General features: G+C 43.1%; 4 protein-coding genes and 2 long non-coding RNA genes across 13 annotated transcripts; 3 read left to right on the forward strand and 3 right to left on the reverse strand.

The window, feature by feature from the left end:
• The first annotated feature begins 316 nt into the window (after nt 1-316).
• On the forward strand, nt 317-13,299 carry LOC123330634. The gene is made up of 3 exons (XR_006546672.2): nt 317-351; nt 843-1,002; nt 12,390-13,299. It is a non-coding gene; the product is annotated as an uncharacterized LOC123330634 (long non-coding RNA).
• Nucleotides 13,300-386,145: 372,846 nt separating this feature from the next.
• On the reverse strand, nt 386,146-419,576 carry MTRR (5-methyltetrahydrofolate-homocysteine methyltransferase reductase). 6 transcript variants are annotated; one of them, XR_006640318.1, is made up of 16 exons: nt 419,480-419,575; nt 416,868-417,032; nt 414,763-414,916; nt 411,977-412,094; nt 408,755-409,133; nt 403,324-403,446; nt 401,333-401,486; nt 400,138-400,226; nt 397,555-397,735; nt 395,239-395,281; nt 394,490-394,676; nt 391,882-392,000; nt 390,610-390,702; nt 390,313-390,495; nt 387,193-387,722; nt 386,146-386,537 (listed from the first exon to the last, which is right to left on the reverse strand). XR_006640318.1 is itself a non-coding variant. In XM_025270716.3 (15 exons), exons 2-15 carry the CDS (start codon nt 416,994-416,996, stop codon nt 387,581-387,583), a joined length of 2,094 nt encoding a protein of 697 aa, XP_025126501.3. In that variant the 5' UTR covers nt 416,997-417,032; nt 419,480-419,575; the 3' UTR covers nt 386,146-387,580. The 6 variants fall into 6 exon arrangements, 5 of the variants coding, with proteins under 5 accessions (XP_025126501.3, XP_006043300.3, XP_006043301.3 ...); XM_025270716.3 differs by having other exon boundaries at nt 386,146-387,722; XM_006043238.4 differs by lacking the exon at nt 419,480-419,575 and adding an exon at nt 418,896-419,032 and having other exon boundaries at nt 386,146-387,722.
• A 31-nt stretch (nt 419,577-419,607) lies between these two features.
• FASTKD3 (FAST kinase domains 3) lies at nt 419,608-430,711 on the forward strand. 3 transcript variants are annotated; one of them, XM_006043240.4, is made up of 7 exons: nt 419,608-419,746; nt 422,217-423,700; nt 425,050-425,135; nt 427,360-427,534; nt 428,792-428,861; nt 429,175-429,289; nt 430,393-430,711. In XM_006043240.4, the coding sequence occupies exons 2-7, from the start codon at nt 422,263-422,265 to the stop codon at nt 430,486-430,488; spliced, it is 1,980 nt and encodes a 659-aa protein (XP_006043302.1). In that variant the 5' UTR covers nt 419,608-419,746; nt 422,217-422,262; the 3' UTR covers nt 430,489-430,711. The 3 variants fall into 3 exon arrangements, with proteins under 3 accessions (XP_006043302.1, XP_044788593.1, XP_025126503.1); XM_025270718.3 differs by having other exon boundaries at nt 419,741-419,878; XM_044932658.2 differs by lacking the exons at nt 429,175-429,289; nt 430,393-430,711 and having other exon boundaries at nt 428,678-428,855.
• Nucleotides 430,712-444,700: 13,989 nt separating this feature from the next.
• Nucleotides 444,701-460,721, forward strand: C19H5orf49 (chromosome 19 C5orf49 homolog). The gene is made up of 3 exons (XM_006043242.4): nt 444,701-445,090; nt 457,934-458,050; nt 460,224-460,721. The coding sequence occupies exons 1-3, from the start codon at nt 444,944-444,946 to the stop codon at nt 460,401-460,403; spliced, it is 444 nt and encodes a 147-aa protein (XP_006043304.1). The 5' UTR covers nt 444,701-444,943; the 3' UTR covers nt 460,404-460,721.
• A 4,726-nt stretch (nt 460,722-465,447) lies between these two features.
• ADCY2 (adenylate cyclase 2) lies at nt 465,448-922,398 on the reverse strand. The gene is made up of 25 exons (XM_025270720.3): nt 922,145-922,398; nt 903,312-903,509; nt 804,899-805,060; nt 685,224-685,373; nt 613,712-613,860; nt 608,291-608,402; nt 601,814-601,941; nt 597,569-597,727; nt 596,668-596,800; nt 594,816-594,992; nt 590,781-590,824; nt 586,039-586,119; nt 575,983-576,052; nt 573,175-573,272; nt 553,039-553,123; nt 537,615-537,752; nt 527,662-527,781; nt 520,110-520,279; nt 501,836-501,920; nt 497,917-498,075; nt 487,394-487,540; nt 485,011-485,118; nt 475,523-475,637; nt 470,183-470,307; nt 465,448-466,281 (listed from the first exon to the last, which is right to left on the reverse strand). Exons 1-25 carry the CDS (start codon nt 922,352-922,354, stop codon nt 466,129-466,131), a joined length of 3,276 nt encoding a protein of 1,091 aa, XP_025126505.3. The 5' UTR covers nt 922,355-922,398; the 3' UTR covers nt 465,448-466,128.
• Nucleotides 922,399-929,482: 7,084 nt separating this feature from the next.
• LOC123330583 lies at nt 929,483-933,446 on the reverse strand. Its single transcript, XR_006546602.1, has 3 exons — nt 933,387-933,446; nt 932,469-932,574; nt 929,483-929,959 (listed from the first exon to the last, which is right to left on the reverse strand). It is a non-coding gene; the product is annotated as an uncharacterized LOC123330583 (long non-coding RNA).
• Nucleotides 933,447-1,153,433: the final 219,987 nt, after the last annotated feature.

Consider the following 1,153,433-nt stretch of genomic DNA (forward strand, 5'->3'; position numbering starts at 1 on the left):
TCCTCAGACGTTTCACTTGGAGATAACCGGACACTCTAAGGGCACTTGATGCCGGCACAAAAAGCAGGTAGAGACAGTCCCCTCCGATCCTTAATGCCTGGAGAGAGACGGGGTGGGGGAAGCAGAGGGAAAGACAAACCAATGAGAGATCATGGACGCTCATGCTTGGTCCTTCAAGGCTCAAGATTACCAGTGTGCCTCATCCAGGGAATGCACTTACTCCTCTCAAAAGTAATTTTTCCCTTTGGGGAAATGATTTTAAACTGCTCAGTACCTGAACATCATAAATTCATTCTAACTAATGTTCCTTTTCAGATTAATTACTCAGAATGGATTGCACACTTTTATGAGGTAAACAGATCTAATGATTTGTAAACTTCCCCCAGCCTGCTGTGTGTTGTGCTGTTTCTCCTTGAAACTGTCACCGTTTTATTTACTTGTGCTGGTGAATATACTCCCTCGCAAAGAACGAAGCTATCAATTCAGGGTTCTGGGCAAGAGATGAACTTAATTTCTAATTTAAATATAAATTTGGCATAAAGATGGCAGCTGTTCCCCTAGTGCCGCTGTTGGAGCAGGTTCGCAAGCACCTGAGGTGGGAATTCCCTTGTGGTTCAGTGGCTAAGACTCCGCCCTCTCCCTGCCGAGGGCCCCAGTTCAATCCCTGGTTGGGGAACTAAAATCCCACAATGTGCATGGGGTGGCCAAAAAAAAAAAGAAAAGAAAAAAAACTGAAGTCAAGCACCTGAAGTTGATGAATATTCCCTCCTTGTCTATGGGAAAAGATAGTGAGAAAAAGTTTCTTAAACACCACTTTGTTCCTAATTCTCTTTTGCCTACAGGAGCCTACGAATAAGAACCCAGGCATCTGCGATTCTTAGAACTTGGTGCTGTTGGCTTTTCACCTATTGAGGGGCTTTGCTGATGGTTGGGCAGCAAAAGAGTCTCCGAGAAAGGCCAGGAGAGCGCGTAAGGAGAGGACCCCACAGGCAACCTCCCAGGGTGTGGATTAACACTAATTCTATTCGTCTGTTTCTTACTCTTCTCCTTCTCCTCCTCTTTCACCCGTCCCTCCTCCTCCTCCTTCTTCTTTTTATTTTAAGAGATGGAGAGGAATATTGTATCATATGGTAGATAAGTTGGCTGGAGGCAAAGAACTAGAGATCCCATGGTGGTTTGGAGAGACTTTAGCCCTCCCATAATCACCATAACCTGAGCAATTAAAAAACAGTTTGATACGGATTTGCTTTTATCAGCTAAACCAGGAGGCTCTCCTGTTGAACATAATTTCACAAAACAATTAGCACAAGACAAGGACACTCTGTGATCATGATGGAACAAGAAGAAAACAGGACTCCTGGGTAGTCGTGTCTAAACACACACAGGATACTGCCCAAACCACAAAATATGACCAAAGGTTACCCACCCCCAGCTCACATGACTGATTCCTGCCTTTTCCCACCTCGTAGATAAGACACTGAGACAATCACAGAACCAATTCTACTTTCTAAATTCACTCATCCAAAGTAAAATAAAGGACAGAAATGTATGGACCTAACAGAAGCAGAAGATATTAAGAAGAGATGGCAAGAATACACAGAAGAACTGTACAAAAAAGATATTCATGACCCAGATAATCACGATGGTGTGATCACTGACCTAGAGCCAGACGTCCTGGAATATGAAGTCAAGTGGGCCTTAGAAAGCATCACTACGAACAAAGCTAGTGGAAGTGATAGAATTCCAGTTGAACTATTCCAAATCCTGAAAGATGATGCTGTGAAAGTGCTGCACTCAATATGCCAGCAAATTTGGAAAACTCAGCAGTGGCCACAGGACTGGAAAAGGTCAGTTTTCATTCCAATCCCAAAGAAAGGCAATGCCAAAGAATGCTCAAACTACTGCACAATTGCACTCATCTCACATGCTAGTAAAGTAATGCTCAAAATTCTCCAAGCCAGGCTTCAGCAATATGTGAACCGTGAACTTCCTGATGTTCACGCTGGTTTTATAAAAGGCAGAGGAACCAGAGATCAAATTGCCAACATTTGCTGGATCATGGAAAAAGCAAGAGAGTTCCAGAAAAACATCTATTTCTGCTTTATTGACTATGCCAAAGCCTTTGACTGTGTGGATCACAATAAATTGTGGAAAATTCCTCAAGAGATGGGAATACCAGACCACCTGACCTGCCTCTTGAGAAATCTGTATGCAGGTCAGGAAGCAACAGTTAGAACTGGACATGGAACAACAGACTGGTTCCAAATAGGAAAAGGAGTGTGTCAAGGCTGTATATTGTCACCCTGCTTATTTAAATTCTATGCAGAATACATCATGAGAAACGCTGGACTGGAAGAAACACAAGCTGGAATCAAGATTGCCAGGAGAAATATCAATAACCCAGATATGCAGATGACACCACCCTTATGGCAGAAAGTGAAGAGGACCTAAAATCTTCTTGATGAAAGTGAAAGTGGAGAGTGAAAAAGTTGGCTTAAAGCTCAACATTCAGAAAACAAAGATCATGGCATCTGGTCCCACAACTTCATGGGAAATATATGGGGAAACAGTGGAAACAGTGTCAGATTTTATTTTTCTGGGCTCCAAAATCACTGCAGATGGTGACTGCAGCCATGAAGTTAAAAGACACTTACTTCTTGGAAGGAAAGTTATGACCAACCTAGATAGCATATTCAAAAGCAGAGACATTACTTTGCTAACAAAGGTTCGTCTAGTCAAGGCTGTGGTTTTTCCTGTGGTCATGTATGGATGCGAGAGTTGGACTGTGAAGAAAGGTGAGTGCCGAAGAATTGATGCTTTTGAACTGGGGTGTTGGAGAAGACTCTTGAGAGTCCCTTGGACTGCAAGGAGATCCAACCAGTCCATTCTGAAGGAGATCAACCCTGGGATTTCTTTGGAAGGAATGATGCTAAAGCTGAAACTCCAGTACTTTGGCCACTTCATGCGAAGAGTTGACTCATTGGAAAAGACTCTGATGCTGGAGGGACTGGGGGCAGGAGGAGAAGGGGACGACAGAGGATGAGATGGCTGAATGGCATCACTGACTCGATGGACGTGAGTTTGAGTGAACTCTGGGAGTTGGTGATGGACAGGGAGGCCTGGCGTGCTGTGATTCATGGGGTCGCAAAGAGTCAGACACAACTGAGCGACTGATCTTATCTTATCTGAATTAAATCTCCCAGGTCATACATGTGTGTGTGCTCAGATGTTCAGTCAACTCTTTTTGACCCCATTGACTATAGCCTGCTAGGTTCTTTTGTCCGTGGGATTCTCCAGATAAGAATACTGGAGTGGGTTGCCACTTCCTTCTCCAGGGGATCTTCCCAACCCAGGAATGGAACCCGGGTCTCTTGCATTGGCAGGCAGATTCTTTACCACTGAGCCACGTAGGAAGCCCTGACTGAATGGCAATTCCATGGTTATGAATTGTGAAGGACAGCCTGCCGCCACCTCCTGCCCTTTCCTTCCTGGATATAGCCCAGTGGGTGTAATCATGACCTTAGCTTTGCCAGCAGTGAGTGACCTCTCTTATTGGTTGGGCAACATGGGCTTGGCTCTGTCCTTCTCTGCCTTGGTAGAGGGTTGACCCCGGGAGAACATGATGCATCTCAGCTTCTCCAGGCTGCACATATGAAGCTCTAGAAGCCCCACCTGGTCCAACTCAGCCTAATACTATCTGAGGCAGGGATGGGAAGGTTGGCTTGATCCTGGAATGTAGTGAATCATCTCCTTTGACTCTCAAGCTAACCAATACATCTAATTTTACCTTTATTTGTAATAAAGATTATGCAGCTTGCTTTATTTTTCAATTTGTTGAGGAACTGATTGGGGTTGTGGAGTGCTATTTGGGGTACCCATTGGATGTCCCAACTGAGGTGTTTCAGGATACATACAATTGAATCTCCTTTAACATGGACTGGTTTGATCTCCTTGGACATCACCAATTCAATGGACATGAACTTGGGCAAGCTCCAGGAAATGGTGAGGGACAGGGAAGCCTGATGTCCTGCAGATCAAGGGGTCACAAAGAGTTGGACATAACTTGGTGATTGAGCAACAGCAATGATTGAATCATCTAATCCATCTGCCACTGAACATTATTAAAGTCTCTTTTAGAGCAAGCTTATTTTGACCTCCAAGTGCTTAGCTTGTTTTCAAGATCAAGGGTGTGAGAAATATAATTTACATATCTCAGAAATTTCTCTCTGGGTTGCCTTTAGTATTAATTCACATTTAGAGTGAAGCATAAGGCAGCAATTCTTTCTGGAGGAATCAATTCTAAAAGACATGTACCTCTGTCATGATGTTTCTGAGTCATTTCTGCTTTCAAGGTTTCTCACAGATGTACTCCCAAGGACCAGCTAAATGAATTGGTCATTGCTGGGTTCCCATATGCCATCCCCAACAAGGATCTGTCCCCTCTCTGTGTGATGGTCAATGGTGCATTCTGTTCACCCCAGTATATCAGAATTAATCCCTGCCTCACAGAAACGCAAAACAAGTGATAGCAGGACACGTGGGCAGAAAGGAGAAACGTTAATGACCCTGAGAAGGGGCGCCACAGTATAAACACTTTAAAAAATGTTTATTGGAGTATAATTGATTTATTAAAACGATGCTGTGTTAGTTTCAGGTGTGTGGCAAAGTGCTTCATCTATATATCTATGTATCTTTATCTATATCTCCATTCTTTTTCAGGTTCTCTTTGCATATGAAACATGCAACATGCAGGCATGCTCAGTCATGTCCAATTCTTTGTGACCCCATGGACTGTAGCCCACCAGGTTCCACTGTCCATGGGATTTTCCAGATAAGAATACTGGAGTGGGTTGCCATTTCCTCCTCCAGGGCATCTTCCTGGACCAGGGATTCAACTCACATCTCTTATGTCTCCTGCATTGGCAGGTGGATTCTTTACCACTGAGCCACTTGGGAAGCCCCCTTTTCACATATAAGTTATTACAGAATATTGAGTAGAGTTTTCAGTGCTATCCTTCAGTTCAGTTCAGTTCAGTTCAGTCGCTCAGTCATGTAAGACTCTTTGCAACCCCGCGAACTGTAGCATGTCAGGCCTCCCTGTCCATCACCAACTCCCAGAGTTCACTTAAACTCATGTCCATCGAGTCGGTGATGCCATCCAGCAATCTCATCCTCTGTCGTCCCCATCTCCTACCCCCAATCTCTCCCAGCATCAGGGTCTTTTCCAATGAGTCAACTCTTCTCGTGAGGTGGCCAAAGTACTGGAGTTTCAGCTTTAGCATCATTCCTTCCAAAGAACACCCAGGACTGATCTCCTTTAGATGGACTGGTTGGATATCTTTGCAGTCCAAGGGACTCTCAAGAGTCTTCTCCAACACCACAGTTCAAAAGCATCAATTCTTCGGTGCTCAGCTTTCTTCACAGTCCAACTCTCACATCCATATATGGCTACTGGAAAAACAATAGCCTTGACTAGATGGACCTTTTTTGGCAAAGTAATGTCTCTGCTTTTGAATATGCTGTTTAGGTTGGTCATAACTTTCCTTCCAAGGAGTAAGCGTCTTTTAATTTCATGGCTGCAGTCACCATCTGCAGCGATTTTGGAGCCCCAAAAAATAAAGTCTGACACTCTTTCTACTGTTTCCCCATATATTTCCCATGAAGTGATGGTACCAGATGCCATGATCTTCGTTTTCTGAATGTTGAGCTTTAAACCAACTTTTTCACTCCTCTTTCACTTTCATCAAGAGGCTTTTTAGTTCCTCTTCACTTTCTGCCATAAGGATGGTGTCATCTGCATATCTGAGGTTAGTGATATTTCTCCCGGCAATCTTGATTCCGGCTTGTGCTTCTTCCAGTCCAGCGTTTCCATGATGTACTCTGCATATAAATTAAATAAGCAGGGTGACAATATACAGCCTTGACAGACTCCTTTTCCTATTTGGAACCAGTCTGTTGTTCCATGTCCAGTTCTAACTGTTGCTTCCTGACCTGCATATAGGTTTCTCAAGAGGCAGGTCAGGTGGTCTGGTATTCCCATCTCTTGAAGAATTTTCCACAGTTTATTGTGATCCACACAGTCAAAGGCTTTGGCATAGTCAATAAAGCAGAAATAGATGTTTTTCTGGAACTCTCTTGCTTTTTCCATGATCCAGCAAATGTTGGCAATTTGATCTCTGGTTCCTCTGCCTTTTCTAAAACCAGCTTGAACATCTGGAAGTTCACAGTTCATGTATTGCTGAAGCATGGATTGGAGAATTTTGAGCATTACTTTACTAGCGTGTGAGAGAGAGAGAGAGAGATCAGTCACTCAGTCGTGTCCGACTCTTTGCGACCCCATGAATCACAGCACGCCAGGCCTCCCTGTCCATCACCAACTCCCGGAGTTCACCCAGACCCACGTCCATCGAGTCAGCGATGCCATCCAGCCATCTCATCCTCTGTTGTCCCCTTCTCCTCCTGCCCCCAATCCCTCCCAGCATCAGAGTCTTTTCCAGTGAGTCAACTCGTTGCATGAGGGGGCCAAAGTACTGGACTTTCAGCTTTAGCATCATTCCTTCCAAAGAAATCCCAGGGCTGATCTCCTTCAGAATGGACTGGTTGGATCTCCTTGCAGTCCAAGGGACTCTCAAGAGTCTGCTCCAACACCCCAGTTCAAAAGCATCAATTCTTTGGCGCTCAGCCTTCTTCACAGTCCAACTCTCACATCCATACATGACCACAGGAAAAACCATAGCCTTGACTAGATGGACCTTTGTTGGCAAAGTAATGTCTCTGCTTTTGAATATGCTATCTAGGTTGGTCATAACTTTCCTTCCAAGGAGTAAGCGTCTTTTAATTTCATGGCTGCAGTCACCATCTGCAGTGATTTTGAAGCCCAGAAAAATAAAGTCTGACACTGTTTCCACTGTTTCCCCAACTATTTCCCATGAAGTGAGATGAGTGCAATTGTGCAGGAGTTTGAGCATTCTTTGGCATTGCCTTTCTTTGGGACTGGAATGAAAACTGACCTTTTCCAGTCCTCTGGCCACTGCTGAGTTTTCAAAATATGCTGGCATATTGAGTGCAGCACTTTCACAGCATCATCTTTCAGGATTTGAAATAGCTCAACTGGAATTCCATCAGCTCCACTAGCTTTGTTCGTAGTGATATTTTCTAAGGCCCACTTGACTTCACATTCCAGGATGTCTGTCTCTAGGTGAATGACCCCACCATTGTGATTATCTGGGTCGTGAATATCTTTTTTGTATAGTTCTTCTGTGTATTCTTGCCACCTCTTCTTAATATCTTCTGCTTCTGATAGGTCCATATCATTTCTGTCCTTTATCGATCCCATCTTTGCATGAAATGTTCCCTTGGTGTCTCTAATTTTCTTTCTTTTTTGGGGGGGCGGGGGTCTATTGTCTTTTATTTTTTTTCTAATTTTCTTGAAGAGATCTCTAGTTTTTCCCATTCTGTTGTTTTCCTCTGTTTCTTTGCATTGATTGCTGAGGAAGGCTTTCTTATCTCTTCTTGCTATTCTTTGGAACTGTGCATTCAGATGCTTATATCTTTCCTTTTCTCCTTTGCTTTTCGCTTCTCTTCTTTTCACTAATAGGCCTTAGCTATTTGTAAGGCCTCCCCAGACAGCCATTTTGCTTTTTTTGCACTTCTTTTCCATGGCAATGGTCTTGATCCCTGTCTCCTGTACAATGTCACGAACCTCAGTCCACAGTTCATCGGGCACTCTATCTATCAGATCTAGGCCCTTAAATCTATTTCGAACTTCCACTGTATAATCATAAGGGATTTGATTTAGGTCATACCTCAATGGTCTAGTGGTTTTCCCTACTTTCTTCAATTTAAATCTGAATTTGACAATAAGGAGTTCATGATCTGAGCCACAGTCAGCTCCTGGTCTTGTTTTTGCTGACTGTATGGAGCTTCTCCATCTTTGGCTGCAAAGAATACAATCAATCTGATTTCGGTGTTGACCATCTGGTGATGTCCATGTGTAGAGTCTTCTCTTGTGTTGTTGGAAGAGGGTGTTTGCTATGAGCAGTGCATTCTCTTGGTAAAACTCTATTGGCCTTTGTCCTGCTTCATTCTGTATTCCACGGCCAAATTTGCCTGATACTCCAGGTGTTTCTTGACTTCCTACTTTTGCATTCCAGTCCCCTATAATGAAAAGGACATCTTTTTTGGGTGTTAGTTCTAAAAGGTCTTGTAGGTCTTCATAGAACCGTTCAACTTCAGCTTCTTCAGCATTACTGGTTGCTATCCTTTTTAGTTATCTATTTTATATTTAGTATTGTATATATGTTAACCCCAATCTCCTAATTTATCACTTCCCCCTATGTTTTCCCTTTGGCAATTGTAAGTGTGATTTTGAGATCTGTGAGAAGTCTGTTTTTGTTTTGTAATAAGTTCATTTGTATCATTTTTTATTATATACCACACTTAAGTGATACCATATGATATTTCTCTTTCTCTGAGTTACTTCACTTAGTATGAGAATTTCTAGGCCTATCCATGTGATTGTAAATGGCATTATTTTGTTCTTTTTTATGGTTGAGTAATATTCAATTATACCACATCTTCTTTATCTATTCATCAGTAGATGGACATTTAGGTGGCTTTCAAGTCTTGGCTATTATAAACACAGCTGTAATAAGCATTGGATAGCATGTATCTTTTCAAATTGCGATTTTTTTCTGCATACATGCCCAGGAGTGAGATTGCTGGATCGTGTGGTTGCTCTGTATTTAGTTTACACATGACCCCCATATTGTTCCCCATGGTGGCTGTACCAGTTTACATTCCTACCAACAGTGTATGAGGGTTCCCTTTTCTCCACACCCTCTTCAGCATTTACAGTTTGCAGATTTCTTAATGATAGTCATCTGACCAGTGTAAGGTCATACCTCATTTTAGCTTTGACTTGCGTTTTTCTAGTAATTGGTGATGCTGAGCATCTTTTAATGTGCCTTTTGGCCATATGTATGCCTTCTTTGGAGAAATGTCTATTTAGACCTTATGTAAATTTTTTGATTGGGTTGTTTGTTTGTTTGTTTGTTTGTTTTTAATAGTGAGCTGCATGAGCTGTTCATATATTTTGGAGATAAATGCCTTGTCGGTTGCATCGTTTGATGAAGCAAAAGTCAGTGTTAGCCAGGGTGGTCTGATGATGGTTTATTTGTTGATGCATTGCTAACACCATTTGAACTCCAAAAGTATAGACTCATGAAGAAAGTCACATAGATGGGGCTTTCAAAGGTGCTCCCAGAGTTTGGAGACTTCTAGGTGAGGTAAAGTTTACCCCAGAAGCTAAAATAAGTGGAAATCTACACCCACTAAGGGCTGCGCACCATTAATAGGGAACCTTCCTTGAGAGGTGGTTTCATTTCACTCCCAACAGGGCTACAGTGTTTATAATAAAAAAGACAAGATAGTTTTTAAAAACCAATCTAGAATATTCTTAATGGCATGATATACTGCAATAATTATCTTATTGTCCAAAAATGAGAATGGAAAAGTTTGAAGAGATCCTGGGGTGTAAGAATGACATCATTGAAGGATTTGCCAGTTTACCCAGTCCTCCACCGGGAAAGTGTGCATTAAATCTAGAGCGCTCCTCCTTGTCATCTGGACAGATAATCATCTGCAGTGTTTTTACAGATTGATGGAAATCTTCCTTATGAAACATTCATATCCCTCCATTCTAACCCAGTCTGCTCACTGAGCAACTTCTAGGTCACGTCATGGTTCCTTGTGTAAACTTACATAACTGAAGGGGTGCTCTAAGAAAATTCATGGTACCAGTTATAGAGCTACTTTTAACTCCATGATAAGTAACTCAGTTGTCACTCTAGTTTCTGTCTACACCTTGAAAATGTATTAGATTGAGATACTTTCTAGTGGAACTGCAGTTTTTCAAAGACTCCAAAACCTCCTGTGCATCCAGCAGCTCTGTGACGTGGCCACTGGGCTTCCTTCTTGGGCACTTCTTGACCTGCCTCCTGTCCTCTGTGCATCAACATAGTCTTTCTGGGTTTTCCTATCAGTATCACATGCCTTTGTTATGGTCCAGTTCAGTTCAGTCGCTCAGTCGTGTCCAACTCTTTGTGACCCCATGAACCACAGCACACCAGGCCTCCTTGTCCATCACCAACTCCTGGAGTTTACCCAAACTCATGTCCATTGAGTCGGCGATGCCATCCAGTCATCTCATCCTCTGTCGTCCCCTTCTCCTATTGCCTTCAATTTTTCCCAGCATCTGTGTCTTTTCAAATGAATTAGCTCTTCTCATCAGGTGGTCAAAGTATTGGAGTTTCAGCTTCAGCATCAGTCCTTCCAATGAACACTCAGGACTGATCTCCTTTAAGATGGACTGGTTGGATCTCCTTGTAGTCCAAGGGACTCTCAAGAGTCTTCTCCAACACCACAGTTCAAAAGCATCAATTCTTCGGCACTCAGCTTTCTTTATAGTCCAACTCTCACATCCATACATAGTCTGGTACTGGTTTTCAACAGTTTTGGTGATGCAACCTTGTCCCAGTTGGAGCAATTTGCCTGCAAGTAGCCTCCTGGGAAGAAGGAAGCCTTGGGTCTGCTTTGAGAAGAGAGGGAGAACCATTGCTCACAACCCTGTCATCAGGAGTGCTTCCTTGCCCTGCAAGGAGGCCCTTTATGAACAGTCCACACCCACAAGGGAGTCAGCTGACAAGTCAGCTTTGGTATAGCAGCCAGTTTTCCTCTCCTGCCTTGCTGGCCAGTGTCACAGGCTGCCTGGGTCCATATCTGAGGTTCACCTCCAGCCAGCTTCCAATGCACAGAGCCATGACCTCTGTGACCCTCCAAGGCTGGTCCCCACTCACTGGCCAGGCCTTGGTTCCAGCCTTTCTGATCAGAAGCTTGGGGTTTTACCCCACTCTTCTCTCAAACTCCTTATGGTCTTGGGTTTCCAAGTCACAAAAGAAAATTATTTTGATGCAAATGTACCAAGTGCATTTTACCTTAGCCTGCTTTCATGTAGCCACTTCATTGGCTGTGAAATGTCATATTCCCTCCACCCCCATGAAGCCATTTCGCAGGCACACGCTCAGGGCTGGGGGATCTCCTGGGGGCTGCCTGGATGGGTCCTTCTGTGTAAGTACCGCATGCCAACTGATGGTCCCTGGAGCTACCGGACGGATCCTTCTGACTCCCCCTGTTCTCCGGGCTTCACTGTGACTGTCTGTCACCCAATTCCCTCCCAGGGCTCTCTTTAATTCTCCTGCTAACTGACCTCTATGCCCCCATTTTCTCAAAATGAAATATGGGCTCAGCCTGAAAGAAAAGTATTGAATTACTTTTTCAGAGAACATTATGATATTTAAGCTGTATGGACTGTCATGAATGTGTTCACTGAGTTTTGGACTTTGTGTATGTTTCCTAGATATGAAATTAAAAGCTCAAGTAGTCTTCTACTTAACATCCTTGGGACCTAACCCTTCTCTAAATAGACATGGATACTTACATTTGTGTATATTTGTAACTAAAAAATGAATATTTTTTTCTTATTGCAAGGTGAAGGAAATGATCAAAACCAGAATATCAGGAAATCATTTATATAATGCCTGGATTTTTCTAAGACTATAAAGGCAAAATGAAAAATATCACAAAATATAATAGCACAAAATATCTAACTCCAGTAAAATACTATAGATTTCAGTAAAAATAACTGCTTAGGGGTCACATGGAGAGGGCAGGTTGGACAATATTTTGCAGACTGACAGCCATAAAAGATTGTTTTCTTATTTCATTAAATAATGCACTAAAAGTGTCTCAGTGCTAAACAATCTGCCTGCAGTGAAGGAGACTCAGGTCTGATCTCTGGGTTGCGAAGATCTCTTGATAAAGGAAGCGGTAACCCACTCCAGAATTCTTACCTGGGAAATCCCATGGACAGAGGAGCCTGGTGGGCTGCAGTCCATGGGGTCACAAAGAGTTGGACACAACCGAGCGAGTAAACAACAACAAATCACATTACACCACTCTTCAGCAAAAACCTGGAAAGTTCTCTACCTGTGTTCAGTTGCATTTAAAAGAAAAACTGTATCAAACAAAACTGGAAGACCCAACCTCAATAAGCAGCTACCCTAGAATACTCACCTTTGGACCCACCCTGAAAATGATTGGCACAAGTGCAGAAAACTTTCTGGAAAATTCCATTCTCTATCCTTCCTATGCATGAATTCCCACTCCCACTTCCTCGATGTCTGATGAAACAGGAATCCTGAGTCTGTTGACCCCCAAATTGTCTGCATGAGGGTATAGCTTTAATATAGTCTTAGGTTGCTGTGCATGAGAATGGAAATGCGTGTACTGAGGATTTTTTTCTTTTGTTTTTTATCTTTGGGAACTAATAGCTGAAATGGTCTTTGGAGTGGGAGATGCCGTAATTGGTTTTGGACGGCCCTTGGCAGGAGAGCCACAATCAATCACACTAAAGAGTGTGAACTTGGGACAGACAGCGGAGTCGAGGAGATGGATTAGAGAGTGCAGCTGCTGGCAGAAGCTCCTCTGCTGATCTTTCTTTTCAGCCTTCTTTCCTTGACAATTCATTAATCAACTAACACACATTTGTTAAGCTCCTATTATTGAATGTCTACCTGCGTGGGGGGTTCCATAGAGAACAGAATAAGTACTGATAAGAGAGACAATGCTGATTACAAAATAACAACTGCCCCTTTTTATTAATGACCACCCATGGGCTCTCAAGGAATGCTGTGCTTCACACAGGTTGTTTATGGTTCTCGGGGAGTCACTGCATGGTGGTAATGCCAGCCCCATTCTAAATATGAAGAAGTCAACGCTCAAAGCAGTGAAACTCACTAAAAGCCTTCAAATAAGTAGTGAAAGAGTAAGACAATATCACTATGCCATTCATTATGATGGTGATGTCACAGTCATTCAGTATCCATGGGGGATTGGTTCCAGGACTCCCACGGATATCAAAATGCAAGGATGCTCAAGTCTCTTTTATAAAATGGCATCGAATTTGCCTATAACCTACATATATCCTCCTGTATTCTTTAAATCATCTCTAGATAACTTAGAATACCTAATAAACATAAGTGCTATGTAAACACAGTTGACACTTGATCACCAGAGATTTGAACTGTGCAGATCCACTTCCATGTGAATTTGTTTCACTAAATCCATACTCCTGCTGATGCTGCTAAGTCACTTCAGTCGTGTCCGACTCTGTGCGACCCCATAGATGGCAGCCCACCAGGCTCCCCCCTCCCTGGGATTCTCCATACTACAAGACTATGAAACCTGCAGTGAGCTGAATCTGGGGTGCGGATGTGGAACCCAGATACAGAAGACTGATTTGAAAGTTATACTGGGATTTTTGGGTGTAGGTTGGGGGCCCTAAACCTCTCACTGTTCAAGGGTCAATTTTAGTTGTAAATGCAGAGTAAATGTCATGTAAATAGTTGCCAGTGGATGGAAAATTCAAGTTTTGCCTTTCAGAACTTTCTGGAATTTTCAAAAATTTCCCATCTTCAGTTGGTTGAATCATGTAGAACATGTGGACATGGAAGGCTGACTGTGGTTATCATAAGATAGATAGTAAGCACTTTATTGCATGCATGACAACTCTTATCCTATGAAGAGCTTAGAAAAATTAAAGAAGTGTAAGATTCCATCTTCATCCTGGAGGAAACCAAACTCATCATCATCTGGGATTACAACATATACATTTTCTCAGGCCCCATCCACAATTTAATGATGCCAACAATTTTGTACCAACACAAGAGGTGCATGAGAATAAGGAGATGAGAATGACCCTAAAAGGATAAGTCTGTGGAGAATCACACCACTGTTGTTCAGTCACTAAGCATGTCTGACTCTGTGATCCCGTGGACTGCAGCACACCTGGCTCTGTCCTTCACCATCTCCTAAAGTTTGCTGAGGTTCATGTCCATTGAGTTGGTGATGCTGTCTAACTCACCTTATCCTCTGCCATGCTCTTCTCTTCCTGCCCTCAATTTTCCCTATCATCAGAGTCTTTTCCAATGAGTCAGCTCTTCACATCAGATAGCCAAAGCTTCCACTTCAGCAGCAGTCCTTCCAATGAATATTCAGGGTTGATTTCCTTTGGGATTGACTGGTTTGATGTCCTTGCAGTCCAAGGGACTCTCAGGAATCTTCTCCCGCACCACAATTCGAAAGCATCGATTCTTCGGCCCTCAACCTTCTTTATGGTCCAACTCTCACATTTGTACATGACTACTGGAAAAACCATAGCTGTGACTACATGGACCTTTGTCAGCAAAAAGAATCACATGGAATGGTTAAAAGAGCTCTTCTCAAGAACACAGGCTCCTGTTCCAGACTCTATTCTTGAAAGATTTCAGGTAAGGACTTTCATTTCTATGAGGCTCAGCTTCCCTGCCTGGAAATGGGACAGGTGCAGGCTTACCTGCTTCCCAAATTTGAAAGATGATAATATTGGATATGTTTTAAGACTGTAGACATTGGGCCTGTTGTACATATAGTAAGTCCCCTGTATACAAATGAGTGATGTTCTGAGAGCATGTTCATTAAGCCAGTTTTGTTAGTCAGTAATATAGTACTGTATTATAATAAGTTTATAATACTTTTCACACAAATGATACATAAAAAACAATAAAGAAGACATTTTAATCTTATAGTCCAGTACCTTGATAAGTACAGTAGGAAGTACAACAGCTGGCATACAGGGGTTGGCAAGAAGGGCACAGACAAGGAAAGTTCCAACTGGAGGAGGGAGTGGAGGGAGGAGATGATAGAGTGGATATAGCGAGTCTTTCCAAATGTTTTTCCTCTTGTCAGGCTGCATGAAAATCAATATCGTACTCAAAAGCGACTCACAGACATACAGGGTCAAAATATTCAAAGTTCGTTATACTTTAAGGCTTAATTGAGAATAAGTGTGTCAATTGAGTGGAAATTAAAATAAAGAGACTTAATTTTCTTGAATGTTTCAATTTTCCAGGCCAAATAGACTGGTTTTGCCATTGGAACCTGAAATTTAGAAATTTTTATCATACTGCATGCAGAATGGTCTTGATAGTGACATAGGATCCTCAAAAGTCTAATGGTTGTTTTTCTCCTAAACGAAATTAAAATGTCCAGTTTTTAGCTCTGGAATTCAGCCTTTTATCCTGTGTTATTATCACAGTTCTACTTTTCTGAACTAATTATTTGAAAGAAACAAAACTAAAACCCTCTGGACAGTATATCTACCAGAAGTAAAAATTTAAATATTTGTCCCCTTAAAGCTCAATTTTCCCGCATGTAGAAAGGAGGAAATAATGCCTAATTTATATCATTATTGTGAACATAAATGAGATAATACATGTAAATCATTAAGTATGAATTTTGGAACATAGACAATGCACAATTAATAGATATTAGATTTGGACAGGAAAATTAATTTTTGCTTAATTGCCATCAAATGTGCCTTTTGTTATACAATAAGTTTCTGAATTCTTTCTTATGTAGACAATTGTGTCTATTTTGATTTTCCCATTTTCTACAAGGCCAGCCATATTATGTAGTCATTTTTTTTTTTAATCCCAATCTACTTTTAGTGAGCCTAAACTATTTGGAAAGTTCCTGAGTTATGAACTATTGCTGGTTTTGAAGATTCTTTTTTTTTAGATTACCTTATGGAATGCTATTCACCCTTAGGAGCTCTTGGTAAATCAGTATGAGACATACACAGCTAAAGCATGAAAAGAGCATGAGACTTTTCATGTGGTTTAAGCCTTCAAACAAAATTTAAACCATCTCTAAAGTTGACTTTCAAACAAGTTTTGTTCCTATTGGAAATAGTTATCAATCCCTTCAGGGAAAAAAAATTGAATGAAGTGTTTGAATTCCTTTATCTCTTTCTACATCTACCTTGAGAATGAAAGTGACACAAATCCTAATCAAAACTTTGTATCTTGGCTACAGCTTGGGGATAGAAGTGTGAACACTGACACTGAGACAGCCTCAGTCAAAGCTCTCTCTCATATGTTTAGTCAGGCACAAGGTCTCACTTGAATAGAATTAGATTCAAGACTTTCAGTGCTATGTAGGAATAAATTCCAAGTTGATGCTACAATGGTACAAATATGCATGATTGCACAGATGCAGAACCTTTCACGAATGACTCGTCAGTGACATATATTTTGTCTAAAATTTCTATTACTATATAATCCCGAGTAGTCTGCTTGAGCTATAACAACCAGTTTGTTATGTTGAAAAGATTTTTTAAGATCATCAAAATATTCTGTAAGTATTCCAGTGAAGGCAGGGAGCTCTTCCCCTTTAGTCAGACCCCTTATTTCACCCAGAAATGGAATCCTCTTGCTGTTGTTGGTAATGACAGTACCATTCATGCCAAATGGTGAACGTCAATGAGATGTCTTTTTGCTATTTGTCATGTGTAATAAGGGGCTTCCTTGTTAGCTCAGCTGGTAAAGAATCTGCCTGCAATGCTGGAGACCTGGCTTCGATCCTTGGATTGGGAAGATCCCATGGAGAAGGGAAAGGTTACCCACTCCAGTATTCTTGGGCTTCCGTGGTAGCTCAGCTGGTAAAGAATCTGCCTGAAATGCAGAAGACCTGGGTTCAATCCCTGGGTTGGGAGGATCCCCTGGAGAAAGGAAAGGCTACCCACTTCAGTATTCTGGTCTGGAGAATCCCATGGACTGTATAGTCCATGGGGTCTCTAAGACTCAGACATGACTCAGCAACTTTCACATGTAGTAAAGAATATTAACTAAGGAACATGTTTGAGTCAGTTCTAATGAGGTGGATGAGCCTAGAGCCTATTATACAGAGTGAAGTTAAGTCAGAAAGAGAAAAGCAAATATAGTACATTGGCACATATATATGGAATCCAGAAAAATGGTTTGCATTTTTATTTGTATTGCCTATTTTTTGCAGGGCAGCAGTGGAGACGCAGACAGAGAACAAACTTGTGGACACAGTGGGGGAAGGAGGGACAAATTGAGAGAGTAATTTTGAAACATTTGCACTGCCATATGTAAAATCGATAACCAGCGGGAATTTGCTGTATGACTCAGGGAACCCAAGCCGGGTGCTCTGTGACCACCTAGAGGGGTGGGATGGGCATATGTATACCGATGGCTGGTTCATGATGCTACATGGCAGAAACTAACACAATGCTGTAAAGCAATTATCCTCCAATTAAAAACATAAAAAAATAAAAAAGAATGTTAACCAAATAATTCACTTAATAAATAAATAAAAGTTGCTTTGCCCTCCAGAGTCTCAAACTATCTATATCAGCACCATCTGGAGTTATTAGAAAATCTCCTTATTCTCCGGTTTCACTGTGGTTCTAATAATGGAAGCAAGTACCTGATGGTTTAGGTTGGTTTCTAGCAGAAAGCTGCCCAAGTTGACCTTATCCTTTGTGAGCCCTTAGCTTCTCCAAGTTTTCAAGCAGCTCACACGCTGAGAAACTTACTTGGTCTCATTAAATATGCACAAGAGTAGGTGGGCAGTAATCTGACCATCCTTGCTGCAATGGATTTAGCATTCATTTATTTTTATTCTTTGCTAACATTCTTTTTATCTTGCAATACATTCCTCAGCTACCTATGAGTTTAAGCATTGAAAGTACATTCTCAATAAGAAACTCAATATTGAATGAAATATTAAGTGAAACTTATCTGGAGTAACAGACAAGTTTCATCTTACAGTACAAAATGAAGCAGGGCAAAGTCTAACAGAGTTTTGCCATGAGAACACACTGGTAATAGCAAACACCCTCTTCCAACAATACACGAGACAACTCTACACGTGAACATCACCAGATGGTCAATACCAAAATCAGATTGATTATATTCTTTGCAGCCAAAGATGGAGAAGCTCTATACAGTCAGCAAAAACAAGACCGGGAGCTGACTGTGGCTCAGGTCATGAACTCCTTATTGCAAATTCAGACTTAAATTGAAGAAAGTAGGGAAGACCACTCGGCCATTCAGTTGTGACCTAAATCAAATCCCTTATGATTATACAGTGGAAGTGATGTATAGATTCAACAGATTAGATCTGATAGACACAATGCCTGAAGAACTATGGATGGAGTTTTATAAAATTGTTTAGGAAGCAGCAATCAAAACCATCCCGAAGACAAAGAAATGCAAAAAGGCAAAATGGTTGTCTGAGGAGGCTTTACATATAGCTCAGAAAAGACAAGAAGTGAAAGGCGAAGGAGAAAAGGAAAGATATACCCATCTGCATTGCAGGGTTCCAAAGAATAACCAGGAGAGGTAAGAAAGACTTCCTCAGCGATCAATGCAAAGAAATAGAGGAAAACAATAGAATGGGAAAGACTAGAGATCTCTTCAAGAAAATTAGAGATACCAAGGGAACATTTCATGTAAAGATGGGCACAATAAAGGACAAAAATGGTATGGTATGGACCTAATAGAAGTAGAAGATGTTAAGAAGAGGTGACAAGAATACACAGAAGAACTACACAAAAAAAGATCTTAATGACTCAGATAGCCTCAATGGTGTGATCACTCAACTAGAGCCAGACATCCTGGAATGGGAAGTCAAGTGGGCCTTAGGAAGCATCACTATGAACAAAGCTAGTGGAGGTGATGGATTTTCAGCTGAGCTATTTCAAATACTAAAAGACGATGCTGGAAAAGTGCTGCCAGCACTTTTGGAAAACTCAGCAGTGACCCCAGGACTGGAAAAGGTCACCTTTCATTCCAATCCCAAAGAAAGACGATGCCAAAGAATGATCAAACTACCCCACAATCACACTCATCTCACACGCTAGCAAGGTAATACTCAAAATTCTCCAAGTCAGGCTTCAACAGTACATGAACCATGAACTTCCAGATGTTCAAGCTGGATTTAGAAAAGGCAGAGAAACCAGAGATCAAATTGCCAACATCTGTTAGATCATACAAAAAGAAGGAGAATTCCAGAAAAACATCTACCTCTGCTTCACTGACTATGCTAAAGCCTTCCACTGTGTGGATCACAACAAACTGGAAAATTCTTCAAGAGATGGGAATGCCAGACCACCATACTGGAGAAACAGGTATGCAGGTATGCTCCTGAGACACCTGTTTTCAGGTCAAGAAATAACAGTTAGAATTGGACATGGAAGAATGGGCTGGTTCCAAATTGGGAAAGGAGTACATCAAGGCTGTATATTGTCACCCTGCTTATTTAACTCATATGTGAAGTACATTGTGCCAAATGCTGGGCTGGTTGAAGCACAACCTGGAATCAAGATTCCAGGAGAAATATCAATAACCTCAGACATGCAGATGACACAACCCTTATGGCAGAAAGCAAAGAGGAACTAAAGAGCCTCTTGATGAAGGTGAAAAAGGACAGTAAAAAAGCTGGCTTAAAACTCAACATTCAGAAAATTAAGATCATGGTAACTGGTCCTATCACCTCATGGCAAATAGATGGGGAAACAATGGAAAGAGTGACAGACTTTATTTTGGGGGGCTCCAAAATCATTGCAGATGGTGACTGCAGCCATGAAATTAAAGGATGCTTTCTCCTTGGAAGAAAAGCTATGACCAACCTAGATAGCATATTAAAAAACAGAGACATTACTTCACCAACAAAGGTCCATCTAGTCAAACTATGGTTTTTCTAGTAGTCTTGTATGGATGTGAGAGTTGGGCCATGAATAATGCTGACTACCAAAGAATTGATACTGTTCAACTGTAGTGTTGGAGAAGACTCTTGAGAGTCCCTTGGACTGCAAGGAGATCAAACCAAGTCAACACTAAAGTAAATCAGTCCTGAATATTCATTGGAAGAATTGATGTTGAAGCTGAAGCTCCAATCCTTTGGCCACCTCATGGGAAAAGATAATTCATTAGAAAACACCCTGATGCTGGGAAAGATTAAAGGCAGGAGGAGAATGGGATGACAGAGGATGAGATGGTTGCATGGCATCACTGACTCTATGGACATGAGTTTGAGCAAGTTCCAGGAGTTGGTGATTGACAGGGAAGCCTGGTATGCTGCAGTCCATGAGGTTGCAAAGAGTCAGACATGACTGAGTGGCTAAACAACAACAATCTCAAGAAAACTGATAATAAACATATAATTTGCATAAAACATTTCCCATCCACCATACGATGTTTGAGCATGTGAAACCCAGAAGATGCAATTCTACTGAAGATGCCACAGCATCAGCTCTAACATCCATAAATGTTTTCAGAAAGTTATGTCCATACAACTCAAGTGCAACGTGTACAACTGGATTGGTGGGGTTTACATACAGGTCTTCAGATTGTTTGTTTTGGGTCATATGAGTTATTCTTTAAACTAGCTCTTTTGATTGTGATCTCAAATTTTCTTTTACATGAACAAAATTAAAACAGTGTAGTTAACGCTTACTCCAATAGTAGAAAAACATTCAAAAACATTGATGATATCAGTTTAATATCAGTGTTAGCAGAAATAACAAATACTTTCAAATACAAAGTCAGATACTTCTAATAATGAGCAACTGTTTTCATCTAATACATAGATTCAAAGTAAAATTTGCTAGATTCAATCTAATTGAACACAAAATAATCAATTTCCTCCAACTACTCCTCAAGTTCATCAGTTAGTTCATCAGTTTGGATTTGGTATGGGTTTCTTTAGGAATACTAGTTATAGAAATGTAAGTATCCTTTCAAGCTCCCTGTATTTTCCTAAAGCATCTGAATGTAATAAAAACAGATCTTAGTGGTTTGGTTACACTCGATATTCTCTGACTATTTAGAGATGAAATACTAATAGAATCTCATAAAGATGGATAAATGAAAACTTCATAAGGCATTATTTTTAGTTACTTACCATAGTTCTTCCAGATAATCACTTGGGAAATAATGATGAAGGACCTTGGGCTACAGAACTTGTACGAGTCAGAGAAAACAAGGATTGGTACTCTGCTACAAAGGGAAGATGTAATGCAATCATTCCAATATAACTGAGATTTACCTATTTTCTTTTTTATTTTTAAGTCACGATAATATAAAAAGCATTTAATAAAATGCAGAATTTCTGCTTTCATTGATGCTCATATATTTTCTTATGTTTGATGTGTGCTCTCCAGATTCATATTTATGCAGTTAACATATAGATAAATATGCATACACATTAATAGACATATAGTTGGCTTGTTCATAATGGTGTCATGGTGTACATTTTTCTCTTGCCATGCATCTATTGCTAAAAAGGTCTTGGGATTATTTTTATATCAAAGCATATACATGTACTCTTTTTCTTTCTAATCACTTCAAGTCATGTGTTGATGGGCAGTTAGATTGTTTCCATTATTCTGTTATTTCAAATGAAGCTTCCACATACATCCTCGTGTGCTTGAGTGCTCAGTCACTTCAGTCATGTCCCACTCTTTGCAACCCTATGGACTGTAACTTACCAGCCTTCTCTGTCCATGGGATTCTCCAGGGAAGGATACTGAAGTGGGTTGCCATGCTCTCCTCCAGGGATCTTTCCAACCCAGGGATCAAACCAATTTCTCCTGAGTCTCCTGCATTGGCTGGCAGATTTTTTACCGCTGAGCCACCAAGGAAGCCCATAGCCATTCTTACCATGTCTTTATTGAACACAAGTGACCATTTCTATAGGAGAGAAGTGCATTTTAGATGTAACAGATAGATAGCCTTAAAAAAAAGTCTGTACCAACTTGGAATTGCACAAGTGGAACACAAGTTCACCACACCCTCAACAACACTTTGGATATTAAAGATTTCTGCCAGTCTGAAGCGAACTGTATGCTCTTTGTTTAATTTGCATTTTTCTACTTCTTTATATTAACCATTGAATATGCTCTGCATAGTTTTCTATTGTTATTCTTTCTTAATAATTTATAAGAACTTATTGTATATTAGAGTGCATCACTTGTTTCTTCATTCTTTGGTGGTATATTTTGTCATGTAGGAGATTTTATGGGAGGTAAGATTTGTCAAAATTGCTGCAGATGGTGATTGCAATCATGAAATTAAAAGATTCTTACTCCTTGGAAGGGAAGTTATGACCAAACTAGATAACATATTCAAAAGCAGAGACATTACTTTGCCAACAAAGGTCCGTCTAGTCAAGGCTATGGTTTTTCCTGTGGTCATGTATGGATTTGAGAGTTGGACTGTGAGGAAGGCTGAGCTCCGAAGAACTGATGCTTTTGAACTGTGGTGTTGGGGAAGACTCTTAAGAGTCCCTTGGACTGAAAGGAGATCCAACCAGTCCATTCTAAAGGAGATTGGTCCTGGGTATTCTTTGGAAGGAATGATGCTAAAGCTGAAACTCCAGTACTTTGGCCACCTCATGCGAAGAGATGACTCATTGGAAAAGACTCTGATGCTGGGAGGGATTGGGGGCAGGAGCAGATAGCTGGATGGCATCAGCAACTCGATGGACGTGAGTTTGAGTGAACTCCGGGAGATGGTGATGGACAGGGAGGCCTGGCATGCTGCAATTCATGGGGTCGCAAAGAGTCGGACATGACTGAGTGACTGAACTGAATTGAACTGATGATTTGTCAGTAATTTTTGTTTGGCTTCTAAGTTATGTGTGGCAAGCAGAACCCCCCTAAACTAGACAGTCTGTATTTCCTTCTATTAATTATATGCATGTGTGCTTATTCACTTCAGTTGTGTCCAACTCTTTGCTACCCTATGGACCATAGCTTGCCAGACTCCTCTGTCCATGGAATTCTCCAGGAAAGAATACTAGAATGGGTTGCTGTTAACCTCCTTCAGAGGATCTTCTCCACCCAGGGATTGAACCCACATCTCCAGCACTTCCTCCATTGCAGGCAAATTCTTTACCACTGAGCATGTATTATATACAAATATATATTTACACATATGTGTACATTATAGATTTTACATATTTATGTAAACTTTATATATTTATTATTTATTTGCATATCAATACACTTTGAATTTATTTTTACTTCTAGGATTTGTGTCTCAATGAAATAATGCTAACTCTGACTAGAAAATTAACTTCAATATTATCTTCCAAAACACTTATTATTTCTGTTTATATTTTAATCCACTTTAATAAACTATGCTTCTTTATGTGTGCCAGGATATACCTTTTTGTTTATCAACTTGGTAGTTTCTCGTAATAGCATTCATCATTTAATTACTGATTTAAAATGTTGTCCTTTTATCTCATTTTAAACATTTTATGTGGCTCTGAGGCTGAGTTGTTTTCTACTTCATTTTTTCACTCCTTTTTTCTGAGTTAGTACAATTGCAGTTATTGTAATTTTAGAGTATGTTTTGCATTTGGAAACTATAAACTCTCTTTGTTCTCTTTCAAAAGGAAAAAAAAAATCCTTTACAAGTCTCAAGGATTTTCTCCTGCCCACATTTCATCTAAAAGGTCTGTTTTCTTTAATTATGGAGGTTGGTTAATACCTTTTGTCCCTACAAGTACAGAGACTGAGAGTTGTTGGGGAAGACAGGAAGTATTTGGTCCATGACATCAGAAAGCTAAATGTTCATAAACCATGTGTCTAACTCTTTTTGACCCAACAGACTGTAGCCTGCCAGCCTCCTCTTTGCAGCCAGGCTCCTCTCTCATGGGATTTTCCAGGCAAGAATCCTGGAGTGGGTTGCCATTTTCTCTTTCAGGGGATCTCCCTGACCCAGAGATCGAACTGGAGACTCCTGCATTGTAGGTGGATTCTTTACCATGGAACCACCTGGGAAGACTGTTCCAGGAGTGCTGAGGCTCATAACCAAAAACTAGGTAAGGGTTCTGTACTGCTGGAGGGCCAGGAAGCCTCAGATTCCACATACTCTGAGATAAGCAGGGAAGGAACAGAGACTGGAAAGGAACCACTTGAACCAAGGAGGCAAGGTCAGGTATCTGTCTGTATTGCACAGTCCCATGTGACAATGAAAAGTAGCCTCATTCATTTCACTAGTTCCAGAATCAGAATCCTCAATGATCAATAGAGAGCACATCCCCTGGGTTCTCCTTTAGATGCAGGTAGCAACAGTGTAAAAGGCAGCAACAGCCGGTAATGGTCCTAAAATGTAATGAAATACTTAACTAAATAAATATAAAACTTAATAACTGGAGCAGATAGAGGATAAAGTTAATGTTTATAAGGGGTACTAAGGTACTATTGCTAAGAACTTTCTTCTCTGATGTCCAAAACAAGTGGACAACAAAGATGAGATGAAGCTGGGAAAAGTTGGTAGTGATTATTTGAATAAATCCTGCTCTGTGTTTGCACCACCCTAGACAGCATATTAAAAAGCAGAGACATTACTTTGCCAACAAAGGTCCGTCTAGTCAAGGCTATGGTTTTTCCAGTAGTCATGTATGGATGTGAGAGTTGGACTATAAAGAAAGCTAAGCACTGAAGAATTGACGCATATGAACTGTGGTGTTGGAGAAGACTCATGAGAGTCCCTTGGACTGCGAGGAGATCCAACTAGTCCATCCTAAAGGAAATCAGTCCTGAATATTCATTGGAAGTACTGACATTGAAGCTGAAACTCCAATACTTTGGCCACCTGCTGCAAAGAGTTGACTCATTTGAAAAGACCCTGATGCTGGGAAAGGTTGAAGGCAGGAGGAGAAAGGAACGAGGATGAGATGGGTGGATGGCATCACTGACTCAATGGACATGAGTTTGAGTAAACTCTGGGAACTGGTAATGGACAGGGAGGCCTGGCATGCTTCGGTCCATAGGTTCCCAAGGAGTCGGACACGACTGAGCGACTGAACTGAACTGAAACTGAACAAAGTCTCCACAACCCTATCTTTATAGAGGTATTGGGTTGGCCAAGAAGTTCATTCAGCTAGTGAATATGTTGTTCAATAACATTCTTGGTAAAAATGAAAACTGTGTCTTTTATTTCTACTTAAAACTGAATAAACTTGGTTAGTCAACCCAATAAATGGTATCACTATCCACCTGATGTTTAGTGTGAGAAAATTCAGATTTGCCCTATACAATTCCTTCCTCTCACAAATCTAATATAGCATCTAGTCCTACTGATTTTACTTCCTGTATATGTTTTGGATGTGTTAATTCATCTCAAACCTCCATCACTTTATTCAGATCACTATCAGCTCTCCATCTGGGTTAACGTCATTGTCCCCTAACTGTCTTCCCACCTTCATTCTTAATCCTCTGCCCATATTCTTTGCAAGTTTAACCAAAATAACATCAATAAGGCAAAAATTTTTTAAATCTAATCAATCACTGTATTATTAGCCCCACATTCTCAGGGACAGAAACCATGGGGTTGAACCTGCCCTGCTAACCCGGCATCCAGACTTCAGTTTCATTATTTATGGCTCACATTGTGGCTCATTAATCCCCACTCACATTTCTTATTTTATTTGTTAACATTCCCAGCACTTACTCCCATCACCTAGAAGATCCTTGACAACCGCTCTCTACTGTCCCATTCTTCTGCCATTGTTGTTGGTCAGTCACTAAGTCCTGTCCAACTCTTTGCGACCCCATGGACTGCAGCACACCAGGCTCCTCCGTCCTTCAGTATCTCCAGGAGTTTGCTCAAACTCATGTCCGTTGAGTTGGTGATCTTACCATCCTCAGTTGTCCCCCTTTCCTCCTGCCTTCAATCTTTCTCAGGACCAGGATCTTTTCCAAAGAGTCAGCTCTTCGAATCAGGTGGCCAAAGGATTGGAGCTTCAGCTTCAACACCAGTCCTTCCATACTTTACCTGAATAGCACCTACTCATCCTTCCTGTCTCCATCAAATGGCAATCCCTTGATCTACCCCCAGTTTAATTCTCCCATGAAGTCCCATATCATCCCATATTTTCCCTTTGTAAAGTCTGTATGATTATGTGTTCATCTATCTTTCCCTCTAGAATGTAAGTTCCAGGCCGATGACAGAAGAACCGGCCAGACATGATCACATGCAGCTTCTTTCTTGTCTGCTGTTTTCATCATTCTGGTATCATTGGTTCTCAAATATTAGCATGTATCACCAATGCAGCTTGTTAAGACACAGGCTTTGGGGACCCCACCTCCAGATTTCCTATTCAGTAAGTATAGGGTAGACACCCCAGAATTAACCAGTTCTTTAACCAGTTAACCATCTTTTTAACCAGTTCTTAAGTGACATTGATGCTGCTGCTCCTGGTACTCTATTTAAGAATCATTGAAATAAGGTAACTTTGTGTCCCCACAGCCTGACCTAAGTATATAGAGTCACAGATCATGAATTCTCTGTGGATCCAACACAGAACTACATTCCAGGAAACAGGAACTGTATTCGCAGTTTCATTATTGATTTTCTCTGTGTCCTGTGCAAATCACTAAGTATTGACATACACAACTTCATGTTTGAACAAAATGCTGACCTAACTCTTTGGGGATGTAAAATATTGCAATCCATTTTGGAGCTTCAAAGTTGTATTGAAGGGTTCAGCAATTACTGCCTTATGATGTAATATTGATCACAATCCAGCTATCTCATTGACTCAATGCATATTAATTATTGATGAAAATCATCTGCCTGAGATTCTAATTCAATTAAATGTTGTCATCGTCCTCATGGTAAAGTCGCGTTAATCACCAGGACTGTTCGCTGCTGGAGAGTCTGAGTGTCCCACCCAGTGTTGCTCTGTGAGTAAATCGCTTTGTAACTAAAAACAAGTCAGACAGTGGTGAGTGTGGTGTTTATTAGGAACCGAATCGTGTCTCCAATGCTTCACTAGTTTTGTCCTATTGACCCAACGTTCCAGGTCATAAATTGGGACATAGCTAAATGTTTTATGTATTAAAGTGAATTTTCCAAACACACACACACACACACACACACTTCAGTGAACGTAGGTCTAGTTTGTTTGGTTTATACAGGAACATATTGCTTCTGCCTGAAAGAGCAGATCATTTAACACACTGAACTGTAACCTTAAACCACGTGATCTGGACGACCTGCTTCTATTTACGTCCAACATCGGTAACATAAACAATTGTCAGAGTAGTTGTGTCAACTTACATCCCCATCAACAGGGCAAGAGGGTTCCCTTTACTCCACACGCTTTCCAGGATGTATTGCTTGTAGATTTTTTGATGAAGGATATTCTGATTGGTGTGAGGTAGTTTGGTTTTACATTGTAAATCCTCATTATAGTTTGGATTTACATTTACATTGTAATTCGGATTTACGTTTCTCTAATAATGAAACTGCTGAGCATCTTTTCATGTGCTTGTTAGCCATCTGTATGTCTTCTTTGGTGAAATGTCTGTTTAGGTCTTCTGCCTACTTTTTAATTTGTTTGCTTGTTTTTCTGATATAAAGCTGCATGAGCTGCTTGCATATTTTGGAGATCAGTCCTCTGTTAGTTGTTTCATTTGCTACTATTTTCTCCCATTCTCAAGGTTGTCTTTTCACCTTGTTTATAGTTTCTTCTGCTGTGCAAAAAAGGTTTTTAAGTTTAATTAGCTCCCATTTGCTTATTTTTGTTTTTATTTCCATTACTGGAGATTATTTAAAAAAAAACAAGGAATAAAAATCTACCACATGACCCAACCATCCCACTACTGGGTGTATGCCCTGAGGAAACCATAACTGGAAAAGATACATGTACCCCAATGCCCATTGCAGCACTATTTACAGTAGCTAGGACACAGATGCATCTAGATGTCCATCAGCAGATGAATGGATAAAGAAGCTGTGGTACGTGTATACAATGAAATGTTATTCAGCCTTAAAAAGGAATGCATTTGAGTCAGTTCTAATGAGGTGGAAGAACCTAGAGCCTATTATACAGAGTAGAGTAAGTCAGAAAGAAAAAAACAAATGTCGTATATTAATGCATATATATGGACTCTAAAAAGATGGTACCGATGAACCTGTTTGCAGGGCAGCAGTGGAGACGCAGACACAGGGAACAGACTTGTGGACCCAGTGGGGGAGGGAGGGGGGGCACTTTGAGAGACTAGCATGGAAACATACATCCCCACATGTAAAATCGATAGCCAGTGGGAATTTTCTGTATGATGCATGGAGCTCAAGCCTGGTACTCTGTGACAGCCTAGAGGGGTGGGATGGAGTGAGAGATGGGAGAGAGGGTCAAGAGAGAAGGGACATATGTATCCCTATGACTGATTCATGTTGATGTATGGCAGGAAACAGCACAACATTGTAAATCAATTATCCTCCAATTAAAGGATAAGAAGTGTCAGAAAACCATTTTTATAATATAAGAAAGCCCAGTGATTTCTGAGAACATATTTGTAAAGAATTGTGTCTGTGAGTTTCTCCCATACTCCATCACATACATAATAAAACTATCTGTCTACGAATGCATAAGCCACATCCATCCAGTGAGATATTATACTCTCTTCATAGAAGTTCTGAGGTGACTGGTCAGTGGATTTAGGCTAGTGAAGAAAGATAAATCATTGGAAGAAGTGACCACTAAGGAAAATTCTTACCCTTACTGGACAGATACCATGTCTCTAAATGGATTCCTGATTTGGTGGTGATGGACCAGCATTCCATGTGGACCTCATTCAGAAATGCCTTATAATGAGTTGCCTCTCCTTATAGATTCCACAAGGCTTCCCTGGTGGCTCAGACAGTAAAGAATCTGCCTGCAATGCAGGAGACCCAGGTGCGATCCCTGGGTTGGGAAGGCCCCCTGGAGAAGGAAATAACTACCCACTCGCGTATTCTTGCCTGGAGAATTCCATGGAGAGAGGAGACTGGTGGGCTACAGTCCATAGGGTCAGTTCAGTTCAGCTGCTTAGTCGTGTCCGACTCTTTGAAACCCCATGAATCGCAGCACACCAGGCCTCCCTGTCCATCACCAACTCCTGGAGTTTACTCATACTTATGTGCATCAAGTTGGTGATGCCATCCAGCCATCTTATCCTCTGTCATCCCCTTCTCCTCCTGCCCCCAATCCCTCCCAGTATCAGGGTCTTTTCCAATGAGTCAACTCTCCACATGAGGTGGCCAAAGTATTGGAGTTTCAGCTTTAGCATCAGTCCTTTCAATGAACACCCAGGACTGATCTCCTTTAGGATGGACTGGTTGGATCTCCTTGCAGTCCAGGGGACTCTCAAGAGTCTTCTCCAACATGACAATTCAAAAGCATCAATTCTTCGGCACTCAGCTTTCTTCACAGTCCAACTCTCACATCCATACATGACCACTGGAAAAACCATAGCCTTGACTAGATGGACCTTTGTTGGCAAAGTAATGTCTCTGCTTTTTAATGTCACAAAGAGTCAAATAGAACTGAGTGACTATCACTTTCACTTCACATTTCACTTTCATACACTTAAACCAGTACCTCACCAGAGGACTCATGTTTGCTCCACCAGATCTTGGAGCATGACCTTACCCAGTCCTACTGTGAACTTCCCACTGCTTAGATCTCTTGGGTCAATGGTGTGTTTAATTGGTGCTTTGAACCATAACGAATGTTTCCTCTAGGAGTCCTGGCTTCCACTGGTGAACTGGGGATCCCAGGTAAATTTAAATGAAGAAGCTCAAGTGAGCTTCTCATCATGTCCTTGTGAAATCAAGGGTCACAACAGAAAAGGATGAAGTCTACACAAAGCCCCTGGGGAGAATGCTTTGACCTGATTGCATACAAATCACAGAATGCCTCTATCTGTGAAGCCCATCAGGGTATTCACTTTTTCAGAACCTATATCCTTTTGGACATCAGCAGCAAGACCGTTGCGGAGAAGGCAATGGCAACCCACTCCAGTACTCTTGCCTGGAAAATCCCATGGATGGAGGGGCCTGGTAGGCTGCAGTCCATGGGGTTGCTGGGAGTCGGACACGACTGAGCGACTTCACTTTCACTTTTCACTTTTCACTTTCATGCATTGGAGAAGGAAATAGCAGCCCACTCCAGTGTTCTTGCCTGGAGAATCCCAGGGACAGGGGAGCCTGGTGGGCTGCCGTCTCTGGGGTCACACAGAGTCGGACACGACTGAAGCGACTTAGCAGCAGGACTGTTCATTAGAAGGATCCCCAGGTCTGTATCCAAGCCTCTCCAGAGTCAAAGTGGACATCTTGCTTTGCAGATCCCAAGTTATTTAATAAGTGCATATATGTGTAGATGTATAAATGGCTATACGTACATAGGTATGTGTAGGTGTTTGTGTATGTATGTGTGAGTGATGTGTGATATGAATGGGCAGGTTGCTTCCTTTCAGGTCACATCAGGCAAAAAAAAAGAATAAAAAATTGAAGGAAAGGGCAGTTTGAAGGTATATCCTAAGTAAATATCTTTAAAGCCAGAAGAGAAAAACTGAAATGCCTACATGCATATGTGCAAAAATTTAAATTTTTCTAGATTAGATCCTTGACAAGATCTGAACAATGGGAATTTATCTTCCAGTTGGCTTTACTTCGTTTTCTCCTTAACGTCCAAATTTTCTCCAGTGTCAGTTCATATGGAGGAGGGCACAGCAACCCACTCCAGTATTCTTTCCTGGAAAATCCCATGGACTGAGGAGCCTGATGGGCTACAGTCCATGGGGTCACAAAGAGTAAGACGCAACAGCACTCACACACACCGTGAACGGCGAGCATACATAAACACACCAGTCCCCATAAACATATAAAGACAAACTGTCACAAACGTATAGGACCAGGTGCAGAGGAGGCACCTATCTAGTGTTGAATGAATAACTGAAGAATAAGATTAAAAGATTATGCCTCAAATACTGATTTTTGATTGGGGAGCACCCTAGAGTCTTGCTTCATTTATAATCGCATGTCGACCTTCAAGTGACCCAGCCTGCATTGAGTTTCCTCAGTCCATGTTCTCTTTGTAGACTTTCACCTCTGTTCCACTTCAGTATGGCGCCCCGGTCCCATAACCTCCTGGAGCACCATACCACCTAGGAGCCCTTCCTTGGAGAACCAGCTGCAAAGGGACACAATCTTGGTCATGTATATAAGTCAGATGTCAGAGGAGGTCCCGGTTTATGGGACACAGAGCTTACTGACTTGGGGAGACCTCTTAAAAATACAACACAATGAAGAATTCCAAATTAGAAACAAAAGTAAATATTTGCATGAAATGAAAAAAGAAATATGATATTTGGCTGTATATTCTTTAATGACCTCTTCATCTGATTGATTTTGTTACATCTTCTCTCGAGAGATTGGAAAAATAGCTTAGTCTTTTCTCAAGCATGAATATTCAAAATTTGGTTTCCTGTTATTGCTAGTTTAAAATTTTATTTTATCTTTGCATCTTATTATCGATCATGTTAGGTCAGTTCTTTTGTTTTGTCAAATTTTATTTTTATTTTTTTTAATTTTATTTTATTTTTAAACTTTACAATATTGTATTAGTTTTGCCAAACATCAAAATGAATCTGCCACAGGTACACCTGTGTTCCCCATCCTGAACCCTCCTCCCTCCTCCCTCCCCATACCCTCCCTCTGGGTCGTCCCAGTGCACCAGCCCCAAGCATCCAGTATCGTGCATCGAACCTGGACTGGTGACTCGTTTCATACATGATATTATACATGTTTCAATGCCATTCTCCCAAATCTCCCCACCCTCTCCCTCTCCCACAGAGTCCATAAAACTGATTTATACATCAGTGTCTCTTTTGCTGTCTCATACACAGGGTTATCATTACCATCTTTCTAAATTCCATATATATGCGTTAGTATACTGTATTGGTGTTTTTCTTTCTGGCTTACTTCACTCTGTATAATAGGTTCCAGTTTCATCCATCTCATTAGAACTGATTCAAAATTTTAAAAAGTATTTACCAAGTTTCTTTTTCATGTAAGAGCTGTTAGACATACTAACAGTTTTTATAAAACTATATTCTTTTGTGTGTGCATATTCAGTCATCTCCAACTCTTTGTGACCCCATGGACTGTAGCCCACCAGTCTCCTCTGTCCATGTGGATTCTCCAGGCAAGAATACTGGAGCGGGTTGCCATTTTCAACTCCAGGGGATATTCTCAACCCAGGGATTGAACCTGTGTCTCTTTCACCTCCTGTATTGGCAAGCAGATTCTTTACCACTGTGCCACCTGGGAAGCCCTTGAATAGATATGAACAAGGTCCAAATCCACTGCTTAAAGTATTTTACATCTGGTGGTTGGAATACGGTCAGTGGTCCCCCAGACCGGCTCCTGGCTCTGCATAACCCAGCCTTCTTTCCTCCTCAGTGCTCACACCTTGGAGTCCTCTGGATCTTGGAGCCATCGGGCAGGTTCTTCCCATCATATGGCCTCTAGCCTTGCCATCATGTAATGATTCCAGGTAAACATATTCCTGGGGCTCTTTCTACACATCCATGGGTAGCAATAACTTAACAGTACACGACATGACTGAGAATCACACAAACATACCTCCTCACAGCTGGACTAAATGTAAACTTCCTTGAAGTTCCTCTAAATGCAACTTCCTCAAAGCTTCCTCCATAAACGTCGATGACAAACAGCCAAGTGGAGAAGTGTGACAGAGAGGAAGACAAGTAGAAAGCGTCTGCTGGTTTAACCAGGTGGAGTAATAATATCTTTAGCTATAAATGTTACTTAAACATGTTAGTGTATGAACACACTGCTTGGATGTGGTTGTGAGGATGAGGCCTTAAGCTAAAGCTTCTTGATCAACCCAACTCTATCAGATCTCCTGGAGGCTGGGCTAGGATGGGGAAGTCATTGGCTCTTCATCTATTTCCCTCTGGGGCCACCTGGTCTCTTGCCTCTGCTTATCCATAGCCCTTGCTTCCCATCACTTTCCCCTGTTCATCCCTTGCTGACAGGAGCCCTGAGACAGCCCTCTATTATCATTCAGCTCAAGCATCTATCACTGTCTAGCTGTGATCTGTGAGTCTTAGTCCATCTCGGGAATGGAATGTGATTAAGGTCCAGCTAACAGCCCATGGGCTGGCCTGTGCCTGGGGAGGTTAGGGACAGGTTACCAGCTGCCAATCCTGCAGGAATTGTGGACAGACCTAAATTCTTGCAGCTGTATTTGGAGTCATTAAAAAGTATCCAAGTGGGCTTTTGAACTTTCTGCAGCCTTGGCACACATTGTGCTTCTGCTGGTCACCTTAATCTTCATATTTTCCTTTTCCCAATGCATCTGCTATCACTTCCTAAAGGAAACTTTTTCTAATCCTGCCAATCAAAGGCTGTCTGTGTATTAGAATTGCCATTCATAGTTTACTTGGTCAGATACAGGTGCTGCCACCAGCAGTATATACCCAGTATGCAGCTAAATTCCTGGCACAGATTAGACACTCAAAAGATGTTTAATGATGATTTGAATGTTCACCAGTAATATATAATTAAATTGACATGGGTCCATTGTGTCAATATTCAAATGCATTTGCAAACACGTGCCCATTTCCACTGGTGCCCATTTCTGCAAGAAAATAATGAAAAAAAAAAAAAAAAAAAAAGCTATATGTGCAATAACAATAAAAGGGAAGGTTGGCCAGAGTCCTCAAACAGACATTTGCTGCTAACAGTCAACACTGATTGATTACATGAATTCCAAAAGTTTAGTGTTTGTGTATGTGTGTTAATCTACAAATGGTATACATAACACACTCATAAAATGGGGCTTCCCTAGTGGCTCAGATGGTAAAGAATCCGCCTGCAGTGCAGGAGACCTGGGTTCGACCCCTGGGTCAGGAAGATCCCTGGAGAAGGGAATGGCTACCCACTCTAGTATTCTTGCCTGGAGAATTCTATGGACAGAGGAGCTTAGCAGGATACAGTCCAGAGGGTCACAAAGAGTCAAACACAACTGATCAACTAACACTTTCACTCCCCCATAGAAATGGTCATTTTTATCTGACATTTTATTGATATCCTAAAGCCACATCCTAAAGGAGATCAGTCCTGAGTGTTCATTGGAAGGACTGATGTTGAAGCTGAAACTGCAATCCTTTGGCCACCTGATTCGAAGAACTGACTCATTTGAAAAGAAAGACCCTGATGCTGGGAAAGATTGAGGGCAGGAGGAGAAGGGGACGACAGAGGATGAGATGGTTGGATGGCATCACCGACTCAATGGACACGAATTTGGGTAAACTCTGGGAGTTGGTGATGGAAGGGAGGCCTGGCATGCTGCAGTCCATGGGGTCTCGAAGAGTTGGACACAACTGAAGGACTGAACTGAACTGAACTAAGCCACGGATTCATGCATTATTTGTTTTAAAGGTGTCTGGAGGACAAGCTTAATCAAGATTTCCTTTAACGATATACTTGGAGACCTTTGTGGATTTTTGATATTCCGATTTACTGCACTGAGACCAGAGCAGGTGGGGTGCAGTGTGGTGAGGTGCTGGGGGACATTGGGAGGCCCGTTCCCCTCCCATCTGTCTGTAGCACAAGGCTGGAGTCAGTCGTGCTGATGTTTCAGTTTGCTTTCCATCTTAACCCTGGTAAACGCCCCTGTTTCCTTTCACAAAGGCATTTCTTATGACAAGACTTCTAGTTGACAGCTTCCTTTTATTATTCCCAAGTAATTTATAAGCTTATTTTTCTTCATTCCAGCTTATTTTTACAGCACTAATGCTCAGATTTTAGAACAACTTGTCTTAAATGCTTACTCCTTCTGAGAAAACAAGTATGAAAATATCATAAAATATTATAGAGATAAACTTTTATGTCCCACCTATACATCATCAGAATTGGCTAATGGCAGTTTCATTTTGGGGAGGCATCTCCCAAAGATACATAAGGGCTCATATTTTAATAGTTTTCATGTTTTCCCCCTCTTACTATCTCTTTATAGAAATTGGAGACATTTATTTCTCATCATGTTCTCTCCAGGGTTATTGCAAATTTTGACAGTATCATTAAAGCTACTCTGATCCTTCTATTTTTATGTAATTACTTATTTCACAGACTTTAGCATTCTCAGAACTAAATTTTTTCACTATTTTCTCAACCTTTTATTATCCATATAAAGAATTTAGAGTTACTCACTCATCATATTGCTTTTTCACTCAGTTGTCTTAAGGCTACCTAACAGTCTATCCTAAAGGAGATCAGTCCTGGGTGTTCATTGAAAGGACTGATGTTGAAACGGAAACTCCAATACTTTGGTCACCTGATGCGAAGAACTGACTCATTGAAAAAGACCCTGATGCTGGGAAAGATTGAAGGCAAGAGAAGGGGATGACAGAGCATGAGATGGTTGGATGGCATCACCGACTCAATAGACATGAGTTCGAGTAAACTCCAGGAGTTGGTGATAGTCAGGGAGGCCTGGCGTGCTGCAGTTCATGGGGTCGCAAAGAGTCGGACACGACTGAGCGACTGAATTGAACTGAAGAAACATTTGACAAGGATGTTGCATTTCTTAACAATCAAGGTAGGAAAGAAAGGACAAGTCATTCTTTACAAGTCATGTCTTCAAGTAAGAAGACAAAATGGAAAATAAGTATTGGGGTGACACCACAGGAAGTCCAAGTGTCTTAACCATGCTTATTTTAATTAATCAAATGGAAATATTGTGCAAAGAAGAATTATTCACACTACCTCATATGTCTTTTATATATATATATTTTTTTCATTTATTTATTTATTTTTGGCTGGGCTGGGTCTTCATTGCTCAGGCTTTTCTCTAGTTGTGGCGAGAAGGGGCTTCTCTCTGACTGTGATGCTCTGGCTTCTAATTGAGGTGCCTTCTCTTGCTGTGGAACACGGCTCTATGGCCTGTGGGCTTCAGGAGTTGCAGCGTGTGGGCTCAGTGGTTGCGGCTTCTGGGCTCCAGAGCCTGTGCTCAGTAGCTGTGGCCCGTGGGCTTAATTGCTCTGAGACATGGGGGGTCTTCCTGGATTAGGGATTGAACCCATGTCTGCTACACCAGCAGGCAGATACTTCACCACTGAGCCATCAGGGGAGTCCTGGCTTCATATATCTTTAAATGAAATGCATGAATTTTATTTTAAAATATTATCATTTTGGTGGCTTTTTTTCCCACAGAATTCTGCATTTGTCTCTCCTTGCTCTTCTAGGGCACTGGCTCATTTACTGGTCTATATTAACTGGGGGTGATGCATTCACCTGCATACACATGCTGACGTACACATCGAGTGAAAATGTCCTTTTGATAGTTCATGGTATTCTGTCACATGTTAACTAAGACTCTGCTGATGAACACTTAAGTTCTTTCAAATTTTTTGCCATTCCAATCCATGCTGCAGAGGTAACACTGCACACATATGTTCTTTCTGTGTATGTAAGAATCTCTGCAAAATGTTCTCAGAACTGAAATTATATGATCCAAAGCTTTATACCTTTGTAATGTTTACCTCTATAGAAGTAGAAGATAGGTAGATGATAGATAGATAGAAATATACATTACATACCTTCATCAGTAACATTAAGAATGACAAGACCCTTTTTTTTTTTTTAAGTTTTTGATATTCCATGCCAAGAGTTTCCACCATTCTTCCCTTTCTGGGGCCACCTTCGGACTCTAAGTTCTTCAAAGAAAACAGTGAGAAGAAACAAGAGTGGGATCTCATGTGCAAAACAGAGTTACAAAGTTTGATTTGGTTTTCATTGCATACAGTGCCCCGACTAACTTGATGTGTGGACTTTGGTCTCTACTTTACAAGTTGCATGCACTAAAACAATACTGAGTATTTTCCCATGGGATTTATACTTCAATTAAACTTTTAATTTGATGACAGTTTTAGATTTGCAGAAAAATTTCAACGTCACAAGAATTGCACAAATGGTACAGAGAGCTCCCGTGTATTCTGGATCCAGTTCCCTCACTGGTAACACCTTATATTAGAATGTGCTGTGCTGTGCTTGGTCACTCAGTCGTGTATGGCTCTTTGCAACCCCATGGACTGTAGCCCACCAGATCCCTTTGTCCATGGAATTCTCCAGGCAAGAAAACTGGAGTGGATTGCTGTGCCTTCCTCTAGGGGATCTTCCTGACCCAGGGATTGAATTCAGGTCTCCCACAGGCAGATTCTTTACTGTTTGAGCTTTCTGTTGCTTAGTCATTCAGTCGAGTCTGACTCTTTTCGACCCCGTGGACTGTATCCCACCAGGCTTCTCTGTCCGTGGGATTCTCTGGGCAAGAATACTGAAATGGGTTGTCATGCCCTTGTCCAGGGGATCTTTCCAACCCAGGGATCAAACCCAGGTCTCCTGCATTGCAGGCAGATTCTTTACCATCTAAGCCACTTATGTACATTTGTTAAAATTCTGTGAACCAGTATTTTTATGTTATTGTTAACTTAAGACAATATATTCTAAAGTTTTTCTTAGTTTTTTATCTTTTTTGTGTTCTAGGATTCCCATCCAAGATATCTCATCCCTCTCCACCTTGGTACTTCTTAAAGTAACATGTCAACCTGTGGGTTCTTAACTCTGAAATCTTATTGTTCATGGAGAACATACCTCTCAAATGGAAGATGTCATGGTCTGAATGCTTGTGTCGGCCTCAAATTTATATGTTGAAAATCTAATGCTCAAGGGGATATTATTATGAGGTGGGGCCTTTGGGAGGTGATGAGGTCACGATGTGGAGCCCTCTTAAATGGGATTAGTTCCCTAGTGGCTCAGCAGGAAAGAATCTGCCTGCCAATCTAGGGGACTCAGGAGATATGGGTTTGATCCCTGGGTCAGGCAGATACACTGGAAGAGGGCATGGCAACCCACTCCAGTATTCTTGGCCGGGAAATCTCATAGACAGAGGAGCCTGGAAGGCTACTGTCCATAAAGCTGCAAAGAGTAGGACATGACTGAAGTGGACCGGACATGCATGCAAAAAAGTTCCCAGAGAGCTAACTATCCCATCTTCCATGTGAGATAAAATAAGAAATGGGGCTCTCGCCCAACCATGTTGGTACCCTGATCTTGACCTCCAGAATACAGAACTACAAGAAATACATTTATGTTGTTTATAAACTTCCTGGCTCTGGTATTTTGTTATAGCAACCTAAACAGACTAATACAGAGGATTATTTTTCCCTTCCACCTATTATACCTGAGGGTCAGGATAAGGGATTAGGGCTCTGCTTCCCTCCCCATGCTGCATCCAAACCATCATTTTATCTCCAACTTTCAAAAGCCTTGCTCCTCTGAGGCCAGCACTACCAAAATCTATCCCAACTCCTCCCCTTTCCTGCCAGGGCTGTCCTCCTCTCATTTCTTCCTTTCATTGAAAAGCGTAACCTCTGGGTCACCGGTTTCTTCTACACCTCATCTACGTTGTACCTACATTCCTGCCAGTTACTGATTTCCAATGCCCACACAGATGTACCATCTGTGATCATTGTGGATGTACCAGTTACATCTTGACCTTGAGTCGCTATGTATCCTCACCTTTGGTGACCTTCCCTTCAGTGCACTGTGGCCACCTTCTCGCAGGCTCTTCCCTCAGAAAACATGCCACCTCTCAGATAGTGAATTTTGACATTCCACTCACCAACCATGCATTTCTATCCACCAAGACATTTGGTCAAGTGTATGGGCATGCATGCTCAGTTGCTTCAGTTGTGTCCTACTCTTTGCAACCCCTAACTGCAGCCTTCCAAGATCCTCTGAACGTGGGATTCTTTAAGCAAGAATACTGGAATGGGTTGTCAAGCCCTCCTCCAAGGGATCTTCCCAGCCCAGGAATCAAACCCAAGCCTCCTGCCTCTCCTGCATTGCAGGAGAATTCTTTACCGCTGAGCCACCAAAGAAACCCCTTGGGTCAAATATATCCAACTGCAAAAATTCTATTAACACAACATAATTTTTAACTCATTGATTTTTTTTTCATTTCCTCAAAGTCCCTTTGACCTTCCTTTCCTCTGTTGTACAGTTTAGAGTCATCATTAAAATCCTGCATTGTCAATCAATTTCCTTCACTCTCTTTACCCACTTGGTCCTTGGGTGGCAGCCCTCCAGGCTGGACGCATGTTTCTGTCTGCTGTCTCTAACCTTCACGGAAGGAGCTGGACATTGCTAGTGGAAAATCACACGTGCTGTCACTTAGGCGTTCCTCCGATATCTTTATCTCAGGTTTCACACGGGCATGATTGCCTTGTAAATCTACTTTCATCTATTCTCCATGGTTTTCTCTTCTCCCAGATGGCAGTCTCATAAATTTCCCTCCCTCGTATCCTTAGTGGGTAACCTTGCCTCATAATTCATAGAATGAATAGAAGGCACCAGGTGGGAAGCCTCTTACGGCTCCCTCCCAGTCCATAAATCTGCTCACATCTGGACTCCTCATCTTCTTTCCTCCTGTTATAACTGACTCGATGCTTCTTTCACCAGCACCCAGTTCTAAAGGTGCTGGAGGTCCCATCTCTTCTCAATATTACAGGGCTCGCTTCTGCTGTTCCTGTACCATCAGTCTCCATGTTTTCCTGGATTATGCTCGGCAGCCTATAAGCAATATCACCAACAAGATCATCAAGGTCTCCATGATGCTGGACAGAGATCATTTTTGGTTTTAATCTCACCAAGGCTGATCTGGCAAACAATTTGCTTTTCTCTCGGTCTTTGTGACATCAGCTCCTCTTCAGTCTTTTTTGGCTCCCCTACCCTCCAAGATTTCTCTGGAGGTTGAAGAGCCAAGTTCCAGTTTGTCTACTCTTCTCTTCTCCCCTGAAATCCTGCTTCTAGATTACAGCCTCCACCAATGAAGTTTTAAATCACATCTGTATGATTCTGACAGACGTCTTCCCAATAAATCTTCTCTGTGTTTAATTCTGTGTTGAAGACTGCCTCTTGGAGATGTGAGGGATATTTATATATTTGTCCTCAACAAAGATGAGGCTACTCAAGCCTCAAGAAAATACCACTGGGATCTTAGCAAAAGATGGATTATGAGGAGGGGGAAGTGAGCATCCCATGTGGCAGGGCTGAGGATGGCACAGGCTGCGACTGCTTGACCGAAATGACAGTAGCCATGTGATTCCCATTACATTCACAAGCTCTTTCATGCAAGGACCGCAACAGACACTCATGAGCCACATGGACTTTAGTAAGCAGCTGTAATCAAGGTAAGAGTGATATTGAAAGGAAGAAATAATTATTAGATTTACTGGGTTTTAAGTCATTGGTGGGGGCTTCCCTGGTAGCTCAGTCAGTAAAGAATCTGCCTGCAGGAGACCTTGGTTCAATTTCTGGATCCAGAAGATCCCCTGGAGAAGGGATAGGCTACTCATTCCAGTATTCTTGGGCTTCACTGGTGGCTCAGATTGTAAGAAATCCACCTGCAATGCAGGAGACCTGGGTTTGATCCATGAGTTGGGAAGATTCCCCTGGAGGAGGGCATGGCAACCCCCTCCTGTATTCTTGCCTGGAGAATCCCCATGGACAGAGGAGCCTGGTGGGCTGCAGTCCATGGGGTCATAAAGAGTTGGACACGACTGAGTGACTAAGCACAACACAGCACAGCACAAGGCATTGGTGAAAACAACACTCGTGTGTGCTGTGCTGTATTCAGCCACGTCCCACTCTTTGCAATCGCCTAGACTATAGCCTGCCAGGCCCCATTGAATATGCGATTTCCCAGACAAGAATACTGGAATGGTGTGCTATTTCCTACTACAAAGGATCTTCCTGACCCAGGGATCCAACCTGTGTCTCTTGAGTCTCCTGCTGCTGCTGCTGTTAAGTTGCTTCAGTTGTGTTCGACTCTGTATGACCCCACCAGGCTCCCCCATCCCTGGGATTCTCCAGGCAAGAACACTGGAGTGGGTTGCCATTTCCTTCTCCAATGCATGAAAGTGAAAACTGAAAGTGAAATCGCTCAGTCATGTCCAACTCTTAGCAACCCCATGGACTACAGCCCACCAGGCTCCTCCATCCATGGGATTTTCCAGGTCAGAGTACTGAGGTGGGGTGCCATTGCCTTCTCCGTGAGTCTCCTGCATTGATAGGCAAATGCTTTACCACTGTGCCACCTGGGAAGCCATATGTGTCTTCAGAGAGCATCTGTTCTCCTCTGCTTCCCCTTACCCAAATCTCTCTCATTCCCAGGAGAGGCTTGGGGCTCCCGAGCTCTGTCTATGCAGATCAGAAGTCCTCCCTAAGCCAGACATCCATTCTTAGCAACATATATGCTCCCATCCTGGGGGCCCTTCTCCAGCCCCCTCCCCATGCTTCCCATGGGGACCTGCCTCAGGGAAGTGTGAGTTCCCAATTCTCTTCCTTTGTGGTGTAACAGGGCATACTCCCTGCCTGCTCAGGTGTGAAGGGCTGCAGAATCAGAGGTATAATCCTAGAGCCCTAATAGTTTGCTCAATAGAGATTCACACTGTCTGATTCCTAAGAATGTTGCATTGTCATGGAGGATAATTAAACTGAAAGGAGGCCTGCGTGTATCTGGGCTTTGACAGCTGACGGAATTGCTAGAAAGACTAAGTGAACTATTTTAGAGAGTTTCATGGCTTCATGCAGGAGGGAATTTAAAAGAATGCCGTTATGTAGGAAAACACGTGAGTTCAGACGAACGTGGCCGTGCTTTATTAATACATTTTGTCTAAATACCAGTGACAGCACCTGACAGAAGTGAAAGGGATATTTGGTGCTGGTTCAAAGCAAGACTTCGTGTTTTAATTTGATTTATTTCCTTAACATACAAGAAAGGATCAAATCACATTTGGGAGAATTGCTGTGGAGTTTGGTAATAAAGGGGTCTTGTTTCACTGAATTACTGGAAGCTATTTGAAGATAGCTTTGCTGTAGCCGTATCAGAAGTCAGCTGCCAAATCTAAGCAGATGAAAGCTCTGTAACTCCATTTGAGAGCAGGTCATGGCACCTCCTGGAAGGTGGTCACATCTCTGCACAGCTGTCGTGGTCTAGGGGGCTGTAAGGATACAGATCAGTGTGGCTAAATTTGCCTCAGAATGCAGAGACATGGTCATTTCAATAAACTGTCAACAATTGCCCACTTGTCTGTATTTGGGGGCCCAGTTAGCAATAGCAATATAATATTCTCACTCTCTTGGCTTTAAAAATCAACCGATATGTAGCAACCACTCCACCTGTTGATATTCAGGTGCCATAATTCCAGAGTAGCAAGCATGATACACAACCCATAATGTCACCAATTTGTTTTCTGATCTCCAGAAGAGTTGAAATTTAAATGATCCCAAATAAATCCCGTGTAAAATGTGCCAGCTTCTCTCCTAAACTGACCCTCCCATCCCAGGAGTGATGGGAATCCTTTCTTTAGCAAGCAAGCACAACAAAGGACCACAGAAGGGTGTTTGGAAAAGCCTTGCTTCTCACATTAGTTGAAACCACCCTGGATCTCAGAGGCACCATGCCCTCAAGCACAGAGATTGACCCCACGGGCTGTCCCAGTTGCATGAAGACATCTGCATTCTAGGGTGGCTCAGGAATATTAGGAGTTTAAGGCCAGCGGCATTTCTAGATCGTTAGAGTTTTCTTGGAAAGGAAGACTGCCTCTCCCGCCTTTCTCCAGATGAGGCATTCCTTAACCAATGCCTGGTGTCCTCAGTCACTCAGTCATGCCCAACTCTTCACAACCTCATAGGCTGTAGCCGCCATGGCTACGGCCAGGCTCCTCTGTCCGTGGGATTTTTCAGACAAGAATACTGGAGTGGGTTGCCATTTCCTCCTACAAGGGATCTTCCTGACCCAGGGATTGAACCTGGGTCTCCTGCATCAGCAGGCTGATTCCATACCACTGAACCATCTGGGAAGCCAGTCTTCTCTGTCTGCAAGAACCACACACTTTATATGAATAGGTTAGTTTTGACATCCTGAAGGTTATAACTGTGTGGCTTCTGCTTATGGAAAACATCTTTACATAAAGAAGATGCTAAGCAGAATTGCAGGTTTCTGGTGAACTATGATTGGAGAAAAAACTGCACAGATTTTACTTCCTTTAATTTGGAAACAATGTATAGTTTTAAATAAGAGAATTTCAGAGGGTTTTTATTAGGTTTTGCAAATTAACAAAACGAATACACCATTTTTAATGTACATCCCATTTAGTGATGGCCCCTCATGCCATTTCTTCCTCCCACTCCAGTATTCCTGCCTGGAGAATCTCATGGAGAGAGGAGCCTGGTGGGCTACAGTCCATAGGGTCATAAAGAGTCAGACACAACTGAAGCAACTTAGTACCTCATGCCATGGTTTCCCCCGACCATCAGGTGCTAAACATTGTTCTCACCTTGGAAATTAGGCTAAGCTTGAATCAGGTTGTAAGTTCAGTCTCATTCATGCTCATATAGAAACATGCCTAAAGAAGCTTGTATATGTCTATTAGTTTCCTATCAACTCTGATTTGTGTAAGGACAAACTAGAAATACTACAAAATGTATGAAACGAGTTGCCAGTCCAGGTTTGATGCACGATACTGGATGCTTGGGGCTGGTGCACTGGGACGACCCAGAGGGATGGTGTGGGGAGGGAGGAGGGAGAAGGGTTCAGGATGGGGAACACATGTATACCTGTGGCGGATTCATTTTGATATTTGGCAAAACTAATACAATTATATAAAGGTTAAAAAATAAAATTAAATTAAAAAAAATAAAGTATGATGATGAAACAAAACAAAACAAAAAAAAAGAAATACTACAAAATGCATAAAAAGAAAACTGCAAGAACTTCCCTTAGCAAGTTTCAGTGCATTTTTTGTTATACAGGCAATGTCAGTTAGCTTAAGAGGGCAGAGTCCAAAGTTAAGAAGGCTCTAAAATTTGCATCCCACATGGGTCACTTAATTTCTCAAAGATGCAAATTCTGATGCATATCCAGGAAAGCACCATGGACCCAGGAGTCCTTCCAAGAAACGCCTCTGCAGAGCCACTGAGTTGGAGAAAACTAATCTGTCACTAACTCCTTAATAAGAAGCCAAGAAACAATCTTGTGAATCAATTTGTTAGTAGCATCATGCTTTTATTCTATTAAAATTTACTTGGCCCTTTCACAATGGAAATATGTCTGTGAGATGGGTGAGCAGAGCAACCACCTTTGTCATTCTCTTTAATTTGGGCTTCCACCTGGAATCTCTCAGGGTTTCCTTTTGGGCTAGAGATAGGAATTATAGCATATCTAGATATATCTAGATATCCTAGATATCTCGGAATTCTAGATATAGGAATATTTGGGGAGAGGGTTTTCTTTTTTAAGTGGCCCAAACCTCATATCCTTAATCTGGTACATTGGGAAAAATATGAGTGTGTCAAAGATGCCATCTTCTCTGTGATCTGAATTGCCTCCTGAACATAAGGAATTTCACAGGGAGAAAATGTTCATCTAAGGCCCAGACCTTGGTTCCAAGACCTTGTTACCTCTGAGTATTGCTGAGACTTCACTTCTTTCCCTCATTCGTGTGACTAGATTCTGTCCTACAGGATCTAATGATCAGGTTGGAAGGGAGGCTTCCTCTGCTCCTAAGGGCTGGACATAATCTGAGCACAGAGCCATCTCTTGACAGCTCACTTGATCCATTGTAACCCATGCACTCATGTTTCTCCAGCATTAGGATACTGAGACCTGTGGTCCTTTGCCTTAAAATAGCGACTATTTTATGCTTGCTCTATTTCAAACTCTGTCCTAATACTTTTCCATATTTTACATAATCTATATAAAAGCTATACGTTTATCTTCACTTTACAGATGAGGAGATTTAAGTCCAAGATTGCCCAGCCAGTAAGTGACAAGTCTGAGGCTTGAACCTTTTCAGGTAGGTGGTATAGAGATACAGATAGAAAATGTCTCCATGTTTTCCATAACTTGTCATTATGAGTTAATTAAGAATCCATGTGTTTCACAAATAAATATAGCAAACAACAATAGCTTTGATTTTTTAATGTGATTGTTAGTTTACATCTTTATTTTGCTGTCAAACTTCATATGACACATCCTATGGGCTTTATTACAATTCACAGTTAGATCTTTGAGAATGGAGAAGTCACTCAAAAAACTTCTTTTTTGAAGATAAGAGAAGCCAATTGATATCTAAAGGTAGAAAGCAGATTTCTTGATGTTGTTGTTGTTGAGTCCCTAAGTCATGTCCAACTCTTTGCGACCCTGTGGACTGCAGCATGCCAGGCTTCCCTGTCCTGCACTATCACTGGGAATTTGTTCAAATTCACGTCAATTGAGTTGGTGAAGCCATCCAATCATCTCATCATCTGTCACCCCCTTATCTTCTTGGTCTCAGTCTTTCCCAGCATCAGGATCTTTTCCAATGAGTTGGCTCTTTGCATTAGCTGGCCAAGGTATTGGAGCTTTAGCACCAGTCCTTCCAATGAATATTCAGGGGTGATTTTGTTTAGGATTTACTGATTTGACTCCTTGCAGTCCAAGGAATTCTCAAGAGTCTTCTCCAGCACCACAGTTTGAAAGCATCAATTCTTTAGCATTCAGCCTTCCTTATGGTCCAACTCTCACATCTGTACGACTACTAGAAAAACCATAACTTTGACTACATGGAACTTTGTCAGCAAAGCGATGTCTCTGCTTTTTGATATACTAAGTTTGTCACAGCTCTCCTTTTAAAGAGCAAGTGTCTTTTAATTTCAAGGCCCAGGATGTCCTGCTGTGAACTCTTAGTGTGACTCACTGAAGATGGCGCCCTCTTTAGGGAAACTGGGGCATCACACCCTCTCCTGAAACCAGGAGAGGCTTCACTTTGGATTGCGGGCTAGTGAGTGTAGACACTGACCCTCAGCTGTAAGCATGAGGCTCCAGTTTCTCTATTGGTTTGAAATACACTGCTGCCGCTGCTGCTGCTAAATTGCTTCAGTCGTGTCCGACTCTGTGCGACCCCATAGATGGCAGCGCACCAGGCTCTGCCGTCCCTGGGATTCTCCAGGCAAGAACACTGCAGTGGGTTGCGATTTCCTTCCCCAATGCATGAAAGTGAAAGGTGAAAGTGAAGTCGCTCAGTCGTGTCCAACTCTTCACTACCCCATGGACTGCGGCCTACCAGGCTCCTCTGTCCATGGGATTTTCCAGGCAAGAGTACTGGAGTGGGGTGCCATTGCCTTCTCCATGAAATACACTAGACATTGTCAAAAACCCGCCTGCCAGTGCAGGAGACTTAGAGAATCAGGTTTGATCCCTGGGTTGGGAAGATCCCCTGGAGGAGGGGATGGAAACCCACTCCAGTGTTCTTTCCTGGACAATTCCATGGACAGAGGGTTCATGGAGGGCTCATGTAGCCCCTGGAGGGCTACAGTACATGGGATCGCAGAGTCAGATACAACTAAAGCAACTTAGCACACACTGCACATACATCAGTTCGGTTCAGTTCAGTTGCTCAGTCGTGTCCAACTATTTGCGACCCCATGAATAGCAGCACGCCAGGCCTCCCTGTACATCACCAACTCCGGGAGTTCACCCAGACTCATGTCCATCAAGTCAGTGATGCCATCCAGCCATCTCATCCTCTGTCATCCCCTTCTCCTCCTGCCCCCAATCCCTCCCAGCATCAGGGTCTTTTCCAATGAGTCAACACTTTGCAGGAGGTGGTGAAAGTATTGGAGCTTCAGCCTCAGCATCAGTCTTTCCAATGAACACCCAGGACTGGTCTCCTTTAGGATGGACTGGTTGGATCTCCTTGCAGTCCAAGGGACTCTCAAGAGTCTTCTCCAACACCACAGTTCAAAAGCATCAATTCTTTGGTGCTCAGCTTTCTTCACAGTCCAACTCTAACATCCATACATGACCACTGGAAAAACCATAGCCTTGACTAGATGGACCTTTGTTGGCAAAGTAATGTCTCTGCTTTTGAATATGCTATCTGGGGTGGTCATAACTTTCCTTCCAAGGAGTAAGCATCTTTTAATTTCATGGCTGCAGTCACCATCTGTAGTGATTTTGGAGCCCCCAAAAATAAAGTCTGACACTGTTTCCACTGTTTCCCCATCTATTTCCCATGAAGTGATGGGACCAGATGCCATGATCTTAGTTTCTGAATGTTGAGTTTTGAGCCAACTTTTTCACTCTCCTCTTTCACTTTCATCAAGAGGCTTTTGAGTTCCTCTTCACTTTCTGCCATAAGGGTGGTGTCATCTGCATATCTGAGGTTATTGATATTTCTCCCAGCAATCTTGATTCCAGCTTCTGCTTCTTCCAGCCCAGCGTTTCTCATGACGTACTCTGCATAGAAGTTAAATAAGCAGGGTGACAATATACAGCCTTGACGTACTCCTTTTCCTATTTGGAACCAGTCAGTTGTTCCATGTCCAGTTCTAACTGTTGCTTCCTGACCTGCATATAGGTTTCTCAAGAGGCAGGTCAGGTGGTCTGGTATTCCCATCTCTTTCAGAATTTTCCACAGTTTATTGTGATCTACACAGTCAAAGGCTTTGGCATAGTCAATAAAGCAGAAATAGATGCTTTTCTGGAACTCTCTTGCTTTTTCCATGATCCAGCGGATGTTGGCAATTTGATCTCTGGTTCCTCTGCCTTTTCTAAAACTAAATTGAACATCTGGAAGTTCAAGGTTCACATATTGCTGAAGCCTGGCTTGGAGAATTTTGAGCATTACTTTACTAGCATGTGAGATGAGTGCAGTTGTGCAGTAGTTTGAGCATTCTTTGGCATTGCCACATACCGAACCTTAACTGACCATATAGGACAGCAGGTTAAATTTTCGCAAGAGGCATGATGTGTCCAATGCACATGCCTTTGCAGAGTCCGAAGTAAAGATCTCAGCTGGGCGGCTTCCTCGTTACCTGGGCCAGTTGTGCCCTTTGCGGACAGACTGTCTCTTTCTGACCCAGCTGGGCTGCAGCACCCCCACGTTGCCTCCGTGACCCAGAACCAGTGGATGGAACGTGAATCTGGGAGGTTTTCTGGTGCAGGAACAACTGTCCTGGGCCAGTTTATGCATTTTACGCAGAGAAAGCTGTGCCTGAAGGTCTGTTGGTCTCTCTATCACCGCGTGGCCGACCTTGGCCAGGGCCCTGGTGTCCATGGCTAGGCCCCTCCGGACACGATCAGGGAAGGTCAGGGGCTTGGCCAGACCAGCCCGAGCCTCTGTCCCTCAGGGTTGGGTCTCAGCTGAGTTGTTTCTGTCCAAAAGCATCCACATCGTCCCATTTATTTTCAGCATTTCAACATTGCCCCTGCCACTTTGATAAAGGATTTTAGCTGAATCAACCTTTACAGGTAATAACTTCCACAGATAAAGTCGACTTATTCTTTTTCTGTGAAGTTCAGTTGTCAAATTCCATTGCAACTTCAAGTTTTTAAAGTAGCTTTTTTTTATGGCCTCAAGTTATTTTCCTCCTCCTATCGTTTGGAAAATTCAGTAAAGAGTTTGCTATAAAATTTTGACCAGGGCCAGCTTTAAGCAGCCAGGTGGTTTGACCTGTGTGTATTTGGAGATATGGAGCAAGGCTGTATTCCCTGCAAAAACCAAAGAGTTAGGCAGTAAAACTCAAAACTTAACTAATACCCAAGGCAAGAGTCCTGTGCTCTTTACTGACTGTCCTTTGCCTGTGACCTTTCTACTCTGCCATGTCTATCAGCCCCTTTGAGGAATAATCATAGTTATTCTTTCTTCCCCTTCTTGCTCTCTTTACCTCACTTCTTAATATGCTTTACATTAGAAAAGAATCTAACCTAATGGCCATCCATGGGAAATATCTCTCCAGATTTATACATTTATAGATAGAACAGGTCAACCGGAAATTTAATCAAATATATATTTAAATGGGAATAATAAGAATAGAGGTTTTTATTTCTATATATCATGGGAATTGTATTCCAGCTAAGTTCATTTATTTTGAGATTGCTTCTTAACACACTAAAAGGAAGTGAATATTAGGTAAAATTGGATCACCATAATAACAATAGTTCTCCTCATGTGCTGCTTAATTCTAATCCACTGCATACTCATTGCAATTATGGAATGGAATTATATGATGTGATTTGGATTGCCTGGGTCTCTTTTTATTGCCCCCAAGAGGCTATCTGACAAATGCTGAGTATAAATTGCTGGAAAGCAAATACACTTGCTTTCTCAGCAAAGGAGATTTTAAAATTTAAATTCATTATCAAGGAATGTAAGATCATATTAAATATATATAAAAGTAATCTTGCTGTTTAGGAGCAGCTGAATACTCACTACCAAAATATGTCAAGTCTCTTCCATGTAATAGTTTATTTACTATAAGGACATAGATGAACATTAATATTTCTACCAATATGCACCCTTGTATTTATTCAGCGTTAGTCACTCAATCATTCCCAACTCTTTTCAACCCCATAGACTGTAGCCTGCCAAGTTCCTCTATCCATAGAATTCTACAGGCAAGAATACTGAAGTGGGTAGTCATTCTCTTCTCCAGGGGATCTTCCCAACCCAGGGATCGAACCCAGGTCTCCTGCACTGAAGGCAGATTCTTTACCATATGAGCAACCAAGGAAGCCATTGTATTTATTAGATTATAATATTACTCCTGTTTTCACCTAAATAGCTTTTTAACAATAATTCAATATCTGTGGTTTCATCTTTCCACTTCATGGGACCAACCAGTCAGCCCCACCCCACCTTCTTACCCTCTGTTGTACGGATACCAATATCCCAGAGACAACTTTATACTCTGACTTTAAAATAGTTAATTCTCTAGGCAACCAGAATTTCATTTATGACCTAGGCCTTAGATTCTATAATTCTACATGGAAAGAGACATGTGAAAACCAACCACTCCCACATTTATCTGATAAGAAAGCTGAAACTTAAGCTAGCCAATGAGCTTCTCCCATGCAGAAGTCCAGTAGCCTTGAATGAGTGAATGAGTGAGTGATAGTTGCTCAGTCGTGTCTGACTCTTTGTGACGCCATGAGATGTAGCCTGCCAGGCTCCTCTATTCATGGAATTCTCCAAGCAAGAACACTGGAGTGGGTTGCTGTTTCCTTCTCCAGGTAGCCTTGGATGATTAGTATAAATTCTCTCCCCAAGCTTCTTCCTTGTGGCCATTCTCTCTGCTAAGTGGATAACTAGCTCAGACCTCTTCCCCTGAAGGCTGCCTGTCCTGGCAGAGACCCCTGGGACCTCCAGTGACCCGTGACTCCAGGGTGGGTCTCAGCAGCATCTGGACTTGGGGCCGACCTTCTCCATGACACTGCAGACCCAGATCACTCCATCAACATCCCCACCGGGAACATTCCCCATGCTTCACCCACTGCTGACTCATCACCAACCCCAGTGATGTTTCCAATAGGAAGCTCGTAGGAGTGACCTTGCTGAGCCCTCTACTGACAACTGCAGAATCACAAGCATCTTTTGAAAATCAAGTCTCCTTGAAAGAGCTCTTTCAAAGCTCTCCTCAACTGAATGAACACCTGGGAGATAGACAGAGATAAAGACAGAGGGAGGAAGAGAAAGGGGTACACACTAGGCACACAGCAAGCTCTCATCAAGTTTATTCTTCCTGGAAACATGTACAGAGAAGCATATTAGGGGGGAGGGAGAGACAGAGCAGGTCACAATCAAGTAAACAAATGGCAAACAATTTACTTGCAAATGTGTAAGTTTTATGAAAAAAAGAGAAACAGTGACTGAGAAAGTCCTAATTACAAGGGTCTTGTCTCTTGAGGAGGGGATATTAAAGCTCATCTGAAAGGTGAAGCTAACTACTCGAAAAGTTGAGGGATACATCTTCTAGTTCAAGAACATAAAATGCAAATGCGGAGCATTGTGTCCCATTGCAGCAGATCTTATTCCAAGGGATTAAAGCAAGTGCAGTGTTGGTGGTTGGGGTTTCCCTGTGGCTCAGTGGTAAAGAATCTGCCTGCAATGCAGGAGCCACTGGAGATGCAAGTTCGATCCCTGGGTTGGAAAGATCTCCTGGTGGAGGACACGGCAACCCACTCCAGTATTCTTGCCTGGAGAATCCCATGGACAGAGAAGCCTTTTGGACCAAAGTCCATAGGGTCCCAGAGAGTTGGACACCATTTAGTGACTAAGCGACAATAGCATCCACTGATGATTTTCTAACTCCATCATTCTATTATTACCAATTGTCATCAAATTGTTAGAGACAGCTTTCCCTTCTCTTATTTATGTGTATTTTTTTAATCAACATGGACTTCTGTATTTTTATGTTAAACAGTGGTTTGCATTGTGCACTGATAATCACCCTGGAATTATCACTGAATGTGCCCAGCACTTTGGAGGGCCTTTCCAGACCTTCGAAGATTATGTTTTTTTTTTTTTTTAAGTGAGTTTGACTCTAAGAAATGTGTTATTCATTGTTTTCAACCTTTGAAACAAGATTGGCTGCAATGCAATATGATATTCAATACACACTGCCTATTACAGTAATTATCTATTTTGATGCCCACATTTTCATAGATTGGACCCAAGATAGCTCTTCCAACTAGTTCCTGGCTGCTGTTGATATGTTCCTATGACTCTTTAGGAACTTGTTTGCTTTTTGGCACAATAAGATGTTCCAGACACATCTTGTGATTTTCCTGTTCGACCCAGCTCTGGGAGTCCTCGCTTATTTTGTAGAAGCCAATATTTTGATGCTAGGCTATATTAGATCTTCACGTGTATTAGATTCTTCACTAAGTTCATGGACAAGACAAGGAGCTCACTCTAATCACTTCTGAAAATATATAGATATAGGGTGGTTAAGAGAAGTGAAAATTGAAACTTGGCATTTCAGAACAGCTGGATTGTGGTATTGTATTCATATAATACCTCCCTATGAACATCAGTGTAAAATGAATAGGCTGGTCTTTTGTCTTTGAAATTGCTTGGTTTTAATGCCAAAGACTTATGTTTCTTCATCATTTGTTCCAAGCTTAGGTGTGAGTAGGAGGACTGAATAAATTGGCCAAAATACCATCTGTGAACATATCGTATAATGTCCTCCACAGTCTTTCTTCAAAGTTACAAGTAATCCATTTCACATAATTATGCTTTATTGTCCTATTCCTATGATTACTTGAAAGAGAATTATTTCTGTAGAAACTGTGCTTTTATTCTTTGCTTAACTTTTCTAGAAATTAAAAATGCACTCATATGCTTGCAGAATTTTCTGTCAAAAAAAAGTAAAGGCTAAATTGAATCACAAGTATTTTCAAGTAAGATTTTCAGATCTTACTCTACTTGAAAATGTAGCTAACATATTTCATGTTTTCTCCTCTTCAGATGCAATATCATTATCAGTTCTGAGATTAGTTATTAGTGGTTATAGCATCAGATGGAATTTCTAGTAAAAATCATTATAGTAAGCATCTGTCTGCTTACATCTTTAAAGTGTTGTCTGGTAGAAACTTCAGTCCAACCTCTGCTGATAATTTTCTATCACTCACTGGGGCTTCCCTGGGGGCTCAGTGGTAAAGAATCCTCCTGCCATTGCAGGAGATACGGGTTCAGTCCCTGAGTCAGGAAGATCCCCTGGAGAAGGAAATGACAACCCAGTCCAGTATTCTTGCCTGGAGAATCCCATGGACAGAGAAGCCTGGTGGGCTATAATCCATGGGGTCGCCAAAGAGTTAGACACGACTTAGCAATTAAACAACCACTTGCTAAGTATCATGTTTGTGCCAAGTACTTTACTTGTTCTATCTCCATTACTAGATTGGGTTTTACTCTCTCTGTTTCAGTGTCTGGGAAGGCAACTGGAAATACAGTGTCTCAAGGTCTTGATTTAGAGCTGGACCAGACTCCCGTGCTGGTCCTTCCTGTCCACAGTCCACAGAGCTTTATTCTACAGTTTTGTTCAGTGTTCATGCAGGTAAACCTTGCCTCCTTGCAGTAAACAAGATCATGTGCTTAAAGCACCTACTCTGTGCCTGTATGTGAATTCCAATTTCATGTTGCTTCTCTTCCTTCATGTGACAGATATTTTCAAAATATGCCACTGCAGCTATCAGTCCAATTTTCATTTGCCAATACTTCCAAAATTCTGGGATTCTCCTCTGTGACACTGTCAGATAATAATTTTTCAGCCAAAACATGTACTTTCTTAAGCAGTTCATTTATTTAAAGGTAAATTCTGTAAATTCCTTATTCAGTTCACCACTGAGAAGGAATCTCTTATACACTGAGCTTACTAATGTAGAAGTATTTCTCTAATAATTGGCATGGGGCAGTGTTGATTATTAGTTGAAAAGTGCAAATCCGATTAGAAATCACATTTGAAATAATGTGAATGTGATTACATAGAAAAAATATTAAGTTTGCTTGTCTCTAGAAAAGCAAAAGTTACTCAGTCGCGTTTGACTCTTTGCAACCCCATGGACTATACAGTTCATGCAATTCTCCAGGCCAGAATACTGGAGTGGGTAGCCTTTCCCTTCTCCAGGGAAACCAGGGACTGAACCCAGGTCTCCTGCATTGGGGGCAGATTATTTACAGGCTGACCCACAAGGGAAGCTTATTTAACTTATATGCAGAATACATCATGCAAAATGCCAGGCTGCGTGAAACACAAGCTGGAATCAAGATTGCCAGGATAAATATCAATAACCTCAGATATGCAGATGACACCACCCTTATGGCAGAAAGTGGAGAAGAACTAAAGAGCCTCTTGATGAAAGTGAAAGAAGAGTGAAAAAGCTGGCTTAAAGCTCAACATTCAGAAAACTAAGATCGTGGCATCCGGTCCCAACACTTCATGCCAAATAGATGGGGAACAATGGAAACAGCGAGAGACTTTATTTTGGGGGGCTCCAAAATCACTGCAGATGGTGACTGCAGCCATGAAATTAAAGATATTTGCTCCTTGGAAGAAAAGCTATGAGCAACCTAGACAGCATTAAAAAACAGAGACATTACTTTGCTGACAAAAGGTCCATCTAGTCAAGGCTATGGTTTTTCCAGTAGTCATGTATGGATGTGAGAGTTGGACCATAAAGAAAGCTGAGCACCAAAGAATTGATGCTTTTGAACTGTGATGTTGGAGAAGACTCTTGAGGGTACCTTGAACTGTAAGGAGATCCAACCAGTACATCCTAAAGGAAATCAGTCTTGCATATTCATTGGAAGGACTGATTTTGAAGCTGAAGCTCCACTACTTTGGCCACCAAATGTGAAGAATGGACTCATTAGAAAAGACCTGATGCTGGGAAAGATTGAAGGTGAGAGGAGAAGGGGACAATGGAGGATGAGACAGCTGGATGACATCACCGACTCAATGGACATGAGTTTAAGTAATCTCTGGGAGTTGGTGATGGACAGGGAGGCCTGGCATGCTATAGTCCAGGGAGTTGCAAAGAGTCAGACATGACTGAGTGACTGAACTATACTGTCTCTAGGAAATGGAGTTGGGGTAATTCTTACTTTTCTATTTATGATACCCTAAAATGAAGAAAGTGGGGGCTTCCCTGGTGGTCCAGTGGTTACGACTCTGTACTTCCAATGCAGCAGGTGCAGATTCAATCCATGGTCAGGGAACTAGATCCCACAGGCCCGAGGCATGGCCAAAAAATAAATAAAATAAAATGAAGAAAGTATGCCAAATCTACCATTTGAGGAACTTAACTATCAGAAGATCTAGTTGTAAAGTACATTGAATTGTAGCACTGGAAAAAAAGAATCCAAAAACACTTTCCATCTTAGAGAAGACCAGCTGTAACCACATAAAACTAAACAAATGCTGTTAGGAAAAAAATAAGGATGCAAACCATCTATAAATTGGATATCAAAACATCCCTGTACAGAGTAACTTCTTATAAGGAACCATTGTGGGTAAAAACCATCAACTAGATGAATTACATTAATGAATTTTTCCAGTTGTGAAATATCCCTGCATCATAAACATATTATTTTCACTAATTTTATTATCCTCTCAAATTAAACCTGCCAGGATTTTATTTATGAATAGGGAATCTATATTCACCAGCGATATCGATAACCCTTTAAATTCCTCCCATGGCTATTAAGAAGCCATTCAAATTTTCACAGAATTGAATGAGTTCACATACATGTGGTCTAAGTGTGTTTGTGTATGTAATTTAATTTATATTTATATCCTTATAAAAATGCATTTCTTAGAGATTTTCAAATTCATTACAAGAGGTACTAAATTTTATTCTCTTTATTTTATTGTTATAGTGTTGTTATAACACTATAATGGTATTGTTTTTCTCCCTTTTTAATAGCCATTTAAATTAGGAAAGTCTACACAACCTCTCTATTTCTCAGAATCCTCCTTTGTAGACTGGAACCGTAATACCTGTGCCGCGCGATGCACATCAAGTGTCCATCACTGTGTCCTGAGCAGCTTGGAGGTAACCGCCACGTCAACCTTGTGGGCTCTGGCTGGTTCTCACCCTGAAAGGTCTCGTTGTCTTTCCTCTGCAGCCACAAGGTTGCCTGGGTACTGGCGTGTCCAGAGACTGCACGCAGGACACAGGGCCCTCCCGTCTGTCTCTCTTCTATGTGACAGACTCTGGGATAATCAGGATAAGCCCATCCTGAAATGCCACACCCAGAGCCTGACTTGAGCTGAGTCGTTTTGCTTCCTTCCTCAGGACTACCATCTGGGCATGCCCTGGTTTGCTCCACTGGGCACCAGGCATGCCCAGACAGGTCACCAGAGACCCAGCACCAGCCTCTCTCAAAACACCACACCTAACAGGGATGGAGCGTCATCTTCGGGCCTTTGCAGGGGCATCAGCCCAAGAGAACAATTTCTGTTCTTCTGAGTCTTGAGAAGTTTGACCTTCAGTGTCTCTACAGTTCCTACAGCAGCTTTCTGAAGTTTCACAGTGTGTTCTTACTCTTTCTAAATGTAGATGGTCTTCTTCAAGAAAATTTACCCTACGCACTTCAAAAATATTTACTATAGCTTTGAAAGCTAGTAAAATTCGTGTACATAGATCAAACCTACGGGAGTAAAACGGAGCCGAGCACAGAAGTTTGAATGGGGTTAAAATCACTTCTTAACTACAAATCCTGTTTTATTCCCTCACTAAGCACAGAGCAACTCTCAGTGTGAATCCACACATTTTATTTTATTTTTGAGTCACATCAGTGTTCTTCGTACTCCCCGTAACACTGAGCTGACTCCAATGATTCAGGTCTCTAGGAGGCAGGTCCATGGGAGCTCAGGGCCTCCAGCTCTGCAGACCCGCTCCTCTGCTCTGATTTCTGGTCCCGCATCTGTGGGAAGGAGCAGCCACCTCCTTCCAGTCCCAGGCCCTCCAGCAAACCCTTTAACTTGTTAAAACCTAGGTTTCTGCATTGCATATTAATACAACTGTTGATGATAATACAACTATATTCAAGCAAACGGTCATTGACCTTATCACTTTCATCACCCTGGAAGGAAGAAGAGGGCAAAACCAGAAAGAGTGGCCTGGGTTTTCCTTATTCCAATTCTTGTCCAGGAATTCCTGGATTAATAGTGATTTTAATGTACCACAAATACATAACAAATGTATATATCACAAATGTATATATATGTGTGCATATTAATGCATATAGATATTTGTGTATATATTTATTAGGAATTACAAATGTACTTATTTTTTATGGAAAAAAAATGACTTTTAAGAATGTCAACCAAAGCTTTCTCTTTAATTGGAATGAATACTCCAGACAGAAAGAAAGGATTACCAATAATTTAGAAAATTATAAGGTACTCCTGCTTACTGATAGGCATTGTTGGTATAACAGTGTTTAAATGAGGTAACTTTCAGGAATTTTTTAAAATATAAGAAAGTACAGAAAATAATACTCCCCCTGGGCTTCCCTGGTGGCTCAGACAGTAAAGAATCTGCCTGAAATGCAGGAGAAGTGGGTTCGATCGCTGGGTCAGGAAGAACCTCTGGAGAAGGGAATGGCAACCCACTCCAGTTTTCTTACCTGGAGAATCCCATGGACAGAGGAGCCTGGTAGACTACAGTCCACGGGGTCACAAAGAATCAGACACAACTGAGCAGCTAACACACCCCTTCCCATGCATCAACCACAAATGCTGAACAAATGTTGACATTTTGTCAAAGAGCCTTGGCACCTTCTCACAGGTTCCTCCCTGCCTTCACCAGATTTTCCCCAGAGGGCCAGATGTATCATGGACCTGGGTGTGTACTTGCTGGTATCCCTGGAAAGGGAAGAGATGAAACTGCAGACCAAGGCAACAGTGATGAGTCCTGAGCAATGTCCACATGCTGCTGGGTTGGAAGAGCAGTTGGCCTCCAAGTGGCCTCTTTGTCCACCAGAATCTCCTCCTCTGACTGCTGTTCTCCAAAGACCCTTTGGAGACATGCAGTGGAAGGCTGTCCCTTCTGGAGAAACACTGCTTAGAAACCTGTTGCCCCCAGATTTGAGGCCTCAGAATCAACATAGGGTGTAAGCAACCCCAGTTCTTGTTTGCTACAGAGCCCAGGTGTCTTTGAGAAAACAGTCCTGTGAAGATGGATCAGCTTTCTCATGATTTGCATTTGGTCAACACAGTTAATTGAGCTTCCCTTATAGGTCAGTTAGTAAAAAGAATCTCCTGCAATTCAGGAGACTTGGGTTTGATTCCTGGGTTGGGAAGATGCCCTGGAGAAGGAAATGGTAACCCACTCCAGTATTCTTACCTGGAGAATCCCACAGACAGACGAAGCCTGGTGGACTACAGTCCATGGGGTCATGAAGAGTCGGACACGACTTAGAGACTAAACCACAACCACCAACACAGTTAATTAGGGTCCAATGCTCAAATATTATTTCTGAATCAAGGGCAAGTCTGGGATATTCTGCCTCTTAGAAACAGGCCTGAATATGGCTCCATCTCTGCAAAGTTCAGTTTAACATGCACCTTTCTCTCTGCCTCAAAACAACAATTGAGAAACAGCAGAGAATCTGCACTTTGTGGAATCTTGCCTGGTGTGAAATCTTGCCATATGCAAACCCTGTACTTGTTAGACAGCAACTGGGCCTGGGAGAACCAGGCGTGACCCAAGTCCTCTTCTCATCTTCAGTTTTGCTTCTTGTCCTGGGGCGTCTATTGACACCATTTTTAATTTACCAGTGGGAATTGGGCTTTTCCAGCATTGAATACTGGAAAAGTATTAAATTCTGGAGAAGGAAACGGCAACCCACTCCAGTATTCTTGCCTGGAGAATCCCATGGACAGAGGAGCCTGACGGACTACAGTCCATGGGGTCACAAAGAGTCAGACACGACCAAGCAACTAGACCACAACATATTATCATATGCTGCATTATTAATCTAATTTCTGCACCATGATTAAAATGACCAGGTGACTAATTCCTAATGGTATATAAACTTCACCTTTCATCAAGAATTCTTTCTTACTTTTACTTCCTATTTTGTTAAGAAATGCATGCTTGATTGTCCACCAAAGTAGGCAAAAATGTGGACTTGTGGAAACTCACATTTGCTAAATTCAAATATGATTTCTGTCTAATGAACATTATGCTGATGATGTTATAAGAAAAAAATAAGCCCCCTAAAAGAGTTAATTTATACTTATTCTACTCTGAGGAGGTGGTTTGGGAATAGGCTTAAGAAAAGGTACTTGCGTTTGTCTTAAGTATGGCCTGGCTTTTGTCTGTCTGGTTGTTTGGTTGGTTTGGTTTGTTCTATTTTTGGTGAGTTTGTTTTGGGAAATGTGATGACATTTTACATATGTCACTCCTAAGAAACCAAGACAGGAGCGCCAGGCTTCCCTCTACCTGAACATGCAGATAGTTTGATGAACAGCTGGGATGAGAATGAGATATGCTGCTTTCTTTGCACTTTGATGGACAGAAATCATGATTCAAAAAAACAGTACAATCCAGCAGTTAGCTATTACATTTCCTGTGAGTCACATAGGTGTTTGGTACATTCCAAAATGCAAAGGTGAGACAATAAAAGTATGAAGCACAATTCTTTATCTTCAAGGACCACTGCCATCCAGAGGTTGTGGATCACCCACCCAGCTCTGTAGCAGGCTCTGGGTTACTTCTGGGGATACAAAAGGTAAATAAATGTGGCTGCTTTTCTGGACATACATGTACACTATTTGGATGTTTTGGCAGAACTAGACTCAATAGATAGAGTCTCTGAGTGGCAAAATCTTGTCTGCCTGCCAAAATGGTTTGCTTCAAAAATAATGTTTGTATTGTAAATCTCTTCTGAGGGCTAAAGAGTAGTTAATAAAGATGTAAACTTATAATGATAAAAGCTAGTAGTATACTGTTATGCAAACTAGAATTTTCAGCTCTTGTATTCATGAAAGAAACATATAGGCTAGCAGGTTAAGGGTGAAGTCTTAACTCACTGTTTCTGATACTTTGAAATCTATGAGTCCCCAAGGGGAGAAATCTTCTACGTGCTTTACTGCTGTTGGTGTGGTCTCAATGAAGCCTGTATTTCCTTTTTTTTTTTTTTAAGTACACAGATTAATTATATTTAAATGTTATATTTATACCCTCGTGGAACAGATGTCCAGAGCTACTTCATCCTGCAAAACTGAAACCCCATACCCATCGAACTACTCCCCATTACCCTCTCACCCTGTCCCTCTACAACCACTATTTTTAAAATGTATTTTTTTTAATTGAAGGATAATTGCTTTACAATACTATGTTGATTTCTGCCATACTTTAACATGAATCAGCCATCGGTATACATATGCCCCCTCCCTCCTGAGCCTCCCTCCCACATCCCACCTCATCCCACACCGCTAGATTTTCACAGAGCCCCAGTTGGAGCTCCCTGAGTCATATAGCAAATTCCCTGGCTATCTGTTTTGTAGATATGGTAATATTTACATTACCATGCTACTGTCTGCTTTCGTCAACAACCACCATTCTACCTTTGGCGTCTTTGACCACCTCACATTCTTTGTGTAAGTGGAATCAGAAAGTATTACCCTTTTTGTAACTGGGCTGCTTTAAAATAATGTCTTCACAGATAACCCATGTTATAGCATGTGGCAAGAGTTTTCTTTTTTAAGGCTAACATTTCGTCGTACGTATATGTAACATTTTCTTTCTCCATTCACCTGCCTATGTGGGCATATGGGCTGTTTCGACCCCTTGACTATCGTGAAAAGTGCTCGGTGTGAATAATGCAAGTGCGAGCGTCAGTGACTCCGTGGCGTCTGACCCTGCGATTCCACGGCTGCAGCCTGCCAGGCCCCTCTGCCCATGGCGTTCAGTCTGTATTTCTTAATATCAATTCTTCTCTACCTCCCCCTCCTTCCTCTTCTTTTTGCTTTTTGTGTGTGTGTGTTTTTTTTTTTTTTGGTGAGAATGTTTAAGATCTAGTTTAAAATACATATAAAATATTAATATTGTGTTTTTAACTAGAGTCGTCAAGGCGCCGTGCTGCACACTGAATCCTCAGGATTTATAACTGAAAATGCACAAGCTATGACTTACATCAGTTCATTTTACCCTCCTCCCAGCCCTTGATATTCACCATTCTATTATTCTATTCTGTTTCTGTAATCAGCTTATCAGCTTTTTTAAAGAAAATTTCCATATATAAATGACACCATCTAATATTTGTCTTTCTCTGCCTGGCTTATTTCACTTAATGCCATCCAGGTTCAGCCACGTCATCACAAATGGCAGGATTTCCTCCTTTTTTCCAACTGAATAATTTTCCATTGTGTGCATTTTCTTTATGCCTACATCCACCAAAGGGTGCTTAAGTTGTTTCCATACATTGGCAACTGTGAGCAATGCTACAATGAACATGGGAGTGTAGATATTTTTTCAAGATACTGATTTCAAGTCTTGGTGATTTTTACCCAGAAGTGGAACGGCTGAATCATATGGTAGTTCTATTTTTAATTGTTTGAGGAACCTCCATATTGTTTTACATAACAGCTGTACTGAGTTACTTTCCCGGCAACAGTTTATAAGGATTCCCTGTTCTCCACATCCTCATCAACATATTTTGTCTCTTTTCTCTTTGACAATAGATTGATTGTAATTACTCTAGGGTCTTGTACAAGAGCTTTGTGGAATTACATCTCGTTCTTTCAAATAAATGAGTATTAGATCTTAGGAAATCTTCAGTCACCACTGGTATATCTAAGATGTCTGCATTTTAAATTGTGCAAAGCGAAAGTACCACCTACCCTCCAAGGTTTTTATTTAATTCCAAGTATCAGTATGTTTAATTGGAAAGAGATTTTTAAAGACAAATAGTATAAGTCTTAAGAGATCCTGCCACCTTTAGGGATCGTTTTAAAATTATTGCATGAATTCTTTTCTAGTTTTTTTTTTTTCCCCCACTGGGGGCTACGACTGGTAGGCCACAATTGAATCTGTCATTCTCTCATCTGCTCTCATTATTTGTTATTATCATCTGCCCTGGGGGCTTGTAGATTAATAAAAAAAATTTCCTTAAGGTATGTTACAAGTAAAGGAAAATTAGTCAGCTTTCCCACCTCATTTTATGCTAATATATTAAATTATGAGCTCTGAAGAAATTAGCAAGGACATGAGATCAACTGCTGTCTCTTCCTTTGAGCAAATTAAAATGCAATAAGTACAGATATTCTGTAACCATCAAGTATTAAACTCCTTTCCTTTTTTTTTTTTCCTTTTAACATAATCAAGGCTGTGAAACCTAAATAAAATCTTCCATCTAGTTCAACCCCTTCCATTAGGAAAGAACAGCATCAGATCTGGAGGAGTATAGTCACTGTCTGTTGATGGCAGGGCTAAGGGGTGTGTGCACCACATGCACACACAGGCACACACACGGGCTTCCCACCCGCCAACGCAGGAGATGCCAGAAGATGCAGGAGGGTCCCCTGGAGGAGGAAACGGCAGCCCACTCCAGCATTCTTGCCTGGAAAAAGTTGGACACACCTGAGCGACTAAGCATGAAGGCATTTATATGTGTGCGTATGTACATACCATACATATAACATATATATATATGTATATATATACATACATGTGTGTACATGACTGAGAGTATCATTCCTTCCTAAATAATCCTGTATTCATTTAGTGTGACACATGATAAAAAGTATAATGAGATCTGGAAGATGATACGTAGTTTTCTAAAGACTAGTAGGCGAAAAGATGTATGATTTCTATGGCAAAAAATACTTCATGTCTCTAATTAAAAGCACACTTCAAAAAAGGAATAGTATTCAATCTTAACTCCCCACTCCAGTACTCTTGCCTGGAAAAGCCCATGGACGGAGAAGCCTGGTGGGCTGCAGTCCATGGGGTCGCAAGAGTCAGACACGACTGAGCGACTTCACTTTCACTTTTCACTTTCATGCACTGGAGAAGGAAATGGCAACCCACTCCAGTGTTCTTGCCTGGAGAATCCCAGGGACGGGGGAGCCTGGAAGGCTGCCGTCTATGGGGTCGGCAGTTGCCATCACCCTCTTAATAAGCAATCAAGTTTTACACAAAACCCCAATGAGCTTACAGACAGTTGGTCAACCCAAAGTCCTGACATGGGAGTTAAGGCAGGTATCAGGTTGCACGTGCCAATCAGAGTGACAACTTCACCCCCATGGCTCCACTGCAGAGCACCATCTGCCCCCAGCACACAGGCTGTCACTGGCATTTGGTGACAGTGGCACTCACAGGCAGTGCCTTTGGAGGAAGCACGTAAACACTCACTTCTTCAAACCCCAACTAGGTCATGATGGCAATTTGTCAACAGATGCCTTTGGAATATGCAGAACTCAGCACATTTCATTCATCTGGCCCCAATTCCAAACATTACTTTGGTTTGTATACCAGTGTTTAAAATGTCTCTAAAGAGCACCATGATCATGTTCTCTCTCAGCCCAGTCACTAAAATTTTGTAATTCATGCATTTACACATCACACACACACACACACACACACAAAGGTCATGAAGACTTAGTGGTGTAAGGGATTCATCAAAATTTTGGTTGGGAGAAGAATGGCGTTGATGCCATCTGACACTCACCCGAAGACACATTATTACATTATTGCAACATAGGGTGTTGTGGGGATTTTTTAAACATTGTCTTGATTCAGTTTTGAGACCCTGGCCAAAAGACTAGTTTCTCTTCTTAAGCAATTGATAAAGTCTGTGCCCCAGCTGATGTACAACTGATGCTTTCAAATTGTGGTGCTGGAGAAGACTCTTGAGAGTCCCTTGGACTGCAAGAATATCAAACCAGTCAACCTAAAGGAAATCAACCCTAAATATTCATTGGAAGGACTGATGCTGAAGCTGAAGCTCCAATACTTGGGCCACCTATTACGAACAGCCGACTTATTGGAAAAGATCCTGATGCTGGAAAAGACTGAAGGCAGGAGAAGGGGGTGGCAGAGAGGATGAGATGGTTAGATAGCATCATCGACTCAATGGACATGAATTTGCACAAACTCTGGGAGACAGTGAAGGACACAGGAGTCTGGCGTGCTATAGTTCATGAAGTTGCAAAGAGCTGGACGTGACTTAGCAGTCTGAACAACACAACAAATGCCCCAACTACTTCCCCTGTGGGACTCTGACACTCCAGGCCACGAGGAAGCCACCATAGCTGCCCTGGAACACTTATCAATCAACCAAGGCCAGCTCTGTGCCCAGAGCCCAAGGATTGACTCAAGTTAGCCAATTCACAGAGAGCTCTCAAGCCTCACTAAGCCCACCCAGCTTGCCATACCAAGCTATGGTGTGCTGGTGCCCTGTCCCCAGGTATGGCCCAGGGCTGCCTTCTCTCCTTCAGAGCCAGAAGTAACCAGAGCTCTGCCATTTGTCTATTTGAGCATCTCTGTGTTGTATCCTGCCATCCAAATAATGTATAACCCTACGTGAGCTGTGCTTAGTCACTTAGTCGTGTCTAACCCTTTGTGACCCCATGGACTGTAGCCACCAGACTCCTCTATCCATGGAAATTCTCCAGGCGAGAATACTAGAGTGGGTGGCCATGCCCTTCTCCAGGGGATCTTCCCAACCCAGGGATCGAACCCAGGTCTCTGCATTGCAGACAGATTCTTTACCATCTGAGCCACCAGGGAAGCCCAAGAATACTGGAGTGGGTAGCCTAACCCTTCTACAGAGGATCTTCCCAACCCAGAAATCGAACTGGGATCTCCTGCATTGCAGGCAGACTCTTTACCAGCTGAGCTACTAGTAAAGCCATTATAATCCTACATAACATCTTCTAACTACTAAACAACGTTGATTTGAGTAACTGATACCCCATTTCTCCAAGTTCCTTTGTGAGGCAGAAGTCTTTTTAAAGCACAGAAACTTCCACACAAACCACACAAATGTTACTCAATACACGTTGGGTGTTTGGTTTAAAAATCACTGGTAGAAGGCATGTTCAGAAAGTTATCAAGAAAATGCCAGGTGTTTTCATTGTAATTTTTGTTTATGGTGTTCTCAGACCATGATGCAGAGAACTCAATCTGTTTCCACTGAAAATCACCTCCAGGTACTTGGCATAGGCTAAGTCATTCAGTCACGTCTGATTCTTTGCTAAAGTAGCCGGACAGGCTCCTCTGTCCATGAGATTTTTCAGGCAAGAATACTGGAGTAGGTTACTTGGCATGTACTATATATTAATTCACCACATGGAGGCTTATGTTAAGTGATAGATTTGCTAACTTCCCTCACAAACATTTACTGAACTCTGTTACAGACCAGGTCACATACAAGTCACTGGGAGCAGAGAGATGAAAGACAAAGGTTGTTCAAGGCCAAGGGGATGAGCCTCACTACGCCAGAGTCTATCTCAAACAAGTGGAACCTCCTTAGAATAGCTAAGAGCACATCTAAGTGTAACCACTGGCCCAGCGCTCTGAGTGACCAGCTGCTCGGGGTAACAGCTTCCACCGTGAGCTGAAACACTAGTCTTCCTTTAGTTTCTTTCAGTACAAAAGTCAATATATTGAGTGTGTTTGAAATTTGATTTCATATAAAATTAAAATTCAACAGGCTGAATTGCTTTCCAGTTTGTCTTTTACAACATGAAATGCAAGGTTTGTAGTTAATTACAGCCTGCTAGGAGAAAAATATTTCCTCAATAGGAACTGTGCCCAAAATACTCCCATATATTTGGAACCCAGTATACCACAACCATTTTGTTCAATACAAGTCTTCCTTGACTAAGCACTGATCATAAAGACTGCACTTGAAAGCACCTTTCTCCTCCAAATCGCTGGGATCCCTTTGAGATGAGGGATATAGCAGAGTGGTCCCAGGGCAGAGCTGTGCTCCAGGAATCCTGCCCACTCCTCCCCACTGGGGAGTGAGTCCAAGCTCCATCCTGCTCTTTCAGCTGCTGGGCAGACTGGCCAGCACTGCTCCTGAAAGGGTCATTGACTGTCTTCATCCATCATTGCACACTTGCCTGGCTCCATCTCTGTAGAAATGTGTCTGGTGGGGCTCAGAAAGACACCTGAAAGACACCTGAAACTCAGTCTACTCACCACATTGCGAGAATGACAACGGCAAGTACCTTCCACGAGCAAGGGAAGGATGGAACGGAAGGAACCTCCCTTTGTTCTGCAGAACATCTTGATATGTTGGAATCTGTACAGTTGTGAAGAAGAGATGAAGGGAGATTAACTGTGCAGTGAATCTGGTTGATAAAAGGGGGATGAATGGAAGATTCCTCAGGAAGGTGAAAACGAAGGAGACTTCCCTCTGAGGAGGGCAGACTGGATCCTTATGCAGGGAAGGGATAGAGGACACCTGGGGAAGGAGAGGCCCCACCTTGAATTCGTGGCTTTTTTGCTTCTCTGCTCCATAAGCATCTGCTCTTTCCTCACCATCTCCTCCGTTCTGGCTGCACCTCACTCCATCTTCATCCCCAGTACAGAAAGCTTTGTGTATGTACAAATGTGTGATGGAGGTGGACTCCCTGTCATTTATTTTGTTTGTTTGGTGGGAATGATCACAATAAACTGTGGAAAATTCTGAAAGACATGGGAATACCAGACCACCTGATCTGCCTCTTGAGAAATCTGTATGCAGGTCAGGAAGCAACAGTTAGAACTGGACATGGAACAACAGACTGGTTCCAAATAGGAAAAGGAGTTCGTCAAGGCTGTATATTGTCACCCTGTCTATTTAACTTATATGCAGAGTACATCATGAGAAACACTGGACTGGGAGAAACACAAGCTAGAATCAAGATTGCTGGGAGAAATATCAATAACCTCAGATATGCAGATGACACCACCCTTATGGCAGAAAATGAAGAGGAACTCAAAAGTCTCTTGATGAAAGTGAAAGTGGAGAGTGAAAAAGTTGGCTTAAAGCTCAACATTCAGAAAACGAAGATCATGGCATCCGGTCCCACCACTTCATAAGAAATAGATGGGGAAAGAGTGGAAACAGTGTCAGATGTTATTTTTCTGGGCTCCAAAATCACTACAGATGGTGACTGCAGCCATGAAATTAAAAGACGCTTACTCCTTGGAAGGAAAGTCATGACCAACCTAGATAGCACATTCAAAAGCAGAGACATTACTTTGCCAACAAAGGTCCGTCTAGTCAAGGCTATGGTTTTTCCTGTGGTCACCTATGGATGTGAGAGTTGGACTGTGAAGAAGGCTGAGTATCGAAGAACTGATGCTTTTGAACTGTGGTGTTGGAGAAGACTCTTGAGAGTCCCTTGGACTGCAAGGAGATCCAACCAGTCCATTCTGAAGGAGATCAGCCCTGGGATTTGTTTGGAAGGAATGATGCTAAAGCTGAAACTCCAGTACTTTGGCCACCTCATGTGAAGAGTTGACTCATTGGAAAAGACTCTGATGCTGGGAGGGATTGGGGGCAGGAGGAGAAGGGGACGACAGAGGATGAGATGGCTGGATGGCATCACTGACTCAATGGACGTGAGTCTGAGTGAACTCCAGGAGTTGGTGATGGACAGGGAGGCCTGGCGTGCTGCGATTCATGGGGTTGCAAAGAGTCAGACACGACTGAGTGACTGATCTGATCTGATCTGATCTGAAACCTCTGATGGTTGAGAAACTAAATACAAGTTATTTTCCCAATCTGACCCTCAAGTATTAGAGAATGGCTAGAGAAAATATGGGAATAAATACACAAGGTTTTCCAGGAAGCAGCTGACAGCCCAGTCCCCCACTGACCAGTGGTGTCGCTTTGGGTCACTTTTGGCCATCCATTGTTGAGTTTAACAGTTACTCCTTAAACACTTGAAATGCTAATCAGAAGAAATGCACAGAATGGTAAGAATGCATCCAGGAGCAAAAAACAGGCTGGACTGTCTGAAGCACATGGGGACTCTAGAAAAACTGGCCAGGTGGTGCAGTGATAAAGAATTTGCCTGCCAGTGCAGGAGATGCAAGAGACATGGGTTCAATTCCTGGGTTGGGAAGATCCCCTGCAGGAGGAAATGGCAACACATTCCAGGATCCTTGTGTGGAGTATCCCATGGACAGAGGTACCTGTCCAGCTACAGTCCATGGGGCTGCAAAGAGACGTGACCGAGCACACACACACCCTACAACAGAAGTTTTTGCTTGAACCTTGTTTGAGATGTACTTGGTGTGATCTGGGCGCAGATGAAGACAGTTCAGTTCAACAGATACACTGACATTCTCTAAAACAGGCATATTGCCCTTACTACATCACTCCACATGTGAAATCTCATCTCCGGTGATGAGAGTCCTCCAGGCAGGCTGACCTCGGTGAGTGGCTTCCTGAATGAGAGCATTTTCCTGGTCTGTCATCTACTGGGAAGTGGGGCTGGGCTGGAAGAATGGGCACTCCAAAGTCAGGTGGGGACAAGTAGAAAGAGTTCACGTACTTGGTGCTGTCTGTCACAACAGGTTGTTACAATGAGCTAGGCAGACCCAGTGAAAGGGGCCTCTCCCATAGCTTCTGACTGTTCCGCATACTCACACACTTGTAGCCACAGGGCGAAGGAGGGGACGTGGGCACAGATGGAGGGTGGGGGCTTGATCCTCCTGGGGGGCAGATCTCTATGGGCTCCCAAGGCAGAGAGTCGCCAACACTCAGTTTATGGGCTTTCTCTGATCTGAAGATCCAGCTGAACTCAGACTTATGAGACCAGCAAGTCTCGTAAGAGACCAGGTCTCTTACCTGGTCCAGTTTTGGGCAGTAAGTATCAGTTGCTCCAACTCCTCAAATGGGTCACATTTCTTCTTTGTTTTTGGAGTTGTAAATTGAAGATAACAGGGTCTGTTTCAAATGGTTGTTGGGGATGAAAGATGGTTCATTTGAAGTACTCAGCCCCGGGCTGGTACATTAGAATATCTTTCTGAATGTTTGTTTTCTTCCTTTCTGCCTCTTAACATGTGCAGAGAGGGGTCCAGGAAGCTTCAGGAAGGCGTGGGAAAGAGTCCTTCCTTTTCCTGACCTTCCAACTGCACCTGATAAACCTGAAAGCTGTCCCGTTCTTTGCCTTTCCTGGAAATGGGAACTTCAGAACTCCAGGGAAAATTCCAGGGAATTACTATATGCAGCATGTTTCAGGGTATCTTAAATGTGATTCTTGTTTCTCTTTTCCTCTTGTATCAGTCTTTGTGTTTGCTTTCGTCTCACTAGTAAGCTAGCCCCTCACCTCAGAGCCGTTAGTCTGACTTATTCAGCCAATGAACTCCTGAATTGGGCTCGGGTGAAAAGTCTGAAGAGAAATTACTTTTTATCCCTTCAGTGGACTCATTACCCACAAGAAACACTTCCATTCTTTCTTTGAAAAGTGAAGTGAAAGTGTTAGTCACTCAGTCATGTCCGACTCTTTGTGAACCCATGGGCTGTAGCCAGGCTTCTCTGTCCGTAGGATTCTTCAGGCAAAAATACTGGAGTGGGTTGCCATTCTCTTCTCCAGGGGATCTTCCCCACCCAGGGATTGAATCCTGGTCTCCTGCATTGCAGGCAGATTCTTTACCATCTGAGGGACCAGGGAAGACCATTCTTTTTTTTTTTTTTTTTTTTTTTTTTTTATTGGACTCAATTTCACAGGCATCACTAGGTTTTTTATGATTTTCAGTCTCTCGTGATCCCTCAGTTGTTTTTTTTTCTCCCCATCTGTTTTGGTCTCATCTAATTTAATCAGGGAAAACAATTTATATAGCCTCTAGCCACGGCTTTACAGTGGAAATTATCACAACTTTGTTTTTTTCCTGAGTTACAAAAAAAATCATCTTGCTTATATTAAAATGCTATTACACAAAGTATTACAAATTAATTTTTCATTAAGATGAATATGTTGTAATATTTTTATTGAAGTATAGTTGATTCAGAATATTATTAGTTTTAGATTTACAACAAAGTGATTCAAACGTATATATGTATACTCTTTCTCAGATTCTTTTCCCTTATAGGTTGATACAAAACACTGAGTATAGTTCCCTGTACTATAGTAGGTCCTGATTGGTTGTCTATTTTACATATAGCAATGTGTATTTGTTAATCCAATATTCCTAATTTATCCCTCTCCCCATTTCCCCTTTGGCAACCATTTTATTTTCTGTGCCTGTAGGTCTATTTTTGTTTTGAGTATAAATTCATTTGCATTTTTATTTTTTATTCCACATAGAAGCGATATTGTGTGATATTTGTCTTTCTCCAGCTTACAGTATGATAACCGCTAGGTCATGTTTCTGCTAACGGCACTACTTCCATTCTTCTAATTTTAAGGCTTAATAATATTTCATTGTCCAAATATACCAAACCCTTGCCCATGTCCTGGCTGCTGTAAATAGTGCTGCAGTGAACGTCGGGGTGCAAGCGTCTTTCAAATTATGGTTTTCTCTGGATGTACACCCAGGAGTGGGATTGCAGGGTCATATGGTAGCTCTGTTTTACTTTATTTAAAGGCACCTCCATACTGTTCTCCATAGCGGCTGCACACATTTACATTCCTACCAACGTGTAAGAAGGTTCCTTTTTCTCCACACCCTCTCCAACATTTGTTATCAGTAGACTCTTTGATTTCTATAAGACTGTGAAGAGTTTCTGCAAAAACAAAGCACTATTTGCCTGCCAATGACTAGATCCCTTGGAACAAAATGTCTCTTGGGTGATGGCTGGTGGGCAGCTACCGTATGTGAAATACTTCCTTTGTGTCAGCTTAGATGTGCCCCCTAGAGGATGGGGAACAAAGCCGTGAGTAAGGTCAGTTTCATCTGAAGATGGGCTCAGAGTTCCAGGATCCTTATGAGGCGAGCATCTCCCCATGTTCTGATAATTCCACCTCCATCTACCCATCTGATTTACTGCCCTTACCACACTTGAGTTCATCAGGCACTGAGTGAGCGGCTCTGGGCACCAGTGATGGAAATGCCAGGGTTACGTGGGATCATCCATGCCCTTCGGGACCTTGGCACCCAAAGGCAGAGCGAGAATCTTAACAGGTGCTTTGAGTTAAAACAAGACTGAGATGCAAACTTCATGACGTGGAGACTTGAAAGATGAAAACGAAACCCAGCTAGAGAATTACAGTCACCATTAGCTTTTTGCACCAATCTAGGTTTTTGTCTCATCTTATTTTAATTGCCAAACCAGAATCCCTGGACACCTGCAACATTTGGCACTGTAGCAATGGGCTCTGAAATAGAAATTAGATTAATTTCTGAAGGCATCACCTGAAGGGTGATATGGAAAGAGGATAAAAAGAAATCACTTGCCTTTGGGCACAGTGGGAGTTCTCAGGATGAAGGGACTCTTTGAAGAGTTTTTGCTCTCCGCTCTGAATTTAAACTCAAGTCTGCAATTTTGCGGACCAGTCATTAATTTTCAGTGGTTATTGAAAGGGGCAGGTGTCAGTGGCAATCCATGTGGAAATGAAATAAAGACAGGAGATGTGAGGGTCTCATTTTCCTGCCCCAAATCCACTGCCTAAGTAATCTATCTTGTGAAAAACAACAGAGATTAAAATTTTAAATGTTTTTAGGCAGCAAGAAAAATGAAAAATAAATCACATTCTGCTGGTTTGCAGAGTTCAAAGAGCAAAGACATTTCCATATCCATATAATTATGAATTCATTTTGACATTGTTCCCAAAATTAGTATTGTGCTGTGAAAAAAAATCATCATATTTTGTATGCTTTGCTAGTATTGCATAGCATAAATATTGACATTTGTAACACTTGCACAAAGTATAAAATCCCCACAAAATATTTAATAATTTAAGGAGAAGGATATTTAATTATACTCTACCGGAGAGTTAACCCCTGCCCTTTTCATTTATAAATATTCATTTCCTTTTCATCTTCTTCACATTTGCTGTCTCATGGCTGAAGGATGTAAAATTGGTTTTTTGTAATTAGGGTTCAGATAATGCTGCTAGTGGGAGGATGCGGGGAGGACAGGAAATGGGAGGTGGGAAAGGATATTTCTCTTCAAAGGACGTGTCACTCACCTGAAGGGGGGTTGCCTGGGGAGGACGTGTGTGTTCCAGGGGAAAGGACGCTGATGGAGAGGTGGAATGATTCCCTGGGGTCCCCACGCAGCTGTGCTATACATCCCAGGTTTGCATTTTTCTAGTTATCCTTAGCATCTGTATAATGACTTGCATCTTGTTTTAACTTTTTATTTTGTATTGGACTATAGCCATTTAGCAATGTTGTGATAGTTTCAGATGAAGAGCCAAGGGACTCAGGCATGCATATCCATGTATCCATTCTTCCCCCAACTCCCCTCACACCCAAACTGCCACATAACATTGAGCAGAGTTCCCTGTGCTGTACAGTAGGTCACTGTTGGTTATCCATCTTAAATACAGTGGTGTGTACACATCCAGCCCGAACTCCTTAACTATGCCTTCCCCATCCTCATCCTTCCCCCCGGCAACCATAGTTAAGTCTATGAGTGTCCTTCTGTGTTGTAAGTAAGCTCATTTGTCTCATTTCCTTTTAGATTTCACATATAAGGGATGAATGACTTACATCTTACATTCAGTTGTTAGGGCTGCCGTGACAAAATACCATAGTCTGGGGGCTTAAACAGCGGAACTTTATTTGCTCACGGTTCTCAAGGCTGCAAGTCCAAGATCAAGATGTTGGCAGGTTGGCTCCTGCTCCAGCCTCTCTCCTTGGCCTGTGGATGCTAATTCCTAGCTTCCTTGCTCTGTCTTCACACGGTCTTTCCTCTGTGCCTGCATCCCTGGTGTCTCTTTGTTTAGATTTCCTTTTTTTTATAAGGACGTCAGTCAGGTTGATTTAGGACCTACTCTAACAGACAAGGTGGTTCAAATGAAAAAGAATCTGCCTGCAGTGCAGGAGACCCGGGTTCGATCCCTGGGTCAGGAAGATCCCCTGGAGAAGGGAATGGCAACCCACTCCAGTATTCTTGCCTGGAGAATTCCACTGAAAGAAGAGCCTGGGGGTTGCAAAGAGTCGGACACCAGTATGTGACTAACAGTCCATGGGGTCACAAGGAGTTGGACACGACTGAGTGACTAACACATACTAACAGCCTCTCTTTAACTTAATCCCCTCTGTAAGGTCCTGTCTACAAATACAGTTAAGGCATTAATATGTGAAATTGAGTTTGAGCAAACTCTGGGAGATCATGAGGACAGGGAAGCCTGGTGTGCCGCAGTCTACGGGGTCGCAAAGAGTTAGCAAATGAACAGCAACAATATGAAATTGGGGAGGACACGATTTTGTCCACAACACATCTCGTAATTTTTTTCCCATTTATCTTGTTTCATTTGACACATACATAGAAGATCTTATTATTCTTGCAGCTTTCAGATGAGGAGACAGGTCAGAGAAGTTAGGAGCCTGCCTGAGGAAACTCAGAACCTCTGACTTCCACTCACAACACTCCCCCACCCACCTTGGAAAAGATTCAGTCTCCTGCTGCTGGAACAAGCCCAGGCTATAATAAGCCGCTCTCTGACCTCCTCAGGAGAATCTGGCAAGGCTGTCAGGGGTGGATCCCAATGGGCTTTGTGCAGACAAGGATCCCCCCACCGGCCCTTGTGAGATCTGAGGAAAAGGGTCTAGTTTTCAGTAAAATGCTGCATTCATTTGCAATGAATTCACACCCCAGTTTTTCACTGAGACGTTTTCCGCTTGCCTCGTTTCCTCCAGCTTTATACGTTAGTCTGGAAGAATAAGGTGAAAGGGAGGTAAGAGGAAGATGGCGCCCGAAAGGCCACTAGCGGCTGCCTGTTTCTTCCTCCTCAGTGGAATAAATTGCTCTCAAGGAGACACCGGCTATATTTCATTTTGCCAATAAATATAACAAATGAGCTTGGGTTTTTGCTATTGTCTGGTACTCCTATTTTTCTAGTTAAGGCAAGGGAGGGTTTTTTTTTTATCAAATAAATCTGATTTTTGAAATTCTTTATCTCGAGCATGTTTTTCTGCCTTATCAGTGCCCACTCTGCCATTAGTCATCATCTGCACATATTTTACTTTGCCTACAACACACTACTTGTGCCTTGACGCTGGGAGATTTCTTTCTGTGCTTGAAGGGAGACTGAGTGAAAGAGAGAAGGGAGTGGGGAGGGGGAGAGGGCACACAGGCTAGACAAGACCTCGGTAGCATGAGGCCTATTTTTTCAATTCTCAAGATCTTGCTTATTTCCTTCACTTCCTGTTTTTTGGGTTGGGGGCCAACACCCTCCAGTTCACCAAAGTTCAAATACTTCCCCAATCTCTTTCTTTCCTGACTTTTTGTGGTGCCATGTATATACCTCAAACATATATAAATATTTTATATACTTTTAAAAAATGTATTTATTTTGCCTGTGCTGGGTCTCTGTTGCTGTGCCTGGGCTTTCTCTAGTTGCAATGAGCGAGGGTTACTTTCTACTTTTGGTGTGTGAGCTTCTCCTTGCAGCAGCTCCTCTTGCTGGGGAGTGCAGGCTCTAGGCATGTAGGCTCAGTAGTTGGGGTATTTGGGCTAATTGCCCTGCAGTGTGCAGGACTGTCCCAGACCAGGGATTGAACTGGTGTCCCCTGAATTGGCAGGCAGATTCTTAACAACTGGACCACCAGGAAAGTCTTCTATAAATACTTACGCCAGTCATTGGCCAGTACAACTTTTCATTAGAAAATGAGGAAACTAAAGACCTCTGGAAGACAAGGGTTAGGATTAATCCACTGCCTCTACTAACAGTGAGTAGAGTCCCCTCCTTTGGCTTCTCTCTTCTCTGAAACACAGAAATCAGGCCAATCAATAACCTAACAGCAGCCTCTAAGTGTTCAAGCAAAAGGAAGAGTCACATGTCTCTCACATTAAGCAAGAAGCTAAAAATGGTAAAGCTTAGTGAGGGAGGCATGTTGAAATTTGAGACAGGCTGAAAGCTAGTCCTCTTACCTAAACAGTTAGCCAAGTTGTGAATGAAGCCCAAAAATTCTTGAATAAAACTAAAAGTGCTGCTCAGTAAACACATGAATGAAAAGAAAGAAAAACAGCCCTACTGCCAACATGGAGAAAGTTTGAATGGTCGGGATAGAAGATCAAATCAGACACCACATTCCCTTAAGCCAAAGCCTAGTCCAGAAGAAGACCATCACTCTCTTCAAATCTACTAAGGCTGAGAGAAGTGAGGTGCTGCAGAAGACAAGTTTGAAACTCACAGAGGTTGGTTCATGAGGTTTAAGGAAAGACTCCCGCCTCTACAACATAAAAGTGCAGGATGAAGCAACAGTACCAAGGTAGAAGCTGCAGCACCCAGAAGACATGGCTGAGATAATAACAGGTGGTTACACCAGACAGCATATTTTTAATGTAGACAAAAAAGCCTTTTTTGAAGGAAAAAAAATAATGCTATCCATGACTTCCATAGCTATAGAGAGGAGAAGTCAATGCCTGGCTTCAAAGCTTCAAAGGACAAAGGGGCTAATGCAGTTGGTTACTTTAAGTTGAAGCCTTTGCTCATTTACCATTCTGAAAATCCTAGGGCCCTTAAGAATTTTACTAAATTTGCTCTGCTTGTACCCTGCAAATTGAACAACAAAGCCTAGATGACAGCACATCTGTTTATAATATGGTTACTGAATATTTTAAACCCACTACTGAGACCTACTTCTCAGAAGGAAAATAAAAGATTCCTTTCAAAATATTACTGCTTATTGACAATGTACCTGGTCAAGCAAGAGCTCTGATGGAGATGTACAATGAGATGAATGTTGTTTTCATGCTTGCTAACAGAACATTCATTCTGTAGCCAATGGATCAAGAAGTAATTGTGACTTTCAAGTCTTGTTGCTGTTCAGTCGCTCAGTCCAACTCTGTGACCCCATGGACTGCAGCACGCCAGGCTTCCCTGTCCCTCACTCTCACCCAGAATTTGCTCAGACTCATGTCTGCTGAGTCAGTGATGACATACAACCATCTCATCCTCTGTCATCCCCTTCTCCTCCTGCTTTCAATCTTTCCAAGTATCAGTCTTTTCCAGTGAGTCAGCTCTTCCCATCAGGTGGCCAAAGGATTGGAGCTTCAGCTTCAACATCAGTCCTTCCAATGAATATTCAGGGTTGATTCCCTTTAGGATTGACTTGGTTTGATCTCCTTGCTGTCCAAGGGACACAACATCTTCTCCAGCACCATAGTTCAAAGGCATCAATTCTTTGGCACTCAGCCTTTTTTATTGTCCAGCTATCACATCTGTACATGTCTACTGGAAAAATCAGAGCTTCAACTATGTGGAACTTCGGCAGCAAAGTAATGTCTTTACTTTTTAATACACTATCTATGTTTATCATAGCTTTTCATCCAAGGAGCAAGCATCTTTTAATTTCATAGCTGCAGTCACCGTCCACAGTGATTTGGGAGCCCAAGAAAATGAAGTCTGTCACTGTTCCCATTGTTTCCCCATCTACTTGCCATGAAGTCATGGACCAGATGCCATGATCTTCAGTTTCTGAATCCTGAGTTTTAAGCCAGTTTTTTCACTCTGCTCTTTCACCTTCATCAAGTGGTTCTTTAATTCTTCTTCACTTTCTGCCATTAGGGTGGTGTCATCTGCATATCTGAGGTGATTTCAAGTCTTATTCTTTAAGGAATATGTTGACTATAGCTGCTAGAGATGGTGATTCTTCACTTGGATCTGGGCAAAATAAATTGAAAACCTTCTGGAAAGGATTTACCATTGTCAGTGCCAAGGAGAACATTCATGATTTATGGGAAAAATTGCAAATATAAATATTTACAGAAGTTTGGAAGAAGCCAAATCCTATCCTCATGGATGACTCTGAGGCACCCAAGACAGGGAGGGAAGTAGCTGCAGATAACAAGAAAACTAGCATTTTCTGTTTCCTGAGATGGACGCTACTCCCGGTAAAGATGCTATTATGATTACTGAATTGACAAATGGATTCAGAATATTATATAAAGTTAGTTGATAAAACATAAACAAGGTTTGAGAAGATTAACTCTAATTTTGAAAGACTTTCTACCCAGGGTAAAAGGCTATCAAACAGCACTGTTTGCTACAGACAAACTGTAAAAGGAAGAGTTGGTCGATGAGGCAAACTTTGTTGCTGTCTTATTTTTTTAAAATTGCCACAGCCACCCAAGTTTTCATTGACCACCACTCTGATCAACCAGCAGCCATCGACATAGAGGCAAATCCCTTGGACAATGGTCAGCATATTTTAACAATAAAGTAATTTTTAATTAAGGTAGCTACATATTTAGACAAAATGCTATTGTAGACTTAATAGAGTACAGTTTAGTGTAAACAGTGGAGAAGGAAATGGCAACCCACTCCAGTATTCTTGCCTGGAGAATCCTATGGACATAGGAAGCTGGTGGGCTACAGTCTATGGGGTCACAAAAACTCGGACATGACTGAGCGACTAATACACTTTAGTGTTAGTGTAAGTTTTATAAGCACTGGAAAACAAAAATTTGTGTTACTTTATTGCAATATACACTTCATTGGTGTGATCTGTACCAAACCCCTCAGCATCTCTAAGGTATGCCTGTATCTCTCATTTTCTTTTGTAGGAATAAATTCCAGTAACATCACTGTGCACAAAATTTGCTTTCGATAAGTACAATTAATCAAAATTTTAAAACCTAAATCTTTTTGATGCTTCATTCTGTGAATATCCTGCTTAAAGCTTTTCAACTAATTTTGAGCAAGAGGCAAACAAAATGTGAAGCACTTATTTTATAAATCTTACAAATAAGATTTAACCATATTTAGTTCATTATGCTTAGTAATATGCATTAATTTGCACTTCATAAAACTGTGTAAATAACTTTTTAAAATAAATTATCTAAAATATACTCAATCAGTCTTAAGCTATGCTTTTCCTTGTGTTTTACCAATTGTAAGTGATTGCTTTGGATGAAGGTACAGGATGATGGAGAAAGAAAAATCTTCAAAAACAAGAAAACACAAGGCATGTTTTGGGAGCCAGGAGCAGTCCACCGTGGTCTCAGGGCTGAGCAGCAGTAGGCATCCCTAGAGGAACCCAGACTCTAAAGTGGGCTGCAGACCCACTGTGGGGGGGTTTCCATGTTAGGTCCAGGAGTTTGTTGCCAATTAGGGAAGAAGCCCCTGAACTACTTTGATTGGTAGAGCCTCATTCATTCATTCATCCACTCATACACTCAACAATCTGCTGGGTGTTTCTCCAGCAAAGTACCATGAGGAAAAACAAGAAAAAGTCATGGTTCTTGCCCTCATGAAACTCTGAATCTCCAAAAAGAGACAGGAATATGAGCCAATAACTAAAGTCCCCAGAATTAAAGGTTAATAAGGAGCCATGAGCAGGAGCATAAGGTGGGTGGGGTGATTTCTCTAAGCACCCCATGGGTTCTGTGCTCCAGTCCTCAGGACGCCATGTACGATGGCGTGTGCAGTACCCACGAGACCCTGGACTTGACCCCGATACCCCCGCCAAAGATGCAGAAGCCCAGAGAGGGCGGGAACCTGCCCAGGTACACACAGAGCTTCCACAGGGCAGGTGGCATCCACACTGCACACAGATAGATGCAAGCGATAGACCTCAGACCCCACTGTGTGCATTCTGCCTTCCTTCGAAATGGAACTTCCGGTAAACTGCAGACATTAACCTCGTGTTCGTATGGAGTGTTATGACCCTTCAGTGCTAGAGAGGAGATGGCGGAGCTCTTTGACCGTTCTGTCGGCCACATATCCTAGGGCAGAGTCAACAATTCTTTGAGGAAAACATTAAAGAAGGCAAAAATTATCATCAGAGGAAGTGTAGATTCCACATCCTCCCCAGTCCTCAATGCCTCTTTTGTCTCTACTGTGCCCTTCTGAAAGAGCTGAAATTCAAAGCTATTGGAATGATGAAACTAGTTTTGGTTTTAACCAAATATCTTACTATTGCTGTCTGAAATAGCTACAGTTCCTTAGAGGTACATACACTTATAGTAGAGGAAAAAGGTGTGTGGGTCAGGAAGAGGTCACACTGCTTTCAAAAGATGCAGACTGCTCCACCACTCACCCCTAAAATTGGTGGTATGGCTGGGTATGTGTGGGGGATGGCGGTGGCAGAGGGTGGCAGGTTCTGAATCAGAGGGACAGACTGAGGGTCAAGGAAGAGACTCTGGGGGTTACAAAGATCCTGCTCTGAGTTATCCTGTTTGTTCCTCATGAGAGTCCCAGGGGGCCCAGGATGGCATGATCTTCATATGGCAGGTGTGGAAGCAGGGATGCTGAAGGACCAGGCTTCTTGCCCAGGTGGTGTGGCCCAGTCAGGGGCACTGTGATGGGATATGGGCTGTGTAGAGGAGCCTCTGAAAAGGACCCAGCCTGGGAGACCTGCTGGGCAGCAGGTCTGCCTCTGGTGGGGGTACACCCACACCCTTCCTGCTGCTCAAGGCCTGCTGGTTGGAAATATACTTGCATTTTTAGATGCCAATTAGAGTCTGTAATTACAAGAGTTTGAGGGTTTTTTTATGTGTTGCTTTGTTTTTCAAAGTTACATGTAGCTGGCCCGTACTGAATTATAGCTATAAAGAGTTTCCGAATTCAGCAACTTCATAGAATGTGTTTTCTTGTTGCAAACCAATTGGAACCAAGCACAACGCTGAAAGGCTAACCTCTGTTTGGATAACTCTACAAATATAAATTCCCCATGATAGACTATCCTATAATTGGCTTCGAGGGAAATAGCAGATTGCAGTAACTTTGGGATATGTTCCTTTCGAAATTGCTTTCTGCGGTGAATATTTCTATTAACTCAGCCAAGTTCTCACTCCATTCAGGGTATTTTCTGCCACCTGCATCATTCCTTGTTAAGCATATTCAGGATCAAACTAGACTAAACAAGAATGCAGATATTTACAAGGTAGAACACATTTCGGTACACATTTATCCAGACTTCAGTCATGTCTCAGGTGGGTTTTTGTGATAAAAGTAAGAGTTCTACAGATGGCTATCTTCTGCGTGCATGTGTGCCTGCTAAGTCGCTTCAGTCATGTCTGACTCTTTGCAGTCCTATGGGCTGTAACCCACCAGGCTCCTCTGTCCATGGCATTCTCCAGGCAAGAATACTGGAGTGGCTTGCCATGCCCTCCTCCAGGGGCTCTTCCTCTGTGGCAGGAAGACATGTTTGTATGCATCTCATCAGCTGGGCTTGGTAAACTTATTTCAAGGAATCCTTTGATAGCAGTGTAGCATATAAGCTTTCAGTTGGGGCAATATTTGGAACACATTTTGAATACTGAATATTGTTGAGGTCCTTTAATGGACTGGAACCTGATGGTCCGGAGTAGACAATAAGAAAGTAAAGGAGAGAGAAAGAGGCTGATATTCCTTGGTTTATGCAGAAAACCAAAAAAGTCCCTGACACAGGGCTTGCTCTGTTCACGAAGGCTTCAGGCACCCTCTCGATGGGGTGAAGGTGCAGAGCACCTTCTCGAGAGGGTCTTAGAAGCCCGGGCAGGAAAGTCAACTAAGAGGGCCTCTGCGCTCCAAAAAAATAGCCTGAGAGAGGGAGAGAGAGAAAGAAAGAGAAAGAAAGACACAGGGACAAAGCTCTGATGGAGCAAAGGTGTTTTAATCAACATGGTGTGGGCATATATACTATAGTTATTCTCAGCAAAGATAAAGATTAAAATTCCAGACTTACAAAACATAGGCAATCCGTATTAAAGAGAGAGAGAGTTGTAAACAATCACTTTTACCATATGGTTCACAAAAAGGAGCTTCCCTGGTGGCTCAGATGGTAAAGCGTCTGTCTACAATGCGGGAGATCCAGGTTCAATCCCTGGGTTGGGAAGATCCCCTGGAGAAGGAAATGGTAATCCACTTCAGGACTATTGCCTGGAAAATCCCATGGACAGAGGAGCCTGGTAGTCTACAGCCCATGGGGTCGCAAAGAGTCGGACACGACTGAGCGACTTCACTTTCTTCTTTCTTTCACTTTCCTCACAAAAAGGAAGAGGGTACTTATCACCCTATTGAAAAACTAATGAAGGAAATGCCTGGATCCTTCAGCCCTGGGAGGGGCTTGCCTCTCCTCTTAATTCGTGAATATTCAAGAATTAATAAGGAACAGAGGATTCCTTACAGATCCAAAACAGCACACAGGAAGCCTCCTGTTAAATGCTTCCTGACAGAGTATTAAGAAACTTGTTTGTGTAGATATCTGTATTAAGACAAAGAAGAGGCAAAACTCCTGCTTTATTCAATGGATATCTGTCTTAGATGCACTGTTCATTAAACCTGAGCTTGTGCTTCTGCTGGAACCAGGAACACCCAAAGGTCACCCCTTGTTTTCTCTATTTTGGGGGCATCTTCAGCAAAGACTTACGAATGTTCTGGGTTTTGTAAACATCACTGGGGGCATTTGGTCACTAAGAGGGGACAAGAGATCTTCAATCATCTCCCCTAGAGGAGGGCCAGGGTTTAGGGGATTAGTGCAGCAGGATAGCATATGTTATGGGTTCAATTGTGTCCCCCCTCAAATATTCATATGTTGAATCCCTAGTTACCCAGGAAATGATCTCATTTGGCAACAGCATCATCGCAGATGTGATTAATTAAGATGTGGACATTAGGATGCCTCCTACTTCAAAATTACTAGTGTCCTTATAAAATAGGAGAAATAGAATTACCATTATCCAGCAATCCCACTCCTGGGCATATATCCAGAGAAAAGTGTTAGTTACTTAGTCGTGTCTGACTCTTTGCAATGCCATGGACTATAGCCCACCAGGCTCCTCTACTCATGGAATTCTCCAGGCAAGAATACTAGAGTGAGTAGCCATTTCCTTCCCCAGGGGATCTTTCCAGGGATTGAACCTGGGTCTCCTGCACTGCAGGCAGATTCTTTACCATCTAAGCCAGCAGGGAAGCTGCAGAGAAAATCATAATTCAAAAAGACACACATACCACAGTGTTCACAGCAGTGCTACTCACAATTAGCAAGGACACGGAAGCAATCTAAATGCCCATCAACAGAGGAATGGATAGAGAAAATGTGGCATGTACATACAATGGAATATTACTCAGCCATTAAAAAGAATAAAATAATGCCATTTGCAGCAACATGGGTGGACCTCGAGATTGTCATTCTGAGTGAAGTAAATCAGGCAGAGAAAGACAAATATCATGATATCACTTATATGTGGAATCTAAAAAAAAATTCCACAAATGAACTTATTTACAAAACAGAGTCACAGATGTAGAAAGCAAACTGATGTAGAGAGAAATGGTTACCAAGGGGGTAGGGGGAAGGGAGGGATAGAAGGAGAGATTGGGATTGACTTATTCACACTGCTGCTGCTGCTGCTAAATCACTTCAGTCGTGTCCGACTCTGTGCGACCCCATAGACGGAAGCCCACCAGGCTCCCCCGTCCTTGGGATTCTCCAGGCAAGAACACTGGAGTGGGTTGCCATTTCCTTCTCCAATGCATGAAAGTGAAAAGTGAAAGTGAAGTCGCTCAATCATGTCCGACTCTTAGCGACCCCATGGACTGCAGCCTACCAGGCTCCTCCATCCATGGGATTTTCCAGGCAAGAGCACTGGAGTGGGGTGCCATTGCCTTCTCTGAATATTCACACTACTATGTGTAAAACAGATAACTAATGAGAACCACTGTGTAACACAGAGAATTCTACTCAATATTCTGTAATGACCTACATGGAAAAAGGATCTAAAAAAAGAGTGATTATATGCATATGTATAACTGATTCGCTTTGCTGTACAGCGGAAACTATTACAGCACAACATTGTAAATCAACTATACTCCAACAGAAATTAATTTTAAAAGGTGGGAGGGTGGAATCTGGATACAGAGACAGACACACTCACAGGGAAAACACATGTGCAAAGGAAGGCAGAGGTGGGGCGATGCTTCTACACATCAGAGGATCTCCAAGGATCTCCAGGAAATCCCCAGATGTCAGGAGAGAGGCACGGACCAGATTCTCTCTCCCAGCCCTCAGAAAAAATACCGCTGACACCTTGATCTTGGGCTTCTGGCTTCAAAAACTGTGAAAACAAAACTTTCTGTTGTTGAAGTCACGCTGTTCATGAAACTTTGTTGTAGCAGCCTCAAGAGACTAATACAACACATCTCTGTGGTGTGTTCCTGCCATGGGGAGTTCTCACTGGAAACATAGGGCTGCCTGTTGTTGAACCTGCCCCACTGCATACACAGCAGGAGCCTCTGGCATCTTTTAGGGAACTAAACACTGAGTTGTGCTTGGACTAGTTTGAACCAGGCCTGCGTGATCCCTGAGAAAAATGGGATATTTGCTGGGAGGTGTAGAAGGACCAGTTCAGTCTCCGTCTGCTCCTCTGGGATCATGGAATTTGCACAGTTGGCATTGGACAATCTCAACTGCCCCTGTATCTTCTTTCCTTCTAGAAAGTTCTTTCTTCTATTTTACCCCAGGTTTATAAAGCATCTGTCATAAGTACTGGCAATTTTCCTTGTGTTTAAGTCAGTCTTCCTGAAGGGGTCCTTGAGAGAGCTGAATTCTCGTTATTCCAACAAATGGAAAGTGACATGTATACCAGAACATCTATATTGAGCAACAATATTTCCCACGTCATCCTTAGCTACACTTCCCCACTCAGGAAGTGAAGGGAAGTTGCTCAGTTGTGTCCGACTCTTTGCGACCCCATGGACTGTAGCCCACCAGGCTCCTCCATCCATGAAGATTCTCCAGGCAAGAGTACTGGAGTGGGTTGCCATTTCCTTCTCCAGAGTATCTTCTTGACCCAGGGATAGAACCTGGGTCTCCCAACTTGTAGGCAGACACTTTACCATCTGAGCCACCAAGGATGTTCTCTCCACTCAGGACCTGTTCCCAGAGCTGCCCCCTTTGTCTTAGTAAAGTGTGTGCTTATTAGAGACATAGACTTGTTACCCCCACGAGGCCTGGTCACGGTGGGGCAGGCCACATCAGAGATGGCCAGGAGTTAGCATAAAGACCTGGGTTCTCAGAACCCAAATGGACATCTAAGGAGGTTCTGGGAGCAGACAGCATGGGAAGATGGCTCAGGAACCAGAGGCATGCCAGACCTAGGGGAGGATGTGTCCATCTGACAACAGGGACAGGGAAAAGATGACCACCGCCCAGGGCCCTCAGACAGCGGTCCAGCCAAGAGTCAGAGAAATGCCTACCAAAATGAACTAAACCTCCAGGTCATAACCCTGACCTCTAGGAAGAGGGTCAAGCAGAGCTTCTGCAGAGAGAAGCTGAATTTAAGGTAAAAGGCAAAGTTTAAGGGAGATAGAGAAAAGAAGACATGGGAGCTTTGGAGAGGGCCAGAGAGAGGTATGAGATTCTGTGGCTCAGTTGGAAAAACACATCAGACAGTACCCTAGTGACAAGACGTGTGTCGGGCAAATGAATTTGTGTTCAGAGTGAATGTGTGTGTGTGTGTGTGTGTGTGTGCTCATGCGTGCTCAGTTGTGTCTGACTGTTTGTGACTTCATGGACTGTAATCCACCAGGCTCCTCTGTCCACAGAATTTCCCAGGGAAGAACACTGGAGTGGGTTGCCATTTCCAGGGAATCTTCTCAAACCAGAGATCAGACCATGTCTCTTGGATCTCCTACATGGGCAGGCAAATTCTTTGCCCCTGGCACCACCTGGGTATGTTCAGTAACACCCTTAATTGGGCAGAAGCTTATGTGACAATACACACATTTTCCTTCCATCAGACCCTATGTTGGGCGGCCTCATCAGATTTTCCCATCATCCTGCAATGGAAGCCTTTGTTCTGGAATACGCTCTCCTGCTTTACCAATAACTAACTTCTCTGAGCTCTCACTGTGTGGTCAAAGATGGAATTTGAGAGCAAACTGAGAGCGGGGTGAGCTCTTCTCATTAATCACGCAGAGTAGAAAGTGATTCCAAGTTGAGAAGATGATGGCAAAAATAACACAAAATGCTGCATGAATCAGGCTTTGTTTCTGGCCATGTGAATAACATAGACAGCACACTGGGTTCTGTTCCTCCTGAGGAGTCCAGATGTAGTGGGTTTGGGGCATCTTATACAACAAGCAGGATAGCAACTGGCAACTGATGTGATGTGACTTTACATTCTGAACGTGAGAGGTGCTCCCAGCCCTGTTTCTTGGCTGGAAAACGCACAGCGCCTGCTGTCTGCTGGCAAAATAAAAGCATCGCATTGGGAATGGGTGACCTTCTCTGACCTTCAGGGCTCTCAAGCTGTCCTCAGCGCCCTCAGCCCCAGGTCCGCCTGTGCGGGATGACGAATGAATGGTGTGTCCAGCCTTTCGATCGGCTTTACTGACAACGTGGTGAAAGCACAGACGGAGCCTCTCAAAGGGCAGCTGGAGGCAGACCAGGGCCGGCGGTGTGGACTGTTTGGGGCATTTGCTTCTCTGGATGGGAGCCCCTCCCCTCCTCATCCCGCAGGCCTCTCCACTTTCATCACTCCATCTTTTCTCTCCAAAGCACTCTATAAACGCCCATAGGCAAGCAACAAAAGCAGACAGCAAAACAACTCACTTCTACCACGCCATACGTGGTTGCAAAATCGGCCCCCTTCCTTGAGCTGGAAGGCCACCTGCCTGTACCCAGGAAGTCTCCCAGGGTCCCTCACAGTTCGGGGTGTTCAGGACGAGTAGAGGGAGCCTGCCAGCCCGTCTGCACCCCAGGAGCTTCGTCACATCACAGACTCCTTGCACTCCACTCGGTCCCCTCTGGGGACCCCCAGGCAGGTGTCCCCAGGCCTCCTGGTGAAGGTAGATGGGGTCCCCAGGGCTCCAGGCATGTCTAGTGTCCTTCGTGGGCCACAGACCCTGCAGTCTGGCCTTCAGATTCAGGGCAGGAAGACTCAGGTCCTGTGGATGTCACCTACCCCAGAGGGTAAAGTGCTTACACACGTACGTACTACATACCACAACAGACACACACTTACATGTATACCACATCCCAGCCCCCGCATGTGTACCACACACACTCTTTGGGAAGATGTAGTGAGTGAAAGGAGTTTCAGCCTTAGACCCAAGCGTGAAATTAACTAAATTTTCGAAGTTGACTTTAAACAGCTGAACTATTCCATGGCCCCATAGTAATTTATTTCAGAAAGAATTTTGCTCACCAATGATTATCACAAATTACACAGAAGAAAAAAATAACTATTTTTGATCAAATCCAAGTACTTCATCCTTTCAAAACAAAGCATCTATTTTGTGTTACGAAAACATAATGAAATCCAGTCAGTTTTTTTTTTCCCCTCTGCTGACTTAAAAAGACAAATGGCTTTTGTGACTGTAAATTGCCCCCTGTGAGATTGTAACTGTGTCTCTCTGCACATAAATGCTCCTTCTGCTTTCTCTAAGTTCTGTAGAAACATCACAAGGCCCTCTCCTTTCCCCTAAAACTCAAGACATTTTTATGCTTTCCCCAGGTAGGGATAAAAGAGAGCCGCTTTAGAGAAGCGATTTCAGAGACATTTATCCTGACAGGGAGAACTGAAGATTGTTGTGCTGTGTGTTCCAGTGTTCGACGTTTTTCAAAGGAAACAGCAGTTCTGCAAACACACACCACAGACGTGTCTGCTATTATTCAGAAGGTGACCAGGTAAACGTTAGAAACAGTCATAGAGGAAAGGGGAGTGGTCTGTCTTTATATTTCACCTGGTGTGAGCATGGTCTCAGGCCAAAGGACCACAAGGTAGGCAGCATTAAAACAATGACATGCGTCCCATGATTCAAAACCAGCTGCTGAGTGGATGGCAGGGTAGCCAGCACACACAGGGCCTTCCTGTTTCAGCTCTGGGGAAAAGAAAAGTATTCGACAGCTCATTCAAAGCTCGGGCCTCTTTCTCTTCCTGGGAATCCAGATCAGAAGCAGTTGTGAATCATTAGAAGTTCTCATTCAGAGAAAGGGCAATAGGTGGGTTACGGTACACACAGCAGATGCAATTGAGAAAGGTGGGGGATGTTGAAATGATGTTTCCAGCCACCAACATTTCTTAAAATCCTTCTGAACCAGTCCACCTGTCAATCAGAAATGCTCACAAACGATACTGACAGAGCTCTCAAATGTACACAAAACCCTAGGCTACCCCTGAGAATTCTCACGAGCTGGTATATGTGCTTGGAGAAGTGTGTGTATGTGTGCCCAGGCATGTCCACCTCTTTGCAACCCCATGGGCTATAGCCCACCAGGCTCCTATGTCCATGGATTCTCCAGGCCAGAACACTGGAGTGGATTATCATTCCCTTCTCCAGGGGATCTTCCTACCCAGGGAACCAAACCCACATCTCCTGCACTGCAGGCAGATTCTTTACCAACTGAGCCACCTGGGAAGGCCATGTGCTCAGGGATGGAGACCCCAACTGGTACCAGGGGCTCCAGGAGGATTTGAGAGGGGCATCTCATGCTGCCTCTAGTTTGGGGCAGGAGAATCCTCCAGGACTTTTCTTCCTTGTTATCTTTTTGCACCACGAAGGTCAGGTTTATCCTCGGAGCAGAGGACCTGCTGAGATCCGGCCAGGCATGAAAAGGTGTCCGGGACACGGGGTCCCCGACCCTGTCTTCAGGGCCCTCCTCCCAGTTCCTCCCTTCTGCTCAGATGGGTCTCCAGCACTGATACTTCCCACCATCCATGGCATCTCCATCTCTGAAAGGGAATCTGAAGCATAGATGCACATTCCAATCATCCCAGAGCCACTTCAATTCCTAGACTGATTTTGTGCAGGGAGTGCCTAACAGCTGGCTCTGCCAGCCCTCTTGCTTGGCCACCAGCTCATTTTCTGTTTCAGTTCAGTGTGGAGACAAGGGGATATGTCCAATTTTCTTGTGCAGATGGCAAACAGTGAGATAATTATTTTCAGATATACCCCAGTACCCTTGAAGTTCCCTTGCTGCAGATGAGTACCCTCATTGGAGACCTGGCTTCATGTCCACGATGGAAGCAGAAGCCCAAGACTCACCTGTCCTGTATCATGTTCCCAGACCCTCCTTCTCATGTCCAGGATACCTGCTGCTGGTACCAAAGAAACGTCCTCATCTTATTTCTTAGAAGAGTTACTGGTTCCACCATCTCTGTATCTGGGACTATCTTTCTTTTGTAACTATTACACCTTATCACTCTCTTTATTAGGACTTCCTTCCTCCACTTTCAGGGCTCCCCTGATGGCTCAAGCCATAAAGAATCTGCCTGTAATGCAGGAGACCTGGGTTGGGAAGATCCCCTGAAGAAGAGCCTCTGGAGAAGGGAATGGCTACCCACTTCCAGTATTCTTGGCTGGAGAATTCCATGGACAGAGGAACCTGGTGGGCTACAGTCCATGGGGTCACATAGAGTCAAACACAACTGAACGACTAACACTAATGACTCATGACTTCCACTTCTAGAACAGTCTGTGGGCCTCCATCTTGCCAAAAGTCCTGGCTCCCTTGTGAATTTTGTTTTCATCATTGCTCTACAATGTGCATAGAATTAAAGTTAAGCTTAATAAAATGAGAAATCTTGTCTCAAAAGAGATATCATTTACCTCAGTGGAAGGATACAACAGGGGGCAAATTAAGCTGACACATTTAATTCCTTCCTTGGCTATCTTATAAGACTGTAGAATCTAGCATGCAGAATGGATGTTTTGAATGGAATTAAAGACTGCAGTTTATCAGATGGTGAATACCTAACACAAATGCTCCCTTTCAAAGCGAATCACTGAAAACTACTTAGAATAACTGAAAACCACTTAAACCCACACTGGGGAGCATTTTTCAAGGGCAACTCTGGCAGCTGGCGAACAAAGGGAGGTTTCAGCTCAGATGGTTGCCCTCCAAGTGAAGAGAAGAGCTTTCTTCCACCCTCAGGTCCATCGGTGGAGTGAACCCCTGCACAGAGCTGGAGCTGATGCAGCTGATGCAGGGTGGGGGCGGTAAGGTGGGGGTGGGGGGGCCTGCTGGATACCCCACCCCCAAGCTCCAGCCAGAGGGAGCCTGTGCTCCAGACCTTGCGATCAGCTGTGCTCCCAGGGAGGGCCAGGTCGCAGGATGCTTGAAAGCTTTCTGGACAGCAGCCCAGGGTCTTGGAGGAGAAAACAAGCTGTGGGATTGTCCTGGCTTCTCGGAGGGTCCCTCAGAGGTGTGCTGACTGCATGAAGGGGCTCGGGCTCCTCTGCTCTGAACCAGTTGTCTCTGGGTGTCACGCGCCTGGCAGGATGGCCCCACGTGGCCGCGCTGCTCCCGCGGAGCCTGTGCCTACAGCTCAGGCACCCGCAGCCCCAGCTACATTCACCGACGGCCCTCACATGATGCCGCCTGATGACGCAGGGAGAAGGGTGCATCGGGGACTAGAGTCCTGGGACACCTGTGCTTCGTCTCTGAGCCCCAGGAGAGGAAGGGCTGCATGCAAGGAATTCCTAACACGGACTGTAGACTTGCTGTACTGCACTTGGGCCCTTCTCTTAAGGCGATCGACCCAACCTTGCCACTTTCACCCCCAGCTCTTGTTGCATCACTCCTTGCGCGGATATGACCTCTGACCCCTCCACTCATCTCCCTAAGTGCCTGATCAGGACACGATCTCTGGGCACAGCTGCTCCCCTAAGAGTTTGTTCCCACAGGTGATCTGTCTTTTCAGAGTCACTGAAGCTCTGAGACTCTGGAGCAGGTCTTCCGGTTGCACTGCTAGGGTGAAGGGAGAGCCAAGAAGCAGCTTCCACTGATGGGCCCCATGTCTTGGGCTCTCAAGTACCACATGACTTCCGGGTGGTGATGGCCTGGCACCAACTATAGGGACAGCTTTTCCTAGGTTCTGAGGTTCCTGAGATAGTTTGTTCTCATAAAGCCTATGAAGTTCTTAAAAAGTCAATAATTCTCAGAGAGTTATTCCTCGCTGTAGAGAAAAAGAGAGACAAAGAAGATAGATAGATGGATGGATACATAGATAAAGATACTCAGATTCATACACATCTCTCCTCTCATTTCACTGATCTAAACTCTTCCCCCTCTTAGCTTTCCAGTATAAAAACACAGTCTTTTATTCCTTAGAGAGAGATGGCAGATGACAGTCATAGAATCTGCCTTCTTTGTGATTGCTCACTGCAGCTGAGAACATTTCTTGGTGCTTATTTTTCTTATGAGGAGACACATTCTCTTCTCTAGAACATTAATTAACACAGAGCACTTTCTAACCTTTATTATCTTCAGCTATTAGATACAGAGAAGGCGCAGAGGTTTAGTTACCGAGATATCTGATACCCGTCTTTCTCCAGGCCTCATTACATGGGCTCCAGACTCTCCAGAAAGAGTTAGAACAGTAATTACACCACGGTTATTTAAAATGTGTGCTACCCTTAGACGATATCTATATCTTTGTCATAAATAAGCCATTCGTTGACCCAAATGGGTTTCTAGACTCTATCCTGGTAGAATTAGCCATTTGACCTTATATTATGTTGTTTCTTATATGCTTTTTAACATTAAAACAAAGCATTTTTATGTGTGTGAATGTGAAATAATTTCTTGGATATGCAGAAGTATGTTTGACTGAGCTTTAAGAGAGTCAATTTCCAGATTCTTCAACCCCATGAGCTCTTTCCTAAGCTTGATGTGCCTGAGTGCCTTGTGGTTAACTGTTTCTCTTTTTCTTCTCCCCTTTCACAATTGTGCTTCCCTCACCTTACAGAAGGAAGGCAAACTTCCCACTCTTCCCCTCTTCCTATGATGCCTGGCTTTGAGGTGTGCAAGCCTGCAGGCACCAAATCCAGGTGTGATCTATAATTTCCACTTCCAAGGAAGAGTCCTAGGAAAGCAGAGAAGAGAAACTTCAGTAAGAAACATTAAACTGAAAAACCATATTTAGCCAGGTACACTAAGTCCCTGTCTGTCTATCTAGCTAGCTGCTGCTGCTACTGCTGCTAAGTCACTTCAGTCGTGTCCGACTCTGTGTGACCCCACAGATGGCAGCCCACCAGGATCCCCCGTCCCTGGGATTCTCCAGGCAAGAACACTGGAGTGGGTTGCCATTTCCTTCTCCAGTGCATGAAAGTGAAAAGTGAAAGTGAAGTCACTCAGTTGTGTCCAACTCCTAGTGACCCCATGGACTACAGCCCACCATGCTCCTCCATCCATGGGATTTTCCAGGCAAGAGCACTGGAGTGGGGTGCCATTGCCTTCTCCAGTCTAGCTAGCTAGCCAGTTCCTATTTATCTATGATCTATCCATCATCTATCCTAGATCAAATCAGTCAATCTTTAAGGAAATCAATGCTGAATATTCATTTGGAAGGACTGATGCTGAAGCTGAAACTCTAATACTTTGGCCATCACTCACTGGAAAAGACCCTGATAATGGGAAAGACTGAGGGCAGGAGAAGGGGACGATAGAGGATGAGATGGGTGGATGGCATCACCGACTCAATGGACATGGGTTTGAACAAACTCTGCAAGATACTGAAGGAAGCCTGGCGAGCTGCAGTCCATGAGGTCACAAAGAACCAGACATGACTGAGCAACTGAACAGTAACAACAGTAACAGTAACAACAATCATCTATCTTGAAAATAGAACTCAGAAGTGTAAAGCTATTGTATAGTTATCTATTATCATGCTTATGTGAAATAAAACATGGACTCAGAGTATCTTCTTGAAGGAAGTAAGTCTGACTTGGTAAACATAAGAAGAAAACTTCACATCAATCTGTGTGTGCAGAGGACATTTTCCTTTAAGGAATGAGGTAAATTTGCATCTCCAACTGTTTGGTAAAAGTAGATTTAATCCTCGTGTGTGTGTGTGTGTGTGCATGCACACACACATGCTCAGTCGTGTCTGACTCTTTTCAACCCCGTGGACTGTAACCCACTAGGCTCCTCTGTCCATGGGGTTTTCCTGTCAAGAATACTGGAGTGGGTTGCCATTTCCTTCTCCAGGGGATCTTCCCTACCCAGAGATCAAACCTGCATCTCCTGCATTGCAGGCCTATTCTTTACCAACTGAGCCACCTGGGAATCCCCTTAATCCTCATACACAGTACATAATACAATAAAAACGTGTTCTTCGCAGATATGTGAAAATATATTAACAAATTTTTGATCTTTTTATAAAAATGTTCCTGTGGTCAATAGTTTTTTTTTTTGTTTTTGTTTTTTTTAAATTCGTTTAGAAGCTACGCAAGGCTCTGGAGTAGAAGATAATCCAATTTTTTTTTTTTTTCACAAATGACAGAGGCCAAGCAAAAATAATACATTGAGTTCTTCTCTATGCATTAAAGCCAGACAATTTGAGTAACTAAATTTGTTTATCTAGTTTTTGTCTTTGCTGAACTCCTAATGATGAAACTCTAGTGCCACCTATGAATCAGAGAGACTAATTGTGTTTGTCAGAGCTCTCCAGAGAAGAAACAGAACCAACAGGGTGGGGATGCGGTGGGGGGGGAGTGGGGAGATGCAGAGACTGAGATAGGCAGAGACAGAGAGAGACAAAGAGAGATTGAGACAGCTTTACTCAATCTACCAAGTTAAATGTTTATATCAAGCAAAACCAAATATCTGGGTGCCTCGGGGCCCAGTCAGCATGTACAAGTAACCATCATATTAACTGTATTATACCTTGACATATTTTATCACTGAGTATCAGGGAAAACGCTGAGTAAATATCAGGAGAACTGAGGTTTGGTTCCAGCTTCATCAATTATGAACTGGTGACTTTGTCATTACTGAAGGTGTCTGAGCCTGGGTTTCTTCATCTATAAAAGGTATAAAATAGTTATCTTTTCTACTCTGTAGGGATGTTATATAGAGTTTGTGTGTAAATCCAAAATTGCTTTGTAAATTCCATTATAAAATTAATGATAGATTTATCATTGAGGACCTATACCAATGAGTTCTGAAGGATTGATGCTTTTGAACTGCAATGTTGGAGAAGACTCTTGAGAGTCCCTTGGACTGCAAGGAGATCCAACCAGTCCATCCTAAAGGAGATTAGTCCTGAATATTCATTGGAAGGACTGATGTTGAAGCTGAAACTCCAATACTTTGGCCACCTGATGAGAAGAGCTGACTCATTGGAAAAGACCCTGATGCTGGGAAAGATTAAAGGCAGGAGGAGAAGGGGATGACAGAGGATGAGAAAGTTGGCTAGCATCACCGACTTGATGGACATGAGTTTGAGTAAACTCCGGGAGTTGGTGATGGACAGGGAGGCCTGGTGTGCTGCAGTCCATGGGGTTGCAAAGAGTCAGACACGACTGAGTGACTGCACTTCACTGAACTCGTGAGTGCACAGTCTGCGTGTTAACAGCCTATGTTTTCAGACGGCAAGAAGTTCTTTGTGGATGAGATGCAACTGAACAAAAACACTCACCTGATGGTCATTTGTTACATATTGTTGGTAATTTTTTTTTGCTTTGAATTTTCTTGTTTTCTCTTTCTTTTTCATGATAGGAGCATTTATTTCCTCGGGAATGAATTTTTCTCTCAGTGACTACAGGATGAGACTCTTAAATATGTCAGTGTGCAGGCAGGAGGTGCAATTCAGGTAACAGATGATCCCAGAGTCCCAAATCTTCATGAAATTCCATCAACACAAGTGCCCCACGAATCCAGAACCTATTTTTCACATAATTTCTCTAACACATTAGCTTCGTCTCCCTGGGAGCTGGACAGTGGACATGAAGGCCAAAAGTTGGGCAGACGATTGGTGCTGATTCATGTGAAAAAGCAGCAATGGAGAGATGCCTTGTGACCACCAAGAGGAGCGTCACTCTCTGTGTGGCCCCCACAAGCATTAAAAATGGAGTGGGAACATCTTCTACATGATATTGGTTTTATTGTCTGTGCTTTGTGCTATTTGTCTTTTTAACTCAACAAAATCTTTCTTCTTGTGAGTTCATTCGTTCTGCGTGGTTTAATGAGCTCTGTACTAATGTCATGGTCAAGACATCACTCACTGCTTTGAACAGTGAGGGGTAAAGGTGGAAAATAATTAGTATCTATTTTCAGTCTCGAGGTCTATCAGTGTCAATAGGAAAGAGAGGGGAGCAGAAAGACAGTAATGAGGAGAGGACTTTGCCCAGCAGGACACAGACTTAATTACCCCAAGCTAATCTGAAAAGAGTGGGAAAATGGACTCAAGCATAAAAGAACCTGTTCACACTCATGTGTCTATATTTTTCAATCACTAAGCTCATCTTATCAGAAGTTTTGTCTCAACCCTTTAAAAAACCAACCTAGTTAATTTTAATGGAGATGCTGCTAGTTAATTTTAATGGAGATGCTGTGTACTCAAAGCCCCAAAACAGGTACACAATCATTTACTCATATTTAATGAACTCATTCATTCACTAATACAAAATGTTGATGCTAAACAATGAAAATGCAGTTAAATGGAGGAGAACAACTTGTGAATAACCATCCTTGCAGCAATAACATCAGCTTTCTCCTTGCTTTGCCAAGAAGTCCCAGATGTCACTTTCAAACAAGTGTATTTTTTTAAGTAGCCAATTGTGTGACTCCTTAAAGGAATTACACAAAGTTAGGACCATAGACCAACAGTCAGATTCAAAACCCTGAATATATTCCAGATATCCCTGAACCATCAGGAGAAGTATAAGTGATGCTCTATTGAATCCAAAGAGCAGAAACAGTGATTTTAAACAGTTCATATGAGCATTACCCAGAGATTTGTGATCATATTTGTATTTTTTCTGAGCAACACCCCTGTGAATAGGTCTCAGCTCAACTGACTACCAAAATGAAAAGGTAGTCATTGATCATGGTATCTCAGTGGCCCAGGCCCTGTGAAATCCAAAAACTCCTCAAGGTCTCTTTTCATCTCACTTCTTGGCCCTGAAAACTTCATCACAGCCCCTCCTTGTATATGTAGACATCTTTATTAAGAATATGCTGGTACTGGACCTCCCTGGTGGTACAGTGGAAAGAGTGGCTGACTTTATTTTGCAGGGCTCCTAAATCACTGCAGATGGTGGCTGCAGCCATGAAATTAAAAGATGCTTACTCCTTGGAAGGAAAGTTATGATCAACCTAGACAGCATATTAAAAAGCAGAGACATTACTTTGCCAACAAAGGTCCGTCTAGTCAAGGCTATGGTTTTTCCTGTGGTCATGTATGGATGTGAGAATTGGACTGTAAAGAAATCTGAGCACCAAAGAATTGATGCTTTTGAACTGTGGTGTTGGAGAAGACTTTTGAGAGTCCCTTGGAGTGCAAGGAGATCCTACCAGTCCATCCTAAAGGAGATCTGTCCTGGGTGTTCATTGGAAGGACTGATGTTGAAGCTGAAACTCCAATGTTTTGGCCACCTGATGTGAAGAACTGACTCATTTGAAAAGACCCTGATACTGAGAAAGATTGAGGGCAGGCAGAAAAGGGGATGGCAGAGGATGAGATGGTTGGATGGCATCACTGACGCGATGGACATGAGTTTGAGTAAACTCTGGGAGTTGGTGATGGACAGGGAGACCTGGCATGCTGCAGTCCATGGGATCACAGAGTCAGACACAACTGAGCGACTAAACTGAAAACTGAACTGACAGTGGATAAGAATCCGCCTGCCAATGCAAGGGACACAGGTTTGATCCCTGGTCCTGGAAGATCCCACATGCCTCAGAGCAACTAAGCCCATGCACCGTAACTCCTGAGCCCACATGCTGCAACTACTGAAGCCCGCACACTTAGAGCCATGCTCTGCAGCAAGAGGAGCCACTGCACTGAGAAGCCAGTAGAAAGCGGCCCGTGCTCGCCCCAACCAGAGGAGGCCTGCACACAGCAACAAAGGCTCAGTGCAACCAAAAACAAACAAAGTAAAAATATTTGGCAAAACTAATACAATTATGTAAAGTTTAAAAATAAAATAAAATTTAAAAAAAAGAATATGCTGGGACAACATGCGCATAAATTGTGTGGAAATGTGCGGCAGACATGTCCACAATACACTGTGCGTGTGTGTGATGGGCAGACGTGATGCTGTAAATGCGGTCAAGTCACCTGGTGGGAGCCTCAGAAATTATACTGATTCCTGCACCGGGTCATGCTCGGGGCCATCTTTGCACATGTTTGTGGGCGTGGCTTACCTCGAGCTTGTGTAGGACCAGCACAGAAATGTGATGGCCTTTTAGTGGCTTTTAGCAGAGCATTTACTCAGGAGCATTTATTTGGTGAATCCTTATCTGTTACATTGTTATCGTTTAGTTGCTAAGTTTTGCCTGACTCTTTGTGGCCCCATGGACTGTAGCCCTCCAGGCTCCCCTGTCCATGGGATTTCCCAGGCAAGATTACTGGAGTGGGTCACCATTTCTTCCTCCAGGGTATCTTCCTGACCCAGGGATCAAACCTGCATCTCCTGCATTGCAGGTGGATTCTTTACCACTGAGCCACCAGGGAAGCCCATCTGGTACACTAAGTATCATTAATTCAAACATAAATGTTTGGCTTTATGAGTGTGTTTGGTTGGATATTTTGTACATTTTAGCCCCTGAAAACACATTTTTGTCTCTTCATAAAATTAGATTTCAACTGTAGACCATGTGGAAACACTGTCTTACCCATGGATTCTGGCTTTCAGCATAGAAAGAAAGAAAGTGAAGTTGCTCAGTAGTGTCCGACTCCTTGCAACCGCATGGACTGTAGCCTACTCGGCTCCTCAGTCCACGGAATTTTCTAGGCAAGAATACTGGAGTGGGTTGCCATTTCCTTCTCCAAGGGATCTTCCCGACTCAGGGATTGAACCCGGGTCTTCTGCACTGCAGGCAGATACATTACTCTCTGAGTCACCAGCATACACTTGTTCTTATCAGGTGAACTGACACTTGGAAGCTTCTTCTCCCTGACCCTTGCTTCGTGGTCCTAATTCCAGTTTCCCGGGAATACATCTACCTTAACAAAGAGCACCACTTGCTGGGCCTTGCTTGAAGTGGGTTTTAATGGGCTCTCTTTCTGGTACATTAGTGGATAAGATGATAGGATTTCACATTAAAGAGACCAAGGTTTGAATCTTAACTTTCAAACACTACTTTTTGACCATTGATAAGTCACTTGGGTTTTTCAAGTCTTCATTTATTCAAGTGCAGAATGTTGATACTACTACACACCTATAAGGTTATTTTGTGAGTCAAAAGGAAAAAAATGGAACTGAGAATTTCAGCCTGACAGAACCTTAATTGATGTTCAAGCAGTAACTATCATCAGTACTATGTAATTATCCCCTTATTTATTAATTATTCTGTGAATCATTCATCAATTAAGATTTCCTTCTAATATTAGGAATACAGGGAAGGAAGAACTTAGGACACTTGGAGATTATCTCTCACTTTGATGAGAACATTGCATTTTAATCTTTCTAGGTATTTACCGATAGAAATTTTAAGAGAAACTCTTGGACATTCTGACCCATGATGTAGTGATACTGGACAACCAACACTCAGTAGCTGAGGATGAGGGTCTCAGTTTTGAGGAAGTCTTGCTGGCCGTGATGCCACGATGCTCACCACAACCACTTATGGAAACCCAAGCTTCTTAGCCTCACCTGAGTCAGAAAGCACTGGGGCCTCATTCTCGTTTTCCTATAATCCCCCCTAAAAAGATATTTCAGACACTTCTTTCCTCTAATCATTCACACCCGCTTAGAGATACCCCCATGTCTCTATCTGTTAACATCAGCACAACACACATAAAGAGAATGGGTTTTGTTCCTCACCAATTTTCACCCCCTTGGGGGTAATATCACTGGTTGGCATGGTCAGTCTCTCTGCAAGACAGAGCATCTTTGAATGACCTGTGGCTGGAGGGAGAACTGGACCACAGCGAGTGCAGAGATCACTCCGTAAGGAGCACCCGGAGAGTTTAGGGAGATGTTAGAGACTCCCAGGCTTGGCAGAAGTGGGATGCAAACAGCAAGCACGTCCCGTGGCTCATCTATTGTGTCTGGGAACAACAGTGCTTTGTCACAAGGCAACTTTCCAAAAATATTTAAAGACAAATGGTAAGGTTTTGGAGTAGAATATTGACATTATGAGAATGAATGAAGGTTATCTGTTGAGTTAGGCTGGGTAGACCTGGAGAGTGAAGATTATTTAAGGGGCCCTGGCAATAATGTGTGTGAGAAATACATAATAATCTAACAAGGTTTGTGGCAATGAGATAAAGGAAAAGGAAAAATTATCAAAATTGCATAAAATAGGCTGGAGATGGGCCAAAAGAAGATTCAGAGGTTGGAACCTGGATCTGGATACCTAAGAAAAATGTGTGTCATTCACATAATAAGGAAAATCAGTAAGACTATCCAGTTTAAGAAAGAAAGTGACACATTTTAGCTATTGTCTATTGATAAATTTATTTGTTGGACTCAGCCACTCCATACATTTACATGTAATGGTATATACTTATCTGTGCTTTCCTGGTGACTCAAGGGTTTAAAGCATCTACCTGCCAGTGCAAGAGACATATGTTTGATACCTAGAGCAGGAAGATCCACTGGAGAAGGAAATGGCAATCCACTCCAGTATTCTTTTTTTATTTTTCCTTGTAAACAGTTTATTTTTTTAATTTATTTTAATTGGAGGCTAATTCCTTTACAATATGGTGGTGGTTTTTGCCATACACTGACATGAATCAGCCACGGGTGTACATGTGTTCCCCATCCTGAACCCCCCTCCCACCTCTCTTCCCATCCCATCCCTCAGGGTCATCCCAGTGCACCAGCCCTGAGCACCCTGTCTCATTCATTGAACCTGGACTGGCGATCTGTTTCACATATGATAATATACATGTTTCAATGCTATGCTCTCAAATCATCCCACCCTCGCCTTCTCCCACAGAGTCCAACATTCTGTTCTATACATCTTGTCTCTTTTGCTGTCTTGTATATAGGGTCATCATTACCATCTTTCTAAATTCTATATATATGCATTAATATACTGTATTGATGTTTTTCTTTCTGACTTACTTTGCTCTGTATAATAGGCTCCAGTTTCATCCACCTCATTAGAACTGACCCAAGTGTGTTCTTTTAAATAGTTGAGTAATATTCCATTGTGTATATGTACCACAGCTTTCTTATCCATTTTGCCAATGGACATATAGGTTGCTTCCATGTCCTAGCTATTGTAAACAGTGCTGCGATGAACACTGGGGTACACGTGTCTCTTTCAATTCTGGTTTCCTCAATGTGTATGCCCAGCAGTGGGATTGCTGGATCATATGACAGTTCTATTTCCAGTTTTTTAAGGAATCTCCACACTGTTCTCCATAGTGGCTGTACTAGTTTGCATTCCCACCAACAGTGTAAGAGGGTTCCCTTTTCTCCACACCCTCTCCGGCATTTACTGTTTGTAGACTTTTGGATTGCAGCCATTCTGACTGGCGTGAAATGGTACCTCACTGTGGTTTTGATTTGCATTTCTCTGATAATGAGTGATGTTGAGCATCTTTTCATGTGTTTGTTAGCCATCTGTATGTCTTCTTTGGAGAAATGTCTGTTTAGTTCTTTGGCTCATTTTTTGATTGGGTCGTTTATTTTTCTGGAATTGAGCTGCAGGAGTTGCTTGTATATTTTTGAGATTAATTCTTTGTCAGTTGCTTCATTTGCTATAATTTTCTCCCATTCTGAAGGCTGTCTTTTCACCTTGCTTACAGTTTCCTTCATTGTGCAAAAGCTTTTAAGTTTAATTAGGTCCCATTTGTTTATTTTTGCTTTTATTTCCATTACTCTGGGAGATGGGTCATAGAGGATCCTGCTATAATTTACATCAGAGCCACTCCAATATTCTTGTCTGGAGAATCCCATGGGCAGAGGAGCCTGGTGGGCTACAGTCCATGGAATTGCAAAAGAGTTGGACATAACTTAGTGACTAAACAACAACAACATCTGCTTACTCCTATGTAGACCATATTTTTTACTCAAAATAAATGCATTTAAGTTTTGTTTTAACCAGTGAGACTTAAAAGATTAGCAATTGCATTAGCTGTCTAAAATAATTTGTCCTATAAAAATAGGTATTCTATTGTGATTTGAAATGTGGTGTTTTAGCACACATTTTCATAACAAAAGGTGTTGTCAAGTGTTGGTGGAGTTGTGTTTGAAGCTGTCAGGATTGTTAACTTTTTCCTGAACACAGGATGTTTCCGTCCACATACTGATAATCATCTCAGGTACCCCAGCAGGCTGAAGAAAACTGTATCCCACCACTGCGCCTTCAGTGAAAAGTAGGTTCTGTGAGAATCAGTGATAGAAGTTAAAAAGGAACATTCCAAATCAAAAGATGAGCATCACGGACACAGTGGGCACATGAAAAGTCCAATCCTAGAGACATTTGTGAAGTGAAAATATCCCCTACTGTATTAATAAACAAGAAATGGCATGGCTATTAGCAATTTCCGGCCTCCAGAGGTGAATGAGGGCTCCCAAAACTGTGATCCAGTGCGTGCTGCCACCCACCACGGTGATTGCTGAGTAGCTGGGGGAATGCAAGAAGCAAGGAGAACAAGGAAACAGGATTTGGCCCCAGAAAGGCCATGGCACCCCACTCCAGTACTCTTGCCTGGAAAACCCCATGGACGGAGGAGCCTGGTGGGCTGCAGTCCGTGGGGTCGCTAAGAGTCAGGCACGACTGAGCGACTTCACTTTCACTTTTCACTTTCATGCATAGGAGAAGGAAATGGCAACCCACTCCAATATTCTTGCCTGGAGAATCCCAGGGACAGAGAAGCCTGGTGGGCTGCCATCTATGGGGTCGCACAGAGTCGGACACGACCTAAGTGACTTAGCAGCAGCAGCAGCAGCAGCTGAGCTGCACATGAAAGGAAAGAATTCAGTGAGCCCAGAGGCTTGCACCTTCCCATTCACAGAATGCTAAATTCCTTAACTGAATACCTGATCTGTGATTTTCAGACAGTCTTCTCCCTTTGTTGCAAACTTTTATATAGCCTCACTTCCCCTCCTGCCTCCTTGGAGCAGTTTTCTCTGAGCTTCTGAGATGCTGTTTCCGTGGTTCAGAATCCTAAACATTTCCACCTAAATAAAATAACCCTATACTTTGGCCACTTGATGTGAAGAGCTGACTCATTACAAAAGACCCTGATACTAGGAAAGATTGAACGCAGGAGGAGAAGAGGATGACAGAGGATGTGATGGTTGGATGGCATCACCAATGGTCATGAGTCTGGGCAAGCTCCGGAAGATGGTGAAGGACAGGGAAACCTGGAGTGCTGCAGGTCCATGGGGTCGCAAAGAGTTGGAAACGACCGAGCAACTGAACAACTATTTTCAGGTTGTGGCTCTATTTTTCAGTCGACACATTCCTCATTCTCAGAGCTTTGCAATGTGTCCTCTGGACCTATTCTGTTATCGTGAACAGCCCTGAATAACAGGTAAGTTACAATGCTTATTGATTTCATTACTCTGGGTTTCTTTGCTATAATGAATTTTTTTCACTATGGATCTATCCAGTTGTAGTTATTCAAATAAAAATCGGGATCCAGTTTAAGGAGTGTATTACTACAGGGAGGTAAGCTCCCTAGGGGAAGTTGTAGCAATTCAAAGGCAGCCACTCCCAGAGCCAGAGCTGAAAAAACCTGATGCATGATGCAGAGGCTAAAATAGAAAAATAGAATACACATCTTAGTTCAGCAAACACATCTGCTAGGGATTTGTTCATTAATTATACAGGCTCCGAATTCATCGTGGTGTCACAGATCCACGTGAGTTCTTTGGGTTCCCAATTGTTAAACCCACCACATGTGTAGAGACTGAATTTTCAAGATGGCTGTTTGTGTTACACATTTCAGCAAGACACACACCAGATGTCTTTGGCTTTGCTCGTAGAATGAAATTCCAATCTGCTCATCCTGGCAGAGAGATTCCCCCATCAGGTGCAAAGAACTGAAGCAACTTAAGAAAACAAGAAAACTGTGACTCTTCCTGCTACTCGCCCCCAACTTTCTCTGGGAGCCCAGACTTGCCCAGCTTCTGACCTTTGTGATGGGATTTTTATGTGCTGAACAATTACACATATAAATATGTCTTATAACGAGCTGGAGACAATAAAAATATCTTATGATTGCAAAAGCCTAGGTGAGCTTACACAATCCTGTCGAATACAATTTACATTACTTTTACATTTCTATTGAGAAAGAGGCCTCATGTAAAATTTGCAAATATTTTTTACTCTGTTTCCATGTGTATTAAGTCAAAGTAAAAAAGCAAGCACTATTTTCTCTCACTGAAGCTCCCCTATTTAAATACTAACAAAGGACATTGACATGGACATTCAGTGATGGTGAAGACTATTGTTCTTAGAAAAAGTACTATGATGAAGCTGTATGTTACAAAATGCTTAGGGTATTCTGTCCTAGAATTATGATTGTAATTTTCCAGTATACTTCAAATTAATAGGCTAGATTTTATTTCAGTTCAACTATTTTTTATCCTTGGAGAGGCATATATTTTATACTTAAGTCTAGAGTGCCTAGGCTTCCTTGGTGGCTCAGATGGTAAAGAATCTGCCTGCAATGCGGGAGACTCAGATTCGATTCCTGGGTCAGGAAGATCCCCCTGGAGAAGGGCATGGCAACCCACTCCAGTATTCTTGTCTGGAGAATTCCATGGACAGAAGAGCCTGGCAGGCTACAGTCCATAGGGTTGCAAAGAGTCGGACACGACTGTGTGACTAACACTTTCACTTTCATGCTAGAGTGCCTAACAGAGCTTTGCACATAGCAACAAAAGAGTCAAAATTGAAATAAAATTGAAAGCCTTACATTAGGTGAGATAATGGCTAAGACTGGTTCCAAATAGGAAAAAGAGTACGTCAAGGCTGTATATTGTCACCCTGCTTATTAAACTTATATGCAGAGTACATCATGAGAAACACTGGGCTGGAAGAAGCACAAGCTGGAATCAAGATTGCTGGGAGAAATATCAATAACCTCAGATATGCAGATAACACCACCCTTATGGCAGAAAGTGAAGAGGAACTAAAAAGCCACTTGATGAAAGTGAAAGAGAAGAGTGAAAAAGTTGGCTTAAAGCTCAACATTCAGAAAACTAAGATCATGGCATCTGGTCCCATCACTTCATGGCAGATATTTGGGGAAACAGTGGAAACAGTGTCAGACTTTATATTTTTGGGCTCCAAAATCACTGCAGATGGTGATTGCAACCATAAAATTAAAAGACGTTTACTCCTTGGAAGGAAAGTTATGACCAACCTAGATGGCATATTCAAAAGCAGAGACATTACTTTGCCAACAAAGGTTCGTCTAGTCAAGGCTATGGTTTTTCCTGTGGTCATGTATGGATGTGAGAGTTGGACTGTGAAGAAAGCTGAGTGCCAAAGAATTGATGCTTTTGAACTGTGGTGTTGGAAAAGACTCTTGAGAGTCCCTTGGACTGCAAGGAGATCCTACCAGTCCATCCTAAAGGAGATCAGTCCTGGGTGTTCTTTGGAAGGAATGATGCTAAAGTTGAAACTCCAATACTTTGGCCACCTGATGCGAAGAGTTGACTCATTGGAAAAGACCCTGATGCTGGGAAAGATTGAGGGCAGGAGGAGAAGGTGACAACAGAGGATGAGATGGCTTGATGGCATCACCGACTCAATGGACATGGGTTTGGGTGGACTCCGGGAGTTGGTGATGGACAGGGAGGCCTGGCATGCTGCAGTTCATGGGGTCGCAAAGAGTCAGACACGACTGAGCAACTGAACTGAACTGAATTGGACTGAATGGCTAAGATGAAAGCATAGCATGTGACTCTTGTCTTTGTTGGTTTGCAAACTCAGGAGCTTTCCTGGGTGAAATCTGAAACTGGCCCTGCTACATGGAGGGCAAGAAGAGATCAAAGAAAGAGGCAAATTTAACAAGCGAGGGGCTTACAGAGGAGATTCTTAAGAACTCATGTAGATAAACTTGGGCTCAGGGGTCAGATCCTGCCCAAAGTCTATGATTGTTCAGCTTATGAGCAAAGAATACTTTTTACATTTTTAAAGAGTTGTTAAAACACCAAAGAATATGCAACAGAGATCTATGTGGCCCACAAAGAAAGAAAGAAAGTAAAGTCGCTCAGTCATGTCCAAATTTTTGCGATCCCATGGACTATAGCCCTCCAGGTTCCTCCATCCTTGGGATTTTCCAGGCAAGTGTACTGGAGTGGGTTGCCATTTCCTTCTCCAGGGGATCTTCCCAACTCAGGGATCAAACCCCGGTCTCCCATGTTGCAGACAGACTCTTTACTGTCTCAGCCACAAGGGAAGCTCTATGTGGCCCACGAAGCTGAAAATACTTACTCTCTTTACTCTTTATAGGAGAAAATGTTTCCTGACTTCTGACTTAGAGTATGAGTAGATACTTAGAGCAGTGGTCCCCAACCACTTTGGCACCAGGGACCATTTCCAAGGAAGATAATTTTTCCACAGACCACAGTGGGTCGGGGAGGCGGACGGCTCAAGTGGTGATGCAAGTGATGGGGGCAGCAGATGAAGCTTTGCTCACTTGCCCACCACTCACCTCCTGCTGTGCAGTCTGCTTCCTAATAGATGGGGCTGGGGACCCCTGGCTTAGAGGAAAACTAGACATGGAGATGCTTGACCATACATCCTGACCCTGCACTCTTCCCACAAAGCGAGTGCTGTTAACTTTATCTTCCAAGTAATTCTAAAGCAAAGCCAACAATCCTTGCTGTCAGTGAAATCAAAGTTGGTGGAAATATTTCTTTCAAAAAGGAATGGCTGCTGGTTAGTTAGAGGAACACTAGTGACGTACTTGGAATGACTCAGTTGGGATAAACCCCCACTTTTGGTGGACTAGTATGACAGAGTGTATCTTTCTCCCTTACATAGCCACTCCATGGTTGTGTTTCTGCTCGGCGCTTTGGTGGCTCAGAAGTCAGGCTTATCATCTTTGAAGTTGGCATTCATTGAGTCTTGGTGTCCTTAACTTCTAGATGAACAACAAAGATTGGAAAGAAAGAGTAAAAAAGGCAAAGTTATTTCTTAAACACACCTCCCCTAAAGTAATGCATGTCACTACGTCTGGCATAATATTGACAAGACTTCCCTGGTGGCTCAGATGGTAAAGCATCTGCCTACAATGCAGGAGACCTGGATTCAATCCCTGGGTCGGGAAGATCTCCTGGAGAAGGAAATGGCGACCCACTCCAGTATTCTTGCCTGGAAAATCCCATGGATGGAGTAGCCTGGTGGGCTCCAGTCCATGGGGTCGCAAAGAGTCGGACACGAGTGAGTGACTTCACTCTGTAATGCGACCTCCCTTGCTGGGTTAGTAAATGAAGCCCCTGGTTGGACCACTAGAGGGAGCTCCTCACTATAGACAGGAGAGCAGGAAGACCTGGTTGGCATGCAGTGGTCTCCACCAACTGCGTAGGTGGCAAAGGGCCTGGTTTTTAGTGGAGATATCGGATTGGAAACGCCTGTGATGTCATCTTACCCCAGCACCCACTGCAAATTCCAGCTAAGAAACTAGAAATAATAATGTTGTTGTTGCGGCTTTCAGGAGCTCAGTCGTGTCTGACTCTGCGACCCCATGGACTGCAGCACGCCAGGCTTCCCTGTCCTTCACCAACTCAGTAAGGAAGGCAGACTGGAGGGAAACTAAGGCAATAATTATAATAAGGAGTCACTCATCTGAGCAGGGAGAGTGAGGTACTGGAACTCTGTTCCTCAGATGACATTCTGTGCCTAAACGTGATTACAACATGGTCTTTTCAAAGTCTTCTTGGGACTTCCCTGGTGTACTGGATGACAATCTACCTGCCAAGGCAGGGGACAGGGGTCCCGTACTCGGTCCGGGAAGCTTCCACACGCAGCAGAGCAACTAAGCCCGTGTATCACAACTGCTAAGCCCACGCGCTGCGACTGCTGAAGCCCCAGAGCCTAGAGCCTGTATTCCACAAGTCACCACAACAAGAGAAGGCCAGCATGAGGCAACAAAGACCCAGAACAGTCAAAAATAAATAAATTAAAAAAAAATTTTTTTTCTTAATCTTGATCTATCAGTCTCAGAGTGGCCTTGTCTCATACTGATGTTCTGTGAAATTAAGTCCAACAAGAGAACACGAAAGTCTCACTGCGGGTGCCAGACCAGCTTGTAACAATACCAAGACCCACCAATCACGCCCGGAGACCCCCAGATGCTGGGGCTGCACAGACCTTAGAGACAGTGTATGGACCTCTGGCATGGACTCCTTAGCAGCCCAGCTTCGGCAACGGGATGAGCTTGGCTTCTCTGACTGACAGGAGGGCATCTCTTCCCATATTTCAGCTCCCTGTTGTAGACCTTCAATTCTGCAGCTTATCTCCTAACTGTGTCAAGGCCGATTTCTATAATAACTGCCTTATCCCATAGCTCACGGTGTTTCTGCTCCCCTAATTAAACACTGACAGTGCTGCTGGGATAAATAAGGAGGATTAATTAAAAGCCATTTGAGAAGCACAGAGATCCCCAGAGACCCCTCTGAAAATCCATGCATTGAGAGGCTGCCCGTCTCAGTCAATGCAAAAGAGAGGGGAGTTGTGCTCTTTAAAAAACAAAACTGATGGACTGAGGACTGAGGAGTTCCGGGTATATGTGAAGGCAGGGTAGGTTTCTAAAACCCGGGGAGTAATTTCAAAGTATGTGAGCTGAACGCTGATCTCAACGGTCTCCTTTTTCCGCTCAGCCCTGGAAGTTCAGCAGTCACACAAAATACACCCTGTAGAAGGATCCTGGAAGAATTTGCTCTGTGAAATCTGACTAAATACATACAACAGTGGTGGGGTGGGGGGAGTGCGTTACTATCTGAAGCATTCAGTTCAGTTCAGTTCAGTTGCTCAGTCATGTCTGACTCTTTGCAACCCCATGAATCGCAGCACGCCAGGCCTCTCTGTCCATCACCAACTCCCAGAGTTCACTCAAACTCACATCCATTGAGTCAGTGATGCCATCCAGTCATCTCATCCTCTGACGTCCCCTTCTCCTCCTGCCTTCAATCTTTTCCAGAATCAGGGTATTTTCAAATGAGTCAGTTCTTTGCATCAGATGGCCAAAGTATTGGGAGTTTCAGCTTCAGCATCAGTCCTTCCAATAAATAGTCAGGACTGGTCTCCTTTAGGATGGACTGGTTGGATCTCCTTGCAGTTCAAGGGACTCTCAAGAGTCTTCTCCAACACCACAGTTTAAAAGCATCAATTCTTTCATGCTCAGCTTTCTTCACAGTCCAACTCTCACATCTATACATGACCACTGGAAAAACCATAGCCTTGACTAGATGGACCTTTGTTGGCAAAGTAATAATATCTCTGCTTTTTAATATGAAATCATTTTTTAAAAATACTGATTACCATTATACTTGCCTGATGCATTGACTCCCCTATCATTGAAAATTGACTTCCTTTACCCCAAGAAATATTCTTTTCTCTGAAAACGGCTTTGTCTGTTCAATAGAATCCATACAGCATCCCAACTTTCCTTGGATTCAGGTTAACATGGTATATAATTTTCATTTTCCTTTCCATTTATTTGAGTCACTTTGTTTACATTTGTTACAAGCAACACAATAGTTGGGTCTTACATTTTTAACCAATCTGGCAATCTTTCCCTTTTAATTCGGATGTTTAGACTATTTATATTTAATGTGATTAATGATATATTTATATCCATCATCTTGCTATTTGCTTTCTGTTTGTCCCATCTATTCTTTTTTTCTGCTTTTTACTATCTTCTTTGCTTTGTTATCTTAATGGGTATTTGGTAGATATCACAGGCACCCTTCAGGTTATATTTTTATGGGTAAAACCTCACAATAGCATGCTTTTATCTCTCTCCTCCCACCCTTTATTCCTTCATGTTATTTTCCTTACATACCTAAACTCTATGTTACACTCTGTTACTTTTTTGTTTAAACAAATCATTATCTTTTTTAAAATGTAAGTAGAATTTTAAAACAGTTTTATATATTTCCACCTGTAGGTATCATTTCTAATACTCTTCATTACTTTTGCAGACTCATCTGCCTGATCCCATTTTCTTTTTTCCAGAAGAGCTTCCTGAAAGATTCCTCAGTGAACAAAGCCAGAGTCTAGTTGTTCTATCTTTCCCACTTGGAGAAACGAGTCGGGGTTCTCTGCACCCACTCACCTCCTCAACTTCTCTGTAAGTAATAACTAAGCCAGAGAGTCTGGGACCAGTTGGCACACCAGGATTATTTGTGCCTGCCTTCCTCACCATGAGCAGAAGGTGGAGATTAATTCTCCTTAACGCTTTGTGTATTTTACATGATGATACATTAGAGGAAAACGTTTTCCTAAAATATTTAGACTTTAAAAGGACTGATTTCTATATAAATGTGTGTGGGACTTTGAAATTATTCCTCATGATTTTATATAATGGTTTAAAACAGAGATCAAAGGAACAACGTAGGATGTACGTATATCACAAGCTGTAACAGAACAGGAAATCAGGCTTTTACCCCATTTGATTCCGTATTTTGAGAAGACCCTCTGCCTGAGAGCCCTTTGCAGTTCCATCAGTTTCAGATGGAAACTTCCCAGCACATCTTTCTGTCCTCTTCCTCCGAAACACCGTCCAATCACTGCAGGAAGCAGCGTGCGTGCTGCATCTAGCTGGCATTACACTCAGCGTAGTTTCTATTTATGATCTGTCTGAACGGCTCCTGAATATTCATTGGAAGGACTGATGCTGAAGCTGAAACTCCAATACTTTGGGCACCTGATGCCAAGAACTGACTCATTGAAAAAGACCTTGCTGGGAAAGACTGCAGGCAGGAGGAGAAGGGGACGACAGGGGATGAGATGGTTGGATGGCATCACTGACTCAGTGGACATGAATCTGAGCAAACTCTGGGAGTAGGTGATGGACAGGGCAGCCTGGCATGTTGCAGTCCATGGGGTCGCAAAGGGTCGGACGCAGCTGAACGACTGCACTGAACTGGTGACTCCAAACAGCAGCAGCTGATTCTCTCACAGCTCTGGAGGCAGATGTCTGCAGTCACTGTGCCAGCAGGGCTGGGTCCTCCCCGAGGTTCTGAGGGAGAATCTCTCAGTGGCCACCTGGTGAAGCCTACGGGACGCTGTGGGCCTCCTGGGCAGGAAGCCTTTCAAACAGCTGCTAATCCAGGAAGGGGAGGGGATTGCAGAGACAGGGGAGGAGCAGCCAAGAAGCAGTAGCATCCAGATCCCAGTTTCACCTGAAGGGATATGCATCTTTGAGCTCTTTATAAATCTAAAGTGAAAGTGAAGTTGCTCAGTTGCATCCAACTCTTGGCAACACTAAAACTAAAACCCTCAGAAAAACACAAGGTGTTAGAATCCTTCATTCCAGGGAAGATCAGAGTTTGATAACTTTAAGAAGTTAATCAGGAGAAACCACCTGAGGCCAGATTAAAGGAATGCAGGCCTTCCACACACCCTGATCCTTATCACAGAAGCAGCCCCAGCCTTGAACCATTGCTATTTCAGTTCAGTCGCTCAGTCCTGTCCGACTTTTTGTGACCCCATGAATCGCAGCACGCCAGGCCTCCCTGTCCATCACCAACTCCCAGAGTTCACCCAGACCCACGTCCATCAACTCAGTGATGCCATCCAGCCATCTCATCCTCTGTCGTCCCCTTCTCCTCCTGCCCCCAATCGCTCCCAGCATCAGAGTCTTCTCCAATGAGTCAACTCTTCGCATGAGGTGGCCAAAGTACTGGAGTTTCAGCTTTAGCATCATTCCTTCCAAAGAAATCCCAAGGCTGATCTCCTTCAGAATGGACTGGTTGGATCTCCTTGCAGTCCAAGGGACTCTTAAGAGTCTTCTCCAACACCACAGTTCAAAAGCATTAATTCTTCTGCGCTCAGCCTTCTTCACAGTCCAACTCTCACATCCATACATGACCACAGGAAAAACCATAGCCTTGACTAGACGGACCTTTGTTGGCAAAGTAATGTCTCTGCTTTTGAATATGCTATCTAGGTTGGTCATAACTTTCCTTTCAAGAAGTAAGCATCTTTTAATTTCATGGCTACAGCCACCATCTGCAGTGATTTCGGAGCCCAAAAATATCAAGTCTGACACTGTTTCCACTGTTTCCCCTTATATCTGCCATGAAGTGATGGGACCAGATGCCATGATCTTCGTTTTCTGAATGTTGAGCTTTAAGCCAACTTTTTCACTCTCCTCTTTCACTTTCATCAAGAGGCTTTTTAGCTCCTCTTCACTTTCTGCCACAAGGGTGGTGTCATCTGCATATCTAAGGTTATTGATATTTCTCCCAGCAATCTTGATTCCAGCTTGTGCTTCTTCCAGCCCAGCGTTTCTCATGATGTACTCTGCATAAAAGTTAAATAAGCAGGGTGACAATATACAGCCTTGACGTACCCCTTTTCCTACTTGGAACCAGTCTGTTGTTCCATGTCCAGTTCTAACTGTTGCTTCCTGACCTGCATACAAATTTCTCAAGAGGCAGGTCAGGTGGTTCTGGTATTCCCATCTCTTGAAGAATTTTCCACAGTTTATTGTGATCCACACAGTCAAAGGCTTTGGCATAGTCAATAAAGCAGAAATAGATGTTTTTCTGAAACTCTCTTGCTTTTTCTATGATCCAGCGGATGTTGGCAATTTGATCTCTGGTTCCTCTGCCTTTTCTAAAACCAGCTTGAACAGCAGGAAGTTCACGGTTCACATATTGCTGAAGCCTGGCTTGGAGAATTTTGAGTATTACTTTACTAGCATGTGAGATGAGTGCAACTGTGCAGTAGTTTGAGCATTCTTTGACATTGCCTTTCTTTGGGATTGGAACGAAAACTGACCTTTTCCAGTCCTGTGGCCACTGCTGAGTTTTCCAGATTTGCTGGCATATTGAGTGCAGCACTTTCACAGCATCATCTTTCAGGACTTGAAATAGCTCAACTGGAATTCCATCACCTCCACTAGCTTTGTTCGTAGTGATGCTTTCTAAGGCCCACTTGACTTCACACTCCAGGATGTCTGGCTCTAGGTCAGTGATCACACCATCATGATTATCTGGGTTGTGAAGATCTTTTTTGTACAGTTCTTCTGTGCATTCTTGCCATCTCTTCTTAATACCTTCTGCTTCTGTTAGGTCCATACCATTCCTGTCCTTTATCGAGCCCATCTTTGCATGATATGTTCCCTTGGTATCTCTAATTTTCTTGAAGAGATCTCTAGTCTTTCCCATTCTGTTATTTTCCTCTATGTCTTTGCATTGATCTCTGAGGAAGGGTTTCTTTTCTCTCCTTGCTATTCTTTGGAACTCTGCATTTAGATGGATATATCTTTCCTTTTCTCCTTTGCTTTTTGCTTCTCTTCTTTTCACAGCTATTTGTAAGGCCTTCCCAGACAGCCATTTTGCTTTTTTGCATTTCTTTTCCATGGGGATGGTCTTGATCCCTGTCTACTGTACAATGTCACGAACCTCAGTCTATCTATCAGGCACTCTATCTATCAGATCTAGGCCCTTAAATCTATTTCTCACATCAACTGTATAATCATAAGGGATTTGATTTAGGTCATACCTGAATGGTCTAGAGGTTTTCCCTACTTCCTTCAATTTAAGTCTGAATTTGGCAATAAGGAGTTCATGATCTGAGCCACAGTCATCTCCTGGTCTTGTTTTTGCTGACTGTATAGAGCTTCTCCATCTTTGGCTGCAAAGAATATAATCAATCTGATTTCATCCTCCAAGGTTGGAACTTACAGTTTCTCAGGGCACAAGCCCACTATTTCCCTCTTTATTTGGCAAAACAATACAACAATACTTCACCCAAAACTCTGTCTCTGAGATTCAATTCAGCCCTGATGCACGGAGGCTGAGGTTTCAGCATCGCTGGTGATCCTCACTATTCCTTGGCTCACAGCCCCAAGTCTCTACCTCCATCCTCATGACCTTCTTCTTGGTAAGTCATGTTGTAGCTTCTTTTTGTAAGGACATCTATCATGGGATTTGGGCTTCCCAGGTGGCTCAGTGGTGAAGAATCTACCTGTCAGTGCAGGAGGCATCAGAGAGGCAGGTTCAATCCTTGGGTCAAGAAGATCCCCTGAAGGAGGAAATGGCAACCTACTCCAGTATTCTTGACTGGAAAATTCCATGGACAGAAGAGCCTGGTGGACTACAGTCCATGGCATGGCAAAGAGTCAGACACGACTGAGCACACATCATGGGATTTAAGGACCACCCTAAATCCAGGATGACCTTACCTGAAGCTCCTTAAGATAATTATATCTGAAAACAAACAAACAAAACACCTTCTTCCAAATAAATTAACCTCCATACATTATGGGGATTAGGACTTGAACCTATTTGGGGAGGGGGGCATTCAACTCAATAGAATTACTGTATTCGAGATACTGTTCTAAACATTTTATAAGTATTAACTTATTTACTTCTTAGGTGTGTGTTTGCTCAATCTCTCAGTCATGTCTGACTGCATGCCACCCCATGGAGTGTAGCTCACCAGACTCCTCTGTCCATGGAATTTTCCAGGCAAGAATACTGCAGTGAGTTGCCATTTCCTTCTCTGGGGGATCTTCCTGACCCAAGGATCAAACTTGAGTCTCTTGCATCTCTTTCATTGGCAGGTGGATTCCTTATCCCTGTGCCCCTGGGAAGCCCTTACTTCTTATACCAAGTCTTAAACTTATTTTCCAATATTAGAACTATTTTAGAAACAAAGAATCTGAGGTGCGAAAATGTTAATTTTCCCGAAATCCCACATCTGTAAGTGTTGTTGCTGTTCAGTTGCTCAGTCGTGTCCAACTCTTGGCGACCCCATGGATTGCAGCATGCCAGGCTTCCCAGTCCATAACCAACTCCCAGAGCTTGCTGAAACTCATATCCACTGAGTCAGTGATGCCATCCAAACATTTCATCCTCTGTCATCCCCTTCTCCTGCTTTCAACATTTCCCAGCATCAGGGTCTTTTCAAATGAGTCACTTCTTTGCATCAGGTGGCCAGATTAAATTATTGGAGCTTCAGCTTCAGCATCAGTCCTTCCAATGAATATTCAGAATTGATATCCTTTAGGATGGACTAGTTTGATCTCCTTGCAGTCCAAGGGACTCTCAAGAGTCTTCTCCAACACCACAGATCAAAAGCATCAATTCTTCAGTGTTCAGCCTTTTTTATGGTTCAAGTCTCACATCCACACATGACTAGTGGAAAAACCAAAGCTTTGACTATAGGGACCTTTGCCAGCAAAGTGATGTCTCTGCTGTCTAGGTTTCTCCTAGCTTTCCTTCCAAGGACAAAGTGTTCAGTTATGTTTAAATCCAGGCAGACAAACTCCACCGATTACATGTTTAACCACTGTGCTTTAGATCATGCTAGCTATTCCTGAGCCTCTGTTTCTTCATCTATAAAATGGGGACATTATTAATAACAGAATAATACCTGTAAAGACACCAATGTTTGGAAAGATGCTACAGCTTAAATTCTAATATTAATCATAGAGGGAAAAGCCTCAAATCAAGAGTCAGCTGGGGCAAGTCCTGAAAAATTTTTTAAATATCCGACTTTTACTGGCATCACCCAAGTGTGACACCGGAATGCTGGATGTGCTGAAATAGACACAGGAGTCACTAGGATGGAAGCTTCTGGAAGGAAGGGAGGCTGTTTTTCATTCTCCTGTCACCGGCACCCAGCAGGATGTCACCCACGTGGTGTGGCCAGTAAGTGTGTGGACTGAATGAATGACTGAACCATAATATAGTTTTTTGAAACCAGCATTGTTAATCATCTCTCCTGTATATCATTCTCACTAGCCCTTGCCTTTTCAAGGTCAGATGGACTACTAGTCATACAAAGGAATTAATTTATGCTAATTCTTGAGCTCTATATCACATTTTTCTGGGGACCATATATCTTCAGCACCCATAGATCACACACTTCCCTATTATAGTCTTCTGTTGCCCATCTTTCTCATGAATTCTCCTCGTTCAAGATCAAGGTCAGCAGTGCTCACAAATAGGAGTTTATTTATGCAGATCCTTGTCTCTTCTGGTGTAGGTCCATGGCAGCCCTATTACTTCCCATCCTTAGATAAAAGTTCTCTCATTAGAATGAGAAACATGGGCAGAAAGGTCGGGAGCAATTCCTCCCAGTGAGGCCCGAGGGCATGGTGGAAAGAATATGGGTGTAGGGACTGGTGAAGTGTGGCTGGGTGAGCACGTTTACTGTGGACCCAGGTTGTGCATTGCTCTGGATTGTGGAGACAAGACAGACACCAACAGTGGAGTAATAGCTGAGGACGGAGAGATAGATTTAACTCTCATACTGCCACTTAGTATCTGTGGAATCTTGCACAAGTTAGAGCAACAATCTAAGCCTCAGTTTAAATCAAATCATTTACATGCTTATCTCATAAAGCTTCTGTAAGAACTAACTAAATAAATAATCATATGTATATATGTGTGTGTCTGTGTGTGTGTGTATGTGTACCTTTCCCAGGTGGCTTAACAGTGAAGAATCTGCCTGCAATTCAGGAGATGCAGGAGATTTGGGTTTGATTCCTAGGTAGAGAAGACTCCTTGGAGGAGGGCAACCCACTCCAGTATTCTTGTCTGGAGAATCCCACAGACAGAGGAGCCTGGAGGGTTACATTCCATGGGGTCACAAAGGGTCAGACATGACAGAAGCAACTGATCACACACACATGTACATATATGAACCTAACAGAAGCAGAAGATTATTAAGAAGAGGTGGCAAGAATACACAGAAGAACTGTACAAAAAAGATCTTCATGACCCAGATAAACACAATGGTGTGATCACTCACCTAGAGCCAGACATCCTGGAATGTGAAGTCAACTGGGCCTTAGGAAGCATCACTAGGAACAAAGCTAGTGCAGGTGATGGAATTCCAGTTGAGCTATTTCAAATCCTAAAAGATGATGCTGTGAAAGTACTACACTCAATATACCAGCAAATTTGGAACACTCAGCAGTGGCTACAGGACTGGAAAAGGTCAGTTTTCATTCCAGTCCCAAAGAAAGGCAATGCCAAAGAATGTTCAAACTACTGTACAGTTGCACTCATCTCACATGCTAGTAAAGTAATGCTCAAAATTCTCCAAGCCAGGCTTCAACAGTACATGAACTGTGAACTTCCAGATGGATTTAGAAAAGGCAGAGGAACCAGAGATCAAAGTGCCAACATTCATTGGATCATCAAAAAAGCAAGAGAGTTCCAGAAAAACATCTATTTCTGCTTTATGGACTACACCAAAGCCTTTGACTGTGTGGATCACAATAAACTGTGGAAAATTCTGAAAGAGATGGGAATACCAGACCACTTGACCTGCCTTTTGAGAAATCTGTATGCAGGTCAGGAAGCAACAGTTGGAACTGGACATGGAACAGCAGACTGGTTCCAAATAGGAAAAGGAGTATGTCAAGGTTGTATATTGTCACCCTGCTTATTTAATTTAACTTAAATCCGGAGCACATCATGAGAAATGCCAGGCTGGAAAAAGCACAAGCTGGAATCAAGATTTCTGCAAGAAATATCAATAACCTCAGATATACAGATGACACCACTCTTATGGCAAAAATTGAAGAAGAACTAAAGAGTCTCTTGATGAAAGTGAAAGAGGAGAGTGAAAAAGTTGGCTTAAAACTCAACACTCAGAAAACTAAGATCATGGCATCTGGTCCCATCACTTCATGGCAAATAGATGGGGAAACAATGAAAACAGCAAGAGACTTTATTTTTTTGAACTCCAAAATCACTGCAGATGGTGACTGCCACCATGAAATTAAAAGGCGCTCGCTCCTTGGAAGAAAAGTTACGACCAACCTAGATAGCATATTGAAAGGCAGAGACATTACTTTGTCAACAAAGGGCTGTCTAGGCATCATCAACTCCATGGACATGAGTTTGAGCAAGCTCTGGCTCTTGGTGATGGACAGGGAAGCCTGGAGTTCTGCAGTCCACCAGGTCGCAAAGAGTTGGACACGACTGAGTGACTGAACTGAACTGATATTCAAATATCTATATCTATTTACATATATAATGTGTGAGTATATGTATACACAGATATATGTCTATCTATCCCTAGAGAGAAAGGAATGAGCTTGCTACATGATATGATGCATTTGTCTTCCCTTTCTTCTCAGCCCCTGCACTATAACGCAGAGATAACTCCTGTCTGTGTATTGTGTAATCTGAGTCCCAGCTTTCTTCAAAGATCATCTCAACCTACAGTACCCACTTTGGGCCAGGATATGGCCCTGCACCTTCCTAAAAGGCTCTAAATGACTTCTAGGTTTCTGATGACTTTCACTGCTCCTGATCCATCCCTGATACAAGAAAGCACCTGGTAATGTTGGGCTGACCCAGGGGCAATTTCTGTCCCAGCTCCTCCAGACCTGTATGGACTGTGCTGGGGGCTGTCTTCAGATGGTAATGATTCTTAGCTGGAGCCATGGCCCCATTAAAGACATAACTCTAGAGAGAAAAAGTCCTGGATCCCATTATCAGTCCCTACTCAGACATAAATGTGGGACTCGACAGCTCTTCAGGAGGCTTCCGCAGCTTAATGACACCATCAGTAAACTCCTACCTGAATGAAGGCTGCACTAATTACGGCACTGAGATGCATGGCCCTATTTCAGTTAATTGAGTTCATTTGCTAGTTTGCAAAGAAACACAATTAATAAAAGAAGTTGTGCATGCCATATTTTTTTGCAGGTCAACTTTGAAGCGATAGCGTTTTGACTGATCTGCTCTGAATAAAATAAGGAAAACAGCTCACGCTAAACTATTCACAGGCAGAGGTGATGAGCATATGCTTCTAATTTGAGCCAAGAAAAAAAGCAAAAATAAACAAAATTAGCAAATCTTAGTTCTTGACAATCGCTCACAGGATATTTCAGCTAAGAAATGAACATATGGTCCAAGGAATAAAGAAACTAGCTGATTTGGTGTGGAAATGAAATTTCTAGGCTCACAGTTTCATGACTGTGGTAATCTCATTCCTTTTGAGTCCTCTTAACTTATTCTGCCCTGCCTGCTCTAAGTTTCCACAAGTTCCCTTTTGTGGTCCAGCAGAATTATTGATCACAACTTGCTGAGAAAAGACCCCACAACTCATATTGGCTAAAATGACCTTTTAACCCATCAGCCTAGCCCTTTAGCCCACTCCAATTAAAGGGCCAAGACACGCTTCCTTGAAATTTCTAATGCAATGCTCAAGGTTAACTTTCAGGGCATCTCCATAGGAAAGAAAACCTTTACAGGAAATTGGCATGAAAAGGGAATTAGATGCTCAGTTGTACTTTCCATTCAACCCTCACCTTAGCTGTCTCCTGTGACTTGTTTTCTTTCCCAATAGCAAGGATGGATCTTACAACAGTGAGATACTGAGCAGGGCCTTCTGGGGCTCCTGGGCACAAAGCCTTTCTGTGTCCTGAATTTCTTTGGTTACAGAAAACAGCTTTCATTTACCCTGCCTCATCTTCCCCAGCTTCCAACTTGCAGATTCAAGCTGTTGTTAATTAGGGAAGGGAAAGGATGCAAGACTGGGGAGAGACAGTTAAGAAAAACAATAGTTCAGCCTTGGGGCAAGGTCCTGGTTCCCCATCAACTGACACACACTGAAATGTCTTAGAGCTGTTTTTCAGATACCGAAACCCCATCAAGGTGAGAGAAGTTAACAGTTAAAGATGGTATGGTGCCCACAAGCACATAGACCCCAGCAGACCAGTTGGAACCTGAGGGTTGAGGATGCTGACTCCATTGCTTCACCACCAACCCGTCAGAAGAATGGAAGCCTGTCACTGCCTTGATCCTTATCACCTACCCTTGAACACAGGTGGTAAATCATCTGCCTGCAATGCAGAAGAGCCGGGTTTGATTCCTGGGTCAGGAAGATCCCCTGGAGAAGGAAATGGCAACCTACTCCAGAATTCTTGCCTGGAGAATCCCATGGACACAGGAGCCTGGCAGGCTACAGTCCACAGATCGCAAGAGTCAGACACGACTTAGGGACTAAACCACCACCACCAGGGAGGGAGGCACAGTCCCTGAGGCTCTAGCCTACCGTGTTCCCTCTTTGCCTGGCAAGGGGATAAAGCACTCTCTTTCTCCTCCATAATTCTGTCTCCATATCTCATTTCAGCATCAGTGTACAAAAAGCCAGAAATTTGGCATCACAATGAAGTGTGTTCTGAAGCTTGCTAAAAAAGTGGACCTCTCTCACTCACCTCCTTTAAATGACCTGTTGCTGGAAAGTGTTAAAAAGAAACAAGGCCAAAATAGAGTCACTTCTACTAAACCTCACCCAAACTGAACACCTAACTCATGGAGTGTCAGTTTCTCCACGAGTGAAATTTTATACCAGTCTGGAATTTTCTGGATTGCAGTAGTGAGGTAATCTTGCTTGAAATAATCCTTTCTGTTCTTTTGCTAATAACCTTTTTGTAGCACCCCATTTCTGTAAAAGCCTTCCGCTCTGTATAGCTCCTTGGAAGAGCTCCTTTCTGTTTGCTAGATGTGATGTTATGCAGTTCATGAACTGTTGAATAGAGTCAGTTAGATCTTTAAATTCACTTGGCTGAATTTTGGGTTTTCTTTTGTTTTGTGTTTTACAAGAGAAATTTAGTTTTATGAAAATAAAACTTGGTGGATAACTTTTAGCCCTTTGAGTTTTTCTCATTAACCAATCATTGTGCAATTAAATCAGAAAGATTGCCCTTAGACCATCACAGAAGAATTCCTGTGTGGCCATGGTAAAGCTAGTTAAGCCCCCTTGTGCCAAAAGTTAAGTTTCTATTTGTAAGAACTGCTGGGGTTCTAAATGACTAACTTGTCTTTTCCATTTTGTATTTCAGATGCATTCTCACTTGCTATGTACATTATTTGGAGTACAAACAGAACCACTAATATTTACTTTTGCATGTCTTTGTTTCAAAAATAAGCAAAAATCTAAAAAAATCATCTCTGACTAAAATAAAAATAATGCAGGGGTATAATGTACTGTGTTCAAGGTATTAATAAAAAAAAAATCTGTGTGATCAATCCATATGAGAACAAAAGAAATCAAAATACTTTCCACTTGGGCATATGTCACAGTTTCAATTATTTTGTAAAAAAATTTTAATGCTATATAGTATATTATGAGGTCCATTTAATTATAGGGTTGTTTATTTTTTAAACTGCATTATTAAACTGCATTTATTTCAGAATATTTCACTTGTCTTTCCTTAGTGAGGTGCTTAACAGTCCTTGATAACTGAGAAGCAGAAATGAACTTTTATTTCATATATCTGAGCTACAGTTATATAATTGATTGTCATAGTTCATCCAAGGCAGGCTGTAAGAGAGTGAGAAAAAATTTTTATATGCCAATGGTAGATATTAGTAATTCATATAATCAAAAGCATGTATCTGGCTGCTGTGGGCATTGTACTCAGTGCAGGAGTAAAGTTTTGGAGGGCATAGTTTGCCCCAAGAGAATATCTTGGTCAGGTAACAAAGAAGGGATTTAAAGGAAAGTTAATTTGGGATTTATAAGTGCAATAAATGCTCAACGTGTATTAAATATTACTGGATCAGAGCAACCAACTCCTGCCCCAGAAATGAAAAGAGGCAGGGAAGAAGGAGATATTTACAAAGTATGACTATATTTCATCAGGGAAAAGTAGGCTAAAAATCTTAAACTTTATCTGGTAGTTATTGAGATAGTTCTGATGACTTTTAATCAAAGAAACAAATACAAAATACTAATATTTTTACTATTAAATGATTACCATGGGAAATTGTTCTGACTTCATATTGAGGACTGGCTTCCCTGATGACTCAGAGGTAAAGAATCTGCCTGCTAATGCAGGAGATGTAGAAGTGATTTGATCCCTGGATCAGGATGATCCCCTGGAGGAGGGCATGGCAACCCACTCCAGTATTCTTGCCCAGGAAATCCCACAGCAGAGGAGCTTGGCAGGGTACAGTCCATGGGGTCACAAGGAGTCAGACATGTCTGACTCTGACATGTCTGGGTCTTCCCGACCCAGGGATCGAACCCGGGTCTCCCACATTGTAGACAGACGCTTTACCATCTGCGCCACCAGGGAAGTCAGACTAAATAACAATTGAAGACAAATTTCTGAAAAAAACCAATAGCTGTTTTCTACAGTAGTGACTGGTGTCCGTGATCAGTCGCTAAGTCATTCAGTCCCATGGACTGTAGTTCACCAGGCTCTTCTGCCCATGGGATTTTCCAAGCAAGAATACTGGAGGAGACTGCCATTTCCTTCTCCAGGGGATCTTCCTGACCCACAGATTGAACCCAGGTGTTCTGTGACGCCTGCATTGCCAGGCATATACTTTTACCACTGAGCCACTTGGGAAGCCCACAACAGTGTCCTGCTTCTGCTATTTATGTTCAAATATTTAATCCATCTGGTTGCTGTTGTTATTCAGTAACTCAGTCATGTCCAAGTCTGTAACCCCAAGGATGGCAGCATGCCAGGCTCCCCTGTCCATCACCAACTCCTGGACCTTGCTCAAACTCATGTCCATCTAGTCAGCGATGCCGTCCAACCATCTCATCCTCTGTTGTCCCCTTCTCCTCCTGCCCCCAATCCCTCCCAGCATCAGGGTCTTTTCCAATGAGTCAGTTCTTCACATCAGGTAGCCAAAGTATTGGAGCTTCAGCTTCAACATCAGTCCTTCCTATAAATATTCAGGACTGATTTCCTCTAGGATTGACTGGTTTTATTTCTTTGCTGTCCAAGGGACTCTCAAGAGTCTTCTCCAACATCACAGTTCAAAAGCATCAATTCTTCAGTGTTCAGCCTTCTTTATGGTCCAACTCTCATATCCATACATGACTACTGGAAAAATCAAAGCTTTGACTGTACGGACCTTTGTCGGCAAAGTGATGTCTCTGCTTTTAAACATACTGTCTAGGTTTGTAGTAGTTCTTCTTCCAAAGAGCAAGCGTCTTTTAATTTCATGGTTGCAGTCACCATCCACAGTGATTCTGGAGACCAAGAAAATAAAATCTGTCACTGTTTCCATTTTTCCCCCATCTATTTGTCATGAAGTGATGAAACCAGATGCCATGATCTTAGTTTTTTGAATGTTGAGTTTTAAGCCAGCTTTTTCTACTCTCTTCTTTCACTTTCCTCAAGAGGCTCTTTAGTTCCTCTTCACTTTCTGCCATTAGGGTGGTATCATCTGCATATATGGGTTTATTGATATTTCTCCCAGCAATCTTGATCCCAGCTTGTGCTTCTTCCAGCTCAGCATTTCACATAATGTACGCCACATAGATGTTAAATAAGCACGGTGACAATATACAGCCTTGATGTACTCCTATCCCAATTTTAAACCAGTCTGTTGTTCCATGTCCAGTACTAACTGTTGCTTATTGACCTACATATCGGTTTTTCAGGTAAGGTGGTCTGGTATTCCCACCTCTTGAAGAACTTTCCACTGTTTGTTGTGATCCACACTGTTAAAGGCTTTAGCCTAGTCAACGAAGCAGAAGTGGATGTTTTTCTGGAATTCTTTTGCTTTTTCTATGATCCAACAACAGAAGTTGGCAATTTGATCTCTGGTTCCTCTGCCTTTTCTAAATCCACTTTGTACATTTGGAAGGTCTACTAAAGCCTAGCTTGGAGGATTTTGAACATTACCTTGCTAGCATGTGAAATGAACGCAGTTATGCAGTGGTTTGAACATTCTTTGGGATTGAAATGAAAACTGACCTTTTCCACTTCTGTGGCCACTGCCGAGTTTTTCAAATTCCCTAGCATGTTTAGAAGGCAATGGCACCCCACTCCAGTACTTTTGCCTAGAAAATCCCATGGACGGAGGAGCCTGGTAGGCTACATTGAAAAGGAATGAATTCTTGGAGATGAAAAGCACAAGGACATATACATAAGCACTGCACTCAATCTGATCAGTTATTCCTACAGAGGTACAAAGTAGCAATTCTAAAACCACTCACATGCTTATTGGCATACAAGAATTAAGTAATACATGGAAGATGGTGAGAGCCTGGTTTCTCACAGTTGAAGTGGGAGATTACAGATAAGGAGGTGAAGGAGCATGGAATAGTCCTTATGGAAGTTGATTAGACTTGGACTTCAGTGTGAGCTCACATTTAACTTAATGTAAATATAGAATAAATTAAAAGATGCTTACTCCTTGGAAGGAAAGTTATGACCAACCTAGACAGCATATTAAAAAGCAGAGACATTACTTTGCCAACAAAGGTCCATCTAGTCAAGGTTATGGTTTTCCCAGTAGTCATGTATGGATGTAAGAGTTGGACTATAAAGAAAGCTGAGCACCAAAGAATTGATGCTTTTGAATTGTGGTGTTGGAGAAGACTCTTGAGAGTCCCTTGGATGGCAAAGAGATCCAACCAGTCCATCCAAAAGGAGATCAGTCCTGAATATTCATTGGAAGGACTGATGCTGAAGCTGAAACTCCAAATTCTTTGGCCACCTGATGTGAAGAACTGACTCATCGGAAAAGACCCTGATGCTGGGAAAGATTGAAGGTGGGAGGAGAAGGGTGACGACAGAGGATGAGATGACTGGATGGCATCACCGACTGAATAGACATGAGTTTGAGTAAACTCCAGGAGTTGGTGATGGACAGGGAGGCCTGGTGTGCTACAGTCCATGGGGTCTCAAAGAGTCAGACACGACTGAGCGACTGAACTGAACTGAAATATAAAAGATACACATAGAAATGTTCATAGGTATGTGTATATTCATCTGTCTGGTAATATACATATTTTCTTGTTCTGGAAGCTGAGGGAGTTTGGAAGCAATGACACCCCAAAGCAATGAGTACAGCTAGTACTCAGATTTACTTTCTAACACAATTCTCCAATAAAAGAAACTGGGACTCTTTGGAGAAATGGTTGGTTGTTTGGGACAGGAAATACAGGATGAGTCTGGAGTATCTTGCAGTTCCAAAAAGTGTTTTGTCTGTTGTTGTTCAGTGACTCAGTCATGTCTGACTCTTTGTGACCCCATGGACTACAACACGCCAGGCTTCCCTGTACTTCACTGTCTCCTGGAGCTTGCTCAAACTTGTGTCCATTGAGTGGGTGATACCATCCAACCATCTCATCCTCTGTCGCCCCCTTTTCCTCCTGCTCTCAGTCTTTCCCAGCCTCAGGGTTTTTTCCAATGAGTTGGCTCTTTACATCAGGTGGCCAAAGTATGATAGCATTCAAAGATCCCACAATGATGGGTTATGTCGGAGCCAACTGAAAGAAGTCTCATTGGCCAGAGCTACTGATTTGAGCAAAATAATGTAGTACTGGGCTTAACCAAAAGTATAAAATTAATATTCACAAGCTCATACTGAAATAAAGGTCTGACTGGCTCAATCAGTAGATGGAGAAGAATAGATAATTCGCCCATATAGAATAATTTAAAATAATTTCTATGGAGCCTCCACCCTTAAGAAGGTGAAGCATAACTTTTAACTTCATAAGTGTTCACAATAGTGACTTTCAAAGAGTACGAAATGGAAAGAGGAGGAAATTAAATAGCTACACAGTCAAGAAATCTGACAGAACTACCTCAGCGCAGTCAGCAAAATTAACACCAGCAGTAACAATTCATGTCAATAGCAGGCACCCTGGTGATGTAGTGAGAATAGCACTTAGCCACCGTGTTCCTCCCTCAAAACACCCGTAGCCCCTGTCTCATGAGGAAAACATCAGACAAGCCCCTGCTGAGGGATGTTCTGTCAAACACCTGTCCAGTCCTCCCCAACACAGCCGCGGTCATCAAAAGCAGGAAAAGTCGGAGAAACTCACAGCCAAGCGAAACCTGGAAACACGACAAGTAAGCATAATGTGGTGTCCTGATGGAGTCCAGGAACAGAAGAGGACACGAGGTAAAAACTGAGGAAATCTGAATATAGCAGCAACTTGAGCTAATACTTTATCCATATTGGTCCATAGTTTTTGACAAATAGTCAATATAACATGTTAATAATAGGGACTCTGTGAGGGGAGAGATATATGGGTTATATCTTTGCAACTTTTGTGTCAGTATGAGCTGTTCTAAAATTAAAAGCCTTGTTTTGCTTTCAAAAAACAGACTCTTGGGACTTCCCTAGTGGTCCAATAGTTAAGACTTCATCTTTGAATTCAGCAGGTGTGGGTTCAATCCTTGGTCATGATAGCTTACAAGTGAACGATGTCAGATTCATGATCTCCGAAGAAGATTTAGCTTCGGGACCAGGGACCAGCCTTGATCGCTCAAGAGCTTTTGTGTAGCAGAGTTTTATTAAAGTATGAAAGGGACAGGGAAAGCTTCTGACATAGACATCAGAAGGGGGGAGAAGAGTGCCCCCCTCACTAGTCTTAGCAAGGCAGCTATATACTTTTTCAATTGGTTATTACAGTAAATCAAAAGACTGTCTCGTTTGTAAAGGTCTTACCAGGCCCACTGCCACAATTTACATTTTAAGATAATGGGATTAGAACTAAAAATAGAAAGGTCTTACCAGATCCACTCCCAAAATTACATTTTAAGATGACAGAATTAGTCAAAAGTTTCTCAAGAAGGAAAAACATATCCTCAAGCAGGATACAATGTTGCTATATAATCATTGGTGCAGAGTTTAAGGGAAAACGTATCTTTGAGCAAGAAGGGGCTTCCCTTGTGGCTCAGTTGGTAAAGAATCTGCCTGCAATGTGGGTTGTTTTGCAGCAAGATGAGTTGTTTTTTTGTGCAATCAGCTCTGAGCTTAAAGAAAAAAATGTTTGTCCTTTTCTCCTCTTTGAGAACTCCTCACTATCTCCTCCTCGAGAACTCCAGATTCCTTTCTTCTCTCAAGGGCCCTGGACCCCTTATCAACCTACCTAAGAACTAGCTCTCTCAGGCAGGGAAACTCCTTGGCCAAAAAGCCAAAACATGAAACAGAATCAATATTGTAACAAATGCAATAAAGAGTTTTAAAATGGTCCACATTAAAAAAAGAAAAAAACTTTATAGTGAGTCCAATAGACATAGGGATACCCTGGTGGCTCAGTGGTAAAGAATGCATCTGCAGGTCAGGAGCCTCAGGAGACCTGGGTTTGATCCCTGGGTCAGGAAGAGCCCCTGGAGGAGAGCATGGCAACCTACTCCAGTATTCTTGCCTGGAGAATCCCATGGATAGAGGAACCCAGTGGGCTACAGTTCATACGGTAGCAAAGAGTCAGACACTACTGAACCGACTTAGCACACACACAAATGAAAAACACATTTAGAGAAACTCCTTTAGGCAACCATCTCATGTAGCTTTAATTTCAAGTCCATCTGTCTTCTTTCCGAGGCCCTCCAGTGACTCTGTTTCCTGTATCCATACCTAAGTTGGAATCCCATTTTAAGTCACTGTCTTTGGTCGTGAAACATAGCAAGCAGTCTTTGTTCACCACTAAGAGAAAGAAGAGCTGCCCTGGTGGCTCAGATGGTAGACTCTGCCTGCCGTGCAGGATTTCCGGGTTCAATCCCTGGGTCCGGAAGATCCCCTGGAGAAGGGAACAGCTACCCACTCCAGTGTTCTTGCCTGGAGAATTCCACAGACAGAGCAACCAGGTAGACTGTATAGTCCATGAGGTCACAAAGAGTCAGACATGACTGAGCAACTAACACTTTTGGAGAAGGAAATGGCAACCCACTCCAGTATTCTTGCCTGGAGAATCCCATGGACGGAGGAGCTTGGTGGGCTACAGTCCACGGGTCGCAAAGAGTCAGACATGACAGCGACTTCACTTCACTTCAAGAGGAAAAAAGAGAAGTTGCTCAGTCCTGTCTGACTCTGTGACCACATAGACTGTAGTCCACACAGGCTCCTCCGTCCATGGGATTTTCCAAGCAAGATTACTGGAGTGGGTTTCAATTTCCTTCTCCAGGGGATCTTCCCGACCCAGGGATCAAACCCAGGTCTCCTGCATTGCAGGCAGATGCTTTACCGTCTGAGCCACCAGGGAAGCCACTGGTATTCACCACTATCCTACCCCAAACCTGTTCCCTGGAAATAAACTGTTCATTCTTCCCGCTAGTTGAAATCAATAGTAAAAATAAGATAAGAAGAACTCTCCTCCTTCCAAAAGCCTTTTCTGTTTGCTCCAGCCCAATCATGCCCCATTTTTGGATGCCCAGATCTGTTCTCTCCAATACAGCATCCACTATTCACATGACGCTGTTAAGCATTTCAAGTGTGACTGGTCTAAGTCAAAATGAACTGTAGGTGTAAGAAATATATGCTGGATTTTGAAGACTTAGTAAGAAAACAATGTAAAATGTGTCATTTAAAATTTTTGTATCATTACATGTTAAAATAATAATATTCTGGATATACAGGAATAAATAAGTCATATTATTAAAATTGGGCTTCCCTGATGGTTCAACTGGTAAAGAATCTGCCTGCAATGTGTGAGACCTAGCTTCAATCTCTGGGTTGGGAAGATCCCCTAGAGAAGGGAATGGCTACACACGCCAGTATTCTGGCCTGGAGAATTCCATGGACTGTATAGACCATGGGGTCACAAAGAGTCGAACATGACTGAGTGACTTTCACTCACACTATTATTAAAATTAATTCCGTTTTGTTTTACTCGTTTTAGGAATTTTTCAACTATTTGGTTTGCATCATATCTTTTTTGTACAGTGTTGTTTTAGAGCATATATTCAACCCAATGCAATACAGCTTATGTAATATTTTTCAGGATTCCTTGTGCTTTCCATTTGTAACATCTATATATTTCCTGACAGAATGGATAGAACTTTCTGGAAGAGGGAAGTCAGGCTCAATGATGCCTCTTGGGGATATCTGAACCCTCAACACACAGCTGGAGACTGTCCCTACTTTCCAAGAACTTGTAGTCTTCACTGGAGAATCCACCCACAGGAGGATTTTAATAAAAAAAAAAAAAAAAAAAAGTTCTGTATAACCTGAGAATCTGAAAAACTCTTATCAAAATCTAGAAGATAAAATAATGCCAGTAGCTAAAAAAAGGGGGGATGGTGGTGGAAATATTTTTAGCTATTTAGCTATTTCAGGTAAGAATAGGTTACAGTGTTGGCTCAAATGATTGCATGTCAAAATAAGTATCCAAGAGGTTCTAATAATACATTTTCATTCTAGAGGTATTTCATTACATTTGAAGGTAGAAGCATATTTTTTTCTTTTTAGGGCCTGTATTCAGCAAGGACATCTTTTTATATTTGGTCATTTACAGATCCCAGGCATAACTTATGAAGGGAAGTGAGAAAAAGAAACAATTGGAAAATATGAATTTTCCTTTGGGATGGAAGAAACAGAGCAGAACAAACCAACAATACAGCCATAGGATAATACTCCATATGTCTTCCTTCCCATAATGTTAGGGCTGTGGGCTATTTCTGCTAAATTCACAAAGTTGGGAAATAATGAGTCTTTTCATTTATTAGCTTAGTTCTCCTTTCCCCACATGGAAATTAAATCTTCAGGATTCCAGTGAGAAGCACATTTTGACTAAAAAGAAGAAACCACTTTATCTTCCTCAGGAAAGCTGTCACACCGCTCACTGCATGAGCAAAAGCACTTATTTTTAGTACAGATTTCAATTTGGAGGTCATTAAATTTAACTTATAAAACTCTGAGGCTTTATTTCTATTTACTCTTCAGAAACTTGTTCTTTCCAGATCAAGTTTAAAGAAGACAATTGAAACATGTAACTTGTATCAAAAACCATAGCATTGTAAAATAATTTTATGCTTTTGTGCTTTTTATCATGTATATTTGATATTCTAAGGGAATAATAGAACTGATCCAATTAACAGCATTTTTTTCAAGTACCCACAAGATGCCAGGGATATGCTAATGAAGAAGCCATCCCATCTTCTGGGGAGACAGACAACAAAAACTCATCACCTTGACGCTCAGTCATGGTGTGATAAGGACAGCCCACTCGGCCCAGCCTGAGGTCCCAGGAGTGATTCCCTATAAAGGGATATTTAAGGTGAGACCTGAACCAGGGGCTCGCGGTGAAGGATGAGTGTGGGGAAGAGGGTAGGGGACAGGGAAAAGGCCTGTTGTTTAGAGAACTTGGCCCCTTTGGGACAAATGAATAAGGTTCCCAAAACTGGTACCTGGAGGAAGAGTGGTGAGCACGAGGGGAGGAGGGGCTGACCTCAAAGGACTTGAGAGCCAGATGGCTTGTTTTTTTATCTACAGAGCCAAGGGAAGCTGTTAAAGAGTTTCCTTTCCATAATGTCTTTATAAATATCCCTCTGACGGCAGCCTGGAGGGGTAGCATGGGCACAGGAGACAAACCAGAGAGCTAGAGCAACAGACAGGATCAAGATGACTTACAGACTCTACTGGGAATGGGATAGGGGAAATGGATAGATGCAAGAGCCATTTTAGAAGCAGAGCTAAACGTACTTGGTGATTGAATGTTGGTGATAAGAGAGAAGGAGAATATTAGCAGACCCCATACAGTTGTGCAGGTTGTGCACTAAGCAAGCCAAGGGTGCCACTGCCATCCCATCTACGGGAAAGTCTCTCGATGAAGCTGTGCAGCACGGCAGAACTCAAGAGCCCAATGATGAAAGAGTGTGTCCCAGCCTTGACCCTGAGCAGCCAGAAAATTGTGAGTGTGAGGCAGGAGGAGAATTAGGGTCCATGATGGAGTGGGTGGGAGTTAGAGCTGTAATGAGGGGAAATAATATCAGCTGAGTACCAAACAGTTTTCATTTGAATGGAGATGCACAATAGAAAAGCAAATACATGTCTGGTCCTAAGGATACTGGTCTGCATGACAATGGATATTGATGAACGCTGACAGTCATGCAGTAAACAAGTAGAGACAAAAGAATATTAGCCCGAATCAGAACCTTTGAAAGGACCCCATCTGATGAAGAGCAGATGCAGAGGAGACTAACAAAGATACAGGAAGGTAGGTGTGAGACCAGGAAAGGGCACTGCCACGGGGTCCATGGAGAAGAATGGGCAAACAGCCAGTATCTGGTGTTACAAAGGGCAAAGTATATGCAATTTAATGGCTTGAGGGTCATAGGTGCCCTGATCAGAACACTTCCCTTGGAGGGCAGAGGGCAAAAGCCACACTGAAGTGAATTAAAATGTAATAGAAAGTGCAGAAACGGAAGGGGAACGTGTAAACAGTTCCCTTCGCAGTTTAGTTGTGAATATCAGGAAAGAGAGCAGAGGAGACGTTGAGAAAAGGGAAGCGGTGAAGACGTAAGAGACAATCGTGTGTTGCTGTGGTCGCTGTCACCATCATTTAGTGGGATAGCAGTAGGCTCTAGAACACAGATCAGGCTTCCAGTAGGAGAATACACACCTCTTCTGTTACAATAAGAGGGTATATTCTCCCACACATTCCCAGTATTTTTTTTACTTGAGTTAGCTCGGAATGCCAAAAGGCTGTAAACTAAAAAACTTGACGTTCAGTGAAGAAGGTTTAGGGGAACCATCTTAAAAATCCATATGTTCCCTAACACAATGACTATTTCATCATTTTTCAGAGAAGTTCTCTTTCCCTTTTCAATTTACCTGTTCACTGATTTATAAAATTTTCATTCTAATAGTAGAGGAAATTCAAATAATGACATAGATGTAGAAGAAAAAAATCATCAGTCTTCACCTAAGTAAGTTATGGAAATCTGAGGAAATTGAAATAATGACAAAAAAGTAGAAGAAAAAGACCATCAATCCTCATCTTAAAACTTATGGGAACCTATGAGGCTGAAGTTGGAAGCCGTGTCTGGATTCTTGAAAGAACAACTTTCTGCTAAAGATCTCCATCCTGACTGCCTGTAGTCCAGTTGGGAATGTTTATGGGTACATTGGGCTTCCCTGGTGGCTCAGATGGTAAGGCGTCTGTCTGCAATGCTGGAGACCCGGTTCCATCCCTGGGTTGGGAAGATCCCCTGGAGAAGGAAATGGCAACCCATTCCAGTACTCTTGTCTGGAAAATCCCACTGACAGAGGAGACTGGTAGGCTACAGTCCATGGGGTCACAAAGAGTCAGACATGACTGAGCAACTTCACTTTGACTTTTCAGGGAATCCTGACTCATGCTGATGCTTGACTGGTTCAAACTTTGCTCTGGTCTGACTCTCACTCTGGCACACTGCTTCTCAGGAAGCTTACAGATGGCTTCAGACATTGCCCAGCCTCCAGGGAAAATTTGAACAAAGTCTCAGATTTTACTCCTGATGGTCCATGAACTGGCATCATACTGGCTTTTGTTGAGAAGGAACTCTTCAGATACCATGAAAGGGCAGCTAGTGTACCTTCTGTGCCCAAGAGCTGGCACTTACTCCAGTTAAGTTGGGGGCTAGGGAATAGCCTTCATTAAAAGTATTCCCGTCTGTGTTGTTCTTTCCTAGCTCAGTCTATGGTAGCAGGTCCTCAATGATCATGCTGTTAACCGTATCTTCCCTCTCATTCCTCCCTGACCCCAGTGTGGAAGATAGTTTTCCAAACAAATCTGGTGTTTCCTCCTATTATTTGAGTCTATTTCAAGAGTCTTTTCCATGTTCTTCAGAGGGTAAGATATTGAAAAGCAAAATCCCAGAAAGTATTATTTTTGCCCTCACTTTCTGTTGTTGTGCCCTTCCTACAAACAAGAAGTTTAGAATGAAAGCGAGGAAGAAATGGAATATTGAGGAAGAATGAAGCATAGTAAAGCAAAGTGTTCCATCCCAATGACAAATTATTAGAGTGCTCAGATTAGCAGGAAGGGTGTGAGCTTAGAAACCATACTCCCTCTTTGTCCTAGAGCTCGTACAGTCATGAAGATCCTCTACAGTAAGAATTTCCCTGAACGGGAGTGTGCAACCCCGTGCAGGGTGTGTTGAACATGCATAGTCCGGGATTGGGGGAAATGGCCAGCAGGACAGAGTCCTTAAAGCTCCATTCTTCTCCCCTTGCTGAGGGGTGCTGATGCCTATGACTTTCCAGAGAGCAAAGGATGGTCCTCACAAGGCCATGGATCTGACTCTGACCCTCATTTTAAAAAGGATTTAGCGGGGAACCTACAGGGTCTGTCATTAGTACTGGAGGTGCAGGGACTTACAAGGTAAACACAGAACCTCAAGCCCAAGGTGGGAAAGGTTGATATGAAATTGTACAAGTACATAACCAGTTATCATGTGATGGTACAATGAGGAGACCGCCTGTGATGCAGGAGATCCCCGGTTCAATTCCTGAGTCAGGAAGATCCCCTGGAGAAGAAATAGGCTACCCAGTCCAGTATTCTCGGGCTTCCCTGGTGTCTCGGTCAGAAACGAATCTGCCTGCAATGTGGGAGACCTGGGTTCAATCCCTGGGTTGGGAAGATCCCCTGGAGAAGGGCATGGCTACTCAATTCAGTATTCTTGCCTGGAGAATCCCATGGTGAGAGGAGCCTGACGGGTTACAGTCCGTGGGGTCACAAAGAGTCGAACACGACTGAGCATCTAAGCACAGCTAGTCTGGGAAATGAGAAAGTGTCCTGGAGAAATGAAATTTCAGGTGACAGTTGGGAACTGGAGACGGTCAGCTAGGCAAAGAGAAAGACAAGGAAAAAACCATACAAAGAGGTCTTGGAACAGGAGAAATTTCAGCTGTTTTGGCAAAGTTAAATACCATCAGTGTGACGAGAAGGAAAAGACACAGGGAAAAGCAGGAGACCTGGACGAAGCTGGTTTTTATGAACTTTGGGACTTTATTTTAATATAAGTGGAGGATGATTTTGGAAAGCTCACTCAGGCTGCTGTTTGGAGCAGCATTTCCTGAGGCCGACAGTGGTCTGGAAAATGTCTGTTAAACAAAGTTATCATCTTCACTTTGACAAATACTGGCTTGCACTTTCAGGCGCTGAAAGATCACCTGCTCCCTGCGAAAGCAGACAATTTTAATTAAACTCAAGTGTGACTTTTTACAGCTTCAGTGACTTTTTATTATCTGCTGTATTCATCAGGATGTTCTAAACTGTTTACAATAAGGGATCCAAAATGCAAAGGCTAGAACAATAAGGCTAGAACTGACTCATTGGAAAAGATCCTGCTGCTGGGAAAGATTGAAGGCCGGAGGAGAAGGGGACCACAGAGGATGAGATGGTTGGATGGCATCTCTGACTCGATGGACGTGAGTTTGAGTAAACTCCGGGAGTTGGTGATGGACAGGAAAGCCTGGTGTGCTGCAGTCCATGGGGTTGCAAAGAGTCGGACACGACTGAGCGACTGAACTGAGAACAACAGCGGTTTTATTTCTTGCTTGCAGAACAGGCTAAAGTTGTTCCCGTTGCTCTGCCAAGGGTGTGGGGCTCCTCATGCCAGTCAGTTGGAAGGACAGAGGATGGAGAACCTAGGAGGTGGGGGAGGTTTCCTCCCAGGGGACCCTTATCAAGTCTGTCAGCGTCCCGGTGGGAGAACCAGTCACATGACAACACATAACAGCAGGGAGGCAAAATGTAGTCCACCTGTGTGCTCCAGAGGCCAGAGTGGATTTCAGCGTATTACTGGGTCAGACAGTGGTCGGAATGCTGCTGGTGATGTTTTAGCTTCCGAGAGTACGCCCCAAAGATTAATCTTCCAGCTAGAGTGGGTGGACCCCAACAGCCTTCTTCCTATCTGCGCACCCAACCTGAAGGACCAGTTTCTCTCTGCTCTTGATTCTGAATCATATTTTTGGCTCAACAGAAAACAAAAAGGTGTTAAGGGCTTCTACAGTTAGTATGAATATACCCTGTTTTAGGCAGTATCCTTAATTTTCTACTAACCCCTAGATACCAGAAGGTTTCCTTATTTGGCATAAACAGTACATCACAACCAACAATAAATTGAAGTTCGGTCCACCTTCTCTACTCTCGAGTCTTGCACTGTGATCCCCAGATGCCATGAGCTTCGAATGAAATAGTCTCTTTGTAAAAATTATTCATGAAGAGATTCCTCCCGGCTTCTGTAGGAATCTCTGCAGGAAAAGATTCTGTACCACCTCTATGAACCCAAACAGCCAGTGTAATTTTTAAAGATTATTCTGTGGGGAAAACTCTAAAAAGCATTAAACTACCATTAATAATGACTTCTGACTCTTCCTGCTCAGAGTTACTGTATCTCACATTAAAGCAGTCAATCCTCTGTGTAAAATTCTTATAATATTAATGTTCTGAGACTGATGCAATCTATCCATGATTGCATTCATCATACAGTCTTGTATCTTTACCTGGAAAAATATTGCTCTCGTTTTTATTTGAATGGGGCTTCAACGAAAGTAAGACAACCTCATCTTAGTTTAGGATGAAGTGAATGCGCATGCCTACCTCTCCCGTCTCAGGTCTCCGTACTTAACCTTGTGGAGCCTGGATTTTAAACCAAGTTGAGATGTTAGAAACCCAGAGACAAAGCAACACATCTTGTAGAGCTTCTCCCTTCTTTAATTACTTTTACAAATGACAAATTAGAATCCAACCCTTCTGTCTGAGGATGTGAGAAAATACCTAATGGCAAAGTTAAGCGTATACAGTGTAACAGAGATACATACACGGTATATAAAATAAACAAGGATCTACAGCACAGAGAACTGTATTCAGTATTTTGTAACCTGTAATGGAAAGGAATCTGAAAAAGAATAGAGAAACATATAACTGAATAACTTTGCTGTATACCTGAAACATTGTGTGTAAACCAACTATGCATGTGTGCATGTCTGCTAAGTCTCTTCCATCACGTCCAACTCTTTTTGACTCTGTAGACTGTAGCCCACCAGGCTCCTCTGTCCATGGGATCCTCCAGGAAATAATGCTAGAGTGGGTTGCCATGCCCTCCTCCAGGGATCTTCCTGACCCAGGGATCCAACCAGCATCTCTTACGTCTTTAGCCTTGGCAGGCAGGTTCCTTACCACTAGCTCCACCTGAAAAGAGTATATTTCATGTGGTTTGCTAGACAGCTACAGGTAAGCACTGATGTGCATGCATGTTTGTTACGTTGGGGGCAGGGAGGATTTTTGCAGAAGGTGATAAACACTTGTAATATTCAAAGCTACTTTACCTTGAAAAATAAAAGCGTAGTAAAGCCACTGAGGCTTTACAAGTACCTACTGATGTCAGTGCTATCGTAGCAAAATCTTTTTCCTTATGATTATTATTATGTGAAACTGTAGCTGTGAGTGCATATTACTTAACAGTCAAATTATTCTTTTTCATTGAAAATGAAAAGCTTAGTGTTTAAGGGCTTTGTAAAAACTGGAGATTGTAAACACTGTGTGTTTATTTTCTCAATAAATATTTCAGGAAACAATAGTTTCTGGGGGAAAGTAGTTTAGGAAGCTTTACTAACTGTTTTATGAATACAGTGTTTGCAAAACTTTAAAAAACAGTTATTTTAAATAACCAATGGTTGCTTTGCTAAAACGTTACAAGCAATTTTTAGGTTATAAGACAAGACTCATTATCCATCTCATCAACTGCCAAAGATTCTAAAGCAGGATTCCATGTAACTCAATGCTGCTGTAATACAGGTTTGAGTTTTCAAGACATTTTTTTTTTCCTTTTTGAAGATTTGGTAATAGTTGTCTCTCTCTCACAAATGCTGTTCAGTCACACAGTCCTGTCTGACTCTGCAACCCTATGGGCTGTAGCCCGCCAGGCCCCTCTGTCCAAGGAATTTCTCAGGCAAGAATACTGGGGTGAGTTGCCATTTGCCTTCTCCAAGGGATCTTCCCAACTCAGGGCTTGAACTCATGTCTCCTACATCTCCTGCATTGGCAGCCATATTCTTTTTTTTTTTTTTTTTAATTTTATTTTTAAACTTTACATAACTGTATTAGTTTTGCCAAATATCAAAATGAATCTGCCACAGGTATACATGTGTTCCCCATCCTGAACCCTCCTCCCTCCTCCCTCCCCATTCCATCCCTCTGGGTCGTCCCAGTGCACCAGCCCCAAGCATCCAGTATCGTGCATCGAACCTGGACTGGCAACTCGTTTCATACATGATATTTTACATGTTTCAATGCCATTCTCCCAAATCTTCCCACCCTCTCCCTCTCTCACAGAGTCCATAAGACTGTTCTATACATCACTGTCTCTTTTGCTGTCTCGTACACAGGGTTATTGTTACCATCTTTCTAAATTCCATATATATGCGTTAGTATACTGTATTGGTGTTTTTCTTTCTGGCTTACTTCACTCTGTATAATAGGCTCCAGTTTCATCCACCTCATTAGAACTGATTCAAATGTATTCTTTTTAATGGCTGAATAATACTCCATTGTGTATATGTACCACAGCTTTCTTATCCATTCATCTGCTGATGGACATCTAGGTTGCTTCCATGTCCTGGCTATTATAAACAGTGCGGCGATGAACATTGGGGTACACGTGTCTCTTTCCCTTCTGGTTTCCTCAGTGTGTATGCCAGCAGTGGGATTGCTGGATCATAAGGCAGGTCTATTTCCAGTTTTTTAAGGAATCTCCACACTGTTCTCCATAGTGGCTGTACTAGTTTGCATTCCCACCAACAGTGTAAGAGGGTTCCCTTTTCTCCACACCCTCTCCAGCATTTATTACTTGTAGACTTTTGGATCACAGCCATTCTGACTGGTGTGAAATGGTACCTCATAGTGATTTTGATTTGCATTTCTCTGATAATGAGTGATGTTGAGCATCTTTTCATGTGTTTGTTAGCCATCTGTATGTCTTCTTTGGAGAAATGTCTATTTAGTTCTTTGGCCCATTTTTTGATTGGGTCATTTATTTTTCTGGAGTTGAGCTGTAGGAGTTGCTTGTATATTCTCGAGATTAGTTGTCAGTTGCTTCATTTGCTATTATCTTCTCCCATTCTGAAGGCTGTCTTTTCACCTTGCTAATAGTTTCCTTTGATGTGCAGAAGCTTTTAAGGTTAATTAGGTCCCATTTGTTTATTTTTGCTTTTATTTCCAATATTCTGGGAGGTGGGTCATAGAGGATCCTGCTGTGATGTATGTCGGAGAGTGTTTTGCCTATGTTCTCCTCTAGGAGTTTTATAGTTTCTGGTCTTATGTTGAGATCTTTAATCCATTTTGAGTTTATTTTTGCGTATGGTGTTAGAAAGTGTTCTAGTTTCATTCTTTTACAAGTGGTTGACCAGATTTCCCAGCACCACTTGTTAAAGAGATTGTCTTTAATCCATAGTAAATTCTTGCCTCCTTTGTCAAAGATAAGGTGTCCATATGTGCGTGGATTTATCTCTGGGCTTTCTATTTTGTTCCATTGATCTATATTTCTGTCTTTGTGCCAGTACCATACTGTCTTGATAACTGTGGCTTTGTAGTAGAGCCTGAAGTCAGGTAGGTTGATTCCTCCAGTTCCATTCTTCTTTCTCAAGATCGCTTTGGCTATTCGAGGTTTTTTGTATTTCCATACAAATTGTGAAATTATTTGTTCGAGCTCTGTGAAGAATGCTGTTGGTAGCTTGATAGGGATTGCATTGAATCTATAGATTGCTTTGGGTAGTATACTCATTTTCACTACATTGATTCTTCCAATCCATGAACATGGTATATTTCTCCATCTGTTAGTGTCCTCTTTGATTTCTTTCACCAGTGTTTTATAGTTTTCTATACATAGGTCTTTAGTTTCTTTAGGTAGATATATTCCTAAGTATTTTATTCTTTCCGTTGCAATGGTGAATGGAATTGTTTCCTTAATTTCTCTTTCTGTTTTCTCATTATTAGTGTATAGGAATGCAAGGGATTTCTGGGTGTTGACTTTATATCCTGCAACTTTACTATAGTCATTGATTAGTTCTAGTAATTTTCTGGTGGAGTCTTTAGGGTTTTCTATGTAGAGGATCATGTCATCTGCAAATAGTGAGAGCTTTACTTCTTCTTTTCCAATTTGGATTCCTTTTATTTCTTTTTCTGTTCTGATTGCTGTGGCCAAAACTTCCAAAACTATGTTGAATAGTAATGGTGAAAGTGGGCACCCTTGTCTTGTTCCTGACTTTAGAGGAAATGCTTTCAATTTTTCACCATTGAGGATAATGTTTGCTGTGGGTTTGTCATATATAGCTTTTATTATGTTGAGGTATGTTCCTTCTATTCCTGCTTTCTGGAGAGTTTTGATCATAAATGGATGTTGAATTTTGTCAAAGGCTTTCTCTGCATCTATTGAGATAATCATATGGTTTTTATTTTTCAATTTGTTAATGTGGTGTATTACATTGATTGATTTGCAGATATTGAAGAATCCTTGCATCCCTGGGATAAAGCCCACTTGGTCATGGTGTATGATCTTTTTAATGTGTTGTTGGATTCTGATTGCTAGAATTTTGTTAAGGATTTTTGCATCTATGTTCATCAGTGATATTGGCCTGTAGTTTTCTTTTTTTGTGGGATCTTTGTCAGGTTTTGGTATTAGGGTGATGGTGGCCTCATAGAATGAGTTTGGAAGTTTACCATCCTCTGCAATTTTCTGGAAGAGTTTGAGCAGGATAGGTGTTAGCTCTTCTCTAAATTTTTGGTAGAATTCAGCTGTGAAGCTGTCTGGACCTGGGCTTTTGCTTGCTGGAAGATTTTTGATTACAGTTTCAATTTCCGTGCTTGTGATGGGTCTGTTAAGATTTTCTATTTCTTCCTGGTCGAGTTTTGGAAAGTTGTACTTTTCTAAGAATTTGTCCATTTCTTCCTCGTTGTCCATTTTATTGGCATATAATTGTTGATAGTAGTCTCTTATGATCCTTTGTATTTCTGTGTTGTCTGTTGTGATCTCTCCATTTTCATTTCTAATTTTATTGATTTGATTTTTCTCCCTTTGTTTCTTGATGAGTCTGGCTAATGGTTTGTCAATTTTATTTATCCTTTCAAAGAACCAGCTTTTGGCTTTGTTGATTTTTGTTATGGTCTCTTTTGTTTCTTTTGCATTTATTTCTGCTCTAATTTTTAAGATTTCTTTCCTTCTACTAACCCTGGGATTCTTCATTTCTTCCTTTTCTAGTTGCTTTAGGTGTAGAGTTAGGTTATTTATTTTACTTTTTTCTTGTTTCTTGAGGTATGCCTGTATTGCTATGAATTTTCCCCTTAAGACTGCTTTTACAGTGTCCCACAGGTTTTGGGTTGTTGTGTTTTCATTTTCATTCATTTCTATGCAAATTTTGATTTCTTTTTTGATTTCTTCTGTGATTTGTTGGTTATTCAGCAGCGTGTTGTTCAGCCTCCATATGTTGGAATTTTTAATAGTTTTTCTCCTGTAATTGAGATCTAATCTTACTGCATTGTGGTCAGAAAAGATGCTTGGAATGATTTCTATTTTTTTGAATTTACCAAGGCTAGCTTTATGGCCCAGGATGTGATCTATCCTGGAGAAGGTTCCATGTGCGCTTGAGAAGAAGGTGAAGTTCATTGTTTTGGGATGAAATGTCCTATAGATATCAATTAGGTCTAACTGGTCTATTGTATCGTTTAAAGTTTGTGTTTCCTTGTTAATTTTCTGTTTAGTTGATCTATCCATAGGTGTGAGTGAGGTATTAAAGTCTCCCACTATTATTGTGTTATTGTTAATTTCTTCTTTCATACTTGTTAGCATTTGTCTTACATACTGCGGTGCTCCCGTGTTGGGTGCATATATATTTATAATTGTTATATCTTCTTCTTGGATTGATCCTTTGATCATTATGTAGTGACCATCTTTGTCTCTTTTCACAGTCCTTGTTTTAAAGTCTATTTTATCTGATATGAGTATTGCTACTCCTGCTTTCTTTTGGTCCCTATTTGCATGGAAAATCTTTTTCCAGCCCTTCACTTTCAGTCTGTATGCGTCCCCTGTTTTGAGGTGGGTCTCTTGTAGACAACATATGTAGGGGTCTTGTTTTTGTATCCATTCAGCCAGTCTTTGTCTTTTGGTTGGGGCATTCAACCCATTTACGTTTAAGGTAATTACTGATAAGTATGATCCCGTTGCCATTTACTTTATTGTTTTGGGTTCGAATTTATACACCGTTTTTGTGTTTCCTGTCTAGAGAATATCCTTTAGTATTTGTTGGAGAGCTGGTTTGGTGGTGCAGAATTCTCTCAGCTTTTGCTTGTCTGAAAAGCTTTTGATTTCTCCTTCATACTTGAATGAGATCCTTGCTGGGTACAATAATCTGGGCTGTAGGTTATTTTCTTTCATCATTTTAAGTATGTCTTGCCATTCCCTCCTGGCTTGAAGAGTTTCTATTGAAAGATCAGCTGTTATCCTTATGGGTATTCCCTTGTGTGTTATTTGTTGTTTTTCCCTTGCTGCTTTTAATATTTGTTCTTTGTGTTTGATCTTTGTTAATTTGATTAATATGTGTCTTGGGGTGTTTTGCCTTGGGTTTATCCTGTTTGGGACTCTCTGGGTTTCTTGGACTTGGGTGATTATTTCCTTCCCCATTTTAGGGAAGTTTTCAACTATTATCTCCTCAAGTATTTTCTCATGGTCTTTCTTTTTGTCTTCTTCTTCTGGGACCCCTATGATTCGAATGTTGTAGCGTTTAATATTGTCCTGGAGGTCTCTGAGATTGCCCTCATTTCTTTTAATTCGTTTTTCTTTTGTCCTCTCTGATTCATTTATTTCTACCATTCTATCTTCTAATTCACTAATCCTATCTTCTGCCTCTGTTATTCTACTGTTTGTTGCCTCCAGAGTGTTTTTAATTTCACTTATTGCATTATTCATTATATATTGACTCTTTTTTATTTCTTCTAGGTCCTTGTTAAACCTTTCTTGCATCTTCTCAATCCTTGCCTCCAGGCTATTTATCTGTGATTCCATTTTAATTTCAAGATTTTGGATCAATTTCACTATCAGTATTCGGAATTCTTTATCAGGCAGATTCCCTATCTCTTCGTCTTTTGTTTGGTTTGGTGGGCATTCATCCTGTTCCTTTATCTGCTGGCTATTCCTCTGTCTCTTCATCTTGTTTAAATAGCTGAGTTTGGGGTGTCCTTTCTGTATTCTGGCAGTTTGTGGAGTTCTCTTTATTGTGGCGTTTCCTCGCTGTGTGTGGGTTTGTACAGGTGGCTTGTCAAGGTTTCCTGGTTAGGGAAGCTTGTGTCGATGTTCTGGTGGATGGAGCTGTATTTCTTCTCTCTGGAGTGTAATGAAATGTCCAGTAATGAGTTATGAGATGTCTATGGCTCTGGGGTGACTTTGGGCAGCCTGTATCTTCAAGCTCAGGGCTGTGTTCCTTTGTTGCTGGAGAATTTGCTTGGTATGTCTTGCCCTGGAACTTGTTGGCCCTTGTGTGGTGCTTGGTTTCAGTGTCAGTATGGAGGCGTTTGATGAGCTCCTGTCAATTAATGTTCCTTGGAGTCAGGAGTTCCCTGGAGTCAGGGTTTGGACTTAAGCCTCCTACTTCCAGTTATCGGTCTTATTTTTACAGTAGTTTCAAAACTTCTCCTTCTATACAGCACCATTGATAAAACAGCTACGTTAAAGATGAAAAGTTTCTCTACTGTGAGGGTCACTCAGAGAGGTTCACAGCGTTACATGGAGAAGAGAAGAGGGAGGAGGGAGTTAGAGGTGACCCAAATGAGATGAGGTGGAATCAATAGTGGAGAGAGTGGGCTAGCCAGTAGTCACTTCCTTATGTGCACTCTACAACTGGACTGCTCAGAGATGTTCACGGAGTTATACAGAGAAGAGAAGAAGGAGGCAGGAGACAGAGGTGGCCAGAAGGATAAAAGGGGGAAATGAAAAGGAAGGAGACAGATCCAGCCAGTAATCAGTTCCCTAAGTGTTCTCCACCATCTGGAACACACAGAAATTCACAGAGTTGGTTAGTAGAGAGGGGTTAGGGAGGAGATACAGGTGACCTGGTGGAGAAAATGGAGAGTCCAAAGGGAGAGGGAGCAGTCAAGCCAGTAATCTCGTACCGTAGTGAAAAATGGGTCCTGAAGATTGGGTTCTTAAAGGTACAAAATTGGTAACAAATACATAAAAGCAAAAATTAAAAATCTAGAGTAGAGTTTGGAATTTCAAAAATGCGATGTTAATGAAAAGAAGAAGGAAAAGAAAGAGAGAAAAAACAAAGAAAAACAAACAAGGTTGTGAAAATTATGAAGAAACTACAGGTACAAAATTGATAACTAATACCAAAAAGCAAAAATTAAAAATCTAGAGTAGAGTTTGGAATTTCAAAAATACAACGTTAAAAAAAAGAAGAAGAAGAAGAAAAATAAAGAGAGAAAACAAACAAACCAACAAAAACAATGTCGCAAAAATTATAAAGAAAATACAGGTACAAAATTGATATCAAATACCAAAAAGCATAAATTAAAAATCTTGAGTACAGTTTGGAATTGCAGATATACAATGTTATATAAAAGAAGAAGAGAAAGAAACAGAGGGAAAAAAAAGAAAAAAAAATCACAGAAATTATAAAAAAAAACTATAGGTACAAAATTGATAACATATACCAAAAGGCTAAAATTAAAAATCTAGAGTAGAGTTTGGAATTTCAAAAATACAATGTTAAAAAAAAAGAGGAAGAAGAAAAATAAAGAGAGAAAACAAACAAACCAACAAAAACAATGTCGCAAAAATTATAAAGAAAATACAGGTACAAAATTGATATCAAATACCAAAAAGCATAAATTAAAAATCTTGAGTAAAGTTTGGAATTGCAGATATATGATGTTATATAAAAGAAGAAGAGAAAGAAACAGAGGAAAAAAAAAGTCACAGAAATTATGAAAAAAACTATAGGTACAAAATTGATAACATATACCAAAAGGCTAAAATTAAAAATCTAGAGTAGAGTTTGGAATTTCAAAAATACAATGTTAAAGAAAAGAAGAAAAAGAAAAAAAAAAAAAAAAAAACACGGTCAAAAAATTATAAAATATATATATGAAGTTTGCTGAAGAAGAAAAAAAAAATAGGGTTTTTTTTTTTTTTTTTTGCAAAGTAATAGTTATAAAAGTGAAAATTAAAGGACAATAGAGGACTTAAAATTTAAAAAAAAAAAAGAAAGATTGATCGTAAAAATAGTAAAAATATATCTAGGTCTTTCTCTGGTTTTGTTGTGAGTATTGTGGGTTCAGTTCATTTTTGGCAGTTCCTTAGTCCGAGTTATATTTCTCAAGATCTATAGGCCCCTTCCTATGTAATCCGTAGTAACCACAGGGTTTTAATCTATGGCCTGTAGCTTCCAAGGCGTTTCCCTCTGTTATAGCTTCTTCTGTTTGCTGGTCTCTTCAGTGTCTGGTTCCCGCCCTGACTCAAAGGGGACGGTGGAGGACACTATTTTTTTTTATTTTATTTAGGCTCACTTGTTCAGCCATGCTGTGGGGAGGGAGGGAGGGGTGCTGCAAACAGATAACACTGGCGTGCGCTCGCAGTGCCTCAGCCACACTGGGTCTGCCCCCGCTCACGGCGCGTGTAGCCTCCCTGCCCACACTGCTCGGGCTCTAGGTTGTTCCGCCGGGAACAATCAGAGGCCGGCCCTGGGCTGAGCTCCCAGGTCCAAGCCGCTCAGGTTCAGGCACTTGGGTAGTCCTCAGAGGCGCAGACTCGGTTGGGCCTGCGTTTTGTGTTCTTCCCAGATCCGAGCAGCTCAGGTGATGAGGTGTTCGGCGGGCGCCAATGCTGAGACTTATCGCCTCCCCGCCACTCGGTTATCTGGGTGTAAAACCGGCGCACCTTCTCAGGCAGATGTTGACCATCCAGACCCCCAAGGAATTTTAGTTAGCAAAGAAGCCTGCTTACAGTTTTATAGATAGTGTCTCTCTGGGGCTGTGATTGCCCCCTTCCGGCTCTGGCTGCCTTGGTCACTGGAGGGGGAAGGTCTGCAGCCGACTATCTCTGTTCAGTCCTTTGTTCTATGCGCAGGCCTGGCGGTGTCTTAGGTTAGGGCTGGCTTTTCGCGTGGTAGATATCCCACAGTCTGGTTTGCTAGCCCAAATTATTTCGCTCAGATAGCGCTCAGAACATTCGGCCCGATTCTTACTCTAAGGGACACAGCCCGCGCCGCGCTTCCCTGCCCAGCCCCTGCTTGCTAATGCCGTGTGCAGGCGTCTGCGCTGCTTCTCCGCTGCGGGAGTTACCGTAGGGCTCACAATCTACGATTTTTAATTGTTTATTTTCTTTTTTTTCCTCCCTTTTATGTTGCCCTCTGTGCTTCCAAAGCTCGGCACAGATTCGGCAGTGAGAAGGTTTCCTGGTGTTTGGAAACTTCTCTCTTTTTAAGACTCCCTTCCCGGGATGGAACTCCATCCCTCCCTCTTTTGTCTCTTTTTTTGTCTTTTATATTTTTTCCTACCTCCTTTCGAAGAGTTGGGCTGCTTTTCTGGGTGCCTGATGTCCTCTGCCGGCATTCAGAAGTTGTTTTGTGGAATTTACTCAACGTTTAAATGCTCTTTTGATGAATTTGTGGGGGAGAAAGTGTTCTCCCCACCCTACTCCTCCGCCATCTTGGCTCCTCCTCTATCGGCAGGCATATTCTTTACCACTGCACCACCTGGGAAGCCCTCACAAATAGAGCCTGGGTTATTTACAACAAAACAGAGACATTAAATCAAACCAGGGCATTTGGGGTCTTCTGTGTGGTTCATTTTCCGTCAATGTCTATGTGTGGGCACATCCATCTGATGGCCTGTCAGCTGGAAAGCACCCTCCTGTCTGCCTCGCTGGGCCCCCTTGTTAACACTCTCACCAGCACATCGGCAATTCTCCCAGCCTGTGACCAAGCTGTAAAACCCTGTTCCTCACTAGTGTAGATCTACTCTTTTCTCTTGTGATGCAAAATTGATTGGTCCTATGTTAGATCCTCCCAGGGGTTTTAAGGGGAAAGATAAAGGAAACCCAACAAAGGACTTCTCACAGCCAGAGAAATAAAGTAAGCCATGGGGGAAACTTTGGGGGCTTTTATTTTGGTTTTGGCCAACCCATTGTTTTAAGTTGAAATGTCAAAAAATGACTTCTCTAGGTGGGTATGTAAACTGGTATAGTCACTATGGAGAGCAGTACGGGAATTCCTTATAAAATTAAAAATAGAACTACCATGGTATCCAGAATTCCACCTCCGGGTATCTATCTAAAAGAAAACAAAACAGAAGTTCAAAGAGATATCTGCACACCTGTGCTCATCTCAGCATTATTCAGAATAACCACACCACACCAAAATGTGGAGAAAACCTAAGTGTCCATCAGTGGATGAATAAAGAAAAAATGAAATGTGTGCACTCATGCACACACACACATACACACACAAAGGAATATTATTCAGCCATAAGAAGGAGGGAAATTCTGCCGTTTGAAGCAACGTGAATGGATCTTGAGGGTATTATGCTAAGTGAAGCCAATCTCATAGAAACAGAATAGAAAAATGGTTGCTAAGGGCTGGAAGTTGGGGGATTTATATAAGGAGAGATTGATGAAAAGGCTACACATTTTTAGCTACAAGATGAATGAGATCTGAGACTCTAATGTGTAACCTAGTGACTACAGTTAATAACTCTGTATTGTATCATTGAAAGTTGCAAATAGGGTAGAACTTAAATGCTTTCAACAACAATGCAAAAGATAAACATGTGAGGTGACAGATGTTTTAACCAAATGGGAGGAATCTTTCACAATGGATGAGTATGTCAATTCATCATGATGTACACTTCAAAATTCTTACAGTTTTGTCAGTTATACTTCAGTAAAGCTGAAAAAATGATAACTACCCTGTAAAAAGAATGTGTGGAAACAAATGAGGGGAAAAAAACAGGCAAATAAATTATAGTCTTGGAAACTAGATGGTACAGTAGCTGGATGGTCTGTGGGAAGCTTGTTGATACTTTTTCACATCATTTCCTCTTTCAGGAGATGTTCCCAAGCCTCTTCTTTATGTCTTCAGTATTTGGCTTTATCTTTTTTTCATCATTTCTTGGTTATCTCATGCTCAGAGAAGCTAATAAGGCAGACTCTTAATTTTCCCAGGATGACATTTAAAATGACCTCATGACAAAACCCCCAGGACTTCTCTCCAAATCCCAACCGTGATTAATGGCTCTGAATTTGGCAATTAGGATGAAAATGATAACGTGGGGGAATTTTGTTTGTTCCAGGCTGTTGAAATATGAAGAGCTTAACTTTGGCCTCCTTTCTACAATTCTCTTGGGCTTGTTCTTTACTCAAATTGTGTATTTATAAGTTTTGACTAAAACCATGAGAAAGTTTGTGTAATCTCTGCTTCTCAACTTCAGGAAGGGAAAGCTTGCTGTTGAAAATTCCCAGCATCATTTTTCCTAACAAGGTGATATTTCTCTGCTTACCACAATATTAAATATCATTTTGCTTGTCTAAAATATAGACTTAAAAATAGCCTTGCATTCCATAAAACATAAACAACTGTACTGGCGGCTGATTGAATTGTTAACACTTTCCATTACAGAGTCACAACACCATGGCAGACCTACAAAATGTAAAGCTGTTTCTAAAATAAATCTCAAGTCTGGATGGTAAAATAGATTTAAAATGTACGTAAAAAGAGATATGCACATTTCCTCTGGAGAAGGGAAGAGCAACCCACTCTAGTATTCTTACCTGGAGAATTCTATGGACAGAGGAGCCTGACAGGCTATAGTCCATGGGGTCACATAGGGTCAGACACAACTGAGTGACTAACACACACAAAAAGAAATAGGAAGCAGAATCCTAAAGACTTAGCAGTAGCATTGCAAACATTACTGCATCAGTGCAATCAGAATTGCAGTCTGACTATCTCTAGAGCGCCTGTGTCCAAGTACAACTGGGTAAGCTCAGTCCATTTGTTCTCAAGAGATGAAGAGAGAATTCTAGATTTAGTTGGTCAAAATTAAACAATTGCCTGCTATAGGAAGAAAATAGGAAATTGGTTTTTTGTTTGTTTCTTAGCTTTTAAATACTTAAGGATGATAATTTTCTCAGATGAGATAACTCCCATTTATAATTAAATGCTTTTATTAGAGCCAAGACCAATAAAGTAATTTTTTTTCAAGAAGTAACATGAGGTTGTTATTTCTCTAGGGTTTCATAAGAAGTGGAGATCAAATTAATTCTGACTTTTTAAAAAGAGGCTTATGTTCTTTGATATCTGAATATTAGTATGTATGCTTATTGCTGCCAGCTATTAAATTCCCAGCAGTTGTATTTAAGTCATGTAAATAACTTTGAAGATGCCTGCTTACTGAGGAGAAATTTATTGAATGTTTATGTAACACTACTTTACATAGAGATGCTTTTAAAATGAGAGTGCCCTGAAAATAAGCTTATATTGTATAATACAATTAACTGAATTCTTTAACTGTATTAGCATTCTGAGAACTGTTTACCTCTTTAGGAACAATGTAATTATATATTGCCTATATGCAGACAGTGGTTTTATTGTGCTAATATTATAATGACGATATATGGAATTAATAGTTAAAACAGTTAACTTTCTTTAAAGTTTTAGAGCAAGTCTCATTAATCTGAGTTTAAATTATACTTGCACAGGGTAAACATACTGAGTAATTGATAGACAAATTAAATTATTAAACTTTTCTTCTCCATATGGTATTCTGGGCTTCCCAGGTGACGCTAGGGGTAAATAACCCACCTGCCAATGCAGGAGACATAAGAGACTCGGGTTCAATCCCTGGATCAGCATGATCCCCTGGAGGAGGGCATGGCAACCCACTCCAGTATCCTTGCCTGGAGAATCCCCATGCTCAGAGAGCCTGGCGGGCTACAGTCCATAAGTTGGCAAAGAGTCGGACAGGACTGGAGTGACTTAACACTTACACGTGCCTGATATTTTTCTTTTTAAAAAAGCCTTTACATTTATTATTCTAATAAGGGAATAGATGAAAAATAGCATTGTTAGATGGCTATTTAAATTATTAAATGTTGGATGCAATTTTCTCACACACACATTGATTCTAGCTTTCCCTGCCAGCTTTTCTTTACTTCTTTGAGCAATTATCTGTGACTTAATATAAGCTGTTGCACTCATAATGAATTGCAGCATCTCAATACTCTATTAGATAAAATTAATGTTTTCTCAGACTTAGGCCTTTATCAAAATTCAGCAAACACACCTTTATGATTTAAGCATTTCATTGCATATAAATTTTACATAAAGCTATAAACAAATACTGGGCTTCCCAGGTAGTGCAATGATAAAGAATCTGCCTGCCAATGTAGAAGACACAGGAGACATAGGTTTGAGCCCAGGATTGGGAATATCCCCTGGAGTAGGAAATGGCAACCCACTCCCACTCCAGCATTCTTGCCTGGAGAATCCAATGGACAGAGGAGCCTGGTGGGCTACCATCCAGGGGGCTGCAAAGAGTGGGACACGGCTAAGCACTAAGCACAAATGCATGGCAATGTTTTCTAATTGGTGGATCAGTTCAGTTCAGGTCAGTCACTCAGTCGTGTCCAACTCTTTGCGACCCCATGGACTTCAGCACGCCAGGCCTCCCTGTCCATCACCAACTCCTGGAGTTTACTCAAACTCATGTCCATTGAGGCAGTGATGCCATCCAACCATCTCATCCTCTGTTGTCCCCTTCTCCCCCCACCTTCAGTCTTTCCCAGAATCAGGGTCTTTTCAAATGAGTCAGCTCTTCGCATCAGGTGGCCAAACTATTGGAATTTCAGCTTCAGCATCAGTCCTTCCAATGAATATTCAGGACTGATCTCCTTTAGGATGGACTGGTTGGATCTCCTTGCAGTCCAAGGGACTCTCAAGAGTCTTCTCCAACACCACAGTTCAAAAGCAATATACATTTTATAGTTCTAGTTCTCCATCAATAGGTCAGTATGTGTAAGACATATCTTGATTGAGAAAGGAGTACAACAGGACTGTCTGCTGTTACCCTGTTGGTTTAATCTGTATGCTGAGCACATCATGAGAAATGTTGGGCTGGATGAGTTACAATCTGGAATCAAGACAGGCAGGAGAAACATCAAGAACCTCAGATAGGCAGATGATACCACTCTAATGGCAGAAAGCAAAGAGAATCTAAGGAGCCTCTTGATGTGGGTGAAGTAGGAGAGTAAAAGAGCCAGCTTAAAACTAAATATTAAAAAACTAAGATCATGGCCTCCAGCCCCATTACTTCATGGCAAATAGAGGACAGCAAAGTGGAAGTAGTGACAGATTTCCTCTTCTTGAGCTCTAAAATCACTGCAGATGGTGACTGCAGCCATGAAATCAGAAGATGATTGCTTCTTGGCAGGAAAGTTATGACAAACCTAGACAGTGTATTGAAAGCAGAGACATTACTCTGTGGACAAAGGTCCATACAGTCAAGGCTATGGTCTTCCCAATGGTCACATACAGTTGCGACAGCTGGACCATAAAGAAGGCAGAGCACTGAAGAATTGATGCCTTGAACTGTGGTGCTGGAGAAGACTCCTGAGAGTCCCTTGGACAGCAAAGAGATCAAAGCAGTCAATCATATGGGAAGTCAAGCCTGAATCCTCATAAGAAGGACTGATGCTGAAGCTGAAAGTCCAGTACTTTGGTCATCTGATGAGAACAGCCTGATGTTGGGAAAGATTGAGAGCAGAAGGAGAAAAGGGTGTCAGAAGATGTGATGGCTGGACAGCATCACCAATGCAATGGATATGAACTCTGGCAAACTTCAGGAGTTGGTGAAGCACAGACACGCCTGGCGTGCTGCAGTCCACGGGATTGCAGAGTCGGACATGATTGGGCAACTGAACAACAGCAGCAAACCAATGATGACCCAAGTGCACATTTCCTGGTTGTGAGTTTTTATGTGCTTTTATGACCTTAATATGCAAACTGAAACAAAAGAGCTTTTTATTTCAAACATTATATGTGCATTGCAATATGTTTTCTAGTTGGTGTGTAAGAGATGAATATACATTTTGGGTTCTAGCTCTCTGTCAATATATCAATATGTACAAGACATATCTTCCCTAGACTGAACTTGCTGTTTTGCATTCTTAACAGTGTATTTTAATTCTCTAGGCCAGAATACTGGAGTGGGCAGTCTTTCCTTTCTCCAGGGGATCTTCCCAAACCAGGGATCAAACCCAGCTCTCCCACATTGCAGGCAGATTCTTTCCCAGCTGAGCCACAAGGGAAGGCCATTTTAATAACAGACTTTCTTAATTTGAAAGTTATCCATCTTTAGACTTTATGGTTACAGATTCCTGGGACCTGTTTAGAGAACTTTTGGCTGCAGCCAAACCGTGAGGAGAGTCTATGTTACTGTCATTTAGTTGTTGTTAGTTACTGTAGGGGAGCAAAGCTTGCCACTCCAAAACATCTCTTTAGTATGTGCATTGTTTTGAGCTGAAAACAATGAACAACAAAAAGACCCAAGAAGAAGCTTTGATCTCCCCCATAACCACCTAAAAGAATTTAGAGAATTTGCTTCTGGAATAAAGCTATGGCCAAAGACATCTGCAGGAAATATGGGCCAAATGAGGTCAGTAAAACTCAGCTAGGATGAGAGATCAGAGTCCATTCTGTGTCCCACCATCTCTTCATGGCCCAGCAAACATTTGTTTACCAAACCGCTGCTCTTTCAGCTCCTCGAGAATGGCCTCCCTTCTCTTTGACGTCCCAAACCCAGTACCCCCAACATCCTATTTTGTCTGAAGAAGGTATTTAAGATGATATTTCAGGCATTTTAGTGAGTTACTCTGCTTTCCTGGGTATCACTCATCTAGATGTGTTATTAAGGTTTTTGTTTGATTTTCTCCTGTTAATCTACCTCATGTCAATTTACCTCTTAGGCCAGCTGTAAAAACCTAAAAGAGCACAGTAAAATTTCTTCCTCCCTGACATTATCTTCTGGAAGACACATCTTTTTTACTTTTACCTTTTAGATCTACAACTTACTTGAAATTGATTTTCCCTATGGTATAACGTATGGCTTCCCTGGAAGCTCAGTGGTAAAGAATCTGCCTGCAATGCAGGAACCACAGGAGATGTGGGTTCGATCCCTGAGTTGGGAAGATCCCCTGGAAAAGGGCATGGCAACCCACTCCAGTATTCTTGCCTGGAGAATTCCATGGACAGAGGATCTTGGTGGGCTACAGTCCATGGGATTGCAAAGAGCTGGACACGACTGAAGCAACTTAGCATGCACAAATGCATGGTAAAATGCAGAGGCCATGATGCATTTTTTTTTTAACCCATATGGAGAGAGAATTGCAAGGACCATGTTCTAAAAAAGAATCATCTTTCACCAATTGTTCCCAAAAGCTATCTTTGTCATAAATAGAGTATGAGTGTATGTATTGTGTGTGTGTATATATGTGTGTGTGTACATGTGTTATCTTGGTTTTGAGTAGTGTTCTAATTTTTGACCACTTATAAGAAATTATATAACCTCTTATTTGAATGGCTCTTGTTTAAAAAAGAGCTATTAAGAAATATGTGTTTATAAATTTCAGAATATTATTTTCCAACTCTTTTGTTGTACTCAAGCTTTCTACATATGACCCAGTGACGGCAAACTATGTGTTTTTGGATTTCAGGAAAGATAAGTGCTAATTTTTCAACAATGCATGTATATATCAGCAAACTTTGTTCTTAAGTAGCTAAATATAAAATGATATATGTAATATTTGCTTACCCATGCAAAAGTATTTTACAAATCCTCACATATCCTCATATATTTGCTTAATTTATTCCCTGGATTTCCAAGAGAGATATGTTGTACTTTTGTCAAATTCTCCTTGTATTTCTTTCAAATTTTAAAAAATATTTCAATCCCATGTTATTAACTAAAAGTAATTATTGGTTTAACTTCTTAGAATATTATTATTTTAATTAATATAAAGTATTATACTTTTTCTTTCAGATCTTAAATTAAGGCCTGTCATTTATTATTTATCATTATAACAATGATAAATATATGTTTATCATTTATCATTATAACATATAAAAATGTTATATGTTATACCATATATAACATAAATATCATATATTAAAAATATCATTTTCATTATATTATCATTGTTAGATATGTTTCCTTTTGCTTATCATTTTTTATTGATTATTGTTATCCTTTGTGTAGCAGAGGTAGAATTTTCTGTTTCATTTTCCTCATTAATAAAAAATACACATGTCAGTAATTGCCAACATAAGTTGAAAATTTAAAAAGATAAAGCTATGAAATAAAATAGAAGGGACATAGTCAAGTGTTTCTTTTGATTATTCTTTTATATAGAACTATCCTAGTCAATCCTATAGAGTGAAATACAATAGTATTTGTTTTTATTTTTCAAAAAAAGATATAGCTTCTTTTTAATGACATGGAACAATGGACTGGTTCAAATTTGGGAAAGGAGTATGTTAAGGCTGTATATTGTCACCCTGCTTATTTAATTCATATGCAGAGTACATCTAAGAAATGCTGGGCTGGATGACTCACAAGCTGGAAACAAGATTGCCAGGAGAAATATCAGCCACCTGAGATATGCAGATGATACCACTTTAATGGCAGAAAGTAAAGAGGAACTATAGAGCCTCTTGATGAAGCTGAAAGAGGAGAGTGAAAAAGATAGCTTAAAACTCAACATTTGAAAAACTAAGATCACGACATCTGGTCCCATCACTTCATGGCAAATAGGTGGGGAAAAAGTGGAAACTGTCAGATTTCATTTTCTTGGGCTCCAAAATCACTGTGGATGGTGACTGAAGCCACGAAATTAAAAGAAGCTAATGAGGTGGATGAAACTGGAGTCTATTATACAGAGAGAAGTAAGCCAGAAAGAAAACACCAATACAGTATATTAATGCATATATATGGAATTTAGAAAGATGGTAATGATAACCCTGTATGCGAGACAGCAAAAGAGACACAGATGTATAGAACAGTCTTTTGGACTCTGTGGGAGAGGGAAAGGGTGGGATGATTTGGGAGAATGGCATTGAAACATGTATAATATCATATAAGAAACAAATCACCAGTCCAGGTTCAATGCAGGATACAAGATGCTTGGGGCTGGTGCACTGGGATGACCCAGAGGAATGGTATGGGGAGGGAGGTGGGAGGAGGGTTCAGGATGGGGAGCACGTGTACACCCGTGGCGGATTCATGTTGATGTATGGCAAAAGCAATACAATATTGTAAAGTAATTAACCTCCAATTAAAATAAATAAATTTTTTTAAAAAACAAAAAAAAATAAAATAAAAGAAGCTCACTCTTTGGAAGTAAAGCTATGACAAACATAAACAGCATATTAAAAAGTAGAGACATCACTTTGCTGACAAAGTGATGACTTTGTGAGCCCATGGAATGTAGCCCACCAGGCTCCTCTGTCCATGGGATTCTCCAGGCAACAATACTGGAGTGGGTTGCCATTTCTTGTTCTAGGGGATCTTCCCAACCCAGGGATCAAACCTGGATCTCTTGCATTACAGTCAGATTCTTTACCACTGGGTCACCTGGGAAGTTCCACAATGAGTCAAAGACAGATCATAATTCTACAAAATTTTGATTAGGGCAACTTAAAAATTTTGATCTCAGTATCTGAGAATTCCATGTATCTCAGTGAGTGTGCCTCATGCTCTCACAGAGCCAGAAAGCTGGGTGTAACCAGGTTTAATCTTATTACTCAGTTGAGAAAAAGTGTAACTTACTAGTGTTAATCACTATTTGAAGGGAATTTAAAATAAAACCTTTATATAAAGGGAGAAATTATTGTGTAACATGTATAATTGTTCCTGTGCATCATGCCTAATTAAGATGCAAAATATATATAATTTATAAAGCCCCATCATCTTCTTTTTCCAGTGAAAGATATATGTATGGATTTGAAAGAACTATTCTGTGTCTCAGGAAGACACAGTAACCCAAGCCAGGCTGTTTTATGGTGTATAAAATTTTAATCATTTGACATTTTCCAAAAATTCAGTGCAGAAGTATTTACATATGACTATCCAGTTATCTATTCATTCAGTAAGATTTATGGAGGACTTACTATGTTCTCAAGTGACTGTGTCAAGACCTAGTGGGGCAGAAGTGTATGAGAAGTGGCCAGTGCTAAACTAGACAAGGGATATCTTCACTTGTGTTTAAGTCTCCATAATGTCCTTTAAGAGACTTTGGAGCACAAGGTTTAATTTTATGCTTAGCTCTTTTATCTTTTCATGTATTACATTAATTTGTGATATTATAAGTGAATCTGTTATGTTTACAATCAATAACTCTTGACTACTGATTATATAACCTGATTTTTACTAAATTCTCTTATTGTAGTCCCATTTCACTGATTCTTGTGAATTTTTAAAATATGAGACCATCTTACCTACAGATACATGTAGTTTTACCTATTTTGTTCTACATCTGAGGCCTTTAGTTAGTTTCTTCAGTGTAATTTTTTTCGTTTTTTTGAATGTTTCAATATAAATGTGTATTCAACATTGTAACTCATTAAATCAACTATATTTCAATAAAAATATATATATATGTATGTATTAAAACTCAAAAATCATCAAACATGCATTTTATGCAACAATGGAATGGTCATAGGATTTTCCCCTTTAGCTCTATTAATACAATGGACATTCTTGATATCTTGTTAACCTGTTCTCACATCCCAGCAATGCACCCCAGTTAACCATGATATATTATTTTCTTCAATGCATAATTTAATTAGATGTTGCAAAGTGATTAATCAAGGAGAGGTGCATTCTCCTTTTCTTGTGTTTCTACCCAGGAGACTGGCTTCCACTCAACTCCCTAAGAATGGCAACATTGGAACAGAGGCAGTTAGTCATCCTTTGCACACTTTATTATTTGTTTCCTAAAATAAAGAGACTGCTAACCAGATTGTGTTTGTTTACCAGTGGTGAGGATATCGTGTCTCAAAGCAAGAAAGAAGAAAGTGTCTCTTGCTGTCTCTTCTAGGGATAAGAAAATCTGAGGGGATAAGAAATGTTTTTTGCTTTTTTTTCTTCCCAGGTACAGTTCCTGGGAAGTCAGAACCTGGCCATATGAGAACTCAGTAAGGAGACTCCAGCAGAGAGAAAATCGCTGTTACACTGAGGTCTCCTTCTCTGTTTTTACTCTTCCCTTTCCACTAAGCCTTACAAGTAGACTAACCTCAGCTCTGATCCCAGCTTTCTCAAAGATATCAGGTAGAAAAACACATGAATAGAGTGGTTAAAGACATCATTCTTGAGCAAAATTAAGGATGAATGTGTTCTGATATTTTCCTTTACAATGAAATTTCATTAGGGCCTTCTGCTGCTGCAACTGCTGCTGCTAAGTTGCTTCAGTCATGTCCTACTCAGTGACCCCATGGACTGCAGCCCACCAGGCTCCTCCGTCCATGGGATTTTCCAGGCAAGAGTACTGGAGTGGGGTGCCATTGCCTTCTCCATTAGGGCCTTGAAATATATGTTTAAAAGCCTAGAGAAAAAGCCATCATAACTTGATACTGCAATTCTCTTTTGACATCATGATAAGAAAAACAGAGGAGATGGACTCTAGCTCCTTTTGAGTAACAGTGATTTTAAAACCTGATTGGAAAATCCTCAGAGTAACTCTGGTGGGAGATTCCTATGAAGCATTGTATGGACCCACTTTGAGTGTTACGTCTAGGAATCTGAGCTGTTGCCTACACTAAAACCATGCAACTGAGCCCAACTGGGTATCCTCAGGCACTGATGAAGAAAGCTCTAAATTACATGAGTTGAGAAGTATGAAGTCATTGATAAGCAAATATTTAAGGCCATGTGTTAATTTTGTTGTACTATTTCATGTTTTAGATGGACCTATACTCAGATATGGAGCAATTAGAAAGCAAGATAGATTCCTAACCTTGTTCTGTTGTTCGGTGAAAAAAAACAGTAGCAAGGTTTGTGTGTACATCAGTTTTCTCTCCTATTGTAAAAAACATTCTATGCTATTTCTAGAATTCATGCACTTTATTTTCTGATACCACTGGTGCTCACTTGTTTCTTTCAACAGACAGTTTAAATATTCTAGCTATGTTAGCTTTCCTTTTTTAAGGCGCCTTTTGTTATATATGGATGTCATACCTTGGAAGAAAAAAAATGTGGATTCAACTAATCTCTATGGTGAGCATAATTTTTAGTATTCTCTGGTAGTTAAGGTAGAATCCTAAATTTATTCATACCTTGAGACTCAATAGTGAAGGATTTCTTGAAGTTGCCTCTAAAGAATTTTATGCAAATTATAATATTTCAAATTGAATCATCTTTTAATGTGCTAGAGAAGTTCACTTCAGGAAAAAAAAGCAAAAGTCAAAAAACTTTAAGAAAGTGAAGAATTGGCTGTCTTTTAACTACCTCTGATATTTGTTGTCCTGTGAAGACCAAGTTCAGCCTAATTGAATTTTCTTAGAGTTTAACAATTCTGGATTACTTTAGGAATGCTAAAAAGAAAAAAAAACTCAAGTTCAGGTTCAGATGTTAGATGAAGCTAGTTAATGTGACCTTGGTTATCTTGTGCAAATAAAGATGGGTCCATTTGTGAACTCATCTCCTGGTCTCTTTGTAACACTTTGCAGAAGAAGGAAATAGAAAAATGACCTGATTTCTTGATCAAGGGCTCCTGACCACCTGCCCATTAATAAGCTATTAATTCTGACTTCATGGCATTCATCTCACTCCACACCTCAGCTGTCAAAATCATCATTAGACTAGCTGCTTACCTTGAGAAGGTTTCTTGTATCTACCCCTTCCTCTCCCTCGTCCCTCCCACTGGCCTACTCTGCACTTTCATACCAGAATCTCCACCAGTAAGCAGTTATCGACCACCCTGCCCAAGGCATCTATATTGATTTACCCATAAATTATACACAACTGCTAATATATTACCTACATTATGAAACAAGTACAAAGGATGGCATTAAAAAGAATGATTTGAAAATAAACGTACACATACACTGGAAAATGTACTGCCTCTGGATGAATTGGCATGTACCCTCCAGCTTAGAGACCAGAGCTTAGACAACTGTAATTCCTCCCCGTGACTTCCCTCTGCTCCACTTCTCTCCTGTTGTGACACAGACTATGCACTCTGCCTAGCTTTTCCAGGGTATTCCTTTCGTGATATCCCTTTTCCGCACCATTTAAGAATTTTCCCACAAATCAGCTGGTTAGTTTCAAATTCCTAAACCTAGAATTGAATGATGTCCAAAATGAGCTTTGTCTTCATCCCCACCATATCCCCTCTCCCTGGGCCACCCCATGTACACATCCATGTGTTGCTGTACACCCCAGGCCAGGCACGTGTACACACCAGGCCAGGCAGGGGCACCCTTTTGCCCTTCTTGGCTTCCACATGCCTCTACTGAAATCAGCCTGTCACTCTCTAGCCGGAGCCCACAGAAGAAAATAACCTTTCACAATGTATAAAATATATATATATATATCTTTTATACCCGTTTGCATCTCCCCATTCCTGAAGAGAATTTTGTTTCATGCTAATTTTAGTTTCTTCGACAGGGGTATGAGCAAGCAGGTCAAAGAAAACAAACAACAAGCAAATGAAGTATAGATACAGGCTTTTCTTTCCCTTAAATCATGTTCAAACTTGCACTTTCCATCATATTTCTAACATGAAAAAAAATACATCAAATAAAGAGATTTTTGAAATTGTGAAATTGAGTTTCAAGAGTAATGGGATGTTCATGCATACTGGAATCACACAGAATCTTCCATTTTATTGCATTTGCTAGAAGAGAAAATATATCTAAAAGAACAAGTAGAAACCAACAAATATATATAAGCATTAATATTTAAGGTAAATTATACATATTTTAGTAAAAGAAGCATTTTACATGAATTTTATATTTCCAAAAGGCCTATATTTAGAAAGGTGCTGTTTTATTGAGACAACTATATCTGTGAACTCTTTATTTCTTTATATGTCTTTCTTTAAACTACTCTAGAGCAATATAAACAGCAATAAAGCTACAATTGGACAGTCTGTTTTAGTGACCGATTTTTCAAATGCATGACATTTTGTTTGCTGTATAAAAAGGCTTAAGTGAACTTGGAAGGCATGACAAGGGACTGAATAGAAGACCTCTTGACTCTGTATCAGCGTTAAGGGTTTGTAGGTTCAACAGTGACATCAGCCTTGGATAATGAAACCATAGCAAATAACATTTAAGGCTGAATGAATTTTTCCAAGGTCTATTTTTTCCCCAAATGGAGCTGGCAATATCTCCTGCTTTAATGCATACAGGTTAGGATAATGTTTCAACACACATGCCTCCATAATAGACTTATCCATTCCTGAATTTATTTACCAGTTGTCATGTGAGAAGGACTAGCAACCCCACCAGCTGAGGGTCAGAATGAAAGTAGACAGCACAGAAATATCAGGCGAGCCTGCTGATCATTTCCTCCCCTGCACGATCACTGCAGAGCCATAGCTGAGGTCCACCCAGATGAGGGGGTTCTTGGCTCATTTGGGAAAGTGTAGAGAAGCTCGTGTCTGAGTCACCACGGAGCAGTCTAGAAATCACAAATATGCAAGAGCTGAACCCCAGACCATGGGGCCATGGGAATGGAGGTGCCTAAAAGTATGGAAATTGTGAAGGCTTTAGGCTTCTCCAAGCCATGGAATTTGAGGTTGGAGATGTTCATTTATCTCTTATAAGGATGACAAAATATCAGTATCAAGGCTTGGGCACCGCTTCAGTGTCTCCCTATGTACAGTGAGCACCACTGACCTCCCTTTTCTCAGAAATAAGAAGATGCAAAGAAATCCCAAAATAAAGACCATGGCAATTCCATTGTCTCCTGCTGCAGAAATGATGTGGTTTACTGGGAAGCTTTTAAGAGCCATAAGGTAAAAGTTATGTTTGTTGAAGTCAGTCATGTCTTTATACGCAAGCATGGAATGGCTAGAATGTAAATGGATTGAGCTGAATAAACTCAGGGGTATCTCAAAGATGGCCCATTTGTGTGCTGTTACATCATAACCTATGCTGAGATTTTGATAATCTATTACACACCTAGAAAATCTATTTGCGATCACCCAAATTTCTTAAACTTCCCTGGTGGCTCAGACGGTAAAGCGTCTTTAAATTTCTTAAAGACTTCCCTGGTGATTCAGTGGTAAAGAATCCATCTGCCAAGGCAGGAGGTGCAAGAGACTCAGGTTCAACTCTTGGACTCAGGTTGGGAAGATCCCCTGGAGGAGAAAACGGCAACCCACTCCAGTATTCTTGCCTGGGAAATCCCATGGACAGGTACAGTTCATGGGGCTGCAGAGAGTCGGACAAGACTGAGCAACTGAGGGTGCACACACACAAATTTCCTTAAATATAGAGAACACAAGGACCCTAAAAGGTTGAAGGACGGCTAATGGACCTGAACACAATTGATAAGAAGGGGTATTGGATGCGAATTAAACTATCTGCTTTAAAATGTGATTTCTGAGAAGCTGCTGAAACCTCTAACTGAGAAATATCCAGTGTGGCCCCAGGTCATCTGTGACCTGCAACGTAATAGGAGGCTGTGGGGCTGTGGAAATAGGAATGAGAATTTTGCAAAGAACAGGATGCCCCCTATGGAAAGACAGACAACCTCGGGATAAAAGATTAAAAACAAAAGAGAGCCAGAGGCATGTTGACATGCATGCCTTCTTACTTTGTTACATATATGTCAACCATGAGTTCACTCTATTGTTACATGTATGTTAGCACAGACTTTCCTCTGGTAAGGTCCTAGTTCCATCCCACAGGGGGAAAACAAAATTTCATTGGGTAATAAACTAAGGGTTTTATTGGGCTTCCCTTGTAGCTCCTTTTCAAACTGTTCATGGGGTCATCATGAGATGAGACATGAGTTTGAGTAAGCTCCAGGGGTTGGTGATGGACAGGGAAGCCTGGTGTGCTGCAGTCCATGGGGTCAAAAAGAGTTGGACATGACTGAGCTACAGAATGGAATTGTAGCTCAGTCAGTAAAGAGTCTGACTGCAATGCAGGAGACCTGGGTTTGATTCCTGGGTCAGGAAGACCCTCTGGAGAAGGAAATGGCAACCCACTCCAGTATTCTTGCCTGGAAAATCCCATGGACAGAGGAACCTGGCAGGTTACAGTCTACGGGGTCACAAGAGTCGGACACAACTGAGGGACTAAGCACAGCACGATAAACTAAGACTGATCCACAAATATTCCAGTCCCTCTGGGTTAAACACTCTTGTGGTGACTTCCCTGACGGTCCAGTGGTTAAGACTCAGTATTTCCACTGCAGAGGGCACAGGTTCCATCCCTGGTTAGGGAAGTAAGATCCTGCATGCCCTTAGCCAAAAAAATAAAATGTGTTAGTTTATAAACACTCTCGTGCAGAGATAAAAATTCAGTTACATCTAAAATGTGTTTAACTCAGATCTGGATTGACATTTCCACTCTGAAGTCCCCCAACACCCTAGCCAGCTGGTCCATCTGGAGGGAGCGTCTGCCCTTGGCCCTGGCATGGCTGAGTCCCACCCAGGCTGTGCCAGGGCTGGGCTCCGTGGTGGCTCTCCCCCGTGCCAGCCCGGACCACCCCTCAGATGTTCCATCCTATGTACTCCAGGTATTCCAAGGGTTACAACCTGGCTGCACATTATATACTAATACATTTGTTCTATTACACCTAGGAAATTACAAAACAAGAATGTGTTATAATTCAACAGCATAAATCCATGGTAACTATATTTTTATTAGTACCATGATGTTAACCAATATTTCCTATTTCAGTAGCTAAAATGAATTTAAATTTAAATTCGCATTAAGGAACTTGGTAGCATAAATTCTCATCTATTCATACATATACACATATATAATACATATATGAATATTTTATATTTCCTCCAATATAATCATTTTTAACTTTAACTTCTTCCCAGTTCTAAAAGACACATAAAAACATGAAAAGAAATATCTTGGGTTTATTTTTGATCAGCATTTTTGTGTGTTTATGAGCTGTGTGTGTGTACTACATGTGTATTATATGTATATATGTGCACATATGTATGTATGTGTATGCATGTATTCCTTTGCTTAGGCAAACAGTAGCAGACAATACATACTTTTATCATTCAGCCTGAAAATCACTCCACAGTATTATGTAAATCTTATTCCTTATATACTTTTATGATAGCATAGTACTTTATTTTATGGGTGAACCATATTTTAGTCAACAAATTTTCTATTACTGGAAGTTTAAGTGGGGTCAAATATTTTGTTATTAGTTTTTAATGTTTTTGATAGAAATCACTAGAGTTAAATTTGGGGCAGATTTACTTTGGGGAAAAAAATGCATGTTCTCTTAATCTGATCTAGTGATAAAGGGAGAAGTAAAAACAATATTTTTTTTTCCCCTTTGAGAATAATGAATAAAATAGTTTGGGTCAATCTAGGGCCAAATCTGTGGGTCCACTAACTTTGACTTTCAGATTAGTCATGTCTGAAAGCATCCAGATTAGTCATGTGTGAAAACATTGCCCGTTTGTCGAATGTTAACTCCCAGGATGAAAACCGTGGGCTGCAGAGTTAGAGAATCCTGGGTTTAGCAGCTGACTTGGCAATTTCCCAGCAAGTGATGCATGCCCTCTGGGCTTCAGTGTGGAAATAAAGTTCACTATAAAGAGTTAAAGTAAGGATCCCATGAGATACTGTTTATGAGTCAGGAGTCATAGAGCTTGGAGTAGAATTTGGTGCTCAGTAAACGCCAAACTGTCGTTATGATTATCATCAACAATGACAAAATGCTGCTGTCAGGTCACTCCCATGAAGTCTTTTTGTAATCTGATATTTAAACGTTTGTCTGGAGAGCTTGGAGGCCTGCTTGAAATTGAAGCTTTGGGCCTGATCTCTTTAGCTGACGTAAATTCCTTGGGCAAACTGTGGCCATCAATGTTTGCACACTTTCACTCCATAACCTTCCAGGACGATCTGAAGACCCTTAAAGACTCCTGTGAGGATAATTATCAAGGCAGTGTCAAAAGGGCCAGAGTGAAATCTTCAAATGTGATGATCCTCTCTGTATATAAGCCTCAAAATTATCTGACGAACCAACAACACTCATTTTACTTAATGTGCATTTTGGGTTTTGAAGAATTTCCTCAAATTAGGTATTAAAGGAAACCTACATTATTTTGAAAAAATATTTCTTTTTGTAGAACAAATTCCACCAAATTGATTAGGAAGATTTACTTTCATTGTGACTGATAGACACATGAGAATTTACTTGAAAAACTTAGAATAATCATCACACTCTAATCTTTTGCAAGTTGTGGCTTAAAAAAAATAACTAGTAAGAATAAGTCTTTTGGGGAAGATAGCATAAGAGTTCACACAGTTTTTCCTATTCTATTTGGGTCAGAATTTTCAATAAATTAGAATTCTACATGAATCTCTCTCAGGGATTATAATTTAAATTGAATATTACTACATTGTTATACTAAGAAATATCTCATTTTTCTGAGATTTTCCTTGGCTCAGCTCAATATATTTTAGTAATTTTCACTGAAAAATCACGACCAATGCAATTAAAATAAATCCACTACTGAGCACTGGATTTCAGTATTAATTTTAGGAAGCAGAGCAGACTAAAGAGCAGCACATAGATTCAGAAATGGTTTCCAGTCCAGAGCAGATTTTCATGGATTCTTATTTTCCAAGCTAGGTTCCTAAAATTCAATATTTACAAATTATTGACCAAGACTTTTCCATTTATGGTTATAATTAAAATTGTGCTAAAATGAAGATTTATAATTAGCAAAACATCTAACCTGTCATGATAAACTCATGAATTTAGTAACCTTTATCTTAACACTTCTCTAATGTTCCTAAAATCTGAAAATGACAAACATTTATTTTTTTCCCCTGACAGCAGTATTGGAAAATGGTAGATAAAATTGAAGAAAAAAACAGAATTTACTAGACAAATGGAATCCATGGTTCTTTAAGTTAATAGCGTAAACACAACTGAATCCAAACTTGTATATAAATAAACAAGAAAAGCTGTTGGTCACCAGGATGGTCTACAAATACAATGAAAGAATACTAGTAAAGTGCAAGAGTGAAAAATGAAAACTCTCAAAATATGTTGAAAAAAATCAATTTGCTGCCCACATCTTTTGATTTATGGGTCTTACTTCCCACTTTTATAAATGGCATTAATGCTTACTAAATTAGTCAATATTTCTTTAAAATCACAATTAGTATTTAAATATCTGTTAGAGAGACTTCTACACTTTTCAACTTAAATAATCAGATAGCATTCAGCTCTAACATTAAGAGGTTTGATTGGGAAGAGTGACTGCTATCAACTTTTTATATTTCTTGGTAAAACTCTCAAACATGTTATCTTTACAAATTTAATCATATTACTCCACTTTGCCTGCTGATTGATAACATGATCACAAATATTCTTTTTATTTTTAAATAATTCCTTTGATTTCTTTTGCTTTCATTTTGGTTTGTTTTGAGTATTTAATAGAGAAATTCTACATCAATATTTTATCTCTAGCAAGAGTATGAAATTCTTATATTAACATTTGTTTGACATTAATGATAAGCCTGTCCCCTTATGTAAGCTAATTTTATCTAAAAGATTACTTTATCTTTTCAAGGAAGTTGAAAGAAATTTTAAATTTTTTTAAGTTTTCCACTAATGTTTCTGTCACTGTGTTCAACTTTATATAATAATTTTCATTATATCTTTTGTTATCCATTTTAGTGTGCTTCCTAAAATTTAAATGTGTTGCTGTTAAAACCAGCTATATTAGGGCCATTACTGCACAGGTAAACTGAAGAATAATAAATAATTGACAGACTGAAATAAGAGTCCTCACCCCAATGACAGAGGTCATTATATGCCCAGCAGGGGTTGTAGTCAGATATGGCAAAATGCAGCAGGCAATTTCAAGGTTTAATTGCTACACTTAAAGCCGTTTTTCACACAGCAGCTCAGCAACCCATTCACAGTTTAAAGAAAAAATTTCACACTCACCAGCTATCACAAAAATGAAATCCCCATGCAAAGTAAAAACAACAAAAAAAAATTCATTAGTGTCAGTGACAGAGCCTCAGGAAAATACAGAGTTTCAGAAACATAGGAAGGAAGGGAGAAAAGAAGAGGGGGAATATTTTATGCATCCTCACAGATAACATTATTTGATGACATATCATCATATACTTGAATTCTTCTCTTGACGTATTGTCTATAACTCAAATTATCTAAGTTTGACTCCAAAACTTTTATTGACTCACAATTTCTGATGGGAGTGCCACTGAGCATTAAAGGTATACACCCAGGTCCTACGCACCTCACTCTCTCTGTGGGGTAAGGGAACCCAGAGACCCCTGAGAATCCCAACTAGTCCCCTCCCCCAATTCTACGTGCTGGCCGACCAGAGAGTGGGACATTCCCCAAAGTTAAATGTGGGAGGAGGAGACGATGAACGCCCTCATTCATCCATGAGCTCAAGCACAGTTCCACATTGGAATAGAAATTAAATGATGCTGTCCTTCTCCGTTGTCCCAACGCACATGCTAGTAGACAGCAGAGAGTGGGAAACTCTGGCAGGATCACGCACCATAACAGCATCAAATTCTGGCAACACTTGGCCTTCTTGTGTACTCACCATCACTAAGAGTGGCCGAGGAGAAAGCCTTCCAGTACCAAGTGGCCGTGCTTACACTCAGAATCCCCTTTGCAAAGGAAACCTTTTATATTTAAATACCTTGATTCCTTCAGTCACTTGCAACAAAGCCTGGGTTACTATTATAACCCTGTATGATGACTTTATAAACCCTTGCTTTTAACCATTAGGAATCTGGTGGTGGTTGGTTTTTTGTTTTTTTTTTTTAATTATTTCCTAGCTTAACCTGCAGACAATGTTATTTTTCATCTCGCCAGTTTTGGAAAACAACTCATTGTAGTCCTCAAATGTAGACAATATTGTTCTCAAAGTTTCGTCAAACTTTCCTGACAGTGTTTTAAGTTGTGCCCCAAAATAAAATAGAGCGTTTAGTAAAGCCACAAAATGAAAAAATTAAAACTAAAAATGAATGTAGGTATAGATGTCTACCTGCACCAAATAGACTTATAGAATTATATTTATCTAAATGAGAAAGAAAAATTATTAAGCCTACTATCCAGACAACTGTTAATGTAATTTTTGGTTATTTTAAAAGTGAAGAAAAGATATATGGTTTATACTCTCAATATTCTCAGGTAGAGCAAAAAATGATGATGAGAAGAGACTGGAGAAGGAAAGACTGAGAGGAAGTTTAAGCACATGGTATTATCTTTTGATGGCCTAGTGCATTTCAGGCTTTTATTTGTAAGCACATCAGATGGTAGGTTTATGGCAAAGCTGACGTAATTTAATTTACTGGCAACCATGCATTACTTACTCTATATCAGCCACTAGAGGTTTAAGGCAACATCCACATGAGAAATGTCATAATGGGCACTTTTGTCCAAAACCTAAATTCCTTTGTATTGTCACGTATCAGTGAATAGTATCTTTGTCAGAAATGTACAGCCATAGCGACGGCAATTCAAGTGAAACAAATTTCAGGATCACTTACTAGAATGATGCCTCAGACAGGACCACTCAGAGCTGGGACTGCAGGATAAACCCATGATCGTCTCATGAGATTTTCCTCCAACCAATCAGAATTCTGGATTTTTATTGCATCATTCAGAACTCTTTGAGCTTGGAGATTTGTCCTTCTGTTCAGTGACCAGAGTATATGGCTAAAGAGCCAGAGAATAATTCAGCAGTTAAACACTGTAGAGCAGCTAGAGACAGTTGTTCTCATGTAGCAGTCTGGGATTCATGCAGCCCAGTGTGTTCCCATCGAAACTCTAACTATGAGGATCCAGAGGAGAATGCAGAGTGGACAACAGCAGCTACAGAGAGGAATGTGTTGCCTCCTGCAGGGAGGCCCGCAGCCCACTCACCAAAGACCCAGGTGGAAATAAGGCCCCGTGCAGCTAGGACAGGAAGGCTACGGGCACAACTTTTAAAAGGATGACAGCAGAAGGAGACAACATAAACTGTTTGGAACCAACTAGGCCCAAGACGGCAGATGAGTTAACTTCCACTAGACCTTGACCCTTAGTATATGCTCATTGTAACACAGCATGCTAACCATACCCACGGGTGCCGGGACAGCGCCACGGCCGACCACGAAAGGTCAAAAAGCGGGCATGTAATGATCACTATTACTATATGTATATTAAATATTAAAACATACTCACCTCTTAAAAGTAACAAAATTTGTTTTAACCAGTGAAGTTGCTCAGTCGTGTCTGACTCTGAGATCCCATGGACTGTAACCTACCAGGCTCCTCCATCCATGGAATTTTCCAGGCAAGAGTACTGGAGTGGGTTGCCATTTCCTTCTCCAGGGGTTCTTCCCGATCCAGGGATTGAACCCGGGTCTCCCACATTGCAAGCAGACGCTTTACCATCTGAGCTACCAATTTGTTTAGGTTCTGCCATTTTGTTAAATTTTGTAATCGTACTGGGTTGGTGCTTTATATTTTTATGAATTTTTAAGGTTTTAAAGGTAATTTAAAAATAAATATTCTTTCCACTGCTTCCCAAAGAACACACACAGGGAACTACTCCTTACCTATACATTGTAAAATTGGGTATGCAATTAAAAAAAGAAAAGTATGAGTTAGATAGCAAAGCAGCAGTTCAATTAAAATCTAAGGCCATGGATCTTCCCTGGTGGTCCAGCGGTTAAGAATCCACCTTCCAGTGCCAGGGATGCAGGTTCAGTCTCTGGTCCAGGATCAGTTCAGTCTCAGGTGTAACTAGGATCTCACCTGCCAGGGGACAAGTAAACCTGGACTCCACACCCGAGTGCCACAATCAGAGAAGCCCACGCGCTGCAGTGAAGACCCAGCACAGCCAAAAGCAAAAAATCTAAGACCCCTATGAAAGTGGATACTTTATTTTAGTAATTCAACATGATGAGGAAAATCAAGACAGAGCTGGCCGAGGGGAGTTACCTAGAATTACACAGAAAAGACAGACATTGGAGAAAAAGTAAGTCATTCCGGTTAGGAATGTGAAAAAGTGTTATTTGATGAGTCATCTCTGACTCTTTGTAACTTCATGGACTGAAGTCCAGCAGGCTTGCCCAGGGACTGAACTCACATCTCTTATATCTCCTACATTGGCAGGGGGTTCTTTACCATCTGAGCCACAGGCCTAGTCTTTGGCAACGTGTGGAGCAGAGAGCAGTAACATAGACTGAAGTAGTTCTCTTTCCTGGCCACACAGGGAAGCTGGAGGGGATGAATTTAAGGAGGTGGGGTGCATAGAATAACCTTGGAGTCACTGCATATTTCAATGTAGCCAAGATTGTGAACGAAGACAAGTCCTGGTGGCTCAGACAGTAAAGAACTCACAAATAACACTTTTCACTTTCAAGATTATGAACAGATGCTGTTAGTATGACAAAAAGAGAGAAATCATGGTCAGACTGTCTCCAGTATTGTAAAGTATTCTCAGAAATCTGAGTAAATTGGTGTAATTAGTGCAAGCATTATTGTTCATTTAGACAATCCATTGGAAGGATTGATGCTGAAGCTGAAACTCCAATACTTTGGCCACCTGATGCGAAAAGCCGACTTACTGGAAAAGACTCTGATGCTGGGAAAGATTGAGGGCAGGAGGAGAAGGGGACAACAGAGGATGAGATGGTTGGATGGCATCACCAACATGATGGACATGAGTTTGAGCAAGCTCTGGGAATTGGTGATGAACAGGGAGGCCTGGCATGCTGCAGTCCATGGGGTCACAAAGAGTCAGACACGACTGAGCGACTGAGTTGAACTGAACTGAGACAATCCAAGTTATAAGAACTTTCAGAGCTGATGGCCACATCTGAGTGTGGTGGTTAGTTTTATGTGGGAAATTGAATGGGATAAAGAGTGCCCAGAAAGTTGATAGAACATTATTTGGGTGTGTCTGTGAGGGTGTTTCCAGAAGAAATTAGCATTTGAATTGGTAGATTTAGTAAAGAAAACTACTCTCTCCAGTGAAGATAGGCATCTTCAAATCCCTTGAGGGACTCACAAGAACAAAAAGGAGGAAGATGAATCTGTGCTGCCTGAGCTGAGACATTCTTCCACTCCCAGCCCATGGACATCCAAGCTTCTGTTTCCAGAACTTTCAGCCTCAGACTAGAACTTACACTGTTGAGTCCCCTGGTTCTCAAGGCTGGGGGTTGGACTGAAACTAAACCATCACCTTTTCTGGGCCTCCAGCTGGCAGATGGCAGATTTGGGGTTTCCTTGCTGGCTTGTTCAGTAAAGAATCCACCTGAAATGCAGGAGACTGCCTGCAATGCAGGAGATCTGAGTTTGATCCCTGGGTGGGGAAGATCCCCTGGAGAAGGAAATGGCAACCCACTCCAGTATTCTTGTCTGGAAAATCCCATGGACAGAGGAGCCTGATGGGCTACAGTCCATATTGTCACAAGAGTCGGACCTGACTTAGTGACTAAACCACCACCACACTCCATGAGTACACGAGACAGGCTTCCATAATAAATAGTTTTCTAGACAGATAGATATCCTATTGGTTCTATTTCTCTAGAGAGCCCTTACTAACACGTCGAATCTTCAGATATTTGAAGGCTTCTCCTTAATCTTAAAGAGCTGATTCTGCTCATGGAACACTATTTACAATAGCCAAGACATAGAAGCAACCTCAATGTCCATCAACAGATGAATGGATAAAGAAGATGTGGTACAAAAATACAATGGAATATTATTCAGCCATTAAAAAGAACAAAATAATGGCATTTGCAACAACATTGTTGGGCCTAGAGATGACCATACTAACGGAAGGAAGTCAGACAGAGAAAGATAAATATTTTGTGCTATCACTGTTATTTTTGCTTTTAAATGTATCCTAACAATATTCGGGGATATTACCATATGAGTTATCATATGACTACCTACTTTTATCTTTTCCCTGTATCATTTTGTACAAATGAAAGGATTTACTAGATGTTGTTTTAATCTAATCAGTCCTTTTAAGAAAAGGCATGCTAAAGTGAAAGTCTTGGTCACTCAGTCGTGCCTGACTCTTTGTGACCCCATGGACTGTAGCCCACCAGGATGCTCTGTCTATGGAATTCTTTAGGCAAGAATACTGGAGTGGGTTGCCATTTCCTTCTCCAGGGGACCTTCCCCACCTATGGATGGAACCTGGGTCTCAAGACATGCTAATTACAGGTTTAATTTTATCTTTTTCCACCAAAATTGCTTCAATGGTCAGTTCCATTTTCTAACCTTCCAAATAGTATACCCTTTATGTTCCTTCTTATTTCTACCTGCAAATTAGCCAGTCCTTTCATGAGTTCATTTCTCTCTTGCAGTACTTAATTAAATGATCCAATAACAACCAGTTCACCTAAGTAACATCAGTTTTGAAAGCAAGACATTCAGACCCTAGGATTACCAGAGAAAATGGAGGACAGCCAGTTAAATTTAAATTTCAGGTAAGCACCAACTATTTTTTTTTTTTGTATTAGTGTGTTCCAAATACTGTATGGAACAGATGTATACTAAAAAGTTATTCACTGTTTATCTGAAATTCAAATTTAATCCAATGCCCTGTATTTTTGTTTGCTAAATCTGGCAATCTTACAAGAGCCTCAGGTTCAATAGGTAGATGCCTAGCTTCTCAATCGTCACAGCTGATAATGTCAAAAAAATCAAGATTATAAAATTTTAGCTCTGTTTGATACATGCTGATTTATGGCAGCAAAAGACAAGAACAAATGTCAAGGCCAAACAAATTACACATTCAGACTAGGACATGCCTTACTCCAAAACATGAAATGAGTCACAATCATCCATATTCACACCTCTAACTAGGAAATATATTCCATCAATTTTGTTGTTTAGCATAAATGTCATCAAAGAGCAATCTTTACTTTATTGTACAACTTTTTTACACTACATAATTTTAAAGATCTTTCTATGGCTGTATGAAAATATAGATTATCATAATTTTGTCAATGTGTATTTTTATTTTATCCATTCTTAATACATAGTTTACTTAATTTACCTTTATTTATATTTTATAATATATCTTGCCGCTCTTTCCCACCACCACCCACTCATTTGGGTTCTGTTGATTTTCCTTCTTTGTCTTTTTTTTTTAATTTTTATTGGAATATAGTTGATGTATAATATTGTGTTAGCTTCAGGTATACAACAAAGTGAATCAGTTATACATAGACATATACCTCTCCTTTCTTTAGATTCTTTTTCCATCTAAACCATTAGAGTGTTCAGAAGAGTTCCCCGTGCAGGAGGTTCAGCAGGTTCTTATTATTTATATTATATACAGTAGTGTGTATAAATTAATCCCAATCTCCCAATTTATCCCTCCCCTTCCCCTGTAACCATAAGTTTGTTTCCTACACCTATACTCTACTGCTGTTTTGTAAATGAGTTCATTTGTACTCTTTTTTTTGGTGGGGGGGGGGGGGGTTGGTGCTTCCCACATGGCACAGTGGTAAAGAATCCAAGTGCCAACGCAGGAGATGCAAGAGACGTGGGTTCGATCCCTGGGTTGGGAAGATGCCCTGCAGTAGGAAATGGCAACCCACTCCAGTATTCTTGCCTGGAGAATCCCACGGGCAGAGGAGCCCGGAGGACTGCAGGGGTAGAAAAGAGTCAGACACAACTGAGCCAGGATGCCTCCTTTTTTTAATTTTTTTTTTTTTGAAGGATAACTGTTTTACAGAATTGTGTTGTTTTCTGCCAAACCTCAACATGAATCAGCCATAGGTGTACATATCTCCCCTCCCTTTTGAACCTCCCTCCCATCTCTCTCCCCATCCCACCCCTCTGGGTTGAAACAGGACCCCGTTTGAGTCCCCATAGAAATGATATCATGTTATTTGTCTTTCTGTGTCTGACTTGCTTGGTACGACACTCTTTAGGTCTACCCATGTTGCTGTAAATGGCATTATCCTGTTCTTTTTTATGGTGGAGTAATATTCCAGGTATATATGTACCACCTCCGCTCATCTGTGGATGGACATTTGGGGGCTTCAGTGTCCCGACTATTGTAAACAGTGCTGCAGTGAGCGCTGGAATACATGTATCTTTTCAAATTATGGTTTTATATGTGTATATGCCCAAGAGTGGGAACACTGTTAAGTTTTATGGAAGCAGATTTTTACCCAAATCTCTTATAGTAACCTAATGATATAAAATTGTGTATTTAAATTATTTTTTAGCCAAAATTATCTTGAAAAGAATTAAATTTCTAATGATTTACATTTGGTTAGTGAGATCACGTGTGAACTTATACATTAAAGGGACATATACTACATAATATCCTTACGTGTACAATTTTCTTAAAATTACAAATGCAATAAACAATATTTATTGTATAAACGTTATATATTATATATATATTATACTTATAATTATAAGTAAAATTTAAATTAGTCAGCAGTGTAGTGATCACAAAGGTCTTTTTCTTATTTAGATAAAATTTGCCCAAAGAGTCATTTCCTATGTGCATGGTACTACTTTGAAAAAGCCATATATCAGTTCAGTGATTGAGCTAAAAAGTGTCAAAGTAAGTCAGCCTTTCAAAAATAATAATGTGGACCTAATTTCATTCTGTTTCTCTTCCTGAGATATTTCTACTGACCATAATCTATCAAGAGCAGGAAATTATTTTCACATTTAGATCATTCATATAATTAATTAAATCTGAATTCAGATACATTTTAGAGAAGTACCCTAGAGAGATTAAAAGTGTTAAGATGCAACATCATTCCTCATAGCTTGCTAGATTAGGGCTGTGTAACAAATAAAAAAGTAATACAAGAAGGACAATTTCTGAACTAGTGAATTACAGCTGAGTGAATACAGGCTGCTCTAAGCAAGGCTTGAAGCAAGTCAATTTCAATGAGACCTGTCTATTTCAGCCTAGCTTTCCTGGTATCTCCTATTAAATTTAAACTTTCCATTTTTGGATTTACTCTCTAATACATTAAGACCACAGCTGAAAAGATCAGGAAAAAAAATCTGATCACCACAGTCAACGTAAAAAGGGCTGAGAGAGCAATGTATTTTTGATGTAATGTCAGATTTTACTTTTGCTTCTTTTCTATGAAATGGAATGAATCCAAAATCCATTCAAAGTTAATAGAATATAGTATTCCAGCCTGAAGTCTCTGGAAGAGTCTAAGGAACATGGCTTGTCTTTCTATCTATTCATTTTTCCCTTTTGAATCCTACCCTGATGAAGCTTAAGATAGTACAGAAAGAAGAATAAAACTAGAATAGAACATAAACCTGATTTCTTAAGCCTCCTGAAAATTAACGGGCAAGAACATCTCCTGTGTTCAAAGTGGATGCTGGGCTAAATGAGGACATAATTGCTAAGAATATTTTTAGGGTTTTGTTTTAAAGCTTGTGATTATATGCTAAGATTTTTAGATTCCTAGACCTTAGGTTGGGTGACCGAAGGGGATGGGCACCTCCTGTAATGGGGCTTCCCAGGTGTCTCAGTGGTAAAGAATCTGTCTACGAATGCAGGAGATGTAAGAAACGCAGGTTCCATTTCTGAGTTGAGGGGGTCCCTTGGAAGAGAGCATGGCAATTCATTCCAGTATTTTTGCCTGGAGAATCCCATGGACAGAGAAGCCTGGCAGGCTACAGTCCTTGAGGTCACAAAGAGTCAGATGCAACTGAGCAATAGAGCACAGCAAAACACCTCCTGTGATGAGTGAACGTTCTGTGGGTAGGAAAAAGAAGCTGTGATGTTGATGCTCAGGGAGATTTTCAGTTCCTGAATCCTATCGACTTCTCTTCACAGCAACTTAGAGAAGATCCAGAGAGTTACAACCTCCCTCTCTGGACAGAGGGCAGACCTGGTAAGGGGGCATGTGTTTTAACATAAAGTCAACCACCAAGTCCCACTAGCATCCCCTGGAACCTGGACAGGACCACGGCCCCATAGGGAGGCAGGTGCAGGGCAGGCTAGACTGCTTTCTCCATCTTTTCCCTTGACTGGACTCCATCAGCCCTCTGCTGCCACTTAGGGGAGACCAGTCACCATCCCATGAGACTGGATATCAAGACAGAATCAGACCATGCTCATAAACCCACGACCCAGGGCAAAGTCCTGGCCCTGAAACCTGCCCCAGCCTTGCAGAAAGGAGAGAAGGGCAGAGGGAAAGAGGGGAAGAGCATGACTGCCTTCTACCAGCAACTCATTAATCCACCAGCTCCTTGTGAATTCAGATACCACCACCCTAGGGTCTGGCCAACACACAGAGCACTGAGGCTGAGGCCCAGGATTTCTGAGCTTTGGTTTTCATGAAATTTCCTTTTCTGACTGTATTCACTCAGGACTCTGTGAATGGTGACATTATATTTCATCTCTTGATAGACTCAGGAAGGACATATTCCTATGGGGAACCATCTTAAAATAGACAAAGAATGCAGTAAAAAGCAAGAAGGAAAACAGAACTCTAAATGCTACCTTTTTACATTGTAAAATCAAATTTCACTGTAACAGCAGACAGACAGGTTCAACCCCACTGAGTGGAATTAAATTATTGATTTCCTTTAGCATGATAATCTTGACGTGTTGTTATTGTTTAGTCAATGCTATGTCCAACTCTTTGCAACCCCATGGACTGTAGCCCACCAGGATCATCTGTCCTTGGGATTTCCCAGGCAAGAATACTGGAGTGGGTTGTGATTCCCTACTGCAAAGAATCTTCCTGATCCAGGGAACTCACGTCTCCTGCATCTCTTGCATTGGCAGGTGGATTTTTTACGGCTGTACAACCTGGGAAGTTTCTGAAAGCCAAAAAATTGTAATTGCCCAAAAGCTGTTTGATAATATTTCTGCCATCCAAGAGACATGAAGGCTTTACCTAAGTTATCCTGTTCAGTGTCCACAAAACCTTAGCAATGAGGGATATTTGACCACACCCTGAAGGAAGAGATTAGGCTATGCTTAGGCTGACACTAGAGGCTGACACAGCTGATGGTTGGTGATCTTTCTCAATGGGAGTCACTAAAATATTTTCAGATCTCCAAAAATCATATCACTTCCATCTCTGCTTGCTTTTTGAATATGTATTAAAATCATTTTTCTCTTTTTCTAAAAGTAATAATAAAATCAGTTCAGTACTATTGCTAAGTAGTGTCCAGCACTTTGCGAACCAATGGACCGCAGCACGCCAGGCCTCCCTGTCCATCACCAACTCCCGGAACTTGCTCAAAGTCATGTCCATCAACTCTGTGATACCATCCAAGCAGCTCATCCTCTGTCATCCCTTTCTCCTCCCGCCTTGAATCTTTCCCACCATCAAGGTCTTTTCCAATGAGTCGGTTCTTCCCATCAGGTGGCCAAAATATTGGAGTTTCAGCTTCAGCATCAGTCCTTCCCATGAATATTCAGGGTTGATTTCCTTTAGGGTTGACTGGTTTGAACTCCTTGCAGTCCAAGGGACTCTCAAGAGTCTTCTCCAACACCACAGTTCAAAAGCATCAATTCTTCAGCACTCAGCTTTCTTTATGGTCCAACTCTCATATCCATACAAGACTACTGGAAAACCATAGCTTTGACTAGATGAACCTGGTCAGAAAAGTAATATCTCTGCTTTTTAATATGCTGTCTAGGTTGGTCATAGCTTTCTTTCCAAGGAGCAAGTGTCTTTTAATTTCGTGGCTTCAGTCATCATCTGCAGTGATTTTTGAGCCCAAAAAATAAAGTCTCTCACTGTTTCCATTGTTTCCCCATCTATTCGCCATAAAGTGATGGGACGGGATACCATGATTTTAGTTTTTTGAATGCTGAGTTTCAAGCCAAATTTTTTACTCTCCTCTTTCAGTTTCATTAGGAAGCTCTTGAGTTCTTCTTCACTTTCTGCCATAAGGGTCATGTCATCTGGATATTTGAGGTTATTAATATTTCTCCCAGCAATTTTGATTCCAGCTTATAGAATCTAGCGCATCTAGCTCAGTATTTCACATGATGTACTCTGCACAGAAGTTAAATAAGCAGGGTGACAATATACAGCCTTGACTTACTCCTTTCCCGATTTGGAACCAGTCCATTGTTCCATGTTCAGTTCTAACTGTTGCTTCTTGACCTGCATACAGATTTCTCTGGAGGCAGGTAAGGTGGTCCAGTATTCCCATCTCTTTCAGAATTTTCCACAGTTTGTTGTGATCCACAAAATCAAAGGCTTTAGTCAATGAAGTAGTAGGTGTTTTTCTGGAATTCTCTTGCTTTTTCAATGATCCAGTGGATGTTGGCAATTTGATCTCTGGTTCCTCTGCCTTTTGTAAATCCAGCTTGAACATCTAGAAGTTTGGTTCATGTACTGTTGAAACCTAGCTTGAAGAATTTTGAGCATTACTTTGCTATCATGAGATGAGTGCAATTTTGCAGTAGTTTGAACATTGTTTAACATTGCCTTTCTTTGGGATTGGAATGAAAACTGACCTTTTCCAGTCCTGTGGCCATTGCTGAGTTTTCCAGATTTGCAAGCATATTGAGTGCAGCACTTCCACAGAATCATCTTTTAGGATTTGAAATAGCTCAACTGGAATTCCATCATTTCCTCTAACTTTGTAGTGATGTTTCTAATGGCCCCTTGACTTCGCATTCCAGGAAGTCTGGCTCTAGGTGAGTGATCACAGCATTGTGGTTATCTGGGTCATCAAGATCTTTTTTGTTTTCCTGTGTATCCTTGCCACATCTTCTTAATATCTTATGCTTCTGTTAGGTCCATGCCATTTCTGTCCTTTATTGTGCCCATCTTTGCATGAAATGTTCCCTTAGATCTCTAATTTTCTTGAAGTGATCTCTAGTCTTTCCCATTCTATTGTTTTCCTCTATTTTATTATTTATTTAATAATAAAATAAAGTCCCATAAAAGTCATACCTTATTTTGGAAAATAGGAAAGTCTGATTTTAGTACTATCTTTTATTATGATACCTTAAAATAAATGATTAAAGATTTTTTAAAATGTGCACCTCAAATCCTAAACTCCTTGTACAATAAGTTTTACTTCTGTATATTTTTATTTGTGTGTACAGATGTGCACATATTTTATGCCATTGTAATAAAGTCAGAAGTGTTATCTTTTTCAATAATTATTAACCTGTAGACCTTCTTCTCATTTTTTATATTATCTTCTCAATTATCATGTGTGCACAACCTAATGATCCTTTAGGACTTAACCATTTCCTGTGTGTTGGGTTAAAATTCTGGTGAGAGAGATGTTTTCCCTAATACATGTCTTATCCCTGGTCAGAACTGACACAACATTTGGTTATTTCTGTATATATGTTGGGGCTGTCATCGTTGCCACTCTAATAAGCATACCAATGTATGTCAGCATATGATTTATCTCTAAAATTCAGCTGGTGGTAATCCTTGTATTACTGGAAGCTAGTGGTCTTAACTGTTTCTACTCGTGAATGAAAAAATGTTGCCTGCCATATCAGTAAACAAAGGATGTTACAGCCATCAGGCTATCACTTACAGCCACCCCCACGGTGAGCCCTGAGGGGACTCAGGATGGAGACAAGCAGGATACTGGTCCTAGTTCGCTAAGTGTTAGTCACTCAGTCGTGTCCTACTCTTGGCAACCCCATGGACTGTAGCCCACCAGGCTCTTCTATCCATAGAATTCTCCAGGCAAGAATACTGGAGAGGGTAGCCATTCCCTTCTACAGGGGATCTTCCCAATCCAGGGATCGAACCCGGGTCTCCTGCATTACAGACAGATTCTTTGCTGTCTGTCTGAGCCATCAAGGAAGCCCCAGTTAGTTAAGGAGTACATCAAAGAAATGATTTCAATTAGCCCTGACTCTTCATCTTCCCGTATATAGAAAGGTGCTAAATTCATTAACTTGCTATATCTTGTTTTCTTTAATTAACAGTCATCTTTTGAAGTTCCTACTACCTGGTATTTGTTGTAAAAAAAAAAAAAAAAAACTCCTATGTTCCTGGCTCTTCCCTTACCTCTCCAGAGCAGACTCTCAGAGCTACCTGAGAAGCTGCATCCAGGGCTTAAGTCCTGTTTTCTCCACCAAATAAAACATAATTCTCAACCTTTAGGATGTGCATTTTTTTCAGTTGACATACTCCTTTCCCCTACAATGGCTCTGAGATTTGTAATGGACGGAAAGTGGAGCATAGAGAAAATACAAAAGGAATTGCTATTCATGTGCTGTCCCTGCCTCGTTAGAAAGCTATGTCTTTGTACGGTTCTGGGCAGATGGAGGGCTCTGTTCCACAATGCTTCACTCAGATTAATATTCAGTAATGACTAATCCAGAATGTTGGCACTCAGTATAGTGAGAGCACTTTAGTTATTATAGTCTAATGAATGAATGGCATTCTGCTACTTTTATAGTCGTATTATATATTTTAGAGGTAACGCCCTGGTGGGGCAATATTTTCCATAACTAGTAACAATAATATCAATATTATCACATTATCCCTTGGAACTGAGTGCCAGAAAATGCTAGGCTTCCTAGCACCAAGGGCTTCCCTGGTAGCCCAGCGGTAAAGAACACACTTGCAGTGTAGGAGACTTGGGTTTGATCCCTGCATCAGAAAGAACCTCTGGAGAAGGAAATAGCAACCCACTTCAGGGTTCTTGGCTCTTTCCCAGTTGGCACTAGTGGTAAAGAACCCGTTTGCCAATGTAGGAGACATAAGAGACATGGGTTCAATTCCTTGGTGGGGAAGATCCCCTGGAGTAGGAAATGGCAGCCCACTCTGGTATTCTTGCCTGGAGAATCCCACGGACAGAGGAACCTGGTGGTCTATAGTCCAATGGGATGCAAAGAGTCAGACATGATTGAAGCAACTTAGCAAACCAGTATTCTTGCCTGGAAAATCCCCTGGACAGAGGAACCTGGCAGGCTATAACCCATGGGGTCACAAGAGTCAGACATGATTTAGAAACTAAACCGTTACCACCACTGCAGCGCTGAAAGCCTGACACAGTTGGTTTGTTCACATGGATTGATTAGACTAGACATTCCTGCAGCTGAACTTAGAGAAGTACCTTTATTTGGGGACAATGCAATTAGCTTGTTTCTCTGATGCTGAACAGTTGGTTTTCATTTACAATCATGTTTCAGAAATGTATAGTTAAATTGCATTCAGGAATGCAGCTTAATCTGACTTTCCCAGACTTTATGAAACAACCAAATACAGTATCTTTCCAGGTCTTATCACAGACTGTCAGTATTGCTTCAAAGTCATTGCCAGAGTGAAAGAAACCTCTCGCTTTACTTAATGTGCTCAGTTGCTCAGTCCTTTCCGACTCTTTGCGACCCCAGGGACCATAACTTGCCACATTCCTCTGTTCATGGGATTCTCCAGGCAAGAACACTGGAGTGGGTTGCCATTTCCTTCTCCAGGAGATCTTCCCAACCCAGGGATCAAACCCCTTCTCTTGCATCTTCTGCCTGGGCAGGCATATTCCTTACCAAGCCATTCCTTCAAGTCTTAGAAGCCACCTCAGAATAAAAGTTTACAACCAAACAAAAAGAAGAAACCTAGAAGCTCTGTAGCCCTGGAGTAAAGTGCCGCACAAGCATTCATGCCCAGAACACGCTAGCCGGCAGGCAGAGAGCTGCAGTTATCTGTCCATGGTTTGCAAATGTGTCCTCTGAAATGAACGAGTTCCAATGCTCCTTGATTCTATACTGTGTGGAAAATTCTTCATCTGAAGATTCTTTAACGTTGTTATTAGGAACCCTCAACTTTGTTCTGTTGAAACCCCATTTCCTGGGTACCTGTCATTTCCCTTTGGTCTTGTCTGTATCAACCAAGTCCTCTTCTCACAGTTATAGTCCTGTCGGATCCTGATGCTGCAAATCTGAGATCTGAAAATGCATATCCTTTACCCTGGATCCTTTGCTCTTGCAAGGCTTGTATTCATTTTTATTTATTTACTCCAGTGTATAAATGCAGGCAGCACTCCCTGCTCTTTGTTCAGTATTCATATTATACATACTTCTCTTCTTCATCCTTGCTTTTTAAAAAACTTTTTTTCATTTCTGCATTTTTGTTTGTTCTGTACATTTTGTTTTATTTTTTGTTCTTTTTTTTTTTTTTTTTAATAATGCGGGTTGTTGAGAAGGAGGGAAAACATTTCCTCTTCCCTCTGAGGTTCTTTTGGCTGTCTAGTAATCACATTGTCATAAAATAAATTAACAGGAGAAAAACAAACTTAATTATTTAAATAGAGGAGTCCCATAAGACTGTGAGACCCAGAGGGAGTCAGGCAATTGGCACTTAGCTTCCCAGGCAGCACTTGCAATGCAAAGAATCTGCTTGCAATGCAAGAGAGGCATGTTCGATCCCTGGGTCAGGAAGATCCCCGGGAGAAGGAGATGGCAACCCACTCCAGTATTCTCGACTGGAGAATCTCGTGGGCAGAGGGGCCTGGTGGGCTACAGTCCATAGGGTCACAATGAGCCGGACATGACTGAAGGGACTTAGCACACGCACACATGCACATACCGTCCTGAGCTAAGGAGAAGGGAACGGGGCGCTGGGACAGCAAAGGGGAGGAACATAGCTCACAGGAATGTGAGAAGGGCAACTATTGGGTAAAAAGATGCTTGTCGGGCCACTTGAAGACGATGGGACACAGAGAGGAGTCTGATCTCCAGGCCCTACCATGCTTCCCTCAGAGCCCCACATCCAACCCATACACCTTGTAGTTCTCTTTGGTGATGGTTCTCTTCCTGGACGAGACCCTCGCTCTATAATCTTTTAGGCAGGTGAGGGAGAAGTAAAAGGCTCTTTCTGAGTCTTTTTTGGGTCTTCAATGTCTTCAGCTCAAAATAACCTACATGACAAAGTGGCATATTTAGGGGAGCCTCATTATGAACCCCACTCAGAGTGAATCCACCCATCTTCTCATTTAATGCTTCTGATCAATAATTAGTGAGAAATGGAATCTTTCCTGCCATATCAGTAAATGAAGGATGTCCCAGTCATCAGCATTTGAAGCCACCATGATTGTGAGCTGCTGAGCCCTGATGGAACTCAGGAAGGAAAGAATTCCTGCCGTCAGACTGCAGCCACTCCTCACTATGAGGCCTAAGGAAATTCACAATGTGAAAACACAGGATACCAGCCCTAGATAGTAGATGCATATCAAAGGAATGATTTCATGGAGCCCAGACTCTTGATCTACCTATACATAGAGAGGAGGAGAAGGGAAGGACAGAGGATGAGGTGGTTGGATGGCATCAGTGGACATGAGTTTGAGCTACTCCAAGAGATGGTGAAGGACAGGGAAGCCTGGAGTGCTGCAGTCCATGGGGTTGCAAAGAGTCAGACACGACTTAGTGACTGAACAACAACATACATAGAAAAGCACTAAATTCCTTAAGTTGGCATATCTGGTTTTCTTTAATTAACAGTAATCTTTTAATGTGCTCTATGTTGCAAAAATTCCTATATATTCTAGTTCCTCCCTTTGCCTCTTCAAAGCAGTTATCAGAGCTATCTGAAACACTGCCTCTGTCCCCCAGGCTGCAGTCCTCATTTTGCTCCAGATAAAATTTAACTTGCAACACTTACATTGTGCGAATTTTTTTTTCAAAATTAGAAAAGCTTTCTTCTTTTCAAAATTATTTTAATTATGTCATGTTTGTGGTTTTAATTTTTCAAATAATTTTTTTTTTATTTGTTGCCCTTCAGTCACTCAGTCATGTCCAACTCTCTGCAACCTGACAGACTGCAGCACTCCAGGCTTCCCCATCCTTCACCATCTTCTGGAGTCTGCTCAGACTCATGTCCATTGAGTCAGTGATGCCATCGAACCATCTCATCCTCTGTCATTCCCTTCTCCTCCTGCCTTCAATCTTTCCCAGCATCAGGGTCTTTTCTAAAGAGTCAGCTCTTCCCATCAGGTGGCCAAAGTATTGGAGATTCAGCTTCAGCAGCTGTCCTTCCAATGAATATTCAGGATTGATTTCCTATAGGATTGACTGGTTTGATATCCTTGCAGTCCAGAGGACTCTCAAGAGTCTTCTCCAACACCATAGTTCAAAAGCATCAATTCTTCAGCACACAGCCTTCTTTATGGTCCAACTCTCACATCCATACATGACTGCTGGAAAAATCATAGCTTTAACCATATGGACCTTTGTCAGTAAAGTAATGTCTCTGCTTTTCAATATAGTTTAAGTTTGCAATAGCTTTTCTTCCAAGGAGCAAGTATCTTTTAATTTCATGGCTGCAGTCACCATCTGCAATGACGTGGAGCCCAAGAAAACAAAGTATCTCACTGTTTCCATTGTTTCCCCATCTAATTGTCATCAAGTGATGGGACCAAATGCCATGATCTTAGCTTTATGAATGTTTAGTTTTAAGCCAGCTTTTTCACTCTCCTCTTTCACCTTCATCAAAGATGAAAGTGAAAAGATATTCATCAAGAAGCTCTTTAGCTCCTATTTTCTTTCACCTTAAGTGTGGTGTCATCTACATATATGAAGTTATTGATATTTCTCCTGGCGATCTTGATTCCAGCTTGTGCTTCATCCAGCCCAGCATTTCACGTGATTTCATTGCACAATTACATTGTTGGTCTAGGCACATAATTAAAGGAATCCTACACATACATTCACATCACAATAATTCAGGCAATGCTTTTCCCTTTATATTCCCTGAAAGTCACACCACTAACATTATCCAGACACCTACAAAATGGGTTATCATGTAAACAGTTTGAAAAGCACACAGGGTATTTCCCTGATGGTTGAGTGTTTAGGACTTTCACAGCTGGGGACCTAGTAAAATCCCAGAAGCCATGGGGTGTAGCTAAAAGGGAGAGAGGAAAGAAAGAAAGAAAAGCACATAGGTGTTTATAGCAGAAATAAATTATTTAGATTCACGCACTGTATTTCCCCTAAGTGTCTTTCCTGGTTAAAGGTTAATTAGTTTTCTGATGTATCTCTGCTCTCATTGAGATGTTACCCAAATAGATTCAACCCTGGATATCACCTGAGCTATCTGTACATTAGTTATTATTTTCTGAGTGTGTCTGAGTTCTGAGCTCTTTATCCAGAATTGCAGCACCAGTGTGAAACAGTAGTTATACACATGACAAAGATATTTCATAGATCATATATTTTCACACAATTTTTCATTTTAAAATAAATGAATACGACAGAGACAGTATTCCCATAAAGTTTTAGACAGAGTGTATTGGAAAGTTCATAAAACTGGATGATGGTAAGAGCAGCACATTTTCATATAATTAGAGATTTATGGTGGCGTTATAATTTAATTTCTGCAAAGCAAGCTTTCATACGTGGGTTTTTCAAGCATGTAATTGTGAAATGCAATTGGAAACACCAAATGGAAGTCTGCATGTAGAATTCCTGAAGAGTGGTGTCAGGCACAATCTGCGCTTACAGAAATTTGAGGAGGTCAGAAGAACTATGGCACTTCCTGTTTCAGTAAAGGAAGCCTGGAGTGACAACGGAAGCAGTAGAATGCAAGTGGATTCCTTAAGGTGGGACAGGAGGGGACGCTGAGATTTCCTGTGCGTATACAGACCACGGTAGCAGGGTTGTCGTGTGCTGTGTCCTGCCCTGGCACCTGGACTGACGATGCCGCCTGCTATGTCAGTTTACAAAGGATGTTGCAGCCATCAGGCCACCACATTACAGCCACCAGGATGGTGAGCCCTGAGGGAACACAGGATGGAAACAAAGGATGCCCGCCATCTAGAGTCAGCTGCGGCAGGCACCCTGACAGTGCACCCAGGGAAACTCAGGATGAAAAAGCAGACGATCCTGGCCCCGGGGAGCCGAGGTGCACATCAGAGGAACAATTTCAGTGAGCCCAGACTTTCCATCTTGCCATACATAGAAAAGTGCTTAATTTCATTAACCTGAGATGCCTGCTTTTCTATTTTATTAACTGTAATCTTTGGATGTTCTGACCATCTGGTCTTTTGTTGCAAAAACTCATAGATGTCCTTCCCCCCTCCCCACCCTTCACCTTTTCAGCACACTCTCTCAGAGTGATCTAAGATGCTGTGTCTCAGATTTACATCTTCATATTTGTCCACTGAATGAATAAAACGTAACTCGACATTAACGTTGTGTGTGTGTGTGTGTGTGTGTGTGTTTTCAGGAGTGCACTGCCAGGTGGAATAGATTTCCCAGTTATTGTCAATTGCTAGTGACAGTCACAGAGGCAAGGGCTCAGGATATGTTGTATGATTAATAGCTCTAATGGGCTGAATTACATTCCTCCCCAATCCATGTTGAAGCCCATCTCCCCATTACTTCAGAATGTGTCCTTATCTGGAAGTAGGGTCTTGGCAGATATAACTGGGTGCATGCTCAGTCGTGTCTGACTCTTTGTGACCCCATGGACTGTAGCCCGCTAGGCTCCTCTCTGTGAATTTTCCAGGTAAGAACACTGGAGTGGGTTGCCATTTCCTACTCCAGGGGATCTTCCCAATCCAGGAATTGAACCTACATCTCTGATGTCTGCTGCATTTGCAGGCAGATTTCTTTACCACTAGCACCACTTGGGAAGCAGATGTAATTAGCTGAGTTATGATGAGGTCGTACTGGTAGGTGTTAACCCAATATGACTGACATTCTTCTAAAACGGGAGAATTAGGAGGCAGACGCATGCAGGGAGAACACCACATGAACACAAAGGCAGCGAGGGGGGGGGGCTTGGACAAGCCACAGAACACGAGGCTGAGCAGAAACTCCCGGAAGCCAGGACAAGAGCCTGGAACAACTTTCCTCTCACAAATTTCAAGAGGAACCAGCCCTGTCAACATCTTGGTCTCACAATTCTGGTCCCCAGAACCCTAAGACAATAATTTCTATTAAGGTACTCAGCCTGGGAATCTGTTACAGCAGTCCTACATTTAAGTTAAAAAATGTACTTATAAAGGAGTGTGACTTAGTAAACAAAAATACACCTGACTAAGTTAGACGTTATATGTTTGTAATCTCAAATCCACCTGAAAAAGCACTCTGTCAATGGTCCATGTATTTTAATTAGGCACGAGGCTTTCATGGATACAGAGTGGGTGAAATTCCATAAATATCTGAGGTATCTCTGGTTTTTTCTTGATTATCTATGGACAAATAACTATGGAAATGAGCTGTAACAGTTAAATCTTGCCCTCTTAATTCCTGGATAACAAAGCTCTTGGGAGACTAAATTATGTAACATGAAAGGAAACATAAATATCATTACAAAGTGTATTATTTTAGATCTTTGTACTCATTAATTAACACTAAAAATGCCACTGATGCATGCATTATTCTATTGGAAAATGGAATAAATCTGGAGAAACTGTCAAGAAACACTCTACCCAAAATGAGTGTTTTTCTTGAACACTAGTAATGTTGATAATTTTAAACCAATAAATTTAAATGGATGAAAGACCACATTCAGAAATATAAAGATGGTACAACCCAGTGTTTAAATAATATATAGGAGTCACTACCAATAAAGTGTCCCTTCTACATTAAATTATTAAAAACTAAAAAGTTGTAGAGAGACAAAAATAATTTAGTTGTTGCCTAGGGCTGAGAATTGGAATAGGGACTAACTATAATGGAGTATAAAGTCTCTTTGTAGGGTGATATGGTAGGCTGAAAATGCTACATCCATCCCAACAACAATCTATCCATGTCTTAATCCCCAAATTGTGACCATTACCTTGTATGTATGGATATGAGAGCTAGACCATAAAGAAAACTGAGTGCCGAAGAATTGATGCTTTTGAACTGTGGTGTTGGAGAAGATTCTTGAGGGTCCCTTTGACTGCAAGATCCAACCAGTCAATCCTAAAGGAAATCAGTCCTGAATTTTCATTGGAAGGACTGATGCTGAAGCTAAAACTCCAATACTGTGACCACATGATGCAAAGAACTGACTCATTGGAAAAGGCCCTGATGCTGGGAAAGACTGAAGGCAGGAGGAGAACGGGATGACCAAGGATGAGATGGTTGGATGGTGTCACTGATTAGATGTACATGAGTTTGAGCAAGCTACGGGAGTTGGTGATGGACAGGGAAGTCTGGCATGCTGTAGTCCAAGGGGTTGCAGAGTCAGACATGACTGAGTAACTGAAGTGAACTGAACATTATTACCTTAAATGGCAAAAGATATGATTAAAAATCTTGAAATACAAATCAAGGCTACAATATCACTTCACTTTTGTTAAGATATCTACTATCAACAAAAAAAAGCTAGATAAATGTTGGTGAGGATGTGGAGAAAAGGAAACTGTTCGGCATTATTTGTAGGAATGTAAGTTGGTATAGTCATAGTGGAAAACTGTATGGAGATTCCTCAAAAAATTAAAAGTAGGACTACCGTATGATTCAGCAATCCCACTTCTGGGTATACACACAAAAGAAAGGAAATTAGTACCTCGAAAAGATGTGTGCCCCTAGATTCACTGCAGCACTCTTCACAATAGATAAGAGATGGACACAACCCAAGTGTCCATCAACTGATGAATGGATAAAGAAAATATCATACACACATGCACAAGGCTATGTTATTCATCCTTTAAAGAGAAGGAAATCTTGCCACTTGCAACAACGTGGATGAAACTGGAAGACGTTGTGTTAAGTGAAATAAGCCAGACAGAACAAGAAAAATTCTGCATAATCTCAATTATATGTGGAATTTCAAAAAGTCAGATACGTAGAAGCAGAGAGTATAAGAGTTGTAACCAGGGGCAGGGAGGTGGGGGAGAGGGGGAGATGTTGGTTAAGATAAATAAGTCTTGAGATCTAATGTGCCACATAATGACTACAGTTAATATTCTTATGTGCAATATCTTGTAATAAACTACAAAATGAAAGAATTTGAAAAAGAATATGTATATATACATATACATATATATATAACTGAATCACTTTGCTGTACACCTGAAATGAATCAAACATTGTAAATCAACTATACTTCCTTATAAAAAAACAGTAAATGGATGAGGAAGTGAATATTGTTAATTGTCTTAACAATAGTAATGTTCTTATGGTATATATGTTATCAAAACACAATGTACTCTCTCTCTCAATAGGTAGATGGATAGATAGATGGGTTGATAGATTTTAGAGAGATATACAGGGAGATAGATTATACATGTATGTATATATATATGTATATGTGTGTATATGTGTGTATATATATTTGTATTGTATTTGTCTTCCCTGCTGGCTCAGATGGTAAAGAATCTGCTTGCAATATTCGGGTTCAATCCTTGGATCAGGAAGATCCCCTGGAGAAGGGAATGGCAACCCACTCCATTATTCTTGCCTGGGAAATCCCATGGACAGAGGAACCTGGTAATTTACAGACCATGGGGTCACAAAGAGTCAGACATAACTGAGCAACTAATACTTTCACAAGTATATTAATATACGTGTGTGCCTTCCCTGGTGGCTCAGGCGGTAAAGCATCTGCCTACAATGCGGGAGACCCGGGTTCAATCCCTGTGTCGGGAAGATCATCTGGAGAAGGAAATGGCAACCCCCTCCAGTATTCTTGCTTGGAAAATCCCATGGACGGAGGAGTGTGGTAGGCTGCAGTCCATGGGGTTGCAAAGAGTCGGACACGACTGAGCGACTTCACATATACACTAAAAACTGTTACATGAAAAATTGAAAAGAATATTCCAACTAACAAATAAAACAGAAATAATATTGGAGTGTTACCATTTGACAAGCCCAGTGGATTAACAGATACAGGCATCAATCAACAATGGTACTAGCGTCACAAGAAACAGACAATTAGACATTAATAGCTTCCTCATGAAAGAATGCAATTGTACCAACAGTCTGGCCAAAGAAATGGAAGCAGAATCAGCTGTTTCTGCATCCCGCTGCTGCTGGCATATCTGAAATAAAATAGAAGAGCAGGTTAAACTTCACTAAAGCAGGCAGGCAGCTTCCTTCAGCCCAGAGGAAGCCCGGCAGGTCAAAGGCATTGAATCCACAGCAGGGACCTCCTAAAGAAGAGAGAGGAGATTCACGGGAGTCGGCTGCAGAGTCTCCACCGGCAAACGGTGAAAAGTGACACGTGAGGAAACGGTCCCTACTACAGTGAGGACGATGGTGCTTTCTGGGACATCCGTGCCGAGAAGCTGATTGGTTTCAATGGGAAGACAAATTGAATAAGTTCTCAGATTTTGAGGTAAATAAATGTAAATAGTCACATCCAACTCATATCCTTAGAATAAAAAATTTAAAGGAAATGTCATTCTCATATTACCTGCTAGCTCTTTTTAACACGTACATGATATAAAGTTCAAAGACAGTTTCTAAGATCCATGCTTTCATTTTCAACATTAAGATCCCCTATGTTTTTCCTTTGACCTGGTCATGTCCTCCAAAATTTTGCTTTGTCTGAGTGCTTTCCCGTGTGAGCAATTGTCAAACACTTGAGAAAAATTACTTACTTTCTTCTAAGTTGCAGAATAATGAAAGAAACATTGTTTTTTTAAAAAGAGGGGTAGCAGTTTGAATTAAGATTTCCAAATAATGGATTTAAACTTCTTTGAAAGCAGTGTTATAATAATTGCTTACTGCTAGAGGCTGGGCGCGTGATATCACATTTGACTTTCACTATAAGCAGGTGGCATCACCGATGCAATGGACATGAACTTTGGCAGCCTTCAGGAGATGGTGAGGGGCAGGAAGGCCTCACGTGCTGCAGTCCATGGGGTCTCAGAGAGTCGGACACGCCTGGACAACTGAACAGCAACATAAGCAAGTGAGGATTAAGCAGGGTGATTCCATACATAGGAAAAGAAATGAAACGAGAATCATTTCACACTGATAACTGCATTGGTTGTAACAGCTCAGAGAGAAAATAGTCTAATTTGAAGAGACAGGAGAACCTTCTGGATGTCAAAGAGCCCCCACTTTATTCTAAAAGCTGCCCCAGTGAAACGTCCACCACTTTACCTGGTCAAGACGTCTAAGACTGCCCCCTTCTGCCTCCTGCCTCCTATTCTCTGCTGGGGTCATTCTGTCATATAGCAGGGCAGCTCTTCTATCTTTCGGGGTCCCCTGGTGGCTCAGATGGTAAAGAAACTGTCTGCAATGCAGGAGATCAGGGTTCGATCCCTGGGTCAGGAAGATCCTCTGGAGAAGCAAATGGCTACCCATTCCAGTATTCTTGCCTGGAGAATTCCATTGAAAAAAATTATCTCTAAAATGTTCTTCAATGTTAATATTTCATGTCTAATGGAAGACTTTTACATCCTGTGAATTATTTCCAATTTTGCTGTAGGGGAAGACCATGGGGGCTTGCAATGGCAGAATGCTAAACTCCCTAGAAACTTTCCATATTCACCTTGGGTTGAAAATAGTTTCAAATTCCCATTAGCTAGCTTCCCAGGGCTTCCCAGATGGTGCTAGTGGTAAAGAACCTGAATGTCAACACAGTAGACATAAGAGACACAAGTTCGATCCCTGGGTTGGGAAGATCCCCTGGAAGAGGGTATGGGAACCCACTCCAGTATTCTTGCCTGGATAATCCCATGGACAGAGGAGCCTGGAGGGCTACCGTCCATGAGGTCACAAAGGCTTGCGACACAACACAGCACAGAGTTTGATTTTTGAAGGAATCTAATTTCTTACTAAAGTTAAAATATCTCAGCTGATAATGAGTCTAGAAAGTCTATAGAACTGTAGCAATGTCTATCTAAATCTATAACAAAGCCCACTATGGGCCTTTTGTACCAGTGTGAAAGAGATTAGAAAGTTAATAGTATTTCTGAGCTTCATATTTAGCAGGCATTGTGTGGAATGCTTCATATGTTTTATCACATTTTATTCTCAGAAAACCATGAACTTCAGTCTAATTCAACTTTTTGATAGAGGAGTGAAAGTGAAAATTGCTAGGTCGTGTCTGACTCTTTGCGACCCCGTGGACTATACAGTCCATGGAATACTCCAGACCAGAATATTGGAGTAGGTAGCCTTTCCCTTCTCCAGGGGATCTTCCCAACCCAGGGATCTCACCCAGGTAATTCATGCAACATAATTTAATCAACCACGAGTGGCCTTTAACCCCAAGTTTGGGCATCTCAGAACCCACTTACTTAAGAATGTGGTTTGTGACCTGAATCTCAGCCTTTCTAAGCTCCATTGAAATTGATCTGGGGGACTTCCCTGGTGTTCCAGTGGTTAAGAAACTGTGTTGCAGTGCAAGGGACATGGGTTCTATCCCTGGTCAGGGAACTAAGCTGCACACACCGTGGAGCAACCAAGCCCGAGCGCCACAACTAGAGAATCTGTGCACTGCGACAAAACCATCTTGTATGATACAATGAAGATTCCACCTGCCACAGCTAAGATATGAGGAACCCAAATAAATAAAATTAAATATTTTTAAAACAATAATAAATTGATTCTGAAGCTGATTCAGTGTTGGGTAATTCTCAGAACTTTCCTGGAGGTCATTAAAGCTCTCCCCACCATTTATTGCAGGATCCTACAAGTATGGCTTGGAAATGCCACACTGTAGGGCTTAGCTCTGAAATTCATCACTGTAGCTTCCCATTTGAAGTGAGGCAGCAAAACACTATTGGAAACTTTGAGTGTTCTCAATCCTTGTGTTTATTGTGCCAGGTCCAGTCTCTGTGATTCTCCTAAAAGGAGACGTTTTTGGAGCAGGTCCTGGGGCTAGAAGAGTTTGAGGAGGAAGAAAGCAGTGAAGAGCTTCATTCTCACCCCCAGCCAAGTTCACAGGTTTCTGATGTCATCACCCAGATGGTGGCTGTCCCCTGCTTTTCCAGGAGAGGCAATATGTGAATTTGGGCAGGAGTGGGGAGAGGCAGGAGGTGACACAGTAAGAGGTTCAGCCCGAGTTTTGCTTCTTCACATTAAATTGAACCAGAAGTCACTCTCCTCTGAATCTTTCCTATTAACCTGTCTTGGACAGGTGGGAGTAAATCATTACTGAAGGAGATTGTTGTAAAAGGATTGGGGATTTCATGTTTTTCTGGTCTATAGACAAAAAAAAAAAAAAAAAAGTTTTGTTAGTGATTCCATGGGGAGCATCTCGCTTTTCTATGAATCCTCCAGATGGCAGTTCCATGCAATGATGGGAAATGAAACTACTGACCTTGGGAATTTAGTCTGTGTTGCTATTAAATCATTTTTATGCTTCTGCTTTAGGGAAGTGCCAACATCTTTTTTTCTATGGTTTTGTTTGTTTGTTTGTTTGGATAGATCCCTTGCCCAAATCATACTTTTATTTTTCTTTAAAATTGCTAGGGCTTAGGAAATACCAAATATAAGTAAAATCTTCCCTTTTTCCCATTGCTAACTTTTCTTTCTCTTACCATTGCCTGGTTGGTTAAGCAACACAGAGGACCTATTCAGTTTGTTAACATCAAGGTTTTGGCGGAAGAGAGAGGAAGCATGACAATGTCTATAAGATGTCTCTCTTCTCCCACCAAGCTATGCTGAATGTCTCTGGACCTTGTTCAGAAACTGCCTGGAGAACAGAAAGCATGTTGCACTGTGTGCGTGAGGGAGGTTTTCCTTTTGCTTAATTTGGAAGAGCTGCCTGCTGCAGTGGTCCCAAGCACAACATTAAAATCAGAGGGCTGTGAAGCGCGAGCTCCTCTCGCTAATTTATCATTGATTTGCACCTCGATCATTCTCTGACACTAAGCATCTGCTCAGGAGCTTATTGGGCCCAACACTTCTCCCCAGAGCATCCCTAGCGGGAGCGCAGCAGGCAGCCTCTGAACCAGCCCAAGGGAAGCCCAGTGCATATCCTTCTATTCGCAGGTGCTGCCTGAGCTACCGTTAGCCTGACAACTTAGAGAAAGAGAGAAAAAAATCCAAAGTGATGATGCCACAAACCATAACTGCTGGCTGAGTCTCCTAAGACTCATAACTTCACAACTTCTGTTCAGAACATAAATGGGGAGTTAATTAGCCATTGTTGTGACTGATTCTGAAATGCATAGTTTTCAGGCTGATTTACAGAGGGTTTAACAACCAGAGGTTTCACACCAGCGTGAAAAATAATTCACACATGCCAAAAAGCATTAAAAACATCCAAATAATCAATCTCTAAACTGCCTTTCCTGATCATTAGCATCATAAAAAATAGCAACAAAAAGAAAAATTTCAAGAATTCAACTCAAGTCCCATTTTCTACCATTAAAAAATAAATAAATAAAAGACAACTTTCACATTCTAACTGGAATTTGGAATTTTAGAGACTCGACTAAAGGTACAGATGGCTTGAAGTGCAATTTGGATTTAATCTCATCAGGCTGACAGGGAAGGCATGTCATGAGACCAGCCTTGTCTCTCACATCCAGGGAGTGAGGATGGAGATGCTGCCAGAGCTAGTGTTAAAATTGAGAATCAAGTGTAAATGAGAAGTTTCCAGTAGTCATGTAGAGATGTGCGAGTTGGACCATAAAGAAGGCTGAGCACTGAAAAACTGATGTCTTCAGATTGTGGTGCTGGAGAAGACTCTTTGAGAGTCCCTTGGACAGCAAGGAGATCAAATCCTTCAATTCTAAAGAAAATGAACACTGAAGATTTATCAGAAGGATTGATGCTGAAGCTCCAATACTTTGGCCACCTGATGGGAAGAGCTGGCTCATTGGAAAAGACCCTGATATGGGGAAAGATTGAAGGCAGAGAAGAGGAGGGAAGAGGATGAGATGACTAGATAGCATCACCAACTCAATGGACACGAATCTGAGCAAACTCTGGGAGACTGTGAAGGCCAGGGAAGCTGGGTGTGCTGAAGTCTATGGGATCACAAAGAGTCAGACATGACTTGGCAACTGAACAACAGCAACTACAGAAAGATGAACATATGAGTGAAATTCATAAAAGAGGTCTAGATTGGAGGTGTATATTTATTATCTGACAAGGAAAGCATTGAAAGTTACAAGACTGGCATGGATAACCAAGGTGGTGAGCCACATGTTACAAGATGCTAAAGCCAGAAAACTAGAAGTCACTCCTGTCTCTCTTCTTTTTTTTTAATCTCTAAATATCCACTGTATTTTTTACCTTCTTCATCTCTCCTTACAAGATATCTTCTATACTGCCAGATGTCCACAAATGTTTTCTTCAAAGGTCCAGACAGTAAACATTTTAGATTCTGAAGGTCATGTGTGATCTCTGTTGCAGGGTTTGTTTTCCACAATTTGCAAATGTAAAAATTATTCTTTTTACTCAGAGAGAAACAGAACCAAATTAACTGTGGTCTAAGGACTGTAGTTTACCAACTGCTGGTCTAAATCATTTCTGACTCTCTGGGTTTCAACCATATTCTACCTGGTCTCCTTGTTTACATTCTTCTTCTGCAGTTTCTTCACCACAGAGAACAATAAATTACGGAATTCGTTTTTGCTGTTTTTAAATCAAGTTCAGATGATGGCACTTAAATGGCTTTATATTGAAATGATGATAAATCATTTTATCATCATTTAATGATGGTAAATCATTTAATGATGGTAAATCATCATCGTTTCAGTGATAACATAAAATCTTTTTAGGATGATAACGTGAAAGCTTACCATGATTTACCTGCTCTGGCTGCTGTTGTGGACTGCCGATCCAGCCCACATCCTGGTTTTGTAAACAAAATTTTGCTGGGAAACAGTCACGTGTGTATTGTGTATAGGGGCTTCACTTATGGCAGAGTTGAGTAGTTGTGATGAAAACAATCTGGCCCACAAAGCCTAAAATATTTACTATCTGGAGATTAACAGAAAAGTGTGCTACTCCTGTCTCTAAAACATCAACATTATTTACTACATACAAGGCTTTTCTATATATGAGTCCTCTATAGGCTTTGGCATACCTAAGCCCTCCTGCTTCCACAGTTTTTTCATGGGTTCCAAGTTAAAATTTTAGTTGATTATTCTCTTTATTCATAACAAAATATCATCATTGATTTGTACAAGTTTCCTGTGGTGTATCATTTTATTGCATTGTATTTTATTTCTGCCCTTTAGTTCCCATCCAGTCTCTCATTTCACTCCCAAGTGTAGCCTAATTGACTTAAGATCTGAAAATAGAATCTGTATAATGAACTTCTCTGAAATTTGCTGTAACAAGTCATCCTTTACTTGTTAAGAACTTGTGTACCCCATTTTTATAGTTTTAATAATGAAGACATCCCTCCATGCGTCGTGAGATTATATTCACATCATTTATAAAATTTGGGGTTGTTTGATCATCTTTCTAGACAATACAAGTTCAGTTTAGTTAAGTCACTCAGTCGTGTCCAACTCTGCAACCCCATGGACTGCAGCACACCAGGCTTCCCTGTCCAACACCAACTCCTGGAGCTTGCTCAAATTCATATCCATTGAGTCGGTGATGCATCCAACCATCTCATCCTCAGTTATTCCCTTCTCCTCCTGCCTTCAATCCATCCCAGCATCAGAATCTTTTCAACGAGTCAATTCTTCACATCAGATGGCCAAAGTATTGAAGCTTCAGCTTCAGCCTCAGTCCTCCCAATGAATATTCAGGACTGATTTCCTTTACTGGTTTGTTCTTTTTGCAGTCCAAGGGACTTTCAAGAGTCTTCTCCAACACAACAGTTCAAAGCCATCAATTATTTGGTGCTCAGCTTTCTTTATGGTCTAACTCTAACATCCATACATGACTACTGGAAAAACCATAGCTCTGACAATATGGCCCAGTCAATCCTGGATATCCAAGAAAATAAGTCCTGAATATTCAGTGGAAGGACTGATGATGAAGCTGAAGCTGCAATACTTTGGCCACCTGATGTGAAGAACTGACTCAGAAAAGACCCTGATGCTGGGAAAGATTGAAGGCAGGACAAGAAGGGATCGACAGAGGATAAGATGGTTGGATGGCATCACTGACTCAATGAACATGAGTTTGAGCAAGCTCCAGGAGTTGGTGATAGACAGAGAAGCCTGGCGGGCTGCAGTCCATGGGGCTGCAAAGAGTCAGACACAACTGAGCAACTGAACTGATGACTGATATAGACCGTTGTGGGCTTCCCTTGTAGTTCAGTTGGTAAAGAATCTGCCTGCAGTGCAGGAGACCTGGGTTCAATTCATTGAAGAACTCCTGGAGAAGGAAATGGCAACCCACTCAAATATTCTTGTCTGGAGAATCCCATGGACAGAGGAGCCTGGCAGGCTATAGACCATGGGGCCACAAGAGCTGGACACGACTTAAGTGACTAAACCACAACCACCAACACCACGGACCTTTTCTGGTAAAGTAATATCTCTGTTTTTTAATATGCTGTCTAGATTTGTCAATTTCTTCCAAGGAGCAAGTGTCCTTTAATTTCATGGCTTCAGTAACCATCTGCAGCAATTTTGGAGTCCAAGAAAATAAAGTCTGTCACTGTTTCCATTGTTTCCCCATCTATTTGCCATGAAGTGATGGGACAGGATGCCACGATCTTTGTTTTTTGAATATTGAGTTTTAAGACAGCTTTTTCACTCTCCTCTTTCACTTTCATCAGGATGCTCTTTAGTTTCTCTTCACTTTATGCCATGAGGGTGGTGTCATCTGCGTATCTGAGATTGATATTTCTCCTGGTAGTCTTGATTCCAGCTTGTGCTTCATCCAGCCCAGCATTTCGCATGATGTATTCTGCCTATAAGTTAAATAAGCAGGGTGACAATATACAGCTTTGATGTACTCCTTTCCCAATTTGGAACCAGTCTGCTGTTCCATGTCCATTTCTAACTGTTACTTCATGACCTGCATACAGATTTCTCAGGAGGCAGGTCAGGTGTTCTGGTATTCCCATCTCTTTCAGAATTTTCCACAGTTTGTTGAGATCCACACAGTCAAATGCTTTCATGTAGTCAATTAAGCAGAAGTATACGTTTTTCTGGAATTCTCTTGCTTTTTCTATGACCCAAAGGGTGTTGGCAATTTGATCTCTGGTTTCTCTGCCCTTTCTAAATCCAGCTTGAACATCTGGAAGTTCTCGGTCCACATACTGTTGAAGCCTATCTTGGGGAATTTTGAGCATTACTTTGCTAGCATGTGAGATGAGTGCAACTGCACAGTAGTTTGAACAGTCTTTGACATTGCCTTTCTTTGGGATTGGAATGAAAACCGACATTTTCCAGTCCTGTGGCCACTGCTGAGTTTTCCAAATTTGCTGGCATATTGAGTGCAGCACTTTCACAGCATCATCTTTTAGGATTTGAAATAGCTCGGCTGGAATTCCATCACCTCCACTAGCTTTATTCTTAGTGATGCTTCCTAAGGCCCACTTGACTTCACATTCCAGGATGTTTGGTGTTAGGTGAGTGATCACACCATCGTGATCATCTGGGTCATGAGGATCTTTTTTGTACAGTTCTTCTGTGTATTCTTGCCACCTCTTCTTAATATCTTCTGCTTCTGTCAGGTCCACACCATTTCTATCCTTTATTGAGCCCATCTTGCAATGCAATAGTCCCTTGGTATCTCTAATTTTCTCAAAGAGATCTCTAGTCTTTCCCATTCTATTGTTTTCCTCTATTTCTTTGCACTGATCATTTGGGAAGGCTTTCTTATATCTCCTTGCTATTCTTTGGAACTCTGCAATCAGATGGATATAGCTTTCCTTTTCTCCTTTGCCTTTAGCTTCTCTTCTTTTCTTAGCTATTTGTAAATCCTCCTTAGACAACCATTTGCCTTTTTGCATTTTTTCTTCCTGGGGATGGTTTTGATCACCACTTCCTATACAATGTTATGAACCTCCATCCATAGTTCTTCAGGCAGTCTATCAGATCTAATCCCTTGAATCTATTTGTCACTTCCACTGTATAATTGTAAGGGATTTGATTTAGGTCATACCTCAATGGTCTAGTGGTTATCCCTATTTTCTTCAGTTTAAGTCTGAATCTCGCAATAAGGAGTTTGTGATCTGAGCCACAATCAGCTCCTGATCTTATTTTTGCTGAGTGTATCGAGCTTCTTCTAGACAAGGCAAAAACCTTCAGAATTTTAAATCTATTTAGCATTTTATGACTGAAAAAATATTTTTGTAATATAATATCCAAAACATTATTTCATACAGTGCAAGTTCATTTTTACTTGGTGCTGTGCTCAGTCACTCAGTCATGTCTGACTCTTATAACCACATGTACTGTGGCCCACTGGGCTCCTCTGTCCATGGGATTCTCCAGGCAAGAATGCTGGAGTGGGTTGTCATGCCCTCCTCCAGCGGATATTCCTGATCCAGGGACCGAGCCCAGATCTTTTGCATCTCCTGCATCAGCAGGCAAATTCTTTACCACAGTGCCACCTGGGAAGCCCTTATTTCTATTTACTCACTTATATACCACCTCTTTTGTAAAAACATTTTTATTTAGGCATATTCAAGCTTCTATCTGGAAAAGATTCCTATCTTCCTGTAGTAACTCTTTTTCTGTTTCTTTTACTTAGAACTACTGCTGATGAACTCTCTCAGTATTGGTTTATCTTAAAATATATTTATTTTGCCTTCTTTGTTGAAGGATATTTTCACTGGACACAGAATTCCAGGTTGCCAATTTTTTTTAATCTAGCATTTTTTTTTTTTAATATCAGGTGTGTAATGTTGTGTGCTGGATATTCTCCTGGGCCAAACACACATACATAATTACTTATACAAATGGCATTAATCTGGTAAAATCCAAATAAATCTAAAGTCGGTTTCTTAGTTTCAACTATGCAGTATAGTTATGTAAAATGTTAGTATTAAAGCAACGGGTAAGGAATATACCAAAATTCTCTGTACAACTTTGTGACTTTTCTGAAAATCTAAAGTTATTTTGAATAAAAAGCATTTTTATATAATCAGTTCAACTTTGCACCTGTTTTTATTTAAGCAAACACTGTCAAATAAACATGACTGACATTTGAGTATTAAGGTTCTCTGGGTCCAGCACTTTCCTAGATTTGAGCTTTGCAATTCCATCTGATGCACATGTCATTGTTTCTTGTACAGTCTTCTAAAGATGAATTCATAGGTCAGTTTAATTCCTTGCTTCTACAAGCAGTGCTCCAAAGATTATCCTAATAGCCTTCTTCTTGGACATGAATATACTCTAAGTGTCTGTCTCAATATATACACGTGTGTAATTGCACCAAATACTTCCAAATTAATTTTTATAATACCTGAAATAGTGACATCACAATCCTAGCAACTGTTTTTAATGTTCGAGATCCCACATTCTTACCATCACTTGACAAGTGTTAATAACTTTTGCCAATTTATAGGTACAGAGTGTTTTCTCACAGTTATTTTAATTTGCACTTCTCTGATTGCTGGTGTGGTTAAGAATCTCTACATATATTTATTAGTCATTTCTTCAGGATTTCCCTTTTGTGAATTGCTTAGTCATTTTCATCCTATTTTTTATTATAGAAATAATTATGTCATCCATATTAATGCTTTGTCTATTTAGCTATTACAAATTTTGTAATTTATGTAATACATGTTACCTTTGTTTATACTGTTCTTTCTTTGAAAAGAAATTTTAATTTTAGGGCAAATATCTATCAGTGTTCCCCATACTAATGTTAATATGTTTGTGGTCTCATTTTAAAAAATGTCCTTGGACTTCCTTGGTGTTCTCATGGCTAAGAATCCTCAGGCATCACAAATTTGACCCCTAGTCTGGGAAGATCCCACATGCCACGGGACAACCAAGCCAGTGCCATACAGCTCCTGAGCCTGTGCTCTAGAACTTGTGGTCCACGACAGGAGAAGCCACAGCAATAAGAAGAATGCACAATGAAACTAGCGAGCAGCCGTGCTCACCACAACTAGAGAAAGCCCAGGCAGCAATGTAGATCCAGCACAGGCAAAAATGAGAAACAAATAAAAAGTTTAAAACTGTACTTAGCAAATGAATCCAAATGTGTAAACAGAAATGCAAGAGACGAAGACTAGCCAGCACAACACTGAAGAGCAAGCACAGTACTGAAGAGCAGGGAAAGGGCTGACTACTAACTTTAGGACTTGCCCTGAGGCCATAATATGTTGACAGGCAAAAGAATATTGGCCAAAAAAAAGGTAAATAGATTTATGGAAGAGAACAAAGAGAAATGGACCCAAATAAATATAGTCCACTAATCTTTGAAAAAAAGAGCAAAGCTAATTTTTAATAAATGGAAAAAGGCTAGTATTTTCAATAAATGGAACTGGAACAATTGGGCATCCCCATGTAAATCTAGACATGTAACGTACACCTTTCACAGTTACCTCAAAATAGATCATGATGTAAATATAAAAACCATAAACTTTTACAAGATAACCTAGGAGAAAATCTAAGTGACTTCAGGTTCTGTGATAAATTTTAGATACACTTCCAAAAGTATGATCCATGAAAGAAATAATTGATAATGGGGACTTCATTAAAATTAAAAATTTTGCTCTGTGAAAGACACTGTTAAGATATGGGAAAGACAAACCATGGCCTGGTAGAAAATATCTGCAAAGGATATATCTGGTAAAGGCTAAATTATCCAAAATTTTAAGACAATGAACAATCAATTAAAAACATGGACAAAGATCTAGACAGATACCTCACCAAAGAAGGTATACAGCACACAAAAAGATGCTCATTGGGACTATATAATGATACAGTCACTCTGGAAGACAGTTTGGCAGTTTCTTACAAAGTTAACACACTGTGACCATGTTGTTGTTCAGTTGCTCAGTCGTGTCCGACTCTTTGTGACCCCGTGGACTGCAGCACACCAGGCTTCCCTGTCCTTCACTCTCTCCTGGAGTTTGCTCAGATTTATGTTCACTGAGTCGGTGATGCATCCAACCATCTCACCCTCTGTCGTCCCCTTCTCCTTCTGCCCTCAATCTTTCCCAGCATCAGGGTCTTTTCCAGTTAGTCGGCTCCTAGCATCATGTGCCCAAAGTACCAGAGCACTGTGACCATAGGATCTAGCAATTGCACTTCTTGGTATTTACCCAAACAAAATTCATGCCCCCACCCCCCAAAAAAAACCTGCCCACAGGTGTTTACAGCAAGTTTGTTCATAATTGTTAAAGCTTAAAAGCAACCAAGATATCCTTCAATGGTTTGAGTGGATAAATAAACTGTGATATATTCATACAGTGACATATGATTCAGCAATAAAAAGAAATGAATTAAAAATAAACAGAGGAGGGACTTCCCAGGTGGTCCAGTGGCTAAGACTTAGCACTCCCAGTGCAGGAGACCAGAGTTCAATCCCTGGCCTGGGAACTAGATCCCACATGCTGAAACTAAGACCCAACACAGCCAAATTAATAAATAGCTTTTAAAAATATAGGGGAAACAAATTCATATTATTAAATTAAAGAAACCAGTTTGAAGAAGCTATGGAATATATGATTCTGACTATATGACATTTTGGAAAAGTCAAAACTACGGAAAAGATCAGTGGTATCCAGGGTTTGGAGGGAGAGAAGGAGGAATGAATAACACAGGAAATTGTTAGGCAGTGGAAACATTCAGTATGATACTGTGATGATGGATGTATAACATTTGTCAAAACCCATAGAACTGTACAGCACTAAAAGTTAGCCTTAATATAATGATGGACTTAGATGTTACAGTTAATAATAACATATCAGTAGAGAGAGAGAAAGAAGTCGCTCAGTCGTGTCCGACTCTTTGTGACCCCATGGACTGTAGCTGGCCAGGCTCCTCCATCCATGGGATTTTCCAGACAAGAATACTGGAGTGGGTTGCGATTTTCTTCTCCAGGGGATCTTCCCGATCCAGGGATCGAACCCTGATCTCCCACACTGCAGGCAGACTCTTTACCATCTGAGCCACCAGGGAAGTAATATCTACTAATTAATTGCAACAAATACACAGCACTCATGCAATATATTAATAACAGGGAAATGTGGGAGGAGGAGAGAAAGTGTGAAGAAGTATCTGAGTTCTCTGTACATTTTGCTAAACCTAAACTTTCTGCAAACCTAAAATTTCAATTAAAAAATGTAGTCTATTCATTTTTTAAATGGCCCAACATTTAATAAAGATAAAATATGAAAGAAAGGTGGTGAAATAAGTCCTACTATAACAGTAGTTGTAGGAAACAATTTAATGATAATTTATTGTGAGTGGAACATCTCCCACATTAGATTTGTTTTTAATCCAGGAATATATTTATATCAAGAGAAAGACTTGCCTCAGGCTCTGCATTTACAGCAAAGGATAGCAAACTGTGTCCATGGATCCAATATAGTACCATCTGTTTTTATGTAAACTTCAATTTAAGAATTTTTTTCAGATGTATAGAACAGTCTTTTGGACTCTGTGGGAGAGGGAGAGGGTGGGATGATTTGGGAAAATGGCATTGAAACATGCATAATATCATATATGAAACGAATCGCCAGTCCAAGTTTGATGCATGATACTGGTTGCTTGGGGCTGGTGCACTGGGACAACCCAGAGGGATGGTACAGGGAAGGTGGAGGGAGGGGGGTTCAGGATGGGGAACATGTGTATACCTGTGGCGGATTCATGTTGATGTATGGCAAAACCAATACAATATTGTAAAGTAATTAACCTCCAATTAAAATAAATAAATAAATTTATTTTTTTAAAAAGAAAAAAAGAATTTTTTTCATATTTTAATTGGTTTTTAAAAATCTAAAGAGGAAAAATATTTTATGACACATGAAAATTTTGTGCACCCTAAAGTTCATAAATACAGTTTTACAGGAACACAGTTAAGGACAGGTACTTAATATATGGATTGTATACTTGTGGATTGTATACTTATTTTCTTTTCTTTAAATTCAAGCATGTGGTTGTGGAAGTACTCATCAATTAGCAAGGAATTACAATCGCTTATGTTACCTGAGGTGGCTTCCGAGGTGGCAGTAGTGGTAAAGAACATGCTGCCAACGCAGGAGACAAAAGAGACCTGCGTTAGATCCCTGGGTCGGGAAGATCCCCTGGAGGACGGCATGGCAACCCACTCCAGTACTCTCATCTTTAAAATCCCACGGACAGAGGAGCCTGGCTGGCTACGGTCATAGAGTCTCAAAGAGTCGACTTAGCATGAACCAACTTAGCAGCTTAACCACTGAACCAACCAACTGAACCTACTTAGCATGCACTCATGGTACCTGAGGAGCATTTTGCACTAATAAAAAGTGAAATACTCTTAAATTTGGATAGCCTAAAATATTGTTAAATCTGTATGCTCTACATACTCTTAAATATATTTAATCTAAATAATATACTTGAAGTATGATCTGATTCTTTACAGAGGCAACCACAACCAGTTAAAGATTCATCAAGACAACAATTGGAGATAAATATTAATCCAATATAAAAATGTGCTTACCTTAAAAGAAGTGTTCTCAAAGATGTATATACAATTATTTCATTGCATCACACATTAAAACTTGAAAATATCTTAAATGGCCTTACATAGGAGACTGATTAAGAAAAGTTTTATGCACGTGTACAAAGAACCCTAGTACAGCTGGTAGATCTCTATGTAATAGCATTTAGTGAAAAAGCATGTTATTAAGAATATGTGAGAGGCTAAGTATCTGGGAATATTGCTTACCCATTGCAGTTTTTTCTGGATTATTTAGAATTTTTCACCAGGAATGCATATTTTTTCAACTATATTTCAGTTCTGGGGAGAAAAGGAGGTTTATGTGAGCTTATATATATATATCAGTAAATAAATCTGAAATATTGGGTTAAAATGAGAAAGCCATATTGTACTAAAAATGGCCCATTTTCTCCCCTGGGCTGTTCTCTAGTCTAATTTTCTGTCTGCAGTTTATTTCAGAATTGCATGGAAGATTTATGGAATACCATTAGCTATGGTTGAAGAATTACTTTCATGCTAAAGTCTTGTTCTTAGCCACTTCTAACTTCTTGGGAAAAAACATTAGCCTTAAATTTCTCTTGCTGGTTTCAAGCCAAAGATAAATTTTATTTGAAAAGCTTAGAGGAGGAAAAAAAAAAAAAGATCCCCTTAGCTCTGTTAGTTATTTATGCATAAATCAAGGGTTTTTTTTAATGCATTGAAAGAAAAAGAATATCATTTACATTTTTAAAAATAGATAGCCTGAAAACATTTGCACTAAAAACCCTTTAATTTGTCATGGTTGTAGGTAAGAAAAATAATATAGTGGTAGCTGCCGCATTGCTGCCTTTGTGGGTTCTCTGTAACCACGATGTTCTCTTATGCAAATGCCATTCCCTAGTGTTTGTTTTTAATCATAGCAGCTGGACAGATAGCATTTCTCCTGTTTTTATGTTGTGTTCTCTATCTCTTCTGTTGCCATTTTATTTTATAGCTAGGTAATGCACACACATAAATCTCAATGAAATAAAATTTCAGGGGCACGACATTTTAATGAAATAAAAAGGTAAATAGTGAAAATTAAGTTTCCACCACCCAATTTTCCCAGGATAACCTCCCAAGAGTCACATGATTGGACAAGCTTCTGTGTGTCCTGATTGTACACATTTACAAGCATTTGTGCACATATAGGAGCCTTCCTTTTACTCAGGTGAATTTGTAAATATTCTGTATTGCAATCTGGGGGACTCGGAGGCTTTTGCAAAAACATCAGTTAAAAGAGGGCAGCTCTTAAACAATCTTGCCAGAGGCTGTTTTTGTATTATCTCCTTAGTCAGTCTCAGCCATTCTCTGTAATCTCCCCTCACCTCGAGGAAAGGAAACTTCACTGGCTTCCATTACACTTACCCGTTTACTCTGGAGAGAAAGAGGACCATGGATGGTGAGCCCTGCACGGATCTTACACTAATATTTGTAGAGTTTGTTAAATCTGGATGAGCTGTCCTCTTGATGCCAAAAATCTTGACTCTATCTCCACCGATGCTGAAAAAATAAAACACAGAGACAGAGACTTGGAGGAAAAGAGAGATGACTTTATTCTTTTATTAGGCAAAGGGGAAAATGCAGGCCAGCTCCTCAAGAACTGTGCCCCTTTCTTTGGGGAATAGGGAGATGTTTTATGTCCTCTGAGGGTCTAGCATTTTTTTTTTCTTCTGTAAAGTTTCAAAACGGCCATAGGTGGTATCAGACAACTCAGCAGCTGGGTCTAGTGTCCCTGCAGTTATCAGCCGTGACCTTCTTTCTGGAAATGCAGAATGCTACAGGAGCGTTGTAGGAGGAGAAGCATGCCAAGTGCAGAGTACAACTCATATGAAGTCAGAGAGTAATTAGCTCTGTTTAGCTCTGTGAAGGACAAGTCCAGCTACAAGTGTTTGCTAGTAGTAGCTAAAGAATAACCAAGATTGCTTAACTCTTTCAGGTCTGTTTATGTTATTTTCCCAGCCTAGTCATTGTTTCCTTATTTTCTTTGTTTATCTGAAAAGAAAAGTCTCATTTCATTTTGGCTGCAACACTGTCTGCTTGAGGCCAGCAGGCTTCCTGAGATCTACACGTACCCTCAGCCTGGGCATCTACCTTCTAGAGTCCCAGATAACTCACCTGTGCACTCCACAGGAAGGCCAGAACATGTAGCCCCAGCATGCAGAGGACCTGGGAGGCTAGCTAGGATTATCCAGGGAGGAAGCAGAGACTGAGGTCAGCAGAGACAGGATTGTATCAGTACCATGCCAGTAAACTACAGCCAAGATAAGACATGAAAACAATTTAATGTCCGTCGACAGAGGACTAGATAAAGATGTGGTACATATATACATATATGTACACAACGGAATATTACTCAGCCATTTTTGTTGATTTTGTTGTTCAGTCACTTAGTCATGTCCAACTCTTTGTGATCCCATGGATTGCAGCACACCAGGCTTCCCTGTCCTTCACCATTTCCCAGAGTGTGCTCAAAGTCATGTCCGTTGAATCAGTGATGCCATTTGACTCAGTATGACACTCTCTAGGTCCATCCATGTTGCTGCAAATGGCCTTATTTCATTCTTTTTACACTTAACCACTGAGTGAGATAGATAGACAGTTGATTAGTTATTCTTACCCATTGATTTTCACCATTTCTCAATTTACTCATCAAGATGTTTTGATTACCGAGTGTAGACCCAGATGTATTTCAAGATATAACATTTTAGCCTTTGAAAATCTATTGCTCAGAAATGCAGGGCTTCTCCACACTTTTTCCCTCTTTGCCTGCCACAGAAATAGCACACACTATACAAGAAATGAAGGTGCAACATTTCAATAGGGAACACACATCCATGGATGGATGGGGAAGATAGGGGAGAGCCATGCTCAGGTGTCCCTGGCAGCATGATAAAGAGCCACAAAGGGAAGTAAGTTGGGAGAAAAATACAGAGTTGCCTCTGGAGGATTAATTATGAAAAATAACAATGAGTCTCTGACAGCGCTGGGAAAACCCAGGAACACAGGCAACCAGACTGAAATGAATCAGACGCAGGGAGGCACCACCGCGGACCCAGAGGAGACCACCCTCCACATGGCTGTGTCACAGCAGAACCCCGACATCGAACAGATCCCGGAGGGGCCTACTGGCCCCCGAGCCCACAGTCTGGGGTCCAAAGCAAAGGTGAAGACCTGTGTTAGGTTCTGGGGTGGTGGAGACAATGCCAGCGGCGTGCATCCTTCACCCCTGATTTATTTTCCAGGGCATCTTCCAGGCGGGAAGATTACTGGTTGCATTGGCAGGGTCTGAGCTCAGTTATCCGCAGGGTCGGGGGAATGGGGGTCTCCACCGTGATGTGTAACAGCCTGCCCCAAGTGTGAGACCACCTAGACGGAGATGTTAACCCACCTGTCTGCCTTCTGGCCTGTAACTATTCCCCTACACTGAGACGACGGGAGGGCACAAGACTCACACCCCCTCACCAAGGGGTGTGAATAAGCAAATACACCAGTGAAAGATGCGTACCAAATGCTGCTCACACCATCTGAGTGCGCAGAGCCCCACGTGCTGTTCACAGGTGCCTGGAGCAAGACACTGTGGGGCCTGTGTTTGAAGCTGAGGATGTTAAAACCACACCGGGTGCCCGGGTGGTGACCTCAGAAAACAAACGTGAGAGAGGATCTGGTTTTTAAGAGGTTAGTAAAGGGCCACATGTGGGAAGCAGCATGCTGGAGAATGTCTTATAAGGAAGAATATGCCAAGCATTCTTCACACCCAGCTTGGTGTAAATATGTAAAACAGATCCAGGGTGAATCTTCGGTTGAAGCTCTGCTTTATTTTCCGAGGTTAAGTCAGCTCCTCAGTACACTGACAACAAAACAGGATCAGTTTTATCTTCACCTTTCCCCTGTTGGAGGGTTTATCTTGTTACCATGACAACTCACTCCACAAATTTGTTGCCAGACAGGTGGCAAAAAAAAAAAAAAAAAAAGGGAGACTGCCTTATCTAATAAAATTAAAAATAAGCCCTCAGAAGTACAATTTAAGTAAGAATCCAGTAGCCAAGAGAATTAAAAGGTCATTGGAGAAGTTACTTCAGTGGTAAAACCGATTTTTAAATTTTTAAAAAAAATTTTTTTAAAGTTTTAATTGTTAAAAACCTTCACAAACAAATTTTGAAAATATATCTTCTTGAAACGTGCAAAATCAAATATTAATGTAAAACAAGCTTAACTTGTTCTAGAAATATTTACGGGCTTTGGAGTGTACTCATGTTTATTTTACTTGGAAAGTAATATATGATGTCATACTTTCTGTAAAACAAGAGGACCATCCAGGACAGAACTTCTCTCCCTCACTCTCCCTACTTCACTCAGTTAGTAATTGTAACCTCTTCCCCAAAAGGAATCACTCTTAACAGGGTCCATTTTTCCATACTAATCTACAATATGTACCTGTAAGTAGATAAATTTCTTCTATATCCTTTTCTACAAATTTCCTTCTTTACATGTAACAAAATGATTTTGCCATCTTTTCATAGTACTGCATTCAGTTGTATACGTATCTGGCTCCCTTTAAAATCTGTATAGTGTAATGTGATACTCACTAGAAAAGACCCTGATGTTGGGAAAGATTGAAGGCAGGAGGAGAAGGGGACGACAGAGGATGAGATGGTTGGATGGCATCCTCAACTCAATGGACATGAGTTTGAGCAAGATCTGGGAATTGGTGATGGACAGGGAAGCCTGGTGTGCTGCAGTCCATGGGGTTGCAAAGCGCTGGACATGATTGAGTGAATGAGCTAACTGACTGATAGATGTGTACTTGAACTTGTAGCCAACGTTTTACTAGCAAGCATTCAGGTTGTTTCAGATCCATCATTACCCCAAACCAGGCTGCCGAGGACTCTGTCCTCATGCAGTAGGACACATGGTTTATTCATTGCATGTGAGGGACGTTAAGAGTAGAAGTGCTGGTCACAGGGCACACACCTGTAATATCTGGTAGACATGCCAAGTTGTTCTTTACATGGTCTGTGAAAAGCTGTCTATTAAAAAATGAAAGTGTTCTTTTTTATATTGCTTTATCTTTCCATCATTAATCTGTTTATTGTTACCAATGTGATAGGCAAATATCATTTTGTATATAAACTATATGTACATATACAATTGATTTTATAATTTGCTTCCAATTACTATGAAATAATGTGTTGTCAGATAGGTGTATTAGCATTTCAACTTCTTTTATTAATGTCCTTATTTATATTCTGAATGCTTCTCTATGTGGTCATTTGTGTATTTTTACTGAGACAAGGAGCTCATTGCACATTTTGATATTAAACCTTTCCTGTGGTAAATGGTATGTGTGTGTTCATTAGACCAAAGCTGTTCATTGTATTACACCTTTGGATTTTTTTCAAATTTTTTCTTTGAATTCTGAATATTGAGTATTATAATATTTAAACTGGGTTATAGGTTTCTCCTGGTAAGTTATTATAATGCTTGTTTATACACTTGGAATCTTTACTAGCAGGAATAGATATGTACCCTATGCTTGTCATAGATTATAATTTTTGTCTCCATAGGGGGCTTTCCACATGCTGTATTGGTAAAGTATCTGCCTGCCAATTCAGGAGATGCAAGAGATACAGGTGGGATGATCTCCTGGAGTAGGAAATGGCAACCCACTCCAGTATTTTTTCCTGGGAAATCCCCTGGACAGAGGAACCTGGAGGCCTATGGTCCTTAGGGTCACAAAGAGTTGGACACGAATGAGCACACACAGCACAGTCCTATTTAATGTTTTTCAGCTGAAATTCTGATTTAACATCTCCAGACTTTCTTCTTTTTTAACTGATTCCTAATAGATCTTTTACCATACACTTCCTTTTCACTTTTTATAACTGTTCAAAGTACAGTTTCTAGAATCAAGCGGTTGGGTCAGTAATTGTACTTTGCTCATAATGTCATTTTAAGGATTAGATGATATGATCCATGCAAAACTGGGACTAGTGCTTCTAACAGACTCAGCATATAGAACGGTGTTGCTTTATTTCTGGTGTGTGTCCTTGTAAATGACTTTTAACTGAATTTTTATTTCATCTCAAACTGGGAAGAAATATATCTCATTCAAATCTACTGTGAAAACTAACATATAGCCTTTTATATTCTTCTATTTGACTCAATTAAATATTTAACAAAACAAACTTTTATATCGATATTTAACTCTGTGTGAGATCTCTCTGATTTGAAAAGGATAAATCAGTCACATGTATCCATCAATTTCTTCTCACTTCTCAGGTGTTAAAATCGTCTAGAATTTCAATTTTAAGTTATTAATTTCTTACATGTGCCTTGACATTCTTAGGAATTGTTTCTTATCAATTGGAGTTTATATTTTCCTTGGCTTTCCTATATTTCCTATGGCTATATTTTCCTTAATTGTGGAGTCACAAATCAATCTCTTTTTTTAATTCACCATCAGTTTTGAATACTGTATTTGATCCTAAATTCTGAACTTTCCATCTTTGTAGTATTTTTGTAATTAATTTACTCTTCTTTTCCTAGCTTCTAAGATGGAAACATAAATTGGTGTTCCAAAATCTTTCTTTTATAAGGTAAGCATTTAATATTATGTCTCCCTCTAACTTTGAATGAGTGAGTGAAAGTAGCTCAGTCGTGTCCAACTCTTTTCCACCCCATGGACTCTAGCCCACCAGGTTCCTCTGTCTGTTGAATTCTTCAGGCAAGAATACGGGAGTGGGTTGCCATTTCCTTCTCAAACTTTGAATATTTTAGGTTTAACAGGCCAAGAGCCAAACTAAGGACACTCTGTAAGTTCTCGCTGTGTTGAACCGTGCTTAGTCACTTCAGTCATGTCCAGCTCTTTGCGACCCCATGGACTGTAGCCTTCCAGGCCCTTCTGTCGATGGGGATTCTCCAGGTGAGAATACTGGAGTGGGTTCCCATGCCCTTCTCCAGGGGATCTTCCCAACCCAGGGATCAAACCCAGGTCTCCTGCATTACAGGCAGATTCTTTACCATGTGAGCTACCAAGGAAGCCCCTTTAAGTACTTATATAACAATATTTTTTTAAATTTTCTATCAATACAATTTTAAAGCATAATATAATTGAGAAATTTTTGTAATACAGGGCTACTAATGAAAAAATTGGAATTCTGATTTAGGGGATAACATTTCACTTAACTTGGGTTTCTATATGACATGTAATTAAAATGAGAATAATAGCATGATTGGGATTAAGATTAAAGAGTTATCATCTATTCACCCTTCCAAAACAGTGAATATGGAGAGGTCAGTGTGAAAAGCCCTGTCATTCTTAAACTAAGATCACAAGTATTCTGCCATGAACTGAGATGTACGATGAGATTATGATTCTATTGCTTACTATTCTTTGGGAACTATACCATGAAAATTAATTCTTAATGTTGAACTGAACAAGCAAATGTTTAGCTCACTAAAAGTTACGATTTTTATCTTAGAGCTTTTTCTGCAAATAACCATATTTTTCTTTTGTTGAGGCCAAATTTTTATTTAAGATTTTTTTGTGTGGATGATTTTTAAAGTCTTTATTGAATTTCTTACAATATTGCTTCTGTTTTATGTTTTGATTTTTTGGCCACAAGACATGTAGGATCTTAGCTCCCCAGGATTAAACCTGCAACCCCTTCATTGGAAGGTGAAGTTTTAACCACTGGACTATCAGGGAAGTCCCAAGGCCAAGTTTTTAGTGACAATATTATTTTAATGACTCATATCATAAGGCAGAAAAACATGGTAACAGCAAATGCTCATTAGGAAAGTTTTTGCATAAAATTATATATTAGTACTCAAAATTATCAGTTTAGGCTCATAACACAAATGTCTTCCAAATCATAATTTGAAAAGCATTCTAGAACATTCTGTACAGGCCACGCCATACACCCTCCCCCAAATAAGTCATGTGGGGCTTAATCAAAAGTTAACTTAGAGTTGTAAGCAACATCCTGATCTAATCTATTTGGAAATGTTTTAAAAACTAAAGCTAAGATAATTGCAGTTAAAATTTGTTTTTAAGAAAGTCAACATTTCTGACATTACACTTGGTTTTTACCTGTGTATTTTCATACTTCCTCTGAAACATGAGACGAAATTAAAACGTTCAAAGATAAAAACACATGTCATTTTCAAATCAATTCTTCCCTTTCTCTTTCCCAGGATTGAAAAGGATGATGGAAGCCTAGAGACCTTTCTTAGACCTCTGAGATTTCCCTAGATAATGTCCCTTATTGTGTTTATCATCTTGTTCATGATAACAGATTTCTTTACTGGGTCCCAATGAGGAGCCTGGGCTAGATCCTGAGGAATCAAGATAATGAGACCTGAAGGGTTTAAAGATATTCATGAAACTCAGGGTCCATTAAGGGAAAACTGTACACACATCTCCATTATGCTGTGTGCTCTGAAGGCAGCATGTTACACTGAGGTGGGAAGAGGAAGACAGGGTGTTGAAATGACTACTGCCTCCCTGACAGGGTCTGCTCTGGGCTGGACCTCCAGCAGAGGAGGAAGTCAGAGAGAGGTTGTAATCAAATTAAAAGATCTTTGGTAAATAAACTCTTTAAATATAATAAATGTGTCTCTTTAATGGGCTTCCCTGGTGGCGCAGAAGGTAAAGAATCTGCCTGCAATGTGGGAGACCAGAGTTCCATCTCTGAGTCAGGAAGATTACTATTCAGTTCAGTTCAGTTCAGTTCAGTCGCTCAGTCATGTCCGACTCTTTGCGACCCCATGAATCGCAGCACACCAGGCCTCCCTGTCCATCACCAACTCCCAGAGTTCACTCAGACTCACGTCCATCGAGTCAGTGATGCCATCCAGCCCTCTCATCCTCTGTCGTCCCCTTCTCCTCCCACCTTCAATCTTTCCCAGCAACAGGGTCTTTTCAAATGAGTCAGTTCTTTGCATCAGGTGGCCAAAGTATTGGAGTTTCAGCTTCAACATCAGTCCTTCCAATGAATATTCAGGACTAATTTCCTTTAGGATGGACTGGTTGGATGTCCTTGCAGTCCAAGAGACTCTCAAGAGTCTCCTCCAACACCACAGTTCAAAAGCATCAATTCTTCAGTGCTCAGCCTTCTTTATAGTTCAATTCTCACATGTTGTTCAAATTTTGTTAAGGGACAATGAGCAGAAGAGGTATCAGAAGCTATGGTTTCAACTTCAACAGGAGGAAGATACTTAAATAAGAAGGAAAATGTGGTATTCAAGGAATTATGTATGATAAGTTCTCTCCTTGTGAAAGACTTTGGAGATGGACAAATAAAAGGTTCCCTTATGCCTTCCAATCCATGTGATCCCCACGGCTCCTGGGGACTCCAGTATGTGTCAAACAAGTCAGTTTAGCTGCGAGCAAGGCCTGCAGTTCAAAGCTCCCAGAAAGAAGTGAAATAACTAACGACATTGCCACCCTGGGCTATGTCTGTCCACTTTCGCTCCATGGTTCCCTTCTTCTGAACAGAATGGAGAAGTCAGCACTGTGGGGGGCCCCATGCAGGTTCTGGGGCTGACACTGCAGGTGAAATTTCTGCTCATCACCTGAGTGTGATCTTGAACCGTTTACTGAGCCTCCTCCTACCTCGGCTTTGTTATCTCTAAAATGGGCAGAAAAAGTATTATCCATCTTCTTGTGTCACCATAAGAATTACATGAGTTAATATAAATATTAAGAATAGTATTTAGCATCTAGTTAGGAGTATCTAGTAGGGCTTCCCTGATGGCTCAGATGGTAAAAATTCTGCCTGCAATGCAGGAGACCCAGGGTTCGATCCCTGGATTGGGAAGATCTCCTGGAGAAGGGAATGGCAACCTGCTCCAGTATTCTTGCCTGGAGAATTCCATGGACAGAGGAGCATGGCCGGCTACTGTCCATGGGGTCGCAATGAGTTGGACACGACTGAAGGACTAACACTTTAAGAATAGTAAACTGTTGCAATTGTTTTTGTTCCAATAGATATTACAACCCCTGGTACTTTACTTCAAACAGAATAATTTAAAAGATAAACCAAAAACAGTGTCTCCAAAGACATTGACTTAGATGCTCAGAATGTCAGACCAGAAATGATCCTGATAGCCATCTTGTCATTGTTCACTGTTCAGTCACTAAGTCACATCTGACTCCATCTGCAACTTCACTCTTCTATATGGTGGCCACTAGCCACATGTGGTCACTGAGCATTAGAAATTTGGCTGGTCTGAATGAAATATAAATGCAAATACCCACCAGATTTTGAAGACTTAGTCCAGGGGAAAAAAATATAAAATATTAATAAGTATTTTTATATTGACTACATGCCCAAATGATAATATCTTGGATATATTGATCTAGACAAAATATACTATTAGACCTGATTTTACCTATTTGTTTTTACTTATTTTAATGTGGCAACTAGAATATTTTAAATGTGTTTCACATTGTATTTCTCTGGGACCATGTTAGCCTCGAGTCAACGTCCTCATTTCACAGAATAGAAACATTCTGTTTTGTGACAGAAATCCCACAGTAAGCTTGTAACAGAATTTGGCTGGAATCAATGTCTGGGTGTTGGGTCAACACACTTCCTACTACACTGTGACCTCACTCTACAGAGATCTTCTTCCAGAATCCAAATGGAGAAATGTTTTTGAAAACTGAGAAGGAAAAATCAGCAAAATAGATTAGGTTTACTGTGGTTTTTTTGGACTGGATATCCTTGGTTGCTTTTCTCTCCTATAACTCATTTTTAAAATTTCTAATTCTCTACTCACATTGGGAGACAGGAAGAAAGAGTCATTCCCAATTATGCCACATTTTGAAAAGACACTGAATTTTCTATAAATGTCTTCCAAACTCTAGCTTCAATAAAAAGAGACTCCCTAACCTTTTTATTGTCAAAGCTGTAACCCTCTGCAGCACCAAACAGTGATGAGTCTATAAACAAATCATACAAAAAGGAGGCCCCTTGTTATTGTCTGTTGGGTTCAACACACCCTGAACCCTCCAGATAATAAAGTTAAACATCTCTCAAAGCCCTGGGTTCACACAAAGACAGTAACTCCAAGGAAATATTTTAGGCTGGATGGCCTTGTCCACTGTCTGGCCACTTTCCTAGCATTTTCCTACAGAAGATGCTAGAGTCACCTGGACTTCCAAGAATACACATGTGATGGCAGGAACAGAGGCCAAGGACCTGCAAATATCTGTCTTGACAGACTCTTTCAGGAACAATCAGTGTTCAGGCCTATTCCTTGCCTGGATTCCTTTTCCAAGTAAAGTGAAAGTGTAAGTTGCTCAGTCGTGCCCAATTCTTCGCAACTCCATGGACTGTAGCCCACCAAGCTCCTCCGTCCATGAAATTCTCCAGGCAAGAATACTGGAGTGGGTTGCCATTCCTTTCTCCAGGGGATCTTCCTGACCCAAGGATCGAACCCGAACCTCCTGCATTGCAGGCAGATTCTTTACCATCTAAGCCACCAGGGAAGCTCAATAAATAAATAAAAATAATTAATAAATAAAGTGGCCATTCCATGGTGTCATCCTGAATTATGTGTCCTGAACAGCCTGCCCAGTTTTCTTGTTTCCTCAAAAAGAAAACACACACACACACACACACACGCACACACAGAAAAACACAAGTCCCAGGACTTCCCTGGGGGTCCGGTAGTTAGGACAAGTCCCTATCAGATCCAACTCCGCACCAGCATAGCTGAATATGGTTGGACAGAAACCCTTTAAACGCACGAGTTCCAACATCAAATGCTTGGTAATGCTGTCTTGCATTACCTAATTTCTCCCTTCCATTGACTTACTCTTACTCTCTTCTCTCCTTTTTCTCAAACTTCCTCCCCCAGCCTACCTCTCAGCTGAAGATCTGCATCCCATTTCACTGGGAAACTGGATGCGACTCTGCCTCCGTGTTCTGCCCCACTGCTGGTGCACAGATGAATGGCCCTGAGCTGGAGCCCACCATCATCTTTCCTAACCTAGGAACTGCTCCAGGAATTCTTTCCCTCTCTCCTCCCTTCACCAGTATTTCTCTACTAGGTCATCTCCATCTCTGATTCTGAACATCTTTAGAAAACGTGTAACTGTCTCTTCACCCCATATCCATCTCCAGGTACCATGTATTTCTCTGCTCCTCCTCAAACCAAACTCATCCACTCACTGCCAAAGCCTCATCCCTTAAGGCAAGTTTTTGATGCCACTTTTGCACCGTGTGGTTCAGTTGGCTAAGAATCGGCCTGCAATGCGGGAGACCTAGGTTCAATCCCTGGGTCGGGAAGATCCCCTGGAGAAGGGAATGGCTACCCACTGCAGTACTCTGGCCTGGAGAATCCCATGGACTATACAGTCCGTGGGGTTGCCAAGAGTTGGACAAGACTTTCACTTTGCTTGGCTCCATGGAGCTTATTCTTTCTAAGGTCTCCAGTGAAGTCCCTTATGCTAAACTCAGTAGGCTAATCTCAAGTCACCCTTTAATTATATTTGATACAGTTTATCACTTCGTCTTTCTCAAAAACACACCCTCCTGTGTCTTCCAGGATGCTTGCTCACCTGCATTATTTCTGTTGTATCTTAATAAGAAAACTCTTCTTTGCATGTTGCTTCTTATTTCAGTAAAGAATCTGCCTGCAATGCAGGAGACCAGACTTTGATCCCTGGGCCAGGAAGATCCCCTGGAGAAGGGAATGGCTACCCATTCTAGTATTTTGGCCTGGAGAATCCCACGGACAGAGGAGCCTGGCGGGCTACGGTCGATGGGATCCCAAAGGGTTGGACACAACTGAGAAACTAACATTTTCTCATCTCAGCCCTTTAACTCTTGGAATCTCTAAGGGCTCAGCCATCCAGACTCTTATTTTCTTCCGTCTACACTCACTCTGGCTTCCCAGGTGGTGTTAGCGGTAAAGAACCCACCTGTCAATGCAGGACACATTAGAGACACAGGTTTGAAAACTGGGTCGGGAAGATCCCCTGGAGGAGGGCACAGCAACCCACTCCAGTATTCTTGCCTGGAGAATCCCATGGACAGAGGAGCCTGGCGGGCTACAGTCCATGGGGTCACAAAGAGTCAGATACAACTAAAGTGACTTGGCATGCACGCATGCTCACTCACTTGAGGATCTCATTCACATTTGTGCCTTTTATCTACAAATATAAGCTAATAACTTTATATCAAGCCTGAGTCTCTCCACAGGAGACCAGATCATAAGTCTCTTTATCCTCTAAGCATCTGCACCTGGAGGTCTAATGCGTACCCTAAAACCTTACGTGTTCTAAGCAGAGTCTCCAATTTCCCATACATAAAAAATGGATTCTCTAGAATTCTCCCCTTGATCAATAAAAAGATAACTCCACTCTCACAGTTGTGAAAACCAAAAACCTTGGAATAATCCTTGCTTCTCTTTTGCATCCATGTGCAACCATCGACAAATCCTTCTGGCTTTAAATTATGAACACAACAAAGACCCTCCACCACTACCACTTTCTCCAAGACCCCACTATCTTTCTGCTGGGCCAGTAGACTCAAAACTGATCTTCTACTACATTTACTCCTTAGATGCTATTCTCAACCAGAAGTTGGGGTGATCCTCGTAAGGAACAAATCAGATCATGACACCTTTCTTCCCAGAGTCCTGGAAGGCTCCAGATCTAAGTCAAAGTGAAAATCAAGGTCATCACAGTGAGTTTCGTGGCCCCTCACAATCTGGCTTCCTGTGACCTCTGATCTCATCCACTGTCTTCCTTTCCTGGCTTTGTTTTGCCCTGTGCATCCTGGCCTCCTTGCTCTTGTTGAAACTGACAACCACGCTCTGAACTCAAAGCTTTGGCACCCTCTATGTCCACAACCAGTACATAGTTAGATACTCCTGCTTTTCTCATGCTCTTATGCTCTTTTCTCATGCTCTTGGCACCCTTAAACTATTTGTTTCTTCCCATTACACATTTCACTAATATTAACATTGGTGATGTTATCTATCACTATCACTAATATGGCATGATATCAAATATAATAAAATACAATGTTGCTTTTATAAACTTATTAGTCATTCCCAACTAGAATTTATTTTTTCCACTAGAGTTTAGTCTTCAAGATGGATTCTAGTCCATTTTGTTTACAGCTGACTCCCTGCTGCCAAATACCATGTCTAGCACACAGAAAGCACTTTTAGTAAATGCTACACTTGTTTAATTAATTAGTTAATTCATATCACATGGTCATCCAACTTACCCTTAAACCCTCTATGAACAGATATCCATTACCTCCTTAGATAATCTGTTCCATCCTCAGAAAATTATCTCATAAAATCATTGCATAAAATCCATCATGTTTACTTCTGACAGTTGTGTATAAGTCCTAATACAGTCAAACAGAGTAAATCTAATCCCTCTCATATTTGGTAATAGCTCTGGATAATATCTTCATTAAGATTGCCTACGGAATTCTGAAGAGAAAAGACCTAAAAATAAGTAGTTTGAGCAATGTAACACAGGGGATGCGGCAGAGTTTCTCTTGCTCGGCATCTCATTCTCTTCTTAATCAATAACTTTTGTCCATAATGATTAGCAGGGCACATTCATGCCCTCAGAATATATTTTGAGTTAGCTCATAATCATTCTCTTGGTTCACCGAAAGATCCTCCTGGATATTGTCTGGAAAAATCTTCTTTGTCAATTAATATGCAACTGGGGTAACTCTGAAGCCAGTTCCTAAAAATTAAGCTTTTATAAAATATACCAGCAGCAAGGAAAGAAGGGGAAAAAATAGTAACAAATAAGGTGAGAGTGGGATGATTTGAGAAAATAGCATTGAAACATGTACATTATCATATGTGAAATAGATCACCAGTCCAGGTTCGATGCATGAAGCAGGGTGCTCAGGGCTGGTGCACTGGGATGACCCTGAGAGATGGGATGGGGAGTGAGGTGGGCAGGAGGGTCAGGATGGGGAACACATGTACACCCATGGCTGATTCATGTGAATGTATGGCAAAACCCATCACAATTTAGCTTCCAATTAAAATTTTAAAAAAATAATAAAATAAGTCAAACATTAAAAAAAAAAAAAAAGAATCTTGATGCTTCCTTTATTAAACTATGTTCTTATGGGCAAAAAAAAGAAAAAGAAAAAGGGTTTTCAAGATCCAGGTCTCTACAACCATTTACAAAGCCACGCAAAGTCTTAAGATGTGGCATGAGGAACCAACCAACTAAAACATGGATTCAAGAGCTAATTCTCAATGCTTAAATTCTGACTGTGTCCTTCAATGATCTTGTTAGATTTCAGAATTATTGTGGACCAATGAGTTGTGTTATTTAACTTATATTCAGAATACATCATGTGACAGGTCGAGCTGGATGACTCACAAGCTGGAATCAAGATTGCTGGAAGAAATATCAACAACCTCAGATATGCAGACAACACCACCCTTATGGCAGAAAGTGAAGAGGAACTAAAGAGCCTCTTGATGAGGGTGAAAGAGGAGAGTGAAAAAGCTGGCTTAAAGCTCAACATTTAAAAAACAAAGATCAAAAAAAAAAAAAAAAAAAAACAAAGATCATGGCATCTGGTCCCCTCACTGCACGGCAAATAGATGGGAAAACAATGGAAACAGTGACAGACTTTATTTTCTTGGGCTCCAAAATCACTACAGACAGTGACTGCAGCCACAAAATTAAAAGGCCCTTGCTCCTTGGAAGGAAAGCTGTGACAAACTTAGTGTATTAAAAAGCAGAGACATTACTTTACCGAAAAAGGTCAGTATAGTCAAAGTGATAGTCTTCCCAGTAATCCTGTATAGATGTGAGAGTTGGACCATAAAGGATGCTGAACACTGAAGAATTGGTGTCTTTGAATTATGGTGTTGGAAAAGACTCTTGAGAGTCTCTTGGACAGCAAAGGGATCAAACCAGCCAACCCGAAAAGAAATCAACCTTGAATATTCATTGGAAGGATGATGCTAAAGCTGAAGCTCAGTACTCTGGCCACCTGATGAGAAGAGCTGACTCTCTGGAAAAGATCCTGAGGCTGGGAAAGATTGAGAGCAGTAGGAGTTGGGAGCGACAAAGGCTAAGATGGTTGGATGGCATCAGCAACTCAATGGATATGAGTTTGAGCATCTCCAAGAGATAGTGAAGGACAGGGAAGCCTGGCGTATTGCAGTCCATGAGGTCACAAAGAGTGGGACACAACTCAGCAACTGAACAACAAAGATAAAAAGATAGGGCTTCCCAGGGGGCTCAGTGATTAAGAATCTACCTGCCCAGCAGGAGACTCAGGTTCTATCCTTGGGATGGCAACCGGCTCCAGCATTCTTGCCTAGGAAATCCCATGGACAGAAGAGCCTGGCGGGCTGCAGTCCACTAGGACTCAAAGAATCAGACATGACTTAATGACCAAACAACACAGATAAAAAGATGCTATACTCTAGGACTTTACTCCAGGAACCATACTTAAAGAGCCTTATCCATACCTGCTACTGCTAAGTCACTTCAGTTGTGTCCAACTCTGTGTGACCCCATAGATGGCAGCCCACCAGGCTCCCCCATCCCTGGGATTCTCCAAGCAAGAACACTGGAGTGGGTTGCCATTGCCTTCTCCAATGCATGAAAGTGAAAAGTGAAAGTGAAGTCGCTCAGTCGTGTCGGACTCTTCATGACCCCATGGACTGCAGCCCACCAGGCTCCTCTGCCCGTGGTATTTTCCAGGCAAGAGTACTGGAGTGGGGTGCCATTGCCTTCTCCAATCCATGCCTGAATTGGACTCATATGATTAGATCTAGTGTACAATCATAAGCTCAGGGCAAAGAAGTGAAAGAAAACTGAATTCTATATTATACATTTCTCAGGTACTTATCTCACTGATATTAAACAGCCCTAAATATAGATTGAAATTTTTAGTCAGTTAAAACTTCCTTCTTATTTTTTGACCGTGTTTTTTTTTTTTTTTGATTGAAGTATAGTCGATTTGCAATGCTATATTAGTTTCATGTGCACAACAATATTTTCATCGATTATATTCCATTTAAAGTTATTACAAAGTAATGACTGTATTTTCATGTGATGTACAATATATCCTTGTCGATTATCTATTTTATACAAAATACTTTTTATTTCTTAATCCCATGCCTTTATTTCGCCCCTCTCCCAACTGGTAAACAGTTGTTTGTTCTCTATATCCCTGAATCTATTTTCTGTTTTATTATATACAACCATTTGTTTTATTTTTTAGATTCCATGTATACATGATAAAAAAGAGTACTTGTCTTTCTCTGACATATTTCACTAAGCATCATTCTCCCTAGGTTCATCAAATGGCAGAATTGCATTCCATTTAGTGGCCAAGCAGTATTGCATTGCGTATACACACATACACCCCACATCTTCAACCACTCACCTGCAGATGGACACTTGGGCTGCTTTCATATCTTGGCTGTTGTGAATAATGCTGCTGTGAATGTTGTTGTCACTCAGTCATCCAGTCGTGTTTGACTTTTTGTGACCCCCGTGGACTGCAGCACTCCAGACTTCCCTGTCCTTCACTGTCTTCCGGAGTTTGCTCAAACTCGTGTCGTTTGAGTCAGTGATGCCATCCAGCCATTGCAGCTGCACAGATTTACACTCCCACCAACACTGCACAAAGGTTCCCCTTTCTCTACATTCTCTTGTTATTCCTTGTCTTTTTGATGATAGCCATCCTGACTTGTCTGAGGTGATATTTCATTGTTTTAATTTGCATTTTTCTAATAATTGGTGATGTTGAGCATCTTTCTGTGTGCCTATTGGCCATCTGTGTATCTTCTACCAAAAAAAATCTATTTAGATCTTCTGTCCATATTTTAATTGGGTTATTGGATTTTTATACAGAGTTGTACAAGATGTATATATATATTGTATATTAACCCCTTATTAATCATATCATCTGCGAATATTTCCTTCCATTCAGTAGGTGGTATTTTCATTTTGTCGATGGTTTCCTTAGCTCTTCCCAGCATCAGTTTCCTGCATCCCCCTCTTTCCAGCCAGGACTGTCTTTTCTGGCACTAACTCACACAGCAGTAAAAACAACAACTGCTGGGATTATCTTGAATGAGAGCCAATGAAATGTAAAACACAGTACACATAGTTATTTCTTTCAGTTCAAGGAAGATGCCAAAACCTAAGAGTTTGTAGCAGAAACCAGAGCACTTATTTCTCAACTACTACCAGCAAATAAGTGTCCAAAACAAACAATGGCATGATATGTAACGCTGAATGTCAAGGGCCTCCTTAGTGTTCCAGAGGCAAGCTGCCCAGAGGTCACTGATGAGCACACAGAGACAAGAAATTCTTCTCACAAGCCCTGTTGGTTGCGATCCAACAGATATCTACAAACTAACAAAGAAAAACAAACTAACAAACAAACCGTGGTTGACTTTGAGTCAGGAAACCTGATATTAAGCTTTAACTATAGGAGTAAGTAGGGCTTTCCAGGTGGCTCAGCACTAAAGAATCTGCCTGTCAATGCAGGAGATATAGGAGACGAGGGTTCCACCCTTGGGTTAGGAAGGTCAAGAGGAAATGGCAACACGCTCCAGTATTCTTGCCTAGAAAATCCCATGGACAGAGGAGCCTGGCAGGTTGCAGTTGCAAAGAGTTGGACACAATTGAGTGACTGAGCACACACACATGAGTTCTGCAAAATCAAAGATAATCACCTAAGCTGAAAAACCCAAATTTGTACACCGGAAATTGTATTTGTTTATTTGCAGTGGCCACAATCAGGCATGAAAAAAGTATTCACCACTACATTTCTTGAGTCACATTGTTGTAAGCCCAGCTACCCCTTCATGTCAGAAAAGTTAGTAAAGTGAACTGCAGATGAAACTCACTCTTGGGTTCTCCTTCTCCCCAGGGCAGCACTTACACTCTGGGGTGCACAAGGAGCCTGGCCCGGGATTGGGATGGGACCTGGGTTTCCATCAGCCCCATCAGAAGGCGCATCACTTCCACTGCATTCTGTTGGTTACACAAGCAGCCCCCCTCAGTGTGGGAGAGGGCTACCCCAGGATGTGACTCTCGGGCACACTGGGACCACCTGGGAGAGTGGCCAGTAGTCACATCGTAAAGGGTATGGACCAGGGGCTTCCCTGGTGGTCCAGTGGTTAGGAATCTGTCTGTCAATGCAGGGGACATGGGTTTGATCCCAGGTCCATGAATATCCCATATGTCAGGGGGCAACTAAGCCTGTGAGCCACAACTACCAAGCCCACTCACCCAGGACCAGCGCTTTCCACAACAGGAGAAGCCACTGCAACCAAAAGTCCACACACCACAACCGGAGAGCAGCCTTTGTTCACCACAACTGGGGTGAGCCCAAGCAGCAGCGAAGAGCCCGTGCGCTGCAACAAAGACCCAACACAGCTGTAAATAAATAAAAATTTAAAAATAAATACATTCATTAAAAAAAAAACTGGTGGACCAGAAAAAAAAAAAAAAAAAGACATCATAATCAAGGGTGTACAGAAACTTGGGATCAGAACTCCTGAGAAGGAGGGATGTTTGTTACTTGGCAGGTGCACTGATAACAAGATAAACTCATTGCATGAATACCACAGAGGAAGCCAGTTTAATTTAAAGAGGGGATTTGTCCATTTTGTAATCTTTATTCATATTGGATTGGAAAACAAAAGAGGAAGATCAGCAGGGAGTGTTTCTATTTCTTTTAAGGAAAACTTTATTATAAACGCCTCTCCTGCCTCTTGAGAAACCTGTATGCAGGTCAGGAAGCAACAGTTAGAACTGGACATGGAACAATAGACTGGTTCCAAATAGAAAAAGGAGTACGTCAAGGCTGTATATTGTCACCCTGCTTATTTAACTTATATGCAGAGTACATCATGAGAAATGCTGGGCTGGAATCAAGATTGCTGGGAGAAATATCAATAACCTCAGATATGCAGATGACACCACCCTTATGGCAGAAAGTGAAGAACTAAAGAGCCTCTTGATGAAAGTGCAAGAGGAGAGTGAGAAAGTTGGCTTAAAGCTCAACATTCAGAAAACTAAGATCATGGCATCGGGTCCCATCACTTCATGGCAAATAGATGGGGAATCAGTAGAAACAGTGGCAGACTTTATTTTGGGGAGCTCCAAAATGACTGCAGATGGTGACTGCAGCCATGAAATTAAAAGACGCTTATTCCTTGGAAGGAAAGTTATGACCAACCTAGACAGCATATTAAAAAGCAGAAACATTACTTTGCCAACAAAGGTCTGTCTAGTCAAGGCTATGGTTTTTCCAGTAGTCAGGTATGGATGTGAGAGTTGGACTATAAAGAAAGTTGAGCGCTGAAGAATTGATGCTATTGAACTGTGATGTTGGAAAAGACTCTTGAGAGTCCCTTGGACTGAAAAGAGATCCAACCAGTCCATCTTAAAGGAGATCAGTCCTGGGTGTTCATTGGAAGGACTGATACTGAAGCTGAAACTCCAATACTTTGGCTACTTAATACGAAGAGCTGACTCATTTGAAAAGACCCTGATGCTGGGAAAGATCGAAGGCAGGAGGAGAAGAGGACAACAGAGGATGAGATGGTTGGATGGCATCACCAACTCAATGGACAGGAGTTTGGGTAAACTCTGGGAGTTGCTGAAGGACAGGGAGGCCTGGCATACTACGGTCCATGGGGTCACAAAGAGTCGGACACAACTGAGCGACTGGATTTGAACTGAACTGAACTGAGTGTATGGATGTGAGAGAGGACGTGTGAGAAAGGGGTGTGTGTTGGCGTGTTCTGCAGAATTGGGGAAACGTGGTGAGAAGGGACATGGAGAGCATCTTAGGCACTTTCCCAGGAAAACAGGGACCCTGGCATTTCCCCAAACTCGTGCACACATACGTGTCTTGCTGAACCACAAGACCCGAAATCCCATGAAAATGATGTGACAACCCTGCAAGTTGAAAATTAGGGCTCCGTAAACACAGGCCCCAGTGAGCATTCTTGTCCTGGCACTACGACGCCTTCATCTTGGTGGCAGCTCTCAGTCCAGGCATGAGTCCTTGCTCCTGATCTTTGCCTTCTCCCTCAGAGAGGGCAGCTCCCTCTTCCGGAGAAGTCCTGGATTGAAAGACTCCTGTTCTGGAGGCTGCAAAGAAGAGTTGTTTGCTCGCACCTGGACTTCCTTTTGAAGTCCACTGTAGACCCCCGTGCAGGTCAGGTCTCCTGCTGCCTTCTGTTTTCAGCCTGTCTTTAGTCTCTTCGTGCTCTCAGAACATATGATGCTGATCACTTCCAGGCAATAACTTTCGAAAGGAAATGATCCGGGAAAAGTCTATTTGCTCTTTTTAGATTCTGCTTCCTTACACCTGTTATAGCAACTTATGGAGGAAAATCAGCAGAAACTTCAAAAGTTTATGAATTTGCTGTTTCTGTGTTGCCCTGAAGGAATGCCTATAACTGGGCACTGAGAGCTCATTGGAAAGTCCTAACCAGGGGACCCGGCTGCACTATCTTCCCTTGCAGGCAGAACATCCCTCCCCTGCAGGGGAAGGTCTTCCTCTCATAGGCGTTGAAGGGCTGTGGGAGCAAAGGGAAACTCTCACCACAGCCATCTCTTCTGCCAAATCTCTCTGAGAAAACGAGTGTTGTCAGCGTGCATCCTCCAGAACAGCTTCCTTCAAGGCAGGACTTCTCCAGAAGCGGGAAACCCCCTCACTGAGGGAGAAGGCAAAGATGCAGGAACAAGGAAGGAAGACAGATTGTTGAACTTCCTGTGGATGAGAACCTGGGGCTGAGAGTCAAGACCCAAGGCTTTGGTCTTAGGTTTGCCTCTAGTGTGATCCTGGTTCTGAAACCATGCCCCACAGGCTTAACAGAAGCTGGTGACTAACAGAAATTCTTGAGTTTATATTTCAAGTTGCTAAAAGCCCCACTGCTGACAACCTGCCTTCCCTGAGCAAGGTCACTTTAATTATTTTGTTTCAAATCATGTACCCTCCGAGCTTCACATAACCTAAACAATAAGATGTTTGCTTGATTTGTTTTCCAGGAACTTGGGGTCAACTGTGCCTAATTTCAATTCAAACCAGCTAAGACTGGTTGGGACCACAGACTCTAAAACTGAGCCTGCTCAGGTGTCCAATGAGTGACCTTTTGACGTCTGAAGACCAAAAATATCCCCTTCAGATCATGCTAAGCACTTCCATTTTTTAATGTGCATCCCATGAAGAAGTGTGTGACTCAGATACACCTCCACAGAACACTGACTGCCTCACCTCTTCCTACCTCCAATCACCTGTGTTGTTGTTTAGTTGCTCAATCATGTCCGACTCTTTTGAAACCCCAAGGATGGTAGCCCTCCAGGCTCCTCTGTCCATGGGATTTCCCAGTCAAGACTATTGGAGAGGGTGGTCATTTCCTTTTCCCAACCCAGGGATCAAACCCGCATCTCCTATATTGGCAGGTGGGTCTTTTTACCACTGAGCCACTTGTCCCCATGCCTAATAACACCTTGATTCTGTATCCCATAAATATCTCAAGCCCTTCACCTTCCAGGAGGTGGAGCTGAGACTTGCCCTCGCATCTCCTTGCTTGGCTGCCTTGTGAATAAACATTTCCTCTGCTGTAAACCTTAATATCTCAGCATTTTGGTTTGTTGCATGTTGGACACACAAACCTGGTTCAGTAATAGCTCTAGAATATGGACAGCCCCACATGAAAATACGTATTAATTTTTGAGAAAACTTGGCTTAGCCCCTGAACACAGGGTATAAGCTCACAATAGAAAGTGTTCAACATAGACTTTTCAGACCTAGATTAAGAGTTTTCAGCAGTGGAACCTCCTGGAACAAAGCTACTGAGTTACTTACTGACCCCAGCAAACAAGGATTGAGACCATTTTATCCTTTGCCCCTGGCCTTTGTTTGATATCCACTCTGCCCCACTCCGGTACTCTTGCCTGGCAATTCCCATGGACAGAGGAGCCTGGTAGGCTGCAGTCCATGGGTTGTGAAGAGTCGGACACAACTGAGCGACTTCCCTTCCACTTTTCATTTTCATGCATTGGAGAAGGAAATGGCAACCCGCTCCAGTGTTCTTGCCTGGAGAATCCCAGGGACGGGGGAGCCTGGTGGGCTGCTGTCTATGGGGTCACACAGAGTCGGACATGACTGAAGTGACTTAGCAGCTGTTATTCTGCTGGGAAATGACCTCCTTGCAGAAGGGTCAGTGAGAAGAAAGCTGTGGGATCTTGAACTATGACCTCACTCTGTTGCATAGTAACAATTGCTTTTTATCTTATGACAAATGCAAATGATACCAGTCATTCACTTATCTATACCAATATATCTGTGATAAGACAGTGAAATTGAAAGAATTTTGAAAGATTCTTTCAAATTGAAAGAATTCTTTCAGATTGAAAGAATATTGTTTCTTCATGGATTTTCACTTTTATGATCTTTCCGTTTAGAGATTAAACCAAGAGCCAAAGACAAAATTCCTGCTAACAATGACAAAGGCATTTTACTATAATTTTTAACATTTTAAGAAGACAAGATATTTTTATTTCCCAAAAGAACATCACCTGCGGCAAGGACTATACCCTGGACTTTTCTCACTCATTTAAGGTAGAGACCCAGAAGGATTTTTGAAACTACTTGATTAAAGAATGTAAGGGAAGAGTTCAGTTTCACATATTAATGACATTCTGGAAAATTATCTGGGTCACCTATTCAGGGATTGTCTTAATCTTTCTACATCAGCACCTGTGGATACTCGGTCCAGTCTCAGAAAGGCAACTCAATGTTCTCACCTTTTGGTGTGTGCCATAAAGGACTCGGCTTCCCAGGTGGCACTAGTGGTAAAGAATTTGCCTGCCAAAGCAAGAGACTTAAGAGACATGAGTTCGGTCCCTGGGTCAGGAAGATCCCCTGGAGGAGGGCACAGCAACCCACTCCATTAATCTTGCCTGGAGAATCCCATGGACAGAGGATGCTGGAGGGTTACAGTCCATAGGGTTGCAAAGAGTTGGACACGACTAAAGTGACTGAGCACACATGCATGATGAATTGAGAAGGAAAGAAGGCAGACAAATCAGACTTCATTTGAACATGGTAGTATTTTTAATTATTAGCTGAAGTTTGTTCAGATGATCAAATTTCTATATTGCTCTGTGATTACCATGCTCTGTATCCAGGGAGAAGTGCATCTCCTTCAGTAAAGCTGAGAAGAAGTGTCTCAACTTAAGCTGGTTTTGATTCATTACATTGAAAAGAAGCCAAGTTGGTCTTTAATATATTTAAAACCAATCAATAAATGTTATCTGTAGAAAAAAATAACTGAAACTATCAAAATGGTTCACTCTAGACTTATAGAATATATATGAAGTGGGACTTTCTGGGTGGCACAGTGGTAAAAAATCTGCTTGCCAACAGGAGACATGGGTTCAATTCCTGGGTCAGGAAGATCCCCTGGCAGAAGGCATGGCAACCCACTCTAGTATTCTTGCCTGGAAAATCCCATGGACAGAGGAGCCTTGTGGGGTACAGTTCATGGGGTCACAAAGAGTTGGAAACGACTGAAGGATGGAGCAGGCACACACGCACGCACACACAAAGTGCTTTTAGTGAAGCATTTGACAAGGTCACAAAGATCTTGTTTCTGGAATGTATGAAGATTTTTATCACAAAAGAAAGGAAAGAAAAGAAAGAAAAATCAAATTTAGATACATCAACTTGAACATTAAGCAAGGAGACATAAAGATGAAAAGCAAGCCACCTGATTACCCATCAATAAAAAAATAAATTAGAATTCTATTAAACACAGATGCATTTATTTAACCAGAAATAAAAATATTTCCAAATGTACTACAACCAATTTAGTTTCTTTTCATAGTCACTGCCTCCACAGTATGTTGGATTTCTATATTCTGAAACAAGCAACAGATTTGAAGCTTGTGGAAAGATCTTGCATCCTTGCCTATATTGAGAAAAACCATGGACACAAAGGAAAATTTGCTGCTCCTAAAGAAAATCCTTTCTTGCTGCTGCAGCTTTTACCCAAGACGATTGCTTAGTGGTAGGTGAACTGAATCACATTAAATGGATCTTCCAGCTGCTCTAGAAGTAATACAGAATAAAATAATTGTAGTTAGCAATTTCAAATAATGCAGAATTTCACCATTTTTCCAGTAAAAGTGTATGCCACTAGAGAAAAAAAAAATCAAATTTTGAGTTCAGATTGTTGGGAGTGAGGAAATGCTGAATTATATTTCAAAATGTAGTGGGTAGAATACGTGTTTCATTTTGAGTTCATTTTACTTAGAGTTGCTCTGTTCCTTAACCCATGCATATGCATGTTTTCATATGTGTATGTTTAAAGACAATATTCAGTGAACATTTTGTATGTATTTGTAGATAGTATATGTACATGTGTGTATGTGTGCCTACGTATAAAGGTCTGGAAGGATGGCCACTAAACTTTTTTGAGTATTGAATATTGAAATTTATGGTGATTTGTTTCTTCTTCGTTCTTCTAGTTGCAAATATTTACACCTTTGTACAATGAGCAGGTATTATCTACATCACTAGGGAAAATCTTGAGGCTTTACAGGTGGCTTAGTGGTAAAGAATCTGCCTACCAATGTAGGAGATGCAGGTTTGATCCCTGGGTCAGGAAGATCCCCTGGAGAAGAAAATGGTACTCCATTCCAGTATTCTTGCCTGGGAAATCCCATGGACACAGGAGCTTCATGGGCTTAGTCAATAGGGTCACAAAAGAGTTGGGCATGACTGAGCCACTAAACAACAATAAGGAAAACTCTTAGACATTTTTATGGAGGAAAAAATGTGACTGCTCAATATGTATGAAACAGATCTGGCTGCTTTCTCCTGCATACCCTCTCCTATAATAAAATAAACTATATCAGGGCTTTAGAAAAAAACTGATGCTTTGTTTCATCTCCAGACACCACCTCCATTTTAATTCATAAAGAAAGACCAAAATGATTATAATCCACCTTTTGTTTTCATAGCAAGTCACTCTATCATTTAATAACACAAATCATCTATATTCACATTTCCTAAGAATCAAATATTTATCACGCCCTATGAATCATTCTCGAAAACCAGGTTGATCCCTGAGAAAGATTCTGACATAGTCCCATATAAGATAGATGGTTCAATATCAGGGCAAGACGCTAATCCTTGATGGATCAGAAACCTTCAGTCCAAATCAATGAGAAAAGAGAGAGAAAACACTTGCATAGAAAGGTGTCAGACCACAGAAAAATTTAAAAAATAAAAATACCTAAAAACCTAAGCACTTTTAGCTGGTCAGATTATCTATTGCAGCTAACACAAGAAAGGAGAAAGTTCTCTTTATGTTCCTACTTTCTAGACAAAGCAGTGAAATTCAGGTCACAGCATTTTCTGGTTATAACACTGGTTACATTGCTTTTATCTTTTTTTCTTAGCAAATTATTTTTTCACAACTGTAATTTTTTCAGAATAAAGTGCTGCTGCTGCTGCTGCTGCTAAGTCACTTCAGCCGTGTCCAACCCTGTGCGACCCCACAGACGGCAGCCCACCAGGCTCTGCTGTCCCTGGGATTCTCCAGGCAAGAACGCTGGAGTGGGTTGCCATTTCCTTCTCCAATGTGTGAAAGTGAGAAGTGAAAGTGAAGTCGCTCAGTCGTGTCGGACACTCAGCGACCCCATGGACTGCAGCCTTCCAGGCTCCTCCATCCATGGGATTTTCCAGGCAAGAGTACTGGAGTGGGGTGCCATTTGGGCTTATTTGCTACAGAAAATTTCCAATGTAAAATAAGTTCAGAGTAAAAATAAATCGAATTTTGTTTCTTCTAATGGATTGTGTAGTGTAGTGAAGGCAAACAGTTCTGCAAAAAAGAAAATTACAGAACGTTCATGAAAAAAAAAACCCTGAAAAGAAAATGACTGAGAGGAAATACTGTGAGAAAACCTGCCCTGAGCAAACGATGTCTTGATTTCACATTTCCTACATCATTTGTAAAAATGTTCTACAAATGGCTTTTCGTGTTTTGAAAGACATTCAATAGATTCAGGCAAAGTTGAGTAAAAGTATCCACCAGGGAAAGCTAAAGTGCTTGGCTTTGGCACCAAAGTTGGTCCTCAAGGCCTCTGACCCCAAGTCTCTGCCACGCTGTTGTCCTCTGACGTCACTCACGCTTGACGTCACTCACACTTGAGCAGCAGCCACGAGGGACGTCCCCCTGGGCAGGGTGAGGGTAGGTCTGTTGCTCCAGCCTCACTCACAGGAAAGAGGACTCACAGACCAGACATGGTCCTGGCACAGACTGTTCGGTGTCTGTCCCCACGACGGGGAGTAAGTGATGGAGAGACCAAGGGTCCGGTACAACCCCAACCTCCTCCACCTGTTTCCCCACCCGGGCTCTGCACCAGCTGGGGAGGGGAGCCGGGCAAGGGCAGTTGGTGAGCAGATGCCTCGCGGAGCATCACCGCAATACCTGATAGAGGCTGGTTGGGGAACACCAGCTCCTGGGGAGAAAAGGGGTTCAGCGAGCTCTGGTGCGCCCCTCGCTCCTTTCTCTGCCCAGGCCAAGGGCAGCGCCTGCGGGCAGACTCACTGGGTCGGGCAGGTGTCCCCACAGTGGACGGGACCAGGCAGCCCCAGGGGCTCAGCTTGCACTTCCCGGGGTCTACAGTGGATTCAGCGCCTCTCTGGGGCAGCGGCAAGAAGCCAGGAATCACGCAAAGGAATGTCCCTCCCTGGATGAAGGATCAAGCTTGGGAGTTGCCCACAGCACACGGGCTCTGGGTTGAGAAACCCTGACCTTGACTCCGAACCAGCCATCCAAGGGGGTCCAGCTTCCTGCTTCTCAGGAGAGTTCACTTCCTCGTTTGTAAAGACAGAAACAGTATGTTATGTAGATTCAGGAATAGGAGATCAACGATGTGAAACACTTAGCAGATGTTTTCATACATGTAAGTTACTATAAAAATTGTCATTCTGAGCCAAATGTATATTTAGTCAATCATAATTTTCTTGGTATTTATTCCTACATTAACATCTCGCTGGCTACAGACACACCACAGTGCTGCTCCATCCGTCTGTATTTATTTTGAGAAAAATCAAAGCACCCTGGATAATGGCTTATCCTCAATCAGATGCTTACAGGTGTAACTAGTTTATGTCTAGTATATCCCCAAAGTCCCTCTGTCACTTATGCCTTCTTAGTAGGTTTATCTTGCTTCACTGTCCCAGATACAACCTTGGTGAAGGCACCTCACACCTGTCCTCCTAAAGAGGCTCCTGGTCACAGGTCTGCTTCCTTCAGTCCCCACTTTGGCTAATCCAGAGAGAGAGTCTAAACAAGCAGATCAATTCAAGGACTTCCTTTGGCTCAAGACCAGGTCTGGTCTCTGTGGCCCTCAGAACCTTCATCAGAGATAGTCATTTCCTAGAATTCTGAGTTCAGAGTATCCTTGTCTTCAGGCTAGGTCAGTTTCTCAAAAGCATCCTGTCTCTGAGCCTTGGCATTCTGGAATCTGGAATCTATAGTCTGTTCTCTCCCGTGCTGGAGACTTGGCTATTTTTTTCAACTCAGTCTATCTTTGTAACAGATTAGACATCACCTTCTCAGGAAAGTTTTCCCTGATGTTCTGAGGCTTGACTAAGCACTTATATTCAAGCCATCATCTCACATTTCACATAAGGGTAACTGAATTTTTAACTGCCCCTCCATCCAGACTAGACACTCCTCAAGAGCAGTAGATAGTTTCATGAGTGTTTTCACTGCTGGGCACAAGAAGGCACAGTGTGTTAAATAACCATTTCTCTATACACACTGTACTTCAAAGTCAAATTGCCTGGGGGTCTCAGTCCCTTTGCTGGTTCCCCAGCATATCAAGGCTGTATATTGTCACCCTGCTTATTTAACTTATACACCAAGTACATCATGCAAAATGCAAGGCTGGATGAAGCACAAACTGAAGTCAAGATTGCCAGGAGAAATATCAATAACCTCAGATATGCAGATGACACCACTCCCATGGAAGAAAGAGAAGAGGAACTAATGAGCCTCCTGATGAAAGCGAAAAAGGAGAGGGAAAAAGTTGGCTTAAAACTCAACATTCCAAAAACAAAGATCATGGCATCTGGTCCCATCACTTCCTGGCAAATAGACGGAGAAACAACAGAAACAGTGACAGATTCCAAAATGACTGCAGATGGTGATTGCAGGCATGAAATTTAAAGACGCTTTCTCCTTGGAAGAAAAGCTATGATCAACCTAGACAATATATTAAAAAGCAGAGACATTACTTTGCCAACAAAGGTCCGTCTAGTCAAAGCTATGGTTTTTCCAGTAGTCATGTATGGATGTGAGAGTTGAACCATAAATAAAGCTGAGCTCCAAAGAATTTATGTTTTTGAACTGTGGTGATGGAGAAGACTCTTGAGAGTTCCTCGGACTGCAAGGAGATCAAACCAGTCCATTCTGAAGGAGATCAATCCTGAATATTCATTGGAAGAACTGAAGCTCCAATGCTTTGGCCACGTGATGCAAAAAACTAACTCATTAGAAAAGACCCAGATGCTGGGAAAGATTGAAGGCAGGAGGAGAAGGGGGATGACAGAGGATGAGATGGTTGGATGGCATCACTGACTATCCGATGGACATGTGTTTGAGCAAACTCTGATGGACAGAGTACATCATGAGAAATTCTGGGCTGGAGGAAGCACAGGCTGGAGTCAAGGTTGCTGGGAGAAATATCAATAACTTCAGATTAAAGCTCAACATTCAGAAAACTAAGATCATGACATCCGGTCCCATCACTTCATGGCAAATAGATGAGGAAACAGTGGAAACAGTGGCTGACTTAATTTTTATGGCCTCCAAAATCACTGCAGATGGTGATTGCAGCCATAAAATTAAAAGACGCTTACTCCTTGGAAGGAAAGTTATGACAGAACTAGACAGCATATTCAAAAGCAGAGACATTACTTTGCCAACAAAGGTCCATCTAGTCAAGGCTGTGGTTTTTCCAGTAGTCATGTATGGATGTGAGAGTTGGACTATAAAAAAAGCTGAGTGCTGAAGAATTGATGCTTTTGAACTGTGGTGTTGGAGAAGACTCTTAAGAGTCCCATGGACTGCAAGGAGTCCAACCAGTCCATCCTAAAGGAGATCAGTCCTGGGTGTTCATTGGAGGGACTGATGTTGAAGCTATAATTCCAATACTTTGGCCACCTGATGTGAAGAGCTGACTCATTTGAAAAGACCTTGATGCTGGGAAAGATTGAGGGCAGGAGGAGAAGAGAATGACAGAGGATTAGATGGTTGGATGGCATCACTGACACAATGGACATGGGTTTGGGTGGACTCCAGGAGTTGGTGATGGACAGGGAGGCCTGGCATGCTGTGGTTCATGGGGTCACAGAGTTGGACACAACTGAGCTACTGAACTGAACTGATGGACAGGGAAGCTTGGCAGGCTGCAGTCTGTGGGGTCACAAAGAGTAGACATGACTGAGTGACTAAACTGAACTGAATTATGCACACTATTGATACTGTGTATAAAAGAGATAACTAATGAGAATTTACTGTATAGCATAGGGAACTCTACTCAGTGCTCTGTGGTGACCTAAATGAGAAGGAAATCCAAATAGGAGGGGTTATGTGTATACATATAGCTGATTCACTTTGCTGTATGGTAGAAACTAACACATTATGAAGCAACTACACTCTCATGTAAATTAAAGTAAATAAGTAACCATTTCTCCAATTCCCTTGCATAGATAAATAAATGCATAGATAAATAAATAAATGAGATGCAAATTCAAGACATCACTCCAGTGATTCTCCTCGGTTCCTATCCAATATTCCTATTGTCCCAAGCACTGTCTTTTCATCCCACAGATATCCCATCAGGCGTTTACATTCCATGACCCCAAGGGTAATCAGCGTCACTCTCACTTCTCTGTCTGGAATGACCAGGTTAAGACTCAAAGTCACGGTTGCTATTGTGACAAGATGGTACAGTCAATCAATTCTCAGTATAAAGATTAAAACTTATAGAGTCCACTTGGGAGTACTTTTGAGACTCTTTTAGAATTTCTTGCTCTCCAATTTCTTCTTTTTAAGATCTTGCTATTCCTTCCTCCTCCACATCATACTTATCTCTCTCTTTTTGGCTTCATGAACATCTACTAATCTTTTAGCTTCAATATCTTCAGCTCTCAGCAATTTTGTGGCCACTGGGAATAGAGCCAGTGCGTGGAAAGGGCTTTCCTTTCTGGAATGTTACCAGCACCAGGGCAGAGTCCAGAGAAAGGGAGGAAAGAAAGGCATGACTTAAGAAGGAAGCCTCTGTCCCATGAGGCACTTTTCCTCCAGTGTTTCTCCTCTCTGCATCTCTCCACTGAACCATGGAGGTGCAGCAATCCCACAAGAGGGGTGTCTAGCTACAAGCAGGCTGGACACAGGTGCTTTCCTTCAGGGTGCTTTGGCCTCCCTGGCCCATTCAGAACCTATTTTGTGTGTCTTACACTTGGTCCCGACCGGTCCACCAGGTCCAGCTTTCCCACATTGAATGCAGTAACCTAAGTGTCCGTTAGTGGACTTTCCTGTTTCCATCAAGTCCCTGTCAAGCTGTCCACAGGCAGCTGGTGGAGACAGGAAAGATCCCAGATGTCAGCCACCCACCAACATCTTTCCATCATTGAGAATAAGAGCATCTCTCCTCAGGATGAAGGCTCTTCTCTTACCTAGTGGCCTTTGACATGATTTTATCTTATTTTTTGCCACCAGCCATTACTTCTATTACTTGTATCATCAGCTCCTCCTTCTCCTTTCCCACTTTCTTCCATGTATGAAAGTACATTCAATGCACTTCCCTGGTGGTCCAGTGGTTAAAACTGCACATCCACTGTAAGAGGCGTGGGTTCAATTCCTGGTCCAGGAACTAAGATCCCACAGGACATGCAGAGTGGCCACAGAAAAGAAAAAGTCTCTCACCAGTTCTAAAATCATTATTTCACTCCTAAGCCTGATCTTCCTTTCTCCTTGTATTAATACAGTTGACCTATTTCTCCCTGTCCTTTCTGTCAGATTTCTACAGCATCTATGAGAATAGTTTCTGCTTCCTGCTCTTCCATCCACTGACACCACTGCAGCTTCCACAACCTCACCTGTCTCCTGAAACCTTCAGGTTAAGGTTATCAATGACCTACTAATTACTACCCCCGTACAACTTGTTTTCGTTCATAGGACACTGACTAGTCTAGTTCTTAGATAAATAATGCTGGTAGAGACAAATCTGGCATTTGACAATGATCTGTTATCATTCTCCTCCAAATATTTGATTCAGCTGACATCACTTTTCTCCTGTTTCACCAATCTATTATACTTACCCTTTCTTTTGAGTGCTCTGACATAGGTCAAGGTTATTGATGGATCCAGCATTCATATACTTCCCCAAATCATTCATTCTCGTGTCTTCTGGTGTCAATGACAGATAATCAAACTACTTTTGAATACCTGACTGCCTTTCTGAGGCTTTGATCTAGAATAACTTTATCAGAATATCCTAAAAGAAAGTCAACTTTAAACACTTCAATTAAAAAATAATGTTAAACCTGATCTCACTACCTGGACCTTAACCTTCTTTTTTTTTTAAAAAATTAATTTATTTAATTGGAGGCTAATTACTTTACAATATTGTAGTAGTTTTTGCCATACACTGACATGAATCAGCCATGGGTGTACACCTTCTTTTCTTCGCCTATATTCCTTCTATTACAAATAATAGTTTGGATAAATAATTAGTTCTTGCCTGGAGAATTCCATGGACAGACGAACCTGGCAGGCCATACAGTCCATGAGGTTGCAAAAGTCAGACACGACTTAGCAACTAAACCACCACCACGATGCCTTTGAGAAGCAAACAATCAATTGCAAGGCCAAAGCATAAACAAATAATTGCTGCAACTTCCATGCAGGCTCCCTACCCCAGAGCAATACCAGAAAGGGAGGGGCGAGCAGCTGGTTCAGTCAGTTCAGTCACTCAGTCGTGTCCGACTCTTTGCGACCCCGTGGACTGCAGCATGCCAGATCGCCCTGTCCATCACCAGCTCCTGGAGCTTACTCAAACTCATGTCAAGCTGGTGACACCAGCTTATTGCCATCCCAAACTCTCTTCACTAAGACACAGAGATTTCAAACAATATTTATTATCTTCCTGTGTGTATTTTGACTGCGATTCACTCTTGTGCCTCTTCTGTTTGGCTTTCCAAAGCCAGTCTGATATTCAAGGAGCCAACGACCAAGCCCCATGTTCCCACAGCTGTCAAGGACTATGAATCCATGTGTTTATATTAATTTGCAATTATCATACAAGAGAGAAATGTGTATGGTGCCACAAATATCAGAATATCCCTATAGCAAAATCTATTTTAAAATTCATTGCAGTATGCTTCCCCCCCAACTCACTGAATATATCCCAGAGCAGAAATAAATCTAAATGTGATATTTCTTAGAATTATCTGCACATCACCAAAACAACCTACTTCATTTAATTCAAAACCGACAGCAGTTTAAGCCATAATGCACATCTTGTATGAAACTCATGAACCAAACCTTCAAGAACCACAGATTGCAAGTGACGCTGGACAGTTCACCTCGGCATCTGGAGCGGCCCTGGAGAACCCAGACAAGTGTTCATGATCTCCATGCGCGGCTCTGAACAGAGAAATCAATATTAGCTAAACAAAAACACAAGACTTAACATTTTGAATATCAATTTTTATTTCTCAGCTTTCTCTTTTCACATACATTTAATCTGTTAGATAAAGCATTCATGGGACACAACTTAATTACAGGGATAAAAAAATTGAGGTGGGAGAAGCCCTCAAATTTATAAAACCAGACTAATAATAAGCGTTTTAATCAGCTGTTTCCTACAGAGCTTGTGAAATGGCTTGTCGTAGCATCTTAACTCTAAACTCCATGCTCCTAATAAGGTCTAAATGAAGTACAAAATGAGAAGCCTCCAGAGGTCTGTGCCGGAGAGACAAAAACTGAAACATGGAAATTAGAGAGTGCCCAGAGAACCCTGCCGCACATAGCTGAGAGTCACGGGGGAGGATAACCCGAAAGGAAGAGAACAGTGGGGAGACCAGGAGGGGCCTGGCAGACCCCACAGAAGTCCAGTGTGTAACAGGACACAGTCCAGCACAGGAGACACCAGAGGAAAACCTGACCCACAGCACAGAGTCAAAGGCTCCACCAGAAGCTGCGGCAATCGGGTCTGGCTTACTCCAAGCTACAAAACACACCTCGCTTGGATGGAGTAACAGTTCATTTAGATAAATGCACATTTAAAAAGGTATCAAAGTCATGTGTTTGCATGGGCATTAGAATGATTATTTCTAGGCCCCCTGGGTCTCTAAGATGTTACGATCTGTATAACTATCATTTTGAAAGGAAATAATAAAACTGCCAGATATTTGGGGTGGGGGTGCAGAGTATAAAACCAATATTCTATAACAAGGGGACAGGAAAAGTTTTGTTTTTCTTTTTTTTTTTTCTAAAGAGCCAGTTAGTAAATTGTTTAGGATTTGCAGTCTCTGTTGCAGCTGTTCTTCCCTGCTATTGTAGCATGAAGCATCCACAGACAATACAGAGATAACGAATGTGGGTGAGTTCCAATAAATCTTCATTTACAAAAACAGAAGACAGACTGGACTTGGCCTTCAGGTTGCTGTTTGCCTGCATTGTTCCATAGTGTAACCCTATGTTCTAAATTATCTGTGCGTTACCAGTCAGAGGTAAGGTTTTATTGGGAATTATTGGGCTTCGCTGGTGGCTCAGATGGTAAAGGACCCACCTGCAATGCGGGAAACCTGGGTTCAAACCCTGGGTTGGAAAGATCCCTTGGAGAAGGGAATGGCAACCCACTCCAGCATTCTCGCCTGAAGAACCCCATGGACAGAGGAGCCTGGCGGGCTACAGTCCATGGGGCCGCAAAGAGTTGGACATGACTTAGGGACTAACACACACACAAAATGTGGCCCCCCAGGCTCCTCTGTCCAAGGGCTTCTCCAGGTAAGGATACTGGAGTGGATGGCCATGCCCTGCTCCAGTGGATCTTCTCAAACCAGGGATATCTGAATCACTTTTTTGTACAGCAGAAAAGAACATGACATTGTAAATCCACTCAGCTTCAATTTAAAAAATTAAAATATACTGTGTGTGCCCAGGTGGATCTAGTCAATGTCTCCGCCAATGCAGGAGACATAAGAGACATGGGTTCGACCCCTGTGGCGGGCTACAGTCCATAGGATTGCAAAGAGTCAGACACGACTGAAGTGACAGCATGCATGTATGCACGTGTGTTCCCATCAGCAGAATCGAGAGCCCACAACTGCCTGAGAATGCTGACTGTCCCCCTGCCGTGGGAATGCGGCTTCAGTGCAGGCTCAGGTCCACCTCTGATGGGGGACAATCACCTTCCACTCTACTTAGCACCATGGAGAAGGTGGTCAGAACTACATAACCTGTTTCTGGATTCTCGCTGCAGAAGGACAAGGCCACCCCGGGCAGCGTTCCCAGTAGACTGACTTAGACGGCCACTGAGAGCTTTCCCATGTGAGGAAAGGTGAGAGGGGTCAGCACGTTTAGCCAGAGGAACAGACATGGTGGAGACCTTTCACTGAATCCCAGTTTCTGGCCAATCATGACATAAAATGAGAACCTCTTTATTAAGTGACAAGGTGCAGAGCACAACAGCTATATGAAATTTCAGGGAGACAGTTTTCTCTCAACATAAGAAAGAACAGTATAAAAATTAAAGCTTCCTGATAATGCACTGATTGTCTTTGGAAACTTCTCTAAAACTCTGGGTGTTGAGTAAAGATCAAATTAGCCTTTGTAAATTAAACTAACTGGACGGTGTTGTGCTTTGCTTTCTCCTACTGAGGTCCTGTCTAGACTTTTAAATTGAAACAACTTATTTAGACATTATGAACTTTCTTTCTAAATTAGGTGGATAATTTAAGCTCTCTGGCATTGTCTTAAGTGAGCCATCCTAATCAAACATTAAATTAAAGGCATGTTCTTTAATAAATAACCACCAACAATGTTCAATTATCTTGTGCCACATTTACATACTTTCTCAGAATAAAAACCACGCTTTTCTCCACAGGGCATTATGTTGAACAAATAGTTACCCATCACTCAAGAAGCATAACTAAAGGATAAACGTGAGAAAGAGGAGAGAGAGAAGCTAACAAAAATAGATGCCGTAAACAACTCAAGAGCTCTTTGATTTTCCAAGTGACAGTTTCATTAGGCATTCATCATTTGAGATATTTTGGTGCCAAAAAGTTAATTCACAAAAGATATTTCCATGTATAGACAACCTACCTTTCTGTTTGTGGATATAGAGCCTAACCTAGAGCCTGGCCTACTTTTTAAGAAGCTAAAGTGACAGGCAAGGCAGAGAAAGGGAAGCAATAAAGGACAAGTTCTATTCTGAAAAACAAATAAATCTTACTATCAAGGAAACCAGATGATACCACTCTAATGGCCGAGAGTGAAGAGGAACTGAAGAGCCTCTCGATGAGGATGAAAGAGGAGAATGAAAAAGCTGGCTTAAAACTCAGGATCATAGCATCTGGTTCCATTACTTCATGGTAGATAGAAGGGGAAAGAGTGGAAGCAGTGAGACTTTCTTTTCTTGGGCTCCAGAATCACTGCAGATGGTGACTGCAGTCATGAAATTAAGACACTTGCTCCTTGGAAGGAAAGCTATGACAAACCTAGACAGTGTATTAAAAAGCAGAGACATCACTTTGCCAACAAAGGTTTGAATAGCCAAAGCTATGGTTTTTTCCAGTAGTCATGTACAGATGTGAGAGTTGGATCATAAAGAAGGCTGAGCGCCCAAGAATTGGTGCTTTCAAATTGTGGTGTTGGAGAAGACTCTTGAGAGTCCTTTGGACAGCAAGAAGATCAAACCAATCAATCCTAAAGGATATCAACCCTGAATATCGATTGGAAGGACTGATGCTGAAGTTTCAATCCTTAGGCCACCTGATGGGAAGAGCCAACTCATTGGAATAGACCCTGATGCTGGAAAGATTGAAGGGAGGAGGAAAAGGGGATGACAGAGGATGAGATGGTTAGATAGCATCACTCACTCAATGAACATGAATTAGAGCAAACTCTGGAAGGTAATAGAGGGCAATGAAGCCTGGAGTGCTGCAATCCATGGGGTCACAAACAGTTGGATAGGATTTAGCAACTGAACAGCAACAAATCAGGAAAACCAAAGCTAAAGCCCCACCTGCTGGATTTGAGCTTGTTCCTTTTAGGCCCAAGTTGTCCAAGTTCTGGATAATCTGCTCCCCATGTGCATCAGTCTCCTGGGGCTGCTGGATCAAAGTACCCCAGACCGGGGCGTACACAGGGGACATTTATCCTCTCACTGTTCTGAAGGCTAGATGTCTGAGGTCAAGGTGTCTGCAGAGTTGATGCCTTCTGAGAGCTCTGAGGGAGGATCCATTCCAGGCCTCTCTCCTTTGTTTATAAAAGATCGTCTTCCTCCTGTGTCTCTTCATGTAGCCTTCCCTCCCTCCGTGCCTCTGTCTCTGTGTCCAAATTTCCCCTTTTTGTAAGTGCATCAGTCGTATGGAATTGAGCCCACCCCCAATGAACTCATTTCAACTTCATTCCCTCTGTAAAGTCCCCATTCCCAAATAAGGTCTGAAGTCTGCTGGGGGTGAGGATTCCAACAGATGGTAAGTTCCCTACATGTGAACCTTCAAGTTTCCAACTTTCAAAGATGTGGACGTGCAGTCCATCAATGTGAAGAGTGAGTCACATTGCAGCCGGCCCTGCGTCTCCTGTTGTTGACGGCCCTTAAGCTCTGTCATCTCCCACCTCCACCCCCTCCTCCAGTCAGTCACTCTTCTTGGCTTTTCTCTCGATGCCAGTCCCTGTGTGCCAGCTGCTGTGCTGTACCACTGTACTTTCCAAGGTACTGTACTGTAAGATTAAATTAAAAAAAAAATTTTTAATGTGCTTTTTGTGTGAAAAGTATTATAAACTTATTACAGAATGTATTATATAGCCAGGGCTTCCCAGGTGGCTCAGTGAGAAAGAACTTGCCTGCCAGTGCAGGATATGAAGGAGATGTGCGTATGATCCCCAGATCAGGAAGATTCCCTGGAGTAGGAAATGGCAACCCACTCCAGTATTCTTGCCTGGGAAGTCCTATGGGCAGAGGAGACTGGTGGACCACAATTTGTGGGGTTGCAAAGAGTAGGACACGACTAAGTGATTGAACACACATGCACACACTATATAGTCAATTGGGTTAGTTGGGTGCCTAGGCTAACTTAGTTGGACTTATACGTGGACTTATGAATGTGCTCTGGGAACAGAACTCATTCGTATGTAGGGGCCTTACTGTGTATCTCTTTGGTGGGAACACAATTCAACCCGTAATATCCCTGGAACATGAAAGTCTTCCTTCATGTCACAGGATTCTTATTAGCAAGGTAGGGCCTCGACTTTTGCTCAGGGCAGCTCGTCCTCATGCTTCCTAGGCAAATAATTAGGCTGGACAATGGAAAGCTGCTTCTGGAGACACCAAGAACCTTTTCATTATATCTCTGGCATATGTGATTAATTTATCAGGAAAAAAATAGTTTCAAAGACCTCACTAAATCAAAACTGTCTTTGATCTGGGAAAGACAAGTGTTCTCAACGCACTAAAGTCTCAGAGTGAGAACTCACGGTCCTCAAATCCCAGTGAGCTCCTGTCATACACGCTGACTGCCCTCAGTCACTATACAATTGTAACTAAATGTAGACTGTTCAGCACTGTGGAGAGGAGCTCAAGGTTTCTCAGCTCCAATGGATGGAGAGCTGCCAGCAACCGGTTCTGAACAGAATGTGCAACTAGGAATCAGGGTGGGTCTTCTCAAGTGATGGGACTCGTTAGGAATGGTCTGTGCTCGTTACGGTTCATGTCAAAGTGAGCAGGAATCCAGCCTCACAGAGGCCACAGGGAGGCCTGCGAGGGCATGGGTCCTCAGACCAGGAGGAGGCTGGAATTCCGTTGTTGGCTTTGTTCCCACTCATCAAACGCAAGCTCTTTGCACAGGCACTTCCATTTGTCAGATCCTGAAGAAGGGAAATCTCCCTTTCAGAGCATTCATGAGGGGAATGATGTTACAGGTTTTTTTTTTTGGGGGGGGGTTTTGACTTATATTGTGTTTTGATATCAAGTTTTCATTATCATTATCATATTAGCTCTTCAGAAAAACATTTAAGGAAAAGACAAGTATCTTAAAAACCATACCAGGGACTTCTCTGGTGGTCCAGTGGTTAAGATTCTACCTTCCAATGCAGGAGGTATGGGTTCAATGCCTGGTCAGGGAAATAAAGATCCCACATGCCTCACAGGTGAAAAAAAACAAAGCAGAAATAATATTGTAACACATTCAATAAAGACTTTAAAATGGTTCACATTTTTTAAAAATCCTTAATTATTTAAAAAAAGATTTTTTTAGATCTTACCAGAGCTTCTTTTGGAGCAGGGCATGACAACCCACTCCAGTATTCTTGCCTGGAGAACCCCATGGACACAGGAGCCTGACAGGCTACGGTCCATGGGGGTCACAGAGAGTTGGACACGACTGAAGCAACTTGGCACAGAGCTTCTTTAACAGTATTAAGGGCTTGAAAATGAGGCAGTGTTGTGGGGTGAACTGTGTCCCCAGCCAAAAAAATAAAAAGATATATATTGAACCATCTTAGCCCCTTGTTATGTAGTCTGACGTGGAAATAAGGTCCTTGCAGATGTCATCAAGTTAAGATGAGGCAAACCTGGATTAAGATGGGTCCTAACCCAAGGACTGGCATCATTCTCCGATAAGGAAATGTGGACACAGTCATATAGGGAGAGGAGAGTGCCACGTGAGGATGCACAGAGAAGACACCGTCACAGAACAACAGAGACAGAGGCTGCAGTGACAAGCCTGAAAGACAAAGAACCCCAAGGATTTCCAACAACCAGCAGAAGCTAGGAAGTTACAAGAAAACCCTAGAACCTTCAGAGTTGTTGCTTTGCCAACAACTTGGACTTCTAACTTCCAGAACTCTGAGAGAGTAAATTTCCATCATGTTAAGCTGCTTACTTTTGTAGTTTGCTATGATAGTCCTAGGAAATTAGTCCAGGCACTAAGATTCGTTCCAAACATTTCACATACTCCTCCTCCATGCTGAGTCTGTAGGAGACAGCATGGTGCATCAAGCATGACTCTTTTCTTGAAAAGTTCATAATTTGGGGAAATAATGCATGAATAACTACCATGCAGATAGAAAGTCACCCTGCCTGTTAAAATAAGTTTATCATTGGAGTTGCACCTCTCACCTAAGAGCCTTCACTATTGAGTCAAAAATGAAATAGATTCAAGCCTTCTCCATGACTCCCTCTCCCCATGTGTCTCAGATTAAAGATTTGTGGGGTCTATGTCTTCTACTTGTGGGTCTTCCCAGGTGGCTCAGTGGTAAAGCATCCACCTGCCAAGGCAGGAGATGCAGGACTCATGGGTTTGATCCCTGGATGGAGAAGATTAAATGAATTAGATTTTAGTAGCTTTCAGGGGCCAGGGTAGGGGGTGCGGGGGAGATAAGGACTTACTGCTTAATGGAGATGGAGTTTCAATTTAGGAAAATGAAAATTTTGGGAGCTGGATGATGGTGAGAGCTGCACAAAATGCACTTTGTACCACTGAACTGTACAGTTGTATATGATCAAAGCAGTGTGTTTTATATTATGTGACTTTTACCACAATAAAAAAATTTTTTTAATGAATTAAATAAATTAAATATAGTAATTTGCATATTTTATATAAATTTATATTTGTACATATACTTTATAAATATATAATTTATTTAAAATTTATATAAAAATAAATTAAAATATTAGATCATTGGTCGCTTTATGATTCTATCATTCAAGCTATGGTTAACACATTTTTATAACAAATTTTTTAAAAGAAAAAAATGTTTCAAAATAAGGAATGTTCTAAATAAGGAATTTTTATTCTTGCTGCCAAATCTATCCACGGGCAGATTTTCATGGGCCCCCTTTTACAACCTCTTGTGGCCTAAAGAGGCTCTGTCCCAGCCCCTCCAGATCCACAGGTATCTCTTTCCAGGGGTCCCACTCTCAATGCTGGACAGGTTGCTGTCCATTTATTACAGTTTTGCTCTTTTCTGCGTCCTTCATCATCTCTTTCGAAGCAAGACAATGTGTTTCCTGTTTTTGCTTCTGTGGTGTGAAAGCACCATTTGAATAATAGCATTGTATTCTAAGACACTGTAAGTATTATATTATTCTATTGTAAAAGACAACGCTCATAGTCATCAATCTTCCTTCACATTTCGGCCCTAGGAAATGGAATTCTGCCTCCTTTATTGACCCATTTACCCTCAAAATGTCTTATAGCATCCCTTCCCAGGTTCATTAGCTGTGACTTGGCCCATTTTGTGACAGCCTTCATTAACCCCTGTCTGGAAGATGAGCTGTCCTGTGCCCTGGTGGCAGCAAGGCCGTCTTTTTGAGCCGCTCACTGAGCAATCGCGCAGGCAGTTACCTAAATCCATTCTGAAATCTGCCGCTTTCTTCTTCCCCTTCCCCTTCACTGCTGTCTTTGTTTTTTGTTTTGCTTTGAGCCAAAAACATAGCATGGGCTTATTTTTTTAATTAATTTATTTTCATTGGAGGTTAACTGCTTTACAATGTTGTGTTGGTTTCTGCCATACGTCAACATGAATCTGCCATAGCTACACAGATGTCCCGCGCCTCCTGAACCTCCCTCCCACCTCCCACCCCATCCCAGTCCCTCTAGGTTGTCACAGAGCAGCAGATTTGCGCTCCCTGCATCATACAACCAATTCCCACTGGCTTTCTGTTTTCCAAACGATAATGTATATATTTCAATGTCGCTTTCTCAACTCGCCCCCACTCTTCCCCCACTGTGTCCACAAGTCTGTTCTCTGTGTCTGCATCTCCACTGCTGCCCTGCAAATAAGTTCATCCGTTCCATCTTTCTAGATTCCATGTATATGCATTAATATACAATATTTGCTTCTCTCTTTCTGACTTACTTCACCCTGTAAAATAGGCTCTAGGTTCACCTACCTCATTAGAACTGACTCAAATGCCTCACACCGGTCAGAATGGCCATCATCAAAAAATCTACAAACGATAAATGTTGGAGAGGGTGTGGAGAAAAGGGAACCCTCTTGCACTGTTGGTGGGAATGTAAATTGATACAGCCATTATGGATAATAGTATGGAGGTTCCTTTAAAAACTAGGAATAACACTACCATATGACCCAACAATCCCACTACTGAGCATATACCCTGAGGAAACAATAACTGAAAAAGACACACGGACCCCAGTGTTCATCACAGTGATTTACAATAGCTGGGGAGAAGGCAGTGGCGACCCACTCCAGTACTCTTGCCTGGAAAATCCCATGGACGGAGGAGCCTGGTAGGCTGCCATCCATGGGGTCACAAAGAGTCAGACACGACTGAAGGGACTTAGCAGCAGCAGCAGGTCATGGAAGCAACCTAGATGTCCACTGACAGATGAATGGATAAAGAAGTTGCGGTACATATACACAATGGAATATTATTCAGCCACTTCTGCCTTTTGTGTGTGATAGCTTCTCTCATACCAAGATAGCCTATACCCGCTTATGATACAGGCTTTTCCGGAGGCTCAGATGGTAAAGAATCCACCTGCAATCCAGGATACCCAGATTTGATCTCTGGGTTGGGAAGATCCCCTGAAGGTGAGCATTGCAACCCACTCCAGTATTTTTGCCTGGAAAATTCCATGAATAGAGGACCCTGGTGGGCTACATACAGTCCATGGGGTCACAAAGAGTCAGACACAGCTGAGCGACTGAGCACAGCACAGTTATAACATAACTCCACAGCCCCAGGCTCCCTCCTCCTTGGTGCATTGGTCTTCTCAGAGCAGACATCTCAGGAGGTACAGGGGCTTCCTGGGTTTTCTGAGATCTGTTCATCTCCTTGCAGGTCACAGGCCCCAAACATTTCATCTCCACTTACCCTGCTTTTCTCATCTTTCCTCAACTATAAAAAGGCTGCTCTGGAGACAAAAATAGTCACCAGAACCAGCAATCGAACTTGGCCAAATAAACTTCTTGATTTCCACTTAACCAAGTCATGTTCTTCCTTCAGTTTCCCATGTTTCCCAGCTGTGGTGGGGGTGGGGCTGTAACTGTTAGGTAGTTAGAATAGGAAAAAGGAGTCCAGAATGGTGGTGGCTAAAAGACAAGGAAAGGAAAAGCCTGTGAAAAATAGAACAAAGGAAGGTCCAAGGACTGGAGTGAGGACCTCAGGTAGAACATACAGCACTCCTGGCCAGCCCAACTTACAGAGGGCAGGCCCCGGGGGAGGAGGAAAAACATATAAAAAGAGGAGCCAAAATTGGGCTAAGGCTTCTCTTCTCTTTACATCTTTTGGTTCAGCATTCCCTCATGCCTTAAGGACGTACTTTCCTTTACTTTCTAAATAAAACTGAGCTGTAACACGGAGCTGTAATACTGATCCTTCCGGGGGCTATAACACTGGTCCATCCATTGCTTCAAATTTTGTTACAACAAGACAGAACCGAGGAAATTACAAACTCTTCTGACATAACGAATACCTGACGTGTAGTATGATTATGTCGTGACTCATGAGAGGAGAAGGGAATCTCCCTGAGAGAGGACAGTGATGCACAGCTGGACAGGAGGCCCCCTCCGTGTCAAACAGCCTCTCACATTTCCACTTCTGGCAAGAGCTCACCCTGCATTTGAGTATCTTAATATTAATTTCAAAAGATTTCCACTAAAAAGCACTATTACAGTCCCATTGACCTGCCCCCCATTCCCACCTCCTTCACCATGGGCTGCTACGTGCTCACCACAAAGCAGGCGAACATCTCACATCCCCCTCAATGCGAATCCACCCAGTCCCTCTTCTGGAATTTAATGTCTTTCCAGCAGACCGTCTCTTGTGTCTCCATAACTTCAGCCAACATTATAGCTCATTCATCAACCTGAAATTGATTGCAGCAAGAGTTTCATTTGGAGCCAGATGGCTTTATTTTAAAGGTGTAAAAAATGTAAACACATTGGCTTAAATGCAGAGGCAGGAAGAAAATATATGGAGCGATATTGTCAGAAGCACTTAAATAGAAAGATGTAGTCTCCCCAACTGTAAAAATATTACTGATTATATTAATAGGTGGACTTGACACAAATGAGTTGTTGGATTTATTCAGCATCTTACTCGCTGCACCTGGGGACATTCAAGGCCGCTGTAAAAATCTTCTGGTCAGAGCAGGGACATGAGTCCCAGGCTCCCCACCCCCATTATAAGAAAGCCAACGAGACAGTTCTGAATCCACGGGAAGGGCAGTTAGTTTCTGGACCTGCACATCTGAGCACATCTGGACCTCTCTACCCCCTCCATCTTGTCTACATATCTAGAAGCCAAGTTATTATTGACACTGATACTGAGCAAGGCCTTGTGGGATTCCTGAGCACAAAGCTTTTCTGTGTTCCCCATTTCTTTGATTATAGGAAATATCCTTCATTCAGCTTCCATGACCTTTCCTGAGTTCCAACAGGGCAAATTCAAGCAGTTGTTAATTAGGGAAGGGAGGGGAGACCTAATTAATCAGGAAGACCAGGGAGAAATAGTCAAGAGAAACAATAGTGCAGCCTCTGGGCAGGGTACTTCCTCCCCATCGATACACACATCAATATCTTTGAGCTGCTTTGCAGATACTGAAACCCCTCCAGGAAGGAGAAGTTAACGTTAACAATGATATGCTGCCCACAAGCACGGAGACCCCAGACTGATTAGAACCTGATTGATGATGCTGACTTCTATTTACCTTACCCGCAGCTAATCAGAAAAATGTCCGTGAGCCAATCACGCCCTCTTTAAACCATTGCTATAAAACTCCTTACCACCCCTCCTCAGGGAAACACCATGGTCTTGGCGTCACTAGCCCACTGTGCCCCCTTTGCCTGGCAAAGCAATAAAGCTATTCCTTCCTACTTCACCCAAAGCTTTTGTCTCTGAGACTTAATTCAGTGTTGGAGTACCGAGTCCAGATTCAGCTTCAACACCACAAATCGTAAGATGACAATGAGGCTCCAAACCAAACTGAGACATTTCATGTTTAAGTATTTTTTAAAACATCCCCATTCAGGTACTGTGTAAACACTGCTTAATCCTGTCTTGTTCCTTTCACCATTACATCTCCACTATGATTTACTTTCCCATTTCTGCTGCATATCACTCTGAGAATATCTAAATTCTCTGAGGAATTTATCCTGAGTGAGGTAAGATGCATGATAACAAAAACATAAATATTTATGTGTCTGATTCATGCTGATGTTTGGTAGAAATGAGCATTTTCTGTAAAGCAATTATCCTTCAATTAAAAATAAATAAATTTTTCAATATGTAAAAAAAGTACATTACATAGGTGCAATATTTATTATATCATGTAAATATATGAAACAAAATATGCATATGCACCTCCATTTTCATATTACTGCACGTATTTTGACACAAAATAAACTTATAAGAAAACAGAGCTAAACAAATTAGCTCTGTTAATACTGTCACCTTGGCATTCTATTAGATTAGGAAAAGTCCTTGGAGAACAGAGACAAGGGTGACAAGAAGTTTACCTTCATAATCTGGGAACTGTGGCCACAGGAAGTCTTCCATTTATTATTTAATATTTACTGCACTTGTACTGAAGCTTGCTGTTAATGTAAAGTTTTTAAATAAAAAATAGTAAAATAAGGCAAGAAGAATGGACAAATTTTAGGTAAGAACAAATGCTAATCTGTTCAGATAAAAGGAGACATGTTTAGGAAAAAATATAAAGTTGACAGTGTGTATCTGGTGGACAGTGATGGCAATGCAAAGCGTTGTTAGAAACTGTCTGCAATACAGGAGACCCAGGTTCAATCCCTGGATCAAGAAGATCCCCTGGAGAAGGGAATGGCAACCCACTCCAGTATTCTAGCCTGGAGAATCCCATGGACAGAGGAGTCTGGTGGGTTGCATGGGGTTGCAGAGAGTCGGACATGACTGAAATGATTTAGCACACATGTATATAGATTCTTTCTCATGTTGTTTTCCATTATGATTTATTACAGAATATTGAACATATTTCCCTGCTTTGTTTCTTTCATCCTCTTACTTCCCACAGTTTCAGTGTTTGAGCCAGAAGACGTTACATGACTGGTTCCTCATGCACCCTCTGTCAAGGGGTGATAATGTTTCTTAACAGTTTCTTGCAGAAGTTGTGAGGATTAATGAAACATCATATCTGGCTTTGTGCTCCTCGGGGGAAAAAAATGGCATCAAAATGCAATACTCACCCTCTTGTATCTTGTTGTTGTTCAGTCGCTCATTCATATATGACTCTTTGTGACCCCATGGACTGCAGCACACCAGGTTTTGATGTCCATCATCATCTCCCAGAGCTTGCTCAAACTCATGTCCATTAAGTCGGTGATGCCCTCCAACCATCTCATCCTCTGTCATCCCCTTCTCCTCCTGCCTTCAATCTTTCCCAGCATTAGGGTCTTTTCCAATGAGTTGGCTCTTCCAATTAAGTGGCTAAAATATTGGAGTTTCAGCTTCAGCATCAGTTCTTCCAATGAATATTCAGGACTGACTTCCTTTAGGATGGACTGGCTGGATCTTCTTGCAGTCCAAGGGACTTGCAAGAGCTTTCTCCAACACCACAGTTCAAAAGCAACAATTCCTCAGCGCTCAGCTTTCTTTATGGTCCAACCCTCACATCCATACGTGACTACTGGAAAAACCATAGCTTTGACTAGATGGACCTTTATCAGCAAAGTAATGTCTCTGCTTTTTAATATGCTGTCTAGGTTTGTCATAGCTTTTCTTCCAAGAGCAAGCATCTTTTCATTTCATGGCTGCAGTCACTGTCCTCAGTGATTGTGGAGCCCAAGAAAATAAAGTCTGTCACTGTTTTCATTGTTTCCCCATCTATTTGCCATGAAGTGATGGGACCAGATGCCATGATCTTTGAATGTTGAGTTTTAAGTCATGCTTTTCACTCTCCTCTTTCATCTTCATCAAGAGGTTCTTGTATCCTGCAAGGAAATAAATGCTGAAATAAAGTATTTTTCCTTTAAATGAATAGAAAGTTTTGCTGCTCATTTGGGCAGAAGTTCCAGCATGTGGGATCTTAGTTGCCTGACCTGGGATCAAACCCACGCCCCCTGCATTGGAAACGTCATCTTAATCTCTGTGCCACCAGAGAAGCCCCGCAAGGCCTGAACTTTTACATCCTGGGACCCAACAACTTTCATGGTAGTGAAGAAGCACTTGTTTAGATTTTCATACCGAAGTTCCTAACTGTTCTTCTCTGATACCTTGGAAGTAATTGTTATTTAAGTTCATCACCAATGCTGGGAAATCTAGGAATCCTGCTGAGCACTAAGTAAACATATTTTTATATCTGAAACATGATAGTTCTCATGTAATTCTATTTTAAAGTTAAAAACCCAATGCCAAGGTGAGTGTCAGGTCAAGCATTAAGTCCTGTGCATTATGATGTGGTGTCCATTATATAATTTCCATTACATAATATCCCCTGAATCTTTTTGTACAAATGATCTTTTTCTCTTGCCTCTTTCATATCTGAACTGTTCCAGTTATATAATTGGCCATTTTTTCATATGTTTTTCATCCCAATTATAACATATTTCAGTTATGAATGGATTTTACATAATTTGTTTATTTCATGGCCTTACACTAATACAAAAGAATTTGGCATAAATTAGGGTTGCAGAATCTTGCCAACAGAATCAGATGTTACCCTACTGAACCCCAAATAATGTAACTCTTCATAGTTAAAATGTGCTTTTGCTGTTGGTTCATTTATTTAGTGCAACCCCATTAAATGGATAATTTTACATCAGTCCTGCTGCCTTTACTCAAATCAATACTCCTTTCTCCATCTACTCTGAATTCGTATTAACACAGCAATTGGGCCATTACCAAGTACGCAGTTAACAATAATTTACCCATTGAAATAGCTCCTATTTTCCCCAAAAGGCATAGGCTCTGATAATGAGTTTAGGAATCACTTGAAACATAGTAAAAATAGGGCTCACCACATCCAACATGGATGTTGATCTTGAGCAGTATCTAACTTAGTGAAAATGGCTTGGAAGTTGAGTTTTCACAGTATTTCAGAATTGTGTTGAGGAAAATATAAGATGCTGTTTTACAGAAAAATCAAGAAATGGCTGGTATAGCCAGAGTGAGATGTAGAAGTCTGCTTACTTTGCATGTTACCCAGCAAAGGGTTCACTGCCCCACCCACACAAAAGCCAGTACTATGGCGCTGGCTTCAAGAAAAGAAAATGCTTTATTGCAAGGTTGACCAGCAAGGAGACAAGAGACAGGGATCAGATCTGTCTACGCTATCTAGGGTTTGGTCAAACTTTTAGGAGTTAGGGGAGGACAGGGTGGTGAGCAGAAGCTTTGGCAGGCAGGTTTCCACCAGAGGGCTTTAAATCTGGCCATTTGTGGTAAGGTATTGCAAAGGGGCTTTCAGCACCAGATCTTCCTGGACAAAGGACCCCTCACTTCTGAAAGGGCTCTGGCATTCAAGATCCTGTCCCGCTCCTTTGGTTCTTCCATGGTTTTGCTCTGTTTTCTCTGAAAAACAATCCAGTATCCAGTTAGAAGCAGAATACAGCAAGTTTGGTTCACTTCTGTGGTTACAGACGCAGCATATTCCAAATAGCCACTTTCTTTAGAGGTGTGTGTCAGTCACTCAGTCATGTCCAACTGTTTGCAATCACGTGGACTGCAGCCCGCCAGGCTCCTCTGCCCATGGAATTTTCCAGGAAAGACTACTGGAGTGGGTTGCCATTTCCTACCCTTCCTGACCCAGGGATGGAACCCATGTCTTTTTCATTTTCTGTGATGGCAGGTGGATTCATAACCTCTGAGCCACCTGGGAAGCTTCACTACAGGAGTTCAAATAAATACTCACTTGAAGGCACTGGTATTTTCCAGTGATTTTAAGAGTGGGCAGGAGGAGCAGAAGCAATGCAGTGGGGTCCAAATTCATGGACCCCAGGCTACATGTCAGAACCACCGGGAGAGGTTTTAAAGAAGACAGAGGAGCCTGTGTCCTGGACCCTGGTACAGTGGTTCCAGAGATGGCTGGGGGACCTGAATCTTTTTTTAAAAAATACTCTCTGCAGGTGATTTCAACACGAGGTTTATATTTGGTTCAAGTCACTGACACTGAGAAGTCACCTTTCTAATGCTCCAGAAGCTTTTCTTTTCCTATTAAGTTAGTCCTAACCTAATTATAAAAATAAAACAAGGGAATTTCACTTCTGAGAGGTTGAAGTATATGTACAAATATGCATCCTGCCTTCTTTCCAGCATGTGGCAAGGCTGGACTTCTCTTTTAAAAGTAAGTCTAGTAACTTGGGCTTTTTTTTAAGAGCCTCTTGATGAGGGTAAAAGAAGAGCGTGAAAAAGCTGGCTTAAAACTCAACCCTCAAAAAACTAAGATCATGGCATCAGGTCCCATGACTTCATGGCAAATAGAAGAGGGAAAATGGAAACAGTTAGAGACTTTATTTTCTTGGGCTCCAAAATCACTGCAGACAGTGACTGCAGCCATGAAAATAAAAGATGCTTGCTCCTTGGAAGAAAAGCTATGACAAATCTAGACAGCGTATTAAAAAGCAAAAACATCGCATTGCAGACAAAGGTCCATCTAGTCAAAGCTATGGTTTCCCCAGCAATTATGTGCAAATATGAGAGTCGGATCATAAAGAAGGCTGAGTGCTGAAGAATTGATGCTTTCAAATTGTGGTGCTGGAGAAGACTTGAGAGTCCCTTGGACAGCAAGGAGAACAAACCAGTGAATCCTAAAGGAAATCAACCCTGAACATTCATTGGAAGGACTGACACTGAAGCTGAAGCTCCAGTACTTTGGTCACTTGATGCGAACAGTTGACTCATTGGAAAAGATCCTGATGCTGGGAAAGATTGAAGGCAGGAGGAGAAGGGGATGACAGCGGATGAGATGGTTAGATAACATCACCAACTCAATGGGCATGAGTTTGAGCAAATTCTAGGAGATAGCAGAGGACAGAGGAGCTGGTGTGCTGCAGTCCGTCGGGTGACAAAGAGTCAGACATGACTTAGCAACTAAAGAATAACAAAAGTATCTTGTTTGAGCCATTGACAAATGAATGGAAGTGAAATATATCACTTCAGGTAGAAGGTTTGAGAATCAGTGTGTGACTTGCCACATTCCCTCTCATCCACTGTGGAAACTGCAAAACTTGCACTGAAATGAATCTTTTGTCCATCTGAAGTTTGAATAACTATGAATGGCAGAACATTCCTGTCAATCTACACTGGACAGTGGTGTGAAAGAGAAATATTACTTAGCCATTGTTAGCCACTGAGATTTGGGGATTACCTGTGACTTCAGGAAAGCATAGTTTATTCTGACTGATACCCTATAACCGAACTTCTGAAAACTTAAACCATTTTATATCCTACCTAGATAGCATATTCAAAAGCAGAGACATTACTTTGCCAACAAAGGTTCATCTAGTCAAGGCTATGGTTTTTCCTGTGGTCATGTATGGATGTGAGTTGGACTGTGAAGAAGGCTGAGTGCCGAATAATTGATGCTTTTGAACTGCGGTGTTGGAGAAGACTCTTGAGAGTCCCTTGGACTGCAAGGAGATCCAACCAGTCCACTCTAAAGGAGATCAGCCCTGGGATTTCTTTGGAAGGAATGATGCTAAAGCTGAAACTTCAGTACTTTGGCCACCTCATGCGAAAGTTGACTCATTGGAAAAGACTGTGATGCTGGGAGGGATTGGGGGCAAGAGGAGAAGGGGATGACAGAGGATGAGATGGCTGGATGGCATCACTGACTCGATGGATGTGAGTCTGAGTGAAGTCCAGGAGTTGGTGATGGACAGGGAGGCCTGGCGTGCTGCGATTCATGGGGTCGCAAAGAGTCGGACACCACTGAGCGACTGATCTGATCTGATCTGATCTGACAGTGATTTAGGACAATATGTTATGAAGATAATTATGAAAGCAGCAATGTGTATTACTTATTAACGTGATATTGATATATGTTCTTTTTTTAATATGTGACATTAGAAAAAGACTGATGCTGAGGCTAAAGTTCCAATACTTTGTCCACCTGATATGAAGAACTGACTCATTGGAAAAGACCCTGATGCTGGGAAAGATTGAAGGCAGGAGGAGAAGGGGACGACAGAGGATGAGATGGTTGGATGGCATCACCGATTCAATGGACATGAGTTTGAACAAACTCCAGGAGTTGGTGATGGACAGGGCAGCCTGGCATGCTGCGGTTCATGGGATGGCAAAGAGTTGGACACACCTGAGTGACTGAACTGACTAAATGTGTGACAACTATGAAACACCGTTATGACTTTGCTTGACACTTTCTGGCACCTGGACCATATGACTTGCAGATTTCAATCTGTTCCCAAGTTTTCTAATTCTGAAGCTGAGAACTGATAATATTGGATTCTTTGCAGGAGGCGGGGGGGGGGGGGGGGGGGCGGGCAGGAATTGGTTTAAAGTGACAGCACAGCTGCAGTGAGAGCTAAGGTTACAATTTAGTGATCACCGAGCTAGACTTCAATGAGAGAATTTATAGAAAATGTTCATTGAACTATAGTAGCGTCCATTTTCCTCTCTGAGATTAAATTTTATTAGGTTTAGCATTCTAGACTTGAAAGGTGTTATTATTTACCTTTTATGGCAGTGAACTAGGTGAATGGCATTCAACTGAGTTCAAATGCATAACCTTACATGAAAAATTAAAATAGCAGGGTTGTGTAGCACAGCTGCTTGCTAACAAAGATATATTTCCAATAACAATCATCGTCTTAGCAGGGAGAGCCACTTAAGCCTCTAAAGTCCAGAGGTGTAATACAGCCATCATAGAAATAGCTAAGCAAAGAAAACTGAGGAAGTATTCCCCATCAGTTCCTGAAATAGTAGAAATCAAAATTGTTGGACATCAGGAAATGGGAAGAAACTTCCACTCCTTGTGAATGGGAAAACAAAGTTCTAAGAGTGTCTTCTGGCTGCCATCAACCTGCACTGATTTGAATTGAAAATCACTGTATCCTCTATGGGGCTTCCCTGGTGGCACAGAAAGTAAAGAATCTGCCTGCAATGTAAGAGACCCAGGTTCAATCCTTGGGTCAGGAGGATCCCATAGAGAAGGGAATAGCTACCCACTTCCAGTATTCTTGCCTGGAAAATTCCATGGACAAAGGAGCCTGGTGGGCTACAGTCCATGGGGTCACAAAGAGTCAGAGAGAACTGAGCAACTAACATCCCCACAGACAGAGTCAAGGCAAGATCTCTAACTTGTCTGATGGCTAAAAGGATAGCTTTCTTCTTTATGAATCTTAACAGTGCACTTGTACTGGAGAATTATGTGGTGAAACAGGGGAAAATCTTGTTTGATATTCTTCAGAAAGCACTCAGGAACAACAAAAATAAGTCTCTAAGGACATGGAGTGTGAAGTGAGAGTGGACAACCAGGAAAGTCAGGTGAGCACAATTAGGAGATGTTAGTAGGACCCTGACAGAGAAGGCAATGGCACCCCACTCCAGTACTCTTGCCTGGAAAATCCCATGAGCAGAGGAGCCATGGCCCCCCATGGGGTCGCTAAGAGTTGGACACGACTGAGCTACTTCTCTTTCACTTTTCACTTTCATGCATTGCAAAAGGAAATGGCAACCCACTCCAGTGTTCTTGTCTGGAGAATCCCAGGGACTGGGGAGCCTGGTGGGCTGCTGCCTATGGGGTCACACAGAGGTGGACATGACTGAAGTGGCTTAGCAGTAGCAGCAGCAGTAGCAGTAGGACCCTGAAGGCTGAATCACAAAGACTATTTCTTGCCTTGAGGAGGGCTGGTGGTAGCATCTCAACCCTTTAGTGGTAGACTGGGATATACCTGTTGGGTTGTTGTTCCATCACTGATATCTGTATTCTGTGTGTTAGTCACTGAGTCATGTCTGACTCTTTGTGACCTCATGAATTGTAGCCCACCAGGCTCCTCTGTCCAGGGAATTCTCCAGGCAAGAATACTGGAGTGGGTTGCCATTGCCTTCTCCAGGGAATCTTTCTGACCAGGAACCAAACCTGAGCCTCCTGCATTGCAAGCAGATTCTTTACCATCTGAGTCACCAGGGAAGCCCCCCATATCGGGGAGCAAGCCCCAGAGGGATGTCCATGGACTATTCTGATGAAGGCTGTGTGGCACACAGTAGTTACAGACTTCCAGGAATGCCTTGATTTGAGTACTCAGCTCTTCTGTCCAAACCAGCCATGTGTTAATAATATTTGGGGTCTGATGTTCATCCAGCCATCCATGTGCTAGGACTTAGGATAGAAAAGTCAACAAGACATGCCTCTTTCTTACAGCTTCCTGCTGAGAGAAAAAAACTCAAAAACCCAAAAGCAACACCCTCCACTCTTTTGATGACATAGCAGAGGGGCAGCAGCAGCTCAGAAGAACAGGCTGACACCAGCCACTGCTCAACTTTCCCAACAAGACCACCTGTCAAACCAGGGAGCATCCATTGACCATAGTCATACATGTGTTCCCTGTTGCCTGACCCCATAAATATGCACAGCATCAGAGGAACAGGGACACTGCACACTGGAAGATTTGCTGCAGAAAGTAGAGATTGAGATGCAAAATAATGAGAGTTTAGGGGTTGCTATAGACTGTTTGTGTCCCCATAATTCATATGTGGAAACACTACCCCCTGACTGGATGATGCTTGGAGTTGGTACCTCTGAGAATTGATTAGTTCATGAAGACGGGGTGCTTATGAATAGGATTAGTGCCTGATAAAAGAGAGCCCAGAGAGATCCCTTGCCCTTTTTGCCATATGTGGACACACCAAGTTGTCAGTCATCTACAAACTAGACTCTCATCAGATGCTGAATCTACCAGCACCTTGATCTTGGGCTTCCCAGCCTTCAGAACTATGAAAAATAAATGTCTGTGGTTTATAAGCCACCTAGTCTATGGTTACTCCTTGGAAGGAAAGTTATGACCAACCTAGACACCATATTAAAAAGCAGAGACATTACTTTGCCAACAAAGGTCCATTTAGCCAAGGCTATGGTTTTTCCAGTAGGCATGTATGGATGCGAGAGTTGAACCATAAAGAAAGCCGAACGTTGAAGAATTGATGCTTTTGAACTGTGGTGTTGGAGAAGACTCTTGAGAGTCCCTTGGACTGCAAGAAGATTTAGCCAGTCCATCCTAAAGGATATCAGTCCTGAGTGTTCATTGGAAGGACTGATGTTGAAGCTGAAACTCCAATACTTTGGCCACCTGATGCGAAGAGCTGACTCATTTGAGAAGAGCCTGATGCTGGGAAAGATTGAAAGCAGGAGGAGAAGGGGACGACAGAGAATGAGATGGTTAGATGGCATCACCGACTTAATGGACATGAGTTTGAGTAACTCTGGGAGTTGGTGATGGACAGGGAGGCCTGGCATGCTCCATGAGGTCCATGAGGTCACAAAGTCGGACACAACTGAGTCCGAACTGAACTGAGTCTATGGTATTTTTGCCATATGGGCCCAACAAAGAAAGGCATTCATGTGTTCTGCTATTTTTTGGCCCCTAAGTGCTCCCTAGTAATGCCCATTCCCCTCCCCACCCCACACCATGTGCCAGAGGTGTCTGAAAGCAGTCTCTTCACACAGCTCAGGGGGAGCACAGACAAGTCAGCAACCAACCCAGGTGACACTGACATAAAAGTGACACTGTATGTCACCATAAAGCAAAGAGCACTGATTCTACCTGAGTCTATGAGAAGGTTTTGAAAGGTTGTTGTTGAATCACATGAAGACACCGGGATTCTTGGGCCCCGGAGGAGAAGAATTCAATCCAGGGCCAGAGACGAGGCTTGATCGCTCAGAGCTTTTGTGTAATAAAGTTTTATTAAAGTATAAAGAAGATAGAGAAAGCTTCTGACATAGGCATCAGAAGGGGGCAGAAAGAGTACCCGCTTGCTAGTGTTAACAATGAGGTCATATAATCCAAAGAATGTCTGGAGGTTGTAAAGACCTCATCAGACCTACTTCCATAATTTACATTTTAAGTGTTAAACACTGTCCTCAGGCAGGATACATCCTTGTAAAGACCAGGTCTACTCCCATAATTTACATTTTAAGATAACAGAAGGTTTAATCCAAAGACTGTCCTTAGGCAGGATACATTATTGTTATATAATCCTACGGAATGTGGAGAAAGAAAAAAAAGTTTGTCCTTTCTTCCTCCTTGAGAATTCCAGACCCCTCTCTCCTTGGGGACCCCTAGACTCCCTATCAACCTGCCTAGGAACTGACTCTCTCAGTTTCATGGACAATGAGGTCATGAGGTGGGACCCTGAGAACTGAGTAGGATTTGAATAAAGACAGGGAGAAAGCTTTGGGGTCCAGGCAAATGTTTGGGAAGGAGCAGGGGTTTGGGTGGTGAGAAGTCCTACAGGGCTCGTGTATTTATAAATACTCTTAGCAGATCACAGCTGCACAGACAGCAAAGGGCAAGGGAGTAAAGCCTGCACTGGCTTATGCTGAGCTCTCCTGCAAATACCTATGTCAGGAGGACAGCTATCATCAAGCTGTTAGGTAGTTAGAATAGGGAAAAGGAGTCCAGAATGGTGGTGGCTAAAAGATAAGGAAGAGAAAAGCCCTCGAAAATAGAACAAAGGAAGGTCCGAGGACCGGAGTGAGGACCTCAGATAGAACAAACAACACTCCTGGCTAACCCAGTTTACATAAGGCAGGCTCTGGGTGTGTGTGGGGGGGGGGGGGGTGGGGGTTGGGGGGGGGGGGATCATATAAAAAGAGGAGCCAAGAGGCTGGGCTCTCTCTCTCTCTCCAGCGCATTGGGGCACTTTTTTTTCTTCGCGTCTTTGGGTTGACATGCCCTCATGCCTCGAGGATGGATTTTCCTGTTATTATCTAAATAAAATAGAGCTGCAACACAGAGCTGTAACACGGTCTGTCCAAGACCCGAGAGCTGTGACATGCCGAGGGCTTTAACGTCTGTCACTCCAAATCTTTGTTGCAACAAGACAGAACCGAGGAGTATACACTCGCCTGACAAAGCCATGGAACATAGAGCTGAAATGGGATGAAATTCATTGAAATACCTTTTTCTCTTCATAGTGTTTTTCCATATCTCCTTCCAGGCACTGCTTCCTCTAAAGGAGAGAATCTTGATCAGAGCACACATTCTGGGAAACACACCTCTACATTTAAACGACACATTTTCCAAACATATGTCACAATTTTGTTTAATGTTGAATGGCATTGAAGAGTCCCATGTGTTCTCTGCAATAATTGGATTTGTGTTTTTTCTTTGTGTAAGTTCTTGTCTATGCATTGTTGCTGAAACAGGTGTAAGGTTGTCAGTTTCAGATGTGAAAAGTCTGGTCCCCTTTAAAATTTGTAATAAAACACTTGGTGTTCTAACACCAAGTAAAATACATTATCACTCTATGACATTCTATAAAGAATTGTAACTTTCTAGTAAGGCTTATGGATATCACTGTTAGCAACATAAAGATCAGGGGGAAAATTATAAAAGGTCACCCAATTGCTTCTTTATATCTTTTCTCAAAAATGTACAATACCATTAACACAAGTTAGGATTTAAAATTTAACTAAAAATTCTATTAGTTAGGTGTTGAGGGCCTAGTTTTCCTGAGAACAAAGACTTTAAAGATTTGAGGTCAGGGCAAAAATATAAACTTTATAGGAGAACTGAACTTGAAATATTCGGTTTCTGCAGATGGAACATGAATTGGTAAAAAGGGCAAGTTTATTACCTTAAATTAAAGATGGATGCAATGCTCTTTCTCATTCCTCATGCCAACTGCTTTATTTTCTTAACACATTGCTGACTTTGACCTTCTCAATATCCATCCCCAGAAAGTTGGGGCAACTAGTCTCTCTGAATAAAAATGGCGAGGCATAACCATGTTCACCAACAATTTCTCTAAAAGAACAATTATCAACCTCAAATTCTATATTCAGTTTTCTTTTTTTTAGCACCAAAGCGAAATAAAGATATTCTTAGGCAAACACAAGTAAAGTCCATCTATTGCAGTAACTGTATGAAAAAAATTTAAAGAAATCTCTTTCACTTGAAGGAAAATGACACTTCATAGAAACTTGAGAAAGATTGTGGGCAGGAGGAGAAAGGGGCAACAGAGAATGAGATGGTTGGGTGGCATCACCCACTCAATGGACGTGAGTTTGAGCAAACTCCAGGAGATAGTAAAGGACAGGGAATCCTGGTCTGCTGAAGTCCATGTAGTCGCAAAGAGTCATGTAAGACTTAGCGGCTGAAGAATAACAACAATAAAAACTTATATTTTCATGAAGGAAGGTAAAACAGCAGAAATAATAGTCATGTTATTAAATTAAGTTTTAAAAAATTATTTTAAGGTTTAAAGACTTAATTCTTAAATGGTTTATTCTGAAGACCCTTTAGACTAAAAAAAATGAGGATACTAAAGAGCTTTTGTTTATGTAAACATATTATTTGACATACTTAGAAATATATTTAACATACTAGAAACAAAAACAGAATCATACATCATATTATATTACACAGACAATATATAACATACTTGGAAATAACAATAATCCCATACATGTTAATAAAAATAAGATCTTTTTAAAGATATACTACTGCTAAGTCGCTTCAGTCGTGTCCGACTCTGTGCGACCCCAGAGATGACAGCCCACCAGGCTACCCCGTCCCTGGGATTCTCCAGGCAAGAACACTGGAGTGGGTTGCCATTTCCTTCTCCAGTGCATGAAAGTGAAAAGTGAAAGTGAAGTCACTCAGTCGTGTCCGACTCTTAGCGACCCCATGGACTGCAGCCCACCAGGCTCCTCCGTCCACAGGATTTTCCAGGCAAAAGTACTGGAGTGAGGTGCCATTGCCTTAACTATATATAAAAAAAAAAAAAAATTACAAAGAAAATTGGGACTGTTTCATACTTTTGCAAACGTCTCTAATGTTTGAGTTAAGAGAAGATGCCTAGATTCTCACATCTGTTTTGTATTGAGAGGGGAACAGGTAGGAAGGCTAGGAGTCCCCAACTGTCAGGAGGAAATAAACTGCAGGTGGCAGACTTTGATTTCCCTTCTCTATACAAAACTAAAGGAGGCTTCTTTTATTTTTTTTTTAATTTTATTTTATTTTTTAAACTTTACATAATTGTATTAGTTTTGCCAAATATCAAAATGAATCCGTCACAGGTATACATGTGTTCCCCATCCTGAACCCTCCTCCCTCCTCCCTCCCCATACCATCCCTCTGGGTCATCCCAGTGCACCAGCCCCAAGCATCCAGTATAGTGCATCGAACCTGGACTGGCAACTCATTTCATACATGATATTTTACATGTTTCAATGCCATTCTCCCAAATCTTCCCACCCTCTCCTCTCTCTCAGAGTCCATAAGACTGTTCTATACATCAGTGTCTCTTTTGCTGTCTCGTACACAGGGTTATTGTTACCATCTTTCTAAATTCCATATATATGCGTTAGTAGACTGTATTGGTGTTTTTCTTTATGGCTTACTTCACTCTGGATAATAGGCTCCAGTTTCATCCACCTCATTAGAACTGATTCAAATGTATTCTTTTTAATGGCTGAGTAATACTCCATTGTGTATATGTACCACTGCTTTCTTATCCATTCATCTGCTGATGGACATCTAGGTTGCTTCCATGTCCTGGCTATTATAAACAGTGCTGCGATGAACATTGGGGTACACGTGTCTCTTTCCCTTCTGGTTTCCTCAGTGTGTATGCCCAGCAGTGGGATTGCTGGATCATAAGGCAGTTCTATTTCCAGTTTTTTAAGGAATCTCCACACTGTTCTCCATAGTGGCTGTACTAGTTTGCATTCCCACCAACAGTGCAAGAGGGTTCCCTTTTCTCCACACCCTCTCCAGCATTTATTACTTGTAGACTTTTGGATCACAGCCATTCTGACTGGTGTGAAATGGTACCTTATAGTGGTTTTGATTTGCATTTCTCTGATAATGAGTGATGTTGAGCATCTTTTCATGTGTTTGTGAGCCATCTGTATGTCTTCTTTGGAGAAATGTCTATTTAGTTCTTTGGCCCATTTTTTGATTGGGTCATTTATTTTTCTGGAGTTGAGCTGTAGGAGTTGCTTGTATATTCTCGAGATTAGTTGTTTGTCAGTTGCTTCATTTGCTATTATCTTCTCCCATTCTGAAGGCTGTCTTTTCACCTTGCTAATAGTTTCCTTTGATGTGCAGAAACTTTTAAGGTTAATTAGGTCCCATTTGTTTATTTTTGCTTTTATTTCCAATATTCTCGGAGGTGGGTCCTAGAGGATCCTGCTGTGATGTATGTCAGAGAGTGTTTTGCCTATGTTCTCCTCTAGGAGTTTTATAGTTTCTGGTCTTACGTTGAGATCTTTAATCCATTTTGAGTTTATTTTTGTGTATGGTGTTAGAAAGTGTTCTAATTTCATTCTTTTACAAGTGGTTGACCAGATTTCCCAGCACCACTTGTTAAAGAGATTGTCTTTAATCCATTGTATATTCTTGCCTCCTTTGTCAAAGATAAGGTGTCCATATGTGCTTGGATTAATCTCTGGGCTTTCTATTTTGTTCCATTGATCTATATTTCTGTCTTTGTGCCAGTACCATACTGTCTTGATAACTGTGGCTTTGTAGTAGAGCCTGAAGTCAGGTAGGTTGATTCCTCCAGTTCCATTCTTCTTTCTCAAGATCGCTTTGGCTATTCGAGGTTTTTTGTATTTCCATACATATTGTGAAATTATTTGTTCTAGCTCTGTGAAGAATGCTGTTGGTAGCTTGATAGGGATTGCATTGAATCTATAGATTGCTTTGGGTAGTATACTCGTTTTTACTATATTGATTCTTCCAATCCATGAACATGGTATATTTCTCCATCTGTTAGTGTCCTCTTTGATTTCTTTCACCAGTGTTTTATAGTTTTCTATATATAGGTCTTTAGTTTCTTTAGGTAGATATATTCCTAAGTATTTTATTCTTTCCATTGCAATGGTGAATAGAATTGTTTCCTTAATTTCTGTTTCTGTTTTCTCATTTTTAGTGTATAGGAATGCAAGTGATTTCTGTGTGTTGATTTTATATCCTGCAACTTTACTATAGTCATTGATTAGTTCTAGTAATTTCCTGGTGGAGTCTTTAGGGTTTTCTATGTAGAGGATCATGTCATCTGCAAACAGTGAGAGCTTTACTTCTTCTTTTCCAATTTAGATTCCTTTTATTTCTTTTTCTGCTCTGATTGCTATGGCCAAAACTTCCATAACTATGTTGAATAGTAATGGTGAAAGTGGGCACCCTTGTCTTGTTCCTGACTTTAGAGGAAATGCTTTCAATTTTTCACCATTGAGGATAATGTTTGCTGTGGGTTTGTCATATATAGCTTTGATTATGTTGAGGTATGTTCCTTCTATTCCTGCTTTCTGGACAGTTTTGATCATAAATGGATGTTGAATTTTGTCACAGGCTTTCTCTGCATCTATTGAGATAATCATATGGTTTTTATTTTTCAATTTGTTAATGTGGTGTATTACATTGATTGATTTGTGGATATTGAAGAATCCTTGCATCCCTAGGATAAAGCCCACTTGGTCATGGTGTATGATCTTTTTAATGTGTTGTTGGATTCTGATTGCTAGAATTTTGTTAAGGATTTTTGCATCTATGTTCATCAGTGATATTGGCCTGTAGTTTTCTTTTTTTGTGGGATCTTTGTCAGGTTTTGGTATTAGGGTGATGGTGGCCTCATAGAATGAGTTTGGAAGTTTACCATCCTCTGCAATTTTCTGGAAGAGTTTGAGTAGGATAGGTGTTAGCTCTTCTCTAAATTTTTGGTAGAATTCAGCTGTGAAACCGTCTGGACCTGGGCTTTTGTTTGCTGGAAGATTTTTGATTACAGTTTCAATTTCCGTGCTTGTGATGGGTCTGTTAAGATTTTCTATTTCTTCCTGGTTGAGTTTTGGAAAGTTGTACTTTTCTAAGAATTTGTCCATTTCTTCCTCGTTGTCCATTTTATTGGCATATAATTGTTGATAGTACTCTCTTATGATCCTTTGTATTTCTGTGTTGTCTGTTGTGATCTCTCCATTTTCATTTCTAAATTAGAAATTATTAGATTTTTAGATTATTAGATTATTAGATTAGAAAAATTAGAATATTGATTTGATTTTTCTCCCTTTGTTTCTTGATGAGTCTGGCTAATGGTTTGTCAATTTTATTTACCCTTTCAAAGAACCAGCTTTTGGCTTTGTTGATTTTTGCTATGATCTCTTTTGTTTCTTTTGCATTTATTTCTGCTCTAAGTTTTAAGATTTCTTTCTTTCTACTAACCCTGGGGTTCTTCATTTCTTCCTTTTCCAGTTGCTTTAGGTGTAGAGTTAGGTTATTTATTTGACTTTTTTCTTGTTTCTTGAGGTGTGCCTGTATTGCTATGAACTTTCCCCTTAGGACTGCTTTTACCGTGTCCCACAGGTTTTGGGTTGTTGTGTTTTCATTTTCATTCGTTTCTATGCAAATTTTGATTTCTTTTTTGATTTCTTCTGTGATTTGTTGGTTATTCAGCAGCGTGTTGTTCAGCCTCCATATGTTGGAATTTTTAATAGTTTTTCTCTTGTAATTGAGATCTAATCTTACTGCATTGTGGTCAGAAAAGATGCTTGGAATGATTCCTATTTTTTTGAATTTACCAAGGCTAGCTTTATGGCCCAGGATGTGATCTATGCTGGAGAAGGTTCCATGTGCGCTTGAGAAAAAGGTGAAATTCATTGTTTTGGGATGAAATGTCCTATAGATATCAATTAGGTCTAACTGGTCTATTGTATCGTTTAAAGTTTGTGTTTCCTTGTTAATTTTCTGTTTAGTTGATCTATCCATAGGTGTGAGTGAGGTATTAAAGTCTCCCACTATTATTGTGTTATTGTTAATTTCTCCTTTCATACTTGTTAGCATTTGTCTTACATACTGTGGTGCTCCCGTGTTGGGTGCATATATATTTATAATTGTTATATCTTCTTCTTGGATTGATCCTTTGATCATTATGTAGTGACCATCTTTGTCTCTTTTCACAGCCTTTGTTTTAAAGTCTATTTTATCTGATATGAGTATTGCTACTCCTGCTTTCTTTTGGTCCCTATTTGCATGGAAAATCTTTTTCCAGCCCTTCACTTTCAGTCTGTATGTGTCCCCTGTTTTGAGGTGGGTCTCTTGTAGACAACATATGTAGGGGTCTTGTTTTTGTATCCATTCAGCCAGTCTTTGTCTTTTGGTTGGGGCATTCAACCCATTTACGTTTAAGGTAATTACTGATAAGTATGATCCCGTTGCCATTTACTTTGTTGTTTTGGGTTCGAATTTATACACCATTTTTGTGTCTCCTGTCTAGAGAATATCCTTTAGTATTTGTTGGAGAGCTGGTTTGGTGATGCAGAATTCTCTCAGCTTTTGCTTGTCTGATAAGCTTTTGATTTCTCCTTCATATTTGAATGAGATCCTTGCTGGGTACAATAATCTGGGCTGTAGGTTATTTTCTTTCATCATTTTAAGTATGTCTTGCCATTCCCTCCTGGCTTGAAGAGTTTCTATTGAAAGATCATCTGTTATCCTTATGGGTATTCCCTTGTGTGTTATTTGTTGTTTTTCCCTTGCTGCTTTTAATATTTGTTCTTTGTGTTTGATCTTTGTTAATTTGATTACTATGTGTCTTGGGGTGTTTTGCCTTGGGTTTATCCTGTTTGGGACTCTCTGGGTTTCTTGGACTTGGGTGATTATTTCCTTCCCCATTTTAGGGAAGTTTTCAACTATTATCTCCTCAAGTATTTTCTCATGGTCTTTCTTTTTGTCTTCTTCTTCTGGGACCCCTATGATTCGAATGTTGTAGCGTTTAATATTGTCCTGGAGGTCTCTGAGTTTGTCCTCATTTCTTTTAATTCGTTTTTCTTTTATCCTCTCTGATTCATTTATTTCTACCATTCTATCTTCTAATTCACTAATCCTATCTTCTGCCTCTGTTATTCTACTATTTGTTGCCTCCAGAGTGTTTTTAATTTCACTTATTGCATTATTCATTATATATTGACTCTTTTTTATTTCTTCTAAGTCCTTGTTAAACCTTTCTTGCATCTTCTCAATCCTTGCCTCCAGGCTATTTATCTGTGATTCCATTTTAATTTCAAGATTTTGGATCAATTTCACTATCATTATTCGGAATTCTTTATCAGGCAGATTCCCTATCTCCTCCTCTTTTGTTTGGTTTGGTGGGCATTTATCCTGTTCCTTTATCTGCTGGGTATTCCTCTGTCACTTCATCTTGTTTAAATTGCTGAGTTTGGGGTGTCCTTTCTGTATTCTGGCATTTTGTGGAGTTCTCTTTATTGTGGCGTTTCCTCACTGTGTGTGGGTTTGTACAGGTGGCTTGTCAAGGTTTCCTGGTTAGGGAAGCTTGTGTCGATGTTCTGGTGGATGGAGCTGTATTTCTTCTCTCTGGAGTGTAATGAAATGTCCAGTAATGAGTTATGAGATGTCTATGGCTCTGGGGTGACTTTGGGCAGCCTGTATCTTGAAGCTCAGGGCTGTGTTCCTTTGTTGCTGGAGAATTTGCTTGGTATGTCTTTCCCTGGAACTTGTTGGCCCTTTTGTGGTGCTTGGTTTCAGTGCTGGTATGGAGGTGTTTGATGAGCTCCTGTCAATTAATGTTCCTTGGAGTCAGGAGTTCCCTTGAGTCAGGGTTTGATCTTAAGCCTCCTACTTCCAGTTATCGGTCTTATTTTTACAGTAGTTTCAAAACTTCTCCTTCTATACAGCACTATTGATAAAACATCTACGTTAAAGATGAAAAGTTTCTCTACTGTGAGGGTCACTCAGAGAGGTTCACAGCGTTACATGGAGAAGAGAAGAGGGAGGAGGGAGTTAGAGGTGACCCAAATGAGATGAGGTGGAATCAATAGTGGAGAGAGTGGGCTAGCCAGTAGTCACTTCCTTATGTGCACTCCACAACTGGACCGCTCAGAGATGTTCATGGAGTTATACAGAGAAGAGAAGAAGGAGGCAGGAGACAGAGGTGGCCAAAAGGATAAAAGGGGGAAATGAAAAGGAGGGAGACAGATCCAGCCAGTAATCAGTTCCCTAAGTGTTCTCCACCGTCTGGAACACACAGAAATTCAGAGTTGGGTAGAGTAGAGAGGGGTTAGGGAGGAGGTACAGGCGACCTGGTGGAGAAAATGGAGAGTCCAAAGGGGGAGAGAGCAGTCAAGCCAGTAATCTCATTCTCTAGTGAAAAATGGGTCCTGAAGATTGGTTTCTTAAAGGTACAAAATTGGTAACAAATACATAAAAGCAAAAATTAAAAATCTAGAGTAGAGTTTGGAATTTCAAAAATGCGATGTTAATGAAAAGAAGAAGGAAACGAAAGAAAAAACGAACAAAGAAAAACAAACAAGGTTGCGAAAATTATAAAGAAACTACAGGTACAAAATTGATAACTAATACCAGAAAGCAAAAATTAAAAATCTAGAGTAGAGTTTGGAATTTCAAAAATACAATGTTAAAAAAAAAAGAAGAAGAAAAATAAAGAGAGAAAACAAACAAACCAACAAAAACAATGTCGCAAAAATTATAAAGAAAATACAGGTACAAAATTGATATCAAATACCAAAAAGCATAAATTAAAAATCTTGAGTAGAGTTTGGAATTGCAGATGTACGATGTTATATAAAAGAAGAAGAGAAAGAAACAGAGAAAAAAAAAGAAAGAAAAAAAAGTCACAGAAATTATAAAAAAAAACTATATGTACAAAATTGATAACATATACCAAAAGGCTAAAATTAAAAATCTAGAGTAGAGTTTGGAATTTCAAAAATATGATGTTAAAGAAAAGAAGAAGGAAAAGAAAGAGAGAAAAAACAAACAAAGAAAAACAAACAAGGTCGCGAAAATTATAAAGAAACTACAGGTACAAAATTGATAACTAATACCAAAAAGCACAAGTTAAAAATCTAGAGTAGAGTTTGGAATTTCAAAAATACAATGTTAAAAAAAAGAAGAAGAAAAATAAAGAGAGAAAACAAACAAACCAACAAAAACAATGTCGCAAAAATTATAAAGAAAATACAGGTACAGAATTGATATCAAATACCAAAAATCATAAATTAAAAATCTTGAGTAGAGTTTGGAATTGCAGATATATGATGTTATACAAAAGAAGAAGAGAAAGAAACAGAGAAAAAAAAAGTCACAGAAATTATGAAAAAAACTATAGGTACAAAATTGATAACATATACCAAAAGGCTAAAATTAAAAATCTAGAGTAGAGTTTGGAATTTCAAAAATACAATGTTAAAGAAAAGAAGAAAAAGAAAAGAAAACAAAACAAAACATGGTCAAAAAATTATAAAATATATATATGAAGTTTGCTGAAGAAGAAAAAAAAATAGGGTCTTTTTTTTTTTTTGCAAAGTAATAGTTATAAAAGTGAAAATTAAAGGACAATAGAGGACTTAATTTTTTTTTAATTAAAAAAGAAAGAAAGATTGATCATAAAAATAGTAAAAATATATCTAGGTCTTTCTCTTGTTTTGTTGTGAGTATTGTGGGTTCAGTTCATTTTTGGCTAGTTCCTTGGTCTGACTTATATTTCTTAAGATCCTATGTAGTCCGTAGTAACCACAGGGTTTTAATCTATGGCCTGTAGCTTCCAAGGCATTTCCCTCTGTTATAGCTTCTTCTGTTTGCTGGTCTCTTCAGTGTCTGTTTCCCGCCCTGAAACAAAGGGGATGGTGGAGGAGACTATTTTTATTTTATTTAGGCTCACTTGTTCAGCTGCGCTGTGGGGAGGGAGGGATGCTGCAAACAGATAACACTGGCGTGCGCTCGCAGTGCCTCAGCCACACTGGGTCTGCCCCCGCTCACGGCGCATGTAGCCTCCCTGCCCACACTGCTCGGGCTCTAGGTTGTTCTGCCGGGAACAATCAGAGGCCGGCCCTGGGCTGAGCTCCCAGGTCCAAGCCGCTCAGGTTCAGGCACTCGGGTAGTCCTCAGAGGCGCAGACTCGGTTGGGCCTGCGTTTTGTGCTCTTCCCAGATCCGAGCAGCTCAGGTGATGTGTTTGGTGGGCGCCAATGCTGCGACTTATCGCCTCCCCGCCACTCGGTTATCTGGGTGTAAAACCGGAGCACCTTCTCAGGCAGATGTTGACCGTCCAGACCCCCAAGAAGTTTTAGTTAGCAAAGAAGCCTGCTTACAGTTTTATAGATAGTGTCTCTCTTGGGCTGCGATTGCCCCCTTACGGCTCTGGCTGCCTGTCACCGGAGGGGGAAAGTCTGCAACCGGCTATCTCTGTTCAGTCCTTTGTTCTGTGCGCGGGCCTGGCGGTGTCTTAGGTTAGGGCTGGCTTTTCGCGTGGTAGATATCCCACAGTCTGGTTTGCTAGCCCAAATTATTTCGCTCAGATAGCGCTCAGGACATTCGGGCCGATTCTTACTCTAAGGGACACAGCCCACGCCGCACTTCCCTGCCCAGCCCCCGCTTGCTAATGCCGTGTGCAGGCATCTGCGCTGCTTCTCCGCTGGGGGAGTTCCCGTAGGGCTCACAATCCGCGATTTTTAATTGTTTATTTTTTTTTTCTCCCTTTTATGTTGCCCTCTGTGCTTCCAAAGCTCGGCACAGATTAGGCAGTGAGAAGGTTTCCTGGTGTTTGGAAACCTCTCTCTTTTTAAGACTCCCTTCCCGGGACGGAACTCCATCCCTCCCTCTTTTGTCTCTTTTTTTGTCTTTTATATTTTTTCCTACCTCCTTTTGAAGAGTTGGGTTGCTTTTCTGGGTGCCTGATGTCCTCTGCCGGCATTCAGAAGTTGTTTTGTGGAATTTACTTGACGTTTAAATGCTCTTTTGATGAATTTGTGGGGGAGAAAGTGTTCACCCCGTCCTACTCCTCCGCCATCTTGGCTCCTCCTCCAAGGAGGCTTCTTTTAAACTCTGTGTGGTCATGATGACACCTGGTTCCACCTGAACTTAACTTTTCTCAAACCTTGAGCTAACCAATGCGTTTTTCTTACAGAAATATTTTTCTTAAGCTATGTTAAGGAAACTATGTATTTGCCTCAGAATCTGCTTTTCTTCAAACCAGTTCCACCTAAGACTCAAACCCTGAACCGACAATGGCTCAACAAACCAGTACTTCTTACTCATGGAAATGTTCTGTTAAGCTATGTTAATGAACCTACACATTTGCTTGGAAATTCTCCTGTCTTTAAGATTCATGTCAGTTGTCTCATGGACAGGGACGAGTCACCTCGTGCCAATGCTACCTCAAAGTGCATGTTGTGGGAGAGGGGCCTGGAGCACCTCTCTCCGTTTTGAGGTGATTCTTTGTCTGATTAGCAACTTGCTAACAGATATATAGAAAAGAAAAAAAGAAAGTGAATTTGCTCAGTCGTGTCTGACTCTTTGCGACCCATGGACTGTAGCCTACCAGGCTCCTCTGTTCGTGGGATTTTCCAGACAAGAGTACTGGAGTGGGTTGCCATTTCTTTCTCCAGAGGATCTTCCCAATCCAGGGATTGAACCCAGGTCTCCCACACTGCAGGCAGACTGTTTACCATCTGAGCCACCAGGGAAGCCCATTTTTATACATATATAACAGATATGTAGATGACACCACCCTTATGGCAGAAAGTGAAGAAGACCTAAAAAGCTTCTTGATGAAAGTAAAAGAGGAGAGTGAAAAAGTTGGCTTAAATCTCAACATTCAGAAAACTAAGATAATGGCATCCAGTCCCATCACTTCATGGCAAATAGGTGGGGAAACAGTAGAAACAGTGGCTGACTTTATTTTTCTGGGCTCCAAAATCACTGCAGATGGTGATTGCAACCATGAAATTAAAAGACACTTAATCCTTGGAATGAAAGTTATGACCAACCTAGACAGCATATTAAAAAACAGAGACATTACTTTGCCAACAAAGGTCCATTTAGCCAAGGCTATGGTTTTTCCAGTAGTCATATATGGATGTGAGAGTTGGATTATAAAGAAAGCTAAGCGCCAAAGAATTGATGCTTTTGAACTATGGTGTTGGAGAAGACTCTTGAGAGTCGCTTGGACTGCAAGGAGATCCAACCAGTCCATCCTAAAGGAAATCAGTCCTGGGTGTTCATTGGAAGGACTGATGTTGAAGCTGAAACTCCAATATTTTGGCCACCTGATGCGAAGAGCTGACTCATTTGAAAAGACCCTGATGTTGGAAAAGATTGAAGGCAGGAGGAGAAGGGGGCAACAAAAGATGAGATGGTTAGATGGCATCACCAACTCAATGGACATGAGTTTGGGTAAATTCCTGGAGTTCGTGATGGACAGGGAGGCCTGGCATGCTGTAGTTCATGGGGTCGCAAAGCGTCGGACACAACTGAGTGACTGAACTGAACTGAACTGAATAGTAAATAAATGAGGTAAATAGTAAATCAATAGCAGGAGGGAAGACCAAACCTCTGAATAGCAAAAATTACATTAAATTAAAAGTATCTAAATGTCTAAGTGCTCTTAAAAATATATATATATAAGTATTTTGACAGTCTAACTCAAAACAGATACAGTAAGTCAGGATTTTTTTTTTTTAAGTGGGCCACTTAAACTATATGCTTAGTATGAAATGAAAGCATTTGTCACTCGGTTGTGTCCCTCTCTTTGTGACCTTATGGACTGGGGCCTGCCAGGCTCATCTGTCTGTGGAATTCTCCAGGCAATATGGAGTAGATAGCCATTCTCTTCTTCAGGGAATCTTCCTGACCCAGGGATCGAACCCAGGTCTCCCACATTGCAGGCAGATTCTTTAGCATCTGAGCCATCAGGATAGTATATATTAAATATAAAAACAGAGTGAAAGTACAGAAAAAAAAAGATATACTATGGTGAATACTAATTATAACCATCTTCAAAAGATATATTGAGATTGGACACTGAACAGACTTGTGGGGCACAGTAAAGGAAGAGAGGGTGGGACAAATAGAGAGTGCAGCACAGAAACACATGCATCACCATATAAAACACACAGCTACTGGGGATTTGCTGCATGATGCAGGGAGCTCCAGCTTGGTGCTCTGTGATAACCTAAAGGGGTGGGATGGGGTGGGAGACCGGAGGGAGGTTTAAGAGGAGGGGACATATGTACATGTCTGGCTGAATCATGTTGATGTATGGCAGAAACCAACCCAATATTGTGAAGCAATTATCTTCCAATGAAAAATAAATTATTTCAAAGGAGAATGCATTAGGTTGTTTTCAAGACAACTTAATGGAAAAAAAGGAGAGCATTACATAATAGTGAGTGAATAAACCAAGACTTAAAATTTCTGTATGTGAACATAACTATTATAGAGCTTCCACATACATGAACAAAAACTACACAAATAAAGGGGTAAAAAACAAATCTACAATCACAGTGGTAGATTATACCAGTCATATCTCAACTGCCATGGCACATTAGACCAAAAAAGAAAAAAACCATAAAGATAGAAAACGATTGAATAATAGAATAACACTATCAACCAACTTGGCCTAATTTATACTTATAAAGCATTTTGCCCCAAAAGAGCAGCGTACACATTCTTTTCAGCTGAACAGTTAACATTCATCAAGATAAAAATACATATGTGACCATAACACACTTTTCAAGAAATGTAAAGGATTGAAATTATGTAGTGTATGATCTCTGACCAAAAGTGAAATATATTAGAAATCGATAAAACTGTTTGAAAATTCACCCCAAATACTTGGAAATTAAACAACACAATTTCAAATAATACACGGGTCAAAGAAGAAATCACAAGAAACATTAAAAACAGCTTATTAAAGATAAATTTAAAAGTGCATGTTTGCCTCAGACAATAAAGAATCTGCCTGCAATTCAGGCAATTCAGGTTTGATCCGCAATTCAGGCAATTCAGGTTTGATCCCTGGGTCAGGAAGATGCCCTAGAGAAGGGAATGGAAATCCACTCCAGTATTCTTGCCTGGAGAATTCCTAGGACAGAGGAGTCTGGCAGGCTAAGACCATGGGGTTGCAAAGAGTCAGACATGACTGAGGGAGCAACATTTTCACTTTCACACTTCTTTTAAATATATCAGCTGTGGCTAAAGCAGTTCTTAATATAAGAAATGTGTAGGTTTACATGCTTTTATTAGTACAAATAAAAGGTTCAAGTTAATGACCAAAGCTTCCACCATAAGAATCTAGTGAAAGAAGAACAATTTAAATGCTAAGTAAAAGGAAGGAAATAATAAATTTGAAAGCAGAAACAACAAAACCAGAAAGGAAATAGTAAAGTCGATGAAATCCAGTCTGGCTTGTCAGTAGCTTGGAAGCCATCACTCCATGCTCTCGAGGGAAAAGTCAAACAAACTGAAAAATCAACAACTCTTAGATCTATCAGAGAAGTAAGGTCACAGGACAAACCACTGCACCCAAAGCTGAAGATACACAGAGAGAGAGAGAGAATCACAGACATCCATGAGCAGAAACCTGAAACACACATTGAAGAAACCTGCAGGAGTTTAAGCAGATTCTCATGGTGAAGATTAGAGAAAAGTCCCCTGTGCTTCTGGTACAGAAGGGCAAAAGGAAACACTTTTAAATTAGACCAGAGCATTCTGTTCTATTAACAAGGCCTGCCCACAAGAGAAACAATTTTCCAGAGCCGAATCTATTGGAGCTTTATCAGAACATAATCAACCTGGGTTAAGGAGAATACTCAACTCCAGCCCCTTTGGAGAAAGACCCTGATGCTGGGAAAGACTGAGGGCAGGAGGAGAAGGGGGCGACAGAGGATGAGATGGTTGGATGGCATCACCGACTCAATGAACATGAGTTTGAGCAAGCTCCAGGAGACAGTGAAGGACAGGGAAGCAGGGCATGCTGCAGTCCATGAACTCATAATGTTCAACACGACTTAGCAACTGAACAACAACAGCCCCATCTAGCCATTGTGTACTATCTACAGATGTGAAAAAAAAAAAACAAAAAACAGAACCGAGAAGCACATGTAAAGTTCAGAGTGCTAGGCACAGATGCACTGAAAATCTGAGAACTAATAATATAATAGGACTATAGAATAGTTCTCATTCCCCATACCTTACCACTATCTTAAAGTGAAAGTGAAGTAGCTCAGTCGTGTCCGACTCTTTGCGACCCCATGGCCTGTAGCCTACAAGCTACTCCGTCCAAGGGATTCTCCAGGCAAGAGCACTGGAGTGGGTTGCCATTTCCTTCTCCAGGGGATCTTCCCGACCCAGGGATCAAATCCAAAGAATTGAACCTGTATCTTCTGCATTGGCAGGCAGATTCTTTACCACTAGCGCCACCTGGGAAGCTCATTTTATATACACTAGTGTGTATAAGTCAATCTCAATCTCCCGACTTATCCCTCCCCTCTTTGCCCCGGTAACCATAAACTTGTCTTCTACATCTGTGACTCTATTTCTGTTTTGCAAACAAGTTCATTTGTACCTTTTTTTTTTTTTTTCAGATTCCACATTTAAGTAACATCATGTCTTTCTCTGACTTACTTGACTGTCACAGTGTGACAGTGAGACAGTGTGACAGTCTCTAGGACCATCCATGTTGCTGCAAATGGAATCATTTTGTTGTTTTTATGGCTGAGTAATATTCCATTGTATAGATGTACCATATATTCTTTATCTGTTCCTCTGTTGATAAATATTTTAGTTGCTTCCATGTTCTGGCTATTGCAAATAGTGCTGTAGCAAAAACTCAGATCATGTATCTTTCCAATTTATGGTTTTCTCTGGATATATGCTCAGTAGGATTGCTGAATCAGGCTTCACAGATGGCATTAGTGGTAAAGAACCCTCCTGCCAATGCAGGAGAGGTAAGAGATGCCAAGATGCTGGTTCAATCCCTGGGTTGGGAATATCCCCTGAAGTAGGACATGGCAACCTCTTCCAGTATTCTTGCCTGGAGAATTCCATGGACAGAGGAGCCTGGTGGGCTACAGTCCATAGGGTCGTACAGAGTTGGACACGATTGAGCGAATTAGGATGCATACGTGTATGGCAGCTTTATTTTTAGCTTTTTAAAGAATGTCCATATTGTTCTCCATAGTGCCTGCACCAACTTCCATTCCCACCAACAGTGTAGGAAGGTTCCCTTTTCTCCACACCCTCTCCAGCATTTATTGTTTGTAGAATTTTTGATGATGGCCATTCTGCCACATGTGAGGTGATACCTCATTGTAGTTTTGATCTGTTTCTCAAATAATGAGTGATGTTGAGCATCTTTTCATGTGCTTTTTGGCCATCTGTATGTCATATAGTGTCTTAATTCTAACAGATAAGAGAAGCTAAATTCAGTAATGAAGTGACTTGCATCTTAGTTATTGATTAAATGATATGGATCCTTCTGCCTTGAGCAAAGCAATGTAGCCATAAGGAGTTTGCACACCAAACAGGAGGGGACAGAGAAGACCCTTGATTATAATAAAATATCATTAAATTGGGAGCAGGGATGGATTAGATAGAGCTTCATTCTACGCATATGCTATGCTATGCTAAGTCACTTCAGCCGTGTCCGACTCTGTGTGACCCCGTAGACGGCAGCCCACCAGGCTTCCCCGTCCCTGGGATTCTCCAGGCAAGAACACTGGAGTGGGTTGCCATTTCCTTCTCCAATGCATGAAAGTGAAAAGAGAAAGTGAAGTCGCTCAGTCGTGTCCGACTCTTAGTGACCCCATGGACTGCAGCCTACCAGGCTCCTCCATCCATGGGATTTTCCAGGCAAGAGTGCTGGAGTGGCGTGCCATTGCCTTCTCCACATTCTACCCATAAGACTGTGCAAATCTTCCTTTTTCACTCATGAGTCCAGACTGCAGGATTCAGTTCAAAATAGGCTGATATAATTCTAAAGCACTGTGAATATTTCACCAGACCTAGCTTACGCCTGTGTGTGTGTTAGTTGCTCAGTCTTGTCTGACTCTTTGTGACGCCAGGGACTATAGCCCACCAGGCTCCTCTGTCCATGGAATTTTCCAGGCAAGAATACTGGAGTGGGTAGACATCCTGTTCCACAGGGAATCTTCTCAACCCAGGGATTGAACTCAAGTTTCCTGCATTACAGATGGATTCTTTACCATCTGAGCCACCAGGAAAGCTTATGCCTAGAATGTGATACATTATTTATGCATATTTAAATGAAGAGATAGAGTTCTGAGCCAAAAGGCTTGTCCAAAATCTTAATATATTCTAGGCTCTTCACTAGTTGATAAACAGGTTATAAAAGTAAATTATCCCCTCTCTATAGTGAGAAAATTATGAGTCAGGGGGTTATCAGGAAGAGAGTTAAAACCCCAAATGCTCCATCCAGACTGCTCAAATGCTCTAGACTGCTCAAGAAGACTTATCTTCCCTGGTGGCTCAGATGGTAAAGCATCTGCCCACAATGCGGGAGACCCGGCTTCAATTCCTGGGTGGGGAAGATCTCCTGGAGAAGGAAATGGCAATCCACTCCAGTATTCTTGCCTGGAAATTCCTGTGGACGGAACAGCCTGGTAGGCTACAGTCCATGTGGTTGCAAAGAGTCGGACACGACTGAGCGACTTCACTTTCACTTTGGAGAGGTAGGTATTTGAGATATTTTTAAACATAGATGTGAAAACTTACCAACAGTCATTCTGCCTGGGAGGAGCATGCTCTTTATTCACATTACTGTTATTTTTCAGAGCCAGCCTTCTTCATGGAGTTTGTAAGTTTAAAGCTCTTGGTAAGTGAACCCTGAATAAGGCTTTTGCACTTAAAGTGATTTCTACTTGGCAAGATGATGGACAGACTAATAGCACACATATTTGAAGTGAGGACTCCAGACAAATGAGGTGCCTTAAACACCCAGGAACTTAACCTACAGAAAAACAATGACACTGGCAATAGTGATCTTAAATAGATCACTTTATGGACATACTTTATGTCCATAGATATTAGCATGACCCAAGATGGGGGAAATATGTGATAAATACAAAGTAGCAAAGAGTAAACAGGGGGGCAAAGAACAAAAAACTGATGATCAATTAAATTAAATCAAATTCATAAGAAAACCAGCTGGATATTCTTAGCAGACAGAGACTGGAAGAGAAATCTTGAGATAATAAAATGAATTTCAGTTAAAAAATAAAATCTTTAGCTTAATGCATGCTGTTGTTGTTGTTGTTAAGTCGCCAAGTCCTGTCCAACTCTTTGTGACCTTACGGACTGCAGCATTCCAAGCTTCCCTGCCCCTACCATCTCCCGGAGTTTGCCTAAGTTCATGTCCACTGAGTCAGTGATGCCATCCAACCATCTCCTCCTCCTTTGCCTCCTTCTCCTTCTGCCTTGAATCTTTCCCAGCATCAGAGTCTTTTCCAATGAGTCAGCTGTTTGCATCAAGTGGCCAAAGTATTGGAGCTTCAGCATCAGTCCTTTCAAAGTATTAATGCATGCTGCTGCTGCTGCTGCTGCTGCTAAGTCGCTTCAAGCGTGTCCAACTCTGTACGACCCTAGAGACTGCAGTCCACCAGGCTCTCCCATCCCTGGGATTCTCCAGGCAAGAACACTGGAGTGGGTTGCCATTTCCTTCTCCAATGCATGAAAGTGAAAAGTGAAAATGAAGTCACTCAGTCGTATCTGACTCCTAGTGACCCCATGGACTGCAGCCTACCAGGCTCCTCCATCCATGGGATTTGCCAGGCAAGAGTACTGGAGTGGGGTGTCATTGCCTTATGCAAACTATCCAAAAAAAAAGAAAAACCCACAGAAACCCTGTCTCAGGAACATTTAGAACCAGCCCCCACTGGTTCAGAGACATTAGAAATAAGACCACTCTGGATACAGGGCAAAACCAGAATGAAATCAGAAATCCTAACTAATCATTGTAAAGGATTCCTCATTGCATGTTAACTTTCCTCACCTCTTTCTTTAACATTTAACTCTGTTTTGTATCCACATGAAGTGGAGTTCTGCATGGGACAGCCACATGCTTCAAAAACCAGAGATGCCAAATATATCCCATCTCTAGGCAGTCTGTGTTAAAAATGACATTCATTGGTTTCATCATTTTATATCCTCAGTAAAATTATAATCCAATGAGAAAAAAAACACTCTCCTTGATAGCATATTTCAATTTCTTCCTTCTTTCCTCTGTTTCTGGTTTTCCCACTCCATTTAAACTAGAATGCTATTTGCTTTCTAATCCTGAGCTAAGATTTTCATTCTCCAGTTTGATTCCCACCCGCCTGTTCATTTACTACTTTATGGGAACGTCTAGGATGACTAGACAAAGCAGGTGACTTCTCCTTTCAGTACCCTAGTGTTGAAGAGTCATTTTACCCTGGAAATTGTGAAAGGGATAAGAGTGATATCTTCAACTACTCTACAAACAACCCTTCAATCTACCCATCATTTCTAGGACAGAACTATCTCCATCTGGGTGTCCCCAGGCTTCTTACCTGTGAAACTTTCACAACCAGAGGGCTCAACACCAGCAGAATGCCAGAGAAGGAAAAAATTTGTTTCACACATTCAGTTCAGTTCAGTTCAGTTCAGTTGCTCAGTCATGTCCCACTCTTTGTGACCCCATGAACCACAGCACGCCAGGCCTCCCTGTCCATCACCAACTCCAGAAGTTCACCCAAACCCATGTCCATTGAGTCGGTGATGCCATCCAACCATCTCATCCTCTGTCGTCCCCTTCTCCTCTCGCCTTCAATTTTTCCCAGCATCAGGGTTTAGTGAGTCAGTTCTTCACATCAGGTGGCCAAAGTATTGGAGTTTCAACTTCAACATCAGTCCTTCCCATGAACACTCAGGACTGATCTCCTTTAGGATGGACTGGTTGGATCTCCTTGCAGTCCAAGGGACTCTCAAGAGTCTTCTCCAACACCACAGTTCAAAAGCATCAATTCTTCGGCACTCAGCTTTCTTTACAGTCCAACTCTCACATCCATACATGACTACTGGAAAAACCATAGCCTTGGCTAAATTGACCTTTATTGGCAAAGTAATGTCTCTGCTTTTTAATATGCTGTCTAGGTTGGTCACAACTTTCCTCCCAAGAAGTAAGCATCTTTTAATTTCATGGCTGCAGTCACCATCTGCAGTGATTTTGGAGCCAAAAAAAAAACACTTTAGGGAAGGTGTATTTTTTCCTTTCTTCCCCTGAAGTTCTGTCTGAATTTCATTAGTTGGTTGACCACTAACAGTGTGTTGCTTAATGAGACGCATTAGCTTTCTACAGTTGTTTAACAACTTACCACAAAAATAAGGGCTAAACCACACCCATTTATTATCTTACTTTGCCACAGGTCAGAAGTCCACGTGGCTCAACAAGGTTACCAGAGTCACCAGGCAAAAATCCAGCTGCGAGCAAGTTAGGTTCTTACCTGGCACTCTGGGATAGAATCCTCTTCCATGACCATCAGGTCATTTGTCACATCAGTTCTCTGTGGTTGCAGGACTGAGGTCCCCGATTTATTTGCTGCTATTGTCTGAAGGGTTGTTTTTTCATTTCTAGAGGTTTCCCACTTTCCTTGGCTAGTGGACCCATACATGTTCCAACCATGTGGCAGCTAAACAACTCTAGTGCTTGAAATATTTGGCTTCCCCGCTGCCTTTCTCTTCTCCTTTTAGGCAGCTGTGTCATGAACTGCTAGCTAACCTAGCTAGTTTGGGACAATTTATCTGCATTAAGGTCAGTTGATTAGCAGCTGTAATTACACCTACTAAATCTCTTTGTCAGGTAACATATTTATGAGCACAGTATCTCCAGGGGTTAGCACCTGGGATCTTTGGTTGGGGGGAGGGGTGCAGTGGGAATACTCTGCCTATAAGATGAAGTTAAAAAATTATTTTAAAACATTAAAATGTGCTTCAGAATATTATTTTATTAACTCAATAACATCTCTTGTTGCAAGTGTGACTGCTAGTTACCTAAGCAAATTGGATTCAGACCATGTATTTTCTTTTCTTCTGTTGAAGTTATTTCTGTTTCCTGTGGTTGGCTCCAGGTCAGAGATGGCATGGTTCTGGCCAATGTCTAAGGAGACGTATAAGACACAAGGAGAGGTTTGCCACTGGCTCTGGAGGACACTCCCAGAAACGTGCATGGAACTTCCCCATTCCCAAGTGTGAATGAGGAACTGTAGAGTCCAGATCCTAGCAGCCTCCTAGCTCAGGGAAGCAGCTCTGGGGAGATTTGGGCTGTAGGACAGAAAGCCTGGAAGAAGAAGAGAAAACCTGGGTCCCACTTGACTCAGCTGAGAAGTGGGTCCCATCAACACTGAACCAATAGTACCTTGGATCTCCAGGGCATGAGCCCTGGACTCCTTGTTATGGTTCAAGGCAGATATAGGGTTTTCATGTGATTGAAAACACTCCAAATGATACCCAGAAAAAAGAATTTGGTTTAATTAAGTGGACAATGTACACTGATAAAGAAATCACTAGTAGACTAAATCTGGGAAGTTTTCTAAACAGGAGACCTGGTCCCAGAGAACACCTTGCCTTTTAATTATAGACAAATGTGTTATTTCCCTTTTCCAGGCTGTATTTTCTGTGCTTCCTCTTTCTTCACATGCATGCAGATTAGAAAAACTATGCCATGGGACTCAGCAAATGTGTAGATAATAGCAACACCCACCCAAAGTCAGTTATAATTAAATTTATCATGCTTCCATCTTGGTCTGATTTATTTTGAGGAAGTATGCTTTCAGATGACTTTGAATTAATACTAGACTAAACCTTACTATAATCCAGGCACTGATACAATACATCAGAATATTATTTTAAATATTAACGCAATGACTCACTCTTGATTGCAGTTGTGCCCCTTGGATAATCTAAGTCAATCAAATTCAGCCAATCTACATCACCACTGTTTGAATATGAAATAGAAACATGGCACCATCTGAACCAACAAAACACAAGGAGTTCACTGTTGGCTTCAGAGGAATTCCCTATTGCTCTCCTAGGGAAGACCCTGGAGCAGCCCTGTTCATCACAGATCCCAATTAGGAACACTGGACCCCTAGGTCATAGCCACTCGACATACAGGGAACCCAGCGCTGGCAGGAGCTGGCCTGGGGACCAGAGACTAGAAATACAGAAAGCCTGAACCCTCGGTAATTTCACTGATCAGCTGGACCCATCAGCAAAGGCCAGCAGCTCCTTGACCCTCCAGGGAGTGTGTCAGGGCTTACCATTTCCTCACTAAGCAGTGAGAAGTGGGTTTGTCCTTCCAACTGCTGGAAACACCCTCTACATGTTCACAGACCCTCAAAGCTAAGATAATTAGGTTGTTTCTAATTACATGGACATTTGATAAAGAGAAGGACCCAGTGGAGTATGCCTGGGAAGTTTACTTGAATAAAAGACCTGGTCCAAAGATAAGGTTTCCTTTTAATTACAGGCAAATTCTTTATTGGGCTTCCCTGGCAGCTCAGCAGTAAAGAATCCACCTGCCAATGCGGGAGACATGGATTCAATTCCTGGCTCAGGAAGATTCCCCAGAGAAGGAAATGGCAACCCACTGTCGTATACTTGCCTGGGAAATCCCAAGGACAGAGGAGCCTGGCGGGCTGTAGTCTATGGTGTTGCAAAGAGTTGGACATGATTTAGCGACTGTATAGCAGCAACCAGTTTGTTATTTCCCCTGTCTGTGTTTTGGCCCTTCCTCAGTTTTAATGCTCAAGCAGGTAAGAAAAATCACTCCATAAGACTCAGTGAATGTCTAAATGAATGGCAACACCCACACAAAGTCAATTATAATTAAATTTATCATGCTTCCAGCTGGATCTGATTCATTATGAGGAAGTAAGTTTTCAGACAACTTTGAATTAACAGCAGAATAGTATATCAGTCTTCAGTAACTTCCTGAAGTCCCTCTTGACAGTCAGCCAGTGGCTGTGATTTAAAATGTATTCCATTTGGAAGGCCGCCATATGAACTTCCTACAGAAGTAAGAAGAAATGAAGTATGAGCACGGCCCTCTTTCAAAATGCGCAGCAGCAAAATCCCCAGATGAAAATATTTATCATCAGACTTCACAATACGTTGATTCAGGTCTGATCATGGTTTCAAGGAACTTATTCAACTAGTATATGTCATCTCAAAGTCACTGAAATGACTGTATCTGCAGAAGAACCACTCTATTACAGATGCTGGTTTTGCACCTGTTTGAAGAAATCGACTCAGGTACAGTCAATCAAGAGGCTTCCCTGGTGGTTCAGCAGTCAAGAATCCGCTTGCAATATGGGAGACACAGGATACCTGAGTTGACAAGGTCCCCTAGAGGAGGGCGGGGCAACCCACTCCAGTATACTTGCCCGGAGAATCCCCATGGACAGAAGAGCCTAGCTGGCTATTGTCTATGGGGCTACATACAGTCGGACATGACTGAAGCGACTTAGCACTTGTGCACACAGCCAATCAAATGGTCTTTCCCCAGGCTTAATATCATAAGCAAGTGATTACAAGAGGCGGGCCGGTTGGCAATCATGTCACTCCTGGAGGGAGTGGTGATGCTGTGCAGACAGAATTCTTCACATAACATGACCTGTGGTACCTATATCACCTTGATGCCTGTCCAGTTCTCAAGCCCTGTCCTCCAGCTTTTCCTCTGAGCTTCTACAGGGGTTCCAGCAAACTCCATCTTTGATCTAGATGGCCAGAATGGAGCTCCCCTTGTTGTTGCTAAGTCTGATTCTTTGCAACTCCATGAACCGCAGCATGCCAGACTTCCCTGCCCTTCACTATCTCCCAAAGTTTGCTCAAACTCATGTCTATTGAGTTGGTGATGCCATCCAACCATCTCATCTTCTGGCATCCCCTTCTCCTCCTGCCTTCAATCTTTCCCAACATCAGGGTCTTTTTGAATGAATCAGCTCTTTGCATCAGGTGGCCAAAGGATTGGAGCTTCAGCTTCAGTATCAGTCCTTCTAATGAATATTCAGGGTTAATTTCTTTTAGGATTGACTGGCAAAGTCTTTAAAAAGAGTAAAAGTGGGAGGTGGGGGGATTTTCTGGTGGTCCAGTGGTTGAGAATCTGCCTGCCAATGCAGGGAACACAGGTTCAATCCCTGTTCCAGGAAGATCCAACATGCCAGGGCAACTAAGGCCCCGCACCACAACTACTGAAGCCCACGTGTCTAGAGCCTGTGCTCCACAACAAGAGAAGCTACAGAAATGAGGAGCCTGCAACTAGAGAGCAGTCCCCACTCTCCACAAGTAGAGAAAGTCCTCTCATAGCAATAAAGACCCAGTGCAGCCAATAAATAAATAAGAACAAAAAAAATTTTTTTTAAGAGTAAAAATAACATCCACAGGGTGGGCTCCAATGCAAACTGGTGTCCTTATAAGAAGGGAAGATGAGGACATAGACAGGCACAGAGAGAAAGCTCTGTGAGGACATGGAGAAGATGGCCGTCCACATGCCAAGCAGCAAGGCCTTAGGAGAAACCAGCTCTGCTGACACCTTGATCTCCAGCTTCCAGCCCCCAGAGCGCCTCACCCACAGTGGTGCCAGGTCTCATACCTGCTCTTTGTAGACTGCAGTTGTCTGGCTGTAACCACACAACAGCAACATCACATGGCCCTCCATCTCAGAAACCAGCGGGCATTACTGTGAAGGACACACAAGTACAACACGGCCAGCTCATTTCCTGCCCCAGTGAGGGTCAGCTGTGTGGCAATTCACTGAAATGGTCATGATGTCTCAGAAATAGGATAATTCAGAACAATTGTGATTCTTAAGATGACAGAAATAACCTAATTGTTGCATTTTTGTCATGTACTTTAATCTATAAAATAGTTCAAAAGAGGGGCCTTTGTATTGAACCCCCTGGTGATCTTTGTGTTATTCCAGGCTGTGGTATCTCAAATCAACAGGACCTGTAAACACAGGACTAAATTAGGGTGGAACCATAACCACTTCTGAACTCCTAGAATGTATTACTATATAAGTATAGACATATGCACACCATACATAAGGTCTTCTCTGGTGGCTCAGTGGTAAAGAATCTGCCTGCCAATGCAGGAGACGTGGGTTCAATTCTTGGGTTAGGAAGAGCCCCTGGAGAAGGAAATGACAACTCACTCCAGTATTCTTGCCTGGGAAATCCCAGGGACAGAGGAGCCTGGTGGACTACAGTCCATGGGGTCACAAAGAGTTGGACATGACTGAGCAACTGCACATGACCACACCATATATATGATAAAAATTTATATGTATCATATATATAATAAAAAATGACCTTGGAAATCTATCTCATACCACATATAGAAAAATGAAATCCATGTGTATTAAGACTTACATGAACAAGACAAAACTGCAGTGTTGGGTAGAAACAGCAAGGTTCTCATGGAAAAGTATGTAGTATATTGCTTAATAAAACCAATATGGTTAAATATAAAGTGGAAAAAAAAGGTAAGAGAACATTCAAGCTTGCATTTTCTCTTGGAGGAAATAAAAAGGGGAGACAGAGGATCTGAATGTCTTTGCTTTTTAAATTGTGTGGTGCCTACACAGAAGCTTGTTTAGTCATTCTACTTCATATCTTACACAATTTTTAAGGTTCTTTTGTAGCTACAAATGACTTTTTTTAAAATATTTAAAACGTAGATATGGAAAATATGTCTTGTTAGATTATTGTGAATATCAGACATGAAAATATTTGAAGAAGCATTAAATAAATTTTTATCTACTACAAAAAAAATTGCACAGCATTTAGTAAAAAAAAAAAAATCATAGTTCTGATGAGTAAAAAAACCCACAGTCCTGGTGTGTAAAAAAATCACAGTTCTGGTGTGTAAAAAAAATCACAGTTCTGGTGTGTAAAAAACTTTTAGTAAACCAATCACATGTTTTTGGTGACTCAGGACCCAGAATCCTTCTAGCTTGTAGCACTCCATTCCCAAATTCATCGTCTGCATCTGCAGAAGGGGAAGAGCAGTGGAGAGGAAGGTGAGCCTCAAAAGCCTCAGTATTATTACCTCTTGCACCCCAGTACTGAGATGTCCTCATGAGAAGAGTGAGCCCCCAATAGCAAAGGAGGCTGGGACACATAGTTCAGCCTGGAGTCTTGCCACAGTCCCGTTTCCATGGGAGAAGAAGATGAATTTCAGCAGATAACCTGAAGGTTCTACTGCAGACTAAGGCAAAAGAAAAGCATTAGAGCAAAGGCCAACTGGGACCGCCATTTAATCCACCCAATCACTGGTGATGATAAACCGGGCAGGTCTCTAAAACTGAGCTACCTGCCCAAGTAAGATATTGGGCTTAAAAGTTACTTAAAAGTTGGTTCGGGTTAACATCATGAAGTTAGCAGAGGAGAACTGCACTGGCTGAAGGTAAGCTCACTCCTAAGAGAAGAATGGTTAGCCAGCAGGACATTCACCCCCAATTACCAGTTCAGCCATGTGCTAAATTCTAGGCTAGAGAGAGGAAAGGGAAGCAGAGGTCAGGGTGTTACACAAACTGGGCCCTCCCCACAGGAAACATCAGGAGTAGGAAACAACTGTTCCACTCTAACGTCCTCCTTCAAGGGCAAACCCAATTGTTCCTACTTCCAAAAGACATTGACACTCCAGGCAGAGTCAATATGCCTTCCCTCTGACTTCCCTGTGGTGTGGACTCTCTGATGGAGTTTGCCTTCTTTTCCTTGTATCACAGACTAGTTCATGTATATAAACTATATATGCATTATCCATGAACAGACCATAGGCTCCCAAGGAGAGTCCTCATCTCCTATCATTTTGAACTATTCTCACTAACTAACATTTGCCCTCAAATGCAGCAAAATCTTAATGATAAACAAATAAATGATTGGAACTTGTAATGTATGTTGAGCACAATGCAGATGGATGAGCATTTATAACAAAAGGGTGAGCTTCCTGTCCTTCCAGCACAAGACACTTATTCTCAACATATGGAGTGCTGTTGGAACAAGCATGCTGGTTTAACTTCTACTCACAGAATGACGTGAAGCCAGTTCAGAATCTCAGAGGGCATGCTCATTGCAGGAAGTGAATACACAGACTTAGTATTTCCATTTAGCTCCCAGATTTCTAAAACTGAACTAACTACTCAACAGTTAGCAAACCAAATGACATAACATGAATTGGTCACAATTTTTTTAAGTAAACTTGAAATATTTTCTGTGTTTGGATATCTCATTTCACCCAATGATTACAATGATGAATTATTAATATGACCGAAAATTTTCCATTGGGAAAAAAATAAACTTACTAAAAGCTTTTAGTAACAGAAGTAAATTATAGACTTGACATTTGTAAATTCTCACTTGAGGAATACCATCCCTATTTTTCAGGATGAGGACATTGTGAGGTAAAACATGAAAGGCAATATTTTCCCTTCCAGTTAGGGAAAGTCAGTTGGAATCATGAATTACTGGACATCATTTTAGAGGAATATGACATAAGAATATAAAGTAATTAAAATCCATGGCTTTGCTATTCTCCCTTTGAAACATCACCTTGACAAAAGGAAATAAATCCACTATGACTGATGCTAAGAATACTTCCCTTTTAGTAAAAGAGTCTTTCCTGGTTAATACAGTGCATAGTTACATAGAATTAACTCCTAGTCTATACAGTACATCATTACCATAGAAATAACTCCTGGTAAATACAGTGAATAGTTACCATAGAGTTAAGAAGAAGTGAAGTTGCTCAGTTGTGTCCTACTCTTTGCAACCCCATGGACTGTAGCCTACCAGGCTCCTCCCTCCATGGGATTCTCCAGGCCAGAGTACTGGAGTGGGTTGCCATTTCCTTCTCCAGGGGATCTTCCCGACCCAGGGATCGAACCCGGGTCTCCCGCATTCCAGGCAGATGCTTTAACCTCTGAGCCACCAGGGAAGCCCACCATTGAGTTAACTCCTGATTAACACAGTGCATAGTTGAATAATACAGTGCATAGTTACCATAGAGTTAACTCCTGATAAATACCGTACATAGTCACCGTAGAGTTAACTATGCACTGTATTAACCAGGAAAGACCCTTCGAACCCTCCCCTGGGCTAAGACCTCTCTTTGGGGCTCTTTCAACACCTGTTCGGGAGAGAATCACACCTGTCATGTTGACTCTATCATTTTCAGCCTGTCTGTCCTTACATGTCTCCCACGTGTGAGACCCTCGAGGGGAGAAATGGTCTCATTCAACCAGCAGAGATCCTAGGCTAGAATGGATATTTCATGACTGATGTTCCTGAAACTAAGAATTGGTTCCTAGTGGTCTTCACACTTCTCAGCCCACCACTCCAAGCCCTTCACAACCTGATCCCTGGTTGCTTTTCCAGCCTTAGCTGTCGGCTCTATGCACGTACCCTGAGGTTGCAGAAAATCCCCCTACCCACCCGCTCCCATGCCTGGACTCATGCCCTTCGACTCCCAGCTCCTTCCAGGCAAAGTGGAGCAGCCCTTTTATTTTCCTCAGAAGCCTCATCCACAGAGGAAGCAGCGCCTCCATCTTCCACCCACCGCCATGCACCATGGTTCCTTAGAGAATCACCTCATTACAATACCTCTCATGGTTATTGATGGGCCTTGTCATTCAGGCCCAATTGTCAGCTACTTTAGGGCAGGGGCCACATGTCCTTGGTGGTACCAGCACTTTGGGGGGCATTCTAGAACTGTTTCTTGAATTGAGACAATTTCCTAATGAGGCAGTATATTTACTGATAATATAAAAACAAGAGGGACTTTCCTAGAGATCCAGTGGTTAAGATATTGTGGTCTATGCAGGGGTGTAGATTCAATCCCTGGTTGGGTTGCTAAGATTGATCTCACATGCCTGGAGGCCAAAAATCCAAAACATAAAACAGAAGCAATATTATAACAGATTCAAAAAAGATTTTTGAAAATGGCCTGCATCCAAAAAAAAAAAAAATAGACAAGAATGATCTTCCTAACATTAGTGTCCTCTGTACTTAAAAGCTTCCCAGCCGGCACAGTGGTAAAGAACCCACCTGACGATGCAGGAGACGCTAGAGATACGGGTTTGATCCGTGGGTCAGGAGGATCCCCCGGAGAAGGAAATGGCAACCCGCTCCAGTATTCTTGCCTGGAGAATCCCATGGACAGAGGAGCCTGGTGGGCTACAGTCCACAGGGTCACAAAGAGTCAGACATGACTAAGCATGCACACACCTACTTAAAAGCATCATTTCAAAAATAACTTAGTTATCACCACAAACTATGTCTTTTTTCACTGCTATGGGGAAAAATACTTAAATAATCACCTTACTCTTTGAGTGTAAGTTCAACACAATGTTAGAAGGCATCAGTGTCAAATTAAAATAATGAATTATTATTAAAAGGACAATACCCAAATTTTAAGAAACTAATTTAAAAATTTTAAATATGTTGAATATTGAAATAATTTTCTCAAAAATCCTAGAATGTATCTAAAATGAAATCAACCCTTGAAGATGCCATTTAATCAAGTTACAAATGAGAATGTGATAAAATAAATATTGAGTAGCCCCAGTGTTGGGGTAGAAACAAACCTCTCTCCAGAATAATGGCATAGAAAGAATTTTCTATAAATGAGTACTATAAGCATGGTCCCCATGCCAGGGGGACCCAAGGCCAGGTCTCTTTTCTGTAACATTTCAGAAATCATCTCTTTAACCTCTGTTACCATGAAAACAGACCCTAGTAATATAGGTAATCACTTCCAAAGGCAATTGCTATACCCATGAAAAGTCCAAAACAAGAAAAGTATAAGCAAATTAATATTTTGTTATGAACTAACTTGTGTTCCTACAAAATTTATATGTTGAATTCCTAGCCCCCAACCTTAGATTGTTGCTGTTGTTTAGTCACTCAGGTGAGACTCTTTGTAATCCCATGGACTGTAGCCCACCAGGCTCCTCTGTCCATGGGATTCTCCAGGCAAGAACACTAGAGTGAGTATTCTCCAACACCAGGGATATTCCTGACCCAGAGATCAAACCCACATATCCTGCAAGTCTCCTACATTGCCAGCATATTCTTTACTACTGAGCCACCAGGGAAGCCCCAGTGTTAGATTAGATAGGGCCTTTAAAGAGGTGATTAGGTTAAATGCGATCTTAAGGTTGGGGCCCTAAACCAACATGGTAGGTGTCCTTATAAGAAGAGGAGATATCAGAGATATTTCTCCCTCTCTCTCTTTCCCTAAACACACACACACATACATACACACAAACACAGAAACACACACACACACACAAGGCTATGTGAGAACACAGAGACAGTCTGCCATCTGCAAACCAAAGAGAGAGATTGCCCCCAAAACTGACCCTAAAGGTACCTTGACCTTGGACTTCTAGCCTCCAGACTGCGAGAAAATTAATTTGTTGTTTAAGCCACGTAATCTTTGGTGTTTTTATATGGCAACCTGAGCAGACTAATGCAAACTGTCTCTCTTAATTCAAGCTTATTACACATGCCATCAAAATTAATGATCATCTGTCTGGAAAAAAAATATGAATTATCAGCACCTAAATGCATAAAAATTAGTAGGCATTGCTGAGGAATCTAGACAGCATTGTGCATATGTTTCAGTTCAATTCAGTTCAGTCGCTCAGTTGTGTCTGACTCTTTGCAATCCCGTGAACTGCAGCACACCAGGCCTCCCTGTCCATCACCAACTCCCAGAGTTCACCTAAACCCACGTCCATCCAGTTGGTGATGCCATGCAACCATCTCATCCTCTGCCATCCCCTTCTCTTCCTGGCCTCAATCTTTCCCAGCATCAGGGTCTTTTCAGATGAATCAGCTCTTCGCATCAGGTGGCCAAAGTATTAGAGTTTCAGCTTCAACATCAGTCCTTCCAATGAACACCAGGACTGATCTCCTTTAGGATGGACTGGTTGGATCTCCTTGCAGTCCAAAGGACTCGCAAGAGTCTTCTCCAACACCACAGCTCAAAAGCATCAATTCTTTGGTAGTCAGCTTTCTTTATAGTCCAACTCTCACATCCATACATGACCACAGGAAAAACCATAGCCTTGACTAGATGGACCTTTGTTGGCAAAGTAATGTCTCTGCTTTTTAATATGCTGTCCAGGTTGGTCATAACTTTCCTTCCAAGGAGTAAGAGTCTTTTAATTTCATGGCTGCAATCACCATCTGCAGTGATTTTGGAGCCCAGAAAAATAAAATCAGTCACTGTTTCCACTGTTTCCCCACCTATTTCCCATGAAGTGATGGCACCAGATGCCATGATCTCCGTTTTCTGAATGTTGAGGTTTAAGCCAACTTTTTCACTCTCTCTTTCACTTTCATCAAGAGGCTCTTTAGTTCTTCACTTTCTGCCATAAAGGTGGTGTCATTTGCATATCTGAGGTTATTGATATTTCTCCCAGCAATCTTGATTCCAGCTTGTGCTTCCAGCCCAGTGTTTCTCATGATGTACTCTGCATAGAAGTTAAATAAGCAAGGTGACAATATACAGCCTTGACATATTCCTTTTCCTATTTGGAACCAGTCTGTTGTTCCATGTCCAGTTCTAACTGTTGCTTCCTGACCTGCATATAGGTTTCTCAAGAGGCAGATCAGGTGGTCTGGTATTCCCATGTCTTTCAGAATTTTCCAGTTTATTGTGATCCACACAGTCAAATGCTTTGGCATAGTCAATAAAGCAGAAATAGATGTTTTTCTGGAACTCTCTTGCTTTTTTGATGATTCATCAGATATTGACAATTTGATCTTTGGTTCCTCTGACTTTTCTAAAACTAGCTTGAACATCTGGAAGTTCACGGTTCACATATTGCTGAAGTGCCTATGTTTACATCATGTAAAAAATTCTTTGTTAAGACTTTTTGTTGATTTGTTAAGAAATTTTTGTTGATGTATTCTGTTTCCTTGGATGGATGTGGGGACAGAAAGTGTTCCTCTCTGAAGTTTATTATTATGCTGTTCAGTGGGGAAAGTGTGGCTTTGGAGTAAGCCACGGATACTTGACTTTGAATCCCAACCCTTATATTTATTAGTTGTGTGACCAGAGGTAATTTCTGTAATTTCTCTGAGCATCAGCTTTTTCCATTTCTGCAAGGGGAGAATTCTACCTCTCTTCATTGCTGAGAGAAACATGATATTGTATTCAAAATGTCTGGTGGAGAATCAATACTACCTTTTTGTTTGCTTTAGCATTTTGTGGGCTTTCATATACCAAAATCCGCAGAAGTTGCTTGGGAAGTAAATATTACTATGGGGATTCTCACTTGTTTATGTATTAAAGTGTTCACAGTGTTTCTTTTATGGGAGGGCCAGAAGAAGAACTAGATTTTGATCAGTAGTTACTGAACAATAGGTCATGACTGTGAAGAATATTACTAGTCTTGAACACAACAGAACTGGGCTCAAGTCCGACTCTTCCACTTTCTATGTAACTTAAGCTTTATCATCTCTGCCCTCAAGCTCCTCATTTGTAAAATGGGAATAACCACCCTCTCAACCTCACAGATGTCTGTGGGATTCAAAAGCAACAAGCAAAAGCATTTTTCAATATGTCAGAAGAGAAAGTAGGCTCTAACACAAAAGAATCACTAGATTCTCAGGGGTGGTTCAGACTATAGTTAGTAAGGGTTCTGGGTCACGTATTCATTCAACCACTATTTAGAGAAGTGCCAGGCACAAAGTCTGCCTGGATGGATCAAAGGAATTGGGTTCTGCCCTTCAGAGCACTCACCATCAAGCAGGGAGGTAAGTAATACACACGAAGATAACTAATAAGTGTATTATTTTGAACTGTGATAAATCCTATAAGTTAAAAGAATAGGCAGCCATGAAAAGGAATACCTCGGGGCTGGGGGTGGGGGGCGGGGTACTGATTTAGACAGAAGGTCAAGGAGAGCCCTCTGCCAAGGTGATGAGGTGGGCAGGGTGGGAGGAGGAGAGGCAGGTGAGGCTGGCGGGGGGGAGGTATGGTTCTCTGGAAGGGAGGGGGTCGGTTCATGCCACCATCCTCAGACAAGACACAGGACCACCATTGGCAGACCTTAGAGAGTGAGGGGGTGTCAGGAGTTGGGAGGGACAGAGGGCAGATGAGAGATGATTTTCACCCATGTGCAGTGGGAATCCAGGAGTCGATGTCACAGGGGAATGGCAGGATCCAGTTAAGGTCGCAAAGCTCACTCCAGCCGTTCTGCACAGATAACGCAGAGGGGGAACAGGTGGGTGAAGGGGGACCAGCAAGGACTGAATCCCTGCCATCAGGCTGCAGGGGTAGGAGGCAGACATCCCCTCAGTGCTGGGAGGGGATGGGGAAGGCAGCGAATCCGGGCACTGGGATGAGAGGGAGGGAGACTGGACCCAGAGAGAGGGCAGGAGATGGGTGGAGTTGCTATTGTGCCTTGCAGGCAGAATAATGAAGGAGTTCTGTTCACCTGTTTTATCATAAGAGCCGGGCTGCCTTGTCACCTGTGGGAGAAGGAAACAGTGTGATGAGAAGTGTGAAATCACATGAATCATCCCTTCAAATAAAGCCTTTCGCTAAGCTGATCATTTTTGAAAAGTATCGGCAAGTCAATTTGAAGTGTTTTGAAAATTCTTTCTTTTTCTCAAAGGAAGAATAATGTAATTCCACCAATTTCACATCAAGGAATGAAGGTAACCCATGGCCTGGGGATAGGAGAGAAAAAGTGGTTAGTATTCTACTCAATAAAAACAGTCAATTTCCTAACCACTGTTTTTCTCTCATATTAATTGAGTGTAATAAGATTTTGTGATTATACTTCAACCTTAATATCATCAGATATTTTTTTTGCCTCTGAAATTCTTCTGAAAGCCTCCCTACATGTGTCTTTCACAGAAGTGTTTATACTTTCTTTCTTTCTTTGTGCTCTGTCTCTCGGTCATGTCTGACTCTTTGTGACCCCATGGACTATAGCCCACCAGGCTCCTCTGTCCATGGGGTTTTCCAGGCAAGAATACTGGAGTAGGTTGCCATTTCCTTCTCCATTTCTTCCTTTAAGTTACCATAATTATTTTAATTATATTTCTACTTTGATTTTATATTCTATTTTCTTTTTCTTTTATTTACCTTAATGAGGAATATGTTACCAGTTTATAAGAAATGGCAGGTTTTCACAACTTTAACTTCAACACAATAAAAATAGCACTTTAACCATTTTTCCAAAGACAGCGGTTACAAAAAAAAAGCTTTACACTGTAGAAACATCAACAAAAACCAAATAGAGTTTTCCAATAAAATGCCAGCTCACAGATTTTGGAATTGCAATACTTTCAGGTTTCAGCCATCACCACATTTCAACCTGTCATCTCTTCTTCATTATTAATAACCCTTAAAGCATCTCTCTTTCAGTTTTTATCTGCTCTCATAACACTCTGTTCTCAAGAGTTGGCAGGAAGGGAGAATGACTGTTCTCTCACAAGAACCATATAAGTCTCTGTCATTCCCCACCTTCTTAAGTGATTTTGTTCACAGAAAATGTTTCCATAAATTCCTTCCTTTTTAACTTGCAGAGTGGTTGATTCATTTTGTAATGCATCTTTCACTCAGCCATGTGCATATAAGAATAAATTATAGTTTACACCATTACAACCAAAGAGGAGTACCGCCATCCTTTGCTAGTGTTAAAGATTCTATTTATATCAAATCCACTTGAAACAGACTGATAGTGACACCACCAGTAATGCTATGTATTCGAATCACATCTCTTCTCTGGAACTTGCAGTATGGCTAACCTGATAAATAACTGAGTCAACTCATTTCAGAGAGATGACTGATTTTCTACCATCCAGTAATTAACTGAATCCTCTCAGGGTGGAGATGGAGGCGGTTCCAGCTTCCCAAGAGCTTCAGCACTGACTTTGTCGGGACACCACACCCTCCTGAAGTGCTCTCTCTCAGGAAAGGGAAGACACAGCTGGAATATAGATAATCTTAGCTTCCCTCACATTTTCTCACTGGGCAGATCCAATTGTAACTTACCCTGCTTAGGGGTAATGATGTCAAAACACTTGATCTTCTCTCTGGACCGCTACAATTTATGCACATTTCAGGAACGGGAAAAAGTGGGCATTTGATATAGCTTTCATTCATGCTGCTGCTAAGTCACTTCAGTCGTGTCCGACTCTGTGCGACCCCTGAGACCGCAGCCCACCAGGCTCCGCCGTCCCTGGGATTCTCCAGGCAAGAACACTGGAGTGGGTTGCCATTTCCTTCTCCAATGCGTGAAAGTGAAAAGTGAAAGTGAAGTCGCTCAGTCGTGTCCAACCCTCAGCGACCCCATGGACTGCAGCCTTCCAGGCTCCTCCATCCATGGGATTTTCCAGGCAAGAGTACTGGAGTGGGGTGCCATTGCCTTCTCCAAGCTTTCATTCATAAACAATACAAAATTATTCAGCTAATAAATTTAGTTTTGCTTACTCATATAGATATGTTTGTTTTCTATGCTGCATAACACAACTATAAGGAGAAAAATTATAGCTATAAATATCCTCTCTATAACTCTTCAAAGTTGATATAAGGCTCATATCAGTCCCTCCTTTTGATTTGGATGAGCACATCAATACCGAGGAGAAATGAGAGTAGCTATTGCCTCTATCTCATAGGTGTGCATATGTGCTAAGTCCCTTCCGTCGTGTTCAACTCTGTGTGACCCTATGAACTCCTGCTCATCCATCCATTGGATTCTCCAGGAAAGAACACTGGAGTGGGTTGCCATGACCTCCTTCAGGGGATCTTCCTGACCCAGGGATGGAACTTGTGTCTTACTTCTGCATTGGCAGGTGTGTTCTTTACCTCTAGCACCACCTGGGGAGCCCCTGATTCCACCATGGTTTTGAATCTCACACTCAGCAACTTCTAGCCAGGCTTTCTGACTCCCATTCTGGTCTCTTCTGCTGCAGCCAAAGTCCCCTGACTGCTCCTCACTCTGCGGACCCACCGTCCTCCCACACCAGGAGTTCCTTAGGTTCTGTGGATGAAGGGATACAGGATGTGTGAAGACAGCCTTTGTGTGTGTTAAATGACCTTGGCACCTCTCTAATTTTTGACTTCATATTGACCTGGCTGCATTTTTTAAAGAGCTACCAGTGTATTTTGTGATTTTTAGTAACTGTGAATTTTCTTGTTGCAGACAACTCTCCCACCAAGAACAACTAGAAAGACGGGAAAAATAAAAACTTCTGTTTGTGTGTGTGTGTGTGTGTGTTCGTTCACATCAAAGGCTTCTTTGTGATTTTTCTGTTGAGCTTTTGTCAGTTTTACCATGCTAACCTTGGGTTGTTGCTCTTCATTCAAAATTTGTATTGAAGTTATTGTGTATTTTAATTTATGGCTTGATGTCTCTCATCAGTGCTTTAAAGTTTTAGGTCTTCATTAGTCAAATATCGCCTATCTTCCTTTCTCCTCTTCTCCTATGCTGGAGTTCCAATTCAACATACATTAAAACTTTCACCACATCCCATATACCCCTAACACTCATGTTTGTATTTTCTAGGAGAAGAAGACTTCTCAACAGAGACAGGTGAGGCCAGGAGATCTGAGAACATAATATGCAAAGTATTGAAAGAAAATCAATGTCACTTTAGATATATACCCATTAAAAATATCATTTGTAAATAAAGGCAAAATAAAGACATTTTCAAACAAATAAAATTGGGTAGAATTTGTAGCCATAAGACACTCCCTTTAGAAAATGATCCCAGAAAGAAGATTAAAGACAACAGGAGTAGTGAAAACCAAGAAAATGATAAACATGCAGGCAAATCTAAAAGAGTATGAACTTTGTACAACGATAATATTCTACTGGCTTTGAAACAGCTAGGGAATGAAAATACAAGGCAACACAAACACAAAATATGAAAGAAGGCTTACTCATGGTGGGGGAAAGAAGAGTCTTTTGAATAATTTGTGATAAGTCAAGTGGATATTCTCACGGAAAAAAATACGTTGGCTTCAAAGGCATACCGTAGACAAAAATCAATTCCAAGTGGATTCTAGATATGAGAATTAAAAGGACAATAAAACTTCTACAGAGTAATATATGAGGATATTCTTTGACCTTGGGAATAGGCTAAACTTTCCTAAAGAGAATTCAATAAATGTTAACTATAAAGGAAAATAGTTCTGTGTTAGGTTATGTTAAAATTACAAGCTTCTGTTCAATACAAGAAAGTGAAAAGCCAGAGTGGAAACATGCTCTCAATACATATACCCAACAAAAATTTTGAATAAAGAGTTCCTTTAAAGTCTGACAATATAATAGTGAAGGACAGATGACCTTCAGTTAAAGACTTGATTGTGTGTGTTAGTTGCTCAGTCGTGTCTGACTCTGCGACACCATAGATTGTAGCCCTCCAGGCTCCTCTGTCTGTGGGATTCTCCAGGCAAGAACACTGGAGTGGGTTGCCATTTCCTTCTCCAGGGGATCTTCCCAACCCAGGAATTGAACCCTGGTCTCCTGCATTATAGATGGATGCTTTACCATCTGAGCTACTAAGGAAACCTAAAGACTTGATTACATGAGTTTATGTAAGCCTCCTTGGCATATGACCCAAGAAACCATGAATCAATAACTGGTATTATTTTTAGTAAAATAAGAAGTAGGGGGGAGAAGGCAATGGCACCCCACTCCAGTACTCTTGGCTGGAAAATCCCATGGATGGAGGAGCCTGGTAGGCTGCAGTCCATGGGATCGCTAAGAGTCGGACACGACTGAGCGACTTCACTTTCACGCATTGGAGAAGGAAATGGCAACCCACTCCAGTGTTCTTGCCTGGAGAATCCCAGGGGCGGGAGGGGCCTGGTAGGCTACCGTCTATGGGGTCACACAGAGTCGGACACGACTGAAGTGACTTAGCATAGCAAGAAGTAGGGGACACCTGGAAGCTACAACACTACTGACTGGAATATAAGCAATCATATTTTTATAAAACTGTTCAGCAATGCAGCTTATTTTTACTGTTTTCAGCTGTCTTGCCACTCATTGCTTTTTCACACTGAATTATGTAGATCAAACATGAATTTTCCCATAATTTTTATTCCCAGGCAAAAGTAGGTGTTTTGACAATAAATTTATTTGCAGGGAAACAATGGAGAAATAAACATAGAAAACAGACTTATGGACACATTGGAGTGGGGAAAAGGAGAGGGTGAGATGTATGGAGAGAGCACCATGGAAATGTATATTACCATATGTAAGATAGGTAGCCAATGGGAAGTTGCTTTGTGTCTCAGGGAGCTCAAGCAGGGGCTCTGTGGAGGCCGGCAGGGGTGGGATGGGGAAGGAAACGGGAGGCAGGTTTGAGACGGAGGGGACATATGTGCACCTATGATTGATTCATGTTGACATTTGGCAGAAAATGACAAAATTTTGTAAAGCAATTATCCTTCAATTGAAAAATAAATCAACTTTTAAAAAAGTAGGGGGGTTGAAATGTGTTATTATTAGCTTTTCCATGTGTTCAATTTTTGTGTCTGTTATATATGTGTTTATGAAACCTCTGGGCTACCTATCTAACTCTACCAGGTTCTTAAAGAAACCATAAATGGGGAAATCAATAAACAGTAGAAAGATAAGCCACATCATATTCAGAGTAGAGTTTCCTAATGGTTTCATTCATAATCATTAACTTTGTGAATAAAAGAGATGGCATGTTTATATAGTGAACATAGCAACCTGCAGGAGAATATTCTAGCGAAATTAAAATAAGCCAGGATGGAAGGACACTTCATTCCCTTATAATTTATTGATGTCTCTAAGGGCTTCCCTGATCGCTCAGTTGGTAAAAAATCTTCCTGCACTGCAAGAGACCCCGGTTTGATTCCTGGGTCAGGAAGATCTGCTGGAGAAGGGATAGGCTAACCACTCCAGTATTCTTGGGCTTCCATTGTGCCTCAGTTGGTAAATAATTTGCCCGCAATGCAGAAGATCTAGGTTTGATCCCTGGGTTAAGAAGATCTTAAGAAGGGAAAGGCTACCCACTTCAGTGGCCTAGAGAATTCTATAGGCCATGGGGTCACAGTGAGTCAGACGCGACTGAACGACTTTCACTTTCAAGCTATAACCAACTTATTTTTTCATTCCCCATGATGATTCTTTCAAATAGTTCCCCTTCTCCTAAAAGATCCACATACTTCTCATTAGAAGCTCTTGTTTCTAACCTCTCAGTAATATTTACCATTGATCTGTCTCAAATTTCTATCAATTCTTCAAACTCACCTACATTTTCATTCAGTTTTCCCTCTTTCAGGCCCTGGAAGGGTTCCCCTTTCTGCACCAGTGGGACTGAAGCCTTGAAGTGTGAGTTGTGCTGCTACACTTGAGTAAATAATGTCTAGACTAAGCGGAATTGCAGGACACTTAGCCAGTATCAAAGAGTTTCTTGCTGGTGGGAAACACACACACTGGAATTGTTAGGTGCAGGAACTTTTAGATGCTACTATGAATGAAACTGTTTTCTTCATTTCTTTTATGGATTGCTTGTTAGTGTATAGAAATGGAACTGATTTTCATATGTTGATTTTGTATCCTGCAACTTGGCTGAATTTGTTTATTCATTCTAACAGTTCATGCATGCGATGCCTGTGTGTGTGTTGTATTAAATATTTAGGGCACACTTTCTTTTAAACTGTTTTACAATGTAAGGCATAGGGAATTTACACCATTGCATTTTAGCATTGAATGTACCACTTGGGTAAGCACAAAGATGCATCACCCAGGTGCCCCTTTAAGGAAGGACTTTCTGCCCAGAGGTGGAGAGCGAGTTGGCAGACAGATGTTATGGACCTCAGTCCAGATGGTCTGCTTCTGTTTCAGGGAGCCACCTCGTCCACAGTCAAGCCCTTCCCCGGACTCCCATCTCCAGAGACTGAGCAGGCATCAGATAAACATCTGGCCTATTCAGTTCAATGCCAACAATCCCTCACTGAGCCCCTGCCATGGTGGGAGGCTCACCCTATGAAACACCCAACCCAGCCCCTGCCCTTTCCTTTCATGGGTGATAACACAAATGAACACCTTGCATCCTAAAATCTTAGTGTCCGCTTCTGGAAAACTCAACCTGAGACATTATTATCAAAGATAATTGTTGTTTTAAAAGATGATTCCTGTTGTGTTATTTGTAACTTAAGATTTTGCAGTTTGAGAAAAGTCCATTTAAACAACGGCAATAATTCATTTTTAGAATTCATTTTTTAGAAACCTTATGACAGAAGCAATTCCAAAGTAGTAACTCTATTTCTGTTTTAATTCTTTCATCCTTGTTTTCAGAGGAATGAATAAGGATGACCTTAGGGTCTTGTTTATTTTTCCTGCAGAGTTGACATCAGGCACATGCAATTGTTTAAATCTCAGCTCCTTGTAGCTTTACTGAAAGGCTTAAGCTCTCTGAAGGGTTATTTCATATCTTGAACAGTTGTTTTAAATAAATCTATGATTAACAATCCAATCAAGAGTCATCATTATTGAAAGTTGCCTCTTGGAGGAGGAGCCAAGATGGCGGAGGAGTAGGGTGGGGAGAACACTTTCTCCCCCACAAATTCATCAAAAGAGCATTTAAACATCGAGTAAATTCCACAAAACAACTTCTGAATGCCGGCAGAGGACATCAGGCACCCAGAAAAGCAGCCCAACTCTTCGAAAGGAGGTAGGAAAAAATATAAAAGACAAAAAAAGAGACAAAAGAGGGAGGGACGGAGTTCCGTCCCGGGAAGGGAGTCTTAAAAAGAGAGAAGTTTCCAAACACCAGGAAACCCTCTCACTGCCGAATCTGTGCTGAGCTTTGGAAGCACAGAGGGCAACATAAAAGGGAGGGGAAAAAAAAAATAAACAATTAAAAATCGTGGATTGTGAGCCCTATGGTAACTCCCCCAGCGGAGAAGCAGCGCAGACGCCTGCACAGGGCATTAGCAAGCGGGGGCTGGGCAGGGAAGTGGGGCACGGGCTGTGTCCCTTAGAGTAAGAATCGGGCCCGAATCTCCTGAGCGCTATCTGAGCGAAATAATTTGGGCTAGCAAACCAGACTGTGGGATATCTACCACGCGAAAAGCCAGCCCTAACCTAAGACACCGCCAGGCCCGCGCACAGAACAAAGGACTGAACAGAGATAGCCAGCTGCAGACCTTCCCCCTCCGGTGACAGGCAGCCAGAGCCGGAAGGGGGCAATCGCAGCCCCAGAGAGACACTATCTATAAAACTGTAAGCAGGCTTCTTTGCTAACTAAAACTTCTTGGAGGTCTGGACGGTCAACATCTGCCTGAGAAGGTGCGCCGGTTTTACACCCAGATAACCGAGTGGCGGGGAGGCGATAAGTCGCAGCATTGGCGCCCGCCAAACACCTCATCACCTGAGCTGCTCGACCTGGGAAGAACACAAAAAGCAGGCCCAACTGAGTCTGCGCCTCTGAGGACTACCCGAGTGCCTGAACCTGAGCGGCTTGGACCTGGGAGCTCAGTCCAGGGCCGGCCTCTGATTGTTCCCGGCGGAACAACCTAGAGCCCAAGCAGTGTGGGCAGGGAGGCTACACGCGCCGTGAGCGGGGGCAGACCCAGTGTGGCCGAGGCACTGCGAGCGCACGCCAGTGTTATCTGTTTGCAGCATCCCTGCCTCCCTCCCCACAGCACGACTGAACAAGTGAGCCTAAATTTAAAAAAAAAAAAAAAAAAAAATAGGGTCCTCCACCGTCCCCTTTGTGTCAGGGCGGGAACCAGACACTGAAGAGACCAGCAAACAGAAGAAGCTATAACAGAGGGAAACGCCTTGGAAGCTACAGGCCATAGATTAAAACCCTGTGGTTACTACGGATTACATAGGAAGGGGCCTATAGATCTTGAGAAATATAAGTCGGACTAAGGAACTGCCAAAAATGAACTGAACCCACAATACTCACAACAAAACCAGAGAAAGACCTAGATATATTTTTACTATTTTTACGATCAATCTTTCTCTCTTTCTTTTTTTTTTTTTAATTAAAAAAAAAAATTTTAAGTCCTCTATTGTCCTTTAATTTTCACTTTTATAACTATTACTTTGCAAAAAAAAAAAAAAAAAAAAACCCTATTTTTTTTTTTCTTCTTCAGCAAACTTCATATATATATTTTATAATTTTTTGACCGTGGTTTTTTTTTTTTTTTTTTTTCTTTTTCTTCTTTTCTTTAACATTGCATTTTTGAAATTCCAAACTCTACTCTAGATTTTTAATTTTAGCCTTTTGATATATGTTATCAATTTTGTACCTATAGTTTTTTTCATAATTGCTGTGACTTTTTTTTTCCTCTGTTTCTTTCTCTTCTTCTTTTATATAACATCGTATATCTGCAATTCCAAACTCTACTCAAGATTTTTAATTTATGCTTTTTGGTATTTGATATCAATTTTGTACCTGTATTTTCTTTATAATTTTTGCGACATTGTTTTTGTTGGTTTGTTTGTTTTCTCTCTTTATTTCTCTTCTTCTTCTTTTTTTTTTTTTTTTAACGTTGTATTTTTGAAATTCCAAACTCTACTCTAGATTTTTAATTTTTGCTGTTTGGTATTAGTCATCAGTTTTGTACCTGTAGTTTCTTTATTACTTTCACGACCTTGTTTGTTTTTCTTTGTTCGTTTTTTTCTCTCTTTCTTTTCCTTCTCCTTTTCATTAACATCGCATTTTTGAAATTCCAAACTCTACTCTAGATTTCTAATTTTTGTTTTTATGTATTTGTTACCAATTTTGTACCTTTAAGAACCCAATCTTCAGGACCCATTTTTCACTAGTGTACGAGATTACTGGCTTGACTGCTCTCTCTCCCTTTGGACTCTCCATTTTCTCCACCAGGTCACCTGTATCTCCTCCCTAACCCCTCTCTACTCTACCCAACTCTGTGAATTTCTGTGTGTTCCAGACGGTGGAGAACACTTAAGGAACTGATTACTGGCTGGATCTGTCTCCCGCCTTTTCATTTCCCCCTTTTATCCTTCTGCCCACCTCTGTCTCCTGCCTCCTTCTTCTCTTCCCTGTATAACTCCATGAACATCTCTGAGCGGTCCAGTTGTGGAGTGCACATAAGGAAGTGACTACTGGCTAGCCCACTCTCTCCACTATTGATTCCACCTCATCTCATTTGGGTCACCTCTAACTCCCTCCTCCCTCTTCTCTTCTCCATGTAACGCTGTGAACCTCTCTGAGTGACCCTCACAGTAGAGAAACTTTTCATCTTTAACGTAGATGTTTTATCAGCGGTGCTGTATAGAAGGAGAAGTTTTGAAACTACTGTAAAATTAAGACCGATAACTGGAAGTAGGAGGCTTAAGTCCAATCCCTGACTCCAGGGAACTCCTGACTCGAAGGAACATTAATTGACAGGAGCTCATCAAACGCCTCCATACCGACACTGAAACCAAGCACCACACAAGGGCCAACAAGTTCCAGGGAAAGACATAACAAGCAAATTCTCCAGCAACAAAGGAACACAGCCCTGAGCTTCAAGATACAGGCTGCCCAAAGTCACCCCAAAACCATAGACATCTCATAACTCATTACTGGACATTTCATTACACTCCAGAGAGAAGAAATACAGCTCCATCCACCAGAACATCAACACAAGCTTCCCTAACCAGGAAACCTTGACAAGCCACCTGTACAAACCCACACACAGCGAGGAAACGCCACAATAAAGAGAACTCCACAAACTGCCAGAATACAGAAAGGACACCCCAAACTCAGCAATTTAAACAAGATGAAGAGACAGAGGAATAGCCAGCAGATAAAGGACCAGGATAAATGCCCACCAAACCAAACAAAAGAGGAAGAGATAGGGAATCTACCTGATAAAGAATTCCGAATAATGATAGTGAAATTGATCCAAAATCTTGAAATTAAAATGGAATCACAGATAAATAGCCTGGAGGCAAGGATTGAGAAGATGCAAGAAAGGTTTAACAAGGACTTAGAAGAAATAAAAAAGAGTCAATATATAATGAATAATGCAATAAGTGAAATTAAAAACACTCTGGAGGCAACAAATAGTAGAATAACAGAGGCAGAAGATAGGATTAGTGAATTAGAAGATAGAATGGTAGAAATAAATGAATCAGAGAGGATAAAAGAAAAACGAATTAAAAGAAATGAGGACAATCTCAGAGACCTCCAGGACAATATTAAACGCTACAACATTCGAATCATAGGGGTCCCAGAAGAAGAAGACAAAAAGAAAGACCATGAGAAAATACTTGAGGAGATAATAGTTGAAAACTTCCCTAAAATGGGGAAGGAAATAATCACCCAAGTCCAAGAAACCCAGAGAGTCCCAAACAGGATAAACCCAAGGCAAAACACCCCAAGACACATAGTAATCAAATTAACAAAGATCAAACACAAAGAACAAATATTAAAAGCAGCAAGGGAAAAACAACAAATAACACACAAGGGAATTCCCATAAGGATAACAGCTGATCTTTCAATAGAAACTCTTCAAGCCAGGAGGGAATGGCAAGACATACTTAAAATGATGAAAGAAAATAACCTACAGCCCAGATTATTGTACCCAGCAAGGATCTCATTCAAGTATGAAGGAGAAATCAAAAGCTTTTCAGACAAGCAAAAGCTGAGAGAATTCTGCACCACCAAACCAGCTCTCCAACAAATACTAAAGGATATTCTCTAGACAGGAGACACAAAAATGGTGTATAAATTCGAACCCAAAACAATAAAGTAAATGGCAACGGGGTCATACTTATCAGTAATTACCTTAAACGTAAATGGGTTGAATGCCCCAACCAAAAGACAAAGACTGGCTGAATGGATACAAAAACAAGACTCCTGCATATGTTGTCTACAAGAGACCCACCTCAAAACAGGGGACACATACAGACTGAAAGTGAAGGGCTGGAAAAAGATTTTCCATGTGAATAGGGACCAAAAGAAAGCAGGAGTAGCAATACTCATATCAGATAAAATAGACTTTAAAACAAAGACTGTGAAAAGAGACAAAGATGGTCACTACATAATGATCAAAGGATCAATCCAAGAAGAAGATATAACAATTATAAATATATATGCACCCAACACGGGAGCACCGCAGTATGTAAGACAAATGCTAACAAGTATGAAAGAAGAAATTAACAATAACACAATAATAGTGGGAGACTTTAATACCCCACTCACACCTATGGATAGATCAACTAAACAGAAAATTAACAAGGAAACACAAACTTTAAACGATACAATAGACCAGTTAGAACTAATTGATATCTATAGGACATTTCATCCCAAAACAATGAATTTCACCTTCTTCTCAAGCGCACATGGAACCTTCTCCAGGATAGATCACATCCTGGGCCATAAAGCTAGCCTTGGTAAATTCAAAAAAATAGGAATCATTCCAAGCATCTTTTCTGACCACAATGCAGTAAGACTAGATCTCAATTACAGGAGAAAAACTATTAAAAAATCCAACATATGGAGGCTGAACAACACGCTGCTGAATAACCAACAAATCACAGAAGAAATCAAAAAAGAAATCAAAATTTGCATAGAAACGAATGAAAATGAAAACACAACAACCCAAAACCTGTGGGACACGGTAAAAGCAGTCCTAAGGGGAAAGTTCATAGCAATACAGGCACACCTCAAGAAACAAGAAAAAAGTCAAATAAATAACCTAACTCTACACCTAAAGCAACTAGAAAAGGAAGAAATGAAGAACCCCAGGGTTAGTAGAAAGAAAGAAATCTTAAAACTTAGAGCAGAAATAAATGCAAAAGAAACAAAAGAGACCATAGCAAAAATCAACAAAACCAAAAGCTGGTTCTTTGAAAGGATAAATAAAATTGACAAACCATTAGCCAGACTCATCAAGAAACAAAGGGAGAAAAATCAAATCAATAAAATCAGAAATGAAAATGGAGAGATCACAACAGACAACACAGAAATACAAAGGATCATAAGAGAGTACTATCAACAATTATATGCCAATAAAATGGACAATGAGGAAGAAATGGACAAATTCTTAGAAAAGTACAACTTTCCAAAACTCGATCAGGAAGAAATAGAAAATCTTAACAGACCCATCACAAGCACGGAAATTGAAACTGTAATAAAAAATCTTCCAGCAAACAAAAGCCCAGGTCCAGACGGCTTCACAGCTGAATTCTACCAAAAATTTAGAGAAGAGCTAACACCTATCCTGCTCAAACTCTTCCAGAAAATTGCAGAGGATGGTAAACTTCCAAACTCATTCTATGAGGCCACCATCACCCTAATACCAAAACCTGACAAGGATCCCACAAAAAAAGAAAACTACAGGCCAATATCACTGATGAACATAGATGCAAAAATCCTTAACAAAATTCTAGCAATCAGAATCCAACAACACATTAAAAAGATCATACACCATGACCAAGTGGGCTTTATCCCAGGGATGCAAGGATTCTTCAATATCCGCAAATCAATCAATGTAATACACCACATTAACAAATTGAAAAATAAAAGCCATATGATTATCTCAATAGATGCAGAGAAAGCCTTTGACAAAATTCAACATCCATTTATGATCAAAACTCTCCAGAAAGCAGGAATAGAAGGAACATACCTCAACATAATCAAAGCTATATATGACAAACCCACAGCAAACATTATCCTCAATGGTGAAAAATTGAAAGCATTTCCTCTAAAGTCAGGAACAAGACAAGGGTGCCCACTTTCACCATTAGTATTCAACATAGTTTTGGAAGTTTTGGCCACAGCAATCAGAGCAGAAAAAGAAATAAAAGGAATCCAAATTGGAAAAGAAGAAGTAAAGCTCTCACTGTTTGCAGATGACATGATCCTCTACATAGAAAAGCCTAAAGACTCCACCAGAAAATTACTAGAACTAATCAATGACTATAGTAAAGTTGCAGGATATAAAATCAACACACAGAAATCCCTTGCATTCCTATACACTAATAATGAGAAAACAGAAAGAGAAATTAAGGAAACAATTCCATTCACCATTGCAACGGAAAGAATAAAATACTTAGGAATATATCTACCTAAAGAGTCTAAAGACCTATATATAGAAAACTATAAAACACTGGTGAAAGAAATCAAAGAGGACACTAACAGATGGAGAAATATACCATGTTCATGGATTGGAAGAATCAATGTAGTGAAAATGAGTATACTACCCAAAGCAATCTATAGATTCAATGCAATCCCTATCAAGCTACCAACAGCATTCTTCACAGAGCTAGAACAAATAATTTCACAATTTGTATGGAAAAACAAAAAACCTCGAATAGCCAAAGCGATCTTGAGAAAGAAGAATGGAACTGGAGGAATCAACCTACCTGACTTCAGGCTCTACTACAAAGCCACAGTTATCAAGACAGTATGGTACTGGCACAAAGACAGAAATATAGATCAATGGAACAAAATAGAAAGCCCAGAGATAAATCCACGCACATATGGACACCTTATCTTCGACAAAGGAGGCAAGAATATACAATGGATTAAAGACAATCTCTTTAACAAGTGGTGCTGGGAACTCTGGTCAACCACTTGTAAAAGAATGAAACTAGAACACTTTCTAACACCATACACAAAAATAAACTCAAATGGATTAAAGATCTCAACGTAAGACCAGAAACTATAAAACTCCTAGAGGAGAACATAGGCAAAACACTCTCTGACATACATCACAGCAGGATCCTCTATGACCCACCTCCCAGAATATTGGAAATAAAAGCAAAAATAAACAAATGGGACCTAATTAACCTTAAAGCTTCTGCACATCAAAGGAAACTATTAGCAAGGTGAAAAGACAGCCTTCAGAATGGGAGAAGATAATAGCAAATGAAGCAACTGACAAACAACTAATCTCGAGAATATACCAGCAACTCCTACAGCTCAACTCCAGAAAAATAAATGACCCAGTCAAAAAATGGGCCAAAGAACTAAATAGACATTTCTCCAAAGAAGACATACAGATGGCTAACAAACACATGAAAAGATGCTCAACATCACTCATTATCAGAGAAATGCAAATCAAAACCACTATGAGGTACCATTTCACACCAGTCAGAATGGCTGTGATCCAAAAGTCTACAAGTAATAAATGCTGGAGAGGGTGTGGAGAAAATGGAACCCTCTTACACTGTTGGTGGGAATGCAAACTAGTACAGCCACTATGGAGAACAGTGTGGAGATTCCTTTAAAAACTGGAAATAGACATGCCTTATGATCCAGCAATCCCACTGCTGGGCATACACACTGAGAAAACCAGAAGGGAAAGAGACACGAGTACCCCAATGTTCATCGCAGCACTGTTTATAATAGCCAGGACATGGAAGCAACCTAGATGTCCATCAGCAGATGAATGGATAAGAAAGCTGTGGTACATATACACAATGGAGTATTATTCAGCCATTAAAAAGAATACATTTGAATCAGTTGTAATGAGGTGGATGAAACTGGAGCCTATTATACAGAGTGAAGTAAGCCAGAAAGAAAAACACCAATACAGTATACTAACGCATACATATGGAATTTAGAAAGATGGTAACAATAACCCTGTGTACGAGACAGCAAAAGAGACACTGATGTATAGAACAGTCTTATGGACTCTGAGGGAGAGGGAGAGGGTGGGAAGATTTGGGAGAATGGCATTGAAACATGTAAAATATCATGTATGAAATGACTTGCCGCCAGGTTCGATGCACGATACTGGATGCTTGGGGCTGGTACACTGGGACGACCCAGAGGGATGGAATGGAGAGGGAGGAGGGAGGAGGGTTCAGGATGGGGAACACATGTAAACCTGTGGCGGATTCATTTTGATATTTGGCAAATCTAATACAGTTATGTAAAGTTTAAAAATAAAATAAAATTAAAAAAAAAAAAAGTTGCCTCTTATGTTTTTTCTGTACTTTAAAATGTTTTTTGTTTATGAAGACTCTGCCTAATCCCAACCCTTCAGCTTTTATTTTGCAGGGCTTTCTTTTCCATGAACAGGGATTGGGCCTGTGTCACTAAGGAAAAAGGAGAGATGCAGAATCCCTTACAGAAATGTGTCTTCTGTCTCAGCAACTCTCATAAAACCCACCTAAAGAACAGGCCGTGAGGGTGAAAGATGGTAAAAGGCAAAACTCATTCATGTAAGTTTCGCAGTGCTTCCAGTCCAATCAAAAGTCATCTCTTCCAGCCATGAAATGACCACATAAAATGACTAGCGTCTTGCATGGCTGTGGCACGATCAGCCATGATCAACTGATTTTGTTGATGACTTAAAATAACAAGATTAAACATAAATAAAGCACTATATTCATACAAAGCAACTCGTTTATTTCTCATGAAATCTGCTGGTCTGGTTCCAACTTCAGAGGAAGCCTGGTAGTTATGCAATTATTGTCTCCAATGGCAATTGCCCAGATTGATATTTCAGGTAAAATTGGTCTCTGTTTCATGCTTCAATTATCAGTGTTCACTGGTCCTTGCAATTTTACAATAACAGAGCAAAATAGAAAGTCACTCGGTCCAGCCAGTAGACAATAAAGAAAACCATCAGGGTGCTAGTTCTGTCTAATTTGGGCATTGATACAAGTTTTCTGGGAAAACTTTAATACCATCCTTCCTCTCTTTTTACTGAAAAGCAGAATAAAGAGAAAAGTGTACTCTTTCAATATTTTTAAAACCTTTTCCAATGTGAAATTCTTAGTGCCCAATGATTGAATATCAAAAGAAAACAAGAAAAACATATGTCTCTGCCTCTGTCTCTGTATATACACATGTGTGTGTATGTGTGTGTGTGTGTGTGCGTGTGCACATGAATTACTTTTTCTGTTTCACCTCTCAAAAACGCTTGTGGCTCCATTTTGTTGGTAGATATCTTTCATCATGTTTACTAAGAGTCCTGGCATTCCATTTTCCCTTGGAATATTTTGAAAATTCAGTATCAGTTAGGGTTTCCTTCAGTGTAAATAACAAACTTAGAGAAGTTAATTATCTGAATCTCTTTTTTCTCAGGTAGATAAGGACTAGAGGTGTACAGTCCTGAATGGAAAGAGTATCTACAAACTGTCCCCAGAGAATCAGGCTTATCCTTCCCTGCTCTGCCATCCTTAGCATGTGACTTTCATCCTCCTGTTCACAAGATGGCTGCTGTACCTCCAGGCACCACATCTTACATTCCAGGCAGCAAAACTGAGACAGAGAAAAGGCCAAACAATATGCCATCTAAGTCTTTCCCTTTTTATCTGAGAAAAGTCTCACCCAAGAAGATGCTAATTATAGCTTACTAGACAGAACAGTCACATGGTCACTGCTAGCTAGAAGGAAGCCTAGGTAATTGAGATTTTTAGATGAACTCCAGACAAAATCAGTTCCTTAGAAATGGTAGAATAGTGATAAATATTGGGTAGACCAATTTCAGAGCCCTCCACAATTCAATTAGTGGTGAGGATAGAGGGACATATTCATTTGTTGTCTATTTATCTTTACTGAAGGATAGTTGATTTACAATGTTTCAGGTGTACAACAAAGGGATTCAGTTAGAGGAGAGATAGGTAGGTAGACAGATGAGACAGAGATTCTTTTTCTGCTTCTTTTCCATTACAGGTTATTATTACAAGATATTGAATATAATGCTGCTGCTAAGTCACTTCAGTTGTGTCCGACTCTGTGCGACCCCATAGACGGCAGCCCACCAGGCTCCCCGTCCCTGGTATTCTCCGGGCAAGAACACTGGAGTGGGTTGCCATTTCCTTCTCCAATGCATGAAAGTGAAAAGTGAAAGTGAAGTCGCTCAGTCGTGTCCGACTCTTAGCGACCCCATGGACTATAGCCCACCAGGCTCCTCTGTCCATGGGATTTTCCAGGCAAGAGTACTGGAGTATTGAATATAGTAGACCCTTGTTATTTATCTATTTTAACATATTCATTTCTCGCTGAATAACTGATACTGAATATGGGTTAAAACTTTATTTTGGGGGGCTCCAAAATCACTGCAGATGGTGAGTGCAGCCATGAAATTAAAAGACACTTACTCCTTGGGAGAAAAGTTATGACCAATCTGTTGCTGCTAAGTCATTTCAGTCGTGTCCAACTCTGTGTGACCCCATAGATGGCAGCCCTCCAGGCTCCCCCGTCCCTGAGATTCTCCAGGCAAGAACACTGGAGTGGGTTGCCATTTCCTTCTCTAATGCATGTAAGTGAAAAGTGAAAGTGAAGTCGCTCAGTTGTGTTCAATTCTTCTCGATCCCATGGACTGCAGCCTACCAGGCTCCTCCATCCATGGGATTTTCCAGGCAAGAGTACTGGAGTGGGGTGCCATTGTCTTCTCCGATGACCAACCTAGACAGCATAATAAAAAGTAGAGACGCTACTTTGCCAACAAAGATCCTTATAGTCAAGGCGATGGTTTTTCAAGTAGTTATGTATGGATGTGAGAGCTGGACTATAAAGAAACTTGAGTGCCAAAAAATTGATGTTTTTGAACTGTGGTGTTGGAAAAGACTCTTGAGAGTCCTCTGGACTGCAAGGAGATCCAACCAGTCCGTTCTAAAGGAAATCAGTCCTGAATATTCATTGGAAGGACTGATGTTGAAGCTGAAAGTTCAATACTTTGGCCACCTGATGGGAAGAGCTGACTCATTTGAAAAGATCCTGATGCTGGGAAAGAGTAAAGGCGGGAGGAAAAGACGATGACAGAGGATGAGATGGTTGGATGGCATCACTGACTCAATGGACATGAGTTTGAACAAGCTCCAGGAGTTGGTGTTGGACAGGGAAGCCTGGCGTGCTGCAGTCCATGGGGTTGCCAAGAGTCAGACACAACTGAGCAACTGAACTGAACTGAACTGAACTGATGGGTTAGAATATGTAAGGTTTGTAATATTTATGATGCCAAGAAGGAGTGATCTGGGGCAGAGCCATCAAACGCTGTCTGGCTAGTGAGTGGTGGTGCTCATGGGATGGTCAGATGAGCCCCCTGGAGAAGGCTCTAGTGTAGCTGCTGAGGCTGCTAGTGCATCTTCTCTGGGTGTCCTGGGAGGAGAGTGGGTGGGAGAAAGGCAGGAGGTGACCCCGGAGAGTAGGGTCTCTCTCCAGGAGCGGGAGAATGATATACATAACCATGATGAAGGCTCACTCCTGCATAGGGCTTCAGATACCACGTCACTATTCCCCTTGATACCATGTTCATCAGAACAGAGTGTACTTTCCTGAAGCCCTGAAATCAAAACAGTGTCTACTTTCTCCACAGGACACTGCTGACCCCAGGAAGGCAAGTGATTATTGTTATAAACATGAAAATACCTCCACCGTGTGCTGATACTGAATAAGGCTTTTTAATGATCTTGCAGCGGATCCCATCCACCGTTAGGTTCTTTACATTTCATTTGAATGAATACGTAGTCAAAACTGATATCAAAGTATGTCCTCTCGTCACTGCCTTTCATGGTAACTGAAAATACCATTTCTCTCCCCCTTGACCAGAACTTCCTCTGCTTAAACTTAGCATCTGTCAAGGCTGAAATAAACAGCAAAATTACAGGCTCTATTGTTTCCACTTTGTACTAGCTCTGTGCCAGGCTACCCATTGTTAAGTGCAACAATTGAACTAAATTACTGCTGCAAATTATCCTCATTTTATCCCCATTTCATCCACTCTATTGAAACCACACTCAGTGATTTGTTCTGTTCTGTCTTTCTTTCCTCTGTGTTTAGGGACTGAAGAGGTGAACAGATTACATGATAACCAAATCGGGTTTTGATCTTGTTCATAAGGGAGTTGTGCATTACAGTTGGTCGGAGGTCTAGTCTTCCAGATTCTGGTTGTTTCTAAGCTGGGAGGTTGCAGGATAGAAAGGATCAGATGTGGGGTGTCTTCTGCAAAATGTGTATCTGTGTTTTAGCTCCATAATGTCACTGAAAACATTTGTGGGTAGGCTAACTAACCATGGGGTTTCCCTCACAGCTCAGCTGGTAAAGAATCCGCCTGCAATGCAGGAGACCCTAGTTTGATTCCTGGGTCAGGAAGATACACTGGGGAAGGGATAGGCTACCCACTCCAGTATTCTTGGGCTTCCCTGGTGGCTCGGCTGGTAAAGAATCTGCCTGCAATGCAGAAGACCTGGGTTCAATCCCTGGTTGGGAAGATCCCCTAGAGAAGAGAAAGGCTACCCACACCAGTGTTCTGGCCTGGAGAATTCCATGGACTCTATGATCAAAGGAATCGCAAAGAGTCAGACACGACTGAGGGACTTTCACTTCACATAACTAACAACCATGGGGGCTAAGAATTGTGACCATGTAGGTTAATTTTGTTTTCAGCAGTTATGGCAAAAGCAGATAGGATCCAAGAGATTAATAAAGCATAGAAAAGTGATGCATTTCCTTCACATAATGTGGGGGCGGGGGAGGGGTGGTGCGGAAATCTCCAAAAGGAAAAGCTTCAGAAATCTAGACATGAATAGCTCAAGTTCACTGCCCATTAAAATGCCCATCCAATGTCCATTATCGGATGAATCATCGAAGAATTCATTTGTATGCAACTCTACAACTACAAGGGACTAAGCCAAGAAATTCACGGGGCTTTGTAAAGAATGTATTCAGGACCTCAAACCAATTTTCTCCTGAGCTCTGTGACAAGCCTCAAAGATCGGGAGAAGCAACAGATAGGATCTGGTTTATTGTGAAAGCCACTGTTGCTTCCTGCATGAGCTTCAGTCTCGAGTAGCACGTTAGGAGGTTGGGATCTTGGAACAGAGATGCAGACTCACTGTAAAGTTAACCCCCAGAGCAAGCCAATAAGTAGGCAAGGTAAACCAGACAAAATTTCCACTGATAAATTACCTAGAAAATCAAGATTCAGCAAAGTAAAATGAATTTAAGTTAAGAACTCTAGTAAAACCAAGAAAAATAGGAACATGAAATGAGCTAATTTAATATAAGTCTGAGTCATCTGGAAACATAGTCATTGATCTCATATTTAATTCCACAACTGTTTTGTTATTATGATTCATAGTATTTATTGAATAATACTGTGGAAATGCATGAAGATCAACCACATGAGAATAACACAGATTATTTATGCTGAGCTTTCCATTGGCAAGGGAGTCAGCACCATCACTTATGTTTGGAAGAGACTCAAAGGCAGGCAGAGGAGTGAGAAAGGTTTTGTAGGGGGAAAGGACAAGGGACAGCTCAGAGGTACCCCGTTGGATGATGTTGGTCTGGGAGGCGGGACGAAGCAGAAGGAGAGCATCCTGTGTGATTGGTTAGAGGGTGCACATTTGGCTTTCTGTGTGTGTTTGTGTGTGCATGTGCCCAACTCTTTGCAACACCATGAACTATAGCCCGCCAGGCTCCTCTGTCCATGGGATTCTCTAGTCAAGAATACCGGAATGGGTTGCTATTTTCTCCTCCAGGGGATCTTCCTGACCCAGGGATCGAACCTGTGTCTCTTGTGTCTCCTGCATTTGCAGGCAGATTCTTTACCACTGAGCCACCTGGGAAGCCCATGGCTTTCTCTGGCTTGTTCTAAGTTGGAAGCAGGGCAAAAGTTAGGGAAGCTGCTTTTTTAGAGCAGATGGTTCCAGGAGTTATTGTATGGTTATTGTGTGGTTTCCAGCATCAGTCCCTAGAAGTAGTCTGACTTCCTACCAGTCTGCCACAGAGAGCAGACACTTTCGTAGAAAATGGGCTGGTTTCCTGAGTCGGCTACTGCAAGTTGTGGGTCGGAGTGCTATCTTTCTATCTGGTTAGCCCACTTTCACTTTTCACTTTCCACTTTCATGCACTGGAGAAGGAAATGGCAACCCACTCCAGTGTTCTTGCCTGGAGAATCCAGGGATGGGGGAGCCTGGTGGGCTGCCATCTATGGGGTTGCACAGAGTCAGACACGACTGAAGTGACTTAGCAGCAGCAGCAGCCCTTGTCCACTTATATACTATCTCCCATTATTCTATATTGCTGTGAAAATTCCAGTTTTTCAGGGTAAGAAACAGAGGCTTCAGTTCAGGTTATGTGGCTGACCCACAGAGTAAGTGATGGGCTCAATGATTAGATTCAGGTCATCTGACTTGGAAGCCTGAGCTGGACACTGTGAGCAGGGCTCACAGGTGAGGTTGGTGGTACTTTATGGTGAGGACATCGAGACGTAACTGAGACCAGCTTCTCTACCTGGTTCTTCATTCTCCATTCTATTGGGGATTTTACTCCAATCCTCTTTCTTAGTGTGTCTTTGTTTTCAGAATAATAAATCAACTTCTATTGCAGTAACTAAGTAAGTATTAGGTGCTTCAGTCATGTCCGATTAAATGCAACCCCAAGGACTGTAGCCTTTCCCAGGCAAGAATATTGGAGTGGGTTGCCATTTTCTTCTCCAGGGGATCTTCCTGACCCAGAGATCAAACCCAGATCTCTTATATTGCAGGCAGATTCTTTACCATCTGAGCTACCAGGGAAGCAGTATGTTAGTGTCTACAGCAAGGAAATGACCTGAATGCATGAGTCTCTTGAATAGAAGGCCATGGTAGGGAAGGGCTCATATCTTCCCAGGGAAAGAATGCCTCATGCCAGCCCCAGGCTTCATCTTTCATTTTATCAACAATGAACAAACAATACCTTCTAGGCAGGAGCTCACGACACCTAGCACTAACTGCTACTGCTAAGTCGCTTCAGTCGTGTCCGACTCTGTGCGACCCCATAGACAGCAGCCCACAGGCTCTGCCGTCCCTGGGATTCTCCAGGCAAGAACACTGGAGTGGGTTGCCATTTCCTCCTCCAATGCATGAAAGTGAAAAGTGAAAGTGAAGTCACTCAGTCGTGTCCGACTCTTAGCGACCGCATGGACTGCAGCCTACCAGGCTCCTCTGTCCATGGGGTTTTCCAGGCAAGAGTACTGGAGTGGGGTGCCATTGCCTTCTCCATCCAGCACTAAAGTCTGCAGTAAAATCAAGTGAGAAACATGCTCAATTAAAAGTTTGGTCCAAAGTATAGTTGTTTCAGAAGAATGTGAGGACCTTTTAATGCCCCTTCTGAATAAATAGATCTTAAATTGATATCTTTTAAAAATTCAAAAGCAAAATAATTTGAATGAAATAGCATAATTGGGAAATTATACAGAAACGAAGTGAAATAAAATTTGGGGAGCATGAATATTCTAATTAGATGCATTTTTGAATTTTGTTGCTATCGTAAGCCTCTGCATTTTCAAAGGTTAAAGTGCTTTGTGCTCTTCTGCTGCAGTGGGTCTGCAGCCCTCACAGATGAACATTAGGGATGCCAAGGGAGTTATGAACATATGCAAATGACATAAGTTCTGGATTCCATTTTGCAACATCTTTACAGAAAAAGAAAAGTGAAGAACAATTTTTCTTTGTTCAAATTGTCAAATAGTCTAGGTTGAATCAAAGATGAATCAGGATTATATTTACCAGTGCTAGAGAATATTAGAACTTGCCGTGCCTGGGAACGTGTGGCATGTAAAACAGAGGCTGGAGAAGAACACTGGCAGTGTGATTGCTTTTGCTGCTCATTTACTAAACTTCTCTGAAGAAGACTTTGGAAGTGATCTAATTCAACCTCACTGTCTACATGTTAGTCTTAGGAAAGGTCAAGGTTGAACATAGGCGTACAACTAGCTAGTTTCAGAGATAGTACTAGAAATCACTCTTGACTCCTAGCACTTTGTGCCTTAGTGATCTCCCATTTATTATTTCATCCATTTCATCGCATTCCTTGCATGTCTTCAGTGTGACAACTATCCTGGGATCTGGATGTTAAAATGAGCAAGGAAGACAACTTCCCTGCGCTGAATCAACTCTTGACGTTCTGTCTCCAAAACTGCTCTTCCCTTGTTTGGACTGTTAGACCCAATATCTTCAGATTCTGTCCAGTACAATTTTCATTTCTTACAAAGGCTTTCTGTTTGTCAGTTTTTCTTATATATTATCATTTCTCTAAGATTAACCCGTAAGAATCTAAATAAAGCTAGACATTTCATTAGGCAAAAGAACTGCTCCTTGGCCCTTTGCTACAACTCACCTGTGGCCAGGTATTATTCCGTTTCCTTTTTGAAGTTTCAACAGTTGTTGATCTAAGGGCTCTGTCATTGAAGCCAGTTTAAATAAATATTATAAGGTATAGTGGTTTAAATGTTTTTTGTAACAGAGTCATAAAGACATGTGATGTCTATTTTTTTACCATCTTCTTGTTGCTTTGCTGCTGCTGCTGCTGCTAAGTCGCTTCAGTCGTGTCCAACTCTGTGTGACCCCATAGATGCCAGCCCACCAGGCTCCGCCATCCCTGGGATTCTCCAGGCAAGAACACTGGAGTGGGTTGCCATTTCCTTCTCCAATGCATGAAAGTGAAAAGTGAAAGTGAAGTCGCTCAGTCGTGCCCGACCCTCAGCGACCCCATGGACTGCAAGCCTTCCAGGCTCCTCCGTCCATGGGATTTTCCAGGCAAGAATACTGAAGTGGGGTGCCATTGCCTTCTCCGTCTTGTTGCTTTAGGGGCAGCATAAGAAACTAAGCTGTTGAAGGAATGTAATATCTTTTTTAAAGTCCTTTTGATGCTAAAATCCTTTATGGTTAAATGGAAATTTACTTTCCAAAATTAAAATATGCCTCTAAAGGCTTTATGGTCATTTCTCTTCCCTGTTGGAACCTTACCATTTGCTGTAAAGGACACTTGTCATTTTTTCAGTTCACCAGCCGTTACCCCTCATTTTAATAACAGCTTTTTCAGGGATAAAATGAATGACTCTTTGTGACCCCATGGACTGCAGCACGACAGGCTTCCCTTCATTGGACACGTGTGGACCAAACCAGATTCATCACCCCTCTTACCCTGGAGTGATACCCTGGAGCAGAGGGACACTCAGGATCAGAGCTTCCCAGAGAGGTCTCTGGAGATGCAGAACCTGTTAATTCAGTTTCCTCTTAAATCACATCATTTAAATCATAGCCTTATAAAAACTTCCTTTATTCCTGATTTCACCAAGTTTATTTCCATCTCTTAAAACTGAAAATACTTCATCATCCATAAAGTATTTACGTATTTAAGTATTTACTTAAATACTATTACTTACAGTGAATGTTAACAGTACCTAAAATTGTGCCAATCTGAGTTAAATGGAATGAAAATATTTAATATAGGTTATTTTTTATCTTTGTAACTTGGTACACCCATTACTTCATGGCAAATAGATGAGGAAACAGTGGAAACAGTGACAGATTTTATTTTGGGGGGCTTGAAAATCACTACAGATGGTGACTGCAGCCAGGAAATTAAAAGATGCTTACTCCTTGGAAAAGTTATGACCAAACTAGACAGCATATTAAAAAGCAGAGACATTACTTTGCCAACAAAGTTCTGTCTAGTGAAGGCTATGGGTTTTCCAGTAGTCATGTATGGATGTGAGAGTTGGACCATAAAGAAAGCTGAGCGCCAAAGAATTGATGCTTTTGAACTGTGGTGTTGGAGAAGACTCTTGAGAGTCCCTTGGACTGCAAAGAAATCCAACCAGTCCATCCTAAAGGAGATCTGTCCTGAATATTCATTGGAAGGATTGATGTTGAAGCTGAAACTCCAATACTTTGGCCACCTAATGAGAAGAACTGACTCATTTGAAAAGACCCTGATGCTGGTAAAGATTGAGCACAGGAGAAGAAGGGGACGACAGAGGATGAGAAAGTTGGATGGCATCACTGACTCAATGGACATGAGTTTGAGCAAGCTCCGGGAGTTGAGGATGGACAGGGAGGTCTGGTGTGCTGCAGTCCATGGGGTCACAAAGAGTCGGACACGACTGAGCGACTGAACTAACTAACTAACTTGGTACAAAGAGAGAAAGTCTTTTTTGCAGTTCTGCTGTATAAAAATGATCATTTGTCTCTTCTCAAAACCCAACACAAATGTTGAATATTTTATAAATCCCCTTACTGATTCTCCAGTTAAAATAAAACTTAGGAAGAGTTAAGCAGCAAACTTTAAAACAATAGAATTACTCAAAGTATCCACGCAGTCACCATAATCACTACTGCTGTGGAAGCCACCACGGACTAGATGAGACAACCCGTCGGCCAACTGCGGGGTGCTTGGCTGCTGTTGTCCAATCGCTAAGTCCTGCCTAACTTTTTGTGACCCCATGGATGGCAGCACGCCAGGCTTCCCTGTCCTTCACCATCTCACAGAGTTTGCTCAAACTCATGTCCATTGAGTCGGTGATGCCATCCAACCATATGTGCCTAGTATTATTCTAAATACTCCAAGGGTACAAAATTGTAGGCTTAGCTCATAAGCTCAAGGAACTTTCACTGACTAAAAGGGGAAAAAATAGCATAAAAGCAGGGATATGTTGAGTTTAAAAGTTGAAAAGGACATTTTTATCAGTAAAAATGTAAATTGGTTTTCCTGTGTTGAGTACATTAGGTTAGACGGAGGAGATACTATTTACAAAGGCAGTGTCTATGAATGAAGGATTTGAGATTTAATGATTTAACTGCCACTCCACAACACTGGGATTCCCAGGTGGCTCTACTGGTACAGAACCCACTAGAGCCAAGGCAGGACACATAACAGACATGGGTTTGATCCCTGGTTTGGGAAGATTCCCTGGAGGAGGGCTTAACAACCCACTCCAGTATTCTTGTCTGGAGAATCTCATGGACCAAGGACCCTGGTGTGCTACAGTTCATAAGGTTGCACAGAATCAGACACGACTGAAGCAACTTAGCACCCACCCATAAGATTCAGTTCAGTTCAGTCCCTCAGTCATCTCCAGTTCTTTGCTACTCCATGGACTGCAGCATGCCAGGTTTCCCTGTCCATCACCAACTCCCAAAGCTTACTCAAATTCATGTTCTACAAGTCAGTGATGCCATCCAACCATCTCATCTTCTGTCGTCCCCTTCTCCTCCTGCCTTCAATCTTGCCCAGCATCAGGGTCTTTTCAAATGAGTCAGTTCTTAGCATCAGGTAGCCAGAGTATGGGAGTTTCAGCATCAGTCCTTCCAGTGTATATTCAGGACTGACTTCCTTTTGGATGGATTGGTTGGATCTCCTTGCAGTCCAAGGGACTCTCAAGAGTCTTCTCCAACACCACAGTTCAAAAGCATCAATTCTTCGGTGCTCAGCCTTCTTCACAGTCCAACTCTCACATCCAAACATGACTATTGGAAAAACCATAGCCTTGACTAGATGGACCTTTGTTGGCAAAGTAATGTCTCTGCTTTTGAATATGCTATCTAGGTTGGTCATAACTTTTCTTCCAAGGAGTAAGCATCTTTTAATTTCATGGCTTCAGTCACCATCTGCAGTGATTTTGGAGCCCCCAAAAATAAAGTCTACCACTGTTTCCACTGTTTCCCCATCTATTTGCCATGAAGTGATGGGGCCAGATGCCATGATCTTAGTTTTCTGAATGTTCAGATTTAAACCAACTTTTTCACTCTCCTCTTTCATTTTCATCAAGAGGGTCTTTGGTTTTTCTTCACTTTCTGCCATAATGGGGGGAGGATGGCATCTGCATATCTGAGGTTATTGATATTTCTCCTGGCAATCTTGATTCCAGCTGTGCTTCATCCAGCCCAGCATTTCTCATGATGTACTCTGCATTTAAATTAAATAAGCAGAATAGCAATATACACCCTTGACGTCCTCCTTTCCCGATTTGGAACCAGTCTGTTGTTCCACGTCCAATTCTAACTGTTGCTTCCTGACCTGGGATCACAAGGAGTCAGACACTACTTAGGGACTAAGCAACAACAATTGAATGTCAGGAAAGTACATGGTGTGAAGTCAGACTCCTTCTAATAAGCTTCTTTCACCACTTTGCTAAAATCAAGACCTGAAGAAATGATCTTTCTTCTTTCCTTCTACACCATCCAGTGGGAAGCTGGCTGCCCCTCCTCTGAACTAAGCTATCACTTTCTACCACTCTTAGGTAACTCATCAATGACATCCTGGAATGTGAAGTCAAGTGGGCCTTAGAAAGCATCACTACGAACAAAGCTAGTGGAGGTGATGGAATTCCAGTTGAGCTATTCCAAATCCTGAAAGATGATGCTGTGAAAGTGCTGCACTCAATATGCCAGCAAATTTGGAAAACTCAGCAGTGGCCACAGGACTGGAAAAGGTCAGTTTTCATTCCAATCCCAAAGAAAGGCAATGCCAAAGAATGCTCAAACTACCGCACAATTGCACTTATCTCACACACTTAGTAAAGTAATGCTCAAAATTCTTAAAGCCAGGCTTCAGCAATATGTGAACCATGAACTTCCTGATGTTCAAGCTGGTTTTAGAAAAGGCAGAGGCCCCAGAGATCAAATTGCCAACATCCACTGGATAATGGAAAAAGCAATAGAGTTCCAGAAAAACATCTATTTCTGCTTTATTGACTATGCATACTCCTTTGACAGTGTGCATCACAATAAACTGTGGAAAATTCTGAAAGAGATGGGAATACCAGACCACCTGATCTGCCTCTTGAGAAATTTGTATGCAGGTCAGGAAGCAACAGTTAGAACTGGACATGGAACAACAGACTGGTTCCAAATAGGAAAAGGAGTTCGTCAAGGCTGTATATTCTCACCCTGTTTATTTAACTTATATGCAGAGTACATGATGAGAAACGCTGGACTGGAAGAAACACAAGCTGAAATCAAGATTGCCAGGAGAAATATCAATAACCTCAGATATGCAGATGACACCACCCTTATGGCAGTGAAGAGGAACTAAAAAGCCTCTTGATAAAAGTGAAAGTGGAGAGTGAAAAAGTTGGCTTGAAGCTCAACATTCAGAAAACGAAGATCATGGCATCCGGTCCCACCACTTCATGGGAAATAGATGGGGAAACAGTGGAAACAGTGTCTGACTCTATTTTTCTGGGCTCCAAAATCACTACAGATGATGACTGCAGCCATGAAATTAAAAGACGCTTATTCCTTGGAAGGAAAGTTATGACCAACCTAGATAGCATATTCAAAAGCAGAGACATTACTTTGCCAACAAAGGTTCGTCTAATCAAGGCTATGGTTTTTTCCTGTGGTCATGTATGGATGTGAAAGTTGGACTGTGAAGAAAGCTGAGCGCCCAAGAATTGATGCTTTTGAACTGTGGTGTTGGAGAAGACTCTTGAGAGTCCCTTGAACTGCAGGGAGATCCAACCAGTCCATTCTGAAGGAGATAAGCCCTGGGATTTCTTTGGAAGGAATGAGGCTAAAGCTGAAACTCCAGTACTTTGGCCACCTCATGCAAAGAGTTGACTCATTGGAAAAGACTCTGATGCTGGGAGGGATTGGGGGCAAGAGGAGAAGGGGATGACAGAGGATGAGATGGCTGGATGGCATCACTGACTCAATGGACGTGAGTCTGAGTGAACTCCGGGAGTTGGTGATGGACAGGGAGGCCTGGCGTGCTGCAATTCATTGGGTCACAAAGAGTCGGACACGACTGAGTGACTGATCTGATCTGATCTGAATGTCTCCTGGGGTGGCATAAACACAGAATAAAGTACGAGCCTCTGGAAGGCACAGTCCGTGATCATCTAGGATCCCAAACAGCCCCTGTGTCACTTCTTCCCTGCAGTTGCTCACCCACGGTGTCTTCTTGAATGTGGAAGGATTAGTTCCAGGATTCTCACAAATGCTTCTTCCTCATCTCCATCCTCACCTGGACAGTGGCAGCCTATGAACAGTTCCCTCATGTCTAAGAGAGAAAATTCTTCCAGAACTCGGGAGGGGAAAAAAAGCTGATATTTTTACTTGTCGCAATGCACAATTATGCTCCATAGGTCGGCTTTCTGCTTTTTTGATAAAATACCCTTGGCTCAGTCTATGGACGTTTATTGATGGCATGTCTTTGCTTCAGCACTCCTGGTTCCCTAGAATACTCCAAACCCACATCAAGTGCAGCAGAGCTCCACAAACTTATGCACGACCCAAAAGACAAGCACTGACACATCTCCTTGGTCCAGCTGGAAGATCAGTCTTAGGCAGTTAGGTAAGCATGAGGACAGAGCCCTGCATGGGTCTGACAAATGGGTGTCTGTTGTTTCCTGAGGCTCAGAGCATTGCATGCCCTCTGCCTGGCTGAACTGGGGTGGGGGTCTTAGGGACCTGAGTGACACTGATGGGGGGACAAGCCTGCTCAGACCCTCCCACATGAGCTGCTACAGCGTGTGTTAGGAAGGATGTGCACACAAAGACCCTATCCCAGGACACTGGATGTAAGAAGGGACCCCAGCCCTGACTCTGCCCCCAGTGAGACCTGGAACCTGAGAAGTCACTTTGCCCTCTTGCCTCAGTTTCCCCAGGGGTGGGATGAGAGGGGCTGTGAACAGACTAGCTCCAAAGACAACACAAGCTGTGTTAACTTTGCTCCTTAAAAATATTAGGGACAAGTACAGGTCAAATTGAGATTCATAACATTGTAAACAGGCCCAAGGGTTTCAAAATATTGTAAAGGATGTGCCTCTGTCCGGAAAGACAGTTAAAATGAGATGTTTGCAGTGGCAGCCAGTCTCCTAGGATTGAGGAGCTTGTAAATGATCATAAATGATTGTATGACTGAGGAAACACAAAGCAGAAGGCATCCCAAGATATCTACTCTTCTCCGGAGCATGGAAGCCAAAACCTGTAGAATTTTACATAGGGGTGTGGAATGACCCAGTGCAGTACAATCTAGGATTCCAGGTGGTTATTGGAGTAGAGCTGTGAATACGATTTTTGTCTGTTTTGTACTTTAGGAAGATACACATTTTTAGTTCCTATCAATTATACTACCTTGAATCCAGGAGGAAATAACAAGGTGACAGAAATCATAAAGGCCTTTATCAAAACATGTTTTGATATAGCCACTGTAAAGCACAGAAATATTTTACATTGATTTTGCCAAAGATATTTTCCTAAAGATTATAAAAGTTTTATAAAGCTCTCATTGCAGTTCAGTTTCCTTTAATGGTACAATTTTCTAAAATCTAGAGTATATAAGTGCTGTTAGACACAGCTATCCTTCAATTATAATCTTCTCTGATGGGTTTATTGAAGCAGTAGACTGTATGAAAGCCCCTTTGTGTTCAAGACAGTGGTCTATAGGATACTGTTAGGACATGGCCACCCCAGACTTCCCCTGGAGAAGTTACAGTCTGTGAGAGATGATACCCACACACCAATAACCACCAAATCAGGCAGCAATAGAGAAGCACTGTTGCAAAATTTCAGTCTACAAAGTCTTCTCTTAAACTCCTGCTTAAACTACATAAGCTATTGCTGATTTTTCTCACCAAGCCTACAAAACAGAAGAAGGTGGGTACTATCACTCCAAATTAACCCACAGAGGAACCAACTCAAGTCACCAGTACCATGGTCATCAATTGAGAAATGCAGGTTTTTACTTCCTCCTAATACATCAAGCTCTTCTTACGACTAATGGGAGATATATGTCATCCCCCAAGGTCAAGATGAGAAACTCAGGATGGTTTATTGAAGGTCAGCCTTCTGATTTGAGTCAGAAAGAGCAGGTGTGAGTTCTCTCAATGGAGTTGAGGCCGGTGAGTGTCTCAGAGGAGGAAGCGCGTGGACAGAAGGATGGACAGGAGGCAGTAAGAGACGCTCAAGGGACCTACGAGCTGAGCTCTGCTGGAAGGATGGGATTCCTGCAGAGCATGGAGAGGAGACAGCAGGTCAGAGTCTGCAGTGTCCAAGGTGGAGCCTGTACTGAGCAGTTTATTCTGCAAAAAGTTGAAATCATTGGAAATATTTACGTAAAAGGCAGTGATAGATGGAAAGGGTAATTTAGAAAGAGTAACCTTGAAGAGCCTTATGTTGTGTTTGTTTAGTCACTAAGTCACATCGGACTCTTTGCAACCCCATGGACTGTAGCCCACCAGGCTCTTTTGTCCATGGGACTTCCCAGGCAAGAAAACTGGTGTGGGTGGCCATTTCCTCCTCTAGGGGATCTTCCCGACCCAAGGATGGAACCTGCATCCTCTGTATTTGGCAGGTGGATACTTTACTGCTGAGTCACCTGGGAAGCCCAAAGCAACATTAGTGTGTTAGTGTGTTAGTGTGTTAGTCGCTCAGTTGTGTCCGACTCTTTGCGACCCCATGGACTGTAGCTCACCAGGCTCCTCTGTCCATGGGATTTTCCAGGCAAGAATACTGGAGTGGGTTGTCATTTCCTTCTCCAGGGGATCTTCCCAACCCAGGAATAAAACCCAGGTCTCCTGCATTGCAGGCAGATTCTTTACTCTCTGAGCCACCAGGGAGGCCCTTTCTCCTTTCAGTTAAGTTCAGTTCAGTTGCTCAGTCATGTCCGACTCTTTGTGACCCCATGAACCACAGCACGCCAGGCCTCCCTGTCCATCACCAACTCCAGGAGTTTACCTAAACTCATGTCCATTGAGTCGGTGATGACATCCAACCATCTCATCCTCTGTCGTCCCCTTCTCCTCCTGCCTTAAATCTTTCCTGAGGAAGATTATTGAACTCAAAATGTCCAGAAGGCAGATGGTAACGTGACCCTAGGGCATCCTACAAGGTCACTGTCAGAAGATTTTCAACAGTGGAGACTCTTGTGAGCTGAATGGTGTCCTCTCAAATTTCAGACCCTAAAATCCTAGCCCCAGGTGACTCTATTTGGAGACAGCATCTTTTTAAAAATATTTATTCACTTATTTGACTATACCCAGCCTTAGTTTCTGCACGCGGGATCCTCACTGTGTCACGCGGGCTCTCCAGCTATGGCTTGTGGGCTTAGTCGCCCTGCGGTATGTGGGTTCCCAGTTCCCTGACCAGGGATTAAAACCCACATGCCCTGCACTGGAAGGCAGATTCCCAGACACTGGATCACCAGGGTCATCCTGGAGACGGCGTCTCTAAAATAGTAGTTAAGGTACAGTGAAGCTTCCCTTGTGGCTCAATCAGTAAAGACTCAGCCTGCAATGCAGGAGACTTGGGTTCTATCCCTGGGTCAGGAAGATCCCCTGGAGAAGGAAATGGCAACCCACTCCAGTATTCTTGCCTGGAAAATTCCATGGGCAAAGAAGGCTGGCAGGCCACAGTCCATGGGGTTGCAAGAGTCAGACACAACTTAAAGGCTCAAACACCAACCACCACCGGGTATAGTGAGATCACTAAGGTGGACCCTGATTCATCTTATTGGTGTCCTTATAGGAAGAGAAAATTAGGACACAGATAAGGACAGAGAGAAGACCATGTGAAGATACCAGAAAGTGATCATTGCCATGCTCAGGGAGAATCTTCAGAAGAAACCGGCTCTGTGACAACTTAGTCTTGGACTTCCAGCCTCCAGGACTATGAGAAGATGAATTTCCATTGTGTCAGCTGCCCAGTCTCTGGTTTCTTACTATAACAGCCAGAGTGGACATACACAGCAACTTCAGAAAGACTCTCCCAGGGATCACACTGGAGTTTGAAATTAGAGTCTTGTGATTTCACATTTGTGCCATTTGCACATTCCCACAGAAGCTGTGTGAGATGCTCTGAAACTCTGTTCAAGTTGCAGCTTGATTTGAGCTTCACTGGAGCTCACTGTGCTGTCATTATTTGCCCTCGACTACCCCATAAGTGACTCACATTCTTTAACCTATATTTAGAGGAAAATTGCTGATCAGAAGAAGCAAAGAGCCCCCTGAAATGGGGCAGTTTGCTGGCAAGCCACAGGGAACACTGATGGCTCATCAGTGCTGTAGGTGTTATTTTTTCCCCATGAGGCTGCAGCCATGGTTCTGGTCTCTCGTGAGTTTTTCTAGGACTTTGCTGCATCCCCTGCTTAGCTGGAGCAGTGTTCTCCTTCCCTTGAGACATCACCTCTATGAATAGTGTGTGATGAAAGCAGTACTTCGGGGCCTGGCTGTCTCCCTGTCGGATGCTCACCCTTGGAACCCGGCTGCTAGGTTGTGCAGAAGCTCAGGTCACATGGAAAGGCCACGTGTAGATGTTTCAGGCCAAGAGCTTGGGTTCCATGTGACAGTCATGCACGTGGGTGAATGAAGCTTCAGATGGTCCCAGTCCCAACCCTGCTACTTCCTCGCTCCCCCATCTTGAGCTGCACAGACTCAAGCCAAGACTTTTCCCTTGAAAATTCAACCTTTTAAGGCCACCTTTGAGGAAGGCGAAAGGCACCTTTTCTCTTGGCCTCTGGCCAGCACCAGACGGCAGCCTGGAGGTCCGACAACCCTGAGATCTGCTGGGGGGTCTTCAGTGTCCCCGTGAGTCTGGGTCAGCAAGAAGGTCCTTCAGGGGCATTGCAGGCAGAGTTCGTGGTCCAGTGGTAATTGGCCCTCCAAGAGGCAGGCTTATTTGTGGGAACACATGGAGCACTCTAAAGACTTCCAGAAGTCATAAAGTATCCTCGGGGGAAAGAACTGCAGCTCCATTGCTCACACGGTGGGAACTTAAACCAGGGATGAGCCTGCTACCTGCTCTCCCACAAGCATGCTTCTGCCCCCCGCAGCTCCCATGATCCCTCAGTTGAGAGGTTTACACTGTCCACATGGGCCTCACCTTGTGCAAACTATACACTCTCATATTCTCAGACTCAAGCAGAATTCTAGATGGTTGCCACCAGGAAAGCCATCAAACTTTAAAAACATAATCCCCATAAAGCTGACAGCATGCTTGGTAAGCATTTTGACACACTGAAGATGGAGAGAACTTTGCCAAGGAACAATTTAGCGATGACACCAAAAGCCTGACATAGATGCACACAAAAAATAATTTTTTCCCAGCAACTCTTTTATTTTTTTTTATTTTTTAATTAAACAAAATTCTTCTTACATAAATTACAGGTACACAAAATACTGATTCACAATTTTTAAAGGTTATACTCCATTTGTGGTGAAATAGATGTATCAATTCGATCCCGTAACTTCACTCACAGGACTGAATCTTAAGAATCTAGTCATGGATGTACACAAAAATATGCCTACAAAGACATTCACTGAAATTTTGTTTTCAATAGTGACTGTTGGAAACTAACTAAATCTCCAAAACAGAGATTGGGTATTCATGTAAGTGAAATCAGTACAGGCACCGAGAGTGATTAGAATACCTATGCACACCTGCAGGGGGAAAATGCCTGCTCTAACGTCAGGAAGGACAGTACCTGGTAGGAAGCACTCTGAATCCATATGAACAGCTGCAACAGAGCAGGACCCTATGGTCCTTCCACCATGGCCTCTGCCTGTCTTTTGTCTGCAGAAAAACTTGAACCAAAGAACAAGTTTAATCAGAGAAGTGGGAACATGTAGAAACAAAAGAAAAGTCAAACAAGACCTAATAATAGCAGCTTAGTCGTTAAATACAATTCAGGACCTTTAGCTCCTCCACTTCCCTGGTAACTCAGATGGTAAAAGCATCTTCCTGAAATGAGGGAGACCTGGGTTCGATCCCTGGGTGGGGAAGGTCCCCTGGAGAAGGAAATGGCAACTCACTCCAGTACTCTTGCCTGGAGAATCCCATGGACGGAGGTGCTTGGTAGGCTACAGCCCATGGGGTCACAAAGAGTCGGACATGATTGAGCGACTTCACAAGAGCTATAGCTAATATTCTGACCATATCCTGTGAGCGCTGTCTTGTAGACACTGTAACCCCCACCAAGTGGAGAAGTTTACTACAGGATGACCAGCCTGCAGCCAGGTCATAAGCTGCCACCATTCTGAGAACTGGCCTCAAAGGATGAAAGGAATGAATTGACCCTAGAACTGAAGACTAACTGTACTTAAAACAATCAAGATGACGCTGATCAGACCACAACATGACCGATTTCAGGACGACCTTTGGTGCTGAGTGCACTATTTCTGCACGTAGCCCCTTCCCTCCATATAGAAAAATTCTTGTCCACTGATTGTCAGTTGGGGGAGTCAGCCTTTGTACAAGAGTCCACCCTTCTCCCCCCTTACCCCTCCACCCCTGGTGCCCACCTCTGAAATAAACCAAATTTCCTTTCCACGAACCTTGCCTCTGGAGTATTGGCTTTAAAGCGATGAGTGTCCTGACTGCATTTTTGGTAACACAGCCTCCTTATCGTAAGAAACACCAACAGTTTGCCTTCACCTTCCTCAGGGCAGGAGGAGAGCCTGGCCAGCTTGGCTGTTGGTCTTCACGTTCTTCTTTCCCACCCTCTTCCTCACTAACAGTCCCAATCGTGCTTGGATCACAGTGTGCAAAGCACAAAGGCCTCCACTTCCCAGACCTCCCCAAAGCTAGTCAAGCAGATGAAGCAGAAGGCAGCTGCAGACTTTGGAGAAAGCCCTGCTTTAGTGAAGGGCTTTTCTCCTTGATGTCTCTAAATTCCCATCCTTCCTTCTCTCCCTTTCTAAAATGCAAACATAATGCTTAGAGCAGCTGTCTTTTGTCCAAAAGAGCGGGTATCTTCAGGGGCCGGAGGATGAAGGAGCCCTGGTTTCTGAAGGCATTGCACCGTCCCTGGACCTATTATATGAGAAGGACAGCCCCTCAGGACATTAAGCCACCATTTCTTGGGTCTCTGTTGTTGTCGTTCAGTCGCTCAGTCATGTCCAACTCTTTGCAACCCCGTGGGCTCTAGCCAGCCAAGCTCCTCTGTCCAAGGGATTCTCCAGGCAAGAATACTGGAGTGAGTTGCCATTATCTACTCCATGATTTCTGTTACTGCCTCACATTTTAAACCAATTTTTAAAAATGGATAAAATGTTAAATACAGAGTCAGTTTAAAAGATTTTTAATAAAATGTGCAAGGGCTGCCCTGGTAGCTTAGACAGTAAAGAATCTGCCTGCGATGCAGGAGACTCTGGTTTGATCCCTAGATCAGGAACATCCCCTGGAGAAGGGAATGTTCTTTCATGCTATGCTATGCTAAGTCACTTCAGTCGTGTCCGACTCTGTGTGACCCCATAGACAGCAGCCCACCGGGCTCCCCGGTCCCTGGGATTCTCCAGGCAAGAACACTGGAGTGGGGTGCCATTGCCTTCTCCGTGTTCTTTCATAATAGTGTTAAAATATATCATTTTCCTAAATATCCTTCTTATCAAATGTCTCTACTGTGTAAGCACCTCATTTAAAGAGTGTGTGATGGTTGGAATAAAAATGGACGTTTCTGTTAGTACATGAAGGGTGATGTTTGCCATTTCCAGGCATGTTAGCTGCCAGGCAGCTGGAAAGCAATGACAACCCTCTTGTACAGTTTAATTGCTTGACCTGGAAAAAGAGAGCTACTTTTGCACAAGGCTCCGGAGCTAGCCGAAATGTACAAGCACCATATCAGCAATGCTACCAAATTCTCTATACAAAACTGGAAAACGTTTTGTCTGGGTTCAAAACAAACAAAATATATCTATGGCTTTAGCATCCTGTGACAAACAAGTTGAAGTGTTAGGTTTCTCGGCGTTTATTCCATCTACGGAGCTGAAAACCGTACAATTAGGAGGAAGCCCCACGGCACTGCCTTCAGACTGAAAGCAGCCCGTTCCTGATTGATGTCAAGTAGCATCTCCAAACTCCCAGGCTCCTTAAATCTGAGACCGGAAAAGCGTTTAAGAACTTCAAGTACCGTTGCCCCCACAGGGCTGTCTCTCAGCCCCTCCTCCACCGTATCTTTCACTTACCCTCTTCCATCTCCTTTGTCCCATTACCAATCATCAACCAATCCCCTCTTTCCTGGAGGAAGGAGGAGTAGGCAAATACTGATTAATATCAAGACCCTGACATTGGGAAAGATTGAAGGCAAAAGGAGATGGGGCAACAGAGGATGAGATGGCTGGACGGCATCAGCAACTCGATGGACATGAGTTTGGGCAAACTCCAGGAGAGAGGGAAGGACAGGGAAGCCTGGCGAGCTGCAGTCCAAGGGGTCGCAAAGAGTCAGTTATGACATAGTGACTGAACGGCAACAATGAACCATGCAAAGTAGAGTATCTGTTAACTCAGATTTCTGATGTTTTGGTGGTAGCTTCTACTCCCAGAATCTGTGTTTTAAAAACACTAAGTGACATTCTGCTTCTTCAATCACCTGGTGGCCATCTTTATTGTACAAATTAACATTTGACGAGCATTTTGAATACCCTAGGAGAAAGCCTGGACTATCATACAGTCTGTGTGAAATTTTCCAGGTAACTGGGACCTAAATGCATTCCTTCCAATAGAAACTACATAATACATGTCACTGCAAAACTTTTTATAGGTCTGAGCTGATGTCATATCAAAAGGCAAAAATTCAGTTTCTGTCCAGCCCGTGTTCCGGAAGTATACAAATCTATCTGTGTGACTGCCAGTCACATTTCCACCCAACAAAGTACAGTAAGCCCTCCACACAGGCTTAGCACTGCATGCTGAGAAAGCGGGGTGGGGGCTTGTGAGTATCCCCTACCAACCCTCAGATCATAACTTTTGCACAGTTTAAGGTGAATTCTCTGGTGAGTTCTCAGGGGCTTCAGTTTCTTTATGATAAAGGACTTGAAACAAGAGAGGAGCTGGCCCCTGGGAGTATTAGAAGGGAGTGGGCAGTTCAAAAAGAAAGAGTCATGTGTGTGTTCCTTAGGCGTGGAGCCCAAGACTGTCTTATGTTTTGTTGCTATTGCTCAGTCACTAAATTGTGTCTGACGCTTTGTGACCCTCATGGACTGCAGCATGCCAGGCTCCCCTGTCCTTCACTATCTCTGATAGTTTGCTCAAATCCATGTTCTTTGAGTCTGTGATGCTATCTAACTATCTCATCCTCTGCTGCCCCCTTCTCCTTTTGCCTTCAATCTTTCCCAGTATCAGGGTCTTTTCCAGTGAATCGAATCTTCACATCAGGTGGCCAAAGTATTGCGGCTTCAGCTTCAGTATCGGTCCTTCCAGTGAATATTCAGGATTGGTTTCCTCTAGGATTGACAGGTTTAATGTCCCGGTCTGATAAATATTTATAAATATGCTTAGGGAATTTTTTCCCACAAATTTCACAAAGACCCACCAGGAATCAATTATTCAAGAAAATTTAAATATATAGGTCCCAAACAATTTCCCTTAGAAATGTTACTTCAACAAAACATACAGTTCAGAATTTTAACACATGAATCCATCATTTTTACTCTATTAATATTTCTGAATATTCAGTAATATACCTCTAGGCGTGATTAGTTGCTGACATTTATTTTATTTGACCTCACACATTTGTCAACATGTAGGGCTAGTATTAATTAACCCTTTCCTTCCTTCACTTCTGGCATTCCACATACCCTGCTGCATGCATATTCTTCAACACTTAGGAACAAGTGCAGGGCAAGCAGCTATGTACATAAACAATTTGAAATTAATCATCAGGCTCAACTGTTTAATATAAATTATTTCTATGAACTTTTCAATACAGTTAAATTAAATGTTTTGAGTTTGAAGTCATTTAGACCAAAGAAATCATCAAAATTGTAAAGATTTATTTCAAGGATTATGAAAATTGCTACTAGACAATTTTAGTTCAGCTGATGGAGATATCTCTGTTTAAGTGCCAGATGATTTTAGTTCTAGGCACTTTGTTAACTGAGGGTCTGGGGTGGAAAAAAATCAGTGTGATTTTTGTTTGTTTATTTGTAAAATACAGAAGATGAAAATACTATCTACTGTCATGTCTGATCAGGAGGTTATTTTGAAACTAACAGGAAATGGAGAAGAAATCTTTAAAAATGTAAAGCATTAAGGGCATGTGAGATACAACTATGATAATCCCCTTGCTCTTTGTCATCAAATGTGCATGCTTTATGTCCTACATACAAATGCGGATTCATAGGTAATGATGGGGGCTGAGAAAACACAGAGGGAATTTTTGAATTCAAGGTCCTGGGTTACATCTTCATGAAAGTATTTTTGTAAGTCAAACCTTCCATTGCCTTTCCCTAGGCACTGGCCTTTTCCTACCAGCCACTCAGGCTTCCCCACTTCTGACAGCAGAGTCAATATTTCCATGGACTGGTCCAGTGCCATAAACCTTAAAGTCAATGGGGTTCAACTCCAGGACTTTGGTATTGGAATAATCAAGGCTTCTTCCAGTGGGTGCTCAAGAGGAAGGGGTGTCCCTGAGGAGGGTACAGCTGCAGGGGACACTGCAGGAAAGATGACAGGAGCCTCACGCAGACATGTGTGTGTCAGGGCACAAACACCAGGCTCTGGACATTTGAAACTGACAAATTTTTGCTCTCACAAGTCTGAGATGGGGGCCCTTGAACTTGCAGTAAAAGATCCCTATCTATTAATAACATGCATCTTAAGACACTACCAATTTTTTAAATAAATGTATTCTTTTTAGAGACTGTTATTAGTAAAATGATAGGTAATAATACTTAGGCCACCAAAATTTAATAGGGTAGGTCCTAAATTCATTCTAAAAATATACATGAAAACTCTCCCAAATGCCAAATAGAGTGCTACATTCAAGACCATTTAAACATGTGGTTGGCAAAGGGATGAAGTTCAGAGTCATAAAAATCAGGACCATCTAAGGGCCCCTAGAGAGGAAATTTGCACTGAAACTGCTTTGTCCTGCCTTCCCAGCTACTAATGGCAAGTGTGTGTCAACTGATAAATGCAGGGTGTGCCCAGAGAGGGCCTCCCAGATTCCAAGTGCAGTGAGGTGGCTCCATTTGTATACCCTGATGACCTTCAGGTCCCAGCTACTAATCCAAGATATGGAAGAAAGGGCGCCATACTCACCCCTACTTTGTGGACAAGAAAGACAAAACAGAAGAAATCCCATAGAATGTTTTCTAGATCTTACATATGGATGTCTATGTACTTAGAATGTAGCTTGCCCAGGCATCCCACCTTTGGCAGTCCATCTAATGTTCCAGTTGGCTACTGGTCCCAGGTCATTAAGAATGGAAATTTGATAGTAGAGTTTTGGATTTGGTACTTGACAAAGACTGAGGGGGCGTCCCTCAGTGGTAAAGATTCTGCCTGCCAGTGAAGGAGACATGGGTTTGATCTCCTGTATCTAGAATCCTAGACATAGATTCTACACAAGAAGATCCCCTAGAGAAAGGAATGGCAACCCACTCTAGTATTTTTGCCTGGGAAGTCCCATGGATGGAGGAATCTGCTGGGCGACAGTCCATGAGGTCCAAGAGTTGGACACAACTTAGCAACTGAAGAACAACAACATGAGTGATGAGACCTGTCAGCATATCACGGACCAACACACACTTTGAACCAATGGTTCATAAACATCTAAACCAAGCATTTCATCTGATGCTGCAGTCAGACTCTCAGACATTTCAAATATATCATGAAATTTGATTTGAATGGCTCTAGTTTTCTAGGTAACACTGAAAAATCAAAGTATTAAAATTTCTAAGGCAGGCTATTCAACCTTCTCACAGAGAGTTATTATGTTTTCACATTCTACACAACTCATTAAAACTTCTTTATCCTCTTTTAATCTTAAGATGTTTGTTTAGGATCTTTCTTCAGCTCATGCATTTATTTTCTAGAATTAGGTTGACTTTTTTATCATTTGTTGCTTTTGTTTCAAATTGGAAATGGCTTTATTTTTCTTGTTACAAATTTAATGGACATTCTCAGAAAGAAATCATATATGAAAATACTGAATATTTAATCTATTTTTCCAAAGTTTTTTCAAGCACACATACATTCATATACATGTAATTATACAATGGATTACAATACAATGTTATGAAGTGACGTTGGCCACGCTGTGAGACACTCGGAATTTTAGTTTCCCAACTAGGTATCAAACCTGCACTCCCTGCATTGAAAGTGTGGAGTCTTAACCATATGACTGCTCAGAAAGTCTAGAACAGTATTCTCTAAAATTTTTCTATGGATCTTTGAGTTCTCATATTGAGTTTCAAGATGCTAGACTGATACATATGCATTTGCCTCCACTGCCCTCCAAATCCCCGGAAAATGACTGTTAAGCCATAAAAAAACAAAAGCCAGAGAGATATACCTGGGAGGCATCTCCAAAAGTTTGGAGACTCAAGATGCTGATAGCCAGGTACCTGCAGTGAAACACACAAAGAACAAGTGAATTCACACCATAGAGCCCCAGTGCTAAGTGTGTGCTAAGTCTTCAGGAGTGTTTGCCCCTTTGCAACACTTTGGACCATAGTCCACGACGCTCTTCCATCCATGGGATTCTCCAAGCAAGAATACTGGAGTGGGTGGCCATGCCCTCCTCCAGGGGATCTTCTTGACCCAGGGACTGAACCTGCATCTCCTGTGTCTCTTGCATTGGCAGGCAGTTTCTTTACCACTAGCACCACCTGGGAAGCCCCATATAGACCCCAAGATGGTCCAGGAATCAATAGTAAGTGTGAGTGGGGCTGAAAAGAGGGATTAGTTACAAGTCTGTACAAGAAATAATTAAAGCCCCAAATTGCCTTCTTTACACAATGCAGTCAAACAAACACCAAGACCCCAAACCAGTAGAATATTCGCATTTCAATCCCCTGAGTAGTTGAATAGGAGACATCCTGAGTTCATGACAAGAGATGGCTGCAGGAGTGAGTATCATTATGAAAACAGGAGAGCTGAATGAAAATCTACTCTAAAAATGGTGAGTCATCCGCATCCCTTTCTATCTCAACTCGGAAAGCACAGGGAAAAGGCCTCATGGTCTAGACAGGAGCTGGAAGAGTTCTCTTGGAGAATGCCTGCCCTGCTAAAAATCCTCCAGCTAGAAATTAGGTCTTTTGTTGCATTTACAACAGAAGTTAGGCTCCTACATGACTACCCTGTAGTGAAATCCACCACTCAATAAGCCCTGGCTTACAGAACTTCCCCGGACTTCCCTGCAGGCTCAGACAGTAAAGCACCTGCCTACAATGTGGCACACCCGGGTTTGATCCCTGGGTTGGGAAGATCCCCAGGAGAAGGAAATGGCAACCCACTCCAGTACTCTTGACTGGAAAATCCCATGGAAGGAGAAGCCTGGTAGGCTGCAGTCCATGGGGTTGCAAAGAATCGGACACGAATGAGTGACGTCACTTTCTTACTTTCTTTTCTTTCACAGAATTTCCCAGTTCTGTAAGTTGCATGATGAGTATGTAAATTTATTTTTTAAAAACTGTCCATTTGTTTTGAAAGTGGCTAATCCATTTTTTTTAACTCACCAATGACTTTGTACCGTGTGACCACATATGTGTGGGCCTATTTCTGGACCTACAATGGTAACTTGAATTTTCTACCTTCAGGTCCTACTGGTCATTGTCATCCTACCTATGTTAAAATTCTTCAACATGTTATGATTTAAACACTCAGTTTTCTTTTGATGAGTTTAAAAAATGAGAATATCTTTCTCTTTTTTTACTATTACCAGCATGTCTCATTAATTTATGTAGATCCATATTTCCACTGGGTTTCCCTGGTGGCTGAGATGGTATACCTGGGTTAGGAAGATCTCCTGGAGAAGGGAATGACTACCCACTCCAGTATTTTGGCCTGGAGAATTCCATGGACAGAGGAGCCTGGCAGGCTACAGTCCAAGGGGTCACAAAGAGTCAGACACGACTGAGTGACTTTCACTTTCATATTTCCATCTGGGAATATTTTTATTCTTCCTGAACAAATTAAACATTTTTTTTATTGCAAGTCTACTGGTAATTAATTCTCAGCTTTGTCTGAAAAAAAAAAATCCTTTATTTTATTTATAAAAGATCTTTTGGGGAAAATTAGAATTCTACCTTGAAAACTTTTTTCTTCCACTACTTTAAAAATGCTGTTGCACCGACACAAGCTTCCCTAACCAGGAAGCCGTGACAAGCCACCTGTACAAACCCACACACAGCGAGGAAGCGCCACAATAAAGAGAACTCCACAAACTGCCAGAATACAGAAAGGACACCCCAAACTCAGCAATTTAATCAAGAAGAAGAGACAGAGGAATACCCAGCAGGTAAAGGAACAGGATAAATGCCCACCAAACCAAAGAAAAGAGGAAGAGATAGGGAATCTACCTGATAAAGAATTCCGAATACTGATAGTGAAATTGATCCAAAATCTTGAAATCAAAATGGAATCATAGATAAATAGCCTGGAGACAAGGATTGAGAAGATGCAAGAAAGGTTTAACAAGGACCTAGAAGAAATAAAAAAGAGTCAATATATAATGAATAATGCAATAAATGAAATTAAAAACACTCTGGAGGCAACAAATAGTAGAATAACAGAGGCAGAAGATAGGATTAGTGAATTAGAAGATAGAATGGTAGAAATAAATGAATCAGAGAGGATAAAAGAAAAACGAATTAAAAGAAATGAGGACAATCTCAGAGACCTCCAGGACAATATTAAATGCTACAACATTCGAATCATAGGGGTCCCAGAAGAAGAAGACAAAAAGAAAGACCATGAGAAAATACTTGAGGAGATAATAGTTGAAAACTTCCCTAAAATGGGGAAGGAAATAATCACCCAAGTCCAAGAAACCCAGAGAATCCCAAACAGGATAAACCCAAGGCGAAACACCCCAAGACACATATTAATCAAATTAACAAAGATCAAACACAAAGAACAAATATTAAAAGCAGCAAGGGAAAAACAACAAATAACACACAAGGGAATTCCCATAAGGATAACAGCTGATCTTTCAATAGAAACTCTTCAAGCTGGGAGGGAATGGCAAGGCATACTTAAAATGATGAAAGAAAATAACCTACAGCCCAGATTATTGTACCCAGCAAGGATCTCATTCAAATATGAAGGAGAAATCAAAAGCTTATCAGACAAGCAAAAGCTGAGAGAATTCAGCACCACCAAACCAGCTCTCCAACAAATACTAAAGGATATTCTCTAGACAGGAAACACAAAAACGGTGTATAAATTCAAACCCAAAACAATAAAGTAAATGGCAACGGGATCATACTTATCAGTAATTACCTTAAACGTAAATGGGTTGAATGCCCCAACCAAAAGACAAAGACTGGCTGAATGGATACAAAAACAAGACCCCTACATATGTTGTCTACAAGAGACCCACCTCAAAACAGGGGACACATACAGACTGAAAGTGAAGGGCTGGAAAAAGATTTTCCATGCAAATAGGGACCAAAAGAAAGCAGGAGTAGCAATACTCATATCAGATAAAATAGACTTTAAAACAAAGGCTGTGAAAAGAGACAAAGATGGTCACTACATAATGATCAAAGGATCAATCCAAGAAGAAGATATAACAATTATAAATATATATGCACCCAACACGGGAGCACCACAATATGTAAGACAAATGCTAACAACTATGAAAGGAGACATTAACAATAACACAATAATAGTGGGAGACTTTAGTACTCCACTCACACCTATGGACAGATCAACTAAACAGAAAATTAACAAGGAAACACAAACTTTAAACGATACAATAGACCAGTTAGACCTAATTGATATCTATAGGACATTTCATCCCAAAACAATGAATTTCACCTTTTCTCAAGTGCACATGGAACATTCTCCAGGATAGATCACATCCTGGGCCATAAATCTAGCCTTGGTAAATTAAAAAAAAATAGAAAGCATTCCAAGCATCTTTTCTGACCACAATGTAGTATGATTAGATCTCAATTACAGGAGAAAAAACTATTAAAAATTCCAACATATGGAGGCTGAACAACACGCTGCTGAATAACCCACAAATCACAGAAGAAATCAAAAAAGAAATCAAAATTTGCATAGAAACGAATGAAAATGAAAACACAACAACCCAAAACCTGTGGGACACGGTAAAAGCAGTCCTAAGGGGAAAGTTCATAGCAATACAGGCACACCTCAAGAAACAAGAAAAAAGTCAAATAAATAACCTAACTCTACACCTAAAGCAACTAGAAAAGGAAGAAATGAAGAACCCCAGGGTTAGTAGAAGGAAAGAAATCTTAAAAATTAGGGCAGGAATAAATGCAAAAGAAACAAAAGAGACCATAGCAAAAATCAACAAAGCCAAAAGCTGGTTCTTTGAAAGGATAAATAAAATTGACAAACCATTAGCCAGACTCATCAAGAAACAAAGGGAAAAAAATCAAATCAATAAATTTAGAAATGAAAATGGAGAGATCACAACAGACAACACAGAAATACAAAGGATCATAAGAGAGTATTATCAACAATTATATGCCAATAAAATGGACAACGTGGAAGAAATGGACAAATTCTTAGAAAAGTACAACTTTCCAAAACTCGACCAGGAAGAAATAGAAAATCTTAACAGACCCATCACAAGCACGGAAATTGAAACTGTAATAAAAAATCTTCCAGCAAACAAAAGCCCAGGTCCAGACGGCTTCACAGCTGAATTCTACCAAAAATTTAGAGAAGAGCTAACACCTATCCTGCTCAAACTCTTCCAGAAAATTGCAGAGGATGGTAAACTTCCAAACTCATTCTATGAGGCCACCATCACCCTAATACCAAAACCTGACAAAGATCCCACAAAAAAAGAAAACTACAGGCCAATATCACTGATGAACATAGATGCAAAAATCCTTAACAAAATTCTAGCAATCAGAATCCAACAACACATTAAAAAGATCATACACCATGACCAAGTGGGCTTTATCCCAGGGATGCAAGGATTCTTCAATATCCGCAAATCAATCAATGTAATACACCACATTAACAAATTGAAAAATAAAAACCATATGATTATCTCAGTAGATGCAGAGAAAGCCTTTGACAAAATTCAACATCCATTTATGATAAAAACTCTCCAGAAAGCAGGAATAGAAGGAACATACTTCAACACAATAAAAGCTATATATGACAAACCCACAGCAAACATTATCCTCAATGGTGAAAAACTGAAAGCATTTCCTCTAAAGTCAGGAACAAGACAAGGGTGCCCACTTTCACCATTACTATTCAACATAGTTTTGGACGTTTTGGCCACAGCAATCAGAGCAGAAAAAGAAATAAAAGGAATCCAAATTGGAAAAGAAGAAGTAAAACTCTCACTATTTGCAGATGACATGATCCTCTACATAGAAAACCCTAAAGACTCCACCAGAAAATTACTAGAACTAATCAATGACTATAGTAAAGTTGCAGGATATAAAATCAACACACAGAAATCCTTTGCATTCCTATACACTAATAATGAGAAAACAGAAAGAGAAATTAAGGAAACAATTCCATTCACCATTGCAACGGAAAGAATAAAATACTTAGGAATATATCTACCTAAAGAAACTAAAGACCTATATATAGAAAACTATAAAACACTGGTGAAAGAAATCAAAGAGGACACTAATAGATGGAGAAATATACCATGTTCATGGATTGGAAGAATCGATATAGTGAAAATGAGTATACTACCCAAAGCAATTTATAGATTCAATGCAATCCCTATCAAGCTACCAACGGTATTCTTCACAGAGCTAGAACAAATAATTTCACAATTTGTATGGAAATACAAAAAACCTCGAATAGCCAAAGCGATCTTGAGAAAGAAGAATGGAACTGGAGGAATCAACCTGCCTGACTTCAGGCTCTACTACAAAGCCACAGTTATCAAGACAGTATGGTACTGGCACAAAGACAGAAATATAGATCAATGGAACAAAATAGAAAGCTCAGAGATAAATCCATGCACATATGGACACCTTATCTTTGACAAAGGAGGCAAGAATATACAATGGATTAAAGACAATCTCTTTAACAAGTGGTGCTGGGAAATCTGGTCAACCACTTGTAAAAGAATGAAACTAGAACACTTTCTAACACCATACACAAAAATAAACTCAAAATGGATTAAAGATCTAAACGTAAGACCAGAAACTATAAAACTCCTAGAGGAGAACATATAGGTAAACACTCTCCGACATACATCACAGCAGGATCCTCTATGACCCACCTCCCAGAATATTGGAAATAAAAGCAGAAATAAACAAATGGGACCTAATTAAACTTAAAAGCTTCTGCACATCAAAGGAAACTATTAGCAAGGTGAAAAGGCAGCCTTCAGAATGGGAGAAAATAATAGCAAATGAAGCAACTGGCAAACAACTAATCTCAAAAATATACAAGCAACTCCTACAGCTCAACTCCAGAAAAATAAATGACCCAATCAAAAAATGGGCCAAAGAACTAAATAGACATTTCTCCAAAGAAGACATACAGATGGCTAACAAACACATGAAAATATGTTCAACATCACTCATTATCAGAGAAATGCAAATCAAAACCACTATGAGGTACCATTTCACGCTAGTCAGAATGGCTGCGATCCAAGTCTACAAGCAATAAATGCTGGAGAGGGTGTGGAGAAAAGGGAACCCTCTTACACTGTTGGTGGGAACGCAAACTAGTACAGCCACTATGGAGAACAGTGTGGAGATTCCTTAAAAAACTGGAAAAAGAACTGCCTTATGATCCAGCAATCCCACTGCTGGGCATGCACACCGAGGAAACCAGAAGGGAAAGAGACACGTGTACCCCAATGTTCATCGCAGCACTGTTTATAATAGCCAGGACATGGAAGCAACCTAGATGTCCATCAGCAGATGAATGGATAAGAAAGCTGTGGTACATATACACAATGGAATATTACTCAGCCATTAAAAAGGATACATTTGAATCAGTTCTAATGAGGTGGACGAAACTGGAGCCTATTATACAGAGTGAAGTAAGCCATAAAGAAAAACACCAATACAGTCTACTAACGCATATATATGGAATTTAGAAAGATGGTAACAATAACCCTGTGTACGAAACAGCAAAAGAGACACTGATGTATAGATCAGTCTTATGGACTCTGTGGGAGAGGGAGAGGGTGGGGAGATTTGGGAGAATGGCACTGAAACATGTATAATATCATATATGAAACGAGTCGCCAGTCCAGGTTCGATGCACGATACTGGATGCTTGGGGCTGGTGCATTGGGACGACCCAGAGGGATGGTATGGGGAGGGAGGAGGGAGGAGGGTTCAGGATGGTGAACACATGTATACCTGTGGCGGATTCATTTCGATATTTGGCAAAACTAATACAATATTGTAAAGTTTAAAAATAAAATAAAATTTAAAAAATAAATAAATAAATAAAAATAAAAATGCTGTTCCATATTCTTCTGCTTCACATAGTTTCTGGAAAGAAATCTGGTGTAATCTTAGCTTTGTTTCTCTGTATGTAAAGTGTTTGTTTCTCTAGCTTCTTTAAAATATTCTTGTGATTACTAGTTTCAGAAATTTGATTATAATGTCCCTTTGTATGTGTGATTTGCTTCATTTTTATTCTGCTTGTGTTCCATTAACCTTCTTGAATGTGTAGGCTTATCATTTATACTAAATTTGAAAAAATTTTTGCCACTTATTTCTTCAAGTATGTTTTTTCTCCCCTTCCTCTCCTCTCTTCTGAGATTGCAGTTATAAATAACCACTTTGCTGTAAAGCCATTATCCCTCAATTAAAAAATAAATAATAAAAAATAACCACTTTGTACCAGCCACCAGAGTTCTGTTATTTCTTTTCCAGTCTCTTTATTTCATTTGTAATAGTTTCTATTAGTATGGTTTTTCTTCTGCAGTAATTTGGTTATAGATTTTGAATTTTGGGTATTGCATTTTTCAACTGTAAAAATTCCATGTAGATTTTTTCAAATGTTTTACATTTCTTTCCTCATCATTTTCATGTTTTTTTATATGCTGTCAAACATATGAAGAATATTTATATTCCTTTAACACTGTGTGGCAATTTCAGCATCACTTTCATTTCTAATTATTGGGTTTCTTCTGGTTTGAGGTCATATCTTCCTGTTTATTTTTATGTTTAATAGTTTTGAGTGAATCCTAGAAATTATGAGTTTTACTTTATTTTGTTATTTTATTACATTGTTTAGTTTTCTCTTTTAACATTCCTTTATGGAGGGTTGGCATTTGGTTAAGTTCCTTTAGATCAGTCTGATTGTTTGAGATTTGCCTTTTGAGCCATTTGATTATGATGTCCCTTGATGTGTTTGATTTTCTACATTTTTATTCTGCTTGGGTTCCATTGACCTTGAATGTGTAGATTGATCACTTATACTAAATTGGGGAAAATTTTGCTACTTATTTCTTCATATTTTTTTAAGAAATATGACCCCAAACAAGTTTTGGTAGTTTGATGGCCTATATGGACTAGTTTTTTAACAATATATTTTAAAAAACCATATATAGACTAGTGTTTAACAATTATTTCTGTGGCGGATTCATTTTGATATTTGGCAAAACTAATACAATTATGTAAAGTTTAAAAATAAAATAAAATTTAAAAAAAACAATTATTTCTATATTAATCTCTTTGATTACATGTAGTATGAATTAAGAACCCCAAACCAATGCATATTACAGGCTGGAATTTCTGTTTTCTCCTGGGCTGCTATGAGAAGCTTCTAAACGTGGGTTTCCAGCAGAGCTCCACGTGGGCACCGGGTCCCTGTTGTTGTTCAGTTGCTAAGTCATGTCCGGCTCTTTGTGACTTCATTGACTGCAGCACGCCAGGCCTCCCTGTCCTTCACTGTCTCCTGGAGTTTGCTCAGACTCATGTCCATTGAGTCAGTGATGCTATCCAACCATCTCATATGCTGGCATCCCCTTATCCTCCTGCCTTCAGTCTTTCCCAGCATCAGAGTCTTTCCAATAAGTCAGCTCTTCGTATCAGGTGGCCAAAGGATTGGAGCTTCAGCTTCAGCGTCAGTCCTTCCAATGAATATTCAGGACTGATTTCCTTTAGGATTCATTGGCTTAATCTCCTTGCTGTCCAAGGGACTCTCAAGAGTCTTCTCCAGCACCACTGTTCTAAGGCATCAATTCTTCAGTGATCAGCCTTTTCTATTGTCCAGCTCTCACATCCATACATGACTACTAGAAAAACCATAACTTTGACTATAAGGACCTTTGTAGGCAAAGTGATATCTCTGCTTTTTAATACTCTGCTTTTAATAGGTTTGTCATTACTCTTTTTCCAAGGAGCAAGTGTCTTTTAATTTCATGGCTGCAGTCATGGGTCCCTAAGCATTGGGTCTCTAAGTTAAGGTTTTTCTAGTTTTTTTATTCTGGCCTTTTTTAAAAAGTGGGCTTCCAGTTCCACCCACATGAAAGGAATATTGTCCTTGCAGGGGCAGTGAACACCTAGTATGTAGACAATATGTGTTTCTGATCATCTCATGATTAATACTCTCAACGCTCACTCAGGCTCTGCATTTAAATCTCCCTTCATTTTAGGCACTTTGTTTCTTTTTTTTCCAATCTCAGCTCTGCATTCAGTTTTGCATTGATCATATTTATTCAGGCTTCACAGGTGGTGCTAGTGGCAAAGAATCCACCTGCCAATGCAGGAGACACAAGAGATGTGGGTTTGATCCCTGAGTCAGGAATATCCTCTGGAAGAGGAAATGGCAATGGCGACCACTCCAGTGTTTCTACCTGGAGAATCCCTTGGACAGAGGAGCCTGGCAGGCTACAGTCCATGGGATCACAAAGAGTCGGACATGACTGAGTGACTAACATTTTCACATTTTCACTTCCATTGTAATACAACTTAGTTGAAGAACCTTTCAGTTCAGTTTAGTTGCTCAGTAGTGTCCGACTCTTTGCGATCCCATGAATTGCAGCACGCCAGGCCTCCCTGTCCATCACCAACTCCCAGAGTTCACTCAAACTCACGTCCATCGAGTCGGGGATGCCATCCAGCCATCTCATCCTCTATTGTGCCCTTCTCCTCCTGCCCCCAATCCCTTCCAGCATCAGAGTCTTTTGCAATGAGTCAACTCTTCACATGAAGTGATCAAAGTACTGGAGTTTCAGCTTTAGCATCATTCCTTCCAAAGAACACCCAGGACTGATCTTTAGAATGGACTGGTTGGATCTCCTTGCAGTCCAAGGGACTCTCAAGAGTCTTCTCCAATACCACAGTTTAAAAGCATCAATTCTTCAGCGCTCAGCTCTCTTCACAGTCCAACTCTCACATCCATACATGGCTACTGGAGGCATTTTTTAATAAGCACTTTGGGTAGTAAAGTGTTAGATGTCTGAATTTTTCCTGACTTTGCTTTTATTTTTATTTTCTTAAAGCTAGCCTTTGAGCCTTAGTAGAGTGAGCTGAGGGAAATGGAAGGCTTAGGCCCAGGACACACTGGTCACAGTACTTTGAAGGTGATACAAAAGCAATGTAGACAGCTTCCCCACAGGAACTAGTTTATCTCCTCAAAACTCAGCCTATCACAAAAGAGAAAATCCAGTGTCGTTTAGCAGACACAGTAAACTTATTCTCAAAAGAGACAAACATTGCAACCTTCTTTCTAACCTATCCATTTGAAAGTTAGACACATTAACCCAGTTTTCTGCTTCAGGCTGTCAGAATTTTGTAAACATCCATGTCCAGTTCTGGAAGGATGAATGGAGGATTGAGATGCACTCTGGATTTTTGCCCTCAATTCCTTCCCTTTTGTTTCCCAAAATCTCAACTTTTTCTTCATATTCATAGGATTAAACTTGGGCAAAGTGGGTTAAACTCTGAGTCCTCTTGGACTGGATAATGACTCATTGTTGACTCCAAATGCTGGTGACCCTCCCTCACAAAGAACCACCTCCACAAACTCCAACACCTCATGCTGGCCCACAAGAGGACCCACTATTACCCAAACCCCAGATTAATTTTGTTACACTGCTGAAGCTTGCTTTCTGAAAAATCTGCCAGAAAAGAACCTGACTACACTATAAAGTTCACAGTGCTGGGTGAATGGATAAAGAAGTTGTGGTACATATGCATGATGGAATATTACTCAGTCATAGAAAAGAATGCATTTGAGTGTGTTCTAATGAGGTGGATGAACACAGAGCCCATTATATGAGTAAAGTCAGAAAGAGAAAAACAAATATTGTATAGTAATGCATATATATGAAATCTAGAAAGACGGTACTGACCAACCTACTTGCAGGGCAGTGGAGACACAGACACAGGGGACAGGCTTCTGGACACAGTGTGGGAGGGGAAGGGTGGGGCAAATGGAGAGAGTAGCATGGAGACATGTACACCACCATACGTAGAATACATAGCCAGTGGGAATTTGCTGTATGAGGCAGAGAGCTCAAATCCAGTGCTCTGGGACAACCTGAACAGGTGGGATGGAGTGGGAGGTGGGATGGAGGTTCAAGAGGGAGGGGACATACATTTGCCTATGTAATATTTTGTGTGTGTGTTTACCAGCACAATATTATATAACAACTATCTTCTAATTAAAAATAAATAAATTAAAAAAATAAAGTTCACAGTGATGCATTTTAAAATAAACTGGACAGTTGGCTATTTTCTAAGCACTGAGAGCTCACCCTGCATCCTGCTCTCAGGTCTGGCAATCTGACCTTTATTGGCTGCCAAGGCCAGATTGCCTGTCCTTAACAAAAGTCCCATTCCTACCCAAGGGGCCTTTCACATTCCCAAGACAGCCACCATCTCTCCTTCTTTCTCTGCCTCTAGATTACAAAGCCCTTTTCACCAGCTGTGCTGCATTTATTGCCTCCAGGTCTATGGAAGGACCATCTTCCCAGTGATGACTTCTGGGTGCTGTTCTTCCTGGAGTAGCAGTGTGGTTGGGGGTTTGGACAGTACCAGCTGCCCCGGGTGTGGGGAACAGCCTGGGAGAGGCAGGTGTCTCCATGTTCCAGCCCTGCCAGCTCCACTAATAACTGTCCTAAGTGTGCTGCACATACACTTTGATTTAAAAAGAAAGGAGCCACACAACTTAGAACAAAAGCAGGGACTTGCTTGGCAGCCCTGTGGTTGGGATGTCAGGATTTCACTGCGGCGGTCTGGGTTCCATCCCTGGTCAGGGAAGATCCCACAACCATGCATGGCACAGCCAAAAAATTAAAAGTTTTTTAAAAAGAAGAAGAAAGAAAGAAAAGAAATTAAAGCCACTCTTCCAAGGGAGTAAGAGCTGCTTGTGATTTTGACAAAGCTTCCCAGAGCCTTGCCTGGGGCCTCCTCCTGACCCATCTAGCTTCTCCCCTCCCCTCTCACCTCGCTCCACAGAAATGCTCTGTCCTGTCAAGTTCTTTCTGTCCTCCCAGCCTCACTGCAACCTGCCCCGAGCATCCTTGCCTCCCTTCACGACCAATACTCTGTGCTCTGCTAAATGTGAAGATGTTGGTCCTCCCTCTGCTCTGTCACCGCCTTTGGGGAGAGCGCCACATGCCCCGGCTCTCAGGAGCCTCCCTTCCTCCTCCCTGGTTCTGGCAACTTCACGAAGAGCCCAGGTGCCTCCCCCTTCCAGATGCCCCAGGCTGTGTGCAGTACACTCAGCCCCTCCACACCTGACAGCTCCTCACCTGGTGCAGAGGAGCTACGTCTACTCAGGACAGAGGAGAGTCCACCCAGGATCCGACAGAGTTGTCTCAGCATCATAAAGTCCCATTTTCCGTTATTTTTGATGAAGATTTGCATTTTCAAGAAGGCATATTCCTATGAGATTGCGCCTATGATGGAGGAGATTTGTATTTCGATTCAGCTGCTATAAGAGCCATCATTTTTGCTGAATTCCATTTATCCAAAGGCTTCCCTCATGGCTCAGTGGTAAAGAATCTGCCTGCCAATACTGGAGACCTGGGTTCAATCCCCAGGTTGGGAAGATCCCCAAGAGGAGGGCATGGCACCCCACTCCAGTATTCTTGCCTGGAGAATCCCACGGACAGAGAAGCCCGTTGGGCTACAGTCCATGCGATTGCAAACAGTCGGACACGACTGAGTGACAAAGAAGAGCACATAGCACGGTACACGTCACTGTAAGTGTTATAATTATCCCCATTATGCAGATGGGAAACTGAGGCATGCAAAGGTCAACTAGCATCCCAAGGTCACAGTAAGTGGCAGGGTCAGAGGATGAGCCCAGGCAGTCCCACCTGTGCCCACCCATTCAGCTGAGCAATCTCCATTCCCACAAGAGGGCAGTTATAATTGCCTTGCACAACTTGCCAGATTAGTTTGAGGATATCAGTTTCTGAGGGGCAAAAGCACATTTTAGAAGATGTATAAGTCAATATACAAGTGCAGAATATTACTCTGACACTTTGTACGATTGAGGGCTTTTTGCACTGCTTCCTCTAATGTTTATATGGTAAGTGCTTAGTTGTGCTTAGTTGCTCAGCTGCATCCAACTCTTTGTGACCCCATGGAGTGTAGCCTGCCAGGCTTCTCTGTCCATGAGGATTCTCCAGGCAAGAATACTGGAGTGGGTTGCTGTGCCCTCCTCCAGGGGATCTTCCCAACCCAGGTCTATTGCAGATGGATTTGTTACCATCTGAGCCACCAGGGAAGCCCTTATATGTTAAGGAATAAGTTAAATAATTTTTGAAATACTACTGAATATATATAACAAAAGTTTGGAAAAAATGTTTCAGACTATGTGATCATAATCTCTCAGACTACTAAAATGTGAAATAGCCCCTTGGCCTGAATTCCCCCCAAAGATGTAGGAAATTACACTGAAGCTCCCAAAATCCACCCCCAAGTCCCATGGCTTCCCACGTTGCATGGTTCACACTTCAGTTCAGTTCAGTTGCTCAGTCGTGTCTGACTCTTTGTGACCCCATGAACCACAGCATGCCAGGTCTCCCTGTCTATCACCAACTCCCGGAGTCCACCCAAACCCATGTCCATTGAGTCAGTGATGCCATCCAACCATCTCATCCTCTGCCGTCCCCTTCTCCTCCTGCTCTCAATCTTTCCCAGGATCAGGGTCTTTTCAAATGAGTCAGCTCTTCACATCAGGTGGCCAAAGTATTGGAGTTTCAGCTTCAACATCAGTCCTTCCAATGAACACCCAGGATTGATCTCCTTTAGGGCGGACTGGTTGGATCTCCTTGCAGTCCAAGGGACTCTCAAGAGTCTTCTCAGCAGTGCCTAATTCTGACCATGTAGTCATAGTTAATCCATAGGATCTATTTTTCCTAGCTGTACTGTGACCTTGAGAATAGGTAGTGGAAATCCTTTATTTCTTTATATTAGCACTGCATCTCCAGGATTAATAAAAATCTGTGGATCTGAGCTGTCTCTGTCTCCCTCTCCTCCACACACCCCAAGATAGGAATAGTGAGTTTTCTGACATCTATTAGCATAGTGAGGTTGACAGATTCAGACACAAAATTGTATTTTCACTTCAAGGGGAGGCTTGCGTGGGTGTCTCCATTTCTACTGCTCTAGGCGCTTTGCTGATACATGCTGGTTTTCAAATACCTTCAGATTTAGTCAGGTCAAAAATCCACTCAGAAGCAAAGCCAGACACGGACCTCACAACTGATGGAAGCTGGTCTTGCCCTGAGCATTTGGCTTTTGTTCTTTTCTTAATAGAATGGCAGTCTTCTTGCTGTTTCTAAGCACGGATAGAGTTTTCCCAGGGGCTGCCGAATGCTGAAGTCGTTGAGGCCAAAAGCTTGTTCTGGGAGGCTGAACTGATGGAAATGCCCCAGCCTGGCCCACAGCTTAGAGGCCGCCTTCCCACATGCACTGTTGTATATTTGGTTATTTTGCCATCACCTGCCGGTTCCCCGAATTATGACACGCTGGGATCTAGGTACCTACTCTGTTCTTCCCTTTGGTCTCTTCTTTCTGAAACACTGCTTACTATCAGCAGACTTGACCATGATAAAGCCTGTCCCTTCTCCTAAGTCGTTAGAAAAAGCATTGATGCCATCCATCAACACAACCCCAGAGAACTCTCACTGTTCACCTTTGTAGGAACTGGCTGTTCACTCAGACTCTTCGTCCCCCTCACAGACAGCTGTTCTCATCTCTTTATCAACCATGTCTTCCTTAGCCTCTCATGAGCCAGTTAGCAAAAGCCCTTCCCATTTAGGAAATGTTGAGTGAATGAGGGAGTGAAATCACTCACTCGTGTCCAACTCTTTGCCACCCCATGGACTGTAGCCTACCAGGCTTCTCCGCCCATGGGATTTTCCAGGCAATAATACTGGAGTGAGGTGCCATTTCCTTCTCCAAGGAGATGGTGCACATCTAAATAAATTATGTCTCCTGATATGTCAGCCATACTATGTCAACTTAAAAAGTCCTGTGATGGATTAATTTTGCAAAAATCGGCATTCTCTATTTTTCCTGTTTGTATTCAATCTCTATTGGCTAAGGATTTACTTTGTTTTCTCTGTCTCTTTTTTTCTCTTTTTCCTCCTGACATTAGACTTCAATTCTAACCGTGTTCGCTGGATTCATGCTCACTTCAGATTCTTTTTCTCTTCTCTTTTTTTTTTAATCATTTCACTCCTCATTGAATTTTTATTCTCATACAAAACCAGTCAGTGACATCTTTAGATGCCTTTTGTCAGGGTCTGTAGAATAATTACCAGGACATCTGTGTCGGTCTTTAGAGTTTATTCATGAAAGAACATCTGTACTCTAGATGGACATCTGGTCACCCCAGCATAAGAGCTGACATTTCACACCTCTGCCCTTAGGCCTGATTGCATCTGCAGTAATGAGGGTCCATCCTGGGGTGACATTAAAGCCCCATTCAATTTTTTATCCAAAGACATCAAGTTCACATTTCACTCTAGAAACTTAAGCACCAGCAGCTATTAAATTGGGAAATATCCATCAAGAAAAGTTCAAATTAGCTCTCTCGTGGCCTGTATATCACACAGACATGTCCAACGGGCAGTAACTCCATATGGAGCTGTCCTGAGGACAGGTGTGGGTGGAGATCAAGACCGTGCGGCAGTGTCAGGGTCAGCGTCATGGATTCCGTCCACGCTGTACTATTACTGTGGTAGCCATGCGTACGGGGAAACAAACTCACTCAGAAGAAGAATGCAGAGAGTGGAGTGCCATTTATTACACCCGCAGGCCCAAGGCAGAGTCTCCTCTTAGCCAAGGACCCTGACCAGTTTTTGTGAAAACCTTAGATACCGTAAGCGATCATGCCCAAACCCACCTCCCCAAATTCCCTGAAACTAGTCTGAACAAAGGAAAAAGAAAGATACAATCAAAGTTAACTCATGATTCATATGCCTTAAGCCTAGGTAGTTAACAGTAAACAATTCTCAATAGGCTTACAGTCATACCCCAATAAGCATAATAGAATGTCTGATTCTATTCAGTTACACAGATAATTAGGGTATTCTTTTAGGCGATGGAGAGCCCTGGGGCTCTTCCTTCCGGGGGCCTGGTTTTCCAGTAGGTATGTCGTTTCCATAGGTACTGGGCATATAGCTCAAGGTCCACAGTCCAGCCCAAGATGGAGTCCTGCTTTCAAGACAGAGCCTGTTCTGTTTCCTCCTTCATTGCAGCTGGAGAAGACCTAGGAAAGGCAAGGACATATACGCACACCGGGTTGCCCTAGAAAGAGCCAGTGTCCAGGACTGAAGCTTCAAGAGAAGGAGGCTCAGGTTGGTGTTCTAATCAGTTGTTGTTGTTCAGTCACTGAGTTGTGTCCAACTCTTTGTGATTCCATGAACTTCAGCCTGCCAGGCTTCCCTGTCCTTCACCATCTCCCAGAGTTTGCTCAAATTCATGTCCATTGAGTCAGTGATGCCATCCAACCATCTCATCCTCTGTCGTCCACTTCTCCTCCCACCTTCAATCTTTCCCAGCATCAGGGTCGGCTCTTCTCATCAGGTGGCCAAAGGATTGGGGCTTCTACTTCAGCATCAGTCCTTCCAGTGAACATTCAGGGTTGATTTCCCTTACGATTGAATGGTTGGATCTCCTTGCAGTCCAAGGGACTCTCAAGAGTCTTCTCCTCTAATCAGATTGGCTGCCCACACCCAGATGGCACACAGGCCTCACGAGTCCCCAGTGGCAGAGGCAAATCCTCTTTCAGGCACACTTCTCTCTCCTCTCAGGTCAGATGTCTGGTGCTCACCTGGCCAGGAACTACATCAGCACTATGAGGAGCCACAGTGCTCGTCTCAGCTTAGGGATGACCAGGAAAGCAAATCAAAAGAGAAAGGAAGAAGCTGTTCTGCCTGGAAGTCTTCTGGAAGCAGCACCCCAGAGATGACCAAGTTTACCTTAGGCTGAATCTCATGACCCCAACAGATCAGAAGAGCCTCTTAAAGGAGGTGACACAACCTCTTTTTATTCCTTATCTGATGGAGACCACAAAGCAGCTCTTAGGCTCAACTAACCTAATGCAAATGAATTTGTTCACTTAACCACAGAATCCAGTGGTCAAGAGGAAGAGCAAAGAGAAGTGGAAAGAGAGAAGAGGCAAGGATGGTGGGAGGCAGGGCTAGCATGGGAAAGACCACAAACGGTGAGGTTTAAGGAGTAGCTAATCCCTAAAATGGTCAGTGGGGAGCACTGTAGAGCCAAGCGTACTTGGCATCTAGGAGCCCTTGGTTTGGGGAGGTCTCTGGATGTCTCTGCCCATCAGCTCCCACCTGCTGTCATCTCAGAGTCCCTGACTATCCCTTCCCCTGCCTACCAGGATCAGCACCATCTTTCTTTGTTGTCCTTCCCTTCCACCTGGTCAAAGCCCCAAAGGATGATAATTTCATATTCTGTGTGCGTGCATGCTCAGTCATGCCTGACTGTGAGGCAGGCCCAAGGACTCTGGCCTGCCAGGCTCCCATATCCATAGGATTTTCCAGGTGAGAATACTGGAGTGGGTTGCCAATTCCTCCTCCAGGGGATCTTCCAGACCCACAGATCAAACTCGCATCTCCTGGGTCTCCTGCATTGGTGGGCAGATTCTTTACCACTGAGCCACCTGGGAAGCCCAGTTTCCCATCAAGCACCCTTAAAGTCCATATATTAATGCATATCTATGGTATCTGGAAAAGTGATACAGGTGAACCTCTTTGCAGTGCAGGAATAGAGATGCAGACATAGAGAATGGATATGCGGACACAGTGGGGAAAGGAAGGCGAAATGAATTGGGAGGTAGATATATATGTTACCATATGCAAAATACATAGCTAGTGGGAACCTGAAGTACAGCACAGGTGCTCTGTGATGACTCGGCTCAGTGCTCTGTGAGGACCTAGATGTTGGGTTGAGGGTGGGAGGGAGGTCCAAGAGGGAGAGGATATATGTATGCATATAGGTGATTTACTTCTTGTACAAATCACCTAACTAACACAACATTTTAAAGAAACTAACACAAGATTTTAAAGCAACTATATTTTAATTAAAAAAAAAAAAAGACAACCGGCAAGTTTGAAAGAAAAAAAGAAAGAGAAAAGCTATAAAAACACATTAGAATAGTTGTTTATATAATAAGAAAATGCCAACATCTGTTTTGGCATATCCCTAGAACTGGCAGACTAATTTGCTTAGCAGTTTTCTATCAGGAGTTGATGATATTTGAAAGGTTAAATGAAAACAATGAGACTGTGTTTTCCATAGCTTGACTCAATCACTAGAATGGAAAACAAGGTAAGATATTTAAATTCTGATGTCTGAGCTTGATTGTTTTGGTTTATTGATCAATAGCACCAAGTCCACAATTTTATACTTTCTGAATTGAGATTTTTTATTTTAAAAATTGATATTTTTAATACAAGCCATCAGGTTTTATAACACTTATGATAAAATCTTAAAGCCTAACCAGTTAAAGGCAAAAGCAATGACAATCTCTTACAAATGTCTCAAAATGTCAATCTAGACCTGCATACTATTTTACCTTATTTGGAAAAGTTTCCAACCCTCTATATACTTTGTTGCGTAAAACAGGCCTAAAATCTCTCAACTTATTTTTTAGCATTTTGATAGATCATTGTAATACTTTTAACTCTTGAGAATAAAAATTATACAGAAAGCCCAAATCTCTCTTTGGAAACACAGGTACAATCTCCAGTGTTCAAGAGGATATTCCTGTATTGTTTAGTCACTCAGTCGTGTCCGACTCTTTGTGACCCCGTGGATTTCAGCACGCCAGGCTTCCCTGTCCTTCACTATCCCCCAGTTTGCTCAAACTCATGTCCATCGAGTCAGTGATGCCATCCAACCACCTCATCCTCTGTCGTCCCCTTCTCCTCCAGCCTTCAATCTTTCCCAACATTAGAGTCTTTTCAAATGAGTCACCTCTTCACATCAGGTGGCCAAAGCACTGGAGCTTCAGCTTCAGCATCATTTCTAGGTTTTGTCTTATATCTGGGAAAGATTTCAGGCCATCACCATAATTTAGAAAAACAGAACAGTTGACTGGTTTCTTGAAAGGAGTTCAGAAGTAGATACTGCATTTGAACTAAAAATCTGTATGCAATTAATGAGACAAAATAATGATGCTGGGGCTGGTTTCAATCCTGTCTCCCAGCTGTCTCCCTTGGGATCAGGAATAAGGATGCCTGCCTCAGTTAGGGTCCATACAGCCGTCTTTTCCCGTCCTCTCCCCTCTCTAGGTCACCTAATTCTGGGACCCCCCACACCTCCCTAAGCCCTTCACTCTATTTTATGGAAATCTCCTGAAACCCCTTACCCTCCCTGGACTGATCCCTCAGCCATTGCACGTTTACCAAAACCCCAAGGTCTGCTGGCACCTGCTTTCCCACCTGACTGCTTCCCCCACCCAGAGGAAGGAGGGGAAGTTTCTTCCTCCTGCTGCCGGTGAACAGTGTCCCCACATGGCATCATCGCCTTTCCCACTTGTCTCTTGGAAATCCCAGGCCGCACGATGACTCCCTCTTTTCTCTCCAGCAGCGCCAGCGCTTGTGTTTGTGCGCATGCTCAGACTTATCCGATTCTTCCCAACCCCATGGACTGTAGCCCCCCAGTCTCCTCTGTCCATGGAAATTTTCAGGCGAGAATACTGGAGTGGGTTGCCATTTCCTCCTCCAGGGGATCTTCCTGACTCAGGGATCAAACCCCCGTCTCTTACGTCTCCTGCATTGACGGGCAGGTTCTTTACCATTAGCACCATCTGGGAAGCCCTGTGGATTACTCCTCAATTCACTGCTCCTCTCTTGTTTGGAGATCTGCTTCTTGGTTACTTCTCATCCCTTGCCAGCACGAGTTCTAGCACCTCTGCCTTTATGCTTTACCAGTGATATGACATCAACTCCAGTGACAACTACCCCAGGTGTTTATTGTCTTCAGATGGCATGGTCACAGCTCAGATGTCATTACCCAGGATGGTTCCACCTTGAAAGAAAGAGACCTAAAATTCCCTGCTACGGTAACAGCCCTCTTTCTGCACCCTCTCCCCTGCACTATAGCCTACTCTTAACTGGCTGAAATTGATTCCTTATATTCTCTGGGCACTCTTCCTCTCTAGCAGTCCTTCTTCTATTAACTATCTTTTCAACTTCATTCTTACAAATTGCACACAGTTTTGTTTCAAGGGTTGTACTTCTTACCTTCATGGTGGTGATGACTTCACAGCGCATACATATGTCCAAACTCATCAAATTGTATACACTAACCATATACGGTTTTTGTGGTTTATAAATTATACCTCAATCAAAGACATTACAAAACAAAAAGATAAATATTTTTATGCAAGGAAGAACAGAATATGGTTTTCTGGAATGAGCTTATGGTTACCAGGGTTGGAGGGGAGAGAAGGCAGGGATGGGATAGTCAGGGAGTTGGAATACACGTGTGCACACTGCTATATTTTAAGTGGATAACAAGCAAAGACCTACCATACAGCGCATGGAACACTGCTCGGTGTTATGCGGCAGTCTGGATGGGACGGGAGTTTGGGGGAGAATGGGTACACGTATGTGTATGGCTGAGTGCCTTGTCTGGTTACCCGAAACTATCACAACATTGTGAATCGGGTATACCCCAATATAAAATAAAAGCTTAACAAAAAAAAAAAAAAAGAACATGGTGTGCTGGGGACAGGGTGATGTAACAGGACTTAATAAATGAATCATCAACGGGACCAGATACCAACCTCTTGTAAATTAAAAACCTGATTGGCTTTGTTTATCTCATATTTCCTTTTGCCTCTGAAAATAACTGCAGAAGTTGTTTACAACGTCACAGAACCATCACGGAGCTGGTTGGTCACGTCGGAACCTCACCCAGGAGACCTCATTCCTGATTCCACAGGCGCACGATGTGGGGTTTACCCCAGAACGCAGCTGCACCTTCGCTCTGACGAATGTGCTTTTTAAAGGTAAACCAGGATCTTTAAGCTGTGGTCATGCCTCAGCGCATCTGGGGATACCGGGGCCACTGAGGAGACACAAGGGGAAGAACCATCAGATTGCTTCCTAAACGGTAGGATTTATTTCAATGCTCACACACAATGCAATGAGACAACCTGTTTACATAAAAGATAAGTACAAAGATATAATACAACTTTTTCTGTACATATCAGGTACATATCTAGTACATTACTATACATATTGTATCCCCCAAATGTTGGCAGATAGAGATAAGGAGGGGGCTACTGTGGAAGGAAGCTTGGGGGACTATAGGACCTGGGATCGTCCTTCATGAATTGTTTATAAAGTGTAACACAATGCAGCAGTTTGGGTTCTAGAACCTGACAATTTTCCAGGAGCAGCAAGTGAGCAGGACACTTGCGCTTTCAGGGTACCAGCTCATTTTTACCTTGTAGACATGCTTCTTTTCCTCAGCGTTGAAGCTGGGAGCTGGCGAGAGTCGGTCTCGGCTGACTGGCTGTGTGACCCCAGTCCACCTCGCCCCTGAACGTCTATCACTGCTCCAGGGAAGCGGGCAATGGGCTTCCTGCCTGGGCTGCCATAACTGGTGTCTTATTCTGATTTTGAAAACAGTGTTATCTGTCTGGTGTCATTAGACAACTTTCTTAGATTTAGACCTGGACAGTCTCCAGTGAGCATTTGAGACCAGCGAACTGATGAACAGCAAAGATGAAAGTGAAGATCACTGGAAATCTGGATAGCACACAACCTGGTTTCCAATGACTGACAATTAAGATCACAAGAACAGAGACTGAACAGTACCTCCAATACCCCAGTGAGGAAATACCAGGCAAAACTGTCACATTCCAACAAGACGAACACAGTTCCGTTCTCCCCTTCAGTTGAAGGTGAAAGGCAATGCTATTTCATTCCACAAAAGCTCCACTGTAACTAATAGAGACAGCATTTTTTTTAAATGCAATTTTTGAGAAAAGTGAAGTTAGTAGTTTCTTGTGCTTTTCACCAAGGGTCGAAATTGGCTTTAGAAAATGTTCAATAACAAAGTAAAACAATTCCAAAGAGATTTACTGTGTCACAAAACAGGAACAGAATTAATACAGAAAGCATTTAGTGGGCCTTCCCTGGTAGCTCAGATGGTAAAGAATCCGCCTGCAATGCAGGAGACCCAGGTTTGGTCCCTGGGTCAGGAAAAGACCCTGGAGAAGAGAATGACAGCCCACTCCAGTATTCTTGCCTGGAAAATCCCATGGATGGAGGAACCTGATGGGCTACAATCCAGGGGGTTGCAAAGAGTTGGACACAACTGAAGCAATTTCGCAAGCATGCATGCATGGATTTGCCTGAAGAGAACAGTAATAAAGCTTTTAATTTCTATGTACACCACACTGACATCCCTACTACAGAACCTACACTAAAGGGATGTGGGGATTGTCTTGTTTGTCGGTTTGCTTTGGAAGATACAAAAGTTGGAGGGATGTCAGATTCTGGAAGACAGTCTGTGTTAGTCTAAATCCTGAACAGCCCATGACATCTCTTCTGGAGCCACAAGGTGCAGAGAGATGATGGGCACATGGGCGGTTGTCTGTTCCTGAGTTCAAGGAGAGTAACAAGAACAAAGTTATTTAAAGTACAGCCTGACTCTTTGCTTCTGATTGATACCAATAACATCCAAGTGGAATGATCAATCATCATCTTAAACAAGGCACTGCCAACTTTTTATAAGAAATTAAACTGCTGCTGCTGCTAAGTCGCTTCAGTTGTGTCCGACTCTGTGCGACTCCAGAGATGGCAGCCCACCAGGCTCCACCATCCCTGGGATTCTCCAGGCAAGAACACTGGAGTGGGTTGCCATTTCCTTCTCCAATGCATGAAAGTGAAAAGGGAAAGTGAAGTCGCTCAGTCGTGTCCGACGCTTAGCGACCCCATGGACTGCAGCCCACCAGGCTCCTCCGTCCATGGGATTTTCCAGGCAAGAGTACTGGAGTGGGGTGCCATTGCCTTCTCCGAAGAAATTAAACTATTTACATTTAAAAGAAGGAAGCTAATAGAAGAATAGTTTGGATTTTCAGAATTCAGATCTCCTTCTGAGCTTGTGAGCCTTTAACACTGAGCTTTTTAACCTGCAATCACTTTTCAAAATCCAGATGCATATCCAAATTATCTTAGAAGTTTTTGAAAAATACAAATGCCCAGGTATTGTTTTTTTCTCTAAAGCTCCGGATATGCTTCTAATTAGCAGCTGTGTTTAAAAATGACTGGACTATATGATGATCTTTTACTTTTATTTAGTTTGTTTCACTTTTTCTATTTCATATTCAGAGCTCTCATTTCATTTAGTTTATGTTTTCTAATTTCCCCATCTCTTCTTTTCTTCTTATATTCTTTATCAAGCATAGTAGAAAAGGCTTTATATATATATATGTGTGTGTGTGTATAAATATATATATATATATATACCATGTATAATGGTGGTTTGTTTGGGAAGAGATATATATACATCATATATATATATATATCAAGCTTATTTTATATATATATATAATAAGCTTGACTTTTTTCACTGGCAGATCTAATATGATCTTTCAAAAACACTGTATGTGAGGTGAATTTTCTGGGAACTGAACAAGGGGTGTCAGGCTCCAAATTAGCTTTTTATGGGGCTCTTAGTCATTTTGCTATGGGGACTATATTTTCAAAAGAGAACAGGTCTCTATTGCTGTTGCTTCTGATACAAAATTTCCACTAATAAAACTGTATTAAAGTTGAATCAAACCTTATTCCATCTGCTAAAATGTATAATTCATCTTTAATATAAGTTTATTTTTAAAAGAGCATGGGATACAGTCATTGAAAAAAAAAATCACTGCTGACACTTCAGCATCACAGAGAGGCAATTGAGCAGGGATAATATACCTCATTCATTGTTTTCCAGCATCCAAAAGAGCAAAGAAGCAAAGATTAGAGCAATATGTTTTCTCTGATTTTGTCATTTCAAAACAAGTAACCTGAATGCCTTGGTTCAGTATTTATTGAGTTACAAAACATCCTTAAATCAATTATCAACCAATTATTATTAGTGATCTCAATAGGGGAGAACAGCAGAAATAAATTCCAAAATAGTGCTCTGGCTGCAAATATTTTTAACCTATATGGTAATGCCCTGTGCAATATTTCATTTCCCCTTTTGTGCATTTCTGAGGTCAAAGTAAATATTATTGTACTTTCTCTCATTTCACAACCACTGACCAGAGAAGCAAGGAAGTCAGAAAGGCTTTCTGGCATCTACTACAGATAATTCACTAGTGGGTAATCAAACATTCATCAATATTAGCTCATTTGTGTCAACAGACATCTCCAAATACACCATGAATGAATGGACACAATGGACATGCAATCACTTTTAAAAGAATAGCAAAGACTCTGCATAGGAGTTGATTTAAGGGCACCATCTGAATAGACTACTTGTATGGAAATTTACTGCTGGAGCTGTGGTACTTGAGCGGCACCCCCATCCGATATGCAGAAGGGTTGCCTTGAGGCCGATGCAATTGAGCCATTGTAGCCACTCAAGGTAGCTCCTGATACTATCTGCTGTACTCCAGAGCCGGTCTTTTGGTAGAGAAATGCTGCATTTGGACAGAAGTCTCGAAGCTACCTTTTAAATGCAGGCACTATAAACCTCAATGGCGTGTAAAGACATCCGGGATTAGAGATAGTTGATGACCATGGGGCAAAACTCAAAGCTGAAAGTGGCTTGACAGTGTTGGGGAAATGTTTGCAATTGATTCTCAAAGTGAGGAAAATGTCAAAAAGGAGCATCAGAATATTTGTAAATGCAAACACTATGAAGGCTGCACCTCCAATGTGCATTAAGGGAGTGTTTACACAAAATGACTAGCTGAGCACAGACTTGATACATTTTTAAATAAAATTTCTTTTGACCTGTGGTTCCACTAACACATCCTTTCAGGAAGCCCCTGGGCTGAAAATTTGTCCATAACTCTGAAGGCATCTGACTCACTAACTCAGCCAAGGATTCCTGTGCGAACTCTGACCACACAGGCTTTGATGCCCATGAATTCACCCTTTTCAGATAAATGAGGAAACAGAGGCACCCTCACCTGCACTCTGGGCAGTTGATCGCGGAAGACGCAGGGATCAGACACAGGACTGTGTGAGATGATCACAGTCTCCACCTGGGATCGTCCACAGCCCTGGGCTGCGAGGGACCAGAGTCCCTTCTTTACAAGGCCACTTTCTCCCGAATTCACTTCCTTTCTCTTTGACATCACTCATGAGTCAAGGGGCCAGACCCCTGGCTCTCGCTGACCCCATGGGCTGACCATCCCTGGCCACAGAGGCTTCTCCATGTAGGAGCCCTCACATCTGCTCACCGCTTACCCCTCTCAGTCCCTTTAGGCTCTCTGTCCACCCTCCACACACACAGGGAGCCATCTTTTCCCCCAGGATTACTGCCAATTCTAGTTGGAATCAACAGGCTTAGTGACATGTCCCTGAAAGAGCAGGAAGGTTCAGATCCCCTGGTAAGTTCCAGGGGCACCAGCACAGAAGCAGGCCTAGAGCAAGTCAGGCAATCGGGGAAGAAAAAGCCCGAGTCCGGGGAACCTGGGTCTTCATGCAGCACAGCCTGAGTCTGCGTCTCCAGAATCCAGAGTCAAGGTCGTCCAGGGAGACAAACCCCTCAGTGTCATCAGAGCCACCATCTGCAGGGCTACTCTGAGAGGCCACCTGCTATGCTGTGAGCAGGGAGCCTGGGGCAGTGTGGGTTGCTGTTAGCCAGTGACTAGTCTAGTCCAGACAAAGCACCCAACACTGGGAATCAGATTCCAAAGAATTTCAGTGTGAGACTGAAGCTCGTTTCCTAATGAGAACCAGCCAAACTTCAACTAAATCTAGAAGCAACCCTAGAAATTAAACTGTGATTAATGCCACTTGACATTTAGTTCCTTTAGCATGATCAACATGCTTGATGCAGTTTAACAGTATTTATCTCTAACTGTTCTTCTTATAATAAAAATGAAAAACAAAAACAAAAAAAGCAGAAAACTCACACAGAAATTCGAAATGTGACAAGCATCCCCAGAAGGTTTTGGCAGGAATCCCAAACATCTCAGCCCGAGGAAGAGCTGCTGTGTGAAGAAGGTTCCAGCAAAAGTGGTAGATGCCATGGTGAAAGCCCACCACCACAAGGGGCTTAATTAGGGGTTCGGAGGGGAGGCGTAGACACGTGAGCAGCAGCTGTACAGGGACGGGAAAACAGGAGGCTAAGATGCTTAGACCATAGTTAAAATTATTCTAAACCAGTTGATCTTCTGTTAAGTAATTATTTAAAATGGTAGCAACAACCACTCCATTAAGATGGCTAAACTCCAAAGCTTGACAAGACTGATTACAAGGAAGAATGTGAAGCAACAGGAACTCTCACTCATTGCTGGTGGGAACGCACAGCCATCCAGCCAATCTGGAAGACAGCTTAGCAGGTTTTATAAACCTACCGGATCGACCAACAGGAGGAAGCAAACTGATTGGAAGGAGGTTTAATTACAAAAGGACATGACATGGGAAGAACGGCAGAGGGAACGGCCAGTCATTTCCTTTTTTTTTTTTTTTTTTTACTATGTGAAATAATAGATTTTATTTTATGATTTTTTTTGAGGTTATTCTGAAGAGCTAATTCTTTTTTTTTATTTTAATTGGAGGCTAATTACTTTACAATATTGTATTGGTTTTGCCATACACTGACATGAATCTGCCACAGGTGTATATGTGTTCCCCATCCTGAAACCCCCTCCCACCTCCCTCCCCATCCCATCCCTCTGGGTCATCCCAGTGCACCAGCCCCGAGCATCCTGTATCATGCATAGAACCTGGACTGGCGATTCATTTCACATGTGATAATTTACATGTTTCAATGCCATTCTCCCAAATCATCCCACCCTTGCCCTCTCCCACAGAGTCCATAAGACTGTTCTATACATCTGTGTCTCTTTTGCTGTCTCGCATACAGGGTTATCATTACCATCGTTCTAAATTCCATATTTATGCATTAGTATACTATATTGGTGTTTTCCTTTCTGGCTTACTTCACTCTGTATAATAGGCTCCAGTTTCATCCACCTTATTGGAACTGATTCAAATGTATTCTTTTAAATGGCTGAGTAATACTCCATTGTGTATATGTACCACAGCTTTCTTATCCGTTTGTCTGCTGATGGACATCTAGGTTGCTTCCATGTCCTGGCTATTATAAACAGTGCTGCAATGAACATTGGGGTCCACGTGTCTCTTTCAATTTTGGTTTCCTCAGTGTGTATGCCCAGCAGTGGGATTGCTGGGTCATAGCTCTCCAACAGTTGCTAAAGGATCTTCTCTAGGCAGGAAACACAGAAAGGGTGTATAAACTCGGCAACAGGATCATACTTATCAATAATTACCTTAAATGTAAATGGGTTGAATGCCCCAACCCAAAGACCAAGACTGGCTGGATGGATATAAAAACAAGAGCCCTACATATGCTGTCTACAAGAGACCCGCCTCGAAACAGGGGACATACAGACTGAGAGTGAAGGGCTGGAAAAAGGCATTCCACGCAAATAGGGACAAAAGAAAGCAGGAGTAGCAGTGCTCATATCAGATAAAATAGACTTTAAAACAAAGGCTGTGAAAAGAGCCAAAGAAGGACAGCACATAATGATCAAAGGATCAATCCAAGAAGAAGATATAACAATTATAAATATATATGCACTGAATATAGGAGCACCACAATATGTAAGACAAATGCTAACAAGTATGAAAGGAGAAATTAACAATAACACAATAATAGTGGGAGACTTTAATACCCCACTCACACCTATGGATAGATCAACTAAACAGAAAATTAACAAGGAAACACAAACTTTAAATGATACAATAGACCAGTTAGACCTAACTGATATCTATAGGACATTTCACCCCAAAACAATGAATTTCACCTTTTTCTCAAGCACACATGGAACCTTCTCCAGGATAGATCACATCCTGGGCCATAAATCTGGCCATGGTAAATTCAAACTGTAAATTGAAACTGTAATCAGAAATCTTCCAGCAAACAGAAGCCCAGGTCCAGACGGCTTCACAGCTGAATTCTACCAAAACTTTAGAGAAGAGCTAACACCTATCCTACTCAAACTCTTCCAGAAAATTTCAGAGGAAGGTAAACTTCCAAATTCATTCTATGAGACCACCATCACCCTAATACCAAAACCTGACAAAGATGCCACAAAAAAAGAAAACTACAGTCCAATATCACTGATGAACATAGATGCAAAAATCCTTAATAAAATTCTAGCAATCAGAATCCAATCATTTCCTAAGACAGTGTTGTCTCCTATTTATAGGTGGAGACGTGGAGGGTCAGAGCATGTGAGCGACTTTTCTCAAGGCTACACGGGTCAGGTGGATCCAATATTCACTAACGTCCCTCGTGGCCTTCTGGGCACTGGAAAGAGACTGGCTTTCTACACAAAAATGTCTGGCTCAAAAACTGGCTTAATAGCTCATTGCAGAAGGAAAAAAATAACAAATGCACCACCTCGTTGCCTCATAGGGAGTGGAGGGGTGGGGGTGGGAGGAAGGACATTTACTGCACTTGATAAAGAGTTGGTTGAAAACAGCGCAAATGTTGTCTCGGGGCGCTCTCTAGTGGAAAGTTCCTGAAGTGACATCCTTTTAGGTCTTCATTTCTTGCATTTCCCTTGTTCCTTTAGAATCTACCTGAGGAAGGCCATGGGCCTTGGTTTCGCAAGCAAAATGAAGAAGGCAGTTCCTCATACGGGGGAGGGGGCCTTTATCCTGACCGTCACCTGCGTCACCGTCACTGAGCTTTGCCAGGGCTTCCCTCATAGCTCAGTTGGTAAAGAAACTGCCAGCAATGCAGGAGACCTGGGTTCGATTCCTGAGTAGGGAAGATCCCCTGGAGAAGGGCATGGCAACCTACTCCAGTGTTCTTGCCTGGAGAATTCCATGGACAGAGGAGCCTGCAGGCTACATGGCCTTGGGGTCGCAAGACTCGGACACGACTCAGCAACCCAACCAGCACTAAACCACCGCCCATGGTCCACCTGCCTTCTTGGCACACCTCGCTGCAGCGGCAGCTGTGGATGCCCTATGCTGATGGCCTCCACCGGGTCACCCGTGCCCAGGCTGCTGCTGTTGTGAGTTCTGCAAGAGGCTGGCCTCAAGGGGATGGATACTGGTTCCTCTGGCAAAAGGCGTGGCCCCAGAATGGACGGTGATCACTTAGACTGCAGGTTCAAAGCCGTGTCGGTTTCTCTTCCTTCTCTTTCTCCTCTCAACTTTTTCCTGTTTCCCACATCCCCTTTTCATTTCCTGAACAATTCATGCCTCCGGGCAGAGCCAGGAAGGCATTTGAGGTTGGCATCCAGGCACTATGGGGCCAGAGGGCAGCGTATGGGACTGGGCGGGGGAAGGTCATCCCAGGGTTGGGCAGCCCCTCTGGGAAGGGGGGGAGGTCTTCTGAGCACACCAAGGACGTGGGACGAGGTCCCCAGACACAGAGGGAGACCCCCCCGGGAGAGCCTGCCTGCAGGTTTGTGCCCGGCACCCAGGTCCCCAGGCGTGTGCCCCTTAATCACCCAGGCTCCTGAGGATTCTCTGAGCCTCCTTCGCCTCACCTGTGATCTGCAGCACATGTGAGGTATTTCTTATGTGACCCTAAACCCCGGGGGGCCCCCTCCAAGCAGGGCCCCTTTGATGTTCCAGGACACTGTTCCTTCTGAAGCACGGAGCAGTGGATTGGCTCCCTGAGGTGGATGGACACCCCTGGGTCTTCTAGAGCCTCTTACAAACATGAGACTCCAAACAGACCTGCAATTCCTGCAGCAGGCTCCTCCTTTTTATAACCTGAAGCTGGATAATCCTGGAGGGTGTTACTGGAAAATTCCACAAGTCTCACCTGCTCCCTGACATCCAGACATCCACCTACTTTTCATTTCTTCATTATTTGGTCACTGGATTAACAGAGTGGAAGGAATCCATAAATCTGTAGCCTGTCCTGATTTTGTCAGAAGCCTCCAGGGCTGGACAGTTCCCAACCTGGGACCATTGGGTGAAGCCATGGAGGGACCATTGCACCCGCAGCAAGAAGCTTTTACTCTAACCCTGAAGCAGTCCTCAAGAGAAGCAAGAGCCAGATGTTATACCTGTCGTCATTTCTCCATATGTTAGCCGTTTGGATCCCCGGGGTCAAGGCCATGTTCAGATAAAAGGACTTCTGCTGCACTGGTAACATAGTATAACACGTGGAAGAAGTATGAATCTCTCCACATGCAGATACTTTGTCATTAGTCACGTGAATCATTCCTGCAGGTGCCTGGGGCAGGCTGGGGCCAGCTGACATCCTTAGGATGATTGTATAGTCTCTGTGTCTCATGCAACTAAAAATAGCTAAGTTGGAACATTTCAGTAGGCCTACATTTTTTCTGCCTAAGCAAAAATCGTGCCTATTAAACCTCTTGAATCTGCTTAGTGTGGCTCTTTGCTTTAAATACGCTGCTTGCTGTGATTGGTCAGTAAGCTGGCAGGGAAATCCCACAGTTAAGCTAGGTAGCTGATTTTCTGGGCAAAGTCTAACGATGTCTCAACAAACAGAAGGGAGAAGTCCATATTGTCTCCCAGAGCATCCTATGATGTTGGATAATTGCTTGCGTTTACCTGCCGGTCCTAAAATGAGGTTGGTCCAACCTCTCCCCTATCTCCCTGCTGATGTATTAATACAAGCAGCCTAAAGAGTTAAGACATCATTTCTGAGGTTTACAGACTCAGGTTTCTGTACATTCAGTCAATATCCCGATGAGGCATGCATTCTGGCTCTGTAGCCAGTTGGTCAGTCTGGCTCAGACAGACAGGAGCTGCATTTCAGGATGGGATGGAGCTTTGCCTTATCTCATCCTGGGTGCTTAAGGTCCTTGAAGGACTCTTCTGTCCTAACCCAAGAGGGCCAGTTGGGGGGAATATCTGCTGATCAAAGTCAGGCCTCCTGTCCAGCTATGATCATTACATAGGCAAGTGCTGTACAGTATGTGGAGGACTCAGACGGAGAAGTCCAAGTCTGTAATGGATGTGAACATGAGAATGTGTTTTTTGTCATCCAGGACTGTAGAAAGTTTAAAGGATGTAGACAAAACCTCATGCCTCATTATAGCTGAGCCACCCAGAGGCTGGAGACTTAGACCAACTGCAAACTGAGTGAAAGTGTTAGTCGCTCAGTAACGTCTGACTCTTTGAGACCCCATGGACTGTAGCCCACCAGGGTCCTCTGTCCATGGGCTTCTCCTGACAAGAATACTGGAGTTGGGTGCCGTGCCCTCCTCTAGGGGATCTTCCCGACCCTGGGATTAAATCCAAGTTTTCTGCGTTGCAGGCAGATTATTTACCATCTGAGCCACCAGGGAAGCCTCTAGATGATGTCGTGTTGTTGTTGAGTCACTCAGTTGTGTCTGACTCTTTGCAATCCCATGGACTGCACACCAGGCTTCCCTGTCCATCACCAAATCCTGGAGTTTGCTCAAACTCATGTCCACCAAGTCGGTGATGCCATCCAACCATCGCATCCTCTGTTATCCCCTTCTCCTGCCTTCAACCCTTCCCAGCATCAGGGTCTTTTCCAATGAGTCAGTTCTTCGCATCAGGTGGCCAAAGTATTGGAGTTTCAGCTTCAACATCAGTCCTTCTAATGAACATTCAGGACTGATTTCCTTTACAATGGACTGGCTGGATCTCCTTGCGTTCAAGGGACTCTCAAGACCCTTCTCCAACATCACAGTTCAAAAGCATCAATTCTTCAGTGCTCAGCTTGCTTTATAGTTCAACTCTCATATCCATGTATGACTACTGGAAAAACCAGAGCTTTGACTAGATGGACCTTCATCAGCAAGATAATGTCTCTGCTTTTTAATATGCTGTCTAGGTTTGTCATAGCTTTTCTTCCAAGGAGCAAGTGTCTTTTAATTTCATGGCTGCAGTCACCATCTGCAGTGATTTTTGAGCCCCCAAAAATAAAGTCTCTCACTTTTTCTGTTGTTTCCCCATCTATTTGCCATGGAGTGATGGGACCAGATGCCACGATCTTCGTTTTTTGAATGTTGAGTTTTAAGATAGCTTTTCACTCTCCTCTTTCACTTTCATCAAGAGGCCTAGTTCCTCTTCACTTTCTGCCATAAGGGTGGTGTCATCTGAGGTTATTGATACTTCTCGTGGAAATCTTGATTCAGGCTTGTGCTTCCTCCAGCCCAGTGTTTCTCATGATGTACTCTGCATATAAGTTAAAAAAGCAGGATGACAATATACAGCCTTGATGTACTCCTTTCCCAATTTGGAACCAGTCGTTGTTCCATGTCTGGTTTTAACTGTTGCTTCTTGACCTGCATACATGTTTCTCAGGAGGCAAGTCAGGTGGTCTGGTATTCCCATCTCTTGAAGAATTTTCCACAGCTTGCTGTGATCCACACAGCCAAAGGCTTTAGCATAGTCAATAAAGCAGAAGTAGATGTTTTTTTTGAATTCTCTTGCTTTTTCTATGATCCAACAGATGTTAGGAATTTGAACTCTGGTTCCTCTGCTGCTGCTGCTAAGTCACTTCAGTCGTGTCCGACTCTGTGTGACCCCATAGACAGCAGCCCACCAGGCTCCCCCATCCCTGGGATTCCCCAGGCAAGAACACTGGAGTGGGTGGCCATTTCCTTCTCCAATGCATGAAAGTGAAAAGTGAAAGGGAAGTTGCTCAGTCGTGTCCGACCCTTCGCGATCTCACGGACTGCAGCCCACCAGCTCCTCCGTCCATGGGATTTCCCAGGCAAGAGTACGGGAGTAGGGTGCCATCACCTTCTCCTCTGGTTCCTCTACCTTTTCTAAATCTAGCCAAAATACCTGGAAGTTCACGGTTCATGTACTGTTGAAGCCTGGCTTGGAGAATTTTGAGCATCACTTTGCTAGCATGTAAGATGAGGGCAATTTTGCAGTAGTTTGAACATTCTTTGGCATTGCTTTTCTTTGGGATTGTAATGGAAACTGACATTTCCCAGTCCTGTGGCCACTGCTGAGTTTTCCAAATTTGCTGGTATACTGAGTGTAGCACTTTCACAGCATCATCTTTTAGGATCTGAAATAACTCAACTGGAATTCCATCACCTCCACTAGCTTTGTCCTAAGGCCCCCTTGACTTCACATTCCAGGATGTCTGGCTCTAGGTGAGTGATCAAATCATCATGGTTATCTGGGTCATTAAGATCTCTTCAGCATTCTTGCCTTGAGAACCCCATGAACAGTATGAAAAGGTGATGTATCAGTTCAGTTCAGTTCATTTCAATCGCTCAGCCATGCCCAACTCTTTGCGACCCCATGGACTGCATCAAGCCAGGCCTCCCTGTCCATTACCAATTCCCAGAGCCTGCTCAAACTCATGTCCATTGAGTCGGTGATGCCATCCAGCCTTCTCATCCTCTGTCGACCCCTTCTCCTCCTGCCTTCAATCTTTCCCAGCATCAGGGTCTTTTCTAATGAGTCAGCTCTTCACATCAGGTGGCCAAAGGACTGAAGCTTTAGCTTCAGCATCAGTCCAAAGTATTGCCACCTTCGCATCAGGTGGCCCATGAGTGTCCAGGAGTCTCCGGCAGAGGAGTGGGTCAATGGTGGCCTGCTGCAAGGTCGGGGCACAGTGTAGCAGTGAGTGCATGGGGCGTTTTGAAGGAGGTCATCTTTATCTTCATTAGCTCCACAATAGTTTGGTCTCAGGTCAAACAATGTGAGGGAACACTGCCTCGCCCATCAACAGAAAATCGGATTAAAGATTTACTGAGCATGACCCCACCCATCAGAACAAGACCCAGTTTCCCCCACAGCCAGTCTCTCCCATCAGGAAACTTCCATAAGCCTCTTATCCTTATTCTTCAGAGGGCAGACAGAATGAAAACCAAAATTACAGAAAACTAATCAAACTGATCACATGGACCACAGCCTTGTCTGACTCAATGAAACTATGAACCATGCCATGTAGGGCCACCCAAGACAGATGGGTCATGGTGGAGAGTTCTGACAAAACATGGTCCACTGGAGAAGGGAATTGCAAACCACTTCAGTATTCTTACCTTGAGAACCCCAAGGTGATGTATAGGTGTTAATTACTTAACACTTACATTTATGTAATTAACATTAAAAGTGTGTTGGGGATCCACGAAGGGTCTTTAGTCTGTTAATCTTGGCCACCAGAATAAATAGTGGGACTTTCCTGGTGCCCCAGGGGTTAGGAATCTGCCTTGCAACGCACAGGACACAGGTTGGTTCCCTGGTTGGAGAGCTAAGATCCCAAATGCCATGGAGCGACTACGTCCACAGGCTGCAACTAGACATTCCACATGCCACAAGGAAAGATCCTGCATGATGCAACCAAGACCCAACACAGCCACACGGTTAAATATTAAAAATAAGAAGCAGAAGAAGAGATAGTTTATAAAAAGAGAGGAAGAGACATGATCAGAAAATATCAGAAACTCAATAGTTGGTTGAGGGGAAAAAAAAAAGCAAAAACAGGCCTTCTGCCTCTTCAGGGTACTGAAAGCACAAAGTTCATGAAAGGACAATGATTTTAAAGCTTCTCTTTAAATAGACCTGTTTGTGGAATCCTGTTGTTGTTCAGTCTCCAAGTTGTGTCTGACTCTTTGCAACCCCATGGACGGCAGTACACCAGGCTTCCCTGTTGTGGAATTATGGAATACTACTCAGCAATAAAAAGGATAAAGTACTGATCGCACATAGTATGAATAAATTTAAAAATCATTTTGATGACTGAAGGAAGCCAGAAAGGGGGGAATACATAATGTATGATTCCCTTTATAGTAAGTTCTAGGAAAAGTAGCATGGAGTGACATAGAGCAGATTCGTGGCTATTTGTGATGGGGTATCAGGTATAATGCACAATTGCACTCATCTCACATGCTAGTAAAGTAATGCTTAAAATTCTCCAAGACAGGCTTCAGCAATATGTGAACCGTGAACTTCCTGATGTTCAAGCTGGTTTTAGAAAAGGCAGAGGAACCAGAGATCAAATTGCCAACATCCACTGGATAATGGAAAAAGCAAGAGAGTTCCAGAAAAACATCTATTTCTGCTTTATTGACTATGCCAACGCCTTTGACTGTGTGGATCACAATAAACTGGAAAATTCTGAAAGAGATGGGAATACCAGACCACCTGATCTGCCTCTTGAGAAATTTGTCTGCAGGTCAGGAAGCAACAGTTAGAACTGGACATGGAACAACAGACTGGTTCCAAATAGGAAAAGGAGTTCATCAAGGCTGTATATTGTCACCCTGTTTATTTAACATATATGCAGAGTACATCACAGAGAAGGCAATGGCACCCCACTCCAGTACTCTTGCCTGGAAAATCCCATGGATGGAGGAGCCTGGTAGGCCGCAGTCCATGGGGTCGTGAGGGGTAGGACACGACTGAGCGACTTCACTTACACTTTTCACTTTCATGCACTGGAGAAGGAAATGGCAACCCACTCCAGTGTTATTGCCTGGAGAATCCCAGGGATGGAGGAGCCTGGTGGGCTGCCGTCTATGGGGTCGCACAGAGTTGGACACGACTGAAGTGACTTAGCAGTAGCAGCAGTAGCAGAGTACATCATGAAAAACGCTGGACCGGAAGAAACACAAGCTGGAATCAAGACTGCTGGGAGAAATATCAATAACCTCAGATATGCAGATGACACCGCCCTTATGGCAGAAAGTGAAGAGGAACTAAAAAGCCTCTTGATGAAGGTGAAAGTGAAGAGTGAAAAAGTTGGCTTCAAAGCTCAACATTCAGAAAATGAAGATCATGGCCTCCGGTCCCATCACTTCATGGGAAATATATGGGCAAACAGTGGAAACAGTGTCAGACTTTATTTTTCAGGGCTCCAAAATCACTGCAGGTGGTGACTGCAGCCATGAAATTAAAAGACGCTTACTCCTTGGAAGGAAAGTTATGACCAACCTAGACAGCATATTCAAAAGCAGAGACATTACTTTGCCAACAAAGGTTTGTCTAGTCAAGGCTATGGTTTTTCCTGTGGTCATGTATGGATGTGAGAGTTGGACTGTGAAGAAGGCTGAGAGCTGAAGAATTGATGCTTTTGAACTGTGGTGTTGGAGAAGACTCTTGAGAGTCCCTTGGACTGCCAGGAGATCCAACCAGTCCATTCTGAAGGAGATCAGCCCTGGGATTTCTTTGGAAGGAATGATGCTAAAGCTGAAACTCCAGTACTTTGGCCACCTCATGCAAAGAGTTGACTCATTTTCTTCTCAAAGAAAAGACTCTGATGCTGGGAGGGATTGGGGGCAAGAGGAGAAGGGGATGACAGAGGATGAGATGGCTGGATGGCATCACTGACTCGAGGGACGTGAGTCTGAGTGAACTCCGGGAGTTGGTGATGGACAGGGAGGCCTGGCGTGCTGCAATTCATGGGGTTGCAAAGAGTTGGACACAACTGAGCAACTGATCTGATCTGATCAGGGTGAGAGGAGGCATATCTAGAGCAACCAGACCCCACTTTCCACAACAGTTTCACAGGTTACATTCCAAGTCATCAAATTGGGCACTGTAAAAATGTGAAGTTTATTATATGTCAATTATACTTCAATAAGGGTGTGAAGAAATCATTTGTTTCTTAAATAAATTAAAAAAAATTATGATTCAATAAGCATTCTGGGCCCAGCTGTGTTCAGAAACACATTTATGAGACTTTACCCCAGAATGTGACTATATTTGGAGATGGGCCTTTCAAGAGGGAAATTAAGTTAAAATGAAGTCATTGAGGTGGACCCTGATGCAATATGACATGCGTCCTTGTAAGAGGAGAGAGGGACACAGACACACGGAGGGAAGGTCATGTGAAGACACAGGGAGGAGACAGCCGTGCACCGTCGAGGAGAGTGGGACAAACGGAGAAAGGCGCGTTGACGTACACACTGTATCGGGTGTAAAACAGAAGCCAGTGAGAAGCTGCTGCACAACACAGGGAGCCCAGCATGGTGCTCTGTGATGACCTAGAAGGGTGGGGAGGAGGGGAGAGGAGGGAGGCTCAAGAGGGAGGGAACATGCGTATACTGATGGCTAAATCAGGCTATGGTATGGCAGAAACCAACACAACATTGTAGAGCAATTTTCCTCCCATCAAAAGATAATTAAAAAAAAAAAAAAGCAGGGGTGTAGCAGTTTCTCAATGAGCATTTGTTGGATGGATGAGTAAGTAGATGGGTGGACGATGGTTGGATGGATGATGAATGGATGGATGATGGTTGGACGGATGATGGATGGACAGATGGAAGATGGATGGATGCAAGGGTGGATGGAAAAGGTGGAAGAGGGATGGATGGATGAATAAACATGTACATTAACCTAAAAATACAGTTCCCAGCTTTGTAGCTGGGGTTCCTAGCTGCTCCACTCCTCCTAGGCTGTCTCTGCCTGAATTTCTCCAGACTCAGGAGACTCTCCTGACCACCCAGCTTTCCAGCCCAAGTGATGCTGAGGAGGTGGAAGGGTTACAGCACCCATAGTTTCCCACAGCCCCAGGGTGGAGCGTGGAAGGACCCCTCACCCGCAGCTTGGAGGGAGCCGGTGAACTGACATCCTCAGATCACCCTGCCCTCACCTCCTCAGGCTCCAGACATGATTCCTCGTTGTCATCAGCACATCCTCAGATGCTGCAAGGGTCAACACTCATCACAGAGACACTCTGTTAATGGGAGCTGCTGCCTGTCTTTATTTTATTGGTCTGAATATCTTGGTCCCACAGCAGCTCCTTCCCTCCACCTCTTGCCAAACCAAAGCAGCTAAGTCACAAAGGTTGATAAACTCCAGAAAATTGTTTTCTTCTGAGAACCATCTTTGACCAGAAACTCTTCCAGAAACTAGCCTACCATAGGCTGACCCTCTGGCTTCATCAGGAAAACTGAGAGAAGCAGGATTCTAATAGCTGTCCACCTGAGGACTCAGCTCAGGCCAGCTTTGGGGCATCGGTAGGAGGAACTGAGCCATATTTAGGCATGTTTGAGTTTCTCTAAGAGAACCAGAGCAATAGATGGGGAAGTATTTGGAATTTTGGCTACTAATACTTTATTCACGCAGCAAGGGGAATGGCAGTTCTCAGGAAGAAGGTGAGAAAGGGAGGAGGTGAGTCTAAGGAGAATGTGAGTAAGAAGCATCTCCCTTTGCTTCTCCCTTGATCTTGTAGATTTCATATTCAACAACATCTCGTGGAATTGGGACAAGTGCTGGGCACTGGGTCTGAAATTATTAAAGCACGTCAGTGCATCTCCATAGGGCTGCCTGGTTGGCAGTGTGCTCCCAAATCTTATTGGAGCAAGTCACACTCATCCTCTGGGGTTTTCTAGTCCAGCTCAAAAGAAGCCTTCCCTAGCCCATCCCCTTTGATAATTAAGTAAAAATGCAGGTGAGTCATTTCCTGCTACTACTTTAGCTTATTCGTTTGACTGTTTGCAACCCTATGGTCTGTAGCCCACCAGGCTCCTCTGTTCACAGGATTTCCCAAGCAGGAATACTGGAATGGGTTGCCATTTCCTTCCCCCGGGGATCTTCCCAATCCAGGGATCGAACCTGTGTCTCCTGAAGCTTCTGCATTGGCAGGCGGATTCTTTACCACATGAGCCACCTGGGAAGCCCCTTATTCATCCGTAACTTCCACTAAATAGGGTGCAAATGAGAAAATAATCTGTGTATGTGGCTAAGTCCCCTGACTGCAGTGGTTCTCACATATTTTCACATATTTTCCTGAGAAACTTCATACGAAGAAAATACAACCTTCTCAGTACTTTTCCCTTGAAAATACTAAAGGAAAACAGAAATAAACTACAGATATATTGTGAAATAAGGGCAGGATTTAGCTGCTCTTAGACACAATGGAGTCACGCTGTTTGGTGAAAGTCATCCGTCTGGAAAAATAGAAACATGATTTAGACCTTTTCCAAACTGTTCCTTTACCTGTTAACATTTGGACCATGAATTAAAGCTGGTGAGAGGTGCGGAGTTAATGGCTGTTGAATGGAGAGCCGTGGAGACAGACGTTTGCGCTGGGACCAGGCAGTGGGGCGGGCACTTGCTGGGCAAATGAGAAACACAGCAAAGTGAGCTGGCCATAACCAAACGCAGCCCTGAAATTCAGAGCACTCCCAGCCGAGAAGCAGCGTTGCTCCCAGAGTAATGGCAGAAGAGAGAGGAATAGAAGAGACAGCAGCAACAGGAGTGGTATTAGTGCTACTAATAAATAGAAACACGTTGTAAATCCTTATTTTGTATCAGGTGTAGCCCTAAGGACTTGAAATCTGTTAATTTTTCTAATGGACAATTGTCAAAATTCCTGTCCATTTAGGTTAAACTTTCTCCCCAGTTGCCAATATCAATGAAGATTTAATAATCTTCTCAGAAGGTAGACAGTGTGATGCAGGCTTTCACGAGTCTGCTGGGCAGAGTTCTCTGTCCTGTAAAGGCAAATAGACCAAAGGTATTCTTGCCCTCAAGTGTCATGCCTTGCTGTTTATCCAGAGCCACCAGCTCAAAATACGGTCGGGATTCTTTGCAGAGAAAAAGATGCAAGGTAGCACTCTGTCTACATCATTGACTCTATGATTAACCACTAAAGAAACACCACGCAATTCAGTCTCATCCTGCACAGAGCAAAAGAGCATCCTGTTGCCTGTTCAGAAAACCTGCATCCAAGTGTGGACAGAGGTGTGAGGAGAACTTAAGCCATAAAGACCCACGAAGTCTCCGGGCTGTTTTAAGCCACATTTGTCTTACACGGTTGGAGGAAATAGAAGACGTCTTTTATAACAAATATTGCCCCTGTCCTTGGCTTATTGTCTAATATTGATAACAAAAACCAGATTTTCTTATATGTATCTGAAAACCGGAGTTAAAAATAGGTGAATGTTTAGAAATTAGAACGAAATTAAGATGTACAAAAGGAACACCATCTTATATTTTCTTAATTTGATGAAATTAAAAAAAAAAATCCAAAGCTAAAAAGATCCTGGGCAGACTGCTTTGCAATATCTGGATAAAGAGCTGAATGGAGATAGTTGGACACCATGGAAGTCAGTGCCTTGCAGTCACCAAAGCCCATCAAAGCTCATGCCAGCCACACAGGCTTTCAGGAGCATATGTGTGTGACCACGACCATCCATTCCCCGGAAACTTGACCTTCACAGCTGCCAGGTGGCTCCATCAGAGTCAGCAACCAAGTTACAAGCCCAAGGGAACAAAACAGTCCTGACCCAATGCCCCTTCTGACCAATCTTCTGACCCATATATTACAGCGGACGTGCAATTCCACTTCAGCAACCTCACACCAACCAGGGCACATTTGGAAGCCGTGCAAGATGCTAAATAATGCAGAAAGTCCCCGCTTTTTTTTTAAGACAGAAATAATGAAAGCAAAGGAATGACGCTCATGTGCTGGACATTCTGTGTTCCAATTTCTGTGTCTCAACATAGTGGAAAATATAGAGCATGTTAAGAAAATGGTAAAATTTAAAATCTTTTCATTCTTCTTTCATTAGGGTTTTTTTTTTTTTTTTTTGTTTTTTGTTTTTTGTTTTTAGATGGAAGACTTCTTCCTCCGCAACAGAAAGTGCCTCCCCCAGGAAGCTAGGTTCTGTACTATTATGACCCCATGATGCTCCCTCTTTCTGAAGCCAAATTTCAAGTCAGTGGTGGCCTAAGTAACACATCAGGCATCTGGTAGGTCATGGTTTACCATCACCTTACTGGCTCAGATGGTGAAGAACCTGCCTGCAATGAGGGAGACCTGTGTTCGACCCCTGGGTCGAGAAGACCCCCTGGAGGAGGGCATGGCAACCCACTCCAGTATTCCTGCCTAGAGAATCCCACAGACAGAGGAGCCTGGTGGGCTACAGTCCATGGGGTCGAAAGCAGTTGGACACATCTGAGCAACTAACTAACCTCTTTGTGACAGTAATTTTCACTAGTAACTGCATAGTGAAACATAGTAATAATGACAAGAGAGAAACACAGTAAAAATTTCCTCTTATTGATCTTGATATACATATAATTAGGGCTTCCCTAATGGCTCAGATGGTAAAGAATCTGTCTGCAATGTGGGAGACCCGGGCTTGATCCCTGGTTTGGGAAGATGCCCTGAATAAGGGAATGGCTACCCACTCCGGTATTCTTGCCTGGAGAATTCCACGGGCAGAGGAGCCTGGTGGGCTACCGTCCATGGGGTCACAAAGAGTCGGACACAACTGAACAACTAACATACATATAATTTTTAATTATAAAAATCAAAATTAAATATTATAAAAATATAAATATTTTAAAAAAGATAAATAGCAATGGATTGCTTCTCTTTAATTGTACCAAGTCATTCTTTGAAAAAAGGGGGGAAATTTATAACTACATATGTATCTAATGGCTTAACAAATCACAGCATTTATTTCAATCTGTAACTTCTGCATATTTGTCAAAATTAACATTCTTTGCATATTCATGTTCAATGGACATGTAACAAGATTTGTCATGTCACTTCACCCATAGTTAATTGAAAAACACTTTTTTAAATTTTATTTTATTAAACTTTACAATATTATATTGGTTTTGCCATATATCAAAAGGAATCTGCCACAGATATACATGTGTTCCCCATCCTGAACCCTCCTCCTTCCTCCCTCCCCTTACCATCCCTCTGGGTCGTCCCAGTGCACCAGCCCCAAGCATCCAGTATCGTGCATCAAACCTGGACTGGTGACTTGTTTCATATATGATATTATACATATTTCATTAAGTTCAGAAAGTTAAGTTCATAAAGAAACAGATATGTGAATTGTTAGGAAAAGTATTAAATATAAGGATAAGTTTGTCAGAGATCCATAAAAAAAATCATATTTCACAATGAATTCCAGAAACTGAAATACTGTTCCTGTCTTTGTCCCTTCAGGACTGAGTCTAATGGTTTTCAAATGTCTCTGCAATAGAAGAATTTCCCCTAATATATCTTCACCATAAATTTCTATTAAGTGAAGATGTCCAACAGAGTCTGAGAAAAGAGCTGGATGTTAAGAAACATTGAGGATGTTTAATCCATTGCTTTAGAAGAACTGTCCAGTTCTTGGTGAAATTAATAAAACACTCAAACAAGCCTTGTGGTCCCTTCTGGCAACCCAAGGCTGGCCTCTTTTGTCCTTCCCCTGACATTCTTCCTTAAATTGGATTCTTTTTCTGTGTAAATGTCCATTTACTTACACTTTATTGTTACATAGTTATCAATAAAATTTTGGTTTAAATTTGTGGTTTTCTCCACAAACTCTGATCTTCAGGGAACAGTTTTAAAGCTTGAGCTTCACTATATCATTTTTAAGGTTGTTTCTGACTGTCTATAAATATTTCTGTATCTGATTTAAAGTTTACACCAGGAAAAAAAGATGGCTCAGGAAAAAATGATATATCTCTACATATAGTAGAGAAGAAAATCCAAGAGTGACCTGCTGTGTCCATGTTAATTTTCAGATGGCAGCGCACTGCAGAGGCTGATGTGGACGTCTAGACCTGTCTAAAGCCCGTGTAGAACTTCATGTGAGCACATTGTATCAAGAGGGAGAGTCATTCCAGGCTATACCTAGATTTCAAAGCATTTTTTACCTATAAGGTGAGACTGAAGGAAGTAAGTAATTGTTTCCCAATTGTTTTCCAATGTTAGAAAGGGCTTCACTGGTGGCTCATTGGTAAAAATCCACCTGCCAATGAAGGAGATGCAGGTTCGATCCCTGGGTTGGGAAGACCCCTTGGAGGAAATGGCAACCCACTGCAGTATTCTTGCCTGGAGAATCTCATAGACAGAGAAGCCTGGCGGGCTACAGTCTATGGGGTCACAAAAGATTAGGACACAACTTAGCAACTAAAACAACATTAAAAAGAAAGTCATCATGAAGGAAAACTTCGAGTGGTCACACAGAGTAACAAAACTGAAATAACTCAAGTTCTATCTGTTTGTGTCCATCATCCCCATGCCATCATTTTAAATTTTGACTCTTTTGTTCAAATGTGGTAACACCTAATGCAGCAGAGATGGAAGATGGGGCCATCCTAAAGCTCTAATGAGGCTGATCTCCTATTGATTTACTCTCAAAATAAAAACAGGAGCTCGCAGTCATCGCTGGCAGGACAGTCACTTTGGGAGGTAATTTGGCAGCTTCTTAGAAATTCTTGTTTACAAAAGGAAAAGAAAAGCTTAGCATCCAACCCAGAAATCCTACTCCCACATATTTATCCAAGTGAAGTAAAAAACTTATGTTCATGCAGATTTTCTTCAACAGGTAAAGGAAAAAACCATTCTAAATCCATACAACAAAATACTGTGTAGCAATAGAAAAGAACCAGATATCAAGTCACACAATCACATGAATGAATCTCAAAGACATTTTGCTAAATGAAAGAAAGTGAAAGATGAAAGTCGCTTTGTGAGGGCTGACTCTTTGTGACCCCATGGACTGTAGCCCACAAGGCTCCTCTGCCCATGGTATTCTCTAGGCAAGAATGCTGGAGTGGATTGCCATTTCCTTCCCCATGGGATCTTCCCGATCCAGGGACTGCACCCAGGGACTGAACCCAGGTCTCCTGCATTGCAGGCAGATTCTTTACCATCTGAGCTACCAGGGTAGCCATAAGACTCACCCCAAAAGCAGCCCTTTGTATCATCTAATCATGCCTCAGTCTGGAAAAGCCAAAATTAGAGAGGTGGACAGAGATCAGTGGTCGACAGGGGCTCTCTAATAGAAGGAACCGGGGCTCTTTGGGAAAATGTTTAACTGTACCATTGGGGCAGTGAGAATACAAGATAATCATGAAGCAACTCAGAACGCCAGAAAGTAAGGAAGTACTTAAAGAACAAAACCAAGGGGCGCATCAAAGGGACTGAGAGATCTTGCAAAGGCCAAAGATGAACAATTTGAGCAAAAAACCAATATTATAACTCATAGTATTTAATACTCAAGAGTCCATCTAATAGGAAGAGATAATAAAAATAAAATACATAACTTGGGAGAAGGGACAAAACTTTTTATATTTTTTCCCTACAAAAGCATAAAAATAATATATATAGATACTCCTCCAGGAGGTCAAGCTTAATTTCCCTCCCTTTTAATATGGATTGGACTTAAGTACTCATTTCCAAATAGACCGAAAAGGAAAAATAGGAACTTCTCAGTGGAGAAACATAGCAGGTTCCATCGGAACCAAGTGACAGGCTTAACTCACAGTGACTAACCTCACATGCTATGCCACGTGCTAAAGAAGGCGACATCTCACCTCCCAAAAAACCATGACGCTAGGGCAGCCACAAGCAGTGTGCTCAACAGTGCAGTCGTGTCTGACTCTTCACAACCCCGTGCACTGTATCCCACCAGGCTCCTTTGTCCCTGGGATTTTTTTTCAGGCAAGAATACTGAGGTTGCCATGTCCTCTTCCAGGCGATCTTCCCAACCCAGGGATCGAGCTCTTGTCTCCTGCATTGCAGGCCACTCTTTACTGCTGAGCCGCCAGGAGTTACAGGGTCTCCTGTAACCAGTAACTGTAACTCCTGTAGCCAGTCCTGTAACCAGGAGTAACTACCAGAAAACCCAAATCAAGGGGCCTCCTATAAAATACCTGAGGTCTGCTTTTGAAAACTTAGGGTCATGAAAAACAACAAAAGACTGAAGAACGGTCACAGGCTGGAGGAGACCAAGGAGATAAGAAGGTTGAAAGCAACACAGTGTCCTGGGTGAGGCTGTGCACAGAAAGATGTTAGTGGAAAAAGTGGCAAAATCAGAATAAGGCCTGAAGTTTAATTTTTAATCTGATCAGAATTAATTACATATTATTACTGTCTGGTTTAGTAAAGCTATTTAATATTATTTGATAAATCTACTAAATTCCTATGGTTAGTATTATCTAAGTCCTATTTCCAAACTGGACTTTTTCAAATTCTAGAAACAGATTTACTTAAAGTTTTTTAAAAGGTAACTTAAGAATCACAGAATCTAGTGTTCCTAAGAATAAAATGAACAAAAGATGTGTAAATGCTGTGTGGAAAAAAAAAAAAATTACAAAACTTTACTGAAGAACATTACAAAAGATTTCATCAAAATGAGAGAACCATTTTCCTGATAGTAAGCAACAATATGGTAGAGATTTCAGTCCTTCTAAAATCTACTCTAGGCAATTCCAATTTAAAAATCTCATCAGGATGTTGTTGATGAACTCCAAACGCTGATTCTAAAATCTACAAAGAATAACAAAGACCTGAAAATAATCAAGACGCTCATTTAGAAGAAAAATAAGACGGCGTGTTTATGGGGCTGTTAAATCTTAGCCAAACCTCCTCGTTTGCAGACTAGGAATAATGACACATAGCTCACAGCTCAGTGATGACTACATGAAGTCCACAAGGGTTGACACGCAGGAGTAGATGAGCGCTGTTAACCCTGGGATGAGAAGCGGGGTGGGCGTGGGCAGACCAAGGAACCCCGGGTCCTGAGCTGAGCTTCTCAGATCACACAACCCACTGCTTACAAATGTTATATTCACACGTACGCTCAACATCATAAATGCTGAAGAGAGACTGATCCAACAGTGAAATGCATTCAGCATTCTTCAGCCAACTCTAGTTTAACATTCTTACCCTAAAAGAATATTTCTAAAAATAAAAGTTGTTCTAACCTTAAAAAACACAGCTGAACCTCTGGTCATGAAAATTTAATGGATGTCAAAAGCAGTGTTTGGATTTCCATGAAATGTCAACCAACTCCACTTAAAAAGAAAAACGTTAGCTTTAAACGAAGCATAGATGAAAGCCTGGAAGAATCGATTTAGCAACAGAATGAGTAACGCTGCTTTTAATAGTGTTCAACTTAATGTTCCTTTCTGAGTGGGGAAAATTAATCATATTTATTCAAATACTGCAAATCTATTTAAATTACCTCAGTTTTCAACTTTGATGACAGTCACTTAGACCTGTGATGCACACGTGCATTAGATAAACTGCATCCCCTGGGTGATTAGAAGAGCTAATCTCTGTGGCTCACAGAGTGAGAGGGAAACCAGAACCAGCCGGATCACTGCACACGGGACATTCTACATGGCAGTCGGGCTTCCTTGGTGGCTCAGTTGTAAAGAATCCACCTGCCGATGCAGGAGACATAAGACAGGTTCAGTCCCTCGGTTGGGAAGATCCCCTGGAGGAGGAAATGGCAACCCACTCCAGTATTCTTGCCTTGGAGATGCCAGGGACAGAGGAGTCTGGCGGGCTACAGCCCATGGGGTCACAAAGAGTAGGACACGACTGACCAAATTTCACATCACAGTGCTCCTCAAGCGCGTACTGAAGCTGAGCAAAACTCTCCGTAACCAAACATGAAAAAGAAAATCACCGCAGTCTCTAAAGCAAAATAAACTAAGTACTTCAATTAAAAGCAGATAAACAGATAAAAACTTAAAGTACAAATCCAGATGAAATAACTTTATAATTAGTGTGGTGATTAAAGAAGTTAAAGCTTAAATTTATTAATGTGGATAGCCTTTCCGGTATTTTATTAATCTGACTGATGAAAGAGGAAATTGAAGTACAGTCCACTTAGAACATTTCAGGAAAATTCAGTTAAAACCAAGTCATGTCCAGTGGGGGAAAAAAAAATCCAGAGCAGAGACATAGGGTTCTGAACAGGCAAGAAAGCAACACAGCTCAGAAGCTCCAGGTTATTGGAAATCATGCCGCTGCCCTGGGGATTTTAAAGCCAAGGAATAGTTGGGGTACTTGGGAGCTTGGGAAGTCAGAAGAACACCCTCAAGTCTGATCAGAAAACCCAGGTTTAAACAATACAGTATACTAACGCATATATATGGAATTTAGAAAGATGGTAATGATGACCCCATATGCGAGACAGCAAAAGAGACACAGATGTAAAGAACAGACTTTTGGACTCTGTGGGAGAAGGCGAGGGTGGGATGATTTGAGAGAATAGCATTGAAACATGTATATTATCATATGTGAAATAGATCGCCAGTCCAGGTTTGATGCATGAGACAGGGTGCTCAGGGCTGGTGCACTGGGATGACCCAGAGGGAGGGGATTGGGAGGGAGGTGGGAGGAGGGTTCAAGATAGGGGACACATGTACACCCATGGCTGATTCATGTGAATGCACAGCAAAAACCACCACAATATTGAAAAGTAATTAGCCTCCAATTGAAATAATTAATTGAAAAAAAAGAAAACCCAGGTTTAAGACTTACTTAGACTTCCTTAAGGTAATTGTTTATTTTTCATGTAGCAAGTTTTAAAACTCAGTAACAATCTGATGTACAGGAATACAGTGTCCTTTATTTCATCCTAAGTGATCATATTTTGCTCATAAACCTCTTAATCCAGGCTTGGTAACCAAACTGTTTTCTCTCATTATATGTCTGACACCATGTATACAGGATTTTTCTTATGCTGAGATACATTTCCTCTACACCCAATTTGTTGAGGGTTCATATCATAAAAAGATGGTGAATTTTGCAAAGCTATAAAATATAAATGAATGAAACTGTGGAAGACACAAATAAATGGAAAGGCAGTCCATGCTAATGGACTATAAAAAGAAACACTATTAAATGTCCTTACTAGCTGTAGTGATCTACAGATTCAATGAAACCCCATTCCATTGGCGGTTTTCATATAAATTGAGAAAACAATCCTAAAACTTGTAAGAAATAACAAAATATCCCAAATAGCCAAAGCAATCATGAGCTGAAGTGGTTTTAAGGCCTTGGTAACCTATGTAAGATTGAAGGCAGGAGGAGAAGTGGACGACAGAGGATGAGATGGTTGGATGGCATCACTGACTCGACGGACATGAGTTTGAGCAAGCTCTGAGAGCTGGTGATGAACAGAAAAGGCTGGTGCGCTGCAGTCCATGGGGTCGCAAAGAGTCGGACATGACTGAGCAACTGAACTGAACCAACATGAGCCACCAAAACTTTATGTAGTGCATCAAAGTTAAGAAATCAAACCTAAGGACGTACAATAACAGACAGCCAAATAGACTTTCCCAAATAACGCTTAAGCCATAGGCCGTCAAGGAATTTCCTTGCTTCACTTCCCCATCTTCCCTGTAAGTCTTCTCCCTAACTTCTGTAGGTGGAACACTCCTAGCAATTTCCTGTTAGGAGTTTGTTTTTGGGTGGGTGGGGGCATGCCTCAAGGCTTGAGGGATATTAAACCTGGTGGGCCCTGGCAGTAAAAGCATCAAGTCCTAACCACTGGACCACCAGGGAATTCCCTGAATTGAATTTTGCTCTTAAAATTCTCATATACCTCTAAATAAACACAACAGAATGTTCCTCAGTCACGAGAAAGAAATTCTGCCATTTGCAACAACATGAATGAGTATAGAAGACGTTATGCTAAGTGAAATAAGCCAGACACAGAAAGACAGAAATTGTATGGTCTGACTTATATGTGGAATCTAAAAAGGACGAAGTCAAAGTCATAGAAATAAAGGGTAGGATGGTGGTTACCAGGGGCTGGGGGCTGGGGTAGCAGGGGAGATCCAGTCGAAGGGCACAAGCCCTCGGTCATAAGAAGAAGTTCCGGGGCTCTAACACGCAGCATGGCAACTACAGTGCGGCACTGGATACTTGAAATGGAGTAAATCTTAAACCTTCTCATCACACACACTCCAACATGATGCAAGTGTGAGGCAATGTCATCATTAACCCGATTGTGGTAATCACGTCACAGAGTCTACACAGACCAAATCATTATATTGTACATTTTAATTATATACAATTTTGCTTGTTAATTGGGCTTCCCAGGTGGCTTAGTGGTAAAGAGTCTGCTTGCCAATGCAAGAGAATCAGGACATGGGTTCAATCCCTGGGTAGGGAAAATTCCTTGAAGGAGGAAAGGGCAAGCCAGTTGCCTGGAAAAGTCCATGGACAGAGGAACTTGGCGGGCTACAGTCCATGGGGTCATAAAGAGTCAGACCTGACTGAAGCAACTCAGCACGCACACATGCCAGTTTTCTTGCCTGGAAAATTCCATGAACAGGGGAGCCTGGTAGGCTGCAGTCCATGGGGTTGAAGAGTTGGATAAGACTCAGCTACATGCACGCACACTATTTGTTAATTTTACCTCAAAAAAGCTGGGAAAAAACTTAAGACAATTAACATTTGCTTTACTGGTTTCCTTTATTGCATTTTTTTTTTTTTTCATCTGCATCTTCTTTTATCTTTACTGCATTCTTTCAAATGCTTGGCATTTAATGTACTGGTCCTTTTCCAACTTCCCAGTATTTAAGCTTAGATCATTGATTTGTAAGCTTCTTTAATTTTATCAGAATTTAGACACAACAGTTTCCCCCAGAGCACTGGTTTAGTTGCAAACTTCAAATTTTGAAAAGTCTTTTCTTGTCTTCATCAAAGTATTTTCTAATTTCCTTATGATTTTTTTCTTGAGTCATAGGTTACTTTGTGTTGCTTATTTTCTGAAGATTTGGAGGTTATTCTGGTTTCACTTAGCTATTTTTAGTTTAATTCTCAGAAAACCTATTGTACAGCTTGCATCTTTTCGCAAGTTGGTGTATTCTGGTATATATCCAATGTAAGCTGGAAGATACGTTCTATTCTGAAGTTGTTGGTGTTAGTGTTTTATATATGTCCATCAGCTCCTATTGTGTTAAGTCATTTAAACATTTACGATTTTGTCTGCTTGTTCTTTGTGTGGTATGTCAACTTCCCCAACTGTGATTTTGGATTTGCCTTTTCCTTTTAGTTTGAGTTTTTGCTTTCCATCAGTATATTGAGTTGGCCAAAAAGTTCATTCAGGTTTCTCCACAGCCTCTAATAGCAAAATCCCAAAAGAACTTTCTGGCCAACACAGTATTTTTATGCTTTCTTACTAAGTGCAAGCATATTTAGGATTTTCATGTCTTTCTCATCAGTTGACTCTAATCACTATAAAAATATCCATCCCCTGCAATATTTCTTGAAGCTTCCTTAATTTTAATAATTTTTATTATTTATTTTTGGCTATGTTGGATCTTCATTGCTGTGCAGGCTTTTCTCTAGTTTGTGGTGAAAGTGAAAGTCACTCAGTCTTCCCTAGACTATACAGTCCATGGAATTCTCCAGACCAGAACACTGGAGTGGGTAGCCTTTCCCTTCTCCAGGGGATCTTCTCAACCCAGGGATCAAACCCAGGTCTCCCGCATTGCAGGTGGATTCTTTACCAGCTGAGCCACAAGGGAAGCCCAAGAACACTGGAATGGGTAGCCTTTCCCTTCTCCAGGGGATCTTTCCGACCCAGGAATTGAACCCAGGTCTCCTACACTGCAGGCGGATTCTTTACCAACTGAGCCACAAGGGAAGCCCAAGAACACTGGAGTGGGTAGCTGCTGGGGTCCAGCCCCAGCAGGATCCAGGGGTACCCTCAGGATGATGGCATAGGTGAAAGGATAGCAAAGCAGAGAGAACAGAGGCTTGATCTTCCTTGATTAATGCAGAAAGCCAATAAAGCTCCTGTGTTCCAAGGAGTCATCCTGAAAGAAGAGAGAGAGAAAAAGAGAGAAAAGGCAAAAAAGAATGACACGGGGAGACCAAGCTTTGGTGAACAAGGCCCGTAACTTTATTTTCAAAAGGAACTTTTATACCTTGACTTGTACATAGAGGGAAATGAAAGATGCAAAGTCATACAGAGTCAGCCCAAACATTACATCTGTTTTGTCTTTATCAAAACCAGGATTTTTTCTGCATACCTTTCCCATAAACAATGTTGTGTACATTATCTTCTGGCCTTGGAGGCCTGTGGACATTTTATGACCCTTTTTTGATAAAGGCTACTCAACCAGAAAACTTATTTTCCCTTGAAGTGTTTTTTCTTTATATTTCTAATCTAGGTCAGCCTCAGAAAGTGCTAAACAGACTTACATTCTCATGGAGCAAAGGTGCAATGAGTTACAACAAAGAAAGAACCAATTAGCTCAAAGGTCTGATGTGGTTAATTCCAAGGCTGCTACTTGTTTTTCTTACATTCCAACTATGTTAACCAAGGCACTCCCAGGTGCACAATGGATAAGGGATATGGGAACTTGGCAGCAAGCATTGGCCCAAAAATGAAGCCCTTTACTAGTACTATTTTAATAATTTTTCACCCTTTAAAGGACTCTATGCTCATTAGGACTTTTAGAATGTTTTGGCTTCCCGTGCCTTTCAAGGTTGGGGAGTTGTGAACAATCATGTGTGTTAATTGCAAGAGTATGGATAAACCTGTCAAGCAAGCTAGAAAGCCATCAGAGGGGTTCAAATTGAAACACTCCTATCATGCCCAGGAGACTTATTAACTAAAGCTCTAAGTTGACTTTTTACAGAGAAAGGTGGTCGGGGATAGCCCCCTGCTAATGTCAGAAGAGTTGGTGAAAGGCATAATATAATAAACAGTAGACAGATTTTGGTTTTGGAGCAGATGCTCGAGCAGTTCCAGGGGGTCCCTTGAGTTCTGATCTGCCTTGCTCATCAGATCTCTTCCATATGACCTTGTCATGGGTGGGATCTCCTGTGGTGGCTCCCAGCAGGTAGCCTTTCCCTTCTCCAGGGGATCTTTCCAACCCAGGAATCGAACCCAGGTCTCCTGCACTGCAGGCGGATTCTTTACCAACTGAGCCATAAGGGAAGCCTTGTTGTGGTGAGTGGCAGCTACTCTCTAGTAGTGCGTGGGCTTCTCATTGCTGTGACTTCTTGTTGCAGCTCCCTGACTCTAGAACACAGGCTCAGCGGTTGTGGCACACGGGCTGTTTCCCCCGGGTGTGTGGGATCTTCCCAGACCAGATTGAACTGGAGTCTCCTGCATTGGCAGGCAGATGCTTTACCACGGGGTCACCACAGAAGCCCTCTTGAAGCCTCCTTTTACACTAACTAAACTACACTCCCTTTTGTTTCCATGGTATTTTGTTGTTGTTGTTCAGTTGCTCAGTCATGTCCAACTCTTTGCAACCCCATGGACTGCAGGATGCCAGGCTTCCCTGTCCTTCACCATCTCCCGGATTTTGCTCAAGCTCATGTCTATTGACTCGATGATGCCATCTAACCATCTCCTCCTCTGTTGCCCCCTTCTCCTCCTGCCCTTAAGCTTTTCCAGCATCAGGGTCTTTGCAAATGAGTTGGTTCTTCCCATCAGATGGCCAAAGTATTGCAGCTTCAGCATCAATCCTTCTAATGAATATTCAGGTTTGGTTTCCTTCAGGATTGACTGGTTAGATCTCCTCGCAGTCCAAGGGACTCTCGAGAGTCTTCTCCAGCACCAATGTTCAAAAGCATCAATTCTTTGGTGCTCAGCCTTCTTTACAGTCCAACTCTCACATCCGTACATGACTACTGGAAAAACCATAGCTTTGATTGTACGGACCTTTGTCAATATGCTAAGTTTGTCATAGCTTGCCTTTCAAGGAGCAAGTGTCTACAGTGATTTTGGAGCCCAAGAAAATAAAATCCTGTCACTGCTTCCACTTTTCCCCATCTACTTGCCATGAAGTGATGGGACCAGATGCCAGGATGTTAGCTTCTTGAATATAGTTTAAGCCAGCTTATTTTTTAATTGAAGGATAATTGCCTTACAGAATTTTGTTGTTTTCTGTCAAACATCAACATGAATCAGCCATAGGTGTACATATGTCCCCTCCTTCTTGAACCTCCCTCCCATCTCCCTCTCCATCCCACCCTTCTAGGTTGATTTATTTGCAAAGCAGCAATGGAGAAACAGACATAGAGAACAGACTTATGGACACGGGGAAAGTGGAGGAGAGGGTGAGATGTATGGAGAGAGTACCATGGAAACTTACATTACCATATGTAAAACAGATAGCCAATGGGAATTTGCTGTGTGTCTCAGGGAACTCAAACAGGGGCTCCAGAGCCAGATTTTTCATTCTTCTCTTTCACCCTCATCAAGAGGCTCTTTAGTTCCTCTTCCATAACCTTTATTTTCTCAGACATCACAACTGATATTTATTCATTCATTTATGGCTCTCCTCAGTAAGAATGCAAGTTCTGAGAAGAGAGGATTTTATCTATTTTCTTCACTGCTGTTGCCACAGTACTTCAGGACCTGGCGAAGTAGGCACTGAAAATACCTGTGAAATGGATGAAATTTCCCTCTGGGTATTGCTTTGGCTGCAACTCATGTGTATGTTTAGCATTCTGGAAGAAATCAGTCCTAAATATTCTGTAAACCATTTTCATTTCCTATGTCATGAGTCATTTGCATGGGTTTAAAAATTCTTCAGTGTGGCCTCAATGGGCTGATTATAGTTGCTTCTTAACTCTGTCAAGACCAGCAAACAATGCCTTATTTCACACCATCTGTTGTCTCCCTTTATGGCCTAGTTCATGGTCAATTTTAAAACTGTTTCAAGCATCTGAAACCAGCGTGGGTTTCAGATGCCTGGATGCAGCTCACACGTCATCTAGTTTGCCGGCCGTGAAGTTCACATTCCCACATTTTTTAACCTGACAGTTTATGACTAAGTAGATTATGTCCCAGTATTATGGTGTCTTGAACTCAGTTTAGACTGCTCCAGCGCAGATAACTAGGTGTGTTACAGAGAGTAAGGAGCTCTCTGGGTGCAGTCAGCATTCTAATGAGGAAAACCATACAGCCGATGGCTACCTCAAGCTCTTCTACTAATTTCATCACTGATCAGCCTTATGTTACCGAAAATAATGGGTCCAACAGTAGCTTCTTACAATAAAGGGGTTCTTACTGAACACCTAGTGGTACTAAGATATGATGGAGTTTGACTATATTAATCAGAGGTACTCCTCACTGCTAGACAGACAAGGTCAAAAAAGACTTAACCAGCAAGACTCTTGGGGTAGTGCCTGAGGCATAACCCCAAAACAGCACTGTCTCCAGCCACTGGGCTGGGGAGGGGGGCGCAGTTTATGATGCTGAGAGGAACAAAATTGTCATACTCACAACCACCTTGATGTGAAACTTTTTATGCAAGACGTGGCCGGACCACCTAGAGAGACAGTGCTGGAACTTCCTTAAGCTTACAGGCCTGGCTGTAGGAAGTGTTGTGCCTGACTGCTAATAAATAAAGAAAACTGTTCCAACAGCTGTGCGTGCTGCAAAATCTGGCCTGGGATCTAGTTTTACCCTCATCTGCTGGCAAGGCTGTGAGGGAGCAGCTGATTAACTCTCATCTGAACCTGGTAACTCACAACCTAACAGAAATATCCCAGATGTTGGGCACCAACCACATGGCTCGGTCAGGATCTGAGGACACTATGCACTCTCTTCAGTTTCTCTTTAGGGGTCTGTCAGTTGTGCGGTCACGTATAGGCTTCCCATATGGTCCAGCGGTGAGGACTCCTGGTCTTCACCCAGGCCGCCCAGGTTCGACTCCCGCTATGGGAACGTGGTAACTTTTAGGACTTCCCTGGTAGCTCAGACTGTAAAGCGTCTGTCTATAATGTGGGAGACCTGGGTTTGATTCCCTGGGTTGGGAAGATCTGCTGGAGAAGGAAATGGCAATCCTCTCCAGTACTATGGCCTGGAAAATCCCATGGACAGAGCAGCATGGTAGGCTACAGTCCATGGGGTCGCAAAGAGTCGGACACGACTTCATTTTCACTTTCACAGGCTTCTCTAGTGGCTCAGACAGTAAAGAACCCGCCTTCACTGCAGGAGACCCAGGTTTGATTCCTGGGTTGGGAAGATCCCTTGGGGAAGGAAATGGCAACCCATTCCAGTATTGTTGCCTGGATAATTACATGGACAGAGGACCCTGGCATCCTACAGTCCATGGGGTCACAGTGAGTTGGACACGACTGAGCGACTAACACCAACACAGCAACATGGACGGACAGCACTGGCACAGGACACACGTTCTCAGCTGTGTTTTCTTGTTAGAATGACCAACAAGGAATATCATTCTTTGTCCCTTTTCATGTTTTCACCTTAAGTCTATTCTGGCTCACATATATTAACATACGCATATAATTTTGCTTGATATGTTTTCTTATGCCTTCTAAGTTTTTCCAGAAGTATTTCTATTGTAAAAGACATGAAATATGTAAGATTAGAGGTTGTAACAAACTGCTTTGAAGTCTTAACAAATCTTAAGATTATACACAGTATTATTTTAGATATTTATTTTTCAAAATGACCAGAACCCTTTGACAGGTAGAGATTTTTTGAATGCCAATCTCTTTAATTAAAAAAACAATATATACCAGAGACTAGGAGAAAAAATTTCCATGCCCCTTTTATACTTTGTTTTCTGTTCTGACAGATACTAACAGAGAATGGGTCAGTGTGAATTGTCTTAGTCCAGTAGTCCATTCGAGCTGCTGTAACAAGATATCATGGGTATCTTATAAACAACAGAAATCTTTCACAGTTCTGCAAGCCAGAAGTGCAGAGCAGGTGCCAGTGTTGCTGGGTTCTGGTAAAGGCCTCAGGGCTGCAGACGCCAACTTCTCACTGTGTCTTCACAGGGCAGGAGGAGCAGGGAGCCCTGTGGGGCATCCTGAAACAATGGCAGTGATCCCATTCCTAAGAGCTCCATCATCATGACCTTGTCACCCCACAAAGGCCCAGCTCCTAGTACCATCATATCAGAGGTGAGGATTCAAACATATGAATTGGGAGGCAGGGGGGAAGCTGGGGGACATAAATATTCAGACAATAGTAGGAATTTATGAAATACAAGGGTATTAAGTAGGTATTTTAAGCCCAGGTTACAATCACAGAAATAACAATAAATTATGTGGGAAAATTTAAAAGTACACCAAAAGGGGCAGAAATCAAAAGATGGGAAATGGATCTATAATCTGAATGCAAATTTCTTTAAATTCTGGAACTGTGATATTAAGAAGAAATGACCATGCTAAGTACCTAAATAAATCATATGCCAGAGTGGAATTTCAAAATATAGTTTGTATTTCCAGCATCATGAAAAGAATCACTATAAGCATTACCTTAAAATGTTTTTATCAGAAATAGAGTTTTGGTAATAAACCATCTGATAAAATTATATATAAACATGTAATCAGATATAATATACATATGTAATTTTAATACACTCATATGAATACACTTTATGGTACATTTTGTATAAAATAAAAACTAATTTTAGATTATTAAAAAAACTGGCAACAAGTTCACAAGACCTGACCACCTACCGTTCAGCTCCCACACTCACATCCCGCGCTGAGAAGCCCTCACACACACCGACAGAGAAGCCCAGGGAGCCGGTCGATGTCCCTGCAAAAATTCTCCAGGATGCGGAGGTGGCCTGGGAGGTGCTGGTGGAGGAGTCAGGGCCGCCTTTCTGCCCAGGGTGGTTTGGGGAGGGGGAGGGGGGGAGGTACGGAAACCTGAATGAAAGTTCCCCATATGGTTAAAACGGTCCACGCCCTACCCCACCTCCTCCAAGAAATGTTGAAAAAAAAAAAAAAAGAAATTTTTTTTAAATTTAAACGTTGCAAGTCCCAAGCTTCAAGTCAAGTTTCACGTTAGTACTTTCAGCCAATAAAAACCTTAATTCTCTTCTTTTACTTTCTAGGTTTATCACCAAATATCCTGAAGATACCGCTTTTCTTCTTTTAACGTGGCCAATGTTTTCATTGCTTCTAGTTTTTCAACTCCAGTCTCTCTGCTTATTATTTCCACAAGGGCATCGTGGACATCCTTGGCCATATTCTTAGCATCTCTAGAAAAAAATGAGTAACAGCATTCTGTTTAAGAACAGGAACTGTGTACTAAATCCTCCTGCATTCATGAATCTCAGGCCCGGCCTGCGTCACCACACTGTAGCACCCCCTCCATCTCTCTGGAAAGTGACCCTGAGGTCTCCAGGCACTGGTCACCACCACACCCCCAAGCCCAAGGCCCAGGGACCACCAGCACATGCAACGCTGACCACCCTGTTCACAGCTTTGAGTACTTCAATTGGCTCTGAGCTCCAGGAGCAGCCGAAATCTTGACTCGCCTGAGGACCTCATGCACTGGGCCCTCCCTCCACTCTCAAGGCCTCCCTGAGGCAAGGAGCTCCCCTGAGAGTCAAAGCCTGCATACCTGGCAGGCACACGGGCACACAGTTATCAACGGGCACATCACTGAGAACTTGCTGAGGGCTGCCCCTTCTTGGTGCAGTTCCACGGCCCAGCTCTTTCACTGCAGGCCGGGCGAGGCCCCACGCAGCCCCCGCTGCACCGTGAGCACTGCTGCCCCGGCTCTCCCACGGGGAGCGGTGGCTGGGGCGGAGAGCACCTCGCCCACCTCCCGTCTCCTGACACCTGCACGGGCCGAAGCGCCGGCAGGCACTGCAAGGTCTGCGGCACGAGTAACTGCCGGACAGGACTCCATTGTGCTGGGAGCTGAACTTGCCCTGCCCCTTCTGGCGAGATTCCTTGAAAAAGCCGAACGGCTGCTCCAACGTCCTCCTCCTGCTCAAGCACTCTGAGAGCACCCCAAGGCCACCCCCTCGCCCTTCCTCAAGTCTGGGGCTCCAGCCGCCACATCTCCTGGGCCCTGTGTCATCTTCTTACTTGACTCTCAGCCACAAAGGCTCCCCCTTGAAATGGCGTCCTCTGGGCCGAGGGACAAGCTCGCGCCTTCCTCGGTGGCTGTCCTCAAGGTCCCCTTTGTTTGGTCCACACTAGAGGCCACGGGGCGTTCACTCTGAGCCCTCACCTCGGACCAGCTGTGAGTGCTATCAAGCTCACTTCACGGATGTGAAAGAATGAGGCACCAGTGATGGTGAAGGGTTACTTCTGGGCTAACATTTTAAGATCTCAAGTACCAGTTATTCATATACTTGTACATGTATGTTTGTACACGGAGTTCACCTCCATTATTTTAGGGCTGCACTTAAAACTTCAGTCTAAATCTGACAGCACTCTCCTCTGCAAACAAAAGGAAGACCAAACACTTCACTAGAAGCTACATGAAAACATAAACCAACACAACATCCAGGAGCTCGGTTGTTTCTGACCTAAAGCAACTTTTTCTATCTGAGTAGTCATTATTGGGTCGTGAAATCAACTTAGGAGCCAAAGTCAGCTTTCTTTAAAAATGATACAACGAACAAATAGACGTTATCAGAATGTATCACAGAGAGTAAGTCCAAAAAGTAAGTTCTGTTTTATGAACCTTTTCAATTATATTTATATGTACTCCAGGTTATTATGCCAGTATTTCTTTTTCTGTGTCAGTTTTAGAAATAAAAAACAAAAAACCCAACCTGGTAACTTAATGGAACATTTTAAATGCCAGGAAGGGACGTGTTAGGATTAAAAGAAAAAAGTGTAGTTTCTCATTTCAAAACTCCTTTTTAATTAGCAAACATTCTGAGTTTCATTAAAACACGTAGCTAGTTTCTAAATTTTTTTTGCCCTATGGCGATCTTGGGTTTCTATAATGGATCTTGTCTCAAAAAGTAGATGAAACGTAAGAATGACTCCTGGCGTATGTCAACTTTGACATTACGAATTATATCTTAAGAAAAAAATCCTAAATTCACATAATCAGTGAAAAGTGAAAGTTGCTCAGTCATGTCCGACTCTTTGGCAACCCCAAAACTACACAGTCCATGGAATTCTCCAGGCCAGAATACTGGAGTGGGTAGCCCTTCCCTTCTCCAGGGGATCTTCCCAACCCAGGAATCGAACCCAGGTCTCCCACATTGCAGGCAGATTAATTACCAGCTGAGTCTCAAAGGAAGCCCAAGAATACTGGAGTGGGTAGCTTATCCCATCTCCAGTGGATCTTCCTGACCCAGGAATCAAACCGGGGTCTCCTGCATTGCAGGTGGATTCTTTACCAACTGAGCTAAGAGGGAAACCATTCTCAGAGTCAAAACCAAAAGTGTTTTCCTAGGTCGACTGCACAAATCACATGTTTAGTATTCACTGATCAAAATCAATTAAACAATGAATTAGAGATAGCAAAAACAAACACAGAAACCTAATTTAAAATAGCACAGAGCAGTTCACAATGTAAGAGTTAATTTTCTTTTGGGATCTTAGCTCCCCAACCGGGGACTGCACCTATGCCTCCTGCAGTGGAAGTGTGGTCTTAACCACTGGACCCAGGGAAGGCTGCGTGAGTTAATTTTCACTTTGTTTTCCTGATAACAACTTCCTGGCTATTGAGGGTACGTAAAAATAGCTTTAGAACTTGTATTTCTATCCCCGTACTTGAGAATCAAATCTCCCACCCGTACAGGTCCGGGTCGTTAACCAATGGGCCCCTGGTTTCTTTAATGAACACCACCGACTGTCCCCAACCCCTGCACTCACCCACACACGTAAATGTAACCGCTCTCCCGGAGGAGGACCCCCGCCACCTGCTTGCTGTGACGCTGGAGGCTGTCTTGCACATACTTGGCTGGGCCTTCCTCTTCCCCCACCGCAGCATCTCTAGAGAAGGAGACTTCCAAGTGAGTGAGCACTCCACACTTAAGGAAGTGTCTGAGCTCGTCTCTGAAACACAATACGTAACAGGTCACTGGAAGATTTGTAATTTCAAGCTGGAGAAGTCTGAGATGACACCTGTAGAGCATGGCAGAGCCTTACAACATGAGGGCTGTCAAGTACCTGAACAAATAATCCCTCTCCTTGTGTCTGCAGCCAAAGAACAGCCACGTGGCTCCAAAGTGGCCCCCTGGGTGTTGTTCCTGGAGCTTCTCTCTAAGCGGAAAAGAAAGCTGAGGTCTGGTAGAAAGAACAGGTAACAGCAATCTCTGTCTTTTTTTGCCTCTCCAGGTAGGTCTATAAAACCCAACTCTGCAGTCAGTCAAAGTTCGTTTACTGAATTTACACGTCATTGTCCACAGGGTAAGTCGGCCACTCCAGCGGACACTAGAGAAAGTAAGTTTACCTCTGGGCTGAGACATCTATGAACTTTATATGACATCTCCAGAGCAGGGGTAATTCAAACGACCACACTGTGAAACCTCGACTAATTTCTACACTAAATACTAGCAACAATCTTATGACTAAAAACTCTCAATTATGTAATAGAGAAGTGGCACAGGGCTTTAAAGGTAGAACAGTCTGCTGTGCAATTTTCAGACATGATTGACATGTCCCACTTTTTTGTTTTCTTAACAACAACAAAAAAGAAAACTACACAAAGATTTTGCCCGAAGCATATTACTCCACTACCTGGGGAACGTTATGTAAGAATTGTTATTTTACACACAGGGAGAGAAGCACAATTTTATTTGTATCAAATAATTATGCCCTGATATGAAGATACATGAATTAATATTATTCTACTGAAAATTACTGGTGTTAGGGATTTGACTTTGAAATGCTGGGTGTAATTGGATCTTTGTAACGACCCAGTTAAGGAATAGATGGATGCTGGGAAAGGCTGAGGGCAGGAGAAGGGGGCAACAGAGGATAAGATGGCTGGATGGCATCACTGACACAACAGACATGAGTTTGAGCAAACTCCAGGAGATAGTGAAGGACAGGGAAGCCTGGCATGCTGCAGTCCATTGGGTTACGAAAAATTGGACACGACTGAGCGACTGAACAACAACAACAAAGGAACAGATGGGGCAGCCGCACATCAACACAGCATGAAGATGTGCTTGAAATCTGTCCCCAGCAGTGCAGGCTGGGCGGCGGAGGCAGTAAATACTACAGTAAAAACAGAAGTTCCAGCACAAAGCAAAATCTCTAGACGATATTTTCACTTTTCCTACAGTGACAAGTTATGCTATGCTATCACACATTTCATAATAATTTTTTAAAATAAAAATTTTATGACTGAAGCCCAATATCCTAAAAACCCCAGAAGAAACAAACAAACAAAAACGCTCTATTATCCTCCCAGCCAGGTCCATGAGGGATACATACCTGTGCTGCAGGAAGCCAATGAAGGGGGCCACGCCCGCTCCTGGACCCACCATTATGACAGGGACTGAAAGGTCATTGGGTAAGTGGAAAGAGTTTGTGGTTCGAGGAGAAATGGATATCTGAAACATTAAGGCAATGCTCATAAGTTTGAAAAAAAAAAAAAGAACCTGAACAAAAGCATATATCTAAGGTGCTGTCTGCCAAGGAAATCAGAAAGTGAAACTTTCCCTTAATTTCATCACTTCCCCTTCCCCTTAGAAGCATCACAAAATTAAGTAGTGGCATTAAATCATACTGAAACCACAAACACATCTGTCAACGCAGAGAAATAAACAAGTCTGTCTTGTAAATGTTTTTCTTTCTAAATCAAAAGTATTTTTAAAATGACAGGGCTATTTCCAAGGTAGAACACTGAATAAATAAATAAATAAATAATGAGTTATTTTTCTAGGCCCAAAGAAAAGACCTGTGTCCTAGTGGGCAACCCATCATATGCATCATGAAGAAATGCACACACAAAATGAAGACATGGTCCTTCACATCAGGACATAAAGGGGCAATGCAGACGAACGCCAAGACGGGGTGAAGGATTTAAGCAGAAACTAGGCGAGCGAGAGAGAAACGAAGGGGCTGCCCTAAGGATGCCAGAGCACCGCATGAACTGCTCCTGTGCGTCCAGGGTTTGCTGCAAAGCTAGACTAATAAATGAGATACAGATAAAAATCTTTTTGCTACAATTTCAAAAGGGTTTTCTTCTAAACAATTTGCTAGGGACACTTACAAGGAATCAGCTTGTTAACATACTTGACTCTCAGTTTCACTCTGCCATATGCTTCAGTTACACTGAGTGATACTAACACTTAAGAATGACGGGAATCGTCCCTACATTGCATACAGATATAATCGTATATATTTTAGCCTTTAATTCAAGGGAAGCTGTCTGAAGTTCATCCACAGGATGGATACAGTACTTTTTAAATGCAGAACTGGCAGAGTTGTGTCAAATGACTGTTCTAGTTTTGGAGTGGAGCTGTGATGGATATTACATTTAGCCTTATTCACCTGATTCATCCACCTAACAATTTTACTGAAGGTACTCAATATGACAAGCACTTAGGATGGAGAAATGAGCAAACCAAATCTATGTCGATGGGACGCATATTCTACTGTGTGAAAAAGACAGTAAACAAACATTCATCTACAGAAAGACAGATAATAAGTAAGTCCCATGAAGCAGAGTAAAAGTGCTGAAGAGACCACACTCTCATGTTCCAGGGACGGCGAGGAGACGGCAGAGTACTAGTCGGCTCCTGCTGCTCACGGGACGCTCACCCTGGCTGGGCTCAGGGCAGCAGCTCTGTACCACGACCTCCTTCACCTGCATCCAAAGCCAAGGAGCATCCCTGACCTGAGTCATCCCATCTGAGGTCAGGGGGAAGATGAGAGAGGCAAGCCCATCACCCCCATCGGGCACAGAGCTCCTGCTGAGACCTGGCACAAGCCTGTCCACTCGCCTTTCCCTGCAAGGCTGGTCACGTGGCCCAGCCACCCAGGAGTGGGAGGGGACATCTACTCCCTGGGACGGGGGCATCTGTGAACCACAGGACCACCTACCAGTTGGGGGACAGCGCGTGGTTAATGGATCATGGATAAAATATGGTATTACACGGCAAGATGAAACTTATGTAGTTATAAATTACATCCTTTCTATCTGTACCTCCAGGGCTTCAAAACTGGGTAGTCAATAAAAATCTGTTACAATGGGGAAGGAAGAAGCGGGAAAGGATAGGAGGAAAGAAGGAAAGACCACATGAGAGGCACCCATGCTTGGTGTTTGTGATGCAGGTGTTTCAGTGCGCTCTCTTTAGCTTTTTGGAGACCTGCATCTTATGAGGCCATGAAGTGACACGATGCTTGCGTGTCAGCGCTAGTACTACGGTATTTCTTTCCAAAAAAGAAGTTTCTCGGTTCTCAAAATTTTGTGGAGGTAAGGAAACACACACGGTAAAACACCTGTTCCAGGCAGCAGACTGGGAAAACACCAAGTTCAAGGGCAATTTTAAGCCCTAGTCTTCTCTTAAGCTCTCTCAAGTGTGTATCAGAAGTCTTAATTCCCCCAAGGGCTGTCAACTTTGTAACTTCAGTAACTTATAGAGCAACCAAACCAGGAATAAGACATTACAAATGTCTTATTTTTCAAAACCATGGAAAAGACTTCATGATAAAGACTCAACTTTTTTTTTCGATTTCAACCATTCTTATGGGTGAGGAGGGAGAATGTAATTGTTCCCTTTGCATACAGTCTCAAATGAGATTTTGACAAGTGTGAATCAAAATATAAAACACAAAAGGTCTTCTGTTTACGAACATGATGAGCAAGGAGTGAAGACTGTACTGTATACAATTCACACTTTACACACTGAGGAAACACATGGACTACTTAATACTGAGTGAAAATTATGTTCTCCTAACTTTCCAAAAGACTAAAGCTCAAGTGTGGCATAGAGTTTCCTTTGAATGGTCTGTTGGTAACTAACGATGCAGGGGACATTTTTCCAACTAAGCAATGAACGCTTTCAACGTCACCAAAACTGCATTCTTCTCATACCTTGGGAGCCAGGGCTTTCTTGCCATCTACATGGTTTGCACACGTGTACGGCTGAAGAATTGATTCAACCAAGGCGGCCAGCCAGCCCGTGCACACGCCTCTCCGAAGAATCACCTCTGTGGTGTTAGACAAAAACTCCACGATGTTAAAAATGAAATGAAGCTTCCCTGGGTGAAACAGACTTGAGCTGCAAAGACAGAGGTGAGTTTTTAAACTCCGCACCAGGACTAACACACACAGGCCAGACCAGGCCTTTTTTTTACTGCACTGAGGGGTATTTCCGAGTGGGCACTAGTCACCTTCTCACTCCTCAGAGAACAGCTCTGCTGCTTGCTGCAAAGTCAGCCCTGCCCCCAGCGTCCTGATATCACTCAGGACAGTTTCGGGTTACCTGTGTGCCCCCAAGACTAGATGAGATTTACACAGAACCCCTCCCTCTCCCCTTCCTCCTCCACCCCAGCAAGCGGCCAGACACACCAATAAGGCCACAGGGGGAGGACCTGGACACTCGCTAAGCAGGGACACAGTTCTGGACCACAAGAGCCATGGAAGATGCCATGCCCTATGAACTCTGGGAGGACGGGAGTCCAAGCCTGGTTTTCTTTACTCCTTATCACGTCTGCTACCGTCTTCCACAAATCTGGTAAGTTTTTAGTAAATGGACCTGTAGCTAGCAAGGATTTGAAGGTCGGAGTTTCATTGTATTTTAGGAGAAAGACGCTATGTATTACGTTAATAAGCATCAGTACCTTGCGCACGAGTACGGTCTGGGTTGGAGCTTAGGAAGATGTTCTAGAAAAAAGCAAAAACAGGCAACTATTAATTCACTCCTACTGAAAATAAAGTATATGTATACATGTAAACTACATGTAAAGGTCTGACTTCTAAGTGTTCTCTTATTTAGAATATTCAAAACAACTGTTGTTTCCGTTTTCATCATACTTTTAAGTACCTATACATTCACTGTGAGTAAGCAGACCATTACTAGATGCCACATCCAAATCTTAAAGACCAAACAGAATCCACTTAATGTGAAGCCAGTAATTTCTACCTAAAGGCTGTTTGGTTTTTTTAAAACAGCAAACAGGAGTAAGAGTAAGGTCCACAAATGGGCTTCAGAGTCAAGGAACCAATTATATTGTTTTCTGGGGTGTCTCCAGAGTTTTCAGACTTGAAATACAATCATGACTCAAAGATGATTAGACTGTGGAAAATACTCAGGCTGAAAATATTTTTCCTTATATTTAGAGGGTTATAACAAAAAACTGGAGTGTAACAGTGAACACTCTTAAATCAAGTTACCCAGAAATCCAGTGATTTCAAGACACATAGGTACTCTTTCAAAAGGAGACTAAGAGTCAATATTTGAATTGTCCACTAATAAAACTCTGGAAATTTTTGTGTTCAGTATGTTATCATTTTGATAGTTTTTTAGCAAAAATTTGGAAAGCCCTTTCTAAATGTCTTACAGTTGCAATGTCAGAATAAGATTTAAAAGAGGGCTCAACACTAACCCCTAGGTGTATTAAGTTTTCTCATAGAAATTAGGAAATAACTGAAGTTTCTATAAGTCTCAATTATAGAAACTTCTAAAGTTTATAAGCTGAAGCGTCGATACTTTGGTCACTTGATGTGAAGAGCCAACTCATTAGAAAAGACCCTGATGTTGGGAAAGCTTGAAGGCAGGAGGAGAAGGGGATGACAGAGGATGAGATGGTTGGATGGTATCAGCATCTCAATGGACGTGAGTTTGGGTAAACTCTGGGAGTTGGTGATGGACAGGGAGGCCTGGCGTGCTGCAGTCCATGGGGTCGCAAAGAGTTGGCACAACTGAGGGACTGAACTGAACTGAAGTATTAGCTCAAAAGAAAGAGGGTAAGAGTGTTCATTTGAACAGGAAAATGGGAAGAGCAGCCTCACCACTTGGAGGAGGAGGACAGAGAACACTAAGAAGTAAAAAGGGAGCGCGAGCCTAACTTGTAAAGGCCTGACTTGTCAAGGAGTGCCCTTCACTGTACTCGGCATCACAAGGGACCTTGCCGGCCTAGTACAAAGTACAGTACATGCTTTCCTGTCACTATTCGTCACTCCAGGAAAACAGACAGGAGATGACAAAAGTACAAGCATAGAAAGTATTAAATAAAGGTTTTAAAATCCTATAAACGGCTTACAGTCACCATCCCTGGTAAACGTCTCCAAGTCCGGACACCAGGTCCTTAAGGAAGATCTGAAACTCTCTTCTGCTGGAGTACAAGGACCAGAAGGCATGATCAGGGCAAAAACCAGGGTGACCTTCCATCTGGATGCCTGTCTCCCCAAGTCCACACTCGGAGGCACCCTGAGTAAGGCCACTTGTTTATGCTGGGCCAGCACGAGACCCTTGGGCTCTTGAAGAAACAAAATCTGGACCTGCCCAGGTGGGACATTTCTGAACCCTGCTCACAGAGGGCACACTTCATCACACTCTGTCAATTATCACTATCCTTGAAAAAGATACTTTTCTTGGAAAGTTCATTTTTAGATAAAATTTGGCTAAGTGCTTTCTAAAAAACAGATTCCAGGCTGAAGGCTGAGTGAAAAAAGAGAATTACAACTGATTCTATTAATGGAGAAAAAGAGACTGCTGCTGGGAAAGATTGAGGGCAGGAAGAGAAGGGGACAACGGAGGGTGAGACGGTTGGAAGGTATCACTGACTCGATGGACATGAATCTGAGCAAACTCCGGGAGACAGTGAAGGACAGGGAAGCCTGGTGTGCTGCAGTCCATGGGGTTGCAAAAAGTCAGACACCACTTAGAGACTGAATGACAACAATAATACTGAGAGATCAAATGACAGTGACAATGGTAGGAAAGAAAACTGAAAAGGCAAACAAAACAAAACGAGAGAGAGATCCTCTGACCTCAGGAAGGCAGTTCAGCTGGATAAGGCCCCAGGAAGCCCAGCTGTGAGACGCTCACTTACTGACCAGTATGGAAACGTGCCCCCACAGGCCTGCAGGAACTTGAGGTGCCCTTAGCACAGAGGGGCTGCCCGGGGAGGGGGGCTGTGACGGCGGCCACTCACCGAGCAGGAGGCCGAGCGGAGGCTGGCAGGATGGGAAGGCCCGCAGCAGATCGGACAGGCAGGCACCGGCGTCCCTGACGAAGCGGGTGTAGTCGGCCGCCCCCTGCCTGCTGCACAGCTCCTGCAGCCGCCGCCTCTCCGCGCTGTCGCCAGTGTGGTCCGCGAGCGCGCGCAGGAATGCCTGTGGCCAAGAAACCAACAAGTCACCACGTGCTCTGTGGTCACAGCGTCAGAACACGGGGTTGGTGTCCACCTGGGACGTGCCCAACTATAAAGAAAAAGGGAGTGTGGCCACCAGGAGTGTGGCCGGGAAAAGGGCATTTCGTTTCATATTTGCTCTGATGGCAGCCCATCGAAGTGGGAAGACCCACTTTTATTTTTTGGTCACCTTCCCTGTATCTTAAACTGACCTAATCAGTCATAAGTATGGTCTCAAGTTACATGACAGCTATATGTGAGTAAGCAGGAAGTCAAGTCTCCCAAGCAAACTTATTTTTTTTTTAATATTTATTTATGTAGCATCTAGTTCCCCAGCATGTGGGATTTATTTCTTTGACCAGGGATCGAACCCAGGGCCCCTGCATTGGGAGCCCAGAGTCTTAGCCACCAGACCACCAAGGAAGTCCCTCATTACCCAAATGTTTTTATCTCAGGACACAATACCTGTTCTTGTCTTAGCTGATGACTACAACCTGGACTTCGATACTTATTTGAGCACCATTAAGAGCTTTCTCTGACAGGCACTGGGTACAAGAGGACCCCTGACTTGCCCAAAAGGCTTCCCAGGAGAGTGGGAGCAACAACGCTCCCTGAAACGGGAGTGGGCACCACTGCATCCACGGCCCCTGCATCCCAGGCCCGGACACCCTTGACAGGGACGATGAGATCACATTCCCGTGGGGCCGCGGGTTTCCACCGACTAGCCAAGAATCCCTGCCCAACCTACCCAGAGACCCACCAGCTACAGGCGCGCAGGAGCTTACCAAGAACACTTCCAGCCAAACTTTCTCAAGTCAATAAACCCTCCTAAATTATAGGCTAAAACAGTAGCATATTTCTCACTTTACACTTAACAGAAACTTCACAGTACTAATAAAGGGAATACTGTATTATGTAGAGAACAAGTTAAACATTACTAAACTTAAATTCTAAATATTTTTAACACAGTAATTGTACTCCAAGGAATTTATTTTTAAAAGAAAATTTAGACAGGTGTATACAGATGCAAACAGAAGGTTGTCCTAAATGGGTTTTTAATAGTGAAAAACTGGAAACAATGGACTGTCCTTAATCAAATCAACAAGTATAGCATCTTTTAATAAGATCTCTAGTATGTTTCCATGCTGGGATATGCAAACTCATGATTTCTTTTTAATAAAAAAAAGCATGTTGCAGAACAGCATATAAACTAGCAACACAAATCCAAATGTTAGCTACGGCGTGACAGTGGCTCCGTCGTGCCTGACTCTACAGCCCCAGGGAGCATAGCCCACCAGGCCCCTCTGGCCCTGGGACTCTCCAGGCAAGAACTGGAGCGGGTTGCCATTTCCTTCTCCAGCGGATCTTCCCAACCCAGGGCGTGGGCCCAGATCTCCTGCTTTGCAGGCAGATTCTCTACTCTCTGAGCCACCAAGGGAAGCCCTGTTAACTGCAGGGGTCTAATTAAAAAGCACTTTTGCTTCCTGAATTACTTTTGTGTCCAGACTTTTTACAAGCATACTGCTTTTACAGTAAGCAAAAATCCATTTGTAAATATATACATTGTGAAGTTTTCCGAAATGGTAGAGTTGAACTAAAATTGTGAAATTATGCAGGAAATTTTCATCACAGAGCATCGTAAATTTACTCAAATTATACCTAGGACTAAGTCTCTCTATTGAGCTCACTTCCCGAAGACTACAAATGCAGTCAGCACCTTAATAAAACAGAGAATGAACACTGCAGTGTGGACAGTGCAACGTAATAATGCTTTTATTCATCGGCAATGCGAGTTCAGTAAAACAGCTTGCCAAGTTCACCCATTAACATCCCTCAACAGGGCCAGAAAAACAGCGGTGACGGCGGCACAACACGGACACCTGGTGGATCTCCAGCTCCAAGCCGTCTCAGCGCTAACAGGACCCCTCGCCGTTCCCTCAAGAATTCTGACACAATAAATTAACTACCGACTTTTACACTAAAAGGGGTCTTCCCAACCTTACATGAGTGACAGGTGAGGGAAAGCCGCACTCCCCAAGCCTCCTGTCAGCTAGAGAAGAGTGTCCGTGCACAGCTGGAAACCGATGTCACTGAGGGCCACTCTCATCCCTGGTTACCGCGCAACATCGAGTTAACGTTAGTAAAATAAGATTAAGGAAAAGCCCTACCTGAAATTCTCGTTTCAAAAGAAAACAACATTTCAATACAAGAGCAATTTAAAAATATTTGTCCATGACATCATAGAGACACGGCATGGCTTGGGAACTATTCTGAACACAGGCTCTGAAGACCACATTTTCTAAGCCTTAAAATGATTGAATAAGCTCTATAGAGAGATAAGCATATTTTTAAGTAGGTACCAAAAGAACCTAAAAAAAACAGTACCTTCTTGGGAACGGCTCGTATTTCGAGGCACCAGGTGAGAAGGAACTGGAGAGAACACCTCTCAGGTACATGCTGGGGCAAGGCTGCACCTGTCCAGGGAGACGGGGAAGAGTTCACAACACAGAAAATAAAGATGTTTCCAACCCCTAGAAACACTAACAGCTGTAATTTTTACATTATAGTGCTATCAAAGTACAATATGACTTTGGTCAACGTTTATTCAGTCAAAAGATTTCCTCAGCAAGAGTGTGAAAAAAAAAAATCCACTTTACAAAAACAATTTTATTAATTCAACAGTAATACTGTATCAGCCATACCTATGAAATCTAGGTTTACCAAACAAAAGGAAGAGAAATTATCTAAAACCAAGGAACAAAAAAGCCCAGGAATCGAACTGTGGTCTCCTGCTTTGCAGGTGGATTCTTTACCAACTGAGCTATCAGGGAAGCCCCTCCAAAAGATGGCAGTGGTCCCATAACACTACTTGTCTTCCTCAGAAAGAATTTTAAAGCTCCCTGAGCTCTAGTTCCAGATTCTAAGCAAATCACTGAAAAATAATTTCCCTTAATCATGGAAAAAGTAACTGTTTTCATGTATTAAAAAGCAACAACAAATAGGCCATGAGACACAAACATAAAATAACTATCTTTTTTTTTGCCACATCGTGCAGTTTGTGGGATGGTTGCCCACCAGGAATTAAACCCGGGCCCCAGAACTGAAAGCCTGGAGTCCTAACCACCAGGGAACTCCCAACAAAAAGCAGTTTTTAAAACAGATTCATATAATATAGTTTTTCTGCATGGCAACTCTAGTGTGCTAACTCAGAAACAAAGCAATGCTGACTGAAAAGAAACAACCTAACATCTTGGCTCAGCTAACCAACCTGCTTCTCTGAAAGCACAGTTACATTCATCTTTGTGTTTTCCAGTTTGCTGTAAGCTTGCTAATGTCTAGAGTTCTGGAAAAGTTGATTCTTCAACTTTATTTTTAATGTCTGTAAGCATCCGGTAAGCATAAACTCGACCACCACCTCATTCAGGGTAACTGACTCGCCCAGGGCACCTGCTGTGGACGCTAAGGACTCCCACCCAAGACCAGCGAGCGCCTGTGTCCCGCCCTCAGGCACCCGTGCAGACTCGCCCTGTCACCCCCGTGCCCCCAGGGACGTCCGGAGCAGTAAGACACAGGGCTGCACCTTTCTTCCTCGTGTCTGCCTTAATCGTCACGGCGACACGGTGCTCTCTCCTGTCTGCGAGCTGCAGTCTCTGCAGCAGGAACTGCACTTCAGAGTCGCTGTTGGGACAGATCACGTTGAAGGCATCTCCAGGCTGGTAGGAAAAATCTGTTTTCTAGAGAAGAACCGACACGAAATAAAAAAATGCCACATGAGTTAAGAGTTTTAGTTGTGGGGCAACCAACACGGTTTTTCTTATATGAACATTTGAACATACAAGTTCGTTTTTTGCAATTAGAACTATTTTGTTTCTAACAAATAAGACCAATTAACTAAACAAGCATACTTTTATTAGGAGTTATTCTTAAAAAAGAAATTCTGTAATTATCTAATGTTTTGCTTTATATTGAATATTTACAGACTAGAAATTAAAACCTGCCTCTTCTGGAGATTAAGGTGTCCTGGTAAGTAGTGTTTCTAATAATCCATGTAAAAACCCTCTTTTGAAAATATACACACACACTTTAGGAGCAAAGAAACGACTCTTCAGTGGTCTCTCCTTACTCCTTTCCTTCGGAGAGGAACAGGGGTGGGGGAGACAGCTTTTCTCCCTTTAGTGACATGCAACATTAAAAGTGTCTGGCTCGGTCCTGGCTGTGCACAAACCAGGGCTCCAGATGGAGCCCCCTCCCACAGCAGGTCTACACACTCTGCATAGAGTGGGGTGGGGGTGTGGAGGGCTCTGGGAAGGGACCTCTGACCACACATGCTCATACCCCTAGCCTGTGAGGGACACAGACACAGACCGGACCCACCAGTCTGCCAAACCTCACCTCTTTATGACAAAAGTGTGTAACAGAAGTGAAATGCTTTTGCATATACAGGATATTTAACAGTGGGGATAAAAATGTTCAAAAGAAAATGGAACTACTCAATAGTATGAGAGTCCCTTGGACTGCAAGGAGATCAAACCAGCCAATCTGAAAGGAACTCAACCCTGAATATTCACTTGCAAGGACTGATGCTAAAGCTCCAGTCCTTTGGCCACCTGATGCGAAGAGCCGACTCACTGGAAAAGACCAGGATGCTGAGAAAGACTAAAGGCAAAGGAGAAGGGGGCAGCAGAGGATGAGATGGCTAGAGAGCATCACCAACCGACGACATGGTTTGACCAAACGCCAGGAGGCAGTGAAGGACAAGGAAGCCTGGCACGCTGCAGTCCATGGGGTCGCAAAGAGTCGGACACGGCTTAGTGACTGAACAGAACAATAGTACGTAATCAAAACCATCAAGTTTTGATGCCTGCCGTATTTCCTTTTCTCTATTAGAAATTCAACTAAACCTCCACCAACAGCCTTGACACACTCTCTTCTGAAAGTCCAGCCCACTGAACTCCACAGGACCCACATCCAGAGCTGAGCTGCACGACTGTGAGCAGGTCCAGTCATAGCTTCCCACCTGAGGCCAGCAGCTGGGGCGGGGGCTGGGGGAGGCTTATGGATGGGGCTCCAAGAGCCAGCACAGAAACCCCCTAAAACTGTGTGCAAAATGCTTATATATAATCCTTTTGGCGAGGGGGTCCATGACTTCTCCAAGATTATCAAAGGAACAAGGACCACCACTCTGAGAAGTGACCGTCACAGGACGGGCTAGCCTGGGCTCAACTCCCCTGGCCGCTGACCTCAGCTTCCTTGCCTGGGGCTCCTATATGCCAGTGCTATGCTAATTCCATTATTCTTTCGTGGCTTAATGAGTAAGGCAGCAAAACTAGTCTCTCCAAGTGGAATCACCTCCAGACACTCCTCATTTCAGCCCCTCCTTGAAGTGAAAAGAAAACAGGGATGAGACAGAGAGACAAAATGACAGGTCAGGAATAAACATGACGGGCCAGGTGGCTGGCCACTGTCCAGACACCTTCTCCTCCCGGCGCCTGTGGGTGAGGACACACCACGGGCGAGCCTCCACACTGACTGGCAGCATCCCTGCGCTCAGAGACACATTCTGGAACTTACCGAGATGTCCAACTCTATCAGAAGAGTGGTTTTTATGGCATCATTCGTAGTCAGCTGAACTGCCTTTGAAACTGGAACGTGAAACACTGGATCCACCGAGCTCACAGATGCGTGGCTTTCCCCCTTGAGAAAGAAATATGATAAAGTGTTATAAGCGCGATTTTCAACTATACTTACCACTGCTTCACTTAGCGGCAACATCAGAGCTACAGAATCTTTCAACATTCCCTGATGAGATTTCAGAATTCTTCTCTAAGGTAAATGGCTACAGTAGACAGGCCTCTCAATCTTTCAGAAGAGAAGCTCGTCTATATTTTAAACTCCTTGTCTACTAGACTTTAAAATTTCTGAAATTATATGGAAAACATCAGATACTAGCACTTTCCACGGAAAAGTCTAACAGTCTTCCTAATGAACTATGCAAAAAGAGTGTGTGTGCCCATTTCAGAAGGAGATTCAAAAGGAGTGACAGATGTTTACGGTTGGAAGCTGTCGGAAGCACAGATGGTGACAAGAGCCCTCAGAGCGGCGGGTGGTGCTGTTCCACAGAGTTTTCTGGACGGCAGGGATGCTCCATAACCTCACTGGCCAATACCTGACCACTGAGCCCTGGAAACATGGCTGGTGTGACTCAAGAACTGAATTCTTAATCTAATTTTCATTAATTAATAGTAGCCACACACAGATAAAATTAGACAATACAGGCCTTGGGAAACTAGAAAGAAACCCAAATCTTGGTCCTACGTCACCAGATTCATAACTTGATGCTTCTAAGTTCTAATAAAAATAGAAACTTACATCTCGGAAAGTGCTGGTCAGTTAACTGTGGGTGAGTGGCTGCGTGGGAAGGCCGTGGAAGGCCAGGGCTGAGGGTCTGAGAGCTGTAGTGACAGGGACGGGGGCACGGTCTTAGGCAAGGCTGCTGGCAATGCTCACAGCGGGCCCCCAGCTCTTCGCCGTCACCTCCGAGGATCCTCTGAGCACTCAAGGTCACACCTCCATCTAGAGGCCACCCATAGCCAATGACATTAACAACCATAAGGGCCCAGCCCCTGTGCACAACCCAGGACAACCCTGAAGGACTGCCCTGGCTTCAAAGAGCCCTGCAGCTCAGCTTCTCCTGTGCCCCATCTGGCTCCTGCCCCCTGACATCCCGGGGTGAGGAGGAGGCCCCGAAGACCATCTCACAGTGATTCCCGGGAGCCCAGCCTGGGACAGCCAGGGCCAGAGTGGCCCGAGAAAGTCGCTAAAATGGGCATGAGGCGCTGAAGGGCTGCCCCGGCCGGCAGTGAGAACACATCTGGGGACAGGGCACCAGCTGCTGTGGGGACACGTGCTCGGGAACGAGGAGGGCGCGGCACGGATCGGGCTGCTGGGACTGGAAGCCTAAGGCTAAGCTTCACCGACACTTTTGGAAAAACTGCAAAAAGCCAAGAATAATGAGGCAACAACTTAAATCTACCAGTGAAAGCCAGAGGACACTCTCAGTAGCTTACACATGAGCACTCACCTGCTGCAGCCTGAGGGCAGAGACAGCCAGGGACAACACGGCAGGAAGAATGGGGGAAGGACACCTGAGTGAACGTCTTGAATCCGAGACGAGCCCTGGCACCCACAGAAGGGGCCACTCCTTCTGTAAGGGCAAGAGCTCCCTTCTCGCATTAAGACAACCCAGGGACTCCACCCCACACCCTATCCCTCCTCCTGGCTGCTGGACCAAAAACTACAGTTAAGAAGCAACAGGCCTGGCTGCCCGTACTCTGGGCCAGCTTCAAAGAAAGGGCAGGACAGCACCATGCATCAGCAGAACACGTGTGCCCCAGATAGGAGGCCGAGGTCCCGGGCCAGGCGGGGCGGGACACAGGTCTGGATGAAGGGCTTTCTAACTGGGACGCTCTCCCAGGACTCAGGCTTTCCTCACCCTGGCAGAGCCCCAGAGATGACGTAAACACATGGACAGCAGGGTGACTAGAGCAAAGAAAAAGCGAAGTGGGGCAGAAATACCAAGACATTTGAAGACAGGATTGAAAAGCTCAGAGAAGACGGCCTACCAGTGGACAAAACCACACAAGGCCAAACCCACCAGCCGACAGGTGCTCCCTGGAGCACCCAGAGACCACCTCACTGCCAAGGCCAACAGAACCGCGCTGGTCAGGGGGACAGCTGCACCACTGAGCTCGCCTGCTGACCAGAGCTCACAAAGCGGGCGCCCCCACCCCCGGCACCAAGAACTGAGGGAGGCGGGAGCACTTGGCCAGGAACGCCGGGGGAAGGGTATGCATGAGGATCACAGTGAGTAGAAAAGCTGGGGGGCGGCCGAGGGCCCAACTCCCAGAAATAATGAGAATGATGAGCACATGGCTTCCAGAGGCTCAAAATGAATGGGCAGCTGGCAAGGGCGCTGGACCAGTCCTTACGAGGAAAAGAAACCAAGACGTTATGAGCGGAAAGCTGTCCAATGAGAGCTCGAGACCCCCTGTCCAGCTGCTGGACCTGAGTCAGCTGTCAGACCTGGAGCCCTCCCACCTGACGGCAGGAGCAGGCAGGCCCCCAGGAGGAGCGACTCCGCGAGACACAGAAACCGCACTCACTGATGCCACCCCCAGGGGTAAAGGAGCCCTGGACTCAGGGACGGCGGGGAGAGGGGGCAGTGTGGCTGCTGGCCCGCACAGCCCTGAGGTCTGCGGCCGGGGTGACCGGAGTCCAGGGGTAAACAAGCACTGGACTCGGACGGCGGGGACAGGGCCAGGTGCGGCTGCTGGCCCGCACAGCCCAGAGGCCTGAGGCTGGGGGTGACCGGAGTCCTGGCCCAAGTCTGGCTCAAAGGGCCCAGTCAGTGGTTCACCTGGCAGTTAGCAGTGAAATCCTGGCCTGTGGGCTACGAGCCATCACAGTGGGGAGGGTCAAGAAGAAGCCTCTGAACCTGACACCTCTCTCCGTCAAGATAAAAGAAGAAAATTAGACTATCCTGGGGAGAGCAACAGATATCAAAACAATTCTTAAAAAGCTGAAGGACACGGGAGGGTGTCTATCATGGCTCCATGGAATTTACCAATTGGGCCCCTGGAAAAACCAGACGGGTCCTGGGGGATGACCCTAAGCCAGCAGCAACCCAAACAAGCAGCAGCCCCAACCGCGCCTGGGCAGATGGTTCTCTGATAGAGCAGTTAATGCAGCCTCTCGTGCAGGGCTCATCCAAGAAGATGTGGCCAACATGCTCTTTTCCATCTCCGCCCACAGAGGACTGATGTGCTCACAGGCATGTACTGTTTGCCATTTTGTCCTAAGACCGTGACAATGCTCCTGCTCGCTGGCATAAGACGGCGTGAGTAAACGGGGACCGTCTGGACACTCAGCAAACCTCACCCAGGCCCGCCGTGTCAACACCTTCACGCCAGTGAGACGATGCTGGCGTCCCCACAGCCTGTGGAGACTCAGGGCCCATGGTGTGTTCCGGCGTGTCAGGACGTCCCCTCCGGAGGAGAGGATGCATTCTCTCTTCCTGCCCTTCGCCGGAAGAGGTGCCTCCCACCTGGCAGGCCCCGGCAGCTCAGGGCTGCACACCCCACTCAGACACCAGGAGACACGGGAGGCCGCCAGGGCTGGGGGCCCGGGGCAGGGAAGGGCTCTGGGCAGGGCCCCGAGACGCACCCACAGAGGCCGTGTGGCACGTAGCCCATGGTCCAGGTGGCCCCACGGCGGTGGGAGCACCGGGGACGGGGAAACGGCACTGGGTGGAGGGAGTGGGACCGGCTGTGGGCTCTGTTACAGCTGCACTGAAGCTCCAGCTTCCCAGGTGGTGCTAGCGGTCAAGAACCCACCTGCCAATGCAGGAGATGAAAGAGACACGGTTTCAATCCCTGGGTCGGGAAGATCCCCAGGAGGAGGGCATAGCATCCCACTCCAGTATTCCTGCCTGGAGAATCCCATGAAGAGGGGGGCCTGGCGGGCTACAGTCCCTGGGGTCACCAAGAGTCCGACAGAACGGAAGTGATTGAGTGTGCGTGCACCGAAGCTCAGCTTCCGTATCTGCCCAACCAGGCGCCATCCTCCCCTCCCCTACCTGCCCCGCTCCCCAAGGGGGTTATCCCAAGATGATGCCCTAAAACAGGAAACTTATTTTCCTCAATCCCTTATCCTCTAGGTATATACTTTAAACAGATTTACACAAGTTTCTGTTAAATAGTTGAGATTTTAAAAAATCTTTTGAAAAGACATTACCAACAACTCAAGTCTATTTAATGACATCTATCATAAAAGAAACTCTCAAGCAGATCCTAAGTGAAGCACCTTGTCATATCAATCAGAGATCGACACCCCTGCCACACACACTCACCCTTGCAGCGGAAACCCGGGGCCGGCTCGCCACCCTGAGCCCACCCGCCCAGCACATTTACCACAGCCATGCCTGTCCCCAACCTTGACTAAGACGTACTTGTTGTGATAATCCCTTTTAATAAAGAATGAAACCTGAACGTGAAAACAATAACCCAGGGAAGGTCATATAAAAACCTACCTGTTTGTCTGAATGCATTAGAAAAACACTGCAAAAATATGATGCTGGAAACACTGGTATGCATATCAAGTGTTAGCAAACAGTTTTCAAATAAACTAGAAAGTGGCACTTGAACTGTTTCTCAAATGTCTTTCCTCATTTAATAAAAGGAAAAGCAGAAAACAGAAACCACGACAGTTGCATTAAGAGTGTGGTTTACCTGAGAAAGCCCACAGAGAACTCCCTCTAAACAGAGAGGAGTCAGCCATGTGTCACAAGACGGCTGCCCTGGAAGTTTATTCCAAGCATGTTGGAAGAAATTTCAGGGAACCATATATGACGATTGTGGGGTTATATCAGCTATTATTCAACTTGATGCTCAGAAATGTACAGATCACTTTAAAGTCATTTATTTACTGATAGGAAAGATACTCAAGGCATAGAAAAAAAGACTTAAACAGACAAAAACAGCTCTATAAAATATTACCAAGAGAAAGAAAAACCCATAAAATGGAGTATCCCAGGACAGCAAAGATCCACACTGGAAAAGTGATCTTACTGTACCTGACTCAAATTAGTTGCTGAGATAGTTTTCTGACAGCCCACAACTCGCCCTCACCTGACTGACATCTAAGGCAAGAAGCCAAGATGTTACTTCTCCAAAGGAATGGAGAAACTGAGCTCATACCCATTTACTTCTTCAAAGAGAAGCCAGGTAATAACACAAGCGCCATCTTTAACGCCTGGAGGTAACGCCTCTTTGGGAGCTACTCAACTCCACCGCTGCAGTGCAGAAGCAGCCTTGGATGGACATGGCTGTGTTTCAATAAAACTTTATTTACACAAGAGCTAGTAGACCACATCACCCAGCATGCCATAGTCTGTTGGCCTCCACCATAACATAATTTAAAAAATACCACCACCATCACTGCTTACCTGGCCAAGGGCCTCCTCCAGATGCACCTCTAAATATTCCGGCGGTAAAGAGGGAATATTCAGAGAGGCTTGTGAAAGTGGGGGTACTGAACGGGTAAGCGAGGCCTCAAAGTCTGCAATCAAAGTACTTGATTGACTGCTGTTCACTGCATTTTGTTCCAAAACTTCAGCAGCCTTTCCTCCAGAATCATCTAATCTCAGAAGTCCAACTTGTGATTCCACGTGTAATAATTCTGGCGTCACGGGGTCTGTCCTCAGGGAGGCACGAGATGCCATCGTGCGAGTTTCACTCGTGTCCTCTCTTCCTCCGTTTGACAGAAAATGCTTCTCGAGGGCAGCCCAGAGTCCATTAATCCATGGCTCAACCACAAGTTCTAAACTGAGTTGTAAAAAAAAATAAGAAAAAAGAAACAAACACTTTAAGTTCTTCATTTAAACACATAACAATGGGATAATGGGAGAATCTGTCCACTTGACCGAATGCTATGCAACTGTCAGAAACATTCGCTATGAAGGCTATTCAGAATACAGAAATACTTATTATTTAGCTAAAAAGCAAAGCATTACTGTGTTCATTAGCACTGAGCTATAAAAAAGTATGAACAAGCATAAAAGAGAACAAAAATGAAGATGATTTAGTAAAAGGTAATAGGAGTATGATTGCACTTAACTTCCTAAAATAAGAGTTGGTATTGTAAGAAGACATGGTTTTAAACAGGCATGCTAAATTCTGATGAGGCTAACAGGAACATACTCAAAATCCAAGTCTACTCTAATATCATAAATGATAATTACATCAAATGCACCACCAAGTTTTGCCTAGTCAATTTACTGATCTTTGTTTCCTACAGACTTAAGATACCACCAAGTAACCACTCCAAATTAATGCTCTTTGACTAAGAGCTCCACCCTTCAATCATCCTTTAGGAGAGCTGGATTAACCGTAAGTACATTATAAAATATGCTCATCTACTGACTACTGGCTGGAGAAGGAAATGGTAACCCACTCCAGTATGCTTGCCAGGAAAATCCCACCGACAGAGAAGCCTGGCAGACTACAGTCCTTGGGGTCGCAAAACAGTCGGACACGACTTAGTAACTAAATAACAAACTGACTACTGGCAAAGTATGACAATAGTAACATCCCCTACACTCTGTTCACAGAGTGAATGGCCAAGAAGTACTGCATCAAGACCTTGCGAAGGACGTCTCTGTCATTTTCAATCACAACTCCAATGTGTGATCAATTAAGTTACAATTCATAGAGCTAAGTGACAAGAGGAGACACTTTTGGACCTCTGTCTTATCGAGACTTTGGCTATAATTTCATTGTATTCATTTACTGCTCACGTGGCACTTAGTTAAAAGTTTGGTGACACAGTGCATCCATTCTCTCAGGAACATTTGGAAGAGCAAGCATATAAAATTAATGGCTCAATAATGACAGCTACATTTAAAACACCATTCTCAGAACTCAGAAATACTAATATGGTAATACTCTTACAAGAAAGCTCATGCCCACTGAGTATGCACTGTATGGTGGGCGTTGTTCTAAAACAAGTTTTATTCATTCATTTGATGCTTCAAAGAATCTTAAATAATATATACTGTTATTATCCATTTCACAAGGGGGAACACCAAGACACAGAAAGTTTAAGTAATTTGACCCATGCTTCATAGTCAGTAAGTGGGGAAAACCAAGGATCTGAATGCAAGTACTTTAACTCCAGTCTATATTCTTACAGAGAAGGCAATGGCACCCCACTCCAGTACTCTTGCCTGGAAAATCCCATGGATGGAGGAGCCTGGTAGGCTGCAGTCCATGGGGTCGCTAAGAGTCAGACACAATTGAGCGACTTCACTTTCACTTTCATGCATTGGAGAAGGAAATGGCAACCCACTCCAGTGTTCTTGCCTGGAGAATCCCAGGGACGGGGGAGCCTGGTGGGCTGCTGTCTATGGGGTCGCACAGAGTCGGACACAACTGAAGTGACTTAGTAGCAGTTAGCAGCTACATTCTTAACCCCTTCAATGTGGTGGTACAGTAAGCCAAGATGTCTCCTTGAAAATATTCTAATTTTAGAAGAGTACTTAGGCTGAAAATTTTAGAGATGCAGGCTGCTGAAGTACACACTGAAGAATTGTAATGGTCAGGGCAATAAATCAACAGTGAACTCAAAAGCCTCTGAAGTAAAATATGAGGTGAGCAATCGGAATAATGAATTTATAAGCGTTTAGCATTTAAACAGCTCACACAGGACAATAAACATGTAACGCCAACAAGGTTTTTCGTGGGGAAGAGAGCCCAACACAGCGAGACAAAACTGAAAGGTAACAGGCCAGGCAATGCGGTGGAGCTGCCACCATAAGGGACACGGGCCCGGGGGCAACGGAGAAAACTCACAGCATCAGTGCTGCGGAAAATGACGGACGCATGGGCTCGCAAAGGTGAGCTGCGGGCAAACACAAGTGTCTCCAACATGCCATGCAAGGCGGTATATGCAGAAAAGCACAGCCTTTGCTGAACTTGTCATGTTGCGTAAGCCCAGATCTAGTGGGTGAGATTTACTTAATACACAGAGCCAGCAGAAAAAAAGATCAAGTGCATGCCTGTGCTGTTATGACAGAATAAGGACAATTCAATAAGGTCTTTAAGTTCACACGTTAAGAGGATTTGTAAGGTGGCACGTAGGGTGAAATACTGAACTGTAAAGACAAGAATAAATTAATGAAACAGAAATTATATTCCTGGTTGGCAGGGTGGTAAATGACCATGAAGACAGGGAGGGAGAGTGCCAAGGAGCCAGGGTGCAGGGAAGGCCTGTGGCATGCCTTCTCCACCTGTAATGAGCGGCCGGGAGCCCTGCACGGGGAGGTCCAGAGTCCAGTCACTCCCCTGCAGGCACACGCTCTCCAAGTTCCTAAAGAAAACAATGACTTTTGCAAACAGCTGTACACGTCCAAGCCTGAGGTAACCGTACTGCGCTACCTTCCTAGTGTCTTCCATTAGCAGACACTGAGATGGACGGGGCACTTAAAAAAAAAAAAAATTCAGCAAAACAGATAAATCAAGCTCTAGAGGATTTTCTTTGGTCCCCAAACTAAAATAGGACTTTCAAGACTGAAAGTTAATGCTAGTTCAAAAGTGAACCCTTTTGTAAACTGACTTACATCATGTACAAACATGCTTTACTGGAAGTGACAGAGGTGCATTGCTCTTACCCTACACAGTCATCCGCGTGGCCAGTGTCGTAGAAACGCTGGGCTCCAAGCTCCTGAAGTCGTTTATCAATTACCTTCCCCCCGTTACAGAAGTACGTGTATTCTGAATCACCCAGACCTAGAGTCCAAATGGGTTATTAGCATGAAGTAAGGTTTAAATTTAACCATACTCAGAAGACAGAAACAAAACATTCAGAAGAACACCATTCAAAGCTCTTCTTGACGGAACAGGAAATAATGTGTAGCTTCGTATTTTCTTATTTTTTCCTTGAGGAATACTAACTATGCAAACAGAAACAAAAGTACTTTGGACCACTGTTAACACAAATATATCTCACATTTTTGTTTCCGTGAATCTGTGTAAAAATATGGTAATCTGAAAATAAGGATTAGCATACTAAATGAGAGGGTAACAGGCAGGAAGGCCAGGGGTCTCCAAAGGGAGGAAATAGGCTGCAAGTGTCAGACACTTTTTCTCTCTCTCTTAAGCAGCAGGAGAAAACACACTAGTGTTAAATTTTTTCCCCTTCTCTATACAGATTTAAAAAGAGGTTTCTCTTAAAATTCTGTGTTGCCATGAGGACACCTGGCTCCACCAGAACTTAACTTTTCTCAAACCTTGAGCTAACCAATGCGTTTTTCTTACAGAAATGTTTGTCTTAAGCTATGGTAATGAACCATGTATTTACCTTAGACTCTTTCCTCTTAGGACTTAGAATGACAAGGGCTCAACAAACCTGTGTGTTCTACTCATACATTGTTCCCCTAATCTGTAACTGTTAATGAAACTATATATTTTCTTGGAAACCTGCCTTTCTTCAAGATTCATGCCAATCATTTTATGGCCCGGGATGACTCTCCTGGTGCCAACATTATCTCAAAATGTATACTGTGGGTGAGCGGCTTGGTGCCATTCTCTGAGTTTTGGGACATCCCCTTTCTCTAATTAGCAGCCTGTTGACAGGTATACAACATACTGCTAAAGGCTAGCAGGGGGACACTCTTTCTGTTCCCTTCTGATGTCTATGTCAGAAGCCTTCTCTATCTGTTTAATACTTTAATAAAACTTTATTACACAAAAGCTCTGAGTGATCAAGCCTTGTCACTGGCTCTGGGCTGAATTCTTCTCCTCTGGAGGCCAAGAATCCCAGCGTCATTCTTGGTTCAGCAACAACCTTTGCTCCTTTCATAAGAACATGCAATATCTGTATTTTCAGGCTTTTCTGATCCCACTGCAGGGTCTGCAAACTACAGCCTGTGGGCAATTACCATCCATTGTCTCTGCAAATAAAGTTTTATTGGAACACAGCCAGGTCCACCTGTTCACACCTTGTTAAGGCAGCTTTCACGCTCCAACAGCAGAGATGAATAGTTGTTAGATAGACCAGTGACTTATGAAGCCTAAAGTATTTACTATCTGGTCCTTTATAGAGTTTACTGACTCCTAATCTAGAACAAGAGCTACATCCAAAACACAAACGACCATTTACTTGCTGTTTCTGTGTTGATATATTAAGAATTGCTTCTGTGTTTCCTCTTAAGAAATGGACTAACACTTTCATACTTGTTGAAAATTTAAAATTAAGAGCTTAAATTTTGCACTTGCTTGTCTCCCTGGATTTTTCCTACAAGAACAAGGTGAGCAATCCATTGGTTGGCCCATGCTGCTGCTGCTACTAAGTTGCTTCAGTCATGTCCAACTCTGTGTGACCCCATGGACTGCAGCCTACCAGGCTTCTCCGTCCATGGGATTCTCCAGGCAAGAACACTGGAGTGGGTTGCCATTTCCTTCTCCAGGCCTAAGATTGACTAAAATGGCCGGACAGGCTTCAGTCTTTCCTTTTAAATAATTTTGAGGAATTTTTAAAGCAATATGTACATGTTCACTCTTCTAAATAAATAAATTGGAAAAACTGAATTAAAAAGCTATACACACTCTATAAACGCTCTCTTGAATACACTACACATGACAGATCTCGGCCAGGCTCATCATCTCAATCCCTATCCAGTTATTTATCATCACACATTCCGTCCGTTCTAGATACCCTCCCCAAAAGTGCCCTCAAAGGAGAACAGAGAGCGTGAGCCGGGCAAATGAACCCTCAATTCCCTCTTTGGTGCAACTATCTCACTGCACTGGTCCTTCTGAGCCTTTAATATTTTAAAGCTATTCTTCACAGAGTCCTACCCTAGGCCGGTGCTTCTTAAGTTGGGGTACATAGTAGTCACCTGAGAGCTTTAAAAAACAATGATCCCAGGACCCTACTTCAGAATGATTAAGTCAGAATCACTGCGTGGTTGGGGGGGGGGGGGGGGGGGCACTCGAAGCAATGACACTGGGAGGAAAACTCCCAGCGGATGCTAGTGTGTGGCCAGGCTGGAGAACCAGTATCCTAGGTAATGGTCATCTGCTAAGGAAATCGTCACATAAAACCTTTGAGGGAAAACAAAAAACAAAAAACACAGCATGCAGAGTTGCTCCTTGGGTTTTGGCAGATTTGGGGTGAGGCCCAACCACTAACATTTCGAAAATGTTTCCCAGTTGAATCTGGTGTGCGTCCGAGGTTAAGATGCTATTTTGGGGCCCTCCAGAGGAGCTGCTGGTGGGTGATAGCTAGGAAAGAGTACCTTGTTTATCCTCAAATATTATACACACATAAAACACATCAAAACTCAAGAAGGACAAATCTATACAATGATGCACCATGGTTTTGAAAAACACATTTAGATACTAGCGCTAAAGCCAGCAGTAACATTCCAATAACTACACAAAACACAGTCCACACCTAGTAATCCGTACCGCAGGTGAGCCAGGAAGTCAGGCGGCAGCGTCTTGTCCTTAATGGCTTTAACAAACTTTCGGGCTGTGTCAGGCGGGTCTCCGTTGCCCGTGGTAGAAACCACCATCACAAGGGGGGCTGTTTCAGTTTTCAGATCATACTATAAAACAAGGGTGTCACGTCAGAGATCTACTGCTATGCAGACTCAACATACCAGCAAAACAATCAGCTTCATTTTCTGTCCTGTGGTCTGTGTCGCATAATGGCAGAGAGGCACACAGAGCATTTTAAATGGCAAAGTGAAAGTGTTACTCCTCAGAGATCAGCAAACCTAGCTGTCAGGAAGGGCCTGACCGCCTCAGGGTTCCAGAGAGCCAAGAAAACAGAATACTGGGATCACTGGTGTTTCCAAGTCTTAAAATTCACATTTCCTTATTCTAATTCTCACCTAAATTTCAAGTACTCCCAATTAAGCACTTCACTCTATTCACAATCATGAGCTCTATCACTGGGCTCCGAGGTATTCACTTTATTTTTCATGCTGATGTTAACAGGTGAAGATTTGAGCTGACATCTTACCAGGCGACTCAACGCTTCTACAACACAACTCTGCAGTTTACAGTGAGTGACTTTACCTTGAAGAAGATTGAGGAGGGCAGAGAGCTATTGGGTTAAAGTTGGATGAGGAACAACTGGAGAAACCATTCAGCTGAGGAGAGCAAACAACACGACTACCGTGGTATCAAAACCAACTCACTACTCACTTAACTTTTCAAAGAGCTGCTGGCCCCACTGGGGTCACTGGCGAGGGGGCCATGTCAGGGCTAGTTGTCTGATGCTGCCGACTCTGTCTCTGGGGTTAGTAACAGATTTGGACGGAGCTCCATCCTGTGGCACCACAGCTCACTCTGAACGTGCTGCAGGATCACGAAGCCCATGACTGGCGGTGCCCCAGGACCCTCCCGGCCGGGTGACTGGCTCCCCACCAGGACCCTCCTGCCTGGGTGAGTGGCTCCATCAGGACTCTGCCTGACCCGGCTACATCAAGGAACTTTGTGGTTTCCCTTCTAGGAGCTGAGCTTATAATTCACCTCTGTGGCTGACAGGCTAGTCTTTCCCACCAGACACGTGGGAAGGAACAGAGGAGACTGTGAACTGGAGCAAGAGTGCATGGCCGGGTGGTTTTTCAAGTACTGAGCTGAATCCGAGGTCTTAGGGGCTGGCACATCACCATGGTTGTTATAAGAGCCCTGCTCATGGCTCAAGCCTGAATGAGTGTTAGTCGCTTAGTCGAGTCCGACTCTCTGCAACCCCACGAACTGTAGCCCGCCAGGCTCCTCTGTCCATGGGATTCTCCAGACAAGAATACTGAAGTGGGCTGCCATGCCCTAAGGCCTGAAATGCGTGTGACTATAACCTGAAGGCCTCAGACTAGGTATTCTAAGCACAGATCTGTTAAGATCTCATGTAAACAACTAGTGAACATGAGTCTGAGCAAACTCCGGGAGGTAGTGGAGGACAGGGAGCCCTGGCATGCTGCAGTCCACGGGGTCGCCAACAGAGGGACACAACATAGAGCGTGGACAACAATCCTAAGGTGGGAACTTCTGCAGAGACTGAATACAGAAAGACAAGCAGCCCCCGAGGCTCCCGCAGATCCTACACCTTCACTCTAGATTCTGTCTTCACAAAAGAATTCAGTGGTTCTGCACTTGGAAGAACTCTGGCACAAATGACAAGGTCGTTATTTCAGGGAAGTTTGTACAGGGCACCAGGATTCATGAGGTGGAAAGCTCACATGTTCCTGTGAACACACACACCTCATTTGTTCTCAAGGCACCCAGTGAGAAAAACAAATCAAATATACTAGTTCCATTTATAGTTGAGAGTGGTTAGTCATCCTAGTTTTTAAGACCATGCAGTTTAATTTAACACACACAGAGAAAAAAGTTGGCAGAAGTCTTACAACACAGTTGATAAAATGAATTTCTAAGTGTTTAAAAAAACAAAAAAAGGATCATGGTGGCATTTAGGGTCCCACTTCGTTTTTTAACAACAATTCCCAACCAAGATACTTCAAAGCGTGAAACACAGTAAAAACCATGACTTACCTTATCCGACTCACTAATACAGTGGAGATCTGCAGAAAAACCATATGTAACTGCTTTTTCACTTATCTCTTCAGCTATGGCCTTTGCTTGTCCTCGTTGTGTAGCATAGAGTAACAAAAACCTCCTCATCACCTCAAGGCATATGCTACAGCTCTAACAGTTACACTGTAAAACAGAAAGGGGAAAAGGGGTTTCTCTCTTTAACGGAGCAGTAACAACCTGCAGGTATTAATTTTCTTAATTAAAAATGGACTGCAACAATATCCAGGGATAATATGAAACAGACTTACTAACTTTTTTAGCAGTAATTCTTAAGGTCTAAGAAAGAGAGTATTCATGAAATCAAGGCGAATACAAGGAAAGGTCTAATGCCACAGCTCAGAAATCAGATTCTGGGGCCAGACTACCAGGGTTTGAATCCCACCAGGAGTGACCATTCACAGGAGGGGAACTTCAGGCCGGACTCAGGCCTACTGACCAGTCTCTTGGTTCTCGTACCTTTAGAGTGGGGACAATGACGGTACCTACCTGACAAAGACAGCAGTGTCCAATAAATTTCAGATACCTTTGCTCTTTTAAAAAAAGGTAAAATTGAAAATTCACTAAAATGGTAAAAACTCGATTAAAATTGATTCCTACTTGATCCCAGTGGTAAATAAATCACAGTACTCTAGTTAATACCTTTCTTATTTAATTCAATTTCATATACATCTGCATGCATGTGTAGACATACATACCTATAAACAGAGAAAAACACTTCTAATCCACTCAAATCTTTTACTAGTTTTATGTTGTTTTCCTGAACAGATAACCAGGAGTAAAATAAAGGGCTCACAGATTTTTCACCACACCTCAAGTGTCTAAACCTGAGAGACTGTCAATATGTAAGGATTCAGGCTTCCCAGGTAGAACTAGTGGTAAAGAACCCACTTGCCAACACAGGAGATATAAGAGACACCTGGTTAGATTGCTGGGTTGGGAAGATCCTCTGGAGGGCATGGCACCCCACCCCAGTATTCTTGCCTGGAGAATCCCATGGACAGAGGATCCTGGCAGGTTACTGTCTATGGGGTTGCAAGAGTCGGACACGACTTAACAACTACACTACTACTACTAGGCTCCTCTGCCCATGAGATGCTCCAGGCAAGGATACTGGAGTGGGTTGCCAAGCCTGGCGGGCTACTATCCATGGGGTCACAGAGAGTAGGACACGACTGAAGCAACTTAAGCACGCATGGCAAACTGAAACTCAAACCCCAAACTTGGCTTTTGGGGAACGAACCGCAGATACTTTTTTGCTCCTCTGGCCAATTAGATCTGCTGCTGCTGCTGCTAAGTCGCTTCAGTGGTGTCCAACTCGGTTCGACCCCAGAGACGGAAGCCCACCAGGATCCCCCGTCCCCGGGATTCTCCAGGCAAGAACATTGGAGTGGGTTGCCATTTCCTTCTCCAATGTATGAAAGTGAAAAGTGAAAGGGAAGTCGCTCAGTCGTGTCCGACTCTTAGCAACCCCATGGACTGCAGCCCACCAGACTTCTCCATCCATGGGATTTTCCAGGCAAGAGTACTGGAGTGGGGTGCCATTGCCTTCTCCGAATTAGATCTGAGGACAACTTAAAGCCACGAAGGAATTAAACGGTAGAATCACAGTATTAATAAGCAGGATGCTAAAAAGCAGGAAACAACCTGCGGAACAGAACAGCGCTGGATACAGCGGGTACGCAAGAGGTTAACTCTGGATTTAAAAAAAAAAAGAAAGAAAGAAAGCTTCCCGCATAGCTCAGTCGGTAAAGCATCTGCCTGCAATTGCGGGAGACCTGGGTCCAATTGCTGGGTCGCGAAGATCCCCTGGAGAAGGAAATGGCAACCCACTCCAGAATTCTTGCCTGGAGAATCCCATGGATAGAGGAGCCTGGCGGGCCACAGTTCATGGGATCGCAAAAGCCGGACACGACTGAGCGCTATCTTTCTTCTTTCTTTCTAACTCCGTATAAACGGGTAAGAGGACGACGTGGAGACAGCACACACCGAGCTGATCCAGAAGCACGACAGCGCAGTGATGGAAAGGGCTTCTTCCACTATCCAAGCCAAGGACCCAGGGCACTTCGCAGGAGCCACAGGCACCGTCCGAGATGCTCGCCGCGTGAGACCCTCGGCCCCTCAACCACCTTACGGAGCAGGCACTGCAGCCCACGTTCCTCAGGGGGTGGGGTCCCCGACACCCGCAGGACAAGGTCGGGGCGGAGAACCAGCGCGCGCAGCTGGTCCGCGTCCCCCGCATCCCTGCCTCCCGCGTCCCTCCCCCTAACCCGGTGCCCCAACGTGCCCTTAGACCCCCGTCTAGGGAAAGTGTTTGGAACCATAGACCCCGACCGGGGAACGGCCCACAAGGACCTGCGGGACCGGCTCCGCCGTTCTGCACGCCCCGCGGCGCCTCCGGGAGACGACGGTGAGGGCGCAGGGCCGAGTCCTCGGCTCAGCCGGCCCTCCACCCTGCCAGGCCTGAGTCCTGACCTCCTCCCCGCGGGCGTCCAGCCTGGGCGGGAAGGAGGGACGCGGAGGCTGCCGCCGGTCGCCCAGATCTGGCAGCGGCGGCTGCGGGGTACACTCACCTGAAGGAATCCTGCGGGGTTGCTGAGGAAAAAGCTCAGGGACGCGAGCCCCGGCTCCCGCGCCTGCGCACACCGCCTCGCGCCGGGGACCAATAAGGAGGCTCGGGAAAAGGAGCTGAGGCCAATCACCGCGCGCCTGGACGATGGGAGCCCGCCCCTTCCTGGTGCATGCGCCAGGGGCCCCCTCCGGTGAAGGGCGAGCGTACGGAGGCCGCCGAGGCAGCGGAGCCGCGTGGGTTGCTGGAACCCCGGCGCGCGCGGAGTCCGGTAAGGTATCCAGACGGGCTGTGGGCTTGGCTGTCCCGGCCCGGCGTGCGTGGCTCACGGCTTCGCTGAGGCGCTCGCGCTCGCTCCCCGGCTAGCCGCCCCGCTCTTCGGACGCGGTTCCCGCCGTTCCCGGTGCGTGAGCGTAGGATTCCGCGGCGCCCGTTTTGGGGGCGCCCGGCCCGTCAGGTCCTTGCCCTCCAGTGAGGACGCGGCTCCCCCCTCGGGGCGCTGCGGCTCCCCCCTCAGGGCGCTCCGTCCCCCCCCCCCTCGGGGCGCGCCGTCCCCCGCTGTCCCGCACCCTCGTGTTCCCGGGTCTCCCACAGCGGGGCTGGTCAAGCAAGGATGGACGGGCTGGCCCACCTTTCCCCTTCGTTGATAAGCGTTATTTTTTTTTTTTCCTCCATCTGCAAAGCTAGACCTTCTTATTCCTCAGTCCTGGCCAGATCCTAACTGAGGGGAAACCGACCCCTCAGAGACCTTGAAGCTGCTCTTTTCACCTTTGCCGTGTGAATTAATGGTCACTTCAGTTGTGTGTTTGAGAACGTTGGACCAAGTGCAGTTCCTTCCGTCAACCAGCACATAGGCCTGCGAAGGAACCAGACTACCCGAGTTGAAGTCTGGCTCAGCCGCTTACTAGCTGTGTAAACTGGACAACATGAGATCTCTGTGCTTCGGTTTCCTCATTTCTAAGATGACGTTAAAGTACTTAATTCATTGTGTTGTTGGGAGAATTAAATATAACATTGCCTGGCAAGTGTTAGCGATGATTATGAGATCCAGCAGCTATTCTGTAACATCTTGGAAAATCTCCACACTTTTCCAGAAACAGTTGGAATAATCCTCCCACTCATTAGCGTATGAAATTACCCATCCTATAAAAACTAACCACACCTAATTTCGCAGCCACGTTCACCCTCTGCGATGGCCCACACTCCGTGGAGTGTGCTTCTGTCTATCTGAGTAAATCCACTTTTTACCTATCCCTTTGTCTCACTGAATTCATCAAGAACTTGAGCTTCATTACGTCCTGAAACCCAGTACTGTGGGTTTTGGCTGGGTTGGAGTTCCGGCCATGTGAGATGAAGTCCCAGGCAGGGTTTTGGCTGGGTTTGAGTCCCAGCCACGTGGATTCAAGTCCCAGTCAGGGTTTTGGCTGGGTTCGAGTCCCAGCCATGTGGGTTGAAGTCCCAAGCAGGGTTTTGGCTGAGTTCGAGTCCCAGTCTGAGGTAAACAGTTTCAATTCTAAGCTCGGGTGCAGAGTCACTGCTCCTCCAGTTCTTAGGCCTTTTTGCTGTTGTTTGTTTTCATTGGAATATAGTTGTTGCTTTACAACTATATTGTGTTAATTTACAACTATATGTTGTGTTAGTTTCTGCTATACAAGAAAGGGAATCAAACACATGTATACATACATCCCCTCTTTGGATTTCCTTCCCATTTAGGTCACCACGGAGCCCTGAGTAGAGTTCCCTGTGCTATACAGGAGGTTCTCATTTGTTGTTGTTGTTCAGTCACTCAGTCATGTCAGACACTTTGTGTCTCCATAGATTGCAGCAGGTTTCCCCTTCCTTCACCCTCTCCCAGAGTTCACTTAAACTCATGTCCATTGAGTTGGTGATGCCATCCAACCATCTCATCCTCTGTCGTCTCCTTCTCCTTTTGCCTTCAATCTTTCCCAGCATCAGGTTCTTTTCCAGTGAGTTGGCTTGTTGCATCAGGTAGCCAAAGGATTGGAGCTTCAGCTTCAGCATCAGTCTTTCCAATGAATATTCAGGGTCGAGTTCCTTGAGGATTGACTGGTTGGATCTCCTTGCAGTCCAAGGGACTCTCAAGAGTCTTCTCCAGCACCACAGTTCAAAAGCATCAATTCTTTGGCACTCAACCTTCCTTATGGTCCAACTCTCACAGCCACACATGACTGCTGGAAAAACCATAGCTTTGACTATACAGATCTTTGTCGGCAAAGGAATGTCTCTGCTTTTTAATACACTGTCTAGGTTTGTCATAGCTTTTCTTCCAAGGAGCAAGCATCTTTGAATTTCATGGCTGCCGTTACTGTCTTCAGTTATCTATTTTATATGTAGTATCAGTAGTGTTTTTATGTCAACCCCAATCTCCCCATCTATCCCACCCCTCCTCCCCCTTTGTTCTCTATGTCTTTGTCTCTGTTTCTGCTTTGCAAATAAGTTCATCTATACCATTTCTTAAATTTCTCATATATGCATTAATATAGGATATTTGTTTTTCTCTCTGATTTACTTCACTCTGTATAACAGTCTCTAGTTCCATCCAAGTATCTGCAAATGGCACAATTTCGTTCTTTTTTTACATCTGAGTAACATGGTACTAATGTTTGAGTGGGAAATGTTCAGTGGGAATGACTCCTTTTGGGTACTCATCCTTAGTTTCATAAGCATTGATGTTGAATGAACCGTGTTCTAATATATTTGACTACTTTTTTTTTTTTTAGTCTTCTAACCTAGTTGTAACTCAAGAGGAGCTGAGACTCTGATGGCATGGCTTTAGTTACCTTACGGAGGAACCTCTATCACTTATCTGATTTTCGGATACATGGAGCTCTGGCTTCTCTGAAAACTCAGCATGTAAATCATGTTCACAAGACAGTCAACGAGCATCTGTGTCCATGGTTCTGGTCGCAGCACCCTGGGCCCATCAGGGTGCGGTTCCATCATGCCCATTGTAAGAAGTTTCATTCAGAAAACGGAAATGACCTCCATCCAGTTGGGGAGCCAGGGTTCTCTCAAGTACACAACTGGGACAGATTTGAACACAGTGTTAAAAATGTGGACGAACAGATGTTTTACAGGAAACTAAACAGCTTCACTTCATCAGGAGAAATCTTACGTTTTATAAGCACACTGGAGACTTTGCCCGATACTATGATGGCAGGAGCCTTACGTCGTATTTGTGAAGTGGAAAGAAAAGATGGTGATCAAAGGTTGCCGAAAGAAATACTGAAGAGTAGTGCCTTTCAAGCATTGTGTGATCAATTTGGACGGGATCCCTCGGATCTGTCAAATGCGGGTTTGGTGACTGCTTTTCAAGCCCTGACTCTGTTGTGTGGCGATTCCCAGAGTCACTTGCTGACGAACCTGGAGGCGGAATGCCAGCATCGTCTTGAAAGGGGCGGCCTGGACGTTCACAGTCTTTGTATTCTGGGGGAAACGCTGATTAAACTGCACGGTCCAGGCTGTTCGACGCTAGACCTGATCATATATCAGCTGCAAGGGGAAAGTTTGGAAACATTTACCCCTGAGGATATTGTGACCCTTTACAGACTATTGCAGGCGAGTCCTGAAAAAGCAGACCAACAGCAGAGGTTCTTAAATAAGATCAATCACTTTTCTCTATCACTAGTTTCCAACCTGAGTCCTAAATTGATGAGCCAGATGCTCACTGCCCTAGTGGTCCTTGATCAGACTCAAGCCCTTCCCCTGGTTATCAAACTGAGTAAGTACGTCGTGCGGCACATTGCTCGTTTCACTAGTGAAGAGCTCAGAAAAGTCTTAGAGGCGTTCATATACTTTGGGCACAGTGACAGATTCTTTACAGAAACCCTGGAGCAGCATGTCGCTTCACTGTGTCTCACTCTGGATCCTGAGCTTGTCAGCAGAGTCATGGAGTACTGCAGCAGAAAGCTGATTCTTTCAGAACCCATCTTCAACGCAGTGGCAGAAACTTTTGTTTGTCAAGCAGAAAAATTTTCACCTAGTCAGACTGCCAAGTTAATTGAGCCATTTGGAAAACTCAACTATCTGCCACCAAATGCTTCTGCTTTATTTAGGAAGCTAGAAAACATGCTGTTAACCCGCTTCAATCATTTTCCCCCAAAAACACTGCTGAGACTTCTCCATTCGTGTTCACTTATTGAGAGCCATCCGGTCAATTTTATGGCCAAGATATTCAGCCCATATTTTCTTCAGCAGCTGCAAGGTGAGTTGGTTATGACTTTTGAGAGTAGAAAACTTATCATTTGACCTTGATGTTTTCAAGTCACATATATAGCTTTTTTTTTTTTTTTTTTTTTTTTTGGAAAGGGAAATGGCAAGCCACTCCAGTATCCTTGCCTAAAAAAATCCCACAGACAAAGGAGCCTGACGGGCTACTCTTCAAAGAGTTGCAAAGACTTGAACACGAGTGAGCAACTAAGCACACATACACAGCATGTACCTTTTTTATTGAGCCTTTATTTTTTCTTCCACTATGATCTGAAGAAGAGACCTGAAGTTGCAGATGCTAACATAAACACAGGATTAAAGACCAGTAGAACATTGCTCGGAGAGAGAAAACATTTTGGGGTAAACAGACTCCACTGCCCTAGCTGAGAAACTGAATCTTCTTGTAGAGATCTGGTGATGACAATGGCAGTGTCATAATAGCGTGTTAGGAGCTTTGATGACAGCAGCTGTATCCCTCTTTTTCCTTTATTAACTGGCCACATGTGGAACTTCCCTGACCAGGGATCAGACACATGTCCCCTGCAGTGGAAGCCTTGGGTCTTACCCTCTTATCCACCAGGGATGTCCTGGCCTTTTTTTGAGAGATGTTCATCTTAATTCAAGACCACCCAAATCTGTAAGAATCAAGATCTCCATAGGTAAAAGGAATCCCCACTAATTCTAATTCTAACATGTATCTGTCACTTTTAATTATACTCTCCAATTAGGAGCTTGCATTCTTGAAAGCCAGAATGAGATTTCATTGAGATGACAGGCAGGAAGGCATAATTAATTCTAACAAGTTATTTCCCTAGTGTCATTTAAAGGTATCTTATTAGAGTGAATTAATTAACGTTGTTGTGGGTCAGTTGCTCAGACATGTCCAACTCTTTGAGACCCCATGGACTGCAGCACGCCAGGTTTCCCTGTCCTTCACCATCTCCTGAAATTTGCTCAAACTTATGTCCATTGAGTCTATGATGCCATCCAATGATCTCATCCCCTGTCATCCCCTTCTCCTCCCACCTTCAATCTTTCCCAGCATCAGGGTCTTTTCCAAGAAGAGTTGGCTCTTCGCCTCAGGTGGCCAAAGGATTGGAGCTTCAGCTTCAGCATCAGTCCTTTCAATGAATGTTCAGGACTGATCTCCTTTAGAATGGACTAGTTGAATCTTCTTGCAGTCCAAGGGACTCAAGAGTCTTCTCCATCACCACAGTTCAAAAGCATCAGTTCTTCAGTGCTTCCTTATGGTCACAATTAATGTGTGCATTCTGGCTATTCTTTTCTCTGATTATACACAGCAAAATTCAAACTTAACTCTGACTGAGATGCTTTGTATTTCAGGTGAAGAGTCCTATTTGGACAGACTGAGCCTAGCACAACTGACCCAACTCTTCTTAACCTCAATTCTAGAATGTCCGTTCTACAAGGTAAAAGTATGAGCTCGTTGCATTATTTCCCTACAGGGATGGGTTTCTTTGCTTCCTTCTTCCCCTCCTCCACTGCCCCCATCACCCCCCGACCCCCAGTTACCTTTTAAGTTCCTTGTCTTTTGAGCTGAGTAACCTCATTAAAAAACAGAGTTTTCATTCACTTGGAGTCAGTTGCCACCAGGTAGACTTTATTCTAATAATTCCACTCATCATGGATGGACTTACAGGCCTTTTCCAATACTTGTCTCTTGATCAGCCATGCTGTCATAAACATGCATACCTACCCTTTTGTACTGAGCCCTTTTGTTGTTTTAATCTAAAAACTAGATTCCTGACCATGGGATGTTGCTGTTCAGTTGCTCAGTCATGTCCAACTCTTTGCAACCCCATGGACTGCACCCCAGGCTTCCCTGTCCTTCCCCATCTCCCAGAGCTTGCTCAAACTCCTGTCCATTGAGTTAGTGATGCCGTCCAACCACCTCATCCTCTGGATGGCTGGATTAATTTTCGGCAGACACTGATGGATTCATTTCCTCCTAATAGTTGTAGATGTCTCATTTCACCAGCAGTGAATGAAAGTGACTGTCTCCCCCCATTTCTGTCGAAGTATGTTCTTAGTGCCTTTAATTTTGTCATTTGGCTCAATGAAATGTCATGTCACATGTTTCAGTTGCATTTTAATGAGCAGTAATGAAGTTGAACATATTTTCACATGTTTATTGCTCATTTACATTTGTTATGAATTGCCTCGTTATGCCTTAATTCTTATTTCTTAGGGTCGTTTGTCTTTCTTGTTTTGTTTTTTGTCGTCGTGAAAGTAAAAGTCCCTCAGTCATGTCCAACTCTTTGCAACCCCATGGACTATACAGTCCATGGAATTCTCCAGGCCAGAAACCGGAGTGGGTAGCCTTTCCCTTCAGGGGTCTTCCCAACCCAGGGATCAAACCCAGGTCTCCCGCATTGCAGGTGGATTCTTTACCAGCTGAGCTATCAGGGAAGCCCTAGAACACATTGTAAAAGACATTAACTATTATGTGTGTTTGCATGTATGCATGTATGTTCTCCTGGTTTGTTGTTTTAAATTTTTTTAGTTTTAATATTGTTTATGATGCCTTTTTGCTACCCGGAAATGTTTGTTTTCTGTAGTCAAACAGTTCATTTTTTATGGCTGCTGGGTTTCCTGTGTTGTTTGTGAATATTTTGTGACTCCTAAGATAGTATAAATATTTTACTGAATTTAAAAAATACTATTTTCCTATTACGTTTAGATCTTTAATCTACCTGAAGTTAGTTATAGTCTGTAATGTGTGGCAGAACTCTAGCTTAGTTCTTTTCCAGATGGATAATCAATTACTAGCACCATTATTACATGGCTTTCCTTTTCTTACTAAACTGAAATGTCAGCTCTGTCACATTTTCCACTATTAAAAACTCAGCTGGGTGGCCTCAAGCCCCTTAAAGCAGTTCTAAGAGCTCTAGGGATGTTTCTTGAGCTGGCTTGCTTTCTTTCTCTTCCTTCCTTCCTTCCTTTTTTTCTTTTTGTGACCATTGATTACATTTAAAACACAATTAAGATGTTTTGAATTATTGGTCTTGAACTACAACAGGAATATTTGGCATTGTCTCATTGGCAGCAACATGGATGGACCTAGAGAGCGTCACACTGAGTGTAGTCAGAGAAGGAGAGATGTCGTATGACAACCCTTATATGTGGAATCTAAAAGAGACGATATAAGTGGACTTACTTACAAAACAGAGACTCAGACTTAGAGAATGAACGTATGGTTGCCGAGGGGAAGGTTAAGGGGAAGGGGTAGTTAGGGAGTTTGAGTTGGAGATGTACACACTGCTGTGTTTGAAATGGATAACCAGCAAGGCGTGGGACAGGAGACTCTGCTCAGTGTTACATGGCAGCCTGGAGGGTGAGGGAGCCTGGGGGAGAATGGACACTTGTGTGTACGTGGCTGAGTCCCTAACCTCCTCACCGGGGACTATCACAGCTGTCACTTAAGTCAGCTATACCCCGGGTCAGAATACAACGTTTTTTACAAAAAGAATATTTGGCATTGCCCTTTTGAGAAAGGTAGTTGTGCCGAGTCTTAAAGACGCATATTGCCTACAAAGTAATCTTGGATCAGATGTTTAAACTCAGGCAGCATTCATTTTATTCTCTGATTTTGTATCTGATTTTTCTTTCTCACATTTGCACGTACATTTTCAGGGTCCAAAACTGCTTCCTAAGTTTCAAGTGAAATCCTTTCTTACTCCGTGCTCTTCCCTGGAGACCCCCATGGATTTTCACCTTTATAAATCTGTGATGATTGGACTAATCGACCTGTTAGGAGCAAGACTATATTTTTCTTCAAAAGTGTTAACACCTTATTGCTACACAATAGGTAAGTAGTAGGGAGTTTTGTTGTTATGCTGTCCTCTGATGGAACATGTGGGCCTTAGTGGCCACCACAGGTCTGGAAACAGAGTGGAGCTGGTCCTTCTGAAGGCAAATGGGAACAGGGGTGGGCAGTAGGGTTGAAGGGCCAGGACTCTGTGGGTGGAGTCCTGCAGGTTAGCCTCATGCAGCAGAATGTCTTTGGGCATCCTTTCGGGGCATTCATTCAAGAGGAATAGTGACCCAAAGTAAACAAATGAAGTAGCTCAGACTAATACCCAGGACACAGTAAGTGCTCAGTAATTATCAGCTATTCTTGTCTTCTCGGGGCTGCCCAGGCAGCTCAGAGGTAAAGAACCCTTCTGCCTATGCAGGAAACATGATTCTGATCCCTGGATCAGGAAGATCCCCTGGAGAAGGAAATGGCAACCCACTCCAGTATTCTTGCCTAGAAAATTCCACGCAAGGACAGAGAAGCCTGGTGGGCTCCAGTCCCTGGGGTCACGAGGAGTCAGACACAACTGAGCATGTGAACGCTTGTCCTCCAGGCTGCTGCTCTCCAATACAGTAGCCACACATCCTAGTTACTGTTTAAATTTAAATCAGTTACAATTGTAAAAATTCACAGTTCAGGCCCCCAGGTGCGCTAGCCACCCTTGAAGTGCTCCGTATCCGGTATAAGTGTTTCCATCATCGCTGAAAGTTTTGCTGGACGGCACTGCCTAGAGAGTCAGAGGCCTTCTCTTTTCACACTGTTGCGTCAAGGACAGTCAGCTCAAAGAGGACAGTGTTCCTGGGCTTCACACGGTCACGTCTCACTCCCCTCCTTCATGAGCTCCTTTTACAGGGAAGGACAGGGAGGCTGCGTGCTCAGGGCCCATGTATCAGGGTTCTGGCTGTCTCACCTGCCCCAGAGGCACTGGAGCTTGGGGATGCCAGGTTCCAGGATGTAGGATCATCTTCACTGTTCCCACCATCTGTTACCAGGAGAGTGAAAGTGTGTGTGGTTCACGTCGTGCCCCAGGAACCCGGAAGGCCCCCTCCTTGTTCAGGTGCAGGGGAGCCCTCATAGTTAACCCTGATGTGGTTGGGCAAAGCTCTGATTAAATTAAAATTCTCACCATTGTCTGGTGTGGTTGTTACTTTGCAGCCTTCTACCCAGTTGATAAACGCAGTGCGGAAGAAATCAAAACAACCAGAAGGGAAAGAAGCTAGTGTTTGTGAGGGTATCACACGAAGACTTTTTCCTTTCTTCTCTCACCAGATGTTGAAATTAAATTAGACGAAGACGGATTTGTATTACCATTTACAATTGATGAAGATGTACATAAAAGGTAAAGAAAACCGTTGTGGCCTAGACGTTACGAGACTTGTCCAGGTTTCTTAGGAGAGTGAAAAGGTTCTGAAGATAAACACTGTGGCATACCAGTTTTAGAAATTCCTTGTAACATTTTATGAACCTTACTGTTGATAAAGTTGAGTGCTTTTTTCATCAAATCATTGGATGACAGTCATGAGTCATTTGAAAACAAACAGTATGGGCACAAAAGCATAGCCAAATTCCAAATAAACTCTGGCAACTAAAACTATGTGAATATTTTGGATTGATATGAAAATGAAGTTCCTCTCTCCTCTTCCGTTTTTTAGAGTAGCACTGTGCATTGATGGTCCAAAAAGGTTTTGTCTGAATAGCAAACACTTACTGGGGAAGGAGGCTACTAAACAGAGACACCTGCGCTTGCTTGGCTATCAAGTTGTCCAGGTACGGTTTTGCCTTTGTTTCCCCCAGAAGCCATTTCTAGTTCAGATTTGCTTTTCCCAGGGTCCTAAGCAGTGTGGCAGCCCAACGGACCAAGACTAATGTCTAGTTATACGTCAGCTTTGTTCATTACGCTTGTCTCTTGATTTGTATTTTGAAACAGTTTTTTAACTTGTTTTCCAAAAGTGAGACATCCCTAAATTCTATATAAGCTGTGCTTTACTTTGCTTTTAGAATTGCTAGATTATTAGAATATCTCTTTTAATTTCCCTTGATATAATGAATAAAATGGACAAGATGGCCCATTAAAGCCAGGACCTTCATGGACTCCTAGCGTTTAAGACTCTTACTTGTCTTTACGTTGAGGGTCACTAACAGGTCTTCAGTGAGGAGTCACCGTGCATGTAACGGAGGTTTTCTGTCACCCAAGCTGTCGACCACCCTGCTCTCTGCTTTCCTGTGTAGTTAACTTTTTTCCACTCCGTCTTGTACACACCCAGATTAACTTTTCTAAAACAAATCATTGCCAGTGTGCTCAGAAACCTTCCTTGTTTCCTTACCGCTTACGGGATAGAGTCACACTCCTCTGCACCTCAGCATTTCGGACGCTCCGTGGTCTGCCTGCAGCCGGGCTGTCTGCTCCAAGTGCGGCGGTCTTCCTTCCGGCCTTTCCCCCTCACCCAGGCCACTCAGGTGGTCCCCCCCTCTCGGAGTGTCCCCAGTTCTAGTCCTTCATGACTCCCAGTGAGGCCGACCTCTCACCCTAATGAAATGTCAGAAACTGCCTCTCAATACTAAAGCATGATTTTCATTGTATGTTCTGCTTACGTTTTGTATTTATTGCACATTTTAAGTTGGTACCTGATTTGTAAGCTCCCTGGGGACAAGGATCATGTTTAGCCTTCATGTAGTCACCCCCTTCAGCGCTGGCAGCACCGTCGCAGGCTCTGGGCACATGGGACGCGTGAGCCGGCTGTGACATCCTCCCACCAGGAGCTGATGCTCTGCCACGGGGGCGGGCGTGACAGACGGACGAGGCACCCCCAAAGCCAAGGTGATTTCAGATTATGAAGGATCATGATGGTTTTCTTCTCTTCTCTTCACAGATACCCTATTATGAGATTGAGATGCTAAAATCAAGACTGGAATTAGTGGACTATTTACAAGGAAAACTGTTTTCTCAAAACTCAGGTGGTCATTGATAATAAGAACAAATACTGACTCCTGAACTCACATAGTGAAAGAACTTGCAAATTAGCCATTTATTTATGGAATGATCTGGAAAGGGTCTCTCATATACACTTTTGTTGTTGTTTAGTCACTAAGTCGTGTCTAATTCTTTACGACCCCATGGACTGCAGCACGCCAGGCTTCCCTGTCCATCCCCAACTCCCGGAGTTTGCTCAAACTCATTGAGTCAGTGATGCCATCCAACCATCTTATCTTCTGCTGCCCCCTTCTCCTTCTGCCCTCAATCTTTCCCAGCATCAAGATCTTTTCCAATGAGCCAGTTCTTCGCATCAGGTGGCCAAAGTATTGGAGTTTCAGCATCAGTCTTTCCCATGAATATTCAGGGTGGATTTTCCTTGAGGATGGACTGGTTGGATCTCCTTGCAGTCCAAGGGACTCTCAAGAGCCTTCTCCAACACCACAATTTGAAAGCATCAATTCTTCGGCGCTCAGCTCTCTTTATAGTCCAACTGTCACATCCAGACATGATTACTGGAAAAACCACAGCTTTGACAGTATGGACCTTTGTCAGCAAGGTAATGTCTTTGCTTTCTAATACACTGTCTAGGTTTGTCATAGTTTTCTTCCAGGAAGCAAGCGTCTTTTAATTTCATGGCTGCTGTCAGCATCCACAGTGATTTTGGAGCCCAAGAAAATAGAGTCTGCCACTGTTTACTTTTTTTCCCCATCTGTTTGCCATGAAGTGATGGGACCTGATGCTGTGATCTTAGTTTTTTGAATGTTGAGTTTTAAGCACTTAACCAGTAGCAAATTTAAAATTAATCTTTATTTAATACTAGTATCATAGATACTTTTATACATCAAGCAGAACTGATCAAATACAATAAAGGAGTGAGTAAATGTCATTATTTTTTTTAAGTCTTGTGTCTTGTGATGGTTGTCTGCTAACTGAAAATATATTCTTGAGAGACTTTGCTTGCTCTTCTAACAAATGTAAGAAATTTTTCTCCTATTTTTTTCTTTTATATTTTATTAGAGGAAGTAATATATGGTAAAAAAAAGGAGCAAGGAAAATAGGTTTGTGTATGAACATATAGAATTATAGATTTACACAGACGTAATCTTTAGTTAATAAAATTTTTTATTGGTATGGGAGCTTTCTTATTCATAAAGGTATAAAGATGTGAAAAAGGTGACTTAAGCAGGCTTGGGGGGTGTTGGAGGGAGAAACTTCTAAATCTAGCGTGGCTTCAGACTACCTAGTTCCCTGTGTGTGCTTCACTGTCCCATTATGGTAAGTTAAAAGTTTCGGGGATAAGAAAGGTTCTGCACCCAGTTAGAGTGTGTGCGTCGGGCAGGGGGTTGGGGCTGTGCTCCAGCACCTGCTGAAGGTCCTACAGTTGAACTCCGTTCTGACAGTGTCTGCTTGGAGAGAGCTCCAGATCCCACAGGTGGAAGGCTCAGGCCCACAAGACTGTTCCCTCACCCCCACCCTTGTGACAGTTGTCACATGACTTGACCAACTGTCTGTAGGTCAGAGGCTCCAGGATCCCCCTCCTTCAGTTCAGTTCAGTTCAGTCACTCAGTTAATGTCCGACTTTTTGCTACCCCATGGACTGCAGCATGCTGGGTTCCCCTGTCCTCCACTGTCTCCCGGAGTTTGCTCAAACTCATGTCCATTGAGTAGGTGATGCCATCCAACCATCTCATCCTCTGTCGTCCCCTTCTCATCCTGTCTTCAATTTTTCCCAGCATCAGGCTCTTTTCCAATGAGTCAGTTCTTCGCATCAGGTGGCCAAAGTATTGGAGTTTCAGCTTCAACATCAGTCCTTCCAATGAATATTCAGGACTAATCTCCTTTAGGATGGACTGGTTGGATCTCCTTGCAGTCCAAGGGACTCTCAAGAGTCTTCAACACCACAGTTCAAAAGCGTCAATTTGGCTCTCAGCCTTCTTTCTGGTCCAGCTCTCACATCCATACATGACTACTGAAAAAACCATCGCTTTGACTAGATGGACCTTTGTTGGCAAAGTAATGATGACCCCCTCCTTGGGTTCCATCAATTTGCTTGAGCAGCTGACACAACTCAGGGAAATGTTTTACTGACCAGAATGTAGGTTGATTATAAAAAAATAACTCAGGAACATCCAGAGGGAAGAGATGCTTGGGCAAGGAATGGGGACGGTTGTGGGGTTACCCTGCCCTCTCCAGGCACCACTCTCCCCTAAGCTCCACCTCTTCACCAACCTGAAAACTCAAACTGATCCTTGTGGGTTTTTATGGAAGCTTCAGTACAAAGAGGTTACAGTAGTTTGTTATATATGCTAGGAAAAAAGCAGCATAGCTTAAAACCTTTTTCATCCACCTTTTCCATCTATCTGAATTCCCATCCATTGGGACTTTTATTCATTATTTTTCTAATTGGAATGAGACACTGGTTCTGCACTGTTAGTAGTAATGTGCTCTGCTGAGCCTTTGTCTCACTGGGCTCTCCCTTACCCTCGTCATTCATTCATTCACTCACCAAACATTCATTAAAGAGCCCTGATAATGCTGGGCTCCCACTGAACGTCAGCACTCCGGAGGGAAGCAGCAAAGAGCCCCAGCCTGGAGAGGCTCTGCGTGGGGAGAGAGAAACGAGGAAGTGATTATAGTGATGAGCCCACTGGCAGTCCTGAAGCAGGAGCAGGACTCGGGAAGGCAGATTTCAGGCCTGCCTGAGGGGAGAGAAGAGGCTTCTTGGAGTAATTTGTGAGCTGAATTCAGAGGACGGAGGCAGATTTCTGATTGCCATGCCCAGAGCACCCAGCACGAAGACAGGGTTGCCACAGGAAATGGAAGTGAAAGTGAAAGTTGCTCAGTCCTGTCCAACTCTGCAACTCCATGGACTGAATTCTCCAGTCCAGGATACTGGAGTGGGTAGCCTTTCCCTTCTCCAGTGGATCTTCCCGACCCAGGAATCAACCGGAGTTTCCTGCATTGCAGGCGGATTCTTTACCAACTGAGCTTTCAGGGTTGAAACTAAATGACACTTTGTTTTAAAGAAAATTTTAATCCTGAAAATGTGTGGGGATATGTTAGGAAAACAGTTTAGGCTAACAAATAGATATGAGATTGCTGATTTCACCAATTGGAGTAAAGCTGGCAAGCTCCATAAGATTATAAAGCTATGGGTGCTTATAAGCTGAATCCTCAGGCCAGTAAAATTTTAATGTCTACCTATGTAAACGATGTGAATTTTCTTGTTGAAATTACATATACAGTATGATAGACCATGGTGCCATGTATTAATAAAGTTTTTAAATAAGACATAATCTTGATGATGTTTTTTAAAAGCAAAGGGGGAAAAAAATAGGTGAAAAAAGTTAACTTGCAAGCCTATCCCCTGAAAGCAACAGTGATTATCTTCAGATCAGACACTAGAGGGCAGCAAAGGCTCGGACATTTATTGAGCTTCAGCAATAGAACTAACTATAAAGCAAGCAGAGAGTCGAAGGATTGATGCTTTTGAACTGTGGTGTTGGAGAAGACACTTGAGAGTCCCTTGGACTGCAAGGAGATCCAACCAGTCCATCCTAAAGGAAATCAGTCCTGAATATTCATTGGAAGAACCGATGCTGAAGCTGAAACGCCAATACCTTGCCACCTGATGCAAAGAACTGACTCATTGGAAAAGAGCCTGATGCTGGGAAAAATTGAAGGTGGGAGGAGATGGGGATGACAGAGGATGAGATGGTTGGATGGCATCACCGACTCAATGGGCATGAGTTTGAGCAAACTCCGGCAGTTGGTGATGGACAGGGAGGCCTGGTGTACTGCAATCCATGGGGTGGCAAAGAGTCAAACATGCCTGAGCTGAACTGACTGAATGGAACCAGATGGTCCCTGGTACATGTGTGTATCACAGGCCGGACCTGTGGAAGGGTGACAGTTTTGCCTGAATAAAATGCAGTTTTCTTAACCTCCATCTAAAGAAGGAATGCACTTTGGCTGAACCAGGCCTATCGGAAAAACGTAGGTGGTATCTTGGGATAAAGAGATCCTGGCTGGTTTCTTGAAGACGAGGATCTGACCTACAGAATTTCTGTACACTTGGGTGCCTATGGAGACTTGCTAAGTATTAGGTGGAAGGAAAATTAGGAAGGAGCGGGATTGAGCATATTTAATAGAATTCCAGGAGCAGGGGGAGATCTGCTGCTGCTGCTGCTAAGTCACTTCAGTCGTGTCCAACTCTGTGCAACCCAATGGACGGCAGCCCACGAGGCTCCACCGTCCCTGGGATTCTCCAGGCAAGAACACTGGAGTGGGTTGCCATTTCCTTCTCCAATGCATGAAAGTGAAAAGTGAAAGTGAAATCGCTCAGTTGTGTCCAACTCTTTGCGACCCCATGGATTGCAGCCTACCAGGCTCCTCTGTCCATGGGATTTTCCAGGCAAGAGTACTGGAGTGGGATGCCATTGCCTTCTCCGGGGTCAGGGGGTGAGATCAGTTCCCTCAAGAAAAAAAAAAAAGCTGGACCCACCGGAAGACTGTGTACAAATTCAGGGAGGGAGTTTTGGCTCCATGGTGACAAGTTAACCTCAGAAAGCTGAAATTTCCCCAACTGGAAACATATCCAGATCCACCTGAAGTCTGAACATGTAGTGCAGGGTTGTCACCAAACCAAACTTGGGTCTGCTCACCTGCACAGAAAAGCCAATCGACTGACACTGGGTTGTGCTGAAGGGAAGTACAGGGTTTATTACAGGGCACCAGGTAAGGAGTCCAAGCATCTAGCGCGCTTAAAAGACCTGAACTCTGATGGACTTCAGCAGTTTAGTTCAGTCACTCAGTTGTGTCCGACTCTTTGAGACCCCATGGACTGCAGCATGCCAGGCCTCCCTGTCCATCACAAACTCCTGGAGTTTATTCAAACTCATATCCATTGAGTTGGTGATGCCATCCAACCATCTTATCTTCTGTCATCCCCTTCTCCCACCTTCAGTCTTTCCCAGCATCAGGGTCTTTTCCAATGAGTCAGCTCTTCGCATCAGGTGGACAAATATTGGCGTTTCAGCTTCAGCTTCAGTCCTTCCAATGAACACCCAGAACTGATCTCCTTTAGGATGGACTGGTTGGATCTCCTTGTGGTCCAAGGAACTCTCAAGAGTCTTCTCCAACACCACAGTTCAAAAGCATCAATTCTTTGGACTTCAGCAAAGCATTTTTAAAAGCCAAGTGAGGGAGAGGGGCTTGCAGCGGCTGTGATCGTGCGCAATTCTGTGCTTGGCTGATGCAGACATAAAGGGGCCTTGTTGCAGGGGTTAACGGAATCAATCCTCAGGCGCCAGTAGGTCTGGGGGCTAAGTGCTCAGGGTCATCAGGTGGCTAATTTCTTCCATTTGGTGGTGGTTTTAGCATCTGTAGATCAACTCAGGGAGTGTGCATCAGATGCTATTATCTAGGCACTTCAGAGAAGAGCCACAGCAGAGGGTGTGGGGGGAGGGTCTGTCCCGGGAAGGGCCCTTAGCGTCCTGCCCGGTTTCAGTATCATGAAATAAGACGTTCCTTGTCAGCTGGATGACAGGAACTGGAAGACAGTAAATCCCCAGAGAGCCACGAGGGCTTTTGTTATTAGTATGTGAGTTATGGTGCAGTCAGACCTCCTTGTTACAGCTGCAGAGATGGAGCCTGTCAGAGACGCCCAACAAGGAGCAATACTGAAGAGGAAAAGTGAAAATTTTTACATAACCTCCTGCTCATCCTGCCTCTGTAGCTCAGCTTACTCCTTACAAATTCTGGATCACGTAGGTCAGGAAGTCTCAGAAAGTGGGGACTTACAACGCTAGGAATTGGAGCTTATCTCACTCACCCTCGTCCTGCAATCGCCCGGCCCCTGCAAACCTGCTTAATCATGCCTGTCCGTGTAAAGGTCAGGCATTCTAGTCCCGGTCAAGATCGCTGTTCCCGCGCGCGAAACCTTTTAGTTTAAACCAGCATATAGTAGCTAGTGGTGTGCACTGTTGTCTGTCTATAAAAACTCTGTAACCTCTTTGTTTGGGCCTCAGGGCTTGGAGTGTTAACACCTCTGGGCCTGCCAGCGTAATTAAGCTGAGTTCTCCAACTCTCTGAGTGTGGTGCTCCGTTTCCGATCGCTGGTTTCTGCCGACAGCACTGCTGCCTCTCTGGTTAAGACCCCGCAAGCAAGAGCCCGCGGCCACTCCTCTCGCGGCGTGCGACCTCACGCTGCGAAACCCGGGTCTACAAAGCCTCTGCTGTAATGAGAATGGAATGCACCTCGGTGGCCTGCTCCATCATAAGATAGTTTGCCTTAACATGCTTGAAATCCCGTCTCAGAAAAGCCCAAACCTCTCTCTCCGTGACTCCTTGCAGTCTCTAGCATATAGGGCACACTCTTGGTGTCTTGAACTTATATTCTAGGATCTAACATTTGCAAGAAGCAACATCTCAATGATGCTACTGGAACTTTTATTATGGAAAACACTGAAAACACATAAGCTTAGAAAGAGGGCTTCCCAGGTGGCTCAGTGGTAAGAATCCACCTATCAATGCAGGAGACTTGAGTTTGATCCCTGGGCCAGGAAGATCTCCTGGAGCAGAAATGGCAACCCACTCCAGTATTCTCGCCTGGAAAATTCCATGGACAGAGGAGCCTGGTGGGCTATACAGTCCATGGGATCACGAAGCGTCAGACACGACTGAGTGAATGAACACACATGCAAGATTAGAAAGACTGGCATAATGGGTTCACATGAGTTTTTTTAATCATCATGAAGGATGCCCATATTTTCCAATCCTGTTTCATCTCTTTATTCCCTTCTTTTTCTTTCTTTTCCTATATTGGAATGTTTCTAGAAAAATCCAAACTATCATCTACTTTTATCCTAAACACTTCAGTATGAGCCCATAACCAATAAACATTTTTTTTTCATTTTTATTTAACTATTCTGCCATTATTACAACAAACAAAACTGATAATTCTTGCCCATGGTCATTTAATATCTGGTCTATATTCCAGGTTTTCTATGCTGCCTCAGAAATATTTTTTAAGTTTATTTTTGTTATTGAAGTATAGTTGATTTAGAAGGTTGTGTTAATTTCTATGGTACAGCTAAGTGACTCAGTTATACCCATATGTTCTTTTCCATGATGCTTTACCCCAGGATACTAACTTTATTTTAGTTCCTATGCTATAAAGTAGGACCATTGTAGGTAGAACAGTCTGTATCTACTAATCCCGAACTCCCAATCCATCTCTCTTATACCTCTCTCCCTCTTGGCAATCTCAAGTCTGTGAGTCGGTTTCTGTTTTGCAGACAGGTCCATCTTGGCATACTTTAGATTCCACAAGTAAGCGGTATCGTATAGCATTGTCTTTCAAAAATATTTTTTAAGTGTTGACTCCTTTGAATCAGGATCTGAACAAAGACCACATACTAATTTTAGGTGTTAAACCTCTAAGTCTAAAGTCTCACATTTGTATTGTGCCCGCCCCCCCCCACCCCCACCTAGGTTCCATGTCATGAATTTATTGGAGAAGTCAGATCAATTGCCCTGGAAAATGTCCCACGGCATTGACTTGACATTTTCTAACTAGTTCCTCTGCTGAATTTCCTGTTAAATGAAAAGATCCAGAGGCTTGCTTAGATTCAGCTTAACTTTTTCAGCAAGGCTGCTTCAGAGGAGGTACTGTGTATTTGGTTTGCATCATACCATAATGTCCTGTTACCCTCTTAGTGATGTTCATTAAGATTGATAGCATGTTCCTGGCTCACCACCAGGCTGATCCCTCCTCTGTAGTCCCCGTCAACCTGTCACCTAAGGGCTTTAGCATCTGTTAATGACCATTGCCTAGACTCATTCTTCCAATAGGTGATTAAAAAAAGGTTTCCTCACTCTATCATTCCTTCTGCTTTTATCACCTGGTATTCATCTCTAAAGAAGAAGTTTCTGCCATCAACTATTGGTGAACTCTAAAATAAGGTTTGGGCTTCCCTGGTGGCTCAGACAGTGAAGAATCCACCTGCACTGCAGGAGACCTGGGTTCAATCCCTGGATTGGGAAGATCCCCTGGAGAAGGGAAAGGCCACCGACTCCAGTATTCTTGCCTGGAGAATCCCCATGGACAGAGGAGCCTGGCAGGCTACAGTTCACATGGTCACAAAAAGTTGGACAAGACTAAGTGACTAAGCACAAAATAAGGTTTATACACAAACTCATGTTACCGGGGGAAAGGGAAGGAGGGATAAATTGGGAGATTGGAATTGACATATATACACCACTACTATATGTAAAAATTGATAACCTACTGTATAATGCAGGTGTCGACTAAAAATAATATGCACAACCTCAAAGATGAGAGGTTTTATTCGGTGGGAGTGTTAGGACTTGAGTCCGGGAGACAGTATCTCAGGTGACTCTGAGAGAGCTGACTCCGAGGAGGTGGGGGAGGAACCAGACTATATACAATTTTGCAGCCAGGGACAGGTAATCTGAATATGTGATGATTACTGTTAATCAAGAGAAAACAAAATCTCCTACTTGAAGAGATTTAATGATCTTCCATGTATGGGAAGATGCAAGCATCTGGGCTTGCTGAAATCATTTCTTTCATAAGCCTCTAGCCATCTGGGGCCAATCCTGCTTTCTTTATTGTTCACATACTAATTCCTTGTGTACTGTAAAAGATGGCGAATGTGGAGGATAGCTGCCTCTAAATATCCCCCAGTTCCTCCGCGCTTACCAGGGAGGAAAGTAGCTAATGGTTTCCCAATAGCCGGCTATGTTTCACCTGGGCTCAGAAATTTGCATTTGGAAAAGGCTTGTTTACTGGTAGAGCATAAGGCAGAAAACATTTCATGTCACACAGGCAACTCTTCTCCATCCTCTGTAATGACCCACATGGGAAAAGAATCTAAAAAAGGGTAGATATATGTATACATATGGATACGTGTATAAACGATTCACTTCGCTCTACAGCAGAAACTAACACATCTTACATCAACTATACTCCAATAAAAATTTTAAAATGATGAATTATACAGAAAAAACAAGATAATGGCATCTTTCCTTTTATCAGGTTTTAGACTAGAAATCTGGTTATCTGGTCAGTTTTTTGTTTGTTGTTTGTTTTAGGCTGTCTCTGAATTCATGACGTTTTATCTACTTGATGTGCTTCAATCCGTTACAGTCATCTTTTGGATGTTTACCTTGTATTTTAGACTGGTGGTGCTACGGAGTCCAAGCTCACTCTGCTAGCCACATGATGGGCCGATGAAGCCGAGAGAGGAGATGTTGGGGCAAGGAAGAGACTTTAATCGGGGAGCCAGCAGACTCATAAGATGGCAGGCTAGCGCCTCAAAATAACCATCTTATTGGGGCCTGGATGGCAGGTTGTTTCATAGATCAGAAAGAAAGAAGCAAGGAGGAGCTGAAGTCAAAAGGCAGAAGGAAGAGAGAGATGCAGTGGGGAAGTAAAGTGAAAGGGTCTTCAGTCTTGTAAAACATCTCCAAGGGGGCGTCCAGCCTTCAGGAGGGTGTGTTATCCCTCCTTGAGCTGAAAAAAAGCACTTAAGTCTACAGTCAAGCAGATGGGCAGGGTCCTCCAGGCAAGCCATTGAGTATGATTATAATAATAAATAATAATTTTTTAAAAGGCTTCCCTTGTGGCTCAGCGGGTAAAGAATCCACCTGCAATGTGGGAGACCTGGGTTCAATCCCTGGGTTGGGAAGATCCCCTGGATAAGGGAAAGGCTGCCCACTCCAATATTCTGGCCTGGAGGATTCCATGGATTGTATGGATACGACTGAGAGACTTTCACTCACAATAATAAAAGCCAGTCAAAGAAACAGTTTCCAACATAGAGTCAGCCCTGGCTTCCTCCCTGCCACAGTGGGATACCCTTCGTGTTGATCTATTTATCCTTTTGACCTGGAATACCCGTGTCTGAAAATTTCTCACTCACCCTCTCCTGTCTCAGCCCTGGGGTCAGCCCTCTCTATGGAGCCTGGTTCTGACAGGTGGTCCTGCTCACTGCTAGAGTCATGGGTATTGGAGATTTTTCATTTGGGACATCTATGAAATCACATTCATTTTGATTTCAAAATCAACCAGGGGAACAAATCACAATTAAATTTACACTTATATACCTTGAAATGTAAGTTTGATGCTTAAAGAGACTCATAGGGGACTCCATCAATTGAACGAGTCAGCCTCCTGGAAGAGCCTGATGGCAAGCATGTTTTCTAAGTCTACTGGCAGTATCCTACAGGGAGGGGAATTGGCCTGACCTCTTTACCAGGGAGGAGGTGTCGAATAAGATCAAGGCTTGTTATCCCACCACGCATCATTGCCTGTACCCCACATCTGCTGAAGGGGATCTGGAGGACAGGCTGTGGCTCCCCTGTTGATGGAGCCAAGGTTACAATTTTATTCTGTCAAACATTTGGAACATGTGTGGCAGAAGCTTTCTGCCATATTCCTTGAGTTTGTAACGACCTTTAAATTTGCTGGATACACAGACCCAGTGGGGAGCGGCAGGCAGCCAAGGTCCTGGTGGCCCCGCAGAGCAGGCTGCCTAAACAGTAAGTTTTAGCCAGACCAGAGCAAAGTCATCACCCAACGTCAGCTCTGGGCACAGTTGTAGATTCTGTGATGGTGGAATGGGATTTGGAGAGTAGACATCCCAGTCAATCCTAAAGGAAATTGACCCTGAATATTCCTCAGAAGGACTGATGCTGAAGCTGAAGCTCCAATACTCATTGGAAAAGACCCCGAGGCTGGGATAGTTTGAAGGCAGGAGGAGAAGGGGGGCAGCAGAGGATGAGATGGTTGGATGGCATCACTGACTCAATGGACATGAGTTTGAACAAACTCAGAGACAGTGAAGGACAGGAGGCCTGGCATGCTGCAGTTCATGGGGTCTCAGAGTTGGACATGACTGAGTGACTGAACAACAACCTCCCAGATTACCGAGGTTGTCAACTGCAACAAAGCTATCTGATCTGCAGAGTTACTCAGGCTCAGCCTGCTTGTGGGTACTATTATCCCACTTATTTTAAGAGTAGAGTTTTTGTTCCTTTATCTTTCCCTTCCCTCACATAGGACTTTGCAAGTACAAGTCACAGACACAAGGGACTTAAATACATAAGACTTTTTGACTTTGTATTCCACTCATGTACCTGGAATATGTAATAGGATCATATAGGAAAGTATTTTTTAAAAAGCAACTAAAATCTCTTAATAATTGGAACCAGCAAAGTTCGTCTTGCCTACTGTTTCCTCCACCTCTGGTTCCTGCCATGCAGGATGTGAATTCACTCCCGGGGTGGTGGCCATTCCACAGGGCTTCACCACCTCCTGACCACGCATCACACCTCAAGTGATGCTGGAGACTTTCACAGTCAGGCTCCCAGGCTTTTGTGACACCAGGCAGACCCACAGGGATGCCGAGGCAGCACTGGGCTGGGGTCACACGAGGTCGGGAGTGAACTATAAGGAAGGAAGTCTCACTCCAGGAGGACAGGGAATGAGAAATAAAAGGTGCCTCCATGGTGAACGGCAGGTGATTCTGAGAGGCTGCTCCATGCTCCTCAGAGAGTCCTGGGCAAGGTCAAGCTCCAGTTGCCCTGAGGAATGACCTTGAGAATTCAGACTTATATGGACTTCCCTCCTGCCCTCACACATCTGGTGCCTTGCTCCTGATCCCTGGAATTACCTCCCAAATAAAGCAAGAGCATCCAAGTCCCCCTTCATGGATCACTGCCTTGTCATGGAGAAGGGGCTTGTGTAACTGAAAGAGTCAATTCCTAGGTTGGTTGATAAGTCCAGGGTCCCCAAGGAGAAGAGAGGGGTCTGAGGCTCTTGAGGAGGAGATAGGGGTCTGGAATTCTCAAGGAAGAGAAAAGGTCACCTTAGTCCTAGTCACAGAAAACTTTTTTTCCTTTAATCCTGGAGCTGATGATTACACAACAAAACAACTCAGCTTAAACTCTGTACTGAGGATTATCTAACAACAATGTATCCTGCTTGAGGTCAGTTTCTTCTTCTTGAAAACCTTCTGACCAATCCTGTTATCTTAAAATAGATATCATGGGAGTGGGTCTGCTAAGATCTTTCTATTGCTAGTTCTAATCCTGTCATCTCAAAATGTAAATTGTGGAGTGGGTCTAGTGAGACCTTTACAACCTTGAGACATTTTTTGATTTATTGTAATAACCAACTGAAAAAGTAACTCCCTTTAAGACAAGCAAGTGTCGGGGCATTCTCCACCCGCCTTCTGACGTCTGTGTCAGAAGCATTCTCTGTCCCTTTTTCACTAGGGCGTCCCTGGTGGCTCAGACGGTAAAGTGTCTGCCTACAATGCAGTAGACCTGGGTTCAATCTTTGGGTTGGGAAGATCCTCTGGAGAAGGAAATGGCAACCCACTCCAGTACTCTTGCCTGGAAAATCCCATGGATGGAGGAGCCTGGTAGGCTACAGTCCATGGGGTTGCAAAGAGTCGGACATGACTGAACAACTTCACTAACCTAACCTTTTCATTTTAATGAAACTCTGTTACACAAAAGCTCTTGAGTGATCAAACCTGGTCCCTGGTCCTGAAGCTAAATCTTCTTCGGAGAACACGAATCTGACATCGTTCACCATAAGCTATCATAACTCAATGAAGGTATGAGCTATGCCATGCATGGCCACCCAAGATGGACAGGTCACAGTGGAGACCCTGACAAAACATGGTCCACTGGAGAAGGGGTGGCAAACCCCTCCAGTATTTTGGCTGTGAGAACCCCACGAACAGTATAAAAAGACAAACAGATATGACACTGAAATATGAGTCCTCCCAGGTCTGAAGATGTCTAATATGCTATTGGGGAAGATGGGAGGGCAATTCAACGGACATGAACTTGGGCAAACTGCAGGAGATGGTTAGGGTCAAGAGGCCTGGCGTGCTGCCGTCCGTGGGGTCACAGAGTTGGACACGAACAACAACAGATCGAGTCCCTTGTCCCAGGCTCACCTTTGGAAGGAACCCAAGCCAGTATGCCAACTGTATTTCTCTACTGAATCACCAAGTATCTGTGGAGTGAGCACCTACTGTGTGCCAGACTGAGCCATCAGAGGGTGATTGTGTGCAGCAGCGCCCTCTGCAGCTGTCAGTCTCGTACAGAAGAGAGCCGAGGGGGAAGCTGAAGCTAACTGATGCACCTCCACATAGCTGCACAAAAGGATTTTTCAACAAAACGATTTCGGTCTCATTTAGCTGAGTTCTCAAGACAACTGGTATCAATCGCTCCCATTTCACAGAATGTGTTACCAGATCACCTATGCACGGCGGTGACGGCTCCTGACCATTAGCTGACCTCCTGTGTCCGATCTTTAAAAGAGGTTTGAGAAGTTGAGGGAGGTACTTGATTATAAGAGCTGCCTTTTTTTTTCTCTCTCTCTCTCCTGATGATTTTATGAGGACCCTGCCTAGGGCTTCCAAGGGGGCTCTGGTGGTAAAGAACTCGCCTGCCAAAGCTGGAGACACAGAGAAAGGAGGGCTCCATCCCTGGGTGGGGAAAATCCAAAAAACAGAAGCAATATTGTAACAGATTCAATAAAAACTTTTTAAATGGTCCGCATCCAAAGGAAAAAAAAAAAACAGCTAAAAAAAAAAAATAGACAAGAATGATCTTCCTAACATTGGTGTCCTCTGTACTTAAAAACTTTCCAGCCGGCAGAGTGGTAAAGAATCCACCTGACAATGCTGGAGACACTAGAGATGCGGGTTTGATCCCTGGGTCAGGAGAATCCCCCTGGAGGAGGAAATGGCAACCCACTCTAGTATTCTTGCCTGGAAAATCCGATGGACAGAGGAGCCTGGCGGGCTACAGTCCATGGGGTCACAAAGAGTCGGACACGACTGAGCTCACACGCGGCTGCCTAGGGAAGGGTGAGAGTGTGGTTTCCACAAAGTTTGAAACTACAGGTGCACCTCTGTGTCTCTATTGCGCGGCGCTGCTCCAGACCCTCTTGAATCACTTGTCATTTCACATCGATCCCGTCTTCGTCACCAGGCTGTCAGATCCCAGCGGACAGTCCGCTTGGTTCAGGGCTCATCCCAGGCGCCGGCACACAGGAGGTGCAAGGTCATCAGTTGCCCAACCAACACGGTCTCAGGAAGGGACAGACTGCACGCAGAAAGATGAGCAGGTCGGAAAGTGCGGATCTCAGAGGGACCTCCCCGCCTCCGGCCCCAGCAGCGGCTTGAGCCGATGGAGCTCCCCGTCGTCCCAAGAAGGGGCTGGGGGGCGGAGTTTCCAGGGGGCAAGAGGGCGGGTCGGCCCCGCCCTCGCTCCGCCCTTCCCAGACTCGCGCGGCGCGGCCTCCGTTTCCAGGCAACAGCACAACCCGGGCGCCTGGCAGCCCGAGGCGGGAGGGCTGCACCACGGCCCTCGACGGGCGGACGGAGCTCGGCGGCCAAATGGAGGACGACGAGGAGGAGATCACGGCCGCCGCGCTGCGGGGCAAGCCCCGGCCGCTGCCCATCTCGGCGCTGTCCGCCTTCAGCTACATCCCTCCGCGGCGCCAGGACCCCAAGGAGCACAGCTACTACTACCGCCAGGGCTGGGTGAGCTGGGGTGGGGTTGGGGGGGGCGGTGAGCGGGGTGCTTGAGGGCCGGGACGGAGGACTGGATGCTGGTGGGGGCTACGGGGGTCAAGGGCGGGGCTGCATTGAGGGGAGGGGGCAGGAGGGCTAATGGGGGCGGGACTGCAAGTCCAGGGAGGGGGGAGAATAGGGGCGGGGTTACAATGCCTGGGTGGGACCAAGGGGACGTGTTTGGGGCGGGGCTGCACTTCCAGGGAATGAGATGGGGGCGGTGTTTCACGAAGGGAACGGGTCCTGGGAGCTTCGGCCCAATCGGGAAGGAGTCTGGTGGAGGGGGCTCAGAGGGAGAAGAAACGGGGTGAGACAACACAGAGACATTACTTTGCCGACCACGGTCCATCTAGTCCAAGCTATGGTTTTCCTAGTAGCCATGTATGGATGTGAGAGTTGGACCATACAGAAAGCTGAGCGCCGAGTAATTGATGCTTTTGAACTGTAGTGTTGGAGAAGACTCTTGAGAGTCCCTTGGACTGCAAGGAGAGCCAACCAGTCCATCCTAAAGGAAGTCAGTCCTGAATATTCATTGGAAGGACTGATGCTGAAGCTGAAACTCCAATACTATGGCCACCTGATATGAAGAACTGGTTCATTGCAAAGACCCTGATGCTGGGAAGGATTGAAGGCAGGAGGAGAAGGGGCTGACAGAAGATGAGATGGTTGGATGGCATCACCGACTTGATGGACATGAGTTTGAGCAAGCTCCAGGAGTTGGTGATGGACAGGGAGGCCTGGCGTGCTGCAGTTCATGGGGTCGCAAAGACTCGGACACGACTGATGGACGGAACGAAACTGAACACTGAGAAGGAGGGTGCTGGGGGCGGGATTACACTGCTGGGGAGGATTTCTGGGGGCGTGGATTCAGGGTGGGGCGGGGCTGCAATGTCAGGTTAGGAGTCTGGGAATGCGGCTACACAAAAAGGCTGGGGTGGGCTTGAGCAGCACAGCCTGTAAAAGGTTCGAGGTGGGAGGGGGGCGTTAGGGTCACAGGGGTGGGAGAGTAGTAGAGAGGCCTCTCTCTGGGGTTCTTAGACCCCAGAGAACCGCTGCTAAGACCACCGTAAGTGGTCTTAACGGTGTAAGGCGGAGTAAGGCGGACCCCTGAGCCCCGCCACGGAGGGGCTGGGCAGGGGCGGAGCTGGGGTGGGCGGTGGATGGAGGGTGGGGGTGGGTTCAATTGTTCAGTCGTGTGTTCGACTTTTTGCAGCCCCCAGGCTTCCCTGTCCATCACCAACTCCTGGAGCTTGCTTGAATTCATGTCCATCGAGTCAGCGATGCCATCCAGCCATCTCATCCTCTGTTGTCCCCTTCTCCTCCTGCCCCCAATCCCTCCTAGCATCAGAGTCTTTTCCAATGAGTCAACTCTTCGCATGAGGTGGCCAAAGTACTGGAGTTTCAGCTTTAGCATCATTCCTTCCAAAGAAATCCCGGGGCTGATCTCCTTCAGAATGGACTGGTTGGCTCTCCTTGCAGTCCAAGGGACTCTCAGGAGTCTTCTCCAACACCACAGTTCAAAAGCATCAATTCTTCGGCGCTCAGCTTTCTGTATGGTCCAACTCTCACATCCGTACATGACCACAGGAAAAACCATAGCCTTGACTAGACAAACCTTTGTTGGCAAAGTAATGTCTCTGCTTTTTAATATGCTGTCTAGGTTAGTCATAGCTTTTCTTCCAAGGAGCAAGTGTCTTAATTTCAAGGCTGCAGTCACCATCTGCAGTGATTTTGGAGCCCAAGAAAATAAACTCTCTCACTGTTTCCATTATTCCCCATCTGTTTGCCATGAAGCGGAGGTGGGGGAAGGAGCACAGTACACCTGGAAGAGGAGTTGGGGTGACTGGGCCTGCGGGGTGGGGTAGGCCGGATGCTCAGCCAGTGCTCCCCGCCTTTTGGGGCTGGGTTATGGCTGAGTGCTCTATGGGGAAGCTAGGGGAGTCGCCAGGTCCCTACTGCTTCTACTGGGTGCCCAGGATCTGGAGGAAGGTTTGGAGCTGGGGTCCGCCGCTGGGCGACGCTCCCTCTGGGGTCTGACTGCGGCAGGCTTGGCTGACTCGGTTTATTCTTCCTGAATTCACCAGTCAGACACGGGGCTCCAACTTTCTGGGGCCAAATCAACCAAGCAGCAGAGAGATGCCTAAAGTGACCAGACCAGGTCTCCGTGCCTGGAAGGAGATCAAAAGTGAGCGAGAAGCGTAGTTCAAATACACCCCGCCACCTGCTTTAAGAAAGCTTTATTAAAACACAGTCGCAAGCTAATGTGTTTAGTATTGTCAGTGGCAACCTCGCAGAGTTCAGCTGCAGCCAAGACAGGGGGACGGGCAAAGTCTAAAATGGTGATTGTCTGCCCCTTTACAGAAAACACTTCCAAAATCTGCTCTGATGTCTTACTGCCCCGGGAAGGTAGGGATGGGCCTTAGACAAAGCAATGCAAATAGATTGTAAGGGGGAGAAAAAACCACAAAAAACTCAGGACTGTTGATCTCTGGGGTCAAAGGCAAATTCAAGTCCTGAAGCCTTTAGTGTCATAGGAAAAAAAAAAAAAAAAGACCCAGGAGAAAGGTTAACACTTAAATAAAAAGGCCTTCAAGGCAGCAAGAACCACAAAAGACATTTCAAAGTCCATTCTCAAGCCAACTCCCAACGGTAATGAAGTCCTTGTGTGAAGTGGTGTTTAATCAGCTTCAGGACTCCAGAAGCTGATCCTCTGACCTTGAGAGCTTTTGGACTAAAGAGGATGAAGTGTGTATCACAGGTTTTCTGGGGGACCCAGCTGCCGCTAAATTCTTTGTAAATAATTCCAAGTTCGACTCAGACCTGAGAAGAAACACTGAGAAACTAGCTCTTCAGTCAGTCTCTGGGTCACCCTCATGGGTTAGTTCCTTAGGAGCTCAGGATCCTGGGTGGAGCTACTGTGTGTGTGTGTGTGTGTTAGTCACTCAGGCGTGTTGACTCTATGAGACCCCAGGGACTGTAGCCCTCCAGGCTCATCTATCCATGGGATTCTCCAGGTGAGAATACTGCAGTGGGTTGCCACGCCCTCCTCCAGGGGATCTTCCTGACCCAGGGATCGAACCCAGGTCTCCCACATTGCAGTCAGGTTCTTCACCAGCTGAGCCACCAGGGAAGAGCTGGGTAAAGTACTGACTCTGTGTTAATTAGCTCAAGTCACAGAGTAACCACTGTGTCACACCTTGCCTATCTCTGAATCAGAGATCAAACAGAGCCAACTGCATGGAGCTCTTATGAGAATTAATTTAACTAAGGGGTAGAATTTGTATGCAGGTCAGGAAGCAACAGTAAGAACTGGACATGGAACAACAGACTGGTTCCAAATAGGAAAAGGAGTACGTCAAGGCTGTATATTGTCACCCTGCTTATTTAACTTATGTGCAGGGTACATCATGAGAAATGCCGGGCTGGAAGAAGCACAAGCTGGAATCAAGATTGCCAGGAGAAATATCAATAACCTCACATATGCAGATGACACCACCCTTATGGCAGAAAGTGAAGGGGAACTAAAAAGCCTCTTGATGAAGGTGAAAGAGGAGAGTGAAAAAGTTGGCTTAAAACTCAACATTCAGAAAACTAAGATCATGGCATCTGGCCCCATCACTTCATGGAAAATAGACAGGGAAACAGTGGAAACAGTGTCAGACTTTATTTTTGGGGGCTCCAAAATCACTACAGATGGTGACTGCAGCCATGAGATTAAAAGATGCTTACTCCTTGGAAAGAAAGTTATGACCAACCTAGATAGCATATTCAAAAGCAGAGACATTACTGTGCCAACAAAGGTCCGTCCAGTCAAAGCTATGGTTTTTCCAGTGGTCATGTATGGATGTGAGAGTTGGACTGTGAAGAAAGCTGAGCCCCAAAGAATTGATGCTTTTGAACTGTGGTGTTGGAAAAGACTCTTGAGAGTCCCTTGGACTGCAAGGAGATCCAACCAGTCCATTCTGAAGGAGATCAGCCCTGAGATTTCTTTGGAAGGAATGATGCTAAAGCTGAAACTCCAGTACTTTGGCCACTTCATGCGAAGAGTTGACTCATTGGAGAAGACTCTGATGCTAGGAGGGATTGGGGGCAGGAGGAGAAGGGGACAAGAGGATGAGATGGCTGGATGGCATCACTGACTCGATGGATGTGAGTCTGAGTGAACCCTGGGAGTTGGTGATGGACAGGGAGGCCTGACGTGCTGCGATTCATGGGGTCGCAAAGAGTCGGCCATGACTGAGCGACTGAACTGAACTGAACTGACTGAAGGTAGAAAGTGGCACACGGTAAGCCCAGTGTGAGCAGACCTCTTCTTATTATTATCATTTTTATTTGTTCATCTTAGTGATGATTAGAGTTTCCTTTCACTGAAGGTTGGGTCTCGGGGCCTGTCTTTTATCCTCCACCCTTGTTCACAGTTGGAAATTAACACAGGTGAGGCAGGTAGTCTGAGTGTCAAAGTGTCAATCTGTTGGTTCCTAAATTCTAAGGCATCTCCCCTGTGGGAGCTCAAAGTCAAAGCTCTCATAATAGCACACTTATTCAAAGCCCGTGGCTCAGGTGGTAAAGAATATGCCTGCCCGGCAGGAGACTCGGGTTCGATCCCTGGGTTGGGAAGATCCCCTGGAGAAGGAAATAGCCACCTACTCCAGTATTGCCTGGAGAATGCCACAGACAGAGGAGCCTAGTGGGCTACAGACCATGGAATAGCAAAGAGTCTGACACGACTGAGCGACTAACACTTTGACTTTCAATGCCGTGGATCTTAAGACAAATTTATCCTCTAAAGCTGCCAGCAAAGATGCTATCAACTCCTGTCTCGCTCCCGAAGGGACCTCTAACAGTGTGTGCTTTCCCCATAGGTTCAGTCAATGGTATTTAAAAATGACTTTTCTTCTTCCGCCTCAGCTGCTTTTCAGCTCCTGAAATGCAAAGGCTAAGTCAGAGGAGAATGACCTTTCATGAAGGTTTTGATTAAATTTTTCAAAGTCTAAGAGCTGCATTGAGAAAAAAAACCTTAGGCAGTGTTAGAATATGCTTTCTGTTGTGCTAATGTGAATTGTGGATAGCTCTGTTGTGAGGGAAGCTTTGCTCAGAAAGCCCTATCTCAGCTTTGGTGGGATTAGCCAACTTTCCTTGTTGGTTTGTGGGAGAGACATAGAGGCAAGGGGTTGAGTGTTTCTTTACCCTCCTGATACTGAATTTCCCTTTGCCAAGTGCGGCCAATGACTTGGTAAAAAAGATGATGGGTTTGACCATGCAGAGGTGCAAAGGGGCATTTCTGAAGGGCCTGTTGCAGCATCCAGGATGCAGGAAGAGTTCAGTCTCAGCTCCACGAGCCCCTCCTGAGTGGAGGAGCCTTTAGGCACCACACACGCCTGCCACAACTCAGGTTGGTGAGCCCCAGTTCTGTTGCTGGCCTGCCTTTAGAATCTAGACAGGTTTCTCTCTGTTTTCCAGTGGACTCTTGCACCCACACGCCATCCAGTCTCAGCGTGTACTAGCCAAATGCAAATATGCCCCCTGCAAGACACATTTCTGTTCCCACTCCTGCCTGATTTTCTCCTTGGCATCTACTACTGTCTGACCTACTAAATATTTTCCTTAGTTATCCTGTTGGTTTTTTTTTTTTTTTTTCCCCTCTCCTATTAAAATAGGAGGGCAGGGATTTATTCATATGCTTCCTGTGTCCTCCACAACTGAAAGAATGCCCACCGTCTCACAATTGGTGTGTCGTAAATACCTGCTGATGAATCAGTAAGGATGAATAAACGGATGCAGATTTTTTTAAACAAAGTGACAAGTCACCGATTGACAAGCTTAGCCTCTTAGACTAAACAGAGGTTTCCTTTTGGATTATCTGCTGTTTGGGTTATCCTTGACCTTGCTCTTGTCCTAGGGGGACCAAAATTGGGAGTGGACTGTGGTTGCCTCTCTCTGCCTGGGCTGGCTGCACTTGCTCTGCTCAGTGATCTGTCCCTGGAAACTTAAGGCCTGGAGGAGTGGGGCTGAGTGTCTTCCTCCAGCTTAGGAAGGGTCAGGTCACCAAAGAAGGAGGATGGAGTGAGCTGGGGGGTCATGTGTGCCCTTCTAGTGGAAGTCCTCCTTCTGGAAGGAAACACCGGGAGTGGGGAAGAAGCGTTCTCACCAGTCATGACCCCGTGTGAACACATGGTGAAGGCCTTTCCGTGTGTGTTTATGAATGTGATCATGTGTGTCAAACTTCTTAAACTAGTAACATGTTCCCACATGATCACACAACTATGTGTGTATACTTGCAGCACACTCTTTCCATTTAATAGTACATCTCAGACTCTTTCATAATCATCCCAAGAAGTACAACAATCAAATAATACATGAAAAGTGTTAGTCACTCAGTTGTGTCTTGACTATTTGTGACCCAATGGACTGTAGGGGGCTTCTCTGTCCATGGGGTTTTCCAGGAAAGAATACCAGAGTGGGTGCCATTTCCTTCTTCAGCAGGTCTTCCTGACCCAGGGATTGAACCTGGGTCTCCTGAATTACAGGCAAAGAGCACTTTCCCCAATATACTTAAGCCTATTAGGCACGTGTAAGATTAGATTCAGGTTTCAGCCCACGTGGACGGCTTTTTCTTCCTGGATGTGAATTGCTGTGGGTTGGGGGTTGGGGGTGTGAGTGGGGAGCTGATATCAGTGGAAGAGGGAAGGCAACTGGCTCCACTCGTGTTAAATTGACAAAATATTCAGATTATTTGGAAAGCTATGAAAATTTCCCAAACTTGGGATCTTAACTCACCAAAGAGGAAACAGTGTGCCAGGAACCAAAGAGATAGTTGAGTATTGTTTTTTTAAAAGTGTTAAGGTTGTGTCCTTGACGAGCTCCAGTTCTTCTGAGATATAGAATTTTGAACAATGTTAAAATTAATGAAAACAACCTCCTTAAGCTTCATCTACTGTCTAACTCCCAAGGAGAAGTGCTGAAAGTACCAGATGGAAAAATGAATCTCTTAAGAATCAAAGAAAACTACTTTCGGTCACCTTGGGAATTTTCAGTTTTGAAAGTAGGTCACACAGCTCTGGGTAGGCAGACAGTTCTGAAAGCCTGCAGGTGACAGGTAGCGGTGCCATGGCCCGTGAGGAGAGGAGATGAATGTAGTCCTGTCATAACCTTCTTAGTCAAGGTGGGCTGGGACGTGCTGTGCAGACAAATGGACTCCAAACCCAGAGAGTCTTAACTAGTGGTGTGTCAGAGCCTGATCATACTGACAAAGGGGGATTTTAGCATTTCTTCTGGACTTTGCATTCAGTTAAAAGCCTGAAATTGCTACGATAGGCATACTATACCACAGATTTATGATCAAATGCTACAAAATTGGGTCTTTTTCCCCCAGAGAACAGGTTGTTAACACAAGCCCACCACTGGCCTTAAACATATAAACATAATGAAATACAGCCCAACATGTATGTTTCTCCTGGGCAGCTCTTCTGAATGTAGTGACTTGGGAAACTCAGCTTCTCCATTTTAGTTGCTCCATTATTGCCAAGGCCTGGGAATCTTTGGGGCTTTGTAGTCCTTCCTTGGATCCTTTAATTTGCTAGCCATTGAGCAAGGTGAGAATTGATGTTTTCAAACTGTGGTGCTGGAGAAGACTCTTGAGAGTCCCTTGGACAGCACGAAGATCAAACCAGTCACTCCTAAAGAAACTCAAGCCTGACTATTCATTGGAAGGACTGATGCTGAAGCTCCAATACTTTGTCCACCTGATATGAAGAGATAACTCACTGGAAAAGCCCCTGATGCTGGGAAACATTGGGGGCAGGAGAATAAAGTGATGACAACAGAGGATGAGATGGTTGGATGGCATCACTGACTCAATGCACATGAGTTTGAGCAAACTCTGGGAGACAGTGAAGGACAGGGAAGCCTGGCTTGCTGCAGTCCATGGGGTTGCAAAGAGTCAGATGTGACTTAGCGACCAAACAACAACAAAGAGCAGGCAGGGAGAGTGTGCAGGCCTGCAGGAGAGTTTCTCGGGGACTAGGCCTAGAAGGTGGTGTCCACTGATTTCACCCTCATTCCCTGGCCAGAGCTGTATCCCACCTGCCCTGGATATTATGATGGGAACTGGACATTGCAGTCTTCTGTTTGTGCCGGAAGAAGAAAGGTGTTTGGTGGGCACTCAGTAGTACCCTTGCCACAGTGGAAAATATGTTTGTTTTCTTTCTCTTGTTTCTTCTTTGCAGAGCTAATCTGGTTTAAAGTTTCAATGGAGAGTGTATTTACATTCAGAATGGTCTGAAAGGGAGGAGAAAATAAAGGACTTGAACCTCAGTTTGCTCAGAATCTTACCCCAACTATTTGTGTGAGAATTTGTGTAACTTCTGGGAGGAGGAGAGCTTCCAAGATTGGGAGGAGGCACTGGGCATAATAAAACCCACAGCCCTAGAGGAGATGGTCCCTAGGATCCCCGCTGCTCACCTCCTCTCTGGCCGAGGTTCTCCGGGTGCAGAAGGGACACCCGTGGCCACCACCAGCTGCTCCTGGTCCTAGGGAAACAGGTCATTTGGTTGCTACTGTAGGTTCTCTCTGAAACACACCTATTTCACGGGTCAGCCGGGCCCGGAGGGATTCCAGTGATGATGAGACATCTAGATTATGGCCAAGAGCCCAGATTGTATTACTGTGTAAATGGAGGTGACGGACTTTCAAGTTACTGTCTGTGTCTGCCTTTGGGCCTCTACTGGGGCTGGCCTGTAGCTCTGAACCCTATAGGGAATGGTCCACATTGCAGTAGCTCCCTTACAGAAGGCGGGCATGCTTGTTTGGAGAACCTGCCTCCCACCATCCCAGCAGAGTGGGTGGCAGGCATCCTTGAGCTTCTGATGTATTTCTGCAGGGCCCACTGGCCTGGGGATTATTTAAAAAAAAAAAAATTGCTGCAAGATGTCCTTAATATCTTTAGGCTAGAAGAGAGCACCCAGCCAACCCCACCAGCTTCTGCTTCTGTTCACATCCTACTCAATGATGTTAAAGATAACTGAGATTTTGGGCTTCCCTGGAGGCTCAGTGATTGACTCCATACTTCTAATGCAGTGGGGTGTGGGTTAGATCCCTGGTCAGGGAATGAAGATCTAACATGCCATGCTGTGTGGCAAAAAAAAAAAAAAAAAAGAGCCTGTAAAAAAGATACTGAGGTTTCTCTATCATTTCCTAAAGGTTTTTAAAGTTTGAATTTTATGTGATAAGCAATTGTCTGATTTTACATGGTCAGAATGGTGGATATTCTCTTTGTGGTATTTCCCCTTTTGCTTTTATGCCTAGGATGCCCGTTATGGCTTTTCTTTTCAACTATTTCACTAATCCATCCTGAGTTTACTTTTGCCTGTAGTGTGATATGAAGACCTAAGTTTCATTTCAGAGAAGGCAATGGTGACCCACTCCAGTACTCTTGCCTGGAAAATCCCATGGACAGAGGAGCCTGGTAGGCTGCAGTCCGTGGGGTTGCTGAGTCGGACACGACTGAGCGACTTCACTTTGACTTTTCACTTTCATGCACTGGAGAAGGAAATGGCAACCCACTCCAGTGTTCTTGCCTGGAGAATCCCAGGGACAGGGGAGCCTGGTGGGCTGCTGTCTATGGGGTCATGCAGAATCAGACACAACTGAAGCGACTTAGCAGCAGCAGCAGCAAGTTTCATTTTCTTTTCCCCCCAAACAGCTAGCCAATGTTCATGGCACGAAAATCTGAATAATGTATCACCTCTCCATTGATTTGGGTCTTTGGCTTTTTTACCTGTGTGAGTACAATGTTGGACTTCCCTGGTGGTCCAGTGGTTAAGACTTTGTGTTTCCAATGCAGGGGGCAGGGATTCAGTCCCTGGTCAGGGAAATAAGATCCAACATGCCACTTGACATGGTCATGTATGGATGTGAGAGTTGGACCATAAAGAAAGTTGAGCGCTGAAGAATTGATGCTTTTGAACTGTGGTGTTGGAGAAGACTCTTGAGAGTCCCTTGAACTGTAAGGAGATCCAATTGGTCCATCCTAAAGGAAATCAGTCCTGAATATTCACTGGAAGGACTGATGCTGAAACTCCAATACTTTGGCTACCTGCTGCCAAAGAATTGACTCACTGGAAAAGACCCTGATGCTGGGAGAGATTGAAGGCAGGAGGAGAAGGGGATGATAGAAGATGAGATGGCTGGATGGTATCACTGACTCGATGGACATGAGTTTGAGCAAGCTCCAGGAGTTGGGGATGGACAGGGAAGCCTGGTGTGCTGCAGTCCACGGGGTCTCAATCAGACACAACTGAGTGACTGAACTGAACTGAGTACAAGGTTGCCTTCAGGAGGTTGTAGGTTGCCTTCAGGAGGGGTCAAAGTCTGGGCCGGCCAAACCAGGGCATGCACAGACCCAGCAGCTGAGTGGGAGAGACAAGGCGGTGCCGAGAAGAAGCTCCTGCAAGGCGACCTCATTCCATGCCCACTGGGGCACAGACTGAGAAGCCACAGCTCCCCCTCTAGCACTTGGAGTGACTCAGAATGCAGGCAGGTCAGCATTCCAGCATCACTGAATCAGTGTCTTGTACATGGTGCCTCTGAAACTTTGAAGAACCTGAGAATAATGTTTCTAAAAGATAGCCTTGTTTTCCTGACTAGATGGTTAATGGTGTTGCAGGGAAGAGCCAAAATGGCTCCATGTTGGAAGTGTGTTGACTTGCTTTCTGTTGCTCCTGTTATTATAATAATTCATAGTGGCCTGCCTCAGAGGGTCCTGCCCCTCTGCCTGACTGTTGAGAAAAAGTGCCTTTGTTCAGGACCCTGTCCACCTGTGATGACAGGAAGGAAGAAATTAACATCCTCTGCCTGAGGCTTGCCATTCCAGGAGATACTTGTAAGATTAATGGCCTTTTTACTTTGTTTACTTTGTCACCTCCCCAGTCCCCCACCCTCCAATCTCTGTTCTATAAAAGAACCCGGCATCTATACCCTGATGAGATGGTTATTTTAAGATGTTAGTTTGCCATCTCCTTAGTCAGCTGGCTAATTTCTTGCCTCAACACCCTGCCTCTTGGATTCACTGGCCTCTTGTGCTTCGAGCAGAGCAAGCTTGGGCTCTGTAGTACTGGTACCAGGACAGCAGCCACGTCTGGGTTATCTTCAGACATTCCTGAGCAGGAGTGGACTGTCCTGCACAGGATGGATGATATGTGAAGGCATTTCCAAGGCTGGGCTGAAGCTTCGTCACACTCCAGCCATTTCCATTTTTGCTGGAAGCCCTGAGTTCCCGCACTAAGAGTCTGCGGGATGTGATTTCCACCAGATGGTGCACACATCGTGCATCCTTTTCACTGTGACCTTGTACCTCTGTGTCCTGCAGTTGGAGGGGGTCATTCTAGCATGAATACTAGAATTTTTTCCCTAGAATACTAGGAAAAAATAATAAGCAGCCTCAGACCCTGTGATCCCAATTCCAGTGAGATGGCCCATCTGTGTTCACTGTTGGAGGATTCAAGGCAGATGGTTTTTGTAGTTATTAAGTCACTAAGTCATGTCTGACTCTTTGACCCCATGGACTGCAGCACGCCAGGCTTCCCTGTCCTTCACTATCTCCTGGAGTTTCTCAAACTCATGTCTACTGAGTTGGTGATGCCATCCAACCACCCCATCCTCTGTCATCCCCTTCTCCTCCCACCTTCAATCTTTCCCAGCATCAGGGTCTTTTCCCAGGAGTCAGTTCTTTGCATCAGGTGGCCAAAGTATTGGAGTTTCAGCTTTAGCATCAGTCCTTCCAATGAATACTCAGGGTTGATTTCCTTTAGGATTGACTGGTTTGATCTCCTTACTTTCCAAGGGAGTCTCAGGAGTCTTCTCCAGCACCACAATTCGAAAGCATCAATTCTTCAGTGCTCACCCTTCTTTACAGTCCAGCTCTCACATCCGTACATGACTACTAGAAACACCATAGCTTTGACTAGACAGACCGTTATCAGCACTTGGCTGGAGGAACATAAATGACAGGCCTGACTTACAAGGTGGAAATTAGAGATCGGCTGACACACGGATTTCTTCTTTTACTAGATACCAAATAAGGCAGTTTTATTTTTGTAGTAAGAAAAATTGGGGATTAAAATTATGGAGATGTTACAGATGGTAGCTTTGTTAACAGGATCATTTTTTAACACATCAGAGCTCTGTGTGTGTGTATTTTATACATATGTTTGCTATATGTATAAAATACATGAATAGTTTACATGTATATATAACATGCCAAACATATATATCTATGTTCATACATATATGAATTATAGCTTTTATAGCTGCTGTATATGATTAAAATATTTCTGTCTCTCTGAAGAAGGAGAACATCTCTTTGGATATATTGTCCTAGTATTCAGAGATTGTTTGCTTTTCAAAGTTGTACAAGCCTATTAGAGAAACTTTGAGAAATTCAAGAGAAGCAGAAATGAAGGAGAAAACACAGATATCAAACAGATTATTATTACTTTAAGGGCTGAGCTCCAGGATGGAGTCAGGGAGAGTGAGGAGCCTCTTCTGGGAAGAAGAGGGTCTGTAACAAGTGGAGAAAAATTGCCCCTGGAAACACCTTTACCCCGTTGGGGCCTCTCGGGAACCAGGGGCCTGGCCTGCGTGCTCTCCTCGCTGCCCACACGATGACCTTCTCTACACACGTTTGTTGCTGTGGGGAATCGCTATACGTTATCTCTACTCTCCATCAGGGAGAGTTCAGGCCTTTCAAGCCCCCTGAAACTTCGATGACTCAGCCCCTGAATAAACCCATGGCTTGCTTTCTCTTTTTATTCCCAGACTGGAATCATTTCCCTGTATGACTGTGTTTTTAAGAGGGATCCAGGTTATAATCAGAAGTTACACCGAGATGACAGAGAACACGCCAAAAGCCTGGGACTCCACATTAATGAGGAGGTAATAGCAAGAGGGTATCACCGGATGTGAACAGATTCCCGGTGTGCATTTTTACCACTGTGTCCAGTCGGCCGCACGAAACTCTCCCCTGTCTTCCGGTGCCGGGAAGAGACGACTGAGCTGCAGTCGCTGTTGCTTGGTTCTGCCCTGTTAAACTGTCTACTCATTTTTGTGACTTGTTTAGTCCTATGAAAGTGAAAGTGTCAGTCACCCAGTTGTGTTTGACTCTTTGCGACCCGTGGACTGTAGCCTGCCAGGCTCCTCTGTCCATGGAATTCTCCATTCACTGGAGTGGATTGCCATTCCCTTCTCCAGGGGATCTTCCCAAACCAGGGATCAAACCTGGGATTCCTGTATTGCAGACAGATTCTTTATGACCAGGGAAGCCCAGCCCAGTCCTATAGAATTTAACACTTTTGTGACAGCAAAACTCAGGAGTTCTTTCCAACAGATAAACAGGCCTTTGCTGAACCTCTGAGGCCTGGTATCACGGTTGCAGGGCCCTGGCCTTCCGGGAATGGAAGCACACAGGCAAGAGAGATTATTTCTCGCAAGTTACTGGGCCGCTGTGTGCACCATGTATGGTTCAGGTCCTCTGTTTATCTGAATAGTTTTCTGCAAGGAGCTGACAGGGTGGGTGGTGACCAACCAAGGGAACCAAACTTCCAGGGTGAGAAGGTCAGGCTCACAGCAGATGCCTGGGGTGGAGGGAAGGAGGAGGAGGCTGTGCATCCCCTAGGCAGAGTCAGGACCATCTGCCCACTGGGTTAGACCCCACTTCCACACTAGAACATTGTCTCCATAAAATCTGATGTGAGGACAGTATGTTTATTAAAATTCATGTGCTGCACTAATATCATCATCTTTGTACAATACACAGAAATCAGCATGTAAGAGCTTCTGGTGGGACTGCTTTTTGATCAGAGGATTTTTGCCTGCCGCTGTTAATGTTTTTAGAATGTCACCATGTCAATTTCCATGAAACTTGTAATTGACGTGAAGTTGAATGATGGAAGTGCTAAGAGGTATCACTGCTTAAGTCACAGAGACGAACAGTTTTTCTGCTGTGTTGTTGTTATTCAGTGGCTAAGTCGTGTCCCACTCTTTGCGACCCCCATGGAAAGCACTTCCCTGTCCTTCACTATCTCCCAAAGCTTGTTCAAACTCATGTTGGTTGAGTCGGTGATGCCATCCAACCCTCTCATCCTCTGTTGCCCCCTTCTCCTCGTATCCTCAGTTTTTCCCAGCATCAGGGTCTTTTCCAATGAGTCTGTGGTTTTTGGTTTGTATTAATTCATTCCCAGTTAGTAGTGAAGTTAGTGCTTTTCTCTTACAAGTACGGACTTCCCTGGTGGCTCAGACGGTAAAGTGTCTGCCTACAATGAGGGAGACCCGGGTTCAATGCCTGGGTCAGGAAGGTCTGAAGAAGGAAATGGCAACCTACTCCAGGCAGTATTCTTGCCTGGAAAACCCCATGGATGGTGGAGCCTGGTGGACTATAGTCGCAAAGAGTCAGACATAAGTGACTTCACTTTCACTTTTCTCACAAGTATATATGCCTAGCATGACTTAAAGTCAGTCAGACATTTTGAGCACCTCCCATATGCCACTGAGTATAAAGGGAACAAAACAGGAGTGTCTGCCCTCATAGAGCTGAAATTCCCATGAGGAGACAGGAGAAAAAAAACCCAGTAAATGATGAACTGAATTCCAGGCAGTGATAAGTGGTACGCAAAGAGACACAGCCTTTTAAGGGGATGTGGAGGTCTGGGGATGTGATGGGGGCTGGGGAGATGAGTTGGGGAGATGTGTGTTTGGGAGAAGGAAGGAGGGGAACAGAAGACAGGCGGGAGGAGCAGCAGGGAGAAGGGAAGAGAAAGAGGAGGAACTCAATCCTGAAGGCAGTGGGTACCTGGCGCCCCTGCAAGATCTTGGACTCTCCTCTGAACGTCTTGAGGACACTGGTGGCTGGAGCAGAGGGGACAGAATCTGACCTGGTTGAAGAGCACCCCCCACCCCACCCCGGCGTCAGTGTGGTCTTAACCGGCTCCTTAGGGGCTGCGATGGTTCATTTGTAGGTTTCTTCTGCACCGAGAAGCCCGGTGGAGGCGGGAGGCGGGTGTGGGACACGAAGGCACGGACAGGTGAGAACGCTCTACTTCCCCTCCTACAGGAGCGCGAGCGGCCGGTGGGGGTGCTGTCGTCTTCGGTCTACGGGCGGCGCATTGACCAGCCCGTGGAGCCTCTGAACCGCGACCACGGCCGCGCGGGCCACGTGAAGGCCGACTTCTACCGGAAGAACGACATCACCAGTATCAAGGCGCCTGGCTTCGGGCACATCTCTCCTGCCTGAGCTCCTTCCATGGCCCGAAGGGCGCACGAGCGAGGCAGGAGGGAGGGCAGCGCTAGGGACGCTCGGAGGGCCTCCCGGGGCCGGTGGGCGCCCTTGATTCCCCTGGATGCGCGCTGGGTCGCGGGGAAGGACCAAGGACCACGCAGGGCTGCTTGCCTGTGTATTTCCTGGGCGACCAGCCTGGCCAAAGGCCTGCGATTCTTAGGATGAACACCTGGTAGGACGTTTTTCCCCTGGAACCAATTTCAAGATGAAATGATGCTGGAGGGTGATCCATTGCGGGCATCTGAATAAAATGAAAACTTTGTTCCCCCTTGACCGCGGTTGGTTTTGCTTTCTGTTCGCTCCTCTGCAGGTTTGCGTGTCTCCCTGACAGGAGCTCATAGCAATGGTGTTCAGATGTTTTTCTTACCGGTTATGGGAACTGCTACCATCTGATGGCACAGGTAACACTTAATGGGAGATAAAATAAAATTGCCTTTTGGCACAATTAGACTCTAGATTCTACAACCGCCCCCTCCCGCGCCAGAGGGCTGAGGCACAAATCACAGAAATTTGCATAACTAAGGACAAAAGCCCCCTGCAGGGCGAGTGGCCAGTGAGCAGGGGCAGTACTCCCCCAGGCGGTGCAGGGCTGAGCAGGGGCAGTACTGCCCCAGGCAGTGCAGGGGCTTCTCACTGCGACGGCTTCTCTGGCTGCGGAGCCTGGGCTCTAGGGCTTCTGTCTTAGTTGCCCCAGGACACGTGAAATCTTCCCAGACCAGGGATCGAACCCGTGTCCGCTGCATTGTAAGGCAGATTCTTAACCAGTGGACCACCAGAGAAGCCCAATCTTTAAAGTGGGAGTTCCAAGCCTTGAAGAGTTTGTGTGGGAATCAAGGGGCCACTGGAATGTGGTCTTCGCTGACCCCATAGGGCAGTGACGGTTTATTTGTAGTTTTCTTTTAGGAAGCAGCTGCTGCTTTTAACGAAAGTTGGAAATGTTTACTCTGGAGATGATTTGAAACTTATTTCAAGTGTTAAGATTTGGCTATGGTTTAAATGAATGGATCTCTTGGAAGAAATCACTCCTCATCTATTGTGATTAAATTTCCCACAGCTTAGCAGTTAATGGGCAGGTGATTAATTAATTTCAATGCTGATTCCTCCATTGCTCCTTGTATTGTTCTGACTAAGGACTTTATGACACTGTGTGTTCCTGGCAATTTCAAGGTTGAGCGGCTCTTAAATATTTCTTTATACTTTTGAAAAATTTTTTCACTATGAAAAGTGAAAGTGAAGTCGATCAGTCCTGTCCGACTCTTTGCAACCCCATGGACTGTAGCCTACCACACTCCTCCGTCCATGGGATTTTCCAGGCAAGAGTACTTTCACTATAACTGACTTAAAAAAATTTCTTTTTTCAAATAACTAGCAGTTTATTTGGGATGCCTTTGGGTGTGTTAACTACATTTATAATAACATCATAGAAAGTATACAAAGAAAGTATACATAGAAAGTATACAAAGTTTGGGTTATGGAAATTTTTATAAATTACACTTTTTTCAGTCTTGATTATCGAGAGAGACAAGGCATCTCAAAGAAATGCCTTCATCTGAAAGCAGTTGCCGTAAATTAACAGACTAGATTACTTTCAGTTACCTTAAGTCAAACCCCACTCCCTTACCCTTCCACTGCTTTTAAAAAGCAGGCCTTGAACTGGGCAAGATTTCAAAAACTCACATTTGTTAGACAGCAAGGGAAAATTAAATGTATTTGTCTTAGCATCTTGACTTTTACACTTCAAAGACAACAATGAATGCCTGTTAGTCAACTTTATCAAAGAGAAACATATATTAAAAGGATTTGTTTCGACCTATCAAGTTTCCACCACAAGTCAGTGTTTTTCAAAAGCAGAGTGTTGCTGTCTTTAGGAAAGTGCTGCTGCACTGGGAAAAGGAAAAACACGGAAGATTGATGATAACGTAGACTTCTTTAAACAGGCGTATCGAAAGTTCTGCAGAATTAAGGGGACTGGAGTCACAGCATTTTTCATGAGAGCGGAACTCCTACAAGACTTGGAGGTTCAGAAGAGCCTTGAGGAGTCTTATGTGTTGTTGGTGTCGCAGGCATGAGGGCTGATGGACGTGGATGGTCCTCTCATTTGCATGATCTGCTCATGGGAATGTCTGGAGTTGCCCAAACCGCGGGGGCCTTGACCCTGAGCCACAACTTTCAGATTCAGGAAACAAGCAGCTTTCCGTTTTATCTCATCTTGGTCATCTGGGAAACTTGGGGCAAGCCCCCAGACCTCTCTGTACCCCGTTTCCTCTCTTGCAAAATGCAGGGGGTCTCAGGCTTGCCTGTGGATCAAAATCACGTGGAGTTGTTCTCCTAAGCACAGCGAGCGTGCTCCCCCACTGCCCACCAGGATTTCCAACTTGGCAGCTCTGCATTGGGGCCTGAAGCATGTGTGTTTTTAACACATTCCCAGGTCGTGCTGATGCTGCTGTCTGGGAACCTCACTTTGAGAGACCCAGGTATGCACAGACCTTTGAGAGGTGGACTCTGATAATGACTCATTGCTTTAAAAAGTCTACTGTTTGATAAGACTGGAGATACAGCCTTGGGGGCAAAAAAAAAATCTCTCTTTGCATTCCAGGGCAGGGGTTGAGGGGAAACATTTAAGAGTGCCTGGCAGAGACTTCCCTGGTGATCCAGTGGCTAAGACTCCGAGGTCCCAATGCAGGGGGCCCAGGTTTGATCCCTGGTCAGGGAACTAGATCCTATATGCCACAAATAAAAGTTCGAATGCCTCAACTAAGACCCAGCACAGCCAATAAATAAATATTTTATAAAAGAGAGCTCTTGGGTGTACATGTGTCCCCCCTGTCCCGAAACCCCCTCCCACCTCCCTCTGCATCCACCCATGGCTGATTCATGTCAACGTACGGCAAAAACCACCATAATATTGTAAAGTAATTAGCCTCCAATTAAAATAAGTAAATTAAAAAAAAAAAGATCTCATGGTGAATCACTCATCTGCAGGTGTCTTCTTTTAAGGGCAGGTGACATGGGAGCCCTAGGGCGGCTGCTGTAGACTGTAAGGGAAGAAGAACCCACAGGCACCATCTGAAGTCACTGAACCTAGGGCGTCCTAGCCCAGATTTCGGTTACAGTGAAGACAAATGCCCTTATACCATTTTTTCTCCTTTCACTCACCTTTCTAGAGAATTAGATGTATTAAGGCCAATGCTGAGTTGCAATTATAGGATCAAAAATTTCTGAATGAGGCAGACAAATGGACCAGTCATGCTGTATCCCCACTCTGGGATGAAGGCCAGTTATTAATTTTGATAAGCGCTTTTTACCGAGTATGAGCCACGGTCCTGGCAGGGCAGCTGTGTTGATCCTGCAAAGCACTGGCAGGAGCGAGGCCTGGGTACCCGCCAGCCTCTCTCGTGGTCATTAGCTCTGTTAATCAGACTTGACCTCATGAGCTGCCAATGAGGAAAATACTCCTAAGAGAAACTGAAATGTGTGTTCAAAGCCTTACAGCTGGCAAAACACCAGAGGCAGGGATCAAACCGAGGGCTTTCCTGCTTCAAGTCCAAGTTCCCAGCCGCTTCCTAGTGGATCACTGGGGTCTTCTACCTTTTATAGAGGCCTACCCTGAGCTACGGTCTGCCCAGACAGGCTGGCGTTTGCAGCTCTACTTTTAGACATTCCATTATGCACGACCTGGGTTGGCCAAAAAGTTTTGTTTGGATTTTCTCGTAACAGCTTACTGAAAAACCCGAACAGACTTTTTGGCCAACCTGCTATTTACTCCTCTCTTTGGTAAAGTATTGGACTTCCCTGGTGACTCAGACGGTAAAGAATCTGCCTACAACCCAGGTTCAATCTCTGGGTTGGGAAGAGCTCCTGGAGAAGGAAATGGCAACCCACTCTAGTATTCTTACCTGGAAAATCCCATGGATGGAGGAGGCTGGTAGGCTACAGTTTATGGGTTCACAAAGAATCAGACACCACTGAGCAACTTCACTTTCACTTTGGTAAAGTATGATATCTTTATGTAAAGAAAGACACCAAAACTTTAGTGTTGGATTTACAGAAACACGCTTTTCCAGTGTTCTGTCTTCAACAATGCATAGCTGTTGCCTTTGTGCCATCTTAAGTCTCCTCAGACATAACTGGCAACCTGTGGAGTTTTAGCAGCTTCTTTCATTAGTTCAAATTACTGGCATGCTGATGTACAGAATTCCAAATTATTCTGTGTCTCACAGCTCTACTGAAGTATTACAGTGGACCAGAGTGTGTGGACAGAGTATGTGCTGATGCTAGCAGAGGATCGTTCTACTGGTAAAATAGTTTTCCCTGTAAATCTTCTGTGTTGTTGAGTAGCTAAGTCATGCCCAAGTCTTTTGCGACCCCATGGACTGTAGCTCACCAGGCTTCTCTGTCCGTGGGCCTTTCCAGGTAAGAATACTGGAGTGGGTCGCCATTTCCTACTCCAGGGGATCTTCTTGACACAGAGATCGAACCCATGTCTCCTGAAAATGCTCTATAGAGAGGTCAAGATGAAAATCATGTGACACACTTTCCAGAGCGCTGCATAATCAGTGACCAGCACCACAAACTCTGTCTCCATCTAAGTTACTCAAGGAGAGCTCAACAGTCTCAGGGACTTCCCTGGTGGCTCAGTGGTTTGGAATCCTCCTTGCAATGCAGGGGACATGGGTTCCATCCCTGGTTGGGGAACTAGGATCCCACGTGTCTTGGGGAAGCTAAGCCTGAGCAGCAACTACTGGGCTTGTGGGCCACACTGGAGAGACCATGCTCTGCGACGTAAGGTCCATCATGATGCAACGATGATCCCATGTGTTGCAACTAAGACCCGAGGCAGCCAAATAAATAAACATCAGGGGAAGAAAAAGGATAGCTCCACCTCTGCTTCTGGAGAGTCCCTTCTGAAACAGTTCTGTCCAGGGGAGAAGACGTGGAAAACCAACTCAATTCTGGAAAGGGGGCGGGGGGTGTGGTGGGGAAGACACAGACTATCAACCAAAGTACATAAAACTTTTAATGAATTAACCTTACAAAAGACAATGGCATCAAAACATCAGACGCGTCTGGTACAAAACTAGTCCTAGGTCGTAAGAACTAATTCTGGTGATGGATGGTGAGGTGTTGCTGGCACGAGACACGAGAGAGCAGGGTGATGGGGGCCCCCGGGTCCCAGCTGGGCCCGGGGACAGCCACTGCAATGAGACACATGGGTGAACACGTCGGATTCCAGGTGGGGCAACAGAATCAACTTAGTCACAAATACTGTGTGTTTTAGTATCAGACTAGCGGATGCGGTTGGCGAGCTACCATATTTTCCAGAAAAGAACATGCACCGGAAGATAATATACAGCCCCCCTCCCCTAGTTTTATTGCCTTAAGAATTTTTGTTTGTTTCACCTCTCCCCTCTTTGTCAGTTTCGCTAAAGGCTCTTCTGCGGTAACGCGCGCTCCTGTTCCTTCTGCTAGGAGTAAGCACAGTGCAAGTGGCAGGGCGATCTTGGCACACGTCAGACACCAAACGGCAGGCCACCAGGTCACAGGAAGGAGTCTGCAGAGGCTCCGGAGGACAGAACAGAGCACACACACACACCACAGACGAGGGACACGAGTGGCAGTCAGAAAGTGCATTGTCATCGTCCTGAAGGTACAGTCCTCCCACCGAAACAAAGGCGAGGCTTCAGGAGGTCAGGTTGCTCTGAGAAAGGGACCGTGACATCTCCGTGTTGACGAAGTAGGTCTTCAGGTCCCCCTTTCCTTTCACGTTGATGATTCCCCGACATGTGCACGTGTAGCCCAGGGTCTGTAGGATGACGCTCGTCTCCTCTGTCACCTGGAAAAGCACAGTGACAGTTGAGGAAGTGCTTGGTGCCCACGTGGACACAATCCTCTCAGGGAGGTGTTTGACTACAAGGATGAAGGTGAAAGTGAAGCCACTCAGTCGTGTCCGACTCTTTGCGACCCCATGGACTGTAGCCTACCAGGCTCCTCCGTCCATGGGATTTTCCAGATAAGAATGCTGGTGGCTCAGATGGTAAAGCGTCTGCCTGCCATGCGGGAGACCCGAATTCAGTTCCTGGGTGGGGAAGATCTCCTGAGGAAGGAAATGGCAACCCACTCCAGTATTCTTGTCTGGAAAATCCCATGGATGGAGGAGCCCGGTGGGCTACAGTCCATGGAGTCAGAAAGAGTCGGACACGACTGAGTGACTTCACTACAAGGATGAAGAGCCCCCAAATGCTCATAACTTCACTACAAGGATGAAGAGCTCGCAAATGCTTATGCTCTTTTGATTCATTCATTCCACTCCTGAGAAACCAGTAGAAGAGAGGGTAATTCACGAGAAGAGAAGCTTTCTAAGGACAATGCTTGTCTTGTTTAATTTTACAATTTTAAAATTGGAGTCTCACTGCTTTACAACATGGTGTGAGTTTCTGCTGTACAACGTAGTGAGCCATATGTATGCATACATCCCCTCAGGTCATAGCAGAACTCCCCGGGCTCTGAGGCAGCTTCCCACTCGCGACCGATTTTGCGCACGGTAGCGTGTGTATGTCAGTGCTACACTCCCAGTTTGTCCCCCGTCCTCCTCTCCCTGTGCCTGCAAGTCTGTTCTCTAAGTCTGCATCTCTATTCCTGCCCTGCAAGTAGGTTCGTCTGTACCAGTTTTCCAGATTCCATATGTATGCATTAATATATGATACGTGTTTTTCTCTTTCTTACTTCACACTGTATTGTAGACTCTAGGAGCACCCACATCACTGCAGAGAACTCAGTCTGTCTCCTCCGGCACGCGGGAGACACATGTGCGCTGGACGGGCCACACCACCATTTTGTTTCTGGTGTGGACGCTGTTGGGGGATGGTGCAGTGGCAGTGACTACGGCAATGAGAGAGGCGAAGAGAGGCTCGGGGGTGCATCTGTCATGACAGATGCTGTCATCAGAACCAGAGGAGGGGGACTTCCCTGGTGGTCCAGTGGCGAAGACTCCAAACTCCCAGGGCGGGGGCCCAGGTTCGATCCCTGGTTGGGGAACTAGATCCCACAGGCCTCAACTAAGAGTCTGCACGCCACGACTAAAGATCAGGCGTGCTGCAACAAGATCAAAGATCCCGAGTGTGCAACTAAGACGCAGCACAGCCAAATAAATCACAAAACAAAACAAAACCGCGGAGGAGGACGGGGCTTCCAGACCCCAGGACAGCATTTGGGGTTGCCAGAAGAAAGGATGAAGGGCATGATGTGAAGGTGTCAAGGGCCAGTTATGGGAAGAGCTAGAGAAATCTGTCTTCTGTCACGTGATCCAGCGGCTGGCCCCTCTCAAAGGGGCCAAAGGGTGGGTCTTTCGGAGTAGATCAGGAGAAGAGGGGGACGCAGAGGCCAGATATTCACATTCTGCCCTCCCCTGGCCGGGCCCAAGTTCCAGGGGAGGATAGATGTAGCTCAGGAATATCAGATAAGAACTGAAAAAAATATGGAGGTAGGCAAGAAACTCAGATGACAAATATGCTCTCCTGATTAGAGTTCTTACGGCAATCAAAATTGGAGAATGCTACAGACATTTGGGGCATCCCAGGTAGCTTGGTGGTAAAGAACCTGTGTACCACTGCAGAAGATGTGGGTTCGATCCCTGGATCGGGAAGATCCCCTGGAGAAGGAAATGGCTACCCACTTCAGTATTCTTGCCTGGAGAATCTCACGGACAGAGGAGCCTGGTGAGTTACAGTCCATGGGGTCACAAAGAATCGGAAACGACTGAGCGTGAACTCATGAATTCTCCTTTCCTATCCTCACCTTCACACACACACACATACAAACACACACAGACACACACACATGCACACTTCATGTCTGGTCTTCCACACAGAGAACCTACATATTGTCTTAAGTCTGGCAGGTTAATTTCGCAGTTGAGGCTGGTACTAGGCATGCCTTTGGCCAACTTTTGATCTGGTCATTGGAATCTGTAGCACCAACCACATAATTATCATGGTCGGGAGGAGGGAGCCATCACCTTGATTACCTCAGCCATCAGGTGGCTCAGTCATAAAGTGCCTGCCTGCCAATGCAGGAGATGTGGGAGACCTGGATTTGAACTCTGGGTTGGGAAGATCTGTTGGAAGAGGAAATGGCAACTCATTCCAGTATTCTTGTCTGGAGAATCCTGTGGACACAGGAGCTTGGTGGGCTATAGTCCACAGGGGTGCAAGGAGATGGACGTGACTGAGCATACACGGATGCATTATTCCTCCAAGTCCAGGGGAAGCCTGGCTGGGTGATGAGGGGCTTTCTAAAATTTCAGGCATAGAAAGCATATTCTCTGTAATAAAAAGCATCTGTTCCGCAGGCCCAGGGGACACTTTTAATATTCTCAGCATCATTTTTTATATTTATTGGCATCTCATTACTGCTAAGAAGCTAGTGCAGCTGTAGGGAGAGACACTCTCAGGAGAAGAAAACCTACACAGAGGTGGACCCTCCAGCCGCTGAGCTGAGTGGACACACAGATGGGCCTGTGGACTGACCCCTTGCTCTGGACGAACAGGAATCTGTCGTGTTTCCTCCCCGGGCTCAGAGCACACAGAGGCAGTCCAGGGGGCTGCGCTGCACTAAATCACACAGTTTTAAGAAGCCCAGTGCCGTTTTAGAGGGATTTCCCAGGTGGCGCTAGTGGTAAAGAACCTGTCAGCCAATGCGGGAGACATAGAGACGCAGGTTCCATCCCTGGGTCGGGAAGATCCCCTGGCGGAGGACATGGCAACCCACTCCCGTATTCTTGCCTGGAAAATCCCATGGACAGAGGAGCCTGGCGGGCTACAGTCCAGGGGGTCGCACAGAGTCGGACAACTGGAGTGAAGAAAGTGTCCACTGTATTTTCAGGGGGCAGGGATATTAGAGAATGTCGGCCAAGCTGAGATGCAGAACAGGGACTCGTGGAGCTCTCTGAAGAGGACACAAAACTGATAAAGTCTACTATTTGTGCCCAATGATTTTCATACAAATTTGCCATTTGGCAGGAAAGTATCCTCCAGATAAACTCCAGTCGTAACAAAACGGGGGTGAAATGTGGAACATCGCTTTTTGAGGATGATGAAAACAAAGATACGAATAGACACACAGGTGTGCACACACAGACAGACAGACACACACACACAGACACACACACACCCCCTTTTCATTCGGAGAGAGTGTCTTTCATTCTAGATGCCAGCACCACAGCCCAAGCAGGCGCATGCAGTCACCACTGCTTTTAATTTGTCAGGTTTTGGTTTCCGCTCCCTTGGCTGGATTCCAGAACCTTCCAGTCATCTCCAGATACCCAAACCCCAGGCTAGTCCGTTCTAGCGCTGTCATCTCACATCACTCCGGCTCATCTCTCCCTCTCCCTCCCCTTGCTCTCCCAGTTCAGCCCCCCGGGGAGAGGAAGGCAGGGCATCACGCCTGGTGTGCGTACCAGCAGGGAGGGCGCCCGCTGCCCTCCCCTTGGTGCGGGCATACTGCCACGTGGGTCGGTCTGATCTACGTTTACAGATGCCATATCCTTCACACTTTGACATAATGTTTTACTCTTCACAGTAAATGCAGAAACCAATTAATATTTCCTCAATAAAAAGTTTAAGCAAATGACAATGTTGACTTTCTTTCCTTTGCTTTAATGTTATCCTTATTATACGCTTATTCACGGTTCCCCAGAGGACAGACATGGCAGATGCCCACAGAGCCCACTGAATTACCTGGATTTTGTCCAGGACTCCGGTGCTGTCCATCCTGCTGGCCACATTGACGGTGTTGCCCCAGATGTCATACTGCGGCTTCTGAGCTCCAATCACACCGGCTATGACAGGGCCATGGTTAATACCTGGGACACACCAGCATCAGGTTAGCGAGATTCAAACCATGAACTCAACAGTGCAAGCAACAGTCTCAAACAGAAAGGTTTTACAAGACCTTTCTTGAACTGTCATTATCAAGCGAACATTAGCCCAACTCAAAACAAAGCAAAAAATAACCTGCCAAAACAAAGCAAAATCATTCCTCTAACTTCATCATCTCAAAAATATTAAAATGTTTCTCTTCCTTCCTCTCCTCCACCTTGATTCACGCTCAAATGTCTATTTGTCACTATTCCACGATGGTGTAAAACTGGTATACTTTACAAAACTAAACATTATAATTGCTTTTCTATGTTGCCATATAATCAAGAGATAATCATTATGTTACTTTCCAATAGTTTTGTAGTTAATCACTTTTAAAATTGGGGTATAAATGGCAACCCACTCCAGTATGACTGCCTAGAAAATCTCATGGACACGGGAGCCTGGTGGGCTGCAGTCCATGGGGTTGCAAAAGTCGGGCATGACTGAGCAACTAACACTTCTTACTTACTTATACTTGCTTTACAATGTTGTGTTGGTTTCTGCTGAACAGCAAAATGAATCAGCTCTGTATATACATATATCCTCTCCCATACCCCTATCCCAGCCCTCTAGGTCCTCCAAGAGCACTGAGCTGAGCTCCCTGTGTTGTAGAGCAGCTTCCCACCAGCTATCTATTTTATGCATGGTCGTGTAAATACATCAATCTTCTTCTCCCAAGTGATCCCACCTACTTCTGAAATGAATATTTAAATATTCTAAATTTTTAAAAATTTAAATCAACATATTTAAAATTCCGTCTAACGTTTCACTGAAACCACCACCCTCCCCTTGACATGTGCGTGGTCCTTTCTAGCTGTGGTGCGCTATTCTGTGAGCTGGACGTGTGCAAACCTCTAATCCTCACACCAGCCCCGGGGATGTGTTCTCTTGTCAGCAGCCTCCATCTTCAGTGGAGGAGGCAGAAGGCGCAGGCAGAGCACAGAGCCGGGCAGTGGGCTCCTGGCTCTGCGCTCACCCTGCTCTCCTCTCTCTGCTGCAAGCTCCTTGTGCACACGTTTCTTCCCCCGCTCGGGGGGCCCACTTTCACGGACACACCCCACGTGCGAGCTCACTAAGTTCCAGAGGAACACGTTTGCGCCTTCTTTTCTTTTTAACCTCTCGGCCCCTCTGCATAGAGTGGGGCATCTTAGCTCCCCGACCAGGGATCGAACCCTCATCCCCTGCATTGGAAGGTGAAGTCTTAACCACTGGACCACCAGGGAAGTGCCAGCATGTTTGTACTCTTGATTCCCATCTGACTCCCCCAGCTTGCACCAAAGCGAAGGAGGGAGTCCCCATGGTAGCATTAAAAAAAAAAAAAAAAAGAAAGAAAAACCCAGCAAATCTTGATATATGTAATATAGAGATTTTGATGCAATTCAAATTGGGGGAAACTTTTCACATGAGAAAATGACTGGCACTTAAAAAAAATACATAACTGGGTAAAGACAAGAAGGATTAGAGGCTTGCACACGTCCAGCTCACAGAATAGCACACCGCAGCTAGAAAGGACAACGCGTGTGTCAAGGGGAGGGTGGTGGTTTCAGCGAAATGTTAGAGGGAATTTTAAATATGTTAATTTAAAATTTAAAGAAGATGGAGGGAGGTTCCCATGAGCGTGATGTTTGGTGGGGGAACGCAGGGCAGACAGAGACCATCCCTCTGCAGGCAGGAGAGACACCAGCCTGTGACCTTCAGACAAGCTTTGGGAGGCCTGCTGGGTTTTGCTGTTTGGGTTTTGGTCTCTGGAAGCTGGCTTCCCTGGTGGCTCAGACAGTAGAGAATCTACCTGTGATGTAGGAGACCTGGGTTCGATCCCTGGGTCCAGAAGATCCCCTGGAGAAGGGAATGGCAACCCACTCCAGTATTCTTGCCTGGAGAATCCCATGGACAGAGGAGCCTGGTGGGCTACAGTCCATGGGGTCGCAAAGAGTCAGACACAACTCAGCGACTCTTTCACTTTCTTTCACAGCGCTGCACCCCTCAGAGTGGGGAAACCCAACCTCTGGGGCATCAAGCCTCCTCACAAACTGCCATCCGCCAAGGAAACTGAACCAAAGGTCCCTGGAGAAATTCATGAGTCACCTCTCTTGAGGGCCCTGGCCGCATGGTCGCCAAGGCACGAAGGCTTTCTTGGATTCCTGGTCTCCATGGGCACTGTGCCCAGGTTCCTCTCCAAGACAATCAGTCACCACCAACAAGGAAGGGCATGGGGGCTCTGACCACCCCCTCTTTGTAAGGGCAACTGTAAAACCAGGGTCATTACAGGTGCACGCCGGAGGTCAGGGTGCGCTCTGACCTTGGATGGATATGGACATAGCATCTGCTGTCAGGAGCCGAGGCTTCAAAAGTCTGGTCAACATCCCTTGTCAGGGAGAGGCTGGGCTCCCCCCAAGCCCCCACCCAAGTGTAGGGGGTAGGATGGTTCCTTGATCCCAGAACTCAGTTCAAACACGCTGACCCATAGTTGTTACGGGCGCAGTGGGGACGTGGGCCACAGAAATAGAAACAGAGGCGTTGAGATTGGTTGATTTTCCCCTTTTGCTTTTTCTCCTGGCTCCTCGCCTCCCAGCCCTACTGCGGGAGTCAAACTGTATGGGTTAATGAGGGTATTTCTGAGAGATTTCAGTTCCCACTACTGAACTGCTTCGTGTACATGGAGTGCTAGAGATCGGAGGGCAACACCTCCTCTTTGCAGTGGAAAGGGAGGCAGGAAACACCATAGCAACACTGTCCCGCAGAATCCCTGAAGGTCTGCAGGGCCGAGGGGGAATTCTCCTCCATTCTAGTGGAGTAACTCGGTAAAGCTCACATCTCTGCTTCGGGCACCCCAAATAACTTATTCCAGCTGCCGGCCAGTGATCCAAGCCCCGCTGCCCTCAGTTTCCCTTCTGGCTGCTCTGACTCCTCTTGGTCAGTGGCTGGGGGACTGGGGCTGAGGGTGTGGGGGTGGGGAGAGCCTGGGCCCGTATTACTGGCAGGAGAGAGATCTCTGCTGAAGGGCAGGGGTTTGCTGGGGCTATGGCTCCCACTCATTGATCCTACAGCTTGACATGCAGAAAAGGACATTAGGAGCAAATTTGGCTCTTACTATAGCTTCCCTGGTGGCTCAGACAGTAAAGAATCTGCCAGCAATGCAGGAACACAGGTTCGATCCCTGGGTTGGGAAGATTTCCTGGAGAAGGCAATGGCAACCCACTCCCGGATTCTAGCCTGGAGGATTCCACAGACAGAGGAGCCTGAATTGCAGAGAGTCAGGCACAATGGAGGAACTAATACTTTCCTTTTCATGTGTATCAACATTTTGCAGGGGCCGATGTGAGCCTTCTGTGTTCCCACCATAAACTGCCACGGGACGGTATGATGCCCGGAGGTGGAGCAGGGAGCCTGCCCTTGGGAGAGGCTGAAGGTTTGGGGAAGCATTCTCAGGCTTCGGCAGAAATCCAGAAGAGCTGGTGTGTGGGGGCGAGTGTATGGCTATTAATAGTTACTTAATAATCAGTGTGAAGTAAGCACTCAATAACTACCTGTTGAAGGAAGCCCACTGACTTGCTCACATTAATTTGGAAAACAGGGTTATGGTCCAGACCAAGAGCCCGAGGCTTCTGATGTGATGGATGTGACTAGCAAAGAACTGTCTCATTCCCCCCGCAGTGAAGGGCAATATTATTTTGGTCCATACATATTTGACAACAGGTGGAGGGGGGAGGTTGGGGTTAGTAGATGTAAGCTTTTATATATAGAATGGATAAATATCAAGCTCCTACTCTGTACCCCAGATAACTATATTCAATATCCTATGATAAGCCATAATATCAAATATGAAAACCACGATAATAAAAGAATATAAAAAATAATGTGTGTGTATATATATATATATATATATATATATAGCTGAAGCACTTTGTATATAGCAGAAATGAACAAAGCTTTGTAAATCAGTTATACTTAAAAAAAAAACAACAACTATTTGACAATAGAGGGGTCATTCCACCATGCAATTGATTTTTTTTAAAGGAGGATACTATGGAAAATTGAGGAGCCCATTTTCCAAGCTGTTAAATCAATAAAGAAGCTCTAGGTGAAGGGACCACCTCCACATTTGATGGGAGCAGTGTCCTGCCCACCTGGCCCTTCTCGCCTTTGTACAGGTAAAGCCAGGTAAAGGTCCATTGGGCACACAGGTGGGACAATCTAAATAAGGCATCTTATTTAGGCATCTGTGTCCAGATGCCGACAATAAGACATACAAGCCATGAAGAGAACCCCGTTTTCTCAAGAGACATTTCTGGGTTTAAAAATTCAGAACATATGGATAGCAAAGGAAGAAAATAGTTTCAAATATTGGAACTTTCAACTCCAGCAGTGTGGGACTGTTCTGACAATTTCTAGAGTCTTTTTTTTTTTTTTTTTTTAACCGCACTGCCAGGCATGTGGGATCTTAGTTCCTTGACCAGGGATTAAATCCATGCTCCCTGCAGTGGAAGCATGGATTCTTAACTATTTAAAAACACTTTTACATCTCTGAAGTCTGGATGCATCCTATATAGCTGTACTGGGCCCCAGCAGCATAAAAGGATGGAGGGGCTTACAGTTAGTTGTACCTGGTCCTTGGATGGTTGAAGCCTATTCCCCCTGTGACCCGCAGAAATGACCCTGGTGGACGGACTCAAGCCGGGCTCACCATCCACTTCTGAAACTAAGTGCTTGCAGCCTGGGTGCAGCCAAAGAGGGTATTTTTTCCCCCTGCATGGGTACTAAGTTGTTACAGTCATGTTGGACTCTTTGTGACCCTATGGACTGTAGCCTGCCAGGTTCCTCTGTCCATGGGATTCTCCAGGCAAGAATACTGGAGTGGGTTGCCATGCCCTCCTCCAGGGGATCTTCCCAAGCCAGGGATTAAACCCAAGTCTCCTGCAGCTCCTGCATTGCAGGCAGATGCTTTATTGCTGAGCCACCAGGGAAGCCCATTTTTCTCCCCTAATTTGCACAAAAGTGCCTCCTGAGCTCACAGCCATCCTGAGCATCCATCTGCCATCCAGTCCTGCTACTCTAACCCACGTTTGTCATTGTGCTGCTCCAACATTGCAAGGGCTGTCGACCTTGCTTCGGATGCCAGGCCTTCCCCACAACCCACCCCAGATTGGCACAACATACCTACTCTTAACTTGAAGTCATTGAAGGAGTGCTTGTTGATGGCATCCAGCTTCCCCACCAGGGCAAACGCAAACTCCACCATGGTGCCAATGTGCATGTACTGCCTCTCCGGCTCCTGGAAGAGAACAGACAGGGCAGGTGGGGTGAGGACTCAGCGGGAGGGGAGGGTGAGGACTCAGCAGGTGGGAGGGAGGTGAGGGCTCAGCAGTAGGGGACGGTGAGGACTCAGTAGGAGGAGGGGGTGAGGACTCAGCAGGAGGAGGGGGTGAGGACTCAGCAGGAGGAGGGGGTGAGGACTCATCAGGAATAAAGATAAAACCAAATATGATGGTTTCAGTGGGAATGAGTGAGAAGGAAAACAGACAGAACCCGCCTATTCAGGATGACAGGCAGATGGAGAAAAGCAAGGTACCAGCTAAGGGGAAGAGAAACAGGACAAGAGGGCGATCAAAGGAACCCATAAGGGCGATAGCACTAAAGCAAATCTCTCAGCTCAGGCACAGCTGACACTTGGGTGGGATTATTCTCTGTTGGGGGGCATCCTGCATGCTTCAGGAGGTTGAACAGCATCCTTTGGATCATAAAGAAAGCTGAGCACCAAAGAATTGATGCTTTTGAACTGTGGTGCTGGAGAAGACTGTTGAGAGTCCCTTGGACAGCAAGGAGATCAAACCAGTCAATCAGTTTCCTCTGGATATCAGTCACATCTCTCCTTCCAGTGTGACAACCAAAAATGTCTCCACACATTGCTAAATGTGCTCTGGAGAATGAAATTGCTCCCAGCTAAGACCCAGTGGCTAAGTAATAAGGAATCCACCTGCAATGCAGGAGACATGGGTTTGATCCCTGGGTCAGGAAGATCCCCTGGAGAAGGAAATGGCAACCCACTCCAGTATTCTTGCCTGAGGAATCGCATGGACAGAGGAGTCTGGTGGGCTACAGTCCATGGGGTTGCAAAAGATTTGGACATGATTGAGTGACTAAACAACAATAAGACCACTGCACTAAATAACATACAGGGACTTCCCTGGTGGTCCAGTGGTTAAGAATCTGCCTTGCGCTGCAGAGGACGTGGGTTTGATCCCTGGTCAGGGAACTACGATCTCACCTGGTGCAGAGCAACTAGGCCTGTGCTTGGCGGCCTGCGTGCCACAACTAGTGTGCTGCAGCGAGAGATCTCACATGAAGCCATGAAGATGCTAAGTGCCACGACTAAGACCAGATCAGTCCAGTTCAGCCGCTCAGTCGTGTCCGACTCTTTGCAACCCCATGAACCACAGCACACCAGGCCTCCCTGTCCATCACCAACTCCCAGAGTCCACCCAAACCCATGTCCATTGAGTCAGTGTTGCCATCCAACCATCTCATCCTCTGTCATCCCCTTCTCCTCCTGCCCTCAATCTTTCCAAGCATCAGGGTCTTTTCCAAAGAGTCAATTCTTCACATCAGGTGGCCAAAGTACTGGAGTTTCAGCTTCAACATCAGTCCTTCCAAGGAACACCCAGGACTGATCTTTAGGATGGACTGGTTGGATCTCCTTCTTGCAGTCCAAGGGATTCTCAAGAGTCTTCTCCAACACCACAGTTCAAAAGCATCAATTCTTCTGTGCTCAGCTTTCTTTATAGTCCAACTCTCACATCTATACATGACCACTGGAAAACACATAGCCTTGACTAGACGGACCTTTGCTGACAAAGTAATGTCTGCTTTTTAATATGCTGTCTAGGTTGGTCACAACTTTCCTTCCAAAAAGTAAGCATCTTTTAATTTCATGGCTGCAATCACCATCTGCAGTGATTTTGGAGCCCAGAAAAATAAAGTCAGCCACTGTTTCCACTGGTTCCCCATCTATCTGACATGAAGTGATAGGACTGGATGCCATGATCTTAGTTTTCTGAATGTTGAGCTTTAAGCCAACATTTTCACTCTCCTCTTTCACTTTCATCAAGAGGCTTTTTAGTTCTTCACTTTCTGCCATAAGGGTGGTATCATCTGCATATCTGAGGTTATTGATACTTCTCCTGGCAATCTTGATTCCAGCTTGTGCTTCTTCCAGTCCAGTGTTTCTCATGATGTACTCTGTATATAAGTTAAATAGGCAGGGTGACAATATACAGCCTTGACGTACTCCTTTTCCTATTTGGAACCAGTCTGTTGTTCCATGTCCAGTTCTAACTGTTGTTTCCTGACCTGCATATAGGTTTCTCAAGAGGCAGGTCAGGTTGTGTGGTATTCCCATCTCTTGAAGAATTTTCCACAGTTTATTGTGATCCACACAGTCAAAGGCTTTGGCATAGTCAATAAAGCAGAAATAGATATTTTTCTGGAACTCCAGTGGATGTTGGCTGGATACAGCCAAACAAATAAATAAGTAAATAAATATTATTTAAAAACACATATATAGCCATGAAATTAAAAGATGCTTGCTCCTTGGAAGAAAAGCTATGACCAACCTAGACAGCATATTAAAAACCAGAGACATTACTTTGCTGACAAAGGTCTGTATAGTCAAAGCTACGGTTTTTCCAGTAGTCATGTATGGATGTGAGAGTTGGACCATAAAGAAAGCTGAGCACCAAGGAATTGATGTCTTTGAACTGTGGTGTTGGAGAAGACTCTTGAGAGTCCCTTGGACAGCAAGGAGATCAATTCTAAAGGAAATTAGTCCTGAATATTCATTGGTAAGACTGATGTTGAAGCTTCAATCGTTCACCTGATGCGAATAACTAACTCACTGGAAAAGACCCTGATGCTGGGAAAGATAGAAGGCAGGAGGAGAAAGGGACAACAGAGGATGAGATGGTTGGATGGCATCACTGCCTCAATGAACATGAGTTTGAGCAAACTCTGGGAGTTGGTGATGGACAGGGAGGCCTGGCATGCTGCAGTCCATGGGGTTGCAAAGAGTTGACACAACTGAGTGAGTGAACTGAACTGAATATATATATGTGAGTGAGGACTGAAAGTTATGGCCCAGAGAGAGAGATTTCTTCCTTTCCTTGGGTGAGTTGTATCATTCCAGAAAGACGATGAAATACTACCATTGCTATAAATTCACAACTTAAAATTGTGAGAGCAAATCAAACTATTAAAAAAATTAGAACCACGAAACAGACTGTCAGCTAACTTTGGTGGAAATGCAAAGAGTCATTACTTAAGAACAGCTACACTTTTCCATCAGAGCTAGATACTATCTCTTGTCTCATGACTTAGGGGCAAGACTTGATTTGGAGGTTTATGCAATCGGCTGGCAAACATCTTGCTCCTTGAGGGGAAGCAGAACATGTTAAATCAACAGACAGGTTCCTGTGCCATAAAAATTACAACTGTCCTGGTAAGGAGAACAGATTGGCCTCGGGAGAAATGGTTTGCTTTTTACGAAATCAAGGTGCAGCAAACAAGCTTACCTCCCTGATAAATTACCACCCAATCTGTTTCTCAGCAGTAGGCTTAAACTGTGGGTTTGACGTGACATCAGTGAAAAATGAAGAGACTGTGCTCTAGGAGCGGGCTTTAAATCCAACATCAATATCTCAATTGGGTGTAGTAAACCCTAGAGAAAATTATGCTCAGTCTCTAGAAGAGCTCAGTTCATTTCACAAGGTCCTTATCACTGAGCTTTTGATAAATGCTTGATGACAGTCTGAGAAGCAGCTCCTTCTCCAATGATCCAGATAATTTCTCCCATCTCCAAATATTTAACCGACTTCCGGCTACATAGTGAGAGCACTCATTCAGTTTCCTGGAACACATTTGATAAGCTGTTTGCTTTGCAGGTTTCACCTGCAGGGAACACGGCATAAAGTAAATGCATGTTTGTTGAGGTTATTGTATAACCCAAGTGACCGGTATCCACCAAGGTGACATTAACATGAGGCTTGACTCCCGGCTTCTTTTCTCTGCTCCCCTAGCCTTCCTCCCGTCGTGAAACTTTCACCGAGTTCCTGCTATAGTGATGTTCGTCTGATTCTGAAGATTTAGAACTGCTGTCTAAGGAGGACTTGGTTCGTCTCCCTGGGGCTCCCAGGAGAACGGATCAGACCTCACAATTTTCTGAAGGACAGTCAGTCCAAGCAGTTGAGTTGACGGTCCCAGTGTGGAGATTGGCCCTCAATACAGTGAGGGCTCAGAACACTGAGTTTCAGGCACCTGAGAACAGGACTGGAATTCATAGCTTCCCAGTATTTACCAAAACTCAGGCATGAAATAATATTTATGAAAAAACAGCCTGATTGCTGGGTCATCTGTGGATTCCTCTGTGTGCAGTGAACTTGGATTAAACTGGATGCAATGTTATCCACCTGATCTCACCCTAACAGAGAATGTATTTGATTCAAATGTTCATTAAGAAGAAAAAAAGGTAAAAGAAGAAAAAAATTGAGAAATTAAAAAATAAAAACATTTTAAAAATGTGCATTAAGAGATCTTCTAGCAGACAGCCCCCTCTCCTGCTGTCAACATGTTCAACCATTTTCCAGGAGGATGTTACCAAGCACACTGCTCACTACAGCCCATCCTGAGGTGAGGGCCTGTTTGTCAGCTTGGATCAGGGACCCAGTGGAGCGTCCCAACGCAGTCTGATGTGGCCTGGTTTCAAATATATCAATGAATGAGTGATTTAATCTCACTTTATGAACACTAAAGTATGCCACTTGTGCTGGCTGCTGGAAATTTTGGGTTAATAGCAATGGTGCACGTAAGTGTGAGGAGCAGGAAATGGCAACTCTAGTGCTCTTGCCTGGAGAATTCCATGAACAGAGGAGCCTGGTGGGCTTCAGTCGCAAAGAGTTGGACATGACTGAGCAACTGAGCACATGTACCCGTGTACTTAATGCTCATAATGACTCCCATGAAGGAGCAACTGTCTATATCTCACTTATGCATATAGAAGAGGGAGAAGTGGAGAGGAAAAGAACCAGGCTTTGCAGCCAGGCAATCTGACTCCAGAGTCCTCAGTCTTCATTTATTCTAAACATAAATGGACTAAATATTCCAATCAAAAGACATAGAGGGGTTGACGGATTAAAAAATAATTCATATATATTCTGCCTACAAGAGATTCACTTCAAATCTAAAGACACACTCAGACTGAAAGCGAAGGCATAGAAAAAGGTGCTCAGTGCAAATGGAAACAAAAAAGCTGAGGTAGCAACACTTCTGTCAGACAAATAAACTTTACCATCCTGCCTTCGTCCCCTTCTGCCTCCTGAATGTGGTCAGAACTTTTGCTATTTGGTTTGCATTTTATTTATTGTATCATCCTAATTTTTGTTTCTGTCTTATCTTTAAAGTTGCATGTTAGTTTATTAATTTAAATTTTTTCTGCATCATGTTCACTTTTGTAAGGTTCTTAGGAAGGGATTTAAATAAAACAGGCACATACATATGGACAAATTGGTAAGCATTATTCCTTGACGGTCTTGTTGCTCAAATGGTGACAGATGTGTTATCCAGCTTATGGAGAACTATAACCAAGAACCCTCATCTCCTGCATTGGCAGGTGGATTCTTTGTCACTGAGTCACTTGGGATATTTTGCCAAACTACATATCTGACTGTTGAACATGTTCTATTGCCAAACTAAATATCTGGCTAAACAATAAACAGAAAGTTTTTTGTTTGTGAATAATAAATAGAAAGTTTTTGTTTACAACTAGAAAAACAAGTAGGTAAGCTACAAAAGGCAAACGGGACGTTCATTTTTTATAGAGACTAATACCCATTTTATTTGTCAAGCATTTTACTCCCCCCCAATCAAACATAATGACTTTCCTTTTAGATTTTCACTAATTTCAAAATATTTCCAGGATAATCTTATCAAGATTCTAATTAAATATTTATAAATAAAACTAGCTCATATTGAGTAAAAAAAATCCCTGCATGGACATGATATTTCATTTATGTTCCAAAACCCTTTTATCTGTCCAACAGTGTGTAAGCCATAACTGTATTATTTTTGCTATTAGCATTTTTAATACCTGTGGAAAAGTTATGCCTGTGGAGCAGTTTGCATAATAATGAGGTCTTCCCCACAGTCTTAGGAAATGAGTAGGATCTCCACTGTGCATAAAGGGACATGCACGTGCAGAAAGCTTAGCTATCACAGTAAGCAAGGAGCAGTCTCACCTGAAAGCCACCCTCTTTCCACTCCACCATGAAGGCATTACTCAAGAGTCAGGATGCAGCCGAGGAGGCAGGTTTTGTGGTCACGGGTGCCAAAGACAGAAGGGATTGGGCACCCTTTGAAGGAGCGCTTGGGCGAATGGTGTGGATGCAAACTGGTGGGTGCAGATGCCAACACGGTGAGGGGCTGGGGAGGAAGAGGCTCGGGTGAAGTCGCATGAGGCCTGTGGGCAGATGGAGGTGAGGCCTGCACCCAGAGTGCTGGGGTCTGCAGCCCTGCTCGCTGGCTGCTAGTTCTCTCCACCAGCAAGTCACTGCATGGCTGTGCCTCAGTTTCTCCATCTGTAAAAGGGGCCAGGGGTGGGGCACTTCCCCGACTCAAGAGGCACTGAGTAAGTGTTCCAGAATACCAGGATGATAAAAAGGGAGCACTGGGAGGAGCAGGTTTGTAAAACAGGCACGAGGAAGTGAGTGCTGTTCTGGGAAGCACGGGGGCCACGCGCCACATCACGCACCACATGGATGTGGCTAGTTGCAGAAAGCGAAGAGGGACTGAAGAGCCTCTTGATGAAAGTGAAAGAGGAGAGTGAAAAAGTTGGCCCAAAACTCAACATTCAGAAAACTAAGATCATGGCATCCAGTCCCATCACTTCATAGCAAATAGATGGGAAACAGTGGAAACAGTGAGAGGCTATATTTTTTGAGCTCCAAAATCACTGCAGATGGTGACTGCAGCCATGAAATTAAAAGATGCTTGATCCTTGGAAGGAAAGTTATGACCGACCTAGACAGCATATTAAAAAGCTGAGACATTACGTTGCTGACAAAGGCCCATCTTGTCAAAGCTATGGTTTTTCCAGTAGTCATGTATGGATGTGAGAGTTGGACTATAAAGAAAGCTGAGTGCTGAAGAATTTATGCTTTTGAACTGTGGTGTTCGAGAAGACTCTTGAGAGTCCCTTGGACAGCAAGGAGATCAAACCACTCAGTCCTAAAGGAAATCAGTACTTAATATTCATTGGAAGGACTGATGCTGAAGCTGAAACTCCAATACTCTGGCCCCCTGATGTGAAGAACTAACTTATTTGAAAAGACCTTGTTGCTGGGAAAGATTGAGGGCAGGAGGAGAAGGGGCTGACAGAGTATGAGATGGTTGGATGCCATCACAGACTTAATGGACATGAGTTTGAATAAACTCCAGGAATTGGTAATGGACAGGGAAGCCTGGTATGCTGCAGTCCATGGGGTTGCAGAGTCGGACACAACTGAGCTGAATTGAATTGCTCTGCACAGCGCCCCCTGCTGGGACCTTGGGGAGTGCGACTTAAGACCGGTTCAGTCGCTCTTTCATGTCCGACTCTGCCACCCCATGGACTGCAGCACGCTAGGCTTCCCTGTCCTTCACAATCTCCCAGAGCTTGCTCAAACTCATGTCCATTGAGTTAGTGATAATATCCAACCATTTCATTCTCTGTCGCCCCTCCTCCTCCTGCCCTCAATCTTTCACAGCATCAAACTCTTGGGCACCTGCTCTAATCTGCATGCAGGGTAAGAAACACATGAAAATGTCCCTGTTTACATAATTTTATGTTAGTTTTTTAATGGTTAGTTTTTCCAGAACATTAAAGATGCTGAAAAACGTTTAAGTTTTCTTCCATTAAAGCTGGGAAAGTAAAACTACAATTAGCTCTATTTTTGGTATAAATAATATATTTAAAATGAAAACAATGTTGTACATTTTTAATACCTTTATTGCCCAATTTTCCAATAGTTCTTCAACACTTGAATGTTCTGGCAATAAAAACACAATCCTTAAATATACATAACACCCCATAAACAGGGGTGCCCTTTTTTCCTTCTGCATCAGGCATCACGATGGCTTGGGAGGGCACTGCTCAGAGCTTAAGATTTTTCCAAAGTTCCTTTTATTGCTTGTTACTGTTCCTTATTACTTGTAATTTGTGCCTGAGTGCTAAGTTGTTTCAGTTGTGTCCGACTCTTTGTGACCCCATGGACTGTAGCCCGCCAGGCTCCTCTGTCCATGGGGATTCTCCAGGCAAGAATACTGGAGTGGGTTGCCAAGGGTGAGTTCTTTACCACTAGCGCCATCTGGGAAGCCTGAAGTAGTCTGTACCCATGAAATAATAACGTGGAAGTGACACCTAAGTAGAAGAGCACGTGGGACATATATTACCTCTCTCACTTGAAAAAAACACCTATGTTAACCTTGAGTCAGATATTTCACATTCTCTTCTCCGCCCACAAATGTTATCGAGGAAGAACGCCCTCTCTTGATGTTCCTGGGGAGCCCTATCTGAGCAAGTTGCTGCCCCCCTGTCCCTCTCTTGTTAGAGGGGTAGCAGCTTAGAAGGTGGCGGTGAAGTGGAAACTGAGCACGTGAGGGGCGTCCAAGCTCTTTCTGTCTTTGGGGGAATCCACCCGCCTCCAGCAAGCCATGTTCTGGTAAGTTCCGTCTCCCTGTGCTGTACCCACCACCTCTGTCTGCCCCATGCAAATATGCTGGTGCCCATCAGGGAGCCCACTGTCCTGAAGGGAAACAGGTCTTGTTACTGACCCACAAGTTAACAAAACATATCTACACACACACAGAAACAAAATACAACTTAATAGAAAACCCTCTTCAAAAACCCTAGTTGAGTGAGGATACTCAATTTTGACCAAAGCACCTTTTCAACCAAATTTCTAGGTGGTCAGCATGTTTTCTGAGCAAATTGCTTTAAATAAAAAGCCCAGGAGCCTTCCTGTAATAAAACTGAAATTTGTTCAGTTGTGTCCAACTCTTCGACCCCATGGACTGTAGCCTACCAGGCTCCTCCGTCCATGGGAGTCTCCAGGCAAGAATACTAGAGTGGGTAGCCTTTCCCTTCTCCAGGGCATCTTTTCGACCCAGGGTATGAACCCGGGACTCCTGCACTGCAGGCAGATTCTTTATCATCTGAGCCACCTGTAATGAGTCACCTTGCATCACCGACTTGATGCACATGAGTTTGTGTGAACTCCGGGAGTTGGTGATGGACAGGGAGGCCTGGCATGCTGTGATTCATGGGGTCGCAAAGAGTCGGACACGACTGAGTGACTGAACTGAAATCTCCTTTCTTGTATATTTATCTGGTATTAAGCAACTGCCTTGTTTTTTCTGCCTTGTCTGCCAGAGAAAGGGGTTCAGGGAACACACCCACAGAAGCCTCCAGAATTCTCATCTTTTCTCATGAGACCTTAATCACTGAGGTTTGGGTTGTGCTTAAAGTACAATGTATGGGCCACTGCATGACTGTTTTGGCTCATGGATGACCTGTGGGCGGAGCCAAGGCTCACGTGTGCCGGGTGCCACTGACACGTGTGTACCTGGGCGTGCTCCTGGCTGGGCACCGCGCTCAGACCTGTCGCTGCCATGTACGTGCTGCCGATGGTCTTGATCTTTTCAACGCCACTGAACTTCGGCTTGGATAGCAGCTGGGAAGCAATGAGAATCATAGTTACTCATGTGGGTGCTGACCCAATGCCAAACACTTAAGAGACATTCTCAAATTCTAGTGCTCATTCATGGGAACAGGGCACCATTTATTCACCCTTTGACCCTGGGCATCTTGGGGAAAGCACACTTCATCAATTTCACAAAGCATGTGTCCTTGGAAGGAAATACAGTATAATAATTTACTTCCAGTTAACACACATTATTTTTCAGAATTTCCTAGTGAAGAAAGCAGGATAGCCTATCATGTGAGTGATAATTGCCTCATTAAATTTTCAAATTTTCCTCAAATACATTTCCCCACTCTGTGTTTGAAGCGCCTAAATACAAAATGATTCAGAGTGTGAGGTCTTCCCTGAATGGTGAGGGTAATTTATGACCAATTATCGTGCTGGGGCTGGAAAAGAGCATGGCAATTCATTTTTGCCTGGAGAATCCCATGGCCAGAGCCTGGGGACTACAGTCCATAGGGTCACAAAGCGTCTGCACGACTGAAGCAGCTTAGCACAGCACAGCACACAGCACGCGCTGCCAGGGGTTGGCCTTTGCCCTCTGAAAACCTGGAGTGGAGGGAATAAAGATCTAGAATGGCTCCTCCTATTAGCTCTGATCCTAATTTATTTTTTTGTCTCAGCTTCTGGCACCAATAATCAGTTTCTTACTGGGCTCCTCCCCATCCACTATATTAAGACTTAGGGTGGGATGGAAGAAAGGTAGAAATAAGATAAATGGTAGGAAAGAGAAAGACCTGATGGAGAGAGCAAATGAAGGAAACTCTGGAAGGTTCTGTATCTGCTCAGCAGGACAATGGCAGGGACAGAAGGCTGGGAACACCTTCTAGAGCCTTCCTTGGTACTCCTGCTTTCAGAGGCAGTTCCATGTTAGAGAATCTAAGATAGGTAAGCAAATCTCATTATCACATCTCTATGAGCCAATCAAACCTGCAAGGACACTAATGCTGGAGAACATTTATTTTACAGAGGAACAGCTGGAGGAAATACGCCCCCATTTTCCTCTAGGGACCCAGCATAACAGTGGAAGCCTCTAGTTATCATTACTTCACCACAAGTCTTGAGTCAACCTCATGGTAACAACAGTGGTAGTAGAGAAACGCACAGGTCCCCTAAGACATTTAGATGCTTGGCCTAAAACCTTCCTGTTACATCATTCATCACTGTATTTCAAAGTTCCATTAATCATGATGAACCTATGTTCACTGATGTCAGTTTTTCCTATATTTGCACGATATTATTAAAAATGGTGTAGCATCCATATCTTTCATATCAGGGCTCTGTTTGTTCTTCCTAGAAAACAAAGCACGTTGTTCCCTTGGTAGGCAGAAAATTGAAAAATGACATCTATTTCAAAATCTAAGACATATACTTTGTCCTTTCTAAAATATATTATACTGCATTCATATTGCTTTTTCAATAATAAAGTAGGCCATCCATGCACACTTCAAGTTGATATCTGACAGAGACCTTGGAGTCTATACAGAGAGACATGCCAATAATCCACTATGATAAATATATTCATTATCTTTTTTATGTATAAAGATATGGGCAAGTATTTTCCTTGGAGTTCAGGCCTTTCAAGAAAATTTATGAGCATACTGGAAAGGTATTTTATTGAATGGATTTTGGTAGTTGTTCCTAGCAATCACATCAGCTTTGCAAATAATATGTGTTTGCCTCACCAAAATTAGTAACCTAAATAGAGCAAAAAGATTAACGCCAACCACCAGCAATTTTGCCAAAGGATGAGTTTTCAGATATGCCATGATGTTGCACTAACTTCAAATGTGCCGGTCCACAGGAATGTCAGAGTGTGGGGCTGGGGTCACCTCTGCCCATCAGGGGTAACTCTTTTTTTTCTTTTTTTAACTTTTTATTTTGTATTGGGACTCAGGTTCAATCCCTGGGTCAGCAAGATCTCCTGGAGGAGGCGTGGCAACCCACTCCAGTATTCTTGCTTGGAGAATCCCATGGACACAGGAGCCTGGGGGCTATAATCCATAGGGTTGCCAAGAGTCAGACACGACTGAAGCGACTTAGCATGCATTTTGTATTGGAGTATAGCTGATTAACAATGCTGTGATAGCTTCAGGTGGACAGCAAAGGGGCTCAACCATATATATATATATATATATATATACATACACATGTGTGTGTGTGTGTGTGTATATATATACACACACACACACACATGTATCCATTCACCACCCACCCAGGCTGAAGGGTAACTCTTAATACCTACATCATCAAAGTCGGCAATGATCTCGTTCAGGAGCCGAAGGCATTCCAAACCCTCCTTGTTCACGTCTGATTCTGTATAGAATTCTTTGAAATCAGGAATGGAGGCAAACATGACGCAGACGCAGTCGTAGGACTGGTGGTATAACTCCTGCCCAGGAGAAAAGGAACTGCTGAGCGCTAGGAAACTCATCAAGCAAAGCTGCTCCTAGTGCAAGCGCTTCTTTATGTCAGGACTGGTGAAGAAATCACCCAGTGGCCACTGCGCCTGCCCCGCCCTCTCGTCCCCCGCCCATTTGAGCACAGGTGAAGGCTTCCGGCGTGCTGGCTTCAGGCTCAGAATCATGGACTCCACACTGCCACTGTCACTACCAGCTAGTATGCGGTGCCCTTCCGCTCACCCCTCTCTGCCCTCTCTATCATAGACAATTACAAGAGACCACAGAAGGGGACGACAGAGGATGAGATGGTTGGATGCCATCACCGACTCCACGGACATGGGTTTGGGTGGACTCCAGGAGTTGGTGATGGACAGGGAGGCCTGGCGAGCTGCGGTTCACGGGGTCGCAAAGAGGCGGACACGACTGAGCGACTGAACTGAAGGAAACTGATAGACTTCTTGCTTAGGGAAAAAAAAAAAAATGTTCTCTAAACAACTAAAGGGAAACAAAATGATTTTCCAAACTATGACACTGTCCTAACGTGACTCGTTATAGCTACATCCTTTGGATTGGAGGGTGTTGTGAATTTTCCTCTTTAGAGTAATACAGGCTCATAGTTCTTCGTGCACAGACATGATTAAAATGTTTTGTAAGCACAGTTTCAAGGTGTTGCCATAATTTTCCCAACACACAGAGCAACCTTCACGTTCAGCGGGGATTTCATAAAGAAAGGGTCACTACGTGGGCGCGGGAGCTGGTCCTGGGGGCCGAGGATCGGCTCTTCCACTGGTGCTGGCCCCTCGGGGCCCTTGATGGCCTGACGCAGGCAGAACGGCCGGGCGCCGATGTGGGCGCAGTGCACGATGGGAAGCACTCCACCAAGAAACGCGAGGCGAGTCCTGCTAAACAAGATGGCGGCCTCTGAGCGGAGGGGAGAAAGCTGCCAAATGGCACTTCCTGTTTGCCCGGTGGACCAAGGGAATCCACCCTGCATGACTGTTACCAGTGTGTTCTGCTTTCTGGGACACCCAGATGAATCCTTTACCAGGGAGTGGGCACTCTGACAGTACCATGACTCCAAAGTTTGGTGACCTCTCAGAAAAATCATTCTTCCTCCATAGAGGTCTCATAAGGAACATATTGGGGCAATGGTGACCCGTGGCAAGACATAACCGCTTCCTGGGAAAGCTACACTTCTGTCATCTTCCTATTTCCAGAGCCCACCATCCTGTAATGCCTTCTGTCACGGTCTCACAACCTGTATAAAATACGTGAAGAGCAGGCTCAAGGTTTTCCTTTTCTACTCTGCTCTCAATATGGTTAAGTTGGCTCTTTGTGCAGACCTGTACTTCCTCTCTCTGAAAGGTGGTTTTTGTGCACATTCATATCCTGGGAAGATACTCTGTGGCATGTGTGACTGTCAAGTTTAGGTTGCAGTAACACTGACTAAGCCAGGGTGTCAAGGTAATGCGGGAGAGAAAAGCCCCTGGAAGCCTGTTCTAGTTAAAAATGCCAGTTTCATAAAAGTAGTGTACGATCCACAGACTTCCCCACTCTTTATGAAAAGGGGTACATCAAGCAAGGCAAGGATATATTTTCTGTACCTTGCATTTCCCCGGCATCTGCTGACATCAGCCAAAGTGACCCTCTGGGGAATGGTGATGATGACAAGAATACACACGACAATCGCCAGCACTGACTGAATGCCCACTGCGTGACAGGATGTGCGCCCCTCTGAACTCTACCAGCATTAACTTGCCCCTGACGAGAATCTTAGGCAGAGCAGTTACATTACTTTCCCAAGGCTACCAAGTCTGATGTAGACTTCACTCTCACAAATACTACGCTTTACACTTCACCCTGCGTTTCCTGGTGACCACACACTGTGCTGCCGGAACTGGGGCCTTGAGTCACTTGTAGCTCATGTCTCTCTGCCTTTCTTCTCTCCCCTGGGGTCTTTCCGGTGTCTGGGATGGGGGATAAGGAAATGCAAGACTGAACTGACTGGCAGTTTGGAAATGAAAGTGAAAGTGAAGTCACTCAGTCGAGTCCAACTCTTTGCGACCCCGTGGACTGTAGCCCACCAGGCTCCTCCGGTCCATGGAATTCTCCAGGCAAGAATACTGGAGTGGGTTGCCATTTACTTCTCCAGGGGATCTTCCTGACACAGGGATTGAACCCGGGTCTCCCACATTTCAGGCAGACGCTTTAACCTCTGAGCCACCAGGGAAGCCATGAGGGATGATTTTAACTGTGCTGATTTGGGGTCTGATAAAATATCTTCAGGTTGACACTCTCAGAATTGTCCTCTGAACTCTTGCCCCAGAAGACCTAGGTTACTGAAGCTGGAAGGGCCCTGATGGGTCATCTTATTCCAGTCTTCAACAGGAATGCCTGGGAGAGTCACCAATGGAACTTTCAAGAAGGTGACACAGGGGCCTCCTCATGACCAACTGAACCTTGCCCCTGGGGCGTGCTCTGAGAATGCACATCTTTTTGTAAAGCTCCATGGGTTATCCTGTCGTGCAGCCTTGATTAAGAATCACAGGACAAATGAGGAATTGTTAGTTCAGGGGAGTTCAGTGACACACCAAGGCTCCCACCGGCTTAGAAACAAGAATTGTTCATCTCTGGAGTCCTGGCCTGGTGCTCTGCAGGCTATAAGTGCTGCTGGGACTGGGACTGCAAACTGCTTATCCACCCTCTTTTGACAAATGGGTCACTTGGAGCCTCCGTGGAAATACCAACAGTGAGTGGGGATCCCTGACTCTCTAGTTCCTGGCTCAGGGTTGCCACAGGGCTATTCTGGAGAATTAGGGGAACTTCGCAGATGAGAAGCTTTACAGATTCACTAGAGCTAATGAAACTTGCAGGTTTTAGAACTATACCCTAAACTCAAGAGAGATTCCTTCAGGTCTTTGGGTTGGGCTTGGAGCCAGATTGGTTGGTGACCTGAGCTTATCTTATCCTTCCAGAGGACCTGGGGTGAGGCTAGGGTAGGTGGAAAGCCTTGGAGGAGATTTTGGAATTCAGGGTCTAGCACGGGTGACCCTTGTCCAGCACACAGCTGCCAAAAAGAATCTCACCGAGCTTCAGAATGGGAAGCGTAGATGCCATTTCAACATTCACTCAAATGTCACCATTCTCCTGAAGAAGCTCAAGTTACAGAAAAACCATCACGAAGCAACTGCACTTCTGTGCCTGCTGTCCTTTACAGTTTATTGAGTGAGATTTAGTTGTTTTTTTCCCCCTAACTCTGGATGAAAACTTGGGCTAACTCCATGACTCTTCTTGCTATTCCCAGGTAACATGAGTCCTGTCATCAATAATTTAAGTATCCAATATAATGAGAAGTCAAAACTTAGATCCCCATGGGATGTGTGGCTTTCTCCTTCCCCAGTGTGGGCTTCCTGTGGGAGGGTGTCTGGAGAGTGGAAAAAGGCCATGGTTGGCTTCTCTCTCTCTGCTCCTCGTGTTTCTGCTCTGACCCCTCCCTAGATGGCTAGTCAGGTTTTCCAAAGCACCCCAGGGGTGGAGAACAAGGAAAAAAAGACATGTCTTTTGGAGAAGGAACACGTCCCATTAACTACGTCACAGTTCCTTAAACTTCAACTATGAACTTAAGCCTGGTGGCCATTTCCTTGGGTTATTTGGAGACACCCCATCACTTCCCTGATCATGGGACAATCTGCCAAGCTTCCCTTGACGTGGACCACGCCCTCCCCTCTTACTCATGATTACTGTCTTCACCCCCAGCTTTCTGGTTATTCTTCTAGCTTCTCTATTGGGACCTACAAGCACCTTTTCCAAACAGGATCTAAAATGACCCCACACCAACTGTCTTTCTCTTGCTGGCTTGCTGGAGACATCCAGCACGCTTTGCCCTCCCAACCTTCAGAGTCCCTACCTGCAGCCTTCCAACTGTCTTGGCCAGACACTCCCATCAGCCCCACCCCCCACCCCTGCCCCACCCACCCATCAGGAACCCACCAGGCATCTGTGCCCCCTTGATGGTGCTGCTGCCCCAGGACCACTCAGAGACACAAGTCTAAGGTACACTTCCCAGGCTGTCACTCAGTTCAGTCACTCAGTCGTGTCCAACTCTTTGCGACCCCATGGACTGCATCATGCCAGGCCTCCCTGTCCATCACTAACTCCCAGAGCTCACTCAAACTCATGTCCATTGTGTCGGTGATGCCATCCAACCAGCTCATCCTCTGTCATCCCCTTCTTCTCCGCCTTCAATCTTTCCCAGCATCAGGGTCTTTTTTTAGTCAGTTTTCGCATCAGGATGAGTGGTCCATTTTGGTCCAGTTATGAGACATGAAGGGAGGATTTCTCACATCCTTTGCGGAGGGCGCTGCCTTCTCACTACATTCTGCCTCCGATCCCTCCCCCACCCCTGGTGTGCCTGGGAGTGAAGAGCTGAGAGTTGTGCAGCACTCCCTTTGGGATATGAGTCCTCCTGTCTCTTGGTGTCATGGGCTGGCATTTACTTTAGCATCTGCTGTATAGACACACAGGCATGTGCACACACAGCCCTCAAGGGGGCCTGCTGCAGGCCAGGCTTCACACCAGGTATTAGGGACACAGAGATAGACAACATGAGCCCTTCCCTAAGGAGCTTAGAGTTGGGCTGGAGAGGACAGGGAAGCAGAGATCAGGAGAACAAAGTGTGGTTGGTGCAGCTTATGCCCAGGTATGGAGACATCTGCTTGGTGTGCCCTGGAAGATGGTCAGAACTGCCACAAGCTTGGGGTTCAGAGTCAGGGCCCGGCACTTTCTCTTGCTGACTCAGGCCACAGCTGGGAGGAGATGTTCCCACCTTTCTCCTCCCCCAGGTGGCCTGTGTTTATGCTCAGCCTGACAGCTTGTGTCTGAAGTCTTCAGGGGAGTCAAGTCATTAGAAAGCACAGAAGCGTCTCTCAGCCCCTGTGGTTTTCTAGCCTGACTGCAAGGAACAGGTTAAGGGAGCTGCCTGGGTGTTGAGAGGGGGTAGATAGCTGAGAAGGGGAAGCTCTTTGCCTGCCTGGTGACCTCCTCACCCTCCCACCCTGTACCCACAGTGACATCTGTGTCTAATTTTTTTTTTAATTTAATTAAGTTAATTGATTTATTTTTGGCTGTGCTGGGTTTTCACTGCTGCTGGGGCTCTTCTCTAGCTGCGGCGAGCACGGACCACTCGAGTTGTGCACAGGCTTCTCATCATGGTGGTTTCTCCTATTGCAAAGCACAGGCTCTAAGCCTTGTGGGCTTCAATAGCTGTGATTCCTGGGCTTCCTGCAGTTCGAGCACAGGCTCAGTAGTTGTGAGGCATGGTCTTAGTTGCTCCGAGGCATGTGGGATCTTCCCAGATTGGGGTTCAAACCTGTGTCTCTTGCATTGGCAGGTGGTTTTTTTTTTTTTTATTAACCACTGAGTCACCAGGGAAGCCCCTGAATCTTGTTTTGGTCAAGCCTCAGCTATCCCACAGTGAGGCTGCCTGGCTCAAAAATCACACACAACCCTGACCACTGGGGACTCGGCAAAGGGGCAACTGAGGAGAAAATGTGGTTTTTTCAACAAGGGACGGGAGCCAGCCGGGATGTCTATTTTAGGGACCTCTCAGCCCCGCTCCTGCCACAGTGCAGCAGTCTGGAGCAAAGGCTTTGTAAACCTGTGGGCTCCGTCTGGGCGCACAGAGCTCGGTCCAGACTCTGAATGGCCTGAGGGTTCAGACTTGGTGAGGACGGTCAGCAGCTGGTGGAGAACTTTGGGATGCCTTAAGGGAAACCGGTGCCCTGGGGAAGGGAGAAGAAGAGCCTGCAAAGCTGGACACAGCAGCTCTCTGGCACAGATCTGGAGCACAGGTGCAGTGAACAGTCTTAAATCAAAAGCAAAATCTTTTGGGGATTACTGTCATTAAATCATTCTTTATTCTGTACTTCTGAAGGGAGAGGAGTTTTGTCTGCATGTGCATATGGCAGGTGGAGAATCAAAAGGCTCTTTGTTAACACGGGTCTTCAGTTCAGTTCAGTTCAGTTGTTCAGTTGTATCTGACTCTTTGCCACCCCATGGACTGCAGCACGCCAGGCCTCCCTGTCCATCACCAACTCCCGAAGTTTATTCAAACTCATATCCATTGAGTCGATGATGCTATCCAACCATCTTATCCTCTGTCATCCCCTTCTCCTCCTGTGTTCAATCTTTCCCAACATCAGGGTCTTTTCCAATGAGTCAGTTCTTCTCATCAGGTGGCCAAAGTATTGGGGTTTCAGCTTCAACATCAGTCCTTCAGAAATTCAGGACTAATATCCTTTAGAATGGACTGGTTGGATCTCCTTGCAGTCCAAGGGACTCTCAAGAGTCTTCTCCAACACCACAGTTCAAAAGCATCAATTTTTTGGCACTCAGCTTTCTTTACAGTCCAACTCTCATATCTGTACATGACAACTGGAAAAACCACAGCCTTGACTAGATGGACCTTTGTTGGCAAAGTAAAGTCTCTGCTCTTGAATATGCTATCTAGGTTTGTCATAACTTTCCTTCCAAGGAGTAAGCGTCTTTTAATTTCATGGCTGCAGTCACCATCTGCAGTGATTTTGGAGCCCCAAAAACCTGGGTCTTAGCCGAAGTCATAGGTCATGTTTCCAGGGAATGTTCCAGAATACCATGGAATATTAACATTTACTGTGGAACTGAAAGATACACTCCCATTTGCATGCGAGTGTACTAAGTTGCTTCACTCGTGTTGGACTCTGTGTGATGCTATGGACTGTAGCCTGTCAGGCTCCTCTGTCCATGGGATTCTCCAGGCAAGAATACTGGAGTGGGTTGCCATGCCCTCCTCCAGGAGATCTTCCCAACCCAAGGATCAAACTTGCCTCTACTGGACAATTTTTTTTTTAATCACTAAACCACCTGAGAAGCTCAGACTTGGTCGGGTCTCTGCACTCAGAAGCTGTGAGTGCTCAGCCTGCCCCAAAGAGAAGGAGCTAAGGAGGTGATGCTTCTGGATAGCGGCAGGGTGATGATGTTTGTTTTATTGTCCACTCTAGTCCAACCTTGAAAGGCTGTAGGATAGCCACACCCTAGACAGATTTTGATAAATTCCAGGAGGCAGTGGTTCTCAAGTTTTGTGTTAAATTTGGGATATTTGCTTGAAAGGTGACTAAGATTGAGTGTTTACTGCATGCCAAACACAACTCTAAAAGTTTCGCACCAATTACTGCTTTGGAAATTAGTTAGAGCCTCTGTGAGGATGGAGCCTGAGTCCAACAGCTAAGAAGGGCCAGGCCTGGGACAAGAGCTTTGCTGTCAGTGGCCAAGTGGGGCCTCACAGGAGAGGAAAGTGGCCCCGGGGTCTGGGAGGGGCACGTGTAACTGGTACCTCGGGCATCCCTTCATTTGGGGAAGCCCTGCTCTTGGGTTCGGGACGTCTCTGGTCCCAGCATTGGCTATGCTCTGCCTTGCCCATTTTGGGTCTGGAAGCCCCTAGGAATGATCCTGTTCCGGAGTCTGCATGTTCAACAACAGGCAGCACTTCCCCTCAGGGAAGCCTTGGGGGCGGGGTCACAGTGGGAAGGGGTGAGAGCGCTATCACACACAGGGGGCATCTATTTGACCTTGACCCCGAGGATGGGCCAGGAGCCTGGACCATATCCACACTGTTAAACAGCACAGACCCCATCGCTGTTTAGCGGCAGCAGGTCCGACAACCTCAGCCTTCCTGGCCCAGGATCACGAGCTTAGGATGAGACATCCCCGGGTCAGGGAAGTGGGCTTTTCTGCCCAGGGATGAAGTCAACTGTGGACAGGAAGGGTCATCTGTGTTCCGATAGAAGTCAGGCAGCCTGCCCATCCATAGGGAAGTCAGAGGATGGGACAGGAGTTTGCTATGCACTCTAAGGAATCTCTTTATAATAACTTTGTTATTGGGTTGGCCACAAAGTTCATTCTGGTTTTTCCATAACACAGGGAAAAACCCAGAAAACAAAACCCTCCCTTATGAGGTTCACGATTGTTGTTATTGTTCAGTCACTAAGTCGCGTACAACTCTTCGCGACCTCATGGACTGTAGCCCGCCAGGCTTCCCTGTCCTTCACCATCTCATGGAGCTTGCTCAAATTCATGTCCATGGAGTCAGTGATGCCATCAAACCATCTCATCTTCTGTCACCCCCTTCTCCTCTTGCTCTCAACCTTTCCCAGCATCAGAGTCTTTTCAAATGACCTTTTCTTGGAAAAGAGATTCCTGATGGGAGCTCTCAAATCCTTTAGGCAGGGAGCTAGAGGCTCTCCTTCTCCTTCAGCCTCATTCTGGGTGCTCTCTTCTGCATTCAGGATTCTCCACGAGTATTGTAGAAACAGAACCTCCTTCATTACCTGTCTGATCTTCAGCCTGACAGGCTTCCCTGTAATTTTTTTTTTTGCCTCGTGGCATTTGGGATCTTAGTCCCCTGATCAGGGATTGAACCCATGCCGCTGGGAGTGGAAACATGGAGTGTTAATCACTGGATGGCCAGGGAATTTTTTAATCCCCAACAGTCACAGCGGCTGCTTGAGTAGCTTCCCACCCCTGTTTCCTCCTAGTATTTACCTAACCAACAAAAATTGATAATAAAATGTGGGAAGTCACAGCCCAGGGGAGTTCTGTGTTGTCTGATGAAATACAGAGATTTTTGCAGTCCCAGATCGACAGTTGGTAAAGAATCCGCCTGCCAGTGCAGCAGGTGCAAGAGATGCAGGTTCAATCCCTGGGTCGGGAAGACCGCCTGGAGAAGGGCATAGCAACCCACTCCAGTATTCTTGCCTGGAGAGTCCCATAGACAGAGGAGCCCAGCAGGTTATAGTCCACAGGGTCACCCAGTGTTGGACATGACTGAGCACGCACCTTTTGCAGCCCAGTGCTAGGCAGAATGAACTCACTTCAAGGAGAGTCTCATTGGCCTAATGCCCCTGATTTAAGATTCAATGTGTGCAGCTCTATCCTCCGAAGCAAAGTCAGGTCACAGCTAGACAGAGCAAATCGAATGATGCCTAGGGGATCAGGGGTTCCTAAGCGAAAACTAGACTCCTAATGTGTGGTGAGGGAACTTGGAGTTGTCTGTGGCAATAAGAGTTTGTAAAACTTTGACATTGAGCTTCCGTTTGTTTTCCTACAGGGCTGCAGCTGGCCTGGGTCAGGAGTATGTTTCCTGGATGAAGGAATAAGCTGGGTGCTTGGTGAATGGGTGCAGATTGTCTGCAGGGAAAATCATTTCACTGCCTAAGTCAGGTTCATGCACACAAGGCACAATGTGGACATGGATGGGGCCACCCCCACCCCCACAGAATTCCCCTTCTTGATATGACAAACTAGGCAACAAAGTCCAGAGCTGGGCTCATCGAAGTGTGCTGACTCCTACTTGGTCCTAAAAAAGTTCCCAAACTGCCTTTGCAGCCAGGTGGCACCTGGTCCAAGGTTCAAGCCCACTCTGCAGCCTTCCTCATGGAGCCCATGGGGGTGGTGAAGGCTGTAGACGACTCTGTGTGTGTTCTTAAACTATTAAAATAGTGCGATGATGAGGCAACTTGGGAGAAAATGTCATCCCCATCTTGGGAGCACCCGAGACACACTGGGGACAGAAGGGTCACTGGCCTGGCATACAGTGGTAGTTGTTGTTCAGTCACTCAATCATGTCTGACCCTTTGCAAGCCCACGGACTGTAGCTCACCAGGCCAAGCACCGGCCTGACGCAGGGCAGGGGTAACCTTAGATACCTGCCGAATTTATAGACTGAACCCACAGCGAGACATATAGACAAAGACGCTCTTACATTGTTAACGAAAACAGATGGTTCCTCCTTAACAGATGTAATGATTTCATTATCTCTGACCCACAGGCAAATGAGTTGCTTAATAACCTACCGAAAGCTGAAAACACCAGGAGAAGAAATAGGGAAGTGAATGGAGCCCCTGGACTGGCTGACCACGCCCAGCACACTTCCAGAAAGACTACGGATAAGGTCCGGCCCCTCCCCTGCCACGAGGCAAGTTCTTCTCAACATAAACTTTAATTATTGAAAAATAAAGTGTTTTTTTTTGTTTTTTTTTTTTTTAAATAGAAAAATACTGTTACAAGCCTTCCTCACTCTGTGGCTTTGTGTACATCAGTGTCATCAAGGTTCAGCTTCTCTGTTAACAAGTTCATCCATCCATAGGTTTCTGGATCCCTCATTCCCTCCCAACTATCAGTGAACATTTCATAGGAACGCACGTAGTATCTTAAACATCTCTGAGCCCGGCCTCACCTCATAAGCCCCGCCTCACCTCATAAGCCCCGCCTCTCCTCCATAGCCCCGCCCCCCACCAGCCCCGCCTCCCCCCACCAGCCCCGCCTCTCTGACCTCGTTCTTCAGGCTCCGCGCCAGGAAGTGCTCAGCCACGTGCGCAGGAAGCACGTTCTCCAGCAGCACTCGGTTCAAGTTCTCCATGGTTTCTATCTCCTCCCGCTCTTTTTTGAACTTGTTCTTCCATAAGAAGTCTAACCTACAGTAATATTCATTCTGTTACAAGAGGACACAGAGGTAAAGAAACAATAGGCATCTTGTCCTGCCAGAGAGTGGAGGTTTTAAAGAGAAAATAAAAAGAATGAGACAAAATCTAAAAAAGAACGCCCCCAAACAGAATTGTCATCCTCCCTACCAAACCCTCTGTTTACCCCAACTGTCTCTCATTCACCTTCTAACGCAGATATGCAAAAACGCAAATTTGGGAAGCAACCAGCCTCAGGAACAGAGAAAATAGTGAGGCTTGAAAGAAAAAAAAAAAAAAAAGATGACATAAAAGCTTCTTACACAGTTATATTAATAAAAGGTGGCTTGAATTATTTTTTGAAATGAGGCATGATAGAATATAAATAATGAATAAATGAAACTTGGAAAATACATTAGTAGAGAGACTGCATTTCATGATTTGCATTTAAAAAATAATAGTGTTCATTCGCGGCAGTTTTTGCCTTTAATTTCTGAAAATCAGTTTTCCTCTACCACAAATTATATAATTAAGTGTTCATTGAAAAGTAAGTGTTTTTCCATTTGGGGCTGCACTGTACTGAGAGAATGACATTATATTTAGACAAAAGTTCATTTTTATATCATTTAATTAAGATGGTGCCTGCTGGTAAAAACATATGTGTTCATGCTTATAATGTATTAAAATTCAAGGTTTTTGAAAACCAGCTGTTATTAACATTGTATAAATAGAGAGGCTCAATTACTGTCACAGAGTCTCTTTGGTTTGGCATCATTTTGTGTCTGCTCTGATGTATACAATTTCATATAATAAAATAACCTTGAATTATCTTCCTATAACAGAAGGGCCTAAATAATAAAGTGTATCTCAGTACAGATACTGACAAATAAACGCAAAGAAGAACCACATGGAGCGAGTTTGTTTTATGGGTTTGATTAGATATACCAGTAATGGCACAAAATAAAACAAAACACTCATAAATGGCCTCAGGCACAGATGGCAATTTAAAAAAAAAATTACATTTCAAAGTCTGAACGAGCAATGATCATTCACTGAAATTAGGTTTGATTCAAACTATATATGATATACACAAAAATCACTCCTCTTCCTCTGGGGAGGCATTTTTAAAAAAAGATTACAAAAGAGATATTTAAAAAGTTTTTTATATTACTGTTACATTTCTCCACATTCTGTATTTATGGAAACCATGCTATGTATGTACTAGAAAAGGTCTCTCACTTGGAGAACAGATTATTTACTTGGATTTTTTTGAAGGTGGGGGGCAAATTAGTGGTGTGGCTGGATTTAAACTAAAGTGACAGAAGCAATCTATGGTGGTGGCTTTGAGAAGACATGGGTTGAAGATCAGAGAAAAATGAAACATGAGCAGAGCCAAGGAGTCAGTTTAGGCAGGCAGCAAGCCCAATTTGTGTATGTTTGAGCATCCAAGGATGCTTAACTCTCTCACACAAGGACCTTGGCCTCACTCTCAGGCACCAGGTTGCTACTGCTGCTGCTGCTGCTGCTAAGTCACTTCAGTCGTGTCCGACTCTGTGCAACCCCATAGACGGCAGCCCACCAGGTTCCCCCGTCCCTGGGATTCTCCAGGCAAGAACACTGGACTGGGTTGCCATTTCCTTCTCCAGTGCGTGAAAGTGAAAAGTGAAAGTGAAGTCGCTCAGTCGTGTCCGACTCTGTGCGACCCCATAGATGGCAGCCCACCAGGCTCCCCCGTCCCTGGGATTCTCCAGGCAAGAACACTGGAGTGGGGTGCCATTTCCTTCTCCAATGCATGAAAGTGAAAAGTGAAAGTGAAGTCACTCAGTCATGTCCAACTCTGTGCAACCCCATGGACTGTGTAGCCCACCAGGCTCCTTCCATCCATGGGATTTTCCAGGCAAGAGTACCGAAGTGGGGTGCTCTTGTCTAGGACTTTGTTATTTCTTCACTAAGGTTTTTGAGATGCCTAAAGCAGTATTTAGCATAAACATTTTCTTAGAAAGCAAGTACATGGTGATCATTTCCAGAAAGATGGTCATAGGGCAGGGGAGCCATCAGGACAAATAATAATGAAATAAGTTGCAAAGTGTCTGTGCTATTTTTTAAAACATAGTCAGAAAAGAAGTAACTCTGAGGCCATGAATTCTTATGGCACTTGAAAACCTTATTTATAATAAGGTTTTATAATACAGCTGCATTTCCTGAAATGTATGCAGAAGCCCGGTGTCACAGACTTCACAGTGCTTGTTATCCCAGAAGACTTTGGACCTTAGTAAATCATTCACTTAATGATTCTGGAGTGAAGATCAGCCTCCTGGCTCCCCATGTGAATCTTTGGTGCTAGTCAAAGAATAAGCCTGGTGTGTTGCAGTGCATGGGGTCCTAAACATTCGGATATGACTAAGCGACTGAACTGAACTGAAGGAATAATTGTGAACACCATTGATCCTGGAGGGAACAGTAACCCCTTAGGCTTCCAGATGTGCATATTATCACTGCCTTTGGGACAAAGAAAGGAAACTGGTGTCAGTGCTATCCTGTTAAATGAATACCTGGCCCTAACACCGCAGATTTTTGACTATTTATCTTAAATCATTCAGAGAGTGACTGACCAGTGAGCAGCCGTGGGATTCAACCTTTGTGTAGTGGTATTTCCCGTGTATTTTCTCAGTGATCAATAAAAAGGTTGGGAGAATTCAATTTGATTCTAGGTAATGAAAATGTATTGCTGGAAAGCAATCTGAGTAATCACTCTAGCAGGAGAAACTGCCTGAGAACGCAGAGCCAAGCATGTGCCAGGGACAGAGGTGCGGACGATGATGAGGGGACCCAGGTCTTCTGAGCTCTGTGTCAGGACCACAGTGGAGCCCTCCAGAGACTGGAGAGGGCTGCACTGTGGCCTCCAGGAAGATGGCAGAGAATGGATGGCATCCCTATGTATTGCACTGATTGTCACAGGCCTGGTCTCTGCCCTGACCATGAGATCATTAATTGCTTCCTCCTGGTGAGAAATGGAAGCTGGACCCACACTCCCCAGTTGATAGTTTGCCTCTCATATAATGTTACAGTTTAGAGGTGTATATGTAATTTAATTGGCCTTGCCTTTTCCTTGGTTATCTCCAAATAAACCACTTCTCTGTTTCATGCTATCCATCAAAGAACTTAAAACAAAATGTTGGTTGAGGTAAAGCTAGCTGTATGGGATACTTTTTAGTTTTTGGGTGATTGTCCTTGTTTGCAGGCAGAGAAAGAATATTGCCCAACAAAGTCCTGCACCCAGAGGCTCCACTGGGAGGCCAGAGGGGCACAGAGCCTGAGGAGGACATTTCATTTGTATTACAAAACCAAAGTTTTGAACCGGGGACCGTACTTCTAGGCATAACTGCAAGTGACAGCAAGGATGTTTAATACCCAGTTCAAAGAAAAAGAAGTCATACCTTCTGAAATGCAGATGAAAACCCCAGGCAAGGGCCATTTTTCCCAATTAATGTCAGCTATTGAGGGAATACTTTTGTAGGCTTACAAAACTTACATATTTATTTTGAGGCTTCACAGGAAATTCATTGACTCACATTTCTACCATTCACAAAGTCTGCCTCTTAGGGACGCAATAGAGGCCTTTTCCTAGTGTCTACATCCAAGCACCTTGTGCTACCTGCTTTTCTGTTGTGATAAGATGCTGCTGCTGCTGCTGCTTCAACATTTGTTTGCATGAAGCAACAGCAATGTGCAGGAGCAAAGTATTATTAATACAGCACTTTAGAGAAGTTATAGAAGAAACAAGCTTCTTACCTGTCTGCCCAGAACAAGCAGTGTGATGAAAAATATAAAGAGAGATACTGAGCCCATGGTCTTTAGGTCTTTCCAAATGCCTGGTCTATTAAGAAACAAACAGACGAGAACAATACGAGAAAACAACATACACACAGGACTTAGAATTCATGCATCAACAAATTTCAGAATCTCTAAAGCCTGTCTACATTCTACACCAATCAACCAAACACACACACACACACACACACACACACACTTTAAATATATTTGCAAACCTAGATTGCATCAAGAGAAAACAAAATAATCCTTATTTTGAGAGCTCAGTAAAAGAAAAAAATCTTCCAAATGAATATAGATTTCTTACTTTATACCAAGCTCTAGCAAATATATAAAAGAATAACAGAATATTTGTAATATTTTCTTTTTACTTCTGGGATCAGTATGGATAGTTTGATTATATGATTTGTATTTTTTTTTAGTAATTATTTGCAGAAAGAGACAGTGTGCTAGGAATGAATAATCATAGGAGATACAAAAATGAAGTAGGGAACTTAACTTCTATAAGCCACTTGGACTAAGGAATAATACATCCTCTTACAGCTTTCTGGCAGGTGTTGATTCTTAGTCCTCCTTCCATGGGGTTTTGTATTACAAAGGTGTAACACAGATGGACACCCCTGGCCCACTGCCCCACCAAGTTCCTGGCCCACTTCCCCAAGAGTTCTTACCATGCTGGCTGGAGCCCTCCATCCTTACCACAATCTTGTAGGCAATGACCACAAACTCATCCTACTCGGCATGTGTGATAGTCCATTTTTTTTGTGTCAACATAAAGGTTCTGTTTTCTGGGAGAACCCTGACAAGTTCAGCAAACAAGGAGAAATCTACTTGATACCCCAGGGGAATCTTGCGGAAGCTGACAAATGATTATTCCCCACAGTAAATGAGACTTGAGAAAGAAAAGTTGATAATGTATGGACATTATGTCACATAAACAGCATAGCCTGTATTTAATCAAGTGTAAAATATCAGGTCATCAGTTTCTGCTTGTGAGTTGAACTGGTGGTGAGATTTTCCTTTTTCTCCATAGAAGATTTGAGGGCTGATGACATAGGAGAAATTGATCAAGTACCCAAGAGCGCAGGTGGGCTTTGAAGTAAGTAAACGAGGATGGAATCATGTCTCCCCTGCTCTAGTCTAGTGAGCTTGGCACCTGGGATAAACTCCTCTAAACTTCACCTTCCTCATCACCCAAAGTGGGTACTGATATCCATCGTATAGGCTGTCTTGGACAGTAAGTCAGATACTGATGTACCTGGCACACAGCCTGACACACAGGAAGCACTTTATAAATGGCACTCACGATTTTTAGTATTAACTATACAGTGATAAGGGAACGGAGCGAGGAAGCTAGAGAAAAAGATAAGAGAATGCAGGCTGGTGAATTTCATTAGCAGAATGACAGGTGGATTCTAGTAGAAAAGAGGAAACAGAATCTCCAGTCCCAGTGGCTGATGGGTGTCAGACGTAAGAGAACTCTCCAGAAAGGCTATGCTTGTACTCAGGTCTCTTTTCTCCTCCTGAGCCCAAGTGTGGCTGGAAAAAAAAAATTGAGCTCAACAGCCATAAGGAGGTCACCAGTTTCTCTCTGTGAATAAAGTGGGCTGAGAAATGTCACTTTCCTGTCTCAATAGGACAGATTTTAAGAAATGAAGATCCAAAGTTGCTTCCCTGGTGGCTCAGATGGTCAAGAAATGAAGATCCTTTTTGAACCCGTGGTATCTGTGTCTAATAGTACACTTGAAGTGACTGTGGGAGTGGATGTTTATAAACAATGCAGACTTCAGTGACTTTTAAATTCATACCCCCTTCCCCCCACCACACTGGCTACATGGACAGGATTTTTTATTTATTTTAGTTGTTCAGTCATGTCCAACTCTTTGTAACCCCATGGGCTGTAGCCAGCCAGGCTCCTCTGTCCATGGAGTTCTCCAGGCCAGAATACTGGAGTGGGTTGCCATTCCCTTCTCCAGGGGATCTTCCCCATCCAGGGATGGAATCCGGGTCTCCTGCATTGCATGCAGATTCTTTACCATCTGAGCCACCTGGGAAGGATACTGACAGGATACTGACCAGTTAATAAAAGTGGTGCAGGGAATTCCCTGGTAGTCCAGAGGTTAGGACTCTGGTGCTTTCACTGCTGGGGCTTGGGTTTGATACCTGGTTGGGGAATTAAGATCCCACAAGCCTCACAACTCAGTAAAAAAAAAAAAAAAAAAGTAGTACAACACAGCCAACACTGCCCAAGAAGCTGATGTGGGCCGTTTTTAATTTTCACATTGCTTTACGGACACTCTACTACTTTAAAATTCTAGGGGTCTGAGAAAATTGTTATGACACCCTCCACGACTGTTTCACTTATCACCCTGTAAACCTAAACTGAGAGCAAAATGTTAACTCTGAGGTCAGCATCTTACAGTAGCTTAATCAATGCAACCAATCAGAACTCAGGTCCCCAGGGAATCCCCAAATAAGGGAATGGATGCCCCATCTTTACAGAGCCGTCTCTGATCCTTCTCACTGATGGAGAGGAGGTAAGACTCTCCTTATGCAGTTCAGGGCAGGCTGGGTTTTCAGATAATCACACAGAAAATACATGCAAGCAACCTAGAGGGAAAAATCCTTTACTGGGACTCCTCACACATGTAAACGTTGGTTTAGGAGTAGAAATGACCTTCTCTACATAACTCCCAGATCCTGAGCCTTAGTGAGGAATTGTGGCAGATGGCACTGTGGACTTGGAGAAAAACCACACAAGGAAAGACTCATTGCTGGCCCAGGCAGCGCATCCGAAAGTGCAGAACTCAATGGACCTCTGAAATAATTGCGCGCAACATGGCCTATGAGTCAGACTTGGGTACCGATACACAGATGCCTTATTTCTTTCGGATGTTCTTGGTTGACTAGAAAGAACTGTAACCTGCTGTCTTGGATTTCATTTAGATTTCTCAAAAATTTCTTTGATTCATCCAGTCCCAAAGAACTGCTGACTTCAATCAGAGCCAATCTCTCCCATGTGGGCCATTCACAGGCCAGGGCTGTTGGGTTCCTGAAGCTTGAAGGATGAATTTTTCCATCTACAGGCCCATTCCTGGGTTCCTTGCTCTTACTGAACGCAGGGTAGACTGGGAGGAAGAGGAGTAGGTAGCATGTGGGGGACATCAGCACAGACAGAATAAGGTTTCGGGATGTCTTCTGGCAATGTCTAGTCAACCGGGCCGGTTGTATTAGTTTCTTGTGACTGCTGAAACCTTCTCACAGCATGGCTTAAATCAGCATAAACGTGTCACCTCACAGTTCTGGAGGCTAGACATTCAAAATCAGGGTGCCGGCAGGGCTGCCCTCCCTGTGAAACCTGCAGAGAAATCCATCCTTGTCTCATCCTGGCTTCAGTGGCTGGTTAGGCACTGTTTCATTCCAATGGCTATCTTCATCATCATGTGGTTCCCCCAACCCCATCCTATGTCTGTCTCCATATAGCTGTCTTCTTCTTTTTTTTTTTTTCAATCCACATAATTTTTTTAAAAATCACTATTTTTGGCTGTGCTGGGTCTTTGTTGCTGTGTGTAGGCTTTTTCTCTAGTTGCGATGTATGGGCTTCTCATTGAAGTGACTTCTCCAGTTGTGAAGCATAGGCTCTAGGGTGCATGGGCTTCAGTAGTTGGGGCTCCTGGGCTCTAGAGCATAGGCTCAGCAGTTGTAGTCCACGGGCTTAGTTGCTCCATGGATGTGGGATCGTCCCAGATCAGGGATCGCACCCATGTCCCCTGCACTGCAAGGTGGATTCTTAACCATCGGACCACCCTGGCCATCTTCTTATAAGGACACCAGTCATATTGGATTAGGGCCACCCTACTCTCCCTGATGGCTCAGCAGTAAAGAATCTGCCTGTAATGCAGGAGTCGCAGGAGACATGGGTTCGATCCTGGGGTGGGGAAGATCCCCTGGAGAAGGAATGGAGGCCCACTCCAGTGTTCTTGCCTGGGAAATCCCATGGAACGAGGAGCCTGGTGGGCTGCAGTCCATGGGGTGGCAGAGTCGGGCATGACTGAGCACAGGCAGCAGCACGCCAGCAGGACCACATCGTAACTAAACGCACGTGCAACGACCCTATGTCCAAATGAGGTCACCTTCTCAGCCACTGGGGGTGGGACCTCAACACACCTTCGTGTAGGTGACACAGTTCACGCATTAACAACTGTATTGGCCATTTATCCATTTATATTAAATTGACAGTCACTGGGATATGAGGTCTCTCTCTCCTTTGAGTTTTAGGGGTGAAATCCACTTTGGACTTGACCATGTTAGGGTCGTGTTGCCACTCTGTTATGAAGTGTGGAAGACAGAGCTAATATAACAGAAAGTTTCTGACTTTAGGATTCTTCGCTTGACAGTGCTAGCCAAAATGTGACCAGATAGCTTATTTTTCAGTCTGAAAAACTGGGCTCTGGAGACACAGACACCCAAATGTGCCTGTAGCCACACACTAATTTACAGCCAGCCCTCACCCTGAGGCTGTTAATGGAGCCATCGCTCTGGCCCTCAGGTTTCCAGAGGCCAAGAAAACAAAGAAACCTAACAAATTGGGTGAGGGTGATGGAAGTGCTTGGTGAACAGTCTCTAACCTAAAGGCAAACAGGTCCGTGAGATAAAAATGACATTTTCACTGCTCTCAGGGGAGAATGCAGACCAGGCATGTATCCACACACATAATATTTCAAAACTTTGTATTTTCTATACATAAGCCTCTTATTAAGAAGACGACCTCAAGAAACCGAGTTTCTGTGGTATTGGAAACAATATGCAAACGGAGGTAAAAATAAGACCTTCCCAGGCCTCTCACTGGGATCAAAAGTAGTCTGACCTCTGGGGCCCTGGTTCCTGAAGCCCATGTTTCATAAAGAAAAGATCCACAAAGAGACGATGGCTCCCGCCCCCTTCCTCCCACGTGAGACCCTCGTGTTGAACAGCTGACGATCAGTTTACTTCTGGCTATAGCTGTGTGATACCAGTAAGTTAGGAACTGCCTGGCTTTACCGACCAGACACTTCTGAACCCTCAGGCATCATCACCGTGTGCTGTGCTTAGTCACTCAGTCCTGTCCGACTCTTTACTATTCAGTCGTGTCCACTTCACTATTCTTGGCTGGAAAATTCCATGGACAGAGGAGTCTGGTGGGCTACATATGGCCCAGGGGGTGGGTCACAGAGTCAGAAATGACTGAGCAGCTAAACATCACCAGCTAAGTTAGGGCTGGGAGTGACCTGTGTAGACACTTTGTTTTATGACATATTTCATTGTGACCCTTTGGACTGTAGGCCGCCAGACTCTTCTGGAGGCATGTGGGATTCTCCAGGCAAGAATACTGGTATGGGTTGCCATTTTCTTCTCCAGGGGATCTTCCCGACCCAGGAATCAAACCCGTATCTCCTATGTCTCTTGGATTACAGGTAGATTCTTTTCCCACTGAGCCATCACTGTGAAGGGATGCAAAAAGCTCAAGTTTTGGCCAAGTGGATGCTGCTGCAAGGATGAATCTGCTGCACCTTGCTGAGCATAGGACTGGGATCTCAATTACAATGTCAGAAGATGATGCTGTCCAGAATAAAGCAAAAACACACTAGAAAGGAAATGCTGGCGTTAAAATGCAGAAGGCAAAATAAAGACGGCCAATTGCCCTGTCAGGAAATAATCTTCCAAGTCTGGCTGGAGAAGGAGTTGCTGAGATGCCTGTGTTGGTACCACTCTTCTGACGCTCCCTTCTGGTTTTCTAGTTAAACAGCATATAGCATCCTGCTGATACCTGCTCTCAGAACACTCTTCCCCTGTGGTCACCAGCACAGTGGCTGAGTCCTGGCGAGGCGACGCTGCTGGGTGATGAAGTGTGAAGATGACAGCGCAGCTAGGATTCCTGTACTCTGCTTCTCAGACTCAGCAGCCACCAAAGCACACCTATTTCCCGACGGCTGATCTGCTTGTTTCCAATGACTGCCAGGACTGTGGTCAGACAGGAGAGTTCTAAAACAGCTCAGTCATTTAAAAAGATAAACCATTCCTTTCCAGTGGTGGGAGATGCATCATATGGGCTTCCCTGGTGGCTCAGTGATAAAGAATACACCTGCCAGTGACTGCCGACACAGGAGACATGGGTTCAATCCATGGGTTGGGAAGATCCCGTGGAGAAGGAAATGGCAACTACAGTATTCTTGGCTGGAAAATTCCATGGACAGAGGAGTCTGGTGGGTTACAGTCTAGGAGGTCACAGAGTCGGACATGACTGAATGACTAAACTTCACCAGCCGAGTCAGGGCTGGAAGTGACCTGTGTAGACACTTTGTCTTTTGACATATTTCAGTTACTTTCATTCTAGTTTTATTGAAATATAACTGGCTGTGTAAGTTTGAGGTGTGCACTGTGTTTTGATACACTTACTTATTGGAAAATGTTTATCACCATAGCGTTAGCTATCACGCTCATCACCTCAGCTCAGTTCAGATCAGTTCAGTTGCTCAGTCGAGTTTGACTCTTTGCCACCCCATGGACTGCAGCACACCAGGCTTCCCTGTCCATCACCAACTCCTAGAGCTTGCTCAAACTCATGTCCACCAGGTTGGTGATGCCATCCAACCATCTCAACCTCTGTTTTCCCCTTATCCTCCTACCTTCAATCTTTCCCAGCACCAGGGTCTTTTCTAATGAGTCAACTCTTTATATAAGGTGGCCAAAATATTGAAACATCAGCTTCAGCATCAGTCCTTCCAATGAATATTCAGGGTTGATTTCCTATAGAATTGACTGGTTTTATCTCCTTGCAGTCCAAGGGACTCTCAAGAGTCTTCTCCAATACCACAGTTCAAAAGCATCGGGTCTTTGGTGCTCAGCTTTAGTCCAACTCTCACATCCATACGTGGCTACTGGAAAAACCATAACTGACTAGATGGACCACTGTTGGCAAAGCGATGTCTCTGCTTTTTAATACACTATTTTAAGTTGGAATAGTTTTTCTTTCAAGGAGCAAACGTCTTTTAATTTCATGGCTGTGGTCACCATCTGCAGTGATTTTGGGGCCCAAGAAAATAAAGTCTTTCACTGTTTCCATTGTTTCCCCATCTATTTGCCATGAAGTGATAGGACTGCATGCCATTATCTTCGTTTTTTGAATGTTGAGTTTTAAGCCAGATCTTTCACTCTCTGCTTTTACTTTCATCAAGAGGCTCTTTAGTTCTTCTTCACTTGCTGCCATAAGGGTGGTGTCATCTGCATATCTGAAGTTATTGATACTTTTCCTGGCATTCTTGATTCCAGCACGTGCTTCATCCAGCCTGGCATTTTGCATGATGTACTCTGCATATAAGTTGAATAAGCAGGGTGACAATATACATCTTTGATGTATTTGTCTCCCAATTTGGAACCAGTCTATGTCTGGTTTTAACTGTTGCTTCTTGACCTGCAAACAGATTTCTCAGGAGGCAGGTAAGGTGGTCTGGTATTCCCATCTCTTTAAGAATTTTCCACAGTTTGTTTTACCACAAAAACTTTCCACAATTTTCCACAGTGAAAGGCTTTAGTGCAGTCAATAAAGCAGAAGTAGATGTTTTTCTGGAATTCTCTTGCTTTTTTGATAAGCAACGGATGTTGACACTTTGATCTCTAGTTCTTCTGCCTTTTCTAAATCTGCTTTGAACATCTGGAAGTTCTCGGTTCACATACTGTTGAAGCCTGGCTTGGAGAAATTTGAGCATTACTTTGCTAGTGTGTGAGATAAGCACAGTTGTATGGTAGTTTAAACATTCTTTGGCATTGCCTTTCTTTGGGATTGGAATGAAAACTGACCTTTTCCAGTCCTGTGGCCACTGCTGAGTTTTCCCAATTTGCTGGCATATTGAGGGCAGTCCTTACACAGCATCATCCTTTAGGATTTGAAATAGCTCAACTGGAATTCCATCATCTCCACTAGCTTTTTTTGTAGTGATGTTTCCTAAGGCCCACTTGACTTTGCACTCCAGGATATCTGGCTCTAGGTGAGTGATTCACACCACTGTGGTTATCTGGGTCATGAAGATCTTTTTTGTATAATTCTTCTGTGTATTCTTGCCACCTCTTCTTTGTATCTCTGCTTCTCTTAGGTCCATACCATTTCTGTCCTTTATTGTGCCCATCTTTGCATGAAATGTTCCCTTTGTTTCTCTAATTTTCTTTGAAGAGATCTCTAGTCTTTCCCATTCTATTCTTTTCCTCGATTTGTTTACATTGATCACTTAGGAAAGCTCTCTTATCCCTCCTTGATATTCTTTGGAACTCTGCATTCAGATGTATATATCTTTCCTTTTCTCCTTTGCCTTTCTTTCCTCTTCTTTTCTCAGCTATTTGTAAGTCCTCCTCAGACAACCATTTTGCTTTTTGCATTTCTTTTTCTTCAGGATGGTCTTGATCACAGCCTCCTGTACAATGTCATGAACCTCGGTTTATAGTTCTTCAGGCACTCTGTCTATCAGATCTAATACCTTGAATCTATTTGTCACGTCCACTGAATAATGGTAAGGGATTTGATTTAAGTCATCACCTCAAGTGATTACCATCTCCTTTTTGTGGTGAGAACACTGAAAATCTATTCTTTTGCAACTTTCAAGTATATAATACAGTATGATTACCTGTAGTCACCACACTGTCCCTTAGCTTGTCAAAACATATATTCATCTTATAACTGGAAGCTTGTGACTTTTGACCAATTATCTCTCCACTTTCTCCCACTCCCAGCTCCTGGTAACCACCATTCTACTCTCTGTTTCTGTGAGTTCAGCTTTCTTAGACTTTACATATAAGTGAGATTATACAGTATTTGTCTCTCTGTCCAACTTATTTCACTAAGCATGATGCCCTCAGGGTCCATCCATGTTGTTGCAAATGGAGGATTTCTTTTTGTCTCATGGCTGAGGAAAAAATACCCCCTTATTTCCTTTTCTCCACATCCTTGCCAACACTTTTTATCTGTTGTCTTTTTGATGACAGCCATTCTAAGGAGAGTGAGGAAGTATTTTATTGTGATCTTGATATGCATTTCTCTGATTGTAATACTGAGCATTTTTTTACATACTGTTGTCCATTTGTATGTCTTCTTTGGAAAATGTCTATTCAACTCTTCTGCCTACTTTCAAATTGATTTTTTACACTGAATTCTACGAGTTCTTTGTGTATTTTGGATATTAATCCATTATCAGATATATTACTGGCAAATAGTTTCTCCCATTCCATAGGTTCCTTTTTCATTTCATTGACAGTTTCTTTTGCTAATCAGAAGCTTTTCAGTTTGATGAGTTTCACTCACTTATTTTAGCTTTTGTTGCTTGTGTTTTTGGTGTCATATCCAAACAAATCATTGTCAAGACCAATGTCAAGGAGCTTTTCCCCCTTATGCTTTCTTTCAGGAATTTAAAGTTTTCACATCTTATATTTATAAGTATCTTATCCATTTCAAATTAATGTTTCTTAGTGGTGTATAATAGGGGTCCACCCTCATTCTTATGCATGTGGTATTCAATTTTTCCAATGCCATTTATTAAAGAGACTATCCTTTTATTACTGAGTACTATTGACCCCCTTGTCAAATATTAGTTTATTGCATATGCAAGGGGTTATTTATGGGCTTTGTATTCTGTTCCATTGGTCTGTGTCTATTTTTATGTCAGTGCCATACAGTTTTAATTACTGTAGCTTTGCAGTAGCAAGAATCCCTTAGAAGAAATGGAATCGCCCTCATAGTCAACAAGACTCTGAAATGCAGTACATGGATGCAATCTCAAAAATGACAGAATGATCTCTATTCATCTCCAAGGTAAACCATTCAATATTACAGTAATCCAAGTCTATGCCCCAACCACTAATGCCAAAGAAGCTGAAGTTGAAAGGTTCTATGAAGACCTACAAGACCTTCTAGAACTAACACCCAAAAAAGATGTCTTTTTCATCATAGGGGGCTGGAATGCAAAAGTAGGAAATCAAGAGATAATGTGGAGTTAACAGGCAAGTTTGGCCTTGAAGTATAAAATGAAGCAGGGCAAAGTCTATCAGAGTTCTGCCAAGAGAACACACTGTCATAGCAAACATCCTCTTGCAACAACACAAGAGGCAACTCTACACATGGACATCACCAGATGGTCAACACCGAAATCCGATTGATTATATTCTTTGCAGACAAAGATGGAGAAGCTCTATACAGTCAGCAAGAACAAGACCACACTGACTGTGGCTCAGATCATGAACTCCTTATTGCAAAATTCAGACTGAAATTGAAGAAGGTGGTCTCTCCTTGGCCCTCAGATTGGGGCCAGCTTTCTGTGCATGCCCAAGAGCTGTTGGTCCAAGCTCCCTCTCCATGCTGCCATTAGGAAGGAATATGCACAGGGACTTGGCCATAGGGTGGGGGTGTGTGTGAAGCATGTGGCTCAATGGGGGTCCCCATGGGCCAGCTGGGGGGAATCTGTGAGTGAGGTGCTCCCAGTGGCTTGTGGGTAGGCTTCTTGACAAAGGCAGTGATGCAGTGAGTAGGATCTGCATTCCCTTAAAGCCCTCTGAGAGTCCTATCTGCCTCTCTCCCAGCTTGGTAGCGCCCTACACAGCTGGGAAGCCGGGTGCTCACAGAAGAAGTCACAGGCTGAGAAGATCCCTCTTGGACCGAAGCTGTGCCATCTTGGTGGAGGTGGGGTGGTATGGACAGAGTCAGACTGTTTCTCTTATTCACTTCTTATGTCCAAATTCACATTTTTTTGCTCCAGTGTGGTGCTAGAACTTCTCCTCTGAAAACCTGGCCTTCCACAAAGGCACTGTCATCCATGGGTCAGTGGCTAAGAGTGTTTCCAGGGGCTCCATGTCTGAGAGTGGCTGAAGTCGGATGACACGTCACTGCAGTGTCCGCAGCCAGGATTAAGGTCTGTATGCCTGCTGCCAGACATGTGGATGGGTGAGATTCCTCCTGGATCCAGTTTGGCACTGGATCCCACAGCTCCGACCAAGGCACTTCTGTCCACAGGGATTACAAACAAATTATTGTTGGGGACAAACATGAGGGATGTCTTATTCTGCCATGATGCTGATGTCACTCCTCCCCTATCTTTTTGGATCTCCACGGTTCTTCAAGGTCTGTCCAATATTACAGTCAACTCTGGACCACTTAACCAGCTCCCAGTCAACAGGTTCACTCAGTTCCAAGGCAGGATGTAGGAACTCAACCCACAAGTCGCCTTTTGGTTTTCTGGATAGACATACTTTTCTAACAGAGAGATTTTGTAAGTTCTTGAGAGCAGAGAGTACATTTTACTCATCTCCATGTGCTTGGGCTCCAGCATCAGGCCTGGAATACACAGCGTGTTCAATGAAACTGTGCTGTAAAAAAGGAATGAATGGACAAATGGTTGTGTCAGTTTGAAACTTAATGGGTTTCATTTCTAGACACTATTCCTTCTCCTGGCTGGACACAGATGCACTGGAATCCTACACAGTCTTCTGGAGGCGGCCTGGTGTCATCCAAGGACAAAGGGCTTAAAGCCTCATGCTTTTTCTGAGTGTTATGCACAAATGCCAAGCAAAACATCCTGGGATTGCATAGCATGAACATAATGTGGGTTAGGCTCATGCTTAGAAAAAGCCCTGGAAGCAGCTGCAGGTCGAGAGAGATGATGAAAGTGGGGCTGGAGAGGTAATGCTGGCCTTTTGCTATGGAGATAAGATGCAGTCTGATTAACGCGGTCATCGTTTCATCCTGCGGAGAAGAGTGGTTTGAAGTGGGACATGATGGATACGTCAGTGTGACACCATGGGGGCTGGCGCATCAGATACCACAGGGCTGTGCGCCGGGCTTTAGTCTCCTCCACTGGAGGGCTGATGACAAGATGGCTGTATCCTGCCTAGTCTGGGAGTTCAGGCTCTCTGCAACCTCTTTCCTCCTCTCATTCTAAAATCAAACAAAACAAACAAAAAAAATGGCCTACAAACTGAGTATCTTCCTGCAAATGGGTCCAAATCACAGAGCATTTTCTTTTTTAGGTTAGATAGCAAAGGAGCTCATTAATGGTTGCTTTTTATAGGATAAAAGAAAGCTTGGTAGAATTTGTGTAGCCCTAGGACAACTTTCTTTGGTTGTTGCTGTTGTTAAATTAGGCAACTCAGATCACTGACCTCCTTACTTTTACGTCTCGGCTCTGCTACCAGTGGTGTCGGCCACAGAGAAACAAACACGTGTTCTGTAGTTTCTAGAGATGGCGCTGGGTGGGGGGAGAGGGGAACTGGGAAGGGGGAGGGACACTGAGATATTAAATTTGAAAGTAATTTAAATCTTTTCAATATTAACTTGGATATATTTTGGGCTTGAATACAAAGGTGGCATACTGTTTTCATTTAAAGAGGAGCCCTCCAAGAGAGACGTCAGATGTTTGGAATACCTCCGGGCCACCTCCCTCTGGGGTGGGCATGCACTATTCTTTCTCCTGAGCACAATGAATGCTGCGGTCCTTCCTCTAGGAGCCCCTTTGCATTGGGCTCCTCATCAGTTGATACATAGTTGGGATACTGTCAAAACATTATAATATGCCAAATTCTAGCCACTGGATTTTCCATGAGACACAGAAAAAACAGAATGCAGAACCATACTGAAGGTGCTTGACTTGGCTCCACTGCTATGGAGTATTTCCATCGTCCTCTTTGGTATGGAGCTGTTGCTAAGGTCACCAAGTTAAATGACATGACAATCCAGAGCTTCTCCTTGGAAGAAGAAATAATAACCCACTCCAGTATTCTTACCTGGAGAATCCCATGGACAGAGGAGCCTGGTGGGCTACAGTCTATGAAGCTGCAGAAAGCTGGACATGACTGAGTGACTAAGCATGCATCAGAACTTCTGAATGATGCTGGGCACTAAATATAACATGCTTAGTTATACACATTATTTATATGCTGCCCCAAAGTATTTATTTTATTAGGCTCAGGATCCACATAGAGCTGGTTAACAGGCTGGACTCCAGGTTAATCCTCTGTTCAGACTCTCGATTCCCCACCTTTAGAAGAGAAGGCATATTTCTAGTATTCAGGTGAGTTAACATAATGACTGGGTCCACATGAAATATTAACATTCATCCCCTGATATTTTTCAGCTCTGTAAGAATAAAAACGCATGGGAAAAATCTGACAATGTCTTGCAGAGCCTGTAACAAGCCTTTGTCAGCAGAAGGAAAAGTGTCTTCAGAAAAAAACAGCTTCTGGCAATATCAGTGATTAACACCATCACTATCACCATGTAGAGGCTCTGTAATGGTGCTGGCTGAGGGGTCCGGAAGACGGTGCCATGGACTGGAATCCGAATCATTGATTGATTGATTTAGCAATGCATCTTGTACCCCAGATGACACAGAGGACTGTTGTAAATGCCAAAGTATCAGGATATGGATTTTTCCAGACCTCCTAAAGATCGGACACTTCTGAGCTTCTTTCACCACGAGATCACTGATCATAGTCATGTGATGGCAAGTGAGGTACTGGGACTCTGCTGGCCTCCAATCGAATGGAGTTTTAATGGCACACTCTCTCAAGTTGACTCTTTTTTTGTTCTGTAAAGTTGGTTTTCTGCGCTCATGAATCTGTATGAATATCTTTGATATCATTTTCTGAATTTTCATGGGTCTGCTGGCTTTCTAGTGCACAATTCTGCTTTCTTGGCTGACCCTGCTGGCAAAAATATCTCTATTGGCTTGTCCATGGTCAATGTTAAATTTGGATCAAAAAAGACCCCTGAATCATGGCAAACTCGCACAAAGGACAACAGCCCAGTCCGAACTGTCAAGCAGGACTGTGGGTTCCCCATTTCTTGTTTGTAGGGAACAGACTCCAGCCTCCATGATCTTTCCTGAGTTCCAAAGGGCAGATTCGAACAGTTGTTAATCAGGGAAGGGAGGGGATGTGGAGACAAGGGAGGAGACCACCTGAGTCCAGATTAAAGGAGTGCAGGTCCTGCCTGCACCTTGACCCTTATTAGCAACCCTGTCCCCAGCCACTGCTACAAAACTCCTCATCATTCCTACTGGGTTGGGATGCACAGTTTTGAAGCATAAGCCCACTGTGTCCCCCTCTGCCTGGCGAAGCAATAAAGCCATTTTCTACTTCACCCAAAACTCTGAGATTCAATTCAGCAATGGTGCACAGAGTCTGAGTTTTCAGCATCCATAGTGACCAGAATCAGGCCACTGAAGGGATGGGACCAAGCACGTGACTTCAATGGCCCAGGCCAGCTGGATCAGGAAAGGAGGGGCTGTTGGGCCCTGGTTTAAGCCAGCTCCCTCCTTGAAGGGCATGGGATGAAATGACACTCATTCTAGAAGAACCGTATCAGACCAGCTTTTTTTAAGTTCTTAATTTCATATTTGATAGAGGTGTTTCACCATTAACAAACCAGATAAAGGATGAGGAGACCTTCATCAGTTTTTTGATGGGGGAAGGTCTTGAATCTCAGAAAAGGGAAAGAAAACATTGGCCTTGATGGGTTTTGGCTCTGGCATGAGACACATGGTTAAATCAAACACACAGTGCAGATGGAGAAATCAGGGGATTCCAAGCTGTCACTCCCAAACCTACAAGTCACTCAGTTGCGTTCAACTCTCTGTGACCCCATAGACTGTAGCTTGCCAGGCTTCTCTGTCCATGGGATTCTCCAGGCAAGAATACTGGAGTGGGTAGCCATTCTCTTCTCCAGGGGATCTCCCCAACCCAGGGATTGAACCCAGGTCTCTCATATTGCAGGTGGATTCTTTACCATCTGAGTCTGGTTTCTCACGTGGGGTTCGTTTTAAACTGCTATTAGAGAACATTTGTTAATTTTGAGGTATGATGCTATTATGTCAGTAATATTCATCTTCTGGGGCTTCCCTGGTGGCTCAGTGGTGAAGAATTTTCCTGCCAATGCAGGAGATAGGAATTTGATCCCTGGGTCCAGGATCCCCTGGAAAAAGAAATGGCAACCCACTCCAGTATTCTTGCCTGGAGGATCCCGTAAACAGATGAGCCTGGCAGGCTACAGTCCATGGGGTCGCAAAGAGTCAGACACGACTGAGTGACTAAACAGCAACAAGGACTCATCTTTTGGCCAAGGGATGCGTCCGGGAGTCCTGTGGCAGCTCAAGCAGGAATCTGGAGATACCCGAAACTTAGCCTGTTGGGGCCGCTGGGAGGAGGACAAGAGGAACTCCATCGTGAAGACTGTCAGCCATCTTAAGGCAGGATGTGAACTGAGCCTGAACCCTGTTAACCGTTAAAGAAAAACCAGGAAACCCCCTCCTCGCAGAGGGCAAACAAAGACTGGAAATAAAGGTCAGGTTATCTCGGTTGGACTAACAATAATGCCTGTACCTGCATGTTGCAATTCCTAATACTTCTGCACCTGCATGTTGTAAAGCTAATTACTAACTAACCCTACTGACTCCAGTATTCTTGGGGTCCCCTGGTGGCTCGGTTGGTAAAGAATCTGCCTGCAATGTGGGAGATCTGGGTTCGATCCCTGGGTTGGGAAGATCCCCTGGAGAAGGGAAAGGCTACCCACTCCAGTATTCTGGCTTGGAGAATTCCATGGACTGTATAGTTCACAGGGTTGCAAAGAGTCAGACACGACTGAGCGACTTTAACTTTCAACTAGTCATGTAGTGGAGGGTTAAAACCAAGTCCTCCGAAATCATCAGGGTCCTTGTTGAGAACCAATTCCCCTTGGACCCGCTAGCATAATAAACTGTACTGCACTGTCTTGAATGTCTTCTGAGGACTGTTTTGTGACTCTGGATTCTACAAGAAGTCAAGATGAGGGAGGTGGGCTTCGCTTGTGGCTCAGTGGTAAAGAATCCAGCTGCCAGCGCAGGAGTCACGAGTTTGGTCCCTGACCTGGGAATATCCACATGCTTGGAGCAACGGAGCTCGAGTCACAACTACTGAGCCACACACCCTGAAGCCAGTACTCTGCAACTGGAGAAGCCCCGCAATGAGGAGACTGTGCACCGCGAGTGGAGACCAGACCCCCTCGCTGCACCCAGAGAAAAGCCCGTGCAGCACGAAGACCCAGCACAGTCTAATAAATGAATACAATTAAAAAAAAAAAGATCAGGGAGGCAGGTGCACCCTCCTAGGGGCTTCCCTGGTGGCTCAGATGGTAAAGAATCTGCCTGAAATGTAGGAGACTTGAGGTCGGAAGGAAAGGCAAGTGCCTGAAGCTTGTCAGGTCAGCCCTCCCAGCTAGAAGGTGATTATAAAGACAGAACCAAGAAGCACCCACTACAGACCTTGAATAAAACAAAGGGCTCTGAAAGTAAACCTTTTCTTCAACCAAATAACTACTTTCCTGCTGCCGGGGTTCTCATCAGAGGTGGTGTGTCTCCCTCAGGTCTCCAAAGCAATCCCCACCCCCATCAGAAACTTGCTAATCTAATTTCTTCTTTTGCTTTGACTTTAAATTTAATAAAGTGCAATTCAGTTGTGTCCTCAGCCACGCGTCAGAATCAGTGATGCTACATTTATTTAGGGATTTGATACAGGCTCTCCATGCAGTAGAGAAATAGTAAAGCATGTTTGGTTGGTAATTTTGAGAATGTATCGGAAAATCAATTTCTGATTTCATTCTCATCTTGGCTAAGGAATCACAAAATTACCTTAATGCAATTATGTACTTTTACAACTCCACCACCCACCACTTGACTACAGATTATTAGGGTTTCATGGCATGCAGGATGACAAAAATTAAGTTAGGTGAAGAGAGTGTGGTGTAGTTGTGTTTCTAAAAGCAATTGCTTTGAGAGGAAAACTTTACACAGTGAGGTTCCTGTGTTGTTGACATCAGGCCTCCCTTGGCGAAGTAGCCATGCTCTGTCAACACAAAACATCTTTCGGCAGCAAAAAAATCTATGCAAATATTTAAGGCATTTATTTTATGTTACAAGAATTACAGAAATATTATGAGAGATTATGCAAAGTGCTCACAGGAAAAACCTGAAGTCTGAAATAAACTTAACAGTTGATACAAAATGTGTTTTTGCTGTCAAGATGTGAGTTGGAGAATATCATGATTAAAACTCTTTTTTTTTTCAAGCAATGAATAAATATTTATGATAGGTTTGCAGAAGCAATTTGATAACAGGAGACATTTTATAAATCCAAAGGAGTGGACTTGGGAAGATCCTTCTTGAAGCATCCAGTCCTAATGTTGGCAGAGTAAACACAACAACATCCTTGGGGGCCTTCCTTGGTGTCTCAATGGTAAAGAATTTGCCTGCCAATGCAGGAAATGTGGGTTCGATCCCTGGGTCGGGAAGATCCCCTGGAGAAGGAAATAGCAACCCACCCAGTATTCTTGCCTGGGAAATCTCATGGACAAAGGAGCCCCGTGGGCTACATTCCATGGGGTCACAAAGAGTCAGACAATGACTTGGCAACTAAACAGCCATAACAACAATCCTTTCTTGGAACTTGCCACAGTTGATAGTATTCCCTCTACACCAGGATGTTTTAGGAAATCTTCAATAAGAAATTTTGCATTATACCTTGTGAATAGAATCATTTATTTTCCCCAGTACTTTTGTGTATATGGATTCAGTTATTTTGACCTGGGGGCTGTACTCTCTTGCACGACACATTCTTCAAAGTCTGGAGGCCTTTACAGTTCTCGTGACTTGGGGTGGAGGATTGTGTCTGGCATCTAGCGGGCAGAGGCCAGTTGTTCTTGTTTAGTTGCTAAGTCATCCTTGCAACCCCATGGATTGTGGCCCACCAGGTTCCTCTGTCCATGGACTTTCCTAGCCAAGAATCCTGGAGTGGGTTGCCATTTCCTTCTCCAGTAGAAGCCAAGGGTGCTGCAAAATAACCTTCAATGCATAGGGCAACCCCTCCTCCCAAACTCTCCCTCCAAAAATTATTTAAGTCCAAAATATCAATAATACTGATGGGGAAAAAAGATTATTCTTATTAATATAGTACAGATTATAACACTGATGGTCTCTCTAAACCCTTTCATATCTACTGATCATCTATAATCATGCCTAGATCACACCTATGTAATCTATGATACAAACACAGAGCATCCTCCAGAATCACCACTTCAAAGAAACTCTCACACAGATTCCCAACAGCAATGCCATTCATCTACTCCACACACTCTTCTGTTACCAACATCCCATTAAAGGACTAAAGTAAAGAGAAGGGAGAGGAAGAGGGTTACCTCTCAAACAGGACCTGGCTGTAGTCATCCAGGAGGGGAGCGTGAGTGTGGAGGAAGATGGTGTTGTAGCCCACCAAGGCTGCCATCATGATCAGCATCTTCAGCTCATAATTCACACGCAGGAAGACGGAACAGGAGATCAGCCCGAGGATGCAGCTGTATATAAAGTACTGGAACCGGGAAATACATCGGGTGAATACTGAGGATCTGTTCTGAGGAATGTCGGAGTGAGAATTAAAACTGGGGACCACCACCAAGCTCCCTGGGTCAACTCCCAAACTGATCATGAAAGCAGATGCTTTCTGTGCTCTTTGATCCAGTGGTAAATGACTAAACACACTGGATTTAGAAAAGAATTCCTCACGGCACGGCTTGCTCACCCAGCATAGCATGTTTAATCAAAATAATCAGGCATATGGCCAAATACTTTTCACAAAGAAGTTTTAGAAATCTATGTTGAAGCCATGTAATTATAAGCAGATGTCATTTGCTTCTTGAAAATGAAACAGTATGACTCCCCACACATTTATAGATTACAACAAAGTGACTGTCCACAGGATCTTTTGTAGGCTTTCAATGATTTAATTCATTAAGGGGATACAAATCATTACAGGTAATTCTGTTAAAGGTGTAACAAAGCCCAGGGGTGTTATTAAAAGGGCAGTTGTGTGTCAGAGGGATTATCTAGAATAAAAAGGACCTAAGAAACTAAAAGTTTTGAACTATGTATACGATAAGCAACAAGTACCTACTGTATACACAGGGTACTCTACACAATGTTCTGTGATAACCTGTATGAGAAAACAACCTAAAGAAGAATGAGCATATGTTTATGTACAACTGAATCACTGCACAGCGTACCTGAGCTAACACCACATGGCAAATCAACTACACTCCAAAAACTGAAATGTTAAACATTCTAAGGAGTTCATAGGCTTCACCGGACTGCTCAGGAATCTTTATTCAAGATGAAGAATTACAGCAAAGATGATTGAGAATAAATTAAAGCAGCATATAAAGTAAAACAAAGCTTCCCAGGTGGCTCAGTGGGTAAAGAATCTGCCTGCAATTCAGGAAACATGGGTTTGATCCTCAAGTTGGGAAGATTTCCTGGAGAAAGGGATGGCAACCTACTCCAGTATTCTTGCCTGGAGAATTCCATGGACAGAGGAGCCTGGTGGCTATAGTCCATGGGGTCGCAAAGAGTCTGACATGACTGAAGCAATTGAGCGCACACACACAGAGTAAAACAAACAAGATTAACATATGTTGAAAGTCACTGGCCATAGACGTGAGGGTTCACTCTAGCTCTCGCTCCCACCCCACTGGTCTGTGGTTTCCTTACTCCAGTTTCACACTGTCTTGCATACTGTAGTTTGATAGTAAAATTTGAAATTGAAAAACAAAAAACTAAAAGCTTTGAGCCTTGTCCAGGGGATCTTCTCTGGTGGCTCAGATGGTAAAGAATCCACCTGTAATGCGTTCAATCCCTGGGTTGGAAGATTCCCTGGAGGAGGGCATGGTAACCCTCTCCAGTATTCTTGCCTGCAGAATCCCCCTGGACAGAGGAGTGGGCTACCATCATGGGGGTCACAGAGAGTTGGACACAACTGAGCAAGTAAGCACACATAAAAGTCTTTGATCCCAGTGAGTCGTGAGTACCCTGGAAGTGGACAGGGACACGAAGAAATTGAAGACCCCAGTGTGAGGAAGAGGCCAGGCACGGTCCATCTTTTGTAGCCCACGGGAGGTAAGCGGCAGGCCCCCCTGTGTGAGCACTCTTCTGTTAGCCACAATGCACATCATCAAGACAGCACAGCCCTGGACTCAATCGTGCTCCAACCAGTCATCAGCTGAGTCACTTCAGGCCAGTCACCTGACTTGCCTGTGTCAGTGTCCTCATCTGAAAAACGAGCGTAATAATGTCCTTCTTCTAGATCACTGAGGAGAGCACGCAAAGCTTGGAGCTCACTGCCCTGCAGGCCAGGGGGTGCCCGCCAAGTGGAAACAGTTTCTGTTCTCACAAAGCCTTTGTCTGCTGGATCAAGGGGCTTTAAGAAGGGTGAGCTACCATCTCAGCATTACTGCAGCAGAAGCAGCTCTCAGTAAAGTCTAATCATTTCAATAAAACACATCCGACTGATGTTTGATAAATCCTGCCTTTAAGAAACAGCCCAGGGTGTAAGCTGCTCCATTTTAGTTTCATTATAAGGGATACACCATGTACAAACTGCTTATTTTTGTCATTCTAGCTTTTTTATTTCCCCAGCCAAGGTCATTTACAGTCAGCCCTGGGTGAGAGTTGGTCTGTAAAGAAGGCTGAGCACCAAAGAATTGATGCTTTTGAACTGCGGTGCTGGATAAGATTCTTGAGAGTCCCCTGGACAGCAGGGAGATCAAACCAGTCAATCCTAAAGGAAATCAGTCCTGATATTCATTGGAAGGACTGATGCTGAAGCTGAAGCTCCAATACTTTGGCCACCTCATGCGAGGAGGTGACTTACTAGAAAACACCCTGGTGCTGGGAAAGACAGGGCAAAAGGAGAAAGGGGCAGCAGAGGATGAGACGGTTAGATAGCATCACTAACTCAATGGACATGAGCTTGAGCAAACTTGAGGAGGTAGTGAAGGACAGAGAAGCCTGGCATGTTGCAGTCCATGGGGTCACAAGGAGTTGGACACAACTTAGCGACTGAACAACAGCAACAACGGGGAAAGGCTCCTGATCCTAGTGCCTCAGTCCTGTTCTTGGGGAAGAAAGGAAAGCAGAAAAAACAGGCTGCAGCGTTCCCACCAGTGTTCTCCCTTCCCTGTGAAAGGCACTCATGCAGCATCGATGCAGATCCCTACCCGTGAGGACTGAGGCCTGGCATCTCAGCTTCAGAAAGAAGATCAGCAATTAATTCCCCGGGGACCCACAACAATCAGGTCAGTCCTTGGGAAGGAAAGCACCCCTCGGCCGGGAGCCATGATGGGCGGCAGCAGGCTTGGGGATGCTGAAGGTCTGTAAACACGGTTTCTTTGGCAACAATGACCTCATGTCAGTTCTCCACTGTTCTGACCACTGACCCTCTGAACGACAGAGAACAGGAAGAAGAAAGGAGCCTCAGAAACACATCCTGATGGGCCAGTTGAGCTGGTGGAGAGGAACTGTGGAATCCAGAGTCTGGGAGAGAGAAGGGCTTCCCTGGTAGCTCAGCTGGTAGAGAATCCGCCTGAGATGCAGGAGACCCCTGTTTGAGTCCTGGGTCGGGAAGGTCTACTGGGGAAGGGATAGGCTACCCACTCCAGTATTCTTGGGCTTCCCTGGTGGCTCAGCTGGTAAAGAATCTGCCTGCAATCTGGGAGACCTGGGTTCAATCCCTGGGTTGGGAAGATCCCCTGGAGAAGGGAAAGGCTACCCACCCCAGTAATCTGGCCTAGAGAATTCCATGGACTATATATTCCAAGGGTTTGCAAAGAGTCAGACATGACTGAGCAACTTTCACTTTGGGTACTTTTCACTTTTGGGACAGAGAGGACGGGCACCACCGACTCAGTCTCCCTAAAGCAAAGGGTGAGGTGGCCTGGGCTTTGAATCCAGCCTCATTTATAATGCACTTTGCCATTATTACCTTGTTGTTCAGTCGCTAAGTCAAGTCTGACTCTTGACAACCCCTTGGACTGCAGCACACCAGGCTTCCCTGTCTGTCATTATCTCCCATAGCATGCTCAAACTCAGGTCCACTGAGTCAGTGATGCCATCCAACCATCTCATCCTCTGCCGTCCCCTTCTCCTCCTGCCCTCAATCTTTCCCAGGGTCATGGTCTTTCCCCTTTTCCACCAGGGTCTTTTATTACCTTAATGACTTAAATCACTTATGTACATACTTAATGAGTAAGTATTGTCCTTAGAGGGCCGGTGGGGTGTGAGGCTCAGTGACACACGGGCATCAGTACCGGGACCGCCCCTGAAAGCAGCTCAGGGAGCCCTCCAACCGTCTGAGGGTCCTCAGGGGGCCTCCTTGCCTGTGGGCACGTGCCCAGCAACCTGACCGGGCAGGCGTCTTTCTTGTGAATCAAATAAAACATGGGCTTGTCCTTTGTATGCCATCTTTTTCTTTTTAGTTCATTTTGGGGCCCCTCCACTATTAGATTTTTCAAAAGTATCTGTTCTTACCAAGAGTTACTGAATCCTTGCTCTTTAGTCAGTAGTCACGGTTGTCTTACAAAACTGCTCCAAAAAAGCCATGAAATCACCTGGCACCTGGCAAGGTTCCCACTCAGGGTCTCACCCTTCCACTCACAAAGGAGCTCATTGGTACAAATCATTAAAGGCATGCCTGTCCTCTGAATAGGTGATTGAAGGTAAGGAGGATGACAAGGCCTACTTTAATAATTCCTATGAAGACTGAAGAATGTAATGAAAGTAAACAGCAGAGAGCAGTGCCTGGTCCATATGAAGCCAGATAAATTGTGCTTTTATTGTTATAAAATGGGCTGTGTGTAAGATTTGATTTTAAAAAGGATTTTGCTGCTAAAACTATGCTGAAAACAATTATTAGAACTCAGGTTTTTGATAGTTCAGTCTAAGTGAATGAGAAGTGGAATTTGTTGTTCAGGCAGTCAGACAAGTCTGACTCTGTGACCCCATGGACTGCAGCACACCAGGCTCCCCTGTCCTTCACCATCTCCTGCACTTCATTCAAATACATGTCCATTAAGTCAATGATGATGTCCAGCCATCTCATCCTTTGTGGCCCTCTTCTCCTCCCGCCTTCAACCTTTCCCAGCATCGAGGTCTTTTCCAATGAATCAGCTCCTTGTATCAGGTGGCCAAAGTATTGGACTTGCAGCTTCGACATCAGTCCTTCCAGCGAATATTCAGAGTTGATTTCCTTTTGGACTGACTGGTTGGATCTCCTTGCGGTCCAAGGGACTCAAGAGTATTCTCCAGCACCACAGTTCAAAAGCATTGATTCTTTGGCGCTCAGTCTTCTTTATGGTTCAACTCTTATATCCACACATGACTACTGGAAAAACCATAGCTTTGACTATACTGTCCTTTGTCAGCCTAGTGATGTCTCTACTTTTTAACACACTGTCTAGTATGGTCATAGCTTTTCTTCCGAGGAGCAAGTGTCTTATGAACAAGGCATGGGGATGGCTCCGAGGCACACCCTCCTTCCAGGGGTTGATGGACTAGGTGTGCCTACGACATCCATCCAAGAAGAGGGAGCCAGACCACACAGGGAGTTTAAATTTTTCTCTAAAGAAGGGGGCTCCAAACTGCCCACGGTGAGGTCACAGCTAGTAAACCCTCGTTATGAATCTCATCCCTCACATAACTAAAAATAGAAAAGATGCTGCCTAATCCTCAGTGGGTTCACAACACTGCTGAAAATGAAGGCCAGGACCCCAGGGAAAAGGGATGAAGCTTATACTGTCCTCTCTTCCTGAGCCTGTGGGGACCCTGTTATGGACTTTGGACAGCTGGCCACTGAAACAGTCACGGCTTAAAGAGCACCAGATGCCCCTACTGTCTGTACACAGACTTTTGAGCACCCCAGAAAACTAAAATGATGCGATGGGGAAAAGGATCAATGCCTAATGTCAAGGGGATCAATCAACAAAAGCAAAGTGAAGAAAGGAGACTTCATGGCTATAGTTGATGGAGTTTAAGAAACTGGTAGAAAAATTTAAAAATATACATCTTAAATGACCAGTTTCCATGAGTCTGGACTAGTTCATCTAGCACTCTTGAAGCTATGGGAGACAAACTAAATGTATGTTACTTTTAGACGATTATTCAGAAAATCAAAAGAAGAGTATCAAAATCATTCCTTTTTTTTTTTTTGCACACAAAATTCATAGAAGAAAGAAGTCGTTAAGCAGTAAATAACTAATTTAGTTCTTTTCACTTAAAAAGACTGATGTGTTAGTAAGTTTTGAAATTTCAATGTAGGCCCTTCTGGACCTTGGTTAAAATGGGTTGTTAGTAAGGATTATTTCAGATATAATCACTGGATGGCATTTGCAGTTGAAGAAGAAGAAATATGAGCTTTGGACCCAGTCATCACAGAGTCAGGAAGCTAATTCACGGAGCAGGACCCAGTCATCACAGAGTCAGGCAGCTAATTCACGGAGCAGGACCCAGTCATCACAGAGAAAGGAAGCTAATTCATGGAGCAATTAGTGAAATCTGTAAGCAACACACTCAGAAATTCAGTGACATACAACTGAAAGCGACATGCTGGGGTGCACGCTATGAAATGTTGTGTCAGGATAAACTGGTGCTGTTGCTACGCACAACAGTATGGAGGTTCCTCAGAAAACTAAAAATACCAGCAATTTTAACTGGTCCAGCAATCCCACTCCTGGGCATATATCCAGACAAAACTATAATTCAAAAGGACACATGCATTATTTATAGTAGCCAAGACACGGAAACAACTGAAATGTCCGTCCATACGTGAATGGATAAAGACGTGGTGCATGTATACACAATGGAATGCTACTCAGGCATGAAAAGGATGAAACAATGCCATTTGCAGCTACGTGGATGGACCTAGGGATGATTACACTAAGTCAGTCAGATTATTCCAAGTCAGATCATCACTAAGATGATCATTCTGAAGTAAGTCAGACAGAGAGAAACAAATACCATATGCTATCACTTATGTGCAGAATATAAAACACGACACTGCTGCTGCTGCTGCTAAGTCGCTTCAGTCGTGTCCGACTCTGTGCAACCCCATAGACGGCAGCCCACCAGGCTCCCCCGTCCCTGGGATTCTCCAGGCAAGAACACTGGAGTGGGTTGCCATTTCCTTCTCTAATGCATGAAAGTGAAAAGTGAAAGTGAAGTCGCTCAGTCGTGTCCGACTCTTCGCGAGCCCATGGACTGCTCCGTCCATGGGATTTTCCAGGCAAGAGGACTGGAGTGGGGTGCCATTGTTTTCTCTGAAAATACAACACAAATGAACTTATCTACAAAACAGAAACACACTCACAGACACAGAACACAGACTTACGGCTGCCAAGGTGGGAAAGGGTTACCCTGGGAGTTTGGGGTCAGCAGATAGAAACTAGTACACACAGAATGGATAAACAACAAGGTCCTATTGTACAGCTTGGGGGGTTATATTTCACATCCTGTAATAAGCCATAATGGAAAAGAATATATATGTAATAAACCATGATGGAAAAGAATATGTATCTGTAAAACTGAATCACTTTGCTGAACACCAGAAACTAACACAACATTGTAAATCAAACGTTAAGTCAGTAAAAAGATGAACATGTAGCATTAAGAGAATAAGGCACAAAGTCATCTGTGAGAGCCTCAAAATGCCATGGAAAGTTTGTCCATGTGGTCTAATCAGTTTCTACTGGCTGGGACTTTTCCATCAAAGGCTGCCAATTTTTACCCCATCAGGACAGACTCAGGTATAGAATCTAAACAAGGAGAATAATGTCTACGGCGGAAGAGGAAGTGGAAGGCACGGCACTGAATCGGTAACAGCACACAGGAAAACAATAAAAACAATAAGAACCCAGGAGATGTGCTTACCGGCAGGAAAAACAAATTTTGCGCACGCAGAATCGCTGCCTGGTTACTTGAGCCAGAAAGACTCGTGTTGGACGCGTTGGCAGTCGGAAGAATTGTTTCCTCTGAGTCACTCAGGAAAAACTGCAAAGAAAATGTTGCTGCAATGAATCAGTGCAAAGGAGAGTAAAGGGTTAGCAGGTGGGGGCTCAGCTTACTAAGGACATGTTTCTTCGGCTCATTGAGCAGCGTTGTGGGGACCGTTCAGCCTCTTTACTTCACTGCTAATCCCTTCATCTTCTCTTTGAGGCTCTGGAAATTTCTATCGAATAAGTAAGGAATACTTGCTGTGCTCCACAATGCACAGTGAATTCCAGAACTCCCAGACTGATGTTAAGGAAAACAGAAGCACCTCTGTTAAACAGGAATTTAAAATGAACCAAGCACAGGGAAGAGAGCTTGGTTAGAATGACGTTGCAGGCTGTCATCGCCACCCGCACAGTCAACTCTCCATCATGAGATGGGAGTCTTCACTCTGTGTTTTTGCAGTATCTTCATCTTCACCAAACGCATCAGTGGAGTCTCCTGAATTTTGTATCTTAAGAAAATAAATTAATTTTATGGGAAACGTGCAATAGCTGACGCCAACATTTGCCTCTACTATTTGTGAGTGCTTGGCAGCTCAGGATCACCAGGGGTAAAATGGGAGAGAAAGGATGCTCTCAGGACTATTGGAAAGGGGGTCCTAATTTAAAAAGGAAGCAATCCTGAGAAAATAAATATGATTAGCTCTTATAGGGGCTTTCCCACTGGTTCAGCAGTAAAGAATCTGCCTACAAAGCCGGAGATGCAGGTTTGATCCCAGGGTCAGGGAGATCCCCAGAAGGAAATGGCAACCTACTCCAGCATTCTTGCCTGGGAAATCCCATGGACAGAGGAGCCTGGAAGGATACAGTCCATGGGGTCACAAAGAGTTGGACACGACTTACGACTAAACCACAATAGTGGGTACCAACAGCAGCGCCCAGAAGGAAACGGCCAGTCAGTTAGCAAGGGAGGAAAAATTCAATCTCTTTCTTTCTGTTTCTCTCTCCTTCACTCACCCACTCTCCTCTGTTTCTCTCTCTGTCTCTCTCTTTCCTGGAGAAGCTACCATACAGGTTGCTTAGGATCAGTCACTTTCTATCCTGTGACTGCGGGTCAGACAGTGAAGATGAAGCAGAGAATCGCGGGCCAGGTTCCCTTATGAAAGATATCCCTCTCCTCCATGAAACTAGGCTAGGCTTTCTGCGCAGGGCTCGCCATCCATGCTCAAGGTCTAGAGAGGAAAACTTTCCTGCAGTTTCTGCTGCTTTTGTTTGTCCTTTTGATGGTGGGCTTCTTGTCAAAGACCTCCAGCAATTTACTTAGGTAAATAAGAAGGCATTTGTTTAATATATTGTTGAGAACATTTCCTCTCAGATTCCAAGAATGGTTCTAGATATAATGTTTCTGCACATTATATATTTTGATAAAATGCTGCAAAATACTAATTTAAAAGTCAAATAAATGTAGATTTCTTTATTTACGAATTGTTGTTTGGTCGCTAAGTTGTGTCTGACTCTTTGCGACCCCATGGACTGCAGTATGCCAGGAGATATTATTATTTACTATTAATACTAAATAATTTATCAAAAATGTCACAAACCCTGGATGAAATATAAATGTGATGATTACTTGGAAAAAATATAACAGGAAAAAAATGGAGTAATTGGTGGCCAAATACAAGACTCCAAAATGTAAAAATTTAGATTTGACAGACCCAACATACATTTGATTTAAATACTAATGGAAACAACAAATAGAAGGAGACCGTTTAGATTGATAGGTTACTAGTCTCAGGAATCTGAGATCTTAAAATAATTAAGGAAAAAACCTTCTTAATTATATCAGCATAAAAAGAAGAAAATAAATGAGTAATAATATATCCTGTGAAAGCTTTGTCTTGCAAGAAGGCTCTGAAATAGTAGGATGGTTGAACTTGAAAAGCAGTGGAGAACTTTAATTACCACATTCAGGAATGCTTCATTAACCCCCTTCAGCTACTTTTTTCTAGTATTTAATTAACTACCCCTAAAATCAAGACCTCTTCGTTCTGTCTCTGTGGCTTCACACTGCATTTTGGAACCAATTTTCCTCTTCTGTCTCCTTAGCCACTTAAAAATAACAAACTCCTAATTACAGCCAGGCCAAGCTTGAGGGTTATCAATCCCACATCCTTCTCCCTCCTGGGTTAAGGTGCCACAGCTTTCTGCACAGAATGCATTTCTAGTTTCATAATTATTTGGGGGAACTCCTCTCTGGACATATTTTAGTATTTCTACAACCTTTGCCCTAGTTGGGAAAATGGTATTCTCATCCCGGACAAGATATCCCAATTAAGTGCATATTTTTTAGCCCTCCTTCCAAATGTTACATTTCCCAGACAATGTAAAGCATCTCAGAATTATGTTTGTCAAACAATATGAAATTGTGAACATGCAATTTAATACCGTGCTTGTGCCTGATAACATCATTGCTTGCCATTTGGTTGGAGTTAGAAGTAATTATCCAATTAGAATTAGATTATCAATTAACCACTAGTTAACCATGGCTAACTCTGTGTCTAGGTGGCTCACAAATCTGGGCTATTTATAATAATTCTCTGCAGCTCCTTGGGAAAGGTGCAAAATTTTGGGAGGTATCACGTGATGAAAGTGTCAAAATGTCAGAAAAAAAATGGAAGAGGATTTGAGCTTCTCAGACATGGCTCTGAATAGACAGCTGGGAACTAAAATGGAACAAAACACACAGGTCTTTTGCTATTTGATACCCCAAACCCTATATGTGTGGGGAAAAAAAAAAAAAAAGTCAGGATAACTGGTTGGTTTTCTCTACTTTTTATTGGAGCATGGTATTTAAAATGTCCTGGTAATATCTCACAATTCATTTTAAATGAAGCTGACCTGGACATTTTGTAATTCATGTTAGTGTGTGCATGTATGCTAAGTCACTTCAGTTGTGTCCAACTCTTTGTCACCCTCTGGACTGTGTCAGGCTCCTCCTTATATGGGACTCTCCAGGCAAGCATACTGGAGTGGGTAGACATGCCCCCTCCAGGGGATCTTCCCCACCTAGGGATTGAACCTGCGACTCTTATGTCTCCTGCATCGGCAGGCGGGTTCTTCACCACTAGCGCCACCTGGGAAGCCCATGGTAGCGTGTTGCTGCTGCTGCTAAGTCACTTCAGTCGTGTCTGACTCTATGCGACCCCACAGAGGGCAGCCCACCAGGCTCCCCCTTCCCTGGGATTCTTCAGGCAAGAACACTGGAGTGGGTTGCCATTTCCTTCTCCAATGCATGAAAGTGAAAAGTGAAAGTGAAGTCGCTCAGTTGTGCCCGACTCTTTGCGACCCCATGGACTGCAGCCTACCAGGCTCCTCTGTCTGTGGGATTTTCCAGGCAAGAGTACTGGAGTGGGGTGCCATTGCCTTCTCCGATGTTAATGTGCAATGAGAGGTAAAAGAACACCATCCCTATTGACCCTGGCTCTTACAAGGGCTCTGAGACTTCAGCTTGGGAGAAACATTAGTGACTGAGAATCCGCATGGAGGCTCAGCATGAAGGGGCCTGTCCACACAGTCAGGAGCAGAGAGAGCTGGCGGGGGGTCTCAGTCCTCACATCACCCCTGCGGCTTCTCTCTCTCTACCAAGGGAAAGGTGATGGCAAGGGGTGACATAAAAGCAGTTTAATAAGGGCTGTTTACCACTGGCTGGAAAAATCCAGGGCAAACTGGGAGTTTTTCCCTGCTGTGAAGGGACTCGGCATCAAAGAGAAAATGAGAACCTTAAACATGTTATCTGAAGTGGGATGAGCCAGACACAAAGAGACTAACAGCATGTCATCTCACGTGTATGAGGTTTTCTAGGGTGGGCAAGTTCATCATGGCAGAAAGCAGAGTAGACGTCACCAGGGGCTGGGGGTGAGGGGAAGTCGTTGTTCACGGGAACAGAGCTTCTGTGCGAGACGATGACAAAGTTCTGGAAATGGAGAGGGTGAGGGGAGCACAAAACTGCAGATACACTGAATGCCCCTGAATGTACACTCAACCACGGTTAAAATTATAAACTCTGTTATACATACTTTCCCCAAAGGAAAAACAACAAGCACTGAAAACAGAAAAAGACGGGGGGGAAAGGGAAGAAAGGAAAGCATTTTTTCCTTTACCCTAAAAGAACACTCCAACATCACAGGAGCCACAGAAGAGGGTCTGAATGTGCTGTGACTTTAAAATGATGACCTTCCGTGAACAGAAGTCCATCTTCTTCCCAGTGACTTAGGGCTTCCCAGGTGGCTCAGTGGTAAAGACCCCAACTGCCAACGCAGGATATGCAGGAGACGTGGGATCCTTTCCTGGGTCAGGAAGATCCTCTGGAGGAAGAAATGGCTACCCACTCCAGTATTCTTGCCTGGAGAATCCCATGGACAGAGAAGCCTGGCGGGCTACATTTCATGAGGTTGTAAAGAGGTGGACACGACTGAGTGACTGAGTAAGCGCACACCCAGTGCCTTAAGGAAAGCTTGCTCGGGAAGCAGCCCCTCCCCTAAGCTCTGAACAAAAGAGCTGCTCTTCCCCTTGGAATGTTAGTCCAGAGCCTGGATAAGCTTCACTGGGTTAATCACTGCTAACAAATAGCAATATGCAGAGTACATCATGAGAAACGCTGGGCTGGAAGAAGCACAAGCTGGAATCAAGATACCCAAGAGAAATATCAATAACCTCAGATAGGCAGATGACACCACCCTTATGGCAGAAAGTGAAGAGGAACTAAAAAGCTTCTTGATGAAAGTGAAAGAGGAGAGTGAAAAAGTTGGCTTAAAGCTCAGCATTCAGAAAACCAAGATCATGGTATCCGGTCCCATCACTTGATGGGAAATGGATGGGGAAACAGTGAAAACAGTTGCTGACCTTCTTTTTTGGGGCTCCAAAATCACTGCAGATGGTGACTGCAGCCATGAAATCAAAAGACATTTACTCCTTGGAAGGAAAGTTATGGCCAACCTAGATAGCATATTCAAAAGCAGAGACATTACTTTGCCAACAAAGGTCCATCTAGTCAAGGCTATGGTTTTTTCCAGTGGTCATGTATGGATGTGAGAGTTGGACTGTGAAGAAAGCTGAGCACCAAAGAATTGATGCTTTTGAACTGTGGTGTTGGAGAAGACTCTTGAGAGTCCCTTGGACTTCAAGGAGAGCCAACCAGTCCATTCTAAAGAAGATCAGTCCTGGGTGTTCTTTGGAAGGACTGATGCTAAAGCTGAAACTCCAATACTTTGGCCACCTCATGTGAGGAGTGGACTCATTGGAAAAGACTCTGATGCTGGGAGGGATTGGGGGCAGGAGGAGAAGGGGACGACAGAGGATGAGATGGCTGGATGGCATCATTGACTCAATGGACATGAGTTTGGGTGAACTCCGGGAGTTGGTGATGGATAAGGAGGCCTGGCATGCTGCAATTCATGGGGTTGCAAAGGGTCGGACACAACTGAGCAACTGAACTGAACTGAACAACTTGGGAATAGGGCTGTTTGTCTAGAAACTGTATTCTTAAAAAAAGTACCAGGATAAGTTTAAAAGCTCTACTGCATTAAATAGTAGTCTCCCTAGGAGGGAGGTTTTCCAAGTGGGGCTAGGGAAAAAAAAGCACAGACTTACTGCTGAGAGCATCTGACCACATAAAGGTAAAGACTGGTACCCGCCTCCCCAGTGGGAGAAGCCATCTTTCCTGAATGTGAATGAGGGTCCTGGAGCCCACTTCCCTTGCCTGGCACCCCCTGGGGATGCGTGTGACCCCAGGGCAGTCACAGCACCCTGCAGTGGGGCTGGGAACAAGGGACCTTGTGTCTGCCTTATGCAGTCAAAACTCATGTGGCTGGGGATCTAGTAGCTGGAGAACATTTCTCTGTAAGTCATCAGATGTGATCAGAGAGGGCACTTGATGGACCAGTCCTTCCCATGATTAAAAAGACATGATAAGAAAACCCACTAACTAGGGAAAGTATTTCTTCTCTCTACCCAATGTTAGATTTTGTACTGTTTTGTGATATTTCCTTGAAACAAAAATAAGAGCCTCTGGATGGGGAAGAACCACTAAATCCATCAGGAATTGAGAAAAATAATGGGCAGGAACAAGTAACTTAAATCTTTTCCTTGCTCCAAGGCTCTAGTCCTATAGGAGGCAGCCCAGTGAGCTGAGCCTCATTTCATTCTTTCTCAAAGTTGATCCATCAGACTTTTATTGTGTCTTCCATAGACTTCTCTACCGTACTTGGCAATGCACTTCTTTCTTTTTGAGGAAGGAAAATGACACCGGAAGACATATTTTGGGTACAGAAAATGCATTTCTTCACTCCAAAGGGATTGCAGTTACTGTGAAAGTGAAAGTCGCTCAGTTGTGTCCAACTCTTTGCGACTCCATGGACTGTACAGTCCATGGAATTCTCCAGGCCAGAATACTGGAGTGGGTAGCTGTTCCATTCTCCAGGGGATCTTCCCAGCAGTTACTGTAAAAATGTGTTAATCGGTGGCTTCCTGGTGGCTCAGATGGTAAAGAATCTGCCTGCAATGCAGGAGACCCAGGTTCTATCCCTGGGTGGGGAAGATTCCCTGGAGGAGGACATGGCAACCCACTCCGGTATTCTTGCCTGGAAAATTTCATGGACAGAGGAACTTGGTGGGCTACAGTCCATAGGGTCCCAAAGAGTCAGAGTTCATCAAACATTTATAGACAGTGACTGAACTGCCTGTCAATCACTAATTATCCTAGGAGAAATACAACCAGCTTTCACATCAGATTTGTTTCCCATTTCAATTCTGCCTTTTAAAAATTAGGTGATGAATCCTGGTTTTATAAGGTCAAACTGGATTTCATAAAAAAAAAAGTTTTCATTGATTCATTCTTCTCTCATTTAGTAACTGTGGAATGGCCCTTCCTTGTATAAAAGGTGCTTTCCTGGGATGCAAGGGAAAAAAAAAATAAAGACCTCACCATTAGGTGTGTGATGTTGTGTTAAATGCTGTGTCAACTTTCAGGATGCGTGCACAGGTGAGCACACACGTGAGTGAATACACTTTGAAGGGATGTGTGCTGTGTTTAGTCACTCAGTTGTGTCTGACTCTTGGTGACCCTTTGGACTGTAACACACCAGACTCCTCTGTATGTGGGATTCTCCAGGTGAGAATACTGGAGTGGGTTGCCATTCCCTTCTCCAGGGGATCTTCCTGACCCAGGGATCGAAGCTGGGTCTTCTGTGCCTCCTGCAGTGGTAGGTAGATTCTTTACTCAATGAGCCATCAGGGAAGCCCTCCAAAGGGATGAAGAAGCTTAATGATAAGGGCTGGGGGCCACAGGACACACACTTGGTGTATCAGAACCCCCCAGAGCTCTAGCTAGTGCTATCCTTCAAGGATGCTCTGCTTCTCCCTGCGCCACCCCTTTTCATGGTGAAGTCCACTCTTTCCAAGCTGTTCCCCACAGCTCACTTTACCAAGCTCTTCTTGGAGCCGGCTGGCACTTTCTCCCAGAAAGCTGGCCCCCAGAGCAGCAGGACTAACACACACATGCTTGCTATGAAGTCCACCACAAGGAACCTGCTTTAGGAAACGCCCCTGTTTCTCCAAGGCTCCCGCCACTCCCCGTGTCTCTGTCCATCTTCCTCTGTGGTGATGTATTCACGCACATGCCATAGCCAACCATACTGCCTGTGTGGGAAGGCTGGAATGCAGCAGATAGTGATCCACTTGCTGAAGGGCTCTTCTGGGAAAGGCTAGTGTTCAGTTCTGCATCTCACGCTCCTCATCAGGAGGCCACCCCCACCCCCAACTCTGCTGACCATCCCGGGGCCACAGTTACACTCTCCTTGGGTCGTCACGCAGAGAGCCCTCGGGCGGTTGTGGGGACGCCTCATGAACACAAGTCTCAGGCTGATGGCGGCCAACATCCCCTCCAGCCCTTGAGATCTGAAATCCCTCCGGAGGAGGATCGTTCTTGAGGGAATTTCCTGTCCAGACCAGGTACCATGCCCCAGCTCTTCCCTGGTCAGTCCTGATGACGCCTTTGTTAGAAATAAGTGCTGTCATGATCCAAGGATGCTTGAAATCTAGAAGAGAGGGTCTCCATCTCTGGGGCAAGGTGTCATCACCCTTGGTGCAGGAAGACGGCCTTGGATGCTGTGCATGTCCAGGGGGAGGGGAGATGGGCTGGGAGAAGTCCGGGGGGAGGGCCGGGATGGTGGAATTGCCATGGTGAACGTGACACAGCAGGACAACACCACACAGGAACCCAAGACCAAGGGCCAGCTGGTCCTCGGGAAGTCTTCCGTCTGCATGGACTTGACTGCAGAGCCCTTTCTCCCAACAGACACCATCAGTTCTTACTGCACAGGCCCAGCTGGGGGCAGCCTCTTTGCAAGCTGAGCTCTGAGGCTGAGCAGGTGTGTACCAAGGAAACAGGAGTCACAGGGACACCCCTCAATGGCCCTTGCCTTGGAAGAACACCTACCTTAGGGCCCGCGCTTCTCAGGGGAGCTAGCGGGAGCTGGGCTGTGTAGTCAGGAGAAGCGGAGGAGCCAACACAGCTCTAAGCCCACGGGAGGACACCCAGGAATCCACACTATCCCCGCCCTGATGGACAGGAAGAGGAAGAAGGGAGGGAAGCTGGTGCTTGTCTGCCACCTTCTTCCCGGGTGTGCTTAAGGTGGACTTAGAGGCAGAGTGAAGGAGAAGAAGGGGCCAGTCCACCCTGGCCACTGCTACCCCAGCCCATCTGCCTTCCACTTGGTATCACCCTCACCTGAATCTCCAGGTGCATCCGTACAGACCGTATGACCCATGGTATGACGTTGAGGACAGATCTCAGGCAAACCGTCAAGGTACCTGCCTACTTCTTCAGCCTTACTTTTTGCTGCTTCATAGAACACATTTCTCTCTTTGTCCTCATGCTAAATGTCTTCCCTCCTGATCTTCCCTCCATCATCCAGAGAAAACTACTTGTGTCCATTTTCAGAATTCCGTCCTGTAGGCCCTGCCCCCCTGTCCGCGCCCCGCCCCTCACGCTTCCACCGTCAGACTCTCTCATAACCTCTGACCCAGCTGTCATTCTCCTAAACTTGGCCATAAACTCCGGGGAGACAAACTCTCTCTGGGTTCCGAGGATATAGTGAATTACCAGGTGTGTATTTATGCTCAATATATGTTCTTTTTTTTTTTTTTTGCTGAGTGAACGCCTGGTGGTCGATGGTGATGACGTGAGAATAATTAAAAGGATGTGTCTTAACTGGCACTGATTACTGACGAGTCTGCTTTGAAGGATATACCTCTAAAAACATTGATACAGTAAGAGCAACCCCTGGTTCAGTACTTACCAAACGCCTGATGCCATCCTGCTAGGAGCATCAGTTCATTTACCTGAAAAATCCACCTTAGCAGAGAAGTGTCAGTTCTCACTGAGAAAGTCTCAGCTTTCTCATGAGAAGTGAAGTGGAGCCTGTGGAAGCTTTTAATGAAAATTCTCCAAAACCGCCCAGCTGGTTAAGGTGGGAGTGATGGTGATGTCTGAAATCAGGCCCTTTAAAGCCAGAGCAGCACCGCTTTCCCACTGCAGCCTCTCTAATTTGCTGATTCTGGTCTTCCAGGTGATTAGGCTGCTAACATTCGGTGGCATTTCCGTAGCTGGAGTCAGGAGGAGCTAGGGGGTGGGAAGCTGCTGGAAGGAGTCTCCCTCCCTCCCTGGGGGCCTCCCCAGGAAGCACCCTTCCCCTATGCAAAATGGTTGGATGTTGATTTTAAACAGGCAGCAATGGGTGTCGCCAAAGGAGCTATGGGGAAGGTTTCAAAATGCCACGAGATGGACCAAATCCCACGAGATGGACACCACGGCACGTCCGGGCCGTGACTCACCATATTGAACACGGCCATGGTCAATATGATGGCCGTGGTGATGACCGTCAGGGAGATCCGAGGCCAGGGCCGGTTGGCGATGATGCCTGATGACTTTAAAAGCCACAGGAGAGAAGCAGATGCTTTCTTGCTGCATTGCTAAGAGTGGAGAGAAAAAGAAATGCGTTGCTATTTTACGTATTTTTCTCAAGTTTCTCAAGGATGTTTAAAACACAAGATGCACCGATCTTCTTCACACATGAGACCAGTAGACCATGTTGGCATTCTTCTTACAAGCTGGGAGCAAATTCATTAAATTTCTATGACAAACTACAACACGCTTGTATGTCCTTTAAGAGAGACCTGAAATGATGTTTAAAAATTCTTCTGGTAAAGGAAAAATACGCCAGTCAATTAAACGACTCTGGCGGATGTGTTGCGTCTCAGATCACAGCTGTGAGGAAGCTGTTTTCAGAAATTCAGGTGATTTGTGTAGAAAACAGCTGAACATGCAGCTAATCCTCAGAGTTCATCTGGACCACACAACACGATAGTTTGGAACCTGTCCCTATGAAGATGGCACCCAGCGCTCTCCGCTGTGGCTCGAGGCGATGGCTGTACCTCATCCTGTCCTGAGAGGGCTTCCCCCACGTGGAGAAGCTCTACTTTTTATTATAAAAATACTATTTTTAATTGTGTTAAAAATACATAAGATAAAATACATAAGATAAAATTTACCCTCTTAACTGTTTTTTTTTTTTTTTAACATTCTTAGGGCTTTTTTAAAAAATTGGAGTATAATCGCTTTACAATGTTGTGTGGGTTTCTGCCATACAACAAACAAGATGAATCAGCTATATGCATACTTATAACCCCTCCCTCTTGAGCTTCCCTCCCACTTCATCCATCCCACCCCTCTAGGTCATCACAGAGCACTGAGTTGCTGCTGCTGCTGCTAAGTCACTTCAGTCGTGTCCGACTCTGTGCGACCCCGTAGATGGCAGCCCACCAGGCTCCCCCGTCCCTGGGATTCTCCAGGCAAGAACACTGGAGTGGGTTGCCATTTCCTTCTCCAATGCATGAAAGTGAAAAGTGAAAGTGAAGTCGCTCAGTCGTGTCTGACTCCCACCAGGCCCCTCTGTCCGTGGGATTGTCCGGGCGAGAGCACTGGAGTGAGGTGCCACTGCCATCTCTGGCACTGACTTGGGCTCCCTGTACTAGGCAGCTGCTTCCCACCTGCTATCTACTTCACACGTGGTCATGCACATATGTCAATGCTGCTCTCCCAATTCGCCCCACCCTCCCCTTCCCCCACTGTGTCCACGTCTATTCTGTAAGTCTGTGTCTCTATTCCTGCCCTGCAAATAGCTCTTAACCATTTTTAAGTGCAGAGTTCAGTAGTGTTAATTCTATCCACTTTGCTGTGTTGCCTTTCCAGGTGGTGCAGTGGAGGGAGGAGGGTTCAGGGTGGGGCACACATGTATACCTGTGGCGGATCCATTTTGATATTTGGCAAAACTAATACAATTATGTAGAGTTTAAAAATAAAATAACATTAAAAAAAAAAAATCTGCTTGCAAATGCAGGACACATGAGTTTGATCCCTGGGTCGAGAAGATCCCCTGGAGAAGGGAATGGTAACCCACTCTAGTATTCTTGCCTGGAGAAGTCCAAGGCCAAAGGAGCCTGGTGGGCTACAGTCCATAGGGTTGCAAAAGAGTCAGACACAGTGGACGTGACTGAGCAAGCACCCACTACAGGATGAGAGATGGTTAGAAAGGTGACCAGCCCTGTGGCTGCGGCATCAAGCCCCCACAGCTGTGAAACTTTATGCAAGTTACTGACCCTCTCTGGCCTCGGTTTTTTCCTCTCTGAAATAAGAATAACAATAGTATCTGCCTCTTTGGCTTTTTAAGAGATTTAAATGAGCTTCATAAGGTGCCCAAAACAAGACATATGTGTTCGTTTCTCTTCTATTTGTGAAGAAAACATATTTCTCAGGAACATTTCAGTGACTAAAAATCTGTTTGCTTTATATCTGCATGCATGTGAAGTCGCTTCAGTCTTGTCCAACTCTTTGTGACCCCATGGACTATAAACCGCCAGGCTTCTCTGCCTATGGGATTCTCCAGGAAAGAATACTGGAGTGGGTTTTCTTGCCCTCCTCCAGAGGATCTTCCCAACCCAGGGATCGAACCTGTGTCTCTTATATCTCCTGCATTGGCATGGGGGGTTCTTTACCACTAGCACCACCTGGAAAACCCTAGATGAACGTAAAAAACATTTTTTTCTCTCCTTTCTACTATAGTTTTTTTTTCCCCTCCAGCTCCTGGTATAAAGAGATGCAGAACATTTGTCTACAGCATCTAACCCCCTGTGATGTGGAATCCCAGGGCTCACTCTTTGGGCAGAGTCTCCCGGGACCTCCTCTGGTTTCCCCTACAGCCTGTCTGCAGGGATGAGCCTGTGCTACCCTGGGCTCCAGGGGCTGAACCTCAGGCTAGCGGCCAGGCTCTGCAGAGCGTCTTCCTGTTAGCAAGTCAGGGGGAGCCAGATTTATGCCTTAAGTTTCTTCTCCAAAGCATGGTTCGGATGGGGGCTGGTGATGTCCTTAAATCTGTTGTCTGAAGAGAGGCCCTTCAATGCTGTGGACATGTGGTATCATTCAGGATGACACAGCTGGAGGACGCTCACCTGAAAGTGTATCATTATCCTTCTAGCACATTCTACACTGAATAATATTAATACCACACTGAATAATACTATAACTAATTAATAATTATTATAAATATATTTATAAATATATATATTTGTAATATATTTACAAATATAATTAAAAATTATTAATAAATAATTAATATAATTAATAATATTAATACCTACACTGAATAATATTAATAAGCCACAGTACTTTTGAACTGTGGTATTGGAGAAGACTCTTGAGAGTCCCTCGGACTGCAAGGAGATCCAACCAGTCCGTCCTAAAGGAAATCAGTTCTGAATATTCATTGGCAGGACTGATGCTGAAGCTGAAACTCCAATACCTTGCCACCTGATGGGAAGAGCCGACTCCTTGGGAAAGACCTTGATGCTGGGAAAGATTGAAGGCAGGAGGAGAAGGGGACGGGACGACAGAAGATGAGATGGTTGGATGGCATCACTGACTCGGACATGAGTTTGAACAAGCTCTGGGAGATGGTGAAGGACAGGGAAGCCTCGTGTGCCGCAGTCCATGGGGTTGCAGAGTCACACAACTTAGTGACAGAACAACAACAATACCATAGACCAGAGTCAGATCTGCATTCCAGAGGAGTAGCTATAACAGAGTGTAAAGAGCAGAGATTCAAAAGGATATCATAGTCATCCAGCTCATATTAAAATAGAAGATGATGCATTTGGCTGGATCCTGGCAAATGAAGACAATATTTATGTATTTGCATCCTAATTAACTAGGATTAGGGTTTTTATTTAAAAGAAAATTATTAAAATGGATGCTTTTGTGTCTGTACACAGAAACTGTCAATAGATATGATAATAAAAATCTTAAGAGCAGAAAACACAAAACCGCTATTTCAAGAGAGTGTTTAACTCTAGCTCAGATTCCATGTCACAGTCAATTAAGTCAAATATTTAGTTATTACACAAACATATTGTTGAAATTGTAAAATTTTAAAAATGACTGTTTGAATTTTTGGGCCAATGCATGGTGATGATATTGCCAAATATGCCAGCTGATGGGACTATGTCCTATTCTGCACATAGACTAGGCATGTGCTGAAGCAGATGTGGGCAGACACACATGGTTTCTGCTCCTGGGACACACTGGGCAGTGACACAGTGGCGGCCCTAGAAACTCCTCCTCCGTGTGCCTACTGAATACACGGCAGACTGTCCTGGAAATCTGCCACGGTCCTATTCAGTCCTGCAAAGAGCCATCTCCTCGAAGCTGCTCACTAAAGCTGCACGGGTATGGTGCGCACTGGGCCCCGGGCACCAGGTTCAGAATGAAGTGGGTTCATTTCCGTCTCTGTTTAGTCTTCCTGTGTGCCTCCAAGCCCTCATATGCAATTGTTCTTTAACCTGTTATATCATATACTCATTGTTCTCCAGGTCATAGAGGCAGGCAGCTGCCCCTATCTTTTCATCTCTTCATCAAATCGAGGCAAAGTAAATACAAATGTTCTGAAGCATGAAAACTGGTAACACTACTGGTGAGAAGGGCAAGGATATAGATGGTGGTGACGGGGCTACAGATCCTGAACTATGAAGACAGTGCAGGAAGGAGAGGGGGAAGATAATGACCTTCGAAGTAAGAGAAGAAACCAACGATGGGCAAAAGGAGAAAAGTACTAAAAACTTAAAGTAGAAAGACTCTGACTGAGGAAAAATGGGAACACTGATTTCATTTGTTGTTCTGAATAAAAACTACAACCTATATCCTAACTTGATAATTTAGTTCAGTTTATTCTGTTTTGGGTTAAGTATTCAAATAAAGTCCCTGAGGATAAATAGTTTTTCAAAGTTAACACCATCCTAATGAGACATTGGGCTTCTCTGGTGCTCAGATGATAAAGAATCTGCCTGCAGTGCAGAAGACCTGGGTTCGATCCCTTAGTCGGGAAGATCCCCTGGAGGAGGAATTGAAAATCCACTCCAGTATTCTTGCCTGGGGAATTCCATGGACAGAGGAACCTGTCAGGCTACAGTCCACAGGGTTGCAAAGAGTCGGACACGACTGAGCAACCTATACGTAACAAGACATTACGGGCCTCCCAGGTGGAACCACGGAAGAAAATCCACCTGCTAATCTTGGAGGCGAAGGAGATGAAAGAGCTGCGGGTTCGATCCCTGGGTCGGGAAGATCCCCGGTATAGGAAATGGCAACCCACTCCAGGATTCTTGCCTGGAGAATCCCATGGACAGAGGAGCCTGGCAGGCCACAGTCCATGGGGTCACAAAGAGTGGGACACGACTGAGCATGCACGTGTGCGCGCGTGCGCGCGCACACGCACGCACACACACACACACAGTGAGACATTATAAATGATACAACCTCAAAGAATATTGTGGCATTTATTTAGAACATCCTCTTCATATGAAGATGAGAGCAAGCCTGCTATCAGCTCAGGGTAATCATTCTGTTTGATCTTTGGTTTAATCACTGGCATTGTTTGGGCCAAATCTGTTTCTTTTCCGTCTTGATCATCAGCAAGGCTCACTGTATCGTATGATTCTCTTATTACCTAGAGCAAGCTCACTGAGCATCTTCTAGAAATGCTCTTGGCTGTTAATGCCACATCCATCCACTGATCAATATGGAATTGGTACTAAGTGTAGTGGGAGAGGCAGAAGGAGAAAGAATATAAACGTACGTGAAAACCCTACCATGGAGTTGGTGCTGGGGACGGTGAGCAGTGTGGGTTGCTAGAAAGAGTCTGGAATGAATGCTAATGTCTTCATCCAGTACAGGCAGAAGATTCTCCACGTAAAAATAACATGTTCATACACGGTGTTTTGGATTAAAAATGAAGAAAAAAAAATCTCTGCCAAAAATATTTCCCGTTCCTTCCTTCCTCTCTTCCTTTTTTGTGTTTTGAAACTTCTGCGTTGGAAACAGTAGGTAGACTCTGCAGTTCTAGATTCCTCATCATTCAGTGTGATAATTATTAAAGCAGATTGGGTTTGCAGTCTCATTAGTCTGTTCCTTTTTAAAATAAAACGAGGTACCCACAGAGAAGTCACCGCTTATATAAAGTGAAATGTAATAAAGTGAGAGACATTTCAGAAAGTTTTAAATATACCACAGTGGTTCGGTAACAAACTTTTATGATTAAAAAATAGAACTGCTCTTGTCTGAAAACTATGGTGAAGTTGGTCATGTAAACATGCACTTTTGTTATTTGTCTAGAGGAACACCTACCGTGGCATTTTAATTGGGCAAGGACTCTCACTGTCATGCAGCAATAATTGCTTCATACATTTGGTGTCACAGAGACTGATGTGTCTACTTTAATTATCTAATTGTACTTGGACTTCCCACAGGCTTTTAGTTCTGAGGCTGGGAAAGACTGAAGGCAAAAGGAGAAGGGGGATGACAGAGGATGAGGTGGTTGGATGGCATCATCGACTCAATGGACATGAATTTGAGCAAACTCTGGGAGATACTGGCAGACAGAGGAGCCTGGTACACTGCAGTCCATGGGGTCAGAGTTGGACATGACTTAGTGACTGAACAACAACAAATATTTTACAAAATCATCCTGTTTCTCTCACATGCCTTGGCTGGGCCATAGTCCTCTGTTATTCATCCACCGAGTGGCCCTCACAGCACCATCTACATCATGTCACTGAAGTGAAGTCACTCAGTCGTGTCCGACTCTTCGTGACCCCATGGACTGTAGCCCACCGGGCTCCTCCACCCATGGGGTTTTCCAGGCAAGAGTGCTGGAGTGGATGCCATCACCTTCATCGTGTTCTCTTTGCCTAAATGCTTGTCTCTGGCCACTTGGAGACCTGGTGGAGCCACCTCACAACTCATGTGTGTGTGTGTGTGTGTGTGTTTGCCACACTGGACAACTTGTGGGATTTGGTTCCCTTTCCAGGGATCAAACCCAGGTTCTCAGCAGCGAAAGCACTGAGTCCCAATCACTGGACCACCAGGGAATTCCCATCACAATCCTTGTATTCCCAGAGGCAGCCCAGACTTCAGCAAATAGAACTCAACAGATTCTCGCTGAAAAAGCTCACCGTCTTAACAGTGGACCCAGAGAAGAATTCCTAGGGGTGTAAAACAAAGAAGGAAGCTACTGATAGAAGGATAGAGACTGTGGGATTGGCCCCAGAGTGTCCTGGAACTGAGCATCAACAGGTTGGGCTTTTGATGCCCACAGGGAAAAGATGTTGTCTTGGGTCTGCAACAGGTGGGCAGCTGGGACCAAGACCGCTGAATAAAACCAGAAGCCTCAGAAGGATATTCTCTCCAAGTGGAAAAGTCTAGAAAGTCCATACTGTAGACCAAGAAAGTATAAATACACTTCCAATGCGAACTCAGACTCTAAATATGGGTGTTGGTTTTGAAATCACATTATCTGCTTCACAATGAGAATCTCAAGGTGAGTGGTTACTGATCAGACCAAAAACCAGAGAAAGGTCTTGGGGCTGCGGCTGCAGCAAGAACAACGCTGCTTATGATGACACGTCACACTGCAGGATGCAGCACGCATGCCAGTTGGGAAGGGGGCAGTCCCTACTGAACACGGTCTCACAACAAATAAAAACGTTGAGTTACATAAGGGGCTTCCCAAGTGGCACGGTGGTAAAGAATCTGCCTGCCAATGTAGGAGGTGAAAGAGACACAGGTGCGATTCCAAGGTTGGGAAGATCCCTTGGAGAAGGAAATGGGAACCCACTCCAGTACTACTGCCTGGAAAATACCACGGACAAAGGAGTCTGGCGGGCTACAGTCCATGGGGTTGCTAAAAGTCAGACACGAATAAGCACGCACGCTCGCACTATGAGCTGCAGAAGACAATGGACCATCCAAGGAAGAATCAACAGAAATAACAGATAATAGAATGAGTATCATAAGATTTGCAAATCAATCTGAAGTAGTCTATAAAATAAGATTAAATTTTAAAACCTGATGGATTAGAGTTCATAATGATAAGCAGTTAAGAGAAAGTAACAGCTTTACTTTATAAATGAGTTCCAGAGACTCTTTAGCGACAAACATGTAGAAATTGAGATTAAATACTCAATAGTTGTGCTGAAGAGTTAGCTTTAAGGAGACAACCCATAAAATAGCACAGAAATATAGAGATAAAATGTATGTAGTTGAGGAACAGGAGGTACAATAGAAAGATTGAACATACTTGTAATGAAAGTTTGAGAAAAAATAGACTGAGAAAAAGGCAAAATACAGGGAAATATGGGACAATGACATCATGGACCTGGAATAGAATATAAGCTCTGGAGAAGGCAATGGCACCCCACTCCAGTACTCTTGCCTGGAAAATCCCATGGACAGAGGAGCCTGGTAAGCTGCAGTCCGTGGGGTCTCTGAGAGTCAGACACGACTGAGTGACTTCACTTTCACTTTTCACTTTCATGCATTGGAGAAGGAAATGGCAACCCACTCCGGTGTTCTTGCCTGGAGAATCCCAGGGACAGCGGAGCCTGGTGGGCTGCCATCTATGGGGTCGCACAGAGTCGGACACGACTGAAGCGACTTAGTAGCAGCAGCAGCAGTCGAGATGAGGCACTGAGTCCCATCAAGGTAAAAGAAAAGTAAACCTCTTCCTCAATACAAAGAATCTATTGCCCAGGACAAAGAGCAAGTTCTACAAAAATAGAGAAAGGACATCTTATCAAGGAACCACAACTGGACTAGATTTCTCCTCAGCACATTAAAATCCAAGAAAATACAGACTCATGTTTTCAAAATGTTAGCAACATTATTGTAAATGATTAGTCAAAGAGGAAAAGAGGCTGTTTTTCTTTTTTTTTTAAATATAAAAGCTGATTGGGGTATATTATACATAGGCTCTCATGGAGAGGATTACAAGAGGAATAATCCTATGGAAATATGAACAGTGCATCTGGAGGAAGGCAGGACATCCAGAACAATGGTGAGCGAAGAGACCATTAAACCAGAATACCGATAACAACAAATAACATGAGCAGTGTAAATTCAGAAAAATCTAGACAACGTTGGACGGACAATGGAACAGGATTACAGCATGGTGCCTGCATTTTTTGACAAGAAGATGGAGACAATAATGGAGCCGGTGAGAAATGTGCATGTTACAAATTTTATGTTAATCCCTGAAAGAAAAGACGAGGATATGTAACTGCCAAGTCACTAGAGGGAATAAAGGAGACTCAATAAACTCCATTTGTCCAGGAGATGACAGGAGATGAGGAAAAATAAACAGAAGCAAATAACATATATAATGGATTAAAAAAAAGCAAAAGATGACTAGCAATAACTGTAATACACATAAATGTATTATGCTTGCCAGCTAAAAGAAAGAGACTCTTGGATCAGAGAACATGACATACACTTAGATGTTGTTTACAAGAGACACACCTGTATAGCAAGGAAAAGCCGAATAAGAAGATGGGAAAATACTAACCAAGAGAAAGCTGGCAGGCTTATATTGATATTAGAGAAAATAGACTTCAAGGGAAAGACACTCCTGTGGGTAGGAAGCTTTTCTATCAGCTGGCATGTGGCCTATTTTCTGTCCCCAGGACTATCTCTATATTGGTGCTTTCATCTCTGCCGGGAACAAGGTTGGTGGGCTGATACTGTGTTATCTCTGCCATACAAAGTGGCAAGAAAGCCACACGGAGAGAAAAATTTCTCCTGACATTTTCTAACATTTTCGTTTGCTGAATCTGGCATAGTTCTTCTAAAAGACACTTCATCAAGAAGGTTTTTGTGGGCGGCGTCTTTGTTATTTATGGTTACATCTCTTGTGTTTCTTGCAGAGATTTAAGGCTGCTTCAGGTAGTTTAGGAAAGTTAAACTTGGCAATAAAAATGCACTTATTGTTATTACTACCATGACGATGACAGCTATTATTATTTTTTATTGCTGATTGTTTGGAGTATAAACTTCTATCTCTTATTCTGCATCTTAGTTTCTACTTAGATAAAGTGGATTGTTTTGATTATCAAATAAAATAATACGTAATGAAAACACTTTGAAGGGCTCTCATATATGTGAAAATACTTTGCAAGTATTACTATAAACTTTCTTCCTCAGAATATTTTGAGTCTAAATTGACTTATAAATGAAATTTTTTCTCTGTCTTACTGAATGTCTTTTAAGATGCAGTTATACCTTGTCCAAAATCCAGTTTTACATAAACTAGGTCAACAGCTGAATATACTGGAAAACTAGACAAGAAGCCACTGTGAATTAGGTTCGACGTGATGTTATCTTGCCTGACTTTTTTGCCTTTGAGCCACTGATGCTTAGCAATCACCACGAGGCCGCTTCAGTACCATGACGGTCCATGACCAGGACGTGGACACTCCTCCTTCAACACCTGCCAGTGTCTCTCCACACACAGTCAAGCATCCTCCGGAACTTGCCTCCAATTTAGTACAAGGATCCTAAGGCTTCTTCCCAAAGGCTCCAAAACCTACTTGTTGTATAGTAATACTTCAGGGCAAGTTATGAAACCTCTCGACCTTCCCTTTCATTAACTGTAGAGTGAGCATTCCCTCCAAGGACTCTTGTGTGGATAAATGAGCCAGTATACATAAAATGCCTAGCAGAGTTAAGTCTTCACTTTTAATATAATACAACATTTATCATTTTTAAACTGAACTGAGGGCAGATATAGAACTATTCACGGATCTCGCCTGTCCTAAGCAGTCTACATTGGTTCTGAAGGTTCTTATCCAAGGACAGGGAACTTTTGCAGATCTTGCGGTTCTCGTATTCCTGACCGTGATCCAAAGTCTCCAATTGCATCCTCAAGGGATCTACTTATGGCTCCTGCATTATTTTTCATGCAGGGAAACTTTTCTTTTAAATAAGTAGAAATGGAAACTCATGGAAATGAACAGCATCTCGGGCCCTGGGTCCCTCATCCAAGTGCAGACCAGGACAAGGTTATCTCTCAGTTCCCTTTCAGCTCTCAAGATTATGACTCTGAAATGCTAACCAGCATCTGCTGTAGAAAACCAAGGACCTCACCGGAGAACTGATGCAGAAGTGCTGAAGGAGACCTGACAAGTAAGCACACAGGATGCTGGCCCAGGATGCTGGCAGGCCAGGAGCCTGTCAGAACTGGGAGCAGGGATGCGGCAACTGCGAGCTGGATTCAGAACTGGGAGCTTGGGAGAGGTCAAGTCTGGGTGAGGCTGGGGTGGGGCTTCTCTGAGCAGTGGTGCCAGTGGTTGCATCTGCAACCTGACATTCCTTCAAGCTGCTGCTGCTGCTGCTGCTAAGTCGCTTCAGTCGTGTCCGACTCTGTGCGACCCCAAAGACGGCAGCCCACCAGGCTCCCCCGTTCCTGGGGTTCTCTAGGCAAGAACACTGGAGTCGGTTGCCATTTCATCCTCCAATGCATGCAAGTGAAAAGTGAAAGTGAAGTCGCCCAGTTGTCTGACTCTTCGCGACCTATTAAATACTTACTTTGCGTTTCAAGTGTCTGGAACAGTCAGTGAACAAAACAGGGCTGAGATGAACTCATTCACGATTTTTTTTCATCTAAAAGAATACAAATAGGAAGCCCAACAACCAGGCACTAGGTGGAAAAGGCTAGTTTTCCTTTTGATAATTTTCTTCAGAATTAGCTGGTGAAGGTCACAAAATTATTTCCAATGGAAGAGCCAGCCCGAGGCACTTCAGAGTCAAGGAATCATGGCACACGTGAGAAGGAATTTCAGTGCAGCAGGATGAGGGCTGTGGACCACCATTCACTCCTTCATACATTCATTTACACACCAAGTCCATCCCCACCCAGGGCTTCTGGAGGAAGGAGAACGATCAGGGCTCACAGGGAACATAAGTGCCTGAGGATGAACACGGGAGCCGGGTGGTGAGACAGAGGAGGTGGTACGTGGAGCCAAAGAGTGGAGGAAGGGAAAAAGAACCCCATGGATATGACAGACATCCAATAATGCTTACTTGCGTGCATGTGCGCCAAATCGCTTCAGTCATATCCGATGCTTTGCGACCCTATGGACCACTCCTCTGTCCATGGGATTCTCCAGGCAAGAATACTGGAGTGGGTTGCCGTGCCCTCCTCCAGGGGATCTTCGTGACTCAGGGATGGAACCTGAGTCTCCTATGCCTCCTGCATGGGCAGGCGGGGGATTTACTACTAGCGCCACCTGGGAAGCCCAAATGTTTATTTAGCATGCACTTATTATAAACACATCTACATGTCCAGCATTCTGCTGGATTCACTGGGAGACAGACAGCAAGTGAAGGAAACAACCCTGGTCTTAAGGATCCTTAGGTTAGTGTGACATCCTTAGTGTGACAGAAACAGCAGTCATGCTCAGCAGAAACTTTTTAAAAAGGGGATCAAAGGGATGTCACTTATTGAGCACTAAACAACATGGCACAGACCCTGTGTCCCATGGCGCTTCAAGAAGGGCCGTCACAGGGGCCGGCGAGGTTCCCGAGGAAGTTTCTAGGAAGGAGAGCAGGTGCAGAACCCACCCCCACGGGCAAGAACTGAGACGTGGGCAATGTGTGCGGGGGTGATCGCTTCTGGAAGATCCTGGGGATGGGGTGGACTGGCAGCAACCAGAGTGGATGGAAAAGCGGGGCTTCTCACAACAATCAGGATGATAACAGGTTCCCTGACATTTTTCTCTGAATGGGTCACTGAACAAATACCACTGTGTTTTTTTTTTTTTTTTTTTATATCAACAGGAAAAAAACTGCATTTGATTTATCACTCTTAGTTTTTACCCATTTTGATGTGTCCCTACGTTCTTATTAAACCCAGCTGGTCAATGACCCATCAATTTTATTTACTTGTGCTGCACTTTTTGTGCAAAAGACGATAATAAAGGTAAAACTTGTGGAGGAAAAAAAATATCTGCCAGGCTTACCTTTTTTCCATCTCCTTTACAGAAGTATTTTGATTTCATTTTTCATGCAGAGAATTTAATACCAATATTAGCATTGACGCTGCCTTTGGCATTAAATTTTCAGAAGGTTAACATAAGTTAGTAGCACATGAGCCTGGGATATTCAGTAGTCTTTCATAAACCCAGTATTTAATCCATAAAAAAGCACAAATCACAATCAAATCTCATACTTCTCCATGACCACTGTGGAATATTTGTGATATATGTAGGGCTTTTTCCTTCTTCAACTTAAATTTATTCTTTGTAGAGTGACACTAAGTATTACATTAAATGTCATGTGTAAGAATGGTAATTTTTTAAAAAAAGACAGAAGCAAGCATTTATCATTTTGATCTTTGTTCTAAACACTCATATTAATTTTAAAAAGTTAATGCTGGTTTCTGTTGCCTAAAATACAGGTTTGTCTAAAGTGCTCTAAGAATCAGTTCAGTTCAGTTCAGTCGCTCAGTCGTGTCAGACTCTTTGCGACCCCATGAATAGGCACTCTAAAATCTGCAGTGATGGAAACTAATAGTAGTTGCTGTTTGTTGAAAATCTGTCAGTATCCTGTTAGGTACTTCTATCTCCAGTCGTCCCGAGAAACTTTGAAGACGGTTGTTCTCCAAACTTCATGTGAGGAAATTCTGGCTTAGAAAAGACAACAAGAATCTCAACAGTGGTATGTGTAGTTTTTGACTGAATTTGGAGGGTTGAATAGAAAGCACATTTAAAGCCTTTGTGCAATACCATGTTTGATGTTGTATGTTAAAGAAAAAATCCTTACAGACTATTTTAAAGAGTGTAAAGAACCCCCTGGTGGAACCAGAAGAATTCCTTCTTTAATTTTACCAGGATTACACGTGGACTAAGGATCTCAAGTGGCCAGTAGGGGGAGACTCGGGCACGGATCCTATCCATTCAAGTTGAGAGAGACCAGATGTCTTTAAGCTTGGTCTTCCTGACCACTTTGGCAAAGCACAGGCTTCCCCCTGGGAGGAGGTAAACATCGGTTCATTTGCAGCCTTGAACTTTTCTCTTTGGGACAACGCAGAGTTAAAAAGGACTTTGTAGCATCTGGTGTGTGGGCATTAGAATCCTGGGATGCCCCGAGGGAAGGCTCTGGTTTCCAGGAGGAACCAGAAGCCAGGAATGTTGGATTTTGATCACCCCAAGGCTCTTACAGGAAGGACCCAAAGCCATGGAAGTTCAACACTGTGGTCAGATTATAGTCGGGCTGAGAGGGGAGACGTTACTGAAACTTTCTCACCAAGGCAGGAAAGTTGCCCCAGGGATTCTCCCTTCCTCCTCTGGCTCTGTGTTTATTTTTTATAGCAACTTAGTGGACCAGACGGTAAGGAATCTGCCTGCAATGTGGGAGACCCGGATTGATCCCTGGGTTGGGAAGATTCCCTGGAGAAGGCAACGGCAACCCAGTCCAGTATTCTTGCCTGGAGAATTCCATGGACAGAGCAGCCGGGCAGGCTACAGTCCATGCATGGGGTTGCAAAGAGTCGGACACAACTGTGTGACTGACAGTTTCACTTTCAGTGGAAAGAAAAGTCAGTCTGAAACCCTAACTATGGACTATACTGCCACCGTCAAGACTGGATTCCAAAAAAACGAGAAGTATGTCTCCTCAGACACAAGGATATATACAGCTTTAATGAGAGCAGGGTTTAGATTTCCAACAGAACCACAAATGATCATCCCTATTCTGAAAACTGGAGAAACAGGCTGCAGGTGTCTTTGGGGAGTCAGGAAGAGAAAGGGTGGAGTGTGTGTGCGTCTCCACCCAAGGGGAATCTGCACACAGAAAGTCAGGCTTCCTCGTATGTTGGGAAATCCTCCTATCTCAGAACTTGACAAAGATCCCCATGGTCAACAGTTACTCCATCTTCTCTACAACCTGTGAGGTCTTCAGGGGATTTTAAGTGACTTGAGATGCCAATGTGTGCATTTGAGGAAATCAGAAACCACAGTCTTACTTTTGGAAGAGTTTCCAATCCAATTGGAAACATTCAAACTATGATATAGCAAACAGAACCCACCAAAGTCTGCAAAGGTCCAAGGCAGAAGGATGCAGCATCCACTGTCCAGAGGGAGAGACATGCTTTGGAATCTTAATCCTTTTTTTGGCCAAATGATGCCATATATCAGACCAGAATGCACCCAATGCTTGGACTCTGGTTCAGTCCTGTTTCAACTCATTTCCAGTGAACAAAATGAAACCTTGACTATCTTTTGGGACGTCTATCTCATTGTTGGCTTTCTCAGGATGCTCTCACAGATCCAGGGCCACCCGGCAACAACTGCTTTACACTCAAGAGTCCAGTGAGGTCTACTTCTTATATCCTGAACTAGCATTTAAACCATAAGCTCTGACAATGATTGGTTTTAAGCTAAAACACTAATAAGAGATATTTTTACATTTGTTATTTTCATATTTTCCAAAATTTTATATCTTGTGGAAGTCATTACCAAAGACACACTTGGTTTACATTTAGTGCTCCTGGTCATTAAAAGCCTCCATTACACTAGTATTTGCTGTTATAAATACTCTGAGAACTTAAGAGGGATAGTACAAAATGCTGACAGAAACAAATAAACACAAATGTGATTTTATAGCACGCTATCCAATATTTCAGGTAACCTTTGAATTAGTGTCTTGGTTGTTATGGGCTTCCTCAGTTCATAGTCTGGGCTGTTGACATGAAGGATTCTGGCTTCTCTACTGGGCTGTGTATCTCGTGAAACAGTAAATCAACAAGCTCCCTATTTTGATCGAGCAATCAGTTTTCAATGAGCACACTTTTCAAAGAAATTCCATATGTGAAGTACCTACCAAAAGCTGTCCAGCAAAGCAGACGAAAAGGATAAAGGCAAGTGAGAGAAACGCCGCTCCAAAGGAAATCCCGAGAATGGACGTTCTATCAGGAAACAAAAAGGAACATGTTAGAGCGGGGACAGCTTCGGTTTTCCTGGAAAGCCCTCGCGAATGCTTGTGGCTTGAGTTAGGGTTTTTCAAATGAGGACTTCATTCCTCACTAATATCTTTGAGAAATGAAAATGGCGCTAAAAACAAACCAGAGATACGTCCATAGGAAAATGTATCTATGGCTGTGTTTGAACAACTTGCTGTGATAGACATTAAAACTGTTCTGCTGCTGCTGCTGCTAAGTCACTTCAGTCGTGTCTGACTCTGTGCGACCCCATAGATGGCAGCCCACCAGGCTCCCCCGTCCCTGGGATTCTCCAGGCAAGAACACTGGAGTGGGCTGCCATTTCCTTCTCCGATGCATGAAAGTGAAAAGTGAATGTGACGTCGCTTAGTCGTGTCTGACTCTTAGCGACCCCATGGACTGCAGCCTACCAGGCTCCTCCAGCTGTCTTACCAGCATCATTTCTTCATAAGAGAAAAACCCTCTTTACACAACTTGCCTCTGCAACCAGCACCTTCATGCCCACACCCGACCACGGCCATCATGGTGCCCCCTTCCCTGCCTCAATGTGCTGGCAGTTTTGCCTCCAGGGCAGCCTCATCGATGTCAGCGGAAACCTCACTCATTCCCTGTTCTCACTCTGTGGCCTTTGCATTTTTGCATGAGCCAATGAACACACAAGGTTCCTGTGATCATGTGAGAAAAGTGCCCACTAAGTTACAGGTTCTGTCACCCTCCGGTTACAAGTAGATAAAAGTGGTCATGAGAACTGTATGCATTTCTCAGAGTTCCTGTAAACAATTCAGAAATTTAAGGTGTCTTAAAACGTGCTTTCATCCTAAGGATAAAACTGTTTGCAAGAATTGTATGCATTTCTGAGAGGTCCTTTATTTAATGAAAACTAAAGACCTCTTAAAACATCATGTAATCCAAAGGAAGAAGGGGTTGGGAGTATTAGAAAAGATGAGCCATAACGAATAATCCAAGATGAAATTTAAATGCAACATCCGAAGAGAGGTCAGGTGGTACCTGAGATCACAGTGGAAGCTCGAGCCAATGAGGTTGGCTAGAGAAACTGAAGAGACAGAAGACTTGGTATTGAGAAGCATGGGGACACTAAGAAGTGAATGTTGATGCATCAAAGGAAGACCCAGATATGAGCAATCTACAAGCTGAAATGCCCGGCGAGTGCACAGCTGTGAGTCCCCAGCAGGGGGAAAAGAAGCAAGCCATCAGTGAACTAAGGAATCGCTTCATGCCATCAGGATAGGAAAGGTCCACTCAGTTGGCACTCAGATAGTTGTTCTATCTTGAGAGATAGCACACATCAAGCAAGATCTACAAAACCTTGACTTCAAACCACTGTGCACTCAAAGCTGCCCCAAGGATGTCCTTATGGAGTGCTATGTCCTAGACACGATGCACATGCTTTCAAATACCAGCCTGATAATGACATTTGTTCACATTTTACAAGTAACGCTAAGTGTCTGCTAGGAGGGTACAGATACACCAAATACACCTAGATTTTGACTTGTCTCATGGCCAGGTCCACGCTGGGTTGGAAGGGAGCAAACATGAGTAAGACCCGTGTTTTGAGTAACTCACAGTCTCAGAAAGGTAAGCTCTGTAAGCCTCCTCGCCTCCCCCATCCCAAACATCTTTTGTCTCAGACATTGCTCTTTAATCCCTGCTCAGAATCCACAGTTTCAGCATCTCCCCATTACAGACTCTCAGGCCTCCTGTTAGCACCGTGGATGGAGGGGAGCATAGGAAGACTCTTGCTATTCCTGCGACGGAAGGGACACCAGAACTCATCTGCTCAACTTCCACTGGCCATTCTTTTCACACATCTAAGAGAGCTCGGATGGGTTTCCTGTGACTCTGTGCTCCCCTGGTTCCTTGTTGGTGTTAAGGTGATGCCATCTGCATAAGGTTGATGTCATAAAAATAATACTTTTTTCTTAGGTCTGTAACTGTTCAAATATGAATGATCTCTAATTGGAGGTCTGGCAAGTCTCAGCTCTAAAGCATCTGGTGATAGGAGGGTGAAGCTGATGGTGGCATGGCATGATGGCATGATGATAGAATACGGTGTGGCCAGCACTGTTCTAAAGGCTTTGTATGCATATGTAACCCTGGACAGCAGGGTTACTGTTCTAAGGGCTTTGTATGCATATGTAACCCTGGACAGCAGGGTTACTGTTCTTACCTCATTTTACTCAAGAGAAACTGACACCCAGAGAAACTGAGAAACCAACCCAAAGTTAACAGCCCTCGCAAGTGGTATGGGTTGGGAATAAAGCCCACACAACCGTATACCTGACCCAGGTTGTGCTTCTTGGAGTAAACATGTCACGTTTCAATCATGCTCACTGGCTTAACTTCCTGGAAAATTATCCTTTTCATTTAAATTTTGAATGTGAGACATTCTACTTAATATTCTCTTACAATTTTTGAAGTTGTTATAGTTGAAGCAGTTTCTTCTTGTCCTTCATGTTATTTTTCTGATTCTCTTTAGATAAGACTTTTGAAGCTTTGCATGTTTGCTGAACTTCTCAAAGAATGATCTTTTGGCTTATTATTAAGGTCCATGCTTTCTGACCATTTTCTTTATTGTTGGTTTCTAATTTAACTTAAAATAATCCTTTCTTCCTTCTTTATTTAAACTTTCATTGTTTTTTTCCTTGATTGTCATTTGCTGCTAATCTTTTCTATTTTCTAATAAATGCATTTAAGGACACAAATATTCCTATAATTACTGCTTTAGCCAAATCCCACAGCTTTTGATTTATAGCTACTCATTGCCATTCTTTCCTAAAAAGCCTATAATTTCAATTCTCTTTTCCTTTTAATACAAGAGTAACTATACAAGGAAATTATTTTTGGTCTGTCCTTGTTATTCTAATGTCATTAGGTTTGATCAGAGATTGTGGTCTCTATTATTCTTACTTTGACAATTTCTTTTTCTTCTGGGATATGATAAATACATTCCATTTCTATTACGTCTTATGATACATACTTACATTTCCTTTTTGTTGGAAACAAAGCAAGTTCTTTCAGTGAGTCTATTGTCAGGGCTTGAGGAGTTAGTCAGATCCCCAGTGGGCTGATTTATTGGCTCAATTTGATCTGTCAATTTTAGAATATATTAACATTTCCAACTAAGTTTGTGGGTTTGTCAATACATCTGAACATTTTAATAGTGTCTATTTATTTCAAAGAGATGCTGGAGTGCATAAAGATTCATGATTGTTAACTTTTCTTGGCGACTGTACTGTAAAATAAGCTTCTCTGTTTTCATGCTAAATGTCTTTCACTTGGACTTAGATTGTCAGAAATTCATACTACTGCAGCTTCCCTCTTTCTGGAAGCTGTTTCCTAAAATAGCTATTTTCTATGCTTTATTTACAACCTTTTCACTTTTAATTTTAGCTAGATTTTTAAAGGTGGTACAGAAGTGGCATTTGGTTTATAGCCTCAAACTTTGACTTTCTTTCCAAGAATAGGACATTTTCCTCCATTCACAATTATGAAATTTATTAATATTTGACTAGTTCTCCCCATCTTATTTTCTTAAAATGTTTGGTAAAGTTCAGACAGAACTTGAGTAAAAAACAAATTTAATACAAGGACAGGGAAGCCTGGTATGCTGTAGTCCATGTGGTCGCAAAGAATCAGACATGACTTAGTGACTGAACAACAACATCACGTAAATATCCATTTAAATTTTCAATATGTGTTAAATTTGGTAAGTTGTACAGTCAATAAATTTTCCCATTTTATCTAAGTTGTAAATTTTTTGGCCTTGAGTAATTCATAAATTTTCATATTTATCCTGTTAAAATCTGTAGAATCTGTAGTAAATACCATTTTATTTCTTATAACATTAGTTTGGGTGGTTTGTGATTATTGTTCTTTTTTTCTTTCTTAGTCTTGCTAACGGTTAGGCATTTAACTGTTTTTTTAAAGAACCAACGTTTGTCTTTATTACTTTTCTGTTGGTTTGTCTTCCATTTATTGATTACTTTTTTCTTAGTGTATGTTCCCTCCTACTTATTGAACTTGCTCATCTTTTCCCGGCTTCCTAAGGTTGAAAGGTAAACAACTGATTTCAACTCTTTCTTCTTTCAAATATAAGCATTTAAAGCTACAAATTCCTCTCTAAATTACTGTTAAGCGACAGTCCACACAGTTTCTTTTAATACACAAAACATTTGCTAATTTGTCTTGTGACTTTTTGGATTTATTTCAATTTTTTAATTGAAATATAGTTGATTTACAAAGTTGTGCCAATCTCTGCTGTACACATATATACACGTTATGCTCTTTTACATTATGGTTTATCACAGGGTATTGAATACACTTCCCTGTGCCATATGTGAGTGCTCAGTTGCTTCAGCCATGTCTGACTTTTTGTAACGCTGTGGACCGTAGCCTGCCAGGCTCCTCTGTCCATGGGATTCTCCAGGCAAGAGTGCTGGAGCGGTAGTCTTTCCCTTCTCCAGGGGGTCTTGCCCACCCAGGGATAGGCCCACGTTGCCTGCAGCTCCTGCGTCGGCAGGTGGGTTCCTTATCACCAGTGTCGCCGTTCTTTTCCATGATGGTCACAGGATACTGAATACAGCTTCCTGTGCTACACAGCAGGGCCTTGTTCTTAATCCATTTTAATGTACTAGCTTGCATCTACCAACTCCAATCCCATGGAGAGAAGGGCCTGGTGGGCTACAGTTCATAGGGTCCCAAAGGGTCGGACAGGACTGCCGCGACTTAGCATGCACGTGCGCACCAGCTCCAAGCCCCCAGGCCGCGCCTCTCCCTACCGCATCTCATCTGCAGCCACAGGCCTGTCCCCTAGGCCTGTGAGTCGCTTTCTGTTTTGTAGGTGGGTTCATTTGTGCCGCGTTTTGGGTATTTGTCTTTCTGTTTCTGACTTACTTCACTTAGCATGATACTCTCTAGTTGCATTCATGTTGCTGCAAATTTTATTCTTTTTATGGCTGAGTAACATTTCATTATATGGGCTTCCCCAGTGGCTTGGCAGTAAAGAATTCACCTGCAAGGCAGGGGATGTGGGTTTGATCCCTGGGCTGGGAAGAGCCTTTGGAGAAATAAATGGCAATCCACTCCAGTGTTCTTGCCTGGGAAATCCCATGGACAGAGGAGCCTGGTGGGCTACAGTCCATGGGGTTGCAAAACAGCGGGACATGACTTAGTGACTAAGTGACAACGATATTCCATGATACATATACAAAAACCACATATTCTTTTTCCATTCATTTGAAAAATTGACTTAAAAAAAACATTTTATTTAGTATTCTTGTTCAGTCGCGAAGTCGGGTCTGACTCTTTGGGACCCTACGGACTGCAGCATGCCAGGCTCCTCTGTCTGTCAGTATCTCCCGGAATTTGCCCAAATTCATGTCCATTGAGTCTGTGATGCTATCTGATCATCTCATCTTCGGCGGCCCCCTTCTTCTTTTGCCTTTAATCTTTCTTAGCATCATGGTCTTTTCCAATGAGTTGCCTTTTCACATCAGGTAGCCAAAATATTGGAGCTTCAGCTTCAGCATCAGTCCTTCCAATGAACATCCAGGACTACTCTCCTTTACGATGGACTGGTTGGATCTCCTTGCAGTCCAAGGGATTCTCAAGAGTCTTCTCCAATACCACAGTTTAAAAGCATCCATTCTTCGCTGCCCAGCTTACTTGATAGTCCAACTCTCACATCCATACACGACTACTGGAAAAACCATAGCCTTGACTAGATGGACCTTTGTCACCAAAATAATGCCTCTGCTTTTGAATATGCTGTCTAGGTTGGTCATAGCTTTTCTTCCAAGGAACAAGCATCTTTTAATTTCATGGCTGCAGTCACCATCTGCAGTGATTTTGGAGCCCCCCAAAATAAAGTCAGCCACTGTTTCCACTGTTTCCCCATCTATTTGCCATGAAGTGATGGGACCAGATCCCATGATCTTAGTTTTCTGAATGTTGAGCTTTAAGCCAACATTTTCACTTTTCCCTTAACTTTCATCAAGAGGCTCTTTAATTCTTCTTCGCTTTCTGCCATAAGGGTGATATCATCTACATATCTGAGGTTATTGATATTCCTCCCGGCAATCATGATTCCAGCTTGTGCTTCATCCAGTCCAGCATTTCTCATGATGTACTCTGCACAGAAGTTAAATGAGCAGGGTGACAATATACAGCCTTGATGTACTCCTTTCCCAAGTTAGAACCAGTCTGTTGTTCCGTGTCCAGTTCTAACTGTTGCTTCCTGACCTGCACACAGATGTCTCAGGAGGCAGGTCAAGTGGTCTGGTATTCCCATCTCTTGAAAAATTTTCTACAGTTTGTGATCATCCACACAGTCAAAGGCTTTGACATAGTTAATAAAGCAGAAATAGATGTTTTCCTGGAACTCTCTTACTTTTTTGATGATCCAACGGATGTTGGCAATTTGATCTCTGGTTCCTCTGCCTTTTCTAAATCCAGCTTGAACATCTGGAAGTTCACAGTTCACCTACTGTTCCAAGCTTGGCTTGGAGAATTTTGAGCATTACTTTACTAGCATGTGAGATGAGTGCAATTGTGCAGTAGTTTGAACATTCTTCGGCATTGGCTTTCTTTGGGATTGGAAAGAAAATTGACCTTTTCTAGTCCTGTGGCCACTGCTGAGTTCTCCAAATTTGCTGGCATATTGAGTGCAGCACTTTCACAGCATCATCTTTTAGGATTTGAAATAGCTCAGCAGTCTTCTCCAGCACCAAAATTTGAAAGCATCAATTCTTCAGTGCTCAGCCTTATTTATGGTCCAACTCTTACATCTGTAAATTTTGTATTTTTGAATTGAGGTATACCCAATTAACAACGCTGTAATAGTTTCCAGCGAACAGTGAAGGGACTTAGCCCTACCTACACATTGTCTTGTGGTTTTTTATTTGACTAGGCTATTCAGAAGTACATATAGTTTAACATTAAAATAGTTGGGGTTTGTTTTAGATATTCTATGTTTTAAATTTTAAGTTGATGTTGGTGTGGTTAGATATGTTTATAAGTTTTCCTAGCTTTCATATTTCAATCTTTTCAAATTTGTTGAGATGATTTTATGTCACTTCTTGGTTAATGTTCCATGTGCAGTTTAAAATAACATGTATTTTACTATTGGATTTAGTGTTCTATAAATGCTAATTCATAGGAAGTCAATCTTACTCAGGTTTTCAAAACTCTTATGTCTAGCAAGGGATATAAAAGGAATATTAAACATCTAATTCTAGTTATTGGTTTGTCTAATTCTCTTTGTGTTTTTCAGGTTTTTTTTTCAAGTCTTCTATAGCTGTGCTTTAAGTATATACCATTTAATGATTTTATGTTTTCTGATAAATTGAAGCTTTTGTTAATTTTCAATGCTGCTCTTTACCTTTCTCCATACTTCTTGCCTCCATGTCTCCTTGTCTGATATCAATATACGGATGGTAATTTTCTTATACTTACTGTTTATATGATCTCTATTTTCCATCCTTTTAATTCCAACCTAACTTCCTTCTGTGCTTAAAGAGCATCTCTTGTAGACAGTATATGGCTTCATCATGCTTTTATTTGGAGTATTAGTCCTTGTACATTTAATAATAAACCTATCATATGACCATCTTTTGTCTGGTGTACTTCTGCTTTGTCTGCATGGTGTGGTCCATGACATCAGATGCTATTCTTCATTACAAGTCTACCATTTTACTATTTGTTTTCTGTCTGTCTCATGTCTTTTCAGTTCTGTTTCTCCCTTACTGTCGTTTTTCATTAATATAATATTTTCACAGGATTTTTAGTTTCTTCTATTGATTTGTTAGCTATACCTCTTTGTATTTTTAGTGATTGCTCAAGACATAAAATATACATGATTAATGTATCAGAAGTTACTTAGCATTAATATTGTACCACTTCAAAAATATATAATGTCCTGACAACAATATAGAAAGAAAGCTGAGCACCGAAGAATTTATGCTTTTGAACTATGGTGTTGGAGAAGACTCTTGAGAGTCCCTTGGACTGTAAGGAGATGACACCAGTCAATCCTAAAGAAAATCAACCCTGAATATTCATAGGAAGGACTGATGTTGAAGCTGAAGCTCCAATACTTTGGCCGCCTGATGTGAAGAACTGACTCATTGGATAAGACCCTGATGCTGGGCAAGATTGAAGGCAGGAGGAGAAGGGGATGACAGAGGATGAGATGGTTGGATGGCATCACTGACTCAATGGACATAAGTCTGAGCAAGCTCAGGGAGTTGGTGATGGACAGGGAAGCCTGGGGTGCTACAGTCCATGGGTTTGCAAAGAGTCAGACATGTCTGAGCAATCGAACTGAACTGAACTGACAACAATATAATTCCCCTCTTCTCTGCATCACAATACTTAGTGTAACTATTATTTTTTGCCTTAAATGATCAGTTGTCTTTTAGAAAAATTAATACCATATAAACATATGGTCTTTTATAGGCTCATGTATTAAGAGCACATTCTTCTCTTCATTCCCTCCTGTAGATTCAAATTTGCCTCTGTTATCATTTCAGTTCAGCTTGAAGAACTTCCATTAGCATTTCTTATACTATAGGTTTGCTGGTGATGAATTCCTCTAGCTTTCTTTCATTTGCAAAATGGCTTTCATCTCATTTTAAAAAAAGGAATAGTTTTATTGAATACTTAATCCCGGATTGAACATGTTTATATCAATGGTTCTGATGAGAAGTCAGTAAAAATTTCCATTACTGATCCCTCGCATTCACAATGTATTTTTTTCCTTGGACTGCATTTAAGTGTGTTTTTTCTTTCTTTTCTCTTTGGCTTCAGCCGTTTGAGTATAATATACCACGTACGGTGTTATTTATATTTATTCTTCTTGCTGTTTACAGATGTATCTCAACAAATTTGGGAATATTTGTCACTAAATGTGCTGATAATTTCATTTGTTTTCAAACATTTTTCCATCCCATCTCCTACAAACGCCGTTTTCCAGATTCTTTGCAAATGGTTCTAACAAGGTTTGGCCAGTGGGAAGTGTTGGGGAAAGACTGGAAGGGGAGAAGGAGGAAGCCTGGGTATTTCTGCTGCTTCTCTATGTAACTGTCATTCTCTGAATGAGCTGCACCTACTGCTGTCTACGCAGGTCCACACCCCTGTCAGGGAAGCATCCTGGCTGCTCATGGTCCTCGGACCCTACATTTCCGGTGGCACTGCGTCCATCCTGTGCCCTTCCCACCTAGGGTGGTAGCAGTTTGCTGCCTTGCTCACCTCTTGGCTTCTTTGCCATCCCCTGTTGGACTTCTCAGCTTTGCCCCCATCTGTAAGCACTTCAGTGTATTAAATTCCCTTGATGAAATTCCTGAGGCCATTTCTGTTTTCTTTATAGAACTCTAATCCATTAACTAAAGTTTTTTTTTTTTTTTTCCCTCTAGGTACTATGATAGCATTAGTGATCAGATTGAAACCTAAGAATGATTAGAATCAGTTGCTTCTCCAACTTTCTTCCCTCTTCCTTTGAAAAAACAGCAAACCATTCAGTTTTTATTAGAACTATGGAGAAAATACCTACATATTTCATAGGATATGCCATAGATCAATTTCCTCATGAATGAATAACTGATTATGGATTACATTGGCCTTGAACTACAAAAGTCTTAACAGATTTAACAAAAATTACCATGGGTTGATCTGCTTTCAAATCACATAATTAATTTTATGAATCAGAATTTAAATAAAAGATTCTTGTACTAAAGTAAGTTCCATGGGCTCCTGTTTTCTAAAATGCATTTCAGTGTCTGTTTTCAGGAATAATTATTCCACCGTAACATGTATGAAAGAGATCCTGGGTCACGTCAAACAGCTACATAAGAGCCTGAAAAAACAAGTGTCTTAAAATTTGACTCTCACATTTTACAATAATCCACGGGACATGGTAAAGAGCATCTGGTGACATTTTTTTCTGGATGTATCTAGTTTGCTTTTTTTCTCAAGTGTAAGAATCCATTAAAGGAAGATAAGAGGTTGTTAAGGGAAAAAACTGGCCCTAATACCACAGACTGTTTGTGTTCTGCTGAAATGGATGACAAGTGCCCAGAAAAGCAGGAATGAATAGTCTTAAAAGTATGATAAGGGACAGACTACCAAACATGACTTCATAAGAAACAGAAAATCTGAATAAATCTATAAAAGAGCAATTGAATTAGCAATTTAAAAACAAAACAAAAATAAAAACTACTCACAAGGAAAAGCTCATGCCCAGATGGCTTCATTGCTGAGTTTTACAAAACTCTTAAAGAAGAATTTATACTACTTTTTCCACAAACTCTAGAAGATAAAGGGGATGGGACAGTTACTAAGGGATTCTATGAAACCACTATCACCCTGGTACCAATACCAGATGAGGACTGCACAAGAAAACAAAACTAGAGACCAGCATCTCTTATGAATTTAGACTCAAAAGTCCTCGACAAAATATTAGCAAACCAAATCTAGTCACACATGAAAAGGATTACGTATACCATGATCAAGTAGGATTTGTCTGAGAAAGGCAAGGCTGGTTTAATACCTGAAAATCAATTAATGTGATACACTATATTCATTGAACAGGGGGAAAAAGCCTCAAATGATTATCTCAATAGATCAATATGACAAAGTCCAACACCCTTTCATTGTAAAAACACTCATCAGGCCATGATGAAAGGGATTTTCTTTCTCCTGATAAAAGGCATCTGTGAAAAACACAGATAACATTATACTTAATGATGAGGGACTGGATGTTTTCCCTCCAAGATCATGAACGAGAATATATGTGTGCTAAGGCTTCATCTATGGAGCACTGTACTGGAGCTTCTAGCCCGGGAAGTTAGGCAGGAAAATGAAACGAGAAGCACTAGACTGGACAGGAAGAAGTGCAGCCGTCTCCATGTGCAGCTGACACGGTCTTGCATGAGCACATGACGTCACAACCTGAGGCCCAGAGCTCTGGTGGCCCACTCCCCCGGGGCGCTGTCTGCTGCTCCAGTCCACTGCACATTGGCATCTCTGTTGGGCGGGATGTAACTCTCATCCCAGCGAACAAGAATTCCCATGATCAAAGTCATGCTTGGTCAAAAGTCCTTAATTATAACCATTTACCCTGCCTGTTCTATCAAAAGCATGTTCAGCCTCATTAAGCATACCCAGTTGTTTGTGTAATGCAATCAATTTTAATTAACATTCTGGTTGCAAAGCTTTTTTTTTTTTTTTTAACATAGAGGCATAATTGATCTATATACTCACTGAAAAGCAAACTCGACTCTGCTATCACGAGGCAAGAAAAATTACACTTTTTAGTGATGATTTTTGATTAAGGCACTTTAATCCAGCGTATTGTTACAATATATGGAAAAGGTTATTTGAAACAAGGTCCTTTCTCCTTTCTCTTTTTTCCTCCAGTTTATTTTATTGCTTACGGGGGTTAGTTTATTGCTTACAGGGGGTCTTGATGAAGAGAGGAAGCATGCTTACTGATATGAGATATCCAGCTTCCTCCCCCCAAGACTGATGTAGACTCTCTCATCAATGCTCTGTTCACATGTAACAGATTACATGGTATTTAGTAAGGATAATAAGAACACAGGAGGGGAAAAAAAAAAAGCTTTTAACTGTATGTTAGCATGAAATAATAAAAATCTCTCCCTCTCTTTTTAAGTGACAGGTGATAGAACCTCAAAATAAAAAAATTATTTGTTAAAAAAAAAAAAAAAGAATTGAAAGGTGGAAAAGGAGACAAGGCATTTAAATATTCATCACCATTATAGATTATTACAGCCTCTCTGCAATAACAGGACTTAGCGGAATTGACATGTTCTGGCCACTTGAAGGTCTTGTGACGCTGGACAGGGAGAAGGAGTTATACTTGGCAGAGTAAAGTGCTTCCACTCCATACCAACAACATGGGTCAAAGACTTGAATTTTCTGAAGGCCCGTGGTCTTCTCTTTGTACACTCCTTAGTTGAGCTCATCTCCTCCCAGGTTTATAAATTACCTATGTGTTGATCTTTCCAAATTATGACTTCATCCATCCTGACTCCACTCATGAACCATGGGCTCTCACACACCCTCCCTCCCTCTGTGAAGCCCCACCTCCTGGATGCTAATATTAACACACACACACACACACACACACACACACACACACCTGTGATGTTCTGAGCTGAGGCCTTCATCTTATGCTTCTCTCTGACTTGTTCCTTCCCCAGGAGTCTCCCACTGTGTAAACAGCTGTCCAATTTTTCCTTGTTGTCCTGGCCAACAACAACAAACAAACAAACAAAACCCTACAGAACTTAAGTTTCTCTTATTCTTTGTCTCCCATCCAATAGCAAGACTTCCCTCATCATTCTTCGTAACATGTCCCAGAACTGGACCACTTTTTACATCTCCGTGGCTGCTAGGGTACAAACCATCTCCTTATATGGTCTTCCTATTTCCACCTACCCCCTTCCAGAGCAGCAAGAACAACACTTCAAGCACAGCTACTGTACGTCCTCAGCTGATAATCTTCTAGGGCTTCCCAGTACACTCAGCATTCAGTCAACCCTGTGGGGGTGACATGATCTGCTGGTCTCACTTCTGCTGTGATGCCATTTCCACACTCCCTGGCTCACTCTGCTCCCAACCCCTGCCTCCTTGTTGGTCCCTGAACACATGTGTGACCTCCATCATCTAGAATGTTCTCCTGCCAGGTATCCACGCTTACCATTTCAATTCATTCAGACTTCTCTTCCACATCACTCAATCCATGATGCCTTCCCTGACAGCCCTCATCTGAAATACCACCTTCCCTCACTCTACAGGATCCTGTCTTAATTTTTCTTAAAGCTTATCACTAATGAATTATTAATATTTGTTTATTATGTTATTGCTGTGCCTCTTCATAGAATTCAAGCTGTATGAGGGAAAGGATTTTGGGGGTCACTGCTACTTCCATGGCATCTCTATAACCATGCCTGGTATACGGTAGCTTGATACAGAACTGTTGAGTGATTCCATAAATGATGGACTGAATGCATGCTTGAATTTCTCAAGAATTTCTTTTTTTATTACAAATGCTTAGAGTATAGCTTGGATACAAAGTAAAAGTATACTTGCCGGTTTTGTGGAGTAAAGACACATTCAGCTTCCTTTTTATTGTTACTGCCCCTCAAATCTTACTGTATCAGTGACATACAGGCAGCCACACACTCCTGGAGTGAGCACTGATTTCCACAAAATCCACTTTTTCTTGATAATAGAATTTTCAGATGGGCGTCCTGTTACACGTACTAAAGGTGACACTTTCTAGCTTCCCTTGCAGCTGGGCTCACACATGTGACTAAGATCTGTCTTGGCTTATAGACCGAAGTGTCATGATGTATCTTCATAGCTCCTGGGAGGTATCTTCAGAGATGACGGTTTTAAATGCCTTTTGCCCTCTGCCTCTGGGTCTGCTCCTCCATCCTGTGCTCAGCACAGGATACTGCCATCTTAGACAGTGAAGATGAGGACCAAAGTCTAGGGAAAGCAGAGTCTGTGCTGGAGGGACCCAAGGTCCCTAAGGAATCCGAGAAACCTCTGGTCTTAGATTATGGGAAGGGAACTAAACCGTTTGGAGAAGGAAATGACAACCTACTCCAGTACTCTTGCTTGGAAAATTCCATGGACAGAGCAGCTTGGTGGGCTGCAGTCAATGGGGCTGCAAAGAGTTGGACATGATTGAACAAGTGAGCACACTAAACCATTAACTTCCATTCAAGCTAATAACTATGAGGCATGTCCACACATTCAGAGGACCTGAATTCAGAGTCAAATATTGTTCACTTCAGTAAAAGCTACGTGGTTCATTTATCTTGGACAGTGAGAATGATCTGCTTCATTTTTTTGTTTGTTCTCTTTTCTTTCTTTCTGTTCTCTCTTTTCCTTTCCTTCCCCCCTCCCCCCAAAACTCATATCCACTGCATCAAGATAATGCAAGAAGCAACTCACTTTCATGATATTTAGTGTGACTGATGTCTAAATGGGTAAAGAATCTACCTGCAATGTAGGAGACATGGGAGATGCAGGTTTGATCTCTAGGTCAGGAAGATGCCTTGGAGAAGGAAATGGCAAGCCACTCCAGTATTCTTGCCTGGAAATTCCCATGGACAGAGGAGCCTGGTGGGCTATATGCTGCAGAGTCAGGCATGAATTAGGGACTGAACACAGTATTGGGGCTCACAACTTTGCTTGCCTACCAAAGCAAAACTGCTTTCACAATAGTCGTTATCCATCATTTGTGTTTAGAAAAATTAAACTCTTTCCTATTTGTTTCCTTTATGAAGATAAAAACAAAATAAAAGTGACTCTTTTGAAATCATTATTAAATCATTAAAGAGCATTGATTACTAACATGAGTAATAGAATGCATATTAAAGAATATCAGTAGAAATAAGAGTTGTAAGATATTAAGATTGTAATTTGCTATTAATTTTCCTTAAGGAAAATGTCATTAGTCTTGATTTTGCTTGGGTTAATGAAACACATCGTATTTCACTGAACATTATTACAAAAAATCATTCTTATTTTAATAATTGCCATGACTGATTTAACATAATCTATTTAGTTTACAGACAATATGAATGAAACTACTAAAAAAGGCAAAAATTTCTGCTTGATCATTTCTGATCTTTTAAGGTAGCTCACATTTCTGATGGGCTTTCCAGGCGGTGCTAGTAGTAAAGAACCTGCTTGCCAGTGCAGGAGATGTAAGAGGTGCAGGTTTGATCTCTGGGTCAGGAAGATCCCCTGGAGGAGGGCATGGCAACACACTCCAGTATTCTTGCCTGGAGAATCCCACGGACAGAGGAGCCTGGAGGGCTACAGTCCATGAGGTTGCAAAGACTCAGACACGACTGAAGCGACTTACTACACAGGCACACCACATTTCTGATAAAGTTATAGTATAAGGCAGACAGAAATGAGAGAACAACTCCAAAAAGAGGAGCCAGCTAATAATTTAATTATATCTGCTTAAATCCCAAGACTAGAGCCAGATTGAAAAATTATGGGTCCAAAAGGGATGATGGAAGGCCCTCTTTCATGAAAATACTTCCCCTTACCAGTCCTTCCAAGATCACATCTCCCTCTGTTACCAGTTATTCATTCACTCAGTGTTTTATTCGTTTACTTACCTATTTCATCATATCTCTTCTGTTTTTCAAAAAACAGGCAGTTTACAAAAAGGAGAACAGACAAAATACAATAAAACTATAATCCAGTGTAATTGAAAACAAGTGAGGGCATGTCAGAAAAAGTGAAAAGCATATTATCCCAATACACATGCTTCAAAAAGTATAACAGACTTATCACGTTTAAATAGACACACTCAGAGCAAAGACAAGAATACCCTAGATACACAGAGGGTATTGAAAGCTGGTGCTGAGAGGTCTTGATGTTAAATGGCTTGGGAGGAACCAGGGGCAGACATGTGCCATGAAGTGAGTGTGAGATTTAATGTCAATGCAAGGTTGGTGATGCTTGCAGGATTTTCTTAATGGAAAATTAGAACTGAGCTCTTGAATCAAGTCAGAAGCATAAAGTGCTATCCTATCAGGAAACAGGAAACATAAAAACTATGTCCAACTAATTTTCAGGGACACTGACTATGTAGGGTCCCAAATGGAAAAAGAGTAACCTTGGAAAACTTGAGATCCCCAATTGTGATCCACGTTAAGGGGCTAATCAAATTCACATGACCTATTTAGTAAAAGAATCTAGACCTAAGGATTTCCAAAAAATAATGTGGCTTGAACTGGCAAACCCCAGACATACCTGGCAGAGATACACTGAAAACCTAAGACAGTGATGCCTTCACAACTCAGAAAACATGAGACCACCCTGGACCCAAACCCTTGCTTTGATGAACTCACAGCTGAAATTATAGATGACCCAAGAAGACACATGGCCATGAGAGGGACAACAGCAAGAGTAAATAACAGAATTCATGCATTTGTGAAGCATAAATACCAGAAGGAAACAAGTGATAATTTCATACAATATGTTTAAAATCTGAAAATAAGAGGAAAAAATATATTCATAGGCAAAATAGAGAATTATAAGAAAATCTCAGGTAAAATGTCACTCAGTCATATCTGACTCTTTGTGATCCCATGGACTGTAGCCTTCCAGGCTCCTCTGTCCATGGGATTCTCCAGGCAAGAATACTGGAGTGGGTTGCCATTCCCTTCTCCAGGGGATCTTTCTGACCCAGGGATTGAACCCAGGTCTCCTGCATTGCAGGCAGATTCTTTACCATCTGAGATATCAGGAAGGGCAGGAGGAAAACGGGGTGACAGAGGATGAGATGGTTGGACAACATCACCAACTCGATGGACATGAGTTTGAGTAAACTCTGGGAGACAGTGAAGAACAGGGGAGCCTGGAGTACTGCAGTCTATGTGGGTCACAAAGAGTCAGACATATGTTAGTGACTGAACAACAGATAAAAAGTAGACTTCTTAAACATGAAAACATGATCATTGAGATTATAAACTCATTGTGGATGAAATATTCACCAGAATGCTTCACAAAGAAGTAAAGAAGTTGGAACTTTGAGGAAAAATTGCAGCACCTGGAGCACAGAATGAACAGTGCAACAAACAATTAATAAGTTTCAGGAGGAAATAACAAATAAAGGACGAGAAGCCATATGCGAAGTAATACAGGCAGAGGGTTGGTAAGAACTAAGCAAAGACATGAATCCTCAGGTGGAAAAAAAAGATCACATCTGGTCACTTAGTGAATTAAGAACCAATGCATATCTAGAAACAATATAGTGAAAACCAAGCCTCCCTCCTCATCCCCCCAAAAACAAAGCTGAAAAGCATACAAAGAGGAAAGACCCATTACCTACAAAAGAATGCACTGGGGTTGACAGAAGACATTCCTTAGCAACAATAGAAGCTGAAATTCAATGCAATAGTATCAAAATACTAAAGGAAAATAAGAATTTTATACCCACACTATTGTTCAAGAGCAAATTAAAATAAAGCAGATAAAAGCATTTTAATAGAAACAAAAATAGGAGCTGCCACTACTCACAGATATTAAATAAAAGATAAATGATACACATTTATATGATACACATCAACAAGAAGGAAAATAAACTTGGAAGAAATAATTTTTACAAAGTACTGATGAGCAAATAAAGTGATAAAGAATGCAGGTAAGTCTAAATAAATATTGACTATAGTTACCATCTGGAACTAATATTCTAAGACATAATTACAGGAAGAGACAATGATTAACTTCATAATTTATTAAATTAAGAATGTGTTAAAATTTCAATGGCAGTTATTCAAAGAAAAATATATAGGATCCTCCTTCTTGCTCCTCTCTCTCTCCATATATATATATATATATATATATATTTCCCAAAAAGAATATGAATAAAGCAAACTTGATCAATCCTTTAGTGGTTAAGAAGATGGGGGATGTGGGGTGTGGAGGAAATAAACCAAAGAAAAGCAGAGTAAATGAAACATAAAATAAGACAGTAGAATTGAGTCCACAGGCATCGATAAAAGAATCAAAATACAAATGGAATAAACACACATTAATATACAAAAGATGTCAGACTGAATGAATAGATAAAAATACAAAATAACAATAACAACAGATACTGTTTGCAGGAAGCTTACCCAATGAATAAAAGTCCCCACGAGCACAGAAACATTATGTATAGTCAATATGAAACAGGCTCAACATTTCTGACATATGGATTGTGTGAAAACGCATATCTATTATGTTCAGTATTTTTCTGTATCTTTGAAGTATTTCACAGTAAGAATTTTTAAAAAGAAAAATTAGGACAGTAACATGAAAGAAAAATGAAGGAGAAAGACATAAGATACTAGGAGGCCAGGACTGAATGCAGGTGTACAGTTTCCCTGTGAGAGGTGTCCACAGACCTCACTCTGAACTTTCTAACTGCCAACACAAAGAGGGAACTGTAACCCGCACCTATTTCACAATTTTCACGCTCAAAATCCAACTTGTTGCTCAAGAGAAACCCAATAATTTGTAATGATGCCCAAGGGAACAACCTTTGATGGGTTCTCATAAAACAACACAACAGAAAAGAGACAAAAACTTAAATAAATAAAAGCAAAGACAGAAAAGACACCAACTTTTTTCTTTTTTTTTTAGGGGTAATTCCATGAAATGTTTTTCCTGGTTCCCAGAAGTCTTTTCATCTCTGTTTTGGCATCATCTTTTGTAACGCCTTAGTCACATTCTCCCCTCCCAACAATTGGGGATAAACGCTGTCTTAGCTGTGATGTAGAAGATATAAAAACACTCATCCAATAGGAAGATGTAGCAAATGAATCCCTCTGCTTTAGAAATAAGGGCCTGTCCCCTTGGTGATACTTGTTTCAGCCACATCACTGTTTACATGCCCTGCAGTCCTGCTGCTCAATAAGCCTTGTCTGTGCAGGGGCAGCTGTTTCTCTCCTGCGCCATGTGGCAGAGCCTGGAAGTCAGAAGGAACTTACTTTGTTAACATGTTTTTTTCTAGTGGAAAACTGACAGGTTGACCTTGGCAGATTCCACTGAAGATTGTCTAAGTCTAAAGGAAGAATTCACTGGACAAATGCATTCAATGCTCATCGATGGGGGGAAGGGGATGATCAGGTTCAACACTTCTGAAAGGGGGCGAGTAGCTTTGGGACTATACACATATAAGTGATGCTTGCCGTGTATTGGCTCAGTGCCCGGAAGAGCATCCTTGGGGTACGGAGGGAAAGGCAGACCAATTCTTTCTAGTCTGCTCTGCATTTTTGTGGGACATACTGTGGCCCTGCTGCAGCGACTCAGGTTGCCCACAAATGCTGGCCGCACGCTGACGCCAAACGCCGTCAGCCAACGCACTCCAGGTAGACTGAAAAGGATAACTGCAGCCTTTACAAAAGAGGCAATGACGACAGGAAATTTTCCTAAATTTCTAATCCCCAATTATTAAAGATAGACAAGAGTTTTCCTTTCCTTTAGATTTCATGATGAGAAAGAATAGGTCAGTTGACATATTATGAAGTACTGTACTATTGCACTCATTAAGATTTCCTAGCAGCTCAGATGGTAGAGAATCTGCCTGCAGTGCAGGAGACCTGGGTTCGATCCCTGGGTTGGTAAGATCTGATGGTGAAGGAAATGGCTACCCACTCCAGTATTCTTGCCTGGAGAATCCCATGGACAGAGGGGCCTGGTGGGCTACAGTCCATGGGATCCCAAAGAGTTGGACACAACTGAGCGACTGACACTTTCACAAGATTCAAGGCAAAGTCTACGGAGGAATCCTAGAGTGACTGGATTTTTAGCAGTTGGTGGTCAAGTGTGAGCTCCGGTCACTCAGTTCTCCCATCTGTACCCAGGGGTCTCCTGGGAGGGGGGAGTTGGACAGTAACTCATAACAGTCAGAGATGACGGAGCCGGTGGGCTTCAGGGAGCAAAACATGAAATCAGAATGGACGGTGGGCAAACTGAGCCCAGGGGAGGCTCTGTCTTCAATACACAATAACGTTTGTTTATTAGAAACAATATCTAGTGATTCTGCTCTTTCTGGGTAAAGGTATTGGGTTACATTTCTTAGACATGGGTATCAGAATAATATGGAAATAAAGTGAAATGATTCTATTTATTAAAAAAAAAAAAATCCCTGTAAGGTGAATCTACATGGCCACTTTGAAAATTAAAAATTACTATAACTAAGACATGGGGCCCTTCACCTTCACAGATCCTGAATTAACCCCCCAGCCCGACACCGTCTCCGCATCCTGGCCCCCACCCTTCCCGGTACCCTTCTCCCCACCCTTCTTACATAAATGCTCAGTTGGGAAATGCGTATCCTCTTGTATATAGTATAACTGAGTCTAGATATACTCTGTATAGTATAACTTCAGTATAACAGTGTCATGGAAAGGCACTCCCAGTGAACGTCCCAAAGGTGAACCGCATGTACTTACTTGGGTAAGACCAGAACCTGCACGATAAAAATGCAGAAGAAGATCAGGCAAGCGCAAGTCACGTAATACTTGAAGGCCGGCAGCGCGGTGGCTCGGTACTAAGGGGAGAAAGGAAACCAGGAATGATGGTCCTCTGAGAGAAGTGCTGAGACAAGCCCCCAGAAGCCTAACTGAGCCCGGTTCAAGCATCACGCTTGCAGGCGGTGGCAGAAATGAGCTAAGGACAACAGCTGTTCATCCCTGACGACGTGCGCTTCCTCCCTCCAGACGAGCCATAAGGGGGACTCCGGACCACGGTTTTAACCAGTAGACTGGTTCAGAAGCCCATTTAGAGGTAACTGAACCCTCCAGGAAGCAGACAGAGCGCCTGGCCAGAGAGACGAGCGACCAACCTTAAGGTACAAGGAGCAAGCAGGCATCCTGGTTCCCCTGAGGGTCTGAGTTCCACGGCTACTTGGGGAAAGCAAATGGCTTTTCATAGAGGAGTACTTGACTTTGAAGAGTATTGAGGAAATGCAGTTTGCTCGTTTTATTTATTCGTTTTACTATTTTATTATATTATTGAGAGGTGGTGAGTGAAGTTACAAGACCAGACCAGCAGGCTCTACTCTCTATGAACATTCGTTGGCCTGTCTGGGCCCGGCTGTTGGATTCTTTCTACCCATGCTGCGGAATCGGCCAGTTCAAAGGCTTTCCACAATATCCAGGATCATTGACTGATCAGTGCAGCTACCCGCCTGGGGCTGCCCCTGGTGATTTATGCAGGAAAAGCCAGCCAGCGTTGTATTCATGATGACTATGATCTGTCACACGTCCCCTTTACTATGTGATGGTCTGCCGGGCACGTGCAGTGCTTTGAGTGGACTGAGTCATTTCATCCTCAACAAAAGCTGCCTGCAGCAGGAACTATTATGGTCCCGAGTTTTGGTTGAAAAAATCCTCGAACCAGGATGACTCATGAACATTCTCAGAAACACACACACACAGCAGGATTTCCATCCAGGTGGACTGGCTCCTGAACCTAGGCTTCCAAACTTACTGCCCCTCCAAAAGGGGTTCTATGATAAAATTTAAGGAGATCGAGTTTTTGTGGCAAGGCTACCGAAACCCCCTGAAACAATGCTGGCAGGTAGCGTTAGTGTGTCTGCACAAACTGCCGAGTTAATGGAAGTTAGGTATGTATTTTGGGGGTAAAGCCTCTGGGGTTTTGGTGCAGATATTGGATCTCTGCGTTGTCTGGATTCTCTTCATTGTCTTGCAGCCTTTTAACCCTCCTGCTGGCCTGCAGAGCAGGCTTGGGGCTGGAGGGCAAGAAGTAAGCTTGAATCTCAGTGCTGTCTAAAGTCGGTCTCAAAGGCAGCCTCTGAGAGTACGTACACCAGGGAAATGTCTGCACACGTTGCATGTTTCAATAAACATCACTTTATGTTTACTAGAATATTCCTTTGGTTGCTTTTGTGACTTCAGAGCCAGGGTAAGTTACAACGCTGATGAAGAAACTAACATAATTGCTGAAACGTGATTATATTTTATGCATTCAATTATGCCCTTATCTTCTTTCTCTGGGCCTGTGTAGAGACATGAGTTGGAATTTCCTTGTGGTATTAATAAAGGAAAAGGACTTCTATCAGGAAGGAACTAATTTAATGTTTAAATAATAAGTAGTCATTAGTCTCTAAGTTCTTCGATAACAATAATAATAATAAATTGTATCAAACATCAATTTGGTAAACTGTCTGTAGCCAAAGTTCCTGACTTAGAAGCAGAAAATTGATCTTCTCGACCACTAACTAGCATGAAAGAGTACTTTGGCATCACTGTAAAATCCAACCTTGATGAGCTTTGGAAGGAATTAGGAATTTTGATATTTGTTATTTCCTTTCAATATCCAGAAAACAATGAACTAGATTTTCTCAACGAAGTTTTAATATCTGGGCTGTGACTGTGGCCATCAATATAGTAGCTTTTGTTCAAACTAAGACTGTAATTGCACAGCAAAGTGGTACAAATGACCTCGACCCTGCTCTTTTTCTAGACTAACACGAAACACAAGGCAGATGAATCAGGCCAACCTACAACAGTTGTCCTTTCTGCGACAATAATTCATTTTAGCAAGTCCCGGTTTAAGCTTGACATGTACAAATTATGTCTGTTTATATATTTGTGCCTGAAACAGCTCTACTTTAGGAGTCATAATGTGAAAGTATTTAAAATGCAGCAAAACTTAAAATTTTGGGGTGTCTAATTCTCCCAACCAGGGGTTCATTCTTCTCATACGCTTGTAAAAAGTTAAAATAATTTGTATAAGGACGCTGTAAAATTGTCACAAGGGGTTTTGTTTTCTTTTAAAACATTTATGTCTAAGAAAATTTCCCACTGAGAAAGCAAGATACTGTTGTTTTTTTGGTCACACTGCATGGCATGTGGGATCTTAGTTTCCCCACCAGGGATCAAACCCACACCCCCGACACTGGAAGCATGGAGTCTTAATTACTGGACTGCCAGGGAAGTCCCAAGATAGCAAGATATTAACTCCTTCCCTTCCCGTCACCCCACATCTCCCAGATATCATTTACTAACAGGAATGTTGAGAGAGGCGACGAGCCAAAGACAGAAACTTGGTAACCAGAAGTGTGGTTAAACAGTATTCGCACAGAAGAACCACAGGAAAAGCTAGAAAGAAATCTGATATGGTTAAAGGCAGTTTAAATGTCACATTAAAAAAACATGAATATAATTTCATGATGGAGTTTTAAAAAGCTAATATTTTGGAAAAATGATTGATTTTGAAGAAAAAAAATTGCTTACTTCTTTTTCTAGTATTTTATTGTAGAAAAGCAATGAGATTCTCTGAATGTCTTCAGACTTGAGCCATTGCCTGGAAATAAAAAGGACAGACACATCATTAAAACCAAATCTCCAACCAAACACCTGGAACTTAAAAAAAAAAATGACTTGCATTCTTCTTTTTTCATATTGCCAAATAACTGGAATATGGAATCTAGGTTTGTTAACAAGATCTGCAAATGTAATATTCTTCTTCACACATTGCCTTCCTTTGAAAATTCTATATTGCAAATCAGCTGTCATACCAAATTGAAAATCAACTTATCCAACTTAAATAATTAGGGAGATAAGTCATTAAAAGGACCCAAGTACATCAATGAGTTTATTTGCTGATGTTTTAGTGAAATCACATGGTGAGTTTCATCTCCTAAAAGGGTTTGGTTCATAGAGAAGTATTATTTTTCCTCAGTTTATAGAAAGCAATTGATCACAGAGCATCAGAAACATTTAGAGTAGCTTCCAGGTCTGGGAAAGAAGACTTCACTCCTTTCATGCTTACTAAAAATACTTTCATTGTCATATTTTTCATTTGTGGAAGGTAAAAAAAAATTGTGCTTGAACAGTTTTCAAAAATGGGTAAAAATACTAACAGAAGAAGCAATCAGGTCAGATCACTAACACAGTACATTGATGTCAACATAAACACACACATACATAATACATATATATCTTTCAGATGTTCAAAAATAAAAGTTATATGTAAGTAAGCATTCTTACACATTGACTTACTATGAGAAATCTGTTTTGAGAAAGCAGTTGAGGTAGAGAAAGATCTTAAACACAAAACCCTTCACCAGAACATCGAGTATAATCCCTGGTTAAACAGCCACCCTGGGTGTATGATCCAGTGAGCTGACCATATAATGCCTGGTGTAGTCACATATTTTGCAACAAAATAAACAAATACTTTATGAAATAGAGTTAAGTGAAACAGAGAGATACACATTGTTATAGTCATGAGTACAGAAATGTAAGAAAAATTGATATCAATGCATCAAGAAAAATACCTAGAAATAAATACTAACAAAATAAATTACCATCTAGGTTGTCATAACACTTTGGAAGCTTTACTTCTACCTGTACTTTCTGATTTTCCTTTAGAATAAAAACTTTTATAGTTATAATTACCTGAATTACATGCATCTATGCATGTAGTATATATATATAAATACCTACATATTTATGTATATGTCTGCAAGTACATATAATGATATAGCTATATCTATGTCTATATCTATACCTATGTATCTGTATAAAGGGAGATAGAGAGTATATATATATGCTTTTGGAGATAAAATTATATTTTTTGTATATAAAATGTTATACCTGTGCAAACAATGACCAATTCTCATGAATTCCTACATACAATAGTTACGTTTCTATGGATTTTGATTATCTGCAACATATTTGGAAGATAAAGATAAATGGGGAAGGTCTTCGAGGATCCAGGAAGAAAGATCAAGTGACTGTCATGCATTATTCTGTAATGACAGGGACAGCCACGTACTGATTTCAGAGTTAGGTTTCAATGTACACTGAGGTTTCACACGACACTTAACAAGCAAGCTAGCCCAGAAGCTCAGCCCACTTGAGCAGAAGCATCTCCAGGGCTCCCTGGAAGTCCACGTGCCCAGGCCCTCTGGACCGATCTGAAGATGCTCATGGCTCATGCACCAACACGCACTTGAGTTTCCCAGGAGCCTGGACCACAGCAGTGTAGTTTCAGCTGAGGTCCAGGAGTCAGTCATCTGCTCCAGAATGACTGCCATTAAAAGTGAGACTCTAAAAATACTTCTGGATTCAATGTTATAAGCTTTAGATACCAGGCAAATAAACTTTTTTTTAAGTATTTCTTATGATTGCACCAGTTTCAGAGATCTATTATTGCTTTCTCTTTTATGGGACTAGTTGGAGGGATCAAAAGTTGGTTAATATTAGAAGGAGCAGAAAATAAAATTTAAGATAGATTTTAACTGTCCTCATTTTTAGAACTCTGTATTCATTATGGATATCAAATTATGAATAATGTATGCCAAGAACTTATTAAAAACAGTTTTTTTTTCTTTACTGAGAATGAAAAATCCATTTGAAAAATGCTCCTGGATAATATAAGCTTGGAAATAAAATACGAACGAAATTTATAAGGTGGATCAAAACCAGCTCCTCATTAGTTACTGGGGCTCCGATATTTCTACATTTTAGTTACCTGTTTGTCTTGCAGGTGGACAAGAAGTACTCAAGATAAGATCTGGCTTTTCTTGTGTTCCAGCACCTACCATAAGTTCATAAGACTTGATCCCTGGATGGATGCTTGGGGAAATGACTGAATTCCAAATGCTGATTCTAGGAATTTGCCTATTGTCACTGTACAACTAATTAGCCCTAGGCCATTTTGCCACAATTGCTAAAATGCCTGATTTACAGCTTTGGATTCATTCCTCTAGAAGATGATAATATATCAATCCTAATAGATCCTTCAGTGAGCAGTCCTGTCTCCCATCCATCAAAACCGGAAGTTTACCAAACTAAGGCAAATACATAAAAGGCGGGCTAGTAACTCACAACAGTCTCCAGGAGCATTAAGTGTTGGTTCTTTGACTTCTTTAGATACAACAGCTTGTTTTCTGTGCTGTCTCTGCCAAACTTATCATGCAACTGAAGTCAGAGGCAAAGAAGGCTCAAGGTCCTCTCCTCCCCACCCTGAAAATGAACGGTTGTGTGATTGCTGATAAGTGTAAATTTCTGAAAGTGGGGAACACTTTTTTGCTGTTTGATAGTGAACGTAATTTAGACAGAACTGTGGTATTTGGCACAGAATTTGGTTTAGATGACTTGGGGAAATATAATCACTGGCCATGTGATGGGACATTTCAGTAGAGTCTGGCTATGTCTCACCACTGACACAGGTTACACATATTGATGCAAAATAGCAGCGTCCCTCCGCTGTTCGTTCTACTCCCAGGGGACTCTGAGGACACTTAGAGCAGATTCTTTTTACATTAGATCTTGAATGCTTAGTTATCTATCTTGAGAAAGAAAGCATCATCCCTTTCTCTAAGATACATCCAAATACTATAACCATGCATTGGGTTGGCCAAAAAGTTCATTTGGGTTTTTTCGTAGCATCTCACAAAAAAATTGGATGAACTTTTTGGCCAACCCAATATCTGCACACATTTTTAAGAGCATCTAAGCATTTTTTGCATTTTTATTTTTCACAGTCCAATCTTTAAAAATTTTGTTACAAATGTTTCACAAGGTCCATTTCAGTGTTCCTCTTTTATTTCCTTTTATTTATCGTTTACGGCAAAATTGTCTTATGCCAATTAGTCCTGAGGCTGAATCCCCTGCAGCAAATAAGTTTAGGGTGAGAATACAGGACCCATGACTGTCACCTGTCCCTTTCTTTTCTCCAGCAGGTCGGGTTGGGCCAAAGGCTTTTTCCATGAAGCCATAACTGATGGGCATATTTTTCTTTTTTGTTCTCGCCATTAAGGAGGGTAAATCCTTCTCACAAGCCTCATGCCTCTGTGGGTTCTCTGAGGTGGCCTCTGTTCTGGTTATTGATTTTCTAGGAAATTCAGAAATTTATAAATGTAATAGGTCAGGAAGCAACAGTTAGAACTGGACATGGAACAACCGACTGGTTCCAAATAGGAAAAGGAGTACGTCAAGGCTGTATATTGTCACCCTGCTTATTTAACCTCTATGCAGAGTATATCATGAGAAATGCTGGGCTGGAGGAAGCACAAGCTGGAATCAAGATTGCCGGGAGAAATATCAACAACCTCAGATATGCAGATGACACCACCCTTATGGCAGAAAGTGAAGAGGAATTCAAAAGCCTCTTGATGAAAGTGAAAGTGGAGAGTGAAAAAGTTGGCTTAAGGCTCAACATTCAGAAAACAAAGATCATGGCATCCGGTCCCATCACTTCATGGCAAATAGATGGGGAAACAGTGGAAACAGTGTCAGACTTTATTTTTCTGGGTTCCAAAATCACTGCAGATGGTGATTGCAGCCACGAAATTAAAAGACGCTTACTCCTTGGAAGGAAAGTTATGACCAACCTAGACAGCATATTGAAAAGCAGAGACATTACTTTGTCAGCAAAGGTCCATCTAGTCAAGGCTATGGTTTCTCCAGTGGTCATGTATGGATGTGAGAGTTGGACTATAAAGAAAACTGAGCACAGAAGAATTGATGCTTTTGAACTGTGGTGCTGGAGAAGACTCTTAAGAGTCCCTTGGACTGCAAGGAGATCCAACCAGTCCATCCTAAAGGAGATCAGTCCTGGGTGTTCATTGGAAGGACTGATGTTGAAGCTGAAACTCCAATATTTGGCCACCTGATGCGAAGAGCTGACTCCTGTGAAAAGACCCTGATGCTGGGAAAGATTGAAGGCAGGAGGAGAAGGGAATGACAGAGGATGAGATGGTTGGATGGCATCACTGACTCAGTGGACATGAGTTTGGGTGGACTCTGGGAGTTGGTGATGGACAGGGAGGCCTGGCGTGCTGCGGTTCATGGGGTCACAAAGAGTCGGACATGATTGAGTGACTGAACTGAACTGAACTGAATCTGGATACTTGGAGTAGGAAAGAGTTGTGTGTGCTAATAAAGTCAAATATTTTGGGGAACTGGAACTGCAGGGAGAGAAGAGAATGGAGAACGTGTTGTTTTCAGTCTCCTGACACTGTTCCTGACCCAGCTGGTCTCTGGCATGAAGAAAGTCAATCCCCTCCTGGGCTACACAATAAATGAATCTCAATTAATTTATGCTAACTTGTTTTTGTGATAGGCTGAGGTTAACAAAGGAAATTCTAAAGAAGATTTTGACTTGAGCTGAGGGGCAAAGTACACCTACATCCACATGTGGAATTATTTTTGAACAGGCTTCCCAGGTGGTCCAGTGGTAAAGAATCTGCCTTTCATTGCAGAACATGCATGAAACAGAGCCCAGGGTTTGATCCCTGGGTTAGGAATATCCTCTTGAGGAGGAAATGGCAGCCCAGTCCACTATTCTTGCCTGGAGAATCCCATGGACAGAGGAGCCTGGTGGGCTACAGTCCATGTGGTCCCAAAGAGTCAGACAAATGAGCAGACATGCACATTAGCACACTGGATGCTGATCTAGAGAGGAGACCACTTTCCTCCTGTGAAGGACTGAATGTCTGTATCCCCTGCTTCATATGTTGAAGGCCTAACCCATGGTGTGTGTATCTGGAGATGTGCTTCTAAGGAAGTGATTAGAGTTGATTGAAGTCCTAAGGGTGGGGCCCTGGCCCAAGCAAATGAGTATCCTTATAACACCAGAGAGCTCACTCTCTCTTTCCCTGCACTGCCCTGAGGAAAGGCCACAGGGACGCACAGTAAGGGGGCTGCCCTGTGCAAGTCAAAGAGAGTTCGCACCAGAAACCACGCTGGCATCCTGCGCTCAGACTTCCAGCCTTCAGAATGGGGAAAAAATAAATTTGTATTGTTTAACTCTCAGCCCATGGTATTTCTGTCCAGCAGCGCCAGTCAAGGAACACACCTATCTACATTTACACGTTGATTCCGAAGGCCTCTGTGGCCTCAGCTATGCATTAATGCCCTGGGTGACCCGTGGCGTTTGGGAAGGTGGGTCCACGAACCGACAGCTGAAATAAGTGATTCTGGACAGGTGTTCTCTCACTGTGGATGCCCGATCCTTCCTCAGTCCTAACCCTAACCCTAACCTGGGCATTGACTCCACTCCATTCAGACACAGTTCAACTTGACTCCTGTGTCCTTCATGAACTCAACAGCTTCTTTCCTGTACCCCTGTTTTTCCCCTTTAAACTTTTCACATGACCTCTTTCTCTTTTTTTTTTTTTTAACCAATTTGGAGGAACCTGACGTGGTAATTCCATGAATATTAACTATGCAGCACACCCTTTCATTGCCATGAATCTTACAAGAGTGCACACTACTCCAAGAGACAAATGCTGGTGTGGGGGTGCTGGCCTGGTGCTCCCCCACGCGGGGCCTCCTCTCTCCACTCTGCACCTCCCAGAGAAGTTTCTGGTATGACCCTATGCTGCAGACCTGCTGGACATGCTTCCTTCCCTCTGACCTTGCTGCCAACTAAAAACTGTCACTTGCCACCTGTTGCTACAAGGATTAGGTTACTGGCCACTGCAGTCAACACACCCTCAAAGAGGTTCAGGGCAGAGATCAGGAATGAGGCCCTCTGTGCTCTAAGAAAACTGCCAAAGCAGGTCTTCAGAGAGATATTCTCAGGAGGAGATTTTATGAGCTGTTTCTTGCATCTTCGCATATCTAGAAAAACACTAGAATTGCTAATGGGGACATCTGCTCCTCATGACTAACAGAACATTTTGCCAAACCATGTGTTGGATTGCAAGTATTCCTCTTTCACCAAAGTCACACATATACTGACCTCCCACCTGTCCTCTTCGAAGCAGTTCCTTAGCGCTCCTAAGAGTCTGTCTCCTAGGCCAGGTTTGCTAAGTTACTTAGTCGTGTCCGACTTTTTGCGACCCCATGGACTGTAGCTCGCCAGGCTACTCTGTCCATGGGATTCTTTCAGCAAGAATATTGGAATGGGTTGCCATTTCCTCCTCCAGGGGATCTTCCCAACCCAGGGATTGAACCTGTGTCGCTTACATTTCCTACACTGGCGGGTATATTCTTTACCACTAGCACCACCTAAGGCTTCCCCGGTGGCTCAGAGATTAAAGCATCTACCTGCAATGTGGGAGACCTGGGTTCGATCCCTGGGTCAGGAAGATCTCCTGGAGAAGGAAATGGTAACCCACTCCAGTATTCTTGCCTGGAGAATCCCATGGATGGAGAAGCCTGGTGGGCTACAGTCCACAGGGTCACAAAGAGTTGGACACTCCCCTATAGTTCTCATTTTGCTCAAATAAAATTTCACACCCTCAAGTTGTACATACTTTTTTTCAGTCAACATCACCCACCCAGGCTAAGTCAAAAACCTCTTCCCTGAGCTCCGTCCTGATGGGGCCTGGCCATATCTGGTTTGGCCCTGCGGCATTCACTTTAGGATCTACCTGTCCTAACAAGTCCTTTGCACACCAGCAGAGTGGAGGTGATCACACAGTCACTGCTTAGAACCCTTCAAGGTGCCCAGCCTCAGCATTTCAGGCTGACTTCTCAGGGCATCGAGCTTCCCATTCAAGCCTCTTTACCCCGAGAGGTTCCTGCAGGGGCACCCTGTGTCCTGACTGTGTTAAAAACTACACTCTGACCCAGGTGCATCCTGCAATCACACCTTGAAGCTTCCCTTTTTCTCTTAGTTTCCTCCAAGATTTAGCCCAGGTGTCACCTTCTCCAGAAGACTCGAGACTCAGCCTCTGGGGTGTCCTGCTCCTCTCTACCTGTCACGACTGTAGGGCATCAGAGCAGAGATCTCTGTTCCCCTCACTTTGAGCTTTGACGGGTAACACTGCGACTTGGGTCTTGGGATGTCTAATGCCAAGCCAGTGACAATGCTCCACCTTTAACAAATGCTCGCTAAATGAGTCAAGGAATGAATACATGGAAATCTGCATACAAATCACTATTTTATGTCAATAGCAGAGAACAACTGAATGGTACATCAAACCTGGAGTCCCTACTGAACCCTCAAGGGAGAATCAAGTAAGATGGAAGAACATCTTATAGAGGAACAAGAGAGGTTAATGAGTAGGGGGCAAACAGAATGGGAGTGATGCTAATTAAAAAATAGGTGCATAATAGCTTCCATTTACAAAATTTCCCTTTTGATCTTCCAGTATAGCATGACTTTTTTTGCCCATTTGATTTCTGAAATGTGTTGGGAAAATTACAACATAAGCCATTACACCAATGTTAACCAAGACTTTCGAATAAAACTCATTAAACCACAAATGTGGTAACTAAACATGTATTTGAATACAAAATGACACAGTAGAGACAGACAATTCACAAACAACCTTGACAAAAATAAAGCAAAGCCAGTGATGTACTTTCTAACGATTCCTTTAGTAGGAAGGTTCTAAAAGGTGGGCACAAAAGCAGTTTTAACAAGGTAGGCGTCCTGCAAGAAGACATGCTGCGGCTGATTCTATACACTCGCTTTTGATTACTACTATTATCATTGTAATTGGCTAAACTTTGTCAGGGAACAAGATTTCTTCCTTCTTCTGCTGTGTTTTATACCAGCGGGCTGCAGAGTAGGTAGTAACTGCTATTTCCTCCGGTTGAATGAATCTACATTGTGTGAGATCAGACTTCCCTGGGTTTTAGCTTCCAGTACATTCCAGGAAGTCATTGTTCCTCAGTTGTGGGGTGCTGGGGTTCAATCAGGGTGGAGTTGAGGTTGTTTTGTCACTTTGATCCTGGTACCAGCCAAAGCAGAGCACCTTTCCAGGCATTGCTGGCATACCCCGCATGCTCAATGGCAGGCAGAAGGCTTTATCCATTTGGAGTACATGAAAGGGACTAGGCAGGTGTGCATTCAGTAGGCTGGCATATCTGAATTTTAACTCTGCCCTTCATATGAACCTTCAAGCTGTGAACTTTTAAAGATGCAAACGTGCCTTCGCTTGTCCAATCATGTTAGGCATGAGTGACTTCGCAGCTGGCCCTGCATTTCCTACTGCTGACGACCCTTCAGCTCTACCATCTCCTGCCTCCTCTCCATCCTCCAGTCAATACATCTTCTTGCCTGGTCACTTGATGCCAGCCCATGTGTCAGCTGTTATACTGTACCACTGTACTTTCCAAGGTACTGTACTGTAAGAGTCAATGTTCTCTTTATTTTTTTGTGTTTGTTTTTAATGTATTATTTGTGTGAAAAATATTAGAAACCTATCACAGTACAGTACTATATAGCCGACTGTGTTAGTTGAACACCTAGGCTAACTTAGACAGACTTAAACAAAAGTGGACTTACGAAGGTGCTGTCAGAACAGAACTCGTTCGAATGTAGGAGACTTACTGTACTTTATTGCGTATGTACACAAGGCCACACATACACACATCACATGCACACATACACGCACTCATGGGATTCTTTCACAATTCCTGTAAATAATCTGCCAAGAACACTTAAAAGTCACATTCTGGAAGAGGCATGCCTTTTCCAAAGCTGTCTACCTTAATTTTGGGGGCAGAATTCTAGGTGAAAAATCATTTACACTTCCCAGGAGTCAACTTTCATGATAAAAATTCAATTGGTTTCTGTAAGGATGAAAACATCTGCATAAAAGCTCTTCATTTGGATCTACTCAGGTTTTCACCAGAACTTAATCCAACAAACCTTTATGGAGCATCTAATGAGTAGCAGGCTGCTTACTGAGCTGCAAAACTGCCCTCCATGACCTTAGCCATGGAGAGTTCGAAGGCCAGTGAATGTAATCCCTCTGTCCAGGCCATGGAAGTCACCACCTTCTTTAAATCCCTTCTCCCGCATTCTTGGACCATTTACAACTACAACAGCAATTCTTGGCTTTCTAGACTGAACGGTATTTCGCCCTCTAAAGACTCAGTCTTCCTCCCACTCCCTCTATGAATTCAGACTCCAACACACAAGGCACTCTTTCACAGTTTAGAACACAGGTGCCTCCACACACTCTGATTTTGGGGGTGGGGGAGGTAAAGGCATTTTGAATGGATAGTGTCACACAATAACAACTTAATGATTTTACCATGTGGCGTCTCTCTTGATCTTTAAAAAATATCCTAACTGAACACATTAAGCTATAATTTTTCTCTCTCTAATAACCTATCATGTTGTTTGTCAGCAATTTACTTGGGGAGGATTTATTAGGCAGGAATCAAACATTTTTTGAGATGAAATACAATGAACAAAAGCTATTATTAGGAATGATTGAGGTGAAAAGAATGAACTGTCTTAGAAACCTTGGCTTTGTCGTGATAAGTATGACAGAGTTTGGGGTGAAATTCTTTTGGAAAATATATCATTATTTTCAAATAATAGGGTTGAAATAAGAGATGAATGATAATTGAAGATGAAAAAGTACTCACTTTTGTGCATTGATTCCATCAATTGCTTGAATCATCCTTTCATTTAATTCCTCTTCAAATCTTTTCTTTTGTGACTTGGTTCTGTATGACGGAAGAAATATTTTGGGTAAGAGTACTACTGAACAGTAAACTTGTGGTCCTATGATAGCAAAATCTCTGTCTGATTCTGTTAACTGAATTTTTTTAAAGAGGGAATTATAGTCTATATGCAGCCTTTTGTCTAATAAGATATAGTCACGTTGTGGATTGAACGAATTGGTTAGAATTTTTAGTGCCGTAAAATGTTCTTTTACCACTGAGTGAAATTAAAAAGCAACACTGAAAGATATGTACTTGGTGCTTGAGAAAAAAGAGGTTTCTGACCTAAGAGATGCACTAGCCCTTGAATTGTTGCCTCTATAAACTTTATTTTTTGATAGAACATACTGGCTTTGGAAATTCCCTTGCAAAAATTTGGACTGGCTGACAAAATAATCATTCTTGTTTCATGTTTTCCTTGGTCAGTTTGCAAGAATTTGCAGAACTGCAGTCTTCTTTGAGACGTGTCAAAGCTTATTTGTCTATAATTAAATGTTCCTCACTTTTTGAGAGAGCTGTTCACAGAAAACCTCTCTTACACTTGCAGACTACTCACTTGATCTCAAAATGAATAATCTTGGGCCATAATATAAAATGCTTTGCATTTTATTGTGCCAAGACAAGAATGTGTTCTCCAAGGTTAATCTGACAATTAGCATAAAAATGATGTAAAAGAAAAAATGAAAATAATATCTGTTTTTAAAAGTTAAACATCTACTGCAGAGTATAACCCATCTGGCCCTTCAAAAACTGGCTTGAGCCAGCCTGCATCTGAATCCAGGTGTCCACAAGTCACCTAGTCCCATGGGAGTGAGCACAAGGCTTCTCTGTGCTGTGTTTGGTTAAGTTACTCACTGAACAGACCTTCTACTTTGGCATAAAATAATACTCTTCCAATTTTAGAACCGCCTCTCTATATAGATGAAAATAGTATTAAATGTGCAATGTAATATTTATCTGTAATCAAATCTGGTGGAATTATCATTAATGAGACAGATGGGTAATACAATTATTACATCACTGTTTGTGAATTCCCACCTTCAAGTCCTGCCTTCTTTAAACAAGTCAAGGTTAGGTTTGGTTCAAAAACAGAACAATATTAAGTGATCCACCTGTCAACACCAAGCCAATGGAATTCAGAGGTTTTAGCAAGCCAAATTCCAAGCTAAACTGGGAGGCAAATTAATTTTGATCCTTCTTTTAGAAAAAGGCCAGGCATCTTAGCAGTCACCTAGGATGGCTTATTCTCATTTGTGACTGAGGAGCTCTCTCTATTTTCTTTTTTATCAGCCCTGTGCCTAGACTTGAGATTCTTGACTTCAACTTGGTCAAAAAGTTGAAAGTTCTCTTTCAGAAAGCATCACCAAGTCTAAGAAGGAACAGTGTAGATGCCTCGAAGCTCACAGGAAAATTGAACCCTTCACTCATATGTCTGGGGGCTAACTGTGACACTGTCTTTGTGAATCTGTTTTAGGATTAGCTTAGATGATGCCAGGCTTCCCTGGTAGCTCAGCTGGTAAAGAATCCACTTGCAATGCAAGAGAACCTGGTTCGATTCCTGGGTCAGGAAGATCTGCTGGAGAAGGGAGAGACTACCCACTCCAGTATTCTCGGGCTTCCCTGGTGGCTCAGCTGGTGAAGAATCTGCCTGCAATGTGGGAGAACTCAGTTCAATCCCTGGGTTGGGAAGATCTGCTGGAGAAGGGACAGAGAGGCTACCCACTCCGGTATTCTTGGGCTTCCCTGGTGGCTCAGCTGGTAAAGAATCTGCCTGCAGTGCAGGAGACCTGGGTTCAATCCCTGGGTTAGGAAGATCCCCTGGGGAAGGGAAAGGCTACCCACTCCAGTATTCTGACCTGGAGAATTCCATGGACTGTGATGCCAGGTGGTAAAGAACCTGCTTGCCAATCTAGAAGATGTAAGAGACGCGGGTTCGATTCCCGGGTCGGGAAGATCCCCTGGAGGAGGGCATGGCAACCCACTCCAGTATTCTTGCCTGGAGAATTCCATGCACAGAGGAGCCTGGTGAACTCAGTCTAGAGGGCCAAAAAGAGTTGGACACGACTGAAGTGACTTAGCACACTACAGATGATGCCTGTGTGGTGCTCAACCCAGTACATATGGCACATGGAGTAGCCGACAAATGCCCGTTATAATGCATCCTCTGTATTCACTGACTTTCTGCACAGCAGTTCTTAACATATAGTTTCCTGGTCTCCATAGCTTTGTGACCTCTGCTACAGAAATGAGAGGCTGTGCTTGGGGCTGATCATCTCCCTCTGAGGAATTCTTAATTCACCAACCAGGGCCTTGCTCTTCAGGCTGTCAGCGTTTCAGCATTTCTGACCTTCCTGGGTCTGGGCTCCCCTGTTTGCTTCCCGGGTGCTCACGGACCCCAGATCTATCCTCAAGCCCCCTTTCCATTTTCTTTCTCTTAAGCTCCTCCCCCAACCTGCCCCACCCACAGGCTGGGCCACTCTACCTAAGGAGGTGTGGTTCCTATTGTATCTCAAATGATGTTCTACTGCCCTGGGAGGCCCCCTCACCACCAGGCTGGGGGTTCAGAGAGGTTTTATGACCTCAGCTATGTTACAAAGCCAGGATGTGCTAGGGAAGTCTGGGCTGACTTGAAAAACAGGCTCTCTCTGTGAGGCTTGGGGCCACCAAAGACCACCCACCACAGAGAAAAGAGGAGGAGATATGGAGGAGGCTTACAGGAGGGCAGGCAGGACAGGAGAGCAGCTAGGAACACAGGCTTCAGTGTCCTAGAGCCTGGGCATAAACCACGGGCGTGCCTCCCCAAGCCACGTGGCTCTGGTCCTCTCCTGACCTGGCACGTCTGTTTCTTCCTTCCAAAATTGATAATGGCTGTAGTATCCACCCTAGAGTAATGCTGTAGGCATGAAATTAGATTTCCCATAGCCCTGGTGCAGATAAAAATGACAGCCTTACGATCACTGTCTTTCAGACAGCGCTCATCCCAAAAGACACTGCCCACGGCACACTTGCCGCAGGAGCCTTTCTCACTGTAATTTCAGTAAATCGACTCTGGAAGGAGACTGCGGGGAGGAGCAGACAGATAAGAGGCCAGACCACATACAGGAAGTCCCTTATATATGAACCTTTAAGTTGTGAACTTTCAAAGATGCACACATCGTGTGCCAGCCCCTGTATGCCAGCTGCTGTACTGTACTACTGTACTTTTCAAGGTACTGAATTATAAGATAAAAATGCTTTCTTTATCCTTTGTGTTTGCTTTTTGTGTACACATTATTTGTGTGAGAAGTATTATAAACTTATCACAGTACAGTAATATATAGCCAATTGTGTTAGCTGGGTACCTAGGCTAACTTTGTTGGACTTTTGAACAAAACTGGACTTAGGAACGTGCTCTCAGAATAGAACTCATTCATATGCAGGGGACTTACTGTACAAAGTGGAAGGATATTTGTGAAATTCCATAGACAGCTGTTTGCAGATGTGCTAATTTCTTACTGGCTTGAAGAGCCAGGCCTTCTAAAGATACGTTACGGGGTCCAAAACACCTCTTAAAATAGCTTAAGCTTTCTTTAACTGGGCATTTGCCACCAAAAAAATAATACTTTAAAAGCCCAAGAACTCCATTTTCCATATAACAAAGGGCTCTAAGTGTGATAGGTCAATGTTAAAATTTCAAGTTTTACACAAAATACAAATCAGAGGTCATGACAACAAAGATAAAGTCACGCAGAGGGATTCGGGAGAGAACGCACTAAGACCTGGCAGCTAATGATCTAATTATTTATGTTCATTTTCCACTTTGATACAATGCATTTTCTATAGGAATAAACTCATCTCTTCAGTGGGGAAAGAAAATTTTAAGTTTGGGGCCGTTCATTAGTTATCCTAGTGTTAGTCCCTCAGTCATGTCCGGCTCTGTGTGCCCCATGGACTGCAGCCCACCAGGGTCTTTTTTCCAGGGGACTCTCCAGGCAAGAACACTGGAGTGGGTTGCCATTTCCTTCTCCAGGGGATCTTCCCAACCCAGGGATTGAACCTGGGTCTCCAGCATTGCAGGTAGATTCTTTACCATCTGGGCCACCAGGGAAGCCCCCAAATTATCCTAACATCTTCAATAAAAAGTACTTAACTCCCAAACTAAAGGAAGGTTCTGAGCCCCAAAGCTAGAGGAACACAGACAAGGGAAAGGAGTGAGGTCTGAGAGCTTGTGGAGGATGACAATGGCACCCTTGGACACTTGGGGAGGCATTGTTTCTTTGTTTGAGCAGGGGGGGTTGCACTTCTTTTCACTATTGAAAGGCTGGACTTATCTTGCTTTTATCTCTAGGATTCAACCTCAAAAATATAACTTTAAGATACTCATTTTAAGAAAATTCAGTTCTTTACTTCAGATTAATATGAAGAATGTTTTTTAAGAAAACAATTTAAAGTTCTAAAGAGTTTACTAGGCAGTGTTTTCCCTCTTTTAATTCTAAAAAGAAAGGATATCAATAATCCTATTTTTAGAAGCTGAATACAACTTGACAGGGCTTTTCACAAGCAGCTACTCTTTTTTTCAGAAGAAATAGGCTTCAGAATTATTATAGTTGATGAAAATTACTTTCAGGAATAAATAAAGAACAGTTAAGCCTTTAGAAAATTAGAAAATGGAATGTATACCATACCTTAAGGTGCGATTTTGAAAATTATGCTGACCCATTGGTACATCCTATTAAAGAAAAAAAGATTATTAGCTGCTAAAAACATACATTAAGAAGTTTGAAAAGAAAAAAAAAAAAGAAGTTTGAAAAGATAATGATGCGTATTTCTTCTTTTACTATGGTAAATATCATTTAGATAATAAGCAGCTAAGTGGAGAAAAAGAGCTTAATTATAAGTGTGAAATAAGGTTAAAACTTCAGCTTATATTTAGAATGTTTGTGTAATCTATGAACTCTGGATATTGGAAGTGTCAGGATTGTTGTCTAGATTTTCAAAATTCCTATCCTGATATTTGCAGATATTATTTACAACAATGCCTGCAGAGGACTATTATTAAAGTTACTGTAGACAACCTAAATCATGTAGAACTGTAGTTTTAACATGAGGCAAAAATTTAGAAAATGCTTTAAAACACAAACATAATCATAAAATCTATAGACAATCTTAATCAGTGAATCGAACTGTTAAGAAATGAGACCATTGATTAAGTATGTGAAACTGAGAATCACTGATGAAAAAGAAGAAATGTACATAAGTGCTGGTATAACAGTTCCTGAAAAAGGCTAGTGAGAGGGAGACACTGAATCCACTGCTAAGTGTTCAATAATAGACTTTAAAAACCACAAGATTCACTTGTTTATTGTAGTGGAAATTAAAATAAAAGTTAGAACAAATAAGCTCCAGAGAAACTTTTCTTTGTTGCTTTAAGCTCCAAGGTTAGATAAGGAAATGTATTTAGCCTAGGGAAAGGTAGGCTTAAAAATGATAACTGAACTCCACATTTTATTATATAGAGTATTAATAAAATAATGCATTATTCACCAGCTCCATCAATGTTAAATCAAGAGTCAATGAAGTTCTGCATAGGGGATTAGATAAAAGAAATAACTTTTGGCAATGACAGCTGTTCAATCCTGGAATGTACGAATAAGAATGACAATGGGACCTTTCTGAAGGTAAGGGGCACAGTCCTATGGGCCCCAAATGCTAACCAGAACCTCAGAGGTCTTCTGTCACTGCCAAGGAACTCAGGCCTGAGACTCTGTCTGTGACTGGCAAGGCCAGCTGGTCAAGAAAACAGAGTCTGTTCCAGACATCATCTGTTTCTTATACACTTTCTACAATTTTCTGAAGCTCAAAGCCTTAGGCAGTTAACTCTTTCAAAGGAGGCATCTTCACTAACACATAACAACAGATTATGTTGAGGTTGGAGCCAGGGTGAAATCTTCCCTTGGGTGCCTTGCTAAGATAGTAAGGGAGAGGGTTGCTCTTAAGTCCTGAGACAAAGGACTGATAAGAAATTAGCAACCACAACAACATCAATAACATCACCCATTAAGCAAGGCCTTATTTTTGCAGGTACCCAGATGAAGTAGCACAGAAAATAATGCTTTAGTATTTAGATATAATTCTTATTTCCTGAAAAATAACAAACCAACCAGCCAGTCAACCAACCAACCAGTCAGCCAACGAACTGTCAACCAACCAGTCAACCAACCAACCAGTTGACTAGCCAGTCAACCAACCAACCAGCCAACCAGCCAGTCAACCAACCAGTCAGCCAACCAACCAACCAACCAACCAGCCAGTCAACCAACCAACCAGCCAACTAGCCAGTCAACCAACCAATCAGGCAACCAGCCAGTCAACCAACCAACCAGCCAGTCAACCAACCAATCAGGCAACCAGCCAGTCAACCAACCAACCAGCCAACTAGCCAGTCAACCAACCAACCAGCCAGTCAACCAACCAATCAGGCAACCAGCCAGTCAACCAACCAACCAGCCAGCCAGCCAACCAAACAAGGAACCAACCAGCCAGTCAACCAACCAACCAGCCAACCAACCAACCAGTCAACCAGCCAACCAACCAACCAGTCAACCAGCCAACCAACCAACCAGTCAACCGGTCAACCAACCAACCAGCCAATCAACCAATCAATTTGTTTATAACAAATCTCAATCAGAGATAAAGTTATTAGCCATTAGCATTAATAATAAATTTAGTCTTGAGGTAAAATTATCTGATTCTTTTCATAAGAGGGATAGAAGCATTGACTTTCCTTGACAATTAGATTCTAAGTCTTAGCATGCTTTTCCTCTAACAGGTCTAGTTGCTGGGAGGCCCCCCAGTGGCTCTGGTCCTTGCTCCTTGCATCTCTTCTCTTCTTGTGACCACATCCAGATCCACAGCTTCAAATAGCACCTAAAATCTGATGCCTATCACATCCACACCTCCTACCAAGACCTCTACCCAGAGTTCCAGGAGCACACCCCCAACTGCCGACTTCTGAGCTGCACTGTGGTGTCTGAAAGTCATATTGATTTGAAGATGTCCACTAGCAAAGTCTTGATTTTTCTACCCCAAATTCTCTGACTTTGCTCCAAGTATTTGTCAGTTCAGTTAATGGGATTATCATTCTCCTAGGTGCACAACCCAAACATGTGGATTCATCTTTGAACTTCCTTTCCACACATATCGACTCCATCGCCAAGTCTTATTGCTCCACTTTCAAATTATACCCTGAATTTATTTCTCACTGTTCCCACTGCTAAAATCTCAGCAAAGGAGGACACCATTCCTTCTTGTAGCCCTGCTCTCTTGGTCCATCATCCAGAGTGCTAATTACACAATGCCCTTCCCTGCTTAGGACCCTCTAACAACTTCCCACTACAATCAGAATAAATTATACATGATTACTTGGAGCCTCTCAGCCTAATGACCTCCCCTGGCTTACTGTTGATGATCTGACAGCCACACAGTCTCTTCTCTGCCTCAAAGACACCAATCCATTTCCATTTCAGGGCAGCTGCATTTGTCCTTTTGCCCCTTACCCTCCCCACTGACCCCTCCCCTTCTCGGAGACTACCCCCAGCCCTCCCCCCCCCCAACAAGAGGAGCCGTGCCAGTCACTCCCCAAGACATTCCTTCCTTTTCTTTTCATCACAGCCCTTGGCAGTACCTGGAGTGATGTCCTTTGTTTATTTGAGTCCTACTTAGGGTCTCTTTCTTCCCAATAGAATATAGACCTCTCTAGGACTTGCCCTGGAGGTCTCCCTGTTGACGCCTTGAAAGATCACAATCTTCTATCAGAGTTTATTTTTCAGTTGGAAAAGAACAAAGGAAGTTGAGAGAAGAGATAGAACCAAGACAAAACAGGAATGCTGACGCCTGCGTGCTGGGTTTGTGCATGTTATTGTGACAGGCCTGTGGACACAGGAAGCTTGGAAATGCCCACTTTTACCTGACAGCCTCATACGTTTTTTCCTCATCAGCTAATAAGAATTATGGAACCTCAACCACATCCCTAACACAGTGAATACCATTTTGCATGAAATTGTACTCAGAGACTGTTTTAATATCCAAATATACCATTGGGACTATTCTAAGTGCTCCACTGTATTTCCTTTCCTCTCCTCTCATGAGTTTTTCTATTCTTCATCTGCATTTCAGCCATCTTATTGAAAGGTCCCTGTGGTCTGGAGCGGTAGGACTTCATTCCCCGTTAGAAGTTGGGATGACGTCCATAAGGGACGCCAACAATAGAATGTACTTTGCTTCCGACACAGGCTGAACCTCTGGGGGATGAGGACAGGGTTAATGATGCTGCTCAAACCCCAAGGACGTCAGGCCCTCATTTGTTCTTTTATGAAGATGCTCGGGCTTTCCACTTTGTGGCAGCCAAAGCAAATTACAAACCTGGATTGTAAAAGAGTTCAGGGGTATGCAGTGGATACTGCCCATTGTCAATAACCGTCTTCGATAAGAAAGTGATCACGCAGTCACTCTTGGTTGAGACCCCTAGCAACTGACGCTCAAGATAACCTGATGACAGGTTTATTTAGGCCTGTTTGTCAGGGGCCTCTCTGGGAAGTCAGAGACGGCAAGCTTCCTTCGTTACAGACCCGACTGGTTTTGGCAGGACACGCCTTCTGTTTGGGGAGCTAGCGTCTGCCTGGCGCTGGAGCCATCTGGAGCCCGGCGCTGGGAGGGCGTACCGTGGTGCTGATCTTGCCGTTCTCCGTAGTCATGCTGTCTCTGTGATGCAGGTGTGCAAAGGGCTTGGCCGCCCCCCAGGACTCCAGGTACCGGGTCATGCGGACGGAAGCCCTCATCTTCGCTCCGTCAAGGGTATGTCGAGGCCTGAAGAGGTGCTGAGGGCTCCGCCGCTCTCCCTTGGGGTGAGAAGCACAGTATCACACCTGGAGGCCACAGCACCTCTTCCCTCCAGCCCCCTAGAAGCCTCCCTTGCACAGGCGGAGTCCTCCACCATCACCGCCTTCACTCTGGGGGCTCCTGCCCTCGGTCCTGCGGGGTCACCGTGGGGCATGGCCACACCCCAGAGAAGCTGAGTCAGTTTTTTTTCAGACAACAAAACCTACCTGTACCTGAAACTTGGGAAAAAACAATAGCCATTGGAAGGGACATTTTTATAAAGCTGACTCTTAGAATATGCTGATCTGTTTCCATGTTTTAATGGTTTTGTTTGTTTTTTTCCTAAAGTGATGGCTGTAGGGATTGGGGCTGTTTTCGGATGCAAAATGGCCTCGAATATTGATGTTTTGGTGTTCTTTGCCTGAACACAGTGTTCTCTGGACACGTTCTTTTCACCTCTTCCCTGCACCTGCCACCCCCGCACCGATCATCCCATAGTTCCTCCTGCTTGGCACACATCTGTCTCCAGATCAACTGTCTAGTGAGGTGGAAGTTTGTCCCCAAAGGGGAACCTGGGGGTTTCAGGGAGGTTCTTGTGAGTAAACACTCAAAAACTTGACTTTATTGATTTTGCGATACTTGTTTGGACAATTCAGAGGAGTTTCTTGCTGCTACCTGCATTGTTAACCAGCCAGTGATTTGCAGGAAGTTACATAAACCGTCTGAGACTCAGCTTCTTAATCCGTAAATAGCAACAGTACCCATTTGGCAGGAATTTGGGGAAGGGTAAAGATGAGAGCTCTTTTGATGAGCCCCCTGCTCTGGCCTGACACATGATGGGAAGAGAGTAAGAGACAGCAGCTGTTTGCATGGGATGGGTGGTTTTTATCATGTTAAAGTTTACATGTCTGCACATAACATGTTCACCCCAGTGTTTATGTGACATTTAGTTGTTAATCTTTCAGTAATTTCTTTCTTTTCTTATATCTTCATCCACTTAATCTCATTTAGATTTTTATCAGCTGAAGTCCTGAGCACACTTTTGGTCTTCATTTAATTTTCTAACTGCCAGGAAGGGCCCATCATGGACTAACACAGTGGTACCCAACCTTTTTGGCACCAGGGACCTATCTGTTATATGATTAGTCATGTCTGACTCTCTGTGACCCCATGGACCGTAGCCCACCAGATGCCTATGTCCATGGAATTCTCCAGGCAAGAATACTGGAGTGGGTTGCTATGCACTTCCCCAGGGACCTATTTAGTGGAAGACTATTTTTACATGGACTGGGGGTCGGGATGGTTTCTGGGTGATCAAATGGATTGCATTTATTGTGCATGTTATTTCTAATCTAATGCTCTTGCTGATCTAACAGGAGGTACCAGTCCATGGCCCAGAGGTTCACACCCGTGGACTAACGTATACATTGGTAAGCACTGACTAACTAACCTCTATAACCTTATGATGCAGACAATACCCTTGCCACATAAACAAGCAATTCATTTCAACTGCTTCTTGCATAAATATTTGAATGCATTTTTACAAACACAGGCATTTAAAATAGTTTTAGAGGCAAACACTAGCAAAGAATTACACCGGTTCTTGACTAAAAACAACTTTTCATATCAGTCTTTTGCCCTCTTGACTTTTAATCACAGAAGTCATGGGCTAATTATAGACTCTATTATACTGACCTTGGGGTTGATTACAAAGTAAGTTTTCACCAAGTGTTGCTTTAAATACGGGTCTCTGATGTCACCATCGCCTTCTTCCACTTTGTAAGCTCCATTCAAGTGTTGCAGGGTAACAGAAGAAATGTGAACACGTCTGAAATTCCATTTGAAAACCACAATCAAGATACAGAAGAAGGAACATCCAAGATTTTCTATTAATCTGGGACTTGAGAAAGAATTCCTTCTGCAACAGGTGGAGGAAAGGCTATAGGTTCATAGTCTGTTACCCACAGCTTTGGGAAAGTGCTCCCCGATATCAAGAGCTGCTAATATTTGGAGCCTCTCTGTACTCAGTGAAACCTAGGTGGTGAATTATAGCACATAAAACGTGATCATATTGAATCTGGAGGTATGAGGATAGTTTTCGGAATTGCATGGCAAAGTCATTTGAGAACACGTGCTGATACATATAAAAGTATGGGCTTTCCTTCTCAATGCCTGCTCTCATACTTCCCCAAATTACAGCACCTGCAAAGATTCTCTTGTCATCTGTCCAGATGGTACCATCTGCTTATTTTAATAGGACTGGTTTCAGAGGTGACCAATAATACAGAAAGGCCACATATCTCTAGTGCATTATAAGCCATCTTTAACTTAGGTCTCTATTCATAAATATGCAATTAAGTCAAAGTCTGTAATTCAGGATCTGACATCCTGTCTCTAACCATGGGTCCCAGGGGTGGTGGAACTGGGGCTTGAAAGCTCACATCCATCTGGTTAATGGAAGAGGTCACTGAGTAACACAGTAGTAACCAGGGCAGCAGAAGTCACCGAGCACTGAGCAATCAGCTCTTAGCCTGTGGACCTCGGATTCCTAAGCCCGGGGCCTGCTGGATGAGAGGAAGGCCACGTCCTGCCTTACCCAGGGACCCCTCCAGCTTCCATGTGGTTGGCCAGGGTGACGTCATGTGACCACACGTCGTACTGCCACTTCTGCAGCCCGATCACGCCGCACAGCACGTTCCCAGAATGCACTCCCACGCGCATGTTGATGTCCACTCCGGTGGCGTCCCTCACTTTCCTAGAGAGAAGGAAAGTCACATCACCCCCCAGGGCCAGTCTCTTCTTCCTGTCGTTCCTGGCTGATTTTCTGGGCATTTTATTATTCAGAATGTCTCAGACTGTTGGAAATAATGGTCATGAGTTTCTTCTGTGGTGGAAGATTGCTGCTCTGAGGCCAGAGAAAGGGTTTTTCTCTCCAGTTATTACCAGGCTAACCCATCAGTACCAAGCCAATGCTCCAGACAGTAAAGCCTCAGGCTGGCTAGGGCCGTGATGCAACATTTTGGTTGTAGCTTCTACTTTTCCAACCAATACATATCAAGCACCCATCATGTGCTAACCCCCTCCTTGAAGTTTTCATACTAGACTCGTGAGACATTGCCTTGTACTGTCAGAAACAATCTTAGATGCCATTAGCAACTCTAATGCTTATTAGCATAGCGTATGTCCCCAAGGAATATTTTCTGCTGATGAGACAATAGGGCTTATTTGTGAGCTTAAATGACTTCAGCCTGAATAGGAATTAAAAAAAAATAACAACAAGCTGAATGCTTTTCCACTGTGCATGTTTCTTTAACAAAAAAGAGAAGCGAGTACTCTTTAAGAAGCTTTAATAGTGCATAAGGTATCATTAAAAAGAAATGAATTTTTAAAAACCACTTAAAAAATACTTTAGGATCCTGTCACCAACTCATTGAAAGAGACAAATGAATAACTTCCTTTGATTAGGACAGACATATATACACGACCATGTGTAAAACAGATGGCTAGTGGGGAGATGTTGTCACAGGGGGCTCAGCTCGGTGCTCCGTGATGACCCAGAGGGGTGGGGTGGGGAGGGAGGGGGGAGATCCAAGAGGGAGGGGATATATATACATATACATAGAGCTGATTCACTTCACCGAATAGTGGAAATGAGTACAACATTGTAAGGCAATTATATTCCAATTAAAAATAAGAAAAAAAGACAACTTCTTTTAAGGGAAAATGGCAATGATTGGTGATGCCTATTTGTTTCTGCCAGTTAAATATGTTTATCGATTAAAATATAGTTGTAAAAGAAAAAGGTGTCCCTAGCAGGAAGGTGTCCCTCATTCCATGGAGCGAATCACCCCAGGAAGAAACGTGGAGGGAAGTGATGGCATTGATTGCAGCACAGTTAGGAGGAAGGGTTCCCAGGTGTGGGACACAGTCCCATCTCAAAACGACACAGGTACACACGTGGGATGCATCACCGACCCAATGGACATGACTTTGAGCAAGCTCTGAGAGATGGTGAAGGGCAGGGAAGGCTGGTGTGCTGCAGTCCATGGGGTCGCAGAGTCGGACACGACTGAGCAACTGAACAACAAACAACAATGAATAATGAACGTCAAGCTTCAATGATGAAGCAGAACCATCTGAGCATACTACGATAAGAAGAAATGGGTCCATGATATAAAAATAAATGACTTCCTGAAAAAATAGTACAGAGGCTGTTTGTTTCCCTTCCCTTTCTATCGTCCTCTTCTGTTTATATTTTGCCATAAAATGACAACCTATACCAACTACTTTGCAAGTCGTCCACACCCTTCAATCCTGCTCCCAGAAGGAGCATCTCCATGACACAGGAGGCTTGCCTTGACGCTTTGCCCACAATAGCTCTGAGTGCAAACAGCTGCCGGGGGGTGTCTGGTCCCCCTCTCTGGGCCTGCTCAGGATGGTTCATCTCTGCTCCCCATCCCCCTGAGCCCTGCTTCCTGACAGCGTCCAGGAGTAGTCATAAAGCCAGTCTGATAGCAGTGACTGGTTAGTAACTCGAGTCTTTGAATTAACCATCTTCAATGGGCTTCATGTCTGTTTTAGAAAAATGAGTTGATCAAGGGTTCAGATGAACTGACTGACCAGAAACATTTTAATGCATGTAGCTGCAGATGAAATCTGTGTGATCTATAGACAAATGTTGAAATGATGGCTTAGAGTTTGCACTAATAGTAGACAATCTTTCTAATTTAAGAGGAGCTTTAATCACTTACAAAATCAGGGTTCTGAGAGTACTGCCTTGATTAAGAACAGTTTACATTTTCATGAAAGGGGGGAAAAAACGTCTCTTTAAATGCCAGGAATATTCCAAAACTGCAGCCAGAGAACTTCTGCAGTGTTGACCTAGCTAACAGGGAATGAGGCTTTGAATAAATGTGGAGGTCCCCACATGGAGGGAAAACCATGGACAGACATCCCTGGATCCATGTTGCTGGTTCCCAGGAAAACTGGAGGTCATCTGGCAAAATTCCAAGTGCTAAGTGTACGCTTTCTCCTCACCAGCTTCAAAAACTGAAATTCCTGTATTCATTCTCATCTTACAGCTTAAGAAATGGGAATGGAAATGCTTGCTTTTGTATGTAAGAGAGAACAAAGAGTTTCCAAAATTTGCCGAGGTGTTCGCTCTTTCCCTGGGCTTCCCTGGTGGCTCAGATGGTAAAGAATCTGCCTGCAATGCAGGAGACCCAAGTTCGATCCCTGGAGAAGGGAATGGCTACCTACTCCAGTATTCTTGCCTGGAGAATTCCATGGACAGAGGAGCCTGGAGGGCTACAGTCCATGGGGTCACAAAGAGTCAGACATGACTGAGCGACTAAACAACAACAACAAAAGGGTATTTTGTTGAATCAAATGTGCTACTGAGTCACAAAATTTCATCCTTCACAAAACCCATTCATAAAGCCCGTTTCCTCCCATGTTTGGTTTCAAACATGAACGTGGCTTCCAGGGGTGGTTACAAATGTGAGAAAATCTGTTAATTTTACATGGATTGAATGCACTTACATCTAGACCTATAATGTCTTGAATAGTTAATGACTTTTAGAATACAGTGGAAAAGCTTTTTTTTTCTTATACCTCCAAGAAGACAGATGATTTATTTTTGGGGAGAAGCAGGGGGGACAGCTAATTCCCATACAAAGTATCTCAGGTGGCAAGCTGAGGCCACATTGCCCACCTCTGCCATGTCGATTCTTCCTTCCTTTCTTCCCTACGTCTCTGCCCGCCCATTCCTGACTGCCACGTAGCGGCCCCGACACTGCTGAGCTAGTGAGTCTGGACATTCAGGTCCGCGGACTCTGCTGAGGCTGGAGGTGTCATCATCCTTCCCTGGAAAGCACTGGAAACCCACCGTCAAACCTCTCAGTCCATTTCAGCCCACGGCCAATACCACAGTGGGCTAAACACAGCGACAACTAACTTGATTTGTTGCTTTCTCACTTAACATCCCAGTTACCCCAACCCTGAGAACAGGAATTCGAACATCAAGCACATAATTCCCATCCCATTTAGAACAAAAATATGCGGAGGAGAAGAGAAAATCACTTGACCAAAAATAGGCAATCCCCTACCAAAAAACCCTTAAACTGAAAGTTTTCAATCAAACAATCAACAAACAAGAGCTTTTTATCATTTATAAGACTATCAGGGCTTCTCTGAAGGCACTTACAAAGAAGTATGCGGTATCAGCAGTGAAAATTCACTTTGTAGCTCACATTTTCACACTACACTTGTCAGCTGTAATGATACCATTATTCTTTGTAAGCAAATATTCTCTACAAATCTTACAATGAAAGAAACTATAGATACAAAGCGAAAAACTATTGCAGATAAAAACTGAAACTAAATTCACAGAGCTGAGTGTGTTTGACTAGATGGAGTTATTCTGGGCTGGATTCTCCTCTTCATTGCAGTCTGGTGGTAAAAACTACTTTCTCTCTTACAATTTATATGTCCTTGTCAAAAATCAAGAGAGACATTAAGAGTACAAAATTGTCCCTTAAGATTGGAAGAGACTTTTCAATTGTTTACAAAGAAATTATCTTTGAAATTAATGACACAGCCCCTTCCCATAGATTTCTAACACCATGTTCCTGTAAAATAAGATTAATAACAACAATACAAAACACAGAGCCTTACTCTGGACTGAGTTCTCACATGTCAATAAATGAGTCTTTGCCCGTTTCTGTGTAAATGAACAATCATGTATATAGTTTCAGTAGACAAAAAACCAGAAACAGTTGTAAGACCGACAATGAAAATGTATTATGCAGTTTAAAAGGCTCTTACTACTCATCGCACTTACTTTATGGCTTCACACATATCCAGTCCCATTTTCACACAATTCTTGGCATGGTTAGGGAGAGATATAGGCAGTCCGGACACACAGTAGTAGCAGTCTCCTAAAATTTTTATTCTCATGCATTCATTCTCCTGAAAGAAGAAGTCACAGAATTTCAACTGCATTGCTTGTGGCTTCACTCATGTCCAACTCTTTGAGACCCTATGGACTGTAGCCCGCCAGGCTCCTCTGTCCATGGGGTTCTCCAGGCAAGAATACTCAAGTGGGTTGCCATGCCCTCCTCCACAGGGGATCATCACGACCCACGGATTGAACCCTTGTGTCTTGCATCTCCTGCATTGGCAGGTGTATTCTTTACCACCGTGCCAACCTGAGAAGCCGTAAACTAGTTCAATTTCCCTTAATTGCCCATCAAGATTGAGCCACCCTCACGCACACACCCCTCTGCCAAAGCAGGAAGGATGATGGTAAGGGGTGGGAGGGGAAGGCTGAGAGAATATTTTGGAATGAATTACACTTAGCAGAGAAATGTGAAGATAGGCCCATGCTTTATAGTCTGAACATCCTCAAATACTGACAGTGAAATGAAACGTCTGTGCAGAACAGAATCTTCCAGGATAGAAAATGGTGATCAGAACTCAACTGGAATTAGAATTGCATATCATTTCCTGCTACATTCATGGTTTTCCTCACTTCTTTCAAAGCTGAAGCAAGTTCTTACCCGCAGACATGTAGCTTTGATAAACATCACTACAGTGTAATGCAGTATAATGAGCCACCATTCAACACTGCCAAGTGATTTAAAACTTAATTCTGCCCTTAGGTTAAACCATTTTAATATCAAGTTAGACAAACTCATTTTTCTTGGCTGGATTGTATTTATATTACAATATCAAGATCAATTTCATTCATATGAATCAATCCTACATCCATTTCTAACCTTTTCAACTAGCTTATAGACTCTTCACTCAAATTTAAATACATAAATAAAGAAGTACCAAACACAGATTTTTTTTCCCCTTCTTAACCCACAGGCTTATGGATAAACTGAAAATATTTGAAATAATAAAATGAACATAAGATCTTTTTGTCCTTAAAGCATGCATGAGATTTATTGAAGGTTTTTGCATGTTTCTTTCCCTGTCTCATAGAGAGCTTGTGTACTTTTGTGCTTATCTACAGCACTGTAGAGGATGTGTTAATAAATCTTGATAGCAATTTTATATAATAAAAAGGAAAAACATTGTTTATTAATCAGGTTTACCTCCCTGATAGCACAGTTGGTTAAGAATCTGCCTGCAGTGCAGGAGACCCTTCTTCGATTCCTGGGTTGGGAAGATCCCCTGGAGAAGGGAAAGGCTACCCACTCCAGTATTCTGGCCTAGAGAATTCCATGGACTGTATAGTCCATGGGATTGCAAAGAGTCGGACACGACTAAGCGACTTTCACTTCCGAAATATGTATTCTGAGTTTAGAAACAGTAAGATTAATAAAGTGAATTCTTGGCAGCCTTATCAAAGACCAGTTGCATGGGATTATTTCTGGTCTCTCTATTGTGTTCTGTTGCTCTATATGTCTGTTCTTAGTATCCTACTGGTTTGAATTGTTGTAGCTGGAAGATATTTTGAAATCAGGGATTATGAAGCCTCTAGCTTCGTTCTTCTTGCTCAAAATTGCTTTGGATATCTGTGGTCTCTTGTGATTCTATATAAATTTTAGGATTGATTTTTTTCTATTTCTGTAAAAACCACATTGGGATTTTGATCGGGATTGCATTGAATCTGTAGATAGCTTTGGGTATTATTTTAACAGCATTAATTCTTCCAGTCCATGAATATGGAATATCTTCCTACTTATTTGTATCTATTTATATTTCTTTCATCAATGTTTTATAGTTTTTGGTGTATAAGTCATTCACTTGCTTAGTTAGGGCTTCTCAGGTGGTGCAGTGGTAAAGAATTGCCTGCCAATGCAGGAGACGTAGAAGACGTCGGTTTGATCCCTGGGTCAGGAAGATTCCCTGGAGTAGGAAATGACAACCCACTCCAGTATTCTTGCTGGTAAAAATCCCATGGCCAGAGGAGCCTTATGGGCTACAGTTGATGGGGTCGCAAAGAATCAGACACGACTGAGTACACAGTCTGCTTAGTTAAGTTTATCCCTAAGTTTTTCATTCTTTTTGATAATAATGTACATGGAATTGTTTCCTTGATTTTCTTTTGAGATACTTCATTGTTAGTGTATAGAAACACAACAGATTATTGTACACATATTTTGTATCCTGCAACTTTACTGAGTTTATTAGTACTAACAGATTTTTATGCTTCCCTCGTAGCTCAGTTGGTAAAGAATCTGCCTGCAAGGCAAGAGACCCGGGTTCAAGCCCAGTGTTGGGAAGATCTCCTGGAGAAGGAAATGGGAACCCACTCCAGTATTCTTGCCTGGAGAATCCCATGGACAGAGGAGCCTGGTGGGCTACATACAGTCCATGGGGTTGCAAGAGTCAGACATGACTTCACAACTAAACCACCAACCACCACCAACAACAAATTTTTGTGGACTCTAAAGTTTTCTACATATAAGGTCATATCATATGCAAAAAGTAATAATTTTACTACTTTTTTGACTTGAATGCATTTCTTTTTCTTGCCTAAGTCCTGTGTCAAGAACTTCCAGCACTATGTTGAAATGAACTGGATAGAGCAAGTGTCCTTGTCCTCTCCCCAGTCTTAGAAGAAAAGCTTTCAGTTTTTCACTGCTGAATATGATGTTCACGGTGGGCTTTTCATATATAGCTTTATTGTGTTGAGCTGAGTTCCTTCTTATTAGTTGAGAGTTTTTAATCATAAAAGGGTGTTCAGTTTTGTCAAATGCTTTTTCTGCAATTGATTGAGATGAGCATGTGTTTTTTATCCTTCATTATTTTAATGCAGTATATATATGTGTGTGTGTGTGTATATATATATATATATATATATATATATATCTCATCAATTGATTTGCTATGCCATCCAACTTGCATCCTAGAGATAAATCCCATTTGGTCATAGTATATGATTTTTTTTAATGTGCTGTTGAATTTGATTTGTTAATTGAAATAAATTCTTCAGCCGTCAGCCTTCTTTGAGCTTTTGAACTGTGGTGTTGGAGAAGACTCTTGAGAGTCCCTTGGGCTGCAAGGCGATCAAACCAGTCAATCCTAAAGGAAATTAGTCGTGAATATTTATTGGAAGGACTGATGCTGAAGCTGAAACTCCAGTACTTTGGCCACCTGATGCAAAGAGCCAACTCATTAGAAAAGACCCTGATGCTGGGAAAGATTGAAGGAAGGACAAGGGGACGACAAAGGATGAGATGGTTGGATGGCATCACTGACTCAACGGACATGAGTTTGAGCAAACTCCAGGAGCTGGTGATGGACAGGGAAGCCTGGTGTGCTGTCGTCCATGAGGTCGCAAAGAGTTGGACACGACTGAGCGACTGAACAACAACAACAAAGCGAAACAGGCCAGATGCAGAATGGCAAATGTCACATGGTACCACTTATATGAGGAACCTCATTGTCAAACACAGAAACCGAGTGTGGAATGCTGGTTTCCAGGCCTGGGAGAGGGGGGAAAATGGGGAGGTGATGGTCAAAGGAAAAGGTCAAAGTAAAAGTTCCAGTTACGCATGATGAGTAAGTCCTAGAGATCTACTGGACAGCACAGTGTCTATAGCTAATAATACTATACTGTATACCTAACCACAGGCTGCAAAGGTAGATGTTAAGTATTTAATCACAAAATAATAATACAATGATGATAATGATAATAATAATACATTAAAAGGGCAAAGTGAAGATCTGTAGGTAATAGATGTTTATGGCATAGATTGTAGTTATGGTTTCAAGGGTGTATCCCTAAAGTTCAATAAGTTGCATGTATATTAAATATGTACAGCTTTTTGTATGCCAACTATACCTCATTAAAGTGGATAAAATATCACAGTGAATGAGCAATGATGTTGAGTTCCTTAATGTAAACTACTGTGCTTTTCATAGCATTCACTCAATGGACTGAGCTGTTTGCTTACAAGGCTCTCTGACTCCATGATCTCAACTATGAAACATGAACTGATATCCAAAGCACACTGCCCCTGTGACCAACAATGCATGGACCAAGCTATCCTAGTCCAGACTGATATTGCCTGGACATTCCTTTGTTATGATCATCAGACAGGAGCAGGAAATCATACCAATTACCTCTTCTATGTGATATAAACTCTGTCCTCCTCAAATTCATATGTTGAAATCCTAACCCCTGGTACCTGTAAATGTGACTTTATTTGGCAGTAGTGCAGCCATGGAATTAAAAGACTCTTACTCCTTAGAAGAAAAGTTATGACCAACCTAGATAGCATATTGAAAAGCAGAGACATTACTTTGCCAACAAAGGTCCATCTAGTCAAGGCTATGGTTTTTTCCAGTGGTCATGTATGGATGTGAGAGTTGGACTGTAAAGAAGGCTGAGCGCCAAAGATTTGATGCTTTTGAACTGGGGTGTTGGAGAAGACTCTTGAGAGTCCCTTGGACTGCAAGGAGATCCAACCAGTCCATTCTGAAGGAGATCCGCCCTGGGATTTCTTTGGAAGGACTGATGCTAAAGCTGAAACTCCAGTACTTTGGCCACCTCATGTGAAGAGTTGACTCATTGGAAAAGACTCTGATGCTGGGAGGGATTGGGGGCAGGAGGAGAAGGGGACGACAGAGGATGAGATGGCTGGATGGCATCACTGACTCGATGGACGTGAGTCTGAGTGAACTCTGGAAGTTGGTGATGGACAGGGAGGCCTGGCGTGCTGTGATTCATGGGGTCGCAAAGAGTCGGACACGACTGAGTGACTGAACTGAACTGAGGGTTATTGTAGATGTAATTAGTTAAGATAAGGTCATACCGGAGTAGAAAGTGTTTCTTGCTCACTGTGACCCCATAGACTGTAGCCCACCAGCCTCCTCTGTCCATGGAATTTTCCAGGCAAGAATACTGGAGTGAGTTACCATTTCCTCCTCCATACAGGAGTAGGGTGGGCCCCTAATCCAGTATGATTGGTGTCCTTTTAAAGAGAAGTAATTTGGACACAGCCTTGCATGCAGGGAAAATGCCATCAGAACACCAGAGCCTTGTGTCACTGGCCAAGGTTGGAAAGTTTCTTCCTGACATGTCACCAGGCAGTGCAGCAGAAATGACCTTTTATTTACTCAAACTTTTAAGATATTATTTTTTAACAGATAATCTCTCTATGTTTTTATTTGGTTTAATAATCATTCATTGACAAGTATTTCCTTTTCCCCCCTTAGGTCACAAGGAACCAATAATTGGCAACATAGACAACTGGCTGCTCCTTCATGGAGAATATAGTCAAGACATTGTTTTCTTTTTTTTTTTTTCCTAAAGATGAGCCCTCTCAACCCCAACTCAACCTTTTCCTTTGATTCGTTAAAGGAAGGAAACAGAGCTGTACTCTCAGTGAATTTTTTAGAATCCCCAGTGAGATTTGTCATGGTCAGTTGGGCAACATAAGGCATCTCATGGGGAGCTTGCCCCAGGAGTGACTCTGTGAACATCTGAAAGCCAGATTTGTGCCTAGGAGCTTGGCTGGAATGTTCTCTATTGTTTAAGTGTGAGGGAAATTTCACCATGAACTAAACTTAGAACTAACTCTTCCTAATGTAAAAAAATACATTTGATAAGCATAATAAAGGATTTTTGTTGGGAACCACTCAAAGACAAAAATTAAGGCCAGGAACATTTTATGAGACAGAAATAGAGGGCCAGCCAGCAAGAAAAAACACCAATATTCCCACCAGAAATCTTAATTGTTCCAATAAATAAGTCTGGAGTGAGGTCTGGTATGGTTTTAAATCAGCTGTCATCATTTCTTCGCTATGAAAATCCCCACAAATAAGCATATGAATGGTGAATACTGAGCTTACATTTCTGCAAGTGGCACAAGGGCCAATGGATGAAAATGAGACAGCAGTAAATAAGGCCTTAGGAAGAAGGGATGCATCCTGTCTTCAGGATTTTCCCAGCATGCTGCTTAACACTGTGAATATGTAAAGGTTACAACTGGAGAGGAAATTACGTTTCCAACTCATCAACATCAAAATGCCTAAAAAGAGAAGCTAAGAACAGCACAGTGCAGAGAGATATGCAAATCAAGTCTCGTTATCTTGAATGCATTTATTGTATGTGTGCTGAATTATATATAAGCCAGAGTCTTAAAAATAAATGAAAGCATATGCTAATTATATGCCACAGCATTTCTCTTTCCCAATGTAGGTCTGAGACTTATCAATGGCAAATAAATCCAACAAATCTATAAATAAGATTCCTAAAGGATGCTTTTATGAAGAGGCAAAAACCTGGTAAGGATCAAGAAAAGGGAAGCTCCAATTTTATATATCCTCAAAATAGAAAGCAATCACTAATACTCACCTTTGCAATTTGATCGAACTTTCCAAAGAGTTCATTCAGCATGTGGACGAGCTCTCCAGGGGAGCAGTCACTGGCCAGACGGGTGAACCCAACAATGTCTGCATAGAGGATACTGTGGGAACAAACCAGTGCATGCCATATTTGCAAGTTTATATTCGGTAAGAAAGCAATGGTAGTCTTTCCCATTAAAAGAGGATGATTTCTTACGCTTTATATTTTTGTAAAACATCATTCCCCTGGGTATGGAATACATAAACATGTTGCTAAACTTTCCCATTAATTTTTTTGATGTTACATTTTTATAATTAAGATCAGGGAAGAAAGCCATGTGATACACTTTCTCTATTCTAGTCCATTCTTACTGACAACATTTCTCCTCTCAGGGCCAGCCTCTCCTTCCCATTCTGGCTTATGTGGTCTTCTTCCTGACAGTTCAGTACAGTGTCATAATTCTGATATCAAAGGAGTATGCTTCTGTTTGAACTGTTACGTGATTTTATTTATTTATTTTTACAATTTATTGATTTTAATTGGAGGCTAATTACTTTACAATATTGTATTGGTTTTGCCATACATCAACATGAATCTGCCACGGGTGTACATGTGTATGTGATTTTATATTGTAAGTATTCCTAAGTAGAAGAAGCAAAATCATAAAAGTTAAATCCTGATTGAAAGACATCAATAAATTCTGATTGAAAGACAAAATTTGGGGTTCTTTACTATCTTCCAGGAAAGGAGATGCATCTTCCTAAAGCTCAGAGCTGAGTTTGGGGGAAGCATTAAACAAGGAAGGATGCCAACTAATATCCAGTTACAGCAATAACAAGTACTATAAAGGCAAACAGTAGAATGCCGTAAAACAGAGCAGTAGGGGTGGTGAGCTGAGTGCCGAACAATCGATGCTTTTGAACTGTGGTGTTGGAGAAGATTCTTGGGAGTCCCTTGGACTGCAAGGATATCAAACCAGTCCATCCTAAAGGAGCTCAGTCCTGGGTGTTCATTGAAAGGACTGATGCTGAAGCTGAAACTCCAATACTTTGACTACCTGATGTGAAGAGCTGACTCATTGGAAAAGACCCTGATGCTGGGAAAGATTGAAGGCAGGAGGAGAAGGGGACAACAGAGGATGACATGGTTGGATGGCATCACCGACTCAATGGAGATAAGTCTGAGCAAACTCCAGGAGTTGGCGATGGACAGGGAGGCCTGGCGTGCTGTGGTCCATGTGGTCACAAAGGGTTGGACACGACTGAGCAACTGAACTGAACTGAACTGAGGGGTGGTGAAGAATCTGGGACACAGTCACTAAGGAAGTGACAGCACGGCTTCCCCTCATGGCAAGTATAGGCTGGGGGGCAAATGCAAGATTCCTTAGAGTTTTGTGCGCGTTCAGCTAACCTTGATGAATCAGGATAGAAGAACACAACACCTGTGTGTGCATTACAACTTTACCTACATAGAACGTGCTTATGTTTTATATAAAGACCTAATATGTGCACTGTGTTCAGTTGTGTCTGACTCAGACCCCAGGGACTGTAGCCCACCAGGTTCCTCTGTCCATGGGATTCTCCAGGCAAGAATACTGGAGTGGGTTGCCGTGTCCTCCTCCAGGGGATCTTGCCCACCCAGGGACTGAACCCACTTCTCTTGTATTTCCTGACTTGCCAGGTGGATTCTTTACCACTGTGCCACCTGGGAAGCCCCAAAGACCTAATAAAGAAGCCTAAAATTGCTGCTGGGAATTTGAGTTTCAGGTAATACATATGGTATGGTTTAAGATGGGCCATGAAACAAAAATAACTGCCAATTAACACTCATTGGGATAGCTTTTTTTTTTTTTTAAAGAAAATAACAAGCGTTGCTGAGGATGTAGAGAAATTAGAACTGGTAAGTACGCTAGGGAAAATGTAAAATGGTATAGGCACTACGGAAAAGAGTATGATGTTACTTAAAAAAAAAATGAAACACAGAATTACTGGATGAACTGGCAATCCCACTGCTGGGTATACACCCCACAGAACCAAAAGCAGGAACTCAGATATTTGTATACCCATGCCCACATCCTGCCTCAGGATGAAAAGGCCATAGGTTTCAGATTTCTTTTAAAATTAATTGGTACTACATGACATTTAAGCTTCTGTATTTTTAAGTTTTAAGTTATGTATTTACTTTAGGAGCTTCCCTCATGGCTCAGACTGTAAAGACTGCCTGCAATGCAGGAGACTCAGGTTTGATCCATGAGTTGGGAAGATCCTCTGGAGAAAGGAATGGCAAGCCTTTCCAGTATTCTTGCTTGGAAAATTCCATGGACTTGGGGGGAAGCAGGTGGGCTACAATCTACAGGGTCACAGAGTCAGACACCACTGAGCAACTAACATTAACACTTTTCTTTAGGATCCCAAATATATTTTATGAATTTAAATTTGATTAAATACTGCAAACATATTGTATACAATCTCTGAAGGCAACTGAAGCTGCTTCACCAACCCTTTGCCTTAGATTGTGTGGTACCTGGCTTCCAAGATGGCCTCAGTCATCCTCACCTCCCTTGTATTGTTCCTCCCCATAACAGGTAGGAGTGACTTGTGTAACTAATAGAATACTGTAGGAATAGCAAGAAATGACCTTTAATAAAAGATACAGCAACTTCCACCCGGCTGTCTCTTGGATCCTTCCCTTTGGGGAAGCAAGCAGCCATATTGTGAGGACACTCAAGAACCTGTGAGGAGGTCCAGTGATGAAGATCCGAGGCCTTCAGCCAACATGAAGTTAACCTGCTCACCAGGTGAGAAGCCACATCAGGAGCAGATCCCCCAGCAGCCTGAAGCCTTATGGGGAAGTCTACGCCAGAACCATTTAAGATGCTCCAAAACTCCAGCCCACAGAAACTGTGAGATGCCTATTGTTCTTTAAAACCACTAAGTTTTGGGGTAATTTGTTACATAGAAATTGATAATACAGATATTATGCAGATTATTTATCAACTGCCTGAAATTGGTCGTGTCATCTGTTATTTTTGCAGGTCTAGTGTTCCTGGACTATATCACAACTACAGAGTCTGTGATCCTCTTTAGATACAGACATATTAATATTTATTTTTACGCATTTTGAATACCAATAACTGTCTTAAAAATATTGCAGGAGATGGAAGGGCCATTCCTGATTTTAAGACAATTAAGGTCTGTCTAGTCAAGGCTATGGTTTTTCCAGTGGTCATGTATGGATGTGAGAGTTGGACTGTGAAGAAAGCTGAGCACCAAAGAATTGATGCTTTTGAACTGTGGTGTTGGAGAAGACTCTTGAGAGTCCCTTGGACTGCAAGGAGATCCAACCAGTCCATTCTAAAGGAGCTCAGTCCTGGGTGTTCATTGGAAAGACTGATGCTAAAGCTGAAACTCCAATACTTTGGCCACCTCATATGAAGAGTTGACTCACTGGAAAAGACTCTGATGCTGGGAGGGAATGGGGGAAGGAGGAGAAGGGGACGACAGAGGATGAGATGGCTGGATGGCATCACTGACTCGATGGACGTGAGTCTGAGTGAACTCTGGGAGTTGGTGATGGACAGGGAGGCCTGGTGTGCTGCAATTCATGGGGTCACAAAGAGTCAGACATGACTGAGAGACTGAACTGAACTGAAGGCTAGAAAGAGCAATTTCTAGTAAAATACAACTTAACAGATACTATAAATTTTTTTTTCTTTAATCATGTAGGCAAAATGCTTAAAAACCTAAAGGCAAGCTAGTGTTTTAAATAATTTCACTCATTAATATGTATGAATGTTCTCTCTCTGTTTATACACACACACACACACACACACACACACATGTATATACATATACACCCATAGTTCTTTCCTATTATTCCAAAAAATGATGGGGACTTAAAAATATTTACTCCTGATTCCTCATTGATATGCAACTTTTTTCTGTTATCGTCCTCTCAATATACATTTTTTATTGTATATTAGCTCTTTGTGTGCTTGGGCCACACCTGTTTCTAAAATCATGTGTCAAATTGAGACCTGTCTTAGCAATGCATTCAAGCTACAGTTAGGGCTTCCCTAGTGGCTCAGATGGTAAAGAATCCACCTGCAATGTGGGAGACCTGGCTTTGATCCCTGGGTCGGGAAGATCCCTTGGAGAAGGGAATGGCAACCGACTCCAGTATTCTTGCCTGGAGAACTCCATGGGCCCAGGAGCCTGGCTGGCTACAGTTCATAGGGTCGCACAGAGTCGGATACGACTAAGTGACTAACATTTTCACTTTTATTTTAAGCTACAGTTAAATTTCTTTCTTATTAATCAATTTCAGAAATCCTTGGCCTGAAGTGATCAGATCCAAGGCAGCAACATGCAATGGAAAAAGTCTGGAGTTGGGGGCAAACAGCCTGATTTTGATTCTAGATGATGAGCTACAGAATTTCAGTTTTGCTTGTGATTGTTATTAATAAACTGTTGAATGGAGGGGCGAGTAACCCTGACAACTAGAGGAGTAACCTGATGAATGAGGCAGGCACAGGTTACTCACTGAGATAACCCAGCCAGAAGAGCAAGCACCACTGTAACACAATGGAACAGAAAGAAGGACAGGCCTCCAGAGAATTGGGATCAGAAACAGGTGGGCATGGAGAATGGTGAGGACCAGAGTGCCTACGTCTGGAGGGGCCTGAGACGATGGGGAGCATGAGATGGAGCACCCACCCCAGACTGAAGTGAGGGCCCACTTGGCTCCCCTCCAGAGCTCAGAGGAGAAGAGGCCTTACACGACCTCCCTTCTGACCACAATCCCTTGTTAGTTTTCCAGTTACTAAGATTCCAGGAATGGCTCCCTGCGAAGCATCTCTGACTGCCACTCTTGGACAAGCTGTAACTTTCACTGTAATTTGATTAGGGTGCATGCCATCACCTATGATGCTGGGTACTGGCCATATCCAGAGACATCCCCCTCCAGTCCCCACCCCACCCCCCACGGCATTCCTGATGGACAGCAGGATACTCAGCCGCCCTGGAAAGTGCTAGCTCCTCGAGCCCTGCCCCTGCCAAGCCCATCTTGAGGAACCAGTCCTTGTGCCTAGAGCCCACCAACTCCCTAATCTTATTGACATACAGAGTCCTGGGTGCCTGGGACACAGTGAGAACCGACCCGAGAGTTCCCAGAATGAAGGCCCCACCGGCCACTTCTCTCCCCTTTGTAACGGCTGGTTCCAAAATGCAACAAGTAGAAGGGCCTGTTTTCTTATCTGAACGACAGAGGCCCTCACACACAGGTAGGTGGAGTGGACACTATGCTTTGCACCAAGATGAACAGCCCCAAAGGGCACGTGACGCTGTAAGATGGGGACTTCCGGTGACCTACATCCGCCACGTGGCGTCGGGCTCCCCAGCCTCGCGGAGGAGGGAGGACGGCGCCGCGTACCTGACGTTGGTGTGCCGCTTGACGTAGAGGTTGTGGAAGTTGTTGGTGTTCTCCATCTGGCCGGCTTTGGGGCCCTGCAGCCTCTGGATGATCTCCGCTTTCATCTCCATGGCTATGTGTGCCGGCAGCAAGGACAGCAGCAGCCGCTCCTGAAGCCAGGTTGGAAAGAAGACAGAGAGAGGTCACACCACCGGGGTCACAGCAAGGGCCGAGCGAAACCGTCACGGGGCCCGAGTGGGGCCAATCTGAGGACTCTAACAAGTTCAAATACAGAGTATAGAAATACATGTTTAAAAAAAATCCAATTTTCCAAGGTCAGAGTGTGTTATTAGATTATTTATTGAGTTCGAAGCATGTGTTCTGCAGTGTGCAAAGAAAAGGAAGGCGTAGTTATTTCCCCAAGGATATTATTTATCTATTGTGATTTTAAAGGAGTGAAATGGAAATAATACGAAGATGCCAGAAAGTAGTGGTCAGTCGGAGATAGAAGACTCTCATTTTCGCCTACTAGTTCGCTTGAAAGATAAAGTACAAGCTATATTGCACTTTTGAAAGTCAAGCAATATTCCACATTTCCTAAATAAGATAGTCACACATTTTCAAATATTTCATTTCCTCTGTGGTGATCATGCAATCCTTTTTCGTGATTCTGAACTATTATAAAAACAGAGTCAGAAATATTAGTCTCTGAGAAAATGTCATCTATGAGAAACTATAGGTGGGTCACAAAGAAGTGAAAACATGAGCCTTTCTTACATTTTTAGTCTTTAAATTCAGTAAATCCTGTACATGATAGCATGCAATATTATACATATGTTAATATGCATTTATTATGCTTAGAATGGCACTTTTTCATTCCCTTTAAGGAGATTGTAATTTTTTTTTTTTTTTTTTTTGCGAAGAAGTATCACAGAAGGTCAATCTTTGAAAGTTGGTATTTACTCTAGAGTACTTTAAACATAAATCTATTATAGAAAACATCATATATTCCTCAGGTATTGTGGATTTAGCTAGTGATATTCAGTGTATATAAATGAGCATCTGTAGAGCAAAAGATTTTCTCTTCTTCCACATTTTCTCTCTAAAAAATTTCTTTTTGGACAAAGTAGTGAGAGAGTAGAGGAGGGTGGGGGAAAGTGGGCTTTGCCCCCAGATTCACTGGTCCACATGTTTGTCCCCTGGATCCACCCACAGAGCACATCAGTTTGGAACTTTGGGGAACTTTCATGATGGAGCAGAGGGGAGGCCAGAAGTCACATCTTGATGAAGATGAAATGGCCCTTACCACAGCCTATCCCCAGCCTGCTCCAGGAAAACACAGATGCAAAGTCAACAGGAGACTCCATGTGGGCCTGTGTGGGGCCTCAGTGTGTGGTCGGGTGCATCTCTCCAGGAACTGGCATATCAGAGTGTTGGTCATCTGTTCTCTCCTTCCTTCATTCACCCAATCAGGAAACATCCATCACTGCCCACTGAATGCCAGACTCTTGATGAGCACTAATGATAAATGCAAAGATGAAGGAGACAGTGTCCCTAATAGCACATCTGTCAGATGAGACTAGGACAGGCTGGTGTTTAGAGGAATCCACATACCTTGGAAAACAGAGGGGAACTAACAGAGCAGGAGCCCCTGCCATGTACCACATGCTTCCAGGAGCTCTCTTTGTGTGCTATATCAATATCAGAAAAAGAGTGTAGATATTTCAGTCTTAGGGGAAAAGGATTGAGAGGTCCCCATATTTTTTAGAAAAACAATTTTTTTGGAGGGGTAGCAATATCACTAGATTTTACTCTGGACATTGGCAACATAACCCCGTATATGGTTCCTTGCACTCATAGAGACGGGTGATGTGAACGGTAGTTAAGTGGGGGGCTTTTTTTTGTTTGATTTCTCAACTCCTAGAGGAGTTCCTGGAAAGTAACATTTTCTCTGTAGTTATTTGCTGAATGAATGAATGCCCTGCAGTACATTTTGTCTGGGGCACAATAAACAGAAATCTCATCTCAAAACCTGTGTTCATCATTGGTACTGCTTATAGAGACCTGGGTAGGCAGGGCTTATGTTTTAAGATCAGATTAATGACCTTCTTGGTCATCAGTACCAGGCCTGGGCAAGATCTGGGTCAGCAATATTCACCCAAAGGGAAATTTGACTATTCCGCAAAGCAAGGCATTGATTATTTTGGGTTTTTTTCTCTGGCAGACAAAGACACTGGGAGAAAGAATGACTGCCTCTGGTGATAGGAGAGGAGCCCCATCTTCACATCAGCAGGTTGCACTAAAGGAGAAAGGGAACACTCAAAGTGTCTCCTGGTTGGAAAACCATTGGTAAACACTGGCAACCACTTGAAGTCACATTTTGATTTGATCCCTATTCTGAGCTTGAATTTCCTTCCATTATTCTCCAAATTTCACTAATGACCTAACAATACAACAGCATCATGTTAGCTTAAAGGTGAAGAGGTGAATTCCAATTTTGGACTAAAGCAAAATTTTGAAAGAGCAGGAACCCTGTCCAACTGCGAGACCTCTCAGTATGCAGACAATGGCCAAGATGAACAACAGCAGGAGGATAGAGAATAACTGAGTTCAATAACAGAAGAAATCAAGTCAAGTTTTGGTTTGTTAATAGAACAAGTGACCCCAGAGAAATGGAGCCACTTGGAACTCAGAATACCAAGAAATTACTAATAATGTGAAAAATGTTCAGTTGCTCAGTTGTGTCCGACTCTTTGCAACCCCATGGACTACAGCATGTCAGGCTTCCCTGTTCAGCACCATCTCCTGGGGCTTGCTCAAAGTCATGTCCATCGAGTCGCTGATGCCATCCAACCCTCTCATCCTCTGTCATCCCCTTCTCCTCCTGCCTTGATTTTTCCCAGCATCAGGGTCTTTTCCAATGACATGAAAAATGGATGTCCATATTTTAAAACTTAGAATAAAACCTGTATCTTTGTTACATGCAAATTGAGAGTTCAAAACATTTGGCTGATGAGCTAGTGTCTCTATAAATTTGATCCCTCTATTATCTCTGAACCCAATGAAAAGGTACTGGGATTTATTTTTAAAATAAATGGCACTTTACTACCTTTTGTAATCTTACTACAAAGTAGAGCTATTCCATCATCTATTTGTCTTTTGCTACCTACCCATCAAATACATGTAATTGCCTCTTACTTTCTTTTTTCTACATTTTGGCTTCCATGACCAACCATATGGTTAGACATTTGGGAAGTCTGAAAGTCACAAAATACGTGATACATCCAAGGAAGTACTTAGATGATAGACTTTGTTTCTTCAAGTTTGGAACCGAGTTATGCTAATGTTGCCTTCACTCAACTCCATTTTTGGTAGCTACTGAGCACACTGTGAGTACTGAGTAACTCTGTATGGGATGGTCTCTGTTTCTCTATTTACTGATCACTGTATTGGATGATTGTATGTGAGGTCAAAATTGTATGAAGTATTCATAATGTTCAAAATCTACTTAAACAAATAGAGAAAATCTAGTGAGAAAACTGTGTTATTGATGTCAACAAAGTCAGAAGACTCATCTGGTCTCCTCTAAGGAATGATGAGATGGGAGACAAGGAGGCATGTCACTGTGTGTTGGTTGCTCAGTCATGTCCGACTCTTTTGCGATCCAATGGACCTTGCCAGGCTCCTCTGTCCAAGGGATTCTCCAGGCAAGAATACTGGAGTGGGTTGCCATTCCCTTCTCCAGAGATTCTTCCTGACCCAGGGATAGAACTCGCGTCTCCTGCATTGCAGGCAGATTCTTTACTGAGTCAGTCAGTTCAGTTCAGTCGCTCAGTCGTGTCCGACTCTTTGCAACTCCAGGGACTGCAGCACACCAGGCTTCCCTGGAGCTTACTCAAACTCATGTCCATCGTGTCAGTGATACCATCCAACCATCTCATATTCTGTTGTCCTCTTCTCCTCCTGCATTCAATCTTTCCCAGCATCAGAGTCTTTTCCAATGAGTCAGTTCTTTGCATCAGGTAGCCAAAGATTGGAGTTTCAGCTTCAGCATCAGTCCTTCCAAAGAATATTCAGGACTGATTTCCTTTAGGATGGACTGGTTGGATCTCCTTGCAGTCCAAGGGACTCTCAACAGTCTTCTCCAACACCACAGTTCAAAAGCATCAATTCTTATACTGAGTGAGAGACGCCATTGCATCTCTATCATAAAGTAAGCAGACCCTGAACACAGATTTGTTAACTTCTAAAACAGTGACAAGAAATGCTGGCATGTAGGATATAATAGATTATAAATCTGGTCTAGGCTATCTATTTAGAAATCTCAGTGGAATCTGTGTCTACAGAGATGTCTGGTGATTGGCTTAATTAGATTATAACCAGCTTTGTATTTTCTGATGGATGACGGATGAGTCAAGGGCTAAGAAAAACCAAAGTGCACCAGGTTGCAAATCTCAGTTGACATCCTCCTGCATTATCACCTTATGAGGATAACTTGTGTGTCCCTGTGGACTCAGCACAGTCTTCTGTTGAATTTAAAGGTATCAGTCGATTCTCCCATGGTTTACGTTAATTTCCAGTCATGGTTCCAGAGCCTATATTGTTGGCATCCTAACCATATTCCCTCTCCATTCCTTGGAGGTCGCCTGCAGCCTGGTCCTTTCTAAATCTACAGTTTCCTGTGCCTCAACCAATGAGGAAGTGATTGGTGGATAAATATCTCAGCTCCCACATCCACATCCCTCGGTGGGCAGATCTGAGCATCTTCTACTCTTCCCTCCGAGGGTCTCCAGATGGATTGAGCCCCCGTTGCCAGCTACCCCTTTCAATAGCTGGAGCTGGACCCTCCCTGATCCACTCCCTCACTCGACCACCTGAAACCACATCCAACTAAATGTCCAAACTCACATCCTCGCCTGAGTCTTGCTCAGGGTAAACCTAACTGAGACTTTTGCAAGCACCTTCGTTTTCTGCCTGGACTTTGTTTCCACCAGGACTTCCTAGTGGCTCAGATGGTAAAGGATCTGCCTACAATGTGGGAGACCCGGGTTCAATCCCTGGGTCAGGAAGATCTCCTGGAGAAGGAAATGGCAACCCACTCCAGTATTCTTACCTGGGGAATCCCATGGATGGAGGACCCTGGTAGGCTACAGTCCATGGGGTTGCAAAGAGTTGGACACGACTGAGTGGCTTCACTTTTTTCACTTTTTTTTTCCATTTTCTGCCTACATTTTGTAGGCAGAAACTAAACCCCAAGGGGCTTCCCAGATGGCTCAGTGGTAGAATCTGCCTGAAATGCAGGAGATGCAGGAGTCACAAGTTCGATCCCTGGGTTGGGAAGATCCCCTCGAGGAGGACATGGCAACCCACCCCAGTATTCTTGCCTGGAGAGTCCCATGGACAGAAGGGCCTGGTAGGCTATAGTCTATAGGGTCACACAGAGTTGGACACGACTGAAGCAATTTAGCACACATGCAAACCCCCAAGACCACAGAGCCAGCCTTCCCTAAGGACAGATTCCATGAACAAAAAAGATGAATTAAATAAAGTAATTCTCCTTCATGCCCATAGCTTCATTTAATGACCAAATGTAAATAATGGACTTTAATTTAGTCCCACATGTAGACAGATGACTGGCTTTTTATAGGTAGTTTGAAAACTACAGGAAATCAACTCCATATGTTGTATAAACCAAATTTTTCTTTGTGTGTGTGTGTTAAAGAATATTTGTGAAGTTAGAGTGGAATAAAGATGTTGGTAACAGCCTACAAGTAAAAAAGAAAAGAACCCAAGTTTTCTCAATTATCATGTGATTCTGGTGCCCCTGATGGACAGCAATTCATGTTCTGGGGTCTGCTGGTCATCACGGCATTGGATAAAGGGGTAAGCCTTAAATGAAAGTCTGTACTTGAACATTCTGAATCAAGTCACTTTTAAATATGTCTTTCTTCCCTTATAAAGTGCTATGCTCTGAAAGGAAAGCCCAATATTATGGCACACATGATAAATTTCAACTCAACTCATAATCTGACAAGGTTAATATTTCCATTAATATTTCAGCTTTTTGATAATGTAGCTGTGTGCCCTGCCAAATTATCTGAAAGCAACACACAAACTTAAGTGCTTAATATGCCAGATATGACTTAGCTACATTATCTCCAAATACACTGGAGAAACTCCTTAAGGGGATTTTTGGAAAATCAAGTCATCACAGAACTGATTGATGCACACCATCACTATTTCTTTCTCTTTTTAGAAAAGACTGTCGAGTGACAGAGAATTTGGCTAATTCCAGCCTACTCAAAGATTATCCAGTGAATAGGTCAGCCATAGTTTGAGAGTTTCATTTTAACACATCTTTTTATTAAGCCTCTAATTAATATTCATTAAATTCATATTTTTTTCTGGGAATGTGTTCTTTTAAATTGTGCTGCGTAGAAAGCTACAGTTTGTAAATTTCAATGTACTATTGATCAAAATTCAAGACACTCTCCAACTCCAAATTGTTTGTAACATAATGAAACAAAGCAGATATTTAACTTTACTTTTTTATGCCATTTTTGAGATTATTTCAGTTGACAGGAAAATCCAATTTTAGCAAAGATGATGTATGCTTAAATTTTGAGCTATCATATATTGATGTACATTATATCCTGTTTCTTCTTTAAACCATGCATGAGATAAATGTTTAAAACTGCTGCATTTTCGGAAAGGAGGATGACAAGGACTTGCTCTTTCATAAGAATCAAAATTTTTTTCCTCTTTCAAAATTCTTATTTCTATCTAGTTCTTATTTTAAATGCCATTCAGTTAACTCAGGATGGCAAACTAATTCAATATATTAATCCTTGTATTGTATTCATTCCTTTTGTTGAAGGAATAAGTTACAAATTTTCTCTTCCCAACAGAAAGTAGTCACTGGCATAAACAGACACCAGATCCCTAAGCAGCTACTGTGTTACAAGAGGTACTGAAGAGATATGCTGATGTGCTGCCATTCAATACTGACCTGTAGCATGAAAGGATCAGGTATCCATTTAGAATCAAACACTGAAGCCTCTGTACTTGGAAAGCACCCACCAGGGACGTGTATCTGTGTCAGTATTTCCCCCAGATATACCTTCTCTTGCAGCCAGCTTCATGTGTGCAAGTCTCAGTGAAAAACCCTCCATTATTGCCACCAACCTCTCTCACCTGCACACTTCTGAAGTTAAGGTATAGTTTTTGTTCAGTCGCTAAGTCATGTCTGACTCTGCAACACCATGGAAACTCTCTGCATCAGGTGGCCAAAGGATCGGAGTTTCAGCTTCAGCATCAGTCCTTAATGAATATTCAGGACTGATTTCCTTTAGGATTGACTAGTTTGATCACCTTGGAGTCCAAAGGACTTTCAAGAGTCTTCTCCAGCGCTACAATTTGAAAGCATCACTTCTCTGGTGCTCAGCCTTTCTTATGGTCCATCTCACACATCCATACATGACTACTGCAAAAACCACAGCTTTGACTAGACGGACCTTTGTCAGCAAAGTGATGTGTCTGCTTTGTAATACTCTGTCTAGGTATATACTAAGGTGTAATAACAGCTGCCATTACTGCTATTTCTTGCTATTCAATTTAGTTCGTTTCTCTTCAGTCCAGCCTTAGGAATCTTGCTTCACAGGAATCAATCAGAACACATTTAATACTTCATATTTGAAAGGTCTTGCTTTATCTAACTTTGATTTTTACAATAAAATCAGTCGTCATATTTATGCATGACGAAATCCAGCACTGCCTAGTAGAGACAGGATCCAAGTCTGAGTAGATCTGAGCTCCTGTTCTTTCTCTACCATGACCTACATGACCTCAGTTAAATCCCTCCAGCCTTGGGAGCCTCAATTTAGTTGTTTAAAAAAATATCTGTTAGACTTGGTAAGTTGAAGGTCTGCAGGTCCCTGTAAATTCCTAGAATTTTATGGAACCACAAGAGGTTTTTTCCTAGAATTTGCCTCTTACTGTTTCAGACTCAAACACAAAGGAAAGGAGGCGAGTGCTCACAACCTCAGACCACAGCCAAGACAGTTAAGAAGCAATGTGGGAAAGGAGAGGCCTCTTGATAAAGAAACCCTTCCGTGAAGGGTCACTTCACTGAACTGCAAGAGGACGGAGAATGGCGAGGGGCTATGGTGTGCCGTGTGAACGGCCAGCGTTTGTGTGCAGAGGGCAAGTCAGCTTGCTTGTTACACAGTGTAGGGAGGCCGAAATGCTTTGAGCAGATGAAAATCAATATGCACTTTGACAAGTCACTGTTTCCTTTTACAAAACCTTCAAGGCCTTTCGTTGCATTCCTATATTGTCTCATTTTATAAACCCTGGCTATATTAAATTCTATTTAAATTTAAACACTTTTGGCCAAAAAGTGTGGGGGGGGCAGGCAAAATAGATAAAACGTTGTCTCAGAGCGGGTAGAGGGAGGTGGTACTCACTAGGAAGTCAAGACCTGATGAAACTTGCATCTTCCAACTTTATGGTCACTGATTTCTCATCCTACTGGCTAATATGTAAGCTCAGCAGAAGGATTAAGACAGTTGGGGTGCTTTTACAGAGCACATCAGTAACAAAAGATGGAAGGAAAGAAATGATCACTTACATGTGATTACTCTCCAGCCAGGAGGAGTTAGAGAACACAAGGCTAAAGTCAAGTTATAGTGTTTTCAGTCACAGGTGGCAGTAAATTGATACTTTTAAATTCAAACTGCTAACCATCAATTTAATTCTTTAATACGGAGCCTCTAGGGGGGTCTTCCTGGTGGCTCAGACAGTAAAGAATCTGCCTGCAATGCAGGAGACCAGGGTTTGATTCCTGGGTCAGGAAGATCCCCTGGAAAAGGGAATGGCAACCCACTCCAGTGTTCTTGCCTGGAGAATCCCATGGACCGAGGAGCCTAGCACGCTACAGTCCAAAGGGTCGCAAAGAGTCAGACGTGACTGAACAACTAACATTTTCAGTGGAAGAAACACCGTTCATAATGTAGAAAGCCTTCAATCCTTGGGTGGGAGACTATGGAGGTCCTGAGATAAGAGGCACAGCTCTGTTCCCCGACCAGGCAGCAGGACACATGGGCACCCACAGCAAGATGGCAGGATGGTCTATGAGTTTCACATGTGTCTCTCAAGGCCGCTGTTCCCATGAGGCCCGAGATGACACAGCTCAACACCAGGGCTATGAAAACACACAAAGGGGAGCTCATCATGCAAACAGACCTCCACACCCACATACTAAAAAGTGAAAAAGTAAATGCTCCAGATTAACAATGACTCTGGTCTGATTTGCCCCTTCAAGGTCATCTGCCTATATGCAAGGAACACCCTCCAGCCTGAAATAGGCAAAGCTGATTGAAGAAAATGCAGAGACACTGTGTGAAGACTGACCCCTTTCCTGGATTCTGGGGAAAAGAGAAACTCAGGGTGTACAGGGGGCTAGGTGATTTCTTCTGAGAAGAAGGAAAGATGGAGATGCTGACAGAGGAGAGGATAAGAAGATAGAGACAAATATGTGAGATCAACTATATTAAATGCATTATTGACTGGAGACATATTAATGCCAGCGGTGTCAGTTTCTGCAAAACTCCCCCAGTTGATAAAATGCTAAATATTGCAGGGAGTAAAATGGAATACTGTAACATCCAAGTGCAATCCGTTGATGAAACTGTATGCCACAGATGACCAGATAACAATGTAGCTATATACACACAACAGTCGCAGGCACTCAATCGCTGATCTGAAATACATGTTGGCCCTTTCTTTTCTTGCTCCTCTGACCATAAGCTTGGCCACATGGCTTGGTCTGACCAGTGACCTGTGAAGGGCGTGATGTGTGCTTCTTCTGAGCACAAGCTTTAAGAGCCAGTGTGGGGCTTACTATTTCATTTCCAATTGCTCTGGGGACAGCACTGTCCCAGCGAGAGGCTGCTCTGAGCCTGAGTTGCATGTAAGATGCAAAATGGAAGCTCATCTGTACTGGACAAATACAAGGTCTCTTTGGCATTATCATTGTCTGCTCCTTCAAGCTGGGGTTGATTTGTGCCACAGCTGCCCCGAGCTCTTTGGACAGATGCAACACTGAAGGGCGTGCACACCAACCCATGTGCTCGGTCCTTGCGTGCACATGATTTTCACGGCTATTCTGACTTGGGGCAATTTCACTGAAATTTCTTTACTTCTTTGCACAGAGGCAGCTTGGAGTTGTATTAAGTGGGGTAGGAATTACCCAGGGCAGGAACTTCCCCATCTAGGATCAGATGCTTCTCTTCAGTTATAAAAACCAGGGAACACTTCTCTAAAAGATATTTCTCCCCCTAAAGAAAGGCTGCAGAGAAGGCAACGGCACCCCACTCCAGTACTCTTGCCTGGAAAATCCCATGGACGGAGGACTCTGGTAGGCTGCAGTCCATAGGGTCGCTGAGAGTCGGACACGACTGAGCAACTTCACTTTCATTTTTCACTTTCATACATTGGAGAAGGAAATGGCAACCCACTCCAGTGTTCTTGCCTGGAGAATCCCAGGGATGGGGGAGCCTGGTGGGCTTCCGTCTATGGGGTCGCACAGAGTCGGACACGACTGAAGCGACTTAGCAGCAGCAGCAAGGAAAGGCTGAAGTTGTGAGAATTCACCCATTCTACTGGCTGCAGGCGTCATATTACAGGCTAACTGTTCCTGTTCTCCAAAGTGCTTGTTCTCACCGGATGCAAAGCACCGGGCTTTCATCAGGCTGACAAGCGCTCCCAGACTTAAGAATGTTGGCAGCTCTGTGTCACACAGTGATGTTCATAACATCAACCATGAAAAGGACTGAGAGAGCATGGGGGTGTGTCTGCTGGGGTACAGGTCTGGCTCCTCCTTGATGGTGGTGAGACGGTGGGTTCACTCAGTTTAATCCCTCCGCAGCTCGAGATGCTAGTCTGGAGGAGGCAGCTCGGTCTAAGGATGGATGTTCGAGTGTATGAGACATGTGCATGTAAGAGAGGTGGGGAGAGGTGAGGGGGAGACTGGAGGCTGTGGAGCTCTTCAGGGGAGCCCAGTCCCTTCAATGTTGCTAGTAAGTCTGGTCTCAGATAAAGCTCTGAAAGTTCATGTTTGGGACACTCAGAATTGTTAATTGAAGAACAGACCTCTCTTTTACATGGAAATGCATTTCCTATTCTTCCAGGAAATGCCAGAACTACTTGAATGCAGTTGCTATGTTCTTTTGTTTATTTTATTGAAGTATAGTTGATTTACAAGTTGCATTAGTTTCTACTGTACAGCAAAATGATTTAGTTAAACACATACCTGGTGTGCTTTAGTCCATGGGGTCGCAAAGAGTCAGACACTACTGAGAGACTGAACTGAACTGAACTGATAGGTATATACTTTTTTATATATTTTTTTCCATTGTGGTTTATCACAAGATATCAAATACAGCTCCCTATGCTATACAGTAGGACCTTGTTGCTTTATTCTAAATATAATAATTTGCATCTGCTAATCCCAAACTCCCAACCCATCCCTCTTCTGCCTCCCTTGGCAACCACAAGGCTGTTCTCCATGTCTGTGAGTCTGTTTCTGATTTGTAGATAGATTCATTTGTGTCATATTTTAGATTCCACATACAAGTGATGTCATATGATATTTGTCTCTGACTCACTTCACTTAATGTGGTAATCTCTAAATCCATCCATGTTGCTGCAAATGGCATCATGTCATTCCTTTTTATAGCTGAGTAGTGTTCCACTGTGCGCACGCACACACACACACACACACACACACACACCCATCTTATTCATCCATTCATCTGTTGATGGACATCTAGGTTGTCTCCATGCAGTTTCTGTGCTCTTAATTCAAGGTTCTTTCCCCCATAGTAATTGACTAATTTTCATGTATCAATTCCAGTTCTAAGCAATTTATAACCATTGTCTCGCTTAAGTCTTCCCCACAGCAAGGATGTAGGTATTATTAATTTCCTCAGTTTTACCAAGAGGAAACTGAAGATAAACTGGTTTGGGGACTTGCTACCTATCTCACATCAAGCTGGTGGTGGAGCCGGGATTTGAACCCGTGGAGGCAGCCAGTGGGTAGCGCTCTCCTTGACCATTCAGAATAATGTAACTAAGCACAGCAAGAAATCCCAGCACCAGCCAGTGGCGGGGAGGGGTTCCACGACACATGGTGGTATCTCCGGGCATGACTGATTCCTCCATGATTTTTTTGATGGGGAGACTAATCCTTTTTCCTAATTGTGTGGAATGTGGAGACCTGAACCTTAAAGCAAACTTGGTCTTGGGGCGAGCCTCACAGTGCCTGATGGTGTGGACAGCCCTCAGCCTCTTCTCACCCTTCATGCAGACTACCAGAGGGGCAGCCCGGACCACCTGGGGCACAGAGCAAAGCCCAGTGGATACCAGAAGGCATTCCTTGAGCAGGGAAGGAAGAGAGGAGATTTCTGGAAGACATTGCTTGACACTTCCATCCTGAACACAGGACTGTATCCCGAAATGAGTATTTGCTTTTTCTCTGCTCTGAATACAAAGTCAAGTGGCTGGCTTGGAGAGGTGATCCAAAGACTCCCTGGTGTGGAGGTAGGTGTTCAAATTTATGCTTATTTATCCTGAAAAATCAAGTCTCCAGAGAAAAGCCTCCATAGTCAAAACCCTGCAGATAATACCATTTAAATAGTGCACCTGCCCTCAAACACTAATGGTCCCCTTGGGCGCCGATGCAGCTGGTACCAGGAGATGGCCCCATCATTTCTGCAGGACATCAACTTTTCAGGGAAAGGATAATAAATGAGGAAAGAGAAAGAACAGAGCTGAACTAATTCTCATTCTGCTCATAAAGCAATGTCCTCAGCTTCCTCAGATACAAACGAAAGATGCAAGCAGCAAACGGCACAGCAAAATCATCACGGCAAAAGCTGGAGGGCTGTCACACTGCTAGAATTTTACTAAAAGTGACTTGAATGAAAAGACTGTGGTAAAAACTCAGGAACGCAAGTGCTCTCTGCTGAAGTTTGCTGGACTGTTCATTTGCTACACACCCGATCTGGGAGCTAATTTTGTTGTCTGTGCGTGCTCCATCAATCAGCCGTGTGACGCCATGGACTGCAGCCCGCCAGGTTCCTCTGTCCATGGGATTCTCCAGGCAAGAATACTGGAGTGGGTTGCCATTTCCTTCTCCAGGGCATCGTCCCAACCCAGGGACCGAATCCTCATCTCTTGTGTTTCTTGCATTGGCAGGCAGGCTCTCTCTCACTGCACTACTTAAGTTTTATCGTTGTCTTTAGAAAATGCATTCTTTGTACTCAGACTGGAGATTTTCTCTAACCTAAGTTTCACTACCAGGTGTGTCTTTGGAGAGAATGGCATCAAATATTAGCTAAAAACAGTGACGCTGGTTCAGGATCTCAGATGTAACTGTTGGGGCTCAGAGCAGACTCCCCAAGACGCACTGCAGTGACACCCTGGTTATTTTGAATTAAAGTTACTTGAGAAGCGGCCAGTGCAGAGATATGCTCCTGTCTCCCTGAAAAAAGTGAATACACTTCCCATGTGAAAAGTACACTCCCTGAGCAAGGAGGTGGAGAATCCTTAATGGCAGAGACAGGGAGTTCAGGACAGAAAGATCCCTGTAAACAAACCTTGTTACTTTTTAAATTCACTACCCCAAATGTGGCTCAGTGGTAAAGAAGCTGCCTGCAGTGCAGGAGACCCAGGTTTAGTCCCTCGGTCAGGAAGATCCCCTAGAGAATGGAACAGCTACCCACATCAGTGTTTCTGCCTGGAAAATTCCATGGACACAGGAGCTTGACGAGCTACAGTCCATGGGGTTGCAAAGAGTCTGAAAGGACGGAGGCATTAAACATCCAAGTTCAAACTCCGTTTAGAGTCTTCATAATTAAGCACCCAAGCCTGAATTTGTCTCCTCAGTTCCTTACAAATGTATTGTTTCTTTGTCTAAACACAAAAACTGCCCTCCTTGCAACTTCTTAGGTCCTATTTCTATGAGTTCTCTAAATTTGTATTTTTCCTCCTGTTCATCTGTCTTAGGTCAGCCCGAAGAACTCAAGAAGGGTAGAGGGGAAATTTCCCCCTCCCCAGCACATGGCTACTGGACAAAGAAAAATAAATCGTGGTTTGACACTTCTAGAATTTAAGAAAAATAGCTCATAAGAGAGTTTATCGTGAGTTACACATGATGATAACTCAAGCTGAAATCACACAGGTAATGGAGAAGGAAACCTGGACTTGGTGTGCTTGCTAACTCATTTCTTCCCTCGAGGCTATAAAATCTTAAGAGTTCATCAAAATTTTAAGCCCATAGGAAGCAGACTGGCAGCCTACGTGCTGAGCCTTGCCAGGCAGATGAGCTCAGACTGGCTTGCAGGGCACACAGGTGTGTTTGTGCGTGTGCAGGCAGAAAAAACTTGAACACTGTTATGCAGGGCGTGTCAGTCATTGTACACATTCACCGTGTTGGCCAGTCCTCTAAATCTGACTTCTCACCTTCAGTGCTGTGGGTATTTGGGGCTAGAGAGTTCTTTGTTTTGGGAAGCTGTCCTGTGCATTAAAGGATGGTTAGCACATTCTGTCCAATAGACCTAAAGCTAGACTGGACTTTAGTAGCTCCTACCCAATGGGTACCCAGAGCGATTCCATTTCCATCTGGAAACAACCAGAATCATCTTCAGTTCAGTGCAGTTCAGTACAGTCGCTCAGTTGTGTCTGACTCTTTGTGACCCCATGAATCACAGCACACCAGGCCTCCCTGTCCATCACCGTCTCCCGGAGTTCATGCAAACTCACGTCCATTGAGTTGGTGATGCCATCCAGCCATCTCATCCTCTGTCGTCACCTTTTCCTCCTGCCCCAATCCCTCCCAGCATCAGAGTCTTTTCTAACGAGTCAACTCTTCGCATGACGTGGCTAAAGTACTGGAGTTTCAGCTTTAGCATCATTCCTTCCAAAGAAATCCCAGGGCTGATCTCCTTTAGGATGGACTGGTTGGATCTCCTTGCAGTCCAAGGGACTCTCAAGAGTCTTCTCCAACACCACAGTTCAAAAGCATGAATTCTTCAGCACTCGGCCTTCTTCACAGTCCAACTCTCACATCCATACATGACCACAGGAAAAACCATAGCCTTGACTAGACGGACCTTTGTTGGCAAAGGAATGTGTCTGCTTTTGAATATGCTATCTAGGTTGGTCATAACTTTTCTTCCAAGGAGTAAGTATCTTTTAATTTCATGGCTGCAGTCACCATCTGCAGTGATTTTGGAACCCCAAAAAAATAAAGTCTGACACTGTTTCTGCTGTTTCCCCATCTATTTCCCATGAAGTGATGGGACCGGATGCCATGATCTTCGTTTTCTGAATGTTGAGCTTTAAGCCAACTCTTTCATGCTCCTCTTTCACTTTAATCAAGAGGCTTTTTAGTTCCTCTTCACTTTCTGCCATAAGGGTGGTATAGATCTGCATATCTGAGGTTATTGATATTTCTCCCAGCAATCTTGATTCCAGCTTGTGCTTCTTCCAGCCCAGCGTTTCTCATGATGTACTCTGCATATAAGTTAAATAAGCAGGGTGACAATATACAGCCTTGATGTATGTACTCCTTTTCCTATTTGGAACCAGTCTGTTGTGCCATGTCCAGTTCTAACTGTTGCTTTCTGGCCTGCATACAGGTTTCTCAAGAGGCAGGTCAGGTGGTCTGGTATTCTCATCTCTTTCAGAATTTTCCACAGTTTATTGTGATCCACACAGTCAAAGGCTTTGGGGTAGTCAATAAAGCAGAAATAGATGTTTTTCTGGAACTCTCTTGCTTTTTCCATGATCCAGTGGATGTTGGCAATTCAATCTCTAGTCCCTCTGACTCTTCTAAAACTAGCTTGAACATCTGGAAGTTCATGGTTCATGTACTGCTGAAGCCTGGCTTGGAGAATTTTGAGCATTACTTTACTAGCATGTGAAACATCTTCAGGCACTGCCAAATGCTCGCTAGTGGGATAGCAGTTACAGTAAAAAATCTTCCCTGATTGAAAATCATTGCTCTAATGTGAGACTCCTCCTTGGGACCTCTAGCCTGACTCCTCCCCTGTGGCTCCTCCTGTCTGCTTTCTTCATTCTGTTCCTCCATGGACTCATAAAGAAAGCTAAGCACTTAAGAACAGATGCCTTCAAACTGTGGGGCTGGAGAAGACTCTTGAGAGTCCCTTGGACTGCAAGGAGATCCAACAAGTCTGTCCTAAAGGAAATCAGTCCTGAATATTTACTGGAAGGACTGATGCTGAAGCTGAAGCTCCAATACTTGGGCCACCTGATGGGAAGAGCTGACTCATTGGAAAAGTCCCTGATGCTGGGAAAGATTGACAGGGGGAGGAGAAAGGGTCCACAGAGGATAAGACAGTTGGATGGCATCACTGACTCAATGGACAAACTCAGTGGAGTTGGAGCAAATTCCTGGAGATGGTGGAGGACAGGGAAGCCTTACAGTCTTCAGTCCATGGGGTCTTGAAGAGTCAGACATGACTGAACAACCACAACTGGACTCCACAGACCATCACTTCAATCCTTTTCTTGTCCTCATCTTTCCGGAATGGAGGAGGACATCTCTCCAGAGCATCCCTTGGAAGTTGATCATGAGTTCTGCTCAAAGGCCAATGAACAGAGGTCATCAGAAAGCTTGGGCTTCCCAGATGGCTTGGTGGTAAAAACCCACCTGCCAATGTAGGAGATGCAGGAGACATGGGTTCGATTCCTGGGTTGGGAATATCCCCTGGAGGAGGAAATGGCAACCCACTCCAGTATTCTTGCCTGAGAAATTCCCTGGACAGAGGAGCCTGTCATGCTACAGTCCATGGTGTTGCAAAGAGTCAGACATGATGGAAAGACTGAGCATGTATGCAGCACACCTCTAAGGGATGCTAGCACATGTCTTTGTTCAGGATGGCATGTGCCCAGGTAAAAAAATCCTCTTGGTATAGAAGAAGAAAAGAATGGATATTGCAAGAAAAAGCAGTGGTCCCTGTCACATTCAGAGAACTCCAGTGCTGCATTTCCAAGACGGAAACCATCACCTTCCCTCCAGAGCTGTTCCTCACCTTGGAACCTTCAGTTCAGTTCAGTTCAGTCACTTAGTCATGTCCAGCTCTTTGAGACCCCATGGACTGCAGCATGCCATGCCTCCCTGTCCATCACCAACTCTTGGAGTTTACTCAAACTCATGTCCATTGAGTCAGTGATGCCATTCAACCATCTCATCCTCTGTTGTCCCCTTCTCCCGCCTTCAATCTTTATAAGCATCAGGGTCTTTTCCAATGAGTCAGTTCTTCCCATCAGGTGGCCAAAGGATTGGAGTTTCAGCTTCAGTATCGGTACTTCCAATGAATATTCAGGACTGATCTCCTTTAGGATGGACTGGTTGGATCTCTTTGCAGTCCAAGGGACTCTCAAGAGTCTTCTCCAACACCACAGTTCAAAAGCATCAATTCTTCAGAGCTCAGCTTTCTTTATAGTCCAAATCTCACATCCATACATGACTACTGGAAAAACCACAGCTTTGACTAGATGGACCTTTGTTGGCAAAGTAATGTCTCTACTTTTTAATAAGCTGTCTAGGTTGGTCATAGCTTTTTTCCAAGGAGCAAGAATCTTTTAATTTCATGGCTGTAGTCACCATCTGCAGTGATTTTGGAGTCCCCTAAAATAAAGTCTATCACTGTTTTCACTGTTTCCCCATCTCTTTGCCATGAAGTGATGGGACCAGATGCCATGATCTTAGTTTTCTGAATGTTGAGTTTTAAGCAAATTTTTTCACTCTTGGATCCTTAGTTAGGTTAAATATTGATCATATGTGCAGATAATCAAGCAGAAACCACACCCATCCTTGATAACTCTTCCCTCTTATGACCCCACATTCAAAGAAGAAGAGATTCCTGTCCTTCACACTGTGGAATTTGTTCCTTCCCCTTGACCTGTGGCTACTCCCCAGTTCTCGGTCACCCTTTGCATCTGTCTGATGAATGAATCATCTCCTAATTGGGCTTCCTATCTCTTCTCATCTCCCCATCCTTTCTCTTCTGCAGAGGAGGTCTTTCTAAAATCAAATCAGGTCAATCCCAGCTCTGAATGCCTCTATGGACAAATCCTAAACCCTCTGGTATGTCACAAGATATGTTGTTGTTCAGTTGCTAAGTTGTGTCGAACTCTTTGTGACCCTATTAACTGCAACACACCAGAATTCTCTGTCCTTCACTGTCTCCTGGAGTTTGCTCAAATTCATGTCCATTGAGTTGGTGATGCCATCCAACCACCTCATCCTCTGTTGCCCTGTTCTCCTCCTGCCTCAATCTTTCTCAGCATCAGGGTCTTTTCCAATGAGTCAGCTCTTTTTTGAATCAGTTGACCAAAATATTGGAGCTTCAGCTTTGGCATCAGTCCTTCCAGGGAATATTCAGGGTTAATTTCCTTTAGGACTACAGCCCAAGGGACTCTCAAGAGTCTTCTCCAAAACCACAGTTCAAAAGCATCAATTCCCCAGCACTCAGCCTTCTTTATGGTCCAACTCTCACATCTGTACATGACTACTGGAAAAACCATAGCATATGCTACACTGCTATTAACTCGACCACCTTCAGTTCCTCCTCCCCAGTCTTGAGCTTGTGGTGCAGCCCTTCCAAGTCATGTGCAGCCCTAGTCTGGCGCTGAGTTCACCTCCTCCCTGGAGAGCCTGCTCCCCTGGCACCCAGACCCCAGGCTCCATCGCCCTGTTCCCACCTACACCACCATCATTCACTAAAGTTAGCCCTGTTCACTCGTCAGTCAAGCTTCTAATTCCACATGCACTGCCTCTTCCATCACCTCTGAGACCTGTCTGGTTAGATGTAGTGTCCTGTTTTCACATACAGGGTTTATGCTCAAATTCTAAGCATCCGTTTACATTCCTGCTCAAAACTGTAGATGATGCTAGGCCTGAATTGTGCCTTCTTTAATATTATGTTCCCAGCATGGAACTCTGAGCCAGGAACACAGTAGACACTCAATAAATTTGTCAGATGGACACAGGAAAGAATGCAAGAATGTGTGACTAGTGCTTTGTTAAACTCTGAATAAAGATTTCTGCCAGGCAGCTCATTAAATAGTCTGCCTTTTCAAGGATGGAGGTCAGGAGAATATCCCGGCTGCAACTCTTGTCACTCAGTAAGTGGATGGTGGATAAGAAAAGTGGACAGTGGCTGCCAGTTTCTTCCTGGTGGCCTGTGAGATGTCTGAGTATGCTTCTGCTGTCTCTACCAATTTGAGGTTTCTCCCACCCTGTGAGGAGCCAAGATGAAAGGGGGAAACATCCTTGAGTGTGGCAGCAGAAAAGAAACACATTTTGAATTTTTTGGGCAACTTTGAAAAACTTGTGATTTTCTCCATTAGAAGAAATGATGGAAGAATGTATATAATAAATATGTACATGTGTAATATATGTGCACGTATATCCATACCCTTATATCTGTAGGTGAATAGATAGATACCTTTTAATTTTGTCTCCATACACATTAGTTGGCATGCATGCATCTACATTCTTTCACGTATTTTTCTTGTGTGCATGCTAAGTCGTTTCAGTTGTGTCTGACTCTTTGGGACGCTATGGACTGAAGCCCACCAGGCTCCTCTGTCCATGGGATTTTCTGGGCAAGAATACTGGGGTGGGTTGCCATTTCCTTCTTCAGGGGATCTTCCAGATCCAAGGATCGAAACTGCATCTCCTGCATTCTTTGCAAACAGGCAGATTCTTTGCCCTTTCAGTAAAGATTCTTTCCTGAGCCACCTGGGAAGCCCGTACAGGTGCTCTAATCTCTGATCTTTCTAGATCTGATGAAGTGGGCTCTCTTCTTTCAGCTATCCTGCAGGGACGAATTCAAGTGCTCAGGAAAATGATGTGAGGAAGGCTCCCCCTGTGTCTGGTCGCAATACTCTGTGTGATGAAAGGCGCACAGCCCAGCGCACAGCATGGAGGAGCTGGAGAGGGAATGAATAACTTATACACTGAAGCCCTGTCAGAATGCAAAGGGGGCAAGGTTTCTTCCAGGAAACAAAAACCGAGATCAGCATGGGAATGAAAGTGTGGCTCGTGAGAAGATGCTTAACTTCTCAGGGCAAGACAGGCAGGGTGGGATGAATCAGGAGAATAGGACTGATGTATATACAGTCTCAAGTGTAAATAGACAGCTAGTGGGAAGCTGCTAGACAACACAGGGAGCTTGGCTTGGGGCATTGTGATGACCTAGGTGGGTGGGATGGGGGCAGGAAAGGACCCAAGAGGGAGGGGATGTATGTACCTGTAGAGCTGATTCACTTCATGTATAGCAGAAACTAACACAACATTATAAAACAGTTATCCTCCAATAAAAAATTTAAAAATATATATTTTCTAGTTTTAAAATTAAATTTATTCATTTTTAATTGAAGGATAATTGCTTTGCAGTATTGTGTTGGTTTCTGCCAAACATCAACATGAATCAGCCATAGGTATACCTATATTATATCGATTGGTTAATTTAAATGAACTACATCAGCATATATAAGTTGGGAATTCTCAACTTTGTCATGCCAAAAAAAATATGTGTCAAATAATAAACAGATTTTTAGGAGCACTAAATTCATATGTGAAAGGCTGGTGTCTGAGGCCATACTGAATCCTATGCAGTGATTGCCAAGGAAAAGAGTATATTGCTCTCAACAGTTCCTGGGCTCAGGTTGCCTGGTTTGAACTAGGAAGGTATTTCAGTTATTCACTGCTGCAAAACAAATTGCCCCAAGACGAGGGGTTTAGAGCAATGGTATTTTTTCGTTTTCCTCCTCCTGACTCTGTGGATCAGCTGGGTGGTTCCTAGGCTGGTTTTCCTGTGGACCAGTCACATGACTGCATTTAACTGGAGGCCGGCCTGGCCGGAAGGCCCACGGCGGGACTTTGGCTTGTTTGGCGGTTGTGGTTGGCTGGCGACTGGGCCTGGGTTTCACTCCCTGTGGTCACTCATCCTCCATGAGGCTGGACTGGCTCCCTGATGGTGATTCTAGAAAGTAAGAGGGAATCTCGGGGCCTCAGAAGGCCTTGGCACAGACAGCAGCATCAGTGTCCCCTATTCTATTAGTCAAAGTGAGAAACGCACCCACCCAGAGTCAAGGGATGGGGGAACATTGTAGTGTTTCCATCTGCCGGTATGATAGATGCTTCCAACGCTCATCGTTCAAATGCATGGTGGATCCAAGGGTTAAGTAATTTCTACAGGCCCTGCAAGGAGATCCAACCAGTCCATCCTAAAGGAAATCAGTCCTGAATATCCACTGGAAGGACTGATGCTAAAGTTGAAGCTCCAATCCTGTGGCTACCTGATGCTAAGAACTGACTCCTTGGAAAAGACCCTGATTCTGGGCAAGATTGAAGGCAGGAGGAGAAGGGGACGACAGAGGATGAGATGTATGGATGGCATTACTGATGTGATGGACGAGTGTGAGTAAACTCCGGGAGCTGGTGATAGACAGGGAGGCCTGGCGTGCTGCGTTCCATGGGGTCACAAAGCGACTGAGCGACTGAACTGAACAGGCCCTGGAGGCCCAGGACTTCTCCATGAAGGACCCCGGGTGCCCAGTTTAAGTCTTCACCTTGACTTTCTGAGAATCTACCTTGTATCCAGTTCTGCACACAGCTTATCTCTCTTCTCATCCTCCTCCAAACATGTGCCCCAGGCGGGGCTTAGATTACAGAGGATAGGATGCTGGAGGGCTGGCTCCTGGTGAAGAACCGAGGAGAATGCTACGACGTTCTCTCTCTGATGCTCACATTTTGGCTTCTATCTTAAATTAACACTTGGTAAATAGTTCTCAGAAATGCCTTAAAGCAAATAAGATAGACAATGGAAATTAAGCAGATGTCTACAAATGCAAGGAACCACTTTCAGCTTATTTTAAGATTGTTTTAGACATAAATCCATTTGGATTAGCTCCATAAAAATGCGATTTTAACAAACTAATGTTGAGTTTTTTTGTCCAGAAAATAAATGTAAGAAAAAAATTAGATAGGATTGAAGGGCTTGCTTAAACAATTTTGAAAAGGAAGGGGAAAATTAATGAAATGGCATTCAGATATGTTTCATGATTCACTCTTAAACGATCCATTGAAATATCTGGGAATGTTATGTTCTTTGAGTAATTTTATTAATATTAATCCACTTTTCTGGTAGCTGATAAAAGCACACCATACTAACACTAACCAAAGCAAGATGCTCTCTGCATATGAAATATGCAGTTTAATAGAAGAGAAGCATCCAAAACTTTCAAGTCAGCTGCTGGACCTCAAACTCCTTATTCAACTTGGATTCAAAATTATGAAATTCACAAAAAGTGAGATGTCTGAGTCTCAGTTATCCACCACTCAATACTGCCAAACTACAGAATTAAAAAAAAATCTTGTTTTTAAAGTACCAAACATTTAAAAGTTAAATAGAATTATCTATTAACTTTTAAAATAATTATTAAAAAAAATCATGATAATAGATACTTGTATTTATGAAGGTTCAACCACAGCTGAATGCTTCTATCAGGACAACTACGCACTTGCTCACTGTAATTTAAGACATCAACACCTTATCAACAACAATGTCAGTGACATCTTAGATATAGTGAACTCAACAATCCCTTCCAGGACAGTTAAAAAACACCACCAAACTCCTGGTCTAGACATTCCCACAACATCATCCAATCCAGTCTCACCCAAGTAATTTTCCACCATTTCATTCAGAACACTGCAGTTTGGTTGGGCTAATTTCTCCCTGAGTATAAGCTCCTATTGCATTTTGTGTTTTGTTTTGTTCTTCTTTCCCCTTTAAGATTTTCTCTTGCCCCTCATCTTAAAGGGGTTGAGAAGAGCCCTTTGCAATGAGGCTGCTGTGAGGTTAAGAGGATTACTGTTCAGAAAGGGCTTAGAACATGCCTGGCACAAAGGACAGCCTGCACATTACTCTTGATGATCAGAAATCACCTTAGACTAGTTCAAACCTGCATACATGGTTCTGTTCTCCAAATTAGCATTTGCTTCATTGTCAGTAATGCCCACTTGTCATTAAAGTACTCTCTTTCACTTACATTGGCTCCCCAGTTACAACTGAAATTACTTTGGGGTAGGGAGGGAGACGTATGCAGAGATAATGCATTTTATTTATATACCATTTGCAATTCTACATGTTTCTTTACACTTATGAAGTGATTAGTAATTGTGTGTGAATGACTATAAGTATATAAATAAAGTCAGTGGTCAAATTTAGGTGTCAGAGTGAAAATATAGGGCAGAATTTACCTCCCACAATACCTAACAGACCAGTATTTACAAGAGCAACAAGGAAAATTCACCAACTGCATCAACAACACAAAATTGGGCACAGCACAGTGACATAAACTCCTGGAACAGATGGCGAAGAAGAGAAAGAGAAGATTCTCAAGCTGAGCATGAAATGGGCTGTGCTTGGCTCTAACCTCTGCTCACTGTTTCAAGCAGCCCCCCTGAATGGACAAAAGCCCAGAGAATTTTGGGCTTCCCTGGTGGCTCAGATGGTAAAGCATCTGCCTGGAATCCAGGAGACTAGAGTTTGATCCTTGGGTGGGGAAGATCCCTTGGATATGGAAATGGCAACCCACTCCAATATTTTTGCCTGGAGAAGCCCACGGGGTGGCAGAGAGTCGGACACTACTGATCAACTAAGATTTTCACTTTTCACTGGAGAATTCTTACTAATTCCTACAAACCTGGAGAGAGGCAAACTAGAAGACACTCTCCATTTCTGACTGAGGGACGATGGAGACCACCACATGGTAGAAGCAATATGGCCCACAAGCTGCTTTAAAGGTGCTCCTGCTTGATCCCAATAAATTAGGAAAAATTTATTTTCCTTATTGCAACTGATACATTGGATAAGAAAGGAAGAGTGGCAGGGTCTCTACATGTCTATGCCAGTGGTTGCCAGTGGGACAATTCTGTACCACCCAGGGAGCATCAAACAGTGCCTGCAGATGTTGTTGGCTATCACACCTGGAGGATGCTACCGGCACATGGTAGGTAGAGGGCAGGGATGTTGATCAACATCCTACAGGGCACAGGGCAGCCCCACAACAGGGAAGGATCAGCTCCAGGTGTCAACAGAGCTGAGACTGAGAATACCTGCTCTAGGCATCCCATTTTATCCCCTATCAGGTTCACTGCCTGTGCTTAAAACTGCCTATGCTTTGCTGAAGAATGTGATGAAATAATTGGGTCAATAAAATCATAATTCTTGTCCTCTGGGTGTTGGAACTTACAAATCTTGGAGAACCATGGTGTTAGTGTTACAAACATGTTCATGTCTGACTCTTTGTGACCCCATGGACTGCAGCACGCCACACTCCTCTGTCCTTTGCTATTTCGCTTGCTCAACTCACGTCCATTGAGTTGGTGATGCCATCCAACCATCTCATCCTCTGTCATCCCCTTCTCTTCCTGCCTTCAATCTTTCCCAGCATCAGGGTCTTTTCCCATGAGTCGGCTCTTCCCATCAGGTGGCCAAAGGATTGGAGTTTCAACTTCAGCATCAGTCCTTCCAATGAATATTCAGGCCTGATTTCCTTTAGGATGTACTGGTTGGATCTCCTTGCAGTCCAAGGGGCTCTCAAGAGTCTTCTCCAATACCACAGTTCAAAAGCATCAAGTCTTCAGTGCTCAGCCTTCCTTATGGTCCAAGTCTCACATCTGTACGTGCCTACTGGGGAAACCATAGCTTTGCTACAAGCACGTGTGGGCTGTGTTGTGCTGAGCAAGACAAGGGATGTGCCTCCCTCCAAGTCACTTGTCCCTGCCAAGGTGGCCACGCGAGGTGGTCTAGTGTTCTAGGGCTGTTGTAAGAAAGCACCACAGATGGAGGCTTAAACAAGAGAAGAGTACTTCCTCAAAGTTCTGGAGGATGAAGTCCAAGATTAAAGTGCCCGCTGTGCTAGTTTCTCCTGAGACCTTCCTCCTCAGCTGGCAGATGGCTGCGCGCAACTGTGTCTTCACGAGGTCTTCCCTCTGTGTGTCTGTGTCCTTATCTTCTCTTCTTATAGAGACACGAGTCAGATTGGATTAGGGTCACTATAATGGGCTTCCCTTGTAGCTCAGTTGGTAAAGAATCTGCCTGCAATGCAAGAGACCAGGGTTCAATCCCTGTGTCGGGAAGATCCCCTAGAGAAGGAAATGGCAACCCACTCCAGTATTCTTGCCTGGAGAATCTTATGGACAGAGGAGCCTGGCAGGCTACAGTCCATGGGGTCACAAGAGTTGGACTTAGCAACTAAACCACCAACAACTATTAGGGCCTTCCCTGGTGGCTCAGAGGGTAAAGTGTCTGCCTGCAATGTGGGAGACCAGGGTTTGATCCCTGGATCAGAAGATCCCCTGGAGAAGGAAATGGTGACCCACTTCGGTACTCCTGCCTGGAAAATCCCACGGGCGGAGAAAGAAGTCTGGTAGGCTACAGTCCATGCGGTTGCAGAGTCGGACACGACTGAGCAACTTCACTTTCACTTAATGGCCTCATTTTAATGTAATGTGCTCTTTAAAGACCCTGTCTGTAAATGCACTCAGATTCTGAGGTGCTGGGGGTTAGGGTTACAGCATATGATTCTGGGGCAGTTCAATTCATTCCCTAACCTGGTCCTTCATCAGGAGCCCCGGGAAGGAGGTGGGCAGGAGGCTGCGCCCACCTGTGGCTCTGCTGGGATCCTGCTCTGTCTTTTTCTCCCCTTCCTCTTCATCTCTGGTGCCTCACTAACTCCTTGCCTAAGTATTCTCCAGCCTCCTTAAATGTTCTCTGATCTCTCCTCTAACTTTTTCTAGCCCCCACCCTGCTGCCTCCTCTGGGCCCCTGTCACCCAGTAGCACCCACAGTCCTAAGCAGCAGGAGTGGCCACTGGGCAGCTGCTGTGCCTGGTCATTTGGCAAGGGGCCATCTCCACTCTGGGGCTCCAGAATCACCGATGGCGACCGCAGCCACGAAATTAAGAGATGCTTGTTCCTGGAAGGAAAGCTGTGACAAACTTAAGGCAGTGAGTTAAAAGCAAAGACGTCACTTTGCCAATGAAGGTCTGTATAGTCAAAGCGATGGTTTTTCCAGCAGTCATGTATGGATGTGAGAGTTGGACCATAATGAAGGTGGAGCGCTGAAGAACTGATACTTTTGAATTGTGGTGCTGAAGACTCTTGAGAGTCCCTTGGACTGCAAGGAGATCAAACCAGTCAGTGCTAAAGGAAATCAAACCTGGATGTTCACTAGAAGAACTGATGCTAAAGCTGAAGCTTCAATACTTTGGCTACCTGATGCAAAGAGTCAACTCATTGGAAAAGACTCTGAAGCTGGGAAACACTGAGGGCAGGAAGAGACAAGGGTGGAAGATGATTAGATGGTTGGAGGGCATCACCAACTCAATGGACATCGTTCGAGCAAACTCTGGAAGATGGTAAAGGACAGGGAAGTCTAACGTGCTGTGGTCCTTGGGGTGGCAAAGAGTCAGACACGACTGAACGCTGAACAACAATTCAGTTCCTGACAGACTCCTTCACCAGCAGCCCAGAGAAGGAGGCAGGCAGGACACGGGGCCCCCACATGGCTGCTGGCATCCTTGAGCAGACAGACTTCCCTTCTCTTCATGTCCAGTGCCTCACTGGCTACTTGTTTAAATATCCTCTAGTCTCCTTAAATGTTCTGAGATCTCCCTTCTGACTGTCCTGGTGCCCACCCCGCTGCCTCCTCTGGGCCCCTGTCACCCAGCAGCACACACAGTCCTAAACAGCAGGAGAGCCTGCTGGGCACCTGCCGAGGCTGGTCATTTGGCAAGGAGCCATCTCCTTTCTGGAGTTGTGGATTCTCAGGGTCTTACAGCCTCACAGTGAAGAGGCAAGACTCTAATCCTGGGAGGAAAGAGCGCCTGACACGGAGCCTCCACTCATTTAGCCTAGAGCAGGGAGACGCGAACCTTCTGCCAGGAAATGAATGGCTCAGGCTTTGTGCCAAATCACTTCTATCACAACTGCTCAGCTGCCATTGTAGCAGGGGAGCAGCCATGGACAAGGAGAAAAAAAAGTACCTGTGAGCCAATACTCTATTTATGGAAACAGAAACCTTAATTGCATGTCATTTTCATGTGCCATGGAATATTATTGTTCTGGTTTTTCTCGAGAGTGTCACACTGGGTGAAGTAAGCCAGATGGAGGAGAAATATCGTATGACACCCCTTTTTATCTAAAACGAAATGAGACAAATGAACTTACTTACAAAACAGAGAGTCACAGACTTAGAGAATGAACTTACAGTTGCTGGCAGTGGTGTGGGGGAGGCGGAAAGCATGGGGGGAAGGGACAGTTAGGGAGTTTGGGATGGACAGGTACACACTGCTGTATTTAAAGTGGATAACCGACAAGGCCCTACTGTCCAGCACAGGGAACTCTGCTCAGTGTCAAGTGGCAGCCTGGATGGGAGGGGAGTCTGGGGGAGAATGGATACGTGTATATGCATGGCTGGGTATCTTCCCTGTTAACCTGAAACTATCACAACATTGTTAATCAGCTATGGTGGTGGGTTAGTCGCTAGGTCGTGTCCGACTCTCATGACCCCATGGACTGTAACCTGCTAGGCTTCTCTGTCGTGGGATTCTCCAGGCAAGAATGCTGGAATGGGTTGCCATTTCCTTCTCCAGGGGATATTTCCGACCCAGGAATCGAACCCAGGTCTCCTGCATTGCAGGCAGATTCTTTATCGACTGAGCTATGAGGGAAGCCCAAAATATAAACTTGCTAATAGGATACTAGGATAACTCACAGAATTCAAGAATTTGAAAACATACAGCAAGAATTCTGGAGCAGGGTGCCACTTCCTACTCCAGGGGATCTTCCCGACCCAGGGATCAAACTCGAGTCTCTTGCATCTCCTGCACTGGCAGGTGGATTCTTTACCAACTAGGCCACCTGGGAAGCCGTAATCAGCTACACCCAAATACAAAGTTAAAAAGTTAAAAAAAATTAGGTAACAACGTAAAACACTTAGCTCAGGAGGCCATTAACAGAAGCCTGCAGCGGCCAGATCTGACGCTCACGCTGTGGTTTAATGACTCCTGATGTAGAGGAAGGTGTCCCGAAAAATCACACTTAAAGTCACACACATCGGAACTGTCACTGACAACTGAAGTGGTGAGAATAGAGGGCATATCCTTCACCAAAGGACACTATTATTGTTACGTCTATAATCTCTCTTTATAAGTTGCTCTACTTTCTGATGAAAGCCAAAACATAGATCTTCTTGGAAACTCCAAGTCCTTACTGTGCTCTCAGCTGAGACAGACAGGGCAGCGGTTCCAAGCACGTGCTTGGCTGAGCTCAGGGGTGGAAACAGATCCCAGCTCCCCCACGTCCTCATGTGCTGATGCTGCTGACTGATTCAGGGACCTGGATTTAAACAGCTGGCTGTGCTAGAGTCAGCCATCCCACCACATCATTAGGATGATGGAGGGGCTGTAGGACGCTGACTGCATGAAACTAGAGGAGGGAAGTCACGTCTGGGCTGACCACTCCTTTGTGTGAGACTCCAGGCCACTCACTCATCGCCCTGGGCCTTGACTTCTTCACCCTGAAACAGACTCTGGACCAAACAACCCTCAACCTTCTCCCTAAAGAAGCTGGTGAGGCAATACTTCTATAACTCTTATTTTTAGATAAAGCAAAAAAAAAAAAAAAAAAAAGTCAACTTGAGTTTAGCTGCAAACAAAAGTATCTCATTTCCCCACTCAATAGCTAATTCTCCAGCAGTCAGAATTCAGAACACATGTTGCTTGATTTACAGTGGCAACCAGTAATTTGCACGAGAAAGACTTAATTTAGAAGAACGCAAATGTCATTTTTTTTCTCATAACCAAGTGAGAGTTACAATTAGTTTGATTCATATGCTGTCAGGGATGTCTCCAACACTCACACAGTGAACAATGCAAAGTTTCTCAGGCAGCTCGTTGATCGAGAGAACTATTTCTTGGTTGTGTAATTAATACTAAACATAAATCCTCCTCCATTTTCCTTTTGAATACCCCGTGCCTACTGGAGTATCAGCTCCTGTGAGTGGATCACTAAGTAGAAAAACCACAGAACAGGCTCACTTTTAGTGAATTTTGCTCTGAGCATTCAACCTTTGGGAAATTTCCATAATAAGTATATAACAGTGAAATACACAAAATAACCATCACCAATGAAAAAAAATACCCTCACCTTTTTTTACCCATTTTCACCTATATCTTAACACAACAAAATTTTAATTAGTATCATTCTTGCAAAAACTAGATGAATCAAAATGCATTCCAGTTTGATTTAGAAATCAAGGTGATGTAAAACTGGGTTTAAAATAAAAATGGGTATGCTCTTGATAACTGAAGAATCAAAGTGTTCATGATCATTTCATTTCTAGTTGCAAAATTCCTCTCTCACTGGTCTTCTATCCATCAGTCAGACATGAAAGTTAAATAAAATCGCACAGGGACTGATGTCATCAGGAAGAAATAAAGAATTACCCACCAATCAAATCTTAGAGAAGTTATATGTGATATAGCATAATGGACCCAACAGATGTTGGCAATTTGATCTCTGGTTCCTCTGTCTTTTCTAAAACCAGCTTGAACATCTGGAAGTTCTCAGTTCAAGTAATGTTAAAGCCTGGCTGGGAGAATTTTGAGCATTACGCTGCTAGCGTGTGAGATGAGTGCAGTTGTGTGGTAGTTTGAGCATCCTTTGGCATTGCATTTCTTTGGGATTGGAATGAAAACTGACCTTTTGCAGTCCTGTGGCCACTGCTGAGTTTTCCAAATTTGTTGGCATATTGAGTGCAGCACTTTCACAGTATCATCTTTTAGGATTTGAAATAGCTCAACTGGAATTCCACCACCTCTACTAACTTAGTTTGTAGTGATGCTTCCTAAGGCCTACTTGATTTCACATTCCAGGATGTCTGGCTCTAGGTGAGTGATCACACCATCATGATTATCTGCATCATTAAGATCTTTGTTGTATAGTTCTTCTATGTATTCTTACCACCTCTTCTTGATATCTTCTGCTTCTGTTAAATCCATACCATTTCTATCCTTTATTGTGCCCATCTTTGGCTAAAACATTCCCTAAGTATCTCTGATTTTCTTGAAGAGATCTCTAGTCTTTCTCATTCTATTGTCTTCCTCTATATCTTTGCATTGATCGCTGAGAAAGGCTTTCTTATTTTTCCCTGCTATTCTTTAGAACTCTGCATTCAGATGGGTATAACTTTTTTTTCTCCTTTGCCTTTAGCTTCTCTTCTTTTCTCAGCTATTTGTAAGGCCTCCGCAGACAGCCATTTTGCCTTTTTTGCATTTCTTTTTCTTGGGGATGGTCTTGATCACTGCCTTCTGTACAATGTCACGAACCTCTATCCATAGTTCTTCATGCACTCTATCAGATCTAATCCCTTGGATCTATTTGTCATGTCCACTGTATAATCATAAGGGATTTGATTTAGGTCATACCTGAATGGTGTAGTGGTTTTCCTACATTCTTGAATTTAAGTCTGAATTTTGCAATAAGGAGTTCATGATCTGAGCCACAGTCAGCTCCTGGTCTTGTTTACACTGACTGTATAGAGCTTCTCCATCTTTGGCTGCAAAGAATATAATCAATCTGATTTTGGTATTTACCATCTGGTGATGTCCATGTGTAGAGTCGTCTCTTGTGTTGTTGGAAGAGGGTGTTTGCTCTGACCAGTGCACTCTCTTGGCAACACTCAGTTAGCCTTTGCCCTGATTCATTATGTACACCAAGGTCAAACTTGCCTATTACTTCAGGTATCTCTTGACTTCTCCTTTCGCAGTCTAGTCCCCTATGATGAAAAAGACATCCATTTTTGGTGTTAGCTCTAGAAGGTCTTGTAGGTCATCATAAAACCATTCAATTTCAGCTTTCTTCATCATTAGTGGTTGCGGCATAGACTTGAATTACTGTGATATTGAATGGTTTGCCTTGGAAATGAACAGAGAACTTATCTGCCTCCTGAGAAATCTGTATGCAGGTCAAGAAGCAACAGTTAAAACCAGACATGGAACAACGGACTTGTTTTAAATTGGGAAAGGAATACGTCAAGGCTGTTTATCGTCACCCTGCTTATTTAACTTATATACAGAGTTCAGTTCAGTTCAGTTCCTCAGTCATGTCTGACTCTTTGTGACCCCATGGACCACAGCACGCCAGGCCTCCCTGTCCATTACCAACTCCAAGAGTCTACTCAAACTCATGTCTATCGAGTCAGTGATGCCATCCAACCATCTCATCCTCTGTCATTCCCTTCTCCTCCTGCCTTTAATCTTTCCCAATATCATGGTCTTTTCAAATGAGTCAGTATATCATGTGAAATGCCAGACTGGATGAAGCACAAGCTGGAATCAAGATTGCTGGGAGGAATATAAATAACCTCAGATACGCAGATGATACCACCCTTATGGCAGAAAGCAAAGAGTAACTAAAGAGCCTCTTGATGAAACTGAAAGACGAGAGTGAAAAAGCTGACTTAAAACTCAACATTCAAAAAACTAAGATTATGGCATCTGGTCCCATCACTTCATGGCAAATAGATGGGGAAACAATGGAAACAGTGAGAGAGTTTATTTTCTTTGGCTTCAAAATCACTGCAGATGGTGACTGCAGCCATGAAATTAAAAGATGCTTGCTCCTTGGAAGAAAAGCTATGACTAACCTAGACAGCATATTAAAAAGCAGAGACATTACTTTGCTAACAAAAGTCTGTATAGTCAAAGCTATGGTTTTTTCCAATAATCATGTATGGATGTGAGAGTTCGACCATAAAGAAAGCTGAGTGCTAAAGGATTGATGCTTTTGAACCGTGGTGTTGGAGAAGACTCTTGAGAGTCCCTTGGACTGCAAGGAGATCAAACCGGTCAATCCTAAAGGAAATCAGTCCTGAATTTTCATTGGAAGGACTGATGTTGAAGCTGAACTCCAATCCTTTGGCCACCTGATGCGAAGAACTGACTCATTGGATAACACCTTGATGCTGGGCAAGATTGAGGGCAGGAGGAGAAGCAGACGACAGAGGATGAGATAGTTGGATGGTATCACTGACTCAATGGACATGAGTTTGAGCAAGCTCTGGGAGTTGGTGATGAACGGGGATGCCTGGCATGCTGCAGTCTGTGGGGTTGCAGAGAGTTGGATATGACTGAGCCACCTGTATGCGGGTCAAGAAGCAACAGTTAAAACCAGACGTGGAACAATGGACTTGTTTCAAATTGGGAAAGGAATACGTCAAGGCTGTTTGTCGAACAGCAACAACAATCCCACCAAGTGTCAGGACTGGACCCATGACACAAACTCCACCCTCATCAGTTCTTAGCCTGCATAGAGGACCTCAGACATGAAACACATCCTAGTGATGGACTTTGCTGGCTGTGTTACTAGAGTTACGAGGTACAGATGAGACAAGATGGAAGATGGGTCTAGGGAAAGGAATCAGTGGGGCAAGACCCACAGTGGGAGCGGAATGAACAGGGTGCCAGGAGGGGACAGGCGAGCCCCAGTTCTTAGGCTCTGTGGTGCAGGGCCAAGGGTGAGGCATTTAGACCCAGGCCACCAGGGCAAAAACTCCCCATCTCCATACGAACCACTGCTGTGTGATCTTGAACTTCGTATTGGAATCTTAGCTTTGTCATCGACAGTATAAGAAAGTTCCACCCACCCTGCCTGTTTTCGTTGAAGTTCCTAATAAAAACATGAACTGTTTCTGGCTTTATGTGGGCACCGAGTTAAATGCTAGTTTCCTACCTCCCAGGCAGCCAAGAGAAAGGCATCTTTAACGTGTAGGCGGGAGCATGGGCACACGGCGAGGTGGTTCCTCTCCTTCCTGAAACTTGGAAAAAAGTCGTACAAAATTTTTCTCTAAGAATTATACCAAAAACCAAACATAAATAGACCCAGTACAGACATCTTAAAGAGAAATGTGCCGCAGAATGGCAGGTCGGAACCCAACAGAGGGCAACAGACACAGGCGGCGATGACACACCAGGGAAATGGAACAGGAGAGGCAAGGGGTGACGTGGTCCAGGCAGAGCTGGGCAGGCTCAGGGCCACAGAGTCCAGGGTGTGACCTGTGAGAGGCTTCTACGGGGCGATGGAGTGTGACCCAGTTGTGACAACAACCCTTCTAGGTCCACTCATTCTGATTCCTGCTCCTGGGGCATAATTACAAATGTAACTGAACCTCTGACATGGACACAGCATCAACTGATGTGCAAACATGAGCATCTTATTTAGGTGGCGGGGGATTTCTCAGTGTAAATATACAAAACGGTCCGTCCACCTCTAATGATGCTCACACATGTGAATCCACACCTGAGAGCAGAACGCCTGCTTGGGGGTGGTGCTGATAAACCGGGGTGCTGAGCCACCAAAGCGATGCGCCAGCCCTGGCTGGGGAGAAAGCTTCAGCCACCATGTTGGAAATACATGTGGACCCCTGCGACAGGTAGCGGACATCTGTGATCACACCGTCAGGACCTTTCAGGGCAGCAAGACAAGAGAGCAGGACAGATGGCCTAGTGGTAGCCTGAGTACCAGCATCTCATTTTAGCCGCCTGAAAGAGGCTTTCTTATCATCCTTCTTTGACACTGGAAGTCGTATTGGAGAACAGAGGTAGGTCTTCACAATTGATGTCCGATCTTTAAAATGAGTGTTCAATTCAGTGATGGGAGGGAAAAAAAAAAAAAAACCAAAAACTCACATGCTTTGCAGATTGCACAATTTGTAGCTCTGTCCCTCAGGCTATTTTGTTCCATCTTGTGCCATTAAACATTTTTTATTAGATGCTTTATGGAGAGATCCTTCTGAAGCATTCATATAACCTCAATTTTGATGGTTTCCATAAACAGAAACTGCAGTGTTTCCTTGAAAAACCATTTCTACTTGACAAGGCTTTGGAGCACTAAACCTGGACGCTTCAGCTTGCGCGCAACGAAAAGGATCGCCTGTTTTAGGCATCAGAGATCCATAGGGGCCTCTCCAAAGAGCCCTCTTTTGGAAACCATCTTTTGGAAACCACCTTCCAGCAAAAGTGGCTAAGTTCCTTCAGATCTCTCCCCCGCCCCTGACAGTCCCAGCTCAGTAAAGAATTCCTAGATGGACAGAACACATACCTCTTCTCCAGAGCCCCTTGTGCAAGAATGCCCACCCCGAGCATTTGGGTCTGCCCTGAATGTGTTCCCTCTGCCAGCCTCTAGTAGCGGAGGGCTACCAACAGCCTTCCAGAAGAACCCATGTTGAAGGATCAGGCCAGGTAAAGAGGCCAGACCTCAATGAGTCCTACCCCAGGCCTTTCTTAAGGATCCCAAAGAAACCCCCTTAGTTAGTTCCCCAAGCTGGAATCCATTGGCCCATAATGCAGAAGTCGTGATGTCTTCAGAGTGTCCCAGTTAAAAGCCACAGTTCTGAGCACCAGGCTGGAGGCTCCAAAAGAGAGGTGTTACAAATACAAAACAGCAGATCCAAGGAGAGCATCTCTCACACAGGAGCAAACTCTCTCAGCAGAGTGAAGGGCGGCAGTGCTGTGGGCCCCCAGGCAAAGTGCTTTTCACAGGCCTGGTTACATCCCCGCCATGCGAAACGCCCAGGCTAAGACTTGGTGCTGGCATGGGATTTCTTGTCTTTTTTTGTGGCTAATATGTATCCATCTAGGGTTTCTTTGGTCGCTCAGTGGTAAAGAACCTGCCTGCCAATGCAGGAGACACAGGAGATGCAGATTCAAACCCCGGGTCAGGACAATCCCTTGGAGGAGGAAATAGCAACCCACTCCAGTATTCTTGCTTGGAGAATCCCAGGGACAGAGGAGCCTCGCAGGCTACAGTCCACGGGGTCACAAAGAGTCGGACACGACTGAGCAACTAAACAACAACACCACTCTGTGTAACAGGCTCCAGATTCATGTTGATGTATGGCAAAAATCACCACAATATTGTACAGTAATTTTCCTCCAATTAAAATAAATAAATTAATTAAAACAACAACAACAAATGTATTCATGTAGAAGTTATATACATACTCTGCCACTGGAGCTATGTAATGCAGGTCTATTAGCAGTAGTATGAATTCTGCCAGTGATACAAAAAACAGAGATTAACCGATTGACATACACACAGACTCTAACTCTTCTGGATTACTCAGGCCTCTAACATCCACTTAACCTAGTTTAATACACTAATACATTAAAGAATGCTTGCTTATCTTTTGCTAAGTCACACTGACTATGGGAACGTGCTGCCCTGAATTTCACTGCTGACCTAAAGATGCGAGGTCCACGTAGAGACGAAGACCTCACACCGCTCTTCAACCAGATGCAGGTTTGGGCAAGCTCTCATCACCCTCTGATTTCCTTTCTCTTCCTAACTTTCTGCAAACGCTTCTGAGTATGGCAAGAGTACTCAGAACTTTCTGAACTCTTGTCGTCTTCTTAAGAAACCTTTAAAAATCTTCTCTCCCTGGAGGTTCCTGATTCAGAACCAAGGCCCAGGAAATAACATCTATTAGGGCATCAGTTGGAGAAGGAAATGGCAACCCACTCCAGTGTTCTTGCCTGGAGAATCCCAGGGACGGGGGAGCCTGGTGGGCTGCTGTCTATGGGGTCACACAGAGTCGGACAGGACTGAAGCAACTTAGCAGCAGCAGCAGCAGCAGCAGGGCATCAGTTGGAGAAGGAAATGGCACCCCGCTCCAGTGTTCTCACCTGGAGAATCCCAGGGATGGGGGAGCCTGGTGGGCTGCCATCTCTGGGGTCGCACAGAGTCAGACACGACTGAAGCAACTTAGCAGCAGCAGGGCATCAGTGAGCGATGCCATCCAGGTAAATGGGGGCTAGGGAAGAAGTTCTGATCCCAGTAGCTTTAGGGGAGAAGGGAATAGCCTTCTGCACAAAGCTCTTCTAGATCTAATGAAAAATTGTGTTCCAAATCCTGTGGCATGCTGGTAAAACCACCATGGCCCCTGAGCTAGAAATTAAAAGTAGCATAGAAAGTGCTAGAGCTGTGGGGCAGGGCTACCAGCCGGTCACTGGGCACCAGGAGTCTGTGGACTGTGAGGGTGGAGAGAGGAGACCAGGCTTCTTCTTCTGGAAGCAGCTCAGCCCAGGGGAGGGCAGCAGCTGTCTCTACACTTGCCACAGCTGGATGAAGGCGTCTCAGCTGTGTTTCTGCTCTGCCCTTGGAACGGGAGAAACATGTTTGCCTCTTGCTTTCCAGAATACTAATTGATGCTACATTTGGAACATTTGCTTGATTGGGAAATGATTACATGCCAAGCTAAGGAGTTCTATTACCCTTTCGACCCCATCGTTGTCTTCCTAAAATCTGCCATCTTTGCTTTTTTCTTTGTGGTATACACATGGGTTAGAGAGACCCACAACTTGAAAAAAATTTTTAAATTTTATTTCTAATTGGTAGATAATTACTTTACAATATTGTGATGGCTTCTGCCATATAGGAACATGAATCAGCCAAATGTATACATATGTCCCCTCCCTCTTAAACCTCCCTCCCACCTCGCTCCCCATTCCACCCCTCTAGGTTATCACAGATCCCGGCTTTGTGATCCCTGCATCATATATCCAGCTCCCATTGGCTATCTATTTTACATATGGTGATGTATATGTTTCAATGCTATTCTCTCAAGTCATCCCACCCTCCCCCTCTCCCACTGTGACCCAAGTTTGTTCTCAACCGTAACATCTTTCCAGATTCCATATAAATGTGTTAATATATGATATTTGTCTTTTTCTTTCCAATTTTCTTCACTGTGTATAATAGGTTCTAGGTTCATCCGCCTCATTAGAACTGACTCAAATTGGTTCTATTTTATAGCTGAGTAATATTCCATTGTGTATATGTATCACAATTTCCTTATCCATTCATCTGTCAATGGACATCTAGGTTGCTTCTGTGTCCTAGCTATTGTAAAAGGCGGAACAGCAACTTTTATATTACCACTAGAGTGATGGATATTCACAAAAGTGATGAGGTTATGTATATTCCACTGAATGATGACCTAAGATGTCCACATCCGCATCCCAAATACTGTGGAGAGGTCACCTTATTAGGCAAAAGGGACTTTGCAGATGTGCTTAAGTTAAGGATATGGGATGAGAAAATAATCCTCCATTATCCACTTGGGCCCAATAAAATCATAGGGACTCTCATAAGAGGGAGACAGAGGTCACAGACAGAGAAAAGGTGAAGATGGACGTAGAGGGAGAGCCAGGAAGATGGCATGTGGTACCCTGCGGCTCTGAAGATGGAGGAGGCTGTGGACAGACTATAGAAATTAGTTTTGAAATAAATATCTTGGCCAAAGATGGAGTGTTCCTGCCTGGTGTGCCATGTCAGCAAATTCAAACTTAGATGACTTGTGTGCCCCTGTAAAGGCTCTGCTTCGGAGAAGGTGATGGCACCCCACTCCAGTACTCTTGCCTGGAAAATCCCATGGATGGAGGAGCCTGGTGGGCTGCAGTCCATGGGGTCTTGAAGAGTCAGACACAACTGAGCGACTTAACTTGCACTTTTCACTTTCATGCATTGGAGAAGGAAATGGCAACCCACTCCAGTGTTCTTGCCTGGAGAACCCCAGGGACGGGGGAGCCTGGAGGGCTGCCGTCTATGGGGTTGCACAGAGTCGGACACGACTGAAGCGACTTAGCAGCAGCAGCAGCAGGAGCAAAGGCTCTGCTTGGCCAGAAATGCAGTGTATCCAGTCAGCCAATTCCCAAGACCCAAGCCATCTCTGGACTCTATACTTACTTCTGTGTTCCTTCTCACCCAAAACAAGGCTGGCCATGTGATCTCCCAACCAATCAGATATTTTCCATTTTTCTCTTTCTTATTCTTATCCTACAAAAGCTTTCTCCCTTCTGACCATTTTGCAGTTCTCTGAATGGAGACTGCTTCATGAAATGTTGGATGAAGCTTTTTTGTATCACTTGAATTGTCATCTTTTATCCTTTTTTAACCCTAGGAAAACCGAAAATCACTGCATTGGGGACTGCAGCCATGAAATTAAAAGACACTTGCTCCTTGAAAGGAAAGCTATGACAAACTTAGACAGTATATTAAAAACCAGAGAATCACTTTGCCTACAAAGGTCCATACAGTCAAAGCTATGGTTTTTCCAGTAGTCATGTATGGATGTGAGATTTGGACCACAAAGAAGGCTGAGAGCCAAAGAACTGATGTCTTCAAACTAGGGTGCTAGAGAAGACTATTCAGATTCCCTTGGACAGCAAGGAGATCAAACCAGTCAATCCTAAAGGAAATCAACCCTGAATATTCATTGGAAGGACTGATGCTGAAGTTGAAGCTTCAATAATTTGGCCACCTGATGTGAGGAGGCAACTCATTGGAAAAGACTGTGATGCTAGGAAAGCTTGAAGGCAGAAGGAGAAGGAGGTGACAGAGGTTGGATGGCATCACCAATTCAGTGGACATGAGTTTGAGCAAGCTCCGGGAGAAGTGAAGGACAGGGAGGCCTGGCGTGCTGCAGGGCTTCCCTGATGGCTCAGCTGGTAAAGATTCCACCTGCAATGTGGGAGACCTAGGTTCAATCCCTGGGTTGGAAAGATCTCCTGGAGGAGGGAATGGCTACCCACTCCAGTATTTTGGCTTGGAGAATTCCACGGACAATATAGTCCCATGAGGTTGCAAAGAGTTGGACACGACTGAACGAGTCTCATTTCATTTTCATCACCGAGACGTGACTTGTGTTACACATGTGGACTTGAGGACCAGGGTAAATTTCGAAGGACGTTCTCAGCTTGACAAGCTTCCAGTCTTGTTCCCTTGACTAACACTTACTTAACATGATTGGCTAATATGATTTTCCAAAAAAACACAACGGGCACTCTGCTCCTCACCATGAGGATACTTTGTGATTCCTGGGTTGGAAAGAAGGTTCTTTCTAGAAGACAGATTCAAGGAGTGTGTGGAGAAAACACTGGACCTTCTACATAGTCCATCTTTTAAAATTAAAAGTGAAAATGCAGCCAGGTGCTTGATATTAATACCTTGATTGACAGTGCCACCCCTTCTAGGTGATGGCCAGATACGCGATACCCGGGTGTCACCTACAAGAGAAGGTGCATCTGGAGAAAGACAGGACTTCCCCAGGAGAGTACTGGAGCTGGGGCCTCACTGGGGTGTCAGCTTACTGATGTCACAGCACGCAATGACACCTGCTCTAGAATGTTCCATGGGTCTAATTCTATAGAGAGTAAAATCTGTACAACACTTTCTAGTATGAGGGACTTTCATACCACACAGGGCTTTCCTTGTGTACAGTCATAACATGGAAATAGGTATTATATGTATTTTTTAAATTTAATTTTGACATATACTTGATTTACAATGTTGTGTTATTTTTATATTTTATTTTATTTTTTGCCAAAATTGCAGCAGCTCAAATTTGTTGCTCTCTCCTGTCATGACAAAACTTCTATTAATAAATATTATTCTGTCTCAGAAATATTTGTAAACACACACACACACATACTGTACAATTAATCTGTTCTTTCAAAGTAAGATAGTCATTTTAACCATGAAGGAGAAATAATTTTTTCTATAAAAACACAAGCTCTGGAGAAACCATTTGAAAGGCACTTAGAAATATTACCTCTTTATGTGATGTTCTTGCCAAAAATAAAATAAAAACTCTTATAATAGTATATTTATATTACTTAGACATAGAACTTTTAAATTCAATTAAAAATCTCCCAAATGAAGATTCAGTACATCTTGAACCCATTTGGTAAAAAACAAAAATGCAATACCTTCTGGTTGATTTGAAAGAACTAATTGACATCAGGAAAAGAAGGAGACTTTACAGCTGAATTTCATCAAAACTCTTTCATAAGTGTGAAGAGAATTAGAAAATGAGTATCATGATTTAAAGACCCATCTCTTGAGTCTTTCCTCAGTTTCATCATCTGATTATTAAACCAAATGTCAGAATTAACTGAACTTAGTTCAGAACTTAAAAGCATTCTACCACAAAGTGTTAGCCCAATAATTCTTGAGCAGGGAAGCATATTCCACCATAATGCTCTTACTAAGAATTAGTGTTAGTCATTCAATCATATCTGACTCCTTGCAACCCCAAGGACTGTCGCCCACCAGGTTCCTCCATCCAGAGGATTCTCCAGGCAAGAATACTGGAGTGGGTTGCCATTTCCTTCTCGGGGTATCTTCCATGACCCAGGGATTGGACCCATGTCTCCTGTACTGCAGGCAAATTCTTTACCACTGAGCCACCGGGGAAGCCCCTCTTACTAAAAATACTAAATGTTAAAAAACACTAACTAAAAAGGTCTAATGTATTTACAAACTATTAAAAATTAATAAAAGATTATTTTCATAGTTTATTCTTAATACTAACCTATTTTATAATGTAAATAAAATATTAATATATATATCTTATGAATAAACAAATATACATACCAAGGTGCATGATTTGTATTTTTTAACCCTAAGTCTGTACTGTGAAAACCAATTTAATGCTTTCTAACTTAGAGCTATGCTTCCCTGCCCACATAACCCTTCATTGGCTCCAAAGTAGCAGAAAGAAAGACACATCTGGGCAAAGTCATCCATGCAGTGTGAAAGTGCTGAGTGAGATTCATGATGCCTGGTGTTGGAGACACTGAATTCTGCCTCTAAGAGAATCTGGAAGGATCCTGCCCACCTTTCCCCACTGCCACTTTTTCCCATTTCCACGCTGTGATGGTTAACTTTATGTGTCAATTTGGCAAGACTATGGTGACCAGTTGCATGACCAAACAAGTCTAGACAGTGCTATAAAGTATTTTTAAGACATCACTAACATTCACAATCGGCTGATTTTAAGTAGATGACAATTCATAATGTGGGTGGGCCTCATCCAATCTGTTCAAGCCTTAAGAACAAGTTTGCCAAGGAAGGAATTCTGCCTCCTATCTGCAAGATGGAAATTCCGCCTGAGCTTCCAGCCATCAGATCCAAGACTGAAATATCAACTCTTATCTCAATCTCCACCTCACTGGACTGCCCTACAGACTGTGGATTTGCAAGCCCCAATCACTGCATAGACCTCCCTAGGTGGTTCAGTGGTAAAGAATCTGCCTGCCAACGCAGGAGATGCAGTTTTGATCTCTGAATCAGGAAGATCCCCTGGAGGAAGAAACGGCAACCTACTCCAGTATTCTTGCCTGGAAAATCCCACGAGCAGAGAAGCCTAGTGGGCTACAGTCCATAGGGTCACAAGGAGTCAGACACGACCGAGCAACTAAACCACCACAAAGTGAAGACAAAAGACATGAAAGTTCAGTGTCCACAATTATACGCCTGGTTCTATACTTAATCACTGTGTTTACTTAAGTCTGGCTGATCCTCCCATCATAGCCAATCAATTTCATACATCTGTTTAGAAAGATAGCAATTTGTACATGAAAGCTCTCCATGAGCTCCTGAACAGTTGTGTGTAGCTGGGCCATGATTCTAACTATAAAGGCAACTTTTCCAAATACGCCTAGGAAGTTTCACTTGTGTGTTAACTCATTAGATGAATGAAACTGTTTCCCGTAAGTTGCACCACTCTGCAAAGAGATGGTTCTTGGCAGAGGCATCATTTATCCTTAGTAACTGAATGTCCTGGTCCCACGAGTGTCCTGTTACAAGCCATGGATATATGCCATCTTTAGAGATGGCAAGTGTAAGTCTTAGAAACCACAGAGCTGTGGATTTCAACACCAACTGCTAGAGGTTTTCAGCACGTTTGCAGAGAAACAACAATGATTTTGGTATCAATTTACCAGACTGCCTTAGTCTCCATTACAAATCTGGTGGCAAGCAAGGCTATACCTTACAAGGTACAGTAACCTGGGTATTATAAAGTTCTTCAATAGAACACACACACACACACACACACACACTCTTGCACATAAAGAAGACACTTTGGTTTATGCCAAATCTCATCTTAAATTACACTGCGTTGGAGAAAGCTAAATAATTACACAGTATTTGACTGGCACTGAATTGAATAGCATGAACAGCTGCAAAATAAGAAAAACTGTATCTATACTGAAATGTGAACCCTCACAAAGTTAAAGCTGATGGCATTTTTTGTTTTCTTTTTAAATCTCAGAATCCAAGTGATGGGCATGTTGAAATACCTGGTTTCCAAAAGATTCTTTGCATGAAATACATCTTAATGTTATTTAACAAAGCACCGAGAAAGCCCCGTATGAGCTGCTTTTATGGGTCAAGTGGGCTGAGCCACAGTGCCCAGATATGTGGTCAAAAGTGATTCTGGATGCTTCTGTGAGAGTGTTTTGGGGTCAGACTTATATTTAAATTTGTGAGCTTTGAGTAAAGCAGAGTAACCTTTCAGAGCACTGTCATTGTTCAGTTACTCATGTCCGATTCTTTGAGACTCCATGGACTGCAGCACTCCAGGCTTCCTTGTCCTTCACTACCCTCTGGAGTTTGTTCCAGATATGAGTTTGAGCAAACTCATATCCATTGAGTTGGTGATGCCATCCAACCATCTCATCCTCTGTCACCCCCTTCTCCTCCTGCCTTCAATCTTTCCCAGCATCAGGGTCTTTTCCAATTAGGTGGCCAAGGTATTGAAACTTCAGCTTCAGCATCCATCCTTCCAATGTATATTCAGGACTGATTTCCTTTAGGATGGACTGGTTGGATCTCCTTGCAGTCCAAGGGACTCTCAAGAGTCTTCTCCAGCACCATAGTTTGAAAGCATCAGTTCTTCGACACTCAGCCTTCTTTATGGTCCAGCTCTCATATTTGTATATGACTACTGGAAACACCATAGCTTTGACTAGACGGACCTTTGTCCGCAAAGAGCCTAATCCAGTCAGTTGAAGGCTTGTTTAGAACAGAAGCCTGTCCTCCCCGAACAAGACCGAGTCCTGCCACAGATGGCCCTTGGGCGTGAGCTGCACCAGCTGCTCTCTGGTGCCCACCACCTCCCACCCTGCAGATTCGGGACTTGCCAGCTGCTGTAACTGTGTAAAGCCAATCTCTTAAAGCACACCTCTTTCTGTATATACACACATTCTCTTGGTTCTGTTCCTCTGAAGAAGTCTGACTCATAAATTCAGGATTAATAAAAACTAATGCTTCTGTTTGCTTAGCTTTGTGTTCTCAACAGAAGTGCTGCAGTGAATACAGATTGCTTCGCTAACGAGAAGGGAAAACAGAAACTTGCCACAAAGGATGCAGTGAATGTATCAAAGAACTGCAGAGTCCAAGAGTGAAAGAAAGAAGTCTCGAGAAGTGGGGTTATGGGAATATATTAATATCTGTTCGTGAGAAAGCTGTGGGGACCGAGAGGGGTCGCTATGGAAATTGGAACTTGTGTTCTGGAGAGGGGGTGATATCCTCCACCTGCTTCCAGCGTGCCAAGCAGTCTCCAATCGGTGCATTTGACCATAATTCTCCATATTGAGAAAAATCTGAAGAAGGCAGGGCAGTCCTTGAACCTGGAGGTCGGGGCGCTGAAGGACAAGGGCGCTCAGATCCCTCATGTGGCTCCTTCTATCTGGCTGTACGGCCGGACAGTTCACCATGTCCATGGCTGCCCTCCTTGCCGGGTCTTATGACCTTGCAAGAAAATAACGTGTTGGAAATTCTGGCATCTGAGTTTCAGTAGAGAGTAAAGCAAAGGTCTGGATCATGGTCCAGCATGCTGTGAACCTGGCCAGGGGATCCGAGGGGAGGGGTGACTTCAGAGGCACGGGGTGGGCCCTGATTGGGCTTTGATTCAAGAACTTGGGTCCTTAACCCTCCACATTAGTCAAACCCTTGGGAGGATAGAATAAAAGAGAACAGCTCTGCTGAAAACTTTGCTTGTGGGTTAAAAATCAAACACGCACCTAGTCCTCGAACCTGTAGGTCGGGGCGCTGGAGGACAAGGACGCTCAGGTCCCTCGTGTGGCTCCTTCTGTTGTACACAATCGGTGTGTCCATGTGTGTGCAGGTGTGGGGGACATGGGGGGTGGCACGGAGGACCCCCATCAGCTTCCTGTGACACAGGGGACCCTGTTCAACCCCCTTTGCTCCCTGTATCAGAGGGAGACTTCCTCACAGCACACAGCTCCTCCTGTTCTTCCAGAAGACTTGACCCTTAAATACGCACCTGCAGCAAAGCACCCATGATGAGGGAGACGGAACTCAATGAGCCTCACTGATATTTAGCAACCACCACCCACGCCACCCAGTCCCATCGTGGGCTGGCATTTCCCACGCCCCTTCACTCAGCGATGATTGTTAATATCACCTCTTCGGCATTGGACGGGCTTATCATAGAAGACTGTATGCCCAGGGGTGCTTCTTCACCCCTCCTCCATCTGAACCCAGCGAATGCTGTTCCTCCTTCTCAAGGATGCCTGTCTTACACCCACCTAAGCACACTGACCTGCATCCCATCTCTGGCCTTCTTGCTTCTGTCCTGAAGTGACAAAACACAGCCACCCAGAGGTCAGTATCCTGGCCTCCTGGCAGAGTGAGAATGAGAAAGGATGTCTGACCAAGGGGCTACCTGGTGAACCCCAGGCTCACTTGGACGTGAGAGACTAAAAATATTAGTAACCAGGGCTTCCCTGACGGCTCAGTGGTGAAGAATCTGCCTACCAGTGCAGGAGATAGGGGTTCGATCCCTGGGTCAGGAAGATCCCACATGCCACTGAGCAATTAACCCCGGGCACCACAACGATAGAGCCTGTGCTTTAGAGCCTGGGAACGAAAACCACTGAAACCCACGCGCCTAGAACCCACGTTCTGCAACAAGGGAAGCCACTTCAGTGAGAAGCCCGCTCACCATAACTAGAGAAAAGCCCTTTAGCAGTGAAGACCCAGCACAGCCATAAACAGATAGATAAAATTATTTTAAAAATTGGTAACCATTTATGGTCTTTCTGCTCAATATTATCTAGTGAATGAATCTGCATTCCCCAATTGGTTCCCTCAGAGTACTAATTACTTTGAATCCATTGGTCAATCTTGTTTTAAACATGCTTAAACAACCTTTAAAGCACAGAACTGATATAGAATCAATGCAAAGCATGTAAGCCAGTGTTTCAAAAAAACAGTAGCTCACTTCTGTGGATAGCGTTCTATGGGTCAGAGCTGTCCTAACTGCCTTCTGTGCTAACATCACAAACATTCTTCTTTTCTAAGTCACAGCTCCTGGGAAACAGGGACGTGTCTGCACCCAGCCAGCACAGCTCCGGGGGCATCTCCCACATGGTGATCAGACATGGGTGGGTGGGGGCTTTGCTTGGTTTTCCCACAGCTCCTAAGCCATAATAAACAGGTTATAAAAAGGATGTCATTAAGTCTGAGAACTAAAATGTGAGCTTTCTTACAGTTCCCTTAATTGGTCCTGAAAACATTCAGAAACAACAATGCAAGCAACAAAGAGGATTTCCCTGGTGGTCCGGCGGTTGGGAAGCCACTTTGCAATGCAGGGGATGCAAGTTTGATCCCTGGCTGGAGAATGAGGATCCCACATGCCACAAAGCAATAAAGCCCAGGCACCACAACCAGAGAATTTGTGTGTCCCAACGAAAGATCCTATATGACGCAATGCAGAGCCCACAGCCCACAACTAGGACCCGACTCAGACACAGAAATGAATGAATGAAGAAATATTTTCTAAACAGCAACAAAGAAACACAGCCCAGTAAAAAGCCAAGCAAGTAGAATTCCTCCCTGACACAATCAGCTTGCAGCTACAGTGGGATCATGGATTTCCAGCCCTGAAACAGGAACTCTGAATCATGTTGAAGCCAAGGAGCTTTCTTGCAGAGGGGGTTGTCAATCCCCAAAGCCCCCCACATGTCTCTAGATATCTTAACACCTTAGACCTAGCGGGGATCTAGTTGTTGTAGTTGAGTCTCTGACTTGTTGCTGACTCTTTTCAACCCCATGGACTGCAGCACGCCATCACGAACTCCCAGAGCTTGCTCAAACTCATGTCCATTGAGTCGGTGATGCCTGCCAACCATCATCCTCTGCCGTCCCCTTCTCCCGCCTTCAATCTTTCCCAGCATCAGGGTCTTTTCTGATGAGTCGGCTCTTCACATCAGGTGGCCGAAGGACTGGAGCTTCAGCTTCAGCATCAGTCCTTCCAATGAATATTCAGGGTTGATTTCCTGAACTGACTGGTTTGATTTCCTTGCTGTCCAAGGGACTCTCAGGAGTCTTCTCTAGCACCACAGTTTGACAAGCAGCTAGAAGTGCATCGAAAACTCGATGGAAACATTTATGTAGTATCTCCCAAGCACAGATTTCAGAAAGACACAATGGCTAGGAAGCAAGGCCCTAAGTGAACATTTTCCTGTCTCAAAGTTTGGCCTCACTTTTTAGTATTTCAGGACTTCATAGGTTACTCACGCAGACGAATGATGTCAGTATTCGGGTGATCATGTTTTGCCGCACAGAGTGGACTCTGCACTCTCTGTTTAATGCTTCCCCCCTCTCTCTGCTGGACCTGCAGCTAGGAGGCTTTCTCCCCCACTGCCCTGATAGAACCTGCTGGAACCGCTCTCCTTAACGGACACAGCTGAGTGTTTGCCATTCTCCTGAAACTGTTTACTTGGCTTTCTGAGCGGCACCCTGGCCCAGCTCCCCGCCTGCTGCAGGATTTAGCTTTTTGATTGCCCTTTGCTGACATCTCCTTTTCTCCTGGGTCTCTGGCTGTCAGAGTCCCTTGGTGGCTCTGTCCAAACTTAGAACTTGAAATACTATCGATCTTCTGGCTCCTCTCAATGTAAATATGTCTCCAGCCCAGCCCACAGCCCTGGACTCTAGACTTACAGCTTCAATTCCCTTCTCAACACCTCTTGGATTTCTAAACTCTACTCCTAATTTGCCACCCCCAGCCCGCCACCGCCCCCACCCAGACTGGCTTATGTCCCAGGAGCCAAGATTTGTTCATCCTGAAGAATGGCAAGAAATTTGAAATTTTTGAAATCTCATGCTTCTCGAGATCACTAGTATCAAGCACATGCTATGATTTTAAACCTATGAAAATAAACGGTCTCAACTGCAGACAGTTATCTAAGGTAACTTTTGCTTGAATCAATATGCACATATGACTGATGGCATCTCCAGTCTTCTAAATCACAAGGTAAATATAGACGATGTAAAGAATTAGAGACTACCTAATATATTTGGAGCTACAGGTGCTAAGAAAAGAGTCATCTCTTCATTTTGTATGCATTTGTGTGTGTTGGTCACTCAGTGGTGTCCGACTCTTTGTGACCCTGTGGACTGTAGCCCGCCAGGCTCCTCCGTCCATGGGATTCTCCAGGTAAGAATACTGGAGCAGGCAGCCATTCCCTTCTCCAGGGGATCTTCCCGACCCAGGGATCAAACCTGGGCCTCCTGCTTTGCAGGCAGATTCTTTACCATCTGAGCCATTAATCCTCATTAAATGCTGAGTCATGGGGTGGGGATGGTTACCAGCCCCGTTGTTACATCTTGGAAGTTTGAGTAAAGAAAATGTTTTGCCTGACATCTCGAAAATGAGCCAAACCCAAACCCAGGCTGGATCCACTGTCCATACTCCAGGGGAGGGTATGGGAGTTGTCATGTGAAAAGGAAAGGAAAAGAGAAGGAAATATTCTGAAATCCAAATTCTTAGCAATTGGACTCAGTGTCTAAAAAAACAACAAACCCACACATCTGTTAACTGAGCACTAGTACGTCACATTGGAATCCAAGCCCTTCCGTGTCTATACCCACAACCCTAGCAGAGTCAAGCCAATTGAAACGCTATCAGTTCCAACACAACATAACATGGAAAAAAACAGAATCATGGAAGTTACATTTCCTCTCCATTCCAAAATCTCATTGCCTTTCCTCCTCTTTTATTATTTTTACATTTATACTTTCCCTCTGAATAATATTTCATTACCACAAACTTGACAGCAGAACTTATATAACAGTGAAAGTTAGCATGTCATAGCCCTGGCAACTCACAGAGGGAGAAAGCTTTCCCAAGAAATGAAGGGGAGCAGTCATTCCAAGAGAGCCATAAAGAGCCCAAGCCTTGCCCTCCTGATTTAATATGTGCACATTTAACAAAATAAATGGACTGTAGCCCGCCAGGCTCCTCTGGCCACAGAATTCTTCAGGCAAGAACACTGGAGTGGGTAGCCATTCCCTTTTCCAGGGGCTTTCCATGGCCCAGGATCGAACCCAGGTCTTCTGCATCACGGGCAGGTTCTTTACCATCTAAGCCACCAGGGAAGTCCCACAAAGACTGACAAAAGAAAGTCAGTGTCAAAAGAGCCACCTTCACTTCAGACACTGAGAATCAGACACATAATCCCTCTGAGGTCCTTGAGGGACAGTGGGCTCCATCTGATAAGAGGAAGGATAAAGGACAGATAACATTTGCCGCCTGAAGGAAATGGCAACCCAGCAACCCACTTCAGTATCCTTGCCCTGGAAATCTCATGGACAGAGGAGCCTGGCGGGCTACACTCCATGGGGGTCACAAGAGCAGACGGGACCTAATGACTAAAAATGACAACAACAGCAGATAAGTATTTCCTGTTGTCATTAAGACTGGTAACAATTACACAGAAAAGGTAAGGGCAGCTTTTTAATAGCATCCAGAACTTTTCCTACCTTCAGTTCAGTTCAGTTCAGTTCAGTTGTTCAGTGGTGTCTGACCCTTCACAACCCCATGAACCACAGCACGCCAGGCTTCCCTGTCCATCACCAACTCCTGGAGTTTACTCAAACCCATGTCCATGGAGTCAGGGATGCCACCCAACCATCTCATCCTCTGTCGTCCCCTTCTCCTCCTGCCCTCAATCTTTCCCAGCATCAGGGTCTTTTCAAATGAGTCAGGTCTTCCCATCAAGTGGCCAAAGTATTGGAGTTTCAGCTTCAGCATCAGTCCTGCCAATGAACACCCAGGACTGATCTCCTTTAGGATGGACTGGTTGGACCTCCTTACAGTTCAAGGGACTCTTAAGAGTCTTCTCCATAAAACAAATCTTTGTCTATGTTATTGTCATAATGTTTATTATGTGTCCACACTTTAAAAATGATCCAGGACAGCATTTTTTTTTTTTTAATGGTTAACACTGGAAAGCTGGATTTTCCTTCAGCAAGACAAAGAGCCATTTTAATCAGTCTTTCCCAGCATTCTGTCCTCTCTGTTTTCTGCCCCCTTTCTCTCATAATGCAAATGGCTCAATATTTTTATACATGTCACTGCTTAATGGAAACGGTAATGGAAGGGCCCATGGCTATAATCAGAACATGATTTAAAACTTTTACCTTTTATAGTTCTATGGATCAGTTTTTATGTCCGTGATAAATGCTTGTAAATATTCTGGAAACCTCAGCAGGGTGAAATGACTTCTCAGGTGTGGATGTGGGAGGATAGAGTTATTAATGGACACGTAATTTATTTACTAGAAGAGGCAACCGTTAAACAAATTGCACTTTTTTATATTGGTTCCGCTATATTCTTGCCAACACACGGCTTTAAAGAAGAAGGCGTTGATGCTGGGTTTCATATCAGGACTCCTGGGCCCTCCGCTGGAGACAGCTGCTGGTCAGTCCGGCATTTACAAGGTCCAAAGAGAAGAAGAAGCTGCCGGGTGGGGCCCCAGGCGCTGTCTGCAGACCTCTGAAAGCATCCTCTGCCAAACCGCTAAGGAACGGTACGCTAACCACTGAGGGCGGAGCCGTCAGCGATCTCCCCATCAGCGTCTTTCCATGCAAACAATACTCCCTGGGCAACTATCCCACAAACAAGAGAGACAGCTGTGCCCAGCGAGCTCTCAGAACCACTTATGAGAATGTGGGAGAACATCTCTTCCTTCTATCCCATTTGCTTTTTTAAATTGATCATTATTCCATGAGGCTCATAACAAAGGAAATCTTTTCGAGAAAGAACCTTCACATGCTCTCGAATTGTCATTTCATTCAGAGCCACGGCAGCAATACTGGAATGTGTATGAGGTGTGGGAACGTAGAAAGGATGGTCAGGAGGTGCTCAGACTCAGTGACCTCACAACTGAAAAAAACCTTCAGGATTTGTGTTTCTGGTGGTACACTTGTGTTCCTTATTTTTCCACTTGCATAGTTAGTGCTGCAAACCACTGCTTTCCAGCATTACTAACCCTGACTTTTTATTGATGCGGACCATTTCTTTAAAGTCCTTATTGAATTTCTTACAATATTACTTCTGTTTTATGTGTTTTGGGGGGCCATGAAGCATGTGGGATCTTCGCTCCCCAACCAGGGATCGAACCCGCACTCCCTGCAGTGGAAGGTGAAATTTTAACCACTGGACTGCCAGGGAAGTCCCTCTGTCCCTGGCTTTAAGGTGACCAGAGTAACTTCTCTCATTACTTGATATCTGATTCATGACGTACCTGCATTTGTCTTAATCAGAGACAGGAAGACAGGGCTATGCAGGAATGACTGTAATAAAGAAGATGCCCTGGGATGGGGGCGTGGCATGCCACAGAGGGCCACGGGGTCAATCGGCGCAGAGGGAGTGAGGAAGAAAACGCGGGTGCGTTTTAGTCCTGGTTTCCATGGGACGCGTGAGGCGGGGAACGGCAAGGAGGCTTCGGACTGGCTGGTCTGAATAAGCACAGTGGGGTCTGCGGCTGCGGCTGGCTGTCTGGGACCTGGCCTTGCAGTGATTAGGGCAGAAGGACCTTGGGCTGGAGAGAGAGAGCCAGAGGGTGGAGGTGGCTGGGTGCACTTCCTGGATTGGTCAGTTCATGTGTGAAAGGTCCTTGTCTCTCTCCAAGAGTTGCCTTCCAGGGGGCAGCCTCCAGGAAGAGCCAACATGAGAAAAATACAGAAAATAAGACCGTGTGTGTGTCTAATACAGGGCCCTCTTTGTGGTGGCCATTACTCTAGAGGTCATGTGTTTATTATTTCTGAACCTGCTTGCTCAGGGACAGAGAAGTGAAGTGAGGAGTGTGTGTGTGCCTGTGCACACGTGTGTGCAAATATGGACAGGGAAGTTTACAGCTTATAGCAAACACAGCTGAAATCTCAGTGCTCTTCTTTAAGCGGGGGAAAATGTAACAAGTTCTGAGGGTCTGGAGGATTTAAATGTAACCTTTCCGAGTCTTCAGACTGCTATGTGCATTCATAGACAGACGGTGAGGAAAAGAGGAAGAAAACAACCTGAATTTGAACAGGGCAGGTCCCCTTATGAAGATTTTTTTTTCATTAAATACTAAAGCACTACACAATCTGGATGGTTGAACCCACACACATGGAACCGTGGACACGGAGGATCAAGTGTGGGACCCGGGCATCAGTGGGTTTTGGTATCCATGGGGTGTCCTAGAATCAGTCCTCTGGTCCTTCCAAGGGACCATGTGGAAACTCTTTCATCCTGTACTTAGTAAATCCTCACTGAAGGCTGCAACATGGCATGTGGCTTCCCTGGTGGCTCAGACGGTAAAGAATCTGCCTGCAATGCAGAAGACCTGGGTTTGATCCCCTGGAGAAGGCAATGGCTACGCACTCCAGTATTCTTGCCTGGAGAATTCCAAGGACAACCCACGGGGCTGCAAACATTCGGACACGACTGAATGACTAACACTTTCACTTTTTTTCAAATTCCGCAACGTGGGGTGTGCATGATTCCCAGCCCCATTTTTAGATCCTGGAAGTTTGAACAAAGAGAGTATTTTCCCCATAACGTTCAGGGGTACTTCCCGGTGTTCACGCAATAGATGAATCCCTGGGCGAAAGCACTGGTTCACGACTCCTAGGCACGAGAAGCCTGGGAGGCTGACAGTCTACAAATCTCCACCTGGTGACTGCGGGCCTAGGCGTGCTGCGTGTTCGTCGTCAGTCAGTGATGCTGCAGGTCCCCGATGGACATATCTCACCCCTAGAACAGCCCCGTGGGGCAGATACTACCACAGCTCATATTGTGTGCTTAGCTGCTCAGTCGTGTCCGGCTCTCTGCAACCCCACAGACTGTAGCCCACTGGGCTCCTCTGCCCATGGGATTCTCCAGGCAAGAATACTGGAGTGGGTTGCCATTCCCGTCTCTAACTCATATTATACAGGTCAGGAAATCCAGGTGCAGGGAGATTAAGGACCAACCAACCAAATCAAACAAAAACCACTCCAGAGAGGATCCTATTACCAGGCAGAGCTCTAGTGGAGGGGCCGAAAGGTGCACTCGTGCGCTCCAGAGAAGAACAGAAGGGTTTGCTCAGTGAGGGGTTCTGGCTTGAACAGAGGCCCTCACCCTTTCCTGAGGGCACCTGACTTTCCTATAGCAACTTTTTCCAGGACGAAAGCTCCGGGATGAATGCGTCAGTGGGGAGAGGGTGGGAATGTCCCCGGGATGCCTGGAGGTCAAGGAAAATGCTCGCAAGAGACCACATCATTCCCAAATGAAGCCTACTGTGTTCAGGAAATTGAGTGAAACTGCCCATCTACACAAGCTCTTGCTATAAACTCAATAATTCCCTGCCCGACGTATGTATGGCTATAGCACGACGGTATGAGACAATTCTATGGAATGTGGTATTTATGACATTTACAAAGAACTCACTTCCCTTAGATGAAAGATATAAACGCAGGTACCAATAATGCTGAAATGAATAACATGCTTCAGGGGATTCTGACTTTCACAGCTTAAATGTAATAAGCGCTATTTACCTGGTCCTTTTTTAAACTGAGATTTTATGACTTGTGGATGGAAGAAAGATATTAAAGACTGAGCATACAAAACTGCATAATTCAGGGTGGCTGATCCTTATATAAGCAATGATCTTTTCATTTGCAATGAATTTCGAATTACCACTTAAAGAGTTTTTCAGACTTAATACATGATCTGCTTTAATGAATAAAAAAATCTAATTCCCCCTTTAATTCTGTTGGAAATTAAAAATATTCAGAATGACTGAAAGCAATGGGGTATGCCATTTCTCATTTTTAAATGTTACTTTCTAAAAGAAATCAGTTTTTCTAGATAAGACAACCTCAACCCCATAACTCCTCAGCTGACATCATCTGAATTTTAAAATGTTAGAATTTTGTTCTTCTTGCTGTTTTAATTAATAGTGCTATTTTTATACTAGGCAACTGTAATTATTTAGTCTTATTACTTAGAGTTCTCATGTTTCACCAGTTTCTTGGCTCATGAAGTTTCTCTTATCCTCTCTTTTGTTTGAATTTATTTTTCTTTGTTTCACTGTGGAAATATTCAAATCTCCATGTCGTTATACCTATATGGGGGTTGCATTTTCTGAGTTATGTGTGCCTGAAAATCAGTGTACATTTATGAACGGCAGTTTGACTTGGTGTACAAACTGAACTGCAAAATACTTTTCTGAGGTATTTTTAAGATTCTGCTCTACTGTTTTTTAACATCTGGTGTTGATTATAAGACATGCAAATCTGACTTGTCCCACAGCAATTATCCTAGTCTTTTTTTTTCTTTACAGAAGCTTTTAGAATTTCTCTCCTTCTCCTTAATACCGACATGTTAGCAGCACGGAAATGAGTCCAACATGAATATCTAGATGCCTGTCACTGAATAAACAAAGAATTAGGCCCATAACTCATGTATTTTATCATTTCCTTATTTTTTTTAGTATAAAGATGGTATTTGAAGCATATTGGAAAGGTGAAAAAGCTCAAGGAGTGGGTGCCTCATGAGCTGACTGAAAATAAAAACATTGATATTTTGAAGTGTCGTCTTCTCTTATTGAATGGAACAACAACGAACTGTTTGTTGATTGGACTATGCGACAAGAAATGGATTTTATAGGACAACTGGCAATAACCAGCTCAGTGGCTGGACTGAGAAAAAGCTTCAAAGTACTTCACCAAGTCAAACTTGCAACAAAAAAAGTTCACGGTCCCTGTTTGACGGTCTGCTGTCCATCTGATCCACTATAGCTTCCTAAATCCCTGCTAAACAATTACATCGGAGAAGTATGCTCAGCAGATCGATGAGATGCAAGGAAAACTGCGATGTCTGCAGCCAGCATTGGTCAACAGAAAGGGCTCAACTCTTCTCCACAATAACTCCTGACCACACTTCACACAACCAATGCTGCAAACATTGGACGAATTGGGCTACGGAGTTTTGCCTCATCCTCTGTATTCACCTGAGCTCTCGCAAACCAACCACCCCTTCTTCAAGCATCTCGAGAACTTTTTGCAGGGAAAACTCTTCCACAACCAGCAGGATGCAGAAAATGCTTTCCAAGAGTTCCTCAAATCCCTAAGCATGGATTTCTATGCTACAAGAATAAGCAAATTTATTTCTCGTTGGCAAAAACATGTAGACTGTAATGGTTCCTATTCTGATTAATAGAGATGTGTTTGAGCCTAGTTGTAATGATTTAAAATTCACAGTCCCAAACCACAACTACTTTTGTACCAATCTGATAGTAAATATATATGTATTTGTATAAACATGGGATAGGGAGTGTACGTACATACACACATGCACACACACACATTTACTGAGAACACGCCCTTGCTCAGTGATAATAAAAACGTATAATATGACCAAAATTCTACAGAGGTAGGTAAAGTCATTATTCCATTGTTGAGTCTGATTGTTTGTGTCCCCCTGGTATTCATATACTGAAATCTGTCTCCCTGGTATCCATATATTTAAATCTGTCCCCCTGGTATTCATATACTGAAATCCATCCCCCTGGTATTCATATATTGAAATCCTCACCCCCACATGAGGAAGTGGCCTGCACTGGGGGGTGATTAGGTCATGAAGGCAGAGTTCTCACTGCTGGGATGAGCGAGTGTCCTTATAGAAGAGACTCCAGAGAGCTCCCTTCATCCACATGAAGAAACAAGGAGAAGTCAGCTGTCTGCACCCTGAGTTGGGTCTGCACCAGAATTTGATCATGCTGGCTCCCAAAACCTGGACTTCCACTTCCAGGACTACAAGCAACAAATTTCTTCTGCTGTTTACAAGCCACTCCACTCATGGTGTCTTGTTAGAGCAATCTGGCTGGACTAACACACACACCCATTGTACAGATGAGGAAACCAAAGACCAGAAAAGTTACACAACTTTCCCCGAGTCAGGCGGTTATCAAGGGGTGTCAACGGATTCGAAACCAACAATGAGGAACCACAGCCACACTCACATTTCGCTGATACCGCCTCTCACAAACAGCTCGAAGAACAGCTGCTCCAGGGCACTGCATTATTAACCAGGTCGTCGTGTTTATGGGCTCAGCTTTGCCCTGATACTAACCGTGCCTTTCAAGGATTAACATGGCATGAATCTGATGAGGGCAGGGCGCAGCAGCAACACGAACTCAGGAGGTGGCGGTGGGAACGGCAAATATAAACGACACGACAGAAACACAGCTGGCTTTATGGGAGAAGCAAAGGAGAAAGCAGAGAGGGGGATTTAAACGTGGGCTGTGGCTGAGATGGGGAGAGACACTGACAGAAGCAGAGAGGATGACAAAGTGTGGTCTGGGAAAAAATGGGGTCCGGTTTCATTCTGAGTCCGTGGTATGAATGCAAATGAGTTTATAACCCAAGCAAAGAGGGAGGCAGAATGAGTGCACTGAGAGCCATCGATCAGAGAGATTGACTGAAAACGTGTGCAGAGCTGAAAGCTGAGCAACACAAATATGGAGAAAAGAGGCCTCCGAGCCTGCGACCAACAGGCATATATGCTTGGTGGGTAGAACAGGGTCCGCCTAAAACCGGGGAGAGAGAAAAACAAGTCAGAGATCCCGGGTGGGACCAGCTGACAGGCACCAACAGAGACGGATTTTGTTTTCTCCTCCTTGGAGGGAAATAAGTAACTCTGAGGACATATCTGATAGCATTTGATTTTCAAATTTCTCATCTCTCCAGGGCACTCAGGGCCAGTGCACTGGGACGACCCTGAGGGATGGGATGGGGAGGGAGGTGGGACGGGGGTTCAGGATCGGGGACCCATGGCTGATTCATGTCAATGTATGGCAAAAACCACCACAATATTGTAAGGTAATTAGCGTCCAATTAAAATAAACTATTAATTTAAAAAATTTCTCATCTCTCTATTCACCGGGTATCTGATGAAGAAAAGCTGAACAGTGAGAAAGGACAGAACTTTCTCCGAAAAGGAACTTTTCCAGATCTCTTCTCAGCTGGATGCTGTATTAGCCACTTCTTCTTTAGACATAGAAGACCACGGGAAATGATAGGAACATCTTTCATGAACACATATAAAAAGCAAACTTCATTTAAAAGATAGCTTAAAAGTAGTTTTCATTATTCGTCAGCACCTCTGAGAGATCTCTCAATTCTTTCTGGTATAGAAGTTGACCCATTTGATGTTCACGTATATCAGCTGATGAAGTCCATTGCTCTTTAATGAAAGGATCCCCCTCTGTTTTTCAGGAAGCGTTCAAAATCCTGCTCACAGCTTTTCAAAAAGCTCACTCATCTGAAAGTGCTACTTCTTCGGAGCCCAAGTTTTGAGCTCCTCTCTGCCCCTTTTAAAGAGTAGAATCTGTTGTTGACATTTGTGCTGACCCACCCTTCAGAACACCTACTCCTAAATATTCCCTCTAAACACTTTTTTCTCAACTTGATAATAAAATTCACCAGGAGAGATCTGAAACAGTAATTATGTTAAGTGCTGTATCATCAATGTCAAAATCTAACGCTGTTTTAAAGATTCATTATCCTGCAAATTGTTATCACAATTGTATTCATGAGCCAAGCATTTCAATACAGGCTGGTTTAAATGCATGTTCTTCAGCAGATCGGGATCAACCTAATGGGTGGGTGATTTCACACTTGTATTTTATCTCTGACATAAAACTGCATCATTCATAACACATACACAAACACACACACACACAATCCGTGTGTACGCTCCCTACTGGAAAGATGTTGATCTTTTCTATGACAATGAGATTTAAACAACACACATTCATACAGACATCTCAGCCAAAATTGTACTAGAAACTTTTGGGGAGAGGCATATGGGCCTGGAAGGACAGGAAATGGCAGAGTTTTGCCGTTTATTCTTTCTGAAGATTTAATGCGGCCAAGTATTACTTCCCTGAATAACCATGTAAGCGAGCCTCATAACGGAAAGACGTATCTGACAGCATCGGGGTTTGTTCAGAGCTGACTCATAAGAACACTTAATCTGCAGAGAGTTCAGAAGAGACAGAAGGAAAGATGCGTGAATGCTGAATCAAGATGGTGTGTGATCACTCAGGAGTCCAGGGGTTGCTATAAATTGTTGAGGATCCTGTTTGGGGACCACTGGTAATGACCAAGTTAAACCAACTACTTCCATGTCACTACATAATTAATACTTGCATGATAAAGATTGAACTTAGAGATGACAGGAAGTGGGGAGGGAGAGATAGACAGCACAGGATATACCAATGTGTCTTGTCCGCTGGTGTGTAATAGTATGTTCCCTGGCAGGTGACTCAGTGGTAAAGAATCCACCTGCCATTGCAGGAGACGCCAGAGATATGGGCTCAGTCCCTGGTCTGGGACAGTCCCTTGGAGGAGGGCATGGCAACCCACTCCAGTATTCTTGCCTGGAGAATACCTTGGACAGAGGAGCCTGGTGGGCTACAGTCCATAGGGCTGAGAAAGAGTCGGGCACGACTGATTGATCTGAGAACCAGCCTATTCCATGCAGGGAACTGTGCCAGGTTCTATGAACACAAGGAAAAATAATGAAATAATAGACAGCCCTTGCCACCCAAGAAGTCACAGTCAGGTTTCAGGAGTGGGCCCCAGGCAGGCCTGCTAGAAGGGTGATGCCTTTGGAAAATTCACCTGCGTCATTTCATCTGGCTGTAAAGGCAGCTGCCACGATGGTGGCCACGTTCTGACTCCTCCTGACCCATGGACAGGAAGGGCCATTGAGAGGAGCCCAGGCAAGGACACCTTCACGGATGGCACCCTGCATCACATGACTGGACTTTGCATTTTGCTTTAATGCACCTTTCTTCCTCCAACCACTGGATCTTGTCCCAGAATGACAAAGATGTCACACGATTAGCTAAAAGTTGTCCAAAGAATGTTCATTTCCTTCAGGGCTGAGATGCCTGCATGGTCTGGGGCCTTAGATTTCATCTGATTGGTATGAGCCTATTCTACAGTCAATGATAAAATATTCCTGCTTTTATTCTACACCACTTCTCTAGAAAATGAAGTCATCTGGCACGTGCTGTGTGCGTGCTAAGTCGCTTCAGAGGTGTTTGACTCTGTGTGACCTTATGGACTGTAGCCCGCCAGGGTCCTCTGTCCATGGGATTCTCCAGGCAAAAACACTGGAGTGGGCTGTTGCCATGGTTTCCTCTAGGGGATCTTCCCAACTCTTCCCAGGGGATCGAATCCACGTCTCTTACATCTCCTTCATTGGCAGGTGGGTTCTTTACCACTAGTGCCACTTGGGAAGCCCTCGTTGTTTCTATTTGGGCTCAAAACTTTCTAGTAGCCGTCACCAGAACAAGAGCCAGCATAAACGGGGCAGTACCACAGTGATTAGTAATGTAATCTTTCTAGAAAATCAATCAATTCCTCTGCCCATCCCTTCCTGAGAATTGAAGATCCAGAATAAAAGAAAGACACGCTGGAGAAACGATGTAATACAATACAACCTATTAATGGCTTAACATGTGCTGCCAGAGACGTCGCAGTAAGATACGTAATACGCTACTGCTCTCCATCTTGGGCAAAGAAAGTCTGGACTGGGGGCTTCCCGAGTGGTCCAACCATTAAGAATCCACCTGTCAATGCCGGGGACATGAGTTCGACCCCTGGTCCAGGAAGATTCTACATGCTGGAGAGCAACGATGCCTGCACACCCCAACTGCTGAAGCCTGCGTGCCCTAGGACCCATGCCCTGCAGCCAGAGGAGCCACCACAGCGAAAAACCCACACACCACAACGAAGAGTAGCCCCCACTCACTGCGACTAGAGAAAGCCCGCACACAGCAACGAAGACCCAGCGCAGTCCGAAATTAATTAATTGATTTTAAAAAGTCTTGGGCAGTTACAATAATTAATCAAGGATTTTTAATTAACTAAATATATGCAAATGCCTCCTTATATCATGGCAGTGAAAGAAAGAAAGTGAAAGTTGCATCCGACTCTGCAACCCCACGAACTATACCGTCCGTGGAATTCTCCAGGCTGGAACACTGGAGTGGGTAGCCTTTCTCTTCTCCAGGGGATCTTCCCAACCCAGGGATCAAACCCAGGTCTCCCGCATGGCAGGCGGATTCTTTACCAGCTGAGCCACAAGGGAAGCCCAAGAATACTGGAGTGGGTAGCCTATCCCTTCTTCAGCGGATCTTCCCGACCAAAGAATCGAACTGGGGTCTCCTGCACTGCAGTAGAAAAGCTAAATGGTAAAACAGGAGCACTTTTGGCTCCTCTTTCCTGCTATGGGTGTCAAAGGAGCCATCAGTACTCACAGTTGCCCTTCCTCACCTCCCGTTCAATTTAACCCCTCTGCCCAAGTGACAGGCAGGCTGCCAGGACTAGTGGTCATGTCCCCACACCCTGCCCTCTGCAACTCACCATTGGACCAAGTTGAATGCTGGCCCCCAAACTTCCTCCTTTGGCTTCTACTGAACCACACTCTCTGGCTTTCCTCTCATATAATAGATGATCTGTTTCAGTGAAATGGCTCCCTGTTTTCCTCTTATTTCTTCTCAAATATTGGTATGCTTTGGGGATTGGTCCTGGCTCATTTTTGTCTTTTCTAACCCTAATCTCTCCCTAGGGACTCTCATTTTGTCCTTTAAAGGTGGCTCAGAGGTTAAAGCATCTGCTTGCAATGCGGGAGACCTGGGTTCAATCCCTGGGTCAGGAAGATCCCCTGGAGAAGGCAATGGCAACCCACTCTAGTGTTCTTGCCTGGAGAATCCCATGGACGGAGGAGCCTGGTGGGCTACAGCCCATGGGGTCGAAAAGAGTCGGACACGATTGAGTGACTTCACTTCATACACTGATGACTTCCACATTTACATTTTTGGCTCTGGATTTTATTTACAACTGCCAATGTGGCATCTCCTCTCGGACATAGATTAGGGATCTCAAACTTAACTGTTCAAAACTCATCTCTTGATTTCTATTCCACTCCCAACCCCCAACCAACATCATTCCCAAAGACCCCAAAATCTTAGAAGTGGCACGCCAACCATGATCCAATGGCTGGAATTTTCATTTAGGAATTTTTCTTGATTATTTTATTTTCTTCTCACCCAACATCTAATCCAACAGTGATCTATACTGGTTTCATTTCATAATAAGTCCTGAATATGTCCACTCTGACCCAAGCTCTTCCCGGCTCAGGCCTGGACTATCGCTGTAGCTTTCAGGAGGTCATCCTGCCTGCACTTCCTCCTCAGTCCATTCTCTACCAGTCGCCAGAGAGATCTTTAAGAATATTAGCCAGAAAACTAAAATGCAAAAAGATACACGCACCCCTATGTACACAGCAGCACTGGTCACGATGGCTAAGACATGGAAAAAATCTAATCGTCCACTGATGGATGAATGGACAAAGATGTGGTGTATACACAGTGGAATACTGCTCGGCCTGAGAAAGAGTGAAATAAAGCCATTAGCAGCAACGTGGATGAACCCAGAGACTGTCACACTGAGTGAAGTCAGTCAGACAAAGACAAATATTATATGATATCACTTAGATCAGGAATCCAAAAAGTGATACTAATGAACTTCTTTACCAAACAGAAACAGACTCACAGACATGGAAAACAGACTTGTGGTTGCCCAAGGGGAGGGGGGTAGGGGAGGGAAGGACTGGGAATTCGAGATTAGCAGATGCAAACTGGTACATATATTGAGAGGACGGCCCTACTATATAGCACAGGGAGCGACGTTCAATATCCTTGGGTAAATCCCAATGGGAAAAATAAAAAGAATGTCTATATGACCGAATCACTCCTCTGTACAGCACAAACTAACACAGCATTGCAAATCAACTACACTTCAATTAAAAAAAAAAAGATAAACATAATGTTAGTCCATTCGTGTCACTGCCTTACTCAAAACGCTTTTGTAACTTTCCACTCCACATCTAATAAAGCCCCACGTCCTTCACTCACCTTGTGAGGCCCAGTATGTGGTCCAGCATCTAGCTCCTGTCTCCCCCTCCACTCTCCTCTCTTACCCAACAATCCCACTGACTTCTGTGTCCCCCAAACAGGCCAATCTGGTTCCTGAGTCTGGACCTTTGCAGGCCCACTCCTGCTAAGAGCATAGCTCATCATGTAATCACAGGGACACATCCTCCCGGGATTCGTTACAACTCAGCTGTTACATCCCCAGAGAAGCCCCTGGTTGGCCCCTCCAACATGCCCCTCGGCTTATCCCTCTTAGCTCTGTCGCATTATCTTTCTGTATCTTCTCATGAGAATTCTGCCTTCAGACAGTTATGGTCCATCTCCTGTCATTCGAATATAAGCCCAAAGACACAGGGGGCCTTTAGCCTACTACTAAAATACTACTCTGTTCCCTGGGCTAATCCCCTGGCACTTGGCAGATAATCAAAGACAAAACTGTGAAATAGAAGTTTTCAGACAACTTAAAAAGGGAAAACTCCAGAGAGTAACACCGTTTGAAAACATACACACACGAACAAAATTCTAAAGCTCCTAACTCATGCTTTTCAATTTGTTAGAAACATTGGTGGGTGCTGTGGTTCGGTAAACACAGCCCTAGGGCCATGCGAGGTATTTTTATCTGTGACTGTGCTCATGGTGATAAGCTATTAAACACAGAGAATCAATCACTTCCCACGCCAGTGAGTCCAGAAAGCCTTCTTCCCCACTATCAGGTATCCTCCTGGACTACCTGTGATTATGTCTGCAGGAAGTAATATACGATTGCAATCACAGGAGACTTGACATTTGACTTTGATTTTGAGTTTTCTCTGGTGTGTGATGCATACCAGAAGAAGGGAGACTGCCACCAAAGGACTGATTCTGGAACTCTTTTTTATTGGGTTTATTTTATTCATATCAAGTGATGTTGATCTTACGTGACTATTTCCACTAGATTATTTTTGCCTACTATATACAGTCTTGTCGGCATCAAAACACCACATCACAGTGTTAAAAAAACAGATGATCCCCAAGGGAAACTGACAACTTTCAGAAGCCAAAAATATCACAACCAGGTGCTTCTCCTTTCTGTGTGTGTGTGTCCGTGTGTGTGTGTGTGTGTGCGCGTGCGTGTGTGTGCTTCTCTAGTATTATCAACTGGCTTCCTTGCTAGCTCAGTGGTAAAGAATCTGCCAGTCAATGCAGGAGATATGAGACACAGGTTCGATCCCTGGGTCAGGAAGATCCCCCCTGGAGAAGGAAATGACAACCCACTCTAGTATTCTTGCCTGGGGAATCCCAGGGACAGAGAAGCCTGGAGGGCTACAGTCCAAGGGGTCGCAAGAGTTGGACACGACTGAGCAACCAAACAACAGTATTATCAACAAAGATTAACCTGTGATGATCTGGAGTAATAGAAATGTTCCCCAGGTGTTTCTCAAACAAGATAGGCAAATGGCTTCCTAACCAAGGATGCTGGATGGGGGTTTTGCTCAAGTGGCTTACAGGGAGGAAATTTCTGGAGGTTTTATTTTACCATATAGCTTTTTCTACTGTGCAAAATCGTTCAGTCATGTCCAACTCGTTGAGACCTCATGGACTGCAGCCTGCCAGGCTCCTCTGTCCATGGGATTCTCCAGGCACAAATACTGGAGTGGGTTGCCATGCCCTCCTCCAGGGGATCTTCCTGACCCAGGGACTAAACCCAGGTCTCCCACATTGCAGGCAGACTGTCTGAGCTGCCAGAGAAGCCCAGCTTTTCTACTGTCATTATACAAAAAGACATTTCAATATATTTAATTAATTAAAAATCAGCTTGATTAATTACTGTAACTGTGTTTTACTTTTTCCGCTTCGAACAGGATGTCTAACTTTTTACAGAATGAACACTAGTGCTATTTTGAGCCCCTATTACTAGCCTCCTGCAGTGGCACTCTTCATTAGGCATCATGATTTGACAGTGATTCCAGCTGTCTTCCTCCTCTTTGCCCTTGATCACTGATGTAGAATTGTTGATTTCTCCTTAAAGGAGCCAGAGTATACATTCACAGCATGGCCCTCATTGCAGTCTTTGAAAATATGTTCTAATCCCATCCATTCTAACTAAAGGACTCATCAGAAAATATTTTGGGCTTGATGGCTTGAGAGTTACTTATATATTTTTTCTGGAATTCATTTTCATTTCTCATCAAAAGTACCCATAAACCTTATGGTATAATATACATTGCAACATCCTGAAATATATTACCCTAATATTTCTCAATGAGACATAATATGTGAGCTTCGTGAGAACTGAAGCAATCAGTAGGATACAATGCAGTGCAAACTGTTCAAGCAATTCTTGAATTCCATTCCGATGCATTCAAATGGTCAACACTGTGAAGAGAACTCTTTTATGAAATCTCAACCCTTCATTGTTACAACTTCGGAGTAAAACAGGTGCTATCTTCTCTGTCATTCGCTCTTTCACTAAGGAGTGCTGAGGAAAAGTGGTGGCAGGTGAACTATGTCCTTTCCATCAAGGGAACGATAGCTGGAGAAAAACAGGTAACTCATCACTTAATAAAACAGAAAGAAGCGGTGACCAAGAATTATACAACTTCTTCAAGGAGGAGATATCAAAGGAAAAATTATACAATCGATTATTAAATAAAATGGATACAAAGTGGATGGGGTGGGGTTGGGAGGAAAGTCTCATCAAGGATCTTTGAGGACACAGGTGGGGTCAGCCTATCCGAACCAAACTGTACATACCATGTGATGTTTAATGTTTCTCATCCTCTGCTCGTTGGAAAAGACCCTGATCCTGGGAAAGACCGAAGGCAGGAGAAGGGGACGACACAGTATGAGATGGTTGGATGGCATCACTGACTCAACAGACATGAGTTTGAGCAAGCTCCAAGAGATGGTGAAAGACAGGGAAGCCTGGCGTGCTGCAGTCCACGGGGTCGCAAAGGGTCGGACACAACTGAGCGACTGAACAACAACATTCTCTGCTGTCTCTGCCGGTCGCATGATCCTACCCAAAGGTCACGGGTAACATTTCTACTAAAACTTGCTGCTTCCACGCTTCAGGAACTGCAGTGAGAAAGTCTCACTAGCTTGAACTCTTCTTGAGCTCACCCAATTCGGCTTTTATCAAGAGGCATATACTGTGAGATGCTCCACCCACTCCATGTGCCAACTCAGATGCAGACAACTGGGGTAAATGACAAGCTCTGCAGCGTGGGCAGCTGTGTGATTGCCTCACACCGTCCATTCTGCTGGTGAAAAGTAAACTCCCCAATGGAGTGACATGGGGCTGATAAAAAAGGGTTTGGAAGGACTCTCCATCACATGTTCTAGCAGACACAGCAGAACTTTTCTCTGTTTGATCTGTTTGTTTCAAGGAGGAAGGGAACTTATTATGGAGAGCACTCAGGGGATGGCATAGCCGGCACCTATCTCTCCCTCCAGCCTCAGTGCGGTCAATGGTTCCACCAGGGTGGCAGCTGATTTGCTTAACATTAGGGCATTATGTCATTAGACATACTTAACCAACAAAGGTCCGTCTAGTCAAAGCTATGGTTTTTCAAGTATTCATGTATGGGTGTGAGAGTTGGACTACAAAGAAAGCTGAGCACAGAAGAATTGATGCTTTTGAACTGTGGTGTTGGAGAAGACTCTTGAGAGTCCTGTGCACTGAAAGGAAATCAAACCAGTAAATCCTAAAGGAAATCAGTCCTGAATATTCATTGGAAGGACTGATGCTGAAGCTGAAACTCCAATACTTTGGCCACCTGATGTAAAGAACTGACTCCTTGGAAAAGACCCTGATGCTGGGAAAGATTGATGGCAGGAGGAGAAGGGGACAACAGAGGATGAGATAGTTAGATGGCCTCACTGACTCAATGGACATGAGTTTGAGTAAACTCCGGGAGTTGGTGATGGACAGGGAGGCCTGGCGTGCTGCGGTCCATGTTGTGGCAAAGAGTCAGACATGACTGAGCGCGACTAAACTGAACTGAACTGCGGGTATGATGTCATGAGAATTCAATGCAAGACCAGCTCATGATCACTTTCTTAACAGGACACGATTTTGAATGCTAGAAAGACTCTGAAATTTGGTAAGAAATTAAGTAGAACAACTTCCATCAGAGGAACCAAGACATGGAGAAGTGAGGGAATTTGATCAAGGTCATAGAAAAAGATTACATAACCAAGACTCAACACAGGTGGTCTGCCTCCAGGGTCCACCCCAGAATGGAAATCCAGCCACAGACAGATTTAACACTGTGGCTTCTTGTGGGAATGATCTTTCATGTAAATTTCTAACATTCTCATGGACAATATGTTGCTTACCATGGCAATGCATAACCTAATGATGTCAGATAAGTGTGTGATACTGTCTTATGCTTTCTTATGTAAATAGTAATGGAAAAAAACATAGTTAACTTAAAAAGTCCTTTATGGGTAAGGACAATCTTTATTCTCAAAGATAACTCCAAAAAACTTAGGCAGAACCAACATGAGAGGCAGAAATATCCACACTTAAGAGCTGAGTGGTCTTGGACAAGTAACTTGACAGTTACTTTGACTTAAGTGGGAAAAGAGACTTAGGTCATAGAATTCATAAGTATATTAAGAAGACAGGATGGTTGGCTGAATAACGAACCTGTAAAAAGCACCCTGTTCGATTAATAATCCCCAGAACCCATGACTATGTTACCTTACATGGCAAACCCAGAACTTCGAAGATACAATTAAATTAGGGACCTTGAGATGGGGAGATAATGAAAGGGTAGGAAGAAGATGCAAGAGCACAGTCAGAGATCTGAGAAGGGGATGAAGAGAAAGACAGACAGAGAGAGAGGAGAGAGAGGCTGGAATCTATGCTGCTGGATTTGAGGATGGAGGAAGCGGCTGGGACCCGAGGATGCAGGAAGGCTAGTCTAGAAGCTTGAAAAGGCAACTGGATTCTGCCCTCAGAGCCTCCAGGAGTCCAGAGCTACCAGCACCGTGACAGAACTCACAAGACTGATTTTGGACCTCTGATCTCCAGAACTATACAACACTGAATTTGTTCTGTTTAAGCCACTGGACTTGTGGTGATTTGTTACAACAACAATAGGAAACTGATACCACAGCAAATGTGAAAGAAGTAAATAGACAGCCTGGCACATTAAGAGGACTCGAACAAATGTCATTCCTTCTTTTATCCATTCCCTCATGAAAAGGAACCACATTTTCGCATCCCAAACCTGAAACAGCTCCAACACACTCTACCTAGCATTTTAAATGATTTGTGCGATACATCTGGTAATGCCCTAACATTACCAGCTATAGTATCAGGATAAAGATGGATATGTTTATTATCTACCCAACCATGAACACAAAAGGACCACTTACTTGTTCTACTGAAATCTGCACAATTTTGCCCCCAAGGAGATGCAGGGAGCCTACTGGTTCACTAAGCCCCCACGGTGGGAACAGATTCAGGAATAACACGGTGTCCCCACCTCACTTGACTAGTATTCTCTACTGAAAGGCATATTGTAGCATATTCAATGCACAGGGTGTTTCCAGAAGAAGGCAGTCCGCATAAAGATTCTCACAATTACATTACCTGAAAACAAAGACAACATATAAATTGAAGAGTGTTTATTTTCTCTCTATAAAAAAAGCAAACCTAGTTTTCAGTCCTACAGAGGCCACATTTATTTCCACTGCCCCAGCAGTTAAGAGAGAGGGTTTCTGTTTTGCCCTGACTCCAGCTCTCATCAATTCCGAGCGTCTATTACATACTCCAGGGAGAAACACCTCTGTTGACTCAGATTTGATAAAGAGCCTCTATTGCATTGACACGGTGCACAAGAAATGGCTTTTACTGCAGGATGTGAAACCTAAGACAAAAGTCAAAACACACCGCTTTCAGGCCCCAAAGGCGGCTTCAATACTAATTGAGTGCATTAAGTTTCTCACTTACTAAGAAAAAAAAAAAATTAGTGTTTATCCACGAGGGCATTTTTAGGGCAAGAACACAAACACCAAGAAAACCTCTGCTAACATTATTCATTCCTTCTTATCCTCAAATCTTAGAGTACAAATAGCCACATTGTTCAAAAATGGTTTTAATCACTAGAAATTTACCTCATTTGCATCTAGGAAAAAAAAAGCACAAAATTTGAAGAAAAGAAAGTACAGAGTTGAGCGATTTTGCTAAGACTGTAGAATCCCTAGAGCCTTCCCAGGAATCTCAACTATGTGTTGATAACCCCTAGCGGGGCCTGGGCTCACAGGACATCTGCCCTCTTCCCCCAGGTCTAAGCGTGGCGGGGGTGAAGCTGTGACAGGCGCCCAGTAACTATTCAGAATGGCGGCCCTCAGCCTCCAGGAGCGTCAACTCATTCTGTGGTAACTGGAGATACGACCTTAAAATGGATGCCACAGATTTTATCCAGATGGGGGCTGAGACAAATCATCTTGCAGCTGCTTAGCACACCCCACTACACCTGAAGAAGCTCTCTCAAGGACACTGTTGTCTGCCTCAGTGACTACGAATGAAGCAAACATACAATATACACATGACATACAGAGGTATCTATCTATAGATATAGACACAGATATATATACATATCTGAATCGCTTTGTTATACTCGACACAACACTGTAAATCAACTACACGACAAGAACATTTTTTAAAAAATGTTTTGTGGCAACAGATGGATAAGAAATGGCACATGGAATCCTCAGACCCTAATTTGGTCTGTGGCAACACCGGTGTCATGGTCCCTGAGGCCACTCTTCTGTATGAAGGGCACCTAGCTTGCCATTGGCTAATTTTTATTTGTTTCCTTAAATCTGTACATTTATACTTTACTGATTTTATTAACTATGGGAATTTTTCATTCCCATTTAATTACACGCTGGTCTGGAAAAAACCAAATAGGAAAAGGAGTACGTCAAGGCTCTATATTGTCACCCTGCTTATTTAACTTCTATGCAGAGTACATCATGAGAAACGCTGGGCTGGAGGAAGCACAAGCTGGAATCAAGATTGCCGGGAGAAATATCAACAACCTCAGATATGCAGATGACATGACCCTTATGGCAGAAAGTGAAGAGGAACTAAAAAGCCTCTTGATGAAAGTGAAAGTGGAGAGTGAAAAAGTTGGCTTAAAGCTCAACATTCAGAAAACGAAGTTCAGGGCATCTGTCCCATCACTTCATGGCAAATAGATGGGGAAACAGTGGAAACAGTGTCAGACTTTATTTTTTTGGGTTCCAAAATAACTGCAGATGGTGACTGCAGCCATGAAATTAAAAGACAGTTACTCTTTGGAAGGAAAGTTATGACCCACCTAGATAGCATATTAAAAGCAGAGACATTACTTTGCCAACAAAGGTCGGTCTAGTCAAAGCTATGGTTTTTCTAGTGGTCGTGTATGGATGTGAGAGTTGGACTGTGAAGAAAGCTGAGCACTGAAGAATTGATACTTTTGAACTGTGGTGTTGGAGAAGACTCTTGAGAGTCCCTTGGACTGCAAGGAGATCCAACCAGTCCATTCTAAAGGAGATCAGTCCTGGGTGTTCATTGGAAGGACTGATGCTAAAGCTGAAACTCCAATACTTTCGCCCCTCAATGCGAAGAGTTGACTCATTGGAAAAGACTCTGATACCGGGAGGGATTGGGGGCAGGAGGAGAAGGGGACGACAGAGGATGAGATGGCTGGATGGCATCAGCAACTCGATGGACATGAGTTTGAGTGAACTCAGGGAGTTGGTGATGGACAGGGAGGCCTGGTGTGCTGCAGTTCATAGGGTCGCAAAGAGTCGGACATGACTGAGCTACTGAACTGAACTGAACTGGAAACAAACAAAAAAAAAAACTATGGACCTTTATTCTATCCTATAAACATATTTTTCAAAATCTTAACAGAAGTACTGCATTCTGGGCCCCAGACCCTGAGAGCTGACTCCCAACTTTGGTAGCAAAATTCATACATTGTGTCAAATTATATTTTATTAAACATTACTGGAAGGACTGATGCCGAAGCTAACCCTCCGATACTTTGGCTACCTGATGCAAACAGTGGACTCGTTGGAAAATACCCTGATGCTGAGAACAACTGAGGGCAAAAGGAGAAGAGGGTGGCAGAGGATAAGATGGTCAGTCGCATAGCATCATGCACTCAGTGGACATGAACTTGGGCAAACTCCAGGAGATAGTGAGGGACAGGGAGGCCTGGGGCGTCGCAGTCCATGGGGTCGCAAAGAGTCAGACACCTGAGCAACTGAACAACAACAACAAAGTTAGTATAAGTTCTTTTTCTTCAAAGTGTCCCTTTTCTCCTTACATATTTTAAAAAAGATCCTTGACTCTTGTTCCTAGAACTTGTAAATAGTTGCCCTAATAGTATCTCCCATGATGGTCCCATGAAGTCTGTAACATGAGGTGTGCCTCACTGGTCTAGTTCTGGAGCCATGTAAGGTCAGAGCATGGCCTTTCTGACCGCATGGACCCACAGATCATCGTGACAAGGGATGACACCTCGTCTTGGCTGCTCAAGGTCTCTTCCTGGAAAGAGGCAGTGTAGAAAAGGTCAACAGCCTGACTTAGTGTTCTGTCAAAGCTGGTACTATAAATATTAGGTTATATAATCCTCTGACTTGGAATTTCAGTTCTTCCTAACCTTGGTGAAGGTGATAGAAAAGAAAGTTAAATATGACTGGCAGGACCAAACTTATCCAGTAACCACTGTTTGAAAAAGGAAACTGTCTACCTTAAAACACCTGAACTCTGTAGAGGGTACAATTGTGAACACTAAGCGCTGTGTGTTAAAACTACAGAATTTTCTAGAACCTAGATTTGAACCATTACTGAACATGGATTAATGCACAGTATATGAAGTTTTGCTGGTTAACTGTCCCATGTTAACAACTGTCTATTTCTCTTAATGCAATCCAGAGTTTGATATACATAGAGACCAAAGAATTAAACAGTAATTACTGAATACTTCTGTTATGCATGTTGAAAAACAAAATGTTTTTAAAACAAACCATGAGATTTGCTAATGTCAGTGAGAAAGCAATATTCACAGCCACACGCCAATGGCTAGAATCATGCCCTCCACAATCTAGGTGCTCAATTAATATTTATTGGATGAACAAACAGAACTCCCTGTTTTCAAAAAGGAGTACAATTACCATTCATCAATTCATACATAAATAAAAGTCTAGTATAAGTATTTAAGGGATTTTTTTTGCTCTCACCACCAAAATACATTTTAATAAAATTATATAAAATGGAATAAACACAATTTAATGAATGATAGTGACACAATTATGTGCCAAATGCTGATGAATGCACTCAGAGAAGGGAGTGTGGGTTTCATGCTAGAGAGTCATGCTAACCATCATCTTTAGAGATGGCAACTGGGTTCCTGCTGATAAATTTGAAAACTCAAGAAAGGGCAAAAAGAAAACTATTCACATGGATCTTCTGCTGAGACCTGAAGTTAAATGTGTCAAGTACAGGATCCCTGCTTGGTTTCCTCTCCAAAGCACGTCTGCTTCATCTGCTGGCCACCATCTTGGATGAGCCCACATGGCTTTGCTCCTTCCAGCCCTGGTTTATCTCCATTTCTTATTTTTACAGGTGCCATCAGAGCCTATGTGCCGTCCTGATGGATGTGTCCATGAACCACCAGACCAGTGACTGCAGGACAGCCCCTGACACTACGGCTAGTTCCCCACCAGACCCTCCCTCCCAACTCCAATCATCTCCCTCAAGGACAGGTTCACGCATTCTCATCCCATTTCAACATCCCAGGTGGAAAACAGGCACTATACGAAGTGTTGTTGATGGCACAGGAAGATTTCAGCTGGGACAAACCCTGGCCACAGACACTATCACAGAGAAATGTGCTGTGACCAACAATGAGTGTCTTAACCAAGTGTCACTATATCAATCATCATTATTATTATTATTTGAATTTTCCCAGCCTCGTGTTGGTGGTGGTTGATGTACCTGTCAGCACGTGGGTGATCCTGGGGGTGGGGGCTGGGTTTGAGTCTGAAGATGCCATCTCTGCTCTTTGGCTTACAATTCAGTCCACTGGGCATACAGCCCAAAGCTGGGCGGGCAGGACGGCCAGACGGCTACCCTGGCTTCCTGCTGATGCCCGTGAGTGGATGAACTGCAGCCTTGACGTTAGCAGTGACAACATCATTCAAATAACATCTCAGATAACGTGGAAGTAAGACCGAACGTGTATTTTACCTGCTGACGTTTTTCAAATTCCAACTTGATCCGGGACTTGATGCAGTTGCACGTGTCCTGATACGTCTGCTGCAGAGCGAGCTCCATGAGGTGCTTATGGTATGCCCCCGCCAGGTTCCCGCAGATGAAGATGATCACGTTGGCCAGGATCTGAGGACACAAAGAGCCACTCAATAGGGTGGGCATTTATCATTCATGAACACAACAACACAAGGTACATGGGCAACAGTCTCCAAAGAGATGACTCTACCCAAGGTTGATTTTATTTCTATACCAAAACTAACATTTTTATTTATTTAACAAAAATGGATCCCATCTGCTTCTTGGGTCCATGCTCTCTCACAGGTGATTTTGCTGTCCTCCCTTATCTTTGGGCTCAGCTATGTGATCCGCTTGGAAGAAAAGCTATGACAAACCTAGACAGCATATTAAAAAGCTGAGACATTACTTTGCCTACAAAGGTCCTTCTAGTCAAAGCTATGGTTTTTCCAGTAAGTCATGTATGGATGTGAGAGTTGGACCATGAAGCATGCTGAGCCCTGAAGAATTGATGCTTTTTGAACTGTGGTGTTGAAGACTGTTGAGAGTCCCTTAGACTGCAAGGAGATCACACCAGTCAATCCTAAAGGGACTCAATCCTGAATATTTATTTGAAGGACTGATGCTGAAGTTGAAGCTCCAATCCTTTGGCCGCCTGATGTGAAAAGCTGACTCATTAGAAAAGACCCTGATGCTGGGAAAGATTGAAGGCAGCAGGAGAAGGGGACAACAAAGGACAAGATGGTGGATGGCACTGCTGATACAACGGACATGAGTTTGAGCAAGCTCTGGGAGATGGTGAAGGACAGGGGGGCCTGGCGTGCTGCATTCCATAGGTTGCAAAGAGTAGGACACGGCTGAGCGACTGAACAACAATAAATGTGACCTGCTACAGCTAATGCAATGTGGGTGGGAGTAACCGAGAGCAGATCCAGCCCAGTTTGGAAGGTCTGGCATGTTTGGGGTGCCTCTTCTGTATCTCATCAGGGAAAGAACATGACCTGACCAGCCCACTGGTCCCAGGAAGATGAGGTACCCTTGGAACAGAGACTGGCAGCCAACCAATAGTCCACTACCATGGGCACCAAGATTTCATGGTTCTTACACAGCGTTATTGTGACACTAGGTGACTGATACAGATTGTTGTCACATGGAACCTGTGTTCACTGAGCCTAGAGAAGAGATATTCCCCATTACCTAGTATTTGTGTACGAATATAGGAACCTTTCAAAGCACATCACTTGTTCCTCTGTTCATAAAAACAGTTTGGGTTCACAAAAATTTGGGGTGAAAGAGAAAATATAGAAAAGTTGAAAACAACCTGTAATTGCCCTGCCCAGGAAGAACACTCAACTGTCCATATGATCTTACTTTAGCCCTGTCACCCTTCGCTTCTGCAAAAGGACCATCTCTTACTTCACCAAAGATTCTGCAAACTGTGTCACTGCTGGGTTTGCTTTGAAGAACAGCAACCCAAAGAGTGCAGGAATGAGAAGCCCTAACACAAACCAGATGGCCCAGAATTAGAAGAACTGTCTCTCTCCTTATTAGGTGCAGCAGAAATAATAATAATGATAATAACCATGCTTATCTATGAGAGCTTCTTCTTTTGTTTCCTTAAAAATGCCATCAAAGATGCAAACATTTTAGGAAGTCAGTTTCTCCAAAATAAGAACCAAATGGAAGCAAGGGAATTGAATGATGCCATCCTCAGTGCCCTGGGCTCCCCTAAAAGGGAGTACGAAATGGGTGTCTCTGTCTCTACACTGTCGGCCTGATCCAGCGCCCTGGCAGCTTTGCGATGTCAAGGATCTTAAGGAAAAGCCTTCTTTTGGTCATTTATTAATTAATCTGGGCAATGGATGTGGCATTGCTTCAAACAACATGTAATTCCAACCCTCTGTGGCTACAGATAATCGGAAAGAATGCATTTATGGATTTTTCTTCAGATATGCAAAGAAATGTTCAAGAAATAAACAGCTAAGCGTTTTAATGCCAAGCAGTTATGGAATTTCTCTTCTGGTGGAAAATTTAATCATATTACAAGCAGTTTCCTGATACCTGCTTTCATCCTAATGTACCGTATTCTAAGGTTAATAGAATTAGTCCTGGTATTTTAATAACTACACACATTTACAAATGTTACTGATGTCCTAGAGCATTTTTCTTTCAAGAGGGCGCATTCATATTATGACTCTAGGAAACCCAGGGCACAAGGAAGTGATGCAGTTGAGATTTTCTTTTCAAAACTAATATCACAGCATTTTGTTTCCCAGAAGACTGTTAAGCAGAAGACACAGTAAAAAAAAATCCTATTTTCACAATGTTGGATTTATTTTATAACATCATACTGTCTTGATGCTTTCTTTTATCTGATTGCTTCATTTAGCCACTCTCACATCTGTCAGAAAATAGGAGGGGAAACTTGGCCTCTCAAGGGACATCGTGAAGAAAATAAATTGTTTAAGGTAATAACAGTAGTCTGGGTTTTCCCTGAAGATGCAAACTAGGCCTTGAAATGGAGCGTGACCCATGCTCCAGAGTCTGTGCAAACCAGACTCGGCCCACTCGTCACAGAGGCAGGGTCCTCTGTCACTTTCCACACCCCCATCGTCACTTGACATGCATAGTGGAGGAGTCGTCAGCACTTGTCTATGAATCTCAGGAGATGCATAAAACACCAGTCCTGTGCTGGTGGGAAGGCTGGTATCTACCAGCAAACTGGTTCTGTTTCTTTCACAGCATCATCATTGATCTTCCAAACATACCTCATTTCATCCTTGCAAGAGTCCAGAAAGTAAAACACCCAGGAGGATGGCCCCTCTTGTTATTTCATCTTATCGGTGAAGAAACAAAGTTCTAACATATTCAGAGGCTGGAGGGTAAGCCCCTGAAGACGCTAAAGGATTGCCCTGGACCACTGCCACAAGACCAAATTTGGCTTAAATAAAACATGGCCCCAGGAAACGAGTCAGGACAGGTTCACCCAACGCAATTAAACTCTCTACTAGGGCATGGGGAAAATGATTCTGAAGAATTTCCAAAGAGACCTGTGTAAGCGCTGAAAACAGCTAACGTGTTTTTCCTTTAGAGAGCATTTGCATTTGATGCTGTAAAGCACCTCCATCGTTTCAAGTCCTTTTCAGTGGCTGCAGTTTGGAGGCCACACTGTGGTCCACGGAACACTTGATTGTGAGGCTGGAGTTGTTGGTGTGTCCATGTACTCAGAGCAAAGTAACAAAGTGAGGCTGCTTCTAACTGGGTCAGGTGACCAAAGAAGAATGAGCTGAGCAGCGTTCCTTCTTTTTGATAAATTAATTTTTATTGGAGTAAAGTTGCTTTACAATGTTGTATTAGTTTCTGCTGTACAGCAAAGTGAATTAGCTATTTGTTGCTCTTTAGTTGCTAAGTTGTGTCCGACTCTTAGATTCCACAGACTATAGCCCACCAGGCTCATCTGTCCATGGGATTCTCCAGGCAAGAATACTGCAGTGGGTTGCCATTTCCTCTTCCAGGGGATCTTCCCGACGCAGGGATGGAACCCACGTCTTCAGCACTGGCAGGCGGATTCTTAACCACTGAGCCGCCTGGGCAGCCCGAATCAGCTATATGCATACACATATCCCCTCTTATTTGGATTTCCTTCCCATTTAGGTCACCACAGAGCATTGAGTAGAGTTCCCTGTCCTATCCAGTAGGTTCTTATTAGTTAATCTACTTTACCTATGTCTGAGTCTTTAATTCCCATGCAGGGTTATTTCACCTGGGAAATGGACATTTAAGAAAGGGAGCTCACTGTCTTCAAACATTCAAGAAATTATCGCAAGGATTTGGTGGCCACTCAGGTCCTCTGTGACTCTTTTCAGTTCAGTTCATTTCAGTCACTCAGTCATGTCCAACTCTTTGCGACCCCATGAACCACAGCATGCCGGGCATCCTTGTTCATCACCAACTCCCGGAGTCCACCCAAACCCACGTCCATCGAGTCAGTGATGCCATCCAACCATCTCATCCTCTTCTCCTCCTGTCTTCAATATTTCCCAGCATCAGGGTCTTTTCAAATGAGTCAGCTCTTCGCATCAGGTGGCCAAAGTATTGGAGTGTCAGCTTCAACATAAGTCTGTCCAATGAACATCCAGGACTGATCTCCTTCAGAATGGACTGGTTGGATCTCCTTGCAGTCCAACCGACTCTCAAGAGTCTTCTCCAACACCACAGTTCAAAAGCATCAATTCTTCAGTGCTCAGCTTTCTTTCTAGTCCAACTCTCACATCCATACATGACCACTAGAAAAACCATAGCCTTGACTAGACCGACCTTTGTTGGCAAAGTAATGTCTCTGCTTTTTTAATATGCTATCTAGGTTGGTCATAACTTTCCTTCCAAGGAGTAAGCATCTTTTAATTTCATGGCTGCAGTCACCATCTGAAGTGATTTTGGAGGCCAGAAAAATAAAGTCAGCCACTGTATCCACTGTTTCCCCATCTATTTGCCGTGAAGTGATGGGACTGGATGCCATGATCTTCGTTTTCTGAATGTTGAGCTTTAAGCCAACTTTTTCACTCTCCTCTTTCACTTTGAGTTTTAAAATTGTTCAGTACTCTCATTCTTATCTTAGGTTCAGGGCCGCGAACTACAGGGTTCACAGAGGTCAGCAGTCAGGGTACATGCCAGTTGAGTGCGGGGTGAGGCTCCTGGTACTGAGGAAACCCCATCCCTCAAAGCCATGGTTTCTCTGTGAGTGAACTGCACAGGGCTGGGGGAGAAAGGACATTACAGAATTTAAAACAGGTCCTCAGCTTAAAACAAACAGATCATAAATATGCAAAAACACCAATTATAAGTCAAAGGAAAATAAAAGGGATTATAAAAACTTGATGAACAGAGCTGCAAATGAATATTCAGCAAGCTCACTGCATCTCGTATGCAGCAAATTTGGCTTAAATAAAACAATGTTCTTGCTTGGGAGAGAAAATGATCAGGTACAATCTCCCTTAACTGAGCTCTCAAACATGGCTGCAGAGAATCCCAATCCCGTCTCCTCGGCATTTCCTGCAACCCCCAAAGAATTACATTAGCTCTATGCCCTGGCCTCAGGATCTCTGCTTTTAATAAGTCTCTTGCAGTTTGGTTTCTAAGTCATGTCCAGCTCTTTGCAACCCCACGGACTGTAGAAGACCAGGCTCCTTTGTCCTCCAGTATTTCCCAGAGTTTACCCAAACTCATGTCCATTGAGTCGGTGATGCCATCCAACCATCTCATCCTCTGTCGCCCCCTTCTCTTCCTGCCCTCAATCTTTCCCAGCATCAGGGTCTTTTCCAGTGACTTGGCTCTTTGTCTCAGTCTTTTAGTGCGGACCAGACACATGGTGCTTTGGTTAATAACATCCAGTGACTTTCAGATCACATGTTGGAACCTTTTTTAAATTTAACATCCCTCCAGATGAGGAGGAGTAGAGTCAGAAAAGGCTTCCCTGGTGGCTCAGTGGTAAAGCATCTACCTGCAATGCAGGGAGACACGGGTCTCATCCCTGGGTTAGCAAGATCCCCTGGAGAAAGAAATGGCAACACACTCCAGTATTCTTGCCTGAACAATCTCAAGGACAGAGGACCTTGGCGGGGTGTGGTCCATCGGGTCACAGAGTCAGACATGACTGAGCAAATGAGCATGAGCATGGTGAGAGTCAGAAAGTATTATGGGCTGAATGCATATATTGGGAGGGTGGGGGGGGTCCTTCCCACAGGCATACCCTGAAGTCCTACTCCCAATGTGATGGTGTTAGGGGCTGGGGCCCTTGGGAGAAAATTTGGTTTAGATGAGGTCATGAATGTCCACCTTTATGATGAGATTAGTGTCCTCGTAGGGAAAGGAAGAGACTCTGTCTTTCTGCCATGAGAGAAGGGGGGCTGTCCACCAGGAAGAGGGCCCTCACCAGAAGTGAATCATCGGCACCTTGGTCTCGGACTTGCCAGCCTCCAGAAATATGAACAGTAAGTATCTCCTTTTGGCAACCCCCGCTTCTGGTGTTTTGTTTTGGCAGCCTGAGCTAAGACAGAAAGTTAAGAAGAAAACTGAAAGACCAACCATCTCAACAATGGTTGTTATTAGGCTTTGGTTTGTTCAGCTAGAATTACAAACTGAGTGTCAAATGCAATTTAATTTCCTATGGAAAAGGCCACTAGAAATAGACAGTACTGTTGGCAATGGTGATTATTTTCATTATTCTCTTTTCTATTAGAGCTGTTGTTATTAAGTCTTTTTGAATAGCATACAGTTTTTGAGACAGCATACATCACTTTTGAATTATGTTACTTTTTCCAGCTATATTTGGGATAAAGGGCTAAGGCTAAAGAATCTTCTTAGGGTTCAAGTTCAGTATCACAGCTAAGTAAAATTGCAGGGGTGTTTGAGAGTCACTTCCTCGCTCGGCTCATTACAAGCCAATAAGAAGAGAGTCAAGATCTTGATAGAAAGTTCCTCCCACAATTAAGTCATTGAAAACACATCTTTCCTAGAAGAAGGGAAAGCTGACTTCACCAGGCACAAACCCAGACTTGGATATCTCAGCTCAGGGACTGCAAATTTGAAACTGGTGGGGAGAAAGCTGGCTTGGTTAATAGTTTAGAATAGTGAAAAGAAGACAAAACATCGAGTTTCCAATATTTAGAACTCAGTGGAAGGAGACTGCTGAAGCCTCCCTCCCCCGAGATCCGCAGCTCGCATCGCTTTGCACGTTTGTTCTCTCATCCAGTTCATCCCTGATTTCAAGCTTGTGGAAGAATCTTAGCTTTCCAAGCTTAGTTCATCTCCACCACAGGAAGAGACAAGCAACCAAAGAAACTCTATGGAGGGAGGGAACCGCTACCTCTGAAACTCGCAATCTATCTCCAGTCCCCAAAGTGGGCACAGTCATTTCTGTCTTATTGCTGATTATTCTGCAGGTCATTTCTGCAAAGCAAGGCTCAGAGACAGTTTTCTCCACACTCCCTGTGTTTCACAGAGCTGGACTGAGAGTTCACCTGTGATTACAAAGCACTTTGTAAAAAAAGATATATATATTGTTCAGACCTTCCTTTTTGTAATTAATTAATGAGTTAATTAATGTTGGCTGTGCTGGTCTTCATCGCTGCAGAGGTTTGCTCTAGCTGCAGTGGGAGGCGTCTAGGGTGCCCGGGCTCAGTAGCTGCAGCTCGAGGGTCCTAGAGCACAGGCTCAGGAGTTGTGGTGCATGGGCTGAGGTGCTCTGAAGCCCATGGGATCTTCCAGGACCAGGGATCGGACATGCGTCTCCTGCATGGGCAGGCAGATTGTTAACCATGAAGCACTTTTATTAGAGTCGGTCTCTGTCTGGTCCAAACTGCCTTCTGCCCCACAGCCTGCTGGCTCGGTGACATCTGAATGACTACATCTGACACTCGGTCAGCCAATCAGTGATTAACTGAACTTTACATATTTACCAATACCCAACAGAAGCCACTATCTCCTTGTTCTTTGTGAGGCCAGAAAGTTGAAGGAAGGTTAATTGTTCTAAAGAGGTTCCACTCTTTCAGAACCCAGGGGGCCAGGTGGTCCCAGATTGTCCAACAGGCTTAACAGATGCTGGTTTCTGTGTCCTCCTGACCCCTCTGCCTCATGTGTAATGACATATACACAATAGAAGAACACGCTCTAAGGGTTGCGTCTCATGTGTTTCAAAACTTTAGAAACATGTAATTATATACTATTTAAAACCGAAATTTTATTAGCCTTGAATCAGCTCCCTTAAGGATTTGCACTAAGCAATGTATAATTTGCCCAATTCTGGTGATTTCAGTGGACATAAAAGTGAAAACAAAAGATATCCAAACACACTTTAGGTTAGGCTTTCCATTAACTTAGATAATCTCTACTTAATCTGGATCAATGAAATTAAGCTTCATTTAAACACTCTATATAATTCTCTTCGCTTACTACCATTTTATAGGGGACACATCCATTCATTTAAAAATTGAAGAGCCAGCAGGTGTTCGGATTCAGTCAACGAGCACATGACCAAGGCGCTCAGACACTAACTTGTGCAGCTTGGTTTAAGATGAAACAATACACCACTTCACACAAGATAAGTACGTCTCTTCGGCTAACAGCGTATGAGAAGGGAGGCACGCCTTTCACGGTTCCTATTTCCTTTGCTACCCCATTGGCAACTTACATTATGACCTGCTTGTGACGCCACTTCGAATCTACACAATAGGAGATAAATTAGAAGTAAGCAAACCAAGCACCATATACCCTGCCAATGATGAATGAAGAAGAAGACACCTTACGAGGTTAAGTTAAGTGGACCTAAATGTAGGTATCAGACGTAACACGACAGCGAAGGGAAGAGTTTGTCAAGGGCAGGAACAGGACGGGTTTGGCGCAGCCCATCCTGGGCGTGGGCCTACAGCCGACACGAGCAAGGGCATTCATTCAGAAGTGGTGGCTTTGCCAAGGCCTGTGCAAACAGTCACAGACTCCAAATACAGGGCAAAAGACAACGAACGCTGCAATTCTCAAGGTCTACTCTGAATTCTTAGTCAGACCAAAAAATATCCCATCAAGTCATGCTGCGATTAAAAAAGATAAGTAACTGCTTGGATGCAAAACCGAAACCTTCTGAGAACTGGAAAACAAAAAATTTCCTTCTGCAAATGAAACTAGATGTTTCATTAATGACACTAATTATGTGAGGGCATGCCTGGCAGCAGCTTGCCTTTTAAGAGGATAAAAGGCTGCAATGTACTTGAAAGCAGTGTCTCCTCCGAGTGTGCTCCTGGGTTTCTCACCACTTTCCTTCCTCTCCCACTGTGTGTTTTCTTGAGGAGTGTGTACCGAAGGAAGGCAAACTCGAAGCTTAACCACTGAGACCTGACTCTGACTTCTGGACAATTTCAACCAGAGAACAGACATTGTGTGTATGTGCTAAGTCGCTTTAGTCGTGTCTCTGACTCTTTGTGACCCCATGGACTACAGCCCACCAGGCTCCTCTGTCCATGGAGTTCTCCAGGCAAGAATACTGGAGTGAGTAGCCATCCCCTTCTCCAGTACATTACCTCACTGGTACTCATTTATTTTATAACTGGAAGTCTATACCTTTCGACTGCCCTTCACTCAATTTCCCCACTCCCCAGCAGACTATTGAGTTTTTTTTTCTACTTTTTTAGTATTGAAATGTAGTTGATTTACAATGTATGGCCTTTTTCACGTTATCGCAAGTAAAATCCTTATATTTTTATAAAGAAAGAATGCTCCATGATTTTGATTGACAGATCTTTTTCAAATATATTTTATCTTCGGATTCTCCTAATCTTCTTACGAGGAAGGAATTCCTAACTCCATTTTACAGATGAGGAAGCTGTTTTGAGAGAATGTAAATGAACTGACTGGGGAATAGCCGGTGGTGGACCAATGATTCTAGATCGAGTCCTTTTGCTGACAACTACTCTGTTTTGTACGTTATTCTACAATGATTTCAAGATCCAGGAAGTTATAGCAGACTTAAATACACGCTGCTGTAAACTCATGAGGCTCCCCTGGTGGCTCAGTGGTAAAAAAATCCACCTGCCAAGCCGGACATGCAGATTTGATCCCTGGGTCGGGAAGATCCCTTGGGGAAGGAAATGACAACCCACTCCAGCAATCTTGCCTGGGAAACCCCATGGACAGAGGAGCCTGGCGAGCTGCAGACCACGGGGTCGCAAAGAGTCAGACACGACTGAGCGACCAAGCGCACAGCATGATGTACAGATTTCTGCAGCACAAAGTGACGCAGTTATACACATGCATGCAGTCTTTTCACATGCTTTTCCATTATGGTTTACCCTAAGGGATTGAATAGAGTTCCCTGGGCTGTTTTAAACACAGATTATTGATAAGTTATCAGAAAATTCACTTAGAGGTTAACCCCGCATTTCTTAGAAATGGCAACCCACTCCAGTACTCTCGCCTGGAAAATCCCATGGGCGGAGGAGCCTGGTAGACTGCAGTCCATGGGGTCGCTAAGAGTCAGACGTGACTGAGCGACTTCACTTTCACTTTTCCTTCCATCGAAGGAAATTTCAACCCACTCCAGTGTTCTTGCCTGGAGAATCCCAGGGACGGGGGAGCCTGGTGGGCTACATACAGTCCATGGGGTCTCAAAGAGGCTGACACGACTAAGCGATTTCACTCTCACTTTAATCAACTGTGAGAAGGCACACTTGATTTGATCAAAGATATATGAGCCTTGTAGGCAGCTTACACAGAGGTGCTTGTTCATCTTAGGTAAACCTGACCTGAAAGCATTATTGTGCAGGTTTTGGAAAATGCATGGTAGCAAAAGGCTTAACCTTCTGGGTTTACGTCTTCTCTGAGTCATCAGTGATTCCAAGTCCACTAGTCCTGTTTGGGGGAGCAACAAGCAGCCATCAAATATAACCCAGGAATCCAGTTTCAGCTGAGACTCACCCCAAAATATGGCATAGGCAAAAGAAGCAAAATCTTACGAAATGACGATTTACAAAAGTACCCATTTGGTTGGCTTCACACAGTTTCAGCCGATCAAAGAAAATCAGAGTTAAAACTGCAACCCTTGTTTGGGACCATAATGATCACATTTTTAAAATCTCCAGTGTTTTCCAAGTCTAAACGCATTTCTGTGATGAATTAACATGCTTCCTGATGGTGAAAAAGAAGTATTTCAAGCCAGGAATGAAACAGAAATCTACCCAAGGAGACTAGAATGCTAAACAACGAGTATAAAAAGTTAAAAGTATTCACTTCTATTTCCCTGTGGACATATTACATAATAAACCTGCCCACTAAAATTCCTGAGTAAAATTATTAGATGAGCAGTCCAGAGGTACTAACTTTTTAAGGATAGTAACAAAAAGTAGATATCTTAGTTCATAACTACTGAAGTTCCCTTTATTTTCCATCATACATAAATCAGGCGTTAACCAATCAGAGCAATAGTGACGATCTCGGAAGTTTTTTGATCTGAGAAACAATTTAATGTCTTTTAAAAATGATTTTGCATGGCATATTTCATGGAATATGAAACCCAAGAGAAGCAGCAAAGATGTTTAGTGATACGTGCTTAAAAGACAAAGACAGAGCATCATCTCTCTCCACTGGGCAGAAGAGACAGGAGACAAGGTCAGGTGGTCCTGACAGTTGTTTATCCCACAACTAGAGAAACTGAAATGCTATGCTCGCTGCAAGAAACAGTTTTCACACCTTAGGGATTTCTATAGGCAATCACTGCACTGAAGGATGCTGATGAGAAAACACCATGCCTGACATCAGAACCACATGGCAGAGGACTCGGAATGGAGGAAGAGGTCTGCTTTTTAGAAAATGCATTTAGAAATTTCTCTGTTGAGATGGAATGTGACAACTCAATTCCACCACTTCCAAGAAAAACACTTTTTAACCTTGATGCCTAAGAAAACCACACCGCCTGGACCTTCACTTTGACTATCAATGGTCTCCAGGCAACAGGGACTTCAGCCTCCAGGTCATTCCCTACGACTTGTCATCAATCCCAGCAGTGAGCAGGTCTGCTCCCATTCAGGCAGTGCCCTCCCGAAACACAAACAGCACTGCCTTCTTCCTTATTTCTTATTTCACTTGAGACCCAAACCTCAAAGGATTGTTTACTTAAGCTCCTTCTACTTCTTTGGTCTCTGACTCTTCACATCCCACGTCAAACTATGTAGCAGCCCCGAGAAGCCACTGAAACAACTCTCATCACGGTCACTGGTTATCTGTGGCCATCGACTCCTTTCTGGGCGCCTCTCACCTTGACTCTGGAGCAGCCCAGGATCGGTCCCTTTTTCCTGCCAAGAATCCTGGCCTCTCTCAGCTTCCTGGGTCCTCTGCTCCCTGGGGTCTGGCCATTTCATTGACTTCTCCCGTGTGTCCATGCAGTTGATCAATCCAGTCCAACTGGTTGCGACCCCACAGATTGCAGCCCACCAGGCTTCCCTGTCCTTCACCATCTCCCAGAGTTTGCTCAAATTCGTGTCCACTAAGTCCGTGATGCCATCCAACCACCTCATGCTCTGCCTCCCTCTTCTCCTTCTGCCTTCAACCTTTCCCAGCATCTCTGACTCAAACTTTGTCCCCTCCAGGGCTCTGCCTAGGTCCCTTTCTCTGTCAGTCCCTCCAGTTTTCCCCTTACAGAGGCATCCATATACGTGGCAGCTTCTTCAACACCATCTAAATAGCATCAGTCTGCACAAGTACATCTCCAGTCTAGACCTCTGTTCTGAAGTCCAGACTCAGACCTGGCACCTCCCTTTCAGGGTCTCGCTGAACTCTGTACAGATCTGCCCTGGTCTGCATCTTCAATTCCCACTCATGTCCTACCTGGAAATTTCACTCAAGGCATTTCTTCCTTCCTTGGGGGTCTTCCAACTTGCCCATCTCTCCAGGTTCAAAGCCCTTGTGAAACAGTTCCCTCTGCCCAAGAAACTCCAAACTGGCTGTCTTCCTGTGTGGGACCTGCTTACACCTGGCTTCCATGACAGATCTGCTCTGGGTATGGTCCATGAGAGCCCCCTGTGATCTACCAGCCGTGTACCTGCTACCTCCTGTGATATCATTTCCTCCCCTAAAGGTAATAGTTCGTATTTACTGATCTGCTTAGTGACTGTCTCTCCAGCTTTGTACCACAAGGGCAGGGATCCCATATACTTTATTCCCTTGAGTATGTATTGGGGAATTCATATAGGCATATGGTATTCACATGCCATAATATGTGCTTGGTATATATTCTTCAAACGTGCTACACACATGCTAAGTGACTTCAGTAGCGTCCAACTCTTGGCGACCCTGTGGACTGTAGCCCGCCAGGCTCCTCTGTCCATGGGATTCTCCAGGCAGGAAGACTGCAGTAAGTTGCCCTGCTCTCTTCCAGGCGATCTTCCCCACCCAGAGATCAAACCCATGTCTCTTACATTTCCTACATTGGCAGGCAAGTTCTTTACCACTAGCACCACGTGGAAAGCCCATATTCTTTAAATGAATGAATATAATCCCTCATATCCACATGATTCACTACATCAGAATTAGAATAATATTAATTCATATACTGAATAAAAATACCTTTTTTTTTCATTCAACACATATTATTGAGGGTGTACTATGTGAAAGAAAATATTTATGGTGCAGGGACTATAATTTTAAGTGAACTAAAAAGGTAAAGATTCTCATCTTCACAGACATTAACTTTAAACATGATTTTTTGCCTTGATCAATCCACTCTACTTTTTGCCCTTAGTATTTGGGGAGAAAGCTTTGTAATTGCTTTGTGAGATGTCATCCTTAATAGCAGGGTTATGCTTTGATATACACCTGATGTCCCTTCAGTAAATTCAAGTAAATAATACCTAGGATAGACATGAAGAATTTGAACCCAAAATTGCCCCAACAGAATTAACCTGAAAAGAATACAGATATATGATTTACCACCTGAAAGACAATGCAACTCTGGCCAGATCTGGTTCTGATCTGTTGAGTGAACGAAAGCCACTAAAGAAGGATATGTGTAAAAATGGAGGGAGGTGAGTGGGTGGTGATTTTACTTTTGGAAGCAGAAACAGAGGCCAGCCTCTAAGGAAGGCAGTGCTGTCCAGAAGAGAAGGCATCTCGCCAGTGGAGTCCAGTACCTGGCCCACCTGGCTGCTGGACCCCTCTATGAAAGTGTTAGTCACTCACTCGTGTCTGACTCTTTGCCACCCCATGGACTGTAGCCCGCCAGGCTCCTCTGTCCATGGGATTTTCCAGGCCAGAATACTGGAGTGGGTAGCCATTCCCTTCTCCAGGGGATCTTGCCAACCCAGAGATTGAACCTGGGTCTCTCAGATTGCAGGTGGATTCTTAACCATCTGAGCCACCAGGGAAGCCCTGAGCCATCAGGATCCTTCTAGGGGAGACACATAGTTTGGGCTGTAGAGAATACATCCCTTAAGACATACATTCTCAGTGGGGGCCATATCATCCCCAAATGAACAAGCATTAATTCTTGGGGAAAGCAAAAAACTTGGTCATTTAGTGCATGACACATAGCATATACCATAAATAGCTATGCAATATCCCTGTGGTGTTAAAATTTCATGGGGCTGGCTTAGGAAAAAAAAAAAAAATCTAAAAAGCCTCCTTCGAGAGAGAAGTAATGGAGGAAGGTCAAGAAACATTGCCCTAAACACACAAATCCCCACTCCAGTTCTGTGGTCACCATGCTCACAGATGACCTTTGGATCAGGTCCCTTCTTGCTACAGAAAGAAACTGTGAGAGAAGATTTCATACAACTAACTGGTCTACCTGGTAGGCATATTCCTCAGGCTAAATTAATGAATTAGCATTATGGGTCTAAATATTATTCTTTCCCACTTTTGGCAGAGCTTCCCTGGTGGCTCAGATGGTAAAGCATCTGCCTGTAATGTGGGAGTCCTGGGCTCGATTCCTGGGTTGGGAAGATCCCCTGGAGAAGGCAATCCACTCCGGTACCCTTGCCTGGAAAATCCCATGGACAGAGGAACCTGGTAGGCTACAGTCCATGGAGTCACAAAGAGTCGGACACGACTGAGCGACTTCACTTTTGTCAGAGCAGATAAGCCTCCCATGGTTGGTAGAGTTTGGATTACTAATAAGATCGCTCTTCAGACTCTCCAAATCCCGGGCCACTCCCCGCAGAGACCAATGTTCAGGCAGACACTACCTGTGCAGACCCGCTTCCCCGGAGACACAACTGTCTGATGACATCATTCTTTAAAGCAAGACCAGTTTATTTATGGCTCCATCAGCCACAGATTGAATTCCACCCTTCTTAACCTTTGTATCTCTCCCATTTGATAATGTACATAAATTATACCCAGTTCTGTACCAGTCTCTTCCCATCTCTTACAACCATAATGAATCTAATAAAAACATCACCAGACTATATAAATGCAAATTTCATGCACAACCCATGCTCTATTTAGAGAACCAGAGATGTGTATTTTAAAGCAAGCTATTGATGATAAGTACCGTACAAATACATTTCCTGATTTTGTTGTCAGCAATTGGAAAGGCGAGATAAACTTCAATAAGGTCGTTTCCTCACCAGAGCCCGCTGCACCTCCTTCCTGAAACGGGCTGTGCATTAGAATCACCCAGTGCTTTAAAAAGATGCCTATGTGCCCAGAGCCCACTCGGGAGAGTCAGCAGATTATCATTATTTTTAACCTAAATCTCTCCCAGTGAATGTGTGGTACTCTACCACCAGAGAAACTAATGTCAGATAAAAAGTAGATGACTAGACCCGAATACCGCCAGAACAAAGAAACAATTCAAGTGGAGAGCAGAGCTGAGAATTGAATAATGGATTGAATAATGGCTAATGCTAATGAGGATGAGCTTCTGGTGGGAAGTGGGGGGGCTTTGCTATTCAAACTAAAGGTGGGAGGTGTGGTGTCATTATTTAAGCCAAAGCAAAGACACTCTTCCACTCTCAGAGGAGGGCTCCAGGACTGATTAGAGGAGGGAGATGAACCCTGGAGGAAGAGGACTAGAAAATGAATTTGGATAAAGCTGATGCTGAGTGGTGTGCTACAGTGGAGAGACGGAAGGAGACGGAGAAGAGATGAGGTCAGGCCAACCCCAGAGACTCACATCTGAAGAGACAGTGGGATTTTAGAGGACCTGCAGAAACAGGTGAACCAGGAGCAGGGTAGGGATGGGAAGACAACATGTGCACGCTGTGACATCAAAGAAACATTTTAGAGAGGACAGTTATCCGAGTCACTTCTAAAGAAATATTGCAGGGAGGCCAGGTTTCGCAGTAGCTTCTAAAGATAATGTTTAAATGGACTCTCTCCGGATTAGAGTTTTACTATCCTGTGCACATATGTTTCATTCTAAAGGCAAATAGCAACCACTCAGGCCTTTCTAAGAGAAATGGAAAACCGAAATCCTCTGGTTTGACTTAGTTAACAGAGTAGCATCCTGAAGTTATATGTCGTTCTCTTGCAGTTTTCGTAGAACAAGTCTGCCTCCCAGGTTCGACAGCTTTTGGATAAGCAAATCTGATGAAGTTTGGATTATTTAATAAGGGGATCAAACTTGAGAGCTGCCAAAATGCTCCCAGATGGAGCCTTTGCTTATAGAAAATCTTGTTTTTAAAGGATCACTGATCAAATTCAGATATACATGCAAAATTGTCTCTGTAATAATAAATCTTAAATTTTGCATTAATGGATGATTATTTAACTCATATAGATGCAGATTATCTGCATAAGCCTTTCTTTCCGGTCTCTCCTTCCTTCTCAGCCCCGCGTCATGACCGGATGCAGATTCAGAGAATGGGGCAGCCTCATAGTGGTAGGAGCATTAGTCGCTCAGTCATGTCCGACTCTTTGCCACCTCATGGACTGTAGCCCACCAGGCTCTTCTGTCCAAGAGATTCTCCAGGCAAGAATACTGGAGTGGGTTGCCATTTCCTTCTCCAGGGGATCTTCCAGACCCAGCAATCAAATCTGGGTCTCCTGCATTGCAGGTGGATTCTTTACCATCTGGGCCACTACGGAAGCCCACACTGCAGCCTGTGAGGATACAAGGCTGAGTAAATTTTCTGCAACAAGAGCAGGGGCTGAGCAGAACCAATGAAGTTCTCATACACACACACTATTAACACCAGCCATGGGTTCACTCATAAACATGACCTATTCCCCACCTAAACAGCAGCCTTGCCAGTTTAACAACTTGCCTCTGAATGACTGAGCCTTCTGGTGGCCCAGGCGACCACAGCTCATGTGCAAAACAGCACGCACCTGGATATTTAAAGGGAAAGAATCCTGGAGCCTGGTAACTTATGTACTTTGGAGACAATTATTGTCTACTAACTTAAAACTTCCAGATGTTCAAGCTGCTTTTAGAAAAGGCAGAGGAACCAGAGATCAAATTGCAAACATCCACTGGATCATCGAAAAAGCAAGAGAGTCCCAGAAAAACATCTATTTCTGCTTTATTGACTATGCCAAAGCCTTTGCCTGTGTGGATCGCAATAAACTGTGGAAAATTCTGAAAGAGATGAGAATACCAGACCACCTGACCTGCCTCTTGAGAAACCTATATGCAGGTCAGGAAGCAACAGTTAGAACTGGACATGGAACAACAGACTGGTTCCAAGTAGGAAAAGGAGTACGTACGTCAAGGCTGTATATTGTCACCCTGCTTATTTAACTTCTATGCAGAGTACATCATGAGAAACGCTGGGCTGGAAGAAGCACAAGCTGGAATCAAGATTGCTGGGGAAAATATCAATAACCTCAGATATGCAGATGACACCACCCTTATGGCAGAAAGTGAAGAGGAACTAAAAAGCCTCTTGATGAAAATGAAAGAGGAGAGTGAGAAAGTTGGCTTAAAGCTCAACATTCAGAAAACGAAGATCATGGCATCTGGTCCCATCACTTCATGGCAAATAGATGGGGAAACAGTGGAAACAGTGTCAGACTTTATCTTTTTGGGCTCCAAAATCACTGCAGATGGTGAGTGCAGCCATGAAATTAAAAGACGCTTACTCCTTGGAAGGAAAGTTATGACCAACCTAGATAGCATATTCAAAAGCAGAGACATTACTTTGCCAACAAAGGTCTGTCTAATCAAGGCTATGGTTTTTCCTGTGGTCATGTATGGATGTGAGAGTTGGACTATAAAGAAGGCTGAGCACTGAAGAATTGATGCTTTGAAACTGTGGTGTTGGAGAAGACTCTTGAGAGTCCCTTGGGCAGCAAGGAGATCCAACCAGTCCATTCAAAAGGAAATCAGTCCTGAATACTCATTGGAAGAACTGATGTTGAAGATGAAACTCCAATCCTTTGGCTACCTGATGGGAAGAACTGACTCAATGGTAAATACCGTGATGCTGGGAAAGACTGAAGGCAGGAGGCGAAGGGGACGTCAGAGGATGAGATGGTTGGATGGCCTCATCAACTCAATGGACCTGAGTTTGAGCAAGCTCTGGGAGTTGCTGATGGACAGGGAAGCCTGGCCTGCTGCAGTCCATGGGGTCTCAAAGAGTTGGACACGACTGAGCGACTGAGCTGAACTGAACTGAATTCCTGGAGACATCAGTCCTGATTGCCTTAATCTGCTGGACCAAGGTCCATGATCCTCTACCTTTGGATTTTTTTCCTTTTTTTGAGGCAAATAAATCCCTAGCTGTTTAAGCCTCCGTAGTCTGATTTTCTGTTTCTTGCAGCTAAATGTAAGGCTGACTCATATGGTTGGGACAGCCGACTGAGTCAGCAAACACCGTGTTTCCTGTAGTAGCATAAGCTTCTGTCACATGCAGTTTTCCAAGTATGTTTGGTGTAAAGCAAATGAGTAAGTTGAGACCACATATAAAAGGAATGTGCCATAAATAGGTTGGCAAACCAATAACAGAAGGAATTCAGATGGATCTAAGAAAATTAACCTCTTTATGGTGACATATGGGACAATCTAAGGGAGACTTTTTAAAATTTCTGTGGAGTATAGCTGACTTACAATGCTGTATTACTTCCAGGTGTACAGCAAAGTGAATCAGTTATACATGTACACATATCCACTATTTTTTGTTAAGATTCTTTCCCCATATAGACCATTACAGAGTACTCAGTGGGGTTCCCTGTGCTATACACACAGTAGGTTCTGACTGTTATCTGTCTTATACATTGTAGTGTGTATACATCAGTCCCAATCTCCCAGTTTACCCCCCTGCTGTCCCCTGGTAAACGTAAGTTTGTTTTCCACATCTGTGCCTCTACTTCTGTTTTGTAAATAAGTTTACTCGAATCCCCCTCTTTTAAGATTTGACATATATGTGATATCATATGGTATTTGTCTTTCTGGGTCTGACTTACTTCCCCAGAGGAATGCATAAAGAAGATGTGGTATGTATATACAATGGAATATTATTCAGCAATAAAAAAGAGTAGAGGAGACTTTTGGAAGGTCTTTGATATTTCTGGGATGAATGGGTTCACATGATCCAAAAGTTCCAGGTTATAGGCCCAGTAATTAGGGTGAAGGCCACTGGTCCAAAGTCAAATGTTAGCTTAGCTACCCCTTCCATTTTTCTCCAAGACTATCTCCAACCTTTGATGTTCTCTTTGTCTCCTTTGCACTGACCCCTGGCCTCCAGGCCTCCCAAAGACAGTCTGCTCTTTATTTCAAGAGAAAACAGAGGTCCTCCTTCATTTTGGAGGCACTCCCCACATCGTATGACCCCCATGATGCCAGTTTATATCCACACCAATGTCTACATGGGTGTCTCTAGTTAGAGGTGTCCCTTCAGCTAAGGACCAGCTCCCCACCTGGACCTCAAAATCTCCCCTAGGACTCCCCCCTGAGGCCTCATTGCACCTCCAGGACTGCAGTCTCCACCCACTGACTCTGTCACTAAAAAGAAGGCTTGTGTTTCTCCATCTCCTGCCCGAACCTTCTCCCTTTAGCTCTACAAAGCTTCTTGGAAGATAAGTGATTCTTGGAGGAGCTTTTAGGGATCCCTTGAGCCCACCCCACAGAGACCAATGGACCAGCATCTTGAGGAGCATGCCATGGGAACCCATTCAGAAACAGCTTTCCATTCTATCCTTTATTGATGATCTTCTCTGGCTCTGACCCTCATTCCCTAGGACTCCTCTGCTCTCTGAGCTCCGTTACCCCTTGGTACCCTCCACAATCTCCGTTCACTCTCACAAGGTTCCAACAAGTGACCACATCGGCTCCCAGGGTTCCCAAAACCCCCCTGCAGGGCAGCATCTCCCTGACTGGCCTGCATCTCCAGCCCAGACCCACCCCTGCCGAATTCAGGCCATCACAGTCAGCGACCTGGCCCACACCTCCACCCAGCAGACCCTCAGGCACATTCCAAAATCTGGCCAAAAGGAATCCCCGTCTTCTGTCTCTGAAGCTGCTTCTCAGTTCAGTTCAGTTCATTTCAACTGCTCAGTCATGTCCAACTCTTTGTGACCCCACGGACTGCAGCACGCCAGGCCCCCCTGTCCATCACCAACTCATCTTCTGTCATCCCCTTCTCCTCCTGCCTTCAATCTTTCCCAGCATCAGGGTCTTTTCCAATGAGTCAGCTCTTCGCATCAGATAGCCAAAGTACTGGAGTTTCAGCTTCAGCATCAGTCCTTCCAATGAATATTCAGGACTCATTTCCTTTAAGATGGACTGATTGGATCTCCTTGCTGTCCAAGGGACTCTCAAGAGTCGTCTCCAGCACTACAGTTCAAAAGCATTTAGTCTGGTCAACTAAGTGACCCCAGCACTTAGCTCAGGTAGCACTGGAAAACAAAGGCTTTCAGCTCTAGCCTAAGCCCCAGCTAGGTTGGGAGGTCTCTCCTGTACCTTAGACAGCCTCTCCTTTACTTTGGGGCTTCCCAGATATTGCTAGTGGTAAGGAATCTGCCTGCCAATGCAGTAGACCCAGGTTCAATCCATGGGTGGGCAAGATCCCCTGGAGGAGGAAATGGCAAGCTGCTCCAGTATCCTTGCCTGGGAAATCCCATGGACAGAGGAGCCTGGCGGGCTACAGTCCATGGGGTCGCACAGAGTCAGACTTGATTTAGAGACTGAGCACACACACGTGTGGTGCACACCTGGTGTTGAACAGGATTTGGGCTCGTCCCGAGGCAGGATCACCTACATCTGAAGATGTTCTTTCATTAAAACGTGCAGTCAAGAGCACTGACCATCCCACCACCCATTGTAATGCCAGACAGGAAGTTCCACAGCACAGGAAAAGACCTCGATGCTGGGAAAGATTGAAGGCAAAAGGAGAAGAGGGAGGCTGGATGAGATGGTCAGATAGCATCATCAACTCAAAGGACATGAATCTGAGCAAACCACGAGATGGTGAAGGACATGGAAGCCCAGTGTGCTGTAATCCATGGGGTCGCACAGAGTCGGACATGACTGAGTGACTGAACAGTAACAGGATGTTCCATACCTGATGGTTGAATATGTCAGTGAGAACCAACGAATGCATGAATGATGAATGGATGGTCTATTCCAGCTCCAAGTCTCTGTTACATGTTTCATTCCTGCTCCATGGCTCCCGAGTGAGCCATGACGTGGGAGGGCTGAGTGCCAGATGTGGAGGGACCAGGACTGGGACCCCGGGTGGTCTGTGAGCTCCTCCCCGTGGCTTTGAAATCTCGGAGTGCTCATGGGCCTCCAGGGTGCAGCCTGAGGGCACCGGCTTCTCAAAGAGGCCTCTGTGCTGCAGCCCCCCAAGCTGCTTGGACGTTTGCTTTGAATCCGGCCCAAACCACAGCCCCAGTCTCCTTCTCTGGGCCTCCAGGCACACACCAGAAATAGCAATTGCCAGAGGAAGGGAGGAATAACCAAAGCCTAACACTGTTTCTTGCCCTTCAGACAGTTAAATAAAAGATCAGGATGAAGAGAGATTCTGGATTGCCCCTTCCCTATACAGCTCCGACCTGAGTCTTTCAGGCCTGGCTCTCCCAGAACTTCAGAAACTAGCTCACAGAGTTGCTGTGGCCATCCATTCGTTTCCCCTTGACTTCACTTTCCTTGCTTATTGTGAAATTTGTTTAACTTGGGGTATCATTTGTATGCAGCCCATCTTAATACCTGTTTGAAATGCAGAGAGGGCTGATTTTTTAGAAAAATAAACATGACTCCAATTCACTGACTCAGGAGAGGCCAATGACATCAGGGATACATGAAGACTGAACTCTATGAGTTGTAGTTAGTTGATAAATTGTGTCCAACCCTTGAGACCCTATGGACTGTAGCCCCCAGGTTCCTCTGTCCGTGGGATTCTCCAGATAAGAAAACTGGAGTGGGTTGCCATGTCTTTCTCCAGGGGGTCTTCCCGACCCAGGGATGGAACCTGCTTCTCCTGCATTGGCAGGTGTATTCTTTATCAATGAGCCATCTGGGAAGTCCCTCTGAGAACATAAGAAAAGTCTATTTTTAAAACATCACCAAAAAAAAAAATCACCATGCAAAATTTCCGTAATTTGTCTCCATAATTTGTTAGCATTTAAAAATTAAATCATTTGTCAGACTAAGACACAGAAAATAAACTTGTTATTTACCAAAGGGGAGAGAGAAGGAGGGAAGGACAAATTAAGAGTATGGCACTAACAGATATAAACTACTATATATAAAATAGATAAGCAGCAAGGATTGACCGTATAGCACAGGGAGTGAAGCCCATTATCTAATCACCTATAATGGAATTACAGTTGTTGTTTAGTCACGAGGTTGTGTCTGACTCTTTGTGACCCCATGGACTGCAGCACACCAGGCTCTTCTGTCCTCCACTATCTCCCCGAGTTTGCTCAAATTCATGTCTACTGAGTTGGTGATGCTATCTAACCATCTCATCCTCTGCCACACCTTGTCCTCCTGCCCTCAATCTTTCCCAGCATCAGTATCTCTTCCAATGAGTCAGCTCTTCCCATCAGGTGGCTAAAGTATTGGAACTTCAGCTCCAGTATCAGTCCTTCCAATGAATATTCAAGATTGATTTCCTTTTAGATTGACTGGTTTGTTCTCCTTGAAGTCCAAAGGAATCTTGAGTCTTCTCCAGAACTACAGTTCGAAGGCATCGATTCTTTAAAGTCAGGCAAAGCTTTGTATAGTCTGCTACTGCTGCATTTTATGGATCTGGTGATGGAATCAAGTTTCTTTAAATAACATGAAACATGTCATAAAAGTGTGACATAAGCCCAAAACGTAATAATCCTGAGACTAAAATAAGCCTTGGAAAGACCAGATCCTGTATTAATGTATTAACATGAGAGCACTGCTGACGGGACAGTGAGATGGTTTGGACCCTTCTGTGAAGAATAATAAGAACAGAAGTCAAATAAAGTAGCTGTGGTGTTGCAGAGTGACATGATCGCTATAGACCAGACCTGCTCTGAAGACCGTCTGGTTTTCACTGACGTGTAGGAGGGTCATGAGGAATCCAGACAGCCACTGAGTGATGGTTGGAGTGGAGGGTTGTTTCAGGAAATTGTATAGTTCCAGAATTGAAAGCCCCATGGAGCCAATGCCTTCAATCCTTTCCAGCATCAGGGTCTTTTCCATTGAATCAGCTCTTCACATCTGGTGGTCAAAGTATCGGAGCTTCAGCTTCAGCATCCATCCTTCCAATGAATACTCAGGGTTGATTTCCTTTAGGACTGACTGTTCGATCTCCTTGTGGTCCAAGAGTTAGGGTTAGGTTTATAATTTGAAAAAATACTGATCACTATGCTATACACCTGAAAATAACACAGTATTGGAAATCAACTATACTTCAATTAAAGACACATTTAAATAAAAAGCAAAATAAAACCCACCTAACTGTTCAGGTATGTGCAGTCTGCATAGATACTGCTCACGGTAAAGGTTCTCATTAACAGTTTAAAAGAAAGAAGATTTCTAATAATTAAATCATAGGTAACTTAGAGACATTCAGATCTCAGGAGATGACACACGCTTATATTCTTGTTTGTAAACATTAGAGGGGCATTTTTACTTCCAACAAGAAGGTATGTGAGGGGAAAGGGAGAAACAGATTGCTTTCCTTGGAGTTCACATCACTATTTACAAAGCCAGGAACTGAAGACATTTCATGTATGTTTGGAAAAGAAAAGAGAAAGAAAGTGAAGTCGCTCAGTCATGTCTGACTCTTTGTGACCCCATGGACTATACCATCCTCCCAGGCTTCTCCATCCATGGAATTTTCCAAGCAAGAGTACTGGAGTGGGTTGCCATAAGCCAACGTAAATGCTCTTAAACATTTCTGAAGTTCAGGAGACTAACATAAATAAAGAGTTATGGGAACTGACTCTTAAAAATAATAAAAGATAAACATTAAAATTAAAAATACTTGAACATTAGCAATGACAATGGTCAATTAGGAATGTGTCGCTCACTGAAAAAAATAAATCAAGTTAAGATTCTCCTTCACTCTCTAAGAACAGCTCTGTGGCTTTTTAATTGACTCCTACTTTCTTTCTGAGAGCTTGCACTGAGGTATGAGCAGGTGTTTGGGAGCTTGCTGCAAAGTGTTCATTATAAGGGACGGATTATAATTAGATAATGAACAAAACCACTATCCCTTGTAAACCACTTTGCCTTGAAGGACAAAGCAAACAGATTAAAAGGGAGGAGTGGGGGAGGAAAAGGCAAGCCCGTTTAGAATAATCTACCAGTGTCTCCAATAACTGGCTAAGAGAAGCAGTCAGGGCACAAACAGCGTTTAGCAGGCTCTAGACTCTCTCCGTAGAAAGTGGTCTTGAGTCTCCCTCTTCCTCAGGCTTCCTTCCTGCTGTGAAATAAAGCTCGTGAGGTTGACCACTGAGGGTCAAGGGGCTTCTCTTTTTACAAGAGCTTTGAATTCTTTTCTTTAAAAATTGGAAGTTGTCTCCTTGAAGTGAAGCTGTCCCTGATGTAGAAAATTCATCCTCCTGGGGAAGTTTTGTTCACCCGGTCATTTATTCATCAAACATTTTACTGAGAACAAGACAGACAAATGCCCTCCTGCAGACTTAGGTTCTTCCTGGGGACAAGGACAGCCAATGCGTAAATTCTCTCACCGTCAACAATTAATTACAAGCCGCAGAGTGCAAAGAAGGGAAGTGCTGTGGCAGGAGCACACAAGAGCTCCTGGTTGCTTACAGAGCAAGGAAGGGACACTGGAGTAAAATAATGATTATCAATCTAAAAACTAAAACAGTTCCAGGGCTCCTGGCCCATGAGACTCCACTCAAGGTTCCTCCCCCACAAGGCTTGTTGTTGTTCAGTGGCTAAGTCCTGTCTGACTCTTTGCGACCCCATGGACTGCAGCATGCTAGGCTGCCCTGTCCTCTACTATATCCTGGAGCTTGCTCAAACTCATGTCCATTGAGTCAGTGATGCCATCCAACCATCCCATCCTCTGTCGTTCCCTTCTCCTCCTGCCCTCAATCTTTCCCAGCATCAGGGTCTTTTCAAATGAGTCAGTTCTTTGAATCAGGTGGCCAAAGTATTGGAGTTTCAGCTTCAGCATCAGTCCTTCCAATGAATATTCAGGACTAGTTTCCTTTAGGATGGACTGGTTGGATCTCCTTGCTGTCCAAGGGGCTCTCAAGAGCCTTCACCAACACCACAGTTCCAAAGCATGAATTCTTTGGCACTCAGCTTTCTTTATAGCCCAACTCTCACATCCATACATAACTACTGGAAACACCGTAGCTTTGACTAGATGGACCTTTGTTGGCTCTGCTTTTCAATATGCTCTCTAGGTTGGTCATAGCTTTCCTTCCAAAGAACAAGCATCTTTTAATGTCATGGCTTCAGTTACTGTCTGCAGTGATTTTGGAGCCCAAGAAAAGAAAATCTGTCACTGCTTCCACTTTTCCCCTTCCTATTTGCCATGAAGTGATGTGACCAGATGCCATGATCTCAGTCTTTTTCACATGGAGTTTCAGTACACAAGGCTCCTCCCCCACAAGGCTCCTCTCTCATGTTACTGGAGTCTCTCCTCTGGCTTTGCTTCCAAAGGTTGGGCAGACATCTGTCTGGCCCAACATCCCCCAAACCTTGGAGTCTGACATGTTGCCTCTGATTGCCTCATCCTCCCCAATGACTGATGCCTTCTCTGGATGGGTCGGCCTCTGACAAGTGTCCTACCCCAGTCACCTCACACGCTTCCATCGCTAGTGCCCGGGTCCCCACGCCTCTGCCCCTCTCAGCTCTGCACTGGCCTCGAAACCAGGCTCACGACTCTACCATCCTCTGCTCCTGTCTCCTCTCAGTGCGGGAGCCACTCACTCTGACTGAAGGAAGTCAGACCAGGCCCTTCATTTACTCGTGAGGCTCTGCTGTCTTCTCAGATCACACGAGAACAAAGTCACCACTGTTGACGTTGTCCCCTGGGACCTACGTGGTCCACCCACCCCACCTGTCCCATCCCAGTGCCTTCCTGCTCGGCTCTGCACACTGGCTTCCCAGCATCCAGAACTTTCTTAACCCACACAACTGCATCCTTGGATTTCACTCAACCCTCTTCAGTGAAGCCTTCAGTGACCAGCTTATTGAAAAAAACAATACCTCCTTCCCCCAGCACTGTAGAGTCTTTTTTTCTGCTTTATTTTTGTCATTCAGTTATCACACTCTGCTGTATGATATGTATTACAGGTTTGCTTATTGTCTCATCTTCCCCTAACTAAAATGTCAAGGTCACAGAGGCAGGGTTTTTTAATTATTTTGTTCACCGCTTTCCCCAGCTTCTAGCAAAAGTGCCTATGACTAACTAATCTGTGCTGAATGGATGTCTTGAATGGATGTGCATCTGTTTGGGTCAGTTTTCCAAAGTTTTTCGTTAGTGGAACAATGCCACTCTCCTCTTTTTAAGTGTGTTTTAACAGCTTCTTTTCCCCCCACTTTATTCATCCCATCCTTTCTTTCTCCTCCTCTCCTTCCTCCTTGGTGACACATAGTCCTGGGGAGGAAGAGAGAAGCAAATATAGTGTACACACATCAGGGTTAGCAGAGAAACACTCAGCTCCATACTCTGCTAAACTGTGCCTTCTCCGAGTGCAGGTGGCTCTGACCAAGGTCGACCCAACGGCTCATTTTACTAAAACCTCTGTAAGGGTTTCACTTTCTTGAGCGGCAATCCCAACTCATGAGATAAGTTTGACATGCTATGCTAAAATAGTTTTCATTGACCTCACGAAACAAGAAACTTCTCTGGGCTGAAATCTGAACTGTTCAATATTGGAAAATTTTCCACTTGGAAAGTAACTTTTGGTAAGATTCCAAAAGTGCTTGGGAAGGACTGCTGATGGAAGGGGCATTATCCTTGGAATATCTGTCATGTTGTATTGGGTGGTCATTCCTTCTCCAGGGGATCTTCCCCACCTGGGGATTGAACCCAGGTCTCCTGTATTGCATATGGATTCTTTACCATCTGAGCCACCAGGAAAGCCCTCGTATTATTGGAGAAAATAACTCTTACATTGGTGTTTTTATATAAAAAATGTCAATGTTAGAGATGGATCTAATACCTCTCAATGAGTGTTTTGGAAACTCAAGTATGTATTTCACGGATGCACCTCATGGTTTTTAATGCAAATTCTGCATCTCCTTCAGAGCAACAAAAATCAGGAAATCCTCTTCTGACAGCAGGCATCATAGATTCCTGGACACCAAGAAGCTTTTAACCCTTCTGTTCCAGGGGTTGTTACTGTTCAGTTGCTCAATCATGCCTGACTCTTCGCAACCCCATGGACTGCAGCACGTCAGGCTTCCCTGTCCTTCACTGTCTCCTGAAACTTGCTGAAACTCATGTCCATTGAGGATATGTCTACTTCGAGGCTCCCAGTACCACCTCCTGGTCTTAGTGCCCCTTCTGGATTTATTTATGAGGTTTATGGTCCCTGCAATTCCATCCCAACCCTACTCCCTCTCAGCAGTGGTCAGGTGATTGTCATACTTTATGGAAAGAAAGGTTTTACTCTTAATAAGAAGAATTGCTGATGAAACCAAGTCTCTTTTGTGTATAAATAGCAAGTCTTTGATTTTATGAGTAATAGTCAGGGTCAGAAAACCCTAGTGGGCTGCCGTCTATGGGGTCCCACAGAGGCGGACATGACTGAAGTGACTTAGCAGCAGCAGCAGAAGTCAGGGTCAAGAGGAATGCTGCCCTGGAATATAATACATGAGCAAGAATATTTATCCCCAAAGGGGGCTGCTGTTCATTCCCAAACCTGAGTTAGTCAGTGAGTTTTTGCAACCCCATGGACTGTATGGACTATAGCTTGCCAGGCTCCTCTGTCCGTGGAATTTTCCAGGCAAGAATACTGCAGTGGGTTGCCATTTCCTTCTCCCGGGGATCTTCGCGACCCAGGGATTGAACCCACGTCTCTTATATTTCCTGCTTTGGCAGGCGGGTTCTTTACCACTAGTGCCACCTGGGAAGCCTCCTAAAGAATCTCATTCAACCTTCACTTTCTCTCTCAGATAGAATAAAGGCTTAGTACTAGTAATGTCTAACTATGAAATATAAGTAAGATAAAACCTCAAGCTATGTATTCTATTTTACTTAACACAATAGATCATAACTTGCCAGGAGGAATTCTCTCTTCCAGATAGTGCAGCTCTCTAAAGGAAATAAGCTACACTTTGCTACTATTTTATAGAGTTACTTTTGTGTGGGGGTGTGTTTAGTGTTCTACATAATTACAGTCGGATTTTTTCACAACGGCCTGATCCCCAGTGCAGCCCAGAGTTTTTGTCCAAATTTACTTCATTCCAAAACCTTCCTGCTTCAGCTTGTTCCTTTTTTTTTCTTTTCTTTTTTTTGGGCAGGGGGGATCTGTGCTTTACTGATCTGTTGGTTTCTGTGCCATTCCAGCTCTGATTTCAAAGAAAGTTATACAGACAGATAAGCAACTTCTCCCTTACTCTTTTACTTATTTCATAATTTTTTAGAAGTTCTCAAGATCTTAACACTTTCTTTAAAACTTATCATTATTTTTTCCAGTTACAGGAGAAGATGAATATGGGGCTGGAATTCCATATTAACTGGATGTCAGGGGCTTTCTGTTGGGGGCACAGGTTCCACAGCCATTTCTTTAGATTTCGTTTTCTGCCTTTCAGTACAATTGTGCTATGGAAACATTCTATTTGATAGTACTCTTAACCAATTACGATACCAGTTGTCAATAACAAATAGTTTTTTACTTTATAATACTATTTTTAATTGAGCTGAGGATATCAACTTCCATTTGGAAGAAAACACTTCCAGAGCTTTTTCATGTAACATTTAAAAATGATTTCCAGATGGATCAGATTTGAATTAAAACTATATATATATATATTAATTAATATTTCAGTTCAGTCGCTCAGTCGTGTTTGACTCTCTGCGACCCCATGAATTGCAGCATGCCAGGCCTCCCTGTCTGTCACCAACTCCCGGAGTTCACCCAGACTCACGTCCATCGAGTCAGTGATGCCATCCAGTCATCTCATCCTCTGTCGTCCCCTTCTCCTCTTGCCCCCAATCCCTCCCAGCATCACAGTCTTTTCTAATGAGTCAACTCTTCGCATGAGGTGGCCAAAGTACTGGAGTTTCAGCTTCAGCATCATTCCTTCCAAAGAAATCCCAGGGCTGATCTCCATTAGAATGGACTGGTTGGATCTCCTTGCAGTCCAAGGGACTCTCAAGAGTCTTCTCCAGCACCACAGTTCAAAAGCATCAATTCTTCAGCACTCAGCTTTCTTCACAGTCCAACTCTCACATCCATACATAATCACTGGAAAAACCATAGCCTTGACTAAATGGACCTTTGTTGGCAGAATAATGTTTCTGCTTTTCAATATGCTATCTAGGTTGGTCATGACTTTCCTTCCGAGGAGTAAGCGTCTTTTAATTTCATGGCTGCAGTCACCATCTGCAGTGATTTAGGATCCCTAGTATTTGGTATGGGGAAAGCCTTTCTAAATAAGACCTAGTGGTAGTAAAGTCTTCCTTGGTGACTCAGACAGTAGAGAATCTACCTGTAATGCAGGACACCAAGATTCAATCCCTGAGTGGAGAAGATCCCTTGGAGAAGGGAATGGCCACTCACTCCAGTATTCTTGCCTGGAGAATTCCATTGACAGTGGCAATAAAGGAAAAGGGTCATGTTTGAAGATCTAATTAAAACAATTTTATTGAAGTATAGTGGATTTTGAGTACTATATTAGTTTAGGTGTACAATATAGTGATTCAATATTTTTATAGACTATACTCCATTTAAAATTATAAATACTGGCTATATTCCCTGTGTTACAACATACTCTTGTTTATTTTATACACAATAGTTTGTATGTCGTAAACGTCTGCTCCTATCTTGCCCCTCTGCTTTCCTCTCCTATTGGTAACTGTTAGTTTATATATGTGAGTCTGTTTCTGTTTGTTATATTCATTTATTTGTCTTACTTGTTAGAATCCACATATAAGTGATAATATATATTGTCTTTCTCTGTCTTATTTCACTAAGCATAAAACCCTACAGGGAGGACCTGAAATTTTAAGTTGCACAGTAAAAGCCACTATGAAAGTGAAAGTCGCTCAGTCGTGTCCGACTCTGCGACCCCATGGACCATGGAATTAGTGGAACTAGTCTACGGAATTCTCCAGGCCAGAATACTGGAGTGGGTAGCCATTCCCTTCTTCAGGGGATCTTCCCAGTCCAGGGATCGAACTGAGATCTCCTGCACTTTTTACCAACTGAGCTACCAGGGAAGCGCCAAAGCCACTATAAACAAAGGCAAATGATAGTCTTGGGTGGACATACTTGCAACGCGCATTAAAAATAAATTGGATTAATACTGTGCTGTGCTTAGTCGCTCAGTCACATCTGATTCTTTGAAACACCATGGATTGTCACCTGCCAGGCTCCTCTGTCCATGGACTTCTCCAGGCAAGAATACTGGAGTGGGTGGCTATGCTCTCCTTCAGGGAATCTTCCCAACCCAGGAATTGAACCTAGGTCTCCCACATTGCAGGCAGATTCTTTAATGCCTGAGCCACCAGGGAAGCCTGGATTAATATTCTTGATATAAATATAAATTTTACAAGTTGAAAAGCAAAAAGGCAAACAACCCTGTAGAGAAAAAGATTTCAAAAGCTACTTCAAAAGCAAGAAAATTCAAATGGTCAAGAAGTACAAGCATCTTCAAAAGATGAAAAGATGATCATTCCAAAATTTGCCTCCTATGCTAATTTTGAAAATGGTAATTAAACTGCGTAAAACCGAATTCCCTTTTAAAAAGGACCACAGATTTAAATCATAAATACTTTTTTCTTCAGTTTGAATGTTATTTGTGTTACCAATGGCAATGAAATCTGATAAGCATACCGAATATATAAATACATATGTTACACAGTACACAAATAGTTGTGACATATTAATAACTGACTATTTACATGCTCAGAAGCAAAAACACATGAAACTCTTTTTCATATATGTTAAACATAACCACATTGCTAATGCAGATTTCTGTGGGCCAATTTAATTTACAGCATAATATTCATTGCTTTTGATACCATTGCTAAACTATACCATAGTCCTGCCACATATTTTCTACAGTATTTCACTTTTTTTGATGGTGAAAGGCAGGCAACACTTTTTGAAACTATTAAACTATCTTCAGAGAGAAAGATATTGCTTCCTATCTTCGGTCCCAAATGAACAATTTTTTTTTTTCCCAAATGCAACCAAACACAACCCCCCAATTTTTAAAATATGCCTTTGAATCAGGAGAACATAGGGAAGTCTAGAATGACTATGCAACTATTTTTAAAAACAGACTTTTTAAAAGATAGCCAAACTTTAAGTGCAATCTAATTTTGCTGCAGTATGTCTTCAGTTTATGCTGTTCTCTGGTACATCTGTCAAGAACAGCTTCTGGCATTTTCTGAGTCAAGGAAATTAAATGGTGGAACTAAAAGATTTCCACTATCAGTTAATAATCTCTACTATTTCATCATCTTTTGCAAGTGCCCCCAATTTAGCTTTCTTCTATTTCTTTTTACATCATTGCTTTTTTGTCCTTTGCATTTAGTTGAAGGATAGTTCCCAATTGACTCATTTTCTTTATCTCATTTCCAACAGCTCTTGTCAGCTTCAATTTTGGTTTTAGTAGACAGAGTCTACATAATTCACTTGGACACGGGATTTTAGCATCCTAAACAGCCAGGCCCATCAGTGTCAGCCGCACAGTCTACGAGCTCACTGTGTCCAACACCTGTATATACAGCTTGTTGCTGTTTGATTGTTAAGTCGTGTATGACTCTGTGACCTCAAAGACTGTAGCCTGCCAGGTTCCTCTGTCCATAGGATTCTCCAGGCAAGAATACTGGAGTGAGTTGCCATTCCCTTCTCCAGGGGATCGTCCTGACCCAGGGACTAAACTGGAGTCTGCTGCTTTGGCAGGCGGGTCCTCTACTGCTGAGCCACCAGGGAGGCCTATACATGCAGATAGAAGGCAACATTCCATGACCAAGGGGTCTTTGGAATCAATGGCTCAAGAACCCATTTAACCCTGTTTCACACCTGCTTTACTTCCTTTGATGGTTTTAACATATTTGGGGGAAGAAAGGCTTCCAAGGTGCTTCTTCCAGGTGAGAGGAATAAGAAGCACCAGGTGGTGTTGCATCATATGACAATCCCCCTGGAGGAATGAGATGGGAACCTTTCTCTGCAGCTCCAGCTCCTGGAGGACAAAGGAACACCAAAGAATATAGGGCAATATTTAGACCCAGAGGTGGTCCCTTTTAGGCTTAGAAAGGGCTCCCTCACTATTGATAGTCACTCTGCTTTCCTTAATTATTTGTATACATTTATCTCTTCATTTGGAATTTTTTAAATTTATTTATTTTAATTGGAGGCTAATTATAATATTGTAGTGGTTTTTTGCTATACATTGACATGAATCAGCCATGGGTATACATGTGTCCCCCATCCTGAACCCCCCTTCCACATCCCTCCCCATCCCATCCCTCTGGGTCATCCCAGTGCACCAGCCCTGAGCACCCTGTCTCATGCATCGAACCTGGACTGGCGATCTGTTTCACATATGATAATATACATGTTTCAATGCTATTCTCTCAAATCATCCCACCCTTGCCCTCTCCCACAGAGTCCAAAAGACTGTTCTATACATCTGGGTCTCTTTTGCTATCTCGCATATAGGGTTATTGTTGCCATCTTTCTAAATTCCATATATATGTGTTAGTATACTGTATTGGTGTTTTTCTTTCTGACTTACTTCACTCTGTATAATAGGCTCCAGTTTCATCCACCTCATTAGAACTGAATCAAATGTATTCTTTATAATGCTTGAGTAATATTCCATTGTGTATATGTACCATTTGGAATTTATTTTGGTTTTTGTTGGATGGTAAAGGTCTGACATGCCTTTCCCCTCAGTTTTGTAGCAGTTTCTCATACTATATGTTGAATAACCTTTATCTTTTTCACTGGGTGGTGATACCTGTTTCATAACATTTGAGTTCCTTCTGTGCCTTAGTATCTATTTTTTTGTGTTTTTTTTTTTTTTTTCTATTTCAGGGATTGGCAAACTGTGGCCCACGGGGCAAATCAAACCTGCAGTTTGTGTTTGTAGAGCTAGTTAGTGAGCTAAGAATGCTTTTTATATTTTTAAACAGTTGCATGTTTGTGTGGGGGAACCCAATATTTTATGACACATGAAAATTATATAAATTTCAAATTTCAGGGGACATAAAATTTTAGTGGAGCACGCACACTCATTTGTTTGTATTTTATCTATAGTCACTTTTGTACTATAACAGAGACGGCTAGTCTGCCTGATGAAGCCAAAAATAAAATTGTCTGGCCATTCACAGAAAACATTTGCCAACCGTGATAAGATAATATTTCACTGATCTGGGCACTGATTCTAAATTCATAAATGACAAGGCACATTTCACTGGAGATTATTTCTTGTTTATTTTTCCAAGTTCAATACATAATTATTCAATCAAATTACTATTACAGACTGACTGTCTGTGTCCCCTCCCCCCTTAATTCCTATGGTAATGCCCTACCTCTCAATATGACGGTATTGGAAGAAGGAGTCCTTGGGAAGGAACAGTGATTAGATGAGGTCAGGCAGGTTGAGTCCTGATTTGCTAAGATTGTTGCTGTTGTTCAGTTGCCAAATCGTGTCCAGCTCTTTGCCACCTCATGGATTACAGCCAGTCAAGGCTTCACTGTCCTTCATCATCTCTTGGAGTCTGCTCAAACTCATATCCATTGAGTTGATGATGCCATCCAACCATCTCATCCTCTGTTGCCCCCTTCTCCTCCCACCTTCAATCTTTCCCAGCATCAGGGTCTATTCCAATGAGCTGGCTCTTCGAGTCAGGTGGCCAGAGTATTGGAGTTTCAGCTTCAGCGTCAGTCCTTCCAATGAATATTCAGGGTTGATTTCCTTTAGGATGGGTGGGTTGGATCTCCTGGCTGCCCAAGGGACTCCCAAGAGCCTTCTCCAACACCACACTTCAGAAGCATCAGTTCTTTGGTGCTCAGCCTTCTTTATGGTCCAACTCTCACATCCATACATGGCTACTAGAAAAACCACAGCTTTGATTATATGGACCCTTGTTGGCAAAGTAATATCTCTGCTTTTTAATACACTGTCTAGGTTTGTCATAGCTTTTCTTCCAAGGAGCAAATGTCTTTTATTTTCATGGCTGCAGTCACCATCTGCAGTGATTTTGGAGCCCAAGAAAATAAAGTCTCTCACTGTTTCCTCTTGTAAGAAGATGTGCCAGGGCTCTTTCTCTTCCTTCCTCCTACCCCCTAAAAAAAGGCCTTGTGATGACACAGTAAGAAACACCAAACTTGGAGCATGCTGGCACCCTGATCTCGAGCTTCTAGGCTCCAGAGGGGTGAGAAAATAAATTTCTGCCACACAAGTCACATAGTTAATGGTGTTTTGTTAAGCAAACTAACACAGTTCTCCAAAATTTTCATTGGGATTGTAAGTGCATGGTGACATTCTAAATGAATTTGGTAGGATTGACCTTGTTATCATATTCACTATTTTCACCCAGTATCATGGCATGACTCTACTTCTCATGTATTTTTTGTTTAATGGCTCAGAAAAGTATTTTAGCTTTCTTCTATATGTCTCCTGTTTTTATTATTAATTCATTCTGGAATATTTTACATTTAAAAGTATTTCCAAGAGAAGGCAATGGCAACCCACTCCAGTATTCTTGCCTGGAGAATTCCATGCACAGAGCAGCCTGGAAGGCTATAGTCCATGGGGTCACAAAGAGTTGGACATGACTTAGTGACTAGACCACCACCACAAGTATTTCCAGTAGAATCCCTTTTCCATTCCAATTGTCTCAGTGTGACTGAGACAAGGAAAACCTCATTAGTTTCTTGCATTGTGTCTAATCACTTTTCTTGATTCTCTTTTTTTTTCTTCTTTCTGGTAACAACACATTATTTGCAATAACAATAATAGAGATTATAGAATAATACACTTCCAATTTTTCTCTAATTCTTAGAGCTTTTCTTTTCCCTGACTGCATTGACTACTATTGAATGTAATTTAATAAATCTGCTGTGCTGTCATGATCATTTTAGTGGGAGGACGGAAGGAGGAAGAGCAGTTCTAGATCCCTGGCAGCAAGACCCAGAACCGATCCTTCCTTAAATGTGTTTATATCCTCCTCTGTGTTCCTGTATTTGTATTCCCATTTACTGTTTCTCTCTTCTCCTTATCTCTCACTTGTCCATAACATAATGTAATCATATTTTTAAATTATTATCATCCTAAATATTGATTCTATTTCTGTTCTTAATTTAAGAGAAGAAGCTTCATCCATGAAGTCATCCAGGAAGGTGTTTGTCAGCTACCTCCCCCTCCAGGCTTCCCAGGGGGCTCAGTGGTTAAGAATCCGCCTGTCAATGCAGGAGATGCAAGAGAAGCAGATTTGATTCCTGGGTCAGGAAGATGCCCTGGAGGAGAAAATGGCAACCCATTCTAGTATTCTTGCCTGGGAAAATCCCATGGACAGAGGAGCCTGGTAGGCTATAGTCCACGCGGTCACAAACAGTTGGACATGACTGAGCAATTGCACGCACACACACACACACTCCAGTCACCTGGCCCCACTGGAGACTCGGAGAATTCTACACTGAATCCCACCCATTCCCTGGAAGGTACAAGAAACCCACTCCTGGTAGAACTCTGGTGAGGAAGACAAGGCTCCACAAATGCAAACTTCTCTTTTTTGTATGCTTTGACTTTTCTTTTCTTTTTTACTGTATATACCATAGTAATAATACATTTCAATGCTTCTGATTTTAAGGAAAGTCAGAATCAAATTGAAACAAAAATTCTTAAATAAAAAAAGAAAACACTGCATCATTTAAGTACCTCCCAACGAGGTAGAAAGTAAAAGTGAAGTCTCTCAGTCATGTCCGACTCTTTGAGACCGCATGGATTGTAGCCCACGGAATTTTCCAGGCAAGAATACTGAAGAGGGTTGCCATTTCCTTCTCCAGGGGATCTTCCTGACCCAGGGATCAAACCTGGGTCTCTTCTGCAACCAGGTAGAGAAGAGGCCAATTAAAGTGCTCAAACTCCAGTTACTGCCCAGTGCTGCCAAAGACAAGCTACAAGCAAATTTCTGCGCAATTTCAGGGGAGGAGGCACCTGACCTAAGGCAGGAAGGCCGTCTGGCAGAGACTTCCTGGAGCAGGTGAGTTGAGCCCCAAGGGAAGAGATGACATTAGTCATGTGAATGACATCATGTGGCTGAAAGCAAGGGCTCTAGGTCTGGGCAGGCAAGGGTTTGGATCCTGCCTCCACCTGCCATTGATAATACAATATGGAGTACTTCTTTCACACCTGAGCCTCAATCTCTTCATCTGTGAACCTGGGGGTTAAGTGATCTCTGTCTATCTCTGTTTCTATTAATATTTCTATCTCTACCTAACTATCAATACCGATCATCTACCTATCTGTCACACATCTATCTACCTACCTACTATCTTATTATTGATAGAACTATCTATTATCTACTTATTTATACCTATCTTGAGCAAACCCTGGGACACAGTGGAGGACAGAAGAGCCTGGTGGGCAGAGTTGGACATGACTTGGTGACTCAACAACAACAACAAAAATTCTCTTTCTCTATCATCTATCTATTTTTTAATATCCATCTGTCTCTCTATCAATGGTGTGTGTGTGTGTGTGCTCCGTCACTCCATCATGTCCGACTCTGAGACCTCATGGACTGGAGTCTGCCAGGTTTCTCTGTCCATGGGATTTTCCAGGCAAGAATACTGGAACAGGTTGCCATTTCCTTCTCCAGGGCACCTTCCTGACTCAGAGGTCGAACGTGCATTTCCTGTGTCTTCTGCGTTGACAAGCAGATTCTCTATCATTGGGTCATCTGGAAAGCCTATTATCTACCTATTTCTTTATATTGGTCATCCATTAATCTACCTACCTATCTTTCTATCGATCATCTATTTTTTTATATCTATCTATGTATCTAACTATCTATCATCTATCTGTGTAGATAAATGGATATGCATACAGACATGGGTAGCTTCCCCATAAGCACCTACATTACAAGCTCGAGGCGTCTTGCCTTCACTTGCCCACTGTCATCATTTCAAGATGACTCTTCATCACCATGTGTGGTGTGATAATACACCACCCACCGTAGTCTGCAGACTTAGAAGGTAACCCGGCTGCAGGCCTTTCTCCAGCCATCTGTAGATGAACACGGACATGTCTGGGCAAACAGAGACAGCCAGTTAGCTACCTGAACACATCCCCTGGGACACACGACAATCAAGGTCCCCATTAGGTGCTGATTAGATTAGTTTGTCTCCTACACTGAAATGAAGCCCTGTAGCAGACATAATGAAATTTAATTAACTGTACATTTTCTTTCTGCCACATTTGTCAGAATTCATGAGCTGACCTAGAATCGCCTGGTACAGACATTTGCTTGCGTGGAAAAGACCCTGGGAAGGAAGACGTGGAGGTAACTAAGTAGGAATGAGTGTAGGAGACGCTGACAAAACGGGCAGACGTGCAAACGCCTTGCAGACCTTAACGCCAGCTGCTTTTTCAAAGCACATTTCCATTTTGAATTCCCACATCCATAATGAAGTGCAATTATTTTCTTAAACCTTAAGCTGCCTCTGTAAAATGGTCACGGATAAGTCCAAAGTTACAATGCCAGTCTGCCACAAAAAAGAAATGAGATAAATAAAATCACTGTTTTGTTTTTCTTCCAAATATAGTATAATCTCATCAGACTTAAGATGAAAAAAACCTGGGTAATAGAATTTTGGGGCAAGCTTATTCTTGTCTGATACAGAATTGAGTCCAATATTTGTCTTTGATTAAGAAGTCTGCATGTTCTCACTTATTATATGAGGTCTGCATTTGCATTTATTTCTCTATCCTACAGTTACTAGAATAGAAAGTGGGTGTTTAGAAAACAATAAAAGGAACAGTATCTTTTCATTCCACAAAAACCAGAGTTAGGAGACCTCGTGGTAGTAAGTTGGTGCCAGATGCCCATGACAATCTTGCCAATAATTGGTGTTATCTTTTTACATTAAGTCATGTTGGCCTGTGGGTAGTGTTATTTTCATTGTGATTTTAATCTGCATTTCCCTGTTGACTAATAAATCTGAAGCCCTGTGTGCTTATGGGGCTCCTCATATATCACCCTTTGTGAAATGTCTGTTCAGATCTTCTGTCTGATTTTTAATTAGGTTGTTTATCTTCATACTATTGGATTCCAGAGGTTCTTTATATATTCTGGATAAAAGAAATTTTTGTCAATCCCATATTTGCAATTTGTTTTCTGAACTCTGTCTTACCTACTCATGTTTTAAATAGTGTTTCTGATGAGAAAATTTTATTTTTAAAGGTTATTATTTTCTGTTTCCTGCATAACAGCTGTCTATTTTAGCGCCAACAAAGCTGTTCTTTCATGCTTTCATCTAAGAAGCTTCAGAGTTTTAGCTTTTACATTTAGCTACAATTAGATGGTTCACCTGGATTTAATTTCTTTTACAATGATGAATAGAAAATTTTTTTTTCTTTTTTGCATCTATGTCCAAGTTTTTTCAGCACTTTTTTGAATGAAAAAACTTTAATTTACCCATGAGGTGATTTTTGCATCTCTGTCTAAAATCCAATGATTATATTAGCTGGGTCTGTTTATGAATTCCCTATGTTGACATATCAGTTGATCCTCATGGCAGTTTCACAATTTTGATTGCTAAAGCCAACCAAGGTTAAGTAGTTTAACTTTGTTATACTTTTAAAAGATTACTTTGATTCTCCTAAGTCATGAATTTCAACATAAAATTTACATATCAGTTGATAAATATCTACAAAAAGCCTTTTGGAATTACAATTGGGATTGGTTGGCTATATACAACAATCTTGAGATAATTTACAGTTTAATAATGTTGAGCTTCTAAGCCATGAACACAGTATATTGTTCCCTTTACTTTGGTCTTTTAAAAATGTTTTTCAGGAAAAAAAAAAGTACCATATGACATCACTTAAAGGAGTACGTCAAGGCTGTATATTGTCACCCTGCTTATTTAACTTATATGCAGAGTACATCATGAGAAACGCTGGGCTGGAGGAAGCACAAGCTGGAATCAAGATGGCTGGGAGAAATATCAATAAACTCAGATATGCAGATGACATCACCCTTATCACAGAAAGTGAAGAAGAACTAAACAGCCTCTTGATGAAAGTGAAAGAGGAGAGTGAGAAAGTTGGCTTAAAGCTCAACATTCAGAAAACGAAGATCATGGCATCTGGTCCCATCACTTCATGGCAAATAGATGGGGAAACATGGAAACAATGGCTGACTTTATTTTTGGGGGCTCCAAAATCACTGTAGATGGTGATTGCAGCCATGAAATTAAAAGACGCTTACTCCTTGGAAGGAAAGTTATGACCAACCTAGGTAGCATATTAAAAAGCAGAGACATTACTTTGCCAAAAAAGGTCTGTCTAGTCAAGGCTATGGTTTTTCCAGTAGTCATGTGTGGATGTGAGAGTTGGACTGTAAAGAAAGCTGAGTGCTGAAGAATTGATGCTTTTGAACTGTAGTGTTGGAGAAGGCTTTTGAGAGTCCCTTGGACTGCAAGGGGACCCAACCAGTTCATCTTAAAGGAAATCAGTCCTGACTATTCATTGGAAGGACTGATGTTGAAGCTGAAACTCCAATACTTTAGCCGTCTGATGCAAAGAGCTGACTCATTTGAAAAGACCCTGATGCTGGGAAAGATTGAGAGCAGGAGGAGAAGGGGATGACAGAGGATGAGATGGTTGGATGGCGTCACTGACTTAACGGACATGAGTTTGGGTAGGCTCCGAGTGTTGGTGGTGGACAGGGAGGCCTGGTGTGCTGCAATTCATGGGGTCACAAAGAGTCAGATACGACTGAGCAACTGAAATGAATGAATGAATGAATATATAGATCTAAAATATGATACAAATGAACTTACCTACCAAACAGAAACAGGCTTACAGACATAGAGAGCAAATTTGTGGTTTCCAAGGGGTGGAATAGGGAGGGGTTGGGAGTTGGGGGTTAGTGAGTACAAAATACTATATAAATAATGGATGAACAACAAGGTCCTACTGATGGCACAAAGGATTATAGTCAATATCCCGTAAAAAACATAAGGGAGAAGAATATGAAAAAAGAATATATATAACAGAATCACTAATGTGATTGGAAACTAACATACATTGTACATCAACTATATTTCAATTAAAAAAAAAAGGTCTGTCAGCAGCTGAATAATTTTTAACATAGAGATCTCACATGTCTTTTTTAAAATGTCTTATTAAATAATTTTTTTCTATAACTGTAAAGGGAATTATATTTTTACTTTTCTTTTTCAATTTTTTCTGTCACTATATAAAAATATTATTGATTTTTATTTAGAAATTTTGCATCTCTCAACTTTGCTATGTTGTTGTTCAGTCATTAAGTCATTTCCAACTCTCTTCAACAGCCAGAACCAGACACGGGCGGGTTCAAAACTGGGAAAGGAGTATGACAAGGCTGTATATTGTCACCTTGCTTATTTAACTTCTATTCAGAGTACATCATGGGAAATGCCAGGCTGGATGAATCACAAGCTGGAATCAAGATTGCCAGGTGAAATATCAACAGCTTTGCTATATTTGCATATTAGTTCTACTAGTTGTTCAATAGATTCCTCAGGATTTTCTGTGTAAACAGAATTTGTCCTGTGAAAACAGACTGTTTTACTATTATTTTCTGTTTCCTCTTAACTCTTTTTCTGTCTGTCTTGTATGACCTTCAATGAAACTGAATACAAGTGCCCTGTCCCAGACCTTAAATGGAAAGCGTTCAATATCTGACTACTGAGTAAGACGTTAACTGTATGATTTTCATATATGCCCTTTATCAGTTTGAAAGTGTTCCTCTCAGTTCTAAGTTGCTGAGGGTTTATAGAAGACACTGAATTTTTCCAAATACCATTTCCATTTATTGCAATCTTCATATAATTTTTCTCCTTTATTCTGTAAATGTGGTGGACTAAATCAATTAAAATTTCCCATTAAACCTACCTTCCATTCTTAGAATAAATCCACATGATCAAGATAAAGTATCTTTTGTATATATTGGTAGATTTGATTCACTGAAATTTCAGTAAGAATTTGCATATAAATCATTAAGAACATGGGTTAGTTAATTTCCTTATTTTGAATAGTTTTATTGGATTCTGGTATCTGGGTTATCCTGGAGAAGGAAATGGCAACCCGCTGCAGTATTCTTCCCTGGAAAATTCCATGGACAGAGGTACCTGGTGGGCTACAGTCCATGGGGTCCCAAAGAGTTGTCCACGACCGAGCACATCAGCATCTGGGTTATGCTGGACTCATAAAACGAGCTGAGAGATGTTCTTTATGTTTTTACTTTTGTAATGGTTTGTGTAAGATTGGTGTTATTTCCCCCCTACTTATCACCAATTTATTCCAAGAGGATTTCTTACTCTTAAATTCTATCAGTTCTATTTTCAACTAACTATATAACATGTACAGGCTTCCCAGGTGGCACTAGTGGTAAAGAACCCGGCTGCCAATGCAGGAGACGTAAGAGACAAGGGTTCAATCCCTGGGTTGGGAAGATCCCCTGGAGGAGGGCATGGCAACCCCCTCCAGTACTCTCACCCAGAGAATCCCAAGGACCGAGGAGCTTGGTGGACTACAGTCCGTGAGGTCGCAAAGATACGACTGAAGCAACTTAGCACGCCCACATACCATTTGCATATTCATGACTGTCATGATATCTTCTTAACAAAGGCACCGTCACATCATTGTGAAATGTCTGGTAATCCTCTGGCTCTTGCATGTGATATTAAAACAATCACTTCCATCTAACAGTGCTTGCTGGTAATGCTGTATCTTTCAAATCCTTTAGCCTGTATGTCTGGCTATTTAAAATGCATCTCTTGTAAACAGCATATAACTGGGCTTTGCTTTTTACCTGTTCTGATTCTATCAACCTCTTCATTAGTGGATTGAGTCCATTCATCCTAAAGTAATTATTAACAGAGTTGGGTGTAGGTCTACTGTTTCACTTGTTTTGTTTTGTCTCATACATTTCATCTTCTCCCCCTCCTCCTTTGGGTCAACTGAATGTTTTAGATTCCATTTCAATTAGTCTATTGACTTCTGAGCTCTGTGTCTTCTCACTGCTCTTTGAGTAATGGCTGTAGCAATTACAACCTTTCCACCTAATGCAACATGAGAATCCAGTGCCCCTGCCATGGTGGCAGTCACAGTCTCAACTCAGCACCTGGAGCCTCAGACATGTCCTAGGCTGTTTATTTCGAGTTAGCCTGAGGTTCGTATGGAGCTGATGTTCAGGATTGCGGGCTCTCCCTCTGTGCCTCTGTCCTGTCCCTCCTGTTCTTGTGACTGTTCTGTCAATCAATTTCTTCACTGGTGGAACAGCCCAGGAAAACTGCGGGGTTCTTCCTGCATCTTATCCATCCCTCCTGGGGCTGCCTGGAGTCTTCTCTAAGCCCTAAAATCCATAAAAACAGAAAACTCATCCAGGTACTGTTCCTTTACTCCCAAGGGCTGACTCCGATCTGACTCTGCTTCTTTTCAGTCACTGCCCAGTGCCTTTAGGAAGTTTCATTTTAAATTTTGTCCAGAGTTTGTAGTGTCATCTTGGGGATGTTTGGTTTCATAGGTGCTGCGCTACTACTGGTGGAAGTGAAATGCTATTGCCCATTGTAAGCATGGGAAAGACTGAGGCACAGAGTTCAGATAAACTTTCTGAAGGCTTACCATTGCAGGGGGATACTGTTAGAGCGAAAACATTGAATGCCTCATCTCAGTTCAGTCGCTCAGTCGTGTCCGACTCTTTGAGATCCCATGGACTGCAATACGCCAGGCTTCCCTGTCCATCATCAACTCCGGAGTTTACCCAAACTCATGTCCATTGAGTTGGTGATGCCATCCAACCATCTCATCCTCTGTCATCCCCTTCTCCTCCTGCCTTCAATCTTTCCCAGCATCAGGGTCTTCTCCAATGAGTCAGTTCTTCACATCAGGTGGCATTTCATTGGAGCTTCAGCTATAGCATCAGTCCTTCCAGTGAATATTCAGGACTGATCTCCTTTAGGAATGGACTGGTTGGATCGCCTTGAAGTCCAAGGGACTCTCAAGAGTCTTCTCCAATACCATAGTTCAAATGCATCAATTCTCTGGTGCTCAGCTTTTTTATAGTTGAACTCTCACATCCATACATGACTACTGGAAAAACCATAGCTTTGACTAGATGGAGCTTTGTTGGTAAAGTAATGTCTCTGCTTTTTAATATGCTGTCTAGGTTGAATCCCTCAGTGGGCAGGAAATAGGTCTGGGCTACTATTAAGAGTCCTTAGTTGCAGCTGCCTGCCTTTATTCCCACTGCTACAACCAGCCCACTAGGAAAGATCATACGTGGACTCAGAGTGTCTTTGTTCCTTCCTCCCTTCCCCTGGGAGTTCCAAAGGAGTGCCGCCCTGCTGAGAGCACCCTGGGAGGAGCACAAGGCGTGGGGAGGGCTGGCACACTGATGGTTCAAATATAAAACCTGCAAGTTAACGTAAAAATGTGCTGTCCCCTTTCACTGAGGCAGCTCACAGTGTACAGTCAGGTAAAACGCAAGTTCTGAAAATAATATACCCACAATTCAGAAACATTTAGTTACTACCAAGACACCAGATAAACAAACACCACAGTGCATTGCATAAATACCCCGAACAACAAAACCGAACAAAAATAACTTGCTAAAGAAAATAATTTCTCATTTAAAAATATCTGAGTAGTGAGTAGGCACATGAGAAAGACATTTCACCATATGGAAAGGTGAGAATAAAGACCTAAGTGTTGATGCAGGGGAAACTTCAGTGCTGTGCTTATATAACTTTTTAAGTAAAAAAGCACTGGGTAGTCCTTCATGACTTCTCTCTCAATCTGACCACTGGCACAATCTCAGTACACAAGTTAAAGCTTCAGAAGAGTGCCTACCCAGAAAATTCTCAGTTTCCTCAGGGAATTAAGCGCCAAGGAACAAAATACCAGTGATCCACAGTTGAAGCACTCTCATCTCATAGACCATTTTCTTTAACAGAATTTTTAAAACTTTTGTTGGGAGTATAGTTGTTTTACAATTTTTTGTTAGTTTCTGTTATACAGCAAAACGAATCAGCTTTATGTATACATACATCCCTTCTTTTTGGAGTTCCTTCCCATTTAGTTCATCACAGGGCATTGAATAGAGTTCCCTATGCTATACAGTAGGTTCTTGTTAGTTATCAATTTTATACATAATATCGATAGTGTATACATGTCAATTCCAATCTCCCAATTTATTGCCCCTCCCTTTCCTCCCCTTGGTGTCCATATGTTTGTTCTCTATGCCTGTGTCTCTATTTCTACTTTGCAAACAGGTTCATTTGTATCTTTCTTCTAGATTCCACATACAGGCATCAATATACAATATTTATTTTTCTCTTTCTGACATACTTCACTCTGTACAACAGTCTCTAGGTCCATCCATGTATCTGCAAAGGGCACAACTTTGTGCCTTTTTGTGGTTGAGTAATATTCCATTGTCTATGTACCACGCTGTGTACTGTGGAAAATTCTGAAAGAAATGGGAATGCTAGATCACCTGATCTGCCTCTTGAGAAATTTGTATGCAGGTCAGGAAGCAACAGTTAGAACTGGACATGGAACAACAGACTGGTTCCAAATAGGAAAAGGAGCATGTCAAGGCTGTATATTGTCACCCTGTTTATTTAACTTATATGCAGAGTACATCATGAGAAATGCTGGACTGGAAGAAACACAAGCTGGAATCAAGATTGCCGGGAGAAATATCAATAACCTCAGATATGCAGATGACACCACCCTTATGGCAGAAAGTGAAGAGGAACTAAAAAGCCTCTTAATTAAAGTGAAAGTGGAGAGTGAAAAAGTTGGCTTAAAGCTCAACATTCAGAAAATGAAGATCATGGCATCCGGTCCCATCACTTCATGGGAAATAGATGGGGAAACAGTGGAAACAGTGTCAGACTTTATTTTTCTGGGCTCCAAAATCACTACAGATGGTGACTGCAGCCATGAAATTAAAAGACGCTTACTCCTTGGAAGGAAAGTTATGACCAACCCAGATAGCATATTCAAAAGCAGAGACATTACTTTGCCAACAAAGGTCCATCTAGTCAAGGCTATGGTTTTTCCTGTGGTCATGTATGGATGTGAGAGTTGGACTGTGAAGAAGGCTGAGTACCGAAGAATTGATGCCTTTGAACTGTGGTGTTGGAGAAGACTCTTGAGAGTCCCTTGGACTGCAAGGAGATCCAACCAGTCCGTTCTGAAGGAGATCAGCCCTGGGATTTCTTTGGAAGGAATGATGCTAAAGCTGAAACTCCAGTACTTTGGCCACCTCATGCGAAGAGTTGACTCATTGGTAAAGACTCTGATGCTGGGAGGGATTGGGGACAAGAGGAGAAGGGGATGACAGAGGATGAGATGGTTGGATGGCATCATCGACTCAGACATGAGTCTGGGTGAACTCCGGGAGTTGGTGATGGACAGGGAGACCTGGCGTGCTGCGATTCATGGGGTCGCAAAGAGTCGGACACGACTGAGCGACTGATCTGATCTGATCTGATCTGATGTACCACACTTCATAGATCTTGGATCAATGCATATTCAGTTCAGTTCAGTTACTCAGTCATGTCCGACTCTTTGTGACCCCATGATTCGCAGCACGCCAGGCCTCCCTGTCCATCACCAACTCCCTGGAGTTCACTGAAACTCACGTCCATCGAGTCAGTGATGCCATCCAGCCATCTCATCCTGTGTCATCCCCTTTTCCTCCTGCCCCCAATCCCTCCCAGCATCAGAGTCTTTTCCAATGAGTCAACTCTTTGCATGAGGTGGCCAAAGTACTAGAGTTATATTGATAAAAACTGTCCAGGATCTTCATGATATAAACACAGCCTGGATCCTTCAGGATGTTGGAGTGTTTTTATTTTCTTTGTTTTGTTTTTGAGAAAGCTAGAGTGAGCACTGTTGAGAATGTGATGTCTTTTCTGAGAGCTAAGATACTTGCACATGTGTTCCGCTGGCCACTCTGTCTCAGCCATAACACCTGCCCTCTCCTGCCCTCTTCCTCTGTACATAGGCCCAAGAATTCCACTTTCCTCTCAGTCTTGCCAGCAATCAATATTTAAATGATTTGATCCAAATAATTTTTATTTTCTCTGGTTCACTGGAGTCAGGTAGCAAACATTAAAAACTTCCCCTTTTTTTCTGTTCCAGAGGCAAACTGCTGCTGTTGCTGCCTCTCCTTAGATGCTACAGTTGTGTCCAACTCTGTGTAACACCATGGACTGTAGCCCACCAGGCTCCTCTGTCCATGGGATTCTCCAGGCCAGAATACTACAGCGGGTTGCCATGCCCTTCTCCAGGGGATCTTCCCGATCCAGGGATTAAACCTAGGTCTCCTGCATTGCAGGTGGACTTGTTACTGTCTGAGCCACCAGGGAATGAGTTTACTGACTACACTCCAATACAAAATAAAAAGTTTAAAGTTAAAAAAAAGAATCAGTATGGCATGGATCCATGCATGCTAAGTTGCATCGGTCATGTCTAACTCTTTGCAATCGTATGGACCTTAGTCCACCGGGCTCCTCTGTCCATGGGATTCTCCAGGCAAGAATATTGGAGTGGACTGCCATACCCTCCTCCAGGGGATCTTCCTGACCCAGGGTCAAACCTGGGTCCCCTGCATTGTGGGAAGATTCCTTACCACTGAGCCACCAGGGAAGCCCCAGAGGCAAACTGGGTCCCTTCAATTTTCTTTGTTTCAATTATCATTTAATTATCCCTTTGATATTTTCTTACACTGATAGTTATAAGAACGTATAAATCAAGGGGCCGACAGCACATCTAGAAGGTATTTATAATCCAACGAGAGGGTCTTCTCCAAAAGAGAGACGTTTTTCTGTGGCATGACTGCAACCAGACTTAACACTTTTCATGGCTGTTGGCTCCATCCCCATTGTGCCAAATTCACAGATTCATCAGCATCTTATTTTGTTCATTGAATTGCAAATTCAATTCGCAGACACAGACACATTTTCCTTTTAGAAAAAGGCTCTTAAGACAGTTACATGAGCTTCCATTGTAGCTCAGTCGGTAAAGAATACACCTGCAATGCAAGAGACCCAGATTCAATTCCTGGGCCTGGAAGATCCCGTGGAGAAGGAAAATGGCAACCCACTCCAGTATTCTCACCTAGAGAATCCCATGGAGAGAGGAGCTGGCAGGCTTCTCTGTCCATGGGATAGCAAGAGTAGGACACAACTTAGCAACTAAACCAAGCCAGTGACATGGATGTCAGAAACACATACATGTGTATTAAGTGCAAATCTGATGAAGGCAAAATTGTTTTACAGTTGGATAGTATCACCGACTCAATGGAGATGAGTTTAAGCAAACTCCAGGAGAAGAGTGAACAGGAAGCCTGGCGTGCTGCAGTCCATGGGGTCGCAAAGAATTGGACATGACTTAGCAACTGAACAACAACAGTATTTCCAAATACAGGATGAATCTAGCTTAATTGCTTCTACAGAACAAAACAGCAGCTTTAAAGACTATCTTGCTTTCTTTGGTCATATATTTGATGTTCACTTAAAACTGAAATTCTCATTTACTTTAATTAATATAATCATTCTCGCCCCATAGGTCTGCCCTAAAATGTGACCTATTCAGACTGGCTTTCCTTGGCCATCCTGGCATTTTTCAACAGTGTAATTTTCTGACCATCAGAGACCACCTAACGCTCAGCATATGAGATACTCTAAAAACTGAGAGATTAACAGCATCTCTATAATGAACTCAAGGAAAAAAAGAATACATTTCAATACAAATTAACTAGAAAGGAATTGAGCATACCGAGAATTGAAACTTCTTAAGGAGAATTGAAACTTCTTAATGACGATACATACATTAAAGATGCAAAAAGTTACATCTTTACTAAAGAGAAATCTATTCAGGTGAATGATACCTGCACAGAACTTTTCCCCCAACAGCCTGCCAACTTTAAATAGGTTTGCTGGCTCTACTTGTTAGACAGAATATGTTTAATATTTGGGGATATGCTTAGAATAAATCCCCCTAGTAAAGAGAGCCCTGAACAATGATGTTTATGGGTGTGTGTGTTGTGTGGTTCAATTTCTATCTTCGTTTACAAGCTGTGTGACTATTAGCAGATTACTTAAATGATCTGAGTCTCAGCTCATATTATGTATAGTGGGAATATGGCCATTTTGTGCATTTAAACAAAATTATATGCTGAGCACTGTTGCTGTGTAGTATCCACAGCAAGCTTTCGGATATGGTAGCTCTGATTTTTCATTTAGCCAAGAACCTTGGGAATCCTTGGACGATAGTACAAGTGCTTATGCCAGCTTTCATAAGAGGTTCCTTATTTGTTTGTAACCCTGTTTCACCCAAACCCCGGGCACATGGTGTCCCGTGGATTACAAAGGCAACCTAGAAATGCAGACGCGGAGTGAGGCCTGGTGGAGGAGTTGCCGCGGGGTGGGGAGGAGGGGGTGTCTCCGGAGCCTGTAATTAAGGAGCGGTCTCTGCCCACCAGCCCACAGGGAGTGTCTCCGGAGTGACAAGAGCCCAGTTTGCAGCCACCGCTTTCCTCCCCCAAGAAGGCATAAAGCTGCGGATTTAGCACAGAACCATGTGACAGCCCTGTTACTGCCGCCCCGCCTCCTGGGAGGGCCTGTGCGCAACCGAATGAGCCAGAAAAAAGCCTCCTTGGCTCCACTTCAATGGGGGCTGGAGGGGGGAACAGAGGGCGCTGAGACTCGCAGCCTTCTGCTGGAGAAGTCTCAGCCCAGAACACCGTACCCAGAGGATGCATTCCAGCATGTGCCAGCGGCGGAATACTTCCGTGTCCCTTCAGTAAATAGAAAACCAAGAGAGCTACTCGCTAAAAATAGAAACACACACTCCCCCTCAGGAACAGGTCATTATTTCTTAATTCTTGACAAAGTGTCATGTCAGAGGTAGTTCATTTTAAAAATACCAATTGTGTTTTTCAATAGAGCCCATTCTTTACAATACATGAGACTTTTTTAAAGCCGTGGTGTGAAAATAGAGCATTTTGGTAAAGATGGCCCATGATATTTGACTGTAAAAATACAGTTGAAATTTAATTTTTTTTTAACAGATCCATAGCTGTCTATGTAGAACGTTAGTTCCATTTGAAAGAGTCAACATAAAATGAATGGTTTTATCAAAGGTACGCAACAGAATAGAATCTTTATTATTCTGATTCTGGAGATTCTAAGGTTCATCTTCAGCTAAATCAACAAAACAAGAGCAAGACATGAACCACAAAAAAATGACTGCACAGACAATGCATTTCACCAATTCTACACTAATTTTGAGAAGTCTAAGCAGCCAGAGTACAACTGTTTCTAGAAAATTTTTTCATATTAAATAAATCATAATGAATTTTTAAAAATAGTATTATATGCTTATTTTAAAGCATAGAAAACAGACATTCCAAAAGAAACTACTAAGTAACTTATCATTCAAATATCTATAATTCAAAATACTTCATTTCAGAATTTTGATGAACATCCTTCCAATAGTTTGTATTTATATACAGATTTTTCTTAAAAATAATAGTAATAGTCTTATGATTAAGAATCTTGTTTATTACACATAATAATATATAAAAAAATCCCCCTATTGTTAACCTGTAAAGTCTTTTATCAGTTCAGTTCAGTTTAGTCTCTCAGATCAGATCAGATCAGTCACTCACTCGTGTCCGACTCTTTGCGACCCCATGAATCGCAGCACGCCAGGTCTCCCTGTCCATCACCAACTCCCGGAGTTCACCCAGACTCATGTCCATCGAGTCGGTGATGCCATCCAACCATCTCATCCTCTGTCATCCCCTTCTCCTCCTGCCCCCAATCCCTCCCAGCATCAGAGTCTTTTCCAATGACTCAACTCTTCGCATGAGGTGGCCAAAGTACTGGAGTTTCAGCTTTAGCATCACTCCTTCCAAAGAAATCCCAGGGCTGATCTCCTTCAGAATGGACTGGTTGGATCTCCTTGCAGTCCAAGGGACTCTCAAGAGTCTTCTCCAACACCACAGTTCAAAGGCATCAATTCTTCGGCGCTCAGCCTTCTTCACAGTCCAACTCTCACATCCATACATGACCACAGGAAAAACCATAGCCTTGACTAGACGAACCTTTGTTGGCAAAGTAATGTCTCTGTTGTGTCCAATTCTTTGAGACCCAGTGGACTGCAGTACGCCAGGCCTCCCTGTCCATCACTGACTCCTGGAGTTTACTCAAACTCATGTCCATCCAGTCTGTGCTGCCATCCAACCATCTCATCCTCTGTTGTCCTGTTCTCCTCCGGTCTTCAATCTTTCCAGCACCAGTCTTTTCTAATGAGTAAGTTCTTTGCATGAGGTGGCCAAAGTATTGGAGCTTCAGCATCAGTCCTTCCAATGAATATTCAGGACTGATTTCCTTTAGGATGGACTGGTCGGATTTCCATGCAGTCCAAGGGACTTTTAAGAGTCTTCTCCAATACCACACTTCAGAAGCATCAGTTCTTTGGTGCTCAGCCTTCTTTATGTTCCAACTCTTACATCCATACATGACTACTGGAAAAACTATAGCTTTGACTAGATGGACCTTTGTCGGTAAAGTAATGTCTCTGCTTTTTGATATGCTGCCTAGGTTAGTCACAGCTTTTTTCTTTCCAAGGAGCAAGTGTGTTTTAATTTCATGGCTGCAGTCACCATCTGCAGTGATTTTGGAGTCCAAGAAAATAAAGTTTGTCACTATTTCCATTGTTTCCCCATCTATTTGCCATGAAATGATGGACTGGATGGCATGATCTTCATTTCGTGAAGGCTGAGTTTTAAGCCAGGTTTTTCACTCTCCTCTTCATCAAGAGGCTCTTTAGTTCTTTTTCCCTTTATGCCATAAGGGTGGTGTCATCTGCATATCTGAGGTTACTGATATTTCTCCTGGCCATCTTGATTCCAGCTTGTCCTTCATCCAGCCCGGCATTTCACATGATATACTGTGCATATAAATTAAATAAGCAGGGTGACAATATACAGCCTTGATGTACTCCTTTCATGATTTTGAACCAGTCCATTGTCCCATGTCCAGTTCTAACTGTTGCTTCTTGACCTGCATGCAGGTTTCTCAGAGGCAGGTAAGGTGGTCTGGTATTCCCATCTCTTAAAGAATTTTCTAGTTTGTTGTGATCCACACATTCAAAGGCTTTGGCATAGTCAAAGAAGCAGAAGTAGATGTTTTTCTGGAATTCTCTTGCTTTTTCTATTTTCCAATGGATGTTAGCAATTTGACTCTGCTTCCTCTGCCTTTTCTAAATCCAAGTTGAACATGTGGAAATTCTCAGTTCACGTACTGTTGAAGTCTAGTTTGGAGAATTTTGAGCATTACTTTGCTAGTGTGTGAGATGAGTGCAATTGTATGGTAGTTTGAACATTCTTTGGCATTGCCTTTCTTTGGGATTGGAATGAAAATTGACCTTTTCCAGTCCTGTGGCCACTGCTGAGTTTTCCAAATTTCCAGGCATATTGAGTTCAGCACTTTAACAGCATCATCTTTTAGGATTTGAAATAGCTCAACTGGAATTCCATCATCTGCACTAGCATTGTTCATAGTGATGCTTCCTAAGGCCCACTTGACTTCACACTCCAGGATGTCTGGCTCTAGGTCAGTGATCACACCAGTGTTGTCATCTGGGTCATTAAGATCTTTTTTGTATAATTCTTGTGTGTATTCTTGTCACCTGTTCTTAACATCTTCTGCTTCTCTTAGGTCCATACCATTTCTGTCCTTTATTGAGCCCATCTTTGCATGAAATGTTCTCTTGGTATCTCTAATTTTCTTGACGAGATCTCTAGTCTTTCCCATTCTATTGCTTTCCTCTATTTCTTTGCACTGATCACTGAGGAAGGCTTCCTTATCTCTCCTTGCTATTCTTTGGAACTCTGCATTCAGATGAATATATACTTCATTTTCTCTTTTGCCTTTCAATTCTCTTCTTTTGTCAGCTATTTGTAAGGTCTCCCCAGACAGCCATTTTGCCTTTTTGCATTTCTTCTTCTTGGGTGGGGATGGTTTTGAACACCATCTCCTGTACAATGTTACTAACCTCTGTCCATAGTTCTTCAGGCACTCTGTCTATCAGATCTAATTCCTTGAATCTGTTACTTCCACTGTGTAATCATAAGGGATTTGATTTAGGTCACACCTGAATGGTCTAGTGGTTCTCCCTAGTTTCTTCAGTTTAAGTCTGAATTTTGCAATAAGGAGTTCATGATCTGAGCCACAGTCAGCTCCCAGTCTTGTTTTTGCTGACTGTATAGAGCTTCTGCATCTTTGGCTGCAAAGAATAGAATCGGTCTGATTTCAGCATTGACCATCTTGTGATGTCCATGTGTAGAGTCATCTCATCCCTCACTCTTGTGTTGTTGGAAGAGGGTGTTTGTGAAGAACCAGTGCATTCTCTTGGCAAAACTCTGTTAGCCTTTGTCCTGTTTCATTTTGTTCTCCAAGGCTAAACTTGCTGTTACTCTAGGTATCTCTTGACTTCTTGCTTTTTCATTCCAGTCCCCTATGATGAAAAGGACATATTTTTTTCGGTGTTAGTTCCAGAAGGTCTTGTAGGTCTTCATAGAACCATTCAACTTCAGCTTCTTCAGCATTAGTGGTTGGGGCATAGACTTGGATTACTGTGATACTGAATGGTTTGCCTTGGAAATGAACAGAGATCACTCCGTCATTTTTGAGATTGCATCCAAGTACTGCATTCTGGACTCTTTTTTTGACTATGAAGGCTGCTCCACTTCTTCTAAGGGATTCTTGCCCACAGTAGTAGATATAACAGTCATCTGAATTAAATTCACCCATTCCAGTCCATTGATTTAAAATGTCAACACTCACTCTTGCCATCGCCTGTTTGACCACTTCCAATTTACCTTGATTCATGGACCTAACATTCCAGGTTTCTATGCAACAGTGTTTTTTATAGCATTGGACTTTACTTCCATCACCAGTCACATCCACAACTGGGTATTGTTTTTGCTTTGGTTCAATCTCTTCATTCTTTCTGGAGCTATTTCTCCACTCTTCTCCAGTAGCATCTGAGCACCTACTGAGCTGGGGAGTTCATCTTTCAGTGTCCTATCTTTTTATCTTTTCATACTGTTCACGGGGTTCTCAAGGCAAGAATACTGAAGTGGTTTGCCATTTCCTTCTCCAGTGGACCACATTTTGTCAGAACTTTCCACCATGAGCTGTCCATCTTGGGTGGCCCCACATGACAGGGCTCATTGTTTCATTGAGTTAGACAAAGCTGTGATCCATGTGATCAGTTTGGTTAGTTTTCTGTGACTGTGGTTTTCATTCTATCTGTCCTCTAATGGACAAGAGGCTTGTGGAAGCTTCCCCATGGGGGGGACTGGCCATGGGGGAATCAGAGTCTTTCTCTGATGGGCGGGGCCATACTCAGTAAATCTTTAATCTAATCTTCTATTGATGGGTAGGGCTGTGTTCCTCCCTGTCTTTTGGCCTGTGGCCAAAGTATGGTAGGGGTAATGGCCACCTCTTTCAAAAGGACTTCTGGCATCATGCTGCATCTACTAGGACTGCTGTACTTGGTGCCCCTGACCCCGTGGCAGGCCACTGTTGACCCATGTCTCTGCTGGAGACTGCTGGACACTCACAGGCAAGTCTGGCTCAGTAGCCCATCCCTCACTGTCAGATATTTCAGTCTTTCCACTTTTTGCCATGATAAACTATTTTGTGATAAAAATTCTTGGAAGCTAAAGTTTTACATACATCCATTGGTATTTCTTTAGGGTACAGGAGGACAAGCATCACTGGTAGGTCAAAGTGCATTCTACTGTGAAGTTCAATGCTATATTTTAAGATTGCCCTACAAAGAAGGGATCCAATTTAAAGGTCACAGGTCCATTTGCATAGGCATTTTACATTTATCTGAAATCCTTGCCACTTTGCAAGTGCTTTAATTTAAACATTGTGAACATATTCACATCTGTCGGGTGCAAGTGTGAGAGAGAAAGAATTGCTTCATATACATAGCCCGTGTGTCCCCGCCCCTGGCCTATTACTGTTTTCTTAATTCATTTTAAAACACTCCTTTATCCATTAAGGAAGTCAACTCTGTAATGCAGATACTGCAAATGTTTTCCCAGTTTTTTAATATGATTTATATTATTGCTTAGAATAACTTTCATGCAAAGAAATTAAAAACTCATGTAGCAAAGCAGGAAAGCCTTTCCCTCTGATGTTGCTCTTTTCAGACTCAAACATCCTTTTCCCCTGCAACACAGAAAAGGGGTGATTATTTGTCACTATTCTAAGAACAACTCTCATGAGCCCCCACCTTGACCTACCCTCTTTGGAAAATGTATTCAGTAACTTCTTGTACCTTATGTGAATATTATTTTTCATGTTTTTACATGCCTTTATCATAATCTTGGAATACAGAATGAAGCAGGGCAAAGACTAATAGAGTTTTGCCAAGAAAATGCACTGGTCATAACAAACACCCTCTTCCAACAACACAAGAGAAGACTCTATACATGGACATCACCAGATGGTCAAAAACAAAATCAAATTGATTATATTCTTTGCAGCCAAAGATGCAGAAGCTCTATACAGTCAGCAAAAACAAGACCAGGAGCTGACTGTAGCTCAGACCATGAACTCCTTATTGCCAAATTCAGACTTAAATTGAGGAAACTTGGCAAAACCACTAGACCATTCAGGTATGACCTAAATCAAATCCCTTATGATTATACAGTGGAAGTGAAAAATAGATTTAAGGGCCTAGATCTGATAGATAGAGTGCCTGATGAACTATGGAATGAGGTTCGTGGCATTGTACAGGAGACAGGGATCAAGACCATTCCCATAGAAAAGAAATGCAAAAAAGCAAAATGGCTGTCTGGGGAGGCCTTACAAATAGCTGTGAAAAGAAGAGAAGGGAAAAGCAAAGGAGAAAAGGAAAGATATAAGCATCTGAATGCAGAGTTCCAAAGAATAGCAAGAAGAGATAAGAAAGCCTTCTTCAGCGATCAATGCAAAGAAATAGAGGAAAACAACGGAATGGGAAAGACTAGGGATATCTTCAAGAAAATCAGAGATACCAAAGGAACATTTCATGCAAAGATGAGCTCGATAAAGGACAGAAATGGTATGGACCTAACAGAAGCAGAAGATATTAAAAAGAGATGGCAAGAATACTCAGAAGAACTGTACAAAAAAGATCTTCACGACCCAGATAATCATGATGGTGTGATCACTGACCTAGAGCCAGACATCCTGGAATGTGAAGTCAAGTGGGCCTTAGAAAGCATCATTACGAACAAAGCTAGTGGAGCTGATGGAATTCCAGTTGAGTTATTCCAAATCCTGAAAGATGATGCTGTGAAAGTGCTGCACTCAATATGCCAGTAAATTTGGAAAATTCAGCAGTGGCCACAGGACTGGAAAAGGTCAGTTTTCATTCCAATCCCAAAGAAAGGCAATGCCAAAGAATGCTCAAACTACCACACAATTGCACTCATCTCACATGCTAGTAAAGTAATGCTCAAAATTCTCCAAGCCAGGCTTCAGCAATACGTGAACCGTGAACTTCCTGATGTTCAAGCTGGTTTTAGAAAAGGCAGAGGAACCAGAGATCAAATTGCCAACATCCGCTGGATCATGGAAAAAGCAAGAGACTTCCAGAAAAACATCTATTTCTGCTTTATTGACTATGCCAAAGCCTTTGACTGTGTGGATCACAATAAACTGTGGAAAATTCTGAAAGAGATGGGAATACCAGACCACCTGACCTGCCTCTTGAGAAATTTGTATGCAGGTCAGGAAGCAACAGTTAGAATTGGACATGGAACAACAGACTGGTTCCAAGTAGGAAAAGGAGTTCGTCAAGGCTGTAGATTGTCACCCTGCTTATTTAACTTCTATACAGAGTACATCATGAGAAACGCTGGACTGGAAGAAACACAAGTTGGAATCAAGATTGCTGGGAGAAATATCAATAACCTCAGATATGCAGATGACACCATCTTTATGGGAGAAAGTGAAGAGGAACTCAAAAGCCTCTTGATGAAAGTGAAAGTGGAGATTGAAAAAGTTGGCTTAAAGCTCAACATTCAGAAAACGAAGATCATGGCATCTGGTCCCATCACTTCATGGCAAATAGATAGGGAAACAGTGGAAACAGTGTCAGACTTTATTTTTCTGGGCTCCAAAATCACTACAGATGGTGACTGCAGCCATGAAATTAAAAGACGCTTACTCCTTAGAAGGAAAGTTATGACCAACCTAGATAGCATATTCAAAAGCAGAGACATTACTTTGCCAACAAAGGTCCATCTAGTCAAGGCTATGGTTTTTCCTGTGGTCATGTATGGATGTGAGAGTTGGACTGTGAAGAAGGCTGAGCGCCGAAGAATTGATGCTTTTGAACTGTGGTGTTGGAGAAGACTCTTGAGAGTCCCTTGGACTGCAAGGAGATCCAACCAGTCCATTCTGAAGGAGATCAGCCCTGGGATTTCTTTGGAAGGAATGATGCTGAAGCTGAAACTCCAGCACTTTGGCCACCTCATGCGAAGAGTTGAGTCATTGGAAAAGACTCTGATGCTGGGAGGGATTGGGGGCAGGAGGAGAAGGGGACGACAGAGGATGAGATGGCTGGATGGCATCACTGACTCGATGGACGTGAGTCTGGGTGAACTCCGGGAGTTGCTGATGGATAAGGAGGCCTGGCGTGCTTCGATTCATGGGGTCGCAAAGAGTTGGACACGACTGAGCGACTGATCTGATCTGATCTGATCATAATGTTATATCAGCAGGTTAATAAGGTGAATTTTAAAGACACCAAGCCTCAAATTTCTTCAAATAATGACCAAATACTATCAAATCTAAACATACTACTTGGCTCAGGCTGCCATAATCATGACTACACACTGGGTGATGTACACGACAAAAATTAGTTTTCTCACAGCTCTTGAGGCTGGAGTCTGAGATCAAGGTGTGGGCAGGGTTGCTTTCTCCTGAGACCCTTCTCCTCTACTTGTAGGTGGACTTCTTCTGAAGTCTTCCCATGTTTTCCTCCCTCTGGGGGTCTGTGCCCTAACAGCTTCTTATAAGGATACCAGTTGTATTGGACTAGTCCCCACCTTAATGACCTCATTTAACCTTAGAAACCTCTTTAAAGACTCTATCAAAAAACATTCAACAAAGATAGATCATGGCATCTGGTCCCATCACTTCATGGCAAATAGATGGGAAACAATGGAAACAGTGAGAGACTTTATTTTCTTGGGCTCCAAAATCACTGCAGATGGTGACTGCAGCCATGAAATCCAAAGACGCTTGTTTCTTGGAGAAAAAAAACAAACAAAAAAAACTATGACCAACCTAGACAGCATATGAAAGAGCAGAGACATTACTTTACCAACAAGATCTGTCTAGTCAAAGCCATGGTTTTTCCAGTAGTCATGTATGGATGTGAGAGTTGGACTATAAAGAAAGCTGAGCACCGAAGAATTGATGCTTTGGAACTGTTGTGTTGGAGAAGACGCTCGAGAGTCCCTTGGACTGCAAGGAGATCCAACCAGTCCATCCTAAAGAAAATCAGTCCTGAATTTTCACTGGAAGGACTGATGCTGAAGCTGAAACTCCAATATTTTGGCCACCTGAAGTGAAGAACTGACTCACTGGAAAAGACCCTGATGCTGGGAAAGATTGAAGGCAGGAGGAGAAGGGGTGGACAGAGGATGAGATGGTTGGATGGCATCACCGACTGGATGGACATGAGTTTGAGCGAGCTCCAGGAGTTGGTGATGCACGGGGAAGCCTGGCGTGTGGCCACCATAGGGTCACTAAGAGTTGGACACAGCTGAGCGACTGAACTAAACTGACAGACCCTATCTCCTATCTCAGTCCCATTCTGAGCACTAGAGATTAGGGCTTCAATATATAATCTGGGTGAGGAGGTGACACGATTCAGTCCAAAGCACTAATTAATACAATCCTTATTATAAGAGAATAAGTTAAATGAAAAACCCCGCAGCCCATAAATAACCTGGTCAATTGTTCAAACAACATTCTTCTTGGAAATTAAACAAGACTTCAAATCCTGTAACATAATACTCAAAATATCTAAGAATCAATCCCAAATTTGTAAGGTCCAGGAAAATCTCAACTCACAAGTAAAGGGAAAATCAACAATTACTAACCCTGATATGTCACACCTGTTAAAATCATCAAGGACTTTAAAATGGCTGTTATAGCAACCTCCAAGAAGCATGGGCAAACACTTTGGAAATAAAAGCAATAATAGAAAGTCTAAGGAAAGAAACAGATGACACATGGCAGAATGGAATGGAGATTTCATATGTGAATAACACAATAGCTTTTTAATTTGAAGTTTAAACTACTACCACAACCTCATTTTAGAATCTTACTTATAGTTTCAGGTTAATGGGCCACCGTTCCCAGGGGAAGCTCCAGGACAACCTCTGTGGATGGACTTCTAGAGGGAAAGAATGGCAATGACACAGCTCTAAAAAGGTTATTTGTAATGTTCACCTTGACTAATTATGAAAAATACGTTTCATCTTAGGTGTTCTTGAGTAACCTGGAAGCCAATGGTTCATAAATCAAATGGCCACTTCAGGCAGGTCTAGTGTTTCCCAGAAAATTCAGAAATTGAAAAGGAAAAAAAAAAAAAATAGGGTCTTGTTCTCTTTCAGTTAAAAATCCAGCAATAAGCCAGGGTCATCCTTTTAAATGTAGTTAAGAAAATACTGAGCAACATTATTTTCCATAGATGGAAACTAAGATTTCAATTCCATAAAAGAAAATGATTCACATAATATACATATTCCAAAGTACAAGTTACTGCTTCTGGGTTCTATAATAAACCTCTAGTTACACATCAGCTAAGAATATTTCTGGTAGGATCAACTATCAAAGAATAAACAGAAAGACTGTTTTGGGGACCCTGTAAGACTGAAGACTGAGGACCTAACAATTAAAGAACATTTACAATGCTCAGTTCTCAGTCACTTCAGTCGTGTCCAACTCTTTGCAACCCTGTGGACTGTAGCCCCCCAGGCTCCTCAGTCCATGAGATTCTCCAGGCAAGAAGACGAGTGGGTTGCCATTTCCTTCTCCAACATTTACAACAGTCAAGGACAAATGTCTGCTGTCCTATGGTCACAACTGTTTAACACAAAATAAATAATATCACAGCATTATTACCATGAAGCTAAGCTGAAATAATATTCTAATTATTACCAATATAATGAAATTTTAAAAGAAAGTTTCAGGAAGCCATAGTCTAGCAGAAAGGGTACTGCAGGGCTTTTAAATACTTATATATTCCTGTGTGGTTTTATTTTTTAGTCCCAAATACAAGCTTTTGTTTTTGTTTTAATGTCTTGGCTGATCCCTGGGTTAGGAAGATCCCCTGGAGGAGGGCATGGCAACAGACTCCAGTATTCTTGCCTGGAGAATCCAATGGAGAGAGGAACCTGGCGGGCTACAGTCCATGGGGACACAAAGAGTTGGACATGACTGAAGCAATTTAGCATGCATGCATGCTCCTTATCTTACATAGCTAGTTACTGATCATGTATTATCTTTTTCTTCTGCATTTCTTTTTCAGCTCACCTTCGGTTTTGTCCCCCATTTAATTGCTTCTACTCACGTTTCAAAGCACTAGTTTATCTACTCATGATACACTGAATTAGGAGGGAATGTCCACGCTACCTTTCCCAGTCTCACAGAAGCCTAAACTGCAATGGATGCATCAAAAGCACAGAAAATATTTAAGCTGGCCCATTTAAGTTTCTTATGATGAACTGTAATCCATAGTTCAGTGGTCCTAGTCAAAAAGTCAAGGAACCACCAGGTTTGATCCATGTTTCTCTGTGTTTTCATTTTGTCTCTGAAAAATGTATGGCTGCCAGACACTGAGGTCACAGATTCTCAACGAATCACTAGTTCACTCTGCCTTGGAGTACGATCTTTAGAGAAAAGCTTAAATATTTAAGAGAAACCAGACAGTTAAACCTACAGGAATGAAAAGGTTGTATGACCTTAAGCAAGTCACTTTATTAACTTCCTCTTTTATAAAATCGAGGAGATCTATTCAGAAGATATCCAAGGATCCTTACATTTCCACGATTATTAATGGTTCTATTAGTATTCACCTACTGAGAATTTATCTTCAAATGAGAATGAATGTTTCTGAACTTCTGTGAATAGAAGCCTAAATAGCAAGGCTAAATTGAGATTTGATTCTCAATAGCCTTGCTTTAGGCATTAGCAACAATCTTCTTTGTTTCTCCAAAAGCAGACAACCAATCTTTCTTTTCTTCTTCAACCTGAACAGTTCACTCTTTCAACCATGAGCTTATTACCTGGGGAACCAAAGCTTAGAGACAGCAGTTCAATAACGACTGGGCTAGAAGTTACATAGATAAACGAGATATGAATACCACTCTTCAAATATTTTCTATTCCGAGAAACTTGGAGATGAAGGAAAGGAGGGATATTAGAGTCAGCTAAGTGAAGTCACCTGGTAACAGAACCCTCACTCTACCCCTGGGCGGGAACTGTGGCCTGGCAGGATGGGAGACATTTACATATACATTCCAGGACTCTAGGATTATGTCCTTGCACTGTTTAGAATTAGTGTGTCTTTTTATTGTTGCTATTCTTGTTTAGTCACTAAGTCTTATATGACTCTTTTGCAACCTCATGAACCATAACTGCCAGGCTCCTCTGTCCATGGGATTTCCCAGGCAAGAATACTGGAGTGAGCTGCCATGGCCTCTTCCAGAGGATCTTCCTGACTCAGGGATTGAATCCCCATCTCCTGGACTGACAGGCAGATTCTTTACCACTGAGCCACCTGGGAAGCCCAATTGTGTCAATGAAAGTGAAGTCACTCAGTTGTGGCCAACTCTTTGTGATCCCATGGGCTGTGGCCCACCAGGATCCTCTGTCCATGGGATTTTCCAGGCAAGAATACTGAAGTGGGTTGCCATTTTCTCCTCCAGGGTATCTTCCCAACCCAGGGACAAAACCTGGGTCTCCTGCGTTGCACGTGGACTCCTTACTGTCTGAGCCACCAGGGAAGTAATTGTGTCTTTGGTGCCTATTGTTGAAGGGCAATTTATTTGTCATAGACTACATATTTTTTTAATGATATGGCCCGAGACCTTTTCAAGCATCATCTGTACGACCTCACCTTCACACCCAAGGCAGGTCAAACCACCTGCAGCAGGTGTAGGTTCAAGGAACATAGCTGCACTCTTAGATCTCAGTGCTTGTATGTGTGGTGACCTCAGCCTTCCAGACTCAGCTCTGTGATGTCCTCTCCTCTGGAGCCACACACTGCCCCCCACTCACCCTAGGCCTGGATGAGCTCTCCTGGGGGCAGCCCAGCACTCACCATATTGAACTGGGACTGCCTGTTCTGACATCCACACCTCCAACAAAGCATATGGCCCTGGGGTGACACACTCTGGTCTAGAACTATTAAGCAGGAGCCTCTTAATGCAAAGTAACTTATGGTTTAGTAGAACATGTAGTGAGCAGTCAAAGCTCTGCCATAAGCATTAGTCTATTTGACAACCAGCCAATGAATAGACACTGCAGGTTTTATTGCCTCAATTTAACTTGAAAGGATGGGAACTCTACAGATGTCAACTTAGTCTCATGGTTGGCCCACTAAATCATGGCTGAAGAAATAAGAAAAATGCATTCCTCACACTCAGAAGGAAGCTACACAGCTAGACAAAATACATTTTCTAGAACAGCTTCCAATTGAAGAGAATGAAGTAAAAGTTCACCTAGATCATGAACTAAGCAGTGAGAAGGGCTGGTGAATATTCTTTGAGTTCATTAGAAAACTCTGATGTTCCCTATTTTATCTCCAAGAAGGAAAAATATTACAGCTCTGGCAGTGGCATCAAACACAGGCCTTTCTGGTGAAGAATTCTCAGTCTTGGTAGGAGCAAAACACATGGTTATGCATCAGATGGATCTTAGAATTTGTTTTCATCCCCAGTGAGAAGTTCACCATAACACCATAGTACATCTCTGGGAGTGAGACCAGGCACTCAGATAATATAATTTCCATAACCTAAGAAAAATGACTTAAGAAAGGGCTGTCAAGATGCTAATTATTGTACCAGCCCTAATGATGACACTACTTCCAGTTATTAACTTTCTTTTAAATTATCTTACTATAGACTCAATGGTTCCATGGACGGAGGAGCCTGGTGGGCTGCAGTCCATGGCGTCGCTAACAGTCGGACACGACTGAGCGACTTCACTTTCACTTTTCACTTCCATGCATTGGAGAAGGAAATGGTAACCCACTCCAGTGTTCTTGCCTGGAGAATCCCAGGGATGGGGGAGCCTGGTGGGCTGCCCTCTATGGGGTCGCACAGAGTCGGACATGACTGAAGCGACTTAGCAGCAGCAGCAGCAGACTCAATGGTTGGGCTTCCCCGGTAGCTCAGCTGGTAAAGAATCTGCCTGCAATACAGGAGACCTGGGTTTGATCCCTGGGTTGGGAAGATCCACTGGAGAAGGGACAGGCTACCCACTCCAGTATTCTTGGGCTTCCCTTGTGGCTCAGACAGTAAAGAATCCGCCTGCAACGTGGCAGATCTGGGTTCAATCCCTGGATTGGGAAGATCCCCTGGAGAAGGGAATGGTCACCCACTCCAATACTCTTGCCTAGAGAATTCCATGGACTGTATAGTCCCTGGGGTCACAAAGAGTTGGACACGACTGAGAGACTTTCACTTTCTTTTCATAGAGTTAATAATGAGGGCTTTCCAGGTGGCTCAGTGGTAAAGAATCCACCTGCCAATGCAAGAGATCTGGGTTCAATCCCTGGGTCAGGAAGATCCCCTGAAGAAGGGAATGTCAACTCACTCCAGTATTCTTGCCTGGAAAATCCCATGGACAGAGGAGCCTGGCTGGCTACAGTCCATGGGGTAGCAAAACAGTCGGACACCATGTAACAACTGAGCGTGTACACAGACTTAATGAAGAGCTATGTCTATGGTTAAAATGAGAGGCTCAGGGTCTAAGTTCAGAGTCTGAGTTATAGAAAACAGTTAATATATTGAATATTAAAAATAAGATTGCCATGATAATGTAGAAATGAAAATCAGTAGCAAAATCAATGGTTCTAGGGGAATGCGTATTAATGAAAAGAAAACCTTACTTGGATTCTGAGCTCTCATCATACTACATTAAGTTCCAAATGGACAAGAAGTGAAGTATTTTTAAAATCAGACCACAAAATGTTAGAAACCAAATCAAGAATGCTGTTCTCTTAAAACAACAGTTATAGTGGGAAAGGTGGAAAAAGGGAGAGGGGGCAACTCTGCTTTTGACAGAGATTTCACATCCAAGGTTTTCTGAGAGGTGAGTCCAGGTCAGATGTTCATTTTTGTTTCCGTGGTCTGATAGAGTAAATTATATTGATAGGTACTCATCAAAGAATATGCAGATTGACTAAATACAGGAATGAAGCAATTATATAAACACAAGATAAGTCAGTACAATGAAACCCAACAAAACTAAGATAAAAGGAAAAATTAGGAAACACCAGAGATAAACCTGACTGGTGAGGTCAAATATCTACATAAAGCACTGGACTTCATTAACAAAACCATGTCCCTAAGGGGCAAGAAGTTCCAGGTTTACACAATATAAACTCTAAAGAGTTTAGTGCTCCTTGGGGAAGAAAAAAAGTGAGCTTCATTAGTAATTAAAGTAAAAAAGGACACAATTTCCTAAGGTATCTCTTAAAAAAAAAATAAGGAAATGCCCAAATCAATGGCAGACAAAGTTGTTGTGCTTGAAACAACAGAAATCAGGAAGAGTTTTGTGAGATAATCCTATTTGTTCTAAAGCAATAATTCAAAGAACTATAAACAGCACAACTAACTCCTCCTGAAGTCCAGAGACGGTACACTGGCAGTACTTTTAAAGCTCAAAGGCTGCAGCAATACACTTGGCAAGTGTAAACCCCTTACACACATAAATTTATCTAAATCTTTACCTGAGAAATAGAGGAAAATTATCTGTATAGCCCTGCTGCTGCTGCTGCTGCTGCTGCTGCTGCTGCTGCTAAGTCACTTCAGTTGTGTCCGACTCCGTGCAACCCCATAGACAGCAGCCCACCAGGCTCCCCCGTCCCTGGGATTCTCCAGGCAAGAACACTGGAGTGGGTTGCCATTTCCTTCTCCAATGCATGAAAGTGAAAAGTGAAAGTGAAGTCGCTCAGTTGTGTCTGACTCTTCGCGAACCCAGGGACTGCAGCCTACCAGGCTCCTCCATCCATGGGATCTTCCAGGCAAGAGTACTGGAGTGGGGTGCCATTGCCTTCTCCCTGTATAGCCCTAGGAAAGTGCTATAGCAACAGATAGATCTAGACTGAAAAGAATCTCCCAAATTTATTTAAGATTTTTTCTTTTTGATGTGGACCATTTCTTAAAGTCTTTATTGAATTTATAACAGTATTGCTTGTGGGGGCCCCACAAGCATGTGAGATCTCAGCTCCCCAACCAGGGGCTAAACCCACATCTCCTGCGTTGGAAGGTAAAGTCTTCACCACTGGATGTCTAGGGAACTCCTGTGCCAAACTCAAACACTGGCTTTATGATAGAACTGTTCGTGCAATCTATTTACAATTATTTAAACATAAATTTTACCAAATATTACTAAGACTGATCAATACATTCTTAAAATAATAAACTCTAACAAAAAGTTGTCGTAGACTTGGGTACTTAGTCACTCAATCATATCTGACTCTCTTCGACCCTATGGACTGTAGCCCACCAGGCTCCTCTGTCCATGGGATTTTCCAGGCAAGAATACTGGAGTGGGGTGCTATGCCCCCCTCCAGGGGATCTTCCTGACCCAGGGATGGAACCCGCATTTACTGGGTGACCAGCACTGGCAGGCAGATTCTTTACCACCTGGGAAGTCACTGTAGGCTTACTCACTTTAATGTTATTTCAGATCAAAAATACATTGCTTGGGTCCTGACATTGATACTTTGCAACTTCACTGGCAAAATCCTGGAACATTAGATGAGGTCATGTACTGACCAGTTCCCCCATTTTGCCACTGAGGAGCCTGAGGTTCACAGTGTGACATGTCTAGCCCCTGACCAGGGAGAACGGTCCCTCCAGCCAGTGTCTCAGGATGCACCGAGGCTCTGGTGAGCTGTAGGTTTCTTTGCAAAGTGGAGTTCAGGTCTGCAGAGTCACGGAGGAAGAAGAAAGGGGACTCTGGGATGTCTTGTGGCTCCTGAGAACAGCCTTGTGTCCTCTTCTGCTGCTGGGGGAGCGGCCTCACGAATGACAATTTACCACCGCCCTCAGGGGGCATGGACCGACCCTGGCTGACTTCCTCCCTGAACTCAGATTCTGCTTCCCTCAGGTACACTGTATCAATGCTCCCCTCACTCCAGGAGAAAAATCGTTGCAGAATACTTTGGGCTCATTATTAGACACATAAGAAGTGTCTAGATTTATTTTTTCTCTTGTTTGAAGGAAGCTAAGCAGGGCTTCTCAAAGCATTTTTTTCCTAAGAACTGAGGGTGTTAATAGCATTAAATGGGAACCATTTCCATGATTAACTACATTTGGGACAGCTGGACAGATGCTCTGAGCTATTCATCTTCAATTGGTGATGGCATTTATTTCACAGGAGGGCAGACAGTGTGGAGACATCTGTGTGGAAATGAGACCCTTCTTTCTGGGGAGCATCATGGAAACTCACACATGAAGGGGTGAGGGAAGACATTGGGGGAGCCTGGGCTGCCGTCTACGGGGTTGCACAGAGTCAGACACAACTGAAGCAACTTAGCAGCAGCAGCAGCCTATTTGTTGGGCTTCCCAGGTGGCTCCACTGGTAAAGAAACCACCTGCCAATGAAGGAGACTCGGGTTCAATCCCTGGGCCAGGAAGATCCCCTGGAGGAGGGCATGGCAACCCACTCCAGTATTCTTGCCTGGAGAATTCCATGAACAGAGGAACCTGGTGGGCTACAGTCCATGGGGTCACAAAAGAGTCGGACACAAGTTAGTGACTAAAGGATAAACAACAAGACTCTTTGCTACGTACCCAGGTGGCCCCTGTAAATCAAGTTTACTTTGTAGTTCAATCAACTGCATGACATACGTTTTGTAAGACAAGATGTTTCTCCTTTCAAAACTTGTGAAGCAAACTGATGTTGGAGAAAATAAGTGACTTAAAATATTCTACCCGGGCATTATTCATCTCCCTATTGATATGAACTAAAGTGGGTTCCATGAAGAATTTATGGTAACCAAGGCAGTCCATAAGTTATTTTAGCACATAAAAAAGATAAGCCTTATGAAAACTCCTCAGTTCTGCATTTATTTCTCTAGTTTTGAAAAGAAACCAAAAACACTTTTGATAAATGTCTTAATGAGTTGCTCAGGATTTCATTTACATGTGCTTTGTTTTTTTTTTTAATTAATTTTATTTTATTTTCAAACTTTACAATATTGTATTAGTTTTGCCCAACATCAAAATGAATCCGCCACAGGTATACCCATGCTCCCCATCCTGAACCCTCCTCCCTCCTCCCTCCCCATACCCTCCCTCTGGGTCGGCCCAGTGCACCAGTCCCAAGCATCCAGTATCATGCATCGAACCTGGACCGGCGACTCGCTTCATACATGATATTATACATGTTTCAATGCCATTCTCCCAAATCTCCCCACCCTCTCCCTCTCCCACAGAGTCCATAAGACTGATCTATACATCAGTGTCTCTTTTGCTGTCTTGTACACAGGGTTATTGTTATCATATTTCTAAATTCCATATATATGCGTTAGTATACTGTATTGGTGTTTTTCTTTCTGGCTTACTTCACTCTGTATAATAGGTTCCAGTTTTATCCACCTGATTAGAACTGATTCAAATGTATTCTTTTTAATGGCTGAGTAATACTTCATTGTGTATATGTACCACTGCTTTCTTATCCATTCATCTGCTGATGGGCATCTAGGTTGCTTCCATGTCCTGGCTATTATAAACAGTGCTGCGAGGAACATTGGGGTACATGTGTCTCTTTCCCTTCTGGTTTCCTCAGTGTGTATGACCAGCAGTGGGATTGCTGGATCATAAGGCAGTTCTATTTCCAGTTTTTTAAGGAATCTCCACACTGTTCTCCATAGTGGCTGTACTAGTTTGCATTCCCACCAACAGTGTAAGAGGGTTCCCTTTTCTCCACACCCTCTCCAACACTTATTGCTTGTCGATTTTTGGATCGCAGCCATTCTGACTGGTGTGAAATGGTACCTCATAGTGGTTTTGATTTGCATTTCTCTGATAATGAGTGATGTTGAGCATCTTTTCATGTGTTTGTTAGCCATCTGGATGTCTTCTTTGGAGAAATGTCTATTTAGTTCTTTGGCCCATTTTTTGATTGGGTCATTTATTTTTCTGGAATTGAGCTGTAGGAGTTGCTTGTATATTTTTGAGATTAGTTGTTTGTCAGTTGCTTCATTTGCTATTATTTTCTCCCATTCTGAACTGCCTTTTCACCTTGCTAATAGTTTCCTTTGTTGTGCAGAAGCTTTTAAGTTTAATTAGGTCCCATTTGCTTATTTTTGCTTTTATTTCCAATATTCTGGGAGGTGGGTCATAGAGGATCCTGCTGTGATGTATGTCGGAGAGTGTTTTGCCTATGTTCTCCTCTAGGAGTTTTATAGTTTCTGGTCTTATGTTGAGATCTTTAATCCATTTTGAGTTTATTTTTGTGTATGGTGTTAGAAAGTGTTCTAGTTTCATTCTTTTACAAGTAGTTGACCAGTTTTCCCAGCACCACTTGTTAAAGAGATTGTCTTTAATCCATTGTATATTCTTGCCTCCTTTGTCAAAGATAAGGTGTCCATATGTGCGTGGATTTATCTCTGGGCTTTCTATTTTGTTCCATTGATCAATATTTCTGTCTTTGTGCCAGTACCATACTGTCTTGATAACTGTGGCTTTGTAATAGAGCCTGAAGTCAGGCAGGTTGATTCCTCCAGTTCCATTCTTCTTTCTCAAGATGGCTTTGGCTATTCGAGGTTTTTTGTATTTCCATACAAATTGTGAAATTATTTGTTCTAGCTCTGTGAAGAATGCTGTTGGTAGCTTGATAGGGATTGCATTGAACCTATAGATTGCTTTGGGTAGTATACTCATTTTCACTATATTGATTCTTCCAATCCATGAACATGGTATATTTCTCCATCTATTAGTGTCCTCTTTGATTTCTTTCACCAGTGTTTTATAGTTTTCTATATATAGGTCTTTAGTTTCTTTAGGTAGATATATTCCTAAGTATTTCATTCTTTCCGTTGCAATGGGGAATGGAATTGTTTCCTTAATTTCTCTTTCTGTTTTCTCATTATTAGTGTATAGGAATGCAAGGGATTTCTGTGTGTTGATTTTATATCCTGCAACTTTACTATAATCATTGATTAGTTCTAGTAATTTTCTAGTGGAGTCTTTAGGGTTTTCTATGTAGAGGATCATGTCATCTGCAAATAGTGAGAGTCTTACTTCTTCTTTTCCAATTTGGATTCCTTTTATTTCTTTTTATGCTCTGATTGCTGTGGCCAAAACTTCCAAAACTATGTTGAATAGTAATGGTGAAAGTGGGCACCCTTGTCTTGTTCCTGACTTTAGAGGAAATGCTTTCAATTTTTCACCCTTGAGGATAATGTTTGCTGTGGGTTTGTCATATATAGCTTTTATTATGTTGAGGTATGTTCCTTCTATTCCTGCTTTCTGGAGAGTTTTTTTTTATCATAAATGGATGTTGAATTTTGTCAAAGGCTTTCTCTGCATCTATTGAGATAATCATATGGTTTTTATTTTTCAATTTGTTAATGTGGTGTATTACATTGATTGATTTGTGGATATTGAAGAATCCTTGCATCCCTGGGATAAAGCCCACTTGGTCATGGTGTATGATCTTTTTAATGTGTTGTTGGATTCTGATTGCTAGAATTTTGTTAAGGATTTTTGCATCTATGTTCATCAGTGATATTGGCCTGTAGTTTTCTTTTTGGGGGGATCTTTGTCAGGTTTTGGTATTAGGGTGATGGTGGCCTCATAGAATGAGTTTGGAAGTTTACCTTCCTCTGCAATTTTCTGGAAGAGTTTGAGCAGGATAGGTGTTAGCTCTTCTCTAAATTTTTGGTAGAATTCAGCTGTGAAGCCATCTGGACCTGGGCTTTTGTTTGCTGGGAGATTTTTTATTACAGTTTCAATTTCTGTGCTTGTGATGGGTCTGTTAAGATTTTCTATTTCTTCCTGGTCCAGTTTTGGAAAGTTGTACTTTTCTAAGAATTTGTTCATTTCTTCCATGTTGTCCATTTTATTGGCATATAATTGTTGATAGTAGTCTCTTATGATCCTTTGTATTTCTGTGTTGTCTGTTGTGATCTCTCCATTTTCATTTCTAATTTTATTGATTTGATTTTTCTCCCTTTGTTTCTTGATGAGTCTGGCTAATGGTTTGTCAATTTTATTTATCCTTTCAAAGAACCAGCTTTTGGCTTTGTTGATTTTTGCTATGGTCTCTTTTGTTTCTTTTGCATTTATTTCTGCCCTAATTTTTAAGATTTCTTTCCTTCTACTAACCCTGGGGTTCTTCATTTCTTCCTTTTCTAGTTGCTTTAGGTGTAGGGTTAGGTTATTTATTTGACTTTTTTCTTGTTTCTTGAGGTATGCCTGTATTGCTATGAACTTTCCCCTTAGGACTGCTTTTAAAGTGTCCCATAGGTTTTGGGTTGTTGTGTTTTCATTTTCATTCGTTTCTATGCAAATTTTGATTTCTTGTTTGATTTCTTCTGTGGTTTGTTGGTTATTCAGCAGCGTGTTGTTCAGCCTCCATATGTTGGAATTTTTAATAGTTTTTCTCTTGTAATTGAGATCTAATCTTACTGCATTGTGGTCAGAAAAGATGCTTGGAATGATTTCTATTTTTTTGAATTTACCAAGGCTAGCTTTATGGCCCAGGATGTGATCTATCCTGGAGAAGGTTCCATGTGCGCTTGAGAAAAAGGTGAAATTCATTGTTTTGGGATGAAATGTCCTATAGATATCAATTAGGTCTAACTGGTCTATTGTATCATTTAAAGTTTGTGTTTCCTTGTTAATTTTCTGTTTAGTTGATCTATCCATAGGTGTGAGAGGGGTATTAAAGTCTCCCACTATTATTGTGTTATTGTTAATTTCTCCTTTCATACTTGTTAGCATTTGTCTTACATATTGCAGCGCTCCCATGTTGGGTGCATATATATTTATAATTGTTATATCTTCTTCTTGGATTGATCCTTTGATCATTATGTAGTGACCATCTTTGTCTCTTTTCACAGCCTTTGTTTTAAAGTCTATTTTATCTGATATAAGTATTGCTACTCCTGCTTTCTTTTGGTCCCTCTTTGCATGGAAAATCTTTTTCCAGCCCTTCACTTTCAGTCTGTATGTGTCCCCTGTTTTGAGGGGGGTCTCTTGTAGACAGCATATGTAGGGGTCTTGTTTTTGTATCCATTCAGCCAGTCTTTGTCTTTTGGTTGGGGCATTCAACCCATTTACGTTTAAGGTAATTACTGATAAGTATGATCCCGTTGCCATTTACTTTATTGTTTTGGGTTTGATTTTATACACCGTTTTTGTGTTTCCTGTCTAGAGAATATCCTTTAGTATTTGTTGGAGAGCTGGTTTGATGGTGCTCAATTCTCTCAGCTTTTGCTTGTCTGAAAAGCTTTTGATTTCTCCCTCATATTTGAATGAGATCCTTGCTGGGTGGCTCTTAAATAATATCAAGTGAATTCACAATGAACTTTCAAATGTCAACAGACCAGCCCTAAAGGAATTGGGCAAGAGGGAAGGCTGAGCTTTTCTCTTAGCCCACCAAGTGAGTGAACGGGTTGGCACACCCACTCTCCAGTGGGGTGATACAGCCCTGAGTGTGTGTGTACACACACACATGCACTAGTCTAATCTCTGGGGATGTGGCCTTCTTAAAGAGCAAGTTCACCTCCATCTGCTTCAGCATTTCTCTTTGTTAACTGGGAGAAAATAATACAGTGGCAATTGTCCTGTCAATGTTTCCACTAGAAAATCTACCCTGTAGAAAACAGGGAGAACTTGAATCAATGTTGTGCTTTCTTGACATCTCTATCATTTGTTGGAAAAGACCCTGATGCTGGGAAAGATTGAAGGCAGGAGGAGAAGGGGATGACAGAGGATGAAATGGTTGGATGGCATCACCCACTCGATGGACATGAGTCTGAGCAAGCTCCAGGAGTTGGTGATGGACAGGGAGGCCTGGTGTGCTGCAGTCCATGGGGTTACAAAGAGTCGGACATGACTGAATAGACTGAAGAAAAACAACAACAAATCATTTGTAGCATCAGTTCATGAGTATCTCTTCGTAATAGTCCTGCACCTAGGACTTTAGATTTTGTTTTTGTGTATCTTCAAGAACGGAAAGAATGCTTCCATTTTTCTTTGGGGTGATCTCCACTGTGATTTATTGCAATTGTGTTGGGTGGTAGCAGTGTGGAATTAACTAGGTGACTTAAAAAGCACCTTCCTTCCAAGCTCATGATCTGACAGTTGTTCCCCCAATGCCGCCATGAAGACAGTAAGTTCCCAACACTCCACATAGGTTGGACTCCGAGCTTCACCGTCCACCAGCTGGATGGCCTGGGGTAAAGTAGTCACCTTCTTTGTCCTCCAGGGCTGCTATGAGAAGCATGTGGGTTAATGTACGTAGAGGAATTAAAACAGTGCCAGCAGGCTGGCAACCCTGTGGGTGTACTATCCGACTGTTCCCACTTAAATTACAATGAATTCCTTGACCTTTACTATAGGTATGCTATTCATATTATAATGCCTCTCCTGTTACAGTTAGAAGTGGATCTTAAATCTTTCATCTCTTGAACCTAGTCTGTAAACGTGTCCTTATGCCGAATGCTAGGATGGTTCTTGGCTCAGAAATGGAAGCCGATCAAGAGATAACCTTAGTAAACTGTTCTTGGGAAAAAAAAAAACGTGTTGAGTAATTAAAGCTACCAGTTTTATATGGAGAAGGAACATCTTAACTCTACTTACAAAGACTGTCTTTTATAGAAGTAACCTTTTCAAAATGATCCATTTAATTAAATTCGATCCCTGGAAGGAGGAAGTAACAACCCAGTCCAGGATTCTTGCCTGGAGAATCCCATGGACTGAGGAGCCTGGCGGGCCACAGTCTGTAGGGCTGCCAGAGCCGGACGCGACTGAGCACATGTACACAAAACTCAAATAGGAATATGGCATAAGCATCCCACGGAACAAAGACATGTCTGAACACACAGTTAAACCAACCTCTCCCCACCTTTACTCCCTCCATGATTGTGCTTGGGATGGCATTTAGGATAGAAGCAGCAGGAGTTTTTCTTAATTTTTTTATTAAATCAGTGTTAACACCCAGCCTGTCTGATTATTCACTCAACCAACCAACACTTGGACTTCCCTGGTGGCTCAGATGGTAAAGCATCTGCCTATAATGCGGGAGATCCGGGTTCAATCCCTCGGTCGGGAAGATCTTCTGGAGAAGGAAATGGCAAGCTGCTCCAGTATTCTTGCCTGGAAAATCCCATGGATGGAGGATCCTGGTAGGCTACAGTCCATGGGGTTGCAAAGAGTTGGACACGACTGAGTGACTTCCCTTCCTTCCCTTCAACCAACACTTATTGACCACAGACAACAGAGAAGGTGTGCAGAGATACAGAGTTGAGAACCCAAGAGGCCTCACTCCCCCAAACCTTAGCACACTGAGATAGTTATGTGCAACAAATGTTAAGATATAATGTAAAACTGAAGACCAGATGCTACCCAAGGCAGCCCTGGCTTCCCTAAGAAGCTGTAAAACTCCCAGCTCCCATTGACAACTTCCTCGCCTCATGCTTTTCAGGCTGACCAAGATGCATCCGCACCAGACACCAGTCGTGCTGGTCTCCTTATCAACTCGGGAAGATGCTATTCTTGTCTAGGTTATATAAAGTTATATAAGTGGCATTCCATTTTATATGCATGGCTTTTAAAAGCCTCCATATATTAAGGCAGTTATGCATATGCCATCAAGAGGACTACAACTCAGGCAGTCTGCACATTTTGATTTTAAGAATCAAACAGATTTCAAAAAGTGGGTTGTGACTGTGGAGCAGGTGTTGGTGGGAATGTGTCCTGAGCCTAAAGGTCACACCCGCAGCTTCTTCTCTGGGCTCAGGGATGCTCGGGACAAAACCCAGGGCTCTCTTCCATGGAAGCACGCTCATCCTAAGTCTCAGCTCCATATTTTACTTTTTTTTAAACATTTTTTTAATGGGAACCATTTTGAAAGTCTTTGTTGAATTTGTTACAATATTGCTTCTTTTTTATGTTTTGGGTTTTTTTGGCCATCAGGCATGTGGGACCTTAGGCTCCCTAACCAGGGACTGAACTTGCATATCCTTCATGGAAGGGGAAGTCTTACCCACTGAACTGCCAGGGAAGTCTGCATGTTTTATTTTTGATTTACCTTCTATGAAGTCTGTGTCACTGGACCCTGGAGGACAGTGGAGAAGGGAGAATTTCCATCAGTCATAAATGCAGATGACATTTATGGAAGGGCATTTATAAATATTTAGCTAGTTTGTATTGGTTTCGGTTTAAACAGTATGATTTGCTAATTCCTTTTAACTTTACTTTTTAAAGAGTAAATATCACAGATCACAAATCTTGTGAATAGGTTCCAAATAGAGTGAAATCAAAGATTAAATCTGTTTTTCAAAATGTCAGGAAAGAGAACAAGACCAACATGATGCATTTAAAACTGAAAAATCTGAAGGACAGCAAAACATGCTGATTAAGTCTGAGACTCAGAATTTAAAAAGATAAAATAAAAATACAAGGAAATGACCTGCATGAGGATGCCTCGATATTTCTCTCAGCTGAAGTGAAAATCTGATGTTGGTCTAGGAGGTTAGTTTTGGAAAACCTGAAAAAAGAAGACCTAATGACATTAATGGATTGCTAGGATGAATACAGAAAGTGGCTCAGAAAAGCACTGAAAATGTGAGAAAGGGGATTGTTTTATAAAAATTTAAAAGTCTTGAGGTTCTCAGGTTTTTAACTAACAGGCTTTCCTTTTTGAAATGTGTCTTCATCAATGTCATCAGTGTGTTTATCTACTATTTCAAGCTCTCTCCTTCTTTGTGTGTGTGTGTGTGTGTGTGTGTGTGTGTGTGTGTGTGTGTGTGTCTGTGTGTCTGTGTCTGTGTGTTCTGGACAGGGATGATCCAAAGGAATTACTTACATAAACTATTTAAATAAAATAGAAAAGACGGACATATTTTCGGTTCAGCACCAAGCATACAAGAGCACTAAGAAGTGAACTATCACAGCAAATAAAAGTCTGCAAGGATAGAGGGGAAGGAAAGTCAGACAGACCTCTGCACTCACATCTGATGACACAAGACCGCATATTTCTAACTATGTTACTTAATGCCTTTCCAAGAATTTAACTTCATCCACTAAAAGCAAATAAAAGATATTAACAGTATCTATTTTTATAAGCAATTATTATAAATTATAAATGATCATTATTCACAGACATATTCATAAGGCAAAGAAAACAGAACTAAAAGTAGAATTATTGAGTGCTCAATGAGCTGGCCTTTTAGAAGCTACAAATATTAAAATTGATAGCTTTTCTTACATATCAGAAATTGCTCTGACATAATTTGAAAAATTAAAACCCATTCACAGAGTTAAAGAAGATAAAATACTCAAAATTTAACAACAAAAAATGTACAAGGCCTATATAAGCGAAACTATAGGATTTTGCTGATGTATAGGGAAAATATCACACAAATACATTGCTAAATATGCAATATAGGATTCTTGGGTGTTGAAAGCTCAGTATTGTAGAGAGTCAAAATTTTCACTTTGGATAAAGTGAATAATTCAGTGGAGTTAGAGGGGAACTAGCAAGACATAAAGACTTCCCAAGTGGCACTAGCGCCTGCCAATGCAAGAGACCTAAGAGACGCTGGTTCGATCCCTGGGTTGGGAAGATCCCCTGGAGGAGGGCATGGCAACCCACCCCAGTATTCTTGCCTGGAGAATCCCATGGGTAGAGCAGCCTAGTGGACGGCAGTTGATAGGGTCACAAAGAGTCAGACACAACTGAAGCGACTGAGCACAGCACACACACAAGACATAAAGGTGGCTGCTGTGAGATCACGGCAACAAGACAGAGTTTCTCCCAGGAAGGGAACGAGAGCCCTGCATGACCCCGGTGTCGTGCTGGCTGCCAGTGTACACAACATGGACACAGTCTGACCCATGGACGCTCCCCATTAGCTACAGTGCGTGTCTGCACGCTAAGTCGCTTCAGTCGTGTCCGACTCTTTACGGTAGCCCGCCTGGTTCCCCTGTCCATGGGATTCTCCAGACTGGAGTGGGTTGCCATCTTCTATTCCAGGGGATCTCCCCAACCCAGGGATCGAACCCACATCTCTTAACATCTTCTGTATTGGTAGGCAGGTTCTTTACCTCTAGAGCCACTTGGGAAGCCCTATGTTATGGTAACCATGTTTAAAGACTACATACGTCTTGGCATTATCTATATATTCTAATATTTCTGCAAAGAGAGATTTATAATTTGCCTTCCTACTTAAAAATTTCGCTTTTTATCTTATATTTTAATTTGCCTGTTAATTGAGAAGGCAAAAAAAAAAAAAAAAAAAAAAAAGACTAAACGGCGTGCCACTTCAGAAGGAAGTCAAGCACAAGCTTTTAAGGCCGCTTAATCACAATCTTGACTGTTCCCCACGCACTGTTAAAAATCAATTGGAACAAAAACAGTCAATAATGGGAACAAAATTCTCCTGTATTTTAAAAAGCAAAGAGTGAAGCAAATGATAAAAGTTAAATACCAGAAAAATGTTAGCGGAATTCAGGCAGAATTTTTGCCGTCATTGTTCTCCATGAGAAGCATGCTTGAATACTTTCAATTCAGGCTCACTCAGAAGTTTCAAGGCCATAAATTTCAGAAGACAATGTTCGGAATGACATTTGGATGTCGAACTTGTGCAAAGAGGATGAACACCATGAAAACAAACTAAGGCAGGGACTTTGAGGTGGAAAATACAGAAAGACTATTTAAAGTGGCATTTTCCCCCTTACACTAGGAATTTTTTGGTTCTCATTTGTAACTGCTTTTGAAAAATGACAACATTTAAAAGAAAAGTACAGAAAAGATAATATAACAAACACCGGTGAAGCTACCATCTACATCTATAAAAATGATGCAAAAACTACTGAGAAACTCCCTTTCCTTCTCTTCACAGGGACCACTGGCATCCTGGATTTGCCTGTACTTTTACCATATTTGAATAGTACCAGAAATAAAACTCAGTGCTGTTCTCTGTTTTAATCATACCAAATGGCTTTCGACATATTCCCAGTATTCAGTAATTTGCTATAGTTTATTCAATTTGATGTTCTGGATGACCATCTCTGCTAGATCCTTATAAACACAGTTCATTTTATTCAAGTTTGATTAATATTCTTGTCTATAAATATACCATAAGCTAATTTTTTCTTTTTCCTAGCAATGGACACATTATTTGCTTTCCAGTGTGTACTGTGATTGGGCTTATATTATGATAAATGATGCTAAAATGGATATTCTGGAAACTGTCTTCTTGGGGACACTCGTTGAAGCCTCTCCAGAAATACCAAACAAGTAGCATTTCTGTTCAAAGGCATGCCTGAGTTTATTCTAAAGGAATTATTTTAATTTTCACTATCAACGCCCATGTGCCTCTCTCAGTCCTTCCACTGAGAAACTGTCAGGCTCTTTAAAAGTTACCAGTCTGATGGCTGTGTGACCGAAACTCATTGTTCACTCTCCTCTGACTATGAGGGAGGTTGAATATTGAAACCTCTCCTTTTTTTGTAATTTAGACTTTATCATTGAAAAATATATTTCATATACTTTCCATATATATGCAATTTTGGCTTCATAACTTATAGGAGAGAAGTTTTTTATCAGAAGTATTCATGGCAAACATCTTATCCAAGTCCTGCTTCTTCACTTTTTTTTTTTAGTGGTGTCTTTGCACAAATGAAATTTAAAATTTTAATGTTCTAAAATTACCAATCTTCCCTTTATAGATAGTGTTTTTTGGGTCTAAAGTTCTCACAAAAGCATGAGCCATAAAGGAAAAGATTTAAACACCGAGGCACAGAATGTTAGAACTTTCTAGACCACAGAAGTGATCACAGGCTGAAACTAAGTCTGTGATGCACAGAAACACTCGGCTCACGTGGAAGTGAAGTTGCCCAGGCGTGTCCAGCTCTGCGAGCCCATGGACTGTGTGGTCCATGGGATTCTCCAGGCCAGAATACTGAAGTGGGTAGCCTTTCCCTTCTCCAGGGGATCTTTCCAACCCAGGGATCGAACCCAGGTCTCCCACATTGTGGGCAGGATTCTTTACCCCCTGAGCCACAAGGGGAGCCCAATGGCTCATATAATGTGCAGCTATTAAAGACTGCTAAGCTGCTAAGTTTCTTCAGTCGTGTCCGACTCTGTGCGACCCCAGAGACGGCAGCCCACCAGGCTCCCTCGTCCCCGGGATTCTCCAGGCAAGAACACTGGAGTGGGTTGCCATTTCCTGCTCCAATGCATGAAAGTTAAAAGTGAAAGGGAAGTCGCTCAGTCGTGTCCGACTCTCAGTGACCCCATGGACTGCAGCCTACCAGGCTCCTCCGTCCATGGGATTTTCCAGGCAAGAGTACTGGAGTGGGGTGCCATTGCCTTCTCCGCTATTAAAGACTATTTTGATGCAAATGTATTCACATATTTATTATTTATTCTTTCCTTCCTTCATTCCTTTCTTTTTATTTTTGTTAACTGTTCACTGTCTTGAACAAAAGTCCCATGATGCTAAGGATTTTTAAACATTGTATTTATTTCTATAAACAGTTCTAGGGAAGGGGGAGCCTGGTGGGCTGCTGTCTATGGGGTCGCACAGAGTCGGACACGACTGAAGCGACTTAGCAGCAGCAGCAGCAGCAGGAACATAATAGCTTGTCTATAAGTAGTCACTGAATGATGAATGAATTACTGCAGTTTAAGGAGATATGAAAGATGTGTGCAAAATTTTATACATGAAGTTTACACTACAGCATTATGTATAACACTGAAGCATTGAAAATGACCTAAACGCACAGCTCTAGGCAGCTGGGTGAATAAAGGATGTTCTTTATCTGAGATGTCCACGACAGTAACCACGAGCCACAAATGACTGGTAAGCACATGAAATGTGGCGGCAAGGGAACCAAACTTTTGTCATATTTAACTTAAATTTAATTTTGAATAGCCACATGTGGCTTGCGGCTACCATTCTGGACTGTGCAGATCTAAACCGTAAGACTAATACAATCCAAAGGATCGGCTGCACTCATTTGAACTTTGTTGCCAATTTTAATGCTTTCCTGGTAGCTCAGCTCATAAGGAATCCGCCTGCAACACAGGTGACCCTGGGTTGATTCCTGGGTTGGGAAGATCTGCTGGGGAAGGGACAGGCTACCCACTCCAGTATCGTGGGGCTTCCTTAGTGGCTGAGACAGTAAAAATTCTGTCTGCAATGCAAGAGACCTGGGTTCAATCCCTGGGTTGGGAAGATCCCCTGGAGAAGGGCCAATTTTCTTATACAAAAACTATGTATAGTGTATGTGTATAAAAGTATGGAGATCTTTTATTCTTCTGAATTGAATTAGTATTTAAAACCAAGTCCCTCTATTAAAAGATTACATGATAATTGTACAACCATACAAGTGTGCGTGCACACACACACACGTATATGATACAAATGCTGGCCAAAATGATAAGAATGCAATATTCCTGAAATAAATTAAGAAGGCTTGAAAAGTATTAATATCTAACCCTCCTATTTTAAGAACATCTTTTAACTTAATTTCTATATATTTGTTTGTAATTCTTTTTGTCCATACACATATAAAATTATATTTAAAGAAATATCCGCAACAAAGCATTGAATAAAGTGTATGTTTTCTACTTGAATTTAAGCAATTGAAGCTACACAACGAGCCAACTCTTCTCAGTTTAAAAGCAAAAGATCTGAACACTTTGCCAAAAATGCACTCCTACCCCAAAACTCAAAAACAAGCTGAATATCAAGTGCTACTTAAATTTTTATAACTTTTAACAGAATTGGTACTTGAAGGCAACCATTCAAATATGTAGCAGGCATTCAATACATACTCGCTGACTGACGAATGACTGCTACTGAGGACACTTCCCTCCTCTGGAAAAGAAACATTCAAAGAAGACACCGCTCCCCACCCCGCCCCAGCTACAGGAGGATCCAACGGGGTATATTACATAACAGTGATTTGGACACATGACTTCAAAGATGTATTTGTCAAACAGTCAAGTACAAAGAGGCACACGGGTGAATACAATGCATGCCCAGGTACCTGCGAAGAAGCCTGACTTGCCTGCCATCTGAGGATGAACGGATTATAACAGCACCACTGTTTTCCATCACAGCATCTTGGAATGGACAGCAACTGGAGGCAGGACCAGGTTGGGAAGAAAAAGCAGTCTAGGATCATCACATTTTGGGAACAGTCATTGACCCCCTTGAGTTTCTCATGAAAGCCGCTGAAGCATATGAATATATTCAAAATATTTGAAAGAATTCTAAAAGACTCTTGAGAACCCAGGAAATCTCCCCAGGTGGTGCTAGGGGCAAAGAACTAGCCTGTCAATGCAGGAAATAGAGTGAGGTGTGGGTTCAACCCTTGGGTCAAGAAGATTCCCTGGGGGGAGGAAATGGCCAGCCACTCCAGTATTCTCACCTGGAAAAAATCCCATGGACAGAGGAGCCAAGCGAGCTGCAGTCCCTGGAGTTCAAAGAGTGGGACACAACTGAAGCGACTTAGCACACGCACCTCTTTCCTGGGACTCGCAGAAGCTCAGTGATGAAAGAAGTTAGTCTACACAGCGGACCTTTTTTTAGGCCTTAAGCGATGTAAGAAAGAGAAACTTGAAGTGGTCCATTTTCAAGACAAAGGTGAGGTCTGCACTCTAAAGTTAGGGTTGGGGGAAGGAGATCAGACTGGATCCTAAAGAGACAGGACTCCACCCATCACCGGTGCCCTGGCTCTAAACCTGCCTAAGGACTTGGGGACAGGACACAGGTGATGTGCCTGGAGGGTCCCTAAGCAAACAGGATGTTGGGGGAAGGGATAAACCAGCCAGAAAGTGTTTGCTGAGAAATGTAGATGAAAGTTGGGAAGGGAGAAAGAAGGATACCCTTTAAGGAAATAATGAAACTTGCGGGGGGCGACATCCAGGAAGATTGTACGCTCCACAGCCAATGAGGAACCGGGGGCAGGGACCTGCATTTTAGGGAATAAATTGTTTGTTGTAACCTCTCTGGGTGTGCCTGCCCACTAGACACCCACCAGCCCACCAGACCTTCCAAGAACATCATTAAAAGTTTCGATTTCGCTGTGCTTCCGGTCTCCAGGTCCATTCCTTGGTTTTGTGTTGGTGAGCTTGTTTCTCACAGGGATCAAATCTGAAGTCTCTGTGGACTTACAAAGAGCTTTATACATACCTTTTCTCAAAAAAAACACACGCACACACACTATGGAAATGCACATGTGTTTACCAAATCCCACCCAGATCCTTATTTGCATCAAGTAAACATTTGGTCGCTGTAATTATAACCAAATATGTACTTCCTGTCCCCAAATAACCACTTCTTTATTAGGAATGGCATATTGTCTTCATTACAGTTAAAATGCAAAAAATATGTTCAGTCTTCAGAATGTCACTCTCAAGTTCTCTCATGCAGGATGAAAGTACTCAGATGAATTAACGCTTTCATTGAAAAATCAAGTCAAATCCTCTCATTTATTTTTAATTTAAAAGGTGAAAATGTAAGTCTGTTGCTGTTGTTCAGTCTCTCAGTCATGTCTGACTCCTTGCTACCCCATGAACTGCATCAGCACGCAAGGCTTCCCTGTCCTTCACTATCTCCCAGAGTTTGCTCAAACTCATGTCCATTGAGTCGGTGATGCCATCCAACCATCTCATCCTCTGTCGCCCTCTTCTCCTCCCGCTCTCAAGCTTTCCCAGCATCAGGATCTTTTCCAATGAGTCAGCTCTTCGCATCAGGTGGCCCAAGTATTAGAACTTCAGCTTCAGAATGAGTCCTTCCAATGAATATTCAGGGTTGATTTCCTTTAGGAAACTGCTTTGATCGTCTTGCCATCCATAGCTTCTCTTCCATAGCTAGCTTAAGCATTGAAATAACTAACAAATTCACATTTATTTCTTTATTTAAACCTGATCTTTTGATCTAATGCTCTTTTTACAGAACCAGGAGGCCTGAATGGCTTGTTTTTACTTGCCAAATTATAAGCCCTCCCTGTTTCTTAAATAGTATATACTGTAGTGGGATTTTCATAGTACCACGAGCGAGGACTCATCATTTCTCATGCCTTGCAATGCTTATTCCCATTTCCCCACATTTTCTCTTATATCCTGAGAAAGAAATGGGGGTCTCTCCCATGCCCCTTCACCTGTGCACCCAGAGTGAATCTCCCAGTAATAGTGCTCTGAAGTCACAGGGGGCTGTCCTAAGAGAGGCGTTCCTGTGTGGTGGAGGGTCCCGCCTGACAAGTCCTGGTCCACTCAGTCCATGGCCCCTCTGCACTCTCTGGTTCCAACGTCTTGCTCACCATGCTCCCCTCTGCCACCTGAAGGGGGGCAGCACTTGTCTTTACAATACTTCTTGCAATGATGTCTGCAGGCCCAAATGAGTTAAGTTTCAAGACCAGATGGAGACCACATGAGCTCCTGTCTTACAGCTGGATCACTTTTTCCTTCCTTTTCTTTTTTTAGGAAAGCCTGACAGTAAGATCTAGAACTTCCTTAACACAATATGTCTAAGCCCAAGAAACATGTTATTAAAATAAATGATGAGAGAAGTCTATTGCCTTTCACTGATGACCCACGATCTCTGAAACATTAGGGGATAATGTTTTATGTCTTGACTGTTTTAGTATTAATATCTACACAGGATCACAGACTTGTGAAAACTCAGAGATGTATACTTAGCATGCTGCATCTCCTGTATGTAAGTTTCATCTCAATAAAGTTCATCTGAAGTCTTTAGGGGAGCACAGATTATGGGGGATGCTTACTTTGTAAAAAGACCCATTTAGAACATTTTTCTTGGCTTCTAACTTCATCCCAAGAAACAGACACTCCCAGGAACAGCCAAAAGGCCAAATAAGGACCTTGACACTTGACTAGCACAGCACTGGACCTTCCCTTCAGGGGTAAGAAGGGTGGGCCATCACTTTCATCACATTAAAAAAAGAATAAAAATAAAGAATGTATTTTAACTAAAGTATTTAAAAATACTGTGTGTGTGTGCTCAGTCGTGTTAGACTCTTTACGACCCCATGGACTGTAGCCCTCCAGGCTCCTCTGTCCATGGAATTTTACAGGCAAGATGGAATTTTCCAGGCAAGAATACTGGAGTGGGTTGCCATTTCCTTCTCTAGGGGATTTTCCTGACCTAGGGATCGAACCCACATGTCTTACATCTCCTGCATTGGCAGGCAGATTCTTCACCACTGCACCACCTGGGAAGTCCTTTAAAAATATTATATGGTTCTAAATGTTTAATATAGATAGACTACTAAAAGGAAAAATATATAGCTTCCTTTAACATTTTTTTTAACTTCTGAGATCTCTTGAAAGTTAATAAGAAGGGCAATCTATTCTGGTATTATGCATTTATGGCTGAAAATAATAAATGGTGAATATTATAAAAGAGAACTTATATAAGGACACATCTTTCTACCATCTGTTTTGAATGACCAGACCAAAAAGGGATTTGTGGGGACTGGAAGGAGCTACCACAGAACATTTATAAAATGTGTTATGTTCAAGAAATATTTCTTAAGAGACTGAATTGTATTATATTCCAAGGCTTCCGAGCATGTGAGGCACAGCAGGTCCAACTTCTGCTAACATGCTTAAAAATGATATTTGGGTGATTTTATGCCTTTAGAAAGAAAAAAAACAAAGTTTTGCAACAAAGGCTCACACTCATTAGTCTTGGCACCACAAAGCTTTGGAAAAGAGTCTGTCAACCATCAAAATACGGCTTTTCACTGATGAAAGATTCAGTATACAGATTTTCATTTCCAGAGGGATATTTAAAAACAACGTAATTAAAATATGGATTAGACAGAAAAAAAAATTGCTTTTTCCTTTTCTTAACAAGTACGTTTATTTGAAGAGATTTAACCAGTACTTCAGCAGGTTTCATGAGAAACAGCCTCTTCTAAGTCTACCAGAGTCTCTGTTCATGAGGGCAATTGTGACACACGTATTGCTCCTTTCAATCAATAATTCTGTTCAGCGCCCCCTGCATTTATTACAGGATTCTCATGAAGTGACTGGGAGAAGGCAGTGGCACCCCACTCCAGTACTCTGGCCTGGAAAATCCCATGGGCGGAGGAGCCTGGTGGGCTGAAGTCCATGGGGTCACTAACAGTCAGACACGACTGAGCAACTTCACTTTCACTTTTCACTTTCATGCATTGGAGAAGGAAATGGCAACCCACTCCAGTGTTCTTGCCTGGAGAATCCCAGGGATGGGGAGCCTGGTGGGCTGCTGTCTATGGGGTCGCACAGGGTCAGACACGACTGAAGCGACTTAGCAGCAGCAGCAGCAGCAGCAGCAATAACACTTTAATTAAGTGGTACAACTCTGGAGTGATTTCATTATTTCTGCAACATACTGTGGGTGAACACAATGGGCCTGTGATGTTGCCCTGGACTGTGCGCTCTCTCAGGTAAGTGATAAGGGACCATCAAGGTGTGATACACCTGATGCGAAGAGCTGACTCAGAAAGGACCTTGATGCTGGGAAAGACTGAGGGCAGAAGAACAACAGAGGGGATGACAGAGGATGAGATGGTTGGATGGCAGCACCAAATCAAGGAACCCGAGTTTGAGCAAGCTCTAGGAGGTGGTGCAGGACAGGAAAGCCTAGCATGCTGCAGTCCACAGGGTTGCAGAGTTGGACACGACTTCGCCACTGAGTGACAACAAAGAAGCGATGCAGGTGGGTGAACTGAGCCTGGAGGCAGAGAGAGACTGCACAGGGACGCCAGGTGTGGGAGAGAGCACGCCTCCAGGAGAGCAGAGGGCCAGGAGAAGAGAGAGCACGGCTAAGAGTGAACTAGACACATCGCAGGGTCTTCTCTACCAGCTTAGTCATCAGCGAGTTGACAGAGGATGTTTAAAGAATGAATGTTAATTCTAAGTCATTCAGATAAATGAAGTTTTCAATTCAAAGTCACAAATGTGGCCTGGATCACTGCCACTGAGCTCTTCTGCAGAAGAAGAGTCAAAAGTCTAATTTCTCCCAGCCATGCTCATACTGGCAATACATTTCTTACTGAATGATGCTCCTGGGCACAGAGATTTCTGGACCCGGTACACTGTTAATGGTGGTGCAAACTGTAGAGACTCTGCCTGGAAAGACCCAGGTTCAATCTCTGGGTCGCTAAGATCCCCTGGAGGGAGGAATGGCTATCTACTCCAGTATTCTTGCCTGAGAAGTCCCATGGACAGAAGAAGCTGTCGGGCTACAGTTCAGGGGGTCACAGAGAGTTGGACATGGCCAAGCAACTAACACTTTTTCTCTTTCACACGCTGTTAATGGTTAACTTTTTCAGTGGTAAGTAAATGTTATAACAAAATTGGGATATATTATTTTTGAACTTTAAAAAAATCACTCCTTGGTCAATTTCACAGAAATCAAGAAGGTTGGATTACACTGTTAATTGTCAGAACAGTTGTCATGTCAGGGATCAGAGATCTACTCAGGTTAATAGAGAGAATTTCAGAGATGTACAGTTCGGGGAGGGCTTAGTCTGCCTCCTTGCTTTTGGAATGCTGGAATGCTAGGGCAGAGCTTCAGCTTGAAAAAAGTTTCTAGAGTCCCAGGAAAACAAGGCAGAGAGGCGCAGCAGAAAATGGTCTGACCACTAGATCAGGGCATTAGGACTCCCCAAGAGGGAAGCTGTGAATTAAAGGAGAAGGTGTAGGTGCTCCAGGCAGACTTTTGTGAAGCAGGAGGTGGCTGAAAACTTGCCGGGACACTGTAGATATTAGCAGGAGAGACATGGGTATGTGAATCCCATGAGCTCCCCACGGGGCTCGCATGTACCCCAGTCTCCTGCCCAGGAATTACAGCTAATGCTCCTATGTACAGTAAGAAAGGCAAGAGAGACGGGTGACTTTGTAGGGGCCTAAAAATGAAGTTAGTTGCTTAAAAATCAGATGATCACAGTTTGGCCAGAAGAGTCACAATGACATGAAAGGAACCATTTAGATATCAGAAGTGACGGACGAATGAGCCAGCAGCCAATGAGCATTTGCTTTAAGAAGCCTTTGTTCTTAGAAAACAAACTGCAAAAGTCTGCGGGTGTGAGAGACCCAGGCTTGGTAAATTGGGCTGCTGTCCCCAGAGTCTGCAGCGTCCTGTGGGGAACTCCACTGCACTCAGCTCCATCTGCTTCAAACTGGGTCACGTGACTTGGGATGCCTTTCCTGTTCAGGGAACTGTATTTCTCTTTTCAGCTAATGTGATGTTTGACCCAAGACTTATCAGGGGAAGTGACAGGAGCCACATTTGAGCAGAAGCATTAACTGCCAAGGTGTGACTCTGCCATCTCTCATCCCTTGTTCCTATTCTAGATGAGACGGTCCCTTCACCTGGAATCTGGAGGAAAGAGGATGTAGTGAGTCTTGCAGCAATTGTCTATGATGAAAATGCAACGTGAGCGAGAAGTAGAACAATAAGTAGAACTCTGGGGACTTCCCTGGTGGTGCAGCAGTTAAGATGCAGGGGGTGCGGGTTCAATCCCTAGTCAGGGAGCAAAGACCCCACACACCTGGTAGCCAACAAAATCAAAACATAAAACAGAAGCAATACTGTAACAAATACAATAAAATCTAAAAAAAAAAAAAAAAAAAAAAAGAAAGAAATAGAACTCTGCTGGCAATCACTGATATCCAGGACCATTTGTTACGGCAGCATAACCTCATACTCATTGGAAGGACTGATGCTGAAGCTTAAGCTCCAATCCTTTGGCCACCTGATGTGAAGAGCTGACTCACTGGAGAAGACCCTGATGCTGGGAAGGATAGAAGGCAAAAGGAGAAGGGGGTGGCAGAAGATGAGATTGTTGTATGGCATCACCGATGCAATGGGCATGAACTTGAGCAAACTCCAGGAGACAGTGAAGGACAGGGAAGTCTGGAGTGCTGCAGTCCACGGGTCGAGAAGAGTCAGACATGACTTGATGACAGAACAACAACAAAGACAACAACAACTTCATCTATCCTGACTGCCACATTCACAGCATCCATGGTCCTTCATAGGAATTATAATTCCAACAGGACAGAGCCCACAGTTGTTACATAACACTACTGGCTTTACGAGTGCCTTCTGAACTTTCCTTTTCAGTACTGATGTCCTTGCCTGCAAAACACCACCTGGAATTATGTGCCACTGCCTGTACATGCAGCGAAAACTGCCCAGCCCTGGGCTTTCACCTCAAATGAATGCGCTCAGCCTGCTTGCCCTTCTCCCAGGGCAAGCGACAAAGGCGGACACACAAATATTATGGTCATGTGTTTATTTTTGATTTCATAAAGTTTGTCTATACGCAAATTACGGATGGCTTTGGGGTTCTAGGCAGGTTGCCAAGAAGAGTCTCGAGGTCCTCAAGTCTGGGCAGACAGTCTTGACTCGCCTGCCACTTGCAATGTATTTCAACAATTAAAGTGCTTGAGCCCAAAGAAAGATTTCAGATCCACTCATATTAGGAAGAGGTATTCAAGCTCCTGGAACAAGCAGAGGCTGTAATAGCTTGCTCTAAAGGGACAGAATAATTGGGAGCCACTGGGCAGGACTGAAATAGAAGCAGTTTAAGCAAAGACATGTACGGCACAGGTGGTGGCATCTAGGTTCCTGAGGTCAAAACTCTGCCAGCTATGCCAGACCAAATCCTTACTCTCACCCACAGTTATTCCCATGAAGGACTTTATTTTCTCACCAAAGTTTTAATTACTGGCTTTTATATTTCAAGATATATATGTATATGCAGTAATATATTTTATGAAATAGACTCATTATGATTATTTTAAGTATGTAATGCTAATTTTTCTCTTCTTATACTTGTGAGAAAAATCAGTTTATAAAGAAATCATGAGTGGGGGATGGGATGGGGTGGGAGGTCAGAAAGAAGGTTCGAGAGAGGGGACATGTATTTCTATGGCTGATTCATGTTGATATATGGCAGAAACCAACACATAATTGTAAAGCAACTGTCCTCTGATTTAAAATAAATGAATTAAAAAAATAAAAGTTAAACATTAAAAAAAAGAAATCATGAATTTAGAGACGCTTGAGTTGCAAACATTTGACCCTTCCAGGCAAAACTGCCTAATTTAGAAAGATTCCTGAGTTTCATGTGCGTCATTTGGCCCTACACAAACATGAAAGCAGAATCACAAATGCTGTTGCTTGCTTCCAGGTTTGGCCTCCAGATGAGCATGTGTCAGTCTTACCAGCGATGTTTCATTTCAGCTGCGTATGGATCCCAGAGGGAGGATCCAAGGCTTCAGGAAACTTCTTTCTGTGGAATTTAGGAAGATGCAGCAGCTTGTGGGGGGCAAGAGATCAGATGAGAGTGCCCATGAGCTTCAGCAGGGAAGCAGTGAGCCCTGAGAAAGACCCTTTCAGGAAGAACAGCTGCCTGTGGTCCCTAGCAGGAGGTCAGAGGGCATGAGGAAGGGGCGGAGCTTCCATTCTTGGCAGAAAGGAAAGCCACTGAAAGCAGAGCCCTGTTCAGTACAAAATGCCGCCCGTCAGCTCTCAGGACGGGCAGCCTCAGATTCACCCACTCAGGAGGAGGGTCGTGAGGTGTGCCTCTAATGATGGGGAACCAGGAGGCCAGTGAGCTCGAAGCTGTTTAGTTTGGGAATGGGCCTCCCCAGTGACTCAGATGCTAAAGCATCTACCTGCAATGCAGGAGGCCTGGGTTCCATCCTTGGGTCAGGAAGATCCCCTGGAGGAGGGCATGGCAACCCACTCCAGTATTCTTGCCTAGAGAATCCCATGGACAGGGCAGCCTGGCAGGCTACAGTCCGGGGGATCACAAAGAGTCAGACAGGACTGAACGATGAACACTTCACTTTCGAAAGGCCCAGAAAGTGCCCTTGGGAGTTTACCCAGCAGAACCAGGGCACTGCAGGCTCCAGCTCCCCAGACATGCCCATGGCTCCCCCTGTACCCTCAGCCTGGAGAGACACCATGTAACACCTGGGCTAGGATCTGGGCCAGCAAACTTCCTGGGCTGAGTTAGGGGCTCCTTGCTTGTGCCACCCAGCCCCGATACTCAACTGCCTCAGCCCAAAAATCTCACGACTGTAACTGAGTATCTGTCTTGTCCACTAGGGGACGAGTTCATGGAAGGTACAGCACAGTTCCCAACCGAGTCTCCGTCAAAGGGACATTGGATTAGAATGAATAAGATGAGGATGCCTGGGCCCGAACCCACCCACTGCCAGGCACCAGGCAGCCAGCCCTCCCCTCGGGGAGACTCCTGCAGACACGCAGCTTCATCCGTGGGCAGTGGTGTGGGGTGCTGACCCTTTGGGGGTGTGCAGAAACAGCACCTTCTCAGAGCAGACCCCAGCCCCAGCAGCCCACGGAGCTGGAGGCCGAGCAGGTAACAGACACGGAGCACATACACACGGGTACAGGTTCGAGAAAGGACAGGGAGGCTTTTATGGCAAAAGGGGAAAGGCTTAGGGGAAGGGGTGGAGTCCTTGGGTCTGGAGGAGTCAGTCTGTCCAAGGACGAAGCCGAGGCCTGTGGAGGAAAAGGAACGGAAGGAAGGAAACGGTGCAGAATGTCCAGGTATATTCTGGCATGACACAGAAGGGGGGCCTGATTTGGGGGGGTGGGAGGGGGAGTCTCTCCCTGCTGTTCAGGGACAGCACTGCCCATGAACACAGGAGCTGGGACTGGAATCCCATCTCTGCCTCCTAAACCCTGTGTGCCTATGGGCAAGTCCCTTCATCTCCCCAGGCCTCTGTTTTCAAATCCGGAAAAGGGTGAGAGGAATTTTATGACCAAAATTAAGTAAGATAAAACCTGTTAAATGCTTGGGATTAAATAAATGAAACACACATTAAACTCAAAAGTGACAAGTGAAAATGTTAGTCACTCAGTCATGTCCGATGCTTTGTGACCTCATGGACTGCAGCCCACCAGGCTCCTCTGCCAATGGGATTCTCTAGGCAAGAATATCGGAGTGGGTTGCCATTCCCTTCTCCAAGGGATCTTCCTGACCCTGGGGTCAAACCAGGTCTCCTGCATTGCAGGCAGATTCTTTACCGTCTGAGCCAGCAACTTAGCCTCAAATAAAGGCTGTTGGCCATCATTCTATTATTGTCATATTTTCTCAAGCATCATTATTCATTCAATGATGGGGGACAGTGAGAAAATGTCAGATGAACTGGATTTCTATTTTGTCTTGTGTGGGGAAGACCATGGGACAGGCACAGAAAAACAAAAGCTTCATCAGTGTATGTGTAAGGCGTTTCATACCTACTAATGGGGCTTCCCGGGTGGCTTAGTGGTGAAGAATCCGTCTGCAATGGGGGAGACTCAGATTTGATCCCTCCATTCAGAAGATCCCTTGGAAAAGGAAATGGCAACCCACTCCAGAATTCTTGCCTGGGAAATCCCATGGACATAGGAGCCTGGCATGCTACAGTCTATGGGTCACAAAAGAGTTGGGCATGACTTAGTAACCAAACAACAACTTACTAATGGTGGGAGGCTTAGGATGCATGTTTCACAGATGAAAAGGAGTAGTGAGAGCAGGGATGCAGCTGATTTGGACGAACAGCTTCCAAAGACAGAAAAAGTGAACTGCTGCCAGTGGTTCTAGAAAGGATCGTTTGGAGACAGAAATTTCCTCCTGCTTCTGCAGTGCTCCCCCTGCAAAGATTGAGTGCTCAAACCTCCCGTGAAGCAGCTGTGGGGAGACCGATAACACATCCAATCACCAAGCCTTCAATGTGGCTGAGCTGTGCATACGGTGGGGATTACCGAGGAACTGCAATTGCAGACAAGAACAAAGGTGCAAAAGGGCTGCTTATCGGCGGGAGCAGGGCGGGGGGCACACTGATGCCACGTTGAAGGATTAGGATGCCCTGTCACCACTGAAACGACCTTCGGAGAGAAGCAACTGACCTTCTAACAGACAGGCCAAGTTCTCCAAGCATAGCAGCTGGGTACATTGAAAAGCTTCCTAGTGGCTCAGATAGTAAAGAATCTGCCTGCAATGCAGGAGACCTGGGTTCAGTCCCTGGGTTGGAAAGATCCCCTGGAGAAAGGATAGGCTACCCACTCCGGTATTCTTGCCTGGAGAATCCCATGAACAGAGGACCCTGACAGGCTACAGTCTGAGCAACTAACACTTTTTCACGCACTGAAAATAAATACGGTGGAAATGCATTGCTTTTCTAAGCTCGGGCATCTGTGACCATTGGGATTGGGCATGGTGGATTTGAACAAGGTGTTTGTGCCCTGGAAACTTCTGCTAGCCTCCAGGATGGAATGGGCATTTACTCCTCTGCTTCGTGGGCACACACAGCCTCCCACAAGCAGCTCCTTCTCTAACAGGGAGGAGAAACTTCCCCGGATTTGCAAGTGGCCAGCCTACCGATTCACTAATACAGATAAAAAAGGCAGAAAGGCATCTGTTCATGGACACTGAACTCAGTAGCTCAATCAGGATGGTTCAGAGACGCACTGTATCATGGGATATGGAACCACACCTAAGGGTGAGGCATGTGTCTGCACTAGCCAGCTGCTCGGATGGCCCCCAACATCCCCTTCCGTTCACACCCATGTTACCTCCTCCCCTTGGATGCGGGACCCAGTGACCTGCTCCCATGACCAGAACCTGCAAAGGCGATGGCTCAGATGTCACTTCCCAGGTGAGGCTGCGAAGACCGTGACTTTGTCTTCCTCCTGTCTTCCTCTTGCTGGTGCCCTGTTGCCTCGTCCCTCACTTGCTCTGAAGAAGCCAGTGACCGTGTTGTGAACCGCCCTATGGCAGGAGCCAAGGAGCAAGAAACTAAGGCCACCAGCCAATAGCTCTTGAGAAATGGAGGCCCTGAGACAAACCATCCACAAGGAGCTGAATCCTTCCGACCACTGAGTGAGGGGGCCCAGGCCCGTCCCTGGCAGGTCTTGGGATGTCTTTGTCCCCGCTGACAGCCTTGAGACAGAGCCCGAGTCAGGGGGCCCAGCAAGGCTGTGCCTGGACCCCAGGCCCCCAGAAACTGAGACAGATAGTAAATGTGGTTTTGAGCCACTAGCTTTGGGGGAAGGATTTGTTAGGAGCTAGCCGTGACTACTACACACCCAGAGCAGTTACCCAGAAATGAAGGAATTGCGAGGCCAAGTTTGAGGAGCAGGGAAAGGCAAACCAGAGGTTAGAGACAGAGGAAGCCCACCCGACCCCATGCCAGACCCCAGGCTGGAGGGAAAGGGATGGAGGTGATGTTAGCAGAGCCCAGAGGTGACTGGAGAGAAGCAAACTGGTCCAGTTGGTCAGGAGCTGACACCAGAAGAAGCAATGTTAAGGCCAAAAAGTAAAGAAGAAGGGTTATGTGCTTTCTTTTCCTGTGTCCCTCCAACCCTTGCCAGTGCTGAGAGCCTGGAGCACCCTGGTGCCAGGTGAGCCCCTGTGCTTCTGAGCAGAGAAGAGAAGTATAAGGGGTGGTTGCTGTTGTTCAGTTGCTCAGTCACATCCGACTCTGCGACCCCATGAACTGCAGTGCACCAAGCTTCCCTGTCCTTCACCATCACCCAGAGTTTGCTCAGATTTATGTCCATTGAGTCAGTGATGCCATCCAACCATCTCATCCTCTGTCGTTCCCTTCTCCTCCTGCCCTCAATCTTTCCCAGTACCAGGGTCTTTTCCAATGAGTTGACTCTTCACATCAGGTGGCCAAAGTATGGAGTTTCAGCTTCAGCATCAGTCCTTCCAATGAATAGTCAAGGTTGATTTCCTTTAGAATTGATTGGTTGGATCTCTTTGCAGTCCAAAGGACTCTCAAGAGTCTTCTCCAGTACAAGGGGTAGCATGGCCAAACAGGCTCAGGCCAGGCCCCGGAGGCACGCCCATCAAACACCCGTGACAACTAGGGCTTCGTCCTTGGGAACCTGTCTCAGGTCGGACTCCCAGATCAACCTGGCTTTTGCTTATTTGTGATTCCCCTCTCTCATGTCTCCACATGGAGGGAGTTTCCTGGAAATGCTCCCAGCCCTCTTCCCTTGTTTATTTTTGCAGGTGAGAGTGATGTGATGGATGACACAGGAGAAGGCACCTGTGCGGTGGGCTGAACAGCAACTTCCCCCAAGACCCCCACATCTTGAGCATTTTGAGCAGGCCAGGCCATGGCCGGAAGATGTCCACACCCTAATCCTCAGAACCCAGGGATGCAGCCTGAGAGGAAAAGTGGAGCTTTGTAGATGAGATTAAGGTAAGAGTCTTGAGATGAGGAGAGTATCCTAGATGGTCCAGGTGGGTCCAGTAAAAAGGGGTTTGTATTTATAAGAGGGGGTACAGAAGGATCAGAGGGGAAATAGGTGATGTGATGATGAAAGCAAGAGGTTGAAATGATGCAGGAAGGTAGGCAGCATCTGGAAGCTGGAGAAGGCAAGGAGACGGACTCTCCTGCAGAACCTTCAGAAGAAGCCACCCTGTCAATGCCTTGACTCTGTCCCCACTGAAATGGATGGCATCCTTTCAGACTCCAGAACTGAGTGAGAAGAAAACTACACTGTTTGAAGCTACCAGATTCACGGTCGTGTTTCACAGCTACCACAAGAGACCCGGACCATGTGCAGGTCCACGCTCTTCCCTGGTTCTGTGGGAGCACAGGTTCTGCCGAGGGTCTTAGTTTCACAGAGCAGGCGTCAGACTGTGCGGGAAGGGGGAAAGCATGAGGCAAAGAGCAGTGAGCTCACTTGCTCTCAACTCTGTCTCTCAGAGTCCTGAGTGCATCTCAGTCAGAGATACTGGATGCTTGGGGCTGGTGCACTGGGCCGACCCAGAGGGAGGGTATGGGGAGGGAGCAGGTCGGAGCGAGGAGGGTTCAGGATGGGGAGCACGGGTATACCTGTGGCGGATTCATTTCGATGTTTGGCAAAACTAATACAATATTGTAAAGCTTAAAAATAAAATAAAACTAAAAAAAAATATTTGGTATTGTGGTAAAAGTCACGTAATATAAAACACACTGTTTTAACCATATGTAACTGTTCAGTTCAGGGGCACTAAGTACGCTCACATTGTTGGGCAGCTCTCACCATCATCAGCCTCCTGAACATTCCATCTTCTAAAACTGAAGTGCTGTCCCCATTAAACACTAACTCCTGTTCCCCGTCCTCACTCCCCCACCCTTGACTCCTGTACTTTCTGACTCTATGAATCTGCCTATTCCAGGCACCTCATGTAAGGGGAGTCAAACAGTATTTGTCTGCACCTAATGCGTCCTTGTTGCTGTTGTTGTGTAGTGGCTAAGTCGTGTCCGACTCTTTGCGACCCCGTGGACTGCAGCCCACCAGGCTTCTCTGTCCATGAGATTTCCCAGGGGAGAATACTGGAGTGGGTTGCCATTTCCTTCTCCAGGGGATCTTCCCCACCCAGGGACTGGGTCTCCTGCATCTCCTGCATTGGCAGTCGGATTCTTTACCACTGAGCCACCTTGGAAGACCACACCTAATGTACACTGGAATGCATGTTTAAGGCTGAAAGAAGCGGATTCTAATACTATATGTGTTCCTGAACCTCAACCAGCTTCTGTTTTCATGAAGAACACTGTTTGAAATACCTGTCACCACTAATCAAAGCTGCCACAGTCATTTTAACTTTGATAACGCCAACTTTGGAGCAAGAGAGATTATCACGGATAAAGAGTGACTTTACAAAATGGAAAAGGGTGAATTCTCCAATAATACATAATAATCCCAAATGCATATCCAACAACCCCAGAGTCAAAATACATGAGGCAAAAACTGATAGAACAGAAAGGACAAACCCACTCTGAGAGCTGGTGAACCTCACACCGAGCTGAATCACCAACCAAGTTGGCATTTATAGGACAAGCCATCTTCACGATGGCAGAAAACACCGTCTTCTCCGAAATACAAGGAAAGTCACTGCAGCGGACCATATCCTGGGTGATAAAACCATCCTTAAGACACTTGGAAGGATATAAATCCTACCAAGTACGTGTACAGGCCAGAATAGAATGAAACTAGAAATCAGTAGCAGGAAAGTAGTTGGAAGAGTCCCCAAATATTTGGAAGTTAAACAATATACTTCTAGGTAATCCATCACTCAAGACAAATCTTAAGGGAAATTTAAAAATATTTTTAAGAAAGTGAAAACAAAAATTCCACCTATTAAAATTTGTGTGATGCAGCAAAAGCAATGTTTAGAGGGAAGTTGATAGCATTACATTTGAATGTTAAAAAAGAAGATCTAATGTCTATAACATAAGATTTCATTTTGGGAAAGTAGAGAAGGAAGACAAAATTAAGCACAAAGTGAGCAGAAGAATGGAAGTAACAAAATTAGAGCAGAAATTAATGAAATTAAAAATCAGACAGTGAGAGAGAAAATCAACTATCAATAATATTGATAAACTCCTATCTGGGCTAATCAACAATTTAGAATAACTTGAGAGACTTATAGTATATCTATTTTATATGGTGCAGTATCAATGCATTTAAAAGAAATACAAGGGTCTTCCTGGGGGACTCAGTGGTAAAGAACCTGCCTGCCAAGTAGGAGACACAGGTTTGATCCCTGGTCTGGGAAGATCGCACATGCCATGAGCAGCTAAGCCCCTGCACCACAGCCATTGAGCCCGTGCTCAGGAGCCTGGGAGCTGCAACTGCTGAGCCCGTGTGCGGCAAACCTCCTGAAGTGCGCATACCTTACGGTCTGTGCTCCACAACTAGAGAAGCCCACACCCTGTAACTGGGCAGCAGCCTCTGCTCTTTATAACTGGAGAAAAGCCCACACAGCTATGAAGACCCGGCACAACCACAAATAAATGAGTTATAAAATCATTCAAAATCAATCATTTTTATTTTATTTTCAATCAGCATAGCCATAAATAAATAAATTATAAAATCATTTAAAAAAAAGAAAAAGAACGATGCTATTCTGCTTCCCAGCTGGATAACTGAGTCAGAGTTTAAAGCAGCAGAGTGATAAGAAATGAACTGATAAAGGTTATGTGGTCACTAAGCCTACAGTTCTGGAAGCTGCCATTGAGTGAAGAGCTCAGGACGGTTCCCCGGAGGGACCAAGGACGTGGTCCTTAAGGTTGGGAGCCTGAGTGGCATCACTTTGTTGCCTGCACATCAGGTCTTTGCTCGAGGGTGTCTGATTTTCCAAAGGTTGTTCATGGTAAACTGATTGTAGTTTTTGAGTTTGGGGCTTCTTTTTCATCAAAAAACAAATATCAGAAGCAAGAAGAAAAAGAACACCAGTGGATTTTAGCCTGAGTCTGGGCAAAGAATGTGGACTGAAGTCATTCCCATTGGAACCCCATTGTCAAGACTTCTAACTGGATTTTCTCCACACTATCTCATAACAAACGCCTGGGCCCCATTTCCCAACCACACCAGCACCAGAAACATGTTAGTTCCTAGTGGGTCAGATCTTTCTTCCCTTTCATTATGTAATAGAATAGTTTTTACATAGATGCTCCACACTTCATTTACATAATCAAGAAAGAATAAAGCTGGAAAAGAAATTAGGATTGTTTTCTCCAAACCCCTCATTCACAGATGAGGTCATTAGCCCAGGGACAAGGACTAGACTCACAGGCTGCTTCCTCAGTGGTGGACCAGACGACCACATACCCAGGGTCCCGGGCCAGCGTTCACTCCTCTGTCCCCATCTTCCTGTTCTCACTGTCCCTGCTGGGAAGGGTAATCCTGTACGCAGAGGCCTGCTTTACAGATACAATGGGCCATCAACAGTGGGGCTAGTTCACCCTTAGGCTTTGAAAAGACCTGTTCTTCTCATGACGCTTTCACTGTCCTTCATTCAAATGATAATGAACCCCGTGGTCAAAAATCTAATTCCTCCTCAGTCTACCATTAAAGTCAGGAGAATCACCTAAGATTATCTTTTCATTTCCCCAGTGGCTCAGCAGTAAAGAATCTACAATGCAGGAGACTTGGGTTCAATCCCTGGCTCAGGAAGATCCCCTGGAGGAGGGCATGGCAACCCACTCCGTATTCTTGCCTGGAGAGTCCCATGGACAGAGGAATCTGGTGGGCTACAGTCCATGGGGTCACAAAGAGTTGGACACGATTGAAGGGAGTGAGCACTCAAGCATCCTTTCATGATGCGACCTCTGGGAAAGCTGAGTTTTCTATTGAATGGTTTACAGCAGTGGAGGTGGGAGACAGTGTTCAAAAAACCCCACAGCAGTGAGGGTCTGAATCCGGTCCACACCCACCATCTACAATCTGGGCAACTCTGAGGCCCCTGCTCCCACACCCGGGCTCAGGTTCCCCTCTGCAGCGGAGTGTTTGACTGGGTCAAGATGCCTGGGAACGCAGATGTTAAGTTAACTCATGGTCAATCAAATAGTCAATGTTCATCCATTAGTTATCATCAACTGATTTTCTGGAAATGCATTTCTCAGTAAAAGACACGAAGGGAGAGGAGTTTCTGTTGGTACCGTTATTTTGCTTTTGTTTGATGTGGACACACTGCACATGCTCTTGCTTGGGAGCAGTCATCATTCAGCACCAGTTCAAACCAATCACATGCAGTTTGCAGACACCTCAGTTCAGTTCATGTCCGACTCTTTGCGACTCCATGGACTGCAGCACGCCAGGCTTCCCTGTCCATCACCAACTCCCGGAGCTTGCTCAAACTCATCTCATCCTCTGCAAGACACCTAAAATCCTTCAAATTCTGTCATGAGAAATCCTGTGACTCTCTGCTTCTCCCGTTTTTTGCTTCCACAATCACCTTTCGACTCATCCATTCAAAATAAGTCTCATCTTGAGTGATTTGTCACATGTTCTAATCGGACAAAATTGCTTTTGTCTCTGTCTTCAATTTCCATCACACACCGTATCTCCTCCAGACTCACGTCATCAACATTGCCTTCAGCATCACCACTGTCACCAGACAAGCCTTTGATTGGAACTGTGGGACAGGCAGAGGCAGGGGTGAGCCTGCGGAGTGCACCTGAAGGCTTCTTTCCATACTGATGGGGGAGGCACGGGGCACACTGGGCCCGCCTGCAGCGTCCAAGATGGACCCTGCATGTGACACTGCTTTCATTCTCAGACCACACCTTCCTGTCTCATCCTCATGACCTCAGGCGGGATCTCCTCCAGTGCCCAGCTAGAACTCAGACTCCTTCTGTCTCCAACATCCCCCCAACCTAAGAGTCCAGTGTGTCTACCAAGAGCCTGTGTTCCCATCAGACCTTCAATAAATAGGAAAGAGTTCTGTATTTTCCCGCATATATTTTCATTTTACAAGTCTTGCATTTCACACCATCTGCTGATCTGGGCACTTCTCGAGCTGCCAGTCAGCGTACATTTTATTTTTAGATGCCAGCTTTGGGCAGACCATGAAAATTCTGCACCTTAAATCTTCAGACTTTCTAAACAAAGTATCTCAACAATCTTTTAAAGACCTCCTGAGAGGGGATGGGGTCAGAAGCCTAAATGACTGAGAATTCTTTGGAAAAGCAAAATGAAAACAGCTGCAAATGGAAAGGGGTCAAATAACTGATGCTTATGTAACTGTATCCTGCACAACAGTCAGGAGCCTTGGCTACATATAAGCAATCATACGAGAGATGCAGCTTTAGGGGATTTCTCAGCCAAGAGAGTAAAACCTGACGGCTGAATAAGCAGATTTCTGGGAAGAACCCTACCAAAGGATGGAATGAAAATCCTTGTGTTTTTTCTAAGAAGGTTCTGATCTTCCCTTGATCCCTCCCTCAATTTGGACTTAATTTAAAAAAGGAGACAGAGAAGCAGAGGTAGGAATGCATAGGACCTAAAGAATCAACAATCCATTAGCAAAATGTGTAGTCCGATCTCACCAACAGCTGCCTGTCTCTTTAAACCAGAGACCCCTCCAGGATACAAGCTGGGAGAAGTGTTAATCCATATGTCCCAAGACATTTTTATTCTCTTCTTTTGAAGACTCTGGGGGGAAATGTTTAGCAGGACCCCATGAGCTGAAAAAATGTATGACGTGTACGTGTGAATTTCCCAGTCAGTGACACGTGGTTGAAAATGTTAACTGTGTCATGTGAGGCCCTGGAGCATCTGCTCAGAATCCTGCCAGTGACGTGCATACACATCCAGGGCACTGCAGAAACAAGAGACAGGAAAGAATGAAAATCCTCGTCTCACATCCCGAGTTGGGGTGCTGAGACCCCTGAAATAAAAATCCAGCTCCTATTCATTAAGAATGTGATGCAAGCAAGGCCTCTTATGCAGCTCACAGAACAAAGTGGAGACCTAAGAGAAAGGGTGGCTTTGGGAGTGGCGTATTATAAATTTCTGCAAAACAGCAAACTATGTTCAAGGGAACAGAAGTGAAATACCAGGCATTTAAAGATTTTGTGGGCTGAGGAATTATTATTACAGTGAAGAGTGAAGCTAGGATTGCCAGTTGTTATTCTAGAATGAGCCATGTGCCAAGTCTGATTTTGTAAATAAAGTTTTATTGGCTCACAGCCACATCCATTTGCTCTCATGTTGTTCATAGGTGTCTGCAGTTTCCAGCAAGCAAAGTTGAGTAGCTGCCACTAAGACCAGATGGCCTGAAAATTTGAAAATATTTACTCTGTGGTCCTTCCCAGAAAAAGACTGTGAACCCCTGTTCTAGAACATACACAGGCCTCTCTTTGCGGTTCATGGTAATACTTGTAAATCCAACTGACAAATCTCACAGTTGAGTGAAGGAGAGACCTGCGATCACTTTAAATCACCTTCTAAGTTCTTTTTTCTTTTTTAAAGAATTTCTTTTTTTTTTTTTTTTGATGTGAACTATTTTTAAAGTCTTTATTGAATGTGTTACAATACTGTTTCTGTTTTATGTTTCAGCTTTTTGGCCGCAAGGCATGAGGGATCTTTGCTTCCTGACTCAATATTGAACCCGCACACTCTGTACTAGACGATGAAGTCTTAAACCACTGATCAACCAGGCAGTTCCTTCAACCTTTAAGTGCTAAATGCAGAATCTAGGAGTGTAGACGTCTTACTACAATGAATTGCTGGTGAAGAACTGTATCACCAAGGACACAATCACCACCCCATGTAAATTGCTATGAATCTATATTTTTGTTTCTTAATGTTACTTACATCTCCTAGTAGACGTTAAAGTGCTTGAGGTTTTGTTGTTGTTTTAAACCATTCTCATTTTGGAAGCACTTAGTAAAGGACTGGAATCCAGCAGTTATTCATATAACGTCTTCACAGGCTGGTGAACTTACAAGTGACATTAATTTAATAGACTCTCTATATCTACAAGAAACAGATTTATTGTAATCTGATTTGTAAAAATACTACAATTTAAAGTTATTATTGTTATTAAAGAAATTAGTTTTGAAAGCTCCTTCTTAAATCACCTCCCATACTACATAATGGCAGTCTACAGTTTTGGGCATTTCGTTGTTGATCTAACTGACAGAGGTTATACTGGTTATAACTAAGCACAATACAATACTTCCTTGACAAAACTTCCTGAGATACGCTTAAGGCAGTTTACTTCAGATGAATGTCCTTGGTGTCTTCAGGGTTTTTGAAAATGTCCTTATTTCTCATTTAAAATGGAACCCAAATCAGTGACCTTCTCTGCCTCCTTAAACAGCTAAAATATGGTGACTTCTATGGGTTCAGAGACAAAGCTCACAGGGGCTGCTTGACTCAGGCATTCAGGCTGTTCTTCCTATGGATTGTGTTAATATCCATGTTCAACATTATCTTATGTTCAACATTATCTTATGTAAAGCCAGTTCAACATTAGCTTATTTTTCTGTCAATGATGAATAATCCCAGATCCTTGAACTTCCCTTACATATCTAGTTTCCTAATTCTTCAGTCATCTTTGAGTCTTTCCTCTGATTCCTCTATAAGACTTTAAGTCTGACTTAAAATTTACCTAAAATTTAAGTGAGGATCTGACTTATCTTGAAGAAAACAAAAGGATAAACTGAAAGTCTGTGGATGCTGGGGCCATGGTCCCCTCTTCCTGATTCTTTTTAAAGGACACCATTACTTCACCTAGCAGTCACGCTCGGAGATGGGTTAAAGAGAAAGAAGTGCCTGCTACCGCCCTCACTGGGATCCAAGGCACACAGGTGCTTATGAAGCCTCTGTATCCAGTTGTGCATTATTATCTCATCCCTCAGGCATCTATTCATGATTAGATATCATTACCGACTCAGTGGACATGAGCTTGAGCAAAACTCCAGGAGATAGTTGAAGACAGGGAAGCCTGGCCTGCTGTAGTCCCTGGGGTTGCAAAGGGTCAGACACGACTGAGCGACTGAACAACAACAATGCTGGTTATAATGGCTCCCCCTAGGTTTATATGAGTCTCCCTTAACTGTTCTAAACTATCATCACGGGATATCTTGCTAGATGTAGAGCATTTTCACCCATCTAAACACTTCAGGAAGAAATTCTCTAATGTTAAAAGTTGACTATGTGTGTAGAACTGAAAAATAACAAAAAATAGGCCAGAGAGAGAAAATCCAGAAATCCATAACCTAATGGATGGCTGACATTTATTGAACACAACACAGGCCAAACATTCAGCTAGGAATACAGACACACAGTCTCTAATCCTCAGTCCAGTTCTGTCATTGGCCTTCTTTACAGATAAGTAAACAGATGCTCAAATTCATATAACCATCACCCACAACTGGGATTAGAGCTCAAGTCTTTCAGGCTCCAAAATGAAAGCAGTCCCATTCTATTATTATGCATCAGACTGCCTTTGAAAAGGGGAAACACCATCTTTTAGTTCTGGGGGATTCAGCAAAAATACTTTATGAAAGAATTCAACTTCTGCTAGGACATCACACAAAAAGCAAGTTTTCCCAGTTCTATAACTTGAGGTTCATAACATCAGATGCAGCAGAAGCATGCTACATATCTGGGAGGCATCTGCCCGCCCGGAGATAGAAAAGACAGATGCCTTTTATAAGGATCATCCCCGTAGTGCAGGAGGCTGAAAAGAGAGCCAGTGAACTTGAGAGGAGAGGAGCATGACCCCTGGTCTCCTGGGACAAGTTCATGGGCCGTGGAGGACTTTCTCTGGGGGACACCAGCTCACTCTCAAGGACTGGCTGGGTGATAACCGCAGGGCGCTCCAGAAAGAGGACAAAACAGACGTTAACAGTGAGAGGAGACAAAGCACAACAAGGCACCCGCAAGTCACTCAGCATCTGCAGGGCTCAGTGTCCACGGGGAAGGGGCTGGGTGGGGCTGCGGTGGGTACAGGGCCTGCTTTGCTGTCCCAGGAGATCTGCAGGGAAAAGAGAATCCCTGGAGGAGTATGAAGGCAGGCGTGAGGTTTAGAATGATCCCTTGGAGAGCTGGGGGTCAGCCTGGAGCTTCCCCAGGAGTCAGGGAGGCATCCAGGGCAGGGGAGACAGGATGAAGGGCTGAGGAAAGTGACTTCTGACTAATACTGAAGACAAACATTTCCTGAGACCTGAAGCCAGAGGTAATCAAACTGATTCTCAAGTTATATGTGCATCAAAAGGCCTGGGAAGAAAGGGAAATACTTTTTTACCATTTTTTTTTTAAACGGATGTTATAAGCATTCGATTTTAAAACATGTCAAATAAGAATCTTCAATTGATCCGAGAGATAAGATCAAAATAGTTCGTTCTTAAGGTTTTCTCTAAGAATCTAACACCAGGGTCAAATTTCTACACAACTAGCACATCCACAAAATTCTTTAAATTCCGCATGAGACAGAGGGAAGGGAAGGGAAGAACTGTTAAGTCTGCACACTTTTAAATTTTGTTTGAAACATGTATAATATCATGTATGAAACGAGTCACCAGTCCAGGTTCGATGCACGATACTGGATGCTTGGGGCTGGTGCACTGGGACGACCCAGAGGGATGGAATGGGGAGGGAGGAGGGAGGAGGGTTCAGGATGGGGAACACGGGTATACCTGTGGCGGATTCATTTCGATATGTGGCAAAACTAATACAATATTGTAAAGTTTAAAAATAAAATAAAATTTAAAAAAAATGATAGTTTTTGTTCTGAAAACTAAATCAACATGAAGACTTATATAAGAAAAAACTGACCAAAATTCCTCAAAATTACAAAAAAGCTGTTAGATAGGTAGTAAAGGCAAATCACAGGAGAGGGAAACGTCCAGAATGGATTTTGATGCACAGAAGATCATGCAACAACAACAACAACAACAACAAAAAACCTAAAAGTGTGGGGAAGTTGATTTGCAATGCAATCGTGTTGCTCACTGTCACAGCCAAAACGCAATGCTGTTGCCCCCAGGTCCTAGAGTCCTCTGAGAAACTTTTCTTCCTTCTTTTCACTGGAGTATAATTGCTTTACACTGGTTTGTCAATTGCTTCTGTACAGCAAAGTTAATTAGCCATATGTATTCATATATTCCCTCTTCCTTGGATTTCCTTCCCATTTAGGTCACCACAAGCACTGAGTAGAGTTCCCTGTGTGATACAGTAGGTTCTCATTAGTTATCTATTTTATATATAGTAGTGTATATATGTCAATCCCAGCCTCCCAATTCATCCCACTTACCTTCCCTGAGAAGATTTTCTAAGGAAGGGAATGAAAATGATACTCAACTGAGCCAATTCTTACTGAGCCAACTCTGTAGGGTTGCCAAAGGACGACAGGAATGGCAGTGTGCCTCACCTGCACAGGTGAGGCTCTTCCAGTCACACCTCCTCTGCTAGGGTCCACCCACCTCAGACTCGAGAACCATCATCTCCAACCTCACGTGCCCAAATGCACCAGAAGTGACTGCTCCACTCAGGAACCTCTGTGTTTGGCGCACAAGACTTCCACCCCATGATAAGAAGAATTTCCTAAGAGTCCAGACACCCTTTGGAGGGGAAAGACTAGAAGGCCTTCCATATGAAAGCCTAGCCCTGCCTACAGAATTCTCTCATGCTCAAAGAGAAGCAGTCTTTGACCTGTTAATAAACCTTAAATCAAAGGTTTAGATCACAGTAAAACCCATAGGTTGAAGCACTCAGTGCAATACTTCCTTGATAAAACTTCCTCAGATACATGGGTAAGGCAGTTTATTCCAAATTAATATCTTTGGTATCTTATGGATTTCTGAAAATGTCTTTATTTCTCCATTAATGGAATCCAAATCAGTGACCTTCTCTGCCTTCTTAAATAGCTAAAATATGGTGACTTCTATGAGTTCAGAGACAAAGCTCACAGGGGCTGCTCAATGCAGTCTATTTATCCTTGGATTATGTTAATATCAGTGGAGCCAGTTCAACTTCATCTCATTTCTCTGACAATGATGAGAAACCCCAGATCTTTGGACTTTGCTTTCTGTAACTGGTTTCCTAATTCTTCAATCACCTTTGTGTCTTTCTTCTGATATCTATGTTAAGACGTTAAATCTGATTTAAAACTTACCTAAAATTCAAGAGAGGATCTGACTTATCTTGAAGAAAACAAAAGGATAAAGTGAAAGGCTGAGGCTGCAACAGCTGTTGGAACTTTCTGACTCTTGGACACCACTCTTTCACCCAGCGGTCATGCTAGAGACGGGGCAAAGAGAAAGAACTGCCCACCAGCACCCTAGCTGGTGTCGTCCAAGGCACACGGGTGCTTACACTGTCTCTACATCTGGTTGTGCGTGCGTGTGCCCATCATCCCATCCTGCATGCATCTATTCATTCAGGCATCCACTTAACATTATGTACCCTCAGAGCTGGGACAAATACAAATATTAAAGAGCTCGGGCTGCTGCCACAGATCTCAACAGCTCCTCTCATGGCCCAGGGAACGTGTGATAGAAGGGCATACAGACAAAAACGTATGATGTGAGGACTCCTGTAGAAAAGCATAAGAATGGCACCAAGCAGGAGAGCATGGGGACATCAGGAGGGTCCCCACGACCTCAACCGTCATCTCCAGGTCACCGATTCCCCACTGGTCACCGAGGGCCGAGGACCCAGGCCCCTTCACCACCTTAACTCTGCGTCTGGTCTACTCAGGTCTGCCTCCCGACAGAACGGTTTCAATGGGACAGGAGAGTGGGGATGTCTGAGTCTCAGACTTGCTAAACTGGCAGTAAACCAGACAGACCAACTGCTATGGACTGAACTGTGTCTGCCCACCCCCCCCAATTCACATGTGGAGGCCCTAACCCCCCCAGCCTGGCTAGAGTAAGGAAGGAATTCAGATTAAATGGAGACCTAAGAATGGAGCTCTGATCTGATCTGGTTTTAGTGTCCTTCCCCCATGGCTCAGTGGTTAAAGAATCCAGCTGCCTATGCAAGAGAGGCAGAAATGCAGGTGGGATCCCTGGGTCAGGAAAACGCCTGGAGGAGGGCATGGCAACCCACTCCAGTGCTCTTGCCTGGGGCATCCCAAGGACAGAGGAGGTTGGTGGGCTAAAGTCCATGGGGTTGAAAAAGAGCTGGACACGACTGAGCACTGAGCACAGACAGACACAGACACACAGACCTGAGAAAAGACAACAGAATGCTCGCTTCCTCTTTCTTTCTGTCTCTCTCTCCTCTCCCTACTGTGTGAGGGCCCAGTAAGAAGGTAGCTACCTGCCACTCAGGAAGAGAACCATCACTAGAACCCAGGCTGGTACCCTAATCTCAGACTGCCAACATCCAGAACTGGGAGAAAGCAAATTCCTATTGTTTAAGCCATCCAGTCTATGCTATTCCGTCACAGCAGCCAGAGAAAATACATCAACCCCTGGCTAGGAATCTGAGAACAATATTCCACATTATAATACAACTCCATTTAATCTTTTATCTGTCATTTTCTTCTTCTCCTTCCCATTTTTGGTCAATGTCTTGATCAGAGTTTGAGGCTCAGGTATAGCAGAGAAGGTGAACTTTTAAGAAGCCCAAGAAAAGGTGAAAAATGACACATTTCCAGTTTGACCCACAAAGATAAAAATTATCCTTCTTTTCCTAGAAATCATCCAGAACCCCAAAAAGCATAGGAAATGCAAAAGTAATTTGTATTTTCAACAAAATCAGAAAGTCAATAGAACCTCCAGACTCCAAAGTGGGTCTGAAAGCTAATGAATGTAGGCAGGACCAGAGGTGGGAAACCAAGAAAAGACACAACGAGAGATCATAAAGGGGGCTGTAGATTCCAAAAGAACGCGGAGATGTGCCTCAAGGTGAGAGGGCTGTGGAAGCCTTGTCTCTGTTTTGAAGGAACACTGGTAGGAGCCCTCGTGGATTCAGAATGTTCAGGAGATGGGGCTTGAGAAGGAGGGGAATCCCTAGGAGTATTGCAGGAAGCAATCCCACTTTGAGGCAGGAGGTTCGGGCAGTTGGCATCTCCACTGGCTACAAGAATACTATGACCAGGGTGACATTTCATACAGTGATCCACCGCTACAAGTGCTCTGAGAGCTCGGGAGCTAATGATGAGAATGATGGGCATAGCTGTAGTAGCTCATATATTAAAAGGGCACTCTGAGAAATAGCAGATTAAATGCAAAGCTTTAATAAAATATCAAGTTTCAGGAAAGCTGTTGGACTTCAAAAATAATGAAGTCCATTGGGAAACTAGGTAGAAATGTCAATTCTATTATTAAAAAAAGGAGAAATTCAAGCTGACCTTAGATGAGCAAACTCAGACTTGCTAAACTCAATACATTCTAAAAAGTAGAAAAAAACAAACTCTAATTTTAATGCAAAAGAGGCTAACATTAATTTTTTAAAAAGCAGAAGAGAAAAATCCCCTATCATCTAAAAATAAAACCACAGCAAAAGTTTCTCTTGTGTCAAAACAGAAATCCAAATCAAATCAGCAAAATATCTAGCAAATAATGATGATGAGCTCATATATAGCATAGAGCTAAAGCAGACTCAAGAGGAAAATGTATAGCTCTCAGTACCTATATAAATAAATAAGAGAGAGAAAACATATAAATGGATAAAGCATCTAACAATCTAATCACGAGAAGTTCAAAATACAAAGAAAAAAAAGAAAAATTAATAAAGAAAAAAATTGGAATAAAAAAAAGAACCAATAAAAATAACAAGTACATTCCAAACTCATTCTTTGGAGAAATAAAGAAAAATAAATTTTAAAAAATTGCTTGATGACTCACAAATTTATACAGATAGGACAAATCTGAAGAATAAGAAACTAACCAGGGAAAAGTAAACATAAGAACAGAGGTTACAGAAAAGAGTCTCATGATAAACGATCCCTGAATGCTACAAAATATAATTGCAACCTTGGATAAAAGAGACTGTATTTACAAGAGTAAATCCTTGAGAAAAACACCCCAGAAAAGAAAATAAATCTAAACAGAGAATTTGCACGGGTAAAAGGGAACACTTTCTAATCTAAATATTTGAGAGGGAGGGAAGGGGGTCACCCACGAGTGAAGCGCCCAGAGTCCCCCCTTCACCCCTCAATGTGCCTGTATTTGCTGTTATTATTGTTCAAAGAGATTCAATATCCCTCAATTTATTAGTCAAAAGAATCAAGCAGCAAATTAGATTAAAAACACGACATGACATACTGAGTTAATTCCAAAAATTCAATAATAGTTCAGTACTATACAGGAGGAGAAATCATACAATCTTGCCCATGGGTTACTTTTCTTAAAAAAATTCTCTTGAAAAAGTTCAACATCATTGTTTAAAGCAAATGAAAACAGAAAATGTCTCAGAAGAAGAATAAATGGTCATATCCTTCAGATTATAATATTTATTTAACTTAATTCAAAAGCCAGCATGCTGATTTAAGGAACAAACATCAACCCTACTTTAAAAACACACACACACACACAAAGACAAGTGTGTCTATTCCCACCATATTAATACTAGTTTTTTTTCTGGAGGTACTAAACAATGCAACGGAAAAGAAAAGGTGGATTTAAAAATCAGAAAGTGGAGATTCACTTGAAAATGATATTGATTATATACCTGGAAATTCTAAGATTATCAAATGAAAAATTACTAGAAGCAATGAGAAAACTCAAAGTGGCTGGCAGATGCATATTCACTGAAAACCTTCTGAAAACTTTTATCTCAACTTTTTAGAAAAATGTGACCATATCTCCTATGTTTTTGCAATGGGGCAAAGAGCCAATGACAGCAGATGTTTAGTTCCCCTACCTATCTGTAAGTGATCCTCAGGAATCCTTGTTGATTGCCGTATGGATGAGAGTTCTGTTTAAATAAGAGTGGAATTCCCATATGTTTCCTCATTCTAAATTCTAGTTTTGCTTTATTTTCCTATGTGTTACCATAAATATCATCCAGGGAGGTATCTTTGTATGTTGCATACCACAGAGCTTAGAAATACCCGAGCACTCAAAAGAAGGGGAACCCCACAGACTCTGATCTTGGAGAACGCATGGAGGGTCTGTAGCAAGCCATGCAGGAGAGGAGCGGACCTGCTGTCCAGCCATGGGGCTTGGTATTGGAAGTGGGTTGAATACAGGCCCCGAGTTATGCCCACTGGGAAACTCAGCATACCGCCCCCTTTTTGGAGTAAGGGTCTCTGTGCTGGCAAATGGCATATAGGATGTGCTAAGTCACTCAGTCATGCCTGACTCGTTGCGACCCCATGGACTGCAATCTGCCAGGCTCCTCTGTCCCTGGGATTCTCCAGGCCAGCATACTGGAGTGGGTTGCTATTTCCTCCTCCAGGGGATCTTCTTGATGCAGGGATTGAACCCGAGTCTCTTATGTCTCCTGCATTGGCAGATGGGTTCCTTACCACTAGCGCCACCTGGGAAGCTGGAACCCAAGGGTCTTTGTAAGTATAATTATATTAAAGATTTCGCTATGAGATCATCAGAGTGATCATCAGAATGGGCCCTAAAAGCAATGGCCAGGGTCCCAATAAGAGACAGACAGAAGGGAGGCAAGAGGCAGAGGCATTAAGAGCAGGCCACGTAAAGATGGAGCAGAGATTGGAGCTCAAAGCCCCAAGCCAGGGTACACCAGGGATTTCTGGCAACTACCAGAAGCTGACACTGTTTCCACTGTTTCCCCATCTATTTCCCATGAAGTGATGGGACCAGATGCCATGATCTTCGTTTTCTGAATGTTGAGCTTTAAGCCAACTTTTTCACTCTCCTCTTTCACTTTCATCAAGTGTCAGACTTTATTTTTTTGGGCTCCAAAATCACTGCAGATGGTGACTGCAGCCATGAAATTAAAAGACACTTACTCCTTGGAAGGAAAGTTATGACCAACCTAGATAGCATATTCAAAAGCAGAGACATTACTTTGCCAACAAAGGTCCGTCTAGTCAAGGCTATGGTTTTTCCAGTGGTCATGTATGGATGTGAGAGTTGCACTGTGAAGAAAGCTGAGTGCCAAAGAATTGATGCTTTTAAACTGTGGTGTTGGAGAAGACTCTTGAGAGTCCCTTGGACTGCAAGGAGATCCAACCAGTCCATTCTGAAGGAGATCAGTCCTGGGTGTTCTTGGAAGGAATGGTGCTAAAGCTGAAACTCCAGTACTTTGGCCACTGCATGCAAAGAGTTGACTCATTGGAAAAGACCCTGATGCTGGGAGGGATTGGGGGCCGGAGGAGAAGGGGACAACAGAGGATGAGATGGCTGGAAAGCATCACCAACTCGATGTATGTGAGTTTGACTGAACTCCGGGAGTTGGTGATGGACAGGGAGGCCTGGCGTGCTGCAATTCATGGGGTCGCAAAGAGTCGGACACGACTGAGCGACTGAACTGAACTGAACCAGAAGCTAGGAAAGAGGCATGAAAACCTTCTTCCTCAGAGCCTCCAGGGGACCCACCTCTGCAACAAATTGGTTTTGATTTTTGTGAAATGATGAAGTCCAGTATTAAGAAATTGCTGATGTTGAAAGCACCCATCTTTGTGGTAATTTTTTCAGCAGCATCAAGAAGCCAATACAGTATCTCAACCGAGGGGCTGGAGGCAGTCATGCAAAGAGATGGAATTATATACATGCACATGTCCAGGACCATAAATCTGAGTTGCAGGATGGTCAGATCTGGTGGATTCAGGTACCATTGGCTGAGCAATCCCCAAGGTGGGCTGGGGAACAGAAGTAGGCTTCTCCAGGTAACATGACACTCCAGAGAAAGAGTTCAAGATGTCTAGTTGGCAAGTGATCCTACATACTCCTCCCTCTCACTCCTGACAAGTGGCGAGCTGTGTCTTAGGTTTCCAAAATCAGATGTTCTATTAACCTACAGAAGCACAGGTCCTCAGGTATTAGCTGAACTTCTGAGCTTCACTCAGCAGTGTAGTGTGGCCTCTGAGCACCTCACCAGGGTGGGATTCACTGCCTTGAGTCTTCATAGGACACACCACAGGAGGGTCAACCAGACACAACCTGGGCTCGGAGGGTCCTAGATATGTATGATGCAACTTTCATTCCAGAGATCATTTGGACTTTGATTAACATATATCCTCAAAGTGTGTCTATGTTTCCATTTATCTGAGCACTTGTAAAGGTCATTTAGACTTAGCAGAAGACATTACCCCTGCTGCTGCTGGACTGACCAGCCTGACAACAGGTTCTTCCTTATACACCAGGTCATCTAATCAGCACCAAGGCCAGCAACTACCCAGGGAGGCTGGTGTTACTGCTGCCATTTCAGAGATGAGAAAACTGCGTCAACTCAAGACTCAGGTCAAATTTATGCAATGTCACAGTTTGGTTCTCTAGGAAGCACAAATGAAACACAGCTGAGTGTTTATCAGAAAGTGCCCTTGGGATCAACCCCTAAGTGGAGGGAAGAACTGGGGACCTGGTAGAGGGAGAAGCTGAGCTGGGATGCAGGTCTGAAAACTCCAGACAGACTCACAGACAATCTGGAGCTGAAATTAGAATTGTCCTGCATTGGACCAAAAGGAGGACTTATACCCCCACTCAATCAGTTATGGACGTGGGCCACCCATGGAAAGGTTGACCTTGGGCAGGCAGCTCTGTGAAGCTGGGGCAGCCTGGAGACTAAGATATGAAAGTCTGCTGCTAACAATACCCTCAAAGGCTGGACAACCAGTCTTTCTTTGAGAAGGGATCTTGGGGTCCATCTTTCAGTCCAAAATGTGCAGCTATAAAGTGGGAGAAACCAAATCCAAACCCAGATTCCACCTGAGACCAAAGGGCTCTCTCTGTCCACCATTCCCTGTTCTCAGCTGTGTCAAGACACTCAGGAGCTGCTGAGGAGACCACAGGTGATGACCCCAGAGTCTGGTTGGCAGGATCTCACAGCTCCCAGTGATAACCACTCAGTCGTGTCCAACTCTTTGCAACCCCATGCACTCAGGAGCTGCTGAGACCACAGGTGATGACCCCAGAGTCTGGCCAGCAGGATCTCACAGCTCCCAGTGATAATCACTCAGTCGTGTCCGACTCTTTGCGACCCCATGCACTGTAGCCCACCAGGCTCCTCTGTCTATGGGATTGTCCAGTCAAGAATACTGGACTGGATTGCCATTCCCTTCTCCAGGGGATCTTCCTGACCCAGGGATCGAACCTGCATCTCCTGAGCTTCCTGCATGGTAGGAGGATTCTTTACCTTTTGAGTCACTGGGGAAGTTCAGGAGGTTGCTGGGTGGAGTTTAATTGAACTGGCTTGACTCCAGCTGGGACCTCCTTCTCACCAGGTACCATGAGCCTGAAATAAAACTCCCAGGGGAGGTAAAACTGATGTATATTATTCTCATAGAAGCCACGCTATGATTGTTGATGCAAAAATGTATACAAAGTATTAATACATCCCCTTCTTCTGCTCCCAGCTTGTCTAGTCTGCTGCACTCCAATAACATAATGAGGATATTGTAAGTCTATCACCATGCAGTTATTCTTATTAACACTCTGTTTACTAACTGGCTTCCCAGGTGGCGCTCGTGGTAAAGAATCCTCTTGCCAATGTAGGAGACATAAGAGACCTGGGTTCAATCCCTGAGTGGGGAAGATCCCATGAAGGAGGGCATGGCAACCCACTCCAGTATTTTTTCCTGGAGAATCCCATGGACTGAGGAGCCTGGTGAGCTACAGTCCATGGGGTCGAAAAGAGTCAGACAGGATCGAGTGTCTGAGCATTACTAACTGATGCATTAACCATGAACCCGGCCCAGTTAAATCCTTTTCATTTATCATCTCATTCAATCATCTCTGCTGCCCCAGAAAAAAGTCATCATCATTAGTCTTACTTTACATATAACTAGGAGCATCTTCAGCCTGTCTCTCCTTGAAATGTCTCCCTGTGACTATGTGTACATCCTCTCTCCATTGTACCAACTCCTTGGGCTGCTCTCTACTCTTTAAAGATAGCTTAGAACCACAGGAAAGTTCTCCCCTAAGTCCAGCTGCAGATATATTATTCTCTCAAGTTCACACAACTTAATAGAGTCACCATTTGTTCTGGAAGTACACAGGGAGTCTGTCTTGTGTGACTCCCTTTAGGGGTGGCTGAGTTTTTCATTGTCCATTAAGGGTTTTAAATAGCACCACTGATGGTTCATGACTAGAAATCAGTATCTTTCACAGAGCATCCTCAAAAATAAACATTCGAAACAGACAGAGCCTCAGATCTTTGTGTATCAAGTAGCAAACATGCATGGGTTTGTGAAAGTACAAGGAAAGCCACCTGTTAGGATGTCAGTCAGTGGGATGTGCCATTCAGCCAACACTTAATCAGTCTCTAATGAGGAGTCTCATTTGGCATGAATCCATTGCTTTGAATGAACAGAAAGCATAGAACTCAGATGACAAGTTCAAGAAGAGTACAGAGACAGCTGTTGGGTGATTGATGGCATTTTTCATTTTTAGAGAAACCCTTCTTTTTCATGCTCCTTTGATCAAATATCTGAGACAAACTTAAGAATCTGATGGGGCTTCCCTTTACCTGTTTCTTCTATCCCTTCCCTCAAAACAGTCTCACAAAGTTTGGAAAATAAACCTGGGTCTCACTCCATCATTACAGTCAAGTAATCACCAACATGAAGCCTCTCTGTTTCACATTCTCTTTTTTACTGAAGTGCAGTTGATTTACAATGTTGTGTCAATTTCAGGGGCAGAGCAAAGTGATTCAATTCATATACTTTTTTTCATATTCTTTTCCATTATAGGTTGTTACAAGACATTGAATATAGTTCCCTGTGCTCTACAGTAGGTCCATATTTGTTATCTATTTCATATATAGGGCTTCCCTCATTGTTCAGTCGGTATATAATCTGCCTGCAATGCAGGAGACCTGGGTTCAATTACTGGGTTGGGAAGATCCTCTGGAGAAGGAAACAGCAACCCACTCCAGTATTCTTGCCTGGAGAATCCCATGGACAGAGGAGTCTGGTGGGCTACAGTCCATGGGGAAGCAAGAGTCAGACATAAATTAGCAACTAAACTACTAGTGTATATCTGCTAATCCCAAACTTTTAATTTATCCCTCCCTCCCCTCCTTCCCCCTTCGGTAAACACTGTTTGATTTATGTGTCTGTGAGTCTACTTCTGTTTTGTAAATAAACTCATTTGTATTATTTTTTCAGATTCCACATATAATTGTTATCATAACTTAGTTTAGCATGATAATCTCTAGGTCCATCTATGCTGTTGCAAATGGCATCATTTCATCTTTTTGATGGCAGAGTGATATTCCATTGTATACATGGACCACATCTTCTTTACCGACTTATCTGTGAATGGACATGGATGTTTCCATGTCTTGGCTATCTCAAGGAGTACTGCAATGAACACTGGGGTGCATGTACTTTTTTGAATTGTAGTTTTCTCCTGATAAATGCCCAGGAGTAGTATTGCTGGATCATATGGTAGCTCTATTTTTAGTTTCCTAAGGAACCTCAGTACTGTTCTTCCCAGCGGCTGCACCACTTTCCAATCCCACCAACAGTGTAGGAGGGTTCCCTCAAACATCCTTAAAATTGCTGGAGCATTTTTAAATGATTTGGCATCCTGCAGGGCAGTGCTTACTTCTATTCTGCTCTTCACTTTTCCTACCAAACTCTCTGACGGGATGATGCTGTGAACTTCCTGCCCCTGAGAGGAGAATGGGGTTTATCTGTCCAGCTGGGGGAAGGATGGGAAGGTGAAACCAGGGCAGAACTGTGAAGTGCATCTTGATTTGCTTTAAGACTTAGTCACATTAGGTACTTTTCTGTTTTTACTTCTTCTCTATGATTACCCGACTCCTTCCAAATTACAATGTCTCTAGAACGGATAAAGGAGAGCCTGTTAAAATAGTCTATGGATCACACTCAATCAATAGCTGAATGCTACACAAAATGAACAGTGATACAGTCTCTTTTCCCCGCTTGTGGAAAATATTAATATTGTGAGCTTCTCTAAAGATAAACAGTAGGAACAGAGATCCAAATTCCTAACAATTATTTTCTTCCATAGCCAGAAACTGGGCAGCTGGTAACCTGCTGTTTTTCCTTTGAGCTCCTCAGATTAGATCCTAAATACAATTTAACTCCAGACTCCAATATACAGTTCCTGAATTATACTGGAAAAGAGTCAGTTATGTAACAAATCTGCACTACTCCCAACTGCACACGTGCCACAGATAACAGGCTACATTTTCTAATTTAGGTCCAAACTAAAATGTTTTAAATTGTGTCACAACTTAAATACCTTAAAGTATCCACTGCATGAAAGTGTATAAAATTTCTCTGAAAAATGAGTAACCCTGTTGGAAAAATCAGTAAGCACTGTTCAGCTTATCTTCTTTAATAAATATGGATTCTCATATAACCTGCTTGCAAAAGAAATCTATATTCAAATTCCTCCCTCTCTCACGAGAAATTAAAACATACAGAAAATGAAAATTCAAACTGTGTTAGGAAGATGCCGGACATAAAACTGTAAGAAACTTAAGTAAATTTCAAACACAAAATGCAATATTGTTAATGTGTAAATAGGGATATTTGGAAATTCCTTGAGGATGGCTCAGTATCCTGCTGTTGGTGATGCTGACCTATAGAAGTTTAGCAAAAGATCCGACACAACGCACATACACAGGGTGAAGTAAGTGCTACATACGGGCGGGCTGCAGGCTGGACCGGGCTCCTGACTGATGGACTAGCTGACCTGTCTAGGGGGCAAGATCCCTTCCCAGCTTCCTAATCTTGCCTAATGGCTGCATAACTGCCACTCCACCAAGGTCCAAGCAGGGGGTAGGCACCATGGCATAAGGTGGGAGGTTTCATGTTGTTTTCTGAGCCTCAGTTTCCCCTTTGCCTGGATACAACTATAAGCAAAAAAAAAAAAAAAAAAAGACTCCTTGCTGCTTTTATGAAACTTTCAGGCAAATGCATGCTATCCTACTGATACAGATAAAATCTGTATTTTCGTGTTAACCAGGAATTGTAAAGAACTTCTGCCATCTATGTAAAGTTTATGGTAGACAAACAAATTATCCTTTTTACACAGACAGTACAAAATGGGCTTCTCTGTAAGTCTTCTCTCATATTGAAACCATGCATTCCATTTTTTATTAAGGGAGTCTAAACTCCCTTAAAAAATCTTAGATTCCAGAAAAACTCTTCTTTGAAATCTGGTTCCAAAACAAAGATAGAAAAGACTGAGAAGAAAAGGGGCCAAGAGCAGTGCACAAAGAACCACCAAGAGGAAGCGAAAAGCATCTCTTCCTTTTCCACAGTCACGTCCATCCAGAACGTACCCACTGTCTTCCTCTTCTTGGCCCAGCCCCTTCCGCTTCCATTCCTGTCCTTCTCCTTCCGGCCTGAATAACCGAGGGCCAAGCCCTCAGGTGAGTCGCTGCCAAGACGCATTGGCACCAACAGGTGACGCAGGAAAGAAGCTAAACCCACCACAGGTGACAAAGCTGGGCTAGGCGTGCAGGGTACCCACAGTGGGCAAAGTCAAGAACAGGGAACTGAGCCTCAGATGGGGGAAGGACAGCCTCACGTGGATAGGGTGTTGGAGCCCAGCAGTGGGATGGGGGGGATGGAGGGGTGAAGGGAGGGAAGCTGGGCCAAGTGACAGGGGAGGGGGAGGGACTGACAGTTGAAACAGGAGACTGGTTGCACACACAGATTCATCAAATAAATGAATACATTAAGAATCATGAGAGCTAAATATTTTTCACTGTTGGACTTCCCTGGTGGCTCATATGGTAAAGTGTCTGCCTACAATGCAGGAGACCTGGGTTCGATCCCTGGGTAGGGAAGATCCCCTGGAGAAGGAAATGGCAACCCACTCCAGTATTCTTGCCTGGAAAATCCCATGGACAAAGGAGCCTTGTGGGCTACAGTCCGTGGGGTCGCAGAGTCGGACAGGATTGAGCAACTTCACTTTCACTTTTTTTCAAGAGAGCCTCAGTGAAGACATAAAACTGCCAGGAAACGTACGCTGGATTGGAAATGAAAATATCCGTGTGAAGTCATGGTGTTTTCATACGTCAGCAAATATGAAAACTAACTGAGGGGTAGAGCATGCGGCCTCGCCTTGGAGTCCTTACTCCCCAGTGGCAATGGAAGGACCAAAAGCCCAGATCTTGCTGCGAAACGTTCTTCACCAAAGAGAACCAGGGCTCCTTGGGGAGATGACTGACTTCAGAGCCAGAGCAGGGAGGGCTCAAAGTGAAAGTGAAGTTGCTCAGTCGTGTCCGACTCTTTGTGACCCCATGGACTGTAGTCCATCAGGCTCCTCTGTCCATGGGATTTTCCAGACAAGAGTACTGGAGTGGGTTGCCATTGCCTTCTCCAGGGAGGGCACAAGAGCAGACCAAAATAACTTGTGCTGGAAATTGAGGAAATACTCAAAAAATCAGAGGGACAAGTATCTCGGAGGGACATCTGCAGACCAGGGCTGAGGCCACCTGGGCATTAAAATGGGGCTTCCCCAATGACTCACAGGGAAAAGAATCTGCCTACTATGCATGAGACACAGGAGACATGGGTTTGATCCCTGGGTCAGGAAGATTCTCCTGGAGGAGATGGCAACCCACTGCAGTAGTTTAGCCTGGAAAATCCCAAGGACAGAGGAGCCTGGAGAACTACAATACACAGAGTCGCAGAGAGTCAAACATGACTGAGTGACTAACACTTTCACTTCACTTCCACATACCATCAATGGATTGCAATGTTCAAAAAATAAAATGAAACAAAAAATGATTAGTAGGGACCCATGTTAAATAAATGCACTGCTTCTTTGGAGCGTTAAAGATAAGGTGATACTGATCATCAAGGATGGGATGTTATTGTGTAGTCGCTAGTCATGTGTGACTTTTTTCCAATCCTATGGTCTGTAGCCTGGAAGGTTCATATATCTATGGAGTTTCTCAGGCAAGAACACTGGAGTGGGTTGCCATTTCCTTCTCCAGGGAATCTTCCTGACCCAAGGATCAAACTCAGGTCTTCTGCACTGGCAAGGGGATTCTTAACCACTGAGCCACTTGGGAAGCCCCCATCGATGGGTACCTTATTCTTTATATCAGAGCAATATTCTTTATTTTAAATAGTTTTGCTTCAAACAATTATTCCAGAGCAATATAACTATCTACTCTACAGCATTCTGTCTTTTATACACTTTTCATAAAAGGGAGTCCATAAAATGTTTTCCTCACATCACAAACCAGTGTTATTTTTAGGTTCTATTTCTAGCAGTGGCCAAATGCACTTAAAACTCTTCTACTTCATTACTTTGATGTTTACCTATGAACCTTCCATTTGAAAGCCATCGGCAGAGTCTGCCTTTCTCAGCTCTTGAAATTGCTGTGAAATTGTTTCTGAGGGGATGGAAACCTGACCTTTTATTCTTCTGTTCCTTTCAATGTTATGTTTATATGAAATACTACGGAATGAAGAATTTTTATTCTTTTGTTATTCTAGAATCATCCTATCTCTGCCTGTCCAGCAATAAGAAGTATTTTTCTTTGTTGGTTTTGGAAATTGAGAAAATAAAAACTTAAGATTACATCCTTACCATATATTTTTTTTTACCAATGCAAGAAAATAACTGTGCTTAAAAAAAAAAAAAACTCAACACAGTACTTTATATCTAAAAGATGCCAGGTTCTTTGCAAATCACTTCCTTTTTCCTTTTATTTTAACCCCATTTGACCCTTACAGGCAGGTATCACCATCCTCACCTCCCAGATATCTTCTCTATCACACCTGCACCAGCAGACACGTCCTTGATTCATGAAGAGGCAGAAGAAACAGGTACAAGATGTTCAAGGGATGTGTTCCAAGGTAACCCGAGACCAGGAAGACGCTGTGAGCTGGGAAATGTGTTTGTGTGCCCCGCTGCCTGTGTAACCAGGACTTTCCTGCAGTGATTTTTATAGTGTAAACTGGCAAAGCAAATTGTTATTATTACATAATATCATTACATAAATTATTATGTACTCATTCCTACATAAAACATACCCATCACCCTGACCTGCATGTGACCATCTAAGGTGGAGCTTAATGACTCTACTTAATGGAGGATGAAAGAATGGAATTTATGGGAAGAATGTCCCATGAATATCCTCATGGGAGGCTCCGAAATGCAGGGAAAAAAAAAAAGCAAAACAAGTAAAAGCTGAGGCGGAACTCAGGTAAAAAGGAGCATTTCTTTCACCTCTTCCCAGGCATGACTGGATTATTTCTTCTTTTCATAAAACACCCACCTTCTTTCTTTCATTTGATTAGTTACTGACCAGCTGCTGTGTGTGTCTCTGGCGATGCAGGGTACTGGTAAGTGTCTAGTCTGCTTGATCACAGGGAAGAAAGTGTTTCCTCTGCTGCCTGGAGTGGATGGTTGTTAGTAAAATCCAAACAAGTCACTGTGAGGCTGACACGCACAGTGCTAAGTGAGAGGAGCTTCCCCTCACTCAGTGCCCGCCCAGGCCGTCTCACAAGTGCTCAGCCTACTTTTAATGCATGTTTGTTATGAGCACTAGGAGAGGAGTATTAAGAAAAGGGGTCCCTGGAAAGCTTTCCAACTAAGAGCAATTACTACAGACCCAAGGGTAGGTCTCCATTTCCACCTCAAGTTTCCAAATAAAATGTGCCACCAAGTGAAGGACAAACTGGTTTCTCAGACCCACAGGGCTCAAGAGACCCACATCTAAAATCCCCTTTTCAACAACACTGCTGTTGGTAACCACTCCTCTCAGATCCAGTGCGTTTTGAACACAGGCTGCATTTGTTACATTTGACTCCAACAGAGCAAAATAAAACATGCTTTTTATAGGTTAAAAAAAGAGACTGTTAAGAATAAACCCAAACCACTGCCCCTCCTGTTTACAACTGTACACAACAGGAAATTAAATGGCTTTTTAAATGCTTTCAACTAATTAAATAGAAAGGCTTCGTGGAAACGCCATTTAGCACTAAAGCTAAATTTTCTGCTGAAGCATTTTAAGAAACTATTTTGTATGTCCTTGGGCTTGCCAGAGGATTAAGAAATACAGAACTCTTTTGTCCTCTATAAAGATGGGGCTTTGGATATCTCTCAGAGAGGGAGATGGGAGGGAATCATGAATTTAATTATATAAGTTGCTTCACTCTAAAAATAAGAGTGCTAAATTATAACGCATAATAACAGCTTTTAACAATCAATCAGCAAAATGGAACTGCCATTTCCAATTTTCGCCATTGCCGATTGCTAAGTGACTGCCGATTCCACCTGCAGAGGGGGCGGGGAACTGGCTACCCATTAGCAATGCTCAGAGTCAGCGTTGGAGAGCAGACCTGGGGCGCCTGCCAGGCACTAGCCAACAGTCACACCTGGGGCAGGTGTGTGGTGCTTCCCCCGTCCCCGGAGAGATGGGGAAGGTCGCTGTGCAGAGGTGGAGGTGCACCTACCTGCCAGACCAGGTGCTCCTTGGCCCCTGGTGTTGCAGACAGGCAGACGCTCAGCACGATGGTGTGAGAAGAGGAGGTGAGGACGCTGGCGATGACAGCATCTCGCATGTTGAAGGGCAGCATGGTGTACACCACGAAGATGATGAAGAGGAAGAATGACACCTGCAGGTGGGGAAGAAGGGCAGTGAGAGTCACAGAGCATCCCTGTTCCTAAGGTTCCCTCTCTCCTCCCCATTATGGCTTCACAGACCCCCAGGAACCACCACCATTCAAGAAACAATATTATGACAGAACAAGAAGGCAGGTGCAAACAGCCCCACTGGGTCCCAAGAAAGGACTAACTGTTGTGATAGAGGGGGAAGAAGGTTCTTTTTCAAAATTTGGGGGTTTTCAGTTTCGACATGCAAATCACTGCAGACATTAGGTGAATCTGAGCACCTCATGGGCATGGATGCAAAGCTGGTTCTAAACTCTCAGGATTTAGTATCTGTGCTTCAGAACACATATCAGGACTCTCTACATTTTTTTAATCACAGCACTTTAAGAATATACCCAAGGAGAATGGATGGCTGCCACCTGTGGGGAGTTAGTTGAAGTAGATACAAAGAACAAGAACGTGAAATTAATAAGATAAAGCAGCTCAGAGGTAATTCCCCTAGAGGGAATCTCAAAGATTAAACACACAATTACTATATGACCCAGTAATTCCATTCCTAAATGTATACCCTAGAGAACTGAAAACAAGTACTCAAACAAATACATGTACACACACATGCTCATAACAGCAATATCCACAATACTCAAAAGAAGGAAACTACACAAATGCTCATCTAAAAATGAAAGGATAAATGACATGTGGGTTGTGCATACAACGGAATACTATTCAGCCCTGAAAAGGAAGACAGTACTGATGCAGGCTACAATGTGGATGAGTCTCAAAGGCATTAGGTTAGGTGAACACAGCTAGGGCAAAAGACCCCATACTGTATGAGTCCACTTACAGGAAGTATCCAAAATAAGTAAATTTATATACAGAAAGCAGATTGGTGGTTTTCAGGGGCTGTGGCAAGGAGGAATGGCAATTAACTTCTCAATAGGCAAAGGGCTTGATGACAATGTTCTAGAAACTAGACAGAGCTGGATATTGCACACACTGTGAATGCACTAAAAACCACTGAATTCTTTCCTTTAAAGTGGCTAATTTATGTTATGTGAATGTCACCTCAATAAAAAAAAAAATCAATGTGAAACAGCTTAGAGGAAAGTTTGGAATGGAAAAGAAAATGGTTTAGTAGGTAATAAAATAGGCCATTTTCATTACAAAAGCAGCAGAACATCAAAAGGGATACAAAGGTGATAAATCAAGTGGAAAAAAGACCAGACTGAAGTCAGAAAAACAGGGAGCATGAGGATTTGGTGAGCGTCGTTCAGCACACAGGTCTTCACTCAAAAAGCAAGTGAGGCCAAGGAAAGAGCTTGTCCCACTTTTACAGGATGACCTGGGTTACTCTGATGTTGTTGTTTAGTCACTCAGTTGTGTTTGACTCTTTGCGACCCCATGGGCTGTAGCCCACCAGGCTCCTCTATCCATGAGATTTCCCAGGCAAGAATACTGGAGTGGGTTGCCATTTCCATCTCCAGGAGGTCTTCCCAACTCAGGGATGGAACCTGAGTCTCCTGCATCTCCTGTATTGCCAGGTGGATTCTTTACTGCTGAACAATGAGGGATGCCCTCAGGTTACTTTAAGGAATCCTGAAGCCCAACACAGTGGGAAGGACACAGAGCCGGGGCAGAGCTGTTCTGCAGGAGTTCGTATGGTGTGAATTCACATGAAGGACATGGACTATAGTCTCTGCTCTGGATTTAACAAAGAGAAGCCTGGGTGGACACCAGGTGCGATTCCCCTCCTGCACAGTCACGGGACCTTGTAACACGTATTACAGTCAAGAAGTAACTGTGCAGATTCTCTTAGGCAGGGTGTCAGCCTCAGCACCACTGACACCTGAGGCTGGAGAATTCTTCATGACGGACGCTGCGCACTGCAGGATGTGAGAGCAGCATCCACGGCCTTGACCCACTAGACACCAGTAACATCCCGCCTTCAGAGCTGTGACAACTGACATGTCTCCCGCCCTCGTCAAGAGTCTTCCAGGGCATAACACTGCCTCTGTGAGAACCACTAAGCTACAGGGGAAAGTTTTTTTCAAGAATGAGAAAAACAACTGCTGCCCAATCCCAGCCCAATAAGAAAGTTAAACCTACTTTGGGATCCATAATACCCAGCAACTTTACAGGAAAGACTTTCAAACAAGGTATTTTTATTTCTACACATAGGATTTATGCCAAACCCTTATATCCTACGTGCATGCTAAGTCGCTGCAGTCATGTCTGACTCTTTGTGACCCTAAGGACCATAGCCCACCAGGCTCTTCTGTCCATGGGATTCTCCAGGCAAGAATATTGGAGTGGGTTGCCATGCTATAATAGGTATTAAACGAATATTTTCAGGTATCAAAATTGACAATTACAAAGGCAAACTTCTTTGGCAACTACGTGTTTTTCTTCTAATGCAAAATCCTTTAGTATTTCTTTGAAATTAACAAAACTTTTGAACAGCTTAATTTTGGACCGCTTTTAAACTTGAATGTGATTTCAATTAATACACACTCTGCTAACAGTTTGAGCTTTGAAATGCAAGCACGCGGCAAGCTTATCTGCAGTAACCAAATGGAAAAAATAGAGGCGGTTGGTTTTCCCAATACATATAGTTGCTCCTGTTATTCACTTTTGGATGACAAAATGAAACTGTTAAAGGTCAATTAAGCAAGCCATATTCAATCAAGTTTTGGATTTTAGTGGCAGCATTTCAGGAGCCAAATTTTGGGAGCTCAGGGAGTGATGCCCAGCTGCATTCAGCAGACTGGAGGGAGACAGCCTAGTACCGTTTTAAGACCCATGGTGGGACAGTCTGCACTTTTTATTAATCCCAAAGGACTCTATTTTTTTTGTTTTTAGCCTGCTTTCCAAACAACTTCAAATAGGGCCATATGTAAAACCACAATGGATCTGGCACACCTACAAAAGTGGGTGGGTATAGACTCCAAAATGTTGAATGCAGGCACTTGGGTTCCATGTTACCACGGGGACATTTCCGCCACTAATTCCCCTTGTATGTGTCTCTGTCCAAAGCCTGAAGGGAGAGGAGGACCAATCCAGTTCTGGACACTGCACAGAAACCCACATGAGCACCGGATCTGAAGAGACAGCCCTCATCTCAACAGAATCATTTCGAGAGTTTCTCTTAACTCTGGTCCAGCATCCACCTTTTGCAAGACATGCGTTATCTTCCCATTGAAGGTCCACTTGACTTTCAAGCTCCACAAGTTTCAAACCAATTATGAGACTGTCCTTTATGTTCTTAAACCTGTTCCTCTTACCTGATAACTCAGTTCGAATCAGGATGCCTTCCTCTCCAATCAATCCAGGCATCAACGTTTGAGAATCAGTTCTGACAATTCTTCACATACATACTTAAAAAAAAGAAAATCTTCTGACTACCGAACTCCAGCATGTGGCATCTGACTGCTCCTCTCTGCTGTCACGGCCACTAGGCGGGCTCAATACCTTTCCATTCAGTAGGAAACCCTCTTCCACAATTTCCCTCCCTATTCTCCCCAAAGAAAGCATCCTTCCTCCCTTCTGCCCATTCCACCCCTTCCTCCCCACTCCAGGCAATCATCAGGACTCTTCCAGACAGTTCTACCTCTCCTCCTTCTCAGCATCGGTAGAGATGCATTGAGCATTTCTTTGAAATTAGCTGAGGCCATGTGATTTGCTTTGACAAGTGAAGCATAACCAGAAATGATTCATGTCCTTTGTGGGTGGAAACTTTAAAACCAAATGCACCTTTTCCCAAGTCCCTTCCCTCCCTGGCAATCATGGAAACATGACATTGGATGAAGCTCCTCCCAGTCTTGGTTGCAAAGGAAGGACAAAGCCCCTCGACTGACCCACCTGGGTCTGTGAGCATGTGAGTGAGCCGTTACCCTTGATGGTGGCAAGACCTGGGCCCCTAAGCACAGCCTGGATGGTCCTGACTGATACCAAGCTCATACAGACACACATACATACACACTTGCACACATGCATGCATGCACATGAGAGGTTTTATTGATGGATTAAGTGGGATGCTCTTATATGAATTACTCTGAAATTTGCTTTTATCACTGAACTATATATATATACCATAGGCATATTTCCAAGCCTATAGGAGTGGATACATTATTTACTTTTTCAGGTTAGTTCAGTTCAGTCGCTCAGTTGTATCCAACTCTTTGTGACCCCATGGACTGCAGCACATCAGGCCTCCCTGTCCATTACCAACTCCTGGAGTTTACTCAAACTCAAGTCCATTGAGCCGGTGATGCCATCCAACCATCTCATCCTCTGCCATCCCCTTCTCCTCCCACCTTCAATCTTTCCCAGCATCATGGTCTTTTCCAATGAGTCAGTTCTTCACATCAGGTGACCAAAGTACTGGAGCTTCAGCTTCAACATCAGTCCTTTCAATGAATACTCAGGACTGATCTCCCGTAGGATGGACTGGTTGGATCTCCTTGCAGTCCAAGGGACTCTCAAGAGTCTTCTCCAACACCACAGTTTAAAAGCATCAATTCTTCAGTGCTCAGCTTTATTTACAGTCCAACTCTCACATCTATATATGATTACTGGAAAAACTATAGCCTTGACTAGACAGATCTTTGTTGGCAAAGTAATGTCTCTGCTTTTTAATATGCTGTCTAGGTTGGTCATAACTTTCCTTCCAAGGAGTAAGCGTCTTTTAATTTCATGGCTGCAATCACCATCTGCAGTGATTTTGGAGCCCCCTCAAAATAAAGTCAGCCACTGTTTCCCCATCTACTTGCCATGAAGTGATGGGCGTGGATGTCATGATCTTAGTTATTACCAGTAGCAAAATATCCCATAGAAATGGATGCACCACACGACTGCAGAATTTCCTTACAGACTAGCACTGCAGCATGATAGGAAGCCCCTACCCAACTGCTGAAGTAATGCTCTCACAGGTCTACTTCCCACCAGCGTCCTCCCTTCTTTAATCCAGCCCACAGACAACTGCTGGACTGGTGATGTGGAAGTCTGTCCGTGTTTTCCTTAGATCACATTTCCTCGGGCTCACCCTGTGCTCTGAACACGTCTCTCCAAGGTTTTTTGTGATCACAGTCGCATGGAAACCATATGGTCTGGAGGTGTTTTCATCCTCACCCCCACCCTGCTCTGCAAGCATCCTCTGCTCCAGCCCACCCAAATCATCCCCTCACTGTGAGCTTGGGGTGCTCTTGCCTCTAGGTCTGCCATTCCCCATTCTCAGATGGTCCTGTCTCCTCTTCTTGATCCGCTGAAATATCACCTCTTTCTAGACCCAGTGCATATACAGACTCTTATCATTTCTCTGACAGTCTCCAGCGGCTCCCTGTCTCACTCAGAGGCAACTCCCGAGACCTGGCAACGTCCCGCCCATCCTCTTGCGGCCGCCTTGCCCTCCACTCTGCCTGCCCCCGCCTGCCCTTGCTGGCATCCAGCATCTACGGCCTCCTGACTGATTCTGGAGTTTGCCAGGGATGTTGCTGTGGTCCCTCTCCCAGGCTCCCTCTTCTCACTCAGGTCTCTGATCAAGTATCTATCACTCTACCTACCAGGCTTCCCTGGTGGCTCAGACAGTAAAGAATCTGCCTGCAATGCAGAAGACTCGGGTTCAATCCCTGGGTCGAGAAGAGCCCCTGGAGAAGTGAATAGCAAACCACTCCTGTATTCTTGCCTGGAGAATCCCATGGACAGAGGAGCCTGGTGGGCTACACCCCATGGGGTTGTGAAGGATCAGACACGACTGAAGCAACTTTCACTTTCTCTTGCTACCCGCCTTCAGGGACTGCCCTGCACAAAACAGCAACTCCACTCATTCCACACCCTGGCCCTCGTCACCTGCTTTACTTGTTTATACCTATTTGTTGTTGCTGTGCTTGCTAAGTTGCGTCCCACTCTTTGAGACCCTACAGACTGTAGCCTGCCATGTTCCTCTGTCCATAGGATTCTTCAGGCAAGAATACTGGAGTGGGTTACCATTCCCTTCTCCAGGGATCTTCCCGACCCAGGGATCGAACTCGCATCTACCACTTCTCAGGCGTTGGCAGGCAGATTCTTTACCACTGAGCCACCTGGGAAGCCCATAACACCAACAGTTCTGAATTTGTTCATTTTCTCCCTCAGTGAAGCTTAGATGACATCATAAGGGTAGGAACTTGTTTCACTCACAGCAGAGACCCAGTGCCTAGGCCCCCAATGGTGGGCACCACCTCGTAGGTGCTCCATGGATATTTGCTGTCGGCATGAAAACCTCTACTATACATCCCAATATGACCACAACCACATTCACACTATTCGCATCTGCCCACTCCATGCATCTCTAAAGACATCTCCCCATCTTCCTTGATCCAATTGACCTTGCCATGAACTCACCTAGACCAGTATTTTTTATCTTGTTCTTTGATCATACTTTACATAAAGATTACTTTGAGTCACTATTACATTTTTTTTTAGTGTGAATATATTTTTAGTGTAAAACGGTCTTTAATTGGGAAATCCTTAGTCACCGGCTTTTGGTGCTGGTGCATCAGTGTGTGTTAAGGCTTCTTTGCGTGTCCCTTTTATGATCACCCTGGTTTTCAAGTTTAACTTTCTCCTCTTTCTTTCCTCAAGGTCTTCCCAAAGGAGAGGGGTTCATATCTGGATATACAGATCTCCTATATGTATGTGTGAGCATACACACATGAAGGCATTATGCTGGTGAGATAAATCATACAGAAAAAGACACCGATGTTTTGTTTATATATATGTGGTATCACTTCTGGGTGGAATGTAAAAATTCCAACTTGTAGAAACTGAGTGGAATGGCGGTTCCCAGAAGCCAGGGTGGAGAAATAGGGAGACGTTTGTCAAAGGATGCAAAACATGCAGTTCAAGGGTAAGTAGGTCCTGGGGAAATAAGCACAGTGTTGTGTTTACAGTCCACAACACTGTATCACAGACATCAAAGTCATGGAGAAAGCAGATCTTAGATGTTCTCATCACAAAGAGAATGACAGTTATAGCAGGCAGTGGAGGCATCAGCCAACGCTCTGGCGGCACTCAAAGGGCTCTGTTAATGTTCGATCTGACCTGTTGCTCCTCCTCTGTGTACATCCCACCACTGGCTTTCTACAAGACGAAGAAACACTCAAAGTCCTCAGCATGCCAATAAGGTTTCCTGCTGATCCACTCTGGCTGAAGCCCCAACCTCATATCTCACCAACTCCCATCACCCCATGTTCACAGAACTTCCATACTGGTCCCACTGAGGTTCCTTCAACACCTCGGGGCCTTTGCACTTTCTGTTCTCTTGCCCCAAGTGTTCTTCCTTGATCTTCCCTTGGCTGACCTCTTTTTGTCATCCAGGACTTACAGCTCAAGCATCACTTGCCAGAGAGAAGCCACCAACCTCCCATCTAAAATAACATCCCCATCCACCCTCCAGCTAGTCACCCTGCTGAACAACCTCCTCTCATTATTGGAATTTGAACCCTTATATTTATATTTAACGAGGATGCCTGAGAGTAGAGGACCATCACAGCTGCACTGAAAGGCCCTCGTCCGTGAAAGTCAAACCAGTGCTTCAGAGTCAGCTGTGTGCTCGGTGCATTTGCTAACCTACGGGTGTCTGACGACTTCTTCCTGGGTGTACTCACAGTCTTCCCACTTCTCCCCAGTTCGTTGCCTGTCTTGACTGACTGTCCTTCCAGTTTGGGGAGGTGCAAATCTCCCTGGCACATCCATTATTCTCCAGATTAGTGACGACCCTGAACCAGCTGTTGCTTTGCGGGGCTCAGATACCTGCTAACTGTGGGCCTTGCACCTAATGCAGCCTCACCTGGGAGCCTGCTAGAAGAGCGGGCACTTGAGCCCCAGAAGTTTACTGCATCTGACTTTGTATCCTCACCCTGTTACCAGGTGGCTTGCCTGGAGCCACACGGATCTGATGGGCCCTGGGTGGGTTCAGCAGTCAGCATTACTCTCACTTTTGTGGCAAGGACTACAGAGAATTTCCAGTACGCTGACCACATGGAGACACTAGACAAGGTCAAAGCCTCCTGCTAAACAGACACTGATTTAATCAATGAACCAGTGAACTATGAAAAATTACTCATCTTCACCTTGGTTACTAGATTTTATTTCTTGAAGTCTCCAGACCAATTTGATTTTAAAATAAAGATCAATTTAAGAAATTATTTCCCGCTTCACTTCTACTACTTAAGCCAAAAACCCCAGGCCAGCAATTACTGCTGACATGTGACGTCTGGGCCATTTGACACACCTTCCTCCTTGTGGTCACTGCCCAGTTCTGCTGTTTTGATTTTCCAGTTGGAATCTCTCGTTTCAGAGGAAGGAACTGAACTGTCCATTTGAGTCATCAAGTTGCTTCTCTCATTGAACTGTGCATAGTTCAAGGAGAACTCCATCTTACTATGAAAAATGTGCTTAGAAGTTCTAGGAAATTAACTCTATGCTATTCTAAAACATCCTTAATGACCATCCTTCAGGATAAAAACTCTGGGACACCTTGAAGACTCAAGGATAGAAAAGCTTTTATTTTTCTTCCCAAGATATTTTTGGCCAAGAATATTTTCTGCATATCAACTCCATCTTTACAGAATATGAAAACATTTCTTTAAATGTTATATTATTAAGGGAAAGAATGCATATTATGTTCCTTGATGGAATGCCTGGGCTCCAAAGAGTACTGATGAAATCATGAATCACAGGGTAGCTTTCATTCTTCTGCTGAAAATGTTATTCAGAGTTAAGAGAGATTAATGACGGAATCAGAGGTAAAACAATAACCTTCACTGTGCCTTTTTTTTTTAATTTAAAATAGGTGGGAGGTATATCATACATTTTTAAAAGCATGAACAAAGAGAATAGTAAGATGTAGAAAAAAAAAAAAAAAAAGCCTGGTATCCTAGGGGAACAAAAGTAGCGTGCTGTCTTCGCCAGCCCTGTCTGTCCAAACCCTTAGCTCCTACTTTGAGACAGTGATGACTAATACAATTTCCTAATTTCCCTTCCACAGTCCCTTCTGTTTCTCCTGTTTTCTTGTTTGGACCTGGGTATCCATCTATGTATATGTTTCTTCTTCCTTTCTTCATCTTTCACATATTCACTGATTCACCAGTATTTAACTCTACAATATATGAGGCATTTTGTTCGCTATCAGGGATAATATGTGGTCCTTGCTCTTAAAACAGGTCACATCCCTGGAAGTGAAGGATAATCTCCAAATTTGTTCATTTGCTTCCTGTACCCCTTTTCCTGCCTGACACTCACATAAAGGCAGCAGGGTCTGTCTGCAAGTCTGATTTGTTTAGAACTAAAAATTTGTTTTTTCATACCGTTCATGGGGTTCTCAAGGCAAGAATACTGAAGTGCTTTGCCATTCCCTTCTCCAGTGGACCACGTTTTTTGAGACCAACCTACACAGCATATTAAAAAACAGCGATATTACTTTGCCAACAAAGGTCCGTCTAGTCAAAGCTATGGTTTTTCCAGTAGTCATGTATGGATATGAGAGTTGGACTATAAGGAAAGCTGAGCACCAAAGAATTGATGATTTTGAACTGTGGTATTGGAGAAGTCTCTTTGAGAGTCCCTTGAACTGCAAGGAGATCCAACCAGTCCATCCTAAAGGAGATCAGTTCTGGGTGTTCATTGGAAGGACTGATGCTGAAACTGAAGCTCCAATACTTTGGCCATCTGATGCAAAGAACTGACTCATTGCAAAAGACCCTGATTCTGGGAAAGATTGAAGGCGGGAGGAGAAGGGGATGATAGAGGATGAGGTGGTTGCATGGCATCGACTTGACAGATGTGAGTTTGAGCAAGCTCCGGGAGTTGGTGATGGACATGGAAACCTGGCGTGCGGCAGTCCATGGGGTTGCAAAGAGTCAGACATGACTAAGCGACTGAGTTGAACAGAAAGTTTTATTTTGAACTAAAATATCAGACTTCCCTGGTGGCACAGTGTATAAGAATCTGCCTACCAATGCAGGGGACACATGTTCAACCCCTGGTCTGGGAGGATTCCACATGCCCTTTAGTTTAGGGCAACTACACCCATGGGCCACAGCTTCTGCAGCCCATGCCCTATGGCCCACGCTCCCCAGTAAGAGAGGCCACTGCAGTGAAAGGCCAGCGCATCACAACTAGAGAGCAGCCCTCGCAAAAGCAGCGAAGACTTAGCAGAGTCAAAAGTTAGACAAATAAAATTAAAAAAACTGCAATCCTCCTGTACTTAGCAAGCTGCTTTGTCTGAATATGAGCCACCAGCCTCATCATTAAAGCACTTACATGGTGTTTCTTGTGTCTGGAAAACAGTACAGTGTTTCCACGCCACCCTCCTGTTTCCCAGAGCACCTCTTCAGTTTTTCAAAGGTTTGTTCTGCATGGTGGTCACTGGGTCAAGATAACAATGAGAACACAGGGCACCTTGAACTTGGCTCAGTTAGGCTCAGTTTCCTAACATGGGCGACGTGGACACAGTTCTTTCTCCTCACCTCGCCCTTGCCATGGAGATGAGTAGCTGGAGTATTCATCTCTACCCCACTGACTTTGGACTTGGTCATGAGACCATTTCAGTAATGAGAAAGTGTGCTGAAGTGACAGCTACCTGTTCAGAATGGAGGCTTTCAGAGGCTTCAGTTCACGTGTCTTTGTTGTGTCTTGCGAGATCTTTCCTGCACTGCACAGACTCTCCAGTCCTGGCACGCAGGCTCAGTGGATGTGGTGTGCAGGCTTAGGTGTTTCAAGGCATGGGGGTCTTAGTTTCCTGACCAGGGGTTGAACCTGAGTCTCCTGCATTGCAAAGTGGATTCGTAACCACTGGAACACCAGCAAAGTTCCTGACCTGCCCTTTTGGCTGTCTGGTTTTCCACAACGAGAAGTTCATGGTCCAGAAAGACAAAGCTCTTTCAATTGAGTCTGGGTTATAGATCTGAGGCTAAAACAAAGTCCGGACTATTCCCTACCTGCCGAGCCTGGGGAGGGCCAACAGAGATCAGACAAATCCCGCCCCTTCAGATAGTGAGTATGAAAGAGAAAATATGCTATTACTGCTACAAGCCACTTGGATTTATTTGTTATTCAGAATTATCAGAGCAGAAACCTGACTAATACAGCAATGGTGTCATAAATGATGTTCTACTCTAATGAAAACCTCAAATACAGGTCACTGCCTTTGGGACTTCCAAAGACTTATTATGTTAACCTATTGGCAAAATAATTGGTAAGCATGGCTTCTAAGAAAACCATTTCCCAAGATGCCCAGGCTTCATAAGGTCTTGGAAGTGCATGAAAAAGTCTTTAGAAACAACAGAAAAAAGAACTGGGAACAGGTAGAACATTTCCAGAAATAATTGTTAGTGTACGGAAAGAACGTCATCCATCCTAGAATCAATATTTTGATGATCCCAAAATACACGGCAAACAGGACCTATTGACAAGTGTTTTCTTATCTTACAATTAGGAAGATCCAGGTGCTGAGGTGCTTAAGTATTTTGCCCAGTCATAAAGCAACATAAAAACAAGCCATGATCTTTCTGCTGAAGCTAAAATGTTATTTCATCCTAATCCCTGAAGGTGAACAGGGCAACATAAGGTGAGCGTTTCTGAGTGTCAGGGGTGTTCATGTTATTCAAAATAAAAAAGAACCTTGTGCATCCATCTGCTCTACCAAAAGAGTTTGTTCTAACACCAGGAAGTCCTTTTCCTTGAAAATTATTTTTCTCATCGAATGCAAAGAAAGAAAACAGCAAGTTCATTTGGAAGCAGTCAGGCAAAATGATGCCCATTAGAAATCATCTACTCACTCTTGCTAGTTATTAATACATGATTAGAAAAAATAATGTGCTCCTTGATGATTTTTAAATCATTTTTTTCAGAAGGTCATGAATAAATTTCTACTTTCTAAGCTTATATTTTTACAAAAGTGACTCTGTGAACATTTTCATCTCTCCATGGCTCCCTTTTTGTGTGTGCCAGAATGGACCAGGAGCCCACCCTGCGAGGGAAGGACTTCTCATCCTTCTAATCTGGCAAGTGGGTATCAGACAGTCGAGAACACATACCACAAACTCAACCTTTCCTATTTCAGTTATATCAACTTCATTTTCATTAACTCTCAGGTTTAAATTATACAGTACACCGCCATTAAAAGAGCACTGATTATAAGGTCATATGCTCACAGACAGTCACAGCCTTGAGTAGCTAGTGTTACAAAACAGACAGCAATGCACTTCCACTTTGAGTAATTGCAGGAGTTAAAGTAGGAATACCCAGACAATTCCATTAATAGACTTAATCAATCAAATATGACATACTGGCCCCTTTTAAACCAGCTGTTTGGGTAAAAATAACTGCAGTCTTAATTTGTTCATCTTTTTTCTTTCTACTCAAATGTCAGCTGTTTCATTCTATCTTTACCTCCAGCCCTTAAGGAACTGGGATAAGGTCTCCACCGTTTGTGTTCCCAGTTTATGATAACCTAAATTTTGCATGTATGTATACTTTGAAGATTTAAAACATTGACTTTTCTATAGAGGGGCTTCCCAGGTAGCATAGTAGTAAAGAATCCACCGGCCAATGCAGGAGACACAAGAGACGTGCATTCGATCCCTAGGTCAGAAAGATCCCCTGGAATAGAAAACGGCAACCCACTCCAGTATTTTTGCCGGAAATCCCAAGGACAGAGGAGCCAGGCAGGCTACAGTCCACGGGGTCTCAAAGAGTCAGACACAGCTGAGCACAGCAGAGCAGCATAGCTTATCTATAGAAATACTAAAAACTGTTCTGCTATCCTCTGTCTGTATGAACTGGACACATTTCTCAGGATACATCCTTAAACAATCTATTACAAAATTGTTTTCTCTTTTAAAGTTCCTCCAATTGTTTAGACAAAGACAGTACGGAGGAGTTCCCATCATGCTAGGCTGAATCTATGGCTAATGGGTTGTGCCATAAGCAAGTACTACCTTAATTCTACTTAGGAATTATACTATTCCTACTAAGGAAAATACTATTGCATGAAACAATGTAGAAAAGCAGTATCACTGCTTCAGTAATAGGTGTTCTGTAGAAGATAAGGTGTCCTGGAAAATCACTTTGAATAATATTATTTTACAAGAACAACAACAACAACCAAAAAAAACCCCATAAGGTCTTCATAAAAACATAAAATGTTATGTAAAAGGGCTTTTATTTATATTCGCTGTTTTGGTCTTTATGAATATTCATGCCCATATTCTTTTGAAACATTATATTTATTTAATCTGAAAGGCCAGTGCTTCAGATGAGAAGAACTCATGTGGGGAAAAGAAGTGAATTATTCATTTAAAAACAAATATTGTCTGGTGACTCCATTTTCTACTTGTGTGTTCAACACCTCCATAAATCAGCGTTCAGTGAAGCAGCCTGTTTGTACAAGGGATTCTTCTCACAAAAAGACCCACCAAGTTCTAAATGCCTTTGTTTGCTTGTTCTCTCCTTCTGAAAGAGGAAAATCTTACAAGGGAGAATGCATATCCTTGAGCTGTAAAATGAATTATTTTTGTGTCTGTGTTGGCTCCGTGGGGCTTTCAGTTCTGGAGCTGGGATCAGGGTGGTGGCTGTCTGGATTCCTCATGACCCTCCTACACGTCAGTGAAAACCAGACGGTCTTCAGAGCAGGTCTGGTCTACAGCGATCATGTCACTCTGCAACACCACAGCTACTTTATTTGGCTTCTGTTCTTATTATTCTTCACAGAAGGGTCCAAACCATCTCACTGTCCCGTCAGCAGTGCTCTCATGTTAATACATTAATACAGGATCTGGTCTTTCCAAGGCTTATTTTAGTCTCAGGATTATTACGTTTTGGGCTTATGTCACACTTTTATGACATATTTCATGTTATTTAAAGAAACTTGATTCCATCACCAGATTCATAAAATGCAGCAGTATCAAACTATACATTTTATCAAACTTTGCCTGACTTTAAAGAATTGACGCCTTCGAACTGTAGTTCTGGAGAAGACTCGAAAGTCCTTTGGACTGCAAGGAGAACAAACCAGTCAATCCAAAAGGAAACCCACCTTGAATATTCATTGGAAGGACTGATACTGAAGCTGAAGTTCCAATACTTTGGCCACCTGATGCGAACAGCTGATTCACTGGAAAAGATCCTGATACTGGGAAAGATTGGAAGCAAAATGAGAAGAGGGTGGCAGAGGATGAGATGGTTGGATGTCATCACTGACCCAATGGACATGAATCTGAGCAAACGCCAGGAGACAGTGAAGGACAGGGAAGCCTGGTTTGCTGCGGACCGTGGGGTCGCAAAGAGTCAGATATGACACAGGGACTGAACAAAACCAAGAACAACAAAGTCCTTTCAAAAACAAGAAAGCACCACACGTAATTCTGGCTGGACAGTGCTTACTGTTGAAGGGATAACTCCCCAGTTACTACCTGAATATTAGTAACTGCGAATTGCTTACATAGGCAACATATTTCAGAGATCAAAGCTAACTAAACAGAAATGGGAAAATTTCACACTCTGGGTACATCCATAATTCTGTTACTTTGAAAATGCTTATGTTAAAACAGACTCACTGGGTTTTATTTTAAAGAGTACTCGATTCCAGAGTCTGTAAACTTTGATACCTGGCTGTGTGTTTGAGTCTATTTCAACTTTTTGTTTCCTGCTTCATAGCTGATCTGACCTCTGTCCTTTAGTAGTGGGTCCCTTGAACTATGAGGGGAAACCCCAGGTAGATGGGATCGTGGAAAGGGCAGGAAGCCTGGATGGCACGGGCTGATACTGCTTCCAGAAACCGGCTGCTTGGTCCTCTCAACCCCAGAAGCCAAGGCAGCTGAGATAGAGCTACATATAAAAGCACCTCGACATTAAGGGCCCAGCCGAAACTCTCACTAAACTTGCCTTTCATCGAGTTTTTTCTTTTTTTTTTTTTATGGCTTGTAACCTCCCATGAAGGGCAACCATAGGGAAAGTAAATATGCTTATTTTCCATACTGCTTTTTTAGTAAACATCTATCTCCATCATGCTATTCTCTCCTCCTGAAATACCATCCCGACCTTCCAAACAAATGAGTTAAATTATGATCGTTCCTCAAGATGTGTCTCTATTCTACTGCTAGGCTGGCGTGTCCCACCACAGTGCCCACGAGCCCCCTCTTCTCAGTTCCATGAGGCTTCCCCGGGTGGGGACCACACTGCCCGCCCCCTAATGTCCATAACATCACACAGCCAACGGAACCCTGTGACAGCCCTATCCGGTAGGGTTCTCTGATGGCTAAGGAAACTGAGTCACAGAGATGGGGAGCACCTGCCCAGGTCCCCCCGAACAGCAGGCAGGAGAACGTGGGTTGAAACCCTGAGAGTCTGGTCCTCAGGGTTTCACAACAGCCCCCCTCCCTTGCCTCTGAGCTCAGCCCCAAACCAGCACCCGGCTACTAACTGATGTGACTTGAGGACTCAGCCCTTCTTAGAGTAACAGAGGTGTGCTGTTGTTCAGTCGCTCAGCTGTGTCTGAGTCTTTGTGACCCCATGGACTACAGCATGCCAGGCCTCCCTGTCCATCACCAACACCCAGAGCTTGCTCAAACTCATGTCCATTGAGTCGGTAATGTCATCCAATCATCTCATCCTCTGTCGTCACCTTCTCCTGCCTTCAATTTTTCCCAGCATCAGGGTCTTTTCCAGTGAGTCAGTTATTCGCATCAGGTGGCCAAAGTATTAGAGCTTCAGATTCATCATCAGTTCTTCCAATGAATATTCAGGGTTGATTTCCTTTAGGATGGACTGGTTTGATTCCTTTGCAGTCCAAGGCACTCTCAAGGGATATAAGAAAACAAGGGTTCAGAACGGGGAACCCATGTATACCTGTGGCAGATTCATTTTGATATATGGCAAAACCAATACAATATTGTAAAGTTAAAAAATAAAATTAAATTAAATTAAAAAAAAAGAAAACAATGACTGATTCCTTATTGTCTCCTATTCTTACCAACTTTCAGGTGTATACCTGTTGTCGTGCACTCCAATGACTACGTACTTTATTATGTTACATAACTATAGCACACTTCTAGGACACTTTCAATATCTCAGGAGATTTTTAAGAACAAGGAAAAGCACCTAGGACAATGTCATGAATCCAGGGGAAGCCAAGAAACAACTACTCTGGGCAAAGATGGGGTCCAGTGAGGTCTGGTGTAATTTTCTTTATTCCCACACCAAGCACCTACTGTGTGCCTGGCTTCATGCTTCACACAGATACGTCAGAGGGCAAAGGGTGCCGCGTCTTACTCTCACAGAGCTGGTGCCTCTTAGGGACCAGATAAACAGGCGTCTCTGATGGGGGGACAGGTGCTTGGAGACTCAGGGAGTGCCACAGAAAATGCAGACACGGGACAGCTTTATCTTGGGGAAGAACATTCCAGGGAGAGGAGACCATGTGGGCAAAGCCTGGAGGTGACACAGATTAGTCATATAAGGGGATTTTGTTCTACTGGCTTCCAAGCCCTCCAGTGGATCACTTCAATTGTGCCAAGTGCTATACATTACTGGTATCGGTGAACACCAGTGTAGACCAGGGTCATTTACTCTTGTACTAAAAGACTTCCACAAAGCTGCTAAGAACATGAACGGGTGAATTACACTAGAAGAGCAAATGCAAATTGACAGCTCCTTAAGACGTGAGCATGCCACTCAGCAGTTGCTAACAAGTCTACACCCGAATGATCTGCAGACACGGTTTCCTGTGTCTTTAGCCACCCACCCTCTTTCATCAGCCACGGAGGCCACACTCTCAGGCTGGGGTCAGATGGCAAGAGACGTGACGCTGAAGAAGCAGGCAGCCCACAGCCTGCCTCCCTGACTTCCAGGTGAGAAAGGCAGTCTGAGACAGGAGGGCCATTCTCTGCTCTGTCCTGGGGCGGTGGTTGATTATTCCCGACTGATGAGGATGCCCAGAGCGGGGAACCTCTGCCTGCTCTCACACTTGGGGCGCTGGCAGAAAACAGCTGCCCTGCCTTGATGTGGGGGTTGCCTGGTGTGGGTGGGCAGAGGAGGGCAGGGGTTCCATTCCTGGGTCCTACAGGTGGTCTTGAGTATGGATGGATGACAGCTTCTTTTCTCACTGTTGGCTTTCAAGAACTGGGGAGCACCCTGGAGGCACCCACCATATTGCACAAGAAATGTGGGCCCCTGGGTGCACCCACCATATTGAGGCAGTGCCCCATCTATTGCGGGTACCCCGTGCGGCAGGAGACAGGCCCCAGGTTGATGCAGCTGGTGTCCTGCTGATGCTCTGAGGTGGGGTATCGCTGGGAACACTGGGGCCCAGTTGAGTACTGTTTTATGCATTTCCTGGCTGACACCTGTGCACAAAAGGCCCTGAGTCTAGGGGAAGGACAAAAAGGAGGAGAAGATGCAACTGGACTCCATCTTGGCTGAGATGTCTGTGCACACCAAGACCAAACATGGAGTTGACTGGCCAGGAAAATATCCAGAAAACAACCCCTAAATAAGCAACCTAAGCTGCCCTTATTGCACGCAACTCTGAGCTCACTTGTGTGGCCCTTTCACATGTATTTTGCCTTTTCCACTCGTACTTCACTTCTAGTAAATGCTTCTATTGTTTTTCACTACTTGCTGAATTCTTTCTTCAAAGAAGACAAGCAGCAAGGTCCTTCTTCCCACCACTGGAATCAGCATAGCTGAGGACTCTGTGCATCTGCACGAAGTCATCACGCTGTATGAAGGCAGGGGAGTGGTGTTGTGACTGGGTGGCTGTGTGTCTCTCCCCTGCTCCGTGGATATACCCAGCAGGGAACCCATCCATCCTGAGAGCTGGGAGGACAATTCTAGAGGCCACAGGCCCTCAGGCTCTGGGTGGCCAGGCCAGGCAAGGTTGAAGGTGAGCTCAAAGCAGACTGGGTCCAATCTCTCCAACAGTCTACACCTGCCTTCCCCCGCACCATTTGTTTTTCCTTTGGAAGAGAATTTCAACTGATTCTGTATTGGAAAGAAGAAAAACACTCTCTTTGGGTTAGAAAACTATCAACGTCTAAAACTCAAGTAACAATTGTTTCTATAAGTCTCTCACCAGCAAAAACACATTTCCTAAAAATTATTTCTCAATTTTTATTCTACCCCCAAACAACTCAAGTGGGCCTTATGAAGCATCACTACAAAAAAGCTAGTGGAGGTGATGGAATTCCAGTTGAGTGATTTCAAATCCTAAAAGATGATGTTCTGAAAGTGCTGCACTCAATATGCCAGCACATTTGGAAAACTCAGCAGTGGTCACAGGACTAGAAAAGGTCAGTTTTCATTCAAATCCCAAAGAAAGGCAATGCCAAAGAATGTTCAAACTACTGCACAATTGCACTCATCTCACACACTATCAAAGTAATGCTCAAAATTCTCCAAGCCAGGCTTCAATAGGACATGAACCATGAACTTCCAGATGTTCAAGCTGAATTTAGAAAAGGCAGAAGAACCAGAGATCAAATTGCCAACATCCACTGAATCAGCAAAATAGCAAAAGAGTTCCAGAATAACATGTACTTCTACTACTGACTATGCCAAAGCCTTTGACTGTGTGGATCACAATCAACTGTGGAAAATTCTGAAAGAAATGGGAATACCAGACTACCTGACCTGCCTCCTGAGAAATACGTATGTAGGTCAAGATGCAACAGTTAAAACTGGACATGGAACAACAGACTGGTTCCAAATCAGGAAAGGAGTACATCAGGGCTGTATATTGTCACCCTGCTTATTTAACTTATATGCAGAGTATATCATGCAAAATGTTGGGCTAAATGAAGCACAAGCTGGAATCAAGATTGCCAGGAAAAATATCAATAACCTCAGATATGCAGATAACACCACCCTTATGGCAGAAAGTGAAGAAGAACTAAAGAGCTTTTTGATAAATGTGAAAGAGGAGAGTGAAAAATTTGGCTTAAAACTCAACATTCAGAAAACTAAGATCATGGCATCTCATCCCATCACTGTATGGCAAATAGATGGGGAAACAATGGAAACAATGACAGACTTTATTTTTTGCACTCCAAAATCACTACAGATAGTGACTGTAACCATGAAATTAAAAGACACTTGCTCCTTGGAAGAAAAGCTATGAGCAACCTAGACAGCATATTAAAAAGCAGAGACATGACTTTACCAACAAACATCCATCTAGTCAAGGCTATGGTTTTTCCAGTGGTCATGTATGGATGTGAGAGTTGGACTATAAAGAAAGTTGAGCACCGAAGAATTGATGCTTTTGAACTATGGTGTTGGAGAAGACTCTTGAGAGCCCCCTGGACTGCAAGGAGATCCAACCAGTCCATCCTAAAGCAAACCAGTCCTGAATATGCATTGGAAGGACTGATCCTGAAGCTGAAACTCCAGTACTTTGGCCACCTGATGGGAAGAACTGACTCATTTGAAAAGACCCTGATGCTGGGAAAGAATGAGGGCAGGAGGAGAAGGGTATGACAGAGGATGAGATGGTTGGATGGCATCACAGACTCAATGGACATGAGTTTGAGCAAGCTCCGGGAGTTGATGATGGGCAGGGAAGCCTGGCGTGCTGCAGTTCATGGAGTCACAAAGAGTAGGATACAACTGAGCGAGTGAACTGAACTGAACTGAAAACTTAATTTCTTCTCAAACCGGATACTCTTTAAAAGCATATAACTTGGGTTTATACTTTAAAAGATCCATGATTCTGTTCAAAACGCATCAGTAATCTTCATGAAATAATTTCTGTTGAATAGTAACATCATTTTAGGGCTTAGAGTTGTTAATTTTTTGTAATTCTTCAGCACATTTAAGCATCTTCATTGAGCTTGTTTCCTATGAGGATGGACAGGATCTCGAAGGAATAGCCAAGTTTCACATTAGCTTGTACACTCTTTACATGTAAACAGATACTGGAACCAGCACTAAATGAAACATCACATCCAGATCCCAAGCAGAACTTCCAACAAGGGAAGAAAATGGAAACACTTATTTTTTTAAAAAAAAGACTTTATTTAAAGAGTAACTATTACTCATGAATCACATATAAAAAAGATGTTGAAAGTTTTCTGTAAGAATATGCATAAAGGTAAAATTTCTTAAATCCATCACCATCATTTCAACTGTTAAATCTCGCAACTAACGTAGACGACACACGTCAGAAAAAAACACCTCTACTGATAAATAAAGCACATGTTGATCATGTTCAAACAATACTTTCCCACTTCAGACACAATCAAGAATTTCTCCAAGCATCCTGATCTTTTTAAGGGGAAGAATATTCAGAAACTGGGAACTGGGCACTAGCTGTGACTATTTTTTTCTGGTTACTTTCTGTGGCCCAGGTAAGAAATAGATATGTAAATAAATAGGTCATGAGTACACAGTGATTCTAGTTTAAAACCAGCACGCACTACATTGTTCTTCTTCATCTTACTCAATTCATATGTACATGTATCTTCTCCAGTGACAACCCTGGTTCCTGACATCATTAACATATTTATTCTATCCTTCAGTACCTACTTTTAATGATATCTATAGAAGTACTATCTCAACACAATGGCCCCCAAAAGCCAAGTAAAGTCCAGAATGTTTTCCAGATCTTTCTGTCCTTATAAAATTTCCACAAAGATTATACAGCCAGGCTACTGCATTCAAAATTTACCTGTTTTATCTTTCTGTGTAGTGACCAATATAATACAAAAATAAGTGATGCTCTTAGCTGCTCAGTTTTGCCCAACTCTTTACCACCCCATGGACTGTAGGTCACCAGGCTCCTCTATTCATGGAATTCTCCAGGCAAGAATACTAGAATAAGTTGCCACTCCCTTCTCCAGGGGATCTTCCTGACCCAGGGATTGAACTCAGGTCTCTTGCATTGCAGGCAGATTCTTAACCATCTAAGTAAGCCACCAGGGTAATTTGAGAATTGTTTTTTGTTTTTTTTGTTTTTTTCCTGCTTTTCCAATTTATTTATTTATTTATTTACTTACCTATTCCTATCTCTTTTCTACCTTATTTTTTTTTTTTATAACTTTTGATGTTCATCTCCATCACCTGGCTGAGGTCATGTTCACCAGGCTTCTCCACCCTAAAGTTACTGCCCCCAACCTCCCCCTAATCCCTACCTTCCACAGTGCCCTCTGTCAAGAAGTTATTTTGTGCAGCCCACACTTCCAGGGTGAGGAGCTACACCCTCCGTACTTGAAGTCAGGACATCTACATTAATTATGCGGAATTCTTCTGCCTGGGAGATTGGACTGTTCTACTCATTGACACATTGAATCATTCATTTATACCAGTGTGGATTCATGAATGTTCATTCTACAATGTGGATTATACTCTGATAGTTCCTTGAGCACTTTGGTGTTCAAATTGCTCCAGCTTTAATGTTTCCTGAGAAATGGCTGATTCTAGCACTCGGGCAGGAAATACATCCAATCAGCCTTGAGCCCCTTGTACTGCAAGTAAATGCCATAAGAACAGAGAACCCCACAGTGATGCTGTGTGTACAGGGGCACAGCATGGGGGACGATGAAAGGGCATCCAGATTTTCAGCCTCTGTGAATCACTGGAAGTGAGTCTCTTGTACGAAGCACAGACTTGAGTTTTATTGTGGGAGACAATATAAGAATACAAATGGACTTAACCCCCTTTCAAGTGATATGACTGCAAGATTATAACTTGTCAGTTTCTATTAATTTTACTGTGAGTATTACATTATGTTTACTGGCATTCATATATTTGGACAGTTTTCTCTGCTTTCTCCATTATGTATCTTTCTATTTAGAAAGGTGTGCATTTTTTGTTTTAGCAGCAAACTACTGCATACAAACACATTAGTACCCTTAGTCCTTTATTTCCCTACAAAGTCTGCTATTTGCTTTGTCAGCTTTAAATTCTATCTTTTGCCTCTCATTTATTGTACCACCTAACCAACAACCTGAGCTTCCCTGGTGGCTCAGAGGGTAAAGCGTCTGCCTACAGTGCAGGAGACACGGGTTTGATCCCTGGGTTGGGAAGATCCCCAGGAGAAGGGAGTGGCAACCCACTCCAGTACTCTTGCCTGGAAAATCCCATGGATGGAGAAGCCTGGTAGGCTACAGTCCATGGGGTTGCAAAGAGTCAGACATGACTGAGCGACTTCAAGCAACAATCAAGGCCTTCATTTTATTTTTCATCTGTTCTCTTTGCTTCTCAATCAGCAAAGAGCCAGCTCATTGGAGAAGACCCTGATGCTGGGAAAGACTGAAGGCAAAAAGAGAAGGGGGCGGCAGAGGATGAGATGATCAGACAGCCTCATGGGCTGAATGGACATGAGTTTGAGCAATTCCAGGGGAGACAGTGGAGGACAGAGGAGCCTGCTGTAATAGTCCATGGGGTCACAAAAGAGTAGAATCTGACTTAGTGACTAAACAAACAACAACTGATATTTATTGAAGCATTACTCTCAATGGCCAGAATATGGAAACAACCTGCGTCCATCAGCAGACGAATGGAAAAAGAAGTTGTCATGAATTTGTGTACAAAACACACACACACACACAGACACACACAAAATGGTGAGACATGCATATATTCAGCCACGAGAAACAAAATCCTGCAATTTTTGACATAAAGGTATTATGCTAAGTATTATGAAATAAATCAGACAGAGAAGTCAAACTCTGTATGATATCATTTATATATGGAAGCTAAAAAGGTTGAAGAAAAAGTCATAGAAACAGAGAGCATAAGGAGGAAAGGGTAAATCCAGAGATGTGGAAAGACTAGAAACTTCCACTTAAAAGATAAGTTCTAGTGATCTAGTGTACATCATGATGATCATGGTTAATAATACTGAATTATACACTTGAAAGTTGCTAAGAGAACCTTAACTGTTCTCATCACAAATAAAAAGAAGGGTTCTGATTTTTCATTCTTTGGTTGCTGTAGGACTTCAATTGCCACTTCCAATTTTCTTTTCTTCCATTCAGTTCAGTCGCTCTTTGCAACGCCATGGACTGCAGCAACACCAGGCTTCCCTGTCCACCACCAGCTCCTGGAGTTTACTCAAACTCACGTTCATCAAGTAGGTGATGCCATCCAACCGTCTCATCCTCTGTCGTCCTCTTCTCCTCCCACCTTCAGTCCTCCCCAGCATCAGGGTCTTTTCAAATGAGTCAGTTCTTAGCATCAGGTGGCTAAAGTACTGGGGTTTCAGCTTTCATCATCAGTCCTTCCAATGAATATTCAGGACTGACTTCCTTTACGATGGACTGCTTGGATCTCCTTGCAGTCCAAGGGACTCTCAAGAGTCTTCTCCAACACCACAGTTCAAAAGCATCAATTCTTCAGCACTCAGTTTTCTTTATGGTCCAACTCTCACATCCATGCACGACCACTGGAAAAACCATAGCTTTGACTGCTGCTGCGCTGCTAAGTCGCTTCAGTCGTGTCCCACTCTGTGCGACCCCATAGACGGCGGCCCACCAGGCTCCTCCGTCCCTGGGATTCTGCAGGCAAGAACTAGATGGACCTTTGTTGGCAAAGTAATGTCTCTGCTTTTTAATATGCTGTCTAGGTTGGTCATAGCTTTTCATCCAAGGAGCAAGCGTCTTTTAATTTCATGGCCGTAGTCACTATCTGCAGTGATTTTGGAGCCCAAGAAAATAAAGTCCATCACTGTTTCCATTGTTTCCCCATCTATTTGCAATGAAGTTAGTTTTTTGAATGTTGAGTTTTAAGACAAATTTCTCACTCTCCTCTTTCACTTTCATCAAGAGGCTCTTTAGTTCCTCTTCACTTTCTGCCATAAGGGTGGTGTCATCTGCTTGTCTGAGGTTATTGATATTTCTCCTGGCAATTTTTCTTCCATTACTAGGCATCTAAGGAGTCTCTTCTCTCAGAACCCATGCCTTTCCGTGACTGCCACCCCTGCTCCCGGGCATTTTCAATTTGTTTCTTTACATTCTCCATCAGTCAGTGCTTTGATCAGGTAAGGTTCAGACCAGGTGTCAGGGTCTTTTTCTCCCTGGAGATGATTTTAGTTTTTAAATTAATTTTTCTTGTTGCTTTACAATGTTGTGTTAGTTGCAACTGCATACCAAAGTGAATCAGTCATACACATTTCCCCTCTCTTTTGGACTTCCTGTCCATTCAGGTCACCACACGGCATTAAGTAGAGCTCCCTGTGCTCTACAGTAGGTTCTCATTAGTTATCCACTTTATACATAGCATCAGTAGTACGTATGTGTCAGTCACAGCCTCCCAATTCTTCCTCCTTCAATTTTCACTCTTTATTCCCCTGGGCTGTCACCTTGCACTTCTGTTTTCAGAATAATTTCTTCTTGGCTCTGATGAGGCATTGTCTCCAAATATGGCTCTGCTGGTAGCTGGTAAGTGGAAGTGTATTTCCCACCAGACACATTACATAAGCACTTGATAATTTCTGCCTCCTTATGCTTTTGAGATGTGTTACAGATGACCTCATATGCTCTCCTTATTGATGTGAATGTTTTTGGAGGGATATGTGGAGAAGTTTAGATTATGTGGCCATCTAAATAGGAATACTTACACCAGAAATTGTAATTTCCTGCTTTTATCCCCAAATGGTTAGCTAACACTTTTTTTGAAAGCACAATTCATTTCCCACTGATTTGAAATGAGACATAAATACTTGTGCCTATTTCTGTTCCATCCATCTGTCTATTTTTATTTCAGTTGCCTAATCTTTTAATTATTATACTTTCACACATTCTAATATCACAAAAATTCAAGTAACCATCTCTTGGATCTTCTTTATACAACTTCCCTGGTTGTTCCAGTGTGTGTATTACTTTTCCATGTTAAAGTTAGTGACATGTGATTCAGTTCCCCATATTTATATGTGCATTTTGACTGAGAATAAAGACTGGGGGGAAAATTAGGTTCTTGTTTTAGAACACTGAATTTTCACTGGGCTTCCATTATAGCTCAGTTGGTAAAGAATCTGCCTGCAATGCAGGATACCCTGGTTTAATTCCTAGGAATATCCACTGGAGAAGGGATAGGCTACCCACTAAGATTATGCTAACTTCTGGATTAACTAACATCTTTTCTCATGACTCTTTAAAGATTTATAGTTTTCTTTCAATTCAGTTCAGTTCAGTCGCTCAGTCATGTCCAACTCCTTGCAATCCCATAGACCACAGCACGCCAGGCCTCCCTGTCCATCACCAGCTTCTGGAGTTTACCCAAACTCATGCCCATCTAGTCGGTGATGCCATCCAACCATCGCATCCTCTGTCGTCCCCATTTAACTCTTACGTTGATCTCTAGATGTATTATTTCTAATATGTTAAATAATATATTTGTAGGGCTTCTCTGGTGGCTCGGTGGTAAAGAATCCACCTGCCAGTGCAGGAGACATGGGTTTGACCCCTGACCCAGGAAGATGCCACATGCCGCAGAGCAACCAAGCCCGTGTGCCACAGCTACTGAGCCTGTGCTTTGGGGCCTGGGAGCCGCGAAAACTGAGCCACGTGTCACAAGTACCGAAACCCACGCGCCCTAGAGGCTGTGCTCTGCAACAAGATAAGCCACTGCAACGAGAAGAAGCCCGAACACTGCAGCTAGAGAGGCCCCCACTTCCACAACTAGAGAAAAGCCTGAGTAGCCACAAAGACCCAGCACAGCCTAAAATAAAGGAATAAATACAAGCTTTAAAACAACATAATCCCTAGAAATACTCATGTTAAGATAAAAAGGGTAATGAGCCCACTATATTTGCTAACATTTTTTACATTTATATTAAAAAGCACTGAAGCTTTACACAGGAACTTAATAACACCATAACTTACGGAATCCCTCCATTAAGGCTAATGCTTTGCAACTGTGTACCTTTGATGTCTTGGGAGGCAATAACAAAAATGAATTAACATTTACTGAGTGTACGTACTATCTGCCAACCACCATAAGAGAGGCCCCTTGCATGCATTATCCAATTTATTTAAACAATAAATTTGTGAAGTTTGTGGTCTTAATAGTCTCAGTGGTAGTATTAAATATTAAAGCTTAGGTTAAACAACCTGGCCATGATCATGCAGCTTTTATATACCATGGTCAATGTACAATAGCCACAGTTCAGTTCAGTTCAGTTGCTCAGTCGTGTCCGACTCTTTGCGACCCCATGAATCGCAGCACGCCAGGCCTCCCTGTCCATCACCAACTCCCGGAGTTCACTCAGACTCACGTCCATTGAATCGGTGATGCCATCCAGCCATCTCATCCTCTGTTGTCCCCTTCTCCTCCTGCCCCCAATCCCTCCCAGCATCAGAGTCTTTTCCAATGAGTCAACTCTTCGCATGAGGTGGCCAAAGTACTGGAGTTTCAGCTTTAGCATCATTCCTTCCTAAGAAATCCCAGGACTAATCTCCTTCAGAATGGACTGGTTGGATCTCCTTGCAGTCCAAGGGACTCTCAAGAGTCTTCTCCAACACCACAGTTCAAAAGCATCAATTCTTCGGCGCTCAGCCTTCTTCACAGTCCAACTCTCACATCCATACATGACCAGAGGAAAAACCATAGCCTTGACTAGCCGGACTTTTGTTGGCAAAGTAATGTCTCTGCTTTTGAATATGCTGTCTAGGTTGGTCATAACTTTCCTTCCAAGGAGTAAGCGTCTTTTAATTTCATGGCTGCAGTCACCATCTGCAGTGATTTTGGAGCCCAAAAAAATAAAGTCTGACACTGTTTCCACTGTTTCCCCATCTATTTGCCATGAAGTGATGGGACCAGATGCCATGATTTTCGTTTTCTGAATGTTGAGTTTTAAGCCAACTTTTTCACTCTCCTCTTTCACCTTCATCAAGAGGCTTTTTAGTTTCTCTTCACTTTCTGCCATAAGGGTGGTGTCATCTGCATATCTGAGGTTATTGATATTTCTCCCGGCAATCTTGATTCCAGCTTGTGCTTCTTCCAGCCCAGAATTTCTCATGATGTACTCTGCATATAAGTTAAATAAGCAGGGTGACAATATACAGCCTTGACGTACTCCTTTTCCTATTTGGAACACAGTTAATGCTAATTTTTCCTTTTCTTTTCCTACATGTATACTAATATTTCCTCTATTTAACTCATTTTTTTTAAAGTACATTATCCGACAGAATTGATAGCATACATCCTTCTCTGCTCTTCATCTTAATGGAAATTCGTTTCATGTTATATCTGTAAGAATCTAGAGGCCGAATTGGAGTTATTTTTATAAAATGTTAAGAGTATTTCCTTTTGATTTTTATTTTACCGAGCATTCTCTCCACCTAAGAATTAGAATTAAATTACTTAAATGTTTTGGGGTATATACCAAAATGACCTGTAATTTTCCATTGGATAGATTAAAATATTAAGTAATATTATTAGATTTTCTAAAGCCAAACCTTCCTTGCACTCCCAGAAAAATAGTACATAGTTATTTATGGTATGTGTGCCCTTGGGCAAATTCGTACATCTCTATGGATCTGTTACACCATTTTAAAGAGAATGGAAGTTTTACAGTATCAATCTAATGTTGTTATAATATTAATTCATTGATTCAATAAATTTATTGATTTTTTTTGTTTGTTTTGTGCCCTGAACAATTCTAGATTCTGTTTTTATCAATGAGAAAAACAAAAAAGACTTTTTGAGCTTGCATTCTAGCAATGCAGGAGACCTGGGTTCATTCCCTGGGTCAGGAAGATCCCCTAGAGAAGGGAATGGCTACCCACTCCAGTATTCTTGCCTGTAGAATCCCATGGACAGAGGAGCCTGGCAGATTACAGTTCACGGGGTTTCAGAGAGTTGGATATGACTGAGCGACTAACACTTTCACTTTCTAGTTAATACAGCAACATAAAATAGAATAGTACCTGGTATGTACTATCATACCAGAACTTAGAATAGTACCTGGTATGTAATATCATACAAGTAAGTATTAGCCACTTTTAATATTACTGTTTAATACACTATTTGGCTAAATTTGCCAATAATTTTCTTAATATTTTGCATCTACAGTCATAAAATTTTCCAGTAGTACTACTTGTGTTACCTTCATCAAGTGAGAATGTTAGGATGATGCTCGAGTCATAAAAATGAATTAGAAAACTTTCCTTTTCCTATTCTATAATTGGCTAAACATTTCAGGAACCATCCAGTCCTAGAATAGACCTTTTTTTGGGCTGCATTGCATGACATGCGGGATCTTAGTTCCCCAGCCAAAGATTGAACCTGTACACCTCCCCACAACAGTGGAAGCAGAGTGTTAACCGCTGGACCACCAGGCACCAGAGATGTCCCAATAAACCTTTCTGATACTAGAACCTTTTAAATATTAAGTTTTGTCTTTCTAAAGTTGCCTTGATTCTGTTTAGGTCATATATGTTATATTAAAAATCCATCTGTTTCATTAGATTTTAGTACTTACTAGCATAGACAGCTACATAGTACTACTTAGCAATTTCCTAACACCTGCACATTGCCAAAGAGTGAAGCAGATATTTAAAAGTGCCTTAGAGAAGGCTAGTGAGGAAAATAAAGAGCTTTTCTACCTCCTGCCCCATTGCCCCTCAGACAAGTTTTAAAACTGAGGAAACAGAAATGAATCATCAGAAGTAGGCAGATATTACATACCATCTGAAACAGACCATCTCAATTTAAGTCAAGTTATATCGATGAAACACAAATATGGAAAGAAATCAATAAAGCAAAAGAGGTAGTCTCTCTAATTACTCATTGGTCTTCTCATGTGCTTTGCTGATGTTGGGTAGAAATTATATGTGTGTGTTGTCTGAAATGTTGCAATAGACATCCACTAAACGGGTTAACTATTCTATCTACTTATCATCTGTTTATTATCTAGCTAGCTATCATCTATCTATCTATCTCATCTTACGAATTGATTTTTCAGTGCATCAGTGTGAGAATGCACTTTAAAAATTCCTTTAAGGTTAAGTCATCATTATTATATCAGAGCGATTTCTTTCTTTTTTGAGAGCATGTTCCTTTGCATTTTTTGCACATGGAAATCATAAATTTAATTAAAAATCAAAAAAGTCTAGTGAAACAACCTTGATACTTCTAATTTTACATTTGAAAATTTTAAGCATCTCATCCATGTTTCAACCTTGGACTGTCTTTGGGCAACAGGAATAAACAGTCCTGTACTGTTTTCACAGGACATCCAGCATTTACTGTGGGTTACTTCCAGAAAATGGACACGTATTTTGGTGGTTGTAAGAGAAAATCATTTTGATAACTTCAGTCATCTTTCACATGATAATTCATTTTTCTGAAATGAATGACGACTTTCCACTGACTGGCTAAATAATTCATTGAAACAGCCTCCAAATCTATTCTTGAATTGAAGAAATAAGTATTCCACAGGCTATTTTTAGGAAAGGATGTCAAAATCTTCAGATTTAGAACAGTTGGGTAAAGCAAGTCTCACCGTCTGGGGAGCCTGGAGGGTTCCTTGGGCAAGGGATTAGCTCTGCTCACAGGATGGGGTAACAATGGTGCAATCAGAGCCCAGGTGAGGGGCACCAGCCTCCACTCCTAACAGCCAGGGAAACATTACAAGAGCCAGGTCAGAGGTGAGTAGGGAGGATGGACGGCCTGGGGACTGAAGCAAAGAGATGAGGAGACGCCACAGCAAGTCGTGGCGGAGGAGGTCTGGACATGATCAGGGGATGGGAGGTGTCGATGGCTCCCAGCAGCAGGAGGGCCTGATGGCATGTTGACTTTAGCAAAGTCAGCCTGCCCTGGAGACACTGGACAGTGGGGGCCTGGAGGGAAGGCAGCTGGAGGCTGAGGAACACAGGAAGTCCCCTACATATGAACCTTCAAGTTGCAAACTTTCAAAGATGGGAATGTGTCCTTGTATGCCACATATGATCTGCAATCTTGATTCCAGCTTGTGCTTCATCAATCTGGCATTTCACATGATGTACTCTGCATATAAGTTAAACAAGCAGGGTGACAATATACAGCCTTGATGTACTCCTTTTCCTATTTGGAACCAGTCTGTTGTTCCATGTCCAGTTCTAACTGTTGCTTCCTGACCTGCATACAGATTTCTCAGGAGGCAGGTCAGGTGGTCTGATATTCCCATCTCTTGAAGAATTTCCCACAGTTTGTTGTGACTCACATGGTCAAAGGCTTTGGAATAGTCAAAAAAGCAGAAGTAGATATTTTCCTGGAACTCTCTTGCTTTTTTGATGATCCAAAAAATGTTGGCAATTTGACCACTGGTTCCTCCGCCTTTTCTAAATCCAGCTTGAACATCTGGAAGTTCACGGTTCATGTCCTGTTGAAGCCTGACTTGGAGAATTTTGAGCATTACTTTGCTAGCATGTGAGATGAGTGCAACTATGCAATAATTTGAGCATTCTTTGGCATTGCCTTTCTTTGGGATTGGGATGAAAACTGGCCTTTTCCAGTCCTGTGGCCACTGCTGAGTTTTCCACATTTGCTGGCATACTGAGTGCAGCGCTTTCACAGCATCATCTGAGCCAATTTACTACTGTTCTGTTGGAGGTCCCGTACTGTAAGATTAATTTTTTTTAATTTTTTGTGTTTGTTTGATTTTTATATATTATTTGTGTGAAAAGTATTATCAACCTATTACAGTAGAGGACTATATAGCTGATTGTGTTAGTTGGGTACCTAGGCTGACTTTCTTGGACTTATGAACCAACTGGACTTATAAAATTGGACACAGAGGCTCTGGCACACTCAAGAAGTTCCATTAGTCCTTTTTAAAATTTAATAAATGACTGCAATGTGGAAAATGGAAACAGGATGTGCTAAATGGATGGATGAAGAAAACAAAATAACTTGTTCAGTTATTTCTGTGTTTATAAAAAGCACATTATAATTATCCCACATGGAAATAAGTAATCATTAAAGAAAGATAGAAATGAATAATATAGAACGTTAGTTTTAATTAAAAGTATGATAACAACACCACAATTAGGGGATACAGCTTCTTTGTTTTATAAGGTAGTGATTTGCAGTATCTATTTTAGATCTGGATATCCATGGCCTATTTTAAACTATATGCACCAAAATGATTGGAACACATCCTTCTGCATTAAATGCACAAATGCAAAAGAAGCAAAATGATAACTCAAAGTGAAAATAATATTGAGTTAACTTACTCCCCTATGAGATTCACCTAAAATCAGTTTTATGTAATTATTGTTTTATCAGTTTCTAGAGTCTTATGAACAGAAGGGTAAATGGAAGAAAGTAATGTGATACAAAATATCACTTTGAAAGGAATTATTTTCATAGCCAAGCACAGATAGGTGAGACCATATATTGAAAATTACAGAGTTCTAGTTATTAAAGAGATAACATTATAATTTGTTGATGAATCAAGAAAACCTTCAGCTGCCCTTTGTCAATCCATATTAAGGCATTTCCCTTTATTTAATTGGGTTCCCACTGAACATTATTAATCTCATTTTGTGGTTTTATTTTTAGCCTTTCAAATGTAAAGGACATATTTTTTTTTAATGCAATAGCATTGGCCCTTCCTTCAAGTTCATGTCCTCAGTTACATATCTTTCATTGGAAAAGTTTCTGTTTCTTGTATCACAGTTAATGGCCCTGTTTTTTCATAGACATCTGACTTAGGGTGACTGTGTCTTACAGTATTATTAGTGTGCAATCTCCAAACACCTGCTGAGGTAACACATCTGTTCAGGTCAGATGAATAGGTAACTTGACGGACCTTAGACCCAACAGATTTAAGATACTTAGTCATTTGTCAAGCAATTCCATCCCCAAAGTGATGCTTAACAATACATACATACACACACACACACACACACACACACACATATATATATATAATATTATTTTATATTGGAATATAGTTGATTTATAATGCTCGTTAGTTTCAGGTGTACAGCAGAGTAATTCAGTTATACATATACATACATCTATTCTTGTTCAGATTAGTTTCCCATATAGGTTACTACACAGTATTGAGTAGAGTTCCATGTGCTCCACAGAAGGTCCTTGGTGATTATCTGTTTTATATGTAGTGGTGTGTATGTATGCTAATTCCAGCCTCCTAATTTATCTCAGCCCCCCACCTTTCCCCTTCAATAACCGTAAGTTTGAGTTCTATTTCTAAGGCTGTGAGTCTGTTTCTGTTTATTTTTAGGCATCACTTAAAAAAGGCTGCCTAGAGTCTTTTCAAGAGTATGTGAAAGTTCCTTATAAGGTACATTTCTAGTTATAACTTTTTTTTTCCCCCTGCAGATCAAGGCAATAAAGTCAGCACAGAATTTTAGTGTGTGTGTGTGTGTGTGTGTGTACGTGCGTGCCTCATTGTTCCTGTATTCTAATCGTAAATTCCCCTAATCAAGGCGACTTTACCTCTGAGCAAGAGGCAGAGCTCTATACTTGCACTTGTTCCTATTCACCCTGCAGGTGGGGTGTGGATGGAGCTGGCTGAAAGTCAGTTTGAAACTTGAACAGTTAAATATTCCCATTTGAAAATAATTCCATTTATTAATGGAGAAAAGAACTTCGAAAAGATCTAATGACATTAACAGAATGAAAGCACAGCTCATGTGGAGGCTATTTATATTACAAGACTCCTACCAGTTGTAAGGGAAAAAAAGCTAATATCAATCATACATATTTTAGTCCATGAAAACGCCTACTTTACTCTCCCAGTAATAATGAATCTCCAATCACATATCGAATTTCCTTCTTTCAGAAGTAATATCCATTTCCACTAAGAATAATACAGTTTACCATTCCAGTCCTCAAAGTTTTTACTTCTGCTTCTAAGAATAATACATTTTTACCACTCCATTCCTCAAAGTCTTTACTTCTGCTTTAAATAAAATGTTCAATTTGTCTTCAATATTCAAAGAGCACAGAAATCAAGTCCGAGAGGCACAATCTCACAGCTCAGCTCCACGCAGCTCAGCTCCGCATCTGCCACCTGCTTATCCTAAGTTATCAGCATAGGTCTGTTGCCTGGGTCTCGAAGAGCGAACTCTCCCCCCACACACTTGGGCAGAGAGCAAGTGTAGAGGCAAGTCAAGAGGGTACCCTGTTTGGGATATTCCAAGTTTTCCTTCCTGGGAGAATCCTGAGAATTTAAAATCCTAGTGTCCCACACCAAGTTGAGGTTGCTGACTGAGGGGACATGGAAACATGTGTGTATCCATATATATGTGTTTGTGCACCTGTATATATTACAATAGCCAAAGTTTATATATATACACACACGCACGCATGTGTGCTAAATTGCTCAGTCATGTCCAGTTCTTTGCAACCCCATGAACTGTAGTCTGCCAGACTCCTTTATCCATGGGATTTCCCAGGCAAGAATGCAGGAGTGGGTTGCCATTTACTTCTCTAATTCATCACAATAGATAGTCATTAAAGAAAACACAGAAGACTCAAACAAGATGGTAAATCCATATGTCTAATACCTATAGGTCACACATTTTATTTTCTGGATATTTATCCTTCTATCATTTTTTGAGGATAAACTGAAAAACAAAATTAGGATTGTATGATATATATTACTTTGCAGTGACATACCAGAATTAGAATAGAAATAAGCATTCATATTATAAATTTTACTAATGTAACAAAAGGTATTTTGTAACATAGCGTTTTGCTAAGCTCCTGTGAAGATTCAGTAATACATTCTGCCTGTTTGTGCAATTATGTTCTTAAGATAGCTTCCAGATGTGGAACTAATATGTTGAAAGAGATGCACATTTTAAGATTTAGGGAAAAATTGGCCAAATCTTCTATAGCTGTGTAGCAATCTACACTCCACTGCCAGGGTATAAACATGCCTCCTTTGTTTTGCATTATTCTTGTTTCTGTTTTGAGAATGTCACATCCTTGATGGGTTAGTTCAAATTTATTACTGGTAAGACTGAACTTACATTTTTTTTCATTTATATTTGTCCTGTGAATTCTATATTCATGTCTTTGTCTACTCCATGGGGAAGGTTTTAACCGCTCCTTTATCAATGTGAAAAATCTCTCTATATTTCAAGAACATTCATCTTTTGCCTCTCACATATGAGTATTTTCCACAATTGATGGTTTATTTTTAGAAATGTTTATTGTGTGTGTTTTCTTTTTGGACTTAAAAAGGTTTTAAATCTGTGTGCAGTCACATCTACGCAAGTTCCAGAGACAGAAAGAAGCGCACTGCAGGCAAGAGTGGGCTGAGAACTGACCACTGGCTTTAGTAACAAGGAGTCCCCAGTGACCTTGATAAAGAGGCCTTGCTTGTCAAGAGCTGATTCCTCCAAACGGGATGGCTGTGACCTCTGCTCTCCTCTAGCTACTCTTCCTTCTTTACTGATCTCATCCACTGTAGACCAGTGTGGGTCCAGGGACGTTTATGATTACAGAGCACAGGCAAGGAGTTTTGATATACATAAAAAGAGAATGGGGTGGTAGTTCATGCGAAATGGGGTCTAGAGAGTCATTTTGTAAGAACAGCCTGCTATGCACCTCTATGCTTGTAGCAGCATTATTTATAATAGCTAAGACATGGAAGCAACCTAAACGCCCACTGATTGATGAATGGACAAAAACATGTGGGGTGTGTGTGTGTATATATATCTCCATATGTATATATCTCCATATATGTTTGTGTGTGTATATATACACACACAAAGGAATACTACTCAGCCATTAAAAGAATGAAATAATACCATTTGCAGCAACATGAATGAACATAGAGACTGTAATACTACATGAAGTAAGTCAGAGAAAGACAAATATCATATGTTCTCACTCACGTGTGGATCTAAAATGCAACACAAATGAACACGTCCATGAAACAGAAACAGACTCCCAGACACACAGGTCAGATTTGTTGTTGCCAAAGGGAAGGAGGGTGGAGGAGGTAAGGGTTGGGAGTTTGGGATTAGCAGATGCAAACTATTATACATAAAATCAATAAACAACATGGCCCTACTGTCTAGCACTGTAAAAGCACCCCCACCCCCAAAAAAAGAATAGCCTGGTAACGTACAGAAGGAGGAAATCCAGCGGAGAGGGAGAACGTTAGGATTCAAGAGGAAAAGGAGAAAACAGGCCCTTGGGTAACTGAAGATACCTGAAAACCAGTCAAGAGGAAGAGTCAGCCCAAGATACAGGGACCCACAGGCAGGTCAAGGGCATGACTAGGAAGATCCAGGCCAGAAGCGTAAGGAGGGTGGCGTGAGGGAGTGCGGCCAGTCAGGTTGCTCAAAACTATCCAGTGAAAGAGGAGACTATGCAAGGTCATCCATCACCTGAGAGTGAGAGCGGGAGGGAGGGGTGAGAGGCTTGGAACAACCTTCTGAGAGCAGTTACTTCCCTGGACGCTGAAGGGAAGTGGGCAGAGCTGGAGTTTCCCCTGCGGATGCAATAGCGTTTCATTAACTCAAACTTCACTCCGTCCACCAAAACACCTTCACTGCTTTCTCCATAAAGGTTGTGTCTATTCTAGAGTCCACCCCTAACACCTCTGCAGTTCTGTAGATCTTATAAATTGGATTATTTCTCCCTAGTACATTTTCTAATTGGATGTTGTTGTTATTTAGGTGCCAAGTCACATCCTACTCTTTTGCAACCCCCTGGACGGTAGCCCACCAGGCTCCTCTGTCCATGGAATGCTCCAGGCAAGAACACTGGAGTGGGTTGCCATTTCCTCCTCCAGGGGATCTTCCTGACCCAGGGATCAAACCCCTGTCTTCTGCATTGGCAGGCGGGTTCTTTACTACTGAGCCACTTATGAAGCCCTAATTGGGTGGTGGTGGTGGTGGTGTTCAGTCACTAAGTTGTGTCCAACTCTTTTCAACCCTGTGAACTGCAACACACCAGATTTCCCTGTCCCTTATTATCTCCCAAAGTTTGTTCAAATTCACGTTCACTGAGTGAGTGATACTATCTACCATCTTATCCTCTGTTATCCCCTTCTCCTGCCCTCAATCTTTCTTTGGGTGTTATTACATTATATATGAACTTTGAAAACTGATATTTATTTTTTTTACTAGTCACTTAGAAGACCCTAGTTGGATTCCTGGGTTGGGAAGAACCCCTGGAGAAGGGATAGGCTACCCACTCCAGTATTCTTGGGCTTCCCTGGTGGCTCAGTGGGTAAACCATCTGCCTGCAGTGTGGGAGACCTGGGTTCAATCCCTGGGTTGGGAATATCCCCTGGAGAAGGAAAAGGCTACCCACTCCAGTATTCTGGCCTGGAGGATTCCGTGGACTGTGTAGTCCATGGGATCGCAGAGTCGGATACGATTGAGCGATTTTCACTTAGAAGACTTCTCAAAGCATTCATTGTCATGATTTCAGTACAGTAGCATACACATGAAATAAAAATTTGGAAAGCTATAACAGACCTAAAATAATTTTTTGTTATGAGGAAGACTATTTCATGAACAGGTGGGTGAAAAGTGGACGTCCGTGCCCTAGAGGAACATCATTCAACTTGTTAGACCCTGAGTTTTCTCACCAATAAAAGGTAAAACCTGTTCTATCCATGTTTTGATGTCAATAATTTGAGTTTGTATACACATATGTATAAAATGCCCAGTGATATACAATTGACACGTTATTATTAAAAAGAGAGACAACAGCAAGGCTCCACAGAGTAAACATCAAGTGAAGTGCATCTTGCACGGGGATCAGGATTCACAGTGGAAGAGATGAAGCAGGAGGAAGAGGAGGAATCAGGAGAGGGTGGGTCCTGGTGGAGGTGCCAACGGCAGCAGGTGCAGCCACAGAGGTGTCTCGACCTGTCGCCTCCCGAGGCTTCACATCCTCAGAACTGCGAAGGGTGAGCAGCTGGACAGAACTGCCTTAAGCAAAGGAGCTTTCATACCCCTTGACCTTGAGGAGTGGAAGACTCTATCACATTTTAAAAATATATATATATATATGTATATATATATATTTTAATACGTGAACTATTTTCTTAAGTCTATATTGAGTTTGTTATGACACTGCTTCTGTTTTAGGCTTTGGTTCTTTGGTCATGAGGCATATCAGATTTTAGCTCCCTGACCAAGGGTCGAACCTACATCCTCTGCATTGGAAGGCAAAGACTTAACCACCAGAGCACCAGGGAAGTCCAGCTATGACATTTTACATGACATTCAGGAAAGGAAATATCTTCTGTGTTCTGGTTAAAACAATTTAAAAGGCAACTGGTGTTTCTCAGATAGAATGCATCTTTCTTGACATATCTTGCAGTTTTCAGTCACAAAGAAACTGGACAAATGTGTGCCTTCTTCGATCACAGCCCTCGGGGACCTTTGCCCTTTTTGAAAGTTCAAGTCTTCAACCACTGATGAATCAGAAGGGGAAAAACACACATGTGGACAGGCTGAGAGTCATGATTATTCACCTTACATCCTGACTCTTGAAACTTCATTTAAAACTGGCTTCTGAGAGTGATTGCCTGAGAAATAAACAAGGTGAATCTTAACTGCTGGAGCAAGTTTTTAAGCTGTGAGATAGGAGCTAAATTCAGACACCTTTTGTGATGGAGGCTTGAGTTATTTTTATGCTCGTGACTGAAATACCTTGCAAGCCCAGCAAGTAAACTAAAAAGAAGGAACCAGTGAATATACCTGAGCCAACAGGCTGTATTTACAAATCGTGTCACGCTTTCCAATGTGTCCCCCTTTTTAAAAATTTATTTTTAACTGGAATGTAACTGCTTTACACGGTTGTGCTGGCTTCTCCTGTACAACAGTGTGAGTCAGCCATAAGGATACATATGTCCCCTCCCTCTTCAGCCTCCCTTCCCATCCACCCATCTAGGTCATCACAGAGTGCCAAGCGGAACTCCCTGTGCTGCACAGCCAGTCCCCGTTCATCACCTACTAGTTACCTAGTCACACATGGCAGTGCATAAATGTCAGCGCTACTCTCTCAACTTGTCCCACCCTCTGCTTTCCCCGTTTTGTCCACATGTCTGGTCCCTATATCTGCACCTCCGCTGTTGTCACTGTTCAGCCGCTCAGTCGTGTCCAACTGTTTGTGACCCCATGGACTGCAGCACTCCAGGCCTCCCTGTCCATCACCAACTCCCAGAGTTTGCTCAAACTCATGTCCATTGAGTCAGTGATGCCATCCAACCATCTCATCCTCTGTTTTCCCCTTCTCCTCCTCCCCTCAATCCTTCCCATCAGCAGGGTCTTTTCCAATGAGCTGGCTCTTCACATCAGGTGACCAAATTATTCCTGCCCTGCAAACAGGTTCATCAGTACCATTTTTACACATTCCATATATCCATGCATTAATATACCATATTTGTTTATCTCTTTCTGACTTGTTTCACTCTGTGTGGCAGACTCTAGGTCCATCCACATCACTACAACTGATTTAATTTCATTCATTTTTATAGCCAAGTAATATTCCATTGTGCATATACATATATATGTATATATACACACACCACATCTCCTTTATCCATTCATCTGCTGATGGACTTTTAGGCTGCTTCCACGTCCTGGATACTGTAAACAGTGCTGCAGGGAACACTGGGGTACATGTGTCTTTTTGGATTACGGTTTTCTCAGGGTATATGTCCAGTAGTGGGATTGCTGGGTCATATGGTAGTTTTATTCCTAGTTTCTTAAGGAATCTTCATACTGTTCTACATAGTAGCTGTATCAATTTACATCCCCACCAACAGTACAAGAGTTCCCTTTTTTTTCCCCCCACAAAAACTGATATATTTGTTTCGTATTCCTCATGTTGAAAATTGGGCTCCCTAAAAGCATCAACACATAAAACACATTCATGAATCAAGTGTGGAATACATTAACCTACTTGAGATTCAAAGGATATCAACAACGATACCATCATATATTTAACAATGGTTTCTGCTAAAATTTTAACCACCCAGTTCAGTTCAGTTCAGTCGCTCAGTCGTGTCTGACTCTTTGTGACTCCACGAATCGCAGCACGCCACGCCTCCCTGTCCATCACCAGCTCCTGGAGTTCACTCTGACTCATGTGCATCGAGTCGGTGATGCCATCCAGCCATCTCATCCTCTATCGTCCCCTTTTCCTCCTGCCCCTAATCCCTCCCAGCATCAGAGGCTTTTCCAATGAGTCAACTCTTCACATGAGGTAGCCAAAGTACTGGAGTTTCAGCTTTAGCATCATTCCTTCCAAAGAAATCCCAGGGCTGATCTCCTTCAGAATGGACTGGTTGGATCTCCTTGCAGTCCAAGGGACTCTCAAGAGTCTTCTCCAACACCACAGTTCAAAAGCATCAATTCTTCGGCTCTCAGCTTTCTTCACAGTCCAACTCTCTCATCCATACATGACCACAGGAAAAACCATAGCCTTGACTAAATGGACCTTTGTTGGCAAAGTAATGTCTCTGCTTTTCAATATGCTGTCTAGGTTGGTCATAACTTTTCTTCCAAGGAGTAAGCGTCTTTTAATTTCATGGCTGCAGTCACCATCTGCAGTGATTTTGGAGCCCAAAAAGATAAAGTCTGACACTGTTTCCGTGTTTCCCATCTATTTGCCATGAAGTGATGGGACCAGATGCCATGATCTTAGTTTTCTGAATGTTGAGCTTTAAGCCAAATTTTTCACTCTCCTCTTTCACTTTCATCAAGAGGCTTTTTAGTTCCTCTTCACTTTCTGCCATAAGGGTGGTGTCATTTGCATATATGAGGTTATTGATTTTTCTCCCAGCAATCTTGATTCCCACTTGTGCTTCTTCCAGTCCAACATTTCTCATGATGTACTCTGCATATAAGTTAAATAAGCAGGGTGACAATATACAGCCTTGACGTACTCCTTTTCCTATTTGGAACCGGTCTGTTGTTCCATGTCCAGTTCTAACTGTTGCTTCCTGACCTGCATACAGGTTTCTCAAGAGGCAGGTCAGGTGGTCTGGTATTCCCATCTCTTTCAGAATTTTCCACAGTTTATTGTGATCCACACAGTCAAAGGCTTTGGCATAGTCAATAAAGCAGAAATAGATGTTTTTCTGGAAGTTTTCCACCCAAACCCTATGTAAAAAAGTAAATTTACAAAATAAGAGATAAATATTGAATTCCATAAGATTTTTTTTATTATAAATTGGGGCAGCATTTTACTAGTATAAATAACATCCTGAAATATCAAGTTACGATGTAAAACATCCACAGTCTCAGTAGAGAGTAAGCTGTTAGTGAGCTCCCTGCACGCAGCTGAGGTCATACCTCGGTGCTTTCCTACCACTCAGAATACATAATATAATATCCATCCTCTGTTTCGTTTACTCTAATGTGTCATCAGTGAAAAGTAAACAGACTTTTCGAATGAAATGTGTCTCACGCCAGGGACTATCCCTTTAAAAACACATCAGAGTGTGTTGTGTCCAATCATCCTGTACAAATAGACGTGCCTTTGTTTGCTGCCAAGATTGGCTTCATGTAAAATATTAGACCTTGGAATAATTGTGCTTTATCAAATGTGCTTCCTCTTTCTTCCAAACAGTTCACTAAACATTCATTGAGTAGTAGAGACACACCATTCATTCCACAAATATTTGAGCACTTTGTATGTTTAAATACATTCTATGATTACTATGAGAATAAGTACCTGTGTAAAAGAGTCATGCAAAGAGTGACAATACTTTTATGTGGATTCATATTTCCATGATCTACTCACGTTGTATATGCTGATTAATGGCTATGCTAATATTAGTCTATATGTTTGTTTAAAGCTTTCTATTTTGGTAGAAACAGAATCTTTATTAAACATTTTATTATCAGTACATTAACCAGGTGCGTGCTAAGTCACTTCATGTGTATCTGACTCTTTATGACCCTATGGACTGCACCCCACCAGGCTCCTCTGTCAAAGGGATTCTCTAGGCAAGAATACTCAAGTGGGTAGCCATGCCCTCCTCCAGGGGATCTTCCCAACCCAGGGATCGAACCTGCATCTCTTATGTCTCCTTCATTTGAGCAGGCGAGTTCTTTACCACTAGTGCCACCTGGGAAGCTAACAAGTCCAACTGTTCAGATGCTGAACCCATCATCCAGACAACCTTACTTTTAGAGGTTAGCGGTTACACTGTTTTAGAGTTTAGAGGTGTCACTGCCCCAGGAGAAGATGAACAGGTACTAGTCTTGAGTTACAGTAACTTCTCTACAAACGAATAAGTTCTGTTCTGAGAGTGTGTTCATAAGTTAAATTTTGTTCATTCCAGCAAAGTTAGCCACTAGGAACCCAACCATACAGAAGGCTGAGCACTGAAGAACTGATGATTTCAAACTATTGTGCTGGAGAAGACTCTTGAGAGTCCCTTGGACTGCAAGGAGATCAAACCAGTCAATCCTAAAGGAAATCAACCCTGAATATTCACTGGAAAGACTGATGCTGAAGTTGAAGCTCTAATACTTTGGCCACCTGATGTAAAGAGCTGACCATTGGAAAAAGACCCTGATGCAGGGAAAGACTGAGGTCAGCAGGAGAAGGGGATGACAGAGAATGAGATGGTTAGGTAGCATTACCGACTCATTGGACATATGTTTGAGAAAACTCTGGGAGATGGTGAAGGACAGGGAAGCCTGGCATGCAGCAGTCCATGGGATCGCAAAGGTCAGACACAATGTACCAACTGAACAACAACAACAACAACAACAAAGGCACCCAACTAACACAATTGGCTATATAGCGCTGTACTGTAATAGGTTTATAATACTTTTCACACAAGTAATACTCAAAAAACAAACACAAAATTATTTTTTAATCTTCAGTTCAGTCGCTCAGTCATGTCCGACTCTTTACGACCCCATGAATCGCAGCACGCCAGGCCTCCCTGTCCATCACCAACTCCCGGAGTTCACTCAGACTCACATCCATCGAGTCAGTGATGCCATCCGGCCATCTCATCCTCTGTCGTCCCCTTCTCCTCCTGCCCCCAATCCCTCCCAGCATCAGAGTCTTTTCCAATGAGTCAACTCTTCGCATGAGGTGGCCAAAGTACTGGAGTTTCACCTTTAGCATCATTCCTTCCAAAGAAATCCCAGGGTGATCTCCTTCAGAATGGACTGGTTGGATCTCCTTGCAGTTCAGGGGACTCTCAAGAGTCCTCTCCAGCACCACAGTTCAAAAGCATCAGGTCTTCGGCGCTCAGCTTTCTTCACAGTCCAACTCTCACATCCATACATGACCACAGGAAAAACCATAGCCTTAACTAGATGGACCTTTGTTGGCAAAGTAATGTCTCTGCTTTTGAATATGCTATGTAGGTTGGTCATAACTTTCCTTCCAAGGAGTAAGCATCTTTTAATTTCATGGCTGCAGTCACCATCTGCAGTGATTTTGGAGCCCAAAAAAATCAAGTTTGCCACTGTTTCCACTGTTTCCCCATCTATTTCCCATGAAGTGATGTGACCAGATGCCATGATATTAGTTTTCTGAATGTTGAGCTTTAAGCCAAATTTTTTTTTTTTAATATTACAGGACATTGTCTTGAAAAGTTCAGTAGTATAGTACGACAGCTGGCATACAGGGGCTGGCATTGAGTGAACAGTCAAGAATAAAGACACTGCACCATTGCACACTGTATACAGCACTGTACAGGACTGTACAGTCCACAGAAGCACAACTATTTGAAGAGGATGCACAAAAGTGACGATGTAAGCCAGATGCATGAACTAACAATGTGACTGGGCATGCAAATGCATGTTTACATCTTCAAAAGTTCACAACTTGAAGGTTCATATGTACGGGACTCCCTGTACTGATAAAGCAAACACATACAGAAACATCACGCCACCATCACTGACATGAGCCAACATTTTATATGCCTTCATCCATCAGTCATTAAATTCTTTCTGGGTATCTCTAATCTCCCAGGCACCATACAGAGTAAAACACTGAGTTTCAACGACATGCCCTTAAATTATCAGCTGTGTCCATTCACAAATAGTAAACCGCTCTCTGCCAAAGTACACGTATACAGTGGGTGTAACAATGCATTTTTGGTAGTTTATTTAAATCCATGCATGTTAAGGGTAGATCAATAGTGCAGTGATGATGAAGGATTTAGTCCCTGGCCAGGTCAGTGAATTTCACACAGAGGTGGGTTTCTGGTTTGCAGACTGTGTCCACAGCTCGGAATAGGCTGCAAAGCCTGCTTTAGGCAAAAGTATTCTATATAAAATACAGAAATTCATATAAACTGAAGGTCAGATGAGAGTAGACCTTTAGCAGTACTCTATAAAGAAAAGACAACATTGCTTTGGAAGCAGGCTGTGCCGTCTCTGACACAAAAGTGATGCAAAGATGATAGCTATACAATCGGGAACAGACCTGCCATCCTCATGGTGTAACTGACAGAGAACCACAAAAACGAGCCTCTCAATCCAGCTGATTCCGACTCAACGTCAAAAATGTGGCAAGTAGAATATAAACAAATGTACCGCTCTGTATATTTATTTCCTTAAAATTGACAGTTACAGAATCCTGCAGACAATAGTTGATGCACATGGTGAAGTCATGCAAGACCTCAGGCTGGGGTTAAAAAGATCAAATCACTTTCCTATATATTTTTCTTTTAATTCAATGCCCAATGCCTCTGGAGCTGACTTGCTTCTTTTCATGGGGTCTTCTTTAGAGGAAACACCAAGTCTTGGCTGTGAAAAGATCCTATTGCTTCTGTTACTCACTATTCTACTAGAGGAGACCCAGAGGGAAGGGAGGATAAACACAAGAATGGGAGAGGTGACGTTCAATGAGACACAAGATTCAAGTTGGCAGAAACTATCTGCAGAGCTGAAGTTTGATGGTTTTCAAGAAGTACTTTTCAATTTCCTGGACTCACAGACATCCTCCAGGGGCCAAACAAAAGGCAGATGTGATGTTTCTTGTCATGTTGCTCTATAGCCTATCTCCTGCTCTGGGACACTACGGCTGGCTCAGAAAGAAGGAAAGACAGTGAACTTCAGAAACGGTTCTCATTGGACACATTGTTTACCTATTAGAGGGCAAGACACTGACTTCTATTTAGGAGATCCATGTGAGCTAAGCAAATTTCTAAAATTCCGGAAGAAAGAGATTTATTGGTATAGAAATTTGGAATGAGAGCGTTCTAAAGACGGCCTATTGGATGGCCATTTGGTAAACTCCTTATCTGAACCTGGCAAGCCAGAGAGCCAGAGCTGGGAAAGACCTGCCGGGAGTCTGGGCGGTCTTGTGTCACTCAGTCCACCAGCAGATGGGCAACTTTAGGCTGAGAAAGTTCCTGCTGGCACCCAAGGAAAAGGGTCCAGTCCTGGCTTTTGGGAAACAAAATAGGATGAAATTTTCATCCTGCTCATCCAGGTGGCACTAGTGGTAAAGAACCCATCTGCCAATGCAGGAGACGTAAGAGACACGGGTTCAATCCCTGGGTCGCGAAGATCCCCTGGAGAAGGGAATGGCAACCCACTCCAGTATTCTTGCCCGGAGAACTCCATGGACAGAGGAGCCTGGTGGGCTACCGTCCATAGGGTCGCACAGAGTCAGACACGACTGAAGTGACTTTGCATGCACGTGGGCATCCAGGGTGCCTCAGGAGCCTCTGACCCTATTGCCTGTTTGTGCATCCTGGCCCTCTGCCCCTCCCTGGCACTGCCCCTCTGTTTCTCACCCACTCACTCCCTGCTCCTCCCCCCACCGTTTAGATGGAAAGCATCCATATGGCTTGGCCACATACCAGTTCTTCTGGCCAAACATTTATACATTTTTATCCCCAACCAGATCTCCCCTGTTAAATGTAGAGCAGGCTTTACCACATAAACTGAATCTGGAAAAATATTCACAGAGATAAAATTCTATGGTTTTTAAGAAGCTTTTTTTTTTTTTAAATTTTCTAATCTGATAATGAAGACCACAAGTATCTGAGAAAAGAAAAACATTTTTTCCTAGCTTTACTGAGATGTAACTCACATACAGCATTGCACAAATGTAAGGTATACAATGTACTGGTCAAATAATACACTTGTATTTGTAAAATGATGACTACCATAGTATTAGCTAATATCTCCATCACTCACAAAATTACCATTTATTTTTTTTTGCTGGGGAGGGGGGTGAGGTCATTTAGGCCCTACTCTTTTAGCAACTTTCCAAGATTGTTAATTACAGTCACCATGCTGTACATTAGGCCCTCAGAACTTACACATCTTATAACTGGGAGTCTGTAACCTTTGGCCAACTTCTCCCCACTTCCTTCTCCCCAACCATAACTCTACTGTTTCTATGAGTTGGAATTTTTTAAAATTCCACATGTCTGACTTATTTCACTTAGCATAATGCCCTGAAGACCCATCTACATTGTCATGAACGGCAGTACTTCCTTCTTATTCGTGACTTATCGTGATAATATACCATTAGACAAACCATATCTTCTTTATTCATTCATCCATAGTCAGACATTTAAGTCGCTTCCATATCTTGGCTGCAGTGAATAATGTTATAACGGATATGAGAGTACAGATGTCTCATTGAGATCCCAATTTCATTTCCTTTGGATAAATACCCAGAAGCAGGATTGCTGGATCATATGGTAGCTCTAATTTTAATATTTTGAGAATCCACCATCCTGTTTCCCATAGCGGCTGCAGCAACTCATTCCCACCAATGGCGCACATCCTCTCTTCTCCACATCCTTCTCCACATCCTCTTATCTCTGGTGTTTTTGGTAACAGCCGTTCTGGCCGCTGTGAGGTAATACCTCACTGTGGTTTCGATGTGTATTTCCCTGGTGATTACTGACGCTGAACATCTTTTAATGTACCTGTTGGAAAACTGCATGTCTTTGAGAAAACGTCTACTCAATCCCTCTACTTATTTTTAAACTGATTTTTTTTCCTTCTGCTATTGAACTGTAGGAGTTCTTGGTATGTCTTGGATATTAATCCCTTATCAGGTATACGATTTGGAAATCTTTTCATGCTGCTCCACGGTCTGTCTATTCCTCTCTGACGTTACTCAGTTCAGTTCAGTTCAGTCGCTCAGTCGTGTCCAACCCTTTGTGACCCCATGAACCACAGCACACCAGGCCTCATCACCAATTCCTGGAGTTCACCCAAACCCATGTCCATCGAGTTGGTGATGCCATCTGATGTTACTGCTGGGTTATAAAAAATAAAGATAGTGAACTTCAAAAACATGTTCTCATTAGATGCATTATTTATATATCTGAAGACTTTTTCAATGAAGAGAATGCATATCTTAGAAGAAGACATATGACTTCTCACTTGATATCTCTTGGCAGACCCAAACTACCTCCAAACCATCAGTCTCGATTCCTCAGTCTGACATGGTTCTGGAAAGCACTCTCCATTTCCAAAAAGATGCTGGTTTCATCCTGTTACAAAAACCTGTGAGTTATCCCTGACCTTGCCTCCCCTGTCAAATCTTACCCAACGAGCTCTGCCTGTTCTAGGTTCAAAACGCATCTCGTGTCCATCCCACTTATCCATGATCACTCCCAAGAGCCAGGAGGAGCCCCTTGTGCACCCACATTGCCACAACTGCATCTTCTGGATCATTTCTGAGTGCCAGGAGGAGCCTCTGATGCACCAGTCGCTCATCACCATGTTCGCGTCTTCTGTCCACTGTCTGCACCACAGGTGGACTGACCTCTCCAAAGGGGAATTCAGGTCCTCTTCCTCCCAGAAGAAGAGCTACAGACTTTGTTTCCTCTTCCATGTCCTCTGTGACCTCCACTCTGCCCTGTGCCTGAGAGGCTGATCTCTGAGAACTAGGCTAAAGGGCTCTGTTCCATTTGGGTTTCCACTGGGGTTTACCAGTTGGATACTCAAGCAAGAGCTGGGAGGACTTCGCCTACTGAATCACTATGAGCCAGGATCACTCCAGCAAAGGCATTGGCACCTGAGGAGACTCTCCTGGGAACCCATCTTCCCCAAGTTCATGGCTATCAAACCCTCCTTTTCACTTTAGGCTCAGTGGTAACAGCTCCTGGCTGTGCATGAAAGCTCTGGGGCTTCACCATGCCAGCTCGGCTTCTTTGCAACTTGTCTTGACCTGGTAAAGCCCAGCTTCCTTATGTGCCTCTCAGTCCCCCATCCGAGTATGTCATCTGTTTCCTGCTAGGACCTTGGCTGATACACTACGCTCCACAGTGCACCAGCCACTTCCTAGGGCCCTTGGAGCATGAGCCAAGCTTCTTTCGCTGGCAGTCTGCAGGATCGGGCTCTCTCTGTGTCTCCCACCTCACTCAGGAGGCTCCTCTTCAGGGTTCAGTGCCACCTGTCAGTTCCAGTAGCAGCCCCCATCTCAGGTTCCTTTGAAATTTTCTCTGTCTAGAAAGTTTTCCCCAAATCCCTGCCCCCCAAAATGGCCACAACCACAACTCTTAATAAGTCTGGCTTATTTTCAGCCTTTGGGTTACAGCTCCCGTTTTATTTCTTCAAGGAGACTACCACCCACTACCTACTCCTCCAAATCAGACACTTGTCTGTGGCTCCCTGTCTCCCAGAGAGGATTCCTATTATAGCAACCAGTTACTCTCCTCTACAGCAAGAGCTATCAGTTTTCTTTCACTTCATTATTTATTTCATGTGTATGGACGGGAGCCCTACCTCCACTGTGGAAGAACAAATGGAAGAGAGGACTCCCACCCAGGCAGGTAGGAAGCTGTGGGCTGTGACTCTGCATAAACTGCTGAGGCTGAATGAGATGACAGACCCTGGGAGCTGAGATACAAGGAGAACGTCTACCCCTTCCCAGGCTCTTCTCCACAGGCCTCCACCAAGTGCTCCTGGAAAAGATGAAAGTGCAAGGTAGAAGGATGGGAGAAGCAGCCTTTGAAGGTCCATGCTTAGAAGAAGAGAATGGCCCTCACTACAGAAAAGGGCACAAAGCCCAGCCCGGCCCTCTTCCCTCTGAGATCCAAAGTCTCAAGCTTCTGAGCAAAGGCAGCAAACCTTGCCATCCTCAGAGCACAAGGGAGATCCACTGCACCCGGGAGGAGAGTGCATATGGTTTTTAAGAAAGGTCCTGTATCCCTGGGAGGTGAGGCAAGAAACCATCTGAGTCCAGATGGGAAGAACTGTCCTCACACTGGGGAGGTGCAGGACCACTGAGAAACCCCATCCCTGACAGCCACGGATGCAGAGCTCACCTAATCCTGACGCAGCAGAGAACCCCATCTTCTGATCCCCATTATCAGGCGTGTAAGACCGAGTAATAAGTAAGACAAGGACACCACTCGGGGAGATGCAGAAAGGAAAAGATAGACCCTCTCTGGGAGACAGGGCACGAGGGAAAGATACAAAGCTGAGGATGGAGCAAGAACATTGGAAAAAAAAAAATCAGAACACACACTAAGGTCAAGGTCAAGATCTAGAAATCAGTGGTATGTGGTGAAACTGCAAGACAAAACCCAAACCCACATAGCTTCTGACAAGCCCAACTCAACCGTCCACCCTGTTGGTCTTGCTGAAGGAGAGGCATGCCCATCTCTAAGCATAAATTCTATCTCAGTCTCTACTTATAAAGTTCATCATTCAACTAAAAAGTAGAGCTATACAAACAAAATGCAAGAGAAAATGCACCAAGATACAAAGCAAACTAGAAATCCAGATACATAGATGACCCAGAAAGGGAACTGAAAAATATCTGTGCTTATGCTCAATCACGCAGTCTTGTCTGACTCTTTACTACCTGATGGACCACTCCCCACCAAACTTCTCTGTCCACGATACTGTCCAGGCAATACTGGAGTGGGTTGCCATTTCCTTCTGCAGGGGATCTTCCCTATCCAGGGATCGAATCCGGGTCTCCTGCATTGCAGGCAGATGCTTTACCACTGAGCCACCAGGGAAGCCCAAAATATGCGTAACTAATACATTAAGTACTCCAGTGGAGAAAGTAAACAACATGCATGACATGTAGACAATTTCTTAAGGAAGAAGAAAATGGAAATGCTAGAAATAAAAATATGAAAGCTCAGATGAAGGAAGACAGATTCATCAGCAGAATCAGCAAAGATTAGGCAGCAATCAGTAAAGTTGAACCTGGTTTGATAGAAATGAACCAAAAGTGAACAAAAAGAGAGGAGAAAAAAAAAAGAAAAGTGCACCCCAACACTATTATATTACTATATTACATATAATATACACATATATATTATATATTCTATTTCAGGGGTGAAGTAAGAGCAAACAGCCTCTAAAATACGTGTGAGCAGAATCCTCAAAGAGAAGATGAGCACAGGAGAAATCTCAGATGAGAATGTTTGCAAAGATAATGAAATATACCAAACAACAGATCCAAGGACCTCAGGATGGCTGCAAAAAAAAAATAAAAAAAAAAAAATCCAGACACATTATTTTCAAACTGCTGAAATCTAAAAACAAAGATATAATCCTGAAAGCCTTCAGGGAAAGTGAAAACATCACATAAAGAGGAGTAGAGGGAAGAATTACAACCAACTCTTCATTAGAAACTATGCAAGATAAAACACAATAGGGTGTCATCTTCAAATTATCCACAGGAACAAAAAAAGGCAAACCAGCAATTATTAATATATCCAGAAAAAATGTCTCTCAAAGTGAGAAAAAAATGAAGACAGTTTTTCTTCAGACAAATGAGAACTTAGAGGATTCATTATAGCAGGGCTATACTATAGAAACTTGGGGTTTACACAAACAAATGAAAATCTCCAGGAATGATGAAAATGATGCTAGATGTAAAATAATTTTCCTTTGTTAAAAATCACTCTAAAATACAATTTATTTTATCAAGGATAAACTATGCCTTTGAAACATATGGAAAAATAAGATAAAGCGATAGCACAAAAAATGGGAGCGAGTTATACAGTTACAGGTACGCTCACAACTTGTGGGGCTTCCCACATAGCTCAGTTGGTAAAGGATCTGCCTGCAGAACAGGAGAGCCCAATTCTATTCCTGGGTTGGGAAGATCCCCAGGAGAAGGGATAGGCTATCTACTCCAGTATTCTTGGGCTTCCCTAGTGGCCAGCTGGTAAGCAATCCGCCTGCAATGTGGGAGACCTGGGTTTGATCCTTGGGTTGGGAAGATGCCCTGGAGAAGGGAAAGGCTACCCACTCCAGTGTTCTGGCCTGGAGAATTCCGTGGACTGCATAGTCCATGGGGTTGAAAAGAGTCAGATATGACTGAGGGACTTTCACACAACTTGTGAAGTCAAATAATATTATTTGAAAGTGGACTGTATTAAGGGTGTCCAGTAAAATATTTAAGAGGCATAAGTAATAAGCCAATGTCAGAGAGAAAAACAGAAGCATAAAAAGTACTCTAGCAAAAAGCAGACAGATAGATTTTAAATTACAAAAGAACAGATGGAACAAATAGAAAATGGCTAACAAAACAGTAGACCTTAATCCAATCTTATCTATAATCACATCAAAGATAAACACATAAACACACCAATTAAAAGACAGACATGGTCATCTCAGATAAAAAAGTAATACCTAACATGGCTCTGTCTATAAGAAGCCCAATTTAAACATAAAGACAAAGATAGACTAAAAGAAAAAAAGGAAGAAGATATACCATATGACTCTAGCTAAAATAAACTACAGCGGCTATATTTTATCAGGCAAAGAATACTTCAGAGTAAACTTCAGAATAAGGAATATTACCAAGAATAAAGAAAGACATTACATAACGGTAATGGGGTGAATTTATAAAGAAGGTGTAAAAAACTGAAATGTAATGATTTATTTAATCATAAGCTTTCTGAGTGATTACAGAGAAAGATGCACAATTGTCTAAAGGAGTTTTTAATTTAATGGGATATAAAAATAAAACTGTTCTTTTGGAAATGCAACATATTTTTGTTAGAAAGACCCCCTAAATGATTTTTTTTATTTCCCAGTGGAAACAAAACTCATTTTTTAGGAAACATTGTCGAATCACAGAATTCTTTCCTGAGAGCAGAAATCTGAAGATTCAAGGCTGCAAAAAAATCACATCACCAGTGTTTTGAAGGCAAATTAGCAGACGCTTCACTTACACACAAGATGGCTTTGACAGTCATGGCGACGTGATGACCCTTCTCCATGGCAAACAACAGTGTGGGTAACAATAGACGTGTCCTGGACATGCAGAGCTTCTCAGGTGCAAATCGTGAGGCAGGGAGAGGGCGACTGTCCGCATGTGGAGAAGAGGGAGCTAACACAAAATACAGGTTGGCTGACCCCTCAGGGGTTATTTGGACCCAAGAGTTCCCCTTCTCTGGAACTTACAAACCTGTGTGTTGCTGCTTTGTCCTCTTTTGAGGGGTAACATGGCTCAGTGGTTAGGAGAACAAGCTCAAAGCCAGTATTCGGGTTAGCAGCCTAGTTCTACCCTAACTAGTGGCCTTCAGACAACTGAAGCTCTCTCTGCCCGAGGGTCCTCATTCACATCCAAACCAGTGTCTGGCCCACAGATGGCAATGGGAACCAGCCAGTCAAGATGCTCAGCTGGCTGGACATGTCATTATTACTTCCTGTTCCAGAAACATGGGTGGCCCCTACTGAACCCCAAATGATGTTGTCTATCATGTACATCTTTCCCAAGGAAACACAATTAAGAGAAACTCCATCAGCCTCCTTAACTGATGGGCTCTAGCAGCCAGTTGGTGGCTTTCTCCAACTTTGGTGCTTCCCCTGGGCATCCAGAGGTCATAGGGCACAGTGGGGAGGGGCACAGGCACCTGCAGGCCAGGGCTGAAACACAGGCTCTATTATATGCTGGTTGGATGACCTCGGAAGTCATTTAACACAGCACGCCTCAGTGTCAGCTGTAATGTGTCATCTGTAAGGCCTTGATGATGAGGGCCTTGCCCTTCTCTATAGACCCGTGGCACTGAGTGAACAGGTACCATATGTACCTGTTCATACGTACATAAGGGGTTCAGGACGCTGGGTGGCATGTAGAAAATGCTCCATTGACACTAGCTGTCTGGATGGACCTGGAGACTGTCATGCAGAGTGGAGTAAGTCAGAAAGAGAAAAGCAAGTATCGCAGGGTAACAGATATGTGCGGAATCTAGAAAGATGGTGCAGGTGAGCTTACCTGCAAAGCAGAAATAGAGACACAGATGAAGAGAACAAACATATGGACACCAAATGGGGCAAGGGGGCGTGGGATGAATTGGGAGATTGGGATTGGCATATATGCACTGTTGATACTATGTATACTTTGTATAGGGCTTCCCTGGGAGCTCAGCTGGTAAAGAATCCACCTGCAATGCTAAGAGACCCCGGTTCGATTCGTGGGTCAGGAAGATCCCCTGGAGAAAGGATAGCCTATCCAGTATTCTTGGGCTTCCCTGGTGACTCAGAAGGTAAAGAATCCATCTACAATGCGGGAGACATGGGTTTGATTCCTGGGTTGGGAAGATTCCCTGGAGGGGGGCCTGGAAACCCACTCCAGTATGCTTGCCTTGAGAATCCCCATGGACAGAGGAGCCTGGTGGGCTACAGTCCATGGGGTCACAAAAAGTCAGACACAACTGAGTGACTAAGCACAGCAAATCCTATGTATAAAACTAAGGAGAAACTATTGTATAGTGCAGAGAACTCTACTCAATGCTCTGTGGTGATCTAAATGGGAAGGAAATCCAACGAAGAGAGGATATATGTAAATGTACAGCTGATTCAGTTTGCCGTATAGCAGAAATTAACACTACAAAACATTAAACAGCAACAATACTCTGATTTAAAAAAAAAGATATTAGTTGTTAAGCACAAACAAGTCTAGGACTATACTAAAATAAAAATTAAAATGATCTCGTATTGGTCACTGCCTGAGGTTACATCTGAAGGAAAACCTGGAGGTATATCTTGATGACTTTACTCAAAAAGTAAAATAAAATCAGGGTGAAGTGAATAAAGTAGTCACAGATATTCACCTGTAAAATATTTCTAATAATGAACTAAGAATGAAGAATTTCATCTCAAAAGGTTTTCCTTTATTCATTGTACATAATAGGGGTTCTCAGTTCTCACAGGAGGAAAGGCTATTTTTTAAAAGGCAGGCACTCATTTAGTTGGGGTGATTCACAAAGCTACAAAATAGATTTTTATTTGCTAGGATCTTCTCCAATGAGGTACAATAAACATAAGATACAAAACATGTAGACATAACACCCTCTTCTCAAGGAAACTCCTGGGAGAGGGGCCGTCTGTCCCACCGGACGGCTCTCCAAAGTTAGCCAAGCCCATCACACAGATTTCAAGCTAAGAGGATGAAGACTTTTCTAAAATGATTTAGAATTGGTATATTCCATATCGATCTACATCCACACATCCATAAAATTTCATTAAGCTGTTAAACTGTCATCCTAACATTCATGCACTTTGCTCATGTAAGATGCTCCTCAAAAAAGAGAAAAATACATTAATAAAGAAAGAACCAGTGTAGATTCCATACGAAAAACCACAGGTGTCTCGTCGACTTTTTTCTACACATAGTTTGATCATATCTGCAGCACCTCTACCCTGGACTGGCTATGCACTGATGGTTAGACAGGGAAACAGCCAGAAAAAGGAAGGCAGACGGCCCAGAGAAGGTGACCTTCTTTGGACAAGAAAGTAGTCGGATTCTGACTCTGATTTCACGTGAAGCTTACTGGACTTGAAGAAGTATCCATGTGACCTGTGGGGGCAAAGACCCAAGAGGAAGGACAGGCCATTGTCCTTGCCTGAGTGACACTGTGTAAGATGAAAGCTCTCCAAAGGAAGGTACCTTCTGGAAGAAAAAGTAGAGATTCAATTTGGGGGTACTTCTGGGATGGAAGGGAGATCCAGGACATTAGCTCTAATTGGTGTTGTCAACTCAACATTCCACCAACTCACGCTCAACAAGTCCGCTTCACACCATGTACTGTCAGCACTGAGATGGAAACGTACAACCAGAGACTTCAATGATGTCACATCCGGTGGGACAGCCGGCCCCTCTCCCCAACTCCCAGCCTTCTCCCTGCGGAAGTGAGCTGACCTGACCTGTTCCAGTTACTACTGCGGCTTAACCACCTGCTGGAATTCAGCCCTGAACTCCAAACAGCAGTGTCATCGTTTAGCTCAGTGTTATGGGCAAGGAATTTGGGCAGGGATCAGCTGGGAGGTTCTTTTGCTCCATGCGGCACTGCCAGAGGTCAGGTGACAACACTCAAATGGACATTGGACGGGTACAGAGGGTCCAAGCCAGCTTCTCGCATATTTGACACCCGACAGGGTTGGCAGGAAGGAGGGACTGTACACCAGACTGCCTACACGTGGCCCTTCAGCAGGGTGGTCTCAGGGCAGTCAGACCATTGACACAGCAGCTCATGGCTCCCAGAGAGAAAGTTCTAAAGAACAAAGGAAGTTGCATGTCTGCTGGGACCCAACCTCAGCCCTCAAATAGCTTACATTACAGGGTGGGGAAGACAGACCAGGATTTTAAAAAGTGCATAGGGTGTTTTCAGATATTAATCAGTAGCATGCAGAAAAATAAAATCAGGGGACAGATTATAGAATAAACTTCCTAAGTGTCAGTCGCTCTGTCGAGTCTGATTCTGTGACCCCATGAACTGCAAGCCTGCCAGGCTCCTCTGTCCATGGAATTCTCCAGGCAAGAATATTGGCATGGTTTGCCGTTTCCTCCTCCAGGGTATAAACCTCCTAAAAAATAGTCTAAACAATTGTCATTTTTCTACCCCAAATTTCCAAAGGGTTTTCCGTGTCTACTCAAAGAAATTCAAATTATTTTTGATGTCCTCTAGGACACCAAAATATAGGAGTCAAACCAAAGAATTCAGGACCCTGCCCCGTGCTCACTAAGGCTGCTTTTCTTCGTAGCTTTGCCACCGCTGTTACTTCCTCCACCACGTGCCCTTCCTTCTTGTGATCCTGTCCTGCCTTGGAAGCACCGTCTCCTTGAAACAGTCTTAGTCCCACAACCTCATACAATTCCTTCCTCCTTTGAATTTCTTTGTGGGGGAGACAGTCAGGTAAAGAATGTTCCTTTATCTACTATGCTAAATGAAACAGACACAGCTCACTCCTTTCCCAGGCCACGTCTCATTTCTGTGCGTCTATCTGCCTGTGCTCCCACGTCATCCACGTGATGGATGGGGTGTCAGGACGGCTTCAAGTTGCAATGCCTGAGCTCTGGAATGGACCCTGTTACAGCTCCAGGTCTATATATAGATCCCATCAACAAAGATCTCTGTGTCCTTGGGAACATTACACAACTTCTTTGGGTCATACTTCCCTCAACAGCAAAGTGGGAGGCTTGGTCATAACCAGTTCAAAGGGCAAAGCCACCCAGAATGGGGCTCATCCCAGCATACGCAACACGGAAGGATTGCTCTCTTCACTGTCTTCATCACAAAGCTGTGGATATTGAATGCTGCTGCTGCTGCTGCTGCTGCTAAGTCGTTTCAGTAGCATCCAACTCTGTGAATAAATCCTTGCAAAACTGAGGCCCAGTGCCGGAAAGAATGTGATGATAGGACCACAAAGGAACTGGGCAGTCATACAGTGGAGAAAAACCACATGGTGCCATGGGGTAGGTATAGATGTATGTACCGTGAAAGTGAAAGTCGCTCAGTCGTGTCCGACTCCTTGTGACCCAGTGGACTATACAGTCCATGGAATTCTCCAGGCCAGAATACTACAATGGGTAGCCTTTCCCTTCTCCCAGGGCAATCTTCCCAACACAGGGATCAAACCCAGGTCTCCTGCATTGTGGGCGGATTCTTTAACAGTTGAGCCACAGGGAAGTCCAAGGATACTGGAGTGGGTAGCCTATCCCTTCTCCAGCAGATCTTCCCAACCCAGGAATTGAATCGGGGTCTCCTGCATTGCAGGCAGATTCCTTACCAACTCAGGGAAGCCGTAAGTACTGTACTTTGTTTCAAACGTCAACTTCACAAGCATGTTTATTCACACAATTTGTGATTTAAACACCATCTTTTTATTGACTCTAAGGGACACAGAAGCCAATTCAAAGGAAAGTTGAATTAGATCTAAAATCCATGGACCTCATCTGGGTATCACAAAGCTATCTGCTGTGTTCCCCTCTGACACTTCTCTGAATCCATCCTGTCTGCTCCCAGATTCACTGCATGCTGCTGGGCAGGTCCCCACCTGTTCGTTAGCCCCTCCATCACCCGGACCACCTGCAACAGCCTCTCGGCTGGCACCGCTCTGCCAGTGCAAAGAGCCACGGGTACCAAAAAGTAAATGTCTATCTACTAATCCAACCTCCATGCAGGATGACACAGAGAATCCCACTTAACAGAAAGTCACTATTTACACCATGAATGCCCAACTGATGCTTAAAAGAACTAAAATGAAGCAAAGCAAATATACTGGATATAATCTCACCAATTTGATGATTCAAAAGCCACTTTCAGATTTTTAGGTATTTTCAGTTAAGAATTGCCACCACTTACTATTATAGTTTTAAACTATCACTAATAAAATGTCAAATAACTTTATTCTCTTGTAGCTACATTTGACAATCTGACTTTTTTTTTTTTTTAAGAAAGAGAGAAAATATTTCCTAGGAGAGATAGGAAGTGTCAAATACATTAGTTATTAACTTCAATAGGTGTGAATAAAACAGCAATATTGGGAATGCCATCGAATCAAGAAATTCAAACTTGGCGACTGAAGTGGTATTATCAATCAGTAGCTGAAAAACACAATTTGGGGACTGACATGTTTGTTACTTTCATCTGCCAGTATTTTTTAAACATTTTCATTAATTAGCCTGAGAGATTTATGACTCTCTTCCAAGTGTTATTCAACTGCTACTTGAAAATAATAAGGTTAGGCAGAGTAAGATGCAGTGTTTGGGTCCTTATGCCATTGTTAATTAAAACACATTAAGCTTAATCGAATACTCGGGTGGCATTTTGTAGACAATCCTGCTGATCCATCTATTCATCAACTTGCTCTTTTAAAGGAGAAACAGCTCATGTCAACAAACTGCCATCAAAATATGCCCACGCCATAAACCAACTGACAGGAAAAGCATCTTTACCAAAACCATCCATCCCTTCCTCTCATTAATAGTTCAAATCATACACAAGAAAACCCCCTTGTCTTTCAGCGCATTTCCTTCTCTGGGGGATCCTGACAAAGCTTCAAATATTCAAGAATGATGATTTCTGTGAAAAGAAGTTAAAGTATGAGATCTGAATAGAAATCATTTCTGTTATTAGCAATCAATTAAAGTTTCAAATGTGAATTTCAAAATAATACTGAAACAGTTTTTAGACTGCCTGGGCAGCATAACCAACATTCTATATCATATCAATAAATTCACAACAAAGATGCCTGTAAGCATTTACCTAGTAAATCCCACTCCAAAACTGGGAGGACATATTTTTTTTATATTTTGGAAAAATGTTCAGTTTTCCCATAAAGAGCCACACACAAAGGAATAACTCAACTAAAAGTTCCAAGTCTTTAGAAAAACATGGTTTGATTAGCTTGGAAGCTACATCTAATTCTGAGATGCATCAGAGGCACATATGTGGAAACATAATCAGAGCTTTGAGGCAGTTTACAAAATAAATAAAAGCTACAGGAAGGCAAAATATTACCCTGAATTATTATGCTACTAAGAATGTAACTAAAAGGTTGTACATTCTTAGTATAATGCACAATATCCCTAAAAACACTCAGAACGTTCTCTAAGACAAACTGGGTGATGTGCATTAAGACAGAGCTTGCTGCATGCCCCCAGGATCAAGCCTTACATTTCTAGCAAAGGGAAAAGAATCTCAATTCTTTGCTAACCCAAGCCAAAGACTATATTATCCACTTCCCTTCCAGGTAAGTGTGATCATCTACCCAATGAGAGGCGGGTAGAAGTGTTGTAAGGTCTCTCGGAGAAAGCATCCTTCCCACCCCAGGTTTATTGAGATATGGTAAGTGTGCTCAGTCATGTCTGACTCTTTGTGATGTCATGGACTGTATATAGCCCACTAGGCTCTTCTGTCCATGGGATTCTCCAGCCAAGAATACTGGAGTGGGTTGACTTTCCTTCTCCAAGGGATCTTCTTGACCCAGGGATCGAACCCAAGTCTCCCAAGTCTCCCAAGTCTCCTGAATTAGCAGGTGGATTCTTTACCACTCACGCCTGGGAAGCTCTTATTGAGGTATAAATGATAGATAAAATTGAAATATACTCAGAGGTACATCATGGTGGTTTTAGAAAGATTTTTTTTCATCGTGATTTGACACATGTGTACATTGTAAAAGGATTCCCCAAATCTAATTATCACTTCCATCTCCTCACATATATTTTTTTGAGAATATTTAAGCTCTACTTTTTAGCAAATTTCAATTATACAATACAGAGTCATCAGCCATAGTCAGCATGTTTTGCTTTGGATCCTCAGACCTCATTCATTTTACAGCTGAAAGTTTGTACCCTTTCACCAACCTCTCCCTATCTCCTGCACCCCCTCACCCCCTGACAACCACTTTTCTACTCTTAAGATGTTGACTTTTTAAAAATTCCACATATAAGTGATACCAATGCAGTATTTTTCTTTCTCTGTCTGGCTTATCTCACTTAGCATAATGCCCTCGAGGTCCATCCATGTTGCAGATGCAAGGGCTTCCTTCTTCTTCATAGCTGATAATATTCTCCATGTGTGTTTAGAAAAATCACATTGTCTTTACCCATTCATCTATCAACATACATTTAGGTTGCCTTTGTATTTTAAACTGAAACTGAAGTCGCTCAATCCTATCCGACTCTTTGCGACCGCATGGACTGTAGCCCACCAGGCTCCTCTGTCCATGGGATTCTCCAGGCAAGAATACTGGAGTGGGTTGCCATTCCCTTCTCCAGGGGAATATTCCTGACCTAGGGATTGAGCCTGGGTCTGCTGCATTGCAGGCAGATTCTTTACCATCTGATCCACCAGGGAAGCCCCTGTGATGTACATAGAGGTGCATTATCTTTTCAAATCAGTGTTTGTTTTCTTCAAGTAAACATCCAGAAGTAGAATTGCTGAATTGTATGGTCATTCTATTTTAATTTTCTGAGGGACCTCCATACTGATTCCCATACTGTGTGTACTAAGTCATATTCCCACCAACAGTGTACAATCATTCCCTCCTGCCCACATCTTGCCAATACTTGATATCTCCTGTCTTTCTGATAGTAACCATTCCAACAGGTGTGAAGAGATATCACACTGTAGCCTGGACGTGCATTTCTATGACAATTAGTGATGCTGAGCACCATTTCATGTACCTGTTGGCCACTGTCTGTCTGTCTTCTTTGAAACAAATGTCTATTCAGATTGTCTGCTCATTTCCAACAGGGCTGTCTTGTTTTGTTTCCTTTTCTGTTGAGTTGTATAAATTTTTTTAAATATATTTTTAATATTAACTCCTTATCACCCAGTAAGACCCTATGCAAAGAGTCTTCCTATTAGCCTGGGATGCACCACGGTGGCCTGAGGTGGAGCTGTGGCCTCGGAGCATGCTGGGAACAGGAAGCAGTTTGAGGCAAGGAGTGAAGTCTCTGCAGGGTCCTAAAGCCTCCTCCCCAGTTCTGGATTCCTAACTCGGGACTTCTCTGTAGTGTTACAGAGACAATCTTTCCTGCTGTATAAACATCTGTAGTTTGAGACCATTTCTCCTCTTAAATATAGTGGAACCAAACTTTAAATAATGGTGGTGATGCATGAAGAAAGAACTGAAAATGTTCATTGCCTTTGTAGATCCCAACCATCATCACGCCCAACTCCGTCCTTCAAGCTGGTGTCTCCTCCTTGCCCTCTTCTAAAGAAAAAGAGACTGGGAACATTATAATAAGCACTAAGTAATCCCATAAGAAATACAAGCTCATGTGTAGAATGTCTACAGGAACAACAACAATTTAACCTGAGTCAGAATAAGACATTTAAGGTACATGGAGGGAAAAAATCAACCCCAAGTGAACCTGAACTTAGGTTGCTGTCCTTGACATCTTCCTTTTGAAGACACTCTTAAGAAACAAGCGAATCATTATTACAAATCAAATAGTATGCACCTAGGACATTATTAAGTATAAACTCACAAGATTATAACTCGAGTTCTAATTTTGATAATGTTGAATATTTATATTTATATTTAAATCCAAAGGCAAACAAAACATTTATAATTTTATGGCTAATATACTTTATATTTCAAAATAAAAGGACCAAGTAAATGTTTCCAACATTCTTAGTGTTATAGGCAAAGGGTCCTTGTTTATCAACTGTGCTAACTATAGTTTTCAAAGATAGCTCTCTAGGTAGAACGGAAGTATACCTTCATCTCTGCAAAGAAAAATTACCTGTTAAATTGCTACAGATAGTGCATTCAAATTATTTCCCTTGTTAATGCTGCTGCTACTGCTAAGTCACTTTAGTCGTGTCTGACGCTTAGCAACCCCATGGACTGCAGCCTACCAGGCTTCTCCGTCCATGGGATTTTCCAGGCAAGAGTACTGGAGTGGGGTGCCATTGCCTTCTCCGTAGTTAATGCTACATGCTGTTAACGTTTTATGTCACGTCTACAGTTTTAGATTTATTTTTCATTTACATTCTCATATAAACCCAATAAGAAGGATAGCCCATCCTCTCTTGAGGTCAAACCAAGAACACATGCTGATCTCAACTGGGAAGTTTCCAATACTATTCTTAGAAAAGATAAGTAGCCATTTCTAAATTGCTGCTACTAAAAAAGGTCACCCGTGTAGACATTAATTAGGTTAGAAAAGACAAATCTCAAGGTTTCTCTAAAATATAAGGTAGGGGGTTAAAGTGAACAACTAGAATGAGAAATAACAACAATACATTCTCCACTAGCATGTGTACATCTATGAATATAAACACCAGTCTCATAAGAGTTCCAACCTTCCCTGCCTATTCTACTTGGAATAGCTGGGACTAAGGCTCAGTAAATATTCATTCTGTTCCATCTCATCTCCCCTGTGGGCAGAGGATACAGTCCCATGGGTGTGAGGCTCGGCCATGTGACTTGCTCTGGCCAATGAAATTGGCTAAGGAATACGATGGAGCAGTAGCATTAAATGTGCTTGCTGGTTTGGCTTGGTCCTGGTGCTCTGAGCATCCACCACAAGAAAATGCCTCCAGCAGCTCCTGAAGGATGAAGAATGGAGATGCACATGAAACAGGTCTGAATGCACTCACAGCCTGGAGTTGGCACCAGCCAAGATAAGGCAAGATGAGCCATCACCGACTCGATGGACATGAGTTTGAGCACGCTCCGGGAGTTGGTGATGGACAGGAAGGCCTGGCGTCCTGCAATCCAGCGGTTCCCAATGAGTCGGACACGACTGAGCGACTGAACGGAACTGAACTGAAGATAAGCCAATACTAGCCAGCCCACAGTCTGAGTGAGGAACATACCAATTTAAGCTTCAAACTCAGTCCATCCCTCCTCATCCTCCCACTTGGCAAGTCTGTTCTCTACAACTGTGAGCCACTTTCTATTTCGTAAATAAGTTCCTTGTGTCATATTTTAGATTTCCATAAAAGTGATATAGTATGATATTTGTCTTTCTCTGCATTGTGTTAGTCACGCAGTCGTGCCTGACTCTTTGAGACCGCATGGACTGTAGCCCACCAGGCTCCTCTATCCGTGGGATTCTCCAGGCAAGAATATTGGAGTGGGCTGCTGTTTCCTTCTCCAGGGGATCTTCCCAACCCAGAGATCGAACCCAGGTCTCCTGCATTGCAAGCAGATTCTTTGCCATCTGAGCCACCTATCTGTATAACTTCACTAAGTATGATCATCTCTAGTTCCATCAGAAACATTCTTTATGATTTAAGCCATTGAGCTTGGGGTAATTTGTTTCTCAGCATCCTTGTGGCCACGATGACTGATCAAGACTCAAAGCTATTTGGTCAATCTCTGGAGTGACTGTTCTGTTCCACCCAAGCCAGCATCACAGTGGTCCTGCCCTTCTTCAGCAATTATGGCATAAGTCTAATTTCTTCAGAGTGAATACTTCCCTCCTAGCTACTGCAAAATCAATCCCACCTGACTCTTTCTTTGCTTGGTGTACCAGCAAATCTTAGATAAAAGTCTGTGCTATATTATCTAGCCTTCTGTGATTGTTTTACTATTGTCTGATAATGCAATTATACTCCTTGGGCAGTATCAAGCTCCCTGAAGGCACAGCTTTTTTCTTATATTTCTTTTCAGTTCAGTTCAGTCTCTCAGTCATGTCCAATTCTCTGAGACCCCATGGACTGCAGCATGCCAGGCTCCCTGTCCATTATCAACTTCCAGAGTTTGCTCAAACTCATGGCCATCGAGTCAGTGATGCCATCCAACCATCTCATCCTCTGTCATCCCCTTCTCCTCCTGCCTCAATCTTTCCCATCATCAGGGTCTTTTTCAATGAGTCAGTTCTTTGCATCAGGTGGCCAAAGTATTGGAGCTTCAGCATCAGTCCTTCCAATGAATATTCAGGATTGATGTACTTTAGTATTGACTGGTTTGATCTCCTTGCAGCTCGAGGGACTCTCAAGAGTCTTCTCCAGCACCACAGTTCAAAAGCATCAGTTCTTCAGTACTCAGCTTTCTTATATACTGGGCTGGAAAATTAAAACTTGTGATCCAGAGGGCAAAAGCTTCAAGCAGAATGAATGCCACGGAATATGTGTCTTATTTTTTTTCTAAAATGTGGGGGAAAACAATAAAAGGGTATCCCTAAAAATATAAATTATGTGTTAGGAATATATCTGATCCAATTCTTCCACATCAGCAAATTATCTGAAAATGCAAGTAAATATTTCTTCCTCATTACATAATACTACTGTATGTAACAGTTTATTACCACCATTAATAATTTAAAGTCTAATATGAAATATTCAAAACCACTATGCTTATTATAAATAAGATTAAAGACCAATTCTTTTCTTGGTCCAAAGTTCATTAATCAGAAACATACTCCTTTCTTCCCTGCTCTTTTTCTAGTCTTAACTGATCATAAACACTCTGGTAACTTAAGCAGCAGCGAAACAGTACCAGAGTACTCCACAGTACTGAAGTCTCTCTATGATCATAATTACTGTCATCAGAGCATTGCTGAAACCATGATCAGCTGTGTGTGGAAACTAGAAACTTCCTCCACGTCATCTCTTAGAAGGATACATTCTAGACATCACATAGGGTTGAAAGTGAGGATGCTAGTTTTGAAATAAAATACTTTGACTGGTTTTTACTCAGCTTGTTTTATTTATTTTTATTTAACCAACTGCTGAGGTTCATTTGTGGAAAAGGAAATGGCAACCCACTCCAGGATTCTTGCCTAGAGAATCTTGTGGACGGAGGAGCCTGATGGGCTGCTGTCCATGGGGTTGCAGAGTCGGACACGACTGAAACGACTTAGCATGCCTGCATGCATTGGAGAAGGAAATGGCAACCCACTCCAGTATTTTTGCCTGGAGAATCCCAGGGACAGAGGAGCCTGGTAGGCTGCCATCTATAGGGTCACACAGAGTCAGACACGACTGAAGTGAATCACCTGTGGCAGCAGCAGGTTCATTTGACTTTTGCAAACACGGTCTTCTCATTGGTACAGTGATGTCTCAGGGACTATGAACACACCGCACTCCCTTTCATCAGTTGGGCCATACTTCTCAGCGTCAGAGAGAAATTACAAAGCTTTCTGCAGGAATGAACTACAGAAAGGAGGGACGGAATTCCTTAGCCAAGAAGTAGCTATCGTGGAACCTGGGCCCCCATGTTGGTGATGGACTGTCTGCCCATTGTCATCCCTTGCCTGCATCTTCTCTCCTTGAGGGTTTGACTTTGCATCCCCTCCCGTGAAGAACTGAAGTTCTTCCCTCGGCCCCTTGAAGCTGGCCAGACCTGGAGTCTGGGGGAGGTCAGGAGGAGATGCAGAAGGGAGGGCTGGGTCAAGCCTGGCTGTTTCCTCGGGATCCTGTGAACATACCTGGAGCAGCCTATGGCTGAAGGATGGGCAAGAAGGGGACAGACAAGGCCCCACAGGTGAGGGCATCCCTAAACATCCAGCCTGCAGCGGACCACAGACACACGAGGGAACAAAGCCAAGACCAGAAGAACCACCCAGCTGAACCCACGGGGTTGTCATAAGCCACTGGATTCTGGGGTGGTTTGTCTACCGAAGCTTTACTGATACATGGGGTCTTCATCCGAAACCTGAGTCTATTTCGTAACATCCATATGCATCAGTGCAGAAGATGAGGAAGGTGAAAGTCAAGTGGGAATATTTGGTGAAAAATCCACATCTGTGGCAGCCACAGAATCAGCTGGAGAGACTGTTAGCCACAGGCTGCTGGGAGCGCACCTAGGGTTTCTGATCTAGGTGTTCTGGGCGGGGCCCGACAATCTACATTTCCGGCGGGCTCCCAGCTTTCACTAAGGTTATTGGCATGGCTACCACGCCACCTGATGCGAAGAACCAACTCATTGGAAAAGACTCCGATGCTGGGAAAGACTGAGGGCAGGAAGAGAAGAGGGTGACAGAGGATGAGACGGTTGGCTGGCATCACTGACTCAATGGACTTGAGTTTGAGCAAGTTCCGGGAGATGGTGAAGGAAGGGAAGCCTGGTGCGCTGCAGTCCGTGGGCTCACAGAGAGTCGGGGATGACTTAGGGATGAACAACCACCACCACCACCACACACTGAGATCCTTCTTCTACATGACCAAGTGTATTGCAAAGAAAAGATTCCCTTAGAGAATATACATCTCACTAAATGAACTGAATGCATCTCTTTAAAAACCCAATTTGACAGGGAGTCCAATCAGATTTCAACATAAAGAAAAGGAATTATATTTACTATTCAGTCATGTTGGACAAAAATCAGCTAGGGCCACCAACACTTCATGAATTACCCCCAATGCAACAATTTATGGCTGTATTTAAAACTAAGGGTTTTTTTCTTTTAAATGTAAATAATATGAATCACATTTTATGTTACAGCAGGGATAAAGTGTTTCTGTATAAAATTAATATTTAAAATATGAAAATCACAGCAAGCATAGAATTTATTTCTTTGAGCCTATTCATGATAATATTTCAGATATTATTCACATTGCTGATGCCACACATGGTTTATGGAGTGTACACGCTTCCACTTCAGATGTCTTACTTCGGTAAGTCAAACATATCTACATTCTCTGAAGCTCTGAGAATTATTGGCAGAAATTCCTGACTTTTTTTTCAGGCACATTAAACTATTTCCATCCAGTCTCCTTCAATCTCCGCATTTTAAAGATCATTAGTGTACACCGAATTCCTAACACACACACAACTCTTGAAGGAAAATTCATTTTGTTCTATCAAAGACACAACTTATAATTTAGAAAACTGACTTACTTAAAAATAAACATTTAAAAAAAAATAAACATTTTTTGGCTCTGTTTTCATTTCAAATTAACAATTAATATAACCTAAGGCAAGGTTTGGAGAAGGCAATGGCACCCCACTCCAGTACTCTGGCCTGGAAAATCCCATGGACGGAGGAGCCTGGTGGGCTGCAGTCCATGGGGTCGCTAAGAGTCGGGCACGACTGAGCGACTTCACTTTCACTTTTCACTTTCATGCATTGGAGAAGGAAAGGGCAACCCACCCCAGTGTTCTTGCCTGGAGAATCCCAGGGACGGGGGAGCCTGGTGGGCTGCTGTCTATAGGGTCACACAGAGTCGGACACGACTGAAGCAACTTAGCAGCAGCAGTAGCAGCAAGGCAAGGTTGTCTTTTCATTTCTCTTTTTTCCAATTTTTTAAAATGTTTTTATTTTTACACAGTTTTTAAAGGTTACTTTCCAATTACTAGAAAGCATCAGCTACATTCCCCACACTGTATAGGCCATCCCAGCGGTGTGTGCCTCCCACCCCCACCCCAGGTGGCCTTTCTCGCGTCCCACTGGAACCATTAGTTTGTGCCCTAGGGGTTTGTTCTCTGCTTCTTTTGTGCTACATTCACTAGCGTGCTGTAGTGAATACAGTTTGTTTTAGATTCCACATGTGAACAGTATCACACAATGTTTATCTTTCTCTGTCTGACTTACTCCACTTAATACAATGCCCTCCAAATCCATCTATGTTGCTGCAAATGGCAAAATGTCATCCTTTTTCACCGCTGACTAGTATTCCATTGTATATCTATAACACATCTTCTTTATTGAAGGCACCTTTAAACTTCATTATTACATACACACTATCAACACATCTAAAGAATAAATTCAAAGCAAATGCTGTGTTTGTATAACAGGATTCCTCTCCTTCTCATAGAAACTATCAAGTACTTTATCTCAAGTCCTCATTTGTTCAGGATGGGAACAGCAGGCAGAATTATTTATCTTAAATTTCATTTCTATGAACTAATCACTAACATAATATATATTATACAAATGTGATATGTTATTATTACATTATATAATTATATGAAAGTGAAAGTAGCTCAGTTGTGTCTGGCTCTTTGCAGCCCCATGGACTATATCATCCATGAAATTCTCAGGGTCAGAATATTAGAGTGGGTAGCCTTTCCCTTCTCCAGGGGATCTTTGCAACCCAAGGATCAAACCCAGGTCTCCCACATTGCAGGCAGATTCTTTACTGACTGAGCCACCAGGGAAGAATATATAATTATATACTAGTATATAATTATAATATTATTATAAATATATGGTTTTATATATATATGTTGCTGCTGCTGCTGCTGCTAAGTCACTTCAGTCATGTCCGACTCTGTGCGACCCCAGCGACAGCAGCCCACCAGGCTCCCCCATCCCCGGGATTCTCCAGGCAAGAACACTGGAGTGGGTTGCCATTTCTTTCTCCAGTGCATGAAAGTGAAAAGTGAAAGTGAAGTTGCTCAGTCATGTCTGACTCCTAGTGATTCCATGGACTGCAGCCTACCAGGCTCCTCTGTCCATGGGATTTGCCAGGCAAGAATACTGGAGTGGGTTGCCATTGCCTTCTCCATATATGTTGTATGTAAGTAAATATATTTTATGAGCTATATATAAAATATTGCATATATCAAAGATAACATAGTAATTTATAAAATATACCTATTATATAAATTTGTGACTATATTTTTAGTTGAATAGGTATTGGTATTATTTCAATTCTACGTAATAAGTAACATCAACACATTTACTGGAGACTTTTCCCTGAAACACCCATAGTTTACGAACCTTTTCCTCAGAGGTGATACAAATTTCAGTTGAACGACGTATAACCATGGTTCTCTCATTTCAGACAACCTTTATATCTGAAGCTGTCTCTTAGCACACCTCAGAGTAAGTTTAGCCTCTTCAGGGGCAGAATATCAAGGTGGCAACAATGTAACTCGGCTGTAACAGCCGGTTGTGTTCTGTGTCACTCTCAGAAGAATATTCATTACTCTAGCGATTACTCTCAGAAGAATATTCATTACTCTAGCGTCACACAACAGAGCCTAAGAAAAGATGGCAAATGTGGGGAAGTTTCCCGTGGCTAAAAAACTAAAAGAATGAAACCTTATTTCACAGGTGGGTAGAAAATATTAAAACTTCCTTGCAAAGCTTCCTGGAAGTATTCTCTGGAAACTTAGAAATACTCTTTTGGACCAGAAGTTTCACTTTTTGTAACGTATATTAAGAAATGACTGTGTGTGCGTATATACTGAGTTGTTTCAGTCATGTCCAACTCTTTGTGACCTCACAGACTGTAGCCCACCAGGCTCCTCTGTCTATGGGGTTTCCCAGGCAAGAGCACTGGAGTGGGTTGCCATGCCCTCCTCTAAGGGATCTTCCTGACCCACGGACTGGACCTGCGTCTGTATGTCTCCTGCACCGGCAGGCGGATTCTTTATCACCAGCACCACCTGGGAAGTCCCAAGAAATGACTATGAAAAAGCACAAAATATGCTCTGTGGGTAAAGGGAGGCTTTCACAGCACAATTATACTAATGAGAACATTTAGAATAAGCTGACTGAGCCATTGAGCACACACAAATATCTGACTACAAGAGCTCAGGTGCAAATGTGCAGGGAAGTAATGCCTATGAAGAAATCTAAATACTTCCAGAAAAGGCAAGCTGTTAAACTGAAGATAGAATATGTCCATCAATGATGTATCAAGGCAGAGGAAAACACCTCAGAGGAGCTTCCAAAATGGGCAGTGTAAGCCCTCAAAGTTGTATTTATCTGTGGATTTCCTGTTCTTCTTTGCATGTGAATGAACTTTTATTGTATGGCAATTTTTGTAACAAAACATTACTTTACAAGGTAAAATCCTCCAGCATGAATAAGTCCCTCTCCTTCATAAATCTTCCGATAAATTTTGCCAGAACAGAATCCCTGCCCAACGCTCAGAAATGGTAAATGAAAACCTTCAGGGACAAGGCGGCAAAGTAGGACTGGTGGGGAAATTCACACAGCGGATTCTGAAATAACTGAAAACTCTTTTCTTTATCAGGAATTGAGAACTAAATCCTCCATGTCAAATTGGCTATGTTTAAAGTGGAAAGTCAATCACCTATTCCTCCCAGTTTCTGTGGTCAGTAGTTTTGTGTCTCAATAGAGAAATAAATTATTTTCTTTTGTGTTGTTTTTTTATGTGGCTGTTCCATGTGGTACGTGGGATCTTGGTTTCCTGACCGGAGGTCAAACTTACCCCCACCCCCACTGGAAGGGCAGAGTCTTAACCACTGAATTGCCAAAGAAGTCACAGATTTTTCATTTTATTTATTTTATTTTTCCATTATATTTTTATTTACCTTTTTGGCTATTTGTGTTCAGTAGAGAAAATGGCAACCCACTCCAGTGTTCTTGCCTGGAGAATCCCAGGGACGGGGGAGCCTGGTGGGCTGCCGTCTATGGGGTCGCACAGAGTCGGACACAACTGAAGCGACTTAGCAGCAGTAGCAGCAGCAGCGAAGCCTGAGAGTGGAGTTGCCATATATTGGTTGTTCTTGCTTTATTTAGCTTTTTAATGCATACCAATCAAGTCCTGCATGTACAGAGAACCAGGGCAGAGGGCACTTTCTGTTACTCAATTGTTAAAACCAGTATCAAATACACTGAAAACACACCTGAAATACTCTGTTTAAAAAGAGAGGTGGATTTTGCTTTTCAGAATATTTTGTGGGGGTCAACATTTTTAAATGAAAGCAGGTTCAGCTGCTTTGGGACAGAAAGTATAATTTAGCGGATTTGTTTTCATGAGTTTTTGGTCTTGAGAAGCTGACAATCAATGCATGAATCTACTCAACACCAAGATCTATGACTGTTAAAGGCCTGGGATGACACTCAGGCAGAAACATCCTGTAACAGTAGGAGAAAATCCAGCCCGGGAGCCACTGCGGGGAGGGGTCCTCTTGTACTCGTGACCCCGACTGAGAAGGACAGCGGACATCATCACCTGGTCTGGGTCTCGTGTGTGGCATTTTTCTGCATCCTGAGTCTACTCTCCTGATGAAGCACTTTAAGAAGACAGAAATTAAATCCCCATGGAAACACATCTGCAGCTGTGGGAAACAATCACCAGAAAGCCGTCATCTCCCTGGAAGCCGACTCGCTGGAAAAGATCCTGATCTTCCTGGAAGCCAACTTGCTGGAAAAGACCCTGATCTCCCTGGAAGCTGACTCACTGGAAAAGACCCTGATCTCCCTGGAAGCCGACTCACTGGAAAAGACCCTGATGTTGGGAAAGACCAAAGGCAGGAGGAGAAAGGGCAACAGAGAATGAGATGGTTGGATGGCATCACCGACTCAATGGACTTGAGTTTGAGCAAGCTCTGGGCGATGGTGAGGGACAAGGAAGCCTGGTGTGCTGCATCCATGGGGTCGCAAAGAGTCAGACACGACTGAGTGACTGAACAATAACCCCTGGAAAAGCCACTGAAGCCCCAGGAGGTCCTCTCCCCACTGATCTCCCTTTGCAGATGCCACAAAGGTTCACACATGTGCTTACATGTGGCAGAGCTGAGACCCAGAATATGGAAAATGTCAATAAACAGAAACGGCCCTAACCTAGCTGTCAAAAATATTTTCATGCGATAAAACAATCATTGTGTTCTATACACAAGAAGAGACTCTTCAATTACCCAGAAAATTTAAAAATAAAAGGATGAAAGAATATACAGAAGTATGGGCTAAAGCAATAAAATGCAGTGGGGCGACAATTGTGGTACCAGAAATGGTGGATTTCGAGACAAAAAAAAATATTTAAAGGCAGACAAAAGCAGAGCAATCAAAATCCTTAAATATACGTGATTATTTCAAAGATCAACAGAATTCATTTCTAAAGATGTCAAAAAGGCATTTAAGAGAATACTAAAACAGTTCTTTATAAAAGCACCCAGTAAAAAAAGAACTGATGGAAGCATACTTAACGTTGAACACAATTACATACATAAAAAATCTTAGTACAAATGCCAAGATCCTACTTAACAAGGAAACACTGGAGATGTTTAACATGAAAAAAACAACCCAGGCGCCAACCATCGCCACCACCGGGGATGAAGCAGAACTTCCTACACAGGCCTCCAAACAGGGACGCGGAAACTAAAAGCCTGACCAGTTCAACCGAACAAGTAGTTGAAAGAAAACTTCTTCGTGCAAAGCCTCACGTGAAAATTCAAAACACAAGGGTTCAAGTGGGGGAAAAGAGCACAACTTATGTCAAGGGCAAATCATTAACATCACTGATAAGCAAAGAACTCCTCAAAATGGAGACCATTCTATTAACTAAAACCCAGAAAACAGGCAAAACAACAAGCAAGCAGTTCCTGACAGCTGCTTTGGAAGCACACGACTCGATTTACATGTTTACTGTCGACAACTCAGTGAGTTTGAGGAGATGTGGATCATCGTGAAATCGGCAAAACCAATACAATATTGTAAAGTAAAAAAAAATAATAATAATAAAAAAAAAGAAAATGAAAACATTACCATGATCCAAGCAGTACAGCCTCCTCACCTGCAAGCATTCCTCCTGCACCCCTTCTTCTGTGGTCAGAACACGTGAGAGCCACCCTCTCCACACACTTCGAAGTACACTGTTATTGTATTATTGTGTTATTGTCTGGAGGCCCCACGCTGCACAGCGGGTCTCTGGAACTTTACCATCCCGCGTGATGGGGGAGTTGATTGGCAAAGTTTCAGATCCTACACTTGAAGACATCTGTCCACAGCCTCTCCAGCCATGGCCTGCAGGACACAGGGACCCCACGTTGGTCCCAGATTGCTCTCCCGACTACGATCACTCCTGTGATGTGATTGCTGCCTTCTCTGTCTCACCTGTCCTGTCACACAGCTCGGAGCTCTGCCACCGTCATGCTCTGATCTTGGTTGTTTTAGTTCCGTCGCTAAGTCATGTCTGACCCTTTTGCCACCCCATGGACTGTAACCAACCAGGCTCCTCTGTCCATGGGGTTTTCAGGGCAAGAATACTGGAGTGAGTTGCCATCTCGTTCTCCAGAGGATCTTTCTGACCCAGGGATCGAACCCCGCATCTCCTGCATTGACAGGCAGGTTCTTTACCACTGAGCCACCTGGGAAGCCCACTCTCATCTCTACTTTTGAAAATTTTTTTACTTTTATATAGTTTCAAAGATTAGTTTTCATTACAGTTATTACAAACTATGGACTATATTCCTGGTATTGTATAATACATCCTTGAGCCTGTCATATACCGAATAGTTAATGCTTCCCAATCTCTAGAATTAACTATATTTCTATAGCTATAAGATATCACCCCATGCTGCCCTTCACCCCTCCCCACGGGTAGCCACTCGTTTGTTCTCTGTATCTGTGAGTCTGCTTTGCTTGTGTTCTATCCACTAGTTGGCTGTATTTTTAGATTCTGCATGTAAGTGATATCATATAGCATTTAGCAGAATGTCCTCCCAAGTCCATCAGTGCTGGTACAAATGGCAACATTTTGTTCTTTTTTTATGGTCCGGTAGTATTCCATCATATGTAGCTACCATATCTCCTTTATCCACTCATCTGTTGATGGACAGACACATAAGTTGCTTCCACACTTAGCAACTGTAAACAGTGTTGCTATGAACACTGGGGCACACGTATCTTTTCAACTCAGTGTTTTCGTTTTTTTTATTTTTGGATATATATACCCAGAGGTGAATTTGCTGGTTATATGGTAGTTCTATTTTTAGTCTGTTTAGAAACTAAATTCTCACCTCTACTTTGAAACTAACCTTTCTCTTAGGCTCCAAGCTCCCATCTGGTGTCTGCATTTCTATTATTTGCCAGTTGAATAAAGGGTCTGCATCATATGCAGAGATCAGGAAAAGATACCCCCAGGATACAGGAAGGCTTATCACACCCACTCACATTGACTGAGCACCTATTGCCATGTGTCAGGCACCGGGCTCACAATGACCGTCGCTGCCCAGCCCACGACCCTCGGAGCTGCTTCAGACATGATCATGATTTTCTTTTTATTTCTTTATTGAAGGATAATAACTTTACAGAATTTTGTTTCCTGACAAACCTCAACATGAATCAGCCACAGGTATACATATATCCCCTTCCTTTTGAACCTCCCTCCCATCTTCCTTCCCATCCCACCCCTCTAGGTTGATACAGAGTCCCTGTTTGAGTTTCCTGAGCCACTTGGCAAATTCTTGTTGGCTATCTATTTTGCATATGGTAACGTAAGTTTCCATGTTACTCTTCCCACACATCTCACCCTCTCCTCTCCTCTCCCCATGTCCATAAGTCTGTTCTCTATGTCTGTTTCTCCATTGCTGCCATGAAAATAAATTCTTCAGTACCATTTTTCTAGATTCCATATATATGTATTAGAATACAGTAGTTTTCTCTTTCTGACTCTGATCATGATTTTATAGACAAGGAAACTGAGGCCTGAGCAGGAGCTCATACTTGTACAAAACGACACTACAAGTCACTCTCACGCGACCGGCAGGGCCAGGTTCTGGTCCAGCACCCCACAGCCTCACTGCGGCGTGCATTACGCCTGCGTGCATGGAATCCCATCTGTCCTCTGCAGAGGGCCTGGGCAGCCCATCCCCAGGGCAGAGGCTGGGGGACAAGTCAGGAAGCTGGGTTTCCACAGCAACTGCACCCCTTTACTAAGCACCATGGTGGCTTGAGGGGGCTGATAGAGACACGAGGTGGGGCTGAGCATCTCAGGGCTCAGTAACCTCAGGACCCGCCATGGGTTACTGTAGAACAATAGCATTTCTTAAAAATCCTATCCTGCTACACTGCTCTGATGCTCTCGGCCTGCATCCCTGAAGTCTCTGCAGGATGGGAGTCAGCCCCAGTCCCACCGCTGGAGTCTGTGAGGCGAGGCCAGGCCTGATCCCAAGGGCCCCATTAGAGGGCCTCTTTCCTGCTTCAGTGTCACTCCAGGGACAGGAACATCCCCTCGTGAATGCAGAGAGGCTCAGAAATAAGAGCAGCCTGATGACAGAGGAGGTCCCAGGATACTCGCTGAGGAAGTGGCAGTGTTTGACCTGAAGCAGGGCCCTCCCCAGCCCAGGAGCCCTCATGCGCCTGCACATGGTCATCTCTCAGAGCCCAGGAGAGTTCGGGGGGGGGGGGATCGGGAGGGTGTGCACTCCTCACCCCCACGGGGCACCTGCAGTCAAATCGTTTGCCAAACACCCAAGATGCTCATCACCAAGAGCGGAGATCACTCATCCAGGACGCTCCAACTGAAGGATCTTTATTCCCCAATGTTAACCCTGGACCCCTCCACCCTCCAGGAGGACCTGTTTTTCTGGTTTTCTAAAGCTATCATCACTCTGCAATATTTCAACAATGAGCTGAACTGAGTGAGACCGAAACAGAGCTCACAGCCATAGCAAGCCAAGGCACATGCTATTTCAATAAAGCACATATGAAAATGGAAAGGGCGACGGGAGAGACAGAAGTTTGAATCCAGGAGTTTCAGTGTCCAAGGCCATCTTGGGGGACTGTTACAATGGCAGTCCTCCCAAGGAAAGGTGGGAGGTAATGTTATTACCCAAGGTAAGGTACTGTTATTCGCCCTCCCAGGGTAAGGTGGTCCACTCTCCTCACTCCGCAGAGTTACAGCTATACCATCACCATGATGGTGGGTGCGAGTGAGCCCAGTCACTCAGTCACGTCTGTAGCCCACCAGGCTCCTCCGTCCATGGGATTCTCCAGGAGAAGAATACTGGAGTGGGTTGCCATTTCCTCCTCCAGGGGATCTTCCTGATCCAGGGATTGAACCCACATTTCCTGCATTGCCAGGAATATTCTTTGCCACTGAGCCACCTGGGAAGCCAGAATTTGTGAGTACCGAACCATTAAAAATGGGGCCAGGCTCCTGCAGGCCCCTGGTCACAGCATTTTCCTCAACCGATCAATACAGAACCTTGTTTTTATTATATTTCTGTTAAAGGCACCTTATTTTCTATATAACGCTGATTTAACACTGAACTCACAGCCAGCATCTCTTGCCTCTCTGACACGTATTTTCTCCAGAAGGCATATCACTGCCATCCTGATTTCAGCAACGCTGGACAGCACCTCAGCAAGATGTTTGGAGGGCAGTTGAAGCAGCAACATCATCAACACAAAGCACCAAAATATAAAAAGAAAAAGGAAAAAATGTGGCAGTAAGTAAACTATGAAAAGGATGCTTGCATACGGCAGGAGCTGAAACCATGAGGCAGAGCAGCACCTCGTTTCAGCTCAGCGGAGATCTGCCCATCTCCAGAAATGACCTCAGCCATCACCTTTGGGGTCATAAATACATTTTAGCAAGTAGTCAAATTCACAAATCTGAAAGCCACAAATAATGAGAATCATCTGCATTTATATTCAATGAGACTCTGCTCAGAAATCAAAGTGAGAATGTTGAGATTTCCAAGGGCTTCTAAAATTTTAACACTGGCCTTTATCTACTGAAATCCACCATTACTGAGTCACTTCATTACCACTGGGGGAAAAAAATACCCGCCAACTTGAGGAGAGTATTTCTATCTAACAGCTATAAGTGTTGGATTTTCTACTGTTTGGTCCTGTTGGACAGAAACATCTCAGGGAAAAAAAAAAGAAACATCTCAGGGTTATGAGTGAGGCCAGAGCCACATTTCAGGGTTCACTAGGGGTCCCACTGCTGACCACACAGGCATGACGGCCAATACCCATACTGTTACAGAAACCTCAGCTTTTCTCTCAGCTGTCAACACAGCCTCCAATTAGCCCTTCTTCTTGTTGTTTTTGTTGTTCAGTCACTAAGTCGTGTCCAGTGCTTTGCAACCCCAAGGACTGCAGCACACCAGGCTCCTCTGTCCTTCACTGTCTCCCAGAGTTTGCTCAGATTCATGTCCGTTAAACTGTGGAAAACTCTGAAAGAAATGGGAATACCAGACCACCTTACCTGCCTCCTGAGAAATCTGTAAGCAGGTCAGGAAGCAACAGTTAGAACTGGACATGGAACAACAGACTGATTCCAAATCGGGAAAGGAGTATGTCAACCCTGTATATTGTCATCCTGTTTATTTAACTTATATACAGAGTACATCATGAGAGATGCTGGGCTGGAGGAAGCAGAAGCTAGAATCAAGATTGCTGGGAGAAAGATCAATAACCTCAGATATGCAGATGACACCACTCTTATGGCAGAAAGTGAAGAAGAATTAAAGAGCCTCTTGATGAAAGTGAAAGTGGAGAGTGAAAAACTTGGCTTAAAGCTCAACATTCAGAAAACTAAGACCATGGCATCCGGTCCCATCACTTCATGGCAAATAGATGGGGAGACAGTGGAAATAGTAGCTAACTTTATTTTTTGGGCTCCAAAATCACTGCAGATGGTGACTGCAGCCATGAAATTAAAAGACGCTTATTCCTTGGAAGGACAGTTATGACCAACCTAGAGAGTATATTAAAAAGCAGAGACATTACTTTGTCAACAAAGGTCTGTCTAGCCAAGGCTATGGTTTTTACCAATAGTCATGTATGGATGTGAGAGTTGGACCATAAAGAAAGCTGGGCACCAAAGAATTGATGCTTTTGAACTGTGGTGTTGGAGAAGACTCTTGAGGGTCCCTTGGACTGCAAGGAGATCAAACCAGTCCATCCTAAAGGAGATCAGTCCTGAGTGTTCATTGGAAGAACTAATGCTGAAGCTGAAACTCCAATATTTTGGCCACCTGATGCAAAGAACTGACTCATTGGAAAAGACCCTGATGCTGGGCAAGATTGAGGGCAAGAGGAGAAGGGGACAATGAGAGGATGAGATGGTTGGATGGCATCATCGACTCAATGGACATGAGTTTGGGTGAACTCCGGGAGTTGGTGATGGACAGGGAGGCCTGGCTTGCTGCGGTCCATGGGGTAGTAAAGACTCAGACACGACTGAGCGACTGAACTGAACTGAACTGAGTCAGTAATGCCATCCAACCATCTCATCCTCTGCCCTCTTCTTTTGCCTATCAAGGTGTTTTCTAATGAGTCAGCTATTTGGAATTTACGCACTTGGAGTTAATTAGAAATCTTCCTGAACTCTTCCTGGACTTCCCTGGTGGCTCAGACGGTAAAGCGTCTGTCTACAATATGGGAGACCCAGGTTAGAGCCCTGGGTTGGGAAGATCCCCTGGAGAAGGAAATGGCAATCCAGTCCAGTACTATTGCCTGGAAAATCCCATGGACAGAGGAGCCTGGTAGGCTACAGTCTATGGGGTCACAAAGAGTCAGACACGACTGAGCGACTTCACTCACTCACTCACTTCCTGAACTCTTAAGGAAAAGTGTTTTTATTTAGTTAGGCAACAGCTTATATGCAATGGTAGTGTTCCCAGAGCTTAGAAATGGCTGGTCTTATGCCTGAACTGTCCCTGCTGGACACAGACTCCAGGTCCTGCTGGAGATTCCCATGACATCAGACAGCAAAAGGACAGGTTCCCACAGGGGGACACGGGTTAAATGATGAGCAAAGGAGCATCCAGAAGAGATGACATCAGTCTAAACCAAGCCTCGGTTTTCCTCCAATGGAAGAAAATAATGCTCGTATTCTCAAATATCTGTCCTCTTCCCAAACCAACTGTCTATAGGAGACTTGAAGTTGGCTCCTTTGAGAATATCAGTATGATGTTGAAACTGATCCTGGAGGAGCTCCAAGCAACACAGCCTGAGACTCCTGCCCAACATAACCTGCCAAAAACAACGACCTCATTCTACTCTTCAGACTCTGTCACAGCCTGAATGAAATACCTAAGGAACGCTCCTGACCCTCTTTGTTCTGATCTGACTTTCAACACACACCCAACTGAATAGGTTTCCCAGGTAACCTAACACCAGAAAGAAGGTATTCTGGTTAGCAGACAGGAGCACTCTCTAAACAGCAGTCAAACTATGAATTGGCATTTTGGGTGAGTGTGGATTAGTCCCATGATCAGATCAGCCTGTCAAGCCAAGCAGAGATGCTGGCCCCTTGCGGTCATGGAACAGGACAGACACCCAAGAAATCTCGGCTGAAACAACTGGCTGTTGATCATCACAACAGGTGGGACACAACTTTGTAGGAACCCCCCACCCCCACTTCGGGGTCAAGCATCTCTGCATTCCATAAATAGTGGGAAGTTGCTGATAGCACAGGAGCTCAACCTAGGTCTGTGATGACCTAGGTGGGTGGGGTGGGGGCGTAGGAGGGAAGTTCAAGTGGGAGGACATTTATGTTACAGGTATGGCTGATTTGGTTGTAGGGCAGAAACCAACACAACACTGTAAACTCATCATCCTCCAATTAACAATAAATTGAAAAAAAAAAAAAAAAGAATCTCTGTGTTCTCCCCACTGTGAAACTCACAGATAATCTGACAAAAGCACACAAGTCACAGCAGAGGCCAGGACACAGAAGCCCCCCCAGACTGTAAAAGCCTGTTTCTGTTTGCAGTTCCTAAGACAGCCCTTGAGGGTTGTGCCCATATCCTAAGAGTGCCGAGTATCCATATGCCCCAGCTTAGCCTGGGTGCCTTTACATTTCCAACAAGGAGAGAAGTTAAGTATCTACATGCTAAGTTTTATCCTCCTCAATGGCATATGGAGCAAGACGATGACCTAGGATGCAAAGCATTCAACGTTGACCAAATTTCTGCACTCAGCACACTGAGGGTGACTGCGGTGAAGCCCCAGCAAATAACTGAAAAAGAAGACATGTCAGAAAGGAAAAAAAGAAAGTCAAAGGCAGAGAGAAATGTAGATTTTGGAAATACATCATCACTAAAGAATATTTAAGAATCTTTCTCTCTTGATGCATGAAACAAGTCTCTCAACAGAAGTCTAAAAGACCACAGAGTTTAGTAAATGAAAATTATTGACAGGGGAATAATTATCCTGCTAAATGGAACTTTAGCCAACAAAGGTCCATCTAGTCAAAGCTATGGTTTTTCCAGTAGTCACGTACGGATGTGAGAGTTGGAACATAAAGAAAACTGAGCACCAAAGAATCGATGCTTTTGAACTGTGGTGTTGGAGAAGACTCTTGAGAGTCCCTTGGACACCAAGGAGATCAAACTAGTCCATTGTAAAGGAAATCAGTCCTGATTATTCACTGTAAAGACTGATGCTCAAGCTGAAGCTCCATTACTTTGGCCACCCGACGTGAAGAACTGACTCTGGAAAGGACACTGATGCTGGAAAAGATTGAAGGTCGGAGGAGAAGGGGACAACAGAGGATGAAGATGGTTGGATGGCATCACCGACATGATGGACATGAGTTTGAGCAAACTCTGGGAGTTGGTGATGGATAGGGAGGCCTGGCATGCTGTAGTCCATGGGGTCGCAAAAATCAGAATCGACTGAGCGACTACTGACTGAAATGGAACCTTGATATAGAAAAATCAGAACTTTAAATCTCAAATTCGGAGTTTGATAAAATGTACTGTATACTGTCCTGCTCATTTATAGGATGCATTCTTCCCTTTATCATGAGGCTCTTTAGATCCCCAGTACCACTCCTCACCCTCTGCCACTACTCACTTAAAACATATGTGTTACAGGAATTGTCGTTGCCTTTTTCTTTATGGATTCCCGATTCTGCTGCTTCCTTATCTCTTTCCTGTTCCTCTCTTCTCCTCTGTGTTCTGTCCAGGGTTTTCATTGACAAAGTAGTACGAAACATATAATTCCAAAATCCACATATCTTGACCCTCTTAAACTTGAGAAAGAAGAGTTTGTTGATATGACTGGGATATATGCTTTTCCTAGTAGATTTATTGAAGCTGTCAGATTTTTGTCTTCTATCTCTAGAAATTCTAAAGTTTTCTGTTGACTATGAATAAATTTAAGTGCCATAGTTTAAAAGTATTAGCATTTTGTCAGAAAATTAGCATTTTCCTGAAAAACACACTTTCAAATCACACACACAAAAAAAGATGTGGAGAAGGTAACTGAAGGAAGAGGATGACAGGATTTGAATCAATCTACAATAGCTATTTCACTTAATTCTTCTGTGCTAATGTGATCATTGTTATCACAGGTCAACAGAGAAAAACTGTCAAAAATACAACCATGTCACATTCAACAATATGCATATGTAAAGTTCGAAGGCAAAGATTCCTTCATTTTAATCCTTCATTTTGTCAACAGCTTTGCTTTGTTTTTTGAACAGTTGGAAACCAAGGGAAACAGGTAATATTCTGCCTTTTTAAATATTTTCTTGGCCGAGCCTTTGCATGTGGGATCTTAGTTCCCCAACCAGGGCAAGTTCCACACCCTTAGAATTGGAAGCACAGTCTTAACCACTGGACCGCCAGGGAAGTCTCCAAGGAAAACAATTAATTCAATTAGAAAAACAATTATTTTATAGGATTTAAGGATTATGGCCATTAATTAATCCCCCAGGTATTTATTCCAGGAAAATATGATTATATCACCATTCAGCTATTTCTTTTAAGTGATCATATTCTTTGAACATTTTGATTGAGTTTTCAGTTACTGTTAAATATGGATCCCAGTGACCAAATCACACCATTGCTCAGTATTACATTCCCAAGCATTGGCAGAATGCTAAAGAGTATTTTTAAAGTTTGAAAAATAGAACATGTTTTATTACAACTAGCAAAAACACACATTTGGGTTTAAAAAAAATGAGGAGGGCTATAGTGAAGGACAGGGAAGCGTGGTGTGCTGCAGTCCGCTGGGTGGCAAAGAGTCAGACATGACTTAGCGACTGAACGATGTTGTTTTTTTTCCAGGACTGTGAACAATCACCCCACAGAGGCTGCAGGACAGATAGCAGCAGGAGAGATGCTGCTCTCAAAGGCTGATAACGGGGTCAGACTCCAAAAGCTGGGCTGGGACCCACCACCCACAGCAAACCCAGGTCAAAGGCAAAGTGGTGTTCAGTAGAACTGATATTCTTTCTATTTTATTCTAAAATGTGAAGCACAGAATAAAACCAGAATTTTTAAAAGTACAACAAATCATATGACAGCTTCTCATAAACACAGCTCATAAACTGAACATTATGTCATAGTAGCTTTCAATCAATTTTTTCATACATACACGTGTATATTTACGAAACACACACACTGAGAAAGCCACAGCTAGTCTCCTCTTCACGTCATCTTCTCTTCTTTCCTCCAAAACCAAAAAGCAGATATCAGTGCATTATTCTTCTCATTCATGTTTTTTTTATTCTTTTGATACTTGCAACTGTAAGTATTCAATATAGAGCTATATATAAAATTAGCATCACTTTGCCACTTCCTTTTCCACTCAGCTTCCAAGATTTCTCAGTGTTTATATATACATATGTAAATCTATTTATTCCTTTGAGACTTATTTGGTATTTCATTGAACAAAAACACTGTAACTGATTTACCCGTGTCCCCACCAATTCGTCTATGTACCTCCTTGGGCACACGTGTAAGGCTGCTTCTTGAGTGCCCACAAAGAAAGGAAAGTAACCGGGGTGGGTCTTTCCTTTTACATCTCCCCATCAATGTTCTTTCATAGTTAAAAAAAGAGTTTTTCCCCGTCATGGCTTATTTAAGAAACCCTTCCCTACACTGGTGTTATAGAGATTTTTCTCTACATGTCTATGAAAACCTTAATGATTTACTGTCCTCATTTAGATTTTAATCCACCTAGGATTCCTATTTTCATACGGAATAAAATAGGAATCAGATTCTTTCCATAAGAAAACTCAACTTCTTTCGTTTGTTCATTTATATCAAGGATTCTTTTTTTTTTCACTTACTGAATAGTCCACCCCATCCCCACTATGTTTTAATTCCATCTGGCACCCTACTCCAGTACTCTTGCCTGGAAAATCCTATGGACGGAGGAGCCTGGTGGGCTGAAGTCCATGGGGTCGCTAAGAGTCGGACACGACTGAGCGACTTCACTTTCACTTTTCACTTTCATGCATTGGAGAAGGACATGGCAACCCACTCCAGTGTTTTTGCCTGGAGAATCCCAGGGACAGGGGAGCCTGGTGGGCTGCCCTCTGTGGGTCGCACAGAGTTGGACGCGACTGAAGCGACTTAGCAGCAGCAGCTGCTGTAAAAGACAAGTCTCTTGAGCTCTCCCTCCCCTTGGTCTACTCATCTGTACCTGGGTCAACGTGATACAATTATTTTTTATTTTATTATAATAACCCCCCATTTATTTCCCTTCTAAAAGAACTTTGGTTCACCTTTCAACCAAAAAAAGTTATTTCATTGCTTCACCATTTTTAAAGGAATGCATCTGTGTTACACTTCTTAAAAGATTTGGTTCTTTAGTTGCCTTCTCCATCAGGAGGTACAACAGCAATAAAAGGCTTTCCCCCCCCCCCCCCCCATATGTAGGGTATTAAAGGAAATACAGATTGGTGACCTAGGCATTTTATGCATGTACCATGTTCAATTTTAAAAATTCTTTTAAAAAAGCAAGCTGAACAGAGACTGAATTTAATACAACTCAGCAACTGATTTCTCCATCTTATAAAAAATTAAATAGGTAATAAATCTGTGCTCGAGGAATCATCTCGTTTTTAGACTTGATAAAAACAAAAATATTACCATTCTCTTAGACCATCTCAGCAACTTTATCCTCCTTAAAGACTGCACCTTTCTTTAGACACTATAAAGGCGACAGGGGACACAGCCAGAACAGTATGGCAGCTCACCCGGGGTTCCAGCCTTCCACCTGCTATGTGGTTTAGGGGAATCACAGAGCCTCTTCCCGCATCTCAGGTTTGGGGGTTTCTCTTCTTGTTTAAAATGGGAATGACACCTCCCACTTGAGGATACTGTGCCCATAACACGGAATGGAGGATGAAAATTCTGTGTACGAAACCTCATACACCAGTTTTACCATTTTGAAAGTGAAAGTCGCTCAGTCGTGTCTGACTCTTTGTGACCCCATGGACTGTAGCCCACCAGGCTCCTCTGTCCATGGAATTCTCCAGGCCAGAATATTGGAATGGGTAGCCTTTCCTTCTCCAGGGGATCTTTCCAGCCTAGAGATCGAACCCAGGTCTGCCGCATTGCAGAGGGATTCTTTACCAGCTGAGCCACCACTGAGATGTAACTGCTGGTAGAGTCCACTTCATATGCTAAGTACAGGTGTTTCTCCAGGTATGTGCTTTGTAACTCTTTTTTCCAGTCTTTGGCTTGCACGTTTACTTTCAAAAAAGTGTCTTTGAGTTGTAAAAGTTTTTACATTTTTTGATCAAGTCCTACTGATGAGGGCTTTTTCTTAAAAGCTGACATTAAGTTTCCTAACCCAACGGTACCAAGATTTTTTCACATGTTTTCTTCTGGAAGTTTTAAATTTTTTAGGACTAACTTTAACCCTATGATACATTTTGAGTTAATTTTTTCTTTTGTATTTATTTTTTGCCCAAGACCATCTAATTTTTTCAGCAGCTATTGTTGAAAAGCTTATACCTTTCCCCCATTAAACTGCCTTGGAACACAGTCAAGAATAAATTGACTACATAGGCATGGGCTATTTCTGGATAATCTATTGTATTCCATTGGCCTGAATGTCTATTTTTACACCAATGCTATCCTAGGTTGATTACTAGAGTTTCATAACAAATACTGAAATCCAGTAGAGCAAGATCTCCATGTTCTGCTTTTTTTTCGTATTTGTTTTAGCTCTCCTAGGTATTTTGCATGTCCATACATATTTTAGAATCTGCCTGTAACTCTCTATACAAAACATGCTGAGACTGCATTGGCTATACAGAAGGAATTAAGGGAGAACTGCCAACTTAGCCACACTGAGTCTTCAGATCCATGAACAGAGTCTGTCTCTCCACTTACTCATTTCATTCATTTCTGTTCAACAAGGTCGTATATTTTTCTGCACAGATGAGTTATACACATTTATTCAAATATACTCCTAGGTATTTTACATTTTGATGCTGTATTAAATGATATGTTTTTTAATTGCTGGTTGAAAGATTCTCATATCTAGGAATACAATTTATGTCCGGCCTTATAAACTGCATGCACGCTTAGTCACTTCAGTCATACCCCGACTCTTTGCAACCCTATGGATTGTAGCCCTCCATGCTTCTCAGTCCATGGGATTCTCCAGGCAAGAACACTGGAGTGCGTTGCCAACCTCACTAAACTCACTTCCTCGTTCTAGCAGCATTTTTTAAGTTCCTCAGGACTTCTAATATAATGGACAGTGCACACAGCAGATAAAGCCAGCCTAACTCCTTACGTTCCTGCGCCTTTTGACTCTTCTCCTGACCTTATCCAGATCCCAAGTGACAGCTTTCAGTTCTTCCCTTATAAGTATGATGCTATATGGTGCTACACTTTTTTGAAATTGCTCTTTATTGGTTTGAGGAAGTTCCTCTCTTTGTAGACTGCTGAGGGATGCTACCAAGAGTAGGTGTTGAATTTCATCAGATATTTTCTCCGTATCTACCAAAATGATGGTTCGGTTCAGTTCAGTTCAGTCGCTCAGTCATGTCCGACCTTTTGTGACCCCATGAATCGCAGCACGCCAGGCCTCCCTGTCCATCACCAACTCCCGGAGTTCACTCAGACTCACGTCCATCGAGTCAGTGATGCCATCCAGCCGTCTCATCCTCTGTCGTCCCCTTCTCCTCTTGCCCCCAATCCCTCCCAGCATCAGAGTCTTTTCTAATGAGTCAACTCTTCATATGAGGTGGCCAAAGTATTGGAGTTTCAGCTTTAGCATCATTCCTTCCAAAGAAATCCCAGGGCTGATCTCCTTCAGAATGGACTGGCTGGATCTCCTTGCAGTCCAAGGGACTCTCAAGAGTCTCCTCCAACACCACAGTTCAAAAGCATCAATTCTTCGGCGCTCAGCCTTCTTCACAGTCCAACTCTCACATGCATACATGACCACTGGAAAAACCATAGCCTTGACTGGACGGACCTTTGTTGGCAAAGTAATGTCTCTGCTTTTCAATATGCTATCTAGGTTGGTCATAACTTTCCTTCCGAGGAGTAAGCGTCTTTTAATTTCATGGCTGCAGTCACCATCTGCAGTGATTTTGGAGCCCAGAAAAATAAAGTCTGACACTGTTTCCACTGTTTCCCCATCTATTTCCCATAAAGTGATGGGACCGGATGCCATGATCTTCGTTTTCTGAATGTTGAGCTTCAAGCCAACTTTTTCACTCTGCACTTTCACTTTCATCAAGAGGCTTTTTAGTTCCTCTTCACTTTCTGCCATAAGGGTGGTGTCATATGCATATCTGAGGTTATTGATATTTCTCCCAGCAATCTTGATTCCAGCTTGTGTTTCTTCCAGTCCAGCGTTTCTCATGATGTACTCTGCATAGAAGTTAAATAAGCAGGGTGACAATATACAGCCTTGACGTACTCCTTTTCCTATTTGGAACCAGTCTGTTGTTCCATGTCCAGTTCTAACTGTTGCTTCCTGACCTGCATACAAATTTCTCAAGAGGCAGATCAGGTGGTCTGGTATTCCCATCTCTTTCAGAATTTTCCACAGTTTATTGTGATCCACACAGTCAAAGGCTTTGGCATAGTCAATAAAGCAGAAAGATATGTTTTTCTGGAACTCTCTTGCTTTTTCCATGATCCAGCGGATGTTGGCAATTTGATCTCTGGTTCCTCTGCAATTATTGAAATGACCTGTTAATGCGGTAAATCACATGAATTGGTTTTTGAATGTTAAACCAACTCGGCATTCTTGATATAAACTCCATTGTTTTGCTGGACTAAATTTACTAAAAATTTTTAAAGAATTTGTACATCTGTGTTCAAGAGAGAGACTGATCTGTAGTTTCCTTTCCTTGTAATATCTTTGGCTTTGGTATCAAAGTAATGCTGGCCTTATAAGTTAGGAATTACGTACCTTCTCTTTGCAGAGGAACTTGTACAGCTGGGATTATTTCATCCTTAAGCTTTGGTAGAACTCACCAGGGAAGGCATTTGGATCTGAAATTTCCTTTGTGGGAAGATATTTAATAACATGTTCAAATTAGTTCACACATATAGAGCAACTTAATTTTCTATTTCTTCTTGAATGAGCTTCAATAGTCTGCTTTCCAAAGAATTTGTCCATTTCATCTAGATTGTAGAACTTAACAGTGTAACACTGTTCATATTTCCTTATCTTCTTTTTAAGAAAGTAGGATATATAGGAACAATCTTTCTCACATCTCCAACCTGGTGATTTTGTCTTCTATCTTTATTTCTGATTAGCCTGGATAGAGATTTATCAATTTTATGGATTTCCCTAAAGAACTGGTTTTGACTTCACTTTTTTCTGTCCACAACTTTTTGTTTTTTTAAATTCCTTTTTATTTCCTTTCTTCTAATTTGTACTCCTTTTCCCAGTTTCTGACGTTGGAAGCTTCAGTTGTCGATTTGAGCCCTTTCCTCTTTCATACTATAAACATCGGATGCTGTAAATTTCTAAGTGCCATTTTAGGTGCCCCCTACAAACTGCAATCTATCATGTGTTCATTTCATTCAATCCAACATACTTTCCAAACCCCCTTGTAATTTCTTCTTGGCTTTCAGGGTCATTTAGAAACGGGTTGTTTAGTTTCCAAATATTGACTGATATTTCAAACTCTTTTATGTCATCGATTTCTAATTTAAGTCCATTATGGCCAAAGCACAAACCTTGTGCAAAAAGTGATCCTTTTAAGCTTAATGGGACTTTTATGATCCAGAATATGGTCCCTCTTGGTAAATATTCCACATGTGAAGAAAAGAAGACATATTCTGTATGGTTGGGTGAAGAGCTCAAAAAATATCAATCAGATCAACTTGTCTGGTGATACTTTGTGAATCGTCTATATCCTTATTGATTTTCTTTCTTATTGTCTCATCTGTTGGAGATAGGGTGTTTCAGTCTCTGTGTTAGATATGGGTTTTCACATTATTTGGATCTCTCTTAGGTATACAGGTTTTTGGAACCATTACGTCTTCTTGATGAACTGATTCGCCTTCATTACTGAAGAATCTGTCTCTCCTGCTTGCTCTCCAGGTCTTGTGTGTTTGCTCAGCCGTGTCCAGCTCTTTCGCGACCCTATGAACTGTAATCCACCAGGCTCCTCTATCTATGGGATAGATATCTATGGGAAATCTATGGGCTTTCCAGAGAGGAATACTGGAGTGGGTCTGCAGGCCGTGTCCCAGGAATTTCTTTCCCAGAGGTTCTTCTCCCGTGTGTACCAAGCTGGGCTCAGGCAAGACTCAGGGACCCTCTACAAATCTTCAGAGCTCCCTCTGTCTCTGTAGTTTTCTCCTCTCTCCTCTTAGGTTTTCTGTCCTGCGCATTTCAGCACTATCACCCTTCCAAACTCTGATTTCTGGTTTTTCAGCTCTCTGAAATTGCTGGGTGAGGATGATGTTAGCGGAAAGGAAATCTGAAGTACCAAATACCAAGGAAGCTAAGTAAGGTGTTGCTTAGCAACTCTTAATAGGAAATAATTTAAACTCTGGATGTATTTTTTTTCCTGAGAACTTGCTGCTCCAGCCTGGAGTCTAGAATTCACCCCCCCCCCTCACACAGGCAGCTCCCCTGCATGCACACGTGGGTAATACACACACAGTCCCCATCTGACAATTACAAGTTCTGTTATTCACCAGCTCCCATGAGTATGTCTCTTTGGATACAACAACATCATCCACGATTCAAGGTCAAAGTCACTGGAAGTCTATGACAAATACAGCATTTTACAAACTCATCTAGCAAATACAAGGCACACGATGCAGGAAGCCCTAAGATATCACCATCAAAGACGTTTCCATTTAATGAGTCAGTAACAGATGTGTTGAAAGCTTAAAGAACATTCTTCCTCCCCTGTAAAGTTCGAGCTCTTTCCGGAAAACACTACAGACTCCAGACTACAAGCCTGATTCCTTCTTCTGACCTCACACTGACCTCTCCAGAGGCCGTGAGAGCTGCACACAGGACCAGGATCCTGGTGACAGTGGCCACCCCACAGGGCACGCGTACCTTACTGGAAGAGTGGGCCAACCAGTAAAAGGACTTTTGAGCCTGAAGCGTTTTTCCAACAGGGGAGGAAGGGGTTGGTGACTAGTACACAGAAGCTAAGACAGACCCAGATGAGAAAACGAGCAGAAAGAAGTGAATTTACAGGGAATCAGTTAATAAGAGTTACGTTCATTTCAGTATAAAAGCAATCACTGATTTCCAAACAATAATACTGACTAACATGGACACGTGGACATTCAATCCCTGGGCCGAAATGTCCCATTTCTCTTACTGACCCGTCCGATGAATGAAAATAGCTCCAGATGGGAATATCACTAGCAATTCAGAACAGTGATAGGATTAATTTTTGGCATCTCTGAAGCAATAGCTCCCCCCACCCCATGAAGTTTTTCCAGATCACATGCAACCCCAAAGTGATACAGAAAGAACAATCCAGAATTCCCACACGCCCCCATTCCTCGACGCACAATAGTTCACCATTCGCCGAGGCACCACAAAGTCACCAAAAACACGAGGCAGGTGGAGATGACGTGTGACGATCGTGGTGCCAGAATGTCGGGTTCAAATTCTGGCTCTCCTCCTCACTGTGTGACCCTGGGAAAGTTGCTTCACCTCTCTGGGTTTCAGCTTTCTCATCTTCAAATTGCAGGTAATAATAGTATTGTCTTCGCAGGGTCTTACAGACCAGGAAGTCACGTATGTAAAGCAAATGAATGCTGTCTGGAGCATGGAAGAACCAGGATCCAGGAAGTAGCATCTCTCCTCGTAACCGGGGAGGAGATGAGCAGAGAGAACGTGTCCACTCGTTCGGTAAGTTTGCAGTGTGATCTCCACGTGTCTGAAACCGTGCAACATGCTGGGAACAGAGCAGCAAACAAAAATGCCTCCAGGGCCACTCGGCCTTCAAAAGGAGTGTTGACCTGGGGGTGGGGCAGAGTGAGGACCACAAAGCTGGGAGGTCAGAACAGCAGCATCCCTTCTGCAGTCAAATAATCGTTTAAGGGCAGATGCCAATCTTAAGGACGCCAGCTTAGGCTCCTCTAGAGAAAAGCATGGGAGGAGATAAAAGAAGAAGGGAACACATAGATTGTTCCAGAAACACTGATAGAACTGTCTACTCAAGCAGGGTCGCGGGGTCAGGGCTGGGAAGCCCCAGGGAGGGTGGTGACATGTTCTCAGTTCACTGCAAGCCTGTGTGGTTTTCCCAATGCTCAGGCTGGGAACACACGGTAGAGAGAATATAGAAATGCCACCTCCACGCTCAACAGCCAGAAATACGTGGGAATCTCAAAATAACTACCCTTCAGGCTGCGTCCAGCTGTGCTGTGCTTCCTTCAAATTCACACTTCATCGGTATGTTCCTGGCCTTTGTTTTTTCCAAAAAAACAAAAAGCAGAGGGGTTAGAAAAAGAAAAAAAAATATATATATATATATATATATATATCTTTGTCATTTAATGACATAATTTGTATATTACTTTACATTTTTCTCAGATTTGTTCTTTTTCATATTGAGTCCAAAATGTCACCTAAGAAACAGCTGAGGTGCACAGAAGCACCCAGAGATGGTTTTCTTGGCTCCCCAGGAACACGCTGGGTTTTCTCCTTTCATCCCTATGCTACTAGGTTCTTTAATAGCTTTCCAAATCACTGCACTTACAAACCAACTCTGTACCATTTCGAAGCCAACGAGAGGCCTTTCTTTTCTTTCATTTTTCACCCTTTTCTCAATAAAAAAAAAAAAAATGATGTTCAAGCACTGATGTCCTATTTTTGTAGGAAAACACACATGGGAACATGCTGAATGGCTGGCATCCTTTTAGGTAACAGGACAAAGAAAGTCCCATCTTCCCGGAGCAAAATGTTAGCCATTCACATTGGTAAGTTAACAAATCTATACAGTAACACAACCTGGTCTCCCTGCCAAGGCAGAAAAGGGGCTGCCAGAAATGGAAGTTTTTATTTAACTCTATTCAGTGAGCCCTTAGTACGAGGGAAGCAGAACTCTGGAATCAAACGCGAGTACAGCTCACTCTCTGGTCCTCACTTGGCCAATCCAGGGACCACAAGCTAACATCAGCCATCGTAGACAACTGCTTTCCTGACCCGCCACCTTCTCAACAGTCTTCTTATCTCAAAGGGAAGGTCCTAAGTCAGTGATTTTCAGCTGAGATGCAATAGATTTGCCTTGTTAGAAAGTCATAAATTAAAACATCAACTAGGGTTTCCCTGGTGTCTCAGTAGTCAAGAATCTGCCTGTCAATGCAGGAGAAACTGGTTCAATCTCTAGTCGGGGAAGTTCCCATAGGCCACAGACCAACTAAGCCAGTGCCCCGTAACTATTGAATCTAGATACTGTAACTACTGAAGCCTGTGTATATAGAGCCTGTGCTCTGTAACAAGAAAGGCCATGAGAATGAGAAGCCCATGCACCATGACTAGAGAAAGACAGTGTGCAGCAGCAAAGACCCAGCACAGGTAAAAATACATAAATAAATTACATATATATATATATATCACCTAAAAGTTAAGGCTTCACTAAGTGAACCAAAGATATCACAAAAAAGGAAAATGTCATGTCACGCCTATAAAAACCCCAAAGAAGCCTTTTCCTTATCAGACAGGCAGAGCAAACCAACCTAACGTGCAAACATTTGTCTACAAGGCAACACGCTTGATCACAGGTCATTTTCTCTTTCTGTTCCTGACTGTGGATGATTGACTTCAGCAGGCTAGTCACACATAAGAACGTTTCTACTTCTGCAGACCCTGATTTTAAAATGGGTCAAAAACCTCCACTGCTGCTGCTGCTGCTAAGTCGCTTCAGTCGTCCCCGACTCTGCGACTCCATAGACGGCAGCCCACAAGGCTCCCCCGTCCCTGGGATTCTCCAGGCAAGAACACTGGAGTGGTTGCCATTTCCTTCTCCAATGCAGGAAAGTGAAAAGTGAAAGTGAAAGTCGCTCAGTCGTGTCCGACTCTTATCGACCCCATGGACTGCAGCCTTCCAGGCTCCTCCGCCCATGGGATTTTCCAGGCAAGAGTACTGGAGTGGGGTTCCATTGCCTTCTCCGAAAAACCTCCACAGCATACATTTAATCTCCAGGTGGACTTGCAGTTTAAATGAGTCAACATCAAGAGCAGCTGTCAAATATCTAAGAGTGGGAAGTAAATATGAGAGCCAACAGGCCACGAGATGGGATTGGCTTCCTGCAGCAGGAGACTGTCCTCCTAGACAACAGGGTGACTTCCAGGAAACGCCATCTATCATGAGTTGAATGGTGTCCTCCCCAAAGACGTGTTCAAATCCTCACCCCTATACCTGGGCCAGCCAGCCAGTGAGTATCCAGTTGTGTCTGACTCTCTGCGACCCCATGGACTGGAGCTCACCAGGACAAATTCCTCTGTTCCATGGAATTCTCCAGGCAAGAATACTGGAGTGGGTTACCATTTCCTATTCCAGGGGATCTTACTGACCCAGGGATCAAACTCACATCTCCTGCACTGGCAGGTGGATTCTCTACATCTGAGCCACCTGAGAAGCCCCACCTGTGAATGTGACCTTCTTTAAAATCAGGGTCTTTGCAAACATGGTCAAGTTAAGCAGAAATCATGAGAGTTCCCTAAGTCCAATATGATGGGTGGCCTTATAAGAATCGGAGAGACACAGGTAGAAAAGCACCATGCAATGATGAAGACAGATGTTGAAGAGGTGTGTCTGCCATCCACAGAGTTTCCCAGCAGCCATATGATGCTGGAAGGGGCAGGGAAGGGCCGGACCCAGAGCCTTCGGGGGAGCGTGACCCTGTCCACATCTTGATTTTGGACTTTACGCTCCAGAGCTGGGAGCCACTATTTGTCAACTGTGATGAGGCCTCTCTGGATAGGACCTGGCTATCAGGAAGGCTGCTCAGACAGAAAGAGCTGCTGTGCCAATGTGACGGCCCCAGGCATCTGCAAAAGAGGGGACTGGGGGCCCCAGACATGCTGCCACTGATGTCTTTAGAAAAACAAAAATGATCCCTTCTCCTAAAGGAATACAGGAGACTGGTACCTTGTTTCCTCCTCTCCTAGCCAAGTTTAAATTTTTCATGTGGTTTCCAACCATTCAGGAAAAGAAGGTCAAGTGCGTTGATAGCACCTACACCCTTTGATCATGAGGATGTCCTCTCGCACACGATGGGGAGGGGGTGGTGGTGGTGGTGGTTTAGTCGCTAAGACGTGTCCAACTCTTGTGACCCCATGGACTGCAGCCCACCAGGTTCTTCTATCCATGGAATTCTCTAGGCAAGAACACTGGAATGGGTTGCCACTTCCTTCTCCAATGGGTGGTGGGCAGGGGATTTCAGCAAACCCAATCCAAGCTGAAGCAGACGGGCAGACTCTCCCTGCAGAGGTGTGTGTGTATGTGCGTGTATGTGCACTTAGCATGTATGTGCGTGTATGTGCACTTAGCACATACACACACAGCACTGTTAACAGGAACCCCCAACTCTGCAGTTTACCACCCAGCTTCCCTCTGATTGCTGGGAACCACCAACAAAATGTCATTTTAAATAATTCTCGTCCAGGAGGCAGCTGCATGGAACACACGTCAGCTGGGTGGGGATGATGGCAGCATGGGCTGGGAGGGGACTCAAATCGGGGGTGACATGAGCTGAATTAAAACTACCAGCGACGGCAGGTCTCCACACGCACTCAGGGCTGGGAGGCCAAAGCCACCAGCATCTTTTCCACGTTTTCCTTATTTCACCAGTGGCTGCTTCCAAACCACGTTGATGCCCAGCCTCCAAACCTGCTACCCTTTCTCCAGCAGGTATATTCTCCAGTCCACATGCTGCAAAATCATGCCTCTCTGATCAAAAGCAGAACCATCAGTCTGAAGCGGTGCCCTGGCCACTCAGGACAATTCCAGTTACTGAGCCTTTAAGAACTGGGTCTTCAAAAGACAACCTGGACAGGCAGCCTTGGTAAACACAGAGTTTCTCAGACGCGGCCCCGCAGACACTCGGGCTGGGTGATCCTTAGAGATGCTGCTGGCCTGTGTGTTGTAGGCTGTTTGTAGGATTCTCAGCAGCATCTCTGGCGTCTACGCACTAGATGACCCCTAACCAGGCTGTGATAGTCAGAGATACTGCCAGACTGGGAAATGTCCCTGGGGGTGAAACTGCTCCCAGTTGAGAACTACTGGGATCCCAGGTAAGGCTGCCCTCTGGAGTCAGACCCCCTGAGTTCAAATCTCCTGTTCCGCTCGCTCCCCAGCAGCCTGGCTGTGATCAAGGGACCTGTGTGGAAGTCTAGGTGCTGGGTGAGCTCGGGTACCACGGCGCCCATCCCACGGAGCTATGAAAAGATGGAATGGGTTTGTGGAGGGAAAGCACCCAGAATGGGGCGGCGCCGTCCAGACGACACCGGTGCTGGCGGCCCCGGTTCTGGGTTGTGTGCTGGCTGTTGATGGCTGAGCAAAACTCCACCCACACGTGTGGGGAAGAACCAGCCTCAGCAGAATGAGATCAGCCTTTGCCCTGGGCTCCTGGGAGCGGATCACTCGGACCCCAGGAATGCCCCGCCTGACAGGACTGTTTGTGTCCCTGGAGGCTCTGGCCAGCAGACTGTCTGAGATGTGATTCAGGAAGGGGGCTCAGGGCCACACAGAGTCCGCTCTATCTGTAGAGGGGCTGAGGCCCACAGCCAGCCGTGCAGGGGCACGTGATGAGTCCTAGCAAAACCTGGGCACACGAGGGTCTGATGATGCTCCCAGGGAGGCGCTATTCCCCACGTGCGGCATGACACACTGCAGCTAGGAGGGCATGGCTGTTGTGTCTCCAGGTGGACCAGACAACAGATGCTCCACACTCTGCAGTTCTCCTGAACACTCCCCCTGGCTGATGCTAAACTGTGTTCTATAGGAAACCATGCCTGTGTGCTACTTCAGTCACATCCGACTCTTCGTGACCGCAGGGACTGTAGCCCACCAGCCTCCTTAGTCCATGGGATTCTCCAGTCAAGAATACTGGAGTGGGTTGCCAAGCCCTCCTCCAAGGGATCTTCCCAACCAGGGATCGAACCCAGGTCTCATAGCTCCTGCATTGGCAGGCGGGTTCTTTACCACGAGTACCACCTGGGAAATCTGTAAACATGAGTATTAACAGCTTTCAAAGGGTTCTGTAGGTCCTTCTGCAAGTTATTGAACCTCACGGGGGTCTTGGGATCCCCGAACCTGCCACTGTTGTCAGCGGTGAGGGGGGCCCCGTGTGGACTGTCCCCATAGGTGCACCCCAGCCACTCCTCACAACAGCACCGGGAGTGGAAGCATCCTCTCTCAGATCAAGCCTGGAGCTCACTCCCTCGAGCGCAGTGAACTGACTGACACTTCTCGGAGGTCAGAACGTCAGCATTCATCAAGGGGCCTGCATCTGTGATGTTGACACCAAAAGACGCCAGGGAGACAACTTTGGGTTAACCGGGCAGAATGACCGCATTTCAGGTCTCCTCCGGAACGATCAGGAGTGTTGGGAAGGAGTTCAGACTCCAGCAGAGGAATGGGGCTCAAGTGGCCTCTTCTGTTTGTTTTTTATTTTCTTGCATTTAGAATTTTACTGGAGGGTCTAATGATGTGCACATGTCAAGAAGAAATAAGACATTAACATTGGGATGAAATAAATAAAGCTTCCTATTCATAGATGGCATGGACACTTACTGCGAAAAATCAAAGGATGAGTGCCAGTCACTTAGCTCAAGTAATTTCTCAGGTATTTGGACAACCAATAGGGTTGTCCCCAATAGGGACCTACTGTCCAGCACAGGGAGCTCTGCTCAATATTATATAAGAAGCTAAATGGGAAAATACTTTGAAAAAGAATATCTACATATTCGCTCTCCTCCACCGAGGGTGCCCAGCTCGACTCTTCTCTTGCATGCCCCATCTCCTTCTAAGTGGGCGCCTCCAGCCCCCTGCTGTGTGTGTGCGTGTGCTCAGTCTCCTAGTCGTGTCCTCTGTGACCCCAAAGACTGTAGCCCACCAGGCTCCTCAGTCCATGGGATTTCCCAGACAATAATACTGGAATAGGTTGCCATTTCCAACTCCAGGGAATCTTCCCGACCCAGGGTCAAACCCGCATCTTCTGAGTTGCCTGCATTGGCAGGCGGACTCTTCACCACTACCATCACCTGGGAAGCTCTTACTCAACTGTGTGTGTGTGTGTGTGTGTGTGTGTGTTAGTTGCTCAGTCGTGTCCGTTTCTATGCAACCCCATGGATTGTAGCCCACCAGGCTCCTCCATCCATGGGATTCTCCAGGCAAGGATACCAGAGTGGGTTTTCATGCCCTCCTCCTATACTCCAATATAAAATACAAAGTTAAAAGAATAAATTAATTAGTTCAAAGTGGACCTCTTATGGCAAGAGGTGTGAGCAGCCGCACAGCACGAGGCAAGTGGCCCGGAACAGCTGTGCCCCTAGAGGCGTGCCCAGGCCATGGGGGAGGCCAGCCCCCCTGCCTGCCCCATCGACAGGGATGAGGCTCCACACAGGAGCCCACCCTGCCCAGGGTTCTGGCGGCATGAGGCCGGCAACCCTAACCTGGGTGGGATCACGGGCAGGGGCCAAGGTGAAAAATATCAGCATGAGGTTGTAAACACCAGCATCCAAGCTAAAGCCAATAAACAGAGCCAACCAACCAACAGCTGGGAAATTGATCTCGAGTAAACGGAAGTCAAGTGAAAGTGAAAATGTCAGTCGCTTAGTTGTGTCTGACTTTGCGACCCCATGGGCTGTAGCCTGCCAGGTTTCCCTGTCCATGGAATTTCCCAGAAAAGAATACTGGAGTGGGTTGCCATTCCCTTCTCCAGGGGATCTTCCTGACCCCAGGATCAAACTCTGGTTTCCTACAGTAGAAGCAGATTTTTTACTGTCTGAGCCACCTTAGCAAGTAAAATGACTCTGAAATAAGGATGTTTAAGGCGCTCAAGCTCATCATTGACTCAACGGACGTGACTTTGAGCAAACTCCGGGAGTTGGTGATAGACTGGGAAGCCTGGTGTGCAGCAGTCCACGGGGTCACAAAGAGTCAGACACAACTGAGCGACCGAACAACAGGAACGGAGATGTTTAAAGAGGTTTCTTACGAACAGGCTGAGAGCAGCAATAAAACCTGAGCGTGTGTCGTAAAACCAGAAGATGAGTAAAAACAGAAACAAGTGGACACACATACAAATCCAACAGCAACAGACGGGAAGGGAAAGACCCCTCTACTAAGGTGAGTCCTGTGCAGGCAGCTCACGGTGCCATGGATGGACGGCACCTATAGGTGCAAAGACACAGCAGGGAGCAGTCCACGGTGAAGGAGTTTACGTTCTCCGGGCGAGACGCTGATGAACACAGAGAGGGCTATGTAACATGCTCTGCAGATGGCCGTAAGTGCTGAGGGAAGACCAGAGAGAGTGGGGGTTGCCTGGTGCTAGGGCAGCCAGACACCTGGGGAGGCCGCTTTGGGGAGGCCCCCAGATGAGGTTAATGAAACAAACACGCGAGTGTCCACCCATCATGACAGAGTCTGTCATTCATGCAAAAAAAGGAAGCTCAGAGAATTCTGAACAGAAGGAGTATTTGTCCTTCCAGACAGGAAAGTGAAAGTTGCTCAATCGTGTCCGACTCTTTGCGACCCTAAGGACTGTACAGCCCGTGGAGTTCTCCAGGCCACAATACTGGACTGGGTAGCCTTTCCCTTCTCCAAGGGATCTTCCCAACCCAGGGACTGAACCCAGGTCTCCTACACTACAGGCAGATTGTTATACCAGCTGAGCTATAAGGGAAGCCCAAGAATACTGGAGTGAGTAGCCTATCCCCTCTCCAGGGGATCTTTCCAACCCAGGAATCGAACCAGGGTCTCCTCCATTGCAGGTGGATTCCTTACCAATTGAGCTATGAGGGAAGCCTCCAAACAGGAAGGCTTCTTCGAAAGCTCCATTGTTAAAAGGTGGCTGCGGTTCTAGGAGAGACCTGGGATCCATGCCACAGACGGCAAAAGATGCTCTTAACCTGCTTCCTGCTTCTGTCCTCATGCACTGGGGTGACGGCGGAGGGACGGTGGACCACGTGTGCCACTGAGAGCAGCGGGTGAGGGTGTGCAGGGAGCAAACGGGGAGCAGAGGAGTGTGGGCGGCGCCCAGCACTGCAAAAGGCTTGAGTGGGGGAGTGAGGAGGAGACGCCAGGGGAGCCTCTCCGAGCACGGAGCCTCTTTGGGGAGAGGGACAGCACCATCTCCATCTGGGCCCCCGTCTCAGCATCCTTTATACCAGAGAGACCAACCCGAGTTCACTCTGCCCAGCCTCTCCCTTCACAGAAGGAATTGAGGGTCAAAGACGAGGATGCTTTGTCTGAGATTGCAGGACAGAACTCTCCGGAAACCCCATTCTTGGGCTCCCTGTGGGCTCTGTCCAGCTCAGGCCCTTGCCCTGGCACTCGAACCCTTTTTTTTTTTTTTCTCTTTCTTTTTTTTTTCTTTCTTTTTTTATTTTTCAGATTTTGCAAGTATGATAACACATTTACAGGAGACCTGAAAAATACAAAACAAGGGTGCACATAGTTCTACTAGATATTATAATTATTTTCTAAGTAGATAAATTAAGGTTTGTCAGTATGACAGTCTCAATATGAAACTGTCAAAAATTAATAGAAGGAAGAGACAGGAAAGTAGAAGGATATAGTAGACCTGGAAAGCACCATTAACCATTTCAGCATAATTTTTTTTTTCCATTTCAGCATAATTAAGATTTATACAGCGCTCACACAACAGTAGGATACAGATTCTATTCAAGTTCCCATAGACGATAAGGACACAAAACAAGGTGCAAAAGTTGCATGGTCTAAAGGTATTGAAATCAGACAGAGTCTGTTCTCTTTTCACTGTGGACTTACATTAGAGGTCAATACCAAAAGATAATTAAAAGTAACACACACATCGGCACTTGAATCCTTCCATGTGTTCCACCTTGAGTCTCTCTTCTCGGCCTCCCCAGCAACTCCGGGGAGTCTCCTAACGACTGTGGCTCCTGCACCTCTCCCTCCCCATCTCTTGGCCCCCAGCAGCTCAGCAACAGCCCTCCTGGCACTCAGCTTCCTCTCTCCCATGATGGCGACAGAACCCCTTGGCGTCAATTACAAGCTTGAAGCTAGTAACTAGGATACCCGCACCCGCGCCTGGAACCATCTGATGAAGCAGCCAGCAGACAAGAGCCATGTGGCCCCAGCACAAGGGGAAAAGCCCACTGGACTACAGTCTCCTAAAGACCTAGCATCCCCCAGACATGGCCCTCTTCTAAACCAAGAGCCTCCCGGGTTCAACATGAGGAACGGCGGGTCTCCCTGCTGTTATGGCATCATCATGTTGACACCAAATCTGGAGATCCAGTCCCTGAGCAAACAGTTCAAGTTTGGTCTTTGTGACTTCAAGGCACAGACAGCGGTGCCCACCCCAGGGGGTTCCAGAACAATGGGAGAATCAAGGGGCTGGAGGAGAAGGAAGTACTAAGGCGCGGTGCGAGTTGCAAAGGCAGCCTCAGCCATTGGAAACAGGTGACAAGGTGAGCCTGGGCGGCCCCTGACCGCTGGCAGGTCTGATGAGTTAAAATGGGCACCGGGTGACTTCACTCTGCAGAGCCCCAGGGGCCAGCTATTTCCGAAGATGGTCTTCTCAGCCTCTGTTTACAGTCTGGGGCCAGGTGTACAGAACCTGGTATGTCACAGATCAAAACACAGAAAGCATTTCGACATCTTACCTGGTCCCAGGGAGAGACGGTGCCCCCGAAACACATGAACAAGTAGCCCATGGCCACGAGGCAGATCCATATCACCAAAGAAAAGAGGCGCAGCAGCTTCTTAAACACCGACTCGACACACACCAGGATGAAGATCGCAAAGAAGATCGCCAGGGCAGTCGGAACTGTGATTAAAAATGCCACGTGGTCTTCAACCTCCTAAGGAGAGGGAAAAAAACATTGCAAAGGGACAATTTAGAGAGCCTGTGGCACCCATGACTTGTTATTAATATCGAAATGTTATCAACATCAGTCAAGGTTTAAACAGATCAGGTTTTAAAAGGGACTCAGAAGTAGAAAAATTTGAACTTTAGAAAATTTAAGTTTCTTATTAAATAACCACGTTTTTCTACATAAATAATGCAATACTGGGCTTCTCGGGTGGTGAAGTGGTAGAGAATCCTCCTGCCAATGCAAGAGAAGTGGGTTCAATGCCTGGGTTGGGAAGATCCCCTGGAGGAGGAAATGGCAACCCACGCCAGTATTCTTGCCGGGGAAATCCCATGGAAAGAGGAGCCTGGCGGGCTATAGTTCGTGGGATCGCAGAGTCGGACACCACTGAGTGAATGAGCACACGCGATCCAGGACTGGATATTTACACAAAACAGCCATGCCGTCAAATGCAAATTTTCCCTGGTAAACGAAGAAATGGATTTCATTCAAGAGTAAATGCGAGAACACAGAATGTAAGGATAAAATAAGGCAAACAACTTCAGACAATCAGGTATGCTCTGATCATAGGAAATTAAGGGCTGCAAATGGTTTTGAAATGGTTTATTAAAAAAAAAAAAAACCTAAATACTATCTTGGATTCTAAAGCTAGAAGCTTTTCTTTCAATGCATTGCAATTAATGTTTTAACAAGATCAAGGTTAATAGAAAAGGGTCAGAAAGTACTAAAAATAGAAGATGAGAGAGTGGGAAATATTTAGAAGACTGTGCCATTTAGCTGGCTTCCTTTTCCACCTTTCTTGGGCTCTAGCAGCAAAAGGAAAATGGACATTATTAGCCTGTTACTAATGCATTTTTTAAAACTACATTTGCACACTAATAGTCATTTTCTATTCATCTCTATCTAGCCACATAACCCTTCAAACGCACACTATTACAATTCCACACAATACAATAGACCTTGCGTTTCCTCTGATTATCCCAACCTGGATTTAGGCTTTAGCTTCTCCAAATATTCTGCTGGAAACCTGCTCTGAACAGCACACGCCATGGGATAGAACACAGTGTAAAAGCTTTAATCTTTAGCTAATACATTTAGTTGATGAAATACTCAAAGGAGTTTCAAGCAAAACAATCCATATAGCTGGGGCCCTAAGAACTGCCACTGAAGTTTCGGAATATTAACACTTACAGTAGAGGGCTTCCCTGGTGGCTCAATGGTAAAGAATCTGCCTGCCCATGTAAGAGACATGGGTTCGACCTCTGATTTGGGAAGATCCCACATGCCACGGAGCAACGAGGCCCGAGCACCACCACTGCTGAGGCTGCACTCTACAGCCTGGGAGCTGCACCTGCTGCAGCCCCCGGGCCCCAGAGCCCGTGCTCCACAAGGAGAGAAGCCACCGTGATGAGAAGCCCAAGCACTGCAACCAGAGTGGCCCCCGCTCGCTGCAACTAGAGGAAAAGCCTGTGTAGCAACCAAGACTCAGTTCTGCCAAAAATAAGAAAAAAAAACTCAAAAGTTACAGTACAACCTGGGACATACGGGGTAGGTCTTTCAAATACCAGAGTCTGGGGAAGCCCTCACCTTTTCTGGTGGGTACAGGGTTCACTCTGGGCCACGAGCATCTCTACCTTCACCCTGGAGATGCCCCACCACCTCCTTCATGTATCAGGCCATTGACCACAGGGAGTAGGGCAGGAAGTCGGATGACGCACACCAGGTGGCAGGCCCAGGCTGACACTCAGGAGAGAGCAGGGGGGCCTGGAGCACCTTCAGCGCCTTCTCTTCCCTTTCCTCTCTCACAGTTATGCACGTCGAGTAACAACTGGGAAAAAGGCAAGAGCAACAATAATCACAGCAAGTACTCACGTCAGTTGCTATTGAGTTGCTAAACTGTGTCTGACTATGACCCTATGCACTGCAGCACACCAAGCTTCCCTGTCCTCCACCATCTCCTTTGCTAAAATTCATGTCCTTTGAGTCGATGATGCCATCCCACCATCTCATCCTCTATCACTCCCTTCTCCTCCTGCCCTCAATCTTTCCCAGCATCAGGGTCTTTTCCAATGAGTCGGTTCTTCGCATCAAATGGCCAAAGTATTGGAGCTTCAGCCTCAGTCTTTCCAATGAATATTCAGGGTTGATTGCCTTTAGGATGGACTGATTTGATCTCCTTGCAGTCCAAGGGACTCTCAAGAGTCCTCTCCAGCACTACAGTTCGAAAGCATCAACTCTAACATGGATGTTTTTCTGCTAAGCACTCAGGTACATTAAGGTCTTTTATTCTTACACCAGCCATATGAGTGTAGGCACGGTTGCCTGCACAGGTGAGAAAATGCAGGCCTCTGAATGGGAAGGAGGCACCAGGGTTGTGGGGCTGACTGGGAGAGAACAGGGCTTCACCCAGGGGGTGGTCTGTGTTGCCATCACAGCAGAGCCCCGTGCCCTGTGTGCATAAACGATGCATAAGCCCAGGTGTAGCCAGTTCCCCAGTGGCCAAAAGAGTGTTTCCAGAACAGACAGAAGACAGAAGGGCCCAATGGGATGTTCTCACAATCTCCCTCCCCTACTATTTCTGCCCACGATTAAGTGCCTTCTTGTACTCTGACCTTCAGACACAGGTTCCAATCACTGCAAAAGGTTGTGCGGGATCCACCTGCACCCCAGTGCTCCCCAGCACCCAGGCACCATGGACCAGGGCACACAAGGACACAGTAGCCTGTTTTCTGAGGACGTCTCATTCAAGGTCGTGGCTGCTGCGCACACGGAGCCATGAAAACATGATTTTACTTTAAACTTCCCCAAATGAAGTTGACTGAGCTGCGAACAGAAAACCAACCAGTAGACAAGCAGGACAGCTGCCTTCCTGGTGTGGCTTTTCCATAATTTCATTAACCTCAAAGGAAAGCAACAACTGTTGACTGTATTGGCTTTGGTTATCCAGAAAGGATGAAAGTGGTGTGAAAACCTGCATGACTGTCAAGTGAAAAGTGTGAGTCACTCAGTCATGTCTGAGTCTTTGCCATCCCACAGACTATAGCCTTCCAGGCTCCTCTGTCCCAGGAAATCTCCAGGCAAGAATCCCGGAGTGGGTTGCCATTTCCTTCTCCAGGGGATCTTCCCGACCCAGGGATTGAACTCAGGTCTCCTGCATTGCAGGTGGATTCTTTACCATCTGAGACAGCAGGGAAGCCCATCGAGTGAAAATCAGTAGCTAAAGGAACAGAGAAGCTGTGACCTGTGTCCTTATGGGAAGAGGAGGATGAAGTACACAGCCCATAGGCGCTTTCCCTGCCTTTCTCTGCTCAAAGATCCAACCGTGAACAAGGGAAAGACCCAGTGCCTTGGTGAGCCAGGAACATTATATAGTAAGACTTGATACGGGTTTGGGGTTTAAATATGGGCATCTCTCTCTCTTTTTTTGTTTCTTACCATCAGGGTCTTGATCCCAGACAGCCCAAGAGTCTGGGCTGCAGGGTGGCCTCTCCACTAGGCACAGTGGACATTGGTCCCCTAATATTTTTAGGGCCCCACAGAAATGCTTTATTTCTTTCAAAATCAGAACAACAAAAGACCCAAGCTTCTAGTCTCAAAGGATACATACACCTCCGTGCTCACCCAGCGTCAACTAGGACTGTGAATGTACGTTTAGGGAAGAAGGGCAGACAAAGGCCTCTCCATCCTAAAAGGACCCGAGGGCGTCGTGTCCCTGCTTACCGGATGCATGGCATTGCCTGGCCCACCCAACCCCCCGGAGAAGGACTCCCCCAAGCTTTGAAGTCCTGTCCCCATCCCGGGCAGGGAGGCCCGTTCCCAGATGGCCCGTGGCCTCACACAGTCAGTTTCTGCTCACAAGGCCAGTGGCCCCTGACCACTGCAAAACCTGAGCCCTTTGAAGAATGCGGGCTCTTCCAGAAAGAGAACAGCCGTCAATTTATTCTGCGTTGCCTTTTGAACCTTAACTCCAAATAAGTCTTAATATGGACTGCTCCACTAAATAGAATCTTTTGTAAAGAGGGGTCAAGGGAAAAAAAAACAGTGGCATATTCATTAAAAATGTATAAGCTTATAAACCACATTCTTTCCTAGCCCTGCATTTGGATCATGCATTTTTCTTAAGGAAAATAAGTAAATGAAACAGAGGAATGCCCTCAGACCTTGAATTACACACCCTCTCCCCCCTTATTCCAGCCCCAGTGGACAGGAAGAAGAACGAAGCCGCAGCAGCTCACCCGTGGCTACTCTTATGAAATAGCTGAGTTTTCAAAATCCAGAGTATAAAACAAATTAGAGCAGCTGAAAATAAAGTGAACGAAAACAGTGAAAACACTGTCGATCTAAATTAAATATGTTTATGCAGCCCAACCCCTCCTCCCTTCGTGGAAATAAAAAAATGTACCACGGTACACAAACTAAATAAAATGTACAGAAATGCCTTTAAGATATGGCTTTAAAAAGATTTTTTAAAAGTCACCATACAATGCAAACTAAATGTGTTAACACACCTTTAAAAGGAAGACCGCAAGCGTCCCATTACCTACCGTCATGATAATGGGCTCCCATCACTCTCCAGGAACGTTTCATCTTTCTCTGTTCAATGCATTTAATTTGGGAGGGAGTCAAACTGCCAGGCCGATTAAATACCCATTGCTTCTATTTATCGTATAACAACAGCCTCGTTTCTTGGAGGCTTTTCCATGGAGCAACAGATTATGTATATTTTCAATATTTTCCACGTGTATTTTTCATTCTTTTTGTTAAACAGTACTGTTTTCCTTTTAGATGGCAAAGGACACTGTAATGTAAAATACGTTTCTGTTGTTGTTGCTGTTCAGTCACTCAGTCGTGTCGGACTCTTTGCAGCCCCGTGGACTGCAGCCCCTCAGGCACCCCCCACCACCCCCCTGCTCTGAATCTGTCCTCCTCCCTCCTGCACACCATCTCTCCACTCTCTCTTCTGTCTACCTCCTCCACATTTAATTTTATCAATAGTATCAGTGATTCAGTCATGTCTGACTGTGAGCCCGTGGATGTAGCCGCCAGGCTCCTCTGTCCATGGGATTCTCGAGGCCGGGATGCTGGAGTGGGTTGCCATTCCCTCCTCCAGGGGATCTTCCCAACCCAGAGATCAAACCCAGGTCTCCCACATTGCAGGCAGATTCTTTTACCAACTGAGCCACCATGGAAGCCCAAGAAGACTGGAGTGGGCAGCCTGTCCCTTCTCCAGAGGATCTTCCTGACTCAGGAATCAAACCAGGGTCTCCTGCATTGCAAGCGGATTCTTTACCAACTGAGCTACTGGGGAAGAATGGGTCATAGATCTAAAGGCAAAATGCAAAATAATCCTGAAAAACTCCAAAAGTCTTCCCATGAGCAAACCTGTACTGTGCAGTGAAAGTGGTGCTCAGAGGGAAACTGGGCATCTTACAAGTTGGACTCAATCCTCCTACTGCCGGCTTGGCCTTACTGGGAGTTGCATTTCTTAGATCCCCTTTCCCTCCACGGCTCTCGCTTAGAGTTGAATAGAAGAAGAATTTGTGGCAGAATTGGAAGGGGGACGTGGAGCAAGTCCTCACCAGAATCTCTTCCTGGAATGCTCCCGAGTGAGAGCGGGCCTTCGGAGAGGCCTGCCCAAGATTTGGGAGGCGGACGCCAAGCCGCTCCAGGAAGGGCGATGTGTAGGATCAGATGCGGCTGAGACACGCGGGTAGGAGCCTGGAGGGGCCCAGCCAGTCCGGCTCTGTGCTCCACGTGCAGGATTCCAACCAGGTCAGTCAGACCAGGGTCCCCACTAGAGACCATCCTGATGGGGCTCCCTTGATGGGTGAGCAAGCTCTGCTTTTGGAGAACCCCACAGGCCCTGACTGCCCAGGGATTCTCTACTGATTCAAGGCTCCCTGCTGCTGCCAAGGTTCATGCAAAGAAAGGAGGCTGAAAACTGATGAATTAAAGATCCCACTGCAGAAATCTGGAAAAGAACAGAGGAAGCCCAAAGCAAGCACTGAGTTGGCCCAAACAGTCATTCACACGTTTCCACAATGGAAAAACCCGAAGAAACTTTGGGGACAACCAAATAGAAAGAAAATGTGGTGGTCAGGGACTTTCCAAAATATTTCCTATTTCTTTCTTCTGGGTTCCTTCTGGATTCACCTTCTAACCTTTTTTGAAGTTCCAAGCAGCCATTTTGAGCCAAAAAAAAAAAAAAAAAAAAAGTGAATAAAAGTGAAGTGTTTCTCTCCCAGGCAGAGGGATGTAAAAGCCATTGTGAGGCTGCTGGCACTTCCTTTCCATGGTGCAACGATTAAGAAGCATTCGTCATGAGGAGGACTCCTACAGCCCAGCCCAGGTGAGCAGAGCCCCCTCCTGCCCCACACTGGCCAGGACATGCTGCAAGAAGTCCGCCTCTGGTCTGGGAAGCCACAGGGAGCAGGGTTGAACTACCATTGCCAAACTGCTGATTCAGGAGGAAAATCAAATATGTGAATGTTTTCAATCACTAAACCATGTGGGGGGTTTTATGCAGCAACAGATAACTAGAATACTGAAGTCTGGTCAATGAAAAATGAAACTGATGGGGCACTTCCATGTGGATGATGTCAACTGCCAGAGAGAAGCACTCTTTTCTTCTCTAGTGTAGTATATTCACTGGAAGGACAGATGCTGAAGCTGAAGCTCTAATACTCTGGCCACCTGATGCAAAGAGCCGACTCACTGGAAAAGACCCTGAGGCTGGGAAAGATTGAAGGCAGGAGGAGAAGGGGACGACAGAGGATGAGATGGTTGGATGGCACCGACTCACGGGACATGAATTTGAGCATCTCCGGGAGATAGTGAAGGACAGAGAAGCCTAGCGTGCTGCATGGGGTCACAGGTCAGACACAACTTAGCAACTATACAACAACAACACAGCAATCCAGGAAGGAAGGATGCTGTGGGATGCAGCTTCCTTCATTCTAAATCTCTGAGTAACTGATGTGAGAGAATTCCTCTGCTGACTCACATTTACTGTGCAGCTCAAACAAAACATAAACCTTTGTTGTGTTAAGTGACTAAGATTCTGGAGTTGTTTGTTTCCATAGCATATCATAATCTAATATGTTTTGATTGACACTGAGGTAATGAAGACAGAAAGCAAAAATGCAACAGAGTATATCAAAAAAGACAATTTTTTTTTTGTAAAAAGTTAAGACAAAACAGACATCTAGTAAGATTAAGTTAAAAAAGAAAGAAAGCATCTAAGTATTATCAAATATTACCATCAAACTTGAGAATTGGGATGAAATGTAAAGAGTCCTAGAAAAGGCTTATTGAAACTGACTCAAGAAATAAAGTTAGAAATACTATAATCCTATTACTATCAAAGATACTAAAGCAAAAATTTTAAAATCTCTCTCCAAAGAAAGCAACAAACCCATGTGGTTTTCTAAGTAAATTCTTTCAACTCTTTCTAACATAATGAAAACTTTTAGGAAACTAAAAATAAAGGCATACTCCCTGACTTTTAAGACCAGAAAAACTTATAAAAAAGAAAAATGCCAATCTGATAAAGAAATATTCCAAATTCATTTTACCAAAGACTACGTCAGCAAAAACCTTAAAATGTTAGCACTTCACATCCAGCATTTTATAGGATTCTATCATAAAAACTGTATTTTTATCATGAATATAAAAATTGCTCAATAATGGAAAATTATTATTCATTACACTGACTTTAAAATGCATCAAAAAATCTTTTGATTATCTCAGTTTGGTAAAACTAAACAATCATATTTAAACTTTTTCTATAAATTAACCAAAGGGAATCTCAAAGAATATCTATAAAAATCTATAACCAGCATCATCTTAAATGAATAAACTATTAAGTAATTCTATTTAAAACCAGAAAAAAAGGCAAGGGCACCCACAATCACCACTTTTGTCAATAGCACATTAGTTTCAGGCCAACACAATAATACAAGAAAAAGAAATGAAAAAATAAATGTATTGGACAAAATAAAACTCTCAGTACTTGCAGAAAAATTAAAAACATTTGAAAACTAAGATCATGACATCCAGTCCCATCACTTCACAGCAAATAGATGGTGAAACAATAGAAACAGTGATAGACTTTATTTTCTTGGGCTCCAAAATCACTGCAGATGGTGACTGCAGCCATGAAATTAAAAGATGCTTGCTCCCTGGAGGAAAAGCTATGTCAAACCTAGACAGCATATTAAAAAACAGAGAGATTACTTTGCTGACAAAGGTCTGTCTGGTCAAAGCTATGGTTTTACCTGTAGTCATGTATGGATGTGAGAGTTGGACCATAAAGAAAGCTGACTGCCAAAGAACTGATGCTTTGAACTGTGGTGTTGGAGAAGACTCTTGAGAGTCCCCTGGACTGCAAGGAGGTCAATCCTAAAGGAAATCATTCCTGAATACTCATTGGAAGGACTGATGCTGACGCTAAAGCTCCAGTACTTTGGCCACCTGATGTGAAAAACTAATTCACTGGAAAAAATCCTAATGCTGGGAAAGATTGAAGGCAGGAGAAGAGGGTGACAGAGGATGAGCTGGTTGGATGGCGTCACCGACTCAATGGACATGAATCTGAGCAAACTCCAGGGGTTGGTGATAGACAGGGAGGCCTGGCATGCTGCAATCCATGGGTTGCAAAGAATCAGACACGACTGAGCAACTGAACTGAACTGATTTGCAGATGATATGATTGTCTATGTAGAGAACCTGAAAGTGTCTGCATTTCAGTTACTAGTAATAAAAAGGATATGATAAGTTGTATAGATATAAAATCATATCCAAAATTAAATTATATTCTTTTACAGCATCAACAAAAGAATAGAAATTCCCAATTTCATAATTTTTAAAATACAACTTACAGTAAGCAATAAAATACACAATATCCTTTGGTATCAAGGAGTAAGAACAACCTATGGAAAACTATAAAACATTACTGAACCACATAAATGAATGGGAGAGATGGCCCATATTCATGAATAGAAAAATTTAATATCACAAAATATGAATTCTCAGCAAATGAATCAATAGATTAAATATAACACTAATAAGATCCTACTTGAGTTTTTTTTATATTGAGGTTAAAATAAGTTGATTGTAAAGTTTGTATGGAAGAAGAAAAAGTCAAGAATAACCAAAAAGCTTTTCAAAAAGTTGAATGTTATTTCCCTTGCCCAATATAAATACTTATTATAAAGCTTTATTAATTATACTCTGTGCATGTGTATTTAAAAAAGAAAAAATGTAACCAATAAAGCAGAAAAGATAACCCATAACAAACCATTTGTGTATGGAATTTTGATTTATAACAGATATGGTGAAAGAAGTAACTGAAATGGATAAGTAAAAATCAATTCTCCACAAGAAAAAAGCATGTAAATGTGTTGTGGTCCCTCAATGGACCGGAACCTGGTGGTCTGGAGTCAACCGATAAGAAAGTAAAGGAGAGAAAGAGAATGATATTCCTTGGTTTACGCAGAAAGCCAATAAAGCCCCTGCATGGGGCTTGCTCTGTTCACGAAGGCCTCAGGCGCCCTCTCGATGGGGTGAAGGCGCAGAGTGCCTTCTCTAGAGGGTCTTAGAAGCCTGGGCAGGAAAGTGAACTCAGAGAGACTCTGTGCTCCAGGGGATCAGCCTGAAAAAGAGAGAGAGGGAGAGAGAGAGAGAAAGAGAAAGACAGACACGGGGACCAGAGCTCTGATGGAGCAAAGGTGTTTTAATCAACATGGTGTGTGCATATATACTGTCTTACAAGGTAGTTATTCTCAGCAAAGATAAAGATTAAAATTCCAGACTTACAAAGCCTAGGCAATCCATATTAAAGAGAGAGAGAGTTGTAAACACTTTTACCGTATGGTTCACAAGAAGGAAGAGGGTACTTATCACCTATAGAAAAACTAATGAAGGAAATGCCTGGGTTCCTCAGCCCCCGGGAGAGGCTTGCCTCTCCTCTCAATTCCTGAGTATTCAGGAACTAATAAGGAACAGAGAATCCCTGACAGATCCAAAACAGCACACAGGAAGCCTCCTGTTAAATGCTTGACATAAACGGATCTTGATCATGACCTTACACCTCACAAATACCACATGGTATATACAGGCATGCATGACAAAATGGATAAAGAACAGAACGAAATGACAAGAAGTACAGAGGAAGTCTACTTCTGAGGGTCGGTAGGGAAATGAGAGGTACAGCATACAGGCTGATAGACATTACGGGGTATTCTAGTTTGGACTGGGGACATGGGTGCTTATTTTTAGTGTAAACAAACAAACGTTATCAGTGAAAACTGAGCTCAATAATCAAAGTTTAATTAAATTAGTCAAATGATAAATCCCATTCTGTGCACCTGAAGTCCAATTCTGAAGAACATGGGTGTTATAGGTTTGAATTAACTGCAAGTCAACAACTGAGAAAGAGTAGATGTTAGATCAACTGTATGTCTGAACTATGCTAACATTTCTTCATTACCTCTTTCGTCTTTATTCATCTGATCTCCTTATCCTCCTCATTTTTAACATCACATGGCTTTTGTTCTACTGATGCACCAGTCTAAAACTTCCATTCTTTCATAATATTGACAGATCACTAGTAGCTTGAAATCTTAATTATTTCCCCTTTTTTATATAGCTTAAAAGATAATATAGTACGTTAAAATACTCAGGCAATAATTCAATCTTTGCAGTAAGCCTGTAGGAATGGAAGCCTGCACCTGTGATATTATACTTGTCCTGGCCATGCTATCCCAAGATCATAATGTCTGAGGGACAGTAAAGGATGCTGGTACCAATAGGGAGACGTTCTCATCCTGAAACCCTGCATCAGGGCTCTCATCACCAGAGCCCTGCCTGGTCCACCACTGTCTCCAGCAGGAACCTTCAGGAAGGTGGAAACCCTAGACACAGACTTATTCCTAAGCTCCTCTCTGATAATAGTCATCATCTTGAGAAATCCTCTCAAGAATTTCAAGTTCTAAGAAGAAGCTATGGTACTTTATATTTGTATGTTTCCACTGCAGATGGTGATTGCAGCCTGTTATGACCAACCTAGAGAACATATTGAAAAGCAGAGACATTACTTTGCCAACAAAGGTCCATCTGATCAATGCTATGGTTTTTCCAGTGGTCATGTATGGATGTGAGAGTTGGACTGTGAAGAAAGCTGAGCGCTGAAGAATTGATGCTTTTGAACTGTGGTGTTGGAGAAGACTCCTGAGAGTCCCTTGGACTGCAAGGAGATCCCACCAGTCCATTCTAAAGGAGATCAGTCCTGGGTGTTCTTTGGAAGGAATGATGCTAAAGCTGAAACTCCAGTACTTTGGCCACCTCATGTGAAGAGCTGACTCATTGGAAAAGACTCTGATGCTGGGAGGGATTGGGGGCAGGAGGAGAAGGGGACGACAGAGGATGAGATGGTTTTTAAAAGGATTTGGTTCAACTCTTGAGATACAGCTGGACTTCTGCATCTTTAACGGCGATAGGGCAATAACAACCCAGGTCTGTAGTCTCATCCCCTCTGTCTTGGCACTGTTGTTCCACAGTCCTGGGAAGAATCAGAAAGCTGGCCGGCAAAGCTGCTTGTGGGGATTTTTAGGCTGGGGTTCTCTACTCTGCCCATCACTCTCTCTCTCCTGAAGCTGGCACCTGGGGATGGAAGTGTAAGCCCAAGTGACATGATAATTTGTAATGTGAACCTCCAAACTGCAAATCTCTCTGGGCTCCCATCCTTGTGGTTTTTACTGGATCCTTATACAAAGAGGGCACTGAAGCAACATTATCAAAGTCTTAACTGGGCCAAATGGATCAAACACATGTGCTGATTCAACAACCCTTTTCTCTCCTTCCAAATGCACTGGGGGCTGCAAACCAAAACTGCCAGATGTGTGTCAATTTCCCATCGACAGTTTGATGCCAGGGAGCACAAGTGAAAGTTGCTGAGTCATGTCTGACTCTTTGCAACCCCATGGACTATATAGTCCATGGAATTCTCTAGGCCAGAATACTGGAGTGGGTGGCCTTTCCTTTCTCCAGGGGATCTTCCCAACCTAGCAATCAAACCCAGGTCTCCCACATTGCAGGTGGATTCTTTATCAGCTGAGCCACAGGGGAAGCCCAAGAATACTAGAGTGTGTAGCCTATCCCTTTTCCAGTGGATCTTCCTGACCCAGGAATCAAACCAGGGTCTACTGCATTGCAGGCAGATTCTTTACCAGCTGAGCTACCACAGAAGCCCTGGTAAATATTATCTTATCACTCTTGTTCATTTATATAACATTATCCAAAGCTAACAAAATTTAAAAATATGAATGTCAATTCACGTCAATGTCAATTTGGCAGAATTTTAGTGCTAGAGACTGGTAATGTGTCAAAATATTACTTTAATTAAACTATCTATGATTCTTGATTATTTTTTATAAAATAACTCAAAGCTATATTCATACTTATCATGTAAATAGAAAAACATCCCATTTTTTATACCTAGATTTTAAAATTCTAGTATTCATTTAGTTGTCAGCCTGAAATACATCTACCCAGGAGAAACCTGGGTGCTGCAAATATAATAACAAAAATGACCACATTTGTTGTAGGTAAGACGGGTGCCCGGCTCTGTGCTAAATGTCCACAGGGTCCATTTTACTCAGTTCCCAAACGAACTCCATGAGCCTGGTCGCGTTATTCATTTCGGTCCACAGCAGACAAATCAATTTTTCAGGAACACTAAGTGGCAACACTGAGACCAGATCCAGGTCTAGTGACAGTTTTATGTTCTTAACAAGAGGCCACACGATGGGAATGACAGCTGCTAAAGAAAACATATCTATCGCCTAAAATGTACATGTTAATTACACACCTTCCATCTGGTTAGTGCTGCATTAAATATTGGGGGTGCTAAGTTTCTTCCCTGGAAGAACTAACAAGTAGTTGAGGAGACAAGATGAACTCAACAAAGTATTCTGCAGGTCAGACAATAGTCATAGAGAGGAAAAATTATTTCATGTAATCAGCAAGCTCAAGGAGATGAATCCAGTCAATCTTAAAGGAAATCAACCCTGAATATTCATTGGAAGGACTAATGCTGACGCTGAAGTTCCAATCCTTTGGCCACCTGATGCGAAGAGCTGACTCACTGGAAAAGACCCTGATGCTAGGAAAGACTGAAGGCAGGAGGAGAAGGGGGTGACAGAGGATGAGATGGTTGGATGGCGTCACTGAATCAGCGAACATAGATTTAAGCAAACTCCAAGAGATAGTGAAGGACAGTGGAGCCTGGCATTCTGCAGTCCATGAGGTCACAAAGAGTCGGACATGACTGAGCAACTGAACCACAACAACAAGAATGGATGAGCTTTGCAGGCATCCAGTACAGATAGGAATGCACAGCACAGGCCGGACTGCTGAAGCGTGAGGAGAGCTTGAACTTGGACAAGCGGCATAGGGAGGAGGAGGCTTCCAGGCGAGGGGACGCACTGGATGCACTGGAGGAAACAGAGCAAAGCTAGAGAGGACCAGCTGCAGGTGGAGTCCAGGCTGACCGACCACCCAGAGCAGAGAGGCCAACGGCAGCGGGCCAGAGACGAGCCGCTCCAGGACGGAATACCCCCCGGGGGGATGCCCACCCCAGTGCTGGTCCCAGCGGACACTCCATCCGCATCACTGAAGGAAGAATAAGCCGATTGTCCAGCGGATGGTGCTGATGCCAACACTGAGTTACAGGCAGAAGCAGAGTACCCTGGAGCAGGAAATGGCAGCCCACTCCAGTATTCTTGCTTGGAGAACCCCAGGGACAGAGGAGCCTGGCCGGCTGCAGTCCAAGGGGTCACAAAGAGTCAGACCTGAAGGATGGACTGAGCACACAAGCCGCACAGCACACACTTGACTCTCCAAAGGATGCTTGCAAGTCTTTTCCTGCTGGGCCTGTAAACTGCAGCCAACGTTTCTGCAGAAAATGACAGCTTTTCATTGTCTTTTGTTTATACCACAGCGAAGTTATAATTAAAATGACATTGAATTACTGGTTGTGATTACAAATACCTGCCAAGTAAGTCTCCTGCATGGATAGAGACATTCACAGAAAGATGTACCTTGAGATTCCTCCACTCCAATTCCTGAGAGCATGCACTATTCCCTCCCGATGCCCCGCCCCCAGCCCCAGAATGATGAGACTGGAGAAAGTACGCAGAGAATTTCCTACTCCCCAGAGGAGATGTCAGACATGTTCATCTGCCTTCTCCAGCCTTCCACTCCCCAAGAAAGGGGTGAAAGACTGACTTTCTTGTCAAAAGATTCTTGATTCTTCCACCCACTGGGGGCACTGAAATAGTCCCTGCAATCATAAAACTATTTCCCTCTACAAGACTGGTTTCATTTATTTGTTTTGGAAAAATTAAGATTCTTTATCCATGTACAGAGAAAAGAAACACTCTGATACATCTGCCCTGAGGAAAAACACCTGATGCTGGGAAAACTGATATGTCCTGAAGTACTTGTGGTCATCGCTGGAAAGAGCTGGCATACTCAGTCACAGTGAAAGCAAGAAGGTAGACCATAATCTGAAAAATCATATGTATTACATATTTAATAAAAGCTTATTTGATTTTGTTAACTAAAAAATAGACCAAAAAATCAGTTTTCTTGCAATATCTGACTATTTAAAATTTATAGGAATGAAATTTTTCCAGTTGAAATACTGACCACCCCTAATCATAAATTTTAGCCAACGCAAATCTGGCCAGAGCTAGCCTAAAAAAATTATGTCAACCTTTCCTAACTGTAATAGGCAAATTTTGAGAAAAGTTGGCTGCTTTGGGACATAATAAATGAGAGAGGATTTAATTCTGAGATGAGCTTGTCTTGCATTTAGTAATAAGAACCAGTCCTGGACAATGAAGTTAACTCATAAGACTCAGAACTTACAAGTTTGGTCTCATTAGTTCCAGGGTCTCTGATGCCAGGGGGCAATTTAATTTTGTTCAGCATGCCCATAGTATCGTCAAAAACCTTCAACATAAGCAAAAAGAAAGCATTTTTCATATTATTAAATAAGATATTAAAATTCAAGTCATGGTATCATATGTGCTACTGTTTTCATGTCTTGATATTTCTTAGCAAATATGGGGTTAAACCTATTTAACAGCTTTTTATGTAAAAAAATAAAAAGCAGTTAAGCAAGATGGTAAAGTTTTAATTCAGAATTTACTTTTACAGTATAATAAAAATACTTTGCAGATTACTTTAACTTCATGATCAATGATGCAAAAGCATGGGTTGACCACAGATTGAAATTAAGTGAGAGAGGTTTGTGAATAATGTCAATTACAGGAACACAATTAGGGAGCTGAAGCTCCAATCCTTTGGCCACCTGATGCCAAGAGCCGACTCATTGGAAAAGACCCTGGTGCTGGGAAAGATTAGAGGGCAGGAGGCGAAGGGGACGACAGAGGATGAGATGGTTGGATGGCATCACTGACTCGATGAACATGAGTTTGAGCAAACTCTGGGAGACAGTGAAGGACAGGGAAGCCAAGAGTTGGACACAACTAAGCGACTGAACTACAACAACAAAGGGGAATACAAAGTCAAGACGAAGCTTACTTTTTTAAAGATATATTTCCAGTCACTTCACGCAAAAGCAATTACAATATTGCAAAAAAATCACCATGTATTCAGATGATGTTAGGATCATTTTGTGATCCAAATGTTCCAGGAGACCATGGCTGTGCATTAAGTAAGTTGCCAGACATTTCCTACTACAAGAACTGGTAGAAGTCTAATGGAAATCAAAATCAGGCAGATTCATAGGAAAGAAGGAATCTGTCCAAGATTACAGGCAGCAAAAATAGATCTGCCGAGCTCCTGAATTACATCAGAGCCTAGCAATTCTAGTAAAGGTGGAAACCTGGGCCTGCCCCAAGCAGCTATTTCTGTCTCCCGAGGTAGATCTCTGGGAAGCCACACTCTGGTCATTCTGAGAAATGAACTCACCTCACCTCCTGTGCGCATGGGCCTCTGTTACTGCTGCACTGCCTTCCAAAGCTCCTGACCTTGAACGGCAGGGATAGAGAATATGGTTTTGCAAAGTAAAACTGCTATCTACGTTATTACTAAAAGCAAAATAGAAACGAGCTGTCCAGACCTCAGAACCGATCCAGTCCTTCTGAAGGTCAAGTTTCAAAGGACAGGGTCCATTCCTCCCTGGCGTTTACCAACTCCCACCCAGCCCAGCAGCCCCAGCTCCTGCTTGAAGGTCACCTTTCCACCAGACCCCATTACCCTTCCTGACTCTGGAACATTTCTGCACAGCTCATCACCTAGAGGGGTTTACAAAGAGCAGACATGACCGAGCATGGCTTAGGCTGAGCAGAGATCAAGATCCATTCCATCATCTCTGGACCTCCCTCTGGGCTACAGCCACACCAACAGAAGTGCTCGATTTCTGCTTAAAGTGATTTTGCTGAATGCCTAGACTGTGGGAATGATTGATTTACCAAGAAAAATAAAGATGCCTGAGCAAACTTTTCAAAAAGATGCCATTCCAACATTTGTTCCCCATGAAATAGAATGTAAAGCAACAGGATGCGTTAAGTGCATGCTACGTCATTTCAGCTGTGTCCAACTCTGCAACCCTGTGGACGGCAACCCGCCAGGCTCCTCTGTCCATGAGATTTCCCAGGCAAGCATACAGGAGTGGGTTGCCTTTCCTCCTCCAGGGGCTCTTCCCCACCCAGGGACTGAACACACGTCTCTTATGTCTCCTACAACTGCAGGGTTCCTTACTAGTGCCACCTGGGAAACCCTAAAGGAACTGAGTAGAGAAACACAAAGATCAAAGGCAGATTAGACACGGGAGCTTCCAGCTGACTGTACTGAATCTCTCAGGGCGCAGGGATGCGTTCAAACTAGATCAAGGTTTAAGAAGTTAGAGATCCGTATCATAGCAAAGTGGTGTGTGTCAGGGAGGCACAAACTTCACACTTGTCTTTAAATATATTAATGGCGCTATAAATAGGCCATCACCTGCTCCTCCTCTTCCATTTAGAAGAGAACCAGCCAGAACGCTTTGAATTACAGATTCGCCAGAATCACAAGCAGCAATGTCCTGGCAGAACAGATTTGCAGAGGAAGAGGGACGTGTTTTCTCCCCTGCAGGAATGGTAATGAACAGGAGATGCCTTCAGAGAGTCTGCTTGCCAAGGAGACGGAGCAGAAGTCTCTCCTCAAGTCCTCCTTGGCCCTAAAAAGTGGTGAGAAGAAGAAAAAAAGATGCCATTCCAGGAAGCAGTGCAGGCTGGTAAGAAGATTGTGAAGACTGCCCTGAACTCACACCCAGAATGCAGAATGAAGGTGCTCTCTGCTCTGTGTTGCATAATATAAGACCCAGTTATGATCGGTGGCATCCATGATCTTCTGCTTTCTAATTTTTTTTTCCTTATCTTGTTGAATTCCATGAGAAGACAACACCTTTGACAATTGTGGGGAGAAGGCAAACTTCATTTTTTAAAGAACCCATGACGATAACAAGTTTTCCCATGCATAATATCTAAGCACCATCTGGCTCAGGATATGAGGAAAAAATTGCCAAAAACCAAGGACAGAGATTTTGCACGCCGTGGTGAAATAAAGGCACACACCCACGCCTTTGCTCCGAGGACAGGAATATAGGTTTATGTTTATATTCTATGCTAAAAAGACAGCATTCCTCCCAGACGTCCCCAGATCAACCACTGACCAAAAATATCTCACTGATTAATCAATGCTTGGCACCCAAGCTGCACAGACACATCACAGGCGGTGCAAAAGTTTGAACCACACCAACACAAAGATCAGTAACAGGAAGTTTACCGCCATCTACAGATTTCCTCTCACTGCTTAAGGGAGTGAGCCAAAGGCTCCTGCTCGAAAAATACAAATTGGCAAAACTGACATCAGCTGTAGAGTTGCACTGCGGTCCCAGCGATGAAACCCAGTTGAGTAACCTGTACCAAATAGCAGGCACGATAAACGACCCCCCTAGAAATAGGAAGGTGACAGTCCATCAATGCTTGTGACTTAGACACTGGATGCAGGCTCACAACAGGTCAACACCCCCACCTCTCTGCCTATGGGACTAAACCTGCCAGATTTAAAGGCAAAGATGGATAATAAATACTTGTATTTCTTTTTTTTTTCCCTTGTCATTCACCACTTTCCCGAGGCAGGATTTCTACAGACTTAAATGACGTCCGATCCAAACTAAAACGCCAGCTCGGGAGCCGGGCAGCGGCCTCGCCAAAAGAGGCGCGGTGCTGATTCGGATGGAGACCCGCTGGAGCGGATGCCGCGCGGAAAGCGCAGCGAGTTTGCCGGCGGGCGCGCAGAGATGGAGAACGCACGCCGCGGCGATCCACCTGGTGCACACACCCCGGCAACTTTTATTTTTGGGTAGAACCTCCCAAGGAAAACTTTTCTCCTGCCCGCAGGGCTCGCTCGAGCCGGGCCGGCCGCGGGAGGGCCGAGGAGGGGCCGGGAGCCGCGCGGGCCGAGGGGCCAGCCCCCGGGGCGGGAGGCGCCCGGGCCGGGTCCGTCCCTCGCCTCCCGGAGCCCGGGGGGCGCGCGGGGAGGACACTCACCAAGCGGAGCGCGAAGAAGACGGCGAGCAGGGCTAGGCAGGCGCCCATGACGATGAGCAGCAGGAAGACGATGAGCGGGTGCTGCTGGCTCATGCGGTAGTAGGACTCGTAGAGCCAGTCCCGGGACCGCTGCAGCCCGTCTCCGCCGCCCGCCGCCGCCTCGGCGCGGTCCCGCAGGTAGCGGCGCCGCCGCATCGCCTCCTGCCACATCGGGGCGGCTCGCGGGGCGCCCGCCGAGCGCGCCCGGCCGGGGCTGCGCCGCCCGCCCGCGTGCCACCCCCGCGCCGCCTCGGCCGGGCCGGGCTGCCCGCGCTCCGAGCTGCGCGCAGGGGCCTCCGGCGCGGGCGGAGCTCGGCGCCCCGGGGCTGGGCGGCGGCCTCGGGGGCAGCTCCCGGCGGCGCCGCTGCCGCCACCGCGCGGGAGGGGGCGGGCGCGACAGGGGCGCTCGGCCCGCCTCTGCCCCCACCCCGCGCGGCGAAGCCCGGGCCTCCACCCGCCGCCGCAGCCGCCGCCGCCCCCCGACGGCCGGGCTGCGCGCGCTGGGGGCGGCACGGGGACGAGGGCCGGGTGCCCGGGAGGAGGAACCGGCCGCGCCCCGATACCCGGGCGCCCGCCCCTTGGACACGCCCACACTCGGCCCCGGCGCGGGCCGCCTCCCTCCGCGGTCCCGGCCTGGGCTGGGGGCTGGGGAGGTGCTCCCACCGTCCCCTACGCGGTCCGCGACCGGCCTGGGGTGGGGGGGGGTTCCCCCTGTCCGTACCCCTCCACCTCCCACCTCGCTGGGACGATGCGGGGGCTCCTAACTGCTCCCCACTAGCTCCAAGAGCCGTGAGAAGGGGCACTCCCACCCTCTGGTGGCCCCAGCTCTGAATGGTCTGCGGGGGGCTGGGTGCGCCCCCCCTCCTGCCGATTTTGGCGGAGCCGAGAGGAGACCTCGCCTTCTTCTGTACCTCAGGCTCAGAGGACCGCCGGGACTGCCTCTCCCGGCACGCGAAGGAGGAGTTGCCTCCTCTCCTCATCCCCTACTGGGTAGGGGGTTTCCACCCTGGGTAGGGGATTCCTACTCTCGTTTTCTTCGACTCTGCGCAGAGGGCTTGGGGGCTTCACGGTCCTCAACTATCTAGAGGGCCCGGGGCTTCCTTGCAGGGAGCGGGAAAGCGCTGGAGCGCGAAGGGACCCCCGGGGCAGAGAACAGCCCCCCAAGTGCGCAATGCAGGAGGGAGGCTGCACCCCGCCACGTTCTCGCCCTGCAGTTTCAGCTTAAGTCACACTTTGGAGGGACCCCATGGGGCAAGGTTTGTCGACTCGGAGTTTAGGGGGAGCCCTCTGACGGGTCCAGGGTCTCCGCCGAGTCCCTGCTGCGCCGCGAGGGCGCGGCGGGGGAGAGGGCGCTGGTGTGGGGGATTGGGGTCGGGGGGGATCGTGCCCTGGGACCCCCTCCCTCCACGCCACCTCGAGGCACTGGGCGCGGGGGGCGGGGGGAGCGGTGCTGGAGACCCGGCCGGAGCCGCGTGGCTGGGGGGAGGAGGGGGTGGCGGGCGGCTGCCGAGGAAGGGGCCCATCCCGACAAGCCCAGGAGTCCAGACTTCTGGCCTTCTCCCGGGCGGTGGGGGGCGCTCGCTGGCGCTCTCCGAGGGAGCCCACCCCTCTCTGGAGGGTTCTTCCTGTTCAAGCAAAGCCCACCTCTCCGCACAGTGGACCTCGACCCTCCCCTCTCGTGCTCGAGCAAACAGCCCAGGGCGTGATCCTGTGCCGTTGTCCGTCCCAGGACACGGGACCGGTGCAGGGGGCCTCTGAGCCCTGGCACCGCCCAGCACTTGGCAAACCTTCCCGAAGCGTCCCGCTGCCCGCTGGGGCACTCCTGTCCCCCTGCCCTGCAGGGGCATGTGAGCCGGGCAGCTGCGTGCCCAGGGACCACGAAACCCAGGCCACGGACGGAGGAGGACCCGGAGGGCTGTATTTTTAGGCTGTATTTTCTAAGGGCTGTATTTTTAGCTGCAGTTGATGCCTTCTCTGCTCAGGGCGTGTAGAGAAGGACACAGCCAGGCCACCTGGGGGGGAGGCGCTGGTCACGATGGGGTAGGCAGAGGGGGCGTGTCCCAGACCCCAGAGCCTGGACTGAGGCCCTGACCTCCAGATTCCACTTGGTCCTGGGCCTGCCCTCCCGCCCTGGACCTGCAGATGAGGAGAAAGGGGAGGCGGCAACGCATGGGAGGAGGTCCCAGGGCCCTCGCCCAGGCAGGGGATGGAACTGTCTTCTCTGTCCAGCTCCTGGTTTGCTCCCCTCACGCGGCTTTGCCTGCCCGCGCCTGGCTATAGACCTTTAACCAGGTGAATTCCAATCCTAGCGTTTCCCTCGGGTCCGCTCACCCACTGGGCTCAGCTCTTTGGTTTGGACCGAGGGAGTTGAGGATTTTGGTGGTTCTGAGAGCAAGCTGTAAGACAGCTCTGATGAATCAGATTGTGTATAAACAGCTAGAGCCCGGAGCCTCCTAAGGAAGCCCAGGTGAGTGGGAAGTTGCATTTTCTGGCCTGAGGATTCTGCTTCCTCTGGCTCTGCCCCAGGTCTGTCTGGGTTGCACTTGCAGTAACTTCTCTGCTCTGATTCATGAGGCATCCTCACCCTTTGCCTTCATAAACGGCTTCCTTTACCCACTCAAGGAGGAAGGATAAGTAAATAATCTGTAACTTAGGTTTAGGGTTAAAAGTACTGAGAAAGGTGCGAGGGAAAAGTACCTATTTAATTATTTTCTCCTTCTCTCTAGGGGGCAATGGGGTGTTTTTAACAACCACTATCTATCTACCTATTCGCCACATGGTAAAATAGGGTTGCTGTAAGAGTTCTAGGAGATTTGTTAAATATAATTTAAAAGAGACTCTGCTTGGAGGAAGCATTGTCTTTGACCCTTATGACATTTTTTTATCACTCACTCTTTCGTTAATTCCTGCAATAGATATTTCTTTTGTGCCTGTCCTATGTCAGATGTCAGGTAGTCCCTGGTAGCTCAGTGGTAAAGAATCCGCCTGCCAGTGCAGGAGGCACTGGTTCCATCCCTGTGTCGGGAGGATCCCCTGGAGAAGGAAATGACAACCCACTCCAGTATTCTTGCCTGGAGAATCCCATGGACAGAAGAGCCTTGTGGGCTACAGCCTATGGGGTCGCAAAAGAGCTGGACATGACTTAGCAACTAAGCAGCAGCAAGTATGTCAAATGTTCAAGGGGAAAATAAACCAGGCCTAGGACCCTTCTAGGAATTCCCAATGTACTTTGAAAAGTAGGGCTACAAAGAACAGAACATGAGGAAAAGATCAACATTCATCCCCAACTCCCCTATACAATTTAAATTTCACCATAGTAGACAGGTGATGAAAGGAATATACTATAATAATCAAAATATGTCAGGCTTCCCAAGGTTACACTGGGTTTCAGTTTGCGGGCTTATTTTTTAAAATTTATTTTTAATTGGACGATAATAGCTTTACAATGTTATGTTGGTTTCTGCCATGCGTCAACATGAATCAGCCATAGGGGCTTATTTTTATGAGGACCTATGTATACAAAATAAAATGTGAACCAATATAATGATTATAGTTATTTTATCAGCATTTTAGAATCAATTGCACCAAGTATACCTTTTTAAAAGTTCACAACAGTTTCTATTTTGAAGGGAGGGAGAAAAGAAAGGAAAACCATGAAATGAAAATCCACAAGCAGCGTGAAGTGGAGTGAGAAATGCCCTTTAGTACAAAGCCAGGAGCATGACATCTGTGATTTCATGACTCATGTGATTCAAGGGACCCTAAGGAGTCCACGAGTCCATTTCCATAGTTTTAGGTGGCAGGGAGGCTATGCCAAGGGTAACGCACAGAGAACAAAGGGTTTCCCATGAACTCACTCGGTATCAAGGCATTTGTGACAAAACACACAGAGAAACTGACTGTGGAAGCTCTAACTGGGCCTGAAGAAGTGGGGAGGAGGAAGGCATTGGAAAGGAGGATTCATTTTTCTCGTGCAGCGCTAGAGGGCAGCCTTCCATCCTTAGAACCCCGAAGGCAGGATGGTGGGCCTGTGGGAGTGTGGCTTGTCCTGGGGCCGCCCCACACTTGATTTAAAGTCCTGCTGTCCTCATCGTGAACTTCTTGATCATTTGTGAATGAGGGGTCACCCATTTTTATTTTGCCTTGGGCCCTGCAAATTCGAGGGCCAGTCCTACTCACAGGAGGCACTGAGCTGTCCTGGCATTCCTGCCTGCGTGCAGAGCCTGCGGGCGGCAGGCTGCGGTTCAAGCAGGCAGACCCTTCGACCTCCAGTAGACAGACCGCAGGCACCCCTGCCTGCTAAACTGATCATGTTTCACACAGATGATAACACACCTGAGCGATTACACATCCGTTAAATAATGATGCCGCAGAACCGGATTTTTGAATCAATGGGCCTTGCTTTAAAAATAACCCATCTTCTAGTTCCTATTCCGAACCCAGTTAGATTAGCTTCGTCAGTAAGGACGCCGTTGTGCTCTGCCCAATGTCACAGCACTCTGATTGATTAAAGGCAGGCAGGAAAACTGTGCCAAGGACAGACACAGACGTGTGCCAACCCGGAGCGTATGGTAGAGCTGAGTGCAGAGTACTTCCCTATGGATTCATTTTTCTCTCTGGCAAATACGTCACTACAATTTATATAATAAAGTATGAACAGTATGTCAACAGATTCATTATCACCATGAAATACGTTTTGTGTACCCAGATAACATTTACATTTTGATTGAACTGGAGTCTATAGCTACAGAAACCACACCACCAAAGCCAGTTTCGGCTCTGGGAAGCCTCATTGACTCTTTCAGCTCACTAAGGAGCTCCCCTGCAGTTCACTTTCTAGAGCATCAGAGTTGCTGAATGGACCATTAATATATTTATCTTCTTTCTCCTTTGGTGTGGAATGCTCCCGACTTGTCTTTGAGAAATCTTGCCTCCTTGATTTATTTGATAAATTATTTCTCAAGTGACAAAACTGGGATCAATATTTAATAAACTCATCTTTAAAATCTGATTTCAGGTGACTGATTGGGACTTATGGTCCTGGATATATGAGAAGATTATTTTGAGACAGACCTTTCACAAAAGCCCACTGCCATTCCAAAGTTTGTTCCTAGGACCTGTTTCAAGAACCACTGAGACACTGGAATTCCTTCTGTGAGAGGCTGGGAGTGAGAACCAGTTAATGACTAATCAGCGCCAGGACCCGCACGTCTACAACCTTGTGAGAGGAATCGATTTCTCAGCTCCTGCCCTGAGAATGAGATCTAAAAAGTCATGACTCATAGAGCAAGCTGTGTTCTCCGGATGTGTTGCCTAGGGAGGTATCAGGAGAGGGGCTTTATGTACCAAGCTTGAATGATTCAGATACCTTGACTTTTACTTTTATATCCTTTTAGGTGTCCCTTAAAAGAGTCAATGAGAGAATAATTCAATTACACTCTAACACTGTTAAATAATGTACTTTGAGGGACAAGAAGTGGTCTCTAGGAAAAACAATGCTGTGACATCTTTCATGGCTATTTTTGCCCGATTCTGAATTCATTCAATTCGGATAACTTAATTCAAGATGTTAAGCCACTCTACCATGTTTGCTTCGTGGTTTTATGTTTGCATTTGAAAATAAACTCACTGCTTGTATTCACACAGCTGTAATGGTTGTTAATATTCTTGTAATAAGTTAAATGGAGAAGGCAATGGCACCCCACTCCAGTACTCTTGCCTGGAAAATCCCATGGATGGAGGAGCCTGGAAGGCTGCAGTCCATGGGGTCGCTGAGGGACAGACACGACTGAGCGACTTCACTTTCACTTTTCACTTTCATGCATTGGAGGAAATGGCAACCCACTCCAGTGTTATAGCCTGGAGAATCCCAGAGACGGGGGAGCCTGGTGGGCTGCCGTCTATGGGGTCGCGCAGAGTCGGACACGAATGAAGTGACTTAGCTGCAGCAATAAGTTAAAATGCTGGATTTTTGCTTCTCTCTGACACCAACTGTATGGTGATCTTTGAAGATGTTATAAATATCTCTGAGCTTCAGTTTATCTGTAACATGATAAGAATGAGTCCATTAGTCTAAGCATTTTCCTAAAATGTTTATATTACCCTGGGCCGAGTAAAGGGATGAATTTTAATCAGCTTTTTTATATGGGAGCGGATGGGAATGGTACACACGCAGAAAAAGATTGTTGGTTTGTACATACGCATTTGATAACAAGTACTGTTTCCTTTCATATAGTCCATGAGGTTTTCATGGCAAGTATCCTGGGGTGGTTTGCCATTCCCTCCTCCAGCGGATCTCGCTTTGTCAGAGTTCTCTGCTATGACCCATCCACCTTGGGTGGCCCTGCATGGCCCTGTGTGGCATGGCTCATAGCTGCGTCAGCGTCGTTGGATGAGGCATCTTTGGTGAAGTCCCTGATGCTGGGATGGCTGGACTGCATCACCCATGCAATGAACATGAACTTGGGCAAACTCTGGGAGATGGTGAGGGACAGGGAGGCTTGGCGTGCTGCAGTTCATGGGGACGCAAAGAGTCAGACAGGACTGGGCGACTGAACAACAACAACACTGTTTCCTTAGGTGTAAAGGCAAGTGTGAGAATGTTTCAGTGTGTGTCATGGCAGTGAGTAGACACACCAATCTTTTTTTTTATCTTAATATGGCCATTCTCGGAGAAGGCAATGGCACCCCACTCCAGTACTCTTGCCTGGAAAAATCTGTAGGCTACAGTGCTGGGCTTGCTCATGGGGTTGCTAAGAGTCGGAGACGACTGAGCGACTTCACTTTCACTTTTCACTTTCATGCATTGGAGAAGGAAATGGCAACCCACTCCAGTGTTCTTGCCTGGAGAATCCCAGGGACGGGGTAGCCTGGTGAGCTGCCGTCTCTGGGGTCGCACAGAGTCGGACACGACTGGGGCGACTTAGCATGGCCTTTCTTCCCTCTCTAGTGTGTGTTAGTCACTCAATCACGTCCAACTCTCCTACCCCATGGACTGTAGCCCACCCGGCTCCTCTGTGCATGGAATTTTTCAGGCAAGACTACTGAAGTGGATTGCCATTCCCTTCTCCAGGGATCTTTCTGACTCAGGGATCGAACCCAGGTCTCCTGCCTTGCAGGAAGATTCTTTATCTTCTGAGCCACCGGGGGAAAATACCCTCACTAGAAGGTCAATTAATTAAGGGATGGAGATTTTGTTTCTTTTGTTCACTGTTATATCTCTATTACCTTAAATTTGCAAAACACATAGTAAATGCTTAATAAATATTGACTTGGTGAATGAATGAATAGATGGAAGAATGAAGATATGAAGTGATTTTATTCTGTAAAAAAAAAGTACAGTCGGCAAATAATGCTACTAGATCTTTAATCAGAACTTGATTTGGTAGAAATTCTACCCAGGTCTTGAACAGGTTACACGTGTATAAATGTCTTCTATTGACATCACATTGATTTTTTTTTTAAACTCAGAATGTTTTCAGGTCCTAAAATGGCAAGATTTTCCTACAATATTGAACTAGTTCCATTCACGCCAGAGAGCAAAAGCTCATCGCGTATACGAGCTGAGAAACTGAAAAATAACCATAAAATAAACATGTCCAGGAAAATAAAAAATTTGCAGAGAAAGTACCATTGGGGTTAGTTTTTCTCGAGAGAAAGCAGAATCTGATGCCGTAGCTCCCAGTCACACACCAGAGGCAAAACAATTCCAGGCAAGGAAGACGCTCAGGGTTTGTGTCCATTTAAAACCTCATCCTTTCTGTAGCTTGACCAGGGCTGAGAACGCAACGGAAGCAGAGGGAGGATGGAGTGGAGTGGGCCACCTGCGCAAGTGGCCACACTAATGACCAAGCAGCAACACCCAGATTAAGGGAAGGAAAATGAAGACACCGGCTGGGAATAGCCTTGTTGGATTTTGTCGCTGCTAGCATTTTTGACAAAAGTGATATACTGCTGTAAATCCGATTCTAACTAGTATGATCCTCATGAACAGAGTTCCTTATTACAAGTTCAGGACGTTTTACTCTTCAGAGGAAGGTTTCAAAAAGAACCCCAAGTGAACTGTTCAAGCAGGATCATTGAGTGTTGCAGCGTGTGATAGACACAGGTCTTCATACCTAAGTTAAGCACTTTCCTTTTAAATAGTATCCCAATCACAGGTGGCAGGTCCCACACTGGACTCAAAAACATGCCTGCCAACCCTTCCAGCCCTTCCGTGCCTGCATGCTTGCATGCTCAGTCACTCAGTCATGTCCAACCTCTTTGTAACCCCCTGGACTGCAGCCCCCAGGACCATCTGTAACGTGAATGAGCCAGAACGAGGACAAATCCTCCACTCCTGTGCTATCGCCTGTCCACATCCCAATAACCGTCGTCTCTCCACCTTTATCACTGTCTCTTCTCATGCCTCCTTCTCCTCCTTTGTCCCACTCTCTTGTCTATCATGTCTTCAGGATTGCTCCCCTGCCTTGCTGCCAGCTCAGATCCATCCCCTCAGTGTTCTACCTGTGACAGAAATCTGGCAATGTCCTGCCCCATTACCTATGCAAGAAAGCTACCTTCTCCTGTGAAATACCAGGTCTCTTAGAACAACCCTGCTGTCTCTTGATGCCTTCATACACCCTGATTTAGGCTCTAGATAAAGTGAGCTGCAGCAAGCCTAGAGGTTGCCACTCCCCAACCTCACATCTGAACCTACTCGCTTGCTTCTTCCTGCCCAGATGGCACCCCTCCTCTCTGTACTGTTTTTCAAAGGGAGGCCATTGGAGAGAGGTGGGTCTAATGCCTGCATTCCCTACCTAAGCAAACCAAAACCTAACCTAGAGTCGATGCCTTGGAAACTGAGGAAGTAACACTTAAGAACTACCGATCAGTTCAGTTCAGTCACTCAGTCCTATCCGACTCTTTGCGACCCCATGGACCGCAGCACTCCAGGCTACCCTGTCCATCACAAGCTCCCGAAGCTTGTTCAAACTCATGTCCATCACGTCGGTGATGCCATCCAACCATCTCATCCTCTGTCGTCCCCTTATCCTTTTTCCTTAAATCTTTCCGAGCATCAGGGTCTTTTCCAAAGACCCTCCTTGGAAAGGACCCACCTTCACATCAGGTGCCAAAGTAGTGGAACTTCAGCTTCAGCATTAGTCCTTCCAATGAATATTCAGCACTGATTTCCTTTAGGATGGACTGGTTGGATCTCCTTGCAGTCCAAGGGACTCTCAAGAATCTTCAACACCACAGTTCAAAAGCATCAATTCTTCAGTGCTCAGTTTTCTTTATAGTCCAACTCTCACATCCATACATGACTACTGGAAAAACCATAACTTTGACTAGACGGACCTTTGTTGGCAAAGTAACGTCTCTGCTCTTTAATATGCTATCTAGGTGGTCATAACTTTTCTTTCAAGGAGCAAGTGTCTTTTAATTTCATGGCTAAAGTCACCACCTGCAGTGATTTCAAAGCCCCCCCCCCCAAATAAAGTCTCTCACTGTTTCCATTGTTTCCCCATCTATTTGCCATAAAGTGATGAGACCAGATGCCATGATCTTAGTTTTCTGAATATTGAGTTTTAAGCCAACTTTTTCACTCTCCTCTTTCATTTTCATCAAGAGGCTCTTTAGTTCTTCGCTTTCTGCCATAAGGGTGGTGTCATCAGCATATCTGAGATTATTGATATTTCTCCCAGCAATCTTGATTCCAGCTTGTGTTTCATTCAGCCCAGCATTTCATGAGAACCCCATGAACCACCAGTCACTACCAATCACTCACAACCAATCAGACTATCCCAAATAAGATAACCCCTGAAGCTCTAGCCAGTCAAATGATTGCTTTGCTTCACTTCTGTGTCCTCTGTAAAAACCCCACCCTAGTTTGGTGGAGCCTCAGTCCTGGGGTGAAAACTCATGCCTCAGTGGGGTGAAAACTCCCATCCACTTTGGGTTTGGCGTTGTCTGATTAGAACCCTTGTCTGCTCAAAAAAGGACTTCCCTGGTGGCTCAGACGGTAAAGCGTCTGTCTACAATGCGGGAGACCTGGGTTCGATCCCTGGGTTGGGAAGATCCCCTGGAGATGGAAATGGCAATCCACTCCAGGACTATTGCCTGGAAAATCCCATGGACAGAGGAGCCTGGTAGGCTACAGCCCATGGGGTCACAAAGAGTCGGACATGACTGAGCGATTTCACTCACTGCTCAAAAAAAGCACTTAAAATTTTTTAATGTGCCTCCATTTACTTTTTACAACACATACACCCACATCCATCCACCCACACTCCATTTCCCTTACCTGGAAAACTGATATTCATCGTCTCACTTGGGAATCTCTTCCATGTACCTGGGCCAACCATTCTCCATGAGCTGGCTGTAAGGCTACATCAACCCTGATTACTTTCCTAAAATAGAAAGGAAATGTTATCAAACAATATTTTTGATATTAGAAGGTTAAGTAAAAGACTTTCTGAAATGATTTTTTTTTTAATTTTTTTACTAATCCAGTGTGATGAATGACTAGCATCCAGGGTTATTTTGTAGTTCATTATTATAAAAGCATGATCATTTACAATGATATGAACATAGATTCCTAAACACTGGGCTTTTTCTAAAAAAAAATAGAATGCTAAATTTATAAATACATTTTAAAATAAAATGAGTTAAATATTGTCAGTTGTACATGATATTTCAAAAGGAGAATCAATTGACCTTGTGGACAGAATCTGCTTTCTCTCACGTGAGCACCTGAGATGCAACTTTCTCAGCTCCCACTTCAGCACCAGGTGGCACCTGGGGCAGTGGTGTGGAGGGCTGCTGGGTTCGTGGGCCCAATTGCCCTAGATTAAATAACCTCTAAATGGCCTGATGTGGTTAAGTGCCAACTCTATCTAGACAAGCCGCTTTTACATTGTTACTGGGAAATGCTGAAGACTCTTTCAAGCTTAGCAAGCCAGAGACTAAAAAAACAATCTTAAATCTAGACACTCATTATTGCATTACAGATCTAATAACATGCACACACACACACACACACACACACACACACACAGACACACATACACATCTGTCTTCCCTACTGCGGTAGAGCTGCTCTTTACTTATAAACATATTTTTCCCAAGAGCAAACAAGTGGAGTTTTTGTTCAGTTGCCAAGTCGTGTCCGACTCTTCGCAACCCCATGGACTATAGCACGCCAGGCTTCCTTGTCCTTTACCATTTCCCAGAGCTTGCTCAAACTCATGTCCATTGAGTCAGTGAGACCACCCAACCATCTCATCTTCTGTCGTCCCCTTCTCCTCCTGCCTTCAGTCTTTCCCAGCATCAGGGTCTTTTCCAATGAGTCAGTTCTTCGCAGCAGGTAGCCAAAGTATTGGAGCTTCAGCCTCAGCATCAGTCCTTCCAATGAAGAGAAAATAAACATAGACATGAATTGCATGAAGAAACACTGAACCTTGGGGTGAGTGTATTATCAAACATGGATACAGTCAAAAATAGGGGTGAGTACCGGCTTCGCTGTCGCAAAGAGTTGACTGAACAACAGCAACTGGCTCCACTCAACCTGTTAACCTACTGATTGTTGGAAGAATAAACTGTAGGAATGTTTAATGATTTTTTAAGCATTTAAAACATGATTACTTGTGCTCATTTATGTTCTTTTTGATCATTGGCTCAGGAGTCATAGATAAAGTCTCACACAATCACACTTTATAAGACTTTCAGGGAAGGGAACACATCTGCTTAAGCTGTTCAGACAGATGGATGATCCACAGTCATAATCTTGTTTTATTTATTATTATTATTTTTACCCTAATACATGTGTAATCCTGTAATCCCTTGAGTTGCCCTATTTGTCTTAACCAGCTGCAAGCTTTTCTATTTCTTAATTGACTGATAATTAATTGAACCCTGCCCCACCTCCCCAAGATGGATTATCGGATTAGTTGCAGTCCCTGATTGTTCTAATTTAAGTAAAGTGAGTGGAGGTCCCTGATTGTTCTATTTTAAGTAAAGTGAGTGGATGACAGAGAATGAGGTGGTTGGATGGCATCACTGACTCGATGGACATGAGTTTGAGCAAGCTCTGGGAGTTGGTGATGGACAGGGAAGCCTGGCGTGCTGCAGTCCATGGGGTCGCAGTTAGACATGACTGAGCAACTGAACCAAACTGACTGAAAGTTGCTCAGTCATATCTGACTTTTGTGACCCCCATGGACTATATAGTCCATGGAATTCTCTAGGTCATAATACTGGAATGGGTAGCTGTCCCCTTCTCCAGGGGATCTTCCCAACCCAGAAATCAATCCAGGGTCTCCCACATTGCAAGCTGATTCTTTACCAGCTGAGCTACCAGGGAAGTCCTTTTTTTTTTTTTTTTTTAAGTAAGGCTTCATTTAAAAGTTAATTCCTGGCTGATTCATGTCAGTGTATGGCAAAAAAACACTACAATATTGTAAAGTAATTAGTCTCCAATTAAAATAAATAAATTAATTTAAAATAAAACAAAAGTTAATTCCAACTATTTTGGAAATAGGTGGGAGATAGATTTCAATTAAATGATAGTGGGACACAGAAGCTAGAGATAATGTACCTAATTTTAAATTATTGATGAGCATACAGGAAATCTAGACTTGATTATGGAAAGTATACACTTAGTTTTTGAAACTAAATTTTAGAAAATAATGTAGAGAAACTAAGATTCTATCAAAGCTGGTACCCAGTGCAGAGCCTGGGGGTCAGAACCCACCTGATGATGTTTCTTGTGGAGCCTTCTAGAGAGGATTTAACCTGGAGAAGAAGTGCTTCAACGGGACAGAGTATCATCAGCAGTTGCTCTCCCCTGACACTCAGATGTGCAGAGAATCTTGTTTCGTTTTCCTATTAGCTTTCCTCTGAGCTTTCCCACATATTCCATCCCCCCTGAGCAGAGAGGGGAGAAAGTCATTTGAGTGCAGTGCAGTCTCTAGTCTGGCTTTTTCACTGAAGAGCCCCTTTAGGTAACCCAGGCTCTGCGTTGGTGGATCCAGGTAAAGGCTTCTGTTATTCCGATCCCTGTGCCAGTTCTGGGCACTCTGCTAGCCCTGGGCAATCCACTGGCATTTGCTGATGGAGGGTGTGACTTGTGGTCAGCCTGGTCAGGGTCCTATGGTACTCCAGACTGAGCAGAACTTTCATCATCTCTCACCGAGTCCTGGCCATGTCCCCTGGCTAGGTGACCACACCTGGGACCTTGTTAGAGCCATGGACAATGGCCAGCTCTCACTTTAGCTGCCTCTGGGCCCCTTGAAGTTCAGAGACATCCTCATGTGGGGTGGGGTGGTGGTTTAGCCATGCCCAACTGTTGCAAACTGTAGCCTACCAGGCTCCTTTGTCCATAGGATTCTCCAGGCAAGAATACTGGAGTGGGGTGGGGTGGTGTTTACAATCAATCTATTGTTCTCTTGCCTATTTGCCTGTCACTGTTGATGTTACTCTGATGCAGTCACCCCTAGGTGAGCACAGGGCAGTGAGCACAGACTTTGTGGGTGATACTCATGCAGCACTAGTGGTAAAGAACCCGCCTCCCAGTGCAGGAGACACAAGAGACATGGGTTCGATTCCTGGGTTGGGAAGACCCCCTGGCGGAGGGCATGGCAACCCACTCCAGTATTCTTGCCCGGAAAATCCCACGGACAGAGGAGCCCGGCGGGCTACGGTCCACAGAGTTGCAAAGAATTGGGCATGACTGAAGCGACTTAGCATGCATGGACCCATGCCACACTGATTCTTTTTTTTTTTTAAGTTTAAACTTTTTATTTTCTATTGGGGTGTAATTGATGAACTCATTCCCTGGTGGCTCAGATGGTAAAGAATCCCCCTGAAATGTGGGAGACCTGGGACTGTACCTCACCCAGAGAGAAGTCTGGAGGCGGGAGTGGCTCCATGAGGTCATCAGAGCCATCTGTCTGCTTGTGTTCCCTCCTAGACGTTCTATTTCTGCTTAGCTTGTCACCTGTTGGGTACAAGTTAGCCACTGCAGCTAGAGATGTTACACTCTCAGGGAACGGGCATAAGTGGATTTTCTCCTGGAACATCTTCTCTTCCACCCAGTTGAGAAATCTGGCCGCTGCATACAGAGCAGAGTTCTCCTGACATCCATTGGCCAGAACAGGGCCATACACTCGTCTTCAAATAAATGCCAGGAAGGAAAGTGAGAGCGTAGTGATGCTCCCTGGAACCTACCTTCCCAGAGTAGGTACTCCCCAAACAAAATCAGTGTAGATTACCAAGGAAGACCAGCAAAGTATTGGTTGAGTTCACGAGCCACAGTGTCCATGCAGGGGAAGTGGGAAATTCACAATATTCTTTTCTCTCATGACAATGTCTTTTTACAGTTATAGTCTTGCTAAAAAGTCAAGGGTTTTAATAGTAAAAACAAAAAACAATCAATACCCTTGTTCTTGGTGGTATCTTTCCTCATTCTTCTGGAGCTACAATAGCATATACAATAGCATAGGGGGAAATAAAGTCTTCTTGGTTTATTATTTGTAAAATTAAAGAGCTGTTCTGAAATATTTTCAGGCTTGTAGTTATAGGATTTATTCATATAATGGGTGTACATTAGGAGTGGCCTCTGAGCTCTGCGCTAAGACATGAAAGCAATTTGTTTGATAATCTGTGACCAGATACAATTTTTTAAAATAAATTGAAATTAATGTAAGATATATTTTGGCTCAGTATCAAGAAGAACTTTTCTTGTATGGAAGTTAATTAAACTATAACAGTTTGTCTAGAGAGCTGATGATTGGGAAGCATAAGATCTGTGATGGATTGTTATGAAAGATGACTTCTGATTCTCTGATTCCAATGTATCAATAAATTTGGGCCAAACCCTAATAAACAGGAAGACCACAAATGAGCAAAAAATAATTAGCATTCATGCTAAGTGCTTTTGTGTTAAAATTATGATTCTAATAATATGACATTTAATGCATTCTTTTTCTTTAGAATCTACAACAGTCAACTGGCAATAGCTTGAATTTTATTACAATTTATACTTAGAAAATGGTAAAAATTTAAACCTTACTATACATTTTAACCTACCAGCAAAACTTGACATATTTTCATGGAATTGTTCCATTATACACATATAATATATGTAACACTATTTTTTAAGTATTTTAAGCTATTTTAAAAGTACTTTCTAAACTTTTTTTTTTAGGGAATTTGAAGCATTTCTTTCAACCTCAGAGTTTTTAGAATCAAGACACAAATGGTATTAAATAAAAATGCATAAATACTAAGTGATCACATATATTTTATATTATGATAATTAAATTTTTTTTCTTTCACACAAAAAGAATCAGGATAAATCATTTGCTTCAGTTATAAACAAAATCAATGATATTATGAGATGCTTAATAATAGTTTGTATTTATGAATTGGATTCTCTCTGTTGGAAGCCTGTCTAATCGACCCAAGGATTCCTTTTAGAATTCTGTAATTTTATTTTCCAAGAGAAGAATAATTTAAACTAGTTATCATTATTGACAAGAATTGTTATTACCTGGATATCAATTTTAGTGTAAGGGATAATTAAAACAACGTTTTAAGAAATTATTGTAATTATAATTGGATCTATTTAATGAATTTTAAGTGTGCTTTAACCTTAAAATTATATTTAAATATGCTTTTGCTTTGTGCTTAATATACGCTGTACAGGAATTTGGGAAATGGTAAAAGTTCTTTGACACTATTTTGAATTGTATTTAAAAGTAATGGTCTGAAATTCCTGATTTATGCAAAGGAAGGAAGTCTATATTAGAACAACCTTCTGCAAATAATAATGAACACATCTAACTATACGCACACACACACACATAAACTGAAAATTATATATAAAGCAAAACACAAAGTCAAAATACTTTTAAGGTAGATAAAATCGGAAAAAATTAAATTCCAGCAGAACTGCACTGTAATAATAATGAAGGAAGCTTTTCAAGCTGGAGAAAAATGACATTAGATGGAAATGAAGACCTTAATTTATCTTAAAGAATATTAATATTTAAAGCATAAGTGATTATATTAAAATGTAGAGTTTATAACACATATAAACTTTATTACTTTATAAAATGTATCACAATAATAAAGAAATCGGTGGGTAAATTAAACTATGACAGTAGCAAAATACAGGTGGATAGGTTAAATTGTACTTTGCAAGGTTTTAAATTTTACTATTAGGTTTAAACAGACAGTGATAAATAAAAAAAGTATCATTTGATTCTTTGAATAGCCACTAAAAGAATTACAAGGTATAACCAGAAAGCCAACAGATGTGTTGAATGAGAATTTCTATGGCAAATGATTGATTTTAACAGCCAAAGAAGACTGGAAGAGAGGAATACAGGAATCAAAACCAGGTGAAATAAAAAGAAAATAGGTTGCAAGGTGGTAGAACTAAAGAGATTCTTGACAAGGGTGAAAGAAAAGAGTGAAAAAGCTGGCTTAAAACTCAACATTCAGAACACTAAGATCATGGCATCTGGTCCCATCACTTCATGGCAATAGATGGGGAAACAATGGAAACAGTGAGAGACTTTATTTTCTTGGACTTCAAAATCACTGTAGATGGTGACTGCAGCCATGAAATTAGAATACACTTGCTCATTGGAAGAGAAGTTACAACAAACATAGTGTATTAAAAAGCAGAGACATCACTTTGCCAACAAAGGTCCATCTAATCAAAGCTATGGTTTTTCCAGTAGTCATGGTATAAAGAAGGTATAAAGACCCTAAAGAAGGCTTGGCTCTGAAGAACTGAGGCTTTCAAATTGTGGTGTTGGAGAAGACTCAAGAGTCCCTTAGACTGCAAACAGATCAACCCAGTCAATTCTAAAAGAAATCAACCCTGAATATTCGTTGGAAGGACTGATGCTGAACCTGAAATTCCAACACTTTGGCCACCTGATGCGAGGGTTGACTCATTAGAAAAGATCCTGATGCTGGGAAATACTGAGGGCAGGATAAGAGGGTGACAGAGGATGAGATGGTTGGATGGCATCACTGATTCAGTGGACATGAGTTTGGGCAAACTCCAGGAGACAATAAAGGACAGGGAAGCCTGATGTGACGCAATTCATGGGGTCACAAAGTCAGAAATGACTTAGCAACCAAACAACAATGACACATCAATTGTTACCTAAAAAACAGAGACTAAACATTTCAATTAAAAGGTGGAGATTGGAAGACAAGATAAAAAAGCAAGAGGCAAATATATTTAAGGAAAAATCACTTAAATGTAATCACAGATGAAGAAACATAAAAGGGGAGAAAAATATATACCATGAAAAAATAAGAATAAGGAAGCTGGTGTTTTTCTATTAATATCAGACAAAGTACAATTCAAGATTAAGAGTATTATTAGAGGTAGTAATCTACATTTTTTTAATGTAAAAAGATTCATTTCATCAGGAATACATAACAAATGCCACACCAAAATTCAATTAAACTGATTGAATCCCCAAATATAAAAGTTAAAACTATAGATTTTGTAGAAGAAAATATCAGGGCATATCTTCAGTGTAGGTAGCAATGATCAGGCCACTCAGCACAAAAGATCAATATTGATCATTGGATGTTATTTTTAGAAATTCTTTTCCAAAAGTCATGATCAATAATAATAATAATAAAGCAAACTACAGGATGGGAGAAAATATATAGAATATGCATATTTTTAAAACATCTTGGACCCAGAATTTATAAACAATTCTTATAGTTCAATATAAAGAAGAAAATAAAGCAAGGAAAAATGGGCAAAAGACTTGAAGTGATGCTTCACAAGTAAGACAGGAAAGATCAATAATCACATGAAAAAATGTTCATCATTATCAGTCCTGAGGGAAACCCAAATTGCATCTGCAATAAAATAGCATTTCCCACCTTTCCAGGAGTTAAATCAAAGAGTCTAACATCAGATATTGAGTAGCCTTGGAGCAACTGAAACTCTCTTAAAATATTACTTTGGAAAACAGTTTGGAGTTTCTGATAAGCTTACACCAACTCTGTGACCCAGTGATCCCACTCTTAAATGTTTAGCAATGAGAAAGGTAATAACCCCCCAAAAGTCTTGTTCATAATAACTTTTCCTATAAGTTGCAAAAACTGGAAAAAATCTACCTGTTCATCAAATGAAAAATGAATTTAAGTGTCAGGATACATTAATACAATAGAATAGTATTCATTGATATTTAAAACTGATTTAAATATTTTAAAAATATGCATTGATATTAAAAAAAATAAATTATTGATACAAACCAAAGCATGAATCAGTCAATCCTGAAGGAAATCAGTCCTGAATATTCATTGCAAGGACTGAGACTGAAGCTGAAACTCCAATCCTTTGGCCACCTGATGTGAAGAACTGACTCACTAGAAAAGACCCTGATGCTGGGAAAGATTGAAGGCAGGAGGGGAAGGGGATGACAGAGGATGAGATGGTTGGATGGCATCACAGACTCGATGGACATGAGTTTGAGTAGGCTCCAGGAGTTGGTGAGAGACAGGGAAGTCTGGCGTGCTGCAGTGCATGGGGTTGCAGAGAGTCGGACATGACTGAGAGACTGAACTGAACTGACAGCATGAATGAATCTCAAGAACCACAAGCAAGAAGAAATCAGACACATACACAAATTCAGTCCATTCTCCATTCTGCATAAAAATTCAAGAGAAGGTAAAGTCTTGATAACCCAAATCAAAACAGTGGCTGCCCAAGATGGATGGGGATCAATAGAAAGGGGTTAGAAGGGAACTTTCAGGGTGATGGAAATGTCTGTCTTGATTGTTGTAGACATTGATCCAACCTCATTGCATTGTGTGCTTAACATCTGCATGTGACATAGAGAATAAGTATTGAAATAGGTTGGAATATTTATATAGAAATGAATTCAAGTAATACTAGCGTTAGTCACTCAGTCACATCCGACTCTTTGTGATCCCATGTACTGCCCTGCCAAGAATACTGGCCATTCCCTTCTCCAGGGGATCTTCCTGACTCAGGGATCAAACCTGGGTCTCCTGCATTGAAGGCAAATTCTTTACCATCTGAGCCACCAGGGAAATTCTATTTTTCCCTAATGTTTCATTAAACATTTCATGAAATGAAACATTCATTTCAAAAGTACACATTTGAAAATCAAACTGTATGACATTTTAACTTCAGGTTGAAAACCCTTTTCTGAAATCATAACATGAGTAGGAAAATAATAGTAAAACCACTATGAAGTATAGGAACATTTAAAATGTTCCATTTAATATAAAGTATGTGAAAATAAATGTGCCTTCCCTGGTGGCTCAGACAGTAAAACGTCTGCCTACAATGTGGGAAACCCGAGTTTGATCCCTGAGTCGGGATGATCCCCTGGAGAAGGGAATGGCCAGTATTCTTGGCAGGGCAGTACATGGGATCACAAAGAGTCGGATGTGACTGAGTGACTAACGCTAATATTACTTGAATTCATTTCTATATAAATATTCCAACCTATTCCAATACTTATTCTCTATGTCACATGCAGATGTTAAGCACACAATGCAATGAGGTTGGATCAATGTCTACAACAATCAAGACAGACATTTCCATCACCCTGAAAGTTCCCTTCTAACCCCTTTCTATTGATCCCCATCCATCTTGGGCAGCCACTGTTTTGATTTGGGTTATCAAGACTTTACCTTCTCTTGAATTTTTATGCAGAATGGAGAATGGACTGAATTTGTGTATGTGTCTGATTTCTTCTTGCTTGTGGTTCTTGAGATTCATTCATGCTGTCAGTTCAGTTCAGTCTCTCAGTCATGTCCGACTCTCTGCAACCCCATGCACTGCAGCACGCCAGACTTCCCTGTCCATCACCAACTCCCGGAGCTTACTCAAACTCATGTCCATCGAGTCTGTGATGCCATCCAACCATCTCATCCTCTGTCATCCCTTTCGCCTCCTGCCTTCAATCTTTCCCAGCATCAGGGTCTTTTCTAGTGAGTCAGTTCTTCACATCAGGTGGCCAAAGGATTGGAGTTTCAGCTTCAGTCTCAGTCCTTGCAATGAATATTCAGGATTGATTTCCTTCAGGATTGACTCTAGTATTCTTGCCTGGAAAATCCCATGGACGGAGGAGCTTGGTTGGCTACTGTCCATGGGGTCACAAAGAGTTGGACACGACTGAGCAACTTCACTATCACCATCACTATATGTGAAAATAAATTTTTTTTTCCTGTACTGATAGATACCAAAATAAAAGGTGAAGATCAAAAATGAAATAATAATAAAAATAATTTTTAAAGTGAAATAATAATTTTAATAATAAAGTTCCAATCACATGATTCATTTAACAAATTTTATGTGAAAGTAAATAGTTTAGTTGACCTAAAGTAAAAGTATAATCAAATAATGAAGTCATAGGTCTCTCTAGGAAGTGCATAATTCAAGTAGTAAACTCCCAAGTCCTTTAGAGATAGGCTCTTCCTTTCTGTGCCTGTTCCTCATGTTCACTCAGGGAAGTCTCCTCCCAGAATCACAGAATCCTGACTCTATGCACCCTCTTCTTTTCTGAGGTTTTCTTCATAAGGGTCTTACAAACTGACTTCACCTGGAGACGTGATGGGGAGAACTCTTCCACGTTGACCTCAGGCAGCAGCAGCTAACCATTCCACCCTGAGTATGCAGGGTGTCCTGTGATGTCCACTGATTCTCCAGGGAGTATAAACGTATGGTGAACTGGGACAATCACATGTGACTGTCCCTTTGTGACACTTCCCTGGGAGAGTCATCACGGACAGGTTTGATCATTCCTGCTCACTCCTGAGAGGAGGCACAGACTGGTCGAGGCTCTACTTGATGCTTCTGACATTTCTGTTCAGTAGAGGCCTCTCCAGAAAGGCACGTGTGAACCTAGAGGCTTGATTCCTCTGTGGGTTTATGTGCTCATTATCCCAGATCTTGTGCTGCAGTTCTTTTTGTGTCTGTGTGCTCATGCATTTGATAATGTCAACCTAAATCATAAGTGAGAAATGCTTCTGACCTTTGTTTGCAAGGAATCTGATTTGTTAATTTGGCAGGAGTTCAAAATCTGAAGGACCAAGCAATTGATCTTATAAAAGGTATAGGATGAGGTTTCTTTTAACATCATATTCTAAGACACTTGATTATTAATCACTCAATTCACCTCGAATGGTTCAGAGACAACTTCAAGGTCAGCATACACTCCCCTATGTGCTGTGTCCTCACTCATGTCTGACTCTTCGTGACCCCATGGACGTCATCTGCCAGGCTCCTCTGCCCATGGGATTTCATGGCAAGAACACTGGAGTGGGTGGCTATTTCCTAAGCTGGTGGATCTTCCCAAAACAGGAACCAAACCGGGGTCTCCTGCATTGCAGGTGGATTATTTACCACTGAGCTATCAGAGAAACCCAGAAAAATGACCATCAAGGAACATTTGTGCCAGATATTTGAATAGCGCCCCTTCCCAATATGGCTAAACTCTGGTCTTGTCGGAATATGACCAAGCAATTATGTTTGTGCCTGCAGTGTATATAACCATTATTTCCTGCAAAGTACTTGCACAGAACCATTGACAACCAAGGAAAGAAGGAAATTTTTCAAGAATGCAGGGTGATGACAGTACAGTCCCCCTCTTGTATCTGTGCTCCTGGACCCCGCGGATATGGAGAGCCCACGGCACTAGCTGATTTTATATAAGGAATTTGAATATTCTCAATTTCAGTATCCGAGGGGGAGGAGGAGCATGGTTAGAAGATGACAGAAGATGGGGAGATGATGAGGAAAAAAAAATAGAAGCATGACAAAGAGAGCACACAGGGGAAATGATGTCTACAGCCTCATTTATCTTCCCTTCTGTATTTCTCTGTCCTCAAGATGTTCTTGTTAAGTGTCCTACCCCAAAGCCTGGTCAAGAGCCCTCCAGGGACATCTAGATGAGGAGTCACACATCAAACTGACCCAGGGATTATTTTTTATACAATACTGATCTCATTAACACCGTCCTTATATTTTGTCACTGCTGGGGCTGATCATGCTGTTTCAGAAAATTAGTGCCCTAAAGAAAGAAGAAAAACAGAAAGGAAGGGACAGAGGGAGTGGAGCTATTCTGAGAGGGCGAGGCAAGACTGAAAGAGAAGGTGACTGAAGTAAAGATGAGGGTGATTAGAGAATGTGCATTCCCGGGAAGAAGAGATGGTCCATGCAGCAGAACTGGCATGAACAACACAGGGGGAGAAGAATCCCATGTGCCATCTCTTGGGGCATCTGGAGGAAGCTGTGGCCAGAGCAGGACAGGCTCGCAGATGTTGGGAGCTGTTACCTTGGAGAGGAGGGATGGGGTCACTGAAACTCATGGGTTCCAGAGTTAAGCAAACATAGACTCAGTAGTGTCTACTGACAAACACTGACCCTTTGAGCAGCCTTGAGTAGTGTCTTAACCTCCCTGGAGCTCGTTGTAAATGGATGTCCTTGGTCACACCACCTCTTGGGGCCCTGATGGTTATATAAGTTAATGTGCACAGGTAGCATTTGGCAGATTGTAACCTGGCAACGGGAGGTTGTTTGTTTATTTGCCCTCCCCTCCTGGCCCTTTCTATCAGAGGAATACAGAGGATGGAGGAGGCCTGCAGTCAACTTTGAAGCCATTCTTTGAAGCAACTCTCATGCATCCAGCCGCACACCCTGAAAAGTGAGAATGACCCAGGCCAGTCCTTCCCGGTCTTGAACGGTCATCACCACAAAGATTAAGGCCCAACTGCCACATGGGAAACTGTCTCTAAAGTTGATGTAACCTGCATCCCAAGGCCAGCAAGTAAAGGCATCATCCTGAAACTGAGAAAGAAAATTCCCATGATGAGAACTGGGTACCTGTGACTGATTCATGTTGATGTAGGACAGAAACCAACATGATATTGTAAAGCAATTATCCACCAAATAAAGCAAATACATTTAAAGAAATGAAAAAATAAAATACCTCCACCATACCCACTAAAAGAACTGGGGTCTTTCAGGCTAGAATCCAAAGATAGGATTTAACACATTTGCTTCATTTTAAGTTATCTCAGTGTGTGTGATCAGTTGCTTCAGTCATGCCCAATGCTTTCAACCCCATGTACTATAGCCCTCCAGACTTCTCTGTCCATGAGATTTTCCAAGCAAGAATACTGGAGTGGGTTGCCATGCCCTCCTTCAGGGCATCTTCCTGCACCAGGGATTGCATCCAAGCCTCCTGTAGCTCCTGATTGCAGGTTGATTCTCTAACTCAGTCACCTGGGAAGCCATCTCAGTCATATAAGGCCACCCAAACGCTTTTAACACATTACAGTTATTTTTAAAGTATACTGTCATTTCTTGCTGAAATGTAATGGAAACATGCTACAAAATATAATGATAAGGAAACATATTTAAGCTCTGTCTATAAGGTGAGGAATGTATACATTTTTTCTATTTCCTGATACAGAGGGAGAATTGGATGTGCTTGCCCAAATACGTAAGCCACACAAATTCATATAGTCCCCAAACTGAAAAGAACTCACCCTGAAAACCAAAATGAATGAAAAATTGGATTTAGAAAGTTTGTATATTCAAAGAAAGCCTTTGAAAGATACAGAGAAAACCATTGAGTAGAGTTAGTTTTGCAGAATGTGTATTGGAAGCTTGGGGCAGGAGAGTACAAGTGGAAATGCATGATGAGGGTGGAGCCCTCGTGAAGGGAGTTAGTGCCCCTGGGAAAGAGACCCATAGAGATCCCTCACCTGACCCACCATGTGAGGACACAGCAAAAAGACAGCTGTCTGTGAACCAGAAATTGGGTCCTCAACAGACAGAGTCTGTAGGCACCTTGACCTTGGGGGTCCCAGCATCCAGACCTGTGAGAAACAGGTTTCTGTTTATAAGCCACTCAGTCTGTGGTATTTTATTATAGCAGCCCAAATGGTCTAAGACGGTAGACTTTAGATAGATAGTAGATAGAAAGAAGATAGCTGCTGCTGCTGCTGCTAAGTCGCTTTAGTCGTGTCCGACTCTGTGCAACCCCATAGACGGCAGCCCACCAGGCTCCCCCATCCCCGGGATTTTCCAGTCAAGAGTACTGGAGTGGGTGCCATCGCCTTCTCCGTATATGATAGCTAAATAGAATGAGAGAGGGCAACATACATTTAGAGGTTACTCAATATCTGTAAGAATAACATGAGATTGAATATTCAAAAGACTCTTTTTTTAAAATTAAATTTTTATTGAAGGATAATTGCTTTACAGAGTTTTGTTGTTTTCTATCAAATCTCAACATGAATCAGCCATAGGTATACATATACCCCCTCCCTTTTGTGAATACTCAAAAGACTCTTAATGACCATGTTTTTAATAAAAATATAACATGTGAAACCTAATTTGAATAAACAATCAGGGTACTTATTACTCATTATTATTTCAATTTTTAAAGTAAAAACACAAGCACGTATATTATCGTTGATAAACTATGAATGGTGGAATTACAGACTTTTTATTCTCTTAAAATTTTTTCCTGTCCATATTTTCTAAAATGATTGTTTTCCTTGTATAAAATATTTTCTAAACCCTAAAAATAACTAGAGCATTTGAAATTAAGCCAAGGACTAGAAGCAATAATGAGAATATTCTCATTATTTCCACAATGATAGTCATTCCATTTAAACACATTAAGGTATTGCTTCAAATATTCAATGTGAATTAATGAGACATAGGTCATTTTTTTGACATGCTCACAAAACACCTGATAAGCACTTTTGCAATATCTAGTTCAGTAATTAACTACAAAATAGACATTGCCTTGTAAGCAGAGCTTTGAGATTCTGTTGGGAAAATCTCTAAGTCTGAAAGATAAGGGATTTTACTGCTTAACTCACTGAAATCCAAATGTAATCCATACCCAGCTGTCTAGCAGAAATTAAACTCCTTCTCTATCAGTGAGGAGGGAATCAAAGAGTGAGGCATAATGCTCTTTTAGTTCTCAAAAACTTTTATTTAAATAAAAATTCAGAGAACCCCTTTGTGATCCGAAACCTATCAAGATGAATGGCTGGATTCTCTCCTGGGGCAGGCACCTCCACTTGATATAAGAAAAAAGAACCAGCAAGAAATAAGATGCAGATAACTTCTTCATTCTGAGCCCCCCGGTTGCAAAGGCTGAGCCTTTGAAAATTTATTTGATAGTGAAAGATTATGATCTTGCTGTGTTCACAGTTTTCCTCCTTTCTCTGTTCTTTTTATTCAAGAAGAAACATTTTGCCTATGATCACTGACAATTTCTTCCCATTCAATTTAGTTTTGGCTGCAGTAAAGACATATTGAATATATTCTCACTGTATCAGCAACCTGAATCGTGATAAACACACTGTTCATTTCAGGATTAGGATAACTAATTAAATGGCTTGATCACATTCATTCTTTATTGACTCCAGAATCAAATGTGTTGACCATTCGATATATTCTGAGTTGGTTACCAGAGGGACTCACAGGATCATTCTTTCTTAATTCCTTATCTGAAGAGAAGATGTGGAGATTAAGTGATATATTTTGATTGTCATGTCCATGAGTTTTCCAGTTTGGATACAGGAAGCAATATTGACATCCATGTAAATATTTCTACATGAACTGAGATATTAAATAAATTTGATACTTGACTATGTATTTTTATGATACCTTTAGTAATGAAGGGACATGATTATTTTGATTCTCCATTGCCACTCTTATTTAAGAGCTGGTTAAAACAAGAGAAGGCTCTCCTCACTCAGCCGTTATAGCACAAGCAGATTGCAGGTGTATCTCCAAAGCCCCGGGAGGTCGGGAGCCAAGAACCACTGCACCCTTGTTCTTTCTGAGGTTATTGATAACACAAGCGCCTGCTTCTCTCCCTGGATCTATGTGACCCCCCCTCTCTCTGCAGTGACCTTGACTTTCTCTGACACATTTGCATCTAGTTCAGGCTTAGCCACCCAGCTCTGAAATGATATCATATCATAGGTGATGGTTCAGGTTCTGAGTTTCTTAATGTGAGATCATGAGAGAAATTCAGCATACCTCAGATTGGGATGAACGTGATTAGGTAGAGAGCAGTTCTGGGGAAGACTATAAGATGTGGGGAACTGCTGATTTGGGATGGGCGTTGGGGATGGAGAATGAGTTGGTTAAGAAGACATAAGGAAGCGAGGAGGATACTTCTGATATCCCTAGAACAGTAATAATTTCCTAGGTCTATAATAATTCAAAATTCAGCTCTGGCTGCAATATTACATTCAGGTAAACAATTTGCCCATTAATTAAATTCCAAGTGTATCTGTCTAAAACATTAGGCCAATTTCCTGTCTGGCCTTATTAGTCATGTCTTTGTATTACGTATATGTAAGCTAAGTTTCCTAGAAGTGGGCTTCCCTGGTAGCTCAAATGGTAAAGAATCTGCCTGCAATGCAGGAGACCCAGGTTCAACCCCAGGTTTGGGAAGATCCCCTGGAGAAGGGAATGGCTACCCATTCCAGTATTCTTGCCTGGAGAATCCCATGACAGAGAAGCCTGGCAGGCTACAGTCCATGGGGTCACAAAAGAGTCAGACATCACTGAGCAACCAACACTTTCTAGAAGTTGAGCCTTGGAGGAGGGTTCTTGGGTGGTTTGATGAGAGAGCTCTCAAGTGAGGGACAGCAGAAGAAGACAGGGAAAGAAGGAGAGGTACAAGGTGGTCCAGACTGGAGAGTCAGTTCACCTGGGTTAATCAGTTTCACCAGAGTCATTCCCTATAAGGCAAAACGGCCAGGCCTTTGAAAATCTGTGGCCATCGGTTCTTGGATGCTAATGTTATTACTTGCTAGAGAGGGGACATGTGGCCTTAGGCCAAGGCAAATCCTGCCTTGCAGATGCAATACACCAGAAAGGGGGCAGCTGTGTGCCATTGGCTGCCAAACTTAGCAGCCAAAAGGAGCATCTACAGCATACCCCACAGCATTCAGGGCTGCAGGACTTTCCAAACTTGGCTAGGGTTGCACAAAATGAAAGGCAAAATCAGGTTAGGTTATTTCAATTTCCTTATCCTTGCCATCCTGCACATCATTTTCTGGTGGTTGACTTCTGCAACTTGCCCTTGAGCATTGGTTTCTGGTTCGTTCTCTCATCCATGCGTTTATGGCCACAGACTCATTTTCTTTGGAAGCTAAAGTATCAATATCCAGTAGTCATGTATAGATGTGAGAGTTGGGCTATAACGAAAGCTCAGCTCTGAAGAATTGATGCTTTTGAACTCTGGTGTTGGAGAAGACTCTTGAGAGTCTTTTGGGCTGTAAGGAGATCAATCCAATCCACCCTAAAGGAGATCAGTATTGAGTATTCATTGGAAGCACTGATGCTGAAGCTGAAACTCCAATACTTTGGCCACCTGATGCAAAGAACTGACTCATTGGAAAAGACCCTGATGCTGGGAAAGACTGAAGGCAGGAGGAGAAGGGGAGGACAGAGGATGAGTTGGTTGGATGGCATCACTGACTCAATGGACATGAGTTTGAGCAAGGTCTGGGAGTTGGTGATGGACAGGGAAGCCTGGCATGCTGCAGTCCATGGAGTCGCAGAGTTGGACACAACTGAGGGACTAAACTGAACTGAAGGTATCAATCTAATAATTCAATGAACAAATCCAAGTTCTTATGTTTATGGGTGAAGATTAGAAGTACATTCCCAGAGACCAGGTTGTTCTGATTACAATGAATGAGTAACAAATTACCCCAACATAAGTGGTTTAAAGCCGTGATCATTTATGATCTCTTATGGTCTCTGTGGGTCAGGAGTTTAGACGATGGACAATAAGATGCCTTCCTTCTGGTCCATGATACTGTCTTTTATGACCCAAACTTGAAAACTGTACAGTGTTACTTCTGCCACATTCCATTGGTTGAGACTGTTACAAAAGGCCAGCTGATTTCAAAAGGTGGGAGTGTTCAGAGTTCCACGCTTGATGGAAGCATGTTGACATCCTATTTTAAGAAAAGCATGAAAGCGATTTTCTTGGCAGTCCTGTGATTTTAGACTTCACCTTCCAATGAGGGTATGGGCTCTAACCCTGATTGGGAAGCTAAGATCCCACATGCCTCGTGGCCAAAGGCAAAAAAACCCCACATAAAACAGAAGCAATATTGTACCAAATTCAGTAAAGACCTTAACAATGATCCATATCAAAAAAGTTTTAAGAAAAGCACAAAGTATTCGATAAGTTTAGGGAAAAAAAAAACAATCTGTTACTTGTATGTATTGATTCATGCAACAACAAAAAAATTAATGGACACTTTCATATAAGAGGTTTGGTGCTAACCATTTTGACTATGGTTTTTTAAAATCAGTATCCCAACCCATGCTTCACAATGATGATGGCCCTCTCTGCTTCCTCTATGGCCATGTTCTCTGATGGCAGGAAGGACAATTGAGGAGAAGGCCAAGGCAAAAGAAAGTGAAAAGGTAACATTGAAATGCACTGAGCTCCAAGGATGCATGTTGTTAGCATATTTGTCATGTACTATTCAAGACCAGCTCTAAAAGCCAGAGCTCCTTTCTCTTCCACTTGGGTATATTTATCCAGAAAACTTCAGAAAGTTCATGGCCCTAAATGTCTCTTTGCCAATGGGTCTCAGATGACTAACTCAAGCCAAGTCACTCTGTCAGGCTCCAGCCCTGGTGTGTGTGTGTGTATGCATGCGCAGTCTCTCAATTGTGTCTCACTCTTTGCAACCCCATGGACTATAGTCCTCCAGGCTCCTCTGTCCATGGAATTCTCCAGGCAAGAGTACTGGAGTGGGTTCCTAGGGGATCTTCCCAAGCCAGGGATCAAACCTGGGTCTCCTGCTTTGCAGGAGGACTCTTTACCATCTGAACCACCAGGGAGGCCTGCCATCTTATATATATGTATTACTTGTAGGCGAGGGAACAAGGCTTTGTTAGTAAGCGCCAGAGGAATTGTCAAGAGTGCTTTTCTATCAGTAAATCTTTCAGTCTTACTGCTTCATCACATTACTAAAGTCTTGCTGGGTCAGCATATATGTGCCTGGCAATCTCTAAACATTACCTAAGTAAGGGGAACACAGGCTCTGAGTAGGAACGCCTTTAATCAAGAATGAAATCCAGTGACATCCAAACAGCCCCTCAATCCTTTTTAGAGGAATGCTTGTTTTGAGGCCAAACTATTGGCAGCTGGCAATGTCCCAGATCTAGACATGATTAAATTGTTGATTTTCTTCCAAAGTCTCCCTCAACCAAACCAGAGAGGGACCTAAGAGAGGATGGTGCAAGCTTTTAGCATTGTTGAGGGCCAGACATCCAATTCAGAAGGGCACATTACATTTTTACTCTTCCAAAGACAAGAGGACTATTCTGTGTCCATTATGATTGAAAATAGGTTAATGGTTTATTTCCTGTTTTGACTGCGGCTGACCCAGGAATGATCATTCATCCTCATTAGCCAGCTTTGCTGCCTGGTCAGCTCACAGGAAAGTAGATCCATGGACATGCAGCTCGATTTACTTCCTTTTCACATAAAAAAATGGCTAATGGAAGTTGTATGAAGGCAGATTTAAAGTTTTGGCTCAGATGGTAAAGAATCTGCCTGCAGTGTAGGAGACGGGTTCAGTCCCTGGGTTGGGAAGACCCCCCGGAGAAGGAAATGACAACCACCTCCAGTATTCTTTCCTGCCTGGAGAATCCCATGGATAGAGGAGCCTGGCAGGCTACAGTCCATGGAGTTGCAAAGAGTCAGACACAACTGAGCGGCTAACACTTTCACTTTCAAAGGAAGTTGACTTAGCTGATGAAAGTTGTAACCTAAGGAAGGACTGCCTCTCAGAATGGTGAGCGTTCATCATCAAAGGTGTCTGTTGGAAGAGGACCAGATCACTATTTCCATCTGAAAGAGCAAGATTAGGGGTTTCCAGAGATCAGAGGCTGGGATTCTGAGCTCCTTCCCTGTCTGGGATCTCAGCTCGGCAGTGATTCGTTGTCCTTGTTCTGATAGAGGCCATCACCCGGCAGATGGAGGTCTTCAAAGGGGGCTTTCGTGAGTGATCCTCCCCCTTCTGAGTACTCTGCCTTTAATCTGATGCATCAGATGTATCATTGCTTTTTATCTGTGTCTTGGTCCAAAGCTCTAAGCTTTCTTTATCAAGATTATTTGAGAATGTACCTGTTTGTCTAAGCCCTAGTGAAGAAGATGGCTATGCATTTTGAAAACCACCAGCCTTTCAAAGCTCATGAAAACATGAGCTTACAAGACACTTACATATCAGAATGGACACTACCGTTTTTATACAGGAAACAAGTATAATATCTCAGATCCTTCTTTCCAGAGTTCAAGTTGATATTGGATTATACAAAATGTGAAGAGCATTTTATAAGATTTTCTGATATACGAAGAATCTGACTTTGAACATTGTGAGTCTGGGAAGAAGATGTAATTCAGTGGAGGAGGGTGATTCCAAGTTAAAGGGCAGTATTGCCATTTTACAGAGAAGGCAATGGCACCCCACTCCAGTACTCTTGCCTGGAAAATCCCATGGATGGAGGAGCCTGGTGGGCTGCAGTCCATGGGGTCGCTGAGGGTCGGACATGACTGAGCAACTTCACTTTCACTTTTCACTTTCATGCATTGGAGAAGGAAATGGCAACCCACTCCAGTGTTCTTGCCTGGAGAATCCCAGGACAGGGGAGCCTGGTGGGCTGCCATCCATGGGGTCACACAGAGTTGGACACAACTGAAGTGACTTAGCATAGCATAGCATAGCATTGCAATTTTATGTAGGATAAAGATTACTTCACAGAAACCCGTGTGTATGCTAGCTGGTTTACTTTTTTCAAGTTTTTTATGCATCAAAAAACAAATGCTTTTTAGAGAGAATTATATCATTACTTCATTGAGTATAGATGCATTTTATAGGCAAATTCCATCATAATCACTCAGTGTTTGTTAAATAAATGAATTAACAATAAGAAAGTCTATGTCAGCTCTTTTTAAAATTTTGAAGAATGAGAAAGATGGATGGATGATGGGTATAAATGAGTCCATAAATGTTCCTTAAAATATTCAAACTATTTTAGAATCTATGAATTAAATATCACTTAGTCTTTTCTTCCCAAAAAGAACTGCCAGAGAAGAGAATGAAGGAAGGGAAAATAAAACTATTTTCTTCTGAGTGCAAACATTTTAAAAAGAAGAGAAGAGACATTCAGACTTGCCTGGTTTTGTCTATATTACAATGTTACATTGAACTGAATTAAAATTTCTCAATTATGCATCCTTTCTATGGAATAAAGCATACATTCTAGAAGACAGATAATGTGAACATGAACTATATACTATATAAATGAATAGAGAAATGGGTGATTCTGGTATCTAAAGAGGAACTTGAAGTGGCACCCCTCCTCAAAATAAGATACAGAAATTAGCTTCTAGGAAAGTTATATTCAGAATTTCCTAGAGAAGTATCAAAATATGTGTAAAATCACATGAGTATTGATTGATTGATAATGATCATATCAAGTTTCTACTCGAGACGAGGCCTGACTCCCCGGGTGAGTTTGAAATAAGAAATGAAAACTGAGAGATTTTTAAAATGTGTACTTATTAAACTTAGTAAGTCCATTGCATATGTATAAAATAACGTATTTTCCCAAAAGTATATTCTCCTAAACCCAACAAAAATTAATGAGATAAGTGGCTTTGTTTCACATTTTAGATCTGTTCAATGTGTGGTTTAATGAATGACAGCTGGATTCTAGAATCTGCTTTTTATGTTCAATCTGTCATGTCATTTTGGTTGAAATTATATAAAGAAAACCTGGCTTCATACAGATGTATAACTTGAAAAGGAAGGAACATTTTAATAGTCTTCTCTGATAACTGTGATAAGAGCCTTCTTTGTTACTGTACCAAAACTCAAAAAGTAGTTTCTGCTTGACAGTTAATTACAATGTGATCTGAAACCTTAACAATGAACTTTCTGTGCAGCTTCAAGTATACAATAGGATATTGTTAATTGAAGTCACCATGCTGTATATTATAATTCTAGAACTTACTCATCTTAAAACTGGACATTTGTAACTTTGACCACCTTCACCCACCCCACCCTCCACCTCCTCCATCCACCCCTACCTCCTAACTCTTCCCGGCACCCCTGCTCCTGACAATCATTAACTTACTCTCTGTTGCTATAAATTTGATTTATTTGTTTTTTTTAAGAATTAGAATCTGTTGGCCTGAAACAAATAGACTGTCTGAAACAAACAGGAATTTCTCCAGCAGAGATGGGCTTATTGGGGATGGGTTGTTCAGTCCTCAGTCGTGTCTGGCTCTTTGCGACCCCATGGACTGCAGCCTACCAAGCTTCCCTGTCCTTCACTATCTCCCAGAGTTTTCTCAAACTCATGTCCATCGAATTGGTGATGGGGATCAGTAGACAGCTGCAGTTCTGGATCTACAGCCATGGTGAGCTGCAGGTAAGACCCCTGAGTGCATTTTTCTCAGATCCCAGCCATAAATGCCATACCGTATTTGTCTTTCTGGAGAAGCCACAGGTCTAGGAGGGCATTCCTAGTGCCCTGCTGAGCTGGCCTGGGGGTGAGGTCCAAGTGTGCCTGTTCCTCTCACCCTTCCCATGTGGCCCTCCTCATCTCTGTGCTCCAGGGGCTGCTTCAGCCTCAATGCAGGTTCTGGATTTTCCCAGTGATGTCTTGTTTATGGATCAAAGCCAGTTGGCCTTCCTGGGCGAGGGATGGGGGGAGGGCAGGGCTGAAGTCCAGAACAACCTATGTTGCTATCTTGATGATGTCACCCTCCAATTTTGGCTTAAGAAAAGTTTTGACCTTGTAGATCTCTTGGAAGGCTTCTGGGGACCCTGGTTTTTCCCATACTACACTTTAGAAGCTGTTGTTTTAACCTGCCATTTTGGTGTAGTTGCTTGGGAGGTGTGTATAAAAAAGAAATGTTTAACATACATAGCTCAACAATTCCAGTGGACTCTTTTTGAAGATCATAACAAGTGCAAAATTGATAGGGAAAGGTAAAGAACTCAAAATTACCAATGGTAGCCTTGAGAAAGAAGGACAGAGTTTGAAAACATGCACTCCTCATTTTAAGACTCACTATAAACCTATCCTATAATTGAGATAGCGTGATTCAAGCCTAGGGACAGACAGATCTAGGAAACTGTATAAAGCCCATAAATAGTTCTGCATACACGCAGCAAAAATTAATTTAGACAAATAGGCCAATGGAATGCAATGGGGAAAGGAGAGTCTTTTTAATAAATGATACTAGAACAATATCCAATTGTTCTAGTATTGAATTAAAATTAAAATTGAACTTGATAAATACCTGACTTGAAAATTGACAGACACTGATGGTTTCCAGGCAAAATTTAAAAGCTAAAATTATAAAGTTTCTCCAAACATACAGGGGGATATCTTTGTGGCCTGTGTACTCAAATATTTCTTAGAGATATTACAAAGGCACTTAACAGGGGGAAAAAGGGTAAATGGGACTTTATCAGAATAAAAATATTTTCACTCTTCAAAACTTTCTTAATAAATAAAAAGACCAATCACAGTCTAGGAGAAATATTCACAATCTACGTGTTTATATATATATGACAAAGACTTGAATCTAAATTTTATAATTTCTCCATATAAAACACAAAAGACAAGCAATCGAGTAAGAATTGTCAAAAGACTTGGATAGGTACTTCACAAAGGAGGATGTAAGAACCGCTAACAAAACGCATGCAAAGGTGGCTTTTAACAGTGTTAGTTACCAGGGAAACGCAAATTCAATCCAGAAGCAAATTCACCTAAGCGGCCAAAAGAGTGGCCTTATTTAACTAACTTCAACACCAAGTGCTGGAGAAGATGTGCACTGCCACAGATATCTCACGCTGGCAGGATGTAAAATGGTGCAACCAGGCGGAAACTGGTACCTCTTGTAAAACTAAGTACATACCTTCCTTATGATCCAGCAATTCCACTCTAAACAATTATTTTCAGCAGAAATGAAAAATATTTGTACAATAATGTTTAGTGCAGCTTTATGCATAATATCAAGAAATTTAAGCAATTTAAATGCTCACCAACAGGAGACTGAACAAATAAATTCTAGTATATCCATCCAATATTACCAGGCAGTAGAAAGAAATGAGCTATTGATACACACATGTACATGAATATCAAAAATATTTTGTGGAGTGAGGAAAGTCAGACATGACTATGTCATATGTTCCCATTTGTATAAAGTTCAAGAACTAATTTGTGGGACTATAACTCAATAGGGTGTTCATTGGAAGAACTGATGCTAAAGCTGAAACTCCAGTACTTTGGCCACCTCATGCAAAGAGTTGACTCATTGGAAAAGACCCTGATGCTGGGAGGGATTGGGGGCAAGAGGAGAAGGGGACAACAGAGGATGAGATGGCTGGGTGGCATCACCAACTCGATGCACATGAGTTTGGGTGAACTCCAGGAGTTGGTGATGGACAGGGAGGCCTGGCGTGCTGTGATTCATGGGGTTGCAAAGAGTCGGACACGACTGAGCGACTGAACTGAACTGAACTGAACTCAATATGGTGGTTGCTCTAGGTGTAAGGAGGGAAATATACTATTTTAAAAATTAATTTGTATTAGAGTACAGTTGCTTTACAGTGTTGTGTTAGTTTCTGCTGCAGAGCAAAGTGAATCAGCTACATGTCTCCATACATCCCCTCGTTTTGGATTTCCTTCACATTTAAGTTACCACAGAGCAACAAGTAGACTTCCCTGAGCTATACAGTAGGTTTTCATGGTTATCCATTTTAAGTGAAGTGAAGTGAAAGTTGCTCAGTCATGTCCAACTCTTTGCGACCCTGTGGACTGTAGCCTGTCAGGCTCTTTTGTCCATGGAATTCTCCAGGCCAGAATACTGGAGTGGATAGCCATTCCCTTCTCCAGGGGATCTTCCCAACCCAGGGATCAAACCCAGGCCTCCCACATTGCAGGTGGATTCTTTACCATCTGAGCCATTTTATACATAGTATGAATAGTGGATATATATCTCAATCCCAGTCTCCTGGTTCACCTTACCCCTGTTTTTCCCCCTTGGTGTCCATACATTTGTTCTCTACATCTGTGACTCTATTTCCGCTTTGCAGATGTATTCATCTGTATCATTTTTCTAGATGCCACATATATGTGTTAATATATGGTGTTTGTGTTTCCCTTTCTGACTTACTTTACTCTGTGTGATAGTCTCTAGGTCCATCCATGTCACTTGCAAATGGCCCAGTTTTGTTCCGTTTCATGACTGAATACTGTTCCATTGCACATATGTACCACATCTTCTTTATCCATTCCTCTGTTGATAGGCATTTAGGTGGCTTCTATGTCCTTGCTATTGTAAATAGTGCTGCAGTGGACACTGAGGTGCATGTGTCTTTTTGATATATGGCTTTCTGAGTATTTGCCCAGAAGTGGGATTGTACTACTGAGAGAAATGATGGGAATGTCCAGGGTGGAGGCATTGCTCTGTGTTTTGACTGGATGTTGACTCCAAGGGTACATACATTTGTGAAACTTGTCAGAGAGTGCACTTAAGATCTGCACATTTTACTCTATGTCATTACACTTCAATAAAAATATAGAAATGCATATGCTGATCATCTGCACAACTGTCATGAATATTTTCTTGGTTTATTAAGTGAGGTGTTCAAAGATGTATGTTGATTGAATTATGACTATGAAACATGCTGATTACCAATCCATATTCATTTGGAAACCTAGAGGCAGAAGCAAAAACTACCATGTGTGATGGGAAGATGGACTTGCCTACCCTTCGGTTTTTAGTTTTCAATCTCTCGTCTGTTAATATGATAATTGCCTTTAATGACTTTGTTCTCCTCAGTGTAATCAGACAGGAAACTTTAGATGGAAATTGCATAAATTATTCTAATTCCTGCCAGGGAAAGAATCCAAGATTTTAATCAACTTCTGCACATTTTATTCTTCTTGTTAGGAAGTTTCCTTTATATTCATTCTTAACTGACAGGCCCTCTCTGGAAGAAGCAGTCCTTATTAAGAGCCCCTATCAATAAAACTTTGTTGCCAGGGTAGACGACAGATGACATTCTTATTCAAAGAGTCAACTGTGCCAAGGAAGATTGTGCAAACTCACCCGACTCTGATGTTTTTACATATAATCTCATAAAAATATTAACACCATTGATGGTACTAACTTTATATATATATATATATATTTTTCAGTTTATAAAATATTCTGCGCTCAAAGTGAACATCTGGGAGGAATATAATAAAAAAGACACCATTGCCTCCATCCTACAGAGAAAAAAATGGAAGTGTATGACATTGAAGCTCATTCATCGTTACTTTAATGAATGTGGGTCATGCTCTCGTAGACACAACTAAAGTTTTTCTTCTTTCCTGAAGCTTTCCTAAATCGAGCTTTCCTCACTTCTCACTAGATCTTCACAAGCAACCTTCTCAGTATTTGAGGCAGCAAGGAGTCTCTGAGTTGAATCCTCATTCAGTCGTAGGAATCCTAGGTAGGGGCAGGTGGAAAGCGGAGGTGGAATCCACTTAAGAGCCCAGAGGGATAACGGTGCCTGATTTGGTGGATTCTGCTCATAGTCTAGTCCACGTGCTGTGCCAGGATGAGGGGTGCCAAGCTGTGTATGTATGGCTGAGCCCCTTTGAAACTATCACAGCATTGTTAACCGGCTATACTCCAATATAAAACAAAAAGTTGAAAAAAATGTAAGCAACCTAGATGTCCATTGACCGATGAGTGGGTAAAGAAGACGTGGTGCCTATATACAATGGAGTGTTACTCAACTGCAAAAAAGAACAGATTGGATTGGCATCAGTTGCAGCGAGATGGATGAACCTAGAGCCTGTTTTACAGTGTGAAGTAAGTCAGAAAGAGAAAAACAAATATTGCATATTAATGCCTATCTATGGAATCAAGGAAAAAAGAGTACTGAACCTATACTAGGTTTGATTAGTAATGAACCTACTTGCAGTGAAGGAATGGAGATGCAGACGTAGAGAATGAACTTGCGGACACAGTAGGGGAAGGAGAGAGTGGAAAGCATTGAAACAGTAGCAGTGACAAGCATACACTACCATGTGTAAGATATGCAGCTAGCGGGGCACTGTTGCATGACACGGCGCACTCAGCCTGGCGCTCTGTGACAACACAGAGGGATGGGATGGGGGGAAGAGGAAGACTCAAGAGGGAGGAGATGCATATCTATATCTATATCTATATCTAATCATGGCCAATTCACGTTGTTGTCTGGCAGAAACCAACACAACACTGCAAAGCAATTACCTTCCAATTAAAAAAAAAGCACACACCTCCCAATTGCAATGGAAAATGGCAAAAAAGCAAACTGAATGCTCTTTCTTCCCATTTCAAGAAAGGCCACCTCTGCTAAAGATCTGCAGTCCAGGACTTCTTGAGCTAAGGAAACACTGAACAGAATACATTTTATTTGATTCTGAGCTGCATCATTCTAAATGTTGGCTTAAAGAGGTCTCCTATGCAGAGAAACTTTAGTGTCCGAGTATTTCCAGAGGAACCTAGTGCCCACCTACAACACGGGAAAGAATAGCAACCATCCATATGGTACAAGATGTGGTGCTAAAAACCAGCACTGGTTTAGAAGACAAATTTGGGTTTTGGAAAGGGTTTGAGATCATGAAAGCTTGATCAGCCCCAGACCCATAGCCTGAATATGTCACAATGCCAAACATCGGCTTGCTCATCTGTAAAATGGGGATAATAATATCCTGTCCTATCTATAACCAGGGGACCTTCCAAAGATTAGGAAAATAAACATTGAAAGCATTTTAAAGCTGGAAGAGTTTTGTCCACCTGACGATGTGGTTGCCATGACAATTTGCCACTGCTTCTTTGCCTTTCTTTGAGGTTGGTCATAAGACTGAATTTCTTCTGGGCTCATCCCTTGGCTTACTTGCAGCCTCTTAAAAGCCAGAACCTTCTCATTATGAATTTGTTTAGAGATCTATCACCAATCTTTGCTCTTTTAGGCAATCTTATTCTATCTCAGCCTGGGAATGTCCCATTTGTAATGTCTACATGTCCACTCTGGCAGGAATGGCATGTGCATTTGTGTGTTTGTAATTGAAAAAGAGAAAATATATATCATTTCCTTCTCATCCAAGACTCTTCATCACAGGTGAACCTAAAGAGTCCGGAAGCTGAGGTCTGAGGGTCTGTGTGACGGGCCCTTGGGCCAACGATAATGTCATCAGGTGTATCTCACTCTCTGCCTTTTTCGACTCTGCTTTCTTTGGTCTTGGCTTCATTCTCGGAAGAACTCAGACTGTTCCCTGTTGGTCTTAGGACGGCTGCTCTCAGCTCCAGAAGGACCACCCAACTACTTCAGGCAGTCCAGGTGCTATAACAAAGTGCCATAGGCGGGGAGACTCACAAACAACAGAAGTTTGTCTCCAGTAGTTCTGGAGGCTGGAAGTCCAAGGTCAGGTGCCCTCATGGTCAAGTGAGGGGCCTTTTCCCATGTCCTCACAGGGCAGAAGGACCCTCTTTTGTGATAAAGGCCACTCTCCAATCATGGGGCTGGACACTCAGGACCTAGTCACCTCCCAAAGACCCCACCTCTTAATAACATTATACTGGGATTAGGGTTTCTAGATTTGAATTATGCTTTGTAATAATCCATTAAGGAAACTATTATATATACATGTATATACGTATATATAAGTATATAATCGAATCATTGTTGTATACACCTGAAACTAACATGATATTGTAAATCAATGATACTTTGATAAAAAAATTAAACTCAAAAAAGATTTGAATTTTGGGGAGACACAAATATTTAGCCCATTGCATTATTTCATTAGCTATCCAACATCAGAAAAATGTTTCTCTCCTGAGGGCACAGATAAAAGCATGCTAATTATATCTCATTGGCTCAGATGGTCTGCTGGCTTGGGTCCACCCATCATAGTGACCAAGCCCATGCGGGGCTCCACCCGTCTCAGGTCCGAGTCACATGGACAGCAAGAGGAAGCTGAGGGGGTCTCAGGAAAGCCAGGGGCTGCCAACAGATGAATTCTGAGCACAGACCTCCCTGTGGCCTGAGGCTCGCTGCTGTCTCCTTCCTGCATGACTGAGTGGGCTGATGCTGACCAGCTGATGCTGGTCCTGCGAGCATGCCATCAGCAGCAACATGGGACTCTCCTGCCCTCATCCCAAGATACCCCATCATTCTCCTCTCCATCTATAATGAAGCTTGGCACTTGTGATCAAGGACAAGAGCGTGTAGGAATTTCTCAAGAAGTTCCTTTCTCTAGCTATTCAGTGAAAAGCCTCCTTCTTCCCAGGTGGCACTAGTGGCAAAGATGCCACCTGGCAACGCAGGAGATGTAAGAAATACAGGTTCGATCCCTGGGTCAGGAAGATCCCCTGGAGAAGGAAACAGCAACCCACTCCAGGATTCCTCCCTGGAGAATCCCATGCTTGGTGGGCTACAGTCCATAGGGTCACGGAGTTGGACACGACTGAAGCAACTGAGCACACACAGCTATTCAATGAGACACAGAATTCTTCAAGGAAAGTAGTCAAGCAGCAGTTTGGTTTCCAGACATTGTGTGTTTTGACTTTGATGGATGCATTCCTCTCCTGTGGCTGCTGTAGGCGATGACCACAAACTTCATAGCTTTAACTGCACAAGTGTGCCAGCCCATAGTTCAGAGGCCAGGCGTCTGACATGAGTCTCACTGGGCTAAAGCTGTGGTATGGGCAGCTGTATTCCTCCTGGTATCTCTGAGGGAAAACCCATTCCCTGGTCTATTCAAGCTTCTAGAAGCCACGCTTCCAGTTGCCTTGGTCCATGGCTTAGCCTCCATCTTTGTATCTTCTTGAAATCTCTCCCTCTCACTTGACAATACTTTTTGTCTCCAGAAACAACTCAGCTATGAATCTGCATGATTTACTAGACATAGGCTTTACCCCTGACTTTGAAATGATTGGCTGAAGGTTTTTCATGTTTATTTCCCAATAAGTAATGTGTCTCATCAGTCAAACAATGCTTCTTTTCATTTTATCTTCTGACTACTCTTGCTTGTAGAAGCTTTTCCAGGAAACTCTTTTAAGAAATTCTGTTGGATGGATGTTTAGCCTTGATTTCTTCCTTAGTACAATGCCTTTTGAACATTTATAAATAAAATAAGAGTGACATGTCTGTGTTATAAGATAAAACGAAGCAAATGAACTACCCGTTGAGATAAAGATACATGTGACAGTTTCCTCTTTAGTTTATGTGGGAAATCTTCAAGTGCTCTTGCAGGTGGGCTCATTCGTGTCCACCTTTTGTGGCCCCATGGCCTGTAGTCTGCCAGGCTCCTCTGTCCATGGGATCTTTCAGGCAAGAGCACTGGAGTGGGCAGTGATGTCCTTCTCCAGGGGATCCTTCTGACCCAGGGATGGAACCCAAGTCTTTTGTGTCTTCTGCATTGACAGGCAGATTCTTTACCACTGTGCCTCTTGGGAAGCCCTCAAGTGCCTTAGAAAATGCTAATGTTGAAGCTTCCACGGATACCAAAGTCAGAAGAAAAGAGAAAGAGCATGCCCACTGTACTCCTAGACAATCAGCTAAGTCATCTTGTACTGCATGGCAATTGCTGTAAGGTGGAAGAGCAGGAGAGGCCCAGTAGTAACCTAATTGACCAATCGATTAATTATTTGAGCTTCCATCCAATGAGAAAATACAGTAAAATATAGAAAATATAGGAAATGTATAGAAAATACAGTCTTGCTATAGTATAGCAAGTCACGTAATATTGCAATTTCCTCTCATGCTTCAAATAAAAACATATTTAAAGCACGAGAGGAAATTACAAGGCTTCCGATAGTGCTGTCTTTCAGAGAACTATCTTATTTAAAGTATTTTCCTTAAATGAACCATGCAGCATCTTTGCCACCAATAGGGAAAATATTAAAAGAGAAATAAATAAATGTAACCCGTCCCATTTCTTTTCTTGTAAACTCCTCCCAAACTGCTTCGTTCATGTGATCCACCAGCACAGAAGTGATGCATTGAAAATAGCCTCAGCTAAAAGCAGGTATAAGGCGAGGTAACCAGGCTTATTATGTAGGATTCTACAGACAAACTGTGTGATTTGAGGAGGAATTTGAGGAGGAAGTGTGAAGATTTGCTCTTTTTTTCTTTTAGAGAAAACACCCAACAGATGCTTTGAGATATTAAAACCCCTTTTTAGTTGCACAGGGAGCAGAGTTTCTGCAGAGAGGCTGGATTTATACAGCAGTATTCTACTGTGGGCAACTGCATGGCCAGCCGCAGGTAGCTCAGCAGAGGACCAGGTTTGCACAAGCGACGTAACAGTCTGCCTCTAAGGACGAACACATTCTGGGATGTAGTCAAATATAGGCCCATGCTGATTCTGATGAACACAGTTTAAGAAGCAGTCGTTGACCATGGGGTGACTCAAATATTTATTTAATGTGTTGTTGTATTGGGTCAGCTGTTGGCACAGGGGTTATTAATCCTTCAAATAGGATTGTGACTGCCGCACCCTCTACCCACGCCCTCTCCTCTCCTGCAGTTGCGGCTGAGGGTGATGGACCTTGACCTGTCTGTGTTATTCAGCAGCTAATAATTCTGCCAGTGTTGCTCACTCTTTCCCTGATACCCAAGCCTGAGCTTTCAAAGAACTGGTTATTTCTACACAGAGAATCTTGGTCCCAAGAACCCTCTTGGCTTCAGCATAGAAAGCACTGATAACGACTTACTCTTGAGAAAAACTTCTATGTCTATAAAGTAATGTCATCATATCTACAGCTGATGTTTCCCCATGGATGTTGGGAAATTTGTCAAAACTTTGGAGGATGGGCTATATACCTATTGCTATTCAGTCGCTAAGTCATGTCTGACTCTTTGTGACTCCATGGACTTCAGCACCCCAGGCTTCCCTGTCCTTCACTCTCTCCTAGAGTTTGCTCAAATTCATGTCCATTGAGTCAGTGATGCTATCTAACCATGCCATCCTCTGTCACCCCCTTCTCCTGCCTTAAGTCATTCTCAGCATCAGGGTCTTTTCCAATGAATCAGCTCTTTGCAGCTGGTGGCCAAAGAATTGGAGTTACAGCTTCAGCACCAGTCCTTTCAGTGAATGTTCAGGGCTGATTTCCTTTAGGATTGACTGGTATACTGGCAATGTATTATTATCTCACTAAGAATTAAGACTGAACGCCTTAATACCTATGTCCGAGCCTAAGAACATCTATCTTAAAAGCTCCACATGTCTTATTTCTCATGTTAACTTATTTCCTGTTTTCTATAAGGCTGAACTAATTCCAGCCTTCTATTCATGATCAAATTCATACAATAGAAAAGCCGGCATGATGAACAATTTCTTGCATGAAATTAATGATAGCACAATATGCAGCAAAATAGCACACAGACTGTGGAGATGCCTGTCCTCAAGCACTACCAGGGATGTTCCATAATTTCTTATTAAAACAATAACAAAATGTGTGCCCTGGATAGTATCTTATCTGAGCAGTGGAATTTTGAGTAGTTTTCAATAGTCCCATGCTCATATTCTTTGACCAACCACTCAGGTTCAGAACTGAGGGGGTGAGTTCCACTAGATATCTTCAGCAATATCTTTTCACTTCAAAGTTATTTATCTTCTTTTTTCTTTCCCTTTTTCTTTTTTCCTTTCTTTTCCTTTTTTTTCCCCCCAGTCATAATGGCAACCCATACCTACTCTTAGCTCTAAATTAAACAGCTTGGCGATAATTACGTAGTTGCCTACTCTTGCAAGACAACAAGTACACCTCTCAAGAGTTCTGATGGTCTTTCTCGTACTCTTCCCCAGGGTAATTTATATTTAAATCTGGTTTTTTGATGGTGATGCTTGACTCAGGCTCCAGAGCTTTAGAGTCTAAGTCTGCAGTAACCACGACCTGCATCTGAAGGTTTGAGTGAGAAGTACACGCAGAGTGTGGGTTACTCAACTCCTTCAACGTGCAGCTCTCCTGCTGAAAGCCTTTCTCATTTTCTCTTTGGCTCAGAGCTAGAAACCTCCAGTTCTGACTTCCAGGTTCTCATTAAACACATCTGACAACCACCCAATTTCCCCTTTATGACTCCCCTCATCCTCCTCTAATTCTAATCAAACCAGTCTCTTATTCCATTAGCTGCCCTTCCAATCTCCGAAGCCCAGTCTCGGCTCGTCTCCCACTTTGGAATTCCATTTTGGATGGCTGTCAGCTGTGTTCCCCCTGCCAGGGCAAGTCCTGCAGGTGCTTTTCAAGCCAGGCTGAATGTTCTGACCATATTAGCAGGCTTCTTAAAAGAACACTCTTTCAGAATTACCTTTCCCTCACTTTGAATTCTTTCAATGCTGACACACACATTGTGTAGCACACTTGTTCCCTCTTCATCGTTGTGATGACTTCTTAATTTACACCTGGCTCCTCTGACACGTGTATTTGTTTCCCCAGGGGACAATCATCTCATTCATTTCTTCTGAACTTCTCACAGCACCTTGCATGAATCTTTGACAACCTATTCATGCATTGCATCTCATCAAATTGATTTTCATTATACAATGAAAAGATACTGTCCAGTGAATGATGCTTTTTTAAACCTTTTATGACTCTCCCAAACTTAGCTTTCTACTGAATTTTTATACTATTCTGAAAAAACAAAATAATAAAGATGACTTTTTGTAGTACAGTTTCTAGGAATTCACCTAATATTAGATACTAGACACATTTCCGTCTCTTATACCATTTATGCTCGCTCAGTAGGGAGAACCAGTATGCAGAAGGTAAAGTAAAATCCTTATCTAAACACTCATCAGTACTGATGGAAAAAAATGAATGCCTGAATAGAAATGTTTAACTATGTTTGGGACAAAGGGGACTCTTTATCTTAAGCCTCTGTTATCTTTATTTTGATCCAAGCATCTGGATATTGGTAAATAGTTCAAATCAATGGGGATTTTACTGGGAAAAAAAATCATAAAAATATTAAAATAACATTCAGTTTGCAATTTTTAGTCATTAGCATGAAGAAAATATACAGATTTCATGTATGGATATAAGAATTGGACCATAAAGAAGGCTGAGCATTGTAGAATGGATGCTTTTGAACTGTGGTGCTGGAGAAGACTCTTGAGAGTCCTTTGGACTGCAAGGAGATCAGACCAGTCAATCCTAAAGGCAATCAACCCTGAATATTCATTGGAAAGACTGATGCTGAAGCTTGAATCCTTTGGCCACCTGATGCGAAGAGCTGACTCATTGGAAAAGACCCTGATGCTGGGCAAGATTGAAGAGGAGTAGAGAAGGAGGCAGCAGAAGATGAGATGGTTAGAGAGTATCACCAACTCAATGGACATGAATTTGAGCAAACTCTGGGAGATAAAGCAGGACAGAGGAGCCTGGTGTGGTGAAGTCCATGGAGTAGCAAAGTGTTGGACAAGACTTAGGGGCCTGAAAAACAACAACAAAGGAAATGCAAACCTTCTTGAGAAAAGTCTCATAATAATTAATTTCAAGGTAGTATTTTAGGGCCATGTCTTTGAACTCACTGTGAAAGTGAAGTGAAAGTGAAATTTACTCAGTCGTGTCTGACTCTTTGTGACCCATGGACTATAGAATCCATGGAATTCACCAGGCCAGAATACTGTAGTGGGTAGCCTTTCCCTTCTCCTAGAGAATCTTCCCAGTTGGGATCAAACCCAGGTCTCCTGCATTGAAGGTGGATTCTTTACCAGCTGAGCTACAAGGGAAACCCAACTCACTGTGAGCAAAGGCCCAGATTTCTATTTCTCATTGATTATGGGCTGATGTCTTTGTAAAATACAAAGTCATGCTCACGGATGCCACAGTTAAATGGCTATAAAACTTTCCAAATACTTACTTCCACTTTCTGGATTTCTTTCGTGGGTGGGTAACAAATGCTTCATGGATGCCAGCAACCTGTGGACCACCCTTTGAATTGCAGAGTTACTAGAACAGAAAAATCACACCAGAGAGAGACCTGCTATATTTTCTGACAAGAAGGAAAAAGGAACACTTTAAAAGATTAATATTATATCCATTAAAAATAAAGAAGTACTTGCAGCTGAAGGTGGACGGGTTTGGACTCTGTGGACAGTTACTTGGCAATAATTAAGGCAAAATGTTCTAGGCAGCTGATTCTATTCTCTCTGAACAATGTTACCCCTGCGAAAGGAAGCAGGCTGGGAGGCCTGCCAACTTTTCTGGTGAAAAATTATCTTGCCAGAGGACAGATTCAAAGAGCAGATGTGGCTGACCCGTCAATGGGAGGTAGGAGTCTGGTGTCCCTAGTGTGTAACTCTAAACTTCCTTTGATGGCGGGTGGATGGCCTGGGCTGTGACTTTCCATAGCCCTTTCGTTTCTTCTCCCCTTCTCAGCACACCCCTTGTGGCGGCATCAGAGGAGCATGACATGATAACGAGGGGACAGTCAGGAGCTGAAGTCAGGGCAGTTCTCCCAAAGCAGCCACTTTGCAGGGCGGTCAGAGGCCAGGGTCTGATCCTCCAGCTTTGTACATGCAAAACTGCTTTTTGCTAGTGTTCTTAGGGTTGGAGGGAATCAACAGCTAGATAGCAGTCAGGAGGGACTGATGTGTAGACACGAAGGCTGGGTTTTTAACTAATGTAGGAACAGAAATGGCCAATGCACTGTGACTTTTGTCAGCAGGTGGGTGCTGTTCTCTCTGATGGGAACGCTGTAGGGGAAATTAACAGAAACTGGAATCATATTTCACAAGCATGATATTAGAACATTAGGAAATAGAATGCTACTTTGGGTGGCATTAATGGCCAGTGTCATCCTGTAAAGATGTGATGCAATTAAACCTCTCTCTCAATTTTCATATTTAGTGAAAAATGTACTGAGCATCCTGCTTTGACTTGAAAGATATTCTGTCATTTAAGGGAATTGTGAGACAATCTCTGGGAGTATAGATGTCATTAATTCAACTCTCAGAGGGGAATATTGTTCTGACTCTTTGCAGGCTTCAAAAGTGCTGGTACTGTGTACCAGTTTAGCTCCTGAAAGAAATGTGAACATGTGTATGTGTGTGTCTAGTGCTTTATATCATATGATATTAATATTCTTAAACTTTTCAGCACAAAATATGGATATTATTTCTCACTTTCTCACTTGCTATCATGTTGTACAGTTCAACTTGCCTTTGAAAAAAGAAAGAAATTCCATTTCTCTGACAAAGAATATGATTAATAGGTGCTCAGCTTTAGTTTCTTATATATATATAGTCAGATAGTTAAGAAAACACTCATATCCCAATGGCTAACCATTAATATTAGGACAGTTAAAAAAATAAAGGAATAGTAACAGCAAATTTATAACATTGATGTTGAATACAGGCAGTGTAAATTACGTCTAACTTAGGAGCTTCCCTTGTGGCTCAGATGGTAAAGACTCTGTGTGCAATTTGGGAGACCTGGGTTCGATCTGGAGTGGGAAGATCCCCTGAAAAGGCTATTCACTCCAGTATTCTGGCCTGGAGAATTCCATGGACTGTATAGTCCATGGAGTTGCAGAGTCGTACACAATTGAGTGACTTTCACTTTAAGAATAATGTAGGAAAATTTGTTTCTAATTATGGCAAATCACAATCCTTTAATTAATAACTTGTGGTAAGTTTTTTCTGTAACCAACCTATACTATAGAGTTTTGTCTTATTATAATATGTACGCTTACAGTGCTTGTCTATGTGTATGTATCACATGCCTGAATACACGTGTTTACATGTATGTGTGTATGTATAGAGAGAGGTATGTATGTGTGACTTTATTTTACAAACTCATACAGCAGTTATTATATTATGATAAACTAAAAATGTGGAGTAAGCTTACTGAAAAGCCCTACACAAGCAATAAAATTGAATGGGTTTTTAAAATCTTAAAACAATTTTTAAAATTCTTCTTTCATAGATCAATGGAACAGAATACAGACCCAGACCCAGACACACACAACCTTGCTCAACTGACTTTTTTTAAACAGCTGTTCATTCTTTTACTTTTATTAAAAAATTAAACTACTGGACTATCAGGGACATCCCTCAACTGATTTTTTTCCCCCGAGGCAGTGGCAAGACTTTATTGTGGCATTTTTCAATGACATTTATATATTGTCTCCTTTCATAATTTGAGATGCTATAATGATTTTTGTTATAAATTTCTTCATAAATATTTTTACTGATGAATGGTGCATTTATTTTTGATAAAGATGCAAAACCATTCATTAGAGGAGGGAATGGGGGAAAGCTTTTTCAGCAATTGGTGCTAGAGAAATTAAAAATCCAAGGGCCAAAAGCAGAAACTAGACTAAACCTTATGCCTCATACAAAAATTAGCTCCAAATAAATCATGAACTTAAATATGAACACTAAAACTATAAAATTTTTAAAAATCCTAGGAGGAAAAACTTGAGGATATAGGTAAAGAATTTATAGACTTGCTGCCAAAACACAATCCATAAAAAAATTGCTTAATTAGACTTTATCAAAATTAAAAACTTGTTCTCTGCAAAGGAGCATATGAAGAAGGTTAAAAAAAAGTAACAGAGAAAATACAAACCATATGTTCAACAGAGGACTAATATCTAGAATAAAGAATTCTCAAACTCAACAGTTAAAAAAAAAAAATAGAAATCCAAGTAGAAATGGGTAAGACCTTAACAGGAATGCTGGCAACTGAGAACCTGGAAAAATGTTCAACATCATTAGGCATCAGAGATGTGCAGATTAAACCCACGATGAACTATTGTTGTGTACCTGTCGGAATGGCTAGAGTAAAAATAGAGATGACATCAAATGTTGGCAAGGATGAGGAGAAAACGGATTGCTCCCACACTGATGGTGGGGATGGAAGTGGTCCCCGGCCATTCTGGAAAACACTTTAGAAGCTTCTTATAAAACTAAATATGCAAATACAATACTCTCTAGCAGTGGTATCTGTGGGCATTTATCCCAAAGCAATAAAAGCTTATCTTTATATCAAAATATATGCTAATGTTTATCATAGCTTTATTCATTAATAGCCCCAAACAGGAAACAGTCCAGACGTCCTTACAAAAACAAATGTTAAACAAACTTTGGTGTTTCTATACCATAGAATGCCACTCACATTAGAAGAGATAAACTATTGCCATTCATCCAACAACTTAGCTCAATCTCCGAGGAATAACACTGAGTGAAAAAATCCAATAAAAAAAGTTATATACTTTATGATTTATGATTCCACTTACACAACATTTTTGAGATAATGAAAATTTAGCAGTGCAGAGTATATTAATGTTTGCCAAGGCTTAGAGAGGGCTTCCCTTATGGCTCAGATGGTAAAGAATTCATCTGCAATGCAGGAGACCCAGCTTCCATCCCTGGGTCAGGAAGGTTCCCTGGAGAAAGGACTGGCTACCCGCTCCATTATTCTTGCCTGGAGAATTCCATGGACAGAGTAGCCTGGCAGGCTAAGAATCAGACATGACTGAACGACTAGCATTTTCAAAAATTAGGGGCTTGGAGGAGGAAGGGGTGGGATGGGTTTGGCAAGAAAGGGGTACGGTTTTCAAAGAGGAAAAAGATACAGCTCTACCCTGTACCTAGAGTGTAATGGACACACACGTGATAAAACTGTATGGAACTAAGCACACGCAAGGACTAATGAGCTGTGTCAATGTTAATATTCTGACTGTGATATTACAGTATGGTTTTCCAAGATGTTGCCATTGTGGGAAACTGGGTAACGTTTAAAAACACACAGGGTCTCTGTATTGTTACTTACAAATTCTCTGAATGCATAATTATCTTAATAAACATTTCAACTAAAGGCAACCCCCCCTTTTTTTCATTGATTTCTTGGAGATGGACCATTTGGGGTTGCCCTTGGTAGAAGATAGTGGGTGCGCTCGGTCAAGGCTGGTTCTAATCTTTGGTCAGGTTTTACATGGGCTGTGAGTCTTGGGTGGACCATAACCCACCCGTTTAACACAGCCCAGCCTTGACGACATCATAGTCCCAAAGCTAACCATCCATGTGAAGTACACAGATTTTTTTACAGCTTTCTTCTCTGCCACATTGTCTTCAGATAGATCCTGTGACGAACCTTCTGTCTCTCTTACCTGAGGCCATGCCCAGAGCTCTGGATGTCTCACCAAGCCCATGTTTTTGGTTTGATTGTCTGGTGCACATTCTCAGAAATGCCAGGGTTTTTTGTTTCATTTATTTCTTTAAGTATACAGAAGCTTGAGTGTCTTTTCAAGAGCCCACAATGAGTTCAGAATCAGAGTGTACTTTTGTACTTTCCTAACCACAAGAAGTTGAAGCTCAGTTCAGTCGCTCAGTCGTGTCCGACTTTTTGTGACCCCATGGACCTCATCATGCCAAGTTTCCCTGTCCATCACCAACTCCCAGAGCTTGCTCCTCAAGTCCATGGAATCGGTGATGAAGAAGTTGAAGGATATTATCAATACCTTCATGATTATAGTAATAATCTCTCTCTTTGATCCTAGAAATATAGGCTCTGAAATGTATACACAAAACGTTCACACAGTAATAATTACGACTGCAGACTAAGCCTGCCCTATATAAAGCAAGCACTGTGCTTAGTTCCACAGACTTCTTTTACCCCACAGCCCTTAACTTTCCACTCTTTTCTCTTAAGCTATGGAGAAAAATTAAAAAAAAAAAAATAGTATTCTCCTGAGTGATGTCCTAGTCTTCCCCTTCGGAGCAGAAGTCCCTCCAGGGCTTCAAGGATATCAATTTATTCTGCAACAAGACAGAGCTTTCCCCGGGAGTTGCTGTTACATAACGTTGAGAGAGCTGTCCTCAATAGAGCAGGCTGGAGATTGCATTAAAGGAGATGCCAACGGCTCCTGTTGAGAATTAGGACGACCTCACTATTCACTGCTCAGGCTCAGACCTCTCTTGGCTCTGATGATCCTCTGGAATCTCCTTTCTCCCTCAACTGGGCCCCCCTCTAACTCTTTTTCTGAAGTTCTGATGCCTCTGATGCTTCCATCCTAAAACTTGGAAAAAGAAAAAAAATGACAAATATCTTAAGTGCCTTGCAATTACTGCACGGCTGCCCTGGCGCTCACTGGCTCTCTAATGAATCTTCCAGCTGGCCTCTGCTATAGCCGGGGTGAGCCATGGAAGACTTCATCCTAACATAACCCGAGAGTGTTAGGAACCAGAACAGAAAGCTGCTTGGCCCCTGCCTCCTAACTCTGTGGGCTCTAGCGTCTTATCTTTACAATTTCCCAATGGTGGGAGCAAAGCAGGGTGCGCTCTAGTTCATTAGACAGAATGTGCGTATACAAAGCTACAGGAAGATATTTTATAAATGAATGCCGATATTTCCCCTTCCAATGTAATTAGATATTCTGTTTCTATCTAAGGTCCTTATTACGCCAAAAAAGAATAATGAAGCTTTCAAACACGATACAGCTGGGCAGATTTCAGCATCCGCACAGAAAAGCCAGCCTGCCAGCCCTCCAAGTTTCAGAAGGAGGAGGCTGGAGGGGTGGGCAGAGGGGGAGGAAATCCAACTCCTTTGTGGAGGAGAGTCGGAGGGGGTCTAAGAAACTCCCCATCCAAAAAAAAAAAAAAAGACATGCGGGGTTAGCTGCCTGTTGTCTAAAATTTTTAAAGGCAGAGAAGGTTTAAATAGGGGGCCAGAGGAAGAGGTGAGTCAATCCCTCTACTGTTTTAGGAAAAACCAACTCAGCTCATGCCTGGTTTTATCCCTAGTTTCCCCACTCCACAGGCTCCACTGAGGAGACCAGCGAGCTTCCAGGGGGTGCAGAGAGTTTTGATCACACAGTAGGAGAAAGATAATGAAACTTAGCTTCAGCATCCGTGGAGATGCCCCGCATAGAGCAGATCTACTGTGGGGAGGATCTTTTTGGAATCCTGTAGGCGCTGGAGGGACTGTTAAACGATGCAGTTTAAAAAGAGGTTCATATGCCTTATATGTGGAATTTTAAGGAAAAAAAAAAAGAGATACAAATGAACTAACAAAACAGAAAGAGATTTCCAGTCTCAGAGAATGAACTTATAGCTGCCTGCGAGGAGGGACGGGGGAAGGGATAGTTGGGGAATTTGGGAAGAACATGTACACACGGCTATGTTTGAAATGGATAACCAACAAGGAACTATTCTAGAGCGCATGAAACTCTGCAGTTGTTCTGTGGCAGCCAGAGAGGAGGGTGGTTTGGAGGAGAATGGATACATGTATATGTATTGCCGAGTCCTTTAGATGTTCACCTAAAACTATCACAACATTGTTTGTGGATTAGCTATGTTACTGTCGTTTAGTCGCTAAGTCGGGTCTGACTCTCCTGTGACGCCATGGACTGTAGCCTGCCAGGTTCCTCCATCCATGGGATTCTCCAGGCAAGAATACTGGAGTGGGTTGCCATTTCCTCCTCCAGGGGATCTTCCCCACCCAGGGATCGAGCCTGTGTCTCCTGCATTGGCAGGTATGTTCTTTACCACTGAGCCAACAGGGCAACCTGAACACAAAATAAAAAGGTTTAAAAATTTTTAAAAACAAAATAAAAAGAGATCATACAGATGATACACCAGCCAAGACCCACACTGAATACCTACTGCCCTGAGGATGGGCGTCGGCAGTTTGGGGGGGGTGGGATGGGCTGTGGGGGCAGATAGCCCAGGATGGGGTGAAGAACACGGGAACTGAAACCTAGACCCCCCCCCTTTGACTGTGTAATCGGGGCCAAATCAGTTGGCTATTCTGAGCATCTGTACCCTTTCCTTAAAATATGTATGAAACTCACTGCACTAAGTTGATGTGGAATTTAAATAAGGTCCATACAACATGTCCAGCACGTGGTCATGATCAACAAATTTTAGCCCCTTCCCCAGACCTGATTCCTGAGCAAAGGCCCCACCATCTAAAGCAATGCTTTGTTAACTCATACATCAAAGATGCTAGAAACACTTCATTTTCTAGAAAGAACTTAGTGTCCATTGGATATTCCTTTTGGTAAATTAAGTAAGCACTCTTTAAAAATATGTAAATCTAGATTTCCTGATAGACTCTGCATTAGATGGTTGATTGGAGGGAACACACCAGCCAATCCTCCTTTTAATCTTGGAGGCCTCAGTTTAATTACTGTCCACGAATCCTCAGTTTAATTACTCAGCTCAGAACTCAAGAGGAATTGTATGACTCCAGCCCTGGGTAAGCCAGCTGTCTAAGAAAGTAGGAATGGGGAAGGTTATGCCTTTAAGGTCCTTTCCACTCTTCCATACCTGGAGGAGTTGGGGCCATGAAGAGGACAGCACGAACAAAAGTGGGGATGTACCTGGGCTCCCTGTAGAGACTTACCCAGGTCACACCTACATTCTCTCTATTAAGGAATGTACATAAGAAATGTGTCTTATTTTTCCGACGTATTTCACTTCGTCTGATAACCTCTAGTTGCATCCATGTTGCTGCAGATGGCATGATTTCATTCTTTTTAATGGCTTAGTAGTATTCCATTGAGAAAAGCAAATACCACGCATCACTGTATGTGGGATCTAAAATATAAGACAAGTGAACCTGTCTACAAAATGGAGACAGATTCACAGACATAGAGGACAGACATTCGGTTTCCAAGAGGGAGGAGGGTGGGGGAGGGGTGGAGTGGGAGATAAAGTGAAAGTGAAGTCGCTCAGTCATGTCTGACTCTTTCGGCCCCATGGACTGTAGCTCGCCAGACTCCTCCGTCCATGGGATTTTCCAGGCAAGAATACTGGAGTGGGTTGCCATTTCCTTCTCCAGGGAATCTTCCCCACCCAGGGATCGAACCCAGGTCTCTCGCATTGCAAGTGGACACTTTACCATCTGAGCCACCAGAGATGCCTCCAGGGAAGCCCAGGGAGTGGGAGATTGGGGTTAGCAAATGTAAGCCTTTGTACATAGGATGAAAAAACAACAAGGTCCTACTGTATCACAGAGAACTACATTCAGAATCCTATGATAAACCATAATGGAAAAAAACATAAAAAAGGTGTATATGTATATAAGAGCATCCTTGGTGGCTCAGATGGTAAAGAATCCATCTGCACTTCAGGAGACCCAGGTTCAATCCCTGGGTTTGGAAAATCCCTTGGAGAAGGGAATGGCTACCCACTCCAGTCTTCTTGCCTGGAAAATCCTATGGACAGAGGAGCTGGGTGGGCTACAGTCCATGGAGTCGCAAAGAGTAGGACACTAATGAGCAACTAACACTGTCAGTTTTCACTTTCAATTTCCATGAACTGAAACCTTTCTGTACCCCTTAAACAACCCCTACAGCAGCGAGTTTAAGATCAAAGGTGACTTCATGTGTATAATTGAATCACTTTGCTATACAGCAGAAATTAACACAACACTGTAAATCAACTATACTTCAATTTAAAAAAGTTTTTTAAAGAGTGTAAAGAAAAGACGTGTTTATAAGAATAGATATTCGAAAAACAAAATTAGCATTTTATTTAGCATTAGCAAAATATCTGCATAATAATAATAACATCAACACTTACGGACTGGGGCTGTATGACTGGCCCTCCTCTCTCTAGGCTCATTATAACTCATTATTAACTTGCACCATCTGCCCAACAGCCCCACCAAGGAGATACTGTTATTACCCTAATTTTAGGGATTAAGAAACTCGGACCCAAGAGAGAGTCAATGAATTATACAAGATCCCAGAGCCAACGGCAAGGATCTGGACCCAAGGCAGACTGGATCCTAAGTCTGGGCTCTCGACTGTTCATTTGTTTCATTGGATCATTTGTACAGTTTTCTTGCTCAGAGAAAAGCCTTTCCCTAATTCCAATCTTAAACCTTTAGATCTATTTGTTCAGTATGTTTGCAGGGAATTAAGTAGCTGGAATAGTCTCTGCTGAAAGCAGTTATGACTAAATTTGACATTCAGGTGTATGAAGCCTTGTTGATTTTATTTCCAAGTGAAATAACTTTTCAGTTGGTTTATTGGTAATGATATTTTAGCAATTTGTTCAATGGCAGATAAGTCCCACTGAAGTTATTCATGTTATGAAATGGAAGAAAAGTCATTACTTTCATTAATTGTCTCTTAGGTTATAAAAACCTAACCACAGAGCATCCTGCAGATACCACCCATGGGACAGAGCCAGACGGGTGGGCTTCAGGCTAAAGCAGAGCCTTTGGGCACCCTTAACTGTAGTTTCAGGGAAACAAGGAAGGGATAGGAAGACAAAGGGATAGGAACTGTAGTAAAAATAAAGTAACTTGAGTAGTATCAATAGCCAGTCCTCCCATGGTGTTCACTGCATGGAGCTGTTGTCTGCCCTTACGTGTGGTGACTCAGCTTGGTCCTAGGAAGGAGGCCTGGTTCATACCCCCACGTCAGGATTATCTGATAATCTTACAGAATTCTAGGGCTTCCCTGGTGGCTCAGATGGTAAATTGTCTGCCTGCAATGTAGGAGACCCAGGTTCAACCCCTGGGTCAGGAAGATCCCCTGGAAAAGGAAATGGCAACCCACTCCAGTACTCTTACCTGGAAAATTCCACGGATAGAGGAGCCTGGTAGGCTACAGTCCATGGAGTCGAAAGAGTTGGACATGACTGAGTGAATTCACTTTCTTCCTTTTCTTTACAGAATTCTAAAAGTTATCCTTTGTTTACCCAAATCAGAACACTTCTGTGGTTTTTGGGTTTGGTATAGGCCCGAAAGTAATCACTGATCAGCAGGATGACCATGGGCAAAGCAGATTACATCTCTGACCCTCAGCTTCCCCTTCTGTCTCCCACAAAAGGCACCATCAACAGTCCCTGGGATTGTGTGTGGGCTACACAAAACAATGGAGGGGTTGCGCTCACAATTCCTGGCACAAGGTGAACAGTGACTAGCAGGCATGGCTGTTATCTGCATTGTCCTAAAAGTGAGCAAGCTAAGAGCTATTTGTATTTTACCTAAAACACAATTTTTCTCTCTTTAAGCAGCTTCTGATGATGATACCAGGGCCAGGTGCTGTATTAACCTCCCAGGGCCTCCCCAGCAAGAACCACAGTGAGTGGCTTATAGCAACAGGAAGTGATCATCTCCCAGTTCTGGAGGCTGAAAGCCTGAAATCAAGGTGTCAGCAGGCCATGCTCCTTCTCTGAAGTCTCGGGACGATCTGGTCCAGGCCTCTCTCTCAGCCACTGGTGCTGTCCCCAAGCCTTGGGGTTGCCTTGCTCGCATCTGCATGGCTCCAGTCTCTGCTCCCGCCTCACATGCCTTCTCCTCTTGTGAGTTTTCTCTCCCACTTGTAAGGACTGGACTTGAGTTATTGCTCTTATGACCTCATCTTAATTTGATTACTCTGCAAAGTCCTTACTTCCAGAAGGATGACGCTCATGGGAACCAGGGAATGGGACTTGAGCATTCGTTTTTGTGGCACACAATTCAGCTCATCACAGGTGCCCCCAAAGACCTGGCTATAGACCTGTCACTGGTGAGAATATAAATCTGCAAACAAAACCATTTCCTATTAACTTTGTGGCATGAGAACACCGGCTTGGGGGTGACAGTCTGCCACTTCTTGCTTAGTTTATCTTTTTCTGATTCACATGTATTCTTTCTCAAGAGCTACAAAATCACAACCTAACAACTTTGGAAAATCTCAGGGTTACACTGAGAAAAGAAAACGTTGTTCAGTTTTGAATATTTGGCAGCGGAAACTGTTCAGCTGAATCTATCAGCCAGTGTGTTCTGGTGCCTGCGCATCCTCACCTACCTACAGGGCGGCTCTTGAGTGTGGTGCTTGGAGCACCTGGATGCAATTAGCCCCAGCATCTACCACCATCCGCGGAGGAGAGGAAGATTAAAGCCCTGAACCATTTTGATCCTTACTGGAATTTGTATAATTAGTCCGAAATAATTACTCAAAAAAATCCCCTGCTGAAAGCCTTTGCCCCCTTACGGTTTCATGCTGACAGTGTTGGGGAACACTGTTATCTGCCTCTCAGGGGCAAAGAATGGAAGCAAGTTCTGTCTACCTGACAAATGGTTACTGCCGCCTCTGGGTGGGGCTGCTTCTGCCAAACCACTCTGTTCTGAGTGGGCATCCATCTCCCCCAGCTTTTCCTGCAGAGACGCAAGAAGGGGCAAGACCAGGGGACTCACTGCTGCCAGCAGGGAGGGACTTTTCCCCGAAAGCACAGGTGGGTCAGGGGCTGCCCCAGATATTCTGTTGACGGAAAGGAAAACTGAAGTCCAATGAGACAGCTAGAGACAAGACAGGTCTGAGGTCTGGGTCTCCTGATGATTGAAAACCCCAAACCTCGCCTCTGTCTCACTCTCCCTCACCCCCAGGTAACCAGTCCTTTGCTTTCTGTCTTTACAGGCTTGTCAATTATAGATGTATCATGCATATGGTGGGCTGCCCCTGTGGCTCAGCTGGTAAAGAATCCGCCTGCAATGCAGGAGACCTGGGTTCAATCCCTGGGTTGGGAAGATCCCCTGGAGAAGGGAACAGCTACCCACTCCAGTATTCTGGCCTGGAGATTCCCATGGACTACACAGTCCATGGGGTCACAAAGAGTCAGACATGACTGAGCGACTTTCGCTTCATGCATGTGGTACAAATAAAGAATGAGTATTTGAAGCCCTTTTCCCACCACGGCTATTCCCATATTTCATATTGTATTCTGATCTTGCAACTGGTGTTTTCCAAGTGGCAGGAGGTAATATGAAACATCGCAGTTTATCTTTACCATTTTTATGTTCTGCCTGACAAAATTATGTTTCACTTGCTATCTTACTGAGCTTCTCCGTAAGCCAGGCTCTGCACTGGTCCCAGAGACTCCCCAGTGTAGGAGATGGAGATGGATGTTCCCACAAGAAGCTTGAGTTCTATAAAGAACGTGATGCACATAATGTTGAATCTCGTGTTACTTTAGATCTTCTTCTGGATACTGCAGTGTGCCACTTGCAAGAGGAGGTTTTTCCATAGGGCACTTTTTAATGGGCCTTATGCTTGCTTCTTGGAAGTAAAGCTGTGACAAACCTCAACGGTGTATTAAAAAGCAGAGACATCACTTTGCCAGCAAAGGTCCATATAGTCAAAGCTGTTTTTTCCAGTAGTCATGTACTGATGTGAGAGTTGGACCATAAAGAAGGCTGAGTGACAAAGAATTGATGCTTTTGAACTGTGTTGTTGGAGAAGACTCTTGAGAGTCCCTTGGACTGTAAGGAGAGCAAACCAGTCAATCATAAGGAAAATCAACCTTGAATATTAATTGGAAGGTCTGATGCTGAAGCTGAAGCTCTAATACATTGGCCACCTGATATGAAGAGCCAACTCATTTGAAAAGACCCTGATGCTGGGAAATATTGTAGGCAGGAGGAGAAGGGGACAACAGAGGATGAGATGGTCAGATGGCATCACTTACTCAATGGACAAGAATTTGAGCAAACTTTGGGAGATGGTGAAGGACAGGGAAACCTGGCATGCTGCAGTCCACGGGGTTGCAAAGAGTTGGACATAAGTTGGCAACCGAACAATAACACTTAATTCTGCAGGCAAGATTTAGTTATTTGCTAACAGTCAGGGAACACAGGGCCCTGCTTTCTGTCTATGTTAGAGACACTTGAGTTCCCAACTCAGGGTGATTGCCTGCCTCCCGGTTCTTGTGGCCAAGGCAGTGAGTGTCACTCCTAGGCTGAGTGTCTGGTCATCTCACTAGCACCCTACTTGTCACCACACCTGCCCATTGCCCTTGACTCTGGGCTACTCTTCCTCACTCTCTGCCAGGTTGTCCACTCTGGTGCCCTGCAAAGACTGGGTCCTGTGAGATGTACTGGTGTCTGCAGAGGTGGGGCCAGAATTGGCTTCGAGCTTTTCTAAGCATCTCTGAGTCATGGAGTGAGGGCTGGGTCTGCAGAGACACAAGCCCTTGAAATTCACATGACATGCCCCAAATGTGGCCGTTAGACTCTCCGTCTGCATTATCACTACTGGGAGGTTTTTCATCTCGTTTTTGGATTTCTAGTATCTTTGAAAGTATTTCGGGAAAATGAATTTAGAGAAGATTGCCACACAGATCCTGCCTATTGCTTAATACACAGAAACGTATTAAACTCCATCTCAAAATGTAAAGCATGCCTTAGCATGCCAGTGAGATAAGATGCAGGCCCTCTAGTACTTTAGAAAACATATGACGTAATTTGTCTCCTCTGAGCCAAGGGGGAGATGTCTTGATCGTGCAGCTGTCCTGTACACAGTGGGACAGTCACCCAGGTTGAGATGATTTTGTAAAGAGCTCCTTCTGGTCCTTTGAGAGCCGATCATCTTCCACGGGATAAGAGAAAAACCTGCCAAAGCTCTTTGGGGAATGATGTTGTCATGAATTGTTAATCATCGATCATGTCTGATAAGTACGGGGTGAAGGTTTTATATCCTTGAAAGCAGTCTTTCCGTGCACCGGAGTTACACCGCTGAACATGCCCAGAATTAGAAGCGACGCTTCTTTAAATGCAAATTGCTTCAGAGCCATTTTCCAACTCCTAAAAAAAAAAAATGTGCTGTCAGCTCCAAGAAGCCACTCTCTCCTGATGGATAATTCTTGGGTTCATTTGCTGCCAACAGTAACTGAGCCGTGGCCGCCTCCTTCATTCCTTCCCCAGCAGGCAAATAGAGTGGTTACCGGGAGAGAGGAGCGTTCCTCTCCCAACACCGTGTGCTGTCTACTCAGCATCACGTGAGTGTGAGCTGTCGAGCCAGGCTCCAAGCCACAGATCGTCATCAGCAGAGAAGGGAGTGGGGTGACGCATTATCTATTTTCTGAGCTGGCTTTGGTTTGCATATTTCTCCTCTAGCATAGACTCTCTGTCATCTGCACCTCTCTCCCCGCTCCGTGGAGAAGATGGAGATTCTATCTCACAAGCATGTGTGTCCCCAGGGAACACAAGATGGAGGTGGGAAGGGTACAGGAGCGGAATCCCAGATCCATTATTCTCACACCGAACATGTATGGGCTGGGTGTTGCAGGTTGGTTCTCGGATGTGGACTTGGAGCCAGAGATTCGTGCATTGGGACATTTCTCAAGGACTTTGGCATGGTGGGGGGGTGGTGGCTGACACCCATTGGAGGGAAAGGAGGCAGAAGGGCTGGACAGAGCGAGAACCTGACAAGGTCCTTGGCAGACCCTCTAGGATGCTCTACTGCTACTAAGTCACTTCAGTCATGTCCAACTCTGTGTGACCCTATAGACGGCAGCCCACCAGGCTCCCCTGTCCCTGGGATTCTCCAGGCAGAAACACTGGAGTGGGTTGCCATTTCCTTCTCCAAGGATGCTCTAAGGCCAGGGTAATTCTTCAAGCTGTCCCATGTTGGGGAGGGGGGGCCGTGCCTTTATGCCCCCGTGTTGATCACTTGTGGGATGTGGCTGCCTTTGGAAGGAGGCAATGTTTTAGCCCAGGCAGTCACCCAGGAAGACTGAGGATGGATGTCTGTCTGCCTGGCACTGAGCCCAGGATCTGGGGCCTCCTCACTGCCAGAGAGAGTCTGGACAGCGCTAGATAGCATCCGTTAAACTGCGTGACATTGGGAAGCTCCGGGCCCACTGACAGCCTCAGTCTCCTTATTGAGAACTGCATGATTATAAGGCCTGCTCACAGAGTGGTGAAAAGGGATCCCGAACAATGTAGCACGCTGAAATGTTTAGCTCAGTAAGTAACAGAAGTCTTCCCCAGTGTTGACTCTGGAAGATGAAAGAGCAGATGTCATTGTTTAGAGAAGGCTCCGATCTGGCTTAGATCCTACAAACTAAGTAAGTGTTAGTCGCTCAGTTGTACCCGACTCTTTGCAACCCCATGGCCTGCAGCCCACCAGGCTCCTCTGTCCCTGAGATTTTCCAGGCAAGGATACTGGAGTGGGTTGCCATTTCCTTCTCCAGGGGATCTTCCAGACCAAGGAATTGTACCTGGGTCTCTTGCACTGCAGGCAGATTCTTTACTGACTGAGCTACAATCCTACAAGCTCTCTGCTTAAGAGAAAAGATTCTTTATATATGTGTGTGCTGTGCTAAGTTGCTTCAGTTGTGTCCGATCTGTACAACCCCATGGACTGTAACCCCCCTAGGCTCCTCTGTCCACGGGGATTCTCTAGGCAAGAATACTGGAGTGGGTTGCCATTTCCTCCTCCAATATATATTATATAAAGATGGATTCTTCATTTATACATATCTATAATAGCATTTATTTATGATTTTTGGCTGTGCTGGGACTCTGATGCTCTGCAGGCTCTTCTCTAGTTGTGGTGAGTGGAGGTCACCCCCTACCTGTGTCTGTGGGCTTCTGGCACCAGCAATGTCCCTTGCTACGGAGCACAGGCTCTAGGGTGTGTGCACTTCGGTTGTGGCATAGGGGCTCAATCGCTGTGGTTCCCGGGCTCTAGGGAGCAAGCTCAATGATTGTGGTGCGCAGGCTTAGCTGCTCTGGGGCACATGGGATGATCTTCCCAGACTTGGGACTGAACCTGTGTCTCCTGCACTGGTAGATGGATTCTTTACCACCCAGCCACCAGGGAAGCCCGAGGACAGAGTTTTAAATGTACATTGCTTGTCTGCCCATCACAACCTTGTCAGGAATTGAAGTTCATTCCCTGGTAGAGCTTTCTGACCTCTCCCCACCCTGGGGAGGGGACTGCCTTTTACGTGAACCCCCTTGAACTAGCTTCCTATGGTGGTTGTAACACATTACCATAAAGTTGGTGACTTGAAACAATACACAATTATCCCCTTAAAGTTCTGGAGGTCAGAAGTGCACGGTGAATCTTACAGGGTGAAAGTGAGTGTGTCAGTTGTCCGATTCCTTCCAGAGGCTCTACAGGAGGCTCCATCCCTGGTGTTTTCTGTCTTACAAAGGTCACGCTGTTTCCAGGGCTTATGGACCCTACATCTCTCGCATCACGTGTCTTTCTTCCCCTGTTCCTCACATCACCACCTCACCTTCTTCTCCTCTGTAATTGGCTCTCCTTCCAGCTTCCCTTCACAAAGACACTTGGGATGGCATTTCAGGCTCACTTGAGAGCCTAGGATAGTCTTCTTACATCAAGATCCTTAATCGTACCTGCAGTGTCCACTTTTCCATTAAGGCAGCATACATGGGATCTGGAAATTAGAAGCTGGATCTCTTTGGGGGCCGTTATTCATCTTGCCACACACCCGCAACTCTTTCTGTCTTTTAAGACTCATGGCCATCTGCCAGCCCGTGAACTTCAGGAAGACAGTGAACTTCACCTGGCTTTTTCCTTCAGGACAAGCAAGTATCACACACACAGGATGTTCCCAAAGCACTTACATGATTGGAGCCAAAGCTACTGAAAGTGAAAGTGTTAGTTGCTAAGTCGTGTCTGACTCTTTGCGTCTACATGGACTGCAGCCCACCTGGCTCCTTGGTCCATGGGATATCCCAGGCAAGAATGCTGGAGTGAGTTGCTATTCCCTTCTCCAGGGGATCTTCCTGACCCAGAGATCGAACCTGGGTCTTCTGCATTACGGTGGAATCTTTACCATCTGAACCACCAGGGAAGCCCCAGTATCCCTACCCCAAAGCAGTCACTCATTGTGAGGTCCATGGGGTCATGAAGAAGGGGTCGGATATGACTGAGCGACTTCACTTTCACTTTTCACTTTCATGCATTGGAGAAGGAAATGGCAACCCACTCCAGTGTTCTTGCCTGGAGAATCCCAGGTATGGTGGAGCCTGGTGGGCTGCCATCTATGGGGTCGCACCGAGTCAGACATGACTGAAGCAACTTAGCAGCAGCAGCAGCAGCAGCAGCAAGCTGACAAGTGCTCCATGGGTGAGAAGCTAAGATAAATGGTGTTTTTGCTCCTTCAAGAAGCAGTAGATTTGCTCAAGGCCATTAGCAGTCCTTCTGAGTCCTCCCCTGACTTCATGGCCAAGGACAATTCCACCTTCAGCAAGCTCCTTTGCATGGAGACGGACCACTGTACCAGTGTGGATCTGCAGGATTTCTTCCTGCTGACCTCATTCCCTACTTCCACCTATAATTGTACATACCAAAGTACTAGTGTCTTGCTTTGCTCAGCTTCAGTACCAAGTAGGGTCTTCACAGGTGACACTAGTGATAAAGAACTTCATACAATGCAGGAGTCATAAGAGACGCGGGTTCCATCCCTGCGGGGTGGGGGGTGGGGGTGGGGGTGGGGAAGAGCCCCTGGAGTAGGGCATGGCAATCCACTCCAGTATTTTTGTCTGGAGAATCCCATGGACAGAGGAGCCTGGTAGGCTGCAGACCATGGGTTGCAAAGAGTTGAACACAACTGAAGCAACTCAGCAGCAGCAGAAGTACAAAGTAGAACCTAAAAAAATTATGATTAAAAACATAATTATTATAGTTAAAGCTATGGTTTTTGCAGTAGTCATGTATGGATGTGAGAACTAGATAGACATCCACTCAACTAGAAGGCTGAGCACCGAAGAATTGATGCTTTCAGACCACAGAGAGTGTGGAGTTCTGGCATAAGGAGTGTGGTTGCTTCCGAGGTCTGTCTGTCCCCCAACTCTGTTTTCCTGGAGTACCTCCCTGTCTCCTAGTTGCTGGGGGTCATGTTGAAGGATGGTTTGTCGTCCTCTGATCCCAGGGCCGTAGGGAGGTCTGTGGTGCAGGCTGGCCAGTCTTATAGCCCAGCCCATTGACAAGGATGAATTGTCCCAAGGGGCAAAGGTCCACCTGGGCCATGGAGACCCTTCCATGGGTAACTTCATCCATGTTGAGAGCAAAGAGTGTCTTTTCTGGCAAGGGGCTTTCTGAGTCAGGAGCTGGAATCTGAATCTGAAGCTGATGCAACTTCATATCTAGAAAGACTTTTCTAGAAAGACCTGAAAGCCCCAGCCTGGGCATAGAGCTGAGTTCCTTCCATAGAGCAGTGAGGGCCAGCCATTCCCCACACCATCCAGCTGCAGCCAGTTCCACACTCCACGGTCGACACTTCCCACCCCTCACTGTCCAGTTGCTCAGCGTTCCACTAAGGGCTTTGAGTCCATGAAGCACTGGGTCCTGCTGGACTCTCATTAAGGAAGAGCACAGGCCACTTCCTTGAAGATGTCTGCAGGTAGGAAGAGAAAGGCAAGCAAACAACACGCTGAGAAAACAAGCTGAAACACACAAACTCAGTTTTGCCGAGCAGGGCTCTTGATGGCAGATGTCTGCATCTTATCGAGGCGAATCCAGTGCGTTATGGTCACTTCGAATATGCTTGTACAGGTTGCCTTCTTCTTCCAAGGATGCTGGGAGATGAACTCAGTCTTTGATGTAAAATAACTTAATCACGAAGTAAAATACAGTGAAGAGAAAGAGAGGGCAGGGGCGAAAGAAAGGCATAGACTTGAGATGATGTAGAGTTAATAAAATATACATTGGCTCATAAAGCTTGGTTTGAACCTTGTATTTTATAAATTTAGTCTTATGTAAACACAAATCAGTGCTGTGTTTTATCCCCCCTCAGTTCAGTTCAGTTCAGTCACTCAGTCGTGTCGGATTCTTTGCGACCCCATGAATCGCAGCACGCCAGGCCTCCCTGTCCATCACCAACTCCCGGAGTTCACTCAAACTCACGTCCATCAGTTGAGGGTAATTCACACTGAGTCCTACAAAATCAGAGAAAAAGAAATATCGTGTATTAACTCATATATATGGAATCTAGAAAAATAGTACCAATGAGCCTATTTGCAGGGCAGGAAAGAGACACAAAGTCAGGGAACACGCAGCAAGGGAAGGGGAGGGTGGGATGAATTGAGACTGTTGCCCTGACACATATACAAAGTGCTGTGCTCTGCTATGTCTCTGTCGTGTCCAACTCTTTGTGACCACATGGACTGTAGCCCACCAGGCTCCTCTATCCATGGGGATTCTCTAGGCAAGAATACTGGAGTGGGTTGCCATGCCCTCTTCCAGGGGATCTTCCCAACCCAGAAATCGGACCACAGTCTCCTGCATTGCAGGCAGATTCTTTACCAGCTGAGCTACCTGGGAAGCCCGTACATACACTGCCATGTGTAACATAGATAGCTGACAGGAAGCTGCTCTATCGCACAGGGAGCTCAGTGTGGGGCTCTGTGATGACCTAGAGGGGTGGGATGGGGGAAGCGAGGGAAGCTCAAGAAGGAGGGGACGTATGCATAGTTAAGGCTGATTCACATTGCTGTATGGCAGAAACCAACACAACATTGGAAGGCAATTATCCTCCAATTAAAAAAAAAAAAAAGAATTCTGCAGCTTCAAGTTCCAGTTTCCCAGGCGTGCTTCCCTCTGGGCTGCCGTGGCTTGGTCTGTCTTTGTGGTGGAGCCCGGAAGGCAGAAGACACCTCCTGAAACAGGAGCTGCAATACCCATGCTGTGGCTCTGTCCTCTCTCCATCTTTGGAGGAAACATTATGATAAAGCCCCTGTGAAACCAAGCATAATAACTGTGAAGATGAGCGCACATTATGCTTCATAACGAGGCCGGCGAGACACATCGGAACAATCTGAAGATGCCTTTCTCCATCAGCAGTAACTCATTCCAGGGCAGCCCGAGTTTAAGGTGGAGGCCCACGGAGAACACTGCAAAGCTTCTTGGAACACTTCAGCCCAACAGAGAGCGTGCACGTGCCACTGTGACCTTTGTGGAAATGAAGAAAAATGGCTTCAAATATTGAATATTTAACAAAGTGCCTCGGTTCCTGCCATTAAAGGAAAGACGATGCTGATGACTGCTTTCTCGTTTCAGAGGGGACAAACTGAACCTTCTTCAATTCTGAGATTCAAACTAAATGCCTAACTTGCTGGAGTATGGAGGTTTGAAAAACATTTTCTATATCAAAATAATAAGAATATTTGTATGGTAAGACCTGGTGTGTGAGTGTGTGTGTGTGTGTGTGTGTGCACTCAGACTCTTCGTGACCCTATGGATTTTAGCTTGCCAGGCTGCTCTGTTTATCGAATTTTCCAGGCAAGAATACTGGAGAAGGTTGCCATTTTCTACTCCACTGGATCTTTCTACCATCCCAGGGATTGAACGTGCATCTCTTGTGTCTCCTGCATTGGTAGGCAGCTTCCTCACCAATTAACCATGTAAGGATATTTTAAAATTTTTGAATGGCCAATTGAAGAAAGAATAAAGAAAGTATTTAGGAAGAATAAGAGTAGAAAACATTTTCCACTCTGGGAAAACTGGAAGAAAAACAAATCATATGGTTATAGCTTTTATGTTTATGGGCAATATGTAAGAAAAATACACATCTAGGAAATGAGGGTGCTTTCTGCTATGAAAATATAGTAAAAGTCAATACATTAGAGACTTCCCTTTATGAATTTATTTTTTCACTGAATTCTAAATTTCACCAATGTAGTAATTTGGAAGAATTTTTGCTATATCTGAATTTGCATGAGCAGGATGCCTTCAGGAGAGGTGACTGCCAACCGGTCAGAAGTCATGTTTATGCCTTCAACCCCTTGGACCACTTTCCCTGAGAGAAAAGGAAAGGTAACATCTGATACCCCAGGGATGTTTTAAAGGATGTGCATCCTGCTATGGTGGGCCCTCAGATGGGTTTTCAACTCTAATGGCAGAAAGTGAAGAGGAAATAAAGAGCCTCTTGATGAGGGTGAAAGAGGAAAGTGCAAAAGCTGGCTCAAAACTCAACATTGAAAAAACTAAGATCATGGCATCTGGTCTCATCAATACATGGCAAATAGATGAGGGAAAAAGTGGAAACACTGACAGATTTTATTTTCTTGGGCTCCAAAATCACTGAAGATGGTGATTGCAGCCGTTATGTTAAAAGATGCTTGCTCCTTGGGAGGAAAGCCATGATAAACCTCGACAGAATATTATAAAGCAGAGACATCACTTTGCTGACAAAGGTCCTTAAAGCCAAGGCTATGATTTTTCTAGTAGTCATGTATAGATGTGTTGAACCATAAAGAAGGCTGAGTGCCAAAGAACTGATGCCTTCTAATTGTGGTGCTGGAGAAGACTCTTGAGAGTCCTCTGAACAGCAAGGAGATCAAACCAGTCAATCCTAAAGGAAATTGACCCTGAATATTCATTGAAGGACTGATGCTGAAGCTGAAACTCCAGTCCTTTGGCCACCTGATGCAAAGAGCTGACTCAGTGGAAAAGACCCTGATGCTGGGAAAGACTGAAGGTGAGAGGAGAAGGGGACAACAGAGCATGAGATGGTTGGATGGTATCACCAACTCAATGGACATGAATTTGAGTAAACTCCAGGAGATAGTGGAGGACAGAGGAACCTGGCATGCTGCAGTCCATGGGGTCGCAATGAGCGGGACACACAGCTTAGTGACTGAACAACAGGAATCCAGAGGGTGGAATTTCAACCAATAACTCTGCTTCCTTGGCTTCTTGGTTCCTAGTTCTGCCATTCAATGCCCTCTTGGGAGACTCTGAATTAGAACCGAGTTACATGAAGGAAGGCAAGGCACTAGGCCCCCATTGGTTGGTGTCAGATGGTGACAGAAATGCCGGGCATGTAGTCTGAAAACATGGCTGCAGCTTCCGGATTCAGGAGGCGGCTCCAACGTCTGCCTGATGCCTCAGCAGCAACGACAGGGCTCCTCTGATGTCGGCAACAACCCTGCAGCTCTGCGGCCAGCAGTTCTGCAGTCATCAGCACTGTGAACAACTCCCTGATTTACTACAGAGGAGAAGAGTCTGGCGACGGGGCTTTGTTCCTAGCAGAGTCACTAGGGCCTGCTTCCCCAGCCTTCCTTGATGGTTTGTGAACATATCCTTTCCTGCATTAGGTTCCTTTTTATGGAAACCTACTGGGGTGGCTGATATTGTCAGCAGCTAGACCCTAACTAGGGCAAAGAACTCCCCAGAAATGAACTCCAAAAGCCTGAGAGATACTTTATTCCAGTTACACACACAGATTTCTTTGTGCAAAGAAGGTAGATCAAGAGAAGCACAGACTTGGTTACAGGGACTCGGGCACGTGGATTCATGCACCTCTGATGACACATAAGTAGCTACTGTCACAGCTAACTGGGGATAGAAATCTCCAGGCTTTTCCATGAAAGCTTGATTGGGATGAAGCCACCCAGCTTTCTTTAGAAGGTTTGGTGCAAACCCAGCAGGACCCCATATGGGGAAATACTCCTGTCAGTATCGTGACTTTAGGATCTTTGCACATTACAACAGGCTGGTTTAGCAAGGCTGGGGTCTTTGGCTAGAAGCTGTAATATGGGGCCTGTTAGCAGGATATGCTCCATAAATACAGTCATGGTCAATTCAATTCTTCTCACTACAAGGGCTGCTCAAATCAGGGATCATGAAAGCCCTCTTGATAAAATGCAGGTTCTCACTTTAAAAAGTCAGAGTACTTATGGGAGGGGTCACTTTTCCACACCTGAGTCTCATTAAGGATGGTGATTGCAGCTGGCTGAAGTAGTGCTATAGAAATTATTGTGTAATATGTTTTTTCATGGAGATCAACTGCAAAGAACACAGAGAAGTTGAGTAAGTAGAGCTTGCACAAATCCCCTCATATATAGTGAATTAGAGGGAGTTGCAGAGTTGCACTGGGGTGAGGGCACCGGGCTTCTAGTTATGGTACTGAATAATCTAATTAGCTGAATGGTCTTAGGAGAGCCATTCACCTCTATAAGTCCCAGCCTTTTTGTTTGTTAACTTTGTCAAGTACTAAAGTGACAAGCTTCCTGGGTGGTGCTAATGGTAAAGAACCCTCTTGCCAATACAGGAGACTGGGCTTCAATACTGGGATCAGGAAGATCCCCTGGAGGAGGAAATGGCAACCCACTCCAATATTCTTGCCTGGAAAATCCCATGGATGGAGGAGCCTAGTGGGTTATACTGTCCATGGGGTCCCAAAGAGTTGGACACAACTGACTTAGCACAAAGTAACAAGCTCCTTTCACCTGTAAAGCTCTAAGATTTGTTACATGTATCCATTTGAAAAGTCTTTGCTTTTTAAATATGCCTTTAAAACTATTCATCTCTTGGATGAAAAAAAAAACCTACCTCCATCAAGTACAAGAAAACTGGTCTTGTAGTGAAAAGAGAATTGGCAATGGAATAAAACTTGAATGTAAAACTTAGCTCCTGAATGACCTGACTTTGTGACCTTGGGCAGCTTAATGAATTCTTCAAGGCTCTCGCTCTCTCTCTTTTTTAAAATAACAGCTCTCTTATGTGTTCTCTGGGGTCATGTGCTGAGTAAATATAACATGAATTGACAGTGTTGCGATTAATAAGGTTTTATAATGAGAAAGCATGTTAAAGAAAAGGGGAAATACAAATTACACACTGGGAGAGAAAATGTGTGCAATACAACTGACAAAAATACAACATGCCAAAAATATAGAAAGCAGAGAGAAAGAGAGAGAGACAGAGACTGCAGCTGACAGAGGAAGAAACAGAGAGATGCTAAACGTCGAGGGTGACCAGAAAGATGCAATTCAAGACCACGATGGGACACCATTTTTCAATCGTTTGGATGGTAATAATTAACAAAATCTGAAAATACCAAGTGCTGAAGGGAATGTAGGTCTGTAGGACTTCTTACCCACTGAGAGTGTAGAGTCTACAATGGTGCAGGTATTTTGGAAAACAGCATGGCATTCTTGCTAAAGTGAATCATCCACATACTCAACATTCCAGTGCAGGCATTTCCCTTGACCAGGAGGACACCTGACACATGGACAAAGGGGGCACATATGGAACTGTTCACCAAAGACTGGGGACATCAACCAAAGAAGAGGCAAATCTACCGTCCAAAGTGGAACCCGTGACAGCAGACAAGATGGGTGAACTACCATCGAACAGAGTTTCAAAGGATGTAAGCTGTGTGATACGAAGTTTAAAAAAGTTAGTACTAAAAGTTTACATAAAACATACCTTTTATATAAGGCAAAGATGGTCCTTCTCCAGGGGATCTTCCTGACCCAGGGATCGAATCCAGGTCTCCTGCATTGCAAGCAGGTTCTTTACTATCTGAGCCACCAGGGAAGCCCATTTTATAAGACAAAAATAGCTTTAATATTAATATAAATGTTAATGATACATAAAGTTACATAAAGCTACTAACAGGTAACAAGAAGATCAAACATAGGATTCAGGGTGTGGTTGCTCCGGATGGGTGACTCTGGGGGTCTGTGGATGTTAGATGAAAGTCATTGTTAAGGTCTTTGGGGAGGTGGAATTGTGGGTGCTTATGGCATTGTTAAAACAACCAAATAAATAAAACATAAAGCAAATCATGCATAGCTAATGATGAGAGTGTGTTATGAGGCGAAAATTATGGTTAATCCAATTCTTGCACCTGGAGTCCAAAAGAAGAACGTTCATCCGTAGCCTTTACAGCACCTGCTGCGTTTCAGGTGTTTGATGGTATTATGATTGCCACCCACCATGGAACTGTAGCAGTTTCATCCACAGCTCTGCCAAACAGGTGAAGTTCAGTTTTGCAAACAGCTTCCTCTCTCTTTTGTTGAAGTGTATATTTGCTCCATTCATATGACGTCAGTTCAGTAGGATCAGTCCTTGAGAAGCGCTGCCTAAGTATACAAGTGTGAGGCTCTCCTTAGACGTTCTACACCCTCTAAGACTTTAGACATAAATACAGACCAGACAGGGGCTCCTGCAGGTGGCTAAAATCTGACTGTGAGTGGACAGGAGGTAGATCAGAACTGAGTTCATTCAGATCCTTGGGTCACTTTATTGTTTAGCTGCTAAGTTGTGTCCCAGTTTTGTGACCCCATGGATGGTAACCTACCAGGCTCCTCTGTCCATGGGGTTTTCCAGGCAAGAAGGCTGATGGGGTTGTCATTTCCTCCTCCAGGGGATCTTCCTGACCCAGGGATCGAACCTGTGTCTCCTCTATTGGAAAGTGGATTTTTTACCACTGAGCCACCATGGAAGCCCCACTTGGATCACTACCTCCTTTTTCTTTTTTCCTTAGGACTCCTTGAGAGCCGTTTTAGGTTTACAACAAAATTAAGAAAGAGGCAATAGAGATTTCCTATACACCCTTACATGTGCAAGCCCTCCCCCATTATCAGTATCATTCAGCAGATTGGTACATTTTTTTTTTAACCAAGGATGGACCTACATTAACACATCATCAGCTCCCCAAGTTCATGGTTTACCTTAGAGTATGACTTCACTTTATTCTTTCTTAGAATCAAAAACGCCCTCTCTCCAATGTGATTTGGAGATTCACATGCTATTTGAGTCAGACCCACTCAGCCCTTACCGCAAATCAACAGCTAGTTAGTTGGAGAACATCCCATTCAGACTCAGTGGTGCCCCATCAGGTGGTCCCCTTGCCACTGTCTGATGCTTAGGACAGTGTAGCTCATATAATCTTTTATTTTAAGAAGTATTTGAATGTAGACTTTATGCCTCCAGCTAGACATTCATTCAAGAAATGAATGTTTCCCTTTCAGTGTGGCTTATGGTAGAGTGAAGGGGTCTCACCTGGAGAGTATTTTATGAAGTGGTCTGGAAGCTCTTGATCAGGGGGGCAACATGTGGTGAATGGGAGGCAAGCTTGTACACACTCACCAGCCCAAGTTTCCACTGGGAACATGACAACACATGGATGAGCTTCTTTTAGACCCCATCCCACAAAAGCAAGGGGAGTGGTATTGATGTTGGTGGTCTCTAAGCAGGTCTTGCAGGCAGGGAGGTGGCAGGACCCAGAAGTGCTGCTGATAACAGAGCTCTTTGCAGCCTCTGGCCGTGTCTGCAGTGCACAGCAATGTTTCCTTTTGTTTGTTTGGATCAGATCCATTAAGGTATATTTTGGATCATTATACCCAGTATGTACATAGAGTAAAATTCACTCCTGTAAGTGTACCATTCCATACATTTTGGATAAAACTTACAATCAAGTTACCACTGCTGTAATCAAGAGATAGAAGGGTTTTTATCACCCTCCAAAGGTCTCTTGGGCCCACTGTAGTCAGCCATGGGGTGATCTTCTCCCTCTGTAGTTTTGCCTTTTCCAGCAGGTTGTACAAATGGAATCCTAGTGTGTAGCCTTTTGAATGTGGCTTCTTTGACCTAAGGGAATGCGTTTGTGATGCATGCATGTGGTTGCATGTGTTAGAGAGTTATTCCTTTTTATCACTGGATCATATTCCACTATATGGAAGTATCACCTCCTGTTTATTCATTCACCATTTGATGGGCATGTGGCAATGAAGATTTTGGCAGTTGGAGATCAACCTACCATGATGTCTTCAGCTGGGGGCTTGCGTATAATGTCAGATAATAAGCTTTCACTTTTTGTCTCTATCCACACCCTCATTCAATACACAAGTAAGAGTCAGGGGCATGTGAGTTGGACATATTTATTGTGAGACGGGTTCTAGGCTAGGCACGTATATTTCCCCCTTTCTTCCACACTGTATCCTGATGATGTAGAGACGTAGCATCTCCATCTCACACATGAAAAATTGAGACTGGAAGGTTAAGTGAGTGCCTGTGCACGCATGCTTAGTCGCTCAGTCGTGTCTGACCCTTTGTGACCCTGTGGACTGTAGGCCTGTAACCTGACAGGCTCCTCTTCCTTTTGCCATGGCATTTTTCCCAACTCACTGCAGTGGGTTGCTATTTCCTCCTCCAGAGGATCTTCCCAATCCAGGGATTGAACCAGAATTTCCTGGGTCTCCTGCATTGCAGGCAGATTCTTTACAGCTGAGCCATCAGGGAAGTAACTGTCCACATTCACCTAAATTTTTAGTAGAGTTTGAAAGACCATCCTACAGCATAGACAACTAATTTGTTACCCCAAATGAGCCCATGTAGGTATACTAACTCACCAAATAGGGTATGGATTTCCAGCCATTGCTTTATCTGAGCCTAAAGAATCGTGCATGCCATCTGGTGTCTGGGTCCTGAAAGTCGAGTGTGGTCTTATGATCCAAACCTCCTGAGCCTTCTGGACACCAGACACAGAAGTGGCTACAAAGGAAACCATTTCTTCTGGAGTCAATTTCACATGTTGCAGAATCAAAGCTTTGCCTTGTAGCATCTTAACTTTGGTTAGAATATGCTATTTGGGGGAATATTCAAGCTTGGGGGCTGAGTTTTTTCCCTTAAGATAACCATGACATTATTAATATGAAATTCCTAGGGCCCATCCATGGCCCTTGGAAAGGTCTTTGTAAGTGGGAGCTATGTAACTAAAGCTCCATTAGCTTCATGATAAACTCACCTCTGGTGCTGTTTGTATTTATCCTCTGTTAACAACACCAGTAAATATTTTGAGAAAACTTCAGTAGATTAATTCAATAGTGTCAGCTTTTAAAAATTATGGCTTTTATTTATTTATTTTTTTTAGCAGTTCAGTTCAGTTCAGTTACACAGTTGTGTCTGACTCTTTGCGACTCCATGGACTGCTGCACACCAGGCCTCCCTGTCCATCACCAAATCCTGGAGTTTGCTCAAACTCACGTCTGTTCAGTCAGTGATGCCATCCAACCATCTCATCCTCTCATCCTCTTCTCCTCCTGCCTTCACTCTTTACCAGCATCAGGTTATTTTCTAATGAGTCAGTTCTTCAGCATCAGGTGGCCAAAGTATTAGAGTTTCAGCTTCAGCATCAGTCCAGCTAATGAATATTCAAGACTGATTTCCTTTAGGACTGACTGATTTGATCTCCTTGCAGTCCAAGGGACTCTCAAGAATCTTCTTCAATATCACAGTTCTCCAATACCAAAGTTCGGTGCTCAGCTTTCTTTATAGTCCAACTCTCACATCCATACATGACTACTGGAAAAACCATAGCTTTGACTAGATGGATCTTTGTTGGCACTTTTTATAAACACTTTTCTCTAAACAAGAAAATGTTAACCATATGGAGCAGTCTATCAGACCCAACAGACTGAAGCCAGTTGGAAATTGATGAATTGATCTACAGCATGTGGAGAGGACAAAAAAAGTTCTAATTTAGTTAGATCAAAATAGAAAACAGATCTAATAGATAAAATTTTACCAGGTCACCAACTCAGATGAGCAAGCAACATAGCACTTTTCTGTACTTTACTTTTATTATAGCTGAATTTATTTTTGTTTTGAGCCTCCTCTACCACCAGTGACCACAACCAGTTGTGGCTATTGTTCAGTCACTAAGTTGTGTCTGACTCTTCGCAACCCCATGGACTGCAGCACGCCAGGCTCCCCTGTCCTTCACTATCTCCCAGCATTTGCTCAGATTCATGTCCGTTGAGTTGGTGATGCTATCTAACCAACTCATCCTCTGCCACCCCCTTCTTTTGCCTTCAGTCCTCACCATCAGGGTCTTTTCTGATGATTTGGCTCTTCACATCAGGTGGCCAAAGTACTGGAGCTTCAGCTTCAGCATCAGCATTCAGAATATTCAAGAATGATTTCCTTTAGGATTGACTGCTTTGATCTCCTTGCAGTCCAAGAGATTCTCAAGAATCCAGCACCACAGTTGAAAAGCATCAATTCTTTGGTTCTCAGCCTTCTTTACACTCCAACTCTTACATCCATACATGACTACTGGAAAAACCATAGCTTTGACTAAAGGTACCACAACTTCATCTTAGCTGATTGTGGACAAGCAGGCACTGCACAGCCTCCTCTCCAGCCCTCCACAGGGTCCTGTCTAAATCCTGGTGTAGTAGGGTGGTGTTAACACAGAGCCAAGGTTGGGTGGAGGTGCTGATACTTGGCCCTGGGTCATCAATACTCTCTGGCCTTCCCTGGATACACTGCCAGGACTGCCCTCCTTCCACACCAGCATCCCCCTGGTCCTTGCCTGTTCTCTGATTGTTAGTCCTTGGTCCAGCAGCAAGGTTCTGATGGATGTGCTGTCTTTCCAGATCAGTCTGTGCTCCTTTCTTGGGTACATATTTTATTGCTCCCTGTGGTGAGTTTAAGGACTTCAGGACTGACCAAGGCAAAGACAGGACAGTGAGATGACAGCACCACGTGGTCTGCTAAGTGGCCCTGGGACAGGATTCTAGTTCTCTAGCCAGAGAACCTTCAGAGAAAGCTTCAGGGGGCCACTGGCCAGAACAGACAGAGGACAAGGGGAGTTCTGAGGGCAGGGGGGTGGAGAGGGTGTGCAAGTCAAGATGATACTACTCAAACCTGGTCGGTCAGGGGATCTCTGGGTCGGATTGCTCTGGGGGGCGGTAGAGGGTTGGGTCTTTTATAGTCACAGGGTTTCTCTTTCCTACAGCGGGCAGATGTTGGGTGCAGATTCACGGGATATGCAAATTAAGCATGATCCAAAAGTCTGTGGATTTGGGTTCTATTGAAAGCAGTTTATGTGTGCCAGTAGGCTTTAAGCCAATGGTCATATCCTGCTGTGAAGAAGCAAGACAGTGCCTCTGTCGAGGGGCCATATGGGACTGATTTATGACAATCCCTACACAGCACAGGCTCATGCAGGCAGTTTTGAGGCTTCCTCAGCACTGAAAGTATGAAAGTGAAAGTCACGTAGTCGTGCCCGAGTCTTTGTGATCCCATGGACTATATAGTCCATGGAAATATCCAGGCCAGGATACTGGAGTGGGTAGCCTTTCCCATCTCCAGGGGATCTTCCCAACCCAGGAATCAAACCCAGGTCTCCTGCATTGCAGGCAGATTCTTTACTAGCTGAGCCACAAGGGAAGCCCAAGAATACTGGAGTGGGTAGCCTTTCCCTTCTCCAGTGGATCTTCCCAACCCAGGAATCGAACCAGGGTCTCCTGCATTGCAGGCAGATTCTTTACCAGCTGAGCTCTCAGAGAAGCCCCCTCCTAAGTAAGAGCCGCCATGATTTTTGCTTGAGTGCTGTGCTTGAGTATCAAGGGGACTCCAAGACTCCCTCCCTCTCCCAGGCTGTGAGTGCTTCTCCAGTCTGTTCCCAATTGGTCTAGGCAATCTACAGCAAGTATTTTAGAGTGAGTCACAGAGTTGGCAAGAAAGTAAGCAATTAAAGTGAGAAAAACCAGAAAACCTGGGAGGTAGGGTCCAGGACAACCTCAGCTCAAAGGCAGAGAAAATCTGATGTCTTGAGTGCCCAGTCACCTCACATTCACACCTCAGATCCAGCTCCATCATTTTCTCCAATCCCAGAACTGAATGATGTCAGATTCATTTGTGTGTAGATATGAAATCTATCCTTGTGCAAATATGCACTAACCCTAATTAGGCTTTGTTCGTTGTGTTGCCTGCAGTAAGTGTGATAAAGAGAATCTCGAAATTAAATTTGTCTCTGAAAATTAAGTGTCTGGAATGTTCATCACTATCAATATTGATGTAGACGACTAACTTATTTACTTCATAAAAGTTGCCTAAATGCCTACAGTATTTTATACTTAATCCCTGAAAGAATGATGAAATTTTTCTAAGACATCTTGTAAAAATTTCCAACCTCACCCAATTTTTTTTAACAGTCTTCCTTTTGTATAGAAAAGTAATTGTTTCCTGTAGTGGGAGGTTATTTTCCACTCAACGCTGCTAATGTTGAATCTATCATGGACAGATCTCTACTATTTCCTCAGGATTTATTATTCAATTATTTCTCCCAGTATTCTGATAGAGCTTCAAAGAGGAAAATAATGGCAGAGATAACATCCCTAATGTTTGTCCATTATTCACTGTTGCTAGAACATGGATTTGTTTTATGACACACAAAATAATAAGCCATGTAGAAGAATATTGGTTTCTATGTAAGTTTTTAAAATGAAAGAACTTTGCCTGAAAAGAAAAGAAAGTCAACAACCCATGTAAATTATCTGCAGGCAGGTTTTAAATCTAAGAGCTCCTTCTTCTTTGCTAAATCCATCTTATTTCTGGAGAGAATCTAGAACACTGATGTGGAGAAGATTTCAATTTGAATTCAGATTTTCCAGACAGTTTTGTTACAGGAAACATCTTATCATTTATCAAATAATCCAAGCTCATTGATGTTACTGTTTGGCCCCTAAACAGTGAAGAAGAAAATGATTGGGGTGAGAAACTGAAATGTGGGGAACCCAGCTAAATGTAAAGTCAATGATCTATACCAGACCCTTCCAGTAAAGCATGTGCCTTTTAGATCTAATCAGAAATACCAAAAGTGTAGGTATATGTTTAAACAATCAGAAAGCTTCATCTTGTAAAAGCCTTATGAAGGAAGGAGTGAGAATGGATTTGTGTGTGGGCATGTGAGGCTGCTGATGGAGTTATCACCCTGCACTCAGCAAAGAGGCCCAGAGGCTGTCAGCAAACGTCCACGGCCAGCAGCACTTTGTCATGGCCTGCACCTGCCTTGTGGCTGACGTCAGTCACACCCAGAAACGGAACCCAGGAATCTCCACGTTTCCGTGAGCTGTCTGATGGATGGTGTCTGTTTCAGTGGACAAGGATGTTGTATTAGGAATAGCTATGATATTACATATCAGATTTTTGGTCATTGTGGTAACAGCTAATAAGATTTTGAACTCCTTCTCTGCTCGAGTGCCATACTTATATGCTGTATCTAACTTAATCTTCATTTAACCCTAATTACACCAGCTAGATATGTCAGAGCCAAGACTTGAACGCAGATTAGTGATTCATCAACCCAAAGATTTCAGCAACTGCACTGTGCTTTCATTTCCTTTACTGTTAATTACCACGTGTGTGTGTGTGCTGAGTCACTTTAGTCGTGTCTGACTCTTTGTGTCCCCATGGACTGCAGCCCATCAGGCTCCTCTGTCCATGGGATTCTCCAGGTAAAGATACTGAAATGGGTTGCTGTGTCCTCCTCCAGGGGATCTTCCCAACCCAGGAATCAAACCCAAGTCTCCGGCATAGCTTTACTATCTGAGCCACCAGAGAAGCCCATAAATAATCACAGTTCTTTTCAAAGTCCTAATTTAGGATCTTACAGACCGTGTTATGTTGCTGTTGCTTCAGGGAAAAATTCATAATGATTTCTAGGTAACCACACCTCAGAGAGCAGTATTGTTTTTGGTAACTCTACCTTCAGCTCCTTCTGGATCTGAGATGCCTCCATGCATCCCGACAGTCCTACTATATTTAACTTATTTTTCTAAGATAAGCTGTTCTCTGTATATACTCTTTGTTTAGATTTCTGAAAGCCTTTCTAATGGAGTGAACTCTAGACCGTGGATTTTACATGGCTCATCGCAGCAATGTTGTTCATTTGCATTTGTGACTGATCTGTTTCACACTTGTAAACATTGTGAAAAAAATGTGCAACTTTGTCATCTTCATTAAGCTCTGATCCTCGAGGGTAATCCATCTTTAGGAGAGGGTGATGGGACCCACTTGCCTTTAATAAATGTGTCTCATTTGCAGGCCCTCTATAAATATCTGTTCTCAGTTGACTTCTTTAGAGTCACCCCCACATTTATTTTCATCAGTCCATGTTGAGTTTTGTGAACCGCGATGTTCCAAATTTAATGTCAAACAATTACTTTTCCAAAGTATCAATCTATGTGCTCCTGATAACAACAGGAACAATCAACAATTTGAATATACCACTGCGTTACCCACTGTTTCACACACTAAAACCCATGCTATTCATTTTAATGGAAAGAAAATTGCCTTTATATAATTAAAATATTTCACTTCAATTTGACAAAAATGTTAATAGGAAGAGGAGACATGAAAAATTTGTAGAAAATATATTTATCTCTTAATGTTTCAATGTGATATCTTAAAGCTTCAATTTTGTAAACATAGTTGTTTTCTGAATAGATATACATCAGTGGTTATGTACTAAGATTTCTCAACAACTATTCACATTTTCATCTGGATAATTCTTTGGTGTAGGTGTCTGTCCTGTGCCTTGTAGGATGTTTATCAGCATCTCTGCCCTCTATCCACTAGATTTCAGTAGCAAGCTCCAAAAATGTCTTCAGATATTGCCATTGCCAAGTATTCATTGGGAACTAAATGTCACCCAGTTGACAATCACTAACATACATATAAGGGGCTTCCCAGGTGGTTCAGAGGTAAAAGAATCTTGTTGACCAGCAGGAGACTCAGGTTCAATCCCTGAGTAGGGAAGATCCCCTGGAGAAAGAAATGCCACCCCCTCCAGTATTCTTGCCTGAGACATCTCAGGGACAGAGGAGCCTGGTGGGCTAAAGTCCATGGGGCTGCAAAAGAGTTGGAGATGAATTAGCTTCTAAACAACAGCAAATATACATATTGGGTTGGCCAAAACATTTATTTGAGCTTTTCCATAAGATGTTTTGAAAAACCCTAACAAACATTTTGGCCAATCCAATATATGCTTTGTTTGGCTTTGTTATTTTTCAGGGACAAAAGAGAGTAACTAGGAGAAAAAAAAAGTCTCTGTTATCTTCAGTTCAGTTGCTCAGTTGTGTCCAACTCTTTTCAACCCTATGAATCGCAGCATGCCAGGCCTCCCTGTCCATCACCAACTCCCAGAGTTCACCCAAACTCAGGTCCATCGAGTCAGTGATGCCATCCAGCCATCTCATTCTCTGTCGTCCCCTTCTCCTCCTGCCCCCAATCCCTCCCAGCATCAGTCTTTTCCAATGAGTCAACTCTTTGCATGAGGTGGCCAAAGTACTGGAGTTTCAGCTTTAGCATCATTCCTTCCAAAGAAATCCCAGGGCTGATCTCCTTTAGAATGGAGTGGTTGGATCTCCTTGCAGTCCAAGGGATTCTCAAGAGTCTTCTCCAACACCACAGTTCAAAGGCATCAATTCTTTGGTGCTCAGCTTTCTTTACAGTCCAACTCTCACATCCATACATGACCACTGGAAAAACCATAGCCTTGACTAGACGGACCTTTGTTGGCAAAGTAATGTCTCTGCTTTTGAATATGCTATCTAGGTTGGTCATAACTTTCCTTCCAAGGAGTAAACATCTTTTAATTTCACGGCTGCAATCACCATCTGCAGTGATTGTGGAGCCCCCCCCAAAAAAAACAAAGTCTGACACTGTTTCCACTGTTTCCCCATCTATTTCCCATGAAGTGATGGGACTAGATGACATAATCTTAGTTTTCTGAATGTTGAGCTTTAAGCCAACTTTTTCACTCTCCTCTTTCACTTTCATCAAGAGGCTTTTGAGTTCCTCTTCCCTTTCTGCCATAAAGGTGGTGTCATCTGCATATCTGAGGTTATTGACATTTCTCCCAGCAATCTTGATTCCAGCTTGTGCTTCTTCCAGCCCAGAATTTCTCATGATGTACTCTGCATATAAGTTAAATAAGCAGGGTGACGATATACAGCCTTGACGTACTCCTTTTCCTATCTGAAACCAGTCTATTGTTCCATGTCCAGTTCTAACTGTTGCTTCCTGACCCCTGCATATAGGTTTCTCAAGAGGCAGGTCTGTTATCTTATGTAACATAAAAATAGCATTCCTAAATAAATGACCGGGCGTATATACAGAAGTACACCAATAAAGAACAAATATTCATTGATTTAGGAATGACACTGAGTTAGCTATCTGTTGTTTACGAAATTACTCCAAAACATAGAGTTTTAAACAGTAAGCATTTGTTATCCAAATTTCTGTGCAACAGAAACTCAAGCTGAATGGGCATTTCTGGTCCTGAGGTCTCTGATGAGGTTGTAGGTCAAGATATCAACAAGGCATCCAGTCAGCTCAAGACTTGACTGAGGCTCAAGAATTCTCTCCCAAGACACTCACGTGGCTGTGGGCTAACTTCAGTTCCTCCAGGGCTACGGACAGAGCCTTCTGCTCTTCTCCACAAGGCCACTCCCACAACATGGCGGCTGGCTTCTTCCTGCTTGGGTGATCCGAGAGCCGGGGAAGTCGTGTGCTTCTCATAATAGGACTTCCGTCACTCCTGCCATATTCTCTTGCTTTGTGGTGGGTTAGTATGATGTGCCCGTACTGGACGGAAGGGGATGACACCAGACTGTGGTTATAGGAGGCGGAGAAGCTGTCTACCACCGTCTCTCTCATGTACACACTTAGCTTCCTTGTGAAGTGAGTATCGGGGCCCTTATTTGCTTTCTTGGTACAATTCCACAGCAGGGAACCCTTTTCTCAGGTAAATCAGCACTTCTTCTGAGGGTCGGCCTCCCTCGCTCAACTCTTGTAAAGAACTCCCTCAATCATCCTGCCCTTAGCCTCTCAGCTTCCAGTCCAAGCTCCACCTCTTACTGTGCCTTTCTGAGCTCGTCATTTTGACCTCAAATTTCTCTTGGTAGGTCAAACTTCTCTTGGGCCTGGTCCTAACCTACCTCTCAGGATTGTTGTGGAAATGAATCAAAGAAGCCTGTAGAAAGTTCTTAGGCCGCAAAGAGTGTTTGCAATGCAAGTTTTCATATGCTCATCAACGTCTATAAAAGGGCAGTTGTTCACAGTAGTTCACATGTAGGGCTCGGCACTTGTGTTAAATTATGACTAAGAATGGCTTATCAGTGCAGCCTGGGTTTTAGTCGCAGTGAAATTTGAGTTACTTGGGAAAATGCTTTGAGTTCCAAAATGTCTGCCTTGGAATGAGCTTTTGAATGATGGCTTATTTAAATTCAAGGATAGTCTGTGAAAGTGAGATTTGTTTTCTTGTACTTACTAATGAGTTTAACTGGAATTCCTGATAGAACCATCCTCTTAGAGTTCAGAAAAGATTCCTGGAATAGGAAACAAGAAATCTGGAACCAGGCCTCGTACCAATTGTTGGGGCCATTCTGGACAGGTGGCTGGATTTCAGCTGGCCTCATTTCCCTAAGCTTACAACAAATGAGACATATGGATGAGGTAATTTGTGAGGCCACATCTGATAAAGCTCTATGCTATTCATCTTGTTATAACAATAATGTCAAGTGGAAAACCAGTCAGTAAAGCAAAAAAAAAAAAAAAAAAAGTTTCTAAAATACACCCTTAATTTATAATGTCATTTAGAAAGATTGCTAGTCCATTTGCTGGGACAGGTGTATAGATGTATAGAACAGTCTTTTGGACTCTGTGGGAGAGGGCAAGGGTGGGATGATTTGTGAGAATGGCATTGAAACATGTATATTATCACATGCGAAACGAATCTCCAGTCCAGGTTCAAGGCATGATACAGGATGCTCAGGGCTGGTGCACTGGGATGACCCAGAGGGATGGGATGGGGAGGGAGATGGGAGTGGGGTTCAGGATGGGGAACACGTGTACACCCGTGGTGGATTCATGTTGATGTATGGCAAAACCAATACAATATTGTAAAGTAATTAGCCTCCAATTAAAATAAATAAATTTATATTAAAAAATGTATTGAGCTATGATTTTTGACACTCCTTGCAAATCCAAATGGAAAGTTGTATAAAGTCTTTCTTTAGTAGAAGCCAGTAACTGTGGAAGGATGCTAGTGATCAACATATTTTGAAAACAGGTAATAAAGGAGAAGAAACAAAAACTTATTTGCTTTTTCCTAAATGAATTGTACCACTGGCTGACCAAATAGTGGATGAAGAGAAGTTTTTATTTATCGAAGCATTCTAGTCAATAAATGAAGACATTAGAATACAGCCATTGTATGATTCCAGTGATTAGTGATTTCAGTCAATGAGCTCAACAGAAGGCAACAGAAGTCAATGTCGTAAGAAGAGAGACAGTCAGACCCCATGAGCCTTCTCCTGGAAAACCGAACCACCACCAAGGAAGCGGTCTCGCCATGAAAACTGAGTCTAATTGAGCTCACTTGGATCCAATTATGAATAGAAAGGAAAAACAGAGGACAAACAACACGTATATAAGAGCTTGTGGGAGCAAACAGCAAAAGCCAATCTGTGGCAGACTCTAAGGAGAAATGGATCTTATATCTTCTCCAAATATATTCCAAGGAAAAAGTGATATAGAGAGAAAACTCTGCTGATTAAAGGAGACATAAGAGATTGATCAATTGATTATAGTGTGTGGATTGCATCCAAATTCAAAGAAGCTGTAAAAATACAAAGAACACTTGTGACTTTAATAAGACAATTAGACTTTTGAATATTTACTGCAGATACTTGAAGATGTTAAGAAACTGTAATTTTTAAGTATAATAATAATATTATGGTTATGTCAAAGAAAGGCAGCCCATATATTTTAGATACACTGACATTTATAGGTGAAATGATACATTTTCTTCAAAGTCATGTTCAGAGTAATATAAGGGGAATATAGATGCATAACTGGTGTGATTTGGAAGGGTAGGAGTAAAATAGGAATGTGGGGGATAAATTAAACTAAGATGATCAGGAGGTGAAAGAGCTGACAGTAGGTGTCAGAAACAAGGAAGTTTATCACACTATTCTTGTATAAATATTTGGACTTTTCCACAAAATTTAGTCTAAAAATGTGTGCCTACCAGTAATTGAAAAATATTATTCTATCTTCAAATCTTTTCTGTATTTGTAAATATAACTGAAAATTTAAGTCTTTTGCTAAGTGCAGTGTCTGTTGTCTAGGTTGGTCATAACTTTTCTTCCAAGGAGCAAGTGTCTTTTAATTTTACGACTGCAGTCACCATCTGCAGTGATTTTGGAGCCCCTACAAAATAAAATCTGTCACTGTTTCCATTGCTTCCCCATCTATTTGTCATGAAGTGATGGGACTGGATGACATAATCTTAGTTTTCTGAATATTGAGCTTTAAGCCAACTTTTTCACTCTCCTCTTTCACTTTCATCAAGAGGCTCTTTAGCTTTTCTTCTCTTTCTGCCATAAGGGTGTCATCTGCATATCTGAGGTTGTTGATATTTCTCCTGGCAATCTTGATTCCAGCTTGTGCTTCATCTAGCCCAGAATTTCTCATGATGTACTCTTCATATAAGTTAAACAAGCAGGGTGACAATATACAGTCTTGATGTACTCCTTTTCCTATTTGGAACCAGTCTGTTGTTCCATGTCCAGTTCTAACTGTTGCTTCCTGACCTGTATACAGATTTCTCAAGAGGCAGATCAGGTGGTCTTGTATTCCAATCTCTTTTAGAATAAGCAGAGACATTACTTTGCCAACAGAGGTCCGTCTAGTCAAAGCTATGGCTTTTCCAGTAGTCATGTATGGATGTGAGAGATGGACTATAAAGAAAGCTGAGCACTGAAGAACTGATGCTTTTGAACTGTGGTGTTGGAGAAGACTCTTGAGAGTCCCTTAGACTGAGAGGAGATCCAACCATTCAATCCTAAAGAAAATCAGTCTGGAATAATCATTGGAAGGACTGATGCTGAAGTTGTAGCTCCAATACTTTGGCCACCTGATGCAAAGAACAGACTCATTTGAAAAGACCCTGATGCTGGGAAAGATTGAAGGCAGGAGGAGAAGGAGGCAACAGAGGATGAGATGGTTGGACGGCATCACCGACTCAATGGACGTGAGTCTGAGTAAACTCCAGGAGTTAGTGATGGACAGGGAGGCCTGGCGTGATACAGTCCATGGGGTCACAAAAAGTCAGACACGACTAAGTGACTGAACTGACTGAAGTGCAATCTAAAATGGACTTACTTTATAAAAATTCAACTTTATAGCCAATAATAAAATGCTAGCTTTCCACCTAGCTTTAAGGGTTAGAAATTGGATATAAACAGTGCTATTTGGAGTCAGGTCAGGCAAGCTCATAAGAATTATTACATTTCTTAGTTGTTAAGCACAACTCTTATTAAAATCAAATTATATAGTTATTATTTTATCAATCCTACTGTATTAAAATATGATAAATATTAAAACTCATGAACTCTGAGTTATCTGACTGTGTTTTCCATTCTCTATGGTCTTACAGGTATTTGTATACATGTATTGTGTGTATGCATGGAGGCAAAGCTGCATAATGGTGTGTAAGTGTGTAGTGTAGTATGTTTCTTTGCACCTCCATATTCAGTGATATCACAATGGTTACTTGAAATTGGCCGTGTTGGGAGTATTTACACCATGGAAAGTGGCCAACACTAAAATCCAGGGCTTTTTGATTTCACTTAAGAGCCAGTTTGTTTATCATTTACCAGCACATCGCTTATATAAGGAATCATTCATTTGGTTCTAATAGGGTTAAAATGTGCTTGTAAGACAAACTTACACAGAGAAATACTGGAGAAGTGACTATCTCCAAACCCCCTCATTCTTTCACACCTATACCTCTATGGGTCTGTCTCCACTATTTGCCTGTGAGCTTCTTGCAGGCAGACGTTTATTCCCCAGCCTGTCCCCAGTACTAGCAGAGGGGCTGGTACGTTGGGCAGGCTGAATGAAGAATAGATGAATCTCTATTTAGCATCTTCAGTGTGCTCACCATTGTGCCAGGTACTGTGGAGATGCATAAGGAATATAAACACTTTCTTTACCCTCAAAGGGTTTTTAGTATATTGGGATACCCCACTGGTAGATTACCCCACAACGCTATGTGCTAATTTATTGGATTGAAACTCTAAGTTCCAAAAGAGGCTGATGGACAAGAAGATCAGAGAGTGCAGGTGCATTCAGTGAAACATGAGTTATCTTGGGTGGATGCTCACTTATCTCAGTTCTCTGTTTAGGAACTTACTATACACCAGATACTTTGCTAAGCAATTTAGATGTATTTTATGTAAAAGTGTTAATGATACTCTGAGATAGCATTACTATTCCAGTTTTATAGGTGAGGGAACTGAGCTTGAAAAAGATTAATACTTTTTCAGTGAGAGGCAAGGCTTAGATTTTGTCTTATACTATCTGCTTTCAAAGCTCAGACTCTTAAGTGTTTCACATACTGTATTAAAAAAGAGGGAGGATAAAATTTGTTCTTGAAAGATTGGTAGAATTTGAAAAAAAAAAAGAGAGAGAGAGAAAGAAAGGATAGTTGTGTTTTAGGGAGAGAGGCGTTGCCGAGGCAAGGTGGTGGGAAGAAAGAGCTATTTGTGAACCAGTGAGGAGGCTGCCCTGGCTGATGACTGCGTCAGTTTTGGGAAAAGCATGAACGCGAGGCTGCTTGAGAGAACTGACTTTTTTGAAAGCCAGACAGAGGATTTGGCTCTGAGATGGGGAACCAGTAAGGTCTTTGGAACTCAACTTAAAAAAAAAAAAAAAAAAAAAAAAAAAACTAAGATCATAGCATCAGGCCCATCGTTTTAAGGCAAACGAAAGGGGGAAAAGTGGAAGCAGTGAGAGACTTTATTTTCTTGGGCTCCAAAATCACTGCAGATGGTGACTGCAGCCATGGAATTAAAAGACACTTACTCCTTGGAATAAAAGCTATGACAAATCTAGACAGCATATTAAAAAGAAGAGATATTACTTTACCAACAAGGGTCCAGATAATCAAAGCTATGATTTTTCCAGTAGCCATGTATGGATGTGAGACTTGGACCATGAAGAAGGCTGAACACTAAAGAACTGATGCTTTCAAATTGTGGTGCTGGAGAAGACTCTTGAGAGTCCCTTGGACCACAAGGAGATCAAAGCAGTCCATCCTAAAAGAAATCAACCCTGAATATTCATTGGAAGGACTGATGCTGAAGCAGAAGCTCCAATCCTTTGGCCATCTGATGCAAAGAGCTGACTCATTGGGAAAAAACCCTGATGCTGGGAAAGATTAAAGGCAAGAGGAGAAGGGGGAAATGGAGATTGAGGTGGTTGGTTAGATAGCATCACTGACTCAATGGACATGAATTTGAGCAAACTCTAGGAGATAGTGGAGGACACAGAAGCCTGGCGTGCTGCAGTCCATGGGATCACAAAGAGTCAGACATGACTTAGTGACTGAACAACAACAAAGGTCTTCGAGCTAGAGAGTACTGTACAAATCACAGAATTCAAAGTACATTAGAAAATATACCAGATGGATGGGGAGAGTAAGAATGGATGAAGATGTAGCAATAAAGATATAAAGCGACATCAGTAGAATCATAGACATATTCTTGGGACTTGGTGACTGAACAACAAAACTGGAATTTGGGAATTTGTTCCTAAATTATTGCTCATAATTAATAATGATGATGAAATCAGAAGACCAGTTTCCATAGCTGAACAAGTAATGACTTTTTCCACTTAGTAATAATAGGACAAATCCAGTCCTACCCTAGAGGAGACTGGCTCCTGAGGCAGAATCCAGCACTCAGAAGCAGGAAGGCACTGGGTACCTTTCAGGGGAGAGGGTTTACTGTGCATGGTGGTTAGCATCTTATGCTCCAGGGCACCAAAAGCCAGTAACGAAGCCACTCATCTTCTCTTCCCCCGCTGCCCTAGGTTGTTTCTGAATGTCCTACAGGGAGACGGTGTGTGTGCATGCTAAGTCACTTCAGTTGTGTCTGACTCTTTGTGACCCTGTGGACTGTAGCCCACCAACCTCTCAGTCTGATGGAACTCTCCAGGCAAAAATACTGGAGTAGGTTGCCATGCCCCTCTCCAGACGATCTTCCTGACCCAGGGATCGAACTCACGTCTCTTCTGTCTCCTGCATTGGCAGGTTCTTTACCACAAGTGCCCCCTGGGAAGCCCTCAGGGAGACAGAGCCAGCCCCAAAGGAGAACCACTCAGATTGTCAGACCACCACTTGTATTTAGTTTAATATTCTTTATTTCCAGAAGTAGCTCATCCAGTGAGAAGGCGTCAAACCAAACAATCTGTATTTTTATTTCCAGGGAAGACTTAGAGATTTAATTATTCATCCCACTCACCTTCCAAATCTCTGACCAGATGAATTGTTTAAATTCATTTGAAATGTTTCTTAATGGCAAAAAAGAGAATAGTATAAAAGGGCCATGCACACAACCTCAGAAGCGGAGGGGAAAATGATGAGCAATCATCCGTAATAGTGAAATCATAGCTAATTCAGATTGTAAGAGATCTGAGGTGAAGATCACTCTATTGTACACCCAGTGGACCAAATGAGAAATAAAAATCTAAATTCCTCTGAAGGAAAAGACAGATAAATGTAGGAGTGAATGACACTAGTAGGTTTTAAAATAGCTGAGTAATTTTTAGGGCTTCCCTGGTGGCTCAGACTGTACAGAATCTGTCTGCAAGGTGGGAGACCCTGGTTCAATCCCTGAGTTGGAAAGATCCCCTGGAGAAGGGAATGGAAACTCTCTCCAGTATTCTTGTCTGGAGAATCCCATAAGCTTTTAGTCCTTGGAGATATATTATATTTCTAAAGTCACATTCAAAATTGGTGTTTGCAAAAATGAGTGGGTGGGGATGTGTGGGTTTTATTGACCTCCACGAGTCCCAGCTTACTAGCTGTCTTACCTATGACAGCTGTCATAGTCCGCAAGAAATATTTCTGTTCCCAATCCACCCCTTTGCAGAAAGAGTTATAACAGTCAATACATTAGTGCAAAGCCTTCCTCCCTCTACTAAAAGCATTGTCACATTCTCAGTGGGATTTCAGTGGTGTCACAAGCAACTGGTTGGCAGGTAACAGGGGTTAAAGATACGGGGAAAAATCATATCAAATCAAAAGATTTGGGGGCAGACAAACTGAAATCCCCAGGAGGAAAGGGAGAGGATGAGGTCACCAAGAATGAGAGAAGCTATTGGAGCTCACCTGTGCTGGGACTTCAGGATCAATTCAGGGATATCAGGGAAGGCTCTGTGTCCAAGGGTGACTCTGGTTGTGTCCACACAGTCCTGATATCACCAAGTAACTCCCAGTTCAGTCGCTCAGTTGTATCCGACTCTTTGCGACCCCATGAATCGCAGCTTACCAGGCCTCCCTGTCCATCACCAACTCCCAGAGTTCACTCAGACTCATGTCCATCGAGTCAGTGATGCCATCCAGCCATCTCATCCTCTGTCATCCCCTTCTCCTCCTGCCCCCAATCCCTCCCAGCATCAGAGTCTTTTCCAATGAGTCAACTCTTTGCATGAGGTGGCCAAAGTACTGGAGTTTCAGCTTTAGCATCATTCCTTCCAAAGAAATCCCAGGGCTGATCTCCTTCAGAATGGACTGGTTGGATCTCCTTGCAGTCCAAGGGACTTTCAAGAGTCTTCTCCAACACCACAGTTCAAAAGCATCAATTCTTTGGTGCTCAGCCTTCTTCACAGTCCAACTCTCACATCCATACATGACCACAGGAAAAACCATAGCCTTGACTAGACGGACCTTTGTTGGCAAAGTGTCTCTGCTTTTGAATATGCTATCTAGGTTGGTCATAACTTTCCTTCCAAGGAGTAAGTGTCTTTTAATTTCATGGCTGCAGTCACCATCTGCAGTGATTTTGGAGCCCAAAAAACTCTAGTTAGTACAATATTTCTAACAGTGTATTAAAAGCAGAGACATTGCTTAGCTGACAAAGATCCACATAGTCAAAACTATTTCTTTGCTAGTAGTCGTGTACGGATGTAAGAGTTGGGACATAAAGAAGGCTGAGCACCAAAGAACTGATACTTTTGAATTACAGTGCTGAAGAAGATTCTTGAAAGTCCCTTGGACTGCAAGGACAGCAAATTAGTCAGTCCTAAAGGTGTTCAAATTAGTCAATCCTAAAGGCTGTATATTGTCACCCTGCTTATTTAACTTACATGTAGAGTACATCATGAGAAACGCTGCGCTGGAAGAAGCACAAGCTGGAATCAAGATTGCCGGGAGAAATATCAATCACCTCAGATATGCAGATGACACCACCCTTATGGCAGAAAGTGAAGAGGAACTAAAAAGCCTCTTGATGAGAGTGAAAGAGGAGAGTGAAAAAGTTGGTTTAAAGCTCAACATTCAGAAAACGAAGATCATGGCATCTGGTCCCATCACTTCATGGGAAATAGATGGGGAAACAGTGTCAGACTATTTTGGGGGGCTCCAAAATCACTGCAGATGGTGACTGCAGCCATGAAATTAAAAGACTCTTACTCCTTGGAAGGAAAGTTATGACCAACCTAGATAGCATATTCAAAAGCAGAGACACTTTGCCAACAAAGTCCATCTAGTCAAGGCTATGGTTTTTTCAGTGGTCATGTATGGATGTGAGAGTTGGACTGTGAAGAAAACTGAGCACTGAAGAATTGATGCTTTTGAACTGTGGTGTTGGAGAAGACTCTTGAAAGTCCCTTGGACTGCAAGGAGATCCAACCAGTCCATTCTGAAGGAGATCAGCCCTGGGATTTCTTTGGAAGGAATGATGCTAAAGCTGAAACTCCAGTACTTTGGCCACCTCATGCAAAGAGTTGACTCATTGGAAAAGACTCTGATGCTGGGAGGGATTGGGGGCAGGAGAAGAAGGGGACGACAGAGAATGAAATGGCTGGATGGCATCACTGACTCGATGGATGTGAGTCTGAGTGAACTCTGGGAGTTGGTGATGGACAGGGAGGCCTGGTGTGCTGCGATTCATGGGGTCGCAAAGAGTCGGACACAACTGAGCGACTGAACTGAACTGAACTGAAAGGTGTTCTTTGGAAAGAATGATGCTAAAGCTGAAACTCCAGTACTTTGGCTACCTACTGCAAAGAGTTGACTCATTGGAAAAGACTCTGATGCTGGGAGGGATTGGGGGCAGGAGGAGAAGGGGACAATAGAGGATGAGATGGCTGGATGGCATCACCGAGTCAATGGACGTGAGTTTCAGTGAACTCCGGGAGTTGGTAATGGACAGAGAGGCCTGGCGTGCTGTGATTCATGGGGTCTTAAGGAGCTGGACACGACTGAGGGACTGAATTGAACTGAAAGGAAATCAACCCTGAATTGATTGACTGATGCTGAAGCTGAAGCTCCAAAACTTCAGCCACCTGATGCAAAGAGCTGACTCATTGGAAAAGATCCTGATGCTGGGAAAGACTGAGGGCAGGAAGAGAAGGAGGCAACAGAGGATGAGATGGTTGGAAGTCAGGAGATACCTAGAGTAACAGGCCAGTTTGGCCTTGGAGTAAAAAATGAAGCAGGGCAGAGGCTAACAGAGATTAACTAAGAGAACACATGGTCAGAACAAAAACCTTCTTCCAGAAACACGAGATATGACTCTACATATGGACATCACCAGATGATCAATGCCAAAATCAGATTGATTATATTCTCTGCAGCCGAAGATGGAGAAGCTCTATACAGTCAGCCAAACGTGACCTGGAGCTGACTGTGATGGTGAAGGACAGGGAAGCCTTGCGTGCTACAGTCCGTGGAGTCACAAAGAGTCAACACTAAGAGTCAGGCTTAGTGACTGGACAACAGCAACAGTACAATGTTGGGTTTTGCTTCATATTTGAATACATGCATTTGGAACAATACTATATAAGAATATTTAATAAAAATGGTGAGTTTTACAGTGGTGGGAATTTCCACTTGAAACTCTCCCCTATCCAGCCTTCCTTCACCCCCTACCACCATTCTACTTTCAACACAGAGCCCTGTGGCCCTCTGAGGGAGTCAACATCACCCGTGTTCCTTAAGTCCTCCGTGGACTTTGGCAGCCTTGGGAGCAGCAGCTCCAGTCCTTGTGGTGACTCCCTGGCCCTGCATGATGGAATGCCTGGTACTTCTGAGATTCCATCCCTCCTACCTCCCCGCCCTCTATATCAGCCTCCTGACCTCCTTACTGATCTTCTCACATATTAGACACACATCCTGTCTAAGGCCCCAGAGTATTGTCTCCTTGTCCTGGATTCTCTTCCCCAGACATCCACCTGGTTCCCTCTGCCTCCTTCAGGACTCTGCTCTATGCTCATCTTCTCAAAGCACTCTCCCTCCCATCCTCTTTGAAAGCGCAGCCAAATCCATCCTGTGCACTCCCAAGTCTCCTGATCTGAATTCGGTATTTCCCCTCAAAGCTCTAATCATCTATATCAAGTGCATTATCTACTGTCAGTTTCCACCTATTAGGACGAAGCGGTCTTTTTTGATGTGCAAGATGCTAGATGGTTGTCAGGCCCATGTAGAAATGCAATACTTGTTTACTGAATTTACTTATTCACTCATTCATCTTCTGTTGGCCTCCGATGGCGTACTGATGCTGACGTCAAGGGTTAAAATGTGGAGAATCACAGTGGAGGACCACCTTTGACAATAGTGGGATTTTTCTGGGAGACAACCTACTTTCATGGAGCTGAACGTGAACACTGTCAGAAACCTCTCCTTTCAGATTCTGAGGACCTCTGTCTTATTAGCTGCTGTCTTCCCAGCAGCATACCAATCGCTCAGCCTCCCTTGCTCACATTATGCTGACAAAGCTTTTTCCAATTTACATCACATCTGCAGTGTCTAATTTGTTCCCCATCTGAACGGTTGAGCATGCATAGATTTCAGTATTAATCATATTCAGCATCCTGTGCATCTGCCTACCTTGGACAAGCTTCAGTAAGATGTAACTCATGCCATGGGGATTGACTTTTATCCCACAGTACACAGCATTTGGGAGGGACTGGCTGTTACTTACTTACCCACCTTGCCAGGTCTCAACATAACTCTCTTGACTGCAGCTAATTGAGCTCTTTTGTTGAGGAGCTTCTCCTTAACAACTTCTTAAAGGCTGGAGCATGTCTAGTAATGACAACATAAAGAACTGCATATACAATTGTTGCTGTCATTGTTGTTTAGTTACTAAGTCATGTCACCACTTTTGTGACCCCATGGACTGTAGCCCACCAGGCTCCTCTGTCCATGGAACTTTCCAGGCAAGAATACTGGGGTAGGTTGACATTTCCTTCTCCAGGGGATCTTTCCTACCTTGGGATCAAACCCATGTCTCCTGCCTTGGCAGATGAATTTTTTAACTACTGAGCCATCTGGGATGCCCATTGAATAGCTAATGGGAATTGAATGACTATATCCTTAACAGTGAAAATTACTCAGTTGTGTCCAACTCTTTGTGACCCCATGGACCATACAGAATTCTCCAGGCCATAATACCCAAGTGGGTAGCCTTTCCCTTCTCCAGGGGATCTTCCCAACCCAGGGATCAAACCCAGGTCTCCCACATTGCAGGCAGATTCTTTACCAGCCAAGCCACCAGGGAGGCCCAAGGATACTGGAATGGGTACCCTATCCCTTCTCCAGCGGATCTTCCTGACCCTGGAACCAATCAGGATCTCCTGTATTGCAGGCGGATTCTTTACCAACTGAGCTCTCAGGGAAGCCTTATATCTTTAAGGGCATGTGTAAATATCTAACCATAACAACAGAAGGATTCTGGAGTTTACCAGATTGTTCTATAAAGCCTGGTGAGGGCAGGACTGAGATGGTCTTATTCACCACTGGGTCTCTGGGTAGCAGGTAGTAGGGGAAGAGTAATTCTTGCCAAACAGCTGCATGTCGCTGCACTTGCTGGGAAAGTTGATGCTCTTAATGGTTAAGAGGATGGGTTCTGAATCCTTGCCAGCTCTTGAGTTCAGGTGTGTGTGCGTGTGTGTGTGTGCCCTCAGGTGAGTTTTCTGTGCCCCCGCACCATGCCTCAGTTTCCCCACCTGTGAACTAAGGGTGGCACCATTTGCTGTCTCACAGATATATTGTGAAGATGAGAGGCATTGTACTGCACGTGGGACCACTCAGGACCATGTTCACTCTTCCTAATCCGGGATCATGGTTGGGGCCACAGAACATTTTCAGCATGCTTTTCAGAAGGCAAGTGGTATTCTGGGACCATGAAGCAGCTGTTCAACTGGTGGAAAATTTCTAATTGGAAGCTTCTCAGATGATCAGCATTGAGTCCCTGCTGGTGTTTCAGCCTCACAAAACTAGCCCTGGTGCTGTGAATTGGCACCAATTTCTACCTGACCAGTTGTGACTTACAAATGGCACCTATGTGCTACTGTCTAGACCTTGGACTGGATGACCTTGGACTGTGATGACCTTGGCCTGAGATGGCTTCTTCCCATGTGATCATCTCTGTCAGCCTTTATCTTGCCTGACCTTGGTCCCGTGCCTTTGCTGAGATGCTCTGCTGACACTGAGCTTATGTCACCTGTCACAGAGCAGACTTGCCCAGAGTTCTCCATGCTTCTCGTGTTCTGGGACCCTGGTTCTGCCATCTCTCCACCTGAGCTCTCCACCAATAGGTATTTTATATCATAGTTTGCCAGGATGGTCATATCCACGTGGTGAGGCTGATGTTGTAAGTGAAATCCATCCTTACCTGCTGGGTCTAAAGTGTGGGCCCTTTTCAGACTTAGATAAGCTGTCAATGCCAGCACTGCAAGCTGTCTGCTTCCCGTTGCCACTTTGTAATTAGTACTGCCAATTTCGATCCAGCAGAGAAAAAAGTTCTGAGTCTGCATATCTTCAACAAGAATGCCCCTCACTGTTCTGAGCCCTTTAGAAAAAAGAACTGCTGCATGGTCAGATTTTCCCAGGTTTTATACCTGGGAGTTGCATTTATATGACCTTGGAAAGCTCACGTTTTATAGGTGAGGCAACTATTTATATTTGCATATTTATTATGGCAGCTATAAATATTTATAAATAATTAAATAAATATAAATAAATAAACTTATAAATAAATGTAAATATTTACATATTTATATTTGGCAACTATAAGTGGAGAACAGGGCTTACCTTGAGCTTACGGTGACTAGGAAAATACCCTTCCTTTCATCTACTTGCTGTAGTGATGTTATAATCTGCACAGCATGATGATGTGAATCCAAAGAAGTCTTACAGAATGATATTAATTCTGGTAGACGTTTCCCCCACCAATAGACCTGAACATGTTAGTGCATGAGCCACATGTAAATTGAAATGACAAATGTCTTCAGAAGCAACTAAAATCGTACTAATGACTCTTAAAACAACTGGTGTTTATTAGCTAAAAATATTTTGGAAAATCATGTCTGAAGCTCTATGAACATTTTAAATTGAGTATTTATAAAAGGATATTTTATTCCTAAGAAAAAGAATGCCTTTGATATAGTACATTCAAAGACTAACTGCTGAGTAAAGATCTATTAAATGCTCACTCTTGCATAAATGCTATTAAAATACTGTTATAAAGTAAAGGTGATTGAGTAACCAAGAGGAACATTAGCAGTTAGGTCCCCTACAATTAACAGCTCTAAAACTTCCTCCAAAATTTGAAAAATTGTCAAATAAAATGTCACAAGTATGCAGCATTAATGTGAAAATCAACTAAATTATTTGCTATTAATTTTATCTGCTTTTATGTGTCTATAATCTCAAGAAAAAATATTTTTGAACAATATATGCTAGTATCTAAAAATAATCATTCATAGTTTTCAATCAGACTCTGTTCTCACACTGCAGAATGTTCTAAGATCTAGTTCCACAGCAAATTAGATAAATGTGTAGCTGGTTAATGAAGAGTAAAATTGGAATTCTAAAAGGTTCTAACTTGGGTTCCTCTTGAAATAGAATATAAATAATATCCTTACTTGTCCATTTTGTGAGTTTCGTTGTAGGTGGGGGAGTGTAAGGAGGGCTGATGATCAGGGAATAAATAATTGAAGGATAAAACAAGGGTGGAAACCTTTGGAAAGACCCCTGTCTACAAGCACAGTGACAGATGTGCCAGACTTTACATCTGCCTCTCAGGAGCCTGCCTCGCTCACAGGTACTCCACAGGCACCAACCCACTTAAGCACAGGGAGAAATGCGTCAGCCCAAAGACGACAGAAAAGGGTCCAGGTGTGAGAAAGTGCTTTTAAAGTGAGTGATCAGGATCGGGCAAGCCACAAACAGAGCCTCAGGTATGAACATCCTCATCTCATGTAACAGGAAGCTCGCCTCTTGAAAATACAGACTGTATTTCAAATGATGGTGCTTTTCTTGCATTACTATTGTCCAGTGATGTGATCAGATTTCTGTACTCAGATTTTGAGAGATGGAAGGGAATCAGGGTTCCCCAGCCTATGAATGACGAGAACTTGAAAGACTTTAATGGAGAGATCTAAAAATTAGCCATGTATCTAGGGGGAAAAGGGCAGATTCCTGAAGGAGAAAATAATTTGTCACTCAGTTGTGTCCAACTCTTTGTGACCCCACAGACTGTAGCCCACCAGGCTCCTCTGTCCATGGGATTCTCCAGGCAAGAATACTGGAGTGGGTTGCCATACCCTCCTCCAGAGGATCTTCCTGACCTAGGGATTGAACTCATGTCTCTTGCATCTCCTACATTGGCAGGTGGGTCATTTACCTCTAATGCCACCTGGGAAGCCCACACACTATACATATTTATGTATTTATTTTATTTATATTATATATGGATGTTCATATCTATGTATCAAAGTTAAGGGGGTAAAACTTTCTAAGAATGATCAGATACTATATTAATGCATTAAAGTGGGGAAAAGTAGTCTCTTCCTTTCCATTTTTATTTAAAAATGAGGCAAAATCCCATTTATCTGATGAGATGATAGTTTAGTCATTAAGTCGTGTCCAACTCTTGTGACCCCATGGAGTGTAGCCTGTCAGTCATGGGATTCTCCAGGCAAGAATACTGGAGTGGGTTGCCATTTCCTTCTCCAGGGGATCTTCCCAACCCAGGGATCTAACCCAGGTCTCCTGCATTGCAGGCAGATTCTTTACTGACTGAGCTACTAGGGACACCCTTATCTGATGCAGTCATGTCTATATCCTGAGACAATAGAATGTCCAGGATGACCTTTAACACACTCTCTCTGAATCTGTGCCTCTCTGGTTATACATTCCTTTTATTAAAACAAGTCGATAAATTTGTTCACCAACAAAGCAAGCTTTGCTCTCTATTTTGGCTAAATTGGAAAAATATAACTACAAACCCAACATCTCTCTTTGTTCCTTTTTCAAAATTAAAAAAAAAAAGAAAGCCTATCAAGAAAAATGGGCTTTTGACTAGTGCTAATGTGTTGGAGAAGACTCTTGATAGTCCCTTGGACTGCAGGAAGATCCAACCAGTCCATCCTAAAGGAGATCAGTCCTGGGTGTTCATTGGAAGGACTGATGTTGAAGCTGAAACTCCAATACTTTGGCCACCTCATGTGAAGAGTTGACTCACTGGAAAAGACCATGATGCTGGGAAAGATTGAAGGCGGGAGGAGAAGGGGACAACAGAGGATGAGATGGCTGTATGGCATCACCGACTCTATGGACATGGGTTTGGGTAAACTGCAGGAGTTGGTGATGGACAGGGAGGCCTGGTGTGCTGCGGTCCATGGGGTCACAAAGAATCGGACACAACTGAGTGACTGAACTGAACTGAAGCACCTCAACAATTGTAGGAGAAAAATAGCTCCTGTGATGTAAGCATTCAGAAACATCCTCAAGCTTGATGGTTTGGCATGTGACAAGAATTGTCTCTCCCCATTATCCTCAGTTCTTCAAAGTCAGAAGGAGAAGGGAAATGAACTCTCATCAGTGGAATCGATTCTCTGGCTTTTTCAAGCACATTCAGGTCAGTTTCCTGGGCCCGGGGAAGTAGGGTGTTCTCATCAGAACATGAAGAGGGAGGCACAGATAATGAATGAGATATTACACAGAGATGTCCCTGTTTCTGCTCCTGATGCCTAAGTCTGCCCTGCCGATTAATTACACACGGGTTCCACAAACATATGGCAGGCTGGTGACTAAGCTGTGATTACTTCATGCTCTGGGGAACACACTGGGGCCCTGTGACTCTGTTTTTCCATTTTTCCATATCAATCAGGACACCGTAGTCTTTGCAGTACAAACTGTAGCCTGGTTCTCCCTAGCTATTGCCAGGTAACTGTTTATCTGCAGCAGATAAACCTACCTTCCTGTCTCCTCCAGAAAACTCCCTGATTTTACTGGGCACTTCTAGCAATATTCTGACAATATTCTGACAATTAAAATGTGCTGAACCACTTATCAGTGTATTGATGGAAAGAACAATTCTACAGAGTGTGAAATTATTAACGATGCGTAGATTTCAAGCTTCAATTTTCACCTGTTTGAGAACTGTCTAGCAAAGAACAAAAAAGTATATATCAACACTTGAGATAAAAGTGAAGAAGCAAGTCACTAGGGGAAAAATCTCTAACAATGAATTATAGGTATACTGTAGATGTAATTGTAGGACTATAAAGCTATAAATAATTCATTTTTTTCTGAGAGTTTTTAAATTGCTGTATTTTGTTCTTACCAAGAGTCTATTTTATGTGGTTTCCCCTTACATTAGGTGATGAATTATTTTAGCTCTTCACAAAATTAATGGCAATTAGACACTCTGTTCAATTAAAAAAATTCTTGTTTATAATATAAGATTTATTTCAAAATCATTAATACCAGATAAGGCAATGAAGATAATTTTTGTTTTCTATTCACTAAAGGTTAGAATTTTACTTTTCTCCCTAGACATTTCTTCTACTCTGCTTATTGCTTTGAAAAATTTGAGAGAAAGTAAGAACTGACTTTGTCCCGAGCTGGAGGGAATCCTCATTAGAGTATGTTAACATGCTTAAGCTTGTTGCTTGTCCTTCCTCTGTGTCTCTGGGCAATGCACAGTGAGAGACAAGATAAAGCATGACTCATGCCATCTGGTGCCCAACAGGGAGGCAGGACTCCACAGCTACACCTACTTGGTGGCAGGCCAGCCTCAGGACCCACCACGTGTGGGCACGGAGTGAATAACTTGGTTTCTTAGACAAGGGAAGGTGACATAAGTGAAAAATGGGTTTAAAACATCTGACCATGTGTCTTTTGAAATTATGGTTTTCCCTGGGTACCTGCCCAGGAGTGGGGTTGCTAGGTCATATGGTCACTCTATTTTTAGTTTTTTAAGGAATCTCCATACTGTTCTCCCTAGTGGCTTTATCAATTTACATTCCCACCAACAAGAAGAAGGTCCTCTTTTGTCCATATTCTCTCCAGAATTCATCGTTTGTAGATTTTTTGATGATGGTATGGTACAAGACACGTGCCCTCCAATGTTCATTGCAGCACTATTTACAATAGCCAGGACACCGAAGTGACCAAAATGTCCATCAACCGAGGAATGAATAAAGATGTGGTACATGTATACAACAGAACACTACTCAGCCATAAAAAGAAACAAAACTGTCATTTGTAGAGATATAAAGGGACCTAGAGACTGTCATACAGAATGAAATAAGTCAGAAGGGAAAAACAAATATATTAATGCATATATGTGGAGTCTAGAAAAAATGGTACCAGTGAACCTATTTGCAAAGCAGAAATAAAGACACAGATGTAGAAAAACAAGTGTATGGACCCCAAGGGGGAAACGGTAGGGTGGGATAAATTGGGAGATTGGGATTGCCATATATACACTATTCTTAAAAAACAGATAACTAACGAGAACTTTAACCAATGAGAAATTTTATAGCACAGGAAACTCTACTCAATGCTCAGAGCATTAACCTAAATGGGAAGGAAATTCAAAGAAAGGAGGATATATGTATCTGTATAGCTGACTCATTGGAAGGACTGATGCTGAAGCTGAAACTCCAGTGCTTTGGCCACAGGATATGAAGAACTGACTCACTGGCAAAGGCTCTGATGCTGGGAAAGATTGAAGGAATGAGGAGAAGGGGACGGCAGAGGATGAGATGGTTGGATGGCATCACTGACTTGATGGACATGAATCTGAGTAAGCTCTGGGAGTTGGTGATGGACAGGGAGGCCTGGTGTGCTGCAGTCCATGGCGTCACAAAGAGTCGGACATGACTGAGCGACTGAACTGAACTGAACTTATAACTGACTCACTTTGCTGTACTGCAGAAACTAACACAGCATTGTAAAGCAACTATACTCCAGTAAAAAGGAAAAAAAAAAAAAAAACAATTACAATAATAGCAAAAAAAAAAAAATTTGGCCAACCTCAGGGGAGAAAGCTGAAAGCTACACTCAGTACTTTTGCAAAATCCTGGTGAGATACTATATATAAAGGAGCAGTAAAAATCTCCATTATGTACAGTTACTGCAGAGTCAAACCGTCCTAGCTTAATTCAAAATGAGCGAGAAACCCACTGGGACGGTGCAAAACAAAGGCTAGAGAATCAGGAGGAGAGAGTGTATTATTAAAATAACTTAAAATCTACCCTGTTTCAGCAACTCTTCTTCCACAAGTAAACCCACTGACATTCATTTTGTATTTATAGTTAATCCTCACATTTCAGAAAGGGAGTATTATTATTCCCACTTTTCAGATGAGACATCTGAGATGTAGCTGGATCTATGCTTGTTTGAGGTCACGCCCTCCTGCTCCCAGGACAAACAGAATCAGAATTTAGACACACACCTTTCAGATGCCTCGCATGCGGAACTCTCCTCTCATTCTCCACAGTGTTCCAGTGCGTGAGTGTATTTTCCAGCAACAGATAAAAGTAAGGTTTGCAACCTCTAAATTCTTTAGACATAAAACTCTGTTATAATCCCCCAAATCCTTAGCAATTTATTTAACTCCAGTAGTTTTTTTTTTAATAACTTATAGCTTATTGGGAAAGGACCAATTTAAATGGTTCAATTAATAATTGACAAAAATTTTTAGTAGCATGAGGAATATCATGTATACTACAAATTGAAACTATATAACTATCAACTATATACTCTATATATGTAATTATATATAATTCTGAGCTCTGTATAGATCAGAAAATGAAGTTAGATCTTGCTTTGTATATGTCTGAATATATCTTGGTATGTCTTTGTCTCTAGATAATATTTTTGAGATTAATTTGTAAATGAGCTCTGTTTAATTGGCTTAAAGAAAAGTAAGTGCTTACAAACCAAATAATTTTAAATTAAACAATGCATTTCAGATTCATGTGAACTGGGAAATATTCAGTATTAAATACCTGATATTAGTGTGTGTTTGTTGATCTAACTAATATAGACATGTCTTAAGAGTAATTAACATTAAGTAGAATATTTTCTGGAAAAGGAAATAGCAACCTACTCCAATATTCTTGCTTGGGGAATCTTATGGACAGAGGAGCCTGGTGGGCTACAGTCAATGGGGTCACAAAGAGTCGGACATGACTTAAGTGACTTAGCAGCAGCAGCAATTTTATATATATATATATATATATATATATATATACACACACACATATTCACCTTTTGGAAAGTGTATAACATTCTTATATTAGTCATCAATCATATTAATAGCATTTTGAAAAAATTACTTTCTCATATTTAAAAAGATCTATCATACCATCATCTCTATATACTAACATTTGAGGGTCATGTCTTATACATTTCTTCATTAAGATTGTCCATTTCATCTGTAGTTCTTTCTTCTCACCAAGATTCTTAATGATATATATGCTGCATACCAATATTTCAAAGAACACATTTTCTTCTGATTAAAAATAGCTCATGTTAACTATAGATATTATGGAAAAAAATACAGAGAAGAACGAGTCATACAAAACAAATCAGTTCAGTTCAGTTCAGATCAGTCGCTCAGTCCTGTCCGACTCTTTTCGACCCCATGAATTGCAGCACGCCAGGCCTCCCTGTCCATCACCAACTCCCGGAGTTCACCCAGACTCACGTCCATCGAGTCAGTGATGCCATCCAGCCATCTCATCCTCTGTCGTCCCCTTCTCCTCCTGCCCCCAATCCCTCCCAGCATCAGAGTCTTTTCCAGTGAGTCAACTCTTCGCATGAGGTGGCCAAAGTACTGGAGTTTCAGCTTTAGCATCATTCCTTCCAAAGAAATCCCAGGGCTGATCTCCTTCAGAATGGACTGGTTGGATCTCCTTGCAGTCCAAGGGACTCTCAAGAGTCTTCTCCAACACCACAGTTCAAAAGCATCAATTCTTTGCTGTTCAGCTTTCTTCACAGTCCAACTCTCACATCCATACATGACCACTGGAAAAACCATAGCCTTGACTAGACGAACCTTTGTTGGCAAAGTAATGTCTCTGCTTTTGAATATGCTATCTAGGTTGGTCATAACTTTCCTTCCAAGGAGTAAGCGTCTTTTAATTTCATGGCTGCAGTCACCATCTGCAGTGATTTTGGAGCCCCAAAAAATAAAGTCTGACACTGTTTCCACTGTTTCCCCATCTATTTCCCATGAAGTGATGGGACCGGATGCCATGATCTTCGTTTTCTGAATGTTGAGCTTTAAGCCAACTTTTTCACTCTCCTCTTTCACTTTCATCAAGAGGCTTTTTAGTTCCTCTTCACTTTCTGCCATAAGGGTGGTGTCATCTGCATATCTGAGGTGATTGATATTTCTCCCGGCAATCTTGATTCCAGCTTGTGTTTCTTCCAGTCCAGCGTTTCTCATGATGTACTCTGCATAGAAGTTAAATAAGCAGGGTGACAATATACAGCCTTGACGAACTCCTTTTCCTATTTGGAACCAGTCTGTTGTTCCATGTCCAGTTCTAACTGTTGCTTCCTGACCTGCATACAAATTTCTCAAGAGGCAGATCAGGTGGTCTGGTATTCCTATCTCTTGAAGAATTTTCCACAGTTTATTGTGATCCACACAGTCAAAGGCTTTGGTGTAGTCAATAAAGCAGAAATAGATGTTTTTCTGGAACTCTCTTGCTTTTTCCATGATCCAGCGGATGTTGGCAATTTGATCTCTGGTTCCTCTGCCTTTTCTAAAACCAGCTTGAACATCAGGAAGTTCACGGTTCACATATTGCTGAAGCCTGGCTTGGAGAATTTTGAGCATTACTTTACTAGGGTGTGAGATAAGTGCAATTGTGTGGTAGTTTGAGCATTCTTTGGCATTGCCTTTCTTTGGGATTGGAATGAAAACTGACCTTTTCCAGTCCTGTGGCCACTGCTGAGTTTTCCAAATTTGCTGGCATATTGAGTGCAGCACTTTCACAGCATCATCTTTCAGGATTTGAAATAGCTCAACTGGAATTCCATCACCTCCACTAGCTTTGTTCGTAGTGATGCTTTCTAAGGCCCACTGGACTTCAGATTCCAGGATGTCTGGCTCTAGGTCAGTGATCACACCATCATGATTATCTGGGTCTTGAAGATCTTTTTTGTACAGTTCTTCTGTGTATTCTTGCCATCTCTTCTTAATATCTTCTGCTTCTGTTAGGTCCATACAATTTCTGTCCTTTATTGAGCCCATCTTTGCACAAAATGTTCCCTTGGTATCTCTAATTTTCTTGAAGAGATCTCTAGTCTTTCCCATTCTGTTGTTTTCCTCTATTTCTTTGCATTGATCGCTGAAGAAGGCTTTCTTATCTCTTCTTGCTATTCTTTGGAACTCTGCATTCAGATGCTTATATCTTTCCTTTTCTCCTTTGCTTTTCACTTCTCTTCTTTTCACAGCTATTTGTAAGGCCTCCCCAGACAGCCATTTTGCTTTTTTGCATTTCTTTTCCATGGGGATGGTCTTGATCCCTGTCTCCTATACAATGTCATGAACCTCATTCCATAGTTCATCAGCACTCTATCTATCAGATCTAGGCCCTTAAATCTATTTCTCACTTCCACTGTATAATCATAAGGGATTTGATTTAGGTCATACCTGAATGGTCTAGTGGTTTTCCCTACTTTCTTCTATTTCAGTCTGAATTTGGCAATAAGGAGTTCATGGTCTGAGCCACGGTCAGCTCCTGGTCTTGTTTTTGCTGACTGTATAGAGCTTCTCCATCTTTGGCTGCAAAGAATATAATCAATCTGATTTCAGTGTTGACCATCTGGTGATGTCCATGTGTAGAGTCTTCTCTTGTGTTGTTGGAAGAGGGTGTTTGTTATGATCAGTGCATTTTCCTGGCAAAACCTATTAGTCTTTGCCCTGCTTCATTCCGTGTTCCAAGGCCAAATTTGCCTGTTACTCCAGGAGTTTCTTGACTTCCTACTTTTGCATTTCAGTCCCCTATAATGAAAAGGACATCTTTTTTGGGTGTTAGTTCTAAAAGGTCTTGTAGGTTTTCATAGAACCGTTCAACTTCAGCTTCTTCAGCATTACTGGTTGGGGCATAGACTTGGATTACTGTAATATTGAATGGTTTGCCTTGAAAACGAACAGAGATCATTCTGTCATTTTTGAGATTGCATCCAAGTACTGCATTTTGGACTCTTTTGTTGACCATGATGGCTATTCCATTTCTTCTGAGGGATTCCTGCCCGCAGTAGTAGATATAATGGTCATCTGAGTTAAATTCACCCATTCCTGTCCATTTCAGTTCGCTGATTCCTAGAATGTCGACATTCATTCTTGCCATCTCTTGTTTGACCACTTCCAATTTGCCTTGATTCATGGATCTGACATTCCAGGTTCCTATGCAATATTGCTCTTTATGACATCGGACCTTGCTTCTATCACCAGTCATATCCACAGCTGGGTATTCTTTTTTTTTTTAATAGGTAATTATTTATAGGTAAATAATTACCTATAAATGTATAACCAAGAAAATCCCTAATATATTTGGTGAAAATGATCTTAAAGTTAAGTTTTTTCGTTTTTATTTCTAAATATGGGCTTTCCCAGTGGCTCAGTGTGTGAAGAATCTACTTGCCAATGCCAGATCCCTGGGTTGGGAAGATCCCTTGCAGAAATAAATGGCAACCTACTCCAGTATTCTTTACTGGAGAATCCAATGGACAGAGGAGCCTGGTGGGTTGCAGTCAAAGAATTGGATGCAACTAAGCATGCAAATATGTCATATTTTTATGACTATTGAATTGATATATGTTCAGTTCAGTCACTCAGTCGTGTCTGACTCTTTGTGACCCCATGAATCGCAGCACGCCAGGCTTCCCTGTCCATTTGTATGCAGGTCAGGAAGCAACAGTTAGAATTGGACATGGAACAACAGACTGGCTCCAAATAGGAAAAGGAGTACGTCAAGGCTGTATATTGTCACCCTGTTCATTTAACTTCTATGCAGAGTACATCATGAGAAACGCTGGACTGGAAGAAGCACAAGCTGGAATCAAGATTGCTGGGAGAAATATCAATCACCTCAGATATGCAGATGACACCACCCTTATGGCAGAAAGTGAAGAGGAACTAAAAAGCCTCTTGATGAAAGTGAAAGAGGAGAGTGAAAAAGTTGGCTTAAAGCTCAACATTCAGAAAACGAAGATCATGGCATCCGGTCCCATCACTTCATGGGAAATAGATGGGGAAACAGTGGAAACAGTGTCAGACTTTATTTTTTGGGGCTCCAAAATCACTGCAGATGGTGACTGCAGCCATGAAATTAAAAGACGCTTACTCCTTGGAAGGAAAGTTATGACCAACCTAGATAGCATATTCAAAAGCAGAGACATTACTTTGCCAACAAAGGTTCGTCTAGTCAAGGCTATGGTTTTTCCAGTGGTCATGTATGGATGTGAGAGTTGGACTGTGAAGAAAGCTGAACAGCAAAGAATTGATGCTTTTGAACTGTGGTGTTGGAGAAGACTCTTGAGAGTCCCTTGGACTGCAAGGAGATCCAACCAGTCCATCCTAAAGGAGATCAGTCCTGGGATTTCTTTGGAAGGACCGATGCTGAAGCTGAAACTCCAGTACTTTGGCCACCTCATGCGAAGAGTTGACTCACTGGAAAAGACTCTGATGCTGGGAGGGATTGGGGGCAGGAGGAGAAGGGGACGACAGAGGATGAGATGGCTGGATGGCATCACTGACTCGATGGACGTGAGTCTGGGTGAACTCCGGGAGTTGGTGATGGACAGGGAGGCCTGGCATGGTGCGATTCATGGGGTCGCAAAGAGTTGGACACAACTGAGCAACTGAACTGAACTGAACATATATCAATTCAATAGTCATAAAAATATGACATATCTGCGTTGCCATAGTAAGTAGGCCCTTTAGAGTCTTAAAAAGAAAAACCTTTATTTCAGACTCACAGACTCTCTGAAGGTGGCAAGGTCTCCACAGGTTGTCAGGAGGCTGACTCCTCAGAGTCTCTTAGGGATCCACACTCTGAGGGCCTTGTCATTCAACATAAAGTTTTCCAAGGCTGCTCTAACTTTGGAACTGTAGCCCTCCATCTGGTGAGCCAGGCATGCTGCAGTCCACAGAGTCCCAAAGAGGCAGACGTAACTTAGCGGCTGAACAACGACGACAAAACGATCTGGTGAGCAGGTGAGAACACAGGAGGGATGCGGCGGGGCCTGCCCTTCGTGGCTGTCCCGGGGCGGGGGCAGGCCTGTCTCGTGCTCACCTTCACTCAAACGAGCTCGTGCTGTCACCACGTCTTCCTACGGGGAAAGTTCAGGAATGCCAGCCGCATAGTGCAGCTATAACTCTGCTGACTGTTGGAAAGGGGTGGAGGGACTCTGACGGATATGAAGACAGTTCCACCACTGGAGACTCTGATCCTATTTTGGTGTGTAATGCTCCATAAACTACAAATCCCATTCATGGAATGAAGTGGGATTAGTGCAGTGCTTACAGAAAACATTTGATTTACTAGCATTTTCCTTCCCTCTCTCTAAGCGTATCTTACTTTCCATTCTCACCCAGGCAGGTCCCTTTCCAGCTGACAGAGCTTTTAAATCACAATCACAAAATTCAGATAATGGTGTTTAAAAGGCAAAGCCAATCTAATATTAAAACTGTAATATCAGCTAGAATGGCCATCATCAAAATCTACAAACAATAAATGCTGGAGAGGATGTCAAGAAAAGGGAAACCTCTCTCACTGTTGGAAATGTAAATTGATTCAGCCACTATGGAGAGCAGTATGGAGATTTCTTTAAAAACGAAAGAGAACATAGGCAAAACACTCTCTGACATACATCACAGCAGGATCCTCTATGACCCACCTCCCAGAATATTGGAAATAAAAGCAAAATAAACAAATGGGACCTAATTAACCTTAAAAGCTTCTGCACATCAAAGGAAACTATTAGCAAGGTGAAAAGGCAGCCTTCAGAATGGGAGAAAATAATAGCAAATGAAGCAACTGACAAACAACTAATCTCAAAATTATACAAGCAACTCCTACAGCTCAACTCCAGAAAAATAAATGACCCAATCAAAAAATGGGCCAAAAGAACTAAATAGACATTTCTCCAAAGAAGACATACAGATGGCTAACAAACACATGAAAAGATGCTCAACATCACTCATTATCAGAGAAATGCAAATCAAAACCACTATGAGGTACCATTTCACACCAGTCAGAATGGCTGCGATCCAAAAGTCTACAAGTAATAAATGTTGGAGAGGGTGTGGAGAAAAGGGAACCCTCTTACACTGTTGGTGGGAATGCAAACTAGTACAGCCACTATGGAGAACAGTGTGGAGATTCCTTAAAAAACTGGAAATAGAACTGCCTTATGATCCAGCAGTCCCACTGCTGGGCATACACACTGAGGAAACCAGAAGGGAAAGAGACACGAGTACCCCAATGTTCATCGCAGCACTGTTTATAATAGCCAGGACATGGAAGCAACCTAGATGTCCATCAGCAGATGAATGGATAAGAAAGCTATGGTACATATACACAATGGAGTATTACTCAGCCATTAAAAAGAATACATTTGAATCAGTTCTAATGAGGTGGATGAAACTGGAGCCTATTATACAGAGTGAAGTAAGCCAGAAAGAAAAACACCAATACAGTATACTAACGCATATATATGGAATTTAGAAAGATGGTAACAATAACCCTGTGTACGAGACAGCAAAAGAGACACTGATGTATAGAACAGTCTTATGGACTCTGTGGGAGAGGGAGAGGGTGGGAAGATTTGGGAGAATGGCATTGAAACATGTAAAATATCATGTATGAAACGAGTTGCCAGTCCAGGTTCGACGCAGGATACTGGATGCTTGGGGCTAGTGCACTGGGACGACCCAGAGGGATGGTATGGGGAGGGAGGATGGAGGAGGGTTCAGGGTGGGGAACACATGTATACCTCTGGCGGATTCATTTTGATATTTGGCAAAACTAATACAATTATGTAAAGTTTAAAAATAAAATAAAATTAAAAAAAAAATAAAGAATCTGCCAGCCGATGCAAGAGATGCAAGGGACTAGGGCTCTATCCCTGGATCAGAAAGATACCCTGGAGGAAGAAATGGCAATCCACTCCACTATTCTTGCTAGAAAATTCCACAGACAGAGGAACCTGACAAGCTATGGTGCGTGGGGTCCCAGAGTTGGACAACTGAGTACACACACAGTTGGAATATTTCATATGGAATAAAATTACCATATGAAAGTGTTAGCTGCTCAGTACTGTCTGACTCTTTGCTGGAGTATACAGGCTTCTCTGTCCATGGGATTCTCCAGGCAAGAATACTGGAGTGGGCTGTCATGCCCTCCTCCAGGGGATCTTCCTCACCCAAGGATCAAACACGTGTCTCTGACGTCTCCTTCACTGGCAGGCAACCACTCGTGCCACTGAAAGTACCATATGACCCAGCAATTGCCCTGCTGGGCATACACCCTGAGAAAACCATCACTGAAAAAGACACACGTGCTCCCAATGTTAATTGCTGTACTATTTACAATAGCCAGGACATGGAAGCAACCTAGAGGCCAATCGACAGATGAATGGATAAAAGTTGTACAGTGGAATGTTAGCCATAAAAGGAACTAATCTGAGTCAGTTCTGGTAAGGTGGATGAACCTAGAGTGTATTGTACAAAGTGAAATAAATCAGAAAGAGGAAAACAAATACTGTTTATCAATGCATATGTATTGGAGAAGGAAATGGCAATCCACTCCAGTATTCTTGCCTGGAGAATCCCATGGACAGAGGAGTTAGGAGGGCTACAGTCCATGGGATCACAAGAGTCAGACATGACTTATTGACTAAACCACCACCACCACCATGTATATATATGCAACCTAAAAAAATGATACCGATGAACAAATTTGCAGGGAGAGCTGGCTTAAAACTCAACATTCAGAAAATGAAGATCATGGCATCAGTCTCATCATTTCATGGAAAATAGATGGGAAATAATGGAACCAGTGACAGACTTCATTTTCTTGGGCTCCAAAATCACTGCAGATGGTTACTGCACACATGAAATTAAAAGATGCTTGCTCCTTCTTAGAAGAAAAGCTATGACATAGACAGCGTATTAAAAAGCAGAGACACCACGTTGCCAACAAAGGTCCATCTAGTCAAAGCTATGGTTTTTCCAATAGTCATGTATGGATGTGAGAGTAGAACCATAAAGAGAGCTGAGTACCAAAGAACTGATGCTTTTGAACTGTGGTGTTGGAGAAGACTCTTGAGAGTCCCTTGGATGCAAGGAGATCCAAGAAGTCAATCATAAAGGAAATCAACCCTGAAAACTCATTGGAAGGACTGATGCTGAAGCTGAAACTCCAATACTTTGACCATCTGATGCAATGAACTGACTCATTGGAAAAAGACCCTGATGCTGGGAAAGATTGAAGGCAAGAGGAGAAGGGGACAACAGAGGATAAGATGGTTGGATGTTTGAGCAAACTCTGGGAGTTGGTGATGGACAAGCGGGCCTGGTATGCTGCAGTCCATGTGGTTGCAAAGAGTCAGACATGATTGAGTGACTGAACTGAACTGAATAGAGCCTCAGACAGAGAATAGACTTCTGGACATAGTGGAGGCAGGAGAGAGTGAGATGAATTGAGAGAGCAGTGCTGAAATCACCATATGTAAAATAGACAGCTAGTGGGAAGTTGCTGTATGACACTTGGAGCTCAGCCTGGTGCTCTGTGACTACCTAGAGGGGTGGGGTGGGGTGGGAGGTGGGAGGGAGGTTCAAGAGGGAGAGAACATATGATTCTGATTCATGCTGTTGTATGGCAGGAACCAACAAAACATTGTAAAGCAATTATCCTCCAATCAAAAATGAATAAATCAAAAACTGTTAACATTAAGACTCTCTTCTCTATCTTTTCCTTGATCATATATAACAGAATTTTGTCTAAATTACTAGTCTCAAATAGAAGCTTTCCTTTACTGATGAAATATACTGTTATTTTTACTGTTTTTAATTTTGCTAATTTCTGCTTTTGTCTCCATTATTTCCTTCAGCTAGCTTTTGTCGTGATTGTTGCTGTATTTCAGTTGCTCAGTCACGTCTGACCCTTTGAGACCCCATGGTCTGCAGTGGGCCAGACTCCTGGGTCCTTCATTATCTCCTAGAGTTTGCTCAAATTCATGTCCTTTGAGTTGGTTATGCCATCCTGCCATTTTGCTCTGTGTCACCCCCTTCTCCTCTGGCCCTCAATCTTTCCCACCATCAGGGTCTTTTCCAATGTTGGTTGTTTGCCTAGGGTGGACAAAGTATTGGAGCTTCAGCATCAGTCCTTCCAATGAATTTTCAGAGTTGATTTCCTTTAGGATTGACTGGCTTGATCTCCTTGCTTAGAGACTGTCAAGAGTCTTCTCCAACAACTTGAAAGCATCAATTCTCTGGAGCTCAGCATTCTTTACAGTACAACTTTTACATCCATACATGACTTCTGGAAAAGCCATAGCTTTGACTACATGGACCTTTGTTTGTAAAGTGATGTTTCTTCTTTCTAATTAGCTGTCTAGGTTTGTCATAGCTTTCTTCCAAGGAGTGAAGTGAAGTGAAAGTCACTCAGTCGTGTCCGACTTTTTTCAACCCCATGGATTATACAGTCCATGAAATTCTCCAGGCCAGAATACTGGAGTGCGTAGCCTTTCCGTTCTTCAGGGGATCTTCCCAACCCAGAGATCAAACTCAGGTCTCCTGTATTGCAGGCAGATTCTTTACCAGCTGAGCCACAAGGGAAGCCCAGGAATACTGGAGTGAGTAGCCTTTCCCTTCTCCAGAAGATCTTCCTGATCCAGGAATTGAACCAGGGTTTCCTGCATTGCAGGCAGATTCTTTACCAACTGAGCTATGAGGGAAGCCCAAGGAGTAAGCATCTTTTAATTTCATGGCTGCAATCACCATCCACAGTGATTCTGGAGCCCAAGAAAATAAAATCTGTCTATTTCCACTTCTTCCCCATCTATTTGCCATGAAGTGATGGGACAGGATGTCATGATCTTAGTTTTTTGAATGTTGAGTTTTGCCATGTTAAGCCAGCTTTTTCACTCAGTCCTCTTTCACCCTCAGGCTTTCCTGGTGGTTCAGATGGTAAGGAATGTGCCTGCAATAGGGAGACTTGGGTTCAGCCCCTGGGTTGGGAAGATCCCCTGGAGAAGGGAAGAGCAACCCGCTCCAGTATTTTGCCTGGAGAATCGTGTGGACAGAGGAGCCTGGGGGGCTATTGTCCATGGGGATGAAAAGAGTTGGACACGCCTGAGTGACTAAAACTTTCACTTTTTTTCACCCTCATCAAGAGGCTTTTTTGTTCCTCTTCACTTTCTGACATCAGAGTGGTATCATCTGTGTATCTGAGGTGATTGATGTTTCTCCTGACAATCCTGATTCTAGCTTGTGTTTCATCCAGCCTGGCATTTCCCATGATGTACTTTGTACATAAGTTAAATAAGAGGGTGACAGCCTCTTATTTAACAGCTTTGATGTACTCCTTTCCCAATTTTGAACCAGTCTTGCTCCATCTCCAGTTCTAACTGTTGCTTCTTGATCTATATACAGATTTCTCAGGAGGCAGATAAGATGGTTTGGTATTCCCATCTCTTTAAGAATTTTCCACAGTTTGTTGTGATCCACACAGTCAAAGGCTTTAGCTTTTAGCATAGTTGAAGCAGAAGTAGATGTTTTTCTGGAATTCCCTTGCTTTTTCTATGATTCAGGGGAGGTTGGCAATTTGATCTCTGGTTCCTTTGCTTTTTTGAAATCCAGCTTGTACCTCTGGAAATTTTCAGTTCATGTACTGTTGAAGCCTAACTTGAAGGATTTTGAGTATTGCGTTGCTAAAATGTGAAATGAGTACAATCGTGAGGTAGATTGAACATTCTTTGGCATTGCCTTTCTTTGGGGTTGGAATGAAACCTTACCTCTTCCAGTCCTGTGGCCACTGCTGAATTTTCCAAATTTGCTGGCATATTAATTGTAGCACTTTCACAGCATCATATTTTAGGATTTGAAATAGCTCAGCTGGAATTCATCACCTCTGCTAACTTTGTTCACAGTAATGTTTCATGATTATTTTATTACTATTTTTCAATTTCTTGGTTTGAGAACATATCATGCATTCTAATATTTAATTTCTTTAATAAATGAATTCACAACTATATATTTTCCTGTGAATACCACTTTAATTTCATCTCATTGTTTGAGTAGGTTATTGTCATTCAGTTCTAACTAGTTTCCAGTTCTCATTTTTATTTCTCTGTGTATGATGTTTTCAGTATATTTGTGCTTCTTCAAAAAAGTGCAGTGAAAGATGGGCCCAGCATGCATATTTTTCATTTTCTTTTTTTGGTTGTGCCACGTGGCATGTGGGATCATGGTTCCCCAATCAGGAATCAAACCCAAACCTCCCGCATTGTAAGTGCAGAATCTTAACAACTGGACCACCAGGGAAGTTGTGCAGTATGCATTTTGAAGTGTTCTTTAAAGTCTTGGAAAACATCTTGAAAATGTCTTTGGCAACAGTTTGAAACAGTAATAGTCCTGTTACTGATTTATGGAGAGTTAGATACTTTTGTGATACAAATATTAGGAAAGGATCCTGGGGGAGATGGAATGGTGATTAATAAAGCAAAGAAGTCCTGATTTATCTGAGTTGGGACATTTCTTTATTCCTTTTTCTCAACTAAGGTATAATTGACATATAACGTTATATTAGATTTAGGTGTGAATAGCGTACTGATTTAATATATGTACATCCTGAAATGGCCACCACAGTAACTTTAGTGAGCATCCGTCAGCTCACGCAGGTAAGTTACTTTTTCTTGTGATGAGAACCTTTAAGATATATTCTCTTAGAAACTTTCAAATGTACAATACAACGCTAATAACTGTAGACACCCTGCCATAACTTATAGCACTATGACATTTATTTTATAACTGGAAATTTATTCCTTTTGACCACTTTCTTCCATTTTGCCCATTTTGTGTTTACTCAAAACTTATTGAGGTCTATTTTCCCCAGGGAATTAATTTCTGATTTCATTGTACTTTGATCAGTTAATATAGCTTCTACAACATCAATTCTCTGGAATTTATTATGGTCAGTAAACATGGCTATATCATATCAATGACTACAAACTTTGAGTGGGTACATATCTGAAAAATTCTATATTCTGCCCTGACATTGAATTACTTTGAGGGCATAGAATTCTAACTCTAGTTACTCCTCTCAGGGATTTCAGGATAATTTTCATTGTCTTTGGAAATTTCTTAATTATAGGATAATTCTTATCCTATCAGAATTCTAATGCTGATTTTATCTCTTTTATATTACTGTGTTTTATCATTTTTGTCTAAACGTTGAGAGGATTTGGATTCTAGATGTTGAGAGGATTTGGATTCTGAACTTTGTTTTCTGAAATCTCATGACATGTGTCCAGGTGTTAATTGTTTTTCAAGGTAGTTCTCAGTAAACTCTGGGAGTCCTTTGAAAATTCTGTCTCATCTTCACTGCTGGGAGAGCCCTCCCCACTGAGAGTCCTGCTTCTGCTTCCTCTCTCCTCCTCGCACCCTGTCCTCTGAAAGTCCTCATGGACTCTTGTGTCCATTCACTACGTTTCTTAACTTCTCTTTCTTTCTCTAATTTTCTTTATCCTGTTACATTACCATTGGGAAGAGCTCCTCGCCCTTGTCTTCTGGTTGATTAATTTGTGTTCTTTGACTGTGTGCATCATGTTATTCAGAGAAACTGCTGAAATTTTCATTTGCATGAACCAGTTTTTCATTTTCATGCTCTTTTTATTCTTGCAAGACCCTGTTGTATCTCTAGAGGTTCACATTCCAGTTTCTTACAAGGTGCAATCTGATTGTTCCGTTAACTGCATTTCATTGGGTAAGCATCTTTCCCTTAGCTGGGGTTGCTAGCTCTCCATCTGCCAGGGCAATTTAGAATTCCACTCTCACCTCTGTATATGAAAAACCCTGCTGTTCCTGGTTGTAGACTCCTCAGGGATGGGAGAGGCCCTGCTGGGTCCCGTGGTCCCAGCTTTTCTGAAAGGGTGGCGAGGGCTCTGATGCCACTGGCTGCACCCTCTTGGCAGCCTGCCTTTCACCCCACCATCCTGGGTCCCACTAAACATGCAGGACTCTGTCCAGTGCTTGGACCCAAGCTTCAGCACCATCCAGATGGTCCCGTTAGCTGCCTGGCCAAGACATGTGCCAGGTGTCTGGGCAGGGGAGAGGCCACCTGGACGTCCCTTGCCCGCAGTGTTCAGTCACCTCCCTGCGTTTCTGGATTCCTCCTGCCTTCACATACACCTCCTCTCATCACAGCACATATCTGCTGCTTTTTTCACAGTTTTGAGTCTAGCACTGAGGTTTTCTGTTTCAAACCAATTCATGTCTGCTTTACGCACTTCAAAACACGTTTTCAAAGAGTTTAGAGACAATGGGTGCTTTCTTGTTTTCCATCATTGTTTTCGATTTTTAAAAATATTTTCAACCATGTTTAGAACTCCGGAGTCTGAGAAGCTCCACCTTGGTGTGGAGAATCCCCTTTCTTTGCATCTTTTAGAGGAAAGGGACCTTAACAAGTAAAAGACCAAAGGGATGAAGAAAATTTGAGGAGTTCATGTTTCCCAGGTGGCTCAGTAGTAAAGAACCTGTCTGCCAAGGCAGTGGACTTGGGAGACATGGATTGGATCCCGGGGTCAGGATGATCCCTTGGAGGAGGGCATAGCTACCCACTCCAGTATCCCTGCCTGGAGAATCCCATGGGCAGAGGAGCCTGGAGGGCTACAGTCCATGGGGTCACAAAGAGTCAGACATGACTGAACATGCACGTACGTACATAGAGTTGGATATTTTGACTCTGGGCATACAAATATCATTTATATGAAAAGAAAGGTCTAAGACCGGCCAAAGAAGATTAAAGCTTTGATATCTCAAATAACTGGAACACGTATGACAATAAGAATATTCGGAAACAATTCAGTTTCAGCTGCAAGTGAAGAACCCGGCTCCATCTCCCACATCTGAGCTGACAACCCATCAGCGCGCATTTGCCAAATGTCCAAATGTGCGTGGCATGCAGACTCAGCTGTGACAAACAGGGAGTGAACTGTGCGATGGGGAGGCTTTATTCCCCTCTCTCTCTTTCACATATAATAGCCCTAAGCTGGCATTTCTGGGCTGTGGACATCAACTATGTAAATGCCATTCATCAAGAACATAGGCTGACATATGCTGCTGGTTTCAACTCCTGGCCTCTAGGCTGCCATGGTTATTTCCTTCTAGACCAGAGGTGGGAAAGAGCATGCAGGAGCATGAGGGAGAGGTCCTAATGGTCTGGGATGAATGGAGTGCCCAGCCCCTCTCCTGTTCCATAATCCAGAACTCAATCACACGGCCTTGATAAATGCCAGGGAAATGGAGAGATGGGGACTAGCTGTGTGATCAGATCAAGAGGGGGACCAAGTGGTGATGAGCCGCTGGCTCTCGGTACCAGAGTTGACTCTGGTGGCTATCAAACATCACTCCATACCTCCTTCTCATAGGAATTCTATTATCTCTCCCATGGGGCACACCCCAAATTTCATTTAGTCACAGAATTCATATCAAACTGCAGGAACTCTGGGTTATGTTCATTCCTTTCCAACAGGCTGGGGTGTGACTTTCTTTTATACTACACTCTGACCTGGGTGTGGGAAGATGCTAGCAGATACTAGCTTACATAGGCATATGAAAGCGTTCATAGGCTCTTCCTGCTGGTACAAATTTGGGGCCCTCCACAGTGTCTGATGTTGAAGCTGAAACTCCAATACTTTGGCCACCTGATGCGAAGAACTGACTCATTGGAAAAGACCCTGATGCTGGGAAAGATTGAGGGCAGGAGGAGAAGGGGACGACAAAGGATGAGATGGTTGGATGGCATCACCGACTCAATGGACATGGTTTTGGGTGGACTCCAGGAGTTGGTGATGGACAGGGAGGCCTGGCATGCTGTGGTTTATGGCGTCACAAAGAGTTGGACACAAATGAGCAACTGAACTGAACTGAACAGAGTCAGAGTCACTGCCTTTTTTTGAAGCATTCTAGAGATTTCTTGGGCTTTCCATGAGGTGCTAGAGGTATAGAACCTGCCTGCCAATGCAGAAAATGTAAGAAACATGGATTTGACCCTTGGGATGGGAAGATCCACTGGAGGAGGGCATGACAACCCACCCCAGGATTCTTGTCTGGAGAATACCATGGGCAGAGGAGCCTGGTGGGCTACAGACCGTGGGTTTGCAGAGAGTTGGAAATGACTTAAGTGACTTGGCACACACATACACAGATGTTTCTTAGGCAACATAATTCTCCAAATAACAATAAAATTTTGATCTATTTACTTACAGTTCATGTCATGTGTCAATAAACACACACCCCCCCCTCCAATCCTCCAAAGACATTTTTTTAAAAAAATTTACATTACAAAACTTCTCTCTCTTCTGCTCTCAGCGTCTGCTCCTTTCATAACATCTGAAACAAGTAAGCTTGGGGGGAAAATTATACTTAATTTTTTGTTTGCATCTCTGTCTTTCAAAACCTTTTGCAGACTTATTCCTAGCCATTGAGGTTAAGAAGTCTCTATAAAGTTTCAAATTTCTAGACTCCAAGATTTTGTGTTTCTTCTTCCAAACCACTCTTTGCCGATTGCTTCTTTGTTCTTTTTGAAATAACTTGTGAACACAGCAAGTAACGATCAGCATACACTGACATTTCTGGCTTTTCCCATCTCTTGTCCCCCAACTATCGGCCCAATGAGTACTCTATCCATCAAGTGGTCATCTCCCACTGTTCTAGAAATCTTCTGCAGTATGGTGGGCCCTTTAGCCCCACCCCCACCTCTGCCTCCCTACTTTTATTTGCTCATCATCTCAGCCACATCGTTGACCTATGCTGTGTGTTAAAAGTTCGCATTGCTGAGGCGCCCTGCTTCAAGACAGCAAGTGTTGCTTTGCTGGCTTGCTGCCCGCTGCTCTCACACATAGTTTCAAATGTGGGTAATGCTCAATCCTGATAAGTCTGCTGGTTGCTACGTGAGATCTGGAGCAGGTGCTGCTTGTCAGCGAGGCTGGTTCTTCCCTGGAGGTACATCGGGATCTCAGGTGACCAGTGCTGCCGTATTTCACATACAGCTTCTAAGTGCGGTATTAATGTCTCCACCCCAATCAGCTAGAAGGGAAACGAGAGTGACCAGCACGTGTGGGAGGCTGCGGTGGCCAGGACAGGAATAGCAGGCATCACTTGTGTTCCAACGTGGTTAGCTACAGCCCTGTTGTCAGCCCAAACCCAACGGTGAGGAAGGCTGGGAGATGTAACTCCAGAGAAGAAAACAGTGCTGGTTCTTTGAAGCATGTAATGAGCTTGTCCTCAAGGTTGAACTGAGGCTTGTTCATGTCAAGCAGAAGACAGTGAATGGACCTAGGAGGAAGCACAAGCTGGCTCTCGCCTTTAACCTATCTCAAGTTCTCCAAAGAAATTCTCTCCATGAAGTCCCTGGAACCTCAAGAAAGTGAAGATGATGAGGATTGAACATGAGGGTCTGTATTAGTTCCCCATTGGTGCCATTGTGCTTCCAGGGTGGCTCAGTGGTCAAGAATCCACCTACTAATGCAGTTGACATCAGAGATGCATGTTCAATACCTGGGGAAGATCCCCTGGAGAAGTAAATGGGAACCCACTCCAGTATTCTTGGCTGGGAAATCCCATGGACAAAGGAGCCTGGTAAGCTACAGTCCATGGGGTTGCAAAGGGTCAGATATGACTGAAGAGACACAGCATGCACCCACACCATAAGAATGTACCACAGACTGAGTGGCTTAAACCTTTTAAACAAATCTAATCTACGGCAATCTCATAGATAACCAATGAAAACCTACTGTGTAGCACAGAAAAGTCTACTCAATGCTCTGTGATGACCTACATGGGAAGGAAATCCAAAAAAGAGGGGATATAAGAAAATGGCAATCCACTGTAGTAATCTTGCCTAGGAAATTCCATGGACAGAGGAACCTGGTGGCCTACAGTCTATGAGGTCACAAAAGAGTTGGACATGACTGAGCAACTAAGCCACAATAGCTGATCCACTTGGCTATCCAGCAGAAACTAACACAACACTGAAAAGCAATTACAGTCCAATGAAAGTTTTTCAAAAATCTAGTCTACTGCCCAACAAGGACCTACTCTATAGCACAGGGAACTCTATTTAATATTCCCTAATCACTGCAGATGGTGACTGCAGCCGTGAATTAAAAGACGCTTGCTCCTTGGAAGGAAAGTTATGACCAACCTAGATAGCATATTGAAAAGCAGAGACATTACTTTGCCAACAAAGGTCTGTCTAGTCAAGGCTATGGTTTTTCCTGTGGTCATGTATGGATGTGAGAGTTGGACTGTGAAGAAGGCTGAGTGCTGAAGAATTGATGCTTTTGAACTGTGGTGTTGGAGAAGACTCTTGAGAGTCCCTTGGACTGCAAGGAGATCCAACCAGTCCATTCTGAAGATCAGCCCTGGGATTTCTTTGGAAGGAATGATGCTGAAGCTGAAACTCCAGTACTTTGGCCACCTCATGCGAAGAGCTGATTCATTGGAAAAGACTCTGATGCTGGGAGGGATTGGGGGCAGGAGGAGAAGGGAACGACAGAGGATGAGATGGCTGGATGGCATCACTGACTCAATGGACGTGAGTTTGAGTGAACTCCAGGAGTTTGTGATGGACAGGGAGGCCTGGCGTGCTGCGATTCATGGGGTTGAAAAGAGACACGACTGAGCGACTGAACTGAACTGAACAACCTAAAAGGAAACAAATTTGAAAAGTAATAGATACATGTATAACTGATTCACTTTGCTGTACAGAAGAAACTATCACAGCATTGTAAATCAAGTGTAGACAAATATACAACTTGAAGAAAAAATATTCTAAAAAAAAAGTATTCTCCCACAGTTCTGGAGACAAAAAAAAAAAAATCTCCAAATCAAGGTGTAGCAAGGGGTAGTTTGCTCTGGAGTCTCTCCTGGGAGGATCCTGCCTTCCTTCTTTCAGTTCTGGAAGCCCAGGCATTCCTTGGCTTGGGGCAGCATCATCACAGCACCTCCAGCAGCTCTGGCCATCTTCACACGGCTACCACCTCTGAGTGTCTGCATGCTCCCATGGTGTTCATGCATATGTGTATGTGTGTGTGTGTGTGTTCAACTTTCTTTCTTCTCATAAGACTGTTGGACGTACTGGTTTGGAGTCCACTCTGATGCCTTAACTTGATTATGTCTGCCAAGATCCTATGTCCAAATCAGGTCATCTCCACAGGTACTGGAGATTAGAACCTCAACAGATCTTTTGGGGGCAAACAGGGCTTCCAAGTGGTGTTAGTGGTAAAGAACCCATCTGCCAATGCAGGAGATTTTAATAGACTGCAGTTCCCTCCCTGAGTCGGAAAGATTCCCCAGAGGAAGGCATGTCAGCCTACTCAGTATTCTTGCTGGAGAATCACATGGACAGAGAAGCCTGGTGGGAAACCATCCATAGTGTCACAGAGTTAGACATGACTTAGCAAGCAGCCCAACCCCTGCAGAGTGCCCACAAAGGGACTTCCGCTTTCACCCCGCAGCACTGAGGGGAATGTACCTGAAACCTTCCACCTTGCCTAGGTACCAACCAGTGACCTAGAATCTATGACCTGAGCGGAAACTGCAGCTGCCTCAGAGAAATGCCTCCGTTGGCCTGCCGGGACTTGCTGTCTTAGTTTTATCTCCAAGTTTGCCATCAGATGGACCTAATATGCTTTCAGGGTCCCACTAACTTACTCTCCTGTATTATCAATAGACGTGATTTTATAGGTAGAATGTACAAAGCACAATCTTTCCCCCGCCTCTGGAACTGAAGCCTCATTCCCCTTCCTGCATCACTAAGAGACAGACAAGGTCTTCAGCTTCTGACTGAGCCGTGACCGGTCAGTTCTCTCCTCTGCTACCCCAGCAACGGCAGCCTCCGTCTCAAACTCTGCCAAGTCAAACACCAACTGCGGGGACCAATCGCCCTGGGTCCAGAGTTTATAGGAGCCTGCACCATCGGGAACCTGAGCCAAGGCCAAAAGAGGAATTAAGGCTCCAGGGTTAATCTGCCGAGTATTTAGTTTTTCCAGTGGCTGTCAGTTCTCAGCAGAGTGCCACCTAACTTGTCAGGGAAGTGCTGCTTCTGATCTTGTTTTTTTTTTTTTTTTTCTTGTGGTTGAGAAGGGAGTAGCCACATGAGCTATGCAGACTCTGGCCTGCGGGCCCCAACGATGGGCTGGAAAGGGTTGTTCAGGAACCATGAACATCTGGCTGCTTCTGTGCTGTGATGGAGAGATTGGTACTTGGCTGTGTCTCCCTCAGGCTGGAGCATTTGAGAGAATCAGTCACTCTTTTACTTCTGTTTCCCTGATTTTTACACTTACTGTATTGATATGACAAAAGATATTGGCTTCCTATTTTTCGTACTGATAAAATTTCTTTGGAATATACATTTATTAAAGCAAGAGAGGTGATTTATAAAAAGTTGTGGGCATTTCTCGCTCAGTCATGTCCAACTCTTTGTGACCCCATGAACTGTAGCCCATCAGGCTCCTCTGTCCTCCAGGGGATCTTTGCCACCCAGGGATTGAACCCAGGTCTCTTATGTCTCCTGCATTGACAGGTAGATTCTTATCACTAGTGCCACCTGGGAAGCCCTTAAAAAAAAAAGAGGGACATAAATGAGACAGAGCCTGAGTGAACTAGCTTTGGAAAATACTGTCTAAGACAATTATTAATTCAATGTTTGTATAGATTTATTCACATTCAGAAATCTTTCTGCAGTCAGTTTAAGGAGTTTGTGTCTTTCTTATAATTTATCCATTTCATCTAGATAATCCAATTTGCTAGCCTTCAGTTTATCATAGTTTTCCCTTTGAAATCTTTATTTTTCTTAGGTCAGTAATGATATCTCTCTTTTATCCCCAATTTTAGTATTTGAATCTTGTCTCTCTCTCTCTCTTTCTTTTTTTTTTTTTTTTTGTCAATCAAACTAAAGGCTTTTCAATTTGCTGATGCTTTTCAAAGAACCAGATTTTTCTTTCACTAATTTTGCTTTTATACTCTCTATTTCACTAATTTCCACTGTAATCTTTAATATTTCCTTCCTCTCCCTGGCTCTAGGTATAGTTTCTGCTCTTTTTCTAGCGTTAAAGCATAGAATATGTGTTACTGATTTGGCATCATTTTCTTTAGTTATAGGGATTTCTAGTTATAAATTTTTCCCTAAGCACCACTTCTATGGCACTCCATGCATTTTGGTATATTGTATCTTCCTTTTCATTCATGTTGAAGTATTTTATAATTCATCCTTGTGGTTTCTTTTTTGCCTCACTGGTTGTTTGTGTGTTGTTCAAATTTTCACATAACAATTTTCAAAATGTTTTTGTTATTGATTTCTAACTTCATTTAACTATGGTTGGATATTATATGGTGCATGACTTTGATCTTATACCTTCATTTAACTTGTCTTATGGCTTAAAAATGGTCTGGCCTGGAGAATTTTCCATGTGATCTTTAAAGGCTGTGCATTTTGCAGTGTTAGGTGGAATGTTCCACACAAGTGTGTTGGGTCCATTTGGTTTACAGTGTTCTATAGCTTGGTGAGTCTTCTGCTTATTTTTTTTTCTACCCATCGTTGAGAGTGAGATAGTAAAGTTTCCAACCATTAGTGTTGAATTGTCTTTTTTCTCCCCTCAATTTTGTCAGTCTTTGCTGAACATGTTTTGGCAACTTTGCTATTATGTGCACATATGTTTATCCTGACTATAGCATCCTCATGGATTTGACTCTTTTTATTACAAAAAGTCTTTTATCTCTAGCAACATGTTTTGTTTTAATGTCTACTTTCTCTGATACTTTATCTCTCTTACAGTTGCTGTTTGCACGGTTATTTCTTTTTTCTATCTTTTTGCTTCCAACCTACTTATATCTTTGAATTAAAGTATGTCTCCTGTAGATGGCATACAGTTGGGTATTACTTTTTACCTGAGCATTATATTAAGATCTCTTTTTTATTTTATTGTTTCATTCATTCACACTTAATGTTACTATTGATATTGGCCAAATTATGTTTGCAATTTACTTTTTGTTTTCTATGTGTCAAGTGCTTTATTTGTTCTTCTGTCCCTCACTGCTTTCTTTTGAATTAAGTGAATATTTTTAAGGCAATAATTTAATTCCTCTAGTGGTTTTAAAAATTATATTCTTTGAGTTATCTTATTAATTGCTCAAGGGTTTACTTATCAGAGTATACTTCAGATTTATGCAAACTTAATTGCATATAGATATTAAGTTTGGGAAAATCTGAAGTACATTCTGATAAGTAACCCCTTGATCCATCACTAAAATAACTCAAAGAAAATAGTAAAAAGTCATTAAAAATTAAATATACATGTATACACACAAATGTTCTTTTCTCATTTTATGGGCTATTCAGTTCTGTTCAGTCCCTCAGTCATGTCCGACTCTTTGCAACCCCATGGACTGCCGCACGCCAGGCTTCTCTGTCCATCACCAACTCCCAGAGCTTGCTCAAACTCATATCCATCGAGTCAGTGATGCCATCCAACCATCTCATCCTCTGTTGTCCCCTTCTCCTTCTGCCTTCAATCTTTCCCAGAATCAGGGTCTTTTCCAATGAGTCAGTTCTTTGCATCAGGTGGCCAAAGCTTTGAAGTTTCAGCTTCAGCATCAGTCCTTCCAATGAAAATTCAGGACTGATTTCCTTTAGGATGGACTAGTTGGATCTCCTTGTAGTCCAAGGAACTCTCAAGAGTCTTCTCCAACACCACAGTTCAAAGGCATCAATTCTTTGGCACTCAGCTTTCTTCACAGTCCAACTCTCACATCCATACATGACTACTGAAAAAACCATAGCTTTGACTAGATGGAACTTTGTTGGCAAAGTAATGTCTCTGCTTTGTAATATGGACTGTTAGTATTCTGTATGGGCTTCCCTGAGAGCTCAGTTGGTAAAGAATATGCCTGCAATGCAGGATATCCCAGTTTGATTCCCGGGTCAGGAAGAGTCCTGGGTTGGGAAGATCCACTGGATAGTCTACCCATTCCAGTATTCTTGGGCTTCCCTTGTGGCTCAGCTGGTAAAGAATCCACCTGCAAAGGGGGAGACCTGGGTTCGATCCCTTGGTTGGGAAGATCCCCTGGAGATGAGAAAGGCTACCCACTCCAGTATTCTGGCCTGGAGAATTCCATGGACTATACAGTCCATGGGGTTGTAAAGAGTCAGACCCGACTGAATGACTTTCACTTTCATATTACTTCTACAGATATTATTAACTTGACAATACATTTCTATGATTACTAATGTGTAATTTTCTGTCTTTGAAAGAAGTAGAGGTAAAAAAGAGAAATGATGTATCTATGGAGCTTGCTTTTAAATAAATGAGCTAAAGAAGCCTCTATATTTTGGCCTTAAGTGATTTAGGTCTTCACGGCAGACTGGGACAGTTAGCCCAAGAACCCTTTGATACTCAACTCAAAATGTCACAGGGGCAATACTAAAGTATTACTCATTAAATGTTGTTACTGGGGTGTCCCTGGTTGCACAGTGGTTAAGACTCTACCTTCCAATGCAGGGGCCATGAATTCGGTCCTGGGTTGGAGAACTAAGGTCCCACATACTGCGGGGTACAGCCAAAAAACATTAGTGCTAAGATGGTATTTCGATGAATTTCAGGTATATTACTTTCTGATTCTCTAAACCAATATAGAATAAAGACTAACACTCAAACGGTACAGATATTTCAGAATTCTCCTAGATATCCCCTAACTGCTTAGTTATACTTTTCTGAGAAGTACTTTTTAAAAAAAGCTACAAAATGCCCATTCAAAACTAAACACTTTAGCATACCAAGAATGCAGATAAATTCTTGGTGGACACTCCAGGATTTTGCAGCATGGAGAGATAATTTTCTCTGGAAACTTCGTGGTCAGCTGTTACCAGTCACAATCATTAGCTTCATAAATTATGGATGCGCTTCTCATCATTCCAGTAAGTGCAAATCAGCTACCGGATGTGCAGAAGTGAAGTCTGTCATATAAGATTCTTTGCACATAACAGAGAATCACAACCCTGTGGAACAGCATGTCAGGCATAGTTTGTCTGAAGAATGAAATATAGGAGTTAAGTGAGCAACAGACCAAGCGCATGGGGACCTAAAATGTGCCTGACCATCTGGTGGCAGAAACAAGTGACACTTTTTGTTAGGAGCTGAACAAGAACCTTGGACTGCAAGGAGATCCAACCAGTCCATCCTAAAGGAGATCAGTCCTGGGTGTTCATTGGAAGGACTGATGCTGAAGCTGAAACTCCAATACTTTGGCCACCTCATGTGAAGAGCTGACTCATTGGAAAAGACCCTGATGCTGGGAAAGATTGAGGGCAGGAGGAAAAGGGGAGGACAGAGAATGAGATGGCTGGATGGCATCACCGACTCGATGGACGTGGGTTTGGGTGGACTCCAGGAGTTGGTGATAGACAGGGAGGCCTGGCGTGCTGCAGTCCATGCGGTTGCAAAGAGTCAGACACAACTGAGTGACTGAGCTGAATTGAACAAGGACTTAGAGATCCTGAATATGTCAGAAACTGAACAAGGCAGAAACCCAGAGGGAAAGAAATAGGATATGATACTGTGAAACTGTAGATGCATGCAGACAGCAGACCACCAGGGACTTGCAGGTCACACTGAGATTTATTTGTGTTATTGAAGCCTGGTTGATTTACAATGTTGCATTAATTTCTGCTGTAACTGGTTCAGTGTATATATATACATACATGCGTTCTTTTAAATATTCTTTTCCACTATGGTTTACCACGGGATATTGAATATAGCTCCCTGTGCTATATGGTAGGCCCTTGTTGTTTATCCATCCTATATATAATAGCTTGTTTGTGCTAATCCCAAACTCCCAATCCTTCCCTCCCCAACCCTTCCCCCTTAGCATCCACAAGAAGTCTACTATCTATGTCTGTGAGTTTGTTTGAAATAATGCCATTTGCAGCAACATGGATGGAACTCGAAATGATCTTACTAAGTGAATTTAAGTCAGAAAGACAAATACCATATGATATCACTTATATGTGCAATTTAAAATATGACACACACTGAGATTTTTGGTTATCCGATGGGAACAGTGGATAAAATATCTGTCTGATTCAAACAGAGAGATAACATCTTCTTATTTGCATTTGAAAATGGTTATTCTGGATTTTGTGTGGAGAATTAAATTGGAAGGGAAGCAATAATAGTAAGTTATTAACTGCTCTAAAAGACAAGGAAAGAATAGTTTAAACTGGGTTTGTGTGATTATAGGATACAAAAGCCATGCAGATGGAGAAAATGTTTTGGATGCTGAGAATGAAAGGAGAAATGTGGCACAGATAAAAAAATCAGAAAAACAAGCAGTAACCTAAAGTAAAGTTTAAATCTTTAGAGGTCTTGATTAGAATACCCCCACTTCTGGGAGCCAGACTAAGAAAATCCCATGATGGTGATAACTGATGGAGACTATAAATACTTAAACATTAAGTTCAAAGCCACAGAAATAAAATCTGGTTGAGTTTAAATCAGTGTTACATTGAAAGACTTTTAACTTTGGTTTTCTAGCTCATTTTCCCTTCCAGTGGGGCAAAAGACTGTCAAGCATACTCATTGGAGAGTTCTTCAAGAGGTGATTCTCTGTACCATTTCTCTAGATTCCACATATATGTGTTAATATATGATATTTGTTTTTCTCTTTCTGACTTACTTAATTCTGTATGACAATGTCTAGGTCCATTCACGTCTCTATAAGTGACCCGATTTTGTTCCATTTTATGGCTAAGTAATATTCTGTTGCTTATAGAATATCTTCTTTATTCATTCTTCTGTTGATGGACATTTGTGTTGCTTCCGTGTCCTGGCTATTGAAAATGGTGCTGCAATATACACTATTCAAACTATGTATAAAATAGATAACTAAAGAGAACCTACTGTATAACTCAGGGAGCTCAGTGCTCTGTGGTGACCTAAATGGGAAGGAAATCCAGAGAAGATGGGCTATCTGTAAACATATAGCTCATTCACTTTGCTGCACAGCAGAAACTCAACACACATTGTAAAGCGACTATACTCATGTGTCACTAGTGGTAAAGAACCCACCTGCCAATGCAAGGGACGTAAGAGATGTGGGTTTCATTCCTGGGTGGGGAAGAGTCCCCTGGAGGAGGGAATGGCAGTCCACTCCAGTATTCTTGCCTGGAGAATCCCATGGACACAGAAGCCTGGTGGGCTACAGTCCACAGGGTCTCAAAGAGTCGGATACCACGAAAACAACTTAACACACAGAGACACACACCACACTCCAATAAAACTTAACATTTAACAAAGGAAGTGATTCTCTATTAGCTCCAATTTGATAAGCAGCTTCTATGGGCTTATCTTTCTTTGTAGAAATCCACCCCTTTATACCACCACTGTTAACTACCCCCACTCACACTGGTATGGATCAAGGTGGATTAAGCTGGAGGGGGATTTCCAGTCACTAACTGCCTAAGGGCAGCATGTGCCTTGTTAATGCCACTGCAAGGAGATGAGCAGTGCTCTCTAGATGTGGACAAGGGTATGAACGACTCTCTCTAGATGTACACAGGGTTTAATTTCACAGCTTGTTGACCTTCTGCAGAAAATCATCCTTCCTTGTTAGATAGCCTGTCCTTTGGATGGTTGATGTTTAGCAGCTTCCCTGTTTCCCACTCCTTAAATGTAGCACCCCCCTCCAGTTATGACCATCAAAAATGTCTCCAGTCATTGCCAAATGTCTTCTGGAAATCAGAATTGACTCTGGTGATGATCCACTAGTTTAGAGTTTTTGTTTTTTATTCACTACGTTTATTTATTTTTAAGGCAAATAATCCAATTTTATTTATTTATATTTGGCCATATTGAGTGGTATGTAAGATCTTAGTTCCCTGGCCAGGGATCAAACCTACACCTTCTGCATTGGAAGTGTGGAGTCTTAACCACTGGACGACCAGGGAAGTCCCCTGGTTGAAATTTTTTAATTAGTTTTTTTTTATTGTTTTTTTCTCAGCCTTTGTTATGGTTCTTGTTGATCATTTTGACAAAGGAGACTGTTAGTTCTATGTTTCATTATTTAAAAATATGCTAGTAACTTTCTCTGATCAACAATCTTAGTTTGGGTACTTAAATAGAGAAATGTTTGATTCCATCACAGTCAACATGTCATGTTCCAAAATAAGAAACTGGTGAAACAAGCATGCTATGCAAATCTGATGAGTTTCAAAGCAGTCATGATAAATTTAAGAAAAAATCTTGTTGTCATAGGAAAATACTCTTGATAAATTGCAAAGTGAGAAAAAGCAGCTATAAAGTGATAAGTAGAATATGACATTGAAAAAAACATACACATATATATATTTATGCACTCTGAAAAGACGTACACTATAATACCAGGGGATATCTCTGACGTTTCCGTTTTCTTTATGCCCCTCTGTTTTCCAACTGTCTTCCATTAGCAACGCATTGCATTGGCAAAGAGCAAAAACAAACCACAAACGTTGTTCTTTACAATTCTTACATTTACAGAACTTCTTGTATTCAATAGCTGGTTACTTCAGAAATCACCATCTAAAGACATTCATCAACCTAATCACACCAATAATTCAAAAATAATAATTCAAAGTAAAGAGAACTTTTGAACTCTTAGCTTTCATATCACGGGACTGTCCTTTTTGTATGTGATTGGCGGGGAAAGCACAGTTACTAAATTAAGTAGGAGAAAACCCTGCTATTGCTCCCTGTCTGTAAAAGCAACAAATAATTACAAGGAAAGACACATTAAAATATGAAGAGAATTGGCCAAGTTTTAGCAGTACTATGTCCCGAAGATGAGATTTTACAATGTATGTTATTTTTCTGCTTTGATAGTGTTGCTTAAATGTTCTGTTTACAAGAGGTTTGTCTAAAGAAGTTCAATAACAATTGACATAATGGACTGTTTGCTTAGTAATGGAAAATACAGATGTGGTAATATCTCCAAGAACAATATACTACAAGCTTATTGGAAATATTTTCAGGCAGTTCTCATTTTATAGCATCCGAGTTGCATCAAAAAGACATATGGCTTTTAATGACTCTATGCTATTATAACACACTACTAACATGCCAACCTGAGTGAGCATGAAATTAATAATGAACAGTATTTTGTTTACTTCTCAGGATTTGGAAGTATATTTTAGAATGATGTGAACAGTGCTAAACTTAATAGTATGTTCAGAGAAGTTTATTTTTGGTTTCATTCAGCACATTCTGAAATAGATAGAGAGGCACTTGGTATCATTCTGCTGACCTTAGAAAGTTTCTTAAAGTATCAGTAAAAATCCCTAAAGACTGGCATTTGAGAGGGATTATCGAATCTGGTATTGGGGTATTAGGGAAGTAAATAAGATAAGAGCCTACTTAAGTTTTGTAGGAAAAGATTAGGAAGTAGAACCTTGTGGCTGACCACTTCTCCCACTATGACTAAGTGAAAACATAAATATTGAAAATATCATATGGATATGTCTTAAAGACATTGATATAATTGGAACCTCAGAAAAAGAGAACAGGGAGAGTTGAGCAGAGGCAATATTTAAAAAGAAAAAGATGGGGATTAGGTAAAACTGTTAAAGACATTCATCCTTGTGTTCAGAGACCACAGAAAAAAAGCCAGGAAAGGTGAATACAAGGCACATCAGAGACACATAGATACAAAAAAAAAAAAAAAAAAAATCAAAGGGAAAACTTTTCTGCTGCTGTTCAGTCACTCAGCTGTGTCCAACTCTTTGTGACCCCATGGATTGCAGCCACCAGACTTCCCTGTCCTTTACCATCTCCCGGCGCTTGCTCAAACTCATGTCCAATGAGTCGGTGATGCCATCCAACCATCTCATCCTCTGTCATCCCCTTCTCCCCCGACCTTCCATCTTGCCCAGCATTAAGGAAAACCTTAAAGGAGCCAAAGAAAAAGCCATGTTATTCTCAGAGAAACAAGAATCAGAATGGTAGATATATTCCAGGAGAAAACATCTTCACAGTTTAAGAAAAAGGCATGTACACTCCTGTGCCTTCATCAAATATCCTTAGACAAGAAGGCAAAAAAAAGGCATTATCAGATAAATAATGCTGATAAATAAATATCAAAGCTGAGAGCCGTTGTCGCCAGCAGGCTGACACTCTAAGAAATAAGGAAGGAGCTCCTACTCATCAGTCGAAAGGGGCAGCTGCTACAGAAGCACAGGCTCTCAGGAAGGAAAGGGAGAGCCCTGGGAAATGCACGGATGTGTCTGCACGAAAGAAAAAGAGAGTTATTACAGGGACACCAATAACAGTATATATTTGAGATTTAAAACATACATAGAAGTAAAGCATAAGACAGCGTTTGCAAAGAAGTGCAGAAGAGGTGAATTGACTTACACCACTCTAAGGTCTTTACATTCTCATCAAGAGGTAAAGTACTGATTCAAGAAAGAAAGGACAAGTCAAGGGTGACTATTACCACAATAAATTATTCACTAAAATAAGCAAACAGTGCAGGCACTTTACTAATTGGAAAAAGTAAATTAGAACAAAGAAGAGACGAGACAATTAGAAAACCAATAGCAGGATAGAGGACTGAAACTTAACCCTATTAGGAATCAAGTTTAGTATAAGTGGGGTACGCAGTCTATTTATAAGACACTTCTTAGATTGGATTAAAAAAATGTAGATCAAACTATGTGGTCTTCGCAGGAGATATACTTTATATGTAAGAACAAAGGCTGAAAGTCACAGAAATGAAAAGTACATATTAGTAGCATTAGATAGCTACTGAGTCTATATTAATATCAGGCAGACCTTAGGACAAGGAGTATAAAAGACCATTCCATAGTGAGAAAACAGTCAATTCAACTGGAAGGCATAATAATCCAAAATACGCATGTACCAGGTGCATAGCGTCAAGCATATGAGCTAAAGGTAGAGGAAAGAAAGGACAGGAAAGTAAGCAGTCAAAGGTGGAGACTTTAATATGCTATTCCTTTTGTATATTTTTGCATGTGGGTGTATATGCATGCTAAATTGCTTCAGTCGAGTCCAACTCTTTGTGAGCCCATGGACTGTAGCCCACCAGACTCCTCTGTCCATGGGATTTTCCCAGGCGAGAATACTGGAGTGGATAGCCATTCCTTTCTCCAAGGATCTTCCCCATCCAGGGGTCAAACCTGGGATTCCTGCATTGCAGGCAGACTAGGGAAGATGAGGGCAAGAGGAGAAGGGGGCGACAGAGGATGAGATGGTTAGATGGTTAGATAGCATTACCGACTCAGTGGACATGAATTTGAGCAAACCCCAGGAGATAGTGGAAGATAGAGGAGCCTAGCTTGCTGCAGTTCATGGGGTCACAAAGGGTCGGACATGACTTAGCAACTGAGCAAGAGCAAAATGTATTTATCAGGCATAGCTGTGGATCTTTTTCTGTACTTTCTTCGGTTTCATTGACCTGTTCCTCAACATTTACACAAACACCTTCACCCCATGTCCACCCTCATCAGGATGTGTTACCTCTTACTTGCATTCCCTCTGTTCTGTCCTTCCCCTTGATGGAAAAGATGGAACAGTAGAATCAGTTGCCAAGCAGTTATATTTCCTTTCCTGTCATCTGTTCAAATTAAATCATCTACGGCAAACTATGCTTTCATCTCCATTTTCCTCTTATTTTACCCCAAATACAGAGATAAATGAGGCTTATTACTTTAATATGCTTCATAAAGCCTTTTATCATGTTGAGAATTAAGTCTCTTGTGGATGGGTTATGATCGTTTACCCATGTTCTTGGATCTATACAGCTTCTTTAATCTTTGCCATTTAGTCTATGAAAATTGGAGCTGAGTGAAATAATATGTGCTTCTCAGAGGCAGTGACACAAAAATTAAGTACTGACAAATCTGTGCTCAATAACATGTCAGATTCCAAAGGATCTTTTTTTTTTCCATCAAAGAGCTAACATTTTTAGAGGCAGAATATCACTGGCTTCATAGTCCTATCTTTAACTTTATTATTACTGTTTAAGTTCTATGCTCACCAGGTCACGCATTGTGATATATAGTTCTAACCTCTGCTTGAGTCTGTCATCAGTCTTAAAAAAAAATGAATCATATCTGTTTGGTAAGAGGAACCTTGGGCAGGCAAGGGCAGGTCTGTTGCTGCAGCTCTATCAAATGCTAAGCAGCAAAGTCATTTCAGGAGGCTTTATTTTAAAAAGTGAAGTCGGAAAAAAAGTTGCAAGAGCACAATCCTTTTCTGTGTTTAATAACCACAGAAATCTTGTTCTGCATATAATTACTTCATGGGGTTCCTTGTCAAAGTCCATTTTGGATATCCAGATTTGAGAAAGTTTCAATGTGGTTCTCATAGAATTAGAGTATTTAATCTCTTAAAGCTTTTTGTTGGAATTGGTCACCATGGATTTGCTGTTATTATTTAATCGCTAAGTTGTGTCTGACGCTTTTGCGGCACCACGGACTGTAGTCTGCAAGGCTCCAGTCCATGGGATTTCCCAGGCAAGAATGCAGGAGTGGGTTTCCATTTCCTTCTCCAGGGGATCTTCCCAAGCAGGGATCCAACCTGTATCTCCTGCATTGCAGGTGGATTCTGTACCATGGATAACAATATTCAAATGGGTATCTTTAATTCTGAAAGTTGATCAAGAATCTACTTTTTGTTGTTGTTGTTAGACCAAAGGATATTAGACAATCATGTTTGTTCTCTCTTATCCTTTGAAGTAGCGAATCCAATGCCTCTGGTAGATTCCATCCTTTAAAACATTATGCACACAGAGTTCATTCTGTCCATTTCAGGCTTCCCTTAGAGGGCTGGAGCCCAGTGACAGAGGAGAGAGAGGGCTGATACTGTCACCCCCAGGTCTACTCACAAAGCTCGCTCACACAGCCAGAGGCTCCACCAGGAGCCTGTCTCTGGAAAGTCTCTAGCCAGGGACAAAACTGGCCAGGTGCAGAAAGAATATGGGGATCTGTGGAGCTGGAGTAAGGGAGTTAAGAAAAATGTAAGCATCCATATTAACATTTTCTCTAGGTGTGGGATTCATCAGATTAAAAGCAATCTCGGTGGATTTTTTCCCCTGTTCTTTCTGGTGCAAATAATTTCTCCTGGATTTGAAAATCAAAGAGACATAAGTCCCTCTTTTCTTGTGCAACCTGCAGCATAAACTGCCCAGCTTTGGCGGGGGGATGGTTTCTGGGTCACTGAGAAGCCTAAGAGGAGACTAAAGTTTTTGGGAGAAAAGCCATCACAAGCTCAATTTCTGTCCTTCTTCTGACAATAGTTTCCTCTCTTTTCATCTCCAGGGTCCTGCTGATAGGAGCACTTCGGCCCACTGGGAAATTCAATCCATTGATTCTACTCCCAGTCTGGTTGTCTTTCACCCCTGACTGATAAGTGCTGCAAAGAAAAAAAATGATGTGTGCAGAAGGTAAAGACCCCCACAATTCCCCTCTTTTGATTTATTTTCGGTTTTCTTAATTCTGACAAAAATAACAAATATTGTAGGACTAAAGCATCATATCAAACAAAACACCAATTTAACCAGCCAGAGTTTTCTCTTAGTATGTGGAGTCTTGTCATTTCCTTTGATTCCTTCACATGAACTGTTCTTTCTTTCCCATTTAAGAGATTTCACAAGACAACATCATTTTGGAAGATACCATTTTTCTTTAACATGGCATGCTCACATTCATTTTCAAATAATATGCCTTTAATAGCCCAAAAATTCATGTGTCTTTTTTTTTGAAGTATAGTTGATTTACAATATTATCAAGTATATAATATAGTGATTCAATATTTTTATAGCTTATGCTCCATTTAAATTTATGATAAATTACTAACTATAATCCCTGGGCTGTACAATTTATCCTGTGTCTCATTTATGTTATATCTAGTAGTTTGTACCTCTTAGTACTCTGTCCCTATCTTGATCCTCCTGTCTTCCTTTTCCCTTCTGGTAAAGCTATGGTTTTTCCAGTAGTCATGTATGGATGAGAGAGTTGGACTATAAAGAAGGCTGAGCACCAAAGAATTGATGCTTTTGAACTGTGGTGTTGAAGAAGACTCTTGAGAGTCCCTAGACTGCAAGGAGATCCAACCAGTCCATCCTAAAGGAGATCAGTCCTGAATATTCATTGGAAGGCCTGATGCTGAAGTTGAAGCTCCAATACTTTGGCCACCTGATGCAAAGAACTGACTCACTGGAAAAGACCCTGATGCTGGGAGGGATTGGGGGCAGGAGGAGAAGGGGATGACAGAGGATATGACAGAGGATGAGATGGTTGGATGGCATCACTGAATCAATGGACATGAGTTTGAGTGAACTCCGGGAGTTGGTGATGGACAGGGAGGCCTGGCATGCTGCAGTCCATGGCGTGGCAAAGAGTCAGACACGACTGAGTGACTGAACTTCTCTGCATCTATGAGCTTGTTTCTGTTTTGATATGTTCATTTATTTGTATTCTTTTTTAGATCCCACATATAAGTGATAACATGCGGTGTTTGTCTGCCTCTGTCTGACTTCAGTAAGCATCGCACCTTCCAGGTTCATCCAGATTATTGTAACTGATAAAACTGTGGAGACCACTGGAGCACTGAAGAAGTGAGAGCACTGGGCTCTGCTCACTTTATTTTTTAATTAAAAATACAAAATCTTGTAACCTATAGTGCAACTGATAGGGAGCCATTGTTAATAATGCCATACACTCATTTTTATATTTGATAAATACAAATTTAGAAAATTTTCCAAGATTTTTATTAAGAAATATCACAGAATATTAAAAAAAAACTTTAAATTTTGGATCTTAAAAATGAAATTCGTTGCTGATTTTCCTCCTTCTTGTCTCCTTGGACTCTTCTGTGAGTGAATCCCCAGCAGTTGTGGTGTAAGATGGTTTCATTTCATTTAATTAGCAGAGCTGGGTCTTCAGGGAATCTTCCCATTAAGTCTGAGCGGTTCTGTAAATGGAGAGGAGGCCAAAACAACCACCCACCGACACATCCATGGGAATAATGCTGTGCTGAAGACAGAGCCCCAGGGTGATGTTAGCGCAGTCTTAATCAGAACTTCTAATTACAGACAATAAGTCACTTCAACAATTTCTGTGTCTTAGATATAATAAAAGGAATGGTTAACAGTCAGAAATGATCCTCAAGCTGGTAAAGTTACATGGCCAAGAAGTCTGAATTGTGAACCTCAATAAAGTAAAATAGTTTATAGAGGGTCCCTCTACCTGGCTTATTATTAAAGGTCATTGACCAAAGAGCATGTCCTTCGAGAAGCACTCAGACAGTGACCACAGGGACTGCTGGAAGGTTATTAAGATGCATGGACCATGTGCTAAGAAAATACACTCTTAGAAGCAGACAGGAACTGTTGGTGTAGGATTGCAACCCGAGTTATTGCAAACCACCCTGGGAACCCCAACTCCACCCTGCATGCTTCTGTATGTTTGAAGCAAAAACCACCAAATACCTGTAGTGGCTGTACTCCTATCCATGACCTTAATTTTATTCTTCTTTCCTTTATTATTTTCCAGATTCTGTACAATGGGTTCATATTCCTTTTATAATCAGAAAACGGTGTTCCCTCTGAAGCATCCTGCAAGGCCTCCCCTTCTCCCGTATCCTTCAAGCTGCAATTCCTGCCAATTTCCTCTCCTCTGAGATTTTTGGACCTGGCTGTTCTCCAGTCCCCAGGCTTTTGGGGATCAGTCTTATGCCTGTCTCCCTATGTCTTGACTTGACCTCTTTCATGCCTGCCTTCAACACTGGCAGAGAAGTCTACTAAAAATGCAGTATTTTACCGTTGCCTAAAACCTCCAGTGACTTCATTTTGATTCCAAAATAAAAATAACTGAGCTTCCAACCCATCAGCTTATTGATCAGGGCCTTGTTTCCTTTGCAGCTGCACAATCCAGCAGCATCAAACAGCAGATGGTTCCTCACACGCCCCAGGCTTGTGTCAGCTGAGTGTGTCTACCTATATCCCCTTTTCCTGAGCCCCTCACTCACCTGGTTAACTTACTCATCCTTTAAGACTCTCAGCTCAAAAGACACAGCCTCCAGGAAACCTTTCTTACTCTTAGCTTCTACCCCTGTGGCCACTTGTCAGCATCCCTCTGGATTATTTACCCTTGTCAGCATCCCCTGGATTATTTACACTTGTCAGCATCCCTCTGGATTATTTACACTTGTCAGCATGCCTCTGGATTATTTACACTTGTCAGCATCCCCTGGATTATTTACACTTGTCACTCTAAGTCATTTCACTGTATTGATAATTGACGTGCTGTCACCCTGACCAGATACACAGACTCCTTCAGGGCAGGAAACGTGCCTATCGTTTGCTTACTTTCACCAGGAGTCTTGGTACACGTATGATTAAATGTCAGTAAGTGTTTGTTTAATGAGTGAAATCAGATTATTGATGAGCCTGCAAGTGGTACTATAGATTTCTCCCTTGCAACAGTTTTTGGTGGTAAAAGTTAGTCAAAGGAACTTCAAGTTTCTTTTTTTTAATCATATATAAAGAAGCAAAGCAAAGCTATTGAAGATTGCTGTGAAATCTTACAAGATTTCACAAGATTGCTATGAAATCTGTGAAAATCTTGTGAAATCTTACAAATCTTACAAGACAAATAATTTGGGTGCGATACATCCAATAAAATAACATTGTCATATGATAACTTAGTGTGAGACTAGGAACTAATACCACATTGAAATATAGCAATACTTTGAACACTGCAGTGTAAGAGCAGAGGGTAAAATCTTCAGGGTCAAGGTGCAGTATAAAGAAGGCTGAGCACCAAAGAATTGATGCTTTCGAACTGTGGTGCTGGAGAAGACTCTTGAGAGTCCCTTGGACTTCAGGGAGACCAAACCAGTCAATTCCAAAGGAAATCAACCCTGAATATTCACTGGAAGGACTGATGCTGAAGCTCCAATACTTTGGCCACCTGATGCAAAGGGCTGACTCATTGGAAAAGACCCTGATGCTAGGAAAAGATTGAGGGCAAGAGGAGAAGGGGACGACAGAGGATGAGATGGTTGGATGGCATCACTGACTTAAGGGACATGAGTTTGCACAAACTCCAGGAGATAGTAGAGCACAGAGGAGCCTGGTGCGCTGCTATTCAAGAGATTGCAAAGAATCGGACACAACGGAGCAACTGAACAGCAAGTGTTATTTATGATAAGACAGGCAATGCTGCAGTAACGAAATCAGAGCTCTCCCTGAGCACTCTGTTGCTTCTGCTGTGGTCTGGCACAGGTCAGGTAACCTCATCTAACAGTAACTCAGCCATCCAGATGGTTCTGCATCCAGCTTTGTCATTGCAGATTTCTTGACTTCCAGCCATGCAAATGGTGGATGAGAAAGAGGATTCCTGAGGCATGGATCTATGGTCACACCTAAAACTGGCTTCTAATTGGTCCCACCCAGACTCTGTTGTCCTGAAGACAATCACGTGCCGCTCCAACAGATCAGCCAAGGAAGCTGGGGCTCCATGTGTCGGCCCTGGGTGGATGAGGAGGGAACAGGAGTGGAGATGGGATCACACCAGATTTTGGTCTGCTGGACCAGAGCACCCATGAGTGTGGGTGGGTGCTACAGAGCAAGACCCTAGTGGAATTGCACAAGACACGCCCCAGGCCCCGAGCTGATGCTGGATGCATTCACAGCAGACTACCCTGGGGAGGTCATTGGTCCTCCTGGAAACTCAATACCAAGAGTACTGAATAAGCAGCCCAACTTCATTCTTACTTCAGGACACAAGGGCATCTATGCAGAGTCCTGGAAGCAATTTTACTGGTACTGCTACTGCTAAGTTATTTCAGTCGTGTCTGACTCTGTGCAACCCCATAGACAGCAGCCCACCAGGCCCCCCAGTCCCTATGATTCTCCAGGCAAGAACACTGGAGTGGGTTACCATTTCCTTCTCCAGTGCATGAAAGTGAAAAGTGAAAGTGAAGTTGCTCAGTCATGTCCAACTCCTAGCGACCCCATGGACTGCAGCCTACCAGGCTCCTCTGCCCACAGGATTTTCCAGGCAAGAGTACTGGAGTGGGGTACCATTGCCTTCTCCTAAGGAATTCTACAAGCTAACAATTGTAAGTTGCATTAGATATTTTTTATTCCCCTTATTTCAAATAACATCCCTTCTCTTCCACTCTGCAGTAATTCAGTTTATCAGGAATTCATTCTTATTTCTTCTTCTGTGGAGTAAATATATAACAATAGGTAAGTATCTGTGTCTCGACCCAGTAGAAATATTTGTCATAAATAATTTTAGCTTTTAAAAACAATTGTGAGAGAATCAACTTGAAATGGAATCTCAAATTGAATTTGAATGCTATTAAGTCTGTGTGTGTGTGTGTGTTTGTGTGTTAGACACTCAGTTGCATCTGACTCTTTGCAAGCCCATGGACTGGAGCCCACCAGGCTCCTCTGTCCATGGGATTCTCCAGACAAGAATGCTGGAATGGGTTGCCAGTCCCTTCTCCAGAGGATCTTCCCGGCCCAAGGCTGGAACTGCACCTCTTATGTCTCTGGCATTGGCAGGTGGGTTCTTTACTACTGGTGCCACCTGGGAAGCCCCAAGTCTGATGGCATAAAACATTAAATGTTTGTGTAACTATTTCAGATACATAGGTTTACGATGCATTACAAACTTAAATAGTCTGCAAGGTGAGGTGACAAGTGGCAGACACAGCACAGTACCCGGGACTGCTGAGAGAGAAGCAGCTGAGAGAGGACCACATGGCGAGCAGAGATCCTGCCAGCCCGAGTCTGGCTCAGACAGCTGTTTGTAAGGTTCGATGGGGCACATCTCCAAGAGGGCGTGTCCCCCTGCCACGGCACTTACCACTCATTGCGTGGTTGCTCACATTTGTTGCCTCTGGCAGACTGGACACCTGTGTAGGGCAGAGAGCACCCGAGGGGCTGGTGTGTGTGTGAGTCACTCAGTTGTGTCTGTCTCTGTGACCCTATGGACTGCAGCCCATCAGGCTCCTCTGCCCATGGGATTCTCCAAGCAAGAATACTGGAGTGGGTTGCCATGCCCTCCTCCAGGGGGGTCTTCCTGACCCTGGGATGGAACCCAGGTCTCCCACCTTGCAGGCAGATTCTTTACCGAGGGGTTGGTAGGTGATCAATAGATGCTTGTTGACAGAGAACACTGGCCACAGCAAGCCTGGGCTCTAGGGCTTGCTCAGCTGGCAGCTGCTGCAGTTTATTCCTGCCAGGGATGCAGCTTTGAGCTCATTCCGTGAGGCCAGGGTGAAGCCAAGCTTCCTCCTAGATCTGGAAAGGACTTCCCAGATGGCACTAATGGGAAAGAACCCTTCTGCCAATGCAGAAGACATAAGAGACAAAGCTTCAATCCCTGGGTCGGGCAGATCCCCTGGAGGAGGACTTCGTTTTGCACAAAATAACAGATGATACATATATACAGATAGCTGACTCACTTCGTGGTACAGCAGAAACTAATACAGTATATATCAGATGTCATGACATTTGATATACTTTATTATTTTATCAACTACTGTATTTAAATGGATAGCCAAAACCTAGTTTCATTAGAATATATTGAAGTCCAACATTGGTCAAGTTCTCATGTTTCTTCAGTAATTTGGGAGGTGAATAACTGCTCTTTTAAAATTGAGCCTCTGTAAAATAGATTCCTCTTGACTATATTTCTAAGCGCATTTTGTCAAATGGAGGTGCTGTGAGGTTGTAGGAAGACGGCACGTGTCCAGTACTCGGAGCAGCCATGACACATGTGCATTGCTAAGTCGCTCCGTCATGGCCGATTGTTTGTGACCTATGGATTATAGCCCGCCAGGCTCCTCTGTCCATGGGATTCTCACATATCTAACTGATACGCAGGCCATTTCTTGTGTTGTCCTGCCCCAAACCATGCCTTTTCCACCTCAGCAAATGAATGGCAACCCCGTCGGCTCAGACGCACACCCTGAAACCACCCCTAGCATCTCAGGTACACTACTGAGATCTGCCGATTGCCTCCCAAATGTGTCTTCAACACACCGCAATGCCTCTCCCCACCGCTTTGCCCCATCTTGCTGGGATTGCTCCAGCGTTCCCGTTACCCCCTCCCTTCCCGCCCTCCCCCAGCCCACTGCAGAGAACCAAGAAATAGACTTGCTCAAATATCCCCACCGGACGTCCAACAAGGGTGCAGGGATAGTCTTTTCGGTAGAAGGTTCTGGAGGAGGGGCCATTCGTAGGTGCCGAGGACAAATCCAGTTGCCCATCACAGCAGGGCTCCGCCCACCGTCTGGACCACTTTCCTGTCTTTCCCTGTTTCACTCGTGTGCCTCCACCCACCGCACCGCAGCAGGTAAGATTGACCCGCAAAGGCTCCGTCTTGCTCCCTGAAACCTGTCTGCATTTTCTTCCCCTGGTGCTCCTCTGTCTCGGCTGACTCTGAGGCAGGTGTGGCCTTAACCACCTGCAAGTTTTCTAGCCTTTGCTTCAGACACTTTCTGTTGCTTTCACCTGGGCTCCCTTACAGTTGACATCCCTCTTCCTCCTGCCCCCAAGTTCCCCTACATCTTACGCAGGTTCAGACCTCACGGGAAAGGAGAGACCTGCCCACCAGTCCCATGTGCTTTCCCTGGTCTCTGCTGCGCTGCCCTGCTGCCTCACACCTGTATCTTCTCACTGACACTTTCACCTCCACCCTCGGCATCCCGCCCCTGGCTGCACTCACAGCCCCACTAGACAGCCTCAGCAGAGCCACCTCTTCCTCACCATCTCTGCCCCCAAATACTGAGTCCTACCAGTCACTGGACCTTGCTTCTGTTTCTTTTCTTCATCAGATACCTAGTTATTCCAGCATCGTTTGTTCAAAAGGCATTGTTTTTCTCTTTAAGTCACTTTGAAACCTTTATGAGAAATCAATTAATCGTACAAATGAAAGTCTATCCCTGGACTTTTTATTCATTTCATTGATCCTTCTTTTTTATGCCAACATCATACTCTCTTGGTTACTACAGCATTTGGTCATTGTTCAGTCGCTAAGTCGCGTCTGAATTCCTTAGGAATTACAGCCCGCAAGGCCTCCCTGGCCCTCACCATCTCCGAGTTTGCCCCAGTTCAAGTCCATTGAATCAGTGCTGCCATCCAACCATTTCATCATTTTAGTAACTTTTAAGTCAGCAATTATACGTCTTCCACCTTTCTTCTTCTTCGAGGTTATTTCAGCTGTTCTAAGTTGTGCTTCCATGTCTTTAGAGTCAGCTTGTCACTTTCCAAAGAAAATCCTCTGGCCACTGCAGTGATGATTGTCTAGAATCTGTAATTAATTTCGGGAGAGTCGGACATGACTGAGAGACTTCACTTTCACTTTTCACTTTCATGCATTGGAGAAGGAAATTGCAACTCACTCCAGTGTTCTTGCCTGGAGAATCCCAGGGACGGGGGACCCTGGTAGGCTTCCATCTATGGGATTGCACAGAGTCGGACACGACTGATGAGACTTAGCAGCAGCAGCCATCTTCGCCATACTGAGTTACTGAGTTTTCTGATCCGCTAACAAGGTTTATCTCTTTTTTTTTGCATCATTACCAGGCTCTCTGCTTCCTCCCCGTCCTGTTTCGGGACTTTCTTGTTCCATCATTGTTTGTGTAACCAAATATCTATATTATGGCTTATTTGAAAAAATGGTTTCCTAGCTGTAATCTGAATGGTCCACCCTGGAAGCTTCTCTTTCCATCTCTTCCTACCAATTTACAGCCAGACACTTCCAAATAGGAGTGGCCAGTCTACCTCTCTGCTTAAATACCTGTCAGGTAATGGTGAATCAGAGTGGGCTTGCCAAGTGGCACAGTGGTAAAGAATCCACCTGTCAATGCAGGAGATGAGGGTTTCATCCCTGGGTTGGGAAGATCCCCTGGAGAAGGAAATGGCAACCCACCACCGTATTCTTGCTTGAGAAATCCCATGGACAGAAAGAACCTGGCGAGCTACAGTCCATGGAGTCACAAAGGAGTCAGACATGACTGAGCAACTGAACAACAGCAATGGTGGATTGGTACCTAGGGGCTGACTTTGCCCCGGGCCAATCCTCCTTTTGGAATGAAAATGTTAGGGGAACAGTGGAGAAATCATGAAAACACATGTGATATTAAAAACAAGCACAAACAGCAGCACTCACAGAAAAGCTTGCCATGGTCTTGTATGAAAGAAGATGCTAGAAGTGGGCCACGGCTGCCACTTCATCAGCACAACTGAAGAGCCTCCTGCTGTCTAGCAAGTCAGTAGGACCTTGTTAAACCCGGGCCTGCAGGGCAGCACTTAGAGTTTGATTTCCAGTTTGATTTCCACACTCACAAGTAGTTTTTAAAGGAAATTTCCATTTTTTTTTTAATGTTGTTCTTTGGGGAAACTACCTTGATATTGAAAATGCAGGATTGTTAAGAGTTTGACAAGATGGCAGTTTGCCAGAGTCCTTCTGCCTCTGAAAGCAGCAACTGAAGGCCTCCATGTCCCACACCCATCAAAAGAGATCAAGGAGAGTGCGGCTGCCATTGTGTACATTTGACAGCCAGTGAATAAAGCCTGTGCCACAGTGACTTTTAGGAATGTAGGGGGGTTGTAAAACCCTAATTGAAATAAAAGCCAATATTATGGAACACTCAAGACATCTAATTTGTAAGTTTCTTTTTTTTCTTCCTGATTATAAAAGTGAATCCTACTTCATTTGAAGAGTTTAGAATGATACGGCAAGTAGAAGGGTAAAATTAAAAATCTATGTCATCCCATTACCCAGAAGAAATTATTACTAACATCTTGGTGTTTTTCTAGCCAATCATTCCTAGAAACTCTTTTAAAAAGAGGATGCATCTCCTATTTTTTCTGATTGGAGTATAGTTGCTTTACAATGCTGTACTAGTTTCTGCTGTACGGCAAAGAGAATCGGCTGTAAGTATACATACGTCTCCTCTTTTTAGGGTTTCCTTCCCCTTTAGGTCACCACAGATCACTGAGTAGAGTTCCCTGTGCTGTAGAGTAGGCTCTCATTAGTTATGCCGTTCACACTTTGAATCTTCTTTTTACCTTTTAACACTATCGTAAGTCAATTGCCTAGATTCTAGGTATTTACAAGTGTCATGTGAGTTTTCACATGCTTTAATTTTATACTCCTCTAGGTGGACCCTGACTAGGTTATTTGTAATACTGAACTTTATATGCTACATTACTAAGACCACTTGTACCAAGATATTGAGACATTTTCTCAGCTGTAATTTTATATGTTATATCTTCAGGAACTATAATTACTGGTTCAAAGAAAAAACATTTTAGCGTTGAGAGTCTCCTGCCACATATTTCCAAGCAATTTTACAAAAATTAAGTAGCAAGTCCCACTGCCAAAATGTGAGCATCTCACTATAACTGTTATACTCAGCATTAGTAGTATCTATGTTAGATGCTATCTAATTCTTATTTTCTTACTTTTAAAGAACATTTTAAAGTGTTTATTTTTTAATTTAAAACCAAAGCTTGATTGAGGTAGAGTTGACAGATAAAACTGTAAAATATTTAAAATGTCCATGGTGATAGTCGACTCATTGGAGAAGACCCTGATGCTGGAAAGACTGAAGGCAGGAGGAGAAGGGGACAACAGAGGATGAGATGGTTGGATGGCATCACCGACTCAATGGACATGAGTTTGAGTAAACTCTGGGAGTTAGTGATGGACAGGGAGGCCTGATGTGCTGCAGTCCATGGGGTTGCAAAGAGTTGGACACAACTGAAGGACTGAACTAAACTGAACTGAGTGGCCAATATAATGCTGAAATGTGGGAATCTTTGTCTTAGCAGAGCAAGCCACCCTTAGTGTCTGCTGGGGAAGAAGACAGGGGAGCAGACAGACTCAAAAAACAGAGGACAGAGAACCATCTACTCCAAGCACCAGTTAAACAGAGCCACAGTGTGAAGTGGTGGAGGATAAAAAAATTAAGAGGAGGACTGTTCAACAATCAGTATAATGAGGTTAGTTGCTAAGTTGTGTCCAACTCTTTTCAACCCCATGGACTGTAGCCTGCCAGGCTCCTCTGCCCATGGGATTCTCCAGGCAATAATATTGGCATGGGTAGCCTTTCTCTTCTCCAGGGGATCTTCTCAACCCAGGGACTGAACCCAGTTCTCCTGCATTGCAGGCAGATTCTTTACCATCTGATCCACCAGGGACTCACTGGAAAGGACTGGGGTGCTGGAAAAGATTGAAGGCAAAGGGAGAAGAAGGTGTCAGAGGATGAGATGGTCAGGTAGCATCACTGACTCAATGGACATGAATATGAGCAAACTCCGGAAGATAGTATAGGACAGGGATGCCTGGTGTGTTGCAGTTCATGGGGTTGCAAAGAGTCGGACACGACTGAGAGACTGAATAGCAACAAGAACATAATAAGGTTAACAGCCTTATGATCACTTTTCTTTTACAGATGGAGGAAAGTGAGACACAAAGGCGGTAAGAAAATTGTTCAAATCATACGACTAGTGAGTGGCTGGAATTCACATCTTTGCTTCCTAGTTTAGAGACCCTGATCTTAAACACTTCATCGTCTCTAAAGCAGGGGATGCTAAGAGCTTTCAGACTGAGGAGATGCCTGAATTGAGAATGAGACTTGAACAGCAATGTGGGAACCTAAATCTCAGTGGAGAACTGGCTTCAGAACTTCCAGGCATGCCCCATTGTTAATTTCATGGTTGTTAATGAGGTTGTTAGTTCAGCTGCTGAACCAAAGGTCCCAAACTCACAATTTACTTTTCACATTGCAGAGTCGGGGTAAGTAGTCCTGGACAGACATGGATACCAATGCAACCCTAAGAAACCCCAAATTCCTCTTCTTCCACTCTCTGCCTTCCTTGGCATGTGGCTGCCACTCGAGGGTCCAAGAAAACTGCTCTAACACACACAGTCAAGTCTTCACTCCAGCCAGGGGGAGGGGCCAGCAGATGGCAGGGCACCTCCTCCGTCTCATGTCCCCCAGGTAGCTCTTGTGGACTTACTAACACACCAGGGGAACCAGGAAAGCAGTCTTGATTCTGAGCCTGTTAGATGCCCACCACAATTATTAAAGAGAGAAAGCATGAATAGATAGTGCTGGAAAAGTAGCTTTTGGCTGCTTGTGTTTCTAAATATTTAGCGTGCTTGAATATTCTCCTAGTGTGTTAATGAGCGATGTGCTCCACAGAAGAGAGAACAAAAATGAAACAGTAAGATGCTGGAGTTAGGAAAGTAGGAGAGAGAATTCCCTGGAGGGTGGAGAAGGGCTGACTAGTGCAGAAGTCCTGCAGGAATTGTAGACATCAGCAGAGCTAGTGAGAGCAATAAAGACCCCTGAGTTATTAAGAAAAAAAAAAAAAGGCTCTGAACCATTTCCTGATGTGCTTGATGAAACAGTCTGTCAGAGAATTTGGGGATACATATTTAGGTATGCGGGTTACCTGGTAAAGAACCCACCTGCCAATGCAGGAGACATGAGATGCAAATTTGATCCCTGGGTCAGGAAGCTCCCCTGATGGAGGTCATGGCAATCCACTTCCAATATTCGTGCCTGGAAAATGTTATGGACAGGGGAGCCTACAGGCTACAGTCCATAGAGTTGCAAAGAGTTGGACACAACTGAAGTGACTTAGCACGCCTGCACATTTAGGTAAGCAGGAAATTAAGTAAATGAATCAAGACAAGCAATTATTACCTTTAGGTGGGAAGGGACAGATTTAATCACAGCACAGGATGTGGTTACACTGTGAATTATATTACAGGACTATAAAATAATCTGCTTATAGTGGTGTCATGGGTTGAATTTTGTACCCCTCACCACACAAATTCATATGTTGTAGGCCTGACCCCTAGTATGTAACCATTTTTTGGAGATAAAGCCTTTGCTCTATCAGTCATTGGAAGGACTGATGCTGAAGCTGAAACTCTAATACTTGGGCCACCTGATGCGAAGAACTGACTCATTGGAAAAGACTCTGATGCTGGGGAAGATTGAAGGCGGAAGGAGAAGGGGACAACAGAGGATGAGATGGTTGGATGGCATCACTGACTCAACAGACATAAGTTTGAGTAAACTCTGGGAGTTGGCGATGGACAGGGAGGCCTGGCGTGCTGTGGTCCATGGAGTTGCAAAGAGTCAGACACGACTGAGCGACTGAACTGAATGAGTTGAACTGAGAGCCTTTGCAGAGGTAATCAAAGTAAGACCATTAAGATGAGCCCTAATACAATTTAGCAGGTGTCCTTATTAAAAAGGATTTGGACACAGACATACAAACACATACAAGGAATGCCACATGAAGAGGGAGGCAGAGATGGGTTGATGTTTCCACAGCCAAAGGGACACCAAAGATGGCCAGAAAGTATCAGAAACTAAGGAACCAGCCCTGCCAACCACTTGATCTCAGACATCCAGCCTCCAAAGCTGGGAGACAGTACATTTCTATGTTTAAGCCTTCCTGCTTGTGGTACTTTGTTATACAGCCCCAGCAGACTAATAAAATTGGCTGAAGTGAAACTGTGACACCAATTTGATGGGAGGAAGAATAGTAGGGGGGGGAAGTGTGAAGGTAAACTCTCACTTTCCCCAGAAAAGTGAGGAGGGAAAAAATCAAGATTCCTCAATCAGTACGTGATTTAGAAAGAGTAATAAAAAGGAATCCAAGTTGGAACAGAAGAAGTAAAACTCTCACTGTTTGCAGATGACATGATCCTCTACATAGAAAACCCTAAAGACTCCATCAGAAAATTACTAGAGCTAATCAATGAATATAGTAAAATTGCAGGATATAAAATCAACACACAGAAATCCCTTGCATTCCTATACACTAATAATGAGAAAATAGAAATAGAAATTAAGGAAACAATTCCATTCACCATTGCAATGGAAAGAATAAAATACTTAGGAATATATCTACCTAAAGAAACTAAAGACCTATATATAGAAAACTGTAAAACACTGGTGAAAGAAATCAAAGAGGACACTAATAGATGGAGAAATATACCATGTTCATGGATTGGAAGAATCAATATAGTGAAAATGAGTATACTACCCAAAGCAATTTATAGATTCAATGCAATCCCTATCAAGCTACCAACAGTATTCTTCACAGAGCTAGAACAAATAATTTCACAATTCATATGGAAATACCAAAAACCTCGAATAGCCAAAGCTATCTTGAGAAAGAAGAATGGAACTGGAGGAATCAACCTGCCTGACTTCAGGCTCTACTACAAAGTTACAGTCATCAAGACAGTATGGTACTGGCACAAAGACAGAAATATAGATCAATGGAACAAAATAGAAAGCCCAGAGATAAATCCACGCACCTATGGACACCTTATCTTTGACAAAGGAGGCAAGAATATACAATGGATTAAAGACAATCTCTTTAACAAGTGGTGCTGGGAAAACTGGTCAACCACTTGTAAAAGAATGAAACTAGAACACTTTCTAACACCATACACAAAAATAAACTCAAAATGGATTAAAGATCTAAACGTAAGACCAGAAACTATAAAACTCCTAGAGGAGAACATAGGCAAAACACTTTCTGACATATATCACAGCAGGATCCTCTATGACCCACCTCCCAGAATACTGGAAATAAAAGCAAAAATAAACAAAGGGGACCTAGTTAAACTTAAAAGCTTCTGCACAACAAAGGAAACTATAAGCAAGGTGAAAAGACAGCCTTCAGAATGAGAGAAAATAATAGCAAATGAAGCAACTGACAAACAACTAATCTCAAAAATATACAAGCAACTCCTACAGCTCAATTCCAGAAAAATAAATGACCCAATCAAAAAATGGGCCAAAGAACTAAATAGACATTTCTCCAAAGAAGACATACAGATGACTAGCAAACACATGAAAAGATGCTCAACATCACTCATTATCAGAGAAATGCAAATCAAAACCACTATGAGGTACCATTTCACACCAGTCAGAATGGCTGCAATCCAAAAGTCTACAAGTAATAAATGCTGGAGAGGGTGTGGAGAAAAGGGAACCCTCTTACACTGTTGGTGGGAATGCAAACTAGTACAGCCACTATGGAGAACAGTGTGGAGATTCCTTAAAAAACTGGAAATAGAACTGCCTTATGATCCAGAAATCCCACTGCTGGGCATACACACTGAGGAAACCAGAAGGGAAAGAGACACATGTACCCCAATGTTCATCGCAGCACTGTTAATAATAGCCAGGACATGGAAGCAACCTAGATGTCCATCAGCAGATGAATGGATAAGAAAGGTGTGGTACATATACACAATGGAGTATTACTCGGCCATTAAAAAGAATACATTTGAATCAGTTCTAATGAGGTGGATGAAACTGGAGCCTATTATACAGAGTGAAGTAAGCCAGAAAGAAAAACACCAATACAGTATACTAATGCATATATATGGAATTTAGAAAGATGGTAACAATAACCCTGTGTACGAGACAGCAAAAGAGACACTGATGTATAGAACAGTCTTATGGACTCTGAGAGAGAGGGAGAGGGTGGGAAGATTTGGGAGAATGGCATTGAAACATGTAAAATATCATGTATGAAACGAGTTGCCAGTCCAGGTTCGATGCACGATACTGGATGCTTGGGGCTGGTGCACTGGGACGACCCAGAGGGATGGTGTGGGGAGGGAGGAGGGAGGAGGGTTCAGGATGGGGAACACATGTATACCTGTGGTGGATTCATTTTGATATTTGGCAAAACTAATACAATTATGTAAAGTTTAAAAAATAAAATAAAATTAAAATAAATAAATAAATAAAAATTTAAAAAATATATATATATATATTTAAAAAAAAGAAAGAATGACATCAATGGTAGGAGAAAACGCTGAAATGTGAGCTATCGGCCTTTGCAGAGAAATGGGTGGAGCGAGGGCTCCAGCTGCCTTCAAGGACCTCCTAAGCAACTGGTAGGAAACGTGCACATGCAGTGCATTCATAAACCTGAACACGGAACATCTCCAAGATGCTTGGGGCACACGGGGTGATGCTTTTCAGCAGGTGTGCTCCTTCTGCGTCCTCAGACCTTCCTCTGCCTCTGCCGTCTTCCCAGCCTCTTCACCACCAACACTCTAACATCTGAGGATTTCCTGGGGCCACAAGACACATGCCACAGCCTCAGACACGTGGCCCTCCTGCTTCCGTCTGGGTGTGTAAAATTTGAAGTGTTATACTTAATCGTCATAAAGTCTTCAGAGGGCTTCCCTGGTGACTCAGACGGTAAAGAATCTGTCTGCAATACAGAAGACCGGGGTTCCATCCCTGGGTCGGGAAGATGCCCTGGTGGAGGGGAAGGCAACCCACTTCAGTATTCTGGCCTGGAGAATCCCATGGGGTTGCACAGTCAGATAAGAATGAATAAGAATGAAGTGACTGAGCACAGCACGACAAGTCTTCAGAGCCCGGGAACCAGCAGCTCTGTGCTGCCTCGAATTCATTCAAATGCTTAAAGACAAATGAACGCCTCACCCCCACGATTCTGAAATGTTCAGTTCCTTGATTGCATCAGCCGAGGAACGACTCTACAGTTTGGACGCAACATTGACTTAGGTGAACGTTCAAATAAAAATGGCACATTTAAATCTGCTAACAACCATCTCCTGCCAGCCCCCTAAAGAAGCGCAACTCACAGAACATTGTCATTCTCCCTGAGGTTCTCCACTCAGGTTCTTGGAATCCAAGGATCTTCTTTAGAAACTTTTGGATGCAGGCAGATTTTGGATACACTTTACCCTCCAAGCTTCCAGCCTGGTTCACAGCCCCCCGTCCCCCACCCCCACCCCACTGAGGCTCTGTCCACCCAGACCCCGCCTCCCGGAGTGTCTCATCTTCCGGATCCGCCCCTCCTGGGTGCGGGCTGCTCCAGCTTCTCCTCCTTGTGCCCAGAGGCGTGATCAGGACTTGCGTCCTGCCAGGGGAGGCCCCTCAAAGCATCCCAGGGATGGCTTCTCACCTAGGATGAACTCCAGCTGGTAGTCAGATGTTCCCTGAGCCTGGCCTTCTGGAGGTCTGGGGAGCATGTGACAGCCAGCGTGGGTGTCCCAGTGGGTCAGCACGTGCTGAGACTTGCCTGGGGCCCAGTCTCCTCAGCTGACACCATCCTGATACGATGTTGGGTTTTCCCTCCAGTGTACGAGGCTGGCTCACAACGAGAGGCAATGGTGTGGGTCTGTGAGGGAGGTGTTTTGACAGAGCTGAGGTGTTTGGGGACAGCGTGAGCCTGTGTAGCTTTCACATTCTTCCTATGCACAAGGATGAGACCGTAGGGAAGAAGTTTGCTGTGGTGTCCCCTGCCTCCTGGGCGCCACCACCCCTGAGAGGTGTGACAGTGCGTGTCCTGGGGCCTTTGGGAAGTATCCCTTCTCGATTTCATCCTGTTCAGAGGCAGGGAGGCTGGACCTATCAAGGTGATCAGTGCAGTGTCTCATCTTCATCCCCTCAATCTCTAAGTAGGCAAATGAGATTGAGAAACCTGTCTGTGGAAGAAAGGAAACAATTTCCTTACTTAAGCCCTGGCAGGGCCCTCAGGGCTGGTGCACTGGGATGACCCTGAGAGATGGGTTGGGGAGGGAGGTGGGAGGGGGGTTCAGGATGGGGGACACATGTACACCCATGGCTGATTCATGTCAATGTATGGCAAAAACCACCACAATACTGTAAAGTAATTAGCCTCCAATTAAAATAAATAAAATAATTTTTAAAAAAAGAAATAGAGGCTGAAAATGGCTGTGTCTTAAAAAATAAGCTGACACTTGTTGGGGAAAAAGATAAGCAACGGTGATTCAAGTCTGCCAGTCAGTTGATATGAATCTGTATCTGATAGTCCTTTCTCAGCCCATTTAGCCATCTTTACCATGCCTCTCGTGAGACAAGGAGAAGGCCTCATGCTCTATTTTCACCCAGAAGACAACAGATGTAGAATGATTTAAGGGCTGCCTGTGGTTTTATGGCGGAGAAGGTAATGATACCCCACTCCAGTGCTCTTGCCTGGAAAATCCCATGGATGGAGGAGCCTGGTGGGCTGCAGTCCAGGGGGTCGCTAACAGTCGGACACGACTGAGCGACTTCCCTTTCACTTTTCACTTTCATGCATTGGAGAAGGAAATGGCAACCCACTCCAGTGTTCTTGCCTGGAGAATCCCAGGGACGGGGGAGCCTGATGGGCTGCCGTCTATAGGGTCGCACAGAGTCAGACACGACTGAAGCGACTTAGCAGCAGCAGCAGCAGCAAGGTTTTACAGTGAGTTACTGAGAAATCAAGACTGGAAGCCATGATCTCCTAATTGTCTGATTTAAGTTTTCAACAGCTCTTTGCAGTAATTCCTATGCACACTTAAGTCCAGCCAACCTCAGATAGATGGGGTGCAGCCAAACCAAGACATTCTAGGGGTGAGAGGAGACAAGACAGCAGCCGCTCAGAAACCCCCTCCTCTGGCAGAATCGCCTTGGAAAAATATCTTTGTATACGTGTTGTGGGTGGGGGAATCCAAATCCTTCTTTTTCGGTAGGGAAAAGATTAGGAAGCTAGGGGGTTGCTTAGAGTGTGTGCATATGTAACTTCAGATTGGCGCTCTCAAGTTTTACCAAAGAATTGTTGCCTTCAAACTATGGTGCTGGAGAAGACTCCCGAGAGTCCCCTGGACAGCAAGGAGATCAAACCAGTCAGTCGGAAGGGAGATCAACCCTGAATACTCATTGGAAGGACTGATGCTGAAGCTGCAACTCCAGTATTTTGGTCATCTAATGAGAACAGCCGACTCATTGGGAAAGACCCTGATGCTGGGAAAGATTGAAGGCAGAAGGAGGAAGAGGACGTCAGAGGATGAGATGCTTGGATGGCATCACTGATGCAATGGGCACGAACTTGAGCAAGCTTTGGGAGATGGTGAGGGACAGAGAGGCCTGGCATGCTGCAGTCCATGGGGTTGCAAAAAAATTGGACACAACTGTCAGACTGAACAACAACATTGTTTTACACATCTGAACGGAAGCTGGAGGGACCCAAGTTTCTGAGGCTGTGATGTGTGTCTCCTGGGTCCAGGCAATTCTCAGGTGTCAGAGTGCCATGGTGGAGAGGCTGGGAAGATGACAGGGGCAGAGGAGGGGCTGGTGACACAGGGAGAAAGCCCGCTAGATGGCATCTCTCATGGACTGACCTACCATCACCCCCACTGAGCTGAAATATTTTGAAGATTTTCATTTTGTTCTCAAGTTTTGTCGAAGTAATGCACATATTTCTGCTTTCTAAATAAGGCTTAATTTTCAAGAAGGAAATATGGATACTCAGACCCCCTGGTCAGTGTGGTGTGGCTGAGTGGCAGAGGAGCCATCCTAAGCTGGCTCAGGTGGTCCTGGGTTGGTGCCTGGGTCAGGAAGGAGCAAGCATCCATGCCCAAAACAGTGACTCTCTAGGGGCTGCAAGCCCAGATGAAGAGAGGCTGAGACATCCTGCCCAGCAGGATCAGGGGACAACTCAGGTCAGCCTTGCCTCGGGGAAAATATCCAGGAGAAATTAAAACTCAGAATTTTGCCTGAGTCAGGAGTTCAAATTATTCTATGTATGAGGTGTGGGAAAATCTAATTAGAAGGATTAATATAAAATTGGTCCTAGGCCAGTAATATTGCTGAGCCATCTGGAATAATTAAGTGGGCAGCCAAAATTAAATGGAGGAATACTTCACCCGTTGAGGACTGACATGCAAAACAAGAGCCATTTCACAGTTTAAAGAAAGAAGATCTCTATGAAAATCCTAGGGAAAACACAACAAATAGTGTATAGACTCACATCAGAGGAACCTGAAATTATAAAATACTGAATTGAAAAATTATAGAGTGAACAGACTTCAGATCAATAAGGATTAAAGGTAAGTTATATAAACTATTTTTTAAAAAAGGGAAAGAATTGTGCTAAGAAAAATATTTAGTCCTAGGGATAAAAAAATAAAATTATATCTCATACAATAACAATAGTAACATTCTAGAGGCATAAAAGATGTAATTGTGAATATAAAACTTTACATATTTGAGAGTCATGAGTCTAGCTGGGGGTGTAGACACCTGGAAAAAGTGTGGCTTACACTAATACAACAATAAAGTTCCTGATTCAGTTGTATCCAGCCGAGAGCTGAGGTCACAGAGTAGCCAGATAGCTCCAGATCTGGGAGGGGAAGCCAGTGACTACAGGAAGATGAGACCTTGGTACTTATTGACCTGGGTCCCATGCAGCTGTAGCCCCTGCTAAGTTGAATTCTGCTTCAACGGTCAGTAAACTGGTGAAGGCAAAGTGGAAGCTGGAGGGAGGGTATGCAGCCCTGGGAGAAGCAGATGATGGCGGTGGATAGTGGTTGCACATTCCTGAATGTATCATATCATACATCTCATCAGATGCTAGAGAGGAGACAGGAATCCCAAGAAAGGCCACTGAGGAAGGGGCACAGAATTCCACCTAGATCCTGCTTATCCATCTTTCCATGTAATAAAAGTCTAATCCATTTGGGGAAATGAAGGCAAAAAAACTGTCTTGCACCTGTGGGAATGGAACATAAAAAATGCCTTTAGTCCTGGGTTTGGGAAGTGGGAGCAGGAGTCCAAAGGGGCCCAGAACCACAGCGGCAAGACAGACAGGAGCATTGGTGAAGTCCTCCCCCCTGAAGCCCAGGACGTGAGCCCACCTGTCTAAGACTCAGCGTTCATCTGAGCACCAGAGAAGTCCATCCACCCCACACCATATGACAAGCATCGACTAAAAGTACTTGTGAATCCTTTTGGGAAATACACCAGAGACAGACTCTCCCTGAAGACCAGGGGAAAGGAAGTTGAGGTGGGGAAGTTCTAAGGTTTCTCATTTTTAGAGGAGAAACTAGAAAACCAGCGTCCATACAACAACATGGTGTTGCTAGAAGAATCTGAAGCCTGTAGGGATTGAAGGTAATCAAAATGACAGCCTCACAAGCAGCTCAACTCCTAAGTAGATCAAGGGTCAACAAACCATGGCCCACAACCAGATCTGGCCCATTGCCTGCTTAGTGAATATAATTTTATTGGGACACACCCACACCCACCTGTGTACATATTGCTGGAGATTACGTTTGCAGAGGGCTTATGACTCACAAGTCTTAAAATACCTGTTACTTGATCCTTTCCAAAAATGACTGCTGATTTTTGACTAGATTAACATAAACTTCCCAGGAAGGGATGAGTAAAAGAAAAGATATGTCAAACATAAAGCTGTTTATTCAGTTTCTGCAGTACTATGGACATTTTTCAATTAAAAAACTTCAATGCATAAGAAAAGCAACAAACTCTAAGGAAAGAGAACACTAAATAAAACCAAATTCAGGTATGAAACAAATGTTGTAACTATCTGAAGAGGAATTTAAAATAGCTATTAATACATTCATGTTGAAGAGTCTGGTAGAAAAGGTGTCTAACATGAAAGATCAGATGAAAAAGCAGCAGGGAGATGGAAACTGTAGGGAAAAAATGTTAGAACTGAAAAGCACTATAACAGAGATGCAGAATGGTGTCCAGGGGCGCATTACACACTCAGTAAAGACTAGTGTACTTGACAACATGGCAATGAAAGTTACTGAACTGGAACACAAAAGGAAAAGACTGAAAATAAAAGAGCATCCAATACTATGAAAAAATATTGAACTTTTGGACATGTGCACAATAAAAATCCTATAAGGAGAAACAGTGCATAGCAACCTTATGAAATAGGACAGGATTTTCCAAAACGATTTGTAGACACCAAACCACAGATCTATAAAGCTCAGAAATGTAAAAGACAAAGAGAAAAACATGAGGGTAGCCAGAATATAATACATTCAATAAGGAGGAACAAAGATAAGAAGTTGAGCAGGATTCTTATTGGAAATCATGTAAGTAAGAACATGATGCACTGGCGACTTTAAAGTCTGGGAAGAAAATAAAATCTGTCAATTTAGCACTTAATACTCTGTGAAAATATCCTTTGAAAATGCAAGATAATTAAATCTTTCTCAGACAAACAAGGAAATTCATTGCTGACAAATCTATTCTATAAGAACTGTTAAAGTATGCTCTTCAAGGAGAAGGAATATAATATCAAACAGAAGCATTACTCTATGAAATAAAAAAGAGGGTGGAAATGTAATAAATGAAGGTAATAGAAAGCAGAGACATTACTTTGCCAACAAAGTTCTGTCTAGTCAAAGCTGTGCTTTTTCCAGTAGTCATGTATGGATGTGAGCTGGAAAGAAAGCTGAGCTCCAAAGAACCGATGCTTTTGAACTGTGGTGTTGGAGAAGACTCTTGAGAGTGCCTTAGACAGTAAGGAGATCCAACCAGTCAATCCTAAAGGAAATTAGTCCTGCATATTCATTGGAAGGACTGATGCTGAAGCTGAAACTCCAATCCTTTGGCCACCTGATGAGAACTGACTCATTTGAAAAGACCCTGAAGCTGGAAAAGATTGAAGGCAGGAGGAAAAGGGGACGACAGAGGATGAGATGGTTGGATGGCATCAGCAACTCAATGGACATGAGTTTGAGTGAACTCCGAGAGTTGATGATGGACAGGGAGGCCCGGTGTGCTGCAGTCCATGAGGTCGCAAAAAGTCGGACGCAACTGAGAGACTGAACTGAACTGAATAGAAAGTTCATTTTTCTTGTATTTTAATTGCTCTAAAGATAGCTGTGTAAAGCAAAAATTATAACATTGTATGGTGTGTTTATGGTGTATATAAGAGTAAACTGGCAATGTCACAAATAAGAGAGAAGAATTTATGTGTAAGTTCACTTACACATGTTATAAGAATATATAGTTGTAAGGTTCTTATACCACATATGAAGAAGTATAATATTAACTGAATACAGATTCTGATTAAGTAAAGATCTACATTTCAAACCCTAGGGCAATCATCAAAAAAATTTTTAAGAGGTATAAATAATAACTCAATAATAGAAATAAAAATAGAATCACATAAATTGCTCAAATAACCCAAGATAGGGCTTCCCTGGTGGCTCAGAGGTTAAAGCATCTGCCTGCAATGTGGGAGACCTGGGTTCGATCCCTGGGTCAGGAAGATCCTCTGGAGAAGGAAATGGCAACCCACTCCAGTATTCTTGCCTGGAAAATCCCATGGAATGAGGAGCCTGGTGGACTACAGTCCACGGGGTTGCAAAGGGTCGGACACGACTGAACGACTTCACTTTCACTTTTCACTTTTCAACCCAAGATAAGAAATGATCAAAAATAAATAAGGAAAAGATTAAATGAGTATAAAACTGCTAACCATGTAATATATATCAATAATTACATTTGATGTAAGTGGTCTGAATACACAATATGAAAATACCTTTAGATTTGGTAAAAAAAAAACTGTGCCATATATGTTTTATATATGGCAAAAACCCACCACCATGCCATCTATGAGAAATTCACAGTGAATATAAAGCATAGATAAGTGAAAACTAATAGAATGGGCAATGATATACCATGCAAATACTAAACAAAAGAAACTGTAGTTCTGATATTTATTTCATATAGTATGTTTGAAGTAGATGTCAAAATAAAAAAAATTATCAGAGTTAAAGAAGGACATTACAAAATGATAAAAAAAGATCAGTTCTCTAAGAAAACTTAATAATAAACACATGCATACTTGACAATAGACTTCAAACTATATGAAGTATAAATGAGAGAACTAAAAGAAGAAATAGACAAATCTATAATTAGAATTGGACTTTTTAATACTCCTCTCTCTGTACTGAAAAGTCAAATAGGTGGAAAGTCACTAAAGATATTGGAGACTTGAATGAACAACTGTACTAAATTGATACTTATTGGACAACAACAACAAAACTTCTTAAAAGTAAACTTGGACCATTCATTGAACAGTTCACACTCTGGGCCGTACACAAACTTTAACAAATTTAAAGGAATAAAAAGTACAGTTAGGTGTTTTCTCAAGTCTTAAGATTAGAAATAGTAACAGAAAGATGTCTGGTGAATCTTTGCCATATATTTGGAAATTAAACACACATACAATGTTATAATTTTTGCTTTACACAGCTATCTTTAGAGCAATTAAAATACAAGAAAAATGAACTTTCTATTCAGTTCAGTTCAGTCTGTCAGTCGCGTCCGACTCTTTGCGACCTCATGGACTGCAGCACTCATGTAATAACCCATGGACCAAAGACTAAGTGCACAGTAAAATTAAAATATTTAAGCTGAATGATAATTATGAAAATACTACATTTCAAAATTTGTGGGATGAAGTTAAAGTAGTGCTTAGAGGGAAATTTATAGCAAAACTACTCATATTAGGAAAGAAGCTCTCAAATCTGTAATCTGAGCATCCACCTAGTTGGGAAAGAGAAAACGAAATACATCACTCCGTTTGGTAATTTGGTTTCTCACAAGACTCATTGGTCAGCAATTCTGAAATAACAAACAAAAATCAAATTAAAGGAAATCTCTAAAAATAAAGTGGAAAAATTCTCTTCAAGTGCATCAAACATATGGAAAGACTGAGAACCTGTCAATGAATGAAGGATATTAAAGACATGTGACAACTAACTGCAATGTGTTTCTTGGCACTGCACCCTGAAATAAAAAAGAGATATAGATTTTAAAACAAAATTTAAAAAATTTGAAATCCAGATGAAGTCCTTAGAGTCATCTCTGTTGATAAGTATTGCTGCAGTTTCTTTCTTTCTTTTTTCTATTTGATATTCTATGATATGCATGTTACCAAGTGGCACAGATAAAAGTTTAAAAAATATTGACTAGCTTAATGATATAATACATGTATCTTTATATAGAATATAAATGTGTATGTGTAATCAGAGACTTCCCAGGTGAGTCAGTGGTAAAGAATCCACTAGCCAATGCAGGTGACACAGGTTTGATCCCTGGTTTGAAAAAATCTCCTGGAGAAGAAAATGGCATCCCACTCCAGTATTCTTACCTGGGAAATCCCAGGGTCAGAGGAGCCTGGTGGGCTACAGTCTGTGGAGTTGCAAAAGAGTTGGATACAACTTAGCAACTAAACAACAATATATAATCACATGTATAGATTACAGATAAAATCACATTTGTGTATAGTATCTAAATTATAAAAATTTTCATGAAAATGAAAGATCTCAACCTCAGGAGATTAATTATGTGTGTAAAGAAATAAGAATTTTAATGAATCTTTAAAGTTTTATTCCTTTTAAGAAAACTCATAGAAATCTAATACTAATTTTCCAAATTAGTAGGGAAAGACTTTGCTTTGGTCTTCTCTTTACATCACTAGAACTTGAAAGGTTTACCACTGTCCTATCATTACGTCCTATTGTGGAGATTTTATTTGAAGATAGAATATTTAAGTCCCTTAAATACAGAGGGATTTCCTGCTAAAGAGCTTCGGATAAACTCCCATTTATGAATACAAGCAAATTAAAAGCAGTAAACTACTGTATTTTACAGATACACTCAAATGCTGGTTAGTTGTTTTTTAAAAAAGAATACCACAATGCCATAGCTTGTCATTGAAAAGATTGATGGTGAAGCTGAAACTCCAATACTTTGGCCTCCTGATGTGAAAAGCTGACTCATTGGAAAGACCCTGATGTTGGGAAAGATTGAAGGTGGGAAGAGAAGGGGATGACAGAGGATGAGATAATTGGATGACATCACTGACAGAATGGATATGAGCTTGCGCAAGCTCTGGGAGATAGTGAAGGACAGGGAAGCCTGGCGTGCTGCAGTGCATGGGGTCACACAAAGAGTCAGACATGACTTAGTGACTCAACAACACAGCATCATCCCTTATCTAATCAGAAGGATGGAACACAGATAAGCTGAAGAATGAAACCGGATGCATTGTCTTTGAGGCTGAGGATGTGTTCAGTGTTTAAGCAAATCGTGAGATCATTGTCAGCATCTGCTCCATATCTTGTCTGTGATCACAAACCCCCCCAGAGTTTGTTGATGATTGACCTAAACCAGTGATTATACTCCCATCTTATGCAATTAAAATAAATAGAAGGAAGTTCTGACTATTTTTGGATAAGTGAGTAGAAGCGGGGAACATGAGGCTTGAAACTTCACCTACTGTAACACGGGTTGATGAACTGGATGGATACACTTCCTGGTACCCTGTGGTTACTCTCTGACACTGAGATTTCTGTAGAGACAATCCCTATGCCCACAGTGAGACTTTCAGTGATGTTATGGACTTAACTGTGTGCTCCCCACCCCGGGTTCTTGTGTTGACATCCTAACCCCCAGGGTGACTGTATTTGGAGACAGCCCACCAGGCTCCTCTGACCACGGAGTTGTCCAGGCAAGAATACTGGAGTGGGTTGCCATTCCCTTCTCCAGGGGATCTTCCCGACCTAGGGATCGAAGCCAGGTCTCCTGCATTGCAGGCGGATTCTTTACCCTCTGAGCCACCAGGGAAGCCGTTTTAAAGAACTACTTAAGCTTACATTAGGTTATAAATGTGGACTGCAAATCCAGCAGGCCGTGTGTCCTTACAAGAAGAGGGAGAAACACCAGGGATGCCCATGAGAAAGTGGCCACCTATAAGCCAATAAGAGAGGCCTCGGCAGAAACCAATGCTGTTGGCACCTTGGTCTTAAGACTTTCAGCCTGCGGACTGTAAGACACAAATTTCTATTGGTGAAACCACCCAGTCTGTGGTATTTTTTTTTATGGCAGACCAAGGAGCTGATGGGTGCTCTACTTCAAACACCTTAAACTTGGAACAAAACAATGCTACTTGGGACACTGCCTTCTCCTCCGTTCCCAGCTGAGACAAAGAAGCAGAATTGAGAAGAGGGAATGCAGGGGGAAGCCGTGTTCTCCTCCGTGGGTTCCCTGTGTCTCTATTTAACCGAAATTGACGCTGAGGCCACCTTCATGCCAGCATCTGCTTTTTTGCTCCTGTATGATTTTTTCCCAGACCCTTTACAAGTGGTCCTGCTGCACACTCCCTGCAACGGGAGATGGTATTTGATTTGCCTTCTTCCAGCAACCCTTTTCTGGTTCCCTGGTCTCCTGCCAGAGGTCCTCTTGGTGGAGTCCTGGAAAGACAGTCTAAGCCACTCCAAGTCCCACTGGGGCTGCTTGATTCAAGGGAAACCCAATCAGCTCTGTGCCATGAAAGGGTGGAAGGGTAGCTTACTCCACTGCTATCACCTCCCTGCCCTGCTATCTCCCTCCAATCCTGCGCCTGCCCCTGGGAAAAAGTGGCAGGTCTAACTGCAGATGGGGAGGGAAAGAGCCATCAACCTCCTTTCCTGGATTCACCCTCAGTATTTATAGGATAAGTCTGCTGATAAGCTCTTGGCTGAGTTTGAACAGGTCTTGCCATGGGATAGGAAAGAAAGCCCTCTCCTGCAGTCCCATGAGCCTTGACTCAGCAGTCCTCAGTGTCTGCTTACCATCACGTCACCTCCTCGCGTGGGCTGAGATGGTGGTCCTGGGTGGCAGAGGTTGCTCAACATCTTTCTAATAAGGGTTCACAGAACTCTCTGGTTCTTTCCACTGGGGCCACTTATATTATGCTTTACATTTCTCATCAAAAAGAGATCAATGAACCCAGGTTGAAAAATTTAGTTCAGAGAAAAAAATACTGAAAGCAATTTTGCAATGTACTTTTCTACATGCAGGATATCCAGAGTGAGTATCTTATTGGCAAATGAAAATGTGAAGAGGCTGGAAACATATACTGTTGAATTCTTAAGATCAATGCAATTGCTGAGGGAAAGAATAAAAAGAAAGAGGATAATGAAAGTCCAAAATGCGCTTGGTAAATGATCACCATGCAGGTAATGCTAGAGGTGATGGTGGAGGGGCTTAAAATAAGCAGTCGGAAAGGCAGGAATTGTGTCGTAGAGAAGAAGAAAGAAGGGTGAGATTCCTTGAACAAAACACCTTTTGAATTAGGAAGTGTGACAAAGGCTAGATGAGAAAAGATGATAATGATGGTGAGGATGGTGACCGTAACGATGATGGTGGTGGTGATGATGGTCTTGGCGGTATCTCCCTGCACACATGTACTTCCTATGGATTGCTCAGTCTGCAGTGGTAGAGTTGGACTGTAAGGTCTTTGAAACCAATCCAAGTCTAAATCTTGGGGGTAAATGATCCACTTCATTTGATGGCAGATGTGATGTTTTGCTGCTTTAAGATTTGGCACTACTGGTACCTAGACTGGAGCAAGATCCAGTAAATGCCTTTGAATGAATTAATTAAATGACCTATAGACAGGCTAGGTTTCTGACAGTATGGTATTGATTTATGGCTACACAATAAAGCTCATTAAATAATCCAAATGATTTTTAGAAATCTTTTCTATCCAGGTATATCTTCAAAAGTGGGGCTGCTGACATTTAAGAGAGTAAGAAACTTGATCAAAATGCCTAAAGGGTAAAAAATACTTCTGAGACAATGACACCAATTAGAAAGCGTATCCAAAAACCCCACCTACAGATTTGGTATCGGTATGGAGGGAGGAAGTTGGATACTACTGTGGTTCTGCAACTAATTAGCTGTGTAACCTTGTGAAAGTCACTAATTAACCCTCCAGGACATCAGGGTTTTCAGCGGTAAACTGAGAGGATTGAAGTCAATATCTTTAAGCCATTTTCACTCTTAAGATGATCAGACTAAGTGCAGTAAGTCAGACAGAGAAAGACAAATATCATAGATATTGCTTACATGTAGAATCAAAAAATGACACAAATAAACTTATTTACAAAACAGAAATGGACTCATTGTCTTAGAGAATGAACTTCTGGTTAACAGTCGGGGAAGGGTAGGGGGGGAAGATAGACTGGGAGTTTGGGATTGACATGTACTCACTGATCTATTTAAAAGAAAATGCTTTTCCCTGAAAAAAAGATTCTATGATTCTCATATTAAATATATTTTATTAAGAATTTTAAAAAACTTATAAAGACACTAATGAGTCCAAAATCTTGCTTAGTTATTGAAACAGTGGCTTAGCAGCCACTTAAATTTTTTTCAAAGTCTAATTCTTGAGGAGTATCATCTGATATAGTAGAACAGGAAAGACAAATTTTGATTTTTTTTGTTCCTAGCACAGTTGGAACACAAGGTATCTTTTGAGAGTGGTGGTAGCGTGTCACAGATCATAGGATTTGAATCATCTCAAAGGCTCCCTTCAGATTTGTAACCTGATAATGACATCCATACTTGATCGAGGCCAGTCCAGCAAGGCAGATGGACTGCAGAGAGGTGAGAAAACACACTCTGTACCGTTAAAAAGCCACAGTAGGTCATCACACTGGAATAATGATGAAAATGTCAAATTGCTTATTTCTTAAGTTAGAAAAAAATCAATAAGCGTTTTAGTGTGTGTGTGCGCAGTTGTGTCCAATTCTCTGCAGCCCCATGGACTGCAGCCCGCTCAGCTCCTCTGTCCATGGAATTTTCCAGGCAAGAATACTGGAGTGGGTTGTCATTCCTTCTCCAGGGGATCTTCCTGACCCAGGGATCAAACCCAGGTCTCCTGGGTCTCTTGCAATGGTAGGCAGATTCTCTACCAATGTGCCACTTGAGAAGCCCCTAAGCATTTCAGTAGATACTCATAAAATATACATACTTTGGGAATGATTGAGTGATTTTAAGGAAGATTAACATCTGATCTCTCCAGAAAAAAACCACAGAAATGTGCAGTGCTGAAGTGGTTTGCACAGTGTTGCTCCAAAATTCAAGCCCAGCTGCAACCTCAGGTTATACCTATTTGGAACTGGGGTCTTCAGAGACATAAGTAATGAATTCAGATGAGGTTGTACTGCATTAGCTTGGGCCCCAAATCCAATGACTCGTGTTCCTTTAAGAAGAGGAGGGGACACACAAATCCACACAAGGAAGGGGGCCAAGCGGAGACCAGGCAGAGACGGAAGTGATGCGGCTACAAGCCGAGTATTGCCGGCAACACCAGAAGCTGGAAGAGGCAAGGAGCGGTTCTTCTCTGGAGTCTGCAGAGAGAGCATGGTTCTGCCAACTCCTTCATTCTGTGCTTTCAGCCTCCAGAACTGTGAGAGAAATAAATGTCTGCTGTTTAAGGCCACCAGATTCATGGCAGTTTGTTCTGGCAGCCATAGGAACTAATGCAGGTGTTCAGTTGGATTGTGGAATAAAAAATAAGGATGCTTAAGTCCTGCCATGACTGTGCACCTTATCCAGCTGATTTTATCCCATTTAATTCTTACATTTAATTCTTACCTCCTCTTACTAGGAGCTAACTATTATTATGTCTGTTTTACAAAACAAGTAACTGAGTTGCAGGGAAGTTGAGAGGCTTGTTCACCATCATACATATGGTTAGTGGTGGAGAAGGCTGGACACCAGACAAAGAGAAAGAAAAAAAAAATTTTTGTGCTCTTCTTAAGGTTGCCATTAAGGAGAGTTGAGGAGTCCACCAAACATCTTAAGATGCGGCTACAGGAGGAGGCAACTCAGCTTCCGTTGTCGAGAGGGACGAAGAGGAGGACGGGGGCATTGAAGGGAGAGGGTGGTGGATAGGAGTCCCCGTCTTTCCAGGAAGGAGATGGGGACTCAGCAGAGGAGCTCCACCAGCCTCACTGGGGCCTGAAGCTTGTTTCTTCAGATGAGCTGGGGCTGTGGGGGACGATCTAAAGGCAGCAAGAGTCCTACTGTTCTCTGAGGAAGTTCCAGACATTTTCTCTGCAGGGACCGGCCCACCTGTGTGAAGCAGGCACATGTAGAAAAGGAGACCATGCAGTGACATGTTAACAGAGGCTGACGAGTTAGCCCTAGAATATGCCTATTTTGAACTGAAATATTTTTAACTTTTTATTCTGTATTGGAGTAGAGTTGATTAACACTGTTGTGCTAACTTCAGGCGTACAGCAAGGTGATTCAGTTATACACATGTTGTTGCGTTGGTCGCTCAGTTGCGTCTTGACTCTTTGCAACCCTGTGGACTGTAGCCCACCAGGCTCCTCTGTCTATGGAATTCCCCAGACCAGAATATTGGAGTGGGTTGCCATTTCCTTCTCCAGGGGATCTTCCCAACCCAGGTCTCCTGCATTGCAGGCAGATTCTCTACCACCGGAGCCACCAGGGAAGCCCCATTATACATATCCATGTATCTATTCTTTCTCAGTTTTTTTTCCCACTTAGGCAGTTACATAATATCGAGCAGAGTTTCCTACCATAGCTTTTATTATATCCCTCCTCTAGTGGCCTGGCACTGCAGGGACCACAAAGATGAACACAGTCTTCCTTTCAACTTTGTAGTATAACATGGGGGAGAAGTCACATGTAGTCACCGACAACTCAGTTATTACCACTCTTCCCATCACACAGAAAAATTGTAGGGTTGTCACCTTGTCCCCTGATTTCAAATGGACAAGATTCCTTGGTAGCTCAGTGCTAAAGAACCCGCCTGCCAATGCAGGAGATGCAAGTTCGATCCCTGGGTCAAGAAGATTCCCTGGAGAAAGAAATGGAAGCCCGTTGGCAGGTGGATTCTCTACCCCTGGGCCATCAGGGAAGCCCCAAGTGGCGCACAGTAGCCTTTATCCTATTACACTGGGCTCCCAGAGCAGGGAAAACAGGAAGCGCTGCTTGGTTCCAGCCTACTGGTCAAAGCCAATTTGAAGTGATTTATTTTGTCTAAGAAATGGCAGTTCCATGAGACAAGTGGAGATCAAATAACTCTGTGGCTGTCAAGGAAAGGACACTTAGTCCCAGAAATCCTGTCTGGGCCAGGAAGCCAGCAGGCCCCTCGGAGACTCATCAGCAATTGTCAGACGCGGGCACGGTACACGGAGCAGGGTGCCAGCAAGGGGGCAAGGAGCACCCGGATATGGGCTCCTTAATCAGTAACTAAAGTCTAAATATAGGACGGAGCTAGGAACCTGGCCGTGGCTGTTTTGGTATTCGTTCTCCTTTCCCCCGCTCCTGCCATTCAGGCATTTACTCCTGTAAATCCCTCTGTTTTCCTCTACAAAGCATGCCTCCTCTGCTCCTTGATGAGTAGAAATATTCATAGATGGGCTGGGACTCTGAGAATGTCCTGTGGGACCCCCCTGTTCTCAGGGATAAAGGTGTGTGGTGTGGTGGGATTGCACAGGGATCCGGGGAGGCAGGGGGCACACACAAGGACCCCACCCCAGAGGTGCAGCAGGAGGACGAGGAAGCCTGACTGCCTGTCCTGGGCTGGTCCCCCTCCCTGCATCTGTGGATGAGTGGCACAGGGTGCCTGGAATGAGCAAGTCAGCCTAGCCTTGGATGCTGGGACATGAGCTGAGTCTGCACGGAGGCTAGAGAGTGTGGCCAGGAAGGCATGTGAGTTGCTGTGAGTGTATAAACAAATGTTCATACTCTATCTGGGACCAGAGTGACCTGAGCTGAAATACCTGCCCTTAAGGAGAAATAGGAACTTTCCAGGTAGTCGTAAAGAACCCATCTGCCATAAGAGATGCAGATTTGATCCCTGGGTCAGGAAGATCCCCTGGAGTAGGGGGTGGCAACCCACTCCAGCATTCTCACCTGGAGAATCCCATGGATAGAGGAGCCTGGCAGGCTACAGTGCATAGGGTCGCAAAAAGTCAGACGCACCTGAAGCGACTGGGCACAAATAAATTGGTTAAATGAAAGCCAAAGATCCAGAAGTGGGTATGAAGATGTGAGCTTCTCCTGAGCATAACTGCCTAATAGTATTGCACACAAAAAGGAAGGTGTCATCCACATAGAACATAAACCCTGACAATTGTCTGGTGACGATATGCAATCGAAGTGTAGAAAAAAAACAAAAGAAAAAATCTATGGCAAGCATATATTACAAAAATCTGATTATTTATTGCCCCTGTAGTTTTAGAGGATAAATAATAAATAGCTAATTCTTTCTTGGATCATGTATCTCACTATCTTCTCCTCCATTAAATTCTAAGTTGGAATTTGATAGGCATGAAGGTAAGGGTTTAAACGTGGCCTCCATGGAGTCACAGAGTTTGAAGTGCTCCTCATTCTTTGCTTTGATGCAGCACGCAGTGGGTGGGGTACCCAGAGCACTCCAGGTTCTTGGCGATCCTCTTCCCCTACAGCACGCCCCATCCCATTTCCAGAAAGGATGTCGCTGCTCCCAGGTTGTCTCTCTCTGCCCACCAGCGCAAACCATCTAAGAGATGAGGCCGTAAGAGGATTGATTACCTGTCATCTACTAACAGACCGTTCATTGGGAGTTGTTGTTGCTCAATCGTACATCCACCTTCCCCGTCTCAGTTGAGACTTCAGTCATCCATCAGCACCACCCCAGATGTCATCGTCACATGACTTTGGACAGAATTTCAGAAAAACATCCACTTCTGCTTCATTGACTATGGTAAAGCCTTTGACTGTGTCCGTCACAACAAACTGAGGAAAATTCTTCAAGAGACAGGAATACCAGACCACCTGACCTGCCTCCAGAGAAATCTGTATGCAGGTCAAGAATCAACAGTTAGAACTGGACATGGAACAATGGACTGTTTCCAAATTGGGAAAGGAGTACGTTAAGGATATATATTGTCACCCTGCTTATTTAACTTGTATGCAGAGTACATCATGCAAAATGCAGGGCTGGATGAAGCACAAGCTGGAATCAAGATTGCAAGGAGAAATATCAATAACCTCAGATATGCAGATGACACAACCCTTATGGCAGAAAGTGAAGAGGAATTAAAGAGCCTCTTGATGAAGGTGAAAGAGGAGAATGAAAAGACTGGCTTAAAACTCAATACCCATGGCCTCTGGTCCCATCACTTCATGGCCAATAGATGGGGAAACAATGGAAACAGTGACAGGCTTTATTTTCTTGGGCTCCAAAATCACTGCGGACAGTGACTGCAGCCATGAAATTAAAAGATGCTTGCTCCTTGGAAGGAAAGCAATGACAAACCTAGACAGCATATTAAAAAGCAGAGACATTACTTTGCCTACAAAGGTCTGTCTAGTCAAAGCTATGGTTTTTCCAGTAGTCATGTATGGATGTGAGAGCCAGACAACAAAAAAGGCTGAGAGCTGAAGAACTAACACCTTGGAACAGTGGTGTTGGAGAAGATTCTTGAGAGTCCCTCAGACAGCAAGGAGATCAAACCAAGCAATCCTAAAGGAAATCAACCCTGAATATTAACTGGAAGAACTGATGCTAAAGCTGAAGCTTCAATACTTTGGCCACCTGATACAAAGGGTCAACTCACTGGAAAAGACTCTGAAACTGGGAAAGATTGAGGGCAGGAGGAGAAGTGGGCAGCAGAGGATGAGATGGTTGGATGGCATCACCAACTCAATGGACATGTGTTTGAGCAAGCTCTGGGAGATACTGAAGGACAGGAAAGTCCGGCCTGCTGCAGTTCATGGGGTCATAAAGAGTTGGACATGACTGAGTGATTGAACAGCAACAACAGTGTCCCACTCTTCCTGGTTCACCACCCCACCCCCAAATCTACCATGCACCTTCATGAATGTCAGCTGCAAAGTTTCTGTATCTTTAAAGACTTCTCACAAGTTCAAGTTCATGTTAACCGAAACCCCCCTTTTCCTTGAGGACCCTATTTCCCCTGCAACCCTCTCAGACAGTACCCTCATCTCTGGCCCTCTAACCCCAGGTCCATCTGGATGGCAGGTAGGTATGCCTTTTGTTCCTCACTGCCTCTGGCCAAGCATGTCTTCCTGGCTCAGGAAAACTGGTTCCACTGAATACAGACCATCAGACTACAGCTCTGGCCACCCCTCCTTGGAGGCTATTCCTTCTTGTTGCTGTTGTTCAGAAGGTGCCCAGTCTTTCCCTGTCATTTGCCAGAGATTTCAGCACCTGACTCACTGGCTTTCCATAACTATTTCTGTTTTCATTCTTCACAGATTTCGCATCCATTAAGATAATCTGTTCCCAGACTTGAGCTTTCAGTTCCTCGGCCTCTCCTCACAGTCCTCCTGAGCATCTTTCCCCGTGTCTATTGTCATTCCCTGTACTTTTCCTACACCAGTGATTAGATCACTGTGCAGCCTTCAGTTCTCAGACAATGATGTCACTTCCCAGTCCACTTTCTCTTGAGCTGGGGTCTCCAGATCAAATTACAGGCTGCCCAGTTAAATCTGAATTTCAGATAAACAGTTTCATGTATTTATAAATGATTATGGCCACATGATATTTGTGCAGGTATACTTTTGCTAAAATGCGACTTGTTTTTATTCTGAAATTCAAATCAAGTAGATAGCTTGGGTTATTATTTGCCAGATCTGGCAACCTTATCCGGGACCCCGATTCTAAGTGTCTCTAACTGAACTGGACACTTTAGGCCTTTTGGGCAGATCATTTTATGGGGCCTACATTTCTGTGTCCTCTTCTTAGGACTTTGATTCCTTGGTCCCTCTGTGCCATCACTTCCATATTTCCCTGGCAGAACCCCAATGACATTTAAATCTAATTCACTCTGTATTTTGTGCCTGCCTCTAAAAAACTTAATGCAAATTGAGAAAAATAAGTCATTATGCTGGCAGGCCCTTTTTTTTTTTTTATGACCATGAATATCAAGTAGATCCTTAGCACTGCCCAACAATTCTACTACATCTCTTTTTTAAAATTAATTTTTATTGGAGTATAGTTGATTTATAGGATTATGTTAGTTCCTACTGTACAGCAAAGTGAATCAGTTATATGTATACATGTATCCCCTCCCTTCCAGACTTCCTTTCCATGCAGGTCACCACAGTGCATTAAATGAAGTTCTCTGTGCTACACAGTAGGTTCTCATTAGCTATCTGTTTTATGCATGGTATCAGTAGCTTATATGTGTCCATCTCCCAATTCCTCTCACCTCTCCTTTCCCCTTGGTGTCCATATATCTGTTCTCTACGTCTGTGTCTGTACGTCTGCTTTGCAAAGAGGTTCACCTATACCAGTTTTCTAGATTCCACATATATGCATTAATACACGATACTTGTTTTACTCTTTCTGACTCACTTTGCACTGTATGGCCGTCTCTGTGTCCATCCACTCTATTTCTTTTGCAAACTGCTTTCATACTCACAGAGAAAACAGTTCATCCCTTCTGATTTTTTTCTTAACCCTCCTAATACCAACTTCCTTGTTTACTCTCAGCTGGTAGATATGTTTTTTTATTTCTCAGGGAAAACAGAAAAAACAGAGAGCAACTTCACCTCCCATCACTAAATGAGCCAAACTCCCTGCAACGAGACCTTGTGTTCTAGCTTCCTTCCTGCTTCTGTGTGAGGCCACACCTCCACTTGTACACTGGATCCTTTTCTTTTTTTTGGCCTACGTTACTTCACTTTTGCAATTATTAATACTTCTTCATCCTTCAATGTTAGAATCACTGCAATCAACACATTAGGCCATATCTTTGTTAAAAAAAAAAAGTGTTTATCCCGTATCGCTTCTCCTTTGCTATAGTGGAGCGTAATTCTGTCCCTTGACTCATCTGTACGGCCAAATACCTCAACAGAGCTGCTGAACCAATGCTTCTCAAACTTGCGTAGGGATGAGCTTGTCATAATACAGTTCCAACTCAGTAAGCCTGGGGTACAGCCAAGAGATTCTGAATATTTAACAAGCTCAGGGGTGATGCTAATGATTCAAGACCAGAGACCATGTTTTGAGGAGCAAGGATCTGTGTAGACACTTTCTATTATATTTGTGAACCCCTCCAACAAAGCTTCCGTGTCCCTCATTGCCCCCTCAGGGTTGCTTTGGACTGCGATCAGCCAAGTTTAAAGTCACTCCTGGGTACCCCTTCCCTCCTGCCCTTTTTACCCCCAAATCCCCCTACCCCACTCCACCCCCACCCCCACTCTAGAACAGAACTCCCCGCTCAGTCTCGTTTCTTCCTTCTCACTGATTTTTCCTTTTTGCCTTCTCTGATGGCTCCTCCTAGCTTTTCCAAAGTCTCCACAATGGAAGCTCCAGATTGAAGACCTCTTTTCTATGTCATCTACGCTCTCCAACTCTCTGTGTGATTATATCCAGCCTGTGGCTTTGAATCTCTCTGAAGGCTGACAACTCCCACATGGCATCTCCGTCTCTGAAATCTCCTCTGAGATACAATGCAGATTTGTTGCCTTGATTTTTCTACCTGGATATCTTAGGAGTCTCAAGTGTAATATGTATTAAACCAAAGTTTGAATTCTACCACCACCACCAACTTCCCCCATCTCAGGACATGATACCATAATTCATCTAATTTCCCAGACCAGGAATTCAGGAGCTATCTTTGCCTCCTCTCTGTTCACATTCTCTCCATACAGCCCATCAGCAAAGTCTATCAACTCAGCTCTCAGAATATACCCCACTCTGAGACCACTGTCTGAGATGATACAAGCCTTGTCCAAATCCTTATCCTCTGAACCGGGAATAACTGTACTGACTTCCTAACAAAGGTTCCTGCTTTCACTCTGGTGAGAATTGTGTTCACTACATATAAAATGACCATCAAGTAGATCTTAGACCTATAAGGGCTGAAATGACTTAAATTCTCCTTAACAAATTTTCTGAATGAAATTAGTAACTATTCAGTATGCCCATCATCAAGCTATTTATATGTTCATTGTATCTACTTGTTTCAGATGTTAGAATCATACATGATCTTCCAAAAATGAGCTTCAGGGACATCTTTATGAGAAGAAAAATCACAATATTTTCCTTCTTTCTCCTGATTAAAAATACTGTGCCTTCATTTCTTTCTTTTTTTCCTCTTCTTTTAAAATTTATTTTTAACTGGAGGACAATTGTTTTACATATGCCTTCATTTTTAAAATGTTTTCAAGACCAAGGTAATTCTTTTTATTTCTAAGTGTTTTCTGAGACTAGGGTCTCATAAACTGTTATGCACAGGAGATTATGAAAGCAGGATTTGACTTGGGAACCTAACAGTCTCAGTATTTCTCAGTCCACTTTACAAATATTACTTGAAACCATAGAGTTGGGGAAAACCAACTTTTGCCCTGAGACCCTTGAGGCTGACTGACCCATTATACATCCCAGGCTTTATAAGCTCTTAAGTTGTGAAGAATAAGAGTCAGATTCTAGGAACTTTATTAATTTTAAGTTTATATATTTGCAACATTAAATTCACTCATAGCTAAGTGGCTTTCTTGTTCTTTTTGTTTTCTTTTAAGAGAAGATACATTTCCGAGAAGAAACACATTGAAGGCTTTAATGCAGGGGTCAGCAAATTGTAGCTCATGGGGCAAGACGGGTCCACTGCTTGCTTTTGTACAGACCACAAACCAAGGCTGGCTTTCACATTTTTAAAAGGTACTGTTTTAAGTGGTAATGCATCTATGTCACATCCTTGATTTTACCTCCTGGTCCACAAAGCCTAAAATTTTACTATCTGGTCCTTTAAGAAAAAGTTTGCTGAATCATGTATGTTGAGCTCCCCTGAGATTATTTCTGGAGCTCAAATTTTAATAATCAGAAGAACGGAAAATCTAGTAAGCTTTATGCTTATTTCAGCTCTCCCTTCTCCCAAATTGCTTCTGTTTTTTGGTTTAGTTTTTGGTTTTCTTCCCTGATTTATTTCCCAGGAGAAATTTAAATCAGTTGCTTATCTCCCCCAATGCTTTGTCTATGGACAATGTCTGTCTTCAGCCATAGCTGCCCATCTCCTCCTTAGCATTTCAAGTGCCCACTCCCTGTGATCTTCCAGGAAGGGAGGGCATTGACTGGTGTGTGTGAAGTTAAGGGACATTTACTGGATTATGGCACCCAGAGCTGGGGACTATGCTGTGGGAGTTGAAAGGAGTCCTCCTGGTCTCCTGCAGCAGAGTAACTAGGAAAGTGTGTTTTTGTTCTCCATTTATCATTTCTTTTGGGAACATCCAGAGGTGTGTAGAGTGTTTAGATAAAGAAGGAAAACTTCAGAGATGGAGACATGGGTTCTCAGCCAAGTGGTCTTGAAGTCACAACTCACAAAATCTCACTGCCTGGTTGTGAGCCCATGGGACTGAGTCTGTCTAAGCTGCTCTGCCTAATCCTTCTTCCCTCTGGGGTGTGTGGTAGCTAATTCTTCCCTCTGGAGGAGATGGTTAGCACTTTTTGCCTTCTAGGGCTGACTGATGCTATGGCCCAATCAGACTGACTTTTATCACTAGACAAAGATGTCAGGTGATAATTTCCACTCTTTGTTCTCAAATGTTCTATTGATGCCTACAGTCTGCATATAAATATTTCGCAGGGACCAACGATATACCCTTGGGGTAAAGGTTATTTGCTTCTCACTTCAGGTTGCTAAACATTAGATGATACCAAGAGCAAAAGACCCTGATGCTGGGGAAGACTGAGGGTAGGAGGAGAAAGGGATGACAGAGGATGAGACGGTCAGATGGCATCACCGACTCAATGGACATAAGCTTGAGCAAACTCCAGAAGATGCTGAAGAAGGAGGAAGCTGGGTGTGCTGCAGTGCACAGAGTCAAAAGCACTGAGCACAACTTAGTGACTGAACAGCAACTGAGGGCTCTGAAGGCAAACGCCTTTGCTGAGGTTTCAAATGGCAGGTGATGCACCCAGTAGAAACCCTAGTTCTCATGGTGATGGGCAATGGCTGAGACTCGGAGACAATCACAAAACATTATAATTTAAAAAGTGTTATTTTATTTCCTTATAAGTTATATGCTTTTTCATCAATGTGCATCATTTTGAAATAAGTATGCTATGTTTCTAGTCTATGGGTCAAGAACCATGGCATCAACAAAGACTTCTACTGTAGACAAATATACCAAAAAGAGGTTCTCAAACGGGCAGCAGTAACTGTCTCAAACCTGTTTAGCCTAACTGATTAATGATGCAATATTGAGTAAAGACTCATTGTTGGCAACTCAGAACTTTTTTTTTTTATATAAAGAGCTTTCATTTAAGAGGGCCAAGGGAAAAAAGGGGTAGCAGTGGTGATTCTTTATTTTATTTTTTATTTTAAAATGCCCAAACTTCCAAGAAAAAAACTATGCTTTTTCACAGTCTTTCACAGTCCAAAAGTTTATCAAAGTCTATCAAAGTCATGAAGTCAGTGGCTTAAGTTTTATGAAAAATGGCAAAGATACTATTGTTGGATTTAGATTGATATGGGATAAAACTGTGAACAAAACCTAGGAGTAGAAGGAATCTTAAGAATCTGGGTACATTGACATCCACAGATATTTTGGAGAGAAGCATGGACTACTCATGCAATGGAAGTGAGCATAATCAACTGTTTTACTTGTTTGTCGACATATCTCACCTTTGACTGTTACATCATCCCAGCATCCATGAGAGGGGCTTTTCTGGGGGAGATGATGCTGTGAAAGTGCTGCAGTCAGTATGCCAGCAAATTTGGAAAACTCAGCAGTGGCCACAGGACTGGAAAAAGTCAGTTTTAATTCCAATCGCAAAGAAAGGCAATGCCAAAGAATGCTCAAACTACCGCACAATTGCAGTCATCTCACACGCTAGTAAAGTAATGCTCAAAAGTCTCCAAGCCAGGCTTCAGCAATACGTGAACTTCCAGATGTTCAAGCTAGTTTTAGAAAAGGCAGAGGAACCAGAGATCAAATTGCCAACATCCGATGGATCATCAAAAAAGCGAGAGAGTTCAAGAAAAACATCTATTTCTGCTTTATTGACTATGCCAAAGCCTTTGACTCTGTGGATCACAATAAACTGTGGGAAATTCTGAAAGAGATGGGAATACCAGACCACCTGACCTGCCTCTTGAGAAATCTGTATGCAGGTCAGGAAGCAACAGTTAGAACTGGACATGGAACAACAGACTGGTTCCAAATAGGAAAAGGATTACCTCAAGGCTGTATATTGTTACCCTGCTTATTTAACTTCTATGCAGAGTACATCATGAGAAACCCTGGGCTGGAAGAAGCACAAGCTGAAATCAAGATTGCCGGGAGAAATATCAATAACCTCAGATATGCAGATGACACCACCCTTATGGCAGAAAGTGAAGAGGAACTAAAAAGCCTCTTGATGAAAGTGAAAGAAGAGAGTGAAAAAGTTGGCTTAAAGCTCAACATTCAGAAAACGAAGATCATGGCATCTGGTCCCATCACTTCATGGGAAATAGATGGGGAAACAGTGGAAACAGTGTCAGACTTTATTTTTGGGGGCTCCAAAATCACTGCAGATGGTGACTACAGCCATGAAATTAAAAGGAAGAAAAGTTATGACCAACCTAGATAGCATATTCAATAGCAGAGACATTACGTTGCCAACGAAGGTCCATCTAATCAAGGCTATGGTTTTTCCAGTGGTCATGTATGGATGTGAGAGTTGGACTGTGATGAAAGCTGAGCGCCGAAAAATTGGTGCTTTTGAACTGTGGTGTTGGAGAAGACTCTTGAGAGTCCCTTGGACTGCAAGGAGATCCAACCAGTCCATTCTAAATTAGATCAGCCCTGGGATTTCTTTGGAAGGAATGATGCTAAAGCTGAAACTCCAGTACTTTGGCCACCTCATGTGAAGAGCTGACTCATTGGAAAAGACTCTGATGCTGAGAGAGATTGGGGGCAGGAGGAGAAGGGGACGACAGAGGATGAGATGGCTGGATGGCATCACTGACTCAAAGGATGTGAGTTTGAGTGAACTCTGAAGAGTTGGTGATGGACAGGGAGGCCTGGCATGCTGCAATTCATGGGGTCACAGAGAGTCAGACACAACTGAGTACAACTGAATTGAATGGAAGGTATTGTGAATGATGTAGGGTAGATTAAAATTAAAAAAACAACAATAACAACAACAACAAAAGAGCAAGTCTACGTTCTTGAGAAAGTAAGCCCAGTTTCAGCCTTAAACCCAGAATTGTAAAACCTTAAGCACAACATTTTCTCTTCCTCTTAATAAGGATAATAGCTGACAAAATAAATAATTAAATCTTAAAAAAAAAAAAAAACCAGGGGAAAGGAAGCAATCTTGAACTCCAACTATCATCCAGAATGTATAGATGGATGTGATGTTTAAAATAATATTATAGGAAGATCAGGGTGGTACTTTGTACGAAGGTATTAGAGCTTGGTACTTCTTGGCAGTGGACAAAAAGTAGCCATTTTGAAATTTATGGAACTCTTGTGGCACTGAATCTCTCTTCTGAATCTCAAGAGAGCAAACTTTCTTCTTGTGTTGACACCAGAGTTCTAACGCGCCGAGCATTAAACAAAGAGCATCTTGTTTTGTGAAGTTTTATTACAAACAATTGCGCTGGCTGTTAAAATTTGCTTGATGTTTCCAAGAATGCTTAGCCCCATCATGGAAACATGGACATTTAGAGACTAGATATATCACAGCTCATGCTTCCAAGTGTGCAAAACAGCTTTCAGAGTTGAGTGGGTGGGGGTTGCCTTTACTCAATCAACCTAGATTCAAAGCCCATCAATTCAGTGTTTTGATGGTGGTAAGAATTACAACCACTTGTATTCTGTATAAGACTACGCAGCCAACTTCATAATATTTGTCAAACCTAGTGGAATGTAGAAACCCGCCAACATTTTATCCTAGGCAAGCAGGAAATGGCAAATATGATTTTCTGTATAACAAGCAGATGTGGGTTGGATTGCAGTCTCAGACATGAAGGATTTTGATTCTTCAAAGCCTTGGGCTGACCTGCCAGGCGTCTGATCATCTTACCTCAGACTTTGAAATGGGTCAGAGAAGAGACACTCTGCTAATCATGAAACACTAAAAGAAGTTTTGTTTTTCTTTCATGAAAACTGAAGATGGCAAAATGTCAAAACTTTGTTTACAGGGAGTTCTCTAGGGAATGGGATGGGACACGTGCGTTCTGTATGAGGCAGATCCGTTAGACCTTTGGCTAGAAACGGACCTGAGGGAAACTCTGGGGCCACTTTCATCTAACTCTCTGGCTCCTTTAACTCAGAACAGGGGTGAAGTATTTATCTCTGAGCTCTAAGATTTCCCAAGCAGCATCCCTTTACCCTCAGCTTGTTCCCTTGGATCAGGGAAGCAAGGAATGTTGCTGTGAAAGAAAAAGCAGCTCTCAGCTTCTCCTGTTCCTGGCTGTGTGATTTTGGATGTATCATGTCTCATAACCTCCATATTCTCATCTTAAAAGGTAATAATGGAACTTCCCAGATAGTCCAGAGGTTAAGACTTTGCTTTTCAATGCAGAGGGTGTGGGTTCAGTCTCTGGTTGGGGAGCTAAAATCCACATGCCACATGGCCAAAAAACAAAAACAGAAAACAAATATCATAACAAATTCAATAAATACTTTTAAAATGGTCCACATCAAAAAAAAATCTAAAATGGGAATAATGACAGTGACATATGATTTTCATGAGGATTAAATAAAGCCATGCTTGGAAAGTACCCAGACCAGGTACATATTCTCTAAGTGGTTACCTTATCTTCATATTATTATTGTTATCATTATTGTCATTTCAGTTGTCTCTTTGCCCTTTAGCTCAATTCAATTCAACAAACATTTATTGAAAGCCAGCTTTCTATCATTTAGCAGGGTAGCTAAGTTTCGTTTGCATATGTAACACCTGTCCACTTAATTCCTTCCTTGAGTTCTAGTCATTAACCCATGGAGTTCTACAAACTCTCAGGATAAGGAGGATATCAATGTTATTACCACATTCTCTTAACATTTATTTCAGCTCTATCTTCACCAGCACTCACCTTTGGAGATTTTGAATCCAAAATGCAATTGCCAATGCTTAGAAATTATGAGTTGCTTAAGACTGGGAAATGTTGAGCATTACAAGAGTTCTCTCACTAATTACCCATTAAAGTTCAATAGCATTAAATACAGGCTATAAAAAAAGGGAGATGGAAATAAAAGGTCTTAAAAGGCCAGGTGTATCTTTGAATTGATAACAGCTATGAGATATTAACTTATGTTTATTTCTGTTCATGTGCCATTGCCGTAATATATTTGAAAGGAATGGTTCAGGACAGCCCATACCACTTTGCTCAGGCTCTATCTGAAATATGTTGCTACTGATCCAAACCACAAGAGTCCCTAGGACAGTCTTTGTCTCTCTTTCATGTGCTGTGTGGGTCCTTCAGAGAATTCATGTAACCTCCAAAGGCCATCATAGCTTGAGCTTTAGGGAAAATCCGAGTTGTTTGTCCCAATGTTCAGTTCAGTCCTTATGTTTCATTGATGAAAATGCTGTGTGGAAAACATCAGACAAATACACAGACGTAGAGAATAAATGTACAGACACCAAGGGGAAGAGAGGTGAGACCAACTGGGAGACTGAGATTGACATATATATACAACTATGTAGCTCAGATGGTAAAGAATTTGCCTGCAATGCAGGAGACCAGGGTTCAATCCCCAGGTCAGGAAGATGCCCTGGAGAAGGGAATGGCAACCTACTCCAGTATTGTTGCCTGGAAAATCCCATGGACAGAGGAACCTCGTGGGCTGTGGTCCATTGGGTTGCAAAGAGTGAGATACGACTGAGTGACTAACACTACTACTATTACTATGAATAAAATAGATAACTGATGAGAGCCTACTATACAGCACAGAGAACTCTGCTTAATGCATGTGGTGACCTGAATGCAGAGGAAATCCACAAGGGAGAGGATATATGTAAACGTACAGCTGATTCACTTTTGTGTACAGCAGAAACTGACATAACATTATAAAGCGCCTGTATCATTTAGTCACTGAGTCACGTCCTGCTCTTTTGTGACCCTATAGGCTGTGGCCCACCAGTCTCCTCTGTCCATTGGGTTTTCCAGATAAGAATACTGGAGTGGGTTGCCATTTCCTTCTCCAGGAGATCTTCTTGACCCAGGGATCAAACCTGCATCTCCAAGATTGGCAGGCGGGTTCTTTACCACTGAGCCACCAAGGAAACCCAAAGCAACTATACTCCAACAAAAAGAAATTATAGGAGATATAAAAAAAGAAAACATCAGACAAATACAAATTGAGGAGATTATATAAAACACTTCATGGGTACTATTAGGGTCATAAAATTATGGAAAATCTGAGAAATTGCCATGACCAAGAGGAGTCTGAGGAGCCGTGATGACTAAGTGTAATATACTGTGCTGGATGAGATCCCAGGACATAAAAAGAACATTAGATAAACGCTAAGAAAGTCTGAATCATGTGGACTTGTTAACAGCAATGTATCCATGCTGGTTCTTTAATTTTGACACACGTATCTCACAAAGGTGAGAGGTTAACAGCAGCGGGAACCGAGCATAGCGTAGAGGAGAATTCTCTCTACTAGCTTTATCAAATTTCCTATAAATATAAAATTCTTCTGAAATAAAAGCTTATTTTAAAAAACAGCCACATGATTACATTTAAACAAGTTATTAGTTGATGGAATTAAAGAAAAACAGATCCATGAACACTCATGTTTTCATGCCAGGGGTTCTCATGGGTGTTAATGACAGACTGTGGTCTGGGCTGCTGGAAAGAGTGTGCAAAGGGAACTATTTTCGTAGTTCAGACTACCCTTTCCTCTATCTTACTATGTTCGGCTGTCCAACTGTGCCAATCATTTCTACTTAATAGGCTGTCTGCGCGGATTTAATCTTACCTTGTGAACCTCCGTGCAGTGCCTGACACAGTAGATATTCAGTATAAATCTCCTTCTTATTCCCCTCAACCTTCTTCCCAAAACAGGATTAGTCATGCTCTATTTTTCCTTCGGATGATAAGTACTTGACCAACCACTACAAACAGTTTTGGCCATGCCGAGCATGATTGCCTCATGAGAGATAAAGTCTCTACTGTTCAGTATCCACGGACTTTCAGTCATCTGTGAATTGTCTGCACACAAAGACAGAAGCTCTAAAAACAAAATGAAGATGTAAAATAACCTGGTTGAATCGTTGCTTTGGTTCCATGTTTTTGAGAAAACTAAATCAGGTAGAATTTGAAGGAACTTAAAAAAAAAATAAAAATAAACTATTCTATAGAAATGAGTTAATCTACCTGAATTTTCCTTTTCTCCCTACAGAATGAAAAATAGGTATGGAATAGAAAGAAACAAGACTATTCTGAAAATCTGTGGCTCTTTGTTAAGGGCCCCAGATGATTCAAATGGAGGTTTACACACTCACTCAAGCAGTTGACTTTCAAGAACCCACTAGGTGTGAATTTCTGGGCTTCCCAGGTGGTGCTAGTGGAAAAGAATCTGCCTGCCAATGCAGGAGACATAAGAGATGTGGGTTCAATCCCTGGGTTGGGAAGATTCCCTGCAGGAGGGCATGGCAGCCCATTCCAGTATTCTTGCCTGAAAGAATCCCATGGACAGAGGAGCCTGGCAGGCTATGGTCCATAGGGCCACAGAGTCAGACACGACTGAAGAGACTTAGCATGCAGCATGCAGAGGTCAGTTTCTCTACTTGGTGTTGGAGATGGGGGCAAAGGATAGTCTCCACTCAGGCTGTTTATAATCTTGTCAGCAGATTCCACAGAGTAAGGCTTGACCCATAGCCAGGTCATGTCCCAGATCATGTATTTTGAGTTTTAAAGACTACCTGGAAGAAAATGAGACAATGGAGGTGAATGCAGGGCTGAGCTCAAAGCCCTTGCCTCACGCTGCCATACACTGCAGACTCTGCAAAGACAAAAGGGTGGGATTAAAGGCAGGCTAGTAGATGAGGCCAAAGGGCCAGGCAGTCGCCAGCTCCTCTGGTCAGACCTGTCCAACTCAGGAGCTTAGTTTTCTAGGCTTCCACTGTACTCAGAACTCTGTGGTTGCAGGGCAGAGGATAAACTGAAGTGGAATGAGATGGAAAGCAGGGTTTGAAGACTCCAGACAACATTCGTGCAAGAAGTGATGAGAAATTAAATAAGGTAGTGGCCAAAAGAATGAAAGACAAGCCCTATTGTGACTGGTATTGATGAGCTGGTGACCAAGTGACCACGGGACATAAATCCTGGATAACTCCCAGGTTTCTGGCCCAGCTCACTGAGACTGCCACAGTGTCCTCATCAACATGAGAAACAGGAGAGGGAACAGGGATGAAAGGGAGTCTGAACAGGTCAGCTTCAAACAGGAAAATGCTGAGCTTGTAAAACTGATAGGATGTCCCAGATACAATTAAACATAAGACCAAGAAGAAATCGGGACTTCTTTTTTCTCTTTTTCAGTACATTTTATTTTGTTGATGTATAGTTGATTTGCAGGCTTCCCTAGTGGCTCACATGGTAAAGAATCTGCCTGTCAATGCTGGAGACGTGGGTTCGATCCCTGGGTCAAGAGAAGTCCTGGAGTGTGGCCACCCACTCCAGTATTCTTGCCTGGAAAATTCCACGGACAGAGGAACCTGGTGGGCTACAGTTAATGGGGTCACAGAAGAATAGGACGTGACTTAGTGGCTAAACAATAACAAATAGTTGCTTTACAATGTGGGGTTAATTTCTGCTTACAGCAAAATGATTCAGCTATACATCTATATGTGTGTGTGTGTGTGTGTGTGTGCATGTGTGTGTGTTTAGATTCTTTTCCATTGTGGTTTATCTCAGGATATTGAATATAGTTCCCTGTGGTCTACAGCAGAACCTTCTTGCTTATCCATCTACATATAATAGTTTGCATCTGTTTATCTCAAACCCCCATTCCATCCCTCTCCCACTCCACTCCCCCTGGGCAACCACAAGCCTGCTCTCTATGTCTGTGAGTCTGTTTCCTGTTTTGCAGATAAGTTCATTTGTGTCATACTTTAGGTTCCACTTATAAAGGATATCATATGGTATTTTTCAGAAAGCACTAATTCTTAATAAGAAAGAGACAGTGATTGCAAGAAATTCCATCGGAACTGGTGAAAAAAATTATTGTGAAAGGTGCTGATGGTAAAAGCTTATTTATTAAGGACATTTTTCTTTAATAAAAAAGAAATGCAATGAATTTTGATAAAATACTGACTTAAAGAGTTAACACAAAGTGGATCAAGAAAGCATTGTTTAAGAAAAGATTGAAGAGCAAAAGACTGTGAGATCCCCAGATTAGAGTTTATATTTGAAAACGTAGGTAGGGATTAATTTGCTCATAGAAAGTACACGAGGTTAAAGAAAAAGCAAGTACTTTGCATTTGGCCTAATGCTTTGCCACACCTCTGAAACTGTACAGATCTTCTTTTATCTTTTTTTTTTTTTTTTTAAGAATTTGCTTCAAACCAAAGAGTAAAGCTGTGATGCAGAAACCTGATTGAAAAGATGCTGAGACATCAAGACTCTTCTTTTATCTTCATTAATCCCCTCCCTACAAGTTCCATGTACTGATCATTGCTGACAGACAGCAAGAAACATGGTGTGCAGCTGCTTCTTCTGGAACTCTCTTCCATGCCACACAGTTGAGCAACTGGATTTCTTAAAATACATCAACGTTGATTACAAGCCAGAGCAACACATCATATCGTTCATTTTCAGGAAACACAAAACTAAGACTCTCTCAATAAAATAACATGTTGTGTTAAGGCAACGGTTAGATAACATTATACATGTATTCTGGAAAGATATATTTATTTCTTTATCACTAATAACTGTGTATGGCAATTCATCTGTATCCCTCTGAATTAGTTTTGACTGTGAGTGACAGAAAACCCCAAATAGCAGTGGCTTATTGGGGCTTTCCTGGTGGTTCAGAGATAAAGAATCTACCTATCAATGCAGGAGATATAAGAGAGCCAGGTTTGATGCCTTGTCAGAGAAGATCCCCTGGAGGAGGGCATGGCAATCCACTCCAGTATTCTTGCCTGGAGAACCCCAAGTTCAGAGGAGCCTGGTGGGCTAGATTCCATGGGGTTGCAAAGAGTTGGACACAACTGAGTGACTGAACAACAACAACAACATGTGAGATTGAGGTTTATTTACTTCTAGTGTAAAAGGCATCTGGCAACAGCACTGTGGTTGTCGGGGCTCCCAACCGCACCCATGGAGTTGCTGCTCCATCCTCAACAGGGGACCCCTGCGTCATGGTCTCTGGCATCCCTGTCATCACACACACAGCCCAGCCAACGGAAAGGAGGTGAGTGCACTGGAACTCAGACAAAGATTTATCTTACTCATCAGAACACAGCCGCATAGCCATGTCTACCTGCCAGGGAGGGGGAGGAATTCAGTTTCTGTTCTAAATAGCCATTTGCCCAGATAGAAATGAAGGGTTTTCTACAGGGGAATGGGGGCAATGACAAGTCTCTTCCATGCCAGGCCCCTTAAGATTAGGGTAGTCTTATTTGAGAAAGAGTTTATTTTTAAATATATAGAGTCACTCCATCCAAATACTACCTATCAGCCCTTACGATGTATCAGGCACATTAAAACATACTGTAGTATAAAGTGTTACTCACACAGTCGTGTCTGACTCTGCGACCCCATGGACTGTAGCCCTCCAGGCTCCTTTGTCCATGGAATTCTCCAGGCAAGAACACTGGCATAGGTAGCCAGTCCCTTCTCCAGGAGATCTTCCTGACCCAAGGATCGAATCCAGGTCTTCTGCATTGTGGGGAGATTCTTTACCATCTGAGCCACCAGGAAGTACAGTTGATTTGCAAAGTTGTGTTTAATTTCTGCTGTACAGCAAAGTGATTCAGATATATGTATGTATATGTACATGCTTTTTCGTATCTTTTGCTTTATGATTTATCACAGGATATTGACTATAGTCCCCTGTGTTGTACAGCAGGATCTTGTTGTTCATCCACTGTGTCTATAATAGTTTACATCTGCTCGTCCTAACCTCCCAAAACTCAGGCTCATTCATAAGCAACAAGGAAACATCAGTGAACAAAGCAGAAAAAAAAAAAATCCCTGTCCACAGAGAGCTTAAATTCTCATAAGAGATTGCCATGTCGTTACCCTGTGTCAGAAAACTGTCTTTACAAAGAACACACCAGCTGTGTTCTTTTGTAACTGAACTAGGAATGAATGCAGTGTGTTTGGCTTAATAACCCCAGGGCCAATTAAAATATCTTGCCCTTTGACATATGCGGCTTCAAGGGCAGGAGAAAAATATCATTCAAACAAACAAAAAAAAAATTAAAGATGATCCTCTCTGATCCCAGCATTGAATGTCCTCAAATTCTGTATCTGTTCAACTTTCAGCAACGAAACGAAGAGATGGTGAGGTTGAGAGTCTCCTCTGTGTCCTCCTCCACGATGACACAAGAGACTGCAGGTACCCCTGTGACACTCCTGGGTCTTTCGTGCCATGACCCTATTCAGAGTGGGGATAGCACCTTTGGGCTCTCCGTGTCACTCGGGCTCATCGTTTGGTGCTCATCTAATCAGCTCAGGATGACTAGAAACAAAGGGATACTGTTGCCAACCAGAGTTCTTGGCCTCCTTATCAATAGAAATTGATCAGAGGCCAGGCAAGGGATTTAGGCAGGGCTGTATGGGGGCCCGGCTGCAGCAGGAGGAAGTGAGAACTGGTGACAGTTTCTCTTGTGCCCTTGCTTCCTGTGGGGGGTGAGCTGGTTCCTTGCACGGGGTGAGGTAGGGGGTTGTCCAGGGTTGGGCCAGAGGGGCGGCCTAAGTGATTTGCCTGCTCCTTCGCTGGCGTTGACTACAGGGGGCGTGGGCACTGCCCTGTCTTTGCTCAGGGCTCTTCAGAGGTGGCAGTTGAATTTTTGGTCTTTCTTCCACCTTCTTGTCTATAATTTGCCCCGACAGTCAATATACGTGGTTATTTCTAGTCCTTTAGTTTCTTTGTATGTTGTTGCTGGAGGAGACATCTGCCCAGGTGCCTGCACTGCAGCCAAGGGTCCCAGGTCTTGGTCTGTCTCGATGCGATACTGCTCTGGAAAGAAAAGGGAGGGCTCGGGCTTCAGATACAGTATCAGGAGCCCATGCGTTCCTCTTGTGTTCATCACTAATTACCAGTTCATGGACTGCCCATTTTCCAGAATTCAGAGGAGGTGACGAGGTGATGGGAAGTGATGAGGCTTACTGGAAACTTTGGTTACTACTTTGATTCTATGTTTGTGAGCCCAAGTATGTACATTGTTTGAGCTACAATTTTCTCATCTACAATAAAACAAGAAAAAGAACATCACCTATTTCCAAATGCTGTTTTAAAAGTGAGTGAGTTGACTCATTGGAAAAGACTCTGATGCTGGGAGGGATTGGGGGCAGGAGGATAAGGGGACGACAGAGGATGAGATGGCTGGATGGCATCACTGCCTCGATGGACATGAATTTGAGTGAACTCCAGGAGTTGGTGATGGGCAGGGAGGCCTGGAGTGCTGCAATTCATGGGGTCGCAAAGAGTCAGACATGACTGAGCGACTGAACTGAACTGAACAGAAAGGAATCATAATATATGTATGACCTTTTAGTTAACCTTTTATAGATTAGGAGGTCATCAGTGTATTAATATTATTGAAGTGGTGAATTCCTTGGGCAAGATTATTGAGCAGGCCAATCAAGGGGTTTCCCAAGTGGCAGAGTGATATGCTGGAGATACAAGAGACATGGGTTCAATCCCAGGGTCAGGAAGATCCCCTGGAGGAGGAAGTAACAACCACTCCAGTATCATTGCCTGGACAATTCCATGGACAGAGGAGCTGGCAAGCTACAGTCCTTGGGCTTCGAAGAGTTGGACACAACTGACTGAGCAAGCTATTTTATAATGAGTATGCACTTTGATTAATGTTATCGTTGAGAAAAGATAGACATTCAAAACTTTCTGATTCATTGTAGGTGTTTAGATAAGCTTAGCTGACCTTTTCCCAAACCTTGACAATTAGTGGCTGAAACAGGATAAGCCCTGTGAGAAGAACACACGGTGTCCTTTGCTGCTCTGATTAGACAGCCAGGAAACCCAACACCAAAGAGAACGCTGCAAAGGCAATTAAACCTGGAGAGGGTGTCAGCCCGACATGTGACCAAACAGACAGAAAAATCTTGGTAACAAGTGGTACTTCGATTGGCCGTGAATCCCTGTGTTTTTACCAGGGAAAGCACTGAACTTGTTTTCAGCAGACACAGTTCATATTTCTCCAGAAGAAAGTTTCCTTTTGAACTGAATTTTCCAAAGTCATCAGGATGAGCAGTCTTTTTACACTCTGAACTGTTCTAGCAGCTGTCATGGCTAAGCTAGAAAAGACTTTTTTTAATTTATTTTTTTTAATAAAAGGATAATTGCTTTACAGAAGTTTGTTGTTTTCTGTCAAACCTCAACACGAGTCAGACATAGGTATACATATATACATATATTTGTCTGAGAAACACATGTCATGTTTTTATGGATGTGGTTGGGCCCTGCCACCAAATGAAGGGTGGGATTTGGAAAGGGAATGGAAAGTCTGTGGATGGACAGCAAAGAGAAGCTGAGAGGAGACTCACCAAGAGATGAAAGACAGTCCCTGACAATTCAAGAGAGGCTGTCCTGTATCTCCTGGTAATTCTCAGGGACCTTCTCTCTGCTGCCTGTCCTCCCATATGAAGGCTTCTCAGGTGGCTCGGTGGTAAAGAATCCACCTGCCAAAGCAGCAGCCTCAAAACACGCTAGTTCGATCCCTGAATCGGGAAGATCCCCTGGAGGAGGAAATGGCAACCTGCTCTGGTGTTCTTGCCTGGGAAATCCCATGGATAGAGGAGCCTGGCGGGCTACAGACCATGAAGTTGCAGAGTCAGACACAACTTAGTGAGTGCGAGCCTCCTTTCATGGTAACAATGTAAAATTGTTCCGGCCCAGCCAGTCCATTCTGAAGGAGATCAGCCCTGGGATTTCTTTGGAGGGAATGATGCTGAAGCTGAAATTTCAGTACTTTGGCCACCTTATGTGAAGAGCTGATTCATTGGAAAAGACTCTGATGCTGGGAGGGACTGGGGGCAGGAGGAAAAGGGAACGACACAGGATGAGATGGCTGGATGGCATCACCGACTCGAAGGATGTGAGTCTGGGTGAACTCCAGGAGTTGATAATGGACAGGGAGGCCTGGCGTGCTGCAATTCATGGGGACGCAAAGAGTCAGACACGACTGAGCGACTGAACTGAACTGAACTGAGAGAGGCAATGGCTCTGCCCTGCTTGTATAAGGCAGTGTTAGCTTTTGTTGGTTATTTCTTTGATGTTTCCTTTTGAAAGGGTGACTCCATTTCATCATAAGACCAGGATGAAACCTCTGCTTATCTAATCACATCATACCAATCTCTTATCTAGAAAATTACTCATTGAGTCGAGTGAGATGACTTTACAGAGTGTGTTTCATTTGTTGTGGTGTCATCGAGAGGTTAAATTAGTGTTGGTACCTCAGTCACGTCCAACTCTTTGTGATCCCATGGCCTGTAGTCCTCCACGCTCCTCTGTCCATGGGATTCTCCAGGCAAGATTACTGGAGTGGGTCACCATTCCCTTCTCCAAGAGATCTTCCCAACCCACAAATCAATCCCAGGTCTCCTGCATTTCAGGCAGATTTTTTTTTTTACCATCTGAGCCACCAGGGAAGCCCAGTTGGAGACCTGGAAATCTCAGGTGTAAAACCCCTAGATGATGGGGGAGTTGTACGCCAAGAGAGAAAGGGTTTAGACACATTGGCTTTAAAAAGCTACTGGGCAGGCCAGCGTGATTTACTGGATGTCCTTGATTTAGGATTCTAGAGCCCCAGAGAAACTGTCTCAGAAAGAAAATTAGAAGAAGAGAAATAAGGGGTGGGTGTTGGGGGGTTGTGCAGATGCTGGCAATCATTTGTGAACTTTGGAAGGGTGGTCCCTCCAAACCCGAGGGTGAGCTTCCTCTCAGGTTGCTGCTCTGTGCCCCCTGACCCCCTGGCCACTCTGGAGAGCATCCTGGTGACTTTGGGATCAGTGTGGCCCCTGGCGCTAGGTGGCCCTCCCAGGGAAGGTCTACCGGAGCAGCCCCTCCAACTTCCCCCAACTGGAGCCCCACCTCTGAAGGCTCCAGAACCACCCTCCCTGGACGTGGGCAGAGAGTCCTTATTGGCGAGTCTGGCCCTGAAGCAAACTCAAGGGCGCCAAGTGTTTCCCCACTGTGTTATCAGATTTCTGCATTTGATGGAGATGATTCTGCCTGTTGTTAGATTACAACAGCCTGAAGTCTAAAGTTGAGCAGGACACACTGTTAGCAAGGAAGGAAATACTGCCCAGACATAATTTTAAAGGAATTATCCTTATTATTGGATCTGCCAAAAGAAAGCAGTGGGAGGCGGGTGGATGGGAGATCAGAGGGACTTGAACTTAACTTGAGCTCACAGGCTTAGTACTTTTTAAATGTTTTAAGTGCTGATTACCCAGGGAAACACAAAACCACGCTGGGCTTTAAGATCTGGTCCTTCGCGTTCCAAGCCTCTGATGCTGCTCATAAGCCTCCTGCAAGCTGCCACAGAAGCACGGCTGCTGTCCTCACCAGGGCATTGGCCAAGCTTTGTTTTCCGTACCAAACATTGTCACTGATACTGTGACCCTAGATCCATCGTCTCCTGTGCTTGGGAAGAGATAACCGATAGAGTTCTCCTCTCCCAAGAACGATTCCTGGGTTGTCACCTCAAACTAAGTCATTTTCTCTGAATTCGTGATGAGGTTAAGTTGATTAATTAGAAAAAAAGACATTCACATACACTTGACATTGAAGTCACTCAGTCGTGCCTGACTCTTTGCAACCCCATGGACTGTAGCCTACCAGGCTCCTCCGTCCATGGAATTTTCCAGGCAAGAGTACTGGAGTGGGTTGCCATTGCCTTCTCCAGGAGATCTTCCTGACCCAGGGATCGAATCTGGGTCTCCCGCATTGTAGTCAGATGCTTTACCGTCTGAGCCACCAGCTAGTATTCAAGTAGTCTTTAAGATGCACTCAAGGTGACTTTTATTCAATTAAAATGTAGTAGCTCTTAAAATTCAAGATTATGGGTAGACTAATGTATCTCCACTAAATACTAACCATGAATTTTTAAAATAAGTTTCTGTACTTTAATGATTACTGTTTCACAAGAAAAGGACATGTTTAAATGTGCAGAGCAAGGCGGAGGGTAGGCTGGTATAAAATAACAAGGGGGTTGTGGTCCCTGAGTACTTTGAGTTTTTAAGGTTTCTCATATGATTGCTTATTATTTCATCAACTGAAATATGCCCAGAAGGACATTTAGTGAAGCTGACTCTGGTTATTAGGGTGTCAAAGACTATGGAGACCCAGTGACTTAGGAGAGATGGCAGAAGCCCGGGGGACCTTGATTCACAAGAAAGGTGTACTTTTCCTTGTCTTGTCCCAAACTTGATGACTTAATGAACTGTGGCCGGTATTGGCCCCAAGTATTGATTTTCCCATCTCCTGCTTGTATCAGCCACCCTTTGGAGACTTGCTGCTGCAGGCCCCTGCTACAGAAGCAGCCCACGTGACTCGTCATCACTGCGCTGTCTCTCTCTCTCCCATTCGTCTTAACGAGAGGGTTTCCAGCTCACTTCCATCCTTTCAGGGCCTAACAGTCTACTCCTGTCTGAACGAGCTTCACACAAGCATTACATGTAAACCATATGCAATACACATCTTACTGTTAATTTCAGAATCTTAAGACTGATTCTTACAGCTTTCTCTCTTTTTCCTTCCCTATGGCTGTTACTAACAGCCAGCAGGAGAGACTCAGGCAGGCAAAAATATGTGTGTATTAGTTGCTTAGTTGTGTCCAACTCTTTGTGACCCCATGGACCATAGCCTGCCATGCTCCTCTGTCTATGGAATTCTCCAGGCAAGAATACTGGAGTGGGTTGCCATTGCTTTCTTTCAGGGTACCTTCCCCACCCAGGGATTGAACCCATCTCCTGCACTGGCAGGCAGATTCTTTACCTTCTGAGCCACCAGGGAAGTCCAGACAAAAATAGATGACCAAATATCTTGTTTCTTGAGGCAGAATACAACCTCCCTAAGAAGCATGCTTCCTCTTCATGCTTAGATATCGATAGTGACCGATTGTGCGGCAATGCATAATTACCCTGCGTTCTGTTTTCTATTGGTCTGATTTTCTGTACCCATGGGACACAGGACATTTCACTCCCTGTTTGCTTTAGAGCCACAGGATCTAGTGCAATAACAAGAAAATGTCTAACAAGATAAATATCATTTTTGATCTGCTAACAAGATAATATGTTATATAATACCATAAAAACATAAAAATTGAGACAATCTGAGGAAATGCTTCTTGATAATAGGAAATATCTAATTAATAGAAAAGCACTCAGGGGGATGGAGAGAAGTTCTAATACTCCGAACATTTCAAATTAGGTAAAAACCAGAAAAATGAAGGCTGGGCTTTGGTTTATATCTGTGTATCTCTTGGGTTTTTCTTATGCAGACCACTCACTATAGAAGTGATAATATTCTACTTTAACTCTGGACCACATCATGTAATAAACAAGTTATTGATGGCAGTGTTCTTCCAATATTAATGGCACTTTGCAATTTCTGAACCAACGTCATCTTTGCAACACAGTTCAAAGGGATGCTCGTATTCAAGTTGGGAAAATATGAAACTGACTAGTATACTCTGCAGAATACTCTTCTTCATGACTTTAAAGTTGACCCATGAAGCAATATTTTTTCTATTCAGGTCCTGAAGGTGTACAGGTAATTACATAAAAAATTTAAAAAGCCATCACCTTCTGAATGCATCACGTGTGTTTCTTTTGCTGCCCATGGTCTGCTGTCCTCAGCATACAAAGGCTCATGGGTTCACAGCAGCCTGCTCTACCAGGTGGATAAGATGCTCTATTTGTTTCACTTTCCACATTAATCATGTGCAAACTTTGGACTCTATTTTTGTGTATAAATATTTAAGAAACACAGAAATGCAAAATAAAAAGTTAATGTCCTCTCTGTCTCTCTCTCATTAATCACCCATACTTCAGATTGTTATATGTTCAGTTCAGACCTCTGTTTTACTAATTTACGCACTCATGTAGACACACAATGTGGTCTTAACTTAAATAGAATCATCCTATTTTTATTTTTCTGAAATTTGCTGTTTTCAGTTCACAGTGTATCTTGGGGGTTTTTCCAGGCAAAAACGTGTGGATCAGTATCATTCTTTTAAAAGACTCTGCAGTTTTCATTGTGCTGACATTATTCATATAATCATTTTTAAAGGTATGAATGTTAGTTATTTTTCATTATTTACTTCTACCAAGAATGTTATAATAAACGTTCTTGTTTCTTTATCTTGTGCATCAGTATTAAGACTTCACACCCTTGTGAACATCTCCTATATCCCAGACATCACTTCTCACACTTTGCAAATACGACTTCTTAATCCACTCAGCTCGTTTATGAGCTGGTTACTACCATCCCATGTACAGGGGATGAAACTGAGGCAGGAAGCATTTACTGACCTTGAAATCAGGACTTCCATCCCATTAAATGTTCTCATTGGTTATTACTGATTTACTTATTTTAAAAAAATCCTATTGACTTTTACATAGAAATCTCTTAACTAGTCTTTGCACTGAATTTACTTATCAGATTGAATAGTTTCAACGCATTGCACTGACCTTAACATGTAAAATATCATGTATGAAATGAGTCGCCAGTCCAGGTTCGATGCACGATACTGGATGCTTGGGGCTAGTGCACTGGGACGACCCAGAGGGATGGTATGGGGAGGGAGGAGAGAGGAGGGTTCAGGATGGGGAACACATGTATACCTGTGGTGGATTCGTTTTGATATTTGGCAAAACTAATACAATTATGTAAAGTTTAAAAATAAAATAAAATTAAAAAAAATAAAGTAAAATACCATTACAAAATAAATAAATAAATAAATAAAACAGCTCTATGGAGGTATAAGAAGGGAATGGCTACCACTCCAGTATTCCTGCATGAAGAATTCCATGGACAGAGGAGCCTGGCAGGCTACAGTCCATGGGGTAACAGAGAATCAGACAGGACAGAGAGACTAACACTTCCACTTACATGCCATAAATTTCACCTGTTTTAAATGTATAACTCATGATTTTTAGTAGACTTAATGAGGTACACAAACCAGGCTTAGAAAATTCCTGGGCCTCGAATAAAAGCCTCACATCAGCTTGTAGTTAAAGCTCATCCTCACCCCTAGCTCCAAGCAACCACCAAAGTACTTTCAGTTTCTACAGAGGTGCCTTTTCTGGACATTTCATTTAAATGTGGTCGTACAATGTGCAGCCCTTTGTATCTGGCTTCTTTCATTTGGTGTAATATTTCTGAAGTTCATTCATGTCATAGCATTTGTTCCCTCTTATTACTGACTATAATTTCATTATGTGGATAAACTCTATTTATCCATCCACTAGTTGATGGGCTTTCGAGTTTTTCCAGGTTTTGCTTATTGTGAATGATGTTGCTATAAACATTGCATGTAGGTCTTTCACAGAGTGACTGTAGTCATGAAATTAAAAGATGATTGCTCCTTGGGAAAAAAAGCTATGACAATCCGAGATAGTGTTTAAAAAGCAGAGATATCACCTTGCCAACAATGGTCCATATAGTCAAAGCTATGATTTTTCCAGTAGTCATGTACTGATGAGAGAGTTGAACCATAAAGAAGGCTGAACACTGAAGAACTGAAGCTTTCAAATTGTGCTGACTTCAAGGAGATCAAACCAGTCAATACTAAATAAAATCAGTCCTGAATATTCATTGGAAGGACTGAGGCTGGGCTGAAGCTCCAATACTTTGGCCTCCTGATGCAAGGAGTTAACTCATTGGAAAAGACCCTGATGCTAGAAAAGATTGAAGGCAAAAGGAACAGGGGGTGGCAGAGGATGAGATGGTTGAATAGCATCACTGAATCAATGGAAATGAAATTGAGCAAACTCTGGGAATAGTGGAGGACAGACAAGGCAGTTGAAGATATATGCTGCATTTCTCTGCCAGTTTCCAAACTCCACTGTTGAAACAATATGTAGCTTTTGGAAGCTTTTGGAAGGCAGCTGTTGTGATTTCCGCTGTTTCAGGTTTTGTTTCAATAATGTTCTCTGGCTCTTACCTGAAATTTGCTGGTGAGATTTTAGGGACTATCTTCTTTTTAGTTGCCTATATTTTATCCATATTTTGTATATAAAATATGTTTAGGTTAAAATCTCTCATTTTGATCTCAAAAAGGAGCTTCTTTTTCCTTATTAAAACATTGGCAATGAAAGCACACCGTTGTTTTATAGATGAAAAATCAAGGTTTAAAGAAGTCGAGGGAGGGAGGGAGGGGTTGGCCAAAGTATTTAAACTTTTAGCTGTGAGATAAAAAATCTGAGGATCTAAGTATAGCCTGGTGCCTGTAGTTGATAACACTGTATCTTATAAATGACATTTGCTAAGAGAATGGCACCCCACTCCAGTACTCTTGCCTGGAAAATCCCATGGATGCAGGAGGCTGGTAGGCTGCAGTCCATGGGGTGGCTAAGAGTCGGACACGACTGAGTGACTTCACTTTCACTTTTCACTTTCATGCATTGGAAAAGGAAGTGGCGACCCACTCCAGTGTTCTTGCCTGGAGAATCCCAGGGATGGGGGAGCCTGGTGGGCTGCTGTCTATAGGGTTGCACAGAGTCGGACATGACTGAAGTGACTTAGCAGCAGCAGAGCTTAACTGTTCTCAACAAAAGGAGCAGGAAGAGAAACCAAAGCAAGGAAAGGGGAAGAGAAGGGGAAGGGTGAGAGGGGAAAAGTTGAGCAACTGCTCTACAATGCTAGTCTATAAATGATAAACATCACACTGAGCTCTCTCCAAACCCTAAACTCTTAACTGTGCAAATAATTTCAAAATGTCAAATCCTATCAAACAAGGGTTCAAATTTTGGAATCTTCTCATAACATAATGCTATCTCAAGTCTGTGACATGCAATCCAAACACAGCCTGAATAAATTACTAAATTGGGAGTCACAGTAAGTCTCTTTCTAAAGAGTCAAAGCATTTGAATATTCTAGATATTGATTTTAACATCTCTGAGCTAAACACCAGCTTCACAAAAGGGTTCCAGAGACTTGCTTTATTTTAAGTAGGTTTAAAAGAATCCATATGTGTAAATACACAAAGAGAATAAACTGGATTTTTTAACAGTAATATAGACCATTTCCTTAAACTCTGTCTCTTAACTGAACAAATAATTATATATATATATGTATACATACACAGACACACACTTTCCTCTGAATCCCTTGGAATTTTAGCAAAAATGCTAAAGATACCCTCAAGGAAAATATGTGTCTACAAAGGAGTTGAAAGGAGACAGAATGGCTTTGAAAACAGAATGACTGAACATCTCTGTCGCTTAGAAGTTTAAGAAAGAGAGTAAATGATGTTAAATAAACCAGATGAACAGCCAGGAAGAAGCCAGAGAAGTCAGTTGGAGATACGCGGTGTATTTCTCTGCCAGTTTGCACGCTCCGCTGTGAAACAACATGTAGCTTTTGGAAGGCAGCTACCGTGGTTCCTGCTGTTTCGGGTTTTGTTTCCACAATGTTCTCTTTGGCTCTTACCTGAAATTCTTTGGTGAAATTTTAGGGCCTATCTTCTTTTCAGTCACCTCTATTTTATTCATATTTTGCATACCAAATATGTTTGGGTTAAAATCTCTCATTTCGATCTCAAAAAGTAGCTTGCTTTCCTTTACTAAGAAGTTGGCAATGAAAAGATCTTCCTGAAACCAAAGATTCTGATGTGATTCTGGAACTAGGCCATAGTTCATTCTTTTAATGACTTTGAAATCGATGACAATAATTATGCTAATGGAAATATTGATTTGGGTGGGAAACTCTTTTGAACATGTACACATCATAATTAATATTAATTTTCAAAATTCCTTTGAATTCCATTAACTTTAGTGTGAAATATTGAACTTATGTTAGTGAATAGAGTAAGAGATATTAAAACATGTAGCTTTACAGAAAACCCCATTGAAGCAGTGTTTCTCATTCACTCACCCCCAAAGTTTTGTGAATAACTTTTCAATTTCAAAAGAAGCTCTGTGAACACCTGTTGAAAAACCCAAATACTTTTTCTTTCCAAAGGCCCCCTTCATAAGTGATAATTCACTGACATAGAAATACAGCCAAATGCATCATTTGGGAGAGAAGATACATTAAGGGGTTAGAGCTACAAGTTTAAAACCTTACAGAGGAAAAGCAGGAGTTGAATGGGGCAGGTTTGAAAGATGACAATGTAAATCTCGTTCTAGACTTGTATCAGCTTCCCTTCTAAGCTTGTGCTGTTACCCTCGAAAGCTTTGATGATGCTGAGGACCAGTAGTATATATGTCTCCACCACTACTGCCTTCAGCAAACAACCACCTTGAATGGGCGCATAAAATTAAAGTGATAATTTTCTCATTAAGTAAAGAAATGTGTATATATAAATTTATATTGCATGGATCCTTGTTGTTGTTGCTTAGTCACTAAGTTCTGTCCTCCTCTTTGGTGACCCCATGGTCGCCTGCCAAGGCTCCTCTGGCCAAGGGATTTTCCAGGCAGGAATACTGGAGCGGGTTGCCATTTCCTTCTTCAGGGGAACATTTTTGCACTGTTGGTGGGAATGTAAATCAGTGCAGTCACTATGGAAAAGAGTATGGGGTTCTTAAAAATTTAAAACTACCATATGATCTAGTAATCCTACCTCTAGTATACACCAAAGTGTATGAAATCGCTGTCTTTAAGAGATAGCTCCACCCCCATGTACACGGCTGCAGCATTCCAAAATCAAAGCATGGAGACAACCCAGGTGTCCATTGACACATGAGTGGATAAAAAACAAATGTAGGTATAATATTAATACAATGCAATATTGTTGCTGCTTAGTTGTGAGTTGTGTCAGACCCTTTTGCAACCCCATGGACTGTAGCCAGCCAGGCTCCTCTGTCCATGGAATTTTCCAGGCAAGAATATTGGAGTGGGTGGCCATTTTTTTCTCTAGGGGATCTTCCCGACCCAGGGATCAAATTCATGTCTCCTGCATTGACAAGTGGGTTCTTTACTACTGAGCCACCAGGAACACATATAAATATTGTTTATACATATAAATAAATATATTTGCATTTTTACATGAAGGAATTTTTTCTCTTGAGTGTGTTAGAAGCAGTCACTGATTTCATGGTTCTACCAAGTCCGTTTTTGATATAAGTTAAAGTGAAAGTCACTCAGTTGTGTCCTACTCTTTGCCACCCCATGGACTACACAGTCCATGGGATTCTCCAGGTCAGAGGGCTGGAATGGGTAGCCTTTCCCTTCTCCAGGGGATCTTCCCAACCCAGGGATCGAACCCAGGTCTCCCACATTGCAGGCAGATTCTTTACCAGCTGAGCCACAAGGAACGCTATGAAATTGGGAAAAACACACCAAATCAAACTTCCAACCTAGTGGACAACAACTTCTCTCCACTTAAAGAAGATCCTATTTGACTTCACACATTCTGCACACAAATACTCTATCATTTGTTGTCGTCGTTGTTTAATTTTTAAGCCACGTCATACTCTTTTACAACCCCATGAACGGTAGCACACCAGGCCCCTCTGTCCATGAGATTTCCAGGCAAGAACATGAGTGGGTTGCCATTTTCTCCTCCAGGGGATCTTCCTGACCCAGAGATCAAACCTGAGTCTCCTGCATTAGCAGGCAGGTTCCTTATCACTGAGCCACCAGAGAAGCCCACATAATCTGTACATGGTGCTTAAGATGCAGCAAATTTAAGAACCAGCCATTCTCTGAAACAATAATTGCAGAAAGTAGCATTTACCTTTCCCTGGTAGCTCAGCTGATAAGGAATCCGTCTGTAATGCAGAAGACCCTGGTTTGATTCCTGAGTTGGGAAATTTCCCTGGAGAAGGGATAAGGCTACCCACTCTAGTATTCATGGGCTTCCCTGGTGGCTCAGACTGTAAAGAATCCGCCTGCAATAAGGGAGACCTAGGTTCGATCCCTGGATTGGAAAGATCCCCTGGAGGAGGGCATGGCAACCCACTCCAGTATTCTTGCCTGGAGAATCCCATGGATGGAGAAGTCTGGTGGGCTACAGTCCATGGAGTCACAAAGAGTCAGACACGACTGAGCGACTAAGCACAACACAGCACAGCATGTACATTGTGGGCCTAGTTATCTGCAGGGCACACTGCTCTAAAGGATTATTTCGGTGTGTAACTGGTGGTGCTTAGACATTTATCCAATCCCCATCAAGGAGTCCAAGAGAGTGTTCTCAGAAAACGCAGCTGGAATGTCATGGTGAGGTTCATCTTATGGTACCAAACAGCCATTCTCGCTTGATGATGTATCTCCAGCAATGTCAAAAAGGGTGTCTGGAGGAAGACATGCTGTATGATGTCACCTACATATAGACTCTGAAAAAGCCAAACTCATAGAAATGAAGAGCAGAATGGTAGCTACCAGTGGCTGGTGGGGTTGGGGGGTGGGGAGTGGGGGAGGCCGGTGGGCAGCGGTGGGGAGTAGGCATTGAGATCCTGGTCAAAGGATCCAGACTTCTAGTTGGCAGATGACTATGTCCCTGGAGCTAATGTAGAGCATGGTGATGATAGTTAATGACATTGCACTGTGATGGGAAAGTTGCTCAGTCCTGTCAGACTCTTTGCAACCCCATGGACTATATAATCCATGGAATTTTCCAGGCCAGAATACTGGAGTGGGTAGCCTTTCCCTTCTCCAGGGGATCTTCCCAACCCAGGGATTGAACCCAGGTTTCCCACATTGCAGGCGGATTCTTTACCAGCTGAGCCACAAGGGAATCCCTTATATTGCATTATATACTGGGAAATTGCTAAGATAGTAGATCTTAAATATGCTCACCACAAAAAAAGAAGTGGTAATTATGTGATGTTATGTGGGTGTTAGCTAATGTTATGGTGGTAATCGTTTTTCAACATATAAATGTATCTAATCAACTGGGTGTACACCTTAAACTTATACAATATTATGTGTCAATTCCATCTCAGTAAAGCTGGGGAAAATAGTGTCTGAACATGTGAACTTAATGATTCCTTATGAGTTCATGTTTCAGTGGCCCCTCACGTTACATACACTGGTCTTGTTCAAAGGTCATGTATGAAAAGTGAATGGGGCTTCCCTTGTGGATCAGCTGCTAAAGAATCCACCTGCAATGTAGGAAACCTGGATTTGATCTCTGGGTTGGGAAGATCCCCTGGAGAAGGAAAAGGCCACCCACTCCAGTCTTCTGGCCTGGAGAATCCCATGGAATGTATAGTTCATGGACTTGCAAAGAGTCGGACACAACTGAACTTAACCGAAAAAGTGAACCGCTCTCAAAAACAGACATAAGGATCAATGCAACAGAATGGAGAGCCCAGAAATAAACCCACACAGCTATGGTCAATTAATATATAGCAAAGGAGGCAAGGATATGCCATAGTAGAAAAGAGGGTCTCTTTAACAAGTGGTGTTGGAAAAGATGGACAGCTGCATATGAACATTCCTTCATACCTTACACAAAAATAAAGTTGAGTTGGTTTGAAGTCCTAAATATAAAACATGACACTGTAAAACTCCTTGAGGAGAACATGGGCAAAGCATTCTTGGGCATAAATCATAGCAGTATTTTCTTCAATCAGTCTCCCAGGGCAAGGAAAGCAACAACAAACAAACGGTCTAATCAAACTTCAAGCTTTTGTAGCACAAAGAAAATGATTGACAAAATGAAAAGACAACGCAGGGCATGGGGGTGTCTGGAGAAAGACAAATATATGGCATTACTTATATGCGGGGTCTGAAAAGCAATGTAAATGAAGTGACGTACAAATCAGAAACAGACTCACAGACATAGCAAACAAGGTTACAGTTACCAAAGGTGAAAAAAAAAGAAAGTTCTAGTTGCTCAGCTGTATCCGACTATTTGCAACCCCATGGACTGTAGCCCACCACGCTTCTCTGTCCATGGGTTTTCCTAGGAAAGAATACTGGAGTGGGTTGCCTTTTCCTTCTCTGGGGGATTTTCCTGATCCAGGGATTGAACCTGGATTTCCCACATTACAGGCAAATTCTTTACCATCTGAGCCACCAGGGAAGCCCTACCAAAGGTGGAGAGAGACCAGTTAGGAGTATGGAATTAACAAACTGCTAAACATAAAAGAGATAAGCAATAAGGATTTATTGTCTAGCACAGGGTATTATATTTAGTATCTTATGATAACCTGTAGTAGAATCTAATCTGAAAAAACTGAACCACCATGCTATACACCTGAAATTAACACAATGCTGCAAGTTAATTATACTTCAATTTAAAAAAATTAGACTTGTGATATCACCATCTGTATTTTGACAAATTTTTTGTTTACTTCTCATTTTTGTTAAACTTTTTCTCATCTTCATTAAACTTTGCCACGATCATTATTTTACTGTTTAACATATATAAGAAAGAATGTAAAAAAAAAAAAGTGAAGGGCCCAGTGGTGACATGGGTTAGATGTCTGGTCCAGGAAGATGCCACAGGCCACAGGGCAACTAAGCCTGTGTGCCACAACTACTGAGCCCAGGCTCCGGAGCCTTCGAGCTGCAGCTACCAAAGCCTGGGTGCCCTGGAGCCCGTGCTGCACAACAGGGGAAGTCAGCACAAGGAGAAGCCTGAGCCCTGCAGCTGGAGAGCAGCCCCCACTCAGCACAGCTAGAGAAAGCTGCATGCAGCAGGGAAGACCAACACAGCCAAACATAAATAAATGAAATTTTTTAAAAGTGACGTGCTCTGATTGAAGTGTGCATATATGTATTAGTGATGGTGGTGGTTGGGGAGCAGAAGAGCAGTGACCGCCTACATTTTTATGAGCCATTTTCATAGATCTTAGGCACTGAATCATGTATAATACCATATGTGAAATGAATCACCAGTCCAGGTTCGATGCATGATACAGGATGCTCAGGGCTGGTGCACTGGGATGACCCAGAGGGATGGTATGGGGACGGAGGTGGGAGGGGAGTGCAGGATGGGGAACACATGTACACCCATGGAGGATTCATGTTGATGTATGGCAAAACCAATACAATATTGTAAAGTAAAAAAAAAAAAAAATCTTAGAATTTCAATCTGAGTGAATGGCCTGAGAAGGCAGATGCTGTTGGTTGGCATCTCAGAGGGAGATGGCACGTCGTAATATGACAGTTTGCCTTTTAGATGATCTAATCACCTAGTTGCATCAATTTCTGACTCACTAAACATAACTTGCTTGATTTTTTTAAAGACATGGATGTTTGGGAGAGAATGCACTGATCCCTTGATGAGAATAATTTGGTCAAGTTTTCTTAAGGTAGGTTAACTGGCATTTTATTTATCAGTAGGCTCTTTGTACAGATATCTCGTGCTTGACTCAGCATCATATGAATTTGATTCAAGTCACTGAATTTTTGGAGCTGATGTCCAACTCCTAACCACAGGGTTACAAACATACATTCTTACAGGAGCAGGCAGCGAGGTGAATGAACAAGACCACCTGGGGTCAGACCAGACTTTCAATAGGAGATAAACATCCAGATTTTTGTGGCAATATTTGTTGTTGTTCAACCGATAAGTCATGTTCATCTTCTTGTGACCCCATGGACTGCAGCATGCCAAGATTCTTTGCTCTTCACTATCTCCCAGAGTTTTCTCAAATTCATGTCCATGGAGTCAGTGATGCTATCTAATCATCTCATCCTTGGCTGTCCCCTTCTCCTTTTGTCCTCAGTCTTTCCCAGCATCACAGTCTTTCCCAATGCGTTGGCTCTTTGCCTTAGGAGGATCAAAGTATTGGAGATTCAGCTTCAGCATCAGTCTTTCCACTGAATATTCAGGACTGATTTCCTTTAGAGTGGACTGGTTTGATCTCCTTGCAGTCCAAGGGACTCTCAAGAGTCTTCTCCAGCACCACAGTTCAAAAACATCCATTCTTCAGGGCTCAACTTTCATTATGGCCCAGTTCTCACATCTATACATGACTACTGGAAAAACTACAACTGACTACACACACCTTTGTCAGCAAAGTGATGTCTCTGCTTTTTAATACACTGTCTAGGTTTGTCATAGCTCCCTGTCCAAGGAACAGGAGTCTTTTAATTTCACGGCTGTAGTCACTGTCTACAGTGATTTTGGAGTCCAAGAAAATAAATACTGATTCCAGGTTTTCACGTCCTATTTGCCATTAAGTGATGGGACCATATGCCATGATGTTAGTTCTTTGAATGTTGAGTTTTAAGCCAGCTTTTTCACTCTCCTCTTTCAGCTTCATCAACAGGCTCTTTAGTTCCTCTTTACTTTCCGCCATTAGAGTAGTATCATCTGCATATCTGAGGTTGTTGATATTTCTCCAGGCAATTTTGATTCCCACTTGTGTTTCATTCCGCCCAGTATTTCACCTGATATACTCTGCATATAAGTTAAGCAAGCAGGGTGATATCCAGCCTTGATGTACTCCTTTCCCAATTTTGAACCAGTCAGTTGTCCCATGTAAGGTTCTAACTGTTACTTCTTGACCCACATACAGGTTTTTCAGGAGACAGGTAGAGTGGTCTGGTATCTCTATAAGGATTTTCCACAGTTTGTTGTGATCCACACAGTCAAAGATTTCAGCGTACTTAATGAAGCAGAATTAGATGTTTTTCTGGAATTCCCTTGCTGTCTCTATGATCCAACAGGTGCTGGCAATTTGATGTCTGGTTCCACTGTCTTTTATAAACCCAGCTTGTACATACGGCAATTTTTGGTTCATGTACTATTGAAGCCTAACTTGAAGGATTTTGAGTATAACCTTACTAGCGACATGAGTGCAATTGTGCACTAGTTTGAACATTCTTTGGCATTGCCCTTCTTTGGGATTGGAATGAAAACTGACCTTTTCCAGGCCTGTGGCCACTGTTGAGTTTTCCAAAGTTGCTGGCATGTGAGTACAGCACAAGCTGGAATCAACAAAGTGTGCTTGGAAGCCGGGTCTGGCCTGTTGTGACTGGAAGATGACTTCTGCCCTTGTCCTAAAACTGGACAGTCCAAGGCTGCATTCTGGAAGTTTCTGTGCTTACCACCATCATGAGTCTAATCTGAAAATGATGAACAAGCTCATGATTTCAGGGGAAATTGTTCAGTTAATTCCACATCTTTTATCTTAGAGTAGTTAACAGAAGGTAATGAAACAATTATGCTAACAATGACACTATTACTCTCTAAGCACACACATATAATTTTACAATTATATATTCATACACAGCGGAGAAGGCAATGGCACCCCACTCTAGTACTTTGCCTGGAAAATCCCATGGATGGAGGGGCCTGGTAGGCTGCAGTCCATGGGGTCGCTAAGAGTCTTACACGACTGAGCGACTTCACTTTCACTTTTCACTTTCATGCATTGGAGAAGGAAGTGGCAACTCACTCCAGTGTTCTTGCCTGGAGAATCCCAGGGATGGGGGAGCCTGGTGGCTGCCGTCTATGGGGTCACACAGAGTCGGACACGACTGAAGCGACTTAGCGGTAGCAGTTATCATACACAGACACCTGTAGAGTCTATTTACTCAGTCACTTCAGTCATGTCCAACTCTTTCAGATTCTATGGGCTGTAGTCTACCAGGCTCTTCTGTCCATGGGATTCTCCAGGCAAGAATGCTGGAGTGGGTTGTCATTTCTTCCTCCAGAGGATCTTCCCCACCCAGGGATCAAACCCAGAACTCTAGTGTCTCCTGCACTGCAGATGGAGTCTTTATCCATTGAGCCACTTATGTTGAGTAGACTCTGTTTAGCCCAAGATGAATATGTCATTCGTCCTGCTTTGCCATTTTAAACTGGAAACCCTAATATACAAAAATCTGTAGTGAGTTTTCCATGCGAAAGACTCTCCCCAATTCATACTATTAGACCTAAGATTTCTTGACCTCCCTCAAGGTCATCTTTCTCTATCACAACACGTAGAAAGGCAGATGAATTAGTCCTTCAAAATATTGGATTGATATTTTCAAAAGAAAAGCTTATGGCAATGCCTTTGTAATATTCTCAGTAACTCTTTGTCTCTTGTATCCTGCGGAGCTTTCCGTTGATCGTCTTGATTAACCTCTCTGTGGCTTTGTGTTCTGGCTAATCTGTTTGGTCTGGAAAAATAGTTATGCTTTTATCTATTGCTTAGATCAATGGTTTCTGCATCTGTGTTTTCTGTCTCATCTGATGTCCAAACTTTGTTTCTTTTTTAATTTATACACAATAAGAATACAAAGGAAATTTGACAAAAGCAGTATCTCAGTAAAATTTTATAAAATGGAGCAGGAAGGGAGAATTTCACTGAACTCTTCAAGATTTATTTATTTGTAGCTGTGCTAAGTCTTGGTGGCTATGTGGGCCTTCTCCAGTTGCTACGTGCAGGGGCTTATCTTTGTTGTGGTGCGAGGGTTTCTCACTGTGGTGGCTTCTCTTGTCGTGGAGCGTGGGTTCTAGGGTGTGCGGGCTTCAGGAACTGTAGTGCGTGGGCTCGGTAGTTGCAGCACATGGGCTTAGTTGTCCTGTGGCATGTGGGATCTTCCCAGACCAAGGGCTGATTCCATTACCCCTGCATTGGCAGGTGGATTCGTTACCACTTAGCCACCAGGGAAGTTCCCTACTGAACTCTTAGTTCAGGGATGAGTCTTAAAGGTGTTACCTCCATCCATCTTGCCAATGATTAGAGTTAGTTCATGCAGTGGTGTTTATTAGGCTGTGCGGACAAGCTGGGAAAAACAGTCAAACAAGGGCTTGCCCTTCATTCCTGTGGCCCCACAGCAGGCGGTGGAGGAGGGAGATGAAGCAAAGGTGAGCTCAGGACCTCTTACAGTCCTGATTTCTTTCTCTGCCACAGCTGAGATGCAAATGAACCCTGACTTTGTAGCTATATTTCTTTCTCTTTTCCCTCCCTGTCCATGTCCCTCTTTGTTCTAAGCAGTTAATGTGTTCAGGCTCTGACAATTGCTGCCATAAATTGAACAGTGTAGAACAGAACTCACGCTGAAATATTGGTAATTGAGTGGGCTAATCAATCCAGAACTTGTATTTTAAGAGCATGGAATGGGAAATTACATAATTTAGTAAAATTAGTGCCTGATGGTCGTGTGTCTGCCACTCTGAATCTTAGGTGAGGAAGTAAGAGAGACAGAGAGGGAATAAAGCACTTGGGATTAGCTTTTATTATCCTTTAGAAAGCACATGCTGTATAGATCCCAGAAATTACTTATATTACATCATTGAAACGCTGTACTCTCTGATTAACTGCTATGTACACAGTCCTAGAAATCTCAGTACTGTGTGCACATGCTCAGTCACTTCAGTCACGTCTGACTCTTTGAGACTCTGTGGACCATCGCCTGCCAGGCTCCTCTGTCTGTGGGATTCTCCAGGAAAGAATACTGGAGTGGGTTGCCATGCCCTCCTCTAGGGGATCTTCCAAACACAGGGGCTGAACCCACGTTTCTTACATCTTCTGCATTGGCAAGCAGGTTGTACTGGATATTTAAAACTTGCTAAAAATTTTATGTGGAATTTATGTTTCTTACCACACATATCCACAATATTCTAATAAAATGGGTGGATATGATGGATCTCTTTTTGGCCTTGATGGTGCTTGTGGTTTCATAGGTTTGTATATACCACCAAATTCATCAAGTTGTATACATTAAATATGAACATCTTTTTATACATCAATTATACCTCAATAAAATGGTCTGAAAAAAATCATACTATGAAGGTAACTGCTTTCCGCATAATGCACTGCAAAAGAACAAATAATATGAAAACTCTTAACCAAGCTTAATATAGCCAATCTTTCCAAATCAAGCCAGTCTTTCCAAATCAGTCAAGCCTTTCCAGAATGATGTGCCAGCAAACAAGCAGGATGGCATCAAAGACCCCACATTAACCACTGTTAGCCAGTATTGACATCACCCTGAGGTTGCTCAGCCCAAGGAGGCCTGGGGCTTGAGTTATCCCATTCACTGCTGCACTGCAAGATCCGGATAGTGCACCCAAGACACACTCACCGAATGAGTGGATTCAAGGATGAATGTAGCCCATGGAAGGCAAGAATTGCATAAATCCCACCGAAAGCCAAGCGAAGGACCACGCAGATGAGCGGTGAACGCTTATACAGGGAAACTTTTCTTCATATAAATCTATATTTCAAAACATCTGGACATCAGGGAGATGGTCTCCATGACGTGCGACACCCATGATGTGATGGAAACTAGGGCAGGGCCAACCTTCATTTCCCTGCTGACTCAGCTGCATAGTAGCTGGAGAGTCTGCTTTGGGAGAATCCACTTTGGGCAGGAGAATCAACCTCTCTGAACCTGTGTGTTCATCTGTACAATACGAACAATGCTTACTTCAAGGGAAGCTGAGAGTACTGGCTGAGAGTAAGTGAGAGATGAAACATGACCAAACTCTGAACTCAACTATGATTTCCCTTTCATCTCATTTTCTCATATTTTTCTTGCAACATTTCCTTCCCTGCCTCCCAATACCTGGATCATGAAACATTTTCATTGTTATTGAAAATATCATTGTGTTCCATCGCCTCTAGGATCACTCACCCATCGTGTGAATTTAGACAAGTTATTTAGTTCCTTTAGGCTGTTTCTTCATCTTTAAAGTGGGAGAAGTGATACTACCTGTATCACAGAGTTTTGGGGATGAAATGAGGTAATTAACAAAGGCACTTAGAAGAGTTTTGTGCATTTAGTAAACACTCCATAAACCTCAGCATCGTTGTTGTTAAGATCAAGTATACTTGTAAAGAAGGTGAATAATTTTGGTAAAAGTAATTTTGGGAAGCACCAGATAGCTGATAAACAAAGATTAGGAATCACCATGAGCTTCCCTGGTGGCTCAGATGGTAAACAATCTGCTTGCAATGCAGGAAACCTGGTTTTGATCCTGGGGTCAGGAAGATCCCCTGGAGAAGGAAATGGTAACCCACTCTAGTATTCTTGCCTGGGAATCCCATGGACAGAGGAACCTGGTGGGCTGCAGTCCATGGGGTCATAAAGAGTTGAACTGAACTTAGCAACTGAACACAAGCATGAGGAATCAACATATTTTGTATAAGTCTATATCTCAGGTCTAGGAGGAAGCTCAAAAAAGCATCTTTCTAAACATTCGCCACCATAGACTCTTCTTAGGAAAAGACCAATATCTGTCTAGTTGTCTAACTAATATGCTCTATTTCTAATATACAACAAGCGTCCTTATTTTGATGCAATTCACAGTGTTATTTCTTAGCTGTGTGAGCTTGGAGACTTTATTTTACCTCTCTGAACCTTTTCATAAAATTGAGCTGTGAACATGTAACATCACAGATAGACCATGACGTGAAGTGGTTCAGTAAATAGAAACCACGTATCAACTTCTGGTGGAATAACTGTTGATTTCCTTACTATGCCACCCTGACCTGGACTCCCAGTTTTGGAGAAGTTAGTTGTAAGACTGCCCACCAAGTTAGTGAGATAGTGAGGGGTCACGGGAACCCCTCACATAAAAGCATATTCATTAGGGTCCATCTCCAACCTCTTTCATCTTTATTTCCCTTTGAAAATTATGGTTACTGTATTAGTCAGGAAAACAGACCCCACTCCAAGTATGTACAACAGGAGGAATTTAATTCAGGAGGTTGGTAACTCACTTGGTAACTGGCAGTTGGGAGACAAGAAGAGGACTGTGGGGAAATGCAGAGATTGACAAAAGCAGGAGGCAGGCAGACCAGGGGCAGAGGTGAGGCGACCACAGGCCAAGGCTAGGTGGCAGGAGCTGGCTGAGACAATGAGGGAAAAACACCCCAGCTGCGTCCTTCTCACTCTCTCATCTCCTGCCATGGGCGGAATGAGGTCAGGAACCAGCTGAGCTAGGAGGACATGCAGTCCAGGGTGGAAGCCGACGATGCAGACAGAGAGCAGGGGAAGGGCGTGAGTGCAGCTGCCAAGGAAGCATAGTGGCAGGGGAGCACGGATTGCCTGCTGACGGCATTCAGATCCAGCGCACGTGGCTGGTCATCACAAAAGCCACAGCTGGAAACAAAAGCACTCAATTCAGTAGAGATGCATAGGACACATTTAATGTGGGGTAAAAATTACATCATTACATATGGCAGCAAAGGGGCTTCACAGGTAATGCTAGTGGTAAAGAACTCACCTGTTGATGCAGGAGACACAAGAGACGTGGGTTTGATCCCTGGGTCAGGAAGATCCCCTGGAGAAGGGCATAGCAACCCACTCCAATATTCTTTCCTGGAGAATCCCATGGACAGAGGAGCCTGGTGGGCTACAGTCCATGTGGTAAAGAGTCGGACATGGCTGAGGTGACCTAGCACATGTGGCAGGAAAAGACTACTGGGATCTTGAATCTAATCTCTCAGTTCAAATGTGGATTTCCCCGAATGTTTACATAAAGTGTAACTTAAAAAAAAAAACTCCAGAACATTCTTTCCTGACTTCTAAAATAGCATAAACAAAACACTCACTCAGTCTTTATATCAGAAGGGCAGTTAGTGTGAAGAGAAAAGTGTATAAAAAATGATTTCCAGTGGTTTATGTGTTTCTCCAGTAGTTTCCAGGGTATTTTCAAGTAGTTTCAGTTATTCCATAAAAAAACCATAGGTAGGTTTAGATTTGTGCAAAGTCAACTCTTTCCAAAAGCAGGTCCCCTGCTTCTTGAAAGTCTGCTAACCCGCTTTTCCTTTGCTGCTCACCATGTCTTTATCAGTTCAGTATTTACTGTCTTTAGCTTTGTGTGATGAGCAAATATGAATAAGATGCTTGCTTCCTTACAGATCCTATGCTGTACTTGAAAAAGAATGCAGGCAAAGGGAACATAAGTTACAACATAAATTATAGCAAGAGAGAAATGATGTGTTACAGGGGAGGGCTGCAGTCTGCAGGCTGGAACTTGAGTTGGGTTTTGGCTTTTACTGCTGTTTTAACCTTTTGAGCTGACACCACTGGAAAGTGGCTGTCATTGGTGGGGGTTATCAGGCAAGATTTTGGTTTGATATACTAGGCACTAGGTGAAAATATCTCTTAACAAAATATTCACTGCTTTTCTAAAATTCCAAATTAGAGGTTTCTTTCCAGCAATCATTGCCCCCTTCTCCCCCACCCCACACACAGCACCTGCCTGGTACTACTCCACTCTGGTGCCAGAGTAATTGATCCCAGTGGTAACTTGCAGAGGATACTAAATTAATAAAGGCATGGTTAACTGTGAAGGAACAGCAGATTGCAGGAATTTACAAAGCCAGCAGGGAACTAGCTTTTGGAAAGAGCTGACTTTGCACAAATCTAAAACCACTTTAAAAAGTGCTGGGCTATTTACAACATCTAGGAATAAACCTAGATGTCCATCGGCAGATGAATGGGTAAGGTAGTAATGGTACATATATACAATGGAATATTACTCAGCTGTACAAAGGAATGCATTTGAGTCCATTCTAAGGAAGTGGATGAACCTAGAGCTTATTATACAGAGTGAAGTCAGAAAGAGAAAGACAAACATCGTATATTAATGCATATATATGGATTCTAGATGGATGCATATATATGGTGATGGACAGGGAGGCCTGGTGTGCTGCAGTCCATGGGGTCACAAAGAGTCAAACATGACTGAGCTGAACTGAACTGATGGATTCTAGAAATATGGTACTAATGATACTATATGCAGAGCAGCAAAGGAGCCACAGACATCAAGAACAGACTTTTGGACTCAGTGGGAGAAGGCGAGGGTAGGATGATTTGCAAGAATAGGCCTGAAACATATTCATTATCATATGTGAAACAGATAGCCGGTGCGAGTTTGATGTGTGATGCAGGGCACCAAAAGCCAGTGCTCTGTGATGACCTGGAGGAATGGGGTGAGGAGGGAGATGAGAAGGGGAATTTCCATAAGATGGGAATTTTTATGTGGTTTATTTTTTTTTTTTGTATGGGAGAAAAGAAAACTAAGAAAATTTGGGGTTTTCTAAGTGTATTATAAAATAATGGGCTTCCCTGATGCCTCGGGAGTAAAGAATCCACCTGTCAATGCAAGAGATGCAGGAGACATAAGAGGTTTGGGTTCCATCTCTGGGTCAGAAAAATCCCCTGGAGGAGGAAATGGTGACCACTCCAGTATTCTTGCCTGGAGAATCCCATGGACAGAGGGGCCTGGCGGACTTCAATCCATGGGGTTGCAAAAGAGTCAGACACAGCTCAGTGACTAAACTACTACCACCACCATTATAAAATAATAATGGATCCATGATCAACCAAAAATATTCAAGTGTGATCACAGGAGTTTCCTGGCAATTTCTTTCCTAGGCCTGGATGGGACACATGAAGTAGGGTTGCCACCAGTTCTCTTTGCATAAAATGGGAACCTTTCTCTTGGATTCAGGACAGGAAAGTTCCATCCTGAGAAGCTGGGTCATTAGTACCCAGTGGACCTGCCAAATGTAAGCCACTCTTTCATAAACTCCATAGGCTGCAGCCCTGGAAACAAATATATTTTTCCTGCCTGTGTTTCCAGATTGGCTGGGTTGACTCACTTGTACTCTCCTGAAGATAACTTGGGTGCCCTCCGAAGATTTCTGATGCCCACCCCACAGGTGTTAGAACAGTCTTGTTAGACATTACTATGTTGATAAGCAAAATCTGAGTTTTTCATGCACTGTTTTAACATGAAGGTGGAGTGAGTGGGGTATTCTCTAGTCCAGGAGAAAGACAAATATTTAGTCTTTCTAGAATTTTCCTTGCTCTGTCTTCTTCCCCACTTATTCCCACCTGTGAAGTCTGGGATAAGGGGAGAAAGGACTGGAGAAAAATTTATTTTGATTCAGCTGGCGCTATTTAAAAAGTGTCCTCTTGGCTCCAAAAGAGACTATTCCTCTCTGGGAGCCACTGTGGTTCTGTGGAGACAGCCCTGGGGATGACAGCCCTGTAGAGACTCATGACTCAAGCGATCCCTCCCCCACAGCACCTGCCTGCTGAGGGTACCCCCACCCTGGGCCCTGGGCGGGGCCCGTGGCTGCTGCCTTCCCAAGGTGTAGACAAAGGCGGATCCCACCGCAGCTGTCTCACCTGGTCTCTCTACGGCTGTGCCAGCCAGCTTCCCATCTTCAGACTCATCCAGGTGAGGGTCAGGCCCTGCTCTCTGCCTCCAAACATGGGGCGTGGACACAAGTTGGGCACTTGTTTCCTCAATGCTGCATTTGAAAAAGGCAGGTTCTGAGAGCTAGTGGCTCAGTCAGCATCCAGCCAGGCTGAGAAAACGCCCTCCCTTTTAGCAAGCACCCCTCCCCTCAGCCCTCTCTTGGCTGGAGGGGCCGCATTGGCAGTAGGGGAAAAGAATGCTGCTTTTCTCCAGCTTCAAGAGAGTTTCTTCCTCTCAGCCTTGGTCTTCTAAGAATAGCTGTTAAGGAGGTAGGTCCTGAGAAGAGGCTAGCCATCTCTGGACCACTCTTAGGAGGATGTTCCCGTACCTGTCTTTAGAATATGGGACAGCATGATTCATTATTCTCAGCTACAAAACGTTGAATAACATTCAGGACAGTGAAGAAACTCCCACTCTCCATTCGGTTACGAGTGTACAATTTTTCCATCGTGGCTTCCAGAGGCCTTGGAGGCTCAGCAGCTTTGTGTGGAGCCCTGGAGGCATTTCCTGCTGAAGGCAGAAACTTACTCTCTCTCCTTGTTTTTCCTGCAGCCCAATGTCTCCATTTGATGGTTTTACTCTGTTGTATCATGATCTTGTGTTGAAGCAAAGTAGGATTTAAATAAGTCCATACATAAGACCACTCAATGTCGGTTGCTGACTTTATAAAGTATGAAAAAGAAGGGCGATATTACCTTCTCCACTTTACAGGTGGAGAATAGGAGATAAAATTAGTTTAGATGAGTTTTTCAAGGTCACTGAGCTAGCAACTGGCCTTCCGAAACACCAACTCTTTCTGACTGTGGAGTATGTTCCCTGAATATCGTATTATAATGGAATGACAGAAGTGAGACCCCCTTGACAACATACCAGACTCAACTTGGGCAGGTTCTGCTGTGGAATTTGTCATTCGGGCTTATTTCAGAAGAACTTGTGTGTGTTAGTTGCTCAGTTATGTCTGACTCTTTGTGACCCCATGGACTGTAGCCTGGCAGGCTCCTCTGTCCACGGAATTCTTCAGGCAAGAATACTGGAGTGGGTGGTCATTCCCTTCTCCAGGAGATCTTCTTGACCCAGGGACTGAACCTGCATCTCTTGCATTGCACGAACACTCTTGACCCTCTGAGCCACCAGGGAGGCCCTTCAGAGTAGCTTGCTGCTAAGTAGCTTCAGTCGTGTCCGACCCTGTGCAACTCATAGACAGCAGCCCACCAGGCTCCCCCATCCCAGTGATTCTCCAGGCAAGAACCCTGGAGTGGGTTGTCATTTCCTTCTCCAATGCATGAAAGTGAAAAGTGAAAGTGAAGTCACTCAGTCGTGTCCGACTCTTTGCGACCCCATGAATCGCAGCACGCCAGGCCTCCCTGTCCATCACCAACTCCCGGAGTTCACTCAGACTCACATCCATCGAGTCAGTGATGCCATCCAGCCGTCTCATCCTCTGTCATCCCCTTCTCCTCCTGCCCCCAATTCCTCTCAGCATCAGAGTCTTTTCCAAAGAGTCAACTCTTCACATGAAGTGGCCAAAGTACTGGAGTTTCAGCTTTAGCATCATTACTTCCAAAGAAATCCCAGGGCTGAGCTCCTTCAGAATGGACTGGCTGGATCTCCTTGCAGTCCAAGGGACTCTCAAGAGTCTTCTCCAACACCACAGTTCAAAAGCATCAATTCTTCGGTGCTTAGCCTTCTTCACAGTCCAACTCTCACATCCATACATGACCACAGGAAAAACCATAGCCTTGACTAGACGGACCTTTGTTGGCAAAGTAATGTCTCTGCTTTTGAATATGCTATCTAGGTTGGTCATAACTTTCCTTCCAAGGAGTAAGCGTCTTTTAATTTCATGGCTGCAGTCACCATCTGTAGTGATTTTGGAGCCCAGAAAAATAAAGTCTGACACTGTTTCCACTGTTTCCCCATCTATTTCCCATGAAGTGGTGGGACCGGATGCCATGATCTTCATTTTCTGAATGTTGAGCTTTAAGCCATCTTTTTCACTCTCCACTTTCACTTTCATCAAGAGGCTTTTTAGTTCCTCTTGACTTTCTGCCATAAGGGTGGTGTCATCTGCATATCTGAGGTTATTGAGATTTCCCCCAGCAATCTTGATTCCAGCTTGTGTTTCTTCCAGTCCAGCGTTTCTCATGATGTACTCTGCATATAAGTTAGATCTCCCTAAAAGCAGGATGTATCTTTCCTGTTGGAAACTTCACCAAAGATGTACCTGAATCAATGATCAGTCTCTTTGGAAGCCCATGGTCCTTTGACCCTCCTAAGAGAGGGGAGGAGCTTTGGGCAGGGCTTCTCAAATGAAATGCTCCGAGCCTCAGAGTGCACGTGGACTCACTGCTGGGCACACTCTCCAGATGTTGCATGGCAAACAAGAGCAGTTATTTTTACTGTCACAGACTCTGTGATGAAGAGAGACAACTTGAAGCAATTCTCTACTCATGAAAAGCCTGCCTGCTTTTGCATATATTTGATAGAAGTTGAAAACTGGGGTAAGATAGAATGTGTTTCTTGTCTCCTAGTTATTTCAGTAAGAAGGTAAGAATAGGTTTACCCGATTCTCTGAAAACAGAACAAAGTTATACTTGATTTAAAAAAAAAAAAAAAAAGAGAGTTAAAAATCAGCACTAGCTGCTGACAATGTGACTTTGGTTGCATAAACTAAACTTAAAAAGTAAATATAAGTGAATTTTCAGACTGTCTGGGAAGGTGTGAAGGATGTTTCTGTGGGAGTCAGGAAACCCAGGTTTTAATACAGCTTCTCCCACTAACAGATGACGTTTTTAACTAAATTGCTTTGAGACGGAAATTCTCATCTGTAAAGTGGGGGAGAAGAACCAGGTGAAAGATGCTTCACTTTCTTTAAAACGTTTTTATTTGGGAGATTCTCCAGCAATCCAAAAGTTAAGACTCTCTGCTTCCACTGCAGGGAGCACAGATCTGATCCCTGGTGGGGTAACCAAGATCCCACGTGCATTGCGGTCAAAAACAAACAAGAAAGCAAAAACTTTTATTTGAAAAAATTCCAGAAAAGTTGCGATAGCAGTACGTACTTTGAGCTACAGAGTCTAATTCTTCTAGATTCACTGACTGTGTCTGCTTGTTTCTCTCTTTTAGGTACTAATGAAGCTGACGGTTATAATGATACATGATTATTAACATTTGACAAACCCTTTGAGGGTCAGTTGGAGACATTGCACCCTTTAAGGCCTAAGGAAATACTTCTCTTGTCAACCACTTCCAAAACCAACATGTGGTTATCTAAGTCAGAAAATCTACACTGACCTCAGAGTGCTGTATAATTTACAATCCATTCACAATCCATACATAAATACCCCAACGATGTAGGTTGCAGCGATGTTTCCTTTGGTCTAGCTGATCATGCTGATCATGCTTGCTTGGTCTCCTTTGGTCTGGGACATTTTCTCCTACTTCTTCATCTTCTGTGATTCTGACCTTTTTGAGTTGTAGAGCTGAGGCTTGGGGTTCACCTGAGACCCTCACGTTCAGATCTGAGCTGTGCACTTCAGGCCCGCAGACCCTGGCCATGAGGTTGTGTCTCTCTTGGTACCCCACTCTGGAGTCTGAGGTCAAAAGACCAACGTGTCTTGGTGGTGGTGATGTCCACTTGGATGGGTTGGTTGAAGAGTGTTCCCTGGGTTCCTCCACTGCAGCGACCACTTTTTCTTTACTGTAACTCACACATAACCTCTGTGGAGACACTTCAAGGCTGAGCATACATCCTCTTTCCTCATCAAAGTTTCATCAATGACTTCAGCTCCCTTTGACAATCTTGCCTGTTTTTCTCTCCCTCTTTCTACATTTACATGTTGCTTGCAGCTTGAGGTAGAGGTTCATCCTGACCCACTTAGCTCTTTTCTGTCTATTTTGTATCTCTGTGGACTTGTGGTTGAAACATTTTTGGGACAGACTCTGAGATACTGACCTCTGTGGTCCATCTCCCTAGAAAAACATGCACACACAAACCACCACCAAAGTACATGTATTTTTCAGATGTTAACAGAACCTTGAAGTCTGTTCATGGCCCAAACCTAAGATAACTTATGGAGACTTATATAATGACACTTCTGGCTCTAAAATGACACTGAATCTGGGTCTCCTGCTTTGCTGGAAGATTCTTTACTATCTGAACTACTAGGGAAGCTCCAAGAATACTGGAGTGGGTAGCCATTTCCTTCTCCAAGGGATCTTACCAACCCAGGAATCGAACCAGAGTCTCCCACATTTGAGGCAGATTCCTTACTGTCCAGGCCACCAGAGAAGCCCCAATACTTCTGCATCTGTTAAAATTATTTGTGAGGAAGTGGGTGGTAAGTCTATTAAAATGAGTGTAACAGGTGCTTTCATATCTCCTCAATTAGCCAACAGTTTCTAGGAAAACAAGTTATTGCAGTTTCTTTTAGGAATACCACGATACAAGTGCTTTTGAGCTCAGTCTTAAAACCATGTAGTGTCCCTTTAACACTCAGGAAGTGAGATCAACCCTCCCCCTGGCTCCTCTTTCTTTAACGTTTGGGTCCTTGGTGCTTGGAGGGTGACACTGGCTCTGTTGACTTCGCGAGGCTCATCACGAGTTCAGCGTAGCTTCAAGTCGCATCTCAGCTCAGCCTGTTTCCTGGAGAGAATGGCAGGAAGAGATGCCCCACCAGTGGTTCTGCAAAGCATCAGTGAAAGCGAAAGTCGCTCAGTCGTGTCTGACTCTTTGAGACCCCATAGACTATACAGTCCATGGAATTCTCCAGGCCAGAACACTGGAGTGGGTAGCCTTTCCCTTCTCCAGGGGATCTTCCCAACCCAGGAATGGAACCGGAGTCTCCCGCATTGCAGGCGGATTCTTTACCAGTTGAGCCACAAGGGAAGCCCAAGAATACTGGTGTGGGTAGCCTATCCCTTCTCCAGCGGATCTTCCCAACCCAGGAATGGAACCGGAGTCTCCTGCATTGCAGGCGGATTCTTTACCAGCTGAGCTATCAGGGAAGCCACACAAAGCATTAGACCTTACCCTAAAGGAGGGGAAACATTGTCAGCGCTGGATCTGATCCATTTGTGTTTCGGACTCGGAAACGGACAGACCAGAGTTCCAGACCCAGATCTGTCACGCAGGCTTGAAACTGCTATTAGTCAACCTTAAATCTCAGAGGCTCAGTCCAGACGGTAATCAGCTCACTGCCCTGGGCGGTGACCCGGAGCCTCTCTTGATGGATGGCGTCCCTGGACCGCAGTTGCTCTGTATCTGGGGCCTCGTGCTCTGGCTGGAACTGTACATACTGTCTCGGCCACTCAGCCAGACCCTGGTCACTTGGAAAGATGGGCTTGGCCTTTGTTCCTGGTTTGTTCTCTTGTCCCTGCCCTGGTCATCCCGGACTCACAGTGAATAAGCCAAGGTCAGGGCCTCAGCCCTTGGAATTCAGCGCCTCTCAGCTCTGCAGAGCAATAAACAGTGACCCGAAGGAAGAGTCTAAATCCGTGCTAAACTGGAGGGTTAGAGGTCACCTCCGCCCAGGTTTCCTTGTTCAGACCTGAGGAGCAGAGGTGGCTGCTCTGGACCAAGGGTCAGAGAGAGCAGCCTCGGGGCCGGGAAAGGGAGAGCTGGGCTGGGAGGAGGCTGGCAGGGCTTTGGCACCTCAGCCACCCTGCAGCGAGCTCACTTCATTCATTCACTGACTCATTCCTGCCTTCCCGTCTTTCATCCACAAACATTCACTCAGTGACACAAAGCACAGTTAAGATAAGAAGCACCAGTTCAGTTCTTGTACCAAGAAAAAAAAGTGACTGCTTCACTGCTGTGATCCTAAGTATCTTGCTGTTGTCTTTGAGGAAAGCTCCTTGAAGATTCGGGCTTTCCAGGTGGTTCAGTGGTAAAGAATCTCCCTGCCAGTTCAGGAGACACCAGAGATACGGTTTCAACCTCTGGGTCAGGAAGATCCTCTAGAAGAAGAAATGGCAACACACTCCAGTATTCTTGTCTGAAAAAGCCCATGGACAGAGGAGCCTGAAGGGCTGCAGTTCACAGGGTCGCAAAAGAATCAGACACGACTGAGCATGTGCGTGCGCACACATGAGCGTGCACACATACACACTCTTAAGTTTTACCAATGTCAACATATCGGGGACAGGATTTCTAGAAATGCCTATCTACTGTTCAGATCATTTATTTCTACTTTTCTCACCTTATGTTTTCCAACAAAGATGATTTTGAATGATCATCTCATTATTCTTCTGATTATAATATCCTTATTATTTTAAGATAAAGGAAAGGTTATTTCTGCTACCCATACTTCCTTGGCAGAAATTCCCTGCTTCTTTGATAAAGTAAAATGGAGTAAAAACCAGAAAGACTGCAGAGAGACAAAACCAAGTGAGGACAATGTGCCGAAATGATTTATTCAAGGATCTACCCGTAGGAGCAAACAGAACATTGGGAGTCTAATTGACCTGGCCTAAGCATGAGTGAAAGACTGTTGCTGCAGGCTGTGTGAGCTTGGAAACTGGGGAAGTGAACTCAAAATGTACCCTCCTCTCAGCAATAATTTTGTTCCCAGTTCCTTCCAACCCTTGAAATGTTAAAAACAAATTAATGTCATGTCCGAAGAAATTCAGAATCAGATAAAGCTCATGATAAATGCTCCAAGAATTGATGCAGTTGTAGCAGTCAGGAAAAAAAAAAAAGGAGCTTCAGTTTAAAGAAGTGGTGGAGTGGAGCCTTGGGATAGATGGTGGGGGTTGGGGGGGTGTGTGCTCAGTCACTCAGTCGTGTCCGACTCTTTGTGACCCCATGGACTGTAGTCCACCAGGCTCCTCTATCCATGGCATTTTCCAGGCAGGATTACGGGAGTGGATTGACATTGCCTCCTCCAGGGGATTTTCCCAACCCAGGGATCAAACCTGAGTCTCCAGCATCTCCTGCATTGCAGGCAGATTACAGCTGAGCCACCAGGGAAGCCTGGGGGATGGGTAGGAGTGGGAAAATGAAAAGAACTCTGGACCTGACTTCAGCACCTGACTTTGTGATTTGCTGATAGCTGGCGCTTCACTGGGGATAAAAGGCCTTTTATTACGTAGGCTAGCTGTAAAAATCAAATGAAGTGATGCAGAAGGTTATATAAACTGTAATGTGATGGGTGAACGTAGCCTATTTTAGGAAGCATTTCTAAGCTGAGGAGAGGCTCCCTGTGATCGCCACGTGGCCTGAAGCCCTGCTCTACAAGAGCGCAAGGAATCACAGATTCTCCATAGACACTGACCTTGTGTGAATCAGCTACTGGTCTCGGAAAACTGGACATGTTAAAATGTTTTCTTGAGTCAATCAACAGTAAAGAATCTGCCTGCAATGCAGGAGACCTGGCTTCGATCCCTGAGTTGGGGAAGATCCCCTGGAGAAGGGAATAGCAACCCACTCCAGTACTCTTGCCTGGAGAATTCCATGCACAGAGGAGCCTGGCGGGCTACAGTCCATGGGGTCACTAAGAGGGGGACACAACTGAGTGACGAACACTTTAGGAATCAGTAAGCACCAACTGAATCCCCACGACGTGTCCGAGTACCGGGCCTGGCCTTGGGGATTCAAAAGCCAAAGGCCTTCCTTGAACTGCAGGCGTCTGGGGGAAGAACACACCCGAAGGGGCGGTTGTCAGGACCTGAGCAGCGGAGCACAGCCTGGGGTAGAGGCGGGACGCGGGAAGCTCTCCTGAGGAAGAGAAGCTGAAACCAGGGCAGCGTTTGCTAGAAGAGGAAGACGCTGTGTGTCGGGGGTGAGGGTAGCCTCGGCGGTGGGGAGAGGAGGGGACCGGGGTTGGGGTGGGCTCTGGGATTGGGGCTGGGCTGCGGTTCCAGGGAAAAGCACATGCGCCCTGACTAAGACGGCGGAGTTCCCTCAGACTGACTGAACTTCCGGTCGCCAGACCCCGGGCTTCCGTTTACTGAGAGCATTTCCTTGAGAAGACTCGCCACTGTAAAGCCCTTTTCTGCACCTTTGACACGTAGAGCTTCTGTCAGCCTCTTCCCGGTTTCCCAGCCCAGGAACTGTCTCCCTCAAGGACCGGGGAGCCCCCCCTGCAATGTGACTGCGAGTCAGAGAGTCTGGGAAGGACCTTGTCTCCCATTCTCTGTGAAAGGACGGGTCCCTCCGTTAGACGAGCAGCACTTAGCGAGCTCAGGTCTTAACCACATTGACCGTCCTCCCCGTGACATCCGGCAGTACTTTCCCACCAGCTGAACCCAGGGCTTAGAGGCTCATCTTTTGTTGCAGTGGAATTGAGTTCAAGCTCTCCCCCATATCAACAGACTGTCTCACCTACTGCAATAGTCTTTTTTTAAAAAATACTTATATTTATTTGTTTCTGGCAGTTCTGGGTCTTCCTTGCAATGTGGGCTCTCCTCTGGTTGTTGTGAGCAGGGGTTGCTCTTTGTCACGTGCATGGCTTCTCATTGCGGTGGCTTCTCCTGTTGCAGAGCACAGGCTCCAAGGCACACAGGCTTCTGGAGTTTCGGCAAGTGGGCTCTGTAGTTGCAGCTCATGGACTTAGTTGCTCCACCTCTTTCGGGATCTTTCCAGATCATGGATCTAATCGTGTCTCCTGCATTGGCAGGTGGATTCTTTGCCATTGACCCACCAGGGAAGCCCTACTGCAATAGTCTTGAATAAAGTCTCCCTGGGTTTGGATGGACTCCGGGAGTTGATGGACAGGGAGGCCTGGCTTGCTGTGGTTCATGGGGTTGCAAAGAGTTGGACACGACTGAGCGACTGAACTGAACTGAACTGAACTGCAGGAATAACTGATCCAGTGTAATTTTTCTTTTCCAAGACTAACCCAGAGGAATGAGAACAGAGGATTAGAGTGAAAGGGCATGAGCTGCAGTTCTGTGACCACTTGGACTGCTTGGATTCTGAACTGCGCTCTAGCTCGGTGTCCCTGGGTCTATGCTTCCTGAGCTGTGGTGGACAGCAGGTTGTTCTGCTGTATCTGCCTGGCTGAGAGGCAGCTCTTGTGAATGAAATAGCCACCGCATAATGCACAATAAACAACTACCTTGAAATAAACAGCCACAACCTCCTAAAGCATAATTCAGAGAGCTAGGGAAGACAGCTTTTCCAATGAAGCCAGTTGGCATTGGCTTTGAGGGGATAAATGCCTACATTTTTAAACATTGATGGATTGGAACTTTATGGAACCTGACTGTGGTGCAAGACTAAGAACTGGGGAGAAGAGAGCATGTATGTGTCACAAGGAAAGATTGATGGGTGGGTCTCATCACTCATGTCTTCTTTCCCATGGTGTCCCTTGGTGTAGCTGCTGATTTCCATTTCCACGTTCCTGCTTCTCAGGTACAGTTAACTTAGTTGACCTGTTAATGGCTGGCAGACCAACCTGAACTCTCGAGTCGCATTAGATTCCAAATCACCGGTGCCTTCTAATGGAATTTTACCTGATTATACATAAGAGGGCTGCTAACTGGCATGGATGTTCCCCGGTGATGCTGGAGGGTGGCTGTGGGGTTGGAATTGAGTTGATTTGACAGGCTTCCTATGGCAACTCACTGTCCTTATGGCCCTGACAGCCCTTATGGCCCTGACCTATGGACCTTCTTTGATGATATCTGCTCATTGGCATGCACCAGTGGTTTTAAACCCAAGCCATCTCCATCAGTGTGTTGGTATTTGAATGTTCAATCCATGTATCCAAAGGCTTATCATAAAAGAAGACTCAGTTGGGACAGCAGGCAGCTTTTTCTTTCCTGCTGCTGGTTGTATTTTTGCTCTTCCAGATGAAAAATTGAAGAAATAATGTCTCCCAATAATTTCCACTCAAAATTTATTTTCTCAGCTGTAGCTTCTAATGTGGTAGATCATTTAAATCCTTTTCTTTCCTTTCCGGCTACTTCCAAAATCACATTCTATGGTCATGGGCTATAAATCAAGAGTTCTCCCCCATTACTTGAAAGTGTACAGGCACTTGGGAGGGATGAAAGGTTTGCTACTGCTGGAAGGATGTCTTTCAGCCAACAGCAGAGCAATAAGATACTAAATGAGTCCTAAACAGTTTCACTGGACCCCAAATCCACCAAAGAAACCAATGGGCCTATGTTTAAAAAAGGCCTCTACTTAAATACACATCAGGGCCTCCCTGATGGATCAGTGGTAGAGAATCTACCTGGCAACACGGGAGACGAGACGCGGGTTCCATCCTTGGCCTGGGAGGGTCCCATCTGTGTGGAGCACTGAAGCCTGAGCACCACTTCTGAGCCTGTGCTCTAGAGCTGGGGAACCTCGACTACTGAGTCTACATGCTGTAACTGCTGAACCCCGAGTGCCCTTGAGCCCGCATTTGCTACGAGAAGCCACTGCAATGAGAAGTCTCCTCACCGCAACTAGAGAAACTCTGTGTGCAGTATCGAAGACCCAGTGCAGCAAAAATAGTAAGGAAATACATAAAATTATTTTTTTAAATACATCAATGCATCCTCAAATTGTCCTTTTAGAATATCAATCTTACTGCATGAAGGAAGGCCTGCTGCTTGTGAACCAGGCTTACAGATTTTATGAGTCAAATACAAACCTTTGAATAGAGTCAAAGGTGGGCAACCTAGCTTGTAAGGATATATGTAGATTTTGACGTGAGATCTAAATTGATTTCCCAACACTCAAGCCATGTGGGTAGAAATCAGCTCTTCTTAAAAACGCCCATCTCTTCACAAAAATTCAGTCTTAATTTGTTTCATTTAATGGGTTTAACACACTGAAGGAGAGTCCACTTTGCCAAAGTAGATTATCATGTCCACAAAAGTTTTTCTTAAACGTTAACTCTTGGAGAACAGAGTGATGGTAAACCAGTGGGTCAATGGCTACACATAGACACATTAAATAAAAGTATTAAATTCAACATCACCTAATATTAAAGTAGTGAGTCGAAAATAAACTTGAGGAATCAAGTAGTCATGACCCTTGCCTGCAAATCAGTACATTTTCTATTTTCCAGGAGTGAAAGGATTTGACTGGTTTGTCTTCTCCCTCCTCTCCCCTGACCACCTAATGGGTTTTAGGAATCCTTGGTCAGTCTTACTTGTCAGAAAGTTCCTCCCTAGGTCTAATCCCTCAGTTCAGTCCCTCAGTCATGTCTGACTCTTTGCAACCCCATGGACTGCGGCACACCAGGCTTCCCTGTCCATCACCAACTCCTAAAGCCTGCTCAGAGCAAGCCCTACTTATTCTAATTTATACATTATTTGAACTTATTTCCGTGTGTGCTCGTGCTCAGCTGTGTCTGACTCTTAGCAGCCCCACAGACAGACTGTAGCCTGCCAGGCTCCTCTATACATGGAATTTCCCAGGCAGGAATACTGGAGTGGGTTGTCATCTCTTACTCCGGGGGATCTTCTCAATCCAGAGATCAAACCCATATCTCTTGCATCTCCTGCACTGGCAAGGTGATTCATTACAAACTGCGCCACCTGAGAAGCACTTTACTTTAGCTGGAGAATAAGTAAGATCTGTCTTAGTCTGCTCAGGGTGCCATAACAAAGCCATAGACTAAGAGGCTTAAATAACACATATTCATCTTCCCACAGTTCTGCAGTCAACAAGGTCAGCTTCTGGTGGGACCTCTCTCCCTGGCTGGCAGAGTGCAGTGCTCTAGCTGTGTATATGAGGATGAACGGGGAGAGAGAAATCAAACTCTCTGTGACTCTTCTTAAAGTCTCTTCTTACAAAGGCACTAACCTCATTAATCCAGGTGTTTGTTCTCATGACCTCATCTAACCCCAATTACCTCTCAAAGGCCCCAAATCCACACTGGGGACTGACTGGGACTTCAACATACGAGTTTGGAAGGACACACACATTCAGTCCATAACAATATCCCATCTCCTGCTTCCTTTGGTTTTTATAATTCTGAAATTCTAAATATGTCAGAAAATTTACTTTATATTATTTTGCATGCATGCCTGCTTCAGTCCCTCAGTGGTGTCTGACTGTTTGAGACCCTATAGACTTGTGAAATGAAAACATCTCCTTTCATATCAATAAACAGGAAATAGCATGGCCATCAGCGATTTCTGGCCTCCAGATGTACACGAGGGCTCCCAAAACTGATCCAGGAGATGCTGGCACCCTGAAGGTGATTGCTTAGGAGCTGGGGAAATAATATAAGAAGCAAAATGAACAAGGAAACAGGATTTGGCCCCAGGTAGCCAAGGTGCCTATGAAAGGAATGAATTCAGTGAGCCCAGAGGCTTGCACCTTCCTAGGCAAAGGATGTTAAATTCCTTAACCTGATACCTAATCTTTGATGTTCAGACTGCCTGCCCCTTTTTGGTGCAAACTTATGTCCTGATTCCCCCTCCTTCCTCATTGGAGCAGTTTTCTCGGAGCTATTGAGATGCTGTCTCTTGGGCTTGGGGTCTTAAACATTTCCACCAAACAAAACAATTCTTTACTTTCAGGTTGCGACCACATTTTTCTGTGAACAGACTGCAGCCTGCCAGACTGTAGGGTCCTCTGTCCTTGGCATTTCCCAGGAAAGAATACCAGCATGGATTGCCAGTTCCTACTCCAGAGAATCTTCCCAACCCAGGGATCGAACCTGGGTTTTGTCTCCTTCATCTCCTGCATTGCAGGCAGATTCTTTACGGCTGAGCCATAGGGGAAGCCCTTATATTATTTTAAGAAATCATTAATGCCTCCCTCCTAATCCTGTGTAGTTCTTCCTTGGTTCTCTAAACATGTGATGCAACCAGACCACCTATAATACACATATATACAAATATACTTGCATATTTGTGTGTATGTATCGTGTATCAGTTTGGTTCAGTCACACAGTCACATCCAACTCTTTGCGATCCCATGGACTGCAGCATGCCAGGTTTCCCTGTTCATCACCAGCTCCCAGAGCTTGCTCAAACTCATGTCGTTAGAGTCCGTGTATATGTAGGTGAGGTGTCTAACTAGCACCTGAGAAAAAATGATAAATCAGAATTCCTACTTGACCACTGATCATCAGAATGAACTCCAGGTAGAAGTAAGAATCAACTTTTAAAGAAATAAATTGTAGAAATACTGAAAGAGAATATAGGAATTTTACTAATAATCTCAGAATAGGAGAGACATTTTAAGCAAATCCGAAACTCAAATCATATGAACAAATGTTACATTTGACTATATAAAAAAGTTAAATTTATCACATGGCAAAATAATATCAGAAATAAAGTGAAAATAATGTAATAAATTAAGAAAATATTTATAACATGTATTGTTGCAGAAACCAGTACTCGAGAAACCAAGTACCACACTCGGAGAATTGGAGAACTTTGGTTTATTATGCCGGCGGGCCCAGAGGAGTTACAAAGGGATTACGGAGTTTTAATAGACAGACTGTAGTGGGCAACACTAGCTGTTAATAGGCTGGTTTAAACTTAGGGGTTTCAGGCACATGAGGGAACAGCAGTCAAGATGGGGAAGGGGATGCCTGACCGGGACAGTCATGATTAAGCAGGTTTGCAGGGGCAGACGATTGTAAAGAGCAGGACAAGGGTAAGTGAGATAAGTTCCAGTTCCTAGTATTGCAAGTCCCCACTTTCTGAGACTATGTGACCTACATGATCCAGACTTTGCAAGGAGCAAGCTGAGTTACAGAGGCAGAAGGAGAAGGAGGTGATGTAAAATTTTAACTTTTCCTCTTCAATATCACAGTTGATAAGCTAATATTTTCAGAACGTAAACAATGCTCATGAATCAATAAAAACCAAGGGGTGGGGGACATTGTGTGTGGCTTAGTGGCTCAGTTGTGTCTGACACTTTGCAACCCTTTGGACAGTAGCCCACCAGGCTCCTCTGTCCATGGGATTTTCCAGGCAAGAATACTGGAGTGTGTTGCCACTTCCTTCTCCAAAGGATCTTCCCGAGCCAGGGATTAAACCTGGGTCTGTTGCATTGCAGGCAGATTCTCTCCCAACTACACCACCAGGGAAGCCCAACCTCTAACTTTAACTAGCACTTGCCTATTTTGCACTGTCTACCTGATGATACCGTATCGTTGAATATATTGTAAATACGTTCATTATTTGTTAAGGGTTCACTTTGTATCCTTTATTCTATGATTTACATAACAACCCACATTTTGTGAATACCCACTATGTATATGCCAGATGTTTGGTAACATTAAAATAAAAAAGGAGGGATCTCTTAAAATCCAGTTGACAGTGCTGCCACCATCTGAACACAAGCTCCTCTAATAATTAAGCAATAAATAGAGTTTATTTGAAAAATACTTTTGCACATCTCCATTTCCAAAGTTTGAAGTGACAATTATAATAACTAAACTAACAATGATGATGACTCAAAAGGGTTGAAAGTTGGGTACTTTCAACATACGACAAAATAGGGTACTGAGTTTTGCTGAGGGACGTCATTATTTTCTTAAATTCTTTTTCTAAGCTTTATACAGGTTTTTCGATTTTACTTCTTTTATTTTTTCTTTTTCTGAAAAGTGCAGCTGAGCACAACTAGGTCAAGATGGTTAAAAAGAAAATTATTTTTAGCCACTTATCTCAGCCAGGAAATCTATTCAAAGTGAATTCACTGCTGTCAAAAACGTTGTGTAATACTAGTGTTTAAAAGTACATGGCATTTTGAATTTGATTTCTTGGAATGAAATCCAGGTGGGGGAGAAGTCCCCACAGCGTCTGTTTAAAACTGTTCTGTTTTGACTCATCTGCTTTCGAACCCTGTCACTTTATTAACGTGGTACGTCTCTGTGTGAATTATATTAACGGGAATTCTTGTTCATTTAGAGTCACTTTCACTCAGAATATTCAACAAGAAGTAATTCCTGCAAATGGTTTAATCAACATTATTATAAACTGCCATATCCTGCTATGATTTTCATAAAAAGAGCTAAACTTGAGAGAACTGCATTTGGGGGAAAAAAATAACAAAATTCTCAACATGGAAGAGTCCAGATCATGCGGTTCTTTGCAGCTCTGCTTTTGAAGATGCAGACATCTAGATACATTTTTCAATAAAAATATAATTAGGAAACCTCACGAAATCATTATGTATTTGAGCTGACTGGGAGCAAATCTTTGTTCATTTTCTCCCTTGCACTCTGGGATATTAACCTTCAGAATATTTCCCAGCAGACCAAAGACATTACTTTTAGAGAAAAGGCCAATTCAGTTAAGCCAGGTGGCACTGTGCTATATTTATCACCCAGTAGATGCAGGCTCTGGGTGGAGCTGGGAGGTGTAGCAGTGAATCTATCACTGTCAAATCTGGTTGGGGGAGCTGGGTCTCTAGTACCGTGAAGTTGTCAAGGAGTTGCTCCCCAGACTTGTGGCCGGGCCTGCACTGAATAGTCTAAAACACCAGCCAGGAGAGGCAAGAGCTCCATCAGCAGAGGAGAAGAGCACGCAGACCTTCCCAGAAGGCAGAAAGACCCCGGGGCATCCAGGAAATGCCAGGCTCCCTGAAAAGCAGTGCAAGTGGACCAGGAACTTGAAGTGTGGACGAAAGATCAGATAAAAGTACGCTGAGACCTGAGGATTCTGGGAGAAGCCGGTGCTGTCAGCCTCAGATTTTAAAAAGTATACTTCAAGGGTCAAAAAGATGCTTAAAAACAGTGAGCCCAATGATGACAGTTACAACAAATCCCTCTGAGCTGGACAATTGCCTCCTCGTCATCAGCCACACCCACACTTACCCTGATTCACCTCGAATCCACGTTTCATAAGTATTGTCATCAGTAAACAGATCCAGTGATGCCCCCGAGGGTGTTTTGTTTTGCCCCCCAGGATAGCTCCCATGTCCTGAGAAGTCCATGACGTCACCCGCTGCAGCCCGTGGTGGATCACGTTCAAGATTGCGCTCGGCACACCTGTTTTCAGAGGTGCCCTTCAGCGCAAGCAGTGGCCCTCCCGCCTCTGAGGTTTGTCTTCCTCGAGTGCGTGTGCTTGGGTGTGTTTCCAGGATCGCACCTGGCTGCTGAGTGCCCACTGGGTGCACACTTCCATCCCAAAGTTCCGTTTCACACCTGGTGATGACACCTGGCACAACCCCATTGACGGAACTAGAGAAAGAATTATTAGGAGGCCAGGCCTGACCTCACTTCATCACCTCTATAGCAACTGCTGTAAGTCTACACAGGGCCCTTTGAATTTAGTGAAGATAAAGATTATAGAAAGAGAATTATAACGTGGGAGAACAATTTATAAATTATAGACTCAACATGACTTTTCCCTTTACCATCTGAGCCACCAGGGAAGCCCAGTTTTCCCTTAATTCGAAGAAAAAAACCCCAGTAGAAGGTAGATTTTGTCCTGGGGACACTCTTGCTTTGCTGCTGTGTCTGACTCTAGGAGAAGACACTTCCCACCAGACCTGCCCAGAGGTGTATGACCTTGCCCATCAGTGGTCCAAGGATGACAAGAGCTCAGCAGAAACTTTTCCCATGCACTGGGTTGAATTTGGTCTCCCCGAAGGACATGGCCAAGACCTAACACATGGGCAGGGGTTGCAGTGATGTTACCATATGCCAGAAATGCCGAGAGTTACCTGAAGTTGGAAGAGGCAAGGCAGAATTTTTCCCTTAGAGACTTCAGAGAGAGAATGGTCCTAATGACATATTGAGTTCAGACTTCTGGACTCCAAAACTCTAAGAGGATAAATTTCTGTTGTTTTAAGCCACCAATTTTGTGCTCACCTGTTTCAGACTCAAGAAACTAAAATACCCCAAATCTGTGTTATTTAGTCTGGGTCAGGCTAACATTGATGGGAGGAAACTGAGGGCTTGATGTTTAAGGGTCAGCAAAGAATAGCCCACAGAAGGACAAGTCTGATCTTGAAATAAGTGCTCTAGCATCAAGCATGGACCACTTCTCTCTGTAGACCTGGACCTCGATGGAGTAGACTGAGTCACCAGTCAGTCAAATATCCTCCACACATCCTAAAGAGAAACATAAATTCTGAAGATGGTCCATCTTGTCCCATATTAGCAAATAAGATGTGCTATAGACTACCAGATCCTCAGTCTATGGGATTCTCCAGGCAAAAATACTGGAATGATTCACCATTTCCTCCTAGAGGACTTTCCTGACCCAGGGATGGAACCTACCTCTCTTGCATTGGCAGGCAAATTTTTTACCGCTGCACCACCTGGGAATCCTGGGGAACAAAAATGTTTCCCTTAATGCAGTGTGGTTTTCACATACCCCTACCTGGAACAGAAACTGCAGAGCATACTAAGGTGAAAAGTTGAGTCTGCCCCAATCTCCTTCCAGCCATTCCATCCTCTAGGCTCAGGTTTGCTCTTGTACCTGCCTGCACAGTAAAGACAATGATGATGTTGATAATCATGGTGTAAATAAAAATAATAGCAAACATTAATGTAGCACTTACTTTGTTCTAAGAACTGTTCTAAGTAGCTTCAGTTCAGTTCAGTTCAGTCGCTCAGTCGTGTCCGACTCTTTGCGACCCCATGAATCGCAGCACGCCAGGCCTCCCTGTCCATCACCAACTCCCGGAGTTCACTCAGACTCACATCCATCGAGTCGGTGATGCCATCCAGCCATCTCATCCTCTGTCGTTCCCTTCTCCTCCTGCCCCCAATCCCTCCTAGTATCACAGTCTTTTCCAGTGAGTCAATTCTTCACATGAGGTAGCCAAAGTACTGGAGTTTCAGCTTTAGCATCAGTCCTTCCAAAGAACACCCAGGACTGATCTCCTTTAGAATGGGCTGGTTGGATCTCCTTGAAATCCAAGGGACTCTCAAGAGTCTTCTCCAACACCACAGTTCAAAAGCATCAATTCTTCGGCACTCAGCTTTCTTCACAGTCCAACTTTCACATCCATACATGACTACAGGAAAAACCATAGCCTTGACTAGACGAACCTTTGTTGGCAAAGTAATATCTCTGCTTTTGAATATGTTATCTCGGTTGGTCATAACTTTCCTTCCAAGGAGTAAACGTCTTTTAATTTCATGGCTGCAATCACCATCTGCAGTGATTTTGGAGCCCCAAAAAATAAAGTCTGACACTTTTTCCACCGTTTCCCCATCTATTTCCTATGAAGTGATGAGACCAGATGCCATGATCTTCGTTTTCTGAATGTTGAGCTTTAAGCCAACTTTTTCACTCTCCACTTTCACTTTCATCAAGAGGCTTTTTAGTTCCTCTTCTTAGATATTTATAAATATTACATCTTTAAAAAAAAATCTGAGAACATCATCTGAGATGGTATCCCCATTTTGTAGAAAAAGACAATGAACACTGAAAGGAATATACTCAAAGATACACTTTGCTAGCAAGCACCAGGGACTCAGTCTCAGAAAGTGAAAGTGTTAGTCACTCAGTCATTTCTGACTCTATCACCCCATGGACTGTAGCCCACCAGCCTCCTCTGTCCATGGAATTCTCCAGGTAAGAATACTGGAGTGGGTAGCCGTTCCTCTTTCCAGGTGATCTTCCTGACCCAAGGATTGAATCCAGGTTTCCTGCATTGAGGGCAGATTCTTTACCATCTGAGCCACCACGAAGTACAGTTGACGTACAATGCCGTGTTTGGGCCCTTATATTGCAGGCGAATTCTTTACTGTCTGAGCCACCAGGAAGCCCTGTCATTAAAGAACCTACACGTATATCTGGAGACTATTATGGGTTGACTTGAATTCTATCACAAAGACAGGATGAAGTCCTAACCCCCAGTACCTGTGAATGTGACCTTATTTGGTCTTTACATGCTGCCTGCTAAATTGCTTTAGTCATCTTCGACTCTTTGAAACACTACAGACTATATCCCACAAGGCTCCTCCATCCAGGATTCTCCAGGCAAGAATATTGGAGTGAGTTGCCATGCCCTCCTCCAGGGGATCTTCCTGACACAGGGATCCAACCCTCGTCTCTTATATCTCCTGTATTGGCAGGCATGTTCTTTATCACTAGCATGACCTAGGAAGCCCCACTGGGTCTTGAGAGATCAATTCAATTGCTCAGTCGTGTCCAACTCTTTGCCACCCCATGGACTGTAGCAGGCCAGGCTTCCCTGTCCATCACTGACTCCAGGAGCTTGCTCAAATTCATGTCCATTAAGTTGGTGATGCCATCCAACCATCTCATCCTCTGTAATCCCCTTTTCCTCCTGCCTTCAATCTTTCCCAGCTTCAGGGTCTTTTCAAATGAGTCAGTTCTCATCAGATGGCCAAAGGATTGGGGTTTCAGCTTCAGCATCAGTTCTTCCAATGAATATTCAGGACTAATTTCCTTTAGAATTTACTGATTGGATCTCCTTGCAGTCCAAGGGACTCTCAAGAGTCGTCTCCAACACCACAGTTCAAAAGCATCAATTCTTCAGCTCTCAGTTTTCTTTATGGTCCTACTTTCACATTCATACATGACTACTGGAAAAACCATACCTTTGACTAGACGGCAAAGCTTTGTTGGCAAAGCAATGTCTCTGCTTTTTAAGCTGTCTAGGTTGGTCATAGCTTTTCTTCCAAGGAGCAAGAGTCTTTTAATTTCATGGCTGCAGTCACCATCTTCAGTGATTTTGGAGCCCAAAAAATAAAGTCTCTCACTGTGTCTATTGTTTCCCCATCTATTTGCCATGAAGTGATGGGACCGGGTGCCATGATCTTCGTTTTCTGAATGTTGAGTTTTAAGCCAACTTTTTCACTCTTGTCTTTCATTTTCATCAAGAGGCTTTTTAGTTCTTCTTCGCTTTCTGCCATAAGGTGGTGTCCTGTGCATATTTTAGGTTATTGATATTTCTTCCTGTAATCTTGATTCCAGCTTGTGCTTCATCCAGCCTGACATTTCTCATGATGTACTCTGCATATAAGTTAAATAAACAGGGTGACAATATACAGGCTGGACGTACTCCTTTCCCAATTTGGAACCAGTCTGTTGTTCCATGTCCAATTCTAACTGTTACTTCTTGACCTGCATACAGATTTCTCAGGAGGCAGGTCAGATGGTCTGGTATTCCCATGTCTTTCAGAATTTTCCACAGTTTATTGTGATCCAGACAGTCAAAGGCTTTGGAGTGGTCAATAAAGCGGAAGTAATGTTTTTCTGGAACTCTCTTCCTTTTTCTATGATCCAACAGATGTTGGCAATTTAATCTCTGGTACTATGGAATATAAAATCTTTAGAGATGGAATCAAGTTAATATGAGTTTTTCAGGGTATGAGTTACTCCAGTATGACTGTGTCCTTATAAGAAAAGGAAATTAAAACACAGACCTGAACAGAGAGAAGACACAGACCCTGAGGGGACAGAGAGACAGGCATGATGCTGCCACAAGTCAGAGGACCCCTGGCACTGCATAGCAGAGAGAATCTGACGTCTGGAGCTTCAGGTCAGTGCATGGCCCTTCCCACACCCCAACTGTGGACTCCCAGGTCCAGGACGAGGATAGACTACACCAACGTCTGCTGTTTTAAGCCACCTGGTTTGTGGTATTTTGTCACAGTAAGTCTGGGAAACTAGAACAGAATTGTAGTGAATTTCTATAAATTACTAACTTTCCTTTTCTCTTCTACTCGTGTTCAGATTTCTTTAATGTGGAATATAAAATCTAGAAAAGCAACAGACAAGAAAGTAATAAAGCAAGCACTCCTGTACTTACCCCCAGGTTGAGAAATACAACTTCCAGTATCCCCAAAAGCCTTGTGTACAGATAAAACTTTTCTGAATTTTGTATTAATTCTTCAGATTGTTTTCTTAATTTAAAATGTGCATATATTCATTTGCCTCCTGGGTCTGCACCATAATACTGTGGTTGGGTTTCGCCCATTTTTAACCTTGTGAAAAGAGCCATACTACGTGGATGGGTCACTGTTACCATCAGTACAGCGGTGAGCCAAGGCCCACCTGGCCTCCATGGGGTTGCATGGAAAGACCAGGGGACCATATATTAAATGTCATATGTTCATATGTCATATGTTCATATATATTCAGTAGTCATATATATTTATGATTTCTAAAATCATGTTTCAAAAATATGGTTGTTTTTAAGTGTGTGTTTATGTACAAAAGACTTCAAAAATGGTATATGAATGTTATACTTTGTTTTTCCGTTTTGGAAAACAAAGTGTATAAAATTGGTATTCTTTCTTTCTTAAATATTGGATAGAATTTAGTGGTGCTGCCATTTGGGCTTGGGAATTTCTTAGTCCATTTTGGTAATTTGTGTCTTTTATGAATGTGTCTGTTATGTCCAATGGGCTTCCCTGGTGGCTCAGACAGTAAAGAATCTGTCTGCAATGAAGGAGACCTGGGTTTGATCCCTGGGTTTGGAGGATCCCCTGGAGAAGGGAATGGCTACCCACTCCAGTATTCTTGCCTGAAAAATCCCATGGATGAGGAGCCTGGCCGGCTACAGTCCATGAGGTCACAAAGAGTTGGACATAACTGAGTGACTAACACTTTCACTTCATTATGTCCAAAAGCTAAATTTGTTAGAGCAGTTTGTAATGTCCTCCTGTGATCTTTTCTAAGACATGTAGATTTGTGCTGAGTTGCCCTTTTTCAAGATATTAAGAAGAGGTGGCAAGAATACGCAGAAGAACTATACAAAAAAGATTTTCACAACCCAGATAATCATGATGGTGTGATCACCGACCTATAGCCAGACATCCTGGAATGTGAAGTCAAGTGGGCCTTAGAAAGCATCACTATGAACAAAGCTAGTGGAGGTGATGGAATTCCAGTTGAGCTATTCCAAATCCTGAAGGATGATGCTGTGAAAGTGCTGCACTCAACATGCCAGCAAATTTGGAAAACTCAGCAGTGGCCACAGGACTGGAAAAGGTCAGTTTTCATTCCAATCCCAAAGAAAGGCAATGCCAAAGAATGCTCAAACTACCGCACAATTGCACTCATCTCACATGTTAGTAAAGTAATGCTCAAAATTCTCCAAGCCAGGCTCCAGCAATACGTGAACCGTGAACTTCCTGATGTTCAAGCTGGTTTTAGAAAAGGCAGAGGAACCAGAGATCAAATTGTCAACATCCACTTGATCATGGAAAAAGCAAGAGAGTTCCAGAAAAACATCTATTTCTGCTTTATTGACTATGCCAAAGCCTTTGACTGTGTGGATCACAATCAACTGTGGAAAATTCTTCAAGAGATGGGAATACCAGACCACTTGACCTGCCTCTTGAGAAATTTGTCTGCAGGTCAGGAAGCAACAGTTAGAACTGGACATGGAACAACAGACTGGTTCCAAATAGGAAAAGGAGTACGTCAAGGCTGTATATTGTCACCCTGCTTATTTAACTTATATGCAGAGTACATCATGAGAAACGCTGGGCTGGAAGAAACACAAGCTGGAATCAAGATTGCCAGGGGAAATATCAATAACTTCAGATATGCGGATGACACCACCCTTATGGCAGAAAGTGAAGAGGAACTAAAAAGCCTCTTGATGAAGTTGAAAGTGGAGAGTGAAAAAGTTGGCTTAAAGCTCAACATTCAGAAAACGAAGATCATGGCATCTGGTCCCATCACTTCATGGGAAATAGATGGGGAAACAGTGGAAACAGTCTCAGACTTTATTTTTTTGGGCCCCAAAATCACTGCAGATGGTGACTGAAGCCATGAAATTAAAAGACGCTTACTCCTTGGAAGGAAAGTTATGACCAACCCAGATAGCATATTCAAAAGCAGAGACATTACTTTGCCAACAAATGTTCGTCTAGTCAAGGCTATGGTTTTTCCTGTGGTCATGTATGGATGTGAGAGTTGGACTGTGAAGAAAGCTGAGTGCTGAAGAATTGATGCTTTTGAACTGTGGTGTTGGAGAAGACTCTTGAGAGTCCCTTGGACTGCAAGGAGATCCAACCAGTCCATTCTGAAGGAGATCAGCCCTGGGATTTCTTTGGAAGGACTGATGTTAAAGCTGAAACTCCAGTACTTTGGCCACTTCATGTGAAGAGTTGACTCATTGGAAAAGACTCTGATGCTGGGAGGGATTGGGGGCAAGAGGAGAAGGGAACAGAGGATGAGATGGCTGGATGGCATCACTGACTCGACGGACGTGAGTGTCAGTGAACTCCGGGAGTTGATGATGGACAGGGAGGCCTGGTGTGCTGCAATTCATGGGGTTGCAAAGAGTCAGACACGACTGAGTGACTGAACTGAACTGAACTGAAATATTAATTAATATATATATATAGTTTTAATTCAAATCTGAAACATCTGGAAATCATTTTTAAATGTTACATGAAAAAACTCTTAGCTATGATTGATCAGTTTCATTTCTTTTTAAAGAAGCAACCGTAGTTCTTGCTGACCATGCATACTCTACGTACGCTTTCTGGATCATAGACCTCTGTTCTTCTCCCTACTGTTTCTTTACTTCTAATATCTATTGGGTACTTTTGCAGGCTTTTTTTTTTTTTTTTTTTGCTGCACTTTAGGATGAATGTTTAGATCATTGATGTTAAATCTTTATCCTACTTTAAGTATAGTGAAAAGTGACCCAATGACATTTTGGAAAGCACTGTTCTGGCTATGCTCAAAAAATATAACATATAATTACATATAGACACTTTAAGGTCATTTCCAAAAAGTTAAATAAGCATTCAGAAGTACATTCAGTAGCAAGTTGGCATTGCAATTGCAGAGTTGTTTCAATGATTAATACAAAAGCAAAATAATTGAAAAAGAAGAGATCATATAGAAAGTCATATGTGCATGAATGTGAAAGTCGTTCAGTCCTGTTTGATTCTTTGTGACCCCAGGGACTATACAGTACGTGGAATTCTCCTGGCCAGAATACCGGAGTGGGTAGCCTTTCCCTTCTCCAGGGGATCTTCCCAACCCAGGGATTGAATCCAGGTCTCCTACATTGCAGGTGGATTCTTTACCAGCTGAGCCACAAGGGAAGCCCAAGAATACTGGAGCAGGGTAGCCTATCCCTTCTCCAGTGGATCTTCCCCACCCAGGAATCGAACCAGGGTCTCCTGAATTGCAGGCAGATTCTTGACTAAATGAGCTATCAGGGAAGCCCACATATGTGCATAGTGAAGTGCGAAACGAAATTTGCACAGCAGCCCCCTATGTGTTACAGCAGATGGGAAAGTGTTGTTGCTGCTGT

This window comes from Bubalus bubalis, chromosome 19, assembly GCF_019923935.1.
Source record: "Bubalus bubalis isolate 160015118507 breed Murrah chromosome 19, NDDB_SH_1, whole genome shotgun sequence".
Lineage (NCBI taxonomy): Eukaryota > Metazoa > Chordata > Mammalia > Artiodactyla > Bovidae > Bubalus > Bubalus bubalis.

Coding starts and splice junctions, on each gene's coding strand:
- FASTKD3 (XM_006043240.4), top strand. CDS start 422,263: ATGGCTTTAGTTACCTTACGGAGGAACCTCTATCACTTATCTGATTTT. Junction 427,535..428,791: donor ACCTTATTGCTACACAATAG/GTAAGTAGTAGG, acceptor TTCTCTCACCAG/ATGTTGAAATTAAATTAGAC. Junction 428,862..429,174: donor GATGAAGATGTACATAAAAG/GTAAAGAAAACC, acceptor TCCGTTTTTTAG/AGTAGCACTGTGCATTGATG.
- MTRR (XM_025270716.3), bottom strand. CDS start 416,996: ATGAGGAGGTTTTTGTTACTCTATGCTACACAACGAGGACAAGCAAAG. Junction 400,227..401,332: donor GGCAGACACGAGGAAGAAAG/GTGCAGCCCTGT, acceptor CTCCCTGGACAG/GTGCAGCCTTGCCCCAGCAT. Junction 390,703..391,881: donor ATTGGCTTCCTGCAGCACAG/GTATGTATCCCT, acceptor TTTTCCGCTTAG/AGAGAAGCTCCAGGAACAAC.
- ADCY2 (XM_025270720.3), bottom strand. CDS start 922,354: ATGTGGCAGGAGGCGATGCGGCGGCGCCGCTACCTGCGGGACCGCGCC. Junction 520,280..527,661: donor AAAATTTGTTTTTCCTGCCG/GTAAGCACATCT, acceptor TCCCGGTTCCAG/TACTTTATATACAGCTGCAT. Junction 466,282..470,182: donor GAGTCCTGGACAAAATCCAG/GTAATTCAGTGG, acceptor GTGCTTTTCCAG/GTGACAGAGGAGACGAGCGT.
- C19H5orf49 (XM_006043242.4), top strand. CDS start 444,944: ATGGAGGACGACGAGGAGGAGATCACGGCCGCCGCGCTGCGGGGCAAG. Junction 445,091..457,933: donor ACTACTACCGCCAGGGCTGG/GTGAGCTGGGGT, acceptor TTTTATTCCCAG/ACTGGAATCATTTCCCTGTA. Junction 458,051..460,223: donor GACTCCACATTAATGAGGAG/GTAATAGCAAGA, acceptor CCCCTCCTACAG/GAGCGCGAGCGGCCGGTGGG.